The sequence below is a fragment of the Heterodontus francisci genome, unplaced genomic scaffold (genome assembly GCF_036365525.1).
Source record: "Heterodontus francisci isolate sHetFra1 unplaced genomic scaffold, sHetFra1.hap1 HAP1_SCAFFOLD_360, whole genome shotgun sequence".
Taxonomy (NCBI): domain Eukaryota; kingdom Metazoa; phylum Chordata; class Chondrichthyes; order Heterodontiformes; family Heterodontidae; genus Heterodontus; species Heterodontus francisci.
Window position 1 is genome coordinate 63,008 of NW_027140430.1, and position 1,153,433 is coordinate 1,216,440.

Consider the following 1,153,433-nt stretch of genomic DNA (forward strand, 5'->3'; position numbering starts at 1 on the left):
GTGAAGTGTAAAACATCCCCACTGTCCTCAGCAATATTAACACACTGACAGAGAACACAGATTAATATTAACACACTCACTGACACACTGTGTACATCATGACCCACAGTCAGATACACCCTGTGAAGTGTAAAACACCCCACTGTCCTCAGTAATATTAACACACTGACAGAGAACACAGATTAATATTAACACACTCACTGACACACTGTGTATATCATGACCCACAGTCAGATACACCCTGTGAAGTGTAAAACATCCCCACTGTCCTCAGGAATATTAACACACTGACACAGAACACAGATTAATATTAACACACTCACTGACACACTGTGTATATCATGACCCAGAGTCAGATACACCCTGTGAAGTGTAAAACACCCCCACTGTCCTCAGGAATATTAACACACTGACAGAGAACACAGATTAATATTAACACACTCACTGACACACTGTGTATATCATGACCCACAGTCAGATACACCCTGTGAAGTGTAAAACACCCCCACTGTCCTCAGTAATATTAACACACTGACAGAGAACACAGATTAATATTAACACACTCACTGACACACTGTGTATATCATGATACACAGTCAGATAAACCCTGTGAAGTGAAAAACACCCCCAATGTCCTGAGTAATATTAGCACACTGACAGAGAACACAGATTAATATTAACACACTCACTGACACACTGTGTATATCATGACCCACAGTCAGATAAACCCTGTGAAGTGTAAAACATCCCCACTGTCCTCAGTAATATTAACACACTGACAGAGAACACAGATTAATATTAACACACTCACTGACACACTGTGTATATCATGACCCACAGTCAGATACACCCTGTGAAGTGTAAAACACCCCCACTGTCCTCAGTAATATTAACACACTGACAGAGAACACAGATTAATATTAACACACTCACTGACACACTGTGTACATCATGACCCACAGTCAGATAAACCCTGTGAACTGTAAAACACCCCCACTGTCCTCAGTAATATTAACACACTGACAGAGAACACAGATTAATATTAACACACTCACTGACACACTGTGTATATCATGACCCACAGTCAGATAAACCCTGTGAAGTGTAGAACACCCCCACTGTCCTCAGTAATATTAACACACTGACAGAGAACACAGATTAATATTAACACACTCACTGACACACTGTGTATATCATGACCCACAGTCAGATACACCCTGTGAAGTGTAAAACACCCCCACTGTCCTCAGTAATATTAACACACTGACAGAGAACACAGATTAATATTAACACACTCACTGACACACTGTGTACATCATGACCCACAGTCAGATAAACCCTGTGAAGTGTAAAACATCCCCACTGTCCTCAGTAATATTAACACACTGACAGAGAACACAGATTTATATTAACACACTCACTGACACACTGTGTATATCATGACCCACAGTCAGATACACCCTGTGAAGTGTAAAACACCCCCACTGTCCTGAGTAATATTAACACACTGACAGAGAACACAGATTAATATTAACACACTTACTGACACACTGTGTATATCATGACCCACAGTCAGATACACCCTGTGAAGTGTAAAACACCCCCACTGTCCTCAGTAATATTAACACACTGACAGAGAACACAGATTAATATTAACACACTCACTGACACACTGTGTACATCATGACCCACAGTCAGATACACCCTGTGAAGTGTAAAACACCCCCACTGTCATCAGGAATATTAACACACTGACAGAGAACACAGATTAATATTAACACTCTCACTGACACACTGTGTATATCATGACCCACAGTCAGATAGACCCTGTGAAGTGTAAAACACCCCCACTGTCATCAGGAATATTAACACACTGACAGAGAACACAGATTAATATTAACACTCTCACTGACACACTGTGTATATCATGACCCACAGCCAGATAAACCCTGTGAAGTGTAAAACATCCCACTGTCCTCAGTAATATTAACACATTGACAGAGAACACAGATTAATATTAACACACTCACTGACCACTGTGTATATCATGACCCACAGTCAGATACACCCTGTGAAGTGTAAAACACCCCCACTGTCCTCAGTAATATTAACACACTGACAGAGAACACAGATTAATATTAACACACTCACTGACACACTGTGTACATCATGACCCACAGCCAGATAAACCCTGTGAAGTGTAAAACATCCCACTGTCCTCAGTAATATTAACACATTGACAGAGAACACAGATTAATATTAACACACTCACTGACACACTGTGTATATCATGACCCGCAGTCAGATACACCCTGTGAAGTGTAAAACACCCCCACTGTCCTCAGTAATATTAACACACTGACAGAGAACACAGATTAATATTAACACACTCACTGACACACTGTGTATATCATGACCCACATTCAGATACACCCTGTGAAGTGTAAAACATCCCCACTATCTTCAGGAATATTAACACACTGACAGAGAACACAGATTAATATTAACACACTCACTGACACACTGTGTATATCATGACCCACAGTCAGATACACCCTGTGAAGTGTAAAACACCCCCACTGTCCTCAGGAATATTAACACACTGACAGAGAACACAGATTAATATTAACACACTCACTGACACACTGTGTATATCATGACCCACAGTCAGGTACACCCTGTGAAGTGTAAAACACCCCCACTGTCCTCAGTAATATTAACACACTGACAGAGAACACAGATTAATATTAACACACTCACTGACACACTGTGTACATCATGACCCACAGTCAGATACACCCTGTGAAGTGTAAAACACCCCCACTGTCCTCAGTAATATTAACACACTGACAGAGAACACAGATTAATATTAACACTCTCACTGACACACTGTGTATATCATGACCCACAGTCAGATACACCCTGTGAAGTGTAAAACACCCCCACTGTCATCAGGAATATTAACACACTGACAGAGAACACAGATTAATATTTACACACTCACTGACACACTGTGTATATCATGACCCACAGTCAGATACACCCTGTGAAGTGTAAAACACCCCCACTGTCCTCAGGAATATTAACACACTGACAGAGAACACAGATTAATATTAACACACTCACTGACACACTGTGTATATCATGACCCACCGTCAGATAAACCCTGTGAAGTGTAAAACACCCCACTGTCCTCGGTAATATTAACACACTGACAGAGAACACAGATTAATATTAACACACTCACTGAAACACTGTGTATATCATGACCCACAGTCAGATACACCCTGTGAAGTGTAAAACACCCCCACTGTCCTCAGTAATATTAACACACTGACAGAGAACACAGATTAATATTAACACACTCACTGACACACTGTGTATATCATGACCCGCAGTCAGATACACCCTGTGAAGTGTAAAACACCCCCACTGTCCTCAGTCATATTAACACACTGACAGAGAACACAGATTAATATTAACACTCTCACTGACACACTGTGTACATCATGACTCACAGTCAGATACACCCTGTGAAGTGTAAAACACCCCCACTGTCCTCAGTAATATTAACACACTGACAGAGAACACAGATTAATATTAACACACTCACTGACACACTGTGTATATCATGACCCACAGTCAGATACACTCTGTGAAGTGTAAAACACCCCCACTGTCCTCAGTAATATTAACACACTGACAGAGAACACACATTAATATTAACACACTCACTGACACACTGTGTATATCATGACCCACAGCCAGATAAACCCTGTGAAGTGTAAAACATCCCACTGTCCTCAGTAATATTAACACATTGACAGAGAACACAGATTAATATTAACACACTCACTGACACACTGTGTACATCATGACCCACAGTCAGATACACCCTGTGAAGTGTAAAACACCCCCACTGTCCTCAGTAATATTAACACACTGACAGAGAACACAGATTAATATTAACACACTCACTGACACACTGTGTATATCATGACCCACAGTCAGATGCACCCTGTGAAGTGTAAAACACCCCCACTGTCCTCAGTAATATTAACACACTGACAGAGAACACAGATTAATATTAACACACTCACTGACACACTGTGTATATCATGACCCGCAGTCAGATACACCCTGTGAAGTGTAAAACACCCCCACTGTCCTCAGTAATATTAACACACTGACAGAGAACACAGATTAATATTAACACACTCACTGACACACTGTGTACATTATGACCCACAGTCAGATACACCCTGTGAAGTGTAAAACACCCCCACTGTCCTCAGTAATATTAACACACTGACAGAGAACACAGATTAATATTAACACACTCACTGACACACTGTGTATATCATGACCCACAGTCAGATACACCCTGTGAAGTGTAAAACACCCCCACTGTCCTCAGTAATATTAACACACTGACAGAGAACACAGATTAATATTAACACACTCACTGACACACTGTGTATATCATGATCCACAGTCAGATGCACCCTGTGAAGTGTAAAACACCCCCACTGTCCTCAGTAATATTAACACACTGACAGAGAAGACAGATTAATATTAACACACTCACTGACACACTGTGTATATCATGACCCACAGTCAGATACACCCTGTGAAGTGTAAAACACCCCCACTGTCCTCAGGAATATTAACACACTGACAGAGAACACAGATTAATATTAACACACTCACTGACACACTGTGTATATCATGACCCACAGTCAGATACACCCTGTGAAGTGTAAAACACCCCCACTGTCCTCAGTAATATTAACACACTGACAGAGAACACAGATTAATATTAACACACTCACTGACACACTGTGTATATCATGACCCACAGTCAGATAAACCCTGTGAAGTGTAAAACATCCCCACTGTCCTCAGTAATATTAACACACTGACAGAGAACACAGATTAATATTAACACACTCACTGACACACTGTGTATATCATGACCCACAGCCAGATAAACCCTGTGAAGTGTAAAACATCCCACTGTCCTCAGTAATATTAACACATTGACAGAGAACACAGATTAATATTAACACACTCACTGACACACTGTGTATATCATGACCCACAGTCAGATAAACCCTGTGAAGTGTAAAACACCCCACTGTCCTCGGTAATATTAACACACTGACAGAGAACACAGATTAATATTAACACACTCACTGACACACTGTGTATATCATGACCCACAGTCAGATAAACCCTGTGAAGTGTAAAACACCCCACTGTCCTCGGTAATATTAACACACTGACAGAGAACACAGATTAATATTAACACACTCACTGACACACTGTGTATATCATGACCCACAGTCAGATACACTCTGTGAAGTGTAAAACACCCCCACTGTCATCAGTAATATTAACACACTGACAGAGAACACAGATTAATATTAACACACTCACTGACACACTGTGTATATCATGACCCACAGTCAGATACACCCTGTGAAGTGTAAAACACCCCCACTGTCCTCAGTAATATTAACACACTGACAGAGAACACAGATTAATATTAACACACTCACTGACACACTGTGTACATCATGACCCACAGTCAGATACACCCTGTGAAGTGTAAAACACCCCCACTGTCCTCAGTAATATTAACACACTGACAGAGAACACAGATTAATATTAACACACTCACTGACACACTGTGTATATCATGACCCACAGTCAGATGCACCCTGTGAAGTGTAAAACACCCCCACTGTCCTCAGTAATATTAACACACTGACAGAGAACACAGATTAATATTAACACACTCACTGACACACTGTGTACATCATGACCCACAGTCAGATACACCCTGTGAAGTGTAAAACACCCCCACTGTCCTCAGTAATATTAACACACTGACAGAGAACACAGATTAATATTAACACACTCACTGACACACTGTGTATATCATGACCCACAGTCAGATACACCCTGTGAAGTGTAAAACACCCCCACTGTCCTCAGTAATATTAACACACTGACAGAGAACACAGATTAATATTAACACACTCACTGACACACTGTGTATATCATGACCCACAGTCAGATACACCCTGTGAAGTGTAAAACATCCCCACTGTCCTCAGTAATATTAACACACTGACAGAGAACACAGATTAATATTAACACACTCACTGACACACTGTGTATATCATGACCCACAGTCAGATACACCCTGTGAAGTGTAAAACACCTCCACTGTCCTCAGTAATATTAACACACTGACAGAGAACACAGATTAATATTAACACACTCACTGACACACTGTGTATATCATGACCCACAGTCAGATACACCCTGTGAAGTGTAAAACACCCCCACTGTCCTCAGGAATATTAACACACTGACAGAGAACACAGATTAATATTAACACACTCACTGACACACTGTGTATATCATGACCCACAGTCAGATACACCCTGTGAAGTGTAAAACATCCCACTGTCCTCAGTAATATTAACACATTGACAGAGAACACAGATTAATATTAACACACTCACTGACACACTGTGTATATCATGACCCACAGTCAGATAAACCCTGTGAAGTGTAAAACACCCCACTGTCCTCGGTAATATTAACACACTGACAGAGAACACAGATTAATATTAACACACTCACTGACACACTGTGTATATCATGACCCACAGTCAGATACACTCTGTGAAGTGTAAAACACCCCCACTGTCCTCAGTAATATTAACACACTGACAGAGAACACAGATTAATATTTACACACTCACTGACACACTGTGTATATCATGACCCACAGTCAGATACACCCTGTGAAGTGTAAAACACCCCCACTGTCCTCAGTAATATTAACACACTGACAGAGAACACAGATTAATATTAACACACTCACTGACACACTGTGTACATCATGACCCACAGTCAGATACACCCTGTGAAGTGTAAAACACCCCCACTGTCCTCAGTAATATTAACACACTGACAGAGAACACAGATTAATATTAACACACTCACTGACACACTGTGTATATCATGACCCACAGTCAGATGCACCCTGTGAAGTGTAAAACACCCCCACTGTCCTCAGTAATATTAACACACTGACAGAGAACACAGATTAATATTAACACACTCACTGACACACTGTGTACATTATGACCCACAGTCAGATACACCCTGTGAAGTGTAAAACACCCCCACTGTCCTCAGTAATATTAACACACTGACAGAGAACACAGATTAATATTAACACACTCACTGACACACTGTGTATATCATGACCCACAGTCAGATACACCCTGTGAAGTGTAAAACACCCCCACTGTCCTCAGTAATATTAACACACTGACAGAGAACACAGATTAATATTAACACACTCACTGACACACTGTGTATATCATGATCCACAGTCAGATGCACCCTGTGAAGTGTAAAACACCCCCACTGTCCTCAGTAATATTAACACACTGACAGAGAAGACAGATTAATATTAACACACTCACTGACACACTGTGTATATCATGACCCACAGTCAGATACACCCTGTGAAGTGTAAAACACCCCCACTGTCCTCAGGAATATTAACACACTGACAGAGAACACAGATTAATATTAACACACTCACTGACACACTGTGTATATCATGACCCACAGTCAGATACACCCTGTGAAGTGTAAAACACCCCCACTGTCCTCAGTAATATTAACACACTGACAGAGAACACAGATTAATATTAACACACTCACTGACACACTGTGTATATCATGACCCACAGTCAGATACACCCTGTGAAGTGTAAAACATCCCCACTGTCCTCAGTAATATTAACACACTGACAGAGAACACAGATTAATATTAACACACTCACTGACACACTGTGTATATCATGACCCACAGCCAGATAAACCCTGTGAAGTGTAAAACATCCCACTGTCCTCAGTAATATTAACACATTGACAGAGAACACAGATTAATATTAACACACTCACTGACACACTGTGTATATCATGACCCACAGTCAGATAAACCCTGTGAAGTGTAAAACACCCCACTGTCCTCGGTAATATTAACACACTGACAGAGAACACAGATTAATATTAACACACTCACTGACACACTGTGTATATCATGACCCACAGTCAGATACACTCTGTGAAGTGTAAAACACCCCCACTGTCCTCAGTAATATTAACACACTGACAGAGAACACAGATTAATATTAACACACTCACTGACACACTGTGTATATCATGACCCACAGTCAGATACACCCTGTGAAGTGTAAAACACCCCCACTGTCCTCAGTAATATTAACACACTGACAGAGAACACAGATTAATATTAACACATTCACTGACACACTGTGTACATCATGACCCACAGTCAGATACACCCTGTGAAGTGTAAAACACCCCCACTGTCCTCAGTAATATTAACACACTGACAGAGAACACAGATTAATATTAACACACTCACTGACACACTGTGTATATCATGACCCACAGTCAGATGCACCCTGTGAAGTGTAAAACACCCCCACTGTCCTCAGTAATATTAACACACTGACAGAGAACACAGATTAATATTAACACACTCACTGACACACTGTGTACATCATGACCCACAGTCAGATACACCCTGTGAAGTGTAAAACACCCCCACTGTCCTCAGTAATATTAACACACTGACAGAGAACACAGATTAATATTAACACACTCACTGACACACTGTGTATATCATGACCCACAGTCAGATACACCCTGTGAAGTGTAAAACACCCCCACTGTCCTCAGTAATATTAACACACTGACAGAGAACACAGATTAATATTAACACACTCACTGACACACTGTGTACATCATGACCCACAGTCAGATACACCCTGTGAAGTGTAAAACACCCCCACTGTCCTCAGTAATATTAACACACTGACAGAGAACACAGATTAATATTAACACACTCACTGACACACTGTGTATATCATGACCCACAGTCAGATGCACCCTGTGAAGTGTAAAACACCCCCACTGTCCTCAGTAATATTAACACACTGACAGAGAACACAGATTAATATTAACACACTCACTGACACACTGTGTACATCATGACCCACAGTCAGATACACCCTGTGAAGTGTAAAACACCCCCACTGTCCTCAGTAATATTAACACACTGACAGAGAACACAGATTAATATTAACACACTCACTGACACACTGTGTATATCATGACCCACAGTCAGATACACCCTGTGAAGTGTAAAACACCCCCACTGTCCTCAGTAATATTAACACACTGACAGAGAACACAGATTAATATTAACACACTCACTGACACACTGTGTATATCATGGCCCACAGTCAGATACACCCTGTGAAGTGTAAAACATCCCCACTGTCCTCAGTAATATTAACACACTGACAGAGAACACAGATTAATATTAACACACTCACTGACACACTGTGTATATCATGACCCACAGTCAGATACACCCTGTGAAGTGTAAAACACCCCCACTGTCCTCAGTAATATTAACACACTGACAGAGAACACAGATTAATATTAACACACTCACTGACACACTGTGTATATCATGACCCACAGTCAGATACACCCTGTGAAGTGTAAAACACCCCCACTGTCCTCAGTAATATTAACACACTGACAGAGAACACAGATTAATATTAACACACTCACTGACACACTGTGTATATCATGACCCACAGTCAGATACACCCTGTGAAGTGTAAAACATCCCACTGTCCTCAGTAATATTAACACATTGACAGAGAACACAGATTAATATTAACACACTCACTGACACACTGTGTATATCATGACCCACAGTCAGATAAACCCTGTGAAGTGTAAAACACCCCACTGTCCTCGGTAATATTAACACACTGACAGAGAACACAGATTAATATTAACACACTCACTGACACACTGTGTATATCATGACCCGCAGTCAGATACACTCTGTGAAGTGTAAAACACCCCCACTGTCCTCAGTAATATTAACACACTGACAGAGAACACAGATTAATATTTACACACTCACTGACACACTGTGTATATCATGACCCACAGTCAGATACACCCTGTGAAGTGTAAAACACCCCCACTGTCCTCAGTAATATTAACGCACTGACAGAGAACACAGATTAATATTAACACACTCACTGACACACTGTGTACATCATGACCCACAGTCAGATACACCCTGTGAAGTGTAAAACACCCCCACTGTCCTCAGTAATATTAACACACTGACAGAGAACACAGATTAATATTAACACACTCACTGACACACTGTGTATATCATGACCCACAGTCAGATGCACCCTGTGAAGTGTAAAACACCCCCACTGTCCTCAGTAATATTAACACACTGACAGAGAACACAGATTAATATTAACACACTCACTGACACACTGTGTACATTATGACCCACAGTCAGATACACCCTGTGAAGTGTAAAACACCCCCACTGTCCTCAGTAATATTAACACACTGACAGAGAACACAGATTAATATTAACACACTCACTGACTCACTGTGTATATCATGACCCACAGTCAGATACACCCTGTGAAGTGTAAAACACCCCCACTGTCCTCAGTAATATTAACACACTGACAGAGAACACAGATTAATATTAACACACTCACTGACACACTGTGTATATCATGATCCACAGTCAGATGCACCCTGTGAAGTGTAAAACACCCCCACTGTCCTCAGTAATATTAACACACTGACAGAGAAGACAGATTAATATTAACACACTCACTGACACACTGTGTATATCCTGACCCACAGTCAGATACACCCTGTGAAGTGTAAAACACCCCCACTGTCCTCAGGAATATTAACACACTGACAGAGAACACAGATTAATATTAACACACTCACTGACACACTGTGTGTATCATGACCCACAGTCAGATACACCCTGTGAAGTGCAAAACACCCCCACTGTCCTCAGTAATATTAACACACTGACAGAGAACACAGATTAATATTAACACACTCACAGACACACTGTGTACATCATGACCCACAGTCAGATACACCCTGTGAAGTGTAAAACACCCCCACTGTCCTCAGTAATATTAACACACTGACAGAGAACACAGATTAATATTAACACACTCACTGACACACTGTGTATATCATGACCCACAGTCAGATACACCCTGTGAAGTGTAAAACACCCCCACTGTCCTCAGTAATATTAACACACTGACAGAGAACACAGATTAATATTAACACACTCACTGACACACTGTGTATATCATGACCCACAGTCAGATACACCCTGTGAAGTGTAAAACACCCCCACTGTCCTCAGTAATATTAACACACTGACAGAGAACACAGATTAATATTAACACACTCACTGACACACTGTGTATATCATGACCCACAGTCAGATACACCCTGTGAAGTGTAAAACATCCCCACTGTCCTCAGTAATATTAACACACTGACAGAGAACACAGATTAATATTAACACACTCACTGACACACTGTGTACATCATGACCCACAGTCAGATAAACCCTGTGAAGTGTAAAACACCCCCACTGTCCTCAGTAATATTAACACACTGACAGAGAACACAGATTAATATTAACACACTCACTGACACACTGTGTATATCATGACCCACAGTCAGATACACCCTGTGAAGTGTAAAACACCCCCACTGTCCTCAGGATTATTAACACACTGACAGAGAACACAGATTAATATTAACACACTCACTGACACACTGTGTATATCATGACCCACAGTCAGATACACCCTGTGAAGTGTAAAACACCCCCACTGTCCTCAGGAATATTAACACACTGACAGAGAACACAGATTAATATTAACACACTCACTGACACACTGTGTACATCATGACCCACAGTCAGATACACCCTGTGAAGTGTAAAACACCCCCACTGTCCTCAGTAATATTAACACACTGACAGAGAACACAGATTAATATTAACACACTCACTGACACTCTGTGTATATCATGACCCACAGTCAGTTACACCCTGTGAAGTGTAAAACACCCCCACTGTCCTCAGGAATATTAACACACTGACAGAGAACACTGATTAATATTAACACACTCACTGACACACTGTGTGTATCATGACCCACAGTCAGATAAACCCTGTGAAGTGTAAAACACCCCCACTGTCCTCAGGAATATTAACACACTGACAGAGAACACAGATTAATATTAACACACTCACTGACACACTGTGTCCATCATGACCAACAGTCAGATACACCCTGTGAAGTGTAAATCACCCCCACTGTCCTCTGTAATATTATCACACTGACAGAGAACACAGATTAATATTAACACACTCACTGACACACTGTGTATATCATGACCCACAGTCAGATACACCCTGTGAAGTGTAAAACACCCCCACTGTCCACAGCAATATTAACACACTGACAGAGAACACAGATTAATATTAACACACTCACTGACACACTGTGTATATCATGACCCACAGTCAGATACACCCTGTGAAGTGTAAAACACCCCCACTGTCCTCAGGAATATTAACACACTGACAGAGAACACAGATTAATATTAACACACTCACTGACACACTGTGTATATCATGACCCACAGTCAGATACACCCTGTGAAGTGTAAAACACCCCCACTGTCCTCAGTAATATTAACACATTGACAGAGAACACAGATTAATATTAACACACTCACTGACACACTGTGTATATCATGACCCACAGTCAGATACACCCGGTGAAGTGTAAAACACCCCCACTGTCCTCAGTAATATTAACACACTGACAGAGAACACAGATTAATATTAACACACTCACTGACACACTGTGTACATCATGACCCACAGTCAGATACACCCTGTGAAGTGTAAAACATGCCCACTGTCCTCAGTAATATTAACACACTGACAGAGAACACAGATTAATATTAACACACTCACTGACACACTGTGTATATCATGACCCACAGTCAGATACACCCTGTGAAGTGTAAAACACCCCCACTGTCCTCAGTAATATTAACACACTGACAGAGAACACAGATTAATATTAACACACTCACTGACACACTGTGTATATCATGATCCACAGTCAGATACACCCTGTGAAGTGTAAAACATCCCCACTGTCCTCAGGAATATTAACACACTGACAGAGAACACAGATTAATATTAACACACTCACTGACACACTGTGTATATCATGACCCACAGTCAGATACACCCTGTGAAGTGTAAAACATCCCCACTGTCCTCAGTAATATTAACACACTGACAGAGAACACAGATTAATATTAACACACTCACTGACACACTGTGTATATCATGACCCACAGTCAGATACACCCTGTGAAGTGTAAAACACCCCCACTGTCCTCAGTAATATTAACACACTGACAGAGAACACAGATTAATATTAACACACTCACTGACACACTGTGTATATCATGACCCACAGTCAGATACACTCTGTGAAGTGTAAAACACCCCCACTGTCCTCAGTAATATTAACACACTGACAGAGAACACAGATTAATATTTACACACTCACTGACACACTGTGTATATCATGACCCACAGTCAGATACACCCTGTGAAGTGTAAAACACCCCCACTGTCCTCAGTAATATTAACGCACTGACAGAGAACACAGATTAATATTAACACACTCACTGACACACTGTGTACATCATGACCCACAGTCAGATACACCCTGTGAAGTGTAAAACACCCCCACTGTCCTCAGTAATATTAACACACTGACAGAGAACACAGATTAATATTAACACACTCACTGACACACTGTGTATATCATGACCCACAGTCAGATGCACCCTGTGAAGTGTAAAACACCCCCACTGTCCTCAGTAATATTAACACACTGACAGAGAACACAGATTAATATTAACACACTCACTGACACACTGTGTACATTATGACCCACAGTCAGATACACCCTGTGAAGTGTAAAACACCCCCACTGTCCTCAGTAATATTAACACACTGACAGAGAACACAGATTAATATTAACACACTCACTGACTCACTGTGTATATCATGACCCACAGTCAGATACACCCTGTGAAGTGTAAAACACCCCCACTGTCCTCAGTAATATTAACACACTGACAGAGAACACAGATTAATATTAACACACTCACTGACACACTGTGTATATCATGATCCACAGTCAGATGCACCCTGTGAAGTGTAAAACACCCCCACTGTCCTCAGTAATATTAACACACTGACAGAGAAGACAGATTAATATTAACACACTCACTGACACACTGTGTATATCATGACCCACAGTCAGATACACCCTGTGAAGTGTAAAACACCCCCACTGTCCTCAGGAATATTAACACACTGACAGAGAACACAGATTAATATTAACACACTCACTGACACACTGTGTGTATCATGACCCACAGTCAGATACACCCTGTGAAGTGCAAAACACCCCCACTGTCCTCAGTAATATTAACACACTGACAGAGAACACAGATTAATATTAACACACTCACAGACACACTGTGTACATCATGACCCACAGTCAGATACACCCTGTGAAGTGTAAAACACCCCCACTGTCCTCAGTAATATTAACACACTGACAGAGAACACAGATTAATATTAACACACTCACTGACACACTGTGTATATCATGACCCACAGTCAGATACACCCTGTGAAGTGTAAAACACCCCCACTGTCCTCAGTAATATTAACACACTGACAGAGAACACAGATTAATATTAACACACTCACTGACACACTGTGTATATCATGACCCACAGTCAGATACACCCTGTGAAGTGTAAAACACCCCCACTGTCCTCAGTAATATTAACACACTGACAGAGAACACAGATTAATATTAACACACTCACTGACACACTGTGTATATCATGACCCACAGTCAGATACACCCTGTGAAGTGTAAAACATCCCCACTGTCCTCAGTAATATTAACACACTGACAGAGAACACAGATTAATATTAACACACTCACTGACACACTGTGTACATCATGACCCACAGTCAGATAAACCCTGTGAAGTGTAAAACACCCCCACTGTCCTCAGTAATATTAACACACTGACAGAGAACACAGATTAATATTAACACACTCACTGACACACTGTGTATATCATGACCCACAGTCAGATACACCCTGTGAAGTGTAAAACACCCCCACTGTCCTCAGGATTATTAACACACTGACAGAGAACACAGATTAATATTAACACACTCACTGACACACTGTGTATATCATGACCCACAGTCAGATACACCCTGTGAAGTGTAAAACACCCCCACTGTCCTCAGGAATATTAACACACTGACAGAGAACACAGATTAATATTAACACACTCACTGACACACTGTGTACATCATGACCCACAGTCAGATACACCCTGTGAAGTGTAAAACACCCCCACTGTCCTCAGTAATATTAACACACTGACAGAGAACACAGATTAATATTAACACACTCACTGACACTCTGTGTATATCATGACCCACAGTCAGTTACACCCTGTGAAGTGTAAAACACCCCCACTGTCCTCAGGAATATTAACACACTGACAGAGAACACTGATTAATATTAACACACTCACTGACACACTGTGTGTATCATGACCCACAGTCAGATAAACCCTGTGAAGTGTAAAACACCCCCACTGTCCTCAGGAATATTAACACACTGACAGAGAACACAGATTAATATTAACACACTCACTGACACACTGTGTCCATCATGACCAACAGTCAGATACACCCTGTGAAGTGTAAATCACCCCCACTGTCCTCTGTAATATTATCACACTGACAGAGAACACAGATTAATATTAACACACTCACTGACACACTGTGTATATCATGACCCACAGTCAGATACACCCTGTGAAGTGTAAAACACCCCCACTGTCCTCAGCAATATTAACACACTGACAGAGAACACAGATTAATATTAACACACTCACTGACACACTGTGTATATCATGACCCACAGTCAGATACACCCTGTGAAGTGTAAAACACCCCCACTGTCCTCAGGAATATTAACACACTGACAGAGAACACAGATTAATATTAACACACTCACTGACACACTGTGTATATCATGACCCACAGTCAGATACACCCTGTGAAGTGTAAAACACCCCCACTGTCCTCAGTAATATTAACACATTGACAGAGAACACAGATTAATATTAACACACTCACTGACACACTGTGTATATCATGACCCACAGTCAGATACACCCGGTGAAGTGTAAAACACCCCCACTGTCCTCAGTAATATTAACACACTGACAGAGAACACAGATTAATATTAACACACTCACTGACACACTGTGTACATCATGACCCACAGTCAGATACACCCTGTGAAGTGTAAAACATGCCCACTGTCCTCAGTAATATTAACACACTGACAGAGAACACAGATTAATATTAACACACTCACTGACACACTGTGTATATCATGACCCACAGTCAGATACACCCTGTGAAGTGTAAAACACCCCCACTGTCCTCAGTAATATTAACACACTGACAGAGAACACAGATTAATATTAACACACTCACTGACACACTGTGTATATCATGATCCACAGTCAGATACACCCTGTGAAGTGTAAAACATCCCCACTGTCCTCAGGAATATTAACACACTGACAGAGAACACAGATTAATATTAACACACTCACTGACACACTGTGTATATCATGACCCACAGTCAGATACACCCTGTGAAGTGTAAAACATCCCCACTGTCCTCAGTAATATTAACACACTGACAGAGAACACAGATTAATATTAACACACTCACTGACACACTGTGTATATCATGACCCACAGTCAGATACACCCTGTGAAGTGTAAAACACCCCCAATGTCCTCAGGAATATTAACACACTGATAGAGAACACAGATTAATATTAACACATTCACTGACACACTGTGTATATCATGACCCACAGTCAGATACACCCTGTGAAGTGTAAAACACCCCCACTGTCCTCAGTAATATTAACACACTGACAGAGAACACAGATTAATATTGACACACTCACTGACACACTGTGTATATCATGACCCACAGTCAGATACACCCTGTGAAGTGTAAAACACCCCCACTGTCCTCAGTAATATTAACACACTGACAGAGAACACAGATTAATATTGACACACTCACTGACACACTGTGTATATCATGACCCACAGTCAGATACACCCTGTGAAGTGTAAAACACCCCCACTGTCCTCAGTAATATTAACACACTGACAGAGAACACAGATTAATATTAACACACTCACTGACACACTGTGTATATCATGACCCACAGTCAGATACACACTGTGAAGTGTAAAACACCCCCACTGTCCTCAGTAATATTAACACACTGACAGAGAACACAGATTAATATTAACACACTCACTGACACACTGTGTATATCATGACCCACAGTCAGATACACCCTGTGAAGTGTAAAACATCCCCACTGTCCTCAGTAATATTAACACACTGACAGAAAACACAGATTAATATTAACACACTCACTGACACTCTGTGTATATCATGACCCACAGTCAGTTACACCCTGTGAAGTGTAAAACACCCCCACTGTCCTCAGGAATATTAACACACTGACAGAGAACACTGATTAATATTAACACACTCACTGACACACTGTGTGTATCATGACCCACAGTCAGATAAACCCTGTGAAGTGTAAAACACCCCCACTGTCCTCAGGAATATTAACACACTGACAGAGAACACAGATTAATATTAACACACTCACTGACACACTGTGTCCATCATGACCAACAGTCAGATACACCCTGTGAAGTGTAAATCACCCCCACTGTCCTCTGTAATATTATCACACTGACAGAGAACACAGATTAATATTAACACACTCACTGACACACTGTGTATATCATGACCCACAGTCAGATACACCCTGTGAAGTGTAAAACACCCCCACTGTCCTCAGCAATATTAACACACTGACAGAGAACACAGATTAATATTAACACACTCACTGACACACTGTGTATATCATGACCCACAGTCAGATACACCCTGTGAAGTGTAAAACACCCCCACTGTCCTCAGGAATATTAACACACTGACAGAGAACACAGATTAATATTAACACACTCACTGACACACTGTGTATATCATGACCCACAGTCAGATACACCCTGTGAAGTGTAAAACACCCCCACTGTCCTCAGTAATATTAACACATTGACAGAGAACACAGATTAATATTAACACACTCACTGACACACTGTGTATATCATGACCCACAGTCAGATACACCCGGTGAAGTGTAAAACACCCCCACTGTCCTCAGTAATATTAACACACTGACAGAGAACACAGATTAATATTAACACACTCACTGACACACTGTGTACATCATGACCCACAGTCAGATACACCCTGTGAAGTGTAAAACATGCCCACTGTCCTCAGTAATATTAACACACTGACAGAGAACACAGATTAATATTAACACACTCACTGACACACTGTGTATATCATGACCCACAGTCAGATACACCCTGTGAAGTGTAAAACACCCCCACTGTCCTCAGTAATATTAACACACTGACAGAGAACACAGATTAATATTAACACACTCACTGACACACTGTGTATATCATGATCCACAGTCAGATACACCCTGTGAAGTGTAAAACATCCCCACTGTCCTCAGGAATATTAACACACTGACAGAGAACACAGATTAATATTAACACACTCACTGACACACTGTGTATATCATGACCCACAGTCAGATACACCCTGTGAAGTGTAAAACATCCCCACTGTCCTCAGTAATATTAACACACTGACAGAGAACACAGATTAATATTAACACACTCACTGACACACTGTGTATATCATGACCCACAGTCAGATACACCCTGTGAAGTGTAAAACACCCCCAATGTCCTCAGGAATATTAACACACTGATAGAGAACACAGATTAATATTAACACATTCACTGACACACTGTGTATATCATGACCCACAGTCAGATACACCCTGTGAAGTGTAAAACACCCCCACTGTCCTCAGTAATATTAACACACTGACAGAGAACACAGATTAATATTGACACACTCACTGACACACTGTGTATATCATGACCCACAGTCAGATACACCCTGTGAAGTGTAAAACACCCCCACTGTCCTCAGTAATATTAACACACTGACAGAGAACACAGATTAATATTGACACACTCACTGACACACTGTGTATATCATGACCCACAGTCAGATACACCCTGTGAAGTGTAAAACACCCCCACTGTCCTCAGTAATATTAACACACTGACAGAGAACACAGATTAATATTAACACACTCACTGACACACTGTGTATATCATGACCCACAGTCAGATACACACTGTGAAGTGTAAAACACCCCCACTGTCCTCAGTAATATTAACACACTGACAGAGAACACAGATTAATATTAACACACTCACTGACACACTGTGTATATCATGACCCACAGTCAGATACACCCTGTGAAGTGTAAAACATCCCCACTGTCCTCAGTAATATTAACACACTGACAGAGAACACAGATTAATATTAACACACTCACTGACACACTGTGTATATCATGACCCACAGTCAGATACACCCTGTGAAGTGTAAAACACCCCCACTGTCCTCAGTAATATTAACACACTGACAGAGAACACAGATTAATATTAACACACTCACTGACACACTGTGTATATCATGACCCACAGTCAGATACACCCTGTGAAGTGTAAAACACCCCCACTGTCCTCAGTAATATTAACACACTGACAGAGAACACAGATTAATATAAACACACTCACTGACACACTGTGTATATCATGACCCACAGTCAGATACACCCTGTGAAGTGTAAAACACCCCCACTGTCCTCAGTAATATTAACACACTGACAGAGAACACAGATTAATATTGACACACTCACTGACACACTGTGTATATCATGACCCACAGTCAGATACACCCTGTGAAGTGTAAAACACCCCCACTGTCCTCAGTAATATTAACACACTGACAGAGAACACAGATTAATATTGACACACTCACTGACACACTGTGTATATCATGACCCACAGTCAGATACACCCTGTGAAGTGTAAAACACCCCCACTGTCCTCAGTAATATTAACACACTGACAGAGAACACAGATTAATATTAACACACTCACTGACACACTGTGTATATCATGACCCACAGTCAGATACACACTGTGAAGTGTAAAACACACCCACTGTCCTCAGTAATATTAACACACTGACAGAGAACACAGATTAATATTAACACACTCACTGACACACTGTGTATATCATGACCCACAGTCAGATACACCCTGTGAAGTGTAAAACACCCCCACTGTCCTCAGTAATATTAACACACTGACAGAGAACACAGATTAATATTAACACACTCACTGACACACTGTGCATATCATGACCCATAGTCAGATACACCCTGTGAAGTGTAAAACACCCCACTGTCCTCAGTAATATTAACACACTGACAGAGAACACAGATTAATATTAACACACTCACTGACACACTGTGTATATCATGACCCACAGTCAGATACACCCTGTGAAGTGTAAAACATCCCCACTATCCTCAGGAATATTAACACACTGACAGAGAACACAGATTAATATTAACACACTCACTGACACACTGTGTACATCATGACCCACAGTCAGATACACCCTGTGAAGGGTAAAACACCCCCACTGTCCTCAGTAATATTAACACACTGACAGAGAACACAGATTAATATTAACACACTCACTGACACACTGTGTATATCATGACCCACAGTCAGATACACCCTGTGAAGTGTAAAACACCCCCACTGTCCTCAGGAATATTAACACACTGACAGAGAACACAGATTAATATTAACACACTCACTGACACACTGTGTATATCATGACCCACAGTCAGATACACCCTGTGAAGTGTAAAACACCCCCACTGTCCTCAGTAATATTAACACACTGACAGAGAACACAGATTAATATTAACACACTCACTGACACACTGTGTACATCATGACCCACAGTCAGATACACCCTGTGAAGTGTAAAACACCCCCACTGTCCTCAGTAATATTAACACACTGACAGAGAACACAGATTAATATTAACACACTCACTGACACACTGTGTATATCATGACCCACAGTCAGATACACCCTGTGAAGTGTAAAACACCCCCACTGTCCTCAGTAATATTAACACACTGACAGAGAACACAGATTAATATTAACACACTCACTGACACACTGTGTACATCATGACCCACAGTCAGATACACCCTGTGAAGTGTAAAACACCCCCACTGTCCTCAGTAATATTAACACACTGACAGAGAACACAGATTAATATTAACACACTCACTGACACACTGTGTATATCATGACCCACAGTCAGATAAACCCTGTGAAGTGTAAAACACCCCCACTGTCCTCAGGAATATTAACACACTGACAGAGAACACAGATTAATATTAACACACTCACTGACACACTGTGTACATCATGACCCACAGTCAGATACACCCTGTGAAGTGTAAAACACCCCCACTGTCCTCAGGAATATTAACACACTGACAGAGAACACAGATTAATATTAACACACTCACTGACACACTGTGTATATTATGACCCACAGTCAGATACACCCGGTGAAGTGTAAAACACCCCCACTGTCCTCAGGAATATTAACACACTGACAGAGAACACAGATTAATATTAACACACTCACTGACACACTGTGTATATCATGACCCACAGTCAGATACACCCTGTGAAGTGTAAAACACCCCCACTGTCCTCAGTAATATTAACACACTGACAGAGAACACAGATTAATATTAACACACTCATTGACACACTGTATATATCATGACCCACAGTCAGATAAACCCTGTGAAGTGTAAAACACCCCCACTGTCCTCAGGAATATTAACACACTGACAGAGAACACAGATTAATATTAACACACTCACTGACACACTATGTATATCATGACCCACAGTCAGATAAACCCTGTGAAGTGTAAAACACCCCCACTGTCCTCAGTAATATTAACACACTGACAGAGAACACAGACTAATATTAACACACTCACTGACACACTGTGTACATCATGACCCACAGTCAGATACACCCTGTGAAGTGTAAAACATCCCCACTGTCCTCAGGAATATTAACACACTGACAGAGAACACAGATTAATATTAACACACTCACTGACACACTGTGTACATCATGACCCACAGTCAGATACACCCTGTGAAGTGTAAAACATCCCCACTGTCCTCAGTAATATTAACACACTGACAGAGAACACAGATTAATATTAACACACTCACTGACACACTGTGTATATCATGACCCACAGTCAGATACACCCTGTGAAGTGTAAAACACCCCCACTGTCCTCAGGAATATTAACACACTGACAGAGAACACAGATTAATATTAACACACTCACTGACACACTGTGTATATCATGACCCACAGTCAGATACACCCTGTGAAGTGTAAAACACCCCCACTGTCCTCAGTAATATTAACACACTGACAGAGAACACAGATTAATATTAACACACTCACTGACACACTGTGTACATCATGACCCACAGTCAGATACACCCTGTGAAGTGTAAAACACCCCCACTGTCCTCAGGAATATTAACACACTGACAGAGAACACAGATTAATATTAACACATTTGCTGACACACTGTGTATATCATGACCCACAGTCAGATAAACCCTGTGAAGTGTAAAACATCCCCACTGTCCTCAGTAATATTAACACACTGACAGAGAACACAGATTAATATTAACACACTCACTGACACACTGTGTACATCATGACCCACAGTCAGATACACCCTGTGACGTGTAAAACACCCCCACTGTCCTCAGTAATATTAACACACTGACAGAGAACACAGATTAATATTAACACACTCACTGACACACTGTGTATATCATGATCCACAGTCAGATACACCCTGTGAAGTGTAAAACACCCCCACTGTCCTCAGTAATATTAACACACTGACAGAGAACACAGATTAATATTAAAACACTCACTGACACACTGTGTATATCATGACCCACAGTCAGATACACCCTGTGAAGTGTAAAACACCCCCACTGTCCTCAGTAATATTAACACACTGACAGAGAAGACAGATTAATATTAACACACTCACTGACACACTGTGTATATCATGACCCAGAGTCAGATACACCCTGTGAAGTGTAAAACACCCCCACTGTCCTCAGCAATATTAACACACTGACAGAGAACACAGATTAATATTAACACACTCACTGACACACTGTGTATATCATGACCCACAGTCAGATACACCCTGTGAAGTGTAAAACACCCCCACTGTCCTCAGGAATATTAACACACTGACAGAGAACACAGATTAATATTAACACACTCACTGACACACTGTGTATATCATGACCCACAGTCAGATACACCCTGTGAAGTGTAAAACACCCCCACTGTCCTCAGTAATATTAACACACTGACAGAGAACACAGATTAATATTAACACACTCACTGACACACTGTGTATATCATGATCCACAGTCAGATACACCCTGTGAAGTGTAAAACACCCCCACTGTCCTCAGTAATATTAACACATTGACAGAGAACACAGATTAATATTAACACACTCACTGACACACTGTGTATATCATGACCCACAGTCAGATACACCCTGTGAAGTGTAAAACACCCCCACTGTCCTCAGGAATATTAACACACTGACAGAGAACACAGATTAATATTAACACACTCACTGACACACTGTGTATATCATGACCCACAGTCAGATACACCCTGTGAAGTGTAAAACACCCCCACTGTCCTCAGTAATATTAACACACTGACAGAGAACACAGATTAATATTAACACACTCACTGACACACTGTGTACATCATGACCCACAGTCAGATACACCCTGTGAAGTGTAAAACACCCCCACTGTCCTCAGTAATATTAACACACTGACAGAGAACACAGATTAATATTAACACACTCACTGACACACTGTGTATATCATGACCCACAGTCAGATAAACCCTGTGAAGTGTAAAACACCCCCACTGTCCTCAGTAATATTAACACACTGACAGAGAACACAGATTAATATTAACACACTCACTGACACACTGTGTACATCATGACCCACAGTCAGATACACCCTGTGAAGTGTAAAACACCCCCACTGTCCTCAGTAATATTAACACACTGACAGAGAACACAGATTAATATTAACACACTCACTGACACACTGTGTATATCATGACCCACAGTCAGATAAACCCTGTGAAGTGTAAAACACCCCCACAGTCCTCAGGAATATTAACACACTGACAGAGAACACAGATTAATATTAACACACTCACTGACACACTGTGTACATCATGACCCACAGTCAGATACACCCTGTGAAGTGTAAAACACCCCCACTGTCCTCAGGAATATTAACACACTGACAGAGAACACAGATTAATATTAACACACTCACTGACACACTGTGTATATTATGACCCACAGTCAGATACACCCGGTGAAGTGTAAAACACCCCCACTGTCCTCAGGAATATTAACACACTGACAGAGAACACAGATTAATATTAACACACTCATTGACACACTGTGTATATCATGACCCACAGTCAGATAAATCCTGTGAAGTGTAAAACACCCCCACTGTCCTCAGGAATATTAACACACTGACAGAGAACACAGATTAATATTAACACACTCACTGACACACTATGTATATCATGACCCACAGTCAGATAAACCCTGTGAAGTGTAAAACACCCCCACTATCCTCAGTAATATTAACACACTGACAGAGAACACAGACTAATATTAACACACTCACTGACACACTGTGTACATCATGACCCACAGTCAGATACACCCTGTGAAGTGTAAAACATCCCCACTGTCCTCAGGAATATTAACACACTGACAGAGAACACAGATTAATATTAACACACTCACTGACACACTGTGTACATCATGACCCACAGTCAGATACACCCTGTGAAGTGTAAAACATCCCAACTGTCCTCAGTAATATTAACACACTGACAGAGAACACAGATTAATATTAACACACTCACTGACACACTGTGTATATCATGACCCACAGTCAGATACACCCTGTGAAGTGTAAAACACCCCCACTGTCCTCAGGAATATTAACACACTGACAGAGAACACAGATTAATATTAACACACTCACTGACACACTGTGTATATCATGACCCACAGTCAGATACACCCTGTGAAGTGTAAAACACCCCCACTGTCCTCAGTAATATTAACACACTGACAGAGAACACAGATTAATATTAACACACTCACTGACACACTGTGTACATCATGACCCACAGTCAGATACACCCTGTGAAGTGTAAAACACCCCCACTGTCCTCAGGAATATTAACACACTGACAGAGAACACAGATTAATATTAACACATTCACTGACACACTGTGTATATCATGACCCACAGTCAGATAAACCCTGTGAAGTGTAAAACATCCCCACTGTCCTCAGTAATATTAACACACTGACAGAGAACACAGATTAATATTAACACACTCACTGACACACTGTGTACATCATGACCCACAGTCAGATACACCCTGTGAAGTGTAAAACACCCCCACTGTCCTCAGTAATATTAACACACTGACAGAGAACACAGATTAATATTAACACACTCACTGACACACTGTGTATATCATGATCCACAGTCAGATACACCCTGTGAAGTGTAAAACACCCCCACTGTCCTCAGTAATATTAACACACTGACAGAGAACACAGATTAATATTAAAACACTCACTGACACACTGTGTATATCATGACCCACAGTCAGATACACCCTGTGAAGTGTAAAACACCCCCACTGTCCACAGTAATATTAACACACTGACAGAGAACACAGATTAATATTAACACACTCACTGACACACTGTGTATATCATGACCCAGAGTCAGATACACCCTGTGAAGTGTAAAACACCCCCACTGTCCTCAGCAATATTAACACACTGACAGAGAACACAGATTAATATTAACACACTCACTGACACACTGTGTATATCATGACCCACAGTCAGATACACCCTGTGAAGTGTAAAACACCCCCACTGTCCTCAGGAATATTAACACACTGACAGAGAACACAGATAAATATTAACACACTCACTGACACACTGTGTATATCATGACCCACAGTCAGATACACCCTGTGAAGTGTAAAACACCCCCACTGCCCTCAGTAATATTAACACCTGACAGAGAACACAGATTAATATTAACACACTCACTGACACACTGTGTATATCATGATCCACAGTCAGATACACCCTGTGAAGTGTAAAACACCCCCACTGTCCTCAGTAATATTAACACACTGACAGAGAACACAGATTAATATTAACACACTCACTGACACACTGTGTATATCATGACTCACAGTCAGATACACCCTGTGCAGTGTAAAACACCCCCACTGTCCTCAGCTATATTAACATACTGACAGAGAACACAGATTAATATTAACACACTCACTGACACACTGTGTACATCATGACCCACAGCCAGATACACCCTGTGAAGTGTAAAACACCCCCACTGTCCTCAGGAATATTAACACACTGACAGAGAACACAGATTAATATTAACACACTCACTGACACACTGTGTACATCATGACCCACAGCCAGATACACCCTGTGAAGTGTAAAACACCCCCACTGTCCTCAGGAATATTAACACACTGACAGAGAACACAGATTAATATTAACACACTCACCGACACACTGTGTCCATCATGACCCACAGTCAGATACACCCTGTGAAGTGTAAAACACCCCCACTGTCCTCAGTAATATTAACACACTGACAGAGAACACAGATTAATATTAACACACTCACTGACACACTGTGTACATCATGACCCACAGTCAGATACACCCTGTGAAGTGTAAAACACCCCCACTGTCCTCAGGAATATTAACACACTGACAGAGAACACAGATTAATATTAACACATTCACTGACACACTGTGTATATCATGACCCACAGTCAGATAAACCCTGTGAAGTGTAAAACATCCCCACTGTCCTCAGTAATATTAACACACTGACAGAGAACACAGATTAATATTAACACACTCTCTGCCACACTGTGTATATCATGATCCACAGTCAGATACACCCTGTGAAGTGTAAAACACCCCCACTGTCCTCAGTAATATTAACACACTGACAGAGAACACAGATTAATATTAAAACACTCACTGACACACTGTGTATATCATGACCCACAGTCAGATACACCCTGTGAAGTGTAAAACACCCCCACTGTCCTCAGTAATATTAACACACTGACAGAGAACACAGATTAATATTAACACACTCACTGACACACTGTGTATATCATGACCCAGAGTCAGATACACCCTGTGAAGTGTAAAACACCCCCACTGTCCTCAGCAATATTAACACACTGAAAGAGAACACAGATTAATATTAACACACTCACTGACACACTGTGTATATCATGACCCACAGTCAGATACACCCTGTGAAGTGTAAAACACCCCCACTGTCCTCAGGAATATTAACACACTGACAGAGAACACAGATTAATATTAACACACTCACTGACACACTGTGTATATCATGACCCAGAGTCAGATACACCCTGTGAAGTGTAAAACACCCCCACTGTCCTCAGCAATATTAACACACTGAAAGAGAACACAGATTAATATTAACACACTCACTGACACACTGTGTATATCATGACCCACAGTCAGATACACCCTGTGAAGTGTAAAACACCCCCACTGTCCTCAGGAATATTAACACACTGACAGAGAACACAGATTAATATTAACACACTCACTGACACACTGTGTATATCATGACCCACAGTCAGATACACCCTGTGAAGTGTAAAACACCCCCACTGTCCTCAGGAATATTAACACACTGACAGAGAACACAGATTAATATTAACACACTCACTGACACACTGTGTATATCATGACCCACAGTCAGATACACCCTGTGAAGTGTAAAACACCCCCACTGCCCTCAGTAATATTAACACCTGACAGAGAACACAGATTAATATTAACACACTCACTGACACACTGTGTATATCATGACCCAGAGTCAGATACACCCTGTGAAGTGTAAAACACCCCCACTGTCCTCAGTAATATTAACACCTGACAGAGAACACAGATTAATATTAACACACTCACTGACACACTGTGTATATCATGACTCACAGTCAGATACACCCTGTGCAGTGTAAAACACCCCCACTGTCCTCAGCTATATTAACATACTGACAGAGAACACAGATTAATATTAACACACTCACTGACACACTGTGTACATCATGACCCACAGCCAGATACACCCTGTGAAGTGTAAAACACCCCCACTGTCCTCAGGAATATTAACACACTGACAGAGAACACAGATTAATATTAACACACTCACTGACACACTGTGTACATCATGACCCACAGCCAGATACACCCTGTGAAGTGTAAAACACCCCCACTGTCCTCAGGAATATTAACACACTGACAGAGAACACAGATTAATATTAACACACTCACCGACACACTGTGTCCATCATGACCCACAGTCAGATACACCCTGTGAAGTGTAAAACACCCCCACTGTCCTCAGTAATATTAACACACTGACAGAGAACACAGATTAATATTAACACACTCACTGACACACTGTGTACATCATGACCCACAGTCAGATACACCCTGTGAAGTGTAAAACACCCCCACTGTCCTCAGGAATATTAACACACTGACAGAGAACACAGATTAATATTAACACATTCACTGACACACTGTGTATATCATGACCCACAGTCAGATAAACTCTGTGAAGTGTAAAACATCCCCACTGTCCTCAGTAACATTAACACACTGACAGAGAACACAGATTAATATTAACACACTCACTGACACACTGTGTATATCATGATCCACAGTCAGATACACCCTGTGAAGTGTAAAACACCCCCACTGTCCTCAGTAATATTAACACACTGACAGAGAACACAGATTAATATTAAAACACTCACTGACACACTGTGTATATCATGACCCACAGTCAGATACACCCTGTGAAGTGTAAAACACCCCCACTGTCCTCAGTAATATTAACACACTGACAGAGAACACAGATTAATATTAACACACTCACTGACACACTGTGTATATCATGACCCAGAGTCAGATACACCCTGTGAAGTGTAAAACACCCCCACTGTCCTCAGCAATATTAACACACTGAAAGAGAACACAGATTAATATTAACACACTCACTGACACACTGTGTATATCATGACCCACAGTCAGATACACCCTGTGAAGTGTAAAACACCCCCACTGTCCTCAGGAATATTAACACACTGACAGAGAACACAGATTAATATTAACACACTCACTGACACACTGTGTATATCATGACCCACAGTCAGATACACCCTGTGAAGTGTAAAACACCCCCACTGTCCTCAGTAATATTAACACCTGACAGAGAACACAGATTAATATTAACACACTCACTGACACACTGTGTATATCATGACCCAGAGTCAGATACACCCTGTGAAGTGTAAAATACCCCCACTGTCCTCAGTAATATTAACACACTGACAGAGAACACAGATTAATATTAACACACTCACTGACACACTGTGTATATCATGACCCACAGTCAGATACACCCTGTGAAGTGTAAAACACCCCCACTGTGCTCAGCAATATTAACACACTGACAGAGAACACAGATTAATATTAACACACTCACTGACACACTGTGTATATCATGACCCACAGTCAGATACACCCTGTGAAGTGTAAAACACCCCCACTGTCCTCAGTAATATTAACACCTGACAGAGAACACAGATTAATATTAACACACTCACTGACACACTGTGTATATCATGACTCACAGTCAGATACACCCTGTGCAGTGTAAAACACCCCCACTGTCCTCAGCTATATTAACATACTGACAGAGAACACAGATTAATATTAACACACTCACTGACACACTGTGTACATCATGACCCACAGTCGGATACACCCTGTGAAGTGTAAAACACCCCACTGTCCTCAGGAATATTAACACACTGACAGAGAACACAGATTAATATTAACACACTCACTGACACACTGTGTACATCATGACCCACAGCCAGATACACCCTGTGAAGTGTAAAACACCCCCACTGTCCTCAGGAATATTAACACACTGACAGAGAACACAGATTAATATTAACACACTCACCGACACACTGTGTACATCATGACCCACAGTCAGATACACCCTGTGAAGTGTAAAACACCCCCACTGTCCTCAGTAATATTAACACACTGACAGAGAACACAGATTAATATTAACACACTCACTGACACACTGTGTCCATCATGACCCACAGTCAGATACACCCTGTGAAGTGTAAAACACCCCCACTGTCCTCAGGAATATTAACACACTGACAGAGAACACAGATTAATATTAACACGCTCACTCTGGCAGTGCCATAGACATTTATAAGTGCAAAGTAATAGAAACATTTAACACACCATTCACTTACAATGCCCTGGCCCTTTTTAGCATGCTTGACTATTGGAATGCAAAGGCCTATTGCAGTGTAATAGTACCTCGCAGTGCAGGAACCTCTGACAGGGTAATTGTACCTCGCAGTGCAGGAACCTCTGACAGGGTAATTGTACCTCGCAGTACAGGAACCTCTGACAGGGTAATTGTACCTCGCAGTGCAGGAACCTCTGACAGTGTAATTGTACCTCGCAGTGCAGGAACCTCTGACAGGGTAATTGTACCTCGCAGTGCAGGAACCTCTGACAGGGTAATTGTACCTCGCAGTACAGGAACCTCTGACAGGGTAATTGTACCTCGCAGTACAGGAACCTCTGACAGGGTAATTGTACCTCGCAGTACAGGAACCTCTGACAGTGTAATTGTACCTCGCAGTACAGGAACCTCTGACAGGGTAATAGTACCTCGCAGTACAGGAACCGCTGACAGTGTAATTGTACCTCGCAGTACAGGAACCTCTGACAGGGTAATTGTACCTCGCAGTGCAGGAACCTCTGACAGGGTAATTGTACCTCGCAGTACAGTTACCTCTGACAGGGTAATTGTACCTCGCAGTGCAGGAACCTCTGACAGGGTAATTGTACCTCGCAGTACAGGAACCTCTGACAGGGTAATAGTACCTCGCAGTACAGGGACCTCTGACAGTGTAATTGTACCTCGCAGTACAGGAACCTCTGACAGTGTAATTGTACCTCGCAGTACAGGAACCTCTGACAGGGTAATTGTACCTCGCAGTACAGGAACCTCTGACAGGGTAATTGTACCTCGCAGTGCAGGAACCTCTGACAGGGTAATTGTACCTCGCAGTACAGGAACCTCTGACAGGGTAATTGTACCTCGCAGTGCAGGAACCTCTGACAGGGTAATTGTACCTCGCAGTACAGGAACCTCTGACAGGGTAATTGTACCTCACAGTACAGGAACCTCTGACAGGGTAATTGTACCTCGCAGTACAGGAACCTCTGACAGTGTAATTGTACCTCGCAGTACAGGAACCTCTGACAGGGTAATTGTACCTCGCAGTACGGGAACCTCTGACAGGGTAATTGTACCTCGCAGTGCAGGAACCTCTGACAGGGTAATAGTACCTCGCAGTACAGGAACCTCTGACAGTGTAATTGTACCTCGCAGTACAGGAACCTCTGACAGGGTAATTGTACCTCGCAGTACAGCAACCTCTGACAGGGTAATTGTACCTCGCAGTACAGGAACCTCTGACAGGGTAATTGTACCTCGCAGTACAGGAACCTCTGACAGGGTAATTGTACCTCGCAGTACAGGAACCTCTGACAGGGTAATTGTACCTCGCAGTACAGGAACCTCTGACAGGGTAATTGTACCTCGCAGTGCAGGAACCTCTGACAGGGTAATTGTACCTCGCAGTACAGGAACCTCTGACAGTGTAATTGTACCTCGCAGTACAGGAACCTCTGACAGGGTAATTGTACCTCGCAGTGCAGGAACCTCTGACAGGGTAATTGTACCTCGCAGTACAGGAACCTCTGACAGGGTAATTGTACCTCGCAGTACAGGAACCTCTGACAGGGTAATTGTACCTCGCAGTACAGGAACCTCTGACAGGGTAATTGTACCTCGCAGTGCAGGAACCTCTGACAGGGTAATTGTACCTCGCAGTGCAGGAACCTCTGACAGGGTAATTGTACCTCGCAGTACAGGAACCTCTGACAGTGTAATTGTACCTCACAGTACAGGAACCTCTGACAGGGTAATTGTACCTCGCAGTGCAGGAACCTCTGACAGGGTAATTGTACCTCGCAGTGCAGGAACCTCTGACAGGGTAATTGTACCTCGCAGTACAGGAACCTCTGACAGGGTAATTGTACCTCGCAGTACAGGAACCTCTGACAGTGTAATTGTACCTCGCAGTACAGGAACCTCTGACAAAGTAATTGTACCTCGCAGTACAGGAACCTCTGACAGGGTAATTGTACCTCGCAGTACAGGAACCTCTGACAGGGTAATTGTACCTCGCAGTACAGGAACCTCTGACAGGGTAATTGTACCTCGCAGTGCAGGAACCTCTGACAGGGTAATTGTACCACGCAGTGCAGGAACCTCTGACAGGGTAATTGTACCTCGCAGTACAGGAACCTCTGACAGGGTAATTGTACCTCGCAGTACAGGAACCTCTGACAGGGTAATTGTACCTCGCAGTACAGGATCCTCTGACAGGGTAATAGTACCTCGCAGTACAGGAACCTCTGACAGTGTAATTGTACCTCGCAGTACAGGAACCTCTGACAGGGTAATTGTACCTCGCAGTACAGGAACCTCTGACAGGGTAATTGTACCTCGCAGTACAGGAACCTCTGACAGGGTAATTGTACCTCGCAGTACAGGAACCTCTGACAGGGTAATTGTACTTCGCAGTACAGGAACCTCTGACAGGATAATTGTACCTCGCAGTGCAGGAACCTCTGACAGGGTAATTGTACCTCGCAGTGCAGGAACCTCTGACAGGGTAATTGTACCTCGCAGTACAGGAACCTCTGACAGTGTAATTGTACCTCGCAGTGCAGGAACCTCTGACAGGGTAATTGTACCTCACAGTACAGGAACCTCTGACAGGGTAATTGTACCTCGCAGTGCAGGAACCTCTGACAGGGTAATTGTACCTCGCAGTGCAGGAACCTCTGACAGGGTAATTGTACCTCGCAGTGCAGGAACCTCTGACAGGATAATTGTACCTCGCAGTACAGGAACCTCTGACAGGGGAATTGTACCTCGCAGTACAGGAACCTCTGACAGGGTAATTGTACCTCGCAGTACAGGAACCTCTGACAGGGTAATTGTACCTCGCAGTGCAGGAACCTCTGACAGGATAATTGTACCTCGCAGTACAGGAACCTCTGACAGGGTAATTGTACCTCGCAGTACAGGAACCTCTGACCGGGTAATTGTACCTCACAGTACAGGAACCTCTGACAGTGCAATTGTACCTCGCAGTACAGGAACCTCTGACAGGGTAATTGTACCTCGCAGTACAGGAACCTCTGACAGGGTAATTGTACCTCGCAGTACAGGAACCTCTGACAGGGTAATTGTACCTCGCAGTACAGGAACCTCTGACAGGGTAATTGTACCTCGCAGTACAGGAAACTCTGACAGGGTAATTGTACCTCGCAGTACAGGAACCTCTGACAGGGTAATTGTACCTCGCAGTACAGGAACCTCTGACAGGGTAATTGTACCTCGCAGTACAGGAACCTCTGACAGGGTAATTGTACCTCGCAGTACAGGAACCTCTGACAGGGTAATTGTACCTCGCAGTGCAGGAACCTCTGACAGGGTAATTGTACCTCGCAGTACAGGAACCTCTGACAGGGTAATTGTACCTCGCAGTACAGGAACCTCTGACAGGGTCATTGTACCTCGCAGTACAGGAACCTCTGACAGGGTAATTGTACCTCGCAGTACAGGGACCTCTGACAGGGTAATTGTACCTCGCATTACAGGAACCTCTGACAGTGTAATTGTACCTCGCAGTACAGGAACCTCTGACAGGGTAATTGTACCTCGCAGTGCAGGAACCTCTGACAGGGTAATTGTACCTCGCAGTGCAGGAACCTCTGACAGGGTAATTGTACCTCGCAGTGCAGGAACCTCTGACAGGGTAATTGTACCTCGCAGTACAGGAACCTCTGACAGGGTAATTGTACCTCGCAGTACAGGAACCTCTGACAGTGTAATTGTACCTCGCAGTACAGGAACCTCTGACAAAGTAATTGTACCTCGCAGTACAGGAACCTCTGACAGGGTAATTGTACCTCGCAGTACAGGAACCTCTGACAGGGTAATTGTACCTCGCAGTACAGGAACCTCTGACAGGGTAATTGTACCTCGCAGTGCAGGAACCTCTGACAGGGTAATTGTACCACGCAGTGCAGGAACCTCTGACAGGGTAATTGTACCTCGCAGTACAGGAACCTCTGACAGGGTAATTGTACCTCGCAGTACAGGAACCTCTGACAGGGTAATTGTACCTCGCAGTACAGGATCCTCTGACAGGGTAATAGTACCTCGCAGTACAGGAACCTCTGACAGTGTAATTGTACCTCGCAGTACAGGAACCTCTGACAGGGTAATTGTACCTCGCAGTACAGGAACCTCTGACAGGGTAATTGTACCTCGCAGTACAGGAACCTCTGACAGGGTAATTGTACCTCGCAGTACAGGAACCTCTGACAGGGTAATTGTACTTCGCAGTACAGGAACCTCTGACAGGATAATTGTACCTCGCAGTGCAGGAACCTCTGACAGGGTAATTGTACCTCGCAGTGCAGGAACCTCTGACAGGGTAATTGTACCTCGCAGTACAGGAACCTCTGACAGTGTAATTGTACCTCGCAGTGCAGGAACCTCTGACAGGGTAATTGTACCTCACAGTACAGGAACCTCTGACAGGGTAATTGTACCTCGCAGTGCAGGAACCTCTGACAGGGTAATTGTACCTCGCAGTGCAGGAACCTCTGACAGGGTAATTGTACCTCGCAGTGCAGGAACCTCTGACAGGATAATTGTACCTCGCAGTACAGGAACCTCTGACAGGGGAATTGTACCTCGCAGTACAGGAACCTCTGACAGGGTAATTGTACCTCGCAGTACAGGAACCTCTGACAGGGTAATTGTACCTCGCAGTGCAGGAACCTCTGACAGGATAATTGTACCTCGCAGTACAGGAACCTCTGACAGGGTAATTGTACCTCGCAGTACAGGAACCTCTGACCGGGTAATTGTACCTCACAGTACAGGAACCTCTGACAGTGCAATTGTACCTCGCAGTACAGGAACCTCTGACAGGGTAATTGTACCTCGCAGTACAGGAACCTCTGACAGGGTAATTGTACCTCGCAGTACAGGAACCTCTGACAGGGTAATTGTACCTCGCAGTACAGGAACCTCTGACAGGGTAATTGTACCTCGCAGTACAGGAAACTCTGACAGGGTAATTGTACCTCGCAGTACAGGAACCTCTGACAGGGTAATTGTACCTCGCAGTACAGGAACCTCTGACAGGGTAATTGTACCTCGCAGTACAGGAACCTCTGACAGGGTAATTGTACCTCGCAGTACAGGAACCTCTGACAGGGTAATTGTACCTCGCAGTGCAGGAACCTCTGACAGGGTAATTGTACCTCGCAGTACAGGAACCTCTGACAGGGTAATTGTACCTCGCAGTACAGGAACCTCTGACAGGGTCATTGTACCTCGCAGTACAGGAACCTCTGACAGGGTAATTGTACCTCGCAGTACAGGGACCTCTGACAGGGTAATTGTACCTCGCATTACAGGAACCTCTGACAGTGTAATTGTACCTCGCAGTACAGGAACCTCTGACAGGGTAATTGTACCTCGCAGTACAGGAACCTCTGACAGGGTAATTGTACCTCGCAGTACAGGAACCTCTGACAGGGTAATTGTACCTCGCAGTACAGGAACCTCTGACAGTGTAATTGTACCTCGCAGTACAGGAACCTCTGACAGGGTAATTGTACCTCGCAGTGCAGGAACCTCTGACAGGTTAATTGTACCTCGCAGTGCAGGAACCTCTGACAGGGTAATTGTACCTCGCAGTACAGGAACCTCTGACAGGGTAATTGTACCTCGCAGTGCAGGAACCTCTGACAGGGTAATTGTACCTCGCAGTACAGGAACCTCTGACAGTGTAATTGTACCTCGCAGTCCTGGAACCTCTGACAGGGTAATTGTACCTCGCAGTACAGGAACCTCTGACAGGGTAATTGTACCTCGCAGTACAGGAACCTCTGACCGGGTAATTGTACCTCGCAGTACAGGAACCTCTGACAGTGTAATTGTACCTCGCAGTACAGGAACCTCTGACAGGGTAATTGTACCTCGCAGTACAGGAACCTCTGACAGGGTAATTGTACCTCGCAGTACAGGAACCTCTGACCGGGTAATTGTACCTCGCAGTACAGGAACCTCTGACAGTGTAATTGTACCTCGCAGTACAGGAACCTCTGACAGGGTAATTGTACCTCGCAGTACAGGAACCTCTGACAGGGTAATTGTACCTCGCAGTACAGGAACCTCTGACAGGTTAATTGTACCTCGCAGTACAGGAACCTCTGACAGGGTAATTGTACCTCGCAGTACAGGAACCTCTGACAGGGTAAGTGTACCTCGCAGTGCAGGAACCTCTGACAGGGTAATTGTACCTCGCAGTACAGGAACCTCTGACAGGGTAATTGTACCTCGCAGTACAGGAACCTCTGACAGGGTAATTGTACCTCGCAGTACAGGAACCTCTGACAGTGTAATTGTACCTCGCAGTACAGGAACCTCTGACAGGGTAATTGTACCTCGCAGTACAGGAACCTCTGACAGTGTAATTGCACCTCGCAGTGCAGGAACCTCTGACAGTGTAATTGTACCTCGCAGTGCAGGAACCTCTGACAGGGTAATTGTCCCTCGCAGTGCAGGAACCTCTGACAGGGTAATTGTCCCTCGCAGTGCAGGAACCTCTGACAGGGTAATTGTACCTCGCAGTACAGGAACCTCTGACAGGGTAATTGTACCTCGCAGTACAGGAACCTCTGACAGGGTAATTGTACCTCGCAGTACAGGAACCTCTGACCGGGTAATTGTACCTCGCAGTACAGGAACCTCTGACAGGGTAATTGTACCTCGCAGTGCAGGAACCTCTGACAGGGTAATTGTACCTCGCAGTGCAGGAACCTCTGACAGGGTAATTGTACCTCGCAGTACAGGAACCTCTGACAGGGTAATTGTACCTCGCAGTACAGGAACCTCTGACAGGGTAATTGTACCTCGCAGTACAGGAACCTCTGACAGGGTAATTGTACCTCGCAGTACAGGAACCTCAGACAGGGTAATTGTACCTCGCAGTACAGGAACCTCTGACAGGGTAATTGTACCTCGCAGTACAGGAACCTCTGACAGGGTAATTGTACCTCGCAGTACAGGAACCTCTGACAGGGTAATTGTACCTCGCAGTACAGGAATGTCTGACTGGGTAATAGTACCTCGCATGCAGGAAACTCTGACAGGGTAATTGTACCTCGCAGTGCAGGAACCTCTGACAGTGTAATTGTACCTCGCAGTACAGGAACCTCTGACAGTGTAATTGTACCTCGCAGTACAGGAACCTCTGACAGGGTAATTGTACCTCGCAGTGCAGGAACCTCTGACAGTGTAATTGTACCTCGCAGTACAGGAACCTCTGACAGGGTAATTGTACCTCGCAGTGCAGGAACCTCTGACAGGGTAATTGTACCTCGCAGTACAGGAACCTCTGACAGGGTAATTGTACCTCGCAGTGCAGGAACCTCTGACAGGGTAATTGTACCTCGCAGTACAGGAACCTCTGACAGTGTAATTGTACCTCGCAGTGCAGGAACCTCTGACAGGGTAATTGTACCTCACAGTTCAGGAACCTCTGACAGGGTAATTGTACCTCGCAGTACAGGAACCTCTGACAGGGTAATTGTACCTCACAGTACAGGAACCTCTGACAGGGTAATTGTACCTCGCAGTACAGGAACCTCTGACAGTGTAATTGTACCTCGCAGTGCAGGAACCTCTGACAGGGTAATTGTACCTCGCAGTACAGGAACCTCTGACAGGGTAATTGTACCTCGCAGTACAGGAACCTCTGACAGGGTAATTGTACCTCGCAGTGCAGGAACCTCTGACAGTGTAATTGTACCTCGCAGTACAGGAACCTCTGACAGGGTAATTGTACCTCGCAGTGCAGGAATCTCTGACAGGGTAATTGTACCTCGCAGTACAGGAACCTCTGACAGGGTAATTGTACCTCGCAGTACAGGAACCTCTGACAGGTTAATTGTACCTCGCAGTACAGGAACCTCTGACAGGGTAATTGTACCTCGCAGTGCAGGAACCTCTGACAGGGTAATTGTACCTCGCAGTACAGGAACCTCTGACAGGGTAATTGTACCTCGCAGTACAGGAACCTCTGACAGGGTAATTGTACCTCGCAGTACAGGAACCTCTGACAGGGTAATTGTACCTCGCAGTGCAGGAACCTCTGACAGGGTAATAGTACCTCGCGGTGCAGGTACCTCTGACAGGGTAATTGTACCTCGCCGTACAGGAACCTCTGACAGGGTAATTGTACCTCGCAGTACAAGTACCTCTGACCGGGTAATTGTACCTCGCAGTGCAGGAACCTCTGACAGGGTAATTGTACCTCGCAGTACAGGAACCTCTGACAGTGTAATGGTACCTCGCAGTGTGGGAACCTCTGACAGGGTAATTGTCCCTCGCAGTGCAGGAACCTCTGACAGGGTAATTGTCCCTCGCAGTGCAGGAACCTCTGACAGGGTAATTGTACCTCGCAGTACAGGAACCTCTGACAGGGTAATTGTACCTCGCAGTACAGGAACCTCTGACAGGGTAATTGTACCTCGCAGTACAGGAACCTCTGACCGGGTAATTGTACCTCGCATAACAGGAACCTCTGACAGGGTAATTGTACCTCGCAGTGCAGGAACCTCTGACAGGGTAATTGTACCTCGCAGTGCAGGAACCTCTGACAGGGTAATTGTACCTCGCAGTACAGGAACCTCTGACAGGGTAATTGTACCTCGCAGTACAGGAACCTCTGACAGGGTAATTGTACCTCGCACTACAGGAACCTCTGACAGGGTAATTGTACCTCGCAGTACAGGAACCTCTGACAGGGTAAGTGTACCTCGCAGTACAGGAACCTCTGACAGTGTAATAGTACCTCGCAGTGTGGGAACCTCTGACAGGGTAATTGTCCCTCGCAGTGCAGGAACCTCTGACAGGGTAATTGTCCCTCGCAGTGCAGGAACCTCTGACAGGGTAATTGTACCTCGCAGTACAGGAACCTCTGACAGGGTAATTGTACCTCGCAGTACAGGAACCTCTGACAGGGTAATTGTACCTCGCAGTACAGGAACCTCTGACCGGGTAATTGTACCTCGCAGTACAGGAACCTCTGACAGGGTAATTGTACCTCGCAGTGCAGGAACCTCTGACAGGGTAATTGTACCTCGCAGTGCAGGAACCTCTGACAGGGTAATTGTACCTCGCAGTACAGGAACCTCTGACAGGGTAATTGTACCTCGCAGTACAGGAACCTCTGACAGGGTAATTGTACCTCGCACTACAGGAACCTCTGACAGGGTAATTGTACCTCGCAGTACAGGAACCTCTGACAGGGTAATTGTACCTCGCAGTACAGGAACCTCTGACAGGGTAATTGTACCTCGCAGTACAGGAACCTCTGACAGGGTAATTGTACCTCGCAGTACAGGAACCTCTGACAGGGTAACTGTACCTCGCAGTACAGGAATGTCTGACAGGGTAATTGTACCTCGCAGTGCAGGAACCTCTGACAGTGTAATTGTACCTCGCAGTACAGGAACCTCTGACAGTGTAATTGTACCTCGCAGTACAGGAACCTCTGACAGGGTAATTGTACCTCGCAGTGCAGGAACCTCTGACAGTGTAATTGTACCTCGCAGTACAGGAACCTCTGACAGGGTAATTGTACCTCGCAGTGCAGGAACCTCTGACAGGGTAATTGTACCTCGCAGTACAGGAACCTCTGACAGGGTAATTGTACCTCGCAGTGCAGGAACCTCTGACAGGGTAATTGTACCTCGCAGTACAGGAACCTCTGACAGTGTAATTGTACCTCGCAGTGCAGGAACCTCTGACAGGGTAATTGTACCTCACAGTTCAGGAACCTCTGACAGGGTAATTGTACCTCGCAGTACAGGAACCTCTGACAGGGTAATTGTACCTCGCAGTACAGGAACCTCTGACAGTGTAATTGTACCTCGCAGTGCAGGAACCTCTGACAGGGTAGTTGAACCTCGCAGTACAGGAACCTCTGACAGGGTAATTGTACCTCGCAGTACAGGAACCTCTGACAGGGTAATTGTACCTCGCAGTGCAGGAACCTCTGACAGTGTAATTGTACCTCGCAGTACAGGAACCTCTGACAGGGTAATTGTACCTCGCAGTGCAGGAACCTCTGACAGGGTAATTGTACCTCGCAGTACAGGAACCTCTGACAGGGTAATTGTACCTCGCAGTACAGGAACCTCTGACAGGGTAATTGTACCTCGCAGTACAGGAACCTCTGACAGGGTAATTGTACCTCGCAGTGCAGGAACCTCTGACAGGGTAATTGTACCTCGCAGTACAGGAACCTCTGACAGGGTAATTGTACCTCGCAGTACAGGAACCTCTGACAGGGTAATTGTACCTCGCAGTACAGGAACCTCTGACAGGGTAATTGTACCTCGCAGTGCAGGAACCTCTGACAGGGTAATAGTACCTCGCAGTGCAGGAACCTCTGACAGGGTAATTGTACCTCGCAGTACAGGAACCTCTGACAGGGTAATTGTACCTCGCAGTACAGGTACCTCTGACCGGGTAATTGTACCTCGCAGTGCAGGAACCTCTGACAGGGTAATTGTACCTCGCAGTACAGGAACCTCTGACAGTGTAATAGTACATCGCAGTGCAGGAACCTCTGACAGGGTAATTGTACCTCGCAGTACAGGAACCTCTGACAGTGTAATAGTACCTCGCAGTGCAGGAACCTCTGACAGGGTAATTGTACCTCGCAGTGCAGGAACCTCTGACAGTGTAATTGTACCTCGCAGTACAGGAACCTCTGACAGGGTAATTGTACCTCGCAGTACAGGAACCTCTGACAGGGTAATTGTACCTCGCAGTGCAGGAACCTCTGACAGGGTAATTGTACCTCGCAGTGCAGGAACCTCTGACAGGGTAATTCTACCTCGCAGTGCAGGAACCTCTGACCGGGTAATTGTACCTCGCAGTACAGGAACCCCTGACAGGGTAATTGTACCTCGCAGTACAGGAACCTCTGACAGTGTAATTGTACCTCGCAGTACAGGAACCTCTGACAGTGTAATTGTACCTCGCAGTACAGGAACCTCTGACAGGGTAATTGTACCTCGCAGTGCAGGAACCTCTGACAGGGTAATTGTACCTCGCAGTGCAGGAACCTCTGACAGGGTAATTGTACCTCGCAGTGCAGGAACCTCTGACAGGGTAATTGTACCTCACAGTACAGGAACCTCTGACAGGGTAATTGTACATCGCAGTGCAGGAACCTCTGCCAGGGTAATTGTACCTCGCAGTACAGGAACCTCTGACAGGGTAATTGTACCTCGCAGTGCAGGAACCTCTGACAGGGTAATTGTACCTCACAGTACAGGAACCTCTGACAGTGCAATTGTACCTCGCAGTACAGGAACCTCTGACAGGGTAATTGTACCTCGCAGTACAGGAACCTCTGACAGGGTAATTGTACCTCGCAGTACAGGAACCTCTGACAGGGTAATTGTACCTCGCAGTACAGGAACCTCTGACAGGGTAATTGTACCTCGCAGTACAGGAAACTCTGACAGGGTAATTGTACCTCGCAGTACAGGAACCTCTGACAGGGTAATTGTACCTCGCAGTACAGGAACCTCTGACAGGGTAATTGTACCTCGCAGTACAGGAACCTCTGACAGGGTAATTGTACCTCGCAGTACAGGAACCTCTGACAGGGTAATTGTACCTCGCAGTGCAGGAACCTCTGACAGGGTAATTGTACCTCGCAGTACAGGAACCTCTGACAGGGTAATTGTACCTCGCAGTACAGGAACCTCTGACAGGGTCATTGTACCTCGCAGTACAGGAACCTCTGACAGGGTAATTGTACCTCGCAGTACAGGGACCTCTGACAGGGTAATTGTACCTCGCATTACAGGAACCTCTGACAGTGTAATTGTACCTCGCAGTACAGGAACCTCTGACAGGGTAATTGTACCTCGCAGTACAGGAACCTCTGACAGGGTAATTGTACCTCGCAGTACAGGAACCTCTGACAGGGTAATTGTACCTCGCAGTACAGGAACCTCTGACAGTGTAATTGTACCTCGCAGTACAGGAACCTCTGACAGGGTAATTGTACCTCGCAGTGCAGGAACCTCTGACAGGTTAATTGTACCTCGCAGTGCAGGAACCTCTGACAGGGTAATTGTACCTCGCAGTACAGGAACCTCTGACAGGGTAATTGTACCTCGCAGTGCAGGAACCTCTGACAGGGTAATTGTACCTCGCAGTACAGGAACCTCTGACAGTGTAATTGTACCTCGCAGTCCTGGAACCTCTGACAGGGTAATTGTACCTCGCAGTACAGGAACCTCTGACAGGGTAATTGTACCTCGCAGTACAGGAACCTCTGACCGGGTAATTGTACCTCGCAGTACAGGAACCTCTGACAGTGTAATTGTACCTCGCAGTACAGGAACCTCTGACAGGGTAATTGTACCTCGCAGTACAGGAACCTCTGACAGGGTAATTGTACCTCGCAGTACAGGAACCTCTGACCGGGTAATTGTACCTCGCAGTACAGGAACCTCTGACAGTGTAATTGTACCTCGCAGTACAGGAACCTCTGACAGGGTAATTGTACCTCGCAGTACAGGAACCTCTGACAGGGTAATTGTACCTCGCAGTACAGGAACCTCTGACAGGTTAATTGTACCTCGCAGTACAGGAACCTCTGACAGGGTAATTGTACCTCGCAGTACAGGAACCTCTGACAGGGTAAGTGTACCTCGCAGTGCAGGAACCTCTGACAGGGTAATTGTACCTCGCAGTACAGGAACCTCTGACAGGGTAATTGTACCTCGCAGTACAGGAACCTCTGACAGGGTAATTGTACCTCGCAGTACAGGAACCTCTGACAGTGTAATTCTACCTCGCAGTACAGGAACCTCTGACAGGGTAATTTACCTCGCAGTACAGGAACCTCTGACAGTGTAATTGCACCTCGCAGTGCAGGAACCTCTGACAGTGTAATTGTACCTCGCAGTGCAGGAACCTCTGACAGGGTAATTGTCCCTCGCAGTGCAGGAACCTCTGACAGGGTAATTGTCCCTCGCAGTGCAGGAACCTCTGACAGGGTAATTGTACCTCGCAGTACAGGAACCTCTGACAGGGTAATTGTACCTCGCAGTACAGGAACCTCTGACAGGGTAATTGTACCTCGCAGTACAGGAACCTCTGACCGGGTAATTGTACCTCGCAGTACAGGAACCTCTGACAGGGTAATTGTACCTCGCAGTGCAGGAACCTCTGACAGGGTAATTGTACCTCGCAGTGCAGGAACCTCTGACAGGGTAATTGTACCTCGCAGTACAGGAACCTCTGACAGGGTAATTGTACCTCGCAGTACAGGAACCTCTGACAGGGTAATTGTACCTCGCAGTACAGGAACCTCTGACAGGGTAATTGTACCTCGCAGTACAGGAACCTCAGACAGGGTAATTGTACCTCGCAGTACAGGAACCTCTGACAGGGTAATTGTACCTCGCAGTACAGGAACCTCTGACAGGGTAATTGTACCTCGCAGTACAGGAACCTCTGACAGGGTAATTGTACCTCGCAGTACAGGAATGTCTGACTGGGTAATAGTACCTCGCATGCAGGAAACTCTGACAGGGTAATTGTACCTCGCAGTGCAGGAACCTCTGACAGTGTAATTGTACCTCGCAGTACAGGAACCTCTGACAGTGTAATTGTACCTCGCAGTACAGGAACCTCTGACAGGGTAATTGTACCTCGCAGTGCAGGAACCTCTGACAGTGTAATTGTACCTCGCAGTACAGGAACCTCTGACAGGGTAATTGTACCTCGCAGTGCAGGAACCTCTGACAGGGTAATTGTACCTCGCAGTACAGGAACCTCTGACAGGGTAATTGTACCTCGCAGTGCAGGAACCTCTGACAGGGTAATTGTACCTCGCAGTACAGGAACCTCTGACAGTGTAATTGTACCTCGCAGTGCAGGAACCTCTGACAGGGTAATTGTACCTCACAGTTCAGGAACCTCTGACAGGGTAATTGTACCTCGCAGTACAGGAACCTCTGACAGGGTAATTGTACCTCACAGTACAGGAACCTCTGACAGGGTAATTGTACCTCGCAGTACAGGAACCTCTGACAGTGTAATTGTACCTCGCAGTGCAGGAACCTCTGACAGGGTAATTGTACCTCGCAGTACAGGAACCTCTGACAGGGTAATTGTACCTCGCAGTACAGGAACCTCTGACAGGGTAATTGTACCTCGCAGTGCAGGAACCTCTGACAGTGTAATTGTACCTCGCAGTACAGGAACCTCTGACAGGGTAATTGTACCTCGCAGTGCAGGAATCTCTGACAGGGTAATTGTACCTCGCAGTACAGGAACCTCTGACAGGGTAATTGTACCTCGCAGTACAGGAACCTCTGACAGGTTAATTGTACCTCGCAGTACAGGAACCTCTGACAGGGTAATTGTACCTCGCAGTGCAGGAACCTCTGACAGGGTAATTGTACCTCGCAGTACAGGAACCTCTGACAGGGTAATTGTACCTCGCAGTACAGGAACCTCTGACAGGGTAATTGTACCTCGCAGTACAGGAACCTCTGACAGGGTAATTGTACCTCGCAGTGCAGGAACCTCTGACAGGGTAATAGTACCTCGCGGTGCAGGTACCTCTGACAGGGTAATTGTACCTCGCCGTACAGGAACCTCTGACAGGGTAATTGTACCTCGCAGTACAAGTACCTCTGACCGGGTAATTGTACCTCGCAGTGCAGGAACCTCTGACAGGGTAATTGTACCTCGCAGTACAGGAACCTCTGACAGTGTAATGGTACCTCGCAGTGTGGGAACCTCTGACAGGGTAATTGTCCCTCGCAGTGCAGGAACCTCTGACAGGGTAATTGTCCCTCGCAGTGCAGGAACCTCTGACAGGGTAATTGTACCTCGCAGTACAGGAACCTCTGACAGGGTAATTGTACCTCGCAGTACAGGAACCTCTGACAGGGTAATTGTACCTCGCAGTACAGGAACCTCTGACCGGGTAATTGTACCTCGCATAACAGGAACCTCTGACAGGGTAATTGTACCTCGCAGTGCAGGAACCTCTGACAGGGTAATTGTACCTCGCAGTGCAGGAACCTCTGACAGGGTAATTGTACCTCGCAGTACAGGAACCTCTGACAGGGTAATTGTACCTCGCAGTACAGGAACCTCTGACAGGGTAATTGTACCTCGCACTACAGGAACCTCTGACAGGGTAATTGTACCTCGCAGTACAGGAACCTCTGACAGGGTAAGTGTACCTCGCAGTACAGGAACCTCTGACAGTGTAATAGTACCTCGCAGTGTGGGAACCTCTGACAGGGTAATTGTCCCTCGCAGTGCAGGAACCTCTGACAGGGTAATTGTCCCTCGCAGTGCAGGAACCTCTGACAGGGTAATTGTACCTCGCAGTACAGGAACCTCTGACAGGGTAATTGTACCTCGCAGTACAGGAACCTCTGACAGGGTAATTGTACCTCGCAGTACAGGAACCTCTGACCGGGTAATTGTACCTCGCAGTACAGGAACCTCTGACAGGGTAATTGTACCTCGCAGTGCAGGAACCTCTGACAGGGTAATTGTACCTCGCAGTGCAGGAACCTCTGACAGGGTAATTGTACCTCGCAGTACAGGAACCTCTGACAGGGTAATTGTACCTCGCAGTACAGGAACCTCTGACAGGGTAATTGTACCTCGCACTACAGGAACCTCTGACAGGGTAATTGTACCTCGCAGTACAGGAACCTCTGACAGCGTAATTGTACCTCGCAGTACAGGAACCTCTGACAGTGTAATTGTACCTCGCAGTACAGGAACCTCTGACAGGGTAATTGTACCTCGCAGTACAGGAACCTCTGACAGGGTAACTGTACCTCGCAGTACAGGAATGTCTGACAGGGTAATTGTACCTCGCAGTGCAGGAACCTCTGACAGTGTAATTGTACCTCGCAGTACAGGAACCTCTGACAGTGTAATTGTACCTCGCAGTACAGGAACCTCTGACAGGGTAATTGTACCTCGCAGTGCAGGAACCTCTGACAGTGTAATTGTACCTCGCAGTACAGGAACCTCTGACAGGGTAATTGTACCTCGCAGTGCAGGAACCTCTGACAGGGTAATTGTACCTCGCAGTACAGGAACCTCTGACAGGGTAATTGTACCTCGCAGTGCAGGAACCTCTGACAGGGTAATTGTACCTCGCAGTACAGGAACCTCTGACAGTGTAATTGTACCTCGCAGTGCAGGAACCTCTGACAGGGTAATTGTACCTCACAGTTCAGGAACCTCTGACAGGGTAATTGTACCTCGCAGTACAGGAACCTCTGACAGGGTAATTGTACCTCGCAGTACAGGAACCTCTGACAGTGTAATTGTACCTCGCAGTGCAGGAACCTCTGACAGGGTAGTTGAACCTCGCAGTACAGGAACCTCTGACAGGGTAATTGTACCTCGCAGTACAGGAACCTCTGACAGGGTAATTGTACCTCGCAGTGCAGGAACCTCTGACAGTGTAATTGTACCTCGCAGTACAGGAACCTCTGACAGGGTAATTGTACCTCGCAGTGCAGGAACCTCTGACAGGGTAATTGTACCTCGCAGTACAGGAACCTCTGACAGGGTAATTGTACCTCGCAGTACAGGAACCTCTGACAGGGTAATTGTACCTCGCAGTACAGGAACCTCTGACAGGGTAATTGTACCTCGCAGTGCAGGAACCTCTGACAGGGTAATTGTACCTCGCAGTACAGGAACCTCTGACAGGGTAATTGTACCTCGCAGTACAGGAACCTCTGACAGGGTAATTGTACCTCGCAGTACAGGAACCTCTGACAGGGTAATTGTACCTCGCAGTGCAGGAACCTCTGACAGGGTAATAGTACCTCGCAGTGCAGGAACCTCTGACAGGGTAATTGTACCTCGCAGTACAGGAACCTCTGACAGGGTAATTGTACCTCGCAGTACAGGTACCTCTGACCGGGTAATTGTACCTCGCAGTGCAGGAACCTCTGACAGGGTAATTGTACCTCGCAGTACAGGAACCTCTGACAGTGTAATAGTACATCGCAGTGCAGGAACCTCTGACAGGGTAATTGTACCTCGCAGTACAGGAACCTCTGACAGTGTAATAGTACCTCGCAGTGCAGGAACCTCTGACAGGGTAATTGTACCTCGCAGTGCAGGAACCTCTGACAGTGTAATTGTACCTCGCAGTACAGGAACCTCTGACAGGGTAATTGTACCTCGCAGTACAGGAACCTCTGACAGGGTAATTGTACCTCGCAGTGCAGGAACCTCTGACAGGGTAATTGTACCTCGCAGTGCAGGAACCTCTGACAGGGTAATTCTACCTCGCAGTGCAGGAACCTCTGACCGGGTAATTGTACCTCGCAGTACAGGAACCCCTGACAGGGTAATTGTACCTCGCAGTACAGGAACCTCTGACAGTGTAATTGTACCTCGCAGTACAGGAACCTCTGACAGTGTAATTGTACCTCGCAGTACAGGAACCTCTGACAGGGTAATTGTACCTCGCAGTGCAGGAACCTCTGACAGGGTAATTGTACCTCGCAGTGCAGGAACCTCTGACAGGGTAATTGTACCTCGCAGTGCAGGAACCTCTGACAGGGTAATTGTACCTCACAGTACAGGAACCTCTGACAGGGTAATTGTACATCGCAGTGCAGGAACCTCTGCCAGGGTAATTGTACCTCGCAGTACAGGAACCTCTGACAGGGTAATTGTACCTCGCAGTGCAGGAACCTCTGACAGGGTAATTGTACCTCGCAGTACAGGAACCTCTGACAGTGTAATTGTACCTCGCAGTACAGGAACCTCTGACAGGGTAATTGTACCTCGCAGTGCAGGAACCTCTGACAGGGTAATTGTACCTCGCAGTGCAGGAACCTCTGACAGGGTAATTGTACCTCGCAGTGCAGGAACCTCTGACAGGGTAATTGTACCTCACAGTACAGGAACCTCTGACAGGGTAATTGTACATCGCAGTGCAGGAACCTCTGCCAGGGTAATTGTACCTCGCAGTACAGGAACCTCTGACAGGGTAATTGTACCTCGCAGTGCAGGAACCTCTGACAGGGTAATTGTACCTCGCAGTACAGGAACCTCTGACAGTGTAATTGTACCTTGCAGTGCAGGAACTTCTGACAGGGTAATTGTCCCTCGCAGTGCAGGAACCTCTGACAGGGTAATTGTCCCTCGCAGTGCAGGAACCTCTGACAGGGTAATTGTACCTCGCAGTACAGGAACCTCTGACAGGGTAATTGTACCTCGCAGTACAGGAACCTCTGACAGGGTAATTGTACCTCGCAGTACAGGAACCTCTGACCGGGTAATTGTACCTCGCAGTACAGGAACCTCTGACAGGGTAATTGTACCTCGCAGTGCAGGAACCTCTGACAGGGTAATTGTACCTCGCAGTGCAGGAACCTCTGACAGGGTAATTGTACCTCGCAGTACAGGAACCTCTGACAGGGTAATTGTACCTCGCAGTACAGGAACCTCTGACAGGGTAATTGTACCTCGCAGTACAGGAACCTCTGACAGGGTAATTGTACCTCGCAGTACAGGAACCTCAGACAGGGTAATTGTACCTCGCAGTACAGGAACCTCTGACAGGGTAATTGTACCTCGCAGTACAGGAACCTCTGACAGGGTAATTGTACCTCGCAGTACAGGAACCTCTGACAGGGTAATTGTACCTCGCAGTACAGGAATGTCTGACTGGGTAATAGTACCTCGCATGCAGGAAACTCTGACAGGGTAATTGTACCTCGCAGTGCAGGAACCTCTGACAGTGTAATTGTACCTCGCAGTACAGGAACCTCTGACAGTGTAATTGTACCTCGCAGTACAGGAACCTCTGACAGGGTAATTGTACCTCGCAGTGCAGGAACCTCTGACAGTGTAATTGTACCTCGCAGAACAGGAACCTCTGACAGGGTAATTGTACCTCGCAGTGCAGGAACCTCTGACAGGGTAATTGTACCTCGCAGTACAGGAACCTCTGACAGGGTAATTGTACCTCGCAGTGCAGGAACCTCTGACAGGGTAATTGTACCTCGCAGTACAGGAACCTCTGACAGTGTAATTGTACCTCGCAGTGCAGGAACCTCTGACAGGGTAATTGTACTCACAGTTCAGGAACCTCTGACAGGGAAATTGTACCTCGCAGTACAGGAACCTCTGACAGGGTAATTGTACCTCACAGTACAGGAACCTCTGACAGGGTAATTGTACCTCGCAGTACAGGAACCTCTGACAGTGTAATTGTACCTCGCAGTGCAGGAACCTCTGACAGGGTAATTGTACCTCGCAGTACAGGAACCTCTGACAGTGTAATTGTACCTCGCAGTACAGGAACCTCTGACAGGGTAATTGTACCTCGCAGTGCAGGAACCTCTGACAGTGTAATTGTACCTCGCAGTACAGGAACCTCTGACAGGGTAATTGTACCTCGCAGTGCAGGAATCTCTGACAGGGTAATTGTACCTCGCAGTACAGGAACCTCTGACAGGGTAATTGTACCTCGCAGTACAGGAACCTCTGACAGGTTAATTGTACCTCGCAGTACAGGAACCTCTGACAGGGTAATTGTACCTCGCAGTGCAGGAACCTCTGACAGGGTAATTGTACCTCGCAGTACAGGAACCTCTGACAGGGTAATTGTACCTCGCAGTACAGGAACCTCTGACAGGGTAATTGTACCTCGCAGTACAGGAACCTCTGACAGGGTAATTGTACCTCGCAGTGCAGGAACCTCTGACAGGGTAATAGTACCTCGCAGTGCAGGAACCTCTGACAGGGTAATTGTACCTCGCAGTACAGGAACCTCTGACAGGGTAATTGTACCTCGCAGTACAAGTACCTCTGACCGGGTAATTGTACCTCGCAGTGCAGGAACCTCTGACAGGGTAATTGTACCTCGCAGTACAGGAACCTCTGACAGTGTAATAGTACCTCGCAGTGTGGGAACCTCTGACAGGGTAATTGTCCCTCGCAGTGCAGGAACCTCTGACAGGGTAATTGTCCCTCGCAGTGCAGGAACCTCTGACAGGGTAATTGTACCTCGCAGTACAGGAACCTCTGACAGGGTAATTGTACCTCGCAGTACAGGAACCTCTGACAGGGTAATTGTACCTCGCAGTACAGGAACCTCTGACCGGGTAATTGTACCTCGCAGTACAGGAACCTCTGACAGGGTAATTGTACCTCGCAGTGCAGGAACCTCTGACAGGGTAATTGTACCTCGCAGTGCAGGAACCTCTGACAGGGTAATTGTACCTCGCAGTACAGGAACCTCTGACAGGGTAATTGTACCTCGCAGTACAGGAACCTCTGACAGGGTAATTGTACCTCGCACTACAGGAACCTCTGACAGGGTAATTGTACCTCGCAGTACAGGAACCTCTGACAGGGTAATTGTACCTCGCAGTACAGGAACCTCTGATAGGGTAATTGTACCTCGCAGTACAGGAACCTCTGACAGGGTAATTGTACCTCGCAGTACAGGAACCTCTGACAGGGTAATTGTACCTCGCAGTACAGGAATGTCTGACAGGGTAATAGTACATCGCATGCAGGAAACTCTGACAGGGTAATTGTACCTCGCAGTGCAGGAACCTCTGACAGTGTAATTGTACCTCGCAGTACAGGAACCTCTGACAGTGTAATTGTACCTCGCAGTACAGGAACCTCTGACAGGGTAATTGTACCTCGCAGTGCAGGAACCTCTGACAGTGTAATTGTACCTCGCAGTACAGGAACCTCTGACAGGGTAATTGTACCTCGCAGTGCAGGAACCTCTGACAGGGTAATTGTACCTCGCAGTACAGGAACCTCTGACAGGGTAATTGTACCTCGCAGTGCAGGAACCTCTGACAGGGTAATTGTACCTCGCAGTACAGGAACCTCTGACAGTGTAATTGTACCTCGCAGTGCAGGAACCTCTGACAGGGTAATTGTACCTCACAGTTCAGGAACCTCTGACAGGGTAATTGTACCTCGCAGTACAGGAACCTCTGACAGGGTAATTGTACCTCGCAGTACAGGAACCTCTGACAGTGTAATTGTACCTCGCAGTGCAGGAACCTCTGACAGGGTAATTGTACCTCGCAGTACAGGAACCTCTGACAGGGTAATTGTACCTCGCAGTACAGGAACCTCTGACAGGGTAATTGTACCTCGCAGTGCAGGAACCTCTGACAGTGTAATTGTACCTCGCAGTACAGGAACCTCTGACAGGGTAATTGTACCTCGCAGTGCAGGAACCTCTGACAGGGTAATTGTACCTCGCAGTACAGGAACCTCTGACAGGGTAATTGTACCTCGCAGTACAGGAACCTCTGACAGGGTAATTGTACCTCGCAGTACAGGAACCTCTGACAGGGTAATTGTACCTCGCAGTGCAGGAACCTCTGACAGGGTAATTGTACCTCGCAGTACAGGAACCTCTGACAGGGTAATTGTACCTCGCAGTACAGGAACCTCTGACAGGGTAATTGTACCTCGCAGTACAGGAACCTCTGACAGGGTAATTGTACCTCGCAGTGCAGGAACCTCTGACAGGGTAATAGTACCTCGCAGTGCAGGAACCTCTGACAGGGTAATTGTACCTCGCAGTACAGGAACCTCTGACAGGGTAATTGTACCTCGCAGTACAGGTACCTCTGACCGGGTAATTGTACCTCGCAGTGCAGGAACCTCTGACAGTGTAATTGTACCTCGCAGTACAGGAACCTCTGACAGTGTAATAGTACATCGCAGTGCAGGAACCTCTGACAGGGTAATTGTACCTCGCAGTACAGGAACCTCTGACAGTGTAATAGTACCTCGCAGTGCAGGAACCTCTGACAGGGTAATTGTACCTCGCAGTGCAGGAACCTCTGACAGTGTAATTGTACCTCGCAGTACAGGAACCTCTGACAGGGTAATTGTACCTCGCAGTACAGGAACCTCTGACAGGGTAATTGTACCTCGCAGTGCAGGAACCTCTGACAGGGTAATTGTACCTCGCAGTGCAGGAACCTCTGACAGGGTAATTCTACCTCGCAGTGCAGGAACCTCTGACCGGGTAATTGTACCTCGCAGTACAGGAACCCCTGACAGGGTAATTGTACCTCGCAGTACAGGAACCTCTGACAGTGTAATTGTACCTCGCAGTACAGGAACCTCTGACAGTGTAATTGTACCTCGCAGTACAGGAACCTCTGACAGGGTAATTGTACCTCGCAGTGCAGGAACCTCTGACAGGGTAATTGTACCTCGCAGTGCAGGAACCTCTGACAGGGTAATTGTACCTCGCAGTGCAGGAACCTCTGACAGGGTAATTGTACCTCACAGTACAGGAACCTCTGACAGGGTAATTGTACATCGCAGTGCAGGAACCTCTGACAGGGTAATTGTACCTCGCAGTACAGGAACCTCTGACAGGGTAATTGTACCTCGCAGTGCAGGAACCTCTGACAGGGTAATTGTACCTCGCAGTACAGGAACCTCTGACAGTGTAATTGTACCTCGCAGTGCAGGAACTTCTGACAGGGTAATTGTCCCTCGCAGTGCAGGAACCTCTGACAGGGTAATTGTCCCTCGCAGTGCAGGAACCTCTGACAGGGTAATTGTACCTCGCAGTACAGGAACCTCTGACAGGGTAATTGTACCTCGCAGTACAGGAACCTCTGACAGGGTAATTGTACCTCGCAGTACAGGAACCTCTGACCGGGTAATTGTACCTCGCAGTACAGGAACCTCTGACAGGGTAATTGTACCTCGCAGTGCAGGAACCTCTGACAGGGTAATTGTACCTCGCAGTGCAGGAACCTCTGACAGGGTAATTGTACCTCGCAGTACAGGAACCTCTGACAGGGTAATTGTACCTCGCAGTACAGGAACCTCTGACAGGGTAATTGTACCTCGCAGTACAGGAACCTCTGACAGGGTAATTGTACCTCGCAGTACAGGAACCTCTGACAGGGTAATTGTACCTCGCAGTACAGGAACCTCTGACAGGGTAATTGTACCTCGCAGTACAGGAACCTCTCACAGGGTAATTGTACCTCGCAGTACAGGAACCTCTGACAGGGTAATTGTACCTCGCAGTACAGGAATGTCTGACAGGGTAATTGTACCTCGCATGCAGGAAACTCTGACAGGGTAATTGTACCTCGCAGTGCAGGAACCTCTGACAGTGTAATTGTACCTCGCAGTACAGGAACCTCTGACAGTGTAATTGTACCTCGCAGTACAGGAACCTCTGACAGTGTAATTGTACCTCGCAGTACAGGAACCTCTGACAGGGTAATTGTACCTCGCAGTGCAGGAACCTCTGACAGGGTAATTGTACCTCGCAGTACAGGAACCTCTGACAGGGTAATTGTACCTCGCAGTACAGGAACCTCTGACAGGGTAATTGTACCTCGCAGTACAGGAACCTCTGACAGGGTAATTGTACCTCGCAGTGCAGGAACCTCTGACAGGGTAATTGTACCTCGCAGTACAGGAACCTCTGACAGGGTAATTGTACCTCGCAGTACAGGAACCTCTGACAGGGTAGTTGTACCTCGCAGTACAGGAACCTCTGACAGGGTAATTGTACCTCGCAGTGCAGGAACCTCTGACAGGGTAATAGTACCTCGCAGTGCAGGAACCTCTGACAGGGTAATTGTACCTCGCAGTACAGGAACCTCTGACAGGGTAATTGTACCTCGCAGTACAGGTACCTCTGACCGGGTAATTGTACCTCGCAGTGCAGGAACCTCTGACAGGGTAATTGTACCTCGCAGTACAGGAACCTCTGACAGTGTAATAGTACATCGCAGTGCAGGAACCTCTGACAGGGTAATTGTACCTCGCAGTACAGGAACCTCTGACAGTGTAATAGTACCTCGCAGTGCAGGAACCTCTGACAGGGTAATTGTACCTCGCAGTGCAGGAACCTCTGACAGTGTAATTGTACCTCGCAGTACAGGAACCTCTGACAGGGTAATTGTACCTCGCAGTACAGGAACCTCTGACAGGGTAATTGTACCTCGCAGTGCAGGAACCTCTGACAGGGTAATTGTACCTCGCAGTGCAGGAACCTCTGACAGGGTAATTCTACCTCGCAGTGCAGGAACCTCTGACCGGGTAATTGTACCTCGCAGTACAGGAACCCCTGACAGGGTAATTGTACCTCGCAGTACAGGAACCTCTGACAGTGTAATTGTACCTCGCAGTACAGGAACCTCTGACAGTGTAATTGTACCTCGCAGTACAGGAACCTCTGACAGGGTAATTGTACCTCGCAGTGCAGGAACCTCTGACAGGGTAATTGTACCTCGCAGTGCAGGAACCTCTGACAGGGTAATTGTACCTCGCAGTGCAGGAACCTCTGACAGGGTAATTGTACCTCACAGTACAGGAACCTCTGACAGGGTAATTGTACATCGCAGTGCAGGAACCTCTGACAGGGTAATTGTACCTCGCAGTACAGGAACCTCTGACAGGGTAATTGTACCTCGCAGTGCAGGAACCTCTGACAGGGTAATTGTACCTCGCAGTACAGGAACCTCTGACAGTGTAATTGTACCTCGCAGTGCAGGAACTTCTGACAGGGTAATTGTCCCTCGCAGTGCAGGAACCTCTGACAGGGTAATTGTCCCTCGCAGTGCAGGAACCTCTGACAGGGTAATTGTACCTCGCAGTACAGGAACCTCTGACAGGGTAATTGTACCTCGCAGTACAGGAACCTCTGACAGGGTAATTGTACCTCGCAGTACAGGAACCTCTGACCGGGTAATTGTACCTCGCAGTACAGGAACCTCTGACAGGGTAATTGTACCTCGCAGTGCAGGAACCTCTGACAGGGTAATTGTACCTCGCAGTGCAGGAACCTCTGACAGGGTAATTGTACCTCGCAGTACAGGAACCTCTGACAGGGTAATTGTACCTCGCAGTACAGGAACCTGTGACAGGGTAATTGTACCTCGCAGTACAGGAACCTCTGACAGGGTAATTGTACCTCGCAGTACAGGAACCTCTGACAGGGTAATTGTACCTCGCAGTACAGGAACCTCTGACAGGGTAATTGTACCTCGCAGTACAGGAACCTCTGACAGGGTAATTGTACCTCGCAGTACAGGAACCTCTGACAGGGTAATTGTACCTCGCAGTACAGGAATGTCTGACAGGGTAATAGTACCTCGCATGCAGGAAACTCTGACAGGGTAATTGTACCTCGCAGTGCAGGAACCTCTGACAGTGTAATTGTACCTCGCAGTACAGGAACCTCTGACAGTGTAATTGTACCTCGCAGTACAGGAACCTCTGACAGGGTAATTGTACCTCGCAGTGCAGGAACCTCTGACAGTGTAATTGTACCTCGCAGTACAGGAACCTCTGACAGGGTAATTGTACCTCGCAGTGCAGGAACCTCTGACAGGGTAATTGTACCTCGCAGTACAGGAACCTCTGACAGGGTAATTGTACCTCGCAGGCAGGAACCTCTGACAGGGTAATTGTACCTCGCAGTACAGGAACCTCTGACAGTGTAATTGTACCTCGCAGTGCAGGAACCTCTGACAGGGTAATTGTACCTCACAGTTCAGGAACCTCTGACAGGGTAATTGTACCTCGCAGTACAGGAACCTCTGACAGGGTAATTGTACCTCACAGTACAGGAACCTCTGACAGGGTAATTGTACCTCGCAGTACAGGAACCTCTGACAGTGTAATTGTACCTCGCAGTGCAGGAACCTCTGACAGGGTAATTGTACCTCGCAGTACAGGAACCTCTGACAGGGTAATTGTACCTCGCAGTACAGGAACCTCTGACAGGGTAATTGTACCTCGCAGTACAGGAACCTCTGACAGGGTAATTGTACCTCGCAGTACAGGAACCTCTGACATGGTAATTGTACCTCGCAGTGCAGGAACCTCTGACAGGGTAATTGTACCTCGCAGTACAGGAACCTCTGACAGGGTAATTGTACCTCGCAGTACAGGAACCTCTGACAGGGTAATTGTACCTCGCAGTACAGGAACCTCTGACAGGGTAATTGTACCTCGCAGTACAGGAACCTCTGACAGGGTAATTGTACCTCGCAGTGCAGGAACCTCTGACAGGGTAATTGTACCTCGCAGTACAGGAACCTCTGACAGGGTAATTGTACCTCGCAGTACAGGAACCTCTGACAGGGTAATTGTACCTCGCAGTTCAGGAACCTCTGACAGGGTAATTGTACCTCGCAGTGCAGGAACCTCTGACAGGGTAATAGTACCTCGCAGTGCAGGAACCTCTGACAGGGTAATTGTACCTCGCAGTACAGGAACCTCTGACAGGGTAATTGTACCTCGCAGTACAGGTACCTCTGACCGGGTAATTGTACCTCGCAGTGCAGGAACCTCTGACAGGGTAATTGTACCTCGCAGTACAGGAACCTCTGACAGTGTAATAGTACCTCGCAGTGCAGGAACCTCTGACAGGGTAATTGTACCTCGCAGTACAGAAACCTCTGACAGTGTAATAGTACCTCGCAGTGCAGGAACCTCTGACAGGGTAATTGTACCTCGCAGTGCAGGAACCTCTGACAGTGTAATTGTACCTCGCAGTACAGGAACCTCTGACAGGGTAATTGTACCTCGCAGTACAGGAACCTCTGACAGGGTAATTGTACCTCGCAGTGCAGGAACCTCTGACAGGGTAATTGTACCTCGCAGTGCAGGAACCTCTGACAGGGTAATTCTACCTCGCAGTGCAGGAACCTCTGACCGGGTAATTGTACCTCGCAGTACAGGAACCCCTGACAGGGTAATTGTACCTCGCAGTACAGGAACCTCTGACAGTGTAATTGTACCTCGCAGTACAGGAACCTCTGACAGTGTAATTGTACCTCGCAGTACAGGAACCTCTGACAGGGTAATTGTACCTCGCAGTGCAGGAACCTCTGACAGGGTAATTGTACCTCGCAGTGCAGGAACCTCTGACAGGGTAATTGTACCTCGCAGTACAGGAACCTCTGACAGGGTAATTGTACCTCACAGTACAGGAACCTCTGACAGGGTAATTGTACATCGCAGTGCAGGAACCTCTGACTGGGTAATTGTACCTCGCAGTACAGGAACCTCTGACAGGGTAATTGTACCTCGCAGTGCAGGAACCTCTGACAGGGTAATTGTACCTCGCAGTACAGGAACCTCTGACAGTGTAATTGTACCTCGCAGTGCAGGAACCTCTGACAGGGTAATTGTACCTCGCAGTACAGGAACCTCTGACAGGGTAATTGTACCTCGCAGTACAGGAACCTCTGACAGGGTAATTGTACCTCGCAGTACAGGAACCTCTGACAGGGTAATTGTACCTCGCAGTACAGGAACCTCTGACAGTGTAATTGTACCTCACAGTACAGGAACCTCTGACAGGGTAATTGTACCTCGCAGTGCAGGAACCTCTGACAGGGTAATTGTACCTCGCAGTACAGGAAGCTCTGACAGGGTAATTGTACCTCGCAGTACAGGAACCTCTGACAGGGTAATTGTACCTCGCAGTACAGGATCCTCTGACAGGGTAATTGTACCTCGCAGTACAGGAACCTCTGACAGGGTAATTGTACCTCTCAGTACAGGAACCTCTGACAGGGTAATTGTACCTCGCAGTACAGGAACCTCTGACAGGGTAATTGTACCTCGCAGTGCAGGAACCTCTGACAGGGTAATTGTACCTCGCAGTACAGGAACCTCTGACAGTGTAATTGTACCTCGCAGTACAGGAACCTCTGACAGGGTAATTGTACCTCGCAGTACAGGAACCTCTGACAGGGTAATTGTACCTCGCAGTGCAGGAACCTCTGACAGGGTAATTGTACCTCGCAGTACAGGAACCTCTGACAGGGTAATTGTACCTCGCAGTACAGGAACCTCTGACAGGGTAATTGTACCTCGCAGTACAGGAACCTCTGACAGGGTAATTGTACCTCACAGTACAGGAACCTCTGACAGTGTAATTGTACCTCGCAGTGCAGGAACCTCTGACAGGGTAATTGTACCTCACAGTACAGGAACCTCTGACAGGGTAATTGTACCTCACAGTACAGGAACCTCTGACAGTGTAATTGTACCTCGCAGTACAGGAACCTCTGACAGGGTAATTGTACCTCGCAGTACAGGAACCTCTGACAGGGTAATTGTACCTCGCAGTACAGGAACCTCTGACAGGGTAATTGTACCTCGCAGTACAGGAACCTCTGACAGGGTAATTGTACCTCGCAGTGCAGGAACCTCTGACAGGGTAATTGTACCTCGCAGTACAGGAACCTCTGACAGGGTAATTGTACCTCGCAGTGCAGGAACCTCTGACAGGGTAATTGTACCTCGCAGTACAGGAACATCTGACAGGGTAATTGTACCTCGCAGTACAGGAACCTCTGACAGGGTAATTGTACCTCGCAGTGCAGGAACCTCTGACAGTGTAATTGTACCTCGCAGTACAGGAACCTCTGACAGGGTAATTGTACCTCGCAGTGCAGGAACCTCTGACAGTGTAATTGTACCTCGCAGTACAGGAACCTCTGACAGGGTAATTGTACCTCGCAGTACAGGAACCTCTGACAGGGTAATTGTACCTCGCAGTACAGGAACCTCTGACAGGGTAATTGTACCTCGCAGTACAGGAACCTCTGACAGGGTAATTGTACCTCGCAGTGCAGGAACCTCTGACAGGGTAATTGTACCTCGCAGTACAGGAACCTCTGACAGGGTAATTGTACCTCGCAGTACAGGAACCTCTGACAGGGTAATTGTACCTCGCAGTACAGGAACCTCTGACAGGGTAATTGTACCTCGCAGTACAGGAACCTCTGACAGGGTAATTGTACCTCGCAGTACAGGAACCTCTGACAGGGTAATTGTACCTCGCAGTACAGGAACCTCTGACAGGGTAATTGTACCTCGCAGTACAGGAACCTCTGACAGGGTAATTGTACCTCGCAGTGCAGGAACCTCTGACAGTGTAATTGTACCTCGCAGTACAGGAACCTCTGACAGTGTAATTGTACCTCGCAGTACAGGAACCTCTGACAGGGTAATTGTACCTCGCAGTGCAGGAACCTCTGACAGTGTAATTGTACCTCGCAGTACAGGAACCTCTGACAGGGTAATTGTACCTCGCAGTGCAGGAACCTCTGACAGGGTAATTGTACCTCGCAGTACAGGAACCTCTGACAGGGTAATTGTACCTCGCAGTACAGGAACCTCTGACAGGGTAATTGTACCTCGCAGTACAGGAACCTCTGACAGGGTAATTGTACCTCGCAGTACAGGAACCTCTGACAGGATAATTGTACCTCGCAGCACAGGAACCTCTGACAGTGTAATTGTACCTCGCAGTGCAGGAACCTCTGACAGGGTAATTGTACCTCGCAGTGCAGGAACCTCTGACAGGGTAATTGTACCTCGCAGTGCAGGAACCTCTGACAGGGTAATTGTACCTCGCAGTGCAGGAACCTCTGACAGGGTAATTGTACCTCGCAGTACAGGAACCTCTGACAGGGTAATTGTACCTCGCAGTGCAGGAACCTCTGACAGGGTAATTGTACCTCGCAGTACAGGAACCTCTGACAGGGTAATTGTACCTCGCAGTACAGGAACCTCTGACAGGGTAATTGTACCTCGCAGTACAGGAACCTCTGACAGGGTAATTGTACCTCGCAGTACAGGAACCTCTGACAGGGTAATTGTACCTCGCAGTACAGGAACCTCTGACAGGGTAATTGTACCTCGCAGTACAGGAACCTCTGACAGGGTAATTGTACCTTGCAGTACAGGAACCTCTGACAGGGTAATTGTACCTCGCAGTGCAGGAACCTCTGACAGTGTAATTGTACCTCGCATTACAGGAACCTCTGACAGGGTAATTGTACCTCGCAGTACAGGAACCTCTGACAGGGTAATTGTACCTCGCAGTACAGGAACCTCTGACAGGGTAATTGTACCTCGCAGTACAGGAACCTCTGACAGGGTAATTGTACCTCGCAGTACAGGAACCTCTGACAGGGTAATTGTACCTCGCAGTACAGGAACCTCTGACAGGATAATTGTACCTCGCAGTACAGGAACCTCTGACAGGGTAATTGTACCTCGCAGTGCAGGAACCTCTGACAGGGTAATTGTACCTCGCAGTACAGGAACCTCTGACAGGGTAATTGTACCTCGCAGAGCAGGAACCTCTGACAGTGTAATTGTACCTCGCAGTACAGGAACCTCTGACAGGGTAATTGTACCTCGCAGTGCAGGAACCTCTGACAGTGTAATTGTACCTCGCAGTACAGGAACCTCTGACAGGATAATTGTACCTCGCAGCACAGGAACCTCTGACAGTGTAATTGTACCTCGCAGTGCAGGAACCTCTGACAGGGTAATTGTACCTCGCAGTGCAGGAACCTCTGACAGGGTAATTGTACCTCGCAGTGCAGGAACCTCTGACAGGGTAATTGTACCTCGCAGTGCAGGAACCTCTGACAGGGTAATTGTACCTCGCAGTACAGGAACCTCTGACAGGGTAATTGTACCTCGCAGTGCAGGAACCTCTGACAGGGTAATTGTACCTCGCAGTACAGGAACGTCTGACAGGGTAATTGTACCTCGCAGTACAGGAACCTCTGACAGGGTAATTGTACCTCGCAGTACAGGAACCTCTGACAGGGTAATTGTACCTCGCAGTACAGGAACCTCTGACAGGGTAATTGTACCTCGCAGTACAGGAACCTCTGACAGGGTAATTGTACCTCGCAGTACAGGAACCTCTGACAGGGTAATTGTACCTTGCAGTACAGGAACCTCTGACAGGGTAATTGTACCTCGCAGTGCAGGAACCTCTGACAGTGTAATTGTACCTCGCAGTACAGGAACCTCTGACAGGGTAATTGTACCTCGCAGTACAGGAACCTCTGACAGGGTAATTGTACCTCGCAGTACAGGAACCTCTGACAGGGTAATTGTACCTCGCAGTACAGGAACCTCTGACAGGGTAATTGTACCTCGCAGTACAGGAACCTCTGACAGGGTAATTGTACCTCGCAGTACAGGAACCTCTGACAGGATAATTGTACCTCGCAGTACAGGAACCTCTGACAGGGTAATTGTACCTCGCAGTACAGGAACCTCTGACAGGGTAATTGTACCTCGCAGTGCAGGAACCTCTGACAGTGTAATTGTACCTCGCAGTGCAGGAACCTCTGACAGTGTAATTGTACCTCGCAGTACAGGAACCTCTGACAGGGTAATTGTCCCTCGCAGTGCAGGAACCTCTGACAGGGTAATTGTACCTCGCAGTACAGGAACCTCTGACAGGGTAATTGTACCTCGCAGTACAGGAACCTCTGACAGGGTAATTGTACCTCGCAGTGCAGGAACCTCTGACAGGGTAATTGTACCTCGCAGTACAGGAACCTCTGACAGGGTAATTGTACCTCGCAGTACAGGAACCTCTGACAGGGTAATTGTACCTCGCAGTGCAGGAACCTCTGACAGGGTAATTGTACCTCGCAGTACAGGAACCTCTGACAGGGTAATTGTACCTCGCAGTGCAGGAACCTCTGACAGTGTAATTGTACCTCGCAGTACAGGAACCTCTGACAGGGTAATTGTACCTCGCAGTGCAGGAACCTCTGACAGTGTAATTGTACCTCGCAGTACAGGAACCTCTGACAGGGTAATTGTACCTCGCAGTGCAGGAACCTCTGACAGGGTAATTGTACCTCGCAGTACAGGAACCTCTGACAGGGTAATTGTACCTCGCAGTACAGGAACCTCTGACAGGGTAATTGTACTTCGCAGTACAGGAACCTCTGACAGGGTAATTGTACCTCGCAGTACAGGAACCTCTGACAGGATAATTGTACCTCGCAGTACACGAACCTCTGACAGGGTAATTGTACCTCGCAGTGCAGGAACCTCTGACAGGGTAATTGTACCTCGCAGTGCAGGAACCTCTGACCGTGTAATTGTACCTCACAGTGCAGGAACCTCTGACAGGGTAATTGTACCTCGCAGTACAGGAACTTGTGACAGGGTAATTGTACCTCGCAGTGCAGGAACCTCTGACAGGGTAATTGTACCTCGCAGTACAGGAACCTCTGACAGGGTAATTGTACCTCGCACTACAGGAACCTCTGACAGGGTAATTGTACCTCGCAGTACAGGAACCTCTGACAGGGTGATTGTACCTCGCAGTACAGGAACCTCTGACAGGGTAATTGTACCTCGCAGTACAGGAACCTCTGACAGGGTAATTGTACCTCGCAGTACAGGAACCTCTGACAGGGTAATTGTACCTTGCAGTACAGGAACCTCTGACAGGGTAATTGTACCTCGCAGTGCAGGAACCTCTGACAGTGTAATTGTACCTCGCAGTACAGGAACCTCTGACAGGGTAATTGTACCTCGCAGTACAGGAACCTCTGACAGGGTAATTGTACCTCGCAGTACAGGAACCTCTGACAGGGTAATTGTACCTCGCAGTACAGGAACCTCTGACAGGGTAATTGTACCTCGCAGTACAGGAACCTCTGACAGGGTAATTGTACCTCGCAGTACAGGAACCTCTGACAGGATAATTGTACCTCGCAGTACAGGAACCTCTGACAGGGTAATTGTACCTCGCAGTGCAGGAACCTCTGACAGGGTAATTGTACCTCGCAGTACAGGAACCTCTGACAGGGTAATTGTACCTCGCAGTGCAGGAACCTCTGACAGGGTAATTGTACCTCGCAGTACAGGAACCTCTGACAGGGTAATTGTACCTCGCAGTGCAGGAACCTCTGACAGTGTAATTGTACCTCGCAGTACAGGAACCTCTGACAGGATAATTGTACCTCGCAGCACAGGAACCTCTGACAGTGTAATTGTACCTCGCAGTGCAGGAACCTCTGACAGGGTAATTGTACCTCGCAGTGCAGGAACCTCTGACAGGGTAATTGTACCTCGCAGTGCAGGAACCTCTGACAGGGTAATTGTACCTCGCAGTACAGGAACCTCTGACAGGGTAATTGTACCTCGCAGTACAGGAACCTCTGACAGGGTAATTGTACCTCGCAGTGCAGGAACCTCTGACAGGGTAATTGTACCTCGCAGTACAGGAACCTCTGACTGGGTAATTGTACCTCGCAGTACAGGAACCTCTGACAGGGTAATTGTACCTCGCAGTACAGGAACCTCTGACAGGGTAATTGTACCTCGCAGTACAGGAACCTCTGACAGGGTAATTGTACCTCGCAGTACAGGAACCTCTGACAGGGTAATTGTACCTCGCAGTACAGGAACCTCTGACAGGGTAATTGTACCTTGCAGTACAGGAACCTCTGACAGGGTAATTGTACCTCGCAGTGCAGGAACCTCTGACAGTGTAATTGTACCTCGCAGTACAGGAACCTCTGACAGGGTAATTGTACCTCGCAGTACAGGAACCTCTGACAGGGTAATTGTACCTCGCAGTACAGGAACCTCTGACAGGGTAATTGTACCTCGCAGTACAGGAACCTCTGACAGGGTAATTGTACCTCGCAGTACAGGAACCTCTGACAGGATAATTGTACCTCGCAGTACAGGAACCTCTGACAGGGTAATTGTACCTCGCAGTACAGGAACCTCTGACAGGGTAATTGTACCTCGCAGTGCAGGAACCTCTGACAGTGTAATTGTACCTCGCAGTGCAGGAACCTCTGACAGTGTAATTGTACCTCGCAGTACAGGAACCTCTGACAGGGTAATTGTACCTCGCAGTGCAGGAACCTCTGACAGGGTAATTGTACCTCGCAGTACAGGAACCTCTGACAGGGTAATTGTACCTCGCAGTACAGGAACCTCTGACAGGGTAATTGTACCTCGCAGTGCAGGAACCTCTGACAGGGTAATTGTACCTCGCAGTACAGGAACCTCTGACAGGGTAATTGTACCTCGCAGTACAGGAACCTCTGACAGGGTAATTGTACCTCGCAGTGCAGGAACCTCTGACAGGGTAATTGTACCTCGCAGTACAGGAACCTCTGACAGGGTAATTGTACCTCGCAGTGCAGGAACCTCTGACAGTGTAATTGTACCTCGCAGTACAGGAACCTCTGACAGGGTAATTGTACCTCGCAGTGCAGGAACCTCTGACAGTGTAATTGTACCTCGCAGTACAGGAACCTCTGACAGGGTAATTGTACCTCGCAGTGCAGGAACCTCTGACAGGGTAATTGTACCTCGCAGTACAGGAACCTCTGACAGGGTAATTGTACCTCGCAGTACAGGAACCTCTGACAGGGTAATTGTACCTCGCAGTACAGGAACCTCTGACAGGGTAATTGTACCTCGCAGTACAGGAACCTCTGACAGGATAATTGTACCTCGCAGTACAGGAACCTCTGACAGGGTAATTGTACCTCGCAGTGCAGGAACCTCTGACCATGTAATTGTACCTCGCAGTGCAGGAACCTCTGACAGGGTAATTGTACCTCGCAGTACAGGAACTTGTGACAGGGTAATTGTACCTCGCAGTACAGGAACCTCTGACAGTGTAATTGTACCTCGCAGTGCAGGAACCTCTGACAGGGTAATTGTACCTCGCAGTACAGGAACCTCTGACAGGATAATTGTACCTCGCAGTACAGGAACCTCTGACAGTGTAATTGTACCTCGCAGTGCAGGAACCTCTGACAGGGTAATTGTACCTCGCAGTACAGGAACCTCTGACAGGGTAATTGTACCTCGCAGTGCAGGAACCTCTGACAGGGTAATTGTACCTCGCAGTACAGGAACCTCTGACAGTGTAATTGTACCTCGCAGTACAGGAACCTCTGACAGGGTAATTGTACCTCGCAGTACAGGAACCTCTGACAGTGTAATTGTACCTCGCAGTACAGGAACCTCTGACAGGGTAATTGTACCTCGCAGTGCAGGAACCTCTGACAGGGTAATTGTACCTCGCAGTACAGGAACCTCTGACAGTGTAATTGTACCTCGCAGTACAGGAACCTCTGACAGGGTAATTGTACCTCGCAGTAGAGGAACCTCTGACAGGGTAATTGTACCTCGCAGTACAGGAACCTCTGACAGGGTAATTGTACCTCGCAGTACAGGAACCTCTGACAGTGTAATTGTACCTCGCAGTGCAGGAACCTCTGACAGGATAATTGTACCTCGCAGTACAGGAACCTCTGACAGGGTAATTGTACCTCGCAGTACAGGAACCTCTGACAGGGTAATTGTACCTCGCAGTGCAGGAACCTCTGACAGGGTAATTGTACCTCGCAGTACAGGAACCTCTGACAGGGTAATTGTACCTCGCAGTACAGGAACCTCTGACAGGGTAATTGTACCTCGCAGTGCAGGAACCTCTGACAGGGTAATTGTACCTCACAGTACAGGAACCTCTGACAGGGTAATTGTACCTCACAGTACAGGAACCTCTGACAGGGTAATTGTACCTCGCAGTACAGGAACCTCTGACAGGGTAATTGTACCTCGCAGTACAGGAACCTCTGACAGGGTAATTGTACCTCGCAGTACAGGAACCTCTGACAGGGTAATTGTACCTCGCAGTACAGGAACCTCTGACAGGGTAATTGTACCTCGCAGTACAGGAACCTCTGACAGGGTAATTGTACCTCGCAGTACAGGAACCTCTGACAGTGTAATTGTACCTAGCAGTACAGGAACCTCTGACAGGGTAATTGTACCTCGCAGTGCAGGAACCTCTGACAGGGTAATTGTACCTCGCAGTACAGGAACCTCTGACAGTGTAATTGTACCTCGCAGTGCAGGAACCTCTGACAGGGTAATTGTACCTCGCAGTACAGGAACCTCTGACAGGGTAATTGTACCTCGCAGTACAGGAACCTCTGACAGGATAATTGTACCTCGCAGTACAGGAACCTCTGACAGGGTAATTGTACCTCGCAGTACAGGAACCTCTGACAGGGTAATTGTACCTCGCAGTACAGGAACCTCTGACAGTGTAATTGTACCTCGCAGTGCAGGAACCTCTGACAGGGTAATTGTACCTCGCAGTGCAGGAACCTCTGACAGGGTAATTGTACCTCGCAGTACAGGAACCTCTGACAGGGTAATTGTACCTCGCAGTGCAGGAACCTCTGACAGGGTAATTGTACCTCGCAGTGCAGGAACCTCTGACAGGGTAATTGTACCTCGCAGTACAGGAACCTCTGACAGGGTAATTGTACCTCGCAGTACAGGAACCTCTGACAGGGTAATTGTACCTCGCAGTACAGGAACCTCTGACAGGGTAATTGTACCTCGCAGTACAGGAACCTCTGACAGGGTAATTGTACCTCGCAGTACAGGAACCTCTGACAGGGTAATTGTACCTCGCAGTACAGGAACCTCTGACAGTGTAATTGTACCTCGCAGTACAGGAACCTCTGACAGGGTAATTGTACCTCACAGTACAGGAACCTCTGACAGGGTAATTGTACCTCGCAGTACAGGAACCTCTGACAGGGTAATTGTACCTCACAGTGCAGGAACCTCTGACAGGGTAATTGTACCTCGCAGTACAGGAACCTCTGACCGGGTAATTGTACCTCGCAGTACAGGAACCTCTGACAGGGTAATTGTACCTCGCAGTACAGGAACCTCTGACAGGGTAATTGTACCTCGCAGTACAGGAACCTCTGACAGGGTAATTGTACCTCGCAGTACAGGAACCTCTGACAGGGTAATTGTACCTCGCAGTACAGGAACCTCTGACAGGGTAATTGTACCTCGCAGTACAGGAACCTCTGACAGGGTAATTGTACCTCGCAGTACAGGAACCTCTGACAGTGTAATTGTACCTCGCAGTGCAGGAACCTCTGACAGGGTAATTGTACCTCGCAGTACAGGAACCTCTGACAGGGTAATTGTACCTCGCAGTACAGGAACCTCTGACAGGGTAATTGTATCTCGCAGTACAGGAACCTCTGACAGGGTAATTGTACCTCGCAGTACAGGAACCTCTGACAGGGTAATTGTACCTCGCAGTGCAGGAACCTCTGACCGGGTAATTGTACCTCGCAGTGCAGGAACCTCTGACAGGGTAATTGTACCTCGCAGTACAGGAACCTCTGACAGGGTAATTGTACCTCGCAGTACAGGAACCTCTGACAGGGTAATTGTACCTCGCAGTACAGGAACCTCTGACAGGGTAATTGTACCTCGCAGTACAGGAACCTCTGACAGGGTAATTGTACCTCGCTGTACAGGAACCTCTGACAGGGTAATTGTCCCTCTCAGTGCAGGAACCTCTAGCAGCACAATAGCATCTTGCAATGCAGAGGCCTTTCCTGTGCATTTGCCCTTGTGATGCAATGGGACTTGCTATGTAAAATCCAATTGTAATGCAAATTTCCCATGCAGTGCTGCAGCCCCTTGTAGTGCAAAAAGCACCTTGAGATGTCATAGAATGTTGCAATGCAACAAGCATTTGAAATCCCATTGAAGTTATGGTGCACTAGACCCTTACAATGCAACACAAAAACTTGTCGTACAATAGCCTTTGCAGTACAACATCCACTAACAAAGCAATAGCCCCATGCAGTGCAATCTCCACTCACAGTGTAAAAACAACATGCAATGTAATAGTCTCTAAGAGTGACATAGCAATAATGTGAAGAAATGCTATAGCCTTTTGAACACAACAGACCATGACAATTCAATAGCCTCTTGCAGTGCAAAAGCTCTTTGGTGTGCAATAGACCCTGACAATGTATTTTCCCCTTACAGTGCAACAGTTCTATGCTTTGCATAACATGCTTATGGTACAAAAGCCAGGTGCAGTCCAAGAGCAAATTGCCTTTTGATACCCTATTGAAATATAATATCCTCTCACAATGGAAACCATCTCGCAATACAAAATTTCCCTGCAGTGCAATAGCTATTTGTTTTGCAATTGTGACTTTCAATACAATAGACACTTGCCATGTAACATCCAGTTGCAATGTAATGGAACCATTAGTGAGCATGATCCTTGTATTGCAATAGCCTCTTGCAGTGCAATAGCAGCTTGCAATGCAGGGACCTTTGGTAGTGCAATAACTCCTTCCAATGCAAAGGTCTTTGAGTTTGCAATGGAGCGTGGTGTGCAACATCCACTTGCAATGAAAATGCAAAGGCACCTTGCAATACAAGAACTATTTGCAGAGCAAAAACTCCAGCAATGCAACACGCATTTCATTGCAATAGCGCTTGCAATCCAACAGTCCCTCCCTTGCAGACTATTATCCTTGCAATGTCAGAGCCCCTTTCAATGCAATGGCCCCTTTCAATACAACATCCACATGCAACGCAAGAAAACCAAGAATGTTTGGCAATGCACTGAAACAACTACTTGCAATGCAATAGGGCTAAGTCATGCAATCGCCCATTGATAACATTGCACACTGGCAAAGTAATGGACTTTTACAGAGCAATAGCTCATCGGAGTGCAATTGCCCTTTGCAATGCAATAACCTGAAGCAGTACATTGGGGGCTTACAATACAGTATCCATAATTAATACAATAACACTTTGCATTACAATGGCCTCTTACACTGTAATATCTTCTTGTAGTGTGAACACTCTTGCAGTTCAATAGCTACGTGCTGGAAAGCAGAAGCCTCTTGCAAAGAAATACCCTTTGTAATTCAATCACCTCTTGCACGGTGACAGCACCTTGCAATGCAGGATACACTGACAGTTTAATAGTCCTTTGTAATTCAATCACCTCTTGCACGGTGACAGCACCTTGCAATGCAGGATACACTGACAGTTTAATAGTCCTTTGTAATTCAATCACCTCTTGCACGGTGACAGCACCTTGCAATGCAGGAAACAATGACAGTTTAATAGTCCTTTGTAATTCAATCACCTCTTGCACGGTGACAGCACCTTGCAATGCAGGATACACTGACAGTTTAATAGTCCTTTGTAATTCAATCACCTCTTGCACGGTGACAGCACCTTGCAATGCAGGATACAATGACAGTTTAATAGTCCTTTGTAATTCAATCACCTCTTGCACGGTGACAGCACCTTGCAATGCAGGATACACTGACAGTTTAATAGTCCTTTGTAATTCAATCACCTCTTGCACGGTGACAGCACCTTGCAATGCAGGATACACTGACAGTTTAATAGTCCTTTGTAATTCAATCACCTCTTGCACGGTGACAGCACCTTGCAATGCAGGATACACTGACAGTTTAATAATCCTTTGTAATTCAATCACCTCTTGCACGGTGACAGCACCTTGCAATGCAGGATACACTGACAGTTTAATAGTCCTTTGTAATTCAATCACCTCTTGCACGGTGACAGCACCTTGCAATGCAGGATACACTGACAGTTTAATAATCCTTTGTAATTCAATCACCTCTTGCACGGTGACAGCACCTTGCAATGCAGGATACACTGACAGTTTAATAGTCCTTTGTAATTCAATCACCTCTTGCACGGTGACAGCACCTTGCAATGCAGGATACACTGACAGTTTAATAGTCCTTTGTCATTCAATCACCTCTTGCACGGTGACAGCACCTTGCAATGCAGGAAACAATGACAGTTTAATAGTCCTTTGTAATTCAATCACCTCTTGCACGGTGACAGCACCTTGCAATGCAGGATACAATGACAGTTTAATAGTCCTTTGTAATTCAATCACCTCTTGCACGGTGACAGCACCTTGCAATGCAGGATACACTGACAGTTTAATAGTCCTTTCTAATTCAATCACCTCTTGCACGGTGACAGCACCTTGCAATGCAGGATACACTGACAGTTTAATAGTCCTTTGTAATTCAATCACCTCTTGCACGGTGACAGCACCTTGCAATGCAGGATACACTGACAGTTTAATAGTCCTTTGTAATTCAATCACCTCTTGCACGGTGACAGCACCGTGCAATGCAGGATACACTGACAGTTTAATAGTCCTTTGTAATTCAATCACCTCTTGCACGGTGACAGCACCTTGCAATGCAGGATACACTGACAGTTTAATCGTCCTTTGTAATTCAATCACCTCTTGCACGGTGACAGCACCTTGCAATGCAGGATACACTGACAGTTTAATAGTCCTTTGTAATTCAATCACCTCTTGCACGGTGACAGCACCTTGCAATGCAGGATACAATGACAGTTTAATAGTCCTTTCTAATTCAATCACCTCTTGCACGGTGACAGCACCTTGCAATGCAGGATACAATGACAGTTTAATAGTCCTTTGTAATTCAATCACCTCTTGCACGGTGACAGCACCTTGCAATGCAGGATACAATGACAGTTTAAGGACTGGAGAGGCCTTTGACAGTGCAATCACCCTTGCAGTTTAACATCCACATGGAGTTGTCACACAAACCACAGCTGTGATAATACAACAATCTTGAAAATAACTCCAAAGAGCTCCGGAAACCATCTTTGTCTTTAAGGAAAAAAAATCAGCCTTTAATTTACAAAATGAACAATGTATCCAAAATGGCATTGAAAGAAAACAAATCTTGGTCTTTGTGTGTTGAAACTGTCTGACAAGGACAAAGGACAAATGGTCAAAGCTAACAGGTGTCAAATGAACACATCCTATACCATGCTAAAACATTCCTGAATTGAATATCTCCTACTGAAAGAAAGAAGATGTGAAGTCACCATATTCTGGGTCACAGTGCAGTCACCATGGGTCAGAGAGCAGAGTGTCTGCTTCCAGGAGGTACAAGATAACAGAGCTTTACATTAAAGTGTCTTTCAGCAAAACATTAACATATTGTTTGTCTTTGCTCCATGACCTTCTGGTCTGTTAGTCTGTGACCTTGTCCTATCAACACCTTCTGTTTTGTTATCTCTTACCCCACCCCCGCTTTACTTGCTTAAAATCTTTTACATTTCTTATATCTGTTAGTTCTGGTGAAGGGTCACAGACCTGAAACGTTAACTCCGTTTCTCTCTGCACAGATGTTGCCCGACCTGCTGAATATTTCCAGCACTCTCTGTTTTTATTCACTCTGTTTCTCTCTCCACAGATGCTGCCCGACCTGCTGAGTATTTCCAGCACTCTCTGTTTTTATTAACTCTGTTTCTCTCTCCACAGATGTTGCCCGACCTGCTGAGTATTTCCAGCACTCTCTGTTTTTATTAACTCCGTTTCTCTCTCCACAGATGTTGCCCGACCTGCTGAGTATTTCCAGCACTCGCTGTTTTTATTAACTCCGTTTCTCTCTCCACAGATGTTGCCCGATCTGCTGAGTATTTCTAGCACTCTCTGTTTTTATTAACTCTGTTTCTCTCTACACAGATGTTGCCCGACCTGCTGAATATTTCGAACACTGTCTGTTTTTATGAAATCTGCCTGGAGACGCTGTCAATCAGCCTCTCAATGTAACAGAGTATTGTTTTTGTAACAAGTATTGGTGCCACAGTCTCACAGCTCCAGTGTCCCGGGTTCGGTTCTGTTTACTGCCACAGTCTCACAGCTCCAGTGTCCCGGGTTCGGTTCTGTTTACTGCCACAGTCTCACAGCTCCAGTGACCCGGGTTCGGTTCTGTTTACTGCCACAGTCTCACAGCTCCAGTGTCCCGGGTTCGGTTCTGTTTACTGCCACAGTCTCACAGCTCCAGTGACCTGGGTTCGGTTCTGTTTACTGCCACAGTCTCACAGCTCCAGTGTCCCGGGTTCGGTTCTGTTTACTGCCACAGTCTCACAGCTCCAGTGACCCGGGTTCGGTTCTGTTTACTGCCACAGTCTCACTGCTCCAGTGACCCGGGTTCGGTTCTGTTTACTGCCACAGCCTCACAGCTCCAGTGACCCGGGTTCTGTTCTGTTTACTGCCACAGTCTCACAGCTCCGGTGACCCGGGTTCGGTTCTGTTTACTGCCACAGCCTCACAGCTCCAGTGTCCTGGGTTCTGTTCTGTTTACTGCCACAGTCTCACAGCTCCAGTGTCCTGGGTTCGGTTCTGTTTACTGTCACAGTCTCACAGCTCCAGTGACCTGGGTTCGGTTCTGTTTACTGCCACAGCCTCACAGCTCCAGTGACCCGGGTTCGGTTCTGTTTACTGCCACAGTCTCACAGCTCCAGTGACCTGGGTTCGGTTCTGTTTCCTGCCACAGTCTCACAGCTCCAGTGACCTGGGTTCGGTTCTGTTTACTGCCACAGTCTCACAGCTCCAGTGACCTGGGTTCGGTTCTGTTTACTGCCACAGTCTCACAGCTCCAGTGTCCTGGGTTCGGTTCTGTTTACTGCCACAGTCTCACAGCTCCAGTGACCTGGGTTCGGTTCTGTTTACTGCCACAGTCTCACAGCTCCAGTGACCTGGGTTCGGTTCTGTTTACTGCCACAGTCTCACAGCTCCAGTGACCCGGGTTCGGTTCTGTTTACTGCCACAGTCTCACAGCTCCAGTGACCTGGGTTCGGTTCTGTTTACTGCCACAGTCTCACAGCTCCAGTGACCTGGGTTCGGTTCTGTTTACTGCCACAGTCTCACAGCTCCAGTGACCCGGGTTCGGTTCTGTTTACTGCCACAGTCTCACAGCTCCAGTGTCCCGGGTTCGGTTCTGTTTACTGCCACAGTCTCACAGCTCCAGTGACCCGGGTTCGGTTCTGTTTACTGCCACAGTGTCACAGCTCCAGTGACCTGGGTTCGGTTCTGTTTACTGCCACAGCCTCACAGCTCCAGTGTCCCGGGTTCGGTTCTGTTTACTGCCACAGTCTCACAGCTCCAGTGTCCCGGGTTCTGTTCTGGGTGCTGCCTGTGTGGAGTTTGCAAGTTTTGCCTGTGACCATGTGGGTTTCTGCCGGGTGCTCTGTTTTCCTCCCACAGACAAAGACTTGCAGTTTGATTGATAAATTGGCCATTGTAAATGTCCCTAGTCTCGTTAGGTGGTTGGAGGATGGTGGGGATGTGGTAGGGAATATGGGATTAATGTCGGATATATAAATGGGTGGCTGTTGGTCAGCACAGACTCGATGGGCCAAAGGGTCTGTTTCAGTGCAGTATCTCTCTATGATTCTATTTGTGTAAAGACTTTTCATCCATTTTACACAGACAGATATTTGTCTTCATTGTTAGGATGTGTCTGTCACTAGACCAGCAGATATTGTCCATCCCCAGTTGTCCATTGAGAAGGTGATGCTGGTCCATTACCTTGAACCTCTGCAGTCTGTGTGGTGAAGGTCATCTCACAATGGTGTTGGAGAAAGAGTTACAGCATTTTCACCCAGTCATGATGAAGGAAAGGTGATATATGTCCAACACAACAACAACTTGTATTTATATAGCACCATTAATGTCAGTACATGTTCCAAGGCACTCCTCTCCACCACTCCCCTCCCCCACTCCCCTCCCCAACACCCCTACCCCACTCCCCTCACCCACTCCCCTCCCCAAACTCCCTCCCCCACTCCCCTCCCCCACTCCCCTACCCCACTCCACTCCCCCACTCCCCTCCCCCACTCCCCTCCCCAAACTCCCTCCCCCACTCCCCTCCCCCACTCCCCTCCCCAACACCCCTACCCCACTCCCCTCCCCCACTCCCCTCCCCCACTCCCCTCCCCAAACTCCCTCCCCCACTCCCCTCCCCAAACTCCCCTACCCCACTCCCCTCCCCCACTCCCCTCCCCCACTCCCCTCCCCAACACCCCTCCCCCACTCCCCTCCCCCACTCCCCTCCCCCACTCCCCTCCCCAAACTCCCTCCCCCACTCCCCTCCCCCACTCCCCTCCCCCACTCCACTCCCCCACTCCCCTCCCCCACTCCCCTGCCCAACACCACTACCCCACTCCCCTCCCCCACTCCCCTCCCTCACTCCCCTCCCCAACACCCCTACCCCACTCCCCTCCCCCACACCCCTACCCCACACCACTATATCACTCCGCTCCCCCACTCCCCTCCCCAACACCCCTACCCCACTCCCCTCCCCAACACCCCTATCCCACTCACCTACTCCACTCCCCTACCCCACTCCCCTCCCCCACACCCCTACCCCACACCACTATATCACTCCCCTCCCCCACTCCCCTCCCCAACACCCCTACCCCACTCCCCTCCCCAACACCCCTATCCCACTCCCCTACCCCACACCCCTACCCCACTCCACTATATCACTCCCCTCCCCCACTCCCCTCCCCAAACTCCCTCCCCCACTCCCCTCCCCCACACCCCTCCACCACTCCCCTCCCCCACTCCACTCCCCCACTCCTCTCCACCACTCCCCTCCCCCACTCCACTCCCCCACTCCACTCCCCAACACCCCTACCGCACTCCCCTACCCCACTCCCCTCCCCCACTCCCCTCCCCAACAACCCTACCCCACTCCCCTCCCCCACTCCACTCCCCCACTCCACTACCCCACTCCACTCCCCCACTCCCCTACCTCACTCCCATCCCCAACACCCCTACCCCACTCCCCTCCCCCACTCCACTCCCCCACTCTACTCCTCCCACTCCACTTCCCCACAGCGCAATATCACTCCCCTCCCCCACTCCCATCCCCAACACCCCTCCCCCACTCCCCTCCCCCACTCCAATCCCCCATTCCCCTCCACCACTCCCCTACCCCACAGCCCTCCCCAAACTCCCTCCCTCACACCCCTCCCCCACTCCCCTACTCCACTCCCCTCACCAGCTCCCCTCCCCCACTCCCCTATGTCAATCCCCTCCCCCACTCCCCTACACCACACCCATCCCCCACTCGCCTCCCAAACTTCCCTACTCCACTCCGCTCCCCAAACACCCTCCCCTATTCCCCCACCCATATCCCCTCCCCAGCTCCCCGTACCCACTCCCCTCCCCCACTCCCCTGCCCCACTCACATCCCTAACTCCCCTCCCCCACTCCCCTCCCCCACTCCCATCCCCAACACCCCTACCCCACTCCCCTCCCCCACTCACCTCCCCCACTCCCCTCCCCCACTCCTCTCCCCCACTACCCTCCCCCACTCCACTCCCCCACTCCACTCCTCCCACTCCACTTCCCCACATCACTATTTCACTCCCCTCCCCCACTCCCCTCCCCCACTCACATCCCCCACTCCAATCCCTCATTCCCCTCCCCCACTCCCTTCCCCAACACCCCTCCCGCACTCCCCACCCCCACTCCCCTGCACCATTCCCCTCCCCCACTCCCCTACCCCACTCCCCTCTCCAGCTCCCCTCCCCCACTCCCCTATGTCAATCCCCTCCCCCACTCCCCTACACCACTCCCTTCCCCCACTCGCCTCCCAAACTTCCCTACTCCACTCCGCTCCCCAAACCCCCTCCCCTATTCCCCTACCCATATCCCCTCCCCAGCTCCCCTTACCCACTCCCCTCCCCCACTCCTCTGCCCCACTCACATCCCTAACTCCCCTCCCCCACTCCCCTCCCTAAATCCCCTCCCTCACTCCCCTACCCCACTCACGTCACCAACTTCCCTCCCCCACTCCCCTCCCCCACTCATCTCCCCAACTCCCCCCAACAACTCCCTCCCACTCACCTCCCCCACTCCCCTCCCTAACTCCCCTCCCCAACTCCCCGACGCAACTCACCTCCCTAACTCTGCACGCCAACTCCCCTCCCCAACTCACCTTCCCAACTCCCTCCCACTCACCTGCATAACTCCCCTCCCCCACACCCCACCCCCTCACCTCCACAACTCCACTCACTAACTCCCTCCCACTCACCTCCCCCACTCCCCTCCCTAACTCCCCTCCCTCACTCCCCTCCCCCACATCTCCCCAACTCCCCCCAACAACTCCCTCCTACTCACCTCCCCCACTCCCCTCCCTAACTCCCCTCCCCAACTCCCCTTACCCACTCACCTGCCCAACCCCCTCCCACTCACCTCCCCCACTCCCCTATCCCACTCCAATCCACCGCTCACCCCCACTCTCCACCCCCACTCCCCTACCCCACTGCACTCCCCAGCTCCCATTTCCCACTCCCCGCCCCAACTCCCCTACCCCACTCCCCTCCCGCACTCCCCTATATCACACCCCTCCCCCACTCCACTACCCCACTCCCCTCACCAGATCCCTTCCTCCACTCCCCTCTGTCATTCTCCTCCCCCCTCCCCTACACCACTCCCATTCCCCACTCGCCTCCCAAACTTCAATACTCCACTCCGCTCCCCAAACACACGCCCCCATTCCCCTACCCAAATCCCCTCCCCAGCACCCCTTACCCACTCCCCTCCCCCACTCCCTACCCCACTCCCCTCCCCCACTCGCATATATCACACCCCTCCCCCACTCCCCAACACCACTCCCATCCCCCACTCGCCTCCCAAACTTCCCTACTCCACTCCGCTCCCCAAACACCCTCCCCCATTCCCCTACCCAAATCCCATCCCCAGCTCCCCTTACCCACTCCACTCCCCCACACCCCAACCCCACTCACATCCCTAACTCCGCAAGCCCACTCCCCTCCACCACTCACCTCCCCAACTCCCCTCACCAACTCCCTCCCACTCACCTCCTTAACTCCCCTCCCTAACTCGCCTCCCCCACTCCCCTCCCCCTCACCTCCCCAACTCCCCTCACTAACTCGCTCCCACTCACCTCCCCCACTCCCCTCCCTAACTCCCCTCCCTCACTCCCTCACCCCACTCCCCTCCCTAACTCCCCTCAATCACTCCCCCACCCCCCTTACCTCCCCAATCCCCCTCACCAACTCCCTCCCCCTCACCTCACCAACTCCCCTCACTAACTCCCGCTCGCTCACCTCCCCCACTCCCCTCCTCTCCACTCCCCTCCCACACTCGCCTCCCAAACTGCCCTCCTCCATTCCGCTCCCCAACCCCCCTCCCCCATTCCCCTACCCCACTCCCCTCCCCAACTCCCCTCCCCCAACAGCCCTCAACCACGACCCTACATCACTCCCATCCCCCACTCCCCTGCCCCACTCCCTTTCCATTCCCCTACCCCACACCCCTCCCCCACTCCCCTACCCCACTCCCCTTCCACACCCCAACCCCACTCCACTTTCACTCCCCTTCCCCAGTCCCCTTCCAACTCCCCTCCCCCAATCTCCTTCCCACTCCCCTCCCCCACTCCCCTTCAGCTCCCCACCCCCACTCCCCTTCCAACTCTCCTTCCAACTCCACTTCAAACTCCCCTAGCCCAATCTCGTTCCCACTACGCTCCCCCACTCCCCTCCCCCACTGCCCTTCCACTCACCTCCCCCAATCCCATTCCCACTCCCCTCCCTCACTCCCCTTCTCACAACCCTTTGCACTCCCCTCCCCCACTCTCCTACCCCACTCCCCTACCCAATCTCCCTCCCCCACACCCCTGCCCCACTTCCCTACCCCACTCAGCTCACCAGCTCCCCTCCCCCACTCCCCTATGTCATTCCCCTCCCCCACTCCCCTACACCACTCCCATCATCCACTCGCATCCAAAACTTCCCTACTCCACTCCGCTCCCCAAACCCCCTCCCCATTCCCCTACCCAAATCCCCTCCCCAGCTCCCCTCACCCACTCCCCTCCCCCACTCCCCTACCCCACCCACCTCCCTAACTCCGCACCCCCACTCCCCTCCCCCACTCAACTCCCCAACTCCCCTCACTAACTCCCTCCCACTCACCTCCCTAACTCCCCTCCCTAACTCCCCTCCCCCACTCCCCTCCCCCCTCACCTCCCCAACTCCCCTCACCAACTCCCTCCCACTCAACTCCCCTCCCTAACTCCCCTCCCTCACACCCCAACCCCACTCACTTCCCCAACTTCTCTCCCCCACTCATCTCCCCAAATCCCCCCACCAACTTCCTCCCACTCACCTCCCCCAATCCCACTCCCCTCCCCCGCTCACTCCCACTCTCCACCCCCACTCCTCTACCCCACTGCGCTCCCCAGCTCCCCTTGCCCACTCCCCGCCCCAACTCCCCTACCCCACTCCCCTCTCCCACTCCCCTATATCACTCCCCTCCCCCACTCAGCTCCCCCACTCGCCTCCCAAACTTCCCTACTCCACTCCGCTCCCCCACCCCGTTCTCCAATACCCCTCCCCTTCCCCTATCCCACTCCCCTCCCCCAAACCCCTACTCCACACTCCTCCCCCATTCCCCTCCCCAATCTCCTCCCCCACTCCCCTCCCCCAATCTCCTCCCCCACTCCACTCCCCTCCCCCAATCCCCTCCCCTACTCCGCTCCCCAACACCCTCCCCCATTCTCCGACCCAAATCCCCTCCCCAAACTCTCCCCTTCACTCCACTCCCCCATGCCCCTCCCCCACTCCCCAACCCCACTCACCTCCCCATCTGCCCTCCCCCAAATCCCTCCCCCACTCCCCTCCCGCACTCACCTCCCCCACTCCCCTCCACACACCCACTCCCTTCCTCCACACTCCACTCCCACACCCCTACCCCACTCCCCTCCACACACCCAATCCCCTGCACCACTCCCCACACCCACTCCCCTACCCCAGTCCCCTCACCTTCTCTCCTCCCACAATCTCCTCCCCCACTTCCCTCCACCACTCCCACTCTCTACCCCTCTCCTCTCCCCCTCATCTCTCCTCCCCACTCCCCTTCCCAATCCCCTCCCCCACTCCCCTCCTCTCCACTCCTCTCCACTCCCCTCCCCCACTTGCCTCCCAAACTTCCCTCCTCCATTCCGCTCCCCAACCCCCCTCCACATTCCCCTACCCCACTCCCCTCCCCAACTACCCTCCCCAACCCCCCTCCACCACTACCCGACATCACACCCCTCCCCCACTCCCCTCCGCTTCACTCCTCTCCACTACCCTCCCCCACTCGCATCATAAACTTCCCTCCTCCATTCCGCTCCCCAACCCCCCTCCCCATTCCCCTACCCCACTCCCCTCCCCAACTCCCCTCCCCAACCCCCCTCCACCACTACCCTACATCACACCCCTCCCCCACTCCCCCTCCTCCACTCCCATTCCCCCCTTCCACTCCCTCCCCACTCCGCTTCCACTCCCCTCCCCCACAACCCTTTCCCACTCCCTTTCCACTCCCCTGTCCCACTCCCCTCACCCACTCACCGTCCCCCACATCCCTCCTCCACTCCGCTCCCCTTCAACACTCCCACACTCCCTTTACACACTTCTCTCCGCCACTCCCACTCGCTACCCCTCTCCTCCTTCCGCTCCCCTCCACCTTCCCCTCCCCCTCCCCTCCCTTCCCCCACTCCCCTTCCACTCCCCTCCCCACTCCCCTCCCCCACTCCCCTTCCACTCCACTCCCCCCCACTCCCCTTCCACTCACCTCCCCCACTCCCCTTCCACTCCCTCCCCACTCCGCTTCCACTCCCCTCCCCCACTACCCTTTCCCACTCCCCTTCCCACTCCCCTTCCACTCACCTCCCCCACTCCCCTTCCACTCCCTCCCCACTCCGCTTCCACTCCCCTCCCCCACTACCCTTTCCCACTCCCCTTCCCACTCCCCTTCCACTCACCTCCCCCACTCCCCTTCCACTCCCTCCCCACTCCGCTTCCACTCCCCTCCCCCACTACCCTTTCCCACTCCCCTTCCCACTCCCCTTCCACTCCCCTCCCCCACTACCCTTTCCCACTCCCTTTCCACTCCCCTGTCCCACTCCCCTCACCCACGCATCGTCCCCCACATCCCTCCTCCACTCCGCTCCCCTTCAACACTCCCACACTCCCTTTACACACTTCCCTCCACCACTCCCACTCGCTACCCCTCTCCTCCCTCCGCTCCCCTCCACCTTCCCCTCCCTCTCCCCTCCCTTCCCCCACTCCCCTTCCACTCCCCTCCCCTTCCAACTCCCCTCAAACTCCCCTCCCACAGTCCTTCCAACTTTGCTCGCCCACTCCACTTCCACTCCCCTCCCCCACTCCCCTCCCCCACTCCCCTTCCACTCACCTCCCCCACTCCCCTTCCACTCCCCTCCCCACTCCGCTTCCACTCCCCTCCCCCACTACCCTTTCCCACTCCCTTTCCACTCCCCTGTCCCACTCCCCTCACCCACTCACCGTCCCCTACATCCCTCCTCCACTCCGCTCCCCTTCAACACTCCCACACTCCCTTCACTCACTTCCCTCTGCCACTCCCACTCGCTACCCCTCTCCTCCCTCCGCTCCCCTCCACCTTCCTCTTACCACGCCCCTCTCCCACAGCCTCCCCATTCCCATCCTCTCCCCTCCACACTCCCCTTGCCATTCCCCTCTCTCACAGCCTCCTCACTTATACTGTTCACCTGGTAACATGTCCCGTGTGTATTAAACCATCAGGGGAACACACTCTCTTCACTTATACTGTTCACCTGGTAACATGTCCCGTGTGTATTAAACCATCAGGGGAACACACTCTCTTCACTTATACTGTTCACCTGGTAACATGTCCTGTGTGTATTAAACCATCAGGGGAACACACTCTCCTCAGTTATACTGTTCACCTGGTAACATGTCCTGTGTGTATTAAACCATCAGGGGAACACACTCTCCTCAATTATACTGTTCACCTGGTAACATGTCTCGTGTATATTAAACCATCAGGGGAACACACTCTCCTCACTTATACTGTTCACCTGGTAACTTGTCCCGTGTCTATTAAAACATTAGGGGAACACACTCTCCTCACTTATACTGTTCATCTGGTAACATGTCCCGTGTGTATTAAACAATCAGGGGAACACACTCTCCTCACTTACACTGTTCACCTGGTAACATGTCCCGTGTGTATTAAAACATCAGGGGAACACCCTCTCCTCACTTATGCTATTCACCTGGTAACATGTCTCGTGTACATTAAACCATCAGGGGAACACACTCTCCTCAGTTACACTGTTCACCTGGTAACATGTCCCGTGTGTATTAAACCATCAGGGGAACACACTCTACTCACTTAAACTGTTCACCTGGTAACATGTCCCGTGAGTACTAAACAATCAGGGGAACACACTCTCCTCACTTATACTGTTCAGCTGGTAACATGTCTCGTGTATATTAAACCATCAGGGGAACACACTCTCCTCACTTACACTGTTCACCTGGTAACATGTCCCGTGTGTATTAAACCATCAGGGGAACACACTCTCCTCACTTACACTGTTCACCTGGTAACATGTCTCGTGTATATTAAACCATCAGGGGAACACACTCTCCTCACTTATACTGTTCACCTGGTAACATGACCCGTGTGTATTAAAACATCAGAGGAACACACTCTCCTCACTGAAACTGTTCACCTGGTGAAATGTCCCATGTATATTAAACTATCAGGGGAACACACTCTCCTCACCGATACTGTTCACCTGTCAACATGTCCCGTCTATATTAAACCATCAGGGGAACACTCTCTCCTCACTTATGCTGTTTACCAGGTAACATGTCCCGTGTGTATTAAACAATCAGGGGAACACACTCTCCTCACTTACACTGTTCACCTGGTAACATGTCCCGTGTGCATTAAACCATCAGGGGAACACACTCTCCTCACTTATACTGTTCACCTGGTAACAAGTCCTGTGTGTGTATTAAACAATCAGGGGAACACACTCTCCTCACTTATACTGTTCACCTGGTAACAAGTCCTGTGTGTGTATTAAACAATCAGGAGAACACACTCTCCTCACTTATACTGTTCACCTGGTAACAAGTCCTGTGTGTGTATTAAACAATCAGGGGAACACACTCTCCTCACTTATACTGTTCACCTGGTAACAAGTCCTGTGTGTGTATTAAACAATCAGGGGAACACACTCTCCTCACTTATACTGTTCACCTGGTAACAAGTCCTGTGTGTGTATTAAACAATCAGGAGAACACACTCTCCTCACTTATACTGTTCACCTGGTGACATGTCCTGCGTTTATTAAAACATCAGGGGAACACACTCTCTTCACTTATACTGTTCACCAGGCAACATGTCCCGTGTATATTAAACCATCAGGGGAACACACTCTCCTCACTTCTACTGTTCACCTGGTAACATGTCCCGTGTACATTAAACTATCAGTGGAACACATTCACCTCACCTATACTGTTCACATGGTAACATGTCCCGTGTGTATTAAACAATCTGGGGAACACACTCTCCTCACTTATACTGTTCACCTGGCAACATGTCCCGTGTGTATTAAAACATCAGGGGAACACACTCTGCTCACTTATACTGTTCACCTGGTAACATGTCCTGTGTGTATTAAACATCTGTGGAGCACACTCTCCTCACTTATACTGTTCACCTGGTAACATGTCTCGTGTCTATTAAACCATCAGGGGAACTCCCTCTGCTCACTTATACTGTTCACCTGGTAACATGTCCCGTGTGTATTAAACAAACAGGGGAACACACTCTCCTCACTTATACGGTTCACCTGCTAACATGTCCCGTGTATATTAAACAATCTGGGGAACACGCTCAACTCACTTATACTGTTCACCTGGTAACATGTCCCGTGCGTCTTAAACAATCAGGGGAACACACGCTCCTCACTTATACTGTTCACCTGGTAACATGTCACGTGTATATAAAACAATCTGGGGAACACACTCTGCTCACTTATGCTGCTCACCTGGTAACATGTCCCGTGTGTATTAAACAAACAGGGGAACACACTCTCCTCACTTATACGGTTCACCTGGTAACATGTCCCGTGTATATTAAACAATCTGGGGAACACGCTCACCTCACTTATAATGCTCACCTCGCAACATGTCCCGTGTGTATTAAACAATCAGGGGAACACACTCTGCTCACTTATACTGTTCACCTGGTAACATGTCCCGTGTATATTAAACAATCTGGGGAACACACTCGCCTCACTTATACTGTTCACCTGGTAACATGTCCTGTGTATATTAAACAATCAGGGGAACACACTCTCCTCACTTATACTGTTCACCTGGTAACATGTCTCGTGTATATTAAACCATCAGGGGAACACACTCTCCTCACTTACACTGTTCACCTGGAAACATGTCCCGTGTATATTAAACCATCAAGGGAACACACTCTCCTGACTTATACTGTTCACCTGGTAACATGTCCCGTGTGTATTAAACAAACAGGGGAACACACTCTCCTCACTTATACTGTTCACCTGGCAAAATGTCCCGTGTGTATTAAAACATCAGGGGAACCCACTCTCCTCACTTATACTGTTCACCTGGTGAAATGTCCCATGTGTAAAAAACAATCAACGGAACAAACTCTCCTCACTTCTTCTGTTCACCTGGTGACATGTCCCGTGTATATTGAACAATCAGGGGAACACACTCTCCGCACCTATACTGTTCACCTGGTAACATGTCCCGTGTGTATTAAAACATCAGGGGAACACAGTCTCCTCACTTATACTGTTCACCTGGTGAAATGTCCCATATGTAAAAAACAATCAGTGGAACACACTCTCCTCACTTATACTGTTCACCTGGTAACATGTCCCGTGTGTATTCAACAAACAGGGGAACACACTCTCCTCACTTATACTGTTCACCTGGTAACATGTCCCGTGTTTATTAAACAATCAGGGGAACACACTCTCCTCACTTATACTGTTCACCTGGTAACATGTCCCGTGTTTATTAAACAATCAGGGGAACACACTCTCCTCACTTATACTGTTCACCTGGTAACATGTCCCGTGTTTATTAAACAATCAGGGGAACACACTCTCCTCATTTACACTGTTCACCTGGTAACATGTCCCGTGTGTATTAAACAAACAGGGGAACACACTCGCCTCACTTATACTTTTCACCTGGTAACATGTCCCGTGTATATTAAACAATCTGGGGAACACACTCGCCTCACTTATACTGTTCACCTGGTAACATGTCCCGTGTATATTAAACAATCTGGGGAACACACTCGCCTCACTTATACTGCTCACCTGGTAACATGTCCCGTGTATATTAAACAATCTGGGGAACACACTCGCCTCACTTATACTGTTCACCTGGTAACATGTCCCGTGTGTATTAAAACATCAGCGAAACACACTCTCCTAACTTAAACTGTTCACCTGGTAACATGTCCTGTGTATATTAAACCATCAGGGGAACACACTCTCCTCACTTTTAATGTTCACCTGGCAACATGTCTCGTGTATATTAAACCATCAGGGGAACACACTCTCCTCACTTATACTGTTCACCTGGTAAATTGTCCCGTGTCTATTAAAACATTCGGGGAACACACTCTCCTCACTTATACTGTTCACCTGGTAACATGTCCCGTGTCTATTAAACCATCAATGCAACACAGTCTCCTCACCTATACTGCTCACCTGGTAACATGTCCCGTGTGTATTAAACAATCTGGGGAACACACTCTCATCACTTATCATGTTCACCTGGTAACATGTCCCGTGTGTATTAAAACATCAGGGGAACACCCTCTCCTCACCTATACTGTTCACCTGGTAACATTTCCCGTGTGTATTAAACAATCAGGGGAACACACTCTCCTCACTTATACTGTTCAGCTGGTAACATGTCTCGTGTATATTAAACCATCAGGGGAACACACTCTCCTCACTTACACTGTTCACCTGGCAAAATGTCCCGTGTGTCTTAAAACATCAGGGGAACGCGCTCTCCTCACTTATACTGTTCACCTGTCAACATGTCCCGTCTATATTAAACCATCAGGGGAACACTCTCTCCTCGCTTATGCTGTTCACCAGGTAACATGTCCCGTGTGTATTAAACAATCAGGGGAACACACTCTCCTCACTTATACTGTTCACCTGGTAACATGTCCTGTGTGTGTATTAAACCATCAGGAGAACACACTCTCCCCACTTATACTGTTCACCTGGTGACATGTCCTCCGTTTATTAAAACATCAGGGGAACACACTCTCCTCACTTATACTGTTCACCAGGCAACATGTCCCGTGTATATTAAACCATCAGGGGAACACACTCTCCTCACTTATACTGTTCACCTGGTAACATGTCCCGTGTGCATTAAACTATCAGTGGAACACAGTCTCCTCACCTGTACTGTTCACATGGTAACATGTCCCGTGTGTATTAAACGATCTGGGGAACACACTCTCCTCACTTATACTGTTCACCTGGCAACATGTCCCGTGTGTATTAAAACATCAGGGGAACACACTCTGCTCACTTATACTGTTCACCTGGTAACATGTCCCGTGTGTATTAAACAATCTGTGGAACACATTCTCCTCACTTATACTGTTCACCTGGTAACATGTCTCGTGTATATTAAACCATCAGGGGAACTCACTCTGCTCACTTATACTGTTCACCTGGTAACATGTCCCGTGTGTATTAAACAATCAGGGGATCACACGCACCTCACTTATACTGTTCACCTGGTAACATGTCCCGTGTTTATTAAACAATCTGGGGAACACGCTCACCTCACTTATACTGTTCACCTGGTAACATGTCACGTGTATATAAAACAATCTGGGGAACACACTCTGCTCACTTATACTGCTCACCTGGTAACATGTCCCGTGTGTATTAAACAAACAGGGGAACACACTCTCCTCACTTATACGGTTCACCTGGTAACTTGTCCCGTGTCTATTAAAACATTAGGGGAACACACTCTCCTCACTTATACTGTTCATCTGGTAACATGTACCGTGTGTATTAAAACATCAGGGGAACACCCTCTCCTCAATTATACTGTTCACCTGGTAACATGTCCCCTGTGTATTAAACAATCTGGGGAACACACTCTCCTCACTTATACTGTTCACCTGGCAAAATGTCCCGTGTGTATTAAAACATCAGGGGAACCCACTCTCCTCACTTAAACTGTTCACCTGGTAACATGTCCCGGATGTATTAAAACATCAGGGGAACACACTCTCCTCACTTACACTGTTCACCTGGTGAAATGTCCCATGTATAAACAACAATCAACGGAACAAACTCTCTTCACTTATACTGTTCACCTGGTAACATGTCCCGTGTGTATTAAAACATAAGGGGAACACACTGTCCTCACTTCTTCTGTTCACCTGGTGACATGTCCCGTTTATAATAAACAATCAGGGGAACACACTCTCCGCACTAATACCGTTCACCTGGTAACATGTCCTGTGTATATTAAACAATCAGGGGAACACAGTCTCCTCACTTATACTGTTCACCTGGTAACATGTCACGTGTGTATTAAACAAACAGGGGAACACAATCTCCTCACTTATACTGTTCACCTGGTAACATGTCCCGTGTGTATTAAACAATCAGGGGAACACACTCTCCTCACTTATACTGTTCACCTGGTAACATGTCCCGTGTGTATTAAACAAACAGGGGAACACACTCTCCTCACTTATACTGTTCACCTGGTAACATGTCCCGTGTGTATTAAACAAACAGGGGAACAGACTCTCCTCACTTATACTTTTCACCAGGTAACATGTCCCGTGTGTATTAAACAAACAGGGGAACACACTCTCCTCACTTATACTGTTCACCTGGTAACATGTCCCGTGTGTATTAAACAATCAGGGGAACACACTCTCCTCACTTATACTGTTCACCTGGTAACATGTCCCGTGTGTATTAAACAAATGGGGGAACACAATCTCCTCACTTATACTGTTCACCTGGTAACATGTCCCGTGTGTATTAAGCAAACAGGGGAACACACTCTCCTCACTTATACTGTTCACCTGGTAACATGTCCCGTGTATATTAAACAATCTGGGGAACACACTCGCCTCACTTATACTGTTCACCTGGTAACATGTCCCGTGTGTATTAAAACATAAGGGGAACACACTGTCCTCACTTCTTCTGTTCACCTGGTGACATGTCCCGTGTATATTAAACAGTCAGGGGAACACACTCTCCGCACTAATACCGTTCACCTGGTAACATGTCCTGTGTATATTAAACAATCAGGGGAACACACTCTCCTCACTTATACTGTTCACCTCGTAACATGTCCCGTGTATATTAAACCATCAGGGGAACACACTCTCCTCACTTATACTGTTCACCTGGTAACATGTCCCGTGTATATTAAACCATCAGGGGAACACACTCTCCTCACTAATACTGTTCATCTGGCAACATGCCTCGTGTATATTAAACCAAAAGGGGAACACACTCTCCTCACTCATACTGTTCACCTGGTAACATGTCCTGTGTGTGTTAAACAATCAGGGGAACATACTCTCCTCACTTATGCTGTTCACCTAATGCCATGTCCTGTGTGTATTAAACCATCAGGGGAACACACTCTCCTCCCTTATGCTGTTCACCTCATGCCATGCCCCGTGTATAATAAACCATCAGAGGAACACGCGCTGCTCACTTATTCTGTTCACCTGGCAAGATGTCCCGTGTATATTAAACCATCAAAGGAACACAGTCTCCTCACCTGTAAAGTTTACCTGGTAACATGACCCGTGTGTATTAAACAATCTGGGGAACGTACTCTCCTCACTTATACTGTATACCTGGGAATATGTCCCGTGTTTATTAAAACATCAGGGAAACACTCTCTCGTAACTTATACTGTTCACCTGGCAACATGTCCCGTGTGTATTAAACAATCTGGGGAACACACTCTCCTCACTTATACTGTTCACCTGGTAACATGTCCCTTGTATACTAAACCATCAAAGGAACACAGTCTCCTCACTTATACTGTTTACCTGGTAACATGACCCGGGTGTATTAAACAATCTTGGGAACACACTCTCCTCACTTATACTGTTCACCTGGTAAAATGTCCCGTGTATATTAAACCATCAAAGGAACACAGTCTCCTCACCTGTACTGTTTACCTGGTAACATGACCCGTGTGTATTAAACAATCTGGGGAACACGCTCTCCTCACTTATACTGTTCACCTGGTAACACGTCCCGTATGTTTTAAACCATCAGGGGAACACGCTCTCCTCACTTATACTGTTCACCTGGTTACATGTCCAGTCTATAAAAAACAATCAGGGGAACACACTCTGCTCACTTATACTGTTCACCTGGTAAGATGTCCCGTGTGTATTAAACAATCTGGGGATCACACTCTCCTCACTAAAACTGTTCACCTGGCAACATGTCCCGTCAGTATTAAACAATCAGGGGAACAAACTCTCCTCACTTATACTGTTCACCTAGTGACATGTCCTGTGTGCATTAAACCATCAGGGGAACACACTCTCCTCACTTACACTGTTCACCTGCTAACATGTTCCGTCAGTATTAAACAATCAGGGGAACACACTCTCCTCACTTATGCTGTTCACCTGGTAACATGTCCCGTGTGCATTAAACAATCAGGGGAACACACTCTCCTCACTTATACTGTTCACCTGGTAACATCTCCCGTGTTTATTAAACCATCAGGGGAACTCACTCTCCTCACTTATACTGTTCGCCTGGTAACATGTCCTGTGTATATTAAAGCATCAGGGGAACACACTCTCCTCACTTACACTGTTCACCTGGTGACATGTCCCGTCTATATTAAACAATCAGGGGAACACACTCTCCTCACTTATACTGTTCACCTGGTTACATGTCCCGTCAGTATTAAACAATCAGGGGAACACACTCTCCTCACTTATACTGTTCGCCTGGTAACATGTCCTGTGTATATTAAAGCATCAGGGGAACACACTCTCCTCACTTACACTGTTCACCTGGTGACATGTCCCGTCTATATTAAACAATCAGGGGAACACACTCTCCTCACTTATACTGTTCGCCTGGTGACATGTCCTGTGTGCATTAAACAATCAGGGGAACACACTCTCCTCACTTATGCTGTTCGCCTGGTAACATGTCCCTTATGTATTAGACAATCAGGGGAACTCATTCTCCTCACTTATACTGTTCACCTGGCAACATGTCCCATGTATATTAAACAATCAGGGCAACAAACTCTCCTCACTTCTACTGTTCACCTGGTAACATGTCCCGTGTGTATCAAACCATCAGGGGAACACCCTCTCCTCACTTATGCAGTTCACGTGGTAACATGTCCCGTGTTTATTAAACCATCAAGGGAACACAATCTCCTCACTTATACTGTTTGCCTGGTAACATGTCCTGTGTGTATTAAACCATCAGGGGAACACACTCTCCTCACTTATACTTTTCACCTGGTAACATGTCCCGTCAGTATTAAACAATCAGGGCAACAAACTCTCCTCACTTATACTGTTCACCTGGTAACATGTCCCGCCAGTATTAAACAATCAGGGCAACAAACTCTCCTCACTTATACTGTTCACCTGGTAACATGTCCCGTGTATATTAAACCATCAGGGGAACATACTCTCCTCAATTCTGCTGTTCACCTGGTAACATGTCCCGTGTGTATTAAACCATCAGGGGAACACACTCTCCTCACTTATGCTGTTCACGTGGTAACATGTCCCGTGTATATTAAACCATGAGGGGAGCACACTCTCCTCACTTATACTGTTCACCGAGTGACATGTCCTGTGTGCTTTAAACAATCAGGGGAACACACTCTCCTCACTTATACTCTTCGCCTGGTGACATGTCCCGTCAGTATTAAACAATCAGGGGAACACACTCTCCTCACTTTTATTGTTCACCTAGTGACATGTCCCGTGTGTATTAAACAATCAGGGGAACACACTCTCCTCACTTATACTGTTCAACTGGTGAAATGTCCTGTCAGTATTAAACCATCAGAGGAGCACACTCTCCGCACAACTACAGTTCACCTGGTAACATGTCCCGTGTGTATTAAACAATCAGGGGAACACACTCTCCTCACTTATACAGATCACCTGGTAACATGCCCCGTCAGTATTAAAGAATCAGGGCAACAAACTCTCCTCACTTATACTGTTCACCTGGTAACATGTCCCGTGTGTATTAAACAATCAGGGGAACACACTCTCCTCACTTTTCCTGTTCACCTGCTAACATGTTCCGTCAGTATTAAACAATCAGGGGAACACACTCTCCTCACTTATACTGTTCACCTGGTTACATGTCCCGTCAGTATTAAACAATCAGGGGAACACACTCTCCTCTCTTATATTGTTCACCTGGTAACATGTCCCGTGTTTATTAAACCATCAGGGGAACACACTCTCCTCACTTATGCTGTTCGCCTGGTAACATGTCCTGCGTATATTAAAGCATCAGGGGAACACACTCTCCTCACTTATACTGTTCACCTGGTGACATGTCCCGTCTATATTAAACAATCAGGGGAACACTCTCTCCTCACTTATACTGCTCACCTGGTAACATGTCCCGTGTATATTAAACCATCAGGGGAACTCACTCTCCCCACTTATACTGTTCACCTGGTAACATGTCCCGTCAGTATTAAGCAATAAGGGGAACACACTCTCCTCACTTATACTGTTCACCTTGTGACATGTCCCGTCAGTATTAAACAATCAGGGGAACACACTCTCCTCACTTATTCTGTTCTCCTGGTGACATGTCCCGTCAGTATTAAACAATCAGGGGAACACACTCTCCTCACTGATACTGTTCACCTGGTTACATGTCCCGTCAGTATTAAACAATCAGGGGAACACAATCTCCTCACTTATACTGTTCAAAAGGTAACATGTCCCGTGTTTATTAAACCATCAGGGGAACACAATCTCCTCACTTATACTGTTCGCCTGGTAACATGTCCTGTGTATATTAAAGCATCATGGTAACACACTCTCCTCACTTATACTTTTCACCTGGTAACATGTCCCGTCAGTATTAAACAATCAGGGGAACACACTCTCCTCACTTATACTGTTCACCTGGTAACATCTCCCGTGTTTATTAAACCATCATGGGGAACACACTCTCCTCACTTGCACTGTTCGCCTGGTGACATGTCCCGTCTATATTAAATAATCAGGGTAACACTCTCTCCTCACTTATACTGCTCACCTGGTAACATCTCCCGTGTTTATTAAACCATCAGGGGAACACACTCTCCTCAATTGCACTGTTCGCCTGGTGACATGTCCTGTGTGCATTAAACAATCAGGGGAACACACTCTCCTCACTTATACTGTTCACCTTGTGACATGTCCCTTCAGTATTAAACAATCAGGGGAACACACTCTCCTCACTTATTCTGTTCTCCTGGTGACATCTCCCGTCAGTATTAAACAATCAGGGGAAGAAACTCTCCTCACTTATGCTGTTCGCCAGGTAACATGTCCCGTGTGTATTAAACCATCAGGGGAACACATTCTCCTCACTTATGCTGTTCGCCTGGTAACATGTCCCTTATGCATTTGACAATCAGGGGAACTCATTCTCCTCACTTATAATGTTCACCTGGTAACATGTCCCGTCAGTATTAAACAATCAGGGCAACAAAATCTCCTCACTTCTACTGTTCACCTGGTAACATGTCCCGTGTGTATTAAACCATCAGGGGAACACACTCTCCTCACTTATGCTGTTCACGTGGTAACATGTCCTGTGTATATTAAACAATCAGGGGAACACAATCTCCTCACTTATACTGTTTGCCTGGTAACATGTCCTGTGTATATTAAAGCATCAGGGTAACACACTCTCCTCACTTATACTTTTCACCTGGTAACATGTCCTGTGTGTATTAAACCATCAGGGGAACACGCTCTCCTCACTTATACTGTTCGCCTGGTGACATGTCCTGTGTATATTAAAGCATCAGGGTAACACACTCTCCTCACTTATACTGTTCACCTCGTGACATGTCCCGTGTTTATTAAACAATCAGGGGAACACACTCTCCTCACTTATACTGTTCACCTGGTTACATGTCCCGTCAGTATTAAACAATCAGGGGAACACACTCTCCTCACTTATACTGTTCACCTGGTTACATGTCCCGTCAGTATTAAACAATCAGGGGAACACACTCTCCTCACTTACACTGTTCACCTTGTTACATGTCCCGTCAGTATTAAACAATCAGGGGAACACACTCTGCTCACTTATACTGTTCACCTGGGAAGATGTCCCGCGTATATTAAACCATCAGGGGAACACACTCTCCTCACTTATACTCTTCACCTGGTAACATGTCCCGTGTGTATTAAACCATCAGGGGAACACACTCTCCTCACTTATACTGTTCACCTGGTAACATGTCCCGTGTGTATTAAACTATCAGGGGAAAACACTCTCCTCACTTATACTGTTCACCTGGTAACATGTCCCGTTTATATTAAACCATCAGGGGAACACACTCGCCTCACTTATACTGTTCACCTGGTAACATGTCCTGTGTGTATTAAATAATCAGGGGAACACACTCTCCTCACTTATACTGTTCACCTGGTAACATGTCCCTTGTGTATTAAGCAATCAGGGGAACACACTCTCCTCACTTATACTGTTCACCTGGTAACTTGTCCCGTGTCTATTAAAACATTAGGGGAAAACACTCTCCTCACTTATACTGTTCACCTGGTAACATGTCCCTTGCGTATTAAACAATCATGGGAACACACTCTCCTCACATATACTGTTCTCCTGGTGACATGTCCCTTGTGTATTAAGCAATCAGGGGAACACACTCTCCACACTTATACTGTTCACCTGGTAACATGTCCCTTGTGTATTAAACAATCAGGGGAAAACACTCTCATCACATATACTGTTCACCTGGTAACATGTCCCTTGTGTATTAAACATTCAGGGGAACACACTCTGCTCACTTATACTGTTCACCTGGGAAGATGTCCCGCGTATATTAAACCATCAGGGGAACGCAGTCTCCTCACCTTTACTGTTTACCTGGTGAAATGCCCTGAGTGTATTAAACAATCAGGGGAACACACTCTCCTCACTTATACAGTTCAACAGGTAACATGTCCTGTGTGTATTAAACAATGAGGGGAACACACTCTCCTCACTTATACTCTTCACCTGGTATCATGTCCCGTGTGTATTAAACTATCAGGGGAAAACACTCTCCTCACTTATACTGTTCACCTGGTAACATGTCCCGTTTATATTAAACCATCGGGGGAACACACTCGCCTCACTTCTACTGTTCACCTGGTAACATGTCCCGTGTGTATTAAACCATCACGGGAACACACTCTCCTCCCTTATACTGTTCACCTGGTAACATGTCCCGTGTATATTAAACAATCAGGGGAACACATTCTCCTCACATATACTGTTCAACTGGTAACATGTCCCGGGTGTATTAAACCATCACGGGAACACACTCTCCTCACTTATACTGTTCACCTGGTAACATGTCCAGTGTGTATTAAACAATCAGGGGAACACACTCTCCTCACTTATACTGCTCACCTGGTAACATGTCCCGTGTACATTAAACAATCTGGGGAACACACTCGCCTCACTTAAACTGTTCACCGGGTAACATGTCCCATGTGTATTAAACAATCATGGGAATACACTCTGCTCACTTATACTGTTCACCTGGTAACATGTCCCGTGTATATTGAACAATCAGGGGAACACACTCTGCTCACTTATACTGTTCACCTGGTAACATGTCCCGTGTATATTAAACAATCAGGGGAACACACTCTGCTCACTTATACTGTTCACCTGGTAACATGTACCGTGTGTATTAAACAATCAGGGGAACACACTCTGCTCACTTATACTGTTCACCTGGGAAGATGTCCCGCGTATATTAAACCATCAGCGGAACACAGTCTCCTCACTTATACTGTTCACCTGGTGAAATGTCCTGAGTGTATTATACAAACAGGGGAACACACTCTCCTCACTTATACAGTTCACCTGGTAACATGTCCCGTGTGCATTAAACAATCAAGGGAACACACTCTCCTCACTTATACTGTTCACCTGGTAACATGTCCTGTGTGTATTAAACTATCAGGGGAAAACACTCTCCTCACTTATACTGTTCAACTGGTGAATTGTCACGTGTGCATTAAACAATCAAGGGAACACACTCTCCTCACTTATACTGTTCACCTGGTAACATGTCCCGTGCGTATTAAACTATCAGGGGAAAACACTCTCCTCACTTATACTGTTCACCTGGTAACATGTCCCGTTTATGTTAAACCATCAGGGGAACACACTCGCCTCACGTATACTGTTCACCTGGTAACATGTCCCGTTTATGTTAAACCATCAGGGGAACACACTCGCCTCACTTATACTGTTCACCTGGTAACATGTCCAGTGTGTATTAAACAATCAGGGGAACACACTCTCCTCACTTATACTGTTCACCTGGTAACATGTCCTGTGTATATTAAACAATCAGGGGAACACACTCTCCTCACTTATACTGTTCACCTGGTAACATGTCCAGTGTGTATTAAACAATCAGGGGAACACACTCTCCTCACTTATACTGTTCACCTGGTAACATGTCCAGTGTGTATTAAACAATCAGGGGAACACACTCTCCTCACTTATACTGTTCACCTGGTAACATGTCCCGTGTATATTAAACCATCAGGGGAACACACTCTCCTCACTTATAATGTTCACCTGGTAACATGTCCTGTGTATATTAAACCATCAGGGGAACACACTCTCCTCACTTATACTGATCACCTGGTAACATGTCCCGTGTATATTAAACAATCAGGGGAACACACTCTCCTCACTTATACTGTTCATCTGGTAACATGTCCCGTGTTTATTAAACCATCAGGGGAACACACTCTCCTCACTTATACTGTTCATCTGGTAACATGTCCCGTGTTTATTAAACCATCAGGGGAACACACTCTCCTCACTTATACTGTTCACCTGGTTCCATGTCCCGTGTTTATTAAACAATCAGGGGAGCACTCTCTCCTCCCTTATACTGGTCACCTGGTAACATGTCCCGTGTGTATTAAACCATCAGAGGAACACACTCTCCTCACTTATACTCTTCACCAGGTAACATGTCCTGTGTATATTAAACCTTCAGGGGAACACACTCTCCTCACTTATACTGTTCACCTGGTAACATGTCCTGTGTGTATTAAACCATCAGAGGAAAACACTCTCCTCACTTTTACTCTTCACCAGGTAACATGTCCTGTGTATATTAAACCTTCAGGGGAACACACTCTCCTCACTTATACTGTTCACCTGGTAACATGTCCCGTGTATATTAAACCATCAGGGGAACACACTCTCCTCACTTATACTGTTCACCTCGTAACATGTCCCGTGTATATTAAACCATCAGGGGAACACAATCTCCTCACTTATACAGTTCACCTGGTAACATGTCCCGTGTATGTTAAAACATCATGGGAACACACTCTCCTCACTTATACTCTTCACCTGGTGATATGTCCCGTGCGCATAAAACCATCAGGGGAATACAATCTCCTCACTTATACTGTTCACCTGGTAACATGTCCCGTGTATGTTAAACCATCAGGGGAACACACTCTCCTCACTTATACTGTTCACCTGGTGACATTTCCCATGTATATTAAACCATCAGGGGAACACACTCTCCTCACTTATACTGTTCACCTGGTAACATGTCCCGTGTGCATTAAACAATCAGGGGATCACACTCTCCTCACTTATACTGTTCACCTGGTAACATGTCCCATGTATATTAAACCATCAGGGGAACACTCTCTCCTCACTTATACTGTTCACCTGGTAACATGTCCCGTGTGCATTAAACAATCAGGGGAACACACTCTCCTCACTTATACTGTTCACCTGGTGACATGTCCCTTGCGTATTAAACAATCAGGGGAACACACTCCCCTCACTTATACTGTTCATTTGGTCATATGTCCCGTCGATATTAAACCATAAGGTGAACACACTCTCCTCACTTATACTGTTCATCTGGTAACATGTCCCGTGTATATTAAACCATCAGGGGAACCCACTCTCCGCACTTATACTGTTCACCTGGTGACATGTCCCGTGTTTATTAAACAATCAGGGGAACACTCTCTCCTCACTTATACTGTTCACCTGGTAACATGTCCTGTGTATATTAAACCAATAGGGGAACACACTCTCCTCACTTATACTGTTCACCTGGTGACATGTCGCGTGTGTATTAAACCATCAGGGGAACACACTCTCCTCACTTATACTGTTCACCTGGTAACATGTCCTGTGTATATTAAACCAATAGGGGAACACACTCTCTTCACTTATACTGTTCACCTGGTAACATGTCCCGTGTATATGAAACCATCATGGGAACATATTCTCCTCACTTCTACTGTTCACCTGGTAACATGTCCCGTGTGCAGTAAAAAATCAGGGGAACACACTCTCCTCACTTACACTGTTCATCTGGTAAAGTGTCCCGTGTAAATTGAACCATTAGGGGAACACACTCTCCTCACTTCTTCTGTTCATCTGGTCATATGTCCCGTCGATATTAAACCATAAGGGGAAAACACTCTCCTCACTTATACTGTTCACCTGGTAACATGTCCTGTGTGTATTAAACCATCAGAGGAACACACTCTCCTCACTTATACTGTTCACCTGGTAACATGTCCCGTGTATATTAAACCATCAGGGGAACACACTCTCCTCACTTATACTGTTCACCTGGTAACATGTCCCTTGTATATTAAACCATCAGGGGAACACAATCTCCTCACTTATATTGTTCATCTGGTAACATGTCCTGAGTGTATTAAACAATCAGGGGAACACAATCTCCTCACTTATACTGTTCACCTGGTAACTTTTCCTGTGTGTATTAAACCATCAGAGGAACACACTCTCCTCACTTATACTGTTCACCTGGTAACATGTCCCGTGTATATTAAACCATCAGGGGAACACACTCTCCAAACTTATACTGTTCACCTCCTAAAATGTCCCGTGTATATTAAACCATCAGGGGAACACAATTTCCTCACTTATACTGTTCACCTGGTAACATGTCCCGTGTATGTTAAACCATCAGGGGAACACACTCTCCTCACTTATACTCTTCACCTGGTGACATGTCCTGTGCGCATAAAACCATCAGGGGAATACAGTCTCCTCACTTATACTGTTCACCTGGTGACATTTCCCGTGTGCATTAAACAATCAGGGGAACACACTCTCCTCACTTATACTGTTCACCTGGTAACATGTCCCGTGTGCATTAAACAATCAGGGGGACACACTCTCCTCACTTATACTGTTCACCTGGTAACATGTCCCGTGTGCATTAAAAAATCAGGGGAACACACTCTCCTCACTTGTACTGTTCATCTGGTAACGTGTCCCGTTTATATTAAACCATCAGGGGAACACACTCTCCTCACTTATACTGTTCACCTGGTAACATGTCCCGTGTGCATTAAACAATCAGGGGATCACACTCTCCTCACTTATACTGTTCACCTGGTAACATGTCCCATGTATATTAAACCATCAGGGGAACACTCTCTCCTCACTTATACTGTTCACCTGGTAACATGTCCCGTGTGCATTAAACAATCAGGGGAACACACTCTCCTCACTTATACTGTTCACCTGGTGACATGTCCCTTGCGTATTAAACAATCAGGGGAACACACTCCCCTCACTTATACTGTTCATTTGGTCATATGTCCCGTCGATATTAAACCATAAGGTGAACACACTCTCCTCACTTATACTGTTCATCTGGTAACATGTCCCGTGTATATTAAACCATCAGGGGAACCCACTCTCCGCACTTATACTGTTCACCTGGTGACATGTCCCGTGTTTATTAAACAATCAGGGGAACACTCTCTCCTCACTTATACTGTTCACCTGGTAACATGTCCTGTGTATATTAAACCAATAGGGGAACACACTCTCCTCACTTATACTGTTCACCTGGTGACATGTCGCGTGTGTATTAAACCATCAGGGGAACACACTCTCCTCACTTATACTGTTCACCTGGTAACATGTCCTGTGTATATTAAACCAATAGGGGAACACACTCTCTTCACTTATACTGTTCACCTGGTAACATGTCCCGTGTATATGAAACCATCATGGGAACATATTCTCCTCACTTCTACTGTTCACCTGGTAACATGTCCCGTGTGCAGTAAAAAATCAGGGGAACACACTCTCCTCACTTACACTGTTCATCTGGTAAAGTGTCCCGTGTAAATTGAACCATTAGGGGAACACACTCTCCTCACTTCTTCTGTTCATCTGGTCATATGTCCCGTCGATATTAAACCATAAGGGGAAAACACTCTCCTCACTTATACTGTTCACCTGGTAACATGTCCTGTGTGTATTAAACCATCAGAGGAACACACTCTCCTCACTTATACTGTTCACCTGGTAACATGTCCCGTGTATATTAAACCATCAGGGGAACACACTCTCCTCACTTATACTGTTCACCTGGTAACATGTCCCTTGTATATTAAACCATCAGGGGAACACAATCTCCTCACTTATATTGTTCATCTGGTAACATGTCCTGAGTGTATTAAACAATCAGGGGAACACAATCTCCTCACTTATACTGTTCACCTGGTAACTTTTCCTGTGTGTATTAAACCATCAGAGGAACACACTCTCCTCACTTATACTGTTCACCTGGTAACATGTCCCGTGTATATTAAACCATCAGGGGAACACACTCTCCAAACTTATACTGTTCACCTCCTAAAATGTCCCGTGTATATTAAACCATCAGGGGAACACAATTTCCTCACTTATACTGTTCACCTGGTAACATGTCCCGTGTATGTTAAACCATCAGGGGAACACACTCTCCTCACTTATACTCTTCACCTGGTGACATGTCCTGTGCGCATAAAACCATCAGGGGAATACAGTCTCCTCACTTATACTGTTCACCTGGTGACATTTCCCGTGTGCATTAAACAATCAGGGGAACACACTCTCCTCACTTATACTGTTCACCTGGTAACATGTCCCGTGTGCATTAAACAATCAGGGGGACACACTCTCCTCACTTATACTGTTCACCTGGTAACATGTCCCGTGTGCATTAAAAAATCAGGGGAACACACTCTCCTCACTTGTACTGTTCATCTGGTAACGTGTCCCGTTTATATTAAACCATCAGGGGAACACAGTCTCCTCACTTATACTGTTCATCTGGTAACGTGTCCCGTTTATATTAAACCATAAGCGGAACACACTCTCCTCACTTATACTGTTCATCTGGTAACATGTCCCGTGTATATTAAACCATCAGGGGAACACACTCTCCTCACTTATACAGTTCACCTGGTGACATGTCCCGTGTTTATTAAACAATCAGGGGAACACTCTCTCCTCACTTATACAGTTCACCTGGTAACATGTCCCGTGTATATTAAACAATCAGGCGAACACTCTCTCCTCACTTATACTGTTCACCTGGTGACATGTCCCGTGTATATGAAACCATCATGGGAACACACTCTCCTCACTTCTTCTGTTCACCTGGTAAAATGTCCCGTATGCATTAAAAAATCAGGGGAACACACTCTCCTCACTTATACTGTTCATCTGGTAACGTGTCCCGTGTATATTAAACCATCAGGGGAACACACTCTCCTCACTTCTTCTGTTCATCTGGTCATATGTCCCGTCGATATTAAACCATAAGGGGAACACACTCTCCTCACTTATACTGTTCACCTCGTAACATGTCGCGTGTGTATTAAACAATCAGGGGAACACACTCTCCTCACTTATACTGTTCACCTGGTAACATGTCCCGTGCGTATTAAACAATCAGGGGAACACCCTCTCCTCACTTATACTGTTCACCTCGTAACATGTCCGGTGTGCATTAAACAATCATGGGAACGCACTCTCCTCACATATACTGTTCACCTGGTGACATGTCCCGTGTGTATTAAACAATCAGGGGAACACCCTCTCCTCACTTATACTGTTCACCATGTAACATGTCCTGTGCATATTAAACCATCAGGGGAACACAATCTCCTCACTTGTACTGTTCACCTGGTTACATGTCCCTTGTATATGAAACCATCATGGGAACACACTCTCCTCACTTCCACTGTTCACCTGGTAACAAGTGCCGTGTGCATTAAAAAATCAGGGGAACACACTCTCCTCACTTATACTGTTCATCTGGTAACGTGTCCCGTGTATATTGAACCATCAGGGGAACACACTCTCCTCACTTATACTGTTCATTTGGTCATATGTCCGGTCGATATTAAACCATAAGGTGAACACTCTCTCCTCACTTATACTGTTCATCTGGTAATATGTCCCGTTTATATTAAACCATCAGGGGTACACACTCTCCTCACTTTTACTGTTCACCTGGTGACATGTCCCGTGTTTATTAAAAAATCAGGGGAACACTCTCTCCTCACTTATACAGTTCACCAGGTATCATGTCCCGTGTATATTAAACAATCAGGGGAACATTCTCTCCTCACTTATACTGTTCACCTGGTAACATGTCCTGTTTATATTAAACCATCAGGGGAATACATTCTCCTCACTTATACTGTTCACCTGGTGACATGTCCTGTGGGTATTAAACAATCAGGGTAACACACTCTCCTCACTTATACTGTTCACCTCGTAACATGTCGCGTGTGTATTAAACAATCAGGGGAAAACACTCTCCTCACTTTTTCTGTTCACCTGGTAACATGTCCCGTGTATATGAAACCATCATGGGAACACACTCTCCTCACTTATTCTGTTCACCTGGTAACATGTCCTGTGTATATAAAACCATCAGGGGAACACACTCTCCTCACTTCTACTGTTCACCTGGTAAAATGTCCCGTGTGCATTAAAAAATCAGGGGAACACACTCTCCCACTTCTACTGTTCATCTGGTAACGTGTCCCGTGTATACTAAACCATCAGGGGAACACACTCTCCTCACTTATACTGTTCACCTGGTAACATGTCCTGCGTATATTAAACCATTAGGGGAACACACTCTCTTCACTTATACTGTTCACCTGGTAACATGTCCCGTGTGCATTAAAAAATCAGGGGAACACACTCTCCTCACTTATACTGTTCATCTGGTAACGTGTCCCTTGTATATTAAACTATCAGGGGAACACACTCTCCTCACTTCTTCTGTTCATCTGGACATATGTCCCGTCGATATTAAACCATAAGGGGAACACACTCTCCTCACTTAGACTGTTCCCCTGTTGACCTGTCCCGTGTGCATTAAACAATCAGGGGAACACACTCTCCTCACTTATCCTGTTCACCTGGTAACATGTCCTGTGTATATTAAACCATCATGGGAACACACTCTCCTCACTTCTACTGTTCACCTGGTAACATGTCCCGTGTTTATTAAACAATCAGGGGAACACTCTCTCCTCACTTATACTGTTCACCTGGTGAAATGTCCCGTGCGTATTAAACAATGAGGGGAACACACTCTCCTCACTTATACTGTTCGCCTCGCAACATGTCGCGTGTGTATTAAACAATCAGGGGAACACACTCTCCTCACTTATACTGTTCACCTGGTAACATGTCCCGTGTATATTAAACCATCAGGGGAACACACTCTCCTCACTTATACTGTTCACCTGGTGACATGTCCCGTGTTTATTAAACAATCAGGGGAACACACTCTCCTCACTTATACTGTTCACCTCGTAACATGTCGCGTGTGTATTAAACAATCAGGGGAACACACTCTCCTCACTTATACTGTTCACCTGGTAACATGTCCCGTGTATATTAAACCATCAGGGGAACACACTCTCCTCACTGAGACTGTTCACCTGGTGACATGTCCCGTGTTTATTAAACAATCAGGGGAACACACTCTCCTCACTTATACTGTTCACCTCGTAACATGTCGCGTGTGTATTAAACAATCAGGGGAACACACTCTCCTCACTTATTCTGTTCACCTGGTAACATGTCCTGTGTATATTAAACCATCAGGGGAACACACTCTCCTCACTTATACTGTTCACCTGGTTACATGTCCCGTGTATATGAAACCATCCTGGGAACACACTCTCCTCACTTCCACTGTTCACCTGGTAACATGTCCCGTGTGCATTAAGCCATCAGGGGAACACACTCTCCTCACTTATACTGTTCACGTGGTGACATGTCCGGTGTATATTAAACCATCAGGAGAAAACACTCCTCACTTATAATGTTCAGCTTGTCACATTTCCCGTGTGCATTAAACAATCAGGGGAACACACACCCCTCACATACACTCTTCACCTGGTGACATGTCCCGTGTGTATTAAACAATCAGGGGAACACCCTCTCCTCACTTACACTGATCACCTGGTAACATGTCCTGTGTATATTAAACCATCAGGGGAACACACTCTCTTCACTTATACTGTTCACCTGGTAACAAGTCCCATGTATATGAAACCATCATGGGAACACACTCTCCTCACTTCCACTGTTCACCTGGCAACATGTCCCGTGTGCATTAAAAAATCAGGGGAACACACTCTCCTCACTAATACTGTTCTTCTGGTAACGTGTCCCGTCGATATTAAACCATAAGGTGAACACACTCTCCTCACTTATACCGTTCATCTGGTAAAATGTCCCGTGTATATTAAACCATCAGGGGAACACACTCTCCTCACTTATACAGTTCACCTGGTAACATGTCCTGTGTATATTAAACAATCAGGGGAACACTCTCTCCTCACTTATACAGTTCACCTGGTAACATGTCCCGTGTATATTAAACAATCAGGCGAACACTCTCTCCTCACTTATACTGTTCACCTGGTAACATGTCCCGTGTATATTAAACCATCAGGGGAACACACTCTCCTCACTTGCACTGTTCACCTGGTAACATGTCCCGTGTATATTAAACAATCAGGCGAACACTCTCTCCTCACTTATACTGTTCACCTGGTAACATGTCCTGTGTTTATTAAACCATTAGGGGAACACACTCTCTTCACTTATACTGTTCACCTGGTAACATGTCCCGTGTATATGAAAACATCATGGGAACACGCTCTCCTCACTTCTCCTGTTCAAATGGTAACATGTCCCGTGTGCATTAAAAAATCAGGGGAACACACTCTCCTCACTTATACAGTTCATCTGGTAACGTGTCCCGTGTGTATTAAACCTTAAGGGGAACACACTCTCCTCACTTCTTCTGTTCATCTGGTGACCTGTCCCGTGTGCATTAAACAATCAGGGGAACACACTCTCCTCACTTTTACTGTTCATATGGTAACATGTCCCGTGCATATTAAACCATCAGGGGAACTCACTCTACTCACTTATACTGTTCACCTGGTGACATGTCCCGTGTTTATTAAACAATCAGGGGACACACTCTCCTCACTTATACTGTTCGCCTCGTAACATGTCGCGTGTGTATTAAACAATCAGGGTAACACACTCTCCTCACTTATACTGTTCACCTCGTAACATGTCGCGTGTGTATTAAACAATCAGGGGAACACACTCTCCTCACTTATACTGTTCATCTGGTAACATGTCCCGTGTATATTAAACCATCAGGGGAAAACACTCTCCTCACTTATACTGTTCACCTGGTGACATGTCCCGTGTTTATTAAACAATCAGGGGAACACACTCTCCTCACTTATACTGTTCACCTCGTAACATGTCGCGTGTGTATTAAACAATCAGGGGAACACACTCTCCTCACTTATACTGTTCACCTGGTAACATGTCCTGTGTATATTAAACCATCAGGGGAACACACTCTCCTCACTTATACTGTTCACCTGGTTACATGTCCCGTGTATATGAAACCATCATGGGAACACACTCTCCTCACTTCCACTGTTCACCTGGTAACATGTCCCGTGTGCATTAAGCCATCAGGGGAACACACTCTCCTCACTTATACTGTTCACGTGGTGACATGTCCGGTGTATATTAAACCATCAGGAGAACACACTCTCCTCACTTATAATGTTCAGCTTGTCACATGTCCCGTGTGCATTAAACAATCAGGGGAACACACTCCCCTCACATACACTGTTCACCTGGTGACATGTCCCGTGTGTATTAAACAATCAGGGGAACACCCTCTCCTCACTTACACTGATCACCTGGTAACATGTCCTGTGTATATTAAACCATCAGGGGAACACACTCTCTTCACTTATACTGTTCACCTGGTAACAAGTCCCGTGTATATGAAACCATCATGGGAACACACTCTCCTCACTTCCACTGTTCACCTGGCAACATGTCCCGTGTGCATTAAAAAATCAGGGGAACACACTCTCCTCACTAATATTGTTCATCTGGTAACGTGTCCCGTCGATATTAACCCATAAGGTGAACACACTCTCCTCACTTATACTGTTCATCTGGTAACATGTCCCGTGTATATTAAACCATCAGGGGAACACACTCTCCTCACTTATACTGTTCACCTGGTGACATGTCCCGTGTTTATTAAACAATCAGGGGAACACTCTCTCCTCACTTATACAGTTCACCTGGGAACATGTCCCGTGTATATTAAACAATCAGGCGAACACTCTCTCCTCACTTATACTGTTCACCTGGTAACATGTCCCGTGTATATTAAACCATCAGGGGAACACACTCTCCTCACTTACACTGTTCACCTGGTAACATGTCCCGTGTATATTAAACAATCAGGCGAACACTCTCTCCTCACTTATACTGTTCACCTGGTAACATGTCCTGTGTATATTAAACCATTAGGGGAACACACTCTCTTCACTTATACTGTTCACCTGGTAACATGTCCCGTGTATATGAAAACATCATGGGAACACACTCTCCTCACTTCTCCTGTTCAAATGGTAACTTGTCCCGTGTATATTAAACCATCAGGGGAACACACTCTCCTCACTTATACTGTTCACCTGGTGACATGTCCTGTGTGTATTAAACAATCAGGGGAACACACTCTCCTCACTTACACTGATCAACTGGTAACATGTCCTGTGTATATTAAACCATTAGGGGAACACACTCTCTTCACTTATACTGTTCACCTGGTAACATGTCCCGTGTGCATTAAAAAATCAGGGGAACACACTCTCCTCACTTATACTGTTCATATGGTAACATGTCCCGTGTATATTAAACCATCAGGGGAACACACTCTCCTCACTTATACTGTTCACCTGGTGACATGTCCTGTGTGTATTAAACAATCAGGGGAACACACTCTCCTCACTTATACTGTTCACCTGGTAACATGTCCCGTGTGTATTAAACAATCAGGGGAAAACACTCTCCTCACTTATACTGTTCGCCTCGTAACATGTCGCGTGTGTATTAAACAATCAGGGTAACACACTCTCCTCACTTATACTGTTCACCGCGTAACATGTCGCGTGTGTATTAAACAATCAGGGGAACACACTCTCCTCACTTATACTGTTCATCTGGTAACATGTCCCGTGTATATTAAACCATCAGGGGAACACACTCTCCTCACTTATACTGTTCACCTGGTGACATGTCCCGTGTTTATTAAACAATCAGGGGAACACACTCTCCTCACTTATACTGTTCACCTCTTAACATGTCGCGTGTGTATTAAACAATCAGGGGAACACACTCTCCTCACTTATACTGTTCATCTGGTAACATGTCCCGTGTATATTAAACCATCAGGGGAACACACTCTCCTCACTTATACTGTTCACCTGGTAACATGTCCTGTGTATATTAAACCATCAGGGGAACACACTCTCCTCACATATACTGTTCACCTGGTTACATGTCCCGTGTATATGAAACCATCATGGGAACACACTCTCCTCACTTCCACTGTTCACCTGGTAACATGTCCCGTGGGCATTAAGCCATCAGGAGAACACACTCTCCTCACTTATAATGTTCTGCTTGTCACATGTCCCGTGTGCATTAAACAATCAGGGGAGCACACTCCGCGCACATACACTGTTCACCTGGTGACATGTCCCGTGTGTATTAAACAATCAGGGGAACACACTCTCCTCACTTACACTGATCAACTGGTAACATGTCCTGTGTCTATTAAACCATCAGGGGAACACACTCTCTTCACTTATACTGTTCACCTGGTAACAAGTCCCGTGTATATGAAACCATCATGGGAACACACTCTCCTCACTTCCACTGTTCACCTGGCAACATGTCCCGTGTGCATTAAAAAATCAGGGGAACACACTCTCCTCACTCATACTGTTCATCTGGTAACGTGTCCCGTCGATATTAAACCATAAGCTGAACACAGTCTCCTCACTTATACTGTTCATCTGGTAACATGTCCCGTGTATATTAAAACATCAGGGGAAAACACTCTCCTCACTTTTACTGTTCACCTGGTGACATGTCCCGCGTTTATTAAAAAATCAGGGGAACACTCTCTCCTCACTTATACATTTCACCTGGTAACATGTCCCGTGTATATTAAACAATCAGGGGAACATTCTCTCCTCACTTATAGTGTTCACCTGGTAACATGTCCTTTGTATATTAAACCATCAGTGGAATACATTCTCCTCACTTATACTGTTCACCTGGTGACATGTCCTGTGTGTATTAAACAATCAGGGGAACACACTCTCCTCACTTATACTGTTCACCTCGTAACATGTCGCGTGTGTATTAAACAATCAGGGGAACACACTCTCCTCACTTATACTGTTCACCTGGTAACATGTCCTGTGTATATTAAACCATTAGGGGAACACACTCTCTTCACTTATACTGTTCACCTGGTAACATGTCCCGTGTGCATTGAAAAATCAGGGGAACACACTCTCCTCACTTATACTGTTCATCTGGTAACGTGTCCCTTGTATATAAAACTATCAGGGGAACACACTCTCCACACTTCTTCTGTTCATCTGGTCATATGTCCCGTCGATATTAAACCATAAGGGGAACACACTCTCCTCACTTAGACTCTTCCCCTGGTGACCTGTCCCGTGTGCATTAAACAATCAGGGGAACACACTCTCCTCACTTATACTGTTCACCTGGTAACATGTCCTGTGTATATTAAACCATTAGGGGAACACACTCTCTTCACTTATACTGTTCACCTGGTAACATGTCCCGTGTGCATTGAAAAATCAGGGGAACACACTCTCCTCACTTATACTGTTCATCTGGTAACGTGTCCCTTGTATATTAAACTATCAGGGGAACACACTCTCCTCACTTCTTCTGTTCATCTGGTCATATGTCCCGTCGATATTAAACCATAAGGGGAACACACTCTCCTCACTTAGACTGTTCCCCTGGTGACCTGTCCCGTGTGCATTAAACAATCAGGGGAACACACTCTCCTCACTTACACTGTTCACCTGGTAACATGTCCCGTGTATATTAAACAATCAGGCGAACACTCTCTCCTGACTAATACTGTTCACCTGGTAACATGTCCCGTGTATATTAAACCATTAGGGGAACACACTCTCTTCACTTATATTGTTCACCTGGTAACATGTCCCGTGTATATGAAAACATCATGGGAACACACTCTCCTCACTTCTCCTGTTCAAATGGTAACATGTCCCGTGTGCATTAAAAAATCAGGGGAACACACTCTCCTCACTTATACTGTTCATATGGTAACATGTCCCGTGTATATTAAACCATCAGGGGAACACACTCTCCTCACTTATACTGTTCACCTGGTGACATGTCCTGTGTGTATTAAACAATCAGGGGAACACACTCTCCTCACTTATACTGTTCACCTGGTAACATGTCCCGTGTGTATTAAACAATCAGGGGAAAACACTCTCCTCACTTATACTGTTCGCCTCGTAACATGTCGCGTGTGTATTAAACAATCAGGGTAACACACTCTCCTCACTTATACAGTTCACCGCGTAACATGTCGCGTGTGTATTAAACAATCAGGGGAACACACTCTCCTCACTTATACTGTTCATCTGGTAACATGTCCCGTGTATATTAAACCATCAGGGGAACACACTCTCCTCACTTATACTGTTCACCTGGTGACATGTCCCGTGTTTATTAAACAATCAGGGGAACACACTCTCCTCACTTATACTGTTCACCTCTTAACATGTCGCGTGTGTATTAAACAATCAGGGGAACACACTCTCCTCACTTATACTGTTCATCTGGTAACATGTCCCGTGTATATTAAACCATCAGGGGAACACACTCTCCTCACTTATACTGTTCACCTGGTAACATGTCCTGTGTATATTAAACCATCAGGGGAACACACTCTCCTCACATATACTGTTCACCTGGTTACATGTCCCGTGTATATGAAACCATCATGGGAACACACTCTCCTCACTTCCACTGTTCACCTGGTAACATGTCCCGTGGGCATTAAGCCATTAAGAGAACACACTCTCCTCACTTATAATGTTCTGCTTGTCACATGTCCCGTGTGCATTAAACAATCAGGGGAGCACACTCCGCGCACATACACTGTTCACCTGGTGACATGTCCCGTGTGTATTAAACAATCAGGGGAACACACTCTCCTCACTTACACTGATCAACTGGTAACATGTCCTGTGTATATTAAACCATCAGGGGAACACACTCTCTTCACTTATACTGTTCACCTGGTAACAAGTCCCGTGTATATGAAACGATCATGGGAACACACTCTCCTCACTTCCACTGTTCACCTGGCAACATGTCCCGTGTGCATTAAAAAATCAGGGGAACACACTCTCCTCACTAATACTGTTCATCTGGTAACGTGTCCCGTCGATATTAAACCATCAGCTGAACACACTCTCCTCACTTATACTGTTCATCTGGTAACATGTCCCGTGTATATTAAAACATCAGGGGAAAACACTCTCCTCACTTATACTGTTCACCTGGTAACATGTCCCGTGTATATTAAACCATCAGGGGAACACACTCTCCTCACTTCTCCTGTTCAAATGGTAACATGTCCCGTGTGCATTAAAAAATCAGGCGAACACACTCTCCTCACTTATACTGTTCATCTGGTTAAGTGTCCCGTGTGTATTAAACCATCAGGGGAACACACTCTCCTCACTTCTTCTGTTCATCTGGTCATATGTCCCGTCGATATTAAACCATAAAGGGAACACACTCTCCTCACTTAGACTGTTCCTCTGGTGACCTGTCCCGTGTGCATTAAGCCATCAGGGGAACACACTCTCCTCACTGAAACTGTTCACCTGGTAACATGTCCCGTGCGTATTAAACAATCAGGGTAACACACTCTCCTCACATATACATGTTCACCTCGTAACATGTCCGGTGTGCATTAAACAATCATGGGAGCACACTCTCCTCACATATACTGTTCACCTGGTGACATGTCCCGTGTGTATTAAACAATCAGGGGAACACCCTCTCCTCACTTATACTGTTCACCTGGCTACATGTCCCGTTTATATGAAACCATCATGGGAACACACTCTCCTCACTTCCACTGTTCACCTGGTGACATGTCCCGTGTGCATTAAAAAATCAGGGGAACACACTCGCCTCACTTATACTGTTCATCTGGTAACGTGTCCCGTGTATATTGAACCATCAGGGGTACACACTCTCCTCACTTTTACTGTTCACCTGGTGACATGTCCCGTGTTTATTAAAAAATCAGGGGAACACTCTCTCCTCACTTATACATTTCACCTGGTAACATGTCCCGTGTATATTAAACAATCAGGGGAACATTCTCTCCTCACTTATACTGTTCACCTGGTAACATGTCCTGTGTATATTAAACCATCAGTGGAATACATTCTCCTCACTTATACTGTTCACCTGGTGACATGTCCTGTGTGTATTGAACAATCAGGGGAACACACTCTCCTCACTTATACTGTTCACCTCGTAACATGTCGCGTGTGTATTAAACAATCAGGGGAACACACTCTCCTCACTTATACTGTTCACCTGGTAACATGTCCTGTGTATATTAAACCATTAGGGGAACACACTCTCTTCACTTATACTGTTCACCTGGTAACATGTCCCGTGTGCATTGAAAAATCAGGGGAACACACTCTCCTCATTTATACTGTTCATCTGGTAACGTGTCCCTTGTATATTAAACTATCAGGGGAACACACTCTCCTCACTTCTTCTGTTCATCTGGTCATATGTCCCGTCGATATTAAACCATAAGCGGAACACACTCTCCTCACTTAGACTGTTCCCCTGGTGACCTGTCCCGTGTGCATTAAACAATCAGGGGAACACACTCTCCTCACTTATACTGTTCACCTGGTAACATGTCCTGTGTATATTAAACCATTAGGGGAACACACTCTCTTCACTTATACTGTTCACCTGGTAACATGTCCCGTGTGCATTGAAAAATCAGGGGAACACACTCTCCTCACTTATACTGTTCATCTGGTAACGTGTCCCTTGTATATTAAACTATCAGGGGAACACACTCTCCTCACTTCTTCTGTTCATCTGGTCATATGTCCCGTCGATATTAAACCATAAGGGGAACACACTCTCCTCACTTAGACTGTTCCCCTGGTGACCTGTCCCGTGTGCATTAAACAATCAGGGGAACACACTCTCCTCACTTATACTGTTCACCTGGTAACATGTCCTGTGTATATTAAACCATCATGGGAACACACTCTCCTCACTTTTACTGTTCACCTCGTAACATGTCGCGTGTGTATTAAACAATCAGGGGAACACACTCTCCTCACTTACACTGTTCATCTGGTAACATGTCCCGTGTATATTAAACCATCAGGGGAACACACTCTCCTCACTTATACTGTTCAACTGGTGACATGTCCCGTGTATATTAAACAATCAGGGGAACACACTCTCCTCACTTACACTGTTCACCTGGTAACATGTCCCGTGCGTATTAAACAATCAGGGTAACACACTCTCCTCACTTATACTGTTCACCTCGTAACATGTCGCGTGTGTATTAAACAATCAGGTGAACACACTCTCCTCACTTATACTGTTCACCTGGTGACATGTCCCGTGTATATTAAACCATCAGGGGAACAAACTCTCCTCACTTATACTGTTCACCTGGTAACATGTCCCGTGTATATTAAACAATCAGGGGAACACACTCTCCTCACTTATACTGTTCACCTGGTGACATGTCCCGTGTATATTAAACAATCAGGGGAACACACTCTCCTCACTTATACTGTTCACCTGGTGACATGTCCCGTGTATATTAAACAATCAGGTGAACACACTCTCCTCACTTATACTGTTCACCTGGTAACATGTCCTGTGTATATTAAACCATCAGGGGAACACACTCTCCTCACTTACACTGTTCACCTGGTAACATGTCCCGTGTATATTAAAGAATCAGGGGATCACACTCTCCTCACTTATGCTGTTCACCTGGTAACATGTCCTGTGTATATTAAACCATCAGGGGAACACACACTCCTCACTTATACTGTTCAACCGGTGACATGTCCCGTGTATATTGAAGAATCAGGGGAACACACTCTCCTCACTTATACTGTTCACCTGGTAACATGTCCTGTGTATATTAAACCATCAGGGGAACACACTCTCCTCACTTATACTGTTCACCTGGCAACATGTCCTGTGCATATTAAACCATCAGGGGAACACACTCTCCTCACTTTTACTGTTCACCTGGTGACATGTCCCGTGCGTATTAAACAATCAGGGGAACAAACTCTCCTCACTTATACTGTTCACCTGGTAACATGTCCCGTGTATATTAAACCATCAAGGGAACACACTCTCCTCACTTACACGGTTCACCTGGTAACATGTCCCGTGTATATTAAACAATCAGGCGAACACTCTCTCCTCACTTATACTGTTCACCTGGTAACATGTCCTGTCTATATTAAATCATTATGGGAACACACTCTCTTCACTTATACTGTTCACCTGGTAACATGTCTCGTTTATATGAAAACATCATGGGAACACACTCTCCTCACTTCTCCTGTTCAAATGGTAACATGTCCCGTGTGCATTAAAAAATCAGGGGAACACACTCTCCTCACTTATACTGTTCATCTGGTTAAGTGTCCCGTGTGTATTAAACCATCAGGGGAACACACTCTCCTCACTTCTTCTATTCATCTGGTCATATGTCCCGACGATATTAAACCATAAAGGGAACACACTCTCCTCACTTAGACTGTTCCCCTGGTGACCTGTCCCGTGTGCATTAAACCATCAGGGGAACACACTCTCCTCACTGAAACTGTTCACCTGGTAACATGTCCCGTGCGTATTAAACAATCAGGGTAACACACTCTCCTCACATATACTGTTCACCTCGTAACATGTCCGGTGTGCATTAAACAATCATGGGAGCACACTCTCCTCACATATACTGTTCACCTGGTGACATGTCCCGTGTGTATTAAACAATCAGGGGAACACCCTCTCCTCACTTATACTGTTCACCTGGTTACATGTCCCGTTTATATGAAACCATCATGGGAACACACTCTCCTCACTTCCACTGTTCACCTGGTGACATGTCCCGTGTGCATTAAAAAATCAGGGGAACACACTCTCCTCACTTATACTGTTCATCTGGTAACGTGTCCCGTGTATATTGAACCATCAGGGGTACACACTCTCCTCACTTTTACTGTTCACCTGGTGACATGTCCCGTGTTTATTAAAAAATCAGGGGAACACACTCTCCTCACTTATACTGTTCATCTGGTAACGTGTCCCGTGTATATTGAACCATCAGGGGTACACACTCTCCTCACTTTTACTGTTCACCTGGTAACATGTCCCGTGTATATTAAACAATCAGGGGAACATTCTCTCCTCACTTATACTGTTCACCTGGTAACATGTCCTGTGTATATTAAACCATCAGTGGAATACATTCTCCTCACTTATACTGTTCACCTGGTGACATGTCCCGTGCGTATTAAACAATCAGGGGAACACACTCTCCTCACTTATACTGTTCACCTCGTAAGATGTCGCGTGTGTATTAAACAATCAGGGGAACACACTCTCCTCACTTATACTGTTCACCTGGTAACATGTCCTGTGTATATTAAACCATTAGGGGAACACACTCTCTTCACTTATACTGTTCACCTGGTAACATGTCCCGTGTGCATTGAAAAATCAGGGGAACACACTCTCCTCACTTCTTCTGTTCATCTGGTCATATGTCCCGTCGATATTAAACCATAAGGGGAACACACTCTCCTCACTTAGACTGTTCCAATGGTGACCTGTCCCGTGTGCTTTAAACAATCAGGGGAACACACTCTCCTCACTTATACTGTTCACCTGGTAACATGTCCTGTGTATATTAAACCATCATGGGAACACACTCTCCTCACTTTTACTGTTCACCTCGTAACATGTCGCGTGTGTATTAAACAATCAGGGGAACACACTCTCCTCACTTATACTGTTCATCTGGTAACATGTCCCGTGTATATTAAACCATCAGGGGAACACACTCTCCTCACTTATACTGTTCAACTGGTGACATGTCCCGTGTATATTAAACAATCAGGGGAACACACTCTCCTCACTTATACTGTTCACCTGGTAACATGTCCCGTGCGTATTAAACAATCAGGGTAACACACTCTCCTCACTTATACTGTTCACCTCGTAACATGTCGCGTGTGTATTAAACAATCAGGTGAACACACTCTCCTCACGTATACTGTTCACCTGGTGACATGTCCCGTGTATATTAAACAATCAGGGGAACACACTCTCCTCACTTATACTGTTCACCTGGTGACATGTCCCGTGTTTATTAAACAATCAGGTGAACACACTCTCCTCACTTATACTGTTCACCTGGTGACATGTCCCGTGTATATTAAACAATCAGGGGAACACACTCTCCTCACTTATACTGTTCACCTGGTGACATGTCCCGTGTATATTAAACAATCAGGGGAACACACTCTCCTCACTTATACTGTTCACCTGGTGACATGTCCCGTGTATATTAAACAATCAGGTGAACACACTCTCCTCACTTATACTGTTCACCTGGTAACATGTCCTGTGTATATTAAACCATCAGGGGAACACACTCTCCTCACTTACACTGTTCACCTGGTAACATGTCCCGTGTATATTAAAGAATCAGGGGATCACACTCTCCTCACTTATGCTGTTCACCTGGTAACATGTCCTGTGTATATTAAACCATCAGGGGAACACACACTCCTCACTTATACTGTTCAACCGGTGACATGTCCCGTGTATATTGAAGAATCAGGGGAACACACTCTCCTCACTTATACTGTTCACCTGGTAACATGTCCTGTGTATATTAAACCATCAGGGGAACACACTCTCCTCACTTATACTGTTCACCTGGCAACATGTCCTGTGCATATTAAACCATCAGGGGAACACACTCTCCTCACTTTTACTGTTCACCTGGTGACATGTCCCGTGCGTATTAAACAATCAGGGTAACATACTCTCCTCACTTATACTGTTCACCTCGCAACATGTCGCATGTATATTAAACCATCAGGGGAACACACTCTCCTCACTTATACTGTTCACCTGGCAACATGTCCTGTGCATATTAAACCATCAGTGGAACACACTCTCCTCACTTATACTGTTCACCTGGTAACATGTCCCGTGTATATGAAACCATCATGGGAACACACTCTCCTCACTTCCACTGTTCACCTGGTAACATGTCCCGTGTGCATTAAAAAATCAGGGGAACACACTCTCCTCACTTATAATGTTCATCTGGAAACGTGTCCCGTGTATATTAAACCATCAGGGGAACACACTCTCCTCACTTCTTCTGTTCATCTGGTCATATGTCCCGTCGATATTAATCCATAAGTGGAACACACTCTCCTCACTTATACTGTTCATCTGGTAACATGTCCCGTGTTTATTAAACCGTCAGGGGAACACACTCTCCTCACTTATACTGTTCACCTGGTGTCATGTCCCGTGTTTATTAAACAATCAGGGGAGCACTCTCTCCTCCCTTATACTGTTAACCTGGTAACATGTCCCGTGTATATTAAACAATCAGGGGAACACACTCTCCTCACTTATGCTGTTCACCTGGTGACATGTCCCGTGTATATTAAACCATCAGGGGAACACCCTCTCCTCACTTATACTGTTCACCTGGTAACATGTCCTGTGTATATGAAACCATCATGGGAACACACTCTCCTCACTTCTACTGTTCACCTGGTAACATGTCCCGTGTGCATTAAAAAATCTGGGGAACACACTCTCCTCACTTATACTGTTCATCTGGTAACGTGTCCCGTGTATATTAAAACATCAGGGGAACACACTCTCCTCACTTACACTGTTCATTTGGTCATATGTCCCGTCGATATTAAACCAAAAGGTGAACACACTCTCCTCACTTATACTGTTCATCTGGTAACATGTCCCGTGTATATTAAACCATCAGGGGAACACACTCTCCTCACTTATACAGTTCACCTTGTAACATGTCCCGTGTATGTTAAACCATCAGGGGAACACAATCTCCTCACTTATACTCTTCACCTGGTAACATGTCCCGAGTATATTAAACCATCAGGGGAACACACTCTCCTCACTTATACTGTTCACCTGGTAACATGTCCTGTGTATATTAAACCATCAGGGGAACACACTCTCTTCACTTATACTGTTCACCCGGTGACATGTCCCGTGCGTATTAAACAATCAGGGTAACACACTCTCCTCACTTATACTGTTCACCTCGTAACATGTCGCGTGTGTATTAAACAATCAGGGGAACACACTCTCCTCACTTATACTGTTCACCTGGTGACATGTCCCGTGTATATTAAACAATCAGGGGAACACACTCTCCTCACTTATACTGTTCACCTGGTGACATGTCCCGTGTTTATTAAACAATCAGGGGAACACTCTCTCCTCACTTATACTGTTCACCTGGTGACATGTCCTGTGTGTATTAAACCATTAGGGGAACACACTCTCTTCACTTATACTGTTCACCTGGTAACATGTCCCGTGTGCATTGAAAAATCAGGGGAACACACTCTCCTCACTTCTTCTGTTCATCTGGTCATATGTCCCGTCGATATTAAACCATAAGGGGAACACACTCTCCTCACTTAGACTGTTCCCCTGGTGACCTGTCCCGTGTGCATTAAACAATCAGGGGAACACACTCTCCTCACTTATACTGTTCACCTGGTAACATGTCCTGTGTATATTAAACCATCTTGGGAACACACTCTCCTCACTTTTACTGTTCACCTCGTAACATGTCGCGTGTGTATTAAACAATCAGGGGAACACACTCTCCTCACTTATACTGTTCATCTGGTAACATGTCCCGTGTATATTAAACCATCAGGGGAACACACTCTCCTCACTTATACTGTTCAACTGGTGACATGTCCCGTGTATATTAAACAATCAGGGGAACACACTCTCCTCACTTATACTGTTCACCTGGTAACATGTCCCGTGCGTATTAAACAATCAGGGTAACACACTCTCCTCACTTATACTGTTCACCTCATATCATGTCGCGTGTGTATTAAACAATCAGGTGAACACACTCTCCTCACTTATACTGTTCACCTGGTGACATGTCCCGTGTATATTAAACAATCAGGGGAACACACTCTCCTCACTTATACTGTTCACCTGGTGACATGTCCCGTGTTTATTAAACAATCAGGTGAACACACTCTCCTCACTTATACTGTTCACCTGGTGACATGTCCCGTGTATATTAAACAATCAGGGGAACACACTCTCCTCACTTATACTGTTCACCTGGTGACATGTCCCGTGTATATTAAACAATCAGGGGAACACACTCTCCTCACTTATACTGTTCACCTGGTGACATGTCCCGTGTATATTAAACAATCAGGTGAACACATTCTCCTCACTTATACTGTTCACCTGGTAACATGTCCTGTGTATATTAAACCATCAGGGGAACACACTCTCCTCACTTACACTTTTCACCTGGTAACATGTCCCGTGTATATTAAAGAATCAGGGGATCACACTCTCCTCACTCATACTGTTCACCTGGTAACATGTCCTGTGTATATTAAACCATCAGGGGAACACACTCTCCTCACTTATACTGTTCACCTGGCAACATGTCCTGTGCATATTAAACCATCAGGGGAACACACTCTCCTCACTTTTACTGTTCACCTGGTGACATGTCCCGTGCGTATTAAACAATCAGGGTAACACACTCTCCTCACTTATACTGTTCACCTCGTAACATGTCGCATGTATATTAAACCATCAGGGGAACACACTCTCCTCACTTATACTGTTCACCTGGCAACATGTCCTGTGCATATCAAACCATCAGTGGAACACTCTCTCCTCACTTATACTGTTCACCTGGTAACATGTCCCGTGTATATGAAACCATCATGGGAACACACTCTCCTCACTTCCACTGTTCACCTGGTAACATGTCCCGTGTGCATTAAAAAATCAGGGGAACACACTCTCCTCACTTATAATGTTCATCTGGAAACGTGTCCCGTGTATATTAAACCATCAGGGGAACACACTCTCCTCACTTCCACTGTTCACCTGGTAACATGTCCCGTGTGCATTAAAAAATCCGGGGAACACACTCTCCTCACTTATACTGTTCACCTGGCAACATGTCCTGTGCATATTAAACCATCAGTGGAACACACTCTCCTCACTTATACTGTTCACCTGGTAACATGTCCCGTGTATATAAACCATCATGGGAACACACTCTCCTCACTTATACTGTTCATCTGGTAACATGTCCCGTGTTTATTAAACCATCAGGGGAACACACTCTCCTCACTTATACTGTTCACCTGGTGACATGTCCCGTGTGTATTAATCAATCAGGGGAACACACTCTCCTCACTTATACTGTTCACCTGGTGTCATGTCCCGTGTATATTAAACAATCAGGGGAACACACTCTCCTCACTTATGCTGTTCACCTGGTGACATGTCCCGTGTATATTAAACCATCAGGGGAACACCCTCTCCTCACTTATACTGTTCACCTGGTAACATGTCCTGTGTATATGAAACCATCATGGGAACACACTCTCCTCACTTCTACTGTTCACCTGGTAACATGTCCCGTGTGCATTAAAAAATCTGGGGAACACACTCTCCTCACTTATACTGTTCATCTGGTAACGTGTCCCGTGTATATTAAAACATCAGGGGAACACACTCTCCTCACTTACACTGTTCATTTGGTCATATGTCCCGTCGATATTAAACCAAAAGGTGAACACACTCTCCTCACTTATACTGTTCATCTGGTAACATGTCCCGTGTATATTAAACCATCAGGGGAACACACTCTCCTCACTTATACAGTTCACCTGGTAACATGTCCCGTGTATGTTAAACCATCAGGGGAACACAATCTCCTCACTTATACTCTTCACCTGGAAACATGTCCCGTGTATATTAAACCATCAGGGGAACACACTCTCCTCACTTATACTGTTCACCTGGTAACATGTCCTGTGTATATTAAACCATCAGGGGAACACACTCTCTTCACTTATACTGTTCACCCGGTGACATGTCCCGTGCGTATTAAACAATCAGGGTAACACACTCTCCTCACTTATACTGTTCACCTCGTAACATGTCGCGTGTGTATTAAACAATCAGGGGAACACACTCTCCTCACTTATACTGTTCACCTGGTGACATGTCCCGTGTATATTAAACAATCAGGGGAACACACTCTCCTCACTTATACTGTTCACCTGGTGACATGTCCCGTGTTTATTAAACAATCAGGGGAACACTCTCTCCTCACTTATACTGTTCACCTGGTAACATGTCCTGTGTATATTAAACCATCAGGGGAACACACTCTCCTCACGTATACTGTTCACCTGGTAACATGACCCGTGTATATTCAAGAATCAGGGGAACACACTCTCCTCACTTATACTGTTCACCTGGTAACATGTCCTGTGTATATTAAACCATCAGTGGAACACACTCTCCTCACTTATACTGTTCATCTGGTAACATGTCCCGTGTTTATTAAACCATCAGGGGAACACACTCTCCTCACTTATACTGTTCACCTGGTGACATGTCCCGTGTGTATTAATCAATCAGGGGAACACACTCTCCTCACTTATACTGTTCACCTGGTGTCATGTCCCGTGTTTATTAAACAATCAGGGGAGCACTCTCTCCTCCCTTATACTGGTAACCTGGTAACATGTCCCGTGTATATTAAACAATCAGGGGAACACACTCTCCTCACTTATGCTGTTCACCTGGTGACATGTCCCGTGTATATTAAACCATCAGGGGAACACCCTCTCCTCACTTATACTGTTCACCTGGTAACATGTCCTGTGTATATGAAACCATCATGGGAACACACTCACCTCACTTCTACTGTTCACCTGGTAACATGTCCCGTGTGCATTAAAAAATCTGGGGAACACACTCTCCTCACTTATACTGTTCATCTGGTAACGTGTCCCGTGTATATTAAAACATCAGGGGAACACACTCTCCTCACTTACACTGTTCATTTGGTCATATGTCCCGTCGATATTAAACCAAAAGGTGAACACACTCTCCTCACTTATACTGTTCATCTGGTAACATGTCCCGTGTATATTAAACCATCAGGGGAACACACTCTCCTCACTTATACAGTTCACCTGGTAACATGTCCCGTGTATGTTAAACCATCAGGGGAACACAATCTCCTCACTTATACTCTTCACCTGGAAACATGTCCCGTGTATATTAAACCATCAGGGGAACACACTCTCCTCACTTATACTGTTCACCTGGTAACATGTCCTGTGTATATTAAACCATCAGGGGAACACACTCTCTTCACTTATACTGTTCACCCGGTGACATGTCCCGTGCGTATTAAACAATCAGGATAACACACTCTCCTCACTTATACTGTTCACCTCGTAACATGTCCCGTGTATATTAAACAATCAGGGGAACACACTCTCCTCACTTATACTGTTCACCTGGTGACATGTCCCGTGTTTATTAAACAATCAGGGGAACACTCTCTCCTCACTTATACTGTTCACCTGGTAACATGTCCTGTGTATATTAAACCATCAGGGGAACACACTCTCCTCACTTATACTGTTCACCTGGTAACATGACCCGTGTATATTCAAGAATCAGGGGAACACACTCTCCTCACTTATACTGTTCACCTGGTAACATGTCATGTGTATATTAAACCATCAGGGGAACACACTCTCCTCACTTATACTGTTCACCTGGTGACATGTCCCGTGCGTATTAAACAATCAGGGTAACACACTCTCCTCACTTATACTGTTCACCTCGTAACATGTCGTGTGTGTATTAAACAATCAGGGGAACACACTCTCCTCACTTATACTGTTCACCTGTTAACATGTCCTGTGTATATTAAACCATTAACGGAACACACTCTCTTCACTTATACTGTTCACCTGTTAACATGCCCCGTGTATATGAAACCATCATGGGAACACACTCTCCTCACTTCTACTGTTCACCTGGTAACATGTCCCGTGTGCATTAAAAAATCAGGGGAACACACTCTCCTCACTTATACTGTTCATTTGGAAACGTGTCCCGTGTATATTAAACCATCAGGGGAACACGCTCTCCTCACTTCTTCTGTTCATCTGGTCATATGTCCCGTCGATATTAAACCATAAGGGGAACACACTCTCCTCACTTAGACTGATCCCTTGGTGATATGTCCCGTGTGCATTAAACAATCGGGGGAACTCACTCTCCTCACTTATACTGTTCACCTGGTAACATATCCTGTGTGTATTAAACCATCAGAGGAACACACTCTCCTCACTTATACTGTTCACCAGGTAACATGTCCTGTGTATATTAAACCTTCAGGGGAACACACTCTCCTCACTTATATTGTTCACCTGGTAACATGTCCCGTGTATATTAAACCATCAGGGGAACACACTCTCCTCACTTATACTGTTCACTTCGTAACATGTCCCGTGTATATTAAACCATCAGGGGAACACAATCTCCTCACTTATACAGTTCACCTGGTAACATGTCCCGTGTATGTTAAACCATCAGGGGAACACAATCTCCTCACTTATACTCTTCACCTGGAAACATGTCCCGTGTATATTAAACCATCAGGGGAATACACTCTCCTCACTTATAATGTTCACCTTGTCACATGTCCCGTGTGCATTCAACAATCAGGGGAACACACTCTCCTCACATATACTGTTCACCTGGTGACATGTCCCGTGTATATTAAACCATCAGGTGAACACCCTCTCCTCACTTATACTGTTCCCCTTGTAAAATGTCCTGTGTTTTTAACCATCAGGGGAACACACTCTCCTCACTTATACTGTTCATCTGGTAACGTGTCCCGTGTATATTAAAACATCAGGGGAACACACTCTCCTCACTTATACTGTTCATTTGGTCATATGTCCCGTCGATATTAAACCAAAAGGTGAACACACTCTCCTCACTTCTCCTGTTCATCTGGTAACATGTCCCGTGTATATTAAACCATCAGGGGAACACACTCTCCTCACTTATAGAGTTCATCTGGTGACATGTCCCGTGTTTAGTAAACAATCAGGGGAACACTCTCTCCTCACTTATACAGTTCACCTGGTAACATGTCCTGTGTATATTAAACCATCAGGGGAACAAACTCTCCTCACTTATACTGTTCACATGGTGACATGTCCTGTGTGTATTAAAATATCAGGGCAACACACTCTCCTCACTTATACTGTTCACCTGGTAACATGTCCTGTGTATATTAAACCATCAGGGGAACACACTCTCTTCACTTATACTGTTCACCTGGTAACATGTCCCGTGTATATGAAACCATCATGGGAACACACTCTCCTCACTTCTGCTGTTCACTTGGTGACATGTCCCGTGTGCATTAAAAAATCATGGGAACAAACTCTCCTCACTTATGCTGTTCATCTGGTAACGTGTCCCGTGCATACTAAACCATCAGGGGAACACACTCTCCTCACTTCTTCTTGTTCATCTGGTCATATGTCCTGTCGATATCAAAACATAAGGGGAACACACTCTCCTCACTTAGACTGTTCCCCTGGTGACCTGTCCCGTGTGCATTAAACAATCAGGGGAACACACTCTCCTCACTTATACTTTTCATCTGGTAACATGTCCCGTGCATATTAAACCTTCAGGGGAACACACTCTCCTCACCTATACTGTTCACCTGGTGACATGTCCCGTGTTTATTAAACCATCAGGGGAACACACTCTCCTCACTTATACTCTTCACCAGGTAACATGTCCTGTGTATATTAAACCATCAGAGGAACACACTCTGCTCACTTATACTGTTCACCTGGTGACATGTCCTGTGTATATTAAACAATCAGGGGAACACACTCTCCTCACTTATACTGTTCACCTCGTAACATGTTCCGTGTATATTAAACCATCAGGGGAACACACTCTCCTCACTTATACTGTTCACCTGGTAACATGTCCCGGTATATTAAACCATCAGGGGAACACACTCTCCTCACTTATACTGTTCACCTGGTGACATGTCTCGTGTGTATTAAACAATCAGGGGAACACACTCTCCTCACTTATACTGTTCACCTGGTAACATGTCCCATGTGTATTAAACAATCAGGGGAACACAGTCTCCTCACTTATACTGTTCACCTGGTAACATGTCCTGTGTATATTTAACCATCAGGGGAACACTCTCTCTTCACTTATACTGTTCACCTGGTGACATGTCTCGTGTGTATTAAACAATCAGGGGAACACACTCTCCTCACTTATACTGTTCACCTGGTAACATGTCCGGTGTATATTAAGCAATCAGGGGAACACACTCTCCTCACTTATACTGTTCACCTGGTAACATGTCCCGTGTGCATTAAACAATCAGGGGAACACCCTCTCCTCACTTATACTGTTTACCTGGTGACATGTCCCGTGTGTATTAAACAATCAGGGGAACACCCTCTCCTCACTTATACTGTTCACCTGGTAACATGTCCTGTGTATATTAAACCATCAGGGGAACACACTCTCTTCACTTATACTGTTCACCTGGTAATATGTCCCGTGTATATGAAAGCATCATGGGAACACACTGTCTTCACTTATACTGTTCACCTGGTAACATGTCCTGTGTGTATTAAACCATCAGAGGAACACACTCTCTCCTCACTTATACTGGTCACCTGGTAACATGTCCCGTGTATATTAAACAATCATAGGAACACACTCTCCTCACTTATACTCTTCACCTGGTAACATGTCCTGTGTGTATTAAACCATCAGAGGAACACACTCTCCTCACTTATACTGTTCACCTGGTGACAGGTCCCGTGTGTATTAAACCATCAGGGGAACACACTCTCCTCACATATACTCTTCACCAGGTAACATGTCCTGTGTATATTAAACCTTCAGGGGAACACACTCTCCTCACTTATACTGTTCACCTGGTGACATGTCCCGTGTACATTAAACCATCAGGGGAACACACTCTCCTCACTTATACTGTTCACCTGGTGACATGTCCCGTGTGTATTAAACAATCAGGGGAACACACTCTCCTCACTTAGACTGTTCACCTGGTAACATGTCCTGTGTATATTAAACCATCAAGGGAACACACTCTCCTCACTTACACGGTTCACCTGGTAACATGTCCTGTGTATATTAAACCATCAGGGGAACACACTCTCTTCACTTATACTGTTCACCTGGTAACATGTCCCGTGTATATGAAACCATCATGGGAACACACTCTCCTCACTTCTGCTGTTCACCTGGTAACATGTCCCGTGTGCATTAAAAAATCAGGGGAACACACTCTCCTCACTTATACTGTTCACCTGGTAACATGTCCCGTGTATATGAAACCATCATGGGAACACACTCTCCTCACTTATACTGTTCATCTGGTAACGTGTCCCGTGTATATTAAACCATCAAAGGAACACACTCTCCTCACTTCTTCTTGTTCATCTGGTCATATGTCCTGTCGATATTAAACCATAAGGGGAACACACTCTCCTCACTTAGACTGTTCCCCTGGTGACCTGTCCCGTGTGCATTAAACAATCAGGGGAACACACTCTCCTCACTTATACTTTTCATCTGGTAACATGTCCCGTGCATATTAAACCTTCAGGGGAACACACTCTCCTCACTTATACTGTTCACCTGGTGACATGTCCCGTGTTTATTAAACAATCAGGTGAACACAGTCTCCTCCCTTATACTGGTCAGCTGGTAACATGTCCTGTGTATATTAAACCATCAGAGGAACACACTCTGCTCACTTATACTGTTCACCTGGTAACATGTCCTGTGCATATTAAACCATCAGGGGAACACACTCTCCTCACTTATACTCTTCACCAGGTAACATGTCCTGTGTATATTAAACCATCAGAGGAACACAATCTGCTCACTTATACTGTTCACCTGGTGACATGTCCTGTGTATATTAAACAATCAGGGGAACACACTCTCCTCACTTATACTGTTCACCTCGTAACATGTTCCGTGTATATTAAACCATCAGGGGAACACACTCTCCTCACTTATACTGTTCACCTGGTAACATGTCCCGGTATATTAAACCATCAGGGGAACACACTCTCCTCACTTATACTGTTCACCTGGTGACATGTCTCGTGTGTATTAAACAATCAGGGGAACACACTCTCCTCACTTATACTGTTCACCTGGTAACATGTCCCATGTGTATTAAACAATCAGGGGAACACAGTCTCCTCACTTATACTGTTCACCTGGTAACATGTCCTGTGTATATTTAACCATCAGGGGAACACTCTCTCTTCACTTATACTGTTCACCTGGTGACATGTCTCATGTGTATTAAACAATCAGGGGAACACACTCTCCTCACTTATACTGTTCACCTGGTAACATGTCCGGTGTATATTAAGCAATCAGGGGAACACACTCTCCTCACTTATACTGTTCACCTGGTAACATGTCCCGTGTGCATTAAACAATCAGGGGAACACCCTCTCCTCACTTATACTGTTTACCTGGTGACATGTCCCGTGTGTATTAAACAATCAGGGGAACACCCTCTCCTCACTTATACTGTTCACCTGGTAACATGTCCTGTGTATATTAAACCATCAGGGGAACACACTCTCTTCACTTATACTGTTCACCTGGTAATATGTCCCGTGTATATGAAAGCATCATGGGAACACACTGTCTTCACTTATACTGTTCACCTGGTAACATGTCCTGTGTGTATTAAACCATCAGAGGAACACACTCTCTCCTCACTTATACTGGTCACCTGGTAACATGTCCCGTGTATATTAAACAATCATAGGAACACACTCTCCTCACTTATACTCTTCACCTGGTAACATGTCCTGCGTGTATTAAACCATCAGAGGAACACACTCTCCTCACTTATACTGTTCACCTGGTGACAGGTCCCGTGTGTATTAAACCATCAGGGGAACACACTCTCCTCACATATACTCTTCACCAGGTAACATGTCCTGTGTATATTAAACCTTCAGGGGAACACACTCTCCTCACTTATACTGTTCACCTGGTGACATGTCCCGTGTACATTAAACCATCAGGGGAACACACTCTCCTCACTTATACTGTTCACCTGGTGACATGTCCCGTGTGTATTAAACAATCAGGGTAACACACTCTCCTCACTTAGACTGTTCACCTGGTAACATGTCCTGTGAATATTAAACCTTCAGGGGAACACACTCTCCTGACTTATACTGTTCACCTGGTAACATGTCCTGTGTATATTAAACCATCATGGGAACACACTCTCCTCACTTTTACTGTTCACCTCGTAACATGTCGCGTGTGTATTAAACAATCAGGGGAACACACTCTCCTCACTTATACTGTTCATCTGGTAACATGTCCCGTGTATATTAAACCATCAGGGGAACACACTCTCCTCACTTATACTGTTCAACTGGTGACATATCCCGTGTATATTAAACAATCAGGGGAACACACTCTCCTCACTTATGCTGTTCACCTGGTGACATGTCCCGTGTATATTAAACCATCAGGGGAACACCCTCTCCTCACTTATACTGTTCACCTGGTAACATGTCCCGTGTATATGAAACCATCATGGGAACACACTCTCCTCACTTATACTGTTCATCTGGTAACGTGTCCCGTGTATATTAAAACATCAGGGGAACACACTCTCCTCACTTACACTGTACATTTGGTCATATGTCCCGTCGATATTAAACCAAAAGGTGAACACACTCTCCTCACTTATACTGTTCATCTGGTAACATGTCCCGTGTATATTAAACCATCAGGGGAACACACTCTCCTCACTTATACAGTTCACCTGGTGACATGTCCCGTGTTTATTAAACAATCAGGGGAACACTCTCTCCTCACTTATACAGTTCACCTGGCAACATGTCCTGTGTATATTAAACCATCAGGGGAACAAACTCTCCTCACTTATACTGTTCACATGGTGACATGTCCCGTGTGCATTAAAATATCAGGGTAACACACTCTCCTCACTTATACTGTTCACCTCGTAACATGTCGCGTGTGTATTAAACAATCAGGGCAACACACTCTCCTCACTTATACTGTTCTCCTGGTAACATGTCCTGTGTATATTAAACCATCAGGGGAACACACTCTCTTCACTTATACTGTTCACCTGGTAACATGTCCCGTGTATATGAAACCATCATGGGAACACACTCTCCTCACTTCTACTGTTCACCTGGTAAAATGTCCCGTGTGCATTAAAAAATCAGGGGAACACACTCTCCTCACTTATGCTGTTCATCTGGTAACGTGTCCCGTGTATACTAAACCATCAGGGGAACACACTCTCCTCACTTATACTGTTCACCTGGTAACATGTCCTGTGTATATTAAACCATCAGGGGAACACACTCTCTTCACTTATACTGTTCACCCGGTGACATGTCCCGTGCGTATTAAACAATCAGGGTAACACACTCTCCTCACTTTTCCTGTTCACCTCGTAACATGTCGCGTGTGTATTAAACAATCCTGGGAACACACTCTCCTCACTTATACTGTTCACCTGGTGACATGTCCCGTGTATATTAAACAATCAGGGGAACACACTCTCCTCACTTATACTGTTCACCTGGTGACATGTCACGTGTTTATTAAACAATCAGGGGAACACTCTCTCCTCACTTATACTGTTCACCTGGTAACATGTCCTGTGTATATTAAACCATCAGGGGAACACACTCTCCTCACTTATACTGTTCACCTGGTAACATGACCCGTGTATATTCAAGAATCAGGGGAACACACTCTCCTCACTTATACTGTTCACCTGGTAACATGTCCTGTGTATATTAAACCATCAGGGGAACACACTCTCCTCACTTATACTGTTCACCAGTTAACATGTCCTGTGTATATTAAACCATTAACGGAACACACTCTCTTCACTTATACTGTTCACCTGGTAACATGTCCCGTGTATATGAAACCATCATGGGAACACACTCTCCTCACTTCTACTGTTCACCTGGTAACATGTCCCGTGTGCATTAAAAAATCAGTGGAACACACTCTCCTCACTTAGACTGATCCCTTGGTGATCTGTCCCGTGTGCATTAAACAATCGGGGGAACTCACTCTCCTCACTTATACTGTTCATCTGGTAACATGTCCCGTGTTTATTAAACCATCAGGGGAACACACTCTCCTCCCTTATACTGTTCACCTGGTGACATGTCCCGTGTTTATTAAACAATCAGGGGAGCACTCTCTCCTCCCTTATACTGTTCACCTGGTAACATGTCCCGTGTATGTTAAACCATCAGGGGAAAACAATCTCCTCACTTATACTGTTCACCTGGTAACATGTCCCGTGTATGTTAAACCATCAGGGGAACACACTCTCCTCACTTATACTGTTCACCTGGTAACATGTCCCGTGTATGTTAAACCATCAGGGGAACACAATCTCCTCACTTATACTCTTCACCTGGGAACATGTCCTGTGTGTATTAAACCATCAGAGGAACACACTCTCCTCACTTAGACTGTTCACCTGGTAACATGTCCTGTCTATATTAAACCATCAGGGGAACACACTCTACTCACTTATACTGTTCACCTGGTAACATATCCTGTGTGTATTAAACCATCAGAGGAACACACTCTCCTCACTTATACTGTTCACCTGGTGACAGGTCCCGTGTGTATTAAACCATCAGGGGAACACACTCTCCTCACATATACTCTTCACCATGTAACATGTCCTGTGGATATTAAACCTTCAGGGGAACACACTCTCCTCACTTATACTGTTCACCTGGTGACATGTCCCGTGTATATTAAACCATCAGGGGAACACACTCTCCTCACTTATACTGTTCACCTGGTGACATGTCCCGTGTGTATTAAACAATCAGGGGAACACACTCTCCTCACTTAGACTGTTCACCTGGTAACATGTCCTGTGAATATTGAACCTTCAGGGGAACACACTCTCCTGACTTATACCGTTCACCTGGTAACATGTCCTGTGTATATTAAACCTTCATGGGAACACACTCTCCTCACTTTTACTGTTCACCTCGTAACATGTCGCGTGTGTATTAAACAATCAGGGGAACACACTCTCCTCACTTATACTGTTCATCTGGTAACATGTCCCGTGTATATTAAACCATCAGGGGAACACACTCTCCTCACTTATACTGTTCAACTGGTGACATGTCCCGTGTATATTAAACAATCAGTGGAACACACTCTCCTCACTTATGCTGTTCACCTGGTGACATGTCCCGTGTATAATAAACCATCAGGGGAACACCCTCTCCTCACTTATACTGTTCACCTGGTAACATGTCCCGTGTATATGAAACCATCATGGGAACACACTCTCCTCACTTATACTGTTCATCTGGTAACGTGTCCCGTGTATATTAAAACATCAGGGGAACACACTCTATTCACTTACACTGTACATTTGGTCATATGACCCGTCGATATTAAACCAAAAGGTGAACACACTCTCCTCACTTATACTGTTCATCTGGTAACATGTCCCGTGTATATTAAACCATCAGGGGAACACACTCTCCTCACTTATACAGTTCACCTGGTGACATGTCCCGTGTTTATTAAACCATCAGGGGAACAAACTCTCCTCACTTATACTGTTCACATGGTGACATGTCCCGTGTGCATTAAAATATCAGGGTAACACACTCTCCTCACTTATACTGTTCACCTCGTAACATGTCGCGTGTGTATTAAACAATCAGGGCAACACACTCTCCTCACTTATACTGTTCTCCTGGTAACATGTCCTGTGTATATTAAACCATCAGGGGAACACACTCTCTTCACTTATACTGTTCACCTGGTAACATGTCCCGTGTATATGAAACCATCATGGGAACACACTCTCCTCACTTCTACTGTTCACCTGGTAAAATGTCCCGTGTGCATTAAAAAATCAGGGGAACACACTCTCCTCATTTATGCTGTTCATCTGGTAACGTGTCCCGTGTATACTAAACCATCAGGGGAACACACTCTCTTCACTTATACTGTTCACCCGGTGACATGTCCCGTGCGTATTAAACAATCAGGGTAACACACTCTCCTCACTTCTACTGTTCACCTGGTAACATGACCCGTGTATATTCAAGAATCAGGGGAACACACTCTCCTCACTTATACTGTTCACCTGGTAACATGTCCTGTGTATATTAAACAATCAGGGTAACACACTCTCCTCACTTATACTGTTCACCTCGTAACATGTCGCGTGTGTATTAAACAATCAGGGCAACACACTCTCCTCACTTATACTGTTCTCCTGGTAACATGTCCTGTGTATATTAAACCATCAGGGGAACACACTCTCTTCACTTATACTGTTCACCTGGTAACATGTCCCGTGTATATGAAACCATCATGGGAACACACTCTCCTCACTTCTACTGTTCACCTGGTAAAATGTCCCGTGTGCATTAAAAAATCAGGGGAACACACTCTCCTCATTTATGCTGTTCATCTGGTAACGTGTCCCGTGTATACTAAACCATCAGGGGAACACACTCTCTTCACTTATACTGTTCACGCGGTGACATGTCCCGTGCGTATTAAACAATCAGGGTAACACACTCTCCTCACTTCTACTGTTCACCTGGTAACATGACCCGTGTATATTCAAGAATCAGGGGAACACACTCTCCTCACTTATACTGTTCACCTGGTGACATGTCCCGTGCGTATTAAACAATCAGGGTAACACACTCTCCTCACTTATACTGTTCACCTCGTAACATGTCGTGTGTGTATTAAACAATCAGGGGAACACACTCTCCTCACTTATACTGTTCACCTGGTAACATGACCCGTGTATATTCAAGAATCAGGGGAACACACTCTCCTCACTTATACTGTTCACCTGGTAACATGTCCTGTGTATATTAAACCATCAGGGGAACACACTCTCCTCACTTATACTGTTCACCTGGTGACATGTCCCGTGCGTATTAAACAATCAGGGTAACACACTCTCCTCACTTATACTGTTCACCTCGTAACATGTCGTGTGTGTATTAAACAATCAGGGGAACACACTCTCCTCACTTATACTGTTCACCTGTTAACATGTCCTGTGTATATTAAACCATTAACGGAACACACTCTCTTCACTTATACTGTTCACCTGGTAACATGTCCCGTGTATATGAAACCATCATGGGAACACACTCTCCTCACTTCTACTGTTCACCTGGTAACATGTCCCGTGTGCATTAAAAAATCAGGGGAACACACTCTCCTCACTTAGACTGATCCCTTGGTGATCTGTCCCGTGTGCATTAAAGAATCGGGGGAACTCACTCTGCTCACTTATACTGTTCATCTGGTAACATGTCCCGTGTTTATTAAACAATCAGGGGAGCACTCTCTCCTCCCTTATACTGTTCACCTGGTAACATGTCCCGTGTATGTTAAACCATCAGGGGAACACAATCTCCTCACTTATACTGTTCACCTGGTAACATGTCCCGTGTATGTTAAACCATCAGGGGAACACACTCTCCTCACTTATACTGTTCACCTGGTAACATGTCCCGTGTATGTTAAACCTTCAGGGGAACACAATCTCCTCACTTATACTCTTCACCTGGGAACATGTCATGTGTGTATTAAACCATCAGAGGAACACACTCTCCTCACTTAGACTGTTCACCTGGTAACATGTCCTGTGTGTATTAAACCATCAGAGGAACACACTCTCCTCACATATTCTGTTCACCAGGTAACATGTCCTGTGTATATTAAACCTTCAGGGGAACACACTCTCCTCACTTATATTGTTCACCTGGTAACATGTCCCGTGTATATTAAACCATCAGGGGAACACACTCTCCTCACTTATACTGTTCACCTCGTAACATGTCCCGTGTATATTAAACCATCAGGGGAACACAATCTCCTCACTTATACTGTTCACCTGGTAACATGTCCCGTGTATGTTAAACCATCAGGGGAACACAATCTCCTCACTTATACTCTTCACCTGGAAACATGTCCCGTGTATATTAAACCATCAGGGGAATACAATCTCCTCACTTATAATGTTCACCTTGTCACATGTCCCGTATGCATTCAACAATCAGGGGAACACACTCTCCTCACATATACTGTTCACCTGGTGACATGTCCCGTGTATATTAAACCATCAGGTGAACACCCTCTCCTCACTTATACTGTTCCCCTTGTAAAATGTCCTGTGTTTTTAACCATCAGGGGAACACACTCTCCTCACTTCTACTGTTCACCTGGTAACATGTCACGTGTGCATTAAAAAATCAGGGGAACACACTCTCCTCACTTATACTGTTCATCTGGTAACGTGTCCCGTGTATATTAAAACATCAGGGGAACACACTCTCCTCACTTATACTGTTCATTTGGTCATATGTCCCGTCGATATTAAACCAAAAGGTGAACACACTCTCCTCACTTCTACTGTTCATCTGGTAACATGTCCCGTGTATATTAAACCATCAGGGGAACACACTCTCCTCACTTATAGAGTTCATCTGGTGACATGTCCCGTGTTTATTAAACAATCAGGGGAACACTCTCTCCTCACTTAGACAGTTCACCTGGTAACATGTCCTGTGTATATTAAACCATCAGGGGAACAAACTCTCCTCACTTGTACTGTTCACATGGTGACATGTCCTGTGTGTATTAAAATATCAGGGCAACACACTCTCCTCACTTATACTGTTCACCTGGTAACATGTCCTGTGTATATTAAACCATCAGGGGAACACACTCTCTTCACTTATACTGTTCACCTGGTAACATGTCCCGTGTATATGAAACCATCATGGGAACACACTCTCCTCACTTCTGCTGTTCACCTGGTAAAATGTCCCGTGTGCATTAAAAAATCATGGGAACAAACTCTCCTCACTTATGCTGTTCATCTGGTAACGTGTCCCGTGCATACTAAACCATCAGGGGAACACACTCTCCTCACTTATACTGTTCACCTGGTAACATGTCCTGTGTATATTAAACCATCAGGGGAACACACTCTCTTCACTTATACTGTTCACCTGGTAACATGTCCCGTGTATATGAAACCATCATGGGAACACACTCTCCTCACTTCTGCTGTTCACCTGGTAACATGTCCCGTGTGCATTAAAAAATCAGGGGAACACACTCTCCTCACTTATACTGTTCATCTGGTAACGTGTCCCGTGTATATTAAACCATCAGGGGAACACACTCTCCTCACTTCTTCTTGTTCATCTGGTCATATGTCATGTCGATATTAAACCATAAGGGGAACACACTCTCCTCACTTAGACTGTTCCCCTGGTGACCTGTCCCGTGTGCATTAAACAATCAGGGGAACACACTCTCCTCACTTATACTTTTCATCTGGTAACATGTCCCGTGCATATTAAACCTTCAGGGGAACACACTCTCCTCACTTATACTGTTCACCTGGTGACATGTCCCGTGTTTATTAAACAATCAGGTGAACACAGTCTCCTCCCTTATACTGGTCAGCTGGTAACATGTCCTGTGTATATTAAACCATCAGAGGAACACATTCTGCTCACTTATACTGTTCACCTGGTAACATGTCCTGTGTATATTAAACCATCAGGGGAACACACTCTCCTCACTTATACTCTTCACCAGGTAACATGTCCTGTGTATATTAAACCTTCAGGGGAACACACTCTCCTCACTTATCCTGTTCACCTGGTGACATGTCCTGTGTATATTAAACCATCAGGGGAACACACTCTCCTCACTTATACTGTTCACCTCGTAACATGTTCCGTGTATATTAAACCATCAGGGGAACACACTCTCCTCACTTATACTGTTCACCTCGTAACATGTCCCGTGTATATTAAACCATCATTGGAACACACACTCCTCACTTCGACTGTTCACCTGGTAACATGTCCCGTGTGCATTAAACAATCAGGGGAACACACTCTCCTCACTTATACTGTTCACCTGGTAACATGTCCCGTGTATATTAAACCATCATTGGAACACACTCTCCTCACTTCGACTGTTCACCAGGTAACATGTCCCGTGTGCATTAAACAATCAGGGGAACACACTCTCCTCACTTATACTGTTCACCTGGTGACATGTCCCGTGCGTATTAAACAATCAGGGGAACACACTCTCCTCACATATCCTGTTCACATGGTAACATGTCCCATGTGTATTAAACAATCAGGGGAACACACTCTCCTCACTTATACTGTTCACCTGGTAACATGTCCTGTGTATATTTAACCATCAGGGGAACACTCTCTCTTCACTTATACTGTTCACCTGGTAACATGTCCCGTGTGTATTAAAAAATCAGGGGAACACACTCTCCTCACTTATACTGTTCATCTGGTAACATGTCCCGTGTGCATTAAACAATCAGGGGAACACACTCTCCTCACATATACTGTTTACCTGGTGACATGTCCCGTGTGTATTAAACAATCAGGGGAACACCCTCTCCTCACTTAGACTGTTCACCTGGTAACATGTCCCGTGTATATTAAGCAATCAGGGGAACACACTCTCCTCACTTATACTGTTCACCTGGTAACATATCCCCTGTGCATTAAACAATCAGGGGAACACACTCTCCTCACATATCCTGTTTACCTGGTGACATGTCCCGTGTGTATTAAACAATCAGGGGAACACCCTCTCCTCACTTATACTGTTCACCTGGTAACATGTCCTGTGTATATTAAACCATCAGGGGAACACACTCTCTTCACTTATACTGTTCACCTGGTAACATGTCCCGTGTATATGAAAGCATCATGGGAACACACTCTCTTCACGTATACTGTTCACCTGGTAACATGTCCTGTGTGTATTAAACCATCAGAGGAACACACTCTCTCCTCCCTTATACTGGTCACCTGGTAACATGTCCCGTGTATATTAAACAATCATAGGAACACACTCTCCTCACTTATACTCTTCACCTGGTAACATGTCCTGTGTGTATTAAACCATCAGAGGAACACACTCTCCTCACTTATACTGTTCACCTGGTGACAGGTCCCGTGTGTATTAAACCATCAGGGGAACACACTCTCCTCACATATACTCTTCACCAGGTAACATGTCCTGTGTATATTAAACCTTCAGGGGAACACACTCTCCTCACTTATACTGTTCACCTGGTGACATGTCCCGTGTGTATTAAACAATCAGGGGAACACACTCTCCTCACTTATACTGTTCACCTGGTGACATGTCCCGTTTGTATTAAACAATCAGGGGAACACACTCTCCTCACTTATACTGTTCACCTGGTAACATGTCCTGTGTGCATTAAACCATCAGGGGAACACACTCTCCTCACTTACACTGTTCACCTGGTAACATGTCGCGTTTATATTAAACCATCAGGGGAACACAATCTCCTCACTTATACTGTTCACCTGGTAACATGTCCCGTGTATGTTAAACCATCAGGGGAACACACTCTGCTCACTTATACTCTTCAACTGCTGACATGTCCCGTGCATATTAAACAATCAGGGGAACACACTCTCCTCAATTATACTGTTCACATGGTGACATGTCCCCTGTATATTAAACCATCAGGGGAACACACTCTCCTCACTTATTCTGTTCACCTGGTAACATGTCCCGTGCGCATTAAACAATCAGGGGAACACAATCTCCTCGCTCATACTGTTCACCTTGTGACGTGACCCGTGTGCATTAAACAATCAGGGGAACACACTCTCCTCACTTATACTGTTCACCTGGTGACATGTCCCGTGTGTATTAAACAATCAGGGGAAAACACTCTCCTCACTTATACTGTTCACATGGTAACATGTCCCGTGCGCATTAAACAATCAGGGTAACACACTCTCCTCACTTATACTGTTCACCTGGTAACATGTCCCGTGCGCATTAAACAATCAGGGTAACACACTCTCCTCACTTATACTGTTCACCTGGTGACATGTCCCGTGTATATTAAACAATCAGGGGAACACAATCTCCTCTCTTACACTGTTCACCTTGTGACGTGACCCGTGTGCATTAAACAATCAGGGGAACACACTCTCCTCACTTATACTGTTCACCTAGTTACATGTCCCGTGTGCATTAAACAATCAGGGGAACACCCTCTCCTCACTTATACTGTTCACCTGGTGACATGTCCCGTGCATATTAAACAATCAGGGGAACACATTCTCCTCACTATTCTGTTCACCTGGTAACATGTCCCGTGTATATAAAGCCATCTGGGGAACACACTCTTCTCACTTATACTTTTCACCTAGTGACATATCCTGTGTATATTAAACCATCAGGGGAACTCACTCGCCTCACTTATACTCTTCCTCAGGTAACATGTCCCGTGCATATAAAGCCATCTGGGGAACACACTCTTCTCACTTATACTTTTCACCTAGTGACATGTCCTGTGTATATTAAACCTTCAGGGGAATACACTCTCCTCACTTATACTGTTCACCTGGTGACATGTCCAGTGTGTATTAAACAATCAGGGGAACACACTCTAATCACTTGCACTGTTCACCTGGTGACATGTCCAGTGTGTATTAAACCATCAGGGGAACACATTCTCTTCACTTATCCTGTTCACCTGGTAACATGTCCCATGTATATGAAACCATCAGGGGAACACACTCTCCTCACTTCTACTGTTCACCTGGTAACATGTCCCGTGCGTATTAAACAATCAGGGGAACACACTCTCCTCACTTATACTGTTCACATGGTGACATGTCCTGTCAGTATTAAACAATCCGGGGAACTCACTCTGCTCACTTACACTGTTCACCTTGTCACATGTCCCGTGTGTATTAAACAATCAGGGGAACACACTCTCCTCACTATTCTGTTCACCTGGTAACATGTCCCGTGTGTATTAAACAATCAGGGGAACACACTCTCCTCTCATATACTGTTCACCTGGTGACATGTCCCGTGCATATTAAACAATCAGGGGAACACACTCTCCTCACTATGCTGTTCACCTGGTAACATGTCCCGTGTGTATTAAACAATCAGGGGAACACACTCTCCTCACTTACACTGTTCACCTGGTAACATGTCCCGTGTATATTAAACCATCAGGGGAACACACTCTCCTCACAGACACTGTTCACCTGGTGACATGTCCCGTGTATATTAAACCATCAGGGAAACACACTCTCCTCACTTCTACTGTTCACCTGGTAACATGTCCCGTGCGTATTAAACAATCAGGGGAACACACTCTCCTCACTTATACTGTTCACATGGTGACATGTCCTGTCAGTATTAAACAATCCGGGGAACTCACTCTGCTCACTTACACTGTTCACCTTGTCACATGTCCCGTGTGCATTAAACAATCAGGGGAACACACTCTCCTCACTATTCTGTTCACCTGGTAACATGTCCCGTGTGTATTAAACAATCAGGGGAACACACTCTCCTCACATATACTGTTCACCTGGTGACATGTCCCGTGCATATTAAACAATCAGGGGAACACACTCTCCTCACTATGCTGTTCACCTGGTGACATGTCCCGTGTGTATTAAACAATCAGGGGAACACACTCTCCTCACTTACACTGTTCACCTGGTAACATGTCCCGTGTATATTAAACCATCAGGGGAACACACTCTCCTCACAGACACTGTTCACCTGGTGACATGTCCCGTGTATATTAAACCATCAGGGAAACACACTCTCCTCACTTATACTGTTCACCTGGTGACATGTCCCGTGCGTTTTAAACAATCAGGTCAACACACTCTCCTCACTTATACTGTTCACCTGGTGACATGTCCCGTGTATATTAAACCATTAAGGGAACACACACTCCTCACTTATACTGTTCTCCTGGTAACATGTCCCGTGCGTATTAAACCATCAGGGGAACATACTGTCCTCACTTACACTGTTCATCTGGTAACATGTCCCGTTTCTATTAAACCATCAGGGGAAAACACTCTCCTCACTTATGCAGTTCATCTGGTAACATGGCCCGTGTATATTAAAGCATCAGGGGAACACATTCTCCTCACTTATACTGTTTACCCTGTAACATGTCCTGTGTATATTAAAACATCAGGGGAACACACTGTCCGGCCTTATACCTTTCACCTTGTAACATGTCCTCTGTATATTAAACCATCAGGGGAACACTCTCGCCTCACTTATACTGTTCACTTGGTAACATGTCCCGTGCGTATTAAACCATCAGGGGAACACACTCTCCTCACTTATACTGTTCACTTGGTAACATGTCCCGTGAGTATTAAACCATCAGGGGAACACACTCTACTCACTTATGCTGTTCATCTGGTAACATGTCCCGTGTATATTAAACCATCAGGGGAACACACTCTCCTCACTTATACTGTTCAGCTGCTAACATATCCTGTGTGTATTAAACCATCAGGGGAACTCACTCGCCTCACTTATACTCTTCCTCAGGTAACATGTCCCGTGCATATAAAGCCATCTGGGGAACACACTCTTCTCACTTATACTTTTCACCTAGTGACATGTCCTGTGTATATTAAACCTTCAGGGGAACACACTCTCCTCACTTATACTGTTCACCTGGTAACATGTCCCGTGTGTATTAAACAATCAGGGGAACACACTCTAATCACTTATACTGTTCACCTGGTGACATGTCCAGTGTGTATTAAACCATCAGGGGAACACATTCTCTTCACTTATCCTGTTAACCTGGTAACATGTCCCATGTATATGAAACCATCGGTGGAACACACTCTCCTCACTTCTACTGTTCACCTGGTAACATGTCCCGCGCGTATTAAACAATCAGGGGAACACAATCTCCTCACTTATACTGTTCACATGGTGACATGTCCTGTCAGTATTAAACAATCCGGGGAACTCACTCTGCTCACTTACACTGTTCACCTTGTCACATGTCCCGTGTGCATTAAACAATCAGGGGAACACACTCTCCTCACTTATACTGTTCACCTGGTAACATGTCCCGTGAGTATTAAACAATCAGGGGAACTCACTCTCCTCACATATACTGTTCACCTGGTGACATGTCCCGTGCATATTAAACAATCAGGGGAACACACTCTCCTCACTATGCTGTTCACCTGGTAACATGTCCCGTGTGTATTAAACAATCAGGGGAACACACTCTCCTCACTTACACTGTTCACCTGGTAACATGTCCCGTGTATATTAAACCATCAGGGGAACACACTCTCCTCACTTACACTGTTCACCTGGTGACATGTCCCGTGTATATTAAACCATCAGGGAAACACACTCTCCTCACTTATACTGTTCACCTGGTGACATGTCCCGTGCGTTTTAAACAATCAGGGCAACACACTCTCCTCACTTATACTGTTCATCTGGTGACATGTCCCGTGTATATTAAACCATCAAGGGAACACACACTCCTCACTTATACTGTTCACCTGGTAACATGTCGCCTGCGTATTAAACCATCAGGGGAACATACTGTCCTCACTTACACTGTTCATCTGGTAACATGTCCCGTGTCTATTAAACCATCAGGGGAAAACACTCTCCTCACTTATGCAGTTCATCTGGTAACATGGCCCGTGTATATTAAAGCATCAGGGGAACACATTCTCCTCACTTATACTGTTTACCCTGTAACATGTCCTGTGTATATTAAAACATCAGTGGAACACACTGTCCGGACTTATACCTTTCACCTTGTAACATGTCCTGTGTATATTAAACCATCAGGGGAACACTCTCGCCTCACTTATACTTTTCACTTGGTAACATGTCCCGTGCGTATTAAACCATCAGGGGAACACACTCTCCTCACTTATACTGTTCACTTGGTAACATGTCCCGTGAGTATTAAACCATCAAGGGAACACACTCTCCTCACTTATACTGTTCATCTGGTAACATGTCCCGTGTATATTAAACCATCAGGGGAAAACACTCTCCTCACTTACACTGTTCTCCTGGTAACATGTCCCGTGTATATTAAACCATCAGGGGAACACATTCCCCTCACTTATACTGTTCACCTGGTGACATGTCCCGTGTATATTTAACAATCAGGGGAACAAACTCTACTCACTTATGCTGTTCACCTGGTAACATGCCCCGCGCATATTAAACCATCAGGGGAAAACATTCTCCTCACTTATACTGTTCACCTGGTAACATGTCCTGTGTATATTAAACCATCAGGGGAACACTCTGTCCTCACTTATACTGTTCATCTGGTAACATGTCCTGTGTATATTGAAGCATCAGGGGAACACACTCTCTTCACTTCTACTCTAGAGCTGGTAACATATCCCTTGTATATTAAACCATCAGGTGTACACACTCTCCTCACATATACTGTTTACCTGGCAACATGTCCTGTGTATATTAAACCATAAGGGGAACACACTCTCCTCACTTATACTGATCACCTGGTAACATGTCCTGTGTATATTAAACCATCAGGGGAACACACTCTCCTCACTTATACTGTTCACCTGGTAACATGTCCCGTGTGCATTAAACCAACAGGGGAACACACTCGCCTCACTTATACTGTTCACCTGGTAACATGTCCTGTGTGTATTAAACCATCAGGGGAACACACTCTCCTCACTTCTACTGTTCACCTGGTAACATGTCCCGTGTATATTAAACCATCAGGGGAAAGCCCTCTCCTCACTTATACTGTTCACCTGGTAATTTGTCCCGTGTGCATTAAACAATCAGGAGAACACACTCTCCTCACTTATACTGTTCACCTGGTAACATGTCCCGTGTGCATTAAACCAACAGGGTAACACACTCGCCTCACTTATACTGTTCACCTGGTAACATGTCCTGTGTGTATTAAACCATCATGGGAACACACTCTCCTCACTTCTACTGTTCACCTGGTAACATGTCCCGTGTCTATTAAACCATCAGGAGAACACAATCTGCTCACTTATACTGTTCACCTGGTAACATGTCCCGTTGATTTTCAACAATCAGGGGAACACACTCTCCTCACTTATACTGTTCACCGAGTGACATGTCCTGTGTGTATTAAACCATCAGGGGAACACACTCTCCTCACTTACACTGTTCACCTGGTGACATGTCCCGTGTGTATTAAACCATCAGGGGAACACAATCTGCTCACTTATACTGTTCATGTGGTAACATGTCCCAAGTATATTAAACCATCAGGGGAACACACTCTCCTCACTTATACTGTTCACCTGGTGACGTGTCCCGTGTATATTAAACCATGAGGGGAACAGACTCTCCTCTCGTATGCTGTTCACCTGGTGACATGTCCCCTGTGTATTCAACCATCAGGGGAACTGACTCTCCTCTCATATGCTGTTCACCTGGTGACATGTCCCCTGTGTATTAAACAATCAGGGGAACACACTCTCCTCACTTATACTGTTCACTTGGGAACATGTCCTATGTATATTAAACCATCAGGGGAACACACTCTCCTCACTTATACTGTTTACCTGGTAACATGTCCTGTGTGTATTAAACCATCAGGGGAACACACTCTCCTCACTTATACTGTTCACCTGGTAACATGTCCTGTGTATATTAAACAATCAGGGGAACACACTCTCCTCACTTATACTGTTCACCTGGTAACATGTCCTGAGTGTTGTAAACAATCAGGGGAACACACTCTGCTCACTTATACTGTTCACCTGCTAACATGTCCTGTGTGCATTAAACCATCAGGGGAACACAGTCTCCTCACTTATACTGTTCACCTGGTAACATGTCCTGTGTGCATTAAACCATCAGGGGAACACAGTCTCCTCACTTATACTGTTCACCTGGTAACATGTCCCGTGTGTATTAAACCATCAGGGGAACACACTCTCCTCAATTACACTGTTCACCTGGTGACATGTCCCATGTATATTAAACCATCAGGGGAACACACTCTGCAAACTTATAGTGTTCACCTGGTAACATGTCCTGTGTTTATTAAAACATCAGGGGAACTCACTCTGCTCACTTATACTGTTCACCTGGTAACATGTCCTGTGTGTATTAAACCATCAGGGGAACACACTCTCCTCACTTACACTGTTCACCTGGTGACATGTCCCGTGTATATTAAACCATCAGGGGAACAGAATCTGCTCAGTTATAGAGTTCACCTGGTAACATGTCCCATGTATATTAAACCATCAGGGGAAGACACTCTGCTCACTTATACAGTTCATCTGGTAAAATGTCCTGTGTATATTAAACAATCATGTGAACACTCTCTCCTCACTTATACTGTTCACCTGGTGACATGTCCCGTGCGTATTAAACAATCAGGGGAGCATACTCTCCTCACTTCTACTCTGGAGCTGGTAACATGTCCAGTGTATATTAAACAATCAGGGGAACACACTCCCCTCACTTACACTGTTCACCTGGTGACATGTCCCGTGTGTTTTCAAGCATCAGGGGAACACACTCTCCTCACTTATACTGTTCACCTGGTAACATGTCCCGTCGATATTAAACCATCAGGGGAACACACTCCCCTCACTTACATTGTTCACCTGGTGACATGTCCTGTGTGTATTAAAGCATCAGGGGAACACACTCTCCTCACTTATACTGTTCACCTGGTAACATGTCCCGTGTTTATTAAACAATCAGGGGAACACACTCTCCTCACTTATACTGTTCACCTGGTAACATGTCCCGTTCGTATTCAACCATCAGGGAAACACATTCCCCTCACATATACTGTTCACTTGGTTACATGTCCTGTGTATATTAAACCATCAGGGGAACACACTCTCCTCACTTATACTGTTCACCTGGTAACATGTACCGTGCGTATTACACCATCAAGGGAACACACTCTCCTCACTTATACTGTTCACGTGGTAACATGTCCCGTGTATATTAAACAATCAGGAGAACACACTCTCCTCACTTATACTGTTCAACTGGTAACATGTCCCGTCTGAATTATACCATAAGGGGAACACACTCTCCTCACTTATCGAGTTCACTTTTTAACATGTCCCATGTATATTAAATCATCAGGGGAACACACTCTGCAAACTTATAGTGTTCACCTGGTAACATGTCCCATGTATATTAAACAATCAGGGGAACGCACTCTGCTCACTTATACTGTTCACCTGGCAACATGTACTGTATAGATTAAACCATCAGGGGAACACACCCTCCTCACTTGTAGAGTTCACCTGGTAACATGTCCCGTGTGTATTAAACCATCAGGGGAACACACTCTGCTCACTTATACTGTTCACCTGGTAACATGTCCTATGTGCATTATACCATCAGGGGAACACAGTCTCCACACTTATACTGTTCACCTGGTAACATGTCCCGTGCGTATTATACAATCAGGGGAACACACTCGGCCCGCTTATACAGTTCATCTGGTAACATGTCCAGTGTATATTGAACAATCAGGTGAACACACTCTCCTCACTTATACTGTTCACCTGGTGACATGTCCCGTGCGTATTAAACAATTAGGGGAACACACTCTCCTCACTTCTACTCTCGAGCTGGTAACATGTCCCGTGTATATTAAACCATCAGGGGAACACAATCTGCTCAGTTATACAGTTCATCTGGTAACATGTCCTGTGTATATTAAACAATCATGGGAACACAGTCTCCTCACTTATACTGTTCACCTGGTAACATGTCCCGTGTATATTAAACCATCAGGGTAACACACTCTCCTCACTTATACTGCAAATCTGTTAACATGTCCCGTGTGTATCAAACAATCAGGGGAACACACTCTCCTCAATTACACTGTTCACCTGGTGACATGTCCCGTGTGTATTAAACCATCAGGGGAACACACTCTCCTCAATTACACTGTTCACCTGGTGACGTGACCCGTGTGCATTAAACAATCAGGGGAACACAGTCTCCTCACTTATACTGTTCACCTGGTAACATGTCCCGTGTGTATTAAACCATCAGGGGAACACACTCTCCTCACTTATACTGTTCACCTGGTAACATGTCCCGTGTGTATTAAACCATCAGGGGAACACACTCTCCTCATTTACACTTTTCACCTGGTGACATGTCCCGTCAGTATTAAACAATCAGGGGAACACACTCTCCTCAGTTATACTGTTCACCTGGTAACATGTCCCGTTCGTATTAAACCATCAGGGGAACACATTCCCCTCACTTATACTGTTCACCTGGTAACATGTCCCATGTATATTAAACCATCAGGGGAACACACTCTGCAAACGTATAATGTTCACCTGGCAACATGTCCCGTGTGTATTAAACCATCAGGGGAACGCACTCTGCTCACTTATACTGTTCACATGGTAACATGTCCTGTGTTTATTAAAACATCAGGGGAACACACTCTGCTCACTTATACTGTTCACCTGGTAATATGTCCTGTGTGTATTAAACCATCAGGGGAACACAGTCTCCTCACTTACACTGTTCACCATGTAACATGTCCTGTGTACATTAAACCATCAAGGGAACACAGTCTCCTCACTTATACTGTTCACCTGGTGACATGTCCCGTGTATAATAAACCATCAGGGGAACAGAATCTGCTCAGTTATAGAGTTCACCTGGTAACATGTCCCATGTATATTAAACCATCAGGGGAAGACACTCTGCTCACTTATACAGTTCATCTGGTAAAATGTCCTGTGTATATTAAACAATCAGGTGAACACACTCTCCTCACTTATACTGTTGACCTGGTGACATGTCCCGTGCGTATTAAACAATCAGGGGAGCATACTCTCCTCACTTCTACTCTAGAGGTGGTAACATGTCCAGTGTATATTAAACCATCAGGGGAACACACTCCCCTCACTTACACTGTTCACCTGGTGACATGTCCCGTGTGTATTAAAGCATCAGGGGAACACAATCTCCTCACTTATACTGTTCACCTGGTAACATGTCCCGTCGATATTAAACCACCAGGGGAACACACTCTACTCACTTATACTGTTCACCTGGTAACATGTCTCGTGTATATTAAACCATCAGGGGAACACACTCCCCTCACTTACACTGTTCACCTGGTGACATGTCCCGTGTGTATTAAAGCATCAGGGGAACACACTCTCCTCACTTATACTGTTCACCTGGTAACATGTCCCGTGTTTATTAAACAATCAGGGGAACACACTCTCCTCACTTATACTGTTCACCTGGTAACATGTCCCCTTCGTATTCAACCATCAGGGGAACACATTCCCCTCCCATATACTGTTCACCTGGATACATGTCCTGTGTATATTAAACCATCAGGGGAACACAATCTGCTCACTTATACAGTTCATCTGGTAACATGTCCTGTGTATATTAAACAATCAGGGGAACACACTCTCCTCACTTATACTGTTCACCTGGTGACATGTCCCATGCGTGTTAAACAATCAGGGGAACACACTCTCCTAACTTACACTGTTCCCCTGTTGACATGTCCCGTCTCAATTAAAAGATCATGGGAACACAGTCTCCTCACTTATACTGTTCCCCTGTTGACATGTCCCGTGTCAATTAAAACATCATGGGAACACAGTCTCCTCACTTATACTGTTCACCTGGTAACATGGCCCGTGTATATTAAACCACCAGGGTAACACACTCTCCTCACTTATACTGCTTTCTGTTAACATGTCCCATGTGTATTAAACAGTCAGGGGAACACACTCCCCTCACTTACACTGTTCACCTGGTGACATGTCCCGTGTGTTTTCAAGCATCAGGGGAACACACTCTCCTCACTTATACTGTTCACCTGGTAACATGTCCCGTCGATATTAAACCACTAGGGGAACACACTCTCCTCACTTATACTGTTCACCTGGTAACATGTCTCGTGTATATTAAACCATCAGGGGAACACACTCCCCTCACTTACATTGTTCACCTGGTGACATGTCCTGTGTGTATTAAAGCATCAGGGGAACACACTCTCCTCACTTATACTGTTCACCTGGTAACATGTCCCGTGTTTATTAAACAATCAGGGGAACACACTCTCCTCACTTATACTGTTCACCTGGTAACATGTCCCGTTCGTATTCAACCATCAGGGAAACACATTCCCCTCACATATACTGTTCAATTGGTTACATGTCCTGTGTATATTAAACCATCAGGGGAACACACTCTCCTTACTTATACTGTTCACCTGGTAACATGTACCGTGCGTATTACACCATCAAGGGAACACACTCTCCTCACTTATACTGTTCACGTGGTAACATGTCCCGTGTATATTAAACAATCAGGAGAACACACTCTCCTCACTTATACTGTTCAACTGGTAACATGTCCCGTCTGAATTATACCATAAGGGGAACACACTCTCCTCACTTATCGAGTTCACTTTTTAACATGTCCCATGTATATTAAATCATCAGGGGAACACACTCTGCAAACTTATAGTGTTCACCTGGTAACATGTCCCATGTATATTAAACAATCAGGGGAACGCACTCTGCTCACTTATACTGTTCACCTGGCAACATGTACTGTATAGATTAAACCATCAGGGGAACACACCCTCCTCACTTGTAGAGTTCACCTGGTAACATGTCCCGTGTGTATTAAACCATCAGGGGAACACACTCTGCTCACTTATACTGTTCACCTGGTAACATGTCCTGTGTGCATTATACCATCAGGGGAACACAGTCTCCACACTTATACTGTTCACCTGGTAACATGTCCCGTGCGTATTATACAATCAGGGGAACACACTCGGCCCGCTTATACAGTTCATCTGGTAACATGTCCAGTGTATATTGAACAATCAGGTGAACACACTCTCCTCACTTATACTGTTCACCTGGTGACATGTCCCGTGCCTATTAAACAATTAGGGGAACACACTCTCCTCACTTCTACTCTCGAGCTGGTAACATGTCCCGTGTATATTAAACCATCAGGGGAACACAATCTGCTCACTTATACAGTTCATCTGGTAACATGTCCTGTGTATATTAAACAATCATGGGAACACAGTCTCCTCACTTATACTGTTCACCTGGTAACATGTTCCGTGTATATTAAACCATCAGGGTAACACACTCTCCTCACTTATACTGCTCATCTGTTAACATGTCCCGTGTGTATTAAACAATCAGGGGAACACACTCTCCTCAATTACACTGTTCACCTGGTGACATGTCCCGTGTGTATTAAACCATCAGGGGAACACACTCTCCTCAATTACACTGTTCACCTGGTGACGTGACCCGTGTGCATTAAACAATCAGGGGAACACAGTCTCCTCACTTATACTGTTCACCTGGTAACATGTCCCGTGTGTATTAAACCATCAGGGGAACACACTCTCCTCACTTATACTGTTCACCTGGTAACATGTCCCGTGTGTATTAAACCATCAGGGGAACACACTCTCCTCATTTACACTTTTCACCTGGTGACATGTCCCGTCAGTATTAAACAATCAGGGGAACACACTCTCCTCAGTTATACTGTTCACCTGGTAACATGTCCCGTTCGTATTAAACCATCAGGGGAACACATTCCCCTCACTTATACTGTTCACCTGGTAACATGTCCCATGTATATTAAACCATCAGGGGAACACACTCTGCAAACGTATAGTGTTCACCTGGCAACATGTCCCGTGTGTATTAAACCATCAGGGGAACGCACTCTGCTCACTTATACTGTTCACATGGTAACATGTCCTGTGTTTATTAAAACATCAGGGGAACACACTCTGCTCACTTATACTGTTCACCTGGTAATATGTCCTGTGTGTATTAAACCATCAGGGGAACACAGTCTCCTCACTTATACTGTTCACCATGTAACATGTCCTGTGTACATTAAACCATCAGGGGAACACAGTCTCTTCACTTATACTGTTCACCTGGTGACATGTCCCGTGTATAATAAACCATCAGGGGAACAGAATCTGCTCAGTTATAGAGTTCACCTGGTAACATGTCCCATGTAAATTAAACCATCAGGGGAAGACACTCTGCTCAATTATACAGTTCATCTGGTAAAATGTCCTGTGTATATTAAACAATCAGGTGAACACACTCTCCTCACTTATACTGTTGACCTGGTGACATGTCCCGTGCGTATTAAACAATCAGGGGAGCATACTCTCCTCACTTCTACTCTAGAGGTGGTAACATGTCCAGTGTATATTAAACCATCAGGGGAACACACTCCTCTCACTTACACTGTTCACCTGGTGACATGTCCCGTGTGTATTAAAGCATCAGGGGAACACACTCTCCTCACTTATACTGTTCACCTGGTAACATGTCCCGTCGATATTAAACCACCAGGAGAACACACTCTACTCACTTATACTGTTCACCTGGTAACATGTCTCGTGTATATTAAACCATCAGGGGAACACACTCCCCTCACTTACACTGTTCACCTGGTGACATGTCCCGTGTGTATTAAAGCATCAGGGGAACACACTCTCCTCACTTATACTGTTCACCTGGTAACATGTCCCGTGTTTATTAAACAATCAGGGGAACACACTCTCCTCACTTATACTGTTCACCTGGTAACATGTCCCCTTCGTATTCAACCATCAGGGGAACACATTCCCCTCCCATATACTGTTCACCAGGATACATGTCCTGTGTATATTAAACCATCAGGGGAACACAATCTGCTCACTTATACAGTTCATCTGGTAACATGTCCTGTGTATATTAAACAATCAGGGGAACACACTCTCCTCACTTATACTGTTCACCTGGTGACATGTCCCGTGTGTGTTAAACAATCAGGGGAACACACTCTCCTCACTTACACTGTTCCCCTGTTGACATGTCCCGTCTCAATTAAAAGATCATGGGAACACAGTCTCCTCACTTATACTGTTCCCCTGTTGACATGTCCCGTGTCAATTAAAACATCATGGGAACACAGTCTCCTCACTTATACTGTTCACCTGGTAACATGGCCCGTGTATATTAAACCACCAGGGTAACACACTCTCCTCACTTATACTGCTTTCTGTTAACATGTCCCGTGTGTATTAAACAGTCAGGGGAACACACTCTCCTCACTTATACTGTTCACCTGGTAACATATCCCGTTCGTATTAACCCATCAGGGGAACACATTCCCCTCACTTATACTGTTCACCAGGTTCCATGTCCCGTGTATATTAAACCATCAGGGGAAAACATTCTCCTCACTTATACTTTTCACCTGGTGACATGTCCCGTGTATATTAAACCATGAGGGGAACAGACTCTCCTCTCGTATGCTGTTCACCTGGTAACATGTCCCGTGTATATTAAACAATCAGGAGAACACACTCTCCTCACTTATACGGTTCACCTGGTAACATGTCCCGTGTATATTAAACAATCTGGGGAACACACTCTCCTCACTTCTGCTGTTCACCTGTTGACATGTCCCGTGTATATTAAACCATCAGGGGAACACAATCTCCTCACTTATACTGTTCACTTGGGAACATGTCCTGTGCGTCTTTAATCATCAGGGGAACACACTCTCCTCACTTATACTGTTCATCTGGTGACATGTCCCGTGTGTATTAAACCATCAGGGGAACACACTCTCCTCAATTACATTGTTCACCTGGTGACGTGACCCGTGTGCATTAAACAATCAGGGGAACACACTCTCCTCACTTATACCGTTCACCTGGTAACATGTCCCGTGTGTATTAAACCATCAGGGGAACACACTCTCCTCACTTATACTGTTCACCTGGTAACATGTCCCGTGTGTATTAAACCATCAGGGGAACACACTCTCCTCATTTAGACTTTTCACCTGGTGACATGTCCCGTCAGTATTAAACAATCAGGGGAACACACTCTCCTCAGTTATACTGTTCACCTGGTAACATGTCCCGTTCGTATTAAACCATCAGGGGAACACATTCCCCTCACTTATACTGTTCACCTGGTAACATGTCCCATGTATATATAAACCATCAGGGGAACACACTCTGCAAACGTATAGTGTTCACCTGGCAACATGTCCCGTGTGTATTAAACCATCAGGGGAACGCACTCTGCTCACTTATACTGTTCACATGGTAACATGTCCTGTGTTTATTAAAACATCAGGGGAACACACTCTGCTCACTTATACTGTTCACCTGGTAACATGTCCTGTGTGTATTAAACCATCAGGCGAACACAGTTTCCTCACTTATACTGTTCACCATGTAACATGTCCTGTGTGCATTAAACCATCAAGGGAACACAGTCTCTTCACTTATACTGTTCACCTGGTGACATGTCCCGTGTATATTAAACCATCAGGGGAACAGAATCTGCTCAGTTATAGAGTTCACCTGGTAACATGCCCCATGTATATTAAACCATCAGGGGAAGACACTCTGCTCACTTATACAGTTCATCTGGTAAAATGTCCTGTGTATATTAAACAATCAGGTGAACACACTCTCCTCAATTATACTGTTGACCTGGTGACATGTCCCGTGCGTATTAAACAATCAGGGGAGCATACTCTCCTCACTTCTACTCTAGAGGTGGTAACATGTCCAGTGTATATTAAACCATCAGGGGAACACACTCCCCTCACTTACACTGTTCACCTGGTGACATGTCCCGTGTGCATTAAAGCATCAGGGGAACACACTCCCCTCACTTACACTGTTCACCTGGTGACATGTCCCGTGTGCATTAAAGCATCAGGGGAACACACTCTCCTCACTTATACTGTTCACCTGGTAACATGTCCCGTCGATATTAAACCACCAGGGGAACACACTCTACTCACTTATACTGTTCACCTGGTAACATGTCTCGTGTATATTAAACCATCAGGGGAACACACTCCCCTCACTTACACTGTTCACCTGGTAACATGTCCCCTTCGTATTCAACCATCAGGGGAACACATTCCCCTCCCATATACTGTTCACCTGGATACATGTCCTGTGTATATTAAACCATCAGGGGAACACAATCTGCTCACTTATACAGTTCATCTGGTAACATGTCCTGTGTATATTAAACAATCAGGGGAACACACTCTCCTCACTTATACTGTTCACCTGGTGACATGTCCCGTGCGTGTTAAACAATCAGGGGAACACACTCTCCTCACTTACACTGTTCCCCTGTTGACATGTCCCGTCTCAATTAAAAGATCATGGGAACACAGTCTCCTCACTTATACTGTTCCCCTGTTGACATGTCCCGTGTCAATTAAAACATCATGGGAACACATTCTCCTCACTTATACTGTTCACCTGGTAACATGTCCCGTGTATATTAAACCACCAGGGTAACACACTCTCCTCACTTATACTGCTCATCTGTTAACATGTCCCGTGTGTATTAAACAGTCAGGGGAACACACTCTCCTCAGTAATACTGTTCACCTGGTAACATATCCCGCTCGTATTAATCCATCAGGGGAACACATTCCCCTCACTTATACTGTTCACCAGGTTACATGTCCCGTGTATATTAAACCATCAGGGGAAAACATTCTCCTCACTTATACTTTTCACCTGGTGACATGTTCCATGTGTATTAAACCATCAGGGGAACACACTCTCTTCACTTATACTGTTCACCCGGTGACGTGTCCCGTGTATATTAAACCATGAGGGGAACATACTCTCCTCTCGTATGCTGTTCACCTGGTAACATGTTCCGTGTATATTAAACAATCAGGAGAACACACTCTCCTCACTTATACGGTTCACCTGGTAACATGTCCAGTGTATATAAAACAATCTGGGGAACACACTCTCCTCACTTCTGCTGTTCACCTGGTGACATGTCCCGTGTATATTAAACCATCAGGGGAAAACAATCTCCTCACTTATACTGTTCACTTGGGAACATGTCCTGTGCGTCTTTAATCATCAGGGGAACACACTCTCCTCACTTATACTTTTCATCTGGTGACATTTCCCGTGTGCATTAAACAATCAGCGGAACACTGTCTCCTCACTTATACTGTTCTCCTGGTAACATGTCCTGTGTGTATTAAACAAACAGGGGAACACACTCTGCTCACTTATACTGTTCATCTCGTAACATGTCGCGTGTGTGTTAAACCATCAGGGGAACACAATCTCCTCACTTATACTGTTCACTTGGGAACATGTCCCGTTTATGTTAAACCATCAGGGGAACACACTCTCCTCACTTATACTGTTCACCTGCTAACATGTCCCGTGTGCATTAAACAATCAGCGGAACACTGTCTCCTCACTTATACTGTTCTCCTGGTAACATGTCCGGTGTGTATTAAACAAACAGGGGAACACTCTCTCCTCACTTATTCTCTTCACCTGGTAACATGCCCTGTGAAGATTAACCCATCAGGGGAACACACTCTCCTCACTTCTACTGTTCACCTGGTAACATGTCCCGTGCGTATTAAACAATCGGGGAACACACTCTCCTCACTTATACTGTTCACCTGGTAACATGTCCCGTGCGTATTAAACCATCAGTGGAAAACACTCTCGTCACTATTCTGTTCACATGGTAACATGTCCCGTGTGTATTAAAGTGAGGAGAATGTTTTCCCTTGATGGTTTCATGTACACGGGACATGTTACCAGGTGAACAGTATAAGTGAGGAGAGTGTGTTCCCCTGATTGTTTAATAAACACAGGACATGATAGCAGATGAACAGTATAAGTGAGGAGAGTGTGTTCCCCTTATGGTTTAAAATACACGGCACACGTTACCAGATGAACAGTATAATTTAGGAGAGTGTGTTCCCCTGATTTTTTAATGCACACGGGACATGTTACCAGGTGAACAGTAGAAGTGAGGAGTGTGCGTTCCCCTGATGGTTTCATATACACGGGACATGTTACCAGGTGAACAGTATAAGTGAGGAGAGTGTGTTCCCCTGATTGTTTAAAGCACACGGGACATGTTACCACATGAACAGGATAAGTGAGGAGAGTGTGTTCCCCTGATTTTTTTATGCACACGGGACATGTTATAAGGTGAACAGTATAAGAGAGGAGAGTGTGTTCCCCTGATTGTTTAATACACACGGGACATGTTACCAGATGAACAGTATAAGTGAGGAGAGTGTGTTCCCCTGATTGTTTAATGCACACAGGACATGTTACCAGGTGAACAGTATAAGTGAGGAGAGTGTGTTCCCCTGATGGTTTAATATACATGGGACATGATACCAGGTGAACAGTATAAGTGAGGAGAGTGTGTTCCCCTGATGGTTTCATATACACGGGACATGTTACCAGGTGAACAGTAGAAGTGAGGAGAGTGTGTTCCCCTGATTTTTTAATGCACACGGGACATGTTACCAGGTGAACAGTATAAGTAAGGAGAGTGTGTTCCCCTGATATTTTAATGCACACGGGACATGTTACCAGGTGAACAGTAGAAGTGAGGAGAGTGTGTTTCCCTGATGGTTTAATATACACGGGACATGTTGCCAGATGAACAGGAGAAGTGAGGAGAGTGTGTTCCCCTGATTGTTTAATGCACACGGGACAGGCCACCAGGGGAACAGTCTATGTGAGGAGAGTGTGTTCCCCTGATGGTTTAATATACATGGGACATGTTAGCAGGTGAACAGTAGAAGTGAGGAGAGTGTGTTACCCTGATGGTTTCATATACACGGGACATGTTACCAGGTGAACAGTATAAGTGAGGAGAGTGTGTTCCCCTGATTGTTTAATACGCACAGGACATGTTACCAGATGAACAGTATAAGTGAGGAGAGTGTGTTCCCCTGATTGTTTAATACGCACGGGACATGTCACAAGGTAAACAGTATAAGTGAGGAGAGTGTGTTCCCCTGATTTTTTAATGCACACGGGACATGTCACCAGGTGAACAGCAGAAGTGAGGAGAGTGTGTTCCCCTGATTGTTTAATACACACGGGACATGTTACCAGGTGAACAGTATAAGTGAGGAGAGTGTGTTCCCCTGATTGTTTAATATGCACGGGACATGTTACCAGATGAACAGTATAAGTGAGGAGAGTGTGTTCCCCTGATTGTTTAGTACACACGTGACATGTTACCAGGTGAACAGTATAAGTGAGGAGAGTGTGTTCCCCTGATTGTTTAATATGCACGGGACATGTTACCAGATGAACAGTATAAGTGAGGAGAGTGTGTTCCCCTGATTGTTTAGTACACACGGGACATGTTACCAGGTGAACAGTATAAGTGAGGAGAGAGTGTTCCCCTGATTGTTTAGTACACACGGGACATGTTACCAGGTGAACAGTATAAGTGAGGAGAGTGTGTTCCCCTGATTGTTTAATGCACACGGGTCACGTCACCAGGTGAACAGAATAAGTGAGGTGAGTGTGTTCCCCTGATTCTTTAATGCACACGGGACATGTCAGCAGGTGAACAGTATAAGTGAGGAGAGAGTGTTCCCCTGATGGTTTTATACACACAGGACATGTTACCAGGTGAACAGTAAAATTGAGGAGAGTGTGTTCCCCTGATTGTTTAATACGCACGGGACATGTTACCAGATGAACAGTATATTTGAGGAGAGTTTGTTCCCCTGAGTTTTTAATGCACACGGGACATGTCACCAGGTGAACAGAATAAGTGATGTGAGTGCGTTCCCCTGATTGTTTAATGCACACGGGACATGTCAGCAGGTGAACAGTATAAGTGAGGAGAGAGTGTTCCCCTGATGGTTTTATACACACAGGACATGTTACCAGGTGAACAGTATAATTGAGGAGATTGTGTTCCCCTGAATGTTTAATTCACACGGGACATGTTACCAGGTGAACAGAATAGTGAGGAGAGTGTTTTCCCATGATGGTTCAAAGCCCACGGGACATGTTACCAGGTGAACAGTATAAGTGAGGAGAGTGTGTTCCCTTGATTGTTTAATATGCACGGGACATGTCACCAGGTGAACAGTATAAGTGAGGAGAGTGTGTTCCCCTGAATGTTTAATTCACACGGGACATGTTACCAGGTGAACAGAATAGTGAGGAGAGTGTTTTCCCATGGTGGTTTAAAGTCCACGGGACATGTTACCAGGTGAAAAGTATAAGTGAGGACAGTGTGTTCCCCTGATTGTTTAATACGCACGGGACATGTCACCAGGTGAACAGTATAAGTGAGGAGAGTGTGTTCCCCTGATGGTTTAATGCAGACGGGTCACGTCACAAGGTGAACAGCATAAGTGAGGAGAGTGTGTTCCCCTGATTGTTTAATACGCACGGGACATGTTACGAGGTGAACAGTCGAAGTGAGGAGAGTGTGTTCCCCTGATTTTTTCTTGCTCACGGGACTTGTTACCAGGTGAACAGTAGAAGTGAAGAGAGTGTGTTCCCCTGATTGTTTAATACACACGGGACATGTTACCAGGTGAAAAGTATAAGTGAGGAGAGTGTGTTCCCCTGATTGTTTAATACACACGGGACATGTTACCAGGTGAACAATATAAGTGAGGAGTGTGTGTTCCCCTGATTGTTTAATACACACGGGACATGTTAACAGGTGAACAGCAAAAGTGAGGAGAGTGTGTTCCCCTGATTGTTTAATACACACGGGACATGTTACCAGGTGAAAAGTATAAGTGAGGAGAGTGTGTTCCCCTGATTGTTTAATACACACGGGACATGTTACCAGGTGAACAATATAAGTGAGGAGTGTGTGTTCCCCTGATTGTTTAATACACACGGGACATGTTAACAGGTGAACAGCAAAAGTGAGGAGAGTGTGTTCCACTGATGGTTTAACAACACAGGACATGTTACCAGGTGAACAGTATAAGTGAGGAGAGTGTGTTCCCCTGATTGTTTAATACACACGGGACATGTTACCAGGTGAAAAGTATAAGTGAGGAGAGTGTGTTCCCCTGATTGTTTAATACACACGGGACATGTTACCAGGTGAACAATATAAGTGAGGAGTGTGTGTTCCCCTGATTGTTTAATACACACGGGACATGTTAACAGGTGAACAGCAAAAGTGAGGAGAGTGTGTTCCCCTGATTGTTTTATGCACACGGGACATGTTACCAGTTGAACAGTATAAGTGAGAAGTGTGTGTTCCCCTGATTGTTTAATACACACGGGACATGTTACCAGGTGAACAGTATAAGTGAGGAGAGTGTGTTCCCCTGATTGTTTAATACACACGGGACATGTCACCAGGTGAAAAGTATAAGTGAGGAGAGTGTGTTCCCCTGATTGTTTAATACACACGGGACATGATACCAGGTGAACAGTATAAGTGAGGAGTGTGTGTTCCCCTGATGGTTTAATGCACACGGGACATGTTACCAGGTGAACAGTATAAGTGATGAGAGTGTGTTCCCCTGAATGCTTAATACACACGGGACATGTTACCAGGTGAACAGTATAAGTGAGGAGAGTGTGTTCCCCTGATTGTTTAATACACACGGGACATGTTACCAGATGAACAGTATAATTGAGGAGAGTGTGTTCCCCTGAATGTTTAATACACACGGGACATGTTACCAGGTGAACAGTATAAGTGAGGAGAGTGTGTTCCCCTGATTGTTTAATACACACGGGACATGTCAACAGGTGAACTTTATAAGTGAGGAGAGTGTGTTCCCCTGATTGTTTAATACACACGGGACATGTTACCAGGTGAACAGTGTAAGTGAGGAGAGTGTGTTCCCTGATTGTTTAATACACACGGGACATGTTCCCAGGTGAACTCAATAAGTGAGGAGAGTGTGTTCCCCTGATTGTTTAATACACACGGGACATGTTACCAGGTGAACAGAATAAGTGAGGAGAGTGCTTTCCCCTGATGGTTTAATGCACACGGGACATGTTCCCAGGTGAACTCAATAAGTGAGGAGAGAGTGTTCCCCTGATTGTATAATACACACGGGACATGTTACCAGGTGAACAGAATAAGTGAGGAGAGTGTGTTCCCCTGATTGTTTAATGCACACGGGACATGTTACCAGGTGAACAGAATAAGTGAGGAGAGTGTGTTCCCCTGATTGTTTAATGCAAACGGGACATGTCACCAGGTGAACAGTATAAGTGAGGAGCGTGTTTACCCCTGATTGTTTAATACACACGGGACATGTTACCAGGTGAAAAGTATAAGTGAGGAGAGTGTGTTCCCCTGATTGTTTAATACACACGGGACATGTTACCAGGTGAACAATATAAGTGAGGAGTGTGTGTTCCCCTGATTGTTTAATACACACGGGACATGTTAACAGGTGAACAGCAAAAGTGAGGAGAGTGTGTTCCCCTGATTGTTTTATGCACACGGGACATGTTACCAGTTGAACAGTATAAGTGAGAAGTGTGTGTTCCCCTGATTGTTTAATACACACGGGACATGTTACCAGGTGAACAGTATAAGTGAGGAGAGTGTGTTCCCCTGATTGTTTAATACACACGGGACATGTCACCAGGTGAAAAGTATAAGTGAGGAGAGTGTGTTCCCCTGATTGTTTAATACACACGGGACATGATACCAGGTGAACAGTATAAGTGAGGAGTGTGTGTTCCCCTGATGGTTTAATGCACACGGGACATGTTACCAGGTGAACAGTATAAGTGATGAGAGTGTGTTCCCCTGAATGCTTAATACACACGGGACATGTTACCAGGTGAACAGTATAAGTGAGGAGAGTGTGTTCCCCTGATTGTTTAATACACACGGGACATGTTACCAGGTGAACAGTATAAGTGAGGAGAGTGTGTTCCCCTGATTGTTTAATACACACGGGACATGTCAACAGGTGAACTTTATAAGTGAGGAGAGTGTGTTCCCCTGATTGTTTAATACACACGGGACATGTTACCAGGTGAACAGTGTAAGTGAGGAGAGTGTGTTCCCTGATTGTTTAATACACACGGGACATGTTCCCAGGTGAACTCAATAAGTGAGGAGAGTGTGTTCCCCTGATTGTTTAATACACACGGGACATGTTACCAGGTGAACAGAATAAGTGAGGAGAGTGCTTTCCCCTGATGGTTTAATGCACACGGGACATGTTCCCAGGTGAACTCAATAAGTGAGGAGAGAGTGTTCCCCTGATTGTTTAATACACACGGGACATGTTACCAGGTGAACAGAATAAGTGAGGAGAGTGTGTTCCCCTGATTGTTTAATGCACACGGGACATGTTACCAGGTGAACAGAATAAGTGAGGAGAGTGTGTTCCCCTGATTTTTTAATGCAAACGGGACATGTCACCAGGTGAACAGTATAAGTGAGGAGCGTGTTTACCCCTGATTGTTTAATACACACGGGACATGTTACCAGGTGAACAGTCTAAGTGAGGAGAGTGTGTTCGCATGATTGTTTAATACACACGGGACATGTTCCCAGTTGAACTCAATAAGTGAGGAGAGTGTGTTCCCCTGATAGTTTAATACACACGGGACATGTTACCAGCTGAACAGTATAAGTGAGGAGAGTGTGTTCCCCTGATTGTTTAATGCACACAGGACATGTTACCAGGTGAACAGTATAAGTGAGGAGAGTGTGTTCCCCTGATTGTTTAATAAACACGGGACATGTCACCAGGTGAACAGTATAAGTGAGGAGAGTGTGTTCCCCTGATGGTTTAATATACATGGGACATGTTACCAGATGAACAGGATAAGTGAAGAGAGTGTGTTCCCCTGATGGTTTAATATACACAGGACATGTTACCAGGTGAACAGTATAAGTGAGGAGAGTGTGTTCCCCTGAATGTTTAATGCACACGGGACAGGTCACTAGGGGAACAGTATAAGTGAGGAGAGTGTGTTCCCCTGATGGTTTAATATCGACGGGACATGTTACCAGGTGAACAGTATAAGTGAAGAGAGTGTGTTCCCCTGATTGTTTAATTCACACGGGACATGTTACCAGGTGAACAGTATAAGTGAAGAGAGTGTGTTCCCCTGATGGTTTAATATACACAGGACATGTTACCAGTTGAACAGTATAAGTGAGGAGAGTGTGTTCCCATGATGGTTTAATGCACACGGGACATGTTACCAGATGAACAGTATAAGTGAGGAGAGTGTGTTCCCATGATGGTTTAATGCACACGGGACATGTTACCAGATGAACAGTATAAGTGAGGAGAGTGTGTTCCCCTGATTGTTTAATGCACACGGGACAGGTCACCAGAGGAACAGTCTATGTGAGGAGAGTGTGTTCCCCTGATGGTTTAATATACATGGGACACGTTACCAGATGAACAGTATAAGTGAGGAGAGTGTGTTCCCCTGATTTTTTAATGCACACGGGACATGTTACCAGGTGAACAGTAGAAGTGAGGAGAGTGTGTTCCCCTGATGGTTTCATATACATGGGACATGTTACCAGGCGAACAGTATAAGTGAGGAGAGTGTGTTCCCCTGATTGTTTAATATGCACGGGACATGTTACCAGATGAACAGTATAAGTGCGGAGAGTGTGTTCCCCTGATTGTTTAATACGCACGGGACATGTCACAAGGTAAACAGTATAAGTGAGGAGAGTGTGTTCCCCTGATCTTTTAATTCACACGGGACATGTTACCAGGTGAACAGTAGAAGTGAGGAGAGTGTGTTCCCCTGGTGGTTTCATATACACGGGACAAGTTACCAGGTGAACAGTTTAATTGAGGAGAGTGTGTTCCCCTGATTGTTTAATACACACAGGACATGTTACCAGGTGAACAGAATAGTGAGGAGAGTGTTTTGCCCTGATTGTTTAATACACACGGGACATGTTTCCAGGAGAACAGTATAAGTGAGGAGAGTGTGTTCCCCTGATTGTTCAATACACACGGGACATGTTACCAGGTGAACAGTATAAGTGAGGAGAGTGTGTTCCCATGATTGTTTAATACACACGGGACATGTTACCAGGTGAACAGTATAAGTGAGGAGAGTGTGTTCCCCTGATTGTTTAATACACACGGGACATGTTACCAGGTGAAAAGTATAAGAGAGGAGAGTGTGTTCCCCTGATTGTTTAATACACACGGGACATGTTACCAGGTGAACAATATAAGTGAGGAGTGTGTGTTCCCCTGATTGTTTAATACACACGGAACATGTTAACAGGTGAACAGCAAAAGTGAGGAGAGTGTGTTCCCCTGATTGTTTTATACACACGGGACATGTTACCAGGTGAACAGTATAAGTGAGAAGTGTGTGTTCCCCTGATTGTTTAATACACACGGGACATGTTACCAGGTGAACAGTATAAGTGAGGAGAGTGTGTTCCCCTGATTGTTTAATACACACGGGACATGTCACCAGGTGAAAAGTATAAGTGAGGAGAGTGTGTTCCCCTGATTGTTTAATACACACGGGACATGATACCAGGTGAACAGTATAAGTGAGGAGTGTGTGTTCCCCTGATGGTTTAATGCACACGGGACATGTTACCAGGTGAACAGTATAAGTGATGAGAGTGTGTTCCCCTGAATGCTTAATACACACGGGACATGTTACCAGGTGAACAGTATAAGTGAGGAGAGTGTGTTCCCCTGATTGTTTAATACACACGGGACATGTTACCAGATGAACAGTATAATTGAGGAGAGTGTGTTCCCCTGAATGTTTAATACACACGGGACATGTTACCAGGTGAACAGTATAAGTGAGGAGAGTGTGTTCCCCTGATTGTTTAATACACACGGGACATGTCAACAGGTGAACTTTATAAGTGAGGAGAGTGTGTTCCCCTGATTGTTTAATACACACGGGACATGTTACCAGGTGAACAGTGTAAGTGAGGAGAGTGTGTTCCCTGATTGTTTAATACACACGGGACATGTTCCCAGGTGAACTCAATAAGTGAGGAGAGTGTGTTCCCCTGATTGTTTAATACACACGGGACATGTTACCAGGTGAACAGAATAAGTGAGGAGAGTGCTTTCCCCTGATGGTTTAATGCACACGGGACATGTTCCCAGGTGAACTCAATAAGTGAGGAGAGTGTGTTCCCCTGATTGTTTAATACACACGGGACATGTTACCAGGTGAACAGAATAAGTGAGGAGAGTGTGTTCCCCTGATTGTTTAATGCAAACGGGACATGTTACCAGGTGAACTCAATAAGTGAGGAGAGTCTGTTCCCCTGATTGTTTAATGCACACGGGACATGTTACCAGGTGAACAGAATAAGTGAGGAGAGTGTGTTCCCCTGATTGTTTAATGCAAACGGGACATGTCACCAGGTGAACAGTATAAGTGAGGAGCGTGTTTACCCCTGATTGTTTAATACACACGGGACATGTTACCAGGTGAACAGTCTAAGTGAGGAGAGTGTGTTCCCATGATTGTTTAATACACACGGGACATGTTCCCAGTTGAACTCAATAAGTGAGGAGAGTGTGTTCCCCTGATAGTTTAATACACACGGGACATGTTACCAGCTGAACAGGATAAGTGAAGAGAGTGTGTTCCCCTGATGGTTTAATATACACAGGACATGTTACCAGGTGAACAGTATAAGTGAGGAGAGTGTGTTCCCCTGAATGTTTAATGCACACGGGACAGGTCACTAGGGGAACAGTATAAGTGAGGAGAGTGTGTTCCCCTGATGGTTTAATATCGACGGGACATGTTACCAGGTGAACAGTATAAGTGAAGAGAGTGTGTTCCCCTGATTGTTTAATTCACACGGGACATGTTACCAGGTGAACAGTATAAGTGAAGAGAGTGTGTTCCCCTGATGGTTTAATATACACAGGACATGTTACCAGTTGAACAGTATAAGTGAGGAGAGTGTGTTCCCATGATGGTTTAATGCACACGGGACATGTTACCAGATGAACAGTATAAGTGAGGAGAGTGTGTTCCCATGATGGTTTAATGCACACGGGACATGTTACCAGATGAACAGTATAAGTGAGGAGAGTGTGTTCCCCTGATTGTTTAATGCACACGGGACAGGTCACCAGAGGAACAGTGTATGTGAGGAGAGTGTGTTCCCCTGATGGTTTAATATACATGGGACACGTTACCAGATGAACAGTATAAGTGAGGAGAGTGTGTTCCCCTGATTTTTTAATGCACACGGGACATGTTACCAGGTGAACAGTAGAAGTGAGGAGAGTGTGTTCCCCTGATGGTTTCATATACACGGGACATGTTACCAGGCGAACAGTATAAGTGAGGAGAGTGTGTTCCCCTGATTGTTTAATATGCACGGGACATGTTACCAGATGAGCAGTATAAGTGCGGAAAGTGTGTTCCCCTGATTGTTTAATACGCACGGGACATGTCACAAGGTAAACAGTATAAGTGAGGAGAGTGTGTTCCCCTGATCTTTTAATTCACACGGGACATGTTACCAGGTGAACAGTAGAAGTGAGGAGAGTGTGTTCCCCTGGTGGTTTCATATACACGGGACAAGTTACCAGGTGAACAGTTTAATTGAGGAGAGTGTGTTCCCCTGATTGTTTAATACACACAGGACATGTTACCAGGTGAACAGAATAGTGAGGAGAGTGTTTTGCCCTGATTGTTTAATACACACGGGACATGTTACCAGGAGAACAGTATAAGTGAGGAGAGTGTGTTCCCCTGATTGTTCAATACACACGGGACATGTTACCAGGTGAACAGTATAAGTGAGGAGAGTGTGTTCCCCTGATTGTTTAATACACACGGGACATGTTACCAGGTGAACAGTATAAGTGAGGAGAGTGTGTTCCCCTGATTGTTTAATGCACACGGGACATGTCAACAGGAGAACAGTATAAGTGAGGAGAGTGTGTTCCACTGTTGGTTTAATATACACAGGACATGATACCAGGTGAACAGTATAAGTAAGGAGAGTGAGTTCCCCTGATTTTTTAATATACCCGGGACATGTTACCAGGTGAACCGTATAAGTGAGCAGAATGTGTTCCCCAGATTGTTTAATACACACGGGACATGTTACCAGGTGAACCGTATAAGTGAGGAGAATGTGTTCCCCAGATTGTTTAATACACACGGGACATGTTACAAGGTGAACAGTATAAGTGAGGAGAGTGAGTTCCCCTGATTTTTTAATATACCCGGGACATGTCACCAGGTGATCAGTATAAGTGAGGAGAGTGTGTTCCCCTGATGGTTTAATATACACGGGACATGTCACCAGGTGAACAGTATAAGTGAGGAGAGTGTGTTCCCCTGATGGTTTAATATACACGGGACATGTCACCAGGTGAACAGTATAAGTGAGGAGAGTGTGTTCCCCTGATTGTTTAATACAAAGGTGACAGGACACCAGTTGAACAGTATAAGTGAGGAGAGGGCTTTCCCCTGATGGTTTAATATACACGGGACATGTTACCAGGTGAACAGTATAAGTGAGGAGAGTGTGTTCCCCTGATGGTTTAATACGCACGGGACATGTTACCAGGTGAACAGTATAAGTGAGGAGAGTGTGTTCCCCTGATGGTTTAATATACACGGGACATGTCACCAGGTGAACAGTATAAGTGAGGAGAGTGTGTTCCCCTGATGGTTTAATATACATGGGACTTGTTACCAGGTGAACAGTGTAAGTGAGGAGAGTGCTTTCCCCTGATGGTTTAATATACACGGGACATGTTTCCAGGTGAACAGTATATATTAGGAGAGTGTGTTCCCCTGATCGTTTAGTATACACGGGACATGTTGCCAGGTGAACAGTATAAGTGAGGAGAGATTGTTACCCTGACTGTTTAGTACGCACGGGACATGTCACCAGGTGAACAGTATAAGTGTGGAGAGTGTGTTCCCCTGATCGTTTAACACGCACGGGACATGTTACCAGGTGAACAGTATAAGTGATGAGAGTGTGTTCCCCTGATTGATTAACACGCACGGGACATGTTACCAGGTGAACAGTATAAGTGAGGAGAGTGTGTTCCCCTGTTGGTTTAATATACACAGGACATGATAGCACGTGAACAGTATAAGTGAGGAGAGTGAGTTCCCCTGATTTTTTAACATACACGGGACATGTTACCAGGTGAACAGTATAAGTGAGGAGAGTGTGTTCCCCTGATGGTTTAATATACACGGGACATTTTACCAGATGAACAGTATTAGTGAGGAGATTGTGTTCCCCTGATGGTTTAATACACACGGGACATGTTACCAGGTGAACAGTATAAGTGAGGAGAGTGTGTTCCCCTGATTGTTTTATACACACGGGACATGTTCCCAGGTGAACAGTATAAGTGAGGAGAGTGTGTTCCCCTGATTGTTTAATACACATGGGACATGTTAATAGGTGAACAGAATAAGTGAGCAGAGTGTTTTCCCCTGATTGTTTAATGCACACGGGACATGTCAACAGTTGAACAGAATAAGTGAGGAGAGTGTGTTCCCCTGATGGTTTAATACGGACGGGACATGTCACCAGGTGAACAGTATAAGTGAGGAGAGTGTATTCCCCTGATTGTTTAATACGGACGGGACATATCACCAGGTGAACAGTATAAGTGAGGAGAGTGTGTTCCCCTGATTGTTTAATACACACGGGACATGTCACCAGGTGAACAGTATAAGTGAGGAGAGTGTGTTCCCCTGATTGTTTAATACACATGGGACATGCTACCAGGTGTACAGTATAAGTGAGGAGAGTGTGTTCCCCTGATTGTTTAATGCACACCGGGCGTCTCAACAGGTGATCAGTATAAGTGAGGAGAGTGTGTTCCACTGTTGGTTTAATATACACAGGACATGATACCAGGTGAACAGTATAAGTGAGGAGAGTGAGTTCTCCTGATTTTTTAATATACCCGGGACATGTCACCAGGTGATCAGTATAAGTGAGGAGAGTGTGTTCCCCTGATGGTTTAACACGCACAGGACATGTTACCAGGTGAACAGTATAAGTGAGGAGAGTGTGTTCCCCTGATGGTTTAAAACACACGACATGTCAACAGGTGAACAGTAAAAGTGAAGAGAGTGAGATCCCCTGATTGTTTAATACGCACGGGACATGTAACCAAGTGAAGAGTGTAAGTGAGGTGAGTGTGTTCCCCTGATGGTTTAATATACACGGGACATGATACCAGGTGAACAGTATAAGTGAGGAGAGTGTATTCCCCTGATTGTTTAATACAAAGGTGACATGACACCAGTTGAACAGTATAAGTGAGGAGAGGGCTTTCCCCTGATGGTTTAATATACACGGGACATGTTACCAGGTGAACAGTATATGTGAGGAGAGTGTGTTCCCCTGATGGTTTAATACGCACGGGACATGTTACCAGGTGAACAGTATAAGTGAGGAGATTGCTTTCCCCTGATGGTTTAATATACATGGGACTTGTTACCAGGTGAACAGTATAAGTGAGGAGAGTGTGTTCCCCTGATGGTTTAATTCACACGGGACATGTTACCAGGTGAACAGTATAAGTGAAGAGAGTGTGTTCCCCTGATGGTTTAATATACACAGGACATGTTACCAGTTGAACAGTATAAGTGAGGAGAGTGTGTTCCCATGATGGTTTAATGCACACGGGACATGTTACCAGATGAACAGTATAAGTGAGGAGAGTGTGTTCCCATGATGGTTTAATGCACACGGGACATGTTACCAGATGAACAGTATAAGTGAGGAGAGTGTGTTCCCCTGATTGTTTAATGCACACGGGACAGGTCACCAGAGGAACAGTCTATGTGAGGAGAGTGTGTTCCCTTGATGGTTTAATATACATGGGACACGTTATCAGATGAACAGTATAAGTGAGGAGAGTGTGTTCCCCTGATTTTTTAATGCACACGGGACATGTTACCAGGTGAACAGTAGAAGTGAGGAGAGTGTGTTCCCCTGATGGTTTCATATACACGGGACATGTTACCAGGCGAACAGTATAAGTGAGGAGAGTGTGTTCCCCTGATTGTTTAATATGCACGGGACATGTTACCAGATGAACAGTATAAGTGCGGAGAGTGTGTTCCCCTGATTGTTTAATACGCACGGGACATGTCACAAGGTAAACAGTATAAGTGAGGAGAGTGTGTTCCCCTGATCTTTTAATTCACACGGGACATGTTACCAGGTGAACAGTAGAAGTGAGGAGAGTGTGTTCCCCTGGTGGTTTCATATACACGGGACAAGTTACCAGGTGAACAGTTTAATTGAGGAGAGTGTGTTCCCCTGATTGTTTAATACACACAGGACATGTTACCAGGTGAACAGAATAGTGAGGAGAGTGTTTTGCACTGATTGTTTAATACACACGGGACATGTTACCAGGTGAACAGTATAAGTGAGGAGAGTGTGTTCCCCTGATTGTTCAATACACACGGGACATGTTACCAGGTGAACAGTATAAGTGAGGAGAGTGTGTTCCCCTGATTGTTTAATACACACGGGACATGTTACCAGGTGAACAGTATAAGTGAGGAGAGTGTGTTCCCCTGATTGTTTAATGCACACGGGACATGTCAACAGGAGAACAGTATAAGTGAGGAGAGTTTGTTCCCCTGATTGTTTAATGCACACGGGACGTCTCAACAGGTGATCAGTATAAGTGAGGAGAGTGTGTTCCACTGTTGGTTTAATATACACAGGACATGATACCAGGTGAACAGTATAAGTAAGGAGAGTGAGTTCCCCTGATTTTTTAATATACCCGGGACAAGTTACCAGGTGAACCGTATAAGTGAGGAGAATGTGTTCCCCAGATTGTTTAATATACACGGGACATTTTACCAGATGAACAGTATTAGTGAGGAGATTGTGTTCCCCTGATGGTTTAATATACACGGGACATGTTACCAGGTGAACAGTATAAGTGAGGAGAGTGTGTTCCCCTGATTGTTTTATACACACGGGACATGTTACCAGGTGAACAGTATAAGTGAGGAGAGTGTGTTCCCCTGATTGTTTAATACACATGGGACATGTTAATAGGTGAACAGAATAAGTGAGCAGAGTGTTTTCCCCTGATTGTTTAATGCACACGGGACATGTCAACAGGTGAACAGAATAAGTGAGGAGAGTGTGTTCCCCTGATGGTTTAATACGGACGGGACATGTCACCAGGTGAACAGTATAAGTGAGGAGAGTGTGTTCCCTTGGTTGTTTATTACGGACGGGACATGTCAATAGGTGAACAGTAAAAGTGAGGAGAGTGTGTTCCCCTGATTGTTTAATACGGACGGGACATGTCACCAGGTGAACAGTATAAGTGAGGAGAGTGTGTTCCCCTGATTGTTTAATACACATGGGACATGTTACCAGGTGTACAGTATAAGTGAGGAGAGTGCGTTCCCCTGATTGTTTAATGCACACGGGGCGTCTCAACAGGTGATCAGTATAAGTGAGGAGAGTGTGTTCCACTGTTGGTTTAATATACACAGGACATGATACCAGGTGAACAGTATAAGTGAGGAGAGTGAGTTCCCCTGATTTTTTAATATACCCGGGACATGTCACCAGGTGATCAGTATAAGTGAGGAGAGTGTATTCCCCTGATGGTTTAACACGCACAGGACATGTTACCAGGTGAACAGTATAAGTGAGGAGAGTGTGTTCCCCTGATGGTTTAAAACACACGACATGTCAACAGGTGAACAGTAAAAGTGAAGAGAGTGAGATCCCCTGATTGTTTAATACGCACGGGACATGTAACCAAGTGAAGAGTGTAAGTGAGGTGAGTGTGTTCCCCTGATGGTTTAATATACACGGGACATGATACCAGGTGAACAGTATAAGTGAGGAGAGTGTGTTCCCCTGATGGTTTAATATACACGGGACATGTTACCAGGCGAACAGTATAAGTGAGGAGAGTGTGTTCCCCTGATTGTTTAATATGCACGGGACATGTTACCAGATGAACAGTATAAGTGCGGAGAGTGTGTTCCCCTGATTGTTTAATACGCACGGGACATGTCACAAGGTAAACAGTATAAGTGAGGAGAGTGTGTTCCCCTGATCTTTTAATTCACACGGGACATGTTACCAGGTGAACAGTAGAAGTGAGGAGAGTGTGTTCCCCTGGTGGTTTCATATACACGGGACAAGTTACCAGGTGAACAGTTTAATTGAGGAGAGTGTGTTCCCCTGATTGTTTAATACACACAGGACATGTTACCAGGTGAACAGAATAGTGAGGAGAGTGTTTTGCACTGATTGTTTAATACACACGGGACATGTTACCAGGTGAACAGTATAAGTGAGGAGAGTGTGTTCCCCTGATTGTTCAATACACACGGGACATGTTACCAGGTGAACAGTATAAGTGAGGAGAGTGTGTTCCCCTGATTGTTTAATACACACGGGACATGTTACCAGGTGAACAGTATAAGTGAGGAGAGTGTGTTCCCCTGATTGTTTAATGCACACGGGACATGTCAACAGGAGAACAGTATAAGTGAGGAGAGTTTGTTCCCCTGATTGTTTAATGCACACGGGACGTCTCAACAGGTGATCAGTATAAGTGAGGAGAGTGTGTTCCACTGTTGGTTTAATATACACAGGACATGATACCAGGTGAACAGTATAAGTAAGGAGAGTGAGTTCCCCTGATTTTTTAATATACCCGGGACAAGTTACCAGGTGAACCGTATAAGTGAGGAGAATGTGTTCCCCAGATTGTTTAATATACACGGGACATTTTACCAGATGAACAGTATTAGTGAGGAGATTGTGTTCCCCTGATGGTTTAATATACACGGGACATGTTACCAGGTGAACAGTATAAGTGAGGAGAGTGTGTTCCCCTGATTGTTTTATACACACGGGACATGTTACCAGGTGAACAGTATAAGTGAGGAGAGTGTGTTCCCCTGATTGTTTAATACACATGGGACATGTTAATAGGTGAACAGAATAAGTGAGCAGAGTGTTTTCCCCTGATTGTTTAATGCACACGGGACATGTCAACAGGTGAACAGAATAAGTGAGGAGAGTGTGTTCCCCTGATGGTTTAATACGGACGGGACATGTCACCAGGTGAACAGTATAAGTGAGGAGAGTGTGTTCCCTTGGTTGTTTATTACGGACGGGACATGTCAATAGGTGAACAGTAAAAGTGAGGAGAGTGTGTTCCCCTGATTGTTTAATACGGACGGGACATGTCACCAGGTGAACAGTATAAGTGAGGAGAGTGTGTTCCCCTGATTGTTTAATACACATGGGACATGTTACCAGGTGTACAGTATAAGTGAGGAGAGTGCGTTCCCCTGATTGTTTAATGCACACGGGGCGTCTCAACAGGTGATCAGTATAAGTGAGGAGAGTGTGTTCCACTGTTGGTTTAATATACACAGGACATGATACCAGGTGAACAGTATAAGTGAGGAGAGTGAGTTCCCCTGATTTTTTAATATACCCGGGACATGTCACCAGGTGATCAGTATAAGTGAGGAGAGTGTATTCCCCTGATGGTTTAACACGCACAGGACATGTTACCAGGTGAACAGTATAAGTGAGGAGAGTGTGTTCCCCTGATGGTTTAAAACACACGACATGTCAACAGGTGAACAGTAAAAGTGAAGAGAGTGAGATCCCCTGATTGTTTAATACGCACGGGACATGTAACCAAGTGAAGAGTGTAAGTGAGGTGAGTGTGTTCCCCTGATGGTTTAATATACACGGGACATGATACCAGGTGAACAGTATAAGTGAGGAGAGTGTGTTCCCCTGATGGTTTAATATACACGGGACATGTTACCAGGTGAACAGTATATGTGAGGAGAGTGTGTTCCCCTGATGGTTTAATACGCACGGGACATGTTACCAGGTGAACAGTATAAGTGAGGAGATTGCTTTCCCCTGATGGTTTAATATACATGGGACTTGTTACCAGGTGAACAGTATAAGTGAGGAGAGTGTGTTCCCCTGATGGTTTAATATACACGGGACATGTTCCCAGGTGAACAGTATAAGTGAAGAGTGTGCTTTCCTCTGATGGTTTAATATACACGGGACATGTTTCCAGGTGAACAGTATAAATTAGGAGAGTGTGTTCCCCTGATCGTTTAGTATACACGGGACATGTTGCCAGGTGAACAGTATAAGTGAGGAGAGATTGTTACCCTGACTGTTTAGTACGCACGGGACATGTTACCAGGTGAACAGTATAAGTGAGGAGATTGCTTTCCCCTGATGGTTTAATATACATGGGACTTGTTACCAGGTGAACAGTATAAGTGAGGAGAGTGTGTTCCCCTGATGGTTTAATATACACGGGACATGTTACCAGGTGAACAGTATCAGTGAGGAGAGTGTGTTCCCCTGATGGTTTAATATACACGGGACATTTTACCAGGTGAACAGGATAAGTGAGGAGACTGTATTCCCTTGATGGTTTAATAGACACGGGACATGTTAGCAGGTGAACAGTATGAGAGAGGGTTATGTTTTCCCCTGATGGTTCAATATACATGGGACTTGTTACCAGGTGAACAGTATAAGTGAGGAGACTGTATTCCCCTGATGGTTTAATATACACGGGACATGTTAGCAGGTGAACAGTATAAGTGAGGAGAATGTGTTCCCCTGATGGTTTAATATAGACAGGACATGTTACCAGGTGAACAGTATAAGTGAGGAGAGTGTGTTCCCCTGATTGTTTAATACACACGGGACATGTTACCAGGTGAACAGAATAAGTGAGGAGAGTGTGTTCCCCTGATTGTTTTATACACACGGGACATGTTACCAGGTGAACAGTATAAGTGAGGAGATTGTGTTCCCCTGATTGTTTAATACACATGGGACATGTTAATAGGTGAACAGAATAAGTGAGCAGAGTGTTTTCCCCTGATTGTTTAATGCACACGGGACATGTAAACAGGTGAACAGAATAAGTGAGCAGAGTGTGTTCCCCTGATGGTTTAATACACACGGGACATGTTACCAGGTGAACAGTATAAGTGAGGAGAGTGTGTTCCCCTGATGGTTTAATATACACAGGACATGTTACCAGGTGAACAGTATAAGTGAGGAGACTGTATTCCCCTGATGGTTTAATATACACGGGACATGTTAGCAGGTGAACAGTATAAGTGAGGAGAATGTGTTCCCCTGATGGTTTAATATACACAGGACATGTTACCAGGTGAACAGTATAAGTGAGGAGAGTGTGTTCCCCTGATTGTTTAATACACACGGGACATGTTACCAGGTGAACAGTATAAGTGAGGAGAGTGTGTTCCGCTGATGGTTTAATATACACGGGACATGTTCCCAGGTGAACAGTATAAGTGAGGAGAGTGCTTTCCCCTGATGGTTTAATATACACGGGTCATGTTACCAGGTGAACAGTATAAGTGAGGAGAGTGTGTTCCGCTGATGGTTTAATATACACGGGACATGTTACCAGGTGAACAGTATAAGTGAGGAGAGTGCTTTCCCTTGATGGATTAATATACACGGGTCATGTTACCAGGTGAACAGTATAAGTGAGGAGAGTGCTTTCCCCTGATGGTTTAATATACACGGGTCATGTTACCAGGTGAACAGTATAAGTGAGGAGAGTGTGTTCCGCTGATGGTTTAATATACACGGGTCATGTTACCAGGTGAACAGGTTAAGTGAGGAGAGTGTGTTCCCCTGATGGTTTAATATACATGGGACATGTTACCAGGTGAACAGTATAAGTGAGCAGAGTGTGTTCCCCTGATTGTTAAATATACACGGGACACGTTACCAGGCGAACAGTATAAGTGAGGAGAATGTGTTCCCCTGATGGTTTAATATACACGGTACATGTTACCAGGTGAACATTTTAAGTGAGGAGAGTGTGTTCCCCTGATGCTTTAATACACCCGGGACATGTTACCAGGTGAACAGTATAAGTGAGGAGAATGTGTTCCCCTGATGGTTTAATATACGCGGGACATGTTACGAGGTGAACAGTATAAGTGAGGAGAGTGTGTTCCCCTGATCGTTTAATATACGCCGGACATGTTACCAGGTGAACAGTATAAGTGAGGAGAATGTATTCCCCTGATGGTTTAATATACACGGGACATGTTCCCAGGTGAACAGTATAATTGAGGAGAGTGCTTTCCCCTGATGGTTTAATATACACGGGACATGTCACCAGGTGAACAGTGTAAGTGAGGAGAGTGTGTTCCCCTGATGGTTTAATACACACGGGACATGATACCAGGTGAACAGTATAAGTGATTAGAGTGTGTTCCCCTGATGGTTTAATATACACGGGACATGTTCCCAGGTGAACAGTATAAGTGAGGAGAGTGTGTTCCCCTGATGGTTTAACACACACGGGACATGATACCAGGTGAACAGTATAAGTGATTAGAGTGTGTTCCCCTGATGGTTTAATATACACAGGACATGATACCAGGTGAACAGTATAAGTGAGGAGAGTGAGTTCCCCTGATTTTTTAATATACCCGGGACATGTCACCAGGTGAACAGTATAAGTGAGGAGAGTGCTTTCCCCTGATTGTTTAATATACACGGTACATGTTACCAGGTGAACAGTATAAGTGAGGAGAGTGTGTTCCCCTGATGGTTTAATATACACAGGACATGATACCAGGTGAACAGTATAAGTGAGGAGAGTGTTTTCCCCTGATGGTTTAATATACACGGGACATTTTACCAGGTGAACAGTATAAGTGAGGAGAGTGTGTTCCCCTGATTGTTTAATACTCACGGGACATGTTACCAGGTGAACAGTATAAGTGAGGAGAGTGTTTTCCCCTGATGGTTTAATATACACGGGACATTTTACCAGGTGAACAGTATAAGTGAGGAGAGTGTGTTCCCCTGATTGTTTAATACTCACGGGACATGTTACCAGGTGAACAGTATAAGTGAGGAGAGTGTGTTCCCCTGATGCTTTAATACACCCGGGACATGTTACCAGGTGAACAGTATAAGTGAGGAGAGTGTGTTCCCCTGATTGTTTAATACTCACGGGACATGTTACCAGGTGAACAGTATAAGTGAGGAGAGTGTGTTCCCCTGATGCTTTAATACACGCGGGACATGTTACCAGGTGAACAGTATAAGTGAGGAGAGTGTTGTCCCCTGATGGTTTAATATACACGGGACATTTTACCAGGTGAACAGTATAAGTGAGGAGAGTGTGTTCCCCTGATTGTTTAATACTCACGGGACATGTTACCAGGTGAACAGTATAAGTGAGGAGAGTGTGTTCCCCTGATGCTTTAATACACCCGGGACATGTTACCAGGTGAACAGTATAAGTGAGGAGAATGTGTTCCCCTGATGGTTTAATATACGCGGGACATGTTACCAGGAGAAAAGTATAAGTGAGGAGAGTGTGATCCAATGATTGTTTAATACTGACGGGACGTGTCACCAGGTGAAGAGTAGAAGTGAGGAGAGTGTGTTCCCCTGATGGTTTAATATACACGGGACATGTTACCAGGTGAACAGTATAAGTGAGGAGAGTGCTTTCCCCTGATGGTTTGATATACACGGGACATGTTACCAGGTGAACAGTATAAGTGAGGAGAATGTATTCCCCTGATGGTTTAATATACACGGGACATGTTCCCAGGTGAACAGTATAATTGAGGAGAGTGCTTTCCCCTGATGGTTTAATATACACGGTACATGTCACCAGGTGAACAGTGTAAGTGAGGAAAGTGTGTTCCCCTGATGGTTTAATACACACGGGACATGATACCAGGTGAACAGTATAAGTGAGGAGAGTGTGTTCCCCTGATGGTTTAATATACACGGGACATGTTCCCAGGTGAACAGTATAAGTGAGGAGAGTGTGTTCCCCTGATCGTTTAGTATACACGGGACATGTTGCCAGGTGAACAGTATAAGTGAGGAGAGATTGTTACCCTGATTGTTTAGTACGCACGGGACATGTCACCAGGTGAACAGTATAAGTGAGGAGAGTGTGTTCCCCTGATGGTTTAACACACACGGGACATGTTACCAGGTGAACAGTATAAGTGAGGGGAGTGTGTTCCCCTGATTGTTTAACACGCACGGGACATGTTACCAGGTGAACAGTATACGTGAGGAGAGTGTGTTCCCCTGTTCGTTTAATATACACAGGACATGATACCAGGTGAACAGTATAAGTGAGGATAGTGCTTTCCCCTGATGGTTTAATATACACGGGTCATGTTACCAGGTGAACAGTATAAGTGAGGAGAGTGTGTTCCGCTGATGGTTTAATATACACGGGACATGTTCCCAGGTGAACAGTATAAGTGAGGAGAGTGCTTTCCCCTGATGGTTTAATATACACGGGTCATGTTATCAGGTGAACAGTATAAGTGAGGAGAGTGTGTTCCGCTGATGGTTTAATATACACGGGACATGTTACCAGGTGAGCAGTATAAGTGAGGAGAGTGCTTTCCCCTGATGGTTTAATATACACGGGTCATGTTACCAGGTGAACAGTATAAGTGAGGAGAGTGCTTTCCCCTGATGGTTTAATATACACGGGTCATGTTACCAGGTGAACAGTATAAGTGAGGAGAGTGTGTTTCGCTGATGGTTTAATATACAGGGGTCATGTTACCAGGTGAACAGGTTAAGTGAGGAGACTGTATTCCCCTGATGGTTTAATATACATGGGACATGTTACCAGGTGAACAGTATAAGTGAGGAGAGTGTGTTCCGCTGATGGTTTAATATACACGGGTCATGTTACCAGGTGAACAGGTTAAGTGAGGAGACTATATTCCCCTGATGTTTTAATACACACGGGACACGTTACCAGGCGAACAGTATAAGTGAGGAGAATGTGTTCCCCTGATGGTTTAATATACACGGTACATGTTACCAGGTGAACATTTTAAGTGAGCAGAGTGTTTTCCCCTGATTGTTAAATATACACGGGACACGTTACCAGGCGAACAGTATAAGTGAGGAGAGTGTGTTCCCCTGATTGTTTAATACTCACGGGACATGTTACCAGGTGAACAGTATAAGTGAGGAGAGTGGGTTCCCCTGATGCTTTAATACACCCGGGACATGTTACCAGGTGAACAGTATAAGTGAGGAGAGTGTTTTCCCCTGATGGTTTAATATACACGGGACATTTTACCAGGTGAACAGTGTAAGTGAGGAGAGTGTGTTCCCCTGATTGTTTAATACTCACGGGACATGTTACCAGGTGAACAGTATAAGTGAGGAGAGTGTGTTCCCCTGATGCTTTAATACACCCGGGACATGTTACCAGGTGAACAGTATAAGTGAGGAGAATGTGTTCCCCTGATGGTTTAATACACACGGGACATGATACCAGGTGAACAGTATAAGTGAGGAGAGTGTGTTCCCCTGATGGTTTAATATACACGGGACATGTTACCAGGTGAACAGTATAAGTGAGGAGAGTGTGTTCCCCTGATGCTTTAATACACCCGGGACATGTTTCCAGGTGAACAGTATAAATTAGGAGAGTGTGTTCCCCTGATCGTTTAGTATACACGGGACATGTTGCCAGGTGAACAGTATAAGTGAGGAGAGATTGTTACCCTGACTGTTTAGTACGCACGGGACATGTTACCAGGTGAACAGTATAAGTGAGGAGAGTGTGTTCCCCTGATGGTTTAATATACACGGGACATGTTACCAGGTGAACAGTATCAGTGAGGAGAGTGTGTTCCCCTGATGGTTTAATATACACGGGACATTTTACCAGGTGAACAGGATAAGTGAGGAGACTGTATTCCCTTGATGGTTTAATAGACACGGGACATGTTAGCAGGTGAACAGTATGAGAGAGGGTTATGTTTTCCCCTGATGGTTCAATATACATGGGACTTGTTACCAGGTGAACAGTATAAGTGAGGAGACTGTATTCCCCTGATGGTTTAATATACACGGGACATGTTAGCAGGTGAACAGTATAAGTGAGGAGAATGTGTTCCCCTGATGGTTTAATATACACAGGACATGTTACCAGGTGAACAGTATAAGTGAGGAGAGTGTGTTCCCCTGATTGTTTAATACACACGGGACATGTTACCAGGTGAACAGAATAAGTGAGGAGAGTGTGTTCCCCTGATTGTTTTATACACACGGGACATGTTACCAGGTGAACAGTATAAGTGAGGAGATTGTGTTCCCCTGATTGTTTAATACACATGGGACATGTTAATAGGTGAACAGAATAAGTGAGCAGAGTGTTTTCCCCTGATTGTTTAATGCACACGGGACATGTAAACAGGTGAACAGAATAAGTGAGCAGAGTGTGTTCCCCTGATGGTTTAATACACACGGGACATGTTACCAGGTGAACAGTATAAGTGAGGAGAGTGTGTTCCCCTGATGGTTTAATATACACAGGACATGTTACCAGGTGAACAGTATAAGTGAGGAGACTGTATTCCCCTGATGGTTTAATATACACGGGACATGTTAGCAGGTGAACAGTATAAGTGAGAAGAATGTGTTCCCCTGATGGTTTAATATACACAGGACATGTTACCAGGTGAACAGTATAAGTGAGGAGAGTGTGTTCCCCTGATTGTTTAATACACACGGGACATGTTACCAGGTGAACAGTATAAGTGAGGAGAGTGTGTTCCGCTGATGGTTTAATATACACGGGACATGTTCCCAGGTGAACAGTATAAGTGAGGAGAGTGCTTTCCCCTGATGGTTTAATATACACGGGTCATGTTACCAGGTGAACAGTATAAGTGAGGAGAGTGTGTTCCGCTGATGGTTTAATATACACGGGACATGTTACCAGGTGAACAGTATAAGTGAGGAGAGTGCTTTCCCCTGATGGTTTAATATACACGGGTCATGTTACCAGGTGAACAGTATAAGTGAGGAGAGTGCTTTCCCCTGATGGTTTAATATACACGGGTCATGTTACCAGGTGAACAGTATAAGTGAGGAGAGTGTGTTCCGCTGATGGTTTAATATACACGGGTCATGTTACCAGGTGAACAGGTTAAGTGAGGAGAGTGTGTTCCCCTGATGGTTTAATATACATGGGACATGTTACCAGGTGAACAGTATAAGTGAGCAGAGTGTGTTCCCCTGATTGTTAAATATACACGGGACACGTTACCAGGCGAACAGTATAAGTGAGGAGAATGTGTTCCCCTGATGGTTTAATATACACGGTACATGTTACCAGGTGAACATTTTATGTGAGCAGAGTGTTTTCCCCTGATTGTTAAATATACACGGGTCACGTTACCAGGCGAACAGTATAAGTGAGGAGAGTGTGTTCCCCTGATGCTTTAATACACGCGGGACATGTTACCAGGTGAACAGTATAAGTGAGGAGAATGTGTTCCCCTGATGGTTTAATATACGCGGGACATGTTACGAGGTGAACAGTATAAGTGAGGAGAGTGTGTTCCCCTGATCGTTTAATATACGCCGGACATGTTACCAGGTGAACAGTATAAGTGAGGAGAATGTATTCCCCTGATGGTTTAATATACACGGGACATGTTCCCAGGTGAACAGTATAATTGAGGAGAGTGCTTTCCCCTGATGGTTTAATATACACGGGACATGTCACCAGGTGAACAGTGTAAGTGAGGAGAGTGTGTTCCCCTGATGGTTTAATACACACGGGACATGATACCAGGTGAACAGTATAAGTGATTAGAGTGTGTTCCCCTGATGGTTTAATATACACGGGACATGTTCCCAGGTGAACAGTATAAGTGAGGAGAGTGTGTTCCCCTGATCGTTTAGTATACACGGGACATGTTGCCAGGTGAACAGTATAAGTGAGGAGAGATTGTTACCCTGATTGTTTAGTACGCACGGGACATGTCACCAGGTTAACAGTATAAGTGAGGAGAGTGTGTTCCCCTGATGGTTTAACACACACGGGACATGTTACCAGGTGAACAGTATAAGTGAGGGGAGTGTGTTCCCCTGATTTTTTAGTGCGCACGGGGCATGTTACCAGGTGAACAGTATAAGTGAGGAGAGTGTGTTCCCCTGTTGGTTTAATATACACAGGACATGATACCAGGTGAACAGTATAAGTGAGGAGAGTGAGTTCCCCTGATTTTTTAATATACCCGGGACATGTCACCAGGTGAACAGTATAAGTGAGGAGAGTGCTTTCCCCTGATTGTTTAATATACACGGTACATGTTACCAGGTGAACAGTATAAGTGAGGAGAGTGTGTTCCCCTGATGGTTTAATATACACAGGACATGATACCAGGTGAACAGTATAAGTGAGGAGAGTGTTTTCCCCTGATGGTTTAATATACACGGGACATTTTACCAGGTGAACAGTATAAGTGAGGAGAGTGTGTTCCCCTGATTGTTTAATACTCACGGGACATGTTACCAGGTGAACAGTATAAGTGAGGAGAGTGTTTTCCCTGATGGTTTAATATACACGGGACATTTTACCAGGTGAACAGTATAAGTGAGGAGAGTGTGTTCCCCTGATTGTTTAATACTCACGGGACATGTTACCAGGTGAACAGTATAAGTGAGGAGAGTGTGTTCCCCTGATGCTTTAATACACCCGGGACATGTTACCAGGTGAACAGTATAAGTGAGGAGAGTGTGTTCCCCTGATTGTTTAATACTCACGGGACATGTTACCAGGTGAACAGTATAAGTGAGGAGAGTGTGTTCCCCTGATGCTTTAATACACGCGGGACATGTTACCAGGTGAACAGTATAAGTGAGGAGAGTGTTGTCCCCTGATGGTTTAATATACACGGGACATGTTACCAGGTGAACAGTATAAGTGAGGAGAGTGTGTTCCCCTGATGCTTTAATACACCCGGGACATGTTACCAGGTGAACAGTATAAGTGAGGAGAATGTGTTCCCCTGATGGTTTAATATACGCGGGACATGTTACCAGGAGAAAAGTATAAGTGAGGAGAGTGTGATCCAATGATTGTTTAATACTGACGGGACGTGTCACCAGGTGAAGAGTAGAAGTGAGGAGAGTGTGTTCCCCTGATGGTTTAATATACACGGGACATGTTACCAGGTGAACAGTATAAGTGAGGAGAGTGCTTTCCCCTGATGGTTTGATATACACGGGACATGTTACCAGGTGAACAGTATAAGTGAGGAGAATGTATTCCCCTGATGGTTTAATATACACGGGACATGTTCCCAGGTGAACAGTATAATTGAGGAGAGTGCTTTCCCCTGATGGTTTAATATACACGGTACATGTCACCAGGTGAACAGTGTAAGTGAGGAAAGTGTGTTCCCCTGATGGTTTAATACACACGGGACATGATACCAGGTGAACAGTATAAGTGAGGAGAGTGTGTTCCCCTGATGGTTTAATATACACGGGACATGTTCCCAGGTGAACAGTATAAGTGAGGAGAGTGTGTTCCCCTGATCGTTTAGTATACACGGGACATGTTGCCAGGTGAACAGTATAAGTGAGGAGAGATTGTTACCCTGATTGTTTAGTACGCACGGGACATGTCACCAGGTGAACAGTATAAGTGAGGAGAGTGTGTTCCCCTGATGGTTTAACACACACGGGACATGTTACCAGGTGAACAGTATAAGTGAGGGGAGTGTGTTCCCCTGATTGTTTAACACGCACGGGACATGTTACCAGGTGAACAGTATACGTGAGGAGAGTGTGTTCCCCTGTTCGTTTAATATACACAGGACATGATACCAGGTGAACAGTATAAGTGAGGATAGTGCTTTCCCCTGATGGTTTAATATACACGGGTCATGTTACCAGGTGAACAGTATAAGTGAGGAGAGTGTGTTCCGCTGATGGTTTAATATACACGGGACATGTTCCCAGGTGAACAGTATAAGTGAGGAGAGTGCTTTCCCCTGATGGTTTAATATACACGGGTCATGTTACCAGGTGAACAGTATAAGTGAGGAGAGTGTGTTCCGCTGATGGTTTAATATACACGGGACATGTTACCAGGTGAACAGTATAAGTGAGGAGAGTGCTTTCCCCTGATGGTTTAATATACACGGGTCATGTTACCAGGTGAACAGTATAAGTGAGGAGAGTGCTTTCCCCTGATGGTTTAATATACACGGGTCATGTTACCAGGTGAACAGTATAAGTGAGGAGAGTGTGTTTCGCTGATGGTTTAATATACACGGGTCATGTTACCAGGTGAACAGGTTAAGTGAGGAGACTGTATTCCCCTGATGGTTTAATATACATGGGACATGTTACCAGGTGAACAGTATAAGTGAGGAGAGTGTGTTCCGCTGATGGTTTAATATACACGGGTCATGTTACCAGGTGAACAGGTTAAGTGAGGAGACTATATTCCCCTGATGTTTTAATACACACGGGACACGTTACCAGGCGAACAGTATAAGTGAGGAGAATGTGTTCCCCTGATGGTTTAATATACACGGTACATGTTACCAGGTGAACATTTTAAGTGAGCAGAGTGTTTTCCCCTGATTGTTAAATATACACGGGACACGTTACCAGGCGAACAGTATAAGTGAGGAGAGTGTGTTCCCCTGATTGTTTAATACTCACGGGACATGTTACCAGGTGAACAGTATAAGTGAGGAGAGTGTGTTCCCCTGATGCTTTAATACACCCGGGACATGTTACCAGGTGAACAGTATAAGTGAGGAGAGTGTTTTCCCCTGATGGTTTAATATACACGGGACATTTTACCAGGTGAACAGTGTAAGTGAGGAGAGTGTGTTCCCCTGATTGTTTAATACTCACGGGACATGTTACCAGGTGAACAGTATAAGTGAGGAGAGTGTGTTCCCCTGATGCTTTAATACACCCGGGACATGTTACCAGGTGAACAGTATAAGTGAGGAGAATGTGTTCCCCTGATGGTTTAATACACACGGGACATGATACCAGGTGAACAGTATAAGTGAGGAGAGTGTGTTCCCCTGATGGTTTAATATACACGGGACATGTTACCAGGTGAACAGTATAAGTGAGGAGAGTGTGTTCCCCTGATGCTTTAATACACCCGGGACATGTTACCAGGTGAACAGTATAAGTGAGGAGAGTATGTTCCCCTGATTGTTTAATACTCACGGGACATGTTACCAGGTGAACAGTATAAGTGAGGAGAGTGTGTTCCCCTGATGCTTTAATACACGCGGGACATGTTACCAGGTGAACAGTATAAGTGAGGAGAGTGTTTTCCCCTGATGGTTTAATATACACGGGACATTTTACCAGGTGAACAGTATAAGTGAGGAGAGTGTGTTCCCCTGATTGTTTAATACTCACGGGACATGTTACCAGGTGAACAGTATAAGTGAGGAGAGTGTGTTCCCCTGATGCTTTAATACACCCGGGACATGTTACCAGGTGAACAGTATAAGTGAGGAGAATGTGTTCCCCTGATGGTTTAATATACGCGGGACATGTTACCAGGAGAAAAGTATAAGTGAGGAGAGTGTGATCCAATGATTGTTTAATACTGACGGGACGTGTCACCAGGTGAAGAGTAGAATTGAGGAGAGTGTGTTCCCCTGATGGTTTAATATACACGGGACATGTTACCAGGTGAACAGTATAAGTGAGGAGAGTGCTTTCCCCTGATGGTTTGATATACACGGGACATGTTACCAGGTGAACAGTATAAGTGAGGAGAATGTATTCCACTGATGGTTTAATATACACGGGACATGTTCCCAGGTGAACAGTATAATTGAGGAGAGTGCTTTCCCCTGATGGTTTAATATACACGGTACATGTCACCAGGTGAACAGTGTAAGTGAGGAGAGTGTGTTCCCCTGATGGTTTAATACACACGGGACATGATACCAGGTGAACAGTATAAGTGAGGAGAGTGTGTTCCCCTGATGGTTTAATATACACGGGACATGTTCCCAGGTGAACAGTATAAGTGAGGAGAGTGTGTTCCCCTGATCGTTTAGTATACACGGGACATGTTGCCAGGTGAACATTATAAGTGAGGAGAGATTGTTACCCTGATTGTTTAGTACGCACGGGACATGTCACCAGGTGAACAGTATAAGTGAGGAGAGTGTGTTCCCCTGATGGTTTAACACACACGGGACATGTTACCAGGTGAACAGTATAAGTGAGGGGAGTGTGTTCCCCTGATTGTTTAACACGCACGGGACATGTTACCAGGTGAACAGTATACGTGAGGAGAGTGTGTTCCCCTGTTCGTTTAATATACACAGGACATGATACCAGGTGAACAGTATAAGTGAGGATAGTGCTTTCCCCTGATGGTTTAATATACACGGGTCATGTTACCAGGTGAACAGTATAAGTGAGGAGAGTGTGTTCCGCTGATGGTTTAATATACACGGGACATGTTCCCAGGTGAACAGTATAAGTGAGGAGAGTTGTTTCCCCTGATGGTTTAATATACACGGGTCATGTTACCAGGTGAACAGTATAAGTGAGGAGAGTGTGTTCCGCTGATGGTTTAATATACACGGGACATGTTACCAGGTGAACAGTATAAGTGAGGAGAGTGCTTTCCCCTGATGGTTTAATATACACGGGTCATGTTACCAGGTGAACAGTATAAGTGAGGAGAGTGCTTTCCCCTGATGGTTTAATATACACGGGTCATGTTACCAGGTGAACAGTATAAGTGAGGAGAGTGTGTTTCGCTGATGGTTTAATATACACGGGTCATGTTACCAGGTGAACAGGTTAACTGAGGAGACTGTATTCCCCTGATGGTTTAATATACATGGGACATGTTACCAGGTGAACAGTATAAGTGAGGAGAGTGTGTTCCGCTGATGGTTTAATATACACGGGTCATGTTACCAGATGAACAGGTTAAGTGAGGAGACTATATTCCCCTGATGTTTTAATACACACGGGACACGTTACCAGGCGAACAGTATAAGTGAGGAGAATGTGTTCCCCTGATGGTTTAATATACACGGTACATGTTACCAGGTGAACATTTTAAGTGAGCAGAGTGTTTTCCCCTGATTGTTAAATATACACGGGACACGTTACCAGGCGAACAGTATAAGTGAGGAGAGTGTGTTCCCCTGATTGTTTAATACTCACGGGACATGTTACCAGGTGAACAGTATAAGTGAGGAGAGTGTGTTCCCCTGATGCTTTAATACACCCGGGACATGTTACCAGGTGAACAGTATAAGTGAGGAGAGTGTTTTCCCCTGATGGTTTAATATACACGGGACATTTTACCAGGTGAACAGTGTAAGTGAGGAGAGTGTGTTCCCCTGATTGTTTAATACTCACGGGACATGTTACCAGGTGAACAGTATAAGTGAGGAGAGTGTGTTCCCCTGATGCTTTAATACACCCGGGACATGTTACCAGGTGAACAGTATAAGTGAGGAGAATGTGTTCCCCTGATGGTTTAATACACACGGGACATGATACCAGGTGAACAGTATAAGTGAGGAGAGTGTGTTCCCCTGATGGTTTAATATACACGGGACATGTTCCCAGGTGAACAGTATAAGTGAGGAGAGTGTGTTCCCCTGATCGTTTAGTATACACGGGACATGTTGCCAGGTGAACAGTATAAGTGAGGAGAGATTGTTACCCTGATTGTTTAGTACGCACGGGACATGTCACCAGGTGAACAGTATAAGTGAGGAGAGTGTGTTCCCCTGATGGTTTAACACACACGGGACATGTTACCAGGTGAACAGTATAAGTGAGGGGAGTGTGTTCCCCTGATTGTTTAACACGCACGGGACATGTTACCAGGTGAACAGTATACGTGAGGAGAGTGTGTTCCCCTGTTGGTTTAATATACACAGGACATGATACCAGGTGAACAGTATAAGTGAGGAGAGTGAGTTCCCCTGATTTTTTAATATACCCGGGACATGTCACCAGGTGAACAGTATAAGTGAGGAGAGTGCTTTCCCCTGATGGTTTAATATACACGGGTCATGTTACCAGGTGAACAGTATAAGTGAGGAGAGTGCTTTCCCCTGATGGTTTAATATACACGGGTCATGTTACCAGGTGAACAGTATAAGTGAGGAGAGTGCTTTCCCCTGATGGTTTGATATACACGGGACATGTTACCAGGTGAACAGTATAAGTGAGGAGAATGTATTCCCCTGATGGTTTAATATACACGGGACATGTTCCCAGGTGAACAGTATAATTGAGGGGAGTGCTTTCCCCTGATGGTTTAGTATACACGGGACATGTCACCAGGTGAACAGTGTAAGTGAGGAGAGTGTGTTCCACTGATGGTTTAATACACACGGGACATGATACCAGGTGAACAGTATAAGTGAGGAGAGTGTGTTCCCCTGATGGTTTAATATACACGGGACATGTTCCCAAATGAACAGTATAAGTGAGGAGAGTGTGTTCCCCTGATCGTTTAGTATACACGGGACATGTTGCCAGGTGAACAGTATAAGTGAGGAGAGATTGTTACCCTGATTGTTTAGTACGCACGGGACATGTCACCAGGTGAACAGTATAAGTGAGGAGAGTGTGTTCCCCTGATGGTTTAACACACACGGGACATGTTACCAGGTGAACAGTATAAGTGAGGGGAGTGTGTTCCCCTGATTGTTTAACACGCACGGGACATGTTACCAGGTGAACAGTATACGTGAGGAGAGTGTGTTCCCCTGTTCGTTTAATATACACAGGACATGATACCAGGTGAACAGTATAAGTGAGGATAGTGCTTTCCCCTGATGGTTTAATATACACGGGTCATGTTACCAGGTGAACAGTATAAGTGAGGAGAGTGTGTTCCGCTGATGGTTTAATATACACGGGACATGTTCCCAGGTGAACAGTATAAGTGAGGAGAGTGCTTTCCCCTGATGGTTTAATATACACGGGTCATGTTACCAGGTGAACAGTATAAGTGAGGAGAGTGTGTTCCGCTGATGGTTTAATATACACGGGACATGTTACCAGGTGAACAGTATAAGTGAGGAGAGTGCTTTCCCCTGATGGTTTAATATACACGGGTCATGTTACCAGGTGAACAGTATAAGTGAGGAGAGTGCTTTCCCCTGATGGTTTAATATACACGGGTCATGTTACCAGGTGAACAGTATAAGTGAGGAGAGTGTGTTCCGCTGATGGTTTAATATACACGGGTCATGTTACCCGGTGAACAGGTTAAGTGAGGAGACTGTATTCCCCTGATGGTTTAATATACATGGGACATGTTACCAGGTGAACAGTATAAGTGAGGAGAGTGTGTTCCGCTGATGGTTTAATATACACGGGTCATGTTACCAGGTGAACAGTATAAGTGAGGAGAGTGTGTTCCCCTGATGTTTTAATACACACGGGACACGTTACCAGGCGAACAGTATAAGTGAGGAGAATGTGTTCCCCTGATGGTTTAATATACACGGTACATGTTACCAGGTGAACATTTTAAGTGAGCAGAGTGTTTTCCCCTGATTGTTAAATATACACGGGACACGTTACCAGGCGAACAGTATAAGTGAGGAGAGTGTGTTCTCCTGATGGTTTAATACACACGGGACGTGTTACCAGGTGAACAGTATAAGTGAGGAGAGTGTGTTCCCCTGATTGTTTAATACTCACGGGACATGTTACCAGGTGAATAGTATAAGTGAGGAGAGTGTGTTCCCCTGATGCTTTAATACACCCGGGACATGTTACCAGGTGAACAGTATAAGTGAGGAGAGTGTTTTCCCCTGATGGTTTAATATACACGGGACATTTTACCAGGTGAACAGTGTAAGTGAGGAGAGTGTGTTCCCCTGATGCTTTAATACACCCGGGACATGTTACCAGGTGAACAGTATAAGTGAGGAGAATGTGTTCCCCTGATGGTTTAATACACACGGGACATGATACCAGGTGAACAGTATAAGTGAGGAGAGTGTGTTCCCCTGATGGTTTAATATACGCGGGACATGTTACCAGGTGAACAGTATAAGTGAGGAGAGTGTGTTCCCCTGATCGTTTAGTATACACGGGACATGTTGCCAGGTGAACAGTATAAGTGAGGAGAGATTGTTACCCTGATTGTTTAGTATACACGGGACATGTTGCCAGGAGAACAGTATAAGTGAGGAGAGATTGTTACCCTGATTGTTTAGTACGCACGGGACATGTCACCAGGTGAACAGTATAAGTGAGGAGAGTGTGTTCCCCTGATGGTTTAACACACACGGGACATGTTACCAGGTGAACAGTATAAGTGAGGGGAGTGTGTTCCCTTGATTGTTTAACACGCACGGGACATGTTACCAGGTGAACAGTATAAGTGAGGAGAGTGTGTTCCCCTGTTGGTTTAATATACACAGGACATGATACCAGGTGAACAGTATAAGTGAGGAGAGTGAGTTCCCCTGATTTTTTAATATACCCGGGACATGTCACCAGGTGAACAGTATAAGTGAGGATAGTGCTTTCCCCTGATGGTTTAATATACACGGGTCATGTTACCAGGTGAACAGTATAAGTGAGGAGAGTGTGTTCCGCTGATGGTTTAATATACACGGGACATGTTACCAGGTGAACAGTATAAGTGAGGAGAGTGCTTTCCCCTGATGGTTTAATAGACACGGGTCATGTTACCAGGTGAACAGTATAAGTGAGGAGAGTGTGTTCCGCTGATGGTTTAATATACACGGGACATGTTCCCAGGTGAACAGTATAAGTGAGGAGAGTGCTTTCCCCTGATGGTTTAATATACACGGGTCATGTTACCAGGTGAACAGTATAAGATAGGAGAGTGTATTCCGCTGATGGTTTAATATACACGGGACATGTTACCAGGTGAACAGTATAAGTGAGGAGAGTGCTTTCCCCTGATGGTTTAATATACACGGGTCATGTTACCAGGTGAACAGTATAAGTGAGGAGAATGTATTCCCCTGATGGTTTAATATACACGGGACATGTTCCCAGGTGAACAGTATAATTGAGGAGAGTGCTTTCCCCTGAAGGTTTAATATACACGGGACATGTCACCAGGTGAACAGTGTAAGTGAGGAGAGTGTGTTCCCCTGATGGTTTAATACACACGGGACATGATACCAGCTAACAGTATAAGTGAGGAGAGTGTGTTCCCCTGATGGTTTAATATACACGGGACATGTTCCCAGGTGAACAGTATAAGTGAGGAGAGTGTGTTCCCCTGATCGTTTAGTATACACGGGACATGTTGCCAGGTGAACAGTATAAGTGAGGAGAGATTGTTACCCTGATTGTTTAGTACGCACGGGACATGTCACCAGGTGAACAGTATAAGTGAGGAGAGTGTGTTCCCCTGATGGTTTAACACACACGGGACATGTTACCAGGTGAACAGTATAAGTGAGGGGAGTGTGTTCCCCTGATTGTTTAACACGCATGGGACATGTTACCAGGTGAACAGTATACGTGAGGAGAGTGTGTTCCCCTGTTGGTTTAATATACACAGGGCATGATACCAGGTGAACAGTATAAGTGAGGAGAGTGAGTTCCCCTGATTTTTTAATATACCCGGGACATGTCACCAGGTGAACAGTATAAGTGAGGAGAGTGCTTTCCCCTGATGGTTTAATATACACGGGTCATGTTACCAGGTGAACAGTATAAGTGAGGAGAGTGTGTTCCGCTGATGGTTTAATATACACGGGACATGTTACCAGGTGAACAGTCTAAGTGAGGAGAGTGCCTTCCCCTGATGGTTTAATAGACACGGGTCATGTTACCAGGTGAACAGTATAAGTGAGGAGAGTGTGTTCCGCTGATGGTATAATATACACGGGACATGTTACCAGGTGAACAGTATAAGTGCGGAGAGTGCTTTCCCCTGATGGTTTAATATACACGGGTCATGTTACCAGGTGAACAGTATAAGTGAGGAGAGTGCTTTCCCCTGATGGTTTAATATACACGTGTCATGTTACCAGGTGAACAGTATAAGTGAGGAGAGTGTGTTCCGCTGATAGTTTAATATACACGGGTCATGTTACCAGGTGAACAGGTTAAGTGAGGAGTCTGTATTCCCCTGATGGTTTAATATACATGGGACATGTTACCAGGTGAACAGTATCAGTGAGGAGAGTGTGTTCCGCTGATGGTTTAATATACACGGGACATGTTACCAGGTGAAGAGTATAAGTGATTAGAGTGCTTTCCCCTGATGGTTTAATATACACGGGTCATGTTACCAGGCGAACAGTATAAGTGAGGAGAGTGTGTTCCCCTGATGGTTTAATACACACGGGACATGTTACCAGGTGAACAGTATAAGTGAGGAGAGTGCTTTCCCCTGATGGTTTAATATACACGGGTCATGTTACCAGGCGAACAGTATAAGTGAGGAGAGTGTGTTCCCCTGATGGTTTAATACACACGGGACGTGTTACCAGGTGAACAGTATAAGTGAGGAGAGTGTGTTCCCCTGATGGTTTAATATACACGGGACATGTTACCAGGTGAACAGTATAAGTGAGGAGACTGTATTCCCCTGATGGTTTAATATACACGGGACATGTTAGCAGGTGAACAGTATAAGTGAGGAGAATATTTTCCCCTGATGGTTTAATATACACAGGACAAGTTACCAGGTGAACAGTATAAGTGAGGAGAGTGTGTTCCCCTGATTGTTTAATACTCAAGGGACATGTTACCTGGTGAACAGTATAAGTGAGGAGACTGTGTTCCCCTGATGCTTTAATACACCCGGGACATGTTACCAGGTGAACTGTATAAGTGAGGAGAGCGTGATCCAATGATTGTTTAATACTGACGGGATGTGTCACCAGGTAAAGAGAATAAGTGAGGAGAGTGTGTTCCCCTGATGTTTTAATATACGCGGGACATGTTACCAGGTGAACAGTATAAGTGAGGAGAGTGTGTTCCCCTGATTGTTTTATGTACACGGGACATGTTACCAGGTGAACAGTATAAGTGAGGAGAGTGCTTTCCCCTGATGGTTTAATATACACGGGTCATGTTACCAGGTGAACAGTATAAGTGAGGAGAATGTATTCCCCTGATGGTTTAATATACACGGGACATGTTCCCAGGTGAACAGTATAATTGAGGAGAGTGCTTTCCCCTGATGGTTTAATATACACGGGACATGTCACCAGGTGAACAGTGTAAGTGAGGAGAGTGTGTTCCCCTGATGGTTTAATACACACGGGACATGATACCAGCTAACAGTATAAGTGAGGAGAGTGTGTTCCCCTGATGGTTTAATATACACGGGACATGTTCCCAGGTGAACAGTATAAGTGAGGAGAGTGTGTTCCCCTGATCGTTTAGTATACACGGGACATGTTGCCAGGTGAACAGTATAAGTGAGGAGAGATTGTTACCCTGATTGTTTAGTACGCACGGGACATGTCACCAGGTGAACAGTATAAGTGAGGAGAGTGTGTTCCCCTGATGGTTTAACACACACGGGACATGTTACCAGGTGAACAGTATAAGTGAGGGGAGTGTGTTCCCCTGATTGTTTAACACGCACGGGACATGTTACCAGGTGAACAGTATACGTGAGGAGAGTGTGTTCCCCTGTTGGTTTAATATACACAGGACATGATACCAGGTGAACAGTATAAGTGAGGAGAGTGAGTTCCCCTGATTTTTTAACATACCCGGGACATGTCACCAGGTGAACAGTATAAGTGAGGAGAGTGCTTTCCCCTGATGGTTTAATATACACGGGTCATGTTACCAGGTGAACAGTATAAGTGAGGAGAGTGTGTTCCGCTGATGGTTTAATATACACGGGACATGTTACCAGGTGAACAGTATAAGTGAGGAGAGTGCTTTCCCCTGATGGTTTAATAGACAGGGGTCATGTTACCAGGTGAACAGTATAAGTGAGGAGAGTGTGTTCCGCTGATGGTTTAATATACACGGGACATGTTCCCAGGTGAACAGTATAAGTGAGGAGAGTGCTTTCCCCTGATGGTTTAATATACACGGGTCATGTTACCAGGTGAACAGTATAAGTGAGGAGAGTGTGTTCCGCTGATGGTTTAATATACACGGGACATGTTACCAGGTGAACAGTATAAGTGCGGAGAGTGCTTTCCCCTGATGGTTTAATATACACGGGTCATGTTACCAGGTGAACAGTATAAGTGCGGAGAGTGCTTTCCCCTGATGGTTTAATATACACGGGTCATGTTACCAGGTGAACAGTATAAGTGAGGAGAGTGTGTTCCGCTGATGGTTTAATATACACGGGTCATGTTACCATGTGAACAGGTTAAGTGAGGAGACTGTATTCCCCTGATGGTTTAATATACATGGGACATGTTACCAGGTGAACAGCATCAGTGAGGAGAGTGTGTTCCGCTGATGGTTTAATATACACGGGACATGTTACCAGGTGAACAGTATAAGTGAGGAGAGTGCTTTCCCCTGATGGTTTAATATACACGGGTCATGTTACCAGGCGAACAGTATAAGTGAGGAGAGTGTGTTCCCCTGATGGTTTAATACACACGGGACGTGTTACCAGGTGAACAGTGTAAGTGAGGAGAGTGTGTTCCCCTGATGGTTTAATATACAAGGGACATGTTACCAGGTGAACAGTATAACTGAGTAGAGTGTGTTCCCCTGATGGTTTAATATACACGGGACATGTTACCAGGTGAACAGTATAAGTGAGGAGACTGTATTCCCCTGATGGTTTAATATACACGGGACATGTTACCAGGTGAACAGTATAAGTGAGGAGAGTGTGTTCCGCTGATGGTTTAATATACACGGGTCATGTTACCAGGTGAACAGGTTAAGTGAGGAGACTGTATTCCACTGATGGTTTAATATACATGGGACATGTTACCAGGTGAACAGTATCAGTGAGGAGAGTGTGTTCCGCTGATGGTTTAATATACACGGGACATGTTACCAGGTGAACAGTATAAGTGAGGAGAGTGCTTTCCCCTGATGGTTTTATATACACGGGTCATGTTACCAGGCGAACAGTATAAGTGAGGAGAGTGTGTTCCCCTGATTGTTTAATACTCACGGGACATGTTACCTGGTGAACAGTATAAGTGAGGAGACTGTGTTCCCCTGATGCTTTAATACACCCGGGACATGTTACCAGGTGATCTGTATAAGTGAGGAGAGTGTGATCCAATGATTGTTTAATACTGACGGGATGTGTCACCAGGTGAAGAGTATAAGTGAGGAGAGTGTGTTCCCCTGATGTTTTAATATACGCGGGACATGATACCAGGTGAACAGCATAAGTGAAGAGAGTGTGTTCCCCTGATTGTTTTATGTACACGGGACATGTTACCAGGTGAACAGTATAAGTGAGGAGAGTGTGTTCCCCTGATGGTTTAATATACATGGGACTTGTTACCAGGTGAACAGTTTAAGTGAGGAGAGTGTGTTCCCCTGATGGTTTAATATACATGGGACTTGTTACCAGGTGAACAGTTTAAGTGAGGAGAGTGTATTCCCCTGATGGTTTAATATACACGGGACATGTTCCCAGGTGAACAGTATAAGTGAAGAGACATTGTTACCCTGATTGTTTAGTACGCACGGGACATGTCACCAGGTGAACAGTATAAGTGAGGAGAGTGTTTTCCCCTGATGGTTTAACACGCACGGGACATGTTACCAGGTGAACAGTATAAGTGAGGACAGTGTTTTCCCCTGATGGTTTAACACGCACGGGACATGTTACCAGGTGAAGAGTATAAGTGAGGAGAGTGTGTTCCCCTGTTGGTTTAATATACACAGGACATGATACCAGGTGACCAGTATAAGTGAGGAGAGTGAGTTCCCCTGATTTTTTAATATACCCTGGACATGACACCAGGTGATCAGTATAGGTGAGGCGTGTGTATTCCCCTGATGGTTTAATATGCACGGGACATGTTACCAGGTGAACAGTATAAGTGAGGAGAGTGCTTTCCCCTGATGGTTTAATATACACGGGACATGTTACCAGGTGAACAGTATAAGTGAGGAGAGTGTGTTCCGCTGATGGTTTAATATACACGGGACATGTTACCAGGTGAACAGTATTAGTGAGGAGACTTTATTTGCCTGATGGTTTAATATACACGGGACATGTTAGCAGGTGAACAGGATAAGTGAGGATTATGTGTTCCCCTGATGGTTTAATATACACGGGACATGTTGCCAGGTGAACAGTATAAGTGAGCAGAGTGTATTCCCCTGATTGTTAAATATACACGGGACACGTTACCAGGCGAACAGTATAAGTGAGGAGAGTGTGTTCACCTGATGGTTTAATACACACGGGACATGTTACCAGGTGAACAGTATAAGTGAGGAGAGTGTGTTCCCCTGATGGTTTAATATACGCGGGACATGTTACCAGGTGAACAGTATAAGTGAGGAGAGTGTGTACCCCTGATGGTTTAATATACATGGGACATGTTACCAGGTGAACTGTATAAGTGAGGAGAGTGTGTTCCCCTGATGGTTTAATACACACGGGACATGTTACCAGGTGAACAGTATAAGTGAGGAGAATGTGTTCCCCTGATGGTTTAATATACATGGGACTTGTTACCAGGTGAACAGTTTAAGTGAGGAGAGTATGTTCCCATGATGGTTTAATATACATGGGACTTGTTACCAGGTGAACAGTTTAAGTGAGGAGAGAGTGTTCCCCTGATGGTTTAATATACACGGGACATGTTCCCAGGTGAACAGTATAAGTGAGGAGAGTGTGTTCCCCTGATCGTTTAGTATACACGTGACATGTTGCCAGGTGAACAGTATAAGTGAGGAGAGATTGTTACCCTGATTGTTTAGTACGCACGGGACATGTCACCAGGTGAACAGTATAAGTGAGGGGACTGTGTTCCCCTGATTGATTAACACGCACGGGACATGTTTCCAGGTGAACAGTATGAGTGAGGAGAGTGTGTTCCCCTGTTGGTTTAATATACACAGGACATGATACCAGGTGAACAGTATAAGTGAGGAGAGTGAGTTCCCCTGATTTTTTAATATACCCGGGACATGTCACCAGGTGATCAGTATAAGTGAGGAGAGTGTATTCCCCTGATGGTTTAATATGCACGGGACATGTTACCAGGTGAACAGTATAAGTGAGGAGAGTGTGTTCCGCTGATGGTTTAATATACACGGGACATGTTCCCAGGTGAACAGTATAAGTGAGGAGAGTGCTTTCCCCTGATGGTTTAATATACACGGGTCATGTTACCAGGTGAACAGTATAAGTGAGGAGAGTGTGTTCCGCTGATGGTTTAATATACACGGGACATGTTACCAGGTGAACAGTATAAGTGAGGAGAGTGCTTTCCCCTGATGGTTTAATATACACGGGTCATGTTACCAGGTGAACAGTATAAGTGAGGAGAGTGCTTTCCCCTGATGGTTTAATATACACGGGTCATGTTACCAGGTGAACAGTATAAGTGAGGAGAGTGTGTTCCGCTGATGGTTTAATATACACGGGTCATGTTACCAGTTGAACAGGTTAAGTGAGGAGACTGTATTCCTCTGATGGTTTAATATACATGGGACATGTTACCAGGTGAACAGTATCAGTGAGGAGAGTGTGTTCCCCTGATTGTTAAATATACACGGGACAGGTTACCAGGCGAACAGTATAAGTGAGGAGAGTGTGTTCCCCTGATGATTTAATACACACGGGACATGTTACCAGGTGAACAGTATAAGTGAGGAGAGTGTGTTCCCCTGATGGTTTAACATACACGGGACATGTTACCAGGTGAACTGTATAAGTGAGGAGACTGTATTCCCCTGATGGTTTAATATACACGGGACATGTTAGCAGGTGAACAGTATAAGTGAGGAGAATGTGTTCCCCTGATGGTTTAATATACACAGGACATGTTACCAGGTGAACAGTATAAGTGAGGAGAGTGTGTTCCCCTGATTGTTTAATACTCACGGGACATGTTACCTGGTGAACAGTATAAGTGAGGAGACTGTGTTCCCCTGATGCTTTAATACACACGGGACATGTTACCAGGTGAACTGTATAAGTGAGGAGAGTGTGATCCAATGATTGTTTAATACTGACGGGATGTGTCACCAGGTGAAGAGTATAAGTGAGGAGAGTGTGTTCCCCTGATGTTTTAATATACGCGGGACATGTTACCAGGTGAACAGCATAAGTGAAGAGAGTGTGTTCCCCTGATTGTTTTATGTACACGGGACATGTTACCAGGTGAACAGTATAAGTGAGGAGAGTGTGTTCCGCTGATGGTTTAATATACACGGGACATTTTACCAGGTGAACAGTATTAGTGAGGAGACTTTATTCCCCTGATGGTTTAATATACACGGGACATGTTACCAGGCGAACAGTATAAGTGAGGAGAGTGTGTTCACCTGATGGTTTAATACACACGGGACATGTTACCAGGTGAACAGTATAAGTGAGGAGAGTGTGTTCCCCTGATGGTTTAATACACGCGGGACATGTTACCAGGTGAACAGTATAAGTGAGGAGAGTGTGTTCCCCTGATGGTTTAATATACATGGGACATGTTACCAGGTGAACTGTATAAGTGAGGAGAGTGTGTTCCCCTGATTGTTTAACACACACGGGACATGTTACCAGGTGAACAGTATAGGTGAGGAGAATGTGTTCCCCTGATGGTTTAATATACATGGGACTTGTTACCAGGTGAACAGTATAAGTGAGGAGAGTATGTTCCCATGATGGTTTAATATACATGGGACTTGTTACCAGGTGAACAGTTTAAGTGAGGAGAGTGTGTTCCCCTGATGGTTTAATATACACGGGACATGTTCCCAGGTGAACAGTATAAGTGAGGAGAGTATGTTCCCCTGATCGTTTAGTATACACGTGACATGTTGCCAGGTGAACAGTATAAGTGAGGAGAGATTGTTACCCTGATTGTTTAGTACGCACGGGACATGTCACCAGGAGAACAGTATGAGTGAGGAGAGTGTGTTTCCCTGATGGTTAACACGCACGGGACATGTTACCAGGTGAACAGTATAAGTGAGGGGAGTGTGTTCCCCTGATTGTTTAACACGCACGGGACATGTTACCAGGTGAACAGTATAAGTGAGGAGAGTGTGTTCCCCTGTTGGTTTAATATACACAGGACCTGATACCAGGTGAACAGTATAAGTGAGGAGAGTGAGTTCCCCTGATTTTTTAATATACCCGGGACATGTCACCAGGTGATCAGTATAAGTGAGGAGAATGTATTCCCCTGATGGTTTAATATACACGGGACATGTTGCCAGGTGAACAGTATAAGTGAGCAGAGTGTGTTCCCCTGATTGTTAAATATACACGCGACACGTTACCAGGCGAACAGTATAAGTGAGGAGAGTGTGTTCCCCTGATGGTTTAATATACACGGGACATGTTACCAGGTGAACAGTATAAGTGAGGAGAGTGTGTTCATCTGATGGTTTAATATACACGGGACATGTTACCAGGTGAACAGTATAAGTGAGGAAAGTGTGTTCCCCTGATGGTTTAATATACACGGGACATGTTACCAGGTGAACAGTATAAGTGAGGAGACTGTATTCCCCTGATGGTTTAATATACACGGGACATGTTAGCAGGTGAACTGTATAAGTGAGGAGAATGTGTTCCCCTGATGGTTTAACATACACGGGACATGTTACCAGGTGAACAGTATAAGTGAGGAGAGTGTGTTCCCCTGATTGTTTAATACTCGCGGGACATGTTACCATGTGAACAGTATAAGTGAGGAGAGTGTGATCCAATGATTGTTTATTACTGACGGGATGTGTCACCAGGTGAAGAGTAGAAGTGCTGAGAGTGTGTTCCCCTGGTGGTTTAATATACACGGGACATGTAACCAGGTGAACAGTACAAGTGAAGAGAGTGTGTTCCCCTGATGGTTTAATATACAGGGGACATATTACCAGGTGAACAGTATAAGTGAGGAGAGTGTGTTCCCCTGATAGTTTAATATACACGGTACATGTTCCCAGGTGAACAGTATAAGTGAGGAGAGTGTGTTCCCCTGATGGTTTAATATACACAGGGCATATCACCAGGTGAACAGTATAAGTGAGGAGAGTGTGTTCCCCTTATGGTTTAATACACACGGGACATGTTATCAGGTGAACAGTATAAGTGAGGAGAGTGTGTTCCCCTGATGGTTTAATATACACGGGACATGTTACCAGGTGAACAGTTTAAGTGAGGAGAGTGAGTTCCCCTGATCGTTTAGTATACACGTGACATGTTGCCAGGTGAACAGTATAAGTGAAGAGACATTGTTACCCTGATTGTTTAGTACGCACGGGACATGTCACCAGGTGAACAGTATAAGTGAGGAGAGTGTTTTCCCCTGATCGTTTAACACGCACGGGACATGTTACCAGGTGAACAGTATAAGTGAGGAGAGTGTGTTCCCCTGATTGTTTAATATACATGGGACATGTTACCAGGTGAACTGTATAAGTGAGGAGAGTGTGTTCCCATGATGGTTTAATATACATTTGACTTGTTACCAGGTGAACAGTTTAAGTGAGGAGAGTGTGTTCCCCTGATGGTTTAATATACACGGGACATGTTCCCAGGTGAACAGTATAAGTGAGGAGACTGTGTTCCCCTGATTGTTTAATACACACGGGACATGTTACCAGGTGAACAGTATAAGTGAGGAGAATGTGTTCCCCTGATGGTTTAATATACATGGGACTTGTTACCAGGTGAACAGTTTAAGTGAGGAGAGTATGTTCCCATGATGGTTTAATATACATGGGACATGTTACCAGGTGAACAGTTTAAGTGAGGAGAGTGTGTTCCCCTGATGGTTTAATATACACGGGACATGTTCCCAGGTGAACAGTATAAGTGAGGAGAGTGTGTTCCCCTGATCGTTTAGTATACACGTGACATGTTGCCAGGTGAACAGTATAAGTGAGGAGAGATTGTTACCCTGATTGTTTAGTACGCACGGGACATGTCACCAGGTGAACAGTATGAGTGAGGAGAGTGTGTTTCCCTGATGGTTAACACGCACGGGACATGTTGCCAGGTGAACATTATAAGTGAGGGGAGTGTGTTCCCCTGATTGTTTAACACGCACGGGACATGTTACCAGGTGAACAGTAGAAGTGAGGAGACTGTATTCCCCTGATGGTTTAATATACACGGCACATGTTAGCAGGTGAACAGTCTCAGTGAGGAGAATGTGTTCCCCTGATGGTTTAATATACACGGGACATGTTACCAGGTGAACAGTATAAGTGAGCAGAGTGTGTTCCCCTGATTGTTTAATACTCACGGGACATGTTACCAGGTGAACAGTATAAGTGAGGAGACTGTGTTCCCCTGATGCTTTAATACACCCGGGACATGTTACCAGGTGAACAGTATAAGTGAGGAGAGTATGATCCAATGATTGTTTAATACTGACGGGATGTGTCACCAGGTGAAGAGTAGAAGTGAGGAGAGTGTGTTCCCCTGATGGTTTAATATACGCGGGACATGTTACCAGGTGATCGGCATAAGTGAAGAGAGTGTGCTCCCCTGATTGTTTTATATACACGGGACATGTTACCAGGTGAACAGTATAAGTGAGGAGAATGTGTTCCCCTGATGGTTTAATATACATGGGCTTTGTTACCAGGTGAACAGTTTAAGTGAGGAGAGTGTGTTCCCATGATGGTTTAATATACATCGGACTTGTTACCAGGTGAACAGTTTAAGTGAGGTGAGTGTGTTCCCCTGATGGTTTAATATACACGGGACATGTTACCAGGTGAACAGTATAAGTGAGGAGACTGTGTTCCCCTGATGGTTTAATATACACGGGACATGTTAGCAGGTGAACAGTATAAGTGAGGAGAATGTGTTCCCCTGATGGTTTAATATACACGGGACATGTTACCAGGTGAACAGTATAAGTGAGCAGAGTGTGTTCCCCTGATTGTTTAATACTCACGGGACATGTTACCAGGTGAACAGTATAAGTGAGGAGACTGTGTTCCCCTGATGCTTTAATACACCCGGGACATGTTACCAGGTGAACAGTATAAGTGAGGGGAGATTGTTACCCTGATTGTTTAGTACACACGGGACATGTCACCAGGTGAACAGTATAAGTGAGGAGAGTGTGTTCCCCTGATGGATTAACACGCACGGGACATGTTACCAGGTGAACAGTATAAGTGAGGGGAGTGTGTTTCCCTGATTGTTTAACACGCACGGGACATGTTACCAGGTGAACAGTATAAGTGAGGAGAGTGTGTTCCCCTATTGGTTTAATATACACAGGACATGATACCAGGTGAACAGTATAAGTGAGGAGAGTGAGTTCCCCTGATTTTTTAATATACCCGGGACATGTCACCAGGTGATCAGTATAAGTGAGGAGAGTGTGTTCCGCTGATGGTTTAATATACACGGGACATGTTACCAGGTGAACAGTATAAGTGAGGCGAGTGTGTTCCGCTGATGGTTTAATATACACGGGACATGTTACCAGGTGAACAGTAAAAGTGAGGAGAGTGTGTTCCCCTGATGGTTTAATATACACGGGACATGTTACCAGGTGAACAGTATAAGTGAGGAGAGTGTGTTCCGCTGATGGTTTAATATACACGGGACATGTTACCAGGTGAACAGTATAAGTGAGGAGACTGTATTCCCCTGATGGTTTAATATACACGGGACATGTTAGCAGGTGAACAGTAAAAGTGAGGATTATGTGTTCCCCTGATGGTTTAATATACACGGGTCATGTTGCCAGGTGAACAGTATAAGTGAGCAGAGTGTGATCCCCTAATTGTTAAATATACACGGGACACGTTACCAGGCGAACAGTATAAGTGAGGAGAGTGTGTTCCCCTGATGGTTTAATACACACGGGACATGTTACCAGGTGAACAGTGTAAGTGAGGTGAATGTCTTCCCCTGATGGTTTAATATACACGGGACATGTTACCAGGTGAACAGTATAAGTGAGGAGAGTGTGTTCCCCTGATGGATTAATATACACGGGACATGTTACCAGGTGAACAGTATAAGTGAGGAGACTGTATTCCCCTGATGGTTTAATATACACGGGACATGTTAGCAGGTGAACAGTATAAGTGAGGAGAATGTGTTCCCCTGATGGTTTAATATACACGGGACATGTTACCAGGTGAACAGTATAAGTGAGGAGAGTGTGTTCCCCTGATTGTTTAATACTCACGGGACATGTTACCAGGTGAACAGTATAAGTGAGGAGACTGTGTTCCCCTGATGCTTTAATACACCCGGGACATGTTACCAGGTGAACAGTATAAGTGAGGAGAGTGTGATCCAATGATTGTTTAATACTGACGGGATGTGTCACCAGGTGAAGAGTAGAAGTGAGGAGAGTGTGTTCCCCTGATGGTTTAATATACGCGGGACATGTTACCAGGTGAACGGCATAAGTGAAGAGAGTGTGTTCCCCTGATTGTTTTATATACACTGGACATGTTACCAGGTGAACAGTATAAGTGAGGAGAATGTGTTCCCCTGATGGTTTAATATACATGGGACTTGTTACCAGGTGAACAGTTTAAGTTAGGAGAGTGTGTTCCCATGATGGTTTAATATACATCGGACTTGTTACCAGGTGAACAGTTTAAGTGAGGTGAGTGTGTTCCCCTGATGGTTTAATATACACGGGACATGTTCCCAGGTGAACAGTATAAGAGAGGAGAGTGTGTTCCCCTGATCGTTTAGTATACACGGGACATGTCACCAGGTGAACAGTATAAGTGAGGAGAGTGTGTTCCCCTGATGGATTAACACGCACGGGACATGTTACCAGGTGAACAGTATAAGTGAGGGGAGTGTGTTTCCCTGATTGTTTAACACGCAAAGGACATGTTACCAGGTGAACAGTATAAGTGAGGAGAGTGTGTTCCCCTGTTGGTTTAATATACACATGACATGATACCAGGTGAACAGTATAAGTGAGGAGAGTGAGTTCCCCTGATTTTTTAATATACCTGGGACATGTCACCAGGTGATCAGTATAAGTGAGGAGAGTGCTTTCCCATGATGGTTTAATATACATGGGACATGTTACCAGGTGAACAGTATAAGTGAGGAGAGTGTGTTCCCCTGATTGTTTAATACTCACGGGACATGTTACCAGGTGAACAGTATAAGTGAGGAGAGTGTGTTCCCCTGATAGTTTAATATACACGGTACATGTTCCCAGGTGAACAGTATAATTGAGGAGACTGTGTTCCCCTGATGGTTTAATATACACAGGGCATATTACCAGGTGAACAGTATAAGTGAGGAGAGTGTGTTCCCCTGATTGTTTAATGCAAACGGGACATGTTAGCAGGTGAACAGTATAAGTGAGGAGAGTGTGTTCCCCTGATGGTTTAATATACACGGGACATGTTACCAGGTGAACAGTATAAGTGAGGAGAGTGTATTCCCCTGATTGTTTAATACACACAGGACATATTACCAGGTGAACAATAAAAGTGAGGGGAGTGTGTTCCCCTGATGGTTTATTATACAGGGGACATATTACCAGGTGAACAGTATAAGTGAGGAGAGTGTGTTCCCCTGATAGTTTAATATACACGGTACATGTTCCCAGGTGAACAGTATAAGTGAGGAGACTGTGTTCCCCTGATGGTTTAATATACTCAGGGCATATTACCAGGTGAACAGTATAAGTGAGGAGAGTGTGTTCCCCTTATGGTTTAATACACACGGGACATGTTATCAGGTGAACAGTATAAGTGAGGAGAGTGTTTTCCCCTAATTGTTTAATATACCCGGGACATGGCACCAGGTGAACAGTATAATTGAGGAGAGTGTGTTCCCCTGATTGTTTAATATACACGGGACATGTTACCAGGTGAACAGTAGAAGTGAGGAGAGTGTGTTCCCCTGATGGTTTAAAGCACACGGGACATGTTACCAGGTGAACAGTATAAGTGAGGAGAGTGCTTTCCCCTGATCTTTTAATATTCACGGGACATGTTACCAGGTAAACAGTATAAGTGAGGAGAGTGCTTTCCCCTGATGGTTTAATATTCACGGGACATGTTACCAGGTGAACAGTATAAGTGAGGAGAGTGCGTTCCGCTGATGGTTTAATACACACAGTACATGTTACCAGGTGAACAGTATAAGTGAGGAGAATGTGTTCCCCTGATGGTTTAATTTTCACAGGACATGTTACCAGGTGAACAGTATAAGTGAGGAGAGTGTGTTCCCCTGATTGTTTAATACTCACGGGACATGTTACCAGGTGAACAGTATATGTGAGGAGAGTGTGTTCCCCTGATGGTTTAATACGCACGGGACATGTTACCAGGTGAACACTATAAGTGAGGAGAGTGTGTTCCGCTGATGGTTTAATATACCCGGGACATGTTACCAGTTGAACAGTATAATTGAGGAGAGTGTGATCCCCTGATTGTTTAATACACACGGGACATGTCACCATTTGAACAGTATAAGTGAGGAGAGTGTGTTCCCCTGATTGTTTAATATACAGGGGACATATTACCAGGTGAACAGTATAAGTGAGGAGAGTGTGTTCCCCTGAAGGTTTAATATACACAGGACATGTTACCAGGTGAACTGTCTAAGTGAGGAGAGTGTGTTCCCCTGATTGTTTAATATACATGTACTTGTTACCAGGTGAACAGCATAAGTGAGGAGAGTGTGTTCCCCTGATGGTTTAATATACACGGGACATGTTTCCAGTTGAACAGTATAAATGAGGAGAGTGTGTTCCCCTGAACGTTTAGCATACACGGGACATGTTACCAGGTGAACAGTATAAGTGAGGAGTGTGTGTTCCCCTGATTGTTTAATATGCACGGGACATGTCACCAGGTGAGCAGTATAAGTGAGGAGAGTGTGTTCCCCTGATGGTTTAACACACACGGGACATGTTACCAGGTGAACAGTATAAGTGAGGAGAGTGTGTTCCCCTGATTGTTTAACACGCACGAGACATGTTACCAGGTGAACAGTATAATTGAGGAGAGTGTGTTCCCCTATTGGTTTAATATACAGAGGACATGATACCAGGTGAACAGTATAAGTGAGGAGAAAGAGTTCTCCCGATTTTTTAATATACCCGGGACATGTCACCAGGTGAACAGTATAAGTGAGGAGAGTGTGTTCCCCTGATGGTTTAATATACACGGAACATGTTACCAGGTGAACAGTATAAGTGAGGAGAGTGCTTTCCCCAGATGGTTTAATATACACGGGACATGTTACCAGCTGAACAGTATAAGTGAGGAGAGTGTTTTCCCTTAATTGTTTAATACTGACGGGACATGTCACCAGGTGAACAGTATAAGTGAGGAGAGTGTGTTCCCCTGATGGTTTAATATACACGGGACATGTTCCCAGGTGAACAGAACAAGTGAGGAGAGTGCTTTCCCCTGATGGTTTAATATACACGGGACATGTTTCCAGGTGAACAGTATAAATGAGGAGAGTGCGTTCCCCTGATCGTTTAGTACGCACGGGACATGTTACCAGGTGAACAGTATAAGTGAGGAGAGATTGTTACCCTGATTGTTTAGTACGCACGGGACATGTCACCAGGTGAACAGTATAAGTGAGGAGAGTGTGTTCCCCTGATGGTTTAACACGCACGGGACATGTTACCAGGTGAACAGTATAAGTGAGGAGAGTGTTTTCCCCTGATGGTTTAATATACACGGGACATGTTACCAGGTGAACAGTATAAGTGAGGAGAGTGCTTTCCCCAGATGGTTTAATATACACGGGACATGTAACCAGGTGAACAGTATAAGTGAGGAGAGTGTGTTCCCCTGATGGTTTAATATACACAGGATATGTTACCAGGTGAACAGTATAAGTGAGGAGAATGTGTTCCCCTGATGGTTTAATATACACAGGACATGTTACCAGGTGAACAGTATAAGTGAGGAGAGTGTGTTCCCCTGATTGTTTAATACTCACGGGACATGTCACCAAGTGAAATGTATAATTGAGGTGAGTGAGTTCCCCTGATGGTTTAATAAACACGGGGCATGTCACCAAGTGAAATGTATAATTGACGAGAGTGTGTTCCCCTGATGGTTTAATAAACACGGGGCATGTCACCAAGTGAAATGTATAATTGAGGAGAGTGTGTTCCCCTGATGGTTTAATATACACGGGACATGTTACCAGGTGAACAGTATAATTGAGGAGAGTGTGTTCCCCTGATGGTTTAATACACACGGGACATGTTACCAGGTGAGCAGTATAAGTGAGGAGAGTGTGTTCCCCTGATGGTTTAATATACAGGGGACATGTTACCAAGTGAACAGTATAAGTGAGGAGAGTGTGTTCCCCTGATGGTTTAATATACACGGGACATGTTACCAGGTGAACAGTATAAGTGAGGAGAGTGTATTCCCCTGATTGTTTAATACACACAGGACATATTACCAGGTGAACAATATAAGTGAGGGGAGTGTGTTCCCCTGATGGTTTAATATACAGGGGACATATTACCAGGTGAACAGTATAAGTGAGGAGAGTGTGTTCCCCTGATAGTTTAATATACACGGTACATGTTCCCAGGTGAACAGTATAAGTGAGGAGAGTGTGTTCCCCTTATGGTTTAATACACACGGGACATGTTATCAGGTGAACAGTATAAGTGAGGAGAGTGTGTTCCCCTGATTGTTTAATGCAAACGGGACATCTTACCAGGTGAACAGTATAAGTGAGGAGAGTGTATTCCCCTGATTGTTTAATACACACAGGACATATTACCAGGTGAACAATATAAGTGAGGAGAGTGTGTTCCCCTGATGGTTTAATATACACAGGACATGTTAGCAGGTGAACAGTATAAGTGAGGAGAGTGTGTTCCCCTGATGGTTTAATATACACGGGACATGTTACCAGGTGAACAGTATAAGTGAGGAGAGTGTATTCCCCTGATTGTTTAATACACACAGGACATATTACCAGGTGAACAGTATAAGTGAGGGGAGTGTGTTCCCCTGATTGTTTAATACTCTCGGGACATGTTACCAGCTGAACAGTATAAGTGAGGAGAGTGTGTTCCCCTGATGATTTAACACGCACGGGACATGTTACCAGGTGAACAGTATAAGTGAGGAGAGTGTTTTCCCCTGATTGTTTAATATACCCGGGACATGGCACCAGGTGAACAGTATAATTGAGGAGAGTGTGTTCCCCTGATTGTTTAAAGCGCACGGGACATGTTACCAGGTGAACAGTATAAGTGAGGAGAGTGCTTTCCCCTGATGGTTTAATATTCACGGGACATGTTACCAGGTGAACAGTATAAGTGAGGAGAGTGTGTTCCCCTGATGGTTTAATACACACAGGACATGTTACCAGGTGAACAGTATAAGTGAGGAGAATGTGTTCCCCTGATGGTTTAATTTTCACAGGACATGTTACCAGGTGAACAGTATAAGTGAGGAGAGTGTGTTCCCCTGATTGTTTAATACTCACGGGACATGTTACCATGTGAAAAGTATATGTGAGGAGAGTGTGTTCCCCTGATGGTTTAACACGCACGGGACATGTTACCAGGTGAACACTATAAGTGAGGAGAGTGTGTTCCGCTGATGGTTTAATATACCCGGGACATGTTACCAGGTGAACAGTATAATTGAGGAGAGTGTGATCCCCTGATTGTTTAATACACACGGGACATGTCACCAGGTGAACAGTATAAGTGAGGAGAGTGTGTTCCCCTGAAGGTTTAATATACACAGGACATGTTACCAGGTGAACTGTCTAAGTGAGGAGAGTGTGTTCCCCTGATTGTTTAATATACATGGGACTTGTTACCAGGTGAACAGTATAAGTGAGGAGAGTGTGTTCCCCTGATGGTTTAATATACACGGGACATGTTCCCAGGTGAACAGTACAAGTGAGGAGAGTGCTTTCCCCTGATGGTTTAATATACACGGGACATGTTTCCAGTTGAACAGTATAAATGAGGAGAGTGTGTTCCCCTGATCGTTTAGCATACACGGGACATGTCACCTGGTGAACAGTATAAGTGAGGAGAGTGTGTTCCCCTGATTGTATAATACACACGGGACATGTCACCTGGTGAACAGTATAAGTGAGGAGAGTGTGTTCCCCTGATGGTTTAATGTACACGGGACATGTTACCAGGTGAACAGTATAATTGAGGAGAGTGTGTTCCCCTGATCGTTTAGCATACACGGGACATGTTACCAGGTGAACAGTATAAGTGAGGAGAGTGTGTTCCCCTGATTGTTTAATACACACGGGACATGTCACCTGGTGAACAGTATAAGTGAGGAGAGTGTGTTCCCCTGATCGTTTAGTATACACGTGACATGTTGCCAGGTGAACAGTATAAGTGAGGAGAGATTGTTACCCTGATTGTTTAGTACGCACGGGACATGTCACCAGGTGAACAGTATAAGTGAGGGGACTGTGTTCCCCTGATTGATTAACACGCACGGGACATGTTACCAGGTGAACAGTATGAGTGAGGAGAGTGTGTTCCCCTGTTGGTTTAATATACACAGGACATGATACCAGGTGAACAGTATAAGTGAGGAGAGTGAGTTCCCCTGATTTTTTAATATACCCGGGACATGTCACCAGGTGATCAGTATAAGTGAGGAGAGTGTATTCCCCTGATGGTTTAATATGCACGGGACATGTTACCAGGTGAACAGTATAAGTGAGGAGAGTGTGTTCCGCTGATGGTTTAATATACACGGGACATGTTCCCAGGTGAACAGTATAAGTGAGGAGAGTGCTTTCCCCTGATGGTTTAATATACACGGGTCATGTTACCAGGTGAACAGTATAAGTGAGGAGAGTGTGTTCCGCTGATGGTTTAATATACACGGGACATGTTACCAGGTGAACAGTATAAGTGAGGAGAGTGCTTTCCCCTGATGGTTTAATATACACGGGTCATGTTACCAGGTGAACAGTATAAGTGAGGAGAGTGCTTTCCCCTGATGGTTTAATATACACGGGTCATGTTACCAGGTGAACAGTATAAGTGAGGAGAGTGTGTTCCGCTGATGGTTTAATATACACGGGTCATGTTACCAGTTGAACAGGTTAAGTGAGGAGACTGTATTCCTCTGATGGTTTAATATACATGGGACATGTTACCAGGTGAACAGTATCAGTGAGGAGAGTGTGTTCCCCTGATTGTTAAATATACACGGGACAGGTTACCAGGCGAACAGTATAAGTGAGGAGAGTGTGTTCCCCTGATGATTTAATACACACGGGACATGTTACCAGGTGAACAGTATAAGTGAGGAGAGTGTGTTCCCCTGATGGTTTAACATACACGGGACATGTTACCAGGTGAACTGTATAAGTGAGGAGACTGTATTCCCCTGATGGTTTAATATACACGGGACATGTTAGCAGGTGAACAGTATAAGTGAGGAGAATGTGTTCCCCTGATGGTTTAATATACACAGGACATGTTACCAGGTGAACAGTATAAGTGAGGAGAGTGTGTTTCCCTGATTGTTTAATACTCACGGGACATGTTACCTGGTGAACAGTATAAGTGAGGAGAGTGTGTTCCCCTGATGTTTTAATATACGCGGGACATGTTACCAGGTGAACAGCATAAGTGAAGAGAGTGTGTTCCCCTGATTGTTTTATGTACACGGGACATGTTACCAGGTGAACAGTATAAGTGAGGAGAGTGTGTTCCGCTGATGGTTTAATATACACGGGACATTTTACCAGGTGAACAGTATTAGTGAGGAGACTTTATTCCCCTGATGGTTTAATATACACGGGACATGTTACCAGGCGAACAGTATAAGTGAGGAGAGTGTGTTCACCTGATGGTTTAATACACACGGGACATGTTACCAGGTGAACAGTATAAGTGAGGAGAGTGTGTTCCCCTGATGGTTTAATATACGCGGGACATGTTACCAGGTGAACAGTATAAGTGAGGAGAGTGTGTTCCCCTGATGGTATAATATACATGGGACATGTTACCAGGTGAACTGTATAAGTGAGGAGAGTGTGTTCCCCTGATTGTTTAACACACACGGGACATGTTACCAGTTGAACAGTATAGGTGAGGAGAATGTGTTCCCCTGATGGTTTAATATACATGGGACTTGTTACCAGGTGAACAGTATAAGTGAGGAGAGTATGTTCCCATGATGGTTTAATATACATGGGACTTGTTACCAGGTGAACAGTGTAAGTGAGGAGAGTGTGTTCCCCTGATGGTTTAATATACACGGGACATGTTCCCAGGTGAACAGTATAAGTGAGGAGAGTATGTTCCCCTGATCGTTTAGTATACACGTGACATGTTGCCAGGTGACAGTATAAGTGAGGAGAGATTGTTACCCTGATTGTTTAGTACGCACGGGACATGTCACCAGGAGAACAGTATGAGTGAGGAGAGTGTGTTTCCCTGATGGTTAACACGCACGGGACATGTTACCAGGTGAACAGTATAAGTGAGGGGAGTGTGTTCCCCTGATTGTTTAACACGCACGGGACATGTTACCAGGTGAACAGTATAAGTGAGGAGAGTGTGTTCCCCTGTTGGTTTAATATACACAGGACCTGATACCAGGTGAACAGTATAAGTGAGGAGAGTGAGTTCCCCTGATTTTTTAATATACCCGGGACATGTCACCAGGTGATCAGTATAAGTGAGGAGAATGTATTCCCCTGATGGTTTAATATACACGGGACATGTTGCCAGGTGAACAGTATAAGTGAGCAGAGTGTGTTCCCCTGATTGTTAAATATACACGCGACACGTTACCAGGCGAACAGTATAAGTGAGGAGAGTGTGTTCCCCTGATGGTTTAATATACACGGGACATGTTACCAGGTGAACAGTATAAGTGAGGAGAGTGTGTTCCCCTGATGGTTTAATATACACGGGACATGTTACCAGGTGAACAGTATAAGTGAGGAAAGTGTGTTCCCCTGATGGTTTAATATACACGGGACATGTTACCAGGTGAACAGTATAAGTGAGGAGACTGTATTCCCCTGATGGTTTAATATACACGGGACATGTTAGCAGGTGAACTGTATAAGTGAGGAGAATGTGTTCCCCTGATGGTTTAACATACACGGGACATGTTACCAGGTGAACAGTATAAGTGAGGAGAGTGTGTTCCCCTGATTGTTTAATACTCGCGGGACATGTTACCATGTGAACAGTATAAGTGAGGAGAGTGTGATCCAATGATTGTTTATTACTGACGGGATGTGTCACCAGGTGAAGAGTAGAAGTGCTGAGAGTGTGTTCCCCTGGTGGTTTAATATACACGGGACATGTAACCAGGTGAACAGTACAAGTGAAGAGAGTGTGTTCCCCTGATGGTTTAATATACAGGGGACATATTACCAGGTGAACAGTATAAGTGAGGAGAGTGTGTTCCCCTGATAGTTTAATATACACGGTACATGTTCCCAGGTGAACAGTATAAGTGAGGAGAGTGTGTTCCCCTGATGGTTTAATATACACAGGGCATATCACCAGGTGAACAGTATAAGTGAGGAGAGTGTGTTCCCCTTATGGTTTAATACACACGGGACATGTTATCAGGTGAACAGTATAAGTGAGGAGAGTGTGTTCCCCTGATGGTTTAATATACACGGGACATGTTACCAGGTGAACAGTTTAAGTGAGGAGAGTGAGTTCCCCTGATCGTTTAGTATACACGTGACATGTTGCCAGGTGAACAGTATAAGTGAAGAGACATTGTTACCCTGATTGTTTAGTACGCACGGGACATGTCACCAGGTGAACAGTATAAGTGAGGAGAGTGTTTTCCCCTGATCGTTTAACACGCACGGGACATGTTACCAGGTGAACAGTATAAGTGAGGAGAGTGTGTTCCCCTGATTGTTTAATATACATGGGACATGTTACCAGGTGAACTGTATAAGTGAGGAGAGTGTGTTCCCATGATGGTTTAATATACATTTGACTTGTTACCAGGTGAACAGTTTAAGTGAGGAGAGTGTGTTCCCCTGATGGTTTAATATACACGGGACATGTTCCCAGGTGAACAGTATAAGTGAGGAGACTGTGTTCCCCTGATTGTTTAATACACACGGGACATGTTACCAGGTGAACAGTATAAGTGAGGAGAATGTGTTCCCCTGATGGTTTAATATACATGGGACTTGTTACCAGGTGAACAGTTTAAGTGAGGAGAGTATGTTCCCATGATGGTTTAATATACATGGGACATGTTACCAGGTGAACAGTTTAAGTGAGGAGAGTGTGTTCCCCTGATGGTTTAATATACACGGGACATGTTCCCAGGTGAACAGTACAAGTGAGGAGAGTGTGTTCCCCTGATCGTTTAGTATACACGTGACATGTTGCCAGGTGAACAGTATAAGTGAGGAGAGATTGTTACCCTGATTGTTTAGTACGCACGGGACATGTCACCAGGTGAACAGTATGAGTGAGGAGAGTGTGTTTCCCTGATGGTTAACACGCACGGGACATGTTGCCAGGTGAACATTATAAGTGAGGGGAGTGTGTTCCCCTGATTGTTTAACACGCACGGGACATGTTACCAGGTGAACAGTAGAAGTGAGGAGACTGTATTCCCCTGATGGTTTAATATACACGGCACATGTTAGCAGGTGAACAGTCTCAGTGAGGAGAATGTGTTCCCCTGATGGTTTAATATACACGGGACATGTTACCAGGTGAACAGTATAAGTGAGCAGAGTGTGTTCCCCTGATTGTTTAATACTCACGGGACATGTTACCAGGTGAACAGTATAAGTGAGGAGACTGTGTTCCCCTGATGCTTTAATACACCCGGGACATGTTACCAGGTGAACAGTATAAGTGAGGAGAGTATGATCCAATGATTGTTTAATACTGACGGGATGTGTCACCAGGTGAAGAGTAGAAGTGAGGAGAGTGTGTTCCCCTGATGGTTTAATATACGCGGGACATTTTACCAGGTGAACGGCATAAGTGAAGAGAGTGTGTTCCCCTGATTGTTTTATATACACGGGACATGTTACCAGGTGAACAGTATAAGTGAGGAGAATGTGTTCCCCTGATGGTTTAATATACATGGGCTTTGTTACCAGGTGAACAGTTTAAGTGAGGAGAGTGTGTTCCCATGATGGTTTAATATACATCGGACTTGTTACCAGGTGAACAGTTTAAGTGAGGTGAGTGTGTTCCCCTGATGGTTTAATATACACGGGACATGTTACCAGGTGAACAGTATAAGTGAGGAGACTGTGTTCCCCTGATGGTTTAATATACACGGGACATGTTAGCAGGTGAACAGTATAAGTGAGGAGAATGTGTTCCCCTGATGGTTTAATATACACGGGACATGTTACCAGGTGAACAGTATAAGTGAGCAGAGTGTGTTCCCCTGATTGTTTAATACTCACGGGACATGTTACCAGGTGAACAGTATAAGTGAGGAGACTGTGTTCCCCTGATGCTTTAATACACCCGGGACATGTTACCAGGTGAACAGTATAAGTGAGGGGAGATTGTTACCCTGATTGTTTAGTACACACGGGACATGTCACCAGGTGAACAGTATAAGTGAGGAGAGTGTGTTCCCCTGATGGATTAACACGCACGGGACATGTTACCAGGTGAACAGTATAAGTGAGGGGAGTGTGTTTCCCTGATTGTTTAACACGCACGGGACATGTTACCAGGTGAACAGTATAAGTGAGGAGAGTGTGTTCCCCTATTGGTTTAATATACACAGGACATGATACCAGGTGAACAGTATAAGTGAGGAGAGTGAGTTCCCCTGATTTTTTAATATACCCGGGACATGTCACCAGGTGATCAGTATAAGTGAGGAGAGTGTGTTCCGCTGATGGTTTAATATACACGGGACATGTTACCAGGTGAACAGTATAAGTGAGGAGAGTGTGTTCCGCTGATGGTTTAATATACACGGGACATGTTACCAGGTGAACAGTAAAAGTGAGGAGAGTGTTTTCCCCTGATGGTTTAATATACACGGGACATGTTACCAGGTGAACAGTATAAGTGAGGAGAGTGTGTTCCGCTGATGGTTTAATATACACGGGACATGTTACCAGGTGAACAGTACAAGTGAGGAGACTGTATTCCCCTGATGGTTTAATATACACGGGACATGTTAGCAGGTGAACAGTAAAAGTGAGGATTATGTGTTCCCCTGATGGTTTAATATACACGGGTCATGTTGCCAGGTGAACAGTATAAGTGAGCAGAGTGTGATCCCCTAATTGTTAAATATACACGGGACACGTTACCAGGCGAACAGTATAAGTGAGGAGAGTGTGTTCCCCTGATGGTTTAATACACACGGGACATGTTACCAGGTGAACAGTGTAAGTGAGGTGAATGTCTTCCCCTGATGGTTTAATATACACGGGACATGTTACCAGGTGAACAGTATAAGTGAGGAGAGTGTGTTCCCCTGATGGATTAATATACACGGGACATGTTACCAGGTGAACAGTATAAGTGAGGAGACTGTATTCCCCTGATGGTTTAATATACACGGGACATGTTAGCAGGTGAACAGTATAAGTGAGGAGAATGTGTTCCCCTGATGGTTTAATATACACGGGACATGTTACCAGGTGAACAGTATAAGTGAGGAGAGTGTGTTCCCCTGATTGTTTAATACTCACGGGACATGTTACCAGGTGAACAGTATAAGTGAGGAGACTGTGTTCCCCTGATGCTTTAATACACCCGGGACATGTTACCAGGTGAACAGTATAAGTGAGGAGAGTGTGATCCAATGATTGTTTAATACTGACGGGATGTGTCACCAGGTGAAGAGTAGAAGTGAGGAGAGTGTGTTCCCCTGATGGTTTAATATACGCGGGACATGTTACCAGGTGAACGGCATAAGTGAAGAGAGTGTGTTCCCCTGATTGTTTTATATACACTGGACATGTTACCAGGTGAACAGTATAAGTGAGGAGAATGTGATCCCCTGATGGTTTAATATACATGGGACTTGTTACCAGGTGAACAGTTTAAGTTAGGAGAGTGTGTTCCCATGATGGTTTAATATACATCGGACTTGTTACCAGGTGAACAGTTTAAGTGAGGTGAGTGTGTTCCCCTGATGGTTTAATATACACGGGACATGTTCCCAGGTGAACAGTATAAGAGAGGAGAGTGTGTTCCCCTGATCGTTTAGTATACACGGGACATGTCACCAGGTGAACAGTATAAGTGAGGAGAGTGTGTTCCCCTGATGGATTAACACGCACGGGACATGTTACCAGGTGAACAGTATAAGTGAGGGGAGTGTGTTTCCCTGATTGTTTAACACGCAAAGGACATGTTACCAGGTGAACAGTATAAGTGAGGAGAGTGTGTTCCCCTGTTGGTTTAATATACACATGACATGATACCAGGTGAACAGTATAAGTGAGGAGAGTGAGTTCCCCTGATTTTTTAATATACCCGGGACATGTCACCAGGTGATCAGTATAAGTGAGGAGAGTGCTTTCCCATGATGGTTTAATATACATGGGACATGTTACCAGGTGAACAGTATAAGTGAGGAGAGTGTGTTCCCCTGATTGTTTAATACTCACGGGACATGTTACCATGTGAACAGTATAAGTGAGGAGAGTGTGTTCCCCTGATAGTTTAATATACACGGTACATGTTCCCAGGTGAACAGTATAATTGAGGAGACTGTGTTCCCCTGATGGTTTAATATACACAGGGCATATTACCAGGTGAACAGTATAAGTGAGGAGAGTGTGTTCCCCTGATTGTTTAATGCAAACGGGACATGTTAGCAGGTGAACAGTATAAGTGAGGAGAGTGTGTTCCCCTGATGGTTTAATATACACGGGACATGTTACCAGGTGAACAGTATAAGTGAGGAGAGTGTATTCCCCTGATTGTTTAATACACACAGGACATATTACCAGGTGAACAATAAAAGTGAGGGGAGTGTGTTCCCCTGATGGTTTATTATACAGGGGACATATTACCAGGTGAACAGTATAAGTGAGGAGAGTGTGTTCCCCTGATAGTTTAATATACACGGTACATGTTCCCAGGTGAACAGTATAAGTGAGGAGACTGTGTTCCCCTGATGGTTTAATATACTCAGGGCATATTACTAGGTGAACAGTATAAGTTAGGAGAGTGTGTTCCCCTTATGGTTTAATACACACGGGACATGTTATCAGGTGAACAGTATAAGTGAGGAGAGTGTTTTCCCCTAATTGTTTAATATACCCGGGACATGGCACCAGGTGAACAGTATAATTGAGGAGAGTGTGTTCCCCTGATTGTTTAATATACACGGGACATGTTACCAGGTGAACAGTAGAAGTGAGGAGAGTGTGTTCCCCTGATGGTTTAAAGCACACGGGACATGTTACCAGGTGAACAGTATAAGTGAGGAGAGTGCTTTCCCCTGATGGTTTAATATTCACGGGACATGTTACCAGGTGAACAGTATAAGTGAGGAGAGTGCTTTCCCCTGATGGTTTAATATTCACGGGACATGTTACCAGGTGAACAGTATAAGTGAGGAGAGTGCGTTCCGCTGATGGTTTAATACACACAGTACATGTTACCAGGTGAACAGTATAAGTGAGGAGAATGTGTTCCCCTGATGGTTTAATTTTCACAGGACATGTTACCAGGTGAACAGTATAAGTGAGGAGAGTGTGTTCCCCTGATTGTTTAATACTCACGGGACATGTTACCAGGTGAACAGTATATGTGAGGAGAGTGTGTTCCCCTGATGGTTTAATACGCACGGGACATGTTACCAGGTGAACACTATAAGTGAGGAGAGTGTGTTCCGCTGATGGTTTAATATACCCGGGACATGTTACCAGTTGAACAGTATAATTGAGGAGAGTGTGATCCCCTGATTGTTTAATACACACGGGACATGTCACCATTTGAACAGTATAAGTGAGGAGAGTGTGTTCCCCTGATTGTTTAATATACAGGGGACATATTACCAGGTGAACAGTATAAGTGAGGAGAGTGTGTTCCCCTGAAGGTTTAATATACACAGGACATGTTACCAGGTGAACTGTCTAAGTGAGGAGAGTGTGTTCCCCTGATTGTTTAATATACATGTACTTGTTACCAGGTGAACAGCATAAGTGAGGAGAGTGTGTTCCCCTGATGGTTTAATATACACGGGACATGTTTCCAGTTGAACAGTATAAATGAGGAGAGTGTGTTCCCCTGAACGTTTAGCATACACGGGACATGTTACCAGGTGAACAGTATAAGTGAGGAGTGTGTGTTCCCCTGATTGTTTAATATGCACGGGACATGTCACCAGGTGAGCAGTATAAGTGAGGAGAGTGTGTTCCCCTGATGGTTTAACACACACGGGACATGTTACCAGGTGAACAGTATAAGTGAGGAGAGTGTGTTCCCCTGATTGTTTAACACGCACGAGACATGTTACCAGGTGAACAGTATAATTGAGGAGAGTGTGTTCCCCTATTGGTTTAATATACACAGGACATGATACCAGGTGAACAGTATAAGTGAGGAGAGTGTGTTCCCCTGATGGTTTAATATACACGGAACATGTTACCAGGTGAACAGTATAAGTGAGGAGAGTGCTTTCCCCAGATGGTTTAATATACACGGGACATGTTACCAGCTGAACAGTATAAGTGAGGAGAGTGTTTTCCCTTAATTGTTTAATACTGACGGGACATGTCACCAGGTGAACAGTATAAGTGAGGAGAGTGTGTTACCCTGATGGTTTAATATACACGGGACATGTTCCCAGGTGAACAGAACAAGTGAGGAGAGTGCTTTCCCCTGATGGTTTAATATACACGGGACATGTTTCCAGGTGAACAGTATAAATGAGGAGAGTGCGTTCCCCTGATCGTTTAGTACGCACGGGACATGTTACCAGGTGAACAGTATAAGTGAGGAGAGATTGTTACCCTGATTGTTTAGTACGCACGGGACATGTCACCAGGTGAACAGTATAAGTGAGGAGAGTGTGTTCCCCTGATGGTTTAACACGCACGGGACATGTTACCAGGTGAACAGTATAAGTGAGGAGAGTGTTTTCCCCTGATGGTTTAATATACACGGGACATGTTACCAGGTGAACAGTATAAGTGAGGAGAGTGCTTTCCCCAGATGGTTTAATATACACGGGACATGTAACCAGGTGAACAGTATAAGTGAGGAGAGTGTGTTCCCCTGATGGTTTAATATACACAGGATATGTTACCAGGTGAACAGTATAAGTGAGGAGAATGTGTTCCCCTGATGGTTTAATATACACAGGACATGTTACCAGGTGAACAGTATAAGTGAGGAGAGTGTGTTCCCCTGATTGTTTAATACTCACGGGACATGTCACCAAGTGAAATGTATAATTGAGGTGAGTGAGTTCCCCTGATGGTTTAATAAACACGGGGCATGTCACCAAGTGAAATGTATAATTGACGAGAGTGTGTTCCCCTGATGGTTTAATAAACACGGGGCATGTCACCAAGTGAAATGTATAATTGAGGAGAGTGTGTTCCCCTGATGGTTTAATATACACGGGACATGTTACCAGGTGAACAGTATAATTGAGGAGAGTGTGTTCCCCTGATGGTTTAATACACACGGGACATGTTACCAGGTGAGCAGTATAAGTGAGGAGAGTGTGTTCCCCTGATGGTTTAATATACAGGGGACATGTTACCAAGTGAACAGTATAAGTGAGGAGAGTGTGTTCCCCTGATGGTTTAATATACACGGGACATGTTACCAGGTGAACAGTATAAGTGAGGAGAGTGTATTCCCCTGATTGTTTAATACACACAGGACATATTACCAGGTGAACAATATAAGTGAGGGGAGTGTGTTCCCCTGATGGTTTAATATACAGGGGACATATTACCAGGTGAACAGTATAAGTGAGGAGAGTGTGTTCCCCTGATAGTTTAATATACACGGTACATGTTCCCAGGTGAACAGTATAAGTGAGGAGAGTGTGTTCCCCTTATGGTTTAATACACACGGGACATGTTATCAGGTGAACAGTATAAGTGAGGAGAGTGTGTTCCCCTGATTGTTTAATGCAAACGGGACATCTTACCAGGTGAACAGTATAAGTGAGGAGAGTGTATTCCCCTGATTGTTTAATACACACAGGACATATTACCAGGTGAACAATATAAGTGAGGAGAGTGTGTTCCACTGATGGTTTAATATACACAGGACATGTTAGCAGGTGAACAGTATAAGTGAGGAGAGTGTGTTCCCCTGATGGTTTAATATACACGGGACATGTTACCAGGTGAACAGTATAAGTGAGGAGAGTGTATTCCCCTGATTGTTTAATACACACAGGACATATTACCAGGTGAACAGTATAAGTGAGGGGAGTGTGTTCCCCTGATTGTTTAATACTCTCGGGACATGTTACCAGCTGAACAGTATAAGTGAGGAGAGTGTGTTCCCCTGATGATTTAACACGCACGGGACATGTTACCAGGTGAACAGTATAAGTGAGGAGAGTGTTTTCCCCTGATTGTTTAATATACCCGGGACATGGCACCAGGTGAACAGTATAATTGAGGAGAGTGTGTTCCCCTGATTGTTTAAAGCGCACGGGACATGTTACCAGGTGAACAGTATAAGTGAGGAGAGTGCTTTCCCCTGATGGTTTAATATTCACGGGACATGTTACCAGGTGAACAGTATAAGTGAGGAGAGTGTGTTCCCCTGATGGTTTAATACACACAGGACATGTTACCAGGTGAACAGTATAAGTGAGGAGAATGTGTTCCCCTGATGGTTTAATTTTCACAGGACATGTTACCAGGTGAACAGTATAAGTGAGGAGAGTGTGTTCCCCTGATTGTTTAATACTCACGGGACATGTTACCATGTGAAAAGTATATGTGAGGAGAGTGTGTTCCCCTGATGGTTTAACACGCACGGGACATGTTACCAGGTGAACACTATAAGTGAGGAGAGTGTGTTCCGCTGATGGTTTAATATACCCGGGACATGTTACCAGGTGAACAGTATAATTGAGGAGAGTGTGATCCCCTGATTGTTTAATACACACGGGACATGTCACCAGGTGAACAGTATAAGTGAGGAGAGTGTGTTCCCCTGAAGGTTTAATATACACAGGACATGTTACCAGGTGAACTGTCTAAGTGAGGAGAGTGTGTTCCCCTGATTGTTTAATATACATGGGACTTGTTACCAGGTGAACAGTATAAGTGAGGAGAGTGTGTTCCCCTGATGGTTTAATATACACGGGACATGTTCCCAGGTGAACAGTACAAGTGAGGAGAGTGCTTTCCCCTGATGGTTTAATATACACGGGACATGTTTCCAGTTGAACAGTATAAATGAGGAGAGTGTGTTCCGCTGATCGTTTAGCATACACGGGACATGTCACCTGGTGAACAGTATAAGTGAGGAGAGTGTGTTCCCCTGATTGTATAATACACACGGGACATGTCACCTGGTGAACAGTATAAGTGAGGAGAGTGTGTTCCCCTGATGGTTTAATGTACACGGGACATGTTACCAGGTGAACAGTATAATTGAGGAGAGTGTGTTCCCCTGATCGTTTAGCATACACGGGACATGTTACCAGGTGAACAGTATAAGTGAGGAGAGTGCGTTCCCCTGATTGTTTAATACACACGGGACATGTCACCTGGTGAACAGTATAAGTGAGGAGAGTGTGTTCCCCTGATGGTTTAATATACACGGTACATGTTACCAGGTGAACAGTATAAGTGAGGAGAGTGTGTTCCCCTGATGGTTTAATATACAGGGGACATGTTACCAGGTGAATCGTATAAGTGAGGAGAGTGTGTTCCCCTGATGGTTTCATATACACGGGACATGTTCCCAGGTGAACAGTATAAGTGAGGAGAGTGTGTTCCCCTGATGGTTTAATATACACAGGGCATATTACCAGGTGAACAGTATAAGTGAGGAGAGTGTGTTCCCCTTATGGATTAATACACACGGGACATGTTATCAGGTGAACAGTATAAGTGAGGAGAGTGTGTTCCCCTGATTGTTTAATACACACGGGACATGTTAGCAGGTGAACAGTATAAGTGAGGAGAGTGTGTTCCCCTGATGGTTTAATATACACGGGACATGTTACCAGGTGAACAGTATAAGTGAGGAGAGTGTATTCCCCTGATTGTTTAATACACACAGGACATGTTACCAGCTGAACAGTATAAGTGCGGAGAGTGTGTTCCCCTGATGGTTTAACACGCACGGGACATGGCAACAGGTGAACAGTATAATTGAGGAGAGTGTGTTCCCCTGATTGTTTAATACACACGGGACATGTTACCAGGTGAACTGTATAAGTGAGGAGAGTGTGTTCCCCTGATTGTTTAATATCCATGGGACTTGTTACCAGGTGAACAGTATAAGTGAGGAGAGTGTGTTCCCCTGATGGTTTAATATACACGGGACATGTTCCCAAGTGAACAGTACAAGTGAGGAGAGTGCTTTCCCCTGATGGTTTAATATACACGGGACATGTTTCCAGGTGAACAGTATAAATGAGGAGAGTGTGTTCCCCTGATCGTTTAGCATACACGGGACATGTTGCCAGGTGAACAGTATAAGTGAGGAGAGATTGTTACCCTGATGGTTTAACACGCACGGGACATGTTACCAGGTGAACAGTATAAGTGAGGAGAGTGAGTTCCCCTGATTGTTTAATACTGACGGGACATGTTACCAGGTGAACAGTATAAGTGAGGAGAGTGTGTTCCTCTGATGGTTTAATATACAGGGGACATGTTACCAGGTGAATAGTATAAGTGAGGAGAGTGTGTTCCCCTGATTGTTCAATACACACGGGACATGTCACCAAGTGAAATGTATAATTGAGGAGAGTGTGTTCCCCTGATGGTTTAATACACACGGTACATGTTACCAGGTGAACAGTATAAGTGAGGAGAGTTTGTTCCCCTGATGGTTTAATATACAGGGGACATGTTACCAGGTGAACCGTATAAGTGAGGAGAGTGTGTTCCCCTGATGGTTTAATATACACGGGACATGTTCCCAGGTGAACAGTCTAAGTGAGGAGAGTGAGTTCCCCTGATGGTTTAATATACATGGGACATGTTACCAGGTGAACAGTATAAGTGAGGAGAGTGCTTTCCCCTGATGGTTTAAGATACACGGGACATGTTACCAGGTGAACAGTATAAGTGAGACGTGTGTGTTCCGTTGATGGTTTAATATACACGGGACATGTTACCAAGTGAACAGTATAAGTGAGGAGACTGTATTCCCCTGATGGTTTAATATACACGGGACATGTTAGCAGGTGAACAGTATAAGTGAGGATTATGTGTTCCCCTGATTGTTTAATATACACGGGACATTTCACCAGGTGAACAGTATAAGTGAGGAGAGTGAGTTCCCCTGATTGTTTAATACTCACGGGACATGTTGCCAGGTGAACAGTATAAGTGAGGAGAGTGTGTTCCCCTGATGGTTTAACACACACGGGACATGTTACCAGGTGAACAGTATAAGTGAGGAGAGTGTGTTCCCCTGATTGTTTAATACTCACGGGACATGTTGCCAGGTGAACAGTATAAGTGAGGAGAGTGTTTTCCGCTGATGGTTTAATATACCCGGGACATGTCAGCAGGTGAACAGTATAATTGAGGAGAGTGTGTTCCCCTGATTGTTTAATACACAAGGGACATGTTACCAAGTGAACAGTATAAGTGAGGAGAGTGTGTTCGCCTGATTGTTTAATATACACGGGACATGTTACCTGGTGAACAGTATAAGTGAGGAGAGTGTGTTCCCCTGATGGTTTAATGTACACGGGACATGTTACCAGGTGAACAGTATAATTGAGGAGAGTGTTTTCCCCTGATGGTTTAATACACACGGGACATGTCACCAGGTCAACAGTATAAGTGAGGAGAGTGTGTTCCCCTGATTGTTTAATACACACGGGACATGTCACCTGGTGAACAGTATAAGTGAGGAGAGTGTGTTCCCCTGATGGTTTAATGTACACGGGACATGTTACCAGGTCAACAGTATAAGTGAGGAGAGTGTGTTCCCCTGATGGTTTAATACACACGGGACATGTCACCAGGTCAACAGTATAAGTGAGGAGAGTGTGTTCCCCTGATTGTTTAATACACACGGGACATGTCACCAAGTGAAATGTATAATTGAGGTGAGTGAGTTCCCCTGATGATTTAATAAACACGGGACATGTCATCAGGTCAACAGTATAAGTGAGGGGCGTGTGTTCCCCTGATTGTTTAATACACACGGGACATGTCACCAAGTGAAATGTATAATTGAGGAGAGTGTGTTCCCCTGATGGTTTAATATACAGGGGACATGTTACCAGGTGAACAGTAAAAGTGAGCAGAGTGTGTTCCCCTGATTGTTCAATAGACACGGGACATGTCACCAGGTCAACAGTATAAGTGAGGAGAGTGTGTTCCCCTGATTGTTTCATACACACGGGACATGTCACCAAGTGAAATGTATAATTGAGGTGAGTGAGTTCCCCTGATGGTTTAATAAACACGGGGCATGTCACCAAGTGAAATGTATAATTGAGGTGAGTGAGTTCCCCTGATGGTTTAATAAACACGGGACATGTCACCAGGTCAACAGTATAAGTGAGGAGCGTGTGTTCCCCTGATTGTTTAATACACACCTGACATGTCACCAAGTGAAATGTATAATTGAGGAGAGTGTGTTCCCCTTGATGGTTTAATAAACACGGTACATGTTACCAGGTGAACAGTATAAGTGAGGAGACTGTGTTCCCCTGATGGTTTAATATACAGGGGACATGTTACCAGGTGAACAGTAAAAGTGAGCAGAGTGTGTTCCCCTGATTGTTCAATAGACACGGGACATGTCACCAGGTCAACAGTATAAGTGAGGAGAGTGTGTTCCCCTGATTGTTTAATATACACGGGACATGTCACCAAGTGAAATGTATAATTGAGGAGAGTGTGTTCCCCTGATGGTTTAATATACACGGGACATGTTACCAGGTGAACAGTATAATTGAGGAGAGTGTGTTCCCCTGATGGTTTAATATACAGGGGACATGTTACCAGGTGAACCGTATAAGTGAGGAGAGTGTGTTCCCCTGATGGTTTAATATACACGGGACATGTCACCAAGTGAAATGTATAATTGAGGAGAGTGTGTTCCCCTGATGGTTTCATATACACGGGACATGTTCCCAGGTGAACAGTATAAGTGAGGAGAGTGTGTTCCCCTGATGGTTTAATATACAGGGGACATGTTACCAGGTGAATCGTATAAGTGAGGAGAGTGTGTTCCCCTGATGGTTTCATATACACGGGACATGTTCCCAGGTGAACAGTATAAGTGAGGAGAGTGTGTTCCCCTGATGGTTTAATATACACAGGGCATATTACCAGGTGAACAGTATAAGTGAGGAGAGTGTGTTCCCCTTATGGTTTAATACACACGGGACATGTTATCAGGTGAACAGTATAAGTGAGGAGAGTGTGTTCCCCTGATTGTTTAATGCACACGGGACATGTTAGCAGGTGAACAGTATAAGTGAGGAGAGTGTGTTCCCTTGATGGTTTAATATACACGGGACATGTTACCAGGTGAACAGTATAAGTGAGGAGAGTGTGTTCCCCTGATGGTTTAATGTACACGGGACATGTTACCAGGTGAACAGTATAATTGAGGAGAGTGTTTTCCCCTGATGGTTTAATACACACGGGACATGTCACCAGGTCAACAGTATAAGTGAGGAGAGTGTGTTCCCCTGATTGTTTAATACACACGGGACATGTCACCTGGTGAACAGTATAAGTGAGGAGAGTGTGTTCCCCTGATGGTTTAATGTACACGGGACATGTTACCAGGTCAACAGTATAAGTGAGGAGAGTGTGTTCCCCTAATGGTTTAATACACACGGGACATGTCACCAGGTCAACAGTATAAGTGAGGAGAGTGTGTTCCCCTGATTGTTCAATACACACGGGACATGTCACCAAGTGAAATGTATAATTGAGGTGAGTGAGTTCCCCTGATGGTTTAATAAACACGGGACATGTCACCAGGTCAACAGTATAAGTGAGGAGCGTGTGTTCCCCTGATTGTTTAATACACACGGGACATGTCACCAAGTGAAATGTATAATTGAGGAGAGTGTGTTCCCCTGATGGTTTAATATACAGGGGACATGTTACCAGGTGAACAGTAAAAGTGAGCAGAGTGTGTTCCCCTGATTGTTCAATAGACACGGGACATGTCACCAGGTCAACAGTATAAGTGAGGAGATTGTGTTCCCCTGATTGTTTAATACACACGGGACATGTCACCAAGTGAAATGTATAATTGAGGTGAGTGAGTTCCCCTGATGGTTTAATAAACACGGGGCATGTCACCAAGTGAAATGTATAATTGAGGTGAGTGAGTTCCCCTGATGGTTTAATAAACACGGGACATGTCACCAGGTCAACAGTATAAGTGAGGAGCGTGTGTTCCCCTGATTGTTTAATACACACGGGACATGTCACCAAGTGAAATGTATAATTGAGGAGAGTGTGTTCCCCTGATGGTTTAATAAACACGGTACATGTTACCAGGTGAACAGTATAAGTGAGGAGAGTGTGTTCCCCTGATGGTTTAATATACAGGGGACATGTTACCAGGTGAACAGTAAAAGTGAGCAGAGTGTGTTCCCCTGATTGTTCAATAGACACGGGACATGTCACCAGGTCAACAGTATAAGTGAGGAGAGTGTGTTCCCCTGATTGTTTAATATACACGGGACATGTCACCAAGTGAAATGTATAATTGAGGAGAGTGTGTTCCCCTGATGGTTTAATATACACGGGACATGTTACCAGGTGAACAGTATAATTGAGGAGAGTGTGTTCCCCTGATGGTTTAATATACAGGGGACATGTTACCAGGTGAACCGTATAAGTGAGGAGAGTGTGTTCCCCTGATGGTTTAATATACACGGGACATGTCACCAAGTGAAATGTATAATTGAGGAGAGTGTGTTCCTCTGATGGTTTCATATACACGGGACATGTTCCCAGGTGAACAGTATAAGTGAGGAGAGTGTGTTCCCCTGATGGTTTAATATACAGGGGACATGTTACCAGGTGAATCGTATAAGTGAGGAGAGTGTGTTCCCCTGATGGTTTCATATACACGGGACATGTTCCCAGGTGAACAGTATAAGTGAGGAGAGTGTGTTCCCCTGATGGTTTAATATACACAGGGCATATTACCAGGTGAACAGTATAAGTGAGGAGAGTGTGTTCCCCTTATGGTTTAATACACACGGGACATGTTATCAGGTGAACAGTATAAGTGAGGAGAGTGTGTTCCCCTGATTGTTTAATGCACACGGGACATGTTAGCAGGTGAACAGTATAAGTGAGGAGAGTGTGTTCCCTTGATGGTTTAATATACACGGGACATGATACCAGGGAACAGTATAAGTGAGGAGAGTGTATTCCCCTGATTGTTTAATACACACAGGACATGTTACCAGCTGAACAGTATAAGTGCGGAGAGTGTGTTCCCCTGATGGTTTAACACGCACGGGACATGTCAACAGGTGAACAGTATAATTGAGGAGAGTGTGTTCCCCTGATTGTTTAATACACACGGGACATGTTACCAGGTGAACTGTATAAGTGAGGAGAGTGTGTTCCCCTGATTGTTTAATATCCATGGGACTTGTTACCAGGTGAACAGTATAAGTGAGGAGAGTGTGTTCCCCTGATGGTTTAATATGCACGGGACATGTTCCCAAGTGAACAGTACAAGTGAGGAGAGTGCTTTCCCCTGATGGTTTAATATACACGGGACATGTTTCCAGGTGAACAGTATAAATGAGGAGAGTGTGTTCCCCTGATGGTTTAATATACACGGGACATGTCACCAGGTGAACAGTATAAGTGAGGAGAGATTGTTACCCTGATGCTTTAGTACGAGCGGGACATGTCACCAGGTGAACAGTATAAGTGAGGAGAGTGTGTTCCCCTGATGGTTTAACACGCACGGGACATGTTACCAGGTGAACAGTATAAGTGAGGAGAGTGTGTTCCCCTGATGGTTTAAGATACACGGGACATGTTACCAGGTGAACAGTATAAGTGAGGGGAGTGTGTTCCCCTGTAGGTTTAATATACACAGGACATGATACCAGGTTAAAAGTATAAGTGAGGAGAGTGTGTTCCCCTGATGGTTTAATACGCACGGGACATGTTACCAGGTGAACAGTATAAGTGAGGAGAGTGTGTTCCCCTGATGGTTCAATATGCACGGGACATGTTACCAGGTGAACAGTATAAGTGAGGAGAGTGCTTTCCCCTGATGGTTTAAGATACACGGGACATGTTACCAGGTGAACAGTATAAGTGAGGAGAGTGTGTTCCCCTGATTGTTTAATGCACACGGGACATGTTAGCAGGTGAACAGTATAAGTGAGGAGAGTGTGTTCCCTTGATGGTTTAATATACACGGGACATGTTACCAGGTGAACAGTATAAGTGAGGAGAGTGTGTTCCCCTGATGGTTTAATGTACACGGGACATGTTACCAGGTGAACAGTATAATTGAGGAGAGTGTTTTCCCCTGATGGTTTAATAGACACGGGACATGTCACCAGGTCAAGAGTATAAGTGAGGAGAGTGTGTTCCCCTGATTGTTTAATACACACGGGACATGTGACCTGGTGAACAGTATAAGTGAGGAGAGTGTGTTCCCCTGATGGTTTAATGTACACGGGACATGTTACCAGGTCAACAGTATAAGTGAGGAGAGTGTGTTCCCCTGATGGTTTAATACACACGGGACATGTCACCAGGTCAACAGTATAAGTAAGGAGAGTGTGTTCCCCTGATTGTTTAATACACACGGGACATGTCACCAAGTGAAATGTATAATTGAGGTGAGTGAGTTCCCCTGATGGTTTAATAAACACGGGACATGTCACCAGGTCAACAGTATAAGTGAGGAGCGTGTGTTCCCCTGATTGTTTAATACACACGGGACATGTCACCAAGTGAAATGTATAATTGAGGAGAGTGTGTTCCCCTGATGGTTTAATATACAGGGGACATGTTACCAGGTGAACAGTAAAAGTGAGCAGAGTGTGTTCCCCTGATTGTTCAATAGACACGGGACATGTCACCAGGTCAACAGTATAAGTGAGGAGATTGTGTTCCCCTGATTGTTTAATACACACGGGACATGTCACCAAGTGAAATGTATAATTGAGGTGAGTGAGTTCCCCTGATGGTTTAATAAACACGGGGCATGTCACCAAGTGAAATGTATAATTGAGGTGAGTGAGTTCCCCTGATGGTTTAATAAACACGGGACATGTCACCAGGTCAACAGTATAAGTGAGGAGCGTGTGTTCCCCTGATTGTTTAATACACACGGGACATGTCACCAAGTGAAATGTATAATTGAGGAGAGTGTGTTCCCCTGATGGTTTAATAAACACGGTACATGTTACCAGGTGAACAGTATAAGCGAGGAGAGTGTGTTCCCCTGATGGTTTAATATACAGGGGACATGTTACCAGGTGAACAGTAAAAGTGAGCAGAGTGTGTTCCCCTGATTGTTCAATAGACACGGGACATGTCACCAGGTCAACAGTATAAGTGAGGAGAGTGTGTTCCCCTGATTGTTTAATATACACGGGACATGTCACCAAGTGAAATGTATAATTGAGGAGAGTGTGTTCCCCTGATGGTTTAATATACACGGGACATGTTACCAGGTGAACAGTATAATTGAGGAGAGTGTGTTCCCCTGATGGTTTAATATACAGGGGACATGTTACCAGGTGAACCGTATAAGTGAGGAGAGTGTGTTCCCCTGATGGTTTAATATACACGGGACATGTCACCAAGTGAAATGTATAATTGAGGAGAGTGTGTTCCTCTGATGGTTTCATATACACGGGACATGTTCCCAAGTGAACAGTACAAGTGAGGAGAGTGCTTTCCCCTGATGGTTTAATATACACGGGACATGTTTCCAGGTGAACAGTATAAATGAGGAGAGTGTGTTCCCCTGATGGTTTCATATACACGGGACATGTCACCAGGTGAACAGTATAAGTGAGGAGAGATTGTTACCCTGATGCTTTAGTACGAGCGGGACATGTCACCAGGTGAACAGTATAAGTGAGGAGAGTGTGTTCCCCTGATGGTTTAACACGCACGGGACATGTTACCAGGTGAACAGTATAAGTGAGGAGAGTGTGTTCCCCTGATGGTTTAAGATACACGGGACATGTTACCAGGTGAACAGTATAAGTGAGGGGAGTGTGTTCCCCTGTAGGTTTAATATACACAGGACATGATACCAGGTGAACAGTATAAGTGAGGAGAGTGTGTTCCCCTGATGGTTTAATACGCACGGGACATGTTACCAGGTGAACAGTATAAGTGAGGAGAGTGTGTTCCCCTGATGGTTCAATATGCACGGGACATGTTACCAGGTGAACAGTATAAGTGAGGAGAGTGCTTTCCCCTGATGGTTTAAGATACACGGGACATGTTACCAGGTGAACAGTATAAGTGAGGCGAGTGTGTTCCGCTGATGGTTTAATATACACGGGACATGTTAGCAGGTGAACAGTATAAGTGAGGATTATGTGTTCCCCTGATGGTTTAATATACACGGGACATGTTACCAGGTGAACCGTATAAGTGAGCAGAGTATGTTACCCTGATTGTTAAATATGCACGGGACACGTTACCAGGTGAACAGTATAAGTGAGGAGAGTGTGTTCCCCTGATGGTTTAATACACACGGGACATGTTACCAGATGAACAGTATAAGTGAGGAGAGTGTGTTCCCCTGATGGTTTAATATACACGGGACATGTTACCAGGTGAACAGTATAAGTGAGGAGAGTGTGTTCCCCTGATGGTTTAATATACACGGGACATGTTACCAGGTGAACAGTCTCAGTGAGGAGAGTGTGTTCCCCTGATGGTTTAATATAAACGGGACATGTTAGCAGGTGAACAGTATAAGTAAGGAGAATGTGTTCCCCTGATGGTTTAATATACACAGGACATGTTACTAGGTGAACAGTATAAGTGAGGAGAGTGTATTCCCCTGATGGTTTAATATAAAAGGGACATGTTAGCAGGTGAACAGTATAAGTGAGGAGAGTGTGTTCCCCTGATAGTTTAATATACACGGGACATGTTACCAGGTGAACAGTATAAGTGAGGAGAGTGTGTTCCCCTGATTGTTTAATACTCACGGGACATGTTGCCAGGTGAACAGTATAAGTGAGGAGAGTGTGTTCCCCTGATGGTTTAATACTCACGGGACATGTTACCAGGTGAACAGTATAAGTGAGGAGAGTGTGTTCCCCTGATTGTTTAATACTCACGGGACATGTTACCAGGTGAACAGTATAAGTGAGGAGACTGTATTCCCCTGATGGTTTAATTTAAACGGGACATGTCAGCAGGTGAACAGTATAATTGAGGAGAGTGTGTTCGCCTGATTGTTTAATACACAAGGGACATGTTACCAGGTGAACTGTATAAGTGAGGAGAGTGTGTTCCCCTGATTGTTTAATACACACAGGACATGTTACCAGCTGAACAGTATAAGTGCGGAGAGTGTGTTCCCCTGATGGTTTAACACGCACGGGACATGGCAACAGGTGAACAGTATAATTGAGGAGAGTGTGTTCCCCTGATTGTTTAATACACAAGGGACATGTTACCAGGTGAACTGTATAAGTGAGGAGAGTGTGTTCCCCTGATTGTTTAATATCCATGGGACTTGTTACCAGGTGAACAGTATAAGTGAGGAGAGTGTGTTCCCCTGATGGTTTAATATACACGGGACATGTTCCCAAGTGATCAGTTCAAGTGAGGAGAGTGCTTTCCCCTGATGGTTTAATATACACGGGACATGTTTCCAGGTGAACAGTATAAATGAGGAGAGTGTGTTCCCCTGATCGTTTCGCATACACGGGACATGTTGCCAGGTGAACAGTATAAGTGAGGAGAGTGTATTCCCCTGATTGTTTAGTACGCGCGGGACATGTCACCAGGTGAACAGTATAAGTGAGGAGAGTGTGTTCCCCTGATGGTTTAACACGCACGGGACATGTTACCAGCTGAACAGTATAAGTGAGGAGAGTGTGTTCCCCTGATTTTTTAACATGCACGGGAGATGTTACCAGGTGAACAGTATAAGTGAGGAGAGTGTGTTCCCGTGTAGGTTTAATATACACAGGACATGATACCAGGTGAACAGTATAAGTGAGGAGAGTGTGTTCCCCTGATGGTTTAATACGCACGGGACATGTTACCAGGTGAACAGTATAAGTGAGGAGAGTGTGCTCCCCTGATGGTTCAATATGCACGGGACATGTTACCAGGTGAACAGTATAAGTGAGGAGAGTGCTTTCCCCTGATGGTTTAAGATACACGGGACATGTTACCAGGTGAACAGTACAAGTGAGGCGAGTGTGTTCCGCTGATGGTTTAATATACACGGGACATGTTAGCAGGTGAACAGTATAAGTGAGGATTATGTGTTCCCCTGATGGTTTAATATACACAGGGCATGTTACCAGGTGAACCGTATACGTGAGGAGAGTGTTTTCCCCTGATGGTTTAATATACACGGGACATGTTACCAGGTGAACCGTATAAGTGAGGAGAGTGTGTTCCCCTGATTGTTAAATATGCACGGGACACGTTACCAGGCGAACAGTATAAGTGAGGAGAGTGTGTTCCCCTGATGGTTTAATACACACGGGACATGTTACCAGATGAACAGTATAAGTGAGGAGAGTGTGTTCCCCTGATGGTTTAATATACACGGGACATGTTACCAGGTGAACAGTATAAGTGAGGAGAGTGTGTTCCCCTGATGGTTTAATATACACGGGACATGTTACCAGGTGAACAGTATAAGTGAGGAGACGGTATTCCCCTGATGGTTTAATATAAACGGGACATGTTAGCAGGTGAACAGTATAAGTGAGGAGAATGTGTTCCCCTGATGGTTTAATATACACAGGACATGTTACTAGGTGAACAGTATAAGTGAGGAGAGTGTATTCCCCTGATGGTTTAATATAAAAGATACATGTTAGCAGGTGAACAGTATAAGTGAGGAGAGTTTGTTCCCCTGATTGTTTAATACTCACGGGACATGTTGCCAGGTGAACAGTATAAGTGAGGAGAGTTTGTTCCCCTGATGGTTTAATACTCACGGGACATGTTACCAGGTGAACAGTATAAGTGAGGAGAGTGTGTTCCCCTGATTGTTTAATAATCACGGGACATGTTACCAAGTGAACAGTATAAGTCAGGAGACTGTATTCCCCTGATGGTTTAATTTAAACGGGACATGTCAGCAGGTGAACAGTATAATTGAGGAGAGTGTGTTCGCCTGATTGTTTAATATACACGGGACATGTCACCTGGTGAACAGTATAAGTGAGGAGAATGTGTTCCCCTGATGGTTTAATATACACGGGACATGTTAGCAGGTGAGCAGTATAAGTGAGGAGAGTGTGTTCCCCTGATGGTTTAATATACACGGTACATGTTATCAGGTGAGCAGTATAAGTGAGGAGAGTGTGTTCCCCTGATTGTTTAATACACACAGGACATGTCACCAGGTGAACAGTAGAAGTGAGGAGAGTGTGTTCGCCTGATTGTTTAATATACACAGGACATGTCACCTGGTGAACAATATAAGTGAGGAGAATGTGTTCCCCTGATAGTTTAATATACACGGTACATGTTACCAGGTGAGCAGTATAAGTGAGGAGAGTGTGTTCGCCTGATTGTTTAATATGCACAGGACATGTCACCAGGTCAACAGTATAAGAGAGGAGAGTGTGTTCCCCTGATTTTTTAATATACACGGGACATGTCACCAAGTGAAATGTATAATTGAGGAGAGTGTGTTCCCCTGATGGTTTAATATACACGGGACATGTTACCAGGTGAACAGTATAATTGAGGAGAGTGTGTTCCCCTGATGGTTTAATATACAGGGGACATGTTACCAGGTGAACCGTGTAAGTGAGGAGAGTGTGTTCCCCTGATGGTTTAATATACACGGGACATGTCACCAAGTGAAATGTATAATTGAGGAGAGTGTGTTCCCCTGATGGTTTAATATACACGGTGCATGTTACCAGGTGAACAGTATAAGTGAGGAGAGTGTGTTCCCCTGATGGTTTAATATACAGGGGACATGTTACCAGGTGAATCGTATAAGTGAGGAGAGTGTGTTCCCCTGATGGTTTCATATACACGGGACATGTTCCCAGGTGAACAGTATAAGTGAGGAGAGTGTGTTCCCCTGATGGTTTAATATACACAGGGCATATTACCAGGTGAACAGTATAAGTGAGGAGAGTGTGTTCCCCTTATGGTTTAATACACACGGGACATGTTATCAGGTGAACAGTATAAGTGAGGAGAGTGTGTTCCCCTGATTGTTTAATGCACACGGGACATGTTAGCAGGTGAACAGTATAAGTGAGGAGAGTGTGTTCCCCTGATGGTTTAATATACACGGGACATGTTACCAGGTGAACAGTATAAGTGAGGAGAGTGTATTCCCCTGATTGTTTAATACACACAGGACATGTTACCAGCTGAACAGTATAAGTGCGGAGAGTGTGTTCCCCTGATGGTTTAACACGCAGGGGACATGGCAACAGGTGAACAGTATAATTGAGGAGAGTGTGTTCCCCTGATTGTTTAATACACACGGGACATGTTACCAGGTGAACTGTATAAGTGAGGAGAGTGTGTTCCCCTGATTGTTTAATATCCATGGGACTTGTTACCAGGTGAACAGTATAAGTGAGGAGAGTGTGTTCCCCTGATGGTTTAATATACACGGGACATGTTCCCAAGTGAACAGTACAAGTGAGGAGAGTGCTTTCCCCTGATGGTTTAATATACACGGGACATGTTTCCAGGTGAACAGTATAAATGAGGAGAGTGTGTTCCACTGATCGTTTAGTACGCGCGGGACATGTCACCAGGTGAACAGTATAAGTGAGGAGAGTGTGTTCCCCTGATGGTTTAATATACACGGGACATGTTGCAAGGTGAACAGTATAAGTGAGGAGAGATTGTTTCCCTGATTGTTTAGTACGAGCGGGACATGTCACCAGGTGAACAGGAGAAGTGAGGAGAGTGTGTTCCCCTGATGGTTTAACACGCACGGGACATGTTACCAAGTGAACAGTATAAGTGAGGAGAGTGTGTTCCCCTGATTTTTTAACACGCACGGGAGATGTTACCAGGTGAACAGTATAAGTGAGGAGAGTGTGTTCCCCTGCAGGTTTAATATACACAGGACATGATACCAGGTGAACAGTATAAGTGAGGAGAGTGTGTTCCCCTGATGGTTTAATACGCACGGGACATGTTACCAGGTGAACAGTATAAGTGAGGAGAGTGTGTTCCCCTGATGGTTCAATATGCACGGGACATGTTTCCAGGTGAACAGTATAAGTGAGGAGAGTGCTTTCCCCTGTTGGTTTAAGATACACGGGACATGTTACCAGGTGAACAGTATAAGTGAGGGGAGTGTGTTCCCCTGTAGGTTTAATATACACAGGACATGATACCAGGTGAACAGAGTAAGTGAGGAGAGTGTGTTCCCCTCATGGTTTAATACGCACGGGACATGTTACCAGGTGAACAGTATAAGTGAGGAGAGTGTGTTCCCCTGATGGTTCAATATGCACGGGACATGTTACCAGGTGAACAGTATAAGTGAGGATTATGTGTTCCCCTGATGGTTTAATATACACGGGACATGTTACCAGGTGAACCGTATAAGTGAGCAGAGTATGTTACCCAGATTGTTAAATATGCACGGGACACGTTACCAGGTGAACAGTATAAGTGAGGAGAGTGTGTTCCCCTGATGGTTTAATACACACGGGATATGTTACCAGATGAACAGTATAAGTGAGGAGAGTGTGTTCCCCTGATTGTTTAATACACACGGGACATGTTACCAGGTGAACTGTATAAGTGAGGAGAGTGTGTTCCCCTGATTGTTTAATATCCATGGGACTTGTTACCAGGTGAACAGTATAAGTGAGGAGAGTGTGTTCCCCTGATGGTTTAATATACACGGGACATGTTCCCAAGTGAACAGTACAAGTGAGGAGAGTGCTTTCCCCTGATGGTTTAATATACACGGGACATGTTTCCAGGTGAACAGTATAAATGAGGAGAGTGTGTTCCCCTGATCGTTTAGTACGCGCGGGACATGTCACCAGGTGAACAGTATAAGTGAGGAGAGTGTGTTCCCCTGATGGTTTAATATACACGGGACATGTTGCCAGGTGAACAGTATAAGTGAGGAGAGATTGTTTCCCTGATTGTTTAGTACGAGCGGGACATGTCACCAGGTGAACAGGAGAAGTGAGGAGAGTGTGTTCCCCTGATGGTTTAACACGCACGGGACATGTTACCAAGTGAACAGTATAAGTGAGGAGAGTGTGTTCCCCTGATTTTTTAACACGCACGGGAGATGTTACCAGGTGAACAGTATAAGTGAGGAGAGTGTGTTCCCCTGCAGGTTTAATATACACAGGACATGATACCAGGTGAACAGTATAAGTGAGGAGAGTGTGTTCCCCTGATGGTTTAATACGCACGGGACATGTTACCAGGTGAACAGTATAAGTGAGGAGAGTGTGTTCCCCTGATGGTTCAATATGCACGGGACATGTTTCCAGGTGAACAGTATAAGTGAGGAGAGTGCTTTCCCCTGTTGGTTTAAGATACACGGGACATGTTACCAGGTGAACAGTATAAGTGAGGGGAGTGTGTTCCCCTGTAGGTTTAATATACACAGGACATGATACCAGGTGAACAGAGTAAGTGAGGAGAGTGTGTTCCCCTGATGGTTTAATACGCACGGGACATGTTACCAGGTGAACAGTATAAGTGAGGAGAGTGTGTTCCCCTGATGGTTCAATATGCACGGGACATGTTACCAGGTGAACAGTATAAGTGAGGATTATGTGTTCCCCTGATGGTTTAATATACACGGGACATGTTACCAGGTGAACCGTATAAGTGAGCAGAGTATGTTACCCAGATTGTTAAATATGCACGGGACACGTTACCAGGTGAACAGTATAAGTGAGGAGAGTGTGTTCCCCTGATGGTTTAATACACACGGGATATGTTACCAGATGAACAGTATAAGTGAGGAGAGTGTGTTCCCCTGATGGTTTAATATACACGGGACATGTTACCAGGTGAACTCTATAAGTGAGGAGAGTGTGTTCCCCTGATGGTTTAATATACACGGGACATGTTACCAGGTGAACAGTATAAGTGAGGAGACGGTATTCCCCTGATGGTTTAATATAAACGGGACATGTTAGCAGGTGAACAGTATAAGTGAGGAGAATGTGTTCCCCTGATGGTTTAATATACACAGGACATGTTACTCGGTGAACAGTATAAGTGAGGAGAGTGTATTCCCCTGATGGTTTAATATAAAAGGGACATGTTAGCAGGTGAACAGTATAAGTGAGGAGAGTGTGTTCCCCTGATTGTTTAATAATCCCGGGACATGTTACCAGGTGAACAGTATAAGTGTGGAGAGTGTGTTCCCCTGATGGTTTAATACTCACGGGACATGTTACCAGGTGAACAGTATAAGTGAGGAGAGTGTGTTCCCCTGATGGTTTAATAGACACAGGACATGTTACTAGGTGAACAGTATAAGTGAGGAGAGTGTATTCCCCTGATGGTTTAATATAAAAGGGACATGTTAGCAGGTGAACAGTATAAGTGAGGAGAGTGTGTTCCCCTGATGGTTTAATACTCACGGGACATGTTACCAGGTGAACAGTATAAGTGAGGAGAGTGTGTTCCCCTGATTGTTTAATACTCACGGGACATGTTACCAGGTGAACAGTATAAGTGAGGAGTCTGTATTCCCCTGATGGTTTAATTTATACGGGACATGTCAGCAGGTGAACTGTATAATTGAGGAGAGTGTGTTCGCCTGATTGTTTAATATACACGGGACATGTCACCTGGTGAACAGTATAAGTGAGGAGAATGTGTTCCCCTGATGGTTTAATATACACGGGACATGTTACCAGGTGAACAGTATAAGTGAGGAGAGTGTATTCCCCTGATTGTTTAATACACACAGGACATGTTACCAGCTGAACAGTATAAGTGCGGAGAGTGTGTTCCCCTGATGGTTTAACACGCACGGGACATGGCAACAGGTGAACAGTATAATTGAGGAGAGGGTGTTCCCCTGATTGTTTAATACACACGGGACATATTACCAGGTGAACTGTATAAGTGAGGAGAGTGTGTTCCCCTGATTGTTTAATATCCATGGGACTTGTTACCAGGTGAACAGTATAAGTGAGGAGAGTGTGTTCCCCTGATGGTTTAATATACACGGGACATGTTCCCAAGTGAACAGTACAAGTGAGGAGAGTGCTTTCCCCTGATGGTTTAATATACACGGGACATGTTTCCAGGTGAACAGTATAAATGAGGAGAGTGTGTTCCCCTGATCGTTTAGCATACACGGGACATGTTGCCAGGTGAACAGTATAAGTGAGGAGAGTGTGTTCCCCTGATTGTTTAGTACGCGCGGGACATGTCACCAGGTGAACAGTATAAGTGAGGAGAGTGTGTTCCCCTGATGGTTTAACACGCACGGGACATGTTACCAGGTGAACAGTATAAGTGAGGAGAGTGTGTTCCCCTGATTTTTTAACATGCACGGGAGATGTTACCAGGTGAACAGTATAAGTGAGGAGAGTGTGTTCCCGTGTAGGTTTAATATACACAGGACATGATACCAGGTGAACAGTATAAGTGAGGAGAGTGTGTTCCCCTGATGGTTTAATACGCACGGGACATGTTACCAGGTGAACAGTATAAGTGAGGAGAGTGTGCTCCCCTGATGGTTCAATATGCACGGGTCATGTTACCAGGTGAATAGTATAAGTGAGGAGAGTGCTTTCCCCTGATGGTTTAAGATACACGGGACATGTTACCAGGTGAACAGTATAAGTGAGGAGAGTGTGTTCCGCTGATGGTTTAATATACACGGGACATGTTAGCAGGTGAACAGTATAAGTGAAGATTATGTGTTCCCCTGATGGTTTAATATACACGGGACATGTTACCAGGTGAACCGTATAAGTGAGGAGAGTGTGTTCCCCTGATTGTTAAATATGCACGGGACACGTTACCAGGCGAACAGTATAAGTGAGGAGAGTGTGTTCCCCTGATGGTTTAATACACACGGGACATGTTACCAGATGAACAGTATAAGTGAGGAGAGTGTGTTCCCCTGATGGTTTAATATACACGGGACATGTTACCAGGTGAACAGTATAAGTGAGGAGACGGTATTCCCCTGATGGTTTAATATAAACGGGACATGTTAGCAGGTGAACAGTATAAGTGAGGAGAATGTGTTCCCCTGATGGTTTAATATACACAGTACATGTTACTAGGTGAACAGTATAAGTGAGGAGAGTGTATTCCCCTGATGGTTTAATATAAAAGGGACATGTTAGCAGGTGAACAGTATAAGTGAGGAGAGTTTGTTCCCCTGATTGTTTAATACTCACGGGACATGTTGCCAGGTGAACAGTATAAGTGAGGAGAGTTTGTTCCCCTGATGGTTTAATACTCACGGGACATGTTACCAGGTGAACAGGATAAGTGAGGAGAGTGTGTTCCCCTGATTGTTAAATATACACGGGACACGTTACCAGGCGAACAGTATAAGTGAGGAGAGTGTGTTCCCCTGATGTTTTAATATACACGGAACATGTTACCAGGTGAACAGTATAAGTGAGGAGAGGGTGTTCCCCTGATGGTTTAATATACCCGGGACATGTTACCAGTTGAACAGTATAAGTGAGGAGCGTGTGTCCCCCTGATGGTTTAATATACGCGGGACATGTTACCAGGTGAACAGGAAAAGTGAGGAGAGTGTGTTCCCCTGATGGTTTAATATAACCGGGACATGTTACCAGTTGAACAGTATAAGTGAGGAGCGTGTGTCCCCCTGATGGTTTAATATACGCGGGACATGTTACCAGGTGAACAGCATAAGTGAAGAGAGTGTGTTCCCCTGATTGTTTAATACACACAGGACATGTTACCAGGTAAACAGTATATGTGAGGAGAGTGTGTTCCCCTGATTGTTTAATACACACAGGACATGTTACCAGGTAAACAGTATAAGTGAGGAGAGTGTGTTCCACTGATTGTTTAATACGCACGGGACATGTTCCCACGTGAACAGCATAAGTGAGGAGAGAGTGTTCCCCTGATTGTTTAATGCACAGTTGACATGTTTCCTGGTGAACCATATAAGTGAGGAGAGTGTGTTCCCATGATTGTTTAATACACACGGGACATGTCACCAGGTGAACAGTATAAGTGAGCAGAATGTTTTCCCCTGATGGTTAAATATGCAAAGGACATGTCACCAGCTGAACAGTATAAGTGAGGAGAGTGAGTTCCCCTGATTGTTTAATACACACGGGACATGTTACCAAGTGAACAGTATAAGTGAGGAGAGTCTGTTCCCCTGATGGCTTAATATACACAGGACATGATACCAGGTGAACAGTATAAGTGAGGAGAGTGAATTCCCCTGATGGTTTAATATTCACTGGACATGTTACCAGATGAACAGTCGAAGTGAGGAGAGTGTGTTCCCCTGATGGTTTAATATGCACACGGGACATTTAACCAAGTGAACTGGATAAGTGAGGAGAGTGTGTTCCCCTGATGATTTAATGCACACAGGACATGTTACCAGGTGAACAGTATAAGTGAGGAGAGAGTGTTCCACAGATGGTTTAATGCACACAGGACATGTTACCAGGTGAACAGTATAAGTGAGGAGAGAGTGTTCCAATGATGGTTTAATGCACACGGGACATGTTACCAGGTGAACAGTATAAGTGAGGAGAATGTGTTCCCCTGATGGTTTAATATGCACAGGACATGTTACCAGGTGAACAGTATAAGTGAGGAGAGAGTGTTCTCCTGATTGTTTAATACTAACGGGACATGTTACCAGGTGAACAGTATAAGTGAGGAGAAAGTGTTCCCCTGATGGTTTAATATTCACTGGACATGTTACCAGATGAACAGTCTAAGTGAGGAGAGTGTGTTCCCCTGATGATTTAATGCACACAGGACATGTTAGCAGGTGAACAGTATTAGTGAGGAGAGAGTGTTCCCCTGATGGTTTAATATTCACGGGACATGTTACCAGGTGAACAGAATAAGTAAGGAGAGTGCTTTCCCCTGATGGTTTAATATTCACGGGACATGTTACCAGGTGAACAGTACAAGTGAGGAGAGTGCTTTCCCATGATGGTTTAATATTCACGGGACATGTTACCAGGTGAACAGTATAAGTGAGGAGAGTGCTTTCCCATGATGGTTTAATATTCACGGGACATGTTACCAGGTGAACAGTATAAGTGAGGAGAGTGCTTTCCCATGATGGTTTAATATTCACGGCACATGTTACCAGGTGAACAGTGTAAGTGAGGAGAGTGCTTTCCCATGATGGTTTAATATACACGGGACATGTTACCAGGTGAACAGTATAAGTGAGGAGAGTGTATTCCCCTGATTGTTTAATACACACGGGACCTGTCACCAGGTGAACAGTATAAGTGAGGAGAGTGTGTTCCCCTGATTGTTTAATACTCACGAGACATGTTACCAGGTGAACAGTATAAGTGAGGAGAGTGTGTTCCCCTGATGGTTTAATATTCACGGGACATGTCACCAGGTGAACAGGATAAGTGAGGAGAGTGTGTTCCCCTGATTGTTTAATACTCACGAGACATGTTGCCAGGTGAACAGTATAAGTGAGGAGAGTGTGTTCCCCTGATGGTTTAACACGCACGGGACATGTTACCAGGTGAACAGTATAAGTGAGGAGAGTGTGTTCCCCTGATGGTTTAATATACACAGGACATGATACCAGGTGAACAGCATAAGTGAGGAGAGTGAATTCCCCTGATTGTTTAATACACACAGGACATGTCACCAGGTGAACAGGATAAGTGAGGAGAATGTGTTCCCCTGATGGTTTAATATTCACTGGACATTTTACCAGATGAACAGTCTAAGTGAGGAGAGTGTGTTCCCCTGATGATTTAATGCACACAGGACATGTTAGCAGGTGAACAGTAGAAGTGAGGAGAGAGTGTTCCCCTGATGGTTTTATACACACAGGACATCTTACCAGGTGAACAGTATAAGTGAGGAGAGTGTGTTCCCCTGATGGTTTAATATTCACGGGAAATGTTACCAGGTGAACAGTATAAGTGAGGAGAGTTTGCTCCCCTGATGGTTTAATACACACAGGACATGTTACCAGGTGAACAGTCTAAGTGAGGAGAGTGTGTTCCCCAGATGGTTTAATATGCACAGGACATGTTACCAGGTGAACAGTATAAATGAGGAGAGTGTGTTCCCCTGATTGTTTAATACTCACGGGACATGTTACCAGGTGAACAGTATATGTGAGGAGAGTGTGTTCCCCTGATGATTTAACACGCATGGGACATGTTACCAGGTGAACAGTATAAGTGAGGAGTGTGTGTTCCGCTGATGGTTTAACACGCACGGGACATGTTACCAGGTGAACAGTATAAGTGAGGAGAGTGTGTTCCCCTGATGGTTTAACACGCACGGGACATGTTACCAGGTGAACAGTATAAGTGAGGAGAATGTGTTCCCCTGATGGTTTAATATACACGGGACATGCCACCAGGTGAACATTATAAGTGAGGAGAGTGAGTTCCCCTGATTGTTTAATAATGACGGGACATGTTACCAGGTGAAGAGTATAAGTGAGGAGAGTGTGTTCCGCTGATGGTTTAATATACCCGGGACATGTCAGCAGGTGAACAGTATAATTGAGGAGAGTGTGATCCCCTGATTGTTTAATACACACGGGACATGTCACCAGGTGAACATTATAAGTGAGGGGAATGCTTTCCCCTGATGGTTTAATATTCACGGGACATGTTACCAGGTGAACAGTATAATTGAGGAGAGTGTGTTCCCCTGATGGTTTAATATACACGTGACATGTTACCAGGTGAACAGTATAAGTGAGGAGAGTGTGTTCCCCTGATGGTTTAACACGCACGGGACATGTTACCAGGTGAACAGTATAATTGAGGAGAGTGTATTCCCCTGATTGTTTAATACACACAGGACATATTACCAGGTGAACAGTATAAGTGAGGAGAGTGTGTTCCCCTGATGGTTTAATACTCACGGGACATGTTACCAGGTGAACAGTATAAGTGAGGAGAGTGTGTTCCCCTGATGGTTTATTTACACGGGACATGTTACCAGGTGAACAGTATAAGTGAGGAGAGTGAGTTCCCCTGATGGTTTAATATATACGGGACATGTTACCAGGTGAACAGTATAACTGAGGAGAGTGTGTTCCCCTGATGGTTTAATATACACGGGACATGTGATTAGGTTAACAGTATAAGTGAGGAGAGTGTGTTCCCCTGAAGGTTTAATATACACGGGACATGTTACCAGGTAAACAGTATTAGTGAGGGGAGTGTGTTCCCCTGATTGTTTAATACGCACAGGACATGTTACCAGGTGAACAGTAGAAGTGAGGAGAATGTGTTCCCCTGTTTGTTTAATACACACGGGACATGTCACCAAGTGAACAGTATAAGTGAGGAGAATGTGTTCCCCTGATTGTTTAATACACACGGGACATGTTACCAGGTGAACAGTATAAGTGAGGAGAATGTGTTCCCCTGTTTGTTTAATAAGCACGGGACATGATACCAAGTGAACAGTATAAGTGAGGAGAATGTCTTGCCCTGATTGTTTAATACACTCGGGACAAGTTACCAGGTGAAAAGTATAAGTGAGGAGAATGTGTTCCCCTGTTGGTTTAATACGCACGGGACATGTTACCAAGTGAACAGTTTAAGTGAGGAGAATGTGTTCCCCTGTTGGTTTAATACGCACGTGACATTTCACCAAGTGAAATGCATAAGTGAGGAGAGTGTGTTCCGCTGATGTTTTAATACGCACGGGACATGTTACCAGGAGAAAAGTCTAAGTGAGGAGAGTGCTTTCCCCTGATGGTTTAATATTCACGGGACATGTTTCCAGGTGAACGGTGTAAGTGAGGAGAGTGTGTTCTCCTGATGGTTTAATATACACGGGATATGTTACCAAGAGAAAAGTCCACGTGAGGAGAGTGCTTTCCCCTGATGGTTTAATATTCACGGGACATGTTTCCAGCTGAACAGTATAAGTGAGGAGAGTGTGTTCCCCTGATGGTTTATTTGCACGGGACATGTTACCAGGTGAACAGTATAAGTGAGGAGAGTGTGCTCGCCTGATGGTTTAATATACCCGGGACATGTTACCAGGTGAACAGTATAATTGAGGAGAGTGTGTTCCCCTGATGGTTTAATATACCCGGGACATGTTACCAGGTGAACAGTATAATTGAGGAGAGTGTGTTCCCCTGATGGTTTAATATACACGCGACATGTTACCAGGTGAACAGTATAAGTGAGGAGAGTGTGTTCCCCTGATGGTTTAACACGCACGGGACATGTTACCAGGTGAACAGTATAATTGAGGAGAGTGTATTCCCCTGATTGTTTAATACACACACGACATATTACCAGGTGAACAGTATAAGTGAGGAGAGTGTGTTCCCCTGATGGTTTAATACTCACGGGACATGTTACCAGCTGAACAGTATAAGTGAGGAGAGTGTGTTCCCCTGATGGTTTAACACGCACGGGACATGTTACCAGGTGAACAGTATAAGTGAGGAGAGTGTTTTCCCCTGATTGTTTAATATACCCGGGACATGGCACCAGGTGAACAGTATAATTGAGGAGACTGTGTTCCCCTGATGGTTTAATACACACGGGACATGTCACCAGGTGAACAGTATAAGTGAGGAGAGTGTGTTCGCCTGATTGTTTAATATACACAGGACATGTCACCTGGTGAACAGTATAAGTGAGGAGAATGTGTTCCCCTGATGGTTTAATGTACACGGGACATGTTACCAGGTGAACAGTATAATTGAGGAGAGTGTGTTCCCCTGATGGTTTAATACACACGGGACATGTCACCTGGTGAACAGTATAAGTGAGGAGAGTGTGTTCCCCTGATGGTTTAATGTACACGGGACATGTTACCAGGTGAACAGTATAATTGAGGAGAGTGTGTTCCCCTGATGGTTTAATACACACGGGACATGTCACCAGGTCAACAGTATAAGTGAGGAGAGTGTGTTCCCCTGATTGTTTAATACACACGGGACATGTCACCAAGTGAAATGTATATTTGAGGTGAGTGAGTTCCCCTGATGGTTTAATAAACACGGGGCATGTCACCAAGTGAAATGTACAATTGAGGAGAGGGTGTTCCCCTGATGGTTTAATATACACGGTACATGTTACCAGGTGAACAGTATAAGTGAGGAGAGTGTGTTCCCCTGATGGTTTAATATACAAGGGACATGTTACCAGGTGAACAGTAAAAGTGAGCAGAGTGTGTTCCCCTGATTGTTCAATAGACACGGGACATGTCACCAAGTGAAATGTATAATTGAGGAGAGTGTGTTCCCCTGATGGTTTAATATACACGGGACATGTTAGCAGGTGAGCAGTATAAGTAGGAGAGTGTGTTCTCCTGATGGTTTAATATACACGGTACATGTTACCAGGTGAACAGTATAAGTGAGGAGAGTGTGTTCCCCTGATGGTTTAATATATACGGTACATGTTACCAGGTGAACAGTATAATTGAGGAGAGTGTGTTCCCCTGATGGTTTAATACACACGGGACATGTTACCAGGTGCGCAGTATAAGTGAGGAGAGTGTGTTCCCCTGATGGCTTAATATACACAGTACATGTTACCAGGTGAACAGTATAAGTGAGGAGAGTGTGTTCCCCTGATGGTTTAATACACACGGGACATGTTACCAGGTGAGCAGTATAAGTGAGGAGAGTGTGTTCCCCTGATGGTTTAATATACACGGTACATGTTACCAGGTGAAAGGTATAATTGAGGAGAGTGTGTTCCCCTGATGGTTTAATACACACGGGACATGTTACCCGGTGAGCATTATAAGTGAGGAGAGTGTGTTCCCCTGATGGTTTAATATACACGGTACATGTTACCAGGTGAACAGTATAAGTGAGGAGAGTGTGTTCCCCTGATGGTTTAATACACACGGGACATGTTACCAGGTGAGCAGTGTAAGTGAGGAGAGTGTGTACCCCTGATGGTTTAATATACAGGGGACATGTTACCAGGTGAAACGTAAAAGTGAGGAGAGTGTGTTCCCCTGATGGTTTAATATACACGTTACATGTTACCAGGTGAACAGTATAAGTGAGGAGAGTGTGTTCCCCTGATGGTTTAATATACAGGGGACATGTTACCAGGTGAACCGTATAAGTGAGGAGAGTGTGTTCCCCTGATGGTTTAATGTACACGGGACATGTTCCCAGGTGAACAGTATAAGTGAGGAGAGTGTGTTCCCCTGATGGTTTAATATGCACGGTACATGTTACCAGGTGAACAGTATAAGTGAGGAGAGTGTGTTCCCCTGATGGTTTAATGTACACGGGACATGTTACCAGGTGAACAGTATAAGTGAGGAGAGTGTGTTCCCCTGATGGTTTAATATACACGGGACATGTTCCCAGGTGAACAGTATAAGTGAGGAGAGTGTGTTCCCCTGATGGTTTAATATACACAGGGCATATTACCAGGTGAACAGAATAAGTGAGGAGAGTGTGTTCCCCTGATGATTTAATATACACGGGACATGTTACCAGTTGAACAGTATAAGTGAGGAGAGTGTGTTCCCCTGATTGTTCAACACACACGGGACATGTCACCAAGTGAAATGTATAATTGAGGAGAGTGTGTTCCCCTGATGGTTTAATATACACGGTACATGTTACCAGGTGAACAGTATAAGTGAGGAGAATGTGTTCCCCTGATGGTTTAATGTACACGGGACATGTTACCAGGTGAACAGTATAAGTGAGGAGAGTGTGTTCCCCTTATGGTTTTATACACACGGGACATGTTATCAGGTGAACAGTATAAGTGAGGAGAGTGTGTTCCCCTGATTGTTTAATGCACACGGGACATGTTACCAGGTGAACAGTATAAGTGAGGAGAGTGTGTTCCACTGATGGTTTCATATACACGGGACATGTTACCAGGAGAACAGTATAATTGAGGGGAGTGCTTTCCCCTGATGGTTTAATATTCACGGGACATGTAAGCAGCTGAACAGTATAAGTGAGGAGAGTGTGTTCCCCTGAAGGTTTAACACGCACGGGACATGTTACCAGGTGAACAGTATAATTGAGGAGAGTGTGTTCCCCTGATTGTTTAATACTGACGGGACATGTCACCAGGTGAACAGTATAAGTGAGGAGAGTGTGTTCCCCTGATGGTTTAATATCCACAGGACATGTTACCAGGTGAACTGTATAAGTGAGGCGAGTGTGTTCCCCTGATGGTTTAATATACACGGGACATGTTTCCAGGTGAACAGTATAAGTGAGGAGAGATTGTTACCCTGATTGTTAAGTACGCACGGGACATGTCACCAGGTGAACAGTATAAGTGAGGAGATTGTGTTCCCCTGATGGTTTAATACGCACGGGACATGTTACCAGGAGAAAAGTATAAGTGAGGAGAGTGTGTTCCCCTGATGGTTTAATACACACGGGACATGTTACCAGGTGAGCAGTATAAGTGAGGAGAGTGTGTTCCCCTGATGGTTTAATACACACGGTACATGTTACCAGGTGAACAGTATAATTGAGGAGAGTGTGTTCCCCTGATGGTTTAATACACACGGGACATGTTACCCGGTGAGCATTATAAGTGAGGAGAGTGTGTTCCCCTGATGGTTTAATATACACGGTACATGTTACCAGGTGAACAGTATAAGTGAGGAGAGTGTGTTCCCCTGATGGTTTAATACACACGGGACATGTTACCAGGTGAGCAGTGGAGGTGAGGAGAGTGTGTACCCCTGATGGTTTAATATACAGGGGACATGTTACCAGGTGAAACGTATAAGTGAGGAGAGTGTGTTCCCCTGATGGTTTAATATACACGTTACATGTTACCAGGTGAACAGTATAAGTGAGGAGAGTGTGTTCCCCTGATGGTTTAATATACAGGGGACATGTTACCAGGTGAACCGTATAAGTGAGGAGAGTGTGTTCCCCTGATGGTTTAATATACACGGGACATGTTCCCAGGTGAACAGTATAAGTGAGGAGAGTGTGTTCCCCTGATGGTTTAATATACACGTTACATGTTACCAGGTGAACAGTATAAGTGAGGAGAGTGTGTTCCCCTGATGGTTTAATGTACACGGGACATGTTACCAGGTGAACAGTATAAGTGAGGAGAGTGTGTTCCCCTTATGGGTTTATACACACGGGACATGTTATCAGGTGAACTGTATAAGTGAGGAGAGTGTGTTCCCCTGATTGTTTAATGCACACGGGACATGTTACCAGGTGAACAGTATAAGTGAGGAGAGTGTGTTCCACTGATGGTTTCATGTACACGGGACATGTTACCAGGTGAACAGTATAAGTGAGGAGAGTGTGTTCCCCTGATTGTTTAATACTCACGGGACATGTTACCAGGTGAACAGGAAAAGTGAGGAGAGTGTGTTCCCCTGATGGTTTAATATACCCGGGACATGTTACCAGTTGAACAGTATAAGTGAGGAGCGTGTGTCCCCCTGATGGTTTAATATACGCGGGACATGTTACCAGGTGAACAGCATAAGTGAAGAGAGTGTGTTCCCCTGATTGTTTAATATACATGGGACATGTTACCGGGTGAACAGTATAAGTGAAGAGAGTGTGTTCCCCTGATTGTTTAATACACACAGGACATGTTACCAGGTAAACAGTATAAGTGAGGAGAGTGTGTTCCACTGATGGTTTAATATACACAGGACATGTTACCAGGTGAACAGTATATGTGAGGAGAGTGTGTTCCCCTGATTGTTTAATACACACAGGACATGTTACCACGTGAACAGCATAAGTGAGGAGAGAGTGTTCCCCTGATTGTTTAATGCAAAGTTGACATGTTTCCTGGTGAACCATATAAGTGAGGAGAGTGTGTTCCCATGATTGTTTAATACACACGGGACATGTCACCAGGTGAACAGTATAAGTGAGCAGAATGTTTTCCCCTGATGGTTAAATATGCAAAGGACATGTCACCAGCTGAACAGTATAAGTGTGGAGAGTGAGTTCCCCTGATTGTTTAATACACACGGGACATGTTACCAAGTGAACAGTATAAGTGAGGAGAGTCTGTTCCCCTGATGGCTTAATATACACAGGACATGATACCAGGTGAACAGTATAAGTGAGGAGAGTGAATTCCCCTGATGGTTTAATATTCACTGGACATGTTACCAGATGAACAGTCGAAGTGAGGAGAGTGTGTTCCCCTGATGGTTTAATATGCACACGGGACATTTAACCAAGTGAACTGGATAAGTGAGGAGAGTGTGTTCCCCTGATGATTTAATGCACACAGGACATGTTACCAGGTGAACAGTATAAGTGAGGAGAGAGTGTTCCACAGATGGTTTAATGCACACAGGACATGTTACCAGGTGAACAGTATAAGTGAGGAGAATGTGTTCCCCTGATGGTTTAATATGCACAGGACATGTTACCAGGTGAACAGTATAAGTGAGGAGAGAGTGTTCTCCTGATTGTTTAATACTAACGGGACATGTTACCAGGTGAACAGTATAAGTGAGGAGAAAGTGTTCCCCTGATGGTTTAATATTCACTGGACATGTTACCAGATGAACAGTCTAAGTGAGGAGAGTGTGTTCCCCTGATGATTTAATGCACACAGGACATGTTAGCAGGTGATCAGTATTAGTGAGGAGAGAGTGTTCCCCTGATGGTTTAATATTCACGGGACATGTTACCAGGTGAACAGAATAAGTAAGGAGAGTGCTTTCCCCTGATGGTTTAATATTCACGGGACATGTTACCAGGTGAACAGTACAAGTGAGGAGAGTGCTTTCCCATGATGGTTTAATATTCACGGGACATGTTACCAGGTGAACAGTATAAGTGAGGAGAGTGCTTTCCCATGATGGTTTAATATTCACGGGACATGTTACCAGGTGAACAGTATAAGTGAGGAGAGTGCTTTCCCATGATGGTTTAATATTCACGGCACATGTTACCAGGTGAACAGTAGAAGTGAGGAGAGTGCTTTCCCATGATGGTTTAATATACACGGGACATGTTACCAGGTGAACAGTATAAGTGAGGAGAGTGTATTCCCCTGATTGTTTAATACACACGGGACTTGTCACCAGGTGAACAGTATAAGTGAGGAGAGTGTGTTCCCCTGATTGTTTAATACTCACGAGACATGTTACCAGGTGAACAGTATAAGTGAGGAGAGTGTGTTCCCCTGATGGTTTAATATTCACGGGACATGTCACCAGGTGAACAGGATAAGTGAGGAGAGTGTGTTCCCCTGATTGTTTAATACTCACGAGACATGTTGCCAGGTGAACAGTATAAGTGAGGAGAGTGTGTTCCCCTGATGGTTTAACACGCACGGGACATGTTACCAGGTGAACAGTATAAGTGAGGAGAGTGTGTTCCCCTGATGGTTTAATATACACAGGACATGATACCAGGTGAACAGCATAAGTGAGGAGAGTGAATTCCCCTGATTGTTTAATACACACAGGACATGTCACCAGGTGAACAGGATAAGTGAGGAGAATGTGTTCCCCTGATGGTTTAATATTCACTGGACATTTTACCAGATGAACAGTCTAAGTGAGGAGAGTGTGTTCCCCTGATGATTTAATGCACACAGGACATGTTAGCAGGTGAACAGTAGAAGTGAGGAGAGAGTGTTCCCCTGATGGTTTTATACACACAGGACATCTTACCAGGTGAACAGTATAAGTGAGGAGAGTGTGTTCCCCTGATGGTTTAATATTCACGGGAAATGTTACCAGGTGAACAGTATAAGTGAGGAGAGTTTGCTCCCCTGATGGTTTAATACACACAGGACATGTTACCAGGTGAACAGTCTAAGTGAGGAGAGTGTGTTCCCCAGATGGTTTAATATGCACAGGACATGTTACCAGGTGAACAGTATAAGTGAGGAGAGTGTGTTCCCCTGATTGTTTAATACTCACGGGACATGTTACCAGGTGAACAGTATATGTGAGGAGAGTGTGTTCCCCTGATGATTTAACACGCATGGGACATGTTACCAGGTGAACAGTATAAGTGAGGAGTGTGTGTTCCGCTGATGGTTTAACACGCACGGGACATGTTACCAGGTGAACAGTATAAGTGAGGAGAGTGTGTTCCCCTGATGGTTTAACACGCACGGGACATGTTACCAGGTGAACAGTATAAGTGAGGAGAATGTGTTCCCCTGATGGTTTAATATACACGGGACATGTCACCAGGTGAACATTATAAGTGAGGAGAGTGAGTTCCCCTGATTGTTTAATAATGACGGGACATGTTACCAGGTGAAGAGTATAAGTGAGGAGAGTGTGTTCCGCTGATGGTTTAATATACCCGGGACATGTCAGCAGGTGAACAGTATAATTGAGGAGAGTGTGATCCCCTGATTGTTTAATACACACGGGACATGTCACCAGGTGAACATTATAAGTGAGGGGAATGCTTTCCCCTGATGGTTTAATATTCACGGGACATGTTACCAGGTGAACAGTATAATTGAGGAGAGTGTGTTCCCCTGATGGTTTAATATACACGTGACATGTTACCAGGTGAACAGTATAAGTGAGGAGAGTGTGTTCCCCTGATGGTTTAACACGCACGGGACATGTTACCAGGTGAACAGTATAATTGAGGAGAGTGTATTCCCCTGATGGTTTAATATGCACAGGACATGTTACCAGGTGAACAGTATAAGTGAGGAGAGAGTGTTCTCCTGATTGTTTAATACTAACGGGACATGTTACCAGGTGAACAGTATAAGAGAGGAGAGAGTGTTCCAATGATGGTTTAATGCACACGGGACATGTTACCAGGTGAACAGTATAAGTGAGGAGAATGTGTTCCCCTGATGGTTTAATATGCACAGGACATGTTACCAGGTGAACAGTATAAGTGAGGAGAGAGTGTTCTCCTGATTGTTTAATACTAACGGGACATGTTACCAGGTGAACAGTATAAGTGAGGAGAAAGTGTTCCCCTGATGGTTTAATATTCACTGGACATGTTACCAGATGAACAGTCTAAGTGAGGAGAGTGTGTTCCCCTGATGATTTAATGCACACAGGACATGTTAGCAGGTGAACAGTATTAGTGAGGAGAGTGTGTTCCCCTGATGGTTTAATATTCACGGGACATGTTACCAGGTGAACAGAATAAGTAAGGAGAGTGCTTTCCCCTGATGGTTTAATATTCACGGGACATGTTACCAGGTGAACAGTACAAGTGAGGAGAGTGCTTTCCCATGATGGTTTAATATGCACGGGACATGTTACCAGGTGAACAGTATAAGTGAGGAGAGTGCTTTCCCATGATGGTTTAATATTCACGGGACATGTTACCAGGTGAACAGTATAAGTGAGGAGAGTGCTTTCCCATGATGGTTTAATATTCACGGCACATGTTACCAGGTGAACAGTATAAGTGAGGAGAGTGCTTTCCCATGATGGTTTAATATACACGGGACATGTTACCAGGTGAACAGTATAAGTGAGGAGAGTGTATTCCCCTGATTGTTTAATACACACGGGACTTGTCACCAGGTGAACAGTATAAGTGAGGAGAGTGTGTTCCCCTGATTGTTTAATACTCACGAGACATGTTACCAGGTGAACAGTATAAGTGAGGAGAGTGTGTTCCCCTGATTGTTTAATACTCACGAGACATGTTGCCAGGTGAACAGTATAAGTGAGGAGAGTGTGTTCCCCTGATGGTTTAACACGCACGGGACATGTTACCAGGTGAACAGTATAAGTGAGGAGAGTGTGTTCCCCTGATGGTTTAATATACACAGGACATGATACCAGGTGAACAGCATAAGTGAGGAGAGTGAATTCCCCTGATTGTTTAATACACACAGGACATGTCACCAGGTGAACAGGATAAGTGAGGAGAATGTGTTCCCCTGATGGTTTAATATTCACTGGACATTTTACCAGATGAACAGTCTAAGTGAGGAGAGTGTGTTCCCCTGATGATTTAATGCACACAGGACATGTTAGCAGGTGAACAGTAGAAGTGAGGAGAGAGTGTTCCCCTGATGGTTTTATACACACAGGACATCTTACCAGGTGAACAGTATAAGTGAGGAGAGTGTGTTCCCCTGATGGTTTAATATTCACGGGAAATGTTACCAGGTGAACAGTATAAGTGAGGAGAGTTTGCTCCCCTGATGGTTTAATACACACAGGACATGTTACCAGGTGAACAGTCTAAGTGAGGAGAGTGTGTTCCCCAGATGGTTTAATATGCACAGGACATGTTACCAGGTGAACAGTATAAGTGAGGAGAGTGTGTTCCCCTGATTGTTTAATACTCACGGGACATGTTACCAGGTGAACAGTATATGTGAGGAGAGTGTGTTCCCCTGATGATTTAACACGCATGGGACATGTTACCAGGTGAACAGTATAAGTGAGGAGTGTGTGTTCCGCTGATGGTTTAACACGCACGGGACATGTTACCAGGTGAACAGTATAAGTGAGGAGAGTGTGTTCCCCTGATGGTTTAATATACACGTGACATGTTACCAGGTGAACAGTATAAGTGAGGAGAGTGTGTTCCCCTGATGGTTTAACACGCACGGGACATGTTACCAGGTGAACAGTATAATTGAGGAGAGTGTATTCCCCTGATGGTTTAATATGCACAGGACATGTTACCAGGTGAACAGTATAAGTGAGGAGAGAGTGTTCTCCTGATTGTTTAATACTAACGGGACATGTTACCAGGTGAACAGTATAAGAGAGGAGAGAGTGTTCCAATGATGGTTTAATGCACACGGGACATGTTACCAGGTGAACAGTATAAGTGAGGAGAATGTGTTCCCCTGATGGTTTAATATGCACAGGACATGTTACCAGGTGAACAGTATAAGTGAGGAGAGAGTGTTCTCCTGATTGTTTAATACTAACGGGACATGTTACCAGGTGAACAGTATAAGTGAGGAGAAAGTGTTCCCCTGATGGTTTAATATTCACTGGACATGTTACCAGATGAACAGTCTAAGTGAGGAGAGTGTGTTCCCCTGATGATTTAATGCACACAGGACATGTTAGCAGGTGAACAGTATTAGTGAGGAGAGTGTGTTCCCCTGATGGTTTAATATTCACGGGACATGTTACCAGGTGAACAGAATAAGTAAGGAGAGTGCTTTCCCCTGATGGTTTAATATTCACGGGACATGTTACCAGGTGAACAGTACAAGTGAGGAGAGTGCTTTCCCATGATGGTTTAATATGCACGGGACATGTTACCAGGTGAACAGTATAAGTGAGGAGAGTGCTTTCCCATGATGGTTTAATATTCACGGGACATGTTACCAGGTGAACAGTATAAGTGAGGAGAGTGCTTTCCCATGATGGTTTAATATTCACGGCACATGTTACCAGGTGAACAGTATAAGTGAGGAGAGTGCTTTCCCATGATGGTTTAATATACACGGGACATGTTACCAGGTGAACAGTATAAGTGAGGAGAGTGTATTCCCCTGATTGTTTAATACACACGGGACTTGTCACCAGGTGAACAGTATAAGTGAGGAGAGTGTGTTCCCCTGATTGTTTAATACTCACGAGACATGTTACCAGGTGAACAGTATAAGTGAGGAGAGTGTGTTCCCCTGATTGTTTAATACTCACGAGACATGTTGCCAGGTGAACAGTATAAGTGAGGAGAGTGTGTTCCCCTGATGGTTTAACACGCACGGGACATGTTACCAGGTGAACAGTATAAGTGAGGAGAGTGTGTTCCCCTGATGGTTTAATATACACAGGACATTTTACCAGATGAACAGTCTAAGTGAGGAGAGTGTGTTCCCCTGATGATTTAATGCACACAGGACATGTTAGCAGGTGAACAGTAGAAGTGAGGAGAGAGTGTTCCCCTGATGGTTTTATACACACAGGACATCTTACCAGGTGAACAGTATAAGTGAGGAGAGTGTGTTCCCCTGATGGTTTAATATTCACGGGAAATGTTACCAGGTGAACAGTATAAGTGAGGAGAGTTTGCTCCCCTGATGGTTTAATACACACAGGACATGTTACCAGGTGAACAGTCTAAGTGAGGAGAGTGTGTTCCCCAGATGGTTTAATATGCACAGGACATGTTACCAGGTGAACAGTATAAGTGAGGAGAGTGTGTTCCCCTGATTGTTTAATACTCACGGGACATGTTACCAGGTGAACAGTATATGTGAGGAGAGTGTGTTCCCCTGATGATTTAACACGCATGGGACATGTTACCAGGTGAACAGTATAAGTGAGGAGTGTGTGTTCCGCTGATGGTTTAACACGCACGGGACATGTTACCAGGTGAACAGTATAAGTGAGGAGAGTGTGTTCCGCTGATGGTTTAATATACCCGGGACATGTCAGCAGGTGAACAGTATAATTGAGGAGAGTGTGATCCCCTGATTGTTTAATACACACGGGACATGTCACCAGGTGAACATTATAAGTGAGGGGAATGCTTTCCCCTGATGGTTTAATATTCACGGGACATGTTACCAGGTGAACAGTATAATTGAGGAGAGTGTGTTCCCCTGATGGTTTAATATACACGTGACATGTTACCAGGTGAACAGTATAAGTGAGGAGAGTGTGTTCCCCTGATGGTTTAACACGCACGGGACATGTTACCAGGTGAACAGTATAATTGAGGAGAGTGTATTCCCCTGATTGTTTAATACACACAGGACATATTACCAGGTGAACAGTATAAGTGAGGAGAGTGTGTTCCCCTGATGGTTTAATACTCACGGGACATGTTACCAGGTGAACAGTATAAGTGAGGAGAGTGTTTTCCCCTGATTGTTTAATATACCCGGGACATGGCACCAGGTGAACAGTATAATTGAGGAGACTGTGTTCCCCTGATGGTTTAATACACACGGGACATGTCACCAGGTGAACAGTAGAAGTGAGGAGAGTGTGTTCCCCTGATGGTTTAATACACACGGGACATGTCACCAGGTGAACAGAAGAAGTGAGGAGAGTGTGTTCCCCTGATGGTTTAATACTGACGGGACATGTTACCAGATGAACAGTATAAGTGAGGAGAGTGTGTTCCCCTGATGGTTTAATACTGACGGGACATTTTACCAGATGAACAGTATAATTGAGGAGAGTGTGTTCCCCTGATGGTTTAATACACACGGGACATGTCACCAGGTGAACAGTAGAAGTGAGGAGAGTGTGTTCCCCTGATGGTTTAATACACACGGGACATGTCACCAGGTGAACAGTAGAAGTGAGCAGAATGTTTTCCCCTGATGGTTAAATATGCAAAGGACATGTTACCAGGTGAACAGTATATGTGAGGAGAGTGTGTTCCCCTGATGGTTTATTTACACGGGACATGTTACCAGGTGAACAGTATAAGTGAGGAGAGTGAGTTCCCCTGATGGTTTAATATATACGGGACATGTTACCAGGTGAACAGTATAACTGAGGAGAGTGTGTTCCCCTGATGGTTTAATATACACGGGACATGTGATTAGGTTAACAGTATAAGTGAGGAGAGTGTGTTCCCCTGAAGGTTTAATATACACGGGACATGTTACCAGGTAAACAGTATTAGTGAGGGGAGTGTGTTCCCCTGATTGTTTAATACGCACAGGACATGTTACCAGGTGAACAGTAGAAGTGAGGAGAATGTGTTCCCCTGTTTGTTTAATACACACGGGACCTGTCACCAAGTGAACAGTATAAGTGAGGAGAATGTGTTCCCCTGATTGTTTAATACACACGGGACATGTTACCAGGTGAACAGTATAAGTGAGGAGAATGTGTTCCCCTGTTTGTTTAATAAGCACGGGACATGTTACCAAGTGAACAGTATAAGTGAGGAGAATGTCTTGCCCTGATTGTTTAATACACTCGGGACAAGTTACCAGGTGAAAAGTATAAGTGAGGAGAATGTGTTCCCCTGTTGGTTTAATACGCACGGGACATGTTACCAAGTGAACAGTTGATGTGAGGAGAATGTGTTCCCCTGTTGGTTTAATACGCACGGGACATTTCACCAAGTGAAATGCATAAGTGAGGAGAGTGTGTTCCGCTGATGGTTTAATACGCACGGGACATGTTACCAGGAGAAAAGTCTAAGTGAGGAGAGTGCTTTCCCCTGATGGTTTAATATTCACGGGACATGTTTCCAGGTGAACGGTGTAAGTGAGGAGAGTGTGTTCTCCTGATGGTTTAATATACACGGGATATGTTACCAAGAGAAAAGTCCACGTGAGGAGAGTGCTTTCCCCTGATGGTTTAATATTCACGGGACATGTTTCCAGCTGAACAGTATAAGTGAGGAGAGTGTGTTCCCCTGATGGTTTATTTACACGGGACATGTTACCAGGTGAACAGTATAAGTGAGGAGAGTGTGCTCCCCTGATGGTTTAATATACCCGGGACATGTTACCAGGTGAACAGTATAATTGAGGAGAGTGTGTTCCCCTGATGGTTTAATATACACGGGACATGTGATTAGGTGAACAGTATAAGTGAGGAGAGTGTGTTCCCCTGATGGTTTAATATACACGCGACATGTTACCAGGTGAACAGTATAAGTGAGGAGAGTGTGTTCCCCTGATGGTTTAACACGCACGGGACATGTTACCAGGTGAACAGTATAATTGAGGAGAGTGTATTCCCCTGATTGTTTAATACACACACGACATATTACCAGGTGAACAGTATAAGTGAGGAGAGTGTGTTCCCCTGATGGTTTAATACTCACGGGACATGTTACCAGCTGAACAGTATAATTGAGGAGACTGTGTTCCCCTGATGGTTTAATACACACGGGACATGTCACCAGGTGAACAGTATAAGTGAGGAGAGTGTGTTCGCCTGATTGTTTAATATACACAGGACATGTCACCTGGTGAACAGTATAAGTGAGGAGAATGTGGTCCCCTGATGGTTTAATGTACACGGGACATGTTACCAGGTGAACAGTATAATTGAGGAGAGTGTGTTCCCCTGATGGTTTAATACACACGGGACATGTCACCTGGTGAACAGTATAAGTGAGGAGAGTGTGTTCCCCTGATGGTTTAATGTACACGGGACATGTTACCAGGTGAACAGTATAATTGAGGAGAGTGTGTTCCCCTGATGGTTTAATACACACGGGACATGTCACCAGGTCAACAGTATAAGTGAGGAGAGTGTGTTCCCCTGATTGTTTAATACACACGGGACATGTCACCAAGTGAAATGTATATTTGAGGTGAGTGAGTTCCCCTGATGGTTTAATAAACACGGGGCATGTCACCAAGTGAAATGTATAATTGAGGAGAGTGTGTTCCCCTGATGGTTTAATATACACGGTACATGTTACCAGGTGAACAGTATAAGTGAGGAGAGTGTGTTCCCCTGATGGTTTAATATACAAGGGACATGTTACCAGGTGAACAGTAAAAGTGAGCAGAGTGTGTTCCCCTGATTGTTCAATAGACACGGGACATGTCACCAAGTGAAATGTATAATTGAGGAGAGTGTGTTCCCCTGATGGTTTAATATACACGGGACATGTTAGCAGGTGAGCAGTATAAGTAGGAGAGTGTGTTCTCCTGATGGTTTAATATACACGGTACATGTTACCAGGTGAACAGTATAAGTGAGGAGAGTGTGTTCCCCTGATGGTTTAATATATACGGTACATGTTACCAGGTGAACAGTATAATTGAGGAGAGTGTGTTCCCCTGATGGTTTAATACACACGGCACATGTTACCAGGTGAGCAGTATAAGTGAGGAGAGTGTGTTCCCCTGACGGTTTAATATACACGGTACATGTTACCAGGTGAACAGTATAAGTGAGGAGAGTGTGTTCCCCTGATGGTTTAATACACACGGGACATGTTACCAGGTGAGCAGTATAAGTGAGGAGAGTGTGTTCCCCTGATGGTTTAATATACACGAAACATGTTACCAGGTGAACAGTATCATTGAGGAGAGTGTGTTCCCCTGATGGTTTAATACACACGGGACATGTTACCCGGTGAGCATTATAAGTGAGGAGAGTGTGTTCCCCTGATGGTTTAATATACACGGTACATGTTACCAGGTGAACAATATAAGTGAGGAGAGTGTGTTCCCCTGATGGTTTAATACACACGGGACATGTTACCAGGTGAGCAGTGTAAGTGAGGAGAGTGTGTACCCCTGATGGTTTAATATACAGGGGACATGTTACCAGGTGAAACGTATAAGTGAGGAGAGTGTGTTCCCCTGATGGTTTAATATACACGTTACATGTTACCAGGTGAACAGTATAAGTGAGGAGAGTGTGTTCCCCTGATGGTTTAATATACAGGGGACATGTTACCAGGTGAACCGTATAAGTGAGGAGAGTGTGTTCCCCTGATGGTTTAATGTACACGGGACATGTTCCCAGGTGAACAGTATAAGTGAGGAGAGTGTGTTCCCCTGATGGTTTAATATGCACGGTACATGTTACCAGGTGAACAGTATAAGTGAGGAGAGTGTGTTCCCCTGATGGTTTAATGTACACGGGACATGTTACCAGGTGAACAGTATAAGTGAGGAGAGTGTGTTGCCCTGATGGTTTAATATACACGGGACATGTTCCCAGGTGAACAGTATAAGTGAGGAGAGTGTGTTCCCCTGATGGTTTAATATACACAGGGCATATTTCCAGGTGAACAGAATAAGTGAGGAGAGTGTGTTCCCCTGATGATTTAATATACACGGGACATGTTACCAGGTGAACAGTATAAGTGAGGAGAGTGTGTTCCCCTGATTGTTCAACACACACGGGACATGTCACCAAGTGAAATGTATAATTGAGGAGAGTGTGTTCCCCTGATGGTTTAATATACACGGTACATGTTACCAGGTGAACAGTATAAGTGAGGAGAGTGTGTTCCCCTGATGGTTTAATGTACACGGGACATGTTACCAGGTGAACAGTATAAGTGAGGAGAGTGTGTTCCCCTTATGGTTATATACACACGGGACATGTTATCAGGTGAACAGTATAAGTGAGGAGAGTGTGTTCCCCTGATTGTTTAATGCACACGGGATGTTACCAGGTGAACAGTATAAGTGAGGAGAGTGTGTTCCACTGATGGTTTCATATACACGGGACATGTTACCAGGAGAACAGTATAATTGAGGGGAGTGCTTTCCCCTGATGGTTTAATATTCACGGGACATGTAAGCAGCTGAACAGTATAAGTGAGGAGAGTGTGTTCCCCTGATGGTTTAATATCCACAGGACATGTTACCAGGTGAACTGTATAAGTGAGGCGAGTGTGTTCCCCTGATTGTTTAATATACATGGAACTTGTTACCAGGTGAACAGTATAATTGAGGAGAGTGTGTTCCCCTGATGGTTTAATATACACGGGACATGTTTCCAGGTGAACAGTATAAGTGAGGAGAGATTGTTACCCTGATTGTTAAGTACGCACGGGACATGTCACCAGGTGAACAGTATAAGTGAGGAGATTGTGTTCCCCTGATGGTTTAATACGCACGGGACATGTTACCAGGAGAAAAGTATAAGTGAGGAGAGTGTGTTCCCCTGATGGTTTAATACACACGGGACATGTTACCAGGTGAACAGTATAATTGAGGAGAGTGTGTTCCCCTGATGGTTTAATACACACGGGACATGTTACCCGGTGAGCATTATAAGTGAGGAGAGTGTGTTCCCCTGATGGTTTAATATACACGGGACATGTTACCAGGTGAGCAGTGGAGGTGAGGAGAGTGTGTACCCCAGATGGTTTAATATACAGGGGACATGTTACCAGGTGAAACTTATAAGTGAGGAGAGTGTGTTCCCCTGATGGTTTAATATACACGTTACATGTTACCAGGTGAACAGTATAAGTGAGGAGAGTGTGTTCCCCTGATGGTTTAATATACAGGGGACATGTTACCAGGTGAACCGTATAAGTGAGGAGAGTGTGTTCCCCTGATGGTTTAATATACACGGGACATTTTCCCAGGTGAACAGTATAAGTGAGGAGAGTGTGTTCCCCTGTTGGTTTAATATACACGTTACATGTTACCAGGTGAACAGTATAAGTGAGGAGAGTGTGTTCCCCTGATGGTTTAATGTACACGGGACATGTTACCAGGTGAACAGTATAAGTGAGGAGAGTGTGTTCCCCTGATGGTTTAATATACACGGGACATGTTCCCAGGTGAACAGTATAAGTGAGGAGAGTGTGTTCCCCTGATGGTTTAATATACACAGGGCATATTACCAGGTGAACAGTATAAGTGAGGAGAGTGTGTTCCCCTGATTGTTCAACACACACGGGACATGTCACCTAGTGAAATGTATAATTGAGGAGAGTGTGTTCCCCTGATGGTTTAACACACACGGGACATGTTACCAGGTGAACAGTATAAGTGAGGAGTGTGTGTTCCCCTGATGGTTTAATGTACACGGGACATGTTACCAGGTGAACAGTATAAGTGAGGAGAGTGTGTTCCCCTTATGGGTTTATACACACGGGACATGTTATCAGGTGAACTATATCAGTGAGGAGAGTGTGTTCCCCTGATTGTTTAATGCACACGGGACATGTTACCAGGTGAACAGTATAAGTGAGGAGAGTGTGTTCCACTGATGGTTTCATATACACGGGACATGTTACCAGGAGAACAGTGTAAGTGAGGGGAGTGATTTCCCCTGATGGTTTAATATCCACAGGACATGTTACCAGGTGAACTGTATAAGTGAGGCGAGTGTGTTCCCCTGATTGTTTAATATACATGGAACTTGTTACCAGGTGAACAGTATAATTGAGGAGAGTGTGTTCCCCTGATGGTTTAATATACGCGGGACATGTTTCCAGGTGAACAGTATAAGTGAGGAGAGATTGTTACCCTGATTGTTAAGTACGCACGGGACATGTCACCAGGTGAACAGTATAAGTGAGGAGAGTGTGTTCCCATGATGGTTTAACACGCACGGGACATGTTACCAGGTGAAAAGTATAAGTGAGGAGAGTGAGTTCCCCTGATTTTTTAATATACCCGGGACATGTCACCAGGTGATCAGTATAAGTGAGGAGAGTGTGTTCCCCTGATGGTTTAATATACACAGGACATGTCACCAGGTGAACAGTATAAGTGAGGCGAGTGTGTTCCGCTGATGGTTTAATATACACGGGACATGTTACCAGGTGAACAGTATAATTGAGGAGACTGTATTCCAATGATGGTTTAATATACACGGGACATGTTAGCAGGTGAACAGTATAAGTGACGATTATGTGTTCCCCTGATGGTTTAATATACACGGGACATGTTATCAGGTGAACAGTATAAGTGAGCAGATTGTGTTCCCCTGATTGTTAAATATACACGGGACACGTTACCAGGCGAACAGTATAAGTGAGGAGAGTGTGTTCCCCTGATGGTTTAATACACACGGGACATGTTACCAGGTGAACAGTATAAGTGAGGAGAGTGTGTTCCCCTGATGGTTTAATATACACGGGACATGTTATCAGGTGAACAGTATAAGTGAGGAGAGTGTGTTCCCCTGATTGTTAAATATAAACGGGACACGTTACCAGGCGAACAGTATAAGTGAGGAGAGTGTGTTCCCCTGATTGTTTAATATACACAGGACATGTTACCAGGTGAACAATATAAGTGAGGAGAGTGTGTTCCCCTGATGGTTTAATACACACGGGACATGTTACCAGGTGAACAGTATAAGTGAGGAGACTGTATTCCCCTGATGTTTTAATATACACGGGACATGTTACCGGGTGAACAGTATAAGTGAGGAGAGTGTGTTCCCCTGATTGTTTAATACTCACGGGACATGTTACCAGGTGAACAGGAAAAGTGAGGAGAGTGTGTTCCCCTGATGGTTTAATACACCCGGGACATGTTACCAGTTGAACAGTATAAGTGAGGAGCGTGTGTTCCCCTGATGGTTTAATATACGCGGGACATGTTACCAGGTGAACAGCATAAGTGAAGAGAGTGTGTTCCCCTGATTGTTTAATATACATGGGACATGTTACCGTGTGAACAGTATAAGTGAAGAGAGTGTGTTCCCCTGATTGTTTAATACACACAGGACATGTTACCAGGTAAACAGTATAAGTGAGGAGAGTGTGTTCCACTGATGGTTTAATTTACACAGGACATGTTACCAGGTGAACAGTATATGTGAGGAGAGTGTGTTCCCCTGATTGTTTAATACACACAGGACATGTTACCAGGTAAACAGTATAAGTGAGTAGAGTGTGTTCCACTGATGGTTTAATATACACAGGACATGTCAACAGGTGAACAGGATAAGTGAGGAGAGTGTGTTCCCCTGATTGTTTAATGCACAGTTGACATGTTTCCTGGTGAACCATATAAGTGAGGAGAGTGTGTTCCCATGATTGTTTAATACACACGGGACATGTCACCAGGTGAACAGTATAAGTGAGCAGAATGTTTTCCCCTGATGGTTTAATATGCAAAGGACATGTCACCAGCTGAACAGTATAAGTGAGGAGAGTGAGTTCCCCTGATTGTTTAATACACACGGGACATGTTACCAAGTGAACAGTATAAGTGAGGAGAGTGTGTTCCCCTGATTGTTTAATGCACACAGGACATGTTACCAGGTGAACAGTATATGTGAGGAGATTTGTTCCCCTGATGGCTGAATATACACAGGACATGATGCCAGGTGAACAGTATAAGTGAGGAGAGTGAATTCCCCTGATTGTTTAATACACACGGGACATGTCACCAGGTGAAGAGGATTAGTGAGGAGAATGTGTTCCCCTGATGGTTTAATATTCACTGGACATGTTACCAGATGAACAGTCGAAGTGAGGAGAGTGTGTTCCCCTGATGGTTTAATATGCACACGGGACATTTAACCAAGTGAACTGGATAAGTGAGGAGAGTGTGTTCCCCTGATGATTTAATGCACACAGGACATGTTACCAGGTGAACAGTATAAGTGAGGAGAGAGTGTTCCACAGATGGTTTAATGCACACAGGACATGTTACCAGGTGAACAGTATAAGTGAGGAGAGAGTGTTCCAATGATGGTTTATTGCACACGGGACATGTTACCAGGTGAACAGTATAAGTGAGGAGAATGTGTTCCCCTGATGGTTTAATATGCACAGGACATGTTACGAGGTGAACAGTATAAGTGAGGAGAGAGTGTTCCCCTGATTGTTTAATACTCACGGGACATGTTACCAGGTGAACAGTATAAGTGAGGAGAATGTGTTCCCCTGATGGTTTAATATTCACTGGACATGTTACCAGATGAACAGTCTAAGTGAGGAGAGTGTGTTCCCCTGATGATTTAATGCACACAGGACATGTTAGCAGGTGAACAGTATTAGTGAGGAGAGAGTGTTCCCCTGATGGTTTAATATTCACGGGACATGTTACCAGGTGAACAGAATAAGTGAGGAGAGTGCTTTCCCCTGATGGTTTAATATTCACGGGACATGTTACCAGGTGAACAGTATAAGTGAGGAGAGTGCTTTCCCATGATGGTTTAATATTCACGGGACATGTTACCAGGTGAACAGTATAAGTGAGGAGAGTGCTTTCCCATGATGGTTTAATATTCACGGGACATGTTACCAGGTGAACAGTATAAGTGAGGAGAGTGCTTTCCCATGATTGTTTAATACTCACGAGACATGTTACCAGGTGAACAGTATAAGTGAGGAGAGTGCTTTCCCCTGATGGTTTAATATTCACGGGACATGTCACCAGGTGAACAGGATAAGTGAGGAGAGTGTGTTCCCCTGATTGTTTAATACTCACGACACATGTTGCCAGGTGAACAGTATAAGTGAGGAGAGTGTGTTCCCCTGATGGTTTAACACGCACGGGACATGTTACCAGGTGAACAGTATAAGTGAGGAGAGTGTGTTCCCCTGATGGTTTAATATACACAGGACATGATACCAGGTGAACAGCATAAGTGAGGAGAGTGTGTTCCCCTGATTGTTTAATACTCACGACACATGTTGCCAGGTGAACAGTATAAGTGAGGAGAGTGTGTTCCCCTGATGGTTTAACACGCACGGGACATGTCACCAGGTGAACAGTATAAGTGAGGAGAATGTGTTCCCCTGATGGTTTAATATTCACTGGACATGTTACCAGATGAACAGTCTAAGTGAGGAGAGTGTGTTCCCCTGATGATTTAATGCACACAGGACATGTTAACAGGTGAACAGTAGAAGTGAGGAGAGAGTGTTCCCCTGATGGTTTAATACACACAGGACATCTTACCAGGTGAACAGTATAAGTGAGGAGAGTGTGTTCCCCTGATGGTTTAATATTCACGGGAAATGTTACCAGGTGAACAGTATAAGTGAGGAGAGTTTGCTCCCCTGATGGTTTAATACACACAGGACATGTTACCAGGTGAACAGTCTAAGTGAGGAGAGTGTGTTCCCCAGATGGTTTAATATGCACAGGACATGTTACCAGGTGAACAGTATAAGTGAGGAGAGTGTGTTCCCCTGATTGTTTAATACTCACGGGACATGTTACCAGGTGAGCAGTATATGTGAGGAGAGTGTGTTCCCCTGATGATTTAACACGCACGGGACATGTTACCAGGTGAACAGTATAAGTGAGGAGTGTTTGTTCCGCTGATGGTTTAACACGCACGGGACATGTTACCAGGTGAACAGTATAAGTGAGGAGAGTGTGTTCCCCTCAATGGTTTAATATTCACGGGACATGTTTCCAGGTGAACAGTGTAAGTGAGGAGAGTGTGTTCTCCTGATGGTTTAATATACACGGGATATGTTACCAAGAGAAAAGTCCACGTGAGGAGAGTGCTTTCCCCTGATGGTTTAATATTCACGGGACATGTTTCCAGCTGAACAGTATAAGTGAGGAGAGTGTGTTCCCCTGATGGTTTATTTACACGGGACATGTTACCAGGTGAACAGTATAAGTGAGGAGAGTGTGATCCCCTGATGGTTTAATATACACGGGACATGTCACCAGGTGAACATTATAAGTGAGGAGAGTGAGTTCCCCTGATTGTTTAATAATGACGGGACATGTTACCAGGTGAACATTATAAGTGAGGAGAGTGTGTTCCGCTGATGGTTTAATATACCCGGGACATGTTACCAGGTGAACAGTATAATTGAGGAGAGTGTGTTCCCCTGATGGTTTAATATACACGCGACATGTTACCAGGTGAACAGTATAAGTGAGGAGAGTGTGTTCCCCTGATTGTTTAATACTCACGAGACATGTTGCCAGGTGAACAGTATAAGTGAGGAGAGTGTGTTCCCCTGATGGTTTAACACGCACGGGACATGTTACCAGGTGAACAGTATAAGTGAGGAGAGTGTGTTCCCCTGATGGTTTAATATTCACGGGAAATGTTACCAGGTGAACAGTATAAGTGAGGAGAGTGTGTTCCCCTCAATGGTTTAATATTCACGGGACATGTTTCCAGGTGAACAGTGTAAGTGAGGAGAGTGAATTCCCCTGATTGTTTAATACACACAGGACATGTCACCAGGTGAACAGGATAAGTGAGGAGAATGTGTTCCCCTGATGGTTTAATATTCACTGGACATGTTACCAGATGAACAGTCTAAGTGAGGAGAGTGTGTTCCCCTGATGATTTAATGCACACAGGACATGTTAGCAGGTGAACAGTAGAAGTGAGGAGAGAGTGTTCCCCTGATGGTTTAATACACACAGGACATCTTACCAGGTGAACAGTATAAGTGAGGAGAGTGTGTTCCCCTGATGGTTTAATATTCACGGGAAATGTTACCAGGTGAACAGTATAAGTGAGGAGAGTGTGTTCCCCTCAATGGTTTAATATTCACGGGACATGTTTCCAGGTGAACAGTGTAAGTGAGGAGAGTGTGTTCTCCTGATGGTTTAATATACACGGGATATGTTACCAAGAGAAAAGTCCACGTGAGGAGAGTGCTTTCCCCTGATGGTTTAATATTCACGGGACATGTTTCCAGCTGAACAGTATAAGTGAGGAGAGTGTGTTCCCCTGATGGTTTATTTACACGGGACATGTTACCAGGTGAACAGTATAAGTGAGGAGAGTGTGCTCCCCTGATGGTTTAATATACACGGGACATGTCACCAGGTGAACATTATAAGTGAGGAGAGTGAGTTCCCCTGATTGTTTAATAATGACGGGACATGTTACCAGGTGAACAGTATAAGTGAGGAGAGTGTGTTCCGCTGATGGTTTAATATACCCGGGACATGTAACCAGGTGAACAGTATAATTGAGGAGAGTGTGTTCCCCTGATGGTTTAATATACACGCGACATGTTACCAGGTGAACAGTATAAGTGAGGAGAGTGTGTTCCCCTGATGGTTTAACACGCACGGGACATGTTACCAGGTGAACAGTAGAATTGAGGAGAGTGTATTCCCCTGATTGTTTAATACACACAGGACATATTACCAGGTGAACAGTATAAGTGAGGAGAGTGTGTTCCCCTGATGGTTTAATACTCACGGGACATGTTACCAGCTGAACAGTATAAGTGAGGAGAGTGTGTTCCCTTGATGGTTTAACACGCACGGGACATGTTACCAGGTGAACAGTATAAGTGAAGAGAGTGTTTTCCCCTGATTGTTTAATATACCCGGGACATGGCACCAGGTGAACAGTATATTTGAGGAGACTGTGTTCCCCTGATGGTTTAATACACACGGGACATGTCACAAGGTGAACAGTAGAAGTGAGGAGAGTGAGTTCCCCTGATGGTTTAATACACACGGGACATGTCACCAGGTGAACAGTAGAAGTGAGGAGAGTGTGTTCCCCTGATGGTTTAATACTGACGGGACATGTTACCAGATGAACAGTATAAGTGAGGAGAGTGTGTTCCCCTGATGGTTTAATACTAACGGGACATGTTACCAGATGAACAGTATAATTGAGGAGAGTGTGTTCCCCTGATGGTTTAATACACACGGGACATGTCACCAGGTGAACAGTAGAAGTGAGGAGAGTGTGTTCCCCTGATGGTTTACTACACACGGGACATGTCACCAGGTGAACAGTGGAAGTTAGCAGAAAATTTTTTTGCCCTGATGGTTAAATATGCAAAGGACATGTTACCAGGTGAACAGTATAAGTGAGGAGAGTGTGTTCCCCTGATGGTTTATTTACACGGGACATGTTACCAGGTGAACAGTATAAGTGAGGCGAGTGTGTTCACCTGATGGTGTAATACGCACGGGACATGTCACCAAGTGAACTGTATAAGTGAGGAGAGTGTGTTCCCCTGATGGTTTAATATACACGGGATATGTTACCAGGTGAACAGTATAAGTGAGGAGAGTGAGTTCCCCTGATGGTTTAATATATACGGGACATGTTACCAGATGAACAGTATAACTGAGGAGAGTGTGTTCCCCTGATGGTTTAATATACACGGGACATGTGATTAGGTTAACAGTATAAGTGAGGAGAGTGTGTTCCCCTGAAGGTTTAATATACACGGGACCTGTTACCAGGTAAACAGTATTAGTGAGGGGAGTGTGTTCCCCTGATTGTTTAATACGCACAGGACATGTTACCAGGTGAACAGTAGAAGTGTGGAGAATGTGTTCCCCTGTTTGTTTAATACACACGGGACATGTCACCAAGTGAACAGTATAAGTGAGGAGAATGTGTTCCCCTGATTGTTTAATACACACGGGACATGTTACCAGGTGAACAGTATAAGTGAGGAGAATGTGTTCCCCTGTTTGTTTAATAAGCACGGGACATGTTACCAAGTGAACAGTATAAGTGAGGAGAATGTCTTGCCCTGATTGTTTAATAGACTCGGGACAAGTTACCAGGTGAAAAGTATAAGTGAGGAGAATGTGTTCCCCTGTTGGTTTAATACGCACGGGACATGTTACCAAGTGAACAGTATAATTGAGGAGAGTGTGTTCCCCTGATGGTTTAATATACACGCGACATGTTACCAGGTGAACAGTATAAGTGAGGAGAGTGTGTTCCCCTGATGGTTTAACACGCACGGGACATGTCAGCAGGTGAACAGTATAATTGAGGAGAGTGTGATCCCCTGATTGTTTAATACACACGGGACATGTCACCAGGTGAACATTATAAGTGAGGGGAATGCTTTCCCCTGATGGTTTAATATTCACGGGACATGTTACCAGGTGAACAGTATAATTGAGGAGAGTGTGTTCCCCTGATGGTTTAATATACACGCGACATGTTACCAGGTGAACAGTAGAAGTGAGGAGAGTGTGTTCCCCGGATGGTTTAATACACACGGGACATGTCACCAGGTGAACAGTAGAAGTGAGGAGAGTGTGTTCCCCTGATTGTTTAATACTGATGGGACATGTTACCAGATGAACAGTATAAGTGAGGAGAGTGTGTTCCCCTGATGGTTTAATACTAACGGGACATGTTACCAGATGAACAGTATAATTGAGGAGAGTGTGTTCCCCTGATGGTTTAATACACACGGGACATGTCACCAGGTGAACAGTAGAAGTGAGGAGAGTGTGTTCCCCTGATGGTTTAATACACACGGGACATGTCACCAGGTGAACAGTAGAAGTGAGGAGCGTGTGTTCCCCTGATGGTTTATTTACACGGGACATGTTACCAGGTGAACAGTATAAGTGAGGCGAGTGTGTTCACCTGATGGTTTAATACGCACGGGACATGTCACCAAGTGAACTGTATAAGTGAGGAGAGTGTGTTCCCCTGATGGTTTAATATACACGGGACATGTTACCAGGTGAACAGTATAACTGAGGAGAGTGTGTTCCCCTGATGGTTTAATATACACGGGACATGTGATTAGGTTAACAGTATAAGTGAGGAGAGTGTGTTCCCCTGAAGGTTTAATATACACGGGACATGTTACCAGGTAAACAGTATTAGTGAGGGGAGTGTGTTCCCCTGATTGTTTAATACGCACAGGACATGTTACCAGGTGAACAGTAGAAGTGAGGAGAATGTGTTCCCCTGTTTGTTTAATACACACGGGACATGTTACCAAGTGAACAGTATAAGTGAGGAGAATGTCTTGCCCTGATTGTTTAATACACTCGGGACAAGTTACCAGGTGAAAAGTATAAGTGAGGAGAATGTGTTCCCCTGTTGGTTTAATACGCACGGGACATGTTACCAAGTGAAATGCATAAGTGAGGAGAGTGTGTTCCGCTGATGGTTTAATACGCACGGGACATGTTACCAGGAGAAAAGTCTAAGTGAGGAGAGTGCTTTCCCCTGATGGTTTAATATTCACGGGACATGTTACCAGGTGAACCGTGTAAGTGAGGAGAGTGTGTTCCCCTGATGGTTAAATATACACGGGACATGTCACCAAGTGAACTGTATAAGTGAGGAGAGTGTGTTCCCCTGATGGTTTATTTACATGGGACATGTTACCAGATGAACAGTATAAGTGAGGAGAGTGTGCTCCCCTGATGGTTTAATATATACGGGACATGTTACCAGGTGAACCGTGTAAGTGAGGAGAGTGTGTTCCCCTGATGGTTAAATATACACGGGACATGTCACCAAGTGAACTGTATAAGTGAGGAGAGTGTGTTCCCCTGATGGTTTAATACGCACGGGACATGTCACCAAGTGAACTGTATAAGTGAGGAGAGTGTGTTCCCCTGATGGTTTATTTACACGGGACATGTTACCAGGTGAACAGTATAAGTGAGGAGAGTGTGTTCACCTGATGGTTTAATATATACGGGACATGTTACCAGATGAATAGTATAAGTGAGGCGAGTGTGTTCACCTGATGGTTTAATACGCACGGGACATGTCACCAAGTGAACTGTACAAGTGAGGAGAGTGTGTTCCCATGATGGTTTAATGCACACAGGACATTTTACCAGGTGAACAGTGTAAGTGAGGAGAGTGTGTTCCCCTGATGGTTTAATATACACGGGATATGTTACCAGATGAACAGTATAAGTGAGGAGAGTGTGTTCCCCTGATGGTTTAATGCAAACAGGACTTGTTACCAGGTGAACAGTATAAGTGAGGAGTCAGTGTTCCACTGATGGTTTAATACGCACAGGACATGTTACCAAGTGAACAGTCTCAGTGAGGAGAGTGTGTTCCCCTGATTGTTTAATACACACGGGACATGTTACCAGGTGAACAGTATAAGTGAGGAGAATGTTTTCCCCTGTTTGTTTGATACGCACGGGACATGTTACCAAGTGAACAGTATAAGTGAGGAGAGTGTGTTCCGCTGATGGTTTAATACGCACGTGACATGTTACCAGGAGAAAAGTCTAAGTGTGTAGAGTGCTTTCCCCTGATGGTTTAATATTCACGGGACATGTTTCCAGCTGAACAGTATAAGAGAGGAGAGTGTGTTCCCCTGATGGTTTAACACGCACGCGACATGTTACCAGGTGAACAGTATAAGTGAGGAGAGTGTTTTCCCCTGATTGTTTCATATACCCGGGACATGGCACCAGGTGAACAGTATGAGTGAGGAGAGTGTGTTCCCCTGATGGTTTAATACACACGGGACATGTCACCAGGTCAACAGTAGAAGTGAGGAGAGTGTGTTCCCCTGATGGTTTAATACTGACGGGACATGTTACCAGGTGAACAGTATAAGTGAGGAGAGTGTGTTCCCCTGATTGTTTAATACACACGGGACATGTCACCAGGTGAACAGTATAAGTGAGCAGAATGTTTTCCCCTGATGGTTAAATATGCAAAGGACATGTTACCAGGTGAGCAGTATAAGTGAGGAGAGTGTGTTCCCCTGATGCTTTAATACACACGGGACATGTTACCAGGTGAACAGTATAAGTGAGGAGAGTGTGTTCCCCTGATGGTTTAATATACACAGGGCATGTGACCAGGTGAACAGTATAAGTGAGGAGATTGTGTTCCCCTGATGGTTTAATACACACGGGACATGTTACCAGGTGAACAGTCTAAGTGAGGAGAGTTTGTTCCCCTGATGGTTTAATATCCACGGGACATGTTACCAGATGAACAGTATAAGTGAGGAGAGAGTGTTCCCCTTATGGTTTAATATTCACGGGACATGTTACCAGCTGAACAGTATAAGTGAGGAGAGTGTGTTCCCCTGATGGTTTAATATACACAGGACATGTTACCAGGTGAACAGTATAAGTGAGGAGAGTGTGTTCCCCTGATGGTTCAATATACACGGGACATGTTACCAGGTGAACAGTATAAGTGAGGAGTGTGTGTTCCCCTGATGATTTAATGCACACGGGACATGTTACCAGGTGAACAGTATAAGTGAGGAGAGTGTGTTCCCCTGATGGTTTAATATGCACGGGACATGTTACCAGGTGAACACTATAAGTGAGGAGAGAGTGTTCCACTGATGGTTTAATGCACACGGGACATGTTACCAGGTGAACAGTATAAGTGAGGAGAGTGCTTTCCCCTGATGGTTTAATATTCACGGGACATGTTACCAGGTGAACAGGATAAGTGAGGAGACTGTGTTCCCCTGATGGTTTAATATACACGGGACATGTTACCAGGTGAACAGTATATGTGAGGAGAGTGTGATTGCCTGATTGTTTAATACTCACGGGACATGTTACCAGTTGAACAGTATAAGTGAGGAGAGTGTGTTCCTCTGATTGTTTAATACACACAGGACATGTCACCAGGTGAACAGTATAAGTGAGGAGAGTGTGTTCCTCTGATTGTTTAATACACACGGGACATGTCACCAGGTGAACAGTATAAGTGAGGAGAGTGTGTTCTCCTGATGGTTTAACACGCACGGGACATGTTCCCAGGTGAACAGTAGAAGTGAGGAGAGTGTGTTCCCCTGATTGTTTAATACTCACGGGACATGTTACCAGCTGAACAGTATAAGTGAGGAGAATGTGTTCCCCTGATGGTTTAACAGGCACGGGACATGTTACCAGGTGAACAGTATAAGTGAGGAGAGTGTTTTCCCCTGATTGTTTAATATACCCGGGACGTGGCACCAGGTGAACAGTATAATTGAGGAGAGTGTGTTCCCCTGATTGTTTAATACACACGGGACATGTCACCGGGTGAGCAGTATAAGTGAGGAGAGTGTGTTCCCCTGATGGTTTAACACGCACGGGACATGTTACCAGGTGAACAATAGAAGTGAGCATAATGTTTTCCCCTGATGGTTAAATATGCAAAGGACATGTTACCAGGTGAACAGTAGAAGTGAGAAGAGTGTGTTCCCCTGATGGTTTAATGCACACAGGACATGTTACCAGGTGAACAGTATAAGTGACGAGAGTGTGTTCCCCTGATGGTTTAATACTGACGGGACATGTTACCAGATGAACAGTGTAAGTGAGGAGAGTGTGTTCCCCTGATGGTTTAATGCACACAGGACATGTTACCAGGTGAACAGTATAAGTGAGGAGAGTGTGTTCCCCTGATGGTTTAATGTACACGGGACATGTTACCAGGTGATCAGTATAAGTGAGGAGAGTGTGTTCCCCTGATGGTTTAATATACACGGGACATGTTACCAGGTGATCAGTATAAGTGAGGAGAGTGTGTTCCCCTGATGGTTTAATGCACACGGGACATGTTACCAGGTGAACAGTATAAGTGAGGAGAGTGTGTTCCCCTGATGGTTTAATATACACGGGACATGTTACCAGGTGAACAGTAGAAGTGAGCAGAATGTATTCCCCTGATGGTTAAATATGCAAAGGACATGTTAACAGGTGAACAGTATAAGTGAGGAGAGTGTGTTCCCCTGATGGTTTAATGCACACGGGACATGTTACCAGGTGAACAGTATAAGTGAGGAGAGTGTGTTCCCCTGATGTTTTAATATATACGGGACATGTTACCAGGTGAACAGTATAAGTGAGGAGAGTGTGTTCCCCTGATGGTTTAATATACACGGGACATGTTACCAGGTGAACAGTATAAGTGTGGAGAGTGTGTTCCCCTGATGGTTTAATACGCACGGGAAATGTCACCAAGTGAACTGTATAAGTGAGGAGAGTGTGTTCCCCTGATGGTTTACTGCACACAAGACATTTTACCAGGTGAACAGTGTAAGTGAGGAGAGTGTGTTCCCCTGATGGTTTAATATACACGGGATATGTTAACAGGTGAACAGTATAAGTGAGGAGATTGTGTTCCCCTGATGGTTTAATATACACGGGACATGTTACCAGGTGAACAGTATAAGTGAGGAGAGTGTGTTCACCTGATGGTTTAATATACACGGGACATGTGACCAGGTGAACAGTATAAGTGAGGAGAGTGTGTTCCCCTGATGGTTTAATATACACGGGACATGTTACCAGGTAAACAGTATAAGTGAGGAGAGTGTGTTCCCCTGATGGTTTAATATACACAGGGCATGTTACCAGGTGAACAGCATAAGTGAGGAGAGTGTGTTCCCCTGATGGTTTAATACACACGGGACATGTTATCAGGTGAACGGTATAAGTGAGGAGAGTGTGTTCCCCTGATTGTTTAATGCACACGGGACATGTTACCAGGTGAACAGTATAAGTGAGGTGAGTGTGTTCCCCTGATGTTTTAATATACACAGGACATGTTACCAGGTGAAAAGTATAAGTGAGGAGAGTGTGTTCCCCTGATTGTTTAATACGCACGGGACATGTTACCAGGTGAACAGTAGAAGTGAGGAGAATGTGTTCCCCTGGTGGTTTAATACGCACGGGACATGTTACCAGGTGAATAGTATAAGTGAGGAGAATGTGTTCCCCTGATTGTTTAATACACACGGGTTATATTACCAGGTGAACAGTATAAGTGAGGAGAATGTGTTCCCCTGTTTGTTTAATACACACGGGACATGTTACCAGGTGAACAGTATAAGTGAGGAGAATGTGTTCCCCTGTTTGTTTAATACGCACGGGACATGTTACCAAGTGAACAGTATAAGTGAGGAGAATGTGTTCCCCTGATTGTTTAATATACACGGGACATGTTACCAGGTAAACAGTATAAGTGAGGAGAGTGTGTTCCCCTGATGGTTTAATATACACAGGGCATGTTACCAGGTGAACAGCATAAGTGAGGAGAGTGTGTTCCCCTGATGGTTTAATACACACGGGACATGTTATCAGGTGAACGGTATAAGTGAGGAGAGTGTGTTCCCCTGATTGTTTAATGCACACGGGACATGTTACCAGGTGAACAGTATAAGTGAGGAGAATGTGTTCCCCTGATTGTTTAATACACACGGGACATATTACCAGGTGAACAGTATAAGTGAGGAGAATGTGTTCCCCTGTTTGTTTAATACACACGGGACATGTTACCAGGTGAACAGTATAAGTGAGGAGAATGTGTTCCCCTGATTGTTTAATACACACGGGACATGTTACCAGGTGAAAAGTATAAGTGAGGAGAATGTGTTCCCCTGTTGGTTTAATACGCACGGGACATGTTACCAAGTGAACAGTATAAGTGAGGAGAATGTGTTCCCCTGATTGTTTAATACACACGGGACATGTTACCAGGTGAAAAGTATAAGTGAGGAGAATGTGTTCCCCTGTTTGTTTAATACGCACGGGACATGTTGCCAAGTGAACAGTATAAGTGAGGAGATTGTGTTCCCCTGATTGTTTAATACACACGGGACATGTTACCAGGTGAACAGTATAAGTGAGGAGAATGTGTTCCCCTGTTGGTTTAATACGCACGGGACATGTTACCAGATGAACAGTATAAGTGAGCAGAATGTGTTCCCCTGATTGTTTAATACGCACGGGACATGTTACCAGGTGAACAGTATAAGTGAGGAGAGTGTGTTCCCCTGATTGTTAAATATACAAGGGACATGTTACCAGGTAAACAGTATAAGTGAGGAGAGTGTGTTCCCCTGATGGTTTAATATACACAGGGCATGTTACCAGGTGAACAGCATAAGTGAGGAGAGTGTGTTCCCCTGATGGTTTAATACACACGGGACATGTTATCAGGTGAACGGTATAAGTGAGGAGAGTGTGTTCCCCTGATTGTTTAATGCACACGGGACATGTTACCAGGTGAACAGTAGAAGTGAGGAGAATGTGTTCCCCTGGTGGTTTAATACGCACGGGACATGTTACCAAGTGAACAGTATAAGTGAGGAGAATGTGTTCCCCTGATTGTTTAATACACACGGGACATATTACCAGGTGAACAGTATAAGTGAGGAGAATGTGTTCCCCTGATTGTTTAATACACACGGGACATGTTAGCAGGTTAACAGTATAAGTGAGGAGAGTGTGTTCCCCTGATTGTTCAATACACACGGGACATGTCACCAAGTGAAATGTATAATTGAGCAGAGTGTGTTCCCCTGATGGTTTAATATACACGGTACATGTTACCAGTTGAACAGTATAAGTGAGGAGAGTGTTTTCCCCTGATGGTTTAATATACACGGAACATGTTCCCAGGTGAACAGTATAAGTGAGGAGAGTGTGTTCCCCTGATGGTTTAATATACACGGGACATGTTCCCAGGTGAACAGTATAAGTGAGGAGAGTGTTTTCCCCTGATGGTTTAATATACACAGTACATATTGCCAGGTGAACAGTATAAGTGAGGAGAGTGTGTTCCCCTTATGGTTTAATACACACGGGACATGTTATCAGGTGAAAAGTATAAGTGAGGAGAGTGTGTTCCCCTGATGGTTTCATATACACGGGACATGTTAATAGGAGAACAGAATAAGTGAGGAGAAAGTGTTCCCCTGTTTGTTTAATACGCACGGGACATGTTACCAAGTGAACAGTATAAGTGAGGAGAATGTGTTCCCCTGATTGTTTAATACACACGGGAAATGTTACCAGGTGAACAGTATAAGTGAGGAGAGTGTGTTCCCCTGATGGTTTAATATGCACGGGACATGTTACCAGGTGAACAGTACAAGTGAGGAGAGAGTGTTCCACTGATGGTTTAATACTGACGGGACATGTTAACAGATGAACAGTATAAGTGAGGAGAATGTGTTCCCCTGTTTGTTTAATACGCACGGGACATGTTACCAGGTGAACAGTATAAGTGAGGAGAATGTGTTCCCCTGATTGTTTAATACACACGGGACATGTTACCAGGTGAACATTATAAGTGAGGAGTGTGTGTTCCCCTGATGATTTAATGCACACGGGACATGTTACCAGGTGAACAGTATAAGTGAGGAGTGTGTGTTCCCCTGATGATTTAATGCACACGGGACATGTTACCAGGTGAACAGTATAAGTGAGGAGAGTGTGTTCCCCTGATGGTTTAATATGCACGGGACATGTTACCAGGTGAACACTATAAGTGAGGAGAGAGTGTTCCACTGATGGTTTAATGCACACGGGACATGTTACCAGGTGAACAGTATAAGTGAGGAGAGTGCTTTCCCCTGATGGTTTAATATTCACGGGACATGTTACCAGGTGAACAGGATAAGTGAGGAGACTGTGTTCCCCTGATGGTTTAATATACACGGGACATGTTACCAGGTGAACAGTATATGTGAGGAGAGTGTGATTGCCTGATTGTTTAATACTCACGGGACATGTTACCAGTTGAACAGTATAAGTGAGGAGAGTGTGTTCCTCTGATTGTTTAATACACACAGGACATGTCACCAGGTGAACAGTATAAGTGAGGAGAGTGTGTTCCTCTGATTGTTTAATACACACGGGACATGTCACCAGGTGAACAGTATAAGTGAGGAGAGTGTGTTCTCCTGATGGTTTAACACGCACGGGACATGTTCCCAGGTGAACAGTAGAAGTGAGGAGAGTGTGTTCCCCTGATTGTTTAATACTCACGGGACATGTTACCAGCTGAACAGTATAAGTGAGGAGAATGTGTTCCCCTGATGGTTTAACAGGCACGGGACATGTTACCAGGTGAACAGTATAAGTGAGGAGAGTGTTTTCCCCTGATTGTTTAATATACCCGGGACGTGGCACCAGGTGAACAGTATAATTGAGGAGAGTGTGTTCCCCTGATTGTTTAATACACACGGGACATGTCACCGGGTGAGCAGTATAAGTGAGGAGAGTGTGTTCCCCTGATGGTTTAACACGCACGGGACATGTTACCAGGTGAACAATAGAAGTGAGCAGAATGTTTTCCCCTGATGGTTAAATATGCAAAGGACATGTTACCAGGTGAACAGTAGAAGTGAGAAGAGTGTGTTCCCCTGATGGTTTAATGCACACAGGACATGTTACCAGGTGAACAGTATAAGTGACGAGAGTGTGTTCCCCTGATGGTTTAATACTGACGGGACATGTTACCAGATGAACAGTGTAAGTGAGGAGAGTGTGTTCCCCTGATGGTTTAATGCACACAGGACATGTTACCAGGTGAACAGTATAAGTGAGGAGAGTGTGTTCCCCTGATGGTTTAATGTACACGGGACATGTTACCAGGTGATCAGTATAAGTGAGGAGAGTGTGTTCCCCTGATGGTTTAATATACACGGGACATGTTACCAGGTGATCAGTATAAGTGAGGAGAGTGTGTTCCCCTGATGGTTTAATGCACACGGGACATGTTACCAGGTGAACAGTATAAGTGAGGAGAGTGTGTTCCCCTGATGGTTTAATATACACGGGACATGTTACCAGGTGAACAGTAGAAGTGAGCAGAATGTATTCCCCTGATGGTTAAATATGCAAAGGACATGTTAACAGGTGAACAGTATAAGTGAGGAGAGTGTGTTCCCCTGATGGTTTAATGCACACGGGACATGTTACCAGGTGAACAGTATAAGTGAGGAGAGTGTGTTCCCCTGATGTTTTAATATATACGGGACATGTTACCAGGTGAACAGTATAAGTGAGGAGAGTGTGTTCCCCTGATGGTTTAATATACACGGGACATGTTACCAGGTGAACAGTATAAGTGTGGAGAGTGTGTTCCCCTGATGGTTTAATACGCACGGGACATGTCACCAAGTGAACTGTATAAGTGAGGAGAGTGTGTTCCCCTGATGGTTTACTGCACACAAGACATTTTACCAGGTGAACAGTGTAAGTGAGGAGAGTGTGTTCCCCTGATGGTTTAATATACACGGGATATGTTAACAGGTGAACAGTATAAGTGAGGAGATTGTGTTCCCCTGATGGTTTAATATACACGGGACATGTTACCAGGTGAACAGTATAAGTGAGGAGAGTGTGTTCACCTGATGGTTTAATATACACGGGACATGTGACTAGGTGAACAGTATAAGAGAGGAGAGTGTGTTCCCCTGATGGTTTAATATACACGGGACATGTTACCAGGTAAACAGTATAAGTGAGGAGAGTGTGTTCCCCTGATGGTTTAATATACACAGGGCATGTTACCAGGTGAACAGCATAAGTGAGGAGAGTGTGTTCCCCTGATGGTTTAATACACACGGGACATGTTATCAGGTGAACGGTATAAGTGAGGAGAGTGTGTTCCCCTGATTGTTTAATGCACACGGGACATGTTACCAGGTGAACAGTATAAGTGAGGTGAGTGTGTTCCCCTGATGTTTTAATATACACAGGACATGTTACCAGGTGAAAAGTATAAGTGAGGAGAGTGTGTTCCCCTGATTGTTTAATACGCACGGGACATGTTACCAGGTGAACAGTAGAAGTGAGGAGAATGTGTTCCCCTGGTGGTTTAATACGCACGGGACATGTTACCAGGTGAATAGTATAAGTGAGGAGAATGTGTTCCCCTGATTGTTTAATACACACGGGTTATATTACCAGGTGAACAGTATAAGTGAGGAGAATGTGTTCCCCTGTTTGTTTAATACACACGGGACATGTTACCAGGTGAACAGTATAAGTGAGGAGAATGTGTTCCCCTGTTTGTTTAATACGCACGGGACATGTTACCAAGTGAACAGTATAAGTGAGGAGAATGTGTTCCCCTGATTGTTTAATATACACGGGACATGTTACCAGGTAAACAGTATAAGTGAGGAGCGTGTGTTCCCCTGATGGTTTAATATACACAGGGCATGTTACCAGGTGAACAGCATAAGTGAGGAGAGTGTGTTCCCCTGATGGTTTAATACACACGGGACATGTTATCAGGTGAACGGTATAAGTGAGGAGAGTGTGTTCCCCTGATTGTTTAATGCACACGGGACATGTTGCCAGGTGAACAGTATAAGTGAGGAGAATGTGTTCCCCTGATTGTTTAATACACACGGGACATATTACCAGGTGAACAGTATAAGTGAGGAGAATGTGTTCCCCTGTTTGTTTAATACACACGGGACATGTTACCAGGTGAACAGTATAAGTGAGGAGAATGTGTTCCCCTGATTGTTTAATACACACGGGACATGTTACCAGGTGAAAAGTATAAGTGAGGAGAATGTGTTCCCCTGTTGGTTTAATACGCACGGGACATGTTACCAAGTGAACAGTATAAGTGAGGAGAATGTGTTCCCCTGATTGTTTAATACACACGGGACATGTTACCAGGTGAAAAGTATAAGTGAGGAGAATGTGTTCCCCTGTTTGTTTAATACGCACGGGACATGTTGCCAAGTGAACAGTATAAGTGAGGAGATTGTGTTCCCCTGATTGTTTAATACACACGGGACATGTTACCAGGTGAACAGTATAAGTGAGGAGAATGTGTTCCCCTGTTGGTTTAATACGCACGGGACATGTTACCAGATGAACAGTATAAGTGAGCAGAATGTGTTCCCCTGATTGTTTAATACGCACGGGACATGTTACCAGGTGAACAGTATAAGTGAGGAGAGTGTGTTCCCCTGATTGTTAAATATACAAGGGACATGTTACCAGGTAAACAGTATAAGTGAGGAGAGTGTTTTCCCCTGATGGTTTAATATACACAGTACATATTGCCAGGTGAACAGTATAAGTGAGGAGAGTGTGTTCCCCTTATGGTTTAATACACACGGGACATGTTATCAGGTGAAAAGTATAAGTGAGGAGAGTGTGTTCCCCTGATGGTTTCATATACACGGGACATGTTAATAGGAGAACAGAATAAGTGAGGAGAAAGTGTTCCCCTGTTTGTTTAATACGCACGGGACATGTTACCAAGTGAACAGTATAAGTGAGGAGAATGTGTTCCCCTGATTGTTTAATACACACGGGAAATGTTACCAGGTGAACAGTATAAGTGAGGAGAGTGTGTTCCCCTGATGGTTTAATATGCACGGGACATGTTACCAGGTGAACAGTACAAGTGAGGAGAGAGTGTTCCACTGATGGTTTAATACTGACGGGACATGTTAACAGATGAACAGTATAAGTGAGGAGAATGTGTTCCCCTGTTTGTTTAATACGCACGGGACATGTTACCAGGTGAACAGTATAAGTGAGGAGAATGTGTTCCCCTGATTGTTTAATACACACGGGACATGTTACCAGGTGAACATTATAAGTGAGGAGAATGTGTTCCCCTGTTTGTTTAATACGCACGGGACATGTTACCAAGTGAACAGTAAAAGTGAGGAGAGTCTGTTCCCCTGATGGTTTAATACTGACGGGACATGTTACCAGGAGAAAAGTCTAAGTGAGGAGAGTGCTTTCCCCTGATGGTTTAATATTCACGGGACATGTTTCCAGGTGAACAGTATAAGTGAGGAGAGTGTGTTCTCCTGATGGTTTAATATACACGGGATATGTTACCATGAGAAAAGTCTAAGTGAGGAGAGTGCTTTCCCCTGATGGTTTAATATTCACGGGACATGTTTCCAGGTGAACAGTATAAGTGAGGAGAATGTGTTCCCCTTTTTGTTTAATACGCACGGGACATGTTACCAAGTGAACAGTATAAGTGAGGAGAGTGTGTTCACCAGATGGTTTATTTTACACAGGACATGATACCAGGTGAACAGTATAAGTGAGGAGAGTGTGTTCCCCTGATGGTTTAATATACACGGGACATGTTACCAGGTGAACAGTCTAAGTGAGGAGAGTGTGTTCCCCTGATGGTTTAATATACACGGGACATGTTGCCTGGTGAACAGTATAAGTGAGGAGAGTGTGTTCCCCTGATTGTTTAATACACACGGGACATGTCAACAGGAGAAAAGTTTAAGTGAGGAGAGTTTGTTCCCCTGATGGTTTAATACACACGGGACATGTTACCAGGTGAACAGTATAAGTGAGGAGAGTGTGTTCCACTGTTGGTTTAATACGCACGGGACATGTTACCTAGTGAACAGTATAAGTGAGGAGAGTGTGTTCCCCTGATTGTTTAATACACACGGGACATGTTACCAGGTGAACAGTACAAGTGAGGAGAATGTGTTCCCCTGTTGGTTTAATACGCACGGGACATGTTACCTAGTGAACAGTATAAGTGAGGAGAGTGTCTTCCCCTGATGGTTTAATATACACAGTATATGTTACCAGCGGAACAGTATAAGTGAGGAGAGAGTGATCCCCTGATGGTTTAATACACACAGGATATGTTACCAGATGAACAGTATAAGTGAGGAGAGTGTGTTCCCCTGATGGTTTAATACACACAGGACATGTAACCAGATGAACAGTATAAGTGAGGAGAGTGTGTTCCCCTGATGGTTAAATACACACAGGATATGTTACCAGCTGAACAGTATAAGTGAGGAGAGTGTGTTCCCCTGGTGGTTTAATACACACAGGATATGTTACCAGCTGAACAGTATAAGTGAGGAGAGTGTGTTCCCCTGATGGTTTAATACACACAGGACATGTTACCAGCTGAACAGTATAAGTGAGGAGAGTGTGTTCCCCTGATGGTTTAATATTCACTGGATATGTTACCAGATGAACAGTATAAGTGTGGGGAGTGTGTTCCCCTGATGGTTTAATATGCACGGGACATGTTACCAGGTGAACAGTATAAGTGAGGAGAGTGTGTTCCCCTGATGGTTTAATACACACGGGACATGTTACCAGGTGAACAGTATAAGTGAGGAGAGTGAGTTCCCCTGATTGTTTAATATACACGGGACATGTTACCAGGTGAACAGTATAAGTGAGGAGAGTGTGTTCCCCTGATCGTTTAATACACACAGGATATGTTACCAGCTGAACAGTATAAGTGAGGAGAGTGTGTTCCCCTGATGGTTTAATACACACAGGACATGTTACCAGCTGAACAGTATAAGTGAGGAGAGTGTGTTCCCCTGATGGTTTAATATGCACGGGACATGTTACCAGGTGAACAGTATAAGTGAGGAGAGTGTGTTCCCCTGATGGTTTAATACACACGGGACATGTTACCAGGTGAACAGTATAAGTGAGGAGAGTGAGTTCCCCTGATTGTTTAATATACACAGGATATGTTACCAGATGAACAGTATAAGTGAGGAGAGTGTGTTCCCCTGATTGTTTAATATACACGGGACATGTTACCAGGTGAACAGTATAAGTGAGGAGAGTGAGTTCCCCTGATTGTTTAATACACACAGGATATGTTACCAGGTGAACAGTATAAGTGAGGAGAGTGTGTTCCCCTGATGGTTTAATATACATGGGACATATTACCAGGTGAATAGTATAAGTGAGGAGAGTGTGTTCCCCTGATTGTTTAATACTCACGGGACATGTTACCAGCTGAACAGTATAAGTGAGGAGAGTGTTTTCCCCTGATTGTTTAATATACCCGGGACATGTCACCGGGTGAGCAGTATAAGTGAGGAGAGTGTGTTCCCCTGATTGTTTAACACAAACGGGACATGTTACCAGATGAACAGTATAAGTGAGGAGAGTGTGTTCCCCTGATTGTTTAACACACACAGGACATGTTACCAGATGAACAGTATAAGTGAGGAGAGTGTGTTCCCCTGATTGTTTAACACAAACGGGACATGTTACCAGATGAACAGTATAAGTGAGGAGATTGTGTTCCCCTGATGGTTTAACACACACAGAACATGTTACCAGATGAACAGTATAAGTGAGGAGAGTGTGTTCCCCTGATTGTTTAACACACACAGGACATGTTACCAGATGAACAGTATAAGTGAGGAGAGTGTGTTCCCCTGATTGTTTAATACTGACGGGACATGTCACCAGATGAACAGTGTAAGTGAGGAGAGTGTGTTCCCCTGATGGTTTAATGCACACAGGACATGTTACCAGGTGAACAGTATAAGTGAGGAGAGTGTGTTCCCCTGATGGTTTAATGTACACGGGACATGTTACCAGGTGATCAGTATAAGTGAGGAGAGTGTGTTCCCCTGATGGTTTAATATACACGGGACATGTTACCAGGTGATCAGTATAAGTGAGGAGAGTGTATTCCCCTGATGGTTAAATATGCAAAGGACATGTTACCAGGTGAACAGTATAAGTGAGGAGAGTGTGTTCCCCTGATGGTTTAATGCACACGGGACATGTTACCAGGTGAACAGTATAAGTGAGGAGAGTGTGTTCCCCTGATGGTTTAATATATACGGGACATGTTACCAGGTGAACTGTATAAGTGAGGAGAGTGTGTTCCCCTGATGGTTTAATATACACGGGACATGTTACCAGGTGAACAGTATAAGTGTGGAGAGTGTGTTCCCCTGATGGTTTAATACGCACGGGACATGTCACCAAGTGAACTGTATAAGTGAGGAGAGTGTGTTCCCCTGATGGTTTACTGCACACAAGACATTTTACCAGGTGAACAGTGTAAGTGAGGAGAGTGTGTTCCCCTGATGGTTTAATATACACGGGACATGTTACCAGGTGAACAGTATAAGTGAGGAGAGTGTGTTCACCTGATGGTTTAATATACACGGGACATGTGACTAGGTGAACAGTATAAGTGAGGAGAGTGTGTTCCCCTGATGGTTTAATATACACGGGACATGTTACCAGGTAAACAGTATAAGTGAGGAGAGTGTGTTCCCCTGATGGTTTAATATACACAGGGCATGTTACCAGGTGAACAGCATAAGTGAGGAGAGTGTGATCCCCTGATGGTTTAATACACACGGGACATGTTATCAGGTGAACGGTATAAGTGAGGAGAGTGTGTTCCCCTGATTGTTTAATGCACACGGGACATGTTACCAGGTGAACAGTATAAGTGAGGTGAGTGTGTTCCCCTGATGTTTTAATATACACAGGACATGTTACCAGGTGAAAAGTATAAGTGAGGAGAATGTGTTCCCCTGGTGGTTTAATACGCACGGGACATGTTACCAGGTGAATAGTATAAGTGAGGAGAATGTGTTCCCCTGATTGTTTAATACACACGGGTTATATTACCAGGTGAACAGTATAAGTGAGGAGAATGTGTTCCCCTGTTTGTTTAATACACACGGGACATGTTACCAGGTGAACAGTATAAGTCAGGAGAATGTGTTCCCCTGTTTGTTTAATACGCACGGGACATGTTACCAAGTGAACAGTATAAGTGAGGAGAATGTGTTCCCCTGATTGTTTAATATACACGGGACATGTTACCAGGTAAACAGTATAAGTGAGGAGAGTGTGTTCCCCTGATGGTTTAATATACACAGGGCATGTTACCAGGTGAACAGCATAAGTGAGGAGAGTGTGTTCCCCTGATGGTTTAATACACACGGGACATGTTATCAGGTGAACGGTATAAGTGAGGAGAGTGTGTTCCCCTGATTGTTTAATGCACACGGGACATGTTACCAGGTGAACAGTATAAGTGAGGAGAATGTGTTCCCCTGATTGTTTAATACACACGGGACATATTACCAGGTGAACAGTATAAGTGAGGAGAATGTGTTCCCCTGTTTGTTTAATACACACGGGACATGTTACCAGGTGAACAGTATAAGTGAGGAGAATGTGTTCCCCTGATTGTTTAATACACACGGGATATGTTACCAGGTGAAAAGTATAAGTGAGGAGAATGTGTTCCCCTGTTGGTTTAATACGCACGGGACATGTTACCAAGTGAACAGTATAAGTGAGGAGAATGTGTTCCCCTGATTGTTTAATACACACGGGACATGTTACCAGGTGAAAAGTATAAGTGAGGAGAATGTGTTCCCCTGTTTGTTTAATACGCACGGGACATGTTGCCAAGTGAACAGTATAAGTGAGGAGATTGTGTTCCCCTGATTGTTTAATACACACGGGACATGTTACCAGTTGAACAGTATAAGTGAGGAGAATGTGTTCCCCTGTTGGTTTAATACGCACGGGACATGTTACCAGATGAACAGTATAAGTGAGCAGAATGTGTTCCCCTGATTGTTTAATACGCACGGGACATGTTACCAGGTGAACAGTATAAGTGAGGAGAGTGTGTTCCCCTGATTGTTAAATATACACGGGACATGTTACCAAGTAAACAGTATAAGTGAGGAGAGTGTGTTCCCCTGATGGCTTAATATACACAGGGCATGTTACCAGGTGAACAGCATAAGTGAGGAGAGTGTGATCCCATGATGGTTTAATACACACGGGACATGTTATCAGGTGAACGGTATAAGTGAGGAGAGTGTGTTCCCCTGATTGTTTAATGCACACGGGACATGTTACCAGGTGAACAGTAGAAGTGAGGAGAATGTGTTCCCCTGGTGGTTTAATACGCACGGGACATGTTACCAAGTGAACAGTATAAGTGAGGAGAATGTGTTCCCCTGATTGTTTAATACACACGGGACATATTACCAGGTGAACAGTATAAGTGAGGAGAATGTGTTCCCCTGATTGTTTAATACACACGGGACATGTTAGCAGGTTAACAGTATAAGTGAGGAGAGTGTGTTCCCCTGATTGTTCAATACACACGGGACATGTCACCAAGTGAAATGTATAATTGAGCAGAGTGTGTTCCCCTGATGGTTTAATATACACGGTACATGTTACCAGTTGAACAGTATAAGTGAGGAGAGTGTGTTCCCCTGATGGTTTAATATACACGGAACATGTTACCAGGTGAACAGTATAAGTGAGGAGAGTGTGTTCCCCTGATGGTTTAATATACACGGGACATGTTCCCAGGTGAACAGTATAAGTGAGGAGAGTGTTTTCCCCTGATGGTTTAATATACACAGTACATATTGCCAGGTGAACAGTATAAGTGAGGAGAGTGTGTTCCCCTTATGGTTTAATACACACGGGACATGTTATCAGGTGAAAAGTATAAGTGAGGAGAGTGTGTTCCCCTGATGGTTTCATATACACGGGACATGTTAATAGGAGAACAGAATAAGTGAGGAGAAAGTGTTCCCCTGTTTGTTTAATACGCACGGGACATGTTACCAAGTGAACAGTATAAGTGAGGAGAATGTGTTCCCCTGATTGTTTAATACACACGGGAAATGTTACCAGGTGAACAGTATAAGTGAGGAGAGTGTGTTCCCCTGATGGTTTAATATGCACGGGACATGTTACCAGGTGAACAGTACAAGTGAGGAGAGAGTGTTCCACTGATGGTTTAATACTGACGGGACATGTTAACAGATGAACAGTATAAGTGAGGAGAATGTGTTCCCCTGTTTGTTTAATACGCACGGGACATGTTACCAGGTGAACAGTATAAGTGAGGAGAATGTGTTCCCCTGATTGTTTAATACACACGGGACATGTTACCAGGTGAACATTATAAGTGAGGAGAATGTGTTCCCCTGTTTGTTTAATACGCACGGGACATGTTACCAAGTGAACAGTAAAAGTGAGGAGAGTCTGTTCCCCTGATGGTTTAATACTGACGGGACATGTTACCAGGAGAAAAGTCTAAGTGAGGAGAGTGCTTTCCCCTGATGGTTTAATATTCACGGGACATGTTTCCAGGTGAACAGTATAAGTGAGGAGAGTGTGTTCTCCTGATGGTTTAATATACACGGGATATGTTACCATGAGAAAAGTCTAAGTGAGGAGAGTGCTTTCCCCTGATGGTTTAATATTCACGGGACATGTTTCCAGGTGAACAGTATAAGTGAGGAGAATGTGTTCCCCTTTTTGTTTAATACGCACGGGACATGTTACCAAGTGAACAGTATAAGTGAGGAGAGTGTGTTCACCAGATGGTTTATTTTACACAGGACATGATACCAGGTGAACAGTATAAGTGAGGAGAGTGTGTTCCCCTGATGGTTTAATATACACGGGACATGTTACCAGGTGAACAGTCTAAGTGAGGAGAGTGTGTTCCCCTGATGGTTTAATATACACGGGACATGTTGCCTGGTGAACAGTATAAGTGAGGAGAGTGTGTTCCCCTGATTGTTTAATACACACGGGACATGTCAACAGGAGAAAAGTTTAAGTGAGGAGAGTTTGTTCCCCTGATGGTTTAATACACACGGGACATGTTACCAGGTGAACAGTATAAGTGAGGAGAGTGTGTTCCACTGTTGGTTTAATACGCACGGGACATGTTACCTAGTGAACAGTATAAGTGAGGAGAGTGTGTTCCCCTGATTGTTTAATACACACGGGACATGTTACCAGGTGAACAGTACAAGTGAGGAGAATGTGTTCCCCTGTTGGTTTAATACGCACGGGACATGTTACCTAGTGAACAGTATAAGTGAGGAGAGTGTCTTCCCCTGATGGTTTAATATACACAGTATATGTTACCAGCGGAACAGTATAAGTGAGGAGAGAGTGATCCCCTGATGGTTTAATACACACAGGATATGTTACCAGATGAACAGTATAAGTGAGGAGAGTGTGTTCCCCTGATGGTTTAATTCACACAGGACATGTAACCAGATGAACAGTATAAGTGAGGTGAGTGTGTTCCCCTGATGGTTAAATACACACAGGATATGTTACCAGCTGAACAGTATAAGTGAGGAGAGTGTGTTCCCCTGATGGTTTAATACACAGAGGATAGGTTACCAGCTGAACAGTATAAGTGAGGAGAGTGTGTTCCCCTGATGGTTTAATACACACAGGACATGTTACCAGCTGAACAGTATAAGTGAGGAGAGTGTGTTCCCCTGATGGTTTAATATTCACTGGATATGTTACCAGATGAACAGTATAAGTGTGGGGAGTGTGTTCCCCTGATGGTTTAATATGCACGGGACATGTTACCAGGTGAACAGTATAAGTGAGGAGAGTGTGTTCCCCTGATGGTTTAATACACACGGGACATGTTACCAGGTGAACAGTATAAGTGAGGAGAGTGAGTTCCCCTGATTGTTTAATATACACGGGACATGTTACCAGGTGAACAGTATAAGTGAGGAGAGTGTGTTCCCCTGATGGTTTAATACACACAGGATATGTTACCAGCTGAACAGTATAAGTGAGGAGAGTGTGTTCCCCTGATGGTTTAATACACACGGGACATGTTACCAGGTGAACAGTATAAGTGAGGAGAGTGAGTTCCCCTGATTGTATAATATACACAGGATATGTTACCAGATGAACAGTATAAGTGAGGAGAGTGTGTTCCCCTGATTGTTTAATATACACGGGACATGTTACCAGGTGAACAGTATAAGTGAGGAGAGTGAGTTCCCCTGATTGTTTAATACACACAGGATATGTTACCAGGTGAACAGTATAAGTGAGGAGAGTGTGTTCCCCTGATGGTTTAATATACATGGGACATATTACCAGGTGAATAGTATAAGTGAGGAGAGTGTGTTCCCCTGATTGTTTAATACTCACGGGACATGTTACCAGCTGAACAGTATAAGTGAGGAGAGTGTTTTCCCCTGATTGTTTAATATACCCGGGACATGTCACCGGGTGAGCAGTATAAGTGAGGAGAGTGTGTTCCCCTGATTGTTTAACACAAACGGGACATGTTACCAGATGAACAGTATAAGTGAGGAGAGTGTGTTCCCCTGATTGTTTAACACACACAGGACATGTTACCAGATGAACAGTATAAGTGAGGAGAGTGTGTTCCCCTGATTGTTTAACACAAACGGGACATGTTACCAGATGAACAGTATAAGTGAGGAGATTGTGTTCCCCTGATGGTTTAACACACACAGAACATGTTACCAGATGAACAGTATAAGTGAGGAGAGTGTGTTCCCCTGATTGTTTAACACACACAGGACATGTTACCAGATGAACAGTAGAAGTGAGGAGAGTGTGTTCCCCTGATGGTTTAATATTCACTGGACATGTCACCAGATGAACAGTATAAGTGAGAAGAGTGTGTTTCCCTGATGATTTAATGCACACAGGACATGTTACCAGATGAACAGTATAAGTGAGGAGAGTGTGTTCCCCTGATGGTTTAATATTCACTGGACATGCCACCAGGTGAACAGTATAAGTGAGGAGAGTGTGTTCCCCTGATTGTTTCATACAAACGGGACATGTTACCAGGTGAACATTATAAGTGAGGAGAATGTGTTCCCCTGTTTGTTGAATACGCACGGGACATGTTACCAAGTGAACAGTATAAGTGAGGAGAATGTGTTCCCCTGATTGTTTCATACACACGGGACATGTTACCAGGTGAACATTATCAGTGAGGAGAATGTGTTCCCCTGTTTCTTTAATGCGCACGGGACATGACACCAAGTGAACAGTATAAGTCAGGAGAGTGTGTTCTGCTGATGGTTTAATACGCACGGGTCATGTTACCAGGAGAAAAGTCTAAGTGAGGAGACTGTGTTCCCCTGATGGTTTAATATTCACGGGACATGTTTCCAGGTGAACAGTATAAGTGAGGAGAGTGTGTTCTCCTGATGGTTTAATATACACGGGATATGTTACCAAGAGAAAAGTCTATGTGAGGAGAGTGCTTTCCCCTGATGGTTTAATATTCACGGGACATGTTTCCAGGTGAACAGTATAAGTGAGGAGAGTGTGTTCCCCTGATGGTTTAATACTGACGGGACATGTTACCAGATGAACAGTATAAGTGAGGAGAGTGTGTTCCCCTGATGGTTTAATACACACAGGATATGTTACCAGATGAACAGTATAAGTCAGGAGAGTGTGTTCCCCTGATGGTTTAATACTGACGGGACATGTTACCAGGAGAAAAGTCTAAGTGAGGAGAGTGCTTTCCCCTGATGGTTTAATATTCACGGGACATGTTTCCAGGTGAACAGTATAAGTGAGGAGAGTGTGTTCTCCTGATGGTTTAATATACACGGGATATGTTACCATGAGAAAAGTCTAAGTGAGGAGAGTGCTTTCCCCTGATGGTTTAATATTCACGGGACATGTTTCCAGGTGAACAGTATAAGTGAGGAGAATGTGTTCCCCTTTTTGTTTAATACGCACGGGACATGTTACCAAGTGAACAGTATAAGTGAGGAGAGTGTGTTCACCAGATGGTTTATTTTACACAGGACATGATACCAGGTGAACAGTTTCAGTGAGGAGAGTGTGTTCCCCTGATGGTTTAATATACACGGGACATGTTGCCTGGTGAACAGTATAAGTGAGGAGAGTGTGTTCCCCTGATTGTTTAATACACACGGGACATGTCAACAGGAGAAAAGTTTAAGTGAGGAGAGTTTGTTCCCCTGATGGTTTAATACACACGGGACATGTTACCAGGTGAACAGTATAAGTGAGGAGAGTGTGTTCCACTGTTGGTTTAATACGCACGGGACATGTTACCTAGTGAACAGTATAAGTGAGGAGAGTGTGTTCCCCTGATTGTTTAATACACACGGGACATGTTACCAGGTGAACAGTACAAGTGAGGAGAATGTGTTCCCCTGTTGGTTTAATACGCACGGGACATGTTACCTAGTGAACAGTATAAGTGAGGAGAGTGTCTTCCCCTGATGGTTTAATATACACAGTATATGTTACCAGCGGAACAGTATAAGTGAGGAGAGAGTGATCCCCTGATGGTTTAATACACACAGGATATGTTACCAGATGAACAGTATAAGTGAGGAGAGTGTGTTCCCCTGATGGTTTAATACACACAGGACATGTTACCAGATGAACAGTATAAGTGAGGAGAGTGTGTTCCCCTGATGGTTAAATACACACAGGATATGTTACCAGCTGAACAGTATAAGTGAGGAGAGTGTGTTCCCCTGATGGTTTAATACACACAGGATATGTTACCAGCTGAACAGTATAAGTGAGGAGAGTGTGTTCCCCTGATGGTTTAATACACACAGGACATGTTACCAGCTGAACAGTATAAGTGAGGAGAGTGTGTTCCCCTGATGGTTTAATATTCACTGGATATGTTACCAGATGAACAGTATAAGTGTGGGGAGTGTGTTCCCCTGATGGTTTAATATGCACGGGACATGTTACCAGGTGAACAGTATAAGTGAGGAGAGTGTGTTCCCCTGATGGTTTAATACACACGGGACATGTTACCAGGTGAACAGTATAAGTGAGGAGAGTGAGTTCCCCTGATTGTTTAATATACACGGGACATGTTACCAGGTGAACCGTATAAGTGAGGAGAGTGTGTTCCCCTGATGGTTTAATACACACAGGATATGTTACCAGCTGAACAGTATAAGTGAGGAGAGTGTGTTCCCCTGATGGTTTAATACACACAGGACATGTTACCAGCTGAACAGTATAAGTGAGGAGAGTGTGTTCCCCTGATGGTTTAATATTCACTGGATATGTTACCAGATGAACAGTATAAGTGTGGGGAGTGTGTTCCCCTGATGGTTTAATATGCACGGGACATGTTACCAGGTGAACAGTATAAGTGAGGAGAGTGTGTTCCCCTGATGGTTTAATACACACGGGACATGTTACCAGGTGAACAGTATAAGTGAGGAGAGTGAGTTCCCCTGATTGTTTAATATACACAGGATATGTTACCAGATGAACAGTATAAGTGAGGAGAGTGTGTTCCCCTGATTGTTTAATATACACGGGACATGTTACCAGGTGAACAGTATAAGTGAGGAGAGTGAGTTCCCCTGATTGTTTAATACACACAGGATATGTTACCAGGTGAACAGTATTAGTGAGGAGAGTGTGTTCCCCTGATGGTTTAATATACATGGGACATATTACCAGGTGAATAGTATAAGTGAGGAGAGTGTGTTCCCATGATTGTTTAATACTCACGGGACATGTTACCAGCTGAACAGTATAAGTGAGGAGAGTGTTTTCCCCTGATTGTTTAATATACCCGGGACATGTCACCGGGTGAGCAGTAGAAGTGAGGAGAGTGTGTTCCCCTGATTGTTTAACACAAACGGGACATGTTACCAGATGAACAGTATAAGTGAGGAGATTGTGTTCCCCTGATGGTTTAACACACACAGAACATGTTACCAGATGAACAGTATAAGTGAGGAGAGTGTGTTCCCCTGATTGTTTAACACACACAGGACATGTTACCAGATGAACAGTATAAGTGAGGAGAGTGTGTTCCCCTGATTGTTTAATACTGACGGGACATGTCACCAGGTGAACAGTATAAGTGAGGAGAGTGTGTTCCCCTGATGATTTAATATGCACGGGACATGTTATCAGGTGAACAGTATAAGTGAGGAGAGTGCTTTCCCCTGATGATTTAATGCACACAGGACATGTTACCAGATGAACAGTAGAAGTGAGGAGAGTGTGTTCCCCTGATGGTTTAATATTCACTGGACATGTCACCAGATGAACAGTATAAGTGAGAAGAGTGTGTTTCCCTGATGATTTAATGCACACAGGACATGTTACCAGATGAACAGTATAAGTGAGGAGAGTGTGTTCCCCTGATGGTTTAATATTCACTGGACATGCCACCAGGTGAACAGTATAAGTGAGGAGAGTGTGTTCCCCTGATTGTTTCATACACACGGGACATGTTACCAGGTGAACATTATAAGTGAGGAGAATGTGTTCCCCTGTTTGTTGAATACGCACGGGACATGTTACCAAGTGAACAGTATAAGTGAGGAGAATGTGTTCCCCTGATTGTTTCATACACACGGGACATGTTACCAGGTGAACATTATCAGTGAGGAGAATGTGTTCCCCTGTTTCTTTAATGCGCACGGGACATGACACCAAGTGAACAGTATAAGTCAGGAGAGTGTGTTCTGCTGATGGTTTAATACGCACGGGTCATGTTACCAGGAGAAAAGTCTAAGTGAGGATAGTGTGTTCCCCTGATGGTTTAATATTCACGGGACATGTTTCCAGGTGAACAGTATAAGTGAGGAGAGTGTGTTCTCCTGATGGTTTAATATACACGGGATATGTTACCAAGAGAAAAGTCTATGTGAGGAGAGTGCTTTCCCCTGATGGTTTAATATTGACGGGACATGTTTCCAGGTGAACAGTATAAGTGAGGAGAGTGTGTTCCCCTGATGGTTTAATACTGACGGGACATGTTACCAGATGAACAGTATAAGTGAGGAGAGTGTGTTCCCCTGATGGTTTAATACACACAGGATATGTTACCAGATGAACAGTAGAAGTCAGGAGAGTGTGTTCCCCTGATGGTTTAATACACATAGGATATGTTACCAGCTGAACAGTATAAGTCAGGAGAGTGTGTTCCCCTGATGGTTTAATAAGCACGGGCATTTCACCAAGTGAACTGTATAAGTGAGGAGAGTGTGTTCCCCTGATGATTAAAGACGCACAGGACATGTTCCCAAGTGAACAGTATAAGTGAGGAGAGTGTGTTCCCCTGATGGTTTAATACTGACGGGACATGTTACCAGATGAACAGTATAAGTGAGGAGAGTGTGTTCCCCTGATGGTTTAATACTGACGGGACATGTTACCAGATGAACAGTATAAGTGAGGAGAGTGTGTTCCCCTGATGGTTTAATACTGACGGGACATGTTACCAGATGAACTGTATAAGTGAGGAGAGTGTGTTCCCCTGATGGTTTAATACACACAGGATATGTTACCAGATGAACAGTATAAGTGAGGAGAGTGTGTTCCCCTGATGGTTTAATACACACAGGATATGTTACCAGATGAACAGTATAAGTGAGGAGAGTGTGTTCCCCTGATGGTTTAATACACACAGGACATGTTACCAGATGAACAGTATAAGTGAGGAGAGTGTGTTCCCCTGATGGTTAAATACACACAGGATATGTTACCAGATGAACAGTATAAGTGAGGAGAGTGTGTTCCCCTGATGGTTTAATACACACGGGACATGTTACCAGATGAACAGTATAAGTGTGGGGAGTGTGTTCCCCTGATGGTTTAATATGCACGGGACATGTTACCAGGTGAACAGTATAAGTGAGGAGAGTGTGTTCCCCTGATGGTTTAATACACACAGGAGATGTTACCAGATGAACAGTATAAGTGAGGAGAGTGTGTTCCCCTGATTGTTTAATACACACAGGATATGTTACCAGGTGAACAGTATAAGTGAGGAGAGTGTGTTCCCCTGATGGTTTAATATACATGGGACATATTACCAGATGAACAGTATAAGTGAGGAGAGTGTGTTCCCCTGATTGTTTAATACTCACGGGACATGTTACCAGCTGAACAGTATAAGTGAGGAGAGTGTGTTCCCCTGATGGTTTAACGAGCACGGGACATGTTACCAGGTGAACAGTATCAGTGAGGAGAGTGTTTTCCCCTGATTGTTTAATATACCCGGGACATGTCACCGGGTGAGCAGTATAAGTGAGGAGAGTGTGTTCCCCTGACTGTTTAACACAAACGGGACATGTTACCAGATGAACAGTATCAGTGAGGAGAGTGTGTTCCCCTGATGGTTTAATACTGACGGGACATGTTACCAGATGAACAGTATAAGTGAGGAGAGTGTGTTCCCCTGATGGTTTAATACACACAGGATATGTTACCAGATGAACAGTATAAGTGAGGAGAGTGTGTTCCCCTGATGTTTTAATACACATAGGATATGTTACCAGCTGAACAGTATAAGTGAGGAGAGTGTGTTCCCCTGATGGTTTAATAAGCACGGGCATTTCACCAAGTGAACTGTATAAGTGAGGAGAGTGTGTTCCCCTGATGATTAAAGACGCACAGGACATGTTCCCAAGTGAACAGTAGAAGTGAGGAGAGTGTGTTCCCCTGATGGTTTAATACTGACGGGACATGTTACCAGATGAACAGTATAAGTGAGGAGAGTGTGTTCCCCTGATGGTTTAATACTGACGGGACATGTTACCAGATGAACAGTATAAGTGAGGAGAGTGTGTTCCCCTGATGGTTTAATACTGACGGGACATGTTACCAGATGAACTGTATAAGTGAGGAGAGTGTGTTCCCCTGATGGTTTAATACACACAGGATATGTTACCAGATGAACAGTATAAGTGAGGAGAGTGTGTTCCCCTGATGGTTTAATACACACAGGATATGTTACCAGATGAACAGTATAAGTGAGGAGTGTGTGTTCCCCTGATGGTTTAATACACACAGGACATGTTACCAGATGAACAGTATAAGTGAGGAGAGTGTGTTCCCCTGATGGTTAAATACACACAGGATATGTTACCAGATGAACAGTATAAGTGAGGAGAGTGTGTTCCCCTGATGGTTTAATACACACGGGACATGTTACCAGATGAACAGTATAAGTGTGGGGAGTGTGTTCCCCTGATGGTTTAATATGCACGGGACATGTTACCAGGTTAACAGTATAAGTGAGGAGAGTGTGTTCCCCTGATGGTTTAACGCGCACGGGACATGTTACCAGGTGAACAGTATCAGTGAGGAGAGTGTTTTCCCCTGATTGTTTAATATACCCGGGACATGTCACCGGGTGAGCAGTATAAGTGAGGAGAGTGTGTTCCCCTGATTGTTTAACACAAACGGGACATGTTACCAGATGAACAGTATCAGTGAGGAGAGTGTGTTCCCCTGATGGTTTAACACACACAGAACATGTTACCAGATGAACAGTATATGTGAGGAGAGTGTGTTACCCTGATTGTTTAACACACACAGGACATGTTACCAGATGAACAGTATAAGTGAGGAGAGTGTGTTCCCCTGATGGTTTAATGCACACAGAACATGTTACCAGGTGAACAGTATAAGTGAGGAGAGTGTGTTCCCCTCATGGTTTAATATACACGGGACCAGTTACCAGGTGAACAGTATAAGCGAGGAGATTGTGTTCCCCTGATGGTTTAATATACACGGGACATGTTACCAGGTGAACAGTATAAGTGAGGAGAGTGTGTTCCCCTGATGGTTTAATACACACAGGACATGTCACCAGGTGAACAGTATAAGTGAGTAGAGTGTTTTCCGCTGATGGTTTAACACTCACGGGACATGTTACCAGGTGAACAGTGTATGTGAGGAGAGTGTGTTGCCCTGGTGGTTTAACACGCACGGGACATGTTACCAGGTGAACAGTATAAGTGAGTAGAGTGTGTTCCGCTGATGGTTTAATATAACCGGGACATGTCAGCAGGTGAACATTATAAGTGAGGAGAGTTTGTTCCCCTGATTGTTTAATACTCACGGGACATGTTACCAGCTGAACAGTATAAGTGAGGAGAGTGTGTTCCCCTGATGGTTTAACACGCACGGGACATGTTACCAGGTGAACAGTATAAGTGAGGAGAGTGTTTTCCCCTGATTGTTTAATATACCCGGGACATTGCACCAGGCGAACAGTATAAGTGAGGAGAGTGTTTTCCCCTGATTGTTTAATATACACGGGACATGTCACCGGGTGAGCAGTATAAGTGAGGAGAGTGTGTTCCCCTGATTGTTTAATACACACGGGACATGTCACCGGGTGAGCAGTATAAGTGAGGATAGTGTGTTCCCCTGATTGTTTAACACAAACGGGACCTGTTACCAGATGAACAGTATAAGTGAGGAGAGTGTGTTCCCCTGATGGTTTAATACTGACGGGACATGTTACCAGACGAACAGTATAAGTGAGGAGAGTGTGTTCCCCTGATGGTTTAATGCACACAGGACATGTTACCAGGTGAACAGTATAAGTGAGGAGAGTGTGTTCCCCTGATGGTTTAATATACACGGGACCTGTTACCAGGTGAACAGTATAAGTGAGGAGAGTGTGTTCCCCTGATGGTTTAATATACACGGGACATGTTAAAAGGTTAACAGTATAAGTGAGGAGAGTGTGTTCCCCTGATGGTTTAATACACACAGGACATGTCACCAGGTGAACAGTATAAGTGAGTAGAGTGTTTTCCGCTGATGGTTTAACACGCACGGGACATGTTACCAGGTGAACAGTATATGTGAGGAGAGTGTGTTGCCCTGATGTTTTAACACGCACGGGACATGTTACCAGGTGAACAGTATAAGTGAGTAGAGTGTGTTCCGCTGATGGTTTAATATACCCGGGACATGTCACCAGGTGAACATTATAAGTGAGGAGAGTGTGTTCCCCTGATTGTTTAATACTCACGGGACATGTTACCAGCTGAACAGTATAAGTGAGGAGAGTGTGTTCCCCTGATGGTTTAACACGCACGGGACATGTTACCAGGTGAACAGTATAAGTGAGGAGAGTGTTTTCCCCTGATTGTTTAATATACCCGGGACATGGCACCAGGTGAACAGTATAATTGAGGAGAGTGTTTTCCCCTGATTGTTTAATACACACGGGACATGTCACCGGGTGAGCAGTATAAGTGTGGAAAGTGTGTTCCCCTGATTGTTTAACACATACGGGACATGTTACGAGATGAACAGTATAAGTGAGGAGAGTGTGTTCCCCTGATGGTTTAATACTGACGGGACATGTTACCAGATGAACAGTATAAGTGAGGAGAGTGTGTTCCCCTGATGGTTTAATGCACACAGGACATGTGACTAGGTGAACAGTATAAGTGAGGAGAGTGTGTTCCCCTGATGGTTTAATATACACGGGACATGTTACCAGGTAAACAGTATAAGTGAGGAGAGTGTGTTCCCCTGATGGTTTAATAAACACAGGGCATGTTACCAGGTGAACAGTGCAAGTGAGGAGATTGTGTTCCCCTGATGGTTTAATACACACGGGACATGTTATCAGGTGAACAGTATAATTGAGGAGAGTGTGTTCCCCTGATTGTTTAATGCACACGGGACATGTTACCAGGTGAACGGTATAAGTGAGGAGATTGTGTTCCATTGATGGTTTAATATACACAGGACATGTTACCAGGTGAACAGTATTAGTGAGGAGAGTGTGTTCCCCTGATTGTTTAATAGGCACGGGTCATGTTACCAGGTGAACGGTAGAAGTGAGGAGAATGTGTTCCCCTGTTTGTTTAATACGCACGGGACATGTTACCAAGTGAACAGTATAAGTGAGGAGAATGTGTTCCCCTGATGGTTTAATATACACAGGACATGTTACCAGGTGAACAGTATTAGTGAGGAGAGTGTGTTCCATTGATGGTTTAATATACACAGGACATGTTACCAGGTGAACAGTATTAGTGAGGAGAGTGTGTTCCCCTGATTGTTTAATACGCACGGGACATGTTATAAGGTGAACGGTATAATTGAGGAGAGTGTGTTCCCCTGATTGTTTAATGCACACGGGACATGTTACCAGGTGAACGGTTTAAGTGAGGAGAGTGTGTTCCCCTGATGGAATAATATACACAGGGCATGTTACCAGGTGAACAGTATTAGTGAGGAGAGTGTGTTCCCCTGATTGTTTAATACGCACGGGACATGTTATAAGGTGAACGGTATAATTGAGGAGAGTGTGTTCCCCTGATTGTTTAATGCACACGGGACATGTTACCAGGTGAACAGTATAAGTGAGGAGAATGAGTTCCCCTGTTTGTTTAATACACACGGGACATGTTTCCAGGTGAACAGTATAAGTGAGGAGAATATGTTCCCCTGTTTGTTTAATATTCACGGGACATGTTACCAGGTGAACAGTATAATTGAGGAGAGTGTGTTCCCCTGATGGTTTAATATATACGGGACATGTTACCAGGTGAACAGTATAAGTGAGGAGAGTGTATTCCCCTGATTGTTTAATACACACAGGAAATATTACCAGGTGAGCAGTATAAGTGAGGAGAGTTTGTTCCCCTGATTGTTTAATACTCACGGGACACGTTACCAGCTGAACAGTATAAGTGAGGAGAGTGTGTTCCCCTGATGGTTTAATATACACAGGACATGTTACCAGATGAACAGTATAAGTGAGGCGAGTGTCTTCACCTGATGGATTAATACGCACGGGACATGTCACCAAGTGAACTGTATAAGTCAGGAGAGTGTGTTCCCCTGATGGTTTAATGCACACAGGACATTTTACCAGGTGAACAGTGTAAGTGAGGAGAGTGTGTTTACCTGATGGTTTAATATACACCGGATATGTTACCAGGTGAACAGTATAAGTGAGGAGAGTGTGTTCCCCTGATGGTTTAATATACACGGGACATGTTACCAGGTGAACACTAAAAGTGAGGAGAGTGTGTTCCCCTGATGGTTTAATATACACGGGACAGGTGACTAGGTGAACAGTATAAGTGAGGAGAGTGTGTTCCCCTGATGGTTTAATATACACGGGACATCTTACCAGGTAAAAAATATAAGTGAGGAGAGTGTGTTCCCCTGATGGTTTAATATACACAGGGCATGTTACCAGGTGAACAGTATAAGTGAGGAGAATGTGTTCCCCTGATGCTTTAATACACACGGGACATGTTATCAGGTGAACGGTATAAGTGAGGAGAGTGTGTTCCCTTGATTGCTTAATGCACACGGGACGTGTTACCAGGTGAACAGTATAAGTGAGGAGAATGTGTTCCCCTGTTGGTTTAATACAAACGGGACATGTTACCAGTTGAACAGTATAAGTGAGGAGAATGTGTTCCCCTGATTGTTTAATACTGACGGGACATGTTGCCAGGTGAACAGTATAAGTGAGGAGAGTGTGTTCCCCTGATGGTTTAATGCAAACAGGACATGTTACCAGGTGAACAGTCTAAGTGAGGAGAGTGTGTTCACCTGTATGTTTAATCCGCACGGGACAGGTTTCCAAGTGAACAGTATAAGTGAGGAGAATGTGTTCCCCTGATTGTTTAATACACACGGGACATGTTACCAGGTGAACAGTATAAGTGAGGAGAATATGTTCCCCTGTTGGTTTAATACGCACGGGACATGTTACCAAGTGAACAGTATAAGTGAGGAGAATGTGTTCCCCTGTTTGTTTCACACTGACGGGACATGTTGCCAGGTGAACAGTATAAGTGAGGAGAGTGTGTTCCCCTGATGGTTTAATGCAAACAGGACATGTTAGCAGGTGAACAGTATAAGTGAGGAGAGTGTGTTCCCCTGATGGTTTAATACTGACGGGACATGTTACCAGATGAACAGTATAAGTGAGGAGAGTGTGTTCCCCTGATGGTTAAATACACACAGGATATGTTACCAGCTGAACAGTATAAGTGAGGAGAGTGTGTTCCCCTGATGGTTTAATATTCACTGGACATGTTACCAGATGAACAGTATAAGTGAGGAGAGTGTGATCCCCTGATGGTTTAATAGTCACGGGACATGTTACCAGCTGAACAGTATAAGTGAGGAGAGTGTGTTCCCCTTTTGGTTTAATACGCACGGGACATGTTACCAGGTGAACAGTATAAGTGAGGAGAGAGTGTTCCACTGATGGTTTAATGCACACGGGACATGTTACCAGTTGAACAGTATAAGTGAGGAGAGTGCTTTCCCCTGATGGTTTAATATTCACGGGACATGTCACCAGTTGAACAGTATAAGTGAGGAGAGTGTGATCCCCTGATTGTTTAATACACACGGGACATGTCACCAGGTGAACAGTATAAATAAGGAGAGTGTGTTCCCCTGATTGTTTAATACACACAGGACATGTCACCACGTGAACAGTATAAGTGAGGAGAGTGTGTTCCCCTGATTGTTTAATACACACGGGACATGTCAACAGGTGAACAGTATATGTGAGGAGAGTGTGTTCCCCTGATGGTTTAACACGCACGGGACATGTTACCAGGTGAACAGTATAAGTGAGTAGAGTGTGTTCTGCTGATGGTTTAATATACCCGGGACATGTCAGCAGGTGAACATTATAAGTGAGGAGAGTGTGTTCCCCTGATTGTTTAATACTGACGGGACATGTCACCAGGTGAACTGTATAAGTGAGGAGAGTGTGTTCCCCTGATTGTTTAATACTGATGGGACATGTCACCATTTCAACAGTATAAGTGAGGAGAGTCTGTTCCCCTGATTGTTTAATACTGATGGGACATGTCACCATTTGAACAGTATAAGTGAGGAGAGTGTGTTCCCCTGATACTTTAATACACACGGGACATGTTATCAGCTGAACGGTATAAGTGAGGAGAGTGTGTTCCCCTGATTGTCTAATGCACACGGGACATGTTACCAGGAGAACTGTATAAGTGAGGGAAGTGCTTTCCCCGATGGTTTAAAATTCACGGGACATGTTACCAGGTGAACAGTATAAGTGAGGAGAGTGTGTTCCCCTGATGGTTTAATATACACGGGACATGTTACCAGGTGAACAGTATAAGTGAGGAGAGTGTATTCCCCTGATTGTTTACTACAAACAGGACATGTTACCAGGTGAACAGTATAAGTGAGGAGAATGTGATCCCCTGAAGGTTTAATATACACTGGACATATTACCAGGTGAACAGTATAAGTGAGGAGAGTGTGTTCCCCTGATGGTTTAACACGCACGGGTCATGTTACCAGGTGAACAGTATAATTGAGGAGAGTGTGTTCCCCTGATGATTCAATATACACAGGACATGTTACCAGGTGAACAGTATAAGTGAGGAGAGTGTGTTCCCCTGATTGTTTAATACTGACGGGACATGTCACCAGGTGAACAGTATAAGTGAGGAGAGTGTGCTCCCCTGATGGTTTAATATACACAGGACATGTTACCAGGTGAACAGTATAAGTGAGGAGAGTGTGTTCCCCTGATTGTTTAATACACACGGGACATGTCATCGGGTGAACAGTATAAGTGAGGAGAGTGTGTTCGCCTGATTGTTTAATACAGACGGGACATGTCACCGGTTAAAAAGTATAAGTGAGGAGAGTGTGTTCCCCTGATTGTTTAATACACACGGGGCATGTCACCAGGTGAACAGTATAAGTGAGCAGAATGTTTTCCCCTGATGGATAAATATGCAAAGGACATGTTACCAGGTGAACAGTATAAGTGAGGAGACTGTGTTCTCCTGATGGTTTAATACTGATGGGACATGTTACCAGATGAACAGTGTAAGTGAGGAGAGTGTGTTCCTCTGATGGTTTAATGCACACAGGACATGTTACCAGGTGAACAGTATAAGTGAGGAGAGTGTGTTCCCCTGATTGTTTAATATACACGGGACATGTTACCAGGTGAAAATTATAAGTGAGGAGAGTGTGTTCCCCTGATGGTTTAATAAACACGGTACATGTTACCAGATGAACAGTATAAGTGAGGAGAGTGTGTTCACCTGATGGGTTAATACAGACGGGACATGTCACCAGGTGAACAGTATAAGTGAGGAGAGTGTGTTTCCCTGATGGTTTAATATACACGGGACATGTTACCAGGTGAACAGTATAAGTGAGGCGAGTGTGTTCACCTGATTGTTTTATACTCACGGGACATGTTACCAGGTGAACAGTATAATTGAGGAGAGTGTGTTCCCCTGATGGTTTAATATACGATGGAAATGTTACAGGTGAACAGTATAAGTGAGGAGAGTGTGTTCCCCTGATTGTTTTATACTCACGGGACATGTTACCAGGTGAACAGTATAAGTGAGGAGAGTGTGTTCCCCTGATGGTTTAACACGCACGGGACATGTTACCAGGTGAACAGTATAAGTGAGGAGAGTGTGTTCCCCTGATGGTTTAATATACCCGGAACATGTCAGCAGGTGAACAGTATAATTGAGGAGAGTGTGTCCCCCTGATGGTTTAATATACGAGGGAAATGTTACCAGGTGAACAGTATAAGTGAGGAGAGTGTGTTCCCCTGATGGTTTAATATACGTGGGAAATGTTACCAGGTGAACAGTATAAGTGAGGAGAGTGAGTTCCCCTGATTGTTTAATACTCACGGAAGATGTTACCAGGTGAACAGTATAAGTGAGGAGAGTGTGTTCCCCTGATTGTTTAATATACGTGGGAAATGTTACCAGGCGAACAGTATAAGTGAGGAGAGTGAGTTCTCCTGATTGTCTAATACTCACGGAAGATGTTACCAGGTGAACTGTATAAGTGAGGAGAGTGTGTTCCCCTGATGGTTTAACACGCACGGGACATGTTACCAGGTGAACAGTATAAGTGAGGAGAGTGTGTTCCCCTGATGGTTTAATATACAGTGGACATATTACCAGGTGAACAGTATAAGTGAGGAGAGTGTGTTCCCCTGATTGTTTAATATACACTGGACATGTTACCAGGTGAACAGTATAAGTGAGGAGAGTGTGTTCCCCTGATGGTTTAGTATACACGGGACATGTTACCAGGTGAACAGTATAAGTGAGGAGAGTGTGTTCCCCTGATGGTTTAATACTGACGGGACATGTTACCAGATGAACAGTATAAGTGAGGAGAGTGTGTTCCCCTGATGGTTAAATACACACAGGATATGTTACCAGCTGAACAGTATAAGTGAGCAGAGTGTGTTCCCCTGATGGTTTAATATTCACTGGACATGTTACCAGATGAACAGCATAAGTGAGGAGAGTGTGATCCCCTGATGGTTTAATAGTCACGGGACATGTTACCAGCTGAACAGTATAAGTGAGGAGAGTGTGTTCCCCTTTTGGTTTAATACGCACGGGACATGTTACCAGGTGAACATTATAAGTGAGGAGAGAGTGTTCCACTGATGGTTTAATGCACACGGGACATGTTACCAGTTGAACAGTATAAGTGAGGAGAGTGCTTTCCCCTGATGGTTTAATATTCACGGGACATGTCACCAGGTGAACAGTCCAAGTGAGGAGAGTGTGTTCCCCTGATGGTTTAATATACACGGGACATGTTACCAGGTGAACAGTATAATTGAGGAGAGTGTGATCCCCTGATTGTTTAATACACACGGGACATGTCACCAGGTGAACAGTATAAATAAGGAGAGTGTGTTCCCCTGATTGTTTAATACACACAGGACATGTCACCACGTGAACAGTATAAGTGAGGAGGGTGTGTTCCCCTGATTGTTTAATACACACGGGACATGTCAACAGGTGAACAGTATATGTGAGGAGAGTGTGTTCCCCTGATGGTTTAACACGCACGGGACATGTTACCAGGTGAACAGTATAAGTGAGTAGAGTGTGTTCTGCTGATGGTTTAATATACCCGGGACATGTCAGCAGGTGAACATTATAAGTGAGGAGAGTGTGTTCCCCTGATTGTTTAATACTGACGGGACATGTCACCAGGTGAACTGTATAAGTGAGGAGAGTGTGTTCCCCTGATTGTTTAATACTGATGGGACATGTCACCATTTCAACAGTATAAGTGAGGAGAGTCTGTTCCCCTGATTGTTTAATACTGATGGGACATGTCACCATTTGAACAGTATAAGTGAGGAGAGTGTGTTCCCCTGATACTTTAATACACACGGGACATGTTATCAGCTGAACGGTATAAGTGAGGAGCGTGTGTTCCCTTGATGGTTTAATATACACGGGACATGTTACCAGGTGAACAGTATAAGTGAGGAGAGTGTATTCCCCTGATTGTTTACTACAAAGAGGACATGTTACCAGGTGAACAGTATAAGTGAGGAGAATGTGTTCCCCTGATGGTTTAATATACACTGGACATATTACCAGGTGAACAGTATAAGTGAGGAGAGTGTGTTCCCCTGATGGTTTAACACGCACGGGTCATGTTACCAGGTGAACAGTATAATTGAGGAGAGTGTGTTCCCCTGATGGTTTAATATACACAGGACATGTTACCAGGTGAACAGTATAAGTGAGGAGAGTGTGTTCCCCTGATTGTTTAATATACACAGGACATGTTACCAGGTGAACAGTATAAGTGAGGAGAGTGTGTTCCCCTGATTGTTTAATACTGACGGGACATGTCACCAGGTGAACAGTATAAGTGAGGAGAGGCTGTTCCCCTGATGGTTTAATATACACAGGACATGTTACCAGGTGAACAGTATAAGTGAGGAGAGTGTGTTCCCCTGATTGTTTAATACACACGGGACATGTCATCGGGTGAACAGTATAAGTGAGGAGAGTGTGTTCCCCTGATTGTTTAATACACACGGGACATGTCACCGGTTAAAAAGTATAAGTGAGGAGAGTGTGTTCCCCTGATTTTTTAATACACACGGGGCATGTCACCAGGTGAACAGTATAAGTGAGCAGAATGTTTTCCCCTGATGGATAAATATGCAAAGGACATGTTACCAGGTGAACAGTATAAGTGAGGAGACTGTGTTCTCCTGATGGTTTAATACTGATGGGACATGTTACCAGATGAACAGTATAAGTGAGGAGAGTGTGTTCCTCTGATGGTTTAATATACACGGGACATGTTACCAGGTGAACAGTATAAGTGAGGAGAGTGTGTTCCCCTGATTGTTTAATATACACGGGACATGTTACCAGGTGAACAGTATAAGTGAGGAGAGTGTGTTCCCCTGATGGTTTAATAAACACGGGACATGTTACCAGATGAACAGTATAAGTGAGGAGAGTGTGTTCACCTGATGGGTTAATACAGACGGGACATGTCACCAGGTGAACAGTATAAGTGAGGAGAGTGTGTTTCCCTGATGGTTTAATATACACGGGACATGTTACCAGGTGAACAGTATAAGTGAGGCGCGTGTGTTCACCTGATTGTTTTATACTCACGGGACATGTTACCAGGTGAACAGTATAATTGAGGAGAGTGTGTTCCCCTGATGGTTTAATATACGATGGAAATGTTACAGGTGAACAGTATAAGTGAGGAGAGTGTGTTCCCCTGATTGTTTTATACTCACGGGACATGTTACCAGGTGAACAGTATAAGTGAGGAGAGTGTGTTCCCCTGATGGTTTAACACGCACGGGACATGTTACCAGGTGAACAGTATAAGTGAGGAGAATGTGTTCCCCTGATGGTTTAATATACCCGGAACATGTCAGCAGGTGAACAGTATAATTGAGGAGAGTGTGTCCCCCTGATGGTTTAATATACGAGGGAAATGTTACCAGGTGAACAGTATAAGTGAGGAGAGTGTGTTCCCCTGATGGTTTAATATACGTGGGAAATGTTACCAGGTGAACAGTATAAGTGAGGAGAGTGAGTTCCCCTGATTGTTTAATACTCACGGAAGATGTTACCAGGTGAACAGTATAAGTGAGGAGAGTGTGTCCCCCTGATGGTTTAATATACGAGGGAAATGTTACCAGGTGAACAGTATAAGTGAGGACAGTGTGTTCCCCTGATGGTTTAATATACGTGGGAAATGTTACCAGGTGAACAGTATAAGTGAGGAGAGTGAGTTCCCCTGATTGTCTAATACTCACGGAAGATGTTACCAGGTGAACTGTATAAGTGAGGAGAGTGTGTTCCCCTGATGGTTTAACACGCACGGGACATGTTACCAGGTGAACAGTATAAGTGAGGAGAGTGTGTTCCCCTGATGGTTTAATATACACTGGACATATTACCAGGTGAACAGTATAAGTGAGGAGAGTGTGTTCCCCTGATTGTTTAATATACACTGGACATGTTACCAGGTGAACAGTATAAGTGAGGAGAGTGTGTTCCTCTGATGGTTTAATGTACACAGGACATGTTACCAGGTGAACAGTATAAGTGAGGTGAGTGTGTTTTCCTGATTGTTTAATACTCACGGGACATGTTACCAGGTGAACAGAATAAGTGAGGAGAGTGTGTTCCCCTGATGGTTTAACACGCACGGGACATGTTACCAGGTGAACAGTATAAGTGAGGAGAGTGTGTTCCCCTGATTGTTTAATACTGACGGGACATGTTACCAGGTGAACAGTATAAGTGAGGAGAGTGTGTTCCCCTGATTGTTTAATAAACACGGGACATGTCATCGGGTGAACAGTATAAGTGAGGAGAGTGTGTTCCCCTGATTGTTTAATACACACGGGACATCTCACCAGGTGAACAGTATAAGTGAGGCGAGTGTGATCACCTGATTGTTTTATACTCACGGGACATGTTACCAGGTGAACAGCATAAGTGAGGAGAATGTGTTCCCCTGATGGTTTAATACACACGGGACATGTTACCAGGTGAACAGCATAAGTGAGGAGAATGTGTTCCCCTGATGGTTTAATATACACGGGACATGTTACCAGGTGAACAGTATAAGTGAGGAGAGTGTGTTCCCCTGATTGTTTAATACACACGGGACATGTCATCGGGTGAACAGTATAAGTGAGGAGAGTGTGTTCCCCTGATTGTTTAATACACACGGGACATGTCACCGGTTAAAAAGTATAAGTGAGGAGAGTGTGTTCCCCTGATTGTTTAATACACACGGGACATCTCACCAGGTGAACAGTATAAGTGAGGAGAGTGTGTTTCCCTGATGGTTTCATATACACGGGACATGTTACCAGGTGAACAGTATAAGTGAGGCGAGTGTGTTCACCTGATTGTTTTATACTCACGGGACATGTTACCAGGTGAACAGTATAAGTGAGGAGAGTGTGTTCCCCTGATGGTTTAACACGCACGGGACATGTTACCAGGTGAACAGTATAAGTGAGGAGAGTGTGTTCCCCTGATGTTTTAATATACCCGGAACATGTCAGCAGGTGAACAGTATAATTGAGGAGAGTTTGTTCCCCTGATGGTTTAATATACGAGGGAAATGTTACCAGGTGAACAGTATAAGTGAGGAGAGTGTGTTCCCCTGATGGTTTAACACGCACGGGACATGTTACCAGGTGAACAGTATAAGTGAGGAGACTGTGTTCCCCTGATGGTTTAATATACCCGGAACATGTCAGCAGGTGAACAGTATAATTGAGGAGAGTGTGTTCCCCTGATGGTTTAATATACGAGGGAAATGTTACCAGGTGAACAGTATAAGTGAGGAGAGTGTGTTCCCCTGATGGTTTAATATACGAGGGAAATGTTACCAGGTGAACTGTATAAGTGAGGAGAGTGTGTTCCCCTGATGGTTTAACACGCACGGGACATGTTACCAGGTGAACAGTATAAGTGAGGAGAGTGTGTTCCCCTGATGGTTTAATATACACTGGACATATTACCAGGTGAACAGTATAAGTGAGGAGAGTGTGTTCCCCTGATTGTTTAATATACACTGGACATGTTACCAGGTAAACTGTATAAGTGAGGAGAGTGTGTTCCTCTGATGGTTTCATGTACATAGGACATGTTACCAGGTGAACAGGATAAGTGAGGAGAGTGTGTTCCCCTGATTGTTTAATACTCACGGGACATGTTACCAGGTGAACAGTATAAGTGAGGAGAGAGTGTTCCTCTGATGGTTTAATGTACATAGGACATGTTTCCAGGTGAACAGTATAAGTGAGGAGAGTGTGTTCCCCTGATTGTTTAATACTCACGGGACATGTTACCAGGTGAACAGAATAAGTGAGGAGAGTGTGTTCCCCTGATTGTTTAATACTCACGGGACATGTTACCTGGTGAACAGTATAAGTGAGGAGAGTGTGTTCCCCTGATTGTTTAATACTCACGGGACATGTTACCAGGTGAACAGAATAAGTGAGGAGAGTGTGTTCCCCTGATTGTTTAATACTCACGGGACATGTTACCAGGTGAACAGGATAATTGAGGACAGTGTCTTCCCCTGATAGTTTAATATACACGGGACATGGTACCAGGTGAACAGTATAAGTGAGGAGTGTGTGTTCCCCTGATGGTTTAACACACACGGGACATGTTACCAGGTGAACAGTATAAGTGAGGAGAGTGAGTTCCCCTGATTGCTTAATACTGACGGGACATGTCACGAGGTGAACAGTATAAGTGAGGAGAGTGCTTTCCCCTGATGGTTTAATATTCACGGGACATGTTACCAGGTGAACAGTATAAGTGAGGAGAGTGCGTTCCACTGATGGTTTAATATACACGGGACATGTTACCAGGTGAACAGTATAATTGAGGAGAGTGTGTTCCCCTGATTGTTTAATACACACAGGGCATATTACCATTTGAAAAGTATAAGTGAGGATAGTGTGTTCCCCTGATGGTTTAATACACACGGGACATGTTATCAGGTGAACGGTATAAGTGAGGAGAGTGTGTTCCCCTGATTGTTTAATGCACACGGGACATGTTACCAGGTGAACAGTATAAGTGAGGAGAGTGTGTTCCCCTGATGGTTTCATAAACACGGGACATGTTGCCAGGAGAACAGTATAAGTGAGGGGAGTGCTTTCCCCTGATTGTTTAATATTCACGGGACATGTTACCTGGTGAACAGTATAAGTGAGGAGAGTGTGTTCCCCTGATGGTTTAATACTCACGGGAAATGTTACCAGGTGAACAGTATAAGTGAGGAGAGTGTGTTCCCCTGATGGTTTAACACGCCCGGGACATGTTACCAGGTGAACAGTATAATTGAGGAGAGTGTGTTCCCCTGATTGTTTAATACTGACGGGACATGTTACCAGGTGAACAGTATAAGTGAGGAGAGTGTGTTCCCCTGATTGTTTAATACACACGGGACATGTCACCGGTTAAAAAGTATAAGTGAGGAGAGTGTGTTCCCCTGATTGTTTAATACACACGGGACATGTCACCAGGTGAACAGTATAAGTGAGCTGAATGTTTTCCCCTGATGGATAAATATGCAAAGGACATGTTACCAGGTGAACAGTATAAGTGAGGAGACTGTGTACTCCTGATGGTTTAATACTGACGGGACATGTTACCAGATGAACAGTATAAGTGAGGAGAGTGTGTTCCTCTGATGGTTTAATGCACACAGGACATGTTACCAGGTGAACAGTATAAGTGAGGAGAGTGTGTTCCCCTGGTGGTTTAATATACACGGGACATGTTACCAGGTGAACAGTATAAGTGAGGAGAGTGTGTTCCCCTGATGGTTTAATATACACGGGACAGGTTACCAGATGAACAGTATAAGTGAGGAGAGTGTGTTCCCCTGATGGTTTAACACGCACGGGACATGTTACCAGGTGAACAGTATAAGTGAGGAGAGTGTGTTCCCCTGATGTTTTAATATGCCCGGAACATGTCAGCAGGTGAACAGTATAATTGAGGAGAGTGTGTTCCCCAGATTGTTTAATATACACGGGACATGTTACCAGGTGAACAGTATAAGTGAGGAGAGTGTGATCCCCTGATTGTTTAATATGTGAGGGAAATGTTACCAGGTGAACAGTATAAGTGAGGAGAGTGTGTTCCCCTGATGGTTTAATATACGAGGGAAATGTTACCAGGTGAACAGTATAAGTGAGGAGAGTGTGTTCCCCTGATGGTTTAATATACGAGGGAAATTTTACCAGGTGAACAATATAAATGAGGAGAGTGTGTTCCCCTGATTGTTTAATATACACTTGACATATTACCAGGTGAACAGTATATGTGAGGAGAGTGTGTTCCCCTGATTGTTTAATACTCACGGGACATGTTACCAGGTGAACAGAATAAGTGAGGAGAGTGTTTTCCCCTGATGGTTTAACACGCACGGAAGATGTTACCAGATGAACAGTATAAGTGAGGAGAGTGTGTTCCCCTGATTGTTTAATACACACGGGACATGTTACCAGGTGAACAGTATAAGTGAGGAGTGTGTGTTCCCCTGATTGTTTAATATACGAGGGAAATGTTACCAGGTGAACAGGATAAGTGAGGAGAGTGTGTTCCCCTGATTGTTTAATACTCACGGAAGATGTTACCAGGTGAACAGTATAAGTGAGGAGAGTGTGTTTCCCTGATGGTTTAATATACACGGGACATGTTACCAGGTGAACAGTATAAGTGAGGCGAGTGTGTTCACCTGATTGTTTTATACTCACGGGACATGTTACCAGGTGAACAGTATAAGTGAGGAGAGTGTGTTCCCCTGATTGTTTAATAAACACGGGACATGTCACCGGTTAAAAAGTATAAGTGAGGAGAGTGTCTTCCCCTGATTGTTTAATACACACGGGACATCTCACCAGGTGAACAGTATAAGTGAGGAGAGTGTGTTTCCCTGATGGTTTCATATACACGGGACATGTTACCAGGTGAACAGTATAAGTGAGGCGAGTGTGATCACCTGATTGTTTTATACTCACGGGACATGTTACCAGGTGAACAGCATAAGTGAGGAGAATGTGTTCCCCTGATGGTTTAATACACACGGGACATGTTACCAGGTGAACAGCATAAGTGAGGAGAATGTGTTCCCCTGATGGTTTAAAATACACGGGACATGTCACCAGGTGAACAGTATAAGTGAGGAGAGTGTGTTCCCCTGATTGTTTAATACACACGGGACATGTCATCGGGTGAACAGTATAAGTGAGGAGAGTGTGTTCCCCTGATTGTTTAATACACACGGGACATGTCACCGGTTAAAAAGTATAAGTGAGGAGAGTGTGTTCCACTGATTGTTTAATACACACGGGACATCTCACCAGGTGAACAGTATAAGTGAGGAGAGTGTGTTTCCCTGATGGTTTCATATACACGGGACATGTTACCAGGTGAACAGTATAAGTGAGGCGAGTGTGTTCACCTGATTGTTTTATACTCACGGGACATGTTACCAGGTGAACAGTATAAGTGAGGAGAGTGTGTTCCCCTGATGGTTTAACACGCACGGGACATGTTACCAGGTGAACAGTATAAGTGAGGAGAGTGTGTTCCCCTGATGTTTTAATATACCCGGAACATGTCAGCAGGTGAACAGTATAATTGAGGAGAGTTTGTTCCCCTGATGGTTTAATATACGAGGGAAATGTTACCAGGTGAACAGTATAAGTGAGGAGAGTGTGTTCCCCTGATGGTTTAACACGCACGGGACATGTTACCAGGTGAACAGTATAAGTGAGGAGAGTGTGTTCCCCTGATGGTTTAATATACCCGGAACCTGTCAGCAGGTGAACAGTATAATTGAGGAGAGTGTGTTCCCCTGATGGTTTAATATACGAGGGAAATGTTACCAGGTGAACAGTATAAGTGAGGAGAGTGTGTTCCCCTGATGGTTTAATATACGAGGGAAATGTTACCAGGTGAACAGTATAAGTGAGGAGAGTGATTTCCCCTGATTGTTTAATACTCACGGAAGATGTGTCCAGGTGAACTGTATAAGTGAGGAGAGTGTGTTCTCCTGATGGTTTAACACGCACGGGACATGTTACCAGGTGAACAGTATAAGTGAGGAGAGTGTGTTCCCCTGATTGTTTAATATACACTGGACATGTTACCAGGTAAACTGTATAAGTGAGGAGAGTGTGTTCCTCTGATGGTTTAATGTACATAGGACATGTTACCAGGTGAACAGGATAAGTGAGGAGAGTGTGTTCCCCTGATTGTTTAATACTCACGGGACATGTTACCAGGTGAACAGTATAAGTGAGGAGAGAGTGTTCCTCTGATGGTTTAATGTACATAGGACATGTTACCAGGTGAACAGTATAAGTGAGGAGAGTGTGTTCCCCTGATTGTTTAATACTCACGGGACATGTTACCAGGTGAACAGAATAAGTGAGGAGAGTGTGTTCCCCTGATTGTTTAATACTCACGGGACATGTTACCTGGTGAACAGTATAAGTGAGGAGAGTGTGTTCCCCTGATTGTTTAATACTCACGGGACATGTTACCAGGTGAACAGAATAAGTGAGGAGAGTGTGTTCCCCTGGTTGTTTAATACTCACGGGACATGTTACCAGGTGAACAGGATAATTGAGGAGAGTGTCTTCCCCTGATAGTTTAATATACACGGGACATGTTACCAGGTGAACAGTATAAGTGAGGAGTGTGTGTTCCCCTGATGGTTTAACACACACGGGACATGTTACCAGGTGAACAGTATAAGTGAGGAGAGTGCTTTCCACTGATGGTTTGATATTCACGGGACATGTTACCAGGTGAACAGTATAAGTGAGGAGAGTGCGTTCCACTGATGGTTTAATATACACGGGACATGTTACCAGGTGAACAGTATAATTGAGGAGAGTGTGTTCCCCTGATTGTTTAATACACACAGGGCATATTAACATTTGAACAGTATAAGTGAGGATAGTGTGTTCCCCTGATGATTTAATACACACGGGTCATGTTATCAGGTGAACGGTATAAGTGAGGAGAGTGTGTTCCCCTGATTGTTTAATGCACACGGGACATGTTACCAGGTGAACAGTATAAGTGAGGAGAGTGTGTTCCCCTGATGGTTTCATAAACACGGGACATGTTGCCAGGAGAACAGTATAAGTGAGGGGAGTGCTTTCCCCTGATTGTTTAATATTCACGGGACATGTTACCTGGTGAACAGTATAAGTGAGGAGAGTGTGTTCCCCTGATGGTTTAATACTCACGGGAAATGTTACCAGGTGCACAGTATAAGTGAGGAGAGTGTGTTCCCCTGATGGTTTAACACGCCCGGGACATGTTACCAGGTGAACAGTATAATTGAGGAGAGTGTGTGCCCCTGATTGTTTAATACTGACGGGACATGTTACCAGGTGAACAGTATAAGTGAGGAGAGTGTGTTCCCCTGATTGTTTAATACACACGGGACATGTCATCGGGTGAAGAGTATAAGTGAGGAGAGTGTGTTCCCCTGATTGTTTAATACACACGGGACATGTCACCGGTTAAAAAGTATAAGTGAGGAGAGTGTGTTCCCCTGATTGTTTAATACACACGGGACATGTCACCAGGTGAACAGTATAAGTGAGCAGAATGTTTTCCCCTGATGGATAAATATGCAAAGGACATGTTACCAGGTGAACAGTATAAGTGAGGAGACTGTGTTCTCCTGATGGTTTAATACTGACGGGACATGTTACCAGATGAACAGTATAAGTGAGGAGAGTGTGTTCCTCTGATGGTTTAATGCACACAGGACATGTTACCAGGTGAACAGTATAAGTGAGGAGAGTGTGTTCCCCTGGTGGTTTAATATACACGGGACATGTTACCAGGTGAACAGTATAAGTGAGGAGAGTGTGTTCCCCTGATGGTTTAATATACACGGGACAGGTTACCAGATGAACAGTATAAGTGAGGAGAGTGTGTTCCCCTGATGGTTTAACACGCACGGGACATGTTACCAGGTGAACAGTATAAGTGAGGAGAGTGTGTTCCCCTGATGTTTTAATATGCCCGGAACATGTCAGCAGGTGAACAGTATAATTGAGGAGAGTGTGTTCCCCAGATTGTTTAATATACAAGGGACATGTTACCAGGTGAACAGTATAAGTGAGGAGAGTGTGATCCCCTGATTGTTTAATATGCGAGGGAAATGTTACCAGGTGAACAGTATAAGTGAGGAGAGTGTGTTCCCCTGATGGTTTAATATACGAGGGAAATGTTACCAGGTGAACAGTATAAGTGAGGAGAGTGTGTTCCCCTGATGGTTTAATATACGAGGGAAATTTTACCAGGTGAACAGTATAAATGAGGAGAGTGTGTTCCCCTGATTGTTTAATATACACTTGACATATTACCAGGTGAACAGTATATGTGAGGAGAGTGTGTTCCCCTGATTGTTTAATACTCACGGGACATGTTACCAGGTGAACAGAATAAGTGAGGAGAGTGTTTTCCCCTGATGGTTTAACACGCACGGAAGATGTTACCAGGTGAACAGTATAAGTGAGGAGAGTGTGTTCCCCTGATTGTTTAATACACACGGGACATGTTACCAGGTGAACAGTATAAGTGAGGAGTGTGTGTTCCCCTGATTGTTTAATATACGAGGGAAATGTTACCAGGTGAACAGGATAAGTGAGGAGAGTGTGTTCCCCTGATTGTTTAATACTCACGGAAGATGTTACCAGGTGAACAGTATAAGTGAGGAGAGTGTGTTTCCCTGATGGTTTAATATACACGGGACATGTTACCAGGTGAACAGTATAAGTGAGGCGAGTGTGTTCACCTGATTGTTTTATACTCACGGGACATGTTACCAGGTGAACAGTATAAGTGAGGAGAGTGTGTTCCCCTGATTGTTTAATACACACGGGACATGTCACCGGTTAAAAAGTATGAGTGAGGAGAGTGTGTTCCCCTGATTGTTTAATACACACGGGACATGTCACCAGGTGAACAGTATAAGTGAGGAGAGTGTGTTTCCCTGATGGTTTAATATACACGGGACATGTTACCAGGTGAACAGTATAAGTGAGGCGAGTGTGTTCACCTGATTGTTTTATACTCACGGGACATGTTACCAGGTGAACAGTATAAGTGAGGAGAGTGTGTTCCCCTGATGGTTTAACACGCACGGGACATGTTACCAGGTGAACAGTATAAGTGAGGAGAGTGTGTTCCTTTGATGTTTTAATATACCCGGAACATGTCAGCAGGTGAACAGTATAATTGAGGAGAGTGTGTTCCCCTGATGGTTTAATATACGAGGGAAATGTTACCAGGTGAACAGTATAAGTGAGGAGAGTTTGTTCCCCTGATGGTTTAATATACGAGGGAAATGTTACCAGGTGAACAGTATAAGTGAGGAGAGTGTGTTCCCCTGATTGTTTTATACTCACGGGTCATGTTACCAGGTGAACAGTATAAGTGAGGAGAGTGTGTTCCCCTGATGGTGTAACACGCACGGGACATGTTACCAGGTGAACAGTATAAGTGAGGAGAGTGTGTTCCCCTGATGGTTTAATATACCCGGAGCATGTCAGCAGGTGAACAGTATAATTGAGGAGAGTGTGTTCCCCTGATGGTTTAATATACGAGGGAAATGTTACCAGGTGAACAGTATAAGTGAGGAGAGTGTGTTCCCCTGATGGTTTAATATGCGAGGGAAATGTTACCAGGTGAACAGTATAAGTGAGGGGAGTGTGTTCCCCTGATTGTTTAATACTCACGGAAGATGTTACCAGGTGAACTGTATAAGTGAGGAGAGTGTGTTCCCCTGATGGTTTAACACGCACGGGACATGTTACCAGGTGAACAGTATAAGTGAGGAGAGTGTGTTCCCCTGATGCTTTAATATACACTGGACATATTAACAGGTGAACAGTATAAGTGAAGAGAGTGTGTTCCCCTGATTGTTTAATGCGCACAGGACATGTTACCAGGTGAACAGGATAAGTGAGGAGAGTGTGTTCCCCTGATTGTTTAATACTCACGGGACATGTTACCAGGTGAACAGTATAAGTGAGGAGAGAGTGTTCCTCTGATGGTTTAATGTACATAGGACATGTCACCAGGTGAACAGTATAAGTGAGGAGAGTGTGATCCCCTGATTGTTTAATACACACGGGACATGTTACCAGGTGAACAGTATAAGTGAGGAGAGTGTGTTCCCCTGATTGTTTAATGCGCACGGGACATGTTACCAGGTGAACAGTATAAGTGAGGAGAGTGTGTTCCCCTGATGTTTTAATATACCCGGAACATGTCAGCAGGTGAACAGTATAATTGAGGAGAGTGTGTTCCCCAGATTGTTTAATATACACGGGACATGTTACCAGGTGAACAGTATAAGTGAGGAGAGTGTGATCCCCGGATTGTTTAATACACACGGGACATTTTACCAGGTGAACAGTATAAGTGAGGAGAGTGTGTTCCCCTGATTGTTTAATACACACGGGACATGTTACCAGGTGAACAGTATAAGTGAGGAGAGTGTGTTCCCCTGATGGTTTAATATACGAGGGAAATGTTACCAGGTGAACAGTATAAGTGAGGAGAGTGTGTTCCCCTGATTGTTTAATACACACCGGACATGTTACCAGGTGAACAGTATAAGTGAGGAGAGTGTGTTCCCCTGATGGTTTAATATACGAGGGAAATGTTACCAGGTGAACAGTATAAGTGAGGAGAGTGTGTTCCCCTGATGGTTTAATATACGAGGGAAATTTTACCAGGTGAACAGTATAAATGAGGAGAGTGTGTTCCCCTGATTGTTTAATATACACTTGACATATTACCAGGTGAACAGTATATGTGAGGAGAGTGTGTTCCCCTGATTGTTTAATACTCACGGGACATGTTACCAGGTGAACAGTATAAGTGAGGAGTGTGTGTTCCCCTGATTGTTTAATATACGAGGGAAATGTTACCAGGTGAACAGGATAAGTGAGGAGAGTGTGTTCCCCTGATTGTTTAATACTCACGGAAGATGTTACCAGGTGAACAGAATAAGTGAGGAGAGTGTTTTCCCCTGATGGTTTAATACACACGGGACATGTTACCAGGTGAACAGTATAAGTGAGGAGTGTGTGTTCCCCTGATTGTTTAATATACGAGGGAAATGTTACCAGGTGAACAGGATAAGTGAGGAGAGTGTGTTCCCCTGATTGTTTAATACTCATGGAAGATGTTACCAGGTGAACTGTATAAGTGAGGCGAGTGTGTTCCCCTGATTGTTTAATACACACGGGACATGTTACCAGGTGAACAGTATAAGTGAGGAGTGTGTGTTCCCCTGATTGTTTAATATACGAGGGAAATGTTACCAGGTGAACAGGATAAGTGAGGCGAGTGTGTTCCCCTGATTGTTTAATACACACGGGACATGTTACCAGGTGAACAGTATAAGTGAGGAGTGTGTGTTCCCCTGATTGTTTAATATACGAGGGAAATGTTACCAGGTTAACAGTATAAGTGAGGCGAGTGTGTTCCCCTGATTGTTTAATACACACGGGACATGTTACCAGGTGAACAGTATAAGTGAGGAGTGTGTGTTCCCCTGATTGTTTAATATACGAGGGAAATGTTACCAGGTGAACAGGATAAGTGAGGAGAGTGTGTTCCCCTGATTGTGTAATACTCACGGAAGATGTTACCAGGTGAACAGTATAAGTGAGGAGAGTGTGTTCCCCTGATTGTTTAATACACACGGGACATGTCACCGGTTATAAAGTATGAGTGAGGAGAGTGTGTTCCCCTGATTGTTTAATACACACGGGACATGTCACCAGGTGAACAGTATAAGTGAGGAGAGTGTGTTTCCCTGATGGTTTAATATACACGGGACATGTTACCAGGTGAACAGTATAAGTGAGGCGAGTGTGTTCACCTGATTGTTTTATACTCACGGGACATGTTACCAGGTGAACAGTATAAGTGAGGAGAGTGTGTTCCCCTGATGGTTTAACACGCACGGGACATGTTACCAGGTGAACAGTATAAGTGAGGAGAGTGTGTTCCCCTGATGTTTTAATATACCCGTAACATGTCAGCAGGTGAACTGTATAATTGAGGAGAGTGTGTTCCCCTGATGGTTTAATATACGAGGGAAATGTTACCAGGTGAACAGTATAAGTGAGGAGAGTGTGTTCCCCTGATTGTTTTATACTCACGGGTCATGTTACCAGGTGAACAGTATAAGTGAGGAGAGTGTGTTCCCATGATGGTTTAACACGCACGGGACATGTTACCAGGTGAACAGTATAAGTGAGGAGAGTGTGTTCCCCTGATGGTTTAATATACCCGGAACATGTCAGCAGGTGAACAGTATAATTGAGGAGAGTGTGTTCCCCTGATGGTTTAATATACGAGGGAAATGTTACCAGGTGAACAGTATAAGTGAGGAGAGTGTGTTCCCCTGATGGTTTAATATACGAGGGAAATGTTACCAGGTGAACAGTATAAGTGAGGAGAGTGAGTTCCCCTGATTGTTTAATACTCAGGGAATATGTTACCAGGTGAACTGTATAAGTGAGGAGAGTGTGTTCCCCTGATGGTTTAACACGCACGGGACATGTTACCAGGTGAACAGTATAAGTGAGGAGAGTGTGTTCCCCTGATGGTTTAATATACACTGGACATATTACCAGGTGAACAGTATAAGTGAGTAGAGTGTGTTCCCCTGATTGTTTAATGCGCACAGGACATGTTACCAGGTGAACAGGATAAGTGAGGAGAGTGTGTTCCCCTGATAGTTTAATACTCACGGGACATGTTACCAGGTGAACAGTATAAGTGAGGAGAGAGTGTTCCTCTGATGGTTTAATGTACATAGGACATGTTACCAGGTGAACAGTATAAGTGAGGAGAGTGTGTTCCCCTGATTGTTTAATACTCACGGGACATGTTACCAGGTGAACAGAATAAGTGAGGAGAGTGTGTTCCCCTGATGGATTAACACGCACGGGACATGTTACCAGGTGAACAGTATAAGTGAGCAGATTGTGTTCCCCTGATTGTTTAATACACACGGGACATGTTACCAGGTGAACAGTATAAGTGAGGAGAGAGTGTTCCTCTGATGGTTTAATGTACATAGGACATGTTACCAGGTGAACAGTATAAGTGAGGAGAGTGTGTTCCCCTGATTGTTTAATACACACGGGACATGTCACCGGTTATAAAGTATGAGTGAGGAGAGTGTGTTCCCCTGATTGTTTAATACACACGGGACATGTCACCAGGTGAACAGTATAAGTGAGGAGAGTGTGTTTCCCTGATGGTTTAATATACACGGGACATGTTACCAGGTGAACAGTATAAGTGAGGCGAGTGTGTTCACCTGATTGTTTTATACTCACGGGACATGTTACCAGGTGAACAGTATAAGTGAGGAGAGTGTGTTCCCCTGATGGTTTAACACGCACGGGACATGTTACCAGGTGAACAGTATAAGTGAGGAGAGTGTGTTCCCCTGATGTTTTAATATACCCGTAACATGTCAGCAGGTGAACTGTATAATTGAGGAGAGTGTGTTCCCCTGATGGTTTAATATACGAGGGAAATGTTACCAGGTGAACAGTATAAGTGAGGAGAGTGTGTTCCCCTGATTGTTTTATACTCACGGGTCATGTTACCAGGTGAACAGTATAAGTGAGGAGAGTGTGTTCCCATGATGGTTTAACACGCACGGGACATGTTACCAGGTGAACAGTATAAGTGAGGAGAGTGTGTTCCCCTGATGGTTTAATATACCCGGAACATGTCAGCAGGTGAACAGTATAATTGAGGAGAGTGTGTTCCCCTGATGGTTTAATATACGAGGGAAATGTTACCAGGTGAACAGTATAAGTGAGGAGAGTGTGTTCCCCTGATGGTTTAATATACGAGGGAAATGTTACCAGGTGAACAGTATAAGTGAGGAGAGTGAGTTCCCCTGATTGTTTAATACTCAGGGAATATGTTACCAGGTGAACTGTATAAGTGAGGAGAGTGTGTTCCCCTGATGGTTTAACACGCACGGGACATGTTACCAGGTGAACAGTATAAGTGAGGAGAGTGTGTTCCCCTGATGGTTTAATATACACTGGACATATTACCAGGTGAACAGTATAAGTGAGTAGAGTGTGTTCCCCTGATTGTTTAATGCGCACAGGACATGTTACCAGGTGAACAGGATAAGTGAGGAGAGTGTGTTCCCCTGATAGTTTAATACTCACGGGACATGTTACCAGGTGAACAGTATAAGTGAGGAGAGAGTGTTCCTCTGATGGTTTAATGTACATAGGACATGTTACCAGGTGAACAGTATAAGTGAGGAGAGTGTGTTCCCCTGATTGTTTAATACTCACGGGACATGTTACCAGGTGAACAGAATAAGTGAGGAGAGTGTGTTCCCCTGATGGATTAACACGCACGGGACATGTTACCAGGTGAACAGTATAAGTGAGCAGATTGTGTTCCCCTGATTGTTTAATACACACGGGACATGTTACCAGGTGAACAGTATAAGTGAGGAGAGAGTGTTCCTCTGATGGTTTAATGTACATAGGACATGTTACCAGGTGAACAGTATAAGTGAGGAGAGTGTGTTCCCCTGATTGTTTAATACTCACGGGACATGTTACCAGGTGAACAGAATAAGTGAGGAGAGTGTGTTCCCCTGATGGTTTAACACGCACGGGACATGTTACCAGGTGAACAGTATAAGTGTGCAGATTGTGTTCCCCTGATTGTTTAATGCACACGGGACATGTTACCAGGCGAACAGGATAATTGAGGAGAGTGTGTTCCCCTGATGGTTTAATATACACGGGACATGTTACCAGGTGAACAGTTTGTGAGGAGAGTGTGTTCCCCTGATGGTTTAACACGCACGGGACATGTTACCAGGTGAACAGTATAAGTGAGGAGAGTGTGTTCCCCTGATTGTTTAATATACCCGGGACATGTCACCAGGTGAAGAGTAGAATTGAGGAGAGTGAGTTCCCCTGATTGCTTAATACTGACGGGACATGTCACGAGGTGAACAGTATAAGTGAGGAGAGTGCTTTCCCCTGATGGTTTAATATTGACGGGACATGTTACCAGGGGAACAGTATAAGTGAGGAGAGTGCGTTCCACTGATGGTTTAATACACACGGGACATGTTGCCAGGAGAACAGTATAATTGAGGAGAGTGTGTTCCCCTGATGTTTTAATATACCCGGAACATGTCAGCAGGTGAACAGTATAATTGAGGAGAGTGCTTTCCCCTGATTGTTTAATATTCACGGGACATGTTACCTGGTGAACAGTATAAGTGAGGAGAGTGTGTTCCCCTGATGGTTTAATACTCACGGGAAATGTTACCAGGTGAACAGTATAAGTGAGGAGAGTGTGTTCCCCTGATGGTTTAACACGCACGGGACATGTTACCAGGTGAACAGTGTAATTGAGGAGAGTGTGTTCCCCTGATTGTTTAATACTGACGGGACATGTTACCAGGTGAACAGTATAAGTGAGGAGAGTGTGTTCCCCTGATTGTTTAATACTGACGGGACATGTCACCGGTTAAAAAATATAAGTGAGGAGAGTGTGTTCCCCTGATTGTTTAATACACACGGGACATGTCACCAGGTGAACAGTATAAGTGAGCAGAATGTTTTCCCCTGATGGATAAATATGAGAAGGACATGTTACCAGGTGAACAGTAAAAGTGAGGAGAGTGTGTTCCCCTGATGGTTTAATATACCCGGAACATGTCAGCAGGTGAACAGTATAATTGAGGAGAGTGTGTTCCCCTGATGGTTTAATATACGAGGGAAATGTTACCAGGTGAACAGTATAAGTGAGGAGAGTGTGTTCCCCTGATGGTTTAATATACGAGGGAAATGTTACCAGGTGAACAGTATAAGTTAGGAGAGTGAGTTCCCCTGATTGTTTAATACTCACGGAAGATGTTACCAGGTGAACTGTATAAGTGAGGAGAGTGTGTTCCCCTGATGGTTTAACACGCACGGGACATGTTACCAGGTGAACAGTATAAGTGAGGAGAGTGTGTTCCCCTGATGGTTTAATATACACTGGACATATTACCAGGTGAACAGTATAAGTGAGGAGAGTGTGTTCCCCTGATTGTTTAATGCGCACTGGACATGTTACCAGGTGAACAGGATAAGTGAGGAGAGTGTGTTCCCCTGATTGTTTAATACTAACGGGACATGTTACCAGGTGAACAGTATAAGTGAGGAGAGTGTGATCCCCTGATTGTTTAATACACACGGGACATGTTACCAGGTGAACAGTATAAGTGAGGAGAGAGTGTTCCTCTGATGGTTTAATGTACATTGGACATGTTACCAGGTGAACAGTATAAGTGAGGAGAGTGTGTTCCCCTGATTGTTTAATGCGCACGGGACATGTTACCAGGTGAACAGTATAAGTGAGGAGAGTGTGTTCCCCTGATGTTTTAATATACCCGGAACATGTCAGCAGGTGAACAGTATAATTGAGGAGAGTGTGTTCCCCAGATTGTTTAATATACACGGGACATGTTACCAGGTGAACAGTATAAGTGAGGAGAGTGTGATCCCCTGATTGTGTAATACACACGGGACATTTTACCAGGTGAACAGTATAAGTGAGGAGAGTGTGTTCCCCTGATTGTTCAATACACACGGGACATGTTACCAGGTGAACAGTATAAGTGAGGAGAGTGTGTTCCCCTGATGGTTTAATATACGAGGGAAATGTTACCAGGGGAACAGTATAAGTGAGGAGAGTGTGTTCCCCTGATTGTTTAATACACACCGGACATGTTACCAGGTGAACAGTATAAGTGAGGAGAGTGTGTTCCCCTGATGGTTTAATATACAAGGGAAATGTTCCCAGGTGAACAGTATAAGTGAGGAGAGTGTGTTCCCCTGATGGTTTAATATACGAGGGAAATTTTACCAGGTGAACAGTATAAATGAGGAGAGTGTGTTCCCCTGATTGTTTAATGTACACTTGACATATTACCAGGTGAACAGTATATGTGAGGAGAGTGTGTTCCCCTGATTGTTTAATACTCACGGGACATGTTACCAGGTGAACAGTATAAGTGAGGAGTGTGTGTTCCCCTGATTGTTTAATATACGAGGGAAATGTTACCAGGTGAACAGGATAAGTGAGGAGAGTGTGTTCCCCTGATTGTTTAATACTCACGGAAGATGTTACCAGGTGAACAGAATAAGTGAGGAGAGTGTTTTCCCCTGATGGTTTAATACACACGGGACATGTTACCAGGTGAACAGTATAAGTGAGGAGTGTGTGTTCCCGTGATTGTTTAATATACGAGGGAAATGTTACCAGGTGAACAGGATAAGTGAGGAGAGTGTGTTCCCCTGATTGTTTAATACTCATGGAAGATGTTACCAGGTTAACAGTATAAGTGAGGAGAGTGTGTTCCCCTGATTGTTTAATACACACGGGACATGTTACCAGGTGAACAGTATAAGTGAGGAGTGTGTGTTCCCCTGATTGTTTAATATACGAGGGAAATGTTACCAGGTGAACAGGATAAGTGAGGAGAGTGTGTTCCCCTGATTGTTTAATACTCACGGAAGATGTTACCAGGTGAACAGTATAAGTGAGGAGAGTGTGTTCCCCTGATTGTTTAATACACACGGGACATGTCACCGGTTAAAAAGTATGAGTGAGGAGAGTGTGTTCCCCTGATTGTTTAATACACACGGGACATGTCACCAGGTGAACAGTATAAGTGAGGAGAGTGTGTTTCCCTGATGGTTTAATATACACGGGACATGTTACCAGGTGAACAGTATAAGTGAGGCGAGTGTGTTCACCTGATTGTTTTATACTCACGGGACATGTTACCAGGTGAACAGTATAAGTGAGGAGAGTGTGTTCCCCTGATGGTTTAACACGCACGGGACATGTTACCAGGTGAACAGTATAAGTGAGGAGAGTGTGTTCCCCTGATGTTTTAATATACCCGGAACATGTCAGCAGGTGAACTGTATAATTGAGGAGAGTGTGTTCCCCTGATGGTTTAATATACGAGGGAAATGTTACCAGGTGAACAGTATAAGTGCGGAGAGTGTGTTCCCCTGATTGTTTTATACTCACGGGTCATGTTACCAGGTGAACAGTATAAGTGAGGAGAGTGAGTTCCCCTGATTGTTTAATACTCACGGAATATGTTACCAGGTGAACTGTATAAGTGAGAAGAGTGTGTTCCCCTGATGGTTTAACACGCACGGGACATGTTACCAGGTGAACAGTATAAGTGAGGAGAGTGTGTTCCCCTGATTGTTTAATATACCCGGGACATGTCACCAGGTGAAGAGTAGAATTGAGGAGAGTGAGTTCCCCTGATTGCTTAATACTGACGGGACATGTCACGAGGTGAACAGTATAAGTGAGGAGAGTGCTTTCCCCTGATGGTTTAATATTGACGGGACATGTTACCAGGTGAACAGTATAAGTGAGGAGAGTGCGTTCCACTGATGGTTTAATACACACGGGACATGTTGCCAGGAGAACAGTATAATTGAGGAGAGTGTGTTCCCCTGATGTTTTAATATACCCGGAACATGTCAGCAGGTGAACAGTATAATTGAGGAGAGTGCTTTCCCCTGATTGTTTAATATTCACGGGACATGTTACCTGGTGAACAGTATAAGTGAGGAGAGTGTGTTCCCCTGATGGTTTAATACTCACGGGAAATGTTACCAGGTGAACAGTGTAATTGAGGAGAGTGTGTTCCCCTGATTGTTTAATACTGACGGGACATGTTACCAGGTGAACAGTATAAGTGAGGAGAGTGTGTTCCCCTGATTGTTTAATACTGACGGGACATGTCACCGGTTAAAAAATATAAGTGAGGAGAGTGTGTTCCCCTGATTGTTTAATACACACGGGACATGTCACCAGGTGAACAGTATAAGTGAGCAGAATGTTTTCCCCTGATGGATAAATATGAGAAGGACATGTTACCAGGTGAACAGTATAAGTGAGGAGAGTGTGTTCCCCTGATGGTTTAATATACCCGGAACATGTCAGCAGGTGAACAGTATAATTGAGGAGAGTGTGTTCCCCTGATGGTTTAATATACGAGGGAAATGTTACCAGGTGAACAGTATAAGTGAGGAGAGTGTGTTCCCCTGATGGTTTAATATACGAGGGAAATGTTACCAGGTGAAAAGTATAAGTGAGGAGAGTGAGTTCCCCTGATTGTTTAATACTCACGGAAGATGTTACCAGGTGAACTGTATAAGTGAGGAGAGTGTGTTCCCCTGATGGTTTAACACGCACGGGACATGTTACCAGGTGAACAGTATAAGTGAGGAGAGTGTGTTCCCCTGATGGTTTAATATACACTGGACATATTACCAGGTGAACAGTATAAGTGAGGAGAGTGTGTTCCCCTGATTGTTTAATGCGCACTGGACATGTTACCAGGTGAACAGGATAAGTGAGGAGAGTGTGTTCCCCTGATTGTTTAATACTAACGGGACATGTTACCAGGTGAACAGTATAAGTGAGGAGAGTGTGATCCCCTGATTGTTTAATACACACGGGACATGTTACCAGGTGAACAGTATAAGTGAGGAGAGAGTGTTCCTCTGATGGTTTAATGTACATTGGACATGTTACCAGGTGAACAGTATAAGTGAGGAGAGTGTGTTCCCCTGATTGTTTAATGCGCACGGGACATGTTACCAGGTGAACAGTATAAATGAGGAGAGTGTGTTCCCCTGATGTTTTAATATACCCGGAACATGTCAGCAGGTGAACAGTATAATTGAGGAGAGTGTGTTCCCCAGATTGTTTAATATACACGGGACATGTTACCAGGTGAACAGTATAAGTGAGGAGAGTGTGATCCCCTGATTGTGTAATACACACGGGACATTTTACCAGGTGAACAGTATAAGTGAGGAGAGTGTGTTCCCCTGATTGTTCAATACACACGGGACATGTTACCAGGTGAACAGTATAGGTGAGGAGAGTGTGTTCCCCTGATGGTTTAATATACGAGGGAAATGTTACCAGGGGAACAGTATAAGTGAGGAGAGTGTGTTCCCCTGATTGTTTAATACACACCGGACATGTTACCAGGTGAACAGTATAAGTGAGGAGAGTGTGTTCCCCTGATGGTTTAATATACAAGGGAAATGTTACCAGGTGAACAGTATAAGTGAGGAGAGTGTGTTCCCCTGATGGTTTAATATACGAGGGAAATTTTACCAGGTGAACAGTATAAATGAGGAGAGTGTGTTCCCCTGATTGTTTAATATACACTTGACATATTACCAGGTGAACAGTATATGTGAGGAGAGTGTGTTCCCCTGATTGTTTAATACTCACGGGACATGTTACCAGGTGAACAGTATAAGTGAGGAGTGTGTGTTCCCCTGATTGTTTAATATACGAGGGAAATGTTACCAGGTGAACAGGATAAGTGAGGAGAGTGTGTTCCCCTGATTGTTTAATACTCACGGAAGATGTTACCAGGTGAACAGAATAAGTGAGGAGAGTGTTTTCCCCTGATGGTTTAATACACACGGGACATGTTACCAGGTGAACAGTATAAGTGAGGAGTGTGTGTTCCCCTGATTGTTTAATATACGAGGGAAATGTTACCAGATGAACAGGATAAGTGAGGAGAGTGTGTTCCCCTGATTGTTTAATACTCATGGAAGATGTTACCAGGTTAACAGTATAAGTGAGGAGAGTGTGTTCCCCTGATTGTTTAATACACACGGGACATGTTACCAGGTGAACAGTATAAGTGAGGAGTGTGTGTTCCCCTGATTGTTTAATATACGAGGGAAATGTTACCAGGTGAACAGGATAAGTGAGGAGAGTGTGTTCCCCTGATTGTTTAATACTCACGGAAGATGTTACCAGGTGAACAGTATAAGTGAGGAGAGTGTGTTCCCCTGATTGTTTAATACACACGGGACATGTCACCGGTTAAAAAGTATGAGTGAGGAGAGTGTGTTCCCCTGATTGTTTAATTCACACGGGACATGTCACCAGGTGAACAGTATAAGTGAGGCGAGTGTGTTCACCTGATTGTTTTATACTCACGGGACATGTTACCAGGTGAACAGTATAAGTGAGGAGAGTGTGTTCCCCTGATGGTTTAACACGCACGGGACATGTTACCAGGTGAACAGTATAAGTGAGGAGAGTGTGTTCCCCTGATGTTTTAATATACCCGGAACATGTCAGCAGGTGAACTGTATAATTGAGGAGAGTGTGTTCCCCTGATGGTTTAATATACGAGGGAAATGTTACCAGGTGAACAGTATAAGTGAGGAGAGTGTGTTCCCCTGATTGTTTTATACTCACGTGTCATGTTACCAGGTGAACAGTATAAGTGAGGAGAGTGAGTTCCCCTGGTTGTTTAATACTCACGGAATATGTTACCAGGTGAACTGTATAAGTGAGAAGAGTGTGTTCCCCTGATGGTTTAACACGCACGGGACATGTTACCAGGTGAACAGTATAAGTGAGGAGAGTGTGTTCCCCTGATGGTTTAATATACACTGGACATATTACCAGGTGAACAGTATAAGTGAGGAGAGTGTGTTCCCCTGATTGTTTAATGCGCACAGGACATGTTACCAGGTGAACAGGATAAGTGAGGAGAGAGTGTTCCTCTGATGGTTTAATACTCACGGGACATGTTACCAGGTGAACAGTATAAGTGAGGAGAGTGTGTTCCCCTGATTGTTTAATACTCACGGGACATGTTACCAGGTGAACAGTATAAGTGAGGAGAGAGTGTTCCTCTGATGGTTTAATGTACATTGGACATGTTACCAGGTGAACAGTATAAGTGAGGAGAGTGTGTTCCCCTGATTGTTTAATACTCACGGGACATGTTACCAGGTGAACAGAATAAGTGAGGAGAGTGTGTTCCCCTGATGGATTAACACGCACGGGACATGTTCCCAGGTGAACAGTATAAGTGAGCAGATTGTGTTCCCCTGATTGTTTAATACACACGGGACATGTTACCAGGTGAACAGTATAAGTGAGGAGAGTGTATTCCCCTGATTGTTTAATACTCACGGGACATGTTACCAGGTGAACAGAATAAGTGAGGAGAGTGTGTTCCCCTGATGGTTTAACACGCACGGGACATGTTACCAGGTGAACAGTATAAGTGTGCAGATTGTGTTCCCCTGATTGTTTAATGCACACGGGACATGTTACCAGGTGAACAGCATAATTGAGGAGAGTGTGTTCCCCTGATGGTTTAATATACACGGGACATGTTACCAGGTGAACAGTTCGTGAGGAGAGTGTGTTCCCCTGATGGTTTAACACGCACGGGACATGTTACCAGGTGAACAGTATAAGTGAGGAGAGTGTGTTCCCCTGATGGTTTAATATACACTGGACATATTACCAGGTGAACAGTATAAGTGAGGAGAGTGTGTTCCCCTGATTGTTTAATGCGCACAGGACATGTTACCAGGTGAACAGGATAAGTGAGGAGAGAGTGTTCCTCTGATGGTTTAATACTCACGGGACATGTTACAAGGTGAACAGTATAAGTGAGGAGAGTGTGTTCCCCTGATTGTTTAATACTCACGGGACATGTTACCAGGTGAACAGTATAAGTGACGAGAGAGTGTTCCTCTGATGGTTTAATGTACATTGGACATGTTACCAGGTGAACAGTATAAGTGAGGAGAGTGTGTTCCCCTGATTGTTTAATACTCACGGGACATGTTACCAGGTGAACAGAATAAGTGAGGAGAGTGTGTTCCCCTGATGGATTAACACGCACGGGACATGTTACCAGGTGAACAGTATAAGTGAGCAGATTGTGTTCCCCTGATTGTTTAATACACACGGGACATGTTACCAGATGAACAGTATAAGTGAGGAGAGTGTATTCCCCTGATTGTTTAATACTCACGGGACATGTTACCAGGTGAACAGAATAAGTGAGGAGAGTGTGTTCCCCTGATGGTTTAACACGCACGGGACATGTTACCAGGTGAACAGTATAAGTGTGCAGATTGTGTTCCCCTGATTGTTTAATGCACACGGGACATGTTACCAGGTGAACAGCATAATTGAGGAGAGTGAGTTCCCCTGATGGTTTAATATACACGGGACATGTTACCAGGTGAACAGTTCGTGAGGAGAGTGTGTTCCCCTGATGGTTTAACACGCACGGGACATGTTACCAGGTGAACAGTATAAGTGAGGAGAGTGTGTTCCCCTGATTGTTTAATATACCCGGGACATGTCACCAGGTGAAGAGTAGAATTGAGGAGAGTGAGTTCCCCTGATTGCTTAATACTGACGGGACATGTCACGAGGTGAACAGTATAAGTGAGGAGAGTGCTTTCCCCTGATGGTTTAATATTGACGGGACATGTTACCAGGTGAACAGTATAAGTGAGGAGAGTGCGTTCCACTGATGGTTTAATACACACGGGACATGTTGCCAGGAGAACAGTATAATTGAGGAGAGTGTGTTCCCCTGATGTTTTAATATACCCGGAACATGTCAGCAGGTGAACAGTATAATTGAGGAGAGTGCTTTCCCCTGATTGTTTAATATTCACGGGACATGTTACCTGGTGAACAGTATAAGTGAGGAGAGTGTGTTCCCCTGATGGTTTAATACTCACGGGAAATGTTACCAGGTGAACAGTATAAGTGAGGAGAGTGTGTTCCCCTGATGGTTTAACACGCACGGGACATGTTACCAGGTGAACAGTATAATTGAGGAGAGTGTGTTCCCCTGATTGTTTAATACTGACGGGACATGTTACCAGGTGAACAGTATAAGTGAGGAGAGAGTGTTCCTCTGATGGTTTAATGTACATAGGACATGTTACCAGGTGAACAGTATAAGTGAGGAGAGTGTGTTCCCCTGATTGTTTAATACTCACGGGACATGTTACCAGGTGAACAGAATAAGTGAGGAGAGTGTGTTCCCCTGATGGATTAACACGCACGGGACATGTTACCAGGTGAACAGTATAAGTGAGCAGATTGTGTTCCCCTGATTGTTTAATACACACGGGACATGTTACCAGGTGAACAGTATAAGTGAGGAGAGTGTGTTCCCCTGATTGTTTAATACACACCGGACATGTTACCAGGTGAACAGTATAAGTGAGGAGAGTGTGTTCCCCTGATGGTTTAATATGCGAGGGAAATGTTACCAGGTGAACAGTATAAGTGAGGAGAGTGTGTTCCCCTGATGGTTTAATATACACGGGACATGTTACCAGGTGAACAGTATAAGTGAGGAGAGTGTATTCCCCTGATTTTTTAATACTCACGGGACATGTTACCTGGTGAACAGAATAAGTGAGGAGAGTGTGTTCCCCTGATGGTTTAACACGCACGGGACATGTTACCAGGTGAACAGTATAAGTGTGCAGATTGTGTTCCCCTGATTGTTTAATGCACACGGGACATGTTACCAGGTGAACAGGATAATTGAGGAGAGTGTGTTCCCCTGATGGTTTAATATACACGGGACATGTTACCAGGTGAACAGTTTGTGAGGAGAGTGTGTTCCCCTGATGGTTTAACACGCACGGGACATGTTACCAGGTGAACAGTATAAGTGAGGAGAGTCTGTTCCCCTGATTGTTTAATATACCCGGGACATGTCACCAGGTGAAGAGTAGAATTGAGGAGAGTGAGTTCCCCTGATTGCTTAATACTGACGGGACATGTCACGAGGTGAACAGTATAAGTGAGGAGAGTGCTTTCCCCTGATGGTTTAATATTGACGGGACATGTTACCAGGTGAACAGTATAAGTGAGGAGAGTGCGTTCCACTGATGGTTTAATACACACGGGACATGTTGCCAGGATAACAGTATAATTGAGGAGAGTGTGTTCCCCTGATGTTTTAATATACCCGGAACATGTCAGCAGGTGAACAGTATAATTGAGGAGAGTGCTTTCCCCTGATTGTTTAATATTCACGGGACATGTTACCTGGTGAACAGTATAAGTGAGGAGAGTGTGTTCCCCTGATTGTTTAATACACACGGGACATGTCACCAGGTGAACAGTATAAGTGAGCAGAATGTTTTCCCCTGATGGATAAATATGCAAAGGACATGTTACCAGGTGAAAAGTATAAGTGAGGAGAGTGTGTTCCCCTGATGGTTTAATACTCACGGGAAATGTTACCAGGTGAACAGTATAAGTGAGGAGAGTGTGTTCCCCTGATGGTTTAACACGCACGGGACATGTTACCAGGTGAACAGTATAGTTGAGGAGAGTGTGTTCCCCTGATTGTTTAATACTGACGGGACATGTTACCTGGTGAACAGTATAAGTGAGGAGAGTGTGTTCCCCTGATTGTTTAATACTGACGGGACATGTCACCGGTTAAAAAGTATAAGTGAGGAGAGTGTGTTCCCCTGATTGTTCAATACACACGGGACATGTCACCGGTTAAAAAGTATAAGTGAGGAGAGTGTGTTCCTCTGATTGTTTAATACACACGGGACATGTCACCAGGTGAACAGTATAAGTGAGCAGAATGTTTTCCCCTGATGGATAAATATGCAAAGGACATGTTACCAGGTGAACAGTATAAGTGAGGAGAGTGTGTTCCCCTGATGGTTTAATATACCCGGAACATGTCAGCAGGTGAACAGTATAATTGAGGAGAGTGTGTTCCCCTGATGGTTTAATATACGAGGGAAATGTTACCAGGTGAACAGTATAAGTGAGGAGAGTGTGTTCCCCTGATGGTTTAATATACGAGGGAAATGTTACCAGGTGAACAGTATAAGTGAGGAGAGTGAGTTCCCCTGATTGTTTAATACTCACGGAAGATGTTACCAGGTGAACTGTATAAGTGAGGAGAGTGTGTTCCCCTGATGGTTTAACACGCACGGGACATGTTACCAGGTGAACAGTATAAGTGAGGAGAGTGTGTTCCCCTGATGGTTTAATATACACTGGACATATTACCAGGTGAACAGTATAAGTGAGGAGAGTGTGTTCCTCTGATTGTTTTATACTCACGGGTCATGTTACCAGGTGAACAGTATAAGTGAGGAGAGTGAGTTCCCCTGATTGTTTAATACTCACGGAATATGTTACCAGGTGAACTGTATAAGTGAGAAGAGTGTGTTCCCCTGATGGTTTAACACGCACGGGACATGTTACCAGGTGAACAGTATAAGTGAGGAGAGTGTGTTCCCCTGATTGTTTAATATACCCGGGACATGTCACCAGGTGAAGAGTAGAATTGAGGAGAGTGAGTTCCCCTGATTGCTTAATACTGACGGGACATGTCACGAGGTGAACAGTATAAGTGAGGAGAGTGCTTTCCCCTGATGGTTTAATATTGACGGGACATGTTACCAGGTGAACAGTATAAGTGAGGAGAGTGCGTTCCACTGATGGTTTAATACACACGGGACATGTTGCCAGGAGAACAGTATAATTGAGGAGAGTGTGTTCCCCTGATGTTTTAATATACCCGGAACATGTCAGCAGGTGAACAGTATAATTGAGGAGAGTGCTTTCCCCTGATTGTTTAATATTCACGGGACATGTTACCTGGTGAACAGTATAAGTGAGGAGAGTGTGTTCCCCTGATGGTTTAATACTCACGGGAAATGTTACCAGGTGAACAGTATAAGTGAGGAGAGTGTGTTCCCCTGATGGTTTAACACGCACGGGACATGTTACCAGGTGAACAGTGTAATTGAGGAGAGTGTGTTCCCCTGATTGTTTAATACTGACGGGACATGTTACCAGGTGAACAGTATAAGTGAGGAGAGTGTGTTCCCCTGATTGTTTAATACTGACGGGACATGTCACCGGTTAAAAAATATAAGTGAGGAGAGTGTGTTCCCCTGATTGTTTAATACACACGGGACATGTCACCAGGTGAACAGTATAAGTGAGCAGAATGTTTTCCCCTGATGGATAAATATGAGAAGGACATGTTACCAGGTGAACAGTATAAGTGAGGAGAGTGTGTTCCCCTGATGGTTTAATATACCCGGAACATGTCAGCAGGTGAACAGTATAATTGAGGAGAGTGTGTTCCCCTGATGGTTTAATATACGAGGGAAATGTTACCAGGTGAACAGTATAAGTGAGGAGAGTGTGTTCCCCTGATGGTTTAATATACGAGGGAAATGTTACCAGGTGAAAAGTATAAGTGAGGAGAGTGAGTTCCCCTGATTGTTTAATACTCACGGAAGATGTTACCAGGTGAACTGTATAAGTGAGGAGAGTGTGTTCCCCTGATGGTTTAACACGCACGGGACATGTTACCAGGTGAACAGTATAAGTGAGGAGAGTGTGTTCCCCTGATGGTTTAATATACACTGGACATATTACCAGGTGAACAGTATAAGTGAGGAGAGTGTGTTCCCCTGATTGTTTAATGCGCACTGGACATGTTACCAGGTGAACAGGATAAGTGAGGAGAGTGTGTTCCCCTGATTGTTTAATACTAACGGGACATGTTACCAGGTGAACAGTATAAGTGAGGAGAGTGTGATCCCCTGATTGTTTAATACACACGGGACATGTTACCAGGTGAACAGTATAAGTGAGGAGAGAGTGTTCCTCTGATGGTTTAATGTACATTGGACATGTTACCAGGTGAACAGTATAAGTGAGGAGAGTGTGTTCCCCTGATTGTTTAATGCGCACGGGACATGTTACCAGGTGAACAGTATAAATGAGGAGAGTGTGTTCCCCTGATGTTTTAATATACCCGGAACATGTCAGCAGGTGAACAGTATAATTGAGGAGAGTGTGTTCCCCAGATTGTTTAATATACACGGGACATGTTACCAGGTGAACAGTATAAGTGAGGAGAGTGTGATCCCCTGATTGTGTAATACACACGGGACATTTTACCAGGTGAACAGTATAAGTGAGGAGAGTGTGTTCCCCTGATTGTTCAATACACACGGGACATGTTACCAGGTGAACAGTATAGGTGAGGAGAGTGTGTTCCCCTGATGGTTTAATATACGAGGGAAATGTTACCAGGGGAACAGTATAAGTGAGGAGAGTGTGTTCCCCTGATTGTTTAATACACACCGGACATGTTACCAGGTGAACAGTATAAGTGAGGAGAGTGTGTTCCCCTGATGGTTTAATATACAAGGGAAATGTTACCAGGTGAACAGTATAAGTGAGGAGAGTGTGTTCCCCTGATGGTTTAATATACGAGGGAAATTTTACCAGGTGAACAGTATAAATGAGGAGAGTGTGTTCCCCTGATTGTTTAATATACACTTGACATATTACCAGGTGAACAGTATATGTGAGGAGAGTGTGTTCCCCTGATTGTTTGATACTCACGGGACATGTTACCAGGTGAACAGTATAAGTGAGGAGTGTGTGTTCCCCTGATTGTTTAATATACGAGGGAAATGTTACCAGGTGAACAGGATAAGTGAGGAGAGTGTGTTCCCCTGATTGTTTAATACTCACGGAAGATGTTACCAGGTGAACAGAATAAGTGAGGAGAGTGTTTTCCCCTGATGGTTTAATACACACGGGACATGTTACCAGGTGAACAGTATAAGTGAGGAGTGTGTGTTCCCCTGATTGTTTAATATACGAGGGAAATGTTACCAGATGAACAGGATAAGTGAGGAGAGTGTGTTCCCCTGATTGTTTAATACTCATGGAAGATGTTACCAGGTTAACAGTATAAGTGAGGAGAGTGTGTTCCCCTGATTGTTTAATACACACGGGACATGTTACCAGGTGAACAGTATAAGTGAGGAGTGTGTGTTCCCCTGATTGTTTAATATACGAGGGAAATGTTACCAGGTGAACAGGATAAGTGAGGAGAGTGTGTTCCCCTGATTGTTTAATACTCACGGAAGATGTTACCAGGTGAACAGTATAAGTGAGGAGAGTGTGTTCCCCTGATTGTTTAATACACACGGGACATGTCACCGGTTAAAAAGTATGAGTGAGGAGAGTGTGTTCCCCTGATTGTTTAATACACACGGGACATGTCACCAGGTGAACAGTATAAGTGAGGAGAGTGTGTTTCCCTGATGGTTTAATATACACGGGACATGTTACCAGGTGAACAGTATAAGTGAGGCGAGTGTGTTCACCTGATTGTTTTATACTCACGGGACATGTTACCAGGTGAACAGTATAAGTGAGGAGAGTGTGTTCCCCTGATGGTTTAACACGCACGGGACATGTTACCAGGTGAACAGTATAAGTGAGGAGAGTGTGTTCCCCTGATGTTTTAATATACCCGGAACATGTCAGCAGGTGAACTGTATAATTGAGGAGAGTGTGTTCCCCTGATGGTTTAATATACGAGGGAAATGTTACCAGGTGAACAGTATAAGTGAGGAGAGTGTGTTCCCCTGATTGTTTTATACTCACGTGTCATGTTACCAGGTGAACAGTATAAGTGAGGAGAGTGAGTTCCCCTGATTGTTTAATACTCACGGAATATGTTACCAGGTGAACTGTATAAGTGAGAAGAGTGTGTTCCCCTGATGGTTTAACACGCACGGGACATGTTACCAGGTGAACAGTATAAGTGAGGAGAGTGTGTTCCCCTGATGGTTTAATATACACTGGACATATTACCAGGTGAACAGTATAAGTGAGGAGAGTGTGTTCCCCTGATTGTTTAATGCGCACAGGACATGTTACCAGGTGAACAGGATAAGTGAGGAGAGAGTGTTCCTCTGATGGTTTAATACTCACGGGACATGTTACCAGGTGAACAGTATAAGTGAGGAGAGTGTGTTCCCCTGATTGTTTAATACTCACGGGACATGTTACCAGGTGAACAGTATAAGTGAGGAGAGAGTGTTCCTCTGATGGTTTAATGTACATTGGACATGTTACCAGGTGAACAGTATAAGTGAGGAGAGTGTGTTCCCCTGATTGTTTAATACTCACGGGACATGTTACCAGGTGAACAGAATAAGTGAGGAGAGTGTGTTCCCCTGATGGATTAACACGCACGGGACATGTTCCCAGGTGAACAGTATAAGTGAGCAGATTGTGTTCCCCTGATTGTTTAATACACACGGGACATGTTACCAGGTGAACAGTATAAGTGAGGAGAGTGTATTCCCCTGATTGTTTAATACTCACGGGACATGTTACCAGGTGAACAGAATAAGTGAGGAGAGTGTGTTCCCCTGATGGTTTAACACGCACGGGACATGTTACCAGGTGAACAGTATAAGTGTGCAGATTGTGTTCCCCTGATTGTTTAATGCACACGGGACATGTTACCAGGTGAACAGCATAATTGAGGAGAGTGTGTTCCCCTGATGGTTTAATATACACGGGACATGTTACCAGGTGAACAGTTCGTGAGGAGAGTGTGTTCCCCTGATGGTTTAACACGCACGGGACATGTTACCAGGTGAACAGTATAAGTGAGGAGAGTGTGTTCCCCTGATGGTTTAATATACACTGGACATATTACCAGGTGAACAGTATAAGTGAGGAGAGTGTGTTCCCCTGATTGTTTAATGCGCACAGGACATGTTACCAGGTGAACAGGATAAGTGAGGAGAGAGTGTTCCTCTGATGGTTTAATACTCACGGGACATGTTACAAGGTGAACAGTATAAGTGAGGAGAGTGTGTTCCCCTGATTGTTTAATACTCACGGGACATGTTACCAGGTGAACAGTATAAGTGACGAGAGAGTGTTCCTCTGATGGTTTAATGTACATTGGACATGTTACCAGGTGAACAGTATAAGTGAGGAGAGTGTGTTCCCCTGATTGTTTAATACTCACGGGACATGTTACCAGGTGAACAGAATAAGTGAGGAGAGTGTGTTCCCCTGATGGATTAACACGCACGGGACATGTTACCAGGTGAACAGTATAAGTGAGCAGATTGTGTTCCCCTGATTGTTTAATACACACGGGACATGTTACCAGATGAACAGTATAAGTGAGGAGAGTGTATTCCCCTGATTGTTTAATACTCACGGGACATGTTACCAGGTGAACAGAATAAGTGAGGAGAGTGTGTTCCCCTGATGGTTTAACACGCACGGGACATGTTACCAGGTGAACAGTATAAGTGTGCAGATTGTGTTCCCCTGATTGTTTAATGCACACGGGACATGTTACCAGGTGAACAGCATAATTGAGGAGAGTGAGTTCCCCTGATGGTTTAATATACACGGGACATGTTACCAGGTGAACAGTTCGTGAGGAGAGTGTGTTCCCCTGATGGTTTAACACGCACGGGACATGTTACCAGGTGAACAGTATAAGTGAGGAGAGTGTGTTCCCCTGATTGTTTAATATACCCGGGACATGTCACCAGGTGAAGAGTAGAATTGAGGAGAGTGAGTTCCCCTGATTGCTTAATACTGACGGGACATGTCACGAGGTGAACAGTATAAGTGAGGAGAGTGCTTTCCCCTGATGGTTTAATATTGACGGGACATGTTACCAGGTGAACAGTATAAGTGAGGAGAGTGCGTTCCACTGATGGTTTAATACACACGGGACATGTTGCCAGGAGAACAGTATAATTGAGGAGAGTGTGTTCCCCTGATGTTTTAATATACCCGGAACATGTCAGCAGGTGAACAGTATAATTGAGGAGAGTGCTTTCCCCTGATTGTTTAATATTCACGGGACATGTTACCTGGTGAACAGTATAAGTGAGGAGAGTGTGTTCCCCTGATGGTTTAATACTCACGGGAAATGTTACCAGGTGAACAGTATAAGTGAGGAGAGTGTGTTCCCCTGATGGTTTAACACGCACGGGACATGTTACCAGGTGAACAGTATAATTGAGGAGAGTGTGTTCCCCTGATTGTTTAATACTGACGGGACATGTTACCAGGTGAACAGTATAAGTGAGGAGAGAGTGTTCCTCTGATGGTTTAATGTACATAGGACATGTTACCAGGTGAACAGTATAAGTGAGGAGAGTGTGTTCCCCTGATTGTTTAATACTCACGGGACATGTTACCAGGTGAACAGAATAAGTGAGGAGAGTGTGTTCCCCTGATGGATTAACACGCACGGGACATGTTACCAGGTGAACAGTATAAGTGAGCAGATTGTGTTCCCCTGATTGTTTAATACACACGGGACATGTTACCAGGTGAACAGTATAAGTGAGGAGAGTGTGTTCCCCTGATTGTTTAATACACACCGGACATGTTACCAGGTGAACAGTATAAGTGAGGAGAGTGTGTTCCCCTGATGGTTTAATATGCGAGGGAAATGTTACCAGGTGAACAGTATAAGTGAGGAGAGTGTGTTCCCCTGATGGTTTAATATACACGGGACATGTTACCAGGTGAACAGTATAAGTGAGGAGAGTGTATTCCCCTGATTTTTTAATACTCACGGGACATGTTACCTGGTGAACAGAATAAGTGAGGAGAGTGTGTTCCCCTGATGGTTTAACACGCACGGGACATGTTACCAGGTGAACAGTATAAGTGTGCAGATTGTGTTCCCCTGATTGTTTAATGCACACGGGACATGTTACCAGGTGAACAGGATAATTGAGGAGAGTGTGTTCCCCTGATGGTTTAATATACACGGGACATGTTACCAGGTGAACAGTATAAGTGAGCAGAATGTTTTCCCCTGATGGATAAATATGCAAAGGACATGTTACCAGGTGAAAAGTATAAGTGAGGAGAGTGTGTTCCCCTGATTGTTTAATACACACGGGACATGTCACCAGGTGAACAGTATAAGTGAGCAGAATGTTTTCCCCTGATGGATAAATATGCAAAGGACATGTTACCAGGTGAAAAGTATAAGTGAGGAGAGTGTGTTCCCCTGATGGTTTAATACTCACGGGAAATGTTACCAGGTGAACAGTATAAGTGAGGAGAGTGTGTTCCCCTGATGGTTTAACACGCACGGGACATGTTACCAGGTGAACAGTATAGTTGAGGAGAGTGTGTTCCCCTGATTGTTTAATACTGACGGGACATGTTACCTGGTGAACAGTATAAGTGAGGAGAGTGTGTTCCCCTGATTGTTTAATACTGACGGGACATGTCACCGGTTAAAAAGTATAAGTGAGGAGAGTGTGTTCCCCTGATTGTTCAATACACACGGGACATGTCACCGGTTAAAAAGTATAAGTGAGGAGAGTGTGTTCCTCTGATTGTTTAATACACACGGGACATGTCACCAGGTGAACAGTATAAGTGAGCAGAATGTTTTCCCCTGATGGATAAATATGCAAAGGACATGTTACCAGGTGAACAGTATAAGTGAGGAGAGTGTGTTCCCCTGATGGTTTAATATACCCGGAACATGTCAGCAGGTGAACAGTATAATTGAGGAGAGTGTGTTCCCCTGATGGTTTAATATACGAGGGAAATGTTACCAGGTGAACAGTATAAGTGAGGAGAGTGTGTTCCCCTGATGGTTTAATATACGAGGGAAATGTTACCAGGTGAACAGTATAAGTGAGGAGAGTGAGTTCCCCTGATTGTTTAATACTCACGGAAGATGTTACCAGGTGAACTGTATAAGTGAGGAGAGTGTGTTCCCCTGATGGTTTAACACGCACGGGACATGTTACCAGGTGAACAGTATAAGTGAGGAGAGTGTGTTCCCCTGATGGTTTAATATACACTGGACATATTACCAGGTGAACAGTATAAGTGAGGAGAGTGTGTTCCTCTGATGGTTTAATGTACATAGGACATGTTACCAGGTGAACAGTATAAGTGAGGAGAGTGTGATCCCCTGATTGTTTAATACACACGGGACATGTTACCAGGTGAACAGTATAAGTGAGGAGAGTGTGTTCCCCTGATTGTTTAATGCGCACGGGACATGTTACCAGGTGAACAGTATAAGTGAGGAGAGTGTGTTCCCCTGATGTTTTAATATACCCGGAACATGTCAGCAGGTGAACAGTATAATTGAGGAGAGTGTGTTCCCCAGATTGTTTAATATACACGGGACATGTTACCAGGTGAACAGTATAAGTGAGGAGAGTGTGATCCCCTGATTGTTTAATACACACGGGACATTTTACCAGGTGAACAGTATAAGTGAGGAGAGTGTGTTCCCCTGATTGTTTAATACACACGGGACATGTTACCAAGTGAACAGTAGAAGTGAGGAGAGTGTGTTCCCCTGATGGTTTAATATACGAGGGAAATGTTACCAGGTGAACAGTATAAGTGAGGAGAGTGTGTTCCCCTGATTGTTTAATACACACCGGACATGTTACCAGGTGAACAGTATAAGTGAGGAGAGTGTGTTCCCCTGATGGTTTAATATACAAGGGAAATGTTACGAGGTGAACAGTATAAGTGAGGAGAGTGTGTTCCCCTGATGGTTTAATATACGAGGGAAATTTTACCAGGTGAACAGTATAAATGAGGAGAGTGTGTTCCCCTGATTGTTTAATATACACTTGACATATTACCAGGTGAACAGTATATGTGAGGAGAGTGTGTTCCCCTGATTGTTTAATACTCACGGGACATGTTACCAGGTGAACAGTATAAGTGAGGAGTGTGTGTTCCCCTGATTGTTTAATATACGAGGGAAATGTTACCAGGTGAACAGGATAAGTGAGGAGAGTGTGTTCCCCTGATTGTTTAATACTCACGGAAGATGTTACCAGGTGAACAGAATAAGTGAGGAGAGTGTTTTCCCCTGATGGTTTAATACACACGGGACATGTTACCAGGTGAACTGTATAAGTGAGGAGTGTGTGTTCCCCTGATTGTTTAATATACGAGGGAAATGTTACCAGGTGAACAGGATAAGTGAGGAGAGTGTGTTCCCCTGATTGTTTAATACTCATGGAAGATGTTACCAGGTTAACAGTATAAGTGAGGAGAGTGTGTTCCCCTGATTGTTTAATATACGAGGGAAATGTTACCAGGTGAACAGTATAAGTGAGGAGAGTGTGTTCCCCTGATTGTTTAATACTCACGGGACATATTACCAGGTGAACAGTATAAGTGAGGAGTGTGTGTTCCCCTGATTGTTTAATATACGAGGGAAATGTTACCAGGTGAACAGGATAAGTGAGGAGAGTGTGTTCCCCTGATTGTTTAATACTCACGGAAGATGTTACCAGGTGAACAGTATAAGTGAGGAGAGTGTGTTCCCCTGATTGTTTAATACACACGGGACATGTCACCAGGTGAACAGTATAAGTGAGCAGAATGTTTTCCCCTGATGGATAAATATGCAAAGGACATGTTACCAGGTGAAAAGTATAAGTGAGGAGAGTGTGTTCCCCTGATGGTTTAATACTCACGGGAAATGTTACCAGGTGAACAGTATAAGTGAGGAGAGTGTGTTCCCCTGATGGTTTAACACGCACGGGACATGTTACCAGGTGAACAGTATAGTTGAGGAGAGTGTGTTCCCCTGATTGTTTAATACTGACGGGACATGTTACCTGGTGAACAGTATAAGTGAGGAGAGTGTGTTCCCCTGATTGTTTAATACTGACGGGACATGTCACCGGTTAAAAAGTATAAGTGAGGAGAGTGTGTTCCCCTGATTGTTCAATACACACGGGACATGTCACCGGTTAAAAAGTATAAGTGAGGAGAGTGTGTTCCTCTGATTGTTTAATACACACGGGACATGTCACCAGGTGAACAGTATAAGTGAGCAGAATGTTTTCCCCTGATGGATAAATATGCAAAGGACATGTTACCAGGTGAACAGTATAAGTGAGGAGAGTGTGTTCCCCTGATGGTTTAATATACCCGGAACATGTCAGCAGGTGAACAGTATAATTGAGGAGAGTGTGTTCCCCTGATGGTTTAATATACGAGGGAAATGTTACCAGGTGAACAGTATAAGTGAGGAGAGTGTGTTCCCCTGATGGTTTAATATACGAGGGAAATGTTACCAGGTGAACAGTATAAGTGAGGAGAGTGAGTTCCCCTGATTGTTTAATACTCACGGAAGATGTTACCAGGTGAACTGTATAAGTGAGGAGAGTGTGTTCCCCTGATGGTTTAACACGCACGGGACATGTTACCAGGTGAACAGTATAAGTGAGGAGAGTGTGTTCCCCTGATGGTTTAATATACACTGGACATATTACCAGGTGAACAGTATAAGTGAGGAGAGTGTGTTCCTCTGATGGTTTAATGTACATAGGACATGTTACCAGGTGAACAGTATAAGTGAGGAGAGTGTGATCCCCTGATTGTTTAATACACACGGGACATGTTACCAGGTGAACAGTATAAGTGAGGAGAGTGTGTTCCCCTGATTGTTTAATGCGCACGGGACATGTTACCAGGTGAACAGTATAAGTGAGGAGAGTGTGTTCCCCTGATGTTTTAATATACCCGGAACATGTCAGCAGGTGAACAGTATAATTGAGGAGAGTGTGTTCCCCAGATTGTTTAATATACACGGGACATGTTACCAGGTGAACAGTATAAGTGAGGAGAGTGTGATCCCCTGATTGTTTAATACACACGGGACATTTTACCAGGTGAACAGTATAAGTGAGGAGAGTGTGTTCCCCTGATTGTTTAATACACACGGGACATGTTACCAAGTGAACAGTAGAAGTGAGGAGAGTGTGTTCCCCTGATGGTTTAATATACGAGGGAAATGTTACCAGGTGAACAGTATAAGTGAGGAGAGTGTGTTCCCCTGATTGTTTAATACACACCGGACATGTTACCAGGTGAACAGTATAAGTGAGGAGAGTGTGTTCCCCTGATGGTTTAATATACAAGGGAAATGTTACGAGGTGAACAGTATAAGTGAGGAGAGTGTGTTCCCCTGATGGTTTAATATACGAGGGAAATTTTACCAGGTGAACAGTATAAATGAGGAGAGTGTGTTCCCCTGATTGTTTAATATACACTTGACATATTACCAGGTGAACAGTATATGTGAGGAGAGTGTGTTCCCCTGATTGTTTAATACTCACGGGACATGTTACCAGGTGAACAGTATAAGTGAGGAGTGTGTGTTCCCCTGATTGTTTAATATACGAGGGAAATGTTACCAGGTGAACAGGATAAGTGAGGAGAGTGTGTTCCCCTGATTGTTTAATACTCACGGAAGATGTTACCAGGTGAACAGAATAAGTGAGGAGAGTGTTTTCCCCTGATGGTTTAATACACACGGGACATGTTACCAGGTGAACTGTATAAGTGAGGAGTGTGTGTTCCCCTGATTGTTTAATATACGAGGGAAATGTTACCAGGTGAACAGGATAAGTGAGGAGAGTGTGTTCCCCTGATTGTTTAATACTCATGGAAGATGTTACCAGGTTAACAGTATAAGTGAGGAGAGTGTGTTCCCCTGATTGTTTAATATACGAGGGAAATGTTACCAGGTGAACAGTATAAGTGAGGAGAGTGTGTTCCCCTGATTGTTTAATACTCACGGGACATATTACCAGGTGAACAGTATAAGTGAGGAGTGTGTGTTCCCCTGATTGTTTAATATACGAGGGAAATGTTACCAGGTGAACAGGATAAGTGAGGAGAGTGTGTTCCCCTGATTGTTTAATACTCACGGAAGATGTTACCAGGTGAACAGTATAAGTGAGGAGAGTGTGTTCCCCTGATTGTTTAATACACACGGGACATGTCACCAGGTGAACAGTATAAGTGAGGCGAGTGTGTTCACCTGATTGTTTTATACTCACGGGACATGTTACCAGGTGAACAGTATAAGTGAGGAGAGTGTGTTCCCCTGATGGTTTAACACGCACGGGACATGTTATGAGGTGAACAGTATAAGTGAGGAGAGTGTGTTCCCCTGATGTTTTAATATACCCGGAACATGTCAGCAGGTGAACTGTATAATTGAGGAGAGTGTGTTCCCCTGATGGTTTAATATACGAGGGAAATGTTACCAGGTGAACAGTATAAGTGAGGAGAGTGTGTTCCCCTGATTGTTTTATACTCACGGGTCATGTTACCAGGTGAACAGTATAAGTGAGGAGAGTGTGTTCCCATGATGGTTTAACACGCACGGGACATGTTACCAGGTGAACAGTATAAGTGAGGAGAGTGTGTTCCCCTGATGGTTTAATATACCCGGAACATGTCAGCAGGTGAACAGTATAATTGAGGAGAGTGTGTTCCCCTGATGGTTTAATATACGAGGGAAATGTTACCAGGTGAACAGTATAAGTGAGGAGAGTGTGTTCCCCTGATGGTTTAATATACGAGGGAAATGTTACCAGGTGAACAGTATAAGTGAGGAGAGTGAGTTCCCCTGATTGTTTAATACTCACGGAATATGTTACCAGGTGAACTGTATAAGTGAGGAGAGTGTGTTCCCCTGATGGTTTAACACGCACGGGACATGTTACCAGGTGAACAGTATAAGTGAGGAGAGTGTGTTCCCCTGATGGTTTAATATACACTGGACATATTACCAGGTGAACAGTATAAGTGAGGAGAGTGTGTTCCCCTGATTGTTTAATGCGCAGAGGACATGTTACCAGGTGAACAGGATAAGTGAGGAGAGAGTGTTCCTCTGATGGTTTAATACTCACGGGACATGTTACCAGGTGAACAGTATAAGTGAGGAGAGTGTGTTCCCCTGATTGTTTAATACTCACGGGACATGTTACCAGGTGAACAGTATAAGTGAGGAGAGAGTGTTCCTCTGATGGTTTAATGTACATAGGACATGTTACCAGGTGAACAGTATAAGTGAGGAGAGTGTGTTCCCCTGATTGTTTAATACTCACGGGACATGTTACCAGGTGAACAGAATAAGTGAGGAGAGTGTGTTCCCCTGATGGATTAACACGCACGGGACATGTTACCAGGTGAACAGTATAAGTGAGCAGATTGTGTTCCCCTGATTGTTTAATACACACGGGACATGTTACCAGGTGAACAGTATAAGTGAGGAGAGAGTGTTCCTCTGATGGTTTAATGTACATAGGACATGTTACCAGGTGAACAGTATAAGTGAGGAGAGTGTGTTCCCCTGATTGTTTAATACTCACGGGACATGTTACCAGGTGAACAGAATAAGTGAGGAGAGTGTGTTCCCCTGATGGTTTAACACGCACGGGACATGTTACCAGGTGAACAGTATAAGTGTGCAGATTGTGTTCCCCTGATTGTTTAATGCACACGGGACATGTTACCAGGTGAACAGGATAATTGAGGAGAGTGTGTTCCCCTGATGGTTTAATATACACGGGACATGTTACCAGGTGAACAGTTTGTGAGGAGAGTGTGTTCCCCTGATGGTTTAACACGCACGGGACATGTTACCAGGTGAACAGTATAAGTGAGGAGAGTGTGTTCCCCTGATTGTTTAATATACCCGGGACATGTCACCAGGTGAAGAGTAGAATTGAGGAGAGTGAGTTCCCCTGATTGCTTAATACTGACGGGACATGTCACGAGGTGAACAGTATAAGTGAGGAGAGTGCTTTCCCCTGATGGTTTAATATTGACGGGACATGTTACCAGGTGAACAGTATAAGTGAGGAGAGTGCGTTCCACTGATGGTTTAATATACACGGGACATGTTGCCAGGAGAACAGTATAATTGAGGAGAGTGTGTTCCCCTGATGTTTTAATATACCCGGAACATGTCAGCAGGTGAACAGTATAATTGAGGAGAGTGCTTTCCCCTGATTGTTTAATATTCACGGGACATGTTACCTGGTGAACAGTATAAGTGAGGAGAGTGTGTTCCCCTGATGGTTTAATACTCACGGGAAATGTTACCAGGTGAACAGTATAAGTGAGGAGAGTGTGTTCCCCTGATGGTTTAACACGCACGGGACATGTTATCAGGTGAACAGTATAATTGAGGAGAGTGTGTTCCCCTGATTGTTTAATACTGACGGGACATGTTACCAGGTGAACAGTATAAGTGAGGAGAGTGTGTTCCCCTGATTGTTTAATACACACGGGACATGTTACCAGGTGAACAGTATAAGTGAGGAGAGTGTGTTCCCCTGATTGTTTAATACACACGGGACATGTCACCGGTTAAAAAGTATAAGTGAGGAGAGTGTGTTCCCCTGATTGTTTAATACACACGGGACATGTCACCAGGTGAACAGTATAAGTGAGCAGAATGTTTTCCCCTGATGGATAAATATGCAAAGGACATGTTAGCAGGTGAACAGTATAAGTGAGGAGACTGTGTTCTCCTGATGGTTTAATACTGATGGGACATGTTACCAGATGAACAGTATAAGTGAGGAGAGTGTGTTCCGCTGATGGTTTAATGCACACAGGACATGTTACCAGGTGAACAGTATAAGTGAGGAGATTGTGTTCCCCTGATTGTTTAATGCACACGGGACATGTTACCAGGTGAACAGGATAATTGAGGAGAGTGTGCTCCCCTGATGGTTTAATATACACGGGACATGTTACCAGGTGAACAGTTTGTGAGGAGAGTGTGTTCCCCTGATGGTTTAACACGCACGGGACATGTTACCAGGTGAAAAGTATAAGTGAGGAGAGTGTGTTCCCCTGATTGTTTAATATACCCGGGACATGTCACCAGGTGAAGAGTAGAATTGAGGAGAGTGAGTTCCCCTGATTGCTTAATACTGACGGGACATGTCACGAGGTGAACAGTATAAGTGAGGAGAGTGCTTTCCCCTGATGGTTTAATATTGACGGGACATGTTACCAGGTGAACAGTATAAGTGAGGAGAGTGCGTTCCACTGATGGTTTAATATACACGGGACATGTTGCCAGGAGAACAGTATAATTGAGGAGAGTGTGTTCCCCTGATGTTTTAATATACCCGGAACATGTCAGCAGGTGAACAGTATAATTGAGGAGAGTGCTTTCCCCTGATTGTTTAATATTCACGGGACATGTTACCTGGTGAACAGTCTAAGTGAGGAGAGTGTGTTCCCCTGATGGTTTAATACTCACGGGAAATGTTACCAGGTGAACAGTATAAGTGAGGAGAGTGTGTTCCCCTGATGGTTTAACACGCACGGGACATGTTACCAGGTGAACAGTATAATTGAGGAGAGTGTGTTCCCCTGATTGTTTAATACTGACGGGACATGTTACCAGGTGAACAGTATAAGTGAGGAGAGTGTGTTCCCCTGATTGTTTAATACTGACGGGACATGTCACCGGTTAAAAAATATAAGTGAGGAGAGTGTGTTCCCCTGATTGTTTAATACACACGGGACATGTCACCAGGTGAACAGTATAAGTGAGCAGAATGTTTTCCCCTGATGGATAAATATGCAAAGGACATGTTACCAGGTGAACAGTATAAGTGAGGAGACTGTGTTCTCCTGATGGTTTAATACTGATGGGACATGTTACCAGATGAACAGTATAAGTGAGGAGAGTGTGTTCCTCTGATTGTTTAATACACACGGGACATGTTACCAGGTGAACAGTATAAGTGAGGAGACTGTGTTCTCCTGATGGTTTAATACTGACGGGACATGTTACCAGATGAACAGTATAAGTGAGGAGAGTGTGTTCCTCTGATGGTTTAATGCACACAGGACATGTTACCAGATGAACAGTATAAGTGAGGAGAGTGTGTTCCCCTGATGGTTTAACACGCACGGGACATGTTACCAGGTGAACAGTATAAGTGAGGAGAGTGTGTTCCCCTGATGTTTTAATATACCCGGAACATGTCAGCAGGTGAACAGTAGAATTGAGGAGAGTGTGTTCCCCAGATTGTTTAATATACACGGGACATGTTACCAGGTGAACAGTATAAGTGAGGAGAGTGTGATCCCCTGATTGTTTAATACACACGGGACATTTTACCAGGTGAACAGTATAAGTGAGGAGAGTGTGTTCCCCTGATTGTTTAATACACACGGGACATGTTACCAGGTGAACAGTATAAGTGAGGAGAGTGTGTTCCCCTGATGGTTTAATATACGAGGGAAATGTTACCAGGTGAACAGTATAAGTGAGGAGAGTGTGTTCCCCTGATTGTTTAATACACACGGGACATGTCACCAGGTGAACAGTATAAGTGAGCAGAATGTTTTCCCCTGATGGATAAATATGCAAAGGACATGTTACCAGGTGAACAGTATAAGTGAGGAGACTGTGTTCTCCTGATGGTTTAATACTGATGGGACATGTTATCAGATGAACAGTATAAGTGAGGAGAGTGTGTTCCTCTGATGGTTTAATGCACACAGGACATGTTACCAGGTGAACAGTATAAGTGAGGAGAGTGTGTTCCCCTGATTGTTTAATACACACGGGACATGTCACCGGTTAAAAAGTATAAGTGAGGAGAGTGTGTTCCCCAGATTGTTTAATACACACGGGACATGTTACCAGGTGAACAGTATAAGTGAGGAGACTGTGTTCTCCTGATGGTTTAATACTGACGGGACATGTTACCAGATGAACAGTATAATGGAGGAGAGTGTGTTCCTCTGATGGTTTAATGCACACAGGACATGTAACCAGATGAACAGTATAAGTGAGGAGAGTGTGTTCCCCTGATGGTTTAACACGCACGGGACATGTTACCAGGTCAACAGTATAAGTGAGGAGAGTGTGTTCCCCTGATGTTTTAATATACCCGGAACATGTCAGCAGGTGAACAGTAGAATTGAGGAGAGTGTGTTCCCCAGATTGTTTAATATACACGGGACATGTTACCAGGTGAACAGTATAAGTGAGGAGAGTGTGATCCCCTGATTGTTTAATACACACGGGACATTTTACCAGGTGAACAGTATAAGTGAGGAGAGTGTGTTCCCCTGATTGTTTAATACACACGGGACATGTTACCAGGTGAACAGTATAAGTGAGGAGAGTGTGTTCCCCTGATGGTTTAATATACGAGGGAAATGTTACCAGGTGAACAGTATAAGTGAGGAGAGTGTGTTCCCCTGATTGTTTAATACACACCGGACATGTTACAAGGTGAACATTATAAGTGAGGAGAGTGTGTTCCCCTGATGGTTTAATATACGAGGGAAATGTTACCAGGTGAACAGTATAAGTGAGGAGAGTGTGTTCCACTGATGGTTTAATATACACGGGACATGTTACCAGGTGAACAGTATAAGTGAGGAGAGTGTGTTCCGCTGATTGTTTAATACACACGGGACATGTCATCGGGTGAACAGTATAAGTTAGCAGAATGTTTTCCCCTGATGGATAAATATGCAAAGGACATGTTACCAGGTGAACAGTATAAGTGAGGAGACTGTGTTCTCCTGATGGTTTAATACTGACGGGACATGTTACCAGATGAACAGTATAAGTGAGGAGAGTGTGTTCCTCTGATGGTTTAATGCACACAGAACATGTTACCAGGTGAACAGTATAAGTGAGGAGAGTGTGTTCCCCTGGTGGTTTAATATACACGGGACATGTTACCAGGTGAACAGTATAACTGAGGAGATTGTGTTCCCTGATGGTTTAATACTGTCGGGACATTTCCCCAGGTGAACAGTATAAGTGAGGAGAGAGTGTTCCCCTGATGGTTTAATACGCACGGGATATGTTACCAGGTGAACACTATAAGTGAGGAGAGTGTGTTCCCCTGATGGTTTAATACTGACAGAACATTTCCCCAGTTGAACAGTATAAGTGAAGAGAGTGAGTTCCCCTGATTGTTTAATACGCACTGGACATGTCGCCAGGTGAACAGAATAAGTGAGAAGAGTGTGTTCCCCTCATGGTTTAATACACACAGGACATGTCTACAGGTGAATAGTATAAGTGAGGAGAGTGTGTTCCCCTGATGGATTAATATACATGGGATATGATACCAGGTGAACAGTATAAGTGAGGAGAGTGTGTTCCCCTGATGGTTTAATACGCACGGGACATGTTACCAGGTGAACAGTATAAGTGAGGAGAGTGCTTTCCCCTGATGGTTTAATATACACGGGACATGTTTCCAGGTGAACAGTATAAATGAGGAGAGTGTGTTCCCCTGATGGTTTAATACTGTCGGGACATTTCCCCAGGTGAACAGTATAAGTGAGGAGAGACTGTTCCCCTGATGGTTTAATACACACGGGACATGTTATCAGGTGAACAGTATAAGTGAGGAGAATGTGTTCCCCTGATGGTTTAATACGCACGGGACTTGTTACCAGGTGAACAGTGTAAGTGAGGAGAGTGTGTTGCCCTGATGGTTTAATAGGCTCGGGACATGTTATCAGGTGAACAGTATAAGTGAGGAGAATGTGTTCCCCTGATGGTTTAATATACACAGGACATGATACCAGGTGAACAGTATAAGTGAGGAGAGTGAGTTCCCCTGATTGTTTAATATACCCGGGACATGTCATCAGGTGAACAGTATAAGTGAGGAGAGTGTGTTCCCCTGATGGTTTAATATACACGGGACATGTTACCAGGTGAACAGCATAAGTGAGGAAAGTGTGTTCCCCTGATGGTATAATATACACGGGACATGTTACCAGCTGAACTGTATAAGTGAGGAGAGGGCTTACCCATGATGGTTTAATATACACGGGACATGTTACCAGGTGAACAGTATAAGTGAGGAGAGTATGTTCCACTGATGTTATAATATACACGGGACATCTTCCCAGGTGAACAGTATAAGTGAGGAGAGTGTGTTCCCCTGATTGCTTAATACTGACGGGACATGTCACGAGGTGAACAGTATAAGTGAGGAGAGTATGTTCCACTGATTGTTTAATATACCCGGGACATGTCACCAGGTGAAGAGTAGAATTGAGGAGAGTGAGTTCCCCTGATTGCTTAATACTGACGGGACATGTCACGAGGTGAACAGTATAAGTGAGGAGAGTATGTTCCACTGATTGTTTAATATACCCGGGACATGTCAGCAGGTGAAGAGTAGAATTGAGGAGAGTGTGTTCAACTGATTGCTTAATACTGACGGGACATGTCACGAGGTGAACAGTATAAGTGAGGAGAGTATGTTCCACTGATTGTTTAATATACCCGGGACATGTCACCAGGTGAAGAGTAGAATTGAGGAGAGTGCTTTCCCCTGATGGTTTAATATTGACGGGACATGTTACCAGGTGAACAGTATAAGTGAGGAGAGTGCGTTCCACTGATGGTTTAATACACACGGGACATGTTGCCAGGAGAACAGTATAATTGAGGAGAGTGTGTTCCCCTGATGTTTTAATATACCCGGAACATGTCAGCAGGTGAACAGTATAATTGAGGAGAGTGTGTTCCCCTGATGGTTTAATACTCACGGGAAATGTTACCAGGTGAACAGTATAAGTGAGGAGAGTGTGTTCCCCTGATGGTTTAACACGCACGGGACATGTTACCAGGTGAACAGTATAATTGAGGAGAGTGTGTTCCCCTGATTGTTTAATACTGACGGGACATGTTACCAGGTGAACAGTATAAGTGAGGAGAGTGTGTTCCCCTGATGGTTTAATATACACTGGACATGTTACCAGGTGAACAGTATAATTGAGGAGAGTGTGTTCCCCTGATTGTTTAATACACACGGGACATGTCACCGGTTAAAAAGTATAAGTGAGGAGAGTGTGTTCCCCTGATTGTTTAATACACACGGGACATGTCACCAGGTGAACAGTTTAAGTGAGCAGAATGTTTTCCCCTGATGGATAAATATGCAAAGAACATGTTACCAGGTGAACAGTATAAGTGAGGAGACTGTGTTCTCCTGATGGTTTAATACTGACGGGACATGTTACCAGATGAACAGTATAAGTGAGGAGAGTGTGTTCCTCTGATGGTTTAATGCACACAGGACATGTTACCAGGTGAACAGTATAAGTGAGGAGAGTGTGTTCTTCTGATGGTTTAATGCACACAGGACATGTTACCAGGTGAACAGTATAAGTGAGGAGAGTGTGTTCCTCTGATGGTTTAATGCACACAGGACATGTTACCAGGTGAACAGTATAAATGAGGAGAGTGAGTTCCCCTGATTGCTTAATACACACGGGACATGTTACCAGGTGAACAGTATAAGTGAGGAGACTGTGTTCTCCTGATGGTTCAATACTGACGGGACATGTTACCAGATGAACAGTATAAGTGAGGAGAGTGTGTTCCTCTGATGGTTTAATGCACACAGGACATGTTACCAGATGAACAGTATAAGTGAGGAGAGTGTGTTCCCCTGATGGTTTAACACGCACGGGACATGTTACCAGGTGAACAGTATAAGTGAGGAGAGTGTGTTCCCCTGATGTTTTAATATACCTGGAACATGTCAGCAGGTGAACAGTATAATTGAGGAGAGTGTGTTCCCCAGATTGTTTAATATACACGGGACATGTTACCAGGTGAACAGTATAAGTGAGGAGAGTGTGATCCCCTGATTGTTTAATACACACGGGACATTTTACCAGGTGAACAGTATAAGTGAGGAGAGTGTGTTCCCCTGATTGTTTAATACACACGGGACATGTTACCAGGTGAACAGTATAAGTGAGGAGAGTGTGTTCCCCTGATGGTTTAATATACGTGGGAAATGTTACCAGGTGAACAGTATAAGTGAGGAGAGTGTGTTCCCCTGATTGTTTAATACACACCGGACATGTTACAAGGTGAACATTATAAGTGAGGAGAGTGTGTTCCCCTGATGGTTTAATATACGAGGGAAATGTTACCAGGTGAACAGTATAAGTGAGGAGAGTGTGTTCCACTGATGGTTTAATATACACGGGACATGTTACCAGGTGAACAGTATAATTGAGGAGAGTGTGTTCCCCTGATTGCTTAATACTGACGGGACATGTCACGAGGTGAACAGTATAAGTGAGGAGAGTGCTTTCCCCTGATGGTTTAAAATTCAAGGGACATGTTACCAGGTGAACAGTATAAGTGAGGAGAGTGTGTTCCCCTGATTGCTTAATACTGACGGGACATGTCACGAGGTGAACAGTATAAGTGAGGAGAGTGCTTTCCCCTGATGGTTTAATATTCATGGGACATGTTACCAGGTGAACAGTATAAGTGAGGAGAGTGCGTTCCACTGATGGTTTAATATACACGGGACATGTTACCAGGTGAACAGTATAATTGAGGAGAGTGTGTTCCCCTGATTGTTTAATACACACAGGGCATATTACCATTTGAACAGTATAAGTGAGGAGAGTGTGTTCCCCTGATGGTTTAATACACACGGGACTTGTTATCAGGTGAACGGTATAAGTGAGGAGAGTGTGTTCCCCTGATGGTTTCATAAACACGGGACATGTTGCCAGGAGAACAGTATAAGTGAGGGGAGTGCTTTCCCCTGATTGTTTAATATTCACGGGACATGTTACCTGGTGAACAGTATAAGTGAGGAGAGTGTGTTCCCCTGATTGTTTAATGCACACGGGACATGTTACCAGGTGAACAGTATAAGTGAGGAGAGTGTGTTCCCCTGATGGTTTCATAAACACGGGACATGTTGCCAGGAGAACAGTATAAGTGAGGGGTTTGCTTTCCCCTGATTGTTTAATATTCACGGGACATGTTACCTGGTGAACAGTATAAGTGAGGAGAGTGTGTTCCCCTGATGGTTTAATACTCACGGGAAATGTTACCAGGTGAACAGTATAAGTGAGGAGAGTGTGTTCCCCTGATGGTTTAACACGCACGGGACATGTTACCAGGTGAACAGTATAATTGAGGAGAGTGTGTTCCCCTGATTGTTTAATACTGACGGGACATGTTACCAGGTGAACAGTATAAGTGAGGAGTGTGTGTTCCCCTGATTGTTTAATACACACGGGACATGTCATCGGGTGAACAGTATAAGTGAGGAGAATGTGTTCCCCTGATTGTTTAAAAAACACGGGACATGTCACCGGTTAAAAAGTATAAGTGAGGAGAGTGTGTTCCCCTGATTGTTTAATACACACGGGACATGTCACCAGGTGAACAGTATAAGTGAGCAGAATGTTTTCCCCTGATGGATAAATATGCAAAGGACATGTTACCAGGTGAACAGTATAAGTGAGGAGACTGTGTTCTCCTGATGGTTTAATACTGACGGGACATGTTACCAGATGAACAGTATAAGTGAGGAGAGTGTGTTCCTCTGATGGTTTAATGCACACAGGACATGTTACCAGGTGAACAGTATAAGTGAGGAGAGTGTGTTCCCCTGGTGGTTTAATATACACGGGACATGTTACCAGGTGAACAGTATAACTGAGGAGAGTGTGTTCCCCTGATGGTTTAATACTGTCGGGACATTTCCCCAGGTGAACAGTATAAGTGAGGAGAGAGTGTTCCCCTGATGGTTTAATACACACGGGACATGTTATCAGGTGAACAGTATAAGTGAGGAGTATGTGTTCCCCTGATGGTTTAATACGCACGGGACTTGTTACCAGGTGAACAGTATAAGTGAGGAGAGTGTGTTGCCCTGATGGTTTAATACGCACGGGACATGTTATCAGGTGAACAGTATAAGTGAGGAGAGTGCGTTCCACTGATGGTTTAATACACACTGGACATGTTGCCAGGAGAACAGTATAATTGAGGAGAGTGTGTTCCCCTGATGTTTTAATATACCCGGAACATGTCAGCAGGTGAACAGTATAATTGAGGAGAGTGCTTTCCCCTGATTGTTTAATACACACGGGACATGTTGCCAGGAGAACAGTATAATTGAGGAGAGTGTGTTCCCCTGATGTTTTAATATACCCGGAACATGTCAGCAGGTGAACAGTATAATTGAGGAGAGTGCTTTCCCCTGATTGTTTAATATTCACGGGACATGTTACCTGGTGAACAGTATAAGTGAGGAGAGTGTGTTCCCCTGATGGTTTAATACTCACGGGAAATGTTACCAGGTGAACATTATAAGTGAGGAGAGTGTGTTCCCCTGATTGTTTAATACTGACGGGACATGTCACCGGTTAAAAAGTATAAGTGAGGAGAGTGTGTTCCCCTGATGGTTTAACACGCACGGGACATGTTACCAGGTGAACAGTATAATTGAGGAGAGTGTGTTCCCCTGATTGTTTAATACTGACGGGACATGTTACCAGGTGAACAGTATAAGTGAGGAGAGTGTGTTCCCCTGATTGTTTAATACTGACGTGACATGTCACCGGTTAAAAAGTATAAGTGAGGAGAGTGTGTTCCCCTGATTGTTTAATACACACGGGAGATGTCACCGGTTAAAAAGTATAAGTGAGGAGAGTGTGTTCTCCTGATGGTTTAATACTGACGGGACATGTTACCAGATGAACAGTATAAGTGAGGAGAGTGCGTTCCTCTGATGGTTTAATGCACACGGGACATGTCACCGGTTAAAAAGTATAAGTGAGGAGTGTGTGTTCCCCTGATTGTTTAATACACACGGGACATGTTACCAGGTGAACAGTATAAGTGAGGAGACTGTGTTCTCCTGATGGTTCAATACTGACGGGACATGTTACCAGATGAACAGTATAAGTGAGGAGAGTGTGTTCCTCTGATGGTTTAATGCACACAGGACATGTAACCAGATGAACAGTATAAGTGAGGAGAGTGTGTTCCCCTGATGGTTTAACACGCACGGGACATGTTACCAGGTGAACAGTATAAGTGAGGAGAGTGTGTTCCCCTGATGTTTTAATATACCCGGAACATGTCAGCAGGTGAACAGTATAATTGAGGAGAGTGTGTTCCCCAGATTGTTTAATATACACGGGACATGTTACCAGGTGAACAGTATAAGTGAGGAGAGTGTGATCCCCTGATTGTTTAATACACACGGGACATTTTACCAGAGAACAGTATAAGTGAGGAGAGTGTGTTCCCCTGATTGTTTAATACACACGGGACATGTTACCAGGTGAACAGTATAAATGAGGAGAGTGTGTTCCCCTGATGGTTTAATATACGAGGGAAATGTTACCAGGTGAACAGTATAAGTGAGGAGAGTGTGTTCCCCTGATTGTTTAATACACACCGGACATGTTACAAGGTGAACATTATAAGTGAGGAGAGTGTGTTCCCCTGAAGGTTTAATATACGAGGGAAATGTTACCAGGTGAACAGTATAAGTGAGGAGAGTGTGTTCCACTGATGGTTTAATATACACGGGACATGTTACCAGGTGAACAGTATAATTGAGGAGAGTGTGTTCCCCTGATTGCTTAATACTGACGGGACATGTCACGAGGTGAACAGTATAAGTGAGGAGAGTGCTTTCCCCTGATGGTTTAATATTCACGGGACATGTTACCAGGTGAACAGTCTCAGTGAGGAGAGTGTGTTCCCCTGATTGCTTAATACTGACGGGACATGTCACGAGGTGAACAGTATAAGTGAGGAGAGTGCTTTCCCCTGATGGTTTAATATTCACGGGACATGTTACCAGGTGAACAGCATAAGTGAGGAGAGTGCGTTCCACTGATGGTTTAATATACACGGGACATGTTACCAGGTGAACAGTATAATTGAGGAGAGTGTGTTCCCCTGATTGTTTAATACACACAGGGCATATTACCATTTGAACAGTATAAGTGAGGAGAGTGTGTTCCCCTGATGGTTTAATACACACGGGACATGTTATCAGGTGAACGGTATAAGTGAGGAGAGTGTGTTCCCCTGATGGTTTCATAAACACGGGACATGTTGCCAGGAGAACAGTATAAGTGAGGGGAGTGCTTTCCCCTGCTTGTTTAATATTCACGGGACATGTTACCTGGTGAACAGTATAAGTGAGGAGAGTGTGTTCCCCTGATTGTTTAATGCTCCCGGGAAATGTTACCAGGTGAACAGTATAAGTGAGGAGAGTGTTTTCCCCTGATGGTTTAACACGCACGGGACATGTTACCAGGTGAACAGTATAATTGAGGAGAGTGTGTTCCCCTGATTGTTTATTACTGACGGGACATGTTACCAGGTGAACAGTATAAGTGAGGAGAGTGTGTTCCCCTGATTGTTTAATAAACACGGGACATGTCACCGGTTAAAAAGTATAAGTGAGGAGAGTGTGTTCCCCTGATTGTTTAATACACACGGGACATGTCACCAGGTGAACAGTATAAGTGAGCAGAATGTTTTCCCCTGATGGATAAATATGCAAAGGACATGTTACCAGGTGAACAGTATAAGTGAGGAGACTGTGTTCTCCTGATGGTTTAATACTGACGGGACATGTTACCAGATGAACAGTATAAGTGAGGAGAGTGTGTTCCTCTGATGGTTTAATGCACACAGGACATGTTACCAGGTGAACAGTATAAGTGAGGAGAGTGTGTTCCCCTGGTGGTTTAATATACACGGGACATGTTACCAGGTGAACAGTATAACTGAGGAGAGTGTGTTCCCCTGATGGTTTAATACTGTCGGGACATTTTCCCAGGTGAACAGTATAAGTGAGGAGAGAGTGTTCCCCTGATGGTTTAATACGCACGGGATATGTTACCAGGTGAACACTATAAGTGAGGAGAGTGTGTTCCCCTGATGGTTTAATACTGACAGAACATTTCCCCAGGTGAACAGTATAAGTGAAGAGATTGAGTTCCCCTGATTGTTTAATACGCACTGGACATGTCGCCAGGTGAACAGAATAAGTGAGAAGAGAGTGTTCCCCTCATGGTTTAATACACACAGGACATGTCTAGAGGTGAATAGTATAAGTGAGGAGAGTGTGTTCCCCTGATGGTTTAATATACACGGGACGTGTCACCAGGTGAAGAGCAGAAGTGAGGAGAGTGTGTTCCCCTGATGGTTTAATATACGTGGGATATGTTACCAGGTGAACAGTATAAGTGAGGAGAGTGTGTTCCCCTGATGGTTTAATACTGTCGGGACATTTCCCCAGGTGAACAGTATAAGTGAGGAGAGAGTGTTCCCCTGATGGTTTAATACGCACGGGACATGTTATCAGGTGAACAGTATAAGTGAGGAGAATGTGTTCCCCTGATGGTTTAATATACACAGGACATGATACCAGGTGAACAGTATAAGTGAGGAGAGTGAGTTCCCCTGATTGTTTAATACGCACGGGACATGTTATCAGGTGAACAGTATAAGTGAGGAGAATGTGTTCCCCTGATGGTTTAATATACACAGGACATGATACCAGGTGAACAGTATAAGTGAGGAGAGTGAGTTCCCCTGATTGTTTAATATACACGGGACATGTTATCAGGTGAACAGTATAAGTGAGGAGAATGTGTTCCCCTGATGGTTTAATACGCACGGGAATTGTTACCAGGTGAACAGTATAGGTGAGGAGAGTGTGTTGCCCTGATGGTTTAATACGCACGGGACATGTCATCAGGTGAACAGTATAAGTGAGGAGAATGTGTTCCCCTGATGGTTTAATATACACAGGACATGATACCAGGTGAACAGTATAAGTGAGGAGAGTGAGTTCCCCTGATTGTTTAATATACCCGGGACATGTCATCAGGTGAACAGTATAAGTGAGGAGAGTGTGTTCCCCTGATGGTTTAATATACACGGGACATGTTACCAGGTGAACAGCATAAGTGAGGAGAGTGTGTTCCCCTGATGGTATAATATACACGGGACATGTTACCAGCTGAACTGTATAAGTGAGGAGAGGGCTTACCCATGATGGTTTAATATACACGGGACATGTTACCAGGTGAACAGTATAAGTGAGGAGAGTGTGTTCCCCTGATGGTATAATATACACGGGACATGTTACCAGCTGAACTGTATAAGTGAGGAGAGGGCTTACCCATGATGGTTTAATATACACGGGACATGTTACCAGGTGAACAGTATAATTGAGGAGAGTGTGTTCCCCTGATTGTTTAATATACCCGGGACATGTCACCAGGTGAAGAGTAGAATTGAGGAGAGTGAGTTCCCCTGATTGCTTAATACTGACTGGACATGTCACGATGTGAACAGTATAAGTGAGGAGAGTGCTTTCCCCTGATGGTTTAATATTCACGGGACATGTTACCAGGTGAACAGTATAAGTGAGGAGAGTGCGTTCCACTGATGGTTTAATACACACGGGACATGTTGCCAGGAGAACAGTATAATTGAGGAGAGAGTGTTCCCCTGATGTTTTAATATACCCGGAACATGTCAGCAGGTGAACAGTATAATTGAGGAGAGTGCTTTCCCCTGATTGTTTAATATTCACGGGACATGTTACCAGGTGAACAGTATAAGTGAGGAGAGTGCTTTCCCCTGATTGTTTAATATTCACGGGACATGTTGCCAGGAGAACAGTATAATTGAGGAGAGAGTGTTCCCCTGATGTTTTAATATACCCGGAACATGTCAGCAGGTGAACAGTATAAGTGAGGAGAGTGTGTTCCCCTGATGGTTTAATACTCACGGGAAATGTTACCAGGTGAAGAGTATAAGTGAGGAGAGTGTGTTTCCCTGATGGTTTAACACGCACGGGACATGTTACCAGGTGAACAGTATAATTGAGGAGAGTGTGTTCCCCTGATTGTTTAATACTGACGGGACATGTTACCAGGTGAACAGTATAAGTGAGGAGAGTGTGTTCCCCTGATTGTTTAATACTGACGGGACATGTCACCGGTTAAAAAGTATAAGTGAGGAGAGTGTGTTCCCCTGATTGTTTAATACACACGGGACATGTCACCGGTTAAAAAGTATAAGTGAGGAGAGTGTGTTCCCCTGATTGTTTAATACACACGGGACATGTCACCAGGTGAACAGTATAAGTGAGCAGAATGTTTTCCCCTGATGGATAAATATGCAAAGGACATGTTACCAGGTGAACAGTATAAGTGAGGAGACTGTGTTCTCCTGATGGTTTAATACTGACGGGACATGTTACCAGATGAACAGTATAAGTGAGGAGAGTGTGTTCCTCTGATGGTTTAATGCACACAGGATATGTTACCAGGTGAACAGTATTAGTGAGGAGAGTGTGTTCCCCTGATGGTTTAATATTCACGGGACATGTTACCAGGTGAACAGTCTCAGTGAGGAGAGTGTGTTCCCCTGATTGCTTAATACTGACGGGACATGTCACGAGGTGAACAGTATAAGTGAGGAGAGTGCTTTCCCCTGATGGTTTAATATTCACGGGACATGTTACCAGGTGAACAGTCTCAGTGAGGAGAGTGTGTTCCCCTGATTGCTTAATACTGACGGGACATGTCACGAGGTGAACAGTATAAGTGAGGAGAGTGCTTTCCCCTGATGGTTTAATATTCACGGGACATGTTACCAGGTGAACAGCATAAGTGAGGAGAGTGCGTTCCACTGATGGTTTAATATACACGGGACATGTTACCAGGTGAACAGTATAATTGAGGAGAGTGTGTTCCCCTGATTGTTTAATACACACAGGGCATATTACCATTTGAACAGTATAAGTGAGGAGAGTGTGTTCCCCTGATGGTTTAATACACACGGGACATGTTATCAGGTGAACGGTATAAGTGAGGAGAGTGTGTTCCCCTGATGGTTTCATAAACACGGGACATGTTGCCAGGAGAACAGTATAAGTGAGGGGAGTGCTTTCCCCTGCTTGTTTAATATTCACGGGACATGTTACCTGGTGAACAGTATAAGTGAGGAGAGTGTGTTCCCCTGATTGTTTAATGCTCCCGGGAAATGTTACCAGGTGAACAGTATAAGTGAGGAGAGTGTTTTCCCCTGATGGTTTAACACGCACGGGACATGTTACCAGGTGAACAGTATAATTGAGGAGAGTGTGTTCCCCTGATTGTTTATTACTGACGGGACATGTTACCAGGTGAACAGTATAAGTGAGGAGAGTGTGTTCCCCTGATTGTTTAATAAACACGGGACATGTCACCGGTTAAAAAGTATAAGTGAGGAGAGTGTGTTCCCCTGATTGTTTAATACACACGGGACATGTCACCAGGTGAACAGTATAAGTGAGCAGAATGTTTTCCCCTGATGGATAAATATGCAAAGGACATGTTACCAGGTGAACAGTATAAGTGAGGAGACTGTGTTCTCCTGATGGTTTAATACTGACGGGACATGTTACCAGATGAACAGTATAAGTGAGGAGAGTGTGTTCCTCTGATGGTTTAATGCACACAGGACATGTTACCAGGTGAACAGTATAAGTGAGGAGAGTGTGTTCCCCTGGTGGTTTAATATACACGGGACATGTTACCAGGTGAACAGTATAACTGAGGAGAGTGTGTTCCCCTGATGGTTTAATACTGTCGGGACATTTTCCCAGGTGAACAGTATAAGTGAGGAGAGAGTGTTCCCCTGATGGTTTAATACGCACGGGATATGTTACCAGGTGAACACTATAAGTGAGGAGAGTGTGTTCCCCTGATGGTTTAATACTGACAGAACATTTCCCCAGGTGAACAGTATAAGTGAAGAGATTGAGTTCCCCTGATTGTTTAATACGCACTGGACATGTCGCCAGGTGAACAGAATAAGTGAGAAGAGAGTGTTCCCCTCATGGTTTAATACACACAGGACATGTCTAGAGGTGAATAGTATAAGTGAGGAGAGTGTGTTCCCCTGATGGTTTAATATACACGGGACGTGTCACCAGGTGAAGAGCAGAAGTGAGGAGAGTGTGTTCCCCTGATGGTTTAATATACGTGGGATATGTTACCAGGTGAACAGTATAAGTGAGGAGAGTGTGTTCCCCTGATGGTTTAATACTGTCGGGACATTTCCCCAGGTGAACAGTATAAGTGAGGAGAGAGTGTTCCCCTGATGGTTTAATACGCACGGGACATGTTATCAGGTGAACAGTATAAGTGAGGAGAATGTGTTCCCCTGATGGTTTAATATACACAGGACATGATACCAGGTGAACAGTATAAGTGAGGAGAGTGAGTTCCCCTGATTGTTTAATACGCACGGGACATGTTATCAGGTGAACAGTATAAGTGAGGAGAATGTGTTCCCCTGATGGTTTAATATACACAGGACATGATACCAGGTGAACAGTATAAGTGAGGAGAGTGAGTTCCCCTGATTGTTTAATATACACGGGACATGTTATCAGGTGAACAGTATAAGTGAGGAGAATGTGTTCCCCTGATGGTTTAATACGCACGGGAATTGTTACCAGGTGAACAGTATAGGTGAGGAGAGTGTGTTGCCCTGATGGTTTAATACGCACGGGACATGTCATCAGGTGAACAGTATAAGTGAGGAGAATGTGTTCCCCTGATGGTTTAATATACACAGGACATGATACCAGGTGAACAGTATAAGTGAGGAGAGTGAGTTCCCCTGATTGTTTAATATACCCGGGACATGTCATCAGGTGAACAGTATAAGTGAGGAGAGTGTGTTCCCCTGATGGTTTAATATACACGGGACATGTTACCAGGTGAACAGCATAAGTGAGGAGAGTGTGTTCCCCTGATGGTATAATATACACGGGACATGTTACCAGCTGAACTGTATAAGTGAGGAGAGGGCTTACCCATGATGGTTTAATATACACGGGACATGTTACCAGGTGAACAGTATAAGTGAGGAGAGTGTGTTCCCCTGATGGTATAATATACACGGGACATGTTACCAGCTGAACTGTATAAGTGAGGAGAGGGCTTACCCATGATGGTTTAATATACACGGGACATGTTACCAGGTGAACAGTATAATTGAGGAGAGTGTGTTCCCCTGATTGTTTAATATACCCGGGACATGTCACCAGGTGAAGAGTAGAATTGAGGAGAGTGAGTTCCCCTGATTGCTTAATACTGACTGGACATGTCACGATGTGAACAGTATAAGTGAGGAGAGTGCTTTCCCCTGATGGTTTAATATTCACGGGACATGTTACCAGGTGAACAGTATAAGTGAGGAGAGTGCGTTCCACTGATGGTTTAATACACACGGGACATGTTGCCAGGAGAACAGTATAATTGAGGAGAGAGTGTTCCCCTGATGTTTTAATATACCCGGAACATGTCAGCAGGTGAACAGTATAATTGAGGAGAGTGCTTTCCCCTGATTGTTTAATATTCACGGGACATGTTACCAGGTGAACAGTATAAGTGAGGAGAGTGCTTTCCCCTGATTGTTTAATATTCACGGGACATGTTGCCAGGAGAACAGTATAATTGAGGAGAGAGTGTTCCCCTGATGTTTTAATATACCCGGAACATGTCAGCAGGTGAACAGTATAAGTGAGGAGAGTGTGTTCCCCTGATGGTTTAATACTCACGGGAAATGTTACCAGGTGAAGAGTATAAGTGAGGAGAGTGTGTTTCCCTGATGGTTTAACACGCACGGGACATGTTACCAGGTGAACAGTATAATTGAGGAGAGTGTGTTCCCCTGATTGTTTAATACTGACGGGACATGTTACCAGGTGAACAGTATAAGTGAGGAGAGTGTGTTCCCCTGATTGTTTAATACTGACGGGACATGTCACCGGTTAAAAAGTATAAGTGAGGAGAGTGTGTTCCCCTGATTGTTTAATACACACGGGACATGTCACCGGTTAAAAAGTATAAGTGAGGAGAGTGTGTTCCCCTGATTGTTTAATACACACGGGACATGTCACCAGGTGAACAGTATAAGTGAGCAGAATGTTTTCCCCTGATGGATAAATATGCAAAGGACATGTTACCAGGTGAACAGTATAAGTGAGGAGACTGTGTTCTCCTGATGGTTTAATACTGACGGGACATGTTACCAGATGAACAGTATAAGTGAGGAGAGTGTGTTCCTCTGATGGTTTAATGCACACAGGATATGTTACCAGGTGAACAGTATTAGTGAGGAGAGTGTGTTCCCCTGATTGTTTAATACACACGGGACATGTTACCAGGTGAACAGTATAAGTGAGGAGAGTGTGTTCCCCTGATGGTTTAATATACGAGGGAAATGTTACCAGGTGAACAGTATAAGTGAGGAGAGTGTGTTCCCCTGATTGTTTAATACACACCGGACATGTTACAAGGTGAACATTATAAGTGAGGAGAGTGTGTTCCCCTGATGGTTTAATATACGAGGGAAATGTTACCAGGTGAACAGTATAAGTGAGGAGAGTGTGTTCCACTGATGGTTTAATATACACGGGACATGTTACCAGGTGAACAGTATAATTGAGTAGAGTGTGTTCCCCTGATTGCTTAATACTGACGGGACATGTCACGAGGTGAACAGTATAAGTGAGGAGAGTGCTTTCCCCTGATGGTTTAATATTCACGGGACATGTTACCAGGTGAACAGCATAAGTGAGGAGAGTGCGTTCCACTGATGGTTTAATATACACGGGACATGTTACCAGGTGAACAGTATAATTGAGGAGAGTGTGTTCCCCTGATGGTTTAATACACACGGGACATGTTATCAGGTGAACGGTATAAGTGAGGAGAGTGTGTTCCCCTGATGGTTTCATAAACACGGGACATGTTGCCAGGAGAACAGTATAAGTGAGGGGAGTGCTTTCCCCTGATTGTTTAATATTCACGGGACATGTTACCTGGTGAACAGTATAAGTGAGGAGAGTGTGTTCCCCTGATTGTTTAATGCACACGGGACATGTTACCAGGTGAACAGTATAAGTGAGGAGAGTGTGTTCCCCTGATGGTTTCATAAACACGGGACATGTTGCCAGGAGAACAGTACAAGTGAGGGGAGTGCTTTCCCCTGATTGTTTAATATTCACGGGACATGTTACCTGTTGAACAGTATAAGTGAGGAGAGTGTGTTCCCCTGATGGTTTAATACTCCCGGGAAATGTTACCAGGTGAACAGTATAAGTGAGGAGAGTGTTTTCCCCTGATGGTTTAACACGCACGGGACATGTTACCAGGTGAACAGTATAATTGAGGAGAGTGTGTTCCCCTGATTGTTTAATACTGACGGGACATGTTACCAGGTGAACAGTATAAGTGAGGAGTGTGTGTTCCCCTGATTGTTTAATACACACGTGACATGTCATCGGGTGAACAGTATAAGTGAGGAGAGTGTGTTCCCTTATTGTTTAATAAACACGGGACATGTCACCGGTTAAAAAGTATAAGTGAGGAGAGTGTGTTCCCCTGACTGTTTAATACACACGGGACATGTCACCAGGTGAACAGTATAAGTGAGCAGAATGTTTTCCCCTGATGGATAAATATGCAAAGGACATGTTACCAGGTGAACAGTATAAGTGAGGAGACTGTGTTCTCCTGATGGTTTAATACTGACGGGGCATGTTACCAGATGAACAGTATAAGTGAGGAGAGTGTGTTCCCCTGGTGGTTTAATATCCACGGGACATGTTACCAGGTGAACAGTATAACTGAGGAGAGTGTGTTCCCCTGATGGTTTAATACTGTCGGGACATTTCCCCAGGTGAACAGTATAAGTGAGGAGAGAGTGTTCCCCTGATGGTTTAATACGCACGGGATATGTTACCAGGTGAACACTATAAGTGAGGAGAGTGTGTTCCCCTGATGGTTTAATACTGACAGAACATTTCCCCAGGTGAACAGTATAAGTGAAGAGAGTGAGTTCCCCTGATTGTTTAATACGCACTGGACATGTCGCCAGGTGAACAGAATAAGTGAGAAGAGTGTGTTCCCCTCATGGTTTAATACACACAGGACATGTCTACAGGTGAATAGTATAAGTGAGGAGAGTGTGTTCCCCTGATGGTTTAATATACACGGGACATGTTACCAGGTGAACAGTATAAGTGAGGAGAGTGTGTTCCCCTGATGGTTTAATATACATGGGATATGTTACCAGGTGAACAGTATAAGTGAGGAGAGTGTGTTCCCCTGATGGTTTAATACGCACGGGACATGTTACCAGGTGAACAGTATAAGTGAGGTGAGTGTATTCCCCGGATTGTTCAATACACACGGGACATGTTATCAGGTGAACAGTATAAGTGAGGAGAATGTGTTCCCCTGATGGTTTAATACGCACGGGACTTGTTACCAGGTAAACAATATAAGTGAGGAGAGTGTGTTGCCCTGATGGTTTAATACGCACGGGACATGTTATCAGGTGAACAGTATAAGTGAGGAGAGTGTTTTCCCCTGATGGTTTAATATACACAGGACATGATACCAGGTGAACAGTATAAGTGAGGAGAGTGAGTTCCCCTGATTGTTTAATATACCCGGGACATGTCATCAGGTGAACAGTATAAGTGAGGAGAGTGTGTTCCCCTGATGGTTTAATATACACGGGACATGTTACCAGGTGAACAGCATAAGTGAGGAGAGTCTGTTCCCCTGATGGTATAATATACACGGGACATGTTACCAGCTGAACTGTATAAGTGAGGAGAGGGCTTACCCATGATGGTTTAATATACACGGGACATGTTACCAGGTGAACAGTATAAGTGAGGAGAGTATGTTCCACTGATGGTATAATATACTCGGGACATGTTACCAGGTGAACAGTATAATTGAGGAGAGTGTGTTCCCCTGATTGTTTAATACACACGGGACATGTTACCAGGTGAACAGTATAGTTGAGCAGAGTGTGTTCCCCTGATTGTTTAATAAACACGGGACATGTTCGCAGGTGAACAGTAGAAGTGAGGAGAGTATGTTCCCCTGATTGTTTAATCGTGACGGGACATGTTACCAGGTGAACAGTTCAAGTGAGGCGAGTGTGTTCCCCTGATTGTTTAATATACATGGGACACATTACCAGGTGAACAGTGTAAGTGAAGAGAGTGTGTTCCCCTGATTCTTTAACACTGACGGGACATGTCACCATGTGACCAGTTTAAGGGAGGAGAGTGTGTTCCCCTGATGGTTTAATACGCACGGGACATGTTACCAGGTGAACAGTATAAGTGAGGAGAGTGTGTTCCCCTGATTGTTTAATATACACGGGACATGTTCACAGGTGAACAGTGTAAGTGAGGAGAGTGTGTTCCCCTGATGGTTTAATATACACGGGACATGTTACCAGGTGAACAGTATAAGTGAGGAGAGTGTGTTTCCCTGATTGTTTAATATACATGGGACATGTTACCAGGTGAACAGAGGAAGTGAGGAGAGTGTGTTCCCACGATTGTTTAATACTGACGGGACATGTCACCATGTGATCAGTTTAAGCGAGGAGAGTGTGTTCCCCTGATGGTTTAACACGCACGGGACATGTTACCAGGTGAACAGTATAATTGAGGAGAGTGTGTTCCCCTGATGGTTTAATACATACGGGACATGTTACCAGGTGAACAGTATAAGTGTGGAGAGTGTGTTCCCCTGATGGTTTAATACTGACGGGACATTTGCCGAGGTGAACATTATAAGTGAGGAGAGTGTGTTCCCCTGCTTCTTTAATACTGACGGGACATTTCCCCAGGTGAACAGTATAAGAGAGGAGAGTGTGTTCCCCTCATGGTTTAATACACACAGGACATGTCACCAGGTGAACAGTAAAAGTGAGGAGAGAGTGTTCCCCTGATTGTTGAACACGCACGGGACATGTTACCAGGTGAACAGTATAAGTGAGGAGAGTGTGTTTCCCTGATGGTTCAATATACACGGGACATGTTAGCAGGTGAACAGTATAAGTGAGGAGAGTGTGTTCCCCTGATGGTTTAATATACACAGGACATGTTACCAGCTGAACAGTGTAATTGAGGAGAGGGCTTTCCCCTGATGGTTTAATATGCAGAGGACATGTTAGCAGGTGAAAAGTATAAGTGAGGAGAATGTATTCCCCTGATGGTTTAATATACACGGGACATGTTACCAGGTGAAAAGTATAAGTGAGGAGATCGTGTTCCCCTGATAGATAATATACACGGGACATGTTACCAGGTGAACAGTATATGTGAAGAGAGTGTGTTCCCCTGATGGTTTAATATACACGGGACATGTTACCAGGTGAACAGTATAAGTGAAGAGATCGTGTTCCCCTGATTGCTTAATATACGTGGGACATGTTACCAGGTGACGAGTGTAAGTGAGGAGAGTGTGTTCCCCTCATTGTTTAATATACACGGGACATGTTAGCAGGTGAACAGTATCAGTGAGGAGAATGTGTTCCCCTGATGGTTTAATCTACACGGGACATTTTCCCAGGTGAACAGTAAAAGTGAGGAGAGTGTGTTCCCGTGATGGTTTAATATACACGGGACAAGTTACCAACTGAACAGTATAAGTGAGGAGAGTGTGTTTCCCTGATGGTATAATATACACGGGACATGTTACCAGCTGAACAGTATAAGTGAGGAGAGGGTTTTTCCCCTGATGGTTTAATATACACGGGACATGTTACCAGGTGAACAGGATAAGTGAGGAGAGTGTGTTCCCCTGATGGTATAATATACACGGGACATGTTACCAGCTGAACAGTATAAGTGAGGAGAGGGCTTTCCCCCGATGTTTTAATATACACGGGACATGTTACCAGGTGAACAGTATAAGTGAGGAGAGGGCTTTCCCCCGATGGTTTAATATACACGGGACATGTTACCATGTGAACAGTATAAGTGAGGAGAGTGCGTTCCCCTGATCGTTTACTATACACGGGACATGTTAGCAGGTGAACAGTATCAGTGAGGAGAATGTGTTCCCCTGATGGTTTAATATACATGGGACATGTTACCAGCTGAACAGTATAAGTGAGGAGAGGGCTTTCCCCCGACGGTTTAATATACACGGGACATGTTACCAGGTGAACAGTATAAGTGAGGAGAGCGGGTTCCCCTGATTGCTCGATATACTTTGGACATGTTACCAGGGGACGAGTATAAGTGAGGAGAGTGTGTTCCCCTCATTGTTTAATATACACGGGACATGATACCAGGTGAACAGTATAAGTGAGGAGAGTGTGTTCCCCTGATGATTAAATATACACGGGACATGTTACCAGGTGAACAATGTAAGTGAGGAGAGTGTGTTCCCCTGATGGTTTAATATACACGGGACATGTTACCAGGTGAACAGTGTAAGTGAGGAGACTGTATTGCCCTGATGGTTCAATATACACGGGACATGTTAGCAGGTGAACAGAATAAGTGAGGAAAATGTGTTCGCCTGATCGTTTAATATACACGGGACATGTTACCAGGTGAAAAGTATAAGTGAGGAGAGTGTGTTCCCCTGATGGTTTAATATACACGGGACATGTTACCAGGTGAACAGTATAAGTGAGGAGAGTGTGTTCCCCTGATTGTTTAATACTCACGGGAGATGTTACCAGGTGAACAGTATAAGTGAGGAGAGTGTGTTCCCCTGATGGTTTAATATACACGGGACATATTACCAGGTGAACAGTATAAGTGAGGAGAGGGCTTTCCCCTGATGGTTTAATATACACGGGACATGTTACCAGGTGAACAGTATAAGTGAGGACAGTGAGTTCCCCTGATGGTTTAATACACACGGGACATGTTACCAGGAGAACAGAAAAGGGAGGGGTGTGTCTTCCCCTGATGGTTTAATACTGACGGGACATGTCACCAGGTGAACAGGATAAGTGAGGAGAGTGTGTTCCTCTGATGGTTTAACACGCACAGGACATGTTACCAGCAGAACAGCATAAGTGAGGAGAGTGAGTTCCCCTGATTGTTTAATATTGACGGGACATTTCCCCACGTGAACAGTATAAGTGAGGAGAGTGTGTTCCCCTGATGGTTTAACACGCACAGGACATGTTACCAGGTGAACAGTATAAGTGAGGAGAGTGTGTTCCCCTGATTTTTTAAAACACACGGGACATGTTACCAGGTGAACAGTATAAGTGTGGAGAGTGTGTTCCCCTGATGGTTTAATACTGACGGGACATTTGCCGAGGTGAACATTATAAGTGAGGAGAGTGTGTTCCCCTGCTTCTTTAATACTGACGGGACATTTCCCCAGGTGAACAGTATAAGAGAGGAGAGTGTGTTCCCCTCATGGTTTAATACACACAGGACATGTCACCAGGTGAACAGTAAAAGTGAGGAGAGAGTGTTCCCCTGATTGTTGAACACGCACGGGACATGTTACCAGGTGAACAGTATAAGTGAGGAGAGTGTGTTTCCCTGATGGTTCAATATACACGGGACATGTTAGCAGGTGAACAGTATAAGTGAGGAGAGTGTGTTCCCCTGATGGTTTAATATACACAGGACATGTTACCAGCTGAACAGTGTAATTGAGGAGAGGGCTTTCCCTGATGGTTTAATATGCACGGGACATGTTAGCAGGTGAACAGTATAAGTGAGGAGAATGTATTCCCCTGATGGTTTAATATACACGGGACATGTTACCAGGTGAAAAGTATAAGTGAGGAGATTGTGTTCCCCTGATAGATAATATACACGGGACATGTTACCAGGTGAACAGTATATGTGAAGAGAGTGTGTTCCCCTGATGGTTTAATATACACGGGACATGTTACCAGGTGAACAGTATAAGTGAAGAGATCGTGTTCCCCTGATTGCTTAATATACGTGGGACATGTTACCAGGTGACGAGTGTAAGTGAGGAGAGTGTGTTCCCCTCATTGTTTAATATACACGGGACATGTTAGCAGGTGAACAGTATCAGTGAGGAGAATGTGTTCCCCTGATGGTTTAATCTACACGGGACATTTTCCCAGGTGAACAGTAAAAGTGAGGAGAGTGTGTTCCCGTGATGGTTTAATATACACGGGACAAGTTACCAACTGAACAGTATAAGTGAGGAGAGTGTGTTTCCCTGATGGTATAATATACACGGGACATGTTACCAGCTGAACAGTATAAGTGAGGAGAGGGTTTTTCCCCTGATGGTTTAATATACACGGGACATGTTACCAGGTGAACAGGATAAGTGAGGAGAGTGTGTTCCACTGATGGTATAATATACACGGGACATGTTACCAGCTGAACAGTATAAGTGAGGAGAGGGCTTTCCCCCGATGGTTTAATATACACGGGACATGTTACCAGGTGAACAGTATAAGTGAGGAGAGGGCTTTCCCCCGATGGTTTAATATACACGGGACATGTTACCATGTGAACAGTATAAGTGAGGAGAGTGCGTTCCCCTGATCGTTTACTATACACGGGACATGTTAGCAGGTGAACAGTATCAGTGAGGAGAATGTGTTCCCCTGATGGTTTAATATACATGGGACATGTTACCAGCTGAACAGTATAAGTGAGGAGAGGGCTTTCCCCCGACGGTTTAATATACACGGGACATGTTACCAGGTGAACAGTATAAGTGAGGAGAGCGGGTTCCCCTGATTGCTCGATATACTTTGGACATGTTACCAGGGGACGAGTATAAGTGAGGAGAGTGTGTTCCCCTCATTGTTTAATATACACGGGACATGATACCAGGTGAACAGTATAAGTGAGGAGAGTGTGTTCCCCTGATGGTTAAATATACACGGGACATGTTACCAGGTGAACAATGTAAGTGAGGAGAGTGTGTTCCCCTGATGGTTTAATATACACGGGACATGTTACCAGGTGAACAGTATAAGTGAGGAGACTGTATTCCCCTGATGGTTCAATATACACGGGACATGTTAGCAGGTGAACAGAATAAGTGAGGAAAATGTGTTCGCCTGATCGTTTAATATACACGGGACATGTTACCAGGTGAAAAGTATAAGTGAGGAGAGTGTGTTCCCCTGATGGTTTAATATACACGGGACATGTTACCAGGTGAACAGTATAAGTGAGGAGAGTGTGTTCCCCTGATTGTTTAATACTCACGGGAGATGTTACCAGGTGAACAGTATAAGTGAGGAGAGTGTGTTCCCCTGATGGTTTAATATACACGGGACATATTACCAGGTGAACAGTATAAGTGAGGAGAGGGCTTTCCCCTGATGGTTTAATATACACGGGACATGTTACCAGGTGAACAGTATAAGTGAGGACAGTGAGTTCCCCTGATGGTTTAATACACACGGGACATGTTACCAGGAGAACAGAAAAGGGAGGGGTGTGTCTTCCCCTGATGGTTTAATACTGACGGGACATGTCACCAGGTGAACAGGATAAGTGAGGAGAGTGTGTTCCTCTGATGGTTTAACACGCACAGGACATGTTACCAGCAGAACAGCATAAGTGAGGAGAGTGAGTTCCCCTGATTGTTTAATATTGACGGGACATTTCCCCACGTGAACAGTATAAGTGAGGAGAGTGTGTTCCCCTGATGGTTTAACACGCACAGGACATGTTACCAGGTGAACAGTATAAGTGAGGAGAGTGTGTTCCCCTGATTTTTTAAAACACACGGGACATGTTACCAGGTGAACAGTATAGTTGAGGAGAGTGTGTTCCCCTGATGGTTTAATACATACGGGACATGTTACCAGGTGAACAGTATAAGTGTGGAGAGTGTGTTCCCCTGATGGTTTAATACTGACGGGACATTTGCCGAGGTGAACATTATAAGTGAGGAGAGTGTGTTCCCCTGCTTCTTTAATACTGACGGGACATTTCCCCAGGTGAACAGTATAAGAGAGGAGAGTGTGTTCCCCTCATGGTTTAATACACACAGGACATGTCACCAGGTGAACAGAAAAGGGAGGAGAATGTATTCCCCTGATGGTTTAATATACACGGGACATGTTACCAGGTGAAAAGTATAAGTGAGGAGATTGTGTTCCCCTGATAGATAATATACACGGGACATGTTACCAGGTGAACAGTATCAGTGAGGAGAATGTGTTCCCCTGATGGTTTAATATACATGGGACATGTTACCAGCTGAACTGTATAAGTGAGGAGAGGGCTTTCCCCCGATGGTTTAATATACACGGGACATGTTACCAGGTGAACAGTATAAGTGAGGAGAGCGGGTTCCCCTGATTGCTCGATATACTTTGGACGTGTTACCAGGGGACGAGTATAAGTGAGGGGAGTGTGTTCCCCTCATTGTTTAATATACACGGGACATGATACCAGGTGAACAGTATAAGTGAGGAGAGTGTGTTCCCCTGATGGTTAAATATACACGGGACATGTTACCAGGTGAACAATGTAAGTGAGGAGAGTGTGTTCCCCTGATGGTTTAATATACACGGGACATGTTACCAGGTGAACAGTATAAGTGAGGAGACTGTATTCCCCTGATGGTTCAATATACACGGGACATGTTAGCAGGTGAACAGAATAAGTGAGGAAAATGTGTTCGCCTGATGGTTTAATATACACGGGACATGTTACCAGGTGAAAAGTATAAGTGAGGAGAGTGTGTTCCCCTGATGGTTTAACATACACGGGACATGTTAGCATGTGAACAGTATAAGTGAGGAGAGTGTGTTCCCCTGATTGTTTAATACTCACAGGAGATGTTACCAGGTGAACAGTATAAGTGAGGAGAGTGTGTTCCCCTGATGGTTTAATATACACGGGACATATTACCAGGTGAACAGTATAAGTGAGGAGAGGGCTTTCCCCTGATGGTTTAATATACACGGGACATGTTACCAGGTGAACAGTATAAGTGAGGACAGTGAGTTCCCCTGATGGTTTAATACTGACGGGACATGTCACCAGGTGAACAGGATAAGTGAGGAGAGTCTGTTCCTCTGATGGTTTAACACGCACAGGACATGTTACCAGCAGAACAACATAAGTGAGGAGAGTGAGATCCCCTGATTGTTTAATATTGACGGGACATTTCCCCACGTGAACAGTATAAGTGAGGAGAGTGTGTTCCCCTGATGGTTTAACACGCACAGGACATGTTACCAGGTGAACAGTATAAGTGAGGAGAGTGTGTTCCCCTGATTTTTTAAAACACACGACATGTCAACAGGTGAACAGTATAAGTGAGGAGAGTGTGTTCCCCTGATGGTTTAACACGCACAGGACATGTTACCAGGTGAACAGTATAAGTGAGGAGAGTGTGTTCCCCTGATGGTTTAATACTGACGGGTCATTTCCCCACGTGAACAGTATAAGTGAGGAGAGTGTGTTCCCCTGATGGTTTAACACGCACAGGACATGTAACCAAGTGATCAGTATATGTGAGGAGAGTGTGTTCCCCTGATTGGTTAATACACACGGGACATGTCACCAGGTGAACAGCATAAGTGAGGAGAGTGTGTTCCCCTGATGGTTTAACACGCACAGGACATGTTACCAGGTGAACAGTATAAGTGAGGAGACTGTGTTCCCCTGATGGTTAAATAGACACGGGACATGTTACCAGCTGAACAGTATAAGTGAGGAGAGGGCTTTCCCCTGATGGTTTAATATACAAGGGACATGTTACCAGGTGAACAGTATAAGTGAGGAGAGTGTGTTCCCCTGATGGTTTAATATACAATGGACATGTTACCAGGTGAACTGTATAAGTGAGGAGAATTTGTTCCACTGATGGTTTAATATACACGGGACATGTCACCAGGTGAACAGTATAAGTGAGGATACTGCATTCCCCTGATGGTTCAAAATACACGGGACATGTTAGCTGGTGAACAGTATAAGTGAGGAGAATGTATTCCCCTGATGGTTTAATATACACGGGACATGTTACCAGGAGAACAGCATAAGTGAGGACAGTGAGTTCCCCTGATGGTTTAATACACACGGGACATGTTACCAGGTGAACAGAAAAGGGAGGAGAGTGTCTTCCCCTGATGGTTTAATACTGGCGGGACATGTTAACAGGTGAACAGTATAAGTGAGGAGAGTGAGTTCCCCTGATTGTTTAATACACACGGGACATGTTACCAGGTGAACAGTGTAATTGAGGAGAGTGTGTTCCCCTGATGGTTTAAAACACACGACATGTCAACAGGTGAACAGTATAAGTGAGGAGAGAGTGTTCCCCTGATGGTTTAACACGCACAGGACATGTTACCAGGTGAACATTATAAGTGAGGAGTGTTCCCCTGATGTTTTAACACGCACAGGAAATGTTACCCGGTGAACGGATTAAGTGAGGAATGTCAGTTCCCCTGATGATTTAATATACACGGGACATGTCACCAGGTGAACAGTGTCAGTGAGGAGGGTGCTTTCCCCTGATGTTTTATTATACACGGGACATGTTACCAGGTGAACAGCATAAGTGATGGCAGCGTGTTCCCCTGATTGTATAATATACACGGGACATGTTACCAGGTGAACAGTATAAGTGAGGAGAGGGCTTTCCCCTGATGGTTTAATATACAAGGGACATGTTACCAGGTGAACAGTATAAGTGAGGTGACTGTGTTCCACTGATGGTTTAATATACACGGGACATGTTACCAGGTGAACAGTATAAGTGAGGAGAGTGTGTTCCCCTGATGGTTTAATATACACGGGACATGTTACCAGGTGAACAGTATAAGTGAGGATACTGCATTCCCCTGATGTTTCAATATACACGGAACATGTTACCAGGTGAACAGTATAAGTGAGGACAGTGTGTTCCCCTGATGGTATAATGTACAGGGGACATGTTACCAGGTGAATTGTATAAGTGAGGAGAATGTGTTCCACTGATGGTTTAATATACACGGGACACGTTACCAGGTGAACAGTATAAGAGAGGAGAAAGAATTCCCCTGATGGTTTAATATACACGGGACATGTTACCAGGTGAACAGTATAAGTGAGGACATTGAGTTCCCCTGATGGTTTAATACACACGGGACATGTTACCAGGTGAACAGAAAAGGGAGGAGAAGGCTTTCCCCTGATGGTTTAATATACATGGGACATGTTACCAGGTGAACAGTATAAGTGAGGAGAGCCAGTTCCCCTGATTGCTTAATATACGTGGGACATGTTACAAGGAGACGAGTATAAGTGAGGAGAGTGTTTTCCCCTCAATGTTTAATATACACGGGACATGTTAGCAGGTGAACAGTATCAGTGAGGAGAATGTGTTCCCCTGATGGTTTAATATACACGGGACATGTTACCAGGTGAACAGCATAAGTGAGTAGAGTGTGTTCCCCTGATTGTTAAATATAAACGGGACATGTTACCAGGTGAACAGTATAAGTGAGGAGAGTGTGTTCCCCAGATGGTTTAATATACACGGGACATGTTAGCAGGTGAACAGTATCAGTGAGGAGAATGTGTTCCCCTGATTGTTTAATATACACGGGACATGATACCAGGTGAACAGCATAAGTGAGTAGAGTGTGTTCCCCTGATAGTTAAATATAAACGGGACATGTTACCAGGTGAACAGTATAAGTGAGGAGAGTGTGTTCCCCAGATGGTTTAATATACACGGGACATGTTACCAGATGAACAGTATAAGTGAGGAGAGTGTGTTGCCCTGATGGTTTAATATACACGGGACATGTTACCAGCTGAAATGTATAAGTGAGGAGAGGGCTTTCCCCTGATGGATCAATATACACGGGACATGTTACCAGGTGAACAGTATAAGTGAGGAGAATGTGTTCCACTGATGGTTTAATATACACGGGACATGTTACCAGGTGAACAGTATAAGTGAGGATACTGTATTCCCCTGATGGTTCAATATATACGGGACATGTTATCTGGTGAACAGTATAAGTGAGGAGAATGTATTCCCCTGATGTTTTAATATACACGGGACATGTTACCAGGTGAACAGTATAAGTGAGGACAGTGTGTTCCCCTGATGGTGTATGATACACGGGACATGTTACCAGCTGAACAGTATAAGTGAGGAAAGGGCTTTCCCCTGATGGTTTAATATGCAAGGGACATGTTACCAGGTGAATTGTATAAGTGAGGAGAATGTGTTCCACTGATGGTTTAATATACACGGGACATGTTACCAGGTGAACAGTATAAGTGAGGATACTGTATTCCTCTGATGGTTCAATATACACTGGACATGTTAGCTGGTGAACAATATAAGTGAGGAGAATGTATTCCCCTGATGGTTTAATATACGCAGGACATGTTACCAGGTGAAAAGTATAAGTCAGGAGAGTTTGTTCACCTGATGGTTTAATATACACGGGACATGTTACCAGGTGAGCAGTATAAGTGAGGAGAGTGTGTTCCCCTGATTGTTTAATATACATGGGACATGTTACCAGGTGAACAGTGTAAGTGAGGAGAGTGTGTTCCCCTGATGGTTTAATATACAGGGGACATGTCAGCAGGTGAACAGCATAAGTGAGGAGAGTGTGTTCTGCTGATGGTCTAATATACACGGGACATGTTACCAGGTGAACAGTATATGTGAAGAGAGTGTGTTCCCCTGATAGTATAATATTCACGGGACATGTTACCAGCTGAACAGCATAAGTGAGGAGAAGGCTTTCCCCTGATGGTTTAATATACATGGGACATGTTAGCAGGTGAACAGTACAAGTGAAGAGAGCCTGTTCCCCTGATTGCTTAATATACGTGGGACATGTTACAACGTGACGAGTATAAGTGAGGAGAGTGTTTTCCCCTGATGGTTTAATATACACGGGACATGTTACCAGGTGAACAGCATAAGTGAGGAGAGTGTGTTCCCCCGATTGTTTAATACTCAAGGGAGATGTTACCAGGTGAACAGTATAAGTGAGGAGAGTGTGTTCCCCTGATTGTTTAATACACACGGGACAAGTTACCTGGTGAACAGTATATGTGAAGAGAGTGTGTTCCCCTGATGGTTTAGTATACACGGGACATGTTACCATGTGAACAGTATATGTGAGGAGAGTGTGTTCCACTGATTGTTTAATACACACGGGACATGTTACCTGGTGAACAGTATAAGTGAGGAGAGTGTGTTCCCCTGATGGTTTAATATACACAGGACATGTTACCAGGTGAAAAGTATAAGTCAGGAGAGTGTGTTCCACTGATTGTTTAATACACACGGGACATGTTACCTGGTGAACAGTATAAGTGAGGAGAGTGTGTTCCCCTGATTGTTTAATACACACGGGACATGTTACCTGGTGAACAGTATATGTGAAGAGAGTGTGTTCCCCTGATGGTTTAGTATACACGGGACATGTTAACAGGTGAACAGTATAAGTGAGGAGAGTGTGTTCCCCTGATTGTTTAATACACACGGGACATGTTACCTGGTGAACAGTATATGTGAAGAGAGTGTGTTCCCCTGATGGTTTAATATACACGGGACATGTTAACGGGTGAACAGTATAAGTGAGGAGAGTGTGTTGGCATGATGGTTTAATATACACGGGACATGTTACAACGTGAACAGTCTAAGTGAGGAGAGTGTGTTCCCCTGATGGTTTAACACGCACGGGACGTGTCACCAGGTGAAGAGTAGAAGTGAGGAGAGTGTGTTCCCCTGATTGTTAAATATAAACGGGACATGTTACCAGGTGAACAGTATAAGTGAGGAGAGTGTGTTCCCCTGATGGTTTTATATACACGGGACATGTTAGCAGGTGAACAGTATAAGTGAGGAGAGTGTGTTCCCCTGATGGTTTAATACACACGGGACATGTTACCAGGTGAACAGTATAAGTGAGGAGAGTGTGTTCCCCTGATGGTTTAATATACACGGGACATGTTAGCAGGTGAACAGTATAAGTGAGGAGAGTGTGTTCTGCTGATGGTTTAATATACGTGGGACATGTTACCAGGTGACGATTATAAGTGAGGAGAGTGTGTTCCCCTGATTGTTTAATACACACGGGACATGTTACCTGGTGAACAGTATATGTGAAGAGAGTGTGTTCCCCTGATGGTTTAGTATACACGGGACATGTTACCAGGTGAACAGTATAAGTGAGGAGAGTGTGTTCCACTGATGGTTTAATATACACAGGACATGTTACCAGGTGAACAGTATATGTGAAGAGAGTGTGTTCCCCTGATGGTTTAGTATACACGGGACATGTTACCAGGTGAACAGTATAAGTGACGAGAGTGTGTTTCCCTGATGGTTTAACATGCACGGGACGTGTCACCAGGTGAACAGTATAAGTGAAGAGAGCCTGTTCCCCTGATTGTTTAATATACGTGGGACATGTTACCAGGTGAGCATTATAAGTGACGAGAGTGTGTTTCCCTGATGGTTTAACATGCACGGGACGTGTCACCAGGTGAACAGTATAAGTGAAGAGAGCGTGTTCCCCTGATGTTTTAATATACACGGGACATGTTACCAGGTGAACAGTATAAGTGAGGAGAGTGTGTTCCCCTGATGGTTTAATATACACGGGACATGTTACCAGCTGAACAGTATAAGTGAGGAGAATGTGTTCCCCTGATTGTTTAAAATACACGGGACATGTTACCAGGTGAACAGTATAAGTGAGGAGAGTGTGTTCCCCTGATTGTTTAATATAAACGGGACATGTTACCAGGTGAACAGCATAAGTGAGGAGAATGTGTTCCCCAGATGGTTTAATATACACGGGACATGTTACCAGGTGAACAGTATAAGTGAGGAGAATGTGTTCCCCTGATTGTTTAAAATACACGGGACATGTTACCAGGTGAACAGTATAAGTGAGGAGAGTGTGTTCCCCTGATTGTTAAATATAAACGGGACATGTTACCAGATGAACAGCATAAGTGAGGAGAATGTGTTCCCCAGATGGTTTAATATACACGGGACATGTTACCAGGTGAACAGTATAAGTGAGGAGAGTGTGTTGCCCTGATGTTTTAATATACACGGGACATGTTACCAGGTGAACAGTATAAGTGAGGAGAGTGTGTTCCCCTGATGGTTTAATATACACGGGACATGTTACCAGGTGAACAGTATAAGTGAGGAGAGTGTGTTCCCCTGATTGTTTAATACTCACGGGAGATGTTACCAGGTGAGCAGTATAAGTGAGGAGAGTGTGCTCCACTGATTGTTTAATACACACGGGACATGTTACCTGGTGAACAGTATAAGTGAGGAGAGTGTGTTCCCCTGATGGTTTAATATACACAGGACATGTTACCAGGTGAAAAGTATAAGTCAGGAGAGTGTGTTCCACTGATTGTTTAATACACACGGGACATGTTACCTGGTGAACAGTATAAGTGAGGAGAGTGTGTTCCTCTGATTGTTTAATACACACGGGACATGTTACCTGGTGAACAGTATATGTGAAGAGAGTGTGTTCCCCTGATGGTTTAGTATACACGGGACATGTTACCAGGTGAACAGTATAAGTGAGGAGAATGTGTTCCCCTGATTGTTTAAAATACACGGGACATGTTACCAGGTGAACAGTATAAGTGAGGAGAGTGTGTTCCCCTGATTGTTAAATATAAACGGGACATGTTACCAGATGAACAGCATAAGTGAGGAGAATGTGTTCCCCAGATGGTTTAATATACACGGGACATGTTACCAGGTGAACAGTATAAGTGAGGAGAGTGTGTTGCCCTGATGTTTTAATATACACGGGACATGTTACCAGGTGAACAGTATAAGTGAGGAGAGTGTGTTCCCCTGATGGTTCAATATACACGGGACATGTTACCAGGTGAACAGTATAAGTGAGGAGAGTGTGTTCCCCTGATTGTTTAATACTCACGGGAGATGTTACCAGGTGAGCAGTATAAGTGAGGAGAGTGTGTTCCACTGATTGTTTAATACACACGGGACATGTTACCTGGTGAACAGTATAAGTGAGGAGAGTGTGTTCCCCTGATGGTTTAATATACACAGGACATGTTACCAGGTGAAAAGTATAAGTCAGGAGAGTGTGTTCCACTGATTGTTTAATACACACGGGACATGTTACCTGGTGAACAGTATAAGTGAGGAGAGTGTGTTCCTCTGATTGTTTAATACACACGGGACATGTTACCTGGTGAACAGTATATGTGAAGAGAGTGTGTTCCCCTGATGGTTTAGTATACACGGGACATGTTAACAGGTGAACAGTATAAGTGAGGAGAGTGTGTTCCCCTGATTGTTAAATATAAACGGGACATGTTACCAGGTGAACAGGATAAGTGAGGAGAGTGTGTTCCCCTGATGGTTTAATATACACGGGACATGTTACCTGGTGAACAGTATATGTGAGGAGAGTGTGTTCCACTGATGGTTTAATATACACAGGACATGTTACCAGGTGAACAGTATAAGTGAGGAGAATGTGTTCCCCTGATGGTTCAATATACACAGGACATGTTACCAGGTGAAAAGTATAAGTCAGGAGAGTGTGTTCCACTGATTGTTTAATACACACGGGACATGTTACCTGGTGAACAGTATAAGTGAGGAGAGTGTGTTCCCCTGATTGTTTAATACACACGTGACATGTTACCTGGTGAACAGTATATGTGAAGAGAGTGTGTTCCCCTGATGGTTTAGTATACACGGGACATGTTAACAGGTGAACAGTATAAGTGAGGAGAGTGTGTTCCCCTGATTGTTAAATATAAACGGGACATGTTACCAGGTGAACAGGATAAGTGAGGAGAGTGTGTTCCCCTGATTGTTTAATATACACGGGACATGTTAGCAGGTGAACAGTATAAGTGAGGAGAGTGTGTTGGCATGATGGTTTAATATACACGGGACATGTTACAACGTGAACAGTATAAGTGAGGAGAGTGTGTTCCCCTGATGGTTTAACACGCACGGGACGTGTCACCAGGTGAAGAGTAGAAGTGAGGAGAGTGTGTTCCCCTGATTGTTAAATATAAACGGGACATGTTACCAGGTGAACAGTATAAGTGAGGAGAGTGTGTTCCCCTGATGGTTTAATATACACGGGACATGTTAGCAGGTGAACAGTATAAGTGAGGAGAGTGTGTTCCCCTGATGGTTTAATACACACGGGACATGTTACCAGGTGAACAGTATAAGTGAGGAGAGTGTGTTCCCCTGATGGTTTAATATACACGGGACATGTTAGCAGGTGAACAGTATAAGTGAGGAGAGTGTGTTCTGCTGATGGTTTAATATACGTGGGACATGTTACCAGGTGACGATTATAAGTGAGGAGAGTGTGTTCCCCTGATTGTTTAATACACACGGGACATGTTACCTGGTGAACAGTATATGTGAAGAGAGTGTGTTCCCCTGATGGTTTAGTATACACGGGACATGTTACCAGGTGAACAGTATAAGTGAGGAGAGTGTGTTCCACTGATGGTTTAATATACACAGGACATGTTACCAGGTGAACAGTATATGTGAAGAGAGTGTGTTCCCCTGATGGTTTAGTATACACGGGACATGTTACCAGGTGAACAGTATAAGTGACGAGAGTGTGTTTCCCTGATGGTTTAACATGCACGGGACGTGTCACCAGGTGAACAGTATAAGTGAAGAGAGCGTGTTCCCCTGATTGTTTAATATACGTGGGACATGTTACCAGGTGAGCATTATAAGTGACGAGAGTGTGTTTCCCTGATGGTTTAACATGCACGGGACGTGTCACCAGGTGAACAGTATAAGTGAAGAGAGCGTGTTCCCCTGATGTTTTAATATACACGGGACATGTTACCAGGTGAACAGTATAAGTGAGGAGAGTGTGTTCCCCTGATGGTTTAATATACACGGGACATGTTACCAGCTGAACAGTATAAGTGAGGAGAATGTGTTCCCCTGATTGTTTAAAATACACGGGACATGTTACCAGGTGAACAGTATAAGTGAGGAGAGTGTGTTCCCCTGATTGTTAAATATAAACGGGACATGTTACCAGGTGAACAGCATAAGTGAGGAGAATGTGTTCCCCAGATGGTTTAATATACACGGGACATGTTACCAGGTGAACAGTATAAGTGAGGAGAATGTGTTCCCCTGATTGTTTAAAATACACGGGACATGTTACCAGGGGACGAGTATAAGTGAGGGGAGTGTGTTCCCCTCATTGTTTAATATACACGGGACATGATACCAGGTGAACAGTATAAGTGAGGAGAGTGTGTTCCCCTGATGGTTAAATATACACGGGACATGTTACCAGGTGAACAATGTAAGTGAGGAGAGTGTGTTCCCCTGATGGTTTAATATACACGGGACATGTTACCAGGTGAACAGTATAAGTGAGGAGACTGTATTCCCCTGATGGTTCAATATACACGGGACATGTTAGCAGGTGAACAGAATAAGTGAGGAAAATGTGTTCGCCTGATGGTTTAATATACACGGGACATGTTACCAGGTGAAAAGTATAAGTGAGGAGAGTGTGTTCCCCTGATGGTTTAACATACACGGGACATGTTAGCATGTGAACAGTATAAGTGAGGAGAGTGTGTTCCCCTGATTGTTTAATACTCACAGGAGATGTTACCAGGTGAACAGTATAAGTGAGGAGAGTGTGTTCCCCTGATGGTTTAATATACACGGGACATATTACCAGGTGAACAGTATAAGTGAGGAGAGGGCTTTCCCCTGATGGTTTAATATACACGGGACATGTTACCAGGTGAACAGTATAAGTGAGGACAGTGAGTTCCCCTGATGGTTTAATACTGACGGGACATGTCACCAGGTGAACAGGATAAGTGAGGAGAGTCTGTTCCTCTGATGGTTTAACACGCACAGGACATGTTACCAGCAGAACAACATAAGTGAGGAGAGTGAGATCCCCTGATTGTTTAATATTGACGGGACATTTCCCCACGTGAACAGTATAAGTGAGGAGAGAGTGTTCCCCTGATGGTTTAACACGCACAGGACATGTTACCAGGTGAACAGTATAAGTGAGGAGAGTGTGTTCCCCTGATTTTTTAAAACACACGACATGTCAACAGGTGAACAGTATAAGTGAGGAGAGTGTGTTCCCCTGATGGTTTAACACGCACAGGACATGTTACCAGGTGAACAGTATAAGTGAGGAGAGTGTGTTCCCCTGATGGTTTAATACTGACGGGTCATTTCCCCACGTGAACAGTATAAGTGAGGAGAGTGTGTTCCCCTGATGGTTTAACACGCACAGGACATGTAACCAAGTGATCAGTATATGTGAGGAGAGTGTGTTCCCCTGATTGGTTAATACACACGGGACATGTCACCAGGTGAACAGCATAAGTGAGGAGAGTGTGTTCCCCTGATGGTTTAACACGCACAGGACATGTTACCAGGTGAACAGTATAAGTGAGGAGACTGTGTTCCCCTGATGGTTAAATAGACACGGGACATGTTACCAGCTGAACAGTATAAGTGAGGAGAGGGCTTTCCCCTGATGGTTTAATATACAAGGGACATGTTACCAGGTGAACAGTATAAGTGAGGAGAGTGTGTTCCCCTGATGGTTTAATATACAATGGACATGTTACCAGGTGAACTGTATAAGTGAGGAGAATTTGTTCCACTGATGGTTTAATATACACGGGACATGTCACCAGGTGAACAGTATAAGTGAGGATACTGCATTCCCCTGATGGTTCAAAATACACGGGACATGTTAGCTGGTGAACAGTATAAGTGAGGAGAATGTATTCCCCTGATGGTTTAATATACACGGGACATGTTACCAGGAGAACAGCATAAGTGAGGACAGTGAGTTCCCCTGATGGTTTAATACACACGGGACATGTTACCAGGTGAACAGAAAAGGGAGGAGAGTGTCTTCCCCTGATGGTTTAATACTGGCGGGACATGTTAACAGGTGAACAGTATAAGTGAGGAGAGTGAGTTCCCCTGATTGTTTAATACACACGGGACATGTTACCAGGTGAACAGTGTAATTGAGGAGAGTGTGTTCCCCTGATGGTTTAAAACACACGACATGTCAACAGGTGAACAGTATAAGTGAGGAGAGAGTGTTCCCCTGATGGTTTAACACGCACAGGACATGTTACCAGGTGAACATTATAAGTGAGGAGTGTTCCCCTGATGGTTTAACACGCACAGGAAATGTTACCCGGTGAACGGATTAAGTGAGGAATGTCAGTTCCCCTGATGATTTAATATACACGGGACATGTCACCAGGTGAACAGTGTCAGTGAGGAGGGTGCTTTCCCCTGATGTTTTATTATACACGGGACATGTTACCAGGTGAACAGCATAAGTGATGGCAGCGTGTTCCCCTGATTGTATAATATACACGGGACATGTTACCAGGTGAACAGTATAAGTGAGGAGAGGGCTTTCCCCTGATGGTTTAATATACAAGGGACATGTTACCAGGTGAACAGTATAAGTGAGGTGACTGTGTTCCACTGATGGTTTAATATACACGGGGCATGTTACCAGGTGAACAGTATAAGTGAGGAGAGTGTGTTCCCCTGATGGTTTAATATACACGGGACATGTTACCAGGTGAACAGTATAAGTGAGGATACTGCATTCCCCTGATGTTTCAATATACACGGAACATGTTACCAGGTGAACAGTATAAGTGAGGACAGTGTGTTCCCCTGATGGTATAATGTACAGGGGACATGTTACCAGGTGAATTGTATAAGTGAGGAGAATGTGTTCCACTGATGGTTTAATATACACGGGACACGTTACCAGGTGAACAGTATAAGTGAGGATACTGCATTCCCCTGATGTTTCAATATACACGGAACATGTTACCAGGTGAACAGTATAAGTGAGTACAGTGTGTTCCCCTGATGGTATAATGTACAGGGGACATGTTACCAGGTGAATTGTATAAGTGAGGAGAATGTGTTCCACTGATGGTTTAATATACACAGGACATGTTACCAGGTGAACAGTATATTTGAAGAGAGTGTGTTCCCCTGATGGTTTAGTATACACGGGACATGTTATCAGGTGAACAGTATAAGTGACGAGAGTGTGTTTCCCTGATGGTTTAACATGCACGGGACGTGTCACCAGGTGAACAGTATAAGTGAAGAGAGCGTGTTCCCCTGATTGTTTAATATACGTGGGACATGTTACCAGGTGAGCATTATAAGTGACGAGAGTGTGTTTCCCTGATGGTTTAACATGCACGGGACGTGTCACCAGGTGAACAGTATAAGTGAAGAGAGCGTGTTCCCCTGATGTTTTAATATACACGGGACATGTTACCAGGTGAACAGTATAAGTGAGGAGAGTGTGTTCCCCTGATGGTTTAATATACACGGGACATGTTACCAGCTGAACAGTATAAGTGAGGAGAATGTGTTCCCCTGATTGTTTAAAATACACGGGACATGTTACCAGGTGAACAGTATAAGTGAGGAGAGTGTGTTCCCCTGATTGTTAAATATAAACGGGACATGTTACCAGGTGAACAGCATAAGTGAGGAGAATGTGTTCCCCAGATGGTTTAATATACACGGGACATGTTACCAGGTGAACAGTATAAGTGAGGAGAATGTGTTCCCCTGATTGTTTAAAATACACGGGACATGTTACCAGGGGACGAGTATAAGTGAGGGGAGTGTGTTCCCCTCATTGTTTAATATACACGGGACATGATACCAGGTGAACAGTATAAGTGAGGAGAGTGTGTTCCCCTGATGGTTAAATATACACGGGACATGTTACCAGGTGAACAATGTAAGTGAGGAGAGTGTGTTCCCCTGATGGTTTAATATACACGGGACATGTTACCAGGTGAACAGTATAAGTGAGGAGACTGTATTCCCCTGATGGTTCAATATACACGGGACATGTTAGCAGGTGAACAGAATAAGTGAGGAAAATGTGTTCGCCTGATGGTTTAATATACACGGGACATGTTACCAGGTGAAAAGTATAAGTGAGGAGAGTGTGTTCCCCTGATGGTTTAACATACACGGGACATGTTAGCATGTGAACAGTATAAGTGAGGAGAGTGTGTTCCCCTGATTGTTTAATACTCACAGGAGATGTTACCAGGTGAACAGTATAAGTGAGGAGAGTGTGTTCCCCTGATGGTTTAATATACACGGGACATATTACCAGGTGAACAGTATAAGTGAGGAGAGGGCTTTCCCCTGATGGTTTAATATACACGGGACATGTTACCAGGTGAACAGTATAAGTGAGGACAGTGAGTTCCCCTGATGGTTTAATACTGACGGGACATGTCACCAGGTGAACAGGATAAGTGAGGAGAGTCTGTTCCTCTGATGGTTTAACACGCACAGGACATGTTACCAGCAGAACAACATAAGTGAGGAGAGTGAGATCCCCTGATTGTTTAATATTGACGGGACATTTCCCCACGTGAACAGTATAAGTGAGGAGAGAGTGTTCCCCTGATGGTTTAACACGCACAGGACATGTTACCAGGTGAACAGTATAAGTGAGGAGAGTGTGTTCCCCTGATTTTTTAAAACACACGACATGTCAACAGGTGAACAGTATAAGTGAGGAGAGTGTGTTCCCCTGATGGTTTAACACGCACAGGACATGTTACCAGGTGAACAGTATAAGTGAGGAGAGTGTGTTCCCCTGATGGTTTAATACTGACGGGTCATTTCCCCACGTGAACAGTATAAGTGAGGAGAGTGTGTTCCCCTGATGGTTTAACACGCACAGGACATGTAACCAAGTGATCAGTATATGTGAGGAGAGTGTGTTCCCCTGATTGGTTAATACACACGGGACATGTCACCAGGTGAACAGCATAAGTGAGGAGAGTGTGTTCCCCTGATGGTTTAACACGCACAGGACATGTTACCAGGTGAACAGTATAAGTGAGGAGACTGTGTTCCCCTGATGGTTAAATAGACACGGGACATGTTACCAGCTGAACAGTATAAGTGAGGAGAGGGCTTTCCCCTGATGGTTTAATATACAAGGGACATGTTACCAGGTGAACAGTATAAGTGAGGAGAGTGTGTTCCCCTGATGGTTTAATATACAATGGACATGTTACCAGGTGAACTGTATAAGTGAGGAGAATTTGTTCCACTGATGGTTTAATATACACGGGACATGTCACCAGGTGAACAGTATAAGTGAGGATACTGCATTCCCCTGATGGTTCAAAATACACGGGACATGTTAGCTGGTGAACAGTATAAGTGAGGAGAATGTATTCCCCTGATGGTTTAATATACACGGGACATGTTACCAGGAGAACAGCATAAGTGAGGACAGTGAGTTCCCCTGATGGTTTAATACACACGGGACATGTTACCAGGTGAACAGAAAAGGGAGGAGAGTGTCTTCCCCTGATGGTTTAATACTGGCGGGACATGTTAACAGGTGAACAGTATAAGTGAGGAGAGTGAGTTCCCCTGATTGTTTAATACACACGGGACATGTTACCAGGTGAACAGTGTAATTGAGGAGAGTGTGTTCCCCTGATGGTTTAAAACACACGACATGACAACAGGTGAACAGTATAAGTGAGGAGAGAGTGTTCCCCTGATGGTTTAACACGCACAGGACATGTTACCAGGTGAACATTATAAGTGAGGAGTGTTCCCCTGATGGTTTAACACGCACAGGAAATGTTACCCGGTGAACGGATTAAGTGAGGAATGTCAGTTCCCCTGATGATTTAATATACACGGGACATGTCACCAGGTGAACAGTGTCAGTGAGGAGGGTGCTTTCCCCTGATGTTTTATTATACACGGGACATGTTACCAGGTGAACAGCATAAGTGATGGCAGCGTGTTCCCCTGATTGTATAATATACACGGGACATGTTACCAGGTGAACAGTATAAGTGAGGAGAGGGCTTTCCCCTGATGGTTTAATATACAAGGGACATGTTACCAGGTGAACAGTATAAGTGAGGTGACTGTGTTCCACTGATGGTTTAATATACACGGGGCATGTTACCAGGTGAACAGTATAAGTGAGGAGAGTGTGTTCCCCTGATGGTTTAATATACACGGGACATGTTACCAGGTGAACAGTATAAGTGAGGATACTGCATTCCCCTGATGTTTCAATATACACGGAACATGTTACCAGGTGAACAGTATAAGTGAGGACAGTGTGTTCCCCTGATGGTATAATGTACAGGGGACATGTTACCAGGTGAATTGTATAAGTGAGGAGAATGTGTTCCACTGATGGTTTAATATACACGGGACACGTTACCAGGTGAACAGTATAAGAGAGGAGAAAGAATTCCCCTGATGGTTTAATATACACGGGACATGTTACCAGGTGAACAGTATAAGTGAGGACATTGAGTTCCCCTGATGGTTTAATACACACGGGACATGTTACCAGGTGAACAGAAAAGGGAGGAGAAGGCTTTCCCCTGATGGTTTAATATACATGGGACATGTTACCAGGTGAACAGTATAAGTGAGGAGAGCCAGTTCCCCTGATTGCTTAATATACGTGGGACATGTTACAAGGAGACGAGTATAAGTGAGGAGAGTGTTTTCCCCTCAATGTTTAATATACACGGGACATGTTAGCAGGTGAACAGTATCAGTGAGGAGAATGTGTTCCCCTGATGGTTTAATATACACGGGACATGTTACCAGGTGAACAGCATAAGTGAGTAGAGTGTGTTCCCCTGATTGTTAAATATAAACGGGACATGTTACCAGGTGAACAGTATAAGTGAGGAGAGTGTGTTCCCCAGATGGTTTAATATACACGGGACATGTTAGCAGGTGAACAGTATCAGTGAGGAGAATGTGTTCCCCTGATTGTTTAATATACACGGGACATGATACCAGGTGAACAGCATAAGTGAGTAGAGTGTGTTCCCCTGATAGTTAAATATAAACGGGACATGTTACCAGGTGAACAGTATAAGTGAGGAGAGTGTGTTCCCCAGATGGTTTAATATACACGGGACATGTTACCAGGTGAACAGTATAAGTGAGGAGAGTGTGTTGCCCTGATGGTTTAATATACACGGGACATGTTACCAGCTGAAATGTATAAGTGAGGAGAGGGCTTTCCCCTGATGGATCAATATACACGGGACATGTTACCAGGTGAACAGTATAAGTGAGGAGAATGTGTTCCACTGATGGTTTAATATACACGGGACATGTTACCAGGTGAACAGTATAAGTGAGGATACTGTATTCCCCTGATGGTTCAATATATACGGGACATGTTATCTGGTGAACAGTATAAGTGAGGAGAATGTATTCCCCTGATGTTTTAATATACACGGGACATGTTACCAGGTGAACAGTATAAGTGAGGACAGTGTGTTCCCCTGATGGTGTATGATACACGGGACATGTTACCAGCTGAACAGTATAAGTGAGGAAAGGGCTTTCCCCTGATGGTTTAATATGCAAGGGACATGTTACCAGGTGAATTGTATAAGTGAGGAGAATGTGTTCCACTGATGGTTTAATATACACGGGACATGTTACCAGGTGAACAGTATAAGTGAGGATACTGTATTCCTCTGATGGTTCAATATACACTGGACATGTTAGCTGGTGAACAATATAAGTGAGGAGAATGTATTCCCCTGATGGTTTAATATACGCAGGACATGTTACCAGGTGAAAAGTATAAGTCAGGAGAGTTTGTTCACAAGATGGTTTAATATACACGGGACATGTTACCAGGTGAGCAGTATAAGTGAGGAGAGTGTGTTCCCCTGATTGTTTAATATACATGGGACATGTTACCAGGTGAACAGTGTAAGTGAGGAGAGTGTGTTCCCCTGATGGTTTAATATACAGGGGACATGTCAGCAGGTGAACAGCATAAGTGAGGAGAGTGTGTTCTGCTGATGGTCTAATATACACGGGACATGTTACCAGGTGAACAGTATATGTGAAGAGAGTGTGTTCCCCTGATAGTATAATATTCACGGGACATGTTACCAGCTGAACAGCATAAGTGAGGAGAAGGCTTCCCCCTGATGGTTTAATATACATGGGACATGTTAGCAGGTGAACAGTACAAGTGAAGAGAGCCTGTTCCCCTGATTGCTTAATATACGTGGGACATGTTACAACGTGACGAGTATAAGTGAGGAGAGTGTTTTCCCCTGATGGTTTAATATACACGGGACATGTTACCAGGTGAACAGCATAAGTGAGGAGAGTGTGTTCCCCCGATTGTTTAATACTCAAGGGAGATGTTACCAGGTGAACAGTATAAGTGAGGAGAGTGTGTTCCCCTGATTGTTTAATACACACGGGACATGTTACCTGGTGAAAAGTATATGTGAAGAGAGTGTGTTCCCCTGATGGTTTAGTATACACGGGACATGTTACCATGTGAACAGTATATGTGAGGAGAGTGTGTTCCACTGATTGTTTAATACACACGGGACATGTTACCTGGTGAACAGTATAAGTGAGGAGAGTGTGTTCCCCTGATGGTTTAATATACACAGGACATGTTACCAGGTGAAAAGTATAAGTCAGGAGAGTGTGTTCCACTGATTGTTTAATACACACGGGACATGTTACCTGGTGAACAGTATAAGTGAGGAGAGTGTGTTCCCCTGATTGTTTAATACACACGGGACATGTTACCTGGTGAACAGTATATGTGAAGAGAGTGTGTTCCCCTGATGGTTTAGTATACACGGGACATGTTAACAGGTGAACAGTATAAGTGAGGAGAGTGTGTTCCCCTGATTGTTTAATACACACGGGACATGTTACCTGGTGAACAGTATATGTGAAGAGAGTGTGTTCCCCTGATGGTTTAGTATACACGGGACATGTTAACGGGTGAACAGTATAAGTGAGGAGAGTGTGTTCCCCTGATTGTTAAATATAAACGGGACATGTTACCAGGTGAACAGGATAAGTGAGGAGAGTGTGTTCCCCTGATGGTTTAATATACACGGGACATGTTAGCAGGTGAACAGTATAAGTGAGGAGAGTGTGTTGGCATGATGGTTTAATATACACGGGACATGTTACAACGTGAACAGTATAAGTGAGGAGAGTGTGTTCCCCTGATGGTTTAACACGCACGGGACGTGTCACCAGGTGAAGAGTAGAAGTGAGGAGAGTGTGTTCCCCTGATTGTTAAATATAAACGGGACATGTTACCAGGTGAACAGTATAAGTGAGGAGAGTGTGTTCCCCTGATGGTTTAATATACACGGGACATGTTAGCAGGTGAACAGTATAAGTGAGGAGAGTGTGTTCCCCTGATGGTTTAATACACACGGGACATGTTACCAGGTGAACAGTATAAGTGAGGAGAGTGTGTTCCCCTGATGGTTTAATATACACGGGACATGTTAGCAGGTGAACAGTATAAGTGAGGAGAGTGTGTTCTGCTGATGGTTTAATATACGTGGGACATGTTACCAGGTGACGATTATAAGTGAGGAGAGTGTGTTCCCCTGATTGTTTAATACACACGGGACATGTTACCTGGTGAACAGTATATGTGAAGAGAGTGTGTTCCCCTGATGGTTTAGTATACACGGGACATGTTACCAGGTGAACAGTATAAGTGAGGAGAGTGTGTTCCACTGATGGTTTAATATACACAGGACATGTTACCAGGTGAACAGTATATGTGAAGAGAGTGTGTTCCCCTGATGGTTTAGTATACACGGGACATGTTACCAGGTGAACAGTATAAGTGACGAGAGTGTGTTTCCCTGATGGTTTAACATGCACGGGACGTGTCACCAGGTGAACAGTAAAAGTGAAGAGAGCCTGTTCCCCTGATTGTTTAATATACGTGGGACATGTTACCAGGTGAGCATTATAAGTGACGAGAGTGTGTTTCCCTGATGGTTTAACATGCACGGGACGTGTCACCAGGTGAACAGTATAAGTGAAGAGAGCGTGTTCCCCTGATGTTTTAATATACACGGGACATGTTACCAGGTGAACAGTATAAGTGAGGAGAGTGTGTTCCCCTGATGGTTTAATATACACGGGACATGTTACCAGCTGAACAGTATAAGTGAGGCGAATGTGTTCCCCTGATTGTTTAAAATACACGGGACATGTTACCAGGTGAACAGTATAAGTGAGGAGAGTGTGTTCCCCTGATTGTTAAATATAAACGGGACATGTTACCAGGTGAACAGCATAAGTGAGGAGAATGTGTTCCCCAGATGGTTTAATATACACGGGACATGTTACCAGGTGAACAGTATAAGTGAGGAGAATGTGTTCCCCTGATTGTTTAAAATACACGGGACATGTTACCAGGTGAACAGTATAAGTGAGGAGAGTGTGTTCCCCTGATTGTTAAATATAAACGGGACATGTTACCAGATGAACAGCATAAGTGAGGAGAATGTGTTCCCCAGATGGTTTAATATACACGGGACATGTTACCAGGTGAACAGTATAAGTGAGGAGAGTGTGTTGCCCTGATGTTTTAATATACACGGGACATGTTACCAGGTGAACAGTATAAGTGAGGAGAGTGTGTTCCCCTGATGGTTTAATATACACGGGACATGTTACCAGGTGAACAGTATAAGTGAGGAGAGTGTGTTCCCCTGATTGTTTAATACTCACGGGAGATGTTACCAGGTGAGCAGTATAAGTGAGGAGAGTGTGCTCCACTGATTGTTTAATACACACGGGACATGTTACCTGGTGAACAGTATAAGTGAGGAGAGTGTGTTCCCCTGATGGTTTAATATACACAGGACATGTTACCAGGTGAAAAGTATAAGTCAGGAGAGTGTGTTCCACTGATTGTTTAATACACACGGGACATGTTACCTGGTGAACAGTATAAGTGAGGAGAGTGTGTTCCTCTGATTGTTTAATACACACGGGACATGTTACCTGGTGAACAGTATATGTGAAGAGAGTGTGTTCCCCTGATGGTTTAGTATACACGGGACATGTTACCAGGTGAACAGTATAAGTGAGGAGAATGTGTTCCCCTGATTGTTTAAAATACACGGGACATGTTACCAGGTGAACAGTATAAGTGAGGAGAGTGTGTTCCCCTGATTGTTAAATATAAACGGGACATGTTACCAGATGAACAGCATAAGTGAGGAGAATGTGTTCCCCAGATGGTTTAATATACACGGGACATGTTACCAGGTGAACAGTATAAGTGAGGAGAGTGTGTTGCCCTGATGTTTTAATATACACGGGACATGTTACCAGGTGAACAGTATAAGTGAGGAGAGTGTGTTCCCCTGATGGTTTAATATACACGGGACATGTTACCAGGTGAACAGTATAAGTGAGGAGAGTGTGTTCCCCTGATTGTTTAATACTCACGGGAGATGTTACCAGGTGAGCAGTATAAGTGAGGAGAGTGTGTTCCACTGATTGTTTAATACACACGGGACATGTTACCTGGTGAACAGTATAAGTGAGGAGAGTGTGTTCCCCTGATGGTTTAATATACACAGGACATGTTACCAGGTGAAAAGTATAAGTCAGGAGAGTGTGTTCCACTGATTGTTTAATACACACGGGACATGTTACCTGGTGAACAGTATAAGTGAGGAGAGTGTGTTCCTCTGATTGTTTAATACACACGGGACATGTTACCTGGTGAACAGTATATGTGAAGAGAGTGTGTTCCCCTGATGGTTTAGTATACACGGGACATGTTAACAGGTGAACAGTATAAGTGAGGAGAGTGTGTTCCCCTGATTGTTAAATATAAACGGGACATGTTACCAGGTGAACAGGATAAGTGAGGAGAGTGTGTTCCCCTGATGGTTTAATATACACGGGACATGTTACCTGGTGAACAGTATATGTGAGGAGAGTGTGTTCCACTGATGGTTTAATATACACAGGACATGTTACCAGGTGAACAGTATAAGTGAGGAGAATGTGTTCCCCTGATGGTTTAATATACACAGGACATGTTACCAGGTGAAAAGTATAAGTCAGGAGAGTGTGTTCCACTGATTGTTTAATACACACGGGACATGTTACCTGGTGAACAGTATAAGTGAGGAGAGTGTGTTCCCCTGATTGTTTAATACACACGTGACATGTTACCTGGTGAACAGTATATGTGAAGAGAGTGTGTTCCCCTGATGGTTTAGTATACACGGGACATGTTAACAGGTGAACAGTATAAGTGAGGAGAGTGTGTTCCCCTGATTGTTAAATATAAACGGGACATGTTACCAGGTGAACAGGATAAGTGAGGAGAGTGTGTTCCCCTGATTGTTTAATATACACGGGACATGTTAGCAGGTGAACAGTATAAGTGAGGAGAGTGTGTTGGCATGATGGTTTAATATACACGGGACATGTTACAACGTGAACAGTATAAGTGAGGAGAGTGTGTTCCCCTGATGGTTTAACACGCACGGGACGTGTCACCAGGTGAAGAGTAGAAGTGAGGAGAGTGTGTTCCCCTGATTGTTAAATATAAACGGGACATGTTACCAGGTGAACAGTATAAGTGAGGAGAGTGTGTTCCCCTGATGGTTTAATATACACGGGACATGTTAGCAGGTGAACAGTATAAGTGAGGAGAGTGTGTTCCCCTGATGGTCTAATACACACGGGACATGTTACCAGGTGAACAGTATAAGTGAGGAGAGTGTGTTCCCCTGATGGTTTAATATACACGGGACATGTTAGCAGGTGAACAGTATAAGTGAGGAGAGTGTGTTCTGCTGATGGTTTAATATACGTGGGACATGTTACCAGGTGACGATTATAAGTGAGGAGAGTGTGTTCCCCTGATTGTTTAATACACACGGGACATGTTACCTGGTGAACAGTATATGTGAAGAGAGTGTGTTCCCCTGATGGTTTAGTATACACGGGACATGTTACCAGGTGAACAGTATAAGTGAGGAGAGTGTGTTCCACTGATGGTTTAATATACACAGGACATGTTACCAGGTGAACAGTATATGTGAAGAGAGTGTGTTCCCCTGATGGTTTAGTATACACGGGACATGTTACAACGTGAACAGTATAAGTGAGGAGAGTGTGTTCCCCTGATGGTTTAACACGCACGGGACGTGTCACCAGGTGAACAGTATAAGTGAAGAGAGCGTGTTCCCCTGATTGTTTAATATACGTGGGACATGTTACCAGGTGAGCATTATAAGTGACGAGAGTGTGTTTCCCTGATGGTTTAACATGCACGGGACGTGTCACCAGGTGAACAGTATAAGTGAAGAGAGCGTGTTCCCCTGATGTTTTAATATACACGGGACATGTTACCAGGTGAACAGTATAAGTGAGGAGAGTGTGTTCCCCTGATGGTTTAATATACACGGGACATGTTACCAGCTGAACAGTATAAGTGAGGAGAATGTGTTCCCCTGATTGTTTAAAATACACGGGACATGTTACCAGGTGAACAGTATAAGTGAGGAGAGTGTGTTCCCCTGATTGTTAAATATAAACGGGACATGTTACCAGGTGAACAGTATAAGTGAGGAGAGTGTGTTCCCCTGATTGTTAAATATAAACGGGACATGTTACCAGGTGAACAGCATAAGTGAGGAGAATGTGTTCCCCAGATGGTTTAATATACACTGGACATGTTACCAGGTGAACAGTATAAGTGAGGAGAATGTGTTCCCCTGATTGTTTAAAATACACGGGACATGTTACCAGGTGAACAGTATAAGTGAGGAGAGTGTGTTCCCCTGATTGTTAAATATAAACGGGACATGTTACCAGATGAACAGCATAAGTGAGGAGAATGTGTTCCCCAGATGGTTTAATATACACGGGACATGTTACCAGGTGAACAGTATAAGTGAGGAGAGTGTGTTGCCCTGATGGTTTAATATACACGGGACATGTTACAACGTGAACAGTATAAGTGAGGAGAGTGTGTTCCCCTGATGGTTTAATATACACGGGACATGTTACCAGGTGAACAGTATAAGTGAGGAGAGTGTGTTCCCCTGATTGTTTAATACTCACGGGAGATGTTACCAGGTGAGCAGTATAAGTGAGGAGAGTGTGTTCCCCTGATGGTTTAATACACACTGGACTTGTTACCAGGTGAACAGTATAAGTGAGGAGTGTGTGTTCCCCTGATGGTTTAACAGGCAGGGGACATGTTACCAGGTCAACAGTATAAGTGAGGAGAGTGTGTTCCCCTGATGGTTTAATACACCCGGGACATGTTATCAGGTGAACAGTATAAGTGAAGAGAGTGTGATCCCCTGATTGTTTCATACACACAGGACATGTTGCCAGGTGAAGAGTATAATTGAAGAGAGTGTGTTCCCCTGATGGTTTAACAGGCAGGGGACATGTTACCAGGTAAACAGTGTAAGTGAGGAGAGTGAGTTCCCCTGATGGTTTAATACAAACAGGACATGTTACCAGGTGAACAGTGTAAGTGAGGAGAGTGAGTACCCCTGATTGTTTAATATAGACGGGACATGTTAGCAGGTGAACAGTATAAGTGAGGAGAATGTATTCCCCTGATGGTTTAATATACACGGGACATGTTAGCAGGTGAACAGTATAAGTGAGGAGAATGTATTCCTTGTTGGTTTAATATACACGGGACATGTTACCAGGTGAACAGTATAAGTGAGGAGAGTGTGTTTCCCTGATGGTTTAATATACACAGGACATGTTACCAGGTGAACAGGATAAGTGAGGAGAGTGTGTTCGCCTGATGGTTTAATATACACGGGACATGTTACCAGGTGAACAGTATAAGTGAGGAGAGTGTGTTCCCCTGATGGTTCAATATACACAGGACATGTTAGCAGGTGAAAAGTATAAGTGAGGAGAGTGTGTTCCCCTGATGGTTTAATACACACGGGACATGTTCGCAGGTGAACAGTATAAGTGAGGAGAATGTGTTCCCCTGATGGTTCAATCTACACAGGACATGTTACCAGGTGAAAAGTATAAGTCAGGAGAGTGTGTTCCCCTGATTGTTTAATACTCACGGGACATGTTACCAGGTGAGCAGTATAAGTGAGGAGAGTGTGTTCCCCTAATGGTTTAACACGCACGTGACGTGTCACCAGGTGAAGAGTAGAAGTGAGGAGAATGTGTTCCCCTGATGGTCTAATATAAACGGGACATGTTACCAGGTGAACAGTATATGTGAAGAGAGTGTGTTCCCCTGATGGTATAATATACACGGGACATGTTACCAGCTGAACAGCATAAGTGAGGAGAAGGCTTCCCCCTGATGGTTTAATATACATGGGACATGTTACCAGGTGAACAGAATAAGTGAAGAGAGCCTGCTCCCCTGATTGCTTAATATACGTGGGACATGTTACAAGGTGACGAGTATAAGTGAGGAGAGTGTTTTCCCCTCATTGTTTAATATACACGGGACATGTTACAAGGTGAGCAGTATAAGTGACGAGAGTGTGTTTCCCTGATGGTTTAACATGCACGGGACGTGTCACCAGGTGAACAGTATAAGTGAAGAGAGCGTGTTCCCCTGATTGTTAAATATAAACGGGACATGTTACCAGGTGAACAGTATATGTGAGGAGAGTGTGTTCCACTGATGGTTTAATATACACAGGACATGTTACCAGGTGAACAGTATAAGTGAGGAGAATGTGTTCCCCTGATGCTTTAATATACACAGGACATGTTACCAGGTGAAAAGTATAAGTCAGGAGAGTGTGTTCCACTGATTGTTTAATACACACGGTACATGTTACCTGGTGAACAGTATAAGTGAGGAGAGTGTGTTCCCCTGATTGTTTAATACACACGGGACATGTTACCTGGTGAACAGTATATGTGAAGAGAGTGTGTTCCCCTGATGGTTTAGTATACACGGGACATGTTAACAGGTGAACAGTATAAGTGAGGAGAGTGTGTTCCCCTGATTGTTAAATATAAACGGGACATGTTACCAGGTGAACAGGATAAGTGAGGAGAGTGTGTTCCCCTGATGGTTTAATATACACGGGACATGTTAGCAGGTGAACAGTATAAGTGAGGAGAGTGTGTTGGCATGATGGTTTAATATACACGGGACATGTTACAACGTGAACAGTATAAGTGAGGAGAGTGTGTTCCCCTGATGGTTTAACACGCACGGGACGTGTCACCAGGTGAAGAGTAGAAGTGAGGAGAGTTTGTTCCCCTGATTGTTTAACAATGACGGGACATGTTACAACGTGAACAGTATAAGTGAGGAGAGTGTGTTCCCCTGATTGTTTAATACTCACGGGAGATGTTACCAGGTGAGCTGTATAAGTGAGGAGAGTGTGTTCCCCTGATGGTTTAATACACACTGGACTTGTTACCAGGTGAACAGTATATGTGAGGAGAATGTGTTCCCCTCATGGTTTAACAGGCAGGGGACATGTTACCAGGTCAACAGTATAAGTGAGGAGAGTGTGTTCCCCTGATGGTTTAATACACCCGGGACATGTTATCAGGTGAACAGTATAAGTGAAGAGAGTGTGATCCCCTGATTGTTTCATACACACAGGACATGTTGCCAGGTGAAGAGTATAATTGAAGAGAGTGTGTTCCCCTGATGGTTTAACAGGCAGGGGACATGTTACCAGGTAAACAGTGTAAGTGAGGAGAGTGAGTTCCCCTGATGGTTTAATACAAACAGGACATGTTACCAGGTGAACAGTGTAAGTGAGGAGAGTGAGTACCCCTGATTGTTTAATATAGACGGGACATGTTAGCAGGTGAACAGTATAAGTGAGGAGAATGTATTCCCCTGATGGTTTAATATACACGGGACATGTTAGCAGGTGAACAGTATAAGTGAGGAGAATGTATTCCCCTGATGGTTTAATATACACGGGACATGTTACCAGGTGAACAGTATAAGTGAGGAGAGTGTGTTTCCCTGATGGTTTAATATACACAGGACATGTTACCAGGTGAACAGGATAAGTGAGGAGAGTGTGTTCGCCTGATGGTTTAATATACACGGGACATGTTACCAGGTGAACAGTATAAGTGAGGAGAATGTGTTCCCCTGATGGTTTAATATACACAGGACATGTTACCAGGTGAAAAGTATAAGTCAGGAGAGTGTGTTCCACTGATTGTTTAATACACACGGGACATGTTACCTGGTGAACAGTATAAGTGAGGAGAGTGTGTTCCCCTGATTGTTTAATACACACGGGACATGTTACCTGGTGAACAGTATATGTGAAGAGAGTGTGTTCCCCTGATGGTTTAGTATACACGGGACATGTTAACAGGTGAACAGTATAAGTGAGGAGAGTGTGTTCCCCTGATTGTTAAATATAAACGGGACATGTTACCAGGTGAACAGGATAAGTGAGGAGAGTGTGTTCCCCTGATGGTTTAATATACACGGGACATGTTAGCAGGTGAACAGTATAAGTGAGGAGAGTGTGTTGGCATGATGGTTTAATATACACGGGACATGTTACAACGTGAACAGTATAAGTGAGGTGAGTGTGTTCCCCTGATGGTTTAACACGCACGGGACGTGTCACCAGGTGAAGAGTAGAAGTGAGGAGAGTGTGTTCCCCTGATTGTTAAATATAAACGGGACATGTTACCAGGTGAACAGTATAAGTGAGGAGAGTGTGTTCCCCTGATGGTTTAATACACACGGGACATGTTAGCAGGTGAACAGTATAAGTGAGGAGAGTGTGTTCCCCTGACGGTTTAATATACACGGGACATGTTAGCAGGTGAACAGTATAAGTGAGGAGAGTGTGTTCTGCTGATGGTTTAATATACGTGGGACATGTTACCAGGTGACGATTATAAGTGAGGAGAGTGTGTTCCCCTGATTGTTTAGTATACACGGGACATGTTACCAGGTGAACAGTATAAGTGAGGAGAGTGTGTTCCACTGATGGTTTAATATACACAGGACATGTTACCAGGTGAACAGTATATGTGAAGAGAGTGTGTTCCCCTGATGGTTTAGTATACACGGGACATGTTAACGGGTGAACAGTATAAGTGAGGAGAGTGTGTTCCCCTGATGGTTTAATATACACGGGACATGTTACCAGCTGAACAGTATAAGTGAGGAGAATGTGTTCCCCTGATTGTTTAAAATACACGGGACATGTTACCAGGTGAACAGTATAAGTGAGGAGAGTGTGTTCCCCTGATTGTTAAATATAAACGGGACATGTTACCAGGTGAACAGTATAAGTGAGGAGAGTGTGTTCCCCTGATTGTTAAATATAAACGGGACATGTTACCAGGTGAACAGCATAAGTGAGGAGAATGTGTTCCCCAGATGGTTTAATATACACTGGACATGTTACCAGGTGAACAGTATAAGTGAGGAGAATGTGTTCCCCTGATTGTTTAAAATACACGGGACATGTTACCAGGTGAACAGTATAAGTGAGGAGAGTGTGTTCCCCTGATTGTTAAATATAAACGGGACATGTTACCAGATGAACAGCATAAGTGAGGAGAATGTGTTCCCCAGATGGTTTAATATACACGGGACATGTTACCAGGTGAACAGTATAAGTGAGGAGAGTGTGTTGCCCTGATGGTTTAATATACACGGGACATGTTACAACGTGAACAGTATAAGTGAGGAGAGTGTGTTCCCCTGATGGTTTAATATACACGGGACATGTTACCAGGTGAACAGTATAAGTGAGGAGAGTGTGTTCCCCTGATTGTTTAATACTCACGGGAGATGTTACCAGGTGAGCAGTATAAGTGAGGAGAGTGTGTTCCCCTGATGGTTTAATACACACTGGACTTGTTACCAGGTGAACAGTATAAGTGAGGAGTGTGTGTTCCCCTGATGGTTTAACAGGCAGGGGACATGTTACCAGGTCAACAGTATAAGTGAGGAGAGTGTGTTCCCCTGATGGTTTAATACACCCGGGACATGTTATCAGGTGAACAGTATAAGTGAAGAGAGTGTGATCCCCTGATTGTTTCATACACACAGGACATGTTGCCAGGTGAAGAGTATAATTGAAGAGAGTGTGTTCCCCTGATGGTTTAACAGGCAGGGGACATGTTACCAGGTAAACAGTGTAAGTGAGGAGAGTGAGTTCCCCTGATGGTTTAATACAAACAGGACATGTTACCAGGTGAACAGTGTAAGTGAGGAGAGTGAGTACCCCTGATTGTTTAATATAGACGGGACATGTTAGCAGGTGAACAGTATAAGTGAGGAGAATGTATTCCCCTGATGGTTTAATATACACGGGACATGTTAGCAGGTGAACAGTATAAGTGAGGAGAATGTATTCCTTGTTGGTTTAATATACACGGGACATGTTACCAGGTGAACAGTATAAGTGAGGAGAGTGTGTTTCCCTGATGGTTTAATATACACAGGACATGTTACCAGGTGAACAGGATAAGTGAGGAGAGTGTGTTCGCCTGATGGTTTAATATACACGGGACATGTTACCAGGTGAACAGTATAAGTGAGGAGAGTGTGTTCCCCTGATGGTTCAATATACACAGGACATGTTAGCAGGTGAAAAGTATAAGTGAGGAGAGTGTGTTCCCCTGATGGTTTAATACACACGGGACATGTTCGCAGGTGAACAGTATAAGTGAGGAGAATGTGTTCCCCTGATGGTTCAATCTACACAGGACATGTTACCAGGTGAAAAGTATAAGTCAGGAGAGTGTGTTCCCCTGATTGTTTAATACTCACGGGACATGTTACCAGGTGAGCAGTATAAGTGAGGAGAGTGTGTTCCCCTAATGGTTTAACACGCACGTGACGTGTCACCAGGTGAAGAGTAGAAGTGAGGAGAATGTGTTCCCCTGATGGTCTAATATAAACGGGACATGTTACCAGGTGAACAGTATATGTGAAGAGAGTGTGTTCCCCTGATGGTATAATATACACGGGACATGTTACCAGCTGAACAGCATAAGTGAGGAGAAGGCTTCCCCCTGATGGTTTAATATACATGGGACATGTTACCAGGTGAACAGAATAAGTGAAGAGAGCCTGCTCCCCTGATTGCTTAATATACGTGGGACATGTTACAAGGTGACGAGTATAAGTGAGGAGAGTGTTTTCCCCTCATTGTTTAATATACACGGGACATGTTACAAGGTGAGCAGTATAAGTGACGAGAGTGTGTTTCCCTGATGGTTTAACATGCACGGGACGTGTCACCAGGTGAACAGTATAAGTGAAGAGAGCGTGTTCCCCTGATTGTTAAATATAAACGGGACATGTTACCAGGTGAACAGTATATGTGAGGAGAGTGTGTTCCACTGATGGTTTAATATACACAGGACATGTTACCAGGTGAACAGTATAAGTGAGGAGAATGTGTTCCCCTGATGCTTTAATATACACAGGACATGTTACCAGGTGAAAAGTATAAGTCAGGAGAGTGTGTTCCACTGATTGTTTAATACACACGGTACATGTTACCTGGTGAACAGTATAAGTGAGGAGAGTGTGTTCCCCTGATTGTTTAATACACACGGGACATGTTACCTGGTGAACAGTATATGTGAAGAGAGTGTGTTCCCCTGATGGTTTAGTATACACGGGACATGTTAACAGGTGAACAGTATAAGTGAGGAGAGTGTGTTCCCCTGATTGTTAAATATAAACGGGACATGTTACCAGGTGAACAGGATAAGTGAGGAGAGTGTGTTCCCCTGATGGTTTAATATACACGGGACATGTTAGCAGGTGAACAGTATAAGTGAGGAGAGTGTGTTGGCATGATGGTTTAATATACACGGGACATGTTACAACGTGAACAGTATAAGTGAGGAGAGTGTGTTCCCCTGATGGTTTAACACGCACGGGACGTGTCACCAGGTGAAGAGTAGAAGTGAGGAGAGTTTGTTCCCCTGATTGTTTAACAATGACGGGACATGTTACAACGTGAACAGTATAAGTGAGGAGAGTGTGTTCCCCTGATTGTTTAATACTCACGGGAGATGTTACCAGGTGAGCTGTATAAGTGAGGAGAGTGTGTTCCCCTGATGGTTTAATACACACTGGACTTGTTACCAGGTGAACAGTATATGTGAGGAGAATGTGTTCCCCTCATGGTTTAACAGGCAGGGGACATGTTACCAGGTCAACAGTATAAGTGAGGAGAGTGTGTTCCCCTGATGGTTTAATACACCCGGGACATGTTATCAGGTGAACAGTATAAGTGAAGAGAGTGTGATCCCCTGATTGTTTCATACACACAGGACATGTTGCCAGGTGAAGAGTATAATTGAAGAGAGTGTGTTCCCCTGATGGTTTAACAGGCAGGGGACATGTTACCAGGTAAACAGTGTAAGTGAGGAGAGTGAGTTCCCCTGATGGTTTAATACAAACAGGACATGTTACCAGGTGAACAGTGTAAGTGAGGAGAGTGAGTACCCCTGATTGTTTAATATAGACGGGACATGTTAGCAGGTGAACAGTATAAGTGAGGAGAATGTATTCCCCTGATGGTTTAATATACACGGGACATGTTAGCAGGTGAACAGTATAAGTGAGGAGAATGTATTCCCCTGATGGTTTAATATACACGGGACATGTTACCAGGTGAACAGTATAAGTGAGGAGAGTGTGTTTCCCTGATGGTTTAATATACACAGGACATGTTACCAGGTGAACAGGATAAGTGAGGAGAGTGTGTTCGCCTGATGGTTTAATATACACGGGACATGTTACCAGGTGAACAGTATAAGTGAGGAGAATGTGTTCCCCTGATGGTTTAATATACACAGGACATGTTACCAGGTGAAAAGTATAAGTCAGGAGAGTGTGTTCCACTGATTGTTTAATACACACGGGACATGTTACCTGGTGAACAGTATAAGTGAGGAGAGTGTGTTCCCCTGATTGTTTAATACACACGGGACATGTTACCTGGTGAACAGTATATGTGAAGAGAGTGTGTTCCCCTGATGGTTTAGTATACACGGGACATGTTAACAGGTGAACAGTATAAGTGAGGAGAGTGTGTTCCCCTGATTGTTAAATATAAACGGGACATGTTACCAGGTGAACAGGATAAGTGAGGAGAGTGTGTTCCCCTGATGGTTTAATATACACGGGACATGTTAGCAGGTGAACAGTATAAGTGAGGAGAGTGTGTTGGCATGATGGTTTAATATACACGGGACATGTTACAACGTGAACAGTATAAGTGAGGTGAGTGTGTTCCCCTGATGGTTTAACACGCACGGGACGTGTCACCAGGTGAAGAGTAGAAGTGAGGAGAGTGTGTTCCCCTGATTGTTAAATATAAACGGGACATGTTACCAGGTGAACAGTATAAGTGAGGAGAGTGTGTTCCCCTGATGGTTTAATACACACGGGACATGTTAGCAGGTGAACAGTATAAGTGAGGAGAGTGTGTTCCCCTGACGGTTTAATATACACGGGACATGTTAGCAGGTGAACAGTATAAGTGAGGAGAGTGTGTTCTGCTGATGGTTTAATATACGTGGGACATGTTACCAGGTGACGATTATAAGTGAGGAGAGTGTGTTCCCCTGATTGTTTAGTATACACGGGACATGTTACCAGGTGAACAGTATAAGTGAGGAGAGTGTGTTCCACTGATGGTTTAATATACACAGGACATGTTACCAGGTGAACAGTATATGTGAAGAGAGTGTGTTCCCCTGATGGTTTAGTATACACGGGACATGTTACCAGGTGAACAGTATAAGTGACGAGAGTGTGTTTCCCTGATGGTTTAACATGCACGGGAAGTGTCACCAGGTGAACAGTATAAGTGAAGAGAGCGTGTTCCCCTGATTGTTTAATATACGTGGGACATGTTACCAGGTGAGCATTATAAGTGACGAGAGTGTGTTTCCCTGATGGTTTAACATGCACGGGACATGTCACCAGGTGAACAGTATAAGTGAAGAGAGCGTGTTCCCCTGATGTTTTAATATACACGGGACATGTTACCAGGTGAACAGTATAAGTGAGGAGAGTGTGTTCCCCTGATGGTTTAATATACACGGGACATGTTACCAGCTGAACAGTATAAGTGAGGAGAATGTGTTCCCCTGATTGTTTAAAATACACGGGACATGTTACCAGGTGAACAGTATAAGTGAGGAGAGTGTGTTCCCCTGATTGTTAAATATAAACGGGACATGTTACCAGGTGAACAGTATAAGTGAGGAGAGTGTGTTCCCCTGATTGTTAAATATAAACGGGACATGTTACCAGGTGAACAGCATAAGTGAGGAGAATGTGTTCCCCAGATGGTTTAATATACACGGGACATGTTACCAGGTGAACAGTATAAGTGAGGAGAATGTGTTCCCCTGATTGTTTAAAATACACGGGACATGTTACCAGGTGAACAGTATAAGTGAGGAGAGTGTGTTCCCCTGATTGTTAAATATAAACGGGACATGTTACCAGATGAACAGCATAAGTGAGGAGAATGTGTTCCCCAGATGGTTTAATATACACGGGACATGTTACCAGGTGAACAGTATAAGTGAGGAGAGTGTGTTGCCCTGATGGTTTAATATACACGGGACATGTTACAACGTGAACAGTATAAGTGAGGAGAGTGTGTTCCCCTGATTGTTTAATACTCACGGGAGATGTTACCAGGTGAGCTGTATAAGTGAGGAGAGTGTGTTCCCCTGATGGTTTAATACACACTGGACTTGTTACCAGGTGAACAGTATATGTGAGGAGAATGTGTTCCCCTCATGGTTTAACAGGCAGGGGACATGTTACCAGGTCAACAGTATAAGTGAGGAGAGTGTGTTCCCCTGATGGTTTAATACACCCGGGACATGTTATCAGGTGAACAGTATAAGTGAAGAGAGTGTGATCCCCTGATTGTTTCATACACACAGGACATGTTGCCAGGTGAAGAGTATAATTGAAGAGAGTGTGTTCCCCTGATGGTTTAACAGGCAGGGGACATGTTACCAGGTAAACAGTGTAAGTGAGGAGAGTGAGTTCCCCTGATGGTTTAATACAAACAGGACATGTTACCAGGTGAACAGTGTAAGTGAGGAGAGTGAGTACCCCTGATTGTTTAATATAGACGGGACATGTTAGCAGGTGAACAGTATAAGTGAGGAGAATGTATTCCCCTGATGGTTTAATATACACGGGACATGTTAGCAGGTGAACAGTATAAGTGAGGAGAATGTATTCCCCTGATGGTTTAATATACACGGGACATGTTACCAGGTGAACAGTATAAGTGAGGAGAGTGTGTTTCCCTGATGGTTTAATATACACAGGACATGTTACCAGGTGAACAGGATAAGTGAGGAGAGTGTGTTCGCCTGATGGTTTAATATACACGGGACATGTTACCAGGTGAACAGTATAAGTGAGGAGAGTGTGTTCCCCTGATGGTTCAATATACACAGGACATGTTAGCAGGTGAAAAGTATAAGTGAGGAGAGTGTGTTCCCCTGATGGTTTAATACACACGGGACATGTTCGCAGGTGAACAGTATAAGTGAGGAGAATGTGTTCCCCTGATGGTTCAATCTACACAGGACATGTTACCAGGTGAAAAGTATAAGTCAGGAGAGTGTGTTCCCCTGATTGTTTAATACTCACGGGACATGTTACCAGGTGAGCAGTATAAGTGAGGAGAGTGTGTTCCCCTAATGGTTTAACACGCACGGGACGTGTCACCAGGTGAAGAGTAGAAGTGAGGAGAATGTGTTCCCCTGATGGTCTAATATAAACGGAACATGTTACCAGGTGAACAGTATATGTGAAGAGAGTGTGTTCCCCTGATGGTATAATATACACGGGACATGTTACCAGCTGAACAGCATAAGTGAGGAGAAGGCTTTCCCCTGATGGTTTAATATACATGGGACATGTTACCAGGTGAACAGAATAAGTGAAGAGAGCCTGCTCCCCTGATTGCTTAATATACGTGGGACATGTTACAAGGTGACGAGTATAAGTGAGGAGAGTGTTTTCCCCTCATTGTTTAATATACACGGGACATGTTAGCAGGTGAACAGTATCAGTGAGGAGAGTGTGTTCCCCAGATGGTTTAATATACACGGGACATGTTACAAGGTGAGCAGTATAAGTGACGAGAGTGTGTTTCCCTGATGGTTTAACATGCACGGGACGTGTCACCAGGTGAACAGTATAAGTGAAGAGAGCGTGTTCCCCTGATTGTTTAATATACGTGGGACATGTTACCAGGTGACGAGTATAAGTGAGGAGAGTGTGTTCCCCTGATGGTTTAATATACACGGGACATGTAAACAGGTGAACAGTATAAGTGCGGAGAGTGTGTTCCCCTCATGGTTTAATATACACGGGACATGTTGCCAGGTGAACAGTATAAGTGAGGAGAGTGTGTTCCCCTGATGGTTTAATATACACGGGACATGATACCAGGTGAACAGTATAAGTGAGGACAGTGAGTTCCCCTGATGGTTTAATACACACGGGACATGTTACCAGGTGAACAGAAAAGGGAGGAGAGTGTCTTCCCCTGATGGTTTAATACTGACGGGACATGTCACCAGGTGAACAGTATAAGTGAGGAGAGTGTGTTCCCCTGATTGTTTAATGCACACGGGAAATGTCACCAGGTGAACAGTAAAAGTGAGGAGAGGGCTTTCCCCTGATGGTTTAACATACACGGGACATGATACCAGGTGAAAAGTATAAGTGAGGACAGTGAGTTCCCCTGATGGTTTAATACACACGGGACATGTTACCAGGTGAACAGAAAAGGGAGGAGAGTGTCTTCCCCTGATGGTTTAATACTGACGGGACATGTTACCAGGTGAACAGTATAAGTGAGGAGAGTGTGTTCCCCTGATTGTTAAATATAAACGGGACATGTTACCAGATGAACAGCATAAGTGAGGAGAATGTGTTCCCCAGATGGTTTAATATACACGGGACATGTTACCAGGTGAACAGTATAAGTGAGGAGAGTGTGTTGCCCTGATGGTTTAATATACACGGGACATGTTACAACGTGAACAGTATAAGTGAGGAGAGTGTGTTCCCCTGATTGTTTAATACTCACGGGAGATGTTACCAGGTGAGCTGTATAAGTGAGGAGAGTGTGTTCCCCTGATGGTTTAATACACACTGGACTTGTTACCAGGTGAACAGTATATGTGAGGAGAATGTGTTCCCCTCATGGTTTAACAGGCAGGGGACATGTTACCAGGTCAACAGTATAAGTGAGGAGAGTGTGTTCCCCTGATGGTTTAATACACCCGGGACATGTTATCAGGTGAACAGTATAAGTGAAGAGAGTGTGATCCCCTGATTGTTTCATACACACAGGACATGTTGCCAGGTGAAGAGTATAATTGAAGAGAGTGTGTTCCCCTGATGGTTTAACAGGCAGGGGACATGTTACCAGGTAAACAGTGTAAGTGAGGAGAGTGAGTTCCCCTGATGGTTTAATACAAACAGGACATGTTACCAGGTGAACAGTGTAAGTGAGGAGAGTGAGTACCCCTGATTGTTTAATATAGACGGGACATGTTAGCAGGTGAACAGTATAAGTGAGGAGAATGTATTCCCCTGATGGTTTAATATACACGGGACATGTTAGCAGGTGAACAGTATAAGTGAGGAGAATGTATTCCCCTGATGGTTTAATATACACGGGACATGTTACCAGGTGAACAGTATAAGTGAGGAGAGTGTGTTTCCCTGATGGTTTAATATACACAGGACATGTTACCAGGTGAACAGGATAAGTGAGGAGAGTGTGTTCGCCTGATGGTTTAATATACACGGGACATGTTACCAGGTGAACAGTATAAGTGAGGAGAGTGTGTTCCCCTGATGGTTCAATATACACAGGACATGTTAGCAGGTGAAAAGTATAAGTGAGGAGAATGTGTTCCCCTGATGGTTTAATACACACGGGACATGTTCGCAGGTGAACAGTATAAGTGAGGAGAATGTGTTCCCCTGATGGTTCAATCTACACAGGACATGTTACCAGGTGAAAAGTATAAGTCAGGAGAGTGTGTTCCCCTGATTGTTTAATACTCACGGGACATGTTACCAGGTGAGCAGTATAAGTGAGGAGAGTGTGTTCCCCTAATGGTTTAACACGCACGGGACGTGTCACCAGGTGAAGAGTAGAAGTGAGGAGAATGTGTTCCCCTGATGGTCTAATATAAACGGAACATGTTACCAGGTGAACAGTATATGTGAAGAGAGTGTGTTCCCCTGATGGTATAATATACACGGGACATGTTACCAGCTGAACAGCATAAGTGAGGAGAAGGCTTTCCCCTGATGGTTTAATATACATGGGACATGTTACCAGGTGAACAGAATAAGTGAAGAGAGCCTGCTCCCCTGATTGCTTAATATACGTGGGACATGTTACAAGGTGACGAGTATAAGTGAGGAGAGTGTTTTCCCCTCATTGTTTAATATACACGGGACATGTTAGCAGGTGAACAGTATCAGTGAGGAGAGTGTGTTCCCCAGATGGTTTAATATACACGGGACATGTTACAAGGTGAGCAGTATAAGTGACGAGAGTGTGTTTCCCTGATGGTTTAACATGCACGGGACGTGTCACCAGGTGAACAGTATAAGTGAAGAGAGCGTGTTCCCCTGATTGTTTAATATACGTGGGACATGTTACCAGGTGACGAGTATAAGTGAGGAGAGTGTGTTCCCCTGATGGTTTAATATACACGGGACATGTAAACAGGTGAACAGTATAAGTGCGGAGAGTGTGTTCCCCTCATGGTTTAATATACACGGGACATGTTGCCAGGTGAACAGTATAAGTGAGGAGAGTGTGTTCCCCTGATGGTTTAATATACACGGGACATGATACCAGGTGAACAGTATAAGTGAGGACAGTGAGTTCCCCTGATGGTTTAATACACACGGGACATGTTACCAGGTGAACAGAAAAGGGAGGAGAGTGTCTTCCCCTGATGGTTTAATACTGACGGGACATGTCACCAGGTGAACAGTATAAGTGAGGAGAGTGTGTTCCCCTGATTGTTTAATGCACACGGGAAATGTCACCAGGTGAACAGTAAAAGTGAGGAGAGGGCTTTCCGCTGATGGTTTAACATACACGGGACATGATACCAGGTGAAAAGTATAAGTGAGGACAGTGAGTTCCCCTGATGGTTTAATACACACGGGACATGTTACCAGGTGAACAGAAAAGGGAGGAGAGTGTCTTCCCCTGATGGTTTAATACTGACGGGACATGTCACCAGGTGAACAGTATAAGTGAGGAGAGTGTGTTCCCCTTATTGTTTATTACACAAAGGACATGTTACCAGGTGAACAGTAAAAGTGAGGAGAGTGTGTTCCCCTGATGGTTCAATATACACGGGACATGTTAGCTGGAGAACAGTATAAGTGAGGAGAGTGTGTTCCCCTGATGGTTCAATATACACGCGACATGTTAGCAGGTGAACAGTATAGGTGAGGAGAATGTGTTCCCCTCATGGTTTAATATACATGGGACATGTTACCAGGTGAACAGTATAAGTGAGGAGAGTGTGTTCCCCTGATGGTTTAATATACATGAGACATGTTACCAGGTGAACAGTATAAGTGAGGAGAATGTGTTCCCCTCATGGTTTAATATACACGGGACATGTTACCAGGTAAACAGTGTAATTGAGGAGAGTGAGGTCCCCTGATGGTTTAATACAAACAGGACATGTTACCAGGTGAACAGTATAAGTGAGGAGACTGTGTTCGCCTGATGGTTTAATATACACGGGACATGTTACCAGGTGAAACAGTATAAGTGAGGAGAGTGTGTTCCCCTGATTGTTTAATATACACAGGACATGTTACCAGGTGAACAGTAAAAGTGAGGAGAATGTGTTCCCCTGATGGTTCAATCTACACAGGACATGTTACCAGGTGAAAAGTATGTCAGGAGAGTATGTTCCCCTGATTGTTTAATAGACACGGGACATGTTACCAGGTGAGCAGTATAAGTGAGGAGAGTGTGTTCCCCTGATGGTTCAATACACCAGGGACATGTTACCAGGTGAACAGTATAAGTGATGAGACTATATTCCCCTGATGGTTCAATACACACGGGAAATGTTACCAGGTGAACAGTATAAGTGAATAGAGCGTGTTCCCCTGATTGTTTAATATACGTGGGACATGTTACCAGGTGAACAGTATAAGTGATGAGACTGTATTCCCCTGATGGTTCAATACACACGGGAAATGTTACCAGGTGAACAGTATATGTGAGGAGAGTGTGTTCCCCTGATGGTTTAACATGCACGGGACATGTTACCAGGTGAACAGTATAAGTGAGCAGAGTGTGTTCCCCTGATGGTTTAACATACACCGGACATGTTACCAGGTGAACAGTATAAGTGAGGAGAGTGTGTTCCCCTGATTGTTAAATATAAACGGGACATGTTACCAGATGAACAGCATAAGTGAGGAGAATGTGTTCCCCAGATGGTTTAATATACACGGGACATGTTACCAGGTGAACAGTATAAGTGAGGAGAGTGTGTTGCCCTGATGGTTTAATATACACGGGACATGTTACAACGTGAACAGTATAAGTGAGGAGAGTGTGTTCCCCTGATTGTTTAATACTCACGGGAGATGTTACCAGGTGAGCAGTATAAGTGAGGAGAGTGTGTTCCCCTGATGGTTTAATACACACTGGACTTGTTACCAGGTGAACAGTATATGTGAGGAGAATGTGTTCCCCTCATGGTTTAACAGGCAGGGGACATGTTACCAGGTCAACAGTATAAGTGAGGAGAGTGTGTTCCCCTGATGGTTTAATACACCCGGGACATGTTATCAGGTGAACAGTATAAGTGAAGAGAGTGTGATCCCCTGATTGTTTCATACACACAGGACATGTTGCCAGGTGAAGAGTATAATTGAAGAGAGTGTGTTCCCCTGATGGTTTAACAGGCAGGGGACATGTTACCAGGTAAACAGTGTAAGTGAGGAGAGTGAGTTCCCCTGATGGTTTAATACAAACAGGACATGTTACCAGGTGAACAGTGTAAGTGAGGAGAGTGAGTACCCCTGATTGTTTAATATAGACGGGACATGTTAGCAGGTGAACTGTATAAGTGAGGAGAATGTATTCCCCTGATGGTTTAATATACACGGGACATGTTAGCAGGTGAACAGTATAAGTGAGGAGAATGTATTCCCCTGATGGTTTAATATACACGGGACATGTTACCAGGTGAACAGTATAAGTGAGGAGAGTGTGTTTCCCTGATGGTTTAATATACACAGGACATGTTACCAGGTGAACAGGATAAGTGAGGAGAGTGTGTTCGCCTGATGGTTTAATATACACGGGACATGTTACCAGGTGAACAGTATAAGTGAGGAGAGTGTGTTCCCCTGATGGTTCAATATACACAGGACATGTTAGCAGGTGAAAAGTATAAGTGAGGAGAGTGTGTTCCCCTGATGGTTTAATACACACGGGACATGTTCGCAGGTGAACAGTATAAGTGAGGAGAATGTGTTCCCCTGATGGTTCAATCTACACAGGACATGTTACCAGGTGAAAAGTATAAGTCAGGAGAGTGTTTTCCCCTGATTGTTTAATACTCACGGGACATGTTACCAGGTGAGCAGTATAAGTGAGGAGAGTGTGTTCCCCTAATGGTTTAACACGCACGGGACGTGTCACCAGGTGAAGAGTAGAAGTGAGGAGAATGTGTTCCCCTGATGGTCTAATATAAACGGGACATGTTACCAGGTGAACAGTATATGTGAAGAGAGTGTGTTCCCCTGATGGTATAATATACACGGGACATGTTACCAGCTGAACAGCATAAGTGAGGAGAAGGCTTTCCAATGATGGTTTAATATACATGGGACATGTTACCAGGTGAACAGAATAAGTGAAGAGAGCCTGCTCCCCTGATTGCTTAATATACGTGGGACATGTTACAAGGTGACGAGTATAAGTGAGGAGAGTGTTTTCCCCTCATTGTTTAATATACACGGGACATGTTAGCAGGTGAACAGTATCAGTGAGGAGAGTGTGTTCCCCAGATGGTTTAATATACACGGGACATGTTACAAGGTGAGCAGTATAAGTGACGAGAGTGTGTTTCCCTGATGGTTTAACATGCACGGGACGTGTCACCAGGTGAACAGTATAAGTGAAGAGAGCGTGTTCCCCTGATTGTTTAATATACGTGGGACATGTTACCAGGTGACGAGTATAAGTGAGGCGAGTGTGTTCCCCTGATGGTTTAATATACACGGGACATGTAAACAGGTGAACAGTATAAGTGCGGAGAGTGTGTTCCCCTCATGGTTTAATATACACGGGACATGTTGCCAGGTGAACAGTATAAGTGAGGAGAGTGTGTTCCCCTGATGGTTTAATATACACGGGACATGATACCAGGTGAACAGTATAAGTGAGGACAGTGAGTTCCCCTGATGGTTTAATACACACGGGACATGTTACCAGGTGAACAGAAAAGGGAGGAGAGTGTCTTCCCCTGATGGTTTAATACTGACGGGACATGTCACCAGGTGAACAGTATAAGTGAGGAGAGTGTGTTCCCCTGATTGTTTAATACACACGGGAAATGTCACCAGGTGAACAGTAAAAGTGAGGAGAGGGCTTTCCCCTGATGGTTTAACATACACGGGACATGATACCAGGTGAACAGTATAAGTGAGGACAGTGAGTTCCCCTGATGGTTTAATACACACGGGACATGTTACCTGGTGAACAGAAAAGGGAGGAGAGTGTCTTCCCCTGATGGTTTAATACTGACGGGACATGTCACCAGGTGAACAGTATAAGTGAGGAGAGTGTATTCCCCTTATTGTTTATTACACAAAGGACATGTTACCAGGTGAACAGTAAAAGTGAGGAGAGTGTGTTCCCCTGATGGTTCAATATACACGGGACATGTTAGCTGGAGAACAGTATAAGTGAGGAGAGTGTGTTCCCCTGATGGTTCAATATACACGCGACATGTTAGCAGGTGAACAGTATAGGTGAGGAGAATGTGTTCCCCTCATGGTTTAATATACATGGGACATGTTACCAGGTGAACAGTATAAGTGAGGAGAGTGTGTTCCCCTGATGGTTTAATATACATGAGACATGTTACCAGGTGAACAGTATAAGTGAGGAGAGTGTGTTCCCCTGATGGTTTAATATACATGGGACATGTTACCAGGTGAACAGTATAAGTGAGGAGAGTGTGTTCCCCTGATGGTTCAATATACACGCGACATGTTGGCAGGTGAACAGTATAAGTGAGGAGAATGTGTTCCCCTCATGGTTTAATATACACGGGACATGTTACCAGGTAAACAGTGTAATTGAGGAGAGTGAGGTCCCCTGATGGTTTAATACAAACAGGACATGTTACCAGGTGAACAGTATAAGTGAGGAGACTGTGTTCGCCTGATGGTTTAATATACACGGGACATGTTACCAGGTGAACAGTATAAGTGAGGAGAGTGTGTTCCGCTGATGGTTTAATATACACAGGACATGTTACCAGGTGAACAGTAAAAGTGAGGAGAATGTGTTCCCCTGATGGTTCAATCTACACAGGACATGTTACCAGGTGAAAAGTATGTCAGGAGAGTATGTTCCCCTGATTGTTTAATAGACACGGGACATGTTACCAGGTGAGCAGTATAAGTGAGGAGAGTGTGTTCCCCTGATGGTTCAATACACCAGGGACATGTTACCAGGTGAACAGTATAAGTGATGAGACTATATTCCCCTCATGGTTCAATACACACGGGAAATGTTACCAGGTGAACAGTATAAGTGAAGAGAGCGTGTTCCCCTGATTGTTTAATATACGTGGGACATGTTACCAGGTGAACAGTATAAGTGATGAGACTGTATTCCCCTGATGGTTCAATACACACAGGAAATGTTACCAGGTGAACAGTATATGTGAGGAGAGTGTGTTCCCCTGATGGTTTAACATGCACGTGACATGTTACCAGGTGAACAGTATAAGTGAGCAGAGTGTGTTCCCCTGATGGTTTAACATACACCGGACATGTTACCAGGTGAACAGTATAAGTGAGGAGAGTGTGTTCGCCAGATGGTTTAACATACACTGGACATGTTACCAGGTGAACAGTATAAGTGAGGAGAGTGTGTTGCCCAGATGGTTTAATATACACGGGACATGTTACAAGGTGAACAGTATATGTGAAGAGAGTGTGTTCCCCTGATGGTTTAATATACATGGGACATGTTACCAGGTGAACAGTATAAGTGAGGAGAGTGTGTTCCCCTGATGGTTTAACACGCACGGGACGTGTCACCAGGTGAAGAGTAGAAGTGAGGAGAGTGTGTTCCCCTGATGGTTTAATATACACGGGACATGTTAGCAGGTGAAGAGTATAAGTGAAGAGAGCGTGTTCCCCTGATGGTTTAATATACGTGGGACATGTTAGCAGGTGAACATCATAAGTGAGGAGAGTGTGTTCCCATGATGGTTTAACAGGCAGGGGACATGTTACCAGGTGAAGAGTATAAGTGATGAGAGTGTGTTCCCCTGATGGTTTAATACAAACAGGACATGTTACCAGGTGAACAGTGTAAGTGAGGAGAGTGAGTTCCCCTGATGGTTTAATACAAACAGGACATGTTACCAGGTGAACAGTGTAAGTGAGGAGAGTGAGTTCCCCTGATTGTTTAATATACACGGGACATGTTAGCAGGTGAACAGGAGAAGTGAGGAGAATGTATTCCCCTGATGGTTTAATATACACGGGACATGTTACCAGGTGAACAGTATAAGTGAGGAGAGTGTGTTGCCCAGATGGTTTAATATACACGGGACATGTTACAAGGTGAACAGTATATGTGAAGAGAGTGTGTTCCCCTGATGGTTTAATATACATGGGACATGTTACCAGGTGAACAGTATAAGTGAGGAGAGTGTGTTCCCCTGATGGTTTAACACGCACGGGACGTGTCACCAGGTGAAGAGTAGAAGTGAGGAGAGTGTGTTCCCCTGATGGTTTAATATACACGGGACATGTTAGCAGGTGAAGAGTATAAGTGAAGAGAGCGTGTTCCCCTGATGGTTTAATATACGTGGGACATGTTAGCAGGTGAACATCATAAGTGAGGAGAGTGTGTTCCCATGATGGTTTAACAGGCAGGGGACATGTTACCAGGTGAAGAGTATAAGTGATGAGAGTGTGTTCCCCTGATGGTTTAATACAAACAGGACATGTTACCAGGTGAACAGTGTAAGTGAGGAGAGTGAGTTCCCCTGATGGTTTAATACAAACAGGACATGTTACCAGGTGAACAGTGTAAGTGAGGAGAGTGAGTTCCCCTGATTGTTTAATATACACGGGACATGTTAGCAGGTGAACAGGAGAAGTGAGGAGAATGTATTCCCCTGATGGTTTAATATACACGGGACATGTTACCAGGTGAACAGTATAAGAGAGGAGAGTGTGTTCCCCTGATGGTTTAATACACACGGGACATGTTACCAGGTAAACAGTGTAAGTGAGGAGAGTGAGTTCCCCTGATTGTTTAATATACACGGGGCATGTTAGCAGGTGAACAGGAGAAGTGAGGAGAATGTATTCCCCTGATGGTTTAATATACACGGGACATGTTACCAGGTGAACATTGTAAGAGAGGAGAGTGTGTTCCCCTGATGGTTTAATATACACAGGACATGTTACCAGGTGAACAGTATAAGTGAGGAGAGTGTGTTCCCCTGATGGTTTAATATACACGAGACATGTTACCAGGTGAACAGAATAAGTGAGGAGAGTGTGTTCCCCTGATGGTTTAATATACACGGGACATGTTAGCAGGTGAACAGTGTAAGTGAGGAGAATGTGTTCCCCTGATGGTTTAATATACACGAGACATGTTACCAGGTGAACAGTATAAGTGAGGAGAGTGTGTTCCCCTGATGTTTTAATATACGCAGGACATGTCACCAGGTGAACAGAATAAGTGAGGAGAGTGTGTTCCCCTGATTGTTTAATACTCACGGGACATGTCACCAGGTGAACAGTATAAGTGAGGAGAATGTGTTCCCCTGATGGTTCAATCTACGCAGGAGATGTTACCAGGTGAAAAGTATAAGTCAGGAGATTGTGTTCCCCTGATTGTTTAATAGACACGGGACATGTTACCAGGTGAGCAGTATAAGTGAGGAGAGTGTGTTCGGGATTTTCTTCTCCCTGCTGCTTTCACATGCGTTCAAATCCTCTGAAGAAGGAATTTTCCTCCACACAAGATCAGGGGGCAGGTTGTTCAACCTTGCCCGTCTAAGAGCGAAGTCCAAAGTACGGAAAGTCCTCATCAGAGAACTCCTCTTTGCTGACGATGCTGCTTTAACATCTCACACTGAAGAATGCCTGCAGAGTCTCATCGACAGGTTTGCGGCTGCCTGCAATGAATTTGGCCTAACCATCAGCCTCAAGAAAACGAACATCATGGGGCAGGATGTCAGAAATGCTCCATCCATCAATATTGGCGACCACGCTCTGGAAGTGGTTCAAGAGTTCACCTACCTAGGCTCAACTATCACCAGTAACCTGTCTCTAGATGCAGAAATCAACAAGCGCATGGGTAAGGCTTCCACTGCTATGTTCAGACTGGCCAAGAGAGTGTGGGAAAATGGCGCACTGACACGGAACACAAAAGTCCGAGTGTATCAGGCCTGTTTCCTCAGTACCTTGCTCTACGGCAGCGAGGCCTGGACAACGTATGCCAGCCAAGAGCGACGTCTCAATTCATTCCATCTTCGCTGCCTTCGGAGAATACTTGGCATCAGGTGGCAGGACTATATCTCCAACACAGAAGTCCTTGAAGCGGCCAACACCCCCAGCTTATACACACTACTGAGTCAGCGGCGTTTGAGATGGCTTGGCCATGTGAGCCGCATGGAAGATGGCAGGATCCCCAAAGACACATTGTACAGCGAGCTCGCCACTGGTATCAGACCCACCGGCCGTCCATGTCTCCGTTATAAAGACGTCTGCAAACGCGACATGAAATCGTGTGACATTGATCACAAGTCGTGGGAGTCAGTTGCCAGCATTCGCCAGAGCTGGCGGGCAGCCATAAAGACAGGGCTAAATTGTGGCGAGTCGAAGAGACTTAGTAGTTGGCAGGAAAAAAGACAGAGGCGCAAGGGGAGAGCCAACTGTGCAACAGCCCCAACAAACAAATTTCTCTGCAGCACCTGTGGAAGAGCCTGTCACTCCAGAATTGGCTTTTATAGCCACTCCAGGCGCTGCTTCACAAACCACTGACCACCTCCAGGCGCGTATCTATTGTCTCTCGAGATAAGGAGGCCCAAAAGAGTATAAGTGAGGAGAGTGTGTTCCCCTGATGGTTCAATATACATGGAACATGTTACCAGGTGAACAGAATAAGTGAAGAGAGCCTGTTCCCCTGATTGTTTAATATACACGGGACATGTTAGCAGGCGAACAGTATAAGTGAGGAGAATGTGTTTCCCTGATGGTTTAATATACACGGGACATGTTACCAGGTAAACAGTATAAGTGAGGAGAGTGTGTTCCCCTGATGGTTTAATATACACGGGACATGTTACCAGGTGAACAGTATAAGTGAGGAGAGTGTGTTCCCCAGATGGTTTAATATACACGGGACATGTTACCAGGTGAACAGTATAAGTGAAGAGAGCGTGTTCCCCTGATTGTTTAGTATACGTGGGACATGTTACCAGGTGACGAGTATAAGTGAGGAGATTGTATTCCCCTGATGGTTTAATATACACTGGACATGTTAGCAGGTGAACAGTATAAGTGAGGAGAATGTATTCCCCTGATGGTTTAATAAACACGGGACATGTTACCAGGTGAACAGTATAAGTGAGGAGAGTGTGTTCCCCTGATGGTTTAATATACACGGGACATGTTACCAGGTGAACAGTATAAGTGAGGAGAGTGTGTTCCCCAGATGGTTTAATATACACGGGACATGTTACCAGGTGAACAGTATAAGTGAGGAGAGTGTGTTCCCCTGATGGTTTAATATACACAGGACATGTTACCAGGTGAACAGTATAAGTGAGGAGAATGTGTTCCCCTGATGGTTCAATCTACACAGGACATGTTACCAGGTGAAAAGTATAAGTCAGGAGAGTGTGTTCCCCTGATTGTTTAATAGACACGGGACATGTTACCAGGTGAGCAGTATAAGTGAGGAGAGTGTGTTCCCCTGATGGTTCAATACACACGGGAAATGTTACCAGGTGAACAGTATAAGTGATGAGACTATATTCCCCTGATGGTTCAATACACACGGGAAATGTTACCAGGTGAACAGTATAAGTGAAGAGAGCGTGTTCCCCTGATTGTTTAATATACGTGGGACATGTTACCAGGTGAACAGTATAAGTGAGGAGAGTGTGTTCCCCTGATGGTTTAATATACACAGGACATGTTACCAGGTGAACAGTATAAGTGAGGAGAATGTGTTCCCCTGATGGTTCAATCTACACAGGACATGTTACCAGGTGAAAAGTATAAGTCAGGAGAGTGTGTTCCCCTGATTGTATAATAGACACGGGACATGTTACCAGGTGAGCAGTCTCAGTGAGGAGAGTGTGTTCCCCTGATGGTTCAATACACACGGGAAATGTTAAACAGGTGAACAGTATAAGTGATGAGACTATATTCCCCTGATGGTTCAATACACACGGGAAATGTTACCAGGTGAACAGTATAAGTGATGAGACTGTATTCCCCTGATGGTTCAATACACACGATAAATGTTACCAGGTGAACAGTATATGTGAGGAGAGTGTGTTCCCCTGATGGTTTAACATGCACGGGACATGTTACCAGGTGAACAGTATAAGTGAGCAGAGTGTGTTCCCCTGATGGTTTAACATACACCGGACATGTTACCAGGTGAACAGTATAAGTGAGGAGAGTGTGTTCGCCAGATGGTTTAACATACACCGGACATGTTACCAGGTGAACAGTATAAGTGAGGAGAGTGTGTTGCCCTGATGGTTTAATATACACGGGACATGTTACAAGGTGAACAGTATATGTGAAGAGAGTGTGTTCCCCTGATGGTTTAATATACATGGGACATGTAACCAGGTGAACAGTATAAGTGAGGAGAGTGTGTTCCCCTGATGGTTTAACACGCACGGGACGTGTCACCAGGTGAAGAGTAGAAGTGAGGAGAGTGTGTTCCCCTGATGGTTTAATATACATGGGACATGTTACCAGGTGAACAGTATAAGTGAAGAGAGCGTGTTCCCCTGATGGTTTAATATACGTGGGACATGTTAGCAGGTGAACATTATAAGTGAGGAGAGTGTGTTCCCATGATGGTTTAACAGGCAGGGGACATGTTTCCAGGTGAAGAGTATAAGTGATGAGAGTGTGTTCCCCTGATGGTTTAATACACACGGGACATGTTAGCAGGTAAACAGTGTAAGTGAGGAGAGTGAGTTCCCCTGATGGTTTAATACAAACAGGACATGTTACCAGGTGAACAGCGTAAGTGAGGAGAGTGAGTTCCCCTGATTGTTTAATATACACGGGACATGTTAGCAGGTGAACAGGAGAAGTGAGGAGAATGTATTCCCCTGATGGTTTAATATACACGGGACATGTTACCAGGTGAACAGTATAAGAGAGGAGAGTGTGTTCCCCTGATGGTTTAATACACACGGGACATGTTACCAGGTAAACAGTGTAAGTGAGGAGAGTGAGTTCCCCTGATTGTTTAATATACACGGGACATGTTAGCAGGTGTACAGGAGAAGTGAGGAGAATGTATTCCCCTGATGGTTTAATATACACGGGACATGTTACCAGGTGAACATTATAAGAGAGGAGAGTGTGTTCCCCTGATGGCTTAATATACATAGGACATGTTACCAGGTGAACAGTATAAGTGAGGAGAGTGTGTTCCCCTGATGGTTTAATATACACGAGACATGTTACCAGGTGAACAGAATAAGTGAGGAGAGTGTGTTCCCCTGATGGTTTAATATACACGGGACATGTTAGCAGGTGAACAGTATAAGTGAGGAGAATGTGTTCCCCTGATGGTTTAATATACACGAGACATGTTACCAGGTGAACAGTATAAGTGAGGAGAGTGTGTTCCCCTGATGTTTTAATATACGCAGGACATGTCACCAGGTGAACAGAATAAGTGAGGAGAGTGTGTTCCCCTGATTGTTTAATGCTCACGGGACATGTTACCAGGTGAACAGTATAAGTGAGGAGAGTGTGTTCCCCTGATTGTTTAACACGCACGGGACGTGTCACCAGGTGAACAGTATAAGTGAGGAGAGTGTGTTTCCCTGATGGTTCAATCTACACAGGACATGTTACCAGGTGAAAAGTATAAGTCAGGTGAGTGTGTTCCCCTGATTGTTTAATAGACACGGGACATGTTACCAGGTGTGCAGTATAAGTGAGGAGAGTGTGTTCCCCTGATGGTTCAATATACATGGGACATGTTACCAGGTGAACAGAATAAGTGAAGAGAGCCTGTTCCCCTGATTGTTTAATATACACGGGACATGTTAGCAGGCGAACAGTATAAGTGAGGAGAATGTGTTCCCCTGATGGTTTAATATACACGGGACATGTTACCAGGTAAACAGTATAAGTGAGGAGAGTGTGTTCCCCTGATGGTTTAATATACACGGGACATGTTAGCAGGTGAACAGTGTAAGTGAGGAGAGTGTGTTCCCCAGATGGTTTAATATACACGGGACATGTTACCAGGTGAACAGTATAAGTGAGGAGAGTGTGTTACCCTGATTGTTTAATATACACAGGACATGTTACCAGGTGAACAGTATAAGTGAAGAGAGCGTGTTCCCCTGATTGTTTAGTATACGTGGGACATGTTACCAGGTGACGAGTATAAGTGAGGAGATTGTATTCCCCTGAAGGTTTAATATACACGGGACATGTTAGCAGGTGAACAGTATAAGTGAGCAGAATGTATTCCCCTGATGGTTTAATAAACACGGGACATGTTACCAGGTGAACAGTATAAGTGAGGAGAGTGCTTTCCCCTCATGGTTTAATATACACGGGACATGTTGCCAGGTGAACAGTATAAGTGAGGAGAGTGTGTTCCCCTGATTGTTTAATATACACGGGACTTATTACCAGGTGAACAGAATAAGTGAGGAGAGGGCTTTCCCCTGATGGTTTAATACTGACGGGATATGTCACCAGGTGAACAGTATAAATGAGGAGAGTGTGTTCCCCTGATGGTTTAATACACACGGGACATGTTACCAGGTAAACAGTGTAAGTGAGGAGAGTGAGTTCCCCTGATGGTTTAATACGCACGGGACATGTTACCAGGTGAACAGTGTAAGTGAGGAGAGTGAGTTCCCCTGATTGTTTAATATACACGGGACATGTTAGCAGGTGAACAGGAGAAGTGAGGAGAATGTATTCCCCTGATGGTTTAATATACACGGGACATGTTAGCAGGTGAACAGTATAAGTGAGGAGAATGTATTCCCCTGATGGTTTAATATACACGGGACTTATTACCAGGTGATCAGTATAAGTGAGGAGATTGTGTTCCCCTGATGGTTTAATACTGACGGGACATTTCCCCAGGTGAACAGCATAAGTGAGGAGAGAGTGTTCACCTGATGGTTTAATATACACAGGACATGTTACCAGGTGAACAGTATAAGTGAGGAGAGTGTGTTCCCCTGATGGTTTAATATACACAGGACATGTTACCAGGTGAACAGTATAAGTGACGAGAGTGTGTTCACCTGATTGTTTAATACACAAAGGACATGTTACCAGGTGAACAGTATAAGTGAGGAGAGGGCTTTCCCCTGATGGTTTAATATACACGGGACATGTTACCAGGTGAACAGTATAAGTGAGGAGAATGTGTTCCCCTGATGGTTTGATACACACGGGACATGTTACCAGGTGAACAGTATAAGTGAGGATACTGTATTCCCCTGATGGTTTATTATACACGGGACATGTTACCAGGTGAACGGTATAAGTGAGGAGAGTGTGTTCCCCTGATGGTTTAATATACACAGGACATGTTACCAGGTGAAGAGTATAAGAGAAGAGAGTGAGTTCCCCTGATGGTTTAATACAAACAGGATATGTTACCAGGTGAACAGTGTAAGTGAGGAGAGTGAGTTCCCCTGATTGTTTAATACACAAAGGACATGTTACCAGGTGAACAGTATAAGTCAGGAGAGGGCTTTCCCCTGATGGTTTAATATACACGGGACATGTTACCAGGTGAACAGTATAAGTGAGGAGAGTGTGTTCCCCTGATGGTTCAATATACACGGGACATGTTAGCTGGTGAACAGTATAAGTGAGGAGGATGTATTCCCCTGATGGTTTAATATACTCGGGACATGTTACCAGGTGAACAGTATAAGTGAGGAGAGTGTGTTCCCCTGATGGTTTAATATACACGGGACATGTCACAACGTGAACAGTGTAAGTGAGGAGAGTGTGTTCCCCTGATGGTTTAATATACACAGGACATGTTACCAGGTGAAGAGTGTAAGTGAGGAGAGTGTGTTCCCCTGATGGTTTAATACACACGGGACATGTTGCCACGTAAACAGTGTAAGTGAGGAGAGTGTGTTCCCCTGATGGTTTAATATACACAGGACATGTTACCAGGTGAACAGTGTAAGTGAGGAGAGTGAGTTCCCCTGATTGTTTAATATACACGGGACATGTTAGCAGGTGAACAGTATAAGTGAGGAGAGTGTGTTCCCCAGATGGTTTAATATACACGGGACATGTTACCAGGTGAACAGTATAAGTGAGGAGAGTGTGTTCCCCTGATGGTTTAATATACACGGGCATGACACCAGGTGAGCAGTATGATTGAGTAGAGTGAGTTCCCCTGATGGTTTAAAAAGACGGGACATGTTACCAGGTGAACAGTATAAGTGAGGAGAATGTGTTCCCCTGATGGTTTAATATACACGGGACATGTTACCAGCTGAACAGCATAAGTGAGGAGAGGGCTTTCCCCTGATGGTTTAATATACACGGGACATGTTAGCAGGTGAACAGTATAAGTGAGGAGAGTGTGTTCCCCTGATGGTATAATATAGACGGGACATGTTACCAGCTGAACAGTGTAAGTGAGGAGAGGGCTTTCCCCTTAGGGTTTAATACATACGGGACATGTTAGCAGGTGAACAGTATAAGTGAGGAGAGTGTGTTCCCCTGATGGTTTAATATACACGGCACATGGTAACAGGTGAACAGTATAAGTGAGGAGAATGTATTCCCCTGATGGTTTAATATACGCGGGACATGTTCGCAGGTGAACAGTATCAGTGAGGAGAATGTGTTCCCCTGATGGTTTAATATACACGGGACATGTTACCAGGTAAACAGTATAAGTGAGGAGAGTGTGTTCCCCTGATTGTTAAATATAAACGGGACATGTTACCAGGTGAAAAGTATAAGTGAGGAGAGTGTGTTCCCCAGATGGTTTAATATACACGGGACATGTTACCAGGTAAACAGTATAAGTGAGTAGAGTGAGTTCCCCTGATGGTTTAATACAAACAGGATATGTTACCAGGTGAACAGTGTAAGTGAGGAGAAGGTGTTCCCCTGATGGTTTAATATACACGGGACATGTTACCAGCTGAACAGCATAAGTGAGGAGAGGGCTTTCCCCTGATGGTTTAATATACACGGGACATGTTACCAGGTGAACAGTATAAGTGAGGAGAGGGCTTTCCCCTTAGGGTTTAATATACACGGGACATGTTAGCAGGTGAACAGTATAAGTGAGGAGAGTGTGTTCCCCTGATGGTATAATATAGATGGGACATGTTACCAGCTGAACAGTATAAGTGAGGAGAGGGCTTTCCCCTTAGGGTTTAATAAACACGGGACATGTTAGCAGGTGAACAGTATAAGTGAGGAGAGTGTGTTCCCCTGATGGTTTAATATACACGGGACATGGTAGCAGGTGAACAGTATAAGTAAGGAGAATGTATTCCCATGATGGTTTAATATACACGGGACATGTTAGCAGGTGAACAGTATCAGTGAGGAGAATGTGTTCCCCTGATGTTTTAATATACACGGGACATGTTACCAGGTGAAAAGTATAAGTGAGGAGAGTGTGTTCCCCAGATGGTTTAATATACACGGGACATGTTACCAGGTGAACAGTATAAGTGAGGAGAGTGTGATCCCCTGATTGTTTAATACTCACGGGAGATGTTACCAGGTGAGCTGTATAAGTGAGGAGAGTGTGTTCCCCTGATGGTTTAACACGCACGGGACGTGTCACCAGGTGAGGAGTAGAAGTGAGGAGAATGTGTTCCCCTGATTGTTTAATACACACGGGATATGTTACCAGGTGAACAGTATAAGTGAAGAGAGCGTGTTCCCCTGATGGTTTAATATACACGGGACATGTAATGAGGTGAACAGTATAAGTGAGGAGAGTGTGTTCCCCTGATTGTTAAAAATACACGGGACATGTTACCAGGTGAACTGTATAAGTGAGGAAAGTGTGTTCGCCTCATGGTTTAATATACACGGGACATGTTGTCAGGTGAACAGTATAAGTGAGGAGAGTGTGTTCCCCTGATGGTTTAATATACACGGGACTTATTACCAGGTGAACAGAATAAGTGAGGAGAGGGCTTTCCCCTGATGGTTTAATACTGACGGGATATGTCACCAGGTGAACAGTATAAGTGAGGAGAGTGTGTTCCCCTGATGGTTTAATACATACGGGACATGTTACCAGGTAAACAGTGTAAGTGAGGAGAGTGAGTTCCCCTGATGGTTTAATATACACGGGACATGTTAGCAGGTGAACAGGAGAAGTGAGGAGAATGTATTCCCCTGATGGTTTAATATACACGGGACATGTTAGCAGGTGAACAGTATAAGTGAGGAGAATGTATTCCCCTGATGGTTTAATATACACGGGACTTATTACCAGGTGAACAGAATAACTGAGGAGAATGTATTCCCCTGATGGTTTAATACTGACGGGATATATCACCAGGTGATCAGTATAAGTGAGGAGATTGTGTTCCCCTGATGGTTTAATACTGACGGGACATTTCCCCAGGTGAACAGTATAAGTGAGGAGAGTGTGTTCCCCTGATGGTTTAATACTGACGGGACATTTCCCCAGGTGAACAGCATAAGTGAGCAGAGAGTATTCCCCTGATGGTTTAATATACACAGGACATGATACCAGGTGAACAGTATAAGTGAGGAGAGTGTGTTCCCCTGATTGTTTAATACACAAAGGACATGTTACCAGGTGAACAGTATAAGTGAGGAGAGGGCTTTCCCCTGATGGTTTAATATACAAGGGACATGATACCAGCTGAACAGTATAAGTGAGGAGAATGTGTTCCCCTGATGGTTTGATACACACAGGACATGTTACCAGGTGAACAGTATAAGTGAGGAGAGGGCTTTCCCCTGATGGTTTAATATACAAGGGACATGATACCAGCTGAACAGTATAAGTGAGGAGAATGTATTCCCCTGATTGTTTAATATACACGGGACATGTCACCAGGTGAACAGTATAAGTGAGGAGAATGTGTTCCCCTGATGGTTTGATACACACGGGACATGTTACCAGGTGAACAGTATAAGTGAGGATACTGTATTCCCCTGATGGTTCAATATACACGGGACATGTTAGCTGGTGAACAGTATAAGTGAGGAGAATGTATTCCCCTGATGGTTTAATATACACGGGACATGTTACCAGCTGAACAGTATAAGTGAGGAGAGGGCTTTCCCCTGATGGCTTAATATACAAGGGACATGTTACCAGGTGAACAGTATAAGTGAGGAGAATGTGTTCCCCTGATGGTTTGATATACACGGGACATGTTACCAGGTGAACAGTATATGTGAGGAGAATGTATTCCCCTGATGGTTTAATATACACGGGACATGTTACCAGGTGAACAGTATATGTGAGGAGAGTGTTTTCCCCTGATGGTTTAATACACACAGGACATGTTTGCTGGTCAACTGTATAAGTGAGGAGAATGTATTCCCCTGATGGTTTAATATACACGGGACATGTTACCAGGTGAACAGTATAAGTGAGGAGAGTGTGTTCCCCTGATGGTTCAATATACACGGGACATGTTAGCTGGTGAACAGTATAAGTGAGGAGGATGTATTCCCCTGATGGTTTAATATACTCGGGACATGTTACCAGGTGAACAGTATAAGTGAGGAGAGTGTGTTCCCCTGATGGTTTAATATACACGGGACATGTCACAACGTGAACAGTGTAAGTGAGGAGAGTGTGTTCCCCTGATGGTTTAATATACACAGGACATGTTACCAGGTGAAGAGTGTAAGTGAGGAGAGTGTGTTCCCCTGATGGTTTAATACACACGGGACATGTTGCCACGTAAACAGTGTAAGTGAGGAGAGTGTGTTCCCCTGATGGTTTAATATACACAGGACATGTTACCAGGTGAACAGTGTAAGTGAGGAGAGTGAGTTCCCCTGATTGTTTAATATACACGGGACATGTTAGCAGGTGAACAGTATAAGTGAGGAGAGTGTGTTCCCCAGATGGTTTAATATACACGGGACATGTTACCAGGTGAACAGTATAAGTGAGGAGAGTGTGTTCCCCTGATGGTTTAATATACACGGGCATGACACCAGGTGAGCAGTATGATTGAGTAGAGTGAGTTCCCCTGATGGTTTAAAAAGACGGGACATGTTACCAGGTGAACAGTATAAGTGAGGAGAATGTGTTCCCCTGATGGTTTAATATACACGGGACATGTTACCAGCTGAACAGCATAAGTGAGGAGAGGGCTTTCCCCTGATGGTTTAATATACACGGGACATGTTAGCAGGTGAACAGTATAAGTGAGGAGAGTGTGTTCCCCTGATGGTATAATATAGACGGGACATGTTACCAGCTGAACAGTGTAAGTGAGGAGAGGGCTTTCCCCTTAGGGTTTAATACATACGGGACATGTTAGCAGGTGAACAGTATAAGTGAGGAGAGTGTGTTCCCCTGATGGTTTAATATACACGGCACATGGTAACAGGTGAACAGTATAAGTGAGGAGAATGTATTCCCCTGATGGTTTAATATACGCGGGACATGTTCGCAGGTGAACAGTATCAGTGAGGAGAATGTGTTCCCCTGATGGTTTAATATACACGGGACATGTTACCAGGTAAACAGTATAAGTGAGGAGAGTGTGTTCCCCTGATTGTTAAATATAAACGGGACATGTTACCAGGTGAAAAGTATAAGTGAGGAGAGTGTGTTCCCCAGATGGTTTAATATACACGGGACATGTTACCAGGTAAACAGTATAAGTGAGTAGAGTGAGTTCCCCTGATGGTTTAATACAAACAGGATATGTTACCAGGTGAACAGTGTAAGTGAGGAGAAGGTGTTCCCCTGATGGTTTAATATACACGGGACATGTTACCAGCTGAACAGCATAAGTGAGGAGAGGGCTTTCCCCTGATGGTTTAATATACACGGGACATGTTACCAGGTGGACAGTATAAGTGAGGAGAGGGCTTTCCCCTTAGGGTTTAATATACACGGGACATGTTAGCAGGTGAACAGTATAAGTGAGGAGAGTGTGTTCCCCTGATGGTATAATATAGATGGGACATGTTACCAGCTGAACAGTATAAGTGAGGAGAGGGCTTTCCCCTTAGGGTTTAATAAACACGGGACATGTTGGCAGGTGAACAGTATAAGTGAGGAGAGTGTGTTCCCCTGATGGTTCAATAAACACGGGACATGGTAGCAGGTGAACAGTATAAGTGAGGAGAATGTATTCCCTTGATGGTTTAATATACACGGGACATGTTAGCAGGTGAACAGTATCAGTGAGGAGAATGTGTTCCCCTGATGTTTTAATATACACGGGACATGTTACCAGGTGAAAAGTATAAGTGAGGAGAGTGTGTTCCCCAGATGGTTTAATATACACGGGACATGTTACCAGGTGAACAGTATAAGTGAGGAGAGTGTGATCCCCTGATTGTTTAATACTCACGGGAGATGTTACCAGGTGAGCTGTATAAGTGAGGAGAGTGTGTTCCCCTGATGGTTTAACACGCACGGGACGTGTCACCAGGTGAGGAGTAGAAGTGAGGAGAATGTGTTCCCCTGATTGTTTAATACACACGGGATATGTTACCAGGTGAACAGTATAAGTGAAGAGAGCGTGTTCCCCTGATGGTTTAATATACACGGGACATGTAATGAGGTGAACAGTATAAGTGAGGAGAGTGTGTTCCCCTGATTGTTAAAAATACACGGGACATGTTACCAGGTGAACTGTATAAGTGAGGAAAGTGTGTTCGCCTCATGGTTTAATATACACGGGACATGTTGTCAGGTGAACAGTATAAGTGAGGAGAGTGTGTTCCCCTGATGGTTTAATATACACGGGACTTATTACCAGGTGAACAGAATAAGTGAGGAGAGGGCTTTCCCCTGATGGTTTAATACTGACGGGATATGTCACCAGGTGAACAGTATAAGTGAGGAGAGTGTGTTCCCCTGATGGTTTAATACATACGGGACATGTTACCAGGTAAACAGTGTAAGTGAGGAGAGTGAGTTCCCCTGATGGTTTAATATACACGGGACATGTTAGCAGGTGAACAGGAGAAGTGAGGAGAATGTATTCCCCTGATGGTTTAATATACACGGGACATGTTAGCAGGTGAACAGTATAAGTGAGGAGAATGTATTCCCCTGATGGTTTAATATACACGGGACTTATTACCAGGTGAACAGAATAAGTGAGGAGAATGTATTCCCCTGATGGTTTAATACTGACGGGATATATCACCAGGTGATCAGTATAAGTGAGGAGATTATGTTCCCCTGATGGTTTAATACTGACGGGACATTTCCCCAGGTGAACAGTATAAGTGAGGAGAGTGTGTTCCCCTGATGGTTTAATACTGACGGGACATTTCCCCAGGTGAACAGCACAAGTGAGCAGAGAGTATTCCCCTGATGGTTTAATATACACAGGACATGATACCAGGTGAACAGTATAAGTGAGGAGAGTGTGTTCCCCTGATTGTTTAATACACAAAGGACATGTTACCAGGTGAACAGTATAAGTGAGGAGAGGGCTTTCCCCTGATGGTTTAATATACAAGGGACATGATACCAGCTGAACAGTATAAGTGAGGAGAATGTGTTCCCCTGATGGTTTGATACACACAGGACATGTTACCAGGTGAACAGTATAAGTGAGGAGAGGGCTTTCCCCTGATGGTTTAATATACAAGGGACATGATACCAGCTGAACAGTATAAGTGAGGAGAATGTATTCCCCTGATTGTTTAATATACACGGGACATGTCACCAGGTGAACAGTATAAGTGAGGAGAATGTGTTCCCCTGATGGTTTGATACACACGGGACATGTTACCAGGTGAACAGTATAAGTGAGGATACTGTATTCCCCTGATGGTTCAATATACACGGGACATGTTATCTGGTGAACAGTATAAGTGAGGAGAATGTATTCCCCTGATGGTTTAATATACACGGGACATGTTACCAGCTGAACAGTATAAGTGAGGAGAGGGCTTTCCCCTGATGGCTTAATATACAAGGGACATGTTACCAGGTGAACAGTATAAGTGAGGAGAATGTGTTCCCCTGATGGTTTGATATACACGGGACATGTTACCAGGTGAACAGTATAAGTGAGGAGAATGTATTCCCCTGATGGTTTAATATACACGGGACATGTTACCAGGTGAACAGTATATGTGAGGAGAGTGTTTTCCCCTGATGGTTTAATACACACAGGACATGTTTGCTGGTCAACTGTATAAGTGAGGAGAATGTATTCCCCTGATGGTTTAATATACACGGGACATGTTACCAGGTGAACAGTATAAGTGAGGAGAGTGTGTTCCCCTGATGGTTTAATATACACGGGACATGTTACAACGTGAACAGTGTAAGTGAGGAGAGTGAGTTCCCCTGATTGTTTAATATACACGGGACATGTTAGCAGGTGAACAGTATAAGTGAGGAGCCTGCTTTCCCATGATGTTTTAATATACACGGGAAATGTTACCAGCTGAACAGTATAAGTGAGGAGAGAGCTTTCCCCTGATGGTTTAATATACAAGGGACATGTTACCAGGTGAACAGTATAAGTGAGGAGAATGTGTTCCCCTGATGGTTTGATAGACACGGGACATGTTACCAGGTGAACAGTATAAGTGAGGATATTGTATTCCCCTGATGGTTTAATATACGCAGGACATGTTACCAGGTGAACAGTATAAGTGAGGAGAGTGAGTTCCCCTGATTGTTTAATATACACGGGACATGTTACCAGGTGAACAGTATAAGTGAGGAGAGTGAGTTCCCCTGATTGTGTAATATACACGGGACATGATACCAGGTGAACAGTATAAGTGAGGAGAATGTATTCCCCTGATGGTTTAATATACACGGGACATGTTACCAGGTGAACAGTATAAGTGAGGAGAGTGAGTTCCCCTGATTGTTTAATATACACGGGACATGTTACCAGGTGAACAGTATAAGTGAGGATATTGTATTCCCCTGATGGTTTGATACACACGGGACATGTTACCAGGTGAACAGTATAAGTGAGGATATTGTATTCCACTGATGGTTCAATATACACGGGACATGTTACCAGGTGAACAGTATAAGTGAGGAGAGTGTGTTCCCATGATGGTTTAACAGGCAGGGGACATGTTACCAGCTGAAAAGTAGAAGTGAGGAGAGTGTGTTCCCCTGATTGTTTAATACACACGGGACATGTTGCCAGGTGAAGAGTATAAGTGAAGAGAATGTGTTCCCTTGATGGTTTAATGCACACGGGACATGTTACCAGCTGAACAGTGTAAGTGTGGAGAGTGAGCTCCCCTGATGGTTTAATATACACGGGACATGTTACCAGGTGAACAGTATAAGTGAAGAGAGTGTGTTCCCCTGATTGTTTAATACACACGGGACATGTTGCCAGGTGATGAGTATAAGTGAAGAGAGTGTGTTCCCTTGATGGTTTAATGCACACGGGACATGTTACCAGCTGAACAGTGTAAGTGAGGAGAGTGAGCTCCCCTGATGGTTTAATGTACACGGGACATGTTACCAGGTGAACAGTATAAGTGAAGAGAGTGTGTTCCCCTGATTGTTTAATACACACGTGACATGTTGCCAGGTGAAGAGTATAAGTGAAGAGAGTGTGTTGCCCTGATGGTTTAATACACACGGGACATGTTACCAGGTAAACAGTGTAAGTGAGGAGAGTGAGTTCCCCTGATGGTTTAATACAAACAGGACATGTTACCAGGTGAACAGAATAAGTGAGGAGAATGTATTCCCCTGATGGTTTAATACTGACGGGATATATCACCAGGTGATCAGTATAAGTGAGGAGATTGTGTTCCCCTGATGGTTTAATACTGACGGGACATTTCCCCAGGTGAACAGTATAAGTGAGGAGAGTGTGTTCCCCTGATGGTTTAATACTGACGGGACATTTCCCCAGGTAAACAGCATAAGTGAGGAGAGAGTGTTCCCCTGATGGTTTAATATACACAGGACATGATACCAGGTGAACAGTATAAGTGAGGAGAGTGTGTTCCCCTGATTGTTTAATACACAAAGGACATGTTACCAGGTGAACAGTATAAGTGAGGAGAGGGCTTTCCCCTGATGGTTTAAGAGACAAGGGACATGATACCAGCTGAACAGTATAAGTGAGGAGAATGTGTTCCCCTGATGGTTTGATACACACAGGACATGTTACCAGGTGAACAGTATAAGTGAGGAGAGGGCTTTCCCCTGATGGTTTAATATACAAGGGACATGATACCAGCTGAACAGTATAAGTGAGGAGAATGTATTCCCCTGATTGTTTAATATACACGGGACATGTCACCAGGTGAACAGTATAAATGAGGAGAATGTGTTCCCCTGATGGTTTGATATACACGGGACATGTTACCAGGTGAACAGTATAAGTGAGGAGAGTGTGTTCCCCTGATGGTTTAATACACACGGGACATGTTACCAGGTGAACAGTATAAGTGAGGAGAGTGTGTTCCCCTGATGGTTTAATATACACGGGACATGTTACCAGGTGAGCAGTATAAGTGAGGAGAGTGTGTTCCCCTGATGGTTTAATATACACGGGACTTGTTACCAGGTGAACAGTATAAGTGAGGAGCATCCGCAGTATTTTGCTTTTATTTTAGTGTTTAATTCACTGCCACTTCTCTTCCAGGAATGCCTACCTTGAAGAAGTTCAGCTCTTCTCTCCGACGGGATTTTCGTTTGTCTCTTTTACCTTGTTCACCTTCATTGCTTTCTATTTCCCTCCTGGTGTTTGATAAGGTATCTACCAAAACTCGTTTTCACAGCCACATCTCCTTCCTCAGTGACTGTCTCCGGCTCCGACTGATTCCACGTGGATTCCAACTGCAGTTTCACCCATCATGCTTTGAAACCACCCAGGATCACAGGTATCTCCGAGAAATACAACGTTCCTCGGACTGCTACTCTCGCCGCATCCTGAGATCTACACTCAGTGCTATGCGCCGCCATATGCACACACTGGACCTCTCTCTCCAGCAGCACCGTCTCACCTTATTTCAAATCTGTTCTACTCCACAGTTTCATCTCATCTTACGTCTCATCCGACGCATTAACAAAAAACTTTTTTTCTTCCTTTCAGGTGTTAAGGAACGCAAGCTCCAGCAGCTGATGGGGACTAATGCCCCTCCAGATCCTCCTTCTGCTTCACTTCCCTCTGACCCCACCCCTTCTGATCTGACCCCTTGCCGTGTATTCACTATACCCTCTGACCTCCCCCTCTCTGATGCTGAGCGTTCTGTACTCAGCAAAGGACTCAGTTTTATCCCCTTACGCCCCCACCTCAATGAATTTCGCGCTCGGCATGACGTTGAGCTCTTCTTCCATCGCCTCCGCCTCCGGACTCACTTCTTTGACCAGGAGTCCTTCCCCCGACCAGCAGACCCATTCACCCGCCTCCAGCATTCTCCCTCTACCTGGACCCCTCACCCTGGCCTCTTACCCGCTCTTGATCTCTTCATTGAAAACTGTCGGCGAGACACTGGTCGTCTCAATTTCTCTGCCCCCCTCACTCACTCTAACCTGTCCCCCACTGAACTTGAGGCACTCCGTTCTCTCAGGTCTAACCCCGACATGGTCATCAAACCTGCAGACAAGGGTGGTGCTGTTGTTGTATGGCGTACCGACCTCTACCTTGCAGAAGCTCAACGCCAACTCACAGACACCTCTTCCTACCTCCCTCTGGACCATGACCCCACCACCGAACATCAAGCCACCGTCCAAAGGACTGTCACTGACCTCATCTCCTCTGGAGATCTTCCCTCTACAGCTTCCAACCTCATAGTGCCGCAACCCCGGACAGCCCGCTTCTACCTCCTTCCCAAAATCCACAAACGGGACTGCCCCGGCAGACCCATTGTGTCAGCCTGCTCCTGCCCAACTGAACTCATTTCTTCCTATCTAGACTCTATCTTTTCTCCGCTGGTCCAGTCTCTTCCCACCTACATCCGTGACTCTTCTGACGCCCTACGTCATTTTGACAATTTCCAGTTTCCTGGTCCCAGCCGCCTCCTCTTCACTATGGACGTCCAATCTCTCTACACCTCCATCCCCCACCAGGATGGTTTGAGGGGTCTCCGCTTCTTCCTGGAACAGAGGCCCAACCAGTCCCCATCCACCACCACCCTCCTCCACCTGGCTGAACTTGTTCTCACATTGAACAACTTCTCCTTCAACTCCACGCACTTCCTTCAAGTAAAAAGTGTCGCTATGGGTACCCATATGGGTCCGAGTTATGCCTGTCTTTTTGTGGGATATATCGAGCATTCTTTGTTCCAGTCCTACTCAGGCCCCCTCCCCCAACTCTTTTTCCGGTACATTGATGACTGTATCGGTGCCGTTTCCTGCTCCCGCCCCGAACTAGAAAACTTTATCAACTTTGCTTCCAATTTCCACCCTTCTCTCACCTTTACATGGTCCATCTCTGACACTTCCCTTCCCTTCCTCGACTTCTCTGTCTCCATCTCTGGGGATAGGTTGTCTACCAATATCCATTATAAGCCCACTGACTCCCACAGCTACCTCGACTACACTTCTTCACACCCTACCTCCTGTAAGGACTCCATTCCATTCTCCCAGTTTCTCCGTCTCCGATGCATCTGCTCTGATGATGCTACCTTCCATGACGGTGCTTCTGATATGACCTCCTTTTTCCTCAACCGAGGATTTCCCCCCACTGTGGTTGACAGGGCCCTCAACCGTGTCCGACCCATTCCCCGCACCTCTACCCTCACCCCTTCCCCTCCCTCCCAGAACCGTGACAGGGTTCCCCTTGTCCTCACTTTTCATCCCACCAGCCTCCATATCCAAAGGATCATCCTCCGCCATTTTCGCCACCTCCAGCATGATGCCACTACCAGTCGCATCTTCCCCTCCCTTCCCCTGTCAGCATTCCGAAGGGATCGTTCCCTCCGCGACACCCTGGTCCACTCCTCCATTACCCCCACCACCTCGTCCCCGTCCCAGGGCACCTTCCCTTGCAATCGCAGGAGGTGTAATACCTGCCCATTTACCTCCTCTCTCCTCACTATCCCAGGCCCCAAACACTCCTTTCAGGTGAAGCAGCGATTTACTTGTACTTCTTTCAATGTAGTATACTGTATTCGCTGCTCACAGTGTGGTCTCCTCTACATTGGGGAGACCAAGCGCAGACTGGGTGACCGCTTTGCGGAACATCTCCGCTCAGTCCGCAAGCAGGACCCTGAGCTTCCGGTTGCTTGCCATTTCAACACGCCCCCCTGCTCTCATGCACACATCTCTGTCCTGGGATTGCTGCAGTGTTCCAGTGAACACCAACGCAAGCTCGAGGAACAGCATCTCATCTACCGATTAGGCACACTACAGCCTTCCGGACTGAACATTGAGTTCAATAATTTCAGAGCATGACAGCCCCCCACTTTACTTTCATTTTTAGTTATTTTTAGTTATTTTTTCTTCCTTTTTTTTTGCATTCCTTTTTACATTTTTTGCAATCTTTTTTTGCATTTATTTCATTTCATCTTAGTTTGTTCAGTTTGCTTCCCCACTGTTTTTTTCAGGTTGTTTTTCTTCAGCTTTGCACTTGCTGATGTTCAATATTCAGTATATTCACACCTAATCTGTACTAATGCTTTGTCTTTCAAAACACCATTAACAAATTGTTTGCCTTTGCTCCACGACCTTTTGGTCAGCTATGTGGCCTGGTCCAATCTGCACCTTCTCCTTTGTTATCTCTTGCCCAACCCCCACCTCACTTGTTTATAATCTGTGACTTTTCTAATATTTGTCAGTTCCGAAGAAGGGTCACTGACCCGAAACGTTAACTCTGCTTCTCTTTCCACAGATGCTGCCAGACCTGCTGAGTGAATCCAGCATTTCTTGTTTTTGTTTCAGATTTCCAGCATCCGCAGTATTTTGCTTTTATTATAAGTGAGGGGAGTGTGTTCCCCTGATTGTTTAATATACACGGGACTTATTACCAGGTGAACAGTATAAGTGAGGAGAGTGTGTTCCCCTGATGGTTTAATATACACGGGACATGTCACCAGGTGAACAGTAGAAGTGAGGAGAGTGTGTTCCCCTGATGGTTTAATATACACGGGACTTATTACCAGGTGAACAGTATAAGTGAGGAGAGGGCTTTCCCCTGATGGTTTAATATACACGGGACATGTTACCAGGTGAACAGTATAAGTGAGGAGAGTGTGTTCCCCTGATGGTTTAATATACACGGGACATGTTACCAGGTGAACAGTATAAGTGAGGAGAGTGTGTTCCCCTGATGGTTTAATATACACGGGACATGTTACCAGGTGAACAGTATAAGTGAGGAGACTTTATTCCCCTGATGGTTTAATACACCCGGGACATGTTACCAGGTGAACAGTATAAGTGAGGAGAGTGTGTTCCCATGATGGTTTAAAATGCACGGGACATGTTACCAGGTCAACAGTATACGTAAGGAGAGTGTGTTCCCCTGATGGTTTAACAGGCACGGGACATGTTACCAGGTGAACAGTATAAGTGAGGACAGTGTGTTCCCCTGATTGATTAATATACCCGGGACATGTTACCAGGTGAACAGTATAAATGAGGAGTGCGTGTTCCCCTGATTGTTTAATATGCACGGGACATGTTACCAGGTGAAGAGTATAAGTGAGCAGAGTGAGTTCCCCTGATGGTTTAATACACACAGGACATGTCAACAGGTGAACAGTTTAAGTGAAGAGAGCGTGTTCCCCTGATTGTTTAATATGCACGGGACATGTTACCAGGTGAAGAGTATAAGTGAAGTGAGTGTGTTCCCCTGATTGTTTAATACACACGGGACATGTTACCAGGTGAACAGTATAAGTGAGGAGAGTGTGTTCCCCTGATGGTTTAATATACACGGGACATGTTACCAGGTGAACAGTATAAGTGAGGAGACTTTATTCCCCTGATGGTTTAATACACCCGGGACATGTTACCAGGTGAACAGTATAAGTGAGGAGAGTGTGTTCCCATGATGGTTTAAAATGCACGGGACATGTTACCAGGTCAACAGTATAAGTAAGGAGAGTGTGTTCCCCTGATGGTTTAACAGGCACGGGACATGTTACCAGGTGAACAGTATAAGTGAGGACACTGTGTTCCCCTGATTGTTTAATATACCCGGGACATGTTACCAGGTGAACAGTATAAATGAGGAGAGCGTGTTCCCCTGATTGTTTAATATGCACGGGACATGTTACCAGGTGAAGAGTATAAGTGAGCAGAGTGATTTCCCCTGATGGTTTAATACACACAGGACATGTCAACAGGTGAACCGTTTAAGTGAAGAGAGCGTGTTCCCCTGATTGTTTAATATGCACGGGACATGTTACCAGGTGAAGAGTATAAGTGAAGTGAGTGTGTTCCCCTGATTGTTTAATACACACGGGACATGTTACCAGGTGAACAGTATAAGTGAAGAGAGTGTGTTCCCCTGATGGTTTAATATCCACAGGACATGTTACCAGGTAAACAGTATAAGTGAGGAGAGTGTGTTCCCCTGATGGTTTAATATACACGGGACATGTTACCAGGTGAACAGTATAAGTGAGGAGAGTGTGTTCCCCTGATGGTTTAATATGCACGGGACACGTTACCAGGTCAACAGTATAAGTGAGGAGAGTGTGTTCCCCTGATGGTTTAATACACCCGGGACATGTCACGAGGTGAACAGTATAAGTGAGGAGAGTGTGTTCCCCTGATGGTTTAATACACCCGGGACATGTTGCCAGGTGAAGAGTGTAAGTGAGGAGAGTGTGTTCCCCTGATTGTTTAATATGCCCGGGACATGTTGCCAGGTGAACAGTATAAGTGAGGAGAGTGTGTTCCCCTGATGGTTTAATATGCACGGGACACGTTACCAGGTCAACAGTATAAGTGAGGAGAGTGTGTTCCCCTGATGGTTTAATACACCCGGGACATGTCACGAGGTGAACAGTATAGGTGAGGAGAGTGTGTTCCCCTGATGGTTTAATACACACAGGACATGTCAACAGGTGAACAGTATAAGTGAGGTGAGTGTGTTCCCCTGATTGTTTAATACACACGGGACATGTTACCAGGTGAACAGTATAAGTGAAGAGAGTGTGTTCCCCTGATGGTTTAATACACACAGGACATGTCAACAGATGAACAGTATAAGTGAAGAGAGAGTGTTCCCCTGATGGTTTAATATCCACAGGACATGTTAACAGGTAAACAATATAAGTGAGGAGAGTGTGTTCCCCTGATGGTTTAATACACACGGGACATGTTACCAGGTGAACATTATAAGTGAGGGGAATGCTTTCCCCTGATGGTTTAATATTCACGGGACATGTCACCAGGTGAACAGTATGATTGAGGAGAGTGTGTTCCCCTGATGGTTTAATACACATGGGACATGTCACCAGGTGAAAAGTATAAGTGAGGATAGTATGTTCCCCTGATGGTTTAATACTGACAGGACATGTCACCAGGTGAACAGTATAAGTGAGGAGAGTGTGTTTCCCTGATTGTTTAATACGCACCGGACATGTTACCAGGTGAACAGTGTATGTGAGGAGAATGTGTTCCCCTGATGGTTTAATACGCACGGGGCATGTTACCAGGTGAACAGTATAAGTGAGGAGAGTGTGTTCCCCTGATGTTTTAATACGCACGGGACATGTTACCAGGCGAACAGTGTATGTGAGGAGAGTGTGTTCCCCTGATGGTTTAATATACACGGGACATGTCATAAGGTGAACAGTATAAGTGAAGAGAATGTGTTCCCCTGATGGTTTAATGTACACGGGACATGTTACCAGGTGAACAGCAGACGTGAGGAGAGTGTGTTCCCCTGATGGTTTAATATACGCAGGACATGTAACCAGGTGAACAGCATACGTGAGGAGAGTGTGTTCCCCTGATGGTTTAATATACACGGGACATGTTACCAGGTGAACAGTATAAGTGACTAGAGTGTGTTCCCCTGATGATTTAATATACACTGGACATGTCACCAGGTGAACAGTATAAGTCAGGAGATTGTGTTCCCCTTATGGTTTAATATACATGGGACATGTCACCAGGTGAACAGTATAAGTGAGGAGAATATGTTCCCCTGATGGTTTAATACACACGGGACATGTTACCAGGTGAACAGTATAAGTGAGGAGAGTGTGTTCCACTGATGGTTTAATATACACGGGACATGTCACCAGGTGAACAGTATAAATGAGGAGAGTGTGTTCCCCTCATGGTTTAATATTTACGGGACATGTCACCAGGTGAACAGTATAAGTGAGGAGAAAGTGTTCCCCTGATGGTTTAATATACACGGGACATGTCACCAGGTGAACAGTATAAATGAGGAGAGTGTGTTCCCCTCATGGTTTAATATTTTCGGGACATGTCACCAGGTGAACTGTATAAGTGAGGAGAGTGTGTTCCCCTGATGGTTTAATACACATGGGACATGTCACAAGGTGAACAGTATAAGTGAGGAGAGTGTGTTCCCCTGATTGATAAATATACACAGGACATGTCACCAGGTGAACAGTATAAGTGAGGAGAGTATGTTCCCCTGATTGTAAAATATACATGGGACATGTTACCAGGCGAACAGTATAAGTGAGGAGAGTTTGTTCCCCTGATTGTTTAACACTGACGGGTCATGTAACCAGGTGAACAGTATAAGTGAGGAGAATGTGTTCCCCTGATTGTTTAATACACACGGGACATGTTACCAGGAGAACAGAATAAGTGAGGAGAGTGTGTGCCCCTGATTGTTTAATATACATGGGACATATTGCCAGGTGAACAGTATAAGTGAGGAGAGTGTGTTCCCCTGATGGTTTAAAATACACGGGACATGTTAGCAGGTGAACAGTATAAGTGAGGAGTGTGTGTTCCCCTGATTGTTTAATACGCACGGGACATGTTACCAGGTGAACAGTATAAGTGAGGAGAGTATGTTCCCCTGATTGTTTAATACTGACGGGACATGTCACCAGGTGAACAGTATAAGTGAGGAGAGTGTGTTCCCCTGATGGTTTAAAATACACGGGACATGTTAGCAGGTGAACAGTATAAGTGAGGAGAGTGTGTTCCCCTGATGGTTTAAAATACACGGGACATGTTAGCAGGTGAACAGTATAAGTGAGGAATGTGTGTTTCCCTGATTGTTTAATACGCACGGGACATGTTACCAGGTAAACAGTATAAGTGAGGAGAGTGTGTTCCCCTGATTGTTTAATGCACACGGGACATGTTACCAGGTGAACAGCATAAGTGAGGAGAGTGTGTTCCCCTGACGGCCTAATATACACGGGACATGTTACCAGGTGAACAGTATAAGTGAGGAGAGTGTGTTCCCCTGATGGTTTAATATACACGGGACATGTTACCAGGTGAACAGTATAAGTGAGGAGAGTGTGTTCCATTGTTGGTTTAATATACACGGGACATGTTACCAGGTGAACAGTATAAGTGAGGAGAGTGTGTTCCCCTGATTGTTTAATGTACACGGGACATGTTACCAAGTGAACAGTATAAGTGAGGAGAATGTGTTCCCCTGATGGTTTAATACACACGGGACATGTTACCAGATGAACAGTATAAGTGAGGAGATTGTGCTCCCCTGATGGGTTAATACACACGGGACATGTTACCAGATGAACAGTATAAGTGAGGAGAGTGTGTTCCCCTGATGGTTTAATACACACGGGACATGTTACCAGATGAACAGTATAAGTGAGGAGATTGTGTTCCCCTGATTGTTTAATACACACGGGACATGTCACCAGGTGAACAGTAAAAGTGAGGAGAGTGTGTTCCCCTGATGGTTTAATACACACGGGACATGTTACCAGATGAACAGGATAAGTGAGGAGATTGTGTTCACCTGATGGTTTAATATACACAGGACATGTTACCAGGTGAACTGTATCAGTGAGGAGAGTGTGTTCCCCTGATTGATAAATATAAACAGGACATGTCACCAGGTGAACAGTATAAGTGAGGAGAGTGTGTTCCCCTGATTGTTTAATACACACGGGAGATGTTACCAGGCGAACAGTATAAGTGAGGAGAGTTTGTTCCCCTGATTGTTTAACACTGACGGGTCATGTAACCAGGTGAACAGTATAAGTGAGGAGAATGTGTTCCCCTGATTGTTTAATGCACACGGGACATGTTACCAGGCGAACAGTATAAGTGAGGAGAGTTTGTTCCCCTGATTGTTTAAAACTGACGGGTCATGTAACCAGGTGAACAGTATAAGTGAGGAGAATGTGTTCCCCTGATGGTTTAATACACACGGGACATGTTACCAGGCGAACAGTATAAGTGAGGAGAGTTTGTTCCCCTGATTGTTTAACACTGACGGGTCATGTAACCAGGTGAACAGTATAAGTGAGGAGAATTTGTTCCCCTGATTGTTTAATACACACGGGACATGTTACCAGGAGAACAGAATAAGTGAGGAGAGTGTGTTCCCCTGATGGTTTAATATGCACGGGATATGTTACCAGGGGAACAGTATAAGTGAGGAGAGTGTGTTCCCCTGATTGTTTAATATACACGGGACATGTTAGCGGGTGAACAGTATAATTGAGGAGAGTGTGTTCCCCTGATTGTTTAATGCACACGGGACATGTTACCAGGTGAACAGCATAAGTGAGGAGAGTGTGTTCCCCTGACGGCTTAATATACACGGGACATGTTACCAGGTGAACAGTATAAGAGAGGAGAGTGTGTTCCCCTGATGGTTTAATATACATGGGACATGTTACCAGGTGAACAGTATAAGTGAGGAGAGTGTGTTCCATTTTTGGTTTAATATACACGGGACATGTTACCAGGTGAACAGTATAAGTGAGGAGAGTGTGTTCCCCTGATGGTTTAATACACACGGGACATGTTACCAGATGAACAGTATAAGTGAGGAGATTGTGCTCCCCTGATGGTTTAATACACACGGGACACGTTACCAGATGAACAGTATAAGTGAGGAGAGTGTGTTCCCCTGATGGTTTAATACACACGGGACATGTTACCAGATGAACAGTATAATTGAGGAGATTGTGTTCCCCTGATGGTTTAATATACACAGGACATGTTACCAGGTGAACTGTATCAGTGAGGAGAGTATTTTCCCCTGATTGTTTAATACGCACGGGACATGTTACCAGGTGAACAGTATAAATGAGGAGAGTGTGTTCCCCTGATGGTTTAATATACACGGGACATGTTACCAGGTGAACAGTATAAGTGAGGAGAGTATGTTCCCCTGATTGTTTAATACTGACGGGACATGTCACCAGGTGAACAGTATAAGTGAGGAGAGTGTGTTCCCCTGATGGTTTAAAATACACGGGACATGTTAGCAGGTGAACAGTATAAGTGAGGAGAGTGTGTTCCCCTGATGGTTTAAAATACACGGGACATGTTAGCAGGTGAACAGTATAAGTGAGGAATGTGTGTTCCCCTGTTTGTTTAATACGCACGGGACATGTTACCAGGTAAACAGTATAAGTGAGGAGAGTGTGTTCCCCTGATTGTTTAATGCACACGGGACATGTTACCAGGTGAACAGCATAAGTGAGGAGAGTGTGTTCCCCTGACGGCCTAATATACACGGGACATGTTACCAGGTGAACAGTATAAGTGAGGAGAGTGTGTTCCCCTGATGGTTTAATATACACGGGACATGTTACCAGGTGAACAGTATAAGTGAGGAGAATGTGTTCCATTGTTGGTTTAATATACACGGGACATGTTACCAGGTGAACAGTATAAGTGAGGAGAGTGTGTTCCCCTGATTGTTTAATGTACACGGGACATGTTACCAAGTGAACAGTATAAGTGAGGAGAATGTGTTCCCCTGATGGTTTAATACACACGGGACATGTTACCAGATGAACAGTATAAGTGAGGAGATTGTGCTCCCCTGATGGGTTAATACACACGGGACATGTTACCAGATGAACAGTATAAGTGAGGAGAGTGTGTTCCCCTGATGGTTTAATACACACGGGACATGTTACCAGATGAACAGTATAAGTGAGGAGATTGTGTTCCCCTGATTGTTTAATACACACGGGACATGTCACCAGGTGAACAGTATAAGTGAGGAGAGTGTGTTCCCCTGATGGTTTAATACACACGGGACATGTTACCAGATGAACAGGATAAGTGAGGAGATTGTGTTCACCTGATGGTTTAATATACACAGGACATGTTACCAGGTGAACTGTATCAGTGAGGAGAGTGTGTTCCCCTGATTGATAAATATAAACAGGACATGTCACCAGGTGAACAGTATAAGTGAGGAGAGTGTGTTCCCCTGATTGTTTGATACACACGGGAGATGTTACCAGGCGAACAGTATAAGTGAGGAGAGTTTGTTCCCCTGATTGTTTAACACTGACGGGTCATGTAACCAGGTGAACAGTATAAGTGAGGAGAATGTGTTCCCCTGATTGTTTAATGCACACGGGACATGTTATCAGGCGAACAGTATAAGTGAGGACAGTTTGTTCCCCTGATTGTTTAAAACTGACGGGTCATGTAACCAGGTGAACAGTATAAGTGAGGAGAATGTGTTCCCCTGATGGTTTAATACACACGGGACATGTAACCAGGTGAACAGTATAAGTGAGGAGAATGTGTTCCCCTGATGGTTTAATACACACGGGACATGTTACCAGGTGAACAGTATAAGTGAGGAGAATTTGTTCCCCTGATTGTTTAATACACATGGGACATGTTACCAGGAGAACAGAATAAGTGAGGAGAGTGTGTTCCCCTGATGGTTTAATATACACGGGATATGTTACCAGGGGAACAGTATAAGTGAGGAGAGTGTGTTCCCCTGATTGTTTAATATACACGGGACATATTGCCAGGTGAACAGTATAAGTGAGGAGAGTGTTTTCCCCTTATGGTTTAATGCACACAGGACATGTTACCAGGTGAACAGTATAAATGAGGAGAGTGTGTTCCCCTGATGGTTTAATATACACGGGACATGTTACCAGGTGAACAGTATAAGTGAGGAGAGTGTGTTCCCCTGATGGTTTAATATACACGGGACATGTTACCAGGTGAACAGTATAAGTGAGGAGAGTGTGTTCCCCTGATGGTTTAAAATACACGGGACATGTTAGCGGGTGAACAGTATAATTGAGGAGAGTGTGTTCCCCTGATTGTTTAATGCACACGGGACATGTTACCAGGTGAACAGCATAAGTGAGGAGAGTGTGTTCCCCTGACGGCTTAATATACACGGGACATGTTACCAGGTGAACAGTATAAGAGAGGAGAGTGTGTTCCCCTGATGGTTTAATATACATGGGACATGTTACCAGGTGAACAGTATAAGTGAGGAGAGTGTGTTCCATTTTTGGTTTAATATACACGGGACATGTTACCAGGTGAACAGTATAAGTGAGGAGAGTGTGTTCCCCTGATGGTTTAATACACACGGGACATGTTACCAGATGAACAGTATAAGTGAGGAGATTGTGCTCCCCTGATGGTTTAATACACACGGGACATGTTACCAGATGAACAGTATAAGTGAGGAGAGTGTGTTCCCCTGATGGTTTAATACACACGGGACATGTTACCAGATGAACAGTATAATTGAGGAGATTGTGTTCCCCTGATGGTTTAATATACACAGGACATGTTACCAGGTGAACTGTATCAGTGAGGAGAGTATTTTCCCCTGATTGTTTAATACGCACGGGACATGTTACCAGGTGAACAGTATAAATGAGGAGAGTGTGTTCCCCTGATGGTTTAATATACACGGGACATGTTAGCAGGTGAACAGTATAAGTGAGGAGAGTGTGTTCCCCTGATGGTTTAATATACACGGGACATGTTACCAGCTGAACAGTATAAGTGAGGAGAGTGTGTTCCCCTGATGGTTTAAAATACACGGGACATGTTAGCAGGTGAACAGTATAAGTGAGGAGTGTGTGTTCCCCTGATTGTTTAATACGCACGGGACATGTTACCAGGTGAACAGTATAAGTGAGGAGAGTATGTTCCCCTGATTGTTTAATACTGACGGGACATGTCACCAGGTGAACAGTATAAGTGAGGAGAGTGTGTTCCCCTGATGGATAAAATACACGGGACATGTTAGCAGGTGAACAGTATAAGTGAGGAATGTGTGTTCCCCTGATTGTTTAATACGCACGGGACATGTTACCAGGTGAACAGTATAAGTGAGGAGAGTGTGTTCCACTGATTGTTTAATGCACACGGGACATGTTACCAGGTGAACAGCATAAGTGAGGAGAGTGTGTTCCCCTGACGGCCTAATATACACGGGACATGTTACCAGGTGATCAGTATAAGTGAGGAGAGTGTGTTCCCCTGATGGTTTAATATACACGGGACATGTTACCAGGTGAACAGTATAAGTGAGGAGAGTGTGTTCCATTGTTGGTTTAAGATACACGGGACATGTTACCAGGTGAACAGTATAAGTGAGGAGAGTGTGTTCCCCTGAGGGTTTAATATACACAGGACATGTTACCAGGTGAACAGTATAAGTGAGGAGAGTGTGTTCCCCTGATTGTTTAATGTACACGGGACATGTTACCAAGTGAACAGTATAAGTGAGGAGAATGTGTTCACCTGATGGTTTAATACACACGGGACATGTTACCAGATGAACAGTATAAGTGAGGAGATTATGCTCCCCTGATGGTTTAATACACACGGGACATGTTACCAGATGAACAGAATAAGTGAGGAGAGTGTGTTCCCCTGATGGTTTAATACACACGGGACATGTTACCAGATGAACAGTATAAGTGAGGAGATTGTGTTCCCCTGATTGTTTAATACACACGGGACATGTTACCAGGCGAACAGTATAAGTGAGGAGAGTGTGTTCCCCTGATTGTTTAACACTGACGGGTCATGTAACCAGGTGAACAGTATAAGTGAGGAGAATGTGTTCCCCTGATTGTTTAATGCACACGGGACATGTTACCAGGCGAACAGTATAAGTGAGGAGAGTTTGTTCCCCTGATTGTTTAAAACTGACGGGTCATGTAACCAGGTGAACAGTATAAGTGAGGAGAATGTGTTCCCCTGATAATTTAATACACACGGGACATGTTACCAGGTGAACAGTATATGTGAGGAGAGTGTGTTCCCCTGATTGTTTAATGCACACGGGACATGTTACCAGGCGAACAGTATAAGTGAGGAGAGTTTGTTCCCCTGATTGTTTAAAATTGACGGGTCATGTAACCCAGTGAACAGTATAAGTGAGGAGAATGTGTTCCCCTGATAATTTAATACACACGGGACATGTTACCAGGCGAACAGTATAAGTGAGGAGAGTTTGTTCCCCTGATTGTTTAACAATGACGGGACATGTCACCAGGTGAACAGTATAATTGAGGAGAGTGTGTTCCCCTGATGTTTTAACACGCACGGGTCATGTTACCAGGTGAACAGTATAAGTGAGGAGAGTGTGTTCCCCTGATTGTTTAATGTACACGGGACATGTTACCAGATGAACAGTATAAGTGAGGAGATTCTGCTCCCCTGATGGTTTAATACACACGGGACATGTTACCAGATGAACAGTATAAGTGAGGAGAGTGTGTTCCCCTGATGGTTTAATACACACGGGACATGTTACCAGATGAACAGTATAATTGAGGAGATTGTGTTCCCCTGATGGTTTAATATACACAGGACATGTTACAAGGTGAACTGTATCAGTGAGGAGAGTATTTTCCCCTGATTGTTTAATACGCACGGGACATGTTACCAGGTGAACAGTATAAATGAGGAGAGTGTGTTCCCCTGATGGTTTAATATACACGGGACATGTTACCAGGTGAACAGTATAAGTGAGGAGAGTGTGTTCCCCTGATGGTTTAATATACACGGGACATGTTACCAGCTGAACAGTATAAGTGAGGAGAGTGTCTTCCCCTGATGGTTTAAAATACACGGGACATGTTAGCTGGTGAACAGTATAAGTGAGGAGTGTGTGTTCCCCTGATTGTTTAATACGCACGGGACATGTTACCAGGTGAACAGTATAAGTGAGGAGAGTATGTTCCCCTGATTGTTTAATACTGACGGGACATGTCACCAGGGAACAGTATAAGTGAGGAGAGTGTGTTCCCCTGATGGATTAAAATACACGGGACATGTTAGCAGGTGAACAGTATAAGTGAGGAATGTGTGTTCCCCTGATTGTTTAATACGCACGGGACATGTTACCAGGTGAACAGTATAAGTGAGGAGAGTGTGTTCCACTGATTGTTTAATGCACACGGGACATGTTACCAGGTGAACAGCATAAGTGAGGAGAGTGTGTTCCCCTGACGGCCTAATATACACGGGACATGTTACCAGGTGATCAGTATAAGTGAGTAGAGTGTGTTCCCCTGATGGTTTAATATACACGGGACATGTTACCAGGTGAACAGTATAAGTGAGGAGAGAGTGTTCCATTGTTGGTTTAAGATACACGGGACATGTTACCAGGTGAACAGTATAAGTGAGGAGAGTGTGTTCCCCTGATGGTTTAATATACACAGGACATGTTACCAGGTGATCAGTATAAGTGAGGAGAGTGTGTTCCCCTGATTGTTTAATGTACACGGGACATGTTACCAAGTGAACAGTATAAGTGAGGAGAATGTGTTCCCCTGATGGTTTAATACACACGGGACATGTTACCAGATGAACAGTATAAGTGAGGAGATTGTGCTCCCCTGATGGTTTAATACACACGGGACATGTTACCAGATGAACAGAATAAGTGAGGAGAGTGTGTTCCCCTTATGGTTTAATACACACGGGACATGTTACCAGATGAACAGTATAAGTGAGGAGATTGTGTTCCCCTGATTGTTTAATACACACGGGACATGTCACCAGGTGAACAGTATAAGTGAGGAGAGTGTGTTCCCCTGATGGTTTAATACACACGGGACATGTTACCAGATGAACAGGATAAGTGAGGAGATTGTGTTCACCTGATGGTTTAATATACACAGGACATGTTACCAGGTGAACTGTATCAGTGAGGAGAGTGTGTTCCCCTGATTGTAAAATATACATGGGACATGTTACCAGGCGAACAGTATAAGTGAGGAGAGTTTGTTCCCCTGATTGTTTAACACTGACGGGTCATGTAACCAGGTGAACAGTATAAGTGAGGAGAATGTGTTCCCCTGATTGTTTAATGCACACGGGACATGTTACCAGGCGAACAGTATAAGTGAGGAGATTGTGTTCCCCTGATTGTTTAAAACTGACGGGTCATGTAACCAGGTGAACAGTATAAGTGAGTAGAATGTGTTCCCCTGATAATTTAATACACACGGGACATGTTACCAGGTGAACAGTATATGTGAGGAGAGTGTGTTCCCCTGATTGTTTAATGCACACGGGACATGTTACCAGGCGAACAGTATAAGTGAGGAGAGTTTGTTCCCCTGATTGTTTAAAACTGACGGGTCATGTAACCAGGTGAACAGTATAAGTGAGGAGAATGTGTTCCCCTGATAATTTAATACACACGGGACATGTTACCAGGCGAACAGTATAAGTGAGGAGAGTTTGTTCCCCTGATTGTTTAACAATGACGGGACATGTCACCAGGTGAACAGTATAATTGAGGAGAGTGTGTTCCCCTGATGTTTTAACACGCACGGGTCATGTTACCAGGTGAACAGTATAAGTGAGGAGAGTGTGTTCCCCTGATTGTTTAATACGCACGGGACATGTTACCAGGTGAACAGTATAAGTGAGGAGAGTGTGTTCCCCTGATTGTTTAATACTGACGGGACATGTCACCAGGTGAACAGTATAATTGAGGAGAGTGTGTTCCCCTGATTGTTTAATGCACACGGGACATGTTACCAGGTGAACAGCATAAGTGAGGAGAATGTGTTCCCCTGACGGCTTAATATACACGGGACATGTTACCAGGTGAACAGTATAAGTGAGGAGAGTGTGTTCCCCTGATGGTTTAATATACATGGGACATGTTACCAGGTGAACAGTATAAGTGAGGAGAGTGTGTTCCATTGTTGGTTTAATATACACGGGACATGTTACCAGGTGAACAGTATAAGTGAGGAGAGTGTGTTCCCCTGATGGTTTAATACACACGGGACATGTTACCAGATGAACAGTATAAGTGAGGAGATTGTGCTCCCCTGATGGTTTAATACACACGGGACATGTTACCAGATGAACAGTATAAGTGAGGAGAGTGTGTTCCCCAGATGGTTTAATACGCACGGGACATGTTACCAGGCGAACAGAATAAGTGAGGAGAGTGTGTTCCCCTGATGATTTAAAACACACAGGACATGTCAACAATTGAACAGTTTAAGTGAGGAGAGTGTGTTCCCCTGATGGTTAAATACACACAGGACATGTCACCATTTGAACTGTATATGTGAGGAGAATGTGTTCCCCTGATGGTTAAATACACACAGGACATGTCACCATTTGAACAGTATAAGTGAGGAGAGTGTGTTCCCCTGATTGTTTAATACACACGGGACATGTTAACAGGTGAACAGTATAAGTGAGTAGAGTGTTTTCCCCTGATTGTTTAATAAATACAGGACATGTTACCAGGTGAAAAGTATAAGTGAGGAGAGTGTGTTCCCCAGATTGTTTAATACACACAGGACATGTTATCAGGTGAACAGTATAAGTGAGGAGATTGTGTTCCCCTGATAATTTAATACACACGGGACATGTTACCAGGTGAACAGTATATGTGAGGAGAGTGTGTTCCCCTGATGGTTGAATATACACGGGACATGTTACCAGGTGAACAGCATATGTGAGGAGAGTGTGTTCCCCTGATGGTTTAATACATACGGGACATGTTACCAGGTGAACAGTATAAGTGAGGAGAGTGTGTTCCCCTGATGGTTTAATAAACACGGGACATGTTACCTCGTGAACAGTATAAGTGAGGAGAGTTTGTTCTGCTGATGGTTTAATATACACGGGACATGTTACCAGGTGAACAGTATAAGTGAGGAGAGTGTGTTCCCCTGATGGTTTAATAAACACGGGACATGTTACCTGGTGAACAGTATAAGTGAGGAGAGTTTGTTCCCCTGATGGTTTAATATACACGGGACATTTCATCAGGTGAACAGTATAAGTGAGGAGAGTGTGTTCCCCTGATGGTTTAATATACACGGGACATGTTACCAGGTGAACAGTATAAGTGAGGAGAGTCTGTTCCCCTGATTGTTTAATACACAAGGTACATGTTACCAGGTGAACAGTATAAGTGAGGAGAGTGTGTTCCCCTGATGGTTTAATATACACGGGACATGTTACCAAGTGAACAGTATAAGTGAGGAGAGTGTGTTCCCCTGATTGTTTAATATACACGGGACATATTGCCAGGTGAACAGTATAAGTGAGGAGAGTGTTTTCCCCTTTTGGTTTAATGCACACAGGACATGTTACCAGGTGAACAGTATAAATGAGGAGAGTGTGTTCCCCTGATGGTTTAATATACACGGGACATGTTACCAGGTGAACAGTATAAGTGAGGAGAGTGAGTTCCCCTGATGGTTTAATATACAAGGGACATGTTACCAGGTGAACAGTATAAGTGAGGAGAGTGTGTTCCCCTGATTGTTTAATGCACACGGGACATGTTACCAGGTGAACAGCATAAGTGAGGAGAGTGTGTTCCCCTGACGGCTTAATATACACGGGACATGTTACCAGGTGAACAGTATAAGTGAGGAGAGTGTGTTCCCCTGATGGTTTAATATACACGGGACATGTTACCAGGTGAACAGTATAAGTGAGGAGAGTGTGTTCCATTGTTGGTTTAATATACACGGGACATGTTACCAGGTGAACAGTATAAGTGAGGAGAGTGTGTTCCCCTGATTGTTTAATATACACGCGACATGTTACCAAGTGAACAGTATAAGTGAGGAGAATGTGTTCCCCTGATGGTTTAATACACACGGGACATGTTACCAAGTGAACAGTATAAGTGAGGAGAGTGTGTTCCCCTGATTGTTTAATATACACGCGACATGTTACCAAGTGAACAGTATAAGTGAGGAGAGTGTGTTCCCCTGATGGTTTAATACACACGGGAAATGTTACAAGGTGAACAGTATAAGTGAGGAGGTTTTGTTCCCCTGATGGTTTAATATACACAGGACATGTCACCAGGGGAACAGTATAAGTGATGAGAGTTTGTTCCCCTGATTGTTTAACACTCACGGGTCATGTAACCAGGTGAACAGTATAAGTGAGGAGAATGTGTTCCCCTGATTGTTTAATACACACGGGACATGTTACCAGGCGAACAGTATAAGTGAGGAGAGTTTGTTCCCCTGATTGTTTAACACTGACGGGTCATGTAACCAGGTGAACAGTATAAGTGAGGAGAATGTGTTCCCCTGATGGTTTAATAAACACGGGACATGTTACCAGGCGAACAGTATAAGTGAGTAGAGTTTGTTCCCCTGATTGTTTAACACTGACGGGTCATGTAACCAGGTGAACAGTATAAGTGAGGAGAGTGTGTTCCCCTGATGGTTTAATATACACGGGATATGTTACCAGGGGAACAGTATAAGTGAGGAGAGTGTGTTCCCCTGATTGTTTAATATACACGGGACATATTGCCAGGTGAACAGTATAAGTGAGGAGAGTGTTTTCCCCTTATGGTTTAATGCACACAGGACATGTTACCAGGTGAACAGTATAAATGAGGAGAGTGTGTTCCCCTGATGGTTTAATATACACGTGACATGTTACCAGGTGAACAGTATAAGTGAGGAGAGTGTGTTCCCCTGATTGTTTAATACACACGGGACATGTTACAAGGTAAACAGTATAAGTGAAGAGAGTCTGTTCCCGTGATGGTTTAATATACACGGGACATATTACCAGGTGAACAGTATAATTGAGGAGAGTGTGTTCCCCTGATGGTTTAATATACACGGGACATGTTACCAGGTGAACAGTATAAGTGAGGAGAGTTTGTTCCCATGATGGTTTAATATACACGGACATGTTACCAGGTGAACAGTATAAGTGAGGAGAGCGTGTTCCCCTGATTGTTTAATGCTCACGGGACATGTTACCAGGTGAAAAGAATAAGTGAGGAGAGTGTGTTCCCCTGATGGTTGAATATACACGGGACATGTTACCAGGTGAACAGTGTAATTGAGGAGAGTGTGTTCCCCTGATGGTTGAATATACACGGGACATGTTACCAGGTGAACAGTATAAGTGAGGAGGTTGTGTTCCCCTGATGGTTTAATATACACGGGACATGTTACCAGGTGAACAGTATAAGTGAGGAGAGTGTGTTCCCCTGATGGTTTAATATACACGGGGCATGACACCAGGTGAGCAGAATGATTGAGTAGAGTGAGTTCCCCTGATGGTTTACTATAGACGGGACGTGTTTCCAGGTGAACAGTATAAGAGAGGAGAGTGTGTTCCCCTGATGGTTTAATATACACGGGATATGTTACCAGGTGAACAGCATAAGTGAGGAGAGTGTGTTCCCCTGATGGTTTAATATACACGGGACATGACACCAGGTCAACAGTATGATTGAGTAGAGTGTGTTCCCCTGATTGTTTAATACTGACGGGACATGTTACCAGGTGAACAGTATAAGTGAGGAGAGTGTGTTCCCCTGATGGTTTAATATACACGGGACATGTTACTAGGTGAACAGTATAAGTGAGGAGAGTGTGTTCCCCTGATGGTTTAATATAGACGGGACATGTTACCAGGTGAACAGTATAAGTGAGGAGATTGTGTTCCCCTGATGGTTTAATATACACGGGACATGTTACCAGGTGAACAGTATAAGTGAGGAGTTGGTGTTCCCCTGATGGTTTAATATACACGGGACATGTTACCAGGTGAACATTATAAGTGAGGAGAGTGTGTTCCCCTGATGGTTTAATATACACGGGGCATGACACCAGGTGAGCAGTATGATTGAGTAGAGTGAGTTCCCCTGATGGTTTAATATAGTCGGGACATGTTACCAGGTGAACAGTATAAGTGAGGAGAGTGTTTGCCCCTGATAGTTTAATACACATGGGACATGTTACCAGGTGAACAGTATAAGTGAGGAGAGTGTGCTCCCCTGATGGTTTAATATAGACGGGACATGTTACCAGGTGAACAGTATAAGTGAGGAGAGTCTGTTCCCCTGATTGTTTAATACACCCGGGACATGTTACCAGGTGAACAGTATAAGTGAGGAGAGTGTGTTCCCCTGATGGTTTAATATACACGGGGCATGACACCAGGTGAGCAGTATGATTGAGTAGAGTGAGTTCCCCTGATGGTTTAATATACACGGGACATGTTACCAGGTGAACAGTATAAGTGAGGAGACTGTGTTCCCCTGATGGTTTAATAAACACGGGACATGATACCTGGTGAACAGTATAAGTGAGGAGAGTTTGTTCCCCTGATGGTTTAATATACACGGGACATGTCACCAGGTGAACAGTATAAGTGAGGAGAGTGTTTTCCCCTTATGGTTTAATGCACACAGGACATGTTACCAGGTGAACATTATAAATGAGGAGAGTGTGTTCCCCTGATGGTTTAATATACACGGGACATGTTACCAGGTGAACAGTATAAGTGAGGAGAGTGTGTTCCCCTGATGTTTTAATATACAAGGGATATGTTACCAGGGGAACAGTATAAGTGAGGAGAGAGTGTTCCCCTGATTGTTTAATACACACGGGACATGTTACCAGGAGAACAGAATAAGTGAGGAGAGTGTGTTCCCCTGATGGTTTAATATACACGGGATATGTTACCAGGGGAACAGTATAAGTGAGGAGAGTGTGTTCCCCTGATTGTTTAATATACACGGGACATATTGCCAGGTGAACAGTATAAGTGAGGAGAGTGTTTTCCCCTTATGGTTTAATGCACACAGGACATGTTACCAGGTGAACAGTATAAATGAGGAGAGTGTGTTCCCCTGATGGTTGAATATACACGGGACATGTTACCAGGTGAACAGTATAAGTGAGGAGAGTGTGTTCCCCTGATTGTTTAATACACACGGGACATGTTACAAGGTAAACAGTATAAGTGAAGAGAGTCTGTTCCCGTGATGGTTTAATATACACGGGACATATTACCAGGTGAACAGTATAATTGAGGAGAGTGTGTTCCCCTGATGGTTTAATATACACAGGACATGTTACCAGGTGAACAGTATAAGTGAGGAGAGTTTGTTCCCATGATGGTTTAATATACACGGGACATGTTACCAGGTGAACAGTATAAGTGAGGAGAGCGTGTTCCCCTGATTGTTTAATGCTCACGGGACATGTTACCAGGTGAAAAGAATAAGTGAGGAGAGTGTGTTCCCCTGATGGTTTAATATACAAGGGACATGTTACCAGGTGAACAGTATAAGTGAGGAGAGTGTGTTCCCCTGATGGTTTAATATACAAGGGACATGTTACCAGGTGAACAGTATAAGTGAGGAGAGTGTGTTCCCCTGATTGTTTAATACTGACGGGACATGTCACCAGGTGAACAGTATAAGTGAGGAGAGTGTGTTCCCCTGATTGTTTAATGCACACGGGACATGTTACCAGGTGAACAGCATAAGTAGGGAGAGTGTGTTCCCCTGACGGCTTAATATACACGGGACATGTTACCAGGTGAACAGTATAAGTGAGGAGAGTGTGTTCCCCTGATGGTTTAATATACACGGGACATGTTACCAGGTGAACAGTATAAGTGAGGAGAGTGTGTTCCCCTGATTGTTTAATATACACGGGACATGTTACCAAGTGAACAGTATAAGTGAGGAGAGTGTGTTCCCCTGATTGTTTAATATACACAGGACATGTTACCAAGTGAACAGTATAAGTGAGGAGAATGTGTTCCCCTGATGGTTTAATACACACGGGACATGTTACCAGATGAACAGTATAAGTGAGGAGATTGTGCTCCCCTGATGGTTTAATACACACGGGAAATGTTACAAGGTGAACAGTATAAGTGAGGAGGTTTTGTTCCCCTGATGGTTTAATATACACAGGACATGTCACCAGGGGAACAGTATAAGTGAGGAGAGTTTGTTCCCCTGATTGTTTAACACTCACGGGTCATGTAACCAGTTGAACAGTATAAGTGAGGAGAATGTGTTCCCCTGATTGTTTAATACACACGGGACATGTTACCAGGCGAACAGTATAAGTGAGGAGAGTTTGTTCCCCTGATTGTTTAACACTGACGGGTCATGTAACCAGGTGAACAGTATAAGTGAGGAGAATGTGTTCCCCTGATGGTTTAATACACACGGGGCATGTTACCAGGCGAACAGTATAAGTGAGTAGAGTTTGTTCCCCTGATTGTTTAACACTGACGGGTCATGTAACCAGGTGAACAGTATAAGTGAGGAGAGTGTGTTCCCCTGATTGTTTAATACACACGGGACATGTTACCAGGAGAACAGAATAAGTGAGGAGAGTGTGTTCCCCTGATGGTTTAATATACACGGGATATGTTACCAGGGGAACAGTATAAGTGAGGAGAGTGTGTTCCCCTGATTGTTTAATATACACGGGACATATTGCCAGGTGAACAGTATAAGTGAGGAGAGTGTTTTCCCCTTATGGTTTAATGCACACAGGACATGTTACCAGGTGAACAGTATAAATGAGGAGAGTGTGTTCCCCTGATGGTTTAATATACACGGGACATGTTACCAGGTGAACAGTATAAGTGAGGAGAGTGTGTTCCCCTGATTGTTTAATACACACGGGACATGTTACAAGGTAAACAGTATAAGTGAAGAGAGTCTGTTCCCGTGATGGTTTAATATACACGGGACATATTACCAGGTGAACAGTATAATTGAGGAGAGTGTGTTCCCCTGATGGTTTAATATACACAGGACATGTTACCAGGTGAACAGTATAAGTGAGGAGAGTTTGTTCCCATGATGGTTTAATATACACGGGACATGTTACCAGGTGAACAGTATAAGTGAGGAGAGCGTGTTCCCCTGATTGTTTAATGCTCACGGGACATGTTACCAGGTGAAAAGAATAAGTGAGGAGAGTGTGTTCCCCTGATGGTTGAATATACACGGGACATGTTACCAGGTGAACAGTGTAATTGAGGAGAGTGTGTTCCCCTGATGGTTGAATATACACGGGGCATGACACCAGGTGAGCAGTATGATTGAGTAGAGTGAGTTCCCCTGATGGTTTAATATAGACGGGACGAGTTACCAGGTGAACAGTATAAGAGAGGAGAGTGTGTTCCCCTGATGGTTTAATATACACGGGATATGTTACCAGGTGAACAGCATAAGTGAGGAGAGTGTGTTCCCCTGATGGTTTAATATACACGGGACATGACACCAGGTCAACAGTATGATTGAGTAGAGTGAGTTCCCCTGATGGTTTAATATAGACGGGACATGTTACTAGGTGAACAGTATAAGTGAGGAGATTGTGTTCCCCTGATGGTTTATTATACACGGGACATGATACCAGGTGAACAGTATAAGTGAGGAGATTGTGTTCCCCTGATGGTTTAATATACACGGGACATGTTACCAGGTGAACAGAATAAGTGAGGAGATTGTGTTCCCCTGATGGTTTAATATACACAGGGCATGTTACCAGGTGAACATTATAAGTGAGGAGATTGTGTTCCCCTGATGGTTTAATATACACGGGACATGTTACCAGGTGAACAGTATAAGTGAGGAGATTGTGTTCCCCTGATGGTTTAATATACACAGGGCATGTTACCAGGTGAACATTATAAGTGAGGAGATTGTGTTCCCCTGATGGTTTAATATACACGGGACATGTTACCAGGTGAACAGTATAAGTGAGGAGATTGTGTTCCCCTGATGGTTTAATATACACGGGACATGTTACCAGGTGAACATTATAAGTGAGGAGTTGGTGTTCCCCTGATGGTTTAATATACACGGGACATGTTACCAGGTGAACATTATAAGTGAGGAGAGTGTGTTCCCCTGATTGTTTAATACACACGGGACATGTTACCAGGTGAACAGTATAAGTGAGGAGAGTGTGTTCCCCTGATGGTTTAATATACACGGGACATGTTACCAGGTGAACAGCATAAGTGAGGAGAGTGTGTTCCCCTGATGGTTTAATATACACGGGACATGACACCAGGTCAACAGTGTAAGTGAGGAGAGTGTGTTCCCCAGATTGTTTAATACACACAGGACATGTTACCAGGTGAACAGTATATTTGAGGAGATTGTATTCCCCTGATAATTTAATACACACGGGACATGTTACCAGGTGAACAGTATATGTGAGGGAGTGTGTTCCCCTGATGGTTGAATATACACGGGACATGTTAACAGGTGAACAGTATATGTGAGGAGAGTGTGTTCCCCTGATGGTTTAATACATACGGGACATGTTACCAGGTGAACAATATAAGTGAGGAGAGTGTGTTCCCCTGATGGTTTAATACACACGGGACATGTTACCAGGTGAACAGTATAAGTGAGGAGAGTGTGTTCCCCTGATGGTTTAATATACTCGGGACATGTTACCAGGTGAACAGTATAAGTGAGGAGAGTGTGTTCCCCTGATGGTTTAATATACATGGGACATGTTACCAGGTGAACAGTATAAGTGAGGAGAGTGTGTTCCGCTGATGGTTTAATGCTCACGGAACATGTGACCAGGTGAACAGAATACGTGAGGAGAGTGTGTTCCCCTGATGGTTGAATATACACGGGACATGTTACCTGGTGAACAGTATAAGTGAGGAGAGTGTGTTTTTCTGATTGTTTAACGCTGACGGGACATGTTACCAGGTGAACAGTATAAGTGAGGAGAGTGTGTTCCCCTGATGGTTTAATATACTCGGGACATGTTACCAGGTGAACAGAATACGTGAGGAGAGTGTGTTCCCCTGATGGTTGAATATACACGGGACATGTTACCTGGTGAACAGTATAAGTGAGGAGAGTGTGTTTTTCTGATTGTTTAACGCTGACGGGACATGTTACCAGGTGAACAGTATAAGTGAGGAGAGTGTGTTCCCCTGATGGATTAATATACTCGGGACATGTTACCAGGTGAACAGTATAAGTGAGGAGAGTGTGTTCCCCTGATGGTTTAATATACACGGGACATGTTACCAGATGAACAGTATAAGTGAGGAGAGTGTGTTCGCCTGATTGTTTAATATACACGGGACAGTTTACCAGGTGAACAGTATAAGTGATGAGAGTGTGTTCCCCTGATGGTTTAATATACACTGGACATGTCACCAGGTGAACAGTATAAGTGATGAGAGTGTGTTCCCCTGATGGTTTAATATACACGGGACATGTCACCAGGTGAACAGTGTAAGTGAGGAGAGTGTGTTCCCCTGATGGTTTAATATACACGGGACATGTTACCAGGTGAACTGTATCAGTGAGGAGAGTATTTTCCCCTGATTGTTTAATACGCACGGGACATGTTACCAGGTGAACAGTATAAGTGAGGAGAGTGTGTTCCCCTGATTGTTTAATGCACACAGGACATGTCACTAGGTGAACAGTATCAGTGAGGAGTGTGTGTTCCAATGATGGTTTAATACACACAGGACATGTCACCAGGCGAACAGTGTAAATGAGGAGAATGTGTTCCCCTGATGGTTTAATATACACGGGACATGTTACCAGGTGAACGGGATAAGTGAGGAGAGTGTGTTCCCCTGATTGTTTAATGCACACGGGACATGTCACTAGGTGAACAGTATCAGTGAGGAGAGTGTGTTCCAATGATGGTTTAATACACACAGGACATGTTACCAGGTGAACAGTATAAGTGAGGAGAGTGTGTTCCCCTGATGGTTTAATATACACGGGACATGGAAACAGGTGAACAGTATAAGTGAGGAGAGTGTGTTCCCCTGATGGTTTAATATACACGGGACATGTAAACAGGTGAACAGTATAAGTGAGGAGAGAGTGTTCCCCTGATTGTTTAATACGCACGGGACATGTTACCAGGTGAACAGTATAAGTGAGGAGAGTGTGTTCCAATGATGGTTTAATACACACAGGACATGTTACCAGGTGAACAGTATAAGTGAGGAGAGTGTGTTCCCCTGATGGTTTAATATACACGGGACATGGAAACAGGTGAACAGTATAAGTGAGGAGAGTGTGTTCCCCTGATGGTTTAATATACACGGGACATGTAAACAGGTGAACAGTATAAGTGAGGAGAGAGTGTTCCCCTGATTGTTTAATACGCACGGGACATGTTACCAGGTGAACAGTATAAGAGAGGGGAGTGTTTTCCCCTGATGGTTTAATATACACGGGACATGTAAACAGGTGAACAGAATAAGTGAGGAGAGTGTATTCCCCTGATGGTTTAATATACACGGGACATGGAAACAGGTGAACAGTATAAGTGAGGAGAGTGTGTTCGCCTGATGGTTTAATATACACGGGACATGTAAACAGGTGAACAGTATATGTGAGGAGAGAGTGTTCCCCTGATTGTTTAATACGCACGGGACATGTTACCAGGTGAACAGTGTAAATGAGGAGAGTGTGTTCCCCTGATGGTTTAATATACACGGGACATGTAAACAGGTGAACAGTATAAGTGAGGAGAGTGTGTTCCCCTGATTGTTTAATACACACGGGACATGTTACCAGATGAACAGTTAAGTGAGGAGAGTGTGTTCCCCTGATGGTTTAATATACACGGGACATGTAAACAGGTGAACAGTATAAGTGAGGAGAGTGTGTTCCCCTGATTGTTTAATACACACGGGACATGTTACCAGATGAACAGTTAAGTGAGGAGAGTGTGTTCCCCTGATGGTTTAATATACACGGGACATGTAAACAGGGGAACAGTATAAGTGAGGAGAGAGTGTTCCCCTGATTGTTTAATACGTACGGTACATGTTACCAGGTGAACAGTATAAGTGAGGAGAGTGTGTTCCCCTGATGGTTTAATATACATGGGACATGTTACCAGGTGAAATGTCTAAGTGAGGAGAGTGTGTTCCCCCGATTCTTTAATACACACGGGACATGTCACCAGGTGAACAGTATAAGTGAGGAGAGTGTGTTCCCCTGATGGTTTAATATACACGGGACATGTTACAAGGTGAACAGTATAAGAGAGGAGAAGGTGTTCCCCTGATTGTTTAATAAGCACGGGACATGTTACCAGGTGAAGAGTATAAGTGAGCAGAGTGTGTTCCCCTGATTGTTTAATACGCACGGGATATGTTACCAGGTGAACATTATAAGTGAGGAGAGTGTGTTCCCCTGATGGTTTAATATACACGGGACATGTTACAAGGTGAACAGTATAAGAGAGGAGAGTGAGTTCCCCTGATTGTTTAATACACACGGGACACGTCACCAGGTGAACAGTATCAGTGAGGAGAGTGTGTTCCCCTGATTGTTTAATACGCACGGAACATGTTGCCAGGTGAACAGTGTAAGTGAGGAGAGTGTGTTCCCCTGATTGTTTAATGCACACGGGACATGTCACCAGGTGAACAGTATCAGTGAGGAGAGTGTGTTCCCCTCATTGTTTAATGCACACAGGACATTTCATTAGGTGAACAGTATAAGTGAGGAGAGTGTGTTCCCCTGATTGTTTAATATTCACGGGACATGTCACCAAGTGAACAGTATAATTGAGGAGAGTGTGTTCCCCTGATGGTTTAATACACACGGGACATGTTACCAGGTGAACAGTATAAGTGAGGAGAGTGTGTTCCCCTCATTGTTTAATACACACAGGACATGTCACCAGGTGAACAGTAAAAGTGAGGAGAGTGTGTTCCCCTGATGGTTTAATACACACTGGACATGTTACCAGGTGAACAGTAGAAGTGAGGAGAGTGTGTTCCCCTCATTGTTTAATACACACAGGACATGTCACCAGGTGAACAGTATAAGTGAGGAGAGTGTGTTCCCCTGATGGTTTAATACACACGGGACATGTTACCAGGTGAACAGTATAAGTGAGGAGAGTGTGTTCCCCTGATTGTTTAATACACATGGGACATGTCATCAGGTGAACTCTATAAGTGAAGAGAGTGTTTTCCCCAGATTGTTTAATACACACAGGCCATGTTACCAGGTGAACAGTGTAAGTGAGGAGAGTGTGTTCCCCTGATGGTTTAATACAGAGGGGACATGTCACCAGGTGAACAGTATAAGTGAGGAGAGTTTGTTCACCTGATGGTTTAATACTGACGGGACATGTTACCAGGTGAACAGTATAAGTGAGGAGAGTGTTTTCCCCTGATTGATTAAAACATGGGACATGTTACCAGGAGAAGAGTATAAGTGAGGAGAGTGTGTTCCCCTGATTGATTAATACACATGGGACATGTTACCAGGTGAACAGTATATGTGAGGAGAGTGTGTTCCCCTGATTGTTTAACACTGATGGGACATGTTGCCAGGTGAACAGTATAAGAGAGGAGAGTGTGTTCCCCTGATGGTTTAATACACACGGGACATGTTACTAGGAGAACAATATAAGTGAGGAGAGTGTGTTCCCCTGATTGTTTAATATTGACGGGACATGTTAGCAGGTGAACAGTATAAGTGAGGAGAGTGTGTTCCCCTGATTGTATAATACTGACGGGCCATGTAACCAGGTGAACAGTATAAGTGAGGAGAGTGTGTTCTCCTGATGGTTTAATATACACGGGACACGTTACCAGGAGAACAGTATAAGTGAGGAGAGATTGTTCCCCTGATTGTTTAATACTGACGGGACATGTCACCAGTCGAACAGTATAAGTGAGGAGGGTGTCTTCCCCTGATGGTTTAATGCACACAGGACATGTCACCAGGTGAACAGTATAAGTGAGGAGAGTGTGTTCCCCTGATTGTTTAATGGACACAGGACATGTTACCAGGTGAACAGGATAAGTGAGGAGAGTGTGTTCCCCTGATTGTTTAATATTCACGGGACATGTTACCTGGTGAACTCTCTAAGTGAGGAGAGAGTGTTCCCCTGATTGTTTAATGCACACAGGACATGTTACCAGGTGAACAGTATAATTGAGGAGAGTGTGTTCCCCTGATGGTTTAATACACACGGGACATGTTACCAGGTGAACAGTATAAGTGAGGAGAGTGTGTTCCCCTGATGGTTTAATACACACGGGACATGTTACCAGGTGAACAGTATAAGTGAGGAGAGTGTGTTCCCCTGATTGTTTAATACACATGGGACATGTCATCAGGTGAACTCTATAAGTGAGGAGAGTGTTTTCCCCTGATTGTTTAATACACACGGGACCTGTCACCTGATGAACAGTATAAGTGAGCAGAGTGTGTTCCCCTGATTGTTTAATATACACGGGACATGTTACCAGGTGAACAGTGCAAGTGAGGAGAGTATGTTCCCCTGATGGTTGAATATACATGGGACATGTTACCAGATAAACAGTATAAGTGGGGAGAGTGTGTTCCCCTGATGTTTTAATACACACGGGACATGTCACCAGGTGAACAGTATAAGTGAGGAGAGTGTGTTCCCCTGCTGGTTTAATACACACGGGACCTGTTACCTGATGAACAGTATAAGTGAGCAGAGTGTGTTCCCCTGATTGTTTAATATACACGGGACATGTTACCAGGTGAACAGTGCAAGTGAGGAGAGTATGTTCCCCTGATGGTTTAATATACATGGGACATGTTACCAGATAAACAGTATAAGTGGGGAGAGTGTGTTCCCCTGATGTTTTAATACACACGGGACATGTGACCAGATGAACAGTATAAGTGAGGAGAGTGTGTTCCCCTGATTGTTTAATACACACGGGACATGTTACCAGGTGAACAGGATAAGTGAGGAGAGTGTGTTCCCCTGATTGTTTAATACACACAGGACATGTCACCAGGTGAACAGTATAAGTGAGGAGAGTGTGTTCCCCTGATGGTTTAATATACATGGGACATGTTACCAGATAAACAGCATAAGTGAGGAGAGTGTGTTCCCATAATTGTTGAATATACACAGGACATGTTACCAGGTGAACAGTATAAGTGAGGAGAGTGTGTTCCCCTGATTGTTTAATATACACGGGACATGTCACCAGGTGAACAGTATAAGTGAGGAGAGTGTGTTCCCCTGATTGTTTAATATACACGGGACATGTTACCAGATGAACAGTATAAGTGAGGAGAGTGTTTTCCCCTGATTGATTAAAACATGGGACATGTTACCAGGAGAAGTGTATAAGTGAGGAGAGTGTGTTCCCCTGATTGATTAATACACATGGGACATGTTACCAGGTGAACAGTATATGTGAGGAGAGTGTGTTCCCCAAATGCTTTAATATACACAGTACATGTTACCAGGCGAACAGTATAAGTGAGGAGAGTGTGTTCCCCTGATTGTTTAACACTGATGGGACATGTTGCCAGGTGAACAGTATAAGAGAGGAGAGTGTGTTCCCCTGATGGTTTAATACACACGGGACATGTTACCAGGAGAACAATATAAGTGAGGAGAGTGTGTTCCCCTGATTGTTTAATATTGACGGGACATGTTAGCAGGTGAACAGTATAAGTGAGGAGAGTGTGTTCCCCTGATTGTATAATACTGACGGGACATGTAACCAGGTGAACAGTATAAGTGAGGAGAGGGTGTTCTCCTGATGGTTTAATATACATGGGACACGTTACCAGGAGAACAGTATAAGTGAGGAGAGATTGTTCCCCTGATTGTTTAATACTGACGGGACATGTCACCAGTCGAACAGTATAAGTGAGGAGGGTGTCTTCCCCTGATGGTTTAATGCACACAGGACATGTCACCAGGTGAACAGTATAAGTGAGGAGAGTGTGTTCCCCTGATTGTTTAATGGACACAGGACATGTTACCAGGTGAACAGGATAAGTGAGGAGAGTGTGTTCCCCTGATTGTTTAATATTCACGGGACATGTTACCTGGTGAACTCTCTAAGTGAGGAGAGAGTGTTCCCCTGATTGTTTAATGCACACAGGACATGTTACCAGGTGAACAGTATAATTGAGGAGAGTGTGTTCCCCTGATGGTTTAATACACACGGGACATGTTACCAGGTGAACAGTATAAGTGAGGAGAGTGTGTTCCCCTGATGGTTTAATACACACGGGACATGTTACCAGGTGAACAGTATAAGAGAGGAGAGTGTGTTCCCCTGATTGTTTAATACACATGGGACATGTCATCAGGTGAACTCTATAAGTGAGGAGAGTGTTTTCCCCTGATTGTTTAATACACACGGGACCTGTCACCTGATGAACAGTATAAGTGAGCAGAGTGTGTTCCCCTGATTGTTTAATATACACGGGACATGTTACCAGGTGAACAGTGCAAGTGAGGAGAGTATGTTCCCCTGATGGTTTAATATACATGGGACATGTTACCAGATAAATAGTATAAGTGGGGAGAGTGTGTTCCCCTGATGTTTTAATACACACGGGACATGTCACCAGGTGAACAGTATAAGTGAGGAGAGTGTTTTCCCCTGATGGTTTAATACACACGGGACCTGTTACCTGATGAACAGTATAAGTGAGCAGAGTGTGTTCCCCTGATTGTTTAATATACACGGGACATGTTACCAGGTGAACTGTGCAAGTGAGGAGAGTATGTTCCCCTGATGGTTTAATATACATGGGACATGTTACCAGATAAACAGTATAAGTGGGGAGAGTGTGTTCCCCTGATGTTTTAATACACACGGGACATGTGACCAGATGAACAGTATAAGTGAGGAGAGTGTGTTCCCCTGATTGTTTAATACACACGGGACATGGTACCAGGTGAACAGGATAAGTGAGGAGAGTGTGTTCCCCTGATTGTTTAATACACACAGGACATGTCACCAGGTGAACAGTATAAGTGAGGAGAGTGTGTTCCCCTGATGGTTTAATATACATGGGACATGTTACCAGATAAACAGCATAAGTGAGGAGAGTGTGTTCCCATAATTGTTGAATATACACAGGACATGTTACCAGGTGAACAGTATAAGTGAGGAGAGTGTGTTCCCCTGATTGTTTAATATACACGGGACATGTCACCAGGTGAACAGTATAAGTGAGGAGAGTGTGTTCCCCTGATTGTTTAATATACACGGGACATGTTACCAGGTGAACAGTGTAAGTGAGGAGAGTGTGTTCCCCTGATGGTTTAATATACATGTGACATGTTACCAGATAAACAGCATAAGTGAGGAGAGTGTGTTCCCATAATTGTTGAATATACACAGGACATGTTACCAGGTGAACAGTATAAGTGAGGAGAGTGTGTTCCCATAATTGTTGAATATACACAGGACATGTTACCAGGTGAACAGTATAAGTGAGGAGAGTGTGTTCCCCTGATTGTTTAATACACACAGGACATGTCACCAGGTGAACAGTATAAGTGAGGAGAGTGTGTTCCCCTGATTGTTTAATATACATGGGACATGTTACCAGGTGAACAGTGTAAGTGAGGAGAGTGTGTTCCCCTGATGGTTTAATATACATGGGACATGTTACCAGATAAACAGCATAAGTGAGGAGAGTGTGTTCCCATAATTGTTGAATATACACAGGACATGTTACCAGGTGAACAGTATAAGTGAGGAGAGTGTGTTCCCCTGATTGTTTAATACACACAGGACATGTCACCAGGTGAACAGTATAAGTGAGGAGAGTGTGTTCCCCTGATGGTTTAATACAGAGGGGACATGTCACCAGGTGAACAGTATAAGTGAGGAGAGTTTGTTCACCTGATGGTTTAATACTGACGGGACATGTTACCAGGTGAACAGTATAAATGAGGAGAGTGTTTTCCCCTGATTGATTAAAACATGGGACATGTTACCAGGAGAAGAGTATAAGTGAGGAGAGTGTGTTCCCCTGATATTTTAATACAGAGGGGACATGTCACCAGGTGAATAGTATAAGTGAGGAGAGTTTGTTCACCTGATGGTTTAATACAGAGGGGACATGTCACCAGGTGAACAGTATAAGTGAGGAGAGTTTGTTCACCTGATGGTTTAATACTGACGGGACATGTTACCAGGAGAAGAGTATAAGTGAGGAGAGTGTGTTCCCCAAATGCTTTAATATACACAGTACATGTTACCAGGCGAACAGTATAAGTGAGGAGAGTGTGTTCCCCTGATTGATTAATACACATGGGACATGTTACCAGGTGAACAGTATATGTGAGGAGAGTGTGTTCCCCAAATGCTTTAATATACACAGTACATGTTACCAGGCGAACAGTATAAGTGAGGAGAGTGTGTTCCCCTGATTGTTTAACACTGATGGGACATGTTGCCAGGTGAACAGTATAAGAGAGGAGAGTGTGTTCCCCTGATGGTTTAATACACACGGGACATGTTACCAGGAGAACAATATAAGTGAGGAGAGTGTGTTCCCCTGATTGTTTAATATTGACGGGACATGTAACCAGGTGAACAGTATAAGTGAGGAGAGTTTCTTCCCCTGATAGTTTAATACTGATGGGACATGTTGCCAGGTGAACAGTATAAGTGAAGAGAGTGTGTTCTCCTGATGGTTTAATATACACGGGACATGTTACCAGGAGAACAGTATAAGTGAGGAGAGATTGTTCCCCTGATTGTTTAATACTGACGGGACATGTCACCAGTCGAACAGTATAAGTGAGGAAGGTGTGTTCCCCTGATGGTTTAATGCACACAGGACATGTCACCAGGTGAACCGTATAAGTGAGGAGGGTGTGTTCCCCTGATGGTTTAATGCACACAGGACATGTCACCAGGTGAACCGTATAAGTGAGGAGAGTGTGTTCCCCTGATGGTTTAATATTCACGGGACATGTTACCAGGTGAACAGGATAAGTGAGGAGAGTGTGTTCCCCTAATTGTTTAATATTCACGGGACATGTTACCTGGTGAACTCTCTAAGTGAGGAGAGAGTGTTCCCCTGATTGTTTAATGCACACAGGACATGTTACCAGGTGAACAGTATAAGTGAGGAGAGTGTGTTCCCCTGATTGTTTAATACACACGGGACATGTTACCAGGTGAACAGTATAAGTGAGGAGAGTGTGTTCCCCTGATGGTTTAATACACACGGGACATGTTACCAGGTGAACAGTATAAGTGAGGAGAGTGTGTTCCCCTGATTGTTTAATACACATGGGACATGTCATCAGGTGAACTCTATAAGTGAGGAGAGTGTTTTCCCCTGATTGTTTAATACACACGGGACCTGTTATTTGATGAACAGTATAAGTGAGCAGAGTGTGTTCCCCTGATTGTTTAATATACACGGGACATGTTACCAGGTGAACAGTGCAAGTGAGGAGAGTATGTTCCCCTGATGGTTTAATATACATGGGACATGTTACCAGATAAACAGTATAAGTGGGGAGAGTGTGTTCCCCTGATGTTTTAATACACACGGGACATGTCACCAGGTGAACAGTATAAGTGAGGAGAGTGTGTTCCCCTGATGGTTTAATACACACGGGACCTGTTACCTGATGAACAGTATAAGTGAGGAGAGTGTATTCCCCTGATTGTTTAATATACACGGGACATGTTACCAGGTGAACAGTGCAAGTGAGGAGAGTATGTTCCCCTGATGGTTTAATATACATGGGACATGTTACCAGATAAACAGTATAAGTGGGGAGAGTGTGTTCCCCTGATGTTTTAATACACACGGGACATGTGACCAGATGAACAGTATAAGTGAGGAGAGTGTGTTCCCCTGATTGTTTAATACACATGGGACATGTTACCAGGTGAACAGGATAAGTGAGGAGAGTGTGTTCCCCTGATTGTTTAATACACACAGGACATGTCACCAGGTGAACAGTATAAGTGAGGAGAGTGTGTTCCCCTGATGGTTTAATATACATGGGACATGTTACCAGATAAACAGCATAAGTGAGGAGAGTGTGTTCCCATAATTGTTGAATATACACAGGACATGTTACCAGGTGAACAGTATAAGTGAGGAGAATGTGTTCCCCTGATTGTTTAATATACACGGGACATGTCACCAGGTGAACAGTATAAGTGAGGAGAGTGTGTTCCCCTGATTGTTTAATATACACGGGACATGTTACCAGGTGAACAGTGTAAGTGAGGAGAGTGTGTTCCCCTGATGGTTTAATATACATGGGACATGTTACCAGATAAACAGCATAGGTGAGGAGAGTGTGTTCCCATAATTGTTGAATATACACAGGACATGTTACCAGGTGAACAGTATAAGTGAGGAGAGTGTGTTCCCCTGATTGTTTAATATACACGGGACATGTTACCAGGTGAACAGTGTAAGTGAGGAGAGTGTGTTCCCCTGATGGTTTAATATACATGGGACATGTTACCAGATAAACAGCATAAGTGAGGAGAGTGTGTTCCCATAATTGTTGAATATACACAGGACATGTTACCAGGTGAACAGTATAAGTGAGGAGAGTGTGTTCCCCTGATTGTTTAATACACACAGGACATGTCACCAGGTGAACAGTATAAGTGAGGAGAGTGTGTTCCCCTGATCGTTTAATATACACGGGACATGTTACCAGTTGAACAGTATAAGTGAGCAGAGTGTGTTCCCCTGATGGTTTAATGTACATGGGACATGTTACCAGATAAACAGTATAAGTGAGGAGAGTGTGTTCCCCTGATGGTTTAATACACACGGGACATGTGACCAGATGAACAGTATAAGTGAGGAGAGTGTGTTCCCCTAATGGTTGAATATACACGGGACATGTTACCAGGTGAACAGGATAAGTGAGGAGAGTGTGTTCCCCTGATGTTTTAATATACACAGGACATGTTGCAAGGTGAACAGTGTAAGTGAGGAGAGTGTGTTCCCCTGATGGTTTAATATGCACTGGACGTGTTACCAGGGGAACAGTATAAGTGAGGAGAGTGTGTTCCCCTGATTGTTTAATATACACGGGACATGTTACCAGGTGAACAGTGTAAGTGAGGAGAGTGTGTTCCCCTGATGGTTTAATATACAAGGGACATGTTACCAGGTGAACAGTATAAGTGAGGAGAGTTTGTTCCCCTGATTGTTTAATATACACGGGACATGTCACCAGGTGAACAGTATAAGTGAGGAGAGTATGTTCCCCTGATTGTTTAATACGCACGGGACATGTCACCAGGTGAACAGTATATGTGAGGAGAGTGTGTTCCCCTGATTGTTTAATATACAAGGGACATGTTACCAGGTGAACAGTATAAGTGAGGAGAGTGAGTTCCCCTGATTGTTTAATATACACGGGACATGTCACCAGGTGAACAGTGTAAGTGAGGAGAGTGTGTTCCCCTGATGGTTTAATATACATGGGACATGTTACCAGATAAACAGTATAAGTGAGGAGAGTGTGTTCCCATAATTGTTGAATATACACAGGACATGTTACCAGGTGAACAGTATAAGTGAGGAGAGTGTGTTCCCCTGATTGTTTAATACGCACTGGACGTGTTACCAGGTGAACAGTATAAGTGAGGAGAGTGTGTTCCCCTAATTGTTGAATATACACAGGACATGTTACCAGGTGAACAGTATAAGTGAGGAGAGTGTGTTCCCCTGATTGTTTAATACGCACGGGCCATGTCACCAGGTGAACAGTATAAGTGAGGAGAGTGTGTTCCCCTGATTGTTTAATATACAAGGGACATGTTACCAGGTGAACAGTATAAGTGAGGAGAGTGTGTTCCCCTGATGGTTTAATACACACGGGACATGTCACCAGGTGAACAGTATAAGTGAGGAGAGTGTGTTCCCCTGATTGTTTAATATACAAGGGACATGTTACCAGGTGAACAGTATAAGTGAGGAGAGTGTGTTCCCCTGATTGTTTAATATACAAGGGACATGTTACCAGGTGAACAGTATAAGTGAGGAGAGTGTGTTCCCCTGATGTTTTAATATCCACAGGACATGTTACAAGCTGAACAGTATAAGTGAGGAGAGTGTGTTCCCCTGATTGTGTAATGCACACGGGTCACGTCACCAGGTGAACAGTATAAGTGAGGAGAGTGTGTTCCCCTGATGGTTTAATATACACGGGACATGTTACCAGGTGAACAGTATAAGAGAGGAGAGTGTGTTCCCCTGATTGTTTAATACACACGGGACATGTCACCAGGTGAACAGTATATGTGAGGAGAGTGTGTTCCCCTGATGGTTTAATACACACGGGACATGTCACCAGGTGAAAAGTTTAAGTGAGGAGAGTGTGTTCCCCTGATTGTTTAATACACACGGGACATGTTACCAGGTGAACAGCATAAGTGAGGAAAGTGTGTTCCCCTGATGTTTTAATATACACAGGACTTGTTACCAGGTGAAATGTCTAAGTGAGGAGAGTTTGTTCCCCTGACTGTTTAATGCACACGGGACATGTCAGCAGGTGAACAGTATAAGTGAGGAGAGTGTGTTCCCCTGATGTTTTAATATCCACAGGACATGTTACAAGCTGAACAGTATAAGTGAGGAGAGTGTGTTCCCCTGATGGTTTAATATACACAGGACGTGTTACCAGGTGAACAGTATAAGTGAGGTGAGTGTGTTCCCCTGATTGTTTAATATACACGGGACATGTTACCAGGTGAACAGTGCAAGTGAGGAGAGTGTGTTCCCCTGATGGTTTAATATACATGGGACATGTTACCAGATAAACAGTATAAGTGAGGAGAATGTGTTCCCCTGATGGTTTAATACACACGGGACATGTGACCAGATGAACAGTATAAGTGAGGAGAGTGTGTTCCCCTGATGGTTTAATATACACGGGACATGTTAGCAGGTGAACAGTATAAGTGAGGAAAGTGTGTTCCCCTGATGGGTTAATATACACGGGACATGTTACCAGGTGAACAGTATAAGTGAGGAAAGTGTGTTCCCCTGATGGTTAAATATACACGGGACATGACACCAGGTGAACAGTATGATTGAGTAGAGTGAGTTCTCCTGATGGTTTAATATAGACGGGACATGTCACCAGGTGAACAGTATAAGTGAGGAGAGTATGTTCCCCTGATGGTATAATATACACGGGACATGTAAACAGGTGAACAGTATAAGTGAGGAGAGTGTGTTCCCCTGATTGTTTAATACTGACAGGACATGTCACCAGGGGAACAGGATAAGTGAGGAGAGTGTGTTCCCCTGATGGTTTAATGTACACGGGACATGTAAACAGGTGAAAAGTATAAGTGAGGAGAGTGTGTTCCCCTGATGGTTTAATATACACGGGACATGTCACAAGGTGAAAGCATAAGTGAATAGAGTGTGTTCCCCTGATGCTTTAATATACACGGGACATGTTCCCAGGTGAACAGTCTAAGTGAGGAGAGGATGTTCCCCTGATGGTTTAATATACACGGGACATGTTACCAGGTGAACAGTAAAAGTGAGGAGAGTATTTTCCCCTCATGGTTTAATACACACGGGACATGTTACCAGGTGAACAGTATAAGTGAGGAGAGTGTGTTCCCATAATTGTTGAATATACACAGGACATGTTACCAGGTGAACAGTATAAGTGAGGAGAGTGTGTTCCCCTGATTGTTTAATACACACAGGACATGTCACCAGGTGAACAGTATAAGTGAGGAGAGTGTGTTCCCCTGATCGTTTAATATACACGGGACATGTTACCAGTTGAACAGTATAAGTGAGCAGAGTGTGTTCCCCTGATGGTTTAATGTACATGGGACATGTTACCAGATAAACAGTATAAGTGAGGAGAGTGTGTTCCCCTGATGGTTTAATACACACGGGACATGTGACCAGATGAACAGTATAAGTGAGGAGAGTGTGTTCCCCTAATGGTTGAATATACACGGGACATGTTACCAGGTGAACAGGATAAGTGAGGAGAGTGTGTTCCCCTGATGTTTTAATATACACAGGACATGTTGCAAGGTGAACAGTGTAAGTGAGGAGAGTGTGTTCCCCTGATGGTTTAATATGCACTGGACGTGTTACCAGGGGAACAGTATAAGTGAGGAGAGTGTGTTCCCCTGATTGTTTAATATACACGGGACATGTTACCAGGTGAACAGTGTAAGTGAGGAGAGTGTGTTCCCCTGATGGTTTAATATACAAGGGACATGTTACCAGGTGAACAGTATAAGTGAGGAGAGTTTGTTCCCCTGATTGTTTAATATACACGGGACATGTCACCAGGTGAACAGTATAAGTGAGGAGAGTATGTTCCCCTGATTGTTTAATACGCACGGGACATGTCACCAGGTGAACAGTATATGTGAGGAGAGTGTGTTCCCCTGATTGTTTAATATACAAGGGACATGTTACCAGGTGAACAGTATAAGTGAGGAGAGTGAGTTCCCCTGATTGTTTAATATACACGGGACATGTCACCAGGTGAACAGTGTAAGTGAGGAGAGTGTGTTCCCCTGATGGTTTAATATACATGGGACATGTTACCAGATAAACAGTATAAGTGAGGAGAGTGTGTTCCCATAATTGTTGAATATACACAGGACATGTTACCAGGTGAACAGTATAAGTGAGGAGAGTGTGTTCCCCTGATTGTTTAATACGCACTGGACGTGTTACCAGGTGAACAGTATAAGTGAGGAGAGTGTGTTCCCCTAATTGTTGAATATACACAGGACATGTTACCAGGTGAACAGTATAAGTGAGGAGAGTGTGTTCCCCTGATTGTTTAATACGCACGGGCCATGTCACCAGGTGAACAGTATAAGTGAGGAGAGTGTGTTCCCCTGATTGTTTAATATACAAGGGACATGTTACCAGGTGAACAGTATAAGTGAGGAGAGTGTGTTCCCCTGATGGTTTAATACACACGGGACATGTCACCAGGTGAACAGTATAAGTGAGGAGAGTGTGTTCCCCTGATTGTTTAATATACAAGGGACATGTTACCAGGTGAACAGTATAAGTGAGGAGAGTGTGTTCCCCTGATTGTTTAATATACAAGGGACATGTTACCAGGTGAACAGTATAAGTGAGGAGAGTGTGTTCCCCTGATGTTTTAATATCCACAGGACATGTTACAAGCTGAACAGTATAAGTGAGGAGAGTGTGTTCCCCTGATTGTGTAATGCACACGGGTCACGTCACCAGGTGAACAGTATAAGTGAGGAGAGTGTGTTCCCCTGATGGTTTAATATACACGGGACATGTTACCAGGTGAACAGTATAAGAGAGGAGAGTGTGTTCCCCTGATTGTTTAATACACACGGGACATGTCACCAGGTGAACAGTATATGTGAGGAGAGTGTGTTCCCCTGATGGTTTAATACACACGGGACATGTCACCAGGTGAAAAGTTTAAGTGAGGAGAGTGTGTTCCCCTGATTGTTTAATACACACGGGACATGTTACCAGGTGAACAGCATAAGTGAGGAAAGTGTGTTCCCCTGATGTTTTAATATACACAGGACTTGTTACCAGGTGAAATGTCTAAGTGAGGAGAGTTTGTTCCCCTGACTGTTTAATGCACACGGGACATGTCAGCAGGTGAACAGTATAAGTGAGGAGAGTGTGTTCCCCTGATGTTTTAATATCCACAGGACATGTTACAAGCTGAACAGTATAAGTGAGGAGAGTGTGTTCCCCTGATGGTTTAATATACACAGGACGTGTTACCAGGTGAACAGTATAAGTGAGGTGAGTGTGTTCCCCTGATTGTTTAATATACACGGGACATGTTACCAGGTGAACAGTGCAAGTGAGGAGAGTGTGTTCCCCTGATGGTTTAATATACATGGGACATGTTACCAGATAAACAGTATAAGTGAGGAGAATGTGTTCCCCTGATGGTTTAATACACACGGGACATGTGACCAGATGAACAGTATAAGTGAGGAGAGTGTGTTCCCCTGATGGTTTAATATACACGGGACATGTTAGCAGGTGAACAGTATAAGTGAGGAAAGTGTGTTCCCCTGATGGGTTAATATACACGGGACATGTTACCAGGTGAACAGTATAAGTGAGGAAAGTGTGTTCCCCTGATGGTTAAATATACACGGGACATGACACCAGGTGAACAGTATGATTGAGTAGAGTGAGTTCTCCTGATGGTTTAATATAGACGGGACATGTCACCAGGTGAACAGTATAAGTGAGGAGAGTATGTTCCCCTGATGGTATAATATACACGGGACATGTAAACAGGTGAACAGTATAAGTGAGGAGAGTGTGTTCCCCTGATTGTTTAATACTGACAGGACATGTCACCAGGGGAACAGGATAAGTGAGGAGAGTGTGTTCCCCTGATGGTTTAATGTACACGGGACATGTAAACAGGTGAAAAGTATAAGTGAGGAGAGTGTGTTCCCCTGATGGTTTAATATACACGGGACATGTCACAAGGTGAAAGCATAAGTGAATAGAGTGTGTTCCCCTGATGCTTTAATATACACGGGACATGTTCCCAGGTGAACAGTCTAAGTGAGGAGAGGATGTTCCCCTGATGGTTTAATATACACGGGACATGTTACCAGGTGAACAGTAAAAGTGAGGAGAGTATTTTCCCCTCATGGTTTAATACACACGGGACATGTTACCAGGTGAACAGTATAAGTGAGGAGAATGTGTTCCCCTGATTGTTTAATACATAAGGGACATGTTACCAGGTGAACAGTATAAGTGAGGAGAGTGTGTTCCCCTGATTGTTTAAGACACACGGGACATGTTACCAGGTGAACAGTTTAAGTGAGGAGAGTGTGTTCCCCTGATTGTTTAATATACACGGGCCATGTTACCAGGTGAACAGTGTAAGTGAGGAGAGTGTGTTCCCCTGATGGTTTAATATACAAGGGACATGTTACCAGGTGAACAGTATAAGTGAGGAGAGTGTGTTCCCCTGATTGTTTAATATACACGGGACATGTCACCAGGTGAACAGTATAAGTGAGGAGAGTGTGTTCCCCTGATTGTTTAATATACAAGGGACATGTTACCAGGTGAACAGTATAAGTGAGGAGAGTGAGTTCCCCTGATTGTTTAATATACACGGGACATGTCACCAGGTGAACAGTGTAAGTGAGGAGAGTGTGTTCCCCTGATGGTTTAATATACATGGGACATGTTACCAGATAAACAGCATAAGTGAGGAGAGTGTGTTCCCATAATTGTTGAATATACACGGGACATGTCACCAGGTGAACAGTATAACTGAGGAGAGTGTGTTCCCCTGATTGTTTAATACACACGGGACATGTCACCAGGTGAACAGTATAAGTGAGGAGAGTGTGTTCCCCTGATTGTTTAATACGCACGGGCCATGTCACCAGGTGAACAGTATAAGTGAGGAGAGTGTGTTCCCCTGATGGTTTAATACGCACGGGACATGTTACCAGGTGAACAGTATAAGTGAGGAGAGTTTGTTCCCCTGATTGTTTAATATACAAGGGACATGTTACCAGGTGAACTGTATAAGTGAGGAGAGTGTGTTCCCCTGATGGTTTAATACACACGGGACATGTCACCAGGTGAACAGTATAAGTGAGGAGAGTGTGTTCCCCTGATTGTTTAATATACAAGGGACATGTTACCAGGTGAACAGTATAAGTGAGGAGAGTGTGTTCCCCTGATTGTTTAATATACAAGGGACATGTTACCAGGTGAACAGTATAAGTGAGGAGAGTGTGTTCCCCTGATGTTTTAATATCCACAGGACATGTTACAAGCTGAACAGTATAAGTGAGGAGAGTGTGTTCCCCTGATTGTGTAATGCACACGGGTCACGTCACCAGGTGAACAGTATAAGTGAGGAGAGTGTGTTCCCCTGATGGTTTAATATACACGGGACATGTTACCAGGTGAACAGTATAAGAGAGGAGAGTGTGTTCCCCTGATTGTTTAATACACACGGGACATGTCACCAGGTGAACAGTATAAGTGAGGAGAGTGTGTTCCCCTCATTGTTTAATATACACAGGACATGTCACCAGGTGAACAGTATAAGTGAGGAGAGTGTGTTCCCCTCATTGTTTAATATACACAGGACATGTCACCAGGTGAACAGTATAAGTGAGGAGAGTGTGTTCCCCTCATTGTTTAATATACACAGGACATGTCACCAGGTGAACAGTATAAGTGAGGAGAGTGTGTTCCCCTGATGGTTTAATATCCACAGGACATGTTACAAGCTGAACAGTATAAGTGAGGAGAGTGTGTTCCCCTGATTGTGTAATGCACACTGGTCACGTCACCAGGTGAACAGTATAAGTGAGGAGAGTGTGTTCCCCTGATGGTTTAATATACACGGGACATGTTACCAGGTGAACAGTATAAGAGAGGAGAGTGTGTTCCCCTGATTGTTTAATACACACGGGACATGTCACCAGGTGAACAGTAAAAGTGAGGAGAGTGTGTTCCCCTCATTGTTTAATACACACGGGACATGTTACCAGGTGAACAGTATAAGTGAGGAGAGTGTGTTCCCCTGATGGTTTAACATACACAGGACTTGTTACCAGGTGAACTGTCTAAGTGAGGAGAGTGTGTTCCCCTGATTGTTTAATATACAAGGGACATGTTACCAGGTGAACAGTATAAGTGAGGAGAGTGTGTTCCCCTGATGGTTTAATATACACGGGACATGTTACCAGGTGAACAGTATAAGAGAGGAGAGTGTGTTCCCCTGATTGTTTAATACACACGGGACATGTCACCAGGTGAACAGTATAAGTGAGGAGAGTGTGTTCCCCTGATTGTTTAATATACACGGGACATGTTACCAGGTGAACAGTATAAGTGAGGAGAGTGTGTTCCCCTGATTGTTTAATATACACGGGACATGTTACCAGGTGAACAGTATAAGAGAGGAGAGTGTGTTCCCCTGATTGTTTAATACACACGGGGCATGTCACCAGGTGAACAGTATAAGTGAGGAGTGTGTGTTCACCTGATGGTTTAATATACACAGGACATGTTACCTGGTGAAGAGTATAAGTGAGGAGAGAGTGTTCCCCTGATTGTTTAATATACACGGGACATGTCACCATGTGAACAGTAAAAGTGAGGAGAGTGTGTTCCCCTGATTGTTTAATAAACACGGGACATGTTACCAGGTGAACAGTAGAAGTGAGGAGAGTTTGTTCCCCTGATGGTTTAATATACGCGGGACATGTTACCAGGTGAACAGTATAAGTGAGGAGAGTTTGTTCCCCTGATGGTTTAATATACACGGGACCTGTCACCAGGTGAACAGTACACGTGAGGAGACTGTGTTCCCCTGATCGTTTAATAAACACGGGACATGTTACCAGGTGAACAGTATAAGTGAGGAGAGTGTGTTCCCCTGATGGTTTAATACTCACGGGACATGTTACCAGGTGAACAGTATAAGCGAGGAGAGTGTGTTCCCCTGATGGTTTAATACTCAAGGGACATGTTACCAGGTGAACAGTATAAGTGAGCAGAGTGTGCTCCGCTCATTGTTTAATACACACAGGACATGTCACCAGGTGAACAGTATAAGTGAGGAGACTGTGTTCCCCTGATGGTTTAATATACACAGGCCATGTTACCAGTTGAACAGTGTAAGTGAGGAGAGTTTGATCCCCTGATTGCTTAATATACACGGGACATGTTACCAGGTGAACAGTGTAAGTGAGGAAAGTGTGTTCCCCTGATGGTTTAATATACATGGGACATGTTACCAGGTGAACAGTATAAGAGAGGAGAGTGTGTTCCCCTGATTGTTTAATGCACACGGGTCACGTCACCAGGTGAACAGTATAAGTGAGGAGAGTGTGTTCCCCTGATTGTTTAATACGCACGGGACATGTTGCCAGATGAACAGTATAAGTGAGGAGAGTGTGTTACCCTGATTGCTTAATATACACGGGACATGTCACCAGGTGAACAGTATATGTGAGGAGAGTGTGTTCCCCTGATTGTTTAATACGCACGGGACATGTTGCCAGATGAACAGTATAAGTGAGGAGAGTGTGTTCCCCTGATTTTTTAATACGCACGGGACATGTTACCAGGTAAACAGTATAAGTGAGGAGAGTGTGTTCCCCTGATGGTATAATATACACAGGAAATGTTACCAGCTGAACAGTATAGGTGAGGAGAGTGTGTTCCCCTGATTGCTTAATATACACGGGACATGTCACCAGGTGAACAGTATATGTGAGGAGAGTGTGTTCCCCTGATTGTTTAATACGCACGGGACATGTTGCCAGATGAACAGTATAAGTGAGGAGAGTGTGTTCCCCTGATTTTTTAATACGCACGGGACATGTTACCAGGTAAACAGTATAAGTGAGGCGAGTGTGTTCCCCTGATTGTTTTTTACACAGGGGACATGTTACCAGGTGAACAGAATAAGTGAGGAGAGTGTGTTCCCCGGATGGTTTAATACTCACGGGACATGTTACCAGGTGAACAGTATAAGTGAGGAGAGTGTGTTCCCCGGATGGTTTAATACTCACGGGACATGTTACCAGGTGAACAGTATAAGTGAGGAGAGTGTGTTCCCCTGATGGTTTAATATTCACGGGACATGTTACCAGATGAACAGTATAAGTGAGGAGAGTGTGTTCCCCAGATTGTTTAATACACACAGGACATGTCACCAGGTGAACAGTATAAGTGAGGAGACTGTGTTCCCCTGATGGTTTAATATTCACGGGACATGTTACCAGGTGAACAGTGTAAGTGAGGAGAGTTTGATCCCCTGATTGCTTAATATACACGGGACATGTTACCAGGTGAACAGTGTAAGTGAGGAGAGTGTGTTCCCCTGATGGTTTAATATACATGGGACATGTTACCAGGTGAACAGTATAAGAGAGGAGAGTGTGTTCCCCTGATTGTTTAATGCACACGGGACATGTCATCAGGTGAACTCTATAAGTGAGGAGAGTGTGTTCCCCAGATTGTTTAATACACACAGGACATGTTACCAGGTGAACAGTATAAGTGAGGAGAGTGTGTTCCCCTGATTGTTTAACGCACACGGGACATGTTACCAGGTGAACAGTATAAGTGAGGAGAGTGTGTTCCCCTGATGGTTTAATACGCACGGGACATGTTACCAGGTGAACAGTATAAGTGAGGAGTGTGTTTTCCCCTGATTGCTTAATATACACGGGACATGTCACCAGGTGAACAGTATAAGTGAGGAGAGTGCGTTCCCCTGATGGTTGAATACGCACGGGACATGTTACCAGGTGAACAGTATAAGTGAGGAGTGTGTTTTCCCCTGATTGCTTAATATACACGGGACATGTTACCAGGTGAACAGTGTAAGTGAGGAGATTGTGTTCCCCTGATGGTTTAATATACATGGGACATGTTACCAGGTGAACAGTATAAGAGAGGAGAGTGTGTTCCCCTGATTGTTTAATACTCACGGGACATGTCACCAGGTGAACAGTAAAAGTGAGGAGACTGTGTTCCCCTGATGGTTTAATATACACGGGACATGTTACCAGGTGAACAGTATAAGTGAGGAGAGTATGTTCCCCTGATTGTTTAATAAACACGGGACATGTTACCAGGTGAACAGTAGAAGTGAGGAGAGTTTGTTCCCCTGATGGTTTAATATACGCGGGACATGTTACCAGGTGAACAGTATAAGTGAGGAGAGTTTGTTCCCCTGATGGTTTAATATACACGGGACCTGTCACCAGGTGAACAGTACAAGTGAGGAGACTGTGTTCCCCTGATCGTTTAATAAACACGGGACATGTTACCAGGTGAACAGTATAAGTGAGGAGAGTGTGTTCCCCTGATGGTTTAATACTCACGGGACATGTTACCAGGTGAACAGTATAAGCGAGGAGAGTGTGTTCCCCTGATGGTTTAATACTCAAGGGACATGTTACCAGGTGAACAGTATAAGTGAGCAGAGTGTGCTCCGCTCATTGTTTAATACACACAGGACATGTCACCAGGTGAACAGTATAAGTGAGGAGACTGTGTTCCCCTGATGGTTTAATATACACAGGCCATGTTACCAGGTGAACAGTGTAAGTGAGGAGAGTTTGATCCCCTGATTGCTTAATATACACGGGACATGTTACCAGGTGAACAGTATAAGAGAGGAGAGTGTGTTCCCCTGATTGTTTAATGCACACGGGACATGTCATCAGGTGAACTCTATAAGTGAGGAGAGTGTGTTCCCCAGATTGTTTAATACACAGAGGCCATGTCACCAGGTGAACAGGATAAGTGAGGAGACTGTGTTCCCCTGATCGTTTAATAAACACGGGACATGTTACCAGGTGAACAGTATAAGCGAGGAGAGTGTGTTCCCCTGATGGTTTAATACTCACGGGACATGTTACCAGGTGAACAGTATAAGCGAGGAGAGTGTGTTCCCCTGATGGTTTAATACTCACGGGACATGTTACCAGGTGAACAGTATAAGCGAGGAGAGTGTGTTCCCCTGATGGTTTAATACTCAAGGGACATGTTACCAGGTGAACAGTATAAGTGAGCAGAGTGTGCTCCGCTCATTGTTTCCTACACACAGGAAATGTCACCAGGTGAACAGTATAAGTGAGGAGAGTGTGTTCCCCTGATGGTTTAATATACACAGGACATGTAAGCAGGTGAACAGTATAGTGAGGAGAGTGTGTTCCCCTGATGGTTTAATACACACGGGACATGTCACCAGTTGAACAGTATAAGTGAGGAGAGTGTGTTCCCCTGATGGTTTAATATACATGGGACATGTTACCAGGTGAACAGTGTAAGTGAGGAGAGTGTGTTCCCCTGATGGCTAAATATACATGGGACATGTTACCAGGTGAACAGTGTAAGTGAGGAGAGTCTGTTCCCCTGATGGTTAAATATACATGGGACATGTTACCAGATGAACAGAATAAGTGAGGAGAGTGTGTTCCCCTGATGGTTAAATATACACGGGACATGTTACCAGGTGAACAGTATAATTGAGGAGAGTGTGTTCCCCTGATTGTTTAATGCACATTGGACATGTTACCAGGTGAACAGTATAAGTGAGGAGAGTGTGTTCCACTGATGTTTTAATATACACAGGACTTGTTACCAGGTGAACTGTCTAAGTGAGGAGAGTATTTTCCCCTGATTGTTTAACGCACACGGGACATGTTACCAGGTGAACAGTATAAGTGAGGAGAGTGTGTTCCCCTGATGGTTTAATATACACGCGACATGTTACCAGGTGAACAGTATAAGTGAGGACTGTGTTTTCCCCTGACTGTTTAATACACACGGGACATGTTACCAGGTGAACAGTATAAGTGAGGAGAGTGTGTTCCCCTGATGGTTTAATATACACGGGCTATGTTACCAGTTGAACAGTATAAGTGAGGAGAGTGTGTTCCCCTGATTGTTTAATACGCACGGGACATGTTAACAGGTGAACAGTATAAGTGAGGAGTGTGTTCCCCTGATTGTTTAATATACACGGGACATGTCACCAGGTGAACAGTATAAGTGAGGAGAGTGTGTTCCCCTGATTGTTTAACGCACACGGGACATGTTACCAGGTGAACAGTATAAGTGAGGAGAGTGTGTTCCCCTGATTGTTTAATACGCACGGGACATGTTACCAGGTGAACAGTATAAGTGAGGAGTGTGTTTTCCCCTGATTGCTTAATATACACGGGACATGTCACCAGGTGAACAGTATATGTGAGGAGAGTGTGTTCCCCTGATTGTTTAAAACGCACGGGACATGTTGCCAGATGAACTGTATAAGTGAGGAGAGTGTGTTCCCCTGATTGTTTAATACGCACGGGACATGTTGCCAGATGAACAGTATAAGTGAGGAGAGTGTGTTACACTGATTGCTTAATATACACGGGACATGTCACCAGGTGAACAGTATATGTGAGGAGAGTGTGTTCCCCTGATTGTTTAATACGCACGGGACATGTTGCCAGATGAACAGTATAAGTGAGGAGAGTGTGTTCCCCTGATTGTTTAATACGCACGGGACATGTTGCCAGATGAACAGTATAAGTGAGGAGAGTGTGTTCCCCTGATTTTTTAATATGCACGGGACATGTTACCAGGTAAACAGTATAAGTGAGGCGAGTGTGTTCCCCTGATTGTTTTTTACACAGGGGACATGTTACCAGGTGAACAGAATAAGTGAGGAGAGTGTGTTCCCCGGATGGTTTAATACTCACGGGACATGTTACCAGGTGAACAGTATAAGTGAGGAGAGGTTGTTCCCCGGATGGTTTAATACTCACGGGACATGTTACCAGGTGAACAGTATAAGTGAGGAGAGTGTGTTCCCCTGATGGTTTAATATTCACGGGACATGTTACCAGATGAACAGTATAAGTGAGGAGAGTGTGTTCCCCAGATTGTTTAATACACACAGGACATGTCACCAGGTGAACAGTATAAGTGAGGAGACTGTGTTCCCCTGATGGTTTAATATTCACGGGACATGTTACCAGGTGAACAGTGTAAGTGAGGAGAGTTTGATCCCCTGATTGCTTAATATACACGGGACATGTTACCAGGTGAACAGTGTAAGTGAGGAGAGTGTGTTCCCCTGATGGTTTAATATACATGGGACATGTTACCAGGTGAACAGTATAAGAGAGGAGAGTGTGTTCCCCTGATTGTTTAATGCACACGGGACATGTCATCAGGTGAACAGTATAAGTGAGGAGAGTGTGTTCCCCTGATGGTTTAATACGCACGGGACATGTTACCAGGTGAACAGTATAAGTGAGGAGTGTGTTTTCCCCTGATTGCTTAATACACACAGGACATGTTACCAGGTGAACAGTATAAGTGAGGAGAGTGTGTTCCCCTGATTGTTTAACGCACACGGGACATGTTACCAGGTGAACGGTATAAGTGAGGAGAGTGTGTTCCCCTGATGGTTTAATACGCACGGGACATGTTACCAGGTGAACAGTATAAGTGAGGAGTGTGTTTTCCCCTGATTGCTTAATATACACGGGACATGTCACCAGGTGAACAGTATAAGTGAGGAGAGTGTGTTCCCCTGATGGTTTAATACGCACGGGACATGTTACCAGGTGAACAGTATAAGTGAGGAGTGTGTTTTCCCCTGATTGCTTAATATACACGGGACATGTTACCAGGTGAACAGTATAAGTGAGGAGAGTGTGTTCCCCTGATTGTTTAATATGCACGGGACATGTTACCAGGTGAACAGTATAAGTGAGGAGAGTGTGTTCCCCTGATTGTTTAACGCACACGGGACATGTTACCAGGTGAACAGTATAAGTGAGGAGAGTGTGTTCCCCTGATTGTTTAATATACACGGGATATGTTACCAGGTGAACAGTATAAGTGAGGAGAGTGTGTTCCCCTGATGGTTTAATACACACGGGACATGTCACAAGGTGAACAGTATATGTGCGGAGAGTGTGTTCCCCTGATTGTTTAATACGCACGGGACATGTCACAAGGTGAACAGTACAAGTGAGGAGAGTGTGTTCCCCTGATTGTTTGATACACACGGGACATGTTACCAGGGGAACAGTATAAGTGAGGAGAGTGCGTTCCCCTGATTGTTTGATACGCACGGGACATGTTACCAGGGGAACAGTATAAGTGAGGAGAGTGTGTTCCCCTGATTGATTAATACGCACGGGACATGTTACCAGGGGAACAGTATAAGTGAGGAGAGTGTGTTCCCCTGATGGTTTAATACACACGGGACATGTCACAAGGTGAACAGTACAAGTGAGGAGAGTGTGTTCCCCTGATTGTTTGATACACACGGGACATGTTACCAGGGGAACAGTATAAGTGAGGAGAGTGAGTTCCCCTGATTGTTTGATACGCACGGGACATGTTACCAGGGGAACAGTATAAGTGAGGAGAGTGTGTTCCCCTGATTGATTAATACGCACGGGACATGTCACCACGTGAACAGAATAAGTGTGGTGAGTGTGTTCCCCTGATTTTTTAATGCACACGGGACATGTTACCAGGTGAAATCTATAACTGAGGAGAGTGAGTTCCCATGATGGTTTAACTTACACGGGATATGCTACCAGGTGAACAGTATAAGTGAGGAGAGTGTGTTCCCCTGATGGTTTAATATACGCGGGACATGTCACCAGGTGAACAGTATAAGTGAGGAGAGTGTGTTCCCCTGATTGTTTAATATACACGGGACATGTCACCAGGTGAACAGTAGAAGTGAGGAGAGTGTGTTCCCCTGATTGTTTAATATACACGGGACATGTTACCAGGTGAACAGTGTAAGTGAGGAGAGTGTGTTCCCCTGATGGTTTAATATACATGTGACATGTTACCAGATAAACAGCATAAGTGAGGAGAGTGTGTTCCCATAATTGTTGAATATACACAGGACATGTTACCAGGTGAACAGTATAAGTGAGGAGAGTGTGTTCCCATAATTGTTGAATATACACAGGACATGTTACCAGGTGAACAGTATAAGTGAGGAGAGTGTGTTCCCCTGATTGTTTAATACACACAGGACATGTCACCAGGTGAACAGTATAAGTGAGGAGAGTGTGTTCCCCTGATTGTTTAATATACATGGGACATGTTACCAGGTGAACAGTGTAAGTGAGGAGAGTGTGTTCCCCTGATGGTTTAATATACATGGGACATGTTACCAGATAAACAGCATAAGTGAGGAGAGTGTGTTCCCATAATTATTGAATATACACAGGACATGTTACCAGGTGAACAGTATAAGTGAGGAGAGTGTGTTCCCCTGATTGTTTAATACACACAGGACATGTCACCAGGTGAACAGTATAAGTGAGGAGAGTGTGTTCCCCTGATGGTTTAATACAGAGGGGACATGTCACCAGGTGAACAGTATAAGTGAGGAGAGTTTGTTCACCTGATGGTTTAATACTGACGGGACATGTTACCAGGTGAACAGTATAAATGAGGAGAGTGTTTTCCCCTGATTGATTAAAACATGGGACATGTTACCAGGAGAAGAGTATAAGTGAGGAGAGTGTGTTCCCCTGATATTTTAATACAGAGGGGACATGTCACCAGGTGAACAGTATAAGTGAGGAGAGTTTGTTCACCTGATGGTTTAATACAGAGGGGACATGTCACCAGGTGAACAGTATAAGTGAGGAGAGTTTGTTCACCTGATGGTTTAATACTGACGGGACATGTTACCAGGAGAAGAGTATAAGTGAGGAGAGTGTGTTCCCCAAATGCTTTAATATACACAGTACATGTTACCAGGCGAACAGTATAAGTGAGGAGAGTGTGTTCCCCTGATTGATTAATACACATGGGACATGTTACCAGGTGAACAGTATATGTGAGGAGAGTGTGTTCCCCAAATGCTTTAATATACACAGTACATGTTACCAGGCGAACAGTATAAGTGAGGAGAGTGTGTTCCCCTGATTGTTTAACACTGATGGGACATGTTGCCAGGTGAACAGTATAAGAGAGGAGAGTGTGTTCCCCTGATGGTTTAATACACACGGGACATGTTACCAGGAGAACAATATAAGTGAGGAGAGTGTGTTCCCCTGATTGTTTAATATTGACGGGACATGTAACCAGGTGAACAGTATAAGTGAGGAGAGTTTCTTCCCCTGATTGTTTAATACTGATGGGACATGTTGCCAGGTGAACAGTATAAGTGAAGAGAGTGTGTTCTCCTGATGGTTTAATATACACGGGACATGTTACCAGGAGAACAGTATAAGTGAGGAGAGATTGTTCCCCTGATTGTTTAATACTGACGGGACATGTCACCAGTCGAACAGTATAAGTGAGGAGGGTGTGTTCCCCTGATGGTTTAATGCACACAGGACATGTCACCAGGTGAACCGTATAAGTGAGGAGGGTGTGTTCCCCTGATGGTTTAATGCACACAGGACATGTCACCAGGTGAACCGTATAAGTGAGGAGAGTGTGTTCCCCTGATGGTTTAATATTCACGGGACATGTTACCAGGTGAACAGGATAAGTGAGGAGAGTGTGTTCCCCTAATTGTTTAATATTCACGGGACATGTTACCTGGTGAACTCTCTAAGTGAGGAGAGAGTGTTCCCCTGATTGTTTAATGCACACAGGACATGTTACCAGGTGAACAGTATAAGTGAGGAGAGTGTGTTCCCCTGATTGTTTAATACACACGGGACATGTTACCAGGTGAACAGTATAAGTGAGGAGAGTGTGTTCCCCTGATGGTTTAATACACACGGGACATGTTACCAGGTGAACAGTATAAGTGAGGAGAGTGTGTTCCCCTGATTGTTTAATACACATGGGACATGTCATCAGGTGAACTCTATAAGTGAGGAGAGTGTTTTCCCCTGATTGTTTAATACACACGGGACCTGTTATTTGATGAACAGTATAAGTGAGCAGAGTGTGTTCCCCTGATTGTTTAATATACACGGGACATGTTACCAGGTGAACAGTGCAAGTGAGGAGAGTATGTTCCCCTGATGGTTTAATATACATGGGACATGTTACCAGATAAACAGTATAAGTGGGGAGAGTGTGTTCCCCTGATGTTTTAATACACACGGGACATGTCACCAGGTGAACAGTATAAGTGAGGAGAGTGTGTTCCCCTGATGGTTTAATACACACGGGACCTGTTACCTGATGAACAGTATAAGTGAGGAGAGTGTATTCCCCTGATTGTTTAATATACACGGGACATGTTACCAGGTGAACAGTGCAAGTGAGGAGAGTATGTTCCCCTGATGGTTTAATATACATGGGACATGTTACCAGATAAACAGTATAAGTGGGGAGAGTGTGTTCCCCTGATGTTTTAATACACACGGGACATGTGACCAGATGAACAGTATAAGTGAGGAGAGTGTGTTCCCCTGATTGTTTAATACACATGGGACATGTTACCAGGTGAACAGGATAAGTGAGGAGAGTGTGTTCCCCTGATTGTTTAATACACACAGGACATGTCACCAGGTGAACAGTATAAGTGAGGAGAGTGTGTTCCCCTGATGGTTTAATATACATGGGACATGTTACCAGATAAACAGCATAAGTGAGGAGAGTGTGTTCCCATAATTGTTGAATATACACAGGACATGTTACCAGGTGAACAGTATAAGTGAGGAGAGTGTGTTCCCCTGATTGTTTAATATACACGGGACATGTCACCAGGTGAACAGTATAAGTGAGGAGAGTGTGTTCCCCTGATTGTTTAATATACACGGGACATGTTACCAGGTGAACAGTGTAAGTGAGGAGAGTGTGTTCCCCTGATGGTTTAATATACATGGGACATGTTACCAGATAAACAGCATAGGTGAGGAGAGTGTGTTCCCATAATTGTTGAATATACACAGGACATGTTACCAGGTGAACAGTATAAGTGAGGAGAGTGTGTTCCCCTGATTGTTTAATATACACGGGACATGTTACCAGGTGAACAGTGTAAGTGAGGAGAGTGTGTTCCCCTGATGGTTTAATATACATGGGACATGTTACCAGATAAACAGCATAAGTGAGGAGAGTGTGTTCCCATAATTGTTGAATATACACAGGACATGTTACCAGGTGAACAGTATAAGTGAGGAGAGTGTGTTCCCCTGATTGTTTAATACACACAGGACATGTCACCAGGTGAACAGTATAAGTGAGGAGAGTGTGTTCCCCTGATCGTTTAATATACACGGGACATGTTACCAGTTGAACAGTATAAGTGAGCAGAGTGTGTTCCCCTGATGGTTTAATGTACATGGGACATGTTACCAGATAAACAGTATAAGTGAGGAGAGTGTGTTCCCCTGATGGTTTAATACACACGGGACATGTGACCAGATGAACAGTATAAGTGAGGAGAGTGTGTTCCCCTAATGGTTGAATATACACGGGACATGTTACCAGGTGAACAGGATAAGTGAGGAGAGTGTGTTCCCCTGATGTTTTAATATACACAGGACATGTTGCAAGGTGAACAGTGTAAGTGAGGAGAGTGTGTTCCCCTGATGGTTTAATATGCACTGGACGTGTTACCAGGGGAACAGTATAAGTGAGGAGAGTGTGTTCCCCTGATTGTTTAATACGCACGGGACATGTCTCCAGGTGAACAGTATAAGTGAGGAGAGTGTGTTCCCCTGATGGTTTAATACACACGGGACATGTCACCAGGTGAAAAGTTTAAGTGAGGAGAGTGTGTTCCCCTGATTGTTTAATATACACGGGACATGTTACCAGGTGAACAGTGTAAGTGAGGAGAGTGTGTTCCCCTGATGGTTTAATATACAAGGGACATGTTACCAGGTGAACAGTATAAGTGAGGAGAGTGTGTTCCCCTGATTGTTTAATATACACGGGACATGTCACCAGGTGAACAGTATAAGTGAGGAGAGTATGTTCCCCTGATTGTTTAATACGCACGGGACATGTCACCAGGTGAACAGTATATGTGAGGAGAGTGTGTTCCCCTGATTGTTTAATATACAAGGGACATGTTACCAGGTGAACAGTATAAGTGAGGAGAGTGAGTTCCCCTGATTGTTTAATATACACGGGACATGTCACCAGGTGAACAGTGTAAGTGAGGAGAGTGTGTTCCCCTGATGGTTTAATATACATGGGACATGTTACCAGATAAACAGCATAAGTGAGGAGAGTGTGTTCCCATAATTGTTGAATATACACAGGACATGTTACCAGGTGAACAGTATAAGTGAGGAGAGTGTGTTCCCCTGATTGTTTAATACGCACTGGACGTGTTACCAGGTGAACAGTATAAGTGAGGAGAGTGTGTTCCCCTAATTGTTGAATATACACAGGACATGTTACCAGGTGAACAGTATAAGTGAGGAGAGTGTGTTCCCCTGATTGTTTAATACGCACGGGCCATGTCACCAGGTGAACAGTATAAGTGAGGAGAGTGTGTTCCCCTGATTGTTTAACATACAAGGGACATGTTACCAGGTGAACAGTATAAGTGAGGAGAGTGTGTTCCCCTGATGGTTTAATACACACGGGACATGTCACCAGGTGAACAGTATAAGTGAGGAGAGTGTGTTCCCCTGATTGTTTAATATACAAGGGACATGTTACCAGGTGAACAGTATAAGTGAGGAGAGTGTGTTCCCCTGATTGTTTAATATACAAGGGACATGTTACCAGGTGAACAGTATAAGTGAGGAGAGTGTGTTCCCCTGATGTTTTAATATCCACAGGACATGTTACAAGCTGAACAGTATAAGTGAGGAGAGTGTGTTCCCCTGATTGTGTAATGCACACGGGTCACGTCACCAGGTGAACAGTATAAGTGAGGAGAGTGTGTTCCCCTGATGGTTTAATATACACGGGACATGTTACCAGGTGAACAGTATAAGAGAGGAGAGTGTGTTCCCCTGATTGTTTAATACACACGGGACATGTCACCAGGTGAACAGTATAAGTGAGGAGAGTGTGTTCCCCTGATGGTTTAATACACACGGGACATGTCACCAGGTGAAAAGTTTAAGTGAGGAGAGTGTGTTCCCCTGATTGTTTAATACACACGGGACATGTTACCAGGTGAACAGCATAAGTGAGGAAAGTGTGTTCCCCTGATGTTTTAATATACACAGGACTTGTTACCAGGTGAAATGTCTAAGTGAGGAGAGTTTGTTCCCCTGACTGTTTAATGCACACGGGACATGTCAGCAGGTGAACAGTATAAGTGAGGAGAGTGTGTTCCCCTGATGTTTTAATATCCACAGGACATGTTACAAGCTGAACAGTATAAGTGAGGAGAGTGTGTTCCCCTGATGGTTTAATATACACAGGACGTGTTACCAGGTGAACAGTATAAGTGAGGTGAGTGTGTTCCCCTGATTGTTTAATATACACGGGACATGTTACCAGGTGAACAGTGCAAGTGAGGAGAGTGTGTTCCCCTGATGGTTTAATATACATGGGACATGTTACCAGATAAACAGTATAAGTGAGGAGAATGTGTTCCCCTGATGGTTTAATACACACGGGACATGTGACCAGATGAACAGTATAAGTGAGGAGAGTGTGTTCCCCTGATGGTTTAATATACACGGGACATGTTAGCAGGTGAACAGTATAAGTGAGGAAAGTGTGTTCCCCTGATGGGTTAATATACACGGGACATGTTACCAGGTGAACAGTATAAGTGAGGAAAGTGTGTTCCCCTGATGGTTAAATATACACGGGACATGACACCAGGTGAACAGTATGATTGAGTAGAGTGAGTTCTCCTGATGGTTTAATATAGACGGGACATGTCACCAGGTGAACAGTATAAGTGAGGAGAGTATGTTCCCCTGATGGTATAATATACACGGGACATGTAAACAGGTGAACAGTATAAGTGAGGAGAGTGTGTTCCCCTGATTGTTTAATACTGACAGGACATGTCACCAGGGGAACAGGATAAGTGAGGAGAGTGTGTTCCCCTGATGGTTTAATGTACACGGGACATGTAAACAGGTGAAAAGTATAAGTGAGGAGAGTGTGTTCCCCTGATGGTTTAATATACACGGGACATGTCACAAGGTGAAAGCATAAGTGAATAGAGTGTGTTCCCCTGATGCTTTAATATACACGGGACATGTTCCCAGGTGAACAGTCTAAGTGAGGAGAGGATGTTCCCCTGATGGTTTAATATACACGGGACATGTTACCAGGTGAACAGTAAAAGTGAGGAGAGTATTTTCCCCTCATGGTTTAATACACACGGGACATGTTACCAGGTGAACAGTATAAGTGAGGAGAATGTGTTCCCCTGATTGTTTAATACATAAGGGACATGTTACCAGGTGAACAGTATAAGTGAGGAGAGTGTGTTCCCCTGATTGTTTAAGACACACGGGACATGTTACCAGGTGAACAGTTTAAGTGAGGAGAGTGTGTTCCCCTGATTGTTTAATATACACGGGCCATGTTACCAGGTGAACAGTGTAAGTGAGGAGAGTGTGTTCCCCTGATGGTTTAATATACAAGGGACATGTTACCAGGTGAACAGTATAAGTGAGGAGAGTGTGTTCCCCTGATTGTTTAATATACACGGGACATGTCACCAGGTGAACAGTATAAGTGAGGAGAGTGTGTTCCCCTGATTGTTTAATATACAAGGGACATGTTACCAGGTGAACAGTATAAGTGAGGAGAGTGAGTTCCCCTGATTGTTTAATATACACGGGACATGTCACCAGGTGAACAGTGTAAGTGAGGAGAGTGTGTTCCCCTGATGGTTTAATATACATGGGACATGTTACCAGATAAACAGCATAAGTGAGGAGAGTGTGTTCCCATAATTGTTGAATATACACGGGACATGTCACCAGGTGAACAGTATAAGTGAGGAGAGTGTGTTCCCCTGATTGTTTAATACGCACGGGCCATGTCACCAGGTGAACAGTATAAGTGAGGAGAGTGTGTTCCCCTGATGGTTTAATACGCACGGGACATGTTACCAGGTGAACAGTATAAGTGAGGAGAGTTTGTTCCCCTGATTGTTTAATATACAAGGGACATGTTACCAGGTGAACTGTATAAGTGAGGAGAGTGTGTTCCCCTGATGGTTTAATACACACGGGACATGTCACCAGGTGAACAGTATAAGTGAGGAGAGTGTGTTCCCCTGATTGTTTAATATACAAGGGACATGTTACCAGGTGAACAGTATAAGTGAGGAGAGTGTGTTCCCCTGATTGTTTAATATACAAGGGACATGTTACCAGGTGAACAGTATAAGTGAGGAGATTGTGTTCCCCTGATGTTTTAATATCCACAGGACATGTTACAAGCTGAACAGTATAAGTGAGGAGAGTGTGTTCCCCTGATTGTGTAATGCACACGGGTCACGTCACCAGGTGAACAGTATAAGTGAGGAGAGTGTGTTCCCCTGATGGTTTAATATACACGGGACATGTTACCAGGTGAACAGTATAAGAGAGGAGAGTGTGTTCCCCTGATTGTTTAATACACACGGGACATGTCACCAGGTGAACAGTATAAGTGAGGAGAGTGTGTTCCCCTCATTGTTTAATATACACAGGACATGTCACCAGGTGAACAGTATAAGTGAGGAGAGTGTGTTCCCCTCATTGTTTAATATACACAGGACATGTCACCAGGTGAACAGTATAAGTGAGGAGAGTGTGTTCCCCTCATTGTTTAATATACACAGGACATGTCACCAGGTGAACAGTATAAGTGAGGAGAGTGTGTTCCCCTGATGGTTTAATATCCACAGGACATGTTACAAGCTGAACAGTATAAGTGAGGAGAGTGTGTTCCCCTGATTGTGTAATGCACACTGGTCACGTCACCAGGTGAACAGTATAAGTGAGGAGAGTGTGTTCCCCTGATGGTTTAATATACACGGGACATGTTACCAGGTGAACAGTATAAGAGAGGAGAGTGTGTTCCCCTGATTGTTTAATACACACGGGACATGTCACCAGGTGAACAGTAAAAGTGAGGAGAGTGTGTTCCCCTCATTGTTTAATACACACGGGACATGTTACCAGGTGAACAGTATAAGTGAGGAGAGTGTGTTCCCCTGATGGTTTAACATACACAGGACTTGTTACCAGGTGAACTGTCTAAGTGAGGAGAGTGTGTTCCCCTGATTGTTTAATATACAAGGGACATGTTACCAGGTGAACAGTATAAGTGAGGAGAGTGTGTTCCCCTGATGGTTTAATATACACGGGACATGTTACCAGGTGAACAGTATAAGAGAGGAGAGTGTGTTCCCCTGATTGTTTAATACACACGGGACATGTCACAAGGTGAACAGTATAAGTGAGGAGAGTGTGTTCCCCTGATTGTTTAATATACACGGGACATGTTACCAGGTGAACAGTATAAGTGAGGAGAGTGTGTTCCCCTGATTGTTTAATATACACGGGACATGTTACCAGGTGAACAGTATAAGAGAGGAGAGTGTGTTCCCCTGATTGTTTAATACACACGGGGCATGTCACCAGGTGAACAGTATAAGTGAGGAGAGTGTGTTCCCCTGATGGTTTAATATACACAGGACATGTTACCTGGTGAAGAGTATAAGTGAGGAGAGAGTGTTCCCCTGATTGTTTAATATACACGGGACATGTCACCATGTGAACAGTAAAAGTGAGGAGAGTGTGTTCCCCTGATTGTTTAATAAACACGGGACATGTTACCAGGTGAACAGTAGAAGTGAGGAGAGTTTGTTCCCCTGATGGTTTAATATACGCGGGACATGTTACCAGGTGAACAGTATAAGTGAGGAGAGTTTGTTCCCCTGATGGTTTAATATACACGGGACCTGTCACCAGGTGAACAGTACACGTGAGGAGACTGTGTTCCCCTGATCGTTTAATAAACACGGGACATGTTACCAGGTGAACAGTATAAGTGAGGAGAGTGTGTTCCCCTGATGGTTTAATACTCACGGGACATGTTACCAGGTGAACAGTATAAGCGAGGAGAGTGTGTTCCCCTGATGGTTTAATACTCAAGGGACATGTTACCAGGTGAACAGTATAAGTGAGCAGAGTGTGCTCCGCTCATTGTTTAATACACACAGGACATGTCACCAGGTGAACAGTATAAGTGAGGAGACTGTGTTCCCCTGATGGTTTAATATACACAGGCCATGTTACCAGTTGAACAGTGTAAGTGAGGAGAGTTTGATCCCCTGATTGCTTAATATACACGGGACATGTTACCAGGTGAACAGTGTAAGTGAGGAAAGTGTGTTCCCCTGATGGTTTAATATACATGGGACATGTTACCAGGTGAACAGTATAAGAGAGGAGAGTGTGTTCCCCTGATTGTTTAATGCACACGGGTCACGTCACCAGGTGAACAGTATAAGTGAGGAGAGTGTGTTCCCCTGATTGTTTAATACGCACGGGACATGTTGCCAGATGAACAGTATAAGTGAGGAGAGTGTGTTACCCTGATTGCTTAATATACACGGGACATGTCACCAGGTGAACAGTATATGTGAGGAGAGTGTGTTCCCCTGATTGTTTAATACGCACGGGACATGTTGCCAGATGAACAGTATAAGTGAGGAGAGTGTGTTCCCCTGATTTTTTAATACGCACGGGACATGTTACCAGGTAAACAGTATAAGTGAGGAGAGTGTGTTCCCCTGATGGTATAATATACACAGGAAATGTTACCAGCTGAACAGTATAGGTGAGGAGAGTGTGTTCCCCTGATTGCTTAATATACACGGGACATGTCACCAGGTGAACAGTATATGTGAGGAGAGTGTGTTCCCCTGATTGTTTAATACGCACGGGACATGTTGCCAGATGAACAGTATAAGTGAGGAGAGTGTGTTCCCCTGATTTTTTAATACGCACGGGACATGTTACCAGGTAAACAGTATAAGTGAGGCGAGTGTGTTCCCCTGATTGTTTTTTACACAGGGGACATGTTACCAGGTGAACAGAATAAGTGAGGAGAGTGTGTTCCCCTGATGGTTTAATATACACGGGACATGTTACCAGGTGAACAGTATAAGAGAGGAGAGTGTGTTCCCCTGATTGTTTAATACACACGGGACATGTCACAAGGTGAACAGTATAAGTGAGGAGAGTGTGTTCCCCTGATTGTTTAATATACACGGGACATGTTACCAGGTGAACAGTATAAGTGAGGAGAGTGTGTTCCCCTGATTGTTTAATATACACGGGACATGTTACCAGGTGAACAGTATAAGAGAGGAGAGTGTGTTCCCCTGATTGTTTAATACACACGGGGCATGTCACCAGGTGAACAGTATAAGTGAGGAGAGTGTGTTCCCCTGATGGTTTAATATACACAGGACATGTTACCTGGTGAAGAGTATAAGTGAGGAGAGAGTGTTCCCCTGATTGTTTAATATACACGGGACATGTCACCATGTGAACAGTAAAAGTGAGGAGAGTGTGTTCCCCTGATTGTTTAATAAACACGGGACATGTTACCAGGTGAACAGTAGAAGTGAGGAGAGTTTGTTCCCCTGATGGTTTAATATACGCGGGACATGTTACCAGGTGAACAGTATAAGTGAGGAGAGTTTGTTCCCCTGATGGTTTAATATACACGGGACCTGTCACCAGGTGAACAGTACACGTGAGGAGACTGTGTTCCCCTGATCGTTTAATAAACACGGGACATGTTACCAGGTGAACAGTATAAGTGAGGAGAGTGTGTTCCCCTGATGGTTTAATACTCACGGGACATGTTACCAGGTGAACAGTATAAGCGAGGAGAGTGTGTTCCCCTGATGGTTTAATACTCAAGGGACATGTTACCAGGTGAACAGTATAAGTGAGCAGAGTGTGCTCCGCTCATTGTTTAATACACACAGGACATGTCACCAGGTGAACAGTATAAGTGAGGAGACTGTGTTCCCCTGATGGTTTAATATACACAGGCCATGTTACCAGTTGAACAGTGTAAGTGAGGAGAGTTTGATCCCCTGATTGCTTAATATACACGGGACATGTTACCAGGTGAACAGTGTAAGTGAGGAAAGTGTGTTCCCCTGATGGTTTAATATACATGGGACATGTTACCAGGTGAACAGTATAAGAGAGGAGAGTGTGTTCCCCTGATTGTTTAATGCACACGGGTCACGTCACCAGGTGAACAGTATAAGTGAGGAGAGTGTGTTCCCCTGATTGTTTAATACGCACGGGACATGTTGCCAGATGAACAGTATAAGTGAGGAGAGTGTGTTACCCTGATTGCTTAATATACACGGGACATGTCACCAGGTGAACAGTATATGTGAGGAGAGTGTGTTCCCCTGATTGTTTAATACGCACGGGACATGTTGCCAGATGAACAGTATAAGTGAGGAGAGTGTGTTCCCCTGATTTTTTAATACGCACGGGACATGTTACCAGGTAAACAGTATAAGTGAGGAGAGTGTGTTCCCCTGATGGTATAATATACACAGGAAATGTTACCAGCTGAACAGTATAGGTGAGGAGAGTGTGTTCCCCTGATTGCTTAATATACACGGGACATGTCACCAGGTGAACAGTATATGTGAGGAGAGTGTGTTCCCCTGATTGTTTAATACGCACGGGACATGTTGCCAGATGAACAGTATAAGTGAGGAGAGTGTGTTCCCCTGATTTTTTAATACGCACGGGACATGTTACCAGGTAAACAGTATAAGTGAGGCGAGTGTGTTCCCCTGATTGTTTTTTACACAGGGGACATGTTACCAGGTGAACAGAATAAGTGAGGAGAGTGTGTTCCCCGGATGGTTTAATACTCACGGGACATGTTACCAGGTGAACAGTATAAGTGAGGAGAGTGTGTTCCCCGGATGGTTTAATACTCACGGGACATGTTACCAGGTGAACAGTATAAGTGAGGAGAGTGTGTTCCCCTGATGGTTTAATATTCACGGGACATGTTACCAGATGAACAGTATAAGTGAGGAGAGTGTGTTCCCCAGATTGTTTAATACACACAGGACATGTCACCAGGTGAACAGTATAAGTGAGGAGACTGTGTTCCCCTGATGGTTTAATATTCACGGGACATGTTACCAGGTGAACAGTGTAAGTGAGGAGAGTTTGATCCCCTGATTGCTTAATATACACGGGACATGTTACCAGGTGAACAGTGTAAGTGAGGAGAGTGTGTTCCCCTGATGGTTTAATATACATGGGACATGTTACCAGGTGAACAGTATAAGAGAGGAGAGTGTGTTCCCCTGATTGTTTAATGCACACGGGACATGTCATCAGGTGAACTCTATAAGTGAGGAGAGTGTGTTCCCCAGATTGTTTAATACACACAGGACATGTTACCAGGTGAACAGTATAAGTGAGGAGAGTGTGTTCCCCTGATTGTTTAACGCACACGGGACATGTTACCAGGTGAACAGTATAAGTGAGGAGAGTGTGTTCCCCTGATGGTTTAATACGCACGGGACATGTTACCAGGTGAACAGTATAAGTGAGGAGTGTGTTTTCCCCTGATTGCTTAATATACACGGGACATGTCACCAGGTGAACAGTATAAGTGAGGAGAGTGCGTTCCCCTGATGGTTGAATACGCACGGGACATGTTACCAGGTGAACAGTATAAGTGAGGAGTGTGTTTTCCCCTGATTGCTTAATATACACGGGACATGTTACCAGGTGAACAGTGTAAGTGAGGAGAGTGTGTTCCCCTGATGGTTTAATATACATGGGACATGTTACCAGGTGAACAGTATAAGAGAGGAGAGTGTGTTCCCCTGATTGTTTAATACTCACGGGACATGTCACCAGGTGAACAGTAAAAGTGAGGAGACTGTGTTCCCCTGATGGTTTAATATACACGGGACATGTTACCAGGTGAACAGTATAAGTGAGGAGAGTATGTTCCCCTGATTGTTTAATAAACACGGGACATGTTACCAGGTGAACAGTAGAAGTGAGGAGAGTTTGTTCCCCTGATGGTTTAATATACGCGGGACATGTTACCAGGTGAACAGTATAAGTGAGGAGAGTTTGTTCCCCTGATGGTTTAATATACACGGGACCTGTCACCAGGTGAACAGTACAAGTGAGGAGACTGTGTTCCCCTGATCGTTTAATAAACACGGGACATGTTACCAGGTGAACAGTATAAGTGAGGAGAGTGTGTTCCCCTGATGGTTTAATACTCACGGGACATGTTACCAGGTGAACAGTATAAGCGAGGAGAGTGTGTTCCCCTGATGGTTTAATACTCAAGGGACATGTTACCAGGTGAACAGTATAAGTGAGCAGAGTGTGCTCCGCTCATTGTTTAATACACACAGGACATGTCACCAGGTGAACAGTATAAGTGAGGAGACTGTGTTCCCCTGATGGTTTAATATACACAGGCCATGTTACCAGGTGAACAGTGTAAGTGAGGAGAGTTTGATCCCCTGATTGCTTAATATACACGGGACATGTTACCAGGTGAACAGTATAAGAGAGGAGAGTGTGTTCCCCTGATTGTTTAATGCACACGGGACATGTCATCAGGTGAACTCTATAAGTGAGGAGAGTGTGTTCCCCAGATTGTTTAATACACAGAGGCCATGTCACCAGGTGAACAGGATAAGTGAGGAGACTGTGTTCCCCTGATCGTTTAATAAACACGGGACATGTTACCAGGTGAACAGTATAAGCGAGGAGAGTGTGTTCCCCTGATGGTTTAATACTCACGGGACATGTTACCAGGTGAACAGTATAAGCGAGGAGAGTGTGTTCCCCTGATGGTTTAATACTCACGGGACATGTTACCAGGTGAACAGTATAAGCGAGGAGAGTGTGTTCCCCTGATGGTTTAATACTCAAGGGACATGTTACCAGGTGAACAGTATAAGTGAGCAGAGTGTGCTCCGCTCATTGTTTCCTACACACAGGAAATGTCACCAGGTGAACAGTATAAGTGAGGAGAGTGTGTTCCCCTGATGGTTTAATATACACAGGACATGTAAGCAGGTGAACAGTATAGTGAGGAGAGTGTGTTCCCCTGATGGTTTAATACACACGGGACATGTCACCAGTTGAACAGTATAAGTGAGGAGAGTGTGTTCCCCTGATGGTTTAATATACATGGGACATGTTACCAGGTGAACAGTGTAAGTGAGGAGAGTGTGTTCCCCTGATGGTTAAATATACATGGGACATGTTACCAGGTGAACAGTGTAAGTGAGGAGAGTCTGTTCCCCTGATGGTTAAATATACATGGGACATGTTACCAGATGAACAGAATAAGTGAGGAGAGTGTGTTCCCCTGATGGTTAAATATACACGGGACATGTTACCAGGTGAACAGTATAATTGAGGAGAGTGTGTTCCCCTGATTGTTTAATGCACATTGGACATGTTACCAGGTGAACAGTATAAGTGAGGAGAGTGTGTTCCACTGATGTTTTAATATACACAGGACTTGTTACCAGGTGAACTGTCTAAGTGAGGAGAGTATTTTCCCCTGATTGTTTAACGCACACGGGACATGTTACCAGGTGAACAGTATAAGTGAGGAGAGTGTGTTCCCCTGATGGTTTAATATACACGCGACATGTTACCAGGTGAACAGTATAAGTGAGGACTGTGTTTTCCCCTGACTGTTTAATACACACGGGACATGTTACCAGGTGAACAGTATAAGTGAGGAGAGTGTGTTCCCCTGATGGTTTAATATACACGGGCTATGTTACCAGTTGAACAGTATAAGTGAGGAGAGTGTGTTCCCCTGATTGTTTAATACGCACGGGACATGTTAACAGGTGAACAGTATAAGTGAGGAGTGTGTTCCCCTGATTGTTTAATATACACGGGACATGTCACCAGGTGAACAGTATAAGTGAGGAGAGTGTGTTCCCCTGATTGTTTAACGCACACGGGACATGTTACCAGGTGAACAGTATAAGTGAGGAGAGTGTGTTCCCCTGATTGTTTAATACGCACGGGACATGTTACCAGGTGAACAGTATAAGTGAGGAGTGTGTTTTCCCCTGATTGCTTAATATACACGGGACATGTCACCAGGTGAACAGTATATGTGAGGAGAGTGTGTTCCCCTGATTGTTTAAAACGCACGGGACATGTTGCCAGATGAACTGTATAAGTGAGGAGAGTGTGTTCCCCTGATTGTTTAATACGCACGGGACATGTTGCCAGATGAACAGTATAAGTGAGGAGAGTGTGTTACACTGATTGCTTAATATACACGGGACATGTCACCAGGTGAACAGTATATGTGAGGAGAGTGTGTTCCCCTGATTGTTTAATACGCACGGGACATGTTGCCAGATGAACAGTATAAGTGAGGAGAGTGTGTTCCCCTGATTGTTTAATACGCACGGGACATGTTGCCAGATGAACAGTATAAGTGAGGAGAGTGTGTTCCCCTGATTTTTTAATATGCACGGGACATGTTACCAGGTAAACAGTATAAGTGAGGCGAGTGTGTTCCCCTGATTGTTTTTTACACAGGGGACATGTTACCAGGTGAACAGAATAAGTGAGGAGAGTGTGTTCCCCGGATGGTTTAATACTCACGGGACATGTTACCAGGTGAACAGTATAAGTGAGGAGAGGTTGTTCCCCGGATGGTTTAATACTCACGGGACATGTTACCAGGTGAACAGTATAATTGAGGAGAGTGTGTTCCCCTGATGGTTTAATATTCACGGGACATGTTACCAGATGAACAGTATAAGTGAGGAGAGTGTGTTCCCCAGATTGTTTAATACACACAGGACATGTCACCAGGTGAACAGTATAAGTGAGGAGACTGTGTTCCCCTGATGGTTTAATATTCACGGGACATGTTACCAGGTGAACAGTGTAAGTGAGGAGAGTTTGATCCCCTGATTGCTTAATATACACGGGACATGTTACCAGGTGAACAGTGTAAGTGAGGAGAGTGTGTTCCCCTGATGGTTTAATATACATGGGACATGTTACCAGGTGAACAGTATAAGAGAGGAGAATGTGTTCCCCTGATTGTTTAATGCACACGGGACATGTCATCAGGTGAACAGTATAAGTGAGGAGAGTGTGTTCCCCTGATGGTTTAATACGCACGGGACATGTTACCAGGTGAACAGTATAAGTGAGGATTGTGTTTTCCCCTGATTGCTTAATACACACAGGACATGTTACCAGGTGAACAGTATAAGTGAGGAGAGTGTGTTCCCCTGATTGTTTAACGCACACGGGACATGTTACCAGGTGAACGGTATAAGTGAGGAGAGTGTGTTCCCCTGATGGTTTAATACGCACGGGACATGTTACCAGGTGAACAGTATAAGTGAGGAGTGTGTTTTCCCCTGATTGCTTAATATACACGGGACATGTCACCAGGTGAACAGTATAAGTGAGGAGAGTGTGTTCCCCTGATGGTTTAATACGCACGGGACATGTTACCAGGTGAACAGTATAAGTGAGGAGTGTGTTTTCCCCTGATTGCTTAATATACACGGGACATGTTACCAGGTGAACAGTATAAGTGAGGAGAGTGTGTTCCCCTGATTGTTTAATATGCACGGGACATGTTACCAGGTGAACAGTATAAGTGAGGAGAGTGTGTTCCCCTGATTGTTTAACGCACACGGGACATGTTACCAGGTGAACAGTATAAGTGAGGAGAGTGTGTTCCCCTGATTGTTTAATATACACGGGATATGTTACCAGGTGAACAGTATAAGTGAGGAGAGTGTGTTCCCCTGATGGTTTAATACACACGGGACATGTCACAAGGTGAACAGTATATGTGCGGAGAGTGTGTTCCCCTGATTGTTTAATACGCACGGGACATGTCACAAGGTGAACAGTACAAGTGAGGAGAGTGTGTTCCCCTGATTGTTTGATACACACGGGACATGTTACCAGGGGAACAGTATAAGTGAGGAGAGTGCGTTCCCCTGATTGTTTGATACGCACGGGACATGTTACCAGGGGAACAGTATAAGTGAGGAGAGTGTGTTCCCCTGATTGATTAATACGCACGGGACATGTTACCAGGGGAACAGTATAAGTGAGGAGAGTGTGTTCCCCTGATGGTTTAATACACACGGGACATGTCACAAGGTGAACAGTACAAGTGAGGAGAGTGTGTTCCCCTGATTGTTTGATACACACGGGACATGTTACCAGGGGAACAGTATAAGTGAGGAGAGTGAGTTCCCCTGATTGTTTGATATGCACGGGACATGTTACCAGGGGAACAGTATAAGTGAGGAGAGTGTGTTCCCCTGATTGATTAATACGCACGGGACATGTCACCACGTGAACAGAATAAGTGAGGTGAGTGTGTTCCCCTGATTTTTTAATGCACACGGGACATGTTACCAGGTGAAATCTATAACTGAGGAGAGTGAGTTCCCATGATGGTTTAACTTACACGGGATATGCTACCAGGTGAACAGTATAAGTGAGGAGAGTGTGTTCCCCTGATGGTTTAATATACGCGGGACATGTCACCAGGTGAACAGTATAAGTGAGCAGAGTGTGTTCCCCTGATGGTTTAATATACACAGGACATGTTACCTGGTGAAGAGTATAAGTGAGGAGAGTGTGTTCCCATGATGGTTTAATATACACAGGACATGTCACCAGTTGAACAGTATAGGAGAGGATAGTGTGTTCCCCTGATGGTTTAATATACACAGGACATGTTACCTGGTGAAGAGTATAAGTGAGGAGAGTGTGTTCCCATGATGGTTTAATATACACAGGACATGTCACCAGTTGAACAGTATAAGTGAGGAGATTGTGTTCCCCTGATGGTTTAATACACACAGGACATGTTACCTGGTGAAGAGTATAACTGAGGAGAGTGTGTTCCCCTGATGATTTAATATACACAGGACATGTAAGCAGGTGAACAGTATTAGTGAGGAGAGTGTGTTCCCCTGATTGTTGAATATACACGGGACATGTTACCAGGTGAACAGTGTAAGTGAGGAGCGTGTGTTCCCCTGATTGTTTAATAAACACGGGACATGTTACCAGGTGAACAGTATAAGTGAGGAGAGTGTGTTCCACTGATGGTTTAATACTGACGGGACATGTTACCAGGTGAACAGTATAAGTGAGGAGAGTGTGTTCGCCTGATTGTTTAATATACACGGGACATGTAAGCAGGTGAACAGTATAAGTGAGGAGATTGTGTTCCCCTGATTGTTGAATATACACGGGACATGTTACCAGGTGAACAGTGTAAGTGAGGAGAGTGTGTTCCCCTGATGGTTGAATATACACGGGACATGTTACCAGGTGAACAGTATAAGTGAGGAGCGTGTGTTCCCCTGATTGGTTAATATACACGGGGCATGTAAGCAGGTGAACAGTATAAGTGAGGAGAGTGTGTTCCCCTGATGGTTTAATATACGCGGGACAAGTCACTAGGTGAACAGTATTAGTGAGGAGAGTGTGTTCCACTGATGGTTTAATACTGACGGGACATCTTACCAGGTGAACAGTATAAGTGAGGAGCGTGTGTTCCCCTGATTGTTTAATATACACGGGGCATGTTACCAGATGAACAGTATAAGTGAGGAGCGTGTGTTCCCCTGATGGTTTAATATGCACGGGACATGTTACCAGGTGAACAGTATAAGTGAGGAGCGTGTTTTCCCCTGATTGTTTAATATACACGGGACATGTTACCAGGTGAACAGTATAATTGAGGAGAGCGTGTTCCCCTGATAGTTTAATATACACGGGACATGTTACCAGGTGAACAGTATAAGTGAGGAGAGTGTGTTCCTCTGATGGATTTACATACACGGGACATGTTACCAGGTGAACAGTATAAGTGAGGAGAGTGTGTTCCTCTGATTGTTTAATGCACATGGTACATGTTACCACGTGAACAGTATAAGTGAGGAGAGTGTGTTCCCCTGATGGTTTAATACACACGGGACATGTTACCAGGTGAACAGTTTAAGGGAGCAGTGTGACTTCACCTGATTGGTTAATATACACGGGACAAGTTACCAGGTGAAAAGTATAAGTGAGGAGAATGTGTTCCCCTGATGGTTTAATATAAACGGGACATGTTACCAGTTGAACAGTATAAGTGAGGAGAGTGTGTTCCCCTGATGGTTTAATACACACAGGATATGTTACCAGCTGATCAGTATAAGTGAGGAGAGAGTGTTCCCCTTATGCTTTAATAAGCACGGGCATTTCACCAAATGAAATGGATAAGTGAGCAGAGTGTTTTCCCCAGATGGTTTAATGCAAACAGGACATGTTAACAGGTGAACAGTATAAGTGAGGAGAGAGTGTTCCCCTGATGGTTTAATAGACACGGGACATGTCACCAGGTGAACAGTATAAGTGAGGAGAGAGTGTTCCCCTGTTGTTTTAATATACCCGGGACATGTCAGCAGGTGAACAGTAGAATTGAGGAGAGTGTGTTCCCCTGATTGTTTAATACACACGGGACATGTTACCAGGTGAGCAGTATAAGTGAGTAGAGAGTGTTCCCCTGATGTTTTAATATACCCGGGACATGTCAGCAGGTGAACAGTAGAATTGAGGAGAGTGTGTTCCCCTGATTGTTTAATACACACGGGTATTTCACCAGGTGAACAGTATAAGTGAGGAGAGTGTGTTCCCCTGATGGTTTAATATACACAGGGCATGTTACCAGTTGAACAGTATCAGTGAGGAGATTGTGTTCCCCTGATGGTTTAATATAAACGGGACATGTTACCAGGTGAACAGTATAAGTGAGGAGAGTGTGTTCCCTGATGGTTTAATAGACACGGGACATGTCACCAGGTGAACAGTATAAGTGAGGAGAGAGTGTTCCCCTGATGTTTTAATATGCCCGGGACATGTCAGCAGGTGAACAGTATAAGTGAGGAGAGTGTGTTCCCCTGATGTTTTAATATACCCGGGACATGTCAGCAGGTGAACAGTAGAATTGAGGAGAGTGTGTTCCCCTGATTGTTTAATACACACGGGACATGTTACCAGGTGAACAGTATAAGTGAGGAGAGAGTGTTCCCCTGATGTTTTAATATACCCGGGACATGTCAGCAGGTGAACAGTAGAATTGAGGAGAGTGTGTTCCCCTGATTGTTTAATACACACGGGTATTTCACCAGGTGAACAGTATAAGTGAGGAGAGTGTGTTCCCCTGATGGTTTAATATACACAGGGCATGTTACCAGTTGAACAGTATAAGTGAGGAGATTGTGTTCCCCTGATGGTTTAATACACACGGGACATGTTATCAGGTGAACACTATAAGTGAGGAGAGTGTGTTCCCATGATTGTTTAATGCACATGGGTCATGTTACCAGGTGAACAGTGTAAGTGAGGAGAGTGTGTTCCCTGATGTTTTAATATACACAGGACATGTTACCAGGTGAACAGTATTAGTGAGGAGAGTGTGTTCCCCTGATTGTTTAATACGCACGGGACATGTTACCAGGTGAACAGTATAAATGAGGAGAATGTGTTCCCCTGTTTGTTTAATACGCACGGGACATGTTACCAGGTGAACAGTATAAGTGAGGAGAATGTGTTCCCCTGTTTGTTTAATACGCACGGAACATGTTACCAGGAGAAAAGTCTAAGTGAGGAGAGTGCTTTACCCTGATGGTTTAATATTCACGGGACATGTTTCCAGGTGAACAGTGTAAGTGAGGATAGTGTGTTCTCCTGATGGTTTAATACTGACGGGACATGTTGCCAGATGAACAGTCTCAGTGAGGAGTGTGTGTTCCCCTGATTGTTTAATACACACAGGGCATGTTACCAGATGAACAGTATAAGTGAGGAGAGTGTGTTCCCCTGATGGTTTAATACACACAGGATATGTTACCAGCTGAACAGTATAAGTGAGGAGAGAGTGTTCCCCTTATGCTTTAATAAGCACGGGCATTTCACCAAATGAAATGGATAAGTGAGCAGAGTGTTTTCCCCTGATGGTTTAATGCAAACAGGACATGTTAACAGGTGAACAGTATAAGTGAGGAGAGAGTGTTCCCCTGATGGTTTAATATACACGGGACATTTTACCAGGAGAAAAGTCTAAGTGAGGAGAGTGCTTTCCCCTGATGGTTTAATGTTCACGGGACATGTTTCCAGGTGAACAGTATAAGTGAGGAGAGTGTGTTCCCCTGATGGTTTAATATACACGGGACATGATACCAGGTGAACAGTATAAGTGAGGAGAGAGTGTTCCACTGATGGTTTAATACTGACGGGACATGTTACCAGGTGAACAGTATAAGTGAGGAGAATGTGTTCCCCTGATGGTTTAACACGCACGGGACATGTTACCAGGTGAACAGTATAAGTGAGGAGAGTGTGTTCCCCTGATGGTTTAATATACAAGGGACATGTTACCAGGTGAACAGTATAAGTGAGGAGAGTATGTTCCCCTGATTGTTTAATAAACACGGGACATTTCACCAGGTGAACAGTATTTGTGAGGAGAGTATGTTCCCCTGATGGTTTAACACGCACGGGACATGTCACCAGGTGAACATTATAAGTGAGGAGAGTGTGTTCCCCTGATTGTTTAATACACACGGGACATTTCACCAGGTGAACAGTATTTGTGAGGAGATTATGTTCCCCTGATGGTTTAACACGCACGGGACATGTTACCAGGTGAACAGTATAAGTGAGGAGAGTGTGTTCCCCTGATGGTTTAATATACAAGGGACATGTTACCAGGTGAACAGTATAAGTGAGGAGAGTATGTTCCCCTGTTTGTTTAATACACACAGGGCATAGTACCAGGTGAACAGTATAAGTGACGAGAGTGTGTTCCCCTGATGGATTAATACTCACGGGACATGTTACCAGGTGAAAAGTATAAGTGAGGAGAGTGTGTTCCCCTGATGTTTTTATATACCCGGAACATGTCAGCAGGTGAACAGTATAAGTGAGGAGAGTGTGTTCCCCTGATGGTTTAACACGCACGGGACATGTTACCAGGTGAACAGTATAAGTGAGGAGAGTGTGTTCCCCTGATTGTTTAATACACACGGGACATATTACCAGGTGAACAGTATAAGTGAGGAGAGTGTGTTCCCCTGATGGTTTAACACGCACGGGACATGTTACCAGGTGAACAGTATAAGTGAGGAGAGTGTGTTCCCCTGATTGTTTAATATACCCCGGACATGTTACCAGGTGAACAGTATAAGTGAGGAGAGTGTGTTCCCCTGATTGTTTAATACACACAGGACATGTTACCAGGTGAACAGTATAAGTGAGGAGACTGTGTTCCCCTGATGGTTTAATAAACACGGGACATGTTACCAGGTGAACAGTTTCAGTGAGGAGAGGGTGTTCCTCTGATGGTTTAATGCACACAGGACATGTTACCAGGTGAACAGTATAAGTGAGGCGAGTGTGTTCACCTGATGGGTTAATACAGACGGGACATGTCACCAGGTGAACATTATAAGTGAGGAGAGGGTGTTCCCCTGATGGTTTAATATTCACGGGACATGTTACCAGATGAAAAGTATAAGTGAGGCGAGTGTGTTCACTTGATGGGTTAATACAGACGGGACATGTCACCAGGTGAACAGTATAAGTGACGAGAGTGTGTTCCCCAGATTGTTTAATACTCACGGGACATGTTACCAGGTGAAAAGTATAAGTGAGGAGAGTGTGTTCCCCTGATGGTTTAATATTCACGGGACATGTTACCAGATGAAAAGTATAAGTGAGGCGAGTGTGTTCACCTGATGGGTTAATACAGACGGGACATGTCACCAGGTGAACAGTATAAGTGAGGAGAGGGTGTTCCCCTGATGGTTTAATATTCACGGGACATGTTACCAGATGAAAAGTATAAGTGAGGCGAGTGTGTTCACTTGATGGGTTAATACAGACGGGACATGTCACCAGGTGAACAGTATAAGTGACGAGAGTGTGTTCCCCAGATTGTTTAATACTCACGGGACATGTTACCAGGTGAAAAGTATAAGTGAGGAGAGTGTGTTCTCCTGATGGTTTAATATACACAGGACATGTTACCAGGTGAACAGTATAAGTGAGGAGAGTGTGTTACCCTGATGGTTTAATATACACGGGACATGTTACCAGGTGAACAGTATAAGTGAGGAGAGTGTGTTCCCCTGATGGTTTAATATACACGGGACATGTTACCAGGTGAACAGTATAAGTGAGGATAGTGTGTTCCCCTGATTGTTTAATACTGACGGGACATGTCACCAGGTGAACAGTGTAAGTGAGGAGAGTGTGTTCCCCTGATGGTTTAATAGACACAGGACATGTTACCAGGTGAACAGTATAAGTGAGGAGAGAGTGTTCCCCTGATGGGTTAATATACACAGGGCATGTCACCAGGTGAACAGTATAAGTGAGGAGAAAGTGTTCCCCTGATGGGTTAATACAGACAGGACATGTCACCAGGTGAACAGTATAAGTGATGAGAGTGTGTTCCCCTGATGGTTTAATATACACGGGACATGTCACCAGGTGAACAGTATAAGTGAGGAGAGAGTGTTCCCCTGATGGGTTAATACAGACAGGACATGTTACCAGGTGAACAGTATAAGTGAGGAGAGTGTGTTCCCCTGATGGTTTAACACGCACGGGACATGTTACCAAGTGAACAGTAGAAGTGAGGAGAGTGTGTTCCCCTGATGTTTTAATATACCCGGAACATGTCAGCAGGTGAACAGTATAATTGAGGAGATTGTGTTCCCCTGATTGTTTAATACAGACAGGACATGTTACCAGGTGAACAGTATAAGTGAGGAGAGTGTGTTCCCCTGATTGTTTAATACACACGGGACATATTACAAGGTGAACAGTATAAGTGAGGAGAGTGTGTTCCCCTGATGGTTTAACACGCACGGGACATGTTACCAGGTGAACAGTATAAGTGAGGAGAGTGTGTTCCCCTGATGGTTTAATATACAAGGGACATGTTACCAGGTGAACAGTATAAGTGAGGAGAGTATGTTCCCCTGTTTGTTTAATACACACAGGGCATAGTACCAGGTGAACAGTATAAGTGACGAGAGTGTGTTCCCCTGATGGATTAATACTCACGGGACATGTTACCAGGTGAAAAGTATAAGTGAGGAGAGTGTGTTCCCCTGATGTTTTTATATACCCGGAACATGTCAGCAGGTGAACAGTATAAGTGAGGAGAGTGTGTTCCCCTGATGGTTTAACACGCACGGGACATGTTACCAGGTGAACAGTATAAGTGAGGAGAGTGTGTTCCCCTGATTGTTTAATACACACGGGACATATTACCAGGTGAACAGTATAAGTGAGGAGAGTGTGTTCCCCTGATGGTTTAACACGCACGGGACATGTTACCAGGTGAACAGTATAAGTGAGGAGAGTGTGTTCCCCTGATTGTTTAATATACCCCGGACATGTTACCAGGTGAAGAGTAGAATTGAGCAGAGTGTGTTCCCCTGATTGTTTAATACTGACGGGACATGTCACGAGGTGAACAGTATAAGTGAGGAGAGTGTGTTCCCCTGATGGTTTAATATACACAGGACATGTTACCAGGTGAACAGTATAAGTGAGGAGAGTGTGTTCCCCTGATTGTTTAATACACACAGGACATGTTACCAGGTGAACAGTATAAGTGAGGAGACTGTGTTCCCCTGATGGTTTAATAAACACGGGACAAGTTACCAGGTGAACAGTAGAAGTGAGGAGAGTGTGTTCCCCTGATGTTTTAATATACCCGGAACATGTCAGCAGGTGAACAGTATAATTGAGGAGATTGTGTTCCCCTGATTGTTTAATACAGACAGGACATGTTACCAGGTGAACAGTATAAGTGAGGAGAGTGTGTTCCCCTGATTGTTTAATACACACGGGACATATTACCAGGTGAACAGTATAAGTGAGGAGAGTGTGTTCCCCTGATGGTTTAACACGCACGGGACATGTTACCAGGTGAACAGTATAAGTGAGGAGAGTGTGTTCCCCTGATGGTTTAATATACAAGGGACATGTTACCAGGTGAACAGTATAAGTGAGGAGAGTATGTTCCCCTGTTTGTTTAATACACACAGGGCATAGTACCAGGTGAACAGTATAAGTGACGAGAGTGTGTTCCCCTGATGGATTAATACTCACGGGACATGTTACCAGGTGAAAAGTATAAGTGAGGAGAGTGTGTTCCCCTGATGTTTTTATATACCCGGAACATGTCAGCAGGTGAACAGTATAAGTGAGGAGAGTGTGTTCCCCTGATGGTTTAACACGCACGGGACATGTTACCAGGTGAACAGTATAAGTGAGGAGAGTGTGTTCCCCTGATTGTTTAATACACACGGGACATATTACCAGGTGAACAGTATAAGTGAGGAGAGTGTGTTCCCCTGATGGTTTAACACGCACGGGACATGTTACCAGGTGAACAGTATAAGTGAGGAGAGTGTGTTCCCCTGATTGTTTAATATACCCCGGACATGTTACCAGGTGAAGAGTAGAATTGAGCAGAGTGTGTTCCCCTGATTGTTTAATACTGACGGGACATGTCACGAGGTGAACAGTATAAGTGAGGAGAGTGTGTTCCCCTGATGGTTTAATATACACAGGACATGTTACCAGGTGAACAGTATAAGTGAGGAGAGTGTGTTCCCCTGATTGTTTAATACACACAGGACATGTTACCAGGTGAACAGTATAAGTGAGGAGACTGTGTTCCCCTGATGGTTTAATAAACACGGGACATGTTACCAGGTGAACAGTTTCAGTGAGGAGAGGGTGTTCCTCTGATGGTTTAATGCACACAGGACATGTTACCAGGTGAACAGTATAAGTGAGGCGAGTGTGTTCACCTGATGGGTTAATACAGACGGGACATGTCACCAGGTGAACATTATAAGTGAGGAGAGGGTGTTCCCCTGATGGTTTAATATTCACGGGACATGTTACCAGATGAAAAGTATAAGTGAGGCGAGTGTGTTCACTTGATGGGTTAATACAGACGGGACATGTCACCAGGTGAACAGTATAAGTGACGAGAGTGTGTTCCCCAGATTGTTTAATACTCACGGGACATGTTACCAGGTGAAAAGTATAAGTGAGGAGAGTGTGTTCCCCTGATGGTTTAATATTCACGGGACATGTTACCAGATGAAAAGTATAAGTGAGGCGAGTGTGTTCACCTGATGGGTTAATACAGACGGGACATGTCACCAGGTGAACAGTATAAGTGAGGAGAGGGTGTTCCCCTGATGGTTTAATATTCACGGGACATGTTACCAGATGAAAAGTATAAGTGAGGCGAGTGTGTTCACTTGATGGGTTAATACAGACGGGACATGTCACCAGGTGAACAGTATAAGTGACGAGAGTGTGTTCCCCAGATTGTTTAATACTCACGGGACATGTTACCAGGTGAAAAGTATAAGTGAGGAGAGTGTGTTCTCCTGATGGTTTAATATACACAGGACATGTTACCAGGTGAACAGTATAAGTGAGGAGAGTGTGTTACCCTGATGGTTTAATATACACGGGACATGTTACCAGGTGAACAGTATAAGTGAGGAGAGTGTGTTCCCCTGATGGTTTAATATACACGGGACATGTTACCAGGTGAACAGTATAAGTGAGGATAGTGTGTTCCCCTGATTGTTTAATACTGACGGGACATGTCACCAGGTGAACAGTGTAAGTGAGGAGAGTGTGTTCCCCTGATGGTTTAATAGACACAGGACATGTTACCAGGTGAACAGTATAAGTGAGGAGAGAGTGTTCCCCTGATGGGTTAATATACACAGGGCATGTCACCAGGTGAACAGTATAAGTGAGGAGAAAGTGTTCCCCTGATGGGTTAATACAGACAGGACATGTCACCAGGTGAACAGTATAAGTGATGAGAGTGTGTTCCCCTGATGGTTTAATATACACGGGACATGTCACCAGGTGAACAGTATAAGTGAGGAGAGAGTGTTCCCCTGATGGGTTAATACAGACAGGACATGTTACCAGGTGAACAGTATAAGTGAGGAGAGTGTGTTCCCCTGATGGTTTAACACGCACGGGACATGTTACCAAGTGAACAGTAGAAGTGAGGAGAGTGTGTTCCCCTGATGTTTTAATATACCCGGAACATGTCAGCAGGTGAACAGTATAATTGAGGAGATTGTGTTCCCCTGATTGTTTAATACAGACAGGACATGTTACCAGGTGAACAGTATAAGTGAGGAGAGTGTGTTCCCCTGATTGTTTAATACACACGGGACATATTACAAGGTGAACAGTATAAGTGAGGAGAGTGTGTTCCCCTGATGGTTTAACACGCACGGGACATGTTACCAGGTGAACAGTATAAGTGAGGAGAGTGTGTTCCCCTGATGGTTTAATATACAAGGGACATGTTACCAGGTGAACAGTATAAGTGAGGAGAGTATGTTCCCCTGTTTGTTTAATACACACAGGGCATAGTACCAGGTGAACAGTATAAGTGACGAGAGTGTGTTCCCCTGATGGATTAATACTCACGGGACATGTTACCAGGTGAAAAGTATAAGTGAGGAGAGTGTGTTCCCCTGATGTTTTTATATACCCGGAACATGTCAGCAGGTGAACAGTATAAGTGAGGAGAGTGTGTTCCCCTGATGGTTTAACACGCACGGGACATGTTACCAGGTGAACAGTATAAGTGAGGAGAGTGTGTTCCCCTGATTGTTTAATACACACGGGACATATTACCAGGTGAACAGTATAAGTGAGGAGAGTGTGTTCCCCTGATGGTTTAACACGCACGGGACATGTTACCAGGTGAACAGTATAAGTGAGGAGAGTGTGTTCCCCTGATTGTTTAATATACCCCGGACATGTTACCAGGTGAAGAGTAGAATTGAGCAGAGTGTGTTCCCCTGATTGTTTAATACTGACGGGACATGTCACGAGGTGAACAGTATAAGTGAGGAGAGTGTGTTCCCCTGATGGTTTAATATACACAGGACATGTTACCAGGTGAACAGTATAAGTGAGGAGAGTGTGTTCCCCTGATTGTTTAATACACACAGGACATGTTACCAGGTGAACAGTATAAGTGAGGAGACTGTGTTCCCCTGATGGTTTAATAAACACGGGACAAGTTACCAGGTGAACAGTAGAAGTGAGGAGAGTGTGTTCCCCTGATGTTTTAATATACCCGGAACATGTCAGCAGGTGAACAGTATAATTGAGGAGATTGTGTTCCCCTGATTGTTTAATACAGACAGGACATGTTACCAGGTGAACAGTATAAGTGAGGAGAGTGTGTTCCCCTGATTGTTTAATACACACGGGACATATTACCAGGTGAACAGTATAAGTGAGGAGAGTGTGTTCCCCTGATGGTTTAACACGCACGGGACATGTTACCAGGTGAACAGTATAAGTGAGGAGAGTGTGTTCCCCTGATGGTTTAATATACAAGGGACATGTTACCAGGTGAACAGTATAAGTGAGGAGAGTATGTTCCCCTGTTTGTTTAATACACACAGGGCATAGTACCAGGTGAACAGTATAAGTGACGAGAGTGTGTTCCCTGATGGATTAATACTCACGGGACATGTTACCAGGTGAAAAGTATAAGTGAGGAGAGTGTGTTCCCCTGATGTTTTTATATACCCGGAACATGTCAGCAGGTGAACAGTATAAGTGAGGAGAGTGTGTTCCCCTGATGGTTTAACACGCACGGGACATGTTACCAGGTGAACAGTATAAGTGAGGAGAGTGTGTTCCCCTGATTGTTTAATACACACGGGACATATTACCAGGTGAACAGTATAAGTGAGGAGAGTGTGTTCCCCTGATGGTTTAACACGCACGGGACATGTTACCAGGTGAACAGTATAAGTGAGGAGAGTGTGTTCCCCTGATTGTTTAATATACCCCGGACATGTTACCAGGTGAAGAGTAGAATTGAGCAGAGTGTGTTCCCCTGATTGTTTAATACTGACGGGACATGTCACGAGGTGAACAGTATAAGTGAGGAGAGTGTGTTCCCCTGATGGTTTAATATACACAGGACATGTTACCAGGTGAACAGTATAAGTGAGGAGAGTGTGTTCCCCTGATTGTTTAATACACACAGGACATGTTACCAGGTGAACAGTATAAGTGAGGAGACTGTGTTCCCCTGATGGTTTAATAAACACGGGACATGTTACCAGGTGAACAGTTTCAGTGAGGAGAGGGTGTTCCTCTGATGGTTTAATGCACACAGGACATGTTACCAGGTGAACAGTATAAGTGAGGTGAGTGTGTTCACCTGATGGGTTAATACAGACGGGACATGTCACCAGGTGAACATTATAAGTGAGGAGAGGGTGTTCCCCTGATGGTTTAATATTCACGGGACATGTTACCAGATGAAAAGTATAAGTGAGGCGAGTGTGTTCACTTGATGGGTTAATACAGACGGGACATGTCACCAGGTGAACAGTATAAGTGACGAGAGTGTGTTCCCCAGATTGTTTAATACTCACGGGACATGTTACCAGGTGAAAAGTATAAGTGAGGAGAGTGTGTTCCCCTGATGGTTTAATATTCACGGGACATGTTACCAGATGAAAAGTATAAGTGAGGCGAGTGTGTTCACCTGATGGGTTAATACAGACGGGACATGTCACCAGGTGAACAGTATAAGTGAGGAGAGGGTGTTCCCCTGATGGTTTAATATTCACGGGACATGTTACCAGATGAAAAGTATAAGTGAGGCGAGTGTGTTCACTTGATGGGTTAATACAGACGGGACATGTCACCAGGTGAACAGTATAAGTGACGAGAGTGTGTTCCCCAGATTGTTTAATACTCACGGGACATGTTACCAGGTGAAAAGTATAAGTGAGGAGAGTGTGTTCTCCTGATGGTTTAATATACACAGGACATGTTACCAGGTGAACAGTATAAGTGAGGAGAGTGTGTTACCCTGATGGTTTAATATACACGGGACATGTTACCAGGTGAACAGTATAAGTGAGGAGAGTGTGTTCCCCTGATGGTTTAATATACACGGGACATGTTACCAGGTGAACAGTATAAGTGAGGATAGTGTGTTCCCCTGATTGTTTTATACTGACGGGACATGTCACCAGGTGAACAGTGTAAGTGAGGAGAGTGTGTTCCCCTGATGGTTTAATAGACACAGGACATGTTACCAGGTGAACAGTATAAGTGAGGAGAGAGTGTTCCCCTGATGGGTTAATATACACAGGGCATGTCACCAGGTGAACAGTATAAGTGAGGAGAAAGTGTTCCCCTGATGGGTTAATACAGACAGGACATGTCACCAGGTGAACAGTATAAGTGATGAGAGTGTGTTCCCCTGATGGTTTAATATACACGGGACATGTCACCAGGTGAACAGTATAAGTGAGGAGAGAGTGTTCCCCTGATGGGTTAATACAGACAGGACATGTTACCAGGTGAACAGTATAAGTGAGGAGAGTGTGTTCCCCTGATGGTTTAACACGCACGGGACATGTTACCAAGTGAACAGTAGAAGTGAGGAGAGTGTGTTCCCCTGATGTTTTAATATACCCGGAACATGTCAGCAGGTGAACAGTATAATTGAGGAGATTGTGTTCCCCTGATTGTTTAATACAGACAGGACATGTTACCAGGTGAACAGTATAAGTGAGGAGAGTGTGTTCCCCTGATTGTTTAATACACACGGGACATATTACCAGGTGAACAGTATAAGTGAGGAGAGTGTGTTCCCCTGATGGTTTAACACGCACGGGACATGTTACCAGGTGAACAGTATAAGTGAGGAGAGTGTGTTCCCCTGATTGTTTAATACACACGGGACATGTTACCAGGTGAAGAGTAGAATTGAGCAGAGTGTGTTCCCCTGATTGTTTAATACTGACGGGACATGTCACGAGGTGAACAGTATAAGTGAGGAGAGTGTGTTCCCCTGATGGTTTAATATACACAGGACATGTTACCAGGTGAACAGTATAAGTGAGGAGAGTGTGTTCCCCTGATTGTTTAATACACACGGGACATGTCACCGGGTGAACAGTATAAGTGAGGAGAGTGTTTTCCCCTGATGGTTTAATATACACAGGACATGTTACCAGGTGAACAGTATAAGTGAGGAGAGTGTGTTCCACTGATTGTTTAATACACACGGGACATGTCACCAGGTGAACAGTGTAAGTGAGCAGAATGTTTTCCCTTGATGGTTAAATATGCAAAGGACATGTTACCAGGTGAACAGTATAAGTGAGGAGAGTGTGTTCCCCTGATGGTTTAATACTGACGGGACATGTTACCAGATGAACAGTAGAAGTGAGGAGAGTGTGTTTCTCTGATGGTTTAATGCACACAGGACATGTTACCAGGTGAACAGTATAAGTGAGGAGAGTGTGTTCCCCTGATGGTTTAATATACACGGGACATGTCACCATTTGAACTGTGTAAGTGAGGAGAGTCTGTTCCCCTGATGGTTTTATATACACGGGATATGTTACCAGGTGAACAGTATAAGTGTGGAGAGTGTGTTCCCCTGATCGTTTAATATACACGGGGCATGTTACCTGGTGAACAGTATAAGTGAGGAGAGTGTGTTCCCCTGATGGTTTAATATACACAGGGCATGTGACCAGTTGAACAGTATAAGTGAGGAGATTGTGTTCCCCTGATGGTTTAATACACACGGGACATGTTATCAGGTGAACAGTATAAGTGAGGAGAGTGTGTTCCCATGATTGTTTAATGCACATGGGTCATGTTACCAGGTGGACAGTGTAAGTGAGGAGAGTGTGTTCCCTGATGTTTTAATATACACAGGACATGTTACCAGGTGAACAGTATAAATGAGGAGAATGTGTTCCCCTGATTGTTTAATACACACGGGACATGTTACCAGGTGAACAGTATAAGTGAGGAGAATGTGTTCCCCTGATTGTTTAATACACACGGGACATGTTACCAGGTGAACAGTATAATTGAGGAGAGTGTGTTCCCCTGTTTGTTTAATACGCACGGGACATGTTACCAAGTGAACAGTATAAGTGAGGAGAATGTGTTCCCCTGATTGTTTAATACACACGGGACATGTTACCAAGTGAACAGTATAAGTGAGGAGAATGTGTTCCCCTGATTGTTTAATACACACGGGACATGTTAACAGGTGAACAGTATAATTGAGGAGAGTGTGTTCCCCTGTTTGTTTAATACGCACGGGACATGTTACCAAGTGAACAGTATAAGTGAGGAGAATGTGTTCCCCTGATTGTTTAATACACACGGGACATGTTCCCAAGTGAACAGTATAAGTGAGGAGAATGTGTTCCCCTGTTTGTTTAATATGCACGGAACATGTTACCAGGAGAAAAGTCTGAGTGAGGAGAGTGCTTTCCCCTGATGGTTTAATATTCACGGGACATGTTTCCAGGTGAACAGTGTAAGTGAGGAGAGTGTGTTCTCCTGATGGTTTAATATACACGGGATATGTTACCAAGAGAAAAGTCTAAGTGAGGAGAGTGCTTTCCCCTGATGGTTTAATATTCACGGGACATGTTTCCAGGTGAACAGTATAAGTGAGGAGTGTGTGTTCCCCTGATGGTTTAATATACACGGGACATGTTACCAGGTGAACAGTATAAGTGAGGAGAGAGTATTCCCCTTATGGTTTAATAAGCACGGGACATGGTGCCAGGTGAACAGTATAAGTGAGGAGAGAGTGTTCCACTGATGGTTTAATACTGACGGGACATGTTACCAGGTGAACAGTATAAGTGAGGAGAGTGTGTTCCCCTGATTGTTTAATACACACGGGACATGTTACCAGGTGAAGAGTAGAATTGAGCAGAGTGTGTTCCCCTGATTGTTTAATACTGACGGGACATGTCACGAGGTGAACAGTATAAGTGAGGAGAGTGTGTTCCCCTGATGGTTTAATATACACAGGACATGTTACCAGGTGAACAGTATAAGTGAGGAGAGTGTGTTCCCCTGATTGTTTAATACACACGGGACATGTCACCGGGTGAACAGTATAAGTGAGGAGAGTGTTTTCCCCTGATGGTTTAATATACACAGGACATGTTACCAGGTGAACAGTATAAGTGAGGAGAGTGTGTTCCACTGATTGTTTAATACACACGGGACATGTCACCAGGTGAACAGTGTAAGTGAGCAGAATGTTTTCCCTTGATGGTTAAATATGCAAAGGACATGTTACCAGGTGAACAGTATAAGTGAGGAGAGTGTGTTCCCCTGATGGTTTAATACTGACGGGACATGTTACCAGATGAACAGTAGAAGTGAGGAGAGTGTGTTTCTCTGATGGTTTAATGCACACAGGACATGTTACCAGGTGAACAGTATAAGTGAGGAGAGTGTGTTCCCCTGATGGTTTAATATACACGGGACATGTCACCATTTGAACTGTGTAAGTGAGGAGAGTCTGTTCCCCTGATGGTTTTATATACACGGGATATGTTACCAGGTGAACAGTATAAGTGTGGAGAGTGTGTTCCCCTGATCGTTTAATATACACGGGGCATGTTACCTGGTGAACAGTATAAGTGAGGAGAGTGTGTTCCCCTGATGGTTTAATATACACAGGGCATGTGACCAGTTGAACAGTATAAGTGAGGAGATTGTGTTCCCCTGATGGTTTAATACACACGGGACATGTTATCAGGTGAACAGTATAAGTGAGGAGAGTGTGTTCCCATGATTGTTTAATGCACATGGGTCATGTTACCAGGTGGACAGTGTAAGTGAGGAGAGTGTGTTCCCTGATGTTTTAATATACACAGGACATGTTACCAGGTGAACAGTATAAATGAGGAGAATGTGTTCCCCTGATTGTTTAATACACACGGGACATGTTACCAGGTGAACAGTATAAGTGAGGAGAATGTGTTCCCCTGATTGTTTAATACACACGGGACATGTTACCAGGTGAACAGTATAATTGAGGAGAGTGTGTTCCCCTGTTTGTTTAATACGCACGGGACATGTTACCAAGTGAACAGTATAAGTGAGGAGAATGTGTTCCCCTGATTGTTTAATACACACGGGACATGTTACCAAGTGAACAGTATAAGTGAGGAGAATGTGTTCCCCTGATTGTTTAATACACACGGGACATGTTAACAGGTGAACAGTATAATTGAGGAGAGTGTGTTCCCCTGTTTGTTTAATACGCACGGGACATGTTACCAAGTGAACAGTATAAGTGAGGAGAATGTGTTCCCCTGATTGTTTAATACACACGGGACATGTTCCCAAGTGAACAGTATAAGTGAGGAGAATGTGTTCCCCTGTTTGTTTAATATGCACGGAACATGTTACCAGGAGAAAAGTCTGAGTGAGGAGAGTGCTTTCCCCTGATGGTTTAATATTCACGGGACATGTTTCCAGGTGAACAGTGTAAGTGAGGAGAGTGTGTTCTCCTGATGGTTTAATATACACGGGATATGTTACCAAGAGAAAAGTCTAAGTGAGGAGAGTGCTTTCCCCTGATGGTTTAATATTCACGGGACATGTTTCCAGGTGAACAGTATAAGTGAGGAGTGTGTGTTCCCCTGATGGTTTAATATACACGGGACATGTTACCAGGTGAACAGTATAAGTGAGGAGAGAGTGTTCCCCTTATGGTTTAATAAGCACGGGACATGGTACCAGGTGAACAGTATAAGTGAGGAGAGAGTGTTCCACTGATGGTTTAATACTGACGGGACATGTTACCAGGTGAACAGTATAAGTGAGGAGAATGTGTTCCCCTGATGGTTTAATACACACAGGACATGTTACCAGGTGAACAGTATAAGTGAGGAGAGAGTGTTCCACTGATGGTTTAATACTGACGGGACATGTTACCAGGTGAACAGTATAAGTGAGGAGAATGTGTTCACCTGATGGGTTAATACAGACGGGACTTGTCACCAGGTGAACAGTATAAGTGACGAGAGTGTGTTCCCCAGATTGTTTAATACTCACGGGACATGTTACCAGGTGAAAAGTATAAGTGAGGAGAGTGTGTTCTCCTGATGGTTTAATATACACAGGACCTGTTACCAGGTGAACAGTATAAGTGAGGAGAGTGTGTTACCCTGATGGTTTAATATACACGGGACATGTTACCAGGTGAACAGTATAAGTGAGGAGAGTGTGTTCCCCTGATGGTTTAATATACACGGGACATGTTCCCAGGTGAACAGTATAAGTGAGGATAGTGTGTTCCCCTGATTGTTTAATACTGACAGGACATGTCACCAGGTGAACAGTGTAAGTGAGGAGAGTGTGTTCCCCTGATGGTTTAATAGACACAGGACATGTTACCAGGTGAACAGTATAAGTGAGGAGAGTGTGTTCCCCTGATGTTTTAACACGCACGGGACATGTTACCAGGTGAACAGTATAAGTGAGGAGAGTGTGTTCCCCTGATGGTTTAATATACACAGGACATGTTATCAGGTGAACTGTATAAGTGAGGAGAGAGTGTTCCCCTGATTGTTTAATACACAAGGGACATGTTACCAGGTGAACAGTATAAGTGAGGAGAGTGTATTCCCCTGATTGTTTAATACACATGGGACATGTTACCAAGTGAAAAGTATAAGTGAGGATAGTGTGTTCCCCTGATGGTTTAACACACACGGGACATGTTACCAGGTGAACAGTATAAGTGAGGAGAGTGCTTTCCCCTGATGGTTTAATATACACGGGATATGTTACCAAGAGAAAAGTCTAAGTGAGGAGAGTGCTTTCCCCTGATGGTTTTATATTCACGGGACATGTTTCCAGGTGAACAGTATAAGTGAGGAGAGTGTGTTCCCCTGATGGTTTAATATGCATGGGACATTTCACCAAGTGAACTGTATAAGTGAGGAGAGTGTGTTCCCCTGATGGTTTAATACTGACGGGACATGTTACCAGATGAACAGTCTCAGTGAGGAGAGTGTGTTCCCCTGATTGTTTAATACACACAGGGCATGTTACCAGATGAACAGTATAAGTGAGGAGAGTGAGTTCCCCTGATGGTTTAATATTCACGGGACATGTTTCCAGATGAACAGTATAAGTGAGGAGAGTGTGTTCCCCTGATGGTTTAATACACACAGGACATGTTACCAGGTGAACAGTATAAGTGAGGAGAATGTGTTCCCCTGATGGTTTAATACACACAGGATATGTTACCAGCTGAACAGTATAAGTGAGGAGAGTGTGTTCCCCTGATGGTTTAATATACACGGGACATGTTACCAGGTGAACAGTAGAAGTGAGGAGAGTGTGTTCCCCTGATGGTGTAATATTCACGGGACATGTTACCAGGTGAACAGTATAAGTGAGGACAGTGTGTTTCCCTGATTGTTTAATACACATGGGACATGTTACCAGGTGAACAGTGTAAGTGAGGAGAGTGTGTTCCCCTGATGGTTTAATATACTCAGGACATGTTACCAGGTGAACAGTATAAGTGAGGAGAGTGTGTTCCCCTGATTGTTTAATACACATGGGACATGTTACCAGGTGAACAGTGTAAGTGAGGAGAGTGTGTTCCCCTGATGGTTTAATATACTCAGGACATGTTACCAGGTGAACAGTATAAGTGAGGAGAGTGTGTTCCCCTGATTGTTTAATACACATGGGACATGTCACCAGGTGAACAGTATAAGTGAGCAGAATGTTTTCCCCTGATGGTTAAATATGCAAAGGACATGTTCCCAGGTGAACAGTATAAGTGAGGAGAGTGTGTTTCCCTGATGGTTTAATATACTCAGGACATGTTACCAGGTGAACAGTATAAGTGAGGAGACTGTGTTCCCCTGATGGTTTAATACTGACAGGGCATGTTGCCAGATGAACAGTATAAGTGAGGAGAGTGTGTTCCTCTGATGGTTTAATACACACAGGACATGTTACCAGGTGAACAGTATAAGTGAGGAGAGTGTGTTCCCCTGATGGTTTAATAAACACGGGACATGTTACCAGGTGAACAGTATAAGTTAGGAGAATGTGTTCCCCTGATGGTATAATATTCACGGGACATGTCACCAGGTGAACAGTATAAGTGAGGAGAGTGTGTTCCCCTGATGTTTTAATATACCCGGGACATGTCGGCAGGTGAACAGTATAAGTGAGGAGAATGTGTTCCCCTGATGGTTTAATACACACAGGATATGTTACCAGCTGAACAGTATAAGTGAGGAGAGAGTGTTCCCCTTATGGTTTAATAAGCACGGGACATGGTACCAGGTGAACAGTATAAGTGAGGAGAGAGTGTTCCACTGATGGTTTAATACTGACGGGACATGTTACCAGGTGAACAGTATAAGTGAGGAGAATGTGTTCCCCTGATGGTTTAATACACACATGACATGTTACCAGGTGAACAGTATAAGTGAGGAGAGAGTGTTCCACTGATGGTTTAATACTGACGGGACATGTTACCAGGTGAACAGTATAAGTGAGGAGAATGTGTTCACCTGATTGTTTAATACTCACGGGACATGTTACCAGGTGAAAAGTATAAGTGAGGAGAGTGTGTTCTCCTGATGGTTTAATATACACAGGACCTGTTACCAGGTGAACAGTATAAGTGAGGAGAGTGTGTTACCCTGATGGTTTAATATACACGGGACATGTTACCAGGTGAACAGTATAAGTGAGGAGAGTGTGTTCCCCTGATGGTTTAATATACACGGGACATGTTCCCAGGTGAACAGTATAAGTGAGGATAGTGTGTTCCCCTGATTGTTTAATACTGACAGGACATGTCACCAGGTGAACAGTGTAAGTGAGGAGAGTGTGTTCCCCTGATGGTTTAATAGACACAGGACATGTTACCAGGTGAACAGTATAAGTAAGGAGAATGTGTTCCCCTGATGTTTTAACACGCACGGGACATGTTACCAGGTGAACAGTATAAGTGAGGAGAGTGTGTTCCCCTGATGGTTTAATATACACAGGACATGTTATCAGGTGAACTGTATAAGTGAGGAGAGCGTGTTCCCCTGATTGTTTAATACACATGGGACATGTTACCAGGTGAACAGTATAAGTGAGGAGAGTGTGTTTCCCTGATTGTTTAATACACATGGGACATGTTACCAAGTGAAAAGTATAAGTGAGGATAGTGTGTTCCCCTGATGGTTTAACACACACGGGACATGTTACCAGGTGAACAGTATAAGTGAGGAGAGTGCTTTCCCCTGATGGTTTAATATACACGGGATATGTTACCAAGAGAAAAGTTAAGTGAGGAGAGTGCTTTCCCCTGATGGTTTAATATTCACGGGACATGTTTCCAGGTGAACAGTATAAGTGAGGAGAGTGTGTTCCCCTGATGGTTTAATATACACAGGACATGTTATCAGGTGAACTGTATAAGTGAGGAGAGAGTGTTCCCCTGATTGTTTAATACACATGGGACATGTTACCAAGTGAAAAGTATAAGTGAGGATAGTGTGTTCCCCTGATGGTTTAACACACACGGGACATGTTACCAGGTGAACAGTATAAGTGAGGAGAGTGCTTTCCCCTGATGGTTTAATATACACGGGATATGTTACCAAGAGAAAAGTCTAAGTGAGGAGAGTGCTTTCCCCTGATGGTTTAATATTCACGGGACATGTTTCCAGGTGAACAGTATAAGTGAGGAGAGTGTGTTCCCCTGATGGTTTAATATGCATGGGACATTTCACCAAGTGAACTGTATAAGTGAGGAGAGTGTGTTCCCCTGATGGTTTAATACTGACGGGACATGTTACCAGATGAACAGTCTCAGTGAGGAGAGTGTGTTCCCCTGATTGTTTAACACAAACAGGGCATGTTACCAGATGAACAGTATAAGTGAGGAGAGTGAGTTCCCCTGATGGTTTAATATTCACGGGACATGTTTCCAGATGAACAGTATAAGTGAGGAGAGTGTGTTCTCCTGATGGTTTAAAACACACGGGACATGTTACCAGGAGAAAAGTCTAAGTGAGGAGAGTGCTTTCCCCTGATGGTTTAATATTCACGGGACATGTTTCCAGGTGAACAGTATAAGTGAGGAGAGTGTGTTCCCCTGATGGTTTAATACACACAGGACATGTTACCAGGTGAACAGTATAAGTGAGGAGAATGTGTTCCCCTGATGGTTCAATACACACAGGATATGTTACCAGCTGAACAGTATAAGTGAGGAGAGTGTGTTCCCCTGATGGTTTAATATACACGGGACATGTTACCAGGTGAACAGTAGAAGTGACGAGAGTGTGTTCCCCTGATTGTTTAATACACACAGGGCATATTACCAGGTGAACAGTATAAGTGAGGGGAGTGCTTTCCCCTGATGGTGTAATATTCACGGGACATGTTACCAGGTGAACAGTATAAGTGAGGACAGTGTGTTCCCCTGATTGTTTAATACTCACGGGACATGTTACCAGGTGAACAGTATAAGTGAGGAGAGTGTGTTCCCCTGATGTTTTAACACGCACGGGACATGTTACCAGGTGAACAGTATAAGTGAGGAGAGTGTGTTTCCCTGATGGTTTAATATACTCAGGACATGTTACCAGGTGAACAGTATAAGTGAGGAGATTATGTTCCCCTGATTGTTTAATACACATGGGACATGTTACCAGGTGAACAGTATAAGTGAGGAGATTATGTTCCACTGATTGTTTAATACACATGGGACATGTCACCAGGTGAACAGTATAAGTGAGCAGAATGTTTTCCCCTGATGGTTAAATATGCAAAGGACATGTTCCCAGGTGAACAGTATAAGTGAGGAGAGTGTGTTTCCCTGATGGTTTAATATACTCAGGACATGTTGCCAGATGAACAGTATAAGTGAGGAGAGTGTGTTCCTCTGATGGTTTAATACACACAGGACATGTTACCAGGTGAACAGTATAAGTGAGGAGAGTGTGTTCCCCTGATGGTTTAATAAACACGGGACATGTTACCAGGTGAACAGTATAAGTTAGGAGAATGTGTTCCCCTGATGGTATAATATTCACGGGACATGTCACCAGGTGAACAGTATAAGTGAGGAGAGTGTGTTCCCCTGATGTTTTAATATTCCCGGGACATGTCGGCAGGTGAACAGTATAAGTGAGGAGAGTGTGTTCCCCTGATGTTTTAATATACCCGGGACATGTCGGCAGGTGAACAGTATAAGTGAGGAGAGAGTGTTCCCCTTATGGTTTAATAAGCACGGGACATGGTACCAGGTGAACAGTATAAGTGAGGAGAGAGTGTTCCACTGATGGTTTAATACTGACGGGACATGTTACCAGGTGAACAGTAAAGTGAGGAGAATGTGTTCCCCTGATTGTTTAATACACACAGGGCATGTTACCAGATGAACAGTATAAGTGAGGAGAGTGAGTTCCCCTGATGGTTTAATATTCACGGGACATGTTTCCAGATGAACAGTATAAGTGAGGAGAGTGTGTTCCCCTGATGGTTTAAAACACACGGGACATGTTACCAGGAGAAAAGTCTAAGTGAGGAGAGTGCTTTCCCCTGATGGTTTAATATTCACGGGACATGTTTCCAGGTGAACAGTATAAGTGAGGAGAGTGTGTTCCCCTGATGGTTTAACACACACGGGACATGTTACCAGGTGAACAGTATAAGTGAGGAGAGTGCTTTCCCCTGATGGTTTAATACAGACAGGGCATGTTACCAGATGAACAGTATAAGTGAGGAGAGTGTGTTCCCCTGATGTTTTAACACGCACGGGACATGTTACCAGGTGAACAGTATAAGTGAGGAGAGTGTGTTTCCCTGATGGTTTAATATACTCAGGACCTGTTACCAGGTGAACAGTATAAGTGAGGAGAGTGTGTTCCCCTGATGGTTTAATACACACAGGACATGTTACCAGGTGAACAGTATAAGTGAGGAGAATGTGTTCCCCTGATGGTTTAATACACACAGGATATGTTACCAGCTGAACAGTATAAGTGAGGAGAGTGTGTTCCCCTGATGGTTTAATATACACGGGACATGTTACCAGGTGAACAGTAGAAGTGACGAGAGTGTGTTCCCCTGATTGTTTAATACACACAGGGCATATTACCAGGTGAACAGTATAAGTGAGGGGAGTGCTTTCCCCTGATGGTGTAATATTCACGGGACATGTTACCAGGTGAACAGTATAAGTGAGGACAGTGTGTTCCCCTGATTGTTTAATACTCACGGGACATTTTACCAGGTGAACAGTATAAGTGAGGAGAGTGTGTTCCCCTGATGTTTTAACACGCACGGGACATGTTACCAGGTGAACAGTATAAGTGAGGAGAGTGTGTTTCCCTGATGGTTTAATATACTCAGGACATGTTACCAGGTGAACAGTATAAGTGAGGAGAGTGTGTTCCCCTGATTGTTTAATACACATGGGACATGTTACCAGGTGAACAGTGTAAGTGAGGAGAGTGTGTTCCCCTGATGGTTTAATATACTCAGGACATGTTACCAGGTGAACAGTATAAGTGAGGAGAGTGTGTTCCCCTGATTGTTTAATACACATGGGACATGTCACCAGGTGAACAGTATAAGTGAGCAGAATGTTTTCCCCTGATGGTTAAATATGCAAAGGACATGTTCCCAGGTGAACAGTATAAGTGAGGAGAGTGTGTTTCCCTGATGGTTTAATATACTCAGGACATGTTACCAGGTGAACAGTATAAGTGAGGAGAGTGTGTTTCCCTGATGGTTTAATACTGACAGGGCATGTTGCCAGATGAACAGTATAAGTGAGGAGAGTGTGTTCCTCTGATGGTTTAATACACACAGGACATGTTACCAGGTGAACAGTATAAGTGAGGAGAGTGTGTTCCCCTGATGGTTTAATAAACACGGGACATGTTACCAGGTGAACAGTATAAGTTAGGAGAATGTGTTCCCCTGATGGTATAATATTCACGGGACATGTCACCAGGTGAACAGTATAAGTGAGGAGAGTGTGTTCCCCTGATGTTTTAATATACCCGGGACATGTCGGCAGGTGAACAGTATAAGTGAGGAGAATGTGTTCCCCTGATGGTTTAATACACACAGGATATGTTACCAGCTGAACAGTATAAGTGAGGAGAGAGTGTTCCCCTTATGGTTTAATAAGCACGGGACATGGTACCAGGTGAACAGTATAAGTGAGGAGAGAGTGTTCCACTGATGGTTTAATACTGACGGGACATGTTACCAGGTGAACAGTATAAGTGAGGAGAATGTGTTCCCCTGATGGTTTAATACACACATGACATGTTACCAGGTGAACAGTATAAGTGAGGAGAGAGTGTTCCACTGATGGTTTAATACTGACGGGACATGTTACCAGGTGAACAGTATAAGTGAGGAGAATGTGTTCACCTGATTGTTTAATACTCACGGGACATGTTACCAGGTGAAAAGTATAAGTGAGGAGAGTGTGTTCTCCTGATGGTTTAATATACACAGGACCTGTTACCAGGTGAACAGTATAAGTGAGGAGAGTGTGTTACCCTGATGGTTTAATATACACGGGACATGTTACCAGGTGAACAGTATAAGTGAGGATAGTGTGTTCCCCTGATTGTTTAATACTGACAGGACATGTCACCAGGTGAACAGTGTAAGTGAGGAGAGTGTGTTCCCCTGATGGTTTAATAGACACAGGACATGTTACCAGGTGAACAGTATAAGTAAGGAGAATGTGTTCCCCTGATGTTTTAACACGCACGGGACATGTTACCAGGTGAACAGTATAAGTGAGGAGAGTGTGTTCCCCTGATGGTTTAATATACACAGGACATGTTATCAGGTGAACTGTATAAGTGAGGAGAGCGTGTTCCCCTGATTGTTTAATACACATGGGACATGTTACCAGGTGAACAGTATAAGTGAGGAGAGTGTGTTCCCCTGATTGTTTAATACACATGGGACATGTTACCAAGTGAAAAGTATAAGTGAGGATAGTGTGTTCCCCTGATGGTTTAACGCACACGGGACATGTTACCAGGTGAACAGTATAAGTGAGGAGAGTGCTTTCCCCTGATGGTTTAATATACACGGGATATGTTACCAAGAGAAAAGTCTAAGTGAGGAGAGTGCTTTCCCCTGATGGTTTAATATTCACGGGACATGTTTCCAGGTGAACAGTATAAGTGAGGAGAGTGTGTTCCCCTGATGGTTTAATATACACAGGACATGTTATCAGGTGAACTGTATAAGTGAGGAGAGAGTGTTCCCCTGATTGTTTAATACACATGGGACATGTTACCAAGTGAAAAGTATAAGTGAGGATAGTGTGTTCCCCTGATGGTTTAACACACACGGGACATGTTACCAGGTGAACAGTATAAGTGAGGAGAGTGCTTTCCCCTGATGGTTTAATATACACGGGATATGTTACCAAGAGAAAAGTCTAAGTGAGGAGAGTGCTTTCCCCTGATGGTTTAATATTCACGGGACATGTTTCCAGGTGAACAGTATAAGTGAGGAGAGTGTGTTCCCCTGATGGTTTAATATGCATGGGACATTTCACCAAGTGAACTGTATAAGTGAGGAGAGTGTGTTCCCCTGATGGTTTAATACTGACGGGACATGTTACCAGATGAACAGTCTCAGTGAGGAGAGTGTGTTCCCCTGATTGTTTAACACACACAGGGCATGTTACCAGATGAACAGTATAAGTGAGGAGAGTGAGTTCCCCTGATGGTTTAATATTCACGGGACAAGTTTCCAGATGAACAGTATAAGTGAGGAGAGTGTGTTCCCCTGATGGTTTAAAACACACGGGACATGTTACCAGGAGAAAAGTCTAAGTGAGGAGAGTGCTTTCCCCTGATGGTTTAATATTCACGGGACATGTTTCCAGGTGAACAGTATAAGTGAGGAGAGTGTGTTCCCCTGATGGTTTAATACACACAGGACATGTTACCAGGTGAACAGTAGAAGTGAGGAGAGTGTGTTCCCCTGATGGTTTAATACACACAGGATATGTTACCAGCTGAACAGTATAAGTGAGGAGAGTGTGTTCCCCTGATGGTTTAATATACACGGGACATGTTACCAGGTGAACAGTAGAAGTGACGAGAGTGTGTTCCCCTGATTGTTTAATACACACAGGGCATATTACCAGGTGAACAGTATAAGTGAGGGGAGTGCTTTCCCCTGATGGTGTAATATTCACGGGACATGTTACCAGGTGAACAGTATAAGTGAGGACAGTGTGTTCCCCTGATTGTTTAATACTCACGGGACATGTTACCAGGTGAACAGTATAAGTGAGGAGAGTGTGTTCCCCTGATGTTTTAACACGCACGGGACATGTTACCAGGTGAACAGTATAAGTGAGGAGAGTGTGTTTCCCTGATGGTTTAATATACTCAGGACATGTTACCAGGTGAACAGTATAAGTGAGGAGATTATGTTCCCCTGATTGTTTAATACACATGGGACATGTTACCAGGTGAACAGTATAAGTGAGGAGATTATGTTCCACTGATTGTTTAATACACATGGGACATGTCACCAGGTGAACAGTATAAGTGAGCAGAATGTTTTCCCCTGATGGTTAAATATGCAAAGGACATGTTCCCAGGTGAACAGTATAAGTGAGGAGAGTGTGTTCCTCTGATGGTTTAATACACACAGGACATGTTACCAGGTGAACAGTATAAGTGAGGAGAGTGTGTTCCCCTGATGGTTTAATAAACACGGGACATGTTACCAGGTGAACAGTATAAGTTAGGAGAATGTGTTCCCCTGATGGTATAATATTCACGGGACATGTCACCAGGTGAACAGTATAAGTGAGGAGAGTGTGTTCCCCTGATGTTTTAATATTCCCGGGACATGTCGGCAGGTGAACAGTATAAGTGAGGAGAGTGTGTTCCCCTGATGTTTTAATATACCCGGGACATGTCGGCAGTTGAACAGTAGAAGTGAGGAGAGAGTGTTCCCCTTATGGTTTAATAAGCACGGGACATGGTACCAGGTGAACAGTATAAGTGAGGAGAGAGTGTTCCACTGATGGTTTAATACTGACGGGACATGTTACCAGGTGAACAGTAAAGTGAGGAGAATGTGTTCCCCTGATTGTTTAATACACACAGGGCATGTTACCAGATGAACAGTATAAGTGAGGAGAGTGAGTTCCCCTGATGGTTTAATATTCACGGGACATGTTTCCAGATGAACAGTATAAGTGAGGAGAGTGTGTTCCCCTGATGGTTTAAAACACACGGGACATGTTACCAGGAGAAAAGTCTAAGTGAGGAGAGTGCTTTCCCCTGATGGTTTAATATTCACGGGACATGTTTCCAGGTGAACAGTATAAGTGAGGAGAGTGTGTTCCCCTGATGGTTTAACACACACGGGACATGTTACCAGGTGAACAGTATAAGTGAGGAGAGTGCTTTCCCCTGATGGTTTAATATACACGGGATATGTTAACAAGAGAAAAGTCTAAGTGAGGAGAGTGATTTCCCCTGATGGTTTAATATTCACGGGACATGTTTCCAGGTGAACAGTATAAGTGAGGAGAGTGTGTTCCCCTGATGGTTTAATACTGACGGGACATGTTACCAGATGAACAGTCTCAGTGAGGAGAGTGTGTTCCCCTGATTGTTTAATACAGACAGGGCATGTTACCAGATGAACAGTATAAGTGAGGAGAGTGTGTTCCCCTGATGTTTTAACACGCACGGGACATGTTACCAGGTGAACAGTATAAGTGAGGAGAGTGTGTTTCCCTGATGGTTTAATATACTCAGGACCTGTTACCAGGTGAACAGTATAAGTGAGGAGAGTGTGTTCCCCTGATTGTTTGATACACATGGGACATGTTACCAGGTGAACAGTATAAGTGAGGAGAGTGTGTTCCCCTGATGGTTTAATACACACAGGACATGTTACCAGGTGAACAGTATAAGTGAGGAGAATGTGTTCCCCTGATGGTTTAATACACACAGGATATGTTACCAGCTGAACAGTATAAGTGAGGAGAGTGTGTTCCCCTGATGGTTTAATATACACGGGACATGTTACCAGGTGAACAGTAGAAGTGACGAGAGTGTGTTCCCCTGATTGTTTAATACACACAGGGCATATTACCAGGTGAACAGTATAAGTGAGGGGAGTGCTTTCCCCTGATGGTGTAATATTCACGGGACATGTTACCAGGTGAACAGTATAAGTGAGGACAGTGTGTTCCCCTGATTGTTTAATACTCACGGGACATTTTACCAGGTGAACAGTATAAGTGAGGAGAGTGTGTTCCCCTGATGTTTTAACACGCACGGGACATGTTACCAGGTGAACAGTATAAGTGAGGAGAGTGTGTTTCCCTGATGGTTTAATATACTCAGGACATGTTACCAGGTGAACAGTATAAGTGAGGAGAGTGTGTTCCCCTGATTGTTTAATACACATGGGACATGTTACCAGGTGAACAGTGTAAGTGATGAGAGTGTGTTCCCCTGATGGTTTAATATACTCAGGACATGTTACCAGGTGAACAGTATAAGTGAGGAGAGTGTGTTCCCCTGATTGTTTAATACACATGGGACATGTCACCAGGTGAACAGTATAAGTGAGCAGAATGTTTTCCCCTGATGGTTAAATATGCAAAGGACATGTTCCCAGGTGAACAGTATAAGTGAGGAGAGTGTGTTTCCCTGATGGTTTAATATACTCAGGACATGTTACCAGGTGAACAGTATAAGTGAGGAGACTGTGTTCCCCTGATGGTTTAATACTGACAGGGCATGTTGCCAGATGAACAGTATAAGTGAGGAGAGTGTGTTCCTCTGATGGTTTAATACACACAGGACATGTTACCAGGTGAACAGTATAAGTGAGGAGAGTGTGTTCCCCTGATGGTTTAATAAACACGGGACATGTTACCAGGTGAACAGTATAAGTTAGGAGAATGTGTTCCCCTGATGGTATAATATTCACGGGACATGTCACCAGGTGAACAGTATAAGTGAGGAGAGTGTGTTCCCCTGATGTTTTAATATACCCGGGACATGTCGGCAGGTGAACAGTATAAGTGAGGAGAATGTGTTCCCCTGATGGTTTAATACACACAGGATATGTTACCAGCTGAACAGTATAAGTGAGGAGAGAGTGTTCCCCTTATGGTTTAATAAGCACGGGACATGGTACCAGGTGAACAGTATAAGTGAGGAGAGAGTGTTCCACTGATGGTTTAATACTGACGGGACATGTTACCAGGTGAACAGTATAAGTGAGGAGAATGTGTTCCCCTGATGGTTTAATACACACATGACATGTTACCAGGTGAACAGTATAAGTGAGGAGAGAGTGTTCCACTGATGGTTTAATACTGACGGGACATGTTACCAGGTGAACAGTATAAGTGAGGAGAATGTGTTCACCTGATTGTTTAATACTCACGGGACATGTTACCAGGTGAAAAGTATAAGTGAGGAGAGTGTGTTCTCCTGATGGTTTAATATACACAGGACCTGTTACCAGGTGAACAGTATAAGTGAGGAGAGTGTGTTACCCTGATGGTTTAATATACACGGGACATGTTACCAGGTGAACAGTATAAGTGAGGAGAGTGTGTTCCCCTGATGGTTTAATATACACGGGACATGTTCCCAGGTGAACAGTATAAGTGAGGATAGTGTGTTCCCCTGATTGTTTAATACTGACAGGACATGTCACCAGGTGAACAGTGTAAGTGAGGAGAGTGTGTTCCCCTGATGGTTTAATAGACACAGGACATGTTACCAGGTGAACAGTATAAGTAAGGAGAATGTGTTCCCCTGATGTTTTAACACGCACGGGACATGTTACCAGGTGAACAGTATAAGTGAGGAGAGTGTGTTCCCCTGATGGTTTAATATACACAGGACATGTTATCAGGTGAACTGTATAAGTGAGGAGAGCGTGTTCCCCTGATTGTTTAATACACATGGGACATGTTACCAGGTGAACAGTATAAGTGAGGAGAGTGTGTTCCCCTGATTGTTTAATACACATGGGACATGTTACCAAGTGAAAAGTATAAGTGAGGATAGTGTGTTCCCCTGATGGTTTAACACACACGGGACATGTTACCAGGTGAACAGTATAAGTGAGGAGAGTGCTTTCCCCTGATGGTTTAATATACACGGGATATGTTACCAAGAGAAAAGTCTAAGTGAGGAGAGTGCTTTCCCCTGATGGTTTAATATTCACGGGACATGATTCCAGGTGAACAGTATAAGTGAGGAGAGTGTGTTCCCCTGATGGTTTAATATACACAGGACATGTTATCAGGTGAACTGTATAAGTGAGGAGAGAGTGTTCCCCTGATTGTTTAATACACATGGGACATGTTACCAAGTGAAAAGTATAAGTGAGGATAGTGTGTTCCCCTGATGGTTTAACACACACGGGACATGTTACCAGGTGAACAGTATAAGTGAGGAGAGTGCTTTCCCCTGATGGTTTAATATACACGGGATATGTTACCAAGAGAAAAGTCTAAGTGAGGAGAGTGCTTTCCCCTGATGGTTTAATATTCACGGGACATGTTTCCAGGTGAACAGTATAAGTGAGGAGAGTGTGTTCCCCTGATGGTTTAATATGCATGGGACATTTCACCAAGTGAACTGTATAAGTGAGGAGAGTGTGTTCCCCTGATGGTTTAATACTGACGGGACATGTTACCAGATGAACAGTCTCAGTGAGGAGAGTGTGTTCCCCTGATTGTTTAATACACACAGGGCATGTTACCAGATGAACAGTATAAGTGAGGAGAGTGAGTTCCCCTGATGGTTTAATATTCACGGGACATGTTTCCAGATGAACAGTATAAGTGAGGAGAGTGTGTTCCCCTGATGGTTTAAAACACACGGGACATGTTACCAGGAGAAAAGTCTAAGTGAGGAGAGTGCTTTCCCCTGATGGTTTAATATTCACGGGACATGTTTCCAGGTGAACAGTATAAGTGAGGAGAGTGTGTTCCCCTGATGGTTTAATACACACAGGACATGTTACCAGGTGAACAGTATAAGTGAGGAGAATGTGTTCCCCTGATGGTTTAATACACACAGGATATGTTACCAGCTGAACAGTATAAGTGAGGAGAGTGTGTTCCCCTGATGGTTTAATATACACGGGACATGTTACCAGGTGAACAGTAGAAGTGACGAGAGTGTGTTCCCCTGATTGTTTAATACACACAGGGCATATTACCAGGTGAACAGTATAAGTGAGGGGAGTGCTTTCCCCTGATGGTGTAATATTCACGGGACATGTTACCGGGTGAACAGTATAAGTGAGGACAGTGTGTTCCCCTGATTGTTTAATACTCACGGGACATGTTACCAGGTGAACAGTATAAGTGAGGAGAGTGTGTTCCCCTGATGTTTTAACACGCACGGGACATGTTACCAGGTGAACAGTATAAGTGAGGAGAGTGTGTTTCCCTGATGGTTTAATATACTCAGGACATGTTACCAGGTGAACAGTATAAGTGAGGAGATTATGTTCCCCTGATTGTTTAATACACATGGGACATGTTACCAGGTGAACAGTATAAGTGAGGAGAGTGTGTTCCCCTGATGGTTTAATATACTCAGGACATGTTACCAGGTGAACAGTATAAGTGAGGAGAGTGTGTTCCCCTGATTGTTTAATACACATGGGACATGTCACCAGGTGAACAGTATAAGTGAGCAGAATGTTTTCCCCTGATGGTTAAATATGCAAAGGACATGTTCCCAGGTGAACAGTATAAGTGAGGAGAGTGTGTTTCCCTGATGGTTTAATATACTCACGACATGTTGCCAGATGAACAGTATAAGTGAGGAGAGTGTGTTCCTCTGATGGTTTAATACACACAGGACATGTTACCAGGTGAACAGTATAAGTGAGGAGAGTGTGTTCCCATGATGGTTTAATAAACACGGGACATGTTACCAGGTGAACAGTATAAGTTAGGAGAATGTGTTCCCCTGATGGTATAATATTCACGGGACATGTCACCAGGTGAACAGTATAAGTGAGGAGAGTGTGTTCCCCTGATGTTTTAATATTCCCGGGACATGTCGGCAGGTGAACAGTATAAGTGAGGAGCGTGTGTTCCCCTGATGTTTTAATATACCCGGGACATGTCGGCAGGTGAACAGTATAAGTGAGGAGAGAGTGTTCCCCTTATGGTTTAATAAGCACGGGACATGGTACCAGGTGAACAGTATAAGTGAGGAGAGAGTGTTCCACTGATGGTTTAATACTGACGGGACATGTTACCAGGTGAACAGTATAAGTGAGGAGAATGTGTTCCCCTGATTGTTTAATACACACAGGGCATGTTACCAGATGAACAGTATAAGTGAGGAGAGTGAGTTCCCCTGATGGTTTAATATTCACGGGACATGTTTCCAGATGAACAGTATAAGTGAGGAGAGTGTGTTCCCCTGATGGTTTAAAACACACGGGACATGTTACCAGGAGAAAAGTCTAAGTGAGGAGAGTGCTTTCCCCTGATGGTTTAATATTCACGGGACATGTTTCCAGGTGAACAGTATAAGTGAGGAGAGTGTGTTCCCCTGATGGTTTAACACACACGGGACATGTTACCAGGTGAACAGTATAAGTGAGGAGAGTGCTTTCCCCTGATGGTTTAATATACACGGGATATGTTACCAAGAGAAAAGTCTAAGTGAGGAGAGTGCTTTCCCCTGATGGTTTAATATTCACGGGACATGTTTCCAGGTGAACAGTATAAGTGAGGAGAGTGTGTTCCCCTGATGGTTTAATACTGACGGGACATGTTACCAGATGAACAGTCTCAGTGAGGAGAGTGTGTTCCCCTGATTGTTTAATACAGACAGGGCATGTTACCAGATGAACAGTATAAGTGAGGAGAGTGTGTTCCCCTGATGTTTTAACACGCACGGGACATGTTACCAGGTGAACAGTATAAGTGAGGAGAGTGTGTTTCCCTGATGGTTTAATATACTCAGGACCTGTTACCAGGTGAACAGTATAAGTGAGGAGAGTGTGTTCCCCTGATTGTTAGATACACATGGGACATGTTACCAGGTGAACAGTAAAAGTGAGGAGAGTGTGTTCCCCTGATGGTTTAATGTACTAAGGACATGTTACCAGGTGAACAGTATAAGTGAGGAGAGTGTGTTCCCCTGATTGTTTAATACACATGGGACATGTCACCAGGTGAACAGTATAAGTGAGCAGAATGTTTTCCCCTGATGGTTAAATATGCAAAGGACATGTTCCCAGGTGAACAGTATAAGTGAGGAGAGTGTGTTTCCCTGATGGTTTAATATACTCAGGACATGTTACCAGGTGAACAGTATAAGTGAGGAGAGTGTGTTCCCCTGATTGTATAATACACATGGGACATGTCACCAGGTGAACAGTATAAGTGAGCAGAATGTTTTCCCCTGATGGTTAAATATGCAAAGGACATGTTCCCAGGTGAACAGTATAATTGAGGAGAGTGTGTTCCCCTGATTGTTTAATATTCACGGGACATGTTACCAGGTGAACAGTATAAGTGAGGAGACTGTGTTCCCCTGATGGTTTAATACTGACAGGGCATGTTGCCAGATGAACAGTATAAGTGAGGAGAGTGTGTTCCTCTGATGGTTTAATACACACAGGACATGTTACCAAGTGAACAGTATAAGTGAGGAGAGTGTGTTCCCCTGATGGTTTAATAAACACGGGACATGTTACCAGGTGAACAGTATAAGTGAGGAGAGTGTGTTCCCCTGATGTTTTAATATACCCGGGACATGTCGGCAGGTGAACAGTATAAGTGAGGAGAATGTGTTCCCCTGATGGTTTAATACACACAGGATATGTTACCAGCTGAACAGTATAAGTGAGGAGAGAGTGTTCCACTGATGGTTTAATACTGACGGGACATGTTACCAGGTGAACAGTATAAGTGAGGAGAATGTGTTCCCCTGATGGTTTAATACACACAGGACATGTTACCAGGTGAACAGAATAAGTGAGGAGAGAGTGTTCCACTGATGGTTTAATACTGACGGGACATGTTACCAGGTGAACAGTATAAGTGAGGAGAATGTGTTCACCTGATGGTTTAATACACACGGGACATGTTACCAGGTGAACAGTATAAGTGACGAGTGTGTGTTCCCCAGATTGTTTAATACTCACGGGACATGTTACCAGGTGAAAAGTATAAGTGAGGAGAGTGTGTTCTCCTGATGGTTTAATATACACGGGACATGTTACCAGGTGAACAGTATAAGTGAGGAGAGTGTGTTCCCCTGATGGTTTAATATACACGGGACATGTTCCCAGGTGAACAGTATAAGTGAGGATAGTGTGTTCCCCTGATTGTTTAATACTGACAGGACATGTCACCAGGTGAACAGTGTAAGTGAGGAGAGTGTGTTCCCCTGATGGTTTAATAGACACAGGACATGTTACCAGGTGAACAGTATAAGTGAGGAGAGTGTGTTCCCCTGATGTTTTAACACGCACGGGACATGTTACCAGGTGAACAGTATAAGTGAGGAGAGTGTGTTCCCCTGATGGTTTAATATACACAGGACATGTTATCAGGTGAACTGTATAAGTGAGGAGAGCGTGTTCCCCTGATTGTTTAATACACATGGGACATGTTACCAGGTGAACAGTATAAGTGAGGAGAGTGTGTTCCCCTGATTGTTTAATACACATGGGACATGTTACCAAGTGAAAAGTATAAGTGAGGATAGTGCTTTCCCCTGATGGTTTAATATGCACGGGATATGTTACCAAGAGAAAAGTCTAAGTGAGGAGAGTGCTTTCCCCTGATGGTTTAATATTCACGGGACATGTTTCCAGGTGAACAGGATAAGTGAGGAGAGTGTGTTCCCCTGATGGTTTAATATGCACGGGACATTTCACCAAGTGAACTGTATAAGTGAGGAGAGTGTGTTCCCCTGATGGTTTAATACACACAGGATATGTTACGAGCTGAACAGTATAAGTGAGGAGAGTGTGTTCCCCTGATTGTTTAATACACACAGGGCATATTACCAGGTGAACAGTGTAAGTGAGGAGAGTGTGTTCCCCTGATGGTTTAAAACACACGGGACATGTTACCAGGAGAAAAGTCTAAGTGAGGAGAGTGCTTTCCCCTGATGGTTTAATATTCACGGGACATGTTTCCAGGTGAACAGTATAAGTGAGGAGAGTGTGTTCCCCTGATGGTTTAATACACACAGGACATGTTACCAGGTGAACAGTATAAGTGAGGAGAATGTGTTCCCCTGATGGTTTAATACACACAGGATATGTTACCAGCTGAACAGTATAAGTGAGGAGAGTGTGTTCCCCTGATGGTTTAATATACACGGGACATGTTACCAGGTGAACAGTAGAAGTGACGAGAGTGTGTTCCCCTGATTGTTTAATACACACAGGGCATATTACCAGGTGAACAGTATAAGTGAGGGGAGTGCTTTCCCCTGATGGTTTAATATTCACGGGACATTTTACCAGGTGAACAGTATAAGTGAGGACAGTGTGTTCCCCTGATTGTTTAATACTCACGGGACATGTTACCAGGTGAACAGTATAAGTGAGGAGAGTGTGTTCCCCTGATGTTTTAACACGCACGGGACATGTTACCAGGTGAACAGTATAAGTGAGGAGAGTGTGTTTCCCTGATGGTTTAAAATACTCAGGACATGTTACCAGGTGAACATTATAAGTGAGGAGAGTGTGTTCCCCTGATTGTTTAATACACATGGGACATGTTACCAGGTGAACAGTATAAGTGAGGAGAGTGTGTTTCCCTCATGGTTTAATATACTCAGGACATGTTACCAGGTGAACAGTATAAGTGAGGAGAGTGTGTTCCCCTGATTGTATAATACACATGGGACATGTCACCAGGTGAACAGTATAAGTGAGCAGAATGTTTTCCCCTGATGGTTAAATATGCAAAGGACATGTTCCCAGGTGAACAGTATAATTGAGGAGAGTGTGTTCCCCTGATTGTTTAATACTCACGGGACATGTTACCAGGTGAACAGTATAAGTGAGGAGAGTGTGTTCCCCTGATGTTTTAACACGCACGGGACATGTTACCAGGTGAACAGTATAAGTGAGGAGAGTGTGTTTCCCTGATGGTTTAATATACTCAGGACATGTTACCAGGTGAACAGTATAAGTGAGGAGAGTGTGTTCCCCTGATTGTATAATACACATGGGACATGTTACCAAGTGAACAGTATAAGTGAGGAGAGAGTGTTCCCCTGATGGTTTAATATACTCAGGACATGTTACCAGGTGAACAGTATAAGTGAGGAGAGTGTGTTCCCCTGATTGTTTAATACACATGGGACATGTCACCAGGTGAACAGTATAAGTGAGCAGAATGTTTTCCCCTGATGGTTAAATATGCAAAGGACATGTTCCCAGGTGAACAGTATAAGTGAGGAGAGTCTGTTTCCCTGATGGTTTAATATACTCAGGACATGTTACAAGGTGAACAGTATAAGTGAGGAGAGTGTGTTCCCCTGATTGTATAATACACATGGGACATGTCACCAGGTGAACAGTATAAGTGAGCAGAATGTTTTCCCCTGATGGTTAAATATGCAAAGGACATGTTCCCAGGTGAACAGTATAATTGAGGAGAGTGTGTTCCCCTGATTGTTTAATATTCACGGGACATGTTACCAGGTGAACAGTATAAGTGAGGAGACTGTGTTCCCCTGATGGTTTAATACTGACAGGGCATGTTGCCAGATGAACAGTATAAGTGAGGAGAGTGTGTTCCTCTGATGGTTTAATACACACAGGACATGTTACCAGGTGAACAGTATAAGTGAGGAGAGTGTGTTCCCCTGATGGTTTCATAAACACGGGACATGTTACCAGGTGAACAGTATAAGTGAGGAGAGTGTGTTCCCCTGATGGTATAATATTCAAGGGACATGTCACCAGGTGAACAGTATAAGTGAGGAGAGTGTGTTCCCCTGATGTTTTAATATACCCGGGACATGTCGGCAGGTGAACAGTATAAGTGAGGAGAATGTGTTCCCCTGATGGTTTAATACACACAGGACATGTTACCAGGTGAACAGTATAAGTGAGGAGAGAGTGTTCCACTGATGGTTTAATACTGACGGGACATGTTACCAGGTGAACAGTATAAGTGAGGAGAATGTGTTCACCTGATGGGTTAATACAGACGGGACATGTCACCAGGTGAACAGTATAAGTGACGTGAGTGTGTTCTCCTGATGGTTTAATATACACAGGACCTGTTACCAGGTGAACAGTATAAGTGAGGAGAGTGTGTTACCCTGATGGTTTAATATACACGGGACATGTTACCAGGTGAACAGTATAAGTGAGGAGAGTGTGTTCCCCTGATGGTTTAATATACACGGGACATGTTCCCAGGTGAACAGTATAAGTGAGGATAGTGTGTTCCCCTGATTGTTTAATACTGACAGGACATGTCACCAGGTGAACAGTGTAAGTGAGGAGAGTGTGTTCCCCTGATGGTTTAATAGACACAGGACATGTTACCAGGTGAACAGTATAAGTGAGGAGAGTGTGTTCCCCTGATGTTTTAACACGCACGGGACATGTTACCAGGTGAACAGTATAAGTGAGGAGAGTGTGTTCCCCTGATGGTTTAATACACACGGGACATGTTACCAGGTGAACAGTATAAGTGAGGAGAGTGTGTTCCCCTGATGGTTTAATATACACAGGACATGTTATCAGGTGAACTGTATAAGTGAGGAGAGCGTGTTCCCCTGATTGTTTAATACACATGGGACATGTAACCAGGTGAACAGTATAAGTGAGGAGAGTGTGTTCCCCTGATTGTTTAATACACATGGGACATGTTACCAAGTGAAAAGTATAAGTGAGGAGAGTGCTTTCCCCTGATGGTTTAATATACACGGGATATGTTACCAAGAGAAAAGTCTAAGTGAGGAGAGTGCTTTCCCCTGATGGTTTAATATTCACGGGACATGTTTCCAGGTGAACAGTATAAGTGAGGAGAGTGTGTTCCCCTGACGGTTTAATATGCACGGGACATTTCACCAAGTGAACTGTATAAGTGAGGAGAGTGTGTTCCCCTGATGGTTTAATACTGACGGGACATGTTACCAGATGAACAGTCTCAGTGAGGAGAGTGTGTTCCCCTGATTGTTTAATACACACAGGGCATGTTACCAGATGAACAGTATAAGTGAGGAGAGTGAGTTCCCCTGATGGTTTAATATTCACGGGACATGTTTCCAGATGAACAGTATAAGTGAGGAGAGTGTGTTCCCCTGATGGTTTAAAACACACGGGACATGTTACCAGGAGAAAAGTCTAAGTGAGGAGAGTGCTTTCCCCTGATGGTTTAATATTCACGGGACATGTTTCCAGGTGAACAGTATAAGTGAGGACAGTGTGTTCCCCTGATTGTTTAATACTCACGGGACATTTTACCAGGTGAACAGTATAAGCGAGGAGAGTGTGTTCCCCTGATGTTTTAACACGCACGGGACATGTTACCAGGTGAACAGTATAAGTGAGGAGAGTGTGTTTCCCTGATGGTTTAATCTACTCAGGACATGTTACCAGGTGAACAGTATAAGTGAGGAGAGTGTGTTCCCCTGATTATTTAATACACATGGGACATGTTACCAGGTGAACAGTATAAGTGAGGAGAGTGTGTTCCCCTGATGGTTTAATATACTCAGGACATGTTACCAGGTGAACAGTATAAGTGAGGAGAGTGTGTTCCCCTGATTGTTTAATACACATGGGACATGTCACCAGGTGAACAGTATAAGTGAGCAGAATGTTTTCCCCTGATGGTTAAATATGCAAAGGACATGTTCCCAGGTGAACAGTATAAGTGAGGAGAGTGTGTTTCCCTGATGGTTTAATATACTCAGGACATGTTACCAGGTGAACAGTATAAGTGAGGAGAGTGTGTTCCCCTGATTGTATAATACACATGGGACATGTCACCAGGTGAACAGTATAAGTGAGCAGAATGTTTTCCCCTGATGGTTAAATATGCAAAGGACATGTTCCCAGGTGAACAGTATAATTGAGGAGAGTGTGTTCCCCTGATTGTTTAATACTCACGGGACATGTTACCAGGTGAACAGTATAAGTGAGGAGAGTGTGTTCCCCTGATTGTTTAATACTGACAGGACATGTCACCAGGTGAACAGTGTACGTGAGGAGAGTGTGTTCCCCTGATGGTTTAATAGACACAGGACATGTTACCAGGTGAACAGTATAAGTGAGGAGAGTGTGTTCCCCTGATGTTTTAACACGCACGGGACATGTTACCAGGTGAACAGTATAAGTGAGGAGATTGTGTTCCCCTGATGGTTTAATACACACGGGACATGTTACCAGGTGAACAGTATAAGTGAGGAGAGTGTGTTCCCCTGATGGTTTAATATACACAGGACATGTTATCAGGTGAACTGTATAAGTGAGGAGAGCGTGTTCCCCTGATTGTTTAATACACATGGGACATGTTACCAGGTGAACAGTATAAGTGAGGAGAGTGTGTTCCCCTGATTGTTTAATACACATGGGACATGTTACCAAGTGAAAAGTATAAGTGAGGAGAGCGTGTTCCCCTGATTGTTTAATACACATGGGACATGTTACCAGGTGAACAGTATAAGTGAGGACAGTGTGTTCCCCTGATTGTTTAATACTCACGGGACATGTTACCAGGTGAACAGTATAAGTGAGGAGAGTGTGTTCCCCTGATGTTTTAACACGCACGGGACATGTTACCAGGTGAACAGTATAAGTGAGGAGAGTGTGTTTCCCTGATGGTTTGATATACTCAGGACATGTTACCAGGTGAACAGTATAAGTGAGGAGAGTGTGTTCCCCTGATTGTTTAATACACATGGGACATGTTACCAGGTGAACAGTATAAGTGAGGAGAGTGTGTTCCCCTGATGGTTTAATATACTCAGGACATGTTACCAGGTGAACAGTATAAGTGAGGAGAGTGTGTTCCCCTGATTGTTTAATACACATGGGACATGTTACCAGGTGAGCAGTATAAGTGAGGAGAGTGTGTTCCCCTGATTGTTTAATACACATGGGACATGTCACCAGGTGAACAGTATAAGTGAGCAGAATGTTTTCCCCTGATGGTTAAATATGCAAAGGACATGTTCCCAGGTGAACAGTATAAGTGAGGAGAGTGTGTTTCCCTGATGGTTTAATATACTCAGGACATGTTACCAGGTGAACAGTATAAGTGAGGAGAGTGTGTTCCCCTGATTGTATAATACACATGGGACATGTCACCAGGTGAACAGTATAAGTGAGCAGAATGTTTTCCCCTGATGGTTAAATATGCAAAGGACATGTTCCCAGGTGAACAGTATAATTGAGGAGAGTGTGTTCCCCTGATTGTTTAATACTCACGGGACATGTTACCAGGTGAACAGTATAAGTGAGGAGAGTGTGTTCCCCTGATGTTTTAACACGCACGGGACATGTTACCAGGTGAACAGTATAAGTGAGGAGAGTGTGTTTCCCTGATGGTTTAATATATACAGGACATGTTACCAGGTGAACAGTATAAGTGAGGAGAGTGTGTTCCCCTGATTGTATAATACACATGGGACATGTTACCAAGTGAACAGTATAAGTGAGGAGAGTGTGTTCCCCTGATGGTTTAATATACTCAGGACATGTTACCAGGTGAACAGTATAAGTGAGGAGAGTGTGTTCCCCTGATGGTTTAATATACTAAGGACATGTTACCAGGTGAACAGTATAAGTGAGGAGAGTGTGTTCCCCTGATTGTTTAATACACATGGGACATGTCACCAGGTGAACAGTATAAGTGAGCAGAATGTTTTCCCCTGATGGTTAAATATGCAAAGGACATGTTCCCAGGTGAACAGTATAAGTGAGGAGAGTGTGTTTCCCTGATGGTTTAATATACTCAGGACATGTTACCAGGTGAACAGTATAAGTGAGTAGAGTGTGTTCCCCTGATTGTATAATACACATGGGACATGTCACCAGGTGAACAGTATAAGTGAGCAGAATGTTTTCCCCTGATGGTTAAATATGCAAAGGACATGTTCCCAGGTGAACAGTATAATTGAGGAGAGTGTGTTCCCCTGATTGTTTAATATTCACGGGACATGTTACCAGGTGAACAGTATAAGTGAGGAGACTGTGTTCCCCTGATGGTTTAATACTGACAGGGCATGTTGCCAGATGAACAGTATAAGTGAGGAGAGTGTGTTCCTCTGATGGTTTAATACACACAGGACATGTTACCAGGTGAACAGTATAAGTGAGGAGAGTGTGTTCCCCTGATGGTTTAATAAACACGGGACATGTTACCAGGTGAACAGTATAAGTGAGGAGAGTGTGTTCCCCTGATGGTATAATATTCACGGGACATGTCACCAGGTGAAGAGTATAAGTGAGGAGAATGTGTTCCCCTGATGTTTTAATATACCCGGGACATGTCGGCAGGTGAACAGTATAAGTGAGGAGAATGTGTTCCCCTGATGGTTTAATACACACAGGATATGTTACCAGCTGAACAGTATAAGTGAGGAGAGAGTGTTCCCCTATTGGTTTAATAAGCACGGGACATGGTACCAGGTGAACAGTATAAGTGAGGAGAGAGTGTTCCACTGATGGTTTAATACTGACGGGACATGTTACCAGGTGAACAGTATAAGTGAGGAGAATGTGTTCCCCTGATGGTTTAATACACACAGGACATGTTACCAGGTGAACAGAATAAGTGAGGAGAGAGTGTTCCACTGATGGTTTAATACTGACGGGACATGTTACCAGGTGAACAGTATAAGTGAGGAGAATGTGTTCACCTGATGGTCTAATACACACGGGACATGTTACCAGGTGAACAGTATAAGGGACGAGTGTGTGTTCCCCAGATTGTTTAATACTCACGGGACATGTTACCAGGTGAAAAGTATAAGTGAGGAGAGTGTGTTCTCCTGATGGTTTAATATACACGGGACATGTTACCAGGTGAACAGTATAAGTGAGGAGAGTGTGTTCCCCTGATGGTTTAATATACACGGGACATGTTCCCAGGTGAACAGTATAAGTGAGGATAGTGTGTTCCCCTGATTGTTTAATACTGACAGGACATGTCACCAGGTGAACAGTGTAAGTGAGGAGAGTGTGTTCCCCTGATGGTTTAATAGACACAGGACATGTTACCAGGTGAACAGTATAAGTGAGGAGAGTGTGTTCCCCTGATGTTTTAACACGCACGGGACATGTTACCAGGTGAACAGTATAAGTGAGGAGAGTGTGTTCCCCTGATGGTTTAATATACACAGGACATGTTATCAGGTGAACTGTATAAGTGAGGAGAGCGTGTTCCCCTGATTGTTTAATACACATGGGACATGTTACCAGGTGAACAGTATAAGTGAGGAGAGTGTGTTCCCCTGATTGTTTAATACACATGGGACATGTTACCAAGTGAAAAGTATAAGTGAGGATAGTGCTTTCCCCTGATGGTTTAATATACACGGGATATGTTACCAAGAGAAAAGTCTAAGTGAGGAGAGTGCTTTCCCCTGATGGTTTTATATTCACGGGACATGTTTCCAGGTGAACTGTATAAGTGAGGAGAGTGTGTTCCCCTGATGGTTTAATATGCACGGGATATTTCACCAAGTGAACTGTATAAGTGAGGAGAGTGTGTTCCCCTGATGGTTTAATACACACAGGATATGTTACGAGCTGAACAGTATAAGTGAGGAGAGTGTGTTCCCCTGATTGTTTAATACACACAGGGCATATTACCAGGTGAACAGTATAAGTGAGGAGAGTGAGTTCCCCTGATGGTTTAATATTCACGGGACATGTTTCCAGATGAACAGTAAAAGTGAGGAGAGTGTGTTCCCCTGATGGTTTAAAACACACGGGACATGTTACCAGGAGAAAAGTCTAAGTGAGGAGAGTGCTTTCCCCTGATGGTTTAATATTCACGGGACATGTTTCCAGGTGAACAGTATAAGTGAGGAGAGTGTGTTCCCCTGATGGTTTAATACACACAGGACATGTTACCAGATGAACAGTATAAGTGAGGAGAATGTGTTCCCCTGATGGTTTAATACACACAGGATATGTTACCAGCTGAATAGTATAAGTGAGGAGAGTGTGTTCCCCTGATGGTTTAATATACACGGGACATGTTACCAGGTGAACAGTATAAGTGAGGAGAGTGTGTTCCCCTGATGGTTTAATATACTCAGGACATGTTACCAGGTGAACAGTATAAGTGAGGAGAGTGTGTTCCCCTGATGGTTTAATATACTAAGGACATGTTACCAGGTGAACAGTATAAGTGAGGAGAGTGTGTTCCCCTGATTGTTTAATACACATGGGACATGTCACCAGGTGAACAGTATAAGTGAGCAGAATGTTTTCCCCTGATGGTTAAATATGCAAAGGACATGTTCCCAGGTGAACAGTATAAGTGAGGAGAGTGTGTTTCCCTGATGGTTTAATATACTCAGGACATGTTACCAGGTGAACAGTATAAGTGAGTAGAGTGTGTTCCCCGGATTGTATAATACACATGGGACATGTCACCAGGTGAACAGTATAAGTGAGCAGAATGTTTTCCCCTGATGGTTAAATATGCAAAGGACATGTTCCCAGGTGAACAGTATAATTGAGGAGAGTGTGTTCCCCTGATTGTTTAATATTCACGGGACATGTTACCAGGTGAACAGTATAAGTGAGGAGACTGTGTTCCCCTGATGGTTTAATACTGACAGGGCATGTTGCCAGATGAACAGTATAAGTGAGGAGAGTGTGTTCCTCTGATGGTTTAATACACACAGGACATGTTACCAGGTGAACAGTATAAGTGAGGAGAGTGTGTTCCCCTGATGGTTTAATAAACACGGGACATGTCACCAGGTGAAGAGTATAAGTGAGGAGAATGTGTTCCCCTGATGTTTTAATATGCCCGGGACATGTCGGCACGTGAACAGTATAAGTGAGGAGAATGTGTTCCCCTGATGGTTTAATACACACAGGATATGTTACCAGCTGAACAGTATAAGTGAGGAGAGAGTGTTCCCCTATTGGTTTAATAAGCACGGGACATGGTACCAGGTGAACAGTATAAGTGAGGAGAGAGTGTTCCACTGATGGTTTAATACTGACGGGACATGTTACCAGGTGAACAGTATAAGTGAGGAGAATGTGTTCCCCTGATGGTTTAATACACACAGGACATGTTACCAGGTGAACAGAATAAGTGAGGAGAGAGTGTTCCACTGATGGTTTAATACTGACGGGACATGTTACCAGGTGAACAGTATAAGTGAGGAGAATGTGTTCACCTGATGGTCTAATACACACGGGACATGTTACCAGGTGAACAGTATAAGTGACGAGTGTGTGTTCCCCAGATTGTTTAATACTCACGGGACATGTTACCAGGTGAAAAGTATAAGTGAGGAGAGTGTGTTCTCCTGATGGTTTAATATACACGGGACATGTTACCAGGTGAACAGTATAAGTGAGGAGAGTGTGTTCCCCTGATGGTTTAATATACACGGGACATGTTCCCAGGTGAACAGTATAAGTGAGGATAGTGTGTTCCCCTGATTGTTTAATACTGACAGGACATGTCACCAGGTGAACAGTGTAAGTGAGGAGAGTGTGTTCCCCTGATGGTTTAATAGACACAGGACATGTTACCAGGTGAACAGTATAAGTGAGGAGAGTGTGTTCCCCTGATGTTTTAACACGCACGGGACATGTTACCAGGTGAACAGTATAAGTGAGGAGAGTGTGTTCCCCTGATGGTTTAATATACACAGGACATGTTATCAGGTGAACTGTATAAGTGAGGAGAGCGTGTTCCCCTGATTGTTTAATACACATGGGACATGTTACCAGGTGAACAGTATAAGTGAGGAGAGTGTGTTCCCCTGATTGTTTAATACACATGGGACATGTTACCAAGTGAAAAGTATAAGTGAGGATAGTGCTTTCCCCTGATGGTTTAATATACACGGGATATGTTACCAAGAGAAAAGTCTAAGTGAGGAGAGTGCTTTCCCCTGATGGTTTTATATTCACGGGACATGTTTCCAGGTGAACTGTATAAGTGAGGAGAGTGTGTTCCCCTGATGGTTTAATATGCACGGGATATTTCACCAAGTGAACTGTATAAGTGAGGAGAGTGTGTTCCCCTGATGGTTTAATACACACAGGATATGTTACGAGCTGAACAGTATAAGTGAGGAGAGTGTGTTCCCCTGATTGTTTAATACACACAGGGCATATTACCAGGTGAACAGTATAAGTGAGGAGAGTGAGTCCCCTGATGGTTTAATATTCACGGGACATGTTTCCAGATGAACAGTAAAAGTGAGGAGAGTGTGTTCCCCTGATGGTTTAAAACACACGGGACATGTTACCAGGAGAAAAGTCTAAGTGAGGAGAGTGCTTTCCACTGATGGTTTAATATTCACGGGACATGTTTCCAGGTGAACAGTATAAGTGAGGAGAGTGTGTTCCCCTGATGGTTTAATACACACAGGACATGTTACCAGGTGAACAGTATAAGTGAGGAGAATGTGTTCCCCTGATGGTTTAATACACACAGGATATGTTACCAGCTGAATAGTATAAGTGAGGAGAGTGTGTTCCCCTGATGGTTTAATATACACGGGACATGTTACCAGGTGAACAGTAGAAGTGACGAGAGTGTGTTCCCCTGATTGTTTAATACACACAGGGCATATTACCAGGTGAACAGTATAAGTGAGGGGAGTGCTTTCCCCTGATGGTTTAATATTCACGGGACATGTTACCAGGTGAACAGTATAAGTGAGGACAGTGTGTTCCCCTGATTGTTTAATACTCACGGGACATGTTACCAGGTGAACAGTATAAGTGAGGAGAGTGTGTTCCCCTGATGTTTTAACACGCACGGGACATGTTACCAGGTGAACAGTATAAGTGAGGAGAGTGTGTTTCCCTGATGGTTTAAAATACTCAGGACATGTTACCAGGTGAACAGTATAAGTGAGGAGAGTGTGTTCCCCTGATTGTTTAATACACATGGGACATGTTACCAGGTGAACAGTATAAGTGAGGAGAGTGTGTTCCCCTGATGGTTTAATATACTCAGGACATGTCACCAGGTGAACAGTGTAAGTGAGGAGAGTGTGTTCCCCTGATGGTTTAATAGACAAAGGACATGTTACCAGGTGAACAGTATAAGTGAGGAGAGTGTGTTCCCCTGATGTTTTAACACGCACGGGACATGTTACCAGGTGAACAGTATAAGTGAGGAGAGTGTGTTCCCCTGATGGTTTAATATACACAGGACATGTTATCAGGTGAACTGTATAAGTGAGGAGAGCGTGTTCCCCTGATTGTTTAATACACATGGGACATGTTACCAGGTGAACAGTATAAGTGAGGAGAGTTTGTTCCCCTGATGGTTTAATATACTCAGGACATGTCACCAGGTGAACAGTATAAGTGAGGAGAGTGTGTTCCCCTGATGGTTTAATATACTCAGGACATGTCACCAGGTGAACTGTATAAGTGAGGAGAGCGTGTTCCCCTGATTGTTTAATACACATGGGACATGTTACCAGGTGAACAGTATAAGTGAGGAGAGTGTGTTCCCCTGATTGTTTAATACACATGGGACATGTTACCAAGTGAAAAGTATAAGTGAGGATAGTGCTTTCCCCTGATGGTTTAATATACACGGGATATGTTACCAAGAGAAAAGTCTAAGTGAGGAGAGTGCTTTCCCCTGATGGTTTAATATTCACGGGACATGTTTCCAGGTGAACAGTATAAGTGAGGAGAGTGTGTTCCCCTGATGGTTTAATATGCACGGGACATTTCACCAAGTGAACTGTATAAGTGAGGAGAGTGTGTTCCCCTGATGGTTTAATACACACAGGATATGTTACGAGCTGAACAGTATAAGTGAGGACAGTGTGTTCCCCTGATTGTTTAATACTCACGGGACATGTTACCAGGTGAACAGTATAAGTGAGGAGAGTGTGTTCCCCTGATGTTTTAACACGCACGGGACATGTTACCAGGTGAACAGTATAAGTGAGGAGAGTGTGTTTCCCTGATGGTTTAATATACTCAGGACATGTTACCAGGTGAACAGTATAAGTGAGGAGAGTGTGTTCCCCTGATTGTTTAATACTCACGGGACATGTTACCAGGTGAACAGTATAAGTGAGGAGATGTGTTCCCCTGATGTTTTAACACGCACGGGACATGTTACCAGGTGAACAGTATAAGTGAGGAGAGTGTGTTTCCCTGATGGTTTAATATATTCAGGACATGTTACCAGGTGAACAGTATAAGTGAGGAGAGTGTGTTCCCCTGATTGTATAATACACATGGGACATGTTACCAAGTGAACAGTATAAGTGAGGAGAGTGTGTTCCCCTGATGGTTTAATATACTCAGGACATGTTACCAGGTGAACAGTATAAGTGAGGAGAGTGGGTTCCCCTGATTGTTTAATACACATGGGACATGTCACCAGGTGAACAGTATAAGTGAGCAGAATGTTTTCCCCTGATGGTTAAATATGCAAAGGACATGTTCCCAGGTGAACAGTATAAGTGAGGAGAGTGTGTTTCCCTGATGGTTTAATATACTCAGGACATGTTACAAGGTGAACAGTATAAGTGAGGAGAGTGTGTTCCCCTGATTGTTTAATATTCACGGGACATGTTACCAGGTGAACAGTATAAGTGAGGAGACTGTGTTCCCCTGATGGTTTAATACTGACAGGGCATGTTGCCAGATGAACAGTATAAGTGAGGAGAGTGTGTTCCTCTGATGGTTTAATACACACAGGACATGTTACCAGGTGAACAGTATAAGTGAGGAGAGTGTGTTCCCCTGATGGTTTCATAAACACGGGACATGTTACCAGGTGAACAGTATAAGTGAGGAGAGTGTGTTCCCCTGATGGTATAATATTCAAGGGACATGTCACCAGGTGAACAGTATAAGTGAGGAGAGTGTGTTCCCCTGATGTTTTAATATACCCGGGACATGTCGGCAGGTGAACAGTATAAGTGAGGAGAATGTGTTCCCCTGATGGTTTAATACACACAGGACATGTTACCAGGTGAACAGTATAAGTGAGGAGAGTGTGTTCCCCTGATGTTTTAACACGCACGGGACATGTTACCAGGTGAACAGTATAAGTGAGGAGAGTGTGTTCCCCTGATGGTTTAATATACACAGGACATGTTATCAGGTGAACTGTATAAGTGAGGAGAGCGTGTTCCCCTGATTGTTTAATACACATGGGACATGTTACCAGGTGAACAGTATAAGTGAGGAGAGTGTGTTCCCCTGATTGTTTAATACAGATGGGACATGTTACCAAGTGAAAAGTATAAGTGAGGAGAGTGCTTTCCCCTGATGGTTTAATATACACGGGATATGTTACCAAGAGAAAAGTCTAAGTGAGGAGAGTGCTTTCCCCTGATGGTTTAATATTCACGGGACATGTTTCCAGGTGAACAGTATAAGTGAGGAGAGTGTGTTCCCCTGATGGTTTAATATGCACGGGACATTTCACCAAGTGAACTGTATAAGTGAGGAGAGTGTGTTCCCCTGATGGTTTAATACTGACGGGACATGTTACCAGATGAACAGTCTCAGTGAGGAGAGTGTGTTCCCCTGATTGTTTAATACACACAGGGCATGTTACCAGATGAACAGTATAAGTGAGGAGAGTGAGTTCCCCTGATGGTTTAATATTCACGGGACATGTTTCCAGATGAACAGTATAAGTGAGGAGAGTGTGTTCCCCTGATGGTTTAAAACACACGGGACATGTTACCAGGAGAAAAGTCTAAGTGAGGAGAGTGCTTTCCCCTGATGGTTTAATATTCACGGGACATGTTTCCAGGTGAACAGTATAAGTGAGGAGAGTGTGTTCCCCTGATGGTTTAATACACACAGGACATGTTACCAGGTGAACAGTATAAGTGAGGAGAATGTGTTCGCCTGATGGTTTAATACACACAGGATATGTTACCAGCTGAACAGTATAAGTGAGGAGAGTGTGTTCCCCTGATGGTTTAATATACACGGGACATGTTACCAGGTGAACAGTAGAAGTGACGAGAGTGTGTTCCCCTGATTGTTTAATACACACAGGGCATATTACCAGGTGAACAGTATAAGTGAGGGGAGTGCTTTCCCCTGATGGTTTAATATTCACGGGACATGTTACCAGGTGTACAGTATAAGTGAGGACAGTGTGTTCCCCTGATTGTTTAATACTCACGGGACATTTTACCAGGTGAACAGTATAAGCGAGGAGAGTGTGTTCCCCTGATGTTTTAACACGCACGGGACATGTTACCAGGTGAACAGTATAAGTGAGGAGAGTGTGTTTCCCTGATGCTTTAATCTACTCAGGACATGTTACCAGGTGAACAGTATAAGTGAGGAGAGTGTGTTCCCCTGATTATTTAATACACATGGGACATGTTACCAGGTGAACAGTAAAAGTGAGGAGAGTGTGTTCCCCTGATGGTTTAATATACTCAGGACATGTTACCAGGTGAACAGTATAAGTGAGGAGAGTGTGTTCCCCTGATTGTTTAATACACATGGGACATGTCACCAGGTGAACAGTATAAGTGAGCAGAATGTTTTCCCCTGATGGTTAAATATGCAAAGGACATGTTCCCAGGTGAACAGTATAAGTGAGGAGAGTGTGTTTCCCTGATGGTTTAATATACTCAGGACATGTTACCAGGTGAACAGTATAAGTGAGGAGAGTGTGTTCCCCTGATTGTATAATACACATGGGACATGTCACCAGGTGAACAGTATAAGTGAGCAGAATGTTTTCCCCTGATGGTTAAATATGCAAAGGACATGTTCCCAGGTGAACAGTATAATTGAGGAGAGTGTGTTCCCCTGATTGTTTAATACTCACGGGACATGTTACCAGGTGAACAGTATAAGTGAGGAGAGTGTGTTCCCCTGATTGTTTAATACACATGGGACATGTTACCAGGTGAACAGTATAAGTGAGGAGAGTGTGTTCCCCTGATGGTTTAATATACCCAGGACCTGTTACCAGGTGAACAGTATAAGTGAGGAGAGTGTGTTACCCTGATGGTTTAATATACACGGGACATGTTACCAGGTGAACAGTATAAGTGAGGAGACTGTGTTCCCCTGATGGTTTAATACTGACAGGGCATGTTGCCAGATGAACAGTATATCTGAGGAGAGTGTGTTCCTCTGATGGTTTAATACACACAGGACATGTTACCAGGTGAACAGTATAAGTGAGGAGAGTGTGTTCCCCTGATGGTTTAATAAACACGGGACATGTTACCAGGTGAACAGTATAAGTGAGGAGGGTGTGTTCCCCTGATTGTTTAATAGTCACGGGACATGCTACCAGGTGAACAGTTTAAGTGAGGAGACTGTGTTTCGCTGATGTTTTAATACACACGGGACATGTTACCAGGTGAACAGTATAAGTGAGGCGAGTGTGTTCCCCAGATTGTTTAATATACACAGGACATGTTACCAGGTGAACAGTATAAGTGAGGAGAGTGTGTTCCCCTGATGTTTTAATATACCCGGGACATGTCGGCAGGTGAACAATATAAGTGAGGAGACTGTGTTCCCCTGATGGTTTAATACACACAGGATATGTTACCAGCTGAACAGTATAAGTGAGGAGAGAGTGTTCCCCTGATTGTTTAATACACATGGGACATGTAACCAGGTGAACAGTATAAGTGAGGAGAGTGTGTTCCCCTGATTGTTTAATATACACAGACATGTTACCAGGTGAACAGTATAAGTGAGGAGAGAGTGTTCCCCTTATGGTTTAATACACACAGGACATGTTACCAGGTGAACAGTATAAGTGAGGAGAGTGTGTTCCCCTGATGGTTTAATAAACACGGGACATGTTACCAGGTGAACAGTATAAGTGAGGAGAGTGTGTTCCCCTGATTGTTTAATACAGACGGGACATGTCACCAGGTGAACAGTATAAGTGACGAGAGTGTGTTCCCCAGATTGTTTAATACTCACGGGACATGTTACCAGGTGAAAAGTATAAGTGAGGAGAGTGTGTTCTCCTGATGGTTTAATATACACAGGACCTGTTACCAGGTGAACAGTATAAGTGAGGAGAGTGTGTTACACTGATGGTTTAATATACACGGGACATGTTACCAGGTGAACAGTATAAGTGACGAGAGTGTGTACCCCAGATTGTTTAATACTCACGGGACATGTTACCAGGTGAAAAGTATAAGTGAGGAGAGTGTGTTCTCCTGATGGTTTAACATACACAGGACCTGTTACCAGGTGAACAGTATAAGTGAGGAGAGTGTGTTACCCTGATGGTTTAATATACACGGGACCTGTCACCAGGTGAACAGTGTAAGTGAGGAGAGTGTGTTCCCCTGATGGTTTAATAGACACAGGACATGTTACCAGGTGAACAGTATAAGTGAGGAGAGTGTGTTCCCCTGATGTTTTAAAACGCACGGGACATTTTACCAGGTGAACAGTATAAGTGAGGAGAGTGTGTTCCCCTGATGGTTTAATATACACAGGACATGTTATCAGGTGAACTGTATAAGTGAGGAGAGCGTGTTCCCCTGATTGTTTAATACACATGGGACATGTTACCAGGTGAAAAGTATAAGTGAGGAGAGTTTGTTCCCCTGATTGTTTAATACACATGGGACATGTTACCAGGTGAACAGTATAAGTGAGGAGAGTGTGTTCCCCTGATTGTTTAATACACATGGGACATGTTACCAAGTGAAAAGTATAAGTGAGGATAGTGTGTTCCCCTGATGGTTTAACACACACGGGACATGTTACCAGGTGAACAGTATAAGTGAGGAGAGTGCTTTCCCCTGATGGTTTAATATACACGGGATATGTTACCAAGAGAAAAGTCTAAGTGAGGAGAGTGCTTTCCCCTGATGGTTTAATATTCACGGGACATGTTTCCAGGTGAACAGTATAAGTGAGGAGAGTGTGTTCCCCTGATGGTTTAATATGCACGGGACATTTCACCAAGTGAACTGTATAAGTGAGGAGAGTGTGTTCCCCTGATGGTTTAATACTGACGGGACATGTTACCAGATGAACAGTATAAGTGAGGAGAGTGAGTTCCCCTGATGGTTTAATATTCACGGGACATGTTTCCAGATGAACAGTATAAGTGAGGAGAGTGTGTTCCCCTGATGGTTTAAAACACACGGGACATGTTACCAGGAGAAAAGTCTAAGTGAGGAGAGTGTGTTCCCCTGATTGTTTAATACACACGGGACATGTTACCAGATGAACAGTATAAGTGAGGTGAGTGCTTTCCCCTGATGGTTTAATATTCACGGGACATGTTTCCAGGTGAACAGTATAAGTGAGGAGAGTGTGTTCCCCTGATGGTTTAATACACACAGGACATGTTACCAGGTGAACAGTATAAGTGAGGAGAATGTGTTCCCCTGATGGTTTAATACACACAGGATATGTTACCAGCTGAACAGTATAAGTGAGGAGAGTGTGTTCCCCTGATGGTTTAATATACACGGGACATGTTACCAGGTGAACAGTATAAGTGAGGAGAGAGTGTTCCACTGATGGTTTAATACTGACGGGAAATGTTACCAGGTGAACAGTATAAGTGAGGAGAATGTGTTCACCTGATGGGTTAATACAGACGGGACATGTCACCAGGTGAACAGGACAAGTGAGGAGAGTGTGTTCCCCTGATGGTTTAATATACACGGGACATGTTACCAGGTGAACAGTAGAAGTGACGAGAGTGTGTTCCCCTGATTGTTTAATACACACGGGACATGTTACCAGGTGAACAGTATAAGTGAGGGGAGTGCTTTCCCCTGATGGTTTAATATTCACGGGACATGTTACCAGGTGAACAGTATAAGTGAGGACAGTGTGTTCCCCTGATTGTTTAATACTCACGGGACATGTTACCAGGTGAACAGTATAAGTGAGGAGAGTGTGTTCCCCTGATGTTTTAACACGCACGGGACATGTTACCAGGTGAACAGTATAAGTGAGGAGAGTGTGTTTCCCTGATGGTTTAATATACTCAGGACATGTTACCAGGTGAACAGTATAAGTGAGGAGAGTGTGTTCCCTTGATTGTTTAATACACATGGGACATGTTACCAGGTGAACAGTATAAGTGAGCAGAATGTTTTCCCCTGATGGTTAAATATGCAAAGGACATGTTCCCAGGTGAACAGTATAAGTGAGGAGAGTGTGTTTCCCTGATGGTTTAATATACTCAGGACATGTTACCAGGTGAACAGTATAAGTGAGGAGAGTGTGTTCCCCTGATTGTATAATACACATGGGACATGTCACCAGGTGAACAGTATAAGTGAGCAGAATGTTTTCCCCTGATGGTTAAATATGCAAAGGACATGTTCCCAGGTGAACAGTATAATTGAGGAGAGTGTGTTCCCCTGATTGTTTAATACTCACGGGACATGTTACCAGGTGAACAGTATAAGTGAGGAGAGTGTGTTCCCCTGATGTTTTAACACGCACGGGACATGTTACCAGGTGAACAGTATAAGTGAGGAGAGTGTGTTTCCCTGATGGTTTAATATACTCAGGACATGTTACCAGGTGAACAGTATAAGTGAGGAGAGTGTGTTCCCCTGATTGTTTAATACTCACGGGACATGTTACCAGGTGAACAGTATAAGTGAGGAGAGTGTGTTCCCCTGATGTTTTAACACGCACGGGACATGTTACCAGGTGAACAGTATAAGTGAGGAGAGTGTGTTTCCCTGATGGTTTAATATACTCAGGACATGTTACCAGGTGAACAGTATAAGTGAGGAGAGTGTGTTCCCCTGATTGTTTAATACTCACGGGACATGTTACCAGGTGAACAGTATAAGTGAGGAGAGTGTGTTTCCCTGATGGTTTAATATATTCAGGACATGTTACCAGGTGAACAGTATAAGTGAGGAGAGTGTGTTCCCCTGATTGTTTAATACACATGGGACATGTTACCAAGTGAACAGTATAAGTGAGGAGAGTGTGTTCCCCTGATGGTTTAATATACTCAGGACATGTCACCAGGTGAACAGTATAAGTGAGGAGAGTGTGTTCCCCTGATTGTTTAATACACATGGGACATGTCACCAGGTGAACAGTATAAGTGAGCAGAATGTTTGCCCCTGATGGTTAAATATGCAAAGGACATGTTCCCAGGTGAACAGTATAAGTGAGGAGAGTATGTTTCCCTTATGGTTTAATATACTCAGGACATGTTACCAGGTGAACAGTATAAGTGAGGAGAGTGTGTTCCCCTGATTGTATAATACACATGGAACATGTCACCAGGTGAACAGTATAAGTGAGCAGAATGTTTTCCCCTGATGGTTAAATATGCAAAGGACATGTTACCAGGTGAACAGTATAAGTGAGGAGACTGTGATCCCCTGATGGTTTAATACTGACAGGGCATGTTACCAGGTGAACAGTATAAGTGAGGAGAGTGTGTTCCCCTGACGGTTTAATAAACACGGGACATGTTACCAGGTGAACAGTATAAGTGAGGAGAGTGTGTTCCCCTGATTGTTTAATATTCACGGGACATGTTGCCAGATGAACAGTATAAGTGAGGAGAGTGTGTTCCTCTGATGGTTTAATACACACAGGACATGTTACCAGGTGAACAGTATAAGTGAGGAGAGTGTGTTCCCCTGATGGTTTAATAAACACGGGACATGTTACCAGGTGAACAGTATAAGTGAGGAGAGTGTTTTCCCCTGATGGTATAATATTCAAGGGACATGTCACCAGGTGAACAGTATAAGTGAGGAGAGTGTGTTCCCCTGATGTTTTAATATACCCGGGACATGTCGGCAGGTGAACAGTATAAGTGAGGAGAATGTGTTCCCCTGATGGTTGAATATACACCGGACATGTTCCCAGGTGAACAGTATAAGTGAGGAGAGTGTGTTCCCCTGATGGTTTAATATACACGGGACATGTTCCCAGGTGAACAGTATAAGTGAGGATAGTGTGTTCCCCTGATTGTTTAATACTGACAGGACATGTTACCAGGTGAACAGTATCAGTGAGGAGAGTGTGTTCCCCTGATGTTTTAACACGCACGGGACATGTTACCAGGTGAACAGTATAAGTGAGGAGAGTGTGTTCCCCTGATGTTTTAACACGCACGGGACATGTTACCAGGTGAACAGTATAAGTGAGGAGAGTGTGTTTCCCTGATGGTTTAATATACTCAGGACATGTTACCAGGTGAACAGTATAAGTGAGGAGAGTGTGTTCCCCTGATGGTTTAATAGACACAGGACATGTTACCAGGTGAACAGTATAAGTGAGGAGAGTGTGTTCCCCTGATGGTTTAATAGACACAGGACATGTTACCAGGTGAACAGTATAAGTGAGGAGAGTGTGTTCCCCTGATGTTTTAACACGCACGGGACATGTTACCAGGTGAACAGTATAAGTGAGGAGAGTGTGTTCCCCTGATGGTTTAATATACACAGGACATGTTATCAGGTGAACTGTATAAGTGAGGAGAGCGTGTTCCCCTGATTGTTTAATACACATGGGACATGTTACCAGGTGAACAGTATAAGTGAGGAGAGTGTGTTCCCCTGATTGTTTAATACAGATGGGACATGTTACCAAGTGAAAAGTATAAGTGAGGAGAGTGCTTTCCCCTGATGGTTTAATATACACGGGATATGTTACCAAGAGAAAAGTCTAAGTGAGGAGAGTGCTTTCCCCTGATGGTTTAATATTCACGGGACATGTTTCCAGGTGAACAGTATAAGTGAGGAGAGTGTGTTCCCCTGATGGTTTAATATGCACGGGACATTTCACCAAGTGAACTGTATAAGTGAGGAGAGTGTGTTCCCCTGATGGTTTAATACTGACGGGACATGTTACCAGATGAACAGTATAAGTGAGGAGAGTGTGTTCCCCTGATGGTTTAAAACACACGGGACATGTTACCAGGAGAAAAGTCTAAGTGAGGAGAGTGCTTTCCCCTGATGGTTTAATATTCACGGGACATGTTTCCAGGTGAACAGTATAAGTGAGGAGAGTGTGTTCCCCTGATGGTTTAATACACACAGGACATGTTACCAGGTGAACAGTATAAGTGAGGAGAATGTGTTCCCCTGATGGTTTAATACACACAGGATATGTTACCAGCTGAACAGTATAAGTGAGGAGAGTGTGTTCCCCTGATGTTTTAACACGCACGGGACATGTTACCAGGTGAACAGTATAAGTGAGGAGAGTGTGTTCCCCTGATGTTTTAACACGCACGGGACATGTTACCAGGTGAACAGTATAAGTGAGGAGAGTGTGTTTCCCTGATGGTTTAATATACTCAGGACATGTTACCAGGTGAACAGTATAAGTGAGGAGAGTGTGTTCCCCTGATGGTTTAATAGACACAGGACATGTTACCAGGTGAACAGTATAAGTGAGGAGAGTGTGTTCCCCTGATGGTTTAATAGACACAGGACATGTTACCAGGTGAACAGTATAAGTGAGGAGAGTGTGTTCCCCTGATGTTTTAACACGCACGGGACATGTTACCAGGTGAACAGTATAAGTGAGGAGAGTGTGTTCCCCTGATGGTTTAATATACACAGGACATGTTATCAGGTGAACTGTATAAGTGAGGAGAGCGTGTTCCCCTGATTGTTTAATACACATGGGACATGTTACCAGGTGAACAGTATAAGTGAGGAGAGTGTGTTCCCCTGATTGTTTAATACAGATGGGACATGTTACCAAGTGAAAAGTATAAGTGAGGAGAGTGCTTTCCCCTGATGGTTTAATATACACGGGATATGTTACCAAGAGAAAAGTCTAAGTGAGGAGAGTGCTTTCCCCTGATGGTTTAATATTCACGGGACATGTTTCCAGGTGAACAGTATAAGTGAGGAGAGTGTGTTCCCCTGATGGTTTAATATGCACGGGACATTTCACCAAGTGAACTGTATAAGTGAGGAGAGTGTGTTCCCCTGATGGTTTAATACTGACGGGACATGTTACCAGATGAACAGTCTCAGTGAGGAGAGTGTGTTCCCCTGATTGTTTAATACACACAGGGCATGTTACCAGATGAACAGTATAAGTGAGGAGAGTGAGTTCCCCTGATGGTTTAATATTCACGGGACATGTTTCCAGATGAACAGTATAAGTGAGGAGAGTGTGTTCCCCTGATGGTTTAAAACACACGGGACATGTTACCAGGAGAAAAGTCTAAGTGAGGAGAGTGCTTTCCCCTGATGGTTTAATATTCACGGGACATGTTTCCAGGTGAACAGTATAAGTGAGGAGAGTGTGTTCCCCTGATGGTTTAATACACACAGGACATGTTACCAGGTGAACAGTATAAGTGAGGAGAATGTGTTCCCCTGATGGTTTAATACACACAGGATATGTTACCAGCTGAACAGTATAAGTGAGGAGAGTGTGTTCCCCTGATGGTTTAATATACACGGGACATGTTACCAGGTGAACAGTAGAAGTGACGAGAGTGTGTTCCCCTGATTGTTTAATACACACAGGGCATATTACCAGGTGAACAGTATAAGTGAGGGGAGTGCTTTTCCCTGATGGTTTAATATTCACGGGACATGTTACCAGGTGTACAGTATAAGTGAGGACAGTGTGTTCCCCTGATTGTTTTATACTCACGGGACATTTTACCAGGTGAACAGTATAAGCGAGGAGAGTGTGTTCCCCTGATGTTTTAACACGCACGGGACATGTTACCAGGTGAACAGTATAAGTGAGGAGAGTGTGTTTCCCTGATGGTTTAATCTACTCAGGACATGTTACCAGGTGAACAGTATAAGTGAGGAGAGTGTGTTCCCCTGATTATTTAATACACATGGGACATGTTACCAGGTGAACAGTAAAAGTGAGGAGAGTGTGTTCCCCTGATGGTTTAATATACTCAGGACATGTTACCAGGTGAACAGTATAAGTGAGGAGAGTGTGTTCCCCTGATTGTATAATACACATGGGACATGTCACCAGGTGAACAGTATAAGTGAGCAGAATGTTTTCCCCTGATGGTTAAATATGCAAAGGACATGTTCCCAGGTGAACAGTATAATTGAGGAGAGTGTGTTCCCCTGATTGTTTAATACTCACGGGACATGTTACCAGGTGAACAGTATAAGTGAGGAGAGTGTGTTCCCCTGATTGTTTAATACACATGGGACATGTTACCAGGTGAACAGTATAAGTGAAGAGAGTATGTTCCCCTGATGGTTTAATATACTAAGGACATGTTACCAGGTGAACAGTATAAGTGAGGAGGGTGTGTTCCCCTGATTGTTTAATACACATGGGACATGTCACCAGGTGAACAGTATAAGTGAGCAGAATGTTTTCCCCTGATGGTTTAATATACTAAGGACATGTTACCAGGTGAACAGTATAAGTGAGGAGAGTGTGTTTCCCTGATGGTTTAATATACTCAGGACATGTTACCAGGTGAACAGTATAAGTGAGGAGAGTGTGTTCCCCTGATTGTATAATACACATGGGACATGTCACCAGGTGAACAGGATAAGTGAGCAGAATGTTTTCCCCTGATGGTTAAATATGCAAAGGACATGTCCCCAGGTGAACAGTATAATTCAGGAGAGTGTGTTCCCCTGATTGTTTAATATTCACGGGACATGTTACCAGGTGAACAGTATAAGTGAGGAGACTGTGTTCCCCTGATGGTTTAATACTGACAGGGCATGTTGCCAGATGAACAGTATAAGTGAGGAGAGTGTGTTCCTCTGATGGTTTAATACACACAGGACATGTTACCAGGTGAACAGTATAAGTGAGGAGAGTGTGTTCCCCTGATGGTTTAATAAACACGGGACATGTTACCAGGTGAACAGTATAAGTGAGGAGAGTGTGTTCCCCTGATGGTATAATATTCACGGGACATGTCACCAGGTGAACAGTATAAGTGAGGAGAGTGTGTTCCCCTGATGTTTTAATATACCCGGGACATGTCGGCAGGTGAACAGTATAAGTGAGGAGAATGTGTTCCCCTGATGGTTTAATACACACAGGATATGTTACCAGCTGAACAGTATAAGTGAGGAGAGTGTGTTCCCCTGATGTGTTAATACAGACGGGACATGTTACAAGGAGAACAGTATAAGTGACGAGAGTGTGTTCCCCAGATTGTTTAATACTGACGGGACATGTTCCCAGGTGAACATTATAAGTGAGGAGAATGTGTTCCCCTGATGGTTTAATACACACAGGACATGTTACCAGGTGAACAGTATAAGTGAGGAGAGAGTGTTCCACTGATGGTTTAATACTGACGGGACATGTTACCAGGTGAACAGTATAAGTGAGGAGAGTGTGTTTCCCTGATGGTTTAATCTACTCAGGACATGTTACCAGGTGAACAGTATAAGTGAGGAGAGTGTGTTCCCCTGATTATTTAATACACATGGGACATGTTACCAGGTGAACAGTAAAAGTGAGGAGAGTGTGTTCCCCTGATGGTTTAATATACTCAGGACATGTTACCAGGTGAACAGTATAAGTGAGGAGAGTGTGTTCCCCTGATTGTATAATACACATGGGACATGTCACCAGGTGAACAGTATAAGTGAGCAGAATGTTTTCCCCTGATGGTTAAATATGCAAAGGACATGTTCCCAGGTGAACAGTATAATTGAGGAGAGTGTGTTCCCCTGATTGTTTAATACTCACGGGACATGTTACCAGGTGAACAGTATAAGTGAGGAGAGTGTGTTCCCCTGTTTGTTTAATACACATGGGACATGTTACCAGGTGAACAGTATAAGTGAAGAGAGTGTGTTCCCCTGATGGTTTAATATACTAAGGACATGTTACCAGGTGAACAGTATAAGTGAGGAGAGTGTGTTCCCCTGATTGTTTAATACACATGGGACATGTCACCAGGTGAACAGTATAAGTGAGCAGAATGTTTTCCCCTGATGGTTTAATATACTAAGGACATGTTACCAGGTGAACAGTATAAGTGAGGAGAGTGTGTTTCCCTGATGGTTTAATATACTCAGGACATGTTACCAGGTGAACAGTATAAGTGAGGAGAGTGTGTTCCCCTGATTGTATAATACACATGGGACATGTCACCAGGTGAACAGGATAAGTGAGCAGAATGTTTTCCCCTGATGGTTAAATATGCAAAGGACATGTCCCCAGGTGAACAGTATAATTGAGGAGAGTGTGTTCCCCTGATTGTTTAATATTCACGGGACATGTTACCAGGTGAACAGTATAAGTGAGGAGACTGTGTTCCCCTGATGGTTTAATACTGACAGGGCATGTTGCCAGATGAACAGTATAAGTGAGGAGAGTGTGTTCCTCTGATGGTTTAATACACACAGGACATGTTACCAGGTGAACAGTATAAGTGAGGAGAGTGTGTTCCCCTGATGGTTTAATAAACACGGGACATGTTACCAGGTGAACAGTATAAGTGAGGAGAGTGTGTTCCCCTGATGGTATAATATTCACGGGACATGTCACCAGGTGAACAGTATAAGTGAGGAGAGTGTGTTCCCCTGATGTTTTAATATACCCGGGACATGTCGGCAGGTGAACAGTATAAGTGAGGAGAATGTGTTCCCCTGATGGTTTAATACACACAGGATATGTTACCAGCTGAACAGTATAAGTGAGGAGAGTGTGTTCCCCTGATGAGTTAATACAGACGGGACATGTTACAAGGAGAACAGTATAAGTGACGAGAGTGTGTTCCCCAGATTGTTTAATACTGACGGGACATGTTACCAGGTGAACATTATAAGTGAGGAGAATGTGTTCCCCTGATGGTTTAATACACACAGGACATGTTACCAGGTGAACAGTATAAGTGAGGAGAGAGTGTTCCACTGATGGTTTAATACTGACGGGACATGTTACCAGGTGAACAGTATAAGTGAGGAGAGTGTGTTCCCCAGATTGTTTAATACTCACGGGACATGTTACCAGGTGAAAAGTATAAGTGAGGAGAGTGTGTTCTCCTGATGGTTTAATATACCCAGGACCTGTTACCAGGTGAACAGTATAAGTGAGGAGATTGTGTTCCCCTGATGGTTTAACATACACGGGACATGTTACCAGGTGAACAGTATAAGTGAGGAGAGTGTGTTCCTCTGATGGTTTAATATACACGGGACATGTTACCAGGTGAACAGGATAAGTGAGGAGAGTGTGTTCCCCTGATGGTTTAATATATACGGGACATGTTCCCAGGTGAACAGTATAAGTGAGGATAGTGTGTTCCCCTGATTGTTTAATAGACACAGGACATGTTACCAGGTGAACAGTGTAAGTGAGGAGAGTGTGTTCCCCTGATGGTTTAATAGACACAGGACATGTTACCAGGTGAACAGTATAAGTGAGGAGAGTGTGTTCCCCTGATGGTTTAATAGACACAGGACATGTTACCAGGTGAACAGTATAAGTGAGGAGAGTGTGTTCCCCTGATGTTTTAACACGCACGGGACATGTTACCAGGTGAACAGTATAAGTGAGGAGAGTGAGTTCCCCTGATTGTTTAATACACATGGGACATGTTACCAAGTGAAAAGTATAAGTGAGGATAGTGTGTTCCCCTGATGGTTTAATACACACGGGACATGTTACCAGGTGAACAGTATAAGTGAGGAGAGTGCTTTCCCCTGATGGTTTAATATACACGGGATATGTCACCAAGAGAAAAGTCTAAGTGAGGAGAGTGCTTTCCCCTGATGGTTTAATATTCACGGGACATGTTTCCAGGTGAACAGTATAAGTGAGGAGAGTGTGTTCCCCTGATGGTTTGATACTGACGGGACATGTTACCAGATGAACAGTCTCAATGAGGAGAGTGTGTTCCCCTGATTGTTTAATACACACAGGGCATGTTACCAGATGAACAGTATAAGTGAGGAGAGTGAGTTCCCCTGATGGTTTAATATTCACGGGACATGTTTCCAGATGATCAGTATAAGTGAGGAGAGTGTGTTCCCCTGATGGATTAAAACACACGGGACATGTTACCAGGAGAAAAGTCTAAGTGAGGAGAGTGCTTTCCCCTGATGGTTTAATATTCACGGGACATGTTTCCAGGTGAACAGTATAAGTGAGGAGAATGTGTTCCCCTGATGGTTTAATACACACAGGATATGTTACCAGCTGAACAGTATAAGTGAGGAGAGTGTGTTCCCCTGATGGTTTAATATACACGGGACATGTTACCAGGTGAACAGTAGAAGTGACGAGAGTGTGTTCCCCTGATTGTTTAATACACACAGGGCATATTACCAGGTGAACAGTAGAAGTGAGGGGAGTGCTTTCCCCTGATGGTTTAATATTCATGGGACATGTTACCAGGTGAACAGTATAAGTGAGGACAGTGTGTTCCCCTGATTGTTTAATACTCACGGGACATGTTACCAGGTGAACAGTATAAGTGAGGAGAGTGTGTTCCCCTGATGGTTTAATATACACGGGACATGTTACCAGCTGAACAGTATAAGTGAGGAGAGTGTGTTCCCCTGATGGTTTAATATACACGGGACATGTTACCAGGTGAACAGTATAAGTGAGGAGAGTGTGTTCCCCTGATTGTTTAATACACACGGGACATGTTACCAGCTGAACAGTATAAGTGAGGAGAGTGTGTTTCCCTGATGGTTTAATATACATGGGACATGTTACCAGGTGAACAGTGTAAGTGAGGAGAGTGTGTTCCCCTGATTGTTTAATGCACATGGGACATGTTACCAGGTGAACAGTATAAGTGAGGAGAGTGTGTTCCCCTGATGGTTTAATATACGCAGGACATGTTACCAGGTGAACAGTATAAGTGAGGAGAGTGTGTTCCCCTGATTGTTTAATACACATGGGACATGTCACCAGGTGAACAGTATAAGTGCGGAGAGTGTGTTCCCAAGATTGTTTAATATACACAGGACATGTTACCAGGTGAACAGTATAAGTGAGGAGAGTGTGTTCCCCTGATTGTTTAATACACACGGGACATGTCACCAGGTGAACAGTATAAGTGAGCAGAATGTTTTCCCCTGATGATTAAATATGCAAAGGACATGTTCCCAGGTGAACAGTATAAGTGAGGAGAGTATGTTTCCCTGATGGTTTAATATACTCAGGACATGTTACCAGGTGAACAGTATAAGTGAGGAGAGTGTGTTCCCCTGATGTTTTAACACGCACGGGACATGTTACCAGGTGAACAGTATAAGTGAGGAGAGTGTGTTCCCCTGATGGTTTAATATACGCAGGACATGTTACCAGGTGAACAGTATAAGTGAGGAGAGTGTGTTCCCCTGATTGTTTAATACACATGGGACATGTCACCAGGTGAACAGTATAAGTGAGGAGAGTGTGTTCCCCAGATTGCTTAATATACACAGGACATGTTACCAGGTGAACAGTATAAGTGAGGAGAGTGTGTTCCCCTGATTGTTTAATACACACGCGACATGTCACCAGGTGAACAGTATAAGTGAGCAGAATGTTTTCCCCTGATGATTAAATATGCAAAGGACATGTTCCCAGGTGAACAGTATAAGTGAGGAGAGTATGCTTCCCTGATGGTTTAATATACTCAGGACATGTTACCAGGTGAACAGTATAAGTGAGGAGAGTGTGTTCCCCTGATGTTTTAACACGCACGGGACATGTTACCAGGTGAACAGTATAAGTGAGGAGAGTGAGTTCCCCTGATTGTTTAATACACATGGGACATGTTACCAGGTGAACAGTATAAGTGAGGAGAGTGTGTTCCCCTGATGTTTTAACACGCACGGGACATGTTACCAGGTGAACAGTATAAGTGAGGAGAGTGAGTTCCCCTGATTGTTTAATACACATGGGACATGTCACCAGGTGAACAGTATAAGTGAGGAGAGTGTGTTCCCCTGATGGTTTAATATACTCAGGACATGTTACCAGGTGAACAGTATAATTGAGGAGAGTGTGTTCCCCTGATTGTTTAATATTCACGGGACATGTTACCAGGTGAACAGTATAAGTGAGGAGACTGTGTTCCCCTGATGGTTTAATACTGACAGGGCATGTTGCCAGATGAACAGTATAAGTGAGGAGAGTGTGTTCCTCTGATGGTTTAATACACACAGGACATGTTACCAGGTGAACAGTATAAGTGAGGAGAGTGTGTTCCCCTGATGGTTTAATAAACACGGGACATGTTACCAGGTGAACAGTATAAGTGAGGAGAGTGTGTTCCCCTGATGGTATAATATTCACGGGACATGTCACCAGGTGAACAGTATAAGTGAGGAGAGTGTGTTCCCCTGATGTTTTAATATACCCGGGACATGTCGGCAGGTGAACAGTATAATTGAGGAGAGTGTGATCCCCTGATTGTTTATTACACACGGGACATGTCACCAGGTGAACAGTATAAGTGAGGAGAGTATGTTCCCCTGATGGTTTAATATGCACGGGACATGTTACCAGGTGAACAGTATAGGTGAGGAGAGTGTGTTCCCCTGATGGTTTAATATACACGGGACATGTTCCCAGGTGAACAGTATAAGTGAGGAGAGTGTGTTCCCCTGATTGTTTAATACTGACGGGACATGTCACCAGGTGAACAGTATAAGTGAGGAGAGTGTGTTCCCCTGATGGTTTAATATACACAGGACATGTTACCAGGTGAACAGTATAAGTGAGGAGAGTCTGTTCCCCTGATGTTTTAACACGCACGGGACATGTTACCAGGTGAACAGTATAAGTGAGGAGAGTGTGTTCCCCTGATGCTTTAATATACACAGTACATGTTACCAGGTGAACAGTATAAGTGAGGAGAGTGTGTTCCCCTGATTGTTTAATACACATGGGACATGTTACCAGGTGAACAGTATAAGTGAGGAGAGTGTGTTCCCCTGATTGTTTAATACACATGGGACATGATACCAGGTGAAAAGTATAAGAGAGGAGAGTGTGTTCCCCTGATGGTTTAACACACACGGGACATGTTACCAGGTGAACAGTATAAGTGAGGAGAGTGTGTTCCCCTGATGTTTTAATATACCCGGGACATGTCAGCAGGTGAACAGTATAAGTGAGGAGACTGTATTCCCCTGATGGTTTAATACTGACGGGACATGTTACCAGATGAACAGTATAAGTGAGGAGAGTGTGTTCCTCTGATGGTTTAATGCACACAGGACATGTTACCAGGTGAACAGTATAAGTGAGGAGAGTGTGTTCCCCTGATGGTTCAATAAACACGGGACATGTTACCAGGTGAACAGTATAAGTGAGGAGAGTGTGTTCCCCTGATGGTTGAATATTCACAGGACATGTTACCAGATGAACAGTATAAGTGAGGCGAGTGTGTTCACCTGATGGGTTAATACAGACGGGACATGTCACCAGGTGAACAGTATAAGTGAGGAGAATGTGTTCCCCTGATGGTTTAATATTCACGGGACATGTTACCACGTGAAAAGTATAAGTGAGGAGAGTGTGTTCCCCTGATGGTGTAACACACGCGGGACATGTTACCAGGTGAACAGTATAAGTGAGGAGAGTGTGTTCCCCTGATGTTTTAATATACCCGGGAGATGTCAGCAGGTGAACAGTATAAGTGAGGAGAGTGTGTTCCCCTGATGGTTTAATATAAACGGGACATGTTACCAGGTGAACAGTATAAGTGAGGAGAGTGTGTTCCCCTGATGGTTTAATATACACGGGACATGTTCCCAGGTGAACAGTATAAGTGAGGAGAGTGTGTTCCCCTGATGGATTAATATACACGGGCCATGTTACCAGGTGAACAGTATAAGTGAGCAGAATGTTTTCCCCTGATGGTTTAATGCACACAGGACATTTTACCAGGTGAACTGTGTAAGTGAGGAGAGTGTGTTCCCCTGATGGTTTTATATACACGGGACATGTGACTAGGTCAACAGTATAAGTGAGGAGAGTGTGTTCCCCTGATGGTTTAATATACACCGGGCATGTTACCAGTTGAACAGTATAAGTGAGGAGAGTGTGTTCCCCTGATTGTTTAATACACACAGGACATGTTACCAGGTGAACAGTATAAGTGAGGAGAGTGTGTTCCATTGATGGTTTAATATACACAGGACATGTTACCAGGTGAACAGTATAAGTGAGGAGAATGTTTTCCCCTGTTTGTTTAATACGCACGGGACATGTTACCAAGTGAACAGTATAAGTGAGGAGAATGTGTTCCCCTGATGTTTTAATATTCACGGGACATGTTTCCAGGTGAACAGTATAAGTGAGGAGAGTGTGTTCCCCTGATGGTTTAATACTGACGGGACATGTTACCAGATGAACAGTCTCAGTGAGGAGAGTGTGTTCCCCTGATGGTTTAATACACACAGGGCATGTTACCAGATGAACAGTATAAGTGAGGAGAGTGTGTTCCCCTGATGGTTTAATATACACAGGACATGTTATCAGGTGAACTGTATAAGTGAGGAGAGCGTGTTCCCCTGATTGTTTAATACACATGGGACATGTTACCTGGTGAACAGTATAAGTGAGGAGAGTGTGTTCCCCTGATTGTTTAATACACATGGGACATGTTACCAAGTCAAAAGTATAAGTGAGGATAGTGTGTTCCCCTGATGGTTTAACACACACGGGACATGTTACCAGGTGAACATTATAAGTGAGGAGAGTGCATTCCCCTGATGGTTTAATATACACGGGATATGTTACCAAGAGAAAAGTCTAAGTGAGGAGAGTGCTTTCCCCTGATGGTTTAATATTCACGGGACATGTTTCCAGGTGAACAGTATAAGTGAGGAGAGTGTGTTCCCCTGATGGTTTAATATGCACGGGACATTTCACCAAGTGAACTGTATAAGTGAGGAGAGTGTGTTCCCCTGATGGTTTAATACTGACGGGACATGTTACCAGATGAACAGTCTCAGTGAGGAGAGTGTGTTCCCCTGATTGTTTAATACACACAGGGCATGTTACCAGGTGAACAGTATAAGTGAGGAGAGCGTGTTCCCCTGATGGTTTAATATACACGGGACATGTTCCCAGGTGAACAGTATAAGTGAGGAGAGTGTGTTCCCCTGATGGTTTAATACTGACGGGACATGTCACCAGGTGAATAGTATAAGTGAGGAGAGTGTGTTCCCCTGATGGTTTAATATACACAGGACATGTTACCAGGTGAACAGTATAAGTGAGGAGAGTGTGTTCCCCTGATGTTTTAACACGCACGGGACATGTTACCAGGTGAACAGTATAAGTGAGGAGAGTGTGTTCCCCTGATGCTTGAATATACACAGGACATGTTACCAGGTGAACAGTACAAGTGAGGAGAGTGTGTTCCCCTGATTGTTTAATACACATGGGACATGTTACCAGGTGAACAGTATAAGTGAGGAGAGTGTGTTCCCCTGATTGTTTAATACACATGGGACATGTTACCAGGTGAAAAGTATAAGAGAGGAGAGTTTTTTTCAGGTTGTTTTTCTTCAGGTTTGCACTTGCTGATGTTCTATATTCAGTATATTCACACCTAATCTGTACTAATGCTTTGTCTTTCAAAACACCATTAACATATTGTTTGCCTTTGCTCTGTGACCTTTTGGTCAGCTATGTGGCCTGGTCCAATCTGCACCTTCTCCTTTGTTATCTCTTGCCCAACCCCCACCTCACTTGTTTATAATCTGTGACTTTTCTAATATTTGTCAGTTCCGAAGAAGGGTCACTGACCCGAAACGTTAACTCTGCTTCTCTTTCCACAGATGCTGCCAGACCTGCTGAGTGAATCCAGCATTTCTTGTTTTTGTTTCAGATTTCCAGCATCCGCAGTATTTTGCTTTTATTATACAGAGGAGAGTGTGTTCCCCTGATGGTATAACACACACGGGACATGTTACCAGGTGAACAGTATAAGTGAGGAGAGTGTGTTCCCCTGATGTTTTAATATACCCGGGACATGTCAGCAGGTGAACAGTATAAGTGAGGAGACTGTGTTCCCCTGATGGTTTAATACTGACGGGACATGTTACCAGATGAAAAGTATAAGTGAGGAGAGTGTGTTCTTCTGATGGTTTAATGCACACAGGACATGTTACCAGGTGAACAGTATAAGTGAGGAGAGTGTGTTCCCCTGATGGTTCAATAAACACGGGACATGTTACCAGGTGAACAGTATAAGTGAGGAGAGTGTGTTCCCCTGATGTTTTAATATACCCGGGAGATGTCAGCAGGTGAACAGTATAAGTGAGGAGAGTCTGTTCCCCTGATGGTTTAATATAAACGGGACATGTTACCAGGTGAACAGTATAAGTGAGGAGAGTGTGTTCCCCTGATGGTTTAATATACACGGGACATGTTCCCAGGTGAACAGTATAAGTGAGCAGAATGTTTTCCCCTGATGGTTTAATGCACACAGGACATTTTACCAGGTGAACTGTGTAAGTGAGGAGAGTGTGTTCCCCTGATGGTTTTATATACACGGGACATGTGACTAGGTCAACAGTATAAGTGAGGAGAGTGTGTTCCCCTGATGGTTTAATATACACCGGGCATGTTAACTGTTGAACAGTATAAGTGAGGAGAGTGTGTTCCCCTGACGTTTTAATATACACAGGACATGTTACCAGGTGAACAGTATAAGTGAGGAGAGTGTGTTCCATTGATGGTTTAATATACACAGGACATGTTACCAGGTGAACAGTATAAGTGAGGAGAATGTGTTCCCCTGTTTGTTTAATACGCACGGGACATGTTACCAGATGAACAGTCTCAGTGAGGAGAGTGTGTTCCCCTGATGGTTTAATACACACAGGGCATGTTACCAGATGAACAGTATAAGTGAGGAGAGTGAGTTCCCCTGATGGTTTAATATACACAGGACATGTTATCAGGTGAACTGTATAAGTGAGGAGAGCGTGTTCCCCTGATTGTTTAATACACATGGGACATGTTACCAGGTGAACAGTATAAGTGAGGAGAGTGTGTTCCCCTGATTGTTTAATACACATGGGACATGTTACCAAGTGAAAAGTATAAGTGAGGATAGTGTGTTCCCCTGATGGTTTAACACACACGGGACATGTTACCAGGTGAACCGTATAAGTGAGGAGAGTGTGTTCCCCTGATGGTTTAATATTCACGGGACATGTTACCAGGTGAACTGTATAAGTGAGGAGAGTGTGTTCCCCTGATGGTTTAATACTGACGGGACATGTTACCAGATGAACAGTATAAGTGAGGAGAGTGTGGTCCCCTGATGGTTTAATACACACAGGACATGTTACCAGGTGAACAGTATAAGTGAGGAGAATGTGTTCCCCTGTTTGTTTAATACGCACGGGACATGTTACCAGATGAACAGTCTCAGTGAGGAGAGTGTGTTCCCCTGATGGTTTAATACACACAGGGCATGTTACCAGATGAACAGTATAAGTGAGGAGAGTGAGTTCCCCTGATGGTTTAATATACACAGGACATGTTATCAGGTGAACTGTATAAGTGAGGAGAGCGTGTTCCCCTGATTGTTTAATACACATGGGACATGTTACCAGGTGAACAGTATAAGTGAGGAGAGTGTGTTCCCCTGATTGTTTAATACACATGGGACATGTTACCAAGTGAAAAGTATAAGTGAGGATAGTGTGTTCCCCTGATGGTTTAACACACACGGGACATGTTACCAGGTGAACAGTATAAGTGAGGAGAGTGCTTTCCCCTGATGGTTTAATATACACGGGATATGTTACCAAGAGAAAAGTCTAAGTGAGGAGAGTGCTTTCCCCTGATGGTTTAATATTCACGGGACATGTTTCCAGGTGAACAGTATAAGTGAGGAGAGTGCGTTCCCCTGATGGTTTAATATGCACGGGACATTTCACCAAGTGAACTGTATAAGTGAGGAGAGTGTGTTCCCCTGATGGTTTAATACTGACGGGACATGTTACCAGATGAACAGTCTCAGTGAGGAGAGTGTGTTCCCCTGATTGTTTAATACACACAGGGCATGTTACCAGATGAACAGTATAAGTGAGGAGAGTGTGTTCCCCTGATGTTTTAACACGCACGGGACATGTTACCAGGTGAACAGTATAAGTGAGGAGAGTGTGTTTCCCTGATGGTTTAATATACTCAGGACATGTTACCAGGTGAACAGTATAAGTGAGGAGAGTGTGTTCCCCTGATTGTTTAATACTCACGGGACATGTTACCAGGTGAACAGTATAAATGAGGAGAGTGTGTTCCCCTGATGTTTTAACACGCACGGGACATGTTACCAGGTGAACAGTATAAGTGAGGAGAGTGTGTTCCCCTGATGTTTTAACACGCACGGGACATGTTACCAGGTGAACAGTATAAGTGAGGAGAGTGTGTTTCCCTGATGGTTTAATATATTCAGGACGTGTTACCAGGTGAACAGTATAAGTGAGGAGAGTGTGTTCCCCTGATTGTTTAATACACATGGGACATGTTACCAGGTGAACAGTATAAGTGAGGAGAGTGTGTTCCCCTGATGGTTTAATATACTCAGGACATGTTACCAGGTGAACAGTATAAGTGAGGAGAGTGTGTTCCCCTGATTGTTTAATACACATGGGACATGTCACCAGGTGAACAGTATAATTGAGCAGAATGTTTTCCCCTGATGGTTAAATATGCAAAGGACATGTTCCCAGGTGAACAGTATAAGTGAGGAGAGTGTGTTTCCCTGATGGTTTAATATACTCAGGACATGTTACCAGGTGAACAGTATAAGTGAGGAGAGTGTGTTCCCCTGATTGTATAATACACATGGGACATGTCACCAGGTGAACAGTATAAGTGAGCAGAATGTTTTCCCCTGATGGTTAAATATGCAAAGGACATGTTCCCAGGTGAACAGTATAAGTGAGGAGAGTGTGTTTCCCTGATGGTTTAATATTCAGGGGACATGTTACCAGGTGAACAGTATAAGTGAGGAGACTGTGTTCCCCTGATTGTTTAATATTCACGGGACATGTTACCAGGTGAACAGTATAAGTGAGGAGACTGTGTTCCCCTGATGGTTTAATACTGACAGGGCATGTTGCCAGATGAACAGTATAAGTGAGGAGAGTGTGTTCCTCTGATGGTTTAATACACACAGGACATGTTACCAGGTGAACAGTATAAGTGAGGAGAGTGTGTTCCCCTGATGGTTTAATAAACACGGGACATGTCACCAGGTGAACAGTATAAGTGAGCAGAATGTTTTCCCCTGATGGTTAAATATGCAAAGGACATGTTCCCAGGTGAACAGTATAAGTGAGGAGAGAGTGTTCCACTGATGGTTTAATACTGACGGGGCATGTTACCAGGTGAACAGTATAAGTGAGGAGAATGTGTTCCCCTGAAGGTTTAATACACACAGGACATGTTACCAGGTGAACAGTATAAGTGAGGAGAGAGTGTTCCACTGATGGTTTAATACTGACGGGACATGTTACCAGGTGAACAGTATAAGTGAGGAGAATGTGTTCACCTGATGGGTTAATACAGACGGGACATGTCACCAGGTGAACAGTGTAAGTGACGAGAGTGTGTTCCCCAGATTGTTTAATACTCACGGGACATGTTACCAGGTGAAAAGTATAAGTGAGGAGAGTGTGTTCTCCTGATGGTTTAATATACACAGGACCTGTTACCAGGTGAACAGTATAAGTGAGGAGAGTGTGTTACGCTGATGGTTTAATATACACGGGACATGTTACCAGGTGAACAGTATAAGTGAGGAGAGTGTGTTCCCCTGATGGTTTAATATACACGGGACATGTTCCCAGGTGAACAGTATAAGTGAGGATAGTGTGTTCCCCTGATTGTTTAATACTGACAGGTCATGTCACCAGGTGAACAGTGTAAGTGAGGAGAGTGTGTTCCACTGATGGTTTAATAGACACAGGACATGTTACCAGGTGAACAGTATAAGTGAGGAGAGTGTGTTCCCCTGATGTTTTAACACGCACGGGACATGTTACCAGGTGAACAGTATAAGTGAGGAGAGTGTGTTCCCCTGATGGTTTAATATACACAGGACATGTTATCAGGTGAACTGTGTAAGTGAGGAGAGCGTGTTCCCCTGATTGTTTAATACACATGGGACATGTTACCAGGTGAACAGTATAAGTGAGGAGAGTGTGTTCCCCTGATTGTTTAATACACATGGGACATGTTACCAAGTGAAAAGTATAAGTGAGGATAGTGTGTTCCCCTGATGGTTTAACACACACGGGACATGTTACCAGGTGAACAGTATAAGTGAGGAGAGTGCTTTCCCCTGATGGTTTAATATACACGGGATATGTTACCAAGAGGAAAGTCTAAGTGAGGAGAGTGCTTTCCCCTGATGGTTTAATATTCACGGGACATGTTTCCAGGTGAACAGTATAAGTGAGGAGAGTGTGTTCCCCTGATGGTTTAATATGCACGGGACATTTCACCAAGTGAACTGTATAAGTGAGGAGAGTGTGTTCCCCTGATGGTTTAATACTGACGGGACATGTTACCAGATGAACAGTCTCAGTGAGGAGAGTGTGTTCCTCTGATTGTTTAATACACACAGGGCATGTTACCAGGTGAACAGTATAAGTGAGGAGAGTGTGTTCCCCTGATGTTTTAACACGCACGGGACATGTTACCAGGTGAACAGTATAAGTGAGGAGAGTGTGTTCCCCTGATGCTTTAATATACACATGGGACATGTTACCAGGTGAACAGTATAAGTGAGGAGAGTGTGTTCCCCTGATTGTTTAATACACATGGGACATGTTACCAGGTGAAAAGTATAAGAGAGGAGAGTGTGTTCCCCTGATGGTTTAACACACACGGGACATGTTACCAGGTGAACAGTATAAGTGAGGAGAGTGTGTTCCCCTGATGTTTTAATATACCCGGGACATGTCAGCAGGTTAACAGTATAAGTGAGGAGACTGTGTTCCCCTGATGGTTTAATACTGACGGGACATGTTACCAGATGAACAGTATAAGTGAGGAGAGTGTGTTCCTCTGATGGTTTAATGCACACAGGACATGTTACCAGGTGAACAGTATAAGTGAGGAGAGTGTGTTCCCCTGATGGTTCAATAAACACGGGACATGTTACCAGGTGAACAGTATAAGTGAGGAGAGTGTGTTCCCCTGATGGTTGAATATTCACAGGACATGTTACCAGATGAGCAGTATAAGTGAGGCGAGTTTGTTCACCTGATGGGTTAATACAGACGGGACATGTCACCAGGTGAACAGTATAAGTGAGGAGAATGTGTTCCACTGATGGTTTAATATTCACGGGACATGTTACCACGTGAAAAGTATAAGTGAGGAGAGTGTGTTCCCCTGATGGTGTAACACACGCGGGACATGTTACCAGGTGAACAGTATAAGTGAGGAGAGTGTGTTCCCCTGATGTTTTAATATACCCGGGAGATGTCAGCAGGTGAACAGTATAAGTGAGGAGAGTGTGTTCCCCTGATTGTTTAATACACACGAGACATTTCACCAGGTGAACAGTATAAGTGAGGAGAGTCTGTTCCCCTGATGGTTTAATATAAACGGGACATGTTACCAGGTGAACAGTATAAGTGAGGAGAGTGTGTTCCCCTGATGGTTTAATATACACGGGACATGTTCCCAGGTGAACAGTATAAGTGAGGAGATTGTGTTCCCCTGATGGTTTAATATACACGGGACATGTTACCAGGTGAACAGTATAAGTGAGCAGAATGTTTTCCCATGATGGTTTAATGCACACAGGACATTTTACCAGGTGAACTGTGTAAGTGAGGAGAGTGTGTTCCCCTGATGGTTTTATATACACGGGACATGTGACTAGGTCAACAGTATAAGTGAGGAGAGTGTGTTCCCCTGATGGTTTAATATACACCGGGCATGTTACCAGTTGAACAGAATAAGTGAGGAGAGTGTGTTCCCCTGATGTTTTAATATACGCAGGACATGTTACCAGGTGAACAGTATAAGTGAGGAGAGTGTGTTCTATTGATGGTTTAATATACACAGGACATGTTACCAGGTGAACAGTATAAGTGAGGAGAATGTGTTCCCCTGTTTGTTTAATACGCACGGGACATGTTACCAAGTGAACAGTATAAGTGAGGAGAATGTGTTCCCCTGATGTTTTAATATTCACGGGACATGTTTCCAGGTGAACAGTATAAGTGAGGAGAGTGTGTTCCCCTGATGGTTTAATACTGACGGGACATGTTACCAGATGAACAGTCTCAGTGAGGAGAGTGTGTTCCCCTGATGGTTTAATACACACAGGGCATGTTACCAGATGAACAGTATAAGTGAGGAGAGTGTGTTCCCCTGATGGTTTAATACACACAGGATATGTTACCAGCTGAACAGTATAAGTGAGGAGAGAGTGTTCCCCTGATGGTTTAATATACACGGGACATGTTACCAGGTGAACAGTATAAGTGAGGAGAGTGTGTTCCACTGATGGTTTAATACTGACGGGACATGTTACCAGGTGAACAGTATAAGTGAGTAGAGTTTGTTCCCCTCATTGTTTAATACACACAGGACATGTTACCAGGTGAACAGTATAAGTGAGGAGTGTGTGTTCCCCTGATGGTTTAATATACACTGGACATGTTACCAGGCGAACAGTATAAGTGAGGAGGGTGTGTTCCCCTGATTGTTTAATAATCACGGGACATGTTACCAGGTGAACAGTATATGTGAGGAGAGTGTGTTCCCCTGATGGTTTAACACGCACGGGACATGTTACCAGGTGGACAGTTTATGTGAGGAGAGTGTGTTCCGCTGATGGTTTAATATACACGGGGCATGTCAGCAGGTGAACAGTATAATTGAGGAGAGTGTGATTCCCTGATTGTTTAATATACACGGGGCATGTCAGCAGGTGAACAGTATAAGTGAGGAGAGTGCGTTCCCCTGATTGTTTAATACACACGGGACATGTTACCAGGTGAACAGTATATGGAGGAGAGTGTGTTCCCCTGATTGTTTAATACACACGGGACATGTCACCGGGTGAACAGTATAAGTGAGGAGAGTGCGTTCCCCTGATTGTTTAATACACACGGGACATGTTACCAGGTGAACAGTATATGGAGGAGAGTGTGTTCCCCTGATTGTTTAATACACACGGGACATGTCACCGGGTGAACAGTATAAGTGAGCAGAGTGTGTTCCCCTGATTGTTTAATACACACGGGACATGTCAACGGGTGAACAGTATAAGTGAGGAGATTGTGTTCCCCTGATTGTTTAATAGACACGGGACATGTCACCGGGTGAAGAGTATAAGTGAGGAGAGTGTGTTCCCCTGATTGTTTAATACACACGGGACATGTCACCGGGTGAACAGTATAAGTGAGCAGAGTGTGTTCCCCTGATTGTTTAATACACACGGGACATGTCAACGGGTGAACAGTATAAGTGAGGAGATTGTGTTCCCCTGATTGTTTAATAGACACGGGACATGTCACCAGGTGAACAGTATAAGTGATCAGAATGTTTTCCCCTGATGGTTAAATATGCAAAGGACATGTTACCAGGTGAACAGTATAAGTGAGGAGAGTGTGTTCCCCTGATGGTTTAATATACACGGGACATGTTACCAGGTGAACAGTATAAGTGAGGAGAGTGTGTTCCCCTGATTGTTTAATACTGACGGGACATGTCACCAGGTGAACAGTGTAAGCGAGGAGAGTGTGTTCCCCTGATGGTTTAATAGACACAGGACATGTTATCAGGTGAACAGTATAAGTGAGGAGAGCGTGTTCCCCTGATTGTTTAATACACATAGGACATGTTACCAGGTGAAAAGTATAAGTGAGGAGAGTGTGTTCCCCTGATGTTTTAACACGCACGGGACATGTTACCAGGTGAACAGTATAAGTGAGGAGAGTGTGTTCCCCTGATGGTTTAATATACACAGGACATGTTATCATGTGAACAGTATAAGTGAGGAGAGCGTGCTCCCCTGATTGTTTAATACACATGGGACATGTTTCCAGGTGAACAGTATAAGTGAGGAGAGTGTGTTCCCCTGATTGTTTAATACACATAGGACATGTTACCAGGTGAAAAGTATAAGTGAGGAGAGTGTGTTCCCCTGATGGTTTAACACACACGGGACATGTTACCAGGTGAACAGTATAAGTGAGGAGAGTGTGTTCCCCTGATGGTTTAATATACACGGGTCATGTTACCAGGTAAACAGTATAAGTGAGGAGAGTGTGTTCCCCTGATGTTTTAACACGCACGGGACATGTTACCAGGTGAACAGTATAAGTGAGGAGACTATGTTCCCCTGATGGTTTAATATACACAGTACATGTTACCAGGTGAACAGTATAAGTGAGGAGAGTGTGTTCCCCTGATTGTTTAATACACACGGGACATGTTACCAGGTGAACAGTATAAGTGAGGAGAGTGTGTTCCCCTGATGTTTTAATATACCCGGGACATGTCAGCAGGTGAACAGTATAAGTGAGGAGACTGTGTTCCCCTGATGGTTTAATACTGACGGGACATGTTACCAGATGAACAGTATAAGTGAGGAGAGTGTGTTCCTCAGATGGTTCAATGCACACAGGACATGTTACCAGGTGAACAGTATAAGTGAGGAGAGTGTGTTCACCTGATGGTTCAATAAACACGGGACATGTTACCAGGTGAACAGTATAAGTGAGGAGAGTGTGTTCCCCTGATGGTTGAATATTCACAGGACATGTTACCAGATGAACAGTATAAGTGAGGCGAGTGTGTTCACCTGATGGGTTAACACAGACGGGACATGTCACCAGGTGAACAGTATAAGTGAGGAGAATGTGTTCCCCTGATGGTTTAATACTCACGGGACATGTTACCACGTGAAAAGTATAAGTGAGGAGAGTGTGTTCCCCTGATGGTGTAACACACGCGGGACATGTTACCAGGTGAACAGTATAAGTGAGGAGAGTGTGTTCCCCTGATGTTTTAATATACCCGGGAGATGTCAGCAGGTGAACAGTATAATTGAGGAGAGTGTGATCCCCTGATTGTTTAATACACACGGGACATGTCAGCAGATGAACAGTATAAGTGAGGAGAGTGTGTTCCCCTGATTGTTTAATACACACGAGACATTTCACCAGGTGAACAGTATATGTGAGGAGAGTCTGTTCCCCTGATGGTTTAATATAAACGGGACATGTTACCAGGTGAACAGTATAAGTGAGGAGAGTGTGTTCCCCTGATGGTTTAATATACACGGGACATGTTCCCAGGTGAACAGTATAAGTGAGGAGAGTGTGTTCCCCTGATGGTTTAATATACACGGGACATGTTACCAGGTGAACAGTATAAGTGAGCAGAATGTTTTCCCCTGATGGTTTAATGCACACAGGACATTTTACCAGGTGAACTGTGTAACTGAGGAGAGTGTGTTCCCCTGATGGTTTTATATACACGGGGCATGTGACTAGGTCAACAGTATAAGTGAGGAGAGTGTGTTCCCCTGATGGTTTAATATACACCGGGCATGTTACCAGTTGAACAGTATAAGTGAGGAGAGTGTGTTCCCCTGATGTTTTAATATACACTGGACATGTTACCAGGTGAACAGTATAAGTGAGGAGAGTGTGTTCCATTGATGGTTTAATATACACAGGACATGTTACCAGGTGAACAGTATAAGTGAGGAGAATGTGTTCCCCTGTTTGTTTAATACGCACGGGACATGTTACCAAGTGAACAGTATAAGTGAGGAGAATGTGTTCCCCTGATGTTTTAATATTCACGGGACATGTTTCCAGGTGAACAGCATAAGTGAGGAGGGTGTGTTCCCCTGATGGTTTAATACTGACGGGACATGTTACCAGATGAACAGTCTCAGTGAGGAGAGTGTGTTCCCCTGATGGTTTAATACACACAGGGCATGTTACCAGATGAACAGTATAAGTGAGGAGAGTGTGTTCCCCTGATGGTTTAATACACACAGGATATGTTACCAGCTGAACAGTATAAGTGAGGAGAGAGTGTTCCCCTGATGGTTTAATATACACGGGACATGTTACCAGGTGAACAGTATAAGTGAGGAGAGTGTGTTCCACTGATGGTTTAATACTGACGGGACATGTTAGCAGGTGAACAGTATAAGTGAGGAGAGTTTGTTCCCCTCATTGTTTAATACACACAGGACATGTTACCAGGTGAACAGTATAAGTGAGGAGGGTGTGTTCCCCTGATTGTTTAATAATCACGGGACATGTTACCAGGTGAACAGTATATGTGAGGAGAGTGTGTTCCCCTGATGGTTTAACACGCACGGGACATGTTACCAGGTGGACAGTTTAAGTGAGGAGAGTGTGTTCCGCTGATGGTTTAATATACACGGGGCATGTCAGCAGGTGAACAGTATAAGTGAGCAGAGTGTGTTCCCCTGATTGTTTAATACACATGGGACATGTCACCGGGTGAACAGTATAAGTGAGGAGATTGTGTTCCCCTGATTGTTTAATACACACGGGACATGTCACCGGGTGAAGAGTATAAGTGAGGAGAGTGTGTTCCCCTGATTGTTTAATACACATGGGACATGTCACCAGGTGAACAGTATAAGTGAGGAGAGTGTGTACCCCTGATGGTTTAATATACACGGGACATGTTACCAGGTGAACAGTATAAGTGAGGAGAGTGTGTTCCCCTGATGGTTTAATATACACGGGACATGTTCCCAGGTGAACAGTATAAGTGAGGATAGTGTGTTCCCCTGATTGTTTAATACTGACGGGACATGTCACCAGGTGAACAGTGTAAGTGAGGAGAGTGTGTTCCCCTGATGGTTTAATAGAAACAGGACATGTTACCAGGTGAACAGTATAAGTGAGGAGAGTGTGTTCCCCTGATGTTTTAACACGCACGGGACATGTTACCAGGTGAACAGTATAAGTGAGGAGAGTGTGTTCCCCTGATGGTTTAATATACACAGGACATGTTATCAGGTGAACAGTATAAGTGAGGAGAGCGTGTTCCCCTGATTGTCTAATACACATGGGACATGTTACCAGGTGAAAAGTATAAGTGAGGAGAGTGTGTTCCCCTGATGGTTTAACACACACGGGACATGTTACCAGGTGAACAGTATAAGTGAGGAGAGTGTGTTCCCCTGATGGTTTAATATACACAGGGCATGTTACCAGTTGAACAGTATAAGTGAGGAGATTCTGTTCCCCTGATGGTTTAATACACACGGGACATGTTATCAGGTGAACAGTATAAGTGAGGAGAGTGTGTTCCCCTGATGTTTTAATGCACACGGGACATGTTACCAGGTGAACAGTATAAGTGAGGAGATTGCGTTCCCCTGATGGTTTAATACACACGGGACATGTTATCAGGTGAACAGTATAAGTGAGGAGAGTGTGTTCCCCTGATGTTTTAATGCACACGGGACATGTTACCAGGTGAACAGTATAAGTGAGCAGAATGTTTTCCACTGATGGTTAAATATGCAAAGGACATGTTACCAGGTGAACAGTATAAGTGAGGAGAGTGTGTTCCCCTGATGGTTTAATAAACACGGGACATGTTACCAGGTGAACAGTATAAGTGAGGAGAGTGAGTTCCCCTGATGGTTTAATATTCACGGGACATGTTACCAGGTGAACAGTATAAGTGACGAGAGTGTGTTCCCCAGATGGTTTAATACTCACGGGAAATGTTACCAGGTGAAAAGTATAAGTGAGGAGAGTGTGTTCCCCTGATGGTTTAACACACACGGCACATGTTACCAGGTGAACAGTATAAGTGAGGAGAGTGTGTTCCCCTGATGTTTTAATATACCCGGGACATGTCGGCAGGTGAACAGTATAATTGAGGAGAGTGTGATCCCCTGATTGTTTAATACACACGGGACATGTCACCAGGTGAACAGTATAAGTGAGGAGAGTGTGTTCCCCTGATGGTTTAATATACACGGGACATGTTACCAGGTGAACAGTATAAGTGAGGAGAGTGTGTTCCCCTGATGGTTTAATATACACGGGACATTTTCCCAGGTGAACAGTATAAGTGAGGAGAGTGTGTTCCCCTGATTGTTTAATACTGACAGGACATGTCACCAGGTGAACAGTATAAGTGAGGAGAGTGTGTTCCCCTGATGTTTTAACACGCACGGGACATGTTACCAGGTGAACAGTATAAGTGAGGAGAGTGTGTTCCCCTGATGGTTTAATATACACAGGACATGTTACCAGGTGAACAGTATAAGTGAGGAGAGTGTGTTCCCCTGATTGTTTAATACACATGGGACATGTTACCAGGTGAACAGTATAAGTGAGGAGAGTGTGTTCCCCTGATTGTTTAATACACATGGGACATGTTACCAGGTGAAAAGTATAAGTGAGGAGAGTGTGTTCCCCTGATGGTTTAACACACACGGGACATGTTACCAGGTGAACAGTATAAGTGAGGAGAGTGTGTTCCCCTGATGGTTTAATATACACGGGACATGTTCCCAGGTGAACAGTATAAGTGAGGATAGTGTGTTCCCCTGATTGTTTAATACTGACGGGACATGTCACCAGGTGAACAGTGTAAGTGAGGAGAGTGTGTTCCCCTGATGGTTTAATAGAAACAGGACATGTTACTAGGTGAATCGTATAAGTGAGGAGAGTGTGTTCCCCTGATGTTTTAACACGCACGGGACATGTTACCAGGTGAACAGTATAAGTGAGGAGAGTGTGTTCCCCTGATGGTTTAATATACACAGGACATGTTATCAGGTGAACAGTATAAGTGAGGAGAGCGTGTTCCCCTGATTGTCTAATACACATGGGACATGTTACCAGGTGAAAAGTATAAGTGAGGAGAGTGTGTTCCCCTGATGGTTTAACACACACGGGACATGTTACCAGGTGAACAGTATAAGTGAGGAGAGTGTGTTCCCCTGATGGTTTAATATACACAGGGCATGTTACCAGTTGAACAGTATAAGTGAGGAGATTCTGTTCCCCTGATGGTTTAATACACACGGGACATGTTATCAGGTGAACAGTATAAGTGAGGAGAGTGTGTTCCCCTGATGTTTTAATGCACACGGGACATGTTACCAGGTGAACAGTATAAGTGAGGAGATTGCGTTCCCCTGATGGTTTAATACACACGGGACATGTTATCAGGTGAACAGTATAAGTGAGGAGAGTGTGTTCCCCTGATGTTTTAATGCACACGGGACATGTTACCAGGTGAACAGTATAAGTGAGCAGAATGTTTTCCACTGATGGTTAAATATGCAAAGGACATGTTACCAGGTGAACAGTATAAGTGAGGAGAGTGTGTTCCCCTGATGGTTTAATAAACACGGGACATGTTACCAGGTGAACAGTATAAGTGAGGAGAGTGAGTTCCCCTGATGGTTTAATATTCACGGGACATGTTACCAGGTGAACAGTATAAGTGACGAGAGTGTGTTCCCCAGATGGTTTAATACTCACGGGAAATGTTACCAGGTGAAAAGTATAAGTGAGGAGAGTGTGTTCCCCTGATGGTTTAACACACACGGCACATGTTACCAGGTGAACAGTATAAGTGAGGAGAGTGTGTTCCCCTGATGTTTTAATATACCCGGGACATGTCGGCAGGTGAACAGTATAATTGAGGAGAGTGTGATCCCCTGATTGTTTAATACACACGGGACATGTCACCAGGTGAACAGTATAAGTGAGGAGAGTGTGTTCCCCTGATGGTTTAATATACACGGGACATGTTACCAGGTGAACAGTATAAGTGAGGAGAGTGTGTTCCCCTGATGGTTTAATATACACGGGACATTTTCCCAGGTGAACAGTATAAGTGAGGAGAGTGTGTTCCCCTGATTGTTTAATACTGACAGGACATGTCACCAGGTGAACAGTATAAGTGAGGAGAGTGTGTTCCCCTGATGTTTTAACACGCACGGGACATGTTACCAGGTGAACAGTATAAGTGAGGAGAGTGTGTTCCCCTGATGGTTTAATATACACAGGACATGTTACCAGGTGAACAGTATAAGTGAGGAGAGTGTGTTCCCCTGATTGTTTAATACACATGGGACATGTTACCAGGTGAACAGTATAAGTGAGGAGAGTGTGTTCCCCTGATTGTTTAATACACATGGGACATGTTACCAGGTGAAAAGTATAAGTGAGGAGAGTGTGTTCCCCTGATGGTTTAACACACACGGGACATGTTACCAGGTGAACAGTATAAGTGAGGAGAGTGTGTTCCCCTGATGTTTTAATATACCCGGGACATGTCAGCAGGTGAACACTATAATTGAGGAGAGTGTGTTCCCCTGATTGTTTAATACACACGAGACATGTTACCAGGTGAACAGTATAAGTGAGGAGACTGTGTTCCCCTGATGGTTTAATACTGACGGGACATGTTACCAGATGAACAGTATAAGTGAGGAGAGTGTGTTCCTCTGATGGTTTAATGCACACAGGACATGTTACCAGGTGAACAGTATAAGTGAGGAGAGTGTGTTCCCCTGATGGTTTAATAAACACGGGACATGTTACCAGGTGAACAGTATAAGTGAGGAGAGTGTGTTCCCCTGATGGTTGAATATTCACAGGACATGTTACCAGATGAACAGGATAAGTGAGGCGAGTGTGTTCACCTGATGGGTTAATACAGACGGGACATGTCACCAGGTGAACAGTATAAGTGACGAGAGTGTGTTCCCATGATGGTTTAATACACACAGGACATGTTACCACGTGAAAAGTATAAGTGAGGAGAGTGTGTTCCCCTGATGGTTTAACACACATGGGACATGTTACCAGGTGAACAGTATAAGTGAGGAGAGTGTGTTCCCCTGATGTTTTAATATACCCGGGAGATGTCAGCAGGTGAACAGTATAATTGAGGAGAGTGTGTTCCCCTGATGTTTTAATATACCCGTGAGATGTCACCAGGTGAACAGCATAAGTGAGGAGAGTCTTTTCCCCTGATGGTTTAATATAAACGGGACATTTTACCAGGTGAACTATGTAAGTGAGGAGAGTGTGTTCCCCTGATGGTTTTATATACACGGGATATGTTACCAGGTGAACAGTATAAGTGAGGAGAGTGTGTTCCCCTGATGTTTTAATATACCCGGGAGATGTCAGCAGGTGAACAGTATAATTGAGGAGAGTGTGTTCCCCTGATGTTTTAATATACCCGTGAGATGTCACCAGGTGAACAGCATAAGTAAGGAGAGTCTTTTCCCCTGATCGTTTAATATAAACGGGACATGTTACCAGGTGAACAGTATAAGTGAGGAGAATGTGTTCCCTTGTTTGTTTAATACGCACGGGACATGTTACCAAGTGAACAGTATAAATGAGGAGAATGTGTTCCCCTGATGGTTTAATATTCACGGGACATGTTTCCAGGTGAACAGTATAAGTGAGGAGAGTGTGTTCCCCTGATGGTTTAATACTGACGGGACATGTTACCAGATGAACAGTCTCAGTGAGGAGAATGTGTTCCCCTGATGGTTTAATACACACAGGGCATGTTACCAGATGAACAGTATAAGTGAGGAGAGTGTGTTCCCCTGTTGGTTTAATGCAAACAGGACATGTTACCAGGTGAACAGTATGAGTGAGGAGAGAGTGTTCCACTGATGGTTTAATACTGACGGGACATGTTACCAGATGAACAGTATAAGTGAGGAGAGTGTGTTCCCCTGATGGTTTAATATACACTGGACATGTTACCAGGAGAAAAGTCTAAGTGAGGAGAGTGCTTTCCCCTGATGGTTTGATATTCACGGTACATGTTTCCAGGTGAACAGTATAAGTGAGGAGAATGTGTTCCCCTGATGGTTTAATACACACAGGATATGTTACCAGCTGAACAGTATAAGTGAGGAGAGTTTGTTCCACTGATTGTTTAATACACACGGGAAATGTTACCAGGTGAACAGTGTAAGTGAGGAGAGTGTATTCCCCTGATTGTTTAATACACACAGGACATGTTACCAGGTGAACAGTATAAGTGAGGAGAATGTGTTCCCCTGATGGTTTAATATACACTGGACATGTTACCAGGTGAACAGTATAAGTGAGGAGGATGTGTTCCCCTGATTGTTTAATAATCACGGGATATGTTACCAGGTGAACAGTATATGTGAGGAGAGTGTGTTCCCCTGATGGTTTAACACGCACGGAACATGTTACCAGGTGAACAGTATAAGTGAGGAGAATGTGTTCCCCTGATTGTTTAATATTCACGGGACATGTTACCAGGTGAACAGTATATGGAGGAGAGTGTGTTCCCCTGATTGTTTAATACACACGGGACATGTCACCGGGTGAACAGTATAAGTGAGGAGAGCGTGTTCCCCTGATTGTTTAATATTCACGGGACATGTTACCAGGTGAAAAGTATATGGAGGAGAGTGTGTTCCGCTGATTGTTTAATACACACGGGACATGTCACCAGGTGAACAGTATAAGTGAGCAGAATGTTTTCCCCTGATGGTTAAATATGCAACGGACATGTTACCAGGTGAACAGCATAAGTGAGGAGATTGTGTTCCCCTGATGGTTTAATGCACACAGGACATGTTACCAGGTGAACAGTATAAGTGAGGAGAGTGTGTTCCCCTGATGGTTTAATAAACACGGGACATGTTACCAGGTGAACAGTATAAGTGAGGAGAGTGTGTTCCGCTGATGGTTTAATAAACACGGGACATGTTACCAGGTGAACAGTATAAGTGAGGAGAGTGTGTTCCCCTGATGGTTTAATATACACGGGACATGTTACCAGGTGAACAGTATAAGTGAGGAGAGTGTGTTCCCCTGATGGTTTAATATACACGGGACATGTCACCAGGTGAACAGTATAAGTGAGGAGAGTGTGTTCCCCTGATGGTTTAAAATACACGTGACATGTTACCAGGTGAACAGTATAAGTGAGGAGAGTTTGTTCCCCAGATTGTTTAATACTCACGGGACATGTTACCAGGTGAACAGTATAAGTGAGGAGAGTCTGTTCCCGTGATGGTTTAACACGCACGGGACATGTTACCAGGTGAAAAGTATAAGTGAGGAGAGTGTGTTCCCCTGATGTTTTAATATACCCGGGACATGTCAGCAGGTGAACAGTATAATTGAGGAGAGTGTGATCCCCTGATGGTTTAATACACACGGGACATGTCACCAGGTGAACAGTATAAGTGAGGAGAGTGTGTTCCCCTGATTGTTTAATACAGACGAGACATGTCTCCTGGTGAACAGTATAAGTGAGGAGAGTGTGTTCCCCTGATGGTTTAATATACACGGGATATGTTACCAGGTGAACAGAATAAGTGAGGAGAGTGTGTTCCCCTGATTGTTTAATACACACGGGACATGTTACCAGGTGAACAGTTTAAGTGAGGAGAGTGTGTTCCCCTGATTGTTTAATACTCACGGGACATGTTACCAGTTGAACAGTATAAGTGAGGAGAGTGTGTTCCCCTGATGGTTTAATATACACAGGACATGTTACCAGGTGAACAGTATAAGTGAGGAGAGTGTGTTCCCCTGATTGTTTAATACACACGGGACATGTCACCGGGTGAACTGTATAAGTGAGGAGAGTGTGTTCCCCTGATGGTTTAATATACACAGGACATGTTACCAGGTGAACAGTATAAGTGAGGAGAGTGTGTTCCCCTGATTGTTTAATACACACGGGACATTTCACCATGTGAACAGTATAAGTGAGCAGAATGTTTTCCCCTAATGGTTAAATATTCAAAGGACATGTTACCAGGTGAACAGTATAAGAGAGGACAGTGTGTTCCCCTGATGGTTTAATACTGACGGGACATGTTACCAGATGAACAGTATAAGTGAGGAGAGTGTGTTCCCCTGATGGTTTAATATACACGGGACATGTTACCCGGTGAACAGTATAACTGAGGAGAGTGTGTTCCCCTGATGGTTTAATATACACGGGATATGTTACCAGGTGAACAGTATAAGTGAGGAGAGTATGTTCCCCTGATGGTTTAATATACACGGGATATGTTACCAGGTGAACAGTATAAGTGAGGAGAGTGTGTTCCGCTGATGGTTTAATATACACGGGACATGTTACCAGGTGAACAGTATAAGTGAGGAGAGTGTGTTCTCCTTATGGTTTAATACACACGGCACATGTTTCCAGGTGAACAGTATAAGTGAGGAGAGTGTGTTCCCCTGATTGTTTAATACTGACGGGACATGTTACCAGATGAACAGTATAAGTGAGGAGATTGTGTTCCCCTGATTTTTTAATACACACGGGACATGTTACCAGGTGAACCGTATAAGTGAGGAGAGTGTGTTCCCCTGATGGTTTAATATTCACGGGACATGTTACCAGGTGAACTGTATAAGTGAGGAGAGTGTGTTCCCCTGATGGTTTAATACTGACGGGACATGTTACCAGATGAACAGTATAAGTGAGGAGAGTGTGGTCCCCTGATGGATTAATACACACAGGACATGTTACCAGGTGAACAGTATAACTGAGGAGAGTGTGTTCCCCTGATGGTTTAATACGCACGGGACATGTTACCAGGAGAAAAGTCTAAGTGAGGAGAGTGCTTTCCCCTGATGGTTTAATATTCACGGGACATGTTTCCTGGTGAACAGTATAAGCGAGGAGAGTGTGTTCCCCTGATGGTTTAATATACACGGGACAGGTTACCAGGTGAACAGTGTAAGTGAGGAGAGTGTATTCCCCAGATGGTTTAATACACACAGGATATGTTACCAGGTGAACAGTATAAGTGAGGAGAGTGTGTTCCCCTGAAGGTTTAATATACACGGCACATGTTCCCAGGTGAACAGTATAAGTGAGGAGAGTGTATTCCCCTGATGGTTTAATACACACAGGATATGTTACCAGGTGAACAGTATAAGTGAGGAGAGTGTGTTCCCCTGATGGTTTAATATACACGGCACATGTTCCCAGGTGAACAGTATAAGTGAGGGGAGTGTGTTCCCTGATGGTTTAATGCAAACAGGACATGTCACCAGGTGAACAGTATAAGTGAGGAGAGAGTGTTCCACTGATGGTTTAATACTGACGGGACATGTTACCAGATGAAGAGTATAAGTGAGGAGAGTGTGTTCCCCTGATGGTTTAATATACACGGGACATGTTTCCAGGAGAAAAGTCTAAGTGAGGGGAGTGCTTTCCCCTGATGGTTTAATATTCCCGGGACATGTTTCCAGGTGAACAGTATAAGTGAGGAGACTGTGTTCCCCTGATGGTTTAATACACACAGGACATGTTACCAGGTGAACAATATAAGTGAGGAGAATGTGTTCCCCTGATGGTTTAATATACGTGGGACATGTCACCAGGTGAACAGTATAAGTGAGGAGAATGTGTTCCCCTGATGGTTTAATATACACTGGACATGTTACCAGGTGAACAGTATAAGTGAGGAGAATGTGTTCCCCTGATTGTTTAATACAGATGGGACACGTTACCAGGTGAACAGTATATGTGAGGAGAGTGTGTTCCGCTGATGGTTTAATATACACAGGACATTTTACCAGGTGAACAGTATAAGTGAGTAGAGTGTGTTCCCCTGATTGTTTAATATACACGGGACATGTCACCAGGTGAACAGTATAAGTGAGGAGAGTGTGTTTCCCTGATTGTTTAATACACACGGGACATTTCACCAGGTGAACAGTATATGTGAGGAGAGTGTGTTCCCCTGATGGTTTAACACGCACGGGACATGTTACCAGGTGAACAGTATAAGTGAGGAGAATGTGTTCCCCTGATGGTTTAACACGCACGGGACATGTTACCAGGTGAACAGTATAAGTGAGGAGAGTGTGTTCCCCTGATGGTTTAATATACACGGGACATGTTACCAGGTGAACAGTATAAGTGACGAGAGTGTGTTCCCCTGATTGTTTAATACACACAGGGCATATTACCAGGTGAACAGTATAAGTGAGGAGAGTGTGTTCCCCTGGTGGTTTAATACACACGGGACATGCTATCAGGTGAACAGTATAAGTGAGGAGAGTGTGTTCCCCTGATGGTTTAATATACACGGGACATGTTACCAGGTGAACAGTATAAGTGAGGAGAGTGTGTTCCCCTGATTGTTTAATACACACAGGGCATATTACCAGGTGAACAGTATAAGTGAGGAGAGTGTGTTCCCCTGGTGGTTTAATACACACGGGACATGCTATCAGGTGAACAGTATAAGTGAGGAGAGTGTGTTCCCCTGATGGTTTCATATACACGGGACATGTTACCAGGAGAACAGTATAAGTGAGGGGAGTGCTTTCCCCTTATGGTTTAATATACACAGGACATGTTACCAGGTGAATAGTATAAGTGAGGAGAGTGTGTTCCCTTGATTGTTTAATACACACGGGACATGTCACCATGTGAACAGTATAAGGGAGCAGAATGTTTTCCCCTGATGGTTAAATATTCAAAGGACATGTTACCAGGTGAACAGTATAAGTGAGGAAAGTGTGTTCCCCTGATGGTTTAATATACACGGGATATGTTACCAGGTGAACAGGATAAGTGAGGAGAGTGTGTTCCCCTGATGGTTTAATATACACGTGACATGTTACCAGGTGAACAGTATAAGTGAGGAGAGTGTGTTCCCCTGATGGTTTAATATACACAGGGCATGTTACCAGTTGAACAGTAGAAGTGAGGAGATTGTGTTCCCCTGATGGTTTAATACACACGGGACATGTTATCAGGTGAACAGTATAAGTGAGGAGAGTGTGCTCCCCTGATTGTTTAATGCACACGGGACATGTTACCAGGTGAACAGTATAAGTGAGGACAGTGTTTTCCATTGATGGTTTAATATACACAGGGCATGTTACCAGGTGAGCAGTATTAGTGAGGAGAATGTGTTCCCCTGATGGTTTAATATACACTGGACATGTTACCAGGTGAACAGTCTTAGTGAGGAGAATGTGTTCCCCTGATGGTTTAACACGCACGGGACATGTTACCACGTGGACAGTATAAGTGAGGAGAGTGTGTTCCGCTGATTGTTTAATACACACGCGACATGTCACCAGGTGAACATTATAAGTGAGGAGAGTGTGTTCCCCTGATTGTTTAATACACACGGGATATTTCACCAGGTGAACAGTATATATGAGGAGAGTGTGTTCCCCTGACGGTTTAACACGCACGGGACATGTTACCAGGTGAACAGTATAAGTGAGCAGAGTGTGTTCCCCTGATGGTTTAACACGCACGGGACATGTTACCAGGTGAACAGTATAAGTGAGGAGACTGTGTTCCCCTGATGGTTTAATATACACGGGACATGTTACCAGGTGAACAGTATAAGTGACGAGAGTGTGTTCCCCTGATTGTTTAATACACACAGGGCATATTACCAGGTGAACAGTATAAGTGAGGCGAGTGCTTTCCCCTGATGGTTTAACACGCACGGGACATGTTATCAGGTGAACAGTATAAGTGAGGAGAGTGTGTTCCCCTGATGGTTTAACACGCACGGGACATGTTACCAGGTGAACAGTATAAGTGAGGAGAATGTGTTCCCGTGATGGTTTAATACACACAGGACATGTTACCAGGTGAACAGTATAAGTGAGGAGACAGTGTTCCCCTGATTGTTTAATGCTCACGGGACATGTTACCAGGTGAACAGTATAAGTGAGGAGAGTGTGTTCCCCTGATGGTTTAATATACACGGGACATGTTACCAGGTGAACAGTATAAGTGAGGAGAGTGTGTTCCCCTGATTGTTTAATACTGACGGGACATGTTACCAGGTGAACAGTATAAGTGAGGAGAGTGTGTTCCCCTGATGGTTTAATATACACGGGACATGTTACCAGGTGAACAGTATAAGTGACGAGAGTGTGTTCCCCTGATTGTTTAATACACACAGGGCATATTACCAGGTGAACAGTATAAGTGAGGAGAGTGTGTTCCCCTGGTGGTTTAATACACACGGGACATGCTATCAGGTGAACAGTATAAGTGAGGAGAGTGTGTTCCCCTGATGGTTTAATATACACGGGACATGTTACCAGGTGAACAGTATAAGTGAGGAGAGTGTGTTCCCCTGATTGTTTAATACACACAGGGCATATTACCAGGTGAACAGTATAAGTGAGGAGAGTGTGTTCCCCTGGTGGTTTAATACACACGGGACATGCTATCAGGTGAACAGTATAAGTGAGGAGAGTGTGTTCCCCTGATGGTTTCATATACACGGGACATGTTACCAGGAGAACAGTATAAGTGAGGGGAGTGCTTTCCCCTTATGGTTTAATATACACAGGACATGTTACCAGGTGAATAGTATAAGTGAGGAGAGTGTGTTCCCTTGATTGTTTAATACACACGGGACATGTCACCATGTGAACAGTATAAGTGAGCAGAATGTTTTCCCCTGATGGTTAAATATTCAAAGGACATGTTACCAGGTGAACAGTATAAGTGAGGAAAGTGTGTTCCCCTGATGGTTTAATATACACGGGATATGTTACCAGGTGAACAGGATAAGTGAGGAGAGTGTGTTCCCCTGATGGTTTAATATACACGTGACATGTTACCAGGTGAACAGTATAAGTGAGGAGAGTGTGTTCCCCTGATGGTTTAATATACACAGGGCATGTTACCAGTTGAACAGTAGAAGTGAGGAGATTGTGTTCCCCTGATGGTTTAATACACACGGGACATGTTATCAGGTGAACAGTATAAGTGAGGAGAGTGTGCTCCCCTGATTGTTTAATGCACACGGGACATGTTACCAGGTGAACAGTATAAGTGAGGACAGTGTTTTCCATTGATGGTTTAATATACACAGGGCATGTTACCAGGTGAGCAGTATTAGTGAGGAGAATGTGTTCCCCTGATGGTTTAATATACACTGGACATGTTACCAGGTGAACAGTCTTAGTGAGGAGAATGTGTTCCCCTGATGGTTTAACACGCACGGGACATGTTACCACGTGGACAGTATAAGTGAGGAGAGTGTGTTCCGCTGATTGTTTAATACACACGCGACATGTCACCAGGTGAACATTATAAGTGAGGAGAGTGTGTTCCCCTGATTGTTTAATACACACGGGATATTTCACCAGGTGAACAGTATATATGAGGAGAGTGTGTTCCCCTGACGGTTTAACACGCACGGGACATGTTACCAGGTGAACAGTATAAGTGAGCAGAGTGTGTTCCCCTGATGGTTTAACACGCACGGGACATGTTACCAGGTGAACAGTATAAGTGAGGAGACTGTGTTCCCCTGATGGTTTAATATACACGGGACATGTTACCAGGTGAACAGTATAAGTGACGAGAGTGTGTTCCCCTGATTGTTTAATACACACAGGGCATATTACCAGGTGAACAGTATAAGTGAGGCGAGTGCTTTCCCCTGATGGTTTAACACGCACGGGACATGTTATCAGGTGAACAGTATAAGTGAGGAGAGTGTGTTCCCCTGATGGTTTAACACGCACGGGACATGTTACCAGGTGAACAGTATAAGTGAGGAGAATGTGTTCCCGTGATGGTTTAATACACACAGGACATGTTACCAGGTGAACAGTATAAGTGAGGAGACAGTGTTCCCCTGATTGTTTAATGCTCACGGGACATGTTACCAGGTGAACAGTATAAGTGAGGAGAGTGTGTTCCCCTGATGGTTTAATATACACGGGACATGTTACCAGGTGAACAGTATAAGTGAGGAGAGTGTGTTCCCCTGATTGTTTAATACTGACGGGACATGTCACCAGGTGAACAGTGTAAGTGAGGAGAGTGTGTTCCCCTGATGGTTTAATAGACACAGGACATGTTATCAGGTGAACAGTATAAGTGAGGAGAGCGTGTTCCCCTGATTGTTTAATACACATAGGACATGTTACCAGGTGAAAAGTATAAGTGAGGAGAGTGTGTTCCCCTGATGTTTTAACACGCACGGGACATGTTACCAGGTGAACAGTATAAGTGAGGAGAGTGTGTTCCCCTGATGGTTTAATATACACAGGACATGTTATCATGTGAACAGTATAAGTGAGGAGAGCGTGTTCCCCTGATTGTTTAATACACATGGGACATGTTACCAGGTGAACAGTATAAGTGAGGAGAGTGTGTTCCCCTGATTGTTTAATACACATAGGACATGTTACCAGGTGAAAAGTATAAGTGAGGAGAGTGTGTTCCCCTGATGGTTTAACACACACGGGACATGTTACCAGGTGAACAGTATAAGTGAGGAGAGTGTGTTCCCCTGATGGTTTAATATACACGGGTCATGTTACCAGGTAAACAGTATAAGTGAGGAGAGTGTGTTCCCCTGATGTTTTAACACGCACGGGACATGTTACCAGGTGAACAGTATAAGTGAGGAGACTGTGTTCCCCTGATGGTTTAATATACACAGTACATGTTACCAGGTGAACAGTATAAGTGAGGAGAGTGTGTTCCCCTGATTGTTTAATACACACGGGACATGTTACCAGGTGAACAGTATAAGTGAGGAGAGTGTGTTCCCCTGATGTTTTAATATACCCGGGACATGTCAGCAGGTGAACAGTATAAGTGAGGAGACTGTGTTCCCCTGATGGTTTAATACTGACGGGACATGTTACCAGATGAACAGTATAAGTGAGGAGAGTGTGTTCACCTGATGGTTCAATAAACACGGGACATGTTACCAGGTGAACAGTATAAGTGAGGAGAGTGTGTTCCCCTGATGGTTGAATATTCACAGGACATGTTACCAGATGAACAGTATAAGTGAGGCGAGTGTGTTCACCTGATGGGTTAATACAGACGGGACATGTCACCAGGTGAACAGTATAAGTGAGGAGAATGTGTTCCCCTGATGGTTTAATACTCACGGGACATGTTACCACGTGAAAAGTATAAGTGAGGAGAGTGTGTTCCCCTGATGGTGTAACACACGCGGGACATGTTACCAGGTGAACAGTATAAGTGAGGAGAGTGTGTTCCCCTGATGTTTTAATATACCCGGGAGATGTCAGCAGGTGAACAGTATAATTGAGGAGAGTGTGATCCCCTGATTGTTTAATACACACGGGACATGTCAGCAGATGAACAGTATAAGTGAGGAGAGTGTGTTCCCCTGATTGTTTAATACACACGAGACATTTCACCAGGTGAACAGTATATGTGAGGAGAGTCTGTTCCCCTGATGGTTTAATATAAACGGGACATGTTACCAGGTGAACAGTATAAGTGAGGAGAGTGTGTTCCCCTGATGGTTTAATATACACGGGACATGTTACCAGGTGAACAGTATAAGTGAGCAGAATGTTTTCCCCTGATGGTTTAATGCACACAGGACATTTTACCAGGTGAACTGTGTAACTGAGGAGAGTGTGTTCCCCTGATGGTTTTATATACACGGGGCATGTGACTAGGTCAACAGTATAAGTGAGGAGAGTGTGTTCCCCTGATGGTTTAATATACACCGGGCATGTTACCAGTTGAACAGTATAAGTGAGGAGAGTGTGTTCCCCTGATGTTTTAATATACACAGGACATGTTACCAGGTGAACAGTATAAGTGAGGAGAGTGTGTTCCATTGATGGTTTAATATACACAGGACATGTTACCAGGTGAACAGTATAAGTGAGGAGAATGTGTTCCCCTGTTTGTTTAATACGCACGGGACATGTTACCAAGTGAACAGTATAAGTGAGGAGAATGTGTTCCCCTGATGTTTTAATATTCACGGGACATGTTTCCAGGTGAACAGCATAAGTGAGGAGGGTGTGTTCCCCTGATGGTTTAATACTGACGGGACATGTTACCAGATGAACAGTCTCAGTGAGGAGAGTGTGTTCCCCTGATGGTTTAATACACACAGGGCATGTTACCAGATGAACAGTATAAGTGAGGAGAGTGTGTTCCCCTGATGGTTTAATACACACAGGATATGTTACCAGCTGAACAGTATAAGTGAGGAGAGAGTGTTCCCCTGATGGTTTAATATACACGGGACATGTTACCAGGTGAACAGTATAAGTGAGGAGAGTGTGTTCCACTGATGGTTTAATACTGACGGGACATGTTAGCAGGTGAACAGTATAAGTGAGGAGAGTTTGTTCCCCTCATTGTTTAATACACACAGGACATGTTACCAGGTGAACAGTATAAGTGAGGAGGGTGTGTTCCCCTGATTGTTTAATAATCACGGGACATGTTACCAGGTGAACAGTATATGTGAGGAGAGTGTGTTCCCCTGATGGTTTAACACGCACGGGACATGTTACCAGGTGGACAGTTTAAGTGAGGAGAGTGTGTTCCGCTGATGGTTTAATATACACGGGGCATGTCAGCAGGTGAACAGTATAAGTGAGCAGAGTGTGTTCCCCTGATTGTTTAATACACACGGGACATGTCACCGGGTGAACAGTATAAGTGAGGAGATTGTGTTCCCCTGATTGTTTAATACACACGGGACATGTCACCGGGTGAAGAGTATAAGTGAGGAGAGTGTGTTCCCCTGATGGTTTAATATACACGGGACATGTTACCAGGTGAACAGTATAAGTGAGGAGAGTGTGTTCCCCTGATGGTTTAATATACACGGGACATGTCACCAGGTGAACAGTATAAGTGAGGAGAGTGTGTTCCCCTGATGGTTTAATATACACGGGACATGTTCCCAGGTGAACAGTATAAGTGAGGATAGTGTGTTCCCCTGATTGTTTAATACTGACGGGACATGTCACCAGGTGAACAGTGTAAGTGAGGAGAGTGTGTTCCCCTGATGGTTTAATAGAAACAGGACATGTTACCAGGTGAACAGTATAAGTGAGGAGAGTGTGTTCCCCTGATGTTTTAACACGCACGGGACATGTTACCAGGTGAACAGTATAAGTGAGGAGAGTGTGTTCCCCTGATGGTTTAATATACACAGGACATGTTATCAGGTGAACAGTATAAGTGAGGAGAGCGTGTTCCCCTGATTGTTTAATACACATGGGACATGTTACCAGGTGAAAAGTATAAGTGAGGAGAGTGTGTTCCCCTGATGGTTTAACACACACGGGACATGTTACCAGGTGAACAGTATAAGTGAGGAGAGTGTGTTCCCCTGATGGTTTAATATACACAGGGCATGTTACCAGTTGAACAGTATAAGTGAGGAGATTCTGTTCCCCTGATGGTTTAATACACACGGGACATGTTATCAGGTGAACAGTATAAGTGAGGAGAGTGTGTTCCCCTGATGTTTTAATGCACACGGGACATGTTACCAGGTGAACAGTATAAGTGAGGAGATTGTGTTCCCCTGATGGTTTAATACACACGGGACATGTTATCAGGTGAACAGTATAAGTGAGGAGAGTGTGTTCCCCTGATGTTTTAATGCACACGGGACATGTTACCAGGTGAACAGTATAAGTGAGCAGAATGTTTTCCACTGATGGTTAAATATGCAAAGGACATGTTACCAGGTGAACAGTATAAGTGAGGAGAGTGTGTTCCCCTGATGGTTTAATAAACACGGGACATGTTACCAGGTGAACAGTATAAGTGAGGAGAGTGAGTTCCCCTGATGGTTTAATATTCACGGGACATGTTACCAGGTGAACAGTATAAGTGACGAGAGTGTGTTCCCCAGATGGTTTAATACTCACGGGACATGTTACCAGGTGAAAAGTATAAGTGAGGAGAGTGTGTTCCCCTGATGGTTTAACACACACGGCACATGTTACCAGGTGAACAGTATAAGTGAGGAGAGTGTGTTCCCCTGATGTTTTAATATACCCGGGACATGTCGGCAGGTGAACAGTATAATTGAGGAGAGTGTGATCCCCTGATTGTTTAATACACACGGGACATGTCACCAGGTGAACAGTATAAGTGAGGAGAGTGTGTTCCCCTGATGGTTTAATATACACGGGACATGTTACCAGGTGAACAGTATAAGTGAGGAGAGTGTGTTCCCCTGATGGTTTAATATACACGGGACATGTTCCCAGGTGAACAGTATAAGTGAGGAGAGTGTGTTCCCCTGATTGTTTAATACTGACAGGACATGTCACCAGGTGAACAGTATAAGTGAGGAGAGTGTGTTCCCCTGATGTTTTAACACGCACGGGACATGTTACCAGGTGAACAGTATAAGTGAGGAGAGTGTGTTCCCCTGATGGTTTAATATAAACAGGACATGTTACCAGGTGAACAGTATAAGTGAGGAGAGTGTGTTCCCCTGATTGTTTAATACACATGGGACATGTTACCAGGTGAACAGTATAAGTGAGGAGAGTGTGTTCCCCTGATTGTTTAATACACATGGGACATGTTACCAGGTGAAAAGTATAAGTGAGGAGAGTGTGTTCCCCTGATGGTTTAACACACACGGGACATGTTACCAGGTGAACAGTATAAGTGAGGAGAGTGTGTTCCCCTGATGTTTTAATATACCCGGGACATGTCAGCAGGTGAACACTATAATTGAGGAGAGTGTGTTCCCCTGATTGTTTAATACACACGAGACATGTTACCAGGTGAACAGTATAAGTGAGGAGACTGTGTTCCCCTGATGGTTTAATACTGACGGGACATGTTACCAGATGAACAGTATAAGTGAGGAGAGTGTGTTCCTCTGATGGTTTAATGCACACAGGACATGTTACCAGGTGAACAGTATATGTGAGGAGAGTGTGTTCCCCTGATGGTTTAATAAACACGGGACATGTTACCAGGTGAACAGTATAAGTGAGGAGAGTGTGTTCCCCTGATGGTTGAATATTCACAGGACATGTTACCAGATGAACAGGATAAGTGAGGCGAGTGTGTTCACCTGATGGGTTAATACAGACGGGACATGTCACCAGGTGAACAGTATAAGTGACGAGAGTGTGTTCCCATGATGGTTTAATACACACAGGACATGTTACCACGTGAAAAGTATAAGTGAGGAGAGTGTGTTCCCCTGATGGTTTAACACACATGGGACATGTTACCAGGTGAACAGTATAAGTGAGGAGAGTGTGTTCCCCTGATGTTTTAATATACCCGGGAGATGTCAGCAGGTGAACAGTATAATTGAGGAGAGTGTGTTCCCCTGATGTTTTAATATACCCGTGAGATGTCACCAGGTGAACAGCATAAGTGAGGAGAGTCTTTTCCCCTGATGGTTTAATATAAACGGGACATTTTACCAGGTGAACTATGTAAGTGAGGAGAGTGTGTTCCCCTGATGGTTTTATATACACGGGATATGTTACCAGGTGAACAGTATAAGTGAGGAGAGTGTGTTCCCCTGATGTTTTAATATACCCGGGAGATGTCAGCAGGTGAACAGTATAATTGAGGAGAGTGTGTTCCCCTGATGTTTTAATATACCCGTGAGATGTCACCAGGTGAACAGCATAAGTGAGGAGAGTCTTTTCCCCTGATCGTTTAATATAAACGGGACATGTTACCAGGTGAACAGTATAAGTGAGGAGAATGTGTTCCCTTGTTTGTTTAATACGCACGGGACATGTTACCAAGTGAACAGTATAAATGAGGAGAATGTGTTCCCCTGATGGTTTAATATTCACGGGACATGTTTCCAGGTGAACAGTATAAGTGAGGAGAGTGTGTTCCCCTGATGGTTTAATACTGACGGGACATGTTACCAGATGAACAGTCTCAGTGAGGAGAATGTGTTCCCCTGATGGTTTAATACACACAGGGCATGTTACCAGATGAACAGTATAAGTGAGGAGAGTGTGTTCCCCTGTTGGTTTAATGCAAACAGGACATGTTACCAGGTGAACAGTATGAGTGAGGAGAGAGTGTTCCACTGATGGTTTAATACTGACGGGACATGTTACCAGATGAACAGTATAAGTGAGGAGAGTGTGTTCCCCTGATGGTTTAATATACACTGGACATGTTACCAGGAGAAAAGTCTAAGTGAGGAGAGTGCTTTCCCCTGATGGTTTAATATTCACGGGACATGTTTCCAGGTGAGCAGTATAAGTGAGGAGAATGTGTTCCCCTGATGGTTTAATACACACAGGATATGTTACCAGCTGAACAGTATAAGTGAGGAGAGTTTGTTCCACTGATTGTTTAATACACACGGGAAATGTTACCAGGTGAACAGTGTAAGTGAGGAGAGTGTATTCCCCTGATTGTTTAATACACACAGGACATGTTACCAGGTGAACAGTATAAGTGAGGAGAATGTGTTCCCCTGATGGTTTAATATACACTGGACATGTTACCAGGTGAACAGTATAAGTGAGGAGGATGTGTTCCCCTGATTGTTTAATAATCACGGGACATGTTACCAGGTGAACAGTATATGTGAGGAGAGTGTGTTCCCCTGATGGTTTAACACGCACGGGACATGTTACCAGGTGAACAGTATAAGTGAGGAGAATGTGTTCCCCTGATTGTTTAATATTCACGGGACATGTTACCAGGTGAACAGTATATGGAGGAGAGTGTGTTCCCCTGATTGTTTAATACACACGGGACATGTCACCGGGTGAATAGTATAAGTGAGGAGAGCGTGTTCCCCTGATTGTTTAATATTCACGGGACATGTTACCAGGTGAAAAGTATATGGAGGAGAGTGTGTTCCCCTGATTGTTTAATACACACGGGACATGTCACCAGGTGAACAGTATAAGTGAGCAGAATGTTTTCCCCTGATGGTTAAATATGCAACGGACATGTTACCAGGTGAACAGTATAAGTGAGGAGATTGTGTTCCCCTGATGGTTTAATGCACACAGGACATGTTACCAGGTGAACAGTATAAGTGAGGAGAGTGTGTTCCCCTGATGGTTTAATAAACACGGGACATGTTACCAGGTGAACAGTATAAGTGAGGAGAGTGTGTTCCGCTGATGGTTTAATAAACACGGGACATGTTACCAGGTAAACAGTATAAGTGAGGAGAGTGTGTTCCCCTGATGGTTTAATATACACGGGACATGTTACCAGGTGAACAGTATAAGTGAGGAGAGTGTGTTCCCCTGATGGTTTAATATACACGGGACATGTCACCAGGTGAACAGTATAAGTGAGGAGAGTGTGTTCCCCTGATGGTTTAAAATACACGGGACATGTTACCAGGTGAACAGTATAAGTGAGGAGAGTGTGTTCCCCCGATTGTTTAATACTCACGGGACATGTTACCAGGTGAACAGTATAAGTGAGGAGAGTCTGTTCCCGTGATGGTTTAACACGCACGGGACATGTTACCAGGTGAAAAGTATAAGTGAGGAGAGTGTGTTCCCCTGATGTTTTAATATACCCGGGACATGTCAGCAGGTGAACAGTATAATTGAGGAGAGTGTGATCCCCTGATGGTTTAATACACACGGGACATGTCACCAGGTGAACAGTATAAGTGAGGAGAGTGTGTTCCCCTGATTGTTTAATACAGACGAGACATGTCTCCTGGTGAACAGTATAAGTGAGGAGAGTGTGTTCCCCTGATGGTTTAATATACACGGGATATGTTACCAGGTGAACAGAATAAGTGAGGAGAGTGTGTTCCCCTGATTGTTTAATACACACGGGACATGTTACCAGGTGAACAGTTTAAGTGAGGAGAGTGTGTTCCCCTGATTGTTTAATACTCACGGGACATGTTACCAGTTGAACAGTATAAGTGAGGAGAGTGTGTTCCCCTGATGGTTTAATATACAAAGGACATGTTACCAGGTGAACAGTATAAGTGAGGAGAGTGTGTTCCCCTGATTGTTTAATACACACGGGACATGTCACCGGGTGAACTGTATAAGTGAGGAGAGTGTGTTCCCCTGATGGTTTAATATACACAGGACATGTTACCAGGTGAACAGTATAAGTGAGGAGAGTGTGTTCCCCTGATTGTTTAATACACACGGGACATTTCACCATGTGAACAGTATAAGTGAGCAGAATGTTTTCCCCTAATGGTTAAATATTCAAAGGACATGTTACCAGGTGAACAGTATAAGAGAGGACAGTGTGTTCCCCTGATGGTTTAATACTGACGGGACATGTTACCAGATGAACAGTATAAGTGAGGAGAGTGTGTTCCCCTGATGGTTTAATATACACGGGACATGTTACCCGGTGAACAGTATAACTGAGGAGAGTGTGTTCCCCTGATGGTTTAATATACACGGGATATGTTACCAGGTGAACAGTATAAGTGAGGTGAGTATGTTCCCCTGATGGTTTAATATACACGGGATATGTTACCAGGTGAACAGTATAAGTGAGGAGAGTGTGTTCTGCTGATGGTTTAATATACACGGGACATGTTACCAGGTGAACAGTATAAGTGAGGAGAGTGTGTTCTCCTTATGGTTTAATACACACGGCACATGTTTCCAGGTGAACAGTATAAGTGAGGAGAGTGTGTTCCCCTGATTGTTTAATACTGACGGGACATGTTACCAGATGAACAGTATAAGTGAGGAGATTGTGTTCCCCTGATTTTTTAATACACACGGGACATGTTACCAGGTGAACCGTATAAGTGAGGAGAGTGTGTTCCCCTGATGGTTTAATATTCACGGGACATGTTACCAGGTGAACTGTATAAGTGAGGAGAGTGTGTTCCCCTGATGGTTTAATACTGACGGGACATGTTACCAGATGAACAGTATAAGTGAGGAGAGTGTGGTCCCCTGATGGTTTAATACACACAGGACATGTTACCAGGTGAACAGTATAAGTGAGGAGAGTGTGTTCCCCTGATGGTTTAATACGCACGGGACATGTTACCAGGAGAAAAGTCTAAGTGAGGAGAGTGCTTTCCCCTGATGGTTTAATATTCACGGGACATGTTTCCTGGTGAACAGTATAAGCGAGGAGAGTGTGTTCCCCTGATGGTTTAATATACACGGGACATGTTACCAGGTGAACAGTGTAAGTGAGGAGAGTGTATTCCCCAGATGGTTTAATACACACAGGATATGTTACCAGGTGAACAGTATAAGTGAGGAGAGTGTGTTCCCCTGAAGGTTTAATATACACGGCACATGTTCCCAGGTGAACAGTATAAGTGAGGAGAGTGTATTCCCCTGATGGTTTAATACACACAGGATATGTTACCAGGTGAACAGTATAAGTGAGGAGAGTGTGTTCCCCTGATGGTTTAATATACACGGCACATGTTCCCAGGTGAACAGTATAAGTGAGGGGAGTGTGTTCCCTGATGGTTTAATGCAAACAGGACATGTCACCAGGTGAACAGTATAAGTGAGGAGAGAGTGTTCCACTGATGGTTTAATACTGACGGGACATGTTACCAGATGAAGAGTATAAGTGAGGAGAGTGTGTTCCCCTGATGGTTTAATATACACGGGACATGTTTCCAGGAGAAAAGTCTAAGTGAGGGGAGTGCTTTCCCCTGATGGTTTAATATTCACGGGACATGTTTCCAGGTGAACAGTATAAGTGAGGAGACTGTGTTCCCCTGATGGTTTAATACACACAGGACATGTACCAGGTGAACAATATAAGTGAGGAGAATGTGTTCCCCTGATGGTTTAATATACGTGGGACATGTCACCAGGTGAACAGTATAAGTGAGGAGAATGTGTTCCCCTGATGGTTTAATATACACTGGACATGTTACCAGGTGAACAGTATAAGTGAGGAGAATGTGTTCCCCTGATTGGTTAATACAGATGGGACACGTTACCAGGTGAACAGTATATGTGAGGAGAGTGTGTTCCGCTGATGGTTTAATATACACAGGACATTTTACCAGGTGAACAGTATAAGTGAGTAGAGTGTGTTCCCCTGATTGTTTAATATACACGGGACATGTCACCAGGTGAACAGTATAAGTGAGGAGAGTGTGTTTCCCTGATTGTTTAATACACACGGGACATTTCACCAGGTGAACAGTATATGTGAGGAGAGTGTGTTCCCCTGATGGTTTAACACGCACGGGACATGTTACCAGGTGAACAGTATAAGTGAGGAGAATGTGTTCCCCTGATGGTTTAACACGCACGGGACATGTTACCAGGTGAACAGTATAAGTGAGGAGAGTGTGTTCCCCTGATGGTTTAATATACACGGGACATGTTACCAGGTGAACAGTATAAGTGACGAGAGTGTGTTCCCCTGATTGTTTAATACACACAGGGCATATTACCAGGTGAACAGTATAAGTGAGGAGAGTGTGTTCCCCTGGTGGTTTAATACACACGGGACATGCTATCAGGTGAACAGTATAAGTGAGGAGAGTGTGTTCCCCTGATGGTTTAATATACACGGGACATGTTACCAGGTGAACAGTATAAGTGAGGAGAGTGTGTTCCCCTGATTGTTTAATACACACAGGGCATATTACCAGGTGAACAGTATAAGTGAGGAGAGTGTGTTCCCCTGGTGGTTTAATACACACGGGACATGCTATCAGGTGAACAGTATAAGTGAGGAGAGTGTGTTCCCCTGATGGTTTCATATACACGGGACATGTTACCAGGAGAACAGTATAAGTGAGGGGAGTGCTTTCCCCTTATGGTTTAATATACACAGGACATGTTACCAGGTGAATAGTATAAGTGAGGAGAGTGTGTTCCCTTGATTGTTTAATACACACGGGACATGTCACCATGTGAACAGTATAAGTGAGCAGAATGTTTTCCCCTGATGGTTAAATATTCAAAGGACATGTTACCAGGTGAACAGTATAAGTGAGGAAAGTGTGTTCCCCTGATGGTTTAATATACACGGGATATGTTACCAGGTGAACAGGATAAGTGAGGAGAGTGTGTTCCCCTGATGGTTTAATATACACGTGACATGTTACCAGGTGAACAGTATAAGTGAGGAGAGTGTGTTCCCCTGATGGTTTAATATACACAGGGCATGTTACCAGTTGAACAGTAGAAGTGAGGAGATTGTGTTCCCCTGATGGTTTAATACACACGGGACATGTTATCAGGTGAACAGTATAAGTGAGGAGAGTGTGCTCCCTGATTGTTTAATGCACACGGGACATGTTACCAGGTGAACAGTATAAGTGAGGACAGTGTTTTCCATTGATGGTTTAATATACACAGGGCATGTTACCAGGTGAGCAGTATTAGTGAGGAGAATGTGTTCCCCTGATGGTTTAACACGCACGGGACATGTTACCACGTGGACAGTATAAGTGAGGAGAGTGTGTTCCGCTGATGGTTTAATATACCCGGGACATGTCACCAGGTGAACAGTATATGTGAGGAGAGTGTGTTCCGCTGATTGTTTAATACACACGCGACATGTCACCAGGTGAACATTATAAGTGAGGAGAGTGTGTTCCCCTGATTGTTTAATACACACGGGATATTTCACCAGGTGAACAGTATATATGAGGAGAGTGTGTTCCCCTGACGGTTTAACACGCACGGGACATGTTACCAGGTGAACAGTATAAGTGAGCAGAGTGTGTTCCCCTGATGGTTTAACACGCACGGGACATGTTACCAGGTGAACAGTATAAGTGAGGAGACTGTGTTCCCCTGATGGTTTAATATACACGGGACATGTTACCAGGTGAACAGTATAAGTGACGAGAGTGTGTTCCGCTGATTGTTTAATACACACAGGGCATATTACCAGTTGAACAGTATAAGTGAGGGGAGTGCTTTCCCCTGATGGTTTAACACGCACGGGACATGTTATCAGGTGAACAGTATAAGTGAGGAGAGTGTGTTCCCCTGATGGTTTAACACGCACGGGACATGTTACCAGGTGAACAGTATAAGTGAGGAGAATGTGTTCCCGTGATGGTTTAATACACACAGGACATGTTACCAGGTGAACAGTATAAGTGAGGAGACAGTGTTCCCCTGATTGTTTAATGCTCACGGGACATGTTACCAGGTGAACAGTATAAGTGAGGAGAGTGTGTTCCCCTGATTGTTTAATACTCACGGGACATGTTACCAGGTGAACAGTATAAGTGAGGAGAGTGTGTTCCCCTGATTGTTTAATACACACGGGACATGTCACCAGGTGAACAGTATAAGTGAGCAGAATGTTTTCCCCTGATGGTTAAATATGCAAAGGACATGTTACCAGGTGAACAGTATAAGTGAGGAGACTGTGTTCCCCTGATGGTTTAATACTGACGGGACATGTTACCAGATGAACAGTATAAGTGAGGAGAGTGTGTTCCTCTGATGGTTTAATGCACACAGGACATGTTACCAGGTGAACAGTATAAGTGAGGAGAGTGTGTTCCACTGATGGTTTAATAAACACGGGACATGTTACCAGGTGAACAGTATAAGTGAGGAGAATGTGTTCCCCTGATGGTTTAATATACACTGAACATGTTACCAGGTGAACAGCATAAGTGAGGAGAGTGTGTTCCCCTGATTGTTTAATAATCACGGGACATGTTAGCAGGTGAACAGTATAAGTGAGGAGAGCGTGTTCCCCTGATGGTTTAATATACACGGGACATGTTGCCAGGTGAACAGTATAAGTGAGGAGAGTGTGTTCCTCTGATGGTTTAATGCACACAGGACATGGTACCAGGTGAACAGCATAAGTGAGGAGAGTGTGTTCCACTGATGGTTTAATAAACACGGGACATGTTACCAGGTGAATAGTATAAGTGAGGAGAGTGTGTTCCCCTGATGGTTTAATATACACTGGACATGTTAGCAGGTGAACAGTATAAGTGAGGAGAATGTGTTCCCCTGATGGTTTAATATACACTGGACATGTTAGCAGGTGAACAGTATAAGTGAGGAGGGTGTGTTCCCCTGATTGTTTAATAATCACGGGACATGTTACCAGGTGAACGGTATAAGTGAGGAGAGTGTGTTCCCCTGATGGTTTAACACGCACGGGACATGTTACCAGGTGGACAGTATAAGTGAGGAGAGTGTGTTCCGCTGATGGTTTAATATACCCGGGACATGTCAGCTGGTGAACAGTATAATTGAAGAGAGTGTGATCCCCTGATTGTTTAATACACACGGGACATGTCACCAGGTGAACAGTATAAGTGAGGAGAGTGTGTTCCGCTGATTGTTTAATACACACGGGACATGTCACCAGGTGAACAGTATAAGTGAGGAGAGTGTGTTTCCCTGATTGTTTAATACACACAGGGCATATTACCAGGTGAACAGTATAAGTGAGGGGAGTGCTTTCCCCTGATGGTTTAACACGCACGGGACATGTTATCAGGTGAACAGTATAAGTGATGAGAGTGTGTTCCCCTGATGGTTTAACACGCACGGGACATGTTACCAGGTGAACAGTATAAGTGAGGAGAATGTGTTCCCGTGATAGAACATAGAACATAGAACATACAGCACAGAACAGGCCCTTCGGCCCACAATGTTGTGCCGATCCTTTGTCCTCTGTCAAGGACAATTTAATCTATACCCCATCATTCTCCTTTATCCATATACCTATCCAAAAGCCTTTTGAAAGTCCCTAAAGTTTCTGACTCAACAACTTCCCCGGGAAAGGCATTCCATGCCTCGACCACTCTCTGGGTAAAGAACCTTCCCCTGACATCCCCCTTATATCTCCCACCCTTCACCTTAAATTTATGACCCCTTGTAACGCTTTGCTCCACCCGGGGAAAAAGTTTCTGACTGTCTACCCTATCTATTCCCCTGATCATCTTATAAACCTCTATCATGTCACCCCTCATCCTTCTCCTTTCTAATGAGAAGAGGCCTAGAATGTTCAGCCTTTCCTCGTAAGACTTATTCTCCATTCCAGGCAACATCCTGGTAAATCTCCTCTGCACCCTCTCCAAGGCTTCCACATCCTTCCTAAAATGAGGCGACCAGAACTGCACACAGTACTCCAAATGAGGCCTTACCAAGGTCCTGTACAGCTGCATCATCACCTCACGGCTCTTAAATTCAATCCCTCTGCTAATGAACGCTAACACCCCATATGCCTTCTTCACAGCCCTATCCACTTGAGTTGCAACTTTCAATGATCTATGCACATAGACCCCAAGGTCTCTCTGCTCCTCCACATGCCCAAGAACCCTACCGTTAACCCAGTATTTTGCATTCATGTTTGTCCTTCCAAAATGGACGACCTCACACTTTTCAGGGTTAAACTCCATCTGCCACTTTTCAGCCCAGCACTGCAACCTATCCAAGTCCCTTTGCAGACGACAATAGCCCTCCTCGGTATCCACAACTCCACCAACCTTTGTATCATCTGCAAATTTACTGACCCACCCTTCGACTTCCTCATCCAAGTCGTTAATAAAAATCACAAACAGGAGAGGACCCAGAACTGATCCCTGCGGCACGCCACTGGTAACTGGGCTCCAGGCTGAGTATTTACCATCTAAGACCACTCTCTGCCTTCTATCAGTTAGCCAATTCTTAATCCAACTGGCCACATTCCCCACTATCCCATGCCTCCTGACTTTCTCCATAAGTCTACCATGGGGGACCTTATCAAATGCCTTACTAAAATCCATGTACACCACATCCACTGGTTTACCCTCATCCACTTGCTTGGTCACCTGCTCAAAGAATTCAATCAGGCTTGTGAGGCAAGACCTACCCCTCACAAAACCGTGCTGACTGTCCCGAATCAAGCAGTGTCTTTCCAGATGCTCAGAAATCCTATCCCTCAGCACCTTTTCCATCAACTTGCCTACCACCGAAGTAAGACTAACTGGCCTGTAATTCCCAGGGTTGTTCCTATTCCCTTTCTTGAACAGGGGCACAACATTTGCCACCCTCCAATCACCTGGTACCACCCCCGTCAGCAGAGAAGATGAAAAGATCATTGCCAGCGGCTCTGCAATTTCATCCCTTGCTTCCCATAACATCCTTGGATATACCCCGTCAGGCCCGGGAGACTTGTCTATCTTCAAGTTATTCAAAAACCCCAACACATCTTCCCTCCTAACGAGCACTTCCTCGAGCTTACCAGTCTGCTTCCCACCGTCCTCTTCAGTAATACACCCCTTCTCATTCGTAAATACCGAAGAGAAGTACTCATTCAAAACCTCACTTATCTCTTCCGGCTCAACACACAGTCTCCCGCTATTGTCCTTGACCGGACCTATGGTCCCCCTAGTCATCCTCATATTTCTGACATACGCGTAAAAGGCCTTGGGGTTTTCTTTTATCCTACCCGCCAAGCATTTTTCATGCCCTCTCTTAGCTCTCCTAATCCCTTTCTTCAGATCCTTCCTGGCCATCTTGTATCCCTCCAGAGCTATGCCTGTGCCCTTTTTCCTCAACTTTATATACGCATCCTTCTTCTTCCTAACAAGACTCTCAACCTCTCTTGTCAACCACGGTTCCCTCACATGACCATCCCTTCCCTGTCTGACAGGGACATGCTTATCAATGGCCCCTACTATCTGCTCCTTGAAAAAGTTCCACATTTCGACCGTGCCCTTCCCTGCCAGCATATGCTCCCAACTTATGCTCCTCAGTTCCTGCCTGACAGCATCATATCTACCCTTCCCCCAATTGTAAACCTTGCCCTGTTGCACATACCTATCCCTCTCCATTACCACAGTGAATGCTACAGAATTGTGATCACTATCTCCAAAGTGCTCGCCCACCAACAGCTCTATCACTTGCCCTGGTTCATTTCCTAGTACCAAATCCAATATTGCCTCCCCTCTGGTCGGGCAGTCTACATACTGAGTCAGAAAAGCTTCCTGGACATACTGCACAAACACTACCCCATCCAAACTATTCGATCTAAAGAGTTGCCAATCAATATTTGGGAAGTTGAAATCCCCCATAATTACTACCCTGTGACTTCTGCTCCTTTCCAAAATCTGTTTCCCAATCTGCTCTTCCACCTCCCTGCTGCTATTGGGGGGCCTATAGAAAACTCCCATCAAGGTGACTGCTCCTTTCCTGTTCCTGACCTCAACCCACAGTGCCTCAGTCGGCAGATCCTCCTCGAAAATTCTTTCAGCAGTTGTTACACTATTTCTAACTAACAATGCCACCCCCCCACCTCTTTTACCACCATTCCTAATCTTATGAAAACATCTATAACCAGGTACCTCCAAAAACCATTCCTCCCCCTCACCTATCCACGTTTCAGTGATGGCCACAACATCGTAGTCCCAAGTGCCCATCCACGCCTTCAATTCACTCACCTTATTCCTGATGCTTCTTGCGTTGAAGTATACGCACTTTAACCCTTCTCCGTGCCCATCTGTCCTCTGTGACAGTGCTACCTTCCCCAATACCTCACTACACTCTTTGTCTTTCTGAGTGGACCCACTGGTCCCTGGATTACAAGTCCGGCTCCCATCCCCCTCCCAAACTAGTTTAAACCCTCCCGAACAGTACTAGCAAACCTCCCTCCCAGGATATTGGTGCCCCTCTGGTTCAGATGCAGCCCGTCCTGTTTGAACAGGTCCCATCTTCCCCAGAATGCAGTCCAATTATCCAAGAACTGGAAGCCCTCCCTCCTACACCATTCCTGCAGCCACGTGTTCAGCTGTGCTCTCTCCCTATTCCTAGCCTCACAGAATGTGTTCCCCTGATGGTTTAATACACACAGGACATGTTACCAGGTGAACAGTATAAGTGAGGAGAGTGTGTTCCCCTGATTCTTTAATACTCACGGGACATGTTACCAGGTGAACAGTATAAGTGAGGAGAGTGTGTTCTCCTGATTGTTTAATACACACGGGACATGTTACCAGGTGAATGTATAAGTGAGGAGAGTGTGTTCCCCTGATTGTTTAATACTGACGGGACATGTCACCAGGTGAACAGTATAAGTGAGGAGAGAGTGTTCCCCTGATTCTTTAATACTCACGGGACATGTTACCAGGTGAACAGTATAAGTGAGGAGAGTGTGTTCTCCTGATTGTTTAATACACACGGGACATGTTACCAGGTGAATGTATAAGTGAGGAGAGTGTGTTCCCCTGATTGTTTAATACACACGGGACATGTCACCGGGTGAACAGTATAAGTGAGGAGAGTGTGATCCACTGATTGTTTAATACACACGGGACATGTCACCGGATGAACAGTATAAGTGAGGAGAGTGTGTTCCCCTGATTGTTTAATACACAGGGGACATGTCACCAGGTGAACAGTATAAGTGAGGAGACTGTGTTCCCCTGATGGTTTAATACTGACGGGACATGTTACCAGATGAAAAGTATAAGTGAGGAGAGTGTGTTCCTCTGATGGTTTAATAAACACAGGACATGTTACCAGGTGAACAGTATAAGTGAGGAGAGTGTGTTCTCCTGATTGTTTAATACACACGGGACATGTTACCAGGTGAATGTATAAGTGAGGAGAGTGTGTTCCCCTGATGGTTTAATACTGACGGGACATGTTACCAGATGAAAAGTATAAGTGAGGAGAGTGTGTTCCTCTGATGGTTTAATAAACACAGGACATGTCACCAGGTGAACAGTATAAATGAGGAGAATGTGTTCCCCTGATGGTTTAATATTCACGGGACATGTTTCCAGGTGAACAGTATAAGTGAGGAGAGTGTGTTCCCCTGATGGTTTAATACTGACGGGACATGTTACCAGATGAACAGTCTCAGTGAGGAGAATGTGTTCCCCTGATGGTTTAATACACACAGGGCATGTTACCAGATGAACAGTATAAGTGAGGAGAGTGTGTTCCCCTGTTGGTTTAATGCAAACAGGACATGTTACCAGGTGAACAGTATAAGTGAGGAGAGAGTGTTCCACTGATGGTTTAATACTGACGGGACATGTTACCAGATGAACAGTATAAGTGAGGAGAGTGTGTTCCCCTGATGGTTTAATATACACTGGACATGTTACCAGGAGAAAAGTCTAAGTGAGGAGAGTGCTTTCCCCTGATGGTTTAATATTCACGGGACATGTTTCCAGGTGAACAGTATAAGTGAGGAGAATGTGTTCCCCTGATGGTTTAATACACACAGGATATGTTACCAGCTGAACAGTATAAGTGAGGAGAGTTTGTTCCACTGATTGTTTAATACACACGGGAAATGTTACCAGGTGAACAGTGTAAGTGAGGAGAGTGTATTCCCCTGATTGTTTAATACACACAGGACATGTTACCAGGTGAACAGTATAAGTGAGGAGAATGTGTTCCCCTGATGGTTTAATATACACTGGACATGTTACCAGGTGAACAGTATAAGTGAGGAGGATGTGTTCCCCTGATTGTTTAATAATCACGGGACATGTTACCAGGTGAACAGTATATGTGAGGAGAGTGTGTTCCCCTGATGGTTTAACACGCACGGGACATGTTACCAGGTGAACAGTATAAGTGAGGAGAATGTGTTCCCCTGATTGTTTAATATTCACGGGACATGTTACCAGGTGAACATTATATGGAGGAGAGTGTGTTCCCCTGATTGTTTAATACACACGGGACATGTCACCGGGTGAACAGTATAAGTGAGGAGAGCGTGTTCCCCTGATTGTTTAATATTCACGGGACATGTTACCAGGTGAAAAGTATATGGAGGAGAGTGTGTTCCCCTGATTGTTTAATACACACGGGACATGTCACCAGGTGAACAGTATAAGTGAGCAGAATGTTTTCCCCTGATGGTTAAATATGCAACGGACATGTTACCAGGTGAACAGTATAAGTGAGGAGATTGTGTTCCCCTGATGGTTTAATGCACACAGGACATGTTACCAGGTGAACAGTATAAGTGAGGAGAGTGTGTTCCCCTGATGGTTTAAAAAACACGGGACATGTTACCAGGTGAACAGTATAAGTGAGGAGAGTGTGTTCCGCTGATGGTTTAATAAACACGGGACATGTTACCAGGTGAACAGTATAAGTGAGGAGAGTGTGTTCCCCTGATGGTTTAATATACACGGGACATGTTACCAGGTGAACAGTATAAGTGAGGAGAGTGTGTTCCCCTGATGGTTTAATATACACGGGACATGTCACCAGGTGAACAGTATAAGTGAGGAGAGTGTGTTCCCCTGATGGTTTAAAATACACGGGACATGTTACCAGGTGAACAGTATAAGTGAGGAGAGTGTGTTCCCCAGATTGTTTAATACTCACGGGACATGTTACCAGGTGAACAGTATAAGTGAGGAGAGTCTGTTCCCGTGATGGTTTAACACGCACGGGACATGTTACCAGGTGAAAAGTATAAGTGAGGAGAGTGTGTTCCCCTGATGTTTTAATATACCCGGGACATGTCAGCAGGTGAACAGTATAATTGAGGAGAGTGTGATCCCCTGATGGTTTAATACACACGGGACATGTCACCAGGTGAACAGTATAAGTGAGGAGAGTGTGTTCCCCTGATTGTTTAATACAGACGAGACATGTCTCCTGGTGAACAGTATAAGTGAGGAGAGTGTGTTCCCCTGATGGTTTAATATACACGGGATATGTTACCAGGTGAACAGAATAAGTGAGGAGAGTGTGTTCCCCTGATTGTTTAATACACACGGGACATGTTACCAGGTGAACAGTTTAAGTGAGGAGAGTGTGTTCCCCTGATTGTTTAATACTCACGGGACATGTTACCAGTTGAACAGTATAAGTGAGGAGAGTGTGTTCCCCTGATGGTTTAATATACACAGGACATGTTACCAGGTGAACAGTATAAGTGAGGAGAGTGTGTTCCCCTGATTGTTTAATACACACGGGACATGTCACCGGGTGAACTGTATAAGTGAGGAGAGTGTGTTCCCCTGATGGTTTAATATACACAGGACATGTTACCAGGTGAACAGTATAAGTGAGGAGAGTGTGTTCCCCTGATTGTTTAATACACACGGGACATTTCACCATGTGAACAGTATAAGTGAGCAGAATGTTTTCCCCTAATGGTTAAATATTCAAAGGACATGTTACCAGGTGAACAGTATAAGAGAGGACAGTGTGTTCCCCTGATGGTTTAATACTGACGGGACATGTTACCAGATGAACAGTATAAGTGAGGAGAGTGTGTTCCCCTGATGGTTTAATATACACGGGACATGTTACCCGGTGAACAGTATAACTGAGGAGAGTGTGTTCCCCTGATGGTTTAATATACACGGGATATGTTACCAGGTGAACAGTATAAGTGAGGTGAGTATGTTCCCCTGATGGTTTAATATACACGGGATATGTTACCAGGTGAACAGTATAAGTGAGGAGAGTGTGTTCCGCTGATGGTTTAATATACACGGGACATGTTACCAGGTGAACAGTATAAGTGAGGAGAGTGTGTTCTCCTTATGGTTTAATACACACGGCACATGTTTCCAGGTGAACAGTATAAGTGAGGAGAGTGTGTTCCCCTGATTGTTTAATACTGACGGGACATGTTACCAGATGAACAGTATAAGTGAGGAGATTGTGTTCCCCTGATTTTTTAATACACACGGGACATGTTACCAGGTGAACCGTATAAGTGAGGAGAGTGTGTTCCCCTGATGGTTTAATATTCACGGGACATGTTACCAGGTGAACTGTATAAGTGAGGAGAGTGTGTTCCCCTGATGGTTTAATACTGACGGGACATGTTACCAGATGAACAGTATAAGTGAGGAGAGTGTGGTCCCCTGATGGTTTAATACACACAGGACATGTTACCAGGTGAACAGTATAAGTGAGGAGAGTGTGTTCCCCTGATGGTTTAATACGCACGGGACATGTTACCAGGAGAAAAGTCTAAGTGAGGAGAGTGCTTTCCCCTGATGGTTTAATATTCACGGGACATGTTTCCTGGTGAACAGTATAAGCGAGGAGAGTGTGTTCCCCTGATGGTTTAATATACACGGGACATGTTACCAGGTGAACAGTGTAAGTGAGGAGAGTGTATTCCCCAGATGGTTTAATACACACAGGATATGTTACCAGGTGAACAGTATAAGTGAGGAGAGTGTGTTCCCCTGAAGGTTTAATATACACGGCACATGTTCCCAGGTGAACAGTATAAGTGAGGAGAGTGTATTCCCCTGATGGTTTAATACACACAGGATATGTTACCAGGTGAACAGTATAAGTGAGGAGAGTGTGTTCCCCTGATGGTTTAATATACACGGCACATGTTCCCAGGTGAACAGTATAAGTGAGGGGAGTGTGTTCCCTGATGGTTTAATGCAAACAGGACATGTCACCAGGTGAACAGTATAAGTGAGGAGAGAGTGTTCCACTGATGGTTTAATACTGACGGGACATGTTACCAGATGAAGAGTATAAGTGAGGAGAGTGTGTTCCCCTGATGGTTTAATATACACGGGAAATGTTTCCAGGAGAAAAGTCTAAGTGAGGGGAGTGCTTTCCCCTGATGGTTTAATATTCACGGGACATGTTTCCAGGTGAACAGTATAAGTGAGGAGACTGTGTTCCCCTGATGGTTTAATACACACAGGACATGTACCAGGTGAACAATATAAGTGAGGAGAATGTGTTCCCCTGATGGTTTAATATACGTGGGACATGTCACCAGGTGAACAGTATAAGTGAGGAGAATGTGTTCCCCTGATGGTTTAATATACACTGGACATGTTACCAGGTGAACAGTATAAGTGAGGAGAATGTGTTCCCCTGATTGGTTAATACAGATGGGACACGTTACCAGGTGAACAGTATATGTGAGGAGAGTGTGTTCCGCTGATGGTTTAATATACACAGGACATTTTACCAGGTGAACAGTATAAGTGAGTAGAGTGTGTTCCCCTGATTGTTTAATATACACGGGACATGTCACCAGGTGAACAGTATAAGTGAGGAGAGTGTGTTTCCCTGATTGTTTAATACACACGGGACATTTCACCAGGTGAACAGTATATGTGAGGAGAGTGTGTTCCCCTGATGGTTTAACACGCACGGGACATGTTACCAGGTGAACAGTATAAGTGAGGAGAATGTGTTCCCCTGATGGTTTAACACGCACGGGACATGTTACCAGGTGAACAGTATAAGTGAGGAGAGTGTGTTCCCCTGATGGTTTAATATACACGGGACATGTTACCAGGTGAACAGTATAAGTGACGAGAGTGTGTTCCCCTGATTGTTTAATACACACAGGGCATATTACCAGGTGAACAGTATAAGTGAGGAGAGTGTGTTCCCCTGGTGGTTTAATACACACGGGACATGCTATCAGGTGAACAGTATAAGTGAGGAGAGTGTGTTCCCCTGATGGTTTAATATACACGGGACATGTTACCAGGTGAACAGTATAAGTGAGGAGAGTGTGTTCCCCTGATTGTTTAATACACACAGGGCATATTACCAGGTGAACAGTATAAGTGAGGAGAGTGTGTTCCCCTGGTGGTTTAATACACACGGGACATGCTATCAGGTGAACAGTATAAGTGAGGAGAGAGGGTTCCCCTGATGGTTTCATATACACGGGACATGTTACCAGGAGAACAGTATAAGTGAGGGGAGTGCTTTCCCCTTATGGTTTAATATACACAGGACATGTTACCAGGTGAATAGTATAAGTGAGGAGAGTGTGTTCCCTTGATTGTTTAATACACACGGGACATGTCACCATGTGAACAGTATAAGTGAGCAGAATGTTTTCCCCTGATGGTTAAATATTCAAAGGACATGTTACCAGGTGAACAGTATAAGTGAGGAAAGTGTGTTCCCCTGATGGTTTAATATACACGGGATATGTTACCAGGTGAACAGGATAAGTGAGGAGAGTGTGTTCCCCTGATGGTTTAATATACACGTGACATGTTACCAGGTGAACAGTATAAGTGAGGAGAGTGTGTTCCCCTGATGGTTTAATATACACAGGGCATGTTACCAGTTGAACAGTAGAAGTGAGGAGATTGTGTTCCCCTGATGGTTTAATACACACGGGACATGTTATCAGGTGAACAGTATAAGTGAGGAGAGTGTGCTCCCCTGATTGTTTAATGCACACGGGACATGTTACCAGGTGAACAGTATAAGTGAGGACAGTGTTTTCCATTGATGGTTTAATATACACAGGGCATGTTACCAGGTGAGCAGTATTAGTGAGGAGAATGTGTTCCCCTGATGGTTTAATATACACTGGACATGTTACCAGGTGAACAGTCTTAGTGAGGAGAATGTGTTCCCCTGATGGTTTAACACGCACGGGACATGTTACCACGTGGACAGTATAAGTGAGGAGAGTGTGTTCCGCTGATGGTTTAATATACCCGGGACATGTCACCAGGTGAACAGTATAAGTGAGGAGAGTGTGTTCCGCTGATTGTTTAATACACACGCGACATGTCACCAGGTGAACATTATAAGTGAGGAGAGTGTGTTCCCCTGATTGTTTAATACACACGGGATATTTCACCAGGTGAACAGTATATATGAGGAGAGTGTGTTCCCCTGACGGTTTAACACGCACGGGACATGTTACCAGGTGAACAGTATAAGTGAGCAGAGTGTGTTCCCCTGATGGTTTAACACGCACGGGACATGTTACCAGGTGAACAGTATAAGTGAGGAGACTGTGTTCCCCTGATGGTTTAATATACACGGGACATGTTACCAGGTGAACAGTATAAGTGACGAGAGTGTGTTCCCCTGATTGTTTAATACACACAGGGCATATTACCAGGTGAACAGTATAAGTGAGGGGAGTGCTTTCCCCTGATGGTTTAACACGCACGGGACATGTTATCAGGTGAACAGTATAAGTGAGGAGAGTGTGTTCCCCTGATGGTTTAACACGCACGGGACATGTTACCAGGTGAACAGTATAAGTGAGGAGAATGTGTTCCCGTGATGGTTTAATACACACAGGACATGTTACCAGGTGAACAGTATAAGTGAGGAGACAGTGTTCCCCTGATTGTTTAATGCTCACGGGACATGTTACCAGGTGAACAGTATAAGTGAGGAGAGTGTGTTCCCCTGATTGTTTAATACTCACGGGACATGTTACCAGGTGAACAGTATAAGTGAGGAGAGTGTGTTCCCCTGATTGTTTAATACACACGGGACATGTCACCAGGTGAACAGTATAAGTGAGCAGAATGTTTTCCCCTGATGGTTAAATATGCAAAGGACATGTTACCAGGTGAACAGTATAAGTGAGGAGACTGTGTTCCCCTGATGGTTTAATACTGACGGGACATGTTACCAGATGAACAGTATAAGTGAGGAGAGTGTGTTCCTCTGATGGTTTAATGCACACAGGACATGTTACCAGGTGAACAGTATAAGTGAGGAGAGTGTGTTCCACTGATGGTTTAATAAACACGGGACATGTTACCAGGTGAACAGTATAAGTGAGGAGAATGTGTTCCCCTGATGGTTTAATATACACTGAACATGTTACCAGGTGAACAGTATAAGTGAGGAGAGTGTGTTCCCCTGATTGTTTAATAATCACGGGACATGTTAGCAGGTGAACAGTATAAGTGAGGAGAGCGTGTTCCCCTGATGGTTTAATATACACGGGACATGTTGCCAGGTGAACAGTATAAGTGAGGAGAGTGTGTTCCTCTGATGGTTTAATGCACACAGGACATGGTACCAGGTGAACAGCATAAGTGAGGAGAGTGTGTTCCACTGATGGTTTAATAAACACGGGACATGTTACCAGGTGAATAGTATAAGTGAGGAGAGTGTGTTCCCCTGATGGTTTAATATACACTGGACATGTTAGCAGGTGAACAGTATAAGTGAGGAGAATGTGTTCCGCTGATGGTTTAATATACCCGGGACATGTCACCAGGTGAACAGTATAAGTGAGGAGAGTGTGTTCCGCTGATTGTTTAATACACACGCGACATGTCACCAGGTGAACATTATAAGTGAGGAGAGTGTGTTCCCCTGATTGTTTAATACACACGGGATATTTCACCAGGTGAACAGTATATATGAGGAGAGTGTGTTCCCCTGACGGTTTAACACGCACGGGACATGTTACCAGGTGAACAGTATAAGTGAGCAGAGTGTGTTCCCCTGATGGTTTAACACGCACGGGACATGTTACCAGGTGAACAGTATAAGTGAGGAGACTGTGTTCCCCTGATGGTTTAATATACACGGGACATGTTACCAGGTGAACAGTATAAGTGACGAGAGTGTGTTCCCCTGATTGTTTAATACACACAGGGCATATTACCAGGTGAACAGTATAAGTGAGGGGAGTGCTTTCCCCTGATGGTTTAACACGCACGGGACATGTTATCAGGTGAACAGTATAAGTGAGGAGAGTGTGTTCCCCTGATGGTTTAACACGCACGGGACATGTTACCAGGTGAACAGTATAAGTGAGGAGAATGTGTTCCCGTGATGGTTTAATACACACAGGACATGTTACCAGGTGAACAGTATAAGTGAGGAGACAGTGTTCCCCTGATTGTTTAATGCTCACGGGACATGTTACCAGGTGAACAGTATAAGTGAGGAGAGTGTGTTCCCCTGATTGTTTAATACTCACGGGACATGTTACCAGGTGAACAGTATAAGTGAGGAGAGTGTGTTCCCCTGATTGTTTAATACACACGGGACATGTCACCAGGTGAACAGTATAAGTGAGCAGAATGTTTTCCCCTGATGGTTAAATATGCAAAGGACATGTTACCAGGTGAACAGTATAAGTGAGGAGACTGTGTTCCCCTGATGGTTTAATACTGACGGGACATGTTACCAGATGAACAGTATAAGTGAGGAGAGTGTGTTCCTCTGATGGTTTAATGCACACAGGACATGTTACCAGGTGAACAGTATAAGTGAGGAGAGTGTGTTCCACTGATGGTTTAATAAACACGGGACATGTTACCAGGTGAACAGTATAAGTGAGGAGAATGTGTTCCCCTGATGGTTTAATATACACTGAACATGTTACCAGGTGAACAGTATAAGTGAGGAGAGTGTGTTCCCCTGATTGTTTAATAATCACGGGACATGTTAGCAGGTGAACAGTATAAGTGAGGAGAGCGTGTTCCCCTGATGGTTTAATATACACGGGACATGTTGCCAGGTGAACAGTATAAGTGAGGAGAGTGTGTTCCTCTGATGGTTTAATGCACACAGGACATGGTACCAGGTGAACAGCATAAGTGAGGAGAGTGTGTTCCACTGATGGTTTAATAAACACGGGACATGTTACCAGGTGAATAGTATAAGTGAGGAGAGTGTGTTCCCCTGATGGTTTAATATACACTGGACATGTTAGCAGGTGAACAGTATAAGTGAGGAGAATGTGTTCCCCTGATGGTTTAATATACACTGGACATGTTAGCAGGTGAACAGTATAAGTGAGGAGGGTGTGTTCCCCTGATTGTTTAATAATCACGGGACATGTTACCAGGTGAACGGTATAAGTGAGGAGAGTGTGTTCCCCTGATGGTTTAACACGCACGGGACATGTTACCAGGTGGACAGTATAAGTGAGGAGAGTGTGTTCCGCTGATGGTTTAATATACCCGGGACATGTCAGCTGGTGAACAGTATAATTGAAGAGAGTGTGATCCCCTGATTGTTTAATACACACGGGACATGTCACCAGGTGAACAGTATAAGTGAGGAGAGTGTGTTCCGCTGATTGTTTAATATACACGGGACATGTTACCAGGTGAACAGTATAAGTGACGAGAGTGTGTTCCCCTGATTGTTTAATACACACAGGGCATATTACCAGGTGAACAGTATAAGTGAGGGGAGTGCTTTCCCCTGATGGTTTAACACGCACGGGACATGTTATCAGGTGAACAGTATAAGTGAGGAGAGTGTGTTCCCCTGATGGTTTAACACGCACGGGACATGTTACCAGGTGAACAGTATAAGTGAGGAGAATGTGTTCCCGTGATGGTTTAATACACACAGGACATGTTACCAGGTGAACAGTATAAGTGAGGAGACAGTGTTCCCCTGATTGTTTAATGCTCACGGGACATGTTACCAGGTGAACAGTATAAGTGAGGAGAGTGTGTTCCCCTGATTGTTTAATACTCACGGGACATGTTACCAGGTGAACAGTATAAGTGAGGAGAGTGTGTTCCCCTGATTGTTTAATACACACGGGACATGTCACCAGGTGAACAGTATAAGTGAGCAGAATGTTTTCCCCTGATGGTTAAATATGCAAAGGACATGTTACCAGGTGAACAGTATAAGTGAGGAGACTGTGTTCCCCTGATGGTTTAATACTGACGGGACATGTTACCAGATGAACAGTATAAGTGAGGAGAGTGTGTTCCTCTGATGGTTTAATGCACACAGGACATGTTACCAGGTGAACAGTATAAGTGAGGAGAGTGTGTTCCACTGATGGTTTAATAAACACGGGACATGTTACCAGGTGAACAGTATAAGTGAGGAGAATGTGTTCCCCTGATGGTTTAATATACACTGAACATGTTACCAGGTGAACAGTATAAGTGAGGAGAGTGTGTTCCCCTGATTGTTTAATAATCACGGGACATGTTAGCAGGTGAACAGTATAAGTGAGGAGAGCGTGTTCCCCTGATGGTTTAATATACACGGGACATGTTGCCAGGTGAACAGTATAAGTGAGGAGAGTGTGTTCCTCTGATGGTTTAATGCACACAGGACATGGTACCAGGTGAACAGCATAAGTGAGGAGAGTGTGTTCCACTGATGGTTTAATAAACACGGGACATGTTACCAGGTGAATAGTATAAGTGAGGAGAGTGTGTTCCCCTGATGGTTTAATATACACTGGACATGTTAGCAGGTGAACAGTATAAGTGAGGAGAATGTGTTCCCCTGATGGTTTAATATACACTGGACATGTTAGCAGGTGAACAGTATAAGTGAGGAGGGTGTGTTCCCCTGATTGTTTAATAATCACGGGACATGTTACCAGGTGAACGGTATAAGTGAGGAGAGTGTGTTCCCCTGATGGTTTAACACGCACGGGACATGTTACCAGGTGGACAGTATAAGTGAGGAGAGTGTGTTCCGCTGATGGTTTAATATACCCGGGACATGTCAGCTGGTGAACAGTATAATTGAAGAGAGTGTGATCCCCTGATTGTTTAATACACACGGGACATGTCACCAGGTGAACAGTATAAGTGAGGAGAGTGTGTTCCGCTGATTGTTTAATACACACGGGACATGTCACCAGGTGAACAGTATAAGTGAGGAGAGTGTGTTTCCCTGATTGTTTAATACACACAGGGCATATTACCAGGTGAACAGTATAAGTGAGGGGAGTGCTTTCCCCTGATGGTTTAACACGCACGGGACATGTTATCAGGTGAACAGTATAAGTGAGGAGAGTGTGTTCCCCTGATGGTTTAACACGCACGGGACATGTTACCAGGTGAACAGTATAAGTGAGGAGAATGTGTTCCCGTGATGGTTTAATACACACAGGACATGTTACCAGGTGAACAGTATAAGTGAGGAGAGTGTGTTCCCCTGATTCTTTAATACTCACGGGACATGTTACCAGGTGAACAGTATAAGTGAGGAGAGTGTGTTCTCCTGATTGTTTAATACACACGGGACATGTTACCAGGTGAATGTATAAGTGAGGAGAGAGTGTTCCCCTGATTGTTTAATACTGACGGGACATGTCACCAGGTGAACAGTATAAGTGAGGAGAGTGTGTTCCCCTGATTCTTTAATACTCACGGGACATGTTACCAGGTGAACAGTATAAGTGAGGAGAGTGTGTTCTCCTGATTGTTTAATACACACGGGACATGTTACCAGGTGAATGTATAAGTGAGGAGAGTGTGTTCCCCTGATTGTTTAATACACACGGGACATGTCACCGGGTGAACAGTATAATTGAGGAGAGTGTGATCCACTGATTGTTTAATACACACGGGACATGTCACCGGATGAACAGTATAAGTGAGGAGAGTGTGTTCCCCTGATTGTTTAATACACAGGGGACATGTCACCAGGTGAACAGTATAAGTGAGGAGACTGTGTTCCCCTGATGGTTTAATACTGACGGGACATGTTACCAGATGAAAAGTATAAGTGAGGAGAGTCTGTTCCTCTGATGGTTTAATAAACACAGGACATGTTACCAGTTGAACAGTATAAGTGAGGAGAGTGTGTTCCCCTGATGGTTTAATAAACACTGGACATGTTACCAGGAGAACAGTATAAGTGAGGAGAGTGTGTTCCCTTGATGTTTTAACAAGCACGGGACATGTCACCAGGTGAACAGCATAAGTGAGGAGAGTGTGTTCCCCTGATTGTTGAATACTCACGGGACATGTTACCAGGTGAACAGTATAAGTGAGGAGAGTGTGTTCCCCTGATGTTTTAACAAGCACGGGACATGTCACCAGGTGAACAGTGTAAGTGAGGAGAGTGTGTTCCCCTGATTGTTTGATACACACGGGACATGTCACCAGGTGAACAGTATAAGTGAGCAGAATGTTTTCCCCTGATGGTTAAATATGCAAAGGACATGTTACCAGGTGAACAGTATAAGTGAGGAGACTGTGTTCCCCTGATGGTTTAATACTGACGAGACATGTTACCAGATGAACAGTATAAGTGAGGAGAGTGTGTTCCTCTGATGGTTTAATGCACACAGGACATGGTACCAGGTGAACAGCATAAGTGAGGAGAGTGTGTTCCACTGATGGTTTAATAAACACGGGACATGTTACCAGGTGAACAGTATAAGTGAGGAGAGTGTGTTCCCCTGATGGTTTAATATACACGGGACATGTTACCAGCAGAACAGTATAAGTGAGGAGAGTGTGTTCCCCTGATGGTTTAATATACACGGGACATGTCACCAGGTGAACAGTATAAGTGAGGAGAATGTGTTCCCCTGATGGTTTAATATACACTGGACATGTTACCAGGTGAACAGTATAAGTGAGGAGGGTGTGTTCACCTGATTGTTTAATAATCACGGGACATGTTACCAGGTGAACAGTATAAGTGAGGAGAGTGTGTTCCCCTGATGGTTTAATAAACACGGGACATGTTACCAGGTGAACAGTATAAGTGAGGAGAGTGTGTTCCACTGATGGTTTAATAAACACGGGACATGTTACCAGGTGAACAGTATAAGTGAGGAGAGTGTGTTCCCCTGATGGTTTAATATACACGGGACATGTTACCAGGTGAACAGTATAAGTGAGGAGAGTGTGTTCCCCTGATGGATTAATATACACGGGACATGTTACCAGCAGAACAGTATAAGTGAGGAGAGTGTGTTCCCCTGATGGTTTAATATACACGGGACATGTCACCAGGTGAACAGTATAAGTGAGGAGAGTGTGTTCCCCTGATGGTTTAATATACACGGGACATGTCACCAGGTGAACAGTATAAGTGAGGAGAGTGTGTTCCCCTGATGGTTTAATATACACGGGACATGTCACCAGGTGAACAGTATAAGTGAGGAGAATGTGTTCCCCTGATGGTTTTATATACACTGGACATGTTACCAGGTGAAAGGTATAAGTGAGGAGGGTGTGTTCCCCTGATTGTTTAATAATCACGGGACATGTTACCAGGTGAACAGTATAAGTGAGGAGAGTGTGTTCCCCTGATGGTTTAACACGCACGGGACATGTTACCAGGTGGACAGTATAAGTGAGGAGAATGTGTTCCGCTGATGGTTTAATATACCCGGGACATGTCAGCTGGTGAACAGTATAATTGAGGAGAGTGTGATCCCCTGATGGTTTAATACCCACGGGACATGTCACCAGGTGAACAGTATAAGTGAGGAGAGTGTGTTCTGCTGATTGTTTAATACACACGGGGCATGTCACCAGGTGAACAGTATAAGTGAGGAGAGTGTGTTCCCCTGATGGTTTAACACGCACGGGACTTTTTACCAGGTGAACAGTATAAGTGAGGAGAGTGTGTTCCCCTGATGGTTTAACACGCACCGGACATGTTACCAGGTGAACAGTATAAGTGAGGAGACTGTGTTCCCCTGATGGTTTAATATACACGGGACATGTTACCAGGTGAACAGTATAAGTGACGAGAGTGTGTTCCCCTGATTGTTTAATACACACAGGGCATATTACCAGGTGAACAGTATAAGTGAGGGGAGTGCTTTCCCCTGATGGTTTAACACGCACGGGACATGTTATCAGGTGAACAGTATAAGTGAGGAGAGTGTGTTCCCCTGATGGTTTAACACGCACGGGACATGTTACCAGGTGAACAGTATAAGTGAGGAGAATGTGTTCCCGTGATGGTTTAATACACACGGGACATGTTACCAGGTGAACAGTATAAGTGAGGACAGTGTGTTCCCCTGATTGTTTAATACTCACGGGACATGTTACCAGGTGAACAGTATAAGTGAGGAGAGTGTGTTCTCCTGATTGTTTAATACACACGGGACATGTTACCAGGTGAACAGTGTAAGTGACGAGAGTGTGTTCCCCTGATTGTTTAATACTCACGGGACATGTTACCAGGTGAATGTATAAGTGAGGAGAGTGTGTTCCCCTGATGGTTTAATACACACGGGACATGTCACCAGGTGAACAGTATAAGTGAGCAGAATGTTTTCCCCTGATGGTTAAATATGCAAAGGACATGTTACCAGGTGAACAGTATAAGTGAGGGGACTGTGTTCCCCTGATTGTTTAATACACACGGGACATGTCACCGGGTGAACAGTATAAGTGAGGAGAGTGTGTTCCCCTGATTGTTGAATACACACGGGACATGTCACCAGGTGAACAGTATAAGTGAGCAGAATGTTTTCCCCTGATGGTTAAATATGCAAAGGACATGTTACCAGATGAAAAGTATTATTGAGGAAAGTGTGTTCCTCTGATGGTTTAATAAACACAGGACATGGTACCAGGTGAACAGTATAAGTGAGGAGAGTGTGTTCCCCTGATGGTTTAATAAACACGGGACATGTTACCAGGTGAACAGTATAAGTGAGGAGAGTGTGTTCCCCTGATGGTTTAATATACCCGGGACATGTCAGCTGGTGAACAGTATAATTGAGGAGAGTGTGATCCCCTGATGGTTTAATACACACGGGACATGTCACCAGGTGAACAGTATAAGTGAGGAGAGTGTGTTCTGCTGATTGTTTAATACACACGGGGCATGTCACCAGGTGAACAGTATAAGTGAGGAGAGTGTGTTCCCCTGATGGTTTAACACGCACGGGACATGTTACCAGGTGAACAGTATAAGTGAGGAGAGTGTGTTCCCCTGATGGTTTAACACGCACCGGACATGTTACCAGGTGAACAATATAAGTGAGGAGACTGTGTTCCCCTGATGGTTTAATATACACGGGACATGTCACCAGGTGAACAGTATAAGTGAGCAGAATGTTTTCCCCTGATGGTTAAATATGCAAAGGACATGTTACCAGATGAAAAGTATTATTGAGGAAAGTGTGTTCCTCTGATGGTTTAATAAACACAGGACATGGTACCAGGTGAACAGTATAAGTGAGGAGAGTGTGTTCCCCTGATGGTTTAATAAACACGGGACATGTTACCAGGTGAACAGTATAAGTGAGGAGAGTGTGTTCCCCTGATGGTTTAATATACCCTGGACATGTCAGCTGGTGAACAGTATAATTGAGGAGAGTGTGATCCCCTGATGGTTTAATACACACGGGACATGTCACCAGGTGAACAGTATAAGTGAGGAGAGTGTGTTCCCCTGATGGTTTAACACGCACGGGACATGTTACCAGGTGAACAGTATAAGTGAGGAGAGTGTGTTCCCCTGATGGTTTAACACGCACCGGACATGTTACCAGGTGAACAATATAAGTGAGGAGACTGTGTTCCCCTGATGGTTTAATATACACGGGACATGTTACCAGGTGAACAGTATAAGTGACGAGAGTGTGTTCCCCTGATTGTTTAATACACACAGGGCATATTACCAGGTGAACAGTATAAGTGAGGGGAGTGCTTTCCCCTGATGGTTTAATACACACGGGACATGTCACCGGGTGAACAGTATAAGTGAGGAGAGTGTGTTCCCCTGATTGTTTAATACACACAGGGCATATTACCAGGTGAACAGTATAAGTGAGGGGAGTGCTTTACCCTGATGGTTTAATACACATGGGACATGTCACCAGGTGAACAGTATAAGTGAGCAGAATGTTTTCCCCTGATGGTTAAATATGCAAAGGACATGTTACCAGATGAAAAGTATTAGTGAGGAGAGTGTGTTCCTCTGATGGTTTAATGCACACAGGACATGGTACCAGGTGAACAGTATAAGTGAGGAGAGTGTGTTCCCCTGATGGTTTAATAAACACGGGACATGTTACCAGGTGAACAGTATAAGTGAGGAGAGTGTGTTCCCCTGATGGTTTAATAAACACGGGACATGTTACCAGGTGAACAGTATAAGTGAGGAGAGTGTGTTCCACTGATGGTTTAATAAACACGGGACATGTTACCAGGTGAACAGTATAAGTGAGGAGAGTGTGTTCCCCTGATGGTTTAATATACACGGGACATGTTACCAGGTGAACAGTATAAGTGAGGAGAGTGTGTTCCCCTGATGGATTAATATACACGGGACATGTTACCAGCAGAACAGTATAAGTGAGGAGAGTGTGTTCCCCTGATGGTTTAATATACACGGGACATGTCACCAGGTGAACAGTATAAGTGAGGAGAGTGTGTTCCCCTGATGGTTTAATATACACGGGACATGTCACCAGGTGAACAGTATAAGTGAGGAGAGTGTGTTCCCCTGATGGTTTAATATACACAGGACATGTCACCAGGTGAACAGTATAAGTGAGGAGAATGTGTTCCCCTGATGGTTTTATATACACTGGACATGTTACCAGGTGAAAGGTATAAGTGAGGAGGGTGTGTTCCCCTGATTGTTTAATAATCACGGGACATGTTACCAGGTGAACAGTATAAGTGAGGAGAGTGTGTTCCCCTGATGGTTTAACACGCACGGGACATGTTACCAGGTGGACAGTATAAGTGAGGAGAATGTGTTCCGCTGATGGTTTAATATACCCGGGACATGTCAGCTGGTGAACAGTATAATTGAGGAGAGTGTGATCCCCTGATGGTTTAATACACACGGGACATGTCACCAGGTGAACAGTATAAGTGAGGAGAGTGTGTTCTGCTGATTGTTTAATACACACGGGGCATGTCACCAGGTGAACAGTATAAGTGAGGGGAGTGCTTTCCCCTGATGGTTTAACACGCACGGGACATGTTATCAGGTGAACAGTATAAGTGAGGAGAGTGTGTTCCCCTGATGGTTTAACACGCACGGGACATGTTACCAGGTGAACAGTATAAGTGAGGAGAATGTGTTCCCGTGATGGTTTAATACACACGGGACATGTTACCAGGTGAACAGTATAAGTGAGGACAGTGTGTTCCCCTGATTGTTTAATACTCACGGGACATGTTACCAGGTGAACAGTATAAGTGAGGAGAGTGTGTTCTCCTGATTGTTTAATACACACGGGACATGTTACCAGGTGAACAGTGTAAGTGACGAGAGTGTGTTCCCCTGATTGTTTAATACTCACGGGACATGTTACCAGGTGAATGTATAAGTGAGGAGAGTGTGTTCCCCTGATGGTTTAATACACACGGGACATGTCACCAGGTGAACAGTATAATTGAGGAGAGTGTGTTCCCCTGATTGTTTAATACACACGGGACATGTCACCAGGTGAACAGTATAAGTGAGCAGAATGTTTTCCCCTGATGGTTAAATATGCAAAGGACATGTTACCAGGTGAACAGTATAAGTGAGGGGACTGTGTTCCCCTGATTGTTTAATACACACGGGACATGTCACCGGGTGAACAGTATAAGTGAGGAGAGTGTGTTCCCCTGATTGTTGAATACACACGGGACATGTCACCAGGTGAACAGTATAAGTGAGCAGAATGTTTTCCCCTGATGGTTAAATATGCAAAGGACATGTTACCAGATGAAAAGTATTATTGAGGAAAGTGTGTTCCTCTGATGGTTTAATAAACACAGGACATGGTACCAGGTGAACAGTATAAGTGAGGAGAGTGTGTTCCCCTGATGGTTTAATAAACACGGGACATGTTACCAGGTGAACAGTATAAGTGAGGAGAGTGTGTTCCCCTGATGGTTTAATATACCCGGGACATGTCAGCTGGTGAACAGTATAATTGAGGAGAGTGTGATCCCCTGATGGTTTAATACACACGGGACATGTCACCAGGTGAACAGTATAAGTGAGGAGAGTGTGTTCTGCTGATTGTTTAATACACACGGGGCATGTCACCAGGTGAACAGTATAAGTGAGGAGAGTGTGTTCCCCTGATGGTTTAACACGCACGGGACATGTTACCAGGTGAACAGTATAAGTGAGGAGAGTGTGTTCCCCTGATGGTTTAACACGCACCGGACATGTTACCAGGTGAACAATATAAGTGAGGAGACTGTGTTCCCCTGATGGTTTAATATACACGGGACATGTCACCAGGTGAACAGTATAAGTGAGCAGAATGTTTTCCCCTGATGGTTAAATATGCAAAGGACATGTTACCAGATGAAAAGTATTATTGAGGAAAGTGTGTTCCTCTGATGGTTTAATAAACACAGGACATGGTACCAGGTGAACAGTATAAGTGAGGAGAGTGTGTTCCCCTGATGGTTTAATAAACACGGGACATGTTACCAGGTGAACAGTATAAGTGAGGAGAGTGTGTTCCCCTGATGGTTTAATATACCCGGGACATGTCAGCTGGTGAACAGTATAATTGAGGAGAGTGTGATCCCCTGATGGTTTAATACACACGGGACATGTCACCAGGTGAACAGTATAAGTGAGGAGAGTGTGTTCCCCTGATGGTTTAACACGCACGGGACATGTTACCAGGTGAACAGTATAAGTGAGGAGAGTGTGTTCCCCTGATGGTTTAACACGCACCGGACATGTTACCAGGTGAACAATATAAGTGAGGAGACTGTGTTCCCCTGATGGTTTAATATACACGGGACATGTTACCAGGTGAACAGTATAAGTGACGAGAGTGTGTTCCCCTGATTGTTTAATACACACAGGGCATATTACCAGGTGAACAGTATAAGTGAGGGGAGTGCTTTCCCCTGATGGTTTAATACACACGGGACATGTCACCGGGTGAACAGTATAAGTGAGGAGAGTGTGTTCCCCTGATTGTTTAATACACACAGGGCATATTACCAGGTGAACAGTATAAGTGAGGGGAGTGCTTTCCCCTGATGGTTTAATACACATGGGACATGTCACCAGGTGAACAGTATAAGTGAGCAGAATGTTTTCCCCTGATGGTTAAATATGCAAAGGACATGTTACCAGATGAAAAGTATTAGTGAGGAGAGTGTGTTCCTCTGATGGTTTAATGCACACAGGAAATGGTACCAGGTGAACAGTATAAGTGAGGAGAGTGTGTTCCAATGATGGTTTAATAAACACGGGACATGTTACCAGGTGAACAGTATAAGTGAGGAGAGTGTGTTCCCCTGATGGTTTAATATACACGGGACATGTTACCAGCAGAACAGTATAAGTGAGGAGAGTGTGTTCCCCTGATGGTTTAATACTGACGGGACATGTTACCAGATGAACAGTATAAGTGAGGAGAGTGTGTTCCCCTGATGGTTTAATATACACGGGACATGTTACCAGGTGAACAGTATAAGTGACGAGAGTGTGTTCCCCTGATTGTTTAATACACACAGGGCATATTACCAGGTGAACAGTATAAGTGAGGGGAGTGCTTTCCCCTGATGGTTTAACACGCACGGGACATGTTATCAGGTGAACAGTATAAGTGAGGAGAGTGTGTTCCCCTGATGGTTTAACACGCACGGGACATGTTACCAGGTGAACAGTATAAGTGAGGAGAATGTGTTCCCGTGATGGTTTAATACACACGGGACATGTTACCAGGTGAACAGTATAAGTGAGGACAGTGTGTTCCCCTGATTGTTTAATACTCACGGGACATGTTACCAGGTGAACAGTATAAGTGAGGAGAGTGTGTTCTCCTGATTGTTTAATACACACGGGACATGTTACCAGGTGAACAGTGTAAGTGACGAGAGTGTGTTCCCCTGATTGTTTAATACTCACGGGACATGTTACCAGGTGAATGTATAAGTGAGGAGAGTGTGTTCCCCTGATGGTTTAATACACACGGGACATGTCACCAGGTGAACAGTATAATTGAGGAGAGTGTGTTCCCCTGATTGTTTAATACACACGGGACATGTCACCAGGTGAACAGTATAAGTGAGCAGAATGTTTTCCCCTGATGGTTAAATATGCAAAGGACATGTTACCAGGTGAACAGTATAAGTGAGGGGACTGTGTTCCCCTGATTGTTTAATACACACGGGACATGTCACCGGGTGAACAGTATAAGTGAGGAGAGTGTGTTCCCCTGATTGTTGAATACACACGGGACATGTCACCAGGTGAACAGTATAAGTGAGCAGAATGTTTTCCCCTGATGGTTAAATATGCAAAGGACATGTTACCAGATGAAAAGTATTATTGAGGAAAGTGTGTTCCTCTGATGGTTTAATAAACACAGGACATGGTACCAGGTGAACAGTATAAGTGAGGAGAGTGTGTTCCCCTGATGGTTTAATAAACACGGGACATGTTACCAGGTGAACAGTATAAGTGAGGAGAGTGTGTTCCCCTGATGGTTTAATATACCCGGGACATGTCAGCTGGTGAACAGTATAATTGAGGAGAGTGTGATCCCCTGATGGTTTAATACACACGGGACATGTCACCAGGTGAACAGTATAAGTGAGGAGAGTGTGTTCTGCTGATTGTTTAATACACACGGGGCATGTCACCAGGTGAACAGTATAAGTGAGGAGAGTGTGTTCCCCTGATGGTTTAACACGCACGGGACATGTTACCAGGTGAACAGTATAAGTGAGGAGAGTGTGTTCCCCTGATGGTTTAACACGCACCGGACATGTTACCAGGTGAACAATATAAGTGAGGAGACTGTGTTCCCCTGATGGTTTAATATACACGGGACATGTCACCAGGTGAACAGTATAAGTGAGCAGAATGTTTTCCCCTGATGGTTAAATATGCAAAGGACATGTTACCAGATGAAAAGTATTATTGAGGAAAGTGTGTTCCTCTGATGGTTTAATAAACACAGGACATGGTACCAGGTGAACAGTATAAGTGAGGAGAGTGTGTTCCCCTGATGGTTTAATAAACACGGGACATGTTACCAGGTGAACAGTATAAGTGAGGAGAGTGTGTTCCCCTGATGGTTTAATATACCCGGGACATGTCAGCTGGTGAACAGTATAATTGAGGAGAGTGTGATCCCCTGATGGTTTAATACACACGGGACATGTCACCAGGTGAACAGTATAAGTGAGGAGAGTGTGTTCCCCTGATGGTTTAACACGCACGGGACATGTTACCAGGTGAACAGTATAAGTGAGGAGAGTGTGTTCCCCTGATGGTTTAACACGCACCGGACATGTTACCAGGTGAACAATATAAGTGAGGAGACTGTGTTCCCCTGATGGTTTAATATACACGGGACATGTTACCAGGTGAACAGTATAAGTGACGAGAGTGTGTTCCCCTGATTGTTTAATACACACAGGGCATATTACCAGGTGAACAGTATAAGTGAGGGGAGTGCTTTCCCCTGATGGTTTAATACACACGGGACATGTCACCGGGTGAACAGTATAAGTGAGGAGAGTGTGTTCCCCTGATTGTTTAATACACACAGGGCATATTACCAGGTGAACAGTATAAGTGAGGGGAGTGCTTTCCCCTGATGGTTTAATACACATGGGACATGTCACCAGGTGAACAGTATAAGTGAGCAGAATGTTTTCCCCTGATGGTTAAATATGCAAAGGACATGTTACCAGATGAAAAGTATTAGTGAGGAGAGTGTGTTCCTCTGATGGTTTAATGCACACAGGACATGGTACCAGGTGAACAGTATAAGTGAGGAGAGTGTGTTCCAATGATGGTTTAATAAACACGGGACATGTTACCAGGTGAACAGTATAAGTGAGGAGAGTGTGTTCCCCTGATGGTTTAATATACACGGGACATGTTACCAGCAGAACAGTATAAGTGAGGAGAGTGTGTTCCCCTGATGGTTTAATACTGACGGGACATGTTACCAGATGAACAGTATAAGTGAGGAGAGTGTGTTCCCCTGATGGTTTAATATACACGGGACATGTCACCAGGTGAACAGTATAAGTGAGGAGAGTGTGTTCCCCAGATTGTTTAATGCTCACGGGACATGTTACCAGGTGAACAGTATAAGTGAGGAGAGTGTGTTCCCTGATGGTTTAACACGCACGGAACATGTTACCAGGTGAACAGTATAAGTGAGGAGAGTGTGTTCCACTGATGTTTTAATATACCCGGGACTAGTCAGCAGGTGAACAGTATGAGTGAGGAGAGTGTGTTCCCCTGATGGTTTAATATACATGGAACATGTTACCAACTGAACAGTATAAGTGAGGAGAGTGTGTTCCCCTGATGGTTTAATATACACGGCACATGTTCCCAGGTGAACAGTATAAGTGAGGAGAGTGTGTTCCCCTGATGGTTTAATATACACGGGACATGTCACTAGGTGAACAATATAAGTGAGGAGAGTGTGTTCCCCTGATTGTTTAATACACACGGGACATGTTACCAGGTGAACAGTTTAAGTGAGGAGAGTGTGTTCCCATGATTGTTTAATACTCACGGGACATGTTACCAGTTGAACAGTATAAGTGAGGAGAGTGTGTTCCCTTGATGGTTTAACACGCACGGGACATGTTACCAAGTGAACAGAATAAGTGAGGAGAGTGTGTTCCCCTGATGGTTTAATATACACGGACAAGTCACCAGGTGAACAGTATAAGTGAGGAGAATGTGTTCCCCTGATGGTTTAATGCACACGGGACATGTTACCAGGTGAACACTGTAAGTGAGGAGAGTGTGTTCCTCTGATGTTTTAATATACACGGGACATGTTTCCAGATGAACAGTAGAAGTGAGTAGATTGTGTTCCCCTGATGGTTTAATATACACGGGACATGTTTCCAGGTGAACAGTAGAAGTGAGTAGATTGTGTTCCCCTGATGGTTTCATATAAACGGGACCTGTTTCCAGGTGAACAGTATAAATGAGGAGAGTGTGTTCCCCTGATTGTTTAATACACACGGGACATTTCAACAGGTGAAAAGTTTAAGTGAGGAGCGTGCGTTCCCCTGATGGTTTAATATACATGGGACATGTTACCAGGTGAAAAGTTTAAGAGAGCAGAGTGTGTTCCCCTGATGGTTTAATATACATGGGACATGTCAACAGGTGAACAGTATAAGTGAGGAGAATGTGTTCCCCAGATGGTTTAATACGCTCGGGACATGTTACCAGGTGAACAGTATAAGTGAGGAGATTTTGTTCCCCTGATGGTTTAATATACACGGAACATGTTTCCAGGTGAACAGTATAAGTGAGGAGATTGTGTTCCCCTGATGGATTAATACACACGGGACATGTTACCAGATGAACAGTATAAGTGAGGAGAGTGTGTTCCCCTGATGGTTTAATACACACGGGACATGTTACCAGATGAACAGTAGAAGTGAGGAGATGGTGTTCCCCTGATGGTTTAATACACACGGGATATGTTACCAGATGAACAGTAGAAGTGAGTAGATTGTTTTCCCCTGATGGTTTAATATACATGGGACATGTTTCCAGGTGAACAGTATAAGTGAGGAGATTGTGTTCCCCTGATGGTTTAATACACACGGGACATGTTACCAGATGAACAGTATAAGTGAGGAGAGTGTGTTCCCCTGATGGTTTAATACACACGGGACATGCTCCCAGATGAACAGTATAAGTGAGGAGAGTGTGTTCCCCTGATGCTTTAATACACACGGGACATGTTACCAGATGAACAGTATAAGTGAGGAGAGTGTGTTCCCCTGATGGTTTAATACACACGGGACATGTTACCAGATGAACAGTATAAGTGAGGAGAGTGTGTTACCCTGATTGTTTAATACAAACGGGACATATTACTAGGTGAACAGTATAAGTGAGGAGATTGTGTTTCCCTGATTGTTTAATATACACGGGACATGTTATCAGGTGAACAGTATAAGTGAGGAGAGTGTGTTCCCCTGATTGTTTAATATACATGGACAAGTCAACAGGTGAACAATATAAGTGAGGATAGTGTGTTCCCCTGATGGTTTAATACGCACGGGACATGTTACCAGGTGAACAGTATAAGTGAGGAGAGTGTGTTCCCCTGATGGTTTAATGTACACAGGACATGTTACCAGGTGAACTGTATAAGTGAGGACAGTATGTTCCCCTGATTGTTTAATACGCACGGGACATGTTACCAGGTGTACAGTATAAGTGAGGAGAGTGTGTTCCCCTGATGATTAAAAACACACAGGACATGTCAACAGTTGAACAGTATAAGTGAGGAGAGGGTGTTCCCCTGATGGTTAAATACACACAGGACTTGTCACCATTTGAACAGTATATGTGAGGAGAGTGTGTTCCCCTGATGGTTTGATATACACAGGACATGTTACCAGGTGAACAGTATAAGTGAGGAGAGTGTGTTCCCCTGATGGTTTAATATACACCGGACATTTTACCAGGTGAACAGTATAAGTGAGGAGAGTGTGTTCCCCTGATGGTTTAATACGCACGGGACATGTTACCAGGTGAACAATATAAGTGAGGAGAATGTTTTCCCCTGTTTGTTTCATGCACACGGGACATGTTACCAGGTGAACAGTATAAGTGAGGAGAGTGTGTTCCCCTGATGGTTTAATAAACACAGGACATGTCACCAGGTGAACTGGAACAGTGAGGAGAGTGTGTTCCCCTGATTGTTTAATACACACGGGACATGTTACCAGATGAACAGCATAAGTGAGGAGAGTGTGTTCCCCTGATGGTTTGATATACACAGGACATGTTACCAGGTGAACAGTATAAGTGAGGAGAGTGTGTTCCCCTGATGGTTTAATATACACCGGACATTTTACCAGGTGAACAGTATAAGTGAGGAGAGTGTGTTCCCCTGATGGTTTAATATGCATGGGACATGTCACCAGGTGAACAGTATAAGTGAGGAGAGTGTGTTCCCCTGATGGTTTAATATACACGGGACATGTTACCAAGTGAACAGTATAAGTGAGGAGAATGTGTTCCCCTGATGGTTTAATATACACGGGACTTGTTAACAGGTGAACAGTATAAGTGAGGAGAGTGTGTTCCCCTGATTGATTAATATACACGGGACATGTTACCAGGTGAACAGTATAAGTGAGGAGAGTGTGTTCCCCTGATTGTTTAATACACACGGGACATGTTACCAGATGAACAGTATAAGTGAGGAGAGTGTGTTCCCCTGATGGTTGAATATACACGGGACATGTTACCAGATGAACAGTATAAGTGAGGAGAGTGTGTTCCCCTGATGGTTTAATACACACGGGACGTGCTCCCAGATGAACAGTATAAGTGAGGAGAGTGTGTTCCCCTGATGCTTTAATACACACGGGACATGTTACCAGATGAACAGTATAAGTGAGGAGAGTGTGTTCCCCTGATGGTTTAATACACACGGGACATGTTACCAGATGAACAGTATAAGTGAGGAGAGTGTGTTCCCCTGATGGTTTAATATACACGGGACATGTTACCAAGTGAACAGTATAAGTGAGGAGAATGTGTTCCCCTGATGGTTTAATATACACGGGACTTGTTAACAGGTGAACAGTATAAGTGAGGAGAGTGTGTTCCCCTGATTGATTAATATACACGGGGCATGTCAACAGGTGAAAAGTTTAAGTGAGGAGAGTGTGTTACCCTGATGGTTTAATATACATGGGACATGTTACCAGGTGAAGTGTTTATGAGAGCAGAGTGTGTTCCCCTGATGGTTTAATATACACGGGACATGTTTCCAGATGAACAGTAGAAGTGAGTAGATTGTGTTCCCCTGATGGTTTAATATACACGGGACATGTTTCCAGATGAACAGTAGAAGTGAGTAGATTGTGTTCCCCTGATGGTTTAATATACACGGGACATGTTTCCAGGTGAACAGTAGAAGTGAGTAGATTGTGTTCCGCTGATGGTTTAATATACACGGGACCTGTTTCCAGGTGAACAGTATAAATGAGGAGAGTGTGTTCCCCTGATTGTTTAATACACACGGGACATTTCAACAGGTGAAAAGTTTAAGTGAGGAGAGTGTGTTCCCCTGATGGTTTAATATACATGGGACATGTTACCAGGTGAAAAGTTTAAGAGAGCAGAGTGTGTTCCCCTGATGGTTTAATATACATGGGACATGTCAACAGGTGAACAGTATAAGTGAGGAGAATGTGTTCCCCAGATGGTTTAATACGCTCGGGACATGTTACCAGGTGAACAGTATAAGTGAGGAGATTGTGTTCCCCTGATGGTTTAATATACACGGGACATGTTTCCAGGTGAACAGTATAATTGAGGAGATTGTGTTCCCCTGATGGATTAATACACACGGGACATGTTACCAGATGAACAGTATAAGTGAAGAGAGTGTGTTCCCCTGATGGTTTAATACACACGGGACATGTTACCAGATGAACAGTAGAAGTGAGGAGATGGTGTTCCCCTGATGGTTTAATACACACGGGACATGTTACCAGATGAACAGTAGAAGTGAGTAGATTGTTTTCCCCTGATGGTTTAATATACATGGGACATGTTTCCAGGTGAACAGTATAAGTGAGGAGATTGTGTTCCCCTGATGGTTTAATACACACGGGACATGTTACCAGATGAACAGTATAAGTGAGGAGAGTGTGTTCCCCTGATGGTTTAATACACACGGGACATGCTCCCAGATGAACAGTATAAGTGAGGAGAGTGTGTTCCCCTGATGCTTTAATACACACGGGACATGTTACCAGATGAACAGTATAAGTGAGGAGAGTGTGTTCCCCTGATGGTTTAATACACACGGGACATGTTACCAGATGAACAGTAAAAGTTGGGAGAGTGTGTTCCCCTGATGGTTTAATACAAACGGGACATATTACCAGGTGAACAGTATAAGTGAGGAGATTGTGTTTCCCTGATTGTTTAATATACACGGGACATGTCACCAGGTGAACAGTATAAGTGAGGAGAGTGTGATCCCCTGATTGTTTTATAGACACGGACAAGTCAACAGGTGAACAATATAAGTGAGGAGAGTGTGTTCCCCTGATGGTTTAATACGCACGGGACATGTTACCAGGTGAACAGTATAAGTGAGGAGAGTGTGTTCCCCTGATGGTTTAATGTACACAGGACATGTTTCCAGGTGAACTGTATAAGTGAGGACAGTATGTTCCCCTGATTGTTTAATACGCACGGGACATGTTACCAGGTGAACAGTATAAGTGAGGAGAGTGTGTTCCCCTGATGATTAAAAACACACAGGACATGTCAACAGTTGAACAGTATAAGTGAGGAGAGTGTGTTCCCCTGATGGTTAAATACACACAGGACTTGTCACCATTTGAACAGTATATGTGAGGACAGTATGTTCCCCTGATTGTTTAATACGCACGGGACATGTTACCAGGTGAACAGTATAAGTGAGGAGAGTGTGTTCCCCTGATGGTTTAATATACACGGGACATGTTACCAGGTGAACAGTATAAGTGAGCAGAATGTATTCCCCGATGGTTTAATATACACGGGACATGTTACCAGGTAAACAGTATAAGTGAGGACATTGAGTTCCCCTGATGGTTTAATACACACGGGACATGTTACCAGGTGAACAGAAAAGGGAGGAGAGTGTCTTCCCCTGATGGTTTAATACACACAGGACATGTTACCAGGTGAACAGTATAAGTGAGGACAGTGTGTTCCCCACATGGTATAATGTACATGGGACATGTTACCAGGTGAACAGTATAAGTGAGGAGAATGTGTTCCACTGATGGTTTAATATACATGGGACATGTTACCAGGTGAACAGTATAAGTGAGGATACTATATTCCCCTGATGGTTCAATATACACGGGACATGTTACCATATGAACAGTATAAGTGAGGAGAGTGTGTTCCCCTGATGGTATAATATACACGGGACATGTTACCAGCTGAACAGCATATGTGAGGAGAAGGCTTTCCCCTGATGGTTTAATATACACGGGACATGTCACCAGGTGAACAGTATAAGTGAGGAGAGTGTGTTCCCCTGATGGTATAATATACACGGGACATGTTAGCAGCTGAACAGCATAAGTGAGGAGAAGGCTTTCCCCTGATGGTTTAATATACACGGGACATGTTACCAGGTGAACAGTATAAGTGAGGAGAATGTATTCCCCTGATGGTTTAATATACACGGGACATGTTACCAGGTGAACAGTATAAGTGAGGAGATTGTGTTCCCCTGATGGTTTGATATACACAGGAAATGTTACCAGGTGAACAGTGTAAGTGAGGAGAATGTGTTCCCCTAATTGTTTAATACTCACGGGACATGTTACCAGGTGAACAGTATAAGTGAGGAGAGTGTGTTCCCCTGATGGTTTAATACTCATGGGACGTGTCACCAGGTGAAGAGTAGAAGTGAGGAGAATGTGTTCCCCTGATGGTCTAATATACACGGGACATGTTACCAGGTGAACAGAATATGTGAAGAGAGTGTGTTCCCCTGATGGTATAATATACACGGGACATGTTACCAACTGAACAGCATACGTGAGGAGAAGGCTTTCCCCTGATGGTTTAATATACATGGGACAGGTTACCAGGTGAACAGTATAAGTGAAGAGAGCCTGTTCCCCTGATTGCTTAATATACGTGGGACATGTTACAAGGTGACGAGTATAAGTGAGGAGAGTGTTTTCCCCTCAATGTTTAATATACACGGGACATGTTAGCAGGTGAACAGTATAAGTGAGGAGAGTGTGTTCCGCTGATGGTTTAATATACACAGGACATGTTACCAGGTGAACAGTATAAGTGAGGAGAGTGTGTTCCCCAGATGGTTTAATATACACGGGACATGTTACCAGGTGAACAGTATAAGTGAGGAGAGTGTGTTGCCCTGATGGTTTAATATACACAGGACATGTTACAACGTGAACAGTATATGTGAGGAGAGTGTGTTCCCCTGATGGTTTAACACGCACGGGACGTGTCAACAGGTGAAGGGTAGAAATGAGGAGAGTTTGTTCCCCTGATTGTTTAATACACACGGGAAATGTTACCTGGTGAACAGTATATGTGAAGAGAGTGTGTTCCCCTGATGGTTTAATATACACGGGACATGTTACCAGGTGAACAGTATAAGTGAGGAGAGAGTGTTCCCCTGATGGTTTAATATACACAGGACATGTTACCAGGTGAACAGTATAAGTGAGGAGAATGTGTTCCCCTGATGGTTTAATATACACAGGACATGTTACCAGGTGAAAAGTATAAGTCAGGAGAATGTGTTCCCCTGATGGTTTAATATACACAGGACATGTTAACAGGTGAACAGTATAAGTGAGGAGAGTGTGTTCCCCTGATTGTTAAATATAAACGGGACATGTTACCAGGTGAACAGTATAAGTGAGGAGAGTGTGTTCCGCTGATGGTTTAATATACACAGGACATGTTACCAGGTGAACAGTATAAGTGAGGAGAGTTTGTTCCCCAGATGGTTTAATATACACGGGACATGTTACCAGGTGAACAGTATAAGTGTGGAGAGTGTGTTGCCCTAATGGTTTAATATACACAGGACATGTTACAACGTGAACAGTATATGTGAGGAGAGTGTGTTCCCCTGATTGTTTAATACTCACGGGAGATGTTACCAGGTGAGCAGTATAAGTGAGGAGAGTGTGTTCCCCTGATGGTATAATATACACGGGACATGTTACCAGGTGAACAGTATAAGTGAGGAGAGTGTGTTCCCCTGATGGTTTAATATACACGGGACATGTTACCAGGTGAACAGTATAAGTGAGGAGAATGTGTTCCCCTGATGGTTTAATATACGCAGGACATGTTACCAGGTGAAAAGTATAAGTCAGGAGAGTGTGTTCCCCTGATGGTTTAATACTCACGGGACATGTTACCTGGTGAACAGTATAAGTGAGGAGAATGTGTTCCCCTGATGGTTTAATATACGCAGGACATGTTACCAGGTGAACTGTATAAGTCAGGAGAGTGTGTTTCCCTGATGGTTTAATATGCACGGGACATGTTACCAGGTGAACAGTATAAGTGAGGAGAGTGTGTTCCCCTGATGGTTTAATATACGCAGGACATGTTACCAGGTGAAAAGTATAAGTCAGGAGAGTGTGTTCCCCTGATGGTCTAATATACACGGGACATGTTACCAGGTGAACAGTATATGTGAAGAGAGTGTGTTCCCCTGATGGTATAATATACACGGGACATGTTACCAGCTGAACAGCATAAGTGAGGAGAAGGCTTTCCCCTGATGGTTTAATAACCACGGGACATGTTACCAGGTGAACAGTATAAGTGAGGAGAGTGTGTTCCCCTGATTGTTTAATACTCACGGGAGATGTTACCAGGTGAAGAGTAGAAATGAGGAGAGTTTGTTCCCCTGATGGTTTAATATACACGGGACATGTTACCAGGTGAACAGTATAAGTGAGGAGAGTGTGTTCCCCTGATGGTTTAATATACACGGGACATGTTACCAGGTGAACAGTATAAGTGAGGAGAGTGTGTTCCCCTGATGGTTTAATATACACAGGACATGTTACCAGGTGAACAGTATAAGTGAGGAGAATGTGTTCCCCTGATGGTTTAATATACACAGGACATGTTACCAGGTGAAAAGTATAAGTCAGGAGAATGTGTTCCCCTGATGGTTTAATATACACAGGACATGTTAACAGGTGAACAGTATAAGTGCGGAGAGTGTGTTCCCCTGATTGTTAAATATAAACGGGACATGTTACCAGGTGAACAGTATAAGTGAGGAGAGTGTGTTCCCCTGATGGTTTAATATACACGGGACATGTTACAACGTGAACAGTATAAGTGAGGAGAGTGTGTTCCCCTGATGGTTTAACACGCACGGGACGTGTCACCAGGTGAAGAGTAGAAGTGAGGAGAGTGTGTTCCCCTGATTGTTTAATACACACGGGACATGTTACCATTTGAACAGTATATGTGAAGAGAGTGTGTTCCCCTGATGGTTTAATATACATGGGACATGTTACCAGGTGAACAGTATAAGTGAGGAGAGTGTGTTCCCCTGATGGTTTAATATACACGGGACATGTTACCAGGTGAACAGTATAAGTGAGGAGAGTGTGTTCCCCTGATGGTTTAATATACACAGGACATGTTACCAGGTGAAAAGTATAAGTGAGGAGAATGTGTTCCCCTGATGGTTTAATATACACAGGACATGTTACCAGGTGAAAAGTATAAGTCAGGAGAATGTGTTCCCCTGATGGTTTAATATACACGGGACATGTTACAACGTGAACAGTATAAGTGAGGAGAGTGTGTTCCCCTGATGGTTTAATATACACAGGACATGTTACCAGGTGAACAGTATAAGTGAGGAGAATGTGTTCCCCTGATGGTTTAATATACACAGGACATGTTACTAGGTGAAAAGTATAAGTCAGGAGAATGTGTTCCCCTGATGGTTTAATATACACAGGACATGTTAACAGGTGAACAGTATAAGTGAGGAGAGTGTGTTCCCCTGATTGTTAAATATAAACGGGACATGTTACCAGGTGAACAGTATAAGTGAGGAGAGTGTGTTCCCCTGATGATTTAATATACACGGGACATGTTACAACGTGAACAGTATAAGTGAGGAGAGTGTGTTCCCCTGATGGTTTAACACGCACGGGACGTGTCACCAGGTGAAGAGTAGAAGTGAGGACAGTGTGTTCCCCTGATTGTTTAATATACACGGGACATGTTACCAGGTGAATAGTATAAGTGAGGAGAGTGTGTTCCCCTGATGGTTTATTACACACAGGACATGTTACCAGGTGAACAGTATAAGTGAGGAGAGTGTGTTCCCCTGATGGTTTAATACACACGGGACATGTTACCAGGTGAACAGTATAAGTGAGGAGAGTGTGTTCCCCTGATCGTTTAATACTCACGGGAGATGTTACCAGGTGAACAGTATAAGTGAGGAGAGTGTGTTCCCCTGATGGTTTAATATACACGGGACATGTTACCAGGTGAACAGTATAAGTGAGGAGAGTGTGTTCCCCTGATGGTTTAATATACACAGGACATGTTACCAGGTGAACAGTATAAGTGAGGAGAGTGTGTTCCCCTGATGGTTTAATATACACAGGACATGTTACCAGGTGAACAGTATAAGTGAGGAGAATGTGTTCCCCTGATGGTTTAATATACACAGGACATGTTACCAGGTGAACAGTATAAGTGAGGAGAGTGTGTTCCCCTGATTGTTAAATATAAACGGGACATGTTACCAGGTGAACAGTATAAGTGAGGAGAGTGTGTTCCCCTGATGGTTTAATATACACGGGACATGTTACAATGTGAACAGTATAAGTGAGGAGAGTGTGTTCCCCTGATGGTTTAATATACACAGGACATGTTAACAGGTGAACAGTATAAGTGAGGAGAGTGTGTTCCCCTGATTGTTAAATATAAACGGGACATGTTACCAGGTGAACAGTATAAGTGAGGAGAGTGTGTTCCCCTGATGGTTTAATATACACGGGACATGTTACCAGGTGAACAGTATAAGTGAGGAGAGTGTGTTCCCCTGATTGTTAAATATAAACGGGACATGTTACCAGGTGAACAGTATAAGTGAGGAGAGTGTGTTCCCCTGATGGTTTAATATACACGGGACATGTTACAATGTGAACAGTATAAGTGAGGAGAGTGTGTTCCCCTGATGGTTTAATATACACAGGACATGTTAACAGGTGAACAGTATAAGTGAGGAGAGTGTGTTCCCCTGACTGTTAAATATAAACGGGACATGTTACCAGGTGAACAGTATAAGTGAGGAGAATGTGTTCCCCTGATTGTAAATACACACGGGACATGTTACCAGTTGAACAGTATATGTGAAGAGAGTGTGTTCCCCTGATGGTTTAATATACACGGGACATGTTACCAGGTGAACAGTATAAGTGAAGAGAGCGTGTTCCCCTGATGGTTTAATATACACGGGACATGTTAGCAGGTGAACAGTATCCGTGAGGAGAATTTGTTCTCCTGATGGTTTAATATACACGCGACATGTAAACAGGTGAACGGTATAAGTGAGGAGAGTGTGTTCCCCTGATGGTTTAACACGCACGGGACGTGTCACCAGGTGAAAAGTATAAGTCAGGAGAATGTGTTCCCCTTATGGTTTAATATACACAGGACTTGTTAACAGGTGAACAGTATAAGTGAGGAGAGTGTGTTCCCCTGATTGTTAAATATAAACGGGACATGTTACCAGGTGAACAGTATAAGTGAGGAGAGTGTGTTCCGCTGATGGTCTAAAATACACAGGACATGTTACCAGGTGAACAGTATAAGTGAGGAGAGTCTGTTCCCCAGATGGTTTAATATACACGGGACATGTTACCAGGTGAACAGTATAAGTGAGGAGAGTGTGTTGCCCTAATGGTTTAATATACACAGGACATGTTACAACGTGAACAGTATATGTGAGGAGAGTGTGTTCCCCTGATTGTTTAATACTCACGGGAGATGTTACCAGGTGAGCAGTATAAGTGAGGAGAGTGTGTTCCCCTGATGGTATAATATACACGGGACATGTTACCAGGTGAACAGTATAAGTGAGGAGAGTGTGTTCCCCTGATGGTTTAATATACACGGGACATGTTACCAGGTGAACAGTATAAGTGAGGAGAATGTGTTCCCCTGATGGTTTAATATACGCAGGACATGTTACCAGGTGAAAAGTATAAGTCAGGAGAGTGTGTTCCCCTGATGGTTTAATACTCACGGTACATGTTACCTGGTGAACAGTATAAGTGAGGAGAATGTGTTCCCCTGATGGTTTAATATACGCAGGACATGTTACCAGGTGAAAAGTATAAGTCAGGAGAGTGTGTTTCCCTGATGGTTTAATATGCACGGGACATGTTACCAGGTGAACAGTATAAGTGAGGAGAGTGTGTTCCACTGATGGTTTAATATACGCAGGACATGTTACCAGGTGAAAAGTATAAGTCAGGAGAGTGTGTTTCCCTGATGGTTTAATATGCACGGGACATGTTACCAGGTGAACAGTATAAGTGAGGAGAGTGTGTTCCCCTGATGGTTTAATATACGCAGGACATGTTACCAGGTGAAAAGTATAAGTCAGGAGAGTGTGTTCCCCTGATGGTCTAATATACACGGGACATGTTACCAGGTGAACAGTATATGTGAAGAGAGTGTGTTCCCCTGATGGTATAATATACACGCGACATGTTACCAGCTGAACAGCATAAGTGAGGAGAAGGCTTTCCCCTGATGGTTTAATAACCACGGGACATGTTACCAGGTGAACAGTATAAGTGAGGAGAGTGTGTTCCCCTGATTGTTTAATACTCACGGGAGATGTTACCAGGTGAAGAGTAGAAATGAGGAGAGTTTGTTCCCCTGATGGTTTAATATACACGGGACATGTTACCAGGTGAACAGTATAAGTGAGGAGAGTGTGTTCCCCTGATGGTTTAATATACACGGGACATGTTACCAGGTGAACAGTATAAGTGAGGAGAGTGTGTTCCCCTGATGGTTTAATATACACAGGACATGTTACCAGGTGAACAGTATAAGTGAGGAGAATGTGTTCCCCTGATGGTTTAATATACACAGGACATGTTCCCAGGTGAAAAGTATAAGTCAGGAGAATGTGTTCCCCTGATGGTTTAATATACACAGGACATGTTAACAGGTGAACAGTATAAGTGCGGAGAATGTGTTCCCCTGATTGTTAAATATAAACGGGACATGTTACCAGGTGAACAGTATAAGTGAGGAGAGTGTGTTCCCCTGATGGTTTAATATACACGGGACATGTTACAACGTGAACAGTATAAGTGAGGAGAGTGTGTTCCCCTGATGGTTTAACACGCACGGGACGTGTCACCAGGTGAAGAGTATAAGTGAGGAGAGTGTGTTCCCCTGATTGTTTAATACACACGGGACATGTTACCAGTTGAACAGTATATGTGAAGAGAGTGTGTTCCCCTGATGGTTTAATATACACGGGACATGTTACCAGGTGAACAGTATAAGTGAAGAGAGCGTGTTCCCCTGATGGTTTAATATACACGGGACTCATTAACAGGTGAAAAGTATAAGTGAGGAGAGGGCTTTCCCCTGATGGTTTAATACACACGGGAAATGTTACCAGGTGAACAGTATATGTGAAGAGAGTGTGTTCCCCTGATGGTTTAATATACATGGGACATGTTACCAGGTGAACAGTATATGTGAAGAGAGTGTGTTCCCCTGATGGTTTAATATACATGGGACATGTTACCAGGTGAACAGTATAAGTGAAGAGAGCGTGTTCCCCTGATTGTTTAATATACGTGGGACATGTTACCAGGTGAACAGTATAAGTGAGGAGAGTGCTTTCCCCTGATGGTTCAATATACACGGGACATGTTAGCAGGTGAACAGTATAAGTGAGGAGAGTGTGTTCCCCTGATGGTTTAATATACACGGGACATGTTACCAGGTGAACAGTATAAGTGATGAGACTGTATTCCCCTGATGGTTCAATATACACGGGACATGTTAGCAGGTGAACATTATAAGTGAGGAGAGTGTGTTCCCATGATTGTTTAACAGGCAGGAGACATGTTTCCAGGTGAACAGTAGAAGTGAGGAGAGTGTGTTCCCCTGATGGTTTAATATACACGGGACATGTTGCCAGGTGAAGAGTATAAGTGAAGAGAGTGTGTTCCCCTGACGGTTTAATACACACGGGACATGTTACCAGGTAAACAGTGTAAGTGAGGAGAGTGTGTTCCCCTGATTGTTTAATACACAAAGGACATGTTACCAGGTGAACAGTATAAGTGAGGAGAGTGAGTTCCCCTGATTGTTTAATATACAAGGGACATGTTACCAGGTGAACAGTGTAAGTGAGGAGAATGTGTTCCCCTGATGGTTTGATACACACGGGACATGTTACCAGGTGAACAGTATAAGTGAGGATACTGTATTCCCCTGATGGTTCAATATACACGGGACATGTTAGCTGGTGAACAGTATAAGTGAGGAGAATGTATTCCCCTGATGGTTTAATATACTGGGGACATGTTACCAGGTGAACAGTATAATTGAGGAGAGTGTGTTCCCCTGATGGTATAATATACACGGGACATGTTACCAGCTGAACAGTATAAGTGAGGAGAGGACTTTCCCCTGATGGCTTAATATCCAAGGGACATGTTACCAGGTGAACAGTATAAGTGAGGAGAATGTGTTCCCCTGATGGTTTGATATACACGGGACATGTTACCAGGTGAACAGCATAAGTGAGGATATTGTATTCCCCTGATGGTTCAATATACACGGGACATGTTAGCTGGTGAACAGTATAAGTGAGGCGAATGTATTCCCCTGATGGTTTAATATACACGGGACATGTTACCTGGTGAACAGTATATGTGAGGAGAGTGTGTTCCCCTGATGGTTTAATATAAACGGGACATGTAACAACATGAACAGTGTAAGTGAGGAGAGGGCTTTCCCCTGATGGTTTAATACACACGGGAAATGTTACCAGGTGAACAGTATATGTGAAGAGAGTGTGTTCCCCTGATGGTTTAATATACATGGGACATGTTACCAGGTGAACAGTATAAGTGAAGAGAGCGAGTTCCCCTGATTGTTTAATATACGTGGGACATGTTACCAGGTGAACAGTATAAGTGAGGAGAGTGCTTTCCCCTGATGGTTCAATATACACGGGACATGTTAGCAGGTGAACAGTATAAGTGAGGAGAGTGTGTTCCCCTGATGGTTTAATATACACGGGACATGTTACCAGGTGAACAGTATAAGTGATGAGACTGTATTCCCCTGATGGTTCAATATACACGGGACATGTTAGCAGGTGAACATTATAAGTGAGGAGAGTGTGTTCCCATGATGGTTTAACAGGCAGGAGACATGTTTCCAGGTGAACAGTAGAAGTGAGGAGAGTGTGTTCCCCTGATGTTTTAATATACACGGGACATGTTGCCAGGTGAAGAGTATAAGTGAAGAGAGTGTGTTCCCCTGATGGTTTAATACACACGGGACATGTTACCAGGTAAACAGTGTAAGTGAGGAGAGTGTGTTCCCCTGATTGTTTAATACACAAAGGACATGTTACCAGGTGAACAGTATAAGTGAGGAGAATGTGTTCCCCTGATGGTTTGATACACACGGGACATGTTACCAGGTGAACAGTATAAGTGAGGATACTGTATTCCCCTGAAGGTTCAATATACACGGGACATGTTAGCTGGTGAACAGTATAAGTGAGGAGAATGTATTCACCTGATGGTTTAATATACTGGGGACATGTTACCAGGTGAACAGTATAAGTGAGGAGAGTGTGTTCCCCTGATGGTATAATATACACGGGACATGTTACCAGCTGAACAGTATAAGTGAGGAGAGGGCTTTCCCCTGATGGCTTAATATACAAGGGACATGTTACCAGGTGAACAGTATAAGTGAGGAGAATGTGTTCCCCTGATGGTTTGATATACACGGGACATGTTACCAGGTGAACAGCATAAGTGAGGATATTGTATTCCCCTGATGGTTCAATATACACGGGACATGTTAGCTGGTGAACAGTAGAAGTGAGGAGAATGTATTCCCCTGATGGTTTAATATACACGGAACATGTTACCAGGTGAACAGTATATGTGAGGAGAGTGTGTTCCCCTGATTGTTTAATATAAACGGGACATGTAACAACGTGAACAGTGTAAGTGAGGAGAGTGAGTTCCCCTGATGGTTTAATACACACGGGACATGTTACCAGGTGAACAGTATAAGTGAGGAAAGTGTGTTCCCCTGATGGTTTAATACACACGGGACATGTTACCAGGTGAACAGTATAAGTGAGGAAAGTGTGTTCCCCTGATTGTTTAATACACACGGGACATGTTACCAGGTGAACAGTATAAGTGAAGAGAGTGTGTTCCCCTGATGGTTTAATACACACGGGACATGTTACCAGGTGAACAGTATAAGTGAGGAAAGTGTGTTCCCCTGATTGTTTAATACTCACGGGAGATGTTACCAGGTGAAGAGTAGAAATGAGGAGAGTTTGTTCCCCTGATGTTATAATGTACACGGGACATGTTACCAGGTGAACAGTATATGTGAGGAGAGTGTGTTCCCCTGATGGTTTAATATACACGGGACATGTTACCAGGTGAACAGTATAAGTGAGGAGAGTGTGTTCCCCTGATGGTTTAATATACACAGGACATGTTACCAGGTGAACAGTATAAGTGAGGAGAATGTGTTCCCCTGATGGTTTAATATACACAGGACATGTTACCAGGTGAAAAGTATAAGTCAGGAGAATGTGTTCCCCTGATGGTTTAATATACACAGGACATGTTAACAGGTGAACAGTATAAGTGCGGAGAGTGTGTACCGCTGATTGTTAAATATAAACGGGACATGTTACCAGGTGAACAGTATAAGTGAGGAGAGTGTGTTCCCCTGATGGTTTAACACGCACGGGACGTGTCACCAGGTGAAGAGTAGAAGTGAGGAGAGTGTGTTCCCCTCATGGTTTAATATACACGGGACTCATTAACAGGTGAACAGTATAAGTGAGGAGAGTGTGTTCCCCTGATTGTTTAATACACACGGGACATGTTACCAGTTGAACAGTATATGTGAAGAGAGTGTGTTCCCCTGATGGTTTAATATACATGGGACATGTTACCAGGTGAACAGTATAAGTGAGGAGAGTGTGTTCCCCTGATGGTTTAATATACACGGGACATGTTACCAGGTGAACAGTATAAGAGAGGAGAGTGTGTTCCCCTGATGGTTTAATATACACAGGACATGTTACCAGGTGAACAGTATAAGTGAGGAGAATGTGTTCCCCTGATGGTTTAATATACACAGGACATGTTACCAGGTGAAAAGTATAAGTCAGGAGAAAGTGTTCCCCTGATGGTTTAATATACACATGACATGTTAACAGGTGAACAGTATAAGTGAGGAGAGTGTGTTCCCCTGATTGTTTAATATACACGGGACATGTTACCAGGTGAACAGTATAAGTGAGGAGAGTGTGTTCCCCTGATGGTTTAATATACACGGGACATGTTACAACGTGAACAGTATAAGTGAGGAGAGTGTGTTCCCCTGATGGTTTAACACGCACGGGACGTGTCACCAGGTGAAGAGTAGAAGTGAGGAGAGTGTGTTCCCCTCATGGTTTAATATACACGGGACATGTTACAACGTGAACAGTATAAGTGAGGAGAGTGTGTTCCCCTGATGTTTTAACACGCACGGGACGTGTCACCAGGTGAAGAGTAGAAGTGAGGAGAGTGTGTTCCCCTGATTGTTTAATATACACGGGACATGTTACCAGGTGAACTGTATAAGTGAGGAGAGTGTGTTCCCCTGATTGTTTAATACTCACGGGAGATGTTACCAGGTGAAGAGTAGAAATGAGGAGAGTTTGTTCCCCTGATGGTTTCATATACACGGGACATGTTACCAGGTGAACAGTATAAGTGAGGAGAGTGTGTTCCCCTGATGGTTTAATATACACGGGACATGTTACCAGGTGAAGAGTGGAAATGAGGAGAGTTTGTTCCCCTGATGGTTTCATATACACGGGACATGTTACCAGGTGAACAGTATAAGTGAGGAGAGTGTGTTCCCCTGATGGTTTAATATACACAGGACATGTTACCAGGTGAACAGTATAAGTGAGGAGAATGTGTTCCCCTGATGGTTTAATATACACAGGACATGTTACCAGGTGAAAAGTATAAGTCAGGAGAATGTGTTCCCCTGATGGTTTAATATACACAGGACATGTTAACAGGTGAACAGTATAAGTGAGGAGAGTGTGTTCCCCTGATTGTTAAATATAAACGGGACATGTTACCAGGTGAACAGTATAAGTGAGGAGAGTGTGTTCCCCTGATGGTTTAATATACACGGGACATGTTACAACGTGAACAGTATAAGTGAGGAGAGTGTGTTCCCCTGATGGTTTAATACACACGGGACATGTTACCAGTTGAACAGTATATGTGAAGAGAGTGTGTTCCCCTGATGGTTTAATATACATGGGACATGTGACCAGGTCAACAGTATAAGTGAAGAGAGCGTGTTCCCCTGATGGTTTAATATACACGGGACATGTTAGCAGGTGAACAGTATCCGTGAGGAGAATTTGTTCTCCTGATTGTTTAATATACACGCGACATGTAAACAGGTGAACGGTATAAGTGAGGAGAGTGTGTTCCCCTGATGGTTTAACACGCACGGGACGTGTCACCAGGTGAAGAGTAGAAGTGAGGAGAGTGTGTTCCCCTCATGGTTTAATATACACGGGACTCATTAACAGGTGAACAGTATAAGTGAGGAGAGGGCTTTCCCCTGATGGTTTAATACACACGGGAAATGTTACCAGTTGAACAGTATAAGTGAGGAGAGGGCTTTCCCCTGATGGTTTAATACACACGGGACATGTTATCAGGTGAACAGTATAAGTGAGGAGAGTGTGTTCCCCTGATTGTTTAATGCACACGGGAAATGTTACCAGGTGAACAGTATAAGTGAGGAGAGTGTGTTCCCCTTATGGTTTCATATACACGGGACATGTTACCAGGAGAACCGTATAAGTGAGGGGAGTGCTTTCCCCTCATGGTTTAATATTCACGGGACATGTTACCAGGTGAACAGTATAATTGAGGAGAGTGTGTTCCCCTGATGGTTTAATATACACGGGACATGTTAACAAGTGAACAGTATAAGTGAGGAGATTGTGTTCCCCTGATGGTTTAATGTAAACAGGACTTGTTAACAGGTGAACAGCATAAGTGAGGAGAGTGCTTTCCCCTGATGGTTCAATATACACGGGACATGTTAGCAGGTGAACAGTATAAGTGAGGAGAGTGTGTTCCCCTGATGGTTTAATATACACAGGACATGTTACCAGGTGAACAGTATAAGTGAGGAGAATGTGTTCCCCTGATGGTTTAATATACACAGGACATGTTACCAGGTGAAAAGTATAAGTCAGGAGAATGTGTTCCCCTGATGGTTTAATATACACAGGACATGTTAACAGGTGAACAGTATAAGTGAGGAGAGTGTGTTCCCCTGATTGTTAAATATAAACGGGACATGTTACCAGGTGAACAGTATAAGTGAGGAGAGTGTGTTCCCCTGATGGTTTAATATACACGGGACATGTTACAACGTGAACAGTATAAGTGAGGAGAGTGTGTTCCCCTGATGGTTTAACACGCACGGGACGTGTCACCAGGTGAAGAGTAGAAGTGAGGAGAGTGTGTTCCCCTCATGGTTTAATATACACTGGACTCATTAACAGGTGAACAGTGGAAGTGAGGAGAGGGCTTTCCCCTGATGGTTTAATACACACGGGAAATGTTACCAGGTGAACAGTATATGTGAAGAGAGTGTGTTCCCCTGATGGTTTAATATACGTGGGACATGTTACCAGGTGAACAGTATAAGTGAGGAGAGTGCTTTCCCCTGATGGTTCAATATACACGGGACATGTTAGCAGGTGAACAGTATAAGTGAGGAGAGTGTGTTCCCCTGATGGTTTAATATACACGGGACATGTTAGCAGGTGAACAGTATAAGTGAGGAGAGTGTGTTCCCCTGATGGTTCAATATACACGGGACATGTTAGCAGGTGAACATTATAAGTGAGGAGAGTGTGTTCCCATGATGGTTTAACAGGCAGGGGACATGTTTCCAGGTGAACAGTAGAAGTGAGGAGAGTGTATTCCCCTGATGGTTTAATATACACGGGACATGTTGCCAGGTGAAGAGTATAAGTGAGGAGAGTGTGTTCCCCTGATGGTTTAATACACACGGGACATGTTAGCAGGTGAACAGTATAAGTGAGGAGAGTGTGTTCCCCTGATGGTTTAATATACACGGGACATGGTAGCAGGTGAACAGTATAAGTGTGGAGAATGTATTCCCCTGATGGTTTAATATACACGGGACATGTTAGCAGGTGAACAGTATCAGTGAGGAGAATGTGTTCCCCTGATGGTTTAATATACACGGGACATGTTACCAGGTAAACAGTATAAGTGAGGAGAGTGTGTTCCCCTGATTGTTAAATATAAACGGGACATGTTACCAGGTGAAAAGTATAAGTGAGGAGAGTGTGTTCCCCAGATGGTTTAATATACACGGGACATGTTACCAGGTGAACAGTATAAGTGAGGAGAGTGTGTTCCCCTGATTGTTTAATACTCACGGGAGATGTTACCAGGTGAGCTGTATAAGTGAGGAGAGTGTGTTCCCCTGATGGTTTAACACGCACGGGACGTGTCACCAGGTGAAGAGTAGAAGTGAGGAGAATGTGTTCCCCTGATTGTTTAATACACACGGGACATGTTACCAGTTGAACAGTATATGTGAAGAGAGTGTGTTCCCCTGATGGTTTAATATACATGGGACATGTTACCAGGTGAACAGGAGAAGTGAAGAGAGCGTGTTCCCCTGATTGTTTAATATACGTGGGACATGTTACCAGGTGACGAGTATAAGTGAGGGGAGTGTGTTCCCCTGATTGTTAAAAATACACGGGACATGTTACCAGGTGAACTGTATAAGTGAGGAAAGTGTGTTCCCCTCATGGTTTAATATACACGGGACATGTTGCCAGGTGAACAGTCTAAGTGAGGAGTGTGTGTTCCCCTGATGGTTTAATATACACGGGACATATTACCAGGCGAACAGAATAAGTGAGGAGAGGGCTTTCCCCTGATGGTTTAATACTGATGGGATATGTCACCAGGTGAACAGTATAAGTGAGGAGAGTGTGTTCCCCTGATGGTTTAATACACACGGGACATGTTACCAGGTAAACAGTGTAAGTGAGGAGAGTGAGTTCCCCTGATGGTTTAATACAAACAGGACATGTTACCAGGTGAACAGTGTAAGTGAGGAGAGTGAGTTCCCCTGATTGTTTAAAAAACACGGGACATGTTAGCAGGTGAACAGGAGAAGTGAGGAGAATGTATTCCCCTGATGGTTTAATATACACGGGACATGTTAGCAGGTGAACAGTATAAGTGAGGAGAATGTATTCCCCTGATGGTTTAATATACACGGGACTTATTACCAGGTGAACAGAATAAGTGAGAAGAATGTATTCCCCTGATGGTTTAATACTGACGGGACATTTCCCCAGGTGAACAGTATAAGTGAGGAGAGTGTGTAACCCTGATGGTTTAATATACACGGGACATGTGACAACGTGAACAGTGTACGTGAGGAGAGTGAGTTCCCCTGATTGTTTAATATACACGGGACATGTTAGCAGGTGAACAGTATAAGTGAGGAGAATGTATTCCCCTGATGGTTTAATATACACGGGACATGTTACCAGGTGAACAGTATAAGTGAGGAGAGTGTGTTCCCCTGATGGTTTAATATACACAGGACATGTTACCAGGTGAAGAGTATAAGTGAGGAGAGTGTGTTCCCCTGATGGTTTAATACACATGGGACATGTTGCCACGTAAACAGTGTAAGTGAGGAGAGTGAGTTCCCCTGCTTGTTTAATATACACGGGACATGTTAGCAGGTGAACAGTATAAGTGAGGAGAATGTATTCCCCTGATGGTTTAATATACACGGGACATGTTAGCAGGTGAACAGTGTAAGTGAGGAGAGTGAGTTCCCCTGATGGTTTAATATACACGGGACATGTTACCAGGTGAACAGTATAAGTGAGGAGAGTGTGTTCCCCTGATTGTTTAAAAAACATGGGACATGTTAGCAGGTGAACAGGAGAAGTGAGGAGAATGTATTCCCCTGATGGTTTAATATACACGGGACATGTTAGCAGGTGAGCAGTATAAGTGAGGAGAATGTATTCCCCTGATGGTTTAATACACACGGGACTTATTAACAGGTGAACAGAATAAGTGAGGAGAGTGAGTTCCCCTGATGGTTTAATACACACGGGACATGTTACCAGGTAAACAGTGTAAGTGAGGAGAGTGAGTTCCCCTGATTGTTTAAAAAACATGGGACATGTTAGCAGGAGAACAGGAGAAGTGAGGAGAATGTATTCCCCTGATGGTTTAATATACACGGGACATGTTAGCAGGTGAGCAGTATAAGTGAGGAGAATGTATTCCCCTGATGGTTTAATATACACGGGACTTATTACCAGGTGAACAGAATAAGTGAGGAGAATGTATTCCCCTGATGGTTTTATACACACGGGACATTTCCCCAGGTGAACAGTATAAGTGAGGAGAGTGTGTTCCCCTGATGGTTTAATATACACGGGACATGTTACCAGGTGAACAGTATAAGTGAGGAGAATGTATTCCCCTGATTGTATAATATACACGGGACATGTTACCAGGTGAACAGTATAAGTGAGGAGAGTGTGTTCCCCTGATGGTTTAATATACACAGGACATGTTACCAGGTGAAGAGTATAAGTGAGGAGAGTGTGTTCCCCTGATGGTTTAATATACACGGGACATGTTACCAGGTGAACAGTATAAGTGAGGAGAGTGTGTTCCCCTGATGGTTTAATATACAAGGGACATGTTACCAGGTGAACAGTATAAGTGAGGAGAATGTGTTCCCCTGATGGTTTGATACACACGGGACATGTTACCAGGTGAACAGTATAAGTGAGGATACTGTATTCCCCTGATGGTTTAATATACAGCGGACATGTTACCAGGTGAACAGTATAAGTGAGGAGAATGTGTTCCCCTGATGGTTCAATATACACGGGACATGTTAGCTGGTGAACAGTATAAGTGAAGAGAATGTATTCCCCAAATGGTTTAATATACAGCGGACATGTTACCAGGTGAACAGTATAAGTGAGGAGAGTGTGTTCCCCTGATGGTATAATATACACGGGACATGTTACCAGCTGAACAGTATAAGTGAGGATATTGTATTCCCCTGATGGTTCAATATACACGGGACATGTTAGCTGGTGAACAGTATAAGTGAGGAGAATGTATTCCCCTGATGGTTTAATATACACGGGACATGTTACCAGGTGAACAGTATATGTGAGGAGAGTGTGTTCCCCTGATGGTTTAATATAAACGGGACATGTTACAACGTGAACAGTGTAAGTGAGGAGAGTGAGTTCCCCTGATTGTTTAATATACACGGGACATGTTACCAGGTGAACAGTATAAGTGAGGAGAGTGTGTTCCCCTGATGGTTTAACATACACAGGACATGTTACCAGGTGAAGAGTATAAGTGAGGAGAGTGAGTTCCCCTGATGGTTTAATATACACGGGACATGTTAGCAGGTGAACAGTGTAAGTGAGGAGAGTGAGTTCCCCTGATTGTTTAATATACACGGGACATGTTAGCAGGTGAACAGTATAAGTGAGGAGAATGTGTTCCCCTGATGGTTTAATATACACGGGACATGTTACCAGGTGAACAGTGTAAGTGAGGAGAGTGAGTTCCCCTGATTGTTTAATATACACGGGACATGTTAGCAGGTGAACAGTGTAAGTGAGGAGAGTGAGTTCCCCTGATTGTTTAATATACACGGGACATGTTAGCAGGTGAACAGTATAAGTGAGGAGAATGTATTCCCCTGATGGTTTAATAAACAATGGACATGTTACCAGGTGAACAGTATAAGTGAGGAGAGTGCTTTCCCCTGATGTTTTAATATACACGGGACATGTTACCAGGTGAACAGTATAAGTGAGGCCAGTGTGTTCCCCTGATGGTATAATATACACGGGACATCTTACCAGCTGAAAAGTATAAGTGAGGAGAGGGCTTTCCCCTGATGGTTTAATATACAAGGGACATGTTACCAGGTGAACAGTATAAGTGAGGAGAGTGCTTTCCCCTGATGTTTTAATATACACGGGACATGTTACCAGGTGAACAGTATCAGTGAGGAGAATGTGTTCCCCTGATGGTTTAATATACACGGGACATGTTACCAGCTGAACAGCATAAGTGAGGAGAGGGCATTCCCCTGATGGTTTAATATACACGGGTCATGTTACCAGGTGAACAGTATAAGTGAGGAGAGGGCTTTCCCCTTAGGGTTTAATACACACGGGACATGTTAGCAGGTGAACAGTATAAGTGAGGAGAGGGTGTTCCCCTGATGGTATAATATAGACGGGACATGTTACCAGCTGAACAGGATAAGTGAGGAGAGGGCTTTCCCCTTAGGGTTTAATACACACGGGACATGTTAGCAGGTGAACAGTATAAGTGAGGAGAGTGTGTTCCCCTGATGGTTTAATATACACGGGACATGTTACCAGGTAAACAGTATAAGTGAGGAGAGTGTGTTCCCCTGATTGTTAAATATAAAAGGGACATGTTACCAGGTGAAAAGTATAAGTGAGGAGAGTGTGTTCCCCAGATGGTTTAATATACACGGGACATGTTACCAGGTGAACAGTATAAGTGAGGAGAGTGTGTTCCCCTGATTGTTTAATACTCACGGGAGATGTTACCAGGTGAGCTGTATAAGTGAGGAGAGTGTGTTCCCCTGATGGTTTAATACACACGGGACATGTTACCAGTTGAACAGTATATGTGAAGAGAGCGTGTTCCCCTGATTGTTTAATATACACGGGACATGTTACCAGGTGAACAGTATCAGTGAGGAGAATGTGTTCCCCTGATGGTTTAATATACACGGGACATGTTACCAGGTAAACAGTATAAGTGAGGAGAGTGTGTTCCCCTGATTGTTAAATATAAAAGGGACATGTTACCAGGTGAAAAGTATAAGTGAGGAGAGTGTGTTCCCCAGATGGTTTAATATACACGGGACATGTTACCAGGTGAACAGTATAAGTGAGGAGAGTGTGTTCCCCTGATTGTTTAATACTCACGGGAGATGTTACCAGGTGAGCTGTATAAGTGAGGAGAGTGTGTTCCCCTGATGGTTTAATACACACGGGACATGTTACCAGTTGAACAGTATATGTGAAGAGAGCGTGTTCCCCTGATTGTTTAATATACGTGGGACATGTTACCAGGTGACGAGTATAAGTGAGGAGAGTGTGTTCCCCTGATTGTTAAAAATACACGGGACATGTTACCAGGTGAACTGTATAAGTGAGGAAAGTGTGTTCCCCTCATGGTTTAATATACACGGGACATGTTGCCAGGTGAACAGTCTAAGTGAGGAGAGTGTGTTCCCCTGATGGTTTAATATACACGGGACTTATTACCAGGCGAACAGAATAAGTGAGGAGAGGGCTTTCCCCTGATGGTTTAATACTGACGGGATATGTCACCAGGTGAACAGTATAAGTGAGGGGAGTGTGTTCCCCTGATTGTTTAATACACACGGGACATTTCCCCAGGTGAACAGTATAAGTGAGGAGAGTGTGTTCCCCTGATGGTTTAATACACACGGGACATGTTACCAGGTAAACAGTGTAAGTGAGGAGATTGAGTTCCCCTGATTGTTAAATATAAAAGGGACATGTTACCAGGTGAAAATTATAAGTGAGGAGAGTGTGTTCCCCAGATGGTTTAATATACACGGGACATGTTACCAGGTGAACAGTATAAGTGAGGAGAGTGTGTTCCCCTGATTGTTTAATACTCACGGGAGATGTTACCAGGTGAGCTGTATAAGTGAGGAGAGTGTGTTCCCCTGATGGTTTAACACGCATGGGACGTGTCACCAGGTGAAGAGTAGAAGTGAGGAGAATGTGTTCCCCTGATTGTTTAATACACATGGGACATGTTACCAGTTGAACAGTATATGTGAAGAGAATGTGTTCCCCTGATTGTTTAATACACATAGGACATGTTACCAGTTGAACAGTATATGTGAAGAGAGTGTGTTCCCCTGATTGTTTAATATACGTGGGACATGTTACCAGGTGACGAGTATAAGTGAGGAGAGTGTGTTCCCCTGATGGTTTAATATACAAGGGACATGTTACCAGGTGAACAGTATAAGTGAGGATACTGTATTCCCCTGATGGTTCAATATACACGGGACATGTTAGCTGGTGAACAGTATAAGTGAAGAGAATGTATTCCCCTGATGGTTTAATATACAGGGGACATGTTACCAGGTGAACAGTATAAGTGAGGAGAGTGTGTTCCCCTGATGGTATAATATACTCGGGGCATGTTACCAGCTGAACAGTATAAGTGAGGATATTGTATTCCCCTGATGGTTCAATATACACGGGACATGTTAGCTGGTGAACAGTATAAGTGAGGAGAATGTATTCCCCTGATGGTTTAATATACACGGGACATGTTACCAGGTGAACAGTATATGTGAGGAGAGTGTGTTCCCCTGATGGTTTAATATAAACGGGACATTTTACAACGTGAACAGTATAATTGAGGAGAGTGAGTTCCCCTGATTGTTTAAGATACACGGGACATGTTAGCTGGTGAACAGTATAAGTGAGGAGAATGTGTTCCCCTGATGGTTTCATATACACGGGACATGTTACCAGGTGAAGAGTATAAGTGAAGAGAGTGTGTTCCCCTGATGGTTTAATACACACGGGACATGTTAGCAGGTGAACAGTGTAAGTGAGGAGAGTGAGTTCCCCTGCTTGTTTAATATACACGGGACATGTTAGCAGGTGAACAGTATAAGTGAGGAGAATGTATTCCCCTGATGGTTTAATAAACAATGGACATGTTACGAGGTGAACAGTATAAGTGAGGAGAGTGCTTTCCCCTGATGTTTTAATATACACGGGACATCTTACCAGCTGAAAAGTATAAGTGAGGAGAGGGCTTTCCCCTGATGGTTTAATATACAAGGGACATGTTACCAGGTGAACAGTATAAGTGAGGAGAATGTGTTCCCCTGATGGTTTAATATACACGGGACATGTTACCAGCTGAACAGCATAAGTGAGGAGAGGGCATTCCCCTGATGGTTTAATATACACGGGTCATGTTACCAGGTGAACAGTATAAGTGAGGAGAGGGCTTTCCCCTTAGGGTTTAATATACACGGGACATGTTAGCAGGTGAACAGTATAAGTGAGGAGAGTGTGTTCCCCTGATGGTATAATATAGACGGGACATGTTACCAGCTGAACAGTATAAGTGAGGAGAGGGCTTTCCCCTTAGGGTTTAATACACACGGGACATGTTAGCAGGTGAACAGTATAAGTGAGGAGAGTGTGTTCCCCTGATGGTTTAATGTACACGGGACATGGGAGCAGGTGAACAGTATCAGTGAGGAGAATGTGTTCCCCTGATGGTTTAATATACACGGGACATGTTACCAGGTAAACAGTATAAGTGAGGAGAGTGTGTTCCCCTGATTGTTAAATATAAAAGGGACATGTTACCAGGTGAAAAGTATAAGTGAGGAGAGTGTGTTCCCCAGATGGTTTAATATACACGGGACATGTTACCAGGTGAACAGTATAAGTGAGGAGAGTGTGTTCCCCTGATGGTTTAACACGCACGGGACGTGTCACCAGGTGAAGAGTAGAAGTGAGGAGAATGTGTTCCCCTGATTGTTTAATACACACGGGACATGTTACCAGTTGAACAGTATATGTGAAGAGAGTGTGTTCCCCTGATGGTTTAATATACATGGGACATGTTACCAGTTGAACAGTATATGTGAAGAGAGCGTGTTCCCCTGATTGTTTAATATACGTGGGACATGTTACCAGGTGACGAGTATAAGTGAGGAGAGTGTGTTCCCCTGATTGTTAAAAATACACGGGACATGTTACCAGGTGAACTGTATAAGTGAGGAGAGTGTGTTCCCCTGATGGTTTAATATACACGGGACATGTTGCCAGGTGAACAGTCTAAGTGAGGAGAGTGTGTTCCCCTGATTGTTTAATACACACGGGACATTTCCCCAGGTGAACAGTATAAGTGAGGAGAGTGTGTTCCCCTGATGGTTTAATACACACGGGACATGTTACCAGGTAAACAGTGTAAGTGAGGAGAGTGAGTTCCCCTGATTGTTAAATATAAATGGGACATGTTACCAGGTGAAAAGTATAAGTGAGGAGAGTGTGTTCCCCAGATGGTTTAACATACACGGGACATGTTACCAGGTGAACAGTATAAGTGAGGAGAGTGTGTTCCCCTGATTGTTTAATACTCACGGGAGATGTTACCAGGTGAGCTGTATAAGTCAGGAGAGTGTGTTCCCCTGATGGTTTAACACGCACGGGACGTGTCACCAGGTGAAGAGTAGAAGTGAGGAGAATGTGTTCCCCTGATTGTTTAATACACATGGGACATGTTACCAGTTGAACAGTATATGTGAAGAGAGTGTGTTCCCCTGATGGTTTAATATACATGGGATATGTTACCAGGTGAACAGTAGAAGTGAGGAGAGTGTGTTCCCCTGATTGTTTAATATACGTGGGACATGTTACCAGGTGACGAGTATAAGTGAGGAGAGTGTGTTCCCCTCATAGTTTAATATACACGGGACATGTTGACAGGTGAACAGTCTAAGTGAGGAGAGTGTGTTCCCCTGATGGTTTAATATACACGGGACTTATTACCAGGCGAAAAGAATAAGTGAGGAGAGGGCTTTCCCCTGATGGTTTAATACTGACGGGATATGTCACCAGGTGAACAGTATAAGTGAGGAGAGTTTGTTCCCCTGATTGTTTAATACACACGGGACATTTCCCCAGGTGAACAGTATAAGTGAGGAGAGTGTGTTCCCCTGATGGTTTAATACACACGGGACATGTTACCAGGTAAACAGTGTAAGTGAGGAGAGTGAGTTCCCCTGATTGTTTAAAAAACACGGGACATGTTAGCAGGTGAACAGGAGAAGTGAGGAGAATGTATTCCCCTGATGGTTTAATATACACGGGATTATTACCAGGTGAAAAGAATAAGTGAGGAGAATGCATTCCCCTGATGGTTTAATACTGACGGGACATTTCCCCAGGTGAACAGTATAAGCGAGGAGAGTGTGTTCCCCTGATGGTTTAATACTGACGGGACATTTCCCCAGGTGAACAGCATAAGTGAGGAGAGAGTGTTCCCCTGATGGTTTAATATACACAGGACATGATACCAGGTGAACAGTATAAGTGAGGAGAGGGCTTTCCCCTGATGGTTTAATATACAAGGGACATGTTACCAGCTGAACAGTATAAGTGAGGAGAGGGCTTTCCCCTGATGGTTTAATATACAAGGGACATGTTAGCTGGTGAACAGTATAAGTGAGGAGAATGTATTCCCCTGATGGTTTAATTTACACGGGACATGTTACCAGGTGAACAGTATAAGTGAGGAGAGTGTGTTCCCCTGATTGTTTAATACACAAAGGACATGTTACCAGCTGAACAGTATAAGTGAGGAGAGGGCTTTCCCCTGATGGTTTAATATACAAGGGACATGTTAGCTGGTGAACAGTATAAGTGAGGAGAATGTATTCCCCTGATGGTTTAATATACACGGGACATGTTACCAGGTGAACAGTATAAGTGAGGAGAGTGTGTTCCCCTGATGGTATAATATACACGGGACATGTTACCAGCTGAACAGTATAAGTGAGGAGAGGGTTTCCCCTGATGGTTTAATATACAAGGGACATGTCACCAGGTGAACAGTATAAGTGAGGAGAGTGTGTTCCCCTGATGGTATAATATACACGGGACATGTTACCAGCTGAACAGTATAAGTGAGGAGAGGGTTTCCCCTGATGGTTTAATATACAAGGGACATGTTACCAGGTGAACAGTATAAGTGAGGAGAATGTGTTCCCCTGATGGTTTAATATACACGGGACATGTTACCAGCTGAACAGCATAAGTGAGGAGAGGGCTTTCCCCTGATGGTTTATAATACACGGGACATGTTACCAGGTGAACAGTATAAGTGAGGAGAGGGCTTTCCCCTTAGGGTTTAATATACACGGAACATGTTAGCAGGTGAACAGTATAAGTGAGGAGAGTGTTTTCCCCTGATGGTATAATACAGACGGGACATGTTACCAGCTGAACAGTATAAGTGAGGAGAGGGCTTTCCCCTTAGGGTTTAATACACACGGGACATGTTAGCAGGTGAACAGTATAAGTGAGGAGAGTGTGTTCCCCTGATGGTTTAATATACACGGGACATGGTAGCAGGTGAACAGTATAAGTGAGGAGAATGTATTCCCCTGATGGTTTAATATACACGGGACATGTTAGCAGGTGAACAGTATAAGTGAGGAGAATGTATTCCCCTGATGGTTTAATATACACGGGACATGTTACCAGGTGAACAGTATAAGTGTGGAGAGTGTGTTCCCTTGATGGTTTAATATACACAGGACATGTTACCAGGTGAAGAGTATAAGTGAAGAGAGTGTGTTCCCCTGATGGTTTAATACACACGGGACATGTTACCAGGTAAACAGTGGAAGTGAGGAGAGTGAGTTCCCCTGATGGTTTAATACAAACAGGATATGTTACCAGGTGAACAGTGCAAGTGAGTAGAGTGAGTTCCGCTGATTGTTTAATATACACGGGACATGTTAGCAGGTGAACAGTATAAGTGAGGAGAATGTATTCCCCTGATGGTTCAATATACACGGGACATGTTAGCAGGTGAACAGTATAAGTGAGGAGAATGTATTCCCCTGATGGTTTAATATGCACGGGACATGTTACCACGTGAACAGTATAAGTGAGGAGAGTGTCTTCCCCTGATGGTTTAATATACACGGGACATGTTACCAGGTGAACATTATAAGTGAGGAGAGTGTGTTCCCCTGATGGTTTAATATACACGGGACATGTTACCAGGTGAACAGTATAAGTGAGGAGAGTGCTTTCCCCTGATGTTTTAATATACACGGGACATGTTACCAGGTGAACAGTATAAGTGAGGACAGTGTGTTCCCCTGATGGTATAATATACACGGGACATCTTACCAGCTGAACAGTATAAGTGAGGAGAGGGCTTTCCCCTGATGGTTTAATATACAAGGGACATATTACCAGGTGAACAGTATAAGTGAGGAGAATGTGTTCCCCTGATGGTTTAATATACACGGGACATTTTACCAGCTGAACAGCATAAGTAAGGAGAGGGCTTTCCCCTGATGGTTTAATATACACGGGACATGTTACCAGCTGAACAGTATAAGTGAGGAGAGTGTGTTCCCCTGATGGTTTAATATACACGGGACATGTTAGCAGGTGAACAGTATAAGTGAGGAGAGTGTATTCCCCTGATGGTTTAATATACACGGGACATGTTAGCAGGTGAACAGTATAAGTGAGGAGAGTGTGTTCCCCTGATGGTTTAATATACACGGGACATGTTAGCAGGTGAACAGTATAAGTGAGGAGAGTGTGTTCCCCTGATGGTTTAATATACACGGGACATGTTACCAGGTGAAGAGTATAAGTGAGGAGAGTGTGTTGCCCTGATTGTTTAACACGCACGGGACATGTTACCAGGTGAACAGTATAAGTGATGAGACTGTATTCCCCTGATGGTTCAATATACACGGGACATGTTACCAGGTGAACAGTATATGTGAAGAGAGCGTGTTCCCCTGATGGTTTAATATACATGGGACATGTTACCAGGAGAACAGTATATGTGAAGAGAGTGTGTTCCCCTGATTGCTTAATATACGTGGGACATGTTACAAGGTGACGAGTATAAGTGAGGAGAGTGTGTTCCCCTCATTGTTTAATATACACGGGACATGTTAGCAGGTGAACAGTATCAGTGAGGAGAATGTGTTCCCCTGATGGTTTAATATACACGGGACATGTTACCAGGTGAACAGTATAAGTGAGGAGAGTGTGTTCCCCTGATTGTTAAATATACACGGGACATGTTACCAGGTGAACAGTATAAGTGAGGAGAGTGTGTTCCCCACATGGTTTAATATACACGGGACATGTCACCAGGTGAACAGTATAAGTGAGGAGAGTGTGTTCCCCTGATGGTTTAATATACACGGGACCTATTACCAGGTGAACATAATAAGTGAGGAGAGTGTGTTCCCCTGATGGTTTAATATACACGGGACATGTTACCAGGTGAACAGTATAAGTGATGAGACTGTATTCTCCTGATGGTTCAATATACACGGGACATGTTAGCAGGTGAACAGTATAAGTGAGGAGAATGTGTTCCCCTCATGGTTCAATATACACGGGACATGTTGCCAGGTGAACAGTATAAGTGAGGAGAGTAGTTCCCCTGATGGTTTAACATGCACGGGACATGTTACCAGGTCAAAAGTATAAGTGAGGAGAGTGTGTTCCCCTGATGGTTTAATACACCCGGGACATGTCACCAGCTGAACAGTATAAGTGAGGAGAGTGTGTTCCCATGATGGTTTAACAGGCAGGGGACATGTTACCAGCTGAACAGTAGAAGTGAGGAGAGTGTGTTCCTCTGATTGTTTAATACACACGGGACATGTTGCCATGTTAAGAGTATAAGTGAAGAGAGTGTGTTCCCCTGATGGTTTAATGCACACGGGACATGTTACCAGGTGAACAGTGTAAGTGAGGAGAGTGAGTTCTCCTGATGGTTTAATATACACGGGACATGTCAACAGGTGAACAGTATAAGTGAGGAGAGTGTGTTCCCCTGATGGTTTAATTTACACAGGACATGATACCAGGTGAACAGTATAAGTGAGGAGAGTGAGTTCCCCTGATTGTTTAATATACCCGGGACATGTCATCAGGTGAACAGTATAAGTGAGGAGAGTATGTTCCCCTGATGGTTTAATATACACGGGACATGTTACCAGGTGAACAGTATAAGTGAGGAGAGTGTGTTCCCCTGATGGTATAATATACACGGGACATGTTACCAGGTGAACAGTATAAGTGAGGAGAGGGCTTACCCATGTTGCTTTAATATACACGGGACATGTTACCAGGTGAACAGTATAGGTGAGGAGAGTAAGTTCCCCTGATGGTTTAATATACACGGGACATGTTACCAGGTTAACATTATAAGTGAGGACAGTGTGTTCTGCTGATGGTCTAATATACACGGGACATGTTACCAGGTGAACAGTATATGTGAAGAGAGTGTGTTCCCCTGATGGTTTAATATACACGGGACATGTTACCAGGTGAACAGTATAAGTGAGGAGAGGGCTTTCCCCTGATGGTTTAATATACATGGGACATGTTACCAGGTGAACAGTATAAGTGATGAGAATGTGTTCCCCTGATGGTTTAATATACACGGGACATGTTACCAGGTGAACAGTATAAGTGATGAGACTGTATTCCCCTGATGGTTCAACATACACGGGACATGTTAACAGGTGAACAGTATAAGTGAGGAGATTGTGTTCCCCTGATGGTTTAATATACACGAGACATGTTACCAGGTGAACAGTATAAGTGAGGAGAATGTATTCCCCTGATGGTTTAATATACACGGGACATGTTACCAGGTGAACAGTATAAGTGAGGAGAGTGTGTTCCCCTGATGGTATAATATACACGGGACATGTTACCAGCTGAACAGTATAAGTGAGGAGAGGGTTTCCCCTGATGGTTTAATATACAAGGGACATGTCACCAGGTGAACAGTATAAGTGAGGAGAGTGTGTTCCCCTGATGGTATAATATACACGGGACATGTTACCAGCTGAACAGTATTAGTGAGGAGAGGGTTTCCCCTGATGGTTTAATATACAAGGGACATGTTACCAGGTGAACAGTATAAGTGAGGAGAATGTGTTCCCCTGATGGTTTAATATACACGGGACATGTTACCAGCTGAACAGCATAAGTGAGGAGAGGGCTTTCCCCTGATGGTTTATAATACACGGGACATGTTACCAGGTGAACAGTATAAGTGAGGAGAGGGCTTTCCCCTTAGGGTTTAATATACACGGAACATGTTAGCAGGTGAACAGTATAAGTGAGGAGAGTGTTTTCCCCTGATGGTATAATACAGACGGGACATGTTACCAGCTGAACAGTATAAGTGAGGAGAGGGCTTTCCCCTTAGGGTTTAATACACACGGGACATGTTAGCAGGTGAACAGTATAAGTGAGGAGAGTGTGTTCCCCTGATGGTTTAATATACACGGGACATGGTAGCAGGTGAACAGTATAAGTGAGGAGAATGTATTCCCCTGATGGTTTAATATACACGGGACATGTTAGCAGGTGAACAGTATAAGTGAGGAGAATGTATTCCCCTGATGGTTTAATATACACGGGACATGTTACCAGGTGAACAGTATAAGTGTGGAGAGTGTGTTCCCTTGATGGTTTAATATACACAGGACATGTTACCAGGTGAAGAGTATAAGTGAAGAGAGTGTGTTCCCCTGATGGTTTAATACACACGGGACATGTTACCAGGTAAACAGTGGAAGTGAGGAGAGTGAGCTCCCCTGATGGCTTAATACAAACAGGATATGTTACCAGGTGAACAGTGCAAGTGAGTAGAGTGAGTTCCGCTGATTGTTTAATATACACGGGACATGTTAGCAGGTGAACAGTATAAGTGAGGAGAATGTATTCCCCTGATGGTTCAATATACACGGGACATGTTAGCAGGTGAACAGTATAAGTGAGGAGAATGTATTCCCCTGATGGTTTAATATGCACGGGACATGTTACCACGTGAACAGTATAAGTGAGGAGAGTGTCTTCCCCTGATGGTTTAATATACACGGGACATGTTACCAGGTGAACATTATAAGTGAGGAGAGTGTGTTCCCCTGATGGTTTAATATACACGGGACATGTTACCAGGTGAACAGTATAAGTGAGGAGAGTGCTTTCCCCTGATGTTTTAATATACACGGGACATGTTACCAGGTGAACAGTATAAGTGAGGACAGTGTGTTCCCCTGATGGTATAATATACACGGGACATCTTACCAGCTGAACAGTGTAAGTGAGGAGAGGGCTTTCCCCTGATGGTTTAATATACAAGGGACATATTACCAGGTGAACAGTATAAGTGAGGAGAATGTGTTCCCCTGATGGTTTAATATACACGGGACATTTTACCAGCTGAACAGCATAAGTAAGGAGAGGGCTTTCCCCTGATGGTTTAATATACACGGGACATGTTACCAGCTGAACAGTATAAGTGAGGAGAGTGTGTTCCCCTGATGGTTTAATATACACGGGACATGTTAGCAGGTGAACAGTATAAGTGAGGAGAGTGTATTCCCCTGATGGTTTAATATACACGGGACATGTTAGCAGGTGAACAGTATAAGTGAGGAGATTGTGTTCCCCTGATGGTTTAATATACACGAGACATGTTACCAGGTGAACAGTATAAGTGAGGAGAATGTATTCCCCTGATGGTTTAATATACACGGGACATGTTACCAGGTGAACAGTATAAGTGAGGAGAGTGTGTTCCCCTGATGGTATAATATACACGGGACATGTTACCAGCTGAACAGTATAAGTGAGGAGAGGGTTTCCCCTGATGGTTTAATATACAAGGGACATGTCACCAGGTGAACAGTATAAGTGAGGAGAGTGTGTTCCCCTGATGGTATAATATACACGGGACATGTTACCAGCTGAACAGTATTAGTGAGGAGAGGGTTTCCCCTGATGGTTTAATATACAAGGGACATGTTACCAGGTGAACAGTATAAGTGAGGAGAATGTGTTCCCCTGATGGTTTAATATACACGGGACATGTTACCAGCTGAACAGCATAAGTGAGGAGAGGGCTTTCCCCTGATGGTTTATAATACACGGGACATGTTACCAGGTGAACAGTATAAGTGAGGAGAGGGCTTTCCCCTTAGGGTTTAATATACACGGAACATGTTAGCAGGTGAACAGTATAAGTGAGGAGAGTGTTTTCCCCTGATGGTATAATACAGACGGGACATGTTACCAGCTGAACAGTATAAGTGAGGAGAGGGCTTTCCCCTTAGGGTTTAATACACACGGGACATGTTAGCAGGTGAACAGTATAAGTGAGGAGAGTGTGTTCCCCTGATGGTTTAATATACACGGGACATGGTAGCAGGTGAACAGTATAAGTGAGGAGAATGTATTCCCCTGATGGTTTAATATACACGGGACATGTTAGCAGGTGAACAGTATAAGTGAGGAGAATGTATTCCCCTGATGGTTTAATATACACGGGACATGTTACCAGGTGAACAGTATAAGTGTGGAGAGTGTGTTCCCTTGATGGTTTAATATACACAGGACATGTTACCAGGTGAAGAGTATAAGTGAAGAGAGTGTGTTCCCCTGATGGTTTAATACACACGGGACATGTTACCAGGTAAACAGTGGAAGTGAGGAGAGTGAGCTCCCCTGATGGCTTAATACAAACAGGATATGTTACCAGGTGAACAGTGCAAGTGAGTAGAGTGAGTTCCGCTGATTGTTTAATATACACGGGACATGTTAGCAGGTGAACAGTATAAGTGAGGAGAATGTATTCCCCTGATGGTTCAATATACACGGGACATGTTAGCAGGTGAACAGTATAAGTGAGGAGAATGTATTCCCCTGATGGTTTAATATGCACGGGACATGTTACCACGTGAACAGTATAAGTGAGGAGAGTGTCTTCCCCTGATGGTTTAATATACACGGGACATGTTACCAGGTGAACATTATAAGTGAGGAGAGTGTGTTCCCCTGATGGTTTAATATACACGGGACATGTTACCAGGTGAACAGTATAAGTGAGGAGAGTGCTTTCCCCTGATGTTTTAATATACACGGGACATGTTACCAGGTGAACAGTATAAGTGAGGACAGTGTGTTCCCCTGATGGTATAATATACACGGGACATCTTACCAGCTGAACAGTGTAAGTGAGGAGAGGGCTTTCCCCTGATGGTTTAATATACAAGGGACATATTACCAGGTGAACAGTATAAGTGAGGAGAATGTGTTCCCCTGATGGTTTAATATACACGGGACATTTTACCAGCTGAACAGCATAAGTAAGGAGAGGGCTTTCCCCTGATGGTTTAATATACACGGGACATGTTACCAGCTGAACAGTATAAGTGAGGAGAGTGTGTTCCCCTGATGGTTTAATATACACGGGACATGTTAGCAGGTGAACAGTATAAGTGAGGAGAGTGTATTCCCCTGATGGTTTAATATACACGGGACATGTTAGCAGGTGAACAGTATAAGTGAGGAGAGTGTGTTCCCCTGATGGTTTAATATACACGGGACATGTTAGCAGGTGAACAGTATAAGTGAGGAGAGTGTGTTCCCCTGATGGTTTAATATACACGGGACATGTTACCAGGTGAAGAGTATAAGTGAGGAGAGTGTGTTGCCCTGATTGTTTAACACGCACGGGACATGTTACCAGGTGAACAGTATAAGTGATGAGACTGTATTCCCCTGATGGTTCAATATACACGGGACATGTTACCAGGTGAACAGTATATGTGAAGAGAGCGTGTTCCCCTGATGGTTTAATATACATGGGACATGTTACCAGGAGAACAGTATATGTGAAGAGAGTGTGTTCCCCTGATTGCTTAATATACGTGGGACATGTTACAAGGTGACGAGTATAAGTGAGGAGAGTGTGTTCCCCTCATTGTTTAATATACACGGGACATGTTAGCAGGTGAACAGTATCAGTGAGGAGAATGTGTTCCCCTGATGGTTTAATATACACGGGACATGTTACCAGGTGAACAGTATAAGTGAGGAGAGTGTGTTCCCCTGATTGTTAAATATACACGGGACATGTTACCAGGTGAACAGTATAAGTGAGGAGAGTGTGTTCCCCACATGGTTTAATATACACGGGACATGTCACCAGGTGAACAGTATAAGTGAGGAGAGTGTGTTCCCCTGATGGTTTAATATACACGGGACCTATTACCAGGTGAACATAATAGGTGAGGAGAGTGTGTTCCCCTGATGGTTTAATATACACGGGACATGTTACCAGGTGAACAGTATAAGTGATGAGACTGTATTCTCCTGATGGTTCAATATACACGGGACATGTTAGCAGGTGAACAGTATAAGTGAGGAGAATGTGTTCCCCTCATGGTTCAATATACACGGGACATGTTGCCAGGTGAACAGTATAAGTGAGGAGAGTAGTTCCCCTGATGGTTTAACATGCACGGGACATGTTACCAGGTCAAAAGTATAAGTGAGGAGAGTGTGTTCCCCTGATGGTTTAATACACCCGGGACATGTCACCAGCTGAACAGTATAAGTGAGGAGAGTGTGTTCCCATGATGGTTTAACAGGCTGGGGACATGTTACCAGCTGAACAGTAGAAGTGAGGAGAGTGTGTTCCCCTGATTGTTTAATACACACGGGACATGTTGCCATGTGAAGAGTATAAGTGAAGAGAGTGTGTTCCCCTGATGGTTTAATGCACACGGGACATGTTACCAGGTGAACAGTGTAAGTGAGGAGAGTGAGTTCTCCTGATGGTTTAATATACACGGGACATGTCAACAGGTGAACAGTATAAGTGAGGAGAGTGTGTTCCCCTGATGGTTTAATTTACACAGGACATGATACCAGGTGAACAGTATAAGTGAGGAGAGTGAGTTCCCCTGATTGTTTAATATACCCGGGACATGTCATCAGGTGAACAGTATAAGTGAGGAGAGTATGTTCCCCTGATGGTTTAATATACACGGGACATGTTACCAGGTGAACAGTATAAGTGAGGAGAGTGTGTTCCCCTGATGGTATAATATACACGGGACATGTCACCAGGTGAACAGTATAAGTGAGGAGAGGGCTTACCCATGTTGCTTTAATATACACGGGACATGTTACCAGGTGAACAGTATAGGTGAGGAGAGTAAGTTCCCCTGATGGTTTAATATACACGGGACATGTTACCAGGTTAACATTATAAGTGAGGACAGTGTGTTCTGCTGATGGTCTAATATACACGGGACATGTTACCAGGTGAACAGTATATGTGAAGAGAGTGTGTTCCCCTGATGGTTTAATATACACGGGACATGTTACCAGGTGAACAGTATAAGTGAGGAGAGGGCTTTCCCCTGATGGTTTAATATACATGGGACATGTTACCAGGTGAACAGTATAAGTGAGGAGAATGTGTTCCCCTGATGGTTTAATATACACGGGACATGTTACCAGGTGAACAGTATAAGTGATGAGACTGTATTCCCCTGATGGTTCAATATACACGGGACATGTTAACAGGTGAACAGTATAAGTGAGGAGATTGTGTTCCCCTGATGGTTTAATATACACGAGACATGTTACCAGGTGAACAGTATAAGTGAGGAGAGTGTGTTCCCCTGATGGTTTAATATACACGGGACTTATTACCAGGTGAACAGAATAATTGAGGAGAGGGCTTTCCCCTGATGGTTTAATATACACGGGACATGTTACCAGGTGAACAGTATAAGTGAGGAGAGTGTGTTCCCCTGATGGTATAATATACACGGGACATGTTAGCAGGTGAACAGTATAAGTGAGGAGAGTGTGTTCCCCTGATGGTTTAATATACACGGGACATGTTAGCAGGTGACCAGTATAAGTGAGGAGAATGTATTCCCCTGATGTTTTAATATACATGGGACATGTTACCAGGTGAACAGGATAAGTGAGGAGACTGTGTTCCCCTGATGGTTTAATATACACAGGACATGTTACCAGGTGAATAGTATAAGTGAGGAGAATGTGTTCCCCTGATGGTTTAATATACACGGGACATGATACCAGGTGAACAGTATCAGTGAGGAGAATGTGTTCCCCTGATGGTTTAATATACACGGGACATGTTACCAGGTAAACAGTATAAGTGAGGAGAGTGTGTTCCCCTAATTGTTAAATATACACGGGACATGTTACCAGGTGAACAGTATAAGTGAGGAGAGTGTTTGTTCCCCAGATGGTTTAATATACACGGGACATGTTACCAGGTGAACAGTATAAGTGAGGAGAGTGTGTTCCCCTGATGGTTTAATATACACGGGACTTATTACCAGGTGAACAGAATAATTGAGGAGAGGCCTTTCCCCTGATGGTTTAATATACACGGGACATGTTACCAGGTGAACAGTATAAGTGAGGAGAGTGTGTTCCCATGATGGGTAAACAGGCAGGGGACATGTTACCAGGTGAAGAGTATAAGTGAAGAGAGTGTGTTCCCCTGATGGTTTAATGCACACGGGACATGTTACCAGGTGAACAGTGTAAGTGAGGACAGTAGTTCCCCTGATGGTTTAACATGCACGGGACATGTTACCAGGTCAAAAGTATAAGTGAGGAGAGTGTGTTCCCCTGATGGTTTAATACACCCGGGACATGTCACCAGCTGAACAGTATAAGTGAGGAGAGTGTGTTCCCATGATGGTTTAACAGGCAGGGAACATGTTACCAGCTGAACAGTAGAAGTGAGGAGAGTGTGTTCCCCTGATTGTTTAATACACACGGGACATGTTGCCATGTGAAGAGTATAAGTGAAGAGAGTGTGTTCCCCTGATGGTTTAATGCACACGGGACATGTTACCAGGTGAACAGTGTAAGTGAGGAGAGTGAGTTCTCCTGATGGTTTAATATACACGGGACATGTCAACAGGTGAACAGTATAAGTGAGGAGAGTGTGTTCCCCTGATGGTTTAATATACACAGGACATGATACCAGGTGAACAGTATAAGTGAGGAGAGTGAGTTCCCCTGATTGTTTAATATACCCGGGACATGTCATCAGGTGAACAGTATAAGTGAGGAGAGTATGTTCCCCTGATGGTTTAATATACACGGGACATGTTACCAGGTGAACAGTATAAGTGAGGAGAGTGTGTTCCCCTGATGGTATAATATACACGGGACATGTTACCAGTTGAACAGTATAAGTGAGGAGAGGGCTTACCCATGTTGCTTTAATATACACGGGACATGTTACCAGGTGAACAGTATAGGTGAGGAGAGTAAGTTCCCCTGATGGTTTAATATACACGGGACATGTTACCAGGTTAACATTATAAGTGAGGACAGTGTGTTCTGCTGATGGTCTAATATACACGGGACATGTTACCAGGTGAACAGTATATGTGAAGAGAGTGTGTTCCCCTGATGGTTTAATATACACGGGACATGTTACCAGGTGAACAGTATAAGTGAGGAGAGTGTGTTCCCCTGATGTTTTAATATACACGGGACATGTTACCAGCTGAACAGTATAAGTGAGGAGAGGGCTTTCCCCTGATGGTTTAATATACAAGGGACATGTTACCAGGTGAACAGTATAAGTGAGGAGAATGTGTTCCCCTGATGGTTTAATATACACGGGACATGTTACCAGGTGAACAGTATAAGTGATGAGACTGTATTCCCCTGATGGTTCAATATACACGGGACATGTTAGCTCGTGAACAGTAGAAGTGAGGAGAATGTATTCCCCTGATGGTTTAATATACACGGGACATGTTACCAGGTGAACAGTATAAGTGAGGAGAGTGTTTGTTCCCCAGATGGTTTAATATACACGGGACATGTTACCAGGTGAACAGTATAAGTGAGGAGAGTGTGTTCCCCTGATGGTTTAATATACACGGGACTTATTACCAGGTGAACAGAATAATTGAGGAGAGGGCTTTCCCCTGATGGTTTAATATACACGGGACATGTTACCAGGTGAACAGTATAAGTGAGGAGAGTGTGTTCCCATGATGGGTAAACAGGCAGGGGACATGTTACCAGGTGAAGAGTATAAGTGAAGAGAGTGTGTTCCCCTGATGGTTTAATGCACACGGGACATGTTACCAGGTGAACAGTGTAAGTGAGGACAGTAGTTCCCCTGATGGTTTAACATGCACGGGACATGTTACCAGGTCAAAAGTATAAGTGAGGAGAGTGTGTTCCCCTGATGGTTTAATACACCCGGGACATGTCACCAGCTGAACAGTATAAGTGAGGAGAGTGTGTTCCCATGATGGTTTAACAGGCAGGGGACATGTTACCAGCTGAACAGTAGAAGTGAGGAGAGTGTGTTCCCCTGATTGTTTAATACACACGGGACATGTTGCCATGTGAAGAGTATAAGTGAAGAGAGTGTGTTCCCCTGATGGTTTAATGCACACGGGACATGTTACCAGGTGAACAGTGTAAGTGAGGAGAGTGAGTTCTCCTGATGGTTTAATATACACGGGACATGTCAACAGGTGAACAGTATAAGTGAGGAGAGTGTGTTCCCCTGATGGTTTAATATACACAGGACATGATACCAGGTGAACAGTATAAGTGAGGAGAGTGAGTTCCCCTGATTGTTTAATATACCCGGGACATGTCATCAGGTGAACAGTATAAGTGAGGAGAGTATGTTCCCCTGATGGTTTAATATACACGGGACATGTTACCAGGTGAACAGTATAAGTGAGGAGAGTGTGTTCCCCTGATGGTATAATATACACGGGACATGTTACCAGTTGAACAGTATAAGTGAGGAGAGGGCTTACCCATGTTGCTTTAATATACACGGGACATGTTACCAGGTGAACAGTATAGGTAAGGAGAGTAAGTTCCCCTGATGGTTTAATATACACGGGACATGTTACCAGGTTAACATTATAAGTGAGGACAGTGTGTTCTGCTTATGGTCTAATATACACGGGACATGTTACCAGGTGAACAGAATATGTGAAGAGAGTGTGTTCCCCTGATGGTTTAATATACACGGGACATGTTACCAGGTGAACAGTATAAGTGAGGAGAGTGTGTTCCCCTGATGTTTTAATATACACGGGACATGTTACCAGCTGAACAGTATAAGTGAGGAGAGGGCTTTCCCCTGATGGTTTAATATACAAGGGACATGTTACCAGGTGAACAGTATAAGTGAGGAGAATGTGTTCCTCTGATGGTTTAATATACACGGGACATGTTACCAGGTGAACAGTATAAGTGATGAGACTGTATTCCCCTGATGGTTCAATATACACGGGACATGTTAGCTCGTGAACAGTATAAGTGAGGAGAATGTATTCCCCTGATGGTTTAATATACACGGGACATGTTACCAGGTGAACAGTATAAGTGAGGAGAGTGTTTTCCCCTGATGGTTTAATATACATGGGACATGTTACCAGGTGAACAGTATAAGTGAGGAGAGTGTGTTCCCCTGATGGTATAATATACACGGGACATGTTAGCAGCTGAACAGCAGAAGTGAGGAGAGGGCTATCCCCTGATCGTTTAATACACACGGGACATGTTGGCAGGTGAACAGTATAAGTGAGGAGAGTGTGTTCCCCTGATGGTTTAATATACACGGGACATGTTAGCAGGTGACCAGTATAAGTGAGGAGAATGTATTCCCCTGATGGTTTAATATACATGGGACATGTTACCAGGTGAACAGGATAAGTGAGGAGACTGTGTTCCCCTGATGGTTTAATATACACAGGACATGTTACCAGGTGAACAGTATAAGTGAGGAGAATGTGTTCCCCTGATGGTTTAATGTACACGGGACATGATACCAGGTGAACAGTATCAGTGAGGAGAATGTGTTCCCCTGATGGTTTAATATACACGGGACATGTTACCAGGTGAACAGTATAAGTGAGGAGAGTGTTTGTTCCCCAGATGGTTTAATATACACGGGACATGTTACCAGGTGACCAGTATAAGTGTGGAGAATGTATTCCCCTGATGGTTTAATATACATGGGACATGTTACCAGGTGAACAGGATAAGTGAGGAGACTGTGTTCCCCTGATGGTTTAATATACACAGGACATGTTACCAGGTGAACAGTATAAGTGAGGAGAATGTGTTCCCTTGATGGTTTAATATACACGGGACATGATACCAGGTGAACAGTATCAGTGAGGAGAATGTGTTCCCCTGATGGTTTAATATACACGGGACATGTTACCAGGTAAACAGTATAAGTGAGGAGAGTGTGTTCCCCTAATTGTTAAATATACACGGGACATGTTACCAGGTGAACAGTATAAGTGAGGAGAGTGTTTGTTCCCCAGATGGTTTAATATGCACGGGACATGTTACCAGGTGAACAGTATAAGTGAGGGGAGTGTGTTCCCCTGATGGTTTAATATACACGGGACTTATTACCAGCTGAACAGAATAATTGAGGAGAGGGCTTTCCCCTGATGGTTTAATATACACGGGACATGTTACCAGGTGAACAGTATAAGTGAGGAGAGTGTCTTCCCATGATGGGTAAACAGGCAGGGGACATGTTACCAGGTGAAGAGTATAAGTGAAGAGAGTGTGTTCCCCTGATTGTTTAATACACACGGGACATGTTGCCAGGTGAAGAGTATAAGTGAAGAGAGTGTGTTCCCCTGATGGTTTAATACACACGGGACATGTTACCAGGTAAACAGTGTAAGTGAGGAGATGGAGTTCCCCTGATGGTTTAATACAAACAGGACATGTTACCAGGTGAACAGTGCAAGTGAGGAGAGTGAGTTCCCCTGATGGCTTAATACAAACAGGACATGTCAACAGGTGAACAGTATAAGTGAGGAGAGTGTGTTCCCCTGATGGTTTAATATACACAGGACATGATACCAGGTGAACAGTATAAGTGAGGAGAGTGAGTTCCCCTGATTGTTTAATATACCCGGGACATTTCATCAGGTGAACAGTATAAGTGAGGAGAGTATGTTCCCCTGATGGTATAATATACACGTGACATGTTACCAGGTGAACATTATAAGTGAGGAGAGGGCTTACCCATGTTGGTTTAATATACACGGGACATGTTACCAGGTGAACAGTATAGGTGAGGAGAGTGAGTTCCCCTGATGGTTTAATATACACGGGACATGTTACCAGGTGAACATTATATGTGAGGAGAGTGCTTTCCCCTGATGTTTTAATATACACGGGACATGTTACCAGTTGAACAGTATAAGTGAGGAGAGGGTGTTCCCCTGATGTTTTAATACACAAGGGACATGTTACCAGGTGAACAGTATATGTGAAGAGAGTGTGTTCCCCTGATGGTTTAATATACACGGGACATGTTACCAGGTGAACAGTATATGTGAAGAGAGTGTGTTCCCCTGATGGTTTAATATACACGGGACATGTTACCAGGTGAACAGTATAAGTGAGGAGAGTGTGTTCCCCTGATGTTTTAATATACACGGGACATGTTACCAGCTGAACAGTATAAGTGAGGAGAGGGCTTTCCCCTGATGGTCTAATATACACGGGACATGTTACCAGGTGAACAGTATATGTGAAGAGAGTGTGTTCCCCTGATGGTTTAATATACACGGGACATGTTACCAGGTGAAAAGTATAAGTCAGGAGAGTGTGTCCCCCTGATTGTTTAATATACACGGGGCATGTTAGCAGGTGAACAGTATAAGTGAGGAGAGTGTGTTCCCCTAATTGTTAAATATACACGGGACATGTTACCAGGTGAACAGTATCAGTGAGGAGAATGTGTTCCCCTGATGGTTTAATATACACGGGACATGTTACCAGGTGAACAGTATAAGTGAGGAGAGTGTTTGTTCCCCAGATGGTTTAATATACACGGGACATGTTACCAGGTGAACAGTATAAGTGAGGAGAGTGTGTTCCCCTGATGGTTTAATATTCACTGTACTTATTACCAGGTGAACAGCATAAGTGAGGAGAGGGCTTTCCCCTGATGGTTTAATATACACGGGACATGTTACCAGGTGAACATTATAAGTGAGGAGAGTGTGTTCCCCTGATGGTTTAATGCACACGGGACATGTTACCAGGTGAACAGTGTAAGTGAGGAGAGTGAGTTCCCCTGGTGGTTTAATATACACGGGACATGTTACCATGTGAACAGTATAAGTGAAGAGAGTGTGTTCCCATGATGGTTTAACAGGCAGGGGTCATGTTACCAGCTGAACAGTATAAGTGAGGAGAGTGTGTTCCCCTGATTGTTTAATACACACGGGACATGTTGCCATGTGAAGAGTATAAGTGAAGAGAGTGTGTTCCCCTGATGGTTTAAAGCACACTGGACATGTTACCAGGTGAACAGTGTAAGTGAAGAGAGTGAGTTCTCCTGATGGTTTAATATACACGGGACATGTCAACAGGTGAACAGTATAAGTGAGGAGAGTGTGTTCCCCTGATGGTTTAATTTACACAGGACATGATACCAGGTGAACAGTATAAGTGAGGAGAGTGAGTTCCCCTGATTGTTTAATATACCCGGGACATGTCATCAGGTGAACAGTATAAGTGAGGAGAGTATGTTCCCCTGATGGTTTAATATACACGGGACATGTTACCAGGTGAACAGTATAAGTGAGGAGAGTGTGTTCCCCTGATGGTATAATATACACGGAACATGTTACCAGGTGAATAGTATAAGTGAGGAGAGGGCTTACCCATGTTGCTTTAATATACACGGGACATGTTACCAGGTGAACAGTATAGGTGAGGAGAGTAAGTTCCCCTGATGGTTTAATATACACGGGACATGTTACCAGGTTAACATTATAAGTGAGGACAGTGTGTTCTGCTGATGGTCTAATATACACGGGACATGTTACCAGGTGAACAGTATATGTGAAGAGAGTGTGTTCCCCTGATGGTTTAATATACACGGGACATGTTACCAGGTGAACAGTATAAGTGAGGAGAGGGCTTTCCCCTGATGGTTTAACATACATGGGACATGTTACCAGGTGAACAGTATAAGTGAGGAGAATGTGTTCCCCTGATGGTTTAATATACACGGGACATGTTACCAGGTGAACAGTATAAGTGATGAGACTGTATTCTCCTGATGGTTCAATATACACGGGACATGTTAACAGGTGAACAGTATAAGTGAGGAGAGTGTGTTCCCCTGATGGTTTAATATACATGGGACATGTTACCAGGTGAACAGTATAAGTGAGGAGAGTGTGTTCCCCTGATGGTATAATATACACGGGACATGTTAGCAGCTGAACAGCAGAAGTGAGGAGATGGCTATCCCCTGATCGTTTAATACACACGGGACATGTTGGCAGGTGAACAGTATAAGTGAGGAGAGTGTGTTCCCCTGATGGTATAATATACACGGGACATGTTAGCAGGTGAACAGTATAAGTGAGGAGAGTGTGTTCCCCTGATGGTTTAATATACACGGGACATGTTAGCAGGTGACCAGTATAAGTGAGGAGAATGTATTCCCCTGATGGTTTAATATACATGGGACATGTTACCAGGTGAACAGGATAAGTGAGGAGACTGTGTTCCCCTGATGGTTTAATATACACAGGACATGTTACCAGGTGAATAGTTTAAGTGAGGAGAAAGTGTTCCCCTGATGGATTAATATACACGGGACATGATACCAGGTGAACAGTATCAGTGAGGAGAATGTGTTCCCCTGATGGTTTAATATACACGGGACATGTTACCAGGTAAACAGTATAAGTGAGGAGAGTGTGTTCCCCTAATTGTTAAATATACACGTGACATGTTACCAGGTGAACAGTATAAGTGAGGAGAGTGTTTGTTCCCCAGATGGTTTAATATACACGGGACATGTTACCAGGTGAACAGTATAAGTGAGGAGAGTGTGTTCCCCTGATGGTTTAATATACACGGGACTTATTACCAGGTGAACAGAATAATTGAGGAGAGGGCTTTCCCCTGATGGTTTAATATACACGGGACATGTTACCAGGTGAACAGTATAAGTGAGGAGAGTGTGTTCCCATGATGGGTAAACAGGCAGGGGACATGTTACCAGGTGAAGAGTATAAGTGAAGAGAGTGTGTTCCCCTGATGGTTTAATGCACACGGGACATGTTACCAGGTGAACAGTGTAAGTGAGGAGAGTAGTTCCCCTGATGGTTTAACATGCACGGGACATGTTACCAGGTCAAAAGTATAAGTGAGGAGAGTGTGTTCCCCTGATGGTTTAATACACCCGGGACATGTCACCAGCTGAACAGTATAAGTGAGGAGAGTGTGTTCCCATGATGGTTTAACAGGCAGGGGACATGTTACCAGCTGAACAGTAGAAGTGAGGAGAGTGTGTTCCCCTGATTGTTTAATACACACGGGACATGTTGCCATGTGAAGAGTATAAGTGAAGAGAGTGTGTTCCCCTGATGGTTTAATGCACACGGGACATGTTACCAGGTGAACAGTGTAAGTGAGGAGAGTGAGTTCTCCTGATGGTTTAATATACACGGAACATGTCAACAGGTGAACAGTATAAGTGAGGAGAGTGTGTTCCCCTGATGGTTTAATATACACAGGACATGATACCAGGTGAACAGTATAAGTGAGGAGAGTGAGTTCCCCTGATTGTTTAATATACCCGGGTCATGTCATCAGGTGAACAGTATAAGTGAGGAGAGTATGTTCCCCTGATGGTTTAATATACATGGGACATGTTACCAGGTGAACAGTATAAGTGAGGAGAGTGTGTTCCCCTGATGGTATAATATACACGGGACATGTTACCAGTTGAACAGTATAAGTGAGGAGAGGGCTTACCCATGTTGCTTTAATATACACGGGACATGTTACCAGGTGAACAGTATAGGTGAGGAGAGTAAGTTCCCCTGATGGTTTAATATACACGGGACATGTTACCAGGTGAACAGCATAAGTGAGGAGAGTGTGTTCCCCTGATGTTTTAATATACACGGGACATGTTACCAGCTGAACAGTATAAGTGAGGAGAGGGCTTTCCCTTGATGGTTTAATATACAAGGGACATGTTACCAGGTGAACAGTATAAGTGTGGAGAATGTGTTCCCCTGATGGTTTAATATACACGGGACATGTTACCAGGTGAACAGTATAAGTGATGAGACTGTATTCCCCTGATGGTTCAATATACACGGGACATGTTAGCTCGTGAACAGTATAAGTGAGGAGAATGTATTCCCCTGATGGTTTAATATACACGGGACATGTTACCAGGTGAACAGTATAAGTGAGGAGAGTGTGTTCCCCTGATGGTTTAATATACATGGGGCATGTTACCAGGTGAACAGTATAAGTGAGGAGAGTGTGTTCCCCTGATGGTATAATATACACGGGACATGTTAGCAGCTGAACAGCAGAATTGAGGAGAGGGCTATCCCCTGATCGTTTAATACACACGGGACAAGTTGGCAGGTGAACAGTATAAGTGAGGAGAGTGTGTTCCCCTGATGGTATAATATACACGGGACATGTTAGCAGGTGAACAGTATAAGTGAGGAGAGTGTGTTCCCCTGATGGTTTAATATACACGGGACATGTTAGCAGGTGACCAGTATAAGTGAGGAGAATGTATTCCCCTGATGGTTTAATATACATGGGACATGTTACCAGGTGAACAGGATAAGTGAGGAGACTGTGTTCCCCTGATGGTTTAATATACACAGGACATGTTACCAGGTGAACAGTATAAGTGAGGAGAATGTGTTCCCCTGATGGTTTAATATACACGGGACATGATAGCAGGTGAACAGTATCAGTGAGGAGAATGTGTTCCCCAATGGTTTAATATACACGGGACATGTTACCAGGTAAACAGTATAAGTGAGGAGAGTGTGTTCCCCTAATTGTTAAATATACACGGGACATGTTACCAGGTCAACAGTATATGTGAGGAGAGTGTTTGTTCCCCAGATGGTTTAATATACACGGGACATGTTACCAGGTGAACAGTATAAGTGAGGAGAGTGTGTTCCCCTGATGGTTTAATATACACGGGACTTATTACCAGGTGAACAGAATAATTGAGGAGAGGGCTTTCCCCTGATGGTTTAATATACACGGGACATGTTACCAGGTGAACAGTATAAGTGAGGAGAGTGTCTTCCCATGATGGGAAAACAGGCAGGGGACATGTTACCAGGTGAAGAGTATAAGTGAAGAGAGTGTGTTCCCCTGATTGTTTAATACACACGGGACATGTTGCCAGGTGAAGAGTATAAGTGAAGAGAGTGTGTTCCCCTGATGGTTTAATACACACGGGACATGTTACCAGGTAAACAGTGTAAGTGAGGAGAGGGAGTTCCCCTGATGGTTTAATACAAACAGGACATGTTACCAGGTGAACAGTGCAAGTGAGGAGAGTGAGTTCCCATGATGGCTTAATACAAACAGGACATGTCAACAGGTGAACAGTATAAGTGAGGAGAGTGTGTTCTCCTGATGGTTTAATATACACAGGACATGATACCAGGTGAACAGTATAAGTGAGGAGAGTGAGTTCCCCTGATTGTTTAATATACCCGGGACATTTCATCAGGTGAACAGTATAAGTGAGGAGAGTATGTTCCCCTGATGGTATAATATACACGTGACATGTTACCAGGTGAACAGTATAAGTGAGGAGAGGGCTTACCCATGTTGGTTTAATATACACGGGACATGTTACCAGGTGAACAGTATAGGTGAGGAGAGTGAGTTCCCCTGATGGTTTAATATACACGGGACAAGTTACCAGGTGAACATTATAAGTGAGGAGAGTGCTTTCCCCTGATGTTTTAATATACACGGGACATGTTACCAGGTGAACAGTATAAGTGAGGACAGTGTGTTCCCCTGATGTTTTAAGACACACGGGACATGTTACCAGGTGAACAGTATAAGTGAGGAGAGGGTCTTCCCCTGATGTTTTAATACACAAGGGACATGTTACCAGGTGAACAGTGTATGTGAAGAGAGTGTGTTCCCCTGATGGTTTAATATACACGGGACATGTTACCAGGTGAACAGTATATGTGAAGAGAGTGTGTTCCCCTGATGGTTTAATATACACGGGACATGTTACCAGGTGAACAGTATAAGTGAGGAGAGTGTGTTCCCCTGATGTTTTAATATACACGGGACATGTTACCAGCTGAACAGTATAAGTGAGGAGAGGGCTTTCCCCTGATGGTCTAATATACACGGGACATGTTACCAGGTGAACAGTATATGTGAAGAGAGTGTGTTCCCCTGATGGTTTAATATACACGGGACATGTTACCAGGTGAAAAGTATAAGTCAGGAGAGTGTGTCCCCCTGATTGTTTAATATACACGGGGCATGTTAGCAGGTGAACAGTATCAGTGAGGAGAATGTGTTCCCCTGATGGTTTAATATACACGGGACATGTTACCAGGTGAACAGTATAAGTGAGGAGAGTGTGTTCCCCTAATTGTTAAATATACACGGGACATGTTACCAGGTGAACAGTATAAGTGAGGAGAGTGTTTGTTCCCCAGATGGTTTAATATACACGGGACATGTTAGCAGGTGAACAGTATAAGTGAGGAGAGTGTGTTCCCCTGATGGTTTAATATTCACTGGACTTATTACCAGGTGAACAGCATAAGTGAGGAGAGGGCTTTCCCCTGATGGTTTAATATACACGGGACATGTTACCAGGTGAACATTATAAGTGAGGAGAGTGTGTTCCCATGATGGTTTAACAGGCAGGGGACATGTTACCAGGTGAAGAGTATAAGTGAAGAGAGTGTGTTCCCCTGATGGTTTAATGCACACGGGACATGTTACCAGGTGAACAGTGTAAGTGAGGAGAGTGAGTTCCCCTGGTGGTTTAATATACACGGGACATGTTACCAGGTGAACAGTATAAGTGAAGAGAGTGTGTTCCCCTGATTGTTTAATACACACGGGACATGTTGCCAGGTGAAGAGTATAAGTGAAGAGAGTGTGTTCCCCTGATGGTTTAATACAAACAGGACATGTTACCAGGTGAACAGTGCAAGTGAGGAGAGTGTGTTCCCCTGATGGCTTAATACAAACAGGACATGTCAACAGGTGAACAGTATAAGTGAGGAGAGTGTGTTCCCCTGATGGTTTAATATACACAGGACATGATACCAGGTGAACAGTATAAGTGAGGAGAGTGAGTTCCCCTGATTGCTAAATATACCCGGGACATTTCATCAGGTGAACAGTATAAGTGAGGAGAGTATGTTCCCCTGATGGTTTAATATACACGGGACATGTTACCAGGTGAACAGTATAAGTGAGGAGAGTGTGTTCCCCTGATGGTATAATATACACGTGACATGTTACCAGTTGAACAGTATAAGTGAGGAGAGTGTGTTCCCCTAATTGTTAAATATACACGGGACATGTTACCAGCTGAACAGTATAAGTGAGGAGAGGGCTTTCCCCTGATGGTTTAATATACACGGGACATGTTACCAGGTGAACAGTATAGGTGAGGAGAGTGAGTTCCCCTGATGGTTTAATATACACGGACATGTTACCAGGTGAACATTATAAGTGAGGAGAGTGCTTTCCCCTGATGTTTTAATATACACTTGACATGTTACCAGGTGAACAGTATAAGTGAGGACAGTGTTTTCCGCTGATGGTTTAATACACACGGGACATGTTACCAGGTGAACAGTATATGTGAAGAGAGTGTGTTCCCCTGATTGTTTAATATACACGGGGCATGTTAGCAGGTGAACAGTATCAGTGAGGAGAGTGTGTTCCCCTAATTGTTAAATATACACGGGACATGTTACCAGCTGAACAGTATAAGTGAGGAGAGGGCTTTCCCCTGATGGTTTAATATACACGGGACATGTTAGCAGGTGAACTGTATAAGTGAGGAGAGTGTGTTCCCCTGATGGTTTAATATACACGGGACATGTTAGCAGGTGAACAGTATAAGTGAGGAGAATGTATTCCCCTGATCGTTTAATATACACGGGACATGTTACCAAGTGAACAGCATAAGTGAGGAGACTGTGTTCCCCTGATGGTTTAATATACACAGGACATGTTACCAGGTGAACAGTATAAGTGAAGAGAATGTGTTCCCCTGATGGTTTAATATACACGGGACATGATACCAGGTGAAAAGTATAAGTCAGGAGAGTGTGTCCCCCTGATTGTTTAATATACACGGGGCATGTTAGCAGGTGAACAGTATCAGTGAGGAGAATGTGTTCCCCTGATGGTTTAATATACACGGGACATGATACCAGGTGAAAAGTATAAGTCAGGAGAGTGTGTTCCCCTGATGGTTTAATATACACGGGACATGTTACCAGGTGAACAGTATAAGTGAGGAGAGTGTGTTCCCCTAATTGTTAAATATACACGGGACATGTTACCAGGTGAACAGTATAAGTGAGGAGAGTGTGTTCCCCAGATGGTTTAATATACACGAGACATGTTACCAGGTGAACAGTATAAGTGAGGAGAGTGTGTTCCCCTGATGGTTTAATATACACGGGACTTATTACCAGGTGAACAGAATAAGTGAGGAGAGGGCTTTCCCCTGATGGTTTAATATACACGGGACATGATACCAGGTGAACAGTATAAGTGAGGAGAGTGTGTTCCCCTGATGGTTTAATATACACGGGACATGTTGCCAGGTGAACAGTATAAGTGATGAGACGGTATTCCCCTGATGGTTCAATATAAACGGGACAAGTTACCAGGTGAACAGTATAGGTGAGGAGAATGTGTTCCCCTCATGGTTTAATATACATGGGACATGTTACCAGGTGAACAGTATAAGTGAGGAGAGTGTGTTCCACTGATGGTTTAATATACACGGGACATGTTACCAGGTGAACAGTTTAAGTGATTAGAGTGTGTTCCCCTGATGTTTTAATATACACGGGAAATGTTACCAGGTGAACAGTATAAGTGAGGACAGTGTGTTCCCCTGATGGTATAATATACACGGGACATGTTACCAGCTGAACAGTATAAGTGAGGAGAGGGCTTTCCCCTGATGGTTTAATATACAAGGGACATGTTACCAGGTAAACAGTGTAAGTGAGGAGAGTGTGTTCCCCTGATGGTTTAATACAAACAGGACATGTTACCAGGTGAACAGTGCAAGTGAGGAGAGTGTGTTCCCCTGATGGCTTAATACAAACAGGACATGTCAACAGGTGAACAGTATAAGTGAGGAGAGTGAGTTCCCCTGATTGCTAAATATACCCGGGACATTTCATCAGGTGGACAGTATAAGTGAGGAGAGTATGTTCCCCTGATGGTTTAATATGCACGGGACATGTTAGCAGGTGAACAGTATAAGTGAGGAGAGTGTGTTCCCCTGATGGTATAATATACACGTCACATGTTACCAGTTGAACAGGATAAGTGAGGAGAGGGCTTACCCATGTTGGTTTAATATACACGGGACATGTTACCAGGTGAACAGTATAGGTGAGGAGAGTGAGTTCCCCTGATGGTTTAATATACACGGACATGTTACCAGGTGAACATTATAAGTGAGGAGAGTGCTTTCCCCTGATGTTTTAATATACACGGGACATGTTACCAGGTGAACAGTATAAGTGAGGACAGTGTGTTCCGCTGATGGTTTAATACACACGGGACATGTTACCAGGTGAACAGTATATGTGAAGAGAGTGTGTTCCCCTGATTGTTTAATATACACGGGGCATGTTAGCAGGTGAACAGCAGAAGTGAGGAGAGGGCTATCCCCTGATCGTTGAATACACACGGGACATGTTGGCAGGTGAACAGTATAAGTGAGGAGAGTGTGTTCCCCTGATGGTATAATATACACGGGACATGTTACCAGCTGAACAGTATAAGTGAGGAGAGGGCTTTCCCCTGATGGTTTAATATACACGGGACATGTTAGCAGGTGAACAGTATAAGTGAGGAGAGTGTGTTCCCCTGATGGTTTAATATACACGGGACATGTTAGCAGGTGAACAGTATAAGTGAGGAGAATGTATTCCCCTGATCGTTTAATATACACGGGACATGTTACCAAGTGAACAGCATAAGTGAGGAGACTGTGTTCCCCTGATGGTTTAATATACACAGGACATGTTAGCAGGTGAACAGTATAAGTGAGGAGAATGTGTTCCCCTCATGGTTTAATATACACGGGACATGATACCAGGTGAAAAGTATAAGTCAGGAGATTGTGTCCCCCTGATTGTTTAATACTCACGGGACATGTTACCAGCTGAACAGTATAAGTGAGGAGAGTGTGTTCCCTTGATGGTTTAACATGCACGGGACATGTTACCAGGTCAACAGCATAAGTGAGGAGAGTGTGTTCCCCTGATGGTTTAATATACACGGGACATGTTACCAGGTGAACAGTTTAAGTGAGGAGAGTGTGTTCCCCTGATGTTTTAATATACACGGGACATGTTACCAGGTGAACAGTATAAGTGAGGACAGTGTGTTCCCCTGATGGTATAATATACACGGGACATGTTCCCAGCTGAACAGTATAAGTGAGGAGAATGTGTTCACCTGATGGTTTGATATACACGGGACATGTTACCAGGTGAACAGTTTAAGTGAGGAGAGTGTGTTCCCCTGATGTTTTAATATACACGGGACATGTTACCAGGTGAACAGTATAAGTGAGGAGAGGGCTTTCCCCTGATGGTTTAATATACAAGGGACATGTTACCAGGTGAACAGTATAAGTGAGGATACTGTATTCCCCTGATGGTTCAATATGCACGGGACATGTTAGCTGGTGAACAGTATAAGTGAGGAGAGTGTGTTCCCCTGATGTTTTAATATACACGGGACATGTTACCAGGTGAACAGTTTAAGTGAGGAGAGTGTGTTCCCCTGATGTTTTAATATACACGGGACATGTTACCAGGTGAACAGTATAAGTGAGGACAGTGTGTTCCCCTGATGGTATTATATACACGGGACATGTCAACAGGTGAACAGTATAAGTGAGGAGAGTGAGTTCCCCTGATTGTTTAATATACCCGGGACATGTTATCAGGTGAACAGTATAAGTGAGGAGAGTGTGTTCCCCTGATGGTTTAATATACACGGGACATGTTACCAGGTGAACAGTTTAAGTGAGGAGAGTGTGTTCCCCTGATGTTTTAATATACACGGGACATGTTACCAGCTGAACAGTATAAGTGAGGAGAGGGCTTTCCCCTGATGGCTTAATATACAAGGGACATGTTACCAGGTGAACAGTATAAGTGAGGAGAATGTGTTCCCCTGATGGTTTGATATACACGGGACATGTTACCAGGTGAACAGTATAAGTGAGGATACTGTATTCCCCTGATGGTTCAATATACATGGGACATGTTAGCTGGTGAACAGTATAAGTGAGGAGAATGTATACCCCTGATGGTTTAATATACACGGGACATGTTACCAGGTGAACAGTATAGGTGAGGAGAGTGTGTTCCCCTGATGGTTTAATATACACGGGATATGTTACCAGGTGAACATTATAAGTGAGGAGAGTGTGTTCCCCTGATGGTATAATATACACGGGACATGTTACCAGCTGAACAGCATAAGTGAGGAGAGGGCTATCCCCTGATCGTTTAATATACACGGGACATGTTACCAGCTGAACAGTATAAGTGAGGAGAGTGTGTTCCCCTGATTGTTTAATATACACGGGACATGTTACCAGGTGAACAGTATAAGTGAGGAGAGTGTGTTCCCATGATGGTTTAACAGGCAGGGGACATGTTACCAGGTGAACAGTATAAGTGAGGAGAGTGTGTTCCCCAGATGGTTTAATATACACCGGACATGTTACCAGGTGAACAGTAGAAGTGAGGAGAGTGTGTTCCCCTGATGGTTTAATATACACGGGACATGTTAGCAGGTGAACAGTACAAGTGAGGAGAGTGTGTTCCCCTGATGGTTTAATATACACGGGACATGTTAGCAGGTGAACACTATAAGTGAGGAGAATGTATTATCCTGATGGTTTAATATACACGGGACATGTTAGCAGGTGAACAGTATAAGTGAGGAGAGTGTGTTCCCATGATGGTTTAACAGGCAGGGGACATGTTACCAGGTGAACAGTAGAAGTGAGGAGAGTGTGTTCCCCTGATGGTTTAATATACACGGGACATATTACCAGGTGAACAGTGTAAGTGAGGAGAGTAAGTTCCCCTGATTGTTTAATATACCCGGGACATGTCATCAGGTTAACAGTATAAGTGAGGAGAGTGTGTTCCCCTGATGGTTTAATAGACACGGGACATGTTACCAGGTGAACAGTATAAGTGAGGAGAGTGTGTTCCCCTGATGTTATAATATACAAGGGACATGTTACCAGGTGAACAGTATAAGTGAGGAGAGGGCATACCCATGATGGTTTAATATACACGGGACATGTTACCAGGTGAACAGTGTAAGTGAGGAGAGTGAGTTCCCCTGATGGTTTAATATCCACAGGACATGATACCAGGTGAACAGTATAAGTGAGGAGAGTGTGTTCCCCTGATGTTATAATATACAAGGGACATGTTACCAGGTGAACAGTATAAGTGAGAAGAGTGTGTTCCCCTGATGGTTTAATACACACGGGACATGTTACCAGGTGAACAGTATAAGTGAGGAGAGTGTGTTCCCCTGATTGTTCAATATACCCGGGACATGTCATCAGGTTAACAGTATAAGTGAGGAGAGTGAGTTCCCCTGATGGTTTAATAGACACGGGACATGTTACCAGGTGAACAGTATAAGTGAGGAGAGTGTGTTCCCCTGATGGTTTAATACACACGGGACATGTTACCAGGTGAACAGTATAAGTGAGGAGAGTGTGTTCCCCTGATGGTTTAATATCCACAGGACATGATACCAGGTGAACAGTATAAGTGAGGAGAGTGTGTTCCCCTGATTGTTCAATATACCCGGGACATGTCATCAGGTTAACAGTATAAGTGAGGAGAGTGTGTTCCCCTGATGGTTTAATAGACACGGGACATGTTACCAGGTGAACAGTATAAGTGAGGAGAGTGTGTTCCCCTGATGTTATAATATACAAGGGACATGTTACCAGGTGAACAGTATAAGTGAGGAGAGGGCATACCCATGATGGTTTAATATACACGGGACATGTTACCAGGTGAACAGTATAAGTGAGGAGAGTGTGTTCCCCTGATGGTTTAATACTCCCGGGACATGTTACCAGGTGAACAGTATAAGTGAGGAGAGTGTGATCCAATGATTGTTTAATACTGACGGGACGTGTCACCAGGTGAACAGTATAAGTGAGGAGAATGCGTTCCCCTGATGGTTTAATATACACGGGACATGTTGGCAGGTGAACAGTATAAGTGAGGAGAGTGTGTTCCCCTGATGGTTTAATATACACGGGACATGTTGCCAGGTGAAGAGTATAAGTGAAGAGAGTGTGTTCCCCTGATGGTTTAATACTCCCGGGACATGTTACCAGGCGAACAGTATAAGTGAGGAGAGTGTGATCCAATGATTGTTTAATACTGACGGGACGTGTCACCAGGTGAACAGTATAAGTGAGGAGAGTGTGTTCCCATGATGGTTTCACAGGCAGGGGACATGTTACCAGGTGAACAGTAGAAGTGAGGAGAGTGTGTTCCCCTGATGGTTTAATATACACGGCACATGTTAGCAGGTGAATAGTATAAGTGAGGAGAATGTATTCCCCTGATGGTTTAATAAACACGGGACATGTTACCAGGTGAACAGTATAAGTGAGGAGAGTAGTTCCCCTGATGGTTTAACATGCACGGGACATGTTACCATGTGAACAGTATAGGTGAGGAGAGTGAGTTCCCCTGATGGTTTAATACACACGGGACATGTTACCAGGTGAACAGTATAAGTGAGGAGAGGGCTTACCCATGATGGTTTAATATACACGGGACATGTTAAAATGTGAACAGTATAGGTGAGAAGAGTGAGTTCCCCTGATGGTTTAATATACACGGGACATGTTACCAGGTGAACATTATAAGTGAGGAGAGTGCTTTCCCCTGATGTTTCAATATACACAGGACATGTTACCAGGTGAACAGTATAAGTGATGAGAATGTGTCCCCCTGATTGTTTAATTCTCACGGGACATGTTACCAGGTGAAAAGTATAAGTGAGGAGAGTGTGTTCCCCTGATTGTTTAATATACACGGGACATGTTACCAGGCGAACAGTAGAAGTGAGGAGAGTGTGTTCCCCTGATGGTTTAATATACACGGGACATGTTAGCAGGTGAATAGTATAAGTGAGGAGAATGTATTCCCCTGATGGTTTAATAAACACGGGACATGTTACCAGGTGAACAGTATAAGTGAGGAGAGTAGTTCCCCTGATGGTTTAACATGCACGGGACATGTTACCATGTGAACAGTATAGGTGAGGAGAGTGAGTTCCCCTGATGGTTTAATACACACGGGACATGTTACCAGGTGAACAGTATAAGTGAGGAGAGGGCTTACCCATGATGGTTTAATATACACGGGACATGTTAAAATGTGAACAGTATAGGTGAGAAGAGTGAGTTCCCCTGATGGTTTAATATACACGGGACATGTTACCAGGTGAACATTATAAGTGAGGAGAGTGCTTTCCCCTGATGTTTCAATATACACAGGACATGTTACCAGGTGAACAGTATAAGTGATGAGAATGTGTCCCCCTGATTGTTTAATTCTCACGGGACATGTTACCAGGTGAAAAGTATAAGTGAGGAGAGTGTGTCCCCCTGATTGTTTAATACTCACGGGACATGTTACAAGGTGACGAGTAGAAGTGAGGAGAGTGTGTTCCCCTCATTGTTTAATATACACTGGACATGTTACCAGGTGAACAGTATATGTGAAGAGAGTGTGTTCCCCTGATGGTTTAATATACACTGGACATGTTAGCAGGTGAACAGTATAAGTGAGGAGAATGTGTTCCCCTGATGGTTTAATATACACGGGACATGTTAGCAGGTGAACAGTATAAGTGAGGAGACTGTGTTCCCCTGATGGTTTAATATACACGGGACATGTTACCAGGTGAACAGTATAAGTGAGGAGAATGTATTCCCCTGATGGTTTAATACACACGGGACATGTTACCAGGTGAACAGTATAAGTGAGGAGACTGTGTTCCCCTGATGGTTTAATATACACGGGACATGTTACCAGGTGAAAAGTATAAGTTAGGAGAGTGTGTTCCCCTGATTGTTTAATACTCACGGGACATGTTACCAGTTGAACAGTATATGTGAAGAGAGTGTGTTCCCCTGATGGTTTAATATACATTCGACATGTTACCAGGTGAACAGTATAAGTGAGGAGAGTGTGTTCCCCTGATGGTTTAATATACACAGGACATGTCACCAGGTGAACAGTACAAGTGAGGAGAGTGTGTTCCCCTGATGGTTTAATATACACGGGACATGTTACCAGTTGAACAGTATAAGTGATGAGACTGTATTCCCCTGATGGTTCAATATACACGGGACATGTTAGCGGGTGAACAGTGTAAGTGAGGAGAGTGAGTTCCCCTGATGGTTTAATACAAACAGGACATGTTACCAGGTGAACAGTGTAAGTGAGGAGAGTGAGTTCCCCTGATGGTTTAATACAAACAGGACATGTCAACAGTTGAACAGTATAAGTGAGGAGAGTCTGTTCCCCTAATGGTTTAATATACCCGGGACATGTCATCAGGTGAACAGTATAAGTGAGGAGAGTGTGTTCCCCTGATGGTTTAATATACACGGGACATGTCATCAGGTGAACAGTATAAGTGAGGAGAGTGTGTTCCCCTGATGGTTTAATATACACAGGACATGATACCAGGTGAACAGTGTATGTGAGGAGAGTGAGTTCCCCTGATTGTTTAATATACCCGGGACATGTTACCAGGTGAACAGTATAAGTGAGGAGAGTGTGTTCCCCTGATGGTATAATATACACGGGACATGTTACCAGGTGAACAGTAGAAGTGAGGAGAGGGCTTACCCATGATGGTTTAATATACACGGGACATGTTACCAGGTGAACAGTATAAGTGAGGAGAGTGAGTTCCCCAGATGGTTTAATATACATGGGACATGTTACCAGGTGAACAGTATAGGTGAGCACAGTGTGTTCCCCTGATGGTTTAATATACATGGGACATGTTACCAGCTGAACAGTATAAGTGAGGAGAGGGCTTTCCCCTGATGTTTTAAAAAACAAGGTACATGTTACCAGGTGAACAGTATAAGTGAGGAGAATGTGTTCCCCTGATGGTTTAACATACACGGCACATGTTACCAGGTGAACAGTATAAGTGAGGATACTGTATTCCCCTGATGGTTCAATATACACGGGACATGTTAGCTGGTGAACAGTATAAGTGAGGAGAATGTATTCCCCTGATGGTTTAATATACATGGGACATGTTACCAGGTGAACAGTATAAGTGAGGAGAGTGTGTTCCCCTGATGGTTTAATATACACGGGACATGTTACCAGGTGAACAGTATAAGTGAGGAGAGTTTGTTCCCCTGATGGTATAATATACACGGGACATGTTAACAGGTGAACAGTATAAGTGAGGAGAGTGTGTTCCCCTGATGGTATAATATACACGGGACATGTTACCAGCTGAACAGTGTAAGTGAGGAGAGTGAGTTCCCCTGATGGTTTAATACAAACAGGACATGTCAACAGTTGAACAGTATAAGTGAGGAGAGTCTGTTCCCCTAATGGTTTAATATACCCGGGACATGTCATCAGGTGAACAGTATAAGTGAGGAGAGTGTGTTCCCCTGATGGTTTAATATACACGGGACATGTCATCAGGTGAACAGTATAAGTGAGGAGAGTGTGTTCCCCTGATGGTTTAATATACACAGGACATGATACCAGGTGAACAGTGTATGTGAGGAGAGTGAGTTCCCCTGATTGTTTAATATACACGGGACATGTTACCAGGTGAACAGTATAAGTGAGGAGAGTTTGTTCCCCTGATGGTATAATATACACGGGACATGTTACCAGGTGAACAGTATAAGTGAGGAGAGTTTGTTCCCCTGATGGTATAATATACACGGGACATGTTAACAGGTGAACAGTGTAAGTGAGGAGAGTGAGTTCCCCTGATGGTTTAATACAAACAGGACATGTTACCAGGTGAACAGTGTAAGTGAGGAGAGTGAGTTCCCCTGATGGTTTAATACAAACAGGACATGTCAACAGTTGAACAGTATAAGTGAGGAGAGTCTGTTCCCCTAATGGTTTAATATACCCGGGACATGTCATCAGGTGAACAGTATAAGTGAGGAGAGTGTGTTCCCCTGATGGTTTAATATACACGGGACATGTCATCAGGTGAACAGTATAAGTGAGGAGAGTGTGTTCCCCTGATGGTTTAATATACACAGGACATGATACCAGGTGAACAGTGTATGTGAGGAGAGTGAGTTCCCCTGATTGTTTAATATACCCGGGACATGTTACCAGGTGAACAGTATAAGTGAGGAGAGTGTGTTCCCCTGATGGTATAATATACACGGGACATGTTACCAGGTGAACAGTAGAAGTGAGGAGAGGGCTTACCCATGATGGTTTAATATACACGGGACATGTTACCAGGTGAACAGTATAAGTGAGGAGAGTGAGTTCCCCAGATGGTTTAATATACATGGGACATGTTACCAGGTGAACAGTATAGGTGAGCACAGTGTGTTCCCCTGATGGTTTAATATACATGGGACATGTTACCAGCTGAACAGTATAAGTGAGGAGAGGGCTTTCCCCTGATGTTTTAAAAAACAAGGTACATGTTACCAGGTGAACAGTATAAGTGAGGAGAATGTGTTCCCCTGATGGTTTAACATACACGGCACATGTTACCAGGTGAACAGTATAAGTGAGGATACTGTATTCCCCTGATGGTTCAATATACACGGGACATGTTAGCTGGTGAACAGTATAAGTGAGGAGAATGTATTCCCCTGATGGTTTAATATACATGGGACATGTTACCAGGTGAACAGTATAAGTGAGGAGAGTGTGTTCCCCTGATGGTTTAATATACACGGGACATGTTACCAGGTGAACAGTATAAGTGAGGAGAGTTTGTTCCCCTGATGGTATAATATACACGGGACATGTTAACAGGTGAACAGTATAAGTGAGGAGAGTGTGTTCCCCTGATGGTATAATATACACGGGACATGTTACCAGCTGAACAGTGTAAGTGAGGAGAGGGCTTTCCCCTGGTGGCTTAATATACACGGGACATGTTACCAGGTGAACAGTATAAGTGAGGAGAATGTGTTCCCCTGATGGTTTAATATACACGGGACATTTTAGCAGGTGAACAGTATAAGTGAGGAGAGTGTGTTCCCCTGATGACTTAATATACACGGGACATGTTAGCAGGTGAACAGTATAAGTGAGGAGAATGTATTCCCCTGATGGTTTAATATACCCGGGACATGTTACCAGGTGAACAGTAGAAGTGAGGAGAGTGTGTTCCCCTGATGGTTTAATATACACAGGACATGTTACCAGGTGGACAGTATAATTGAAGAGAGTGTGTTCCCCTGATTGTTCAATACACACGTGACATGTTGCCAGGTGAAGAGTATAAGTGAAGAGAGTGTGTTCCCCTGATGGTTTAATACACACGGGACATGTTACCAGTAAAACAGTATAAGTGCGGAGAGTGAGTTCCCCTGATGGTTTAATACAAACAGGACATGTCAACAGGTGAACAGTACAAGTGAGGAGAGTGTGTTCCCTGATGGTTTAATATACACAGGACATGTTACCAGGTGAACAGTATAAGTGAGGAGAGTGAGTTCCCCTGATTGTTTAATATACCCGGGACATGTTACGAGGTGAACAGTATAAGTGAGGAGAGTGTGTTCCCCTGATGGTTTAATATTCACGGGACATGTTACCAGGTGAACAGTATAAGTGAGGAGAGTGTGTTCCCCTGATGGTTTAATATACACGGGACATGTTACCAGGTGAACAGTATAAGTGATGAGACTGTATTCCCCTGATGGTTCAATATACAATGGACATGTTACCAGGTGAACAGTGTAGGTGAGGAGAATGTGTTCCCCTGATAGTTTAATATACATGGGACATGTTATCAGGTGAACAGTATAAGTGAGGAGAGTGTGTTCCCCTGATGGTTTAATACACCCGGGACATGTTGCCAGGTGAAGAGTATAAGTGAAGAGAGTGTGTTCCCCTGATTGTTTAATACTCACGGGACATGTTACCAGGTAAACAGTGTAAGTGAGGAGAGTGAGTTCCCTTGATGGTTTAATACAAACAGGACATGTCAACAGTTGAACAGTATAAGTGAGGAGAGTGTGTTCCCCTCATGGTTTAATATACACGGGACATGTCATCAGGTGAACAGTATAAGTGAGGAGAGTGTGTTCCCCTGATGGTTTAATACACACGGGACATGTTACCAGGTAAACAGTGTAAGTGAGGAGAGTGAGTTCCCTTGATGGTTTAATACAAACAGGACATGTCAACAGTTGAACAGTATAAGTGAGGAGAGTGTGTTCCCCTCATGGTTTAATATACACGGGACATGTCATCAGGTGAACAGTATAAGTGAGGAGAGTGTGTTCCCCTGATGGTTTAATATACACAGTACATGATACCAGGTGAACAGTATAAGTGAGGAGAGTGAGTTCCCCTGATTGTTTAATATACCAGGGACATGTTACCAGGTGAACAGTATAAGTGAGGAGAGTGTGTTCCCCTGATGGTATAATATACACGGGACATGTTACCAGGTGAACAGTTCAAGTGAGGAGAGGGCTTACCCATGATGGTTTAATATACACGGGACATGTTACCAGGTGAACAGTATAAGTGAGGAGAGTGAGTTCCCCAGATGGTTTAATATACATGGGACATGTTACCAGGTGAACAGTGTAGGTGAGCACAGTGTGTTCCCCTGATGGTTTAATATACATGGGACATGTTACCAGCTGAACAGTATAAGTGAGGAGAGGGCTTTCCCCTGATGTTTTAAAAAACAAGGGACATGTTACCAGGTGAACAGTATAAGTGAGGAGAATGTGTTCCCCTGATGGTTTAACATACACGGCACATGTTACCAGGTGAACAGTATAAGTGAGGATACTGTATTCCCCTGATGGTTTAATATACATGGGACATGTTACCAGGTGAACAGTATAAGTGAGGAGAGTGTGTTCCCCTGATGGTTTAATATACACGGGACATGTTACCAGGTGAACAGTATAAGTGAGGAGAGTTTGTTCCCCTGATGGTTTAATATACACGGGACATGTTAACAGGTGAACAGTATAAGTGAGGAGAGTGTGTTCCCCTGATGGTATAATATACACGGGACATGTTACCAGCTGAACAGTGTAAGTGAGGAGAGGGCTTTCCCCTGGTGGTTTAATATCCACGGGACATGTTACCAGGTGAACAGTATAAGTGAGGAGAGTGTGTTCCCCTGATGGTTTAATATACACGGGACATTTTAGCAGGTGAACAGTATAAGTGAGGAGATTGTGTTCCCCTGATGACTTAATATACACGGGACATGTTAGCAGGTGAACAGTATAAGTGAGGAGAATGTATTCCCCTGATGGTTTAATATACACGGGACATGTTAGCAGGTGAACAGTATAAGTGAGGAGAGTGTGTTCCCCTGATGGTTTAATATACACGGGACGTGTTACCAGGTGAACAGTAGAAGTGAGGAGAATGTGTTCCCCTGATGGTTTAACACGCAGGGGACGTGTCACCAGGTGAAGAGTAGAAGTGAGGAGAGTGTGTTCCCCTGATGGTCTAATATACACGGGACATGTTACCAGGTGAACAGTATATGTGAAGAGAGTGTGTTCCCCTGATGGTTTAATATACATGGGACATGTTACCAGGTGAACAGTATAAGAGAAGAGAGCCTGTTCCCCTGATTGCTTAATATACGTGGGACATGTTACAAGGTGACGAGTATAAGTGAGGAGAGTGTGTTCCCCTCATTGTTTAATATACACGGGACATGTCACCAGGTGAACAGTATAAGTGAGGAGAGTGTGTTCCCCTGATTGTTAAAAATACACGGGACATGTTACCAGGAGAACAGTATAAGTGAGGAGAATGTGTTCCCCAGATGGTTTAATATACACGGGACATGTTACCAGGTGAACAGTATAAGTGAGGAGAGTGTGTTCCCCTGATGGGTTAATATACACGGGACTTATTACCAGGTGAACAGAATAAGTGAGGAGAGGGCTTTCCCCTGATGGTTTAATATCCACGGGACATGTTACCAGGTGAACAGTATAAGTGAGGAGAGTGTGTTCCGCTGATGGTTTAATATACACGGGACATGTCACCAGGTGAACAAAATAAGTGAGGAGAGTGTGATCCAATGATTTTTTAATACTGACGGGACGTGTCACCAGGTGAACAGTATAAGTGAGAAGAGTGTGTTCCCATGATGGTTTAACAGGCAGGGGACATGTTACCAGGTGAAGAGTAGAAGTGAGGAGAGAGTGTTCCCCTGATGGTTTAATATTCTCGGGACTTGTTACCAGGTGAAGATTATAAGTGAAGGAGTGTGTTCCCCTGATGGTTTAATACACACGGGACATGTTACCAGGTAGACAGTGTAAGTGAGGAGAGTGAGTTCCCCTGATGGTTTAATACAAACAGGACATGTTACCAGGTGAACAGTGTAAGTGAGGAGAGTGAGTTCCCCTGATGGTTTAAACAAACAGGACATGTCAACAGGTGAACAGTATAAGTGAGGAGAGTGTGTTCCCCTGATGGTTTAATATACACAGGACATGATCCCAGGTGAACAGTATAAGTGAGGAGAGTGAGTTCCCCTGATTGTTTAATATACACGGGACATGTCACCAGGTGAACAGTATAAGTGAGGAGAGTGTGTTCCCCTGATGGTATAATATACATGGGACATGTTACCAGGTGAACAGTATAAGTGAGGAGAGTGCTTTCCCCTGATGGTTGAATATACACGGGACATGTTACCAGGTGAACAGTATAAGTGAGGAGAGTGTGTTCCACTGATGGTTTAATATACACGGGACATGTTCCCAGGTGAACAGTGTAAGTGAGGAGACAGTATTCCCCTCATGGTTCAATATACACGGGACATGTTCGCAGGTGAACAGTATAAGTGAGGAGAATGTGTTCCCCTGATGGTTTAATATACACGGGACATGTTACCAGCTGAACAGTATAAGTGAGGAGAGGGCTTTCCCCTGATGGTTTAATATACACAGGACATTTTACCAGGTGAACAGTATAAGTGAGGAGAGTGTGTTCCCCTGATGGTTTAATATACACGGGACATGTTAGCAGGTGAACAGTATAAGTGAGGAGAATGTGTTCCCCTGATGGTTGAATATACACGGGACATGTTACCAGGTGAGCAGTATAAGTGAGGAGAGTGTGTTCCCCTGATGGTTTAACACGCACGGGACATGTTAACAGGTGAACAGTATATGTGAAGAGAGTGTGTTCCCCTGATGGTTTAATATACATGGGACATGTTACCAGGTGAACAGTATAAGTGAAGAGAGCCTGTTCCCCTGATTGCTTAATACACGTGGGACATGTTACCAGGTGACGAGTATAAGTGAGGAGAGTGTGTTCCCCTGATGGTATAATATACACGGGACATGTTACCAGCTGAACAGAATAAGTGAGGACAGTGTGTTCGCCTGATGGTTTAATATACACGGGACATTTTAGCAGGTGAACAGTATAAGTGAGGAGAGTGTGTTCCGCTGATGGTTTAATATACACGGGACATGTTACCAGGTGAACAGTATAAGTGAGGAGACTGTTTTCCCCTGATGGTTTAATATACACAGGACGTGTAACCAGGTGAACAGTAGAAGTGAGGAGAATGTGTTCCCCTGATGGTTTAATATACACGGGACATGTTACCAGGTGAAAAGTATAAGTCAGGAGAGTGTGTTCCCCTGATTGTTTAATACTCACGGGATATGTTACCAGGTGAACAGTATATGTGAAGAGAGTGTGTTCCCCTGATGGTTTAATATACATGGGACATGTTACCAGGTGAACAGTATAAGAGAAGAGAGTGTGTTCCCCTGATTGTTAAAAATACACGGGACATGTTACCAGGTGAACAGTATATGTGAAGAGAGCCTGTTCCCCTCATTGTTTAATATACACGGGACATGTTACCAGGTGAAAAGTATAAGTGAGGAGAGTGTGTTCCCCTGATTGTTAAAAATACACGGGACATGTTACCAGGAGAACAGTATAAGTGAGGAGAATGTGTTCCCCAGATGGTTTAATCGACACGGGACATGTTACCAGGTGAACAGTATAAGTGAGGAGAGTGTGTTCCCCTGATGGTTTAATGTACACGGGACTTATTACCAGGTGAACAGAATAAGTGAGGAGAGGGCTTTCCCCTGATGGTTTAATATACACGGTACATGTTACCAGGTGAACAGGAGAAGTGAGGAGAGTGTGTTCCCCTGATGGTTTAATATACACGGGACATGTTACCAGGTGAACAGTATAAGTGATGAGACTGTATTCCCCTGATGGTTCAATATACATGGGACATGTTAGCAGGTGAACATTATAAGTGAGGAGAGTGTGTTCCCCTCATGGTTTAATATACACGGGACATGTTACCAGGTGAACAGTATAAGTGAGGAGAGTGTGTTGCCATGATGGTTTAATACACACGGGACATGTTACCAGGTGAACAGTATAAGTGAGGAGAGTGCTTTCCCCTGATGGTTTAATATACACGGTACATGTTACCAGGTGAACAGTATAAGTGAGGAGAGTGTGTTCCCCTCATGGTTTAATATACACGGGACATGTTACCAGGTGAACAGTATAAGTGAGGAGAGTGTGTTGCCATGATGGTTTAATACACACGGGACATGTTACCAGGTGAACAGTATAAGTGAGGAGAGTGCTTTCCCCTGATGGTTTAATATACACGGGACATGTCACCAGGTGAACAGTATAAGTGAGGAGAGTGTGTTCCCCTGATGGTATAATATACATGGGACATGTTACCAGGTGAACAGTATAAGTGAGGAGAGGGCTTACCCATGATGGTTGAATATACACGGGACATGTTACCAGGTGAAGAGTGTAAGTGAGGAGAGAGTATTCCCCTCATGGTTCAATATACACGGGACATGTTCGCAGGTGAACAGTATAAGTGAGGAGAATGTGTTCCCCTGATGGTTTAATATACACGGGACATGTTACCAGCTGAACAGTATAAGTGAGGAGAGGGCTTTCCCCTGATGGTTTAATATACACAGGACATGTTACCTGGTGAACAGTATAAGTGAGGAGAGTGTGTTCCCCTGATGGTTTAATATACACGGGACATGTTAGCAGGTGAACAGTATGAGTGAGGAGAATGTGTTCCCCTGATGGTTGAATATACAAGGGACATGTTACCAGGTGAACAGCATAACTGAGGAGAGTGTGTTCCCCTGACGGTTTAATATACACGGGACATGTTACCAGGTGAAAAGTATAAGTGAGGAGAGTGTGTTCCCCTGATGGTTTAACACGCACGGGACGTGTCACCAGGTGAAGAGTAGAAGTGAGGAGGAGTGTGTTCCCCTGATGGTCTAATATACACGGGACATGTTACCAGGTGAACAGTATAAGTGAAGAGAGCCTGTTCCCCTGATTGCTTAATACACGTGGGACATGTTACAAGGTGACGAGTATAATTGAGGAGAATGTGTTCCCCTCATTGTTTAATATACACGGGACATGTTAGCAGGTGAACAGTATCAGTGAGGAGAATGTGTTCCCCTGATGGTTTAATATACACGGGACATGTTACCAGGTGAACAGTATAAGTGAGGAGAGTGTGTTCCCCTGATGGTTTAATATACACGGGACATGTTACCAGGTGAACAGTATAAGTGAGGAGAGTGTGTTCCCCTGATGGTTTAATATACACGGGACTTATTACAAGGTGAACAGAATAAGTGTGGAGACTGTATTCCCCTGATGGTTCAATATACATGGGACATGTTACCAGGTGAACAGTATAAGTGAGCAGAATGTGTTCCCCTGATGGTTTAACATGCACGGGACATGTTACCAGGTGAACAGTTTCAGTGAGGAGAGTGTGTTCCCCTGATGGTTTAATACACCCGGGACATGTTACCAGGTGAACAGGATAAGTGAGGAGAGTGTGTTCCCCTGATGATTTAACAGGCACGGGACATTTTACCAGGTGAACAGTAGAAGTGAGGAGAGTGTGTTCCCCTGATGGTTTAATATACACGGGACATGTTACCAGGTGAAGAGTATAAGTGAAGAGAGTGTTTTCCCCTGATGGTTTAATATACATGGGACATGTTACCAGGTAAACAGTGTAAGTGAGGAGAGAGAGTTCCCCTGATCGTTTAATACAAACAGGACATGTCAACAGGTGAACAGTATAAGTGAGGAGAGTGTGTTCCACTGATGGTTTAATACACACAGGACATGTTACCAGGTGAACAGTATAAGTGAGGAGAGTGTGTTCCCCTGATGGTTTAAAACGCACGACATGTCAACAGGTGAACAGTAGAAGTGAGGAGAGTGTGTTCCTCTAATGGTTTAACACACACGGGACATGTTACCAGGTGAACAGTATAAGTGAGGAGAGTGTGTTCCCCTGATGGTTTAATATACACAGGACATGATACCAGGTGAACAGTATAAGTGTGGAGAGTGTGTTCCCCTGATGGTTTAATATACACGGGACATGATACCAGGTGAACAGTATAAGTGTGGAGAGTATGTTCCCCTGATGGTTTAATATACACGGGACATGATACCAGGTGAACAGTATAAGTGAGGAGAGAGTGTTCCCCTGATGTTTTAACACGCACAGGACATGTTACCAGGTGAACAGTATAAGTGAGGAGAGTTTGTTCCTCTAATGGTTTAACACACACGGGACATGTTACCAGGTGAACAGTATAAGTGAGGAGAGTGTGTTCCCCTGATGGTTTAATATACACAGGACATGATACCAGGTGAACAGTATAAGTGTGGAGAGTGTGTTCCCCTGATGGTTTAATATACACGGGACATGTTACCAGGTGAACAGTATAAGTAAGGAGAGTGCTTTCCCCTGATGGTTTAATATACACGGGACATGTTACCAGCTGAACAGTATAAGTGAGGAGAGGGCTTTCCCCCGATGGTTTAATCTACACGGGACATGTTACCAGCTGAACAGTATAAGTGAGGAAACTACTCCCCTGATGGTTTAATATACACGGGACATGTTACCAGGTGAACAGTATAAGTGAGGAGAGTGTGTTCCCCTGATGGTATAATATACACGGGACATGTTACCAGCTGAACAGTATAGGTGAGGAGAGGGCTTTCCCCTGATGGTTTAATATACACGGGACATGTTACCAGGTGAACAGTATAAGTGAGGAGAGTGTGTTCCCCTGATGGTTTAATATACACGGGACATGTTAGCAGGTGAACAGCATAAGTGAGGAGAATGTATTCCCCTGATGGTTTAATATACACGGGAAATGTTACCAGGTGAACAGTATAAGTGAGGAGAATGTGTTCCCCTGATGGTTTAATATACACAGGACATGTTACCAGGTGAACAGTATAAGTGAGGGGAATGTGTTTCCCTGATGGTTTAATATACACGGGACATGTTACCAGGTGAAGAGTATAAGTAAGGAGAGTGTGTTCCACTGATGGTTTAATATACACGGGACATGTTCCCAGGTGAACAGTATAAGTGAGGAGAGTGTGTTCCACTGATGGTTTAATATACACGGGACATGTTCCCAGGTGAACAGTATAAGTGAGGAGAGTTTGTTCCCCTGATTGTTTAATACTCACGGGACGTGTTACCAGGTGAGCAGTATAAGTGAGGAGAGTGTGTTCCCTTGATGGTTTAACACACACGGGACATGTTACCAGGTGAAGTGTAGAAGTGAGGAGGAGTGTGTTCCCCTGATGGTCTAATATACACGGGACATGTTACCAGGTGAACAGTATATGTGAAGAGAGTGTATTCCCCTGATGGTTTAATATACATGGGACATGTTACCAGGTGAACAGTATAAGTGAAGAGAGCCTGTTCCCCTGATTGCTTAATATACGTGGGACATGTTACAAGGTGACGAGTATAAGTGAGGAGACTGTGTTCCCCTGATGGTTTAATATGCACGGGACATGTTTCCAGTTGAACAGTATAAGTGAGGAGAGTGTGTCCCCCTGATTGTTAAATATACACGGGACATGTTACCAGGTGAACAGTATAAGTGAGGAGAGTGTTTTCCCCTGATGGTTTAATATACACGGGCCATGCAACCAGGTAAACAGTATAAGTGAGGAGAGTCTGTTCCCCTGATGGTTTAATATACAGGGGACTTATTACAAGGTGAACAGAATAAGTGAAGAGAGGGCTTTCCCCTGATGGTTTAATATAAACGGGACATGTTACCAGGTGAACAGTATAAGTGAGGAGAGTGTGTTCCCCTGATGGTTTAATATACACGGGACATGTTACCAGGTGAACAGAAGAAGTGAGGAGACTGTATTCACCTGATGGTTCAATATACAGGGGACATGTTATCAGGTGAACAGTATAAGTGAGGAGAGTGTGTTCCCCTGATGGTTTAATATACACGGGACATGTTACCAGGTGAACAGTATAAGTGAGGAGAGTGAGTTCCCCTGATGGTTTAATATACACGGGACATGTTACCAGGTGAACAGTATAAGTGAGGAGAGTGTGTTCCCCTGATGGTTTAATATACACGGGACATGTTACCAGGTGAACAGTATAAGTGAGGAGACTGTATTCCCCTGATGGTTCAATATACACGGGACATGTTATCAGGTGAACAGTATAAGTGAGGAGAGTGTGTTCCCCTGATGGTTTAATATACACGGGACATGTTACCAGGTGAACATTATAATTGAGGAGAGTGTGTTCCCCTGATTGTTTAATATAAACAGGACATGTTACCAGGTGAACAGTATAAGTGAGGAGAGTGTGTTCCCCTGATGGTTTAATACAAACAGGACATGTTACCAGGTGAACAGTGTAAGTGAGGTGAGTGAGTTCCCCTGTTTGTTAAATACGGACGGGACATGTCACCAGGTGAACAGTATAAGTGAGGAGAGAGTGTTCCCCTGATGGTTTAACACACACGGGACATGTTACCAGTTGAACAGTATAAGTGAGGAGAGTGTGCTCCACTGATTGTTTAATACACACGGGACATGTTGCCAGGTGAAGAGTATAAGTGAAGAGAGTGTGCTCCACTGATGGTTTAATATAGACAGGACATGTTACCAAGTCAACAGTATAAGTGAGGAGAGTGTATTCCCCTGATTGTTTAATACACACGGGACATGTTGCCAGGTGAAGAGTATAAGTGAAGAGAGTGTGCTCCACTGATGGTTTAATATAGACAGGACATGTTACCAAGTCAACAGTGTAAGTGAGGAGAGTGTGTTCCCCTGATTGTTTAATACACACGGGACATGATACCAGGTGAACAGTATAAGTGAGGAGAGAGTGTTCCCCTGATGGTTTAACACACACGGGACATGTTACCAGGTGAACAGTATACGTGAGGAGAGTGTGCTCCACTCATGGTTTAATATACACAGGACATGTTACCAAGTCAACAGTATAAGTGAGGAGAGTGTGTTCCCCTGATTGTTTAATACACACGGGACATGTTGCCAGGTGAAGAGTATAAGTGAAGAGAGTGTATTCCCCTGATGGTTTAATACAAACAGGACATGTTGCCAGGTGAACAGTGTAAGTGAAGAGAGTGTGTTCCCCTGATTGCTTAACACAAACAGGACATGTCAACAGGTGAACAGTATAGTGAGGAGAGAGTTTTCCCCTGATGGTTTAACACACACGGGACATGTTACCAGGTGAACAGTATAAGTGAGGAGAGTGTGCTCCCCTGATGGTTTAATATACACGGGACATGTTACCAGGTGAACAGTATAAGTGAGGAGACTGTATTCCCCTGATGGTTCAATATACACGGGACATGTTATCAGGTGAACAGTATAAGTGAGGAGAGTGTGTTCCCCTGATGGTTTAATATACACGGGACATGTTACCAGGTGAACAGTATAAGTGAGGAGAGTGTGTTCCCCTGATTGTTTAATATACACAGGACATGTTACCAGGTGAACAGTATAAGTGAGGAGAGTGTGTTCCCCTGATGGTTTAATACAAACAGGACATGTTACCAGGTGAACAGTGTAAGTGAGGAGAGTGAGTTCCCCTGTTTGTTAAATACGGACGGGACATGTCACCAGGTGAACAGTATAAGTGAGGAGAGAGTGTTCCCCTGATGGTTTAACACACACGGGACATGTTACCAGGTGAACAGTATAAGTGAGGAGAGTGTGCTCCACTGATGGTTTAATATACACAGGACATGTTACCAAGTCAACAGTATAAGTGAGGAGAGTGTGTTCCCCTGATTGTTTAATACTCACGGGACATGTTGCCAGTTGAAGAGTATAAGTGAAGAGAGTGTGCTCCACTGATGGTTTAATATACACAGGACATGTTACCAAGTCAACAGTATAAGTGAGGAGAGTGTGTTCCCCTGATTGTTTAATACACACGGGACATGATACCAGGTGAACAGTATAAGTGAGGAGAGAGTGTTCCCCTGATGGTTTAACACACACGGGACATGTTACCAGGTGACGAGTATACGTGAGGAGAGTGTGCTCCACTCATGGTTTAATATACACAGGACATGTTACCAAGTCAACAGTATAAGTGAGGAGAGTGTGTTCCCCTGATTGTTTAATACACACGGGACATGTTGCCAGGTGAAGAGTATAAGTGAAGAGAGTGTATTCCCCTGATGGTTTAATACAAACAGGACATGTTACCAGGTGAACAGTATAAGTGAGGAGAATGTGTTCCCCTGATTGTTTAATATACACTGGACATGATACCAGGTGAACAGTATAAGTGAGGAGATTGTGTTCCCCTGATGGTTTAATGCACACAGGACATGTTACCAGGTGAACAGTATAAGTGAGGAGAGTGTGTTCCCCTCATGGTTCAATATGCACAGGACATGATACCAGGTGAACAGTATAAGTGAGGAGATTGTGTTCCCCTGATGGTTTAATATACACGGGACATGTTACCAGGTGAACAGTATAAGTGAGGAGAGTGTGTTCCCCTCATGGTTCAATATGCACGGGACATGTTAGCAGGTGAACAGGATAAGTGAGGAGAGTGTGCTCCACTGATGGTTTAATATACACAGGACATGATACCAGGTGAACAGTATAAGTGAGGAGAGTGTGCTCCCCTGATGGTTTAATACACACAGGACAAGTTACCAGGTGAACAGTATAAGTGAGGAGAGTGTGTTCCACTGATTCTTTAATACACACGGGACATGTTACCAGGTGAACAGTATATGTGAAGAGAGTGTGTTCCCCTGATGGTTTAATATACATGGGACATGTTACCAGGTGACGAGTATAAGAGAGGAGAGTGTGTTCCCCTCATTGTTTAATATACACGGGACATGTTAGCAGGTGAACAGTATCAGTGAGGAGAATGTGTTCCCCTGAAGGTTTAATATACACGGGACATGTAAACAGGTGAACAGTAAAAGTGAGGTGAGTGTGTTCCCCTGATTGTTAAATATACACGGGACATGTTGCCAGGTGAACAGGACAAGTGAGGAAAGTGTGTTCCCTTGATGGTTTAATTTACACGGGACTTATTACCAGGTGAACAGTGTAATTGAGGAGAGGGCTTTCCCCTGATGGGTTAATATACACGGGACATGTCACCAGGTGAACAATATAAGCGAGGACAGTGAGTTCCCCTGATGGTTTAATACACACAGGTCATGATACCAGGTGAACAGTATAAGTGAGGAGAGTGAGTTCCCCTGATGGTTTAATATACACGGGACATGTTACCAGGTGAACAGTATAAGTGAGGAGAGTGTGTTCCCCTGATTGTTTAATACACACGGGACATGTTACCAGGTGAACAGAAAAGGGAGGAGAGTGTCTTCCCTTGATGGTTTAATACTGACGGGACATGTCACCAGGTGAACAGTATAAGTGAGGAGAGAGTGTTCCCCTGAAGGTTTAACACGCACAGGACATGTTACCAGGTGAACAGTATAAGTGAGGAGAGTGTGTTCCCCTGATGGTTTAATTTACACAGGTCATGATACCAGGTGAACAGTATAAGTGAGGAAGTGAGTTCCCCTGATGGTTTAATATACACGGGACATGTTACCAGGTGAACAGTATAAGTGAGGACAGTGTGTTCCCCTGATGGTATAATATACACGGGACATGTAACCAGGTGAACAGTATAAGTGAAGAGAGTGTGTTCCCCTGATTGTTTAATACACACGGGACATGTTGCCAGGTGAAGAGTATAAGTGAAGAGAGTGTTTTCCCCTGATGGTTTAATATACATGGGACATGTTACCAGGTGAACAGTGTAAGTGAGGAGAGTGAGTTCCCCTGATGGTTTAATATACACGGGACATGTTACCAGGTGAACAGTATAAGTGAGGAGAGTCCTTTCCCCTGATGGTTTAATATACGCGTGACATGTTACCAGGAGAACAGTATAAGTGAGGAGAGTGTGTTCCCCTGATGGTATAATATACATGGGACATGTTACCAGGTGAAAAGTATAAGTGAGGAGAGGGCTTACCCATGATGGTTTAATATACACGGGACATGTTCCCAGGTGAACAGTATAAGTGAGGAGACTGTATTCTCCTGATGGTTCAATATACACGGGACATGTTAGCAGGTGAACAGTATAAGTGAGGAGAATGTGTTCCACTGATGGTTTAATAAACACAGGACATGATACCAGGTGAACAGTATAAGTGAGGAGAGTGTGTTCCCCTCATGGTTCAATGTGCACGGGACATGTTAGCAGGTGAACAGTATCAGTGAGGAGAATGTATTCCCCTGATGGTTTAATATACACGGGACATGTAAACAGGTGAACAGTAAAAGTGAGGTGAGTGTGTTCCCCTGATTGTTAAATATACACGGGACATGTTGCCAGGTGAACAGGACAAGTGAGGAAAGTGTGTTTCCCTGATTGTTTAATACACACAGGACATGTCAACAGGTGAACAGTATAAGTGAGGAGTGGGCTTTCCCCTGATGGGTTAATATACAAAGGACATGTTACCAGGTGAACAATATAAGTGAGGACAGTGAGTTCCCCTGATGGTTTAATACACACAGGACATGTCAACAGGTAAACAGTATATGTCAGGTGAGTGTGTTCCCCTGATTGTTTAATACACACGGGACATGTTACCAGGAGAACAGTATAAGTGAGGAGAGTGTGTTCCCCTGATGGTATAATATACATGGGACATGTTACCAGGTGAACAGTATAAGTGAGGAGAGGGCTTACCCATGATGGTTTAATATACACGGGACATGTTACCAGGTGAACAGTATAAGTGAGGAGAGCGTGTTCCCCTGATTGTTCAATATACACGGGACATGTTAGCAGGTGAACAGTATAAGTGAGGAGAGTGTGTTCACCTGATGGTTTAATATACACGGGACATGTTACCAGGAGAACAGTATAAGTGAGGAGAGTGTGTTCCCCTGATGGTATAATATACATGGGACATGTTACCAGGTGAACAGTATAAGTGAGGAGAGGGCTTACCCATGATGTTTTAATATACACGGGACATGTTACCAGGTGAACAGTATAAGTGAGGAGAGTGTGTTCCACTGATGGTTTAATAAACACGGGACATGTTCCCAGGTGAACAGCATAAGTGAGGAGAGTGTGTTCCCCTGATTGTTCAATATACACGGGACATGTTAGCAGTTGAACAGTATAAGTGAGGCGAATGTGTTCCCCTGATGGTTTAATATACACGGGACATGTTACAACGTGAACAGTAAAAGTGAGGAGAGTGTGTTCCCCTGATTGTTTAATACACACGGGAGATGTTACCAGGTGAGCAGTATAAGTGAGGAGAGTGTGTTCCCCTGATGGTTTAATATACACGGGACATGTAACCAAGTGAACAGCATATGTGAGGAGAGTGTGTTACCCTGATTGTTTAATACACACGGGACATGTCACCAGGTGAACAGTAAAAGTGAGGAGCTTGTGTTCCCCTGATGGTTTAATACTGACGTGACATTTCCCCAGGTTAACAGTATAAGTGAGGAGAGTGTGTTCCCCTGATTGTTTAAAACACACGACATGTCAACAGGTGAACAGTATAAGTGAGGAGAGTGTGTTCCCCTGATGGTTTAATATACACGGGACATGTTCCCAGGTGAACAGTATAAGTGAGGAGACTGTATTCCCCTCATGGTTCAATATACACGGGACATGTTAGCAGGTGAACAGTATTAGTGAGGAGAATGTGTTCCCCTGATGGTTTAGTATACACAGGACATGTTACCAGATGAACAGTATAAGTGAGGAGAGCGTGTTCCCCTGAGGGTTTAATATACATGGGACATGTTACCAGGTGATTTCTATAAGTGAGGAGAGTGTATTCCCTTGATGGTTTAATACAAACGGGACATGTCACCAGGTGAACAGTATAAGTGAGGAGAGGTGTGTTCCCCTGTATGTTTAATACACACGGGACATGTTACCAGGTGAAAAGTATAAGTGAGGAGAGTGTGTTCCCATGATGGTTTAATATAAACGGGACATGTTACCAGGTGAACAGTATAAGTGAGGTGAGTGTGTTCCCCTGAAGATTTAATATAAACGGGACATGTCACCAGGTGAACAGTATAAGTGAGGTGAGTGTGTTCCCCTGATGGTTTAATATACACTGGACATGTCACCAGGTCAACAGGAGAAGTGAGGAGAGTGTGTTCCCCTGATGGTTTAATATAAACGGGACATGTCACCAGGAGAACAGTGTAAGTGAGGAGAGTGTCTTCCCCTGAAGGTTTAATATACATGGGACATGTTACCAGATGAACAGTATAAGTGAGGAGAGTGTGTTCCCCTAATGGTTGAATATACACGGGACATGTTTACCAGGTGAACAGTATAAGTGAGGAGAGTGTCTTCCCCTGAAGGTTTAATATACATGGGACATGTTACCAGATGAACAGTATAAGTGAGGAGAGTGTGTTCCCCTAATGGTTGAATATACACGGGACATGTTTACCAGGTGAACAGTATGAGTGAGGAGAGTGTGTTCCCCTGATTGTTTAATATACACGGGACATGTTACCAGGTGAACAGTGTAAGTGAGGAGAGTGTCTTCCCCTGAAGGTTTAATATACATGGGACATGTTACCAGATGAACAGTATAAGTGAGGAGAGTGTGTTCCCCTGAAGGTTTAATACACACGGGACATGTTTACCAGGTGAACAGTATAAGTGAGGAGAGTGTGTTCCCCTGATTGTTTAATGCACATTGGACATGTTACCAGGTGAACAGTACAAGTGAGGAGAGTGTGTTCCCCTGAGGGTTTAATATACATGGGACATGTTACCAGGTGATTTCTATAAGTGAGGAGAGGGTGTTCCCCTGATGGTTTAATATAAACGGGACATGTTACCAGGTGAACAGTATAAGTGAGGAGAGTGAGTTCCCCTGATGATTTAATATAAACGGGACATGTCACCAGGTGAACAGTATAAGTGAGGAGAGTGTGTTCCCCTGATGGTTTAATATAAACGGGACATGTTACCAGGTGAACAGTGTAAGTGAGGAGAGTGTCTTCCCCTGATTGTTTAATAGACACGGGACATGTTACCAGGTGAACAGTATATGTGAGGAGAGTGTGTTCACCTGATTGTTTAATACGCACAGGACATGTTTCCAGGTGAACAGTATAACTGAGGAGAGTTTGTTTCCCTGATTGTTTAATATACACGGGACATGTTACCAGGTGAACAGTGTAAGTGAGGAGAGTGTGTTCCCCTGATGGTTTAATATACATGGGACATGTTACCAGATAAACAGTATAAGTGAGGAGAGTGTGTTCCCCTGATGGTTTAATGCACACGGGACATGTGACCAGATGAACAGTATAAGTGAGGAGAGTGTGTTATTCTAATGGTTGAATATACACGGGACATGTTACCAGGTGAACAGTATAAGTGAGGAGAGTGTGTTCCCCTGATTGTTTAATACACACGCGACATGTTACCAGGTGAACAGTATAAGTGAGGAGAGCGTGTTCCCCTGAGGGTTTAATATACATGGGACATGTTACCAGGTGATTTCGATAAGTGAGGAGAGTGTGTTCCCCTGATTGTTTAATGCACATTGGACATGTTACCAGGTGAACAGTATAAGTGAGGAGAGTGTGTTCCCCTGATTGTTTAATACACACGCGACATGTTACCAGGTGAACAGTATAAGTGAGGAGAGCGTGTTCCCCTGAGGGTTTAATATACATGGGACATGTTACCAGGTGATTTCGATAAGTGAGGAGAGTGTGTTCCCCTGATGGTTTAATATAAACGGGGCATGTTACCAGGTGAACAGTATAAGTGAGGAGAGTGTGTTCCCCTGATGATTTAATATAAACGGGACATGACACCAGGTGAACAGTATAAGTGAGGTGAGTGTGTTCCCATGATGGTTTAATATACACTGGACATGTCACCAGGTCAACAGGAGAAGTGAGGAGAGTGTGTTCCCCTGAGTGTTTAGTATACATGGGACATGTTACCAGGTGATTTCTATAAGTGAGGAGAGTGTATTCCCCTGATGGTTTAATACAAACGGGACATGTCACCAGGTGAACAGTATAAGTGAGGAGAGGTGTGTTCCCCTGTATGTTTAATACACACGGGACATGTTACCAGGTGAATAGTATAAGTGAGGAGAGTGTGTTCCCCTGATGGTTTAATATAAACGGGACATGTTACCAGGTGAACAGTATAAGTGAGGAGAGTGAGTTCCCCTGATGATTTAATATAAACGGGACATGTCACCAGGTGAACAGCAAAAGTGAGGAGAGTGTGTTATTCTAATGTTTGAATATACACGGGACATGTTACCAGGTGAACAGTATAAGTGAGGAGAGTGTGTTCCCCTGATTGTTTAATACACACGGGACATGTTACCAGGTGAACAGTATAAGTGAGGAGAGTGTGTTCCCCTGATTGTTTAATGCACATTGAACATGTTACCAGGTGAACAGTATAAGTGAGGAGAGTGTGTTCCCCTGATTGTTTAATGCACACGGGACATGTTACCAGGTGAACAGTACAAGTGAGGAGAGTGTGTTCCCCTGATTGTTTAATACACACGGGACATGTTACCAGGTGAACTGTATAAGTGAGGAGAGTGTGTTCCCCTGATTGTTTAATACACACGGGACATGTTACCAGGTGAACAGTATAAGTGAGGAGAGCGTGTTCCCCTGAGGGTTTAATATACATGGGACATGTTACCAGGTGATTTCTATAAGTGAGGAGAGTGTATTCCCTTGATGGTTTAATACACACGGGACATGTTACCAGGTGAAAAGTATAAATGAGGAGAGTGTGTTCCGCTGATGGTTTAATATAAACGGGACATGTTACCAGGTGAACAGTATAAGTGAGGTGAGTGTGTTCCCCTGAAGATTTAATATAAACGGGACATGTCACCAGGTGAACAGTATAAGTGAGGAGAGTGTGTTCCCCTGATTGTTTAATACGCACAGGACATGTTACCAGGTGAACAGTATAACTGAGGAGAGTTTGTTTCCCTGATTGTTTAATATACACGGGACATGTTACCAGGTGAACAGTGTAAGTGAGGTGAGTGTTTTCCCCTGATTGTTTAATAGACACGGTACATGTTACCAGATGAACAGTATAAGTGAGGAGAGTGTGTTCCCCTGATGGTTTTATAACTCAGGACATGTTACCAGGTGAACAGAATAAGTGAGGAGACTGCGTTCCCCTGATGGTTTAATATACACGGGACATGTTACCAGGTGAACAGTATAAGTGAGGAGAGTGTGTTCCCCTGATTCTTTAATACACACAGGACATGTCACCAGGTGAACAGCATAAGTGAGGAGAGTGTGTTCCCCTGATTGTTTAATATACACGGGACATGTTACCAGGTGAACAGTGTAAGTGAGGAGAGTGTGTTCCCCTGATTGTTTAATATACACGGGACATGTTACCAGGTGAACAGTATAAGTGAGGAGAGTGTATTCCCCTGATGGTTTAATACAAACGGGACATGTGACCAGATGAACAGTATAAGTGAGGAGAGTGTGTTCCCCTGATTGTTTAATATACACGGGACATGTTACCAGGTGAACAGTATAAGTGAGGAGAGTGTATTCCCCTGATGGTTTAATACAAACGGGACATGTGACCAGATGAACAGTATAAGTGAGGAGAGTGTGTTCCCCTGATTGTTTAATATACACGGGACATGCTACCAGGTGAACAGTATAACTGAGGAGAGTCTGTTCCCCTGATTGTTTAATACACACGGTACATGCTACCAGGTGAACAGTATAACTGAGGAGAGTGTGTTCCCCTGATTGTTTAATACACACGGTACATGTTACCAGGTGAACAGTATAAGTGAGGAGAGTGTGTTCCCCTGAGGGTTTAATATACATTGGACATGTTACCAGGTGATTTCTATAAGTGAGGAGAGTGTGTTCCCCTGATGGTTTAATATAAACGGGACATGTCGCCAGGTGATCAGTATAAGTGAGGTGAGTGTGTTCCCATGATGGTTTAATATACATGGGACATGTCACCAGGTCTACATTATAAGTGAGGAGAGTGTGTTCCCCTGATGGTTTAATACACACGGGACATGTTACCAGGTGAACAGTATAAGTGAGGAGAGTGTGTTCCCCTGATGGTTTAATAGACACGGGACATGTTACCAGGTGAACAGTATAACTGAGGAGAGTTTGTTTCCCTGATTGTTTAATATACACGGGACATGTTACCAGGTGAACAGTGTAAGTGAGGAGAGTGTGTTCCCCTGATGGTTTAATATACATGGGACATGTTACCAGATAAACAGTATAAGTGAGGAGAGTGTGTTCCCCTGATGGTTTAATGCACACGGGACATGTGACCAGATGAACAGTATAAGTGAGGAGAGTGTGTTCCCCTGATTGTTTAACACACACAGGACATGTTACCAGGTGAACAGTATAAGTGAGGAGAGTGTGTTCCCCTGATTGTTTAATACACACGGGACATGTTACCAGGTGAACAGTATAAGTGAGGAGAGTGTGTTCCCCTGATTGTTTAATAGACACGGGACATGTTACCAGGTGAACAGTATAAGTGAGGAGAGTGTGTTCCCCTGATTGTTTAATACACATGGGACATGTTACCAGGTGAACAGTATAAGTGAGGAGAGTGTGTTCCCCTGATAGTTTAATATACACGGGACATGTTACCAGGTGAACAGTGTAAGTGAGGAGAGTGTGTTCCCCTGATTGTTTAATATACATGGGACATGTTACCAGATAAACAGTATAAGTGAGGAGAGTGTGTTCCCCTGATGGTTTAATGCACAGGGGACATGTGACCAGATGAACAGTATAAGTGAGGAGAGTGTGTTATTCTAATGGTTGAATATACACGGGACATGTTACCAGGTGAACAGTATAAGTGAGGAGAGTGTTTTCCCCTGATTGTTTAATATACATGGGACATGTTACCAGATAAACAGTATAAGTGAGGAGAGTGTGTTCCCCTGATGGTTTAATGCACACGGGACATGTGACCAGATGAACAGTATAAGTGAGGAGAGTGTGTTATTCTAATGGTTGAATATACACGGGACATGTTACCAGGTGAACAGTATAAGTGAGGAGAGTGTATTCCCCTGATAGTTTAATGCACACAGGACATGTTACCAGGTGAACAGTATAAGTGAGGAGAGTGTATTCCCCTGATAATTTAATGCACACAGGACATGTTACCAGGTGAACAGTATAAGTGAGGAGAGTGTGTTGCCCTGATTGTTTAATATACGCGGGTCATGTTTCCAGGTGAACTGTGTAAGTGAGGAGAATGTGTTCCCCTGATGTTTTAATACACACGGGACACGTTACCAGATAAACAGTATAAGTGAGGAGAGTGTGTTCCCCTGATGGTTTAATGCACACGGGACATGTGACCAGATGAACAGTATAAGTGAGGAGAGTGTGTTCCTCGATTGTTTAATACACACGGGACATGTTACCAGGTGAACAGTATAAGTGAGGAGAGTGTGTTGCCCTGATTGTTTAATATACGCGGGACATGTTACCAGGTGAACAGTATAAGTGAGGAGAGTGTGTTCCCCGATTGTTTAATACACACGGGACATGTTACCAGGTGAACAGTATAAGTGAGGAGAGTGTGTTGCCCTGATTGTTTAATATACGCGGGTCATGTTTCCAGGTGAACTGTGTAAGTGAGGAGAATGTGTTCCCCTGATGTTTTAATACACACGGGACACGTTACCAGATAAACAGTATAAGTGAGGAGAGTGTGTTCCCCTGATTGTTTAATGCACTTTGGACATGTTACCAGGTGACAAGTATAAGTGAGGAGAGTGTGTTCCCCTGATGGTTTAATATACACAGGACATGTTACCAGGTGAAATGTCTAAGTGAGGAGAGTGTGTTCCCCTGATTGTTTAATGCACACGGGACATGTTACCAGGTGAACAGTATAAGTGAGGAGAGCGTGTTCCGCTGAGGGTTTAATACAAACGGGACATGTTACCAGGTGAACGGTATAAGTGAGGAGAGTGAGTTCCCCTGATGGTTTAATATACACGGGACATGTTACCAGGTGAACAGTATAAGTGAGGAGAGTGAGTTCCCCTGATGGTTTAATATACACCGGACATGTCACCAGGTGAACAGTATAAGTGAGGAGAGTGTGTTCCCCTGATTGCTTAATGTACACGGGACATGTTACCTGGTGAACAGAATAAGTGAGGAGAGCGTGTTCCCCTGAGGGTTTAATACAAACGGGACATGTCACCAGCTGAACAGTATAAGTGAGGAGAATGTGTTCCCCTGATTGTTTAATATACACGGGACATGTTACCAGGTGAACAGTATAAGTGAGGAGAGCGTGTTCCGCTGAGGGTTTAATACAAACGGGACATGTTACCAGGTGAACAGTATAAGTGAGGAGAGTGTGTTCCCTGATTGTTTAATACACACAAGACATGTTACCAGGTGAACAGTATAAGTGAGGAGAATGTGTTCCCCTGATTGTTTAATGCAATTTGGACATGTTACCAGGTGAAAAGTATAAGTGAGGAGAGTGTGTTCCCCTGATGGTTTAATACACACGGGACATGTTACCAGGTGAACAGTATAAGTGAGGAGTGTGTGTTCCCCTGATTGTTTAATAAATATGGGACATGTTACCAGGTGAACTCAAAAAGTGAGGAGAGTGTGTTCCACTGATGGTTTAATACGCACGGGACATGTTACCAGGTGAACATTATAAGTGTGGAGAGTGTGTTCCCCTGATGGTTTAATACAGACGGGAAATGTTACCAGGTGATCAGTATAATTGAGGAGAGTGTGTTCCCCAGATGGCTTAATATACACGGGACATGTCACCAGGTGAACTCTAGAAGTGAGGAGAGTGTGTTCCCCTGATGGTTTAATACACACGGGACATGTTACCAGGTGAACAGTATAAGTGAGGAGAGTGTGTTCCCCTGATGGTTTAATACACACGGGACATGTTACCAGGTGAACAGTATAAGTGAGGAGAGTGTGTTCCACTGATGGTTTAATACGCACGGGACATGTTACCAGGTGAACATTATAAGTGTGGAGAGTGTGTTCCCCTGATGGTTTAATACAGACGGGAAATGTTACCAGGTGATCAGTATAATTGAGGAGAGTGTGTTCCCCAGATGGCTTAATATACACGGGACATGTCACCAGGTGAACTCTATAAGTGAGGAGAGAGTGTTCCCCTGATGGTTTAATACACACGGGTCATGTTACCAGGTGAACAATATAAGTGAGGAGAGTGTGTTCCCCAGATGGCTTAATATACACGGGACATGTCACCAGGAGAACTCTATAAGTGAGGAGAGTGTGTTCCCCTAAGGTTTTAATACACATGGGACATGTTACCAGGTGAACGCGATAAGTGAGGAGAGTGTCTTCCCCTGATGGTTTAATACAAACGGGACATGTTACCAGGTGAGCAGTGTAAGTGAGGAGAGTGTGTTCCCCTGACTGTTTAATACACACAGGACATGTTACCAGGTGAACAGTATAAGTGAGGAGAGTGTGTTCCCCTGATTGTTTGATGCACACGGTACATGTAACCAGGTGAACAGTATAAGTAAGGAGAGTGTGTTCCCTTGATGGTTTAACATACACGGGACATGTCACCAGTTGAACTCTATAAGTGAGGAGAGTGTGTCCCCCTGATGGTTTAACATACACGGGACATGTTACCAGGTGAACGGTATAAGTGAGGAGAGTGTGTTCCCCTGATGATTTTATATACATGGGATATGTCACCAGGTGAACTCTATAAGTGAGGAGAGTGTGTCCCCCAAATGGTTTAATATACACGGGACATGTTACCAGGTGAACAGTTTGAGTGATAAGAGTGTGTTCCCCTGATTGTTTAATACACACGGGACATGTTACCAGGTGAACAGTGTAAGTGAGGAGAGTGTGTTCCCCTGGTGGTTTAATACGCACGGGACATGTTGCCAGGTGAACAGTGTCAGTGAGGAGAGTGTGTTCCCCTGAAGGCTTAATACGCACGGGACATGTTACCAGGAAAACAGTATAAGTGAGGAGAGTGTGTTCCCCTGATTGTTTAATACAAACGGGATATGTTACCAGATGAACAGTATAAGTGAGGATAGTGTGTTCCCCTGATGGTTTAATATACACGGGATATGTTACCAGATGAACAGTATAAGTGAGGATAGTGTGTTCCCCTGATGGTTTAACACACACAGGACATGTTACCAGGTGAACAGTGTAAGTGAAGAGAGTGTGTTCCCCTGATTGTTTAACACACACAGGACATGTTACCAGGTGAACAGTGTAAGTGAAGAGAGTGTGTTCCCCTGATTGTTTAATACACACGGGACATGTTACCAGGTGAACAGTGTAAGTGAGGAGAGTGTGTTCCCCTGGTGGTTTAATACGCACGGGACATGTTGCCAGGTGAACAGTGTCAGTGAGGAGAGTGTGTTCCCCTGAAGGCTTAATACGCACGGGACATGTTACCAGGAAAACAGTATAAGTGAGGAGAGTGTGTTCCCCTGATTGTTTAATACAAACGGGATATGTTACCAGATGAACAGTATAAGTGAGGATAGTGTGTTCCCCTGATGGTTTAATATACACGGGATATGTTACCAGATGAACAGTATAAGTGAGGATAGTGTGTTCCCCTGATGGTTTAATACGCACGGGACATGTTACCAGGTGAACAGTGTAAGTGAAGAGAGTGTGTTCCCCTGATTGTTTAATACACACGGGATATGTTACCAGATGAACAGTATAAGTGAGGATAGTGTGTTCCCCTGATGGTTTAATACGCACGGGACATGTTACCAGGTGAACAGTATAGGTGAGGAGAGTGTGTTCCCCTGATGGTTTAATACACACGGGACATGTTACCAGGTGAACAGTGTAAGTGAGGAGAGTGTGTTCCCCTGATGGTTTAATACGCACGGGACATGTTACCAGGTGAACAGTATAAGTGAGGAGAGTGTGTTCCCCTGATTGTTTAATACACACGGGACATGTTACCTGATGAACAGTATAATTGAGGGGAGTGTATTCCCCTGAGGGTTTAATATACATGGGACATGTTACCAGGTGAACTCAATAAGTGAGCGGAGTGTGTTCCCCTGAGGGTTTAATACACACGGGACATGATTCCGGTCGAACAGTTTAAGTGAGGAGAGTGTGTTCCCCTGATGGTTTAATATACACGGGACATGTTACCAGTTGAACAGCATAAGTGAGGAGAGTGTGTTCCCCTGATGGTTTAATACTGACGGGACATGTTACCAGATGAACAGTATAAGTGAGGAGAGCGTGTTCCCCTGATGGTTTAATACACACGGGACATGTTACCAGGTGAACAGTATAAGTGAGGAGAGTGTGTTCCCATGATTGTTTAATACAAACGGGACATGTTAGCAGTTGAAAAGTTTAAGTGAGGAGACTTTGTTCCCCTGATGGTTTAATACACACGGGACATGTTACCAGGTGAGCAGTATTAGTGAGGAGAGTGTGTTCCCCTGATTGTTTAATACAAACGGGACATGTTAGCAGTTGAAAAGTTTAAGTGAGGAGACTTTGTTCCCCTGATGGTTTAGTATACACGGGACATGTTACCAGTTGAACAGTATAAGTGAGGAGAGTGTGTTCCCCTGATGGTTTAATACTGACGGGACATGTTACCAGATGAACAGTATAAGTGAGGAGAGTGTGTTCCCCTGATGGTTTAATACACACGGGACATGTGACCAGGTGAAAAGTGTAAGTGAGGAGAGTGTGTTCCCCTGATGGTTTAATACACACGGGAAATGTTACCAGATGAACAGTATAAGTGAGGAGAGTGTGTTCCCCTGATGGTTTAATATACACGGGACATGTTACCAGATGAACAGTATAAGTGAGGAGAGTGTGTTCCCCTGATTGTTTAATATACACGGGATATGTAACCAGGTGAACAGTATAAGTGAGGAGAGTGTGTTCCCCTGATGGTTTAATACTGACGGGATATGTTACAAGATGAACAGTATAAGTGAGGAGAGTGTGTTCCCCTGATGGTTTAATACGCACGGGACATGTCACCAAGTGAACTGTATAAGTGAGGAGAGTGTGTTCCCCTGATGGTTTAATACACACGGGACATGTTACCAGATGAACAGTATAAGTGAGGAGAGTGTGTTCCCCTGATTGTTTAATAAACACGGGACATGTTACCAGGTGAACAGTATAAGTGAGGAGAGTGATTTCCCCTGATGGTTTTATATACACGGACATGTCACCAGGTGAACAGTATAAGTGAGGAGAGTGTGTTCCCCTGATGGTTTAATACACAACGGAAATATTACGAGATGAACACTATAAGTGAGGAGAGTGTGTTCCCCTGATGGTTTAATATACACGGGACATGTTTCCAGGCGAACAGTATAAGTGAGGAGAGTGTGTTCCCCTGAGTGTTTAATATACACGGGACATGTTACCACGTGAACAGTATAAGTGAGGAGAGTGTGTTCCCCTGATGGTTTTTTACGCCAGGGACGTGTTACCAGGTGAACAGCATAAGTGAGGAGACTGTGTTCCCCTGATGGTTTAATATACACGGGACATGTTACCAGTTGAACAGTATAAGTGAGGAGAGTGTGTTCCCCTGATGGTTTAATACTGACGGGCCATGTTACCAGATGAACAGTATAAGTGAGGAGAGTGTGTTTCCCTGATTGTTTAATACACACGGGACATGTTAGCAGGTGAAAAGTTTAAGTGAGGAGACTTTGTTCCCCTGATGGTTTAATATACACGGGACATGTTACCAGATGAACAGTATAAGTGAGGAGAGTGTGTTCCCCTGATGGTTTAATATACATGGGACATGTTACCAGGTGAAAAGTATAAGTGAGGAGAGTGTGTTCCCCTGATGGTTTAATATACACGGGACATGTTACCAGATGAACAGTATAAGTGAGGAGAGTGTGTTCCCCTGATGGTTTAATATACACGGGACATGTTACCAGGTGAAAAGTATAAGTGAGGAGCGTGTGTTCCCCTGATGGTTTAATATACACGGGACATGTTACCAGATGAACAGTATAAGTGAGGAGAGTGTGTTCCCCTGATGGTTGAATATAAACGGGACATGTTACCAGATGAACAGTATAAGTGAGGAGAGTGTGTTCCCCTGATGGTTTAATACACACGGGACATATTACCAGATGAACAGTTTTAGTGAGGAGAGTTTGTTCCCCTGATGGTTTAATACACACGGGACATGTTACCAGATGATCAGTATTAGTGAGGAGAGTGTGTTCCCCTGATGGTTTAATACGCACGGGACATGTTACCAGGTGAACAGTATAAGTGAGGACAATGTTTTCCCCTGTTAGTTTCATGCACACGTGACATGTTACCAGGTGAACAGTATAAGTGAGGAGAGTGTGTTCCCCTGATGGTTTAATATACACAGGACATGTCACCAGGTGAACTGTAATAGTGAGGAGAGTATGTTACCCTGATTGTTTGATACGCACGGGGCATGTTACCAGGTGAAGAGTATAATTGAGGAGAATGTGTTCCCCTGATTGTTTAATACACACGGGACATGTCACCAGATGAACAGTATAAGTGAGGAGAGTGTGTTCCCCTGATGGTTTAATACGCACGGGACATGTCACCAAGTGAACTGTATAAGTGAGGAGAGTGTGTTCCCCTGATTGTTTAATACACACGGGACATGTTACCAGATGATCAGTATAAGTGATGAGAGCGTGTTCCCCTGATTGTTTAATACACACGGGACATTTTACCAGGTGAACAGTATAATGGAGGAGAGTGTGTTCCCCTGATGGTTTTTTACGCAAGGGACATGTTACCAGGTGAACAGCATAAGTGAAGAGACTGTGTTCCCCTGATGGTTTAATATACACGGGACATGTTACCAGTTGAACAGTATAAGTGAGGAAAGTGTGTTCCCCTGATGGTTTAATACTGACGGGACATGTTACCAGATGAACAGTATAAGTGAGGAGAGTGTGTTCCCCTGATGGTTTAATACACACGGGACATGTTACCAGGTGAACAGTAAAAGTGAGGAGAGTGTGTTCCCCTGATTGTTTAATACACACGGGAAATGTTACCAGATGAACAGTATAAGTGAGGAGAGTGTGTTCCCCTGATTGTTTAATATACACGGGATATGTAACCAGGTGAACAGTGTAAGTGAGGAGAGTGTGTTCCCCTGATGGTTTAATATACACGGGACATGTTACCAGATGAACAGTATAAGTGAGGAGAGTGTGTTCCCCTGATTGTTTAATATACACGGGACATGTTACCAGGTGAACAGTATAAGTGAGGAGAGTGTGTTCCCCTGATGGTTTAATACACACGGGAAATGTTACCAGATGAACAGTATAAGTGAGGAGAGTGTGTTCCCCTGATTGTTTAATACACACGGGAAATGTTACCAGATGAACAGTATAAGTGAGGAGAGTGTGTTCCCCTGATGGTTTAATATACACGGGACATGTTACCAGATGAACAGTATAAGTGAGGAGAGTGTGTTCCCCTGATTGTTTAATATGCACGGGATATGTAACCAGTTGAACAGTATAAGTGACGATAGTGTGTTCCCCTGATTGTTTAATACTGACGGGATATGTTACAAGATGAACAGTATAAGTGAGGAGAGTGTGTTCCCCTGATGGTTTAATACGCACGGGACATGTCACCAAGTGAACTGTATAAGTGAGGAGAGTGTGTTCCCCTGATTGTTTAATGCACACGGGACATGTTACCAGATGAACAGTATAAGTGAGGAGAGTGTGTTCCCCTGATTGTTTAATAAACACGGGACATGTTACCAGTTGAACAGTATAATTGAGGAGAGTGTGTTCCCCTGATGGTTTTATATACACGGACATGTCACCAGGTGAACGGTATAAGTGAGGAGAGTGTGTTCCCCTGATGGTTTAATATACACGGGACATGTTACCAGCTGAACAGTATAAGTCAGGAGAGTGTGTTCCCCTGATGGTTTAATACACACGGGACATGTTAGCAGGTGAAAAGTTTAAGTGAGGAGACTTTGTTCCCCTGATGGTTTAATATACATGGGACATGTTACCAGATGAACAGTATAAGTGAGGAGAGTGTGTTCCCCTGATGGTTTAATACACACGGGACATGTTACCAGATGAACAGTTTTAGTGAGGAGAGTTTGTTCCCCTGATGGTTTAATACACACGGGACATGTTACCAGATGATCAGTATAAGTGAGGAGAGTGTGTTCCCCTGATGGTTGAATATACACGGGACATGTCACCAGGTGTGCAGTATAAGTGAGGAGAGTGTGTTCCCCTGATGGTTTAATACGCACGGGACATGTTACCAGGTGAACAGTATAAGTGAGGACAATGTTTTCCCCTGTTAGTTTCATGCACACGTGACATGTTACCAGGTGAACAGTATAAGTGAGGAGAGTGTGTTCCCCTGATGGTTTAATATACACAGGACATGTCACCAGGTGAACTGTAATAGTGAGGAGAGTATGTTCCCCTGATTGTTTAATACGCACGGGGCATGTTACCAGGTGAAGAGTATAAGTGAGGAGAATGTGTTCCCCTGATTGTTTAATACACACGGGACATGTTACCAGATGATCAGTATAAGTGAGGAGAGTGTGTTCCCCTGATTGTTTAATACACACGGGACATGTTACCAGGTGAACAGTATAATGGAGGAGAGTGTGTTCCCCTGATGGTTTAATACTGACGGGACATGTTACCAGGTGAACAGTATAAGTGAGGAGAGTGTGTTCATCTGATGGTTTAATATACATGGGACATGTTACCAGGTGAAAAGTGTAAGTGAGGAGAGGGTTTTCCCCTGATTGTTTAATACACACGGGACATGTCACCAGGTGAAGAGTATAAGTGAGGAGAGTGTTTTCCCCTGATTGTTTAATACACACGGGACATGTCAACAGGTGAAAAGTTTAAGTGAGGAGGGTGTGTTCCCCTGATGGTTTAATAAACATGGGACATGTTACCAGGTGAACAGTTTACGAGAGAAAAGAGTGTTGCCCTGATGGTTTCATATACATGGGACATGTCACCAGGTGAACAGTATAAGTGAGGAGAATGTGTTCCCCTGATTGTTTAATATACACGGGACATGTCACCAGGTGAGCAGAATAAGTGAGGAGAGTGTGTTCCCCTGATGGTTTAATACTGACGTGATATGTTCCCAGATGAACAGTATAAGTGAGGAGAGTGTGTTCCCCTGATGGTTTAATACGCACGGGACATGTCACCAAGTGAACTGGATAAGTGAGGAGAGTGTGTTCCCCTGATAGTTTAATACACACGGGACATGTTACCAGATGAACAGTATAAGTGAGGAGAGTGTGTTCCGCTGATTGTTTAATACACACGGAACATGTTACCAGGTGAACAGTATAAGTGAGGAGAGTGTGTTCCCCTGATTGTTTAATACACATAGGACATGTTACCAGATGAACAGTATAAGTGAGGAGAGTGTGTTCCCCTGATGTTTAATACACACGGAACATGTTACCAGGTGAACAGTATAAGTGAGGAGAGTGTGTTCCCCTGATGGTTTAATACTGACGGGCCATGTTACCAGATGAACAGTATAAGTGAGGAGAGTGTGTTTCCCTGATTGTTTAATACACACGGGACATGTTAGCAGGTGAAAAGTTTAAGTGAGGAGACTTTGTTCCCCTGATGGTTTAATATACACGGGACATGTTACCAGATGAACAGTATAAGTGAGGAGAGTGTGTTCCCCTGATGGTTTAATATACATGGGACATGTTACCAGGTGAAAAGTATAAGTGAGGAGAGTGTGTTCCCCTGATGGTTTAATATACACGGGACATGTTACCAGATGAACAGTATAAGTGAGGAGAGTGTGTTCCCCTGATGGTTTAATATACACGGGACATGTTACCAGGTGAAAAGTATAAGTGAGGAGCGTGTGTTCCCCTGATGGTTTAATATACACGGGACATGTTACCAGATGAACAGTATAAGTGAGGAGAGTGTGTTCCCCTGATGGTTGAATATAAACGGGACATGTTACCAGATGAACAGTATAAGTGAGGAGAGTGTGTTCCCCTGATGGTTTAATACACACGGGACATATTACCAGATGAACAGTTTTAGTGAGGAGAGTTTGTTCCCCTGATGGTTTAATACACACGGGACATGTTACCAGATGATCAGTATTAGTGAGGAGAGTGTGTTCCCCTGATGGTTTAATACGCACGGGACATGTTACCAGGTGAACAGTATAAGTGAGGACAATGTTTTCCCCTGTTAGTTTCATGCACACGTGACATGTTACCAGGTGAACAGTATAAGTGAGGAGAGTGTGTTCCCCTGATGGTTTAATATACACAGGACATGTCACCAGGTGAACTGTAATAGTGAGGAGAGTATGTTACCCTGATTGTTTGATACGCACGGGGCATGTTACCAGGTGAAGAGTATAATTGAGGAGAATGTGTTCCCCTGATTGTTTAATACACACGGGACATGTCACCAGATGAACAGTATAAGTGAGGAGAGTGTGTTCCCCTGATGGTTTAATACGCACGGGACATGTCACCAAGTGAACTGTATAAGTGAGGAGAGTGTGTTCCCCTGATTGTTTAATACACACGGGACATGTTACCAGATGATCAGTATAAGTGATGAGAGCGTGTTCCCCTGATTGTTTAATACACACGGGACATTTTACCAGGTGAACAGTATAATGGAGGAGAGTGTGTTCCCCTGATGGTTTTTTACGCAAGGGACATGTTACCAGGTGAACAGCATAAGTGAAGAGACTGTGTTCCCCTGATGGTTTAATATACACGGGACATGTTACCAGTTGAACAGTATAAGTGAGGAAAGTGTGTTCCCCTGATGGTTTAATACTGACGGGACATGTTACCAGATGAACAGTATAAGTGAGGAGAGTGTGTTCCCCTGATGGTTTAATACACACGGGACATGTTACCAGGTGAACAGTAAAAGTGAGGAGAGTGTGTTCCCCTGATTGTTTAATACACACGGGAAATGTTACCAGATGAACAGTATAAGTGAGGAGAGTGTGTTCCCCTGATTGTTTAATATACACGGGATATGTAACCAGGTGAACAGTGTAAGTGAGGAGAGTGTGTTCCCCTGATGGTTTAATATACACGGGACATGTTACCAGATGAACAGTATAAGTGAGGAGAGTGTGTTCCCCTGATTGTTTAATATACACGGGACATGTTACCAGGTGAACAGTATAAGTGAGGAGAGTGTGTTCCCCTGATGGTTTAATACACACGGGAAATGTTACCAGATGAACAGTATAAGTGAGGAGAGTGTGTTCCCCTGATTGTTTAATACACACGGGAAATGTTACCAGATGAACAGTATAAGTGAGGAGAGTGTGTTCCCCTGATGGTTTAATATACACGGGACATGTTACCAGATGAACAGTATAAGTGAGGAGAGTGTGTTCCCCTGATTGTTTAATATGCACGGGATATGTAACCAGTTGAACAGTATAAGTGACGATAGTGTGTTCCCCTGATTGTTTAATACTGACGGGATATGTTACAAGATGAACAGTATAAGTGAGGAGAGTGTGTTCCCCTGATGGTTTAATACGCACGGGACATGTCACCAAGTGAACTGTATAAGTGAGGAGAGTGTGTTCCCCTGATTGTTTAATGCACACGGGACATGTTACCAGATGAACAGTATAAGTGAGGAGAGTGTGTTCCCCTGATTGTTTAATAAACACGGGACATGTTACCAGTTGAACAGTATAATTGAGGAGAGTGTGTTCCCCTGATGGTTTTATATACACGGACATGTCACCAGGTGAACGGTATAAGTGAGGAGAGTGTGTTCCCCTGATGGTTTAATATACACGGGACATGTTACCAGCTGAACAGTATAAGTCAGGAGAGTGTGTTCCCCTGATGGTTTAATACACACGGGACATGTTAGCAGGTGAAAAGTTTAAGTGAGGAGACTTTGTTCCCCTGATGGTTTAATATACATGGGACATGTTACCAGATGAACAGTATAAGTGAGGAGAGTGTGTTCCCCTGATGGTTTAATACACACGGGACATGTTACCAGATGAACAGTTTTAGTGAGGAGAGTTTGTTCCCCTGATGGTTTAATACACACGGGACATGTTACCAGATGATCAGTATAAGTGAGGAGAGTGTGTTCCCCTGATGGTTGAATATACACGGGACATGTCACCAGGTGTGCAGTATAAGTGAGGAGAGTGTGTTCCCCTGATGGTTTAATACGCACGGGACATGTTACCAGGTGAACAGTATAAGTGAGGACAATGTTTTCCCCTGTTAGTTTCATGCACACGTGACATGTTACCAGGTGAACAGTATAAGTGAGGAGAGTGTGTTCCCCTGATGGTTTAATATACACAGGACATGTCACCAGGTGAACTGTAATAGTGAGGAGAGTATGTTCCCCTGATTGTTTAATACGCACGGGGCATGTTACCAGGTGAAGAGTATAAGTGAGGAGAATGTGTTCCCCTGATTGTTTAATACACACGGGACATGTTACCAGATGATCAGTATAAGTGAGGAGAGTGTGTTCCCCTGATTGTTTAATACACACGGGACATGTTACCAGGTGAACAGTATAATGGAGGAGAGTGTGTTCCCCTGATGGTTTAATACTGACGGGACATGTTACCAGGTGAACAGTATAAGTGAGGAGAGTGTGTTCATCTGATGGTTTAATATACATGGGACATGTTACCAGGTGAAAAGTGTAAGTGAGGAGAGGGTTTTCCCCTGATTGTTTAATACACACGGGACATGTCACCAGGTGAAGAGTATAAGTGAGGAGAGTGTTTTCCCCTGATTGTTTAATACACACGGGACATGTCAACAGGTGAAAAGTTTAAGTGAGGAGGGTGTGTTCCCCTGATGGTTTAATAAACATGGGACATGTTACCAGGTGAACAGTTTACGAGAGAAAAGAGTGTTGCCCTGATGGTTTCATATACATGGGACATGTCACCAGGTGAACAGTATAAGTGAGGAGAATGTGTTCCCCTGATTGTTTAATATACACGGGACATGTCACCAGGTGAGCAGAATAAGTGAGGAGAGTGTGTTCCCCTGATGGTTTAATACTGACGTGATATGTTCCCAGATGAACAGTATAAGTGAGGAGAGTGTGTTCCCCTGATGGTTTAATACGCACGGGACATGTCACCAAGTGAACTGGATAAGTGAGGAGAGTGTGTTCCCCTGATAGTTTAATACACACGGGACATGTTACCAGATGAACAGTATAAGTGAGGAGAGTGTGTTCCGCTGATTGTTTAATACACACGGAACATGTTACCAGGTGAACAGTATAAGTGAGGAGAGTGTGTTCCCCTGATTGTTTAATACACATAGGACATGTTACCAGATGAACAGTATAAGTGAGGAGAGTGTGTTCCCCTGATGTTTAATACACACGGAACATGTTACCAGGTGAACAGTATAAGTGAGGAGAGTGTGTTCCCCTGATTGTTTAATACACACGGGACATGTTACCAGATGAACAGTATAAGTGAGGAGAGTGTGTTCCCCTGATTGTTTAATACACACAGGACATGTTACCAGGTGAACAGTATAAGTGAGGAAAGTGTGTTCCCCTGATTGTTTAATACACACGGGACATGTTACCAGGTGAACAGTATAAGTGAGGAGAGTGTGTTCCCCTGATGGTTTAATAAGCATGGGACATGTTACCAGGTGAACAGTAGAAGTGAGGAGAGTGTGTTCCCCTGATGGCTTAATATACACGGGGCATGTTACCAGGTGAACAGTATAAGTGAGGAGAGTGTGTTCCCCTGATGGTTTAAGAGACACGGGACATGTTACCAGGTGAACTTTATAAGTGAGGAGAGTGTCTTCCCCTGATGGTTTAATGTACACGGGAAATGTTACCAGGTGAACTGTATAAGTGAGGAGACTGTGTTCCCCTGATTGTTTAATACACACGGGACATGTTACCAGATGATCAGTATTACTGAGGAGAGTGTGTTCCCCTGATGGTTGAATATACACGGGACATGTCACCAGGTGAACAGTATAAGTGAGGACAATGTTTTCCCCTGTTAGTTTCATGCACACGTGACATGTTACCAGGTGAACAGTATAAGTGAGGAGAGTGTGTTCCCCTGATGGTTTAATACGCACGGGACATGTTACCAGGTGAACAGTATAAGTGAGGACAATGTTTTCCCCTGTTAGTTTCATGCACACGTGACATGTTACCAGGTGAACAGTATAAGTGAGGAGAGTGTGTTCCCCTGATGGTTTAATATACACAGGACATGTCACCAGGTGAACTGTAATAGTGAGGAGAGTATGTTCCCCTGATTGTTTGATACGCACGGGGCATGTTACCAGGTGAAGAGTATAATTGAGGAGAATGTGTTCCCCTGATTGTTTAATACACACGGGACATGTCACCAGGTGAACAGTATAAGTGAGGAGAGCGTGTTCCCCTGATGGTTTAATACTGACGTGATATGTTACCAGATGAACAGTATAAGTGAGGAGAGTGTGTTCCCCTGATGGTTTAATACGCACGGGACATGTCACCAAGTGAACTGTATAAGTGAGGAGAGTGTGTTCCCCTGATTGTTTAATACACACGGGACATGTTACCAGATGATCAGTATAAGTGATGAGAGCGTGTTCCCCTGATTGTTTAATACACACGGGACATTTTACCAGGTGAACAGTATAATGGAGGAGAGTGTGTTCCCCTGATGGTTTTTTACGCAAGGGACATGTTACCAGGTGAACAGCATAAGTGAGGAGACTGTGTTCCCCTGATGGTTTAATATACACGGGACATGTTACCAGTTGAACAGTATAAGTGAGGAAAGTGTGTTCCCCTGATGGTTTAATACTGACGGGACATGTTACCAGATGAACAGTATAAGTGAGGAGAGTGTGTTCCCCTGATGGTTTAATACACACGGGACATGTTACCAGGTGAACAGTAAAAGTGAGGAGAGTGTGTTCCCCTGATTGTTTAATACACACGGGAAATGTTACCAGATGAACAGTATAAGTGAGGAGAGTGTGTTCCCCTGATTGTTTAATATACACGGGATATGTAACCAGGTGAACAGTATAAGTGAGGAGAGTGTGTTCCCCTGATGGTTTAATATACACGGGACATGTTACCAGATGAACAGTATAAGTGAGGAGAGTGTGTTCCCCTGATTGTTTAATATACACGGGACATGTTACCAGGTGAACAGTATAAGTGAGGAGAGTGTGTTCCCCTGATGGTTTAATACACACGGGAAATGTTACCAGATGAACAGTATAAGTGAGGAGAGTGTGTTCCCCTGATTGTTTAATACACACGGGAAATGTTACCAGATGAACAGTATAAGTGAGGAGAGTGTGTTCCCCTGATGGTTTAATATACACGGGACATGTTACCAGATGAACAGTATAAGTGAGGAGAGTGTGTTCCCCTGATTGTTTAATATGCACGGGATATGTAACCAGTTGAACAGTATAAGTGACGATAGTGTGTTCCCCTGATTGTTTAATACTGACGGGATATGTTACAAGATGAACAGTATAAGTGAGGAGAGTGTGTTCCCCTGATGGTTTAATACGCACGGGACATGTCACCAAGTGAACTGTATAAGTGAGGAGAGTGTGTTCCCCTGATTGTTTAATGCACAGGGGACATGTTACCAGATGAACAGTATAAGTGAGGAGAGTGTGTTCCCCTGATTGTTTAATAAACACGGGACATGTTACCAGGTGAACAGTATAAGTGAGGAGAGTGTGTTCCCCTGATGGTTTTATATACACGGACATGTCACCAGGTGAACGGTATAAGTGAGGAGAGTGTGTTCCCCTGATGGTTTAATATACACGGGACATGTTACCAGCTGAACAGTATAAGTGAGGAGAGTGTGTTCCCCTGATGGTTTAATACACACGGGACATGTTGGCAGGTGAAAAGTTTAAGTGAGGAGACTTTGTTCCCCTGATGGTTTAATATACTTGGGACATGTTACCAGATGAACAGTATAAGTGAGGAGAGTGTGTTCCCCTGATGGTTTAATACACACGGGACATGTTACCAGATGAACAGTTTTAGTGAGGAGAGTTTGTTCCCCTGATGGTTTAATACACACGGGACATGTTACCAGATGATCAGTATAAGTGAGGAGAGTGTGTTCCCCTGATGGTTGAATATACACGGGACATGTCACCAGGTGTGCAGTATAAGTGAGGAGAGTGTGTTCCCCTGATGGTTTAATACGCACGGGACATGTTACCAGGTGAACAGTATAAGTGAGGACAATGTTTTCCCCTGTTAGTTTCATGCACACGTGACATGTTACCAGGTGAACAGTATAAGTGAGGAGAGTGTGTTCCCCTGATGGTTTAATATACACAGGACATGTCACCAGGTGAACTGTAATAGTGAGGAGAGTATGTTCCCCTGATTGTTTAATACGCACGGGGCATGTTACCAGGTGAAGAGTATAAGTGAGGAGAATGTGTTCCCCTGATTGTTTAATACACACGGGACATGTTACCAGATGATCAGTATAAGTGAGGAGAGTGTGTTCCCCTGATTGTTTAATACACACGGGACATGTTACCAGGTGAACAGTATAATGGAGGAGAGTGTGTTCCCCTGATGGTTTAATACTGACGGGACATGTTACCAGGTGAACAGTATAAGTGAGGAGAGTGTGTTCATCTGATGGTTTAATATACATGGGACATGTTACCAGGTGAAAAGTGTAAGTGAGGAGAGGGTTTTCCCCTGATTGTTTAATACACACGGGACATGTCACCAGGTGAAGAGTATAAGTGAGGAGAGTGTTTTCCCCTGATTGTTTAATACACACGGGACATGTCAACAGGTGAAAAGTTTAAGTGAGGAGGGTGTGTTCCCCTGATGGTTTAATAAACATGGGACATGTTACCATGTGAACAGTTTACGAGAGAAAAGAGTGTTGCCCTGATGGTTTCATATACATGGGACATGTCACCAGGTGAACAGTATAAGTGAGGAGAATGTGTTCCCCTGATTGTTTAATATACACGGGACATGTCACCAGGTGAGCAGAATAAGTGAGGAGAGTGTGTTCCCCTGATGGTTTAATACTGACGTGATATGTTCCCAGATGAACAGTATAAATGAGGAGAGTGTGTTCCCCTGATGGTTTAATACGCACGGGACATGTCACCAAGTGAACTGGATAAGTGAGGAGAGTGTGTTCCCCTGATTGTTTAATACACACGGGACATGTTACCAGATGAACAGTATAAGTGAGGAGAGTGTGTTCCGCTGATTGTTTAATACACACGGAACATGTTACCAGGTGAACAGTATAAGTGAGGAGAGTGTGTTCCCCTGATTGTTTAATACACATAGGACATGTTACCAGATGAACAGTATAAGTGAGGAGAGTGTGTTCCCCTGATGTTTAATACACACGGAACATGTTACCAGGTGAACAGTATAAGTGAGGAGAGTGTGTTCCCCTGATTGTTTAATACACACGGGACATGTTACCAGATGAACAGTATAAGTGAGGAGAGTGTGTTCCCCTGATTGTTTAATACACACAGGACATGTTACCAGGTGAACAGTATAAGTGAGGAAAGTGTGTTCCCCTGATTGTTTAATACACACGGGACATGTTACCAGGTGAACAGTATAAGTGAGGAGAGTGTGTTCCCCTGATGGTTTAATAAGCATGGGACATGTTACCAGGTGAACAGTAGAAGTGAGGAGAGTGTGTTCCCCTGATGGCTTAATATACACGGGGCATGTTACCAGGTGAACAGTATAAGTGAGGAGAGTGTGTTCCCCTGATGGTTTAAGAGACACGGGACATGTTACCAGGTGAACTTTATAAGTGAGGAGAGTGTCTTCCCCTGATGGTTTAATGTACACGGGAAATGTTACCAGGTGAACTGTATAAGTGAGGAGACTGTGTTCCCCTGATTGTTTAATACACACGGGACATGTTACCAGATGATCAGTATTACTGAGGAGAGTGTGTTCCCCTGATGGTTGAATATACACGGGACATGTCACCAGGTGAACAGTATAAGTGAGGACAATGTTTTCCCCTGTTAGTTTCATGCACACGTGACATGTTACCAGGTGAACAGTATAAGTGAGGAGAGTGTGTTCCCCTGATGGTTTAATACGCACGGGACATGTTACCAGGTGAACAGTATAAGTGAGGACAATGTTTTCCCCTGTTAGTTTCATGCACACGTGACATGTTACCAGGTGAAGAGTATAATTGAGGAGAATGTGTTCCCCTGATTGTTTAATACACACGGGACATGTCACCAGGTGAACAGTATAAGTGAGGAGAGCGTGTTCCCCTGATGGTTTAATACTGACGTGATATGTTACCAGATGAACTGTATAAGTGAGGAGAGTGTGTTCCCCTGATGGTTTAATACGCACGGGACATGTCACCAAGTGAACTGTATAAGTGAGGAGAGTGTGTTCCCCTGATTGTTTAATACACACGGGACATGTTACCAGGTGAACAGTATAATGGAGGAGAGTGTGTTCCCCTGATGGTTTTTAACGCAAGGGACGTGTTACCAGGTGAACAGCATAAGTGAGGCGACTGTGTTCCCCTGATTGTTTAATATACACGGGACATGTTACCAGGTGAACAGTATAAGTGAGGAGAGTGTGTTCCCCTGATTGTTTAATACACACGGGAAATGTTACCAGATGAACAGTATAAGTAAGGAGAGTGTGTTCCCCTGATTGTTTAATATACACGGGATATGTAACCAGGTGAACAGTATAAGTGAGGAGAGTGTGTTCCCCTGATGGTTTAATATACACGGGACATGTTACCAGATGAACAGTATAAGTGACGATAGTGTGTTCCCCTGATTGTTTAATACTGACGGGATATGTTACAAGATGAATAGTATAAGTGAGGAGAGTGTGTTCCCCTGATGGTTTAATACGCACGGGACATGTCACCAAGTGAACTGTATAAGTGAGGAGAGTGTGTTCCCCTGATTGTTTAATGCACACGGGACATGTTACCAGATGAACAGTATAAGTGAGGAGAGTGTGTTCCCCTGATTGTTTAATAAACACGGGACATGTTACCAGGTGAACAGTATAAGTGAGGAGAGTGTGTTCCCCTGATAGTTTTATATACACGGGACATGTTACCAGGTGAACAGTATAAGTGAGGAGAGTGTGTTCCCCTGATGGTTTAATACACACGGGAAATGTTACGAGATGAACACTATAAGTGAGGAGAGTGTGTTCCCCTGATGGTTTAATATACACGGGACATGTTACCAGCTGAACAGTATAAGTGAGGAGAGTATGTTCCCCTGATGGTTTAATAGTGACGGGACATGTTACCAGATGAACAGTATAAGTGAGGAGAGTGTGTTCCCCTGATGGTTTAATACACACGGGACATGTTAGCAGGTGAAAAGTTTAAGTGAGGAGACTTTGTTCCCCTGATGGTTTAATACACATGGGAAATGTTACCAGATGAACAGTATAAGTGAGGAGAGTGTGTTCCCCTGATGGTTTAATACACACGGGACATGTTACCAGATGAACAGTTTTAGTGAGGAGAGTTTGTTCCCCCGATGGTTTAATACACACGGGACATGTTACCAGATGATCAGTATAAGTGAGGAGCGTGTGTTCCCCTGATGGTTGAATATACACGGGACATGTCACCAAGTGTGCAGTATAAGTGAGGAGAGTGTGTTCCCCTGATGGTTTAATACGCACGGGACATGTTACCAGGTGAACAGTATAAGTGAGGACAATGTTTTCCCCTGTTAGTTTCATGCACACGTGACATGTTACCAGGTGAACAGTATAAGTGAGGAGAGTGTGTTCCCCTGATGGTTTAATATACACAGGACATGTCACCAGGTGAACTGTAATAGTGAGGAGAGTATGTTCCCCTGATTGTTTAATACGCACGGGGCATGTTACCAGGTGAAGAGTATAAGTGAGGAGAATGTGTTCCCCTGATTGTTTAATACACACGGGACATGTCACCAGGTGAACAGTATAAGTGAGGAGAGCGTGTTCCCCTGATGGTTTAATACGCACGGGACATGTCACCAAGTGAACTGTATAAGTGAGGAGAGTGTGTTCCCCTGATTGTTTAATACACACGGGACATGTTACCAGATGATCAGTATAAGTGAGGAGAGTGTGTTCCCCTGATTGTTTAATACACACGGGACATGTTACCAGGTGAACAGTATAATGGAGGAGAGTGTGTTCCCCTGATGGTTTAATACTGACGGGACATGTTACCAGGTGAACAGTATAAGTGAGGAGAGTGTGTTCATCTGATGGTTTAATATACATGGGACATGTTACCAGGTGAAAAGTGTAAGTGAGGAGAGGGTTTTCCCCTGATTGTTTAATACACACGGGACATGTCACCAGGTGAAGAGTATAAGTGAGGAGAGTGTTTTCCCCTGATTGTTTAATACACACGGGACATGTCAACAGGTGAAAAGTTTAAGTGAGGAGGGTGTGTTCCCCTGATGGTTTAATAAACATGGGACATGTTACCATGTGAACAGTTTACGAGAGAAAAGAGTGTTGCCCTGATGGTTTCATATACATGGGACATGTCACCAGGTGAACAGTATAAGTGAGGAGAATGTGTTCCCCTGATTGTTTAATATACACGGGACATGTCACCAGGTGAGCAGAATAAGTGAGGAGAGTGTGTTCCCCTGATGGTTTAATACTGACGTGATATGTTCCCAGATGAACAGTATAAGTGAGGAGAGTGTGTTCCCCTGATGGTTTAATACGCACGGGACATGTCACCAAGTGAACTGGATAAGTGAGGAGAGTGTGTTCCCCTGATTGTTTAATACACACGGGACATGTTACCAGATGAACAGTATAAGTGAGGAGAGTGTGTTCCGCTGATTGTTTAATACACACGGAACATGTTACCAGGTGAACAGTATAAGTGAGGAGAGTGTGTTCCCCTGATTGTTTAATACACAGAGGACATGTTACCAGATGAACAGTATAAGTGAGGAGAGTGTGTTCCCCTGATGTTTAATACACACGGAACATGTTACCAGGTGAACAGTATAAGTGAGGAGAGTGTGTTCCCCTGATTGTTTAATACACACGGGACATGTTACCAGCTGAACAGTATAAGTGAGGAGAGTGTGTTCCCCTGATTGTTTAATACACACAGGACATGTTACCAGGTGAACAGTATAAGTGAGGAAAGTGTGTTCCCCTGATTGTTTAATACACACGGGACATGTTACCAGGTGAACAGTATAAGTGAGGAGAGTGTGTTCCCCTGATGGTTTAATAAGCATGGGACATGTTACCAGGTGAACAGTAGAAGTGAGGAGAGTGTGTTCCCCTGATGGCTTAATATACACGGGGCATGTTACCAGGTGAACAGTATAAGTGAGGAGAGTGTGTTCCCCTGATGGTTTAAGAGACACGGGACATGTTACCAGGTGAACTTTATAAGTGAGGAGAGTGTCTTCCCCTGATGGTTTAATGTACACGGGAAATGTTACCAGGTGAACTGTATAAGTGAGGAGACTGTGTTCCCCTGATTGTTTAATACACACGGGACATGTTACCAGATGATCAGTATTACTGAGGAGAGTGTGTTCCCCTGATGGTTGAATATACACGGGACATGTCACAAGGTGAACAGTATAAGTGAGGACAATGTTTTCCCCTGTTAGTTTCATGCACACGTGACATGTTACCAGGTGAACAGTATAAGTGAGGAGAGTGTGTTCCCCTGATGGTTTAATACGCACGGGACATGTTACCAGGTGAACAGTATAAGTGAGGACAATGTTTTCCCCTGTTAGTTTCATGCACACGTGACATGTTACCAGGTGAACAGTATAAGTGAGGAGAGTGTGTTCCCCTGATGGTTTAATATACACAGGACATGTCACCAGGTGAACTGTAATAGTGAGGAGAGTATGTTCCCCTGATTGTTTGATACGCACGGGGCATGTTACCAGGTGAAGAGTATAATTGAGGAGAATGTGTTCCCCTGATTGTTTAATACACACGGGACATGTCACCAGGTGAACAGTATAAGTGAGGAGAGCGTGTTCCCCTGATGGTTTAATACTGACGTGATATGTTACCAGATGAACTGTATAAGTGAGGAGAGTGTGTTCCCCTGATGGTTTAATACGCACGGGACATGTCACCAAGTGAACTGTATAAGTGAGGAGAGTGTGTTCCCCTGATTGTTTAATACACACGGGACATGTTACCAGGTGAACAGTATAATGGAGGAGAGTGTGTTCCCCTGATGGTTTTTTACGCAAGGGACATGTTACCAGGTGAACAGTATAAGTGAGGAGAGTATGATCCCCTTATTGTTTAATACACACGGGACATGTTACCAGGTGAACAGCATAAGTGAGGAGACTGTGTTCCCCTGATTGTTTAATATACACGGGACATGTTACCAGGTGAACAGTATAAGTGAGGAGAGTGTGTTCCCCTGATTGTTTAATACACACGGGAAATGTTACCAGATGAACAGTATAAGTAAGGAGAGTGTGTTCCCCTGATTGTTTAATATACACGGGACATGTTACCAGGTGAACAGTATAAGTGAGGAGAGTGTGTTCCCCTGATGGTTTAATACGCACGGGACATGTCACCAAGTGAACTGTATAAGTGAGGAGAGTGTGTTCCCCTGATTGTTTAATGCACACGGGACATGTTACCAGATGAACAGTATAAGTGAGGAGAGTGTGTTCCCCTGATTGTTTAATAAACACGGGACATGTCACCAGGTGAACGGTATAAGTGAGGAGAGTGTGTTCCCCTGATGGTTTAATACACACGGGAAATGTTACGAGATGAACAGTATAAGTGAGGAGCGTGTGTTCCCTTGATAGTTTAATATACACGGGACATGTTACCAGATGAACAGTATAGGTGAGGAGAGTGTGTTCCCCTGATGGTTTTTTACGCAAGGGACGTGTTACCAGGTGAACAGCATAAGTGAGGAGACTGTGTTCCCCTGATGGTTTAATATACACGGGACATGTTACCAGCTGAACAGTATAAGTGAGGAGAGTGTGTTCCCCTGATGGTTTAATACTGACGGGACAAGTTACCAGATGAACAGTATAAGTGAGGAGAGTGTGTTCCCCTGATGGTTTAATACACACGGGACATGTTAGCAGGTGAAAAGTTTAAGTGAGGAGACTTTGTTCCCCTGATGGTTTAATATACATGGGAAATGTTACCAGATGAACAGTATAAGTGAGGAGAGTGTGTTCCCCTGATGGTTTAATACACACGGGACATGTTACCAGATGAACAGTTTTAGTGAGGAGAGTTTGTTCCCCCGATGGTTTAATACACACGGGACATGTTACCAGATGATCAGTATAAGTGAGGAGAGTGTGTTCCCCTGATGGTTGAATATACACGGGACATGTCACCAAGTGTGCAGTATAAGTGAGGAGAGTGTGTTCCCCTGATGTTTTAATACGCACGGGACATGTTACCAGGTGAACAGTATAAGTGAGGACAATGTTTTCCCCTGTTAGTTTCATGCACACGTGACATGTTACCAGGTGAACAGTATAAGTGAGGAGATTGTGTTCCCCTGATGGTTTAATATACACAGGACATGTCACCAGGTGAACTGGAATAGTGAGGAGAATGTGTTCCCCTGATTGTTTAATACACACGGGACATGTCACCAGGTGAACAGTATAAGTGAGGAGAGCGTGTTCCCTTGATGGTTTAATACGCACGGGACATGTCACCAAGTGAACTGTATAAGTGAGGAGAGTGTGTTCCCCTGATTGTTTAATACACACAGGACATGTTACCAGATGATCAGTATAAGTGAGGAGAGTGTGTTCCCCTGATGGTTTAATACACACGGGACATGTTACCAGGTGAACAGTATAATGGAGGAGATTGTGTTCCCCTGATGGTTTAATACTGACGGGACATGTTACCAGGTGAACAGTATAAGTGAGGAGAGTGTGTTCATCTGATGGTTTAATATACATGGGACATGTTACCAGGTGAAAAGTGTAAGTGAGGAGAGGGTTTTCACCTGATTGTTTAATACACACGGGACATGTCAACAGGTGAAAAGATTAAGTGAGGAGGGTGTGTTCCCCTGATGGTTTAATAAACATGGGACATGTTACCAGATGAACAGTTTAAGAGAGAAGAGAGTGTTGCCCTGATGGTATAATATACATGGGACATGTCATCAGGTGAACAGTATAAGTGAGGAGAGTGTTTTCCCCTGATTGTTTAATATACACGGGACATGTTACCAGGTGAACAGTATAAGTGAGGAGAATGTGTTACCCTGATTGTTTAATATACACGGGACATGTCACCAGGTGAGCAGAATAAGTGAGGAGAGTGTGTTCCCCTGATGGTTTAATACGCACGGGACATGTTACCAGGTGAACAGTATAAGTGAGGAGAGTGTGTTCCCCTGATGGTTTAATATACACAGGACATGTCACCAGGTGAACTGTAAAAGTGAGGAGAGTATGTTCCCCTGATTGTTTAATACGCATGGGACATGTCACCAGGTGAACAGTATAAGTGAGGAGAGTGTGTTCCCCAGATTGTTTAATACTGACGTGATATGTTACCAGATGAACAGTATAAGTGAGGAGAGTGTGTTCCCCTGATTGTTCAATACACACGGGACATGTTACCAGATGAACAGTATAAGTGAGGAGAGTGTGTTCCCCTGATTGTTTAATACACACGGGACATGTTACCAGATGAGCAGTATAAGTGAGGAGAGTGTGTTCCCCTGATTGTTTAATACACACGGGACATGTTACCAGATGAACAGTATAAGTGAGGAGAGTGTGTTCCCCTGATTGTTTAATACACACGGGACATGTTATCAGGTGAACAGTATAAGTGAGGAGAGTGTCTTCTCCTGATGTTTTAATGTACACGGGAAATGTTACCAAGTGAACTGTATAAGTGAGGAGAGTGTGTTCCCCTGATTGTTTAATACACACGGACATGTTACCAGATGAACAGTATAAGTGAGGAGAGTGTGTTCCCCTGATTGTTTAATACACACGGGACATGTTACCAGGTGAACAGTAGAATTGAGGAGAGTGTGTTCCCCTGATGGTTTAATGCGCACAGGACATGTTACCAGATGAACTGCATAAGTGAGGAGAGTGTGTTCCCCTGATTGTTTAATACACACGGGACATGTTACCAGATGAGCAGTATAAGTGAGGAGAGTGTGTTCCCCTGATTGTTTACTACTGACGTGATATGTTACCAGATGAACAGTATAAGTGAGGAGAGTGTGTTCCCCTGATGGCTTAATATATACGGGACATGTCACCAGGTGAACAGTATAAGTGAGGAGAGTGTGTTCCCCTGATTGTTTACTACTGACGTGATATGTTACCAGGTGAACAGTATAAGTGAGGAGAGAGTGTTCCCCTGATTGTTTACTACTGACGTGATATGTTACCAGATGAACAGTATAAGTGAGGAGAGTGTGTTCCCCTGATGGCTTAATATATACGGGACATGTCACCAGGTGAACAGTATAAGTGAGGAGAGTGTGTTCCCCTGATTGTTTACTACTGACGTGATATGTTACCAGGTGAACAGTATAAGTGAGGAGAGTGTATTCCCCTGATTGTTTAATACACCACGGGACATGTTACCAGATGAACAGTATAAGTGAGGAGAGTGTGTTCCCCTGATGGTTTAATACACACGGGACATGTTACCAGGTGAACAGTATAAGTGAGGAGAGTGTGTTTCCCTGATTGTTTAATACACCACGGGACATGTTACCAGATGAACAGTATAAGTGAGGAGAGTGTGTTCCCCTGATTGTTTAATACACACGGGACATGTTACCAGATGAACAGTATAAGTGAGGAGAGTGTGTTCCCCTGATTGTTTAATACACACGGGACATGTTACCAGGTGAACAGTATAAGTGAGGAGACTGTGTTCCCCTGATGGTTTAATATACACGGGACATGTTACCAGGTGAACAGTATAAGTGAGGAGAGTGTGTTCCCCTGATGGTTTAATATGCATGGGACATGTTACCAGGTGAACAGTATAAGTGAGGAGAGTGTGTTCCCCTGATGGTTTAATATACACGGGACATGTTACCAGGTGAACAGTATAAGTGAGGAGAGTGTGTTCCCCTGATTGTTTAATACACACAGGGCATGTTACCAGGTGAACAGTATAAGTGAGGAGAGTGTCTTCCCCTGATGGCTTAATATACACGGGACATGTTACCAGGTGAACAGTATAAGTGAGGAGAGTGTGTTCCCCTGATTGTTTAATACACACAGGGCATGTTACCAGGTGAACAGTATAAGTGAGGAGAGTGTCTTCCCCTGATGGCTTAATATACACGGGACATGTTACCAGGTGAACAGTATAAGTGAGGAGAGTGTCTTCCCCTGATGGTTTAATGTACACGGGAAATGTTACCAGATGAACTGTATAAGTGAGGCGAGTGTGTTCCCCTGATTGTTTAATACACACGGGACATGTTACCAGGTGAACAGTAGAAGTGAGGAGAGTGTGTTCCCCTGATGGTTTAATGCGCACAGGACATGTTACCAGGTGAACAGTATAAGTGAGGAGAGTGTGTTCCCTGGATGGTTTAATACTGACGGGACATGTTACCAGTTGAACAGTATAAGTGAGGAGAGTGTGTTCCCCTGATGGCTTAATATACACGGGACATGTTAACAGGTGAACAGTATAAGTGAGGGGAGTGTGTTCCCCTGATGGTTTAATACTGACGGGACATGTTACCAGATGAACTTTATAAGTGAGGAGAGTGTGTTCCCCTGATTGTTTAATATACACGGGACATGTTACCAGAAGATCAGTATAAGTGAGGAGAGTGTGTTCCCCTGATTGTTTAATACACACGGGACATGTTACCAGGTGAACAGTATATGTGAGGAGAGTGTGTTCCCCTGATTGTTTAATACACACGGGACATGTTACCAGGTGAACAGTATCAGGGAGGAGAGTGTGTTCCCCTGATGGTTTAATACACACGGGACATGGTACCAGATGAACTTTATAAGTGAGGAGAGTGTGTTCCCCTGATTGTTTAATATACACGGGACATGTTACCAGAAGATCAGTATAAGTGAGGAGAGTGTGTTCCCCTGATTGTTTAATACACACGGGACATGTTACCAGGTGAACAGTAAAAGTGAGGAGAGTGTGTTCCCCTGATTGTTTAATACACACGGGACATGTTACCAGGTGAACAGTATCAGGGAGGAGAGTGTGTTCCCCTGATGGTTTAATACACACGGGACATGTCACCAGGTGAACAGTATAATTGAGGAGAGTGTGATCCCCTGATTGTTTAATACACACGGGACATGTTACCAGGTGAACAGTATAAGTGAGGAGAGTCTGTTCCCCTGATTCTTTAATACACACGGGACATTTCACCAGGTGAACAGTGTAAGTGAGGAGAGTGTGTTCCCCTGATGGTTTAATGCACACGGGACATGTTACCAGGTGAACAGTATAAGTGAGGAGAGTCTGTTCCCCTGATGGTTTCATATACACGGGACATGTTACCAGATGAACAGTATAGTGAGGAGAGTGTGTTCATCTGATGGTTTAATATACATGGGACATGTTACCAGGTGAAAAGTGTAAGTGAGGAGATGGTGTTCCCCTGATGGTTTAATATACATGGGACATGTTACCAGGTGAACAGTTTAAGAGAGAAGAGAGTGTTCCCCTGATGGTTTAATATACATGGGACATGTCACCAGGTGAACAGTATAAGTGAGGAGAGTGTTTTCCCATGATTGTTTAATATACACGGGACATGTTACCAGGTGAACAGTATAAGTGAGGAGATTGTGTTCCCCTGATTGTTTAATATACACGGGACATGTCACCAGGTGAGCAGAATAAGTGAGGAGAGTGTGTTCCCTGATGGTTTAATACGCACGGGATATGTTACCAGGTGAACAGTATAAGTGAGGAGAGTGTTTTCCCCTGATTGTTTAATATACACGGGACATGTTACCAGGTGAACAGTATAAGTGAGGAGATTGTGTTCCCCTGATGGTTTGATACACACAGGACATGTTACCAGGTGAACAGTATAAGTGAGGAGAGTGTGTTCCCCTGATGGTTTGATACACACAGGACATGATACCAGGTGAACAGTATAAGTGAGGAGAATGTGTTCCCCTGATTGTTTAATAGACACGGGACTTGTCACCAGGTGAACAGTATAAGTGAGGAGAGTGTGTTCCCCTGATGGTTTAATACTGACGTGATATGTTACCAGATGAACAGTATAAGTGAGGAGAGTTTGTTCCCCTAATGGTTTAATACACACAGGACATGTTACCAGGTGAACAGTATAAGTGAGGAGAGTGTGTTCATCTGATGGTTTAATATACATGGGACATGTTACCAGGTGAAAAGTGTAAGTGAGGAGATGGTGTTCCCCTGATGGTTTAATATACATGGGACATGTTACCAGGTGAACAGTTTAAGAGAGAAGAGAGTGTTCCCCTGATGGTTTAATATACATGGGACATGTCACCAGGTGAACAGTATAAGTGAGGAGAGTGTTTACCCCTGATTGTTTAATATACACGGGACATGTCACCAGGTGAGCAGAATAAGTGAGGAGAGTGTGTTCCCCTGATGGTTTAATACGCACGGGATATGTTACCAGGTGAACAGTAAAAGTGAGGAGAATGTTTTCCCCTGTTTGTTTCATGCACACGGGACAATCTACCAGGTGAACAGTATAAGTGAGGAGAGTGTGTTCCCCTGATGGTTTGATACACACAGGACATGTTACCAGGTGTACAGTGTAAGTGAGGAGAATGTGTTCCCCTGATTGTTTAATAGACACGGGACATGTCACCAGGTGAACAGTATAAGTGAGGAGAGTGTGTTCCCCTGATGGTTTAATACTGACGTGATATGTTACCAGATGAACAGTATAAGTGAGGAGAGTGTGTTCCCCTGATGGTTTAATACACACAGGACATGTTACCAGGTGAACAGTCTAAGTGAGGAGAGTGTGTTCCCCTGATTGTTTCATACACCACGGGACATGTTACCAGATGAACAGTATATGTGAGGAGAGTGTGTTCCCCTGATGGTTTAATACACACGGGACATGGTACCAGATGAACTTTATAAGTGAGGAGAGTGTGTTCCCCTGATTGTTTAATATACACGGGACATGTTACCAGAAGATCAGTATAAGTGAGGAGAGTGTGTTCCCCTGATTGTTTAATACACACGGGACATGTTACCAGGTGAACAGTAAAAGTGAGGAGAGTGTGTTCCCCTGATTGTTTAATACACACGGGACATGTTACCAGGTGAACAGTATCAGGGAGGAGAGTGTGTTCCCCTGATGATTTAATACACACGGGACATGTCACCAGGTGAACAGTATAATTGAGGAGAGTGTGATCCCCTGATTGTTTAATACACACGGGACATGTTACCAGGTGAACAGTATAAGTGAGGAGAGTCTGTTCCCCTGATTCTTTAATACACACGGGACATTTCACCAGGTGAACAGTGTAAGTGAGGAGAGTGTGTTCCCCTGATGGTTTAATGCACACGGGACATGTTACCAGGTGAACAGTATAAGTGAGGAGAGTCTGTTCCCCTGATGGTTTCATATACACGGGACATGTTACCAGATGAACAGTATAGTGAGGAGAGTGTGTTCATCTGATGGTTTAATATACATGGGACATGTTACCAGGTGAAAAGTGTAAGTGAGGAGATGGTGTTCCCCTGATGGTTTAATATACATGGGACATGTTACCAGGTGAACAGTTTAAGAGAGAAGAGAGTGTTCCCCTGATGGTTTAATATACATGGGACATGTCACCAGGTGAACAGTATAAGTGAGGAGAGTGTTTTCCCATGATTGTTTAATATACACGGGACATGTTACCAGGTGAACAGTATAAGTGAGGAGATTGTGTTCCCCTGATTGTTTAATATACACGGGACATGTCACCAGGTGAGCAGAATAAGTGAGGAGAGTGTGTTCCCTGATGGTTTAATACGCACGGGATATGTTACCAGGTGAACAGTATAAGTGAGGAGAGTGTTTTCCCCTGATTGTTTAATATACACGGGACATGTTACCAGGTGAACAGTATAAGTGAGGAGATTGTGTTCCCCTGATGGTTTGATACACACAGGACATGTTACCAGGTGAACAGTATAAGTGAGGAGAGTGTGTTCCCCTGATGGTTTGATACACACAGGACATGATACCAGGTGAACAGTATAAGTGAGGAGAATGTGTTCCCCTGATTGTTTACTAGACACGGGACTTGTCACCAGGTGAACAGTATAAGTGAGGAGAGTGTGTTCCCCAGATGGTTTAATACTGACGTGATATGTTACCAGATGAACAGTATAAGTGAGGAGAGTTTGTTCCCCTAATGGTTTAATACACACAGGACATGTTACCAGGTGAACAGTATAAGTGAGGAGAGTGTGTTCATCTGATGGTTTAATATACATGGGACATGTTACCAGGTGAAAAGTGTAAGTGAGGAGATGGTGTTCCCCTGATGGTTTAATATACATGGGACATGTTACCAGGTGAACAGTTTAAGAGAGAAGAGAGTGTTCCCCTGATGGTTTAATATACATGGGACATGTCACCAGGTGAACAGTATAAGTGAGGAGAGTGTGTTCCCCTGATTGTTTAATATACGCGGGACATGTCACCAGGTGAGCAGAATAAGTGAGGAGAGTGTGTTCCCCTGATGGTTTAATACGCACGGGATATGTTACCAGGTGAACAGTATAAGTGAGGAGAATGTTTTCCCCTGTTTGTTTCATGCACACGGGACAATCTACCAGGTGAACAGTATAAGTGAGGAGAGTGTGTTCCCCTGATGGTTTGATACACACAGGACATGTTACCAGGTGAACAGTGTAAGTGAGGAGAATGTGTTCCCCTGATTGTTTAATAGACACGGGACATGTCACCAGGTGAACAGTATAAGTGAGGAGAGTGTGTTCCCCTGATGGTTTAATACTGACGTGATATGTTACCAGATGAACAGTATAAGTGAGGAGAGTGTGTTCCCCTGATGGTTTAATACACACAGGACATGTTACCAGGTGAACAGTCTAAGTGAGGAGAGTGTGTTCCCCTGATTGTTTCATACACGACGGGACATGTTACCAGATGAACAGTATATGTGAGGAGAGTGTGTTCCCCTGATTGTTTAATACACACGGGACATGTTACCAGATGAACAGTATAAGTGAGGAGAGTGAGTTCCCCTGATTGTTTAATACACACGGGACATGTTACCAGGTGAACAGTATAAGTGAGGAGAGTGTGTTCCCCTGATTGCTTAATACACCACGGGACATGTTACCAGGTGAACAGTATAAGTGAGGAGAGTGTGTTCCCATGATTGTTTAATACACACGGGACATGTTACCAGGTGAACAGTATAAGTGAGGAGAGTGTGTTCCCATGATTGTTCAATGCACACGGGACATGTTACCAGGTGAACAGTATAATTGAAGAGAGTGTGTTCCGCTGATGGTTTAATGCACACAGGACATGTTTACCAGGTGAACAGTATAAGTGAGGAGAGTGTGTTCCCCTGATGGTTTAATATACTCGGGACATGTTACCAGGTGAACGGTTTAAGTGAGGAGAGTGTGTTGCCCTGATGGTTTAATATACATGGGACATGTTACCAGGTGAACAGTATAAGTGAGGAGAGCGTGTTCCCCTGATGGTTTAATATACACAGGACATGTTTCCAGGTGAACAGTATAAGTGAGGAGAGTGTGTTCCCCTGATTGTTTAATGCACACGGGACATGTTACCAGGTGAACAGTATAAGTGAGGAGAGTGTGTTCCCCTGATGGCTTAATATACACGGGACATGTTACCAGGTGAACAGTATAAGTGAGGATAGTGTGTTCCCCTGATGGTTTAATATACATGGGACATGTTACCAGGTGAACAGTATAAGTGAGGAGAGTGTGTTCCATTGTTGGTTTAATATGCACAGGACTTGTTAACAGGTGAACAGTATAAGTGAGGAGAGTGTGTTCCCCTGATTGTTTAATGCACACGGGACATGTTACCAGGTGAACAGTATAAGTGAGGAGAGTGTGTTCCCCTGATGGCTTAATATACACGGGACATGTTACCAGGTCAACAGTATAAGTGAGGATAGTGTGTTCCCCTGATGGTTTAATATACATGGGACATGTTACCAGGTTAACAGTGTAAGTGAGGAGACTGTGTTCCCCTGATTGTTTAATACACACAGGACTTGTCAGCAGGTGAAAAGTTTAAGTGAGTAGAGTGTGTTCCCCTGATGGTTTAATATACATGGGACATGTTACCAGGTGAACAGTTTAAGAGAGCAGAGTGTGTTCCCCTGATGGTTTAATATACATGGGACATGTCAACAGGTGAATAGTATAAGTGAGGAGAATGTGTTCCCCAGATGGTTTAATACGCACGGGACATGTTACCAGGTGAACAGTATAATGAGGAGATTGTGTTCCCCTGATGGTTTAATATATACGGGACATGTTTCCAGGTGAACAGTATAAGTGAGGAGAGTGTGTTCCCCTGATGGTTTAATATACATGGGACATGTCAACAGGTGAATAGTATAAGTGAGGAGAATGTGTTCCCCAGATGGTTTAATATCCACGGGACATGTTTCCAGGTGAACAGTATAAGTGAGGAGATTGTGTTCCCCTGATGGTTTAATATACATGGGACATGTTACCAGGTGAACAGTTTAAGAGAGCAGAGTGTGTTCCCCTGATGGTTTAATATACATGGGACATGTCAACAGGTGAATAGTATAAGTGAGGAGAATGTGTTCCCCAGATGGTTTAATATCCACGGGACATGTTTCCAGGTGAACAGTATAAGTGAGGAGATTGTGTTCCCCTGATGGTTTAATACACACGGGACATGTTACCAGATGAACAGTATAAGTGAGGAGAGTGTGTTCCCCTGATGGTTTAATACACACGGGACATTTTACCAGATGAACAGTATAAGTGAGGAGATTGAGTTCCACTGATGGTTTAATATACACGGGACATGTTTGCAGGTGAACAGTATAAGTGAGGAGAGTGTTTTCCCTTGATGGTTTAATACACACGGGACTTGTTACCACATGAACAGTATAAGTGAGGAGAGTGTGTTCCCCTGATGGTTTAATACACACGGGACATGTTACCAGATGAACAGTATAAGTGAGGAGAGTGTGTTCCCCTGATGGTTTAATATACACGGGACATGTCACCAGGTGAACAGTATAAGTGAGGAGAGTGTGTTCCCCTGATGGTTTAATACACATGGGACATGTTACCTGGTGAAAAGTATAAGTGAGGAGAGTGTGTTCCCCTGATTGTTTAATATACACGGGACATGTCACCAGGTGAACAGTATAAGTGAGGAGAGTGTGTTCCCCTGATGGTTTAATATACACGGGACATGTTGCCAGGTGAACAGTATAAGTGAGGAGAGTGTGTTCCCCTGATGGTTTAATACACATGGGACATGTTACCAGGTGAACAGTATAAGTGAGGAGAGTGTGTTCCCCTGATTGTTTTATATACACGGACATGTCAACAGGTGAACAGTATAAGTGAGGAGAGTGTGTTCCCCTGATTGTTTAATACGCACGGGACATGTTACCAGGTGAACAGTATAAGTGAGGAGAGTGTGTTCCCCTGATTGTTTAATATACACAGGACATGTTACAAGGTGAACAGGATAAGTGAGGAGAGAGTGTTCCCCTGATAGTTTAATACACACAGGGCATGTTACCAGGTGAAAAGTATAAGTGAGGAGAGTGTTTTCCCCTGATGGTTTAAGAGACACGGGACATGTTACCAGGTGAACAGTATAAGTGAGGAGAGCGTTTTCCCCTGATGGTTTAATTTACAAGGGACATATTGCCAGGTGAACAGTATAATTGAAGAGAGTGTTTTCCCCTGATGGTTTAATGCACACAGGACATGTTACCAGGTGAACAGTATAAGTGAGGAGAGTGTGTTCCACTGATGGTTTAATATACACGGGACATGTTACCAGGTGAACAGTATAAGAGAGGAGAGAGTGTTCCACTGATGGTTTAATATAAATGGGACATGTTACCAGGTGAACAGTATAAGTGAGGAGAGTGTGTTCCCCTGATGGTTTAATATTCACGGGACATGTTACCAGGTGAACAGTATAAGTGAGGAGAGTGTGTTCCCCTGATTGTTTAATACACACAGGGCATGTTACCAGGTGAACAGTATAAGTGAGGAGAGTGTTTTCCCCTGATGGTTTAAGAGACACGGGACATGTTACCAGGTGAACAGTATAATTGAAGAGAGTGTTTTCCCCTGATGGTTTAATGCACACAGGACATGTTACCAGGTGAACAGTATAAGTGAGGAGAGTGTGTTCCCCTGATGGTTTAATATACACGGGACATGTTACCAGGTGAACGGTTTAAGTGAGGAGAGTGTGTTCCCCTGATGGTTTAATATACACAGGACATGTTTCCAGGTGAACAGTATAAGTGAGGAGAGTTTGTTCCCCTGATTGTTTAATACTGACGGGACATGTCACCAGGTGAACAGTATATGTGAGGAGAGTGTGTTCCCCTGATTGTTTAATATACACGGGACATGTTACCAGGTGAACAGTATAAGTGAGGAGAGTGTGTTCCCCTGATGGTTTAATATACACGGGACATGTTACCAGGTGAACAGTATAAGTGAGGAGAGTGTGTTCCCCAGATTGATTATTATACACGGGACATGTTACCAGGTGAACAGTATAAGTGAGGAGAGTGTGTTCCCCTGATGGTTTAATATACATGGGACATGTTACCAGGTTAACAGTGTAAGTGAGGAAACTGTGTTCCCCTGATTGTTTAATACACACGGGACATGTTACCAGGTGAACAGTTTAAGAGAGCAGAGTGTGTTCCCCTGATGGTTTAATATACATGGGACATGTCAACAGGTGAATAGTATAAGTGAGGAGAATGTGTTCCCCAGATGGTTTAATACGCACGGGACATGTTACCAGGTGAACAGTATAATGAGGAGATTGTGTTCCCCTGATGGTTTAATATACACGGGACATGTTTCCAGGTGAACAGTATAAGTGAGCAGATTGTGTTCCCCTGATGGTTTAATACACACGGGACATGTTACCAGATGAACAGTATAAGTGAGGAGAGTGTGTTCCCCTGATGGTTTAATACACATGGGACATTTTACCAGATGAACAGTATAAGTGAGGAGATTGTGTTCCCCTGATGGTTTAATATATACGGGACATGTTTCCAGGTGAACAGTATATGTGAGGAGAGTGTTTTCCCCAGATGGTTTAATACACACGGGACATGTTACCACATGAACAGTTTAAGTGAGGAGAGTGTGTTCACCTGATGGTTTAATACTCACGGGACATGTTACCAGATGAACAGTATAAGTGAGGAGAGTGTGTTCCCCTGATGGTTTAATACACAAGGGACATTTTACCAGATGAACAGTATAAGTGAGGAGATTGTGTTCCCCTGATGGTTTAATATATACGGGACATGTTTCCAGGTGAACAGTATAAGTGAGGAGAGTGTTTTCCCCTGATGGTTTAATACACGCGGGAAATGTTACCACATGAACAGTATAAGTGAGGAGAGTGTGTTCCCCTGATGGTTTAATACTCACGGAACATGTTACCAGATGAACAGTATAAGTGAGTAGAGTCTGTTCCCCTGATGGTTTAGTACACACGGGACATGTTACCAGATGAACAGTATAAGTGAGGAGATTGTGTTCTCCTGATTGTTTAATATACACGGGACTTGTCACCAGGTGAACAGTATAAGTGAGGAGAGTGTGTTCCCCTGATGGTTTAATACACATGGGACATGTTACCAGATGAACAGTATAAGTGAGGAGAGTGTGTTCCCCTGATGGTTTAATACGCACGGGACATGTTACCAGGTGAACAGTATAAGTGAGGAGAGCGTGTTCCCCTGATGGTTTAATATACACGGGACATGTTACCAGGTGAACAGTATAAGTGAGGAGAGTGTGTTCCCCTGATGGTTTAATATGCATGGGACATGTTACCAGGTGAACAGTATAAGTGAGGAGACTGTGTTCCCCTGAAGGTTTAATATACACGGGACATGTTACCAGGTGAACAGTATAAGTGAGGAGAGTGTGTTCCCCTGATGGCTCAATATACACGGGAGATGTTACCAGGTGAACAGTATAAGTGAGGAGAGTGTGTTCCCCTGATTGTTTAATACACACGGGACATGTTACCAGGTGAACAGTATAAGTGAGGAGAGCGTTTTCCCCTGATGGTTAAAAAGACACGGGACATATTGCCAGGTGAACAGTACAATTGAAGAGAGTGTGTTCCCCTGATGGTTTAATGCACACAGGACATGTTACTAGGTGAACAGTATAAGTGAGGAGAGTGTGTTCCCCTGATGGTTTAATATACACGGGACATGTTACCAGGTGAACAGTATAAGTGAGGAGAGTGTGTTCCCCTGATGGTTTAATATACATGGGACATGTTACCAGGTGAACAGTATTAGTGAGGAGAGTGTGTTCCCCTGATGGTTTAATATACACGGGACATATTTCCAGGTGAACAGTATAAGTGAGGAGAGTTTGTTCCCCTGATTGTTTAATACTGACGGGACATGTCACCAGGTGAACAGTATATGTGAGGAGAGTGTGTTCCCCTGATTGTTTAATGCACACGGGACATGTTACCAGGTGAACAGTATAAGTGAGGAGAGTGTGTTCCCCTGATTTCTTAATATACACGGGACATGTTACCAGCTGAACAGTATAGGTGAGGAGAGTGTGTTCCCCTGATGGTTTAATACACACGGGACATGTTACCACATGAACAGTATAAGTGAGGAGAGTGTGTTCACCTGATGGTTTAATACTCACGGGACATGTTGCCAGATGAACAGTATAAGTGAGGAGAGTGTGTTCCCCTGATGGTTTAATACACACGGGACATTTTACCAGATGAACAGTATAAGTGAGGAGTTTGTGTTCCCCTGATGGTTTAATATATACGGGACATGTTTCCAGGTGAAAAGTATAAGTGAGGGGAGCGTTTTCCCCTGATGGTTTAATACACGCGGGACATGTTACCACATGAACAGTATAAGTGAGGAGAGTGTGTTCCCCTGATGGTTTAATACTCACGGGACATGTTACCAGATGAACAGTATAAGTGAGGAGAGTGTGTTCCCCTGATGGTTTAGTACACATGGGACATGTTACCAGATGAACAGTATAAGAGAGGAGATTGTGTTCTCCTGATTGTTTAATATAACGGGACATGTCACCAGGTGAACAGTATAAGTGAGGAGAGTGTGTTCCCCTGATTGTTTAATACGCACGGGACATGTTACCAGGTGAACAGTATAAGTGAGGAGAGTGTGTTCCCCTGATTGTTTAATACGCACGGGACATGTCACCAGGTGAACAGTATAAGTGAGGAGAGTGGGTTCCCCTGATTGTTTAATACGCACGGGACATGTTACCAGGTGAACAGTATAAGTGAGGAGATTGTGTTCCCCTGATGGTTTAATATACACGGGACATGTTACTAGGTGAACAGCATAAGTGAGGAGATTGTGTTCCCCTGATGCTTTAATATACAGGGGACATGTTACCAGGTGAACAGTGTAAGTGAAGAGAGTGTGTTCCCCTGATTGTTTAACACGCACGGGACATGTTACCAGGTGAACAGTATAAGTGAGGAGAGTGTGTTCCCCTGATTGTTTAATACGCACGGGACATGTTACCAGGTGAACAGTATAAGTGAGGAGATTGTGTTCCCCTGATGGTTTAATACGCACGGGACATGTTACCAGATGAACAGCATAAGTGAGGAGATTGTGTTCCCCTGATGGTTTAATATACACGGGACATGTTACCAGGTGAACAGTAAAAGTGAGGAGAGTGTGTTCCCCTGATTGTTTAATACGCACGGGACATGTTACCAGGTGAACAGTATAAGTGAGGAGAGTGTGTTCCCCTGATTGTTTAATACGCACGGGACATGTTACCAGGTGAACAGTATAAGTGAGGAGATTGTGTTCCCCTGATGGTTTAATACGCACGGGACATGTTACCAGATGAACAGCATAAGTGAGGAGATTGTGTTCCCCTGATGGTTTAATATACACGGGACATGTTACCAGGTGAACAGTATAAGTGAGGAGAGTGTGTTCCCCTGATGGTTTAATATGCACGGGACATGTTACCAGGTGAACAGTATAAGTGAGGAGATTGTGTTCCCCTGATGGTTTAATATACACGGGACATGTTACCAGGTGAACAGTATAAGTGAGGAGAGTGTGTTCCCCTGATGGTTTAATATGCACGGGACATGTTACCAGGTGAACAGTATAAGTGAGGAGAGTGTGTTCCCCTGATGGTTTAATATACACGGGACCTGTTACCAGGTGAACAGTATAAGTGAGGAGAGTGTGTTCCCCTGATGGTTTAATATACACGGGACATGTTTCCAGGTGAACAGTATAAGTGAGGAGAGTTTGTTCCCCTGATTGTTTAATACTGACGGGACATGTCACCAGGTGAACAGTATATGTGAGGAGAGTGGGTTCCCCTGATTGTTTAATGCACACGGGACATGGTACCAGGTGAACAGTATAAGTGAGGAGAGTGTGTTCCCCTGATTCCTTAATATACACGGGACATGTTACCAGGTGAACAGTACAAGTGAGGAGAGTGTGTTCCCCTGATGGTTTAATATACACAGGACATGTTACCAGGTGAACAGTATAAGTGAGGAGAGTGTGTTCCCCTGATGGTTTAATATACACGGGACATGTTACCAGATGAACAGTATAAGTGAGGAGAGTGTGTTCCCCTGATGGTTTAATACACACGGGACATTTTACCAGATGAACAGTATAAGTGAGGAGATTGTCTTCCCCTGATGGTTTAATATACACAGGACATGTTACCAGATGAACAGTATAAGTGAGGAGAGTGTGTTCCCCTGATGGTTTAATACACACGGGACATTTTACCAGATGAACAGTATAAGTGAGGAGTTTGTGTTCCCCTGATGGTTTAATATATACGGGACATGTTTCCAGGTGAACAGTATAAGTGAGGGGAGTGTTTTCCCCTGATGGTTTAATACACGCGGGACATGTTACCACATGAACAGTATAAGTGAGGAGAGTGTGTTCCCCTGATGGTTTAATACTCACGGGACATGTTACCAGATGAACAGTATAAGTGAGGAGAGTGTGTTCCCCTGATGGTTTAGTACACATGGGACATGTTACCAGATGAACAGTATAAGAGAGGAGATTGTGTTCTCCTGATTGTTTAATATAACGGGACATGTCACCAGGTGAACAGTATAAGTGAGGAGAGTGTGTTCCCCTGATTGTTTAATACGCACGGGACATGTTACCAGGTGAACAGTATAAGTGAGGAGAGTGTGTTCCCCTGATTGTTTAATACGCACGGGACATGTCACCAGGTGAACAGTATAAGTGAGGAGAGTGTGTTCCCCTGATTGTTTAATACGCACGGGACATGTTACCAGGTGAACAGTATAAGTGAGGAGATTGTGTTCCCCTGATGGTTTAATATACACGGGACATGTTACTAGGTGAACAGTATAAGTGAGGAGAGTGTGTTCCCCTGATTGTTTAATACGCACGGGACATGTTACCAGGTGAACAGTATAAGTGAGGAGAGTGTGTTCCCCTGATGCTTTAATATACAGGGGACATGTTACCAGGTGAACAGTGTAAGTGAAGAGAGTGTGTTCCCCTGATTGTTTAACACGCACGGGACATGTTACCAGGTGAACAGTATAAGTGAGGAGAGTGTGTTCCCCTGATGGTTTAATACGCACGGGACATGTTACCAGATGAACAGCATAAGTGAGGAGATTGTGTTCCCCTGATGGTTTAATATACACGGGACATGTTACCAGATGAACAGCATAAGTGAGGAGATTGTGTTCCCCTGATGGTTTAATATACACGGGACATGTTACCAGGTGAACAGTAAAAGTGAGGAGAGTGTGTTGCCCTGATGGTTTAATACGCACGGGACATGTTACCAGATGAACAGCATAAGTGAGGAGATTGTGTTCCCCTGATGGTTTAATATACACGGGACATGTTACCAGGTGAACAGTAAAAGTGAGGAGAGTGTGTTCCCCTGATTGTTTAATACGCACGGGACATGTTACCAGGTGAACAGTATAAGTGAGGAGAGTGTGTTCCCCTGATTGTTTAATACGCACGGGACATGTTACCAGGTGAACAGTATAAGTGAGGAGATTGTGTTCCCCTGATGGTTTAATACGCACGGGACATGTTACCAGATGAACAGCATAAGTGAGGAGATTGTGTTCCCCTGATGGTTTAATATACACGGGACATGTTACCAGGTGAACAGTATAAGTGAGGAGAGTGTGTTCCCCTGATGGTTTAATATGCACGGGACATGTTACCAGGTGAACAGTATAAGTGAGGAGATTGTGTTCCCCTGATGGTTTAATATACACGGGACATGTTACCAGGTGAACAGTATAAGTGAGGAGAGTGTGTTCCCCTGATGGTTTAATATGCACGGGACATGTTACCAGGTGAACAGTATAAGTGAGGAGAGTGTGTTCCCCTGATGGTTTAATATACACGGGACCTGTTACCAGGTGAACAGTATAAGTGAGGAGAGTGTGTTCCCCTGATGGTTTAATATACACGGGACATGTTACCAGGTGAACAGTATAAGTGAGGAGAGTGTGTTCCCCTGATGGTTTAATATACAAGGGACATGTTTCCAGGTGAACAGTATAAGTGAGGAGAGTTAGTTCCCCTGATTGTTTAATACTGACGGGACATGTCACCAGGTGAACAGTATATGTGAGGAGAGTGTGTTCCCCTGATTGTTTAATGCACACGGGACATGGTACCAGGTGAACAGTATAAGTGAGGAGAGTGTGTTCCCCTGATTCCTTAATATACACGGGACATGTTACCAGGTGAACATTACAAGTGAGGAGAGTGTGTTCCCCTGATGGTTTAATATACACAGGACATGTTACCAAGTGAACAGTATAAGTGAGGAGAGTGTGTTCCCCTGATGGTTTAATATACACGGGACATGTTACCAGATGAACAGTATAAGTGAGGAGAGTGTGTTCCCCTGATGGTTTAATACACACGGGACATTTTACCAGATGAACAGTATACGTGAGGAGATTGTCTTCCCCTGATGGTTTAATATACACAGGACGTGTTACCAGGTGAACAGTATAAGTGAGGAGATTGTGTTCCCCTGATGGTTTAATACACACGAGACATGTTACCAGATGAACAGTATAAGTGAGGAGAGTGTGTTCCCCTGATGGTTTAATACACACGGGACATTTTACCAGATGAACAGTATAAGTGAGGAGATTGTGTTCCCCTGATGGTTTAATATACACGGGACATGTTACCACATGAACAGTATAAGTGAGGAGAGTGTGTTCCCCTGATGGTTTAATACACACGGGACATGTTACCACATGAACAGTATAAGTGAGGAGAGTGTGTTCCCCTGATGGTTTAGTACACACGGGACATGTTACCAGATGAACAGCATTAGTGAGGAGAGAGTGTTCCCCTGATGTTTTAGTACACACGGGACATGTTACCAGATGAACAGTATAAGTGAGGAGATTGTGTTCTCCTGATTGTTTAATATACATGGGACATGTCACCAGGTGAACAGTATAAGTGAGGAGAGTGTGTTCCCCTGATGGTTTAATACACATGGGACATGTTACCAGGTGAACAGTATAAGTGAGGAGAGTGTGTTCCGCTGATGGTTTAATACGCACGGGTCATGTTACCAGGTGAACAGAATATGTGAGGAGAGTGTGTTCCCCTGATGGTTTAATAGACACAGGACATGTTACCAGGTGAACTTCATAAGTGAGGAGAGTATGTTCCCCTGATTGTTTAATACAAACAGGACATATCACCATTTGAACATTATATGTGAGGAGAGTGTGTTCCCCTGATGGTTTAATATACACGGGACATGTTACCAGGTGAACAGTATAAGTGAGGAGAGTGTGTTCCCCTGATTGTTTAATATACATGGGACATGTTACCAGGTGAACAGTATAAGTGAGGAGAGTGTGTTCCCCTGATGGTTTAATATACACGGGACATGTTACCAGGTGAACAGTATAAGTGAGGAGAGTGTGTTCCCCTGATTGTTTAATGCACATGGGACATGTTACCAGGTGAACAGTATAAGTGAGGAGAGTGTGTTCCCCTGATTGTTTAATGCACATGGGACATGTTACCAGGTGAACAGTATAAGTGAGGAGAGTGTGTTCCCCTGATGGTTTAATATACACGGGACATGTTACCAGTTGAACAGTATAAGTGAGGAGAGTGTGTTCCCCTGATGGTTTAATACACACGGGACATGTTACCAGTTGAACAGTATAAGTGAGGAGAGTGTGTTCCCCTGATGGTTTAATATACACGGGACATGTTACCAGGTGAACAGTATAAGTGAGGAGAGTGTGTTCCCCTGATTGTTTAATGCACATGGGTCATGTTACCAGGTGAACAGTATAAGTGAGGAGAGTGTGATCCCCTGATGGTTTAATATACACAGGACATGTCACCAGGTGAACAGTGTAAGTGAGGAGAGTGTGTTCCCCTGATGGTTTAATATACACAGGACATGTCACCAGGTGAACGGTGTAAGAGAGGAGAGTGTGTTCCCCTGATGGTTTAATACACATGGGACATGACACCAGGTGAACAGTATAAGTGAGGAGAGTGTGTTCCCCTGATTGTTTAATATACATGGGACATGTTACCAGGAGAACAGTATAAGTGAGGAGACTGTGTTCCCCTGATGGTTTAATATACACGGGACATATTGCCAGGAGAACAGTATAATTGAAGAGAGTGTGTTCCCCTGATGGTTTAATGCACACAGGACATGTTACCAGGTGAACAGTGTAAGTGAGGAGAGCGTGTTCCCCTGATGGTTTTATATACACGGGACATGTTATCAGGTGAACAGTATAAGTGAGGAGAGTGTGTTCCCCTGATGATTTAATATGCATGGGACATGTTACCAGGTGAACAATATAATGAGGAGACTGTGTTCCCCTGCTGGCTTAATATACACGGGACATGTTACCAGGTGAACAGTATAAGTGAGGAGAGTTTGTTCCCCTGATTGTTTAATACACACAGGGCATGTTACCAGGTGAACAGTATAAGTGAGTAGAGTGTTTTCCCCTGATTGTTTAATACACACGGGACATGTTACCAGGTGAACAGTGTAAGTGAGGAGAGTGTGTTCCACTGATGGTTTAATATACATGGGACATGTTACCAGGTGAACAGTATAAGTGAGGAGAGTGTGTTCCCCTGATGGTTTAATATACACGGGACATGTTACCAGGTGAACAGTATAAGTGAGGAGAGTGTGTTCCCCTGATGGTTTAGAACACATGGGACATGTTACCAGATGAACAGTATAAGAGAGGAGATTGTGTTCTCCTGATTGTTTAATATAACGGGACATGTCACCAGGTGAACAGTATAAGTGAGGAGAGTGTGTTCCCCTGATTGTTTAATACGCACGGGACATGTTACCAGGTGAACAGTATAAGTGAGGAGATTGTGTTCCCCTGATGGTTTAATATACACGGGACATGTTACTAGGTGAACAGCAAAAGTGAGGAGATTGTGTTCCCCTGATGCTTTAATATACAGGGGACATGTTACCAGGTGAACAGTGTAAGTGAAGAGAGTGTGTTCCCCTGATTGTTTAACACGCACGGGACATGTTACCAGGTGAACAGTATAAGTGAGGAGAGTGTGTTCCCCTGATTGTTTAATACGCACGGGACATGTTACCAGGTGAACAGTATAAGTGAGGAGATTGTGTTCCCCTGATGGTTTAATACGCACGGGACATGTTACCAGATGAACAGCATAAGTGAGGAGATTGTGTTCCCCTGATGGTTTAATATACACGGGACATGTTACCAGGTGAACAGTAAAAGTGAGGAGAGTGTGTTCCCCTGATTGTTTAATACGCACGGGACATGTTACCAGGTGAACAGTATAAGTGAGGAGAGTGTGTTCCCCTGATTGTTTAATACGCACGGGACATGTTACCAGGTGAACAGTATAAGTGAGGAGATTGTGTTCCCCTGATGGTTTAATACGCACGGGACATGTTACCAGAAGAACTGCATAAGTGAGGAGATTGTGTTCCCCTGATGGTTTAATATACACGGGACATGTTACCAGGTGAACAGTATAAGTGAGGAGAGTGTGTTCCCCTGATGGTTTAATATGCACGGGACATGTTACCAGGTGAACAGTATAAGTGAGGAGATTGTGTTCCCCTGATGGTTTAATATACACGGGACATGTTACCAGGTGAACAGTATAAGTGAGGAGAGTGTGTTCCCCTGATGGTTTAATATGCACGGGACATGTTACCAGGTGAACAGTATAAGTGAGGAGAGTGTGTTCCCCTGATGGTTTAATATACACGGGACCTGTTACCAGGTGAACAGTATAAGTGAGGAGAGTGTGTTCCCCTGATGGTTTAATATACACGGGACATGTTTCCAGGTGAACAGTATAAGTGAGGAGAGTTTGTTCCCCTGATTGTTTAATACTGACGGGACATGTCACCAGGTGAACAGTATATGTGAGGAGAGTGTGTTCCCCTGATTGTTTAATGCACACGGGACATGGTACCAGGTGAACAGTATAAGTGAGGAGAGTGTGTTCCCCTGATTCCTTAATATACACGGGACATGTTACCAGGTGAACAGTACAAGTGAGGAGAGTGTGTTCCCCTGATGGTTTAATATACACAGGACATGTTACCAGGTGAACAGTATAAGTGAGGAGAGTGTGTTCCCCTGATGGTTTAATATACACGGGACATGTTACCAGATGAACAGTATAAGTGAGGAGAGTGTGTTCCCCTGATGGTTTTATACACACGGGACATTTTACCAGATGAACAGTATAAGTGAGGAGATTGTCTTCCCCTGATGGTTTAATATACACAGGACATGTTACCAGATGAACAGTATAAGTGAGGAGAGTGTGTTCCCCTGATGGTTTAATACACACGGGACATTTTACCAGATGAACAGTATAAGTGAGGAGTTTGTGTTCCCCTGATGGTTTAATATATACGGGACATGTTTCCAGGTGAACAGTATAAGTGAGGGGAGTGTTTTCCCCTGATGGTTTAATACACGCGGGACATGTTACCACATGAACAGTATAAGTGAGGAGAGTGTGTTCCCCTGATGGTTTAATACTCACGGGACATGTTACCAGATGAACAGTATAAGTGAGGAGAGTGTGTTCCCCTGATGGTTTAGTACACATGGGACATGTTACCAGATGAACAGTATAAGAGAGGAGATTGTGTTCTCCTGATTGTTTAATATAACGGGACATGTCACCAGGTGAACAGTATAAGTGAGGAGAGTGTGTTCCCCTGATTGTTTAATACGCACGGGACATGTTACCAGGTGAACAGTATAAGTGAGGAGAGTGTGTTCCCCTGATTGTTTAATACGCACGGGACATGTCACCAGGTGAACAGTATAAGTGAGGAGAGTGTGTTCCCCTGATTGTTTAATACGCACGGGACATGTTACCAGGTGAACAGTATAAGTGAGGAGATTGTGTTCCCCTGATGGTTTAATATACACGGGACATGTTACTAGGTGAACAGTATAAGTGAGGAGAGTGTGTTCCCCTGATTGTTTAATACGCACGGGACATGTTACCAGGTGAACAGTATAAGTGAGGAGAGTGTGTTCCCCTGATGCTTTAATATACAGGGGACATGTTACCAGGTGAACAGTGTAAGTGAAGAGAGTGTGTTCCCCTGATTGTTTAACACGCACGGGACATGTTACCAGGTAAACAGTATAAGTGAGGAGAGTGTGTTCCCCTGATGGTTTAATACGCACGGGACATGTTACCAGATGAACAGCATAAGTGAGGAGATTGTGTTCCCCTGATGGTTTAATATACACGGGACATGTTACCAGATGAACAGCATAAGTGAGGAGATTGTGTTCCCCTGATGGTTTAATATACACGGGACATGTTACCAGGTGAACAGTAAAAGTGAGGAGAGTGTGTTGCCCTGATGGTTTAATACGCACGGGACATGTTACCAGATGAACAGCATAAGTGAGGAGATTGTGTTCCCCTGATGGTTTAATATACACGGGACATGTTACCAGGTGAACAGTAAAAGTGAGGAGAGTGTGTTCCCCTGATTGTTTAATACGCACGGGACATGTTACCAGGTGAACAGTATAAGTGAGGAGAGTGTGTTCCCCTGATTGTTTAATACGCACGGGACATGTTACCAGGTGAACAGTATAAGTGAGGAGATTGTGTTCCCCTGATGGTTTAATACGCACGGGACATGTTACCAGATGAACAGCATAAGTGAGGAGATTGTGTTCCCCTGATGGTTTAATATACACGGGACATGTTACCAGGTGAACAGTATAAGTGAGGAGAGTGTGTTCCCCTGATGGTTTAATATACACGGGACATGTTACCAGGTGAACAGTAAAAGTGAGGAGAGTGTGTTGCCCTGATGGCTTAATATGCACGGGACATGTTACCAGGTGAACAGTATAAGTGAGGAGAGTGTGTTCCCCTGATGGTTTAATATACACGGGACCTGTTACCAGGTGAACAGTATAAGTGAGGAGAGTGTGTTCCCCTGATGGTTTAATATACACGGGACATGTTACCAGGTGAACAGTATAAGTGAGGAGAGTGTGTTCCCCTGATGGTTTAATATACATGGGACATGTTACCAGGTGAATAGCATAAGTGAGGAGAGTGTGTTCCCCTGATGGTTTAATATACACGGGACATGTTTCCAGGTGAACAGTATAAGTGAGGAGAGTTTGTTCCCCTGATTGTTTAATACTGACGGGACATGTCACCAGGTGAACAGTATATGTGAGGAGAGTGTGTTCCCCTGATTGTTTAATGCACACGGGACATGGTACCAGGTGAACAGTATAAGTGAGGAGAGTGTGTTCCCCTGATTCCTTAATATACACGGGACATGTTACCAGGTGAACATTACAAGTGAGGAGAGTGTGTTCCCCTGATGGTTTAATATACACAGGACATGTTACCAGGTGAACAGTATAAGTGAGGAGAGTGTGTTCCTCTGATGGTTTAATATACACGGGACATGTTACCAGATGAACAGTATAAGTGAGGAGAGTGTGTTCCCCTGATGGTTTAATACACACGGGACATTTTACCAGATGAACAGTATAAGTGAGGAGATTGTCTTCCCCTGATGGTTTAATATACACAGGACATGTTACCAGGTGAACAGTATAAGTGAGGAGATTGTGTTCCCCTGATGGTTTAATACACACGGGACATGTTACCAGATGAACAGTATAAGTGAGGAGAGTGTGTTCCCCTGATGGTTTAATACACACGGGACATTTTACCAGATGAACAGTATAAGTGAGGAGATTGTGTTCCCCTGATGGTTTAATATACACGGGACATGTTACCAGGTGAACAGTAAAAGTGAGGAGAGTGTGTTCCCCTGATTGTTTAATACGCACGGGACATGTTACCAGGTGAACAGTATAAGTGAGGAGAGTGTGTTCCCCTGATTGTTTAATACGCACGGGACATGTTACCAGGTGAACAGTATAAGTGAGGAGATTGTGTTCCCCTGATGGTTTAATACGCACGGGACATGTTACCAGATGAACAGCATAAGTGAGGAGATTGTGTTCCCCTGATGGTTTAATATACACGGGACATGTTACCAGGTGAACAGTATAAGTGAGGAGAGTGTGTTCCGCTGATGGTTTAATATGCACGGGACATGTTACCAGGTGAACAGTATAAGTGAGGAGATTGTGTTCCCCTGATGGTTTAATATACACGGGACATGTTACCAGGTGAACAGTATAAGTGAGGAGAGTGTGTTCCCCTGATGGTTTAATATGCACGGGACATGTTACCAGGTGAACAGTATAAGTGAGGAGAGTGTGTTCCCCTGATGGTTTAATATACACGGGACCTGTTACCAGGTGAACAGTATAAGTGAGGAGAGTGTGTTCCCCTGATGGTTTAATATACACGGGACATGTTACCAGGTGAACAGTATAAGTGAGGAGAGTGTGTTCCCCTGATGGTTTAATATACACAGGACATGTTTCCAGGTGAACAGTATAAGTGAGGAGAGTTTGTTCCCCTGATGGTTTAATATACACGGGACATGTTTCCAGGTGAACAGTATAAGTGAGGAGAGTTTGTTCCCCTGATTGTTTAATACTGACGGGACATGTTACCAGGTGAATAGCATAAGTGAGGAGAGTGTGTTCCCCTGATGGTTTAATATACACGGGACATGTCACCAGGTGAACAGTATAAGTGAGGAGAGTGTGTTCCCCTGATTGTTTAATATACACGGGACATGTTTCCAGGTGAATAGCATAAGTGAGGAGAGTGTGTTCCCCTGATTGTTTAATATACACGGGACATGTTTCCAGGTGAATAGCATAAGTGAGGAGAGTGTGTTCCCCTGATGGTTTAATATACACGGGACATGTTACCAGGTGAACAGTATAAGTGAGGAGAGTGTGTTCCCCTGATGGTTTAATATACACGGGACATGTTTCCAGGTGAACAGTATAAGTGATGAGAGTGTGTTCCCCTGATTGTTTAATGCACACGGGACATGGTACCAGGTGAACATTACAAGTGAGGAGAGTGTGTTCCCCTGATTGTTTAATGCACACGGGACATGGTACCAGGTGAACATTACAAGTGAGGAGAGTGTGTTCCCCTGATGGTTTAATATACACAGGACATGTTACCAGGTGAACAGTATAAGTGAGGAGAGTGTGTTCCCCTGATGGTTTAATATACACGGGACATGTTACCAGATGAACAGTATAAGTGAGGAGAGTGTGTTCCCCTGATGGTTTAATACACACGGGACATTTTACCAGATGAACAGTATAAGTGAGGAGATTGTCTTCCCCTGATGGTTTAATATTCACTGGACATGTTACCACATGAACAGTATAAGTGAGGAGAGTGTGTTCCCCTGATGGTTTAGTACACACGGGACATGTTACCAGATGAACAGCATTAGTGAGGAGAGAGTGTTCCCCTGATGTTTTAGTACACACGGGACATGTTACCAGATGAACAGTATAAGTGAGGAGATTGTGTTCTCCTGATTGTTTAATATACATGGGACATGTCACCAGGTGAACAGTATAAGTGAGGAGAGTGTGTTCCCCTGATGGTTTAATACACATGGGACATGTTACCAGGTGAACAGTATAAGTGAGGAGAGTGTGTTCCGCTGATGGTTTAATACGCACGGGTCATGTTACCAGGTGAACAGAATATGTGAGGAGAGTGTGTTCCCCTGATGGTTTAATAGACACAGGACATGTTACCAGGTGAACTTCATAAGTGAGGAGAGTATGTTCCCCTGATTGTTTAATACAAACAGGACATATCACCATTTGAACATTATATGTGAGGAGAGTGTGTTCCCCTGATGGTTTAATATACACGGGACATGTTACCAGGTGAACAGTATAAGTGAGGAGAGTGTGTTCCCCTGATTGTTTAATATACATGGGACATGTTACCAGGTGAACAGTATAAGTGAGGAGAGTGTGTTCCCCTGATGGTTTAATATACACGGGACATGTTACCAGGTGAACAGTATAAGTGAGGAGAGTGTGTTCCCCTGATTGTTTAATGCACATGGGACATGTTACCAGGTGAACAGTATAAGTGAGGAGAGTGTGTTCCCCTGATTGTTTAATGCACATGGGACATGTTACCAGGTGAACAGTATAAGTGAGGAGAGTGTGTTCCCCTGATGGTTTAATATACACGGGACATGTTACCAGTTGAACAGTATAAGTGAGGAGAGTGTGTTCCCCTGATGGTTTAATACACACGGGACATGTTACCAGTTGAACAGTATAAGTGAGGAGAGTGTGTTCCCCTGATGGTTTAATATACACGGGACATGTTACCAGTTGAACAGTATAAGTGAGGAGAGTGTGTTCCCCTGATGGTTTAATATACACAGGACATGTCACCAGGTGAACAGTGTAAGTGAGGAGAGTGTGTTCCCCTGATGGTTTAATACACATGGGACATGACACCAGGTGAACAGTATAAGTGAGGAGAGTGTGTTCCCCTGATTGTTTAATATACATGGGACATGTTACCAGGAGAACAGTATAAGTGAGGAGACTGTGTTCCCCTGATGGTTTAATATACACGGGACATATTGCCAGGTGAACAGTATAATTGAAGAGAGTGTGTTCCCCTGATGGTTTAATGCACACAGGACATGTTACCAGGTGAACAGTATAAGTGAGGAGAGCGTGTTCCCCTGATGGTTTTATATACACGGGACATGTTATCAGGTGAACAGTATAAGTGAGGAGAGTGTGTTCCCCTGATGATTTAATATGCATGGGACATGTTACCAGGTGAACAATATAATGAGGAGACTGTGTTCCCCTGCTGGCTTAATATACACGGGACATGTTACCAGGTGAACAGTATAAGTGAGGAGAGTTTGTTCCCCTGATTGTTTAATACACACAAGGCATGTTACCAGGTGAACAGTATAAGTGAGGAGAGTGTTTTCCCCTGATTGTTTAATACACACGGGACATGTTACCAGGTGAACAGTGTAAGTGAGGAGAGTGTGTTCCCCTGATGGTTTAATATACATGGGACATGTTACCAGGTGAACAGTATAAGTGAGGAGAGCGTTTTCCCCTGATGGTTTAAAAGACACGGGACATATTGCCAGGTGAACAGTATAAGTGAGGAGAGCGTTTTCCCCTGATGGTTTAAAAGACACGGGACATATTGCCAGGTGAACAGTATAATTGAAGAGAGTGTGTTCCCCTGATGGTTTAATGCACACAGGACATGTTACCAGGTGAACAGTATAAGTGAGGAGAGTGTGTTCCCCTGATGGTTTAATATACACGGGACATGTTACCAGGTGAACAGTATAAGTGAGGAGAGTGTGTTCCCCTGATGGTTTAATATACATGGGACATGTTACCAGGTGAACAGCATAAGTGAGGAGAGTGTGTTCCCCTGATGGTTTAATATACACGGGACATGTTTCCAGGTGAACAGTATAACTGAGGAGAGTTTGTTCCCCTGATTGTTTAATACTGACGGGACATGTCACCAGGTGAACAGTATATGTGAGGAGAGTGTGTTCCCCTGATTGTTTAATACACACGGGACATGTTACCAGGTGAACAGTATAAGTGAGGAGAGTATGTTCCCCTGATGGTTTAATATACACGGGACATGTTAACAAGTGAACAGTATAAGTGAGGAGAGTTGGTTCCCCTGATGGTTTAATATACACGGGACATGTTACCAGATGAACAGTATAAGTGAGGAGAGTGTGTTCCCCTGATGGTTTAATACACACGGGACATTTTACCAGATGAACAGTATAAGTGAGGAGATTGTCTTCCCCTGATGGTTTAATATACACAGGACATGTTACCAGGTGAACAGTATAAGTGAGGAGATTGTGTTCCCCTGATGGTTTAATACACACGGGACATTTTACCAGATGAACAGTATAAGTGAGGAGATTGTCTTCCCCTGATGGTTTAATATACACAGGACATGTTAACAGGTGAACAGTATAAGTAAGGAGAGTGTGTTCCCCTGATGGTTTAATACACACGGGACATGTTACCAGATGAACAGCATTAGTGAGGAGAGTGTGTTCCCCTGATGGTTTAGTACACACGGGACATGTTACCAGATGAACAGTATAAGTGAGGAGATTGTGTTCTCCTGATTGTTTAATATACATGGGACATGTCACCAGGTGAACAGTATAAGTGAGGAGAGTGTGTTCCGCTGATGGTTTAATACGCCCGGGTCATGTTACCAGGTGAACAGAATATGTGAGGAGAGTGTGTTCCACTGATGGTTTAATAGACACAGGACATGTTACCAGGTGAACTGCATAAGTGAGGAGAGTATGTTCCCCTGATTGTTTAATACACACAGGACATATCACCATTTGAACAGTATATGTGAGGAGAGTGTGTTCCCCTGATGGTTTAATATACACAGGACATGTTACCAGGTGAACATTATAAGTGAGGAGAATGTGTTCCCCAGATGGTTTAATACGCACGGGACATGTTACCAGGTGAACAGTATAAGTGAGGAGATTGTGTTCTCCTGATTGTTTAATATACACGGGACATGTCACCAGGTGAACAGTGTAAGTGAGGAGAGTGTGTTCCCCTGATTGTTTAATACACATGGGACATGACACCAGGTGAACAGTGTAAGTGAGGAGAGTGTGTTCCCCTGATTGTTTAATACACATGGGACATGTCACCAGGTGAACAGTATAAGTGAGGAGAGTGTGTTCCCCTGATGGTTTAATACACATGGGACATGACACCAGGTGAACAGTATAAGTGAGGAGAGTGTGTTCCCCTGATGGTTTAATACACATGGGACATGTTACCAGGTGAACAGTATAAGTGAGCAGAGTCTGTTCCCCTGATGGTTTAATACACATGGGACATGTCACCAGGTGAACAGTATAAGTGATGAGAGTGTGTTCCCCTGATGGTTTAATAAACACGGGACATGTTACCAGGTGAACAGTATAAGTGAGGAGAGTGTGTTCCCCTGATTGTTTAATACACACGGGACATTTCACCAGGTGAACATTGTAAGTGAGGAGAGTGTGTTACTCTGATTGTTTTTTATAGACGGGACATGTAACCAGGTGAACAGTATAAGTGAGGAGAGTGTGTTCCCCGGATGGTTTAAAACATACGGGACATGTTACCAGGTGAACAGTATAAGTGAGGAGAGTGTGTTCCCCAGATTGTTTAATATACACAGGACATGTCACCAGGTGAACAGTGTAAGTGAGGAGAGTGTGTTCCCCTGATGGTTTAATACACATGGGACATGACACCAGGTGAACAGTATAAGTGAGGAGAGTGTGTTCCCCTGATGGTTTAATATACACAGGACATGTCACCAAGTGAACAGTGTAAGTGAGGAGAGTGTGTTCCCCTGATGGTTTAATACACATGGGACATGACACCAGGTGAACAGTAAAAGTGAGGAGAGTGTGTTCCCCTGATGGTTTAATATGCAAGGGACATGTTACCAGGTGAACAGTATAAGTGAGGGGAATGTGTTCCCCTGATTGTTTAATATACATGGGACATGTTACCAGGAGAACAGTATAAGTGAGGAGTCTGTGTTCCCCTGATGGTTTAATATACACGGGACATATTGCCAGGTGAACAGTATAATTGAAGAGAGTGTGTTCCCCTGATGGTTTAATGCACACAGGACATGTTACCAGGTGAACAGTATAAGTGAGGAGAGTGTGTTCCCCTGATGGTTTAATATACACGGGACAGGTTTCCAGGTGAACAGTATAAGTGAGGAGAGTGTGTTCCCCTGATGGTTTAATATACACGGGACATGTTACCAGGTGAACGGTATAAGTGAGGAGAGTGTGTTCCCCTGATGGTTTAATATACATGGGACATGTTACCAGGTGAACAGTATAAGTGAGGAGAGTGTGTTCCCCTGATGCTTTAATATACACGGGACATGTTTCCAGGTGAACAGTATAAGTGAGGAGAGTTTGTTCCCTTGATGGTTTAATATACACGGGACATGTTGCCAGGTGAACAGTAGAAGTGAGGAGAGTGTGTTCCATTGTTGGTTTATTATACACAGGACTTGTTAACAGGTGAACAGTATAAGTGAGGAGAGTCAGTTCCCCAGATTGATTATTATACACGGGACATGTTACTAGCTGAATATTATTAGTGAGGATAGTGTGTTCCCCTGATGGTTTAATATACATGGGACATGTTACCAGGTTAACAGTGTAAGTGAGGAGACTGTGTTCCCCTGATTGTTTAATACACACGGGACATGTCAGCAGGTGAAAAGTTTAAGTGAGGAGAGTGTGTTCCCCTGATGGTTTAATGTACATGGGACATGTTACCAGGTGAACAGTTTAAGAGAGCAGAGTGTGTTCCCCTGATGGTTTAATTTACATGGGACATGTCAACAGGTGAATAGTATAAGTGAGGAGAATGTGTTCCCCTGATGGTTTAATATACACAGGACATGTTTCCAGGTGAACAGAATAAGTGAGGAGATTGTGTTCCCCTGATGGTTTAATACACACGGGACATGTTACCAGATGAACAGTATAAGTGAGGAGAGTGTGTTCCCCTGATGGTTTAATACACACGGGACATTGTCCCAGATGAACAGTATAAGTGAGGAGATTGAGTTCCCCTGATGGTTTAATATACACGGGACAGGTTTCCAGGTGAACAGTATAAGTGAGGAGAGTGTGTTCCCCTGATGGTTTCATACACACGGGACATGTTACCACATGAACAGTATAAGTGAGGAGAGTGTGTTCCCCTGATGGTTTAATACACACGGGACATGTTACCAGATGAACAGCATTAGTGAGGAGAGTGTGTTCCCCTGATGGTTTACTACACACGGGACATGTTACCAGATGAACAGTATAAGTGAGGAGATTGTGTTCTCCTGATTGTTTAATATACACGGGACATGTTACCAGGTGAACAGTAGAAGTGAGGAGAGTGTGTTCCATTGTTGGTTTAATATTCACAGGACTTGTTAACAGGTGAACAGTATAAGTGAAGAGAGTGTGTTCCCCTGATTGTTTAATATACACGGGACATGTTAACAAGTCAACAGTATAAGTGAGGAGAGTCTGTTCCCCAGATTGATTATTATACACGGGACATGTTACTAGCTGAATAGTATTAGTGAGGATAGTGTGTTCCCCTGATGGTTTAATATACATGGGAGGTGTTACCAGGTTAACAGTGTAAGTGAGGAGACTGTGTTCCCCTGATTGTTTAATACACACGGGACATGTCAGCAGGTGAAAAGTTTAAGTGAGGAGAGTGTGTTCCCCTGATGGTTTAATATACATGGGACATGTTACCAGGTTAACAGTGTAAGTGAGGAGATGTGTTCCCCTGATTGTTTAAAACACACGGGACATGTCAGCAGGTGAAAAGTTTAAGTGAGGAGAGTGTGTTCCCCTGATGGTTTAATATACATGGGACATGTTGCCAGGTGAACAGTATAAGTGAGGAGAGTGTGTTCCCCTGATGATTTAATATGCATGGGACATGTTACCAGGTGAACAATATAATGAGGAGACTGTGTTCCCCTGCTGGCTTAATATACACGGGACATGTTACCAGGTGAACAGTATAAGTGAGGAGAGTTTGTTCCCCTGATTGTTTAATACACACAGGGCATGTTACCAGGTGAACAGTATAAGTGAGGAGAGTGTTTTCCCCTGATTGTTTAATACACACGGGACATGTTACCAGGTGAACAGTGTAAGTGAGGAGAGTGTGTTCCCCTGATGGTTTAAGAGACATGGGACATGTTACCAGGTGAACAGTATAAGTGAGGAGAGCGTTTTCCCCTGATGGTTTAAAAGACACGGGACATATTGCCAGGTGAACAGTATAATTGAAGAGAGTGTGTTCCCCTGATGGTTTAATGCACACAGGACATGTTACCAGGTGAACAGTATAAGTGAGGAGAGTGTGTTCCCCTGATGGTTTAATATACACGGGACATGTTACCAGGTGAACAGTATAAGTGAGGAGAGTGTGTTCCCCTGATGGTTTAATATACATGGGACATGTTACCAGGTGAACAGCATAAGTGAGGAGAGTGTGTTCCCCTGATGGTTTAATATACACGGGACATGTTTCCAGGTGAACAGTATAACTGAGGAGAGTTTGTTCCCCTGATTGTTTAATACTGACGGGACATGTCACCAGGTGAACAGTATATGTGAGGAGAGTGTGTTCCCCTGATTGTTTAATACACACGGGACATGTTACCAGGTGAACAGTATAAGTGAGGAGAGTGTGTTCCCCTGATGGTTTAATATACACGGGACATGTTACCAGATGAACAGTATAAGTGAGGAGAGTGTGTTCCCCTGATGGTTTAATACACACGGGACATTTTACCAGATGAACAGTATAAGTGAGGAGATTGTCTTCCCCTGATGGTTTAATATACACAGGACATGTTACCAGGTGAACAGTATAAGTGAGGAGATTGTGTTCCCATGATGGTTTAATACACACGGGACATTTTACCAGATGAACAGTATAAGTGAGGAGATTGTCTTCCCCTGATGGTTTAATATACACAGGACATGTTAACAGGTGAACAGTATAAGTGAGGAGAGTGTGTTCCCCTGATGGTTTAATACACACGGGACATGTTACCAGATGAACAGCATTAGTGAGGAGAGTGTGTTCCCCTGATGGTTTAGTACACACGGGACATGTTACCAGATGAACAGTATAAGTGAGGAGATTGTGTTCTCCTGATTGTTTAATATACATGGGACATGTCACCAGGTGAACAGTATAAGTGAGGAGAGTGTGTTCCGCTGATGGTTTAATACGCCCGGGTCATGTTACCAGGTGAACAGAATATGTGAGGAGAGTGTGTTCCCCTGATGGTTTAATAGACACAGGACATGTTACCAGGTGAACTGCATAAGTGAGGAGAGTATGTTCCCCTGATTGTTTAATACACACAGGACATATCACCATTTGAACAGTATATGTGAGGAGAGTGTGTTCCCCTGATGGTTTAATATACACAGTACATGTTACCAGGTGAACATTATAAGTGAGGAGAATGTGTTCCCCAGATGGTTTAATACGCACGGGACATGTTACCAGGTGAACAGTATAAGTGAGGAGATTGTGTTCTCCTGATTGTTTAATATACACGGGACATGTCACCAGGTGAACAGTGTAAGTGAGGAGAGTGTGTTCCCCTGATGGTTTAATACACATGGGACATGACACCAGGTGAACAGTGTAAGTGAGGAGAGTGTGTTCCCCTGATTGTTTAATACACATGGGACATGACACCAGGTGAACAGTGTAAGTGAGGAGAGTGTGTTCCCCTGATGGTTTAATACACATGGGACATGTTACCAGGTGAACAGTATAAGTGAGCAGAGTCTGTTCCCCTGATGGTTTAATACACATGGGACATGTCACCAGGTGAACAGTATAAGTGATGAGAGTGTGTTCCCCTGATGGTTTAATATACACGGGACATGTTACCAGGTGAACAGTATAAGTGAGGAGAGTGTGTTCCCCTGATTGTTTAATACACACGGGACATTTCACCAGGTGAACATTGTAAGTGAGGAGAGTGTGTTACTCTGATTGTTTTTTATAGACGGGACATGTAACCAGGTGAACAGTATAAGTGAGGAGAGTGTGTTCCCCGGATGGTTTAAAACATACGGGACATGTTACCAGGTGAACAGTATAAGTGAGGAGAGTGTGTTCCCCAGATTGTTTAATATACACAGGACATGTCACCAGGTGAACAGTGTAAGTGAGGAGAGTGTGTTCCCCTGATGGTTTAATACACATGGGACATGACACCAGGTGAACAGTATAAGTGAGGAGAGTGTGTTCCCCTGATGGTTTTATATACACAGGACATGTCACCAGGTGAACAGTGTAAGTGAGGAGAGTGTGTTCCCCTGATGGTTTAATACACATGGGACATGACACCAGGTGAACAGTATAAGTGAGGAGAGTGTGTTCCCCTGATGGTTTAATATGCAAGGGACATGTTACCAGGTGAACAGTATAAGTGAGGGGAATGTGTTCCCCTGATTGTTTAATATACATGGGACATGTTACCAGGAGAACAGTATAAGTGAGGAGTCTGTGTTCCCCTGATGGTTTAATATACACGGGACATATTGCCAGGTGAACAGTATAATTGAAGAGAGTGTGTTCCCCTGATGGTTTAATGCACACAGGACATGTTACCAGGTGAACAGTATAAGTGAGGAGAGTGTGTTCCCCTGATGGTTTAATATACACGGGACAGGTTTCCAGGTGAACAGTATAAGTGAGGAGAGTGTGTTCCCCTGATGGTTTAATACACATGGGACATGTTACCAGGTGAACAGTATAAGTGAGGAGAGTGTGTTCCCCTGATGGTTTAATATACACGGGACATGTTACCAGGTGAACGGTATAAGTGAGGAGAGTGTGTTCCCCTGATGGTTTAATATACATGGGACATGTTACCAGGTGAACAGTATAAGTGAGGAGAGTGTGTTCCCCTGATGGTTTAATATACACGGGACATGTTTCCAGGTGAACAGTATAAGTGAGGAGAGTTTGTTCCCTTGATGGTTTAATATACACGGGACATGTTGCCAGGTGAACAGTAGAAGTGAGGAGAGTGTGTTCCATTGTTGGTTTATTATACACAGGACTTGTTAACAGGTGAACAGTATAAGTGAGGAGAGTCTGTTCCCCAGATTGATTATTATACACGGGACATGTTACTAGCTGAATATTATTAGTGAGGATAGTGTGTTCCCCTGATGGTTTAATATACATGGGACATGTTACCAGGTTAACAGTGTAAGTGAGGAGACTGTGTTCCCCTGATTGTTTAATACACACGGGACATGTCAGCAGGTGAAAAGTTTAAGTGAGGAGAGTGTGTTCCCCTGATGGTTTAATATACATGGGACATGTTACCAGGTGAACAGTTTAAGAGAGCAGAGTGTGTTCCCCTGATGGTTTAATTTACATGGGACATGTCAACAGGTGAATAGTATAAGTGAGGAGAATGTGTTCCCCTGATGGTTTAATATACACAGGACATGTTTCCAGGTGAACAGAATAAGTGAGGAGATTGTGTTCCCCTGATGGTTTAATACACACGGGACATGTTACCAGATGAACAGTATAAGTGAGGAGAGTGTGTTCCCCTGATGGTTTAATACACACGGGACATTGTCCCAGATGAACAGTATAAGTGAGGAGATTGAGTTCCCCTGATGGTTTAATATACACGGGACAGGTTTCCAGGTGAACAGTATAAGTGAGGAGAGTGTGTTCCCCTGATGGTTTCATACACACGGGACATGTTACCACATGAACAGTATAAGTGAGGAGAGTGTGTTCCCCTGATGGTTTAATACACACGGGACATGTTACCAGATGAACAGCATTAGTGAGGAGAGTGTGTTCCCCTGATGGTTTACTACACACGGGACATGTTACCAGATGAACAGTATAAGTGAGGAGATTGTGTTCTCCTGATTGTTTAATATACACGGGACATGTGACCAGGTGAACAGTAGAAGTGAGGAGAGTGTGTTCCATTGTTGGTTTAATATTCACAGGACTTGTTAACAGGTGAACAGTATAAGTGAAGAGAGTGTGTTCCCCTGATTGTTTAATATACACGGGACATGTTAACAAGTCAACAGTATAAGTGAGGAGAGTCTGTTCCCCAGATTGATTATTATACACGGGACATGTTACTAGCTGAATAGTATTAGTGAGGATAGTGTGTTCCCCTGATGGTTTAATATACATGGGAGGTGTTACCAGGTTAACAGTGTAAGTGAGGAGACTGTGTTCCCCTGATTGTTTAATACACACGGGACATGTCAGCAGGTGAAAAGTTTAAGTGAGGAGAGTGTGTTCCCCTGATGGTTTAATATACATGGGACATGTTACCAGGTTAACAGTGTAAGTGAGGAGACTGTGTTCCCCTGATTGTTTAATACACACGGGACATGTCAGCAGGTGAAAAGTTTAAGCGAGGAGAGTTTGTTCCCCTGATGGTTTAATATACATGGGACATGTTACCAGGTGAACAGTTTAAGAGAGCAGAGTGTGTTCCCCTGATGGTTTAATGTACATGGGACATGTCAACAGGTGAATAGTATAAGTGAGGAGAATGTGTTCCCCTGATGGTTTAATATACACGGGACATGTTTCCAGGTGAACAGTATAAGTGAGGATATTGTGTTCCCCTGATGGTTTAATACACACGGGACATGTTACCAGATGAACAGTATAAGTGAGGAGAGGGTGTTCCCCTGATGGTTTAATACACATGGGACATTGTACCAGATGAACAGTATAAGTGAGGAGATTGTGTTCCCCTGATGGTTTAATATACACGGGACAGGTTTCCAGGTGAACAGTATAAGTGAGGAGAGTGTGTTCCCCTGATGGTTTAATACACACGGGACATGTTACCAGATGAACAGCATTAGTGAGGAGAGTGTGTTCCCCTGATGGTTTACTACACACGGGACATGTTACCAGATGAACAGTATAAGTGAGGAGATTGTGTTCTCCTGATGGTTTAATACATATGGGACATGTTACCAGATGAACAGTATAAGTGAGGAGAGTGTGTTCCCCTGATTGTTTTATATACACGGACATGTCAACAGGTGACCAGTATAAGTGAGGAGAGTGTGTTCCACTGATGGTTTAATATACACAGGACATGTTACCAGGTGATCTGTATAAGTGAGGAGAGTGTGTTCCCCTGATTGTTTAATACTCACGGGACATGTTACCAGGTGAACAGTATAAGTGAGGAGAGTGTGTTCCCCTGATGGTTTAATACACATGGGACATGTTACCAGGTGAACAGTATAAGTGAGGAGAGTGTGTTCCCCTGATGGTTTAATATACACGGGACATGTCACCAGGTGAACAGTATAAGTGAGGAGAGTGTGTTCCCCTGATGGTTTAATACACATGGGACATGTTACCAGGTGAACAGTATAAGTGAGGAGAGTGTGTTCCCCTGATGGTTGAATATACACGGGACATGTTACCAGCTGAACAGTATAAGTGAGGAGAGTGTGTTCCCCTGATGGTTTAATATACACAGGACTTGTTAACAGGTGAACAGTATAAGTGAAGAGAGTGTGTTACACTGATTGTTTAATATACACGGGACATGTTAACAAGTCAACAGTATAAGTGAGGAGAGTCTGTTCCCCAGATTGATTATTATACACGGGACATGTTACTAGCTGAATAGTATTAGTGAGGATAGTGTGTTCCCCTGACGGTTTAATATACATGGGAGATGTTACCAGGTTAACAGTGTAAGTGAGGAGACTGTGTTCCCCTGATTGTTTAATACACACGGGACATGTCAGCAGGTGAAAAGTTTAAGTGAGGAGAGTGTGTTCCCCTGATGGTTTAATATACATGGGACATGTTACCAGGTTAACAGTGTAAGTGAGGAGACTGTGTTCCCCTGATCGTTTAAAACACACGGGACATGTCAGCAGGTGAAAAGTTTAAGTGAGGAGAGTGTGTTCCCCTGATGGTTTAATATACATGGGACATGTTACCAGGTGAACAGTTTAAGAGAGCAGAGTGTGTTCCCCTGATGGTTTAATGTACATGGGACATGTCAACAGGTGAATAGTATAAGTGAGGAGAATGTGTTCCCCTGATGGTTTAATATACACGGGACATGTCACCAGGTGATCTGTATAAGTGAGGAGAGTGTGTTCCCCTGATTGTTTAATACTCACGGGACATGTTACCAGGTGAACAGTGTAAGTGAGGAGAGTGTGTTCCCCTGATGGTTTAATATACACGGGACATGTCACCAGGTGAACAGTATAAGTGAGGAGAGTGTGTTCCCCAGATGGTTTAATACACATGGGACATGTTACCAGGTGAACAGTTTAAGTGAGGAGAGTGTGTTCCCCTGATGGTTTAATACACATGGGACATGTTACCACATGAACAGTATAAGTGAGGAGAGTGTGTTCCCCTGATGGTTTAGTACACACGGGACATGTTACCAGAAGAACAGTATAAGTGAGGAGATTGTGTTCTCCTGATTGTTTAATATACACGGGACATGTCACCACGTGAACAGTATAAGTGAGGAGAGTGTGTTCCCCTGATGGTTTAATACACATGGGACATGTTACCAGATGAAAAGTATAAGTGAGGAGAGTGTGTTCCCCTGATGGTTTAATACACATGGGACATGTTACCAGGTGAACAGTATAAGTGAGGAGAGTGTGTTCCCCTGATGGTTTAATACACATGGGACATGTTACCACATGAACAGTATAAGTGAGGAGAGTGTGTTCCCCTGATGGTTTAGTACACACGGGACATGTTACCAGATGAACAGTATAAGTGAGGAGATTGTGTTCTCCTGATTGTTTAATATACACGGGACATGTCACCAGGTGAACAGTATAAGTGAGGAGAGTGTGTTCCCCTGATGGTTTAATACACATGGGACATGTTACCAGATGAAAAGTATAAGTGAGGAGAGTGTGTTCCCCTGATGGTTTAATACACATGGGACATGTTACCAGATGAACAGTATAAGTGAGGAGAGTGTGTTCCCCTGATTGTTTTATATACACGGACATGTCAACAGGTGAACAGTATAAGTGAGGAGAGTGTGTTCCACTGATGGTTTAATATACACAGGACATGTTACCAGGTGATCTGTATAAGTGAGGAGAGTGTGTTCCCCTGATTGTTTAATACTCACGGGACATGTTACCAGGTGAACAGTATAAGTGAGGAGAGTGTGTTCCCCTGATGGTTTAATACACATGGGACATGTCACCAGGTGAACAGTGTAAGTGAGGAGAGTGTGTTCCCCTGATGGTTTAATACACACGGGACATGTTACCAGGTGAACAGTATAAGTGAGGAGAGTGTGTTCCCCTGATTGTTTAATATACACAGGACATGTCACCAGGTGAACAGTGTAAGTGAGGAGAGTGTGTTCCCCTGATGGTTTAATACACATGGGACATGTCACCAGGTGAACAGTATAAGTGATGAGAGTGTGTTCCCCTGATGGTTTAATATACACGGGACAAGTTACCAGGTGAACAGTATAAGTGAGGCGAATGTGTTCCCCTGTTTGTTTAATATACATGGGACATGTTACCAGGAGAACAGTATAAGTGAGGAGACTGTGTTCCCCTGATGGTTTAATATTAATATACACGGGACATGTTACAAGGTGAACAGTATAAGTGATGAGAGTGTGTTCCCCTGATGGTTTAATATGCAAGGGACATGTTACCAGGTGAACAGTATAAGTGAGCAGACTGTGTTCCCCTGATGGTTTAATATACACGGGACATGTTACCAGGTGAACAGTATAAGTGAGGAAAGTGTGTTCCCCTGATGGTTTAATACACACGGGACATGTTACCAGATGAACAGTATAAGTGAGGAGATTGTGTTCCCCTGATGGTTTAATACACGGGGGACATGTTAACAGGTGAACAGTATAAGTGAGGAGAGTGTGTTCCCCTGATTGTTTTATATACACGGACATGTCAACAGGTGAACAGTATAAGTGAGGAGAGTGTGTTCCCCTGATGGTTTAATAGACACAGGACATGTTACCAGGTGAACTGCTTAAGTGAGGAGAGTATGTTCCCCTGATTGTTTAATACACACAGGACATGTCACCAGGTGAACAGTATAAGTGAGGAGAGTGTGTTCCCCTGATGGTTTAATACACATGTGACATTTTACCACATGAACAGTATAAGTGAGCAGATTGTGTTTCCCTGATGGTTTAATATACACGGGACATGTCACCAGGTGAACAGTATAAGTGAGGAGAGTGTGTTCCCCTGATGGTTTAATACACATGGGACATGTTACCACATGAACAGTATAAGTGAGGAGAGTGTGTTCCCCTGATGGTTTAATACACATGGGACATGTTACCAGATGAAAAGTATAAGTGAGGAGAGTGTGTTCCCCTGATTGTTTAATATACACAGGACATGTCACCAGGTGAACAGTATAAGTGAGGAGAGTGTGTTCCCCTGATTGTTTAATATACACAGGACATGTTACCAGATGAAAAGTATAAGTGAGGAGAGTGTGTTCCCCTGATTGTTTAATATACACAGGACATGTCACCAGGTGAACTGTATAAGTGAGGAGAGTGTGTTCCCTGATGGTTTAATACACACGGGACATGTCACCAGATGAACAGTATAAGTGATGAGAGTGTGTTCCCCTGATGGTTTAATATACACGGGATATGTTACCAGGTGAACAGTATAAGTGATGAGAGTGTGTTCCCCTGATGGTTTAATATACACAGGACATGTCACCAGGTGAACAGTGTAAGTGAGGAGAGTGTGTTCCCCTGATGGTTTAATATACATGGGACATGACACCAGGTGAACAGTATAAGTGAGGAGAGTGTGTTCCCCTGATGGTTTAATATGCAAGGAACATGTTACCAGGTTAACAGTATAAGTGAGGGGAATGTGTTCCCCTGATTGTTTAATATACATGGGACATGTTACCAGGAGAACAGTATAAGTGAGGAGACTGTGTTCCCCTGATGGTTTAATTTACACGGGACATGTTACCAGATGAACAGTATATGTGATGAGAGTGTGTTCCCCTGATGGTTTAATATGCAAGGGACATGCTACCAGGTGAACAGTATAAGTGAGGAAACTGTGTTCCCCTGATTGTTTAATACTCACGGGACATGTTACCAGGTGAAAAGTATAAGTGAGGAGATGTGTTCCCCTGATGGTGCAATATACACGGGACATGTTACCAGGTGAACAGTATAAGTGAGGAGAGTTTGTTCCCCTGATTGTTTAATAACTGACGGGACATGTTACCAGGTGAACAGTATAAGTGAGGAGAGTGTGTTCCTCTGATGGCTTAATATACACGGGACTTGTTACCAGGTGAACAGTATAAGTGAGGAGAGTGTGTTGCCCTGATTGTTCAATGCACACAGGACATGTTTGCAGGTGAACAGTATAAGTGAGGAGAGTGTGTTCCCCTGATGGCTTAATATACACGGGACATGTTACCAGGTGAACAGTATAAGTGAGGAGAGTGTGTTCCCCTGATGGTTTAATATACACGGGACATGTTACCAGGTGAACAGTATAAGTGAGGAGAATGTGTTCCCCAGATGGTTTAATACGCACGGGACATGTTACCAGGTGAACAGTATAAGTGAGGAGAGTGTGTTGCCCTGATTGTTCAATGCACACAGGACATGTTTGCAGGTGAACAGTATAAGTGAGGAGAGTGTGTTCCCCTGATGGCTTAATATACACGGGACATGTTACCAGGTGAACAGTATAAGTGAGGAGAGTGTGTTCCCCTGATGGTTTAATATACACGGGACATGTTACCAGGTGAACAGTATAAGTGAGGAGAATGTGTTCCCCAGATGGTTTAATACGCACGGGACATGTTACCAGGTGAACAGTATAAGTGAGGAGATTGTGTTCCCCTGATGGTTTAATATACACGGGACATGTCACCAGGTGAACAGTATAAGTGAGGAGAGTGTGTTCCCCTGATGGTTTAATATACACGGGACATGTTACCAGGTGAACAGTATAAGTGATGAGAGTGTGTTCCCCTGATGGTTTAATATACACAGGACATGTCACCAGGTGAACAGTGTAAGTGAGGAGAGTGTGTTCCCCTGATGGTTTAATATACACGGGACATGTTACCAGGTGAACAGTATAAGTGATGAGAGTGTGTTCCCCTGATGGTTTAATATACACGGGACATGTTACCAGGTGAACAGTATAAGTGATGAGAGTGTGTTCCCCTGATGGTTTAATATACACAGGACATGTCACCAGGTGAACAGTGTAAGTGAGGAGAGTGTGTTCCCCTGATGGTTCAATATACATGGGACATGACACCAGGTGAACAGTATAAGTGAGGAGAGTGTGTTCCCCTGATGGTTTAATATGCAAGGAACATGTTACCAGGTTAACAGTATAAGTGAGGGGAATGTGTTCCCCTGATTGTTTAATATACATGGGACATGTTACCAGGAGAACAGTATAAGTGAGGAGACTGTGTTCCCCTGATGGTTTAATATACACGGGACATGTTACCAGATGAACATTATAAGTGATGAGAGTGTGTTCCCCTGATGGTTTAATATGCAAGGGACATGCTACCAAGTGAACAGTATAAGTGAGGAGACTGTGTTCCCCTGATTGTTTAATACTCACGGGACATGTTACCAGGTGAAAAGTATAAGTGAGGAGATGTGTTCCCCTGATGGTGCAATATACACGGGACATGTTACCAGGTGAACAGTATAAGTGAGGAGAGTTTGTTCCCCTGATTGTTTAATAACTGACGGGACATGTTACCAGGTGAACAGTATAAGTGAGGAGAGTGTGTTCCCCTGATGGCTTAATATACACGGGACTTGTTACCAGGTGAACAGCATAAGTGAGGAGAGTGTGTTGCCCTGATTGTTCAATGCACACAGGACATGTTTGCAGGTGAACAGTATAAGTGAGGAGAGTGTGTTCCCCTGATGGCTTAATATACACGGGACATGTTACCAGGTGAACAGTATAAGTGAGGAGAGTGTGTTCCCCTGATGGTTTAATATACACGGGACATGTTACCAGGTGAACAGTATAAGTGAGGAGAATGTGTTCCCCAGATGGTTTAATACGCACGGGACATGTTACCAGGTGAACAGTATAAGTGAGGAGATTGTGTTCCCCTGATGGTTTAATATACACGGGACATGTCACCAGGTGAACAGTATAAGTGAGGAGAGTGTGTTCCCCTGATGGCTTAATACACATGGGACATGTTACCACATGAACAGTATAAGTGAGGAGAGTGGATTCCCCTGATGGTTTAATACACACGGGACATGTTACCAGGTGAACAGTATAAGTGAGGAGAGTGTGTTCCCCTGATGGTTTAATACACATGGGACATGTTACCACTTGAACAGTATAAGTGAGCAGATTGTGTTCCCCTGATGGTTTAATATACACGGGACATGTCACCAGCTGAACAGTATAAGTGAGGAGAGTGTGTTCCCCTGATGGTTTAATACACATGGGACATGTTACCACATGAACAGTATAAGTGAGGAGAGTGTGTTCCCCTGATGGTTTAATACACATGGGACATGTTACCAGATGAAAAGTATAAGTGAGGAGAGTGTGTTCCCCTGATTGTTTAATATACACAGGACATGTCACCAGGTGAGCAGTGTAAGTGAGGAGAGTGTGTTCCGCTGATGGTTTAATACACATGGGACATGACACCAGGTGAACAGTATAAGTGAGGAGAGTGTGTTCCCCCGATGGTTTAATATACACGGGACATGTTACCAGGTGAACAGTATAAGTGATGAGAGTGTGTTCCCCTGATGGTTTAATATACACGGGACATGTTACCAGGTGAACAGTATAAGTGATGAGAGTGTGTTCCCCTGATGGTTTAATATACACAGGACATGTCACCAGGTGAACAGTGTAAGTGAGGAGAGTGTGTTCCCCTGATGGTTTAATATACATGGGACATGACACCAGGTGAACAGTATAAGTGAGGAGAGTGTGTTCCCCTGATGGTTTAATATGCAAGGAACATGTTACCAGGTTAACAGTATAAGTGAGGGGAATGTGTTCCCCTGATTGTTTAATATACATGGGACATGTTACCAGGAGAACAGTATAAGTGAGGAGACTGTGTTCCCCTGATGGTTTAATATACACGGGACATGTTACCAGATGAACAGTATAAGTGATGAGAGTGTGTTCCCCTGATGGTTTAATATGCAAGGGACATGCTACCAAGTGAACAGTATAAGTGAGGAGACAGTGTTCCCCTGATTGTTTAATACTCACGGGACATGTTACCAGGTGAAAAGTATAAGTGAGGAGATGTGTTCCCCTGATGGTGCAATATACACGGGACATGTTACCAGGTGAACAGTAGAAGTGAGGAGAGTTTGTTCCCCTGATTGTTTAATAACTGACGGGACATGTTACCAGGTGAACAGTATAAGTGAGGAGAGTGTGTTCCCCTGATGGCTTAATATACACGGGACTTGTTACCAGGTGAACAGCATAAGTGAGGAGAGTGTGTTGCCCTGATTGTTCAATGCACACAGGACATGTTTGCAGGTGAACAGTATAAGTGAGGAGAGTGTGTTCCCCTGATGGCTTAATATACACGGGACATGTTACCAGGTGAACAGTATAAGTGAGGAGAGTGTGTTCCCCTGATGGTTTAATATACACGGGACATGTTACCAGGTGAACAGTATAAGTGAGGAGAATGTGTTCCCCAGATGGTTTAATACGCACGGGACATGTTACCAGGTGAACAGTATAAGTGAGGAGATTGTGTTCCCCTGATGGTTTAATATACACGGGACATGTCACCAGGTGAACAGTATAAGTGAGGAGAGTGTGTTCCCCTGATGGCTTAATACACATGGGACATGTTAACACATGAACAGTATAAGTGAGGAGAGTGGATTCCCCTGATGGTTTAATACACACGGGACATGTTACCAGGTGAACAGTATAAGTGAGGAGAGTGTGTTCCCCTGATGGTTTAATACACATGGGACATGTTACCACTTGAACAGTATAAGTGAGCAGATTGCGTTCCCCTGATGGTTTAATATACACGGGACATGTCACCAGCTGAACAGTATAAGTGAGGAGAGTGTGTTCCCCTGATGGTTTAATACACATGGGACATGTTACCAGATGAAAAGTATAAGTGAGGAGAGTGTGTTCCCCTGATTGTTTAATATACACAGGACATGTCACCAGGTGAGCAGTGTAAGTGAGGAGAGTGTGTTCCGCTGATGGTTTAATACACATGGGACATGACACCAGGTGAACAGTATAAGTGAGGAGAGTGTGTTCCCCTGATGGTTTAATATACACGGGACATGTTACCAGGTGAACAGTATAAGTGATGAGAGTGTGTTCCCCTGATGGTTTAATATACACGGGACATGTTACCAGGTGAACAGTATAAGTGATGAGAGTGTGTTCCCCTGATGGTTTAATATACACAGGACATGTCACCAGGTGAACAGTGTAAGTGAGGACAGTGTGTTCCCCTGATTGTTTAATATACACAGGACATGTCACCAGGTGAACAGTGTAAGTGAGGAGAGTGTGTTCCCCTGATGGTTTAATACACATGGGACATGACACCAGGTGAACAGTATAAGTGAGGAGAGTGTGTTCCCCTGATGGTTTAATATGCAAGGGACATGTTACCAGGTTAACAGTATAAGTGAGGGGAATGTGTTCCCCTGATTGTTTAATATACATGGAACATGTTACCAGGAGAACAGTATAAGTGAGGAGACTGTGTTCCCCTGATGGTTTAATATACACGGGACATGTTACCAGATGAACAGTATAAGTGATGAGAGTGTGTTCCCCTGATGGTTTAATATACACGGGACATGTTACCAGGTGAACAGTATAAGTGAGGAGACTGTGTTCCCCTGATTGTTTAATACACACAGGGCATGTTACCTGGTGAAAAGTATAAGTGAGGAGAGTGTTTTCCCCTGACTGTTTAATATACACGGGACATATTGCCAGGTGAACAGTATAATTGAAGAGAGTTTGTTCCCCTGATGGTTTAATATACACGGGACAGGTTTCCAGGTGAACAGTATAAGTGAGGAGAGTGTGTTCCCCTGATGGTTTAATACACACGGGACATGTTACCAGGTGAACAGTATAAGTGAGGAGAGTGTGTTCCCCTGATGGTTTAATATACACGGGACATGTAACCAGGTGAACGGTATAAGTGAGGAGAGTGTGTTCCCCTGATGGTTTAATATACATGGGACATGTTACCAGGTGAACAGTATAAGTGAGGAGAGTGTGTTCCCCTGATGGTTTAATATACACGGGACATGTTACCAGGTGAACAGTATAAGTGAGGAGAATGTGTTCCCCAGATGGTTTAATACGCACGGGACATGTTACCAGGTGAACAGTATAAGTGAGGAGATTGTGTTCCCCTGATGGTTTAATATACACGGGACATGTCACCAGGTGAACAGTATAAGTGAGGAGAGTGTGTTCCCCTGATGGTTTAATACACATGGGACATGTTACCACATGAACAGTATAAGTGAGGAGAGTGTGTTCCCCTGATGGTTTAATACACACGGGACATGTTACCAGGTGAACAGTATAAGTGAGGAGAGTGTGTTCCCCTGATTGTTTAATATACACAGGACATGTCACCAGGTGAACAGTATAAGTGAGGAGAGTGTGTTCCCCTGATGGTTTAATATACACGGGACATGTTACCAGGTGAACAGTATAAGTGATGAGAGTGTGTTCCCCTGATGGTTTAATATACACGGGACATGTTACCAGGTGAACAGTATAAGTGATGAGAGTTTGTTCCCCTGATTGTTTAATATACACGGGACATGTCACCAGGTGAACAGTATAAGTGAGGCGAGTGTGTTCCCCTGATGGTTTAATATACACGGGACATGTTACCAGGTGAACAGTATAAGTGATGAGAGTGTGTTCCCCTGATGGTTTAATATACACAGGACATGTCACCAGGTGAACAGTGTAAGTGAGGAGAGTGTGTTCCCCTGATGGTTTAATATACATGGGACATGACACCAGGTGAACAGTATAAGTGAGGAGAGTGTGTTCCCCTGATGGTTTAATATGCAAGGAACATGTTACCAGGTTAACAGTATAAGTGAGGGGAATGTGTTCCCCTGATTGTTTAATATACATGGGACATGTTACCAGGAGAACAGTATAAGTGAGGAGAGTGTGTTCCCCTGATGGTTTAATATGCAAGGGACATGTTACCAGGTGAACAGTATAAGTGAGGAGAGTGTGTTCCCCTGATGGCTTAATATACACGGGACATGTTACCAGGTGAACAGTATAAGTGAGGAGAGTGTGTTCCCCTGATTGTTCAATGCACACAGGACATGTTTGCAGGTGAACAGTATAAGTGAGGAGAGTGTGTTCCCCTGATGGCTTAATATACACGGGACATGTTACCAGGTGATCAGTATAAGTGAGGAGAGTGTTTTCCCCTGACGGTTTAATATACACGGGACATATTGCCAGGTGAACAGTATAATTGAAGAGAGTGTGTTCCCCTGATGGTTTAATATACACGGGACAGGTTTCCAGGTGAACATTATAAGTGAGGTGAGTGTGTTCCCCTGATGGTTTAATACACACGGGACATGTTACCAGGTGAACAGTATAAGTGAGGAGAGTGTGTTCCCCTGATTGTTCAATGCACACAGGACATGTTTGCAGGTGAACAGTATAAGTGAGGAGAGTGTGTTCCCCTGATGGCTTAATATACACGGGACATGTTACCAGGTGAACAGTATAAGTGAGGAGAGTGTGTTCCCCTGATTGTTTAATACACACAGGGCATGTTACCTGGTGAAAAGTATAAGTGAGGAGAGTGTTTTCCCCTGACGGTTTAATATACACGGGACATATTGCCAGGTGAACAGTATAATTGAATAGAGTGTGTTCCCCTGATGGTTTAATATACACGGGACAGGTTTCCAGGTGAACAGTATAAGTGAGGAGTGTGTGTTCCCCTGATGGTTTAATACACACGGGACATGTTACCAGGTGAACAGTATAAGTGAGGAGAGTGTGTTCCCCTGATGGTTTAATATACACGGGACATGTTACCAGGTGAACGGTATAAGTGAGGAGAGTGTGTTCCCCTGATGGTTTAATATACATGGGACATGTTACCAGGTGAACAGTATAAGTGAGGAGAGTGTGTTCCCCTGATGGTTTAATATACACGGGACATGTTACCAGGTGAACAGTATAAGTGAGGAGAATGTGTTCCCCAGATGGTTTAATATACACGGGACATGTTACCAGGTGAACAGTATAAGTGAGGAGATTGTGTTCCCCTGATGGTATAATATACACGGGACATGTCACCAGGTGAACAGTATAAGTGAGGAGAGTATGTTCCCCTGATGGTTTAATACACATGGGACATGTTACCACATGAACAGTATAAGTGAGGAGAGTGTGTTCCCCTGATGGTTTAATACACACGGGACATGTTACCAGGTGAACAGTATAAGTGAGGAGAGTGTGTTCCCCTGATGGTTTAATACAAATGGGACATGTTACCACATGAACAGTATAAGTGAGCAGATTGTGTTCCCCTGATGGTTTAATATACACGGGACATGTTACCAGGTGAACAGTATAAGTGAGGAGAGTGTGTTCCCCTGATGGTTTAATACACATGGGACATGTTACCAGGTGAACAGTATAAGTGATGAGAGTGTGTTCCCCTGATTGTTTAATATACACAGGACATGTCACCAGGTGAACAGTGTAAGTGCGGAGAGTGTGTTCCGCTGATGGTTTAATACACATGGGACATGACACCAGGTGAACAGTATAAGTGAGGAGAGTGTGTTCCCCTGATGGTTTAATATACACGGGACATGTTACCAGGTGAACAGTATAAGTGATGAGAGTGTGTTCCCCTGATGGTTTAATATACACGGGACATGTTACCAGGTGAACAGTATAAGTGATGAGTGTGTGTTCCCCTGATGGTTTAATATACACAGGACATGTCACCAGGTGAACAGTATAAGTGATGAGAGTGTGTTCCCCTGATGGTTTAATATACACAGGACATGTCACCAGGTGAACAGTGTAAGTGAGGAGAGTGTGTTCCCCTGATGGTTTAATACACATGGGACTTGACACCAGGTGAACAGTATAAGTGAGGAGAGTGTGTTCCCCTGATGGTTTAATATACATGGGACATGTTACCAGGTTAACAGTATAAGTGAGGGGAATGTGTTCCCCTGATTGTTTAATATACATGGGACATGTTACCAGGTGAACAGTATAAGTGAGGAGAATGTGTTCCCCAGATGGTTTAATATACACGGGACATGTTACCAGGTGAACAGTATAAGTGAGGAGATTGTGTTCCCCTGATGGTATAATATACACGGGACATGTCACCAGGTGAACAGTATAAGTGAGGAGAGTATGTTCCCCTGATGGTTTAATACACATGGGACATGTTACCACATGAACAGTATAAGTGAGGAGAGTGTGTTCCCCTGATGGTTTAATACACACGGGACATGTTACCAGGTGAACAGTATAAGTGAGGAGAGTGTGTTCCCCTGATGGTTTAATACAAATGGGACATGTTACCACATGAACAGTATAAGTGAGCAGATTGTGTTCCCCTGATGGTTTAATATACACGGGACATGTTACCAGGTGAACAGTATAAGTGAGGAGAGTGTGTTCCCCTGATGGTTTAATACACATGGGACATGTTACCAGGTGAACAGTATAAGTGATGAGAGTGTGTTCCCCTGATTGTTTAATATACACAGGACATGTCACCAGGTGAACAGTGTAAGTGCGGAGAGTGTGTTCCGCTGATGGTTTAATACACATGGGACATGACACCAGGTGAACAGTATAAGTGAGGAGAGTGTGTTCCCCTGATGGTTTAATATACACGGGACATGTTTCCAGGTGAACAGTATAAGTGATGAGAGTGTGTTCCCCTGATGGTTTAATATACACGGGACATGTTACCAGGTGAACAATATAAGTGATGAGTGTGTGTTCCCCTGATGGTTTAATATACACAGGACATGTCACCAGGTGAACAGTATAAGTGATGAGAGTGTGTTCCCCTGATGGTTTAATATACACAGGACATGTCACCAGGTGAACTGTGTAAGTGAGGAGAGTGTGTTCCCCTGATGGTTTAATACACATGGGACTTGACACCAGGTGAACAGTATAAGTGAGGAGAGTGTGTTCCCCTGATGGTTTAATATGCAAGGGACATGTTACCAGGTTAACAGTATAAGTGAGGGGAATGTGTTCCCCTGATTGTTTAATATACATGGGACATGTTACCAGGAGAACAGTATAAGTGAGGAGACTGTGTTCCCCTGATGGTTTAATATACACGGGACATGTTACCAGATGAACAGTATAAGTGATGAGAGTGTGTTCCCCTGATGGTTTAATATGCAAGGGACATGCTACCAGGTGAACAGTATAAGTGAGGAGAGTGTGTTCCCCTGATGGCTTAATATACACGGGACATGTTACCAGGTGAACAGTATAAGTGAGGAGAGTGTGTTCCCCTGATTGTTCAATGCACACAGGACATGTTTGCAGGTGAACAGTATAAGTGAGGAGAGTGTGTTCCCCTGATGGCTTAATATACACGGGACATGTTACCAGGTGAACAGTATAAGTGAGGAGAGTGTGTTCCCCTGATTGTTTAATACACACAGGGCATGTTACCAGGTGAACAGTATAAGTGAGGAGAGTGTTTTCCCCTGACGGTTTAATATACACGGGACATATTGCCAGGTGAACAGTATAATTGAAGAGAGTGTGTTCCCCTGATGGTTTAATATACACGGGACAGGTTTCCAGGTGAACAGTATAAGTGAGGAGAGTGTGTTCCCCTGATGGTTTAATACACACGGGACATGTTACCAGGTGAACAGTATAAGTGAGGAGAGTGTGTTCCCCTGATGGTTTAATTTACACGGGACATGTTACCAGGTGAACGGGAGAAGTGAGGAGAGTGTGTTCCCCTGATGGTTTAATATACATGGGACATGTTACCAGGTGAACAGTATAAGTGAGGAGAGTCTGTTCCCCTGATGGTTTAATATACACGGGACATGTTTCCAGGTGAACAGTATATGTGAGGAGAGTGTGTTCCCCTGATTGTTTAATGCACACGGGACATGTTACCAGGTGAACAGTATAAGTGAGGAGAGAGTTTTCCCCTGATGGCTTAATATACACGGGACATGTTACCAGCTGAACAGTATAAGTGAGGAGAGTGTGTTCCCCTGATGGTTTAATATACACGGGACATGTTACCAGGTGAACAGTAGAAGTGAGGAGAGTGTGTTCCATTGTTGGTTTAATATAGACAGGACTTGTTAACAGGTGAACAGTATAAGTGAGGAGAGTGTGTTCCCCTGATTGTTTAATATACACGGGACATGTTACCAGGTTAACAGTGTAAGTGAGGAGACTGTGTTCCCCTGATTGTTTAATACACACGGGACATGTCAGCAGGTGAAAAGTTTATGTGAGGAGAGTGTGTTCCCCTGATGGTTTAATATACATGGGACATGTTACCAGGTGAACAGTTTAAGAGAGCAGAGTGTGTTCCCCTGATGGTTTAATGTACATGGGACATGTCAACAGGTGAATAGTATAAGTGAGGAGAATGTGTTCCCCTGATGGTTTAATACACACGGGACATGTTACCAGATGAACAGTATAAGTGAGGAGAGTGTGTTCCCCTGATGGTTTAATACACACGGGACATGTTACCACATGAACAGTATAAGTGAGGAGAGTGTGTTCCCCTGATGGTTTAATACACACGGGACATGTTACCAGATGAACAGCATTAGTGAGGAGAGTGTGTTCCCCTGATGGTTTAGTACACACGGGACATGTTACCAGATGAACAGTATAAGTGAGGAGATTGTGTTCTCCTGATTGTTTAATATACACGGGACATGTCACCAGGTGAACAGTATCAGTGATGAGAGTGTGTTCCCCTGATGGTTTAATACACATGGGACATGTTACCAGATGAAAAGTATAAGTGAGGAGAGTGTGTTCCACTGATTGTTTTATATACACGGACATGTCAACAGGTGAACAGTATAAGTGAGGAGAGTGTGTTCCCCTGATGGTTTAATACGCACGGGACATGTTACCCGGTGAACAGTATAAGTGAGGAGAGTGTGTTCCCCTGATTGTTTAATATACACAGGACATGTCACCAGGTGAACAGTGTAAGTGAGGAAAGTGTGTTCCCCTGATGGTTTAATACACATGGGACATGTCACCAGGTGAACAGTATAAGTGATGAGAGTGTGTTCCCCTGATGGTTTAATATACACGGGACATGTTAACAGGTGAACAGTATAAGTGAGGGGAATGTGTTCGCCTGATTGTTTAATACACACGGGACATGTTACCAGGTGAACAGTATAAGTGATGAGAGTGTGTTCCCCTGATGGTTTAATATGCAAGGGACATGTTACCAGGTGAACAGTATAAGTGATGAGAGTGTGTTCCCCTGATGGTTTAATATGCAAGGGACATGTTACCAGGTGAACAGTATAAGTGATGAGAGTGTGTTCCCCTGATGGTTTAATATGCAAGGGACATGTTACCAGGTGAACAGTATAAGTGAGCAGACTGTGTTCCCCTGATGGTTTAATATACACGGGACATTTTACCAGATGAACAGGATAAGTGAGGAGAGTGTGTTCCCCTGATTGTTCAATGCACACGGGACATGTTTGCAGGTGAACACTATAAGTGAGGAGAGTGTGTTCCCTTGATTGTTTAATACACACAGGGCATGTTACCAGGTGAAAAGTATAAGTGAGGAGAGTGTTTTCCCCTGACGTATTAATATACACGGGACATATTGCCAGGTGAACAGTATAATTGAAGAGAGTGTGTTCCCCTGATGGTTTAATGCACACGGGACATGTTTCCAGGTGAACAGTATAAGTGAGGAGAGTTTGTTCCCCTGATTGTTTAATACTGACGGGACATGTCACCAGGTGAACAGTATAAGTAAGGAGAGTGTGTTCCCCTGATGGCTTAATATACACGGGACATGTTACCAGGTGAACAGTATAAGTGAGGAGATTGTGTTCTCCTGATTGTTTAATATACACGGGACATGTTACCAGGTGAACAGTATAAGTGAGGAGAGTGTGTTCCCCTGATGGTTTAATACATATGGGACATGTTACCAGATGAACAGTATAAGTGAAGAGAGTGTGTTCCCCTAATTGTTTTATATACACGGACATGTCAACAGGTGAACAGTATAAGTGAGGAGAGTGTGTTCCCCTGATGGTTAAATATACACAGGACATGTTACCAGGTGAACAGTATAAGTGAGGAGAGTGTGTTCCCCTGATGGTTAAATATACACAGGACATGTTACCAGGTGAACTGTATAAGTGAGGAGAGTGTGTTCCCCTGATGGTTTAATATACAAAGGACATGTTACCAGGTGAACAGGATAAGTGAGGAGAGTGTGTTCTCCTGATTGTTTAATATACACGGGACATGTCACCAGGTGAACAGTGTAAGTGAGGAGATTGTGTTCCCCTGATGGTTTAATACACACGGGACATGTTACCAGGTGAACAGTATAATTGAGGAGAGTGTGTTCCCCTGATTGTTCAATATACACAGGACATGTCACCAGGTGAACAGTGTAAGTGAGGAGAGTGTGTTCCCCTGATTGTTAAATACACACGGGACATGTTTCCAGGTGAACAGTATAAGTGAGGAGAGTGTGTTCCCCTGATGGTTTAATACACATGGGACATGACACCAGGTGAACAGTAGAAGTGATGAGAGTGTCTTCCCCTGCTGGTTTAATACACACGGGACATGTTACCAGATGAACAGTATAAGTGAGGAGATTGTGTTCCCCTGATGGTTTAATACACGGGGGACATGTTACCAGATGAACAGTTTAAGTGAGGAGAGTGTGTTCCCCTGATGGTTTAATACACACGGGACATGTTACCAGATGAACAGTATAAGTGAGGAGAGTGTGTTCCACTGATTGTTTTATATACACGGACATGTCAACAGGTGAACAGTATAAGTGAGGAGAGTGTGTTCCCCTGATGGTTTAATACGCACGGGACATGTTACCACATGAACAGTATAAGTGAGGAGATTGTGTTCTCCTGATTGTTTAATATACACGGGACATGTTACCAGGTGAACAGTATAAGTGAGGAGAGTGTGTTCCCCTGATTGTTTAATACGCACGGGACATGTTACCAGGTGAACAGCATAAGTGAGGAGATTGTGTTCCCCTGATGGTTTAATACACACGGGACATGTTACCAGGTGAACAGTATAAGTAAGGAGAGTGTGTTCCCCTGATTGTTTAATACACACAGGGCATGTTACCAGGTGAACAGTATAAGTGAGGAGAGCGTGTTCCCCTGATGGTTTAATATACACGGGACCATGTTACCAGGTAAACAGTATAAGTGATGAGAGTGTGTTCCCCTGATGGTTTAATATGCATGGGACATGTTACCAGGTGAACAGTATAAGTGAGGAGACTGTGTTCCCCTGATGGTTTAATATACACGGGACATGTTACCAGGTGAACAGTATAAGTGAGGAGAGTTTGTTCCCCTGATGGTTTAATATGCATGGGACATGTTACCAGGTGAACAGTATAAGTGAGGAGACTGTGTTCCCCTGATGGTTTAATGTACACGGGACATGTTACCAGGTGAACAGTATAAGTGAGGAGAGTGTTTTCCCCTGATGGTTTAAGAGACACGGGACATGTTACCAGGTGAACAGTATAAGTGAGGAGAGTGTTTTCCCCTGATGGTTTAAGAGACACGGGACATGTTACCAGGTGAACAGTTTAAGTGAGGAGAGTGTTTTCCACTGACGGTTTAATATACACGGGACAATATTGCCAGGTGAACAGTATAATTGAAGAGAGTGTGTTCCCCTGATGGTTTAATGCACACTGGACATGTTACCAGGTGAACAGTATAAGTGAGGAGAGTGTGTTCCCCTGATGGTTTAATATAAACGGGACATGTTACCAGGTGAACAGTATAAGTGAGGAGAGTGTGTTCCCCTGATGGTTTAATATACACGGGACATGTTACCAGGTGAACAGTATAAGTGAGGAGAGTGTGTTCCCCTGAAGGTTTAATATACACCGGACATGTTACCAGGTGAACAGTATAAGTGAGGAGAGTGTGTTCCCCTGATTGTTTAATATACACGGGACATGTTACCAGGTGACCAGTATAAGTGAGGAGAGTGTGTTCCCCTGATGGTTTAATATACAAGGGACATGTTACCAGGTGAACAGTATATGTGAGGAGAGTGTGTTCCCCTGATGGTTTAATATAAACAGGACTTGTTAACAGGTGAACAGTATAAGTGAGGAGAGTGTGTTCCCCTGATTGTTTAATATACACGGGACATGTTAACAAGTGAACAGTATAAGTGAGGAGAGTGTGTTCCCCTGATGGTTTAATATAAACAGGACTTGTTAACAGGTGAACAGTATAAGTGAGGAGAGTGTGTTCCCCTGATTGTTTAATATACACGGGACATGTTAACAAGTGAACAGTATAAGTGAGGAGAGTGTGTTCCCCTGATTGTTTAATATACACGGGACATGTTAACAAGTGAACAGTATAAGTGAGGAGAGTGTGTTCCCCTGATTGTTTAATATACACGGGACATGTTAACAAGTGAACAGTATAAGTGAGGAGAGTGTGTTCCCCTGATTGTTTAATATACACAGGACATGTTACCAGGTGAACAGAATATGTGAGGAGAGTGTGTTCCCCTGATGTTTTAATATACACAGGACATGTTACCAGTTGAACAGCATAAGTGAGGAGAGTATGTTCCCCTGATTGTTTAATACACACGGGACATGTTACCAGGTAAACAGTATAAGTGAGGAGAGTATGATCCCCTGATGGTTAAATACACACAGGACATATCACCATTTGAACAGTATAAGTGAGGAGAGTGTGTTCCCCTGATGGTTTAATATACACAGGACATGTCACCAGGTGAACAATATAAGTGAGGAGAGTGTGTTCCCCTGATGGTTTAATATACACAGGACATGTCACCAGGTGAACAGCATAATTGAGGAGAGTGTGTTCCCCTGATTGTTAAATATACACAGGACATGTTACCAGGTGAACAGTATAAGTGAGGAGAGTGTGTTCCCCTGATTGTTTAATACTGACAGGACATGTCACCATGTGAACAGTATTAGTGAGGAGAGAGTGTTCCCCGGATTGTTTAATACTGACGGGACATGTTACCAGGTGAACAGTATAAGTGAGGAGAGTGTGTTCCCCTGATTGTTTAATACGCACGGGACATGTTACCAGGTGAACAGCATAAGTGAGGAGATTGTGTTCCCCTGATGGTTTAATACACACGGGACATGTTACCAGGTGAACAGTATAAGTGAGGAGAGTGTGTTCCCCTGATTGTTTAATACACACAGGGCATGTTACCAGGTGAACAGTATAAGTGAGGAGAGCGTGTTCCCCTGATGGTTTAATATACACGGGACCATGTTACCAGGTGAACAGTATAAGTGATGAGATCGTGTTCCCCTGATGGTTTAATATGCATGGGACATGTTACCAGGTGAACAGTATAAGTGAGGATACTGTGTTCCCCTGATGGTTTAATATACACGGGACATGTTACCAGGTGAACAGTATAAGTGAGGAGAGTTTGTTCCCCTGATGGTTTAATATGCATGGGACATGTTACCAGGTGAACAGTATAAGTGAGGAGACTGTGTTCCCCTGATGGTTTAATGTACACGGGACATGTTACCAGGTGAACAGTATAAGTGAGGAGAGTGTTTTCCCCTGATGGTTTAAGAGACACGGGACATGTTACCAGGTGAACAGTATAAGTGAGGAGAGTGTTTTCCCCTGATGGTTTAAGAGACACGGGACATGTTACCAGGTGAACAGTTTAAGTGAGGAGAGTGATTTCCACTGACGGTTTAATATACACGGGACAATATTGCCAGGTGAACAGTATAATTGAAGAGAGTGTGTTCCCCTGATGGTTTAATGCACACTGGACATGTTACCATGTGAACAGTATAAGTGAGGAGAGTGTGTTCCCCTGATGGTTTAATATAAACGGGACATGTTACCAGGTGAACAGTATAAGTGAGGAGAGTGTGTTCCCCTGATGGTTTAATATACACGGGACATGTTACCAGGTGAACAGTATAAGTGAGGAGAGTGTGTTCCCCTGAAGGTTTAATATACACCGGACATGTTACCAGGTGAACAGTATAAGTGAGGAGAGTGTGTTCCCCTGATTGTTTAATATACACGGGACATGTTACCAGGTGACCAGTATAAGTGAGGAGAGTGTGTTCCCCTGATGGTTTAATATACAAGGGACATGTTACCAGGTGAACAGTATATGTGAGGAGAGTGTGTTCCCCTGATGGTTTAATATAAACAGGACTTGTTAACAGGTGAACAGTATAAGTGAGGAGAGTGTGTTCCCCTGATTGTTTAATATACACGGGACATGTTAACAAGTGAACAGTATAAGTGAGGAGAGTGTGTTCCCCTGATGGTTTAATATAAACAGGACTTGTTAACAGGTGAACAGTATATGTGAGGAGAGTGTGTTCCCCTGATTGTTTAATATACACGGGACATGTTAACAAGTGAACAGTATAAGTGAGGAGAGTGTGTTCCCCTGATTGTTTAATATACACGGGACATGTTAACAAGTGAACAGTATAAGTGAGGAGAGTGTGTTCCCCTGATTGTTTAATATACACGGGACATGTTAACAAGTGAACAGTATAAGTGAGGAGAGTGTGTTCCCCTGATTGTTTAATATACACGGGACATGTTACCAGGTGAACAGTATAAGTGAGGAGACTGCTTTCCCCTGATGGTTTAATATACACGGGACATGTTACCAGATGAATAGTATAAGTGAGGAGATTGTGTTCTCCTGATTGTTTAATATACACGGGACATGTCACCAGGTAAACAGTATAAGTGAGGAGAGTATGATCCCCTGATGGTTTAATATACACAGGACATGTCACCAGGTGAACAATATAAGTGAGGAGAGTGTGTTCCCCTGATGGTTTAATATACACAGGACATGTCACCAGGTGAACAGTATAATTGAGGAGAGTGTGTTTCCCTGATTGTTAAATATACACAGGAAGTGCTACCAGGTGAACAGTATAAGTGAGGAGAGTGGGGTCCCCTGATTGTTTAATACTGACAGGAAATGTCACCATGTGAACAGTATTAGTGAGGAGAGAGTGTTCCCCGGATTGTTTAATACTGACGGGACATGTTAACAGGTGAACAGTATAAGTGAGGAGAGTGTGTTCCCCTGATTGTTTAATACGCACGGGACATGTTACCAGGTGAACAGTATAAGTGAGGAGAGTGTGTTCCCCTGATTGTTTAATACACACAGGGCATGTTACCAGGTGAACAGTATAAGTGAGGAGAGCGTGTTCCCCTGATGGTTTAATATACACGGGACCATGTTACCAGGTGAACAGTATAAGTGATGAGAGTGTGTTCCCCTGATGGTTTAATATGCATGGGACATGTTACCAGGTGAACAGTATAAGTGAGGAGACTGTGTTCCCCTGATGGTTTAATATACACGGGACATGTTACCAGGTGAACAGTATAAGTGAGGAGAGTTTGTTCCCCTGATTGTTTGATAACTGACGGGACATGTTTGCAGGTGAACAGTATAAGTGAGGAGAGTGTTTTCCCCTGATGGTTTAAGATACACGGGACATGTTACCAGGTGAACAGTATAAGTGAGGAGAGTGTTTTCCACTGACGGTTTAATATACACGGGACATATTGCCAGGTGAACAGTATAATTGAAGAGAGTGTGTTCCCCTGATGGTTTAATGCACACAGGACATGTCACCAGGTGAACAGTATAAGTGAGGAGAGTGTGTTCCCCTGATGGTTTAATATAAACGGGACATGTTACCAGGTGAACAGTATAAGTGAGGAGAGTGTGTTCCCCTGATGGTTTAATATACACGGGACATGTTACCAGGTGAACAGTATAAGTGAGGAGAGTGTGTTCGCCTGAAGGTTTAATATACTCCGGACATGTTACCAGTTGACCAGTATAAGTGAGGAGAGTGTGTTCCCCTGATGGTTTAATATACAATGGACATGTTACCAGGTGAACAGTATAAGTGAGGAGAGTGTGTTCCCCTGATGGTTTAATATAAACAGGACTTGTTAACAGGTGAACAGTATAAGACAGGAGAGTGTGTTCCCCTGATTGTTTAATATACACGGGACATGTTAACAAGTGAACAGTATAAGTGAGGAGAGTGTGTTCCCCTGATGGTTTAATATAAACAGGACTTGTTAACAGGTGAACAGTATAAGTGAGGAGAGTGTGTTCCCCTGATTGTTTAATATACACGGGACATGTTAACAAGTGAACAGTATAAGTGAGGAGAGTGTGTTCCCCTGATTGTTTAATATACACGGGACATGTTAACAAGTGAACAGTATAAGTGAGGAGAGTGTGTTCCCCTGATTGTTTAATATACACGGGACATGTTAACAAGTGAACAGTATAAGTGAGGAGAGTGTGTTCCCCTGATTGTTTAATATACACGGGACATGTTACCAGGTGAACAGTATAAGTGAGGAGACTGCGTTCCCCTGATGGTTTAATATACACGGGACATGTTACCAGATGAATATTATAAGTCAGGTGATTGTGTTCTCCTGATTGTTTAATATACACGGGACATGTTACCAGATGAACAGTATAAGTGAGGAGATTGTGTTCTCCTGATTGTTTAACATACACGGGACATGTCACCAGGTGAACAGTATAAGTGAGGAGAGTGTGTTCCCCTGATGGTTTAATATACACAGGACATGTTACCAGGTGAACAGGATAAGTGAGGAGAGTGTGTTCCCCTGATTGTTTAATATACATGGGACATGTCACCAGGTGAACAGTGTAAGTGAGGAGATTGTGTTCCCCTGATGGTTTAATACACACGGGACATGTTACCAGGTGAACAGTATAAGTGAGGAGAGTGTGTTCCCCTGATTGTTTAATATACACAGGACATGTTACCAGGTGAACAGTATAAGTGAGGAGATTGTGTTCCCCTGATGGTTTAATATACATGGGACATGTCACCAGGTGAACAGTGGAAGTGAGGAGAGTGTGTTCCCCTGATGGTTTAATACACATGGGACATGACACCAGGTGAACAGTATAAGTGAGGAGAGTGTGTTCCCCTGATGGTTTAATACACATGGGTCATGACACCAGGTGAACAGTATAAGTGAGGAGAGTGTGTTCCCCTGATTGTTTAATGCTCACGGGACATGTTACCAGGTGAACAGAATATTTGAGGAGAGTGTGTTCCCCTGATGGTTTAATATACACGGGACATGTTACCAGATGAACAGTATAAGTGAGTAGAATGTGTTCCCCTGATGGTTTAATACGCACGGGACATGTTACCAGGTGAACAGAATATGTGAGGAGAGTGTGTTCCCCTGATTGTTTAATACACACGGGACATGTTACCAGGTAAACAGTATAAGTGAGGAGAGTATGAACCCCTGATGGTTAAATATACACAGGACATATCATCATTTGAACAGAATAAGTGAGGAGAGTGTGTTCCCCTGATTGTTTAATACACACGGGACATGTTACCAGGTAAACAGTATAAGTGAGGAGAGTATGATCCCCTGATGGTTAAATATACACGGGACATATCACCATTTGAACAGTATAAGTGAGGAGAGTGTGTTCCCCTGATGGTTTAATATACACAGGACATGTCACCAGGTGAACAGTATAAGTGAGGAGAGTGTGTTCCCCTGATGGTTTAATATACACAGGACATGTTACCAGGTGAACAGTATAAGTGAGGAGAGTGTGTTCCCCTGATTGTTTAATACACACGGGACATGTTACCAGGTGAACAGTATAAGTGAGGAGAGTGTGTTCCCCTGATGATTGAATATACACGGGACATGTTACCAGGTGAACAGTATAAGTGAGGAGAGTGTGTTCCCCTGATTGTTTAATATACACAGGACATGTTACCAGGTGAACAGTATAAGTGAGGAGAGTGTGTTCCCCTGATTGTTTAATACACACGGGACATGTTACCAGGTGAACAGTATAAGTGAGGAGAGTGTGTTCCCCTGATGATTGAATATACACGGGACATGTTACCAGGTGAACAGTTTAATTGAGGAGAGTGTGTTCCATTGATTGTTTAATACACACGAGACGTGTTACCAGGTGAACAGTATAATTGAGGAGAGTGCGTTACCCTGATTGTTTAATGCTCACGGGACATGTTACCAGGTGAACAGAATAAGTGAGGAGAGTGTGTTCCCCTGATGGTTGAATATACACGGAAAATGTTACCAGGTGAACAGTATAAGTGAGGAGAGTGTGTTCCCCTGATTGTTTAATATACACGGGACATGTTACCAGGTGAAGAGTATAAGTGAGGAGAGTGTGTTCCCCTGATGGTTAATATACACAAGGCATATTACCAGGTGAACAGTATAAGTGAGGAGAGTGTGTTCCCCTGATGGTTTAATACACACGGGACATGTTAGCAGGTGAACAGTATAAGTGAGGAGAGTGTGTTCCCCTGATGGTTTCATATACACGGGACATGTTACCAGGAGAACAGTATAAGTGAGGGGAGTGCTTTCCCCTCATGGTTTAATATTCACGGGACATGTTACCAGGTGAACAGTATAATTGAGGAGAGTGTGTTCCCCTGATGGTTTAATATACACGGGACATGTTACCAGGTGAACAGTATAAGTGAGGAGAGTGTGTTCCCCTGATTGTTTAATACACACAGGACATGTTACCAGCTGAACAGTTTAAGTTAGGAGAGTGTGTTCCCCTGATGGTTTAACACGCACGGCACATGTTACCAGGTGAACAGTATAAGTGAGGCGAGTCTTTTCCCCTGATTGTTTAATATACCCGGGACATGGCACCAGGTGAACAGTATAAGTGAGGAGAGTGTGTTCCCCTGATTGTTTAATACACTCGGGACATGTCACCGGGTGAGCAGTATAAGTGAGGAGAGTGTGTTCCCCTGATGGTTAAATATGCAAAGGTCATGTTACCAGGTGAACAGTATAAGTGAGGAGAGTGTGTTCCCCTGATGGTTTAATATACACGGGACATGTTACCAGGTGAACAGTATAAGTGAGGAGAGTGTGTTCCCCTGATGGCTTAATATACACGGGACATGTTAACAAGTGAACAGTATAAGTGAGGAGAGTGTGTTCCCCTGATTGTTTAATATACACGGGACATGTTACCAGGTGAACAGTATAAGTGAGGAGACTGCGTTCCCCTGATGGTTTAATATACACGGGACATGTTACCAGATGAATATTATAAGTCAGGTGATTGTGTTCTCCTGATTGTTTAATATACACGGGACATGTTACCAGATGAACAGTATAAGTGAGGAGATTGTGTTCTCCTGATTGTTTAACATACACGGGACATGTCACCAGGTGAACAGTATAAGTGAGGAGAGTGTGTTCCCCTGATGGTTTAATATACACAGGACATGTTACCAGGTGAACAGGATAAGTGAGGAGAGTGTGTTCCCCTGATTGTTTAATATACATGGGACATGTCACCAGGTGAACAGTGTAAGTGAGGAGATTGTGTTCCCCTGATGGTTTAATACACACGGGACATGTTACCAGGTGAACAGTATAAGTGAGGAGAGTGTGTTCCCCTGATTGTTTAATATACACAGGACATGTTACCAGGTGAACAGTATAAGTGAGGAGATTGTGTTCCCCTGATGGTTTAATATACATGGGACATGTCACCAGGTGAACAGTGGAAGTGAGGAGAGTGTGTTCCCCTGATGGTTTAATACACATGGGACATGACACCAGGTGAACAGTATAAGTGAGGAGAGTGTGTTCCCCTGATGGTTTAATACACATGGGACATGACACCAGGTGAACAGTATAAGTGAGGAGAGTGTGTTCCCCTGATTGTTTAATGCTCACGGGACATGTTACCAGGTGAACAGAATATTTGAGGAGAGTGTGTTCCCCTGATGGTTTAATATACACGGGACATGTTACCAGATGAACAGTATAAGTGAGTAGAATGTGTTCCCCTGATGGTTTAATACGCACGGGACATGTTACCAGGTGAACAGAATATGTGAGGAGAGTGTGTTCCCCTGATTGTTTAATACACACGGGACATGTTACCAGGTAAACAGTATAAGTGAGGAGAGTATGAACCCCTGATGGTTAAATATACACAGGACATATCATCATTTGAACAGAATAAGTGAGGAGAGTGTGTTCCCCTGATTGTTTAATACACACGGGACATGTTACCAGGTAAACAGTATAAGTGAGGAGAGTATGATCCCCTGATGGTTAAATATACACGGGACATATCACCATTTGAACAGTATAAGTGAGGAGAGTGTGTTCCCCTGATGGTTTAATATACACAGGACATGTCACCAGGTGAACAGTATAAGTGAGGAGAGTGTGTTCCCCTGATGGTTTAATATACACAGGACATGTTACCAGGTGAACAGTATAAGTGAGGAGAGTGTGTTCCCCTGATTGTTTAATACACACGGGACATGTTACCAGGTGAACAGTATAAGTGAGGAGAGTGTGTTCCCCTGATGATTGAATATACACGGGACATGTTACCAGGTGAACAGTATAAGTGAGGAGAGTGTGTTCCCCTGATTGTTTAATATACACAGGACATGTTACCAGGTGAACAGTATAAGTGAGGAGAGTGTGTTCCCCTGATTGTTTAATACACACGGGACATGTTACCAGGTGAACAGTATAAGTGAGGAGAGTGTGTTCCCCTGATGATTGAATATACACGGGACATGTTACCAGGTGAACAGTTTAATTGAGGAGAGTGTGTTCCATTGATTGTTTAATACACACGAGACGTGTTACCAGGTGAACAGTATAATTGAGGAGAGTGCGTTACCCTGATTGTTTAATGCTCACGGGACATGTTACCAGGTGAACAGAATAAGTGAGGAGAGTGTGTTCCCCTGATGGTTGAATATACACGGAAAATGTTACCAGGTGAACAGTATAAGTGAGGAGAGTGTGTTCCCCTGATTGTTTAATATACACGGGACATGTTACCAGGTGAAGAGTATAAGTGAGGAGAGTGTGTTCCCCTGATGGTTAATATACACAAGGCATATTACCAGGTGAACAGTATAAGTGAGGAGAGTGTGTTCCCCTGATGGTTTAATACACACGGGACATGTTAGCAGGTGAACAGTATAAGTGAGGAGAGTGTGTTCCCCTGATGGTTTCATATACACGGGACATGTTACCAGGAGAACAGTATAAGTGAGGGGAGTGCTTTCCCCTCATGGTTTAATATTCACGGGACATGTTACCAGGTGAACAGTATAATTGAGGAGAGTGTGTTCCCCTGATGGTTTAATATACACGGGACATGTTACCAGGTGAACAGTATAAGTGAGGAGAGTGTGTTCCCCTGATTGTTTAATACACACAGGACATGTTACCAGCTGAACAGTTTAAGTTAGGAGAGTGTGTTCCCCTGATGGTTTAACACGCACGGCACATGTTACCAGGTGAACAGTATAAGTGAGGCGAGTCTTTTCCCCTGATTGTTTAATATACCCGGGACATGGCACCAGGTGAACAGTATAAGTGAGGAGAGTGTGTTCCCCTGATTGTTTAATACACTCGGGACATGTCACCGGGTGAGCAGTATAAGTGAGGAGAGTGTGTTCCCCTGATGGTTAAATATGCAAAGGACATGTTACCAGGTGAACAGTATAAGTGAGGAGAGTGTGTTCCCCTGATGGTTTAATATACACGGGACATGTTACCAGGTGAACAGTATAAGTGAGGAGAGTGTGTTCCCCTGATGGCTTAATATACACGGGACATGTTACCAGATGAACAGTATAAGTGAGGCGAGTGTGTTCACCTGATGGTTAATACGCACAGGACATGTCACCAAGTGAACTGTATAAGTGAGGAGAGTGTGTTCCCCTGATGGTTTAATGCACACAGGACATTTTACCAGGTGAACAGTGTAAGTGAGGAGAGTGTGTTCCCCTGATGGTTTAATATACACGGGACATGTTACCAGGTTAACAGTATATGTGAGGAGAGTGTGTTCCCCTGATGGTTTAATATACACAGGGCATGTTTACAGGTGAACAGTATAAGTGAGGAGATTGTGTTCCCCTGATGGTTTAATACGCACGGGACATGTCACCAGGTGAACAGTATATGTGAGGAGAGTGTGTTCCCCTGATGGTTAAATATACACGGGTCATGTTACCAGGTGAACAGTATAAGTGAGGAGAGTGTGTTCCATTGATGGTTTAATATACACGGGACATGTTACCAGGTGAACAGTATAAGTGAGGAGAGTGTGTTCCCCTGATTGTTTAATACGCACGGGACATGTTACCAGGTGAACTGTAGAAGTGAGGAGAATGTGTTCCCCTGTTTGTTTAATACGGAAGGGACATGTTACCAGGTGAACTGTATAAGTGAGGAGAATGTGTTCCCCTGATTGTTTAATACACACGGGACATGTTACCAGGTGAACAGTATAAGTGAGGAGAATGTGTTCCCCTGATGGTTTAATACACACGGGACATGTTACCACGTGAACAGTATAAGTGAGGAGAGTGTGTTCCCCTTATTGATTAATACGCACGGGACATGTTACCACGTGAACAGTATAAGTGAGGAGAGTGTGTTCCCCTTATTGTTTAATACGCACGGGACATGTTACCAGGTGAACAGTATAAGTGAGGAGAGTGTGTTCCCCTGATGGTTTAATACACACGGGACATGTTACCACGTGAACAGTATAAGTGAGGAGAGTGTGTTCCCCTTATTGTTTAATACGCACGGGACATGTTACCAGGTGAACAGTATAAGTGAGGAGAGTGTGTTCCCCTGATGGTTTAATATACACTGGACATGTTACCAGGTGAACAGTATAAGTGAGGAGAGTGTGTTCCCCTGATGGTTTAATATACACGGGACATGTTACAAGGTGTACAGTTTAAGTGAGGAGATTGTTTTCCCCTAATGGTTTAATATACACGGGACATATTCCCAGGTGAACAGTATAAGTTAGGAGAGTGTGTTCCCCTTATGGTTTAATACACACGGGACATGTTATCAGGTGAACAGTATAAGTGAGGAGAGTGTGTTCCCCTGATTGTTTAATGCACACGGGAAATGTTACCAGGTGAACAGTATAAGTGAGGAGAGTGTGTTCCCCTTATGGTTTCATATACACGGGACATGTTACCAGGAGAACCGTATAAGTGAGGGGAGTGCTTTCCCCTCATGGTTTAATATTCACGGGACATGTTACCAGGTGAACAGTATAATTGAGGAGAGTGTGTTCCCCTGATGGTTTAATATACACGGGACATGTTAACAAGTGAACAGTATAAGTGAGGAGAGTGTGTTCCCCTGATGGTTTAATATAAACAGGACTTGTTAACAGGTGAACAGCATAAGTGAGGAGAGTGTGTTCCCCTGATTGTTTAATATTCCCGGGACATGGCACCAGGTGAACAGTGTAAGTGAGGAGAGAGTGTTCCCCTGATTGTTTAATACTGACGGGACATGTCAACAGGTGAACAGTATAAGTGAGGAGAGTGTGTTCCCCTGATGGTTTGCTATACACAGGACATGTTACCAGGTGAACAGTGTAAGTGAGGAGAGTGTGCTCCCCTGATGGTTTAATACGCACGGGACATGTCACCAAGTGAACTGTATAAGTGAGGAGAGTGTGTTCCCCTGAAGTTTTAATGCACACAGGACATTTTACCAGGTGAACAGTGTAAGTGAGGGGAGTGCTTTCACCTCATGGTTTAATATTCACGGGACATGTTACCAGGTGAACAGTATAATTGAGGAGAGTGTGTTCCCCTGATGGTTTATTATACACGGGACATGTTACCAGGTGAACAGTGTGCGTGAGGAGAGTGTGTTCCCCTGATTGTTTAATACACACAGGACATATTACCAGGTGAACAGTATAAGTGAGGAGAGAGTGTTCCCCTGATGGTTTAATACTAACGGGACATGTTACCAGCTGAACAGTATAAGTGAGGAGAGTGTGTTCCCCTGATGGTTTAACACGCACGGGACATGTTACCAGGTGAACAGTATAAGTGAGGAGAGTCTTTTCCCCTGATTGTTTAATAAACACGGGATATGTTACCAGGTGAACAGTATAAGTGAGGAGAGTGTGATCCCCTGATGGTTTAATATACACGGGACATGTTACCAGGTGAACAGTATAAGTGAGGAGAGTATGTTCCCCTGATTGTTTAATACACACAGGACATGTTACCAGGTGAACAGCATAAGTGAGGAGAGTGTGTTCCCCTGATGGTTTAATATACACGGGACATTTTCCCAGGTGAACAGTATAAGTGATGAGAGTCTGTTCCCCTGATTGTTTAATACACACGGGACATGTCACCGGGTGAGCAGCATAAGTGAGGAGAGTGTGTTCCCCTGATTGTTTAATACACACGGGACATGTCACCGGGTGAGCAGCATAAATGAGGAGAGTGTGTTCCCCTGATTGTTTAATATACATGGGACATGTTACCAGGTGAACAGTATAAGTGAGGAGAGTGTGTTCCCCTGATGGTTTAATACTGACGGGACATGTTACCAGATGAACAGTATAAGTGAGGAGAGTGTGTTCCCCTGATGGTTTAATGCACACGGGACATGTTACCAGGTGAACAGTATAAGTGAGGAGAGTGTGTTCCCCTGATGGTTTAATATACACGGGACATGTTACCAGGTGAACAGTATCAGTGAGGAGAGTGTGTTCCCCTGATGGTTTAATATACACGGGACATGTTACCAGGTGAACAGTATAAGTGAGGAGAGTGTCTTCCCCTGTTGGTTTAATATACTTTGGACATGTTACCAGATGAACAGTATAAGTGAGGAGAGTGTGTTCCCCTGATGGTTTAATATACACGGGACATGTGACTAGGTGAACAGTGTAAGTGAGGAGAGTGTGTTCCCCTGATGGTTTAATATACACGGGACATGTTACCAGGTAAACAATATATGTGAGGAGAGTGTGTTCCCCTGATGGTTTAATATACACAGGGCATGTTACCAGGTGAACAGTATAAGTGAGGAGATTGTGTTCCCCTGATGGTTTAATACACACGGGACATGTTACCAGGTGAACAGTATAAGTGAGGAGAGTGTGTTCCCCTGATGTTTTAATATACACAGGACATGTTACCCGGTGAACAGTATAAGTGAGGAGAGTGTGTTCCATTGAAGGTTTAATATACACAGGACATGTTACCAGGTGAACAGTATAAGTGAGGAGAATGTGTTCCCCTGATTGTTTAATACGGACGGGACATGTTACCAGGTGAACTGTATAAGTGAGGAGAATGTGTTCCCCTGATTGTTTAATACACACGGGACATGTTACCAGGTGAACAGTATAAGTGAGGAGAATGAGTTCCCCTGTTTGTTTAATACACACGGGACATGTCACCAGATGAACAGTAGAAGTGAGCAGATTGTTTTCCCCTGATGGTTAAATATGCAAAGGACACGTTACCAGGTGAACAGTATAAGTGAGGAGAGTGTGTTCCCCTGATGGTTTAATACTGACGGGACATGTTACCAGATGAGCAGTATAAGTGAGGAGAGTGTGTTCCCCTGATGGTTTAATGCACACAGGACATGTTACCAGGTGAACAGTATAAGTGAGGAGAGTGTGTTCCCCTGATGGTTTAATATACACGGGACATGTTACCAGGTGAACAGTATCAGTGAGGAGAGTGTGTTCCCCTGATGGTTTAATATACACGGGACATGTTACCAGTTGAACAGTATAAGTGAGGAGAGTGTGTTCCCCTGATGGTTTAATATACACGGGACATGTTCCCAGGTGAACAGTATAAGTGAGGAGAGTATGCTCCGCTGATGGTTTAATATACACACGGCATATTACCAGGTGAACAGTATAAGTGAGGAGAGTGTGTTCCCCTGATGGTTTAATACACACGGGACATGTTACCAGGTGAACAGTATAAGTGAGGAGAGTGTGTTCCCCTGATGGTTTAATACACACGGGACATGTTACCAGTTGAACAGTATAAGTGAGGAGAGTGTGTTCCCCTGATGGTTTAATACACACGGGACATGTTACCAGTTGAACAGTATAAGTGAGGAGAGTGTGTTCCCCTGATTGTTCAATACACACGGGACATGTTACCAGGTGAACAGTATAAGTGAGGAGAGTGTGTTCCCCTGATTGTTTAATATACATGGGACATGTTACCAGGTGAACAGTATAAGTGAGGAGAGTGTGTTCCCCTGATGGTTTAATGCACACAGGACATGTTACCAGATGAACAGTATAAGTGAGGAGAGTGTGTTCCCCTGATTGTTCAATACACACGGGACATGTTACCAGGTGAACAGTATAAGTGAGGAGAGTGTGTTCCCCTGATTGTTTAATATACATGGGACATGTTACCAGGTGAACAGTATAAGTGAGGAGAGTGTGTTCCCCTGATGGTTTAATGCACACAGGACATGTTACCAGGTGAACAGTATAAGTGAGGAGAGTGTGTTCCCCTGATGGTTTAATATACACGGGACATGTTACCAGATGAACAGTATAAGTGAGGCGAGTGTGTTCCCCTGATGGTTTAATATACACGTGACATGTGACTAGGTGAACAGTATAAGTGAGGAGAGTGTGTTCCCCTGATGGTTTAATATACACGGGACATGTTACCAGGTAAACAGTATATGTGAGGAGAGTGTGTTCCCCTGATGGTTTAATATACACAGGGCATGTTACCAGGTGAACAGTATAAGTGAGGAGAGTCTGTTCCCCTGATTGTTTAATACACACGGGACATGTTACCAGGTGAACAGTATAAGTGAGAAGAATGTGTTCCCCTGTTTGTTTAATACACACGGTACATGTTACCATGTGAACAGTATAAGTGAGGAGAATGTGTTCCCCTGTTGGTTTAATACGCACGGGACATGTTACCAGGTGAACAGTATAAGTGAGAAGAAAGTGTTCCCCTGATTGTTTAATACACACGGGACATGTTATCAGGTGAACAGTATAAGTGAGGAGAGTGTGTTCCCCTGATTGTTTAATGCACACGGGACATGTTACCAGGTGAACAGTATATGTGAGGAGAGTGTGTTCCCCTGATGGTTTCATATACACGGGACATGTCACCAGGTGAACAGTATCAGTGAGGAGAGTGTGTTCCCCTGATGGTTTCATATACACGGGACATGTCACCAGGTGAACAGTATAAGTGAGGAGAGTGTGTTCCCCTGATTGTTTAATATACACAGGACATGATACCAGGTGAACAGTATAAGTGAGGAGAGTGTGTTCCCCTGATTGTTTAATATACACAGGACATGTTACCAGGTGAACAGTATAAGTGAGGAGAGTGTGTTCCCCTGATTGTTTAATATACACGGGACATGTTACCAGGTGAACAGTATATGTGAGGAGAGTGTGTTCCCCTGATGGTTTCATATACACGGGACATGTCACCAGGTGAACAGTATCAGTGAGGAGAGTGTGTTCCCCTGATGGTTTAATACTCAAGGGACATGTTACCAGGTGAACAGTATAAGTGAGGAGAATGTGTTCCCCTGATGGTTTCATATACACGGGACATGTCACCAGGTGAACAGTATAAGTGAGGAGAGTGTGTTCCCCTGATTGTTTAATATACACGGGACATGTTACCAGGTGAACAGTATATGTGAGGAGAGTGTGTTCCCCTGATGGTTTCATATACACGGGACATGTCACCAGGTGAACAGTATCAGTGAGGAGAGTGTGTTCCCCTGATGGTTTAATATACACTCGAGATGTTACCAGGTGAACAGTATAAGTGAGGAGAGTGTGTTCCCCTGATGGTTTAATATACACAGGACATGATACCAGGTGAACAGGATAAGTGAGGAGAGTGAATTCCCCTGATTGTTTAATACACACGGGACATGTTATCAGGTGAACAGTATAAGTGAGGAGAGTGTGTTCCCCTGATTGTTTAATGCACACGGGACATGTTACCAGGTGAACAGTATAAGTGAGGAGAGTGTGTTCCCCTGATGGTTTAATATTCACTGGACATGTTACCAGATGAACAGTATAAGTGAGGAGAATGTGTTCCCCTGATGGTTTAATATTCACTGGACATGTTACCAGATGAGCAGTCTAAGTGAGGAGAGTGTATTCCCCTGATGGTTTAACACGCACGGGACATGTTACCAGGTGACCAGTATATGTGAGGAGAGTGGGTTCCCCTGATGGTTTAACACGCACGGGACATGTTACCAGGTGAACAGTATAAGTGAGGAGAGTGTGTTCCCCTGATGGTTTAATATACACAGGACATGATACCAGGTGAACAGGATAAGTGAGGAGAGTGAATTCCCCTGATTGTTTAATACACACGGGACATGTTATCAGGTGAACAGTATAAGTGAGGAGAGTGTGTTCCCCTGACTGTTTAATGCACACGGGACATGTTACCAGGTGAACAGTATAAGTGAGGAGAGTGTGTTCCCCTGATGGTTTAATATTCACTGGACATGTTACCAGATGAACAGTATAAGTGAGGAGAATGTGTTCCCCTGATGGTTTAATATTCACTGGACATGTTACCAGATGAGCAGTCTAAGTGAGGAGAGTGTGTTCCCCTGATGATTTAATGCACACAGGACATGTTAGCAGGTGAACAGTATAAGTGAGGAGAGAGTGTTCCCCTGATGGTTTAATATTCACGGGACATGTCACCAGGTGAACAGTATAAGTGAGGAGAGTGTGTTCCCCTGATTGTTTAATATGCACAGGACATGATACCAGGTGAACAGTATAAGTGAGGAGAGTGAATTCCCCTGATGGTTTATCACGCACGGGACATATTACCAGGTGAACAGTATAAGTGAGGAGATTGCTTTCCCCTGATGGTTTAATATTCACGGGAGATGTTACCAGGTGAACAGTATAAGTGATGAGAGTGTGTTCCCCTGATGGTTTAATACACACAGGACATGTTACCAGGTGAACAGTATAAGTGAGGAGATTGCTTTCCCCTGATGGTTTAATATTCACGGGACATGTTACCAGGTGAACAGTATAAGTGAGGTGAGTGTGTACCCCTGATTGTTTAATACTCACGGGACATGTTACCAGGTGAACAGTATATGTGAGGAGAGTGTGTTCCCCTGATGGTTTAATATACACGGGACATGTTACCAGGTGAACAGTATAAGTGAGGAGAATGTGTTCCCCTGATGGTTTAATATCCACTGGACATGTTACCAGGTGAACAGTATAAGTGAGGAGAATGTGTTCCCCTGATGGTTTAATATACACGGGACATGTTACCAGGTGAACAGTATAAGTGAGGAGAATGTGTTCCCCTGATGGTTTAATATACAAGGGACATGTTAACAGGGAAACAGTATAAGTGAGGAGAGTGTGTTCCCCTGATGGTTTAATATACACAGGGCATGTTACCAGGTGAACAGTATAGGTGAGGAGATTGTGTTCCCCTGATGGTGTAATGCACACGGGACATGTTATCAGGTGAACGGTATAAGTGAGGAGAGTGTCTTCCCCTGATTGTTTAATGCACACGGGACATGTTACCAGGTGAACAGTATAAGTGAGGAGAGTGTATTCCCCTGATTGTTTAATACACACGGGACATGTTACCAGGTGAACAGTATAAGTGAGGAGAATGTGTTCCCCTGTTGGTTTAATAAGCACGGGACATTTTACCAAGTGAACAGTATAAGTGAGGAGAATGTGTTCACCTGATTGTTTAATACACACGGGACATGTTACCAAGTGAACAGTATAAGTGAGGAGAGTGCGTTCCCCTGATTGCTTAATACACACGGGACATGTTACCAGGTGAACAGTATAAGTGAGGAGAGTGTGTTCCCCTGATTGTTCAATAGTCATGGGACATGTTACCAGGTGAACAGTATAAGTGAGGCGAGTGTGTTCCCCTGATGGTTTAATATACACGTGACATGTGACTAGGTGAACAGTATAAGTGAGGAGAGTGTGTTCTCCTGATGGTTTAATATACACGGGACATGTCACCAGGTAAACAGTATATGTGAGGAGAGTGTGTTCCCCTGATGGTTTAATATACACAGGGCATGTTACCAGGTGAACAGTATAAGTGAGGAGATTGTGTTCCCCTGATGGTTTAATACACACAGGACATGCTACCCGGTGAACAGTATAAGTGAGGAGATTGTGTTCCCCTGATTGTTTAATACTGACAGGACATGTCACCAGGGGAACAGTATAAGTGAGGAGAGTGTGTTCCCCTGATTGTTTAATGTACACGGGACATGTTACCAGGTGAACAGTATAAGTGAGAAGAATGAGTTCCCCTCTTTGTTTAATACACAAGGGACATGTTACCAGGTGAACAGTATAAGTGAGGAGAATGTGTTCCCCTGATTGTTCAATACACACGGGACATGTCATCAAGTGAAATGTATAATTGAGGAGAGTGTTTTCCCCTGATGGTTTAATATACACGGTACATGTTACCAGGTGAACAGTATAAGTGAGGAGAGTGTGTTCCCTTGATGGTTTAATATACACGGGACATGTTCCCAGGTGAACAGTATAAGTGAGGAGAGTGTGTTCCCCTTATGGTTTAATACACACGGGACATGTTACCAGCTGAACAGTATAAGTGAGGAGAGTGTGTTCCCCTGATGGTTTCATATACACGGGACATGTTACCAGGTGAACAGTATAAGTGAGGAGAGTGTGTTCCCCTGATGGATTAATGCACACAGGACATGTTACCAGGTGAAAAGTATAAGTGAGGAGAGTGTGTTCCCCTGATGGTTTAATATACACGGGACAGGTGACTCGGTGAACAGTATAAGTGAGGAGAGTGTGTTCCACTGATGGTTTAATACTGACGGGACATGTTACCAGATGAACAGTATAAGTGAGGAGAGTGTGTTCCACTGATGGTTTAATACGCACGGGACATGTTACCAGGAGAAAAGTCTAAGTGAGGAGAGTGCTTTCCCCTGATGGTTTAATATTCACGGGACATTTCATCAAGTGAACAGTATAAGTGAGGAGAGAGTGTTCCACTGATGGTTTAATACTGACGGGACATGTTACCAGATGAACAGTATAAGTGAGGAGAGTGTGTTCCCCTGATGGTTTAATACGCACGGGACATGTTACCAGGAGAAAAGTCTAATTGAGGAGAGTGCTTTCCCCTGATGGTTTAATATTCACGGGACATTTCATCAAGTGAACAGTGTAAGTGAGGAGAGTGTGTTCCCCTGATGGTTTAATATTCACGGGACATGTTACCAGGTGAACTGTATAAGTGAGGAGAGTGTGTTCCCCTGATGGTTTAATACTGACGGGACATGTTACCAGATGAACAGTGTAAGTGAGGAGAGAGTGTTCCCCTGATGGTTTAATATGCACGGGACATGTCACCAGGTGAACAGGATAAGTGAGTAGAATGTGTTCCCCTGATGGTTTAATATTCACTGGACATGTTACCAGATGAACAGTATAAGTGAGGAGAGTGTGTTCCCCTGATGCTTTAATATGCACGGGACATGTTACCAGGTGAACAGTATAAGTGAGGAGATTGTGTTCCCCTGATGGTTTAATATTCACTGGACATGTTACCAGATGAACAGTATAAATGAGGAGAGTGTGTTCCCCTGATTGTTTAATACATACAGGACATGTTACCAGGTGAACAGTATAAGTGAGGAGAATGTGTTCCCCTGATGGTTTAATATTCACTGGACATGTTACCAGGTGAACAGTATAAGTGAGGAGAGTGTGTTCCCTTGTTGGTTTAATATTGACTGGACATGTTACCAGGTGAACAGTATAAGTGAGGAGAATGTGTTCCCCTGATGGTTTAATATTCACTGGACATGTTACCAGGTGAACAGTATAAGTGAGGAGAGTGTGTTCCCCTGATGGTTTAATATGCACGGGACATGTTACCAGATGAACAGTATAAGTGATGAGAGTGTGTTCCCCTGATGGTTTAATATTCACTGGACATGTTACCAGATGAACAGTATAAGTGAGGAGAATGTGTTCCCCTGATGGTTTAATATTCACTGGACATGTTACCAGGTGAACAGTATAAGTGAGGAGAGTGTGTTCCCCTGATGGTTTAATATGCACGGGACATGTTACCAGATGAACAGTATAAGTGATGAGAGTGTGTTCCCCTGATGGTTTAATATTCACTGGACATGTTACCAGATGAACAGTATAAGTGAGGAGAATGTGTTCCCCTGATGGTTTAATATTCACTGGACATGTTACCAGGTGAACAGTATAAGTGAGGAGAGTGAGTTCCCCTGATGGTTTAATATACACGGGACATGTTACCAGGTGAACAGTATAAGTGAGGAGAGTGAGTTCCCCTGATGGTTTAATATACACAGGACATGTTACCAGGTGAACAGTATAAGTGAGGGGAGTGTGATCCCCTGATTGTTTAATAAACACGGGACATGTCACCAGGTGAACAGTATAAGTGAGGAGAGTGTGTTCCCCTGATAGTTTAATACACACGGGACATGTCACCAGGTGAACAGTCTAATTGAGGAGAGTGTTATCCCCTGATTGTTTAATACACACGGGACATGTCACCAGGTGAACAGTGTAAGTGAGGAGAGTGTGTTCCCCTGATTGTTCAATACACACGGGACATGTTACCAGGTGAACAGTATAAGTGTGGAGAGTCTGTTCCCCTGATTCTTTAATACACACGGGACATTTCACCAGGTTGAACAGTGTAAGTGAGGAGAGTGTGTTCCCCTGATTGTTCAATACACACGGGACATGTTACCAGGTGAACAGTATAAGTGAGCAGAGTGTGTTCCCCTGATGGTTTAATGCACACGGGACATGTTACCAGGTGAACAGTATAAGTGAGGAGAGTGAGTTCCCCTGATGGTTTCATATACACGGGACATGTTACCAGGAGAACAGTATAAGTGAGGGGAGTGCTTTCCCCTGATGGTTTAATATTCACGGGACATGTTTCCAAGTGAAAAGTGTAAGTGAGGAGAGTGTGTTCCCCTGATGGTTTAATATTCACGGGACATGTTACCAGGTGAACAGGATAAGTGAGTAGAATGTGTTCCCCTGATGGTTTAATATTCACTGGACATGTTACCAGATGAACAGTATAAGTGAGGAGAGTGTGTTCCCCTGATGCTTTAATATGCACGGGACATGTTACCAGGTGAACAGTATAAGTGAGGAGATTGTGTTCCCCTGATGGTTTAATATTCACTGGACATGTTACAGATGAACAGTATAAATGAGGAGAGTGTGTTCCCCTGATTGTTTAATACATACAGGATATGTTACCAGGTGAACAGTATAAGTGAGGAGAATGTGTTCCCCTGATGGTTTAATATTCACTGGACATGTTACCAGGTGAACAGTATAAGTGAGGAGAGTGTGTTCCCTTGTTGGTTTAATATTCACTGGACATGTTACCAGGTGAACAGTATAAGTGAGGAGAATGTGTTCCCCTGATGGTTTAATATTCACTGGACATGTTACCAGGTGAACAGTATAAGTGAGGAGATTGTGTTCTCCTGATGGTTTAATACTGACGGGACATGTTACCAGATGAACAGTATAAGTGAGGAGAGTGTGTTCCTCTGATGGTTTCATGCACACAGGACATGTTACCAGGTGAACAGTATAAGTGAGGAGAGTGTGTTCCCCTGATGGTTTAATATACACGGGACATGTAACCAGGTGAACAGTATAAGCGAGGAGAGTGTGTTCCCCTGATGGTTTAATATACACGGGACATGTCACCAGGTGAACAGTATAAGCGAGGAGAGTGTGTTCCCCTGATGGTTTAATATACACGGGACATGTAACCAGGTGAACAGTATAAGCGAGGAGAGTGTGTTCCCCTGATGGTTTAATATGCACGGGACATGTTACCAGGTGAACAGTATAAGTGAGGAGAATGTGTTCCCCTGATGGTTTAATATACAAGGGACATGTTACCAGGGAAACAGTATAAGTGAGGAGAGTGTGTTCCCCTGATGGTTTAATATACACAGGGCATGTTACCAGGTGAACAGTATAGGTGAGGAGATTGTGTTCCCCTGATGGTGTAATGCACACGGGACATGTTATCAGGTGAACGGTATAAGTGAGGAGAGTGTCTTCCCCTGATTGTTTAATGCACACGGGACATGTTACCAGGTGAACAGTATAAGTGAGGAGAGTGTATTCCCCTGATTGTTTAATACACACGGGACATGTTACCAGGTGAACAGTATAAGTGAGGAGAATGTGTTCCCCTGTTGGTTTAATAAGCACGGGACATTTTACCAAGTGAACAGTATAAGTGAGGAGAATGTGTTCACCTGATTGTTTAATACACACGGGACATGTTACCAAGTGAACAGTATAAGTGAGGAGAGTGCGTTCCCCTGATTGCTTAATACACACGGGACATGTTACCAGGTGAACAGTATAAGTGAGGAGAGTGTGTTCCCCTGATTGTTCAATAGTCATGGGACATGTTACCAGGTGAACAGTATAAGTGAGGCGAGTGTGTTCCCCTGATGGTTTAATATACACGTGACATGTGACTAGGTGAACAGTATAAGTGAGGAGAGTGTGTTCTCCTGATGGTTTAATATACACGGGACATGTCACCAGGTAAACAGTATATGTGAGGAGAGTGTGTTCCCCTGATGGTTTAATATACACAGGGCATGTTACCAGGTGAACAGTATAAGTGAGGAGATTGTGTTCCCCTGATGGTTTAATACACACAGGACATGCTACCCGGTGAACAGTATAAGTGAGGAGATTGTGTTCCCCTGATTGTTTAATACTGACAGGACATGTCACCAGGGGAACAGTATAAGTGAGGAGAGTGTGTTCCCCTGATTGTTTAATGTACACGGGACATGTTACCAGGTGAACAGTATAAGTGAGAAGAATGAGTTCCCCTCTTTGTTTAATACACAAGGGACATGTTACCAGGTGAACAGTATAAGTGAGGAGAATGTGTTCCCCTGATTGTTCAATACACACGGGACATGTCATCAAGTGAAATGTATAATTGAGGAGAGTGTTTTCCCCTGATGGTTTAATATACACGGTACATGTTACCAGGTGAACAGTATAAGTGAGGAGAGTGTGTTCCCTTGATGGTTTAATATACACGGGACATGTTCCCAGGTGAACAGTATAAGTGAGGAGAGTGTGTTCCCCTTATGGTTTAATACACACGGGACATGTTACCAGCTGAACAGTATAAGTGAGGAGAGTGTGTTCCCCTGATGGTTTCATATACACGGGACATGTTACCAGGTGAACAGTATAAGTGAGGAGAGTGTGTTCCCCTGATGGATTAATGCACACAGGACATGTTACCAGGTGAAAAGTATAAGTGAGGAGAGTGTGTTCCCCTGATGGTTTAATATACACGGGACAGGTGACTCGGTGAACAGTATAAGTGAGGAGAGTGTGTTCCACTGATGGTTTAATACTGACGGGACATGTTACCAGATGAACAGTATAAGTGAGGAGAGTGTGTTCCACTGATGGTTTAATACGCACGGGACATGTTACCAGGAGAAAAGTCTAAGTGAGGAGAGTGCTTTCCCCTGATGGTTTAATATTCACGGGACATTTCATCAAGTGAACAGTATAAGTGAGGAGAGAGTGTTCCACTGATGGTTTAATACTGACGGGACATGTTACCAGATGAACAGTATAAGTGAGGAGAGTGTGTTCCCCTGATGGTTTAATACGCACGGGACATGTTACCAGGAGAAAAGTCTAATTGAGGAGAGTGCTTTCCCCTGATGGTTTAATATTCACGGGACATTTCATCAAGTGAACAGTGTAAGTGAGGAGAGTGTGTTCCCCTGATGGTTTAATATTCACGGGACATGTTACCAGGTGAACTGTATAAGTGAGGAGAGTGTGTTCCCCTGATGGTTTAATACTGACGGGACATGTTACCAGATGAACAGTGTAAGTGAGGAGAGAGTGTTCCCCTGATGGTTTAATATGCACGGGACATGTCACCAGGTGAACAGGATAAGTGAGTAGAATGTGTTCCCCTGATGGTTTAATATTCACTGGACATGTTACCAGATGAACAGTATAAGTGAGGAGAGTGTGTTCCCCTGATGCTTTAATATGCACGGGACATGTTACCAGGTGAACAGTATAAGTGAGGAGATTGTGTTCCCCTGATGGTTTAATATTCACTGGACATGTTACCAGATGAACAGTATAAATGAGGAGAGTGTGTTCCCCTGATTGTTTAATACATACAGGACATGTTACCAGGTGAACAGTATAAGTGAGGAGAATGTGTTCCCCTGATGGTTTAATATTCACTGGACATGTTACCAGGTGAACAGTATAAGTGAGGAGAGTGTGTTCCCTTGTTGGTTTAATATTGACTGGACATGTTACCAGGTGAACAGTATAAGTGAGGAGAATGTGTTCCCCTGATGGTTTAATATTCACTGGACATGTTACCAGGTGAACAGTATAAGTGAGGAGAGTGTGTTCCCCTGATGGTTTAATATGCACGGGACATGTTACCAGATGAACAGTATAAGTGATGAGAGTGTGTTCCCCTGATGGTTTAATATTCACTGGACATGTTACCAGATGAACAGTATAAGTGAGGAGAATGTGTTCCCCTGATGGTTTAATATTCACTGGACATGTTACCAGGTGAACAGTATAAGTGAGGAGAGTGTGTTCCCCTGATGGTTTAATATGCACGGGACATGTTACCAGATGAACAGTATAAGTGATGAGAGTGTGTTCCCCTGATGGTTTAATATTCACTGGACATGTTACCAGATGAACAGTATAAGTGAGGAGAATGTGTTCCCCTGATGGTTTAATATTCACTGGACATGTTACCAGGTGAACAGTATAAGTGAGGAGAGTGAGTTCCCCTGATGGTTTAATATACACGGGACATGTTACCAGGTGAACAGTATAAGTGAGGAGAGTGAGTTCCCCTGATGGTTTAATATACACAGGACATGTTACCAGGTGAACAGTATAAGTGAGGGGAGTGTGATCCCCTGATTGTTTAATAAACACGGGACATGTCACCAGGTGAACAGTATAAGTGAGGAGAGTGTGTTCCCCTGATAGTTTAATACACACGGGACATGTCACCAGGTGAACAGTCTAATTGAGGAGAGTGTTATCCCCTGATTGTTTAATACACACGGGACATGTCACCAGGTGAACAGTGTAAGTGAGGAGAGTGTGTTCCCCTGATTGTTCAATACACACGGGACATGTTACCAGGTGAACAGTATAAGTGTGGAGAGTCTGTTCCCCTGATTCTTTAATACACACGGGACATTTCACCAGGTTGAACAGTGTAAGTGAGGAGAGTGTGTTCCCCTGATTGTTCAATACACACGGGACATGTTACCAGGTGAACAGTATAAGTGAGCAGAGTGTGTTCCCCTGATGGTTTAATGCACACGGGACATGTTACCAGGTGAACAGTATAAGTGAGGAGAGTGAGTTCCCCTGATGGTTTCATATACACGGGACATGTTACCAGGAGAACAGTATAAGTGAGGGGAGTGCTTTCCCCTGATGGTTTAATATTCACGGGACATGTTTCCAAGTGAAAAGTGTAAGTGAGGAGAGTGTGTTCCCCTGATGGTTTAATATTCACGGGACATGTTACCAGGTGAACAGGATAAGTGAGTAGAATGTGTTCCCCTGATGGTTTAATATTCACTGGACATGTTACCAGATGAACAGTATAAGTGAGGAGAGTGTGTTCCCCTGATGCTTTAATATGCACGGGACATGTTACCAGGTGAACAGTATAAGTGAGGAGATTGTGTTCCCCTGATGGTTTAATATTCACTGGACATGTTACAGATGAACAGTATAAATGAGGAGAGTGTGTTCCCCTGATTGTTTAATACATACAGGATATGTTACCAGGTGAACAGTATAAGTGAGGAGAATGTGTTCCCCTGATGGTTTAATATTCACTGGACATGTTACCAGGTGAACAGTATAAGTGAGGAGAGTGTGTTCCCTTGTTGGTTTAATATTCACTGGACATGTTACCAGGTGAACAGTATAAGTGAGGAGAATGTGTTCCCCTGATGGTTTAATATTCACTGGACATGTTACCAGGTGAACAGTATAAGTGAGGAGATTGTGTTCTCCTGATGGTTTAATACTGACGGGACATGTTACCAGATGAACAGTATAAGTGAGGAGAGTGTGTTCCTCTGATGGTTTCATGCACACAGGACATGTTACCAGGTGAACAGTATAAGTGAGGAGAGTGTGTTCCCCTGATGGTTTAATATACACGGGACATGTAACCAGGTGAACAGTATAAGCGAGGAGAGTGTGTTCCCCTGATGGTTTAATATACACGGGACATGTCACCAGGTGAACAGTATAAGTGAGGAGAATGTGTTCCCCTGATGGTTTAATATTCACTGGACATGTTACCAGGTGAACAGTATAAGTGAGGAGAGTGTGTTCCCCTGATGGTTTAATATGCACGGGACATGTTACCAGGTGAACAGTATAAGTGAGGAGAGTGAGTTCCCCTGATGGTTTAATATACACGGGACATGTTACCAGGTGAACAGTATAAGTGAGGAGAGTGTGTTCCCCTGATTGTTCAATACACACGGGACATGTTACCAGGTGAACAGTATAAGTGAGGAGAGTGTGTTCCCCTGATGGTTTAATGCACACGGGACATGTTACCAGGTGAACAGTATAAGTGAGGAGAGTGTGTTCCCCTGATGGTTTCATATACACGGGACATGTTACCAGGAGAACAGTATAAGTGAGGGGAGTGCTTTCCCCTGATGGTTTAATATTCACGGGACATGTTACCAGGTGAACAGTATAAGTAAGGAGAGTGAGTTCCACTGATGGTTTAATATACACGGGACATGTTACCAGGTGAACAGTATAAGTGAGGAGAGTGTGTTCCCCTGATGGTTTAATATTCACTGGACATGTTACCAGATGAACAGTATAAGTGAGGAGAGTGAGTTCCCCTGATGGTTTAATATACACGGGACATGTTACCAGGTGAACAGTATAAGTGAGGAGAGTGAGTTCCCCTGATGGTTTAATATACACAGGACATGTTACCAGGTGAACAGTATAAGTGAGGAGAGTGTGTTCCCCTGATTGTTCAATACACACGGGACATGTCACCAGGTGAACAGTCTAATTGAGGAGAGTGTGATCCCCTGATTGTTTAATACACACGGGACATGTCACCAGGTGAACAGTCTAATTGAGGAGAGTGTGATCCCCTGATTGTTTAATACACACGGGACATGTCATCAGTTGAACAGTATAAGTGAGGAGAGTGAGTTCCCCTGATGGTTTAATATACACGGGACATGTTACCAGGTGAACAGTATAATTGAGGAGAGTGTGATCCCCTGATTCTTTAATACACACGGGACATTTCACCAGGTGAACAGTGTAAGTGAGGAGAGTGTGTTCCCCTGATTGTTCAATACACACGGGACATGTTACCAGGTGAACAGTATAAGTGAGGAGAGTGTGTTCCCCTGATGGTTTAATGCACACGGGACATGTTACCAGGTGAACAGTAAAAGTGAGGAGAGTGTGTTCCCCTGATGGTTTCATATACACGGGACATGTTACCAGGAGAACAGTATAAGTGAGGGGAGTGCTTTCCCCTGATGGTTTAATATTCACGGGACATGTTACCAGGTGAACAGTATAAGTAAGGAGAGTGTGTTCCCCTGATGGTTTAATATACACAGGACATGTCACCAGGTGAACAGTATAAGTGAGGAGAGTGTGTTCATCTGATTGTTTAATACACACGGGACATGTCACCAGGTGAACAGTATAAGTGAGGAGAGTGTGTTCCCCTGATTGTTTAATACACACGGGACATGTTACCAGGTGAACAGTATAATTGAGGAGAGTGTGATCCCCTGATGGTTTAATATACACAGGAAATGTCACCAGGTGAACAGTATAAGTGAGGAGAATGTGTTCCCTTGATTGTTTAATATTCACGGGACATGTTACCAGGTGAACAGTATATGGAGGAGAGTGTGTTCCCCTGATGGTTTAATACACACGGGACATGTCACCACGTGAACAGTATAAGTGAGGAGAGTCTGTTCCCCTGATTCTTTAGTACACACGGGACATTTCACCAGGTGAACAGTGTAAGTGAGGAGAGTGTGTTCCCCTGATTGTTCAATACACACGGGACATGTTACCAGGTGAACAGTATAAGTGAGGAGAGTGTGTTCCCCTGATGGTTTAATGCACACGGGACATGTTACCAGGTGAACAGTATAAGTGAGGAGAGTGTGTTCCCCTGATGGTTTAATATACACAGGACATGTTACCAGGTGAACAGTATAAGTGAGGAGAGTGTATTCCCCTGATTGTTTAATACAAACAGGACATGTTACCAGGTGAACAGTATAAGTGAGGAGAATGTGTTCCCCTGATGGTTTAATATACACTGGACATATTATCTGGTGAACAGTAAAAGTGAGGAGAGTGTGTTCCCCTGATGGTTTAACACGCACGGGACATGTTACCAGGTGAACAGTATAATTGACGAGAGTGTGTTCCCCTGATTGTTAAATACTGACGGGACATGTTACCAGGTGAACAGTATAAGTGAGGAGAGTGTGTTCCCCTGATGGTTTAATATACACTGGACATGTTACCAGGTGAACAGTATAAGTGAGGAGAGTGTGTTCCCCTGATTGTTTAATACACACGGGACATGTCATCGGGTGAACAGTATAAGTGAGGAGAGTGTGTTCCACTGATTGTTTAATACACACGGAGACATGTCACCAGGTGAACAGTATAAGTGAGCAGAATGTTTTCCCCTGATGGTTAAATATGCAAAGGACATGTTACCAGGTGAACAGTATAAGTGAGGAGATTGTGTTCTCCTGATGGTTTAATACTGACGGGACATGTTACCAGATGAACAGTATAAGTGAGGAGAGTGTGTTCCTCTGATGGTTTCATGCACACAGGACATGTTACCAGGTGAACAGTATAAGTGAGGAGAGTGTGTTCCCCTGATGGTTTAATATACACGGGACATGTAACCAGGTGAACAGTATAAGCGAGGAGAGTGTGTTCCCCTGATGGTTTAATATACACGGGACATGTCACCAGGTGAACAGTATAAGTGAGGAGAATGTGTTCCCCTGATGGTTTAATATTCACTGGACATGTTACCAGATGAACAGTATAAGTGAGGAGAGTGTGTTCCCCTGATGGTTTAATATGCACGGGACATGTTACCAGGTGAACAGTATAAGTGATGAGAGTGTGTTCCCCTGATGGTTTAATATTCACTGGACATGTTACCAGATGAACAGTATAAGTGAGGAGAATGTGTTCCCCTGATGGTTTAATATTCACTGGACATGTTACCAGGTGAACAGTATAAGTGAAGAGAGTGTGTTCCCCTGATGGTTTAATATTCACTGGACATGTCACCAGGTGAACAGTATAAGTGAGGAGAGTGTGTTCCCCTGATGGTTTAATATACACTGGACATGTTACCAGGTGAACAGTATAAGTGAGGAGAGTGTGTTCCCCTGATTGTTTAATACACACGGGACATGTCATCGGGTGAACAGTATAAGTGAGGAGAGTGTGTTCCACTGATTGTTTAATACTCACGGAGACATGTCACCAGGTGAACAGTATAAGTGAGCAGAATGTTTTCCCCTGATGGTTAAATATGCAAAGGACATGTTACCAGGTGAACAGTATAAGTGAGGAGATTGTGTTCTCCTGATGGTTTAATACTGACGGGACATGTTACCAGATGAACAGTATAAGTGAGGAGAGTGTGTTCCTCTGATGGTTTCATGCACACAGGACATGTTACCAGGTGAACAGTATAAGTGAGGAGAGTGTGTTCCCCTGATGGTTTAATATACACGGGACATGTAACCAGGTGAACAGTATAAGCGAGGAGAGTGTGTTCCCCTGATGGTTTAATATACACGGGACATGTCACCAGGTGAACAGTATAAGTGAGGAGAATGTGTTCCCCTGATGGTTTAATATTCACTGGACATGTTACCAGGTGAACAGTATAAGTGAGGAGAGTGTGTTCCCCTGATGGTTTAATATGCACGGGACATGTTACCAGGTGAACAGTATAAGTGATGAGAGTGTGTTCCCCTGATGGTTTAATATTCACTGGACATGTTACCAGATGAACAGTATAAGTGAGGAGAATGTGTTCCCCTGATGGTTTAATATTCACTGGACATGTTACCAGGTGAACAGTATAAGTGAGGAGAGTGTGTTCCCCTGATGGTTTAATATTCACTGGACATGTTACCAGATGAACAGTATAAGTGAGGAGAGTGAGTTCCCCTGATGGTTTAATATACACGGGACATGTTACCAGCTGAACAGTATAAGTGAGGAGAGTGAGTTCCCCTGATGGTTTAATATACACAGGACATGTTACCAGGTGAACAGTATAAGTGAGGAGAGTGAGTTCCCCTGATGGTTTAATATACACGGGACATGTTACCAGGTGAACAGTATAAGTGAGGAGAGTGTGATCCCCTGATTGTTTAATACACACGGGACATGTCACCAGGTGAACAGTATAAGTGAGGAGAGTGAGTTCCCCTGATGGTTTAATATACACGGGACATGTTACCAGGTGAACAGTATAAGTGAGGAGAGTGTGATCCCCTGATTGTTTAATAAACACGGGACATGTCACCAGGTGAACAGTCTAATTGAGGAGAGTGTGATCCCCTGATTGTTTAATACACACGGGACATGTCACCAGGTGAACAGTAGAAGTGAGGAGAGTCTGTTCCCCTGATTCTTTAATACACACGGGACATTTCACCAGGTGAAAAGTGTAAGTGAGGAGAGTGTGTTCCCCTGATTGTTCAATACACACGGGACATGTTACCAGGTGAACAGTATAAGTGAGGAGAGTGTGTTCCCCTGATGGTTTAATGCACACGGGACATGTTACCAGGTGAACAGTATAAGTGAGGAGAGTGTGTTCCCCTGATGGTTTCATATACACGGGACATGTTACCAGGAGAACAGTATAAGTGAGGGGAGTGCTTTCCCCTGATGGTTTAATATTCACGGGACATGTTACCAGGTGAACAGTATAAGTAAGGAGAGTGTGTTCCCCTGATGGTTTAATATACACAGGACATGTCACCAGGTGAACAGTATAAGTGAGGAGAGTGTGTTCCCCTGATTGTTTAATACACACGGGACATGTCACCAGGTGAACAGTATAATTGAGGAGAGTGTGATCCCCTGATGGTTTAATATACACAGGACATGTCACCAGGTGAACAGTATAAGTGAGGAGAGTCTGTTCCCCTGATTGTTTAATACTGACGGGACATGTCACCAGGTGAACAGTATAAGTGAGGAGAGTGTGTTCCCCTGATGGTTTAACACGCACGGGACATGTTACCAGGTGAACAGTATAATTGACGAGAGTGTGTTCCCCTGATTGTTAAATACTGACGGGACATGTCACCAGGTGAACAGTATAAGTGAGGAGAGTGTGTTCCCCTGATGGTTTAATATACACTGGACATGTTACCAGGTGAACAGTATAAGTGAGGAGAGTGTGTTCCCCTGATTGTTTAATACACACGGGACATGTCATCGGGTGAACAGTATAAGTGAGGAGAGTCTGTTCCCCTGATTGTTTAATACACACGGGACATGTCACGAGGTGAACAGTATAAGTGAGCAGAATGTTTTCCCCTGATGGTTAAATATGCAAAGGACATGTTACCAGGTGAACAGTATAAGTGAGGAGATTGTGTTCTCCAGATGGTTTAATACTGACGGGACATGTTACCAGATGAAGAGTATAAGTGAGGAGAGTGTGTTCCTCTGATGGTTTCATGCACACAGGACATGTTACCAGGTGAACAGTATAAGTGAGGAGAGTGTGTTCCCCTGATGGTTTAATATACACGGGACATGTAACCAGGTGAACAGCATAAGCGAGGAGAGTGTGTTCCCCTGATGGTTTAATATACACGGGACATGTCACCAGGTGAACAGTATAAGCGAGGAGAGTGTGTTCCCCTGATGGTTTAATATACACGGGACATGTCACCAGGTGAACAGTATAAGTGAGGAGAGAGTGTTCCCCTGATTGTTTTATACTCACGGGACATGTTACCAGGTGAACAGTATAAGTGAGGAGAGTGTCTTCCCCTGATGGTTTAATATACGAGGGAAATGTTACCAGGTGAACAGTATAAGTGAGGAGAGTGTGTTCCCCTGATGGTTTAATATACACGGGACATGTAACCAGGTGAACAGCATAAGCGAGGAGAGTGTGTTCCCCTGATGGTTTAATATACACGGGACATGTCACCAGGTGAACAGTATAAGCGAGGAGAGTGTGTTCCCCTGATGGTTTAATATACACGGGACATGTCACCAGGTGAACAGTATAAGTGAGGAGAGAGTGTTCCCCTGATGGTTTAACACGCAGGGGACATGTTACCAGGTGAACAGTATAAGTGAGGAGAGTGTCTTCCCCTGATGGTTTAATATACGAGGGAAATGTTACCAGGTGAACAGTATAAGTGAGGAGAGTGTGTTCCCCTGATTGTTTAATACACACGGAACATGTTACCAGGTGAACAGGATAAGTGAGGAGAGTGTGTTACCCTGATGGTTTAACACGCACGGGACATGTTACCAGGTGAACAGTATAAGTGAGGAGAATGTGTTCCCCTGATGGTTTAATATGCACTGGACATATTACCAGGTGAACAGTATAAGTGAGGAGAGTGTGTTCCCCTGATGGTTTAATACGCACGGGACATGTTACCAGGTGAACAGTATAAGTGAGGAGAGTGTGTTCCCCTGATGGATTAATGCACACAGGACATGTTACCAGGTGAAAAGTATAAGTGAGGAGAGTGTGTTCCCCTGATGGTTTAATATACACGGGACAGGTGACTCGGTGAACAGTATAAGTGAGGAGAGTGTGTTCCACTGATGGTTTAATACTGACGGGACATGTTACCAGAAGAACAGTATAAGTGAGGAGAGTGTGTTCCACTGATGGTTTAATACGCACGGGACATGTTACCAGGAGAAAAGTCTAAGTGAGGAGAGTGCTTTCCCCTGATGGTTTAATATTCACGGGACATTTCATCAAGTGAACAGTATAAGTGAGGAGAGAGTGTTCCACTGATGGTTTAATACTGACGGGACATGTTACCAGATGAACAGTATAAGTGAGGAGAGTGTGTTCCCCTGATGGTTTAATACGCACGGGACATGTTACCAGGAGAAAAGTCTAATTGAGGAGAGTGCTTTCCCCTGATGGTTTAATATTCACGGGACATTTCATCAAGTGAACAGTGTAAGTGAGGAGAGTGTGTTCCCCTGATGGTTTAATATTCACGGGACATGTTACCAGGTGAACTGTATAAGTGAGGAGAGTGTGTTCCCCTGATGGTTTAATACTGACGGGACATGTTACCAGATGAACAGTGTAAGTGAGGAGAGAGTGTTCCCCTGATGGTTTAATATGCACGGGACATGTCACCAGGTGAACAGGATAAGTGAGTAGAATGTGTTCCCCTGATGGTTTAATATTCACTGGACATGTTACCAGATGAACAGTATAAGTGAGGAGAGTGTGTTCCCCTGATGCTTTAATATGCACGGGACATGTTACCAGGTGAACAGTATAAGTGAGGAGATTGTGTTCCCCTGATGGTTTAATATTCACTGGACATGTTACCAGATGAACAGTATAAATGAGGAGAGTGTGTTCCCCTGATTGTTTAATACATACAGGACATGTTACCAGGTGAACAGTATAAGTGAGGAGAATGTGTTCCCCTGATGGTTTAATATTCACTGGACATGTTACCAGGTGAACAGTATAAGTGAGGAGAGTGTGTTCCCTTGTTGGTTTAATATTCACTGGACATGTTACCAGGTGAACAGTATAAGTGAGGAGAATGTGTTCCCCTGATGGTTTAATATTCACTGGACATGTTACCAGGTGAACAGTATAAGTGAGGAGAGTGTGTTCCCCTGATGGTTTAATATGCACGGGACATGTTACCAGATGAACAGTATAAGTGATGAGAGTGTGTTCCCCTGATGGTTTAATATTCACTGGACATGTTACCAGATGAACAGTATAAGTGAGGAGAATGTGTTCCCCTGATGGTTTAATATTCACTGGACATGTTACCAGGTGAACAGTATAAGTGAGGAGAGTGTGTTCCCCTGATGGTTTAATATGCACGGGACATGTTACCAGATGAACAGTATAAGTGATGAGAGTGTGTTCCCCTGATGGTTTAATATTCACTGGACATGTTACAAGATGAACAGTATAAGTGAGGAGAATGTTTTCCCCTGATGGTTTAATATTCACTGGACATGTTACCAGGTGAACAGTATAAGTGAGGAGAGTGAGTTCCCCTGATGGTTTAATATACACGGGACATGTTACCAGGTGAACAGTATAAGTGAGGAGAGTGAGTTCCCCTGATGGTTTAATATACACAGGACATGTTACCAGGTGAACAGTATAAGTGAGGGGAGTGTGATCCCCTGATTGTTTAATAAACACGGGACATGTCACCAGGTGAACAGTATAAGTGAGGAGAGTGTGTTCCCCTGATAGTTTAATACACACGGGACATGTCACCAGGTGAACAGTCTAATTGAGGAGAGTGTTATCCCCTGATTGTTTAATACACACGGGACATGTCACCAGGTGAACAGTATAAGTGAGGAGAGTCTGTTCCCCTGATTCTTTAATACACACGGGACATTTCACCAGGTGAACAGTGGAAGTGAGGAGAGTGTGTTCCCCTGATTGTTCAATACACACGGGACATGTTACCAGGTGAACAGTATAAGTGAGGAGAGTGTGTTCCCCTGATGGTTTAATGCACACGGGACATGTTACCAGGTGAACAGTATAAGTGAGGAGAGTGTGTTCCCCTGATGGTTTCATATACACGGGACATGTTACCAGGAGAACAGTATAAGTGAGGGGAGTGCTTTCCCCTGATGGTTTAATATTCACGGGACATGTTTCCAAGTGAACAGTGTAAGTGAGGAGAGTGTGTTCCCCTGATGGTTTAATATTCACGGGACATGTTACCAGGTGAACAGGATAAGTGATTAGAATGTGTTCCCCTGATGGTTTAATATTCACTGGACATGTTACCAGATGAACAGTATAAGTGAGGAGAGTGTGTTCCCCTGATGCTTTAATATGCACGGGACATGTTACCAGGTGAACAGTATAAGTGAGGAGATTGTGTTCCCCTGATGGTTTAATATTCACTGGACATGTTACCAGATGAACAGTATAAATGAGGAGAGTGTGTTCCCCTGATTGTTTAATACATACAGGATATGTTACCAGGTGAACAGTATAAGTGAGGAGAATGTGTTCCCCTGATGGTTTAATATTCACTGGACATGTTACCAGGTGAACAGTATAAGTGAGGAGAGTGTGTTCCCTTGTTGGTTTAATATTCACTGGACATGTTACCAGGTGAACAGTATAAGTGAGGAGAATGTGTTCCCCTGATGGTTTAATATTCACTGGACATGTTACCAGGTGAACAGTATAAGTGAGGAGATTGTGTTCTCCTGATGGTTTAATACTGACGGGACATGTTACCAGATGAACAGTATAAGTGAGGAGAGTGTGTTCCTCTGATGGTTTCATGCACACAGGACATGTTACCAGGTGAACAGTATAAGTGAGGAGAGTGTGTTCCCCTGATGGTTTAATATACACGGGACATGTAACCAGGTGAACAGTATAAGCGAGGAGAGTGTGTTCCCCTGATGGTTTAATATACACGGGACATGTCACCAGGTGAACAGTATAAGTGAGGAGAATGTGTTCCCCTGATGGTTTAATATTCACTGGACATGTTACCAGGTGAACAGTATAAGTGAGGAGAGTGTGTTCCCCTGATGGTTTAATATGCACGGGACATGTTACCAGGTGAACAGTATAAGTGAGGAGAGTGAGTTCCCCATATGGTTTAATATACACGGGACATGTTACCAGGTGAACAGTATAAGTGAGGAGAGTGTGTTCCCCTGATTGTTCAATACACACGGGACATGTTACCAGGTGAACAGTATAAGTGAGGAGAGTGTGTTCCCCTGATGGTTTAATGCACACGGGACATGTTACCAGGTGAACAGTATAAGTGAGGAGAGTGTGTTCCCCTGATGGTTTCATATACACGGGACATGTTACCAGGAGAACAGTATAAGTGAGGGGAGTGCTTTCCCCTGATGGTTTAATATTCACGGGACATGTTACCAGGTGAACAGTATAAGTAAGGAGAGTGAGTTCCCCTGATGGTTTAATATACACGGGACATGTTACCAGGTGAACAGTATAAGTGAGGAGAGTGTGTTCCCCTGATGGTTTAATATTCACTGGACATGTTACCAGATGAACAGTATAAGTGAGGAGAGTGAGTTCCCCTGATGGTTTAATATACACGGGACATGTTACCAGGTGAACAGTATAATTGAGGAGAGTGAGTTCCCCTGATGGTTTAATATACACAGGACATGTTACCAGGTGAACAGTATAAGTGAGGAGAGTGTGATCCCCTGATTGTTTAATAAACACGGGACATGTCACCAGGTGAACAGTCTAATTGAGGAGAGTGTGATCCCCTGATTCTTTAATGCACACGGGACATTTCACCAGGTGAACAGTGTAAGTGAGGAGAGTGTGTTCCCCTGATTGTTCAATACACACGGGACATGTTACCAGGTGAACAGTATAAGTGAGGAGAGTGTGTTCCCCTGATGGTTTAATGCACACGGGACATGTTACCAGGTGAACAGTATAAGTGAGGAGAGTGTGTTCCCCTGATGGTTTCATATACACGGGACATGTTACCAGGAGAACAGTATAAGTGAGGGGAGTGCTTTCCCCTGATGGTTTAATATTCACGGGACATGTTACCAGGTGAACAGTATAAGTAAGGAGAGTGTGTTCCCCTGATGGTTTAATATACACAGGACATGTCACCAGGTGAACAGTATAAGTGAGGAGAGTGTGTTCATCTGATTGTTTAATACACACGGGACATGTCGCCAGGTGAACAGTATAAGTGAGGAGAGTGTGTTCCCCTGATTGTTTAATACACACGGGACATGTTACCAGGTGAACAGTATAATTGAGGAGAGTGTGATCCCCTGATGGTTTAATATACACAGGAAATGTCACCAGGTGAACAGTATAAGTGAGGAGAGTGTGTTCCCCTGATGGTTTAATACACACGGGACATGTCACCACGTGAACAGTATAAGTGAGGAGAGTCTGTTCCCCTGATTCTTTAGTACACACGGGACATTTCACCAGGTGAACAGTGTAAGTGAGGAGAGTGTGTTCCCCTGATTGTTCAATACACACGGGACATGTTACCAGGTGAACAGTATAAGTGAGGAGAGTGTGTTCCCCTGATGGTTTAATGCACACGGGACATGTTACCAGGTGAACAGTATAAGTGAGCAGAGTGTGTTCCCCTGATGGTTTAATATACACAGGACATGTTACCAGGTGAACAGTATAAGTGAGGAGAGTGTATTCCCCTGATTGTTTAATACAAACAGGACATGTTACCAGGTGAACAGTATAAGTGAGGAGAATGTGTTCCCCTGATGGTTTAATATACACTGGACATATTATCTGGTGAACAGTAAAAGTGAGGAGAGTGTGTTCCCCTGATGGTTTAACACGCACGGGACATGTTACCAGGTGAACAGTATAATTGACGAGAGTGTGTTCCCCTGATTGTTAAATACTGACGGGACATGTTACCAGGTGAACAGTATAAGTGAGGAGAGTGTGTTCCCCTGATGGTTTAATATACACTGGACATGTTACCAGGTGAACAGTATAAGTGAGGAGAGTGTGTTCCCCTGATTGTTTAATACACACGGGACATGTCATCGGGTGAACAGTATAAGTGAGGAGAGTGTGTTCCACTGATTGTTTAATACACACGGAGACATGTCACCAGGTGAACAGTATAAGTGAGCAGAATGTTTTCCCCTGATGGTTAAATATGCAAAGGACATGTTACCAGGTGAACAGTATAAGTGAGGAGATTGTGTTCTCCTGATGGTTTAATACTGACGGGACATGTTACCAGATGAACAGTATAAGTGAGGAGAGTGTGTTCCTCTGATGGTTTCATGCACACAGGACATGTTACCAGGTGAACAGTATAAGTGAGGAGAGTGTGTTCCCCTGATGGTTTAATATACACGGGACATGTAACCAGGTGAACAGTATAAGCGAGGAGAGTGTGTTCCCCTGATGGTTTAATATACACGGGACATGTCACCAGGTGAACAGTATAAGTGAGGAGAATGTGTTCCCCTGATGGTTTAATATTCACTGGACATGTTACCAGATGAACAGTATAAGTGAGGAGAGTGTGTTCCCCTGATGGTTTAATATGCACGGGACATGTTACCAGGTGAACAGTATAAGTGATGAGAGTGTGTTCCCCTGATGGTTTAATATTCACTGGACATGTTACCAGATGAACAGTATAAGTGAGGAGAATGTGTTCCCCTGATGGTTTAATATTCACTGGACATGTTACCAGGTGAACAGTATAAGTGAGGAGAGTGTGTTCCCCTGATGGTTTAATATTCACTGGACATGTCACCAGGTGAACAGTATAAGTGAGGAGAGTGTGTTCCCCTGATGGTTTAATATACACTGGACATGTTACCAGGTGAACAGTATAAGTGAGGAGAGTGTGTTCCCCTGATTGTTTAATACACACGGGACATGTCATCGGGTGAACAGTATAAGTGAGGAGAGTGTGTTCCACTGATTGTTTAATACACACGGAGACATGTCACCAGGTGAACAGTATAAGTGAGCAGAATGTTTTCCCCTGATGGTTAAATATGCAAAGGACATGTTACCAGGTGAACAGTATAAGTGAGGAGATTGTGTTCTCCTGATGGTTTAATACTGACGGGACATGTTACCAGATGAACAGTATAAGTGAGGAGAGTGTGTTCCTCTGATGGTTTCATGCACACAGGACATGTTACCAGGTGAACAGTATAAGTGAGGAGAGTGTGTTCCCCTGATGGTTTAATATACACGGGACATGTAACCAGGTGAACAGTATAAGCGAGGAGAGTGTGTTCCCCTGATGGTTTAATCTACACGGGACATGTCACCAGGTGAACAGTATAAGTGAGGAGAATGTGTTCCCCTGATGGTTTAATATTCACTGGACATGTTACCAGGTGAACAGTATAAGTGAGGAGAGTGTGTTCCCCTGATGGTTTAATATGCACGGGACATGTTACCAGGTGAACAGTATAAGTGATGAGAGTGTGTTCCCCTGATGGTTTAATATTCACTGGACATGTTACCAGATGAACAGTATAAGTGAGGAGAATGTGTTCCCCTGATGGTTTAATATTCACTGGACATGTTACCAGGTGAACAGTATAAGTGAGGAGAGTGTGTTCCCCTGATGGTTTAATATTCACTGGACATGTTACCAGATGAACAGTATAAGTGAGGAGAGTGAGTTCCCCTGATGGTTTAATATACACGGGACATGTTACCAGCTGAACAGTATAAGTGAGGAGAGTGAGTTCCCCTGATGGTTTAATATACACAGGACATGTTACCAGGTGAACAGTATAAGTGAGGAGAGTGAGTTCCCCTGATGGTTTAATATACACGGGACATGTTACCAGGTGAACAGTATAAGTGAGGAGAGTGTGATCCCCTGATTGTTTAATAAACACGGGACATGTCACCAGGTGAACAGTCTAATTGAGGAGAGTGTGATCCCCTGATTGTTTAATACACCCGGGACATGTCACCAGGTGAACAGTATAAGTGAGGAGAGTCTGTTCCCCTGATTCTTTAATACACACGGGACATTTCACCAGGTGAAAAGTGTAAGTGAGGAGAGTGTGTTCCCCTGATTGTTCAATACACACGGGACATGTTACCAGGTGAACAGTATAAGTGAGGAGAGTGTGTTCCCCTGATGGTTTAATGCACACGGGACATGTTACCAGGTGAACAGTATAAGTGAGGAGAGTGTGTTCCCCTGATGGTTTCATATACACGGGACATGTTACCAGGAGAACAGTATAAGTGAGGGGAGTGCTTTCCCCTGATGGTTTAATATTCACGGGACACGTTACCAGGTGAACAGTATAAGTAAGGAGAGTGTGTTCCCCTGATAGTTTAATATACACAGGACATGTCACCAGGTGAACAGTATAAGTGAGGAGAGTGTGTTCCCCAGATTGTTTAATACACACGGGACATGTTACCAGGTGAACAGTATAAGTGAGGAGAGTGTGTTCCCCTGATGGTTTAATACACACGGGACATGTCACCAGGTGAACAGTATAATTGAGGAGAGTGTGATCCCCTGATGGTTTAATATACACAGGACATGTCACCAGGTGAACAGTATAAGTGAGGAGAGTGTGATCCCCTGATGGTTTAATATACACAGGACATGTCACCAGGTGAACAGTATAAGTGAGGAGAGTCTGTTCCCCTGATTGTTTAATACTGACGGGACATGTCACCAGGTGAACAGTATAAGTGAGGAGAGTGTGTTCCCCTGATGGTTTAACACGCACGGGACATGTTACCAGGTGAACAGTATAATTGACGAGAGTGTGTTCCCCTGATTGTTAAATACTGACGGGACATGTCACCAGGTGAACAGTATAAGTGAGGAGAGTGTGTTCCCCTGATGGTTTAATATACGCTGGACATGTTACCAGGTGAACAGTATAAGTGAGGAGAGTGTGTTCCCCTGATTGTTTAATACACACGGGACATGTCATCGGGTGAACAGTATAAGTGAGGAGAGTGTGTTCCCCTGATTGTTTAATACACACTGGACATGTCATCGGGTGAACAGTATAAGTGAGGAGAGTGTGTTCCCCTGATTGTTTAATACACACGGGACATGTCACGAGGTGAACAGTATAAGTGAGCAGAATGTTTTCCCCTGATGGTTAAATATGCAAAGGACATGTTACCAGGTGAACAGTATAAGTGAGGAGATTGTGTTCTCCAGATGGTTTAATACTGACGGGACATGTTACCAGATGAAGAGTATAAGTGAGGAGAGTGTGTTCCTCTGTTGGTTTCATGCACACAGGACATGTTACCAGGTGAACAGTATAAGTGAGGAGAGTGTGTTCCCCTGATGGTTTAATATACACGGGACATGTAACCAGGTGAACAGCATAAGCGAGGAGAGTGTGTTCCCCTGATGGTTTAATATACACGGGACATGTCACCAGGTGAACAGTATAAGCGAGGAGAGTGTGTTCCCCTGATGGTTTAATATACACGGGACATGTCACCAGGTGAACAGTATAAGTGAGGAGAGAGTGTTCCCCTGATTGTTTTATACTCACGGGACATGTTACCAGGTGAACAGTATAAGTGAGGAGAGAGTGTTCCCCTGATGGTTTAACACGCAGGGGACATGTTACCAGGTGAACAGTATAAGTGAGGAGAGTGTCTTCCCCTGATGGTTTAATATACGAGGGAAATTTTACCAGGTGAACAGTATAAGTGAGGAGAGTGTGTTCCCCTGATTGTTTAATACACACGGAACATGTTACCAGGTGAACAGGATAAGTGAGGAGAGTGTGTTACCCTGATGGTTTAACACGCACGGGACATGTTACCAGGTGAACAGTATAAGTGAGGAGAATGTGTTCCCCTGATGGTTTAATATGCACTGGACATATTACCAGGTGAACAGTATAAGTGAGGAGAGTGTGTTCCCCTGATTGTTTAATATACACTGGACATGTTACCAGGTGAACAGTATAAGTGAGGAGAGTGTGTTCCCCTGATGGTTTAATATACACTGGACATATTACCAGGTGAACAGTATAAGTGAGGAGAGTGTGTTCCCCTGATTGTTTAATACTCACGGGACATGTTACCAGGTGAACAGTATAAGTGAGGAGAATGTGTTCCCCTGATGGTTTAATACACACGGGACATGTTACCAGGTGAACAGTATAAGCGAGGAGAGTGTGTTCCCCTGATGGTTTAATATACACGGGACATGTTACCAGATGAAAAGTATAAGTGAGGCGAGTGTGTTCACCTGATGGGTTAATACAGACGGGACATGTCACCAGGTGAACAGTATAAGTGAGGAGAGTGTGTTCCCCTGACTGTTTAATACACATGGGACATGTCACCAGGTGAACAGTATAAGTGAGGAGAGTGTGTTCCCCTGATTGTTTTATACTCACGGGACATGTTACCAGGTGAACAGTATAAGTGAGGAGAGAGTGTTCCCCTGATGGTTTAACACGCACGGGACATGTTACCAGGTGAACAGTATAAGTGAGGAGAGTGTGTTCCCCTGATGGTTTAAAATACGACAGAAATGTTACCAGTTGAACAGTATAAGTGAGGAGAGTGTGTTCCCCTGATTGTTTAATACACACGGGACATGTCACCAGATGAACAGTATATGTGAGGAGAGTGTGTTCCCCTGATGGTTTAACACGCACGCACATGTTACCAGGTGAACAGGATAAGTTAGTAGAGTGTGTTCCGCTGATGGTTTAATATACCCGGGACATGTCAGCAGGTGAACAGTATAATTGAGGAGAGTGTGATCCCCTGATTGTTTAATACACACGGGACATGTCACCAGGTGAACAGTGTAAGTGAGGAGAGTGTGTTCCCCTGATGGTTTAATATACGAGGGAAATGTTAACAGGTGAACAGTATAAGTGAGGAGAGTGTGTTCCTCCGATTGTTCAATACACACGGGACATGTTACCAGGTGAACAGTATAAGTGAGGAGAGTCTGTTCCCCTGATGGTTTAATATACACGGGACATGTTACCAGGTGAACAGTATAAGTGAGGAGAGTCTGTTCCCCTGATGGTTTCATACACACGGGACATTTCACCAGGTGAACAGTGTAAGTGAGGAGAGTGTGTTCCTCCGATTGTTCAATGCACACGGGACATGTTACCAGGTGAACAGTATAAGTGAGGAGAGTGTGTTCCCCTGATGGTTTCATATACACGGGACATGTTACCAGGAGAACAGTATAAGTGAGGGGAGTGCTTTCCCCCGATGGTTTAATATTCACGGGACATGTTACCAGGTGAACAGTATAAGTAAGGAGAGTGTGTTCCCCTGATGGTTTCATACAAACAGGACATGTTACCAGGTGAACAGTATAAGTGAGGAGAATGTGTTCCCCTGATGGTTTAATATACACTGGACATATTATCTGGTGAACAGTATAAGTGAGGAGAGTGTGTTCCCCTGATTGTTTAATACTCACGGGACATGTTACCAGGTGAACAGTATAAGTGAGGAGAGTGTGTTCCCCTGATTGTTTAATACACACGGGACATGTCACCAGGTGAACAGGATAAGTTTGTAGAATGTGTTCCCCTGATGGTTTAATATACACGGGACATGTTACCAGGTGAAAAGTATAAGTGAGGAGAGTGTGTTCCCCTGATTGTTTAATATACACGGGACATGTTACCAGGTGAAAAGTATAAGTGAGGAGAGCGTGTTCCCCTGATTGTTTAATACTCACGGGACATGTTACCAGGTGAACAGAATAAGTGAGGAGAGTGTGTTCCCCTGATGGTTTAATATACACTGGACATATTACCAGGTGAACAGTATAAGTGAGGAGAGTGTGTTCCCCTGATTGTTTAATACACACGGGACATGTTACCAGGTGAACAGTATAAGTGAGGAGAGTGTGTTCCCCTGATGGTTTAATATACACTGGACATATTACCAGGTGAACAGTAAAAGTGAGGAGAGTGTGTTCCCCTGATGGTTTAATATACACTGGACATATTACCAGATGAACAGTATAAGTGAGGAGAGTGTGTTCCCCTGATGGTTTAATATACACTGGACATATTACCAGGTGAACAGTATAAGTGAGGAGAGTGTGTTCCCCTGATTGTTTAATACTCACGGGACATGTTACCAGGTGAACAGAATAAGTGAGGAGATTGTGTTCCCCTGATGGTTTAACACGCACGGGACATGTTACCAGGTGAATAGTATAAGTGAGGAGAGCGTGTTCCCCTGATTGTTTAATACACACGGGACATGTTACCAGGTGAACAGTATATGTGAAGAGAGTGTGTTCCCCTGATGGTTTAATATACACGGGACATGTTACCAGGTGAACAGTATAATTGAGGAAAGTGTGATCCCCTGATTGTTTAATACATACAGGACATGTCACCAGGTGAACAGGATAAGTTTGTAGAATGTGTTCCCCTGATGGTTTAATATTCACTGGACATGTTACCAGATGAACAGTATAAATGAGGAGAGTGTGTTCCCCTGATTGTTTAATACATACAGGACATGTTACCAGGTGAACAGTATAAGTGAGGAGAGTGTGTTCCCCTGATGGTTTAATATGCACGGGACATGTTACCAGATGAACAGTATAAGTGAGGAGAGTGAGTTCCCCTGATGGTTTAATATACACGGGACATGTTACCAGGTGAACAGTATAATTGAGTTAAGTGTGATCCCCTGATTGTTTAATACACACGGGACATGTCACCAGGTGAACAGTATAAGTGAGGAGAGTGTGTTCCCCTGATTGTTTAATACACACGGGACATGTCACCAGGTGAACAGTATATGTGAGGAGAGTGTGTTCCCCTGATGGTTTAACACGCACGGGACATGTTACCAGGTGAACAGGATAAGTTAGTAGAGTGTGTTCCGCTGATGGTTTAATATACCCGGGACATGTCAGCAGGTGAACAGTATAATTGAGGAGAGTGTGATCCCCTGATTGTTTAATACACACGGGACATTTCACCAGGTGAACAGTGTAAGTGAGGAGAGTGTGTTCCCCTGATTGTTCAATACACACGGGACATGTTACCAGGTGAACAGTATAAGTGAGGAGAGTGTGTTCCCCTGATGGTTTAATGCACACGGGACATGTTACCAGGTGAACATTATAAGTGAGGAGAGTCTGTTCCCCTGATTGTTTATTACTGACGGGACATGTCACCAGGTGAACAGTATAAGTGAGGAGAGTCTGTTCCCCTGATGGTTTAATACACACGGGACATTTCACCAGGTGAACAGTGTAAGTGAGGAGAGTGTGTTCCCCTGATGGTTTCATATACACGGGACATGTTACCAGGAGAAGAGTATAAGTGAGGGGAGTGCTTTCCCCCGATGGTTTAATATTCACGGGACATGTTACCAGGTGAACAGTATAAGTAAGGAGAGTGTGTTCCCCTGATGGTTTAATATACACAGGACATGTTACCAGGTGAACAGTATAAGTGAGGAGAGTGTGTTCCCCTGATTGTTTCATACAAACAGGACATGTTACCAGGTGAACAGTATAAGTGAGGAGAATGTGTTCCCCTTATGGTTTAATATACACTGGACATATTATCTGGTGAACAGTATAAGTGAGGAGAGTGTGTTCCCCTGATTGTTTAATACTGACGGGACATGTCACCAGGTGAACAGTATAAGTGAGGAGAGTGTGTTCCCCTGATGGGTTAATATACACTGGACATGTTACCAGGTGAACAGTATAAGTGAGGAGAGTGTGTTCCCCTGATTGTTTAATACACACGGGACATGTCATCGGGTGAACAGTATAAGTGAGGAGAGTGTGTTCCCCTGATTGTTTAATACACACGGGACATGTTACCAGGTGAACAGTATAAGCGAGGAGATTGGGTTCCCCTGATTGTTTAATACACACGGGACATGTCACCAGGTGAACAGTATAAGTGAGGAGAGTGTGTTCCCCTGATTGTTTAATACACACGGGACATGTCACCAGGTGAACAGTATAAGTGAGCAGAATGTTTTCCCCTGATGGTTAAATATGCAAAGGACATGTTACCAGGTGAACAGTATAAGTGAGGAGACTGTGTTCTCCTGGTGGTTTAATACTGACGGGACATGTTACCAGGTGAACAGTATAAGTGAGGAGAGTTTCTTCCCCTGATTGTTTAATACACACCGGACATGTTACCAGGTGAACAGTATAAGTGAGGAGAGAGTGTTCCCCTGATGGTTTAATATACGAGGGAAATGTTACCAGGTGAACAGTATAAGTGAGGAGAGTGTGTTCCCCTGATTGTTTAATACTCACGGAACATGTTACCAGGTGAACAGGATAAGTGAGGAGAGTGTGTTCCCCTGATGGTTTAACACGCACGGGACATGTTACCAGATGAACAGTATAAGTGAGGCGAGTTTGTTCACCTGATGGGTTAATACAGACGGGACATGTCACCAGGAGAACAGTATAAGTGAGGAGAGTATGTTCCCCTGATTGTTTTATACTCACGGGACATGTTGCCAGTTGAACAGTATAAGTGAGGAGAGTGTGTTCCCCTGATGGTTTAATATACGAGGGAAATGTTACCAGGTGAACAGTATAAGTGAGGAGAGTGTGTTCCCCTGATGGTTTAATATACGAGGGAAATGTTACCAGGTGAGCAGTATAAGTGAGGAGAGTGTGTTCCCCTGATTGTTTATTACTCACGGGACATGTTACCAGTTGAACAGAATAAGTGAGGAGAGTGTGTTCCCCTGATGGTTTAACACGCACGGGACATGTTACCAGGTGAATAGTATAAGTGAGGAGAGTGTGTTCCCCTGATGGTTTAACACGCACGGGACATGTTACCAGGTGAACAGTATAAGTGAGGCGAGTGTGTTCCCCTGATGGTTTAATATACGAGGGAAATGTTAACAGGTGAACAGTATAAGTGAGGAGAGTGTGTTCCCCTGATTGATTAATACACACGGGACATGTTACCAGGTGAACAGTATAAGTGAGGAGAGTGTGTTCCCCTGATGGTTTAATATACACGGGACATGTTACCAGGTGAACAGTATAAGTGAGGAATGTGTGTTTCCCTGATGGTTTAATACTGACGGGACATGTTACCAGGTGAACAGTATAAGTGAGGAGAGTGTGTTCCCCTGATGGTTTAACACGCACGGGACATGTTACCAGGTGAACAGTATAAGTGAGGAGAGTGTGTTCCCCTGATTGTTTAATATACCCGGGACATGTCACCAGGTGAAGAGTAGAATTGAGGAGAGTGTGTTCCCCTGATGGTTTAATATTCACGGGACATGTTACCAGGTGAACAGTATAAGTGAGGAGAGTGTGTTCCCCTGATGGTTTAATATACACGGGACATGTCACCAGGTGAACATTATAAGTGAGGAGAGTGAGTTCCCCTGATTGTTTAATACACACAGGACATGTCACCAGGTGAAGAGTATAAGTGAGGAGAGTGTGTTCCCCTGATTGTTTAATACACACGGGACATGTCACCAGGTGAACAGTATATGTGAGGAGAGTGTGTTCCCCTGATTGTTTAACACGCACGGGACATGTTACTAGGTGAACAGTATAAGTGAGTAGAGTGTGTTCCACTGATGGTTTAATATACCCGGGACATGTCAGCAGGTGAACAATATAAGTGAGGAGAGTGTGTTCCCCTGATGGTTTAATATACCCGGGACATGTCAGCAGGTGCACAGTATAATTGAGGAGATTGTTTTCCCCTGATTGTTTAATACACACGGGACATGTCACCAGGTGAACAGTATAAGTGAGGAGAGTGTGTTCCCCTGATGGTTTAATACACACGGGACATGTCACCAGGTGAACAGTATAAGTGAGGAGAGTGAGTTCCCCTGATGGTTTAATACACACGGGACATGTCACCAGGTGAACAGTATAAGTGAGGAGAGTGTGTTCCCCTGATGGTTTAATACACACGGGACATGTCACCAGGTGAACAGTATAAGTGAGGAGAGTGAGTTCCCCTAATTGTTTTTTATAGAAGGGACATGTAACCAGGTGAACAGTATAAGTGAGGAGAGTGTGTTCCCCGGATGGTTTAAAACATACGGGACATGTTACCAGGTGAACAGTATAAGTGAGGAGAGTGTGTTCCCCAGATTGTTTAATACACACGGGTCATGTTACCAGGTAAACAGTACAGGTGAGGAGACTGTGTTCCTTTGATGGTTTAATATACACGGGACATGTCACCAGGTGAACAGTATAAGTGAGGAGAGTGTGTTCCCCTGATGGTTTAATACACACGGGACATGTCACCAGGTGAACAGTATAAGTGAGGAGAGTGAGTTCCCCTAATTGTTTTTTATAGAAGGGACATGTAACCAGGTGAACAGTATAAGTGAGGAGAGAGTGTTCCCCTGATGGTTTAATATACGAGGGAAATGTTACCAGGTGAACAGTATAAGTGAGGAGAGTGTGTTCCCCTGATTGTTTAATACTCACGGAACATGTTACCAGGTGAACAGGATAAGTGAGGAGAGTGTGTTCCCCTGATGGTTTAACACGCACGGGACATGTTACCAGATGAACAGTATAAGTGAGGCGAGTTTGTTCACCTGATGGGTTAATACAGACGGGACATGTCACCAGGAGAACAGTATAAGTGAGGAGAGTATGTTCCCCTGATTGTTTTATACTCACGGGACATGTTGCCAGTTGAACAGTATAAGTGAGGAGAGTGTGTTCCCCTGATGGTTTAATATACGAGGGAAATGTTACCAGGTGAACAGTATAAGTGAGGAGAGTGTGTTCCCCTGATGGTTTAATATACGAGGGAAATGTTACCAGGTGAGCAGTATAAGTGAGGAGAGTGTGTTCCCCTGATTGTTTATTACTCACGGGACATGTTACCAGTTGAACAGAATAAGTGAGGAGAGTGTGTTCCCCTGATGGTTTAACACGCACGGGACATGTTACCAGGTGAATAGTATAAGTGAGGAGAGTGTGTTCCCCTGATGGTTTAACACGCACGGGACATGTTACCAGGTGAACAGTATAAGTGAGGCGAGTGTGTTCCCCTGATCATTTAATATACGAGGGAAATGTTAACAGGTGAACAGTATAAGTGAGGAGAGTGTGTTCCCCTGATTGATTAATACACACGGGACATGTTACCAGGTGAACAGTATAAGTGAGGAGAGTGTGTTCCCCTGATGGTTTAATATACACGGGACATGTTACCAGGTGAACAGTATAAGTGAGGAATGTGTGTTTCCCTGATGGTTTAATACTGACGGGACATGTTACCAGGTGAACAGTATAAGTGAGGAGAGTGTGTTCCCCTGATTGTTTAATATACCCGGGACATGTCACCAGGTGAAGAGTAGAATTGAGGAGAGTGTGTTCCCCTGATGGTTTAATATTCACGGGACATGTTACCAGGTGAACAGTATAAGTGAGGAGAGTGTGTTCCCCTGATGGTTTAATATACACGGGACATGTCACCAGGTGAACATTATAAGTGAGGAGAGTGAGTTCCCCTGATTGTTTAATACACACAGGACATGTCACCAGGTGAAGAGTATAAGTGAGGAGAGTGTGTTCCCCTGATTGTTTAATACACACGGGACATGTCACCAGGTGAACAGTATATGTGAGGAGAGTGTGTTCCCCTGATTGTTTAACACGCACGGGACATGTTACTAGGTGAACAGTATAAGTGAGTAGAGTGTGTTCCACTGATGGTTTAATATACCCGGGACATGTCAGCAGGTGAACAATATAAGTGAGGAGAGTGTGTTCCCCTGATGGTTTAATATACCCGGGACATGTCAGCAGGTGAACAGTATAATTGAGGAGATTGTTTTCCCCTGATTGTTTAATACACACGGGACATGTCACCAGGTGAACAGTATAAGTGAGGAGAGTGTGTTCCCCTGATGGTTTAATACACACGGGACATGTCACCAGGTGAACAGTATAAGTGAGGAGAGTGAGTTCCCCTGATGGTTTAATACACACGGGACATGTCACCAGGTGAACAGTATAAGTGAGGAGAGTGTGTTCCCCTGATGGTTTAAAACACACGGGACATGTCACCAGGTGAACAGTATAAGTGAGGAGAGTGAGTTCCCCTGATTGTTTAATACACACGGGACATGTCACCAGGTGAACAGTATAAGTGAGGAGAGTGTGTTCCCCTGATGGTTTAATACACACGGGACATGTCACCAGGTGAACAGTATAAGTGAGGAGAGTGAGTTCCCCTAATTGTTTTTTATAGAAGGGACATGTAACCAGGTGAACAGTATAAGTGAGGAGAGTGTGTTCCCCGGATGGTTTAAAACATACGGGACATGTTACCAGGTGAACAGTATAAGTGAGGAGAGTGTGTTCCCCAGATTGCTTAATACACACGGGTCATGTTACCAGGTAAACAGTACAGGTGAGGAGACTGTGTTCCTTTGATGGTTTAATATACACGGGACATGTCACCAGGTGAACAGTATAAGTGAGGAGAGTGTGTTCCCCTGATTGTTTAATACACATGGGACATTTCACCAGGTGAACATTATAAGTGAGGAGAGTGTGTTCCCCTAATTGTTTTTTATAGAAGGGACATGTAACCAGGTGAACAGTATAAGTGAGGAGAGTGTGTTCCCCGGATGGTTTAAAACATACGGGACATGTTACCAGGTGAACAGTATAAGTGAGGAGAGTGTGTTCCCCAGATTGTTTAATACACACGGGTCATGTTACCAGGTAAACAGTACAGGTGAGGAGACTGTGTTCCTTTGATGGTTTAATATACACGGGACATCTTACCAGGTGAACAGTATAAGTGAGGAGAGTGTGTTCCCCAGATTGTTTAGTACACACAGGACAAGTTGCCAGGTGAACAGTATAAGTTAGGAGAGTGTGTTCCCCTGATGGTTTAATATACACGGGTCATGTTACCAGGTGAACAGTACAGGTGAGGAGACTGTGTTCCTTTGATGGTTTAATATACAAGGGACATGTTACCAGGTGAACAGTATAAGTGAGCAGAGTGTGTTCCCCTGATGGTTTAAGACACACAGGACATGTTACCAGGTGAAAAGTATGAGTGAGGAGAGTGTGTACCCCTGATGGTTTAATACACACAGGACATGGCTTTAGGTGAACAGTATAAGTGAGGAGAGTGTGTTCCCCTGATGGTTGAATATACACGGGGCATGTTGCCAGGTGAACTGTATAAGTGAGGAGAGTGTGTTCCCCTGATACTTTAATACACACGGGACATGTTACCAGGTGAACAGTATAAGTGAGGAGAGTGTGTTCCCCTGATGGTTTAATATACACGAGACATGTTACCAGGTGAACAGTATAAGTGAGGAGAGGGTGTTCCCCTGATGTTTTAATGCACACGGGACATGTTACCAGATGAACAGTATAAGTGAGGAGAGTGTGTTCCCCGAATGTTTTAATAGACACGGGACAAGTTACCAGGTGAACAGTATAAGTGAGGCGAGTGTGTTCCCCAGATTGTTTAATATACACAGGACATGTTACCAGGTGAACAGTATAAGTGAGGAGAGTGTGTTCCCCTGATGGTTTAATATACACGAGACATGTCAGCAGGTGAACTGTATAGGTGAGGAGACTGTGTTCCACTGATAGTTTAATAGACACGGGACATGTTACCAGGTGATCAGTATAAGTGAGGAGATTGTGTTCCCCTGATGGTTTAATATACACGAGACATGTTATCAGGTGAACAGTATAAGTGAGGAAAGTGTGTTCCCCTGATTGTTTAATACACACGGGACATGTTACCAGGTGAACAGTATAAGTGAGGAGAGTGTGTTCCCCTGATGGTTTAATATACACGAGACATGTTACCAGGTGAACAGTATAAGTGAGGAAAGTGTGTTCCCCTGATTGTTTAATACACACGGGACATGTTACCAGATGAACAGTATAAGTGAGGAGAGTGTGTTCCCCTAATGTTTTAATAGACATGGGACAAGTTGCCAGGTGAACAGTATAAGTGAGGAGATTGTGTTCCCCTGATGGTTTAATATACACGAGACATGTTACCAGGTGAACAGTATAAGTGAGGAAAGTGTGTTCCCCTGATTGTTTAATACACACGGGACATGTTACCAGGTGAACAGTATAAGTGAGGAGAGTGTGTTCCCCTGATGGTTTAATATACACGAGACATGTTACCAGGTGAACAGTATAAGTGAGGAGAGTGTGTTCCCCTGATTGTTTAATACTCAAGGGACATGTTACCAGGTGAACAGTATAAGTGAGGAGAGGGTGTTCCCCTGATGTTTTAATACACACGGGACATGTTACCAGGTGATCAGTATAAGTGAGGCGAGTGTGGTCCCCTAATGTTTTAATAGACACGGGACAAGTTACCAGGTGAACAGTATAAGTGAGGCGAGTGTGTTCCCCAGATTGTTTAATATACACAGGACATGTTACCAGGTGAACAGTATAATTGAGGAGAGTGTGTTTCGCTGATGTTTTAATACACACGGGACATGTTACCAGGTGAACAGTATAAGTGAGCAGAATGTGTTCCCCTGATTGTTTAATACACACGGGACATGTTGCCAGGTGAACAGTATAAGTGAGGAGCGTGTGTTTCGCTGATGTTTTAATACACACGGGACATGTTACCAGGTGAACAGTATAAGTGAGGCGAGTGTGTTCCCCTGATTGTTTAATACACACGGGACATGTTGCCAGGTGAACAGTATAAGTGAGGCGAGTGTGTTCCCCAGATTGTTTAATATACACGGGACATGTTACCAGGTGAACAGTTTAAGTGAGGAGAGTGTGTTCCCCTGATTGTTTAATAAGCACGGGACATGTTACCAGGTGAACAGTGTAAGTGAGGAGAGTGTGTTCCCCTGATGGTTTAATATACACGAGACATGTTACCAGGTGAACAGTATAAGTGAGGAGAGGGGTTTCCCCTGATTGTTTAATACACACGGGACATGTTACCAGGTGAACAGTGTAAGTGAGGAGAGTGTGTTCCCCTGATGGTTTAATATACACGAGACATGTTACCAGGTGAACAGTATAAGTGAGGAGAGGGTGTTCCCCTGATGTTTTAATACACACGGGACATGTTACCAGATGAACAGTATAAGTGAGGAGAGTGTGTTCCCCGAATGTTTTAATAGACACGGGACAAGTTACCAGGTGAACAGTATAAGTGAGGCGAGTGTGTTCCCCAGATTGTTTAATATACACAGGACATGTTACCAGGTGAACAGTATAAGTGAGGAGAGTGTGTTTCGCTGATGTTTTAATACACACGGGACATGTTACCAGGTGAACAGTTTAAGTGAGGAGAGTGTGTTTCGCTGATGTTTTAATACACACGGGACATGTTACCAGGTGAACAGTATAAGTGAGGCGAGTGTGTTCCCCAGATTGTTTAATATACACGGGACATTTTACCAGGTGAACCGTATAAGTGAGGAGAGTGTGTTCCCCTGTTTGTTTAATACACACGGGACATGTTACCAGGTGAACAGTGTAAGTGAGCTGAGTGTGTTCCCCTGATGGTTTAATATAGACGAGACATTTTACCAGGTGAACAGTATAAGTGAGGAGAGTGTGTTCCCCTGATGGTTGAATATACACGGGGCATGTTGCCAGGTGAACTGTATAAGTGAGGAGAGTGTGTTCCCCTGATACTTTAATACACACGGGACATGTTACCAGGTGAACAGTATAAGTGAGGAGAGTGTGTTCCCCTGATGGTTTAATATACACGAGACATGTTACCAGGTGAACAGTATAAGTGAGGAGAGGGTGTTCCCCTGATGTTTTAATGCACACGGGACATGTTACCAGATGAACAGTATAAGTGAGGAGAGTGTGTTCCCCGAATGTTTTAATAGACACGGGACAAGTTACCAGGTGAACAGTATAAGTGAGGCGAGTGTGTTCCCCAGATTGTTTAATATACACAGGACATGTTACCAGGTGAACAGTATAAGTGAGGAGAGTGTGTTCCCCTGATGGTTTAATATACACGAGACATGTCAGCAGGTGAACTGTATAGGTGAGGAGACTGTGTTCCACTGATAGTTTAATAGACACGGGACATGTTACCAGGTGATCAGTATAAGTGAGGAGATTGTGTTCCCCTGATGGTTTAATATACACGAGACATGTTATCAGGTGAACAGTATAAGTGAGGAAAGTGTGTTCCCCTGATTGTTCAATACACACGGGACATGTTACCAGGTGAACAGTATAAGTGAGGAGAGTGTGTTCCCCTGATGGTTTAATATACACGAGACATGTTACCAGGTGAACAGTATAAGTGAGGAAAGTGTGTTCCCCTGATTGTTTAATACACACGGGACATGTTACCAGATGAACAGTATAAGTGAGGAGAGTGTGTTCCCCTAATGTTTTAATAGACATGGGACAAGTTGCCAGGTGAACAGTATAAGTGAGGAGATTGTGTTCCCCTGATGGTTTAATATACACGAGACATGTTACCAGGTGAACAGTATAAGTGAGGAAAGTGTGTTCCCCTGATTGTTTAATACACACGGGACATGTTACCAGGTGAACAGTATAAGTGAGGAGAGTGTGTTCCCCTGATTGTTTAATACTCAAGGGACATGTTACCAGGTGAACAGTATAAGTGAGGAGAGGGTGTTCCCCTGATGTTTTAATACACACGGGACATGTTACCAGGTGATCAGTATAAGTGAGGCGAGTGTGGTCCCCTAATGTTTTAATAGACACGGGACAAGTTACCAGGTGAACAGTATAAGTGAGGCGAGTGTGTTCCCCAGATTGTTTAATATACACAGGACATGTTACCAGGTGAACAGTATAATTGAGGAGAGTGTGTTTCGCTGATGTTTTAATACACACGGGACATGTTACCAGGTGAACAGTATAAGTGAGCAGAATGTGTTCCCCTGATTGTTTAATACACACGGGACATGTTGCCAGGTGAACAGTATAAGTGAGGAGCGTGTGTTTCGCTGATGTTTTAATACACACGGGACATGTTACCAGGTGAACAGTATAAGTGAGGCGAGTGTGTTCCCCTGATTGTTTAATACACACGGGACATGTTGCCAGGTGAACAGTATAAGTGAGGCGAGTGTGTTCCCCAGATTGTTTAATATACACGGGACATGTTACCAGGTGAACAGTTTAAGTGAGGAGAGTGTGTTCCCCTGATTGTTTAATAAGCACGGGACATGTTACCAGGTGAACAGTGTAAGTGAGGAGAGTGTGTTCCCCTGATGGTTTAATATACACGAGACATGTTACCAGGTGAACAGTATAAGTGAGGAGAGGGGTTTCCCCTGATTGTTTAATACACACGGGACATGTTACCAGGTGAACAGTGTAAGTGAGGAGAGTGTGTTCCCCTGATGGTTTAATATACACGAGACATGTTACCAGGTGAACAGTATAAGTGAGGAGAGGGTGTTCCCCTGATGTTTTAATACACACGGGACATGTTACCAGATGAACAGTATAAGTGAGGAGAGTGTGTTCCCCGAATGTTTTAATAGACACGGGACAAGTTACCAGGTGAACGGTATAAGTGAGGCGAGTGTGTTCCCCAGATTGTTTAATATACACAGGACATGTTACCAGGTGAACAGTATAAGTGAGGAGAGTGTGTTTCGCTGATGTTTTAATACACACGGGACATGTTACCAGGTGAACAGTTTAAGTGAGGAGAGTGTGTTTCGCTGATGTTTTAATACACACGGGACATGTTACCAGGTGAACAGTATAAGTGAGGCGAGTGTGTTCCCCAGATTGTTTAATATACACGGGACATTTTACCAGGTGAACCGTATAAGTGAGGAGAGTGTGTTCCCCTGTTTGTTTAATACACACGGGACATGTTACCAGGTGAACAGTGTAAGTGAGCTGAGTGTGTTCCCCTGATGGTTTAATATAGACGAGACATTTTACCAGGTGAACAGTATAAGTGAGGAGAGTGTGTTCCCCTGATGTTTTAATACACACGGGACATGTTGCCAGGTGAACAGTATAAGTGAGGAGACTGTGTTCCACTGATAGTTTAATAGACACGGGACATGTTACCAGTTGAACAGTATAAGTGAGGAGAGGGTGTTCCCCTCATGTTTTAATACACACGGGACATGTTACCAGATGAACAGTATAAGTGAGGAGAGTGTGTTCCCCTAATGTTTTAATAGACACGGGACAAGTTAACAGGTGAACAGTATAAGTGAGGAGAGTGTGTTCCCCTGATGGTTTAATATACACAGGACATGTTCCCAGGTGAGCAGTATAAGTGAAGAGAGTGTGTTCCTCTGATTGTTTAATATACACGGGACATGTTACCAGGTGAACAGTTTAAGTGAGGAGAGTGTGTTTCGCTGATGTTTTAATACACACGGGACATGTTACCTGGTGAACAGTGTAAGTGAGGAGAGTGTGTTCCCCTGATGGTTTAATATACACGAGACATGTTACCAGGTGAACAGTATAAGTGAGGAGAGTGTGTTCCCCTGATTGTTTAATACACACGGGACATGTTACCAGGTGAACAGTGTAAGTGAGGAGAGTGTGTTCCCCTGATGGTTTAATATACACGAGACATGTTACAAGGTGAACAGTATAAGTGAGGAGAGTGTGTTCCCCTGATTGTTTAATACACACGGGACATGTTACCAGGTGAACAGTTTAAGTTAGGAGAGTGTGTTCCCCAGATTGTTTAATATACACAGGACATGTTCCAAGGTGAGCAGTATAAGTGAGGAGAGTGTGTTCCTCTGATTGTTTAATATACACGGGACATGTTACCAGGTGAACAGTATAAGTGAGGAGAATGTGTTTCGCTGATGTTTTAATACACACGGGACATGTTACCAGGTGAACAGTTTAAGTGAGGAGAGTGTGTTTCGCTGATGTTTTAATACACACGGGACATGTTACCAGGTGAACAGTATAAGTGAGGCGAGTGTGTTACCCAGATTGTTTAATATACACAAGACATGTTCCCAGGTGAGCAGTATAAGTGAGGAGAGTGTGTTCCTCTGATTGTTTAATATACACGGGACATGTTACCAGGTGAACAGTATAAGTGAGGAGAGTGTGTTTCGCTACAAAAACAAGAAATGCTGGATTCACTCAGCAGGTCTGGCAGCATCTGTGGAAAGAGAAGCAGAGTTAACGTTTCGGGTCAGTGACCCTTCTTCGGAACTGACAAATATTAGAAAAGTCACAGATTATAAACAAGTGAGGTGGGGGTTGGGCAAGAGATAACAAAGGAGAAGGTGCAGATTGGACCAGGCCACATAGCTGACCAAAAGGTCACGGAGCAAAGGCAAACAATATGTTAATGGTGTTTTGAAAGACAAAGCATTAGTACAGATTAGGTGTGAATATACTGAATATAGAACATCAGCAAGTGCAAACCTGAAGAAAAACAACCTGAAAAAAACAGTGGGTAAGCAAACTGAACAAACTAAGATGAAATGAAATAAATGCAAAAAATGTAAAAAGGAATGCAAAAAAAAGGAAGAAAAAATAACTAAAAATGAAAGTAAAGTGGGGGGCTGTCATGCTCTGAAATTATTGAACTCAATGTTCAGTCCGGCAGGCTGTAGTGTGCCTAATCGGTAGATGAGATGCTGTTCCTCGAGCTTGCGTTGATGTTCACTGGAACACTGCAGCAATCCCAGGACAGAGATGTGAGCATGAGAGCAGGGGGGAGTGTTGAAATGGCAAGCAACCGGAAGCTCAGGGTCCTGCTTGCGGACTGAGCGGAGATGTTCCGCAAAGCGGTCACCCAGTCTGCGCTTGGTCTCCCCAATGTAGAGGAGACCACACTGTGAGCAGCGAATACAGTATACTACATTGAAAGAAGTACAAGTAAATCGCTGCTTCACCTGAAAGGAGTGTTTGGGGCCTGGGATAGTGAGGAGAGAGGAGGTAAATGGGCAGGTATTACACCTCCTGCGATTGCAAGGGAAGGTGCCCTGGGACGGGGACGAGGTGGTGGGGGTAATGGAGGAGTGGACCAGGGTGTCGCGGAGGGAACGATCCCTTCGGAATGCTGACAGGGGAAGGGAGGGGAAGATGCGACTGGTAGTGGCATCACGCTGGAGGTGGCGAAAATGGCGGAGGATGATCCTTTGGATATGGAGGCTGGTGGGATGAAAAGTGAGGACAAGGGGAACCCTGTCACGGTTCTGGGAGGGAGGGGAAGGGGTGAGGGTAGAGGTGCGGGGAATGGGTCGGACACGGTTGAGGGCCCTGTCAACCACAGTGGGGGGAAATCCTCGGTTGAGGAAAAAGGAGGTCATATCAGAAGCACCGTCATGGAAGGTAGCATCATCAGAGCAGATGCGTCGGAGACGGAGAAACTGGGAGAATGGAATGGAGTCCTTACAGGAGGTAGGGTGTGAAGAAGTGTAGTCGAGGTAGCTGTGGGAGTCAGTGGGCTTATAATGGATATTGGTAGACAACCTATCCCCAGAGATGGAGACAGAGAAGTCGAGGAAGGGAAGGGAAGTGTCAGAGATGGACCATGTAAAGGTGAGAGAAGGGTGGAAATTGGAAGCAAAGTTGATAAAGTTTTCGAGTTCGGGGCGGGAGCAGGAAACGGCACCGATACAGTCATCAATGTACCGGAAAAAGAGTTGGGGGAGGGGGCCTGAGTGGGACTGGAACAAAGAATGCTCGACATATCCCACAAAAAGACAGGCATAACTAGGACCCATGCGGGTACCCATAGCGACACCTTTTACTTGAAGGAAGTGCGTGGAGTTGAAGGAGAAGTTGTTCAATGTGAGAACAAGTTCAGCCAGGCGGAGGAGGGTGGTGGTGGATGGGGACTGGTTGGGCCTCTGTTCCAGGAAGAAGCGGAGAGCCCTCAAACCATCCTGGTGGGGGATGGAGGTGTAGAGCGATTGGACGTCCATAGTGAAGAGGAGGCGGTTGGGACCAGGAAACTGGAAATTGTCAAAATGACGTAGGGCGTCAGAAGAGTCACGGATGTAGGTGGGAAGAGACTGGACCAGCGGAGAAAAGATAGAGTCTAGATAGGAAGAAATAAGTTCAGTTGGGCAGGAGCAGGCTGACACAATGGGTCTGCCGGGACAGTCCCGTTTGTGGATTTTGGGAAGGAGATAGAAGCGGGCTGTCCGGGGTTGCGGGACTATGAGGTTGGAAGCTGTAGAGGGAAGATCTCCAGAGGAGATGAGGTCAGTGACAGTCCTTTGGACGGTGGCTTGATGTTCGGTGGTGGGGTCATGGTCCAGAGGGAGGTAGGAAGAGGTGTCTGTGAGTTGGCGTTGAGCTTCTGCAAGGTAGAGGTCGGTACGCCATACAACAACAGCACCACCCTTGTCTGCAGGTTTGATGACCATGTCGGGGTTAGACCTGAGAGAACGGAGTGCCTCAAGTTCAGAGGGGGACAGGTTAGAGTGAGTGAGGGGGGCAGAGAAATTGAGACGACCAATGTCTCGCCGACAGTTTTCAATGAAGAGATCAAGAGCGGGTAAGAGGCCAGGGTGAGGGGTCCAGTTAGAGGGAGAATGCTGGAGGCGGGTGAATGGGTCTGCTGGTCGGGGGGAGGACTCCTGGTCAAAGAAGTGAGCCCGGAGGCGGAGGCGACGGAAGAAGAGCTCAACGTCATGCCGAGCGCGAAATTCATTGAGGTGGGGGCGTAAGGGGATAAAACTGAGTCCTTTGCTGAGTACAGAACGCTCAGCATCAGAGAGGGGGAGGTCAGAGGGTATAGTGAATACACGGCAAGGGGTCAGATCAGAAGGGGTGGGGTCAGAGGGAAGTGAAGCGGAAGGAGGATCTGGAGGGGCATTAGTCCCCATCAGCTGCTGGAGCTTGCGTTCCTTAACACCTGAAAGGAAGAAAAAAAGTTTTTTGTTAATGCGTCGGATGAGACGTAAGATGAGATGAAACTGCGGAGTAGAACAGATTTGAGATAAGGTGAGACGGTGCTGCTGGAGAGAGAGGTCCAGTGTGTGCATATGGCGGCGCATAGCACTGAGTGTAGATCTCAGGATGCGGCGAGAGTAGCAGTCCGAGGAACGTTGTATTTCTCGGAGATACCTGTGATCCTGGGTGGTTTCAAAGCATGATGGGTGAAACTGCAGTTGGAATCCACGTGGAATCAGTCGGAGCCGGAGACAGTCACTGAGGAAGGAGATGTGGCTGTGAAAACGAGTTTTGGTAGATACCTTATCAAACACCAGGAGGGAAATAGAAAGCAATGAAGGTGAACAAGGTAAAAGAGACAAACGAAAATCCCGTCGGAGAGAAGAGCAGAACTTCTTCAAGGTAGGCATTCCTGGAAGAGAAGTGGCAGTGAATTAAACACTAAAATAAAAGCAAAATACTGCGGATGCTGGAAATCTGAAACAAAAACAAGAAATGCTGGATTCACTCAGCAGGTCTGGCAGCATCTGTGGAAAGAGAAGCAGAGTTAACGTTTCGGGTCAGTGACCCTTCTTCGGAACTGACAAATATTAGAAAAGTCACAGATTATAAACAAGTGAGGTGGGGGTTGGGCAAGAGATAACAAAGGAGAAGGTGCAGATTGGACCAGGCCACATAGCTGACCAAAAGGTCACGGAGCAAAGGCAAACAATATGTTAATGGTGTTTTGAAAGACAAAGCATTAGTACAGATTAGGTGTGAATATACTGAATATAGAACATCAGCAAGTGCAAACCTGAAGAAAAACAACCTGAAAAAAACAGTGGGTAAGCAAACTGAACAAACTAAGATGAAATGAAATAAATGCAAAAAATGTAAAAAGGAATGCAAAAAAAAGGAAGAAAAAATAACTAAAAATGAAAGTAAAGTGGGGGGCTGTCATGCTCTGAAATTATTGAACTCAATGTTCAGTCCGGCAGGCTGTAGTGTGCCTAATCGGTAGATGAGATGCTGTTCCTCGAGCTTGCGTTGATGTTCACTGGAACACTGCAGCAATCCCAGGACAGAGATGTGAGCATGAGAGCAGGGGGGAGTGTTGAAATGGCAAGCAACCGGAAGCTCAGGGTCCTGCTTGCGGACTGAGCGGAGATGTTCCGCAAAGCGGTCACCCAGTCTGCGCTTGGTCTCCCCAATGTAGAGGAGACCACACTGTGAGCAGCGAATACAGTATACTACATTGAAAGAAGTACAAGTAAATCGCTGCTTCACCTGAAAGGAGTGTTTGGGGCCTGGGATAGTGAGGAGAGAGGAGGTAAATGGGCAGGTATTACACCTCCTGCGATTGCAAGGGAAGGTGCCCTGGGACGGGGACGAGGTGGTGGGGGTAATGGAGGAGTGGACCAGGGTGTCGCGGAGGGAACGATCCCTTCGGAATGCTGACAGGGGAAGGGAGGGGAAGATGCGACTGGTAGTGGCATCACGCTGGAGGTGGCGAAAATGGCGGAGGATGATCCTTTGGATATGGAGGCTGGTGGGATGAAAAGTGAGGACAAGGGGAACCCTGTCACGGTTCTGGGAGGGAGGGGAAGGGGTGAGGGTAGAGGTGCGGGGAATGGGTCGGACACGGTTGAGGGCCCTGTCAACCACAGTGGGGGGAAATCCTCGGTTGAGGAAAAAGGAGGTCATATCAGAAGCACCGTCATGGAAGGTAGCATCATCAGAGCAGATGCGTCGGAGACGGAGAAACTGGGAGAATGGAATGGAGTCCTTACAGGAGGTAGGGTGTGAAGAAGTGTAGTCGAGGTAGCTGTGGGAGTCAGTGGGCTTATAATGGATATTGGTAGACAACCTATCCCCAGAGATGGAGACAGAGAAGTCGAGGAAGGGAAGGGAAGTGTCAGAGATGGACCATGTAAAGGTGAGAGAAGGGTGGAAATTGGAAGCAAAGTTGATAAAGTTTTCGAGTTCGGGGCGGGAGCAGGAAACGGCACCGATACAGTCATCAATGTACCGGAAAAAGAGTTGGGGGAGGGGGCCTGAGTGGGACTGGAACAAAGAATGCTCGACATATCCCACAAAAAGACAGGCATAACTAGGACCCATGCGGGTACCCATAGCGACACCTTTTACTTGAAGGAAGTGCGTGGAGTTGAAGGAGAAGTTGTTCAATGTGAGAACAAGTTCAGCCAGGCGGAGGAGGGTGGTGGTGGATGGGGACTGGTTGGGCCTCTGTTCCAGGAAGAAGCGGAGAGCCCTCAAACCATCCTGGTGGGGGATGGAGGTGTAGAGCGATTGGACGTCCATAGTGAAGAGGAGGCGGTTGGGACCAGGAAACTGGAAATTGTCAAAATGACGTAGGGCGTCAGAAGAGTCACGGATGTAGGTGGGAAGAGACTGGACCAGCGGAGAAAAGATAGAGTCTAGATAGGAAGAAATAAGTTCAGTTGGGCAGGAGCAGGCTGACACAATGGGTCTGCCGGGACAGTCCCGTTTGTGGATTTTGGGAAGGAGATAGAAGCGGGCTGTCCGGGGTTGCGGGACTATGAGGTTGGAAGCTGTAGAGGGAAGATCTCCAGAGGAGATGAGGTCAGTGACAGTCCTTTGGACGGTGGCTTGATGTTCGGTGGTGGGGTCATGGTCCAGAGGGAGGTAGGAAGAGGTGTCTGTGAGTTGGCGTTGAGCTTCTGCAAGGTAGAGGTCGGTACGCCATACAACAACAGCACCACCCTTGTCTGCAGGTTTGATGACCATGTCGGGGTTAGACCTGAGAGAACGGAGTGCCTCAAGTTCAGAGGGGGACAGGTTAGAGTGAGTGAGGGGGGCAGAGAAATTGAGACGACCAATGTCTCGCCGACAGTTTTCAATGAAGAGATCAAGAGCGGGTAAGAGGCCAGGGTGAGGGGTCCAGTTAGAGGGAGAATGCTGGAGGCGGGTGAATGGGTCTGCTGGTCGGGGGGAGGACTCCTGGTCAAAGAAGTGAGCCCGGAGGCGGAGGCGACGGAAGAAGAGCTCAACGTCATGCCGAGCGCGAAATTCATTGAGGTGGGGGCGTAAGGGGATAAAACTGAGTCCTTTGCTGAGTACAGAACGCTCAGCATCAGAGAGGGGGAGGTCAGAGGGTATAGTGAATACACGGCAAGGGGTCAGATCAGAAGGGGTGGGGTCAGAGGGAAGTGAAGCGGAAGGAGGATCTGGAGGGGCATTAGTCCCCATCAGCTGCTGGAGCTTGCGTTCCTTAACACCTGAAAGGAAGAAAAAAAGTTTTTTGTTAATGCGTCGGATGAGACGTAAGATGAGATGAAACTGCGGAGTAGAACAGATTTGAGATAAGGTGAGACGGTGCTGCTGGAGAGAGAGGTCCAGTGTGTGCATATGGCGGCGCATAGCACTGAGTGTAGATCTCAGGATGCGGCGAGAGTAGCAGTCCGAGGAACGTTGTATTTCTCGGAGATACCTGTGATCCTGGGTGGTTTCAAAGCATGATGGGTGAAACTGCAGTTGGAATCCACGTGGAATCAGTCGGAGCCGGAGACAGTCACTGAGGAAGGAGATGTGGCTGTGAAAACGAGTTTTGGTAGATACCTTATCAAACACCAGGAGGGAAATAGAAAGCAATGAAGGTGAACAAGGTAAAAGAGACAAACGAAAATCCCGTCGGAGAGAAGAGCAGAACTTCTTCAAGGTAGGCATTCCTGGAAGAGAAGTGGCAGTGAATTAAACACTAAAATAAAAGCAAAATACTGCGGATGCTGGAAATCTGAAACAAAAACAAGAAATGCTGGATTCACTCAGCAGGTCTGGCAGCATCTGTGGAAAGAGAAGCAGAGTTAACGTTTCGGGTCAGTGACCCTTCTTCGGAACTGACAAATATTAGAAAAGTCACAGATTATAAACAAGTGAGGTGGGGGTTGGGCAAGAGATAACAAAGGAGAAGGTGCAGATTGGACCAGGCCACATAGCTGACCAAAAGGTCACGGAGCAAAGGCAAACAATATGTTAATGGTGTTTTGAAAGACAAAGCATTAGTACAGATTAGGTGTGAATATACTGAATATAGAACATCAGCAAGTGCAAACCTGAAGAAAAACAACCTGAAAAAAACAGTGGGTAAGCAAACTGAACAAACTAAGATGAAATGAAATAAATGCAAAAAATGTAAAAAGGAATGCAAAAAAAAGGAAGAAAAAATAACTAAAAATGAAAGTAAAGTGGGGGGCTGTCATGCTCTGAAATTATTGAACTCAATGTTCAGTCCGGCAGGCTGTAGTGTGCCTAATCGGTAGATGAGATGCTGTTCCTCGAGCTTGCGTTGATGTTCACTGGAACACTGCAGCAATCCCAGGACAGAGATGTGAGCATGAGAGCAGGGGGGAGTGTTGAAATGGCAAGCAACCGGAAGCTCAGGGTCCTGCTTGCGGACTGAGCGGAGATGTTCCGCAAAGCGGTCACCCAGTCTGCGCTTGGTCTCCCCAATGTAGAGGAGACCACACTGTGAGCAGCGAATACAGTATACTACATTGAAAGAAGTACAAGTAAATCGCTGCTTCACCTGAAAGGAGTGTTTGGGGCCTGGGATAGTGAGGAGAGAGGAGGTAAATGGGCAGGTATTACACCTCCTGCGATTGCAAGGGAAGGTGCCCTGGGACGGGGACGAGGTGGTGGGGGTAATGGAGGAGTGGACCAGGGTGTCGCGGAGGGAACGATCCCTTCGGAATGCTGACAGGGGAAGGGAGGGGAAGATGCGACTGGTAGTGGCATCACGCTGGAGGTGGCGAAAATGGCGGAGGATGATCCTTTGGATATGGAGGCTGGTGGGATGAAAAGTGAGGACAAGGGGAACCCTGTCACGGTTCTGGGAGGGAGGGGAAGGGGTGAGGGTAGAGGTGCGGGGAATGGGTCGGACACGGTTGAGGGCCCTGTCAACCACAGTGGGGGGAAATCCTCGGTTGAGGAAAAAGGAGGTCATATCAGAAGCACCGTCATGGAAGGTAGCATCATCAGAGCAGATGCGTCGGAGACGGAGAAACTGGGAGAATGGAATGGAGTCCTTACAGGAGGTAGGGTGTGAAGAAGTGTAGTCGAGGTAGCTGTGGGAGTCAGTGGGCTTATAATGGATATTGGTAGACAACCTATCCCCAGAGATGGAGACAGAGAAGTCGAGGAAGGGAAGGGAAGTGTCAGAGATGGACCATGTAAAGGTGAGAGAAGGGTGGAAATTGGAAGCAAAGTTGATAAAGTTTTCGAGTTCGGGGCGGGAGCAGGAAACGGCACCGATACAGTCATCAATGTACCGGAAAAAGAGTTGGGGGAGGGGGCCTGAGTGGGACTGGAACAAAGAATGCTCGACATATCCCACAAAAAGACAGGCATAACTAGGACCCATGCGGGTACCCATAGCGACACCTTTTACTTGAAGGAAGTGCGTGGAGTTGAAGGAGAAGTTGTTCAATGTGAGAACAAGTTCAGCCAGGCGGAGGAGGGTGGTGGTGGATGGGGACTGGTTGGGCCTCTGTTCCAGGAAGAAGCGGAGAGCCCTCAAACCATCCTGGTGGGGGATGGAGGTGTAGAGCGATTGGACGTCCATAGTGAAGAGGAGGCGGTTGGGACCAGGAAACTGGAAATTGTCAAAATGACGTAGGGCGTCAGAAGAGTCACGGATGTAGGTGGGAAGAGACTGGACCAGCGGAGAAAAGATAGAGTCTAGATAGGAAGAAATAAGTTCAGTTGGGCAGGAGCAGGCTGACACAATGGGTCTGCCGGGACAGTCCCGTTTGTGGATTTTGGGAAGGAGATAGAAGCGGGCTGTCCGGGGTTGCGGGACTATGAGGTTGGAAGCTGTAGAGGGAAGATCTCCAGAGGAGATGAGGTCAGTGACAGTCCTTTGGACGGTGGCTTGATGTTCGGTGGTGGGGTCATGGTCCAGAGGGAGGTAGGAAGAGGTGTCTGTGAGTTGGCGTTGAGCTTCTGCAAGGTAGAGGTCGGTACGCCATACAACAACAGCACCACCCTTGTCTGCAGGTTTGATGACCATGTCGGGGTTAGACCTGAGAGAACGGAGTGCCTCAAGTTCAGAGGGGGACAGGTTAGAGTGAGTGAGGGGGGCAGAGAAATTGAGACGACCAATGTCTCGCCGACAGTTTTCAATGAAGAGATCAAGAGCGGGTAAGAGGCCAGGGTGAGGGGTCCAGTTAGAGGGAGAATGCTGGAGGCGGGTGAATGGGTCTGCTGGTCGGGGGGAGGACTCCTGGTCAAAGAAGTGAGCCCGGAGGCGGAGGCGACGGAAGAAGAGCTCAACGTCATGCCGAGCGCGAAATTCATTGAGGTGGGGGCGTAAGGGGATAAAACTGAGTCCTTTGCTGAGTACAGAACGCTCAGCATCAGAGAGGGGGAGGTCAGAGGGTATAGTGAATACACGGCAAGGGGTCAGATCAGAAGGGGTGGGGTCAGAGGGAAGTGAAGCGGAAGGAGGATCTGGAGGGGCATTAGTCCCCATCAGCTGCTGGAGCTTGCGTTCCTTAACACCTGAAAGGAAGAAAAAAAGTTTTTTGTTAATGCGTCGGATGAGACGTAAGATGAGATGAAACTGCGGAGTAGAACAGATTTGAGATAAGGTGAGACGGTGCTGCTGGAGAGAGAGGTCCAGTGTGTGCATATGGCGGCGCATAGCACTGAGTGTAGATCTCAGGATGCGGCGAGAGTAGCAGTCCGAGGAACGTTGTATTTCTCGGAGATACCTGTGATCCTGGGTGGTTTCAAAGCATGATGGGTGAAACTGCAGTTGGAATCCACGTGGAATCAGTCGGAGCCGGAGACAGTCACTGAGGAAGGAGATGTGGCTGTGAAAACGAGTTTTGGTAGATACCTTATCAAACACCAGGAGGGAAATAGAAAGCAATGAAGGTGAACAAGGTAAAAGAGACAAACGAAAATCCCGTCGGAGAGAAGAGCAGAACTTCTTCAAGGTAGGCATTCCTGGAAGAGAAGTGGCAGTGAATTAAACACTAAAATAAAAGCAAAATACTGCGGATGCTGGAAATCTGAAACAAAAACAAGAAATGCTGGATTCACTCAGCAGGTCTGGCAGCATCTGTGGAAAGAGAAGCAGAGTTAACGTTTCGGGTCAGTGACCCTTCTTCGGAACTGACAAATATTAGAAAAGTCACAGATTATAAACAAGTGAGGTGGGGGTTGGGCAAGAGATAACAAAGGAGAAGGTGCAGATTGGACCAGGCCACATAGCTGACCAAAAGGTCACGGAGCAAAGGCAAACAATATGTTAATGGTGTTTTGAAAGACAAAGCATTAGTACAGATTAGGTGTGAATATACTGAATATAGAACATCAGCAAGTGCAAACCTGAAGAAAAACAACCTGAAAAAAACAGTGGGTAAGCAAACTGAACAAACTAAGATGAAATGAAATAAATGCAAAAAATGTAAAAAGGAATGCAAAAAAAAGGAAGAAAAAATAACTAAAAATGAAAGTAAAGTGGGGGGCTGTCATGCTCTGAAATTATTGAACTCAATGTTCAGTCCGGCAGGCTGTAGTGTGCCTAATCGGTAGATGAGATGCTGTTCCTCGAGCTTGCGTTGATGTTCACTGGAACACTGCAGCAATCCCAGGACAGAGATGTGAGCATGAGAGCAGGGGGGAGTGTTGAAATGGCAAGCAACCGGAAGCTCAGGGTCCTGCTTGCGGACTGAGCGGAGATGTTCCGCAAAGCGGTCACCCAGTCTGCGCTTGGTCTCCCCAATGTAGAGGAGACCACACTGTGAGCAGCGAATACAGTATACTACATTGAAAGAAGTACAAGTAAATCGCTGCTTCACCTGAAAGGAGTGTTTGGGGCCTGGGATAGTGAGGAGAGAGGAGGTAAATGGGCAGGTATTACACCTCCTGCGATTGCAAGGGAAGGTGCCCTGGGACGGGGACGAGGTGGTGGGGGTAATGGAGGAGTGGACCAGGGTGTCGCGGAGGGAACGATCCCTTCGGAATGCTGACAGGGGAAGGGAGGGGAAGATGCGACTGGTAGTGGCATCACGCTGGAGGTGGCGAAAATGGCGGAGGATGATCCTTTGGATATGGAGGCTGGTGGGATGAAAAGTGAGGACAAGGGGAACCCTGTCACGGTTCTGGGAGGGAGGGGAAGGGGTGAGGGTAGAGGTGCGGGGAATGGGTCGGACACGGTTGAGGGCCCTGTCAACCACAGTGGGGGGAAATCCTCGGTTGAGGAAAAAGGAGGTCATATCAGAAGCACCGTCATGGAAGGTAGCATCATCAGAGCAGATGCGTCGGAGACGGAGAAACTGGGAGAATGGAATGGAGTCCTTACAGGAGGTAGGGTGTGAAGAAGTGTAGTCGAGGTAGCTGTGGGAGTCAGTGGGCTTATAATGGATATTGGTAGACAACCTATCCCCAGAGATGGAGACAGAGAAGTCGAGGAAGGGAAGGGAAGTGTCAGAGATGGACCATGTAAAGGTGAGAGAAGGGTGGAAATTGGAAGCAAAGTTGATAAAGTTTTCGAGTTCGGGGCGGGAGCAGGAAACGGCACCGATACAGTCATCAATGTACCGGAAAAAGAGTTGGGGGAGGGGGCCTGAGTGGGACTGGAACAAAGAATGCTCGACATATCCCACAAAAAGACAGGCATAACTAGGACCCATGCGGGTACCCATAGCGACACCTTTTACTTGAAGGAAGTGCGTGGAGTTGAAGGAGAAGTTGTTCAATGTGAGAACAAGTTCAGCCAGGCGGAGGAGGGTGGTGGTGGATGGGGACTGGTTGGGCCTCTGTTCCAGGAAGAAGCGGAGAGCCCTCAAACCATCCTGGTGGGGGATGGAGGTGTAGAGCGATTGGACGTCCATAGTGAAGAGGAGGCGGTTGGGACCAGGAAACTGGAAATTGTCAAAATGACGTAGGGCGTCAGAAGAGTCACGGATGTAGGTGGGAAGAGACTGGACCAGCGGAGAAAAGATAGAGTCTAGATAGGAAGAAATAAGTTCAGTTGGGCAGGAGCAGGCTGACACAATGGGTCTGCCGGGACAGTCCCGTTTGTGGATTTTGGGAAGGAGATAGAAGCGGGCTGTCCGGGGTTGCGGGACTATGAGGTTGGAAGCTGTAGAGGGAAGATCTCCAGAGGAGATGAGGTCAGTGACAGTCCTTTGGACGGTGGACGGTGGACGGTGGACGGTGGACTCAGCAAAGGACTCAGTTTTATCCCCTTACGCCCCCACCTCAATGAATTTCGCGCTCGGCATGACGTTGAGCTCTTCTTCCGTCGCCTCCGCCTCCGGGCTCACTTCTTTGACCAGGAGTCCTCCCCCCGACCAGCAGACCCATTCACCCGCCTCCAGCATTCTCCCTCTAACTGGACCCCTCACCCTGGCCTCTTACCCGCTCTTGATCTCTTCATTGAAAACTGTCGGCGAGACATTGGTCGTCTCAATTTCTCTGCCCCCCTCACTCACTCTAACCTGTCCCCCTCTGAACTTGAGGCACTCCGTTCTCTCAGGTCTAACCCCGACATGGTCATCAAACCTGCAGACAAGGGTGGTGCTGTTGTTGTATGGCGTACCGACCTCTACCTTGCAGAAGCTCAACGCCAACTCACAGACACCTCTTCCTACCTCCCTCTGGACCATGACCCCACCACCGAACATCAAGCCACCGTCCAAAGGACTGTCACTGACCTCATCTCCTCTGGAGATCTTCCCTCTACAGCTTCCAACCTCATAGTCCCGCAACCCCGGACAGCCCGCTTCTATCTCCTTCCCAAAATCCACAAACGGGACTGTCCCGGCAGACCCATTGTGTCAGCCTGCTCCTGCCCAACTGAACTTATTTCTTCCTATCTAGACTCTATCTTTTCTCCGCTGGTCCAGTCTCTTCCCACCTACATCCGTGACTCTTCTGACGCCCTACGTCATTTTGACAATTTCCAGTTTCCTGGTCCCAACCGCCTCCTCTTCACTATGGACGTCCAATCGCTCTACACCTCCATCCCCCACCAGGATGGTTTGAGGGCTCTCCGCTTCTTCCTGGAACAGAGGCCCAACCAGTCCCCATCCACCACCACCCTCCTCCGCCTGGCTGAACTTGTTCTCACATTGAACAACTTCTCCTTCAACTCCACGCACTTCCTTCAAGTAAAAGGTGTCGCTATGGGTACCCGCATGGGTCCTAGTTATGCCTGTCTTTTTGTGGGATATGTCGAGCATTCTTTGTTCCAGTCCCACTCAGGCCCCCTCCCCCAACTCTTTTTCCGGTACATTGATGACTGTATCGGTGCCGTTTCCTGCTCCCGCCCCGAACTCGAAAACTTTATCAACTTTGCTTCCAATTTCCACCCTTCTCTCACCTTTACATGGTCCATCTCTGACACTTCCCTTCCCTTCCTCGACTTCTCTGTCTCCATCTCTGGGGATAGGTTGTCTACCAATATCCATTATAAGCCCACTGACTCCCACAGCTACCTCGACTACACTTCTTCACACCCTACCTCCTGTAAGGACTCCATTCCATTCTCCCAGTTTCTCCGTCTCCGACGCATCTGCTCTGATGATGCTACCTTCCATGACGGTGCTTCTGATATGACCTCCTTTTTCCTCAACCGAGGATTTCCCCCCACTGTGGTTGACAGGGCCCTCAACCGTGTCCGACCCATTCCCCGCACCTCTACCCTCACCCCTTCCCCTCCCTCCCAGAACCGTGACAGGGTTCCCCTTGTCCTCACTTTTCATCCCACCAGCCTCCATATCCAAAGGATCATCCTCCGCCATTTTCGCCACCTCCAGCGTGATGCCACTACCAGTCGCATCTTCCCCTCCCTTCCCCTGTCAGCATTCCGAAGGGATCGTTCCCTCCGCGACACCCTGGTCCACTCCTCCATTACCCCCACCACCTCGTCCCCGTCCCAGGGCACCTTCCCTTGCAATCGCAGGAGGTGTAATACCTGCCCATTTACCTCCTCTCTCCTCACTATCCCAGGCCCCAAACACTCCTTTCAGGTGAAGCAGCGATTTACTTGTACTTCTTTCAATGTAGTATACTGTATTCGCTGCTCACAGTGTGGTCTCCTCTACATTGGGGAGACCAAGCGCAGACTGGGTGACCGCTTTGCGGAACATCTCCGCTCAGTCCGCAAGCAGGACCCTGAGCTTCCGGTTGCTTGCCATTTCAACACTCCCCCCTGCTCTCATGCTCACATCTCTGTCCTGGGATTGCTGCAGTGTTCCAGTGAACATCAACGCAAGCTCGAGGAACAGCATCTCATCTACCGATTAGGCACACTACAGCCTGCCGGACTGAACATTGAGTTCAATAATTTCAGAGCATGACAGCCCCCCACTTTACTTTCATTTTTAGTTATTTTTTCTTCCTTTTTTTTGCATTCCTTTTTACATTTTTTGCATTTATTTCATTTCATCTTAGTTTGTTCAGTTTGCTTACCCACTGTTTTTTTCAGGTTGTTTTTCTTCAGGTTTGCACTTGCTGATGTTCTATATTCAGTATATTCACACCTAATCTGTACTAATGCTTTGTCTTTCAAAACACCATTAACATATTGTTTGCCTTTGCTCCGTGACCTTTTGGTCAGCTATGTGGCCTGGTCCAATCTGCACCTTCTCCTTTGTTATCTCTTGCCCAACCCCCACCTCACTTGTTTATAATCTGTGACTTTTCTAATATTTGTCAGTTCCGAAGAAGGGTCACTGACCCGAAACGTTAACTCTGCTTCTCTTTCCACAGATGCTGCCAGACCTGCTGAGTGAATCCAGCATTTCTTGTTTTTGTTTCAGATTTCCAGCATCCGCAGTATTTTGCTTTTATTTTAGTGTTTAATTCACTGCCACTTCTCTTCCAGGAATGCCTACCTTGAAGAAGTTCTGCTCTTCTCTCCGACGGGATTTTCGTTTGTCTCTTTTACCTTGTTCACCTTCATTGCTTTCTATTTCCCTCCTGGTGTTTGATAAGGTATCTACCAAAACTCGTTTTCACAGCCACATCTCCTTCCTCAGTGACTGTCTCCGGCTCCGACTGATTCCACGTGGATTCCAACTGCAGTTTCACCCATCATGCTTTGAAACCACCCAGGATCACAGGTATCTCCGAGAAATACAACGTTCCTCGGACTGCTACTCTCGCCGCATCCTGAGATCTACACTCAGTGCTATGCGCCGCCATATGCACACACTGGACCTCTCTCTCCAGCAGCACCGTCTCACCTTATCTCAAATCTGTTCTACTCCGCAGTTTCATCTCATCTTACGTCTCATCCGACGCATTAACAAAAAACTTTTTTTCTTCCTTTCAGGTGTTAAGGAACGCAAGCTCCAGCAGCTGATGGGGACTAATGCCCCTCCAGATCCTCCTTCCGCTTCACTTCCCTCTGACCCCACCCCTTCTGATCTGACCCCTTGCCGTGTATTCACTATACCCTCTGACCTCCCCCTCTCTGATGCTGAGCGTTCTGTACTCAGCAAAGGACTCAGTTTTATCCCCTTACGCCCCCACCTCAATGAATTTCGCGCTCGGCATGACGTTGAGCTCTTCTTCCGTCGCCTCCGCCTCCGGGCTCACTTCTTTGACCAGGAGTCCTCCCCCCGACCAGCAGACCCATTCACCCGCCTCCAGCATTCTCCCTCTAACTGGACCCCTCACCCTGGCCTCTTACCCGCTCTTGATCTCTTCATTGAAAACTGTCGGCGAGACATTGGTCGTCTCAATTTCTCTGCCCCCCTCACTCACTCTAACCTGTCCCCCTCTGAACTTGAGGCACTCCGTTCTCTCAGGTCTAACCCCGACATGGTCATCAAACCTGCAGACAAGGGTGGTGCTGTTGTTGTATGGCGTACCGACCTCTACCTTGCAGAAGCTCAACGCCAACTCACAGACACCTCTTCCTACCTCCCTCTGGACCATGACCCCACCACCGAACATCAAGCCACCGTCCAAAGGACTGTCACTGACCTCATCTCCTCTGGAGATCTTCCCTCTACAGCTTCCAACCTCATAGTCCCGCAACCCCGGACAGCCCGCTTCTATCTCCTTCCCAAAATCCACAAACGGGACTGTCCCGGCAGACCCATTGTGTCAGCCTGCTCCTGCCCAACTGAACTTATTTCTTCCTATCTAGACTCTATCTTTTCTCCGCTGGTCCAGTCTCTTCCCACCTACATCCGTGACTCTTCTGACGCCCTACGTCATTTTGACAATTTCCAGTTTCCTGGTCCCAACCGCCTCCTCTTCACTATGGACGTCCAATCGCTCTACACCTCCATCCCCCACCAGGATGGTTTGAGGGCTCTCCGCTTCTTCCTGGAACAGAGGCCCAACCAGTCCCCATCCACCACCACCCTCCTCCGCCTGGCTGAACTTGTTCTCACATTGAACAACTTCTCCTTCAACTCCACGCACTTCCTTCAAGTAAAAGGTGTCGCTATGGGTACCCGCATGGGTCCTAGTTATGCCTGTCTTTTTGTGGGATATGTCGAGCATTCTTTGTTCCAGTCCCACTCAGGCCCCCTCCCCCAACTCTTTTTCCGGTACATTGATGACTGTATCGGTGCCGTTTCCTGCTCCCGCCCCGAACTCGAAAACTTTATCAACTTTGCTTCCAATTTCCACCCTTCTCTCACCTTTACATGGTCCATCTCTGACACTTCCCTTCCCTTCCTCGACTTCTCTGTCTCCATCTCTGGGGATAGGTTGTCTACCAATATCCATTATAAGCCCACTGACTCCCACAGCTACCTCGACTACACTTCTTCACACCCTACCTCCTGTAAGGACTCCATTCCATTCTCCCAGTTTCTCCGTCTCCGACGCATCTGCTCTGATGATGCTACCTTCCATGACGGTGCTTCTGATATGACCTCCTTTTTCCTCAACCGAGGATTTCCCCCCACTGTGGTTGACAGGGCCCTCAACCGTGTCCGACCCATTCCCCGCACCTCTACCCTCACCCCTTCCCCTCCCTCCCAGAACCGTGACAGGGTTCCCCTTGTCCTCACTTTTCATCCCACCAGCCTCCATATCCAAAGGATCATCCTCCGCCATTTTCGCCACCTCCAGCGTGATGCCACTACCAGTCGCATCTTCCCCTCCCTTCCCCTGTCAGCATTCCGAAGGGATCGTTCCCTCCGCGACACCCTGGTCCACTCCTCCATTACCCCCACCACCTCGTCCCCGTCCCAGGGCACCTTCCCTTGCAATCGCAGGAGGTGTAATACCTGCCCATTTACCTCCTCTCTCCTCACTATCCCAGGCCCCAAACACTCCTTTCAGGTGAAGCAGCGATTTACTTGTACTTCTTTCAATGTAGTATACTGTATTCGCTGCTCACAGTGTGGTCTCCTCTACATTGGGGAGACCAAGCGCAGACTGGGTGACCGCTTTGCGGAACATCTCCGCTCAGTCCGCAAGCAGGACCCTGAGCTTCCGGTTGCTTGCCATTTCAACACTCCCCCCTGCTCTCATGCTCACATCTCTGTCCTGGGATTGCTGCAGTGTTCCAGTGAACATCAACGCAAGCTCGAGGAACAGCATCTCATCTACCGATTAGGCACACTACAGCCTGCCGGACTGAACATTGAGTTCAATAATTTCAGAGCATGACAGCCCCCCACTTTACTTTCATTTTTAGTTATTTTTTCTTCCTTTTTTTTGCATTCCTTTTTACATTTTTTGCATTTATTTCATTTCATCTTAGTTTGTTCAGTTTGCTTACCCACTGTTTTTTTCAGGTTGTTTTTCTTCAGGTTTGCACTTGCTGATGTTCTATATTCAGTATATTCACACCTAATCTGTACTAATGCTTTGTCTTTCAAAACACCATTAACATATTGTTTGCCTTTGCTCCGTGACCTTTTGGTCAGCTATGTGGCCTGGTCCAATCTGCACCTTCTCCTTTGTTATCTCTTGCCCAACCCCCACCTCACTTGTTTATAATCTGTGACTTTTCTAATATTTGTCAGTTCCGAAGAAGGGTCACTGACCCGAAACGTTAACTCTGCTTCTCTTTCCACAGATGCTGCCAGACCTGCTGAGTGAATCCAGCATTTCTTGTTTTTGTTTCAGATTTCCAGCATCCGCAGTATTTTGCTTTTATTTTAGTGTTTAATTCACTGCCACTTCTCTTCCAGGAATGCCTACCTTGAAGAAGTTCTGCTCTTCTCTCCGACGGGATTTTCGTTTGTCTCTTTTACCTTGTTCACCTTCATTGCTTTCTATTTCCCTCCTGGTGTTTGATAAGGTATCTACCAAAACTCGTTTTCACAGCCACATCTCCTTCCTCAGTGACTGTCTCCGGCTCCGACTGATTCCACGTGGATTCCAACTGCAGTTTCACCCATCATGCTTTGAAACCACCCAGGATCACAGGTATCTCCGAGAAATACAACGTTCCTCGGACTGCTACTCTCGCCGCATCCTGAGATCTACACTCAGTGCTATGCGCCGCCATATGCACACACTGGACCTCTCTCTCCAGCAGCACCGTCTCACCTTATCTCAAATCTGTTCTACTCCGCAGTTTCATCTCATCTTACGTCTCATCCGACGCATTAACAAAAAACTTTTTTTCTTCCTTTCAGGTGTTAAGGAACGCAAGCTCCAGCAGCTGATGGGGACTAATGCCCCTCCAGATCCTCCTTCCGCTTCACTTCCCTCTGACCCCACCCCTTCTGATCTGACCCCTTGCCGTGTATTCACTATACCCTCTGACCTCCCCCTCTCTGATGCTGAGCGTTCTGTACTCAGCAAAGGACTCAGTTTTATCCCCTTACGCCCCCACCTCAATGAATTTCGCGCTCGGCATGACGTTGAGCTCTTCTTCCGTCGCCTCCGCCTCCGGGCTCACTTCTTTGACCAGGAGTCCTCCCCCCGACCAGCAGACCCATTCACCCGCCTCCAGCATTCTCCCTCTAACTGGACCCCTCACCCTGGCCTCTTACCCGCTCTTGATCTCTTCATTGAAAACTGTCGGCGAGACATTGGTCGTCTCAATTTCTCTGCCCCCCTCACTCACTCTAACCTGTCCCCCTCTGAACTTGAGGCACTCCGTTCTCTCAGGTCTAACCCCGACATGGTCATCAAACCTGCAGACAAGGGTGGTGCTGTTGTTGTATGGCGTACCGACCTCTACCTTGCAGAAGCTCAACGCCAACTCACAGACACCTCTTCCTACCTCCCTCTGGACCATGACCCCACCACCGAACATCAAGCCACCGTCCAAAGGACTGTCACTGACCTCATCTCCTCTGGAGATCTTCCCTCTACAGCTTCCAACCTCATAGTCCCGCAACCCCGGACAGCCCGCTTCTATCTCCTTCCCAAAATCCACAAACGGGACTGTCCCGGCAGACCCATTGTGTCAGCCTGCTCCTGCCCAACTGAACTTATTTCTTCCTATCTAGACTCTATCTTTTCTCCGCTGGTCCAGTCTCTTCCCACCTACATCCGTGACTCTTCTGACGCCCTACGTCATTTTGACAATTTCCAGTTTCCTGGTCCCAACCGCCTCCTCTTCACTATGGACGTCCAATCGCTCTACACCTCCATCCCCCACCAGGATGGTTTGAGGGCTCTCCGCTTCTTCCTGGAACAGAGGCCCAACCAGTCCCCATCCACCACCACCCTCCTCCGCCTGGCTGAACTTGTTCTCACATTGAACAACTTCTCCTTCAACTCCACGCACTTCCTTCAAGTAAAAGGTGTCGCTATGGGTACCCGCATGGGTCCTAGTTATGCCTGTCTTTTTGTGGGATATGTCGAGCATTCTTTGTTCCAGTCCCACTCAGGCCCCCTCCCCCAACTCTTTTTCCGGTACATTGATGACTGTATCGGTGCCGTTTCCTGCTCCCGCCCCGAACTCGAAAACTTTATCAACTTTGCTTCCAATTTCCACCCTTCTCTCACCTTTACATGGTCCATCTCTGACACTTCCCTTCCCTTCCTCGACTTCTCTGTCTCCATCTCTGGGGATAGGTTGTCTACCAATATCCATTATAAGCCCACTGACTCCCACAGCTACCTCGACTACACTTCTTCACACCCTACCTCCTGTAAGGACTCCATTCCATTCTCCCAGTTTCTCCGTCTCCGACGCATCTGCTCTGATGATGCTACCTTCCATGACGGTGCTTCTGATATGACCTCCTTTTTCCTCAACCGAGGATTTCCCCCCACTGTGGTTGACAGGGCCCTCAACCGTGTCCGACCCATTCCCCGCACCTCTACCCTCACCCCTTCCCCTCCCTCCCAGAACCGTGACAGGGTTCCCCTTGTCCTCACTTTTCATCCCACCAGCCTCCATATCCAAAGGATCATCCTCCGCCATTTTCGCCACCTCCAGCGTGATGCCACTACCAGTCGCATCTTCCCCTCCCTTCCCCTGTCAGCATTCCGAAGGGATCGTTCCCTCCGCGACACCCTGGTCCACTCCTCCATTACCCCCACCACCTCGTCCCCGTCCCAGGGCACCTTCCCTTGCAATCGCAGGAGGTGTAATACCTGCCCATTTACCTCCTCTCTCCTCACTATCCCAGGCCCCAAACACTCCTTTCAGGTGAAGCAGCGATTTACTTGTACTTCTTTCAATGTAGTATACTGTATTCGCTGCTCACAGTGTGGTCTCCTCTACATTGGGGAGACCAAGCGCAGACTGGGTGACCGCTTTGCGGAACATCTCCGCTCAGTCCGCAAGCAGGACCCTGAGCTTCCGGTTGCTTGCCATTTCAACACTCCCCCCTGCTCTCATGCTCACATCTCTGTCCTGGGATTGCTGCAGTGTTCCAGTGAACATCAACGCAAGCTCGAGGAACAGCATCTCATCTACCGATTAGGCACACTACAGCCTGCCGGACTGAACATTGAGTTCAATAATTTCAGAGCATGACAGCCCCCCACTTTACTTTCATTTTTAGTTATTTTTTCTTCCTTTTTTTTGCATTCCTTTTTACATTTTTTGCATTTATTTCATTTCATCTTAGTTTGTTCAGTTTGCTTACCCACTGTTTTTTTCAGGTTGTTTTTCTTCAGGTTTGCACTTGCTGATGTTCTATATTCAGTATATTCACACCTAATCTGTACTAATGCTTTGTCTTTCAAAACACCATTAACATATTGTTTGCCTTTGCTCCGTGACCTTTTGGTCAGCTATGTGGCCTGGTCCAATCTGCACCTTCTCCTTTGTTATCTCTTGCCCAACCCCCACCTCACTTGTTTATAATCTGTGACTTTTCTAATATTTGTCAGTTCCGAAGAAGGGTCACTGACCCGAAACGTTAACTCTGCTTCTCTTTCCACAGATGCTGCCAGACCTGCTGAGTGAATCCAGCATTTCTTGTTTTTGTTTCAGATTTCCAGCATCCGCAGTATTTTGCTTTTATTTGAGTGTGTTTCGCTGATGTTTTAATACACACGGGACATGTTACCAGGTGAACAGTATAAGTGAGCAGAATGTGTTCCCCTGATTGTTTAATACACACGGGACATGTTGCCAGGTGAACAGTATAAGTGAGGAGAGTGTGTTTCGCTGATGTTTTAATACACACGGGACATGTTACCAGGTGAACAGTATAAGTGAGGCGAGTGTGTTCCCCTGATTGTTTAATACACACGGGACATGTTGCCAGGTGAACAGTATAAGTGAGGCGAGTGTGTTCCCCAGATTGTTTAATATACACGGGACATGTTACCAGGTGAACAGTTTAAGTGAGGAGAGTGTGTTCCCCTGATTGTTTAATAAGCACGGGACATGTTACCAGGTGAACAGTGTAAGTGAGGATAGTGTGTTCCCCTGATGGTTTAATATACACGAGACATGTTACCAGGTGAACAGTATAAGTGAGGAGAGGGTGTTCCCCTGATGTTTTAATACACACGGGACATGTTGCCAGATGAACAGTATAAGTGAGGAGAGTGTGTTCCCCGAATGTTTTAATAGACACGGGACAAGTTACCAGGTGAACAGTATAAGTGAGGCGAGTGTGTTCCCCAGATTGTTTAATATACACAGGACATGTTACCAGGTGAACAGTATAAGTGAGGAGAGTGTGTTTCGCTGATGTTTTAATACACACGGGACATGTTACCAGGTGAACAGTTTAAGTGAGGAGAGTGTGTTTCGCTGATGTTTTAATACACACGGGACATGTTACCAGGTGAACAGTATAAGTGAGGCGAGTGTATTCCCCAGATTGTTTAATATACACGGGACATGTTACCAGGTGAACCGTATAAGTGAGGAGAGTGTGTTCCCCTGTTTGTTTAATACACACGGGACATGTTACCAGGTGAACAGTGTAAGTGAGCTGCGTGTGTTCCCCTGATGGTTTAATATAGGCGAGACATTTTACCAGGTGAACAGTATAAGTGAGGAGAGTGTGTTCCCCAGATTGTTTAATACACACGGGACATGTTACCAGGTGAACAGTATAAGTGAGCTGAGTGTGTTCCCCTGATGTTTTAATACACACGGGACATGTTGCCAGGTGAACAGTATAAGTGAGGAGACTGTGTTCCACTGATCGTTTAATAGACACGGGACATGTTACCAGGTGAACAGTATAAGTGAGGAGAGGGTGTTCCCCTCATGTTTTAATACACACGGGACATGTTACCAGATGAACAGTATAAGCGAGGAGAGTGTGTTCCCCTAATGTTTTAATAGACACGGGACAAGTTACCAGGTGAACAGTGTAAGTGAGGAGAGTGTGTTTCGCTGATGTTTTAATACACACGGGACATGTTACCTGGTGAACAGTGTAAGTGAGGAGAGTGTGTTCCCCTGATGGTTTAATATACACGAGACATGTTACCAGGTGAACAGTATAAGTGAGGAGAGTGTGTTCCCCTGATTGTTTAATACACACGGGACATGTTACCAGGTGAACAGTGTAAGTGAGGAGAGTGTGTTCCCCTGATGGTTTAATATACACGAGACATGTTACAAGGTGAACAGTATAAGTGAGGAGAGTGTGTTCCCCTGATTGTTTAATACACACGGGACATGTTACCAGGTGAACAGTTTAAGTTAGGAGAGTGTGTTCCCCAGATTGTTTAATATACACAGGACATGTTCCCAGGTGAGCAGTATAAGTGAGGAGAGTGTGTTCCTCTGATTGTTTAATATACACGGGACATGTTACCAGGTGAACAGTATAAGTGAGGAGAATGTGTTTCGCTGATGTTTTAATACACACGGGACATGTTACCAGGTGAAGAGTTTAAGTGAGGAGAGTGTGTTTCGCTGATGTTTTAATACACACGGGACATGTTACCAGGTGAACAGTATAAGTGAGGCGAGTGTGTTACCCAGATTGTTTAATATACACAAGACATGTTCCCAGGTGAGCAGTATAAGTGAGGAGAGTGTGTTCCTCTGATTGTTTAATATACACGGGACATGTTACCAGGTGAACAGTATAAGTGAGGAGAGTGTGTTTCGCTGATGTTTTAATACACACGGGACATGTTACCAGGTGAACAGTATAAGTGAGCAGAATGTGTTCCCCTGATTGTTTAATACACACGGGACATGTTGCCAGGTGAACAGTATAAGTGAGGAGAGTGTGTTTCGCTGATGTTTTAATACACACGGGACATGTTACCAGGTGAACAGTATAAGTGAGGCGAGTGTGTTCCCCTGATTGTTTAATACACACGGGACATGTTGCCAGGTGAACAGTATAAGTGAGGCGAGTGTGTTCCCCAGATTGTTTAATATATACGGGACATGTTACCAGGTGAACAGTTTTAGTGAGGAGAGTGTGTTCCCCTGATTGTTTAATAAGCACGGGACATGTTACCAGGTGAACAGTGTAAGTGAGGAGAGTGTGTTCCCCTGATGGTTTAATATACACGAGACATGTTACCAGGTGAACAGTATAAGTGAGGAGAGGGTGTTCCCCTGATGTTTTAATACTCACGGGACATGTTGCCAGATGAACAGTATAAGTGAGGAGAGTGTGGTCCCCGAATGTTTTAATAGACACGGGACAAGTTACCAGGTGAACAGTATAAGTGAGGCGAGTGTGTTCCCCAGATTGTTTAATATACACGGGACATGTTACCAGGTGAACAGTATAAGTGAGGCGAGTGTATTCCCCAGATTGTTTAATATACACGGGACATGTTACCAGGTGAACCGTATAAGTGAGGAGAGTGTGTTCCCCTGTTTGTTTAATACACACGGGACATGTTACCAGGTGAACAGTGTAAGTGAGCTGCGTGTGTTCCCCTGATGGTTTAATATAGGCGAGACATTTTACCAGGTGAACAGTATAAGTGAGGAGAGTGTGTTCCCCAGATTGTTTAATACACACGGGACATGTTACCAGGTGAACAGTATAAGTGAGCTGAGTGTGTTCCCCTGATGTTTTCATACACACGGGACATGTTGCCAGGTGAACAGTATAAGTGAGGAGACTGTGTTCCACTGATCGTTTAATAGACACGGGACATGTTACCAGGTGAACAGTATAAGTGAGGAGAGGGTGTTCCCCTCATGTTTTAATACACACGGGACATGTTACCAGATGAACAGTATAAGTGAGGAGAGTGTGTTCCCCTAATGTTTTAATAGACACGGGACAAGTTAACAGGTGAACAGTATAAGTGAGGAGAGTGTGTTCCCCTGATGGTTTAATATACACGGGACATGTTACCAGGTGAACAGTTTAAGTGAGGAGAGTGTGTTTCGCTGATGTTTTAATACACACGGGACATGTTACCTGGTGAACAGTGTAAGTGAAGAGAGTGTGTTCCCCTGATGGTTTAATATACACGAGACATGTTACCAGGTGAACAGTATAAGTGAGGAGAGTGTGTTCCTCTGATTGTTTAATATACACGGGACATGTTACCAGGTGAACAGTATAAGTGAGGAGAGTGTGTTCCCCTGATGGTTTAATATACACGAGACATGTTACCAGGTGAACAGTATAAGTGAGGAGAGTGTGTTCCTCTGATTGTTTAATATACACGGGACATGTTACCAGGTGAACAGTTTAAATGAGGAGAGTGTGTTTCGCTGATGTTTTAATACACACGGGACATGTTACCTGGTGAACAGTGTAAGTGAGGAGAGTGTGTTCCCCTGATGGTTTAATATACACGAGACATGTTGCCAGATGAACAGTATAAGTGAGGAGAGTGTGTTCCCCTGATTGTTTAATACACACGGGACATGTTACCAGGTGAACTGTGTAAGTGAGGAGAGTGTGTTCCCCTGATGGTTTAATATACACGAGACATGTTACAAGGTGAACAGTATAAGTGAGGAGAGTGTGTTCCCCTGATTGTTTAATACACACGGGACATGTTACCAAGTGAACAGTATAAGTGAGGAGAGTGTGTTCCCCAGATTGTTTAATATACACAGGACATGTTCCCAGGTGAGCAGTATAAGTGAGGAGAGTGTGTTCCTCTGATTGTTTAATATACACGGGACATGTTACCAGGTGAACAGTATAAGTGAGGAGAATGTGTTTCGCTGATGTTTTAATACACACGGGACATGTTACCAGGTGAACAGTTTAAGTGAGGAGAGTGTGTTTCGCTGATGTTTTAATACACACGGGACATGTTACCAGGTGAACAGTATAAGTGAGGCGAGTGTGTTCCCCAGATTGTTTAATATACACAAGACATGTTCCCAGGTGAGCAGTATAAGTGAGGAGAGTGTGTTCCTCTGATTGTTTAATATACACGGGACATGTTACCAGGTGAACAGTATAAGTGAGGAGAGTGTGTTTCGCTGATGTTTTAATACACACGGGACATGTTACCAGGTGAACAGTTTAAGTGAAGACAGTGTGTTTCGCTGATGTTTTAATACACACGGGACATGTTACCAGGTGAAGAGTATAAGTGACGCGAGCGTGTTCCCCAGATTGTTTAATATACACGGGACATGTTACCAGGTGAACAGTATAAGTGAGCAGAGTGTGTTCCCCTGATGGTTTAATATACACGAGACATGTTACCAGGTGAACAGTATAAGTGAGCTGAGTGTGTTCCCCTGATGTTTTAATACACACGGGACAAGTTGCCAGGTGAACAGTATAAGTGAGGAGAGTGTGTTCCCCAGATTGTTTAATACACACGGGACATGTTACCAGGTGAACAGTATCGGTGAGGAGACTGTGTTCCACTGATAGTTTAATAGACACGGGACATGTTACCAGGTGAACAGTATAAGTGAGGAGAGGGTGCTCCCCTCATGTTTTAATACACACGGGACATGTTACCAGATGAACAGTATAAGTGAGGAGAGTGTGTTTCCCTGATGTTTTAATACACACGGGACATGTTACCATGTGAACAGTATAAGTGAGGAGAGTGTGTTGCCCTGATGGTTTAATCTTCACGCGACATGTTACCAGATGAACAGTATAAGTGAGGAGAGTGTGTTTCCCTGATGTTTTAATACACACGGGACATGTTACCATGTGAACAGTATAAGTGAGGAGAGGGTGTTCCCCTGATGATTTAATAGACACGGGACATATTACCAGGTTAACAGTATAAGTGAGGAGAGTGTGTTCCCCTGATGGTTTAATATACACGAGACATATTACCAGGTGAACAGTATAAGTGAGGAGAGTGTGTTCCCCTGATTGTTTAATACACACAGACATGTTACCAGGTGAACAGTATAAGTGAGGAGAGTGTGTTCCCCTGATGGTTCAATATACACGGGACATGTTACCAGGTGAACAGTAAAGTGAGGAGAGTGTGTTCCCCTGATGGTTTAATATACACGGGACATGTCAGCAGGTGAACAGTATAAGTGAGGAGAGTGTGTTCCCCTGATGGTTCAATATACACGGGACATGTGACCAAATGAACAGTATAAGTGAGGAGAGTGTGTTCCCCTAATGTTTTAATAGACACGGGACATATTACCAGGTTAACAGTATAAGTGAGGAGAGTGTGTTCCCCTGATGGTTTAATATACACGAGACATATTACCAGGTGAACAGTATAAGTGAGGAGAGTGTGTTCCCCTGATTGTTTAATACACACAGACATGTTACCAGGTGAACAGTATAAGTGAGGAGAGTGTGTTCCCCTGATGGTTCAATATACACGGGACATGTTACCAGGTGAACAGTAAAGTGAGGAGAGTGTGTTCCCCTGATGGTTTAATATACACGGGACATGTCAGCAGGTGAACAGTATAAGGGAGGAAGTGTTTTCCCCTGTTTGTTTTATATACACGGGACATGTTACAAGGTGAACAGTAAAGTGAGGAGAGTGTGTTTCCCTGATGGTTTAACACACACAGACATGTTACCAGGTGAACAGTAAAGTGAGGAGAGTGTGTTCCCCTGATTGTTTAACACACACAGACATGTTACCAGGTGAACAGTATAAGTGAGGAGAGTGTGTTCCCCTGGTGGTTTAATACAAACCGGACATGTCACGAGGTGAACAGTATAAGTGAGGAGAGTGTGTTCCCCTGTTTGTTTAATATACACGGGACATGTCACCAGGAGAACAGTATAAGTGAGGGGAGTGCTTTCCCCTGATGGTTTAATATTCACGGGACATGTTACCAGGTGAACAGTATAAGTGAGGAGAGTGTGTTCCCCTGATGGTTTAATATACACGGGACATGTTACCAGGTGAACAGTATAAGTGAGGAGAGTGTGTTCCCCTGATGGTTTAATATACACGGGACATGTTACCAGGAGAACAGTATAAGTGAGGGGAGTGCTTTCCCCTGATGGTTTAATATTCACGGGCCATGTTACCAGGTGAACAGTATAAGTGAGGAGAGTGTGTTCCCCTGATGGTTTAATATACACGGGACATGTTACCAGGTGAACAGTATAAGTGAGGAGAGTGTGTTCCCCTGATGGTTTAATATACACGGGACATGTTACCAGGTGAACAGTATAAGTGAGGAGAGTGTGTTCCCCTGATTGTTTAACACACACAGATATGTCACCAGGTGAACAGTATAAGTGAGCAGAATGTTTTCGCCTGATGGTTTAATATACACAGGACATGTTACCAGGTGAACAGTATAAGTGAGGAGAGTGTGTTCCCCTGTTTGTTTATTATACACGGGACATGTCACCAGGTGAACAGTATAAGTGAGGAGAGTGTGTTCCCCTGTTTGTTTAATATACACGGGACATGTTACCAGGTGAACAGTATAAGTGAGGAGAGTGTGTTCCCCTGATTGTTTAATATACACGGGACATGTTACCAGGTGAACAGTATAAGTGAGGAGAGAGTGTTCCCCTGATGGTTTAATATAGACGGGACATGTTGACAGGTGAACAGTATAAGTGAGGAGAGTGTGTTCCCCTGATAGTTTAATATACACAGGACATGTTACCAGGCGAACAGAATAAGTTAGGAGATTGTGATCCCCTGATGGTTTCAGAAACACGGGACATGTCAAAAGGCGAACAGTATAAGTGAGGAGAGTGTGTTCCCCTGATTGTTTAATACACACGGGACATGTTACCAGGCAAACAGTTTAAGTGAGGAGACTGTGTTCCCCTGATTTTTTAATGCACGCGGGACATTTCACTAGGTGAACAGTATAAGTGAGGAGAGTGTGTTCCCCTGATGGTTTAATATACACGGGACATTTTACCTGGTGAACAGTATAAGTGAGGAGAGTGTGTTCCACCGATGGTTTAATATACGCGGGACATGTTACCAGGTGAACAGTCGAAGTGAGGAGAGTTTGTTCCCCTGATTGTTTAATACTGACGGGACATGTTACCTGGTGAACAGTATAAGTGAGGAGAGTGTGTTCCCCTGATGGTTTAATATACACGGGACATGTTACCAGGTGAACAGTATAAGTGAGGAGAGTGTGTTCCCCTGATGGTTTAACACGCACGGGACATGTTACCAGGTGAACAGTATAAGTGAGGAGAGTGTGTTCCCCTGATTGTTTAATACACACGGGGCATGTTACCAGGTGAACAGTGTAAGTGAGGAGAGTGTGTTCCCCTGATTGTTTAATACACACGGGGAATGTTACCAGGTGAACAGTGTAAGTGAGGAGAATGTGTTCCCCTGATTGTTTAATACACACGGGGCATGTTACCAGGTGAACAGTATAAGTGAGGAGAGTGTGTTCCCCTGATTGTTTAACACGCACGGGACATGTTACCAGGTGAAATGTATAAGTGAGGAGAGTGTGTTCCCCTGATTGTTTAATACACACGGGGCATGTTACCAGGTGAACAATATAAGTGAGGAGAGTGTGTTCCCCTGATTGTTTAACACGCACGGGACATGTTACCAGGTGAACAGTATAAGTGAGGAGAGTGTGTTCCCCTGATTGTTTAATACTGACGGGATGGGAGTGGGGGAGGGCAGTGGGGGAGTGGAGTGGGAGGGGAGTGGGGGAATGGAGTGGGAGGGGAGTGGGGGAGTGCAGTGGGAGGCGGCTGGGAGGGGGAGTGGGATGCGAGTGGGAGGGGGAGTGGGAGGGGAGGAGGTAGGGGAGAGGAGGAGGGGAGGGGGGAAGGGGAAGGGTGAGGGTGAGGGGATTGCGATGGGAGGGGGTAGGTGAGCGTTAAGGAGAGTGGGAGAGGGGAGTGAGGGAGTGAGGGAGGGGAGTGGGGAAGTGGCAGGGGTAGGGGAGTGGGAGTGGGAGATGGGTGGCGGACGGGTGTGGGAAGTGGGTGGAGGCGGGGTTGGGAAGGTGAGTGGGGGAGGGGAGTGGGGAAGGGGGTGGGGGAGGGGAGTGGGGAAGGGGTGGGGGAGGGGCTGGGAAGGTGATTGGGGGAGGGGAGTGGGGGCGGGTTGTTCGGGAGGGGAGTGGTGGAGGGGTATGCAGGAGGGGATTGGGAGAGGGGAGAGGGGGCGGGAAGTGGGGGATCGGAGTGGGAAGGGGGTGGGGGAGGGGTTGGGAAGGTGATTGGGGGAGGGGTCTGGGGGAGGGGTGTGCGGGTGGGGAGGGGGGGAATTGATTGGGAAGGGGAGTGGGGGAGGGGAGAGGACGGGACTAGGGGTGGCTGTGGGAGAGGGGAGTGGGAAGGGGAGTGGAGTAGGGGAGAGGAGGGTAGAAGGGTAGAGTAGGGCAGGAGGGGGGAGGAGGGTAGAGGAGGGGAGTAGGGGTGGCTGTGGGAGAGGGGAGTGGGAATGGGAGTGGAGGAGGGGAGGAGGGTAGAGTAGGGGAGGAGGGGAGAGGAGGGGAGTAGGGCGGAGGGGATGGGAGAGGAGAGTGGGAAGAGGAGTGGTGGAGGGGAGAGGAGGGGAGTCGGGTAGGCTGTGGGAGATTGGAGTGGGAAGGGTAGTGGGGGAGGGAAGAGGTGGGGAGAGGAGGCTGTGAGAGAGGGGAATGGCAAGGGGAGTGTGGAGGGGAGAGGATGGGAATGGGGAGGCTGTGGGAGAGGGGCGTGGTAAGTGGAAGGTGGAGGGGAGCGGAGGGAGGAGAGGGGTAGCGAGTGGGAGTGGCAGAGGGAAGTGAGTGAAGGGAGTGTGGGAGGGTTGAAGGGGAGCGGAGTGGAGGAGGGATGTGGGGGACGGTGAGTGGCTGAGGGGAGTGGGACAGGGGAGTGGAAAGGGAGTGGGAAAGGGTAGTGGGGGAGGGGAGTGGAAGCGGAGTGGGGAGGGAGTGGAAGGGGGGAATGGGAGTGGAGGAGGGGGAGTGGGGGAGGGGGTGTGGGGGAGTGGGGTGGTGGAGGGGAGTGGGGGAGTGGGGGAGTGGGGGAGGGGAGTGTGGGAGGGGCGTGGGGAGGGGACTGGGGGAGCGAAGTGGAAAGGAGAGTGGGTGAGGGGAGTGGGACAGCAGAGTGGAAGGGGAGTGGGAAAGGGTAGTGGGGGAGGGGAGTGCAAGCGGAGTGGGGAGGGGAGTGGAAGGGGAGTGGGATAGAGTAGTGGGGGAGGTGAGTGGAAGGGGAGTGGGGGAGGGGATTGGGGGAGGGGAGTGGAAGTGGAGTGGGCGAGCAAAGTTGGAAGGACTGTGGGAGGGGAGTTTGAGGGGAGTTGGAAGGGGAGGGGAGTGGAAGGGGAGTGGGGGAAGGGAGGGGAAGGTGGAGGGGAGCGGAAGGAGGAGAGGGGTAGCGAGTGGGAGTGGCGGAGGGAAGTGTTTGATGGGAGTGTGGGAGGGTTGAAGGGGAGCGGAGTGGAGGAGGGATGTGGGGGACGGTGAGTGGGTGAGGGGAGTGGGACAGGGGAGTGGAAAGGGAGTGGGAAAGGGTAGTGGGGGAGGGGAGTGGAAGCGGAGTGGGGAGGGAGTGGAAGGGGGGAATGGGAGTGGAGGAGGGGGAGTGGGGGAGGGGGTGTGGGGGAGTGGGGTGGTGGAGGGGAGTGGGGGAGTGGGGGAGTGGGGGAGGGGAGTGTGGGAGGGGCGTGGGGAGGGGACTGGGGGAGCGAAGTGGAAAGGAGAGTGGGTGAGGGGAGTGGGACAGCAGAGTGGAAGGGGAGTGGGAAAGGGTAGTGGGGGAGGGGAGTGGAAGCGGAGTGGGGAGGGGAGTGGAAGGGGATTTGGGGAGGGGAGTGGAAGGGGATTGGGGGGGGAGGGGAATGGAAGGGGAGTGGGGGAGGGGAGTGGGGGAGGGGAGTGGAAGGGGAGTGGGCGAGCAAAGTGGGAAGGAGAGTGGGGGAGGGGAGTGGAGGTGGGATTTTGGGGACTGGAGTGGGGTTGAGGAGTGTGGGAGGGGAGTGATGTAGGGTAGTGGTGGAGGGTGGTTGGGGCAGGGGAGTTGGGGAGGGTCGTGTGTTAGGGGAATGGGGAGGGGGTTTGGGGAGCGGAATGGAGGAGCGAAGTTTGGGAGGCGAGTGGGGAGGGGAGTGGAAGGGGAGTGGGTGAGCGAAGTGGGAAGGAGAGTGGGGGAGGGGTGTGGGAAGGGGAGTGGGGGAGGGGAGTTGGAAGGGGAGTGGGGGAGGGGAGTTGGAAGGGGAGTGGGGGAGGGGAGTGGGGAAGTGGGGGAGCGAAGTGAGAAGGAGAGTGGGGGAGGGGAGTGCGAAGGAGAGTGGGGGAGGGGAATGCGAAGGAGAGTGGGGGAGGGGAGTGCGTAGGGGTGTGGGAAGGGGAGTGAGGGAGGGGAGTGGGAATGGGAGTGGGGGAGGGGAGGGGAAGGGCAGTGGGGGCGGGGAGTGGAGTAGTGGAGAGGAGAGGAGTGCAGAGGAGGAGAGTGGGGTCGTGGAGTTGGGGAGGGGATTGGGAAGGGGAGTGGGGAGGAGAGAGGAGGGGGAGAGGAGAGGGGTAGAGAGTGGGAGTGGTGGAGGGAAGTGGGGGAGGAGAGTGTGGGAGGAGAGAAGGGAAGGGTACTGGGGTAGGGGAGTGGGAGTGGGGTGTGGAGAAGTGGAGTGGGGGTGGGGTGTGGTGCAGGGGAGTGGGTGTGTGGGGGGAGTGGGGTAGGGGAGTTGGTGAGGTGTGTGGAGGAAGGGAGTGGGTGTGTGTAGGGGAGTGGGGTCGGGGAGTGGGTGTGGGGTGTGGAGGAGGGGAGTGGGGGAGGAGATTGGGGAGGGGAGTGGGGGAGGGGAGTGGGGGAGGAGCGTGGAGTAGGGGAGTGGTGGAGGGGAGTGGGGTAGGGGAATGGGGGAGGGGGGTTGGGGAGCGGAGTGGAGTAAGGACGTTTGGGAGGGGAGTGGGGGAGGGGAGTGATTTAGGGGAGTGGTGGAGGGGTGTGGGGTAGGGGAATTGGGGCGGGGAGTGGGCAAGGGGAGCTGGGGAGCGCAGTGGTGTAGGGGAGTCGGGGAGTGAGTTTGGGGAGGGGAGTGCGGTAGGGATGTGGGGGTGGAGAGTGGGGGTGAGCGGGGGAGAGGAGAGGGATAGGGGAGTGGGGGATGTGTGTGGGAGGGAGTTGGTGGGGGGAGTTGGAAGGGGAGTGGGTGGGGTGTGGGGGAGGGGCGTAGAAGGAATCTGGGGGAGGGGAGTGGAAATGGTGTGGAGGAGGGGAGTGGGGGAGGGGAAGTGGGGAGGGGAGTGGGGGAGGGGAGTGCGGGTGGGGAGTGGAAGGGGAGTGGGGGAGGGGAGTGGGAAGGAGAGTGGGGGAGGGGAGTTGGAAGGGGAGAGGGAAGGGGAGTGGAAATGGAGTGGGGTAGGGGGTGGGGGAGGGGTGTGGGTATGGGGAGTAGGGGAGGGGAGTGGAGGAGGAGATTTGGGGACGGGAGTGGGGTTAGGGAGTGGGGGAGGGGTGTGATGTAGAGTAGTGGTGGAGGGGGTTGGGGAGGGGAGTTGGGGAGGGGAGTGGGGTAGGGGAATGGGGAGGGGGGTTGGGGAGCGGAATGGAGGAGGGAAGTTTATGAGGCGAGTGGGGGAGGGGAGTGGAGAGGAGTGGAGAGGAGGGGAGTGGGGGAGGGGTGTGATGTCGGGTAGTGGTGGAGGGGGGTTGGGGAGGGGAGTTGGGGAGGGGAGTGGGGTAGGGGGATGGGGAGGGGGGTTGGGGAGCGGAATGGAGGAGGGAAGTTTGGGAGGCAAGTGGGGGAGGGGAGTGGAGAGGAGTGGAGAGGAGGGGAGTGGGGGAGGGGATTGGGAAGGGGAGTGGGGAGGAGAGATGAGGGGGAGAGGAGAGGGGTAGAGAGTGGGAGTGGTGGAGGGAAGTGGGGGAGGAGATTGTGGGAGGAGAGAAGGAGAGAGGACTGGGGTAGGGGAGTGGGTGTGGGGAGTGGTGCAGGGGATTGGGTGTGTGAAGGGGAGTGGGGTAGGGGAGTGGGAGTGGAGTGTGGAGGAAGGGAGTGGGTGTGTGGAGGGGAGTGGGGGAGGTGAGTGCGGGAGGGGAGTGGGGGAGGGATTTGGGGGAGGGCAGATGGGGAGGTGAGTGGGGTTGGGGAGTGGGGGAGGGGCATGGGGGAGTGGAGTGGAGGGGAGAGTTTGGGGAGGGGATTTGGGTAGGAGAATGGGGGAGGGTGTTGGGGAGCGGAGTAGGGGAGGGGAGTGGGGGAGGGGAGTGGAGTGGGGGAGGAGATTGGGGGAGGGGAGTGGGGGAGGAGATTGGGGGAGGGGAATGGGGGAGGAGTGTGGAGTAGGGGTTTGGGGGAGAGGAGTGGGATAGGGGAAGGGGAGGGGTATTGGAGAACGGGGTGGGGGAGCGGAGTGGAGTAGGGAAGTTTGGGAGGCGAGTGGGGGAGCTGAGTGGGGGAGGGGAGTGATATAGGGGAGTGGGGGAGGGGAGTGGGGTAGGGGAGTTGGGGCGGGGAGTGGGCAAGGGGAGCTGGGGAGCGCAGTGGGGTAGAGGAGTGGGGGTGGAGAGTGGGAGTGAGCGGGGGAGGGGAGTGGTATTGGGGAGTGGGGGAGGTGAGTGGGAGGAAGTTGGTGGGGGGATTTGGGGAGATGAGTGGGGGAGGGAAGTTGGGGAAGTGAGTGGGGATGGGGTGTGAGGGAGGGGAGTTAGGGAGGGGAGTGGGGAGTTGAGTGGGAGGGAGTTAGTGAGGGGAGTTGGGGAGGTGAGGGGGGAGGGGAGTGGGGGAGGGGAGTTAGGGAGGTGAGTGGGAGGGAGTTAGTGAGGGGAGTTGGGGAGTTGAGTGGGGGAGGGGAGTGGGGGTGCGGAGTTAGGGAGGTGGGTGGGGTAGGGGAGTGGGGTTGGGGAGCGGAATGGAGGAGGGCAGTTTGGGAGGCGAGTGTGGGAGGGGAGTGGAGAGGAGTGGAGAGGAGGGGAGTGGGGGAGGTGAGTGAGAGGGAGTTAGTGAGGGGAGTTGGTGAGGTGAGGGGGAGGGAGTTGGTGAGGGGGATTGGGGAGGTAAGTGGGGTGGGGGAGTGAGGGAGGGGAGTTAGGGAGGGGAGTGGGGTGAGGGAGGGGAGTTAGGGAGGGGAGTGGGGGAGGTGAGTGGGAGGGAGTTAGTGAGGGGAGTTGGGGAGGTGAGGGAGAGGGGAGTGGGGGAGGCGAGTTAGGGAGGGGAGTTAAGGAGGTGAGTGGGAGGGAGTTGGTGAGGGGAGTTGGGGAGGTGAATAGTGGAGGGGTGTGGGCTTGCGGAGTTAGGGATGTGAGTGGGGTTGGGGTGTGGGGGAGTGGAGTGGGTAAGGGGAGCTGGGGATGGGATTTGGGTAGGGGAATGGGGGAGGGTGTTTGGGGAGCGGAGTGGAGTAGGGAAGTTTGGGAGGCGAGTGGGGGATGGGAGTGGTGTCGGGGAGTGGGGGAGGGGTGTGATATATGCGGGTGGGGGAGGGGAGTGGGGTAGGGGAGTTGGGGCGGGGAGTGGGCAAGGGGAGCTGGGGAGCGCAGTGGGGTGGGGAGTGGGGGTGGAGAATGGGGGTGAGCGGGGGAGGGGAGTGGGATAGGGGAGTGGGTACCATGAGTGGGAGGGAGTTGGGCAGGGGAGTGAGTGAGGGGAGTTGGGGAGGGGTGTGAGGGAGGGGAGTTAGGGAGAGGAGTGGGGGAGGTGAGTGGGAGGGAGTTGGTGGGGAGAGTTGGGGAGATGAGTGGGGGAGGGGAATGGGGGAGGGAAGTTGGTGATCTGAGAGGGGTAGGGGCGTGAGGGAGGGGAGTTAGGGAGGGGAGTGGGGGAGGTGAGTGGGAGGGAGTTAGTGAGTGGAGTTGTGGAGGTGAGTGGGAGGGAGTTGGGAAGGTGAATGGGGGAGGGGAGTTGGGGTAGGGGAGTGGGGGAGGGGAGTGGGTAAGGGGTGCTGGGGAGGGGATTTGGGTAGGGGAATGGGGGCGTGTGTTTGGGGTGCGGAGTGGAGTACTGAAGTTTGGGAGGCGAGTGGGGAATGGGAGTGGTGTAGGGGAGGGGGGAGGAGAATGACAGAGGGGAGTGGGGGAAGGGATCTGGTGAGGGGAGTGGGGTAGTGGAGTGGGGGGAGGGGTGTGATATAGGGGAGTGTGGGAGGGGAGTGGGGTAGGGGAGTTGGGGCGGGGAGTGGGGGAGGGGAGTGGGTAAGGGGTGCTGGGGAGGGGATTTGGGTAGGGGAATGGGGGCGTGTGTTTGGGGAGCGGAGTGGAGTATTGAAGTTTGGGAGGCGAGTGGGGAATGGGAGTGGTGTAGGGGAGGGGGGAGGAGAATGACAGAGGGGAGTGGGGGAAGGGATCTGGTGAGGGGAGTGGGGTAGTGGAGTGGGGGAGGGGTGTGATATAGGGGAGTGCGGGAGGGGAGTGGGGTAGGGGAGTTGGGGCGGGGAGTGGGAAATGGGAGCTGGGGAGTGCAGTGGGGTAGGGGAGTGGGGGTGGAGAGTGGGGGTGAGCGGTGGATTGGAGTGGGATAGGGGAGTGGGGGAGGTGAGTGGGAGGGAGTTGGGCAGGTGAGTGGGTAAGGGGAGTTGGGGAGGGGAGTTAGGGAGGGGAGTGGGGGAGGTGAGTAGGAGGGAGTTGTTGGGGGGAGTTGGGGAGATGTGGGGGAGGGGAGTGAGGGATGGGAGTTAGGGAGGGGAGTGGGGGAGGTGAGTGGGAGGGAGTTAGTGAGTGGAGTTGTGGAGGTGGGGAGTGGGGGAGGGGAGTTATGCAGGTGAGTGGGAGGGAGTTGGGAAGGTGAGTTGGGGAGGGGAGTTGGCGTGCGGAGTTAGGGAGGTGAGTGACGTCGGGGAGTTGGGGAGGGGAGTTAGGGAGGGGAGTGGTGGAGGTGAGTGGGAGGACTTAGTGAGGGGAGTTGGGGAGGTGAGGGGGAGGGGAGTGGGGGAGGGGAGTTAGGGATGTGAGTGGGGCAGGGGAGTGGGGGAGGGGAGTGGGTAAGGGGAGCTGGGGAGGGGATATGGGTAGGGGAATAGGGGAGGGGGTTTGGGGAGCGGAGTGGAGTAGGGAAGTTTGGGAGGCGAGTGGGGGAAGGGAGTGGTGTAGGGGAGTGGGGGAGGGGATTGACATAGGGGAGTGGGGGAGGGGAGCTGGAGAGGGGAGTGGGGTAGGGGAGTGGGGGAGGGAATGGTGCAGGGGAGTGGGGGTGGGGAGTGCGGGAGGGGTGTTGGGGAAGGGAGTGGGGGAGGGGAATGAGGGATTGGAGTGGGGGAGGTGAGTGGGGGAGGGGAGTGGGGTAGGGGTGTTGGGGATGGGAGTGGGGGAGGGGAGTGATATAGTGATGTGGGGAAGTGGAGTGGGGGAGGGTAGTGGGGGAGAGGAGTGGGGGCGGGGAGTGGGGGAGGGGAGTGGGGGAGGTGAGTGAGGTAGGGGTGTTGGGGAGGGGAGTGGGGGAGGTGAGTGGGAGGGAGTTGTTGGGGGGAGTTGGGGAGATGAGTGGGGGAGGGGAGTGGGGGAGGGAAGTTGGTGACGTGAGTGGGGTAGGGGAGTCAGGGAGGGGATTTAGGGAGGGGAGTGGGGGAGGTGAGAGGGAGGACTTAGTGAGGGGAGTTGGGGAGGTGAGGGCGAGGGGAGTGGGGGAGGGGAGTTAGGGATGTGAGTGGGGCAGGGGAGTGGGGGAGGGGAGTGGGTAAGGGGAGCTGGGGAGGGGATATGGGTAGGGGAATAGGGGAGGGGGTTTGGGGAGCGGAGTGGAGTAGGGAAGTTTGGGAGGCGAGTGGGGGACGGGAGTGGTGTAGGGGGGTGGGGGAGGGGTGTGAGGGAGGGAGTTTGGGGAGGGGTGTGGGGGAGGGGAGCGGGGGAGGGCTGTGGGGTAGGGGAGTGGTGGAGGGAATGGGGGATTGGAGAGGGGGAGGGGAGTGGGGGAGGGGAGTGGGGGAGGGGAGTGATATTGCGCAGTGGGGAAGTGGAGTGGGAGGAGTAGAGTGGGGGAGTGGAGTGGGGGAGGGGAGTGTGGTAGGGGTGTTGGGGATGGGAGTGGGGTAGGGGTGTTGGGGAGGGGTGTTGGGGAGGGGAGTGGGGGAGTGGAGTGGGGGAGTGGAGTGGGGGAGGGGAGTGGGGGAGGGGAGTTTGGGGAGGAGAGTGGGGGAGGGGAGTGGGGTAGGGGTGTTGGGGAGGGGAGTGGGGGAGGGGAGTGGGGGAGGGGAGTGGGGTAGGGGTGTTGGGGAGGGGAGTGGGGGAGGGGAGTGGGGGAGGGGAGTGGGGTCGGGGTGTTGGGGAGGGGAGTGGGGGAGGGGAGTGGGGTAGGGGTGTTGGGGAGGGGAGTGGTGGAGGGGAGTGGGGGAGGGGAGTGGGGAAGGGGTGTTGGGGAGGGGAGTGGGGGTGGGAGTTTGGGGAGGGGAGTGGGGGAGGGGAGTGGGGGAGGGGAGTGGGGTAGGGGTGTTGGGGAGGGGAGTGGTGGAGAGGAGTGGGGGAGGGGAGTGGGGTAGGGGTGTTGGGGAGGGGACTGGGGGAGGGGAGTGGTGGAGAGGAGTGCCTTGGAACATGTACTGACATTAATGGTGCTATATAAATACAAGCTGTTGTTGTGTTGGACATATATCACCTTTCCTTCATCATGACTGGGTGAAAATGCTGTAACTCCTTCTCCAACACCATTGTGAGATGACCTTCACCACACAGACTGCAGAGGTTCAAGGTAATGGACCAGCATCACCTTCTCAATGGACAACTGGGGATGGACAATATCTGCTGGTCTAGTGACAGACACATCCTAACAATGAAGACAAATATCTGTCTGTGTAAAATGGATGAAAAGTCTTTACACAAAGAGAATCATAGAGAGATACTGCACTGAAACAGACCCTTTGGCCCATCGAGTCTGTGCTGACCAACAGCCACCCATTTATATATCCAACATTAATCCCATATTCCCTACCACATCCCCACCATCCTCCAACCACCAAACGAGACTAGGGACATTTACAATGGCCAATTTATCAATCAAACTGCAAGTCTTTGTCTGTGGGAGGAAAACAGAGCACCCGGCAGAAACCCACATGGTCACAGGGAAAACTTGCAAACTCCACACAGGCAGCACCCAGAACAGAACCCGGGTCACTGGAGCTGTGAGACTGTGGCAGTAAACAGAACCGAACCCGAGTCACTGGAGCTGTGAGACTGTGGCAGCACCCAGAACAGAACCCGGGTCACTGGAGCTGTGAGGCTGTGGCAGTAAACAGAACAGAACCCAGGTCACTGGAGCTGTGAGACTGTGGCAGTAAACAGAACCGAACCCGGGACACTGGAGCTGTGAGACTGTGGCAGTAAACAGAACCGAACCCAGGTCACTGGAGCTGTGAGACTGTGGCAGTAAACAGAACAGAACCCAGGTCACTGGAGCTGTGAGACTGTGGCAGTAAACAGAACCGAACCCGGGACACTGGAGCTGTGAGACTGTGGCAGTAAACAGAACCGAACACAGGTCACTGGAGCTGTGAGACTGTGGCAGGAAACAGAACCGAACCCATGTCACTGGAGCTGTGAGACTGTGGCAGTAAACAGAACCGAACACAGGTCACTGGAGCTGTGAGACTGTGGCAGGAAACAGAACCGAACCCGGGACACTGGAGCTGTGAGAATGTGGCAGTAAACAGAACCGAACCCGGGTCACTGGAGCTGTGAGGCTGTGGCAGTCAACAGAACCGAACCCAGGTCACTGGAGCTGTGAGGCTGTGGCAGTAAACAGAACCGAACCCAGGTCACTGGAGCTGTGAGGCTGTGGCAGTGAACAGAACCGAACCCGGGTCACTGGAGCTGTGAGACTGTGGCAGGAAACAGAACCGAACCCAGGTCACTGGAGCTGTGAGACTGTGGCAGTAAACAGAACTGAACCCGGGTCACTGGAGCTGTGAGACTGTGGCAGTAAACAGAACCGAACCCAGGTCACTAGAGCTGTGAGACTGTGGCAGGAAACAGAACCGAACCCGGGACACTGGAGCTGTGAGACTGTGGCAGTAAACAGAACCGAACCCAGGTCACTGGAGCTGTGAGACTGTGGCAGTAAACAGAACCGAACCCAGGTCACTGGAGCTGTGAGACTGTGGCAAAAAACAGAACCGAACCCGGGACACTGGAGCTGTGAGACTGTGGCAGTAAACAGAACCGAACCCGGGTCACTGGAGCTGTGAGACTGTGGCAGTAAACAGAACCGAACCCGGGTCACTGGAGCTGTGAGACTGTGGCAGTAAACAGAACTGAACCCGGGACACTGGAGCGGTGAGACTGTGGCAGTAAACAGAACTGAACCCGGGTCACTGGAGCTGTGAGACTGTGGCAGTAAACAGAACTGAACCCGGGACACTGGAGCTTTGAGACTGTGGCAGTAAACAGAACCGAACCCAGGTCACTGGAGCTGTGAGGCTGTGGCAGTCCCCAGAACCGAACCCGGGACACTGGAGCTGTGAGGCTGTGGCAGTAAACAGAACCGAACCCGGGACACTGGAGCTGTGAGACTGTGGCAGTACGCAGAACCGAACCCAGGTCACTGGAGCTGTGAGACTGTGGCAGTAAACAGAACCGAACCCAGGTCACTGGAGCTGTGAGACTGTGGCAGTAAACAGAACCGAACCCGGGTCACTGGAGCTGTGAGACTGTGGCAGTAAACAGAACCGAACCCAGGTCACTGGAGCTGTGAGACTGTGGCAGTAAACAGAACTGAACCCGGGACACTGGAGCTGTGAGACTGTGGCAGTAAACAGAACTGAACCCGGGACACTGGAGCTGTGAGACTGTGGCAGTAAACAGAACTGAACCCGGGTCACTGGAGCTGTGCGACTGTGGCAGTAAACAGAACCGAACCCGGGACACTGGAGCTGTGAGGCTGTGGCAGTCCCCAGAACCGAACCCAGGTCACTGGAGCTGTGAGACTGTGGCAGTAAACAGAACCGAACCCGGGTCACTGGAGCTGTGAGACTGTGACAGTAAACGGAACCGAACTCAGGTCACTGGAGCTGTGAGACTGTGGCAGTAAACAGAACCGAACCCAGGTCACTGGAGCTGTGAGACTGTGGCAGTAAACAGAACCGAACCCGGGACACTGGAGCTGTGAGGCTGTGGCAGTCCCCAGAACCGAACCCGGGACACTGGAGCTGTGAGACTGCGGCAGTACGCAGAACTGAACCCGGGTCACTGGAGCTGTGAGAGTGTGGCAGGAAACAGAACCGAACCCGGGACACTGGAGCTGTGAGACTGTGGCAGTCCCCAGAACCGAACCCAGGACACTGGAGCTGTGAGGCTGTGGCAGTAAACAGAACCGAACTCAGGTCACTGGAGCTGTGAGACTGTGGCAGTAAACAGAACTGAACCCAGGTCACTGGAGCTGTGAGACTGTGGCAGTAAACAGAACTGAACCCAGGTCACTGGAGCTGTGAGACTGTGGCAGTAAACAGAACCGAACCCAGGACACTGGAGCTGTGAGACTGTGGCAGTAAACAGAACTGAACCCAGGTCACTGGAGCTGTGAGACTGTGGCAGTAAACAGAACCGAACCCAGGTCACTGGAGCTGTGAGGCTGTGGCAGTCCCCAGAACCGAACCCAGGTCACTGGAGCTGTGAGACTGTGGCAGTAAACAGAACTGAACCCAGGTCACTGGAGCTGTGAGAGTGTGGCAGTAAACAGAACCGAACCCGGGACACTGGAGCTGTGAGACTGTGGCAGTCCCCAGAACCGAACCCGGGACACTGGAGCTGTGAGAGTGTGGCAGTAAACAGAACCGAACCCAGGTCACTGGAGCTGTGAGAGTGTGGCAGTAAACAGAACCGAACCCAGGTCACTGGAGCTGTGAGACTGTGGCAGTAAACAGAACCGAACCCAGGTCACTGGAGCTGTGAGACTGTGGCAGTAAACAGAACCGAACCCAGGTCACTGGAGCTGTGAGACTGTGGCAGCAAACAGAACCGAACCCAGGTCACTGGAGCTGTGAGACTGTGGCAGTAAACAGAACTGAACCCGGGTCACTGGAGCTGTGAGAATGTGGCAGTAAACAGAACCGAACCCGGGTCACTGAAGCTGTGAGACTGTGGCAGTAAACAGAACCGAACCCAGGTCACTGGAGCAGTGAGACTGTGGCAGTCCCCAGAACCGAACCCGGGACACTGGAGCTGTGAGACTGTGGCAGTACGCAGAACCGAACCCAGGTCACTGGAGCTGTGAGACTGTGGCAGTAAACAGAACCGAACCCAGGTCACTGGAGCTGTGAGACTGTGGCAGTAAACAGAACAGAACCCAGGTCACTGGAGCTGTGAGACTGTGGCAGTAAACAGAACCGAACCCGGGACACTGGAGCTGTGAGACTGTGGCAGTAAACAGAACCGAACCCAGGTCACTGGAGCTGTGAGACTGTGGCAGTAAACAGAACAGAACCCAGGTCACTGGAGCTGTGAGACTGTGGCAGTAAACAGAACCGAACCCGGGACACTGGAGCTGTGAGACTGTGGCAGTAAACAGAACCGAACACAGGTCACTGGAGCTGTGAGACTGTGGCAGGAAACAGAACCGAACCCATGTCACTGGAGCTGTGAGACTGTGGCAGTAAACAGAACCGAACACAGGTCACTGGAGCTGTGAGACTGTGGCAGTAAACAGAACCGAACCCGGGACACTGGAGCTGTGAGAATGTGGCAGTAAACAGAACCGAACCCGGGTCACTGGAGCTGTGAGGCTGTGGCAGTCAACAGAACCGAACCCAGGTCACTGGAGCTGTGAGGCTGTGGCAGTAAACAGAACCGAACCCAGGTCACTGGAGCTGTGAGGCTGTGGCAGTGAACAGAACCGAACCCGGGTCACTGGAGCTGTGAGACTGTGGCAGGAAACAGAACCGAACCCAGGTCACTGGAGCTGTGAGACTGTGGCAGTAAACAGAACTGAACCCGGGTCACTGGAGCTGTGAGACTGTGGCAGTAAACAGAACCGAACCCAGGTCACTGGAGCTGTGAGACTGTGGCAGGAAACAGAACCGAACCCGGGACACTGGAGCTGTGAGACTGTGGCAGTAAACAGAACCGAACCCAGGTCACTGGAGCTGTGAGACTGTGGCAGTAAACAGAACCGAACCCAGGTCACTGGAGCTGTGAGACTGTGGCAAAAAACAGAACCGAACCCGGGACACTGGAGCTGTGAGACTGTGGCAGTAAACAGAACCGAACCCGGGTCACTGGAGCTGTGAGACTGTGGCAGTAAACAGAACCGAACCCGGGTCACTGGAGCTGTGAGGCTGTGGCAGTAAACAGAACCGAACCCGGGTCACTGGAGCTGTGAGGCTGTGGCAGTAAACAGAACCGAACCCGGGACACTGGAGCTGTGAGGCTGTGGCAGTAAACAGAACCGAACCCGGGTCACTGGAGCTGTGAGACTGTGGCAGTAAACAGAACTGAACCCGGGACACTGGAGCGGTGAGACTGTGGCAGTAAACAGAACTGAACCCGGGACACTGGAGCTTTGAGACTGTGGCAGTAAACAGAACCGAACCCGGGACACTGGAGCTGTGAGACTGTGGCAGTCCCCAGAACCGAACCCAGGACACTGGAGCTGTGAGGCTGTGGCAGTAAACAGAACCGAACTCAGGTCACTGGAGCTGTGAGACTGTGGCAGTAAACAGAACCGAACCCAGGACACTGGAGCTGTGAGACTGTGGCAGTAAACAGAACTGAACCCAGGTCACTGGAGCTGTGAGACTGTGGCAGTAAACAGAACCGAACCCAGGTCACTGGAGCTGTGAGGCTGTGGCAGTAAACAGAACTGAACCCAGGTCACTGGAGCTGTGAGACTGTGGCAGTAAACAGAACCGAACCCAGGTCACTGGAGCTGTGAGGCTGTGGCAGTAAACAGAACTGAACCCAGGTCACTGGAGCTGTGAGACTGTGGCAGTAAACAGAACTGAACCCAGGTCACTGGAGCTGTGAGACTGTGGCAGTAAACAGAGCCGAACCCGGGACACTGGAGCTGTGAGACTGTGGCAGTAAACAGAACCGAACACGGGTCACTGGAGCTGTGAGACTGTGGCAGTAAACAGAACTGAACCCGGGTCACTGGAGCTGTGAGACTGTGGCAGTAAACAGAACCGAACCCGGGTCACTGGAGCCGAGAGACTGTGGCAGTAAACAGAGCCGAACCCGGGACACTGGAGCTGTGAGACTGTGGCAGTAAACAGAACCGAACCCGGGTCACTGGAGCTGTGAGACTGTGGCAGTAAACAGAACCGAACCCAGGTCACTGGAGCTGTGAGACTGTGGCAGTAAACAGAACCGAACCCAGGTCACTGGAGCTGTGAGACTGTGGCAGTAAACAGAACCGGACCCGGGACACTGGAGCTGTGAGACTGTGGCAGTAAACAGAACCGAACCCGGGTCACTGGAGCTGTGAGGCTGTGGCAGTAAACAGAACCGGACCCGGGACACTGGAGCTGTGAGACTGTGGCAGTCCCCAGAACCGAACCCAGGTCACTGGAGCTGTGAGACTGTGGCAAAAAACAGAACCGAACCCGGGTCACTGGAGCTGTGAGGCTTTGGCAGTAAACAGAACCGAACCCAGGTCACTGGAGCTGTGAGGCTGTGGCAGTCCCCAGAACCGAACCCAGGTCACTGGAGCTGTGAGAGTGTGGCAGTAAACAGAACCGAACCCGGGACACTGGAGCTGTGAGACTGTGGCAGTCCCTAGAACCGAACCCGGGACACTGGAGCTGTGAGACTGTGGCAGTAAACAGAACCGAACCCGGGTCACTGGAGCTGTGAGACTGTGGCAGTAAACAGAACCGAACCCAGGTCACTGGAGCTGTGAGACTGTGGCAGTAAACAGAACTGAACCCGGGACACTGGAGCGGTGAGACTGTGGCAGTAAACAGAACCGAACCCAGGTCACTGGAGCTGTGAGACTGTGGCAGTAAACAGAACTGAACCCGGGTCACTGGAGCTGTGAGAATGTGGCAGTAAACAGAACCGAACCCGGGTCACTGAAGCTGTGAGACTGTGGCAGTAAACAGAACCGAACCCAGGTCACTGGAGCTGTGAGACTGTGGCAGTAAACAGAACCGAACCCGGGTCACGGGAGCTGTGAGACTGTGGCAGTCAACAGAACCGAACCCAGGTCACTGGAGCTGTGAGACTGTGGCAGTAAACAGAACCGAACCCGGGTCACTGGAGCTGTGAGACTGTGGCAGTAAACAGAACCGAACCCGGGACACTGGAGCTGTGAGGCTGTGGCAGTCCCCAGAACCGAACCCGGGACACTGGAGCTGTGAGACTGTGGCAGTACGCAGAACCGAACCCAGGTCACTGGAGCTGTGAGACTGTGGCAGTAAACAGAACCGAACCCAGGTCACTGGAGCTGTGAGACTGTGGCAGTAAACAGAACCGAACCCGGGTCACTGGAGCTGTGAGACTGTGGCAGTAAACAGAACTGAACCCGGGTCACTGGAGCTGTGAGACTGTGGCAGTAAACAGAACTGAACCCAGGTCACTGGAGCTGTGAGACTGTGGCAGTAAACAGAGCCGAACCCGGGACACTGGAGCTGTGAGACTGTGGCAGTAAACAGAACCGAACCCGGGTCACTGGAGCTGTGAGACTGTGGCAGTAAACAGAACTGAACCCGGGTCACTGGAGCTGTGAGACTGTGGCAGTAAACAGAACCGAACCCGGGTCACTGGAGCTGAGAGACTGTGGCAGTAAACAGAGCCGAACCCGGGACACTGGAGCTGTGAGACAGTGGCAGTAAACAGAACCGAACCCGGGTCACTGGAGCTGTGAGACTGTGGCAGTAAACAGAACCGAACACAGGTCACTGGAGCTGTGAGACTGTGGCAGTAAACAGAACCGAACCCAGGTCACTGGAGCTGTGAGACTGTGGCAGTAAACAGAACCGGACCCGGGACACTGGAGCTGTGAGACTGTGGCAGTAAACAGAACCGAACCCGGGTCACTGGAGCTGTGAGGCTGTGGCAGTAAACAGAACCGGACCCGGGACACTGGAGCTGTGAGACTGTGGCAGTCCCCAGAACCGAACCCAGGTCACTGGAGCTGTGAGACTGTGGCAAAAAACAGAACCGAACCCGGGTCACTGGAGCTGTGAGGCTTTGGCAGTAAACAGAACCGAACCCAGGTCACTGGAGCTGTGAGGCTGTGGCAGTCCCCAGAACCGAACCCAGGTCACTGGAGCTGTGATAGTGTGGCAGTAAACAGAACCGATCCCGGGACACTGGAGCTGTGAGACTGTGGCAGTCCCCAGAACCGAACCCGGGACACTGGAGCTGTGAGACTGTGGCAGTACGCAGAACTGAACCCTGGTCACTGTAGCTGTGAGAGTGTGGCAGTAAACAGAACCGAACCCAGGTCACTGGAGCTGTGAGACTGTGGCAGTAAACAGAACCGAACCCGGGTCACTGGAGCTGTGAGACTGTGGCAGTAAACAGAACCGAACCCAGGTCACTGGAGCTGTGAGACTGTGGCAGTAAACAGAACTGAACCCGGGACACTGGAGCGGTGAGACTGTGGCAGTGAACAGAACCGAACCCGGGTCACTGGAGCTGTGAGACTGTGGCAGGAAACAGAACTGAACCCGGGTCACTGGAGCTGTGAGACTGTGGCAGTAAACAGAACCGAACCCGGGTCACTGGAGCTGAGAGACTGTGGCAGTAAACAGAGCCGAACCCGGGACACTGGAGCTGTGAGACTGTGGCAGTAAACAGAACCGAACCCGGGTCACTGGAGCTGTGAGACTGTGGCAGTAAACAGAACCGAACCCAGGTCACTGGAGCTGTGAGACTGTGGCAGTAAACAGAACCGGACCCGGGACACTGGAGCTGTGAGACTGTGGCAGTAAACAGAACCGAACCCGGGTCACTGGAGCTGTGTGGCTGTGGCAGTAAACAGAACCGGACCCGGGACACTGGAGCTGTGAGACTGTGGCAGTCCCCAGAACCGAACCCAGGTCACTGGAGCTGTGAGACTGTGGCAAAAAACAGAACCGAACCCGGGTCACTGGAGCTGTGAGGCTTTGGCAGTAAACAGAACCGAAACCAGGTCACTGGAGCTGTGAGGCTGTGGCAGTCCCCAGAACCGAACCCAGGTCACTGGAGCTGTGATAGTGTGGCAGTGAACAGAACCGATCCCGGGACACTGGAGCTGTGAGACTGTGGCAGTCCCCAGAACCGAACCCGGGACACTGGAGCTGTGAGACTGTGGCAGTACGCAGAACTGAACCCGGGTCACTGGAGCTGTGAGAGTGTGGCAGTAAACAGAACCGAACCCAGGTCACTGGAGCTGTGAGACTGTGGCAGTAAACAGAACCGAACCCGGGTCACTGGAGCTGTGAGACTGTGGCAGTAAACAGAACCGAACCCAGGTCACTGGAGCTGTGAGACTGTGGCAGTAAACAGAACTGAACCCGGGACACTGGAGCGGTGAGACTGTGGCAGTAAACAGAACCGAACCCAGGTCACTGGAGCTGTGAGACTGTGGCAGTAAACAGAACCGAACCCGGGACACTGGAGCTGTGAGACTGTGGCAGTGAACAGAACCGAACCCGGGTCACTGGAGCTGTGAGACTGTGGCAGGAAACAGAACCGAACCCGGGACACTGGAGCTGTGAGACTGTGGCAGTAAACAGAACCGAACCCAGGTCACTGGAGCTGCGAGGCTGTGGCCGTCCCCAGATCCGAACCCGGGACACTGGAGCTGTGAGGCTGTGGCAGTAAACAGAACCGAACCCGGGTCACTGGAGCTGTGAGACTGTGGCAGTAAACAGAACTGAACCCGGGACACTGGAGCTGTGAGACTGTGGCAGTGAACAGAACCGAACCCGGGTCACTGGAGCTGTGAGACTGTGGCAGGAAACAGAACCGAACCCGGGACACTGGAGCGGTGAGACTGTGGCAGTAAACAGAACCGAACCCAGGTCACTGGAGCTGTGAGACTGTGGCAGTAAACAGAACTGAACCCGGGACACTGGAGCGGTGAGACTGTGGCAGTAAACAGAACCGAACTCGGGTCACTGGAGCTGTGAGACTGTGGCAGTAAACAGAACTGAACCCGGGACACTGGAGCTGTGAGACTGTGGCAGTGAACAGAACCGAACCCGGGTCACTGGAGCTGTGAGACTGTGGCAGGAAACAGAACCGAACCCGGGACACTGGAGCTGTGAGACTGTGGCAGTAAACAGAACCGAACCCAGGTCACTGGAGCTGTGAGACTGTGGCAGTAAACAGAACCGAACCCAGGTCACTGGAGCTGTGAGACTGTGGCAAAAAACAGAACCGAACCCGGGACACTGGAGCTGTGAGACTGTGGCAGTAAACAGAACCGAACCCGGGTCACTGGAGCTGTGAGACTGTGGCAGTAAACAGAACCGAACCCGCGTCACTGGAGCTGTGAGACTGTGGCAGTAAACAGAACTGAACCCGGGACACTGGAGCGGTGAGACTGTGGCAGTAAACAGAACTGAACCCGGGTCACTGGAGCTGTGAGACTGTGGCAGTAAACAGAACTGAACCCGGGACACTGGAGCTGTGAGACTGTGGCAGTGAACAGAACCGAACCCGGGTCACTGGAGCTGTGAGACTGTGGCAGGAAACAGAACCGAACCCGGGACACTGGAGCTGTGAGACTGTGGCAGTAAACAGAACCGAACCCAGGTCACTGGAGCTGCGAGGCTGTGGCAGTCCCCAGATCCGAACCCGGGACACTGGAGCTGTGAGGCTGTGGCAGTAAACAGAACCGAACCCGGGTCACTGGAGCTGTGAGACTGTGGCAGTAAACAGAACTGAACCCGGGACACTGGAGCTGTGAGACTGTGGCAGTGAACAGAACCGAACCCGGGTCACTGGAGCTGTGAGACTGTGGCAGGAAACAGAACCGAACCCGGGACACTGGAGCGGTGAGACTGTGGCAGTAAACAGAACCGAACCCAGGTCACTGGAGCTGTGAGACTGTGGCAGTAAACAGAACTGAACCCGGGACACTGGAGCGGTGAGACTGTGGCAGTAAACAGAACCGAACTCGGGTCACTGGAGCTGTGAGACTGTGGCAGTAAACAGAACTGAACCCGGGACACTGGAGCTGTGAGACTGTGGCAGTGAACAGAACCGAACCCGGGTCACTGGAGCTGTGAGACTGTGGCAGGAAACAGAACCGAACCCGGGACACTGGAGCTGTGAGACTGTGGCAGTAAACAGAACCGAACCCAGGTCACTGGAGCTGTGAGACTGTGGCAGTAAACAGAACCGAACCCAGGTCACTGGAGCTGTGAGACTGTGGCAAAAAACAGAACCGAACCCGGGACACTGGAGCTGTGAGACTGTGGCAGTAAACAGAACCGAACCCGGGTCACTGGAGCTGTGAGACTGTGGCAGTAAACAGAACCGAACCCGGGTCACTGGAGCTGTGAGACTGTGGCAGTAAACAGAACTGAACCCGGGACACTGGAGCGGTGAGACTGTGGCAGTAAACAGAACTGAACCCGGGTCACTGGAGCTGTGAGACTGTGGCAGTAAACAGAACTGAACCCGGGACACTGGAGCTTTGAGACTGTGGCAGTAAACAGAACCGAACCCAGGTCACTGGAGCTGTGAGGCTGTGGCAGTCCCCAGAACCGAACCCGGGACACTGGAGCTGTGAGGCTGTGGCAGTAAACAGAACCGAACCCAGGTCACTGGAGCTGCGAGGCTGTGGCAGTCCCCAGATCCGAACCCGGGACACTGGAGCTGTGAGGCTGTGGTAGCAAACAGAACCGAACCCGGGTCACTGGAGCTGTGAGACAGTGGCAGTAAACAGAACTGAACCCGGGACACTGGAGCTGTGAGACTGTGGCAGTGAACAGAACCGAACCCGGGTCACTGGAGCTGTGAGACTGTGGCAGGAAACAGAACCGAACCCGGGACACTGGAGCGGTGAGACTGTGGCAGTAAACAGAACCGAACCCAGGTCACTGGAGCTGTGAGACTGTGGCAGTAAACAGAACTGAACCCGGGACACTGGAGCGGTGAGACTGTGGCAGTAAACAGAACCGAACTCGGGTCACTGGAGCTGTGAGACTGTGGCAGTAAACAGAACTGAACCCGGGACACTGGAGCTGTGAGACTGTGGCAGTGAACAGAACCGAACCCGGGTCACTGGAGCTGTGAGACTGTGGCAGGAAACAGAACCGAACCCGGGACACTGGAGCTGTGAGACTGTGGCAGTAAACAGAACCGAACCCAGGTCACTGGAGCTGTGAGACTGTGGCAGTAAACAGAACCGAACCCAGGTCACTGGAGCTTTGAGACTGTGGCAAAAAACAGAACCGAACCCGGGACACTGGAGCTGTGAGACTGTGGCAGTAAACAGAACCGAACCCGGGTCACTGGAGCTGTGAGACTGTGGCAGTAAACAGAACCGAACCCGGGTCACTGGAGCTGTGAGACTGTGGCAGTAAACAGAACTGAACCCGGGACACTGGAGCGGTGAGACTGTGGCAGTAAACAGAACTGAACCCGGGTCACTGGAGCTGTGAGACTGTGGCAGTAAACAGAACTGAACCCGGGACACTGGAGCTTTGAGACTGTGGCAGTAAACAGAACCGAACCCAGGTCACTGGAGCTGTGAGGCTGTGGCAGTCCCCAGAACCGAACCCGGGACACTGGAGCTGTGAGGCTGTGGCAGTAAACAGAACCGAACCCGGGACACTGGAGCTCTGAGACTGTGGCAGTACGCAGAACCGAACCCAGGTCACTGGAGCTGTGAGACTGTGGCAGTAAACAGAACCGAACCCAGGTCACTGGAGCTGTGAGACTGTGGCAGTAAACAGAACCGAACCCGGGTCACTGGAGCTGTGAGACTGTGGCAGTAAAAAGAACCGAACCCAGGTCACTGGAGCTGTGAGACTGTGGCAGTAAACAGAACCGAACCCAGGTCACTGGAGCTGTGAGACTGTGGCAGTAAACAGAACCGAACCCGGGTCACTGGAGCTGTGAGACTGTGGCAGTAAACAGAACCGAACCCAGGTCACTGGAGCTGTGAGACTGTGGCAGTAAACAGAACTGAACCCGGGACACTGGAGCGGTGAGACTGTGGCAGTAAACAGAACCGAACCCAGGTCACTGGAGCTGTGAGACTGTGGCAGTAAACAGAACTGAACCCGGGTCACTGGAGCTGTGAGAATGTGGCAGTAAACAGAACCGAACCCGGGTCACTGAAGCTGTGAGACTGTGGCAGTAAACAGAACCGAACCCAGGTCACTGGAGCTGTGAGACTGTGGCAGTAAACAGAACCGAACCCGGGTCACTGGAGCTGTGAGACTGTGGCAGTCAACAGAACCGAACCCAGGTCACTGGAGCTGTGAGACTGTGGCAGTAAACAGAACCGAAACCGGGTCACTGGAGCTGTGAGACTGTGGCAGTAAACAGAACCGAACCCGGGACACTGGAGCTGTGAGGCTGTGGCAGTCCCCAGAACCGAACCCGGGACACTGGAGCTGTGAGACTGTGGCAGTACGCAGAACCGAACCCAGGTCACTGGAGCTGTGAGACTGTGGCAGTACGCAGAACCGAACCCAGGTCACTGGAGCTGTGAGACTGTGGCAGTAAACAGAACCGAACCCAGGTCACTGGAGCTGTGAGACTGTGGCAGTAAACAGAACTGAACCCGGGACACTGGAGCGGTGAGACTGTGGCAGTAAACAGAACCGAACCCAGGTCACTGGAGCTGTGAGACTGTGGCAGTAAACAGAACTGAACCCGGGTCACTGGAGCTGTGAGAATGTGGCAGTAAACAGAACCGAACCCGGGTCACTGAAGCTGTGAGACTGTGGCAGTAAACAGAACCGAACCCGGGTCACTGGAGCTGTGAGACTGTGGCAGTCAACAGAACCGAACCCAGGTCACTGGAGCTGTGAGACTGTGGCAGTAAACAGAACCGAACCCGGGTCACTGGAGCTGTGAGACTGTGGCAGTAAACAGAACCGAACCCGGGACACTGGAGCTGTGAGGCTGTGGCAGTCCCCAGAACCGAACCCGGGACACTGGAGCTGTGAGACTGTGGCAGTACGCAGAACCGAACCCAGGTCACTGGAGCTGTGAGACTGTGGCAGTAAACAGAACCGAACCCAGGTCACTGGAGCTGTGAGACTGTGGCAGTAAACAGAACCGAACCCGGGTCACTGGAGCTGTGAGACTGTGGCAGTAAACAGAACTGAACCCGGGTCACTGGAGCTGTGAGACTGTGGCAGTAAACAGAACCGAACCCAGGTCAGTGGAGCTGTGAGACTGTGGCAGTAAACAGAACTGAACCCGGGTCACTGGAGCTGTGAGAATGTGGCAGTAAACAGAACCGAACCCGGGTCACTGAAGCTGTGAGACTGTGGCAGTAAACAGAACCGAACCCAGGTCACTGGAGCTGTGAGACTGTGGCAGTAAACAGAACCGAACCCGGGTCACTGGAGCTGTGAGACTGTGGCAGTCAACAGAACCGAACCCAGGTCACTGGAGCTGTGAGACTGTGGCAGTAAACAGAACCGAACCCGGGTCACTGGAGCTGTGAGACTGAGGCAGTAAACAGAACCGAACCCGGGACACTGGAGCTGTGAGGCTGTGGCAGTCCCCAGAACCGAACCCGGGACACTGGAGCTGTGAGACTGTGGCAGTACGCAGAACCGAACCCAGGTCACTGGAGCTGTGAGACTGTGGCAGTAAACAGAACCGAACCCAGGTCACTGGAGCTGTGAGACTGTGGCAGTAAACAGAACCGAACCCGGGTCACTGGAGCTGTGAGACTGTGGCAGTAAACAGAACTGAACCCGGGTCACTGGAGCTGTGAGACTGTGGCAGTAAACAGAACCGAACCCAGGTCACTGGAGCTGTGAGACTGTGGCAGTAAACAGAACCGAACCCGGGACACTGGAGCTGTGAGGCTGTGGCAGTCCCCAGAACCGAACCCAGGACACTGGAGCTGTGAGACTGCGGCAGTACGCAGAACTGAACCCGGGTCACTGGAGCTGTGAGAGTGTGGCAGTAAACAGAACCGAACCCGGGACACTGGAGCTGTGAGACTGTGGCAGTCCCCAGAACCGAACCCAGGACACTGGAGCTGTGAGAGTGTGGCAGTAAACAGAACCGAACCCAGGTCACTGGAGCTGTGAGACTGTGGCAGTAAACAGAACCGAACCCGGGTCACTGGAGCTGTGAGACTGTGGCAGTAAACAGAACCGAACCCAGGTCACTGGAGCTGTGAGACTGTGGCAGTAAACAGAACTGAACCCGGGACACTGGAGCGGTGAGACTGTGGCAGTAAACAGAACCGAACCCAGGTCACTGGAGCTGTGAGACTGTGGCAGTAAACAGAACTGAACCCGGGACACTGGAGCTGTGAGACTGTGGCAGTGAACAGAACCGAACCCGGGTCACTGGAGCTGTGAGACTGTGGCAGGAAACAGAACCGAACCCGGGACACTGGAGCTGTGAGACTGTGGCAGTAAACAGAACCGAACCCAGGTCACTGGAGCTGCGAGGCTGTGGCAGTCCCCAGATCCGAACCCGGGACACTGGAGCTGTGAGGCTGTGGCAGTAAACAGAACCGAACCCGGGTCACTGGAGCTGTGAGACTGTGGCAGTAAACAGAACTGAACCCGGGACACTGGAGCTGTGAGACTGTGGCAGTGAACAGAACCGAACCCGGGTCACTGGAGCTGTGAGACTGTGGCAGGAAACAGAACCGAACCCGGGACACTGGAGCAGTGAGACTGTGGCAGTAAACAGAACCGAACCCAGGTCACTGGAGCTGTGAGACTGTGGCAGTAAACAGAACTGAACCCGGGACACTGGAGCGGTGAGACTGTGGCAGTAAACAGAACCGAACTCGGGTCACTGGAGCTGTGAGACTGTGGCAGTAAACAGAACTGAACCCGGGACACTGGAGCTGTGAGACTGTGGCAGTGAACAGAACCGAACCCGGGTCACTGGAGCTGTGAGACTGTGGCAGGAAACAGAACCGAACCCGGGACACTGGAGCTGTGAGACTGTGGCAGTAAACAGAACCGAACCCAGGTCACTGGAGCTGTGAGACTGTGGCAGTAAACAGAACCGAACCCAGGTCACTGGAGCTGTGAGACTGTGGCAAAAAACAGAACCGAACCCGGGACACTGGAGCTGTGAGACTGTGGCAGTAAACAGAACCGAACCCGGGTCACTGGAGCTGTGAGACTGTGGCAGTAAACAGAACCGAACCCGGGTCACTGGAGCTGTGAGACTGTGGCAGTAAACAGAACTGAACCCGGGACACTGGAGCGGTGAGACTGTGGCAGTAAACAGAACTGAACCCGGGTCACTGGAGCTGTGAGACTGTGGCAGTAAACAGAACTGAACCCGGGACACTGGAGCTTTGAGACTGTGGCAGTAAACAGAACCGAACCCAGGTCACTGGAGCTGTGAGGCTGTGGCAGTCCCCAGAACCGAACCCGGGACACTGGAGCTGTGAGGCTGTGGCAGTAAACAGAACCGAACCCGGGACACTGGAGCTCTGAGACTGTGGCAGTACGCAGAACCGAACCCAGGTCACTGGAGCTGTGAGACTGTGGCAGTAAACAGAACCGAACCCAGGTCACTGGAGCTGTGAGACTGTGGCAGTAAACAGAACCGAACCCGGGTCACTGGAGCTGTGAGACTGTGGCAGTAAACAGAACCGAACCCAGGTCACTGGAGCTGTGAGACTGTGGCAGTAAACAGAACCGAACCCAGGTCACTGGAGCTGTGAGACTGTGGCAGTAAACAGAACCGAACCCGGGTCACTGGAGCTGTGAGACAGTGGCAGTAAACAGAACCGAACCCAGGTCACTGGAGCTGTGAGACTGTGGCAGTAAACAGAACTGAACCCGGGACACTGGAGCGGTGAGACTGTGGCAGTAAACAGAACCGAACCCAGGTCACTGGAGCTGTGAGACTGTGGCAGTAAACAGAACTGAACCCGGGTCACTGGAGCTGTGAGAATGTGGCAGTAAACAGAACCGAACCCGGGTCACTGAAGCTGTGAGACTGTGGCAGTAAACAGAACCGAACCCAGGTCACTGGAGCTGTGAGACTGTGGCAGTAAACAGAACCGAACCCGGGTCACTGGAGCTGTGAGACAGTGGCAGTCAACAGAACCGAACCCAGGTCACTGGAGCTGTGAGACTGTGGCAGTAAACAGAACCGAACCCGGGTCACTGGAGCTGTGAGACTGTGGCAGTAAACAGAACCGAACCCGGGACACTGGAGCTGTGAGGCTGTGGCAGTCCCCAGAACCGAACCCGGGACACTGGAGCTGTGAGACTGTGGCAGTACGCAGAACCGAACCCAGGTCACTGGAGCTGTGAGACTGTGGCAGTAAACAGAACCGAACCCAGGTCACTGGAGCTGTGAGACTGTGGCAGTAAACAGAACCGAACCCGGGTCACTGGAGCTGTGAGACTGTGGCAGTAAACAGAACTGAACCCGGGTCACTGGAGCTGTGAGACTGTGGCAGTAAACAGAACTGTACCCGGGTCACTGGAGCTGTGAGACTGTGGCAGTAAACAGAACCGAACCCAGGTCAGTGGAGCTGTGAGACTGTGGCAGTAAACAGAACTGAACCCGGGTCACTGGAGCTGTGAGACTGTGGCAGTAAACAGAACTGAACCCGGGTCACTGGAGCTGTGCGACTGTGGCAGTAAACAGAACCGAACCCAGGTCACTGGAGCTGTGAGACTGTGGCAGTAAACAGAACCGAACCCGGGACACTGGAGCTGTGAGGCTGTGGCAGACCCCAGAACCGAACCCGGGACACTGGAGCTGTGAGACTGCGGCAGTACGCAGAACTGAACCCGGGTCACTGGAGCTGTGAGAGTGTGGCAGTAAACAGAACCGAACCCGGGACACTGGAGCTGTGAGACTGTGGCAGTCCCCAGAACCGAACCCAGGACACTGGAGCTGTGAGGCTGTGGCAGTAAACAGAACCAAACTCAGGTCACTGGAGCTGTGAGACTGTGGCAGTAAACAGAACTGAACCCAGGTCACTGGAGCTGTGAGACTGTGGCAGTAAACAGAACTGAACCCAGGTCACTGGAGCTGTGAGACTGTGGCAGTAAACAGAACCGAACCCAGGACACTGGAGCTGTGAGACTGTGGCAGTAAACAGAACTGAACCCAGGTCACTGGAGCTGTGAGACTGTGGCAGTAAACAGAACCGAACCCAGGTCACTGGAGCTGTGAGACTGTGGCAGTAAACAGAACTGAACCCGGGTCACTGGAGCTGTGAGAGTGTGGCAGTAAACAGAACCGAACCCGGGACACTGGAGCTGTGAGACTGTGGCAGTCCCCAGAACCGAACCCAGGACACTGGAGCTGTGAGGCTGTGGCAGTAAACAGAACCAAACTCAGGTCACTGGAGCTGTGAGACTGTGGCAGTAAACAGAACTGAACCCAGGTCACTGGAGCTGTGAGACTGTGGCAGTAAACAGAACTGAACCCAGGTCACTGGAGCTGTGAGACTGTGGCAGTAAACAGAACCGAACCCAGGACACTGGAGCTGTGAGACTGTGGCAGTAAACAGAACTGAACCCAGGTCACTGGAGCTGTGAGGCTGTGGCAGTAAACAGAACTGAACCCAGGTCATTGGAGCTGTGAGACTGTGGCAGTAAACAGAACCGAACCCAGGTCACTGGAGCTGTGAGGCTGTGGCAGTAAACAGAACTGAACCCAGGTCACTGGAGCTGTGAGACTGTGGCAGAAACAGAACTGAACCCAGGTCACTGGAGCTGTGAGACTGTGGCAGTAAACACAGCCGTACCCGGGACACTGGAGCTGTGAGACTGTGGCAGTAAACAGAACCGAACCCGGGTCACTGGAGCTGTGAGACTGTGGCAGTAAACAGAACCGAACCCGGGTCACTGGAGCTGTGAGACTGTGGCAGTAAACAGAACCGAACCCGGGTCACTGGAGCTGAGAGACTGTGGCAGTAAACAGAGCCGAACCCGGGACACTGGAGCTGTGAGACTGTGGCAGTAAACAGAACCGAACCCGGGTCACTGGAGCTGTGAGACTGTGGCAGTAAACAGAACCGAACCCGGGTCACTGGAGCTGTGAGGCTGTGGCAGTAAACAGAACCGGACCCGGGACACTGGAGCTGTGAGACTGTGGCAGTCCCCAGAACCGAACCCAGGTCACTGGAGCTGTGAGACTGTGGCAAAAAACAGAACCGAACCCGGGTCACTGGAGCTGTGAGGCTTTGGCAGTAAACAGAACCGAACCCAGGTCACTGGAGCTGTGAGGCTGTGGCAGTCCCCAGAACCGAACCCAGGTCACTGGAGCTGTGAGAGTGTGGCAGTAAACAGAACCGAACCCGGGACACTGGAGCTGTGAGACTGTGGCAGTCCCCAGAACCGAACCCGGGACACTGGAGCTGTGAGACTGTGGCAGTACGCAGAACTGAACCCGGGTCACTGGAGCTGTGAGAGTGTGGCAGTAAACAGAACCGAACCCAGGTCACTGGAGCTGTGAGACTGTGGCAGTAAACAGAACCGAACCCAGGTCACTGGAGCTGTGAGACTGTGGCAGTAAACAGAACTGAACCCGGGACACTGGAGCGGTGAGACTGTGGCATTAAACAGAACCGAACCCAGGTCACTGGAGCTGTGAGACTGTGGCAGTAAACAGAACTGAACCCGGGTCACTGGAGCTGTGAGAATGTGGCAGTAAACAGAACCGAACCCGGGTCACTGAAGCTGTGAGACTGTGGCAGTAAACAGAACCGAACCCAGGTCACTGGAGCTGTGAGACTGTGGCAGTAAACAGAACCGAACCCGGGTCACTGGAGCTGTGAGACTGTGGCAGTCAACAGAACCGAACCCAGGTCACTGGAGCTGTGAGACTGTGGCAGTAAACAGAACCGAACACGGGTCACTGGAGCTGTGAGACTGTGGCAGTAAACAGAACCGAACCCGGGACACTGGAGCTGTGAGGCTGTGGCAGTCCCCAGAACCGAACCCGGGACACTGGAGCTGTGAGACTGTGGCAGTACGCAGAACCGAACCCAGGTCACTGGAGCTGTGAGACTGTGGCAGTAAACAGAACCGAACCCAGGTCACTGGAGCTGTGAGACTGTGGCAGTAAACAGAACCGAACCCGGGTCACTGGAGCTGTGAGACTGTGGCAGTAAACAGAACTGAACCCGGGTCACTGGAGCTGTGAGACTGTGGCAGTAAACAGAACTGAACCCAGGTCACTGGAGCTGTAAGACTGTGGCAGTAAACAGAACCGAACCCGGGTCACTGGAGCTGAGAGACTGTGGCAGTAAACAGAGCCGAACCCGGGACACTGGAGCTGTGAGACTGTGGCAGTAAACAGAACCGAACCCGGGTCACTGGAGCTGTGAGACTGTGGCAGTAAACAGAACCGAACCCGGGTCACTGGAGCTGTGAGGCTGTGGCAGTAAACAGAACCGGACCCGGGACACTGGAGCTGTGAGACTGTGGCAGTCCCCAGAACCGAACCCAGGTCACTGGAGCTGTGAGACTGTGGCAAAAAACAGAACCGAACCCGGGTCACTGGAGCTGTGAGGCTTTGGCAGTAAACAGAACCGAACCCAGGTCACTGGAGCTGTGAGGCTGTTGCAGTCCCCAGAACCGAACCCAGGTCACTGGAGCTGTGATAGTGTGGCAAAAAACAGAACCGAACCCGGGTCACTGGAGCTGTGAGACTGTGGCAGTAAACAGAGCCGAACCCGGGACACTGGAGCTGTGAGACTGTGGCAGTAAACAGAACCGAACCCGGGTCACTGGAGCTGTGAGACTGTGGCAGTAAACAGAACCGAACCCGGGTCACTGGAGCTGTGAGAGTGTGGCAGTAAACAGAACCGAACCCGGGACACTGGAGCTGTGAGGCTGTGGCAGTCCCCAGAACCGATCCCAGGACACTGGAGCTGTGAGGCTGTGGCAGTAAACAGAACCAAACTCAGGTCACTGGAGCTGTGAGACTGTGGCAGTAAACAGAACTGAACCCAGGTCACTGGAGCTGTGAGACTGTGGCAGTAAACAGAACTGAACCCAGGTCACTGGAGCTGTGAGACTGTGGCAGTAAACAGAACCGAACCCAGGACACTGGAGCTGTGAGACTGTGGCAGTAAACAGAACTGAACCCAGGTCACTGGAGCTGTGAGACTGTGGCAGTAAACAGAACCGAACCCAGGTCACTGGAGCTGTGAGACTGTGGCAGTAAACAGAACTGAACCCGGGACACTGGAGCTGTGAGACTGTGGCAGTAAACAGAACTGAACCCGGGACACTGGAGCTGTGAGGCTGTGGCAGTAAACAGAACTGAACCCAGGTCATTGGAGCTGTGAGACTGTGGCAGTAAACAGAACCGAACCCAGGTCACTGGAGCTGTGAGGCTGTGGCAGTAAACAGAACTGAACCCAGGTCACTGGAGCTGTGAGACTGTGGCAGAAACAGAACTGAACCCAGGTCACTGGAGCTGTGAGACTGTGGCAGTAAACACAGCCGTACCCGGGACACTGGAGCTGTCAGACTGTGGCAGTAAACAGAACCGAACCCGGGTCACTGGAGCTGTGAGACTGTGGCAGTAAACAGAACCGAACCCGGGTCACTGGAGCTGTGAGACTGTGGCAGTAAACAGAACCGAACCCGGGTCACTGGAGCTGAGAGACTGTGGCAGTAAACAGAGCCGAACCCGGGACACTGGAGCTGTGAGACTGTGGCAGTAAACAGAACCGAACCCGGGTCACTGGAGCTGTGAGACTGTGGCAGTAAACAGAACCGAACCCGGGTCACTGGAGCTGTGAGGCTGTGGCAGTAAACAGAACCGGACCCGGGACACTGGAGCTGTGAGACTGTGGCAGTCCCCAGAACCGAACCCAGGTCACTGGAGCTGTGAGACTGTGGCAAAAAACAGAACCGAACCCGGGTCACTGGAGCTGTGAGGCTTTGGCAGTAAACAGAACCGAACCCAGGTCACTGGAGCTGTGAGGCTGTGGCAGTCCCCAGAACCGAACCCAGTTCACTGGAGCTGTGAGAGTGTGGCAGTAAACAGAACCGAACCCGGGACACTGGAGCTGTGAGACTGTGGCAGTCCCCAGAACCGAACCCGGGACACTGGAGCTGTGAGACTGTGGCAGTACGCAGAACTGAACCCGGGTCACTGGAGCTGTGAGAGTGTGGCAGTAAACAGAACCGAACCCAGGTCACTGGAGCTGTGAGACTGTGGCAGTAAACAGAACCGAACCCAGGTCACTGGAGCTGTGAGACTGTGGCAGTAAACAGAACTGAACCCGGGACACTGGAGCGGTGAGACTGTGGCAGTAAACAGAACCGAACCCAGGTCACTGGAGCTGTGAGACTGTGGCAGTAAACAGAACTGAACCCGGGTCACTGGAGCTGTGAGAATGTGGCAGTAAACAGAACCGAACCCAGGTCACTGGAGCTGTGAGACTGTGGCAGTAAACAGAACCGAACCCGGGTCACTGGAGCTGTGAGACTGTGGCAGTCAACAGAACCGAACCCAGGTCACTGGAGCTGTGAGACTGTGGCAGTAAACAGAACCGAACACGGGTCACTGGAGCTGTGAGACTGTGGCAGTAAACAGAACCGAACCCGGGACACTGGAGCTGTGAGGCTGTGGCAGTCCCCAGAACCGAACCCGGGACACTGGAGCTGTGAGACTGTGGCAGTACGCAGAACCGAACCCAGGTCACTGGAGCTGTGAGACTGTGGCAGTAAACAGAACCGAACCCAGGTCACTGGAGCTGTGAGACTGTGGCAGTAAACAGAACCGAACCCGGGTCACTGGAGCTGTGAGACTGTGGCAGTAAACAGAACTGAACCCGGGTCACTGGAGCTGTGAGACTGTGGCAGTAAACAGAACTGAACCCAGGTCACTGGAGCTGTGAGACTGTGGCAGTAAACAGAACCGAACCCGGGTCACTGGAGCTGAGAGACTGTGGCAGTAAACAGAGCCGAACCCGGGACACTGGAGCTGTGAGACTGTGGCAGTAAACAGAACCGAACCCGGGTCACTGGAGCTGTGAGACTGTGGCAGTAAACAGAACCGAACCCGGGTCACTGGAGCTGTGAGGCTGTGGCAGTAAACAGAACCGGACCCGGGACACTGGAGCTGTGAGACTGTGGCAGTCCCCAGAACCGAACCCAGGTCACTGGAGCTGTGAGACTGTGGCAAAAAACAGAACCGAACCCGGGTCACTGGAGCTGTGAGGCTTTGGCAGTAAACAGAACCGAACCCAGGTCACTGGAGCTGTGAGGCTGTGGCAGTCCCCAGAACCGAACCCAGGTCACTGGAGCTTTGATAGTGTGGCAAAAAACAGAACCGAACCCGGGTCACTGGAGCTGTGAGACTGTGGCAGTAAACAGAGCCGAACCCGGGACACTGGAGCTGTGAGACTGTGGCAGTAAACAGAACCGAACCCGGGTCACTGGAGCTGTGAGACTGTGGCAGTAAACAGAACCGAACCCGGGTCACTGGAGCTGAGAGACTGTGGCAGTAAACAGAGCCGAACCCGGGACACTGGAGCTGTGAGACTGTGGCAGTAAACAGAACCGAACCCGGGTCACTGGAGCTGTGAGACTGTGGCAGTAAACAGAACCGAACCCGGGTCACTGGAGCTGTGAGGCTGTGGCAGTAAACAGAACCGGACCCGGGACACTGGAGCTGAGAGACTGTGGCAGTAAACAGAACCGAACCCGGGTCACTGGAGCTGTGAGGCTGTGGCAGTAAACAGAACCGGACCCGGGTCACTGGAGCTGAGAGACTGTGGCAGTAAACAGAGCCGAACCCGGGACACTGGAGCTGTGAGACTGTGGCAGTAAACAGAACCGAACCCGGGTCACAGGAGCTGTGAGACTGTGGCAGTAAACAGAACCGAACCCGGGTCACTGGAGCTGTGAGGCTGTGGCAGTAAACAGAACCGGACCCGGGACACTGGAGCTGTGAGACTGTGGCAGTCCCCAGAACCGAACCCAGGTCACTGGAGCTGTGAGACTGTGGCAAAAAACAGAACCGAACCCAGGTCACTGGAGCTGTGAGGCTGTGGCAGTCCCCAGAACCGAACCCAGGTCACTGGAGCTGTGATAGTGTGGCAGTAAACAGAACCGAACCCGGGACACTGGAGCTGTGAGACTGTGGCAGTCCCCAGAACCGAACCCTAGACACTGGAGCTGTGAGACTGTGGCAGTACGCAGAACTGAACCCGGGTCACTGGAGCTGTGAGAGTGTGGCAGTAAACAGAACCGAACCCAGGTCACTGGAGCTGTGAGACTGTGGCAGTAAACAGAACCGAACCCGGGTCACTGGAGCTGTGAGACTGTGGCAGTAAACAGAACCGAACCCAGGTCACTGGAGCTGTGAGACTGTGGCAGTAAACAGAACTGAACCCGGGACACTGGAGCGGTGAGACTGTGGCAGTAAACAGAACCGAACCCAGGTCACTGGAGCTGTGAGACTGTGGCAGTAAACAGAACTGAACCCGGGTCACTGGAGCTGTGAGAATGTGGCAGTAAACAGAACCGAACCCGGGTCACTGAAGCTGTGAGACTGTGGCAGTAAACAGAACCGAACCCAGGTCACTGGAGCTGTGAGACTGTGGCAGTAAACAGAACCGAACCCGGGTCACTGGAGCTGTGAGACTGTGGCAGTCAACAGAACCGAACCCAGGTCACTGGAGCTGTGAGACTGTGGCAATAAACAGAACCGAACCCGGGTCACTGGAGCTGTGAGACTGTGGCAGTAAACAGAACCGAACCCGGGACACTGGAGCTGTGAGGCTGTGGCAGTCCCCAGAACCGAACCCGGGACACTGGAGCTGTGAGACTGTGGCAGTACGCAGAACAGAACCCAGGTCACTGGAGCTGTGAGACTGTGGCAGTAAACAGAACCGAACCCAGGTCACTGGAGCTGTGAGACTGTGGCAGTAAACAGAACCGAACCCGGGTCACTGGAGCTGTGAGACTGTGGCAGTAAACAGAACCGAACCCGGGACACTGGAGCTGTGAGACTGTGACAGTAAACAGAACTGAACCCGGGTCACTGGAGCTGTGAGACTGTGGCAGTAAATAGAACTGTACCCGGGTCACTGGAGCTGTGAGACTGTGGCAGTAAACAGAACCGAACCCAGGTCAGTGGAGCTCTGAGACTGTGGCAGTAAACAGAACCGGACCCGGGACACTGGAGCTGTGAGACTGTGGCAGTCCCCAGAACCGAACCCAGGTCACTGGAGCTGTGAGACTGTGGCAAAAAACAGAACCGAACCCGGGTCACTGGAGCTGTGAGGCTTTGGCAGTAAACAGAACCGAACCCAGGTCACTGGAGCTGTGAGGCTGTGGCAGTCCCCAGAACCGAACCCAGGTCACTGGAGCTGTGATAGTGTGGCAGTAAACAGAACCGAACCCGGGACACTGGAGCTGTGAGACTGTGGCAGTCCCCAGAACCGAACCCTAGACACTGGAGCTGTGAGACTGTGGCAGTACGCAGAACTGAACCCGGGTCACTGGAGCTGTGAGATTGTGGCAGTAAACAGAACCGAACCCAGGTCACTGGAGCTGTGAGACTGTGGCAGTAAACAGAACCGAACCCAGGTCACTGGAGCTGTCAGACTGTGGCAGTAAACAGAACCGAACCCGGGTCACTGGAGCTGTGAGACTGTGGCAGTAAACAGAACCGAACCCAGGTCACTGGAGCTGTGAGACTGTGGCAGTAAACAGAACTGAACCCGGGACACTGGAGCGGTGAGACTGTGGCAGTAAACAGAACCGAACCCAGGTCACTGGAGCTGTGAGACTGTGGCAGTAAACAGAACTGAACCCGGGTCACTGGAGCTGTGAGAATGTGGCAGTAAACAGAACCGAACCCGGGTCACTGAAGCTCTGAGACTGTGGCAGTAAACAGGACCGAACCCAGGTCACTGGAGCTGTGAGACTGTGGCAGTAAACAGAACCGAACCCGGGTCACTGGAGCTGTGAGACTGTGGCAGTCAACAGAACCGAACCCAGGTCACTGGAGCTGTGAGACTGTGGCAGTAAACAGAACCGAACCCGGGTCACTGGAGCTGTGAGACTGTGGCAGTAAACAGAACCGAACCCGGGACACTGGAGCTGTGAGGCTGTGGCAGTCCCCAGAACCGAACCCGGGACACTGGAGCTGTGAGACTGTGGCAGTACGCAGAACAGAACCCAGGTCACTGGAGCTGTGAGACTGTGGCAGTAAACAGAACCGAACCCAGGTCACTGGAGCTGTGAGACTGTGGCAGTAAACAGAACCGAACCCGGGTCACTGGAGCTGTGAGACTGTGGCAGTAAACAGAACTGAACCCGAGTCACTGGAGCTGTGAGACTGTGGCAGTAAACAGAACTGTACCCGGGTCACTGGAGCTGTGAGACTGTGGCAGTAAACAGAACCGAACCCAGGTCAGTGGAGCTGTGAGACTGTGGCAGTAAACAGAACTGAACCCGGGTCACTGGAGCTGTGCGACTGTGGCAGTAGACAGAACCGAACCCAGGTCACTGGAGCTGTGAGACTGTGGCAGTAAACAGAACCGAACCCGGGACACTGGAGCTGTGAGGCTGTGGCAGTCCCCAGAACCGAACCCGGGACACTGGAGCTGTGAGACTGCGGCAGTACGCAGAACTGAACCCGGGTCACTGGAGCTGTGAGAGTGTGGCAGTAAACAGAACCGAACCCGGGACACTGGAGCTGTGAGACTGTGGCAGTCCCCAGAACCGAACCCAGGACACTGGAGCTGTGAGGCTGTGGCAGTAAACAGAACCGAACTCAGGTCACTGGAGCTGTGAGACTGTGGCAGTAAACAGAACTGAACCCAGGTCACTGGAGCTGTGAGACTGTGGCAGTAAACAGAACTGAACCCAGGTCACTGGAGCTGTGAGACTGTGGCAGTAAACAGAACCGAACCCAGGACACTGGAGCTGTGAGACTGTGGCAGTAAACAGAACTGAACCCAGGTCACTGGAGCTGTGAGGCTGTGGCAGTAAGCAGAACCGAACCCAGGTCACTGGAGATGTGAGGCTGTGGCAGTAAACAGAACTGAACCCAGGTCACTGGAGCTGTGAGACTGTGGCAGTAAACAGAACCGAACCCAGGTCACTGGAGCTGTGAGGCTGTGGCAGTAAACAGAACTGAACCCAGGTCACTGGAGCTGTGAGACTGTGGCAGTAAACAGAACTGAACCCAGGTCACTGGAGCTGTGAGACTGTGGCAGTAAACAGAACCGAACCCGGGTCACTGGAGCTGAGAGACTGTGGCAGTAAACAGAGCCGAACCCGGGACACTGGAGCTGTGAGACTGTGGCAGTAAACAGAACCGAACCCGGGTCACTGGAGCTGTGAGACTGTGGCAGTAAACAGAACCGAACCCAGGTCACTGGAGCTGTGAGACTGTGGCAGTATACAGAACCGAACCCAGGTCACTGGAGCTGTGAGACTGTGGCAGTAAACAGAACCGGACCCGGGACACTGGAGCTGTGAGACTGTGGCAGTAAACAGAACCGAACCCGGGTCACTGGAGCTGTGAGGCTGTGGCAGTAAACAGAACCGGACCCGGGACACTGGAGCTGTGAGACTGTGGCAGTCCCCAGAACCGAACCCAGGTCACTGGAGCTGTGAGACTGTGGCAAAAAACAGAACCGAACCCGGGTCACTGGAGCTGTGAGGCTTTGGCAGTAAACAGAACCGAACCCAGGTCACTGGAGCTGTGAGGCTGTGGCAGTCCCCAGAACCGAACCCAGGTCACTGGAGCTGTGATAGTGTGGCAGTAAACAGAACCGAACCCGGGACACTGGAGCTGTGAGACTGTGGCAGTCCCCAGAACCGAACCCTAGACACTGGAGCTGTGAGACTGTGGCAGTAAACAGAACCGAACCCAGGTCACTGGAGCTGTCAGACTGTGGCAGTAAACAGAACCGAACCCGGGTCACTGGAGCTGTGAGACTGTGGCAGTAAACAGAACCGAACCCAGGTCACTGGAGCTGTGAGACTGTGGCAGTAAACAGAACTGAACCCGGGACACTGGAGCGGTGAGACTGTGGCAGTAAACAGAACCGAACCCAGGTCACTGGAGCTGTGAGACTGTGGCAGTAAACAGAACTGAACCCGGGTCACTGGAGCTGTGAGAATGTGGCAGTAAACAGAACCGAACCCGGGTCACTGAAGCTGTGAGACAGTGGCAGTAAACAGAACCGAACCCAGGTCACTGGAGCTGTGAGACTGTGGCAGTAAACAGAACCGAACCCGGGTCACTGGAGCTGTGAGACTGTGGCAGTCAACAGAACCGAACCCAGGTCACTGGAGCTGTGAGACTGTGGCAGTAAACAGAACCGAACCCGGGTCACTGGAGCTGTGAGACTGTGGCAGTAAACAGAACCGAACCCGGGACACTGGAGCTGTGAGGCTGTGGCAGTCCCCAGAACCGAACCCGGGACACTGGAGCTGTGAGACTGTGGCAGTACGCAGAACAGAACCCAGGTCACTGGAGCTGTGAGACTGTGGCAGTAAACAGAACCGAACCCAGGTCACTGGAGCTGTGAGACTGTGGCAGTAAACAGAACCGAACCTGGGTCACTGGAGCTGTGAGACTGTGGCAGTAAACAGAACTGAACCCGGGTCACTGGAGCTGTGAGACTGTGGCAGTAAACAGAACTGTACCCGGGTCACTGGAGCTGTGAGACTGTGGCAGTAAACAGAACCGAACCCAGGTCAGTGGAGCTGTGAGACTGTGGCAGTAAACAAAACTGAACCCGGGTCACTGGAGCTGTGCGACTGTGGCAGTAGACAGAACCGAACCCAGGTCACTGGAGCTGTGAGACTGTGGCAGTAAACAGAACCGAACCCGGGACACTGGAGCTGTGAGGCTGTGGCAGTCCCCAGAACCGAACCCGGGACACTGGAGCTGTGAGACTGCGGCAGTACGCAGAACTGAACCCGGGTCACTGGAGCTGTGAGAGTGTGGCAGTAAACAGAACCGAACCCGGGACACTGGAGCTGTGAGACTGTGGCAGTCCCCAGAACCGAACCCAGGTCACTGGAGCTATGAGACTGTGGCAGTAAACAGAACCGAACCCAGGTCACTGGAGCTGTGAGACTGTGGCAGTAAACAGAACTGAACCCGGGACACTGGAGCTGTGAGACTGTGACAGTAAACAGAACCGAACCCGGGTCACTGAAGCTGTGAGACTGTGGCAGTAAACAGAACCGAACCCAGGTCACTGGAGCTGTGAGGCTGTGGCAGTAAACAGAACCGAACCCGGGTCACTGAAGCTGTGAGACTGTGGCAGTAAACAGAACCGAACCCAGGTCACTGGAGCTGTGAGACTGTGGCAGTAAACAGAACCGAACCCGGGACACTGGAGCTGTGAGACTGTGGCAGTGAACAGAACAGAACACGGGTCACTGGAGCTGTGAGACTGTGGCAGTACGCAGAACCGAACCCAGGTCACTGGAGCTATGAGACTGTGGCAGTAAACAGAACCGAACCCGGGTCACTGAAGCTGTGAGACTGTGGCAGTAAACAGAACCGAACCCAGGTCACTGGAGCTGTGAGGCTGTGGCAGTAAACAGAACCGAACCCGGGTCACTCAAGCTGTGAGGCTGTGGCAGTGAACAGAACCGAACCCATGTCACTAGAGCTGTGAGACTGTGGCAGTAAAAAGAACCGAACCCAGGTCACTGGAGCTGTGAGACTGTGGCAGTAAACAGAACCGAACCCGGGTCACTGGAGATGTGAGACTGTGGCAGTAAACAGAACCGAACCCGGGACACTGGAGCTGTGAGGCTGTGGCAGTCCCCAGAACCGAACCCGGGACACTGGAGCTGTGAGACTGTGGCAGTAAACAGAACCGAACCCGGGACACTGGAGCTGTGAGACTGTGGCAGTAAACAGAACCGAACCCAGGTCACTGGAGCTGTGAGACTGTGGCAGTAAACAGAACCGAACCCAGGTCACTGGAGCTGTGAGACTGTGGCAGTAAACAGAACCGAACCCGGGTCACTGGAGCTGTGAGACTGTGGCAGTAAACAGAACTGAACCCGGGTCACTGGAGCTGTGAGACTGTGGCAGTAAAAAGAACTGAACCCGGGTCACTGGAGCTGTGAGACTGTGGCAGTAAACAGAACCGAACCCAGGTCACTGGAGCTGTGAGACTGTGGCAGTAAACAGAACTGAACCCGGGTCACTGGAGCTGTGAGACTGTGGCAGTAAACAGAACCGAACCCGGGTCACTGGAGCTGTGAGACTGTGGCAGTAAACAGAACCGAACCCGGGACACTGGAGCTGTGAGACTGTGGCAGTCCCCAGAACCGAACCCAGGACACTGGAGCTGTGAGACTGTGGCAGTAAACAGAACCGAACTCAGGTCACTGGAGCTGTGAGACTGTGGCAGTAAACAGAACTGAACCCAGGTCACTGGAGCTGTGAGACTGTGGCAGTAAACAGAACCGAACCCAGGACACTGGAGCTGTGAGACTGTGGCAGTAAACAGAACTGAACCCAGGTCACTGGAGCTGTGAGACTGTGGCAGTAAACAGAACCGAACCCAGGTCACTGGAGCTGTGAGGCTGTGGCAGTAAACAGAACCGAACCCGGGTCACTGGAGCTGTGAGACTGTGGCAGTAAACAGAACTGAACCCAGGTCACTGGAGCTGTGAGACTGTGACATTAAACAGAACCGAACCCGGGACACTGGAGCTGTGAGACTGTGGCAGTAAACAGAACCGAACCCGGGACACTGGAGCTGTGAGACTGTGGCAGTAAACAGAACTGAACCCAGGTCACTGGAGCTGTGAGACTGTGGCAGTAAACAGAACCGAACCCAGGTCACTGGAGCTGTGAGGCTGTGGCAGTAAACAGAACTGAACCCAGGTCACTGGAGCTGTGAGACTGTGGCAGTAAACAGAGCCGAACCCGGGACACTGGAGCTGTGAGACTGTGGCAGTAAACAGAACCGAACCCGGGTCACTGGAGCTGTGAGACTATGGCAGTAAACAGAACCGAACCCGGGTCACTGGAGCTGTGAGACTGTGGCAGTAAACAGAACCGAACCCAGGTCACTGGAGCTGTGAGACTGTGGCAGTAAACAGAACCGAACCCAGGTCACTGGAGCTGTGAGACTGTGGCAGTAAACAGAACCGGACCCGGGACACTGGAGCTGTGAGACTGTGGCAGTAAACAGAACCGAACCCGGGTCACTGGAGCTGTGAGGCTGTGGCAGTAAACAGAACCGAACACGGGACACTGGAGCTGTGAGACTGTGGCAGTCCCCAGAACCGAACCCAGGTCACTGGAGCTGTGAGACTGTGGCAAAAAACAGAACCGAACCCGGGTCACTGGAGCTGTGAGGCTGCGGCAGTAAACAGAACCGAACCCAGGTCACTGGAGCTGTGAGGCTGTGGCAGTCCCCAGAACCGAACCCAGGTCACTGGAGCTGTGAGAGTGTGGCAGTAAACAGAACCGAACCCGGGAGACTGGAGCTGTGAGACTGTGGCAGTAAACAGAACCGAACCCGGGTCACTGGAGCTGTGAGACTGTGGCAGTACGCAGAACTGAACCCGGGTCACTGGAGCTGTGAGAGTGTGGCAGTAAACAGAACCGAACCCGGGACACTGGAGCTGTGAGGCTGTGGCAGTAAACAGAACCGAACCCAGGTCACTGGAGCTGTGAGACTGTGGCAGTAAACAGAACCGAACCCAGGTCACTGGAGCTGTGAGACTGTGGCAGTCCCCAGAACCGAACCCGGGTCACTGGAGCTGTGAGACTGTGGCAGTCCCCAGAAACGAACCCAGGTCACTGGAGCTGTGAGAGTGTGGCAGTAAACAGAACCGAACCCAGGTCACTGGAGCTGTGAGACTGTGGCAGTAAACAGAACCGAACCCGGGCCACTGGAGCGGTGAGACTGTGGCAGTAAACAGAACCGAACCCGGGTCACTGGAGCTGTGAGGCTGTGGCAGTAAACAGAACCGAACCCGGGTCACTGGAGCTGTGCGACTGTGGCAGTAAACAGAACCGAACCCAGGTCACTGGAGCTGTGAGACTGTGGCAGTAAACAGAACCGAACCCGGGTCACTGGAGCTGTGAGACTGTGGCAGTAAACAGAACCGAACCCAGGTCACTGGAGCTGTGAGGCTGTGGCAGTAAACAGAACCGAACCCGGGTCACTGGAGCTGTGAGACTGTGGCAGTAAACAGAACAGAACCCAGGTCACTGGAGCTGTGAGACTGTGGCAGTAAACAGAACCGAACCCAGGTCACTGGAGCTGTAAGACTGTGACAGTAAACAGAACCGAACCCGGGACACTGGAGCTGTGAGACTGTGGCAGTAAACAGAACCGAACCCGGGACACTGGAGCTGTGAGAGTGTGGCAGTAAACAGAACCGAACCCGGGACACTGGAGCTGTGAGACTGTGGCAGTGAACAGAACCGAACCCAGGTCACTGGAGCTGTGAGACCGTAGCAGTAAACAGAACCGAACCCAGGTCACTGGAGCTGTGAGACTGTGGCAGTAAACAGAACGGAACCCAGGTCACTGGAGCTGTGAGACTGTGGCAGTAAACAGAACCGATCCCGGGACACTGGAGCTGTGAGACTGTGGCAGTAAACAGAACCGAACCCGGGACACTGGAGCTGTGAGACTGTGGCAGTGAACAGAACAGAACCCGTGTCACTGGAGCTGTGAGACTGTGGCAGTAAACAGAACTGAACCCGGGACACTGGAGCTGTGAGACTGTGGCAGTCCCCAGAACCGAACCCAGGACACTGGAGCTATGAGACTGCAGCAGTACGCAGAACTGAACCCGGGTCACTGAAGCTGTGAGAGTGTGGCAGTAAACAGAACCGAACCCGGGACACTGGAGCTGTGAGACTGTGGCAGTCCCCAGAACCGAACCCAGGACACTGGAGCTGTGAGGCTGTGGCAGTAAACAGAACCGAACTCAGGTCATTGGAGCTGTGAGACTGTGGCAGTAAACAGAACTGAACCCAGGTCACTGGAGCTGTGAGACTGTGGCAGTAAACAGAACCGAACCCAGGTCACTGGAGCTGTGAGACTGTGGCAGTAAACAGAACTGAACCCAGGTCACTGGAGCTGTGAGACTGTGGCAGTAAACAGAACCGAACCCAGGACACTGGAGCTGTGAGACTGTGGCAGTAAACTGAACTGAACCCAGGTCACTGGAGCTGTGAGACTGTGGCAGTAAACAGAACCGAACCCAGGTCACTGGAGCTGTCAGGCTGTGGCAGTAAACAGAACTGAACCCAGGTCACTGGAGCTGTGAGACTGTGGCAGTAAACAGAACCGAACCCAGGTCACTGGAATTGTGAGGCTGTGGCAGTAAACAGAACTGAACCCGGGACACTGGAGCTGTGAGACTGTGGCAGTAAACAGAACTGAACCCAGGTCACTGGAGCTGTGAGACTGTGGCAGTAAACAGAGCCGAACCCGGGACACTGGAGCTGTGAGACTGTGGCAGTAAACAGAACCGAACCCGGGTCACTGGAGCTGTGAGACTATGGCAGTAAACAGAACCGGACCCGGGACACTGGAGCTGTGAGACTGTGGCAGTAAACAGAACCGAACCCGGGTCACTGGAGCTGTGAGGCTGTGGCAGTAAACAGAACCGAACCCGGGTCACTGGAGCTGTGAGACTGTGGCAGTAAACAGAACCGAACCCAGGACACTGGAGCTGTGAGACTGTGGCAGTAAACAGAACTGAACCCAGGTCACTGGAGCTGTGAGACTGTGGCAGTAAACAGAACCGAACCCGGGTCACTGGAGCTGTGAGGCTGTGGCAGTAAACAGAACCGGACCCGGGACACTGGAGCTGTGAGACTGTGGCAGTCCCCAGAACCGAACCCAGGTCACTGGAGCTGTGAGACTGTGGCAGTAAACAGAACTGAACCCAGGTCACTGGAGCTGTGAGGCTGTGGCAGTCCCCAGAACCGAACCCAGGTCACTGGAGCTGTGAGGCTGCGGCAGTAAACAGAACCGAACCCAGGTCACTGGAGCTGTGAGGCTGTGGCAGTCCCCAGAACCTAACCCAGGTCACTGGAGCTGTGAGAGTGTGGCAGTAAACAGAACCGAACCCGGGACACTGGAGCTGTGAGACTGTGGCAGTACGCAGAACTGAACCCGGGTCACTGCAGCTGTGAGACTGTGGCAGTAAACAGAACCGAACCCGGGACACTGGAGCTGTGAGGCTGTGGCAGTAAACAGAACCGAACCCAGGTCACTGGAGCTGTGAGACTGTGGCAATAAACAGAACCGAACCCAGGTCACTGGAGCTGTGAGACTGTGGCAGTAAACAGAACTGAACCAGGGACACTGGAGCTGTGAGGCTGTGGCAGTCCCCAGAACCGAACCCAGGTCACTGGAGCTGTGAGGCTGCGGCAGTAAACAGAACCGAACCCAGGTCACTGGAGCTGTGAGACTGTGGCAGTAAACAGAACCGAACCCAGGACACTGGAGCTGTGAGGCTGTGGCAGTAAACAGAACCGAACCCGGGTCACTGGAGCTGTGAGACTGTGGCAGTAAACAGAACAGAACCCAGGACACTGGAGCTGTGAGACTGTGGCAGTAAACAGAACCAACCCAGGTCACTGGAGCTGTGAGACTGTGGCAGTAAACAGAACCGAACCCAAGTCACTGGAGCTGTGAGACTGTGACAGTAAACAGAACCGAACCCGGGACACTGGAGCTGTGAGACTGTGGCAGCAAACAGAACCGAACCCGGGACACTGGAGCTGTGAGACTGTGGCAGTAAACAGAACCGAACCCGGGACACTGGAGCTGTGAGACTGTGGCAGTGAACAGAACCGAACCCAGGTCACTGGAGCTGTGAGACTGTGGCAGTAAACAGAAACGAACCCAGGTCACTGGAGCTGTGAGACTGTGGCAGTAAACAGAACCGATCCCAGGTCACTGGAGCTGTGAGACTGTGGCAGTAAACAGAAACGAACCCAGGTCACTGGAGCTGTGAGACTGTGGCAGTAAACAGAACCGATCCCAGGTCACTGGAGCTGTGAGACTGTGGCAGTGAACAGAACAGAACCCGGGTCACTGGAGCTGTGAGACTGTGGCAGTACGCAGAACCGAACCCAGGTCACTGGAGCTATGAGACTGTGGCAGTAAACAGAACCGAACCCGGGTCACTGAAGCTGTGAGACTGTGGCAGTAAACAGAACCGAACCCAGGTCACTGGAGCTGTGAGGCTGTGGCAGTAAACAGAACCGAACCCGGGTCACTCAAGCTGTGAGGCTGTGGAAGTGAACAGAACCGAACCCATGTCACTGGAGCTGTGAGACTGTGGCAGTAAAAAGAACCGAACCCAGGTCACTGGAGCTGTGAGACTGTGGCAGTAAACAGAACCGAACCCGGGTCATTGGAGATGTGAGACTGTGGCAGTAAACAGAACCGAACCCGGGACACTGGAGCTGTGAGGCTGTGGCAGTCCCCAGAACCGAACCCGGGACACTGGAGCTGTGAGACTGTGGCAGTAAACAGAACCGAACCCGGGTCACTGGAGCTGTGAGACTGTGGCAGTAAACAGAACTGAACCCGGGTCACTGGAGCTGTGAGACTGTGGCAGTAAAAAGAACTGAACCCGGGTCACTGGAGCTGTGAGACTGTGGCAGTAAACAGAACCGAACCCAGGTCACTGGAGCTGTGAGACTGTGGCAGTAAACAGAACTGAACCCGGGTCACTGGAGCTGTGAGACTGTGGCAGTAAACAGAACCGAACCCGGGTCACTGGAGCTGTGAGACTGTGGCAGTAAACAGAACCGAACCCGGGACACTGGAGCTGTGAGACTGTGGCAGTCCCCAGAACCGAACCCAGGACACTGGAGCTGTGAGACTGTGGCAGTAAACAGAACCGAACTCAGGTCACTGGAGCTGTGAGACTGTGGCAGTAAACAGAACTGAACCCAGGACACTGGAGCTGTGAGACTGTGGCAGTAAACAGAACCGAACCCAGGACACTGGAGCTGTGAGACTGTGGCAGTAAACAGAACTGAACCCAGGTCACTGGAGCTGTGAGACTGTGGCAGTAAACAGAACCGAACCCAGGTCACTGGAGCTGTGAGGCTGTGGCAGTAAACAGAACTGAACCCAGGTCACTGGAGCTGTGAGACTGTGGCAGTAAACAGAACCGAACCCAGGTCACTGGAGCTGTGAGGCTGTGGCAGTAAACAGAACTGAACCCAGGTCACTGGAGCTGTGAGACTGTGGAAGTAAACAGAACTGAACCCGGGACACTGGAGCTGTGAGACTGTGGCAGTAAACAGAACCGAACCCGGGTCACTGGAGCTGTGAGACCGTGGCAGTAAACAGAACCGAACCCGGGTCACTGGAGCTGTGAGACTGTGGCAGTAAACAGAACCGAACCCGGGTCACTGGAGCTGTGAGACTGTGGCACTAAACAGAACCGAACCCAGGTCACTGGAGCTGTGAGGCTGTGGCAGTAAACAGAACTGAACCCAGGTCTCTGGAGCTGTGAGACTGTGGCAGTAAACAGAGCCGAACCCGGGACACTGGAGCTGTGAGACTGTGGCAGTAAACAGAACCGAACCCGGGTCACTGGAGCTGTGAGACTATGGCAGTAAACAGAACCGAACCCGGGTCACTGGAGCTGTGAGACTGTGGCAGTAAACAGAACCGAACCCAGGTCACTGGAGCTGTGAGACTGTGGCAGTAAACAGAACCGAACCCAGGTCACTGGAGCTGTGAGACTGTGGCAGTAAACAGAACCGGACCCGGGACACTGGAGCTGTGAGACTGTGGCAGTAAACAGAACCGAACCCGGGTCACTGGAGCTGTGAGGCTGTGGCAGTAAACAGAACCGGACCCGGGACACTGGAGCTGTGAGACTGTGGCAGTACCCAGAACCGAACCCAGGTCACTGGAGCTGTGAGACTGTGGCAAAAAACAGAACCGAACCCGGGTCACTGGAGCTGTGAGGCTGCGGCAGTAAACAGAACCGAACCCAGGTCACTGGAGCTGTGAGGCTGTGGCAGTCCCCAGAACCGAACCCAGGTCACTGGAGCTGTGAGACTGTGGCAGTAAACAGAACCGAACCCGGGTCACTGGAGCTGTGAGGCTGTGGCAGTAAACAGAACCGAACCCGGGTCACTGGAGCTGTGAGACTGTGGCAGTAAACAGAACCGAACCCAGGTCACTGGAGCTGTGAGGCTGTGGCAGTAAACAGAACCGAACCCGGGTCACTGGAGCTGTGAGACTGTGGCAGTAAACAGAACTGAACCCAGGACACTGGAGCTGTGAGACTGTGGCAGTAAACAGAACCGAACCCAGGTCACTGGAGCTGTGAGACTGTGGCAGTCGCCAGAACCGAACCCAGGTCACTGGAGCTGTGAGACTGTGGCAAAAAACAGAACCGAACCCAGGTCACTGGAGCTGTGAGACTGTGGCAAAAAACAGAACCGAACCCGGGTCACTGGAGCTGTGAGGCTGCGGCAGTAAACAGAACCGAACCCAGGTCACTGGAGCTGTGAGGCTGTGGCAGTCCCCAGAACCGAACCCAGGTCACTGGAGCTGTGAGAGTGTGGCAGTAAACAGAACCGAACCCGGGACACTGGAGCTGTGAGACTGTGGCAGTAAACAGAACCGAACCCGGGTCACTGGAGCGGTGAGACTGTGGCAGTAAACAGAACCGAACCCGGGTCACTGGAGCTGTGAGGCTGTGGCAGTAAACAGAACTGAACCCGGGTCACTGGAGCTGTGAGACTGTGGCAGTAAACAGAACCGAACCCAGGTCACTGGAGCTGTGAGACTGTGGCAGTAAACAGAACCGAACCCGGGTCACTGGAGCTGTGAGACTGTGGCAGTAAACAGAACCGAACCCAGGACACTGGAGCTGTGAGGCTGTGGCAGTAAACAGAACCGAACCCGGGTCACTGGAGCTGTGAGACTGTGGCAGTAAACAGAACCGAACCCAGGTCACTGGAGCTGTGAGACTGTGGCAGTAAACAGAACCGAACCCGGGTCACTGGAGCTGTGAGACAGTGGCAGTAAACAGAACTGAACCCGGGTCACTGGAGCTGTGAGACTGTGGCAGTAAACAGAACTGTACCCGGGTCACTGGAGCTGTGAGACTGTGGCAGTAAACAGAACCGAACCCAGGTCAGTGGAGCTGTGAGACTGTGGCAGTAAACAGAACTGAACCCGGGTCACTGGAGCTGTGAGACTGTGGCAGTAAACAGAACTGAACCCGGGTCACTGGAGCTGTGCGACTGTGGCAGTAGACAGAACCGAACCCAGGTCACTGGAGCTGTGAGACTGTGGCAGTAAACAGAACCGAACCCGGGACACTGGAGCTGTGAGGCTGTGGCAGACCCCAGAACCGAACCCGGGACACTGGAGCTGTGAGACTGCGGCAGTACGCAGAACTGAACCCGGGTCACTGGAGCTGTGAGAGTGTGGCAGTAAACAGAACCGAACCCGGGACACTGGAGCTGTGAGACTGTGGCAGTCCCCAGAACCGAACCCAGGACACTGGAGCTGTGAGGCTGTGGCAGTAAACAGAACCGAACTCAGGTCACTGGAGCTGTGAGACTGTGGCAGTAAACAGAACTGAACCGAGGTCACTGGAGCTGTGAGACTGTGGCAGTAAACAGAACTGAACCCAGGTCACTGGAGCTGTGAGACTGTGGCAGTAAACAGAACCGAACCCAGGACACTGGAGCTGTGAGACTGTGGCAGTAAACAGAACTGAACCCAGGTCACTGGAGCTGTGAGACTGTGGCAGTAAACAGAACCGAACCCAGGTCACTGGAGCTGTGAGGCTGTGGCAGTAAACAGAACTGAACCCAGGTCACTGGAGCTGTGAGACTGTGGCAGTAAACAGAACCGAACCCAGGTCACTGGAGCTGTGAGGCTGTGGCAGTAAACAGAACTGAACCCAGGTCACTGGAGCTGTGAGACTGTGGCAGTAAACAGAACTGAACCCAGGTCACTGGAGCTGTGAGACTGTGGCAGTAAACAGAGCCGAACCCGGGACACTGGAGCTGTGAGACTGTGGCAGTAAACAGAACCGAACCCGGGTCACTGGAGCTGTGAGACTGTGGCAGTAAACAGAACTGAACCCGGGTCACTGGAGCTGTGAGACTGTGGCAGTAAACAGAACCGAACCCGGGTCACTGGAGCTGAGAGACTGTGGCAGTAAACAGAGCCGAACCCGGGACACTGGAGCTGTGAGACTGTGGCAGTAAACAGAACCGAACCCGGGTCACTGGAGCTGTGAGACTGTGGCAGTAAACAGAACCGAACCCAGGTCACTGGAGCTGTGAGACTGTGGCAGTAAACAGAACCGGACCCGGGACACTGGAGCTGTGAGACTGTGGCAGTAAACAGAACCGAACCCAGGACACTGGAGCTGTGAGACTGTGGCAGTAAACAGAACCGAACCCAGGTCACTGGAGCTGTGAGACTGTGGCAGTAAACAGAACCGAACCCGGGTCACTGGAGCTGTGAGACTGTGGCAGTAAACAGAACCGAACCCAGGTCACTGGAGCTGTGAGACTGTGGCAGTAAACAGAACCGGACCCGGGACACTGGAGCTGTGAGACTGTGGCAGTAAACAGAACCGAACCCGGGTCACTGGAGCTGTGAGGCTGTGGCAGTAAACAGAACCGGACCCGGGTCACTGGAGCTGTGAGACTGTGGCAGTCCCCAGAACCGAACCCAGGTCACTGGAGCTGTGAGACTGTGGCAAAAAACAGAACCGAACCCGGGTCACTGGAGCTGTGAGGCTTTGGCAGTAAACAGAACCGAACCCAGGTCACTGGAGCTGTGAGACTGTGGCAGTCCCCAGAACCGAACCCAGGTCACTGGAGCTGTGAGGCTTTGGCAGTAAACAGAACCGAACCCAGGTCACTGGAGCTGTGAGGCTGTGGCAGTCCCCAGAACCGAACCCAGGTCACTGGAGCTGTGAGAGTGTGGCAGTAAACAGAACCGAACCCGGGACACTGGAGCTGTGAGACTGTGGCAGTCCCCAGAACCGAACCCAGGTCACTGGAGCTGTGAGAGTGTGGCAGTAAACAGAACCGAACCCGGGACACTGGAGCTGTGAGACTGTGGCAGTACGCAGAACTGAACCCGGGTCACTGGAGCTGTGAGAGTGTGGCAGTAAACAGAACCGAACCCGGGACACTGGAGCTGTGAGGCTGTGGCAGTAAACAGAACCGAACCCAGGTCAGTGGAGCTGTGAGACTGTGGCAGTAAACAGAACCGAACCCAGGTCACTGGAGCTGTGAGACCGAGGCAGTCCCCAGAACCGAACCCGGGTCACTGGAGCTGTGAGACTGTGGCAGTCCCCAGAACCGAACCCAGGTCACTGGAGCTGTGAGAGTGTGGCAGTAAACAGAACCGAACCCAGGTCACTGGAGCTGTGAGACTGTGGCAGTAAACAGAACCGAACCCGGGTCACTGGAGCGGTGAGACTGTGGCAGTAAACAGAACCGAACCCGGGTCACTGGAGCTGTGAGGCTGTGGCAGTAAACAGAACCGAACCCGGGTCACTGGAGCTGCGAGACTGTGGCAGTAAACAGAACCGAACCCAGGTCACTGGAGCTGTGAGACTGTGGCAGTAAAAAGAACCGAACCCAGGACACTGGAGCTGTGAGGCTGTGGCAGTAAACAGAACCGAACCCGGGTCACTGGAGCTGTGAGACTGTGGCAGTAAACAGAACTGAACCCGGGTCACTGGAGCTGTGAGACTGTGGCAGTAAACAGAACTGAACCCAGGACACTGGAGCTGTGAGGCTGTGGCAGTAAACAGAACCGAACCCGGGTCACTGGAGCTGTGAGACTGTGGCAGTAAACAGAACTGAACCCAGGACACTGGAGCTGTGAGACTGTGGCAGTAAACAGAACCGAACCCGGGTCACTGGAGCTGTGAGACTGTGGCAGTAAACAGAACCGAACCCGGGTCACTGGAGCTGTGAGACTGTGGCAGTAAACAGAACCGAACCCGGGACACTGGAGCTGTGAGACTGTGGCAGTAAACAGAACTGAACCCAGGTCACTGGAGCTGTGAGAATGTGGCAGTAAACAGAACCGAACCCGGGACACTGGAGCTGTGAGACTGTGACAGTAAACAGAACCGAACCCGGGACACTGGAGCTGTGAGACTGTGGCAGTAAACAGAACAGAACCCAGGTCACTGGAGCTGTGAGACTGTGGCAGTAAACAGAACCGAACCCAGGTCACTGGAGCTGTGAGACTGTGACAGTAAACAGAACCGAACCCGGGACACTGGAGCTGTGAGACTGTGGCAGTAAACAGAACCGAACCCGGGACACTGGAGCTGTGAGACTGTGGCAGTAAACAGAACCGAACCCGGGACACTGGAGCTGTGAGACTGTGGCTTTGAACAGAACCGAACCCAGGTCACTGGAGCTGTGAGACTGTGGCAGTAAACAGAACCGAACCCAGGTCACTGGAGCTGTGAGACTGTGGCAGTAAACAGAACCGAACCCAGGACACTGGAGCTGTGAGACTGTGGCAGTAAAAAGAACCGAACCCAGGTCACTGGAGCTGTGAGACTGTGGCAGTAAACAGAACCGAACCCGGGACACTGGAGCTGTGAGACTGTGGCAGTGAACAGAACAGAACCCGGGTCACTGGAGCTGTGAGACTGTGGCAGTACGCAGAACCGAACCCAGGTCACTGGGGCTATGAGACTGTAGCAGTAAACAGAACCGAACCCGGGTCACTGAAGCTGTGAGACTGTGGCAGTAAACAGAACCGAACCCAGGTCACTGGAGCTGTGAGGCTGTGGCAGTAAACAGAACCGAACCCGGGTCACTCAAGCTGTGAGGCTGTGGCAGTGAACAGAACCGAACCCATGTCACTGGAGCTGTGAGACTGTGGCAGTAAAAAGAACCGAACCCAGGTCACTGGAGCTGTGAGACTGTGGCAGTAAACAGAACCGAACCCAGGTCACTGGAGATGTGAGACTGTGGCAGTAAACAGAACCGAACCCGGGACACTGGAGCTGTGAGGCTGTGGCAGTCCCCAGAACCGAACCCGGGACACTGGAGCTGTGAGACTGTGGCGTACGCAGAACCGAACCCAGGTCACTGGAGCTGTGAGACTGTGGCAGTAAACAGAACCGAACCCGGGTCACTGGAGCTGTGAGACTGTGGCAGTAAACAGAACTGAACCCGGGTCACTGGAGCTGTGAGACTGTGGCAGTACGCAGAACCGAACCCAGGTCACTGGAGCTGTGAGACTGTGGCAGTAAACAGAACGGAACCCGGGTCACTGGAGCTGTGAGACTATGGCAGTAAACAGAACTGAACCCGGGTCACTGGAGCTGTGAGACTGTGGCAGTAAACAGAACCGAACCCGGGACACTGGAGCTGTGAGACTGTGGCAGTAAACAGAACCGAACCCAGGTCACTGGAGCTGTGAGGCTGTGGCAGTAAACAGAACTGAACCCAGGTCACTGGAGCTGTGAGGCTGTGGCAGTAAACAGAACTGAACCCAGGTCACTGGAGCTGTGAGGCTGTGGCAGTAAACAGAACTGAACCCAGGTCACTGGAGCTGTGAGACTGTGGCAGTAAACAGAACCGAACCCGGGACACTGGAGCTGTGAGACTGTGGCAGTAAACAGAACCGAACCCAGGTCACTGGAGCTGTGAGGCTGTGGCAGTAAACAGAACTGAACCCAGGTCACTGGAGCTGTGAGACTGTGGCAGTAAACAGAACCGAACCCAGGTCACTGGAGCTGTGAGGCTGTGGCAGTAAACAGAACTGAACCCAGGTCACTGGAGCTGTGAGACTGTGGCAGTAAACAGAGCCGAACCCGGGACACTGGAGCTGTGAGGCTGTGGCAGTAAACAGAACCGAACCCGGGTCACTGGAGCTGTGAAACTATGGCAGTAAACAGAACCGAACCCGGGTCACTGGAGCTGTGAGACTGTGGCAGTAAACAGAACCGAACCCAGGTCACTGGAGCTGTGAGACTGTGGCAGTAAACAGAACCGAACCCAGGTCACTGGAGCTGTGAGACTGTGGCAGTAAACAGAACCGGACCCGGGACACTGGAGCTGTGAGACTGTGGCAGTAAACAGAACCGAACCCGGGTCACTGGAGCTGTGAGGCTGTGGCAGTAAACAGAACCGGACCCGGGACACTGGAGCTGTGAGACTGTGGCAGTCCCCAGAACCGAACCCAGGTCACTGGAGCTGTGAGACTGTGGCAAAAAACAGAACCGAACCCGGGTCACTGGAGCTGTGAGGCTGCGGCAGTAAACAGAACCGAACCCAGGTCACTGGAGCTGTGAGGCTGTGGCAGTCCCCAGAACCGAACCCAGGTCACTGGAGCTGTGAGAGTGTGGCAGTAAACAGAACCGAACCCGGGACACTGGAGCTGTGAGGCTGTGGCAGTCCCCAGAACCGAACCCGGGACACTGGAGCTGTGAGACTGTGGCAGTACGCAGAACTGAACCCGGGTCACTGGAGCTGTGAGAGTGTGGCAGTAAACAGAACCGAACCCGGGACACTGGAGCTGTGAGGCTGTGGCAATAAACAGAACCGAACCCAGGTCACTGGAGCTGTGAGACTGTGGCAGTCCCCAGAACCGAACCCGGGTCACTGGAGCTGTGAGACTGTGGCAGTCCCCAGAACCGAACCCAGGTCACTGGAGCTGTGAGAGTGTGGCAGTAAACAGAACCGAACCCAGGTCACTGGAGCTGTGAGACTGTGGCAGTAAACAGAACCGAACCCGGGCCACTGGAGCGGTGAGACTGTGGCAGTAAACAGAACCGAACCCGGGTCACTGGAGCTGTGAGGCTGTGGCAGTAAACAGAACCGAACCCGGGTCACTGGAGCTGTGAGACTGTGGCAGTAAACAGAACCGAACCCAGGTCACTGGAGCTGTGAGACTGTGGCAGTAAACAGAACCGAACCCAGGACACTGGAGCTGTGAGGCTGTGGCAGTAAACAGAACCGAACCCGGGACACTGGAGCTGTGAGACTGTGGCAGTAAACAGAACCGAACCCGGGACACTGGAGCTGTGAGACTGTGGCAGTAAACAGAACTGAACCCAGGACACTGGAGCTGTGAGACTGTGGCAGTAAACAGAACCGAACCCAGGTCACTGGAGCTGTGAGACTGTGGCAGTAAACAGAACAGAACCCAGGTCACTGGAGCTGTGAGACTGTGGCAGTAAACAGAACCGAACCCAGGTCACTGGAGCTGTAAGACTGTGACAGTAAACAGAACCGAACCCGGGACACTGGAGCTGTGAGACTGTGGCAGTAAACAGAACCGAACCCGGGACACTGGAGCTGTGAGACTGTGGCAGTGAACAGAACCGAACCCGGGACACTGGAGCTGTGAGACTGTGGCAGTGAACAGAACCGAACCCAGGTCACTGGAGCTGTGAGACTGTGGCAGTAAACAGAACGGAACCCAGGTCACTGGAGCTGTGAGACTGTGGCAGTAAACAGAACCGAACCCGGGACACTGGAGCTGTGAGACTGTGGCAGTACGCAGAACCGAACCCAGGTCACTGGAGCTATGAGACTGCGGCTGTACGCAGAACTGAACCCGGGTCACTGAAGCTGTGAGACTGTGGCAGTAAACAGAACTGAACCCGGGTCACTGAAGCTGTGAGAGTGTGGCAGTAAACAGAACCGAACCCGGGACACTGGAGCTGTGAGACTGTGGCAGTCCCCAGAACCGAACCCAGGACACTGGAGCTGTGAGGCTGTGGCAGTAAACAGAACCGAACTCAGGTCACTGGAGCTGTGAGACTGTGGCAGTAAACAGAACTGAACCCAGGTCACTGGAGCTGTGAGACAGTGGCAGTAAACAGAACCGAACCCAGGTCACTGGAGCTGTGAGACTGTGGCAGTAAACAGAACTGAACCCAGGTCACTGGAGCTGTGAGACTGTGGCAGTAAACAGAACCGAACCCAGGACACTGGAGCTGTGAGACTGTGGCAGTAAACAGAACCGAACCCAGGTCACTGGAGCTGTGAGTCTGTGGCAGTAAACAGAACCGAACCCGGGTCACTGGAGCTGTGAGACTTTGGCAGTAAACAGAACCGAACCCAGGTCACTGGAGCTGTGAGACTGTGGCAGTAAACAGAACCGAACCCGGGTCACCGGAGCTGTGAGACTGTGGCAGTAAACAGAACCGAACCCAGGTCACTGGAATTGTGAGGCTGTGGCAGTAAACAGAACTGAACCCAGGTCACTGGAGCTGTGAGACTGTGGCAGTAAACAGAGCCGAACCCGGGACACTGGAGCTGTGAGACTGTGGCAGTAAACAGAACCGAACCCGGGTCACTGGAGCTGTGAGACTATGGCAGTAAACAGAACCGGACCCGGGACACTGGAGCTGTGAGACTGTGGCAGTAAACAGAACCGAACCCAGGACACTGGAGCTGTGAGACTGTGGCAGTAAACAGAACCGAACCCAGGTCACTGGAGCTGTGAGGCTGTGGCAGTAAACAGAACTGAACCCAGGTCACTGGAGCTGTGAGGCTGTGGCAGTAAACAGAACTGAACCCAGGTCACTGGAGCTGTGAGACTGTGGCAGTAAACAGAACCGAACCCGGGACACTGGAGCTGTGAGACTGTGGCAGTAAACAGAACCGAACCCAGGTCACTGGAGCTGTGAGGCTGTGGCAGTAAACAGAACTGAACCCAGGTCACTGGAGCTGTGAGGCTGTGGCAGTAAACAGAACTGAACCCAGGTCACTGGAGCTGTGAGGCTGTGGCAGTAAACAGAACTGAACCCAGGTCACTGGAGCTGTGAGACTGTGGCAGTAAACAGAACCGAACCCGGGACACTGGAGCTGTGAGACTGTGGCAGTAAACAGAACCGAACCCAGGTCACTGGAGCTGTGAGGCTGTGGCAGTAAACAGAACTGAACCCAGGTCACTGGAGCTGTGAGACTGTGGCAGTAAACAGAACCGAACCCAGGTCACTGGAGCTGTGAGGCTGTGGCAGTAAACAGAACTGAACCCAGGTCACTGGAGCTGTGAGACTGTGGCAGTAAACAGAGCCGAACCCGGGACACTGGAGCTGTGAGGCTGTGGCAGTAAACAGAACCGAACCCGGGTCACTGGAGCTGTGAAACTATGGCAGTAAACAGAACCGAACCCGGGTCACTGGAGCTGTGAGACTGTGGCAGTAAACAGAACCGAACCCAGGTCACTGGAGCTGTGAGACTGTGGCAGTAAACAGAACCGAACCCAGGTCACTGGAGCTGTGAGACTGTGGCAGTAAACAGAACCGGACCCGGGACACTGGAGCTGTGAGACTGTGGCAGTAAACAGAACCGAACCCGGGTCACTGGAGCTGTGAGGCTGTGGCAGTAAACAGAACCGGACCCGGGACACTGGAGCTGTGAGACTGTGGCAGTCCCCAGAACCGAACCCAGGTCACTGGAGCTGTGAGACTGTGGCAAAAAACAGAACCGAACCCGGGTCACTGGAGCTGTGAGGCTGCGGCAGTAAACAGAACCGAACCCAGGTCACTGGAGCTGTGAGGCTGTGGCAGTCCCCAGAACCGAACCCAGGTCACTGGAGCTGTGAGAGTGTGGCAGTAAACAGAACCGAACCCGGGACACTGGAGCTGTGAGGCTGTGGCAGTCCCCAGAACCGAACCCGGGACACTGGAGCTGTGAGACTGTGGCAGTACGCAGAACTGAACCCGGGTCACTGGAGCTGTGAGAGTGTGGCAGTAAACAGAACCGAACCCGGGACACTGGAGCTGTGAGGCTGTGGCAATAAACAGAACCGAACCCAGGTCACTGGAGCTGTGAGACTGTGGCAGTCCCCAGAACCGAACCCGGGTCACTGGAGCTGTGAGACTGTGGCAGTCCCCAGAACCGAACCCAGGTCACTGGAGCTGTGAGAGTGTGGCAGTAAACAGAACCGAACCCAGGTCACTGGAGCTGTGAGACTGTGGCAGTAAACAGAACCGAACCCGGGCCACTGGAGCGGTGAGACTGTGGCAGTAAACAGAACCGAACCCGGGTCACTGGAGCTGTGAGGCTGTGGCAGTAAACAGAACCGAACCCGGGTCACTGGAGCTGTGAGACTGTGGCAGTAAACAGAACCGAACCCAGGTCACTGGAGCTGTGAGACTGTGGCAGTAAACAGAACCGAACCCAGGACACTGGAGCTGTGAGGCTGTGGCAGTAAACAGAACCGAACCCGGGACACTGGAGCTGTGAGACTGTGGCAGTAAACAGAACCGAACCCGGGACACTGGAGCTGTGAGACTGTGGCAGTAAACAGAACTGAACCAAGGACACTGGAGCTGTGAGACTGTGGCAGTAAACAGAACCGAACCCAGGTCACTGGAGCTGTGAGACTGTGGCAGTAAACAGAACAGAACCCAGGTCACTGGAGCTGTGAGACTGTGGCAGTAAACAGAACCGAACCCAGGTCACTGGAGCTGTAAGACTGTGACAGTAAACAGAACCGAACCCGGGACACTGGAGCTGTGAGACTGTGGCAGTAAACAGAACCGAACCCGGGACACTGGAGCTGTGAGACTGTGGCAGTAAACAGAACCGAACCCGGGACACTGGAGCTGTGAGACTGTGGCAGTGAACAGAACCGAACCCAGGTCACTGGAGCTGTGAGACTGTGGCAGTAAACAGAACGGAACCCAGGTCACTGGAGCTGTGAGACTGTGGCAGTAAACAGAACCGAACCCGGGACACTGGAGCTGTGAGACTGTGGCAGTACGCAGAACCGAACCCAGGTCACTGGAGCTATGAGACTGCGGCTGTACGCAGAACTGAACCCGGGTCACTGAAGCTGTGAGACTGTGGCAGTAAACAGAACTGAACCCGGGTCACTGAAGCTGTGAGAGTGTGGCAGTAAACAGAACCGAACCCGGGACACTGGAGCTGTGAGACTGTGGCAGTCCCCAGAACCGAACCCAGGACACTGGAGCTGTGAGGCTGTGGCAGTAAACAGAACCGAACTCAGGTCACTGGAGCTGTGAGACTGTGGCAGTAAACAGAACTGAACCCAGGTCACTGGAGCTGTGAGACTGTGGCAGTAAACAGAACCGAACCCAGGTCACTGGAGCTGTGAGACTGTGGCAGTAAACAGAACTGAACCCAGGTCACTGGAGCTGTGAGACTGTGGCAGTAAACAGAACCGAACCCAGGACACTGGAGCTGTGAGACTGTGGCAGTAAACAGAACCGAACCCAGGTCACTGGAGCTGTGAGGCTGTGGCAGTAAACAGAACCGAACCCGGGTCACTGGAGCTGTGAGACTGTGGCAGTAAACAGAACCGAACCCAGGTCACTGGAGCTGTGAGACTGTGGCAGTAAACAGAACCGAACCCGGGTCACCGGAGCTGTGAGACTGTGGCAGTAAACAGAACCGAACCCAGGTCACTGGAATTGTGAGGCTGTGGCAGTAAACAGAACCGAACCCAGGTCACTGGAGCTGTGAGACTGTGGCAGTAAACAGAGCCGAACCCGGGACACTGGAGCTGTGAGACTGTGGCAGTAAACAGAACCGAACCCGGGTCACTGGAGCTGTGAGACTATGGCAGTAAACAGAACCGGACCCGGGACACTGGAGCTGTGAGACTGTGGCAGTAAACAGAACCGAACCCGGGTCACTGGAGCTGTGAGGCTGTGGCAGTAAACAGAACCGGACCCGGGACACTGGAGCTGTGAGACTGTGGCAGTCCCCAGAACCGAACCCAGGTCACTGGAGCTGTGAGACTGTGGCAGTAAACAGAACTGAACCCAGGTCACTGGAGCTGTGAGGCTGTGGCAGTCCCCAGAACCGAACCCAGGTCACTGGAGCTGTGAGGCTGCGGCAGTAAACAGAACCGAACCCAGGTCACTGGAGCTGTGAGGCTGTGGCAGTCCCCAGAACCGAACCCAGGTCACTGGAGCTGTGAGAGTGTGGCAGTAAACAGAACCGAACCCGGGACACTGGAGCTGTGAGGCTGTGGCAGTCCCCAGAACCGAACCCGGGACACTGGAGCTGTGAGACTGTGGCAGTACGCAGAACTGAACCCGGGACACTGGAGCTGTGAGGCTGTGGCAGTAAACAGAACCGAACCCAGGTCACTGGAGCTGTGAGACTGTGGCAGTAAACAGAACCGAACCCAGGTCACTGGAGCTGTGAGACAGTGGCAGTAAACAGAACTGAACCAGGGACACTGGAGCTGTGAGACTGTGGCAGTCCCCAGAACCGAACCCAGGTCACTGGAGCTGTGAGAGTGTGGCAGTAAACAGAACCGAACCCAGGTCACTGGAGCTGTAAGACTGTGACAGTAAACAGAACCGAACCCGGGACACTGGAGCTGTGAGACTGTGGCAGTAAACAGAACCGAACCCGGGACACTGGAGCTGTGAGACTGTGGCAGTAAACAGAACCGAACCCGGGACACTGGAGCTGTGAGACTGTGGCAGTGAACAGAACCGAACCCAGGTCACTGGAGCTGTGAGACTGTGGCAGTAAACAGAACGGAACCCAGGTCACTGGAGCTGTGAGACTGTGGCAGTAAACAGAACCGAACCCGGGACACTGGAGCTGTGAGACTGTGGCAGTACGCAGAACCGAACCCAGGTCACTGGAGCTATGAGACTGCGGCTGTACGCAGAACTGAACCCGGGTCACTGAAGCTGTGAGACTGTGGCAGTAAACAGAACTGAACCCGGGTCACTGAAGCTGTGAGAGTGTGGCAGTAAACAGAACCGAACCCGGGACACTGGAGCTGTGAGACTGTGGCAGTCCCCAGAACCGAACCCAGGACACTGGAGCTGTGAGGCTGTGGCAGTAAACAGAACCGAACTCAGGTCACTGGAGCTGTGAGACTGTGGCAGTAAACAGAACTGAACCCAGGTCACTGGAGCTGTGAGACTGTGGCAGTAAACAGAACCGAACCCAGGTCACTGGAGCTGTGAGACTGTGGCAGTAAACAGAACTGAACCCAGGTCACTGGAGCTGTGAGACTGTGGCAGTAAACAGAACCGAACCCAGGACACTGGAGCTGTGAGACTGTGGCAGTAAACAGAACCGAACCCAGGTCACTGGAGCTGTGAGGCTGTGGCAGTAAACAGAACCGAACCCGGGTCACTGGAGCTGTGAGACTGTGGCAGTAAACAGAACCGAACCCAGGTCACTGGAGCTGTGAGACTGTGGCAGTAAACAGAACCGAACCCGGGTCACCGGAGCTGTGAGACTGTGGCAGTAAACAGAACCGAACCCAGGTCACTGGAATTGTGAGGCTGTGGCAGTAAACAGAACCGAACCCAGGTCACTGGAGCTGTGAGACTGTGGCAGTAAACAGAGCCGAACCCGGGACACTGGAGCTGTGAGACTGTGGCAGTAAACAGAACCGAACCCGGGTCACTGGAGCTGTGAGACTATGGCAGTAAACAGAACCGGACCCGGGACACTGGAGCTGTGAGACTGTGGCAGTAAACAGAACCGAACCCGGGTCACTGGAGCTGTGAGGCTGTGGCAGTAAACAGAACCGGACCCGGGACACTGGAGCTGTGAGACTGTGGCAGTCCCCAGAACCGAACCCAGGTCACTGGAGCTGTGAGACTGTGGCAGTAAACAGAACTGAACCCAGGTCACTGGAGCTGTGAGGCTGTGGCAGTCCCCAGAACCGAACCCAGGTCACTGGAGCTGTGAGGCTGCGGCAGTAAACAGAACCGAACCCAGGTCACTGGAGCTGTGAGGCTGTGGCAGTCCCCAGAACCGAACCCAGGTCACTGGAGCTGTGAGAGTGTGGCAGTAAACAGAACCGAACCCGGGACACTGGAGCTGTGAGGCTGTGGCAGTCCCCAGAACCGAACCCGGGACACTGGAGCTGTGAGACTGTGGCAGTACGCAGAACTGAACCCGGGACACTGGAGCTGTGAGGCTGTGGCAGTAAACAGAACCGAACCCAGGTCACTGGAGCTGTGAGACTGTGGCAGTAAACAGAACCGAACCCAGGTCACTGGAGCTGTGAGACAGTGGCAGTAAACAGAACTGAACCAGGGACACTGGAGCTGTGAGACTGTGGCAGTCCCCAGAACCGAACCCAGGTCACTGGAGCTGTGAGAGTGTGGCAGTAAACAGAACCGAACCCAGGTCACTGGAGCTGTGAGACTGTGGCAGTAAACAGAACCGTAGCCGGGTGACTGGAGCGGTGAGACTGTGGCAGTAAACAGAACCGAACCCGGGTCACTGGAGCTGTGAGGCTGTGGCAGTAAACAGAACCGAACCCGGGTCACTGGAGCTGTGAGACTGTGGCAGTAAACAGAACCGAACCCAGGACACTGGAGCTGTGAGGCTGTGGCAGTAAACAGAACCGAACCCAGGTCACTGGAGCTGTGAGACTGTGGCAGTAAACAGAACCGAACCCAGGTCACTGGAGCTGTGAGACTGTGGCAGTAAACAGAACAGAACCCAGGTCACTGGAGCTGTGAGACTGTGGCAGTAAACAGAACCGAACCCAGGTCACTGGAGCTGTAAGACTGTGACAGTAAACAGAACCGAACCCGGGACACTGGAGCTGTGAGACTGTGGCAGTAAACAGAACCGAACCCAGGTCACTGGAGCTGTAAGACTGTGACAGTAAACAGAACCGAACCCGGGACACTGGAGCTGTGAGACTGTGGCAGTAAACAGAACCGAACCCGGGACACTGGAGCTGTGAGACTGTGGCAGTAAACAGAACCGAACCCGGGACACTGGAGCTGTGAGACTGTGGCAGTGAACAGAACCGAACCCAGGTCACTGGAGCTGTGAGACTGTGGCAGTAAACAGAACCGAACCCGGACACTGGAGCTGTGAGACTGTGGCAGTGAACAGAACAGAACCCGGGTCACTGGAGCTGTGAGACTGTGGCAGTACGCAGAACCGAACCCAGGTCACTGGAGCTATGAGACTGTGGCAGTAAACAGAACCGAACCCGGGTCACTGAAGCTGTGAGACTGTGGCAGTAAACAGAACCGAACCCATGTCACTGGAGCTGTGAGGCTGTGGCAGTAAACAGAACTGAACCCAGGTCACTGAAGCTGTGAGACTGTGGCAGTACGCAGAACCGAACCCGGGTCACTGGAGCTGTGAGACTGTGGCAGTAAACAGAACCGAACCCATGTCACTGGAGCTGTGAGACTGTGGCAGTAAACAGAACTGAACCCGGGTCACTGGAGCTGTGAGACTGTGGCAGTAAACAGAACCGAACCCAGGTCACTGGAGCTGTGAGACTGTGGCAGTAAACTAAACCGAACCCGGGTCACTGGAGATGTGAGACTGTGGCAGTAAGCAGAACCGAACCCGGGTCACTGGAGCTCTGAGACTGTGGCAGTAAACAGAACCGAACCCGGGACACTGGAGCTGTGAGACTGTGGCAGTAAACAGAACCGAACCCAGGTCACTGGAGCTGTGAGACTGTGGCAGTAAACAGAACCGAACCCAGGTCACTGGAGCTGTGAGACTGTGGCAGTAAACAGAACCGAACCCAGGTCACTGGAGCTGTGAGACTGTGGCAGTAAACAGAACCGAACCCGGGTCACTGGAGCTGTGAGACTGTGGCAGGAAACAGAACCAAACCCAGGTCACTGGAGCTGTGAGACTGTGGCAGGAAACAGAACCGAACCCAGGTCACTGGAGCTGTGTGACTGTGGCAGTAAACAGAACCGAACCCGGGTCACTGGAGCTGTGAGGCTGTGGCAGTAAACAGAACCGGACCCGGGACACTGGAGCTGTGAGACTGTGGCAGTCCCCAGAACCGAACCCAGGTCACTGGAGCTGTGAGACTGTGGCAAAAAACAGAACCGAACCCGGGTCACTGGAGCTGTGAGGCTGTGGCAGTAAACAGAACCGAACCCAGGTCACTGGAGCTGTAAGACTGTGACAGTAAACAGAACCGAACCCGGGACACTGGAGCTGTGAGACTGTGGCAGTAAACAGAACTGAACCCGGGTCACTGGCCTGTGAGACTGTGGCAGTAAACAGAACCGAACCCGGGACACTGGAGCTGTGAGACTGTGGCAGTAAACAGAACCGAAACCGGGACACTGGAGCTGTGAGACTGTGGCAGTAAACAGAACCGAACCAGGGACACTGGAGCTGTGAGACTGTGGCATTGAACAGAACCGAACCCAGGTCACTGGAGCTGTGAGACTGTGGCAGTAAACAGAACCGAACCCAGGTCACTGGAGCTGTGAGACTGTGGCAGTAAACAGAACGGAACCCATGTCACTGGAGCTGTGAGACTGTGGCAGTAAACAGAAACGAACCCGGGACACTGGAGCGGTGAGACTGTGGCAGTAAACAGAACCGAACCCAGGTCACTGGAGCTGTGAGACTGTGGCAGTGAACAGAACAGAACCCGGGTCACTGGAGCTGTGAGACTGTGGCAGTAAACAGAACCGAACCCGGGTCACTGGAGCTGTGAGACTGTGGCAGTAAACAGAACCGAACCCAGGTCACTGGAGCTGTGAGGCTGCGGCAGTACGCAGAACTGAACCCGGGTCACTGAAGCTGTGAAAGTGTGGCAGTAAACAGAACCGAACCCGGGACACTGGAGCTGTGAGACTGTGGCAGTCCCCAGAACCGAACCCAGGACACTGGAGCTGTGAGGCTGTGGCAGTAAACAGAACCGAACCCAGGTCACTGGAGCTGTGAGACTGTGGCAGTGAACAGAACCGAACCCGGGTCACTGGAGCTGTGAGACTGTGGCAGTAAACAGAACTGAACCCAGGTCACTGGAGCTGTGAGACTGTGGCAGTAAACAGAACCGAACCCAGGACACTGGAGCTGTGAGACTGTGGCAGTAAACAGAACTGAACCCGGGACACTGGAGCTGTGAGACTGTGGCAGTAAACAGAACCGAACCCGGGTCACTGGAGCTGTGAGACTGTGGCAGTAAACAGAACCGAACCCGGGTCACTGGAGCTGTGAGACTGTGGCAGTAAACAGAACCGAACCCAGGTCACTGGAGCTGTGAGGCTGTGGCAGTAAACAGAACTGAACCCAGGTCACTGGAGCTGTGAGGCTGTGGCAGTAAACAGAGCCGAACCCGGGACACTGGAGCTGTGAGACTGTGGCAGTAAACAGAACCGAACCCGGGTCACTGGAGCTGTGAGACTATGGCAGTAAACAGAACCGAACCCGGGTCACTGGAGCTGTGAGACTGTGGCAGTAAACAGAACCGGACCCGGGACACTGGAGCTGTGAGACTGTGGCAGTAAACAGAACCGGACCCGGGACACTGGAGCTGTGAGACTGTGGCAGTAAACAGAACCGAACCCGTGTCACTGGAGCTGTGAGGCTGTGGCAGTAAACAGAACCGGACCCGGGACACTGGAGCTGTGAGACTGTGGCAGTAAACAGAACCGAACCCAGGTCACTGGAGCTGTGAGACTGTGGCAAAAAACAGAACCGAACCCGGGTCACTGGAGCTGTGAGGCTGCGGCAGTAAACAGAACCGAACCCAGGTCACTGGAGCTGTGAGAGTGTGGCAGTAAACAGAACCGAACCCGGGACACTGGAGCTGTGAGACTGTGGCAGTAAACAGAACCGAACCCGGGTCACTGGAGCCGTGAGACTGTGGCAGTAAACAGAACCGAACCCGGGTCACTGGAGCTGTGAGGCTGTGGCAGTAAACAGAACCGAACCCGGGTCACTGGAGCTGTGAGACTGTGGCAGTAAACAGAACCGAACCCAGGTCACTGGAGCTGTGAGACTGTGGCAGTAAACAGAACCGAACCCAGGTCACTGGAGCTGTGAGACTGTGGCAGTAAACAGAACCGAACCCAGGACACTGGAGCTGTGAGGCTGTGGCAGTAAACAGAACCGAACCCGGGTCACTGGAGCTGTGAGACTGTGGCAGTAAACAGAACTGAACCCAGGACACTGGAGCTGTGAGACTGTGGCAGTAAACAGAACCGAACCCAGGTCACTGGAGCTGTGAGACTGTGGCAGTCCCCAAAACCGAACCCAGGTCTCTGGAGCTGTGAGACTGTGGCAAAAAACAGAACCGAACCCAGGTCACTGGAGCTGTGAGACTGTGGCAAAAAACAGAACCGAACCCGGGTCACTGGAGCTGTGAGGCTGCGGCAGTAAACAGAACCGAACCCAGGTCACTGGAGCTGTGAGACTGTGGCAAAAAACAGAACCGAACCCGGGTCACTGGAGCTGTGAGGCTGCGGCAGTAAACAGAACCGAACCCAGGTCACTGGAGCTGTGAGGCTGTGGCAGTCCCCAGAACCGAACCCAGGTCACTGGAGCTGTGAGAGTGTGGCAGTAAACAGAACCGAACCCGGGACACTGGAGCTGTGAGGCTGTGGCAGTAAACAGAACCGAACCCGGGTCACTGGAGCGGTGAGACTGTGGCAGTAAACAGAACCGAACCCAGGTCACTGGAGCTGTGAGACTGTGGCAGTAAACAGAACCGAACCCAGGTCACTGGAGCTGTGAGAATGTGGCAGTAAACAGAACCGAACCCGGGTCACTGGAGCGGTGAGACTGTGGCAGTAAACAGAACCGAACCCAGGTCACTGGAGCTGTGAGACTGTGGCAGTAAACAGAACCGAACCCGGGTCACTGGAGCTGTGAGACTGTGGCAGTAAACAGAACTGAACCCAGGACACTGGAGCTGTGAGACTGTGGCAGTAAACAGAACCGAACCCAGGTCACTGGAGCTGTGAGACTGTGGCAGTCCCCAGAACCGAACCCAGGTCACTGGAGCTGTGAGACTGTGGCAAAAAACAGAACCGAACCCAGGTCACTGGAGCTGTGAGACTGTGGCAAAAAACAGAACCGAACCCGGGTCACTGGAGCTGTGAGGCTGCGGCAGTAAACAGAACCGAACCCAGGTCACTGGAGCTGTGAGGCTGTGGCAGTCCCCAGAACCGAACCCAGGTCACTGGAGCTGTGAGAGTGTGGCAGTAAACAGAACCGAACCCGGGACACTGGAGCTGTGAGACTGTGGCAGTAAACAGAACCGAACCCGGGTCACTGGAGTGGTGAGACTGTGGCAGTAAACAGAACCGAACCCGGGTCACTGGAGCTGTGAGGCTGTGGCAGTAAACAGAACCGAACCCGGGTCACTGGAGCTGTGAGACTGTGGCAGTAAACAGAACCGAACCCAGGTCACTGGAGCTGTGAGACTGTGGCAGTAAACAGAACCGAACCCAGGTCACTGGAGCTGTGAGACTGTGGCAGTAAACAGAACCGAACCCAGGACACTGGAGCTGTGAGGCTGTGGCAGTAAACAGAACCGAACCAGGGTCACTGGAGCTGTGAGACTGTGGCAGTAAACAGAACTGAACCCAGGACACTGGAGCTGTGAGACTGTGGCAGTAAACAGAACCGAACCCAGGTCACTGGAGCTGTGAGACTGTGGCAGTAAACAGAACAGAACCCAGCTCACTGGAGCTGTGAGACTGTGGCAGTAAACAGAACCGAACCCGGGTCACTGGAGCTGTGAGACTGTGGCAGTAAACAGAACCGAACCCAGGTCACTGGAGCTGTGAGACTGTGGCAGTAAACAGAACAGAACCCAGGTCACTGGAGCTGTGAGACTGTGGCAGTAAACAGAACCGAACCCAGGTCACTGGAGCTGTGAGACTGTGGCAGTAAACAGAACCGAACCCGGGACACTGGAGCTGTGAGACTGTGGCAGTGAACAGAACAGAACCCGGGTCACTGGAGCTGTGAGACTGTGGCAGTAAACAGAACCGAACCCAGGTCACTGGAGCTGTGAGACTGTGGCAGTAAACAGAACCGAACCCGGGACACTGGAGCTGTGAGACTGTGGCAGTAAACAGAACCGAACCCAGGTCACTGGAGCTGTGAGACTGTGGCAGTAAACAGAACAGAACCCAGGTCACTGGAGCTGTGAGACTGTGACAGTAAACAGAACCGAACCCAGGTCACTGGAGCTGTGAGACTGTGGCAGTAAACAGAACGGAACCCGGGTCACTGGAGCTGTGAGACTGTGACAGTAAACAGAACCGAACCCAGGTCACTGGAGCTGTGAGACTGTGGCAGTAAACAGAACCGAACCCGGGACACTGGAGCTGTGAGACTGTGGCAGTAAACAGAACCGAACCCAGGTCACTGGAGCTGTGAGACTGTGGCAGTAAACAGAACAGAACCCGGGTCACTGGAGCTGTGAGACTGTGACAGTAAACAGAACCGAACCCGGGACACTGGAGCTGTGAGACTGTGGCAGTAAACAGAACCGAACCCGGGTCACTGGAGCTGTGAGACTGTGGCAGTAAACAGAACCGAACCCAGGTCACTGGAGCTGTGAGGCTGTGGCAGTAAACAGAACCGAACCCGGGTCACTGGAGCTGTGAGACTGTGGCAGTAAACAGAACCGAACCCGGGTCACTGAAGCTGAAAGACTGTGGCAGTAAACAGAACCGAACCCATGTCACTGGAGCTGTGAGACTGTGGCAGTAAACAGAACAGAACCCGGGTCACTGGAGCTGTGAGACTGTGACAGTAAACAGAACCGAACCCGGGACACTGGAGCTGTGAGACTGTGGCAGTAAACAGAACCGAACCCGGGTCACTGGAGCTGTGAGACTGTGGCAGTACGCAGAACCGAACCCAGGTCACTGGAGCTATGAGACTGTGGCAGTAAACAGAACCGAACCCGGGTCACTGAAGCTGAAAGACTGTGGCAGTAAACAGAACCGAACCCATGTCACTGGAGCTGTGAGGCTGTGGCAGTAAACAGAACTGAACCCAGGTCACTGAAGCTGTGAGACTGTGGCAGTAAACAGAACCGAACCCGGGACACTGGAGCTGTGAGACTGTGGCAGTAAACAGAACTGAACCCGGGTCACTGGAGCTGTGAGACTGTGGCAGTAAACAGAACCGAACCCAGGTCACTGGAGCTGTGAGACTGTGGCAGTAAACAGAACCGAACCCCGGTCACTGGAGCTGTGAGACTGTGGCAGTAAACAGAACTGAACCCGGGACACTGGAGCTGTGAGACTGTGGCAGTAAACAGAACCGAACCCAGGTCACTGGAGCTGTGAGACTGTGGCAGTAAACAGAACCGAACCCGGGACACTGGAGCTGTGAAACTGTGGCAGTAAACAGAACCGAACCCGGGACACTGGAGCTGTGAGGCTGTGGCAGTAAACAGAACCGAACCCAGGTCACTGGAGCTGTGAGACTGTGGCAGGAAACAGAACCGAACCCAGGTCACTGGAGCTGTGAGACTGTGGCAGTAAACAGAACCGAACCCGGGTCACTGGAGCTGTGAGACTGTGGCAGTAAACAGAACCGAACCCGGATCACTGGAGCTGTGAGGCTGTGGCAGTAAACTGAACCGGACCCGGGACACTGGAGCTGTGAGACTGTGGCAGTCCCCAGAACCGAACCCAGGTCACTGGAGCTGTGAGACTGTGGCAAAAAACAGAACCGAACCCGGGTCACTGGAGCTGTGAGGCTGTGGCAGTAAACAGAACTGAACCCAGGTCACTGGAGCTGTGAGACTGTGGCAGTAAACAGAACCGAACCCAGGTCACTGGAGCTGTGAGACTGTGGCAGTAAACAGAACCGAACCCGGAACACTGGAGCTGTGAGACTGTGGCAGTAAACAGAACCGAACCCGGGTCACTGGAGCTGTGAGACTGTGGCAGTAAACAGAACCGAACCCCGGTCACTGGAGCTGTGAGACTGTGGCAGTAAACAGAACCGAACCCAGGTCACTGGAGCTGTGAGACTGTGGCAGTAAACAGAACCGAACCCGGGACACTGGAGCTGTGAGACTGTGGCAGTAAACAGAACTGAACCCGGGTCACTGGAGCTGTGAGACTGTGGCAGTAAACAGAACCGAACCCAGGTCACTGGAGCTGTGAGACTGTGGCAGTAAACAGAACCGAACCCGGGACACTGGAGCTGTGAGACTGTGGCAGTAAACAGAACCGAACCCGGGACACTGGAGCTGTGAGACTGTGGCAGTAAACAGAACCGAACCCAGGTCACTGGAGCTGTGAGACTGTGGCAGTAAACAGAACCGAACCCGGGGCACTGGAGCTGTGAGACTGTGGCAGTAGCAGAACCGAACCCAGGTCACTGGAGCTGTGAGACTGTGGCAGTAAACAGAACCGAACCCAGGTCACTGGAGCTGTGAGACTGTGGCAGTAAACAGAACTGAACCCGGGTCACTGGAGCTGTGAGACTGTGGCAGTAAACAGAACCGAACCCGGGTCACTGGAGCTGTGAGACTGTGGCAGTAAACAGAACCGAACCCAGGTCACTGGAGCTGTGAGACTGTGGCAGTAAACAGAACCGAACCCGGGACACTGGAGCTGTGAGACTGTGGCAGTAAACAGAACTGAACCCAGGTCACTGGAGCAGTGAGACTGTGGCAGTAAACAGAACCGAACCCAGGTCACTGGAGCTGTGAGACTGTGGCAGTAAACAGAACCGAACCCAGGTCACTGGAGCTGTGAGACTGTGGCAGTAAACAGAACCGGACCCATGTCACTGGAGCTGTGAGGCTGTGGCAGTAAACAGAACCGAACCCAGGTCACTGGAGCTGTGAGACTGTGGCAGTAAACAGAACCGAACCCGGGACACTGGAGCTGTGAGACTGTGGCAGTAAACAGAACCGAACCCGGGTCACTGGAGCTGTGAGACTGTGGCAGTAAACAGAACTGAACCCGGGTCACTGAAGCTGTGAAACTGTGGCAGTAAACAGAACTGAACCCAGGTCACTGAAGCTGTGAGACTGTGGCAGTAAACAGAACCGAACCCGGGTCACTGGAGCTGTGAGACTGTGGCAGTAAACAGAACCGAACCCGGGACACTGGAGCTCTGAGACTGTGGCAGTAAACAGAACCGAACCCATGTCACTGGAGCTGTGAGACTGTGGCAGTAAACAGAACTGAACCCGGGTCACTGGAGCTGTGAGACTGTGGCAGTAAACAGAACCGAACCCAGGTCACTGGAGCTCTGAGACTGTGGCCGTAAACAGAACCGAACCCGGGTCACTGGAGCTGTGAGACTGTGGCAGTACGCAGAACCGAACCCGGGTCACTGGAGCTGTGAGACTGTGGCAGTTAACAGAACTGAACCCGGGTCACTGGAGCTGTGAGACTGTGGCAGTAAACAGAACCGAACCCAGGACACTGGAGCTGTGAGGCTGTGGCAGTAAACAGAACCGAACCCAGGACACTGGAGCTGTGAGACTGTGGCAGTAAACAGAACTGAACCCGGGTCACTGGAGCTGTGAGACTGTGGCAGTAAACAGAACCGAACCCAGGACACTGGAGCTGTGAGGCTGTGGCAGTAAACAGAACTGAACCCGGGTCACTGGAGCTGTGAGACTGTGGCAGTAAACAGAACCGAACCCAGGACACTGGAGCTGTGAGACTGTGGCAGTAAACAGAACCGAACCCAGGACACTGGAGCTGTGAGACTGTGGCAGTAAACAGAACCGAACCCGGGTCACTGGAGCTGTGAAACTGTGGCAGTAAACAGAACTGAACCCGGGTCACTGGAGCTGTGAGACTGTGGCAGTAAACAGAACCGAACCCAGGACACTGGAGCTGTGAGGCTGTGGCAGTAAACAGAACCGAACCCGGGTCACTGAAGCTGTGAGACTGTGGCAAAAAACAGAACCGAACCCAGGACACTGGAGCTGTGAGGCTGTGGCTGTCCCCAGAACCGAACCCAGGTCACTGAAGCTGTGAGACTGTGGCAGTAAACAGAACCGAACCCAGGTCACTGGAGCTGTGAGGCTGTGGCAGTCCCCAGAACCGAACCCGGGACACTGGAGCTGTGAGACTGTGGCAGTAAACAGAACCGAACCCAGGTCACTGAAGCTGTGAGACTGTGGCAGTGAACAGAACCGAACCCGGGACACTGGAGCTGTGAGACTGTGGCAGTAAACAGAACCGAACCCGGGACACTGGAGCTGTGAGACTGTGGCAGTAAACAGAACCGAACCCGGGTCACTGGAGCTGTGAGAATGTGGCAGTAAACAGAACTGAACCCGGGTCACTGGAGCTGTGAGACTGTGGCAGTAAACAGAACCGAACCCGGGTCACTGGAGCTGTGAGACTGTGGCAGTAAACAGAACAGAACCCAGGTCACTGGAGCTGTGAGACTGTGGCAGTCAACAGAACCGAACCCGGGACACTGGAGCTGTGAGACTGGCAGTAAACAGAACCGAACCCGGGACACTGGAGCTGTGAGACTGTGGCAGTAAACAGAACCGAACCCGGGTCACTGGAGCTGTGAGACTGTGGCAGTAAACAGAACCGAACCCGGGACACTGGAGCTGTGAGACTGTGGCAGTAAACAGAACCGAACCCAGGTCACTGGAGCTGTGAGACTGTGGCAGTCCCCAGAACCAAACCCGGGACACTGGAGCTGTGAGACTGTGGCAGTAAACAGAACCGAACCCGGGACACTGGAGCTGTGAGACTGTGGCAGTCCCCAGAACCAAACCCAGGTCACTGGAGCTGTGAGGCTGTGGTAGTCCCCAGAACCGAACCCGGGACACTGGAGCTGTGAGACTGTGGCAGTAAACAGAACCGAACCCAGGTCACTGAAGCTGTGAGACTGTGGCAGTGAACAGAACCGAACCCGGGACACTGGAGCTGTGAGACTGTGGCAGTAAACAGAACCGAACCCGGGACACTGGAGCTGTGAGACTGTGGCAGTAAACAGAACCGAACCCGGGTCACTGGAGCTGTGAGACTGGGGCAGTAAACAGAACTGAACCCGGGTCACTGGAGCTGTGAGACTGTGGCAGTAAACAGAACCGAACCCAGGTCACTGGAGCTGTGAGACTGTGGCAGTAAACAGAACCGAACACGGGACACTGGAGCTGTGAGACTGTGGCAGTAAACAGAACCGAACCCAGGTCACTGGAGCTGTGAGACTGTGGCAGTAAACAGAACCGAACCCAGGTCACTGAAGCTGTGAGACTCTGGCAGTAAACAGAAGCGAACCCGGGACACTGGAGCTGTGAGACTGTGGCAGTAAACAGAACCGAACCCGGGACACTGGAGCTGTGAGACTGTGGCAGTAAACAGAACCGAACCCGGGCCACTGGAGCTGTGAGACTGTGGCAGTAAACAGAACCGAACCCGGGACACTGGAGCTGTGAGACTGTGGCAGTAAACAGAACCGAACCCGGGACACTGGAGCTGTGAGACTGTGGCAGTAAACAGAACCGAACCCGGGTCACTGGAGCTGTGAGACTGTGGCAGTAAACAGAACCGAACCCAGGTCACTGGAGCTGTGAGGCTGTGGCAGTCCCCAGAACCGAACCCGGGACACTGGAGCTGTGAGACTGTGGCAGTAAACAGAACCGAACCCAGGTCACTGAAGCTGTGAGACTGTGGCAGTGAACAGAACCGAACCCGGGACACTGGAGCTGTGAGACTGTGGCAGTAAACAGAACCGAACCCGGGACACTGGAGCTGTGAGACTGTGGCAGTAAACAGAACCGAATCCGGGTCACTGGAGCTGTGAGACTGTGGCAGTAAACAGAACTGAACCCGGGTCACTGGAGCTGTGAGACTGTGGCAGTAAACAGAACCGAACCCGGGACACTGGAGCTGTGAGACTGTGGCAGTAAACAGAACCGAACCCGGGACACTGGAGCTGTGAGACTGGCAGTAAACAGAACCGAACCCGGGACACTGGAGCTGTGAGACTGTGGCAGTAAACAGAACCGAACCCGGGTCACTGGAGCTGTGAGACTGTGGCAGTAAACAGAACCGAACCCGGGACACTGGAGCTGTGAGACTGTGGCAGCAAACAGAACCGAACCCGGGACACTGGAGCTGTGAGACTGTGGCAGTCCCCAGAACCGAACCCAGGTCACTGAAGCTGTGAGACTGTGGCAGTAAACAGAACCGAACCCAGGTCACTGGAGCTGTGAGGCTGTGGCAGTCCCCAGAACCGAACCCGGGACACTGGAGCTGTGAGACTGTGGCAGTAAACAGAACCGAACCCAGGTCACTGAAGCTGTGAGACTGTGGCAGTGAACAGAACCGAACCCGGGACACTGGAGCTGTGAGACTGTGGCAGTAAACAGAACCGAACCCGGGACACTGGAGCTGTGAGACTGTGGCAGTAAACAGAACCGAACCCGGGTCACTGGAGCTGTGAGACTGGGGCAGTAAACAGAAGTGAACCCGGGTCACTGGAGCTGTGAGACTGTGGCAGTAAACAGAACCGAACCCAGGTCACTGGAGCTGTGAGACTGTGGCAGTAAACAGAACTGAACCCGGGACACTGGAGCTGTGAGACTGTGGCAGTAAACAGAACCGAACCCAGGTCACTGAAGCTGTGAGACTGTGGCAGTAAACAGAAGCGAACCCGGGACACTGGAGCTGTGAGACTGTGGCAGTAAACAGAACCGAACCCGGGACACTGGAGCTGTGAGACTGTGGCAGTAAACAGAACCGAACCCGGGTCACTGGAGCTGTGAGACTGTGGCAGTAAAGAGAACCGAACCCGGGTCACTGGAGCTGTGAGACTGTGGCAGTAAACAGAACCGAACCCAGGTCACTGGAGCTGTGAGACTGTGGCAGTCCCCAGAACCGAACCCAGGACACTGGAGCTGTGAGGCTGTGGCAGTAAACAGAACCGAACTCAGGTCACTGGAGCTGTGAGACTGTGGCAGTAAACAGAACCGAACCCGGGTCACTGGAGCTGTGAGACTGTGGCAGTAAACAGAACCGAACCCAGGTCACTGGAGCTGTGAGACTGTGGCAGTAAACAGAACTGAACCCGGGTCACTGGAGCTGTGAGACTGTGGCAGTAAACAGAACCGAACCCGGGTCACTGGAGCTGTGAGACTGTGGCAGTAAACAGAACCGAACCCCGGTCACTGGAGCTGTTAGACTGTGGCAGTAAACAGAACTGAACCCGGGACACTGGAGCTGTGAGACTGTGGCAGTAAACAGAACCGAACCCAGGTCACTGGAGCTGTGAGACTGTGGCAGTAAACAGAACCGAACCCGGGACACTGGAGCTGTGAGACTGTGGCAGTAAACAGAACCGAACCCGGGACACTGGAGCTGTGAGGCTGTGGCAGTAAACAGAACCGAACCCAGGTCACTGGAGCTGTGAGACTGTGGCAGGAAACAGAACCGAACCCAGGTCACTGGAGCTGTGTGACTGTGGCAGTAAGCAGAACCGAACCCGGGTCACTGGAGCTGTGAGGCTGTGGCAGTAAACTGAACCGGACCCGGGACACTGGAGCTGTGAGACTGTGGCAGTCCCCAGAACCGAACCCAGGTCACTGGAGCTGTGAGACTGTGGCAAAAAACAGAACCGAACCCGGGTCACTGGAGCTGTGAGGCTGTGGCAGTAAACAGAACTGAACCCAGGTCACTGGAGCTGTGAGACTGTGGCAGTAAACAGAACCGAACCCAGGTCACTGGAGCTGTGAGACTGTGGCAGTAAACAGAACCGAACCCGGAACACTGGAGCTGTGAGACTGTGACAGTAAACAGAACTGAACCCGGGTCACTGGAGCTGTGAGACTGTGGCAGTAAACAGAACCGAACCCGGGTCACTGGAGCTGTGAGACTGTGGCAGTAAACAGAACCGAACCCGGGACACTGGAGCTGTGAGACTGTGGCAGTAAACAGAACCGAACCCGGGTCACCGGAGCTGTGAGACTGTGGCAGTAAACAGAACCGAACCCGGGTCACTGGAGCTGTGAGACTGTGGCAGTAAACAGAACCGAACCCGGGTCACTGGAGCTGTGAGACTGTGGCAGTAAACAGAACCGAACCCGGGTCACTGGAGCTGTGAGACTGTGGCAGTAAACAGAACCGAAACCGGGTCACCGGAGCTGTGAGACTGTGGCAGTAAACAGTACCGAACCCGGGTCACTGGAGCTGTGAGACTGTGGCAGTAAACAGAACTGAACCCGGGTCACTGGAGCTGTGAGACTGTGGCAGTAAACAGAACCGAACCCAGGTCACTGGAGCTGTGAGACTGTGACAGTAAACAGAACCGAACCCAGGTCACTGGAGCTGTGAGGCTGTGGCAGTAAACAGAACCGAACCCGGGTCACTGGAGCTGTGAGACTGTGGCAGTAAACAGAACCGAACCCAGGTCACTGGAGCTGTGGGACTGTGGCAGTAAACAGAACCGAACCCAGGTCACTGGAGCTGTGAGACTGTGACAGTAAACAGAACCGAACCCAGGACACTGGAGCTGTGAGACTGTGACAGTAAACAGAACCAAACTCGGGTCACTGGTGCTGTGAGACTGTGGCAGTAAACAGAACCGAACCCGGGTCACTGGAGCTGTGAGACTGTGGCAGTAAACAGAACTGAACCCGGGACACTGGAGCTGTGAGACTGTGGCAGTAAACAGAACCGAACCCGGGTCACTGGAACTGTGAGACTGTGGCAGTCCCCAGAACCGAACCCAGGACACTGGAGCTGTGAGACTGTGGCAGTAAACAGAAACGAACCCAGGACACTGGAGCTGTGAGACTGTGGCAGTAAACAGAACCGAACCCGGGTCACTGGAGCTGTGAGACTGTGTCAGTAAACAGAAACGAACCCAGGACACTGGAGCTGTGAGACTGTGGCAGTAAACAGAACCGAACCCAGGTCACTGGAGCTGTGAGACTGTGGCAGTAAACAGAACCGAAACCGGGTCACTGGAGCTGTGAGACTGTGGCAGTAAACAGAACCGAACCCGGGACACTGGAGCTGTGAGACTGTGGCAGTAAACAGAACCGAACCCAGGTCACTGGAGCTGTGAGACTGTGGCAGTAAACAGAACCGAACCCAGGTCACTGGAGCTGTGAGACTGTGGCAGTAAACAGAACCGAACCCAGGTCACTGGAGCTGTGAGACTGTGGCAGTAAACAGAACCGAAACCGGGTCACTGGAGCTGTGAGACTGTGGCAGTAAACAGAACCGAACCCGGGACACTGGAGCTGTGAGACTGTGGCAGTAAACAGAACTGAACCCGGGACACTGGAGCTGTGAGACTGTGGCAGTAAACAGAACCGAACCCGGGTCACTGGAGCTGTGAGACTGTGGCAGTAAACAGAACCGAACCCGGGACACTGGAGCTGTGAGACTGTGGCAGTAAACAGAACCGAACCCGGGACACTGGAGCTGTGAGACTGTGGCAGTAAACAGAACCGAACCCGGGTCACTGGAGCTGTGAGACTGTGGCAGTAAACAGAACTGAACCCGGGACACTGGAGCTGTGAGACTGTGGCAGTAAACAGAACCGAACCCGGGTCACTGGAGCTGTGAGACTGTGGCAGTAAACAGAACAGAACCCAGGTCACTGGAGCTGTGAGACTGTGGCAGTAAACAGAACCGAACCCGGGACACTGGAGCTGTGAGACTGTGGCAGTAAACAGAACTGAACCCGGGTCACTGGAGCTGTGAGACTGTGGCAGTAAACAGAACCGAACCCGGGACACTGGAGCTGTGAGACTGTGGCAGTAAACAGAACCGAACCCGGGTCACTGGAGCTGTGAGACTGTGGCAGTAAACAGAACTGAACCCAGGTCACTGGAGCTGTGAGACTGTGGCAGTAAACAGAACCGAACCCGGGACACTGGAGCTGTGAGACTGTGGCAGTCCCCAGAACCGAACCCAGGACACTGGAGCTGTGAGACTGTGGCAGTAAACAGAAACGAACCCAGGACACTGGAGCTGTGAGACTGTGGCAGTAAACAGAACCGAACCCGGGTCACTGGAGCTGTGAGACTGTGGCATTAAACAGAACCGAACCCAGGTCACTGGAGCTGTGAGACTGTGGCAGTAAACAGAACCGAACCCGGGACACTGGAGCTGTGAGACTGTGGCAGTAAACAGAACTGAACCCGGGTCACTGGAGCTGTGAGACTGTGGCAGTAAACAGAACCGAACCCGGGACACTGGAGCTGTGAGACTGTGGCAGTAAACAGAACCGAACCCGGGTCACTGGAGCTGTGAGACTGTGGCAGTAAACAGAACTGAACCCAGGTCACTGGAGCTGTGAGACTGTGGCAGTAAACGGAACCGAACCCGGGACACTGGAGCTGTGAGACTGTGGCAGTAAACAGAACCGAACCCAGGTCACTGGAGCTGTGAGACTGTGGCAGTAAACAGAACCGAACCCAGGTCACTGGAGCTGTGAGGCTGTGGCAGTAAACAGAACCGAACCCAGGTCACTGGAGCTGTGAGACTGTGGCAGTAAACAGAACCGAACCCGGGACACTGGAGCTGTGAGACTGTGGCAGTAAACAGAACTGAACCCGGGACACTGGAGCTGTGAGACTGTGGCAGTAAACAGAACCGAACCCAGGACACTGGAGCTGTCATACTGTGGCAGTAAACAGAACTGAACCCGGGTCGCTGGAGCTGTGAGACTGTGACAGTAAACAGAACCGAACCCAGGTCACTGGAGCTGTGAGACTGTGGCAGTAAACAGAACTGAACCCAGGTCACTGGAGCTGTGAGACTGTGGCAGTAAACAGAACCGAACCCGGGTCACTGGAGCTGTGAGACTGTGGCAGTAAACAGAACTGAACCCAGGTCACTGGAGCTGTGAGACTGTGGCAGTAAACAGAACCGAACCCGGGACACTGGAGCTGTGAGACTGTGGCAGTAAACAGAACCGAACCCAGGACACTGGAGCTGTGAGACTGTGGCAGTAAACAGAACCGAACCCGGGTCACTGGAGCTGTGAGACTGTGGCAGTAAACAGAACCGAACCCAGGTCACTGGAGCTGTGAGACTGTGGCAGTAAACAGAACCGAACCCAGGTCATTGGAGCTGTGAGACTGTGGCAGTAAACAGAACCGAACCCGGGACACTGGAGCTGTGAGACTGTGGCAGTAAACAGAACCGAACCCGGGTCACTGGAGCTGTGAGACTGTGGCAGTAAACAGAACCGAACCCAGGACACTGGAGCTGTGAGACTGTGGCAGTAAACAGAACCGAACCCAGGTCACTGGAGCTGTGAGACTGTGGCAGTAAACAGAACCGAACCCAGGTCACTGGAGCTGTGAGACTGTGGCAGTAAACAGAACCGAACGCGGGACACTGGAGCTGTGAGACTGTGGCAGTAAACAGAACTGAACCCGGGACACTGGAGCTGTGAGACTGTGGCAGTAAACAGAACCGAACCCGGGTCACTGGAGCTGTGAGACTGTGGCAGTAAACAGAACTGAACCCGGGACACTGGAGCTGTGAGACTGTGGCAGTAAACAGAACCGAACCCGGGTCACTGGAGCTGTGAGACTGTGGCAGTCCCCAGAACCGAACCCAGGACACTGAAGCTGTGAGACTGTGGCAGTAAACAGAACCGAACCCGGGACACTGGAGCTGTGAGACTGTGGCAGTAAACAGAACTGAACCCGGGACACTGGAGCTGTGAGACTGTGGCAGTACGCAGAACCGAACCCGGGACACTGGAGCTGTGAGGCTGTGGCAGTAAACAGAACCGAACCCAGGTCACTGGAGCTGTGAGACTGTGGCAGTACGCAGAACCGAACCCGGGACACTGGAGCTGTGAGACTGTGGCAGTAAACAGAACCGAACCCAGGTCACTGGAGCTGTGAGACTGTGGGAGTAAACAGAACCGAACCTGGGTCACTGGAGCTGTGAGACTGTGGCAGTAAACAGAACCGAACCCGGGTCACTGGAGCTGTGAGGCTGTGGCAGTAAACAGAACCGAACCCGGGTCACTGGAGCTGAGAGGCTGTGGCAGTAAACAGAACCGAACCCATGTCACTGGAGCTGTGAGACTGTGGCAGTAAACAGAACCGAACGCAGGTCACTGGAGCTGTGAGACTGTGGCAGTAAACAGAACTGAACCCGGGTCACTGGAGCTGTGAGACTGTGGCAGTAAACAGAACCGAACCCGGGTCACCGGAGCTGTGAGACTGTGGCAGTAAACAGAACCGAACCCGGGTCACTGGAGCTGTGAGACTGTGGCAGTAAACAGAACCGAACCCGGGTCACCGGAGCTGTGAGACTGTGGCAGTAAACAGAACCGAACGCAGGTCACTGGAGCTGTGAGACTGTGGCAGTAAACAGAACTGAACCCGGGTCACTGGAGCTGTGAGACTGTGGCAGTAAACAGAACCGAACCCGGGTCACCGGAGATGTGAGACTGTGGCAGTAAACAGAACCGAACCCGGGTCACTGGAGCTGTGAGACTGTGGCAGTAAACAGAACCGAACCCGGGTCACCGGAGCTGTGAGACTGTGGCAGTAAACAGAACCGAACCTGGGACACTGGAGCTGTGAGACTGTGGCAGTAAACAGAACCGAACCCATGTCACTGGAGCTGTGAGACTGTGGCAGTAAACAGAACCGAACCCAGGTCACTGGAGCTGTGAGACTGTGGCAGTAAACAGAACCGACCCCGGGTCACTGGAGCTGTGAGACTGTGGCAGTAAACAGAACCGAACCCGGGTCACCGGAGCTGTGAGACTGTGGCAGTAAACAGAACCGAACCCATGTCACTGGAGCTGTGAGACTGTGGCAGTAAACAGAACCGAACCCGGGTCACCGGAGCTGTGAGACTGTGGCAGTAAACAGAACCGAACCCGGGTCACTGGAGCTGTGAGACTGTGGCAGTAAACAGAACCGAACCCGGGTCACTGGAGCTGTGAGACTGTGGCAGTAAACAGAACCGAACCCGGGTCACTGGAGCTGTGAGACTGTGGCAGTAAACAGAACCGAAACCGGGTCACCGGAGCTGTGAGACTGTGGCAGTAAACAGTACCGAACCCGGGTCACTGGAGCTGTGAGACTGTGGCAGTAAACAGAACTGAACCCGGGTCACTGGAGCTGTGAGACTGTGGCAGTAAACGGAACCGAACCCAGGTCACTGGAGCTGTGAGACTGTGACAGTAAACAGAACCGAACCCAGGTCACTGGAGCTGTGAGGCTGTGGCAGTAAACAGAACCGAACCCGGGTCACTGGAGCTGTGAGACTGTGGCAGTAAACAGAACCGAACCCAGGTCACTGGAGCTGTGGGACTGTGGCAGTAAACAGAACCGAACCCAGGTCACTGGAGCTGTGAGACTGTGACAGTAAACAGAACCGAACCCAGGACACTGGAGCTGTGAGACTGTGACAGTAAACAGAACCAAACTCGGGTCACTGGAGCTGTGAGACTGTGGCGGTAAACAGAACCGAACCCAGGTCACCGGAGCTGTGAGACTGTGGCAGTAAACAGAACCGAACCCGGGTCACTGGAGCTGTGAGACTGTGGCAGTAAACAGAACCGAACCCAGGTCACTGGAGCTGTGAGACTGTGGCAGTAAACAGAACCGAACCCAGGTCACTGGAGCGGTGAGATTGTGGCAGTAAACAGAATCGAACCCGGGTCACTGGAGCTGTGAGACTGTGGCAGTAAACAGAACCGAACCCAGGTCACTGGAGCTGTGAGACTGTGGCGGTAAACAGAACCGAACCTGGGTCACTGGAGCTGTGAGACTGTGGCAGTAAACAGAACCGAACCCAGGTCACTGGAGCTGTGAGACTGTGGCAGTAAACAGAACCGAACCCGGGTCACTGGAGCTGTGAGGCTGTGACAGTAAACAGAACCGAACCCAGGTCACTGGAGCTGTGAGACTGTGGCAGTAAACAGAAACGAACCCAGGTCACTGGAGCGGTGAGATTGTGGCAGTAAACAGAACCGAACCCAGGTCACTGGAGCTGTGAGACTGTGGCAGTAAACAGAACCGAACCCAGGTCACTGGAGCTGTGAGACTGTGGCGGTAAACAGAACCGAACCCGGGTCACTGGAGCTGTGTGACTGTGGCAGTAAACAGAACCGAACCCAGGTCACTGGAGCTGTGAGACTGTGGCAGTAAACAGAACCGAACCCGGGTCACTGGAGCTGTGAGGCTGTGGCAGTAAACAGAACCAAACCCGGGTCACTGGAGCTGTGAGACTGTGGCAGTAAACAGAACCGAACCCGGGTCACTGGAGCTGTGAGACTGTGGCAGTAAACAGAACCGAACCCGGGTCACCGGAGCTGTGAGACTGTGGCAGTAAACAGAACCGAACCCGGGTCACTGGAGCTGTGAGACTGTGGCAGTAAACAGAACCGAACCCGGGTCACCGGAGCTGTGAGAATGTGGCAGTAAACAGAACCGAACCCATGTCACTGGAGCTGTGAGACTGTGGCAGTAAACAGAACCGAACCCGGGTCACCGGAGCTGTGAGACTGTGGCAGTAAAGAGAACCGAGCCCGGGTCACTGGAGCTGTGAGACTGTGGCAGTAAACAGAACCGAACCCGGGTTACTGGAGCTGTGAGACTGTGGCAGTAAACAGAACCGAACCCAGGTCACTGGAGCTGTGAGACTGTGGCAGTAAACAGAACCGAACCCGGGTCACCGGAGCTGTGAGACTGTGGCAGTAAACAGAACCGAACCCGGGTCACTGGAGCTATGAGACTGTGGCAGTAAACAGAACTGAACCCGGGTCACTGGAGCTGTGAGACTGTGACAGTAAACAGAACCGAACCCAGGTCACTGGAGCTGTGAGGCTGTGGCAGTAAACAGAACCGAACCCGGGTCACTGGAGCTCTGAGACTGTGGCAGTAAACAGAACCGAACCCAGGTCACTGGAGCTGTGAGACTGTGGCAGTAAACAGAACCGAACCCAGGTCACTGGAGCTGTGAGACTGTGACAGTAAACAGAACCGAACCCAGGACACTGGAGCTGTGAGACTGTGACAGTAAACAGAACCAGACCCGGGTCACTGGAGCTGTGAGACTGTGGCAGTAAACAGAACCGAACCCAGGTCACCGGAGCTGTGAGACTGTGGCAGTAACCAGAACCGAACCCGGGTCACTGGAGCTGTGAGACTGTGGCAGTAAACAGAACCGAACCCAGGTCACTGGAGCTGTGAGACTGTGGCAGTCCCCAGAACCGAACCCGGGACAGTGGAGCTGTGAGGCTGTGGCAGTAAACAGAACCGAACCCAGGTCACTGGAGCTGTGAGACTGTGGCAGTAAACAGAACCGAACCCAGGTCACTGGAGCGGTGAGACTGTGGCAGTAAACAGAACCGAACCCGGGTCACTGGAGCTGTGAGACTGTGGCAGTAAACAGAACCGAACCCAGGTCACTGGAGCTGTGAGACTGTGGCAGTAAACAGAACCGAACCCGGGTCACTGGAGCTGTGAGACTGTGGCAGTAAACAGAACCGAACCCAGGTCACTGGAGCTGTGAGACTGTGGCAGTAAGCAGAACCGAACCCGGGACACTGGAGCTGTGAGACTGTGGCAGTAAACAGAACTGAACCCGGGTCACTGGAGCTGTGAGACTGTGGCATTAAACAGAACCGAACCTGGGTCACTGGAGCTGTGAGGCTGTGGCAGTAAACAGAACCGAACCCATGTCACTGGAGCTGTGAGACTGTAGCAGTAAACAGAACCGAACCCGGGTCACTGGAGCTGTGAGACTGTGGCAGTAAACAGAACCGAACCCGGGTCACCGGAGCTGTGAGACTGTGGCAGTAAACAGAACCGAACCCGGGTCACTGGAGCTGTGAGACTGTGGCAGTAAACAGAACCGAACCCATGTCACTGGAGCTGTGAGACTGTGGCAGTAAACAGAACCGAACCCGGGTCACTGGAGCTGTGAGACTGTGGCAGTAAACAGAACTGAACCCAGGACACTGGAGCTGTGAGGCTGTGGCAGTAAACAGAACCGAACCCAGGTCACTGGAGCTGTGAGACTGTGGCAGTAAACAGAACCGAACCCAGGTCACTGGAGCTGTGAGACTGTGGCAGTAAACAGAACCGAACCCAGGTCACTGGAGCTGTGAGACTGTGGCAGTAAACAGAACCGAACCCAGGTCACTGGAGCTGTGAGACTGTGGCAGTAAACAGAACCGAACCCAGGTCACTGGAGCTGTGAGACTGTGGCAGTAAACAGAACCGAACCCGGGACACTGGAGCTGTGAGACTGTGGCAGTAAACAGAACCGAACCCAGGTCACTGGAGCTGTGAGACTGTGGCAGTAAACAGAACCGAACCCAGGACACTGGAGCTGTGAGACTGTGGCAGTAAACAGAACCGAACCCAGGACACTGGAGCTGTGAGACTGTGGCAGTAAACAGAACCGAACCCGGGACACTGGAGCTGTGAGACTGTGGCAGTAAACAGAACCGAACCCGGGTCACTGGAGCTGTGAGACTGTGGCAGTAAACAGAACTGAACCCGGGACACTGGAGCTGTGAGACTGTGGCAGTAAACAGAACCGAACCCGGGTCACTGGAGCTGTGAGACTGTGGCAGTCCCCAGAACCGAACCCAGGACACTGGAGCTGTGAGACTGTGGCAGTAAACAGAACCGAACGCGGGACACTGGAGCTGTGAGACTGTGGCAGTAAACAGAACCGAACCCAGGTCACTGGAGCTGTGGGACTGTGGCAGTAAACAGAACCGAACCCAGGTCACTGGAGCTGTGAGACTGTGACAGTAAACAGAACCGAACCCAGGACACTGGAGCTGTGAGACTGTGACAGTAAACAGAACCAAACTCGGGTCACTGGAGCTGTGAGACTGTGGCGGTAAACAGAACCGAACCCAGGTCACCGGAGCTGTGAGACTGTGGCAGTAAACAGAACCGAACCCGGGTCACTGGAGCTGTGAGACTGTGGCAGTAAACAGAACCGAACCCAGGTCACTGGAGCTGTGAGACTGTGGCAGTAAACAGAACCGAACCCAGGTCACTGGAGCGGTGAGATTGTGGCAGTAAACAGAATCGAACCCGGGTCACTGGAGCTGTGAGACTGTGGCAGTAAACAGAACCGAACCCAGGTCACTGGAGCTGTGAGACTGTGGCGGTAAACAGAACCGAACCCGGGTCACTGGAGCTGTGAGACTGTGGCAGTAAACAGAACCGAACCCAGGTCACTGGAGCTGTGAGACTGTGGCAGTAAACAGAACCGAACCCGGGTCACTGGAGCTGTGAGGCTGTGACAGTAAACAGAACCGAACCCAGGTCACTGGAGCTGTGAGACTGTGGCAGTAAACAGAAACGAACCCAGGTCACTGGAGCGGTGAGATTGTGGCAGTAAACAGAACCGAACCCAGGTCACTGGAGCTGTGAGACTGTGGCAGTAAACAGAACCGAACCCAGGTCACTGGAGCTGTGAGACTGTGGCGGTAAACAGAACCGAACCCGGGTCACTGGAGCTGTGTGACTGTGGCAGTAAACAGAACCGAACCCAGGTCACTGGAGCTGTGAGACTGTGGCAGTAAACAGAACCGAACCCGGGTCACTGGAGCTGTGAGGCTGTGGCAGTAAACAGAACCAAACCCGGGTCACTGGAGCTGTGAGACTGTGGCAGTAAACAGAACCGAACCCGGGTCACTGGAGCTGTGAGACTGTGGCAGTAAACAGAACCGAACCCGGGTCACCGGAGCTGTGAGACTGTGGCAGTAAACAGAACCGAACCCGGGTCACTGGAGCTGTGAGACTGTGGCAGTAAACAGAACCGAACCCGGGTCACCGGAGCTGTGAGAATGTGGCAGTAAACAGAACCGAACCCATGTCACTGGAGCTGTGAGACTGTGGCAGTAAACAGAACCGAACCCGGGTCACCGGAGCTGTGAGACTGTGGCAGTAAAGAGAACCGAGCCCGGGTCACTGGAGCTGTGAGACTGTGGCAGTAAACAGAACCGAACCCGGGTTACTGGAGCTGTGAGACTGTGGCAGTAAACAGAACCGAACCCAGGTCACTGGAGCTGTGAGACTGTGGCAGTAAACAGAACCGAACCCGGGTCACCGGAGCTGTGAGACTGTGGCAGTAAACAGAACCGAACCCGGGTCACTGGAGCTATGAGACTGTGGCAGTAAACAGAACTGAACCCGGGTCACTGGAGCTGTGAGACTGTGACAGTAAACAGAACCGAACCCAGGTCACTGGAGCTGTGAGGCTGTGGCCGTAAACAGAACCGAACCCGGGTCACTGGAGCTCTGAGACTGTGGCAGTAAACAGAACCGAACCCAGGTCACTGGAGCTGTGAGACTGTGGCAGTAAACAGAACCGAACCCAGGTCACTGGAGCTGTGAGACTGTGACAGTAAACAGAACCGAACCCAGGACACTGGAGCTGTGAGACTGTGACAGTAAACAGAACCAGACCCGGGTCACTGGAGCTGTGAGACTGTGGCAGTAAACAGAACCGAACCCAGGTCACCGGAGCTGTGAGACTGTGGCAGTAACCAGAACCGAACCCGGGTCACTGGAGCTGTGAGACTGTGGCAGTAAACAGAACCGAACCCAGGTCACTGGAGCTGTGAGACTGTGGCAGTCCCCAGAACCGAACCCGGGACAGTGGAGCTGTGAGGCTGTGGCAGTAAACAGAACCGAACCCAGGTCACTGGAGCTGTGAGACTGTGGCAGTAAACAGAACCGAACCCAGGTCACTGGAGCGGTGAGACTGTGGCAGTAAACAGAACCGAACCCGGGTCACTGGAGCTGTGAGACTGTGGCAGTAAACAGAACCGAACCCAGGTCACTGGAGCTGTGAGACTGTGGCAGTAAACAGAACCGAACCCGGGTCACTGGAGCTGTGAGACTGTGGCAGTAAACAGAACCGAACCCAGGTCACTGGAGCTGTGAGACTGTGGCAGTAAACAGAACCGAACCCGGGACACTGGAGCTGTGAGACTGTGGCAGTAAACAGAACTGAACCCGGGTCACTGGAGCTGTGAGACTGTGGCATTAAACAGAACCGAACCTGGGTCACTGGAGCTGTGAGGCTGTGGCAGTAAACAGAACCGAACCCATGTCACTGGAGCTGTGAGACTGTAGCAGTAAACAGAACCGAACCCGGGTCACTGGAGCTGTGAGACTGTGGCAGTAAACAGAACCGAACCCGGGTCACCGGAGCTGTGAGACTGTGGCAGTAAACAGAACCGAACCCGGGTCACTGGAGCTGTGAGACTGTGGCAGTAAACAGAACCGAACCCATGTCACTGGAGCTGTGAGACTGTGGCAGTAAACAGAACCGAACCCGGGTCACTGGAGCTGTGAGACTGTGGCAGTAAACAGAACTGAACCCAGGACACTGGAGCTGTGAGGCTGTGGCAGTAAACAGAACCGAACCCAGGTCACTGGAGCTGTGAGACTGTGGCAGTAAACAGAACCGAACCCAGGTCACTGGAGCTGTGAGACTGTGGCAGTAAACAGAACCGAACCCAGGTCACTGGAGCTGTGAGACTGTGGCAGTAAACAGAACCGAACCCAGGTCACTGGAGCTGTGAGACTGTGGCAGTAAACAGAACCGAACCCAGGTCACTGGAGCTGTGAGACTGTGGCAGTAAACAGAACCGAACCCGGGACACTGGAGCTGTGAGACTGTGGCAGTAAACAGAACCGAACCCAGGTCACTGGAGCTGTGAGACTGTGGCAGTAAACAGAACCGAACCCAGGACACTGGAGCTGTGAGACTGTGGCAGTAAACAGAACCGAACCCGGGACACTGGAGCTGTGAGACTGTGGCAGTAAACAGAACCGAACCCGGGACACTGGAGCTGTGAGACTGTGGCAGTAAACAGAACCGAACCCGGGTCACTGGAGCTGTGAGACTGTGGCAGTAAACAGAACTGAACCCGGGACACTGGAGCTGTGAGACTGTGGCAGTAAACAGAACCGAACCCGGGTCACTGGAGCTGTGAGACTGTGGCAGTCCCCAGAACCGAACCCAGGACACTGGAGCTGTGAGACTGTGGCAGTAAACAGAACCGAACGCGGGACACTGGAGCTGTGAGACTGTGGCAGTAAACAGAACTGAACCCGGGACACTGGAGCTGTGAGACTGTGGCAGTAAACAGAACCGAACCCAGGTCACTGGAGCTGTGAGACTGTGGCAGTAAACAGAACCGAACCCGGGACACTGGAGCTGTGAGACTGTGGCAGTAAACAGAACTGAACCCGGGTCACTGGAGCTGTGAGACTGTGGCAGTAAACAGAAATGAACCCAGGTCACTGGAGCTGTGAGACTGTGGCAGTAAACAGAACCGAACCTGGGTCACTGGAGCTGTGAGACTGTGGCAGTAAACAGAACCGAACCTGGGTCACTGGAGCTGTGAGACTGTGGCAGTAAACAGAACCGAACCCAGGTCACTGGAGCTGTGAGACTGTGGCAGTAAACAGAACTGAACCCGGGTCACTGGAGCTGTGAGACTGTGACAGTAAACAGAACCGAACCCAGGTCACTGGAGCTGTGAGACTGTGGCAGTAAACAGAACTGAACCCGGGTCACTGGAGCTGTGAGACTGTGGCAGTAAACAGAACCGAACCCGGGACACTGGAGCTGTGAGACTGTGGCAGTAAACAGAACCGAACCCAGGTCACTGGAGCTGTGAGACTGTGGCAGTAAACAGAACCGAACCCAGGACACTGGAGCTGTGAGACTGTGGCAGTAAACAGAACCGAACCCAGGACACTGGAGCTGTGAGACTGTGGCAGTAAACAGAACCGAACCCGGGACACTGGAGCTGTGAGACTGTGGCAGTAAACAGAACCGAACCCGGGTCACTGGAGCTGTGAGACTGTGGCAGTAAACAGAACTGAACCCGGGACACTGGAGCTGTGAGACTGTGGCAGTAAACAGAAACGAACCCGGGTCACTGGAGCTGTGAGACTGTGGCAGTCCCCAGAACCGAACCCAGGACACTGGAGCTGTGAGACTGTGGCAGTAAACAGAACCGAACGCGGGACACTGGAGCTGTGAGACTGTGGCAGTAAACAGAACTGAACCCGGGACACTGGAGCTGTGAGACTGTGGCAGTAAACAGAACCGAACCCAGGTCACTGGAGCTGTGAGACTGTGGCAGTAAACAGAACCGAACCCGGGACACTGGAGCTGTGAGACTGTGGCAGTAAACAGAACTGAACCCGGGTCACTGGAGCTGTGAGACTGTGGCAGTAAACAGAAATGAACCCAGGTCACTGGAGCTGTGAGACTGTGGCAGTAAACAGAACCGAACCTGGGTCACTGGAGCTGTGAGACTGTGGCAGTAAACAGAACCGAACCTGGGTCACTGGAGCTGTGAGACTGTGGCAGTAAACAGAACCGAACCCAGGTCACTGGAGCTGTGAGACTGTGGCAGTAAACAGAACTGAACCCGGGTCACTGGAGCTGTGAGACTGTGACAGTAAACAGAACCGAACCCAGGTCACTGGAGCTGTGAGACTGTGGCAGTAAACAGAACTGAACCCGGGTCACTGGAGCTGTGAGACTGTGGCAGTAAACAGAACCGAACCCGGGACACTGGAGCTGTGAGACTGTGGCAGTAAACAGAACCGAACCCGGGACACTGGAGCTGTGAGACTGTGGCAGTAAACAGAACCGAATCCGGGTCACTGGAGCTGTGAGACTGTGGCAGTAAACAGAACCGAACCCAGGACACTGGAGCTGTGAGACTGTGGCAGTAAACAGAACTGAACCCGGGTCACTGGAGCTGTGAGACTGTGGCAGTAAACAGAACCGAACCCGGGACACTGGAGCTGTGAGACTGTGGCAGTAAACAGAACCGAATCCGGGTCACTGGAGCTGTGAGACTGTGGCAGTAAACAGAACTGAACCCGGGACACTGGAGCTGTGAGACTGTGGCAGTAAACAGAACCGAACCCAGGTCACTGGAGCTGTGAGACTGTGGCAGTAAACAGAACCGAACCCGGGACACTGGAGCTGTGAGACTGTGGCAGTAAACAGAACTGAACCCGGGTCACTGGAGCTGTGAGACTGTGGCAGCAAACAGAACCGAATCCGGGTCACTGGAGCTGTGAGACTGTGGCAGTAAACAGAACTGAACCCGGGACACTGGAGCTGTGAGACTGTGGCAGTAAACAGAACTGAACCCGGGTCACTGGAGCTGTGAGACTGTGGCAGTAAACAGAACTGAACCCGGGTCACTGGAGCTGTGAGACTGTGGCAGTCCCCAGAACCGAACCCAGGACACTGGAGCTGTGAGACAGTGGCAGTAAACAGAACCGAACCCGGGACACTGGAGCTGTGAGACTGTGGCAGTAAACAGAACCGAACCCGGGACACGGGAGCTGTGAGACTGTGGCAGTAAACAGAACTGAACCCGGGACAATGGAGCTGTGACATTGTGGCAGTAAACAGAACCGAACCGGGACACTGGAGCTGTGAGACTGTGGCAGTAAACAGAACCGAACCCAGGTCACTGGAGCTGTGAGGTTGCGGCAGTAAGCAGAACCGAACCCAGGTCACTGGAGCTGTGAGACTGTAGCAGTAAACAGAACCGAACCCGGGTCACTGGAGCTGTGAGGTTGCGGCAGTAAACAGAACCGAACTCAGGTCACTGGAGCTGTGAGGTTGCGGCAGTAAACAGAACCGAACCCAGGTCACTGGAGCTGTGAGACTGTGGCAGTAAACAGAACCGAACCCAGGTCACTGGAGCTGTGAGACTGTGGCAGTAAACAGAACCGAACCCGGGTCACTGGAGCTGTGAGACTGTGGCAGTAAACAGAACCGAACCCAGGTCACTGGAGCTGTCAGAAAGTGGCAGTAAACAGAACCGAACCCAGGTCACTGGAGCTGTGAGGCTGTGGCAGTAAACAGAACCGAACCCAGGTCACTGGAGCTGTGAGACTGTGACAGTAAACAGAACCGAACCCGGGTCACTGGAGCTGTGAGACTGTGGCAGTAAACAGAACCGAACCCAGGTCACCGGAGCTGTGAGACTGTGGCAGTAACCAGAACCGAACCCGGGTCACTGGAGCTGTGAGACTGTGGCAGTAAACAGAACCGAACCCAGGTCACTGGAGCTGTGAGACTGTGGCAGTCCCCAGAACCGAACCCGGGACAGTGGAGCTGTGAGGCTGTGGCAGTAAACAGAACCGAACCCAGGTCACTGGAGCTGTGAGACTGTGGCAGTAAACAGAACCGAACCCAGGTCACTGGAGCGGTGAGACTGTGGCAGTAAACAGAACCGAACCCGGGTCACTGGAGCTGTGAGACTGTGGCAGTAAACAGAACCGAACCCAGGTCACTGGAGCTGTGAGACTGTGGCAGTAAACAGAACCGAACCCGGGTCACTGGAGCTGTGAGACTGTGGCAGTAAACAGAACCGAACCCAGGTCACTGGAGCTGTGAGACTGTGGCAGTAAACAGAACCGAACCCGGGACACTGGAGCTGTGAGACTGTGGCAGTAAACAGAACTGAACCCGGGTCACTGGAGCTGTGAGACTGTGGCATTAAACAGAACCGAACCTGGGTCACTGGAGCTGTGAGGCTGTGGCAGTAAACAGAACCGAACCCATGTCACTGGAGCTGTGAGACTGTAGCAGTAAACAGAACCGAACCCGGGTCACTGGAGCTGTGAGACTGTGGCAGTAAACAGAACCGAACCCGGGTCACCGGAGCTGTGAGACTGTGGCAGTAAACAGAACCGAACCCGGGTCACTGGAGCTGTGAGACTGTGGCAGTAAACAGAACCGAACCCATGTCACTGGAGCTGTGAGACTGTGGCAGTAAACAGAACCGAACCCGGGTCACTGGAGCTGTGAGACTGTGGCAGTAAACAGAACTGAACCCAGGACACTGGAGCTGTGAGGCTGTGGCAGTAAACAGAACCGAACCCAGGTCACTGGAGCTGTGAGACTGTGGCAGTAAACAGAACCGAACCCAGGTCACTGGAGCTGTGAGACTGTGGCAGTAAACAGAACCGAACCCAGGTCACTGGAGCTGTGAGACTGTGGCAGTAAACAGAACCGAACCCAGGTCACTGGAGCTGTGAGACTGTGGCAGTAAACAGAACCGAACCCAGGTCACTGGAGCTGTGAGACTGTGGCAGTAAACAGAACCGAACCCGGGACACTGGAGCTGTGAGACTGTGGCAGTAAACAGAACCGAACCCAGGTCACTGGAGCTGTGAGACTGTGGCAGTAAACAGAACCGAACCCAGGACACTGGAGCTGTGAGACTGTGGCAGTAAACAGAACCGAACCCAGGACACTGGAGCTGTGAGACTGTGGCAGTAAACAGAACCGAACCCGGGACACTGGAGCTGTGAGACTGTGGCAGTAAACAGAACCGAACCCGGGTCACTGGAGCTGTGAGACTGTGGCAGTAAACAGAACTGAACCCGGGACACTGGAGCTGTGAGACTGTGGCAGTAAACAGAACCGAACCCGGGTCACTGGAGCTGTGAGACTGTGGCAGTCCCCAGAACCGAACCCAGGACACTGGAGCTGTGAGATTGTGGCAGTAAACAGAACCGAACGCGGGACACTGGAGCTGTGAGACTGTGGCAGTAAACAGAACTGAACCCGGGACACTGGAGCTGTGAGACTGTGGCAGTAAACAGAACCGAACCCAGGTCACTGGAGCTGTGAGACTGTGGCAGTAAACAGAACCGAACCCGGGACACTGGAGCTGTGAGACTGTGGCAGTAAACAGAACTGAACCCGGGTCACTGGAGCTGTGAGACTGTGGCAGTAAACAGAAATGAACCCAGGTCACTGGAGCTGTGAGACTGTGGCAGTAAACAGAACCGAACCTGGGTCACTGGAGCTGTGAGACTGTGGCAGTAAACAGAACCGAACCTGGGTCACTGGAGCTGTGAGACTGTGGCAGTAAACAGAACCGAACCCAGGTCACTGGAGCTGTGAGACTGTGGCAGTAAACAGAACTGAACCCGGGTCACTGGAGCTGTGAGACTGTGACAGTAAACAGAACCGAACCCAGGTCACTGGAGCTGTGAGACTGTGGCAGTAAACAGAACTGAACCCGGGTCACTGGAGCTGTGAGACTGTGGCAGTAAACAGAACCGAACCCGGGACACTGGAGCTGTGAGACTGTGGCAGTAAACAGAACCGAACCCGGGACACTGGAGCTGTGAGACTGTGGCAGTAAACAGAACCGAATCCGGGTCACTGGAGCTGTGAGACTGTGGCAGTAAACAGAACCGAACCCGGGACACTGGAGCTGTGAGACTGTGGCAGTAAACAGAACTGAACCCGGGTCACTGGAGCTGTGAGACTGTGGCAGTAAACAGAACCGAACCCGGGACACTGGAGCTGTGAGACTGTGGCAGTAAACAGAACCGAATCCGGGTCACTGGAGCTGTGAGACTGTGGCAGTAAACAGAACTGAACCCGGGACACTGGAGCTGTGAGACTGTGGCAGTAAACAGAACCGAACCCAGGTCACTGGAGCTGTGAGACTGTGGCAGTAAACAGAACCGAACCCGGGACACTGGAGCTGTGAGACTGTGGCAGTAAACAGAACTGAACCCGGGTCACTGGAGCTGTGAGACTGTGGCAGCAAACAGAACCGAATCCGGGTCACTGGAGCTGTGAGACTGTGGCAGTAAACAGAACTGAACCCGGGACACTGGAGCTGTGAGACTGTGGCAGTAAACAGAACTGAACCCGGGTCACTGGAGCTGTGAGACTGTGGCAGTAAACAGAACTGAACCCGGGTCACTGGAGCTGTGAGACTGTGGCAGTCCCCAGAACCGAACCCAGGACACTGGAGCTGTGAGACAGTGGCAGTAAACAGAACCGAACCCGGGACACTGGAGCTGTGAGACTGTGGCAGTAAACAGAACCGAACCCGGGACACTGGAGCTGTGAGACTGTGGCAGTAAACAGAACTGAACCCGGGACAATGGAGCTGTGACATTGTGGCAGTAAACAGAACCGAACCGGGACACTGGAGCTGTGAGACTGTGGCAGTAAACAGAACCGAACCCAGGTCACTGGAGCTGTGAGGTTGCGGCAGTAAGCAGAACCGAACCCAGGTCACTGGAGCTGTGAGACTGTAGCAGTAAACAGAACCGAACCCGGGTCACTGGAGCTGTGAGGTTGCGGCAGTAAACAGAACCGAACTCAGGTCACTGGAGCTGTGAGGTTGCGGCAGTAAACAGAACCGAACCCAGGTCACTGGAGCTGTGAGACTGTGGCAGTAAACAGAACCGAACCCAGGTCACTGGAGCTGTGAGACTGTGGCAGTAAACAGAACCGAACCCGGGTCACTGGAGCTGTGAGACTGTGGCAGTAAACAGAACCGAACCCAGGTCACTGGAGCTGTCAGAAAGTGGCAGTAAACAGAACCGAACCCAGGTCACTGGAGCTGTGAGGCTGTGGCAGTAAACAGAACCGAACCCGGGACACTGGAGCAGTGAGACTGTGGCAGTAAACAGAACCGAACCCGGGTCACTGGAGCTGTGAGACTGTGGCAGTAAACAGAACCGAACCCAGGTCACTGGAGCTGTGAGACTGTGGCAGTCCCCAGAACCGAACCCGGGACAGTGGAGCTGTGAGGCTGTGGCAGTAAACAGAACCGAACCCAGGTCACTGGAGCTGTGAGACTGTGGCAGTAAACAGAACCGAACCCAGGTCACTGGAGCGGTGAGACTGTGGCAGTAAACAGAACCGAACCCGGGTCACTGGAGCTGTGAGACTGTGGCAGTAAACAGAACCGAACCCAGGTCACTGGAGCTGTGAGACTGTGGCAGTAAACAGAACCGAACCCGGGTCACTGGAGCTGTGAGACTGTGGCAGTAAACAGAACCGAACCCAGGTCACTGGAGCTGTGAGACTGTGGCAGTAAACAGAACCGAACCCGGGACACTGGAGCTGTGAGACTGTGGCAGTAAACAGAACTGAACCCGGGTCACTGGAGCTGTGAGACTGTGGCAGTAAACAGAACCGAACCTGGGTCACTGGAGCTGTGAGGCTGTGGCAGTAAACAGAACCGAACCCATGTCACTGGAGCTGTGAGACTGTAGCAGTAAACAGAACCGAACCCGGTCACCGGAGCTGTGAGACTGTGGCAGTAAACAGAACCGAACCCGGGTCACTGGAGCTGTGAGACTGTGGCAGTAAACAGAACCGAACCCATGTCACTGGAGCTGTGAGACTGTGGCAGTAAACAGAACTGAACCCAGGACACTGGAGCTGTGAGGCTGTGGCAGTAAACAGAACCGAACCCAGGTCACTGGAGCTGTGAGACTGTGGCAGTAAACAGAACCGAACCCAGGTCACTGGAGCTGTGAGACTGTGGCAGTAAACAGAACCGAACCCAGGTCACTGGAGCTGTGAGACTGTGGCAGTAAACAGAACCGAACCCAGGTCACTGGAACTGTGAGACTGTGGCAGTAAACAGAACTGAACCCAGGACACTGGAGCTGTGAGGCTGTGGCAGTAAACAGAACCGAACCCGGGTCACTGGAGCTGTGAGACTGTGGCAGTAAACAGAACTGAACCCAGGACACTGGAGCTGTGAGGCTGTGGCAGTAAACAGAACCGAACCCAGGTCACTGGAGCTGTGAGACTGTGGCAGTAAACAGAACCGAACCCAGGTCACTGGAGCTGTGAGACTGTGGCAGTAAACAGAACCGAACCCAGGTCACTGGAGCTGTGAGACTGTGGCAGTAAACAGAACCGAACCCAGGTCACTGGAACTGTGAGACTGTGGCAGTAAACAGAACCGAACCCAGGTCACTGGAGCTGTGAGACTGTGGCAGTAAACAGAACCGAACCCGGGACACTGGAGCTGTGAGACTGTGGCAGTAAACAGAACCGAACCCGGGACACTGGAGCTGTGAGACTGTGGCAGTAAACAGAACCGAACCCAGGACACTGGAGCTGTGAGACTGTGGCAGTAAACAGAACCGAATCCAGGACACTGGAGCTGTGAGACTGTGGCAGTAAACAGAACCGAATCCGGGTCACTGGAGCTGTGAGACTGTGGCAGTAAACAGAACCGAACCCGGGACACTGGAGCTGTGAGACTGTGGCAGTAAACAGAACTGAACCCGGGACACTGGAGCTGTGAGACTGTGGCAGTAAACAGAACCGAACCCGGGTCACTGGAGCTGTGAGACTGTGGCAGTAAACAGAACCGAACCCGGGACACTGGAGCTGTGAGACTGTGGCAGTAAACAGAACCGAACCAGGGACACTGGAGCTGTGAGACTGTGGCAGTAAACAGAACCGAACCCGGGTCACTGGAGCTGTGAGACTGTGGCAGTAAACAGAACTGAACCCGGGACACTGGATCTGTGAGACTGTGGCAGTAAACAGAACCGAACCCGGGTCACTGGAGCTGTGAGACTGTGGCAGTCCCCAGAACCGAACCCAGGACACTGGAGCTGTGAGACTGTGGCAGTAAACAGAACCGAACGCGGGACACTGGAGCTGTGAGACTGTGGCAGTAAACAGAACTGAACCCGGGACACTGGAGCTGTGAGACTGTGGCAGTAAACAGAACCGAACCCGGGTCACTGGAGCTGTGAGACTGTGGCAGTAAACAGAACCGAACCCAGGTCACTGGAGCTGTGAGACTGTGGCAGTAAACAGAACCGAACCCGGGACACTGGAGCTGTGAGACTGTGGCAGTAAACAGAACTGAACCCGGGTCACTGGAGCTGTGAGACTGTGGCAGTAAACAGAACTGAACCCAGGTCACTGGAGCTGTGAGACTGTGGCAGTAAACAGAACCGAACCTGGGTCACTGGAGCTGTGAGACTGTGGCAGTAAACAGAACCGAACCTGGGTCACTGGAGCTGTGAGACTGTGGCAGTAAACAGAACCGAACCCAGGTCACTGGAGCTGTGAGACTGTGGCAGTAAACAGAACTGAACCCGGGTCACTGGAGCTGTGAGACTGTGACAGTAAACAGAACCGAACCCAGGTCACTGGAGCTGTGAGACTGTGGCAGTAAACAGAACTGAACCCGGGTCACTGGAGCTGTGAGACTGTGGCAGTAAACAGAACCGAACCCGGGACACTGGAGCTGTGAGACTGTGGCAGTAAACAGAACCGAACCCGGGACACTGGAGCTGTGAGACTGTGGCAGTAATCAGAACCGAATCCGGGTCACTAGAGCTGTGAGACTGTGGCAGTAAACAGAACCGAACCCGGGACACTGGAGCTGTGAGACTGTGGCAGTAAACAGAACTGAACCCGGGTCACTGGAGCTGTGAGACTGTGGCAGTAAACAGAACCGAACCCGGGACACTGGAGCTGTGAGACTGTGGCAGTAAACAGAAACAAATCCGGGTCACTGGAGCTGTGAGACTGTGGCAGTAAACAGAACTGAACCCGGGACACTGGAGCTGTGAGACTGTGGCAGTAAACAGAACCGAACCCAGGTCACTGGAGCTGTGAGACTGTGGCAGTAAACAGAACCGAACCCGGGACACTGGAGCTCTGAGACTGTGGCAGTAAACAGAACTGAACCCGGGTCACTGGAGCTGTGAGACTGTGGCAGCAAACAGAACCGAATCCGGGTCACTGGAGCTGTGAGACTGTGGCAGTAAACAGAACCGAACCCGGGACACTGGAGCTGTGAGACTGTGGCAGTAAACAGAACTGAACCCGGGTCACTGGAGCTGTGAGACTGTGGCAGTAAACAGAACTGAACCCGGGACACTGGAGCTGTGAGACTGTGGCAGTAAACAGAACCGACCCGGGTCACTGGAGCTGTGAGACTGTGGCAATCCCCAGAACCGAACCCAGGACACTGGAGCTGTGAGACAGTGGCAGTAAACAGAACCGAACCCAGGTCACTGGAACTGTGAGACTGTGGCAGTAAACAGAACTGAACCCAGGACACTGGAGCTGTGAGGCTGTGGCAGTAAACAGAACCGAACCCGGGTCACTGGAGCTGTGAGACTGTGGCAGTAAACAGAACTGAACCCAGGACACTGGAGCTGTGAGGCTGTGGCAGTAAACAGAACCGAACCCAGGTCACTGGAGCTGTGAGACTGTGGCAGTAAACAGAACCGAACCCAGGTCACTGGAGCTGTGAGACTGTGGCAGTAAACAGAACCGAACCCAGGTCACTGGAGCTGTGAGACTGTGGCAGTAAACAGAACCGAACCCAGGTCACTGGAACTGTGAGACTGTGGCAGTAAACAGAACCGAACCCAGGTCACTGGAGCTGTGAGACTGTGGCAGTAAACAGAACCGAACCCGGGACACTGGAGCTGTGAGACTGTGGCAGTAAACAGAACCGAACCCGGGACACTGGAGCTGTGAGACTGTGGCAGTAAACAGAACCGAACCCAGGACACTGGAGCTGTGAGACTGTGGCAGTAAACAGAACCGAATCCAGGACACTGGAGCTGTGAGACTGTGGCAGTAAACAGAACCGAATCCGGGTCACTGGAGCTGTGAGACTGTGGCAGTAAACAGAACCGAACCCGGGACACTGGAGCTGTGAGACTGTGGCAGTAAACAGAACTGAACCCGGGACACTGGAGCTGTGAGACTGTGGCAGTAAACAGAACCGAACCCGGGTCACTGGAGCTGTGAGACTGTGGCAGTAAACAGAACCGAACCCGGGACACTGGAGCTGTGAGACTGTGGCAGTAAACAGAACCGAACCAGGGACACTGGAGCTGTGAGACTGTGGCAGTAAACAGAACCGAACCCGGGTCACTGGAGCTGTGAGACTGTGGCAGTAAACAGAACTGAACCCGGGACACTGGATCTGTGAGACTGTGGCAGTAAACAGAACCGAACCCGGGTCACTGGAGCTGTGAGACTGTGGCAGTCCCCAGAACCGAACCCAGGACACTGGAGCTGTGAGACTGTGGCAGTAAACAGAACCGAACGCGGGACACTGGAGCTGTGAGACTGTGGCAGTAAACAGAACTGAACCCGGGACACTGGAGCTGTGAGACTGTGGCAGTAAACAGAACCGAACCCGGGTCACTGGAGCTGTGAGACTGTGGCAGTAAACAGAACCGAACCCAGGTCACTGGAGCTGTGAGACTGTGGCAGTAAACAGAACCGAACCCGGGACACTGGAGCTGTGAGACTGTGGCAGTAAACAGAACTGAACCCGGGTCACTGGAGCTGTGAGACTGTGGCAGTAAACAGAACTGAACCCAGGTCACTGGAGCTGTGAGACTGTGGCAGTAAACAGAACCGAACCTGGGTCACTGGAGCTGTGAGACTGTGGCAGTAAACAGAACCGAACCTGGGTCACTGGAGCTGTGAGACTGTGGCAGTAAACAGAACCGAACCCAGGTCACTGGAGCTGTGAGACTGTGGCAGTAAACAGAACTGAACCCGGGTCACTGGAGCTGTGAGACTGTGACAGTAAACAGAACCGAACCCAGGTCACTGGAGCTGTGAGACTGTGGCAGTAAACAGAACTGAACCCGGGTCACTGGAGCTGTGAGACTGTGGCAGTAAACAGAACCGAACCCGGGACACTGGAGCTGTGAGACTGTGGCAGTAAACAGAACCGAACCCGGGACACTGGAGCTGTGAGACTGTGGCAGTAATCAGAACCGAATCCGGGTCACTAGAGCTGTGAGACTGTGGCAGTAAACAGAACCGAACCCGGGACACTGGAGCTGTGAGACTGTGGCAGTAAACAGAACTGAACCCGGGTCACTGGAGCTGTGAGACTGTGGCAGTAAACAGAACCGAACCCGGGACACTGGAGCTGTGAGACTGTGGCAGTAAACAGAAACAAATCCGGGTCACTGGAGCTGTGAGACTGTGGCAGTAAACAGAACTGAACCCGGGACACTGGAGCTGTGAGACTGTGGCAGTAAACAGAACCGAACCCAGGTCACTGGAGCTGTGAGACTGTGGCAGTAAACAGAACCGAACCCGGGACACTGGAGCTCTGAGACTGTGGCAGTAAACAGAACTGAACCCGGGTCACTGGAGCTGTGAGACTGTGGCAGCAAACAGAACCGAATCCGGGTCACTGGAGCTGTGAGACTGTGGCAGTAAACAGAACCGAACCCGGGACACTGGAGCTGTGAGACTGTGGCAGTAAACAGAACTGAACCCGGGTCACTGGAGCTGTGAGACTGTGGCAGTAAACAGAACTGAACCCGGGACACTGGAGCTGTGAGACTGTGGCAGTAAACAGAACCGACCCGGGTCACTGGAGCTGTGAGACTGTGGCAATCCCCAGAACCGAACCCAGGACACTGGAGCTGTGAGACAGTGGCAGTAAACAGAACCGAACCCGGGACACTGGAGCTGTGAGACTGTGGCAGTAAACAGAACCGAACCCGGGACACTGGAGCTGTGAGACTGTGGCAGTAAACAGAACTGAACCCGGGACACTGGAGCTGTGACACTGTGGCAGTAAACAGAACCGAACCGGGACACTGGAGCTGTGAGACTGTGGCAGTAAACAGAACCGAACCCAGGTCACTGGAGCTGTGAGGTTGCGGCAGTAAACAGAACCGAACCCAGGTCACTGGAGCTGTGAGACTGTAGCAGTAAACAGAACCGAACCCGGGTCACTGGAGCTGTGAGGTTGCGGCAGTAAACAGAACCGAACTCAGGTCACTGGAGCTGTGAGGTTGCGGCAGTAAACAGAACCGAACCCAGGTCACTGGAGCTGTGAGACTGTGGCAGTAAACAGAACCGAACCCAGGTCACTGGAGCTGTGAGACTGTGGCAGTAAACAGAACCGAACCCGGGTCACTGGAGCTGTGAGACTGTGGCAGTAAACAGAACCGAACCCAGGTCACTGGAGCTGTCAGAAAGTGGCAGTAAACAGAACCGAACCCAGGTCACTGGAGCTGTGAGGCTGTGGCAGTAAACAGAACCGAACCCGGGACACTGGAGCAGTGAGACTGTGGCAGTAAACAGAACCGAACCCGGGACAATGGAGCTGTGAGACTGTGGCAGTAAACAGAACCGAACCCAGGTCACTGGAGCTGTGAGGCTGTGGCAGTAAACAGAACCGAACCCAGGTCACTGGAGCTGTGAGACTGTGGCAGTACGCAGAACCGAACCCGGGACACTGGAGCTGTGAGACTGTGGCAGTAAACAGAACCGAACCCGGGTCACTGGAGCTGTGAGACTGTGGCAGTAAACAGAACCGAACCCAGGTCACTGGAGCTGTGAGGCTGTGGCAGTAAACAGAACCGAACCCAGGTCACTGGAGCTGTGAGGCTGTGGCAGTACGCAGAACCGAACCCGGGACACTGGAGCTGTGAGACTGTGGCAGTAAACAGAACCGAACCCGGGACACTGGAGCTGTGAGACTGTGGCAGTAAACAGAACCGAACCCAGGTCACTGGAGCTGTGAGACTGTGGCAGTAAACAGAACCGAACCCGGGTCACTGGAGCTGTGAGACTGTGGCAGTAAACAGAACCGAACCCAGGTCACTGGAGCTGTGAGACTGTGGCAGTAAACAGAACCGAACCCGGGTCACTGGAGCTGTCAGGCTGTGGCAGTAAACAGAACTGAACCCAGGTCACTGGAGCTTTGAGGCTGTGGCAGTAAACAGAACCGAACCCGGGACACTGGAGCTGTGAGACTGTGGCAGTAAACAGAACCGAACCCGGGTCACTGGAGCTGTGAGACTGTGGCAGTAAACAGAACCGAACCCATGTCACTGGAGCTGTGAGACTGTGGCAGTAAACAGAACCGAACCTGGGTCACTGGAGCTGTGAGGCTGTGGCAGTAAACAGAACCGAACCTGGGTCACTGGAGCTGTGAGGCTGTGGCAGTAAACAGAACCGAACCCATGTCACTGGAGCTGTGAGACTGTGGCAGTAAACAGAACCGAACCCGGTTCACTGGAGCTGTGAGACTGTGGCAGTAAACAGAACCGAACCCGGGACACTGGAGCTGTGAGACTGTGGCAGTACGCAGAACCGAACCCGGGACACTGGAGCTGTGAGACTGTGGCAGTAAACAGAACCGAAACCGGGTCACTGGAGCTGTGAGACTGTGGCAGTAAACAGAACCGAAACCGGGTCACTGGAGCTGTGAGACTGTGGCAGTAAACAGAACCGAACCTGGGTCACTGGAGCTGTGAGACTGTGGCAGTAAACAGAACCGAACCCAGGTCACTGGAGCTGTGAGACTGTGGCAGTAAACAGAACTGAACCCGGGTCACTGGAGCTGTGAGACTGTGACAGTAAACAGAACCGAACCCAGGTCACTGGAGCTGTGAGACTGTGGCAGTAAACAGAACCGAACCCGGGTCACTGGAGCTGTGAGACTGTGGCAGAAAACAGAACCGAACCCGGGTCACTGGAGCTGTGAGACTGTGGCAGTAAACAGAACTGAACCCGGGTCACTGGAGCTGTGAGACTGTGGCAGTAAACAGAACCGAACCCGGGACACTGGAGCTGTGAGACTGTGGCAGTAAACAGAACCGAACCCGGGACACTGGAGCTGTGAGACTGTGGCAGTAAACAGAACCGAATCCGGGTCACTGGAGCTGTGAGACTGTGGCAGTAAACAGAACCGAACCCGGGACACTGGAGCTGTGAGACTGTGGCAGTAAACAGAACCGAACCCGGGTCAATGGAGCTGTGAGACTGTGGCAGTAAACAGAACCGAACCCGGGTCACTGGAGCTGTGAGGCTGTGGCAGTAAACAGAACCGAACCCAGGACACTGGAGCTGTGAGACTGTGGCAGTAAACAGAACCGAACCCGGGTCACTGGAGCTGTGAGACTGTGGCAGTAAACAGAACCGAACCCAGGACACTGGAGCTGTGAGACTGTGGCAGTAAACAGAACCGAACCCGGGTCACTGGAGCTGTGAGACTGTGGCAGTAAACAGAACCGAACCCGGGACACTGGAGCTGTGAGACTGTGGCAGTAAACAGAACCGAACCCGGGACACTGGAGCTGTGAGACTGTGGCAGTAAACAGAACTGAACCCGGGTCACTGGAGCTGTGAGACTGTGGCAGTAAACAGAACTGAACCCGGGACACTGGAGCTGTGAGACTGTGGCAGTAAACAGAACCGAACCCGGGTCACTGGAGCTGTGAGACTGTGGCAGTCCCCAGAACCGAACCCAGGACACTGGAGCTGTGAGACAGTGGCAGTAAACAGAACCGAACCCGGGACACTGGAGCTGTGAGACTGTGGCAGTAAACAGAACCGAACCCGGGACACTGGAGCTGTGAGACTGTGGCAGTAAACAGAACTGAACCCGGGACACTGGAGCTGTGACACTGTGGCAGTAAACAGAACCGAACCGGGACACTGGAGCTGTGAGACTGTGGCAGTAAACAGAACCGAACCCAGGTCACTGGAGCTGTGAGGTTGCGGCAGTAAACAGAACCGAACCCAGGTCACTGGAGCTGTGAGACTGTAGCAGTAAACAGAACCGAACCCGGGTCACTGGAGCTGTGAGGTTGCGGCAGTAAACAGAACCGAACTCAGGTCACTGGAGCTGTGATGTTGCGGCAGTAAACAGAACCGAACCCAGGTCACTGGAGCTGTGAGACTGTGGCAGTAAACAGAACCGAACCCAGGTCACTGGAGCTGTGAGACTGTGGCAGTAAACAGAACCGAACCCGGGTCACTGGAGCTGTGAGACTGTGGCAGTAAACAGAACCGAACCCGGGTCACTGGAGCTGTGAGACTGTGGCAGTAAACAGAACCGAACCCAGGTCACTGGAGCTGTCAGACTGTGGCAGTAAACAGAACCGAACCCAGGTCACTGGAGCTGTGAGGCTGTGGCAGTAAACAGAACCGAACCCGGGACAATGGAGCTGTGAGACTGTGGCAGTAAACAGAACCGAACTCAGGTCACTGGAGCTGTGAGGCTGTGGCAGTAAACAGAACCGAACCCAGGTCACTGGAGCTGTGAGACTGTGGCAGTACGCAGAACCGAACCCGGGACACTGGAGCTGTGAGACTGTGGCAGTAAACAGAACCGAACCCGGGTCACTGGAGCTGTGAGACTGTGGCAGTAAACAGAACCGAACCCAGGTCACTGGAGCTGTGAGGCTGTGGCAGTAAACAGAACCGAACCCAGGTCACTGGAGCTGTGAGACTGTGGCAGTACGCAGATCCGAACCCGGGACACTGGAGCTGTGAGACTGTGGCAGTAAACAGAACCGAACCCGGGACACTGGAGCTGTGAGACTGTGGCAGTAAACAGAACCGAACCCAGGTCACTGGAGCTGTGAGACTGTGGCAGTAAACAGAACCGAAACCGGGTCACCGGAGCTGTGAGACTGTGGCAGTAAACAGAACCGAACCCGGGTCACTGGAGCTGTGAGACTGTGGCAGTAAACAGAACCGAACCCATGTCACTGGAGCTGTGACACTGTGGCAGTAAACAGAACTGAACCCAGGACACTGGAGCTGTGAGGCTGTGGCAGTAAACAGAACCGAACCCAGGTCACTGGAGCTGTGAGACTGTGGCAGTAAACAGAACCGAACCCAGGTCACTGGAGCTGTGAGACTGTGGCAGTAAACAGAACCGAACCCAGGTCACTGGAGCTGTCAGACTGTGGCAGTAAACAGAACCGAACCCAGGTCACTGGAACTGTGAGACTGTGGCAGTAAACAGAACTGAACCCAGGACACTGGAGCTGTGAGGCTGTGGCAGTAAACAGAACCGAACCCGGGTCACTGGAGCTGTGAGACTGTGGCAGTAAACAGAACTGAACCCAGGACACTGGAGCTGCGAGGCTGTGGCAGTAAACAGAACCGAACCCAGGTCACTGGAGCTGTGAGACTGTGGCAGTAAACAGAACCGAACCCAGGTCACTGGAGCTGTGAGACTGTGGCAGTAAACAGAACCGAACCCAGGTCACTGGAGCTGTGAGACTGTGGCAGTAAACAGAACCGAACCCAGGTCACTGGAACTGTGAGACTGTGGCAGTAAACAGAACCGAACCCAGGTCACTGGAGCTGTGAGACTGTGGCAGTAAACAGAACCGAACCCGGGACACTGGAGCTGTGAGACTGTGGCAGTAAACAGAACCGAACCCAGGTCACTGGAGCTGTGAGACTGTGGCAGTAAACAGAACCGAACCCAGGACACTGGAGCTGTGAGACTGTGGCAGTAAACAGAACCGAATCCGGGTCACTGGAGCTGTGAGACTGTGGCAGTAAACAGAACCGAACCCGGGACACTGGAGCTGTGAGACTGTGGCAGTAAACAGAACTGATCCCGGGACACTGGAGCTGTGAGACTGTGGCAGTAAACAGAACCGAACCCGGGTCACTGGAGCTGTGAGACTGTGGCAGTAAACAGAACCGAACCCGGGACACTGGAGCTGTGAGACTGTGGCAGTAAACAGAACTGAACCCGGGACACTGGAGCTGTGACACTGTGGCAGTAAACAGAACCGAACCGGGACACTGGAGCTGTGAGACTGTGGCAGTAAACAGAACCGAACCCAGGTCACTGGAGCTGTGAGGTTGCGGCAGTAAACAGAACCGAACCCAGGTCACTGGAGCTGTGAGACTGTAGCAGTAAACAGAACCGAACCCAGGACACTGGAGCTGTGAGACTGTGGCAGTAAACAGAACCGAACGCGGGACACTGGAGCTGTGAGACTGTGGCAGTAAACAGAACTGAACCCGGGACACTGGAGCTGTGAGACTGTGGCAGTAAACAGAACCGAACCCGGGTCACTGGAGCTGTGAGACTGTGGCAGTAAACAGAACCGAACCCAGGTCACTGGAGCTGTGAGACTGTGGCAGTAAACAGAACCGAACCCGGGACACTGGAGCTGTGAGACTGTGGCAGTAAACAGAACTGAACCCGGGTCACTGGAGCTGTGAGACTGTGGCAGTAAACAGAACTGAACCCAGGTCACTGGAGCTGTGAGACTGTGGCAGTAAACAGAACCGAACCTGGGTCACTGGAGCTGTGAGACTGTGGCAGTAAACAGAACCGAACCTGGGTCTCTGGAGCTGTGAGACTGTGGCAGTAAACAGAACCGAACCCAGGTCACTGGAGCTGTGAGACTGTGGCAGTAAACAGAACTGAACCCGGGTCACTGGAGCTGTGAGACTGTGACAGTAAACAGAACCGAACCCAGGTCACTGGAGCTGTGAGACTGTGGCAGTAAACAGAACTGAACCCAGGTCACTGGAGCTGTGAGACTGTGGCAGTAAACAGAACCGAACCCGGGACACTGGAGCTGTGAGACTGTGGCAGTAAACAGAACCGAACCCGGGACACTGGAGCTGTGAGACTGTGGCAGTAAACAGAACCGAATCCGGGTCACTGGAGCTGTGAGACTGTGGCAGTAAACAGAACCGAACCCGGGACACTGGAGCTGTGAGACTGTGGCAGTAAACAGAACTGAACCCGGGTCACTGGAGCTGTGACACTGTGGCAGTAAACAGAACCGAACCCGGGACACTGGAGCTGTGAGACTGTGGCAGTAAACAGAAACAAATCCGGGTCACTGGAGCTGTGAGACTGTGGCAGTAAACAGAACTGAACCCGGGACACTGGAGCTGTGAGACTGTGGCAGTAAACAGAACCGAACCCAGGTCACTGGAGCTGTGAGACTGTGGCAGTAAACAGAACCGAACCCGGGACACTGGAGCTGTGAGACTGTGGCAGTAAACAGAACTGAACCCGGGTCACTGGAGCTGTGAGACTGTGGCAGCAAACAGAACCGAATCCGGGTCACTGGAGCTGTGAGACTGTGGCAACAAACAGAACCGAACCCGACACTGGAGCTGTGAGACTGTGGCAGTAAACAGAACTGAACCCGGGTCACTGGAGCTGTGAGACTGTGGCAGTAAACAGAACTGAACCCGGGACACTGGAGCTGTGAGACTGTGGCAGTAAACAGAACCGACCCGGGTCACTGGAGCTGTGAGACTGTGGCAGTCCCCAGAACCGAACCCAGGACACTGGAGCTGTGAGACAGTGGCAGTAAACAGAACCGAACCCGGGACACTGGAGCTGTGAGACTGTGGCAGTAAACAGAACCGAACCCGGGACACTGGAGCTGTGAGACTGTGGCAGTAAACAGAACTGAACCCGGGACACTGGAGCTGTGACACTGTGGCAGTAAACAGAACCGAACCGGGACACTGGAGCTGTGAGACTGTGGCAGTAAACAGAACCGAACCCAGGTCACTGGAGCTGTGAGGTTGCGGCAGTAAACAGAACCGAACCCAGGTCACTGGAGCTGTGAGACTGTAGCAGTAAACAGAACCGAACCCGGGTCACTGGAGCTGTGAGGTTGCGGCAGTAAACAGAACCAAACTCAGGTCACTGGAGCTGTGAGGTTGCGGCAGTAAACAGAACCGAACCCAGGTCACTGGAGCTGTGAGACTGTGGCAGTAAACAGAACCGAACCCAGGTCACTGGAGCTGTGAGACTGTGGCAGTAAACAGAACCGAACCCGGGTCACTGGAGCTGTGAGACTGTGGCAGTAAACAGAACCGAACCCAGGTCACTGGAGCTGTCAGAAAGTGGCAGTAAACAGAACCGAACCCAGGTCACTGGAGCTGTGAGGCTGTGGCAGTAAACAGAACCGAACCCGGGACACTGGAGCAGTGAGACTGTGGCAGTAAACAGAACCGAACCCGGGACAATGGAGCTGTGAGACTGTGGCAGTAAACAGAACCGAACCCAGGTCACTGGAGCTGTGAGGCTGTGGCAGTAAACAGAACCGAACCCAGGTCACTGGAGCTGTGAGACTGTGGCAGTACGCAGAACCGAACCCGGGACACTGGAGCTGTGAGACTGTGGCAGTAAACAGAACCGAACCCGGGTCACTGGAGCTGTGAGACTGTGGCAGTAAACAGAACCGAACCCAGGTCACTGGAGCTGTGAGGCTGTGGCAGTAAACAGAACCGAACCCAGGTCACTGGAGCTGTGAGACTCTGGCAGTACGCAGAACCGAACCCGGGACACTGGAGCTGTGAGACTGTGGCAGTAAACAGAACCGAACCCGGGACACTGGAGCTGTGAGACTGTGGCAGTAAACAGAACCGAACCCAGGTCACTGGAGCTGTGAGACTGTGGCAGTAAACAGAACCGAACCCGGGTCACTGGAGCTGTGAGACTGTGGCAGTAAACAGAACCGAACCCAGGTCACTGGAGCTGTGAGACTGTGGCAGTAAACAGAACCGAACCCGGGTCACTGGAGCTGTCAGGCTGTGGCAGTAAACAGAACTGAACCCAGGTCACTGGAGCTGTGAGGCTGTGGCAGTAAACAGAACCGAACCCGGGACACTGGAGCTGTGAGACTGTGGCAGTAAACAGAACCGAACCCGGGTCACTGGAGCTGTGAGACTGTGGCAGTAAACAGAACCGAACCCATGTCACTGGAGCTGTGAGACTGTGGCAGTAAACAGAACCGAACCTGGGTCACTGGAGCTGTGAGGCTGTGGCAGTAAACAGAACCGAACCTGGGTCACTGGAGCTGTGAGGCTGTGGCAGTAAACAGAACCGAACCCATGTCACTGGAGCTGTGAGACTGTGGCAGTAAACAGAACCGAACCCGGTTCACTGGAGCTGTGAGACTGTGGCAGTAAACAGAACCGAACCCGGGACACTGGAGCTGTGAGACTGTGGCAGTACGCAGAACCGAACCCGGGACACTGGAGCTGTGAGACTGTGGCAGTAAACAGAACCGAAACCGGGTCACTGGAGCTGTGAGACTGTGGCAGTAAACAGAACCGAAACCGGGTCACTGGAGCTGTGAGACTGTGGCAGTAAACAGAACCGAACCTGGGTCACTGGAGCTGTGAGACTGTGGCAGTAAACAGAACCGAACCCAGGTCACGGGAGCTGTGAGACTGTGGCAGTAAACAGAACTGAACCCGGGTCACTGGAGCTGTGAGACTGTGACAGTAAAAAGAACCGAACCCAGGTCACTGGAGCTGTGAGACTGTGGCAGTAAACAGAACCGAACCCGGGTCACTGGAGCTGTGAGACTGTGGCAGTAAACAGAACCGAACCCGGGTCACTGGAGCTGTGAGACTGTGGCAGTAAACAGAACCGAACCCAGGTAACTGGAGCTGTGAGACTGTGGCAGTAAACAGAACCGAACCCAGGTCACTGGAGCTGTGAGACTGTGGCAGTAAACAGAACTGAACCCGGGTCACTGGAGCTGTGAGACTGTGGCAGTAAACAGAACCGAACCCGGGACACTGGAGCTGTGAGACTGTGGCAGTAAACAGAACCGAACCCAGGTCACTGGAGCTGTGAGACTGTGGCAGTACGCAGAACCGAACCCGGGACACTGGAGCTGTGAGACTGTGGCAGTAAACAGAACCGAACCCGGGTCACTGGAGCTGTGAGACTGTGGCAGTAAACAGAACCGAACCCAGGTCACTGGAGCTGTGAGGCTGTGGCAGTAAACAGAACCGAACCCAGGTCACTGGAGCTGTGAGACTCTGGCAGTACGCAGAACCGAACCCGGGACACTGGAGCTGTGAGACTGTGGCAGTAAACAGAACCGAACCCGGGACACTGGAGCTGTGAGACTGTGGCAGTAAACAGAACCGAACCCAGGTCACTGGAGCTGTGAGACTGTGGCAGTAAACAGAACCGAACCCGGGTCACTGGAGCTGTGAGACTGTGGCAGTAAACAGAACCGAACCCAGGTCACTGGAGCTGTGAGACTGTGGCAGTAAACAGAACCGAACCCGGGTCACTGGAGCTGTCAGGCTGTGGCAGTAAACAGAACTGAACCCAGGTCACTGGAGCTGTGAGGCTGTGGCAGTAAACAGAACCGAACCCGGGACACTGGAGCTGTGAGACTGTGGCAGTAAACAGAACCGAACCCGGGTCACTGGAGCTGTGAGACTGTGGCAGTAAACAGAACCGAACCCATGTCACTGGAGCTGTGAGACTGTGGCAGTAAACAGAACCGAACCTGGGTCACTGGAGCTGTGAGGCTGTGGCAGTAAACAGAACCGAACCTGGGTCACTGGAGCTGTGAGGCTGTGGCAGTAAACAGAACCGAACCCATGTCACTGGAGCTGTGAGACTGTGGCAGTAAACAGAACCGAACCCGGTTCACTGGAGCTGTGAGACTGTGGCAGTAAACAGAACCGAACCCGGGACACTGGAGCTGTGAGACTGTGGCAGTACGCAGAACCGAACCCGGGACACTGGAGCTGTGAGACTGTGGCAGTAAACAGAACCGAAACCGGGTCACTGGAGCTGTGAGACTGTGGCAGTAAACAGAATCGAAACCGGGTCACTGGAGCTGTGAGACTGTGGCAGTAAACAGAACCGAACCTGGGTCACTGGAGCTGTGAGACTGTGGCAGTAAACAGAACCGAACCCAGGTCACTGGAGCTGTGAGACTGTGGCAGTAAACAGAACTGAACCCGGGTCACTGGAGCTGTGAGACTGTGACAGTAAACAGAACCGAACCCAGGTCACTGGAGCTGTGAGACTGTGGCAGTAAACAGAACCGAACCCGGGTCACTGGAGCTGTGAGACTGTGGCAGTAAACAGAACCGAACCCGGGTCACTGGAGCTGTGAGACTGTGGCAGTAAACAGAACCGAACCCAGGTAACTGGAGCTGTGAGACTGTGGCAGTAAACAGAACCGAACCCAGGTCACTGGAGCTGTGAGACTGTGGCAGTAAACAGAACTGAACCCGGGTCACTGGAGCTGTGAGACTGTGGCAGTAAACAGAACCGAACCCGGGACACTGGAGCGGTGAGACTGTGGCAGTAAACAGAACCGAACCCGGGACACTGGAGCTGTGAGACTGTGGCAGTAAACAGAACCGAATCCGGGTCACTGGAGCTGTGAGACTGTGGCAGTAAACAGAACCGAACCCGGGACACTGGAGCTGTGAGACTGTGGCAGTAAACAGAACCGAACCCGGGTCACTGGAGCTGTGAGACTGTGGCAGTAAACAGAACCGAACCCGGGTCACTGGAGCTGTGAGGCTGTGGCAGTAAACAGAACCGAACCCAGGACACTGGAGCTGTGAGACTGTGGCAGTAAACAGAACCGAACCCGGGTCACTGGAGCTGTGAGACTGTGGCAGTAAACAGAACCGAACCCGGGACACTGGAGCTGTGAGACTGTGGCAGTAAACAGAACCGAACCCGGGACACTGGAGCTGTGAGACTGTGGCAGTAAACAGAACTGAACCCGGGTCACTGGAGCTGTGAGACTGTGGCAGTAAACAGAACTGAACCCGGGACACTGGAGCTGTGAGACTGTGGCAGTAAACAGAACCGAACCCGGGTCACTGGAGCTGTGAGACTGTGGCAGTCCCCAGAACCGAACCCAGGACACTGGAGCTGTGAGACAGTGGCAGTAAACAGAACCGAACCCGGGACACTGGAGCTGTGAGACTGTGGCAGTAAACAGAACCGAACCCGGGACACTGGAGCTGTGAGACTGTGGCAGTAAACAGAACTGAACCCGGGACACTGGAGCTGTGACACTGTGGCAGTAAACAGAACCGAACCGGGACACTGGAGCTGTGAGACTGTGGCAGTAAACAGAACCGAACCCAGGTCACTGGAGCTGTGAGGTTGCGGCAGTAAACAGAACCGAACCCAGGTCACTGGAGCTGTGAGACTGTAGCAGTAAACAGAACCGAACCCGGGTCACTGGAGCTGTGAGGTTGCGGCAGTAAACAGAACCGAACTCAGGTCACTGGAGCTGTGAGGTTGCGGCAGTAAACAGAACCGAACCCAGGTCACTGGAGCTGTGAGACTGTGGCAGTAAACAGAACCGAACCCGGGTCACTGGAGCTGTGAGACTGTGGCAGTAAACAGAACCGAACCCGGGTCACTGGAGCTGTGAGACTGTGGCAGTAAACAGAACCGAACCCGGGTCACTGGAGCTGTGAGACTGTGGCAGTAAACAGAACCGAACCCAGGTCACTGGAGCTGTCAGACTGTGGCAGTAAACAGAACCGAACCCAGGTCACTGGAGCTGTGAGGCTGTGGCAGTAAACAGAACCGAACCCGGGACAATGGAGCTGTGAGACTGTGGCAGTAAACAGAACCGAACCCAGGTCACTGGAGCTGTGAGGCTGTGGCAGTAAACAGAACCGAACCCAGGTCACTGGAGCTGTGAGACTGTGGCAGTACGCAGAACCGAACCCGGGACACTGGAGCTGTGAGACTGTGGCAGTAAACAGAACCGAACCCGGGTCACTGGAGCTGTGAGACTGTGGCAGTAAACAGAACCGAACCCAGGTCACTGGAGCTGTGAGGCTGTGGCAGTAAACAGAACCGAACCCAGGTCACTGGAGCTGTGAGACTGTGGCAGTACGCAGAACCGAACCCGGGACACTGGAGCTGTGAGACTGTGGCAGTAAACAGAACCGAACCCGGGACACTGGAGCTGTGAGACTGTGGCAGTAAACAGAACCGAACCCAGGTCACTGGAGCTGTGAGACTGTGGCAGTAAACAGAACCGAACCCGGGTCACTGGAGCTGTGAGACTGTGGCAGTAAACAGAACCGAACCCAGGTCACTGGAGCTGTGAGACTGTGGCAGTAAACAGAACCGAACCCGGGTCACTGGAGCTGTGAGGCTGTGGCAGTAAACAGAACTGAACCCAGGTCACTGGAGCTGTGAGGCTGTGGCAGTAAACAGAACCGAACCTGGGTCACTGGAGCTGTGAGGCTGTGGCAGTAAACAGAACAGAACCCATGTCACTGGAGCTGTGAGACTGTGGCAGTAAACAGAACCGAACCCGGTTCACTGGAGCTGTGAGACTGTGGCAGTAAACAGAACCGAACCCGGGACACTGGAGCTGTGAGACTGTGGCAGTACGCAGAACCGAACCCGGGACACTGGAGCTGTGAGACTGTGGCAGTAAACAGAACCGAAACCGGGTCACTGGAGCTGTGAGACTGTGGCAGTAAACAGAACCGATACCGGGTCACTGGAGCTGTGAGACTGTGGCAGTAAACAGAACTGAACCCGGGACACTGGAGCTGTGAGACTGTGGCAGTAAACAGAACCGAACCCGGGACACTGGAGCTGTGAGACTGTGGCAGTAAACAGAACCGAACCCAGGTCACTGGAGCTGTGAGACTGTGGCAGTAAACAGAACCGAACCCAGGTCACTGGAGCTGTGAGACTGTGGCAGTAAACAGAACCGAAACCGGGTCACTGGAGCTGTGAGACTGTGGCAGTAAACAGAACCGAACCCGGGACACTGGAGCTGTGAGACTGTGGCAGTAAACAGAACTGAACCCGGGACACTGGAGCTGTGAGACTGTGGCAGTAAACAGAACCGAACCCGGGTCACTGGAGCTGTGAGACTGTGGCAGTAAACAGAACCGAACCCGGGACACTGGAGCTGTGAGACTGTGGCAGTAAACAGAACCGAACCCGGGACACTGGAGCTGTGAGACTGTGGCAGTAAACAGAACCGAACCCGGGTCACTGGAGCTGTGAGACTGTGGCAGTAAACAGAACTGAACCCGGGACACTGGAGCTGTGAGACTGTGGCAGTAAACAGAACCGAACCCGGGTCACTGGAGCTGTGAGACTGTGGCAGTCCCCAGAACCGAACCCAGGACACTGGAGCTGTGAGACTGTGGCAGTAAACAGAAACGAACCCAGGACACTGGAGCTGTGAGACTGTGGCAGTAAACAGAACCGAACCCGGGTCACTGGAGCTGTGAGACTGTGGCAGTAAACAGAACCGAACCCAGGTCACTGGAGCTGTGAGACTGTGGCAGTAAACAGAACCGAACCCGGGACACTGGAGCTGTGAGACTGTGGCAGTAAACAGAACTGAACCCGGGTCACTGGAGCTGTGAGACTGTGGCAGTAAACAGAACCGAACCCGGGACACTGGAGCTGTGAGACTGTGGCAGTAAACAGAACCGAACCCGGGTCACTGGAGCTGTGAGACTGTGGCAGTAAACAGAACTGAACCCAGGTCACTGGAGCTGTGAGACTGTGGCAGTAAACAGAACCGAACCCGGGACACTGGAGCTGTGAGACTGTGGCAGTAAACAGAACCGAACCCAGGTCACTGGAGCTGTGAGACTGTGGCAGTAAACAGAACCGAACCCAGGTCACTGGAGCTGTGAGGCTGTGGCAGTAAACAGATCCGAACCCAGGTCACTGGAGCTGTGAGACTGTGGCAGTAAACAGAACCGAACCCGGGACACTGGAGCTGTGAGACTGTGGCAGTAAACAGAACTGAACCCGGGTCGCTGGAGCTGTGAGACTGTGACAGTAAACAGAACCGAACCCAGGTCACTGGAGCTGTGAGACTGTGGCAGTAAACAGAACTGAACCCAGGTCACTGGAGCTGTGAGACTGTGGCAGTAAACAGAACCGAACCCGGGTCACTGGAGCTGTGAGACTGTGGCAGTAAACAGAACTGAACCCAGGTCACTGGAGCTGTGAGACTGTGGCAGTAAACAGAACCGAACCCGGGACACTGGAGCTGTGAGACTGTGGCAGTAAACAGAACCGAACCCAGGACACTGGAGCTGTGAGACTGTGGCAGTAAACAGAACTGAACCCGGGTCGCTGGAGCTGTGAGACTGTGACAGTAAACAGAACCGAACCCAGGTCACTGGAGCTGTGAGACTGTGGCAGTAAACAGAACTGAACCCAGGTCACTGGAGCTGTGAGACTGTGGCAGTAAACAGAACCGAACCCGGGTCACTGGAGCTGTGAGACTGTGGCAGTAAACAGAACTGAACCCAGGTCACTGGAGTTGTGAGACTGTGGCAGTAAACAGAACCGAACCCGGGACACTGGAGCTGTGAGACTGTGGCAGTAAACAGAACCGAACCCGGGTCACTGGAGCTGTGAGACTGTGGCAGTAAACAGAACCGAACCCAGGTCACTGGAGCTGTGAGACTGTGGCAGTAAACAGAACCGAACCCAGGTCATTGGAGCTGTGAGACTGTGGCAGTAAACAGAACCGAACCCGGGACACTGGAGCTGTGAGACTGTGGCAGTAAACAGAACCGAACCCGGGTCACTGGAGCTGTGAGACTGTGGCAGTAAACAGAACCGAACCCAGGACACTGGAGCTGTGAGACTGTGGCAGTAAACAGAACCGTACCCAGGTCACTGGAGCTGTGAGACTGTGGCAGTAAACAGAACCGAACCCAGGTCACTGGAGCTGTGAGACTGTGGCAGTAAACAGAACCGAACGCGGGACACTGGAGCTGTGAGACTGTGGCAGTAAACAGAACTGAACCCGGGACACTGGAGCTGTGAGACTGTGGCAGTAAACAGAACCGAACCCGGGTCACTGGAGCTGTGAGACTGTGGCAGTAAACAGAACTGAACCCGGGACACTGGAGCTGTGAGACTGTGGCAGTAAACAGAACCGAACCCGGGTCACTGGAGCTGTGAGACTGTGGCAGTCCCCAGAACCGAACCCAGGACACTGGAGCTGTGAGACTGTGGCAGTAAACAGAACCGAACCCGGGACACTGGAGCTGTGAGACTGTGGCAGTAAACAGAACTGAACCCGGGACACTGGAGCTGTGAGACTGTGGCAGTACGCAGAACCGAACCCGGGACACTGGAGCTGTGAGGCTGTGGCAGTAAACAGAACCGAACCCAGGTCACTGGAGCTGTGAGACTGTGGCAGTACGCAGAACCGAACACGGGACACTGGAGCTGTGAGACTGTGGCAGTAAACAGAACCGAACCCAGGTCACTGGAGCTGTGAGACTGTGGGAGTAAACAGAACCGAACCTGGGTCACTGGAGCTGTGAGACTGTGGCAGTAAACAGAACCGAACCCGGGTCACTGGAGCTGTGAGGCTGTGGCAGTAAACAGAACCGAACCCGGGTCACTGGAGCTGTGAGGCTGTGGCAGTAAACAGAACCGAACCCATGTCACTGGAGCTGTGAGACGGTGGCAGTAAACAGAACCGAACGCAGGTCACTGGAGCTGTGAGACTGTGGCAGTAAACAGAACTGAACCCGGGTCACTGGAGCTGTGAGACTGTGGCAGTAAACAGAACCGAACCCGGGTCACCGGAGCTGTGAGACTGTGGCAGTAAACAGAACCGAACCCGGGTCACTGGAGCTGTGAGACTGTGGCAGTAAACAGAACCGAACCCGGGTCACCGGAGCTGTGAGACTGTGGCAGTAAACAGAACCGAACCCATGTCACTGGAGCTGTGAGACTGTGGCAGTAAACAGAACCGAACCCGGGTCACCGGAGCTGTGAGACTGTGGCAGTAAACAGAACCGAACCCGGGACACTGGAGCTGTGAGACTGTGGCAGTAAACAGAACCGAACCCATGTCACTGGAGCTGTGAGACTGTGGCAGTAAACAGAACCGAACACAGGTCACTGGAGCTGTGAGACGGTGGCAGTAAACAGAACCGAACCCGGGTCACTGGAGCTGTGAGACTGTGGCAGTAAACAGAACCGAACCCGGGTCACCGGAGCTGTGAGACTGTGGCAGTAAACAGAACCGAACCCATGTCACTGGAGCTGTGAGACTGTGGCAGTAAACAGAACCGAACCCGGGTCACCGGAGCTGTGAGACTGTGGCAGTAAACAGAACCGAACCCGGGTCACTGGAGCTGTGAGACTGTGGCAGTAAACAGAACCGAACCCGGGTCACTGGAGCTGTGAGACTGTGGCAGTAAACAGAACCGAACCCGGGTCACTGGAGCTGTGAGACTGTGGCAGTAAACAGAACCGAAACCGGGTCACCGGAGCTGTGAGACTGTGGCAGTAAACAGTACCGAACCCGGGTCACTGGAGCTGTGAGACTGTGGCAGTAAACAGAACTGAACCCGGGTCACTGGAGCTGTGAGACTGTGGCAGTAAACAGAACCGAACCCAGGTCACTGGAGCTGTGAGACTGTGACAGTAAACAGAAACGAACCCAGGTCACTGGAGCTGTGAGGCTGTGGCAGTAAACAGAACCGAACCCGGGTCACTGGAGCTGTGAGACTGTGGCAGTAAACAGAACCGAACCCAGGTCACTGGAGCTGTGGGACTGTGGCAGTAAACAGAACCGAACCCGGGTCACTGGAGCTGTGAGACTGTGACAGTAAACAGAACCGAACCCAGGACACTGGAGCTGTGAGACTGTGACAGTAAACAGAACCAAACTCGGGTCACTGGAGCTGTGAGACTGTGGCGGTAAACAGAACCGAACCCAGGTCACCGGAGCTGTGAGACTGTGGCAGTAAACAGAACCGAACCCGGGTCACTGGAGCTGTGAGACTGTGGCAGTAAACAGAACCGAACCCAGGTCACTGGAGCTGTGAGACTGTGGCAGTAAACAGAACCGAACCCAGGTCACTGGAGCGGTGAGATTGTGGCAGTAAACAGAACCGAACCCGGGTCACTGGAGCTGTGAGACTGTGGCAGTAAACAGAACCGAACCCAGGTCACTGGAGCTGTGAGACTGTGGTGGTAAACAGAACCGAACCCGGGTCACTGGAGCTGTGAGACTGTGGCAGTAAACAGAACCGAACCCAGGTCACTGGTGCTGTGAGACTGTGGCAGTAAACAGAACCGAACCCGGGTCACTGGAGCTGTGAGGCTGTGGCAGTAAACAGAACCGAACCCGGGTCACTGGAGCTGTGAGACTGTGGCAGTAAACAGAACCGAACCCGGGTCACTGGAGCTGTGAGACTGTGGCAGTAAACAGAACCGAACCCGGGTCACTGGAGCTGTGAGACTGTGGCAGTAAACAGAACCGAACCCAGGTCACTGGAGCTGTGAGACTGTGGCAGTAAACAGAACCGAACCCAGGTCACTGGAGCGGTGAGATTGTGGCAGTAAACAGAACCGAACCCGGGTCACTGGAGCTGTGAGACTGTGGCAGTAAACAGAACCGAACCCAGGTCACTGGAGCTGTGAGACTGTGGCGGTAAACAGAACCGAACCCGGGTCACTGGAGCTGTGAGACTGTGGCAGTAAACAGAACCGAACCCAGGTCACTGGAGCTGTGAGACTGTGGCAGTAAACAGAACCGAACCCGGGTCACTGGAGCTGTGAGGCTGTGGCAGTAAACAGAACCGAACCCGGGTCACTGGAGCTGTGAGACTGTGGCAGTAAACAGAACCGAACCCGGGTCACTGGAGCTGTGAGACTGTGGCAGTAAACAGAACCGAACCCGGGTCACCGGAGCTGTGAGACTGTGGCAGTAAACAGAACCGAACCCGGGTCACCGGAGCTGTGAGAATGTGGCAGTAAACAGAACCGAACCCATGTCACTGGAGCTGTGAGACTGTGGCAGTAAACAGAACCGAACCCGGGTCACCGGAGCTGTGAGACTGTGGCAGTAAAGAGAACCGAGCCCGGGTCACTGGAGCTGTGAGACTGTGGCAGTAAACAGAACCGAACCCGGGTTACTGGAGCTGTGAGACTGTGGCAGTAAACAGAACCGAACCCAGGTCACTGGAGCTGTGAGACTGTGGCAGTAAACAGAACCGAACCCGGGTCACCGGAGCTGTGAGACTGTGGCAGTAAACAGAACCGAACCCGGGTCACTGGAGCTGTGAGACTGTGGCAGTAAACAGAACTGAACCCGGGTCACTGGAGCTGTGAGACTGTGACAGTAAACAGAACCGAACCCAGGTCACTGGAGCTGTGAGGCTGTGGCAGTAAACAGAACCGAACCCGGGTCACTGGAGCTCTGAGACTGTGGCAGTAAACAGAACCGAACCCAGGTCACTGGAGCTGTGAGACTGTGGCAGTAAACAGAACCGAACCCAGGTCACTGGAGCTGTGAGACTGTGACAGTAAACAGAACCGAACCCAGGACACTGGAGCTGTGAGACTGTGACAGTAAACAGAACCAAACCCGGGTCACTGGAGCTGTGAGACTGTGGCAGTAAACAGAACCGAACCCAGGTCACCGGAGCTGTGAGACTGTGGCAGTAAACAGAACCGAACCCGGGTCACTGGAGCTGTGAGACTGTGGCAGTAAACAGAACCGAACCCAGGTCACTGGAGCTGTGAGACTGTGGCAGTCCCCAGAACCGAACCCGGGACAGTGGAGCTGTGAGGCTGTGGCAGTAAACAGAACCGAACCCAGGTCACTGGAGCTGTGAGACTGTGGCAGTAAACAGAACCGAACCCAGGTCACTGGAGCGGTGAGACTGTGGCAGTAAACAGAACCGAACCCGGGTCACTGGAGCTGTGAGACTGTGGCAGTAAACAGAACCGAACCCAGGTCACTGGAGCTGTGAGACTGTGGCAGTAAACAGAACCGAACCCGGGACACTGGAGCTGTGAGACTGTGGCAGTAAACAGAACTGAACCCGGGTCACTGGAGCTGTGAGACTGTGGCAGTAAACAGAACCGAACCTGGGTCACTGGAGCTGTGAGGCTGTGGCAGTAAACAGAACCGAACCCATGTCACTGGAGCTGTGAGACTGTAGCAGTAAACAGAACCGAACCCGGGTCACTGGAGCTGTGAGACTGTGGCAGTAAACAGAACCGAACCCGGGTCACCGGAGCTGTGAGACTGTGGCAGTAAACAGAACCGAACCCGGGTCACTGGAGCTGTGAGACTGTGGCAGTAAACAGAACCGAACCCATGTCACTGGAGCTGTGAGACTGTGGCAGTAAACAGAACCGAACCCGGGTCACTGGAGCTGTGAGACTGTGGCAGTAAACAGAACTGAACCCAGGACACTGGAGCTGTGAGGCTGTGGCAGTAAACAGAACCGAACCCAGGTCACTGGAGCTGTGAGACTGTGGCAGTAAACAGAACCGAACCCAGGTCACTGGAGCTGTGAGACTGTGGCAGTAAACAGAACCGAACCCAGGTCACTGGAGCTGTGAGACTGTGGCAGTAAACAGAACCGAACCCAGGTCACTGGAGCTGTGAGACTGTGGCAGTAAACAGAACCGAACCCAGGTCACTGGAGCTGTGAGACTGTGGCAGTAAACAGAACCGAACCCGGGACACTGGAGCTGTGAGACTGTGGCAGTAAACAGAACCGAACCCAGGTCACTGGAGCTGTGAGACTGTGGCAGTAAACAGAACCGAACCCAGGACACTGGAGCTGTGAGACTGTGGCAGTAAACAGAACCGAACCCGGGACACTGGAGCTGTGAGACTGTGGCAGTAAACAGAACCGAACCCGGGTCACTGGAGCTGTGAGACTGTGGCAGTAAACAGAACTGAACCCGGGACACTGGAGCTGTGAGACTGTGGCAGTAAACAGAACCGAACCCGGGTCACTGGAGCTGTGAGACTGTGGCAGTCCCCAGAACCGAACCCAGGACACTGGAGCTGTGAGACTGTGGCAGTAAACAGAACCGAACGCGGGACACTGGAGCTGTGAGACTGTGGCAGTAAACAGAACTGAACCCGGGTCACTGGAGCTGTGAGACTGTGACAGTAAACAGAACCGAACCCAGGTCACTGGAGCTGTGAGACTGTGGCAGTAAACAGAACCGAACCCGGGTCACTGGAGCTGTGAGACTGTGGCAGTAAACAGAACTGAACCCGGGTCACTGGAGCTGTGAGACTGTGGCAGTAAACAGAACCGAACCCAGGTCACTGGAGCTGTGAGACTGTGGCAGTAAACAGAACCGAACCCGGGACACTGGAGCTGTGAGACTGTGGCAGTAAACAGAACTGAACCCGGGTCACTGGAGCTGTGAGACTGTGGCAGTAAACAGAACCAAACCCAGGTCACTGGAGCTGTGAGACTGTGGCAGTAAACAGAACCGAACCCAGGTCACTGGAGCTGTGAGACTGTGGCAGTAAACAGAACCGAACCCGGGACACTGGAGCTGTGAGACTGTGGCAGTAAACAGAACTGAACCCGGGTCACTGGAGCTGTGAGACTGTGGCAGTAAACAGAACCGAACCCGGGACACTGGAGCTGTGAGACTGTGGCAGTAAACAGAACCGAACCCGGGTCACTGGAGCAGTGAGACTGTGGCAGTAAACAGAACCGAACCCGGGACACTGGAGCTGTGAGACTGTGGCAGTAAACAGAACCGAACCCGGGTCACTGGAGCTGTGAGACTGCTGCAGTAAACAGAACCGAACCCGGGTCACTGGAGCTGTGAGGCTGTGGCAGTAAACAGAACCGAACCCAGGACACTGGAGCTGTGAGACTGTGGCAGTAAACAGAACCGAACCCGGGTCACTGGAGCTGTGAGACTGTGGCAGTAAACAGAACCGAACCCGGGACACTGGAGCTGTGAGACTGTGGCAGTAAACAGAACCGAACCCGGGACACTGGAGCTGTGAGACTGTGGCAGTAAACAGAACCGAACCCGGGTCACTGGAGCTGTGAGACTGTGGCAGTAAACAGAACCGAACCCGGGTCACTGGAGCTGTGAGACTGTGGCAGTCCCCAGAACCGAACCCAGGACACTGGAGCTGTGAGACTGTGGCAGTAAACAGAACCGAACCCGGGACACTGGAGCTGTGAGACTGTGGCAGTAAACAGAACTGAACCCGGGACACTGGAGCTGTGAGGCTGTGGCAGTAAACAGAACCGAACCCAGGTCACTGGAGCTGTGAGACTGTGGCAGTACGCAGAACCGAACCCGGGACACTGGAGCTGTGAGACTGTGGCAGTAAACAGAACCGAACCCAGGTCACTGGAGCTGTGAGACTGTGGCAGTAAACAGAACCGAACCCAGGTCACTGGAGCTGTGAGACTGTGGCAGTAAACAGAACCGAACCCGGGTCACTGGAGCTGTGAGGCTGTGGCAGTAAACAGAACCGAACCCGGGTCACTGGAGCTGTGAGGCTGTGGCAGTAAACAGAACCGAACCCATGTCACTGGAGCTGTGAGACTGTGGCAGTAAACAGAACCGAACCCGGGTCACTGGAGCTGTGAGACTGTGGCAGTAAACAGAACCGAACCCGGGTCAGCGGAGCTGTGAGACTGTGGCAGTAAACAGAACCGAACCCGGGTCACTGGAGCTGTGAGACTGTGGCAGTAAACAGAACCGAACCCGGGTCACCGGCGCTGTGAGACTGTGGCAGTAAACAGAACCGAACCCATGTCACTCAAGCTGTGAGACTGTGGCAGTAAACAGAACCGAACCCGGGTCACCGGAGCTGTGAGACTGTGGCAGTAAACAGAACCGAACCCGGGTCACTGGAGCTGTGAGACTGTGGCAGTAAACAGAACCGAACCCGGGTCACCGGAGCTGTGAGACTGTGGCAGTAAACAGAACCGAACCCGGGTCACTGGAGCTGTGAGACTGTGGCAGTAAACAGAACCGAACCCGGGTCACTGGAGCTGTGAGACTGTGGCAGTAAACAGAACCGAACCCAGGTCACTGGAGCTGTGAGACTGTGACAGTAAACAGAACCGAACCCAGGTCACTGGAGCTGTGAGACTGTGGCAGTAAACAGAACCGAACCCGGGTCAGCGGAGCTGTGAGACTGTGGCAGTAAACAGAACCGAACCCGGGTCACTGGAGCTGTGAGACTGTGGCAGTAAACAGAACCGAACCTGGGTCACTGGAGCTGTGAGGCTGTGGCAGTAAACAGAACCGAACCCATGTCACTGGAGCTGTGAGACTGTAGCAGTAAACAGAACCGAACCCGGGTCACTGGAGCTGTGAGACTGTGGCAGTAAACAGAACCGAACCCGGGTCACCGGAGCTGTGAGACTGTGGCAGTAAACAGAACCGAACCCGGGTCACTGGAGCTGTGAGACTGTGGCAGTAAACAGAACCGAACCCATGTCACTGGAGCTGTGAGACTGTGGCAGTAAACAGAACCGAACCCGGGTCACTGGAGCTGTGAGACTGTGGCAGTAAACAGAACTGAATCCAGGACACTGGAGCTGTGAGGCTGTGGCAGTAAACAGAACCGAACCCAGGTCACTGGAGCTGTGAGACTGTGGCAGTAAACAGAACCGAACCCAGGTCACTGGAGCTGTGAGACTGTGGCAGTAAACAGAACCGAACCCAGGTCACTGGAGCTGTGAGACTGTGGCAGTAAACAGAACCGAACCCAGGTCACTGGAGCTGTGAGACTGTGGCAGTAAACAGAACCGAACCCAGGTCACTGGAGCTGTGAGACTGTGGCAGTAAACAGAACCGAACCCGGGACACTGGAGCTGTGAGACTGTGGCAGTAAACAGAACCGAACCCAGGTCACTGGAGCTGTGAGACTGTGGCAGTAAACAGAACCGAACCCAGGACACTGGAGCTGTGAGACTGTGGCAGTAAACAGAACCGAACCCGGGACACTGGAGCTGTGAGACTGTGGCAGTAAACAGAACCGAACCCGGGTCACTGGAGCTGTGAGACTGTGGCAGTAAACAGAACTGAACCCGGGACACTGGAGCTGTGAGACTGTGGCAGTAAACAGAACCGAACCCGGGTCACTGGAGCTGTGAGACTGTGGCAGTCCCCAGAACCGAACCCAGGACACTGGAGCTGTGAGACTGTGGCAGTAAACAGAACCGAACGCGGGACACTGGAGCTGTGAGACTGTGGCAGTAAACAGAACCGAACCCGGGTCACTGGAGCTGTGAGACTGTGGCAGTAAACAGAACCGAACCCGGGTCACCGGAGCTGTGAGACTGTGGCAGTAAACAGAACTGAACCCGGGTCACTGGAGCTGTGAGACTGTGGCAGTAAACAGAACCGAACCTGGGTCACTGGAGCTGTGAGGCTGTGGCAGTAAACAGAACCGAACCCAGGTCACTGGAGCTGTGAGACTGTGGCAGTCCCCAGAACCGAACCCGGGACACTGGAGCTGTGAGGCTGTGGCAGTAAACAGAACCGAACCCAGGTCACTGGAGCTGTGAGACTGTGGCAGTAAACAGAACCGAACCCAGGTCACTGGAGCGGTGAGACTGTGGCAGTAAACAGAACCGAACCCGGGTCACTGGAGCTGTGAGACTGTGGCAGTAAACAGAACCGAACCCAGGTCACTGGAGCTGTGAGACTGTGGCAGTAAACAGAACAGAACCCGGGTCACTGGCGCTGTGAGACTGTGGCAGTAAACAGAACCGAACCCGGGTCACTGGAGCTGTGAGACTGTGGCAGTAAACAGAACCGAACCCGGGTCACTGGAGCTGTGAGACTGTGGCAGTAAACAGAACCGAACCCGGGACACTGGAGCTGTGAGACTGTGGCAGTAAACAGAACTGAACCCGGGTCACTGGAGCTGTGAGACTGTGGCAGTAAACAGAACCGAACCTGGGTCACTGGAGCTGTGAGGCTGTGGCAGTAAACAGAACCGAACCTATGTCACTGGAGCTGTGAGACTGTGGCAGTAAACAGAATCGAACCCGGGTCACTGGAGCTGTGAGACTGTGGCAGTAAACAGAACCGAACCCGTGTCACCGGAGCTGTGAGACTGTGGCAGTAAACAGAACCGAACCCGGGTCACTGGAGCTGTGAGACTGTGGCAGTAAACAGAACCGAACCCATGTCACTGGAGCTGTGAGACTGTGGCAGTAAACAGAACCGAACCCGGGTCACTGGAGCTGTGAGACTGTGGCAGTAAACAGAACTGAACCCAGGACACTGGAGCTGTGAGGCTGTGGCAGTAAACAGAACCGAACCCAGGTCACTGGAGCTGTGAGACTGTGGCAGTAAACAGAACCGAACCCAGGTCACTGGAGCTGTGAGACTGTGGCAGTAAACAGAACCGAACCCGGGACACTGGAGCTGTGAGACTGTGGCAGTAAACAGATCCGAACCCAGGTCACTGGAGCTGTGAGACTGTGGCAGTAAACAGAACCGAACCCGGGACACTGGAGCTGTGAGACTGTGGCAGTAAACAGAACCGAACCCGGGACACTGGAGCTGTGAGACTGTGGCAGTAAACAGAACCGAACCCGGGTCACTGGAGCTGTGAAACTGTGGCAGTAAACAGAACTGAACCCGGGACACTGGAGCTGTGAGACTGTGGCAGTAAACAGAACCAAACCCGGGTCACTGGAGCTGTGAGACTGTGGCAGTAAACAGAACCGAACCAAGGTCACTGGAGCTGTGAGGCTGTGGCAGTAAACAGAACCGAACCCAGGTCACTGGAGCTGTGAGACTGTGGCAGTAAACAGAACTGAACCCGGGTCACTGGAGCTGTGAGACTGTGGCAGTAAACAGAACCGAACCCAGGTCACTGGAGCTGTGAGGCTGTGGCAGTAAACAGAACCGAACCCAGGTCACTGGAGCTGTGAGACTGTGGCAGTAAACAGAACTGAACCCGGGTCACTGGAGCTGTGAGACTGTGGCAGTAAACAGAACCGAACCCAGGTCACTGGAGCTGTGAGACTGTGGCAGTAAACAGAACCGAACCCGGGACACTGGAGCTGTGAGACTGTGGCAGTAAACAGAATCGAACCCGGGACACTGGGGCGGTGAGACTGTGGCAGTAAACAGAACCGAACCCGGGTCACTGGAGCTGTGAGACTGTGGCAGTAAACAGAACCGAACCCGGGACACTGGAGCTGTGAGACTGTGGCAGTAAACAGAACCGAACCCAGGTCACTGGAGCTGTGAGACTGTGGCAGTAAACAGAACCAAACCCAGGACACTGGAGCTGTGAGACTGTGACAGTAAACAGAACCGAACCCAGGTCACTGGAGCTGTGAGACTGTGGCAGTCCCCAGAACCGAACCCGGTACACTGGAGCTGTGAGGCTGTGGCAGTAAACAGAACCGAACCCGGGTCACTGGAGCTGTGAGACTGTGGCAGTAAACAGAACCGAACCCAGGTCACTGGAGCGGTGAGACTGTGGCAGTAAACAGAACTGAACCCAGGTCACTGGAGCTGTGAGACTGTGGCAGTAAACAGAACCGAACCCGGGTCACTGGAGCTGTGAGAATGTGGCAGTAAACAGAACCGAACGCGGGACACTGGAGCTGTGAGACTGTGGCAGTAAACAGAACCGAACCCAGGACACTGGAGCTGTGAGACTGTGGCAGTAAACAGAACCGAACCCGGGTCACTGGAGCTGTGAGACTGTGGCAGTAAACAGAACCGAACCCGGGTCACTGGATCTGTGAGACTGTGGCAGTAAACAGAACCGAACCCGGGACACTGGAGCTGTGAGACTGTGGCAGTAAACAGAACTGAACCCGGGTCAGTGGAGCTGTGAGACTGTGGCAGTAAACAGAACTGAACCCGGGTCACTGGAGCTGTGAGACTGTGGCAGTAAACAGAACCGAACCCAGGTCACTGGAGCTGTGAGACTGTGGCAGTAAACAGAACCGAACCCAGGACACTGGAGCTGTGAGACTGTGGCAGTAAACAGAACTGAACCCGGGTCACTGGAGCTGTGAGACTGTGGCAGTAAACAGAACCGAACCCGGGACACTGGAGCTGTGAGACTGTTGCAGTAAACAGAACCGAACCCGGGACACTGGAGCTGTGAGACTGTGGCAGTAAACAGAACCGAACCCAGGTCACTGGAGCTGTGAGGCTGTGGCAGTAAATAGAACCGAACCCAGGTCACTGGAGCAGTGAGGCTGTGGCAGTAGTTAGAACCGAACCCAGGTCACTGGAGCTGTGAGACTGTGGCAGTAAACAGAACCGAACCCGGGACACTGGAGCTGTGAGACTGTGGCAGTAAACAGAACTGAACCCGGGTCACTGGAGCTGTGAGACTGTGACAGTAAACAGAACCGAACCCAGGTCACTGGAGCTGTGAGACTGTGGCAGTAAACAGAACCGAACCCGGGTCACTGGAGCTGTGAGACTGTGGCAGTAAACAGAACCGAACCCAGGTCACTGGAGCTGTGAGACTGTGGCAGTAAACAGAACCGAACCCGGGACACTGGAGCTGTGAGACTGTGGCAGTAAACAGAACTGAACCCGGGTCACTGGAGCTGTGACACTGTGGCAGTAAACAGAACCGAACCCAGGTCACTGGAGCTGTGACACTGTGGCAGTAAACAGAACCGAACCCAGGTCACTGGAGCTGTGAGACTGTGGCAGTAAACAGAACCGAACCCGGGACACTGGAGCTGTGAGACTGTGGCAGTAAACAGAACTGAACCCGGGTCACTGGAGCTGTGAGACTGTGGCAGTAAACAGAACCGAACCCGGGACACTGGAGCTGTGAGACTGTGGCAGTAAACAGAACCGAACCCGGGTCACTGGAGCTGTGAGACTGTGGCAGTAAACAGAACCGAACCCGGGACACTGGAGCTGTGAGACTGTGGCAGTAAACAGAACCGAACCCGGGTCACTGGAGCTGTGAGACTGTGGCAGTAAACAGAACCGAACCCGGGTCACTGGAGCTGTGAGGCTGTGGCAGTAAACAGAACCGAACCCAGGACACTGGAGCTGTGAGACTGTGGCAGTAAACAGAACCGAACCCGGGTCACTGGAGCTGTGAGACTGTGGCAGTAAACAGAACTGAACCCATGTCACTGGAGCTGTGAGACTGTGGCAGTAAACAGAACTGAACCCGGGACACTGGAGCTGTGAGACTGTGGCAGTAAACAGAACCGAACCCGGGTCACTGGAGCTGTGAGACTGTGGCAGTCCCCAGAACCGAACCCAGGACACTGGAGCTGTGAGACTGTGGCAGTAAACAGAACCGAAACCAGGTCACCGGAGCTGTGAGACTGTGGCAGTAAACAGAACCGAACCCGGGTCACTGGAGCTGTGAGACTGTGGCAGTAAACAGAACCGAACCCGGGTCACCGGAGCTGTGAGACTGTGGCAGTAAACAGAACCGAACCCGGGACACTGGAGCTGTGAGACTGTGGCAGTAAACAGAACTGAACCCGGGACACTGGAGCTGTGAGACTGTGGCAGTAAATAGAACCGAACCCGGGACACTGGAGCTGTGAGGCTGTGGCAGTAAACAGAACCGAACCCAGGTCACTGGAGCTGTGAGACTGTGGCAGTACGCAGAACCGAACCCGGGACACTGGAGCTGTGAGACTGTGGCAGTAAACAGAACCGAACCCAGGTCACTGGAGCTGTGAGACTGTGGCAGTAAACAGAACCGAACACGGGTCACTGGAGCTGTGAGACTGTGGCAGTAAACAGAACCGAACCCAGGTCACTGGAGCTGTGAGACTGTGGCAGTAAACAGAACCGAACCCAGGACACTGGAGCTGTGAGACTGTGGCAGTAAACAGAACCGAACCCGGGTCACTGGAGCTGTGAGACTGTGGCAGTGAACAGAACCGAACCCAGGTCACTGGAGCTGTGAGACTGTGGCAGTAAACAGAACCGAACCCGGGTCACTGGAGCTGTGAGGCTGTGGCAGTAAACAGAACCGTACCCGGGTCACTGGAGCTGTGAGGCTGTGGCAGTAAACAGAACCGAACCCATGTCACTGGAGCTGTGAGACTGTGGCAGTAAACAGAACCGAACCCGGGTCACTGGAGCTGTGAGACTGTGGCAGTAAACAGAACCGAACCCGGGTCACCGGAGCTGTGAGACTGTGGCAGTAAACAGAACCGAACCCAGGTCACAGGAGCTGTGAGACTGTGGCAGTAAACAGAACCGAACCCGGGTCACCGGAGCTGTGAGACTGTGGCAGTAAACAGAACCGAACCCATGTCACTGGAGCTGTGAGACTGTGGCAGTAAACAGAACCGAACCCGGGTCACTGGAGCTGTGAGACTGTGGCAGTAAACAGAACCGAACCCGGGTCACTGGAGCTGTGAGACTGTGGCAGTAAACAGAACCGAACCCGGGTCACCGGAGCTGTGAGACTGTGGCAGTAAACAGAACTGAACCCGGGTCACTGGAGCTGTGAGGCTGTGGCAGTAAACAGAACCGAACCCGGGACACTGGAGCTGTGAGACTGTGGCAGTAAACAGAACCGAACCCAGGTCACTGGAGCTGTGAGACTGTGGCAGTAAACAGAACAGAACCCAGGTCACTGGAGCTGTGAGACTGTGGCAGTAAACAGAACCGAACCCGGGACACTGGAGCTGTGAGACTGTGGCAGTAAACAGAACTGAACCCAGGTCACTGGAGCTGTGAGACTGTGGCAGTAAACAGAACCGAACCCGGGTCTCTGGAGCTGTGAGACTGTGGCAGTAAACAGAACCGAACCCAGGTCACTGGAGCTGTGAGACTGTGGCAGTAAACAGAACCGAACCCAGGTCACTGGAGCTGTGAGACTGTGACAGTAAACAGAACCGAACCCAGGACACTGGAGCTGTGAGACTGTGGCAGTAAACAGAACCGAACCCAGGTCACTGGAGCGGTGAGACTGTGGCAGAAAACAGAACCGAACCCGGGTCACTGGAGCTGTGAGACTGTGGCAGTAAACAGAACCGAACCCAGGTCACTGGAGCTGTGAGACTGTGGCAGTAAACAGAACCGAACCCGGGTCACTGGAGCTGTGAGACTGTGGCAGTAAACAGAACGAACCCGGGACACTGGAGCTGTGAGACTGTGGCAGTAAACAGAACTGAACCCGGGTCACTGGAGCAGTGAGACTGTGGCAGTAAACAGAACCGAACCCAGGTCACTGGAGCTGTGAGACTGTGGCAGAAAACAGAACTGAACCCAGGTCACTGTAGCTGTGAGACTGTGGCAGTAAACAGAACCGAACCCGGGACACTGGAGCTGTGAGACTGTGGCAGTAAACAGAACTGAACCCGGGTCACTGGAGCTGTGAGACTGTGGCAGTAAACAGAACCGAACCCAGGTCACTGGAGCTGTGAGTAGTGGCAGTAAACAGAACCGAACCCAGGTCACTGGAACTGTGAGACTGTGGCAGTAAACAGAACCGAACCCGGGACACTGGAGCTGTGAAACTGTGGCAGTAAACAGAACTGAACCCAGGTCACTGGAGCTGTGAGACTGTGGCAGTAAACAGAACCGAACCCAGGTCACTGGAGCTGTGAGACAGTGGCAGTAAACAGAACCGAAACCAGGTCACTGGAGCTGTGAGACTGTGACAGTAAACAGAACCGAACCCGGGACACTGGAGGTGTGAGACTGTGGCAGTAAACAGAACCGAACCCGGGACACTGGAGCTGTGAGACTGTGGCAGTAAACAGAACCGAACCCGGGTCACTGGAGCTGTGAGACTGTGGCAGTAAACAGAACCGAACCCAGGTCACTGGAGCTGTGAGACTGTGGCAGTAAACAGAACCTAACCCGGGACACTGGAGCTGTGAGACTGTGGCAGTAAACAGAACCAAACCCAGGACACTGGAGCTGTGAGACTGTGACAGTAAACAGAACCGAACCCAGGACACTGGAGCTGTGAGACTGTGGCAGTAAACAGAACCGAACCCGTGACACTGGAGCTGTGAGACTGTGGCAGTAAACAGGACCGAACCCAGGACAGTGGAGCTGTGAGACTGTGACAGTAAACAGAACCGAACCCGGGACACTGGAGCTGTGAGACTGTGGCAGTAAACAGAACCGAACCCAGGACACTGGAGCTGTGAGACTGTGACAGTAAACAGAACCGAACCCGGGACACTGGAGCTGTGAGACTGTGGCAGTTAGCAGAACCGAACCCGGGTCACTGGAGCTGTGAGACTGTGGCAGTTAACAGAACCGAACCCGGGTCACGGGAGCTGTGAGACTGTGGCAGTAAACAGAACCGAACCCGGGACACTGGAGCTGTGAGACTGTGGCAGTAAACAGAACCGAACCCAGGTCACTGGAGCTGTGAGACTGTGGCAGTAAACAGAACCGAACCCGGGTCACTGGAGCTGTGAGACTGTGGCAGTAAACAGAACCGAACCCAGGTCACTGGTGCTGTGAGACTGTGGCAGTAAACAGAACCGAACCCGGGTCAATGGAGCTGTGAGACTGTGGCAGTAAACAGAACCGAACCTGGGTCACTGGAGCTGTGAGACTGTGGCAGTAAACAGAACCGAACCCGGGTCACTGGAGCTGTGAGACTGTGGCAGTAAACAGAACCGAACCCAGGTCACTGGAGCGGTGAGACTGTGGCAGTAAACAGAACCGAACCCAGGTCACTGGAGCTGTGAGACTGTGGCAGTAAACAGAACCGAACCCAGGTCACTGGAGCTGTGAGACTGTGGCAGTAAACAGAACCGAACCCGGGACACTGGAGCTGTGAGACTGTGGCAGTAAACAGAACCGAACCCGGGACACTGGAGCTGTGAGACTGTGGCAGTAAACAGAACCGAACCCGGGACACTGGAGCTGTGAGACTGTGGCAGTAAACAGAACCGAACCCGTGACACTGGAGCTGTGAGACTGTGGCAGTAAACAGGACCGAACCCAGGACAGTGGAGCTGTGAGACTGTGACAGTAAACAGAACCGAACCCGGGACACTGGAGCTGTGAGACTGTGGCAGTAAACAGAACCGAACCCAGGACACTGGAGCTGTGAGACTGTGACAGTAAACAGAACCGAACCCGGGACACTGGAGCTGTGAGACTGTGGCAGTTAGCAGAACCGAACCCGGGTCACTGGAGCTGTGAGACTGTGGCAGTTAACAGAACCGAACCCGGGTCACGGGAGCTGTGAGACTGTGGCAGTAAACAGAACCGAACCCGGGACACTGGAGCTGTGAGACTGTGGCAGTAAACAGAACCGAACCCAGGTCACTGGAGCTGTGAGACTGTGGCAGTAAACAGAACCGAACCCGGGTCACTGGAGCTGTGAGACTGTGGCAGTAAACAGAACCGAACCCAGGTCACTGGTGCTGTGAGACTGTGGCAGTAAACAGAACCGAACCCGGGTCAATGGAGCTGTGAGACTGTGGCAGTAAACAGAACCGAACCTGGGTCACTGGAGCTGTGAGACTGTGGCAGTAAACAGAACCGAACCCGGGTCACTGGAGCTGTGAGACTGTGGCAGTAAACAGAACCGAACCCAGGTCACTGGAGCGGTGAGACTGTGGCAGTAAACAGAACCGAACCCAGGTCACTGGAGCTGTGAGACTGTGGCAGTAAACAGAACCGAACCCAGGTCACTGGAGCTGTGAGACTGTGGCAGTAAACAGAACCGAACCCGGGACACTGGAGCTGTGAGACTGTGGCAGTAAACAGAACCGAACCCGGGACACTGGAGCTGTGAGACTGTGGCAGTAAACAGAACCGAACCCGGGACACTGGAGCTGTGAGACTGTGGCAGTAAACAGAACCGAACCCGGGACACTGGAGCTGTGAGACTGTGGCAGTAAACAGAACTGAACCCGGGACACTGGAGCTGTGAGACTGTGGCAGTAAACAGAACCGAACCCGGGACACTGGAGCTGTGAGACTGTGGCAGTAAACAGAACCGAACCCGGGACACTGGAGCTGTGAGACTGTGGCAGTAAACAGAACCGAACCCGGGTCACTGGAGCTGTGAGACTGTGGCAGTAAACAGAACCGAACCCAGGTCACTGGAGCTGTGAGACTGTGGCAGTAAACAGAACGGAACCCAGGAGACTGGAGCTGTGAGACTGTGGCAGTAAACAGAACCGAACCCGGGACACTGGAGCTGTGAGACTGTGGCAGTAAACAGAACCGAACCCGGGACACTGGAGCTGTGAGACTGTGGCAGTAAACTGAACCGAACCCGGGTCACTGGAGCTGTGAGACTGTGGCAGTAAACAGAACCGAACCCAGGTCACTGGAGCTGTGAGACTGCGGCAGTAAACAGAACCGATCCCGGGTCACTGGAGCTGTGTGACTGTGGCAGTCCCCAGAACCGAACCCAGGACACTGGAGCTGTGAGACTGTGGCAGTAAACAGAACTGTACCCAGGACACTGGAGCTGTGAGACTGTGACAGTAAACAGAACCGAACCCGGGACACTGGAGCTGTGAGACTGTGGCAGTAAACAGAACCGAACCCGGGACACTGGAGCTGTGAGACTGTGGCAGTAAACAGAACCGAACCCAGGACACTGGAGCTGTGAGACTGTGGCAGTAAACAGAACCGAACCCGGGTCACCGGGGCTGTGAGACTGTGACAGTAAACAGAACCGAACCCGGGACACTGGAGCTGTGAGACTGTGGCAGTAAACAGAACCGAACCCGGGTCACCGGAGCTGTGAGACTGTGACAGTAAACAGAACCGAACCCGGGTCACGGGAGCTGTGAGACTGTGGCAGTAAACAGAACCGAACCCAGGTCACTGGAGCTGTGAGACTGTGGCAGTAAACAGAACTGAACCCGGGACACTGGAGCTGTGAGACTGTGGCAGTAAACAGAACCGAACCCGGGACACTGGAGCTGTGAGACTGTGGCAGTAAACAGAACTGAACCCAGGACACTGGAGCTGTGAGACTTTGGCAGTAAATAGAACCGAACCCGGGTCACTGGAGCTGTGAGACTGTGGCAGTAAACAGAACCGAACCCAGGTCACTGGAGCTGTGAGACTGTGGCAGTAAACAGAACCGAACCCGGGTCACTGGAGCTGTGAGGCTGTGGCAGTAAACAGAACCGAACCCAGGTCACTGGAGCTGTGAGACTGTGGCAGTAAACAGAACAGAACCCGGGTCACTGGAGCTGTGAGACTGTGGCAGTAAACAGAACCGAACCCAGGTCACTGGAGCTGTGAGGCTGTGGCAGTAAACAGAACCGAACCCAGGTCACTGGAGCTGTGAGACTGTGGCAGTAAACAGAACCGAACCCAGGTCACTGGAGCTGTGAGGCTGTGGCAGTAAACAGAACTGAACCCGGGACACTGGAGCTGTGAGACTGTGGCAGTAAACAGAACCGAACCCGGGTCACTGGAGCTGTGAGACTGTGGCAGTAAACAGAACCGAACCCGGGACACTGGAGCTGTGAGACTGTGGCAGTAAACAGAACTGAACCCGGGACACTGGAGCTGTGAGACTGTGGCAGTAAACAGAACCGAATCCGGGACACTGGAGCTGTGAGACTGTGACAGTAAACAGAACTGAACCCAGGTCACTGGAGCTGTGAGACTGTGGCAGTCCCCAGAACCGAACCCAGGTCACTGGAGCTGTGAGACTGTGGCAGTAAACAGAACCGAACCCGGGTCACTGGAGCTGTGAGACTGTGACAGTAAACAGAACTGAACCCAGGTCACTGGAGCTGTGAGAATGTGGCAGTCCCCAGAACCGAACCCAGGTCACTGGAGCTGTGAGACTGTGGCAGTAAACAGAACCGAACCCGGGTCACTGGAGCTGTGAGACTGTGACAGTAAACAGAACCGAACCCGGGACACTGGAGCTGTGAGACTGTGGCAGTAAACAGAACCGAACCCGGGACACTGGAGCTGTGAGACTGTGACAGTAAACAGAACTGAACCCAGGTCACTGGAGCTGTGAGACTGTGGCAGTAAACAGAACCGAACCCGGGACACTGGAGCGGTGAGGCTGTGGCAGTAAACAGAACCGAACCCAGGTCACTGGAGCTGTGAGACTGTGACAGTAAACAGAACCGAACCCAGGTCACTGGAGCTGTGAGACTGTGGCAGTAAACAGAACTGAACCCGGGACATTGGAGCTGTGAGACTGTGGCAGTAAACAGAACCGAACCCAGGTCACTGGAGCTGTGAGACTGTGGCAGTAAACCGAACTGAACCCAGGTCACCGGAGCTGTGAGACTGTGGCAGTAAACAGAACCGAACCCATGTCACTGGAGCGGTGAGACTGTGGCAGTAAACAGAACCGAACCCAGGTCACTGGAGCTGTGAGACTGTGGCAGTAAACAGAACCGAACCCGGGTCACTGGAGCTGTGAGACTGTGGCAGTAAACAGAACTGAACCCAGGTCACTGGAGCTGTGAGACTGTGGCAGTAAACAGAACCGAACCCAGGTCACTGGAGCTGTGAGACTGTGGCACTAAACAGAACCGAACCCGGGACACTGGAGCTGTGAGACTGTGACAGTAAACAGAACCGAACCCGGGTCACTGGAGCTGTGAGACTGTGGCAGTAAACAGAACTGAACCCAGATCACTGGAGCTGTGAGACTGTGGCAGTAAACAGAACCGAACCCAGTTCACTGGAGCTGTGAGACTGTGGCAGTAAACAGAACCGAACCCGGGTCACTGGAGCTGTGAGACTGTGGCAGTAAACAGAACCGAACCCGGGACACTGGAGCGGTGAGACTGTGGCAGTAAACAGAACCGAACCCGGGTCACTGGAGCTGTGAGACTGTGACAGTAAACAGAACCGAACCCGGGTCACTGGAGCTGTGAGACTGTGGCAGTAAACAGAACCGAACCCGGGTCACTGGAGCTGTGAGACTGTGGCAGTAAACAGAACCGAACCCGGGTCACTGGAGCTGTGAGACTGTGGCAGTAAACAGAACCGAACCCAGGTCACTGGAGCTGTGAGACTGTGGCAGTAAACAGAACCGAACCCGGGTCACTGGAGCTGTGAGACTGTGGCAGTAAACAGAACCGAACCCAGGTCACTGGAGCGGTGAGACTGTGGCAGTAAACAGAACCGAACCCAGGTCACTGGAGCTGTGAGACTGTGGCAGTAAACAGAACCGAACCCAGGTCACTGGAGCTGTGAGACTGTGGCAGTAAACAGAACCGAACCCAGGTCACTGGAGCTGTGAGACTGTGGCAGTAAACAGAACCGAACCCAGGTCACTGGAGCGGTGAGACTGTGGCAGTAAACAGAACCGAACCCAGGTCACTGGAGCGGTGAGACTGTGGCAGTAAACAGAACCGAACCCAGGTCACTGGAGCTGTGAGACTGTGGCAGTAAACAGAACTGAACCCAGGTCACTGGAGCTGTGAGACTGTGGCAGTAAACAGAACCGAACCCAGGTCACTGGAGCTGTGAGACTGTGGCAGTAAACAGAACCGAACCCAGGTCACTGGAGCTGTGAGACTGTGACAGTAAACAGAACCGAACCCGGGTCACTGGAGCTGTGAGACTGTGGCAGTAAACAGAACCGAACCCGGGTCACTGGAGCTGTGAGACTGTGGCAGTAAACAGAACCGAACCCGGGACACTGGAGCTGTGAGACTGTGGCAGTAAACAGAACCGAACCCGGGACACTGGAGCTGTGAGACTGTGGCAGTAAACAGAACCGAACCCGGGTCACTGGAGCTGTGAGACTGTGGCAGTAAACCGAACTGAACCCAGGTCACCGGAGCTGTGAGACTGTGGCAGTAAACAGAACCGAACCCAGGTCACTGGAGCGGTGAGACTGTGGCAGTAAACAGAACCGAACCCAGGTCACTGGAGCTGTGAGACTGTGGCAGTAAACAGAACCGAACCCAGGTCACTGGAGCTGTGAGACTGTGGCAGTAAACAGAACCGAACCCAGGTCTCTGGAGCTGTGAGACTGTGACAGTAAACAGAACTGAACCCGGGTCACTGGAGCTGTGAGACTGTGACAGTAAACAGAACCGAACCCGGGTCACTGGAGCTGTGAGACTGTGGCAGTAAACAGAACTGAACCCAGGTCACTGGAGCTGTGAGACTGTGGCAGTAAACAGAACCGAACCCAGGTCACTGGAGCTGTGAGACTGTGGCAGTAAACAGAACCGAACCCGGGACACTGGAGCTGTGAGACTGTGACAGTAAACAGAACCGAACCCGGGTCACTGGAGCTGTGAGACTGTGGCAGTAAACAGAACTGAACCCAGATCACTGGAGCTGTGAGACTGTGGCAGTAAACAGAACCGAACCCAGTTCACTGGAGCTGTGAGACTGTGGCAGTAAACAGAACCGAACCCGGGTCACTGGAGCTGTGAGACTGTGGCAGTAAACAGAACCGAACCCGGGACACTGGAGCGGTGAGACTGTGGCAGTAAACAGAACCGAACCCGGGTCACTGGAGCTGTGAGACTGTGACAGTAAACAGAACCGAACCCGGGTCACTGGAGCTGTGAGACTGTGGCAGTAAACAGAACCGAACCCGGGTCACTGGAGCTGTGAGACTGTGGCAGTAAACAGAACCGAACCCGGGTCACTGGAGCTGTGAGACTGTGGCAGTAAACAGAACCGAACCCAGGTCACTGGAGCTGTGAGACTGTGGCAGTAAACAGAACCGAACCCGGGTCACTGGAGCTGTGAGACTGTGGCAGTAAACAGAACCGAACCCAGGTCACTGGAGCGGTGAGACTGTGGCAGTAAACAGAACCGAACCCAGGTCACTGGAGCTGTGAGACTGTGGCAGTAAACAGAACCGAACCCAGGTCACTGGAGCTGTGAGACTGTGGCAGTAAACAGAACCGAACCCAGGTCACTGGAGCTGTGAGACTGTGGCAGTAAACAGAACCGAACCCAGGTCACTGGAGCGGTGAGACTGTGGCAGTAAACAGAACCGAACCCAGGTCACTGGAGCGGTGAGACTGTGGCAGTAAACAGAACCGAACCCAGGTCACTGGAGCTGTGAGACTGTGGCAGTAAACAGAACTGAACCCAGGTCACTGGAGCTGTGAGACTGTGGCAGTAAACAGAACCGAACCCAGGTCACTGGAGCTGTGAGACTGTGGCAGTAAACAGAACTGAACCCAGATCACTGGAGCTGTGAGACTGTGGCAGTAAACAGAACCGAACCCAGTTCACTGGAGCTGTGAGACTGTGGCAGTAAACAGAACCGAACCCGGGTCACTGGAGCTGTGAGACTGTGGCAGTAAACAGAACCGGACCCAGGTCACTGGAGCTGTGAGGCTGTGGCAGTAAACAGAACCGAACCCAGGTCACTGGAGCTGTGAGACTGTGACAGTAAACAGAACCGAACCCGGGTCACTGGAGCTGTGAGACTGTGGCAGTAAACAGAACCGAACCCGGGTCACTGGAGCTGTGAGACTGTGGCAGTAAACAGAACCGAACCCGGGACACTGGAGCTGTGAGACTCTGGCAGTAAACAGAACCGAACCCGGGACACTGGAGCTGTGAGACTGTGGCAGTAAACAGAACCGAACCCGGGTCACTGGAGCTGTGAGACTGTGGCAGTAAACAGAACCGAACCCGGGACACTGGAGCTGTGAGACTGTGGCAGTAAACAGAACCGAACCCGGGACACTGGAGCTGTGAGACTGTGGCAGTAAACAGAACCGAACCCGGGTCACTGGAGCTGTGAGACTGTGGCAGTAAACAAAACCGAACCCGCGACACTGGAGCGGTGAGACTGTGGCAGTAAACAGAACTGAACCCGGGACACTGGAGCTGTGAGACTGTGGCAGTAAACAGAACCGAACCCGGGACACTGGAGCTGTGAGACTGTGGCAGTAAACAGAACCGAACCCGGGTCACTGGAGCTGTGAGGTTGCGGTACTAATACCTGTTACAAAAACAATACTCTGTTACATTGAGAGGCTGATTGACAGCGTCTCCAGACAGAGTTAATAAAAACAGCGAGTGCTGGAAATACTCAGCAGGTCGGGCAACATCTGTGGAGAGAGAAACAGAGTTTTTAAAAACAGAGAGTGCTGGAAATATTCAGCAGGTCGGGCAACATCTGTGGAGAGAGAAACAGAGTTAATAAAAACAGAGAGTGCTGGAAATATTCAGCAGGTCGGGCAACATCTGTGGAGAGAGAAACAGAGTTAATAAAAACAGAGAGTGCTGGAAATACTCAGCAGGTCAGGCAACATCTGTGGAGAGAGAAACAGAGTTAATAAAAACAGAGAGTGCTGGAAATATTCAGCAGGTCGGGCAACATCTGTGGAGAGAGAAACAGAGTTAATAAAAACAGAGAGTGCTGGAAATACTCAGCAGGTCGGGCAACATCTGTGCATAGAGAAACAGAGTTAATAAAAACAGAGAGTGCTGGAAATAGTCAGCAGGTCGGGCAACATCTGTGGAGAAAGAAACAGAGTTAATAAAAACAGAGAGTGCTGGAAATACTCAGCAGGTCGGGCAACATCTGTGCATAGAGAAACAGAGTTAATAAAAACAGAGAGTGCTGGAAATATTCAGCAGGTCGGGCAACATCTGTGGAGAGAGAAACGGAGTTAACGTTTCAGGTCTGTGACCCTTCATCAGAACTAACAGATATAAGAAATGTAAAAGATTTTAAGCAAGTAAAGCGGGGGTGGGGTAAGAGATAACAAAAGAGAAGGTGTTGATAGGACAAGGTCACAGAATAACATACCAGAAGGTCATGGAGCAAAGACAAACAATATGTTAATGTTTTGCTGAAAGACACTTTAATGTAAAGCTGTGTTATCTTGTACCTCCTGGAAGCAGATACTCTGCTCTCTGACCCATGGTGACTGCACTGTGACCCAGAATATGGTGACTTCACATCTTCTTTCTTTCAGTAGGAGATATTCAATTCAGGAATGTTTTAGCATGGTATAGGATGTGTTCATTTGACACCTGTTAGCTTTGACCATTTGTCCTTTGTCCTTGTCAGACAGTTTCAACACACAAAGATCAAGATTTGTTTTCTTTCAATGCCATTTTGGATACATTGTTCATTTTGTAAATTAAAGGCTGATTTCTTTTCCTTAAAGACAAAGATGGTTTCTGGAGCTCTTTGGAGTTATTTTCAAGATTGTTGTATTATCACAGCTGTGGTTTGTGTGACAACTCCATGTGGATGTTAAACTGCAAGGGTGATTGCACTGTCAAAGGCCTCTCCAGTCCTTAAACTGTCAGTGTATCCTGCATTGCAAGGTGCTGTCACCGTGCAAGAGGTGATTGAATTACAAAGGACTATTAAACTGTCAGTGTATCCTGCATTGCAAGGTGCTGTCACCGTGCAAGAGGTGATTGAATTACAAAGGACTATTAAACTGTCAGTGTATCCTGCATTGCAAGGTGCTGTCACCGTGCAAGAGGTGATTGAATTACAAAGGACTATTAAACTGTCAGTGTATCCTGCATTGCAAGGTGCTGTCACCGTGCAAGAGGTGATTGAATTACAAAGGACTATTAAACTGTCAGTGTATCCTGCATTGCAAGGTGCTGTCACCGTGCAAGAGGTGATTGAATTACAAAGGACTATTAAACTGTCAGTGTATCCTGCATTGCAAGGTGCTGTCACCGTGCAAGAGGTGATTGAATTACAAAGGACTATTAAACTGTCAGTGTATCCTGCATTGCAAGGTGTTGTCACCGTGCAAGAGGTGATTGAATTACAAAGGACTATTAAACTGTCAGTGTATCCTGCATTGCAAGGTGCTGTCACCGTGCAAGAGGTGATTGAATTACAAAGGACTATTAAACTGTCAGTGTATCCTGCATTGCAAGGTGCTGTCACCGTGCAAGAGGTGATTGAATTACAAAGGACTATTAAACTGTCAGTGTATCCTGCATTGCAAGGTGCTGTCACCGTGCAAGAGGTGATTGAATTACAAAGGACTATTAAACTGTCAGTGTATCCTGCATTGCAAGGTGCTGTCACCGTGCAAAAGGTGATTGAATTACAAAGGACTATTAAACTGTCAGTGTATCCTGCATTGCAAGGTGCTGTCACCGTGCAAGAGGTGATTCAATTACAAAGGACTATTAAACTGTCAGTGTATCCTGCATTGCAAGGTGCTGTCACCGTGCAAGAGGTGATTGAATTACAAAGGACTATTAAACTGTCATTGTATCCTGCATTGCAAGGTGCTGTCACCGTGCAAGAGGTGATTGAATTACAAAGGACTATTAAACTGTCATTGTATCCTGCATTGCAAGGTGCTGTCACCGTGCAAGAGGTGATTGAATTACAAAGGACTATTAAACTGTCAGTGTATCCTGCATTGCAAGGTGCTGTCACCGTGCAAGAGGTGATTGAATTACAAAGGACTATTAAACTGTCAGTGTATCCTGCATTGCAAGGCGCTGTCACCGTGCAAGAGGTGATTGAATTACAAAGGACTATTAAACTGTCATTGTATCCTGCATTGCAAGGTGCTGTCACCGTGCAAGAGGTGATTGAATTACAAAGGACTATTAAACTGTCAGTGTATCCTGCATTGCAAGGTGCTGTCACCGTGCAAGAGGTGATTGAATTACAAAGGACTATTAAACTGTCAGTGTATCCTGCATTGCAAGGCGCTGTCACCGTGCAAGCGGTGATTGAATTACAAAGGACTATTAAACTGTCATTGTATCCTGCATTGCAAGGTGCTGTCACCGTGCAAGAGGTGATTGAATTACAAAGGACTATTAAACTGTCAGTGTATCCTGCATTGCAAGGTGCTGTCACCGTGCAAGAGGTGATTGAATTACAAAGGACTATTAAACTGTCATTGTATCCTGCATTGCAAGGTGCTGTCACCGTGCAAGAGGTGATTGAATTATAAAGGACTATTAAACTGTCAGTGTATCCTGCATTGCAAGGCGCTGTCACCGTGCAAGAGGTGATTGAATTACAAAGGACTATTAAACTGTCAGTGTATCCTGCATTGCAAGGTGCTGTCACCGTGCAAGAGGTGATTGAATTACAAAGGACTATTAAACTGTCAGTGTACCCTGCATTGCAAGGTGCTGTCACCGTGCAAGAGGTGATTGAATTACAAAGGACTATTAAACTGTCAGTGTATCCTGCATTGCAAGGTGCTGTCACCGTGCAAGAGGTGATTGAATTACAAAGGACTATTAAACTGTCAGTGTATCCTGCATTGCAAGGTGCTGTCACCGTGCAAGAGGTGATTGAATTATAAAGGACTATTAAACTGTCATTGTATCCTGCATTGCAAGGTGCTGTCACCGTGCAAGAGGTGATTGAATTACAAAGGACTATTAAACTGTCAGTGTATCCTGCATTGCAAGGTGCTGTCACCGTGCAAGAGGTGATTGAATTACAAAGGACTATTAAACTGTCAGTGTATCCTGCATTGCAAGGTGCTGTCACCGTGCAAGAGGTGATTGAATTACAAAGGACTATTAAACTGTCAGTGTATCCTGCATTGCAAGGTGCTGTCACCGTGCAAGAGGTGATTGAATTACAAAGGACTATTAAACTGTCAGTGTATCCTGCATTGCAAGGTGCTGTCACCGTGCAAGAGGTGATTGAATTACAAAGGACTATTAAACTGTCATTGTATCCTGCATTGCAAAGTGCTGTCACCGTGCAAGAGGTGATTGAATTACAAAGGACTATTAAACTGTCAGAGTATCCTGCATTGCAAGGTGCTGTCACCGTGCAAGAGGTGATTGAATTACAAAGGACTATTAAACTGTCAGTGTATCCTGCATTGCAAGGTGCTGTCACCGTGCAAGAGGTGATTGAATTATAAAGGACTATTAAACTGTCAGTGTATCCTGCATTGCAAGGCGCTGTCACCGTGCAAGAGGTGATTGAATTACAAAGGACTATTAAACTGTCAGTGTATCCTGCATTGCAAGGTGCTGTCACCGTGCAAGAGGTGATTGAATTACAAAGGACTATTAAACTGTCAGTGTACCCTGCATTGCAAGGTGCTGTCACCGTGCAAGAGATGATTGAATTACAAAGGACTATTAAACTGTCAGTGTATCCTGCATTGCAAGGTGCTGTCACCGTGCAAGAGGTGATTGAATTACAAAGGACTATTAAACTGTCAGTGTATCCTGCATTGCAAGGTGCTGTCACCGTGCAAGAGGTGATTGAATTATAAAGGACTATTAAACTGTCATTGTATCCTGCATTGCAAGGTGCTGTCACCGTGCAAGAGGTGATTGAATTACAAAGGACTATTAAACTGTCAGTGTATCCTGCATTGCAAGGTGCTGTCACCGTGCAAGAGGTGATTGAATTACAAAGGACTATTAAACTGTCAGTGTATCCTGCATTGCAAGGTGCTGTCACCGTGCAAGAGGTGATTGAATTACAAAGGACTATTAAACTGTCAGTGTATCCTGCATTGCAAGGTGCTGTCACCGTGCAAGAGGTGATTGAATTACAAAGGACTATTAAACTGTCAGTGTATCCTGCATTGCAAGGTGCTGTCACCGTGCAAGAGGTGATTGAATTACAAAGGACTATTAAACTGTCAGTGTATCCTGCAGTGCAAGGTGCTGTCACCGTGCAAGAGGTGATTGAATTACAAAGGACTATTAAACTGTCAGTGTATCCTGCATTGCAAGGTGCTGTCACCGTGCAAGAGGTGATTGAATTACAAAGGACTATTAAACTGTCAGTGTATCCTGCATTGCAAGGTGCTGTCACCGTGCAAGAGGTGATTGAATTACAAAGGACTATTAAACTGTCAGTGTATCCTGCATTGCAAGGTGCTGTCACCGTGCAAGAGGTGATTGAATTACAAAGGACTATTAAACTGTCATTGTATCCTGCATTGCAAGGTGCTGTCACCGTGCAAGAGGTGATTGAATTACAAAGGACTATTAAACTGTCAGTGTATCCTGCATTGCAAGGTGCTGTCACCGTGCAAGAGGTGATTGAATTACAAAGGACTATTAAACTGTCAGTGTATCCTGCATTGCAAAGTGCTGTCACCGTGCAAGAGGTGATTGAATTACAAAGGGTATTTCTTTGCAAGAGGCTTCTGCTTTCCAGCACGTAGCTATTGAACTGCAAGAGTGTTCACACTACAAGAAGATATTACAGTGTAAGAGGCCATTGTAATGTAAAGTGTTATTGTATTAATTATGGAGACTGTATTGTAAGCCCCCAATGTACTGCTTCAGGTTATTGCATTGCAAAGGGCAATTGCACTCCGATGAGCTATTGCTCTGTAAAAGTCCATTACTTTGCCAGTGTGCAATGTTATCAATGGGCTATTGCATGACTTAGCCCTATTGCATTGCAAGTAGTTGTTTCAGTGCATTGCCAAACATTCTTGGTTTTCTTGCGTTGCATGTGGATGTTGCATTGAAAGGGGCTCTGACATTGCAAGGATAATAGTCTGCAAGGGAGGGACTGTTGGATTGCAAGCGCTATTGCAATGAAATGCGTGTTGCATTGCTGGAGTTTTTGCTCTGCAAATAGTTCTTGTATTGCAAGGTGCCTTTGCATTTTCATTGCAAGTGGATGTTGCACACCACGCTCCATTGCAAACTCAAAGACCTTTGCATTGGAAGGAGTTATTGCACTACCAAAGGTCCCTGCATTGCAAGCTGCTATTGCACTGCAAGAGGCTATTGCAATACAAGGATCATGCTCACTAATGGTTCCATTACATTGCAACTGGATGTTACATGGCAAGTGTCTATTGTATTGAAAGTCACAATTGCAAAACAAATAGCTATTGCACTGCAGGGAAATTTTGTATTGCGAGATGGTTTCCATTGTGAGAGGATATTATATTTCAATAGGGTATCAAAAGGCAATTTGCTCTTGGACTGCACCTGGCTTTTGTACCATAAGCATGTTATGCAAAGCATAGAACTGTTGCACTGTAAGGGGAAAATACATTGTCAGGGTCTATTGCACACCAAAGAGCTTTTGCACTGCAAGAGGCTACTGAATTGTCATGGTCTGTTGTGTTCAAAAGGCTAGAGCATTTCTTCACGTTATTGCTATGTCACTCTTAGAGACTATTACATTGCATGTTGTTTTTACACTGTGAGTGGAGATTGCACTGCATGGGGCTATTGCTTTGTTAGTGGATGTTGTACTGCAAAGGCTATTGTACTACAAGTTTTTGTGTTGCATTGTAAGGGTCTAGTGCACCATAACTTCAATGGGATTTCAAATGCTTGTTGCATTGCAACATTCTATGATATCTCAAGGTGTTTTTTGCACAACAAGGGGCTGCAGCACTGCATGGGAAATTTGCATTACAATTGGATTTTACATAGCAAGTCCCATTGTATTACATGGGCAAATGCACAGGAAAGGCCTCTGCATTGCAAGATGCTATTGTGCTGCTAGAGGTTCCTGCACTGCGAGGTACAATTACCCTGTCAGAGGTTCCTGCACTGCGAGGGACAATTACCCTGTCAGAGGTTCCTGCACTGCGAGGTACAATTATCCTGTCAGAGGTTCCTGTACTGCGAGGTACAATTACACTGTCAGAGGTTCCTGTACTGCGAGGTACAATTACCCTGTCAGAGGTTCCTGCACTGCGAGGTACAATTACCCTGTCAGAGGTTCCTGTACTGCGAGGTACAATTACCCTGTCAGAGGTTCCTGTACTGCGAGGTACAATTACCCTGTCAGAGGTTCCTGTACTGCGAGGTACAATTACCCTGTCAGAGGTTCCTGCACTGCGAGGTACTATTACCCTGTCAGAGGTTCCTGTACTGCGAGGTACAATTACCCTGTCAGAGGTTCCTGTACTGCGAGGTACAATTACCCTGTCAGAGGTTCCTGTACTGTGAGGTACAATTACCCTGTCAGAGGTTCCTGTACTGCGAGGTACAATTACCCTGTCAGAGGTTCCTGCACTGCGAGGTACAATTACCCTGTCAGAGGTTCCTGCACTGCGAGGTACAATTACCCTGTCAGAGGTTCCTGCACTGCGAGGTACAATTACCCTGTCAGAGGTTCCTGCACTGCGAGGTACAATTACCCTGTCAGAGGTTCCTGTACTGCGAGGTACAATTACACTGTCAGAGGTTCCTGTACTGCGAGGTACAATTACACTGTCAGAGGTTCCTGTACTGCGAGGTACAATTACCCTGTCAGAGGTTCCTGCACTGCGAGGTACAATTACCCTGTCAGAGGTTCCTGTACTGCGAGGTACAATTACCCTGTCAGAGGTTCCTGTACTGCGAGGTACAATTACACTGTCAGAGGTTCCTGTACTGCGAGGTACAATTACACTGTCAGAGGTTCCTGTACTGCGAGGTACAATTACCCTGTCAGAGGTTCCTGTACTGCGAGGTACAATTACACTGTCAGAGGTTCCTGTACTGCGAGGTACAATTACACTGTCAGAGGTTCCTGCACTGCGAGGTACAATTACCCTGTCAGAGGTTCCTGTACTGCGAGGTACAATTACCCTGTCAGAGGTTCCTGTACTGCGAGGTACAATTACCCTGTCAGAGGTTCCTGTACTGTGAGGTACAATTACCCTGTCAGAGGTTCCTGTACTGCGAGGTACAATTACCCTGTCAGAGGTTCCTGTACTGCGAGGTACAATTACACTGTCAGAGGTTCCTGTACTGCGAGGTACAATTACACTGTCAGAGGTTCCTGTACTGCGAGGTACAATTACCCTGTCAGAGGTTCCTGCACTGCGAGGTACAATTACCCTGTCAGAGGTTCCTGTACTGCGAGGTACAATTACCCTGTCAGAGGTTCCTGTACTGCGAGGTACAATTACCCTGTCAGAGGTTCCTGCACTGCGAGGTACAATTACCCTGTCAGAGGTTCCTGTACCGCGAGGTACAATTACCCTGTCAGAGGTTCCTGCACTGCGAGGTACAATTACCCTGTCAGAGGTTCCTATACTGTGAGGTACAATTACACTGTCAGAGGTTCCTGCACTGCGAGGTACAATTACCCTGTCAGAGGTTCCTGTACTGCGAGGTACAATTACCCTGTCAGAGGTTCCTGCACTGTGAGGTACAATTACACTGTCAGAGGTTCCTGCACTGCGAGGTACAATTACCCTGTCAGAGGTTCCTGTACTGCGAGGTACAATTACCCTGTCAGAGGTTCCTGTACTGCGAGGTACAATTACCCTGTCAGAGGTTCCTGTACTGCGAGGTACAATTACCCTGTCAGAGGTTCCTGTACTGCGAGGTACAATTACCCTGTCAGAGGTTCCTGCACTGTGAGGTACAATTACACTGTCAGAGGTTCCTGCACTGCGAGGTACAATTACCCTGTCAGAGGTTCCTGTACTGCGAGGTACAATTACCCTGTCAGAGGTTCCTGCACTGCGAGGTACAATTACACTGTCAGAGGTTCCTGTACTGCGAGGTACAATTACCCTGTCAGAGGTTCCTGTACTGCGAGGTACAATTACCCTGTCAGAGGTTCCTGTACTGTGAGGTACAATTACCCTGTCAGAGGTTCCTGTACTGCGAGGTACAATTACCCTGTCAGAGGTTCCTGCACTGCGAGGTACAATTACCCTGTCAGAGGTTCCTGCACTGCGAGGTACAATTACCCTGTCAGAGGTTCCTGCACTGCGAGGTACAATTACCCTGTCAGAGGTTCCTGCACTGCGAGGTACAATTACCCTGTCAGAGGTTCCTGCACTGTGAGGTACAATTACCCTGTCAGAGGTTCCGGCACTGCGAGGTACAATTACCCTGTCAGAGGTTCCTGCACTGCGAGGTACAATTACCCTGTCAGAGGTTCCTGCACTGCGAGGTACAATTACCCTGTCAGAGGTTCCTGTACTGCGAGGTACAATTACCCTGTCAGAGGTTCCCGTACTGCGAGGTACAATTACCCTGTCAGAGGTTCCTGCACTGCGAGGTACAATTACACTGTCAGAGGTTCCTGTACTGCGAGGTACAATTACCCTGTCAGAGGTTCCTGTACTGCGAGGTACAATTACCCTGTCAGAGGTTCCTGCAATGCGAGGTACAATTACCCTGTCAGAGGTTCCTGCACTGTGAGGTACAATTACCCTGTCAGAGGTTCCTGTACTGCGAGGTACAATTACCCTGTCAGAGGTTCCTGCACTGCGAGGTACAATTACCCTGTCAGAGGTTCCTGTACTGCGAGGTACAATTACCCTGTCAGAGGTTCCTGCACTGTGAGGTACAATTACCCTGTCAGAGGTTCCTGTACTGCGAGGTACAATTACCCTGTCAGAGGTTCCTGTACTGCGAGGTACAATTACCCTGTCAGAGGTTCCTGCACTGCGAGGTACAATTACCCTGTCAGAGGTTCCTGTACTGCGAGGTACAATTACACTGTCAGAGGTTTCTGCACTGCGAGGTACAATTACCCTGTCAGAGGTTCTTGTACTGCGAGGTACAATTACCCTGTCAGAGGTTCCTGCACTGTGAGGTACAATTACCCTGTCAGAGGTTCCTGTACTGCGAGGTACAATTACCCTGTCAGAGGTTCCTGTACTGCGAGGTACAATTACACTGTCAGAGGTTCCTGTACTGTGAGGTACAATTACCCTGTCAGAGGTTCCTGTACTGCGAGGTACAATTACCCTGTCAGAGGTTCCTGCACAGCGAGGTACAATTACCCTGTCAGAGGTTCCTGCACTGCGAGGTACAATTACCCTGTCAGAGGTTCCTGTACTGCGAGGTACAATTACCCTGTCAGAGGTTCCTGTACTGCGAGGTACAATTACCCTGTCAGAGGTTCCTGCACTGCGAGGTACAATTACACTGTCAGAGGTTCCTGTACTGCGAGGTACATTTACCCTGTCAGAGGTTCCTGCACTGCGAGGTACAATTACCCTGTCAGAGGATCCTGTACTGCGAGGTACAATTACCCTGTCAGAGGTTCCTGTACTGCGAGGTACAATTACCCTGTCAGAGGTTCCTGCACTGCGAGGTACAATTACCCTGTCAGAGGTTCCTGCACTGTGAGGTACAATTACCCTGTCAGAGGTTCCTGCACTGCGAGGTACAATTACCCTGTCAGAGGTTCCTGCACTGTGAGGTACAATTACCCTGTCAGAGGTTCCTGTACTGCGAGGTACAATTACCCTGTCAGAGGTTCCTGTACTGCGAGGTACAATTACCCTGTCAGAGGTTCCTGTACTGCGACGTACAATTACCCTGTCAGAGGTTCCTGTACTGCGAGGTACAATTACCCTGTCAGAGGTTCCTGCACTGCGAGGTACAATTACCCTGTCAGAGGTTCCTGCACTGCGAGGTACAATTACCCTGTCAGAGGTTCCTGCACTGCGAGGTACAATTACCCTGTCAGAGGTTCCTGCACTGCGAGGTACAATTACCCTGTCAGAGGTTCCTGCACTGCGAGGTACAATTACCCTGTCAGAGGTTCCTGCACTGCGAGGTACAATTACCCTGTCAGAGGTTCCTGCACAGCGAGGTACAATTACCCTGTCAGAGGTTCCTGCACTGCGAGGTACAATTACACTGTCAGAGGTTCCTGTACTGCGAGGTACAATTATCCTGTCAGAGGTTCCTGCACTGCGAGGTACAATTACCCTGTCAGAGGTTCCTGTACTGCGAGGTACAATTACCCTGTCAGAGGTTCCTGTACTGCGAGGTACAATTACCCTGTCAGAGGTTCCTGTACTGTGAGGTACAATTACCCTGTCAGAGGTTCCTGCACTGCGAGGTACAATTACCCTGTCAGAGGTTCCTGTACTGCGAGGTACAATTACCCTGTCAGAGGTTCCTGTACTGCGAGGTACAATTACACTGTCAGAGGTTCCTGCACTGCGAGGTACAATTACCCTGTCAGAGGTTCCTGTACTGCGAGGTACAATTACCCTGTCAGAGGTTCCTGTACTGCGAGGTACAATTACCCTGTCAGAGGTTCCTGCACTGCGAGGTACAATTACACTGTCAGAGGTTCCTGCACTGCGAGGTACAATTACCCTGTCAGAGGTTCCTGTACTGCGAGGTACAATTACCCTGTCAGAGGTTCCTGTACTGCGAGGTACAATTACCCTGTCAGAGGTTCCTGTACTGTGAGGTACAATTACCCTGTCAGAGGTTCCTGTACTGCGACGTACAATTACCCTGTCAGAGGTTCCTGTACTGCGAGGTACAATTACACTGTCAGAGGTTCCTGTACTGCGAGGGACAATTACCCTGTCAGAGGTTCCTGTACTGCGAGGTAGAATTACCCTGTCAGAGGTTCCTGTACTGCGAGGGACAATTACCCTGTCAGAGGTTCCTGTACTGCGAGGTACAATTACCCTGTCAGAGGTTCCTGTACTGTGAGGTACAATTACCCTGTCAGAGGTTCCTGTACTGCGAGGTACAATTACACTGTCAGAGGTTCCTGTACTGCGAGGTACAATTACACTGTCAGAGGTTCCTGTACTGCGAGGGACAATTACCCTGTCAGAGGTTCCTGTACTGCGAGGTACAATTACCCTGTCAGAGGTTCCTGTACTGCGAGGTACAATTACACTGTCAGAGGTTCCTGTACTGCGAGGGACAATTACCCTGTCAGAGGTTCCTGTACTGCGAGGTACAATTACCCTGTCAGAGGTTCCTGTACTGCGAGGGACAATTACCCTGTCAGAGGTTCCTGTACTGCGAGGTAGAATTACCCTGTCAGAGGTTCCTGCACTGCGAGGTACAATTACCCTGTCAGAGGTTCCTGCACTGCGAGGTACAATTACCCTGTCAGAGGTTCCTGTACTGCGAGGTACAATTACACTGTCAGAGGTTCCTGTACTGCGAGGTACAATTACCCTGTCAGAGGTTCCTGTACTGCGAGGGACAATTACCCTGTCAGAGGTTCCTGTACTGCGAGGTAGAATTACCCTGTCAGAGGTTCCTGTACTGCGAGGTACAATTACACTGTCAGAGGTTCCTGTACTGCGAGGTACAATTACCCTGTCAGAGGTTCCTGTACTGCGAGGTACAATTACCCTGTCAGAGGTTCCTGTACTGCGAGGGACAATTACCCTGTCAGAGGTTCCTGTACTGCGAGGTAGAATTACCCTGTCAGAGGTTCCTGTACTGCGAGGTACAATTACCCTGTCAGAGGTTCCTGTACTGCGAGGTACAATTACCCTGTCAGAGGTTCCTGCACTGCGAGGTACTATTACCCTGTCAGAGGTTCCTGTACTGCGAGGTACAATTACCCTGTCAGAGGTTCCTGTACTGCGAGGTACAATTACCCTGTCAGAGGTTCCTGTACTGCGAGGTACAATTACCCTGTCAGAGGTTCCTGTACTGCGAGGTACAATTACACTGTCAGAGGTTCCTGCACTGCGAGGTACAATTACCCTGTCAGAGGTTCCTGTACTGCGAGGTACAATTACCCTGTCAGAGGTTCCTGTACTGCGAGGTACAATTACACTGTCAGAGGTTCCTGTACTGCGAGGTACAATTACCCTGTCAGAGGTTCCTGTACTGCGAGGTACAATTACCCTGTCAGAGGTTCCTGTACTGCGAGGTACAATTACACTGTCTGAGGTTCCTGTACTGCGAGGTACAATTACCCTGTCAGAGGTTCCTGTACTGCGAGGGACAATTACCCTGTCAGAGGTTCCTGTACTGCGAGGTAGAATTACACTGTCAGAGGTTCCTGTACTGCGAGGGACAATTACCCTGTCAGAGGTTCCTGTACTGCGAGGTAGAATTACCCTGTCAGAGGTTCCTGTACTGCGAGGGACAATTACCCTGTCAGAGGTTCCTGTACTGCGAGGTACAATTACCCTGTCAGAGGTTCCTGTACTGTGAGGTACAATTACCCTGTCAGAGGTTCCTGTACTGCGAGGTACAATTACACTGTCAGAGGTTCCTGTACTGCGAGGTACAATTACACTGTCAGAGGTTCCTGTACTGCGAGGGACAATTACCCTGTCAGAGGTTCCTGTACTGCGAGGTACAATTACCCTGTCAGAGGTTCCTGTACTGCGAGGTACAATTACACTGTCAGAGGTTCCTGTACTGCGAGGGACAATTACCCTGTCAGAGGTTCCTGTACTGCGAGGTACAATTACCCTGTCAGAGGTTCCTGTACTGCGAGGGACAATTACCCTGTCAGAGGTTCCTGTACTGCGAGGTAGAATTACCCTGTCAGAGGTTCCTGCACTGCGAGGTACAATTACCCTGTCAGAGGTTCCTGCACTGCGAGGTACAATTACCCTGTCAGAGGTTCCTGTACTGCGAGGTACAATTACACTGTCAGAGGTTCCTGTACTGCGAGGTACAATTACCCTGTCAGAGGTTCCTGTACTGCGAGGGACAATTACCCTGTCAGAGGTTCCTGTACTGCGAGGTAGAATTACCCTGTCAGAGGTTCCTGTACTGCGAGGTACAATTACACTGTCAGAGGTTCCTGTACTGCGAGGTACAATTACCCTGTCAGAGGTTCCTGTACTGCGAGGTACAATTACCCTGTCAGAGGTTCCTGTACTGCGAGGGACAATTACACTGTCAGAGGTTCCTGTACTGCGAGGTAGAATTACCCTGTCAGAGGTTCCTGTACTGCGAGGTACAATTACCCTGTCAGAGGTTCCTGTACTGCGAGGTACAATTACCCTGTCAGAGGTTCCTGCACTGCGAGGTACTATTACCCTGTCAGAGGTTCCTGTACTGCGAGGTACAATTACCCTGTCAGAGGTTCCTGTACTGCGAGGTTCAATTACCCTGTCAGAGGTTCCTGTACTGCGAGGTACAATTACCCTGTCAGAGGTTCCTGTACTGCGAGGTACAATTACACTGTCAGAGGTTCCTGCACTGCGAGGTACAATTACCCTGTCAGAGGTTCCTGTACTGCGAGGTACAATTACCCTGTCAGAGGTTCCTGTACTGCGAGGTACAATTACACTGTCAGAGGTTCCTGTACTGCGAGGTACAATTACCCTGTCAGAGGTTCCTGCACTGCGAGGTACAATTACCCTGTCAGAGGTTCCTGTACTGCGAGGTACAATTACCCTGTCAGAGGTTCCTGTACTGCGAGGTACAATTACCCTGTCAGAGGTTCCTGTACTGCGAGGTACAATTACCCTGTCAGAGGTTCCTGCACTGCGAGGTACAATTACCCGGTCAGAGGTTCCTGTACTGCGAGGTACAATTACCCTGTCAGAGGTTCCTGTACTGCGAGGTACAATTACCCTGTCAGAGGTTCCTGTACTGCGAGGTACAATTACCCTGTCAGAGGTTCCTGTACTGTGAGGTACAATTACCCTGTCAGAGGTTCCTGTACTGCGAGGTACAATTACCCTGTCAGAGGTTCCTGCACTGCGAGGTACAATTACCCTGTCAGAGGTTCCTGCACTGCGAGGTACAATTACCCTGTCAGAGGTTCCTGTACTGCGAGGTACAATTACCCTGTCAGAGGTTCCTGCACTGCGAGGTACAATTACCCTGTCAGAGGTTCCTGTACTGCGAGGTACAATTACCCTGTCAGAGGTTCCTGTACTGCGACGTACAATTACCCTGTCAGAGGTTCCTGTACTGCGAGGTACAATTACACTGTCAGAGGTTCCTGTACTGCGAGGTACAATTACCCTGTCAGAGGTTCCTGTACTGCGACGTACAATTACCCTGTCAGAGGTTCCTGCACTGCGAGGTACAATTACCCTGTCAGAGGTTCCTGTACTGCGAGGGACAATTACCCTGTCAGAGGTTCCTGTACTGCGAGGTACAATTACACTGCAATAGGCCTTTGCATTCCAATAGTCAAGCATGCTAAAAAGTTCCAGGGCATTGTAAGTGAATGGTGTGTTAAACGTTTCTATTACTTTGCACTTATAAATGTCTATGGCACTGCCAGAGTGAGCGTGTTAATATTAATCTGTGTTCTCTGTCAGTGTGTTAATATTCCTGAGGACAGTGGGGGTGTTTTACACTTCACAGGGTGTATCTGACTGTGAGTCATGATATACACAGTGTGTCAGTGAGTGTGTTAATATTAATCTGTGTTCTCTGTCAGTGTGTTAATATTACTAAGGACAGTGGGGGTGTTTTACACTTCACAGGGTGTATCTGACTGTGGGTCATGATATACACAGTGTGTCAGTGAGTGTGTTAATATTAATCTGTGTTCTCTGTCAGTGTGTTAATATTCCTGAGGACAGTGGGGGTGTTTTACACTTCACAGGGTGTATCTGACTGTGAGTCATGATATACACAGTGTGTCAGTGAGTGTGTTAATATTAATCTGTGTTCTCTGTCAGTGTGTTAATATTACTAAGGACAGTGGGGGTGTTTTACACTTCACAGGGTGTATCTGACTGTGGGTCATGATATACACAGTGTGTCAGTGAGTGTGTTAATATTAATCTGTGTTCTCTGTCAGTGTGTTAATATTGCTGAGGACAGTGGGGGTGTTTTACACTTCACAGGGTGTATCTGACTGTGGGTCATGATATACACAGTGTGTCAGTGAGTGTGTTAATATTAATCTGTGTTCTCTGTCAGTGTGATAATATTACAGAGGACAGTGGGGGTGTTTTGCACTTCACAGGGTGTATATGGCTGTTGGTCATGATGTACACAGTGTGTCAGTGAGTGTGTTAATATTAATCTGTGTTCTCTGTCAGTGTGTTAATATTACTGAGGACAGTGGGGATGTTTTACACTTCACAGGGTGTATCTGACTGTGGGTCATGATATACACAGTGTGTCAGTGAGTGTGTTAATATTAATCTGTGTTCTCTGGCAGTGTGTTCATATTCCTGAGGACAGTGGGGGTGTTTTACACTTCACAGGGTTTATCTGACTGTGGGTCATGATACACACAGTGTGTCAGTGAGTGTGTTAATATTAATCTGTGTTCTCTGTCAGTGTGTTAATATTCCTGAGGACAGTGGGGGTGTTTTACACTTCACAGGGTGTATCTGACTGTGGGTCATGATATACACAGTGTGTCAGTGAGTGTGTTAATATTAATCTGTGTTCTCTGTCAGTGTGTTAATATTACTGAGGACAGTGGGGGTGTTTTACACTTCACAGGGTGTATCTGACTCTGGGTCATGATGTACACAGTGTGTCAGTGAGTGTGTTAATATTAATCTGTGTTCTCTGTCAGTGTGTTAATATTCCTGAGGACAGTGGGGGTGTTTTACACTTCACAGGGTTTATCTGACTGTGGGTCATGATATACACAGTGTGTCAGTGAGTGTGTTAATATTAATCTGTGTTCTCTGTCAGTGTGCTAATATTGCAGAGGACAGTGGGGGTGTTTTACACTTCACAGGGTGCATCTGACTGTGGGTCATGATATACACAGTGTGTCAGTGAGTGTGTTAATATTAATCTGTGTTCTCTGTCAGTGTGTTAATATTACTGAGGACAGTGGGGGTGTTTTACACTTCACAGGGTGTATCTGACTGTGGGTCATGATGTACACAGTGTGTCAGTGAGTGTGTTAATATTAATCTGTGTTCTCTGTCAGTGTGTTAATATTCCTGAGGACAGTGGGGGTGTTTTACACTTCACAGGGTGTATCTGACTGTGGGTCATGATATACACAGTGTGTCAGTTAGTGTGTTAATATTAATCTGTGTTCTCTGTCAGTGTGTTAATATTACTGAGGACAGTGGGGGTGTTTTACACTTCACAGGGTTTATCTGACTGTGGGTCATGATACACACAGTGTGTCAGTGAGTGTGTTAATATTAATCTGTGTTCTCTGTCAGTGTGTTAATATTCCTGAGGACAGTGGGGGTGTTTTACACTTCACAGGGTTTATCTGACTGTGGGTCATGATATACACAGTGTGTCAGTGAGTGTGTTAATATTAATCTGTGTTCTCTGTCAGTGTGTTCATATTACTGAGGACAGTGGGGGTGTTTTACACTTCACAGAGTGTATCTGACTGTGGGTCATGATATACACAGTGTGTCAGTGAGTGTGTTAATATTAATCTGTGTTCTCTGTCAATGTGTTAATATTACTGAGGACAGTGGGGATGTTTTACACTTCACAGGGTGTATCTGACTCTGGGTCATGATATACACAGTGTGTCAGTGAGTGTGTTAATATTAATCTGTGTTCTCTGTCAGTGTGTTAATATTACTGAGGACAGTGGGGGTGTTTTACACTTCACAGGGTGTATCTGACTGTGGGTCATGATATACACAGTGTGTCAGTGAGTGTGTTAATATTAATCTGTGTTCTCTGTCAGTGTGTTAATATTCCTGAGGACAGTGGGGGTGTTTTACACTTCACAGGGTTTATCTGACTGTGGGTCATGATATACACAGTGTGTCAGTGAGTGTGTTAATATTAATCTGTGTTCTCTGTCAGTGTGTTAATATTACTGAGGACAGTGGGGGTGTTTTACACTTCACCGGGTGTATCTGACTGTGGGTCATGATATACACAGTGTGTCAGTGAGTGTGTTAATATTAATCTGTGTTCTCTGTCAGTGTGTTAATATTACTGAGGACAGTGGGGGTGTTTTACACTTCACCGGGTGTATCTGACTGTGGGTCATGATATACACAGTGTGTCAGTGAGTGTGTTAATATTAATCTGTGTTCTCTGTCAATGTGTTAATATTACTGAGGACAGTGGGGGTGTTTTACACTTCACAGGGTGTATCTGACTCTGGGTCATGATGTACACAGTGTGTCAGTGAGTGTGTTAATATTAATCTGTGTTCTCTGTCAGTGTGTTAATATTCCTGAGGACAGTGGGGGTGTTTTACACTTCACAGGGAGTATCTGACTGTGGGTCATGATATACACAGTGTGTCAGTGAGTGTGTTAATATTAATCTGTGTTCTCTGTCAGTGTGTTAATATTCCTGAAGACAGTGGGGGTGTTTTACACTTCACAGGGTGTATCTGACTGTGGGTCATGATATACACAGTGTGTCAGTGAGTGTGTTAATATTAATCTGTGTTCTCTGTCAGTGTGTTAATATTGCTGAGGACAGTGGGGGTGTTTTACACTTCACAGGGTGTATCTGACTGTGGGTCATGATATACACAGTGTGTCAGTGAGTGTGTTAATATTAATCTGTGTTCTCTGTCAGTGTGATAATATTACAGAGGACAGTGGGGGTGTTTTGCACTTCACAGGGTTTATATGACTGTTGGTCATGATGTACACAGTGTGTCAGTGAGTGTGTTAATATTAATCTGTGTTCTCTGTCAGTGTGTTAATATTACTGAGGACAGTGGGGATGTTTTACACTTCACAGGGTGTATCTGACTGTGGGTCATGATATACACAGTGTGTCAGTGAGTGTGTTAATATTAATCTGTGTTCTCTGTCAGTGTGTTCATATTCCTGAGGACAGTGGGGGTGTTTTACACTTCACAGGGTTTATCTGACTGTGGGTCATGATACACACAGTGTGTCAGTGAGTGTGTTAATATTAATCTGTGTTCTCTGTCAGTGTGCTAATATTCCTGAGGACAGTGGGGGTGTTTTACACTTCACAGGGTGTATCTGACTGTGGGTCATGATATACACAGTGTGTCAGTGAGTGTGTTAATATTAATCTGTGTTCTCTGTCAGTGTGTTAATATTCCTGAAGACAGTGGGGGTGTTTTACACTTCACAGGGTGTATCTGACTGTGGGTCATGATGTACACAGTGTGTCAGTGAGTGTGTTAATATTAATCTGTGTTCTCTGTCAGTGTGTTAATATTGCTGAGGACAGTGGGGGTGTTTTACACTTCACAGGGTGTATCTGACTGTGGGTCATGATATACACAGTGTGTCAGTGAGTGTGTTAATATTAATCTGTGTTCTCTGTCAGTGTGTTAATATTCCTGAGGACAGTGGGGGTGTTTTACACTTCACAGGGTGTATCTGACTGTGAGTCATGATATACACAGTGTGTCAGTGAGTGTGTTAATATTAATCTGTGTTCTCTGTCAGTGTGTTAATATTACTAAGGACAGTGGGGGTGTTTTACACTTCACAGGGTGTATCTGACTGTGGGTCATGATATACACAGTGTGTCAGTGAGTGTGTTAATATTAATCTGTGTTCTCTGTCAGTGTGTTAATATTGCTGAGGACAGTGGGGGTGTTTTACACTTCACAGGGTGTATCTGACTGTGGGTCATGATATACACAGTGTGTCAGTGAGTGTGTTAATATTAATCTGTGTTCTCTGTCAGTGTGATAATATTACAGAGGACAGTGGGGGTGTTTTGCACTTCACAGGGTGTATATGACTGTTGGTCATGATGTACACAGTGTGTCAGTGAGTGTGTTAATATTAATCTGTGTTCTCTGTCAGTGTGTTAATATTACTGAGGACAGTGGGGATGTTTTACACTTCACAGGGTGTATCTGACTGTGGGTCATGATATACACAGTGTGTCAGTGAGTGTGTTAATATTAATCTGTGTTCTCTGGCAGTGTGTTCATATTCCTGAGGACAGTGGGGGTGTTTTACACTTCACAGGGTTTATCTGACTGTGGGTCATGATACACACAGTGTGTCAGTGAGTGTGTTAATATTAATCTGTGTTCTCTGTCAGTGTGTTAATATTCCTGAGGACAGTGGGGGTGTTTTACACTTCACAGGGTGTATCTGACTGTGGGTCATGATATACACAGTGTGTCAGTGAGTGTGTTAATATTAATCTGTGTTCTCTGTCAGTGTGTTAATATTCCTGAAGACAGTGGGGGTGTTTTACACTTCACAGGGTGTATCTGACTGTGGGTCATGATGTACACAGTGTGTCAGTGAGTGTGTTAATATTAATCTGTGTTCTCTGTCAGTGTGTTAATATTGCTGAGGACAGTGGGGGTGTTTTACACTTCACAGGGTGTATCTGACTGTGGGTCATGATATACACAGTGTGTCAGTGAGTGTGTTAATATTAATCTGTGTTCTCTGTCAGTGTGTTAATATTCCTGAGGACAGTGGGGGTGTTTTACACTTCACAGGGTGTATCTGACTGTGAGTCATGATATACACAGTGTGTCAGTGAGTGTGTTAATATTAATCTGTGTTCTCTGTCAGTGTGTTAATATTACTAAGGACAGTGGGGGTGTTTTACACTTCACAGGGTGTATCTGACTGTGGGTCATGATATACACAGTGTGTCAGTGAGTGTGTTAATATTAATCTGTGTTCTCTGTCAGTGTGATAATATTACAGAGGACAGTGGGGGTGTTTTGCACTTCACAGGGTGTATATGACTGTTGGTCATGATGTACACAGTGTGTCAGTGAGTGTGTTAATATTAATCTGTGTTCTCTGTCAGTGTGTTAATATTACTGAGGACAGTGGGGATGTTTTACACTTCACAGGGTGTATCTGACTGTGGGTCATGATATACACAGTGTGTCAGTGAGTGTGTTAATATTAATCTGTGTTCTCTGGCAGTGTGTTCATATTCCTGAGGACAGTGGGGGTGTTTTACACTTCACAGGGTTTATCTGACTGTGGGTCATGATACACACAGTGTGTCAGTGAGTGTGTTAATATTAATCTGTGTTCTCTGTCAGTGTGTTAATATTCCTGAGGACAGTGGGGGTGTTTTACACTTCACATGGTGTATCTGACTGTGGGTCATGATATACACAGTGTGTCAGTGAGTGTGTTAATATTAATCTGTGTTCTCTGTCAGTGTGTTAATATTACTGAGGACAGTGGGGGTGTTTTACACTTCACAGGGTGTATCTGACTCTGGGTCATGATGTACACAGTGTGTCAGTGAGTGTGTTAATATTAATCTGTGTTCTCTGTCAGTGTGTTAATATTCCTGAGGACAGTGGGGGTGTTTTACACTTCACAGGGTTTATCTGACTGTGGGTCATGATATACACAGTGTGTCAGTGAGTGTGTTAATATTAATCTGTGTTCTCTGTCAGTGTGCTAATATTGCAGAGGACAGTGGGGGTGTTTTACACTTCACAGGGTGCATCTGACTGTGGGTCATGATATACACAGTGTGTCAGTGAGTGTGTTAATATTAATCTGTGTTCTCTGTCAGTGTGTTAATATTACTGAGGACAGTGGGGGTGTTTTACACTTCACAGGGTGTATCTGACTGTGGGTCATGATGTACACAGTGTGTCAGTGAGTGTGTTAATATTAATCTGTGTTCTCTGTCAGTGTGTTAATATTCCTGAGGACAGTGGGGGTGTTTTACACTTCACAGGGTGTATCTGACTGTGGGTCATGATATACACAGTGTGTCAGTGAGTGTGTTAATATTAATCTGTGTTCTCTGTCAGTGTGTTAATATTACTGAGGACAGTGGGGGTGTTTTACACTTCACAGGGTTTATCTGACTGTGGGTCATGATACACACAGTGTGTCAGTGAGTGTGTTAATATTAATCTGTGTTCTCTGTCAGTGTGTTAATATTCCTGAGGACAGTGGGGGTGTTTTACACTTCACAGGGTTTATCTGACTGTGGGTCATGATATACACAGTGTGTCAGTGAGTGTGTTAATATTAATCTGTGTTCTCTGTCAGTGTGTTCATATTACTGAGGACAGTGGGGGTGTTTTACACTTCACAGAGTGTATCTGACTGTGGGTCATGATATACACAGTGTGTCAGTGAGTGTGTTAATATTAATCTGTGTTCTCTGTCAATGTGTTAATATTACTGAGGACAGTGGGGATGTTTTACACTTCACAGGGTGTATCTGACTCTGGGTCATGATATACACAGTGTGTCAGTGAGTGTGTTAATATTAATCTGTGTTCTCTGTCAGTGTGTTAATATTACTGAGGACAGTGGGGGTGTTTTACACTTCACAGGGTGTATCTGACTGTGGGTCATGATATACACAGTGTGTCAGTGAGTGTGTTAATATTAATCTGTGTTCTCTGTCAGTGTGTTAATATTCCTGAGGACAGTGGGGGTGTTTTACACTTCACAGGGTTTATCTGACTGTGGGTCATGATATACACAGTGTGTCAGTGAGTGTGTTAATATTAATCTGTGTTCTCTGTCAGTGTGTTAATATTACTGAGGACAGTGGGGGTGTTTTACACTTCACCGGGTGTATCTGACTGTGGGTCATGATATACACAGTGTGTCAGTGAGTGTGTTAATATTAATCTGTGTTCTCTGTCAGTGTGTTAATATTACTGAGGACAGTGGGGGTGTTTTACACTTCACCGGGTGTATCTGACTGTGGGTCATGATATACACAGTGTGTCAGTGAGTGTGTTAATATTAATCTGTGTTCTCTGTCAATGTGTTAATATTTCTGAGGACAGTGGTGGTGTTTTACACTTCACAGGGTGTATCTGACTCTGGGTCATGATGTACACAGTGTGTCAGTGAGTGTGTTAATATTAATCTGTGTTCTCTGTCAGTGTGTTAATATTCCTGAGGACAGTGGGGGTGTTTTACACTTCACAGGGAGTATCTGACTGTGGGTCATGATATACACAGTGTGTCAGTGAGTGTGTTAATATTAATCTGTGTTCTCTGTCAGTGTGTTAATATTCCTGAAGACAGTGGGGGTGTTTTACACTTCACAGGGTGTATCTGACTGTGGGTCATGATATACACAGTGTGTCAGTGAGTGTGTTAATATTAATCTGTGTTCTCTGTCAGTGTGTTAATATTGCTGAGGACAGTGGGGGTGTTTTACACTTCACAGGGTGTATCTGACTGTGGGTCATGATATACACAGTGTGTCAGTGAGTGTGTTAATATTAATCTGTGTTCTCTGTCAGTGTGATAATATTACAGAGGACAGTGGGGGTGTTTTGCACTTCACAGGGTGTATATGACTGTTGGTCATGATGTACACAGTGTGTCAGTGAGTGTGTTAATATTAATCTGTGTTCTCTGTCAGTGTGTTAATATTACTGAGGACAGTGGGGATGTTTTACACTTCACAGGGTGTATCTGACTGTGGGTCATGATATACACAGTGTGTCAGTGAGTGTGTTAATATTAATCTGTGTTCTCTGTCAGTGTGTTCATATTCCTGAGGACAGTGGGGGTGTTTTACACTTCACAGGGTTTATCTGACTGTGGGTCATGATACACACAGTGTGTCAGTGAGTGTGTTAATATTAATCTGTGTTCTCTGTCAGTGTGTTAATATTCCTGAGGACAGTGGGGGTGTTTTACACTTCACAGGGTGTATCTGACTGTGGGTCATGATATACACAGTGTGTCAGTGAGTGTGTTAATATTAATCTGTGTTCTCTGTCAGTGTGTTAATATTCCTGAAGACAGTGGGGGTGTTTTACACTTCACAGGGTGTATCTGACTGTGGGTCATGATATACACAGTGTGTCAGTGAGTGTGTTAATATTAATCTGTGTTCTCTGTCAGTGTGTTAATATTGCTGAGGACAGTGGGGGTGTTTTACACTTCACAGGGTGTATCTGACTGTGGGTCATGATATACACAGTGTGTCAGTGAGTGTGTTAATATTAATCTGTGTTCTCTGTCAGTGTGATAATATTACAGAGGACAGTGGGGGTGTTTTGCACTTCACAGGGTGTATATGACTGTTGGTCATGATGTACACAGTGTGTCAGTGAGTGTGTTAATATTAATCTGTGTTCTCTGTCAGTGTGTTAATATTACTGAGGACAGTGGGGATGTTTTACACTTCACAGGGTGTATCTGACTGTGGGTCATGATACACACAGTGTGTCAGTGAGTGTGTTAATATTAATCTGTGTACTCTGTCAGTGTGTTAATATTACTGAGGACAGTGGGGGTATTTTACACTTCACAGGGTGTATCTGACTCTGGGTCATGATATACACAGTGTGTCAGTGAGTGTGTTAATATTAATCTGTGTTCTCTGTCAGTGTGTTCATATTCCTGAGGACAGTGGGGGTGTTTTACACTTCACAGGGTTTATCTGACTGTGGGTCATGATACACACAGTGTGTCAGTGAGTGTGTTAATATTAATCTGTGTTCTCTGTCAGTGTGTTAATATTCCTGAGGACAGTGGGGGTGTTTTACACTTCACAGGGTGTATCTGACTGTGGGTCATGATATACACAGTGTGTCAGTGAGTGTGTTAATATTAATCTGTGTTCTCTGTCAGTGTGTTAATATTACTGAGGACAGTGGGGGTGTTTTACACATCACAGGGTGTATCTGACTCTGGGTCATGATGTACACAGTGTGTCAGTGAGTGTGTTAATATTAATCTGTGTTCTCTGTCAGTGTGTTAATATTCCTGAGGACAGTGGGGGTGTTTTACACTTCACAGGGTTTATCTGACTGTGGGTCATGATATACACAGTGTGTCAGTGAGTGTGTTAATATTAATCTGTGTTCTCTGTCAGTGTGCTAATATTGCAGAGGACAGTGGGGGTGTTTTACACTTCACAGGGTGCATCTGACTGTGGGTCATGATATACACAGTGTGTCAGTGAGTGTGTTAATATTAATCTGTGTTCTCTGTCAGTGTGTTAATATTACTGAGGACAGTGGGGGTGTTTTACACTTCACAGGGTGTATCTGACTGTGGGTCATGATGTACACAGTGTGTCAGTGAGTGTGTTAATATTAATCTGTGTTCTCTGTCAGTGTGTTAATATTCCTGAGGACAGTGGGGGTGTTTTACACTTCACAGGGTGTATCTGACTGTGGGTCATGATATACACAGTGTGTCAGTGAGTGTGTTAATATTAATCTGTGTTCTCTGTCAGTGTGTTAATATTACTGAGGACAGTGGGGGTGTTTTACACTTCACAGGGTTTATCTGACTGTGGGTCATGATACACACAGTGTGTCAGTGAGTGTGTTAATATTAATCTGTGTTCTCTGTCAGTGTGTTAATATTCCTGAGGACAGTGGGGGTGTTTTACACTTCACAGGGTTTATCTGACTGTGGGTCATGATATACACAGTGTGTCAGTGAGTGTGTTAATATTAATCTGTGTTCTCTGTCAGTGTGTTCATATTACTGAGGACAGTGGGGGTGTTTTACACTTCACAGAGTGTATCTGACTGTGGGTCATGATATACACAGTGTGTCAGTGAGTGTGTTAATATTAATCTGTGTTCTCTGTCAATGTGTTAATATTACTGAGGACAGTGGGGATGTTTTACACTTCACAGGGTGTATCTGACTCTGGGTCATGATATACACAGTGTGTCAGTGAGTGTGTTAATATTAATCTGTGTTCTCTGTCAGTGTGTTAATATTACTGAGGACAGTGGGGGTGTTTTACACATCACAGGGTGTATCTGACAGTGGGTCATGATATACACAGTGTGTCAGTGAGTGTGTTAATATTAATCTGTGTTCTCTGTCAGTGTGTTAATATTCCTGAGGACAGTGGGGGTGTTTTACACTTCACAGGGTTTATCTGACTGTGGGTCATGATATACACAGTGTGTCAGTAAGTGTGTTAATATTAATCTGTGTTCTCTGTCAGTGTGTTAATATTCCTGAGGACAGTGGGGGTGTTTTACACTTCACAGGGTTTATCTGACTGTGGGTCATGATATACACAGTGTGTCAGTGAGAGTGTTAATATTAATCTGTGTTCTCTGTCAGTGTGTTAATATTACTGAGGACAGTGGGGGTGTTTTACACTTCACAGGGTTTATCTGACTGTGGGTCATGATATACACAGTGTGTCAGTGAGAGTGTTAATATTAATCTGTGTTCTCCGTCAGTGTGTTAATATTCCTGAGGACAGTGGGGTGTTTTACACTTCACAAGGTGTATCTGACTGTGGGTCATGATGTACACAGTGTGTCAGTGAGTGTGTTAATATTAATCTGTGTTCTCTGTCAGTGTGTTAATATTACTGAGGACAGTGGGGGTGTTTTACACTTCACAGGGTGTATCTGGCTGTGGGTCATGATGTACAAAGTGTGTCAGTGAGTGTGTTAATATTAATCTGTGTTCTCTGTCAGTGTGTTAATATTACTGAGGACAGTGGGGATGTTTTACACTTCACAGGGTGTATCTGACTGTGGGTCATGATTTACACAGTGTGTCAGTGAGTGTGTTAATATTAATCTGTGTTCTCTGTCAGTGTGTTAATATTACTGAGGACAGTGGGGATGTTTTACACTTCACAGGGTGTATCTGACTGTGGGTCATGATATACACAGTGTGTCAGTGAGTGTGTTAATATTAATCTGTGTTCTCTGTCAGTGTGTTAATATTGCTGAGGACAGTGGGGGTGTTTTACACTTCACAGGGTGTATCTGACTGTGGGTCATGTTGTACACAGTGTGTCAGTGAGTGTGTTAATATTAATCTGTTTTCTCTGTCAGTGTGTTAATATTCCTGAGGACAGTGGGGGTGTTTTACACTTCACAGGGTGTATCTGACTGTGGGTCATGATATACACAGTGTGTCAGTGAGTGTGTTAATATTAATCTGTGTTCTCTGTCAGTGTGTTAATATTCCTGAGGACAGTGGGGGTGTTTTACACTTCGCAGGGTGTATCTGACTCTAAGTCATGATGTACACAGTGTGTCAGTGAGTGTGTTAATATTAATCTGTGTTCTCTGTCAGTGTGTTAATATTCCTGAGGACAGTGGGGGTGTTTTACACTTCACAGGGTGTATCTGACTGTGGGTCATGATATACACAGTGTGTCAGTGAGTGTGTTAATATTAATCTGTGTTCTCTGTCAGTGTGTTAATATTCCTGAGGACAGTGGGGGTGTTTTACACTTCACAGGGTGTATCTGACTATGGGTCATGATGTACAAAGTGTGTCAGTGAGTGTGTTAATATTAATCTGTGTTCTCTGTCAGTGTGTTAATATTACTCAGGACAGTGGGGGTGTTTTACACTTCACAGGGTGTATCTGACTGTGAGTCATGATATACACAGTGTGTCAGTGAGTGTGTTAATATTAATCTGTGTTCTCTGTCAGTGTGCTAATATTGCTGAGGACAGTGGGGGTGTTTTACACTTCACAGGGTGCATCTGACTGTGGGTCATGATATACACAGTGTGTCAGTGAGTGTGTTAATATTAATCTGTGTTCTCTGTCAGTGTGTTGATATTACTGAGGACAGTGGGGGTGTTTTACACTTCACAGGGTTTATCTGACTGTGGGTCATGATGTACACAGTGTGTCAGTGAGTGTGTTAATATTAATCTGTGTTCTCTGTCAGTGTGTTAATATTACTGAGGACAGTGGGGGTGTTTTACATTTCACAGGGTGTATCTGACTGTGGGTCATGATATACACAGTGTGTCAGTGAGTGTGTTAATATTAATCTGTGTTCTCTGTCAGTGTGTTAATATTACTGAGGACAGTGGGGGTGTTTTACACTTCACAGGGTGTATCTGACTGTGGGTCATGATATACACAGTGTGTCAGTGAGTGTGTTAATATTAATCTGTGCTCTCTGTCAATGTGTTAATATTACTGAGGAGAGTGGGGGTGTTTTACACTTCACAGGGTGTATCTGACTGTGGGTCATGATATACACAGTGTGTCAGTGAGTGTGTTAATATTAATCTGTGTTCTCTGTCAATGTGTTAATATTACTGAGGACAGTGGGATGTTTTACACTTCACAGGGTTTATCTGACTGTGGGTCATGATATACACAGTGTGTCAGTGAGTGTGTTAATATTAATCTGTGTTCTCTGTCACTGTGTTAATATTCCTGAGGACAGTGGTGGTGTTTTACACTTCACAGGGTGTATCTGGCTGTGGATCATGATATACACAGTGTGTCAGTGAGAGTGTTAATATTAATCTGTGTTCTCTGTCAGTGTGTTAATATTCCTGATGACAGTGGGGGTGTTTTACACTTCACAGGGTGTATCTGACTGTGGGTCATGATATACACAGTGTGTCAGTGAGTGTGTTAATATTAATCTGTGTTCTCTGTCAGTGTGTTAATATTACTGAGGACAGTGGGGGTGTTTTACACTTCACAGGGTGTATCTGACTGTGGGTCATGATATACACAGTGTGTCAGTGAGTGTGTTAATATTAATCTGTGTTCTCTGTCAGTGTGTTAATATTACTGAGGACAGTGGGGGTGTTTTACACTTCACAGGGTGTATCTGACTGTGGGTCATGATATACACAGTGTGTCAGTGAGTGTGTTAATATTAATCTGTGTTCTCTGTCAGTGTGTTAATATTACTGAGGACAGTGGGGGTGTTTTACACTTCACAGGGTGTATCTGACTGTGGGTCATGATATACACAGTGTGTCAGTGAGTGTGTTAATATTAATCTGTGTTCTCTGTCAGTGTGTTAATATTACTGAGGACAGTGGGGGTGTTTTACACTTCACAGGGTGTATCTGACTGTGGGTCATGATATACACAGTGTGTCAGTGAGTGTGTTAATATTAATCTGTGTTCTCTGTCAGTGTGTTAATATTACTGAGGACAGTGGAGGTGTTTTACACTTCACAGGGTGTATCTGACTGTGGGTCATGATATACACAGTGTGTCAGTGAGTGTGTTAATATTAATCTGTGTTCTCTGTCAGTGTGTTAATATTCCTGAGGACAGTGGGGGTGTTTTACACTTCACCGGGTGTATCTGACTGTGGGTCATGATGTACACAGTGTGTCAGTGAGTGTGTTTATATTAATCTGTGTTCTCTGTCAGTGTGTTAATATTCCTGAGGACAGTGGGGATGTTTTACACTTCACAGGGTGTATCTGACTGTGGGTCATGATGTACACAGTGTGTCAGTGAGTGTGTTAATATTAATCTGTGTTCTCTGTCAGTGTGTTAATATTCCTGAGGACAGTGGGGATGTTTTACACTTCACAGGGTGTATCTGACTGTGGGTCATGATATACACAGTGTGTCAGTGAGTGTGTTAATATTAATCTGTGTTCTCTGTCAGTGTGTTAATATTCCTGAGGACAGTGGGGGTGTTTTACACTTCACAGGGTGTATCTGACTGTGGGTCATGACATACACAGTGTGTCAGTGAGTGTGTTAATATTAATCTGTGTTCTCTGTCAGTGTGTTAATATTACTGAGGACAGTGGGGGTGTTTTACACTTCACCGAGTGTATCTGAATGTGGGTCATGATATACACAGTGTGTCAGTGAGTGTGTAAATATTAATCTGTGTTCTCTGTCAGTGTGTTAATATTACTGAGGACAGTGGGGGTGTTTTACACTTCACAGGGTGTATCTGACTGTGGGTCATGATATACACAGTGTGTCAGTGAGTGTGTTAATATTAATCTGTTTTCCCTGTCAGTGTGCTAATATTACTGAGGACAGTGGGGGTGTTTTACACTTCACAGGGTTTATCTGGCTGTGGGTCATGATATACACAGTGTGTCAGTGAGTGTGTTAATATTAATCTGTGTTCTCTGTCAATGTGTTAATATTCCTGAGGACAGTGGGATGTTTTACACTTCACAGGGTTTATCTGACTGTGGGTCATGATATACACAGTGTGTCAGTGAGTGTGTTAATATTAATCTGTGTTCTCTGTCACTGTGTTAATATTCCTGAGGACAGTGGTGGTGTTTTACACTTCACAGGGTGTATCTGGCTGTGGATCATGATATACACAGTGTGTCAGTGAGAGTGTTAATATTAATCTGTGTTCTCTGTCAGTGTGTTAATATTCCTGATGACAGTGGGGGTGTTTTACACTTCACAGGGTGTATCTGACTGTGGGTCATGATATACACAGAGCGTCAGTGAGTGTGTTAATATTAATCTGTGTTCTCTGTCAGTGTGTTAATATTACTGAGGACAGTGGGGGTGTTTTACACTTCACAGGGTGTATCTGACTGTGGGTCATGATATACACAGTGTGTCAGTGAGTGTGTTAATATTAATCTGTGTTCTCTGTCAGTGTGTTAATATTACTGAGGACAGTGGGGGTGTTTTACACTTCACAGGGTGTATCTGACTGTGGGTCATGATATACACAGTGTGTCAGTGAGTGTGTTAATATTAATCTGTGTTCTCTGTCAGTGTGTTAATATTACTGAGGACAGTGGGGGTGTTTTACACTTCACAGGGTGTATCTGACTGTGGGTCATGATATACACAGTGTGTCAGTGAGTGTGTTAATATTAATCTGTGTTCTCTGTCAGTGTGTTAATATTACTGAGGACAGTGGGGGTGTTTTACACTTCACAGGGTGTATCTGACTGTGGGTCATGATATACACAGTGTGTCAGTGAGTGTGTTAATATTAATCTGTGTTCTCTGTCAGTGTGTTAATATTACTGAGGACAGTGGGGGTGTTTTACACTTCACAGGGTGTATCTGACTGTGGGTCATGATATACACAGTGTGTCAGTGAGTGTGTTAATATTAATCTGTGTTCTCTGTCAGTGTGTTAATATTACTGAGGACAGTGGGGGTGTTTTACACTTCACAGGGTGTATCTGACTGTGGGTCATGATATACACAGTGTGTCAGTGAGTGTGTTAATATTAATCTGTGTTCTCTGTCAGTGTGTTAATATTACTGAGGACAGTGGGGGTGTTTTACACTTCACAGGGTGTATCTGACTGTGGGTCATGATATACACAGTGTGTCAGTGAGTGTGTTAATATTAATCTGTGTTCTCTGTCAGTGTGTTAATATTACTGAGGACAGTGGGGGTGTTTTACACTTCACAGGGTGTATCTGACTGTGGGTCATGATATACACAGTGTGTCAGTGAGTGTGTTAATATTAATCTGTGTTCTCTGTCAGTGTGTTAATATTACTGAGGACAGTGGAGGTGTTTTACACTTCACAGGGTGTATCTGACTGTGGGTCATGATATACACAGTGTGTCAGTGAGTGTGTTAATATTAATCTGTGTTCTCTGTCAGTGTGTTAATATTCCTGAGGACAGTGGGGGTGTTTTACACTTCACCGGGTGTATCTGACTGTGGGTCATGATGTACACAGTGTGTCAGTGAGTGTGTTAATATTAATCTGTGTTCTCTGTCAGTGTGTTAATATTCCTGAGGACAGTGGGGATGTTTTACACTTCACAGGGTGTATCTGACTGTGGGTCATGATGTACACAGTTTGTCAGTGAGTGTGTTAATATTAATCTGTGTTCTCTGTCAGTGTGTTAATATTCCTGAGGACAGTGGGGATGTTTTACACTTCACAGGGTGTATCTGACTGTGGGTCATGATATACACAGTGTGTCAGTGAGTGTGTTAATATTAATCTGTGTTCTCTGTCAGTGTGTTAATATTCCTGAGGACAGTGGGGGTGTTTTACACTTCACAGGGTGTATCTGACTGTGGGTCATGACATACACAGTGTGTCAGTGAGTGTGTTAATATTAATCTGTGTTCTCTGTCAGTGTGTTAATATTACTGAGGACAGTGGGGGTGTTTTACACTTCACCGAGTGTATCTGAATGTGGGTCATGATATACACAGTGTGTCAGTGAGTGTGTAAATATTAATCTGTGTTCTCTGTCAGTGTGTTAATATTACTGAGGACAGTGGGGGTGTTTTACACTTCACAGGGTGTATCTGACTGTGGGTCATGATGTACACAGTGTGTCAGTGAGTGTGTTAATATTAATCTGTGTTCTCTGTCAGTGTGTTAATATTCCTGAGGACAGTGGGGATGTTTTACACTTCACAGGGTGTATCTGACTGTGGGTCATGATATACACAGTGTGTCAGTGAGTGTGTTAATATTAATCTGTGTTCTCTGTCAGTGTGTTAATATTCCTGAGGACAGTGGGGGTGTTTTACACTTCACAGGGTGTATCTGACTGTGGGTCATGACATACACAGTGTGTCAGTGAGTGTGTTAATATTAATCTGTGTTCTCTGTCAGTGTGTTAATATTACTGAGGACAGTGGGGGTCTTTTACACTTCACCGAGTGTATCTGAATGTGGGTCATGATATACACAGTGTGTCAGTGAGTGTGTAAATATTAATCTGTGTTCTCTGTCAGTGTGTTAATATTACTGAGGACAGTGGGGGTGTTTTACACTTCACAGGGTGTATCTGACTGTGGGTCATGATATACACAGTGTGTCAGTGAGTGTGTTAATATTAATCTGTTTTCCCTGTCAGTGTGCTAATATTACTGAGGACAGTGGGGGTGTTTTACACTTCACAGGGTTTATCTGGCTGTGGGTCATGATATACACAGTGTGTCAGTGAGTGTGTTAATATTAATCTGTGTTCTCTGTCAATGTGTTAATATTCCTGAGGACAGTGGGATGTTTTACACTTCACAGGGTTTATCTGACTGTGGGTCATGATATACACAGTGTGTCAGTGAGTGTGTTAATATTAATCTGTGTTCTCTGTCACTGTGTTAATATTCCTGAGGACAGTGGTGGTGTTTTACACTTCACAGGGTGTATCTGGCTGTGGATCATGATATACACAGTGTGTCAGTGAGAGTGTTAATATTAATCTGTGTTCTCTGTCAGTGTGTTAATATTCCTGATGACAGTGGGGGTGTTTTACACTTCACAGGGTGTATCTGACTGTGGGTCATGATATACACAGAGCGTCAGTGAGTGTGTTAATATTAATCTGTGTTCTCTGTCAGTGTGTTAATATTACTGAGGACAGTGGGGGTGTTTTACACTTCACAGGGTGTATCTGACTGTGGGTCATGATATACACAGTGTGTCAGTGAGTGTGTTAATATTAATCTGTGTTCTCTGTCAGTGTGTTAATATTACTGAGGACAGTGGGGGTGTTTTACACTTCACAGGGTGTATCTGACTGTGGGTCATGATATACACAGTGTGTCAGTGAGTGTGTTAATATTAATCTGTGTTCTCTGTCAGTGTGTTAATATTACTGAGGACAGTGGGGGTGTTTTACACTTCACAGGGTGTATCTGACTGTGGGTCATGATATACACAGTGTGTCAGTGAGTGTGTTAATATTAATCTGTGTTCTCTGTCAGTGTGTTAATATTACTGAGGACAGTGGGGGTGTTTTACACTTCACAGGGTGTATCTGACTGTGGGTCATGATATACACAGTGTGTCAGTGAGTGTGTTAATATTAATCTGTGTTCTCTGTCAGTGTGTTAATATTACTGAGGACAGTGGGGGTGTTTTACACTTCACAGGGTGTATCTGACTGTGGGTCATGATATACACAGTGTGTCAGTGAGTGTGTTAATATTAATCTGTGTTCTCTGTCAGTGTGTTAATATTACTGAGGACAGTGGGGGTGTTTTACACTTCACAGGGTGTATCTGACTGTGGGTCATGATATACACAGTGTGTCAGTGAGTGTGTTAATATAAATCTGTGTTCTCTGTCAGTGTGTTAATATTACTGAGGACAGTGGGGGTGTTTTACACTTCACAGGGTGTATCTGACTGTGGGTCATGATATACACAGTGTGTCAGTGAGTGTGTTAATATTAATCTGTGTTCTCTGTCAGTGTGTTAATATTACTGAGGACAGTGGGGGTGTTTTACACTTCACAGGGTGTATCTGACTGTGGGTCATGATATACACAGTGTGTCAGTGAGTGTGTTAATATTAATCTGTGTTCTCTGTCAGTGTGTTAATATTACTGAGGACAGTGGAGGTGTTTTACACTTCACAGGGTGTATCTGACTGTGGGTCATGATATACACAGTGTGTCAGTGAGTGTGTTAATATTAATCTGTGTTCTCTGTCAGTGTGTTAATATTCCTGAGGACAGTGGGGGTGTTTTACACTTCACCGGGTGTATCTGACTGTGGGTCATGATGTACACAGTGTGTCAGTGAGTGTGTTAATATTAATCTGTGTTCTCTGTCAGTGTGTTAATATTCCTGAGGACAGTGGGGATGTTTTACACTTCACAGGGTGTATCTGACTGTGGGTCATGATGTACACAGTGTGTCAGTGAGTGTGTTAATATTAATCTGTGTTCTCTGTCAGTGTGTTAATATTCCTGAGGACAGTGGGGATGTTTTACACTTCACAGGGTGTATCTGACTGTGGGTCATGATATACACAGTGTGTCAGTGAGTGTGTTAATATTAATCTGTGTTCTCTGTCAGTGTGTTAATATTCCTGAGGACAGTGGGGGTGTTTTACACTTCACAGGGTGTATCTGACTGTGGGTCATGACATACACAGTGTGTCAGTGAGTGTGTTAATATTAATCTGTGTTCTCTGTCAGTGTGTTAATATTACTGAGGACAGTGGGGGTGTTTTACACTTCACCGAGTGTATCTGAATGTGGGTCATGATATACACAGTGTGTCAGTGAGTGTGTAAATTTTAATCTGTGTTCTCTGTCAGTGTGTTAATATTACTGAGGACAGTGGGGGTGTTTTACACTTCACAGGGTGTATCTGACTGTGGGTCATGATATACACAGTGTGTCAGTGAGTGTGTTAATATTAATCTGTGTTCCCTGTCAGTGTGCTAATATTACTGAGGACAGTGGGGGTGTTTTACACTTCACAGGGTTTATCTGGCTGTGGGTCATGATATACACAGTGTGTCAGTGAGTGTGTTAATATTAATCTGTGTTCTCTGTCAGTGTGTTAATATTACTGAGGACAGTGGGGGTGTTTTACACTTCACAGGGTTTATCTGACTCTGGGTCATGATATACACAGTGTGTCAGTGAGTGTGTTAATATTAATCTGTGTTCCCTGTCAGTGTGTTAATATTACTGAGGACAGTGGGGGTGTTTTACACTTCACAGGGTGTATCTGACTGTGGGTCATGATATACACAGTGTGTCAGTGAGTGTGTTAATATTAATCTGTGTTCTCTGTCAGTGTGTTAATATTACTGAGGACAGTGGGGATGTTTTACACTTCACAGGGTGTATCTGACTGTGGGTCATGATATACACAGTGTATCAGTGAGTGTGTTAATATTAATCTGTGTTCTCTGTCAGTGTGTTAATATTGCTGAGGACAGTGGGGGTGTTTTACACTTCACAGGGTGTATCTGACTGTGGGTCATGATGTACACAGTGTGTCAGTGAGTGTGTTAATATTAATCTGTGTTCTCTGTCAGTGTGTTAATATTACTGAGGACAGTGGGGGTGTTTTACACTTCACAGGGTGTATCTGACTGTGGGTCATGATATACAGAGTGTGTCAGTGAGTGTGTTAATATTAATCTGTGTTCTCTGTCAGTGTGTTAATGTTCCTGAGGACAGTGGGGGTGTTTTACACTTCACAGGGTGTATCTGACTGTGGGTCATGATATACACAGTGTGTCAGTGAGTGTGTTAATATTAATCTGTGTTCTCTGTCAGTGTGTTAATATTGCTGAGGACAGTGGGGGTGTTTTACACTTCACAGGGTGTATCTGACTGTGGGTCATGATGTACACAGTGTGTCAGTGAGTGTGTTAATATGAATCTGTTTTCTCTGTCAGTGTGTTAATATTCCTGAGGACAGTGGGGGTGTTTTACACTTCACAGGGTGTATCTGACTGTGGGTCATGATATACACAGTTGTCAGTGAGTGTGTTAATATTAATCTGTGTTCTCTGTCAGTGTGTTAATATTCCTGAGGACAGTGGGGGTGTTTTACACTTCGCAGGGAGTATCTGACTCTAAGTCATGATGTACACAGTGTGTCAGTGAGTGTGTTAATATTAATCTGTGTTCTCTGTCAGTGTGTTAATATTCCTGAGGACAGTGGGGGTGTTTTACACTTCACAGGGTGTATCTGACTGTGGGTCATGATATACACAGTGTGTCAGTGAGTGTGTTAATATTAATCTGTGTTCTCTGTCAGTGTGTTAATATTCCTGAGGACAGTGGGGGTGTTTTACACTTCACAGGGTGTATCTGACTATGGGTCATGATGTACAAAGTGTGTCAGTGAGTGTGTTAATATTAATCTGTGTTCTCTGTCAGTGTGTTAATATTACTCAGGACAGTGGGGGTGTTTTACACTTCACAGGGTGTATCTGACTGTGAGTCATGATATACACAGTGTGTCAGTGAGTGTGTTAATATTAATCTGTGTTCTCTGTCATTGTGCTAATATTGCTGAGGACAGTGGGGGTGTTTTACACTTCACAGGGTGCATCTGACTGTGGGTCATGATATACACAGTGTGTCAGTGAGTGTGTTAATATTAATCTGTGTTCTCTGTCAGTGTGTTAATATTACTGAGGACAGTGGGGGTGTTTTACACTTCACAGAGTGTATCTGACTGTGGGTCATGATATACACAGTGTGTCAGTGAGTGTGTTAATATTAATCTGTGTTCTCTGTCAGGTGTTAATATTACCGAGGACAGTGGGGTGTTTTACACTTCACAGGGTGTATCTGACTGTGGGTCATGATGTACACAGTGTGCCAGTGAGTGTGTTAATATTAATCTGTGTTCTCTGTCAGTGTGTTAATATTACTGAGGACAGTGGGGGTGTTTTACACTTCACAGGGTGTATCTGACTGTGGGTCATGATATACACAGTGTGTCAGTGAGTGTGTTAATATTAATCTGTGTTCTCTGTCAGTGTGTTAATATTACTGAGGACAGTGGGGGTGTTTTACACTTCACAGGGTGTATCTGACTGTGGGTCATGATATACACAGTGTGTCAGTGAGTGTGTTAATATTAATCTGTGTTCTCTGTCAGTGTGTTAATATTACTGAGGACAGTGGGGGTGTTTTACACTTCACAGGGTGTATCTGACTGTGGGTCATGATATACACAGTGTGTCAGTGAGTGTGTTAATATTAATCTGTGTTCTCTGTCAATGTGTTAATCTTACTGAGGACAGTGGGATGTTTTACACTTCACAGGGTTTATCTGACTGTGGGTCATGATATACACAGTGTGTCAGTGAGTGTGTTAATATTAATCTGTGTTCTCTGTCAGTGTGTTAATATTCCTGAGGACAGTGGTGGTGTTTTACACTTCACAGGGTGTATCTGGCTGTGGGTCATGATATACACAGTGTGTCAGTGAGAGTGTTAATATTAATCTGTGTTCTCTGTCAGTGTGTTAATATTCCTGAGGACAGTGGGGGTGTTTTACACTTCACAGGGTGTATCTGACTGTGGGTCATGATATACACAGTGTGTCAGTGAGTGTGTTAATATTAATCTGTGTTCTCTGTCAGTGTGTTAATATTACTGAGGACAGTGGGGGTGTTTTACACTTCACAGGGTGTATCTGACTGTGGGTCATGATATACACAGTGTGTCAGTGAGTGTGTTAATATTAATCTGTGTTCTCTGTCAGTGTGTTAATATTACTGAGGACAGTGGCGGTGTTTTACACTTCACAGGGTGTATCTGACTGTGGGTCATGATATACACAGTGTGTCAGTGAGTGTGTTAATATTAATCTGTGTTCTCTGTCAGTGTGTTAATATTACTGAGGACAGTGGGGGTGTTTTACACTTCACAGGGTGTATCTGACTGTGGGTCATGATATACACAGTGTGTCAGTGAGTGTGTTAATATTAATCTGTGTTCTCTGTCAGTGTGTTAATATTACTGAGGACAGTGGGGGTGTTTTACACTTCACAGGGTGTATCTGACTGTGGGTCATGATATACACAGTGTGTCAGTGAGTGTGTTAATATTAATCTGTGTTCTCTGTCAGTGTGTTAATATTACTGAGGACAGTGGGGGTGTTTTACACTTCACAGGGTGTATCTGACTGTGGGTCATGATATACACAGTGTGTCAGTGAGTGTGTTAATATTAATCTGTGTTCTCTGTCAGTGTGTTAATATTCCTGAGGACAGTGGGGGTGTTTTACACTTCACAGGGTTTATCTGACTGTGGGTCATGATGTACACAGTGTGTCAGTGAGTGTGTTAATATAAATCTGTGTTCTCTGTCAGTGTGTTAATATTACTGAGGACAGTGGGGGTGTTTTACACTTCACAGGGTGTATCTGACTGTGGGTCATGATATACACAGTGTGTCAGTGAATGTGTTAATATTAATCTGTGTTCTCTGTCAGTGTGTTAATATTACTGAGGACAGTGGGGGTGTTTTACACTTCACAGGGTGTATCTGACTGTGGGTCATGATATACACAGTGTGTCAGTGAGTGTGTTAATATTAATCTGTGTTCTCTGTCAGTGTGTTAATATTACTGAGGACAGTGGGGGTGTTTTACACTTCATAGGGTGTATCTGACTGTGGGTCATGATACACACAGTGTGTCAGTGAGTGTGTTAATATTAATCTGTGTTCTCTGTCAGTGTGTTAATATTCCTGAGGACAGTGGGGGTGTTTTACACTTCATAGGGTGTATCTGACTGTGGGTCATGATATACACAGTGTGTCAGTGAGTGTGTTAATATTAATCTGTGTTCTCTGTCAGTGTGTTAATATTCCTGAGGACAGTGGGGGTGTTTTACACTTCACAGGGTTTATCTGACTGTGGGTCATGATGTACACAGTGTGTCAGTGAGTGTGTTAATATTAATCTGTGTTCTCTGTCAGTGTGTTAATATTACTGAGGGCAGTGGCGGTGTTTTACACTTCACAGGGTGTATCTGACTGTGGGTCATGATATACACAGTGTGTCAGTGAGTGTGTTAATATTAATCTGTGTTCTCTGTCAGTGTGTTAATATTCCTGAGGACAGTGGGGGTGTTTTACACTTCACAGGGTTTATCTGACTCTGGGTCATGATATACACAGTGTGTCAGTGAGTGTGTTAATATTAATCTGTGTTCCCTGTCAGTGTGTTAATATTACTGCGGACAGTGGGGGTGTTTTACACTTCACAGGGTGTGTCTGACTGTGGGTCATGATATACACAGTGTGTCAGTGAGTGTGTTAATATTAATCTGTGTTCTCTGTCAGTGTGTTAATATTACTGAGGACAGTGGGGATGTTTTACACTTCACAGGGTGTATCTGACTGTGGGTCATGATATACACAGTGTGTCAGTGAGTGTGTTAATATTAATCTGTGTTCTCTGTCAGTGTGTTAATATTCCTGAGGACAGTGGGGGTGTTTTACACTTCACAGGGTTTATCTGACTGTGGGTCATGATGTACACAGTGTGTCAGTGAGTGTGTTAATATTAATCTGTGTTCTCTGTCAGTTTGTTAATATTACTGAGGACAGTGGGGGTGTTTTACACTTCACAGGGTTTATCTGACTGTGGGTCATGATATACACAGTGTGTCAGTGAGTGTGTTAATATTAATCTGTGTTCTCTGTCAGTGTGTTAATATTACTGAGGACAGTGGGGGTGTTTTACACTTCACAGGGTGTATCTGACTGTGGGTCATGATATACACAGTGTGTCAGTGAGTGTGTTAATATTAATTTGTGTTCTCTGTCAGTGTGTTAATATTCCTGAGGACAGTGGGGGTGTTTTACACTTCACAGGGTTTATCTGACTGTGGGTCATGATGTACACAGTGTGTCAGTGAGTGTGTTAATATTAATCTGTGTTCTCTGTCAGTGTGTTAATATTACTGAGGACAGTGGGGGTGTTTTACACTTCACAGGGTGTATCTGACTGTGGGTCATGATATACACAGTGTGTCAGTGAATGTGTTAATATTAATCTGTGTTCTCTGTCAGTGTGTTAATATTACTGAGGACAGTGGGGGTGTTTTACACTTCACAGGGTGTATCTGACTGTGGGTCATGATATACACAGTGTGTCAGTGAGTGTGTTAATATTAATCTGTGTTCTCTGTCAGTGTGTTAATATTACTGAGGACAGTGGGGGTGTTTTACACTTCATAGGGTGTATCTGACTGTGGGTCATGATATACACAGTGTGTCAGTGAGTGTGTTAATATTAATCTGTGTTCTCTGTCAGTGTGTTAATATTCCTGAGGACAGTGGGGGTGTTTTACACTTCATAGGGTGTATCTGACTGTGGGTCATGATATACACAGTGTGTCAGTGAGTGTGTTAATATTAATCTGTGTTCTCTGTCAGTGTGTTAATATTACTGAGGACAGTGGGGGTGTTTTACACTTCACAGGGTGTATCTGACTGTGGGTCATGATGTACACAGTGTGTCAGTGAGTGTGTTAATATTAATCTGTGTTCTCTGTCAGTGTGTTAATATTACTGAGGACAGTGGGGGTGTTTTACACTTCACAGGGAGTATCTGACTGTGGTTCATGATATACACAGTGTGTCAGTGAGTATGTTAATATTAATCTGTGTTCTCTGTCAGTGTGTTAATATTCCTGAGGACAGTGGGGGTGTTTTACACTTCACAGGGTGTATCTGACTGTGGGTCATGATATACACAGTGTGTCAGTGAGTGTGTTAATATTAATCTGTGTTCTCTGTCAGTGTGTTAATATTCCTGAGGACAGTGGGGGTGTTTTACACTTCACAGGGTTTATCTGACTGTGGGTCATGATGTACACAGTGTGTCAGTGAGTGTGTTAATATTAATCTGTGTTCTCTGTCAGTGTGTTAATATTACTGAGGGCAGTGGCGGTGTTTTACACTTCACAGGGTGTATCTGACTGTGGGTCATGATATACACAGTGTGTCAGTGAGTGTGTTAATATTAATCTGTGTTCTCTGTCAGTGTGTTAATATTCCTGAGGACAGTGGGGGAGTTTTACACTTCACAGGGTGTATCTGACTGTGGGTCATGATGTACACAGTGTGTCAGTGAGTGTGTTAATATTAATCTGTGTTCTCTGTCAGTGTGCTAATATTACTGAGGACAGTGGAAGTGTTTTACACTTCACAGGATGTATCTGACTGTGGGTCATGATATACACAGTGTGTCAGTGAGTGTGTTAATATTAATCTGTGTTCTCTGTCAGTGTGTTAATATTCCTGAGGACAGTGGGGGTGTTTTACACTTCACAGGGTGTATCTGACTGTGGATCATGATATACACAGTGTGTCAGTGAGTGTGTTAATATTAATCTGTGTTCTCTGTCAGTGTGTTAATATTCCTGAGGACAGTGGGGGTGTTTTACACTTCACAGGGTGTATCTGACTGTGGGTCATGATGTACACAGTGTGTCAGTGAGTGTGTTAATATTAATCTGTGTTCTCTGTCAGTGTGTTAATATTACTGAGGACAGTGGGGGTGTTTTACACTTCACAGGGTGTATCTGACTGTGGATCATGATATACACAGTGTGTCAGTGAGTGTGTTAATATTAATCTGTGTTCTCTGTCAGTGTGTTAATATTGCTGAGGACAGTGGGGGTGTTTTACACTTACAGGGTATATCTGACTGTGAGTCATGATATACACAGTGTGTCAGTGAGTGTGTTAATATTAATCTGTGTTCTCTGTCAGTGTGTTAATATTACTGAGGACAGTGGGGGTGTTTAACACTTCACAGGGTGTATCTGACTGTGGGTCATGATATACACAGTGTGTCAGTGAGTCTGTTAATATTAATCTGTGTTCTCTGTCAGTGTGTTAATATTGCTGAGGACAGTGGGGGTGTTTTACACTTCACAGGGTGTATCTGACTGTGGGTCATGATGTACACAGTGTGTCAGTGAGTGTGTTAATATTAATCTGTGTTCTCTGTCAGTGTGTTAATATTCCTGAGGACAGTGGGGGTGTTTTACACTTCACAGGGTTTATCTGACTGTGGGTCATGATGTACACAGTGTGTCAGTGAGTGTGTTAATATTAATCTGTGTTCTCTGTCAGTGTGTTAATATTACTGAGGACAGTGGGGGTGTTTTACACTTCACAGGGTTTATCTGACTGTGGGTCATGATATACACAGTGTGTCAGTGAGTGTTTTAATATTAATCTGTGTTCTCTGTCAGTGTGTTAATATTACTGAGGACAGTGGGGGTGTTTTACACTTCACAGGGTGTATCTGACTGTGGGTCATGATATACACAGTGTGTCAGTGAGTGTGTTAATATTAATTTGTGTTCTCTGTCAGTGTGTTAATATTCCTGAGGACAGTGGGGGTGTTTTACACTTCACAGGGTTTATCTGACTGTGGGTCATGATGTACACAGTGTGTCAGTGAGTGTGTTAATATTAATCTGTGTTCTCTGTCAGTGTGTTAATATTACTGAGGACAGTGGGGATGTTTTACACTTCACAGGGTGTATCTGACTGTGGGTCATGATATACACAGTGTGTCAGTGAATGTGTTAATATTAATCTGTGTTCTCTGTCAGTGTGTTAATATTACTGAGGACAGTGGGGGTGTTTTACACTTCACAGGGTGTATCTGACTGTGGGTCATGATATGCACAGTGTGTCAGTGAGTGTGTTAATATTAATCTGTGTTCTCTGTCAGTGTGTTAATATTACTGAGGACAGTGGGGGTGTTTTACACTTCATAGGGTGTATCTGACTGTGGGTCATGATATACACAGTGTGTCAGTGAGTGTGTTAATATTAATCTGTGTTCTCTGTCAGTGTGTTAATATTCCTGAGGACAGTGGGGGTGTTTTACACTTCATAGGGTGTATCTGACTGTGGGTCATGATATACACAGTGTGTCAGTGAGTGTGTTAATATTAATCTGTGTTCTCTGTCAGTGTGTTAATATTCCTGAGGACAGTGGGGCTGTTTTACACTTCACAGGGTTTATCTGACTGTGGGTCATGATGTACACAGTGTGTCAGTGAGTGTGTTAATATTAATCTGTGTTCTCTGTCAGTGTGTTAATATTACTGAGGGCAGTGGCGGTGTTTTACACTTCACAGGGTGTATCTGACTGTGGGTCATGATATACACAGTGTGTCAGTGAGTGTGTTAATATTAATCTGTGTTCTCTGTCGGTGTGTTAATATTCCTGAGGACAGTGGGGGTGTTTTACACTTAACAGGGTGTATCTGACTGTGGGTCATGATGTACACAGTGTGTCAGTGAGTGTGTTAATATTAATCTGTGTTCTCTGTCAGTGTGCTAATATTACTGAGGACAGTGGGGGTGTTTTACACTTCACAGGATGTATCTGACTGTGGGTCATGATATACACAGTGTGTCAGTGAGTGTGTTAATATTAATCTGTGTTCTCTGTCAGTGTGTTAATATTCCTGAGGACAGTGGGGGTGTTTTACACTTCACAGGGTGTATCTGACTGTGGATCATGATGTACACAGTGTGTCAGTGAGTGTGTTAATATTAATCTGTGTTCTCTGTCAGTGTGTTAATATTCCTGAGGACAGTGGGGGTGTTTTACACTTCACAGGGTGTATCTGACTGTGGGTCATGATGTACACAGTGTGTCAGTGAGTGTGTTAATATTAATCTGTGTTCTCTGTCAGTGTGTTAATATTACTGAGGACAGTGGGGGTGTTTTACACTTACAGGGTGTATCTGACTGTGAGTCATGATATACACAGTGTGTCAGTGAGTGTGTTAATATTAATCTGTGCTCTCTGTCAGTGTGTTAATATTACTGAGGACAGTGGGGGTGTTTTACACTTCACAGGGTGTATCTGACTGTGGGTCATGATATACACAGTGTGTCAGTGAGTCTGTTAATATTAATCTGTGTTCTCTGTCAGTGTGTTAATATTGCTGAGGACAGTGGTGGTGTTTTGCTCTTCACAGGGTGTATCTGACTGTGGGTCATGATGTACACAGTGTGTCAGTGAGTGTGTTAATATTAATCTGTGTTCTCTGTCAGTGTGTTAATATTCCTGAGGACAGTGGGGGTGTTTTACACTTCACAGGGTGTATCTGACTGTGGGTCATGATGTACACAGTGTGTCAGTGAGTGTGTTAATATTAATCTGTGTTCTCTGTCAGTGTGTTAATATTACTGAGGACAGTGGGGGTGTTTTACACTTCACAGGGTGTATCTGACTGTGGGTCATGATGTACACAGTGTGTCAGTGAGTGTGTTAATATTAATCTGTGTTCTCTGTCAGTGTGTTAATATTACTGAGGACAGTGAGGGTGTTTTACACTTCACAGGGTGTATCTGACTGTGGGTCATGATATACACAGTGTGTCAGTGAGTGTGTTAATATTAATCTGTGTTCTCTGTCAGTGTGCTAATATTACTCAGGACAGTGGGGGTGTTTTACACTTCACAGGGTGTATCTGACTGTGGGTCATGATATACACAGTGTGTCAGTGAGTGTGTTAATATTAATCTGTGTTCTCTGTCAGTGTGTTAATATTACTGAGGACAGTGGGGGTGTTTTAAACTTCACAGGGTGTATCTGACTGTGGGTCATGATGTACACAGTGTGTCAGTGAGTGTGTTAATATTAATCTGTGTTCTCTGTCAGCTGTTAATATTACCGAGGACAGTGGGGGTGTTTTACACTTCACAGGGTGTATCTGACTGTGGGTCATGATATACACAGTGTGTCAGTGAGTGTGTTAATATTAATCTGTGTTCTCTGTCAGTGTGTTAATATTCCTGAGGACAGTGGGGATGTTTTACACTTCACAGGGTGTATCTGACTGTGGGTCATGATGTACACAGTGTGTCAGTGAGTGTGTTAATATTAATCTGTGTTCTCTGTCAGTGTGTTAATATTACTGAGGACAGTGGGGGTGTTTTACACTTCACAGGGTGTATCTGACTGTGGGTCATGATATACACAGTGTGTCAGTGAGTGTGTTAATATTAATCTGTGTTCTCTGTCAGTGTGTTAATATTACTGAGGACAGTGGGGGTGTTTTACACTTCACAGGGAGTATCTGACTGTGGGTCATGATATACACAGTGTGTCAGTGAGTGTGTTAATATTAATCTGTGTTCTCTGTCAGTGTGTTAATATTACTGAGGACAGTGGGGGTGTTTTACACTTCACAGGGAGTATCTGACTGTGGGTCATGATATACACAGTGTGTCAGTGAGTGTGTTCATATTAATCTGTGTTCTCTGTCAGTGTGTTAATATTACTGAGGACAGTGGGGGTGTTTTACACTTCACAGGGTGTATCTGACTGTGGGTCATGATGTACACAGTGTGTCAGTGAGTGTGTCAATATTAATCTGTGTTCTCTGTCAGTGTGTTAATATTCCTGAGGACAGTGGGGGTGTTTTACACTTCACAGGGTGTATCTGACTGTGGGTCATGATGTACACAGTGTGTCAGTGAGAGTGTTAATATTAATCTGTGTTCTCTGTCAGTGTGTTAATATTCCTGAGGACAGTGGGGGTGTTTTACACTTCACAGGGTGTATCTGACTGTGGGTCATGATATACACAGTGTGTCAGTGAGAGTGTTAATATTAATCTGTGTTCTCTGTCAGTGTGTTAATATTCCTGAGGACAGTGGGGTGTTTTACACTTCACAGGGTGTATCTGACTGTGGGTCATGATATACACAGTGTGTCAGTGAGTGTGTTAATATTAATATGTGTTCTCTGTCAGTGTGTTAATATTACTGAGGACAGTGGGGGTGTTTTACACTTCACAGGGTTTATCTGGCTGTGGGTCATGATATGCACAGTGTGTCAGTGAGTGTGTTAATATTAATCTGTGTTCTCTGTCAGTGTGTTAATATTCCTGAGGACAGTGGGGGTGTTTTACACTTCACAGGGTGTATCTGACTGTGGGTCATGATGTACACAGTGTGTCAGTGAGTGTGTTAATATTAATCTGTGTTCTCTGTCAGTGTGTTAATATTGCTGAGGACAGTGGGGGTGTTTTACACTTCACAGGGTGTATCTGACTATGGGTCATGATGTACAAAGTGTGTCAGTGAGTGTGTTAATATTAATCTGTGTTCTCTGTCAGTGTGTTAATATTACTGAGGACAGTGGGGGTGTTTTACACTTCACAGGGTGTATCTGACTGTGGGTCATGATATACACAGTGTGTCAGTGAGTGTGTTAATATTAATCTGTGTTCTCTGTCAGTGTGTTAATATTACTGAGGACAGTGGGGGTGTTTTACACTTCACAGGGTGTATCTGACTGTGAGTCATGATATACACAGTGTGTCAGTGAGTGTGTTAATATTAATCTGTGTTCTCTGTCAGTGTGTTAATATTACTGAGGACAGTGGGGGTGTTTTACACTTCACAGGGTGTATCTGACTGTGGGTCATGATATACACAGTGTGTCAGTGAGTGTGTTAATATTAATCTGTGTTCTCTGTCAGTGTGTTAATATTCCTGAGGACAGTGGGGGTGTTTTACACTTCACAGGGTGTATCTGACTGTGGGTCATGATGGACACAGTGTGTCAGTGAGTATGTTAATATTAATCTGTGTTCTCTGTCAGTGTGTTAATATTACTGAGGACAGTGGGGGTGTTTTAAACTTCACAGGGTGTATCTGACTGTGGGTCATGATATACACAGTGTGTCAGTGAGTGTGTTAATATTAATCTGTGTTCTCTGTCAGTGTGTTAATATTACTGAGGACAGTGGGGGTGTTTTACACTTCACAGGGTGTATCTGACTGTGGGTCATGATGTACACAGTGTGTCAGTGAGTGTGTTAATATTAATCTGTGTTCTCTGTCAGTGTGTTAATATTACTGAGGAGAGTGGGGGTGTTTTACACTTCACAGGGTGTATCTGACTGTGGGTCATGATGTACACAGTGTGTCAGTGAGTATGTTAATATTAATCTGTGTTCTCTGTCAGTGTGTTAATATTGCTGAGGACAGTGGGGGTGTTTTACACTTCACAGGGTGTATCTGACTGTGGGTCATGGTGTCACAGTGTGTCAGTGAGTGTGTTAATATTAATCTGTGTTCTCTGTCAGTGTGTTAATATTCCTGAGGACAGTGGGGGTGTTTTACACTTCACAGGGTGTATCTGACTGTGGGTCATGATGTACACAGTGTGTCAGTGAGTGTGTTAATATTAATCTGTGTTCTCTGTCAGTGTGTTAATATTACTGAGGACAGTGGGGGTGTTTTACACTTCACAGGGTGTATCTGACTGTGGGTCATGATGTACACAGTGTGTCAGTGAGTGTGTTAATATTAATCTGTGTTCTCTGTCAGTGTGCTAATATTACTGAGGACAGTGGGAATGTTTTACACTTCACAGGGTGTATCTGACTGTGGGTCATGATGTACACAGTGTGTCAGTGAGTGTGTTAATATTAATCTGTGTTCTCTGTCAGTGTGTTAATATTACTGAGGACAGTGGGGGTGTTTTACACTTCACAGGGTGTATCTGACTGTGGGTCATGATATACACAGTGTGTCAGTGAGTGTGTTAATATTAATCTGTGTTCTCTGTCAGTGTGTTAATATTCCTGAGGACAGTGGGGGTGTTTTACACTTCACAGGGTGTATCTGACTGTGGGTCATGATATACACAGTGTGTCAGTGAGTGTGTTAATATTAATCTGTGTTCTCTGTCAGTGTGTTAATATTACTGAGGACAGTGGGGGTGTTTTACACTTCACAGGGTGTATCTGACTGTGGGTCATGATATACACAGTGTGTCAGTGAGTGTGTTCATATTAATCTGTGTTCTCTGTCAGTGTGTTAATATTCCTGAGGACAGTGGGGGTGTTTTACACTTCACAGGGTTTATCTGGCTGTGGGTCATGATGTACACAGTGTGTCAGTGAGTGTGTTAATATTAATCTGTGTTCTCTGTCAATGTGTTAATATTACTGAGGACAGTGGGGGTGTTTTACACATCACAGGGTGTATCTGACTGTGGGTCATGATGTACACAGTGTGTCAGTGAGTGTGTCAATATTAATCTGTGTTCTCTGTCAGTGTGTTAATATTCCTGAGGACAGTGGGGGTGTTTTACACTTCACAGGGTGTATCTGACTGTGGGTCATGATGTACACAGTGTGTCAGTGAGAGTGTTAATATTAATCTGTGTTCTCTGTCAGTGTGTTAACATTCCTGAGGACAGTGGGGGTGTTTTACACTTCACAGGGTGTATCTGACTGTGGGTCATGATATACACAGTGTGTCAGTGAGAGTGTTAATATTAATCTGTGTTCTCTGTCAGTGTGTTAATATTCCTGAGGACAGTGGGGTGTTTTACACTTCACAGGGTGTATCTGACTGTGGGTCATGATATACACAGTGTGTCAGTGAGTGTGTTAATATTAATCTGTGTTCTCTGTCAGTGTGTTAATATTACTGAGGACAGTGGGGGTGTTTTACACTTCACAGGGTTTATCTGACTGTGGGTCATGATATGCACAGTGTGTCAGTGAGTGTGTTAATATTAATCTGTGTTCTCTGTCAGTGTGTTAATATTCCTGAGGACAGTGGGGGTGTTTTACACTTCACAGGGTGTATCTGACTATGTGTCATGATGTACAAAGTGTGTCAGTGAGTGTGTTAATATTAATCTGTGTTCTCTGTCAGTGTGTTAATATTGCTGAGGACAGTGGGCGTGTTTTACACTTCACAGGGTGTATCTGACTGTGGGTCATGATATACACAGTGTGTCAGTGAGTGTGTTAATATTAATCTGTGTTCTCTGTCAGTGTGTTAATATTACTCAGGACAGTGGGGGTGTTTTACACTTCACAGGGTGTATCTGACTGTGGGTCATGATATACACAGTGTGTCAGTGAGTGTGTTAATATTAATCTGTGTTCTCTGTCAGTGTGTTAATATTGCTGAGGACAGTGGGGGTGTTTTACACTTCACAGGGTTTATCTGACTGTGGGTCATGATGTACACAGTGTGTCAGTGAGTGTGTTAATATTAATCTGTGTTCTCTGTCAGTGTGTTAATATTACTGAGGACAGTGGGAGTGTTTTACACTTCACAGGGTGTATCTGACTGTGGGTCATGATATACACAGTGTGTCAGTGAGTGTGTTAATATTAATCTGTGTTCTCTGTCAGTGTGTGAATATTACTGAGGACAGTGGGGGTGTTTTACACTTCACAGGGTGTATCTGACTGTGGGTCATGATATGCACAGTGTGTCAGTGAGTGTGTTAATATTAATCTGTGTTCTCTGTCAGTGTGTTAATATTACTGAGGACAGTGGGGGTGTTTTACACTTCACAGGGTGTATCTGACTGTGGGTCATGACATACACAGTGTGTCAGTGAGTGTGTTAATATTAATCTGTGTTCTCTGTCAGTGTGTTAATATTACTGAGGACAGTGGGGGTGTTTTACACTTCACAGGGTTTATCTGACTGTGGGTCATGATATACACAGTGTGTCAGTGAGTGTGTTAATATTAATCTGTGTTCTCTGTCAGTGTGTTAATATTACTGAGGACAGTGGGGGTGTTTTACACTTCACAGGGTGTATCTGACTGTGGGTCATGATATACACAGTGTGTCAGTGAGTATGTTAATATTAATTTGTGTTCTCTGTCAGTGTGTTAATATTCCTGAGGACAGTGGGGGTGTTTTACACTTCACAGGGTTTATCTGACTGTGGGTCATGATGTACACAGTGTGTCAGTGAGTGTGTTAATATTAATCTGTGTTCTCTGTCAGTGTGTTAATATTACTGAGGACAGTGGGGGTGTTTTACACTTCACAGGGTTTATCTGGCTGTGGGTCATGATATACACAGTGTGTCAGTGAGTGTGTTAATATTAATCTGTGTTCTCTGTCAGTGTGTTAATATTACTGAGGACAGTGGGGATGTTTTACACTTCACAGGGTGTATCTGACTGTGGGTCATGATATACACAGTGTGTCAGTGAGTGTGTTAATATTAATCTGTGTTCTCTGTCAGTGTGTTAATATTACTGAGGACAGTGGGGGTGTTTTACACTTCATAGGGTGTATCTGACTGTGGGTCATGATATACACAGTGTGTCAGTGAGTGTGTTAATATTAATCTGTGTTCTCTGTCAGTGTGTTAATATTACTGAGGACAGTGGGGGTGTTTTACACTTCACAGGGTTTATCTGACTGTGGGTCATGATATACACAGTGTGTCAGTGAGTGTGTTAATATTAATCTGTGTTCTCTGTCAGTGTGTTAATATTACTGAGGACAGTGGGGGTGTTTTACACTTCACAGGGTGTATCTGACTGTGGGTCATGATATACACAGTGTGTCAGTGAGTCTGTTAATATTAATTTGAGTTCTCTGTCAGTGTGTTAATATTACTGAGGACAGTGGGGGTGTTTTACACTTCACAGGGTGTATCTGACTGTGGGTCATGATATACACAGTGTGTCAGTGAGTGTGTTAATATTAATCTGTGTTCTCTGTCAGTGTGTTAATATTCCTGAGGACAGTGGGGGTGTTTTACACTTCACAGGGTGTATCTGACTGTGGTTCATGATGTACACAGTGTGTCAGTGAGTGTGTTAATATTAATCTGTGTTCTCTGTCAGTGTGCTAATATTACTGAGGACAGTGGGGGTGTTTTACACTTCACAGGATGTATCTGACTGTGGGTCATGATATACACAGTGTGTCAGTGAGTGTGTTAATATTAATCTGTGTTCTCTGTCAGTGTGTTAATATTCCTGAGGACAGTGGGGGTGTTTTACACTTCACAGGGTGTATCTGACTGTGGGTCATGATGTACACAGTGTGTCAGTGAGTGTGTTAATATTAATCTGTGTTCTCTGTCAGTGTGTTAATATTACTGAGGACAGTGGGGGTGTTTTACACTTCACAGGGTGTATCTGACTGTGGATCATGATATACACAGTGTGTCAGTGAGTGTGTTAATATTAATCTGTGTTCTCTGTCAGTGTGTTAATATTACTGAGGACAGTGGGGGTGTTTTACACTTCACAGGGTGTATCTGACTGTGAGTCATGATATACACAGTGTGTCAGTGAGTGTGTTAATATTAATCTGTGTTCTCTGTCAGTGTGTTAATATTACTGAGGACAGTGGGGGTGTTTTACACTTCACAGGGTGTATCTGACTGTGGGTCATGATATACACAGTGTGTCAGTGAGTCTGTTAATATTAATCTGTGTTCTCTGTCAGTGTGTTAATATTGCTGAGGACAGTGGGGGTGTTTTACACTTCACAGGGTGTATCTGACTGTGGGTCATGATGTACACAGTGTGTCAGTGAGTGTGTTAATATTAATCTGTGTTCTCTGTCAGTGTGTTAATATTACTCAGGACAGTGGGGGTGTTTTACACTTCACAGGGTGTATCTGACTGTGGGTCATGATATACACAGTGTGTCAGTGAGTGTGTTAATATTAATCTGTGTTCTCTGTCAGTGTGTTAATATTACTGAGGACAGTGGGGGTGTTTTACACTTCACAGGGTGTATCTGACTGTGGGTCATGATATACACAGTGTGTCAGTGAGTGTGTTAATATTAATCTGTGTTCTCTGTCAGTGTGTTAATATTACTGAGGACAGTGGGGGTGTTTTACACTTCACAGGGAGTATCTGACTGTGGGTCATGATATACACAGTGTGTCAGTGAGTGTGTTAATATTAATCTGTGTTCTCTGTCAGTGTGTTAATATTACTGAGGACAGTGGGGGTGTTTTACACTTCACAGGGTGTATCTGACTGTGGGTCATGATGTACACAGTGTGTCAGTGAGTGTGTCAATATTAATCTGTGTTCTCTGTCAGTGTGTTAATATTCCTGAGGACAGTGGGGGTGTTTTACACTTCACAGGGTGTATCTGACTGTGGGTCATGATGTACACAGTGTGTCAGTGAGAGTGTTATTATTAATCTGTGTTCTCTGTCAGTGTGTTAATATTCCTGAGGACAGTGGGGGTGTTTTACACTTCACAGGGTGTATCTGACTGTGGGTCATGATGTACACAGTGTGTCAGTGAGAGTGTTAATATTAATCTGTGTTCTCTGTCAGTGTGTTAATATTCCTGAGGACAGTGGGGTGTTTTACACTTCACAGGGTGTATCTGACTGTGGGTCATGATATACACAGTGTGTCAGTGAGTGTGTTAATATTAATCTGTGTTCTCTGTCAGTGTGTTAATATTACTGAGGACAGTGGGGGTGTTTTACACTTCTCAGGGTGTATCTGACTGTGGGTCATGATATTCACAGTGTGTCAGTGAGTCTGTTAATATTAATCTGTGTTCTCTGTCAGTGTGTTAATATTGCTGAGGACAGTGGGGGTGTTTTACACTTCACAGGGTGTATCTGACTGTGGGTCATGATGTACACAGTGTGTCAGTGAGTGTGTTAATATTAATCTGTGTTCTCTGTCAGTGTGTTAATATTACTCAGGACAGTGGGGGTGTTTTACACTTCACAGGGTGTATCTGACTGTGGGTCATGATATACACAGTGTGTCAGTGAGTGTGTTAATATTAATCTGTGTTCTCTGTCAGTGTGTTAATATTACTGAGGACAGTGGGGGTGTTTTACACTTCACAGGGTGTATCTGACTGTGGGTCATGATATACACAGTGTGTCAGTGAGTGTGTTAATATTAATCTGTCTTCTCTGTCAGTGTGTTAATATTACTGAGGACAGTGGGGGTGTTTTACACTTCACAGGGAGTATCTGACTGTGGGTCATGATATACACAGTGTGTCAGTGAGTGTGTTAATATTAATCTGTGTTCTCTGTCAGTGTGTTAATATTACTGAGGACAGTGGGGGTGTTTTACACTTCACAGGGTGTATCTGACTGTGGGTCATGATGTACACAGTGTGTCAGTGAGTGTGTCAATATTAATCTGTGTTCTCTGTCAGTGTGTTAATATTCCTGAGGACAGTGGGGGTGTTTTACACTTCACAGGGTGTATCTGACTGTGGGTCATGATGTACACAGTGTGTCAGTGAGAGTGTTAATATTAATCTGTGTTCTCTGTCAGTGTGTTAATATTCCTGAGGACAGAGGGGGTGTTCTACACTTCATAGGGTGTATCTGACTGTGGGTCATGATATACACTTATTGTCAGTGAGTGTGTTAATATTAATCTGTGTTCTCTGTCAGTGTGTTAATATTACTGAGGACAGTGGGGGTGTTTTACACTTCACAGGGTTTATCTGACTGTGGGTCATGATATACACAGTGTGTCAGTGAGTGTGTTAATATTAATCTGTGTTCTCTGTCAGTGTGTTAATATTACTGAGGACAGTGGGGGTGTTTTACACTTCACAGGGTGTATCTGACTGTGGGTCATGATATACACAGTGTGTTAGTGAGTCAGTTAATATTAATTTGTGTTCTCTGTCAGTGTGTTAATATTACTGACGACAGTGGGGGTGTTTTACACTTCACAGGGTGTATCTGACTGTGGGTCATGATATACACAGTGTGTCAGTGAGTGTGTTAATATTAATCTGTGTTCTCTGTCAGTGTGTTAATATTCCTGAGGACAGTGGGGGTGTTTTACACTTCACAGGGTGTATCTGACTGTGGGTCATGATGTACACAGTGTGTCAGTGAGTGTGTTAATATTAATCTGTGTTCTCTGTCAGTGTGCTAATATTACTGAGGACAGTGGGGGTGTTTTACACTTCACAGGATGTATCTGACTGTGGGTCATGATATACACAGTGTGTCAGTGAGTGTGTTAATATTAATCTGTGTTCTCTGTCAGTGTGTTAATATTCCTGAGGACAGTGGGGGTGTTTTACACTTCACAGGGTGTATCTGACTGTGGGTCATGATGTACACAGTGTGTCAGTGAGTGTGTTAATATTAATCTGTGTTCTCTGTCAGTGTGTTAATATTACTGAGGACAGTGGGGGTGTTTTACACTTCACAGGGTGTATCTGACTGTGGATCATGATATACACAGTGTGTCAGTGAGTGTGTTAATATTAATCTGTGTTCTCTGTCAGTGTGTTAATATTACTGAGGACAGTGGGGGTGTTTTACACTTCACAGGGTGTATCTGACTGTGAGTCATGATATACACAGTGTGTCAGTGAGTGTGTTAATATTAATCTGTGTTCTCTGTCCGTGTGTTAATATTACTGAGGACAGTGGGGGTGTTTTACACTTCACAGGGTGTATCTGACTGTGGGTCATGATATACACAGTGTGTCAGTGAGTCTGTTAATATTAATCTGTGTTCTCTGTCAGTGTGTTAATATTGCTGAGGACAGTGGGGGTGTTATACACTTCACAGGGTGTATCTGACTGTGGGTCATGATGTACACAGTGTGTCAGTGAGTGTGTTAATATTAATCTGTGTTCTCTGTCAGTGTGTTAATATTACTCAGGACAGTGGGGGTGTTTTACACTTCACAGGGTGTATCTGACTGTGGGTCATGATATACACAGTGTGTCAGTGAGTGTGTTAATATTAATCTGTGTTCTCTGTCAGTGTGTTAATATTACTGAGGACAGTGGGGGTGTTTTACACTTCACAGGGTGTATCTGACTGTGGGTCATGATATACACAGTGTGTCAGTGAGTGTGTTAATATTAATCTGTGTTCTCTGTCAGTGTGTTAATATTACTGAGGACAGTGGGGGTGTTTTACACTTCACAGGGAGTATCTGACTGTGGGTCATGATATACACAGTGCGTCAGTGAGTGTGTTAATATTAATCTGTGTTCTCTGTCAGTGTGTTAATATTACTGAGGACAGTGGGGGTGTTTTACACATCACAGGGTGTATCTGACTGTGGGTCATGATATACACAGTGTGTCAGTGAGTGTGTCAATATTAATCTGTGTTCTCTGTCAGTGTGTTAATATTCCTGAGGACAGTGGGGGTGTTTTACACTTCACAGGGTGTATCTGACTGTGGGTCATGATGTACACAGTGTGTCAGTGAGAGTGTTAATATTAATCTGTGTTCTCTGTCAGTGTGTTAATATTCCTGAGGACAGTGGGGGTGTTTTACACTTCACAGGGTGTATCTGACTGTGGGTCATGATGTACACAGTGTGTCAGTGAGAGTGTTAATATTAATCTGTGTTCTCTGTCAGTGTGTTAATATTCCTGAGGACAGTGGGGTGTTTTACACTTCACAGGGTGTATCTGACTGTGGGTCATGATATACACAGTGTGTCAGTGAGTGTGTTAATATTAATCTGTGTTCTCTGTCAGTGTGTTAATATTACTGAGGACAGTGGGGGTGTTTTACACTTCACAGGGTTTATTTGGCTGTGGGTCATGATATGCACAGTGTGTCAGTGAGTGTGTTAATATTAATCTGTGTTCTCTGTCAGTGTGTTAATATTACTGAGGACAGTGGGGGTGTTTTACACTTCACAGGTTGTATCTGACTGTGAGTCATGATGTACACAGTGTGTCAGTGAGTGTGTTAATATTAATCTGTGTTCTCTGTCAGTTTGTTAATATTACTGAGGACAGTGGGGGTGTTTTACACTTCACAGGGTGTATCTGACTATGGGTCATGATGTACAAAGTATGTCAGTGAGTGTGTTAATATTAATCTGTGTTCTCTGTCAGTGTGTTAATATTACTCAGGACAGTGGGGGTGTTTTACACTTCACAGGGTGTATCTGACTGTGAGTCATGATATACACAGTGTGTCAGTGAGTGTGTTAATATTAATCTGTGTTCTCTGTCAGTGTGTTAATATTACTGAGGACAGTGGGGGTGTTTTACACTTCACAGGGTGTATCTGACTGTGGGTCATGATATACACAGTGTGTCAGTGAGTGTGTTAATATTAATCTGTGTTCTCTGTCAGTGTGTTAATATTGCTGAGGACAGTGGGGGTGTTTTACACTTCACAGGCTTTATCTGACTGTGGGTCATGATATACACAGTGTGTCAGTGTGTGTGTTAATATTAATCTGTGTTCTCTGTCAGTGTGTTAATATTCCTGAGGGCAGTGGGGATGTTTTACACTTCACAGGGTGTATCTGACTGTGGGTCATGATGTACACAGTGTGTCAGTGAGTATGTTAATATTAATCTGTGTTCTCTGTCAGTGTGTTAATATTACTGAGGACAGTGGGGGTGTTTTACACTTCACAGGGTGTATCTGACTGTGGATCATGATATACACAGTGTGTCAGTGAGTGTGTTAATATTAATCTGTGTTCTCTGTCAGTGTGTTAATATTACTGAGGACAGTGGGGGTGTTTTACACTTCACAGGGTGTATCTGACTGTGAGTCATGATATACACAGTGTGTCAGTGAGTGTGTTAATATTAATCTGTGTTCTCTGTCAGTGTGTTAATATTACTGAGGACAGTGGGGGTGTTTTACACTTCACAGGGTTTATCTGACTGTGGGTCATGATGTACACAGTGTGTCAGTGAGTATGTTAATATTAATCTGTGTTCTCTGTCAGTGTGTTAATATTACTCAGGACAGTGGGGGTGTTTTACACTTCACAGGGTGTATCTGACTGTGGGTCATGATATACACAGTGTGTCAGTGAGTGTGTTAATATTAATCTGTGTTCTCTGTCAGTGTGTTAATATTACTGAGGACAGTGGGGGTGTTTTACACTTCACAGGGAGTATCTGACTGTGGGTCATGATATACACAGTGTGTCAGTGAGTGTGTTAATATTAATCTGTGTTCTCTGTCAGTGTGTTAATATTACTGAGGACAGTGGGGGTGTTTTACACTTCACAGGGTGTATCTGACTGTGGGTCATGATGTACACAGTGTGTCAGTGAGTGTGTCAATATTAATCTGTGTTCTCTGTCAGTGTGTTAATATTCCTGAGGACAGTGGGGGTGTTTTACACTTCACAGGGTGTATCTGACTGTGGGTCATGATGTACACAGTGTGTCAGTGAGAGTGTTAATATTAATCTGTGTTCTCTGTCAGTGTGTTAATATTCCTGAGGACAGTGGGGGTGTTTTACACTTCACAGGGTGTATCTGACTGTGGGTCATGATATACACAGTGTGTCAGTGAGAGTGTTAATATTAATCTGTGTTCTCTGTCAGTGTGTTAATATTCCTGAGGACAGTGGGGTGTTTTACACTTCACAGGGTGTATCTGACTGTGGGTCATGATATACACAGTGTGTCAGTGAGTGTGTTAATATTAATCTGTGTTCTCTGTCAGTGTGTTAATATTACTGAGGACAGTGGGGGTGTTTTACACTTCACAGGGTGTATCTGACTGTGGGTCATGATGTACACAGTGTGTCAGTGAGTGTGTTAATATTAATCTGTGTTCTCTGTCAGTGTGTTAATATTCCTGAGGACAGTGGGGTGTTTTACACTTCACAGGGTGTATCTGACTGTGGGTCATGATATACACAGTGTGTCAGTGAGTGTGTTAATATTAATCTGTGTTCTCTGTCAGTGTGTTAATATTACTGAGGACAGTGGGGGTGTTTTACACTTCACAGGGTTTATTTGGCTGTGGGTCATGATATGCACAGTGTGTCAGTGAGTGTGTTAATATTAATCTGTGTTCTCTGTCAGTGTGTTAATATTCCTGAGGACAGTGGGGGTGTTTTACACTTCACAGGTTGTATCTGACTGTGGGTCATGATGTACACAGTGTGTCAGTGAGTGTGTTAATATTAATCTGTGTTCTCTGTCAGTGTGTTAATATTACTGAGGACAGTGGGGGTGTTTTACACTTCACAGGGTGTATCTGACTATGGGTCATGATGTACAAAGTATGTCAGTGAGTGTGTTAATATTAATCTGTGTTCTCTGTCAGTGTGTTAATATTACTCAGGACAGTGGGGGTGTTTTACACTTCACAGGGTGTATCTGACTGTGAGTCATGATATACACAGTGTGTCAGTGAGTGTGTTAATATTAATCTGTGTTCTCTGTCAGTGTGTTAATATTACTGAGGACAGTGGGGGTGTTTTACACTTCACAGGGTGTATCTGACTGTGGGTCATGATATACACAGTGTGTCAGTGAGTGTGTTAATATTAATCTGTGTTCTCTGTCAGTGTGTTAATATTGCTGAGGACAGTGGGGGTGTTTTACACTTCACAGGCTTTATCTGACTGTGGGTCATGATATACACAGTGTGTCAGTGTGTGTGTTAATATTAATCTGTGTTCTCTGTCAGTGTGTTAATATTCCTGAGGGCAGTGGGGATGTTTTACACTTCACAGGGTGTATCTGACTGTGGGTCATGATGTACACAGTGTGTCAGTGAGTATGTTAATATTAATCTGTGTTCTCTGTCAGTGTGTTAATATTACTGAGGACAGTGGGGGTGTTTTACACTTCACAGGGTGTATCTGACTGTGGATCATGATATACACAGTGTGTCAGTGAGTGTGTTAATATTAATCTGTGTTCTCTGTCAGTGTGTTAATATTACTGAGGACAGTGGGGGTGTTTTACACTTCACAGGGTGTATCTGACTGTGAGTCATGATATACACAGTGTGTCAGTGAGTGTGTTAATATTAATCTGTGTTCTCTGTCAGTGTGTTAATATTACTGAGGACAGTGGGGGTGTTTTACACTTCACAGGGTTTATCTGACTGTGGGTCATGATGTACACAGTGTGTCAGTGAGTGTGTTAATATTAATCTGTGTTCTCTGTCAGTGTGTTAATATTACTCAGGACAGTGGGGGTGTTTTACACTTCACAGGGTGTATCTGACTGTGGGTCATGATATACACAGTGTGTCAGTGAGTGTGTTAATATTAATCTGTGTTCTCTGTCAGTGTGTTAATATTACTGAGGACAGTGGGGGTGTTTTACACTTCACAGGGTGTATCTGACTGTGGGTCATGATATACACAGTGTGTCAGTGAGTGTGTTAATATTAATCTGTGTTCTCTGTCAGTGTGTTAATATTACTGAGGACAGTGGGGGTGTTTTACACTTCACAGGGTTTATCTGACTGTGGGTCATGATATACACAGTGTGTCAGTGAGTGTGTTAATATTAATCTGTGTCCTCTGTCAGTGTGTTAATATTACTGAGGACAGTGGGGGTGTTTTACACTTCACAGGGTGTATCTGACTGTGGGTCATGATGTACACAGTGTGTCAGTGAGTGTGTCAATATTAATCTGTGTTCTCTGTCAGTGTGTTAATATTCCTGAGGACAGTGGGGGTGTTTTACACTTCACAGGGTGTATCTGACTGTGGGTCATGATGTACACAGTGTGTCAGTGAGAGTGTTAATATTAATCTGTGTTCTCTGTCAGTGTGTTAATATTCCTGAGGACAGTGGGGGTGTTTTACACTTCACAGGGTGTATCTGACTGTGGGTCATGATATACACAGTGTGTCAGTGAGAGTGTTAATATTAATCTGTGTTCTCTGTCAGTGTGTTAATATTCCTGAGGACAGTGGGGTGTTTTACACTTCACAGGGTGTATCTGACTGTGGGTCATGATATACACAGTGTGTCAGTGAGTGTGTTAATATTAATCTGTGTTCTCTGTCAGTGTGTTAATATTACTGAGGACAGTGGAGGTGTTTTACACTTCACAGGGTTTATTTGGCTGTGGGTCATGATATGCACAGTGTGTCAGTGAGTGTGTTAATATTAATCTGTGTTCTCTGTCAGTGTGTTAATATTCCTGAGGACAGTGGGGGTGTTTTACACTTCACAGGGTGTATCTGACTGTGGGTCATGATGTACACAGTGTGTCAGTGAGTGTGTTAATATTAATCTGTGTTCTCTGTCAGTGTGTTAATATTACTGAGGACAGTGGGGGTGTTTTACACTTCACAGGGTGTATCTGACTATGGGTCATGATGTACACAGTGTGTCAGTGAGTGTGTTAATATTAATCTGTGTTCTCTGTCAGTGTGTTAATATTACTGAGGACAGTGGGGGTGTTTTACACTTCACAGGGTGTATCTGACTGTGGGTCATGATGTACAAAGTGTGTCAGTGAGTGTGTTAATATTAATCTGTGTTCTCTGTCAGTGTGTTAATATTACTGAGGACAGTGGGGGTGTTTTACACTTCACAGGGTGTATCTGACTGTGAGTCATGATATACACAGTGTGTCAGTGAGTGTGTTAATATTAATCTGTGTTCTCTGTCAGTGTGTTAATATTACTGAGGACAGTGGGGGTGTTTTACACTTCACAGGGTGTATCTGACTGTGGGTCATGATATACACAGTGTGTCAGTGAGTGTGTTAATATTAATCTGTGTTCTCTGTCAGTGTGTTAATATTGCTGAGGACAGTGGGGGTGTTTTACACTTCACAGGGTTTATCTGACTGTGGGTCATGATATACACAGTGTGTCAGTGAGTGTGTTAATATTAATCTGTGTTCTCTGTCAGTGTGTTAATATTCCTGAGGGCAGTGGGGATGTTTTATACTTCACAGGGTGTATCTGACTGTGAGTCATGATATACACAGTGTGTCAGTGAGTGTGTTAATATTAATCTGTGTTCTCTGTCAGTGTGTTAATATTACTGAGGACAGTGGGGGTGTTTTACACTTCACAGGGTGTATCTGACTGTGGGTCATGATATACACAGTGTGTCAGTGAGTGTGTTAATATTAATCTGTGTTCTCTGTCAGTGTGTTAATATTGCTGAGGACAGTGGGGGTGTTTTACACTTCACAGGGTTTATCTGACTGTGGGTCATGATATACACAGTGTGTCAGTGAGTGTGTTAATATTAATCTGTGTTCTCTGTCAGTGTGTTAATATTCCTGAGGGCAGTGGGGATGTTTTATACTTCACAGGGTGTATCTGACTGTGGGTCATGATGTACACAGTGTGTCAGTGAGTATGTTAATATTAATCTGTGTTCTCTGTCAGTGTGTTAATATTACTGAGGACAGTGGGTGTGTTTTACACTTCACAGGGTGTATCTGACTGTGGGTCATGATATACAGAGTGTGTCAGTGAGTGTGTTAATATTAATCTGTGTTCTCTGTCAGTGTGTTAATATTCCTGAGGACAGTGGGGGTGTTTTACACTTCACAGGGTGTATCTGACTGTGGGTCATGATGTACACAGTGTGTCAGTGAGTATGTTAATATTAATCTGTGTTCTCTGTCAGTGTGTTAATATTACTGAGGACAGTGGGGGTGTTTTACACTTCACAGGGTGTATCTGACTGTGGGTCATGATGTACATAGTGTGTCAGTGAGTGTGTTAATATTAATCTGTGTTCTCTGTCAGTGTGTTAATATTACTGAGGACAGTGGGGGTGTTTTACACTTCACAGGGTGTATCTGACTGTGGGTCATGATGTACACAGTGTGTCAGTGAGTATGTTAATATTAATCTGTGTTCTCTGTCAGTGTGTTAATATTACTGAGGACAGTGGGGGTGTGTTACACTTCACAGGGTGTATCTGACTGTGGGTCATGATATACACAGTGTGTCAGTGAGTCTGTTAATATTAATCTGTGTACTCTGTCAGTGTGTTAATATTCCTGAGGACAGTGGGGGTGTTTTACACTTCACAGGGTGTATCTGACTGTGGGTCATGATATACACAGTGTGTCAGTGAGTGTGTTAATATTAATCTGTGTTCTCTGTCAGTGTGTTAATATTACTGAGGACAGTGGGATGTTTTACACTTCACAGGGTGTATCTGACTGTGGGTCATGATATACACAGTGTGTCAGTGAGTGTGTTTCTATTAATCTGTGTTCTGTGTCAGTGTGTTAATATTGCTGAGGACAGTGGGGGTGTTTTACACTTCACAGGGTGTATCTGACTGTGGATCATGATGTACACAGTGTGTCAGTGAGTGTGTTAATATTAATCTGTGTTCTCTGTCAGTGTGTTAATATTCCTGAGGACAGTGGGGGTGTTTTACACTTCACAGGGTGTATCTGACTGTGGGTCATGATGTACACAGTGTGTCAGTGAGTGTGTTAATATTAATCTGTGTTCACTGTCAGTGTGTTAATATTCCTCAGGACAGTGGGGGTGTTTTACACTTCACAGGGTGTATCTGACTGTGGGTCATGATATGCACAGTGTGTCAGTGAGTGTGTTAATATTAATCTGTGTTCTCTGTCAGTGTGTTAATATTACTGAGGACAGTGGGGGTGTTTTACACTTCACAGGGTGTATCTGACTGTGGGTCATGATATACACAGTGTGTCAGTGAGTGTGTTAATATTAATCTGTGTTCTCTGTCAGTGTGTTAATATTGCTGAGGACTGTGGTGGTGTTTTACACTTCACAGGGTGTATCTGACTGTGGGTCATGATGTACACAGTGTGTCAGTGAGTGTGTTAATATTAATCTGTGTTCTCTGTCAGTGTGTTAATATTCCTGAGGACAGTGGGGGTGTTTTACACTTCACAGGGTGTATCTGACTGTGGGTCATGATATACACAATGTGTCAGTGAGACTGTTAATATTAATCTGTGTTCTCTGTCAGTGTGTTAATATTACTGAGGACAGTGGGGGTGTTTTACACTTCACAGGGTTTATCTGACTGTGGGTCATGATGTACACAGTGTGTCAGTGAGTGTGTTAATATTAATCTGTGTTCTCTGTCAGTGTGTTAATATTCCTGAGGACAGTGGGGGTGTTTTACACTTCACCGGGTGTATCTGACTGTGGGTCATGATATACACAGTGTGTCAGTGAGTGTGTTAATATTAATCTGTGTTCTCTGTCAGTGTGTTAATATTACTGAGGACAGTGGGGGTGTTTTACACTTCACAGGGTTTATCTGACTGTGGGTCATGATGTACACAGTGTGTCAGTGAGTGTGTTAATATTAATCTGTGTTCTCTGTCAGTGTGCTAATATTACTCAGGACAGTGGGGGTGTTTTACACTTCACAGGGTTTATCTGACTGTGGGTCATGATATACACAGTGTGTCAGTGAGTGTGTTAATATTAATCTGTGTTCTCTGTCAGTGTGTTAATATTCCTGAGGACAATGGGGGTGTTTTACACTTCACAGGGTGTATCTGACTGTGGGTCATGATGTACACAGTGTGTCAGTGAGTGTGTTAATATTAATCTGTGTTCTCTGTCAGTGTGTTAATATTCCTGAGGGCAGTGGGGGTGTTTTACACTTCACAGGGTGTATCTGACTGTGGGTCATGATATACACAGTGTGTCAGTGAGTGTGTTAATATTAATCTGTGTTCTCTGTCAGTGTGTTAATATTACTGAGGACAGTGGGGGTGTTTTACACTTCACAGGGTGTATCTGACTGTGGGTCATGATATGCACAGTGTGTCAGTGAGTGTGTTAATATTAATCTGTGTTCTCTGTCAGTGTGTTAATATTCCTGAGGACAGTGGGGATGTTTTACACTTCACAGGGTGTATCTGACTGTGGGTCATGATGTACACAGTGTGTCAGTGAGTGTGTTAATATTAATCTGTGTTCTCTGTCAGTGTGTTAATATTACTGAGGACAGTGGGGGTGTTTTACACTTCACAGGGTGTATCTGACTGTGGGTCATGATATACACAGTGTGTCAGTGAGTGTGTTAATATTAATCTGTGTTCTCTGTCAGTGTGTTAATATTACTGAGGACAGTGGGGGTGTTTTACACTTCACAGGGTGTATCTGACTGTGGATCATGATATACACAGTGAGTCAGTGAGTGTGTTAATATTAATCTGTGTTCTCTGTCAGTGTGTTAATATTGCTGAGGACAGTGGGGGTGTTTTACAATTCACAGGGTTTATCTGACTGTGGATCATGATATACACAGTGTGTCAGTGAGTGTGTTAATATTAATCTGTGTTCTCTGTCAGTGTGTTAATATTACTGAGGACAGTGGGGGTGTTTTACACTTCACAGGGTGTATCTGACTGTGAGTCATGATATACACAGTGTGTCAGTGAGTGTGTTAATATTAATCTGTGTTCTCTGTCAGTGTGTTAATATTACTGAGGACAGTGGGGGTGTTTTACACTTCACAGGGTTTATCTGACTGTGGGTCATGATGTACACAGTGTGTCAGTGAGTATGTTAATATTAATCTGTGTTCTCTGTCAGTGTGTTAATATTACTCAGGACAGTGGGGGTGTTTTACACTTCACAGGGTGTATCTGACTGTGGGTCATGATATACACAGTGTGTCAGTGAGTGTGTTAATATTAATCTGTGTTCTCTGTCAGTGTGTTAATATTACTGAGGACAGTGGGGGTGTTTTACACTTCACAGGGTGTATCTGACTGTGGGTCATGATATACACAGTGTGTCAGTGAGTGTGTTAATATTAATCTGTGTTCTCTGTCAGTGTGTTAATATTACTGAGGACAGTGGGGGTGTTTTACACTTCACAGGGAGTATCTGACTGTGGGTCATGATATACACAGTGTGTCAGTGAGTGTGTTAATATTAATCTGTGTTCTCTGTCAGTGTGTTAATATTACTGAGGACAGTGGGGGTGTTTTACACTTCACAGGGTGTATCTGACTGTGGGTCATGATGTACACAGTGTGTCAGTGAGTGTGTCAATATTAATCTGTGTTCTCTGTCAGTGTGTTAATATTCCTGAGGACAGTGGGGGTGTTTTGCACTTCACAGGGTGTATCTGACTGTGGGTCATGATGTACACAGTGTGTCAGTGAGAGTGTTAATATTAATCTGTGTTCTCTGTCAGTGTGTTAATATTCCTGAGGACAGTGGGGGTGTTTTACACTTCACAGGGTGTATCTGACTGTGGGTCATGATATACACAGTGTGTCAGTGAGAGTGTTAATATTAATCTGTGTTCTCTGTCAGTGTGTTAATATTCCTGAGGACAGTGGGGTGTTTTACACTTCACAGGGTGTATCTGACTGTGGGTCATGATATACACAGTGTGTCAGTGAGTGTGTTAATATTAATCTGTGTTCTCTGTCAGTGTGTTAATATTACTGAGGACAGTGGAGGTGTTTTACACTTCACAGGGTTTATTTGGCTGTGGGTCATGATATGCACAGTGTGTCAGTGAGTGTGTTAATATTAATCTGTGTTCTCTGTCAGTGTGTTAATATTCCTGAGGACAGTGGGGGTGTTTTACTCTTCACAGGGTGTATCTGACTGTGGGTCATGATGTACACAGTGTGTCAGTGAGTGTGTTAATATTAATCTGTGTTCTCTGTCAGTGTGTTAATATTACTGAGGACAGTGGGGGTGTTTTACACTTCACAGGGTGTATCTGACTATGGGTCATGATGTACACAGTGTGTCAGTGAGTGTGTTAATATTAATCTGTGTTCTCTGTCAGTGTGTTAATATTACTGAGGACAGTGGGGGTGTTTTACACTTCACAGGGTGTATCTGACTGTGGGTCATGATGTACAAAGTGTGTCAGTGAGTGTGTTAATATTAATCTGTGTTCTCTGTCAGTGTGTTAATATTACTGAGGACAGTGGGGGTGTTTTACACTTCACAGGGTGTATCTGACTGTGAGTCATGATATACACAGTGTGTCAGTGAGTGTGTTAATATTAATCTGTGTTCTCTGTCAGTGTGTTAATATTACTGAGGACAGTGGGGGTGTTTTACACTTCACAGGGTGTATCTGACTGTGGGTCATGATATACACAGTGTGTCAGTGAGTGTGTTAATATTAATCTGTGTTCTCTGTCAGTGTGTTAATATTGCTGAGGACAGTGGGGGTGTTTTACACTTCACAGGGTTTATCTGACTGTGGGTCATGATATACACAGTGTGTCAGTGAGTGTGTTAATATTAATCTGTGTTCTCTGTCAGTGTGTTAATATTCCTGAGGGCAGTGGGGATGTTTTACACTTCACAGGGTGTATCTGACTGTGGGTCATGATGTACACAGTGTGTCAGTGAGTATGTTAATATTAATCTGTGTTCTCTGTCAGTGTGTTAATATTACTGAGGACAGTGGGGGTGTTTTACACTTCACAGGGTGTATCTGACTGTGGGTCATGATATACAGAGTGTGTCAGTGAGTGTGTTAATATTAATCTGTGTTCTCTGTCAGTGTGTTAATATTCCTGAGGACAGTGGGGGTGTTTTACACTTCACAGGGTGTATCTGACTGTGGGTCATGATGTACACAGTGTGTCAGTGAGTATGTTAATATTAATCTGTGTTCTCTGTCAGTGTGTTAATATTACTGAGGACAGTGGGGGTGTTTTACACTTCACAGGGTGTATCTGACTGTGGGTCATGATGTACATAGTGTGTCAGTGAGTGTGTTAATATTAATCTGTGTTCTATGTCAGTGTGTTAATATTACTGAGGACAGTGGGGGTGTTTTACACTTCAGAGGGTGTATCTGACTGTGGGTCATGATGTACACAGTGTGTCAGTGAGTATGTTAATATTAATCTGTGTTCTCTGTCAGTGTGTTAATATTACTGAGGACAGTGGGGGTGTGTTACACTTCACAGGGTGTATCTGACTGTGGGTCATGATATACACAGTGTGTCAGTGAGTCTGTTAATATTAATCTGTGTACTCTGTCAGTGTGTTAATATTCCTGAGGACAGTGGGGGTGTTTTACACTTCACAGGGTGTATCTGACTGTGGGTCATGATATACACAGTGTGTCAGTGAGTGTGTTAATATTAATCTGTGTTCTCTGTCAGTGTGTTAATATTACTGAGGACAGTGGGATGTTTTACACTTCACAGGGTGTATCTGACTGTGGGTCATGATATACACAGTGTGTCAGTGAGTGTGTTTCTATTAATCTGTGTTATGTGTCAGTGTGTTAATATTGCTGAGGACAGTGGGGGTGTTTTACACTTCACAGGGTGTATCTGACTGTGGATCATGATGTACACAGTGTGTCAGTGAGTGTGTTAATATTAATCTGTGTTCTCTGTCAGTGTGTTAATATTCCTGAGGACAGTGGGGGTGTTTTACACTTCACAGGGTGTATCTGACTGTGGGTCATGATGTACACAGTGTGTCAGTGAGTGTGTTAATATTAATCTGTGTTCACTGTCAGTGTGTTAATATTCCTCAGGACAGTGGGGGTGTTTTACACTTCACAGGGTGTATCTGACTGTGGGTCATGATATGCACAGTGTGTCAGTGAGTGTGTTAATATTAATCTGTGTTCTCTGTCAGTGTGTTAATATTACTGAGGACAGTGGGGGTGTTTTACACTTCACAGGGTGTATCTGACTGTGGGTCATGATATACACAGTGTGTCAGTGAGTGTGTTAATATTAATCTGTGTTCTCTGTCAGTGTGTTAATATTGCTGAGGACAGTGGGGGTGTTTTACACTTCACAGGGTGTATCTGACTGTGGGTCATGATGTACACAGTGTGTCAGTGAGTGTGTTAATATTAATCTGTGTTCTCTGTCAGTGTGTTAATATTCCTGAGGACAGTGGGGGTGTTTTACACTTCACAGGGTGTATCTGACTGTGGGTCATGATATACACAATGTGTCAGTGAGACTGTTAATATTAATCTGTGTTCTCTGTCAGTGTGTTAATATTACTGAGGACAGTGGGGGTGTTTTACACTTCACAGGGTTTATCTGACTGTGGGTCATGATGTACACAGTGTGTCAGTGAGTGTGTTAATATTAATCTGTGTTCTCTGTCAGTGTGTTAATATTCCTGAGGACAGTGGGGGTGTTTTACACTTCACCGGGTGTATCTGACTGTGGGTCATGATATACACAGTGTGTCAGTGAGTGTGTTAATATTAATCTGTGTTCTCTGTCAGTGTGTTAATATTACTGAGGACAGTGGGGGTGTTTTACACTTCACAGGGTTTATCTGACTGTGGGTCATGATGTACACAGTGTGTCAGTGAGTGTGTTAATATTAATCTGTGTTCTCTGTCAGTGTGCTAATATTACTCAGGACAGTGGGGGTGTTTTACACTTCACAGGGTTTATCTGACTGTGGGTCATGATATACACAGTGTGTCAGTGAGTGTGTTAATATTAATCTGTGTTCTCTGTCAGTGTGTTAATATTCCTGAGGACAATGGGGGTGTTTTACACTTCACAGGGTTTATCTGACTGTGGGTCATGATGTACACAGTGTGTCAGTGAGTGTGTTAATATTAATCTGTGTTCTCTGTCAGTGTGTTAATATTCCTGAGGGCAGTGGGGGTGTTTTACACTTCACAGGGTGTATCTGACTGTGGGTCATGATATACACAGTGTGTCAGTGAGTGTGTTAATATTAATCTGTGTTCTCTGTCAGTGTGTTAATATTACTGAGGACAGTGGGGGTGTTTTACACTTCACAGGGTGTATCTGACTGTGGGTCATGATATACACAGTGTGTCAGTGAGTGTGTTAATATTAATCTGTGTTCTCTGTCAGTGTGTTAATATTCCTGAGGACAGTGGGGATGTTTTACACTTCACAGGGTGTATCTGACTGTGGGTCATGATGTACACAGTGTGTCAGTGAGTGTGTTAATATTAATCTGTGTTCTCTGTCAGTGTGTTAATATTACTGAGGACAGTGGGGGTGTTTTACACTTCACAGGGTGTATCTGACTGTGGGTCATGATATACACAGTGTGTCAGTGAGTGTGTTAATATTAATCTGTGTTCTCTGTCAGTGTGTTAATATTACTGAGGACAGTGGGGGTGTTTTACACTTCACAGGGTGTATCTGACTGTGGATCATGATATACACAGTGTGTCAGTGAGTGTGTTAATATTAATCTGTGTTCTCTGTCAGTGTGTTAATATTGCTGAGGACAGTGGGGGTGTTTTACACTTCACAGGGTTTATCTGACTGTGGGTCATGATATACACAGTGTGTCAGTGAGTGTGTTAATATTAATCTGTGATCTCTGTCAATGTGTTAATATTACTGAGGACAGTGGGGGTGTTTTACACTTCACAGGGTGTATCTGACTGTGGGTCATGATGTACACAGTGTGTCAGTGAGTGTGTTAATATTAATCTGTGTTCTCTGTCAGTGTGTTAATATTGCTGAGGACAGTGGGGTTGTTTTACACTTCACAGGGTTTATCTGACTGTGGGTCATGATATACACAGTGTGTCAGTGAGTGTGTTAATATTAATCTGTGTTCTCTGTCAGTGTGTTAATATTACTGAGGACAGTGGGGGTGTTTTACACTTCACAGGGTGTATCTGACTGTGGCTCATGATATACACTGTGTGTCAGTGAGTGTGTTAATATTAATCTGTGTACTCTGTCAGTGTGTTAATATTCCTGAGGACAGTGGGGGTGTTTTACACTTCACCGGTTGTATCTGACTGTGGGTCATGATATACACAGTGTGTCAGTGAGAGTGTTAATATTAATCTGTGTTCTCTGTCAGTGTGTTAATATTCCTGAGGACAGTGGGGATGTTTTACACTTCACAGGGTGTATCTGACTGTGGGTCATGATATACACAGTGTGTCAGTGAGAGTGTTAATATTAATCTGTGTTCTCTGTCAGTGTGTTAATATTACTGAGGACAGTGGGGGTGTTTTACACTTCACAGGGTGTATCTGACTGTGGGTCATGATATACACAGTGTGTCAGTGAGTGTGTTAATATTAATCTGTGTTCTCTGTCAGTGTGCTAATATTACTGAGGACAGTGGGGGTGTTTTACACTTCACAGGGTGTATCTGACTGTGGGTCATGATGTACACAGTGTGTCAGTGAGTGTGTTAATATTAATCTGTGTTCTCTGTCAGTGTGTTAATATTACTGAGGACAGTGGGGGTGTTTTACACTTCACAGAGTTTATCTGACTGTGGGTCATGATGTACACAGTGTGTCAGTGAGTGTGTTAATATTAATCTGTGTTCTCTGTCAGTGTGCTAATATTACTGAGGACAGTGGGGGTGTTTTACACTTCACAGGGTGTATCTGACTGTGGGTCATGATGTACACAGTGTGTCAGTGAGTGTGTTAATATTAATCTGTGTTCTCTGTCAGTGTGTTAATATTACTGAGGACAGTGGGGGTGTTTTACACTTCACAGAGTTTATCTGACTGTGGGTCATGATGTACACAGTGTGTCAGTGAGTGTGTTAATATTAATCTGTGTTCTCTGTCAGTGTGTTAATATTACTGAGGACAGTGGGGGTGTTTTACACTTCACAGGGTGTATCTGACTGTGGGTCATGATGTACACAGTGTGTCAGTGAGTGTGTTAATATTAATCTGTGTTCTCTGTCAGTGTGTTAATATTACTGAGGACAGTGGGGGTGTTTTACAGTTCACAGGGTGTATCTGACTGTGGGTCATGATGTCACAGTGTGTCAGTGAGTGTGTTAATATTAATCTGTGTTCTCTGTCAGTGTGTTAATATTCCTGTTAACAGTGGGGGTGTTTTACACTTCACAGGGTGTATCTGACTGTGGGTCATGATATACACAGTGTGTCAGTGAGCGTGTTAATATTAATCTGTGTTCTCTGTCAGTGTGTTAATATTACTGAGGACAGTGGGGGTGTTTTACACTTCACAGGGTGTATCTGACTGTGGGTCATGATATACACAGTGTGTCAGTGAGTGTGTTAATATTAATCTGTGTTCTCTGTCAGTGTGTTAATATTACTGAGGACAGGGGGGGTATTTTACACTTCACAGGGTTTATCTGACTGTGGGTCATGATGTACACAGTGTGTCAGTGAGTCTGTTAATATTAATCTGTGTTCTCTGTCAGTGTGTTAATATTACTGAGGACAGTGGGGGTGTTTTACACTTCACAGGGTGTATCTGACTGTGGGTCATGACATACACAGTGTGTCAGTGAGTGTGTTAATATTAATCTGTTTTCTCTGTCAGTGTGTTAATATTCCTGAGGACAGTGGGGGTGTTTTACACTTCACAGAGTGTATCTGACTGTGGGTCATGATATACACAGTGTGTCAGTGAGTGTGTTAATATTAATCTGTGTTCTCTGTCAGTGTGTTAATATTCCTGAGGACAGTGGGGGTGTTTTACACTTCACAGGGTGTATCTGACTGTGGGTCATGATATACACAGTGTGTCAGTGAGTGTGTTAATATTAATCTGTGTTCTCTGTCAGTGTGTTAATATTCCTGAGGACAGTGGGGGTGTTTTACACTTCACAGGGTGTATCTGACTGTGGGTCATGATATACACAGTGTGTCAGTGAGTGTGTTAATATTAATCTGTGTTCTCTGTCAGTGTGTTAATATTACTGAGGACAGTGGGGATGTTTTACACTTCACAGTGTGTATCTGACTGTGGGTCATGATATACACAGTGTGTCAGTGAGTGTGTTAATATTAATCTGTGTTCTCTGTCAGTGTGTTAATATTCCTGAGGACAGTGGGGGTGTTTTACACTTCACAGGGTGTATCTAACTGTGGGTCATGATATACACAGTGTGTCAGTGAGTGTGTTAATATTAATCTGTGTTCTCTGTCAGTGTGTTAATATTACTGAGGACAGTGGGGGTGTTTTACACTTCACAGGGTGTATCTGACTGTGGGTCATGATATACACAGTGTGTCAGTGAGTGTGTTAATATTAATCTGTGTTCTCTGTCAGTGTGTTAATATTCCTGAGGACAGTGGGGGTGTTTTGCACTTCACAGGGTGTATCTGACTGTGGGTCATGATATACACAATGTGTCAGTGAGAGTGTTAATATTAATCTGTGTTCTCTGTCAGTGTGTTAATATTCCTGAGGACAGTGGGGGTGTTTTACACTTCACAGGGTGTATCTGACTGTGGGTCATGATATACACAGTGTGTCAGTGAGTGTGTTAATATTAATCTGTGTTCTCTGTCAGTGTGTTAATATTCCTGAGGACAGTGGGGGTGTTTTACACTTCACAGGGTGTATCTGACTGTGCGTCATGATGTACACAGTGTGTCAGTGAGTGTGTTAATATTAATCTGTGTTCTCTGTCAGTGTTTTAATATTACTGAGGACAGTGGGGGTGTTTTACACTTCACAGGGTTTATCTGACTGTGGGTCATGATGTACACAGTGTGTCAGTGAGTGTGTTAATATTAATCTGTGTTCTCTGTCAGTGTGTTAATATTACTGAGGACAGTGGGGGTGTTTTACACTTCACAGGGTTTATCTGACTGTGAGTCATGATATACACAGTGTGTCAGTGAGTGTGTTAATATTAATCTGTGTTCTCTGTCAGTGTGTTAATATTACTGAGGACAGTGGGTGTGTTTTACACTTCACATGGTGTATCTGACTGTGGGTCATGATGTACACAGTGTTTCAGTGAGTGTGTTAATATTAATCTGTGTTCTCTGTCAGTGTGTTAATATTACTGAGGACAGTGGGGGTGTTTTACACTTCACAGGGTTTATCTGACTGTGGGTCATGATGTACACAGTGTGTCAGTGAGTGTGTTAATATTAATCTGTGTTCTCTGTCAGTGTGTTAATATTCCTGAGGACAGTAGGGGTGTTTTACACTTCACATGGTGTATCTGACTGTGGGTCATGATGTACACAGTGTTTCAGTGAGTGTGTTAATATTAATCTGTGTACTCTGTCAGTGTGTTAATATTACTGAGGACAGTGGGGGTGTTTTACACTTCATAGGGTGTATCTGACTGTGGGTCATGATGTACACAGTGTGTCAGTGAGTGTGTTAATATTAATCTGTGTTCTCTGTCAGTGTGTTAATATTACTGAGGACAGTGGGGGTGTTTTACACTTCACAGGGTTTATCTGACTGTGGGTCATGATGTACACAGTGTGTCAGTGAGTGTGTTAATATTAATCTGTGTTCTCTGTCAGTGTGTTAATATTACTGCGACAGTGGGGGTGTTTTACACTTCACAGGGTTTATCTGACTGTGAGTCATGATATACACAGTGTGTCAGTGAGTGTGTTAATATTAATCTGTGTTCTCTGTCAGTGTGTTAATATTACTGAGGACAGTGGGGGTGTTTTACACTTCACAGGGTTTATCTGACTGTGAGTCATGATATACACAGTGTGTCAGTGAGTGTGTTAATATTAATCTGTGTTCTCTGTCAGTGTGTTAATATTACTGAGGACAGTGGGGGTGTTTTACACTTCACAGGGTGTATCTGACTGTGGGTCGTGATATACACAGTGTGTCAGTGAGTGTGTTAATATTAATCTGTGTTCTCTGTCAGTGTGTTAATATTACTGAGGACAGTGGGGGTGTTTTACACTTCACAGGGTGTATCTGACTGTGGGTCATGATGTACACAGTGTGTCAGTGAGTGTGTTAATATTAATCTGTGTTCTCTGTCAGTGTGTTAATATTACTGAGGACAGTGGGAGTGCTTTACACTTCACAGGGTGTATCTGACTGTGGGTCATGATACACACAGTGTGTCAGTGAGTGTGTTAATATTAATCTGTGTTCTCTGTCAGTGTGCTAATATTACTCAGGACAGTGGGGGTGTTTTACACTTCACAGGGTGTATCTGACTGTGGGTCATGATATACACAGTGTGTCAGTGAGTGTGTTAATATTAATCTGTGTTCTCTGTCAGTGTGTTAATATTACTGAGGACAGTGGGGGTGTTTTACACTTCACAGGGTGTATCTGACTGTGGGTCATGATATACACAGTGTGTCAGTGAGTGTGTTAATATTAATCTGTGTTCTCTGTCAGTGTGTTAATATTCCTGAGGACAGTGGGGGTGTTTTACACTTCACAGGGTGTATCTGACTGTGGGTCATGATATACACAGTGTGTCAGTGAGCGTGTTAATATTAATCTGTGTTCTCTGTCAGTGTGTTAGTATTCCTGAGGACAGTGGGGATTTTTGCACTTCACAGGGTGTATCTGACTGTGGGTCATGATATACACAATGTGTCAGTGAGAGTGTTAATATTAATCTGTGTTCTCTGTCAGTGTGTTAATATTCCTGAGGACAGTGGGGGTGTTTTACACTTCACAGGGTGTATCTGACTGTGGGTCATGATATACACAGTGTGTCAGTGAGTGTGTTAATATTAATCTGTGTTCTCTGTCAGTGTGTTAATATTCCTGAGGACAGTGGGGGTGTTTTACACTTCACAGGGTGTATCTGACTGTGGGTCATGATGTACACAGTGTGTCAGTGAGTGTGTTAATATTAATCTGTGTTCTCTGTCAGTGTGTTAATATTACTGAGGACAGTGGGGGTGTTTTACACTTCACAGGGTTTATCTGACTGTGGGTCATGATGTACACAGTGTGTCAGTGAGTGTGTTAATATTAATCTGTGTTCTCTGTCAGTGTGTTAATATTACTGAGGACAGTGGGGGTGTTTTACACTTCACAGGGTTTATCTGACTGTGAGTCATGATATACACAGTGTGTCAGTGAGTGTGTTAATATTAATCTGTGTTCTCTGTCAGTGTGTTAATATTCCTGAGGACAGTGGGGGTGTTTTACACTTCACAGGGTGTATCTGACTGTGGGTCATGATGTCACAGTGTGATAGTGAGTGTGTTAATATTAATCTGTGTTCTCTGTCAGTGTGTTAATATTCCTGAGGACAGTGGGGGTGTTTTACACTTCACAGGGTGTAACTGACTGTGGGTCATGATATACACAGTGTGTCAGTGAGTGTGTTAATATTAATCTGTGTTCTCTGTCAGTGTGTTAATATTCCTGAGGACAGTGGGGGTGTTTTACACTTCACAGGGTTTATCTGACTGTATGTCATGATGTACACAGTGTGTCAGTGAGTGTGTTAATATTAATCTGTGTTCTCTGTCAGTGTGTTAATATTACTGAGGACAGTGGGGATGTTTTACACTTCACAGTGTGTATCTGACTGTGGGTCATGATATACACAGTGTGTCAGTGAGTGTGTTAATATTAATCTGTGTTCTCTGTCAGTGTGTTAATATTACTGAGGACAGTGGGGGTGTTTTACACTTCACAGGGTGTATCTGACTGTGGGTCATGATATACACAGTGTGTCAGTGAGTGTGTTAATATTAATCTGTGTTCTCTGTCAGTGTGTTAATATTACTGAGGACAGTGGGGGTGTTTTACACTTCACAGGGTGTATCTGACTGTGGGTCATGATATACACAGTGTGTCAGTGAGTGTGTTAATATTAATCTGTGTTCTCTGTCAGTGTGTTAATATTCCTGAGGACAGTGGGGGTGTTTTACACTTCACAGGGTGTATCTGACTGTGGGTCATGATATACACAGTGTGTCAGTGAGCGTGTTAATATTAATCTGTGTTCTCTGTCAGTGTGTTAATATTCCTGAGGACAGTGGGGGTGTTTTGCACTTCACAGGGTGTATCTGACTGTGGGTCATGATATACACAATGTGTCAGTGAGAGTGTTAATATTAATCTGTGTTCTCTGTCAGTGTGTTAATATTCCTGAGGACAGTGGGGGTGTTTTACACTTCACAGGGTGTATCTGACTGTGGGTCATGATATACACAGTGTGTCAGTGAGTGTGTTAATATTAATCTGTGTTCTCTGTCAGTGTGTTAATATTCCTGAGGACAGTGGGGGTGTTTTACACTTCACAGGGTGTATCTGACTGTGGGTCATGATGTACACAGTGTGTCAGTGAGTGTGTTAATATTAATCTGTATTCTCTGTCAGTGTGTTAATATTACTGAGGACAGTGGGGGTGTTTTACACTTCACAGGGTTTATCTGACTGTGGGTCATGATGTACACAGTGTGTCAGTGAGTGTGTTAATATTAATCTGTGTTCTCTGTCAGTGTGTTAATATTACTGAGGACAGTGGGGGTGTTTTACACTTCACAGGGTTTATCTGACTGTGAGTCATGATATACACAGTGTGTCAGTGAGTGTGTTAATATTAATCTGTGTTCTCTGTCAGTGTGTTAATATTACTGAGGACAGTGGGGGTGTTTTACACTTCACAGGGTGTATCTGACTGTGGGTCATGATGTACACAGTGTGTCAGTGAGTGTGTTAATATTAATCTGTGTTCTCTGTCAGGTGTTAATATTACTGAGGACAGTGGGTGTGTTTTACACTTCACATGGTGTATCTGACTGTGGGTCATGATGTACACAGTGTGTCAGTGAGTGTGTTAATATTAATCTGTGTACTCTGTCAGTGTGTTAATATTACTGAGGACAGTGGGGGTGTTTTACACTTCACAGGGTGTATCTGACTGTGGGTCATGATGTACACAGTGTGTCAGTGAGCGTGTTAATATTAATCTGTGTTCTCTGTCAATGTGTTAATATTACTGAGGACAGTGGGGGTGTTTTACACTTCACCGGGTGTATCTGACTGTGGGTCATGATGTACACAGTGTGTCAGTGAGTGTGTTAATATTAATCTGTGTTCTCTGTCAGTGTGTTAATATTCCTGAGGACAGTGGGGGTGTTTTACACTTCACAGGGTGTATCTGACTGTGGGTCATGATATACACAGTGTGTCAGTGAGTGTGTTAATATTAATCTGTGTTCTCTGTCAGTGTGTTAATATTCCTGAGGACAGTCGGGGTGTTTTACACTTCACAGGGTGTATCTGACTGTGGGTCATGATGTCACAGTGTGTCAGTGAGTGTGTTAATATTAATCTGTGTTCTCTGTCAGTGTGTTAATATTCCTGAGGACAGTGGGGGTGTTTTACACTTCACAGGGTGTAACTGACTGTGGGTCATGATATACACAGTGTGTCAGTGAGTGTGTTAATATTAATCTGTGTTCTCTGTCAGTGTGTTAATATTCCTGAGGACAGTGGGGGTGTTTTACACTTCACAGGGTGTATCTGACTGTGGGTCATGATATACACAATGTGTCAGTGAGAGTGTTAATATTAATCTGTGTTCTCTGTCAGTGTGTTAATATTCCTGAGGACAGTGGGGGTGTTTTACACTTCACAGGGTGTAACTGACTGTGGGTCATGATATACACAGTGTGTCAGTGAGTGTGTTAATATTAATCTGTGTTCTCTGTCAGTGTGTTAATATTCCTGAGGACAGTGGGGGTGTTTTACACTTCACAGGGTTTATCTGACTGTGGGTCATGATGTACACAGTGTGTCAGTGAGTGTGTTAATATTAATCTGTGTTCTCTGTCAGTGTGTTAATATTCCTGAGGACAGTGGGGGTGTTTTACACTTCACCGGGTGTATCTGACTGTGGGTCATGATATACACAGTGTGTCAGTGAGTGTGTTAATATTAATCTGTGTTCTCTGTCACTGTGTTAATATTACTGAGGACAGTGGGGGTGTTTTACACTTCACAGGGTTTATCTGACTGTGCGTCATGATATACACAGTGTGTCAGTGAGTGTGTTAATATTAATCTGTGCTCTCTGTCACTGTGTTAATATTACTGAGGACAGTGGGGGTGTTTTACACTTCACAGGGTTTATCTGACTGTAAGTCATGATATACACAGTGTGTCAGTGAGTGTGTTAATATTAATCTGTGTTCTCTGTCAGTGTGTTAATATTACTGAGGACAGTGGGGGTGTTTTACACTTCACAGGGTTTATCTGACTGTGGGTCATGATGTACACAGTGTGTCAGTGAGTGTGTTAATATTAATCTGTGTTCGCTGTCAGTGTGTTAATATTCCTGAGGACAGTGGGGGTGTTTTACACTTCACAGGGTGTATCTGACTGTGGGTCATGATATACACAGTGTGTCAGTGAGTGTGTTAATATTAATCTGTGTTCTCTGTCAGTGTGTTAATATTACTGAGGACAGTGGGGGTGTTTTACACTTCACAGGGTGTATCTGACTGTGGGTCATGATATACACAGTGTGTCAGTGAGTGTGTTAATATTAATCTGTGTTCTCTGTCAGTGTGTTAATATCACTGAGGACAGTGGGGGTGTTTTACACTTAACAGGGTTTATCTGACTGTGGGTCATGATATACACAGTGTGTCAGTGAGTGTGTTAATATTAATCTGTGTTCTCTGTCAGTGTGTTAATATTACTGAGGACAGTGGGGGTGTTTTACACTTCACAGGGTTTATCTGACTGTGGGTCATGATGTACACAGTGTGTCAGTGAGTGTGTTAATATTAATCTGTGTTCTCTGTCAGTGTGTTAATATTACTGAGGACAGTGGGGGTGTTTTACACTTCACAGGGTGTATCTGACTGTGGGTCATGATATACACAGTGTGTCAGTGAGTGTGTTAATATTAATCTGTGTTCTCTGTCAGTGTGTTAATATTACTGAGGACAGTGGGGATGTTTTACACTTCACAGGGTTTATCTGACTGTGGGTCATGATATACACAGTGTGTCAGTGAGTGTGTTAATATTAATCTGTGTTCTCTGTCAGTGTGTTAATATTACTGAGGACAGTGGGGGTGTTTTACACTTCACAGGGTGTATCTGACTGTGGGTCATGATATACACAGTGTGTCAGTGAGTGTGTTAATATTAATCTGCGTTCTCTGTCAGTGTGTTAATATTACTGAGGACAGTGGGGGTGTTTTACACTTCACAGGGTGTATCTGACTGTGGGTCATGATATACACAGTGTGTCAGTGAGTGTGTTAATATTAATCTGTGTTCTCTGTCAGTGTGTTAATATTACTGAGGACAGTGGGGATGTTTTACACTTCACAGGGTTTATCTGACTGTGGGTCATGATATACACAGTGTGTCAGTGAGTGTGTTAATATTAATCTGTGTTCTCTGTCAGTGTGTTAATATTACTGAGGACAGTGGGGGTGTTTTACACTTCACAGGGTGTATCTGACTGTGGGTCATGATATACACAGTGTGTCAGTGAGTGTGTTAATATTAATCTGTGTTCTCTGTCAGGTGTTAATATTGCTGAGGACAGTGGGGGTGTTTTACACTTCACAGGGTTTATCTGACTGTGGGTCATGATATACAAAGTGTGTCAGTGAGTGTGTTAATATTAATCTGTGTTCTCTGTCAGTGTGTTAATATTCCTGAGGACAGTGGGGGTGTTTTACACTTCACAGGGTGTATCTGACTGTGGGTCATGATATACACAATGTGTCAGTGAGAGTGTTAATATTAATCTGTGTTCTCTGTCAGTGTGTTAATATTCCTGAGGACAGTGGGGGTGTTTTACACTTCACAGGGTGTAACTGACTGTGGGTCATGATATACACAGTGTGTCAGTGAGTGTGTTAATATTAATCTGTGTTCTCTGTCAGTGTGTTAATATTCCTGAGGACAGTGGGGGTGTTTTACACTTCACAGGGTGTATCTGACTGTGGGTCATGATATACACAGTGTGTCAGTGAGTGTGTTAATATTAATCTGTGTTCTCTGTCAGTGTGTTAATATTCCTGAGGACTGTGGGGGTGTTTTACACTTCACAGGGTGTATCTGACTGTGGGTCATGATATACACAGTGTGTCAGTGAGTGTGTTAATATTAATCTGTGTTCTCTGTCAGTGTGTTAATATTACTGAGGACAGTGGGGGTGTTTTACACTTCACCGGGTGTATCTGACTCTGGGTCATGATGTACACAGTGTGTCAGTGAGTGTGTTAATATTAATCTGTGTTCTCTGTCAGTGTGTTAATATTGCTGAGGACAGTGGGGGTGTTTTACACTTCACAGGGTGTATCTGACTGTGGGTCATGATATACACAGTGTGTCAGTGAGTGTGTTAATATTAATCTGTGTTCTCTGTCAGTGTGTTAATATTCCTGAGGACAGTGGGGGTGTTTTACACTTCACAGGGTGTATCTGACTGTGGGTCATGATATACACAGTGTGTCAGTGAGTGTGTTAATATTAATCTGTGTTCTCTGTCAGTGTGTTAATATTCCTGAGGACAGTGGGGGCGTTTTACACTTCACAGGGTGTAACTGACTGTGGGTCATGATATACACAGTGTGTCAGTGAGTGTGTTAATATTAATCTGTGTTCTCTGTCAGTGTGTTAATATTCCTGAGGACAGTGGGGGTGTTTTACACTTCACAGGGTTTATCTGACTGTGGGTCATGATGTACACAGTGTGTCAGTGAGTGTGTTAATATTAATCTGTGTTCTCTGTCAGTGTATTAATATTCCTGAGGACTGTGGGGGTGTTTTACACTTCACAGGGTGTATCTGACTGTGGGTCATGATATACACAGTGTGTCAGTGAGTGTGTTAATATTAATCTGTGTTCTCTGTCAGTGTGTTAATATTACTGAGGACAGTGGGGGTGTTTTACACTTCACAGGGTGTATCTGACTGTGGGTCATGATGTACACAGTGTGTCAGTGAGTGTGTTAATATTAATCTGTGTTCTCTGTCAGTGTGTTAATATTACTGAGGACAGTGGGGGTGTTTTACACTTCACCGGGTGTATCTGACTCTGGGTCATGATGTACACAGTGTGTCAGTGAGTGTGTTAATATTAATCTCTGTTCTCTGTCAGTGTGTTAATATTACTGAGGACAGTGGGGGTGTTTTACACTTCACAGGGTGTATCTGACTGTGGGTCATGATATACACAGTGTGTCAGTGAGTGTGTTAATATTAATCTGTGTTCTCTGTCAGTGTGTTAATATTCCTGAGGACTGTGGGGGTGTTTTACACTTCACAGGGTGTATCTGACTGTGGGTCATGATATACACAGTGTGTCAGTGAGTGTGTTAATATTAATCTGTGTTCTCTGTCAGTGTGTTAATATTACTGAGGACAGTGGGGGTGTTTTACACTTCACAGGGTGTATCTGACTGTGGGTCATGATGTACACAGTGTGTCAGTGAGTGTGTTAATATTAATCTGTGTTCTCTGTCAGTGTGTTAATATTACTGAGGACAGTGGGGGTGTTTTACACTTCACAGGGTTTATCTGACTGTGGGTCATGATGTACACAGTGTGTCAGTGAGTGTGTTAATATTAATCTGTGTTCTCTGTCAGTGTGTTAATATTACTGCGACAGTGGGGGTGTTTTGCACTTCACAGGGTTTATCTGACTGTGAGTCATGATATACACAGTGTGTCAGTGAGTGTGTTAATATTAATCTGTGTTCTCTGTCAGTGTGTTAATATTACTGAGGACAGTGGGGGTGTTATACACTTCACAGGGTTTATCTGACTGTGAGTCATGATATACACAGTGTGTCAGTGAGTGTGTTAATATTAATCTGTGTTCTCTGTCAGTGTGTTAATATTACTGAGGACAGTGGGGGTGTTTTACACTTCACAGGGTGTATCTGACTGTGGGTCGTGATATACACAGTGTGTCAGTGAGTGTGTTAATATTAATCTGTGTTCTCTGTCAGTGTGTTAATATTACTGAGGACAGTGGGGGTGTTTTACACTTCACAGGGTGTATCTGACTGTGGGTCATGATGTACACAGTGTGTCAGTGAGTGTGTTAATATTAATCTGTGTTCTCTGTCAGTGTGTTAATATTACTGAGGACAGTGGGAGTGCTTTACACTTCACAGGGTGTATCTGACTGTGGGTCATGATACACACAGTGTGTCAGTGAGTGTGTTAATATTAATCTGTGTTCTCTGTCAGTGTGCTAATATTACTCAGGACAGTGGGGGTGTTTTACACTTCACAGGGTGTATCTGACTGTGGGTCATGATATACACAGTGTGTCAGTGAGTGTGTTAATATTAATCTGTGTTCTCTGTCAGTGTGTTAATATTACTGAGGACAGTGGGGGTGTTTTACACTTCACAGGGTGTATCTGACTGTGGGTCATGATATACACAGTGTGTCAGTGAGTGTGTTAATATTAATCTGTGTTCTCTGTCAGTGTGTTAATATTCCTGAGGACAGTGGGGGTGTTTTACACTTCACAGGGTGTATCTGACTGTGGGTCATGATATACACAGTGTGTCAGTGAGCGTGTTAATATTAATCTGTGTTCTCTGTCAGTGTGTTAGTATTCCTGAGGACAGTGGGGGTGTTTTGCACTTCACAGGGTGTATCTGACTGTGGGTCATGATATACACAATGTGTCAGTGAGAGTGTTAATATTAATCTGTGTTCTCTGTCAGTGTGTTAATATTCCTGAGGACAGTGGGGGTGTTTTACACTTCACAGGGTGTATCTGACTGTGGGTCATGATATACACAGTGTGTCAGTGAGTGTGTTAATATTAATCTGTGTTCTCTGTCAGTGTGTTAATATTCCTGAGGACAGTGGGGGTGTTTTACACTTCACAGGGTGTATCTGACTGTGGGTCATGATGTACACAGTGTGTCAGTGAGTGTGTTAATATTAATCTGTGTTCTCTGTCAGTGTGTTAATATTACTGAGGACAGTGGGGGTGTTTTACACTTCACAGGGTTTATCTGACTGTGGGTCATGATGTACACAGTGTGTCAGTGAGTGTGTTAATATTAATCTGTGTTCTCTGTCAGTGTGTTAATATTACTGAGGACAGTGGGGGTGTTTTACACTTCACAGGGTTTATCTGACTGTGAGTCATGATATACACAGTGTGTCAGTGAGTGTGTTAATATTAATCTGTGTTCTCTGTCAGTGTGTTAATATTCCTGAGGACAGTGGGGGTGTTTTACACTTCACAGGGTGTATCTGACTGTGGGTCATGATGTCACAGTGTGTCAGTGAGTGTGTTAATATTAATCTGTGTTCTCTGTCAGTGTGTTAATATTCCTGAGGACAGTGGGGGTGTTTTACACTTCACAGGGTGTAACTGACTGTGGGTCATGATATACACAGTGTGTCAGTGAGTGTGTTAATATTAATCTGTGTTCTCTGTCAGTGTGTTAATATTCCTGAGGACAGTGGGGGTGTTTTACACTTCACAGGGTTTATCTGACTGTGGGTCATGATGTACACAGTGTGTCAGTGAGTGTGTTAATATTAATCTGTGTTCTCTGTCAGTGTGTTAATATTACTGAGGACAGTGGGGATGTTTTACACTTCACAGTGTGTATCTGACTGTGGGTCATGATATACACAGTGTGTCAGTGAGTGTGTTAATATTAATCTGTGTTCTCTGTCAGTGTGTTAATATTACTGAGGACAGTGGGGGTGTTTTACACTTCACAGGGTGTATCTGACTGTGGGTCATGATATACACAGTGTGTCAGTGAGTGTGTTAATATTAATCTGTGTTCTCTGTCAGTGTGTTAATATTACTGAGGACAGTGGGGGTGTTTTACACTTCACAGGGTGTATCTGACTGTGGGTCATGATATACACAGTGTGTCAGTGAGTGTGTTAATATTAATCTGTGTTCTCTGTCAGTGTGTTAATATTCCTGAGGACAGTGGGGGTGTTTTACACTTCACAGGGTGTATCTGACTGTGGGTCATGATATACACAGTGTGTCAGTGAGCGTGTTAATATTAATCTGTGTTCTCTGTCAGTGTGTTAATATTCCTGAGGACAGTGGGGGTGTTTTGCACTTCACAGGGTGTATCTGACTGTGGGTCATGATATACACAATGTGTCAGTGAGAGTGTTAATATTAATCTGTGTTCTCTGTCAGTGTGTTAATATTCCTGAGGACAGTGGGGGTGTTTTACACTTCACAGGGTGTATCTGACTGTGGGTCATGATATACACAGTGTGTCAGTGAGTGTGTTAATATTAATCTGTGTTCTCTGTCAGTGTGTTAATATTCCTGAGGACAGTGGGGGTGTTTTACACTTCACAGGGTGTATCTGACTGTGGGTCATGATGTACACAGTGTGTCAGTGAGTGTGTTAATATTAATCTGTATTCTCTGTCAGTGTGTTAATATTACTGAGGACAGTGGGGGTGTTTTACACTTCACAGGGTTTATCTGACTGTGGGTCATGATGTACACAGAGTGTCAGTGAGTGTGTTAATATTAATCTGTGTTCTCTGTCAGTGTGTTAATATTACTGAGGACAGTGGGGGTGTTTTACACTTCACAGGGTTTATCTGACTGTGAGTCATGATATACACAGTGTGTCAGTGAGTGTGTTAATATTAATCTGTGTTCTCTGTCAGTGTGTTAATATTACTGAGGACAGTGGGGGTGTTTTACACTTCACAGGGTTTATCTGACTGTGGGTCATGATGTACACAGTGTGTCAGTGAGTGTGTTAATATTAATCTGTGTTCTCTGTCAGGTGTTAATATTACTGAGGACAGTGGGTGTGTTTTACACTTCACATGGTGTATCTGACTGTGGGTCATGATGTGCACAGTGTGTCAGTGAGTGTGTTAATATTAATCTGTGTACTCTGTCAGTGTGTTAATATTACTGAGGACAGTGGGGGTGTTTTACACTTCACAGGGTGTATCTGACTGTGGGTCATGATGTATACAGTGTGTCAGTGAGCGTGTTAATATTAATCTGTGTTCTCTGTCAATGTGTTAATATTACTGAGGACAGTGGGGGTGTTTTACACTTCACCGGGTGTATCTGACTGTGGGTCATGATGTACACAGTGTGTCAGTGAGTGTGTTAATATTAATCTGTGTTCTCTGTCAGTGTGTTAATATTCCTGAGGACAGTGGGGGTGTTTTACACTTCACAGGGTGTATCTGACTGTGGGTCATGATATACACAGTGTGTCAGTGAGTGTGTTAATATTAATCTGTGTTCTCTGTCAGTGTGTTAATATTCCTGAGGACAGTCGGGGTGTTTTACACTTCACAGGGTGTATCTGACTGTGGGTCATGATGTACACAGTGTGTCAGTGAGTGTGTTAATATTAATCTGTGTTCTCTGTCAGGTGTTAATATTACTGAGGACAGTGGGTGTGTTTTACACTTCACATGGTGTATCTGACTGTGGGTCATGATGTACACAGTGTGTCAGTGAGTGTGTTAATATTAATCTGTGTACTCTGTCAGTGTGTTAATATTACTGAGGACAGTGGGGGTGTTTTACACTTCACAGGGTGTATCTGACTGTGGGTCATGATGTACACAGTGTGTCAGTGAGCGTGTTAATATTAATCTGTGTTCTCTGTCAATGTGTTAATATTACTGAGGACAGTGGGGGTGTTTTACACTTCACCGGGTGTATCTGACTGTGGGTCATGATGTACACAGTGTGTCAGTGAGTGTGTTAATATTAATCTGTGTTCTCTGTCAGTGTGTTAATATTCCTGAGGACAGTGGGGGTGTTTTACACTTCACAGGGTGTATCTGACTGTGGGTCATGATATACACAGTGTGTCAGTGAGTGTGTTAATATTAATCTGTGTTCTCTGTCAGTGTGTTAATATTCCTGAGGACAGTGGGGGTGTTTTACACTTCACAGGGTTTATCTGACTGTGGGTCATGATGTACACAGTGTGTCAGTGAGTGTGTTAATATTAATCTGTGTTCTCTGTCAGTGTGTTAATATTCCTGAGGACAGTGGGGGTGTTTTACACTTCACCGGGTGTATCTGACTGTGGGTCATGATATACACAGTGTGTCAGTGAGTGTGTTAATATTAATCTGTGTTCTCTGTCACTGTGTTAATATTACTGAGGACAGTGGGGGTGTTTTACACTTCACAGGGTTTATCTGACTGTGGGTCATGATATACACAGTGTGTCAGTGAGTGTGTTAATATTAATCTGTGTTCTCTGTCACTGTGTTAATATTACTGAGGACAGTGGGGGTGTTTTACACTTCACAGGGTTTATCTGACTGTGAGTCATGATATACACAGTGTGTCAGTGAGTGTGTTAATATTAATCTGTGTTCTCTGTCAGTGTGTTAATATTACTGAGGACAGTGGGGGTGTTTTACACTTCACAGGGTTTATCTGACTGTGTGTCATGATGTACACAGTGTGTCAGTGAGTGTGTTAATATTAATCTGTGTTCGCTGTCAGTGTGTTAATATTCCTGAGGACAGTGGGGGTGTTTTACACTTCACAGGGTGTATCTGACTGTGGGTCATGATATACACAGTGTGTCAGTGAGTGTGTTAATATTAATCTGTGTTCTCTGTCAGTGTGTTAATATTACTGAGGACAGTGGGTGTGTTTTACACTTCACAGGGTGTATCTGACTGTGGGTCATGATATACACAGTGTGTCAGTGAGTGTGTTAATATTAATCTGTGTTCTCTGTCAGTGTGTTAATATCACTGAGGACAGTGGGGGTGTTTTACACTTAACAGGGTTTATCTGACTGTGGGTCATGATATACACAGTGTGTCAGTGAGTGTGTTAATATTAATCTGTGTTCTCTGTCAGTGTGTTAATATTACTGAGGACAGTGGGGGTGTTTTACACTTCACAGGGTTTATCTGACTGTGGGTCATGATGTACACAGTGTGTCAGTGAGTGTGTTAATATTAATCTGTGTTCTCTGTCAGTGTGTTAATATTACTGAGGACAGTGGGGGTGTTTTACACTTCACAGGGTGTATCTGACTGTGGGTCATGATATACACAGTGTGTCAGTGAGTGTGTTAATATTAATCTGTGTTCTCTGTCAGTGTGTTAATATTACTGAGGACAGTGGGGATGTTTTACACTTCACAGTGTTTATCTGACTGTGGGTCATGATATACACAGTGTGTCAGTGAGTGCGTTAATATTAATCTGTGTTCTCTGTCAGTGTGTTAATATTACTGAGGACAGTGGGGGTGTTTTACACTTCACAGGGTGTATCTGACTGTGGGTCATGATATACACAGTGTGTCAGTGAGTGTGTTAATATTAATCTGTGTTCTCTGTCAGTGTGTTAATATTCCTGAGGACAGTGGGGGTGTTTTACACTTCACAGGGTGTATCTGACTGTGGGTCATGATATACACAGTGTGTCAGTGAGCGTGTTAATATTAATCTGTGTTCTCTGTCAGTGTGTTAGTATTCCTGAGGACAGTGGGGGTGTTTTGCACTTCACAGGGTGTATCTGACTGTGGGTCATGATATACACAATGTGTCAGTGAGAGTGTTAATATTAATCTGTGTTCTCTGTCAGTGTGTTAATATTCCTGAGGACAGTGGGGGTGTTTTACACTTCACAGGGTGTATCTGACTGTGGGTCATGATATACACAGTGTGTCAGTGAGTGTGTTAATATTAATCTGTGTTCTCTGTCAGTGTGTTAATATTCCTGAGGACAGTGGGGGTGTTTTACACTTCACAGGGTGTATCTGACTGTGGGTCATGATGTACACAGTGTGTCAGTGAGTGTGTTAATATTAATCTGTGTTCTCTGTCAGTGTGTTAATATTACTGAGGACAGTGGGGGTGTTTTACACTTCACAGGGTTTATCTGACTGTGGGTCATGATGTACACAGTGTGTCAGTGAGTGTGTTAATATTAATCTGTGTTCTCTGTCAGTGTGTTAATATTACTGAGGACAGTGGGGGTGTTTTACACTTCACAGGGTTTATCTGACTGTGAGTCATGATATACACAGTGTGTCAGTGAGTGTGTTAATATTAATCTGTGTTCTCTGTCAGTGTGTTAATATTCCTGAGGACAGTGGGGGTGTTTTACACTTCACAGGGTGTATCTGACTGTGGGTCATGATGTCACAGTGTGTCAGTGAGTGTGTTAATATTAATCTGTGTTCTCTGTCAGTGTGTTAATATTCCTGAGGACAGTGGGGGTGTTTTACACTTCACAGGGTGTAACTGACTGTGGGTCATGATATACACAGTGTGTCAGTGAGTGTGTTAATATTAATCTGTGTTCTCTGTCAGTGTGTTAATATTCCTGAGGACAGTGGGGGTGTTTTACACTTCACAGGGTTTATCTGACTGTGGGTCATGATGTACACAGTGTGTCAGTGAGTGTGTTAATATTAATCTGTGTTCTCTGTCAGTGTGTTAATATTACTGAGGACAGTGGGGATGTTTTACACTTCACAGTGTGTATCTGACTGTGGGTCATGATATACACAGTGTGTCAGTGAGTGTGTTAATATTAATCTGTGTTCTCTGTCAGTGTGTTAATATTACTGAGGACAGTGGGGGTGTTTTACACTTCACAGGGTGTATCTGACTGTGGGTCATGATATACACAGTGTGTCAGTGAGTGTGTTAATATTAATCTGTGTTCTCTGTCAGTGTGTTAATATTACTGAGGACAGTGGGGGTGTTTTACACTTCACAGGGTGTATCTGACTGTGGGTCATGATATACACAGTGTGTCAGTGAGTGTGTTAATATTAATCTGTGTTCTCTGTCAGTGTGTTAATATTCCTGAGGACAGTGGGGGTGTTTTACACTTCACAGGGTGTATCTGACTGTGGGTCATGATATACACAGTGTGTCAGTGAGCGTGTTAATATTAATCTGTGTTCTCTGTCAGTGTGTTAATATTCCTGAGGACAGTGGGGGTGTTTTGCACTTCACAGGGTGTATCTGACTGTGGGTCATGATATACACAATGTGTCAGTGAGAGTGTTAATATTAATCTGTGTTCTCTGTCAGTGTGTTAATATTCCTGAGGACAGTGGGGGTGTTTTACACTTCACAGGGTGTATCTGACTGTGGGTCATGATATACACAGTGTGTCAGTGAGTGTGTTAATATTAATCTGTGTTCTCTGTCAGTGTGTTAATATTCCTGAGGACAGTGGGGGTGTTTTACACTTCACAGGGTGTATCTGACTGTGGGTCATGATGTACACAGTGTGTCAGTGAGTGTGTTAATATTAATCTGTATTCTCTGTCAGTGTGTTAATATTACTGAGGACAGTGGGGGTGTTTTACACTTCACAGGGTTTATCTGACTGTGGGTCATGATGTACACAGTGTGTCAGTGAGTGTGTTAATATTAATCTGTGTTCTCTGTCAGTGTGTTAATATTACTGAGGACAGTGGGGGTGTTTTACACTTCACAGGGTTTATCTGACTGTGAGTCATGATATACACAGTGTGTCAGTGAGTGTGTTAATATTAATCTGTGTTCTCTGTCAGTGTGTTAATATTACTGAGGACAGTGGGGGTGTTTTACACTTCACAGGGTTTATCTGACTGTGGGTCATGATGTACACAGTGTGTCAGTGAGTGTGTTAATATTAATCTGTGTTCTCTGTCAGGTGTTAATATTACTGAGGACAGTGGGTGTGTTTTACACTTCACATGGTGTATCTGACTGTGGGTCATGATGTACACAGTGTGTCAGTGAGTGTGTTAATATTAATCTGTGTACTCTGTCAGTGTGTTAATATTACTGAGGACAGTGGGGGTGTTTTACACTTCACAGGGTGTATCTGACTGTGGGTCATGATGTACACAGTGTGTCAGTGAGCGTGTTAATATTAATCTGTGTTCTCTGTCAATGTGTTAATATTACTGAGGACAGTGGGGGTGTTTTACACTTCACCGGGTGTATCTGACTGTGGGTCATGATGTACACAGTGTGTCAGTGAGTGTGTTAATATTAATCTGTGTTCTCTGTCAGTGTGTTAATATTCCTGAGGACAGTGGGGGTGTTTTACACTTCACAGGGTGTATCTGACTGTGGGTCATGATATACACAGTGTGTCAGTGAGTGTGTTAATATTAATCTGTGTTCTCTGTCAGTGTGTTAATATTCCTGAGGACAGTCGGGGTGTTTTACACTTCACAGGGTGTATCTGACTGTGGGTCATGATGTACACAGTGTGTCAGTGAGTGTGTTAATATTAATCTGTGTTCTCTGTCAGGTGTTAATATTACTGAGGACAGTGGGTGTGTTTTACACTTCACATGGTGTATCTGACTGTGGGTCATGATGTACACAGTGTGTCAGTGAGTGTGTTAATATTAATCTGTGTACTCTGTCAGTGTGTTAATATTACTGAGGACAGTGGGGGTGTTTTACACTTCACAGGGTGTATCTGACTGTGGGTCATGATGTACACAGTGTGTCAGTGAGCGTGTTAATATTAATCTGTGTTCTCTGTCAATGTGTTAATATTACTGAGGACAGTGGGGGTGTTTTACACTTCACCGGGTGTATCTGACTGTGGGTCATGATGTACACAGTGTGTCAGTGAGTGTGTTAATATTAATCTGTGTTCTCTGTCAGTGTGTTAATATTCCTGAGGACAGTGGGGGTGTTTTACACTTCACAGGGTGTATCTGACTGTGGGTCATGATATACACAGTGTGTCAGTGAGTGTGTTAATATTAATCTGTGTTCTCTGTCAGTGTGTTAATATTCCTGAGGACAGTGGGGGTGTTTTACACTTCACAGGGTTTATCTGACTGTGGGTCATGATGTACACAGTGTGTCAGTGAGTGTGTTAATATTAATCTGTGTTCTCTGTCAGTGTGTTAATATTCCTGAGGACAGTGGGGGTGTTTTACACTTCACCGGGTGTATCTGACTGTGGGTCATGATATACACAGTGTGTCAGTGAGTGTGTTAATATTAATCTGTGTTCTCTGTCACTGTGTTAATATTACTGAGGACAGTGGGGGTGTTTTACACTTCACAGGGTTTATCTGACTGTGGGTCATGATATACACAGTGTGTCAGTGAGTGTGTTAATATTAATCTGTGTTCTCTGTCACTGTGTTAATATTACTGAGGACAGTGGGGGTGTTTTACACTTCACAGGGTTTATCTGACTGTGAGTCATGATATACACAGTGTGTCAGTGAGTGTGTTAATATTAATCTGTGTTCTCTGTCAGTGTGTTAATATTACTGAGGACAGTGGGGGTGTTTTACACTTCACAGGGTTTATCTGACTGTGTGTCATGATGTACACAGTGTGTCAGTGAGTGTGTTAATATTAATCTGTGTTCGCTGTCAGTGTGTTAATATTCCTGAGGACAGTGGGGGTGTTTTACACTTCACAGGGTGTATCTGACTGTGGGTCATGATATACACAGTGTGTCAGTGAGTGTGTTAATATTAATCTGTGTTCTCTGTCAGTGTGTTAATATTACTGAGGACAGTGGGTGTGTTTTACACTTCACAGGGTGTATCTGACTGTGGGTCATGATATACACAGTGTGTCAGTGAGTGTGTTAATATTAATCTGTGTTCTCTGTCAGTGTGTTAATATCACTGAGGACAGTGGGGGTGTTTTACACTTAACAGGGTTTATCTGACTGTGGGTCATGATATACACAGTGTGTCAGTGAGTGTGTTAATATTAATCTGTGTTCTCTGTCAGTGTGTTAATATTACTGAGGACAGTGGGGGTGTTTTACACTTCACAGGGTTTATCTGACTGTGGGTCATGATGTACACAGTGTGTCAGTGAGTGTGTTAATATTAATCTGTGTTCTCTGTCAGTGTGTTAATATTACTGAGGACAGTGGGGGTGTTTTACACTTCACAGGGTGTATCTGACTGTGGGTCATGATATACACAGTGTGTCAGTGAGTGTGTTAATATTAATCTGTGTTCTCTGTCAGTGTGTTAATATTACTGAGGACAGTGGGGATGTTTTACACTTCACAGTGTTTATCTGACTGTGGGTCATGATATACACAGTGTGTCAGTGAGTGCGTTAATATTAATCTGTGTTCTCTGTCAGTGTGTTAATATTACTGAGGACAGTGGGGGTGTTTTACACTTCACAGGGTGTATCTGACTGTGGGTCATGATATACACAGTGTGTCAGTGAGTGTGTTAATATTAATCTGCGTTCTCTGTCAGTGTGTTAATATTACTGAGGACAGTGGGGGTGTTTTACACTTCACAGGGTGTATCTGACTGTGGGTCATGATATACACAGTGTGTCAGTGAGTGTGTTAATATTAATCTGTGTTCTCTGTCAGTGTGTTAATATTACTGAGGACAGTGGGGGTGTTTTACACTTCACAGGGTGTATCTGACTGTGGGTCATGATATACACAGTGTGTCAGTGAGTGTGTTAATATTAATCTGTGTTCTCTGTCAGTGTGTTAATATTACTGAGGACAGTGGGGGTGTTTTACACTTCACCGGGTGTATCTGACTGTGGGTCATGATATACACAGTGTGTCAGTGAGTGTGTTAATATTAATCTGTGTTCTCTGTCAGTGTGTTAATATTCCTGAGGACAGTGGGGGTGTTTTACACTTCACAGGGTGTATCTGACTGTGGGTCATGATGTACACAGTGTGTCAGTGAGTGTGTTAATATTAATCTGTGTTCTCTGTCAGGTGTTAATATTACTGAGGACAGTGGGTGTGTTTTACACTTCACATGGTGTATCTGACTGTGGGTCATGATGTACACAGTGTGTCAGTGAGTGTGTTAATATTAATCTGTGTACTCTGTCAGTGTGTTAATATTACTGAGGACAGTGGGGGTGTTTTACACTTCACAGGGTGTATCTGACTGTGGGTCATGATGTACACAGTGTGTCAGTGAGCGTGTTAATATTAATCTGTGTTCTCTGTCAGTGTGTTAATATTACTGAGGACAGTGGGGGTGTTTTACACTTCACCGGGTGTATCTGACTGTGGGTCATGATGTACACAGTGTGTCAGTGAGTGTGTTAATATTAATCTGTGTTCTCTGTCAGTGTGTTAATATTCCTGAGGACAGTGGGGGTGTTTTACACTTCACAGGGTGTATCTGACTGTGGGTCATGATATACACAGTGTGTCAGTGAGTGTGTTAATATTAATCTGTGTTCTCTGTCAGTGTGTTAATATTCCTGAGGACAGTCGGGGTGTTTTACACTTCACAGGGTGTATCTGACTGTGGGTCATGATGTCACAGTGTGTCAGTGAGTGTGTTAATATTCATCTGTGTTCTCTGTCAGTGTGTTAATATTCCTGAGGACAGTGGGGGTGTTTTACACTTCACAGGGTGTAACTGACTGTGGGTCATGATATACACAGTGTGTCAGTGAGTGTGTTAATATTAATCTGTGTTCTCTGTCAGTGTGTTAATATTCCTGAGGACAGTGGGGGTGTTTTACACTTCACAGGGTGTATCTGACTGTGGGTCATGATATACACAATGTGTCAGTGAGAGTGTTAATATTAATCTGTGTTCTCTGTCAGTGTGTTAATATTCCTGAGGACAGTGGGGGTGTTTTACACTTCACAGGGTGTAACTGACTGTGGGTCATGATATACACAGTGTGTCAGTGAGTGTGTTAATATTAATCTGTGTTCTCTGTCAGTGTGTTAATATTCCTGAGGACAGTGGGGGTGTTTTACACTTCACAGGGTTTATCTGACTGTGGGTCATGATGTACACAGTGTGTCAGTGAGTGTGTTAATATTAATCTGTGTTCTCTGTCAGTGTGTTAATATTCCTGAGGACAGTGGGGGTGTTTTACACTTCACCGGGTGTATCTGACTGTGGGTCATGATATACACAGTGTGTCAGTGAGTGTGTTAATATTAATCTGTGTTCTCTGTCACTGTGTTAATATTACTGAGGACAGTGGGGGTGTTTTACACTTCACAGGGTTTATCTGACTGTGGGTCATGATATACACAGTGTGTCAGTGAGTGTGTTAATATTAATCTGTGTTCTCTGTCACTGTGTTAATATTACTGAGGACAGTGGGGGTGTTTTACACTTCACAGGGTTTATCTGACTGTGAGTCATGATATACACAGTGTGTCAGTGAGTGTGTTAATATTAATCTGTGTTCTCTGTCAGTGTGTTAATATTACTGAGGACAGTGGGGGTGTTTTACACTTCACAGGGTTTATCTGACTGTGTGTCATGATGTACACAGTGTGTCAGTGAGTGTGTTAATATTAATCTGTGTTCGCTGTCAGTGTGTTAATATTCCTGAGGACAGTGGGGGTGTTTTACACTTCACAGGGTGTATCTGACTGTGGGTCATGATATACACAGTGTGTCAGTGAGTGTGTTAATATTAATCTGTGTTCTCTGTCAGTGTGTTAATATTACTGAGGACAGTGGGTGTGTTTTACACTTCACAGGGTGTATCTGACTGTGGGTCATGATGTACACAGTGTGTCAGTGAGTGTGTTAATATTAATCTGTGTTCTCTGTCAGTGTGTTAATATCACTGAGGACAGTGGGGGTGTTTTACACTTAACAGGGTTTATCTGACTGTGGGTCATGATATACACAGTGTGTCAGTGAGTGTGTTAATATTAATCTGTGTTCTCTGTCAGTGTGTTAATATTACTGAGGACAGTGGGGGTGTTTTACACTTCACAGGGTTTATCTGACTGTGGGTCATGATGTACACAGTGTGTCAGTGAGTGTGTTAATATTAATCTGTGTTCTCTGTCAGTGTGTTAATATTACTGAGGACAGTGGGGGTGTTTTACACTTCACAGGGTGTATCTGACTGTGGGTCATGATATACACAGTGTGTCAGTGAGTGTGTTAATATTAATCTGTGTTCTCTGTCAGTGTGTTAATATTACTGAGGACAGTGGGGATGTTTTACACTTCACAGTGTTTATCTGACTGTGGGTCATGATATACACAGTGTGTCAGTGAGTGTGTTAATATTAATCTGTGTTCTCTGTCAGTGTGTTAATATTACTGAGGACAGTGGGGGTGTTTTACACTTCACAGGGTGTATCTGACTGTGGGTCATGATATACACAGTGTGTCAGTGAGTGTGTTAATATTAATCTGCGTTCTCTGTCAGTGTGTTAATATTACTGAGGACAGTGGGGGTGTTTTACACTTCACAGGGTGTATCTGACTGTGGGTCATGATATACACAGTGTGTCAGTGAGTGTGTTAATATTAATCTGTGTTCTCTGTCAGTGTGTTAATATTACTGAGGACAGTGGGGGTGTTTTACACTTCACAGGGTGTATCTGACTGTGGGTCATGATATACACAGTGTGTCAGTGAGTGTGTTAATATTAATCTGTGTTCTCTGTCAGTGTGTTAATATTACTGAGGACAGTGGGGGTGTTTTACACTTCACCGGGTGTATCTGACTGTGGGTCATGATATACACAGTGTGTCAGTGAGTGTGTTAATATTAATCTGTGTTCTCTGTCAGTGTGTTAATATTCCTGAGGACAGTGGGGGTGTTTTACACTTCACAGGGTGTATCTGACTGTGGGTCATGATGTACACAGTGTGTCAGTGAGTGTGTTAATATTAATCTGTGTTCTCTGTCAGGTGTTAATATTACTGAGGACAGTGGGTGTGTTTTACACTTCACATGGTGTATCTGACTGTGGGTCATGATGTACACAGTGTGTCAGTGAGTGTGTTAATATTAATCTGTGTACTCTGTCAGTGTGTTAATAGTACTGAGGACAGTGGGGGTGTTTTACACTTCACAGGGTGTATCTGACTGTGGGTCATGATGTACACAGTGTGTCAGTGAGCGTGTTAATATTAATCTGTGTTCTCTGTCAATGTGTTAATATTACTGAGGACAGTGGGGGTGTTTTACACTTCACCGGGTGTATCTGACTGTGGGTCATGATGTACACAGTGTGTCAGTGAGTGTGTTAATATTAATCTGTGTTCTCTGTCAGTGTGTTAATATTCCTGAGGACAGTGGGGGTGTTTTACACTTCACAGGGTGTATCTGACTGTGGGTCATGATATACACAGTGTGTCAGTGAGTGTGTTAATATTAATCTGTGTTCTCTGTCAGTGTGTTAATATTCCTGAGGACAGTCGGGGTGTTTTACACTTCACAGGGTGTATCTGACTGTGGGTCATGATGTCACAGTGTGTCAGTGAGTGTGTTAATATTAATCTGTGTTCTCTGTCAGTGTGTTAATATTCCTGAGGACAGTGGGGGTGTTTTACACTTCACAGGGTGTAACTGACTGTGGGTCATGATATACACAGTGTGTCAGTGAGTGTGTTAATATTAATCTGTGTTCTCTGTCAGTGTGTTAATATTCCTGAGGACAGTGGGGGTGTTTTACACTTCACAGGGTTTATCTGACTGTGGGTCATGATGTACACAGTGTGTCAGTGAGTGTGTTAATATTAATCTGTGTTCTCTGTCAGTGTGTTAATATTCCTGAGGACAGTGGGGGTGTTTTACACTTCACCGGGTGTATCTGACTGTGGGTCATGATATACACAGTGTGTCAGTGAGTGTGTTAATATTAATCTGTGTTCTCTGTCACTGTGTTAATATTACTGAGGACAGTGGGGGTGTTTTACACTTCACAGGATTTATCTGACTGTGGGTCATGATATACACAGTGTGTCAGTGAGTGTGTTAATATTAATCTGTGTTCTCTGTCACTGTGTTAATATTACTGAGGACAGTGGGGGTGTTTTACACTTCACAGGGTTTATCTGACTGTGAGTCATGATATACACAGTGTGTCAGTGAGTGTGTTAATATTAATCTGTGTTCTCTGTCAGTGTGTTAATATTACTGAGGACAGTGGGGGTGTTTTACACTTCACAGGGTTTATCTGACTGTGTGTCATGATGTACACAGTGTGTCAGTGAGTGTGTTAATATTAATCTGTGTTCGCTGTCAGTGTGTTAATATTCCTGAGGACAGTGGGGGTGTTTTACACTTCACAGGGTGTATCTGACTGTGGGTCATGATATACACAGTGTGTCAGTGAGTGTGTTAATATTAATCTGTGTTCTCTGTCAGTGTGTTAATATTACTGAGGACAGTGGGGGTGTTTTACACTTCACAGGGTGTATCTGACTGTGGGTCATGATATACACAGTGTGTCAGTGAGTGTGTTAATATTAATCTGTGTTCTCTGTCAGTGTGTTAATATCACTGAGGACAGTGGGGGTGTTTTACACTTAACAGGGTTTATCTGACTGTGGGTCATGATATACACAGTGTGTCAGTGAGTGTGTTAATATTAATCTGTGTTCTCTGTCAGTGTGTTAATATTACTGAGGACAGTGGGGGTGTTTTACACTTCACAGGGTTTATCTGACTGTGGGTCATGATGTACACAGTGTGTCAGTGAGTGTGTTAATATTAATCTGTGTTCTCTGTCAGTGTGTTAATATTACTGAGGACAGTGGGGGTGTTTTACACTTCACAGGGTGTATCTGACTGTGGGTCATGATATACACAGTGTGTCAGTGAGTGTGTTAATATTAATCTGTGTTCTCTGTCAGTGTGTTAATATTACTGAGGACAGTGGGGATGTTTTACACTTCACAGGGTTTATCTGACTGTGGGTCATGATATACACAGTGTGTCAGTGAGTGTGTTAATATTAATCTGTGTTCTCTGTCAGTGTGTTAATATTACTGAGGACAGTGGGGGTGTTTTACACTTCACAGGGTGTATCTGACTGTGGGTCATGATATACACAGTGTGTCAGTGAGTGTGTTAATATTAATCTGCGTTCTCTGTCAGTGTGTTAATATTACTGAGGACAGTGGGGGTGTTTTACACTTCACAGGGTGTATCTGACTGTGGGTCATGATATACACAGTGTGTCAGTGAGTGTGTTAATATTAATCTGTGTTCTCTGTCAGTGTGTTAATATTACTGAGGACAGTGGGGATGTTTTACACTTCACAGGGTTTATCTGACTGTGGGTCATGATATACACAGTGTGTCAGTGAGTGTGTTAATATTAATCTGTGTTCTCTGTCAGTGTGTTAATATTACTGAGGACAGTGGGGGTGTTTTACACTTCACAGGGTGTATCTGACTGTGGGTCATGATATACACAGTGTGTCAGTGAGTGTGTTAATATTAATCTGTGTTCTCTGTCAGGTGTTAATATTGCTGAGGACAGTGGGGGTGTTTTACACTTCACAGGGTTTATCTGACTGTGGGTCATGATATACACAGTGTGTCAGTGAGTGTGTTAATATTAATCTGTGTTCTCTGTCAGTGTGTTAATATTCCTGAGGACAGTGGGGGTGTTTTACACTTCACAGGGTGTATCTGACTGTGGGTCATGATATACACAATGTGTCAGTGAGAGTGTTAATATTAATCTGTGTTCTCTGTCAGTGTGTTAATATTCCTGAGGACAGTGGGGGTGTTTTACACTTCACAGGGTGTAACTGACTGTGGGTCATGATATACACAGTGTGTCAGTGAGTGTGTTAATATTAATCTGTGTTCTCTGTCAGTGTGTTAATATTCCTGAGGACAGTGGGGGTGTTTTACACTTCACAGGGTTTATCTGACTGTGGGTCATGATGTACACAGTGTGTCAGTGAGTGTGTTAATATTAATCTGTGTTCTCTGTCAGTGTATTAATATTCCTGAGGACTGTGGGGGTGTTTTACACTTCACAGGGTGTATCTGACTGTGGGTCATGATATACACAGTGTGTCAGTGAGTGTGTTAATATTAATCTGTGTTCTCTGTCAGTGTGTTAATATTACTGAGGACAGTGGGGGTGTTTTACACTTCACAGGGTGTATCTGACTGTGGGTCATGATGTACACAGTGTGTCAGTGAGTGTGTTAATATTAATCTGTGTTCTCTGTCAGTGTGTTAATATTACTGAGGACAGTGGGGGTGTTTTACACTTCACCGGGTGTATCTGACTCTGGGTCATGATGTACACAGTGTGTCAGTGAGTGTGTTAATATTAATCTGTGTTCTCTGTCAGTGTGTTAATATTGCTGAGGACAGTGGGGGTGTTTTACACTTCACAGGGTGTATCTGACTGTGGGTCATGATATACACAGTGTGTCAGTGAGTGTGTTAATATTAATCTGTGTTCTCTGTCAGTGTGTTAATATTCCTGAGGACAGTGGGGGTGTTTTACACTTCACAGGGTGTATCTGACTGTGGGTCATGATATACACAGTGTGTCAGTGAGTGTGTTAATATTAATCTGTGTTCTCTGTCAGTGTGTTAATATTCCTGAGGACAGTGGGGGTGTTTTACACTTCACAGGGTGTAACTGACTGTGGGTCATGATATACACAGTGTGTCAGTGAGTGTGTTAATATTAATCTGTGTTCTCTGTCAGTGTGTTAATATTCCTGAGGACAGTGGGGGTGTTTTACACTTCACAGGGTTTATCTGACTGTGGGTCATGATGTACACAGTGTGTCAGTGAGTGTGTTAATATTAATCTGTGTTCTCTGTCAGTGTATTAATATTCCTGAGGACTGTGGGGGTGTTTTACACTTCACAGGGTGTATCTGACTGTGGGTCATGATATACACAGTGTGTCAGTGAGTGTGTTAATATTAATCTGTGTTCTCTGTCAGTGTGTTAATATTACTGAGGACAGTGGGGGTGTTTTACACTTCACAGGGTGTATCTGACTGTGGGTCATGATGTACACAGTGTGTCAGTGAGTGTGTTAATATTAATCTGTGTTCTCTGTCAGTGTGTTAATATTACTGAGGACAGTGGGGGTGTTTTACACTTCACCGGGTGTATCTGACTCTGGGTCATGATGTACACAGTGTGTCAGTGAGTGTGTTAATATTAATCTCTGTTCTCTGTCAGTGTGTTAATATTACTGAGGACAGTGGGGGTGTTTTACACTTCACAGGGTGTATCTGACTGTGGGTCATGATATACACAGTGTGTCAGTGAGTGTGTTAATATTAATCTATGTTCTCTGTCAGTGTGTTAATATTCCTGAGGACTGTGGGGGTGTTTTACACTTCACAGGGTGTATCTGACTGTGGGTCATGATATACACAGTGTGTCAGTGAGTGTGTTAATATTAATCTGTGTTCTCTGTCAGTGTGTTAATATTACTGAGGACAGTGGGGGTGTTTTACACTTCACAGGGTGTATCTGACTGTGGGTCATGATGTACACAGTGTGTCAGTGAGTGTGTTAATATTAATCTGTGTTCTCTGTCAGTGTGTTAATATTACTGAGGACAGTGGGGGTGTTTTACACTTCACCGGGTGTATCTGACTCTGGGTCATGATGTACACAGTGTGTCAGTGAGTGTGTTAATATTAATCTCTGTTCTCTGGCAGTGTGTTAATATTACTGAGGACAGTGGGGGTGTTTTACACTTCACAGGGTGGATCTGACTGTGGGTCATGATATACACAGTGTGTCAGTGAGTGTGTTAATATTAATCTGTGTTCTCTGTCAGTGTGTTAATATTGCTGAGGACAGTGGGGGTGTTTTACACTTCACAGGGTGTATCTGACTGTGTGTCATGATATACACAGTGTGTCAGTGAGTGTGTTAATAATAATCTGTGTTCTCTGTCAGTGTGTTAATATTCCTGAGGACAGTGGGGGTGTTTTACACTTCACAGGGTGTATCTGACTGTGGGTCATGATATACACAGTGTGTCAGTGAGTGTGTTAATATTAATCTGTGTTCTCTGTCAGTGTGTTAATATTCCTGAGGACAGTGGGGGTGTTTTACACTTCACAGGGTGTATCTGACTGTGGGTCATGATATACAGAGTGTGTCAGTGAGTGTGTTAATATTAATCTGTGTTCTCTGTCAGTGTGTTAATATTCCTGAGGACAGTGGGGGTGTTTTACACTTCACAGGGTGTATCTGACTGTGGGTCATGATGTACACAGTGTGTCAGTGAGTGTGTTAATATTAATCTGTGTCCTCTGTCAGTGTGTTAATATTACTGAGGACAGTGGGGGTGTTTTACACTTCACAGTGTTTATCTGACTGTGGGTCATGATATACACAGTGTATCAGTGAGTGTGTTAATATTAATCTGTGTTCTCTGTCAGTGTGTTAATATTGCTGAGGACAGTGGGGGTGTTTTACACTTCACAGGGTGTATCTGACTGTGGGTCATGATATACACAGTGTGTCAGTGAGTGTGTTAATATTAATCTGTGTTCTCTGTCAGTGTGTTAATATTCCTGAGGACAGTGGGGGTGTTTTACACTTCACAGGGTGTATCTGACTCTGGGTCATGATGTACACAGTGTGTCAGTGAGTGTTTTAATATTAATCTGTGTTCTCTGTCAGTGTGTTAATATTACTGAGGACAGTGGGGGTGTTTTACACTTCACCGGGTTTATCTGACTCTGGGTCATGATGTACACAGTGTGTCAGTGAGTGTGTTAATATTAATCTGTGTTCTCTGTCAGTGTGTTAATATTCCTGAGGACAGTGGGGGTGTTTTACACTTCACAGGGTGTATCTGACTGTGGGTCATGATATACACAATGTGTCAGTGAGAGTGTTAATATTAATCTGTGTTCTCTGTCAGTGTGTTAATATTCCTGAGGACAGTGGGGGTGTTTTACACTTCACAGGGTGTAACTGACTGTGGGTCATTATTTCCACAGTGTGTCAGTGAGTGTGTTAATATTAATCTGTGTTCTCTGTCAGTGTGTTAATATTCCTGAGGACAGTGGGGGTGTTTTACACTTCACAGGGTTTATCTGACTTTGGGTCATGATGTACACAGTGTGTCAGTGAGTGTGTTAATATTAATCTGTGTTCTCTGTCAGTGTATTAATATTCCTGAGGACTGTGGGGGTGTTTTACACTTCACAGGGTGTATCTGACTGTGGGTCATGATATACACAGTGTGTCAGTGAGTGTGTTAATATTAATCTGTGTTCTCTGTCAGCGTGTTAATATTACTGAGGACAGTGGGGGTGTTTTACACTTCACAGGGTGTATCTGACTGTGGGTCATGATGTACACAGTGTGTCAGTGAGTGTGTTAATATTAATCTGTGTTCTCTGTCAGTGTGTTAATATTACTGAGGACAGTGGGGGTGTTTTACACTTCACCGGGTGTATCTGACTCTGGGTCATGATGTACACAGTGTGTCAGTGAGTGTGTTAATATTAATCTCTGTTCTCTGTCAGTGTGTTAATATTACTGAGGACAGTGGGGGTGTTTTACACTTCACAGGGTGTATCTGACTGTGGGTCATGATATACACAGTGTGTCAGTGAGTGTGTTAATATTAATCTGTGTTCTCTGTCAGTGTGTTAATATTGCTGAGGACAGTGGGGGTGTTTTACACTTCACAGGGTGTATCTGACTGTGGGTCATGATATACACAGTGTGTCAGTGAGTGTGTTAATATTAATCTGTGTTCTCTGTCAGTGTGTTAATATTCCTGAGGACAGTGGGGGTGTTTTACACTTCACAGGGTGTATCTGACTGTGGGTCATGATATACACAGTGTGTCAGTGAGTGTGTTAATATTAATCTGTGTTCTCTGTCAGTGTGTTAATATTCCTGAGGACAGTGGGGGTGTTTTACACTTCACAGGGTGTATCTGACTGTGGGTCATGATATGCAGAGTGTGTCAGTGAGTGTGTTAATATTAATCTGTGTTCTCTGTCAGTGTGTTAATATTCCTGAGGACAGTGGGGGTGTTTTACACTTCACAGGGTGTATCTGACTGTGGGTCATGATGTACACAGTTTGTCAGTGAGTGTGTTAATATTAATCTGTGTCCTCTGTCAGTGTGTTAATACTACTGAGGACAGTGGGGGTGTTTTACACTTCACAGTGTTTATCTGACTGTGGGTCATGATATACACAGTGTATCAGTGAGTGTGTTAATATTAATCTGTGTTCTCTGTCAGTGTGTTAATATTGCTGAGGACAGTGGGGGTGTTTTACACTTCACAGGGTGTATCTGACTGTGGGTCATGATGTACACAGTGTGTCAGTGAGTGTGTTAATATTAATCTGTGTTCTCTGTCAGTGTGTTAATATTCCTGAGGACAGTGGGGGTGTTTTACACTTCACAGGGTGTATCTGACTCTGGGTCATGATGTACACAGTGTGTCAGTGAGTGTTTTAATATTAGTCTGTGTTCTCTGTCAGTGTGTTAATATTACTGAGGACAGTGGGGGTGTTTTACACTTCACCGGGTGTATCTGACTGTGGGTCATGATGTACACAGTGTGTCAGTGAGTGTGTTAATATTAATCTGTGTTCTCTGTCAGTGTGTTAATATTCCTGAGGACAGTGGGGGTGTTTTACACTTCACAGGGTGTATCTGACTGTGGGTCATGATATACACAATGTGTCAGTGAGAGTGTTAATATTAATCTGTGTTCTCTGTCAGTGTGTTAATATTCCTGAGGACAGTGGGGGTGTTTTACACTTCACAGGGTGTAACTGACTGTGGGTCATGATATACACAGTGTGTCAGTGAGTGTGTTAATATTAATCTGTGTTCTCTGTCAGTGTGTTAATATTACTGAGGACAGTGGGGGTGTTTTACACTTCACAGGGTTTATCTGACTGTGGGTCATGATGTACACAATGTGTCAGTGAGTGTGTTAATATTAATCTGTGTTCTCTGTCAGTGTGTTAATATTGCTGAGGACAGTGGGGGTGTTTTACACTTCACAGGGTGTATCTGACTGTGGGTCATGATATACACAGTGTGTCAGTGAGTGTGTTAATATTAATCTGTGTTCTCTGTCAGTGTGTTAATATTCCTGAGGACAGTGGGGGTGTTTTACACTTCACAGGGTGTATCTGACTGTGGGTCATGATATACACAGTGTGTCAGTGAGTGTGTTAATATTAATCTGTGTTCTCTGTCAGTGTGTTAATATTCCTGAGGACAGTGGGGGTGTTTTACACTTCACAGTGTGTATCTGACTGTGGGTCATGATATACAGAGTGTGTCAGTGAGTGTGTTAATATTAATCTGTGTTCTCTGTCAGTGTGTTAATATTCCTGAGGACAGTGGGGGTGTTTTACACTTCACAGGGTGTATCTGACTGTGGGTCATGATGTACACAGTGTGTCAGTGAGTGTGTTAATATTAATCTGTGTCCTCTGTCAGTGTGTTAATATTACTGAGGACAGTGGGGGTGTTTTACACTTCACAGTGTTTATCTGACTGTGGGTCATGATATACACAGTGTATCAGTGAGTGTGTTAATATTAATCTGTGTTCTCTGTCAGTGTGTTAATATTGCTGAGGACAGTGGGGGTGTTTTACACTTCACAGGGTGTATCTGACTGTGGGTCATGATATACACAGTGTGTCAGTGAGTGTGTTAATATTAATCTGTGTTCTCTGTCAGTGTGTTAATATTCCTGAGGACAGTGGGGGTGTTTTACACTTCACAGGGTGTATCTGACTCTGGGTCATGATGTACACAGTGTGTCAGTGAGTGTTTTAATATTAATCTGTGTTCTCTGTCAGTGTGTTAATATTACTGAGGACAGTGGGGGTGTTTTACACTTCACCGGGTGTATCTGACTCTGGGTCATGATGTACACAGTGTGTCAGTGAGTGTGTTAATATTAATCTGTGTTCTCTGTCAGTGTGTTAATATTCCTGAGGACAGTGGGGGTGTTTTACACTTCACAGGGTGTATCTGACTGTGGGTCATGATATACACAATGTGTCAGTGAGAGTGTTAATATTAATCTGTGTTCTCTGTCAGTGTGTTAATATTCCTGAGGACAGTGGGGGTGTTTTACACTTCACAGGGTGTAACTGACTGTGGGTCATTATTTCCACAGTGTGTCAGTGAGTGTGTTAATATTAATCTGTGTTCTCTGTCAGTGTGTTAATATTCCTGAGGACAGTGGGGGTGTTTTACACTTCACAGGGTTTATCTGACTGTGGGTCATGATGTACACAGTGTGTCAGTGAGTGTGTTAATATTAATCTGTGTTCTCTGTCAGTGTATTAATATTCCTGAGGACTGTGGGGGTGTTTTACACTTCACAGGGTGTATCTGACTGTGGGTCATGATATACACAGTGTGTCAGTGAGTGTGTTAATATTAATCTGTGTTCTCTGTCAGTGTGTTAATATTACTGAGGACAGTGGGGGTGTTTTACACTTCACAGGGTGTATCTGACTGTGGGTCATGATGTACACAGTGTGTCAGTGAGTGTGTTAATATTAATCTGTGTTCTCTGTCAGTGTGTTAATATTACTGAGGACAGTGGGGGTGTTTTACACTTCACCGGGTGTATCTGACTCTGGGTCATGATGTACACAGTGTGTCAGTGAGTGTGTTAATATTAATCTCTGTTCTCTGTCAGTGTGTTAATATTACTGAGGACAGTGGGGGTGTTTTACACTTCACAGGGTGTATCTGACTGTGGGTCATGATATACACAGTGTGTCAGTGAGTGTGTTAATATTAATCTGTGTTCTCTGTCAGTGTGTTAATATTGCTGAGGACAGTGGGGGTGTTTTAAACTTCACAGGGTGTATCTGACTGTGGGTCATGATATACACAGTGTGTCAGTGAGTGTGTTAATATTAATCTGTGTTCTCTGTCAGTGTGTTAATATTCCTGAGGACAGTGGGGGTGTTTTACACTTCACAGGGTGTATCTGACTGTGGGTCATGATATACACAGTGTGTCAGTGAGTGTGTTAATATTAATCTGTGTTCTCTGTCAGTGTGTTAATATTCCTGAGGACAGTGGGGGTGTTTTACACTTCACAGGGTGTATCTGACTGTGGGTCATGATATACAGAGTGTGTCAGTGAGTGTGTTAATATTAATCTGTGTTCTCTGTCAGTGTGTTAATATTCCTGAGGACAGTGGGGGTGTTTTACACTTCACAGGGTGTATCTGACTGTGGGTCATGATGTACACAGTTTGTCAGTGAGTGTGTTAATATTAATCTGTGTCCTCTGTCAGTGTGTTAATATTACTGAGGACAGTGGGGGTGTTTTACACTTCACAGTGTTTATCTGAATGTGGGTCATGATATACACAGTGTATCAGTGAGTGTGTTAATATTAATCTGTGTTCTCTGTCAGTGTGTTAATATTGCTGAGGACAGTGGGGGTGTTTTACACTTCACAGGGTGTATCTGACTGTGGGTCATGATGTACACAGTGTGTCAGTGAGTGTGTTAATATTAATCTGTGTTCTCTGTCAGTGTGTTAATATTCCTGAGGACAGTGGGGGTGTTTTACACTTCACAGGGTGTATCTGACTCTGGGTCATGATGTACACAGTGTGTCAGTGAGTGTGTTAATATTAATCTGTGTTCTCTGTCAGTGTGTTAATATTCCTGAGGACAGTGGGGGTGTTTTACACTTCACAGGGTGTATCTGACTGTGGGTCATGATATACACAATGTGTCAGTGAGAGTGTTAATATTAATCTGTGTTCTCTGTCAGTGTGTTAATATTCCTGAGGACAGTGGGGGTGTTTTACACTTCACAGGGTGTAACTGACTGTGGGTCATGATATACACAGTGTGTCAGTGAGTGTGTTAATATTAATCTGTGTTCTCTGTCAGTGTGTTAATATTACTGAGGACAGTGGGGGTGTTTTACACTTCACAGGGTTTATCTGACTGTGGGTCATGATGTACACAATGTGTCAGTGAGTGTGTTAATATTAATCTGTGTTCTCTGTCAGTGTGTTAATATTCCTGAGGACTGTGGGGGTGTTTTACACTTCACAGGGTGTATCTGACTGTGGGTCATGATATACACAGTGTGTCAGTGAGTGTGTTAATATTAATCTGTGTTCTCTGTCAGTGTGTTAATATTCCTGAGGACAGTGGGGGTGTTTTACACTTCACAGGGTGTATCTGACTGTGGGTCATGATATACACAATGTGTCAGTGAGAGTGTTAATATTAATCTGTGTTCTCTGTCAGTGTGTTAATATTCCTGAGGACAGTGGGGGTGTTTTACACTTCACAGGGTGTAACTGACTGTGGGTCATGATATACACAGTGTGTCAGTGAGTGTGTTAATATTAATCTGTGTTCTCTGTCAGTGTGTTAATATTTCTGAGGACAGTGGGGGTGTTTTACACTTCACAGGGTGTATCTGACTGTGGGTCATGATATACACAGTGTGGCAGTCAGTGTGTTAATATTAATCTGTGTTCTCTGTCAGTATGTTAATATTCCTGAGGACAGTGGGGGTATTTTACACTTCACAGGGTGTATCTGACTGTGGGTCATGATGTACACAGTGTGTCAGTGAGTGTGTTAATATTAATCTGTGTTCTCTGTCAGTGTGTTAATATTCCTGAGGACAGTGGGGGTGTTTTACACTTCACAGGGTTTATCTGACTGTGGGTCATGATGTACACAGTGTGTCAGAGAGTGTTTTAATATTAATCTGTGTACTCTGTCAGTGTGTTAATATTACCGAGGACAGTGGGGGTGTTTTACACTTCACAGGGTGTATCTGACAGTGGGTCATGATATACACAGTGTGTCAGTGAGTCTGTTAATATTAATCTGTGTTCTCTGTCAGTGTGTTAATATTACTGAGGACAGTGGGGGTGTTTTACACTTCACAGGGTGTATCTGACTGTGGTTCATGATATACACGGTGTGTCAGTGAGTATGTTAATATTAATCTGTGTTCTCTGTCATTGTGCTAATATTACTGAGGACAGTGGGGGTGTTTTACACTTCACAGGGTGTATCTGACTGTGGGTCATGATGTACACAGTGTGTCAGTGAGTGTGTTAATATTAATCTGTGTTCTCTGTCAGTGTGTTAATATTACTGAGGACAGTGGGGGTGTTTTACACTTCACAGGGTGTATCTGACTGTGGGTCATGATGTACACAGTGTGTCAGTGAGTGTGTTAATATTAATCTGTGTTCTCTGTCAGTGTGTTAATATTCCTGAGGACAGTGGGGGTGTTTTACACTTCACAGGGTGTATCTGACTGTGGGTCATGATATACAGAGTGTGTCAGTGAGTGTGTTAATATTAATCTGTGTTCTCTGTCAGTGTGCTAATATTACTGAGGACAGTGGGGGTGTTTTACACTTCACAGGGTGTATCTGACTGTGGGTCATGATATACACAGTGTGTCAGTGAGTGTGTTATTATTAATCTGTGTTCTCTGTCAGTGTGTTAATATTACTGAGGACAGTGGGGGTGTTTTACACTTCACAGGGTGTATCTGACTGTGGGTCATGATATACACAGTGTGTCAGTGAGTGTGTTAATATTAATCTGTGTTCTCTGTCAGTGTGTTAATATTGCTGAGGACAGTGGGGGTGTTTTACACTTCACAGGGTGTATCTGACTGTGGGTCATGATGTACACAGTGTGTCAGTGAGTGTGTTAATATTAATCTGTGTTCTCTGTCAGTGTGTTAATATTCCTGAGGACAGTGGGGGTGTTTACACTTCACAGGGTGTATCTGACTGTGGGTCATGATGTACACAGTGTGTCAGTGAGTGTGTTAATATTAATCTGTGTCCTCTGTCAGTGTGTTAATATTACAGAGGACAGTGGGGGTGTTTTACACTTCACAGGGTGTATCTGACTGTGGGTCATGATATACACAGTGTATCAGTGAGTGTGTTAATATTAATCTGTGTTCTCTGACAGTGTGTTAATATTGCTGAGGACAGTGGGGGTGTTTTACACTTCACAGGGTGTATCTGACTGTGGGTCATGATGTACACAGTGTGTCAGTGAGTGTGTTAATATTAACCTGTGTTCTCTGTCAGTGTGTTAATATTCCTGAGGACAGTGGGGGTGTTTTACACTTCACAGGGTGTATCTGACTCTGGGTCATGATGTACACAGTGTGTCAGTGAGTGTTTTAATATTAATCTGTGTTCTCTGTCAGTGTGTTAATATTACTGAGGACAGTGGGGGTGTTTTACACTTCACCGGGTGTATCTGACTCTGGGTCATGATGTACACAGTGTGTCAGTGAGTGTGTTAATATTAATCTGTGTTCTCTGTCTGTGTGTTAATATTACTGAGGACAGTGGGGGTGTTTTACACTTCACAGGGTGTATCTGACTGTGGGTCATGATATACACAGTGTGTCAGTGAGTGTGTTAATATTAATCTGTGTTCTCTGTCAGTGTGTTAATATTGCTGAGGACAGTGGGGGTGTTTTACACTTCACAGGGTGTATCTGACTGTGGGTCATGATATACACAGTGTGTCAGTGAGTGTGTTAATATTAATCTGTGTACTCTGTCAGTGTGTTAATATTACTGAGGACAGTGGGGATGTTTTACACTTCACAGGGTGTATCTGACTGTGGGTCATAATGTACACAGTGTGTCAGTGAGTGTGTGAATATTAATCTGTGTTCTCTGTCATTGTGTTAATATTCCTGAGGGCAGTGGGGATGTTTTACACTTCACAGGGTGTATCTGACTGTGGGTCATAATGTACACAGTGTGTCAGTGAGTGTGTTAATATTAATCTGTGTTCTCTGTCAGTGTGTTAATATTCCTGAGGACAGTGGGGGTGTTTTACACTTCACAGGGTGTATCTGACTGTTGGTCATGATGTACACATTGTGTCAGTGAGTGTGTTAATATTAATCTGTGTTCTCTGTCAGTGTGTTAATATTCCTGAGGACAGTGGGGGTGTTTTACACTTCACAGGGTTTATCTGACTGTGGGTCATGATGTACACAGTGTGTCAGTGAGTGTGTTAATATTAATCTGTGTTCTCTGTCAGGGTGTTAATATTCCTGAGGACAGTGGGGGTGTTTTACACTTCACAGGGTTTATCTGACTGTGGGTCATGATATACACAGTGTGTCAGTGAGTGTGTTAATATTAATCTGTGTTCTCTGTCAGTGTGTTAATATTACCGAGGACAGTGGGGGTGTTTTACACTTCACAGGGTGTATCTGACAGTGGGTCATGATATACACAGTGTGTCAGTGAGTCTGTTAATATTAATCTGTGTTCTCTGTCAGTGTGTTAATATTACTGAGGACAGTGGGGGTGTTTTACACTTCACAGGGTGTATCTGACTGTGGGTCATGATATACACAGTGTGTCAGTGAGTGTGTTAATATTAATCTGTGTTCTCTGTCATTGTGCTAATATTACTGAGGACAGTGGGGGTGTTTTACACTTCACAGGGTGTATCTGACTGTGGGTCATGATATACACAGTGTGTCAGTGAGTGTGTTAATATTAATCTGTGTTCTCTGTCAGTGTGTTAATACTACTGAGGACAGTGGGGGTGTTTTACACTTCACAGGGTGTATCTGACTGTGGGTCATGATGTACACAGTGTGTCAGTGAGTGTGTTAATATTAATCTGTGTTCTCTGTCAGTGTGTTAATATTACTGAGGACAGTGGGGGTGTTTCACACTTCACAGGGTGTATCTGACTGTGGGTCATGATGTACACAGTGTGTCAGTGCGTGTGTTAATATTAATCTGTGTACTCTGTCAGTGTGTTAATATTACTGAGGACAGTGGGGGTGTTTTACACTTCACAGGGTGTATCTGACAGTGGGTCATGATGTACACAGTGTGTCAGTGAGTGTGTTAATATTAATCTGTGTTCTCTGTCAGTGTGTTAATATTACTGAGGACAGTGGGGGTGTTTTACACTTCACCGGGTGTATCTGACACTGGGTCATGATGTACACAGTGTGTCAGTGAGTGTGTTAATATTAATCTGTGTTCTCTGTCAGTGTGTTAATATTACTGAGGACAGTGGGGGTGTTTTACACTTCACAGGGTGTATCTGACTGTGGGTCATGATATACACAGTGTGTCAGTGAGTGTGTTAATATTAATCTGTGTTCTCTGTCAGTGTGTTAATATTGCTGAGGACAGTGGGTGTGTTTTACACTTCACTGGGTGTATCTGACTGTGGGTCATGATATACACAGTGTGTCAGTGAGTGTGTTAATATTAATCTGTGTACTCTGTCAGTGTGTTAATATTACTGAGGACAGTGGGGGTGTTTTACACTTCACAGGGTGTATCTGACTGTGGGTCATGATATACACAGTGTGTCAGTGAGTGTGTTAATATTAATCTGTGTCCTCTGTCAGTGTGTTAATATTACTGAGGACAGTGGGGGTGTTTTACACTTCACAGTGTTTATCTGACTGTGGGTCATGATATACACAGTGTATCAGTGAGTGTGTTAATATTAATCTGTGTTCTCTGTCAGTGTGTTAATATTGCTGAGGACAGTGGGGGTGTTTTACACTTCACAGGGTGTATCTGACTGTGGGTCATGATGTACACAGTGTGTCAGTGAGTGTGTTAATATTAATCTGTGTTCTCTGTCAGTGTGTTAATATTACTGAGGACAGTGGGGGTGTTTTACACTTCACAGGGTGTATCTGACTGTGGGTCATGATGTACACAGTGTGTCAGTGCGTGTGTTAATATTAATCTGTGTACTCTGTCAGTGTGTTAATATTACTGAGGACAGTGGGGGTGTTTTACACTTCACAGGGTGTATCTGACTGTGGGTCATGATGTACACAGTGTGTCAGTGAGTGTGTTAATATTAATCTGTGTTCTCTGTCAGTGTGTTAATATTACTGAGGACAGTGGGGGTGTTTTACACTTCACCGGGTGTATCTGACACTGGGTCATGATGTACACAGTGTGTCAGTGAGTGTGTTAATATTAATCTGTGTTCTCTGTCAGTGTGTTAATATTACTGAGGACAGTGGGGGTGTTTACACTTCACAGGGTGTATCTGACTGTGGGTCATGATATACACAGTGTGTCAGTGAGTGTGTTAATATTAATCTGTGTTCTCTGTCAGTGTGTTAATATTGCTGAGGACAGTGGGTGTGTTTTACACTTCACTGGGTGTATCTGACTGTGGGTCATGATATACACAGTGTGTCAGTGAGTGTGTTAATATTAATCTGTGTACTCTGTCAGTGTGTTAATATTACTGAGGACAGTGGGGGTGTTTTACACTTCACAGGGTGTATCTGACTGTGGGTCATGATATACACAGTGTGTCAGTGAGTGTGTTAATATTAATCTGTGTCCTCTGTCAGTGTGTTAATATTACTGAGGACAGTGGGGGTGTTTTACACTTCACAGTGTTTATCTGACTGTGGGTCATGATATACACAGTGTATCAGTGAGTGTGTTAATATTAATCTGTGTTCTCTGTCAGTGTGTTAATATTGCTGAGGACAGTGGGGGTGTTTTACACTTCACAGGGTGTATCTGACTGTGGGTCATGATGTACACAGTGTGTCAGTGAGTGTGTTAATATTAATCTGTGTTCTCTGTCAGTGTGTTAATATTCCTGAGGACAGTGGGGGTGTTTTACACTTCACAGGGTGTATCTGACTCTGGGTCATGATGTACACAGTGTGTCAGTGAGTGTTTTAATATTAATCTGTGTTCTCTGTCAGTGTGTTAATATTACTGAGGACAGTGGGGGTGTTTTACACTTCACCGGGTGTATCTGACTCTGGGTCATGATGTACACAGTGTGTCAGTGAGTGTGTTAATATTAATCTGTGTTCTCTGTCAGTGTGTTAATATTACTGAGGACAGTGGGGGTGTTTTACACTTCACAGGGTGTATCTGACTGTGGGTCATGATATACACAGTGTGTCAGTGAGTGTGTTAATATTAATCTGTGTACTCTGTCAGTGTGTTAATATTACTGAGGACAGTGGGGGTGTTTTACACTTCACAGGGTGTATCTGACTGTGGGTCATGATATACACAGTGTGTGAGTGAGTGTGTTAATATTAATCTGTGTACTCTGTCAGTGTGTTAATATTACTGAGGACAGTGGGGGTGTTTTACACTTCACAGTGTTTATCTGACTGTGGGTCATGATATACACAGTGTATCAGTGAGTGTGTTAATATTAATCTGTGTTCTCTGTCAGTGTGTTAATATTGCTGAGGACAGTGGGGGTGTTTTACACTTCACAGGGTGTATCTGACTGTGGGTCATGATGTACACAGTGTGTCAGTGAGTGTGTTAATATTAATCTGTGTTCTCTGTCAGTGTGTTAATATTCCTGAGGACAGTGGGGGTGTTTTACACTTCACAGGGTGTATCTGACTCTGGGTCATGATGTACTCAGTGTGTCAGTGAGTGTTTTAATATTAATCTGTGTTCTCTGTCAGTGTGTTAATATTAGTGAGGACAGTGGTGGTGTTTTACACTTCACCGGGTGTATCTGACTCTGGGTCATGATGTACACAGTGTGTCAGTGAGTGTGTTAATATTAATCTGTGTTCTCTGTCAGTGTGTTAATATTACTGAGGACAGTGGGGGTGTTTTACACTTCACAGGGTGTATCTGACTGTGGGTCATGATATACACAGTGTGTCAGTGAGTGTGTTAATATTAATCTGTGTTCTCTGTCAGTGTGTTAATATTCCTGAGGACAGTGGGGGTGTTTTACACTTCACAGGGTGTATCTGACTCTGGGTCATGATGTACACAGTGTGTCAGTGAGTGTTTTAATATTAATCTGTGTACTCTGTCAGTGTGTTAATATTACTGAGGACAGTGGGGGTGTTTTACACTTCACAGGGTGTATCTGACTGTGGGTCATGAAATACACAGTGTGTCAGTGAGTGTGTTAATATTAATATGTGTACTCTGTCAGTGTGTTAATATTACTGAGGACAGTGGGGGTGTTTTACACTTCACAGTGTTTATCTGACTGTGGGTCATGATGTACACAGTGTATCAGTGAGTGTGTTAATATTAATCTGTGTTCTCTGTCAGTGTGTTAATATTGCTGAGGACAGTGGGGGTGTTTTACACTTCACAGGGTGTATCTGACTGTGGGTCATGATGTACACAGTGTGTCAGTGAGTGTGTTAATATTAATCTGTGTTCTCTGTCAGTGTGTTAATATTCCTGTGGACAGTGGGGGTGTTTTACACTTCACAGGGTGTATCTGACTCTGGGTCATGATGTACACAGTGTGTCAGTGAGTGTTTTAATATTAATCTGTGTTCTCTGTCAGTGTGTGAATATTACTGAGGACAGTGGGGGTGTTTTACACTTCACAGGGTGTATCTGACTCTGGGTCATGATGTACACAGTCTGTCAGTGAGTGTTTTAATTTTAATCTGTGTTCTCTGTCAGTGTGTTAATATTACTGAGGACAGTGGCGGTGTTTTACACTTCACAGGGTGTATCTGACTGTGGGTCATGATATACACAGTGTGTCAGTGAGTGTGTTAATATTAATCTGTGTTCTCTGTCAGTGTGTTAATATTCCTGAGGACAGTGGGGGTGTTTTACACTTCACAGGGTGTATCTGACTGTGGGTCATGATATACAGAGTGTGTCAGTGAGTGTGTTAATATTAATCTGTGTTCTCTGTCAGTGTGCTAATATTACTGAGGACAGTGGGGGTGTTTTACACTTCACAGGGTGTATCTGACTGTGGGTCATGATATACACAGTGTATCAGTGAGTGTGTTAATATTAATCTGTGTTCTCTGTCAGTGTGTTAATATTGCTGAGGACAGTGGGGGTGTTTTACACTTCACAGGGTGTATCTGACTGTGGGTCATGATGTACACAGTGTGTCAGTGAGTGTGTTAATATTAACCTGTGTTCTCTGTCAGTGTGTTAATATTCCTGAGGACAGTGGGGGTGTTTTACACTTCACAGGGTGTATCTGACTCTGGGTCATGATGTACACAGTGTGTCAGTGAGTGTTTTAATATTAATCTGTGTTCTCTGTCAGTGTGTTAATATTACTGAGGACAGTGGGGGTGTTTTACACTTCACCGGGTGTATCTGACTCTGGGTCATGATGTACACAGTGTGTCAGTGAGTGTGTTAATATTAATCTGTGTTCTCTGTCTGTGTGTTAATATTACTGAGGACAGTGGGGGTGTTTTACACTTCACAGGGTGTATCTGACTGTGGGTCATGATATACACAGTGTGTCAGTGAGTGTGTTAATATTAATCTGTGTTCTCTGTCAGTGTGTTAATATTGCTGAGGACAGTGGGGGTGTTTTACACTTCACAGGGTGTATCTGACTGTGGGTCATGATATACACAGTGTGTCAGTGAGTGTGTTAATATTAATCTGTGTACTCTGTCAGTGTGTTAATATGACTGAGGACAGTGGGGATGTTTTACACTTCACAGGGTGTATCTGACTGTGGGTCATAATGTACACAGTGTGTCAGTGAGTGTGTGAATATTAATCTGTGTTCTCTGTCAGTGTGTTAATATTCCTGAGGGCAGTGGGGATGTTTTACACTTCACAGGGTGTATCTGACTGTGGGTCATAATGTACACAGTGTGTCAGTGAGTGTGTTAATATTAATCTGTGTTCTCTGTCAGTGTGTTAATATTCCTGAGGACAGTGGGGGTGTTTTACACTTCACAGGGTGTATCTGACTGTTGGTCATGATGTACACATTGTGTCAGTGAGTGTGTTAATATTAATCTGTGTTCTCTGTCAGTGTGCTAATATTCCTGAGGACAGTGGGGGTGTTTTACACTTCACAGGGTTTATCTGACTGTGGGTCATGATGTACACAGTGTGTCAGTGAGTGTGTTAATATTAATCTGTGTTCTCTGTCAGAGTGTTAATATTCCTGAGGACAGTGGGGGTGTTTTACACTTCACAGGGTTTATCTGACTGTGGGTCATGATATACACAGTGTGTCAGTGAGTGTGTTAATATTAATCTGTGTTCTCTGTCAGTGTGTTAATATTACCGAGGACAGTGGGGGTGTTTTACACTTCACAGGGTGTATCTGACAGTGGGTCATGATATACACAGTGTGTCAGTGAGTCTGTTAATATTAATCTGTGTTCTCTGTCAGTGTGTTAATATTACTGAGGACAGTGGGGGTGTTTTACACTTCACAGGGTGTATCTGACTGTGGGTCATGATATACACAGTGTGTCAGTGAGTGTGTTAATATTAATCTGTGTTCTCTGTCATTGTGCTAATATTACTGAGGACAGTGGGGGTGTTTTACACTTCACAGGGTGTATCTGACTGTGGGTCATGATATACACAGTGTGTCAGTGAGTGTGTTAATATTAATCTGTGTTCTCTGTCAGTGTGTTAATACTACTGAGGACAGTGGGGGTGTTTTACACTTCACAGGGTGTATCTGACTGTGGGTCATGATGTACACAGTGTGTCAGTGAGTGTGTTAATATTAATCTGTGTTCTCTGTCAGTGTGTTAATATTACTGAGGACAGTGGGGGTGTTTTACACTTCACAGGGTGTATCTGACTGTGGGTCATGATGTACACAGTATGTCAGTGCGTGTGTTAATATTAATCTGTGTACTCTGTCAGTGTGTTAATATTACTGAGGACAGTGGGGATGTTTTACACTTCACAGGGTGTATCTGACTGTGGGTCATGATGTACACAGTGTGTCAGTGAGTGTGTTAATATTAATCTGTGTTCTCTGTCAGTGTGTTAATATTACTGAGGACAGTGGGGGTGTTTTACACTTCACCGGGTGTATCTGACTCTGGGTCATGATGTACACAGTGTGTCAGTGAGTGTGTTAATATTAATCTGTGTTCTCTGTCAGTGTGTTAATATTACTGAGGACAGTGGGGGTGTTTTACACTTCACAGGGTGTATCTGACTGTGGGTCATGATATACACAGTGTGTCAGTGAGTGTGTTAATATTAATCTGTGTTCTCTGTCAGTGTGTTAATATTGCTGAGGACAGTGGGTGTGTTTTACACTTCACAGGGTGTATCTGACTGTGGGTCATGATATACACAGTGTGTCAGTGAGTGTGTTAATATTAATCTGTGTACTCTGTCAGTGTGTTAATGTTACTGAGGACAGTGGGGGTGTTTTACACTTCACAGGGTGTATCTGACTGTGGGTCATGATATACACAGTGTGTCAGTGAGTGTGTTAATATTAATCTGTGTCCTCTGTCAGTGTGTTAATATTACTGAGGACAGTGGGGGTGTTTTACACTTCACAGTGTTTATCTGACTGTGGGTCATGATATACACAGTGTATCAGTGAGTGTGTTAATATTAATCTGTGTTCTCTGTCAGTGTGTTAATATTGCTGAGGACAGTGGGGGTGTTTTACACTTCACAGGGTGTATCTGACAGTGGGTCATGATGTACACAGTGTGTCAGTGAGTGTGTTAATATTAATCTGTGTTCTCTGTCAGTGTGTTAATATTCCTGAGGACAGTGGGGGTGTTTTACACTTCACAGGGTGTATCTGACTCTGGGTCATGATGTACACAGTGTGTCAGTGAGTGTTTTAATATTAATCTGTGTTCTCTGTCAATGTGTTAATATTACTGAGGACAGTGGGGGTGTTTTACACTTCACCGGGTGTATCTGACTGTGGGTCATGATATACACAGTGTATCAGTGAGTGTGTTAATATTAATCTGTGTTCTCTGTCAGTGTGTTAATATTGCTGAGGACAGTGGGGGTGTTTTACACTTCACAGGGTGTATCTGACTGTGGGTCATGATGTACACAGTGTGTCAGTGAGTGTGTTAATATTAACCTGTGTTCTCTGTCAGTGTGTTAATATTCCTGAGGACAGTGGGGGTGTTTTACACTTCACAGGGTGTATCTGACTCTGGGTCATGATGTACACAGTGTGTCAGTGAGTGTTTTAATATTAATCTGTGTTCTCTGTCAGTGTGTTAATATTACTGAGGACAGTGGGGGTGTTTTACACTTCACCGGGTGTATCTGACTCTGGGTCATGATGTACACAGTGTGTCAGTGAGTGTGTTAATATTAATCTGTGTTCTCTGTCTGTGTGTTAATATTACTGAGGATAGTGGGGGTGTTTTACACTTCACAGGGTGTATCTGACTGTGGGTCATGATATACACAGTGTGTCAGTGAGTGTGTTAATATTAATCTGTGTTCTCTGTCAGTGTGTTAATATTGCTGAGGACAGTGGGGGTGTTTTACACTTCACAGGGTGTATCTGACTGTGGGTCATGATATACACAGTGTGTCAGTGAGTGTGTTAATATTAATCTGTGTACTCTGTCAGTGTGTTAATATTACTGAGGACAGTGGGGATGTTTTACACTTCACAGGGTGTATCTGACTGTGGGTCATAATGTACACAGTGTGTCAGTGAGTGTGTGAATATTAATCTGTGTTCTCTGTCAGTGTGTTAATATTCCTGAGGGCAGTGGGGATGTTTTACACTTCACAGGGTGTATCTGACTGTGGGTCATAATGTACACAGTGTGTCAGTGAGTGTGTTAATATTAATCTGTGTTCTCTGTCAGTGTGTTAATATTCCTGAGGACAGTGGGGGTGTTTTATACTTCACAGGGTGTATCTGACTGTTGGTCATGATGTACACATTGTGTCAGTGAGTGTGTTAATATTAATCTGTGTTCTCTGTCAGTGTGTTAATATTCCTGAGGACAGTGGGGGTGTTTTACACTTCACAGGGTTTATCTGACTGTGGGTCATGATGTACACAGTGTGTCAGTGAGTGTGTTAATATTAATCTGTGTTCTCTGTCAGAGTGTTAATATTCCTGAGGACAGTGGGGGTGTTTTACACTTCACAGGGTTTATCTGACTGTGGGTCATGATATACACAGTGTGTCAGTGAGTGTGTTAATATTAATCTGTGTTCTCTGTCAGTGTGTTAATATTACCGAGGACAGTGGGGGTGTTTTACACTTCACAGGGTGTATCTGACAGTGGGTCATGATATACACAGTGTGTCAGTGAGTCTGTTAATATTAATCTGTGTTCTCTGTCAGTGTGTTAATATTACTGAGGACAGTGGGGGTGTTTTACACTTCACAGGGTGTATCTGACTGTGGGTCATGATATACACAGTGTGTCAGTGAGTGTGTTAATATTAATCTGTGTTCTCTGTCATTGTGCTAATATTACTGAGGACAGTGGGGGTGTTTTACACTTCACAGGGTGTATCTGACTGTGGGTCATGTTATACACAGTGTGTCAGTGAGTGTGTTAATATTAATCTGTGTTCTCTGTCAGTGTGTTAATACTACTGAGGACAGTGGGGGTGTTTTACACTTCACAGGGTGTATCTGACTGTGGGTCATGATGTACACAGTGTGTCAGTGAGTGTGTTAATATTAATCTGTGTTCTCTGTCAGTGTGTTAATATTACTGAGGACAGTGGGGGTGTTTTACACTTCACAGGGTGTATCTGACTGTGGGTCATGATGTACACAGTGTGTCAGTGCGTGTGTTAATATTAATCTGTGTACTCTGTCAGTGTGTTAATATTACTGAGGACAGTGGGGGTGTTTTACACTTCACAGGGTGTATCTGACTGTGGGTCATGATGTACACAGTGTGTCAGTGAGTGTGTTAATATTAATCTGTGTTCTCTGTCAGTGTGTTAATATTACTGAGGACAGTGGGGGTGTTTTACACTTCACCGGGTGTATCTGACTCTGGGTCATGATGTACACAGTGTGTCAGTGAGTGTGTTAATATTAATCTGTGTTCTCTGTCAGTGTGTTAATATTACTGAGGACAGTGGGGGTGTTTTACACTTCACAGGGTGTATCTGACTGTGGGTCATGATATACACAGTGTGTCAGTGAGTGTGTTAATATTAATCTGTGTTCTCTGTCAGTGTGTTAATATTGCTGAGGACAGTGGGTGTGTTTTACACTTCACAGTGTGTATCTGACTGTGGGTCATGATATACACAGTGTGTCAGTGAGTGTGTTAATATTAATCTGTGTACTCTGTCAGTGTGTTAATATTACTGAGGACAGTGGGGGTGTTTTACACTTCACAGGGTGTATCTGACTGTGGGTCATGATATACACAGTGTGTCAGTGAGTGTGTTAATATTAATCTGTGTCCTCTGTCAGTGTGTTAATATTACTGAGGACAGTGGGGGTGTTTTACACTTCACAGTGTTTATCTGACTGTGGGTCATGATATACACAGTGTATCAGTGAGTGTGTTAATATTAATCTGTGTTCTCTGTCAGTGTGTTAATATTGCTGAGGACAGTGGGGGTGTTTTACACTTCACAGGGTGTATCTGACAGTGGGTCATGATGTACACAGTGTGTCAGTGAGTGTGTTAATATTAATCTGTGTTCTCTGTCAGTGTGTTAATATTCCTGAGGACAGTGGGAGTGTTTTACACTTCACCGGGTGTATCTGACTCTGGGTCATGATGTACACAGTGTGTCAGTGAGTGTGTTAATATTAATCTGTGTTCTCTGTCAGTGTGTTAATATTACTGAGGACAGTGGGGGTGTTTTACACTTCACAGGGTGTATCTGACTGTGGGTCATGATATACACAGTGTGTCAGTGAGTGTGTTAATATTAATCTGTGTTCTCTGTCAGTGTGTTAATATTGCTGAGGACAGTGGGTGTGTTTTACACTTCACAGGGTGTATCTGACTGTGGGTCATGATATACACAGTGTGTCAGTGAGTGTGTTAATATTAATCTGTGTACTCTGTCAGTGTGTTAATATTACTGAGGACAGTGGGGGTGTTTTACACTTCACAGGGTGTATCTGACTGTGGGTCATGATATACACAGTGTGTCAGTGAGTGTGTTAATATTAATCTGTGTCCTCTGTCAGTGTGTTAATATTACTGAGGACAGTGGGGGTGTTTTACACTTCACAGTGTTTATCTGACTGTGGGTCATGATATACACAGTGTATCAGTGAGTGTGTTAATATTAATCTGTGTTCTCTGTCAGTGTGTTAATATTGCTGAGGACAGTGGGGGTGTTTTACACTTCACAGGGTGTATCTGACAGTGGGTCATGATGTACACAGTGTGTCAGTGAGTGTGTTAATATTAATCTGTGTTCTCTGTCAGTGTGTTAATATTCCTGAGGACAGTGGGGGTGTTTTACACTTCACAGGGTGTATCTGACTCTGGGTCATGATGTACACAGTGTGTCAGTGAGTGTTTTAATATTAATCTGTGTTCTCTGTCAGTGTGTTAATATTACTGAGGACAGTGGGGGTGTTTTACACTTCACCGGGTGTATCTGACTCTGGGTCATGATGTACACAGTGTGTCAGTGAGTGTGTTAATATTAATCTGTGTTCTCTGTCAGTGTGTTAATATTACTGAGGACAGTGGGGGTGTTTTACACTTCACAGGGTGTATCTGACTGTGGGTCATGATATACACAGTGTGTCAGTGAGTGTGTTAATATTAATCTGTGTTCTCTGTCAGTGTGTTAATATTGCTGAGGACAGTGGGAGTGTTTTACACTTCACAGGGTGTATCTGACTGTGGGTCATGATATACACAGTGTGTCAGTGAGTGTGTTAATATTAATCTGTGTACTCTGTCAGTGTGTTAATATTACTGAGGACAGTGGGGGTGTTTTACACTTCACAGGGTGTATCTGACTGTGGGTCATGATATACACAGTGTGTCAGTGAGTGTGTTAATATTAATCTGTGTACTCTGTCAGTGTGTTAATATTACTGAGGACAGTGGGGGTGTTTTACACTTCACAGTGTTTATCTGACTGTGGGTCATGATATACACAGTGTATCAGTGAGTGTGTTAATATTAATCTGTGTTCTCTGTCAGTGTGTTAATATTGCTGAGGACAGTGGGGGTGTTTTACACTTCACAGGGTGTATCTGACTGTGGGTCATGATGTACACAGTGTGTCAGTGAGTGTGTTAATATTAATCTGTGTTCTCTGTCAGTGTGTTAATATTCCTGAGGACAGTGGGGGTGTTTTACACTTCACAGGGTGTATCTGACTCTGGGTCATGATGTACTCAGTGTGTCAGTGAGTGTTTTAATATTAATCTGTGTTCTCTGTCAGTGTGTTAATATTAGTGAGGACAGTGGTGGTGTTTTACACTTCACCGGGTGTATCTGACTCTGGGTCATGATGTACACAGTGTGTCAGTGAGTGTGTTAATATTAATCTGTGTTCTCTGTCAGTGTGTTAATATTACTGAGGACAGTGGGGGTGTTTTACACTTCACAGGGTGTATCTGACTGTGGGTCATGATATACACAGTGTGTCAGTGAGTGTGTTAATATTAATCTGTGTTCTCTGTCAGTGTGTTAATATTCCTGAGGACAGTGGGGGTGTTTTACACTTCACAGGGTGTATCTGACTGTGGGTCATGATATACACAGTGTGTCAGTGAGTGTTTTAATATTAATCTGTGTTCTCTGTCAGTGTGTGAATATTACTGAGGACAATGGGGGTGTTTTACACTTCACAGGGTGTATCTGACTCTGGGTCATGATGTACACAGTGTGTCAGTGAGTGTTTTATTTTTAATCTGTGTTCTCTGTCAGTGTGTGAATATTACTGAGGACAGTGGGGGTGTTTTACACTTCACAGGGTGTATCTGACTGTGGGTCATGATATACACAGTGTGTCAGTGAGTGTGTTAATATTAATCTGTGTTCTCTGTCAGTGTGTTTAATATTACTGAGGACAGTGGGGGTGTTTTACACTTCACAGGGTGTATCTGACTGTGGGTCATGATATACACAGTGTGTCAGTGAGTGTGTTAATATTAATCTGTGTTCTCTGTCAGTGTGTTAATATTACTGAGGACAGTGGGGATGTTTTACACTTCACAGGGTGTATCTGACTGTGGGTCATGATATACACAGTGTGTCAGTGAGTGTGTTAATATTAATCTGTGTTCTCTGTCAGTGTGTTAATATTACTGAGGACAGTGGGGGTGTTTTGCACTTCACAGGGTGTATCTGACTGTGAGTCATGATATACACAGTGTGTCAGTGAGTGTGTTAATATTAATCTGTGTTCTCTGTCAGTGTGTTAATATTACTGAGGACAGTGGGGGTGTTTTACTCTTCACAGGGTGTATCTGACTGTGGGTCATGATATACACAGTGTGTCAGTGAGTGTGTTAATATTAATCTGTGTTCTCTGTCAGTGTGTTAATATTACTGAGGACAGTGGGGGTGTTTTACACTTCACAGGGTGTCTCTGACTGTGGGTCATGATGTACACAGTGTGTCAGTGAGTGTGTTAATATTAATCTGTGTTCTCTGTCAGTGTGTTAATATTACTGAGGACAGTGGGGGTGTTTTGCACTTCACAGGGTGTATCTGACTGTGGGTCATGATATACACAGTGTGTCAGTGAATGTGTTAATATTAATCTGTGTTCTCTGTCAGTGTGTTAATATTCCTGAGGACAGTGGGGATGTTTTACACTTCGCAGGGTGTATCTGACTGTGGGTCATGATATACACAGTGTGTCAGTGAGTGTGTTAATATTAATCTGTGTTCTCTGTCAGTGTGTTAATATTCCTGAGGACAGTGGGGGTGTTTTACACTTCACAGTGTTTATCTGGCTGTGAGTCATGACATACACAGTGTGTCAGTGAGTGTGTCAATATTAATCTGTGTTCTCTGTCAGTGTGTTAATATTACTGAGGACAGTGGGGGTGTTTTACACTTCACAGGGTTGATCTGACTGTGGGTCATGATGTACACAGTTTGTCAGTGAGTGTGTTAATTTTAATCTGTGTTCTCTGTCAGTGTGTTAATATTACTGAGGACAGTGGGGGTGTTTTACACTTCACAGGGTGTATCTGACTGTGGGTCATGATATACACAGTGTGTCAGTGAGTGTGTTAATATTAATCTGTGTTCTCTGTCAGTGTGTTAATATTCCTGAGGACAGTGGGGGTGTTTTACACTTCACAGGGTGTATCTGACTCTGGGTCATGATGTACACAGTGTGTCAGTGAGTGTTTTAATATTAATCTGTGTACTCTGTCAGTGTGTTAATATTACTGAGGACAGTGGGGGTGTTTTACACTTCACAGGGTGTATCTGACTGTGGGTCATGAAATACACAGTGTGTCAGTGAGTGTGTTAATATTAATCTGTGTACTCTGTCAGTGTGTTAATATTACTGAGGACAGTGGGGGTGTTTTACACTTCACAGGGTTTATCTGACTGTGGGTCAAAATATACACAGTGTATCAGTCAGTGTGTTAATATTAATCTGTGTTCTCTGTCAGTGTGTTAATATTGCTGAGGACAGTGGGGGTGTTTTACACTTCACAGGGTGTATCTGACTGTGGGTCATGATGTACACAGTGTGTCAGTGAGTGTGTTAATATTAATCTGTGTTCTCTGTCAGTGTGTTAATATTCCTGAGGACAGTGGGGGTGTTTTACACTTCACAGGGTGTATCTGACTCTGGGTCATGATGTACACAGTGTGTCAGTGAGTGTTTTAATATTAATCTGTGTTCTCTGTCAGTGTGTGAATATTACTGAGGACAGTGGGGCTGTTTTACACTTCACAGGGTGTATCTGACTCTGGGTCATGATGTACACAGTGTGTCAGTGAGTGTTTTAATTTTAATCTGTGTTCTCTGTCAGTGTGTGAATATTACTGAGGACAGTGGGGGTGTTTTACACTTCACAGGGTGTATCTGACTGTGGGTCATGATATACACAGTGTGTCAGTGAGTGTGTTAATATTAATCTGTGTTCTCTGTCAGTGTGTTAATATTACTGAGGACAGTGGGGGTGTTTTACACTTCACAGGGTGTATCTGACTGTGGGTCATGATATACACAGTGTGTCAGTGAGTGTGTTAATATTAATCTGTGTTCTCTGTCAGTGTGTTAATACTATTGAGGACAGTGGGGATGTTTTACACTTCACAGGGTGTATCTGACTGTGGGTCATGATATACACAGTGTGTCAGTGAGTGTGTTAATATTAATCTGTGTTCTCTGTCAGTGTGTTAATATTACTGAGGACAGTGGGGGTGTTTTGCACTTCACAGGGTGTATCTGACTGTGAGTCATGATATACACAGTGTGTCAGTGAGTGTGTTAATATTAATCTGTGTTCTCTGTCAGTGTGTTAATATTACTGAGGACAGTGGGGGTGTTTTACACTTCACAGGGTGTATCTGACTGTGGGTCATGATATACACAGTGTGTCAGTGAGTGTGTTAATATTAATCTGTGTTCTCTGTCAGTGTGTTAATATTACTGAGGACAGTGGGGGTGTTTTACACTTCACAGGGTGTCTCTGACTGTGGGTCATGATGTACACAGTGTGTCAGTGAGTGTGTTAATATTAATCTGTGTTCTCTGTCAGTGTGTTAATATTACTGAGGACAGTGGGGGTGTTTTGCACTTCACAGGGTGTATCTGACTGTGGGTCATGAAAGACACAGTGTGTCAGTGAATGTGTTAATATTAATCTGTGTTCTCTGTCAGTGTGTTAATATTCCTGAGGACAGTGGGGATGTTTTACACTTCGCAGGGTGTATCTGACTGTGGGTCATGATATACACAGTGTGTCAGTGAGTGTGTTAATATTAATCTGTGTTCTCTGTCAGTGTGTTAATATTCCTGAGGACAGTGGGGGTGTTTTACACTTCACAGTGTTTATCTGGCTGTGAGTCATGACATACACAGTGTGTCAGTGAGTGTGTTAATATTAATCTGTGTTCTCTGTCAGTGTGTTAATATTACTGAGGACAGTGGGGGTGTTTTACACTTCACAGGGTGTATCTGACTGTGGGTCATGATATACACAGTGTGTCAGTGAGTGTGTTAATATTAATCTGTGTTCTCTGTCAGTGTGTTAATATTACTGAGGACAGTGGGGGTGTTTTACACTTCACAGGGTTGATCTGACTGTGGGTCATGATGTACACAGTTTGTCAGTGAGTGTGTTAATTTTAATCTGTGTTCTCTGTCAGTGTGTTAATATTACTGAGGACAGTGGGGGTGTTTTACACTTCACAGGGTGTATCTGACTGTGGGTCATGATATACACAGTGTGTCAGTGAGTGTGTTAATATTAATCTGTGTTCTCTGTCAGTGTGTTAATATTCCTGAGGACAGTGGGGGTGTTTTACACTTCACAGGGTGTATCTGACTCTGGGTCATGATGTACACAGTGTGTCAGTGAGTGTTTTAATATTAATCTGTGTACTCTGTCAGTGTGTTAATATTACTGAGGACAGTGGGGGTGTTTTACACTTCACAGGGTGTATCTGACTGTGGGTCATGAAATACACAGTGTGTCAGTGAGTGTGTTAATATTAATCTGTGTACTCTGTCAGTGTGTTAATATTACTGAGGACAGTGGGGGTGTTTTACACTTCACAGGGTTTATCTGACTGTGGGTCAAAATATACACAGTGTATCAGTGAGTGTGTTAATATTAATCTGTGTTCTCTGTCAGTGTGTTAATATTGCTGAGGACAGTGGGGGTGTTTTACACTTCACAGCGTGTATCTGACTGTGGGTCATGATGTACACAGTGTGTCAGTGAGTGTGTTAATATTAATCTGTGTTCTCTGTCAGTGTGTTAATATTACTGAGGACAGTGGGGGTGTTTTACACTTCACAGGGTGTATCTGACTGTGGGTCATGATGTACACAGTGTGTCAGTGAGTGTGTTAATATTAATCTGTGTTCTCTGTCAGTGTGTTAATATTACTGAGGACAGTGGGGGTGTTTTACACTTCACAGGGTGTATCTGACTGTGGGTCATGATATACACAGTGTGTCAGTGAGTGTGTTAATATTAATCTGTGTTCTCTGTCAGTGTGTTAATATTACTGAGGACAGTGGGGGTGTTTTACACTTCACAGGGTGTCTCTGACTGTGGGTCATGATGTACACAGTGTGTCAGTGAGTGTGTTAATATTAATCTGTGTTCTCTGTCAGTGTGTTAATATTACTGAGGACAGTGGGGGTGTTTTGCACTTCACAGGGTGTATCTGACTGTGGATCATGAAAGACACAGTGTGTCAGTGAATGTGTTAATATTAATCTGTGTTCTCTGTCAGTGTGTTAATATTCCTGAGGACAGTGGGGATGTTTTACACTTCGCAGGGTGTATCTGACTGTGGGTCATGATATACACAGTGTGTCAGTGAGTGTGTTAATATTAATCTGTGTTCTCTGTCAGTGTGTTAATATCCCTGAGGACAGTGGGGGTGTTTTACACTTCACAGGGTTTATCTGGCTGTGAGTCATGACATACACAGTGTGTCAGTGAGTGTGTCAATATTAATCTGTGTTCTCTGTCAGTGTGTTAATATTACTGAGGACAGTGGGGGTGTTTTACACTTCACAGGGTTGATCTGACTGTGGGTCATGATGTACACAGTTTGTCAGTGAGTGTGTTAATTTTAATCTGTGTTCTCTGTCAGTGTGTTAATATTACTGAGGACAGTGGGGGTGTTTTACACTTCACAGGGTGTACCTGGCTGTGGGTCATGATGTACACAGTGTGTCAGTGAGTGTGTTAATATTAATCTGTGTTCTCTGTCAGTGTGTTAATATGACTGAGGACAGTGGGGGTATTTTACACTTCACAGGATGTATCTGACTGTGGGTCTTGATTTACACAGTGTGTCAGTGAGTGTGTTAATATTAATCTGTGTTCTCTGTCAGTGTGTTAATATTCCTGAGGACAGTGGGGATGTTTTACACTTCACAGGGTTTATCTGGCTGTGAGTCATGACATACACAGTGTGTCAGTGAGTGTGTCAATATTAATCTGTGTTCTCTGTCAGTGTGTTAATATTACTGAGGACAGTGGGGGTGTTTTACACTTCACAGGGTTTATCTGACTGTGGGTCATGATGTACACAGTTTGTCAGTGAGTGTGTTAATTTTAATCTGTGTTCTCTGTCAGTGTGTTAATATTACTGAGGACAGTGGGGGTGTTTTACACTTCACAGGGTGTATCTGGCTGTGGGTCATGATGTACACAGTGTGTCAGTGAGTGTGTTAATATTATTCTGTGTTCTCTGTCAGTGTGTTAATATTACTGAGGACAGTGGGGGTGTTTTACACTTCACAGGGTGTATCTGACTGTGGGTCATGATATACACAGTGTGTCACTGAGTGTGTTAATATTAATCTGTGTTCTCTGTCAGTGTGTTAATATTCCTGAGGACAGTGGGGGTGTTTTACACTTCACAGGGTGTATCTGACTGTGGGTCATGATGTACACAGTGTGTCAGTGAGTGTGTTAATATTAATCTGTGTTCTCTTTCAGTGTGTTAATATTACTGAGGACAGTGGGGGTGTTTTACACTTCACAGGGTGTATCTGACTGTGGATCATGATATACACAGTGTGTCAGTGAGTGTGTTAATATTAATCTGTGTTCTCTGTCAGTGTGTTAATATTCCTGAGGACAGTGGGGGTGTTTTACACTTCACAGGGTTTATCTGACTGTGGGTCATGAGATACACAGTGTTTCAGTGAGTGTGTTAATATTAATCGGTGTTCTCTGTCAGTGTGTTAATATTCCTGAGGGCAGTGGGGATGTTTTACACTTCACAGGGTGTATCTGACTGTGGGTCATGATATACACAGTATGTCAGTGAGTGTGTTAATATTAATCTGTGTTCTCTGTCAGTGTGTTAATATTCCACCCTAGCCAAATCGCCCCTTTCACATTTTGCTCTCTCTCTCCCCCCACAACTCCTCTTGCACCTTCTCCTCCTTTGAGCTCATCACTTTGTTCCCCAAATCCCATCCCCCACTCCCATACACCATTCCCCGATACCACTACCCCCTAACACCCCTCCCTCACTCCCATACCCCACATCCCACCCAGCCACCCCTCTCCCACTCCCCTTCCCCACTCCCCTCCCATCTTCACTACTTCATTCCCCTCCCCCACTTCCCAACCCCACCCCCAACCACACTCCCCTATCCCACTGCTTCCCCCACTGCCCTCCCTCACTCTCCTACCCCACACCCCTCCCCCACTCCCCTCCCCAACTCCCCTCAACCGCTCCACTCCCCAACTCCATCACTATCGCCCCTCCCCCACTCCCCTCCCCCACTCCCCTCCGCCAATCCCCTCCGCCAATCCGCTCCCCCACTCCCCTCCACACTCCCCTCCCCAACTCCGCTCCCCTACACACCTCTTCCCTCCCCTCCCACACTACCCTCCCACACTCCCCAGCCCACTTCCCTCCCCCACTCCCCTACCCCATTCCTGCTGCCACTCCCCTACCCTACTCCCCTTCCCCACTCCACTCCCCTCTCAATGCCTCCACTCCCCTACCGCACTCCCCTCCCCAGTCCCCTTACCACTCCACTCCCACACTCCCCTACATCATTCCCCTACCCCACTCCCCTACACCACTCCCATCCCCCACTCCCCTCCCACACTCCCCTTCCCTACTCCCTTCCCACACTCCCCCTACCGAACTCCCCTCCCACACTCCCCGACCACACTCCCCTACCACGCTCCCCTCCCCCACTCCCCTCTCCCAGCCCTGACTCACCTACCGCACTCCCCTACCCCACTTCCTTTCCCCCACTCCCCACTCCCACTCCCTTCACCCACTCCCCTACCCCACTCCCATACCCCACTCCCCTCTCCCACTCCCTGTCCCCCACTCCCCTCCCCCACTCCCCTAACCCACTCCCCTACCCCACTCCCCTTTATCACTCCCCTACCAGACCCCCTGTCCCCCAATCCCTGTTCCCCCACTCCCTGTCCCCCACTCCCCTCCCCCACTCCCCTCCTCACTCTCCTACCCCACACTCCTCCCCCACTCCCCGCCACACTCCCCTCCCCAACTCCCCTCAACCGCTCCACTCCCCAACTCCACCAGCATCTCCTCTCCCCCACTCCCTTCCCCAACTCCCCTGCACCAATCCCCTCCACCAATCCCCTCCCCCAGACCCCTCCCCACTCCCCTCCCCAACTCCGCGCCCCTACTCCCCTCTCCGCTCCCCTCCCACTCTACCCTCCCTCACTCCCCAGCTCACTCCCTCCCGCACTCCCCTACCCCATTCCTGCCGCCACTCCCCTCCCCCACTCCCCTCCCCTACTCCACACCCATCTCACTGCCCCACTCCCCTACCCCACTCCCCTCGCCAGTCCCCTTTCCACTCCACTCCCACACACCCCTACATCACTGCCCTACCCCACTCCCCTACCCCACTCCCATCCCCCACTCCCTTACAACACACCCCTTCCCTACTCCCTTCCCACACTCCCCCTACCACACTCCCCTCCCCCACTACCCTCCCCCCACCCCAACTCACCTACCGCATTCCCCTACACCACTTCCTGTCCCCCACTCCCCTCCCCCACTCCCCTATATCACTCCCCTACCCCATTAACTATCCCCCACTCCCTGTCCCCCACTCCCCTCCCCCACTCCCCTACCCCACTCCCCTACCCCACTCCCCTCGACCACTCCCCTAACCCACCCCCCTATATCACTCCCCTACCCCACTCCCCCTGTCCCCCATTCCCTGTCCCCCACTCCCCTCCACAACTTACCTCCCCCACTCCCCTACTCCACTCCCGCACCCCACTCCTTACCCCCACTCCTCTACCCAACTCCCCTCCCCAACTCCCCTCCCCAACTCCCCTCCTCCCTCCCCTCCCCCACTCCCCACCCAACTCATTACCCCACTCCCCTACCCCACACCCCTCACCAACTCCCTTACCACCAGCCCCTACTCCACTCCCCTACCAAACTCACCTCCCCCACTCCCCTGCACAACTCCCCTCCCTCACTTCCCTCCAGAACACCCCTCCCCAAATCCCCCCAACAGCCCTCCCCCACCTCCCTCCCCCACACCCCTCCCCCACTCCCCTCCCCAACTCCTCTCCCCACTCCCCTCCCCCTCTCCCCGCCCCAGCTCCCCTCGTCCACTCCCCTCCCACATTAACTTCCCCCACTCTCCTCCCCACTCCCCTCCCCAACTAGCCTCCCCAACTGCGCTACCACACTCCCCTACCACATTCGCTGAACCCACTCCCTTACCACACCCCACCACCAATCCCCTCCCCTACTCCGATCCACCACTCCGCTTCCCTCCACCTCTTCACTGCCCTCACCTAAGACAATCCCATCCTCCACTCCCCTGCCCCACTCCCAGACCCCACACCCCGACCGCAGTGCCCTCCACAACTCCCCTACCCCACTCCACTACTCCACTCCCCTACCACACTCCCCTACGCCACTCCCCGACCCTACTCCCCTACCCCACTCCCCTCCCAAACTCCCTGACCACATCCCCTACCCAATTCTCCTACCTCACTCCCCTACCTCACACCCTTACCACACCCCCTCCTCCAATCACCTCACCCACTCCCCTCCACCACTCAGTTCCCTCCACCTCTTCACTGCCCTGCCCAACCACACTCCCATCCCCCAGTACACTCCCCCAATCCCCAACCCCACTCCCCTCCCCCATTCCCCTACTGCACTCCCTCTACAACTCCCCTACCCCAATCCCCTACCACACTGCCCTACCCCACTCCCCTCCACCACTCCCATACCTCACTATCCTCCCCTACTCCCATACCCACATCTCCTACCACATCCCTTCCCCAATCCCCTTCCCTCCACCTCCTCACTGCCCTCCACTACCCAACACCTCGACCCTACACACATCCTCACTCCCCTCACCACTCCCCTTCCCTCCACCTCCTCACTGCGCTTCCCTATCCCACGCCCCTTTCCCACTCCCTACATCACTCCCCTCCCCCACTCCCCTCCCCCACTCCCCTCCCAAACTCCCTGACCACATCCCCTACCCAATTCTCCTACCTCACTTCCCTACCTCACACCATTACCACACCCCCTCCTCCAATCACCTCACCCACTCCCCTCCACCACTCAGTTCCCTCCACCTCTTCACTGCCCTGCCCAACCACACACCCATCCCCCAGTACACTCCCCCAATCCCCAACCCCACTCCCCTCCCCCATTCCCCTACTGCACTCCCTCTACAACTCCCCTACCCCACTCCCCTACCACACTGCCCTACCCCACTCCCCTACCCCAATCCCCTACCACGCTCCCCTACCCCACTCCCCTCAACCACTCCCATACCTCACTACCCTCCCCTACTCCCGTACCCACATCTCCTACCACACCCCTTCCCCACTCCCTTTCCCTCCACATCCTCACTGCCCTCCACTACCCAACACCTCGACCCTCCCCACATCCTCACTCCCCTCCCCACTCCCCTTCCCTCCACCTCCTCACTGCGCTTCCCTATCCCACGCCCCTTTCCCACTCCCTACATCACTCCCCTCCCCCACTCCCCTCCCCCACTCCCCTCACAAACTCCCATACCTCACTACCCTCCCCTACTCCCGTACCCACCTCTCCTACCACACCCCTTCCCCACTCCCCTTCCCTCCACCTCCTCACTGCCCTCCACTACCCAACTCCTCGACCCTACACACATCCTCACTCCCCTCCCCACTCCCCTTCCCTCCACCTCCTCACTGCGCTCCCCGATCCCACGCCCCTTTCCCACTCCCTACATCACTCCCCTCCCCCATTCCCCTCCCCCACTCCCCTCACCAACTCCCCTCACCCACTCCCCTACATCACTCCCCTACCCCATTCCTTGTCGCCCACTCCCCTCTCCCACTCCCCTCTGCCACTCCCCTAACGCAGTCGCCTTTCCCATTCCCCTACCTCACTCCCCTCCCCCACTCCCCTCTCCCACTCCCCTCCCCCACTCCCCTCCCCCACTCCTCACACCAACTCCCCTCACCCACTCCACTACATCACTCCCCTACCCCACCCCTTGTCCCCCACTCCCCTCTCCCACTCCCCGCTCCCACTCCCCTAACGTACTCCCCTACCCCACACCCTGCCTTACTCCCCTCCCCCACTCCCCGCCCCAACTCCCCTCCCCATTCCCATCCACCACTATTCTACCCCACTCCTCTCCCCTACTCCACTCCCCTCTCCCCACCCCCACGGACCTATGCCACTCCCCTACCCCACTCCCTCTCCCCCACTCCCCTCCCTCCCCTCCCACACTCCATACCCCACTCCCCTACCCCACACCCCTACCCCACTCTATACCCCCACTCCCATCCCCAACTCCCCTCCCCACTCCCCTACCCCACTCTCACACCCCACTACACTCCCCCACTCCTCTCACACACACCCCTCCCCCTCTCCTCTCCGCAACTCCCCGCAACAACCTCTCCCCATGCCCCTCCCCCACTCACTTCCCCCACTCCCCTACCGCGGTCCCCTATCCAACCCTCCCCAACTCCCCTTCCCAACTACCATCCCCAACTCTCCTCCCCCACTCCCCCACCAATTCCCATACCCAACTCCCCTGCACCACTTACCACCCCACTCCCTTCCCCCACACCCCTTCTCAACTCCCCTCCCTCACTCCCCTCCCCAACTCCACTCCCCAACTCCCCTCCTGTACTACACTCCCCCACTGTCCTCCTCAACTCCCCGCACTAACTTCCATACCCGACTCCCCTACTCCACTCCCCTCCTTCACTCCCCTTCTCACTTCCTCCCCATCTCCCCTCCCTCACTCCCCTCCCTCAATCCCCTCCCTCTTTCCCCTCCCCCACTCCCCTACCCCACTCCCCTACCCCATCCCGTACCCCACACCCCTACCCCACACCCCTACCCCACTCCCCACCCCCACTCCCATCCCCAATTCCCCACCCTCACTCCCCTCACTCACTCCCCTGCCCCACTCCGCTCACCCACTCCTCTCCCGAACTCTCCATCCCCACCCCCCTCACCAACTCCCATACCCAACTCCCATGCTCCACATCCCACCCTACTCCCCACCCCACTCCCCTCCCCACGCCCCTCCCCCATTCCACTCCCCTCTCCCCTCCCCCACGGACCTTTGTCACTCCCCTACCCCACTCCCAGTCCCCCACTCCCCTCCCTCATTCCCCTCCCCCAGTCCCCTTCCCCACTCCCCTACTGCACACCCATACCCCACTCCTCACACCCACTCCCATACCCAACAAGCCTCCCCCACTCCCCTACCGCACACCTGCACCCCACTACACTCCCCTCCCCCTCTCCTCTCCGCAACTCCCCGCAACCACTCCGCTCCCCAGCCCCTGCCGCAACTCCCCTCCCCCACTGTACTACCCCACTCCTCTACCCCACTCCCCTCCCCAACTCCCCTCCCCCAACACTCCTCCCGCACTTCCCTCACAATCTCCCATACCCCACTCCCCTACTCCACTCCCCGACAGCACTCCCCTACCCCAATCCCCTACACCACTCCACTCTCCTAACCCACTCCCTTCCCCCACTCCCTTCCCCCACTCCCTTCCCCCACTCGCTTCCCCCACTCGCTTCCCCCACTCCCCTACCCCCACTCCCCTACCCCCACTCCCCTACCCCACTCCGCTACCCCAGTCCCTGACACCACATCCCTACCGCAGTCCGCTCCCCAACTTTCCTACCCCACTCCCCTCCCCTCCACCTCCTCACTGCCCTCCACTACCCAACTCTCCTAACCCACACACCTCCCCCACTCTACTCCCCAACTCCCCTTCCCTCCACTCCCCTCCCCTCTCCCTGCCCCCACTCACTTACGCCACTCCCCTACCCCATTCACTGTCCCCCACTCCCCTCCCACATTCCCCTACCGCACTCACAAACCCCAATCCCCTCTCCCACTCCTCCACCCGACTCCCCTCCCCCTCTCCTCTCCTCTCCGCATCTCCCCTTCCCCACTCCTCTCCCACACTCCCTGCCTCAACTCCCGTCTCTCACTCCCCTAAACAACTCCCCTTCCCCCTCCCCTCCCCCACTCCCCTCCCCCACTCCCACCCCCCACTCCCCTATCCCACTCCCCTATCCCACTCCCCTCCCCCACTCCCCTCCCTCACTTCCCTCGTCAACTCCCCTCCCTCACTCCCCTCCGCCAACTCCCCTCCCCCAACTCCCCTCCCCCACTCCCCTCTCCTCTACTCCCCAAATCTCCTCCCCCAATTCCTGTCCGCCACTCACCTTCACAAACCCCCTCCCCCGCTCCCCTCCCCCGCCCCCTCCCCACCCCCTCCCCCGCTCCCCTCCCCTCCCCCGCCCCCTCCCCACCCCCTCCCCCGCTCCCCTCCCCTCCCCCACTCCCGTCCACCATTCCGCACCCCTGCACCTCCTCACTGCCCACCGTACCCCACTCCCCTCCCCCACTCCCCTACCCCATTCCACTCCCCTTCCCTCCAAATCCTCACTGCCCTCCCCTACACCACGCCCCTACCCCACTCTACACCCCCACTCCCCCACCGCACTCCCATCCACAACTCACCTACTCCACTCCCCTACCCCACTCCCCGTCACCACACCCTTACCCCACTCCGCTACCCCACTCCCTGACATCACATCCCTACCGCAGTCCGCTCCCCAACTTTCCTACCCCACTCCCTTCCCCTCCACCTCCTCACTGCCCTCCACTACCCAACTCTCCTAACCCACACACCTCCCCCACTCCACTCCCCAACTCCCCTTCCCTCCACTCCCCTCCCCTCTCCCTGCCCCCACTCACTTACGCCACTCCCCTACCCCATTCACTGTCCCCCACTCCCCTCCCACACTCCCCTACCGTACTCACAAACCCACTCCCCTCTCCCACTCCTCCACCCGACTCCCCTCCCCCTCTCCTCTCCTCTCCGCATCTCCCCTTCCCCACTCCTCTCCCACACTCCCTGCCTCAACTCCCGTCTCTCACTCCCCTAAACAACTCCCCTTCCCCCTCCCCTCCCCCAATCCCCTCCCCCACTCCCATCCCCCATTCCCTATCCAACTCCCCTATCCCACTCCCCTCCCCCACTCCCCTCCCTCACTTCCCTCGTCAACTCCCCTCCCTCACTCCCCTCCGCCAAATCCCCTCCGCCAACTCCCCTCCGCCAACTCCCCTCCCCCAACTCCCCTCCCCCACTCCCCTCCCCCACTCCCCTCTCCTCTACTCCCCAAATCTCCTCCCCCAACTCCTGTCCGCCACTCACCTTCACAAACCCCCTCCCCCGCTCCCCTCCCCCGCCCCCTTCCCACCCCCTCCCCCGCTCCCCTCCCATCCCCCACTCCCGTCCACCATTCCGCATCCCTGCACCTCCTCACTGCCAACCGTACCCCACTCCCCTCCCCCACTCCCCTCCCCCACAACCCTACCCCACACCCCTACTCCACACCACTAGCCCACTCCGCTCCCCACATCCCCTCCCCCGCTCCCCTCCCCCACTCCCCCACTCCCCTCCCCCACTCCCCACCCCCACTCCCCTCCCCCACTCCCCTCCCCCACTCCCCTATCCCACTCCACTTTCCCACTCCCCGACCCGACTCCCCTTCCCCACATCCCTTCCCCCACATCCCTTCCCTCCAAATCCTCACTGCCCTCCCCTACACCACTCCCCTCCCCACTCCCTTTTCCTCCACCTCCTCACTGCCCTCCCCTCCCCCACTACCCTCCTCCACTCCCCTCCCCTACTCCCCTTCCTTCTCCTCCACAATGCCCTCCCCTACCCAACTCCCCTACGCCACTGCCCTGCCCACTCCCTACACAACTCCCCTTCACCCCACCTTCTCTCTGCCCTCCCCTCCCCCACTCCCCCACTCCCCTACACAACTCCCCCACTCCCCTACACCACTCCCCTCCCTCACTCCCCTACCCGACTTCCTTCCACCAGTCCCCAACCCCACTCCCCTCCCCTCCCCAACTCCCCGCCCCAACTCCCCTCCCCCACTCCCCTCCCCACTCCCCCACTCTCCCACACCCCACCCCCAAATCCCCTCCCCCACTCCCCTGCACCTCTCCCCGACCCCACTCTCCTCACAATTCCCCTGTCACACTCCCCTCCAAAACTCCCCTCCAAAACTCCCCTCCCCCACTCTCTAACTCCCCTCCCCCACTCCCATCCCCTGCTACCCTCCGCCACTCCCCTCCCCCACTCCCCTCCCCCACACCCGTGCCCCACACCCCTGCCCCACACCCCTACCCCACTCCGCTACCCCACTCCACTACCCCACTCCGCTACCCCACTCCCGTCCCCAATTACCTACCTCACTCCCCTCCCATTCTCCCCTACCCACCTCGCCTTCCCCACTCCCCTTCCCCACTCCCCTTCCCCACTCCCCTTACCTCCACCTCCTCACTGCACTCCAGTCCCCAACTCCCCTACCCCACACACCTCCCCCAGCCCCTCCCTCACTCCACTTCTCTCCACATCCTCACTGTGCTCCAGTCCCCAACTCCCCTACCCCACATACCTCCCCCACGCCCCTCCCCCTCTCTCCTCCCCCTTTCTCCTCCCCCTCTCATCTCCTTCCCCACTCCTCTACCGCACTCCTCTACCCCACTCCTCTACCCCAAGTACCCTCCCAAGTCCCCTCCCCAGGTCCCCTTCCCAGGTCACCTCCCCAACTCCCCTCACCATCTCCCCTTACCCCACTCCCCTCCCTCACTCCCATTCCTCACTCCCCTATCCCACTCCCCTCCCGCACACCCCTCCCGCTCTCCCATCCCCCGCTCCCCTCCCCCGCTCCCCTCCCCCGCTCCCCTCACACACTCCCCTCCCCACCTCCCTTCCCCCACTCCCCTCCCCCACACCCCTTCCCCAACTCCCCTCCCCAAACTCCCCTCACCCCCCTCCCCACACCCCACTCCCCCACACCACTCCACTCCCCCACTCCACTCCCCCACCCCACTCCCCCACTCCACTACCCCCCCCACTCCCCTCCCCAACTCTCCTCCCCAATCCCCTCCCCGACTCCCCTCCCCCTCTCACCTGCCCCTCTCCACTACCCCACTCCCCTCCCGTCCACCACTCCGCTTCCCTGCACCTCCTCACTGCCCTCCCCTACAACACTCCCATCCCCCACTCCACTCCCCAACTCTCCTACCTCATACCCCTTCCCCACTCCCCTTCCCTCCACCTCCTCACTGCCCTCCCCTACAACACTCCCATCCCCCACTCCACTCCCCAACTCCCCTACCCCACACACCTCCCCCACTCCCCTATCCCACTCCCCTATGCCACTCCCCTATCCCACTCCACTTTCCCACATCCCTACCCCACTCCCCTAACTCACTCCGCTCCCCAACTCCACTACCCCACTCCCCTCCCACATTCCCCTACCCCCTCCCCTAGCCACCCCCTCCCACACACCCCTCCCCCCCACACTCCCCTCCCCCCACTCCAGTCCACCTCTGCGCTTCCCTGCAACTCTTCACAGCCCTCTCCTGCCACACTCCCATCACCCACTACCCTCACGCACTCCCCTACCGCACTCCACTCCCCCACTTCCCACAACAACTCCACTACCCCATTCCAAATCACCACACCCCTACCCCACTCCCCTATCCCACTCGTTACCGCACTCCCCTACCGCACTCCCCTTCCCCACTCCGCTCCACCACTCCCCTCCCCCACTCCCCTCCCCCACTCCCCTAACTCACTCCACTCCCCCACTCCCCTCCCCCACCCCATGCACGTCATCCACTCCCCTACCCCGATTACCCTACCTCACTCCCCTCCACACTCCCCTTCCAGACTCCCCTACCTCACTCACATAACACACACCCCTCGCCCACTCCCCTCCCCCAATACACTATCCCACTCCCCTTCCCTCCAAATCCTCACTGCCCTCCCCTACACAACGCCCCTACTCCACTCCACACCCCCACTCCCCTACCGCACTCCCCTACCGCACTCCACGACCGCACTCCCCTCCACCACTCCCCTTCCACACTCCCCTCCCTCACTACCCTCCCCCACTAACCTCCCCAACTACCCTCCCCAACTACCCTCCCCAACTCCCCTCCCCAACTCCCCACCCCAACTCCCCACCCCAACTCCCCTTCCACACTCCCCTTCCACCCTCCCCTCCTACACTCCCCTCCCACATTTCCCTCCCACGCTCAACTCCCCCACTCAACTCCCCCACTCAACTCCCCAACTCCCCTACCCGACTACCCTCCCCAACTCCCCCGCAACTCCCCTCCCCCTACTCCCCACCCCCACTCCCATCCCCCACTCCCCTCTCCCACTCCCCTCCCCCCACTCCCCTCCCCCCACTCCCCTCTGTCTCTCCTCACCGCATCTCCCCTTCCCCACTCCTCTCCCACACTCCCTGCCTCAACTCCCCTCCCCCACCCCCCTAAACCACTCCCCTTCCCCCTCCCCTCGCCAACACCCTCTCCCACTCCCCTCCCTCAATCCCCTCGTTAACTCCCCTCCCTCACTCCCATCCCTCACTCCCCTCCCCCACTTCCCTACCCCACTCCACTCCCCAACTTCCCTACCCCACTCCCCTCCCCAACTCCCCTCCCCAACTCCCCTCCCCAACTCCCCTCCACACTCCCCTCCCCCACTCCCCTACCCCACTCCCCTCTCCCACTCCACTCCCAAAATCCA